The sequence below is a fragment of the Schistocerca piceifrons genome, chromosome 3 (assembly GCF_021461385.2).
Source record: "Schistocerca piceifrons isolate TAMUIC-IGC-003096 chromosome 3, iqSchPice1.1, whole genome shotgun sequence".
Taxonomy (NCBI): domain Eukaryota; kingdom Metazoa; phylum Arthropoda; class Insecta; order Orthoptera; family Acrididae; genus Schistocerca; species Schistocerca piceifrons.
Window position 1 is genome coordinate 60,798,034 of NC_060140.1, and position 1,147,455 is coordinate 61,945,488.

At 44.0% G+C, this 1,147,455-nt stretch overlaps 1 protein-coding gene, 1 non-coding gene and 2 pseudogenes across 2 annotated transcripts; 2 read left to right on the top strand and 2 right to left on the bottom strand.

The window, feature by feature from the left end:
- The first annotated feature begins 348,971 nt into the window (after positions 1–348,971).
- On the top strand, positions 348,972–947,735 carry LOC124789382. The gene is made up of 5 exons (XM_047256715.1): positions 348,972–349,008; positions 889,500–889,677; positions 931,567–931,749; positions 938,303–938,455; positions 946,800–947,735. Exons 1-5 carry the CDS (start codon positions 349,000–349,002, stop codon positions 947,036–947,038), a joined length of 762 nt encoding a protein of 253 aa, XP_047112671.1. The 5' UTR covers positions 348,972–348,999; the 3' UTR covers positions 947,039–947,735.
- On the bottom strand, positions 560,286–560,369 carry Trnal-cag. The gene has a single exon. It is a non-coding gene; the product is annotated as a tRNA-Leu (tRNA).
- LOC124790291 lies at positions 862,344–862,461 on the top strand (annotated as a pseudogene).
- LOC124790304 lies at positions 893,607–893,724 on the bottom strand (annotated as a pseudogene).
- Positions 947,736–1,147,455: the final 199,720 nt, after the last annotated feature.

Here is a 1,147,455-nt window from a genome sequence, read left to right on the forward strand (position 1 = left end):
CCTGTGGACACTGTGTAGGCGATACGTCCTCATATCATCACAAATGTGGAGGTCGGAAGCTTGCCCCTTCTGTGTATTGGAGCACACTGTTGAGCTTGCAGTGTTCAATGTGGACTTTCGCAGCAAACGACCTCTACACGTTTCTGTGTTAACTCCACGACACTGTCAATTGTGACTGCTTGGGCTTGGGACAATCGAGGTTGGTCCTTGGATCAACGGAAACATATAATCTTGTGAACTGAATCACATTTCTTGATACATAAAGTCGATGGTCGTGTCGAGACACGCCATCATCCAGTCGGACGGCTACTCGAAACTTGCTCTACACCACATACGCAGGCACCATGGCAGCTGTGGTCTACGTGCACATTTTTACAGACCACCTCAATCCTTTCGCGCTGTATGTCTTCCCCAAAGGGGATGACATCTTCCAGTAGTATGACTGTCCATGTCACAAGGCCAGAAGAGTGCTGCAGTGGTTTGCGGGGCGTGAATGAACTGATATTGACGTCTTTGCCGCTAAATTCATTTGGTCTGAATCCAATGGAAAGCATCTGGGACACTATCGGCATGGAACTCTGCGCCCAAAAACTACATGCCCATAATTTACGGGAACTGTATGTCATGTGCATAGACGTCTGCTGCCACATAACACCGTGAACCTGCCAGATTTCCGAAGCACAGTGAATTACAATTGGCAGTACTTTACGCATCGTCACACAGTCGCACATAGCACCGTGCCTCAACTTGAGCCAAGATTATTCAGAGTACTTTCAGAGTTAATGTTATCTTGATACAGTACTTTTAGTCTGCTGTCATTCTTATTCACTACAGTGTTCTGCAAGTGACTGGAGAAGACAGTATCCGCTCCCTCAGGTTGACGTCCACAGAACAGTCGTCCATGCCATCCATTGTCCATCTGGAATCGTTCTACACCAGCACCATGAGGCCTCTTGCGCTTGGCTCCTCGCAGAGTTGCTTTGTCCATGTCTAGGTCAAATGACCTGCGATCTTCCATCTATTCTTCTAGCAACTCTTTGCTGGCATTAGGAAAAGAGCTTTGCCATTCAGCATAGTACTATCTCCCGCTCCCCTTCCCTCCCCCCTCGTCCTGAAACTCATGACTCCTCCCCGACCAGCAGATAGAAGACATCAAATTGTAATACAATAAGAAACATACAAGTGGAGACAACCAAGCCGCACATATGCAGTAACAATTATTGTTTATAAGCTGGTCTGAGTTAAGAGATGTGTACTGTGCCTTCCTTAGCAATAGGTAGATCTTCAACCAAACCACTACAGGTGTAATAAACAGCAACTCTTGATGAGATCCTCGAAATGTGGCAGTAGCTTAGCCATCTGCCTGGTGTCCGCTCTACTCAGCTTATTAAAGTTCAAGAGACATACTCGATCCCTACCTTATACAGATTTGTGTTTCTCCCTTTGTTGTTCCCATGAGCCCCCTGTTTGTACGCCACCAGGATATTATTCCCCGCCCTTCGCCATCTCTCCCTTATCTTCTCTGGGGATATCTTGCCTGGTAATACATATTATAAAGACCACAAGTTAGCTAATGGAAAATCAGTCTTCAAGGTAAACATCAATGCCATAGAAGTACTTTTATGTGTGTCATGCCTAGTGGTATTAAGGGCGTACATGAGCCATTCCAAGGTTTCGTCCTACCTAAGGTGGTCGGAATGACAATTAGCAATCAGGGCAGCTTTAAGGTTACAGTACACTCTCTCCGGAAATGAAGTATTTGTTTAATAAAGTGTATAGGTGGAATAGTTAATTCCTAACATAAACAGAAACTTCCCTAATACTCAGTTTTTGGGAATGCCACAGCATTCAATTCCAAATAGCTGGAAAGGACTAAATATACAAAAACGTTGCTTAACAGTTAAATAGCAGAGTGTACGTTCGGCAGCCTCGAAGCCAACAACCAAGAGAACCTTGTAAAGGCTTCCACGGTTATGAAGGCATGTTTGTTTCCTTTTCACTACCTCAAGACTGGACTCACAAAATCTATACATATTTTTTCCATCGTGTGATTTACTTGCTTCCAAGTACCACATTCGTAGGCCTAATAATACCACTAGGCTTACAACACAGAAGTTCCTTTCTTACCGAAAACGGCCATATCTCTTCTCCATTTTCTAGTTCCTGTTTAATTTCCTGCGATGAGTAAATACTCTGATCCTCCCAAAAAACATAAAAATCATTAGTGCTTTCAGTTCATACATATTTCTTTTCTAATGCTGTCAGTCCTGTAGAATCATATGATACTCGCCATCTTCTTTCTGAGTATTGCTGAAGCAGAACTGCTGCCACGCCACCCCTTGAGGCATTTGTTTGTTTGCTTTCTAGGGCTTGAAGGGAGTCTACTGGTAGTGGCCCATACTGGCTGTACTAGATTCCAATTAGCAATTTATCAGACTATTGGGACTCACCTCACCGAAACGTACAGACTTGCTCGTGTAACTTGTTCAATATGTTGGCTAACTGAACAAAATGAGGTACAGATTTTCTAAAGAAATGAGGCAGGAAGTATCTAAAGAAATTCATGTACGAACAAACCTAGCTTGATGGTACAGGGTGGCAATCTCTAATAGTTTTGGTAAACTTCACCTTGTAACTATATGTCACAGGAAGAACATGTCTGCGAATCCAATCCGCACCTTCTCTCATTTGACCATGATCACCTCCTTCCTAAGGCCTCAAACACCAGCCTGAGAGGTCCCATATGTTCCTGATAATCCTTGCTATTGTCTACATCGTTCACATAATGGTTGTTGTTGTTGTGGTCTTCAGTCCTGAGACTGGTTTGATGCAGCTCTACATGCTACTCTATCCTGTGCAAGCTTCATCTTCCAGTACCTACTGCAGCCTACATCCTTCTGAATCTGTTTAGTGTATTCATCTCTTAGTCTCCCTCTACGATTTTTACCCTCCAAGCTGCCCTCCAATACTAAATTGGTTATCCCTTGATGCCCCATGATATGCCCCACCAACCGATCCCTTCTCCTACTCAAGATGTGCCACAAATTTCTCTTCTCTCCAATTCTATTCAATACCTCCTCATTAGTTATGTGATCTACCCGTCTAATCTTCAGCATTCTTCTGTAGCACCACATTTCGAAAGCTTCTATTCTCTTCTTGTCTAAGCTATTTATCGTCCACGTTTCACTTCCATACATGGCTACACTCCATACAAATACTTTCAGAAACGACTTCCTGACACTTAAATCTATACTTGATGTTAACAAATTTCTCTTCTTCATAAACACTTTCCTTGCCATTCATAATTTTATATGCTTTCTACTTCGACCATCATCAGTTATTTTGCTCCCCAAATAGCAAAACTCATTTACTACTGTAAGCCTCCTATTTCCTTATCTAATACCCGCAGTATCACCCGATTTAATTCGACTACGTTACATTATCCTCGTTTTGCTTCTGTCGATATGCATCTTATATAATACATAATACATATAATGGTAAATAAATTTAAATCTAAAATCAGAACTCGTACATCCAAAACCCAAGACAACACTACCGCACCCTCTGATAGCCCTAATGGCACCTGTTTGAACTAATAACAATTCGAGTCCATAGCAAATTCCAGAACATGCTTCAATTCCTCATGGTTTCAGTCCACTGTGGTAAAACCTTCGGCGTCAGCAAGTCATCCAAAACAAGTATGTAAGTCAGGGAATGGAACAGGAAGAAGAATGAGCTTCTTATTAACTTCTCTGTAATCTATATTTTCCAGATGCTTTAGGCTCAAGAAAAATAGTAGCAGGATAGGGAGATACTTCATTACATTGTATCCTGTGCTAAGCCTGTAAGTTCTTTCCTATGTGTGGGCTACAGGCGATGTGGTCGCCGTCTGACTCACACCACATCTACCAACCCAGTCCCGCATTCAGTTAAGTCAGTCGTCCCCCAATCGATTCGTCAACACATCGCTAAATTCACTACACAGTTGCTGCATTTACTCCCTGTGTTTCAACAATAAATAGTCTAACTGAACAACATCGTCCACATGAGCATTTTGCTGTACTGCCGCAACAGGTATAGCGCAGTGAAGACAAAAGGAGAATGCCCTGTTCTTAGTAAACTGGAAGGTCAAGTGTTTGTCAGCCCAATTCGGAATCAAGCCAGTTGTCCTGATAACATCCGACTGCAGAGCCCCTCCCTCTGCTACATTTAATTTATCCTTTCAAATAAACTCATGTACCTTCAACTTAATGAAAGTAACTTCTATTACTTGCAATGCACTGGAATTGGCAGGTACATACAGCGTGTCATCTCAATTTAAGCTCACCCAACCACACTCCTTTTGGTGAGTTTCAAACCACTCCTTACTTGCGAGTGTGACTGAACTACCAGTGCCTACTAGCCGTCTAATGGCCTACACACCAGCTCATTATTAATTTCATAGTGTACTATTCGCTGCTGCACAAATCTAGCCTTTATCCACCTGGGGCAGTGACAGAATTGATCCACTTGACTGCATCCCTGGGACAGCATCAACTATTTCTACTATTCAGTTTCCCTCCCTGTAGGCAATCTTTCCTGAAATACCCCTTCATACCACGAAGGAAACACACATAAAAATTAGTACTTTAGTGTCTTGAATATATGTTACCTGCTACAATGACTAGTTGTTCACCAAATTAAGGTATTTTGGTATGTAGATCAGGGTAAGAGCACTGTCTCAAGCTAAAGGTACAAAGTGGTCATACAACCATCACTCACACCCTATCATCTTGTTTAATTCTTTCTATAATATTAGCTACTGCCTCAGTCTCTGTGGCTTCGCTACGAAATGCTCGCACAGTGGCGCGAACCCTGTTAACATATTCGCCAAACTGTTTATTTATTGCTTGTTGGTTCAAATGGCTCTAAGCACTATGGGACTTAACATCTGACGTCATCAGCCAATTAGACATAGAACTACTTAAACCTAACTAACCTAAGGACATCACACACATCCATGCCCGACGCAGGATTCGAACCTGCGTCCGCAGCAGCAGCGCGGTTCCGGACTGATGCACCTAGAACCGCTCGGCCACAGCGGCGGGCTGTTGCTTGTTCGCTTTCTTAGTGTGACTTAGTAACTTCGTTGTTGTACGTACTGGTATCACTCTTTTCCATAACTGCCGATGAAATCCCATCAACGAATCCCATTCCACTATGGCCTTAGCTATCCTGTTCGCCAAACTACCCTTAGTGTGCAAATATGTTAACAGTAATATCTTTATATCCCATACTTTAAATACTACATTGTTCCATTAGGCACAACACATTATGAAGACATTTCACAGCATCACGTACCGAATCAATAGAGAAGTCTTTACTATTGCTGCTGCTGTGTGTGTGTGTGTGTGTGTGTGTGTGAGTGAGGGAGAGTGAGATGGAGGGGGAGGGGAGGGGGAGCGGAGGGAGGGGTATCCTGGCAGCAGACTGCGTCTTCCACCCTACAACTATCCGTACTGACAGTTCCCCTCTTGTACCTTGCCTCAGATCATCGTCCCATGCCTTGTTTATGTCAGTGTGACTTCCTTGTACACAGACACTAAATCCGTATTTATAACTTCTATCAGGGCAATCTCTCCTCTAGCTCATTGAACTGTTCTCGCCCTCCACAATTGCTAACAAATCACTGATCCTGTTCTTATAGCTTATAATCACCTCAAAGGGGATGCACACGGCAAGAGCTACGCAAGTAATTCGAATCCAAAGGGCACGAACTAACAAAACTGATAGCACTATTTATGTCCTTGCAGTGGCTCATTCATTACCTGCCACAGCTGCTGGGCTAGCTCCACCACTGATGCCAGCTGGAACCTGTCCATGCACTGACACTTCATACATATATCATTCTTTAGAAGCCAAGTGGCATGCAACACGTTCCTGATTGCCATGACTAAATTAGAGATTGTGTCTTGCTTTCCTGTGTGCTGTTTCAAACTTGAGTCTATTAGAGTATGCGCTCACCTGCACAGGGCACAACCTTGCTCCACTACCAGAATGTGGAATTTAGGTGCCATATGCTCAATTTTAATAAAAATTTGTTTAACATGCGGTATTTAATTATACAAAACATAAATCACTCTGGCAAAACAAGTAATTCTTTGTAGCCCGAATAAACCTTAGCAGGGGCCAAAAGATAGCACAAAATATCCTCTTTAATATAGCAATATCCAATGGGGAATAAATAATCTGATCCAATAAGGGGCAACCGTACCCAGCATAACAAGCAGCAGTTTGGGGCCCCTCAGCCCTTAGTAACTGTGACACTATAAAGTCCTTATTCTAGAAAATACTCCACTTATCTCTGTAATACAGCCACTATCCTTCCTCTCTAGCTAGTGATCACCCCCAATCACCAATACATCAACTGCTAATAACAATATCGAACCACCCACACTTGTCTAAATGATCAATAGTCCAATTGCAGATTTGATAAATCAATCAGGTAAGACAATATAATCATTTTCAGTAAAGCACAGGTTCGATAACGAAACAAAGTCGTAACACACTTCGAAGTTACTGTCTACAGAACAGAACCACAGCTGTAATTGAAACAATTTAAGTCTTAGTATATGCTCGGTTTGCGACTGTGCCAATTAAATGACTTCGCAGGCTTGTTTACTGATGGAGCACTTACAGTCACATGACTTGTGAGTAATCAAAACCAGCCATTACAGAATGCTAACAAATTATTATAGCGCAGTCAGTTGCAACTGGCAGTACTTAATGACCTTCACACACTCTTACGTAACACTGCCTCAATTTGAATCCAAGGCCATAAGTAAATCAACATTAACTCCAAAACCGTACCAAGCGGGAGAAGACAGCAGCCACTGCCACACGTTGCTGCCGACACAACAGCCTCCTGCACTGGCTGTTTGTCCATTCCGTATTGCTGCACACCTACTCCATGGGGAACCTTGGACTTTTCTCCTCACAGACAAGCCTTGTTTTTGTCTCTCTAGAAACTGACATTTTCACCATCCATCCACTTTCCCAGCTGCGCGATGATGGCCCTTGCAGTGGTCACGTGTGCTGCAGGCGCTGCGCTCTCGTGGCACATGTATCACCTACCAAAGGACACGATCGCTGGCGCTAGTAAAAGAGGCATGCAGTTCGAAATGGTAGAAAACTTATGATCTTTGAGTTAAGCATGTTTTGGGTGGTAGACATCGATACTGTAAAGCGGTATTTTTAGTACGTTTGGTGATTAATGAGCACAGTTTTCAATACTTCTGAGTTTTATTTTGTAAGAAACTGTGCTTCGGTGCCTCCACCAATTTCCTTCAACGAAACACGAATTGCCTCTCCCCCCTCGCTTCCCCCACCACCACTGTATTCTTAGATCCTGGGTATGCACTTCGTTGGATCTGGCTTCGCAGCATATTTGAAGTCTGCATATCTTCGACTGCAGCAGGCATTCTCTGATTTCTTTCCTCCTGTGTACATTACAAGGGGCTCTTATTTTACTAAGTTCAGCTAATGATTCGTCAATCACACGTTTCAACTGTTCAGTGAGGATGGTGCAAGTTCTGGTCGGGTGGCTTACCTCGCATGCTACTTTTTCAGTACTCTGTAGGGTTGTTGCATTAGGTTACTGGATATGGTTTCCGATGACAAATATTTCTATTTTTTCCTCTTTTGCTCTCTGTTTTTCTTTTGTCATCAGTCTTTTGACTGGTTTGATGCAGCTCACCACGAACTCCTCTTCTGTTCTAACCTTTTCATCTCAGAGTAGCACTTGCAACCTACGTCCTCAATTATTTGACCTCTACAGCTCCCTATAGTACCATGGAACTGACAGATGTCCTACCATCCCGTCCCTTCTCTTTTCCGTGTTTCCCATATGTTGCTTTCCTCTCCAGTTCTGTGCAGAAACTCCTCGTTCCTTACCTTATCAGTCCATCTGATATTCAATACTCGTCCGTAGCACCATATCTCAAATGCTTCGATTCTCTTCTGTTCCGGTTCCCACAGTCCATGTTTCACTACCATACAATGCTATACTCCAGATGTACATTCTCTTCCTCAAATTAAGGCCGATAATTGATGTTAGTAAACTTCTCTTGGCCAGGAATACCATTTTCGCCATTACTATTCTGCTTTTGATGTCCTCCTTGCTCCATCTGTCATTACTGTTTTACTGACTAGGTAGCAGAATTCCTTAACTTAATCTGCTTCGTGACAATCAGTCCCAACGTTAATTTTCTCTCTGTTCTCATTTCTGCTACTTCTCATTACCTTCATCTTTCTTCGATTTACTCTCAGTCCATACTCTGTACTCATTAGACTGTACATTCCGTTCAACAGATCATGTAACACTTTCACTCAGGATAGCAATGTCATCAGCGAATTGTATCATTGATATCCTTTCACTCTGAATTTTAATTCCGCTCATGAACCTCTCTTTTATTTCCATCATTGCTTCCTCGATGTACAGGTTGAAGAGTGGGAGTGAAAGGCTACAGCCTTGTCTTACACTCTTCTTAATACGAGCACTTCGTTCTCGGTCGTCCACTCTTATTACTCCCGCTTGGGTCTTGTACATGTTGTATATTACCGTCTCTCCCTATAGCTTACCCATATTTTTCTCAGAATTTCGAACATATTGCACATTTTACACTGTCTAACGCTTTTTCCCGATCGACAAATCCTATGAGCGTGTCTTTATTTTTCTTTAGTCTTGCTTCCATTATTAACCGTAACGTCAGAATTGCCTCTCTCGTGCCTTTACCTTTCCTAAAGCCAAACTGAGGACGCACTAGATGACGATCAATGTGCTTTGCTTTTCTCCTGCATATGATTCTTATAAACAACTCGGATGCATGAGTTGTTAAGCTGATTGTGCGATAATTCTCACGTTTGTCAGCTCTTGCCGTCTTCGGAATTGTGTGGATGAAGCTTTTCCGAAAGGCAGATGGTATGTCGCCAGATTCATACATTCTACTCGTAAACGTGAATAGTCGTTTTGTTGCCACATCCCCAAATAATTTTAGAAATTCTGATGGAATGTTATCTATACCTTCTGGCTTATTTGATCTTAAATCCCCCAAAACCTCTTCTAAATTCTGATTCTATAACTGGATCCCCTATCTCTTCTAAATCGACTCCTGTTACTTTTTCTATCACATGAGACAAATCTTCCGCCTCATCGAGGCTTTCACTGTATTCTTTCCGCCAATCTGCTCTATCCTCTGCATTTAACAGTGGAATTCGAGTCTGTCGTTCCAACATTCATTTCTTTTTCGATACCTTTATTTTTCCTACAGTCGTTTCGTCTTAGCTTCCCTGCACTTCCTGTTTATTTCATTCCTTAGCGACCTCTATTTCTGTATTCCTGAGTTCCCCGGAACATTTTTGTACCTTCTCCTTTCATTGATCAATTTAAGTATTTCTTCTGTTACCCATGGTTTCTTCAGAGTTACCTTCTTTCTACCTACGTTTTCCTTCCCAACTTCTGTGATGGCCCTTTTTACAGACGTCCATTCCTTTTCAACTGTACTGCCTACTGGATTATTCCTTATTGCTACACGTATAGCCTTAGAGAATTTCAACCGTATCTCGCCATTCCTTAATACTTCTGTACCCCTGTTCTTTGCGTATCGATTCTTCCTGACTAATGTCAGATTTCAGCCTACTCTTCATCACTACTGTATTGTGATTTGAGTCTATACCTGCTCCTGGGAAAACCTTACAATCCAGTATTTGATTTCGGAATCTCTGTCTGATCATGATGTAATCTAAGTGAAATCTTCCCATATCAACCGGCCTTTTCCAAGTGTACCACCTCCTTTTGTGATCCTTTAACAATGTATTCGCAATTGCTAGCTAAAACTTGTTGCAGAACCCAATTAGTCTTTCTCCTCTCTCATTCCTTGTACATAGCCCATATTCTCCCGTACCTTTTCTTCTACTCCTTCCCGTACAACTGCATTCCAGTCCCCCATGCCTATTAGATTTTAATTCCCCTTTACATACTGCATTACCATTTCAATATCCTCATATACTTTCTCCATGTCTTCATCTCCAGCTTGCGAAGTCGTCATGTATACCTGAACTATCGTTGTGAGTGACGGATTGCTGTCGATTCTGATAAGGAACCCTGTCGCTGAACAGTTCACACTCTCTGCCCTAGCTTCCTACTCATAACGAATCCTGCTCCCGTTATACCATTTTCTGCTGCTGTTGATATTACCCGATACTCATCTGACCAGAAATCCTTGTCTTATTTCCAGTTCACTGACCCCTACTATATCTAGATTGAGCCTTTAGAAAATCTGAAAAGGGAAATGCAGTTTCCCTACTACGTGCAAGCTTCTGACATTCCACGCCCCAAATCGTAGAACGATATCCTTCCGTTGATCATTCAATCTCTTTCTAATGGTAACATCCCCCTTGGCAGTCTCCTCCCGGATATCTGAATGGGGGACTATTCTGGAATCTTCTGCCCATCATAATGACACTTCAATTACAGGCCACATGTACTGTTGATACACGTTACGTGTCTTTAATGCAGTTGTTTCCATTGCCATCTGCATCCTCATGCGGTTGATCATTGCTGATTCTTCTTCCCTGAGACAAGAGAGTTCCCTGAACATCTGTACGCTCCTCTACCCTCTTTGACAAGGCCTTTGGCAGAACGAGGGTGACTTTTTATGCCGGAAGTCTTCGGCCACCAGTGCCGATTATCAATCAAAATTTAAGCAACGGTGGGATTCGAACCCAGGACCGAAGACGTTTTTTTGGTTATGGATGAAAGGCGCTACCCTTTTTTTTAAATCTCATTTTGTTCGCTTTTGTTCGTTGCATCTGCTCGGGGCGGACATCGTAAGACATCCGTTTCAGTTCGTTGTTCATCGGTTAACTCAGTTTTTTTATTACAGAGGGCAGCTAACCCTCTGACCGAACACGCTGAGCTACCGTGCCGGCATTTTTTTTTTTTTTTCGTAGCATCTGCTCAGGGCTGACGTCTTATGACATCCATTGAAGTTCATTGTTGATCGAGTAACTCAGCTTTTTTTATTATTATTATTATTATTACAGAGGGCACGTAACCCTCTGACCGAACACGCAGAGCTACCGTGCCACCCCTAGATCAATTTTTTTTCCATTTTGTTCAATATAGCTAGCTGTGTTTTGTCTGGGCGGACGTCACAAGACATCCGTTGAAGTGGATCGTTGATTCCTTGACTCAGTTTTTTTTTTTTTTTTTTTTTTTTTTTTTTGCAGGGAGCACGCAGCCCTCTGATCGAACAGGTTTAGCTACCGTGCTGACAGACCACGGTGACCTACCTATATTTTCTAAAATAAACTGAATTCTATGTGCGTAACTATGAAACATTTAGAATGTATAAGGCGTATTCTGGCGTAACCACAAGCGCCAGAATGAAGAACGCCAGACCAGAGAAAGTGGTGAGGCGAGGTCGGCCCATAGCGCGCTGGTCAGGACGTCACCACGATAGGAGCGGCATCTAGCCGAAGTGAATATCAGCGCCGCTCCTGTCAGCCTCGGGTGGGGATTAGGGGACAGTATTAACACGGCCTAACAGAGGGTGCTACGAGATCAGTCATTAGTGATCCACAAACCGCTTGTCATCTTGCAGGAATATTGTCTATAGCCTTGGACTCTGAATTATATTGCATGTCGCCCATCGCTTGCGACAACGTTTTGTTTATTCAGGTTAAGTATTGTCAGATCAGCTTTATAGAAATAAAACTATTAATGTTATTTCCTTGAATTGTCGTATAGCATTCAGATAACTCAGCATCCCTTAGGCACCCTATAGGAGACGAGTGGGCAAGACCCAACAACTGTCGACAAAGTGTTACAGACAAACCCGGTGCCTTACGGCCACAGACTTTGTGTTCTTTTCTCTCGCCTTAATTCTTTCTCTTTTTTGTTGAGGGGCTTCATTCCTTTAACAGTTTCTTGTCGTTTTAGTTAATTCGTGTTTTCAGATAGGCGTTGCAGAAAATCTCTTTGTACATATTTTTGTAGCATTTGTGTCTTCCAACATGCACCCCCCGCCCCTCCCCACTTGCCCCGCACCCTGCTCAGGCGCCGCTGACGTCAGCGTTAGATTCCTCACAAATGAAGATGTTTCAGTTTCAGGCGCAGCAAATATCTGCACTGCTCACCACGGTGCAGCAGCTACTGGCCAACGCTGCGTGCCCGGCAGAGCAAGCACCACATACTATAGCTACTATACCACCTATTCGGTAGTTTTGTGAACACGAATAAGAATTTTTCGAGTGGTTGGCCCAGTATGAGGCCCATATACCACCTCACAACGTCGCAGGTACTGTGAAACTTCGACCCTATTATCCACGGTAGGAACTGCAGTGTTGAAACTTGATGGCTCTCGATCTTCCACCATAATCGAGTCCATCAACATGAGGTGGTAAATATGACTTAGACAACGAGGTGGAAACGTGGGTTTTACTATGCCAAGACTGCTTAGTAGCTACAACAGGAAAACACAATTAATTAGCTGGAGTACAAAATAAAGTATTTATTACTTAACTTTGTTGTAGTCCATGATCAGGTGGTTCACAAGTATAGAAGACGCGACTAGACAAAGCGTCTGTAGAATGACATAATTTACGTCACAGATCTTGCAGTGACGAATTAATATTTCGTAATCTTGAATGTCGTATCCGGTCAATTTGAAGACTAACTTGGAACGGAGCTACAGAGACTTGATGGCAGCAATGACTGAGCTGCAGACGATGACTAACATCGGCGCTGGCTGACCGCTGAGCGCGGCTACGAACTGTAGACTGGCACAACTGCACTACTCTCCTGCTGCACATGAAGTGGCCTAGCGGCGCCTCGCGGCGAGCGTAAGTACTGCGACTGGCTGTGTACTCTCTGGCTAGCACAGCCGTTCTTCTGTTCCGTTTATCGAGAGAATCGCACCCGGCGGATCGATCTCTCAGGCGGCGGTGTGGTCGTATGACTGACGACATCACAAGATTAATTCAGAAACTCTTTCCTAACGCCACTCCGAGCGAACTTGCGGATGACAATGTTATCGCCGCGCCGTGTGACCACGAGGTTTGAGACGCTATGTCACGGATTGCGTGGCCTCTACCGCTGGAGGTTCGAGTCCTCTCTCGGGCATGGGTGTATGTGTGTGGTGTTCTTAGTATAAGTTAGGTTAAGTTAGTTTAACTAGTGTGTAAGTCTAGAACCGATGACCTCAGCAGGTTGTTCCCTTAGTTAGTGAAGAGATAACATTGTTCAAAAATGTTCAAATGTGTGCGAATTCCTAACTATTATGACCAACAAATGAATGCTAGGTATAAATTCTTTAACTGCAAAAAACGGTAAGAACAAACTTATCGCGAGTGAGTAACAGATTTTCAAGGTATGACAAGGAAATGCAAATTCAAATGCGCTTGCGGTGCTTTATATTCAGATGTTATGTTGCGCGATGTGATCGTGTATAATGTACCTGATGCCAAACTCAGGGAACAAAATTTTGATGTGCGGATGGTCCCGGCGGAGGTTCGAGTCCTCCTTCGGGCATGGGTGTGTGTGATTGTCCTTAGGATAATTTAGGTTAAGTAGTGTGTAAGCTTAGGGACTGATGGTTCAAATGGCTCTGAGCACTATGCGACTTAACTTCTGAGGTCATCAGTCGCCTAGAACTTAGAACTAATTAAACCTAACTAACCTAAGGAAATCACGCACACCCATGCCCGAGGGAGGACTCGAACCTCCGCCGGAACCAGCCGCACAGTCCATGGAAACAATTGCCAAAGTGTCAAAAAGACCTGACACGCCGGTCTTCCTGAGACACGTACCCGATCAAGACTTAAAAAAGGTGCAGGAGACTTTCACAACAACTGTGAAGCTTGCTAAAGACAGAATTAAAATAAACATAGTAACGGCGGCAAAAGATTTAGTAATAGCGGATGTCGCCGTGGAGGAACACCGAAATAAAATCCTTAATCATACAAAATTAAATAAAGCAATAGAATGTGAACTGCCCAAAAAGTGGAACCCATTGGTAATTCTCAATGATGTACCTGTTACATTAAAAGACAGTGATATTTATGAGACAATAAGTCAACAAAACTTTGAGGATATGAATCTAGAAACATTTAAAAACGAGTTTAATTTGCGATTTAAAAATAATGTCGTACATAATGTTGTCGAGGTCTTGGGGAATGTGTGGCGCAGGTACACGACTATGGGCAGAATATACACGGGCTTTCATGCAATCAACGTGAGGGACTACTTAGTACTTTCCCGGTGCCACAACTGTGGCAACTTGGACCACATTCACAAACACTGCGAACGGAAGCCGGCTTGCTCCAAGTGTGGGGCTGAAGACAATACAAGTAAGAACTGCTGCAGATCTGGGATATATATCCCCTGCACACGGAGAGGCAAGAAAAGCTGCAAAATTACAGGTAGAAACTGCCATACCTACAGGATGCTAGAGCAAAGGCTCATAGCTAGAACTGATTACAGCTGAGGCTATACCTGTACACAGGAAGTCTAAGTCCCCGAGCAAAAGGTTGAGGAATGCACTGAGAGCCAGCAGATTAAGGGACTTTATACAAAAGTTCACTAAGATGTAGACAGAAAGATTCATAATGAAAGATTCACAGGTGGTGGGGGTGAGGGCACAAATACTGACGTTACCTTGGTGACGTCTAATCTCGTAACCAAGGTAACAGTTTGGACGGTCTGGGATCAAATCACTACTAACGACCACAATCTAGTAACATTCTCACTGGGGGGTAGGGAGTGCCACTGGGACATGGAGTAGGAAATACAGTTCAACTACAACAGGACTAATTGGGATCGCGTGGCGAGGGAGTGTGACATACCGACATTGCTGGAAGGTGACGAGAATCTGGTGAAATACGAAGCTGCTGAAAACAGTCATCAGGGTGGTGAAGGCAGCTGTACCAACCAGGAGGACAGCCATTGTGGGTTCCCCGTCACTATGGTCAACCGAACTGTGACAGATGCGCCAGTCTTTAAGGAGGGCGAGGAGGTATTACCAGTGAAGTGTCGTCTGGGAAGAAAAGCAACGTTGGTTGCATACATGCAAGGAGGCAAAAGAACAGTTTCAGCAGGAGCTAAGGGCAGTTAGGTTGAGAAGTTGGGAAAAATATGTCCAAAGCCAATTGGCTACAGACCAGATCATCAATGGTATTGTCTACCATCAGGGATAGGGGCCAGATGACAAACTTGGCAGGAACTGCCGAGGTCCTCCTCCTGTTCCCTGACGACAGAGAAGATGATTCAGAAGTACAATGACGACTCAGAAAAGAAGACCAACAGTACTATGGAAATAATAGCATGGTTTATCCCTTCTCTGAAGAGGTCGGTGCCCAAATAAAGGCTCTTGAGAAGGGCAAAGCTCCTGGCCTAGACGGCATCACAGTGGAGGTGGTGCAATTCCTGGACCCCCAGCTGGTGGCGCCTCTCACTAAGTTATACAATGAGTGCCTACTGCTCAGAAAATTCCGCTCGATATGGAAAAAGGCGAATGTAGCAATAATCAAGAAAGGTCCAGATAAAGACCCAAAAGAAGCAAAGTCATACAGGCCTATCTGTTTACTGAACCTGCTAGGGAAACTTTTTGAGAGGTTGCTGGCAGACAGATTGGCAGCACACCGCCTGTTGTGTGGGATGAGTGACAGGCAGTGGTCGCTGAGATCGTCGTCTGACGCCATCGCCTTGGCCACGGAGGTCTGTGACTCACACTCGCACAAGTACATTGTCGATGTCATGGTGGGTATTAGTGACGCCTTTGACAAAACTGTGGTGGCCCTCGCTCTTCTTCTGCTTGCGGAAGGAGGAGTGTCCAGGGCCGCTATATGGCTGTCTTAGGAGATACTGTGAGGAAATGGAGGTCTGGCTATCGTCCCCTAGTGGGAAAATCAGCAAAAAGATAAAAAAAGGGGTGTCCACAGGGCTCTGCCCGGGGGCCAGTCTTTAGAGAAATATGGAACCCGTTTTGAATAACTAGAGGTCATAGCCTACGCAGACGACCTCCTCCTGCTGGCTGGAGGTCGTAGCCGTGAAGACTTAGAGCCAAAATTCGGGAGGGCTATATTCATCTTGACTATGTGGTGCCGAACGACAAAAATGACAATATCACCTAGCGAGTCCGCGTATTTACTACTTAAGGGTTAACTCGTAAGGAACCCAACAGTAAGAATACATGTCTCACCAGTTCTTCGGCGCCGCGAAGCCCGATATCTAAGTGTAGTCGTCGATGAGAGGTGGAACTATGCAGGCATCTTTGCGTTACAGTGTCAATATTTGATGTAAACATTTAACAACTTGATTGGGAAAGGACTTAATAAAATTGTGCCACAACAGTATTCAAACATCAATCGTAGGTTACAGGTCAGGAGACTGGGCACACAGGCTCACGACGGTCATGGCCGCCACGGCTGTAAGAAGAGTGCAGCGAAATATGCTCCTGCGTTCTGTAGGGGCATATAGGACAACTATGGGGGGGAGCGCTATTACAATTACAGAACAGGCGGCATGGTACTGGGTCATAAAGGAGAAAAAGGACAAAATAATTGAAATAATGGGGATTCATGTAGGGGAAAAATCTGAAATTAAACACAGAGGGGAGTAGTTATGGCAGGAACAGTGGAATAACGATGTTGGGCAGCAGCTGGTGTGTTCTTCGACCTGTACCGTCAAGGAGCGTTTACAGCTCAAGTACCTATAGTCATCAAGGTGACTGCTGCACTTTCTTACTGGACATGGACCCTATCTGGCGTACCTATGCCGGTTTGGGAAGCGGGCACTCACACACCACATGGTCTGGGGTTCCCTGTACGGCCCCTTCAGTCACACGTTGGTGTAGCCCCTCTTCGACGACGTAGCAGAACAGCTAAGACAGCAACTACCAAATCACGATACGTACCACATGCTCAGGCAAGAGGACCATTTTCAAATCCTAAATAAACTTGCCAACGAAATATCGAGCAAAGTTTTACAAGTGTTTCTAAGGAACAATCAACAACAAATAAAACCCGATTTAGACTCCGTGCGCCTGTCCTGTTACGTTTAAGCGTGGACTTGGCCAACCGCTTCATGGCTGGGATCCGCCACGTCTAGGACTAGGCGGAGGGTACACAGTCTAACCAATCAAGACACTCACTGCAAATGACAGTAGGAATTAGAATTAGGTTAGATGTAGGACAGGATAGGATAATCCCACTAGGTTAGAACTGCAGCGATTCAAATTTTGGGCCAGCCCGGTGCCAGGGCATGCCCACTGGGATTAGCTCAATGGGCACGGCCGATAACGTAGGTATGTAACACGCTGGCACACCTGTAACGCTGCAGGTAGTGTAGACTAGTTCAGTAGATAAAGTAGCACATAAAAGAAAATACCAGCAGTGATGTAACTCTAAGTAACATAGCAATAAAAGGAACATATAGAATAAGATACCAATAGAATTAGTAATGCCCATAGTGGAAATATAAAGTAACAAAATAATAATTTAAGCTATAGTGTTTGTGACATAAGTATAAACTAGGACCCACTAATATATTAGGTGGTGGGTCAAACATGTATCATGTAGTTGACGAATAAATTTTTAAAAACAAGTAAAATACTGTATCAATACGATTCCAGTACCTCGCCGGCTCATACTCATACATTTGAGCAGGCAGCTATTTGTCGGGTTGAGTTTGCTAAACAGGCGGCTACACAGGCGAACAGAATTAAGTCTTGCCCTAGCTGTTACTCACGGCACAAACGCCAAGACTGTCCCTCCCGACGACCACAGTGTTACGCTTGTGATAGGAAAGGACATGTGCAATCCGTATGTTAGCAACAGAACAACCATAAGAGTTCAGCCCACTCAAACATATCTAGTCACAAGGCCCATGTCATTAATGCAGTGTATTCCAACTCTGCAACACGCATTAGCAACCCTAGCAAGCGTGCAGTTTCTTCAGTGATACGACAGCCAAACAAACTTTTTCTTCATTCACTAGCTTGTGGGAAACGTGTGTAATTTCAGTTGGACACGGGTGCCTCTGTCACATTGCTCAATCGTCTCACATATGAACTGTTCTCGGAACATGTACTTTGCTTGCTATGTATCGCTCACATACGCGAACAGTGAGCTTAACAGTGCTACAATCACGCGAGTATGAGAACATATTTGCTCTTGTTTTACATTAATATTCAGGAAAATGTGTCGTCAGTGACTGCATTAAATGCAAAAGACAGTGATGCAAGCTTGCTCAAAGAATTCCCTCAAATCTTTTCCGAAGGTTTCGGCAAACCTAAAAATTTTTTTGCACGTCTTACCCTGAAAGACAATGTTCTGCGGAAATTTTACCGGGCCAGAAGTGTTCCCATAGCACTACGGGGCAAAGGCGCTGCTGAACTTATAGAACTGCAAGACAAATCTCTTGGACAAATTAGCCGCTGGACGCTACTTTTCAAAAATTGAATTTCGCGACGCATATCTTCAAATACCTCTCGATGAGAATATAAAAAAGAGTGTGTAGTTGTTACTCATATGGACATTAAATATTTCCGTTTGCCTTTTGGCAATGCTTTCGCACCCACCATTTTCCAACGGTATTTGGAATAGCTGACTGCACAAGAGCCAAACTGTTCATACTATTTGGACGATATTGTCGTAGCAGTCGTACGCATGAGGAACATATTGCAAATTTACGTGCTTTGCTTCGTGTGTTGTCTGAAGCAGGACTAAAGTGTAGACTGGATAAGTGCGATTTTTTAAAACCTGAGTTGCAGTACCTTGGTCATGTCACAAACAGTAAAGGTGTCCACCCTCTGCAGTCGCATTTGTTAGTCATACGAGACTTGCCAGTTCCTCGCAATATTTCAAAACTGCAGCCAGTCATAGGGAAAATGAACTATTATATTCGGTTCATATCGAATGCTGAACAAATCGCAGCTACAGTGCATTCCTTGCGTCGCAAGAATGTCCACTTTGTTTGGACAGATGAGTGCGAAGTAGCTTTTCAAAAACTTAAAAATGCATTGCTCATTGACTGATGCTTAGTTCACTTTGATCCTTTGATCCAGACAGTTGTATTGCAAGTTGACGCTTCCTTTTACGGAATGGGTGCAGTGCTTTCGCACAAAATGGGTAATGAAGACAGACCTATCGCTTTCGCATCGAAAGTGTTGTCCGAAGCTCAGTGTAACTATTCACAAATTGAAAAAGAGGCTTTGGCTATTGTGTCTCGTGTCAACAAATTTCACCACTATATATATATATGGCAGAAAATTCTACTTAGTAACGGATCACAAGCCTTTGCAATCCTTGTTTCATCCGACGAAACCGGTTCTAACTGCCCAAAAATTACAACGATGGGCTGTGGTGTTGTCTCAATACAAGTACGAGATTGTGTATCGTCCGACAGCTCAACATGGTAATGCGGAAGGGTTTTCACGTCTTTCGATTGGCCCTGATACAGACTTTGACGCTTCTGCTGCATCTTGTTGTCACATCGATGCTCCAGATTCTGAACTATTTCAGTCTTTTACGCTGAACTGTTTCAGTCTTTTACGCTGAACTATAAGAGAATTGCACAGGCCACGGAAGCTCATCCAGATTTGAACATTTTGCTCAATTATATCGACACGTCTTGGCCTCACTTACTGAATAGCATAAAGAACTCTGTAGTGAGCCGGTACTTTGCACGTCGGCATAGCCTCGCTGTGCAGAAAGGTGTGATTCTTGTTCAGAATGACAGTGGACAGCAACGTGTATTGATTCCTAAAGCTTCGCACAAAGATATGTTGCAGTTACTTCACCAAGGACACTACGGGATTGTTCGTACGAAGCAGTTAACGGGTCGACACTGTACTTGACAGGGTATGGACGTCCAAGTAGAACAGATGAATACGCATTAGGAGTGATTTAAAATGGAATGATCATATAAAGTTTATTGTCGGTAAAGCAGACGCCAGACTGAGATTCATTGGAAGAATCCTAAGGAAATGCAATCCGAGAACAAAGGAAGTAGGTTACACTACGCTTGTTCGCACACTGCTTGAATACTGCTCAGCAGTGTGGGATCCGTACCAGGTAGGGTTGATAGAAGAGAGAGAGAAGATCCAACGGAGAGCAGCGCGCTTCGTTGCAGGATCATTTAGTAATCGCGAAAGCGTTACGGAGATGATAGATAAACTCCAGGGGAAGACACTGCAAGAGAGACGCTCAGTAGCTCGGTACGGGCTTTTGGTGAAGTTTAGAGAACATACCTTCACAGAGGAGTCAAGCAGTATATTGCTCCCTCCTACGAAGAGACCATGAGGATAAAATCAGAGAGATTAGAGCACACACAGAGGCATACCGACAATACTTCTTTCCCCGAACAGTACGTTACTGGAATAGAAGGGAGAACCAATAGAGGTACTCAAGGTACCCTCCGCCACACACCGTCAGGTGGCTTGCGGAGTATGGATGTAGAGGTAGATGACGTCGCAGTGTCACGCATGTGCGGAGAATCAATCCGTCTCGCCACAAAAAGTCTCTGCTTGACCTAATTCGCAATCACCATGGTAACGTAAGCATATAGACTTTGCGGGACCTTTTTGGAACACTCATTGATTTGACTCTAAGAGATCCTTTCCTTTTGCTGTGCCAATGAACTCGACTACGTAACGTAGGACAATTTAGTTGTTGTCATCGATTTTTTCCCTAGGTTGCTTACCTGAAGCAACAGTGTCAGACAACGGAATTCAGTTCGTATCAAATGAATTTGAAACATTCTGTGAACACAATGGCATCCAGTATCTAACCAGTTCACCATTCCATCCACAGTCAAACGTCGAACCGGAACGTTTCGAAAGAACATTCAGGCAGCAGATGGCCAAACGTCGCTCCACACACACCACGGATCAAGCACTGCAACTATTCCTTGCCTCATACCGTTCGCACCTACGAGATGGACCATCGCCGGCGGAATTGCTTCACGGCCTCCGCCATCGGACGCTGCTCCACCTGCTCCACCCTCCTCAACATCTAGCGCCGAAGAAAGGCCGTAAGTATCGCTTCGCACCGCATGATATTTTCTTTTACAGGGTTTTTAGCTGCAGCAGATGGTGGGCGCGAGGCGAGATCGTCCGCTGACTAGACGCTTGCATGTATCGTTTTCCAGGTCCTTATGTCTTGCAGCTCCGACATCAAAATCAACTTCGCGTCTGTCATGTACACGATCATCTTTCAGTCTCTCTTTCCCAAGAATCACGGGTCCAGAGTGATATGTCTGCGTAAGCAGTAGAAACTAACGATCACAGTCCGAAAACAATTAATTGGACTGTTCAATTAAACAAAACAAATTCTCCAAGCATAACACCAACACAAAACAGTGATCCGTCTTCGAATCATTACTACATAGAAGAATAATATAGAAAACAACGGAAATAATTTCCTACTAGTCTCCGCCAGAGACTTCTCCGATATATCAAGCCTAATCCAGAGATCAGCGAGAAGATCCAAACCGGGCTGCCGGGGCGGCAGGTATCCACGTCTGCTGGCGGTGGGTGAACTGCCGATGTGCGGTTTTTTTTTTCCTTTATTGTAATTTTCATCACCTGATACAGGCGGGCTGGCAGCAGCTTAATACGCTGCTCTTCAGCCTTATGGGGTACAATAATATGATATAGGTGACACAGACAATACAAAAAATGGCGGGCAAAGAAAGTAGTTACAAAAAACAATAAACAAGAAGCCGTTCACGTTGGACGACATAAACACTAACACTTGGTGATTTATTTATTTATTTTGTTCATTGAATCTGCTCGGGGCGGACGTCGTAAGACAGCTGTTTCAGTTCATCGTTGATCGATTAACTCAGTTTTTTATTACAGAGGGCAGCTAACCCTCTGACCAAACACGCTGAGCTACCATGCCGGCCCGATGTGCGGCCGAGGGCCGGCCTTTATAGCGCTTCGGCGGATGAGTACCTCGGAATTATTTTCCATAACGTGGTTTGACGTGTGAAAACAGTTCTGGGGTCTGCAGCGACCTCTTTCTTATGTTCATGTGGGCCGGTAGTGGTCCCTGGTGGCCGCTGGTGTCATGCTGTGTTGTTGTTGTTGTTGTTGTTGTTGTTGTTGTTGTTGTCGTTCATCAATATTGCCTGTCGGTTGTGTAGTGCTTCGGTGTGCCTGCGAAGCGGGCAACCCGCGGCTGCAGGCTGTCAGTTTGGTTGCTGATACTCTAGGCGCCGTGACATCTGGTGGAGAAGGCCTCAGCACAGAGGACAGCGCAGCCACAACAGCCGCCAGAGGGTGTCATCACGACAGGGTGAGACGACCCCGTGGAGACGGAGCCTCCGCCTCTTCTCGTCCTACTGATGGAGCTGGACGCGCCCGCACACCGCAGCAGTCGCCGTCGTCATCGGTTTATGGCAGCAGGAAATGGACTCATGCCCTCCTGCTTGTTTTTAGCGGGACGTTTCCGACAGAGCTCAACCCGGATGGCGGGATACGACCGGAAGCTTGACTACCACTGCAGCCACAACTTCTGGCCCAATGCTGAGCCCACACCCCTGTCTCCCCCACCGTCGTCGCATTCCCTATACCATGACAATGGTCCGTCTCTTTTGGGGGGTGGGGGAGGGGAGGAATGTTATGGTGTAACCACAAGCGCTGGAACGAAGAAGAAGAACGCAAGACCAGAGAAGGCAGTGAGGCGGTGAGGCGACATCGGCCAGTAGCGCGCAGACGAGGACACCACCACGATAGGAGCGGCATCTAGCCGAAGTGAATGTAAGCGCCGCTCCTGTCAACCTCGGGCGGGGATTAGTGGACGGCATTACACGTCGTAGCAGAGTGTGCTACGAGATCAGTCATTAGTGATCCACAAACTGTGTGTCAACTTGGAGGAATATTGCATATACACTACTTGCCATTAAAATTGCTACACCAAGAAGAAATGCAGATGATAAACGTGTATTCATTGGACAAATATATTATACTAGAACTAACATGTGATTCCATTTTAATGCAATTTGGGTGCATAGATCCTGAGAAATCAGTACCCAGAACAACCACCTCTGGCCGTAATAACGGCCTTCATACGCCTGGGCATTGAGTCAAACAGAGCTTGGATGGCGTACATAGGTACAGCTGCCCATGCAGCTTCAACACGATGCCACAGTTCATCAAGAGTAGTAACTGGCGTATTGTGATGACCCAGTTGCTCGGCCACCATTGACCAGACGTATTTCAAATGGTGAGAGGTCTGGAGAATGCACTGGCCAGGACAGCAGTCGAACATTTTTTGCATCCAGAAAGTCCCGTACGTGACCTGCAACATGCGGTCGTGCATTATCCTGCTGAAATGTAGGGTTTCGCAGGGATCGAATGAAGGGTAGGGCCACGGGTCATAACACATCTGAAATGTGACGTCCACTGTTCAAAGTGCCATCACTGCGAATAAGAGGTGAGCGAGACGTGTAACCAAAGGCACCCCATAGCAGCAGTCCGGGTGATACGCCAGTATGGCAATGACGAATACACCCTTCCAATGTGCGTTCACCGCCAAACACGGATGCGACCATCATGATGCGGTAAACAGAACCTGGATTCATCCGAAAAAAATGACGTTTTGCCATTTCTGCACCCAGGTTCGTCGTTGAGTACACCATCGCTGGCGCTCCTGTCTGTGATGCAGCGTCAAGGGTAACTGCAGCTATGGTATCCGAGCTGATAGTCCGTGCTGCTACAAACGTCGTCGAACTGTTCGTGCAGATTGTTGTTGTCTTGCACACGTCCCCATCTGTTGACTCAGGGATCGAGACGTGGCTGCACGATCCGTTACAGCCATGCGGGTAATATGCCTGTCATCTCGACTGCTACTGATGTGATGCCATTGGGGTCCAGCACCGATTCCATATTCCGCTAACAGTCATTGGATCTCGACCAACGCGAGCAGCAATGTCGCGATACAATAAACAGCAATCGCGATAGGCTACAATCCAAACTTTATCAAAGTCGGAAACGTGATAGTACGCATTTCTGCTCCTTACACGAGGCATCGTTTCACTAGGCAACGCCGGTCAACTGCTGTTTGTGTCTGAGAAATCGGTTGGCAACTTTCCTCATGTCAGCACTTTGTAGGTGTCGCCACCGGCGCCCACCTTGTGTGAATGCTCTGAAAAGCTTATCATTTGCTTATCACAGCATCTTCTTCCCGTCTGTTAAATTTGGCGTCTGCAGCACGTCATTTTCGTGGTGTAGCAATTTTAATGGCCAGTAGTGTAGCTAAGGACTGAATTGAATTGCATGTCGCCGATTGCTTGTGACAACATTTTGTACATTCAAGTTAAGTATTGTCATACCTGCTTTATACAAATAAAACTATTAGTGTTATTTGCTTGAATGGTTGTATAATATTCCGAGAACGCAGCAGCCCTCAGGCACCCTATTCAAGACGAGTGGGCAAGACCCAGAAAGGTGTTTCAAAATTGCTTTTGTAGGTGTCTACGGGTTGTAGAGAGTACTCCCTATATACAGTTCTCCTAAGGAATCTATGTGCAGAAACGTACTTTTTGGATATAAAATGAGTTCGATGTCAGATAACTTTTAAATCTCGTGCTTCACAGCATGCTCACAGCGGAGGCAATGTACTCTCACCTGTATGCTCTACAATACAGGAGCCTCCGGAGTGGGCACTGTTTCGAATACTTTTGGTCAGGTTGTCTTCTACTGCTGGCAACGAAGTTGTTCTCCACAATGCCTGAAGCTGTCTTGCATCCAGAAGAAACCCCTGGATTCAACGAGCCTTAGGCACTTTGGACTACCTTCAACGGCATCATAATGGGCTATGCACCATGTCAGAAATTCTCTCCAGGTGGGGCAAATCTTTATCACCATTGTGTGTCTGTGGTGTGGAACGACAGGCAGTTGCCCATGTTGTATCGACGCGACTCACACATGCCTGATAGCGACGGGTAACGTTATAAAATTCATAAAAGACATTGATATCCATAATTATATACTCAGCTGTTGTCATTTGTGGCCGGCCGGAGTGGCCGTGTGGTTCTAGGCGCTACAGTCTGGAGCCGAGCTACCGCTATGATTGCAGATTCGTATCCTGCCTCGGGCATGGGTGTGTGTGATGTCTTTAGGATAGTTAGGTTTAATTAGTTCTAAGTTCTAGGCTACTGATGACCTCAGAAGTTAAGTCGCATAGTGCTCAGAGCCATTTGAACCATATTTGTCATTTGTGTTATTTTGCGCTGGAGAGCTGTGCTTGTATGTTCACTTGTAGTAGTTTTGTAATATTTGCGTACGTATTGCCATACGATAAATAAATAACTGTCTTCTGCAGGACAAAGGACGTCCGTTTCAGAGTCGAGACCACAGCGCCTCCGTGGAGCCCCTCCTAGTTTCTCGCAGTCATTGTTGTAGTCGTACGAAAGTAGTACGTGGATTCATAACTATAACAGGGACTGACAGGCGCCCTCTTCCCCGTTAGTGTGAATATCGTGAAGTGAGAAATTTCAGAGTGATCCGAACTCCAAATTTATTTTATATCCAAACTGTATATTTGCGGGCAGTGGCTGCTTGTAAGAACTGTACATTTCTATGTCCCCCTCACCAACTCTAGAAGCCGATAATAGGCACTGTGAAACACCCTGTATACACGCAACACGACCGCACATAGACAGCTGATCATCGCATGCAATCACGCCCGGTATGTTTTTATAATTATTTGCATGTCATACCTTCTTAGATGCCTTGCTAGCTTCATATCATTGCCAACATTACATCACCATCCTGCTGTTTCCACACAGATAATGACTGATTGAAGGTGCTTTACTAATGCAGCATAAAATAAAGCAAAGAAGCAAGCATCTAGACCAAAGTGGCAAAGGTAATTACGCAGCAAAAGACGTAGCAAGTATGAAGAGGAAAAGAATACCTTCAATGCACTAAGTCCAGTAGTGAATAGAAGGCGTGAGACTCAAGCAAACACTAATAGACGAATTAAAGAAAAAAACTTCGGTAACACTCAAGAGTATGTGAGAAGTGATGATAAAAATTTGGTAAGAAAAACAACTGAAAACAATATAAATATGAAAAAATCGGAAACTTATCTTGGGTAGACATTACGTCCTAAAAGCCAAGACGGCAGGTGCCACATTAATTAACAACACACAGAACACTGCCCGACCTTCCAAGCTTTCGGTAAGTGTTTACATAGTTCAAAGCATCAGGCACGAACGGAGATAATTAGTAATGAAATCTAGGAAATTGAGAAAGTAATGCCAGTAAATAAAAATATATATTGAAGCTACACTCCTGGAAATGGAAAAAAGAACACATTGACACCGGTGTGTCAGACCCACCATTCTTGCTCCGGACACTGCGAGAGGGCTGTACAAGCAATGATCACACGCACGGCACAGCGGACAGACCAGGAACCGCGGTGTTGGCCGTCGAATGGCGCTAGCTGCGCAGCATTTGTGCACCGCCGCCGTCAGTGTCAGCCAGTTTGCCGTGGCATACGGAGCTCCATCGCAGTCTTTAACACTGGTAGCATGCCGCGACAGCGTGGACGTGAACCGTATGTGCAGTTGACGGACTTTGAGCGAGGGCGTATAGTGGGCATGCGGTAGGCCGGGTGGACGTACCGCCGAATTGCTCAACACGTGGGGCGTGAGGTCTCCACAGTACATCGATGTTGTCGCCAGTGGTCGGCGGAAGGTGCACGTGCCCGTCGACCTGGGACCGGACCGCAGCGACGCACGGATGCACGCCAAGACCGTAGGATCCTACGCAGTGCCGTAGGGGACCGCACCGCCACTTCCCAGCAAATTAGTGACACTGTTGCTCCTGGGGTATCGGCGAGGACCATTCGCAACCGTCTCCATGAAGCTGGGCTACGGTCCCGCACACCGTTAGGCCGTCTTCCGCTCACGCCCCAACATCGTGCAGCCCGCCTCCAGTGGTGTCGCGACAGGCGTGAATGGAGGGACGAATGGAGACGTGTCGTCTTCAGCGATGAGAGTCGCTTCTGCCTTGGTGCCAATGATGGTCGTATGCGTGTTTGGCGCCGTGCAGGTGAGCGCCACAATCAGGACTGCATACGACCGAGGCACACAGGGCCAACACCCAGCATCATGGTGTGGGGAGCGATCTCCTACACTGGCCGTACACCACTGGTGATCGTCGAGGGGACACTGAATAGTGCACGGTACATCCAAACCGTCATCGAACCCATCGTTCTACCATTCCTAGACCGGCAAGGGAACTTGCTGTTCCAACAGGACAATGCACGTCCGCATGTATCCCGTGACACCCAACGTGCTCTAGAAGGTGAAAGTCAACTACCCTGGCCAGCAAGATATCCGGATCTGTCCTCCATTGAGCATGTTTGGGACTGGATGAAGCGTCGTCTCACGCGGTCTGCACGTCCAGCACGAACGCTGGTCCAACTGAGGCGCCAGGTGGAAATGGCATGGCAAGCCGTTCCACAGGACTACATCCAGCATCTCTACGATCGTCTCCATGGGAGAATAGCAGCCTGCATTGCTGCGAAAGGTGGATATACACTGTACTAGTGCCGACATTGTGCATGCTCTGTTGCCTGTGTCTATGTGCCTGTGGTTCTGTCAGTGTGATCATGTGATGTATCTGACCCCAGGAATGTGTCAATAAAGTTTCCCCTTCCTGGGACAATGAATTCACGGTGTTCTTATTTCAATTTCCAGGAGTGTATTTGGGACGTGAAAGGCTCCAGGAGAAAAAAATGTCTGTATAGAAATAGTTAAAGCAGCAGGCAAGATAATAAAAAAGGAACTCACCAAATACTTTACGGAGCATGTGCAGAGGAAGTCAGTTTATCAAAAGTAGAATAAAATTAGTCAAAACAGCCTCGATCGCTTACTCATTTATTAAAAATATGACCGGTTTCGGTCTACTACTAGAGGCCGAAACAGGTCATATTTTTAATAAATGGTTGTGCAATAGAGACTGCTTTACACTAATTTTGCTTAACTGACAGATCGCTGTTTCCCATTACTATTACCTAAAAGCGGAACAATCTTCCAGTTGTTCTACTTCACCGGAAAGAAAACATACACGAGATAAAAACCCCTTTAACTTATAATACTGCCCTCTGTAATGTACAGAGGAGCTGTCATTAGATCGGACACATTTTCACCTAAATCGTCATTAACAGTCCATGACACTAATTCAGTCTATGTTAATGTAATGACTATGAAACAAAGCATTAATTAGATTTCATCAGACGGTGTGAAATCTATTATTGAAAAGGGAGACGGCTATACAGATTTCCTGTTTTCGACAATCCCTATGGAAGTTTACAGATACTTGGACTGAGAAAACGAGAAAGGAATACGTTAATGGAACATAAATGAGCAACGTTTTTCTGTTCCTATTGAACCTTCATATGTGACACAGATAAAGTTGACAATAATATGAAAGGCATAGATTGCTACTCACCGTAAAGATGGCATGTTGAGTGACGCGCGGGCCTTCCAAACTCAACAGAATTTATGTCATGACTGCGTGCAACTCGTCATATTTACTGTGGATGGCAGTCTATCCTTTTCGTAATATTGTTAGCCAACGTCTTTGTCACGTTGGTAACATCGGTTACCGACCGCTCACACGGGTTAAGCTATGTTGGGCCCGGCTAGTGCTTGCTTGGGTGACCATCCGGGGAAAACAGGGTGCCGCTGGATTTAAGGACACTCAAGTCGCCAAAGTGACGTCCAGATGAAAGACTTGCACCAGGCCTTGGTGCCACACAACACTAATTACTTAATAACATTGCTGATACTCCAAAGTGACCTTTTCATCACAGATAAAGCTATACAACGTAAGGATACTTTCGAACTCATCCTACAGGACCGACATTAAAGTAAATAAAAACTAGAGGGAAAAATGGCCCGGAATATTTCTGCTGAACTAGAAGCCAAGCTTAAGTTGTGTCTAAACGGGAAGTTTACAGATAGGTTGCATTACCAGTTTTGACTGACACCAGTGAGACCATTTATGGGAACATCGCATGGAATCGTATCACAGGTATTCTGCAGGGATACTTCCTGCAAAATTGAGTTATTCTGTAGGTGCACCATCTGTCGACATGGCTGTAGGTTCTGCCTGTCCGGAAACGCCTCCAGGAAAGTCAATATTATACGATCGATAGGTAGGTAGGTCGCGTCGGTCACCGCGGGACGTTCAAGGCCTCCAGCGAAGTACGCCTTTAGCTTTCTATGTGTAGATACGGACAGGGAACCCATCCTGTAAGGCGAAAGCGTCTACTGTTTAAACATTGCTAATTCCGTTAAAGGAAAGCATAAATCCATTTTGTAGAGCCACACGTGATGAGATCAAAAGGAAATAGAGTGAAATTTTTGAAAACTTAATTCAGTCTTTTAATAAGATACGTGGTTGAATCTGAACGATTTTGTCATGATTGAACCTTACGCATCAAGCAAATACTGTAAATAAGACACGTATAACACCACATTTCTTGAAAAGTATGTATTTAAAGGAGTAATTTTTTACTCCGCAACGGATTGTGCGCTGATATGAAACATCCTGGCAGATTAACACTGTGTGCAAGACCGGTACTCAAACTCGGGACCTTTACCTCTCTGTATGTATTACCTAAGCTGTGGTTAAGCTTTGTCTCCGCAATATCCTTTCTTCCAGGACTGCTTAACCCGCAAGTTTTGCAGGAGAACCTCTGTGGAGTCTGCAAGGAAGGAGACGAGGTATTGGCGGGATTAAAGCTGTGAGGTCGATTCACAAGCCGTTCGGACGTTGCTCACTTGGTTGAGCACTCGCCTGCAAAAGACGCAGATCCGGAGTTCGATTTTCCGTCTGGTACACAGTTTTAATTCGCCACGACGTTTCATCTGAATATTTGTTTGAGACCATAACAGTACTGACAGGTGACTTTTTGCCGAAACACGCAACGTAAAAAATAACGTAGTGCTGCCTGTTTGTGAGCTAATTCGCCTCGAGCCTTTATGTGTAAGACTCCAGAATTAAGACATGTTTCTAAGCCGTTCCCAATATCCGTGTCCACTACCTAGCTTCTCGTTTATCGATTTCTGTTTCCTTTAAGTTTCTAAGTATTTTTTTTAATCCGAACGTCATCCGTCTCTTTTTACCTTGAACTTTACCTACTTACCATTGCAGAGAAAAATTAACTATCTCTGGATAGATTAACATTTGGCCATTAACGTGTCTGCTATTCTAACATTTACTTCCACTGTCTAACGTGTCTGAAACTCTTGCATTTACTCCCACACTCTATTTTTTCTTTACATTGCAGCTGTATTTCATATTTAATAAATTTCCTCTGTAACACCACATTTCAAATGTTTACAGTTTTTTATTCTCTAACACTGACGTTAACTGCCTTCGAGTTACATACATTGCAATGGTTTAGACGTACAGCTTCAGAAGTTTATGTATTAGTTTTACACCGGTATGGGATAACTGTAAGGTAATTTTGGCGCAGAAACCTTTCACAGACAGTACTAAACAGCATCTATCGACTTTCTTAGTATCTGCTGTCTTGTGCAATCTTAGAAATAGAAGAACCCTTACGTCGTCTTTGTTCTTCTCCAGTTTCGATAAATTTACAGCCGTATTCTTTACCACATCCACCTTTGCTCTTTCTCGATCTTTCGTCTGTGTTAGGTACTACGGGTAGCCACAAAGGTTTAGCTACCTTTTCGGAAGAAAAGGACGTAACCAATTATCTGTTTGTTTACATGCACGTGACTGCAGTCTTGGCACACACTGGCACACGCCGAACCCCACGGCGACAGTACCGTAGAAGAGCTAAAACAAGACGGCGAAGGCCTGTGATAAAGTGCAGAATTATGCGGTAATTCGTTTCCTACACTTCAATATGAGCATCGCTGAGACAGTTCATATTGAGTCTATGGGAGGATACGGCAGCAATCCACCACCATAATGGTACAGAGGTTCGGTGGCGCGGACGCTTGCAGTGTTGTCAAACAGATCTGAATGACGGTGAACGAAGAGGAAGGCCATGTGCCTTTGAACCACTGGGAATCGCAGTAGAAGCAGAGGCTCTGTTACCCGGATATCGACGTGTCATAATCAAGTCGATAGTGGGGCAAATGTAAATAAGTCATGGATCAGAGCTCAACATCTTACACGATATTTTGATCACGACAGCCGTCACAGTCAGCTGGCTTCCATGACTCCCACACAACAGGGAAAGTTTCGCAACTGTGTCAGGGCAAACCAAATGACTTCATTAGCCCAAGTGTACCACTATGACCCCATGTCAGAGGAGCAAAGCAACCAGTGGAAACATCTGGATTCAACAATTAAAATAGGGGATGAGCCAACTGCCAGCAGGCAACGTGATGCTGACAAGGGAACCTCCCCATCGCACCACCCTCAGATTTAGTTACAAGTTGGCACAGTGGATAGGCCTTGAAAAACTGAACACACATCAATCGAGAAAACAGGAAGGAGTTGTGTGGAAGTATGAAAAAAATAAGCAAAATATACAAACTGAGTAGTCCATGCGCAAGACAGGCAACACCATGGATAGTTCGAGCTCAGGAGCGCCGTGGTCCCGCGGTTAGCGTGAGCAGCTGCGGAACGAGAGGTCTTTGGTTCAAGTCTTCCCTCGAGTGAAAAGTTTAATTTTTTATTTTCAGGCAGTTATTATCTGTCCGTCCGTCCGATGCGAGGTAACTGCGTCGTAGTATGGGGACGCTACACCTAAACAACATATTTCTGTCATGTGACGCACATGCCGTCACCAGTGTCGTATAGAATGTATCAGATGTGTTTTCCTGTGGAAGAATCGGTTGACCTATGACTTTGCGATCAAATCTTTTCCGTTCCCATTGGAGAGGCACGTCCTTTCGTCTACTAATCGCACTGTTTTGCGGTGCAGTCGCAAAACACAGACACTAAACTTATTACAGTGAACAGAGACGTCAATGAACGAACGGAAGATTATAACTTGGCGAAGATAAAGGAAGTAAACTTTTCACCCGAGGGAAGACTTGAACCAAGCACCTCTCGTTCCGCAGCTGCTCACGCTAACCACGGGACCACGGCGCTCCTAAGCTCGCACTGTCCTTGATGTTGCCTATCTTGCGCATGGACTACTCAGTTTGTACATTTTGCTTATTTTTTTCACAGTTCCACACAACTTCTTCCTGTTTTCTCGATTGATCTGTGTTGAGTTTTTCAAGACCTATCCACTGTGCCAACTTATAACTAAATCTGAGGGGGGTGCGATGGGGAGGTTCCCTTGTGAGTACTTTTTGAGACTGCCATGGTGTGGTGTTAGCAGATTATACAAACGGTCGCAGGAGCATACTAAAAAAAATCTCCTGACGTGTTGCGGGATGCCATCAAGACGAAGCGTCACCGGAAGTTACCCAAGAGAATGTTTTTTCTCAACCATTGCGAGGCAGATATTTCCAGAATAATGCCGATGCTATTTCGACGTGGAACGTTTAGTGACGTTTCTGATCATTTCTGCCATAAAGGTCTTGGCCAACTCACCATCTTTGAGAGCCAGCTTACTTTTTCAACAATCCCTTGTATGCAGTATATAACAGTCAGCACCTTTTGGATAAAATCTTCGTTACCTTTCTAAAAAAAAAAAATGGTTCAAATGTCTCTGAGCACTATGGGACTCAACTGCTGAGGTCATTAGTCCCCTAGAACTTAGAACTACTTAAACCTAACTAACCTAAGGAAATCACACACATCCATGCCCGAGGCAGGATTCGAACCTGCGACCGTAGCGGTCTCGCGGTTCCAGACTGTATTACGAACTATGTCACCTGTGAAACTTAGTATCGGCGACTATTCTCCTACACTTTCACTTATGATTTGGCATTACTTACACGTTACTTACTGACATTCAACTACAAACTGAACAACACAATGCTGGAACTACCTAGATGTACTAAATTACTTTCAATACGTACTATGTTACTTTTATTACTTTCCTTAGGTTTTTGTATAAGCTACTGATTTTCATTTCCATCTGTGTATTATCTCCATTAGTTTCGGAGTACCACTAGATTATTGTAAACTACGTTGACAATAGATTACCGTGTGTTTCCAAAGACCATGGAAGACTCTTAATTCTTCTGTACTATTTTCTCCATTAATAAGCAGAAGTTCAAAATTGCTTATCTAGTACCTTTAAATTTTTGAATGCTAAACTCCATATTAATCTAGCACTTTTAGTTTTTTATTCTGGTGATCAACGTCGTACAATGGTAAGACGTAAGGTGGATAGAGCGATATTCCATCACTCGTTCCTTCTTCGGTAATGTGATAATATTATTTTTCTACAAAATTTAGTTGTTCGATATCTGATTTAGTGTCAATATCTATGAAATCAAGTATCTTCAAGTCTCACGGTTTTTAAACATAGAAGGCATATAATCGACTGCTCCTGACGCTTTTCAGCTCATATAATTTTCCAGTAAGTCAGACTGGCTGCATTTCCCGTCACTTGCTTCTTCACAACTGCTCCTATCTCTTAGCGTGCTTTGAGACTCCTAAGATGTTATTGTCAGGTACAAAGACTTAATATATGTCTCTCCTGGCTTCCTGCTCATTTTTCTGCAAATAATAGTGTTAACAGTATATTTTAAATTTAACACTTACTTTTCAGCTCTCCATAATTACATTTCGTTTTCTCGCATGTGATATCATTTTACCCTTTTACCCTATTTTCTTCAGTTCGAAACCACATATGTCGATTTGATCTCGTAAAAGGAATGAGACAGAAGGAAGGTATTTTCTAGTGTACGTCAGGGAACTGTCATAAGAGATATCGTCAGTGCGTAACTGCAGTCTGGTTTCTGTACAAGTCGTACATAACTTTTCGCTCCCTGAATTTAACACCTACCCTCTTCAGAATTTCAAAGAATGTACTCTAATCAGCACTGTCCAAACTTTCTCTAAACCTACAAAAGCTATAAACATTGGTAACTTTTCTTTCATTAATCTTTCTTGTAAGACATATTTTAAGGGCATTACTGCTTAACATGCTTCAAAATTTCTCCAGAACCCAAACCGATCTTCTAGGAAGTGAACTTCTACTAATTTTTCCAATGTGCTATAAATAAACAGTGACAATATTTTGCAACTGATAATTCGATAATATATACGCAAGCCAGTGCCTACCTACCTTGGATTTAAAATTACTACAGTCTTGTTGAAATCTGAGGGTATTTCGTCTGTCTCATATGTCATACACCAGATGGAGTAGTTTGTCTTCAATGAGTGGGAGGGAATTCCGTCTAGTCCAGGAGCCTTTTTAATTTACGTCTTTGAGTGCTCTGTCAAAATTCCTCATGCCTTATTATATATATACTGTATCACTCTCATTCATTTTCTCGTTTGCTTCTGTAACATTAAGTTCATTTCATTTATCTAGCCCTTCTGTATATTCCTTCCACGTTTCAGCTTCCGATCTTTGCTTAGTGTTGGTTGGCCATCTTAGCTCTTGATAATTAATACAGGTGTCTCTCTTGTATTTTTTCAATTTGTTCATCATCTGCTAGGCTAGTTGGCATAAAAACTTGTGCTGCTGTGTTGGGTGTTGGATTTATGTCAGTCTTGGCTACGATAATGCGTACACTATGCTGTGCTTAAAAGCTTACCCACATTCTTAATTTCTTATTCAGTACCGGAACTACTCCAACGTTACCCATATTTCATTTTACTTGCATCCACTTGAGCAGGTGTCCTGTTCTCGCTGCCACAACAATTCACTGATTCCCACTATAATTAACTTCATCCTATCCCTTTCCTCTTCTAAATCCTCTAACTTACCTATCAGATTAATGGCACCAACATTCAAGGTACCGATCTGTAGGATGCCAGTTTTGTTTTTCTTAATGATGACATCCTCCTGAGTAGTCCCCACCCGGAGATCCGAATGTGGGATTATGTTATCTCCGTAATATTTTACCCAATAGGGCTCCATCGTCATTTAACCATACTGTAGAGCTGCGTACTCTGGGGAGAAATAAAGGCGGCAGTTTAACATGGCCCTGCTGCACTGGTAATCCAGCTAGCGTTGCAGGACGGCTTCAATAAAACGTCGAGAATGTCCCCAGCAACTACTGAAAAGGCTGCTATCTTTATTCAGGAATGATAGGTTAGTCTGATATATGCACAGCCACCCCTCCGTTAAGGTTGCACGTTGAGGTATGGCTGCATCCATCGGTGGAGAGGGGTTGTGGGGGGGTGGGGGTGGGGGGGGGGACCACAAATCACTTGTGAAAAGACCGCGGCGAGAATGTCGGAGAAGTTTACCGATAGTCGTTTTTCCCACGCACCATACACGAAGTGAACACAGAGCGGGGGGGGGGGGGGGGGGGGGGGAAATTATCGTCGTACCGGTGATAGCCTCCGCAGCGAACTGTAATGTGACTTGCAGAGTAGAGATGCAGTTGTGAGTTACCTGCACTGTTGGACGCCCATCTCATCCTTTTCCGTCCTTTATCCCTTCTGTCGCTGATTCTTTGCACTATTGCAAGCATCACGTGTGGTTTTTTGCATTCACCTTACCTTTATCGCTTCAAATATGTCTTTCATTATTACATTGTATTCTTATACTGAAGTAACGTGACTAGAAGAGGACCTGTTAGACGGGAAAAGAATCACATCTTGAACCTTGCTTTCAGTCGTACTGTACATCGATACTCCTGAGGTTACACGAAACATTAAGCTAGTCAAAGATTAAAAGAAGTTCAAGAAGATGTCTATTTTCCCTTACATCACGATTTTATAGATATAAACCGCATCAATTACAGATGCTGATCCATGGTAAACCAATGTAATACTAGTGGAATCAGATTGCGCAGCCGAATTCAAAAGCAAAATATTAAATGAAATATATCATTGAAATCATTTCGTACACTGCATTATTATTCACCTGTCTTAGGAACTGGAGTAGACTGGTATTCAATTTTGGACCTCCTGCTTTATCTAGATCAGTTGCTATAACGCATTACAAAATCTGAACACGCTTCCAGGACTGTCTCAAATTTTCGAAATTGCTAACGTTTTCCTAATATTATTTGCGAACTCCAGAGATTCTCGCACCATATATGGGAACAACATCATTAGCACTTGCATGCACTATCATTTTCTTTGGGAGGTAAGGAAAATGGCACTGACTGCATTAATTGGCGGAATTCATCGATATCAATATCCAGAGTCCGTGGCATAGATGTTTACTCATGGGATGGTCTGTTAGGCGGCGGGGGTAGTCTTATGATCTTGAACGATGTTTATCTTGTAGCTTCTGTTGTAATGGAAGAGGTGGGAACGTCAGATGCTAACACTTTCACGTCGAAAACTAAATTTCTACTTATTCATTTCTATTGCTCTACCGAAATACCCAAACAGAACTACATATTTCCACTATAATTCGAACAGATTTCGAAGCCAGAAGATTCCGTCTTTAAGAATATAATGAGGGAATCTGTACTGTTCATCGACTCCTGTGCATTGTGCCTCAAGATGAAACGTGGTTTTGAAATATATCGCAGTTAAAGTGGAAATGAATAAATACAGCTGTTTGGATAGAAACAGGAAGGAAAATGTGGTATTTGTTTGCCCCGAAAACTTGGACGATTTGGTTGTATATGCACTCTCACGCGATTGTATTTACCTTTCTGGGAAGCCTTAAGTGCCTGCCAGTGACTGGAACAGCATCACCGATCGAATATTAACAAAGACAGAAAGACTTTGGGATTGTAACGACCCATACATCCATTGTGAGAACATTTCGTCATCCCTTCTGGGAAACACAGCACAGACTGTTACAGAAGAAAGAAAAAATAGTTGTTGGCAAAGAATGTAAACTGAAGTGCAAGGAAGATTTTTATTTGACAATAGTGTAGCTTTTTACACGGGAGTTAAACAATAAAAAGAAAATAGAAATGAAAAGAGACGTTAAAGACGAATGCTGAAGATTAGATGGGTTGACCGGATAAATAATGAATAGAAACTGCGTCGAACTCGGGAGAAATGAACTTTCCTGCACAGTTGGACTAAAAGGAAGGGTAGGTTGATAGCCCACATCCTGATGCATTAAGGAGAAGATAATTGGGTAATGAAGTATGAGGTCTAAAAGTTATAGAGGGAGCCAAGGCTCCTCTATAGTTAACAGTTTCAACTGGATGAATTTTGCCCTATTTACATAGATATGAAGAGACTTGCACAGGATAAACGATAATATCAAGCCAAAAAAGTGGATTTTGCTAACAACCAGTTTAAAAAGTTATCAATAAACATAAAATTAGTTATGTTTAGTTGTTATTTGCATGGCGACCAAGGAAAGACGATGAGACAATTATGTTCCCCAGGTGTACGGGATTTGCAGATATTTTTGGCACAATACCTGTTGACATTAATATCTTACCAGTTATTTCAAACACGGAAATTTCTGTTAAAACGCAGACATCCGTGGGAAAGAGCCTCCTTTCATGCACAGTGCTCACCTGTAAGATGAGGTTTGCGTTAAAAATTCGGTAGGGCGTAAAATGACAGGTTGCTTTCTTCAGAAGCTGCTATAACAAGATGAAGTTGGGTTGGTCACAGAAAGAAGTTCCACTTTTGTTAGTTGACTTTTTCCTCTAGGCAACAGGCACTAAACAGAACCCATAGACTTTGTATCTGGACTTTAAAACAGCCGCGAATGCGCGTGTTGTCACCTCAGTCTGCACCGAGGCAGGCTCAATGCTGGTTTACATATCCACTGCGTGGAATAGCGAAAGCAAGTACTTTGATGGGGAATCATTACATTCGCTTTATTACTTGTAAGTCACAGCACAACAGCTGAAAATTTAACGGAGGTAGCAAAAAAATGTTTTGCTGCCACCGACACATGACCCATAGATTTATTTCTCTTGTTCGTCGTATTATCTAACCTTTTATAAAACAATTTATATTACTTAACCACTCAGGCAAAGTCGGTCAGGACTGTTATTGTTGATTTATACCATGATTGCCACATTTTGATGACTACAATGTTCTGGCATAACCACAAGCGCCGGAACGAAGAGGAAAAACGTAAGACCAGAGGAGGCAGTGAGGTAACGTCAGCCAATAGCCCGCTGACAAGGACGGCGCCGCGATAGCAGCGACCTCTGCAAGACGTGAATATCAGCGCCGCTCCTGCCAGCCTCGGCCGCTCAGATCGGCTCCCTATGCGGACAGTAGTGATCCGTGCCAAGCGCTTATTTGGAATTTGTCTACAGCGAAGAAGCTCACTGTTTGCACGTCACTTGCCTCAGAAATTTACTCAGCTTTGGAGTTAATGGCTATCTGTTTTATAGAAGTAAGACTACTAATGTTATTTGTTTGAATTGTTGTATAACATTCCGAGAACGCAGGCACCCTGTAAGCGACGAGTGGGAAAGATCCAACAGACAATATACTTTTCCTTTCGAATCCAAAAAAAGTCTCCTCTACCTAGCACTTACACAACACGCTTCCAGTATTTTGTTTTTACGAGGGTCACTCCAAAAGAAATGCACACTATTTTTTTTAATCAATCATTTATTCTACATGTTTAAAAGTTTTACAGTGTGTAGATACATCCTTTAGGAACAATATTTTCATTTCTCCACATAATTTCCATCTCTCTCAACTGCCTTACACCATCTTGGAACCAGCGGCTGTATATCCGCACAGTAAAATTCTGGAGCACCTGTTGGAGCCACTGTTTGGCGGCGTGCACAAGGGAGTCATCATCTTCAAACCTTGTTCCACGAATAGAGTCTTTCAGTTTCCCAAAGAGATGATAGTCACGTGGTGCCAGGTCAGGACTGTAAGGCGGGTGTTTCAGTGTTGTCCATCCGAGTTTTGTGATCGCCTCCATGGTTTTTTGACTGACATGTGGCCTTGCATTGTCGTGGTTCAAATGGCTCTGAGCACTATGCGACTTAACTTCTGAGGTCATCAGTCGCCTAGAACTTAGAACTAATTAAACCTAACTAACCTAAGGACATCACACACATCCATGTCCGAGGCAGGATTCGAACCTGCGACCGTAGCGGTCACGCGGTTCCAGACTGAAGCGCCTTTAACCGCACGGCCACACCGGCCGGCGCATTGTCGTGCAACAGCAAAACGTCCTGCTTTTTCTGATGTGATCGAACACGACTCAGTCGAGCTTGATTCTACTTGGCATAATGTCAACAAGCAAGAGTCCATCGGAATCGAAACACACCGTAGCCATAACTTTTCCTGCAAAAGGTGGGGTTTTGAATTTTTTTTCTTGGGTTAGTTTGCATGATGCCACTCCATTTATTGCCTCTTCGTCTCTGGTGAAAAATGATGGAGCCATGTTTCATCACCTGTCACAATTCTTCCAAGAAATTCATCTCCACCATTCTCGTACCGTTCCAAAATTTCTCTGCATATCGTTTTTCTTGTTTCTTTGTGAGCCACTTTCAAAATCCTGGGAACCCATCTGGCACAAACCTTTTTTAACGCCAAAACTTTCAGTATTCTGCAAACACTTCCTTCCCCTATCCCAACGTAGCGTGACAATTCTTTCACTGTGATGCGTCTGTCAGCAGTCACCAATTCGTTAACTCTCTGCACATTGTCTGCAGTGTGCGCAGTACGAGGCCTGCCGCTGCGAGGACCATCCTCAATATTGCCGTGCCCGCTTTCATCACGTAACCCGCTTGCCCACCGACTAACTGTACAGCGATCGACAGCCGCCATTGCCACACACCTTTTTCAACCTCTTGTGGATGTTTGCCACTGTATCGTTTCCACAGCACAGGAATTCTATGACAGCACGTTGCTTCTGACGAACGTCAAGTGTACCAGCCACCTTGAAGATATGCTGTGACGACACCACTTCCGGGAACAGGTTGAACTAAATTTGAAAACAAGCGGAAAGGATGTATCTACACAGTGTAGAACTTTCACACATGCAGAATGAAAACTGTATTTTTACAAAAGTAGTGTGCATTTCTTTTAGAGTGACTCTCGTATATGTACCTTTAATTATATGTTGAGTGGAAAGACTGGGCATAACCTCACCTTGTCACTATGAGAAGAAATTTCGTACTTCAATGTATCACTTTCCTAATACAATGTTTGCTTGTAAGTTCCAAAACTTTGTTTAGATCATTGGTCAGTGCAGAGGGTACTATCCAACTGAGGAGCTGGAGCAATTTTACAAGAAACCAGAGTAAGTCTCATTCAGATAGTGTTCATACTGAAGCCAGCAACAGCATTGCCGCATGAGCATGTACACTACAGCCATTAAAATTGCTACACCACGAGAATGATGTGCTACAGACGCGAAATTTAAAAGACAGGAAGAAGATGGCGTGATATGCACATGATTAGCTTTTAAGAACATTCACACAAGGTTGGCGCCGGTGGCGACACCTACAACGTCCTGACATGAGGAACGTTTCCAACCGATTTCTCATACACAAACAGCAGTTGACCGGCATTGCCTGGTGAAACGTCGTTGTGATGTCTCGTGTAAGGAGGATAAATGCGTACCACCACGTTTCCGACTTTGATAAAGGACGGATTGTAGCCTATCGCGATTGCGGTTTATCTTATCGCGACACTGCTGCTCGCGTTGGTCGAGATCCAATGACTGTTAGCAGAATATGGAATCGGTGGGTTCATGAGGGTAATACGGAACGCGGTGCTGGATCCCAACGACCTCTTATCACTAGCAGTCGAGATGACAGGCATCTTATCCGCATGGCTGTAACGGATCGTGCAGCCACGTCTCGATCCCAGAGTCAACAGATGGGGACGTTTGCAACACAACAACCATCTGCACGAACAGTTCGACGACGTTTGCAGTAGCATGGACTATCAGCTCGGAGACCATGGCTGCGGTTACCCTTGACGCTGCATCACAGAAAGGAGCGCTTGCGATTGTGTACTCAATGACGAGCCTGGGTGAGCGAATGGCAAAACCTCATTTTTTCGGATGAATCCAGGTTCTGTTTACAGCATCATGATGGTCGCTACCGTGTTTGGTGACATCGAGGTGAACGCACATTGGAAGTTTGTACTCGCAATCGCCATACTGGTGTATCACCCGGCGTGATGGTATGGAGTACCATTGGTTACACGTCTCGGTCACCTCTTGTTCACATTGACGGCACTTTGAACAGTGACGTTACATTTCAGATGTGTTACGACCCGTGGCTCTACCCTTCATTCGATCCCTGCGAAAGCGTACATTTCAGCAGGATAATGCACGACCTCACGTTGCAGGTCCTGTACGGGCCTTTCGCGATACACAAAATGTTCGACTGCTGCCCTGGCCAGCACATTCTCCAGATCTCTCACCAATTGAAAACGTCTGATCAATGGTGGCCGAGCAACTGGTTCGCCACAATACGCCAGTCACTACTCTTGATGAGCTGTGGTATCGTGTTGAAGCTGCATGGGCAGCTGTACCTGTACACGTCATCCAAGCTCTGCTTGACTCAATGCTCAGGCGTATCAAGGCCGTTATTGCGGCCAGAGTTGGTTGTGCTGGGTACTGATTTCTCAGGACCTATGCACCCAAATTGCGTGAAAATGTAGTGACATGTCAGTTCTAGTATAATATATTTGTCCAATGAATACCCGTTTATCATCTCCAGTTGTTCTTGGTGTTGAAATTTTAATGGCCAGTAGTGTAAATGAAATAGTGACTAATGGTAAGTTTGTAGATGTTCAGAGAAGCTGTTGAGCCCGTTTTCTGCAAACTGCGAAGAAAATGAAAACAAATTCTCGGCTAATCACTGGGAAGCATACCACTCATCAGACACGCCGAGAAAATTTCAGAGACCTTACCTGAAGGTAAGAATGTGAGCAGCAGCGTGGAGTAGGTGGTCACGGCGGAGACGTAAGCCGCGACGAGCCGCAGGTGCAGCGTGATCGCGCCCAGCAGGTTGGCCACAGGGCGTCGAGAGGACACCTGCCGCGCCAGCAGCCGCAGCTCGCGGTGGGCGGCGCCGCCCACGCGCCGCCCCTCAACCAGCAGCTGCGAGCATAGCGTCTGCGTGCGCTCCGCTTCTGCCGCCACACAGTGAGCCGGCAGCAGCGTCAGCGACAGGGCAGCCACCTGGACCAGCGCCGAGAACCACTTGCGCCGACGGATCGTGGCGCCCGGTACGCCAAACATGTTCGCCCCACTAGCGATGAAGTAAATCGCCTGCACCGTGTTTACGGTCACAGTCACTAAGGAAGTCACGAGGAACCACTCGTGAGCAGACGCGACTGTTTCTGACATCTCGCACAAGGCCTCGTACAGCAACCTGAGCGAGCGCACACAGGCTGGCTGGTGGTGGTGGTGGTGCGAGTGCTGAAAAAGACTGGGGGGTATTTCCTGGAATATTAAGTTTCTGTCTGTAATTCTCTTCCTACAAAACTTACGGAACCCATTTGTCAGCATCTGAAGTAAACAAACATTAAAGGCCAAAAGTCTTTGCCTTATCAGCAGTTGCAGATTGACAAATTTCGATTTTGTCAACATAATTGTCACGAAACTGTTCATAACACAAACGCCACACAGTACTAAGTCGTAACTAGATTTTAATCTAAACACCAAAACGTACTGCACTGAACAAACGCAAAGCAGTACGAAGAGCAGTATGTGCACAAACCAATGACCTGACACAGGACGCGGCGTTTTGTGGAACAACAAAATTTTGTCACTTATTGAAAGCAGCCTGAGCAATCTTTCGTATTTTCTTGTATTATAAAACTGATCTGAAACTATAGAAACCACAGACAATAATGAACACTGCATGACGCTTAAAGCCAAAACAATTTGTATACCAGCAAATTCTGGCATTATTCGTGTACAGAAATACAGTGCAGCAAAGGCAGACGCCACCTGCACTGCACCACCGATGCTGGCGATAATAGTATCTGCGACAGATCTCTTCAGAGTTGCTGTCCGCGCATCCACAGTAAACGGTGTCATGCCAGACAGCTTGTATACGAACAGCAGTGGCTTGCTGGCCAACAGTGTTCGCACAGTAGCTTCTGGAGCTGACCCGTCTTGTCCATCTCTCAGTGAAACCTGAAACGTAAATACGTCAATTTTTAAATTTGACTTCGTACAGTGACTATTAGCTGATATTTATCGCAATTCTAGTTTCCATAACTCACAAAAAACAAGAGTAAACAACTGAATAATGAAAACCACATATGTAAGGTAACAACAACTCTAAAAGAGAAAAAAGAAATGCTAATAATAAGTCAGTCACAGAAGATAAAGTAATTTATTCAGTGGTCCCAATAAATGATGTGGGATACTGAAATATCACAACATTGCAAGATGTATTAAAAGAGCTATTCTTGTTGTAATATTCACTATTCCTTATTAATTATGGTTTATCGTTTCAATGTTCATAAATAAACCTGAAATAAACGATAACATGAAAAAAATTGAAATAATAATGTAAAGTACTGAGAGGTACTGGGGGGGAGTCCAGATTGAAGTTACAATTTTCGAGGATGACGTATCAAATATTTCACGTATGATTTTGATTCTCTCAAACAAAGTAAGCTTTGCAATACTTGAGAAATCAACCAATTTTGATTTTTTCGTATTTCGTGTAAGAAAATTCGTAAACTGTATGAATGCTTGTGACTAGAGACCGGGCTGATGACCATAGATGTTAAGTCCCATAGTGCTCAGAGCCATTTTGACTAGAGAACCGATTTTTGGATAATTAAATGATTTTTCCTTTGCTCCTACCCATGTGCAAAATTTTAATGTTTACGAATAATGTATAGAGTTTTGATATATTCCATTTTATCGATGTTTTTACATGTTTTAACTCCATAATACATAAAAATAGGTATTACTGCTTCTTTATCTTTTTTCCATGCTACTCGACACCCTGAGGAGGCCGTTCCGTTATAAAAACTTCCGGATCTGACCAGTCGTAAAAGTTTGAGACAGTGCAATAAAAACTGTTCAACTGTACTTAAAGCTGGATTATGAACGACGTACTGAAAGGTCTCTGTTGGATTCCTTTCATGTTAATTTTTTTTAAACTGTTGTCATTTACGGCATACATTCCACTTCTAAATTTACTGTGGTGTTTCTCACTATCTGAGCAGTGGAACGTGTTACTTTTACACATAATCAAGAACGATCTGTCACACTACTACACTTTAAAACACAGTTTATATGTAATTCATATCACACAGTCTTATACGGAACCTACATCCGCTTTCTTTTATATACTGTATATGATAAGATACTGTCATCCCCCTTCCCTTCTGTGTGAAAGTATGAATGAGCAAATCTATTTCTAGTTGCATGCTTGATGGTAGTAGACAAGCCTGTCTGCTAGCGAACAGTAATACCAACGTCAGAACAGGTAGCTACGCTTTCTAAAAGCAAAGAGGTTTCTATCCTTAGTATGCTCCTGTCTCTCCCTTGTCATATTGGTATAGGAAGCTGCCTCTCTGGTAACTTCCGTTTTGTATCTGGAAGCACCCTTGGTAGGGGCCCACGGCAGTCTGTCCGCGGCGGGCGCCTGAAGTGGTAAGATCTCCAGCTAAGCGCGTCTCTGCTAAGTCAGTAGGACAATGGATTTCTTAAGTTAAGCCTAACTGAAAATTTAATCACTTTTATTTCAAGTTTAGATCTAAATTATCTAATGTTATCTTAAATTGCAATGCAGTGTAATTCGAGTGTGAAGTTCAGAATATCTTACAGTAGTTGCTTTGCCACTACTTTGTGAGTAAAGTGGAGCCACGTGTGGATGATCCATAACTAACTAAGATCATCAATCTTAAATGCGAATGTGCGTGAGATTATAACGTCTCGTCTTGACAATATTTTTCAATATACCAACTTTTCTTTATGTTCAACCCACGTAGGGTGTACTTTGTGAGACCAGTACCACGTGCTTATACAATTGTTTGACCCATCAGGTTAATAGTAAGACGATAGTAACCAGTTCGAGGTTTTTCTTTTGTAATTTGTGTTTCGATGTAATTTACTTTAGCGTTCTACGGATCGGAGCGTGGAATGTCAGATCCCTTAATCGGGCAGGTAGGTTAGAAAATTTAAAAAGGGAAATGGATAGGTCGAAGTAGATATAGTGGGAATTAGTGAAGTTCGGTGGCAGGAGGAACAAGACTTCTGGTCAGGTGACTACAGGGTTATAAACACAAAGTCAAATAGGGGTAATGCAGGAGTAGGTTTAATAATGAATAGGAAAATAGGAATGCGGGTAAGCTACTACAAACAACATAGTGAAGGCATTATTGTGGCCAAGATAGATACGACGCCCACACCTACTACAGTAGTACAAGTTTATATGCCAACTAGCTCTGCAGATGACGAAGAAATTGAAGAAATGTATGATGAAATAAAAGAAATTATTCAGATTGTGAAGGGAGACGAAAATTTAATAGTCATGGGTGACTGGAATTCGAGTGTAGGAAAAGGGAGAGAAGGAAACATAGTAGGTGAATATGGATTGGGGGACAGAAATGAAAGAGGAAGCCGCCTGGTAGAATTTTGCACAGAGCACAACATAATCATAACTAACACTTGGTTTAAGAATCATGAAAGAAGGTTGTATACATGGAAGAACCCTGGAGATACTAAAAGGTATCAGATAGATTATATAATGGTAAAACAGAGATTTAGGAACCAGGTTTTAAATTGTAAGACATTTCCAGGGGCAGATGTGGACTCTGACCACAATCTATTGGTTATGACCTGTAGATTAAAACTGAAGAAACTGCAAAAAGGTGGGAATTTAAGGAGATGGGACCTGGATAAACTAAAAGAACCAGAGGTTGTACAGAGATTCAGGGAGAGCATAAGGGAGCAATTGACAGGAATGGGGGAAATAAATACAGTAGAAGAAGAATGGGTAGCTTTGAGGGATGAAGTAGTAAAGGCAGCAGAGGATCAAGTAGGTGAAAAGACGAGGGCTAGTAGAAATCCTTGGGTAACAGAAGAAATATTGAATTTAACTGATGAAAGGAGAAAATATAAAAATGCAGTAAGTGAAACAGGCAAAAAGGAATACAAACGTCTCAAAAATTAGATCGACAGGAAGTGCAAAATGGCTAAGCAGGTATGCTTAGAGGACAAATGTAAGGATGTAGAGGCCTATCTCACTAGGGGTAAGATAGATACCGCCTACAGGAAAATTAAAGAGACCTTTGGAGATAAGAGAACGACTTGTATGAATATCAAGAGCTCAGATGGAAACCCAGTTCTAAGCAAAGAAGGGAAAGCAGAAAGGTGGAAGGAGTATATAGAGGGTCTATACAAGGGCGATGTACTTGAGGACAATATTATGGAAATGGAAGAGGATGTAGATGAAGATGAAATGGGAGATACGATACTGCGTGAAGAGTTGACAGAGCACTGAAAGACCTGAGTCGAAACAAGGCCCCCAGAGTAGACAATATTCCATTGGAACTACTGACGGCCGTGGGAGAGCCAGTCCTGACAAAACTCTACCATCTGGTGAGCAAGATGTATGAAACAGGCGAAATACCCTCAGACTTCAAGAAGAATATAATAATTCCAATCCCAAAGAAAGCAGGCGTTGACAGATGTGAAAATTACCGAACTATCAGCTTAATAAGTCACAGCTGCAAAATACTAACACGAATTCTTTACAGACGAATGGAAAAACTAGTAGAAGCCTACCTCGGGGAAGATCAGTTTGGATTCCGTAAAAACACTGGAACACGTGAGGCAATACTGACCTTACGACTTTTCTTAGAAGAAAGATTAAGGAAAGGCAAACCTACGTTTCTAGCATTTGTAGACTTAGAGAAAGCTTTTGACAATGTTGACTGGAATACTCTCTTTCAAATTCTAAAGGTGGCAGGGGTAAAATACAGGGAGCGAAAGGCTATTTAAAATTTGTACAGAAACCAGATGGCAGTTATAAGAGTCGAGAGACATGAAAGGGAAGCAGTGGCTGAGAAGGGAGTGAGACAGGGTTGTAGCCTCTCCCCGATGTTGTTCAATCTGTATATTGAGCAAGCAGTAAAGGAAACAAAAGAAAAATTCGGAGTAGGTATTAAAATTCATGGAGAAGAAATAAAAACTTTGAGGTTCGCCGATGACATTGTAATTCTGTCAGAGACAGCAATGGACTTGGAAGAGCAGTTGAATGGAATGGACAGTGTCTTGAAAGGAGGATATAAGATGAACATCAACAAAAGCAAAACAAGGATAATGGAATGTAGTCTAATTAAGTCGGGTGGTGCTGAGGGAATTAGATTAGGAAATGAGGCACTTAAAATAGTAAAGGAGTTTTGCTATTTGGGGAGCAAAATAACTGATGATGGTCGAAGTAGAGAGGATATAAAATGTAGGCTGGCAATGGCAAGGAAAGGGTTTCTGAAGAAGAGAAATTTGTTAACATCCAGTATTGATGTAAGTGTCAGGAAGTCATTTCTGAAAGTATTCGTATGGAGTGTAGCCATGTATGGAAGTGAAACATGGACGATAAATAGTTTGGACAAAAAGAGAATAGATGCTTTCGAAATGTGGTGCTACAGAAGAATGCTGAAGATTAGATGGGTAGATCGCATAACTAATGAGGAGGTGTTGAATAGAATTGGGGAGAAGAGGAGTTTGTGGCACAACTTGACTAGAAGAAGGGATCGGTTGGTAGGGCATATTCTGAGGCATCAAGGGATCACCAATTTAGTATTGGGGGGCAGCGTGGAGGGTAAAAATCGTAGAGGGAGACCAAGAGACGAATACACTAAGCAGATTGAGAAGGATGTAGGCTGCAGTACGTACTGGGAGATGAAGAAGCTTGCAGAGGATATAGTAGCATGGAGAGCTGCATGAAACCAGCCTCAGGACTGAAGACAACAACAACAAAAACAACTGTAATATGGCTTACTGTTACTTTTCTTTTAACCAACTGTCCAGTGATTCTTGCGCTACCAAGTACAGCACGGTAGTAAGCATTATCGTGGGTACTGAAGGCTTTGGGCACTGTGGAATTTATTAGAGGGAGAAACAAAAGGCAGATTCCAGCGTGTGACACTCCCGTTCGCCGGTAATACCATGGACCAGTTTGACCCACAGCAGCGCGCACAAGGAGATCAAACGTCAAGTCAGGAGACATGTTACAAATAAGAGTTGTCCCAGATGACTGAGGTCTAATCTGTCGATACAGCTACGTCCTCACCACGGGATCCCCAGTCGAGACCAATGCTAGTGCGAAGTCATGCGTAGGACAAGTGAACCATCCCACTCCAGAGTGAAAAAGAGAATCCCCTCCGGACTGGAGTGTAAATCGGAAGACCACTCCAGACTGAGACAGAAGAGGAGAAAGTACGTCCTCTCATTCAGACTTTCCATGAATCCTCGGTAAATTCCTCCAAACCTCTCACTAAACTGACCCCATAAGGATTTCGTGCCTACCACATGATCCCATGAGCTCCATGTCTCCCATCTGACTCGTCTGCTCTACCCCTTGGTTAATCCCAATCAAAGAACATAGTTATCTTTTCTGGAGAAGCAGTCAATCCCTGACTAGCAAATTTCCGTACAGAGTGGAGAAGATGTGCTTTCTTTATTTCCCATGGCCACTTTAGGCAGTTTGTTTTGAGTTCCATTTGGCTCTAAAGTGAGCAACACATTTATCACGGAGAACGATATCAGGACACACCAAACATTATAGCGTGTCCGATCAGTGGCCTCGATTAAACTAAGAACATGGAACTCGCGAATTTTTGTGCCTGCCTTCCCTTTTCACTAAGGGCTTCGACACTGCGAAAACCCCTTTATCGGGCGGCCTAGATTTCTCTCGCTCCCTGTCCGTGTCTAGTGGCGCCTAACAGGTAGGTCAAGGTGGGCAGTTTTTCCGTCTCTTCCGTCTCTTCCGCCTCTTCCGCTTAAAGCATTGTCTGCACACCTGTGTGAGCAATCCTTGGGACCAGCGTTCTGTTCCCAGTAGGTGTTTAGAGATATTTCTTTGCCTAATAACTGCATGGCTAACAAGGCCCAAACGTTCCGTGCCAGATACGCTGTGAAATGACTAAACTGCCTGCTGGTTCTCAACTCCATAAAAATATTATTCGAAGGAGAGCCACCATAAAGATCCCACATGCATCAACAACAAACATGCTCCCATCAATGCTTGCTCATGTTGAAACATTACTGTTGTCTCGAAAAAATGGTGTCTTGAGCGTAAAATCAACATTTAAGAGTGTCTTTGAATATGGAAAATAGTAAGGGAGTGACTCATCCTCTCTCAATGCCTACGTAACAGAAGAAATTATGTTTAAAATATTTTAAGTCTTTTCTGTAACTCTCAGCAAAATAACTAAAAGTAAAATCCAAGAAGAATAACTTATGATTGTGTTATAGGTTTGCAGCTGCATTTACAGTTCAGGTTGACGCAGTATTTCGACGGTTCGCCCGGCCATCATCTTTAGGTGAGATGCTGCTGAAGCTTATACTTAGAATGACAAGTGCAGCACTAGTGAAACATATGTGGTGGAGATGTTTTTGCGAAAAATTATTGTATAGAAAGTAAACGCAGAGAAGAATTCTCATTAGAATAAACTGTCTAAAACCTGGATATCCGACAAATGAAAGCACTTAATATGTCCCAATGAGTCTACCACCAAAAATTATTCCTTGAACCTCGTGAGAAGTAATGTCCCTTCAGTGACAAGCATATTTCCCATGCACAGACTGCATTTTTTCAAGGTTCTGCTGCACCCATTCACATAGCAGAAAAGGTTAAGCGTATTTGAAAAACGATTAAGAGGCAAAAGTAATTCTCAACTTCTGTCAAGGAATTTGAATTATTTCTTTGTGAGGAACTGTATAGAATGCATTTATCTCACTGACGATCTACGTTCATGTGTCCCCCAAGGCGATTATTCTGCATGACAAAGATGAGCACTACAGAGAATCTAGCAGCAGATTACTGTTAATCACTGGCGTATCAAACAATATAGCGTATTAGTAATTTAACAAGGATCTCGAAGATGCAAACGAAAAACAAAATGTCGCTGCTGGACGTGTCATTATTTGTTCACACACAAATTAGGTGTACTTTATTTAGTTACACGCATAACTTGGAAAGACGTTCAACGACTTGAAACGATATATCTCATTAGTGAGAATTTTCTGCTTCAGTCATTGAGAGGTTTGCCTTTCTCGCAGCCCTAGAGAGGATAGAGTGTGTGTCACGGGAATTTTCCGTGGTGAAAAGACTGGGTATGAGTCACTTCAGTAACCTGATAACAACTGATGCCCTACCTAGAGGAGAAGTAGCGGTTCCGATTTCGCTGCTGACGTTGATAGCCGGCAAACCACTGGTGACTTGTTTGCAACCCAGTTTCGCTGTCCAGTCGTGCCCTTTACACAGGAGTGAGGTTTCATGATCTCTAAAATCGATACTGGTTAGATTAATCGTTTTGTCAAAAAACTTAAAATTTGAAGTAGGGTAGGCTTCCACTATTAGGTGTTTCAAAGATTATCAATTTCCTTAGAATTGTCTGCAAACTATTTTATCATTTTGAATCTTGACAAACATATCAATAGTACCTATAACGCCAGTGAAGAAAGTATGATTTACCACTCCTGTTAACTCACTGTTTGCTAAGTATGATTGTTGGTTAAGATAATTTAGTAAAGTATGTTTCCACTTACGGTCTTCTTTAAGCCACTTCCCCTCACTGTGCTGCTTCACTTTCGATGTAATTTTTCTTCTTAACTTACTGTTGACATTAATAAATGGTGATAGGAGTTTGGGAGCCATACATTTTTGAAGAAACATATTGCATGAGTACATCTCATTAATTATGATTTACCACGTTGAAAGCCAAGAACCACCTTTTTTGCGCGGTTAGGCAACAAATTTATGTATGTTTGTAGGTGGGGATATGCAGCCGCCAAGTAATTGTTACAATTCATGGTGAACCTTCAGCTGTCCTTTATTTTCCACAGTTCGCATCGTTAGTAGGTACGACCAAATAATTTTTATCAAGCATAAATGTAAATCAAATAAATCAAATTAATAGAGATCACACAGTTTACAGGTAAATATGAAGTTAAACAGTATATCACTTACTGGCATTAATGGCTGGAAAGTTTTACCATAATAAGAGTAATTTGGCCTTTTGAGCCCACCATAGTAATGAATTATTTTATATAATAATATCTGTGCACAATAGTTTTCGTGAAGAAGCAAAGTTCACAACAATAGCTAGTAACACACTGACAGATGTAGGCAGGCAAAATATTCACGGATCCAATCAAAGACAGCACCATATGAGAAATAAAACTATAGTACATGCTAGCAACAGTAGTTTCAACTTAACAAGATGTACGTTGTAATCTTTCGTTTCCGGTAAACATTGTACATTAGTGAGATACATCTTGAAACTACATATGTAGAAAAGTAATGTAATGAGAAGTATTTTAGCCAGAAGGGCAGCTGGAGTAACAGCAGGCTATGTTCGAGTACGCCAAAGCCATCGAAAACCCGCCTGTGCTGAAGAAAGGAAGGAAAAACGGTTCTTTCTTGGCAAGATCTTTTATTATGTTAAGTTCACATCACAGTTCACACACATTTGGCATCCTGTTAACCTGTTTCGATAACAGTCGTCGAAATAATATTATCGATGAACTGCCAACGGGATTTTCAGCCCCTTGAGTAGTGTTGCTGCTCTTCTCCCTGTTTGGCATCTTTTACACTGCGTGAACCGTTAACTGTGACTGTCGAAGCGTCCTAGTATGTGACAGGTGCGGTACTGTCACATCATAACCCACATAGCACGCAGCAGCCCACCATTTACGCCTGCTCCTTTGGGAATAGAGTTCGCGTATCTTCATGTTTTCCCCCTACGTGATGGCCTTAGCGTGGACCAAGTGTTCGTCGTGCTAACCACAGAGGAACAAAGATGTCGAGTCGTCGTCCCTACCGCATTGCGTCCTCGCATACTCCAGCCGCTGCATGGGTTGCATTGAGGTATCTCCCATATGAAGACTTTGTCATGGCGTCCCATTTACTGGCTGGCAATCCACCACGGTACTGAATGTTTTGGGCGAGTTTGTGTGGCCTGCATACAGAACCAGGCCGCAATGCCGCATCAGTTTTCCTCTTGGTCGATCTTGAAACACCCTTGGTACAGGGTGCACATCGACTTTGTAGACTCCTTTTTGGGAAGCATGTGGTGGCTGATAACGGATACGTTGCCCAGTTTCCCGTATATTTCCAAGATGTCGACTGCTATTACTTGCTCTTGAGGGCTCATCATGGAGCGCCGTATCAGATAATGGTCGGCAATTTGTGACTCAGGACTTGGATGCTGCTGCAAGTGCACAAACCTTCAAACATAATTCTACCGCCCGTTCCACCCGACTTCTAACGCTGGGGTGCAGGTTCAAATGGTTCAAATGACTGAGCACTATGGGACTTAACTGCTGAGGTCATCAGTCCCCTAGAACCTAGAACTACTTAAACCTAACTAACCTAAGGACACCACACACATCCATGCCCGAGGCAGGATTCGAACCTGCGGTTCCAGACTGTAGCGCCTAGAACCGCTCGGCCACACCGGCCGGTTGGGGTGCAGGACTTCATGCCAGTCATCAAGAGCAAAATGAAGATGTCCCTAGCTACCTTCACCTGCACCGATGCATTGCCAGGTTTTCTTGTCACGTCCTGGGTGATTGCAGTTACACGGGCAGTCCGGCAGAACGTTTTCATGGGCAACAGTTGCGTGGTCTTTTGGATTTTATTGGTCGGATTCACGTGACCATACAATTGCGGCAAGTCACGCTTTCATCACAGGGCTGCTGTTTGGGCCTGGTCTTTCAGATGGCAGCAGGGGTCTCTTCTGAGTGATGTGGGGCCACAAAGGTCAGTATTTGTAATGGATGTCGGGAGCAACTGACACATTATTCCATTCAGTCGCGCAATGCCCCCAACTGTCCGCGATACAGGCGACGGGGCTGACTGCGGCATATTCGTAGTACGGAATCCCAGTTGTGGTAGTGTGCTCACATAGTGTCATCCCCACTAATACCTCTGACATCCTACTTTCGCCTATGATTTACGGCGCTGTCGGAGACCGATCCTGTGACTGTCGTCGCTGTAGTGCCCATGAATTTGGAACCAACGTCTTTCTTTCTCCACTGGCTCGTGTAGTTCACACCCGCTGAATAGCCGTTATGCCAGCCTTCGGAATGTTACGCCACTCCAGAGGCGTCATAAGCGTCGGCTTTGCCTACTTCGGCTGTCGATCGACTGTCAGGCAATCTCGAGCCCCTCTCCTGGTTTTGTGACATAGGTCGCTTCACAAACGTGGTCAAATTTGGCCATCCCTGTCCTTTTCACATGAGAGGGGGCCGGGGAGGGTGGGAGGGTGGAGGGGATGGATTTAGTATCCCCAGCAACAGACATCAATATGCCGCAATAACCACGCCCGATCTTCTGCATCCAGAGTCGTGCAGCAAGTTGTGACAGATAGCGCGCACGAAGCATTTTATGTGCAGAACCACTAAGTCAGATGTTTATATGTCAACAGCGATAGCAGGGAGCCATCAACTACTTCAGACGGTCCTTTGTCTCGCGCCTTTCTTTTTCCTTGTACTTAGTTGTTCGTTCGCTTGTGCTGACTGTTCTGTTTATTTCTTTCTGCCTAAGCAGTAAGCCGGACGGTGTGGCCGAGCGGTTCAAGGCGCTTCAGTCTGCGACCGCTACAGTCGCACGTTCGAATCCTGCCTCGGGCATGGATGTGTGTGATGTCCTTAGGTTAGTTAGGTTTTAAGTTCTAGGGGACTGATGACCTCAGATGTTCAGTCCCGTAGTGCTCAGAACCATTTGAACCCTAAGCAGTGTCTGGGCTCTCTGCCCCCTGTAAACTGACTAACACTCAGGTTTTGTGCCTTCACATGGCACTTTGCTCCTTGGATTTGAAGTTGTGCCGATATTTGCTAGTATGTAGGCACAAATGTAACCAGTCACGGTTTCACGGCTTTGTCATGCCCTATGCAGATACAAAAGTTTTTAATCACCATAAGGCACATTTGATATTTTAATTTAATCATTATTTATTATTACCTTTACTTCAAAACATGTTACACATTTTAATGTTATCGTTATGAAAATTGTTCATGTTCGTGGGCGCTAAAAAAGAAAGTGGCAACGATTTACATTTGGGATGTGGTGGGTGAGCGGACAAAACGAGTAACAAACTTCCACCCCCGCTAGAAGCAGGCCCTAGAGCTGGACCTCGTCACCGCTCTTTATACAGTCATTGCACTACAGGTAGCTATACTGAAGAGACAAAGAAACTGGTACACCTGCCTAATATCGTGTAGGGCCCCCGTGAGCATGCAGAAGTGTCACAACACGACCTGCATGGACACGACTAATGTCTGAAGTAGTGCTGGAGGCAATTGACACCATGAATCTGTAAGGGTGCGAGGGGAAGGAGATCTCTTCTGAACAGGACACTACAAGGCATTCCACATTTGCTCAACAATGTTCATGTCTTGGGAGTTTGGTGGCCAGCGGAAGTGTTTAAACTCAGCAGAGTGTTCCTGGAGCCACACTGTAAAGCAATTCTATACCTGTGGGATGTCGCATTGTCCTGCTGGAATTGCCCAAGTCCGTCGGAATGCACAAAGGGCATTAATGGATGCATGTGATCAGACAGGATGCTTACATACAGGTCACCTGTCAGTCGTATCTAGACCTATCAGGGGTCCCATACCACGACAACTGCACAAGCCCCACACCATTACAGAGCTTGCTGAGATGCAGGGTTCATAGATACATGCGGTTGTCTCCATTCCAGTACAAATCCATCCACTCGACACAATTTGGAACAAGACTCGTCCGACCAGGCAACATGTTTCTAGTCATCAACAGTCTAATGTCGGTGCTGACAGGCCCAGACGAGGCGTAAAGTTTTGTGTCTTCCAGTCATCAAGGGTACACGAGTGTGCCTTCGGCTCCGAAAGCCCATATCAGTGATGTTCCGTTGAATGGTTTAGTTGAATGATTCGCACTGAAATATGCAACAGTTTGCCGAAGGTTTGCACTTGTGTCACGTTGGACGATTCTCTCCAGTCAACGTCGTTCCCGTTCTTGCAGGATATTTTTCCGGCCGCAGTGATGTCGGAGATTTGATGTTTTACTGGATCCCTGATATTAACGATATACTCGTGAAATGCTCGTACGGGAAAATCCCAACTTCATCGGCACCTCGGAGATGCTGTGTCCCATCGAGTATAACATCAGGTTCAAACTCAATTAAATCTTGGTAACCTGCCATTGTTGCAGTAGTAAGCGATCTAAACTGCGCCAGACACGTACTGTCTTATATGGGCGTTGCCGACCGCAGCGCCGGATTCTGCGTGTCTGTATTTGAATACGCATGCTTATTCCAGTTTCTTTAGCGCTTCATTTTAACTGCATGTGTTATCTGTCGGTTTGATACTCCCATGAATTTCTTTCCAATAATAGTTTTTTCCTCAAAGTGTAAAAAATACTGATAAGCTGCACGTGCTCATACTGTCGGGTTACTGTGTTGCAACCTCTACGTCAAAGCTTCCAGTACCCCTACACACATCCATCATTCACTAACACCATTTCTCATTTGCAAGAATGTCTTCTATTACTGTACTCAAAAGACTGCCAAACTGATACTCAAGTATTTCCATGTCCGTGGGGTACGTTGATTGAAATTACAGTCCTGTTCAGGTTTGTTTTCAGAGTTCGATCAACGTGTTGATGATGTAATACTTTGTACATCCGCCATTGTATTGTGTAGTAGATTTAAACCAAGTATTTCAGCAACACGAAGTGTCTGTTTCAGCAGAATGGAGGAACTGAATATGTTTGATTTTATACGATGATAAGGTTTTGTTTCTCACGTCATGAAAATAAATGTGCAATGATTAAAGTGACGTTTCCTCTGATGCCTTTCATGTATTCTGAATTTATATGTTAGCACCATATGTGTGATGTGATTTTTGATTGGAAATACTATCGTGTGGCTGCGTTATTTGAAATTCAGAAGCAAAATTAATCACCCCTCTGTTTCGCATTATTTCACTTATTATTTGTTTACCAGTGCTTTGTTTGCCATGTATGCCGTTTACATATTATAAGGGAGCGACCAAAAATTTTCTGGAAGGACAACATAAAGTACAGAATCTGTATGCAAATCAGGCAAAATCGCTCTGGGTAATGAGGCAGGCATCCCACCGATGCACCAGGTTGAGAATACCCGTTTGGCAAAACACTTTGTCCTGCTGCGCAAAGAAGTCCGTAACTGCTTGCTGCCCATATTCTTCCGATAGGAATCGTCGATCCATCAAGGCTTTTTTAAGGAACGGAAGACTTGAAAATTTTATGGTGGGAGATCAAGACAATAAGGCAGATCCTCGAGTGGTGTACACTTGAATTGTGATAACGTGAAACACGTGCAGCCTCGTTTTGATGTTATTTATTATATTGCAACCGGTTTCGGGGACTCATTACACAATCTTCTGGCCTTACTGAAACTGAAGGGTGAACTCAAATCGTATGTGCGACCTTGTCAGTCGCTATGTATGTACCGACTTCTGTAGAATGCTGTAACATGACCTTATGTCTTCAGTCATCGACAATTGCGATGGATTACCTCGCTTTTACATTAATCTCTGATCCTGCAATGCCAATCACCGAAGTATACCTAGAAAAATGTATTCCCGAAATTTCATTTGTCTACATTTATTACTTTTTGGCGTTGAGATTCTTTTCCTGTCAGTTTATATTCTATCGGATGATCGATGCCAAGACATCCTATGGAATATAACAAAGGAGATACTGACAGGCTCTTCCAGCTGTTGAGATAGTGTTTTTAAGGAAGCCGCTGAAAATAAATTATAAAGAAAGATAGTGATGTTTGTTTGAATTCCGCATAGAATCCTGCTCTCTTCCTCGTCAAAAAACAGAGGAACTGAGTTAATTCCACCCCACCCGTTGATTATGAATTTTACTAACGATTAACTTCTGATGTGGCTCGTCTTAGGTCTGTGACGGCGCTATTGTTTCCGGTGTGCGTGGATGTTACCTATTCGTAGTTTTCCTATGAAAATCTAGATTTTGAATTCGCTTGCTCAGAGCTTACTTGCTGCAGCTACGCCTTGAACGTCCCAGGGTGCTCTCCTATCGAAGTATGGCCTAGTGTCGACGACGTACCCGCCTGCATCAAATGGCTCTGAGCACTATGAGACTTAACTGCTGAGGTCATCAGTCGCCTAGAACTTAGGTTAGTTAGGTTTACGTAGTTCTAAGGACACCACACACATCCATGTCCGAGGCAGGATTCGAACCTGCGACCGTAGCGCTCGCGTGGTTCCAGACTGTAGCGCCTAGAACCGCTCGACCACTCCGACCGGCCCCACTGCATCACCGTCAGCTATCTGACCGCTGTATACGCCGAGAGAAACTCAGGTCTCTCAGCTACGATTTGATTACTGCACTTACGGTGACAGATGACACTCGACGTCTCTAAGCACACTTACTTACCTTAAGTCCGCAACACGTGCACCGCCCCATCTTCATATTACGCCTGTAACTTCTGAAGAGGTTCCTTTACAACGGCAGATGTTTTGTTCATTTGCGAGCTATTGTGGACTTCTCCACAAGGCCAGCCGTCGTTCCACATTCCCCACGATCGTTAGACCGAAACGCAGAGCGCGATAGCATCTTATCCATTACATGATTACTCTCATAGTGACATTCCAAATACCTGCACGTCGTTGATAATGAGTACGTCATCGTAATTTCACCACAAAAAAGTTAATTCAGTTAAAAATGGTGCAATTAGGAAGTTCTCCCTGACGTAGCGTTGGCGATATTAATTTCTCGTTTGCGACACACGCTTTCCCTTTACGTTAATTAGTAAACTGCAATCATCTAGAAAGTTAAAAAGTTTTCCGATGCTCGTTCAGTTATGTTCATTATTGAAGTAAATCCGCCATTAACGTGGAAGAATACGAATGAAATGAAGTTTAATCATATTTACTACAAAATACACTTTATGTAAAATAATAGAGCCCTCAGTCGAGTTTATACACATTCACAAAATTTATATACACGATTACACTGCAACAGGGAGGAAATTGTGTTTAAAGGTGAATGAGTGATGAACGATCTGTGAAGTGTAATTGTAACGTATTGTATGAAATTGTTTTTTAAACAGATAATGGTTAATTATGTTTTTTCACAGATATTCTTACAGTCTTTTAAACTCAGGTGTAATAAATCTCTGTTAACATTCTAATACTTCTGTGTGCTAAAAATAGATTACCATTATTTCCTTTTATTGAACTTACGTTATCGTACAGATACGTTATTTAACACCAAAGCAAAAGCTGTATACGAATATGATCTCTTTTAGTCTGAGGGGTTGAAACCTTAGGGTTCGAATGTGTGTGTATTTATTAGTAGGACACTGTTTTGTTAATTTTAACTGTTTGAGGTATATTTAGTTGCAGATTTCTGTGTAATGCCAACTGCCTTGCTGCAGTGGTAACACCGGTTCCCGTCAGATCACCACAGCTAAGCGCTGTCAGCTGGGCTAGCACTTTTTTGGATGGCCATCCGGTCTGCCGAGCACTGTTGGCCAGCGGAGTGCACTCAGCCCTTGTGAGGCAAGCTGAGGAGCTGCTGCTTGTTTGAGAAGTAGCGCCTCCGGTTTCGTAAACTGACATACGGCCGGGAGAGCGGTGTGCTGACCACACGTCCCTCCACATCCGCATCCAGTGACGCCTATGGGATGAGGATGACACGGCGGCCGTTCGGTAGCGTCGGGCCTTCGTGGTCTGTTCGGGCGGGGTTCAGTTTTTAGTTTAGTTTCTCTGTAATGGCATCTATGTGAAAAAATAACGTGCTCAAATGGTTAAAATAACTCTGAGCACTATGGGATTTAACTTCTGAGGTCATCAGTCCCCTAGAACTTAGAACTACTTAAACCTAACCTAAGGACATTACACACATCCATGCCCGAGGCAGAATTCGAACCTGCGACCGTAGCGGTCGCGCAGTTCCAGACTGTAGCGCCTAGAACCGCTCGGCCATCCCGGCCGGCAACGTACTCAACACTGGTGGCTCAGTATGGTAAGGTTTGCATCAGAAAATCAAAATTATGACTGAGGTATTTTACTGCTTACAGAAAACCATACACTAAATACGTTCTCTGGGGTAGAAGAGCCGTAATTACCAAAGATAGTTGTACCGACTGCAATGGGGACGACAGCAACAAGGTAAGGTCGTAACTGAATAAACTTTTAATAAATACAGGCAAGGACACAAATCATCCATAAATAAAGGATGGTTTTAATAGTAACAAATTACATTTTGTATTCTGAAAACGGTTTAGATAAATTAACAGTTGTGTCACTTACTACAGAACTCTTAATATGGAACGCAGGAAGAGTCCGCCTTGCTGGGCCACCGGTACTACTCGAAAAGGTACAATGTCTTCTGCATTATCAGACAAATGAAAATTAACACAGTATATTTTGTCTTCTTTAATCACTATCTACACAGGTAATAAATGGTGACTATTGCCTTTGACATTTTTTCTTGTCAAGTGCGTCGAGTGAAAATCACCATTTTTTTCACATAGCACAGAAAAATATTAAGCAATTTTTTCAAGTGTATTCACGGGAAAAAAAATAAAAAAATAAAAAAACGCCAGGAAACGCCACACCATGTCAAAGGATGTTACGAAGTACGTACCCCAGCTCACGGAATCCCCGCGTTCGCACTTCGATGATGAATACATGAGTATGAAGAACGTTAGAGAACGCAGGCCCTTCTACACTCCTGGAAATTGAAATAAGAACACAGTGAATTCATTGTCCCAGGAAGGGGAAACTTTATTGACACATTCCTGGGGGCAGATACATCACATGATCACACCGACAGAACCGCAGGCACATAGACACAGGCAACAGAGCATGCACAATGTCGGCACTGGTACAGTGTATATCCACCTTTCGCAGCAATGCAGGCTGCTATTCTCCCATGGAGACGATCGTAGAGATGCTGGATGTAGTCCTGTGGAACGGCTTGCCATGCCATTTCCACCTGGCGCCTCAGTTGGACCAGCGTTCGTGCTGGACGTGCAGACCGCGTGAGATGACGCTTCATCCAGTCCCAAACATGCTCAATGGGGGACAGATCCGGAGATCTTGCTGGCCAGGGTAGTTGACTTACACCTTCTAGAGCACGTTGGGTGGCACGGGATACATGCGGACGTGCATTGTCCTGTTGGAACAGCAAGTTCCCTTGCCGGTCTAGGAATGGTAGAACGATGGGTTCGATGACGGCTTGGATGTACCGTGCACTATTCAGTGTCCCCTCGACGATCACCAGTGGTGTACGGCCAGTGTAGGAGATCGCTCCCCACACCATGATGCCGGGTGTTGGCCCTGTGTGCCTCGGTCGTATGCAGTCCTGATTGTGGCGCTCACCTGCACGGCGCCAAACACGCATACGACCATCATTGGCACCAAGGCAGAAGCGACTCTCATCGCTGAAGACGACACGTCTCCATTCGTCCCTCCATTCACGCCTGTCGCGACACCACTGGAGGCGGGCTGCACGATGTTGGGGCGTGAGCGGAAGACGGCCTAACGGTGTGCGGGACCGTAGCCCAGCGTCATGGAGACGGTTGCGAATGGTCTTCGCCGATACCCCAGGAGCAACAGTGTCCCTGATTTGCTGGGAAGTGGCGGTGCGTTCACCTACGGCACTGCGTAGGATCCTACGGTCTTGGCGTGCATCCGTGCGTCGCTGCGGTCCGGTCCCAGGTCGACGGGCACGTGCACCTTCCGCCGACCACTGGCGACAACATCGATGTACTGTGGAGACCTCACGCCCCACGTGTTGAGCAATTCGGCGGTACGTCCACCCGGCCTCCCGCATGCCCACTATACGCCCTCGCTCAAAGTCCGTCAACTGCACATACGGTTCACGTCCACGCTGTCGCGGCATGCTACCAGTGTTAAAGACTGCGATGGAGCTCCGTATGCCACGGCAAACTGGCTGACACTGACGGCGGCGGTGCACAAATGCTGCGCAGCTAGCGCCATTCGACGGCCAACACCGCGGTTCCTGGTGTGTCCGCTGTGCCGTGCGTGTGATCATTGCTTGTACAGCCCTCTCGCAGTGTCCGGAGCAAGTATGGTGGGTCTGACACACCGGTGTCAATGTGTTCTTTTTTCCATTTCCAGGAGTGTATTTAGAACAATATGACTCTTTTTGTACTCCATCTGCTAGTATCAAATGTTTCAAACAAATGGTTAACAGCTGTCTGTTACACAGGGTAAGCAAAGTTTGTGTTATTTTAGATTTGATTGTACAAAAATTCAGAGTTTTACAGCTAAATGATCTTGATGGTTGGTAGAAGAAGCTCATGTACATATTTATTTATTTTATTTTATGGCCTCATTGGACCACTTCAGTGAATCATTAGATTTTATTTTCTTCAGTAAGTCCATGTTTTTACAAACATATATTAAATTCCACAATGAGATTTTCACTATGCAGCGGAGTGTGCGCTGATATGAAACTTCTTGGCAGATTAAAACTGTGTGCCGGACCGAGACTCGAACTCGGGACCTTTGCCTTTCTCGGACAAGTGCTCTACCAACTGAGCTACCTAATCATGACTCTCGCCCCGTCCTCACAGCTTTACTTCTGCCAGTATCACGTCTCCTACTTTCCAAACTTTACAGAAGCTCTCCTGCGAACCTTCTGTAAAGTTTGGAAGGTAGGAGCCTGAAGTATTTCCTTAAAAGCAATATGAGGGCACAGAGATGTAGAGAAGAGGTTTATAACTCTTGCAGGTGAAGTTTTACTTCTGCTCATGAAGAGTTACTCGAAGGAATACATAATGTTTGAATTGTGAACTTGTGAAACCAATACAAAAAACTCTGAAGTAAATATTTTGCCCAATAACACAACGTAGCTTTTCACTACCGATGCTACCTCAGTCAAAATTTCCACCCTGGGAGGCTGTGGTCGATGTCGATCTAGGAGCTAATCCACTTGCGCAGTTCATTACGGTACCGCATTGTCATCCCTAAAAAATGCATCAATGAAAAGACGCCAATGGGGAATGTGTACATACAGTGAAGTGGCACAATAACGTTGACCAATGAGAGTACCTTGTCCAAAGATTTCCATCTCAGTACGTTCATGTTTCCACGTTCGACCTGAATCAAAAGTAGTAGGCTAGTGGTGTTAGAAGCACAATTTTGGTACAAATTCAGACGAAATTTAATTAAATTGATTAATACGGCCCCCTCCCACCTCCACCATACCCCTTCCCCGGCCATGCCCATCCCCATCCCCATCCCCATCCCCACCCGAGATGGTGTCACGCATTTATCTGAGCCTGCACGTGTGCCCCAGCCCCCTCCCCCTCTCCTTTCTCCCATAACCTACACTATAGCCGGAAATTTTCAATTTTGGCGGGAATTTCGAATTTTGATGGAAATTTTGATTTTGGCGGGAATTTGTCTGTCCCAGGGCTGTGCTGACATCCCACTCAACACTCCAGCCGCGAATTGGCGGGAAATTAAAATTGACGGTGGCCTTTCTGGGACTCGAGCCCTGGTGCTCCTGGATTCAAAGCCCAATCGCACCCCCAACACAATTATACCACCAGAGGGGCTTGGAATTGATGGGAAACTAAAAACGGCGGTGCCCTTTCCAGGACACAAACCATCATTCTACTGGATGGAAAGACCAATTGCATCCTCCTAAAACTTGGAATCTGTCCACTTGCGTGAGAGGTTAGTGAAGTTTATTTATTTTGGTAGGAAAACTGTGATAATTACGTAATTATGATGGGTCTGTGTGTCAAATTCGGGCCTAATTACACAAGTATATGCATGGCGCTACTCAACGACTGCGTAAAAGCGCAATAAAACTGACGATGCCATACAACTGGTGCTATGATGCTGGGGAAAAAATTCGCAATGCCATTTGAAACTAGCGACAGACACACTCAGACTGAACCCTACACCCACAAGCTGGCAGGAAAAAGGCAGGGATGTACTATCTTTGTTCCTGCCAAAAAGAATAATGTTCAACTGATGAGGTGCTTGTGTTGGGCAGAGAGGAGTTTATGCTGACATGTAATGCACTTTTTAAAGTATCTATCGTTGTTTGCCGTCGGAGTTCGCTATCGACGGCTGCTCAAAAACCACCTACAACCCAGGTAACAACGTCAGTACATGATACCACAACTGATGGAAAAAAATGTGTCAGTTTTAATTATACTTCGAAATTGTGAAAAAACCAGCATTCCTAATGAACCGGTTATAATGCGGCACATGGTCTGGGGAATATCGCCGTCCTAAAAGACTGCAAATGGGGCGGTAGTTTAACATGCGTTCTCCTCGACAGGCGTTCACAAACTGCCGAAAATCAAGGCCCTCTTCCTCCCTCCATCCATCCATCTACGGTGGGGACACAGGCTTCTTGAAACAGTGAGCTGCTCTGCCTAGCCGGCCGGCCGGGGTGGCCGAGCGCTTCTAGGCGCTACAGTCTGGAACCGCGCGACCGCTACGGTCGCAGGTTCGAATTCTGCCTCGGGCATGGATTTGTGTGCTGTCCTTAGGTTAGTTAGGTTTAAGTAGTTATAAGTTCTAGGGGACTGATGATCTCAGAAGTTAAGTACGGCAGTGCTCACAGCCATTTAAACCATTTTGCTCTGCTACCACCTCGCAGCATGGATAGACCGCTGTACACATTCGGCTTTCCACCATCAGGTCGCCACTTAAAGGCGATGCTCAAAAGCCAACACAGTGGTGTGTATAGTCAACTAAACAGGAGGTAAAAGAACGGTCGCCTCAGGTGCAACTTGTTCATCTGAATTGTAGCGACACAGGTGCCCCTAGTGGTTAGGGAGTGCACCTGAGTGTGGCGACCTGATGCACACCAGAAAGGCCCCCAACGCCTCCAATAGGCCTCTCGTTCTGTGATGGAAAAGACTTTCATTTGACATCAACGCATCTACTATCCAGTATGTATTAAGAAAAGGAAAACACATTTACAACGATAATAAATGTCCTTCCACGAAAACAGGCAAAGTTTTTTTTTCTTTTTTCTTCATGAGCAAAACCGAAATAGTTTTACCGTTCGACTGCACTCCATCTCATTTTGTGACGTCCAGGGAAGTGTACCACCACCGATCACAAATGATTAGCACATCCTGTGTGAGATCAGGAAAAAATCTTTGGTAGGTCTCGTATCAAAAGAGTCAATTACCACAGAATGTCCTTGTTATTTGGAAGTAAAGTAAAGAAAAAGCGAGAATTTTAACTCCAAAAAGAAAAAAAAAATCTATATTAAGCAATTTCTTCCAGCTTGTTGAACAAATTACACGACCTGAGAGCGTCCCTTGCGTTCAGTGTCTGAGCCAGCGGCATGAAAGATTGTATTCTCTAATGTTATTTCACGTGCATGACTGCGTTTTTTCTGACGTTTGTAAATCAGCTATCATTTTACTTTCGACAACAACAAACTACAATTCAAGAGAACGTAGCTGTTTTGTACACTATGACAGGTCCCCTTTTACCAATGCAATGCTATATCATACCAGCGTTTACGAAACCAATAATGAGAGTCTGTCTCGCCCTGTGTAGGTGGGGGATTGATAATTTCATTTAAATATATCGTCACAAAGAAAAAAAAAAAGAAAGAAACATGTAAGAATTTATTGCTAGCGCACTCGAGCAGATGTAATTTCGATGGATTGCTCACGCGCTGCCTGCGATATGTAAGCTACAATAGAATCGCAGACCAGAGAGCAGTGTCGGTTGCAGCAGGAGCAGTGGGCAGTAATGGTGGTAACTCGCAGTCGGGCGGTTGGGTGAGATCGCTCACAGAGAGCAGTTGTCGAGCGTATGGCTCACATATAACACTTGTGTGGAGTTGCGGGGGCCGGTCGTAGAGAGCGATGGCGGTGCCTGAGCTATGTAGTATTAGGTAAAACCAAAAATTACTATTTATAGCCGTGCGCATATGTAATTTGTAACAACTGATTTTGTACTATTGTTATATCAAGTCCCATGTAATTTTTTTTTAAAGTCTTTATAAGAAAGATTATTATTAAGATAACTTTTGACAATCATTCATCTGAATTTAAAGGTTTTACTAATTTCTCCTATCCATGGTCATCCCTATTATCGTAAAGAAAAATCAGTTGTTTCTTTTAATACATGACAAATCTATTGTCCAGCATTGCACTGGGCTGTGCCAGAAAAATTTCTTATAGGAGCAGATATGTTTGCGTTATCTGGCGACTTCATTGAGGTAAGAATTTTCAGTTTGTTCAGAATGATCTTTCAGGGCCATGACGCAGCACTGCTGACGTCCAAAATTTACCAGTCAGTTCATTATTGAAAGGTTATATGTGAGCCACAATTTTATTGAGAAGTTTGTCATATTATTATTGCGAGGTTACGGAAGTAAACTGTTGGTAGGTTACACTTGTCGACAGCCGGCCAGGATCATTTTCTTCTTATTCTTTCTTTTTTGTGTAAATTTCTGAGAAGTAGTCCGTTATATATCTGATCTTATTTACCTAATGTTAAATGTAGTTGGCATTTGGCGCAACGCATTTACTAATTTGTCACTCCTTCTTTCACAGATCATCGGCAATTTATTGCTCTTTGTTGTTATTGTATTTGTTCCATTTTGCTTTGCCTTTGTTTGTTTTGTGCCTACCTTTGACTTGTGAAAATGCCGCGAAAAACTGCTAACAGTACATCGCTATGCGCAATGAGTAATGAGTAAAAAAGCCGACTTGAGTAATTTGACTGGTAATACTAGCGACACTCGGTGTCTTAATGATAATCCTACAATTACAGATAATCAGTGCGTGCCGACCACCAGTAATGATTCTAATTTAAGTGATGAGCAAACAAATTCAATTATGTCCACAGTAAATTTACGACAATTGATGACGTGGCACGTTCCGCTACAATGAACGCTGCCCAGTTTGACACACCTGATTTGTAAAATTTACACAGTGAACAGATAAATGTTTCTAACAAGGATGAACACTGTACTAAAAATGTTAGATTTATTTGATTCCGATGTAGTGACCAACAGTGCACATCTAATTAGCGATCCTTTTCATGAAACAGGCCATGACCAAATGGTTAGCGTTCTCGCTTCCCGCGCCCGGGTTCCCGGGTTCGATTCCCGGCGGTGTCAGGGATTTTCTCTGCCTCGTGATGACTGCGTGTTGTGTGATGACCTTAGGTTAGTTAGCATTAAGTAGTTCTAAGTTCTAGGGGACTGATGACCATAGATGTCAAGTCCCATATTGCTCAGAGCCATTTGAACCATTTTGAACCAAATGGTTACAAAAAACGTCACAAATGTAGATACACCATCACACAACACAGAGAGGAGTCGCTAATTTTGGCATGGATAAAGTTGTGGCATTATTGCTACAACTTAATGAAAAGCACGACAACAATTTTAAACAGTCAAATGAAAAGCACGACAGGTCGATCAAACAAATCAATGAAGACTCCAAACAAATCAATGAAGACTCCAAACAAATCAATCAAAACTCCAAACAAATCAATCAAAACTCCAAACAAATCAATCAAAACTCCAAACTAATCAATCAAAACTCCAAACTAATCAATCAAAACTCCAAACTAATCAATCAAAACTCCAAACTAATCAATGAAAACTCCAAACAAATCAATGAAAACTCCAAACAAATCAATGAAAACTCCAAACAAATCAATGAAAACTCCAAACGAATCAATGAAAGCTCCAAACGAATCAATGAAAACTCCAAACGAATCAATCAAAACTCCAAACGAATCAATCAAAACTCCAAACGAATCAATCAAAACTCCAAACGAATCAATCAAAACTCCAAACGAATCAATGAAAACTCCAAACAAATCAATGAAAACTCCAAACAAATCAATGAAAACTCCAAACAAATCAATGAAAACTCCAAACAAATCAATGAAAACTCCAAACAAATCAATGAAAACTCCAAACAAATCAATGAAAACTCCAAACAAATCAATGAAAACTCCAAACAAATCAATGAAAACTCCAAACAAATCAATGAAAACTCCAAACAAATCAATGAAAACTCCAAACAAATCAATGAAAACTCCAAACAAATCAATGAAAACTCCAAACAAATCAATGAAAACTCCAAACAAATCAATGAAAACTCCAAACAAATCAATGAAAACTCCAAACAAATCAATGAAAACTCCATACAAATCAATGAAAACTCCATACAAATCAATGAAAAACTTAACACCTCTATTGAACTTACTGAACAGATTACAGCCGTTGCTGAGCAATTTAATGAAACTAAAAAACAATTACGTGAGGAGATTAAGGCCTGCGCCAGGAATAGCAGTGAAGAGATATGCAATACACATGCGGCCACAACAAAAATACTTCGAGATGAAATCAGTGCAGTCGCTAAACAATGTTCAGAAAACGCAACACAGTTACTCGACGAGTTTAAATTAATGTCAGCAGAACGTTCACGCACTCTGGATACGAAAATCGACAAGAAATTTGAACAACAGAGCAGCCAAATTGACGAACGTTTTAATCACCACCTACAAAACAGCGAAACGCGTTGCCATAAATTCATACAGGAACGGAACTTAATAAAGAAACAAGTCATGGAAACAACTTACACATATCTTCCTGTTTATGTGTAGTAATTGTTTACGAAAGCAAAAACATACGTGGACACCAATATTGCTACAGTATCAGACGAAATCAATAGTATCAAACAGTTGAACACTGAATTGCGTAGTGAAATCTCCGCTCTAAAAACAAAAACACACACTAATATTCAGACTTTGGGAACACATGCGGTGAAGGGACGAAGATGGACAGCAAACAAGGAGAATGGCTAAAAGACACAGACCTAACGCAGATCCAAATCCTCACATACAGAGGCATAACAAGAGGAGAAGAAACGCACTAAAAAAGGAAAGGAAACACAAGGAAAAGAGAACAGAAATCGAAGCGAAACAAGTAGGTAAACGTGACTGGCGGACCTCTTACCTAAACCCTGGGTAAGCCAGTCACCCAGCAGCACATTAAAATCCTCTCCCTAAAATCCGAGGCAACAAATTGGACAGGACACAAAACCGTAAGACCTTAACCACAGTCGTTGCGCCGTCTTGCAAAATAGAGGGCAAATCCGGTGGCAAGGAAACCACCGCCCTCTGGTCAGAGAATAAAAGACAGTCAAGTAAAATGTGGCGGACAGTAGTCTGGACGCCACAAGCACTGCAGATTGGGGGGTTCTCGCGCCGGAGTAAAAAACCATGCGTTAAGGGACTGTGCCCGATGCGGACGCAAGTGAGGAGAACCTCATCCCGCCTTCAGGACTGATAGGACCTCCGCCATGGCCGTGTTGTGGCCTTGACCAGACGCAGCTTATTTTCACCGACTGCCAGCCACTCCTCTTCCATTGACGCATAACACGAAAACGCAAAAGGTAGGTAACAGCATGGAGGGGGACGGCACATTCAACAATGTGAGGGAGGAAACGTGCATCTTTGGCAGCCACATCCGCCAGTTCGTTTCCCCTAATACCCACGTGCCCCGGCACCCAGCAGAAGGAAACCACCTTCCCCTGCCGTGGCAGGTGGAGTAGGGCATCATGGATGTTCTGGACGACCGTATCCGCTGGGTACAAGTGTTGCATGGTCTGAAGGGCACTCAGAGTCGGAACAAATGATAAACTTAAGACTGAGAATACATCTCATCTGCTCCAATGCCCGCAAGATCGCAAACAATTCGGCATCAAAGATGGTAAACGCCGCAGGAAGCCGTAACTTGACGACTCGATCAGGGGAAACAACAGCACAACCAACAGAGTCCACCTGTTTAGAGCCATCCGTAAATACTGGTACATTGTCGGGATGCTGGTTTAAAATATCGTAAAATAAGGAGGTAAAAAACGCAGTAGTGCAGCTCCTCAGGTACTCTGACAAGACTAAAAGGACGCTGGGCCACTGGAGCAACCAGGGAGGCAGGCGGGTTAAACCCTGGAGTTGGGGTGCCACACGCTCCACTCCAAGGGACTCAAGCAAATGCTTGGCACGAATCCCAAATGGTCTCATTGCCTTGGGACGACTGGAGAAAGAGACGTTCTATAGGCGGTCGGACAATGGTAGGGTACGCAGGGGAGGTAGGACAGGCAAGGAATTGACACACCCGTCGCACTATGACGAGTTTCCGCCAGATGGCGAGCGGCGATTCCCCTGTCTCAGCACACAGGCTGGGGATTGGACTGGTATGGAAGGCACCAGTGGCCAGCCTTATATCCTCATGGTGTACTGCGTCAAGAATCTTCAGATACGAAGGCCTCGCTGACCCATACATGGTGCATCCATAGTCAAGATGCGATTGGACGAAAGCTCTACAAAACTGCAGCAGACGCGCCCGATCTGCTCCCCAGGACCGATGGCTCAAACACTTCAAGGTGTGGGCCCTGAAGGCACTGAATATTTTGGTCTTTAAGGTGCGGCAACTGTGGTGTCACCGCCAGACACCACACTTGCTAGGTGGTAGCTTAAATCGGCCGCGGTTCATTTAGTACATGTCGGACCCGCGTGTCGCCACTGTGTGATCGCAGACCTAGCGCCACCACAAGGCAGGTCTCGTGATACGGACGAGCACTCGCCCCAGTTGTACGACGACATTGCTAGCGACAATACGGACGAAGCCTTCCTCTCATTTGCCGAGAGACAGTTAGAATAACCTTCTGCTAAGTCCATGGCTACGACCTAGCAAGGCGCCATTAGCCTTACCTACTTTGAGAGTTATAGTATAAATGTCTCCAGAAGAACGCTGTATTCATCAACGAATAAAGTTAAGTATAAAGCAGCTACGTACTTTTCTTGCTACCATTCAATAGTTATCCTGTTCCAGAATTCACGCCCGTCTGCGTTAGATAGCGTGCCTATCGGCCCCCTCAAAATAACACTGTGTCGGCACTTCTGTCGACACATCATCTGGCGACGAGGCTTAAAGGATCGTGTTCTTACTCATTGCTTTGCTCTGATTTATTTGTGTCATGGCTTCGCCACAATCTCCAGATGTACTGTCCGAATTTTATCGCTTGCAGAATCAGCAGACGCAGGCGTTATTGGATGCCCTTGGACAGCTCGTCCAGGTTCAACGTGCCATTCACACCGATGCGGCAGCCGCCGCTTCACCGCTACCGCAGCCACAACATGCTGTTGCACCGCCGTTTCGCAGTTTTGATGCGGCGCACGAATCGTGGACAGAATGGTCCCGACAGTTCGGCTTCCATCTAGCCGCCTACAGAATTCAAGGTAATGAGCGGCAGCCGTTTTTGCTTTCGTGTGTCGGTGTGTCCACCTACCGTGTGATAGTGAAATTGTTTCCCCGACGCGACGTAGCAACTCTGTCCTATGAGGAAATTTTGTCTGCTTTAGATGCCTATTTCAAAGTAACAGTTAATGTGGTTGCAAAACGGTATACGTTTTTTCGTACAAAACGTACGGCCGGTCAAACTAATAGGGAGTGGGTAGCAACATTGCAAGGACTTACTAGGGACTGTGCCTTTGACTGTGACTGTGGCCTTTCTTATTCAGATACAATGGTACGTGATGCAATTGCACAGAACGTTTCTGATGTTCGCATACGGGAGCACATTTTGAAACTAGTTAATCCCTCCCTTCAACAAGTGATAGACATATTACATAGACAAGACACACTTGACTGTGCTCAGGAATCTTTTGAAACTTCGCCAGCAGTGTGTAACATTAACCGGCCTGCCGGGCGAGCTGCGCGGCCCGGTCAACTGCCCTCGCGCAAACAAACGCAGCTGCCGCCGCGCTCTAAACCAGGTGTGCCGCACCAGCCCACAAATGCAGTGAAATCATGCCCGCGGTGTGCTACTAGACATTCGCGTGAACATTGCCCATCACGCCAAGCTATTTGCTTTTTCTGCAATAGGAAAGGACATGTTCAAAGTGTTTGCCAGAAAAAGCTCAGATCAGACAATCACAATCATTCCAGGCCCTTTGCCTCGCGCCGGAATCGAACCACGGACACTCAAGCTTGTGGACCTTCGCCCATGGATATTCATGTAGTTAATTCTGCTTCGTCCAGTGCCACTTTCTCTAACAGTGACTGTGTTCGTCCCACAAAAACTGTGTGTCGACGTCGCCGGAAATCACGTCAATTAGCAAGTGATTCTGTACCAGTGTCTGTTCACATTGCCCAAAACAGTCGCTCTTGTCGTCAGCAGGACAATAAACTTTTTGTAGATTTGGACTTTAATGGAAAGGTCATACCATTCCCGCTCGATACCGGAGCTGCAGTTTCATTGCTCAATCACGACACGTACAAACAACTGGGCGCACCTCCGTTGCGTGCCACAAATGTTACGCTAAAAAGCTATTCAGGACAGCTCATCCCTGTGTTAGGACAGTGCAGCCTTCTTGCCACATACAAGGGACAAACAAAACTTGTGTCATTTTACGTTCTTCGTTCTTCTACAGCAGTGAACTTGTTTGGTTTAGATTTATTTCAGTTGTTTAACATGTCTATTGTAAATCAGGTCCTATCAGTGAATCAAACTGTGCCTTCAGACAGTGTTTCTAGGTTATGTGACGAATTTGCAGACATTTTTGCACCGGGCTTAGGTTGCGCTAAAAACTATGAAGCACATTTGGAACTGAAACTCAACGCGCAACCGAACTTTTTCCGAGCGCGCAATGTTCCCCACGCATTGCGTGATGCGGTTGCACGACCGTTAAAGGATATAGCATCACAAGGTGTAAGTGAATGTGCGCAATGCCTCTTCCATTTCAGCTCCGCTTCATCGCTTACGCCGTACAGGTGTTCCGTTTCTCGGGACGACGGAATGCGAACGCGCCTTTCGCCACTTGAAATCGGCGTTACTTTCTAAAACTTGCCTCACGCCTTTCGATCCCCAGAAACCCCTTTTGTTGATGGTAGATGCATCGGATTTCGGGATCGGTGCTGTGCTTGCGCACAAAGTTGGCTCGCATGATCGCCCTATTGCCTTTGCGTCCAAATTGCTCTCGTCTGCGCGAAGAAATTACTCACAGATAGAGAAAGAAGCTTTGGCTCTCGTGTTTGGTGTTACTAAGTTCCATGATTTCTTGTATGGTCGTCACTTTACCATCATCACAGACCACAAACCTTTGACATCGCTTTTTCATCCGAACAAGCCTGTACCTCCGCGTACAGCGCAGAAATTCATTCGCTGGTCTATTTTCCTCTCGCAGTACCGCTACGATATCTTGTATCGGTCCACTGCTCAGCACGGCAACGCTGATGCGTTGTCCCGTTTGCCTGTTGCTGAGGATCAAGCATTCGATTCTTCCAAACTTGCTTGCATGTTCATTGATTTGGCAACGGATGAAGTGGTCGAATCGTTTCCGATTGATTTTCGTCGTGTAGCTACCGCCACAGCTGCTGACTCTGTCCTTGCTACTGTTTTGCGTTTTGTTGCTACGCAATGGCCTTTGTCAAAGTCGCGGATCGAGGATCTGTTGGTTCGCCGATTTTTTGCTCACAAGGAGAGACTTTTTGTTCGACGTGGTGTTTTGTTGTTGCGTTCTGATAATGATCAGTCCAGAGTCGTGGTCCCACGTTCGTTACAGTCCTCTGTTTTACGGCTTCTTCACCAAGGACATTGGGGTATAGTGAGAACGAAACAACTTGCTCGTCAGCACTGTACTTGGTTCGGAATCGATGCTGCGATTACGAATATGTGTTCTTCTTGCATGGCGTGTGCCGAACAACAATCCGCACCGCCGCGGAAAGTCTTTGCATGGCCAAAAGCCACTTCCCCTTGGCAACGCTTGCACATTGATTTTGCTGGTCCATTCTGGAATGCTCGATGGTTGGTTCTGGTAGATGCCTTCAGTAATTTTTCTTTTGTTGTCCGGATGTCTTCCACGACGTCCTCTGCCACCATCCAAGCGTTGTCTGCTATCTTTTGCATTGAAGGTCTTCCGCAGACTATTGTTTCCGACAATGGCCCACAATTCATGTCCGCAGACTTTCAGTCATTCTGCCAGGCCAATGGTATTCAACATCTGACATCCGCGCCATTTTCGCCTCAGTCAAACGGTGCCGCTGAACGATTGGTCCGGACTTTCAAGTCACAGATGTTGAAATTGAAAGAGTCGCATTCTCGGGAGGACGCGTTGTTGCTCTTTTTGTCATCGTATCGCTCTCAGCCCCGAGATGGTCGCTCGCCGGCTGAGTTGCTCCACGGTCGTCCTCATCGGACCTTGATGTCTTTGCTGCATCCGCCGCATCAGGTTCCTGTGCAGCGGCAGACTCCTGCTTTTGCTCCAGGCGACGTTGTATTTTATCGCAACTATCGAGGTTCACGGCGTTGGCTCGCAGGGCGCATTCTTCGCTGCCTCGGCCGCGCGATGTATTTGGTTTTGGGGGCCACTGGTGAGGTGCGTCGGCATCTCAATCAGCTGCGCCTCTGTCGTCGCACGGGTTCTGCCGCTCCCCGTCTGCTTTCAGCGACGGTGCCGTCCGGTCAGCGCCCTGGGGACCCATCTACTGGCTCGCCTCATCCCCAGGTGTTACCGACGATGCCTTCCATTTTGCCCCATGGCGACGCGCCACCGCAGCAGCCGCCGCCGCCGCCGCCGCCGCCGCCGCCGCCTGTTCTCCCGCCGGCGCCGCCCGCATTCGACGCTTCGCTGCAGCCGCCAAGCGCTTCCCTGGGTCACGCGCCGACGATCGCTTCCCGTGACCAGCCGTCCTCCGCCATGGACCTCTTGCCCGCTCCGGACCACATGACGTCATCGCGCGTCGGCTACCCAGATGCAATGGAGGTCGACCCTTCGGCCCTCCTGTCTCTTTACGGGCGCATACACCGCATGTTGACGTGCACCCTGGACTAGGTTTTCAGGCGTTTCCTAGCTCCCCTCGGACCGAATGGCCGGGTGCGGGTGGCACAGCCTCGCCTGTTGTTAGGCTCCCCACCTCATCGCATACGTCAACATGGGGTCCTCCCCACGGCGGGCAGAAGCCTTATCACACGACTGTTCGCCGATTTGCGGGGGAGGAATGTGGTGTCACCGCCAGACACCACACTTGCTAGGTGGTAGCTTAAATCGGCCGCGGTTCATTTAGTACATGTCGGACCCGCGTGTCGCCACTGTGTGATCGCAGACCTAGCGCCACCACAAGGCAGGTCTCGTGATACGGACGAGCACTCGCCCCAGTTGTACGACGACATTGCTAGCGACAATACGGACGAAGCCTTCCTCTCATTTGCCGAGAGACAGTTAGAATAGCCTTCTGCTAAGTCCATGGCTACGACCTAGCAAGGCGCCATTAGCCTTACCTACTTCGAGAGTTATAGTATAAATGTCTCCAGAAGAACGCTGTATTCATCAACGAATAAAGTTAAGTATAAAGCAGCTACGTACTTTTCTTGCTACCATTCAATAGTTATCCTGTTCCAGAATTCACGCCCGTCTGCGTTAGATAGCGTGCCTATCGGCCCCCTCAAAATAACACTGTGTCGGCACTTCTGTCGACACATCAGCAACCACGACAACTTGGAATCAAAAGTGAGGCCCAGGAACGTTACAGTGTCGCTAAAAGGAAGAATGGTGTCCCTCAGACGCAATTCAGGGGAGGTAAAAGGACGGCAAGAACGATTAAAATGTGCCGTTTTGGTTTAAAGGTGTTATTAAATTACAATAAATTACAATTTTGAAGTGAAACTGACCGACACCTTATTTAGCCCTTTTCCACAATCACCTGTTCTGCCCAGCGGGTTTAGCGGGCATATCAATACATACGTTAGACTTACTGAAACATGCAGAACGTAACCAGAAATCTTACTCCAGTGAAAATATCTAATACATGTTAAAATAGCCAAGTACTAACATTCGTACAAAATACTGTCCATTAAGAAATACACATCTGAAGACAGCGACGCGAGTCTTCACATCGCTGCAGACATTACCAACAAAGACAACACATCAACACACATGCACACAGGCACACGAATAATACAGCTAACAACATAACAAAAGTTGGTAATGTGAAAGTTTTCTGGCTACGGAGCTGCATCACATTGTAAAATCGTTATCCCTGGGTAAATAAAACGGCCGTTTCAACCACTGTTATTGTTGATGAAAGGTCAACGAAACTGTTGACGTATCGTGTGATGTGTCATTGTTATTTTCGATAACGTCAATACGACTGGCCAATTCATCAAATTTTTCAATCAGTGCTTTTACCTGGTCGTAATTTTTAGTGTCAGAAGCTTTAATTTGTTTTTGCATTTTACGTGTGGTTTTAATTTCTGAACGTCTGCTTTAATGGCATGGGGATCCTGTATTAATTCCAGCCCCCAGGGGCTCAGCATTCATTTGCTGAGTACGAGCTTGGCGACCCCGGGGTCCTGAGCTGGGGACTGGTCAGCGCCGCCAGTCTCCAGCCACCGTAACCCCCGGACATGCTTCAGCGACCACCGTATGGCGCGGTGGTGGAATCTTGTGTGCTGCGGGGAATGGTAATCTTGGCTTGACCGCTTGGATTGCGAGGAAGGTCAACCTCTATAAAAAAACCCTCGATCTTAAGGCGTGCTGCGCGCCTATAAGATGTATGGCTGTTGGGGTGGAACAGTCGCAAGCGGGCAACCTCTGGGGCACCTGCCGCACCCCAGTTGTATAAGGCTTACTCAGGCACGCGGGGCTCTGTCTGAGCGGACCTTTAGTTCCCTAGCTGCTCGTGGGACCGCAATGGACCCTTCGACCTCTACGTTTCCCCCTACCAGTGGATTGGGTGGGCCACTGGTAGGAAAACACACCCCATCGAAAAAGCGACTTCGTGCTGTGAGTCCTCCAGCGCCTGGTGTTACTAGAGATTTATGAAACTGTCGTAACAGAGCACATGCTGATAACCAGAATGTGTTTTTGATTGGCAAACGGAAGGAGGGTAGCTTTGAGAGGGTTTCTCCCTTTTACATCCACAAGGGTCTTGAGGGAATTGTAGGAAAACTGAAATCTGTGAAGTGACTGCGCAATGGGACTCTGTTAGTTGAGACTTCTAGTTCCCGTCAAGTTGCTTCTATTCGGAAAGCAACCTGTCCTGGAGTGGAGCTCTGTCTCCACAGCGTACTCTCCACTTTGAACTATAGTAAGGGTGTCGTCTTTGGGGATATCCATCAAGTCCCTACATGTCACGAGCTGAAGTCTGAGTGGGCTGACGAAGGCATTGTTGACGTGCAGCATATTATGAAACGAGTCGATGGGGACCTAGTCAAATCCGACTCGTTTATTCTCATGTTCAGTTGCCCGAGACTCCCAGAGCATGTTAAAGCGGGTTTCTTACATTTGCCGGTACGTCCATATTTCCCCAACCCAATGCGCTGTTTTAAATGTCAGTGCTTTGGGCATACTACGCTGGGGTGCAATGGGATGTGGTAAATGTGGTCAGCCTGCCCATAAAGGAGCCGATTGTTCATCGCCTGGGAGTCACCCGTTCCTCGAGATAGATGGGGCAGACCCGGCTCCAGACAGGAAGATACAGGAGATCAAAACATCTAAGCGCATCCCCTATGGTGAGGGCAAGAAGCTCTTTAAGGCCATGCAGCCTCCTGTGTTTACAACATCTTTCGCTTCTTGGCCATTGTTGCTACACAAACGGAGGTTGCTAGGGTCAGCACTAATACCTGCGTTTGCCAGTGCACTTGTCCAACGGTGCAAAACAACCGCAGCAGCACAAGGCTGTGGTTGCTGACATTGGGGTACTTCTTGCTCCTCCCCATATGGCGCCTTCTGCCCTGGCGAGTAAAGCTCCAACTGTTAACAAGGTTCTGCATTCTAAGCCCCCCAAGACAAAGACGCCGAAGGTGAAGGTTTTGCCACCTGAGATGATTAGTCAGGGTCAGTCCAATGACGAGGCCATAGTACTGTCTGACATCTCCCTTGGGTCGTCATCGGAGCTGATGGACATTGATGTCGACCGGGAGCGATTTCCTCGCCCCAGGAATAAATCTCCGGCCAGTACAGGCTCTCCTACAAAGCACAGAGGCAGGGTGAAAGTTCAGCCAGCCTGATCACTAGCTCCCGTGTTACAGTGGAACCTGAATGGGTTCAGGACGCATGTGGCCGAATTATAACTCCTTGTCCGAGAGTGCCCCTTGTGTTTATGTCTCCAAGAGATACATTTTCGGGTCACTGATGCTCCTTCTTTATGGGGCTATACCGAATATCGAAAATATGATCTGATGGGGGGAAAGGGCAAAGGGTGGTGTTCCGGTTTTTGTCTGTGACATGCATCACTCATCTGAGCTCCCTCTCGTTACGGACTTTCAAGCAGTTGCAGTTGACCTTCTTGCGGGGCAGAGGCTCACAATCTGTTCCGTTTACTTACCGCCTCAGGCTGCAATAGACTGAGGCTCTCACAGACCTTATTAGCCAACTCCCCCGCCCATTTCTCCTTCTGGGGGACTTCAATGCTCATAATGTCTTATGGGGCTCTACGACTACTTGCCCCAGGGGTCGCGTTCTGGAAAGCCTCATGACGTCCGAAGAACTGTGCATCCCCCCTCTGGTACTCCCACTCATTTCTGTTCTGCTTCTGGGTCGTTGTCAGCTATTGACCTTTCCTTTTGCTCTCCAGCCCTCATGGATTCTGCTCTGTGGGAGGTTGCTGCTGACCTCCATTCTAGTGACCACTTTCCCCTTTGGATTCGCCTCCTGGATGAGGCTGTGGCAATACCAGTGCCGCCCAGGTGGCACCTCTGCAGAGCTGACTGGACACTTTTCACCCATCTGACTGTTTTGGAACATCGTGCTAGCGTCCACGAATGGGTCGACCATGTTACAGCTGTGATCTCCGATGCTGCTGAATTGTCGATCCCACGGTCCTCAGGTCATCTCGAGAGGCGTCCTGTCCCTTGGTGGACCACTGAGTGCCGCTCAGCCATCCGAGCCCGCCGTGCAGCTCTGTGCCGCTTCAAGTGCCGTCCCTCAGCTGACAATCTTGTGGCCTTTTGGGTGGCAATGGCCAAGGCGCGGCAAGTGATTAAAGAGAGCAAACGAAGGTCATGGCAATTGTTCTCGAGCTCCATCTCCCACTCCACTAGTTCTACGAAAGCATGGGAAGCCATCAGGAGGATTTCCGGGAAACGCAGCCAACTACCTGTCACGGCATTGCTGCATCAGGGATGTCTCCTCACGGCTCCGAGAGACATTGCCCAGACACTGGCCATGCATTTTGCGGAATCTACCACCACTATTAACTGTGATCCAGATTTCTGCTGCTACCGCACAGTCATCGAGAGGGGACACTTGGACTTCCAGTCTCCGAATTCTGATCCCTACAACTGCCCCCTCACAATGTGGGAACTGGATTCGTCGCTGTCTGTGGTTCGTGATACTGCGCCCAGTCATGATCAAATCCGGTACAGCCTGCTGCAGCACTTGCTGCTGCCATCCAAGAAAGTTCTCCTGAATTGTTTTAATATGATACGGTTATCCGGCACCTTCCCTGACTCGTGGAGGGAGGCGATTTTGATTCCCCTCCTCAAACCGGGAAAGGACCGAACGCATCCCAGTAGTTATCGGAGTATTGCTTTGACGAGCTGTGTCGGGAAGACGTTGGAACGCATGGTCAACCGTCGCCTGGTTTGGCTGCTCGAGACCAGGCAGCTCCTTAGCCACTCTGTGTGGCTTTCGGAGATGTCGTTCAACTATAGACAACTTGACCCTGCTTGAGGCCTTCCTACGTAACCAGCATTGTCTAGGTGTATTTTTTGACATTAATAAGGTGTATGACACTACTTGGCGCCGCCTTATCCTCAATCAACTCCATCAGCTGGGCCTTCGTGTCCATCTCCCCATCTTCATTCGGTCCTTTCTTTCCCGCCGCCTCTTTCGATATCGGGTTGGTAATGTGGTATCTGATTTGTACGTGCAGGAGAATGGTGTTCCTCAGGGAAGCGTTTTAAGTGTCACCCTCTTTGCCGCCGCCATTAACAGTATCACGTCCACTATCCGGAGTCCTGCCCACTGCTCCTTGTTTGTGGACGATTTTGTTGTTTTCTGTTCTTCCTCCGGTCTTGTCACTGCTAGTCGGCAGTTGCAGCTAACGATAAAGCGATTAGAGGCATGGACTGCGAAGACGGGTTTTACCTTTTCTGCAGACAAATATGTGTGTGTGTGTGTGGTTCTATCCACTTTTGCCTTGAGGCTTCCCGCGTTTTGTTACGGTCCCCAAACCCAAGGTTGTCGGCAGTACTTTTGGGGCAGCCAAAGACCAAACTGTTACGGACGTGATTATCCACAATGAAATATGTAGTAAGCTGACATCTTGGGTTGTCGGGTGTTCTGCCGGATATCAGCGTCGTCCTTGCACGATATTTCGGTCACGTAGCTCGTAACCTTCATCAGGTGCTACCTGAGACTGCTCCTCGAGTGGACCTGGTCCAGTATTTATGCCTATGGCCTTCCCCCTCCACCAACGGCTGCAGGCGCTTCCTCTGTGGTCCGTGCCCATTCCCTGCGACCTGCTGGACCGCTGCTGCTTCGTTTTCCGTCCGCTGCGGTTCTAGGTGTTCCCTCTGCGGTCCGCGCCCACCAGTCCCACTTCTGGGTGTTCCATCTTCGGTCTGGTGCGCCTGGCAGTCCGTCAGGGGCTCGTTTTCCATCTCCATGTCTCTGGTTCTTCTGTTTGTGTAGTGTTGCAGCTGGCCCCGTTGCTCCTTTAACAATTCCAGAGCCGGATCCCAGGCTCTGCTTAGCTGGTACCCTGTGTCACGGTTCATAAGATCGTCAGCCATTTTAATTTCTATCGATTCTCTTATAACACTGTCCCAAAATCTGGGTGTTTGTGCTAGAATCTTGATATCCTCATACTTCATGGCATGATCTAGTTCTAGACAGGGTTCAGCAATGGCTGACTTAGTCACCTGTCTTAATCTAGTGTGCCTCTGATGTTCTTTGCACCTGATCTCCACAGTTCTTGTAGTCTGGCCAATGTAGGACATGCCACATTGACAAGGTATATTGTAAATCCCTGGTTTTCGTAATCCCAGGTCGTCTTTGACACTCCCCAGCAGTCCCCAGATCTTGTTGGATGGACAGAAAACACACTTGATATTGTGTTTACGGAGGATCCTACTGATTCTGGCAGAAATAGAGCCAGCATAGGGCAGATATGCCACCTTCTTTGCTTCATCTTGGTCTTATTCAGGAACCTGTGGTATAGTGGCTGGTTGGAGTGCCCTCTCAATTTGTCTGTCCGTGTATCCATTCTTGGAGAAAACTGTTTTGAGATGTTCTATCTCTATAGGTAGAATCTCTTGGTCTGACACGGCCCATGCTCTGTGGACCAAAGTCTTCAGAACCCCATTCTTCTGTGCAGGGTGGTGACAGCTGCTGGCCTGCAGATATAAATCAGTGTGTGTTGGTTTTCGGTACACACTGTGGCCAATTGATCCATCTGCTTTCCTCTGGACTAGTACATCCAGAAATGGCAGCTGGCGATTCTTCTCTAGTTCCATGGTGAGCTCGATATTAGGGTGGCATGAGTTAAGATGTTCGAGAAACTCATTGAGCCTGTCCATCCCATGTGGCCAGATCACGAAGGTGTCATCCAAATACCTAAAGAAGCATGTGGGTTTAAATGTGGCTGTCTTCAATGCCCTCTCCTCAAAACTCTCCATAAACATGTTGGCAACCACAGGGGACAGTGGGCTGCCCATGGCTGCACCTTCAGTTTGCTCGTAATATTGGTTTCTGTACAGGAAATACGTGGATGTCAATGTATGACTGAACAGGTCCAACAGAGCACCGTCAAATTTCTCTGCAATCAGTTCTAGTGAGTCCTCCAGTGGGACCCTGGTGAACAGCGATACCACATCAAAACTAACCATGATGTCCGAATCTGTGATGTGCAGTTGCTTGAGGCGTTGCAGGAAATCTTCTGAGTTGCGGATGTGGTGAATAAATTTCCCCACATATGGAGACAGGAGACCTTTCAAGTGCCTGGCTGTTGTATACGTAGGTGCCCCAATATTACTGACAATTGGACGTAGGGGCACGCCCTCCTTGTGTATTTTAGGCAGACCATACAGTCTAGGTGGCACTGGCGCTTTTTCCCATAGTTGTCTTATGATCTTATCGGGCATCCCTGTTTCCTTCAAGAGAGCACTAGTCTTCTTGTCCAACTTGTCCGTGGGGTCACACTCCAGAATTCTGTATGCAGGGTCCTCCAGAAGTTTGCGTACTTTCTCATCATAATCCACCCGCTGCAAGATAACAGTGGAGTTCCCTTTGTCTGCTGGCAGTACCACAATGCTGTTGTCTTCCCGGAGTTTCTTGAGTGCAAGCCGCTCCTCGGTTGTGATGTTCGATTACGGCGGCCTGGCCTTGGTGAGCGCTCTGCAGGTCTCTCGGCGGACTTCCTCTGCCTCATTAGGTGTAAGTGTGGCTGCAACTTGCTCTACTGCACTGACGAAACCTGAAATGGGTACGTTTCTAGGGGTCGTAGCAAAGTTGAGACCCTTGCTGAGTACCTTTAAGGTTGTATCATCAAACTGTATGCCACTCAGATTCGTCACAGTGCGTGTCTCTTCCATCTGCTGTGCTTTCTTACTCATGTGGTCAAACTTTGCAGATTGGCAAGATGAGGCATTCCTTCTAGCACACTCAGCTAAAGACCGTGCCTCCTGGTCTTTAGCTGAGTGTGCTAGAAGGAATGCCTCATCTTGCCAATCTGCAAAGTTTGACCGCATGATTAAGAAAGCACAGCAGATGGAAGAGACACGCACTGTAAGGTTGTATCATCAAACTGTATGCCACTCAGATTCGTCAAAGGTACTCAGCAAGGGTCTCAACTTTGCTACGACCCCTAGAAACGTACCCATTTCAGGTTTCGTCAGTGCAGTAGAGCAAGTTGCAGCCACACTTACACCTAATGTGGCAGAGGAAGTCCGCCGAGAGACCTGCAGGGCGCTCACCAAGGCCAGGCCGCCGTAATCGAACATCACAACCGAGGAGTGGCTTGCACTCAAGAAACTCCGGGAAGACAACAGCATTGTGGTACTGCCAGCAGACAAAGGGAACTCCACTGTTATCTTGCAGCGGGTGGATTATGATGAGAAAGTACGCAAACTTCTGGAGGACCCTGCATACAGAATTCTGGAGTGTGACCCCACGGACAAGTTGGACAAGAAGACTAGTGCTCTCTTGAAGGAAACAGGGATGCCCGATAAGATCATAAGACAACTATGGGAAAAAGCGCCAGTGCCACCTAGACTGTATGGTCTGCCTAAAATACACAAGGAGGGCGTGCCCCTACGTCCAATTGTCAGTAATATTGGGGCACCTACGTATACAACAGCCAGGCACTTGAAAGGTCTCCTGTCTCCATATGTGGGGAAATTTATTCACCACATCCGCAACTCAGAAGATTTCCTGCAACGCCTCAAGCAACTGCACATCACAGATTCGGACATCATGGTTAGTTTTGATGTGGTATCGCTGTTCACCAGGGTCCCACTGGAGGACTCACTAGAACTGATTGCAGAGAAATTTGACGGTGCTCTGTTGGACCTGTTCAGTCATACACTGACATCCACGTATTTCCTGTACAGAAACCAATATTACGAGCAAACTGAAGGTGCAGCCATGGGCAGCCCACTGTCCCCTGTGGTTGCCAACATGTTTATGGAGAGTTTTGAGGAGAGGGCATTGAAGACAGCCACATTTAAACCCACATGCTTCTTTAGGTATTTGGATGACACCTTCGTGATCTGGCCACATGGGATGGACAGGCTCAATGAGTTTCTCGAACATCTTAACTCATGCCACCCTAATATCGAGCTCACCATGGAACTAGAGAAGAATCGCCAGCGGATGTACTAGTCCAGAGGAAAGCAGATGGATCAATTGGCCACAGTGTGTACCGAAAACCAACACACACTGATTTATATCTGCAGGCCAGCAGCTGTCACCACCCTGCACAGAAGAATGGGGTTCTGAAGACTTTGGTCCACAGAGCATGGGCCGTGTCAGACCAAGAGATTCTACCTATAGAGATAGAACATCTCAAAACAGTTTTCTCCAAGAATGGATACACGGACAGACAAATTGAGAGGGCACTCCAACCAGCCACTATACCACAGGTTCCTGAATAAGACCAAGATGAAGCAAAGAAGGTGGCATATCTGCCCTATGCTGGCTCTATTTCTGCCAGAATCAGTAGGATCCTCCTTAAACACAATATCAAGTGTGTTTTCTGTCCATCCAACAAGATCTGGGGACTGCTGGGGAGTGTCAAAGACGACCTGGGATTACGAAAACCAGGGATTTACAATATACCTTGTCAATGTGGCATATCCTACATTGGCCGGACTACAAGAACTGTGGAGATCAGGTGCAAAGAACATCAGAGGCACACTAGATTAAGACAGGTGACTAAGTCAGCCATTGCTGAACCCTGTCTAGAACTAGATCATGCCATGAAGTATGAGAATATCAAGATTCTAGCACAAACACCCAGATTTTGGGACAGTGTTATAAGAGAATCGATAGAAATTAAAATGGCTGACGATCTTATGAACCGTGACACAGGGTACCAGCTAAGCAGAGCCTGGGATCCGGCTCTGGAATTGTTAAAGGAGCAACGGGGCCAGCTGCAACACTACACAAACAGAAGAACCAGAGACATGGAGATGGAAAACGAGCCCCTGACGGACTGCCAGGCGCACCAGACCGAAGATGGAACACCCAGAAGTGGGACTGGTGGGCGCGGACCGCAGAGGGAACACCTAGAACCGCAGCGGACGGAAAACGGAGCAGCAGCGCTCCAGCAGGTCGCAGGGAATGGGCACGGACCACAGAGGAAGCGCCTGCAGCCGTTGGTGGAGGGGGAAGGCCATAGGCATAAATACTGGACCAGGTCCACTCGAGGAGCAGTCTCAGGTCGCACCTGATGAAGGTTACGAGCTACGTGACCGAAGTATCGTGCAAGGACGACGCTGATATCCGGCAGAACACCCGACAACTCAAGATGTCACTAGATCGCCGGGGAAGCCTGAAGAGTTACATGTAGTAAGCTGTCAAAACCACACACCGTGTTGGATAGCAACAACAGGTGAGGAAAGGACACTGCCTGAAATTACGTTAGTGGCCTGGGCAAGTAACCGGAACACTAACGGCCACAAGACAAAATTCCGTTGGTGCACTAGAATTGTAGTGAACCAATATAGTTAATTTCACCGCACGGCGGCTCGATTTCACCACTACAAACACTTGGTGTTGCTCACAGGAAGAGCTCCCCAACAGCGAACCACTGAAACGAACAACACAACATGAATGGACGTGGCTTGGATACTTAACACACCACTCAACTTTGTGTGGAGCCCGATAGCTACGACCTTCGTGGTATGTCAAACTCCGAAACTGTGCAGGGACTGCCAGCGGACCCAACCGACCGCACCGCATGGAGATATCCTCCCTGATCCGCACCAACCGACCGACTACCCTCAGAATGCGGACAACATCTAAAATAGTCGGCAGTGGAAATAACACCAACTACACACACAACCTGACAAACACTTGCACGAAGACCTGAATGATACCCAACAGTAACTAAGTACGCACGAAGACAAACCAGGAGTCGACGCACACGCACAGCTAACTCATGAACGATCGGTGAGCCAAAACGCGTCGTCCGGTACGACAACCTACCGACGATCCACCAAGACCGTGGCCCGGCTCAAGTGATGCATGGTGGCTATGGTTGGACGAGCCATGTCCACGCAGGCCTCACAGCTCCAACCCGACTGCACTGGTACCGCATCGCAACTCCCCAGCTGGCAGGTCCAGACTGAGATCCAGACGCATTCCAACTGACTGGCAGCCAGAACTCGCGACCCGAACTGGCTTACGACAGCAACAACCAGGAATTAACAGCTGTCGAGCAAAGATACTACGAGAGGGCTGCTCGCAGTCAGGCAAGACAGCAGCTCAGAGACAGTAGTAATTTAAATTAACGTAGTGAGGTGGAAGTACGTTAAAAAGAGGCTGTAAAATACATGATGGCGGGAACATGAGCCACGCACGGCTCATGTGGCACCGTTTTATTGTTTTTCTTTTGCAACAGATTTGTATTAGTTTGTCATTACCGTGCTTAATATTTGTACTGCCTGTGTGGTATGAGCCACTCAGTGCTTCAATTATACTAGCTTCCGCTCAACTTTTCGTTGATACGTTTCTGTTTTGGCATTCTCTTAGGTTTTATCTTCTTGTATGTTTAAAGTACAACTATGCGTTAGGTCGATTGTTTTCGCGATGGGTTGTAATCCAAAGTGATAACTGGAGAATGATAATTAACGTTCCATGGCCAAGAAATAAGTCAATTCGAGACATTGCATTCCCAACGATTACTGTGAACCTGCGACCACTTAAATCCGCTCTGACAATGTCGCCTGACTATAACAGAAACAGTTAGTTATGGCAACACACGGTCAATTATCAGGTGGAAACGGGGTGTTCTCACATGTTCAGCCGAGTTATTCATTCCATTTTCCTGCAGGACATTCCGGTGATCGACCCAGTAGTCCTGTTTGGGTGCTGAGAACTATGTTGTTATATTCATTTTGTGATTGAAACACACTCTTTGTCCACGTTTGTTTTATAATACGTAATTATGGAAAGTGGTTCAGAATTGAGTAAACATAAATTCTCTTGTTTAACACACAGACACGTAAATCGCTTCGTTTAATTGTAATTTTAATAATGTCATAGTACTACATACCGATGTTTATGTGGCTGTGTGAAGCAAAATATTAGCTGCACCGCTAAAGTCAGTTTGTCATTTGTTGCTGATTCAGCTTTTCCGTGCATTTACGGAGTATGATAACTGTGCTTTCTAATACGCAGTGTGACGATACAATCGAATACCTGATAAACGGTAACAAATGAAGACAGAATAAAAATTACAGAAATTAATTTAGATGCAGTCTACGCAGAAATTCCATATATTCAGTTTGCATTCCAATACAAAATTAAGTGAAATAAATTTATTTCCTTCTAAAAGATTATTTTGAAAACTTTCGTTAACATGTAAATTAAGTTACAAGATCAGATCAGAAAACTTCCAAGTGAGCTCCCGTGGTGACGCAAAGTAGTCTGTATTCAATACCCAGCCAAATCTGCTGCAACGTGTGCAGAGGGCTGGTACCAGTGACTACCACAGCCCGGCTACGGAGGTCTTGTAGGTCCGTCGGAGGTCTTGAAGGCTCCTCACAGCAGTGGCAGACACACTGTCCTTCGCGTAGTCCCAGAGAGAAAAAAATATTAATAGTGTGATGTCACAAGAACGTAGATTACATTCAAAGATCCCTCTCGTCCAATCCAGCGTCTTGAAAATGTTACATTCAGAGCTGTCCGATTATCCATCAACCAGTGAGGTTGAGTATCAACTCGTTGAAAAAATTTTGGTTGTGCCTCCTCAAGCTGGGGAAAAGCAAGTATCTCCAACATGACCAGGTACGTCATTTCTGTGTCAGACATCTCAGCAAGGAGAACGGTCCAGTTACCTTATCACTTATAAGGCCAGACAAAACTTTCCTTTAGGGCCTACCTCGCACTTTTCCCTGACGCTGTGTGGAGACTGTGACTCTCAAATGCTAACGCTGTGTTTATTTACACTTATAGACACATGGAGTGTGGTATGATCAGAATATATTACACTTAACAAGAAAGCAGGATTCCAGTCAGCTCGATTAAGCATTTCCCATGCAGAGCCATATCATCGTTGCTTGTCATCTGGCTTTATGACCTGCAGAATCTGTACCTAGTACGACAACACCACCGCTTTTGAGGACGGCAGTGGTGCATCGGAAAAAAGCTACATGACTACCAGCAGAAGATCCGTACATTGATCGTAAGCGCGTTAACCGCTCGGGGAGAAGTCGGCATGGACCCTTTCGTATTTAATAGCGACGCAATTTCTGTGTTATATCGCCAATATGAGGATGCGAGGGTTACAGTAAACTGGCAGTGGTGCATCTGAATACACTCCTGGAAATTGAAATAAGAACACCGTGAATTCATTGTCCCAGGAAGGGGAAACTTTATTGACACGTTCTTGGGGTCAGATACATCACATGAGCACTGTGACAGAACCACAGGCACATAGACACAGGCAACAGAGCATGCACAATGTCGGCACTAGTACAGTGTATATCCACCTTTCGCAGCAATGCAGGCTGCTATTCTCCCATGGAGACGATCGTAGAGATGCTGGATGTAGTCCTGTGGAACGGCTTGCCATGCCATTTCCACCTGGCGCCTCAGCTGGACCAGCGTTCGTGCTGGACGTGCAGACCGCGTGAGGCGACGCTTCATCCAGTCCCAAACCTGCTCAATGGGGGACAGATCCGGATATCTTGCTGGCCAGGGTAGTTGACTTACACCTTCTAGAGCACGTTGAGTGGCACGGGATACATGCGGACGTGCATTGTCCTGTTGGAACAGCAAGTTCCCTTGCCGGTCTAGGAATGGTAGAACGATGGGTTCGATGACGGTTTGGATGTACCGTGCACTATTCAGTGTCCCCTCGACGATCACCAGTGGTGTACGGCCAGTGTAGGAGATCGCTCCCCACACCATGATGCCGGGTGTTGGCCCTGTGTGCCTCGGTCGTATGCAGTCCTGATTGTGGCGCTCACCTGCACGGCGCCAAACACGCATACGACCATCATTGGCACCAAGGCAGAAGCGACTCTCATCGCTGAAGACGACACGTCTCCATTCGTCCCTCCATTCACGCCTGTCGCGACACCACTGGAGGCGGGCTGCACGATGTTGGGGCGTGAGCGGAAGACGGCCTAACGGTGTGCGGGACCGTAGCCCAGCTTCATGGAGACGGTTGCGAATGGTCCTCGCCGATACCCCAGGAGCAACAGTGTCCCTAATTTGCTGGGAAGTGGCGGTGCGGTCCCCTACGGCACTGCGTAGGATCCTACGGTCTTGGCGTGCATCCGTGCGTCGCTGCGGTCCAGTCCCAGGTCGACGGGCACGTGCACCTTCCGCCGACCACTGGCGACAACATCGATGTACTGTGGAGACCTCACGCCCCACGTGTTGAGCAATTCGGCGGTACGTCCACCCGGCCTCCCGCATGCCCACTATACGCCCTCGCTCAAAGTCCGTCAACTGCACATACGGTTCACGTCCATGCTGTCGCGGCATGCTACCAGTGTTAAAGACTGCGATGGAGCTCCGTATGCCACGGCAAACTGGCTGACACTGACGGCGGCGGTGCACAAATGCTGCGCAGCTAGCGCCATTCGACGGCCAACACCGCGGTTCCTGGCGTGTCCGCTGTGCCGTGCGTGTGATCATTGCTTGTACAGCCCTCTCGCAGTGTCCGGAGCAAGTATGGTGGGCCTGACGCACCGGTGTCAATGTGTTCTTTTTTCCATTTCCAGGTGTGTAAAAGCCACATACCTCCCAGGAGGTGTTACCTACATTGGCCGTAGGCGCATAACTCGCTCAGGGAGAAGACGGAATCGATCCTTTAGTATTGATTTAACACAGAAATTGCGCCACTATTAGTCATTGTAAGTTTGCGAAGGTTATAGTAAATTGGCAGTGATGCATGTGAAAAAGCTACATGGCTCCCAGTAAAAGTTCCATATGTACAACATAGGTGTGTTACTCACTCGGGGAGCAGTCGGATTCCATCCTTTATTACTGAATAGCGACCCAATTTGTGTGTTAAATCGTGAATGTTATGGTGCGAGGGTAACAGTAAAATAGCAGTGGTGCTTCAGAAAAAAAACTACATGAATCCAACGAGAAGTTCCATACGTTGACCATAGGCATGTTAATCGCTCGGGGGAAAGTCGGCATGGATCCTTTAGTCTTTAATAGCGACGGAATATCTATGTTAAATCGTCAATGGCCGGCCACGGTGGCCAAGCGGTTCTAGGCGCTTCAGTCCGGAACCTAGCGACCGCTACGGTCGCAGGTTCGAATCCTGCCTCGGGCATGGATGAGTGTGATGTCCTTAGGTTAGTTAGGTTTAAGTAGTTCTAAGTTCTAGGGGACTGATGACCTCCCATAGTGCTCAGAGCCAAATCGTCAATGTGAGGGTGCGAGAGATACAGTAAACTAGAACTGGTGCATCGGAAAAAAGCTACTTGATTCCCAGGAGGAGATCGATTGGTGAGTAGTCGGCATGCATCTCTTGTATTTAACCCTTTGGGTATTGCAGACGTGATATGCCGCTGCGCTCCACCTTGCCGCGGGGCCTGCGCACTTTGTTTGCCACTGACGTAGGCTTTCCTGCGGGCCCTGCAGACGGCATTTGCCGCGCAGCCTGGCCGGTACTTGAGTCCTAATGACGGCTTATACCGCAGCCGGTTCCACTGCCTGTGGGCCTGCGGACGTCAATAGCCGTTCAGGGGTGCTTGCCAGCCCGTAGCAATTTATTTGTCCCGTGGACTCCCTGGGAAGGATGTACCATATTTATTGTCCTGTGCTGCTGTCCCTGCTATCTGGCAAACACTATGCTGCGGATATCGCAGTTGCTGTTCGACATTCGAGCTAGCTGGTTCGTGTGATCTTCTGCATTCTTCTTGTGTGGTGTCGTTTAGCTATCTGCTGTTTCATCAGCATTTTTAGAGTGCTGTCACTTTTGAGTTCCATAGACAAATGGCACATCGGCGTCGTTGCACTGACGAAGAGGTACTAGAGATACTAACAAGGAGTGGGAGTGACAGCGAGTGTCGCATGTTCATTGAATGTAGTGACGATTAACATTCATCAGAAGAATCTCTTAGTAATACACCTCCAAGTACTTCACCTAGTAGAGCTCGACAGGATAGTTCTTCTTCGTATTCTGGAAAAGGCCACGCCATAGTGAGAATGAGAAATTATGGCAAAAAACGTGATTTCAGTCCAGCACTTCATGCATTTGATGACATCTTCAGTACATAATTGCCAACTAGCGCCTGATTCAAGCGTTGTGTTTTTCTTCATGCTATTGCTATCAGGAGATCTATTTAAATTTACAGCACTTGAAACGAACTGATTTTTCACTTTCACCATGGCAAATACGTCGGAATCAGTTCGTTCTCGACTATCCACCTGGAAAGATTAAGGGTTTGAGGAAATGCATAGCTTCATTGGTATTTGGATTCTCATGGCTCGTGTTAAAAAGTTGAGAATAAAGGAATTTTGGTCCAGAGATGTACTTCTGAGCACTCCAGTTTTTGGTTAAGTTATGTCCTACGACCGTTTTATGCTACTTTTGAGAATGTTGGATTTTAGTGACAACTCGGCCAATCGTGGAGATGGCAGTTTGTGTCAATTATTTTCCTAATTTTAAACAGTTAGTGTGGCGCTCTGCAGAGCATTTAATCTAAACAGAAAACTCTATGTTGATGAAAGCCTATTATTGTTCAAAGGTCGCTTATCTTTTAAACAATACATTCCTTCGAAACGAAGTAGATTTGGAATGAAAACATTCGTGTTGTGCGAATGTAAAACTGGATACGTCTTTGTTCAAATGGCTCTGAGCACTATGGGACTCAACTTCTGAGGTCGTAAGTCCCCTAGAACTAAGAATTACTTGAACCTAACTAACCTAAGGACATCACACACATCCATGCCTGAGGTAGGATTCGAACCTGCTACCGTAGCGGTCGCGCGGTTCCAGACTGTAGCGCTTAGAACCGCTTGGCCACCCCGGCCGGCGGATACGTCTTTGATTTCACTGTATGCATAGGCACAACAGAAACTGAAGTTCATAATTTGGGGAAATATACTATTAAGCTCTGTTTCTTGTGTGGGCAAATCTGTTAAATGAAAAAAAAAAAACTTTTATACCATGTTGTGGACCTTTGTGTTTTGAATGCTTACACTCTTTACAGATCGGTGACAGAGAGCAAAATATCGTCAACATATTTTCATTTATGTCCGGTACGAGAACTTGTGGAAAAATTTGCTACAGAACGGAGAAGAGATAGGAAAGGAAGACGCTCTGATGACGAGAATCCTCTTCGCTTTACTGGGAGGCACTTTCCACATGTCATTCCAAGCGACCAGTCCAAGAAACGCGGACTATGTCGTAGATGTGCAGTCTGCTCGAAACAGAATGTGTGTCGAGAAACGAAATATGAATGCAATGCACCTTTGTGGGTTGACCCATGTTTTGAAACATACCATACAAAGAAGAACTTTCAGCCAAGTTGCTACAGCTGGAAGATTAAATGAAGCCCTTACTTCCGAAAAAAAATTACTTACAGAAATTTAAAAAATATTTTTAATTATTTTTATTTTTTAATTTTTAAGTTCGCCATTGCCGGTCTACAGCCCAGATAAGAAAGAAGGATGGGAAATATAACAGTGGAAAAAAAAAATCTGCGAATCATCTGAGCTTGAAGAGCCTCTCCAGATGAAATACTTCGCTGACAAACAGCTTATGTACGGACATGTGAAACATCCAGTCTGTGCTGACAAACAGACTGCATGCTTCAAATGTTCATACAGAAGGTGCAAAAATAAAAACTTAGAACAAATTTATGGATTCTTCCATAACTTCTTGGTAGAAGTAAAACCTTAAACTTAGTGCTAATATCATTAATTAAACAAAAAATTCTAGCATTATTATTACTACAAAATGGTAGCCTTGGTTGTGGTAAAACATTTATTTAAGCGGCGGTTGGCTTCGAGCGAATCCAATTTTCAAACCACCATGTAAAACAAAGACCATGACACCCTCATTACAGCAGTTAATAAAACCATAGAAGATGGATAGATATCGATATTCTGTGGTTTTATTAACAGCTATAATGTGTTTGTTACAATCCTTTTTGACATGGTTGTTTGAAAATGGGCTTTGCCCGAAACTAGTAGCTCCTTAAATAAACATCTCTAATGGCAACCTAGGCTACAATTTTCTACTAATATTCAGTAACAGATTGCTATTCTATCTTTTCCAGGACACTTAATTTGTGAAAAAATTCTAGGCCTACACTTGGAAAGGGCGTCTCGGCACACGTTGGTCAGATGCACACACCGGTCTGCTTCTGAAGCAAGAAAGGGCTTTAGGAATTAAAGGTGACATTTAATTAGGTAGTTTAGAAACTTGAGTATTTTCTTATCTAATTCTAAAACAAAAGTTATAAATCATTGTTTATTTATACTGTACAACAACAATTGCGTCCCATGTAAAAAGAATTCAGAATTGAATCTTTGATTTTGAAGTTTAGTTTCCTTGGGTATAATTTATTGGGTTAATGCTCTCAAAATATAGTGATTAGCTTCAAAAGTGTATCTTGGCATCCAGACGCTCCCTCTGAGATTGTTTGCCGGCGAATTATTGCGCTAGTACAGAAGAATGTCAACATTTGGTCGTTACAGATTCTACAGTGCTTATATCATAAGTTACGTACAAAAATCTGATAATTAAGAATCAGTATCCAGATAAAACACAGATATGTACTGAGACCTTATGACGATTCTCAAGAACTAATTGCAAATAAAAGAAAGCCTTTGATGAGGAGTCACATGTCACCAGCGTAAGCAATTTCAGTGTACATTAGGTGTATCGATCAATTCATCTACAGATTCTAAGCTATGGAATAAGTATCCAGATATCCTGCGTTTATCTGTAACGTCGGCGATCACACTAACTGTGAGACTGTCATGACCGCACAGGCCAGGGTGAGGACGGCCAAGTGGAGAGCTCAGGGACACACAATAGTACGCGGAAGTGGCTGCCAGCACAGGTACACAGATTAGGGGGCCCCAAGAGCAGGCCTGACACGGCCAGCCGCATTTGCCGGTGCAGCACTCAAAGGGTTAATAGAGACGCAATTTCTGTGTTAAATCGTCAGTGTCAGGGTGCGAGGGACACAGTAAACTGGCAGTTGTGCATCGGAAAAATTATGCTTGACACCCAGGAGAAGATCCATACGCTGACCGTAGACTTGTTACTCGCTTACGGAGAAGTCGGCTTGGATAGTTCAGTATTTAATAGCGACCCGAATTCTGTGATAATTCGTCAATGTGAGGTTGCCAGTGACACAGAAAACGAAGTTGTGCATCCGGAAAGTAGTACTTGACTACCATGACAAGGTCGATACCTTGACTGTAGCAGCGTTAAATGCCTGGGGAAAAGTCGGCATGGATCTCTTGCATTTAATAGTTCAACAATTTATGTGTTAATTCGTCAGTGTGGGGGTCCGAGGGGTACAGTAAACTGCCAGTGTTTCATCGCAAAAAAGATACCTGACTTCCAGGAGAAGATCCATACATCGACCGTAGCCCCGTTACTCCCTTGGGGATAAGTTGGCATGCATCCTTTAGTATTGAATAGCAATGAAATTTCTGTGCTAAATCGTCAATGTGAGGTGAGACATGCTCTCCCCTAACTATGCGTTTTCGTGAACTTCGCTGTCTGTCTGAGTTCTGAGCACTATGGGACTTAACATCTGTGGTCATCAGTCCCTTAGAACTCAGAACTACTTAAACCTAACTAACCCAAGGACATCACACACATCCATGCCCGAGGCAGGATTCGAACCTGCGACCGTAGCAGTTGCGCGGTTCCGGACTGAGCGCCTAGAACCGCGAGACCACTGCGGCCGGCTCTGAGTTAGGTTTCCCGCCCTTGTCGTGGTTATGTTGTGGTGCTTCTTCCTTCTACGTGTGGCAGCAGTGATGTGTATCGAAATTTGCACCGAGTACCATCTTTGGTTTGGTGCGTATTGTTTCCAGCATGGGGATCTGGAGTGAGTCGGTCGGTTGTTGCAGACGAGGGAAGTTATCTGTGCGCGGTCCAGTCGGCTGGGACCGTTGGCAGCCACTGTCCAGTGTCGGAGCGTGTGTGGAGCTGTCCGATCGCTATGAGCTTCGTGGTTCACCGACCCAGGACGTCAAAGTTGAGTAGTGGTTTCACCTACCCAAGCCAAGTCTATTGATGTTGTGGTGGTTTGCTGTTGGGGAGGTTTTCCAGTGAGCAACACCGAGTGGTTCTGCTGCTGAGATTTAGCCGCCATGCGGTGCAATTAACTATTTTGGTCGGCTACGATTTGAGTGCACCAGTGGAATTTCCTGTCTTGTGGCCATTAGTGTTCCGGTTACCTGCCCTGGCCACTAACGTAATTTCAGGCAGCGTCCTTTCCTCACCTGTTGTCGCTGTCCAACATGGTGTGTAATTTTGACAGCTAATGCATATTCCAATGTGGATTATCACATTTGTAACATTACCAGTTTGAGTTCTCAGGCACTTATTGATGGGAAACAAGTCGTTGTGTCGGTCCGTCCGTCCGTGGCTGTCCCCTGGTTGGGTTCCGACAGATCAAGTATAGTTGGGATCGCCACCTGCCTCACCTAAGTGAACGAGGGCAGACCAACCTCTCTCGAGGCTTTCCGAGTGCCACCGGTGTTTAGTTATCTGTTGTCAGCTATTTTAAATTTTAGGCTTATGGTTATTTGTTTTGTTTTCTTAAATTTAAAAATTAATTTTGCCAAATTTTATCTTTCAAGCTCAAACACTGCGGCCTTCTGCCTTTAACGATTATGGTAATATATTTTAAAAATTTTGGAAGTTTAATTGTGGCCCTCATCTATTGGTATTGCACCTTGCATATGTTGCTTCTTTAAATTATTTTATTGCTATCTTAACTGAGTGTTTGGATTTTTAAGATTTCTTGTTGGCCTTTTGCCTTTAAAGGTCTATAATAGCATATTCTAAAATTTTGGAATTTCATTGTAGCCCTAAGCCATTTGTATTGCACCTAGCGTATGTTGTTTTTTGAATTATTTTATTGCTACCATAATTGAATTTTTATCTTGTTAAGATTTCTTGTTGCAGGCTTTCAGCCGTGAAAGAGTTGCATTCGGTAAATATTTGGCTATGTGCCACTTTATTGTAATTTAATAACCTTTACAACCAAATGACAATTAGAAGCAGAAACTGACCCTTGGCCCTTTACACAATCCTGTTACCTGTTCTGCCAACAGGTTTAGCGGGCGTCTGGCAGTGGTGCATCAGAAAAAAGCTTCGTGACTCCCAGCAGGTGTTCCATACGTTGACCGTAGGCGCGTTTTCGCTCGGGGAGAAGGCGGCATGGATCCTTTATTGTTGAATAGCGACATAATTTCGTGTTAAATCGTCAATGTGAGGGTGCGAGGGATGAAACTCATGAGCTACACTAAACGACCACCTCTATTTAGTATAAAAGGGACAGTCACAGCAATTTTTTAGGTTCCTCTCCTGTGTCGCACAACATAACCTGTTGAAGTAACTCTCCTTTGGGAAGCCCATGCATTTGTAGGACAGTGTAGTGACCCACAGAAATCCTGTTTCCACAGCAGAGCATGTAGGTTCTCACCCGAAGCTGCCGCAATAGCTGTCCAGGGCTGAAGGTGCATGTTGTCCCCTGATGAAAGTGACCACGTACAAAATGGAAATAACACTGTTTAACAATATCTGTACATTTATGTTTGACATGTTTTCTGTTACTCTTTTCATATTATGTAAATTGTGGTATGGACGTTCGATACCACACTTGTTAGGGGGTTGCAGTTATCGACCGCGGTCCGTACTAATATCGCTGAACCAGCGAGTCGAGACTAGCACCGCTCCATGACTTGCAATAAGTATCTAGTGTGCACTCGGCCACTCTTGCTCGGGACATCTAGTCGGAGCCTTCAGCTGATAGGAAGCAACCTCTAACAAGGCGCTTGGTTAAAGTATGGCCTATGTGATGCCTCTACAGCTCCGTGTTAGTAATTATATTCCTCCTGACTGAAGACTCCTGTACCACCAGTTAAGTACAATATATTATTTTTTACCAACGACTTCTATTTATTTTAGTCGTTGTAGACCCAGACCATGTATCCATCTCCTCACCGAGTTCACTGACAAACCTGCTGTATATGGAAAGAAGAGATTTCTATGTTTCTATTTAGCATTGACCACCAGTCATTCACATTGGTGACTATTTGTTCGTCGTCGTCATAATAATTGGCAACAAGGGTAAAAGTATTTCATTGTTATTTAACAGTGTCGACGACATACAGTGTCTCTCTCTACCTACCACTGTTGGATAAGCAGCAGCCAGCAGCAAGTCGTATACTCTTAGCTCACTAATTTGTTTCATAGTTTAATTCTTAATTTCTTCGCGAGTTTTTGGGTACTTGCATAGTTGAATTCACAAATTTCGAGCGTATCATAGTATCGGAGTTGTAGCATCGCGTTTTAGTACCCATATAGTGTGAATTCGCGTAGTTGTCAGTCATCTGTCTTTTTTGAACCGCTTGTGATATAAGAGAGGAAAAAGTTGTTAGGGATGGATAGGGACTGCGCCTGTTGTGTACGGATCCAGGGGGAATTGCCCACTCTCCGTAAACAGCTGGAAGCTGTGTTGGCCGTGGTTGACAGCTTGCAGGCTGTTGCCCTTTGGCATTGGGACACCCGAGGCGAGCGCTTTGGCGCCTGTGGAACCTGTAACACCGCCTGGGACCTCTGATTCCACTGCGCCCTCGGATTCGGACATCCCTGCCAGTCGACACTTGCCTGACGGTGACTGGGGAACCGTGGCGGCGTCGCGAATACCTGGGCGTAAGGCAAAAGTTTGTGCTGGCCGCAAGGCTGTACCCTTACGCCTCCGCAACAGGTTTGAGGTACTGCCCACTGCTGAAAGTACTTTTGAACCAGCGAGGGCAGCCTCGCTTGTTGCGGCAGTGGCTGGTCTTCCTGAGAGGTCCGGACAAGCGCAGAGGGTAGGATTGCTTGTCATTGGGAGCTTCAGTGTTAGGCGGGTGATGGAGCCCTTTAGGGATATGGCAGCTAAGGACGGAAAGAAAGCCAATGTGCACTCCGTGTGCATACCGCAGGGAGTCCTCCAAGATTTGGAAAGCGTCCTTCCGGATGCCATGAAGGGTACAGGGTGCAGCCAACTGCAGGTGGTGGCTCATGTCGGCACTAATGACGTGTGTCGCTATGGATTGGGAGAGTTTTTCTCTGGTTTCCGGCGGCTATCTGAGTTGGTGAAGACTGCCAGTCTCGCTAGCGGGATGAAGGCAGAGCTCACAATCTGCAGCATCAACAGGACCTATTGCGGACCTTTGGTACAGAGCCGAGTGGAGGGTCTGAATCAGAGGCTGAGACGGTTCTGCGACCGTGTGGGCTGCAGATTCCTCGACTTGCCCCATAGGGTGGTGGGGTTTGGGGTTTCGCTAAATAGGTCAGGTGTCCACTACACACAGGAGACGGCTACACGGGTAACAGGGGCTGTGTGGCGTGGACTGGGCAGTTTTTTAGGTTAGACAATTTCGGGAAAGATCAGACAGAACTCCTCTCTCAAACGGTATACAGGGCAAAAAAATGACAAGAATCGACCAAGCAACAGTCGGTATTATCGTTTTAAATTGTCGTAGCTGTGTTGGGAAAGTACCAGAGCTTCAAGTGATGATAGAAAGCACTGAAGCTGAAATCGTTATAGGAACAGAATGCTGGCTAAAGACGGAGATAAATTCTGCTGAAAATTTTTACAGAGGCGCAAACCGTGTCCAGAAAGGATGGATTAAATAAAGTAGGTGTGTGTGTGTGTGTGTGTGTGTGTGTGTGTGTGTGTGTTTGTTTGTTTGTTTTAGTAGTTTACCTTGTAGTGAAGTTGAAATAGATAGTTCCTGCGAATCACTATGGGTAGAGGTTCTACTGAACAGCCGTACTAAAATAATAATTGGCTCCTCCTACTGACCGCCCAACTCAGATGATATAATAGCTGAACGGTTCAAAGAAAACTTTAATCTCATTACAAATTAGTACCCCACTCACACAGTTGTAATTGGTGGATACTTCAATCTACCCTCGATTTGTTGGCGAAAATACATGTTCAAAGCCGGTGGTGGACACAAAACATCTTCCGAAATTGTACTAAATGCTTTCTCTGAGAATTACTTTTAGCAACTAGTTCATGAGGCCACATGAATTGTAAATGGTTGCGAAAAGACACTTGACCTCTTAGCCACAAATAATCCTGATCTAATAGAGAGCATCATGATGGATACAGGGATTAGCGAACTCAAAGTCATCGTAGCGTGCTCAAATCCTAACAACCAAAGCCACTAAAAATAAATGCAAAATGTATCTTTTTAAAACAGGAAGGCATCTAGCGAATTTTTATCTGCTAAGAGAGTGTCCACATTGCCTCCAAGCTAGTTATGTTAGTGTAGACCAGATATAGCTCAAATTCAAAGTTACAGTATCGACAGCAGTCGCTATATTCATATCGCGTAAGTTAATAAGAGACGGGACTGATCCACCATGGTACACAAAATACGTCGGAACATTGTTGCAGAAGCAACGAAGAAAGCATGTCAAATTCAGAAGAACGCAAAATCCCAAGACTGGCTTAGTTTCACGGAAGCTCGGAATGCGAGATGCTTTTAATAGTTTCCACAACGAAACACTGTCTCAAAACATGGTAGAAAACCCAAAGAGATTCTGGTCGTATGTAAAGTACACCAGTGGCAAGAAACAGTCAATACCATCACTGCGCGATAGCGATGAAAATTTTACCGATGATGGTGCCACTAAAGCGGAGTTACTAAATACAGTTTTTCGTAATTCCGTCACGAAAGAAGATGAAGTAAATATTCCAGAATTCAAAACCAGAACAGCTGTTAGCATGAGTGACGTAAAAGTAGGTGTTGCAAAACAAATAACTTAAGATGGGCAAGTCTTCTGGTCCAAATGTTATACCAATCAGGTTCCTTTCAGAGTATGCAGACAAAATAGCGCCTTTCTTAGAAATCATATACAGCCGCTCACTTGATGAAAGGTCGGTTCATGAAGACTGGAAAGTATGATAGGTCACACCAATATTCAAGAAAGGAAATAGGAGTAACCCATTGAATTACACAGAAAATATTCTTGTGCAACACAGCTAGCTCTTTATTCTCATGAAATTACGAGTGCTGTCGACAAGGGATCTCAGGTCGATTCCATATTCCTAGGTTTCCATCAGGCTTTTGATACCGTTCCTCACAAGTGATTATTAATCAAATTGCGTGCATATGGAGTATCGTCTCAGTTGTGTGACTGGATTCATGATTTCCTCTCAGAGGGTTCACAGTTCATGGTGATAGATGGTAAATCATCGAGTAGAACAGAAGTGCTATCTGGCATTCCGCAAGGTAGGGTCATAGGCCCACTGCTGTTCCTGATTTACATAGATGATCTAGGTGATAATCTGAGCGGCCTGGCCTCTCCGCATTGTGACAGAAGTAGGAAAAAATATCTTTCACTCTTCAATTTGTGATTATCTGATTTGTGATGGCAGATTTGGAGGAACAAAGAGTACTGGCAGACGTGTTACGATTACAGAATCGGCAGTCCAGTGCACTACTCCAAGCCTTGGGACAGCTCGTCCAGTGACAACACACTGTGCCACACATACTGGCTGCACACGAGCCGACCGTACAGCGGGCCACAGTCCCACTGTTTCGAGCATTCGACGCCAGCATGGAAAGACGGCAGGACTGATGCGCGCAGTTTTCACACCACCTTGCTGCATATGACATCGAATGTACAACAAAGCTGCATGCTCTAATCTCGTGTAGGAGTTGCATTGTACAGAATCCTCCTCAAACTCATACCGAGAAGTTTTCCAGATCAGCACAGTTTTGAAGAACTTGTTCGGGCATTAACCTATTGTTACAAGGAAAATATTAATATTGTGCAGAAAAGTGCATACCGCTTAGCGGCAACACGTGCCCCTCATCCGAATTACCGTGAGTGGGTAGCCACTTTTCAAGGCCTCTCTCACGACTGAATTTTCATGTTCTCGTGGAATATCATATTTGATATAAGGGTACGTGATGCTTTTGTGCAGAATGTGTCGCACACACGCATTAGATAGCGAATTCTTAAATTACCCAACCCCACTTTAGAACAATTGTTGGACATTCCACAGACAGGACACTTTGGACTTTGCTGACAATTCTTTTGAATCACCTCCCACTGTCTGTTAGGTTAGAAAGCCAGCTACACACACACACACACACACACACACACACACACATGCCGCTGTAGCGGCTCGGCGCACTCCTGACAAATTCACCTCTGGGAAACAGACACGTGTTATGCGCCGGCAGCAGCCGCCTGCTTTGCGCTCATGCCCGCAATGTAATTCAAAGCACTCACGCCAGAACTGCCTAATCGTGCATGGCCGTGTGCTATTTTTGCAACAAGGGACATGTCCAGGGAGTGTGCCTCAAATGACAAAAAACTGACACTCAGTATCACGTTTCTGGACAAAGTAGCTTCCGCCCGAACAGTTCCCAATATAAGACTTCCTATCACAATGAGCCACAAGCAATGGAAACAAATGCTGTCATTTCCCCTCCAGTACCTGTGCCTTTGCCAGATTGTGACAATTGTGACAATTTTGCTTGTAAGGCTAGTGCACGCCGACGAAAGACATCCCGCCACACCCGATCTGCCCGTTCACATTTACCAGTGAACGTGGCTTCTCAGACTGACATTTTCTGCTGATGGCAGATCAAACGTTTTGGCGACTTGAACATTCAGAATCATACAATTCCTTTTCAGTTGGACACTGGAGTGTGGTTCACGAATGAATCGTCAAACTTACAAATTGCTTGATTCACTTCCACCGCGTAACGAAAATAGGTCTATTATGTTAGCTACCTATAGTGGTCAAAGTATCCTGGTATCAGGACTGTAGTCTGCCAGCAACATACTGTGGACAAACTCATGTGGTTTCTTTTCATTTACTGTGTTCACCCTGACCTGTAATAATTTTTGGTCTTTATTTATTCGATGTATTCTCCTTAACTGTGCACGATGATATAGTAGCCATCACTAAAAGTGTTCCAACAGACAGTGTTTCTGGGCAATGTCAAGAGTTTGCTGACATTTTTTCCACTAGGTTTAGGCTGCACGATAAATTTACAGGCACCTATTGAACAGCAGGACAATGCACAGCCGAAATTTTTCTGCACTCTCACAGTGCCTCACGTGCTTCGCGACGAAGTTGTTAACACATTGCATCAACTTGAGAATCAAGAAGAAATTGAACCAGTGACAGCATCACTCTAGGTTTCACTGATGGTTATCTTAATGAAACCATCAGGTAAACTGCGACTGTGTGTGGATTTTAAAGCTACTGTGAATCCTCAACTTCTTGTTGCAACATTTCGTTCGCTATATCCAGAAGACTGGTTAGAAAAATATTTCCCTGGACACAATCTGTCGAAGTTAGATTTGCAAGATGCATATCTTCAAATTCCTGTGGACGAAGAATCCCTTAAGAATATCATGAATACCAATTTAGGTCTCTACAAATTTAACAGACTGCCTTTCAGATGTGCCTCTGTCCAGCATTATTTCAGCAGTACTTACAGACACACTGTGCATCGATTCCTTCAGTGTGTGATTACCTAGATGACATCGTAGTTTTCGGTTATACATAGCACGAGCATTTGCATAATTTGAGACAGTTATTTGAAGTGCTACGTGAGAATGGACTTAATAGGGAGAAGTATAATTTTTTTTCTGAACAGTTACCCTACTTAGGACACATGATAACCTCTCAAGGTATCCATTCAAGTTCAGATCATTTAAGAGCAATATCATAGCTACCGGCACCCAAGACAGTTGAAGAATTACAATTCATCCTCAGAAAGCTCAATTATTATCACAAGCTTTTGCCTAATGCATAATCTCTTGCAGTACCATAACATCGACTCCGTCAAAAGAATGTTCCCTTCATTTGGTCGCCTGAATCCGAACGTGCCTTTCAGCAGTTTATATCTGCGTTGTTATCTAGTACATGTCTTACACCCTTCGATCCTACAAAACCTCTTGTCCCCATGGTTGACACTTCAGATTTGGGGATTGGAGCTGCTGTTTACCACAAATTTGGTTTGCGCGATCGCCCGATCGCATATGCATCGTAGCTACTCTCCTCTGTGCAGCGTAACTACTCACAGATCGGGAAGGAAGCTCTCCCTTTGACTTTTGGATTTACGAAATTCCACGACTTTTTATGTGGTTGCAAGTTTACAGTTCTCATCGAACATAATCCTTTGATGTCTGTTTCACCCGTTAAATCCCGTGCCTCCACGTACGGCTCATAAATTTATTCGTTTGTTACTATTTTTGTCGCAGTACCATTACGACATCTTGTAACAGCCTACTGCCCAGCACGGTGACGCTGACGTTCTCCCAACTGCCAGTAGCTGGAGACACGCTGTTAGACTCCTCCAAGTAGGCTTGTATGTTCATCGATGTGCAAAATAATGTGGAAAGTTTTCCTGTTGACTTTCATTGTATACCCAAAGGAACAGCGAACGACCCAGTACTACGTCTAAAAATCTGATTGACGTAGTGCCATAACATAAAACACAAAGACCATTGCGATCCGTTGGTTCATCATTTTTTGTGCACAGCCAACTGATTTTTGTCCAACGTAGTGTCATCTTACTCCGCACAGAGAACGATCAATCTCGTGTTGCTGTTCCACGTTCTTTGCAGACAGCTGTGCTACGACTTCTTCGCCAAGGTCGTTGGGGTACCGCACAGGCAAAACAAATAGCTTGCCGTCACTGTACCTGGTTTGGAATTGATGCTGACGTAACCAGGATTTGTTGTTCTTGTTCTGTATGTGCAGAAAACCAATCCGCACCACCGAAGAAAATTCTCTCTTGGCCTAAGGCGACTTTTCCATGCAATCACATTTATATTTCGCTGGTCGTTTTTGGGATGCGCGATGGCTAACTCTTGTTGATTCTTTTTAGCAGTTTTCCATTTGTTGTTCACATGTCATCAACAACATCGTCTGCTACAATCAAAGCCTTGTCTACTATATTTCGCATAGGATTGCCGCAAGTCATTGTCACTGACAATGGCGCTCAATTTGTGTCTACAGAGTTCGAAACCTTTTGTGAATCTAAAGGTATTCAGCATTTAACCTCAGCACCGTTCTCTCCTCAATCAAACGGAGCTGCTGAAACATTCGTTCGGACATTTAAGCCGCAAATGTCTGAACTGCACGACACTCATTCTCGCGAGGATGCTATTTTGTTGTTTTTATCTTCATACCGATCTCATCCTCGCGACAGTGCTTCGCCGGTGGAGTTGTTGCATGGTCATCCTCACAGAACTCTGATGAATTTGTTGCATCCTCTGCACTGCGTTTCTTTTCCACGGCAGACCCACATATTCTGGCCAGATGATATTGTCCATTTTTGTCATTTCCACGGCAATCGCCAAAGGTTGAAAGGGAGCATTCTTCGCCATCTTGGCCATGCTATGTTTGTCATCTCACGTTCGTCTGGTGAGGTGTACAGGCATCAGAATCAGATGCGCCTCTTTCGTCGTGGGGTCTTTGCTGCTTGCCCTATGTTTCCAGTGTCAGCGCCGACAGGGTGGCCCCCGTGGGGACCTCTTCCTTCCTCTTCTCGCCCCTGAGTGCCAGTAAAAATAGCTTTGCCTTTGCCAAATGACAACACGCCAACACGGATGCCACGTTTCACGCTGGAGTCACCTGCAGTGCCAGCATCGCTGTGGTGACCGGATGATCATATGGACCAGGTGCCTTCAACTGTGATTGTTCTGTGGTGGGGGACGGTATCATCATTGGAAGCTCACTGTGCACAGTCTGCGCTTCCGAGTTTCCAGTCCTTATTGCTTCTGCAACTATGGGAGGAACCGAAGGGTAGCCTCCATTGGGTCAGGGCAATGGACTGGCAACGTCACCTCATGTTGACTAGCACCCTGGAGTAGGTTGCCAGGCGCTTCCCGTCTCCCCACAGTGAATATGGCAAAGGATGTGGGTGGGCATGCCTCGCCTGCAGTCCAGTTCCCCACCTCATCTATGTCAGCATGGGGTTCTCCACCCAGCAGTTGTAAGCCATATTCAACAGCCGTTTGAGATTTGCGGGAGAAGAATGTGGTATGAACATTCAGTACACTTGTTAGGGGTTGCAGTTATTGACCACTGTACGCACTAGTATAGCTGGACCCCCGAGTCAAGACTAGTGCCACTCCCCGGCTTGTAGCATGTCTCTAGCGTGCGCTCAGCCACTCTTGCTTGGAACGCTGAGTAGGAAAGTAGTATAGCCTTCAGCTGATAGGAAGCAACCTCTAACAAGGCGCTTGGTTGTAGTGTGGCCCATGTGATGCGTCTCTAGCTCTCTAATTATATTCCTCATGACTATGAAGACTCCTTTACCACCATTTAATATATTTTACTTCTCTTTTACCAATTACTTCTGTTTATCTTAGCCATTGTAGAGCCAGATCATACAACCAGCTCCTTGTCTACTTCACCGACAAACCTGCTGAATATACAATGAAGGGATCTGTATGTTTCTATTTAGCATTGGCCACCAGTCATTCACATTGGTGATGATTCATTTATCATAACATAAATAACCCTCTCTGGAAAATGGCATCATTGTTAAGAAGGCATTGGTATGAGTGTCACTCCTTTGTGTTTGTATGTACCACTCCAGTGTGTGGAAGGTGTGTCCCAGTTCACAGTTCATTGTCTAAAGTATTTTTTTTTTTTCTTTTCTTTCCATACGCCATGAATGTGGGTTTCTTTTGTAATTATGGCTTCCAAGACTAGTTAAAACCTCAGTACAGCATTGTGCATGGTAAAATATAGATATTTACTATAACTGCAGCTGTAATGTAAGAGCCTGTCACTAAAGCAGTATAGGCAGTGCGGAACCACAGTGGCTACAGACACCAGAGGCTGGACCCAGTACTGGGGCTGGGGACGTACCTGCAGCTAAGTGACCTGGTGAGTAATAGTAAGAGCCCACTATGGGAGCCTCGAATTCCGGCCCTATACACCATATATCTGGACACCTATTAGTGGAAATTAAGATGGTCTGTTCTCCTTTGAGGACTAATTTCTCTGGGGGCACTAAGTGACATGTCCAAATCTCTGGAGGGATGCAAGCCCATTCTTCCTTAACAGATGATACCAGAGAAGGGAGAGATGTTGACATGTGGTTTGGAGTGAAGTCACCTTTCTATCTCATTCCAAAGGGGATACATTCCCTCCAGGTTGGAATGCAGGGCAGGAAAGCTCACTTCAGGGGTGTCATTCATAAACCATTGCCTCTCAATCCTGCTTCATGACAGGCAACATTCTCGAGCTTATTAAAGTGATCGTTGTCTGAACTGTTCTCCTGTTGTGTATAGTAAACAATACTATCAAATACATACTTACCCATCTGAATTTATCATATCCTGAAGTGCAATAAGGGGAGAAAAAGTCAAGGAGGAGAAATTGCATATGTAACACTGGCTCCTCTGCACTTCATTGTTGGCACTAGGGATGGTGGCAGGTAATGTTCACCTAGCATTCATCAAACCCATATCCTTCCATCGGACTGAACAAGTCGAAACAAGGGATGTGGAGTGACAAATCACGCTGTACTCTGTGGCACTATCCAGTGGTCATGTGGCTTTATGTTGAACAGAAATGTGGTTTTTCAGGAGCTGCCCAGTCATCATAACCAGTTTTTGTAACTCCCTGTGCACAGACATTTCCTTAGGGGGCCCCTAGCAGCTCTTTGATTGGATTAGATCTACTTTCATTCCAGTTGATCTGTAGTGAGGTGGTCCTCCAGGATGTAGAACATGTCAGAAAAACAATAATACGTGTCAGAAAAACAATAATACATGTCAAATATTTACATCTAAAACAAATGAGCTAACGTACCTTCCTAAGGTCACAAGTGGAATGATTTTAAAAAATAATGAACACCATTACCTTTCAAATTTAGTGCATTAATGTGATCTTAGTAAATGAGTACATGAATACATCATCTTACAATGAAGTGACAGTAAGCATAGTATGCCAGCTTTTTCATTTTTATATCCCCCACATTTGACAGAATTCTCATTGCAAATAGAAATTTGTTTGGACATTTCTGCAGTTCTGTGGTGTGCTTCTCCCAGTTTAATTTATTGTCAAGCTGTAATCCCAAGAAATTAACAATGTCCACTACTTCTATCTGCATGTCGTCATATGTTAGGCATATACTCGTGTGACACCCCTTACAAATTCTGAACTGCATGTGGTGTGTTTTTTCGAAGTTTAGTGACAAATAATAGGCTAATAAACTATTTTCAGACATTAATCACTGGTTCTTAGCCAATCTTTCTATGAGTACACTTTATTTCAAACTGAAGTGTGACCACAGCAGCTAATTGTGATAGGAAATAGTAAAAATCAAATCGCAATGCTAGAAGCATCTGTCCATCAGCATATTACGCCTTCCTGGACTTCATTTAGCATTGATTATTTGTTCATGTTTTCACTTCACTGTCACATCACTGATGGATGACTTGGGGAAGTTTAAAAGTGCTGAAATCCCTGTGTGTGTTAATTACTCAGGTGGAATCCAAAGAGAAGTCCATGCTCAGTGTACTGAGCTTGCTGAGTGGCACATTCAGCAATTACTGCTTTTCGGCTTACAAAACGGAACGACCTACCACTTCCTATAGTGGCAGATCCACCTCATTTAAATCCATTGGTCAGTTCTCCACTGCATGAGGGTGCCCAGATACTTTGACTGAATAGTGTGTTGATAGTTTTTATTTGTGTGATTTCTGTGTCCCTTAGTCATTCTACCATACTTGAAATTAGAATACACAAATTACAACATACTTAATTGTAATAAAGTATTTGTACTTTTAAAGTCAGTATATACCTGTCACAGATCAGAGCTCTCAATATGCAAACTTTGCTCACATAGCAGTGGAGGTAAGCATGCTGGGACTTATTGGGAGAGAAAAGGAAACATACAAATGCTCAGGGAACAGACTGGAGATGAAGACATTTTGGGAAGGAAGTGGAGATGGGTGGGGTATGCAGCCTGTGGAATGGGTGGCAGATGGGGTGAGAAAAATATGTCCTGTAGAAGTGCGGAGGAACGCTGAGGTGACAGTCTAATGAGAGGTGTGAAGTGGACCCCAGGACACATGTTGTGCTGGAAATTGGGATGCCTGTAACTTGAGGGTAAGTCTTGTGGAGGAGGAGGGGGGGAGGGGGGGGGGGTAGAAATCTTGAAATCTTTATTCAGCAACTGATGATGTGAGTAGAAGAAATTGAGGATGATTTGGTTTTTAAAACTGATCATTTATGTGCAAGATAGGAGCAAAAGATCAGAAGCTGCTTCAACAAAACATACTGTCACTGACTCCTGTACCAACAAATAAACATTTCTAGCATCAAATGCCAGCCTATGTTTTCAAATTTTATGCAAACTCAATAACAGATCACAGTACCACATAGAAATAGAAGATTTCTATAGTAGGGGACTCCAAAACATTACTATTAGGGTATTAAATGAAATGAAATATTGGGGTGTGAATATAGTTTATCACTGGCCATATCTGATGAATTCCGCACTGCCATATGATTTGACAGTATCATTTTCAGAGGATCCCTTAACCCTCCTGTGACCAGACGTAAGGACCCTGCCAACATGTTTGTTTCAGAGTACCTTCAACTACAGGAATGTCCCATTTCTGTGTGGCACTGTGATCTGTCATTGTGGTCACATACTATTTGAACCCAGAGGCTCACAGTTAGTACTAGAAATGTTTGTTTTTGTTTTGTTGCTACAGGACAGAGTACAGTACGTTTTCTAGAAGGAGCTTCCAATCTTTTGCTTTTTTGTGGGTGGCAAATCCAGTGAATATGTTATTTATCTTTATTACATTATTTGCTAGGTATATACTTCCTGACATACAAGTTCACTGATAAATTATTCTTGAAGATGTCTGTGTCTTAACTAGTACATTCAGAAAAATTAACATGTTGATCATTTCTTTACATTCAAAACTATGTTTCCACATTTGTAAGAGCTATCACATTTAATACTAGGTATCTATGGCTGGAGGACATGTCTGGCAGCGCATTTATTAATGAAAACCACATGAAAATCCTGACAGTATCCATCCATTTGTGAGGGCTAATCTTGAACTACAGTTTTCTGATGCAGTATTTTTCCTCCTCCTCATGAGGTGGTGTACTGGACATGATTTTATTGTCTCCTGTACTTTGACTTTGATGTCTCAGCAGTTTCTTGGAATAATTTCAGTGTTTACAGTCCTTTATGGAGCTGTCATTTGAACAATGGGCATGGAAGTTATGAACAGTCCATTCAGCAGAAATAAGATTTCTACTATATACTTTGTGATACATGAGAGCTGATTATCCCTGAAATGAAGATGTTGTGAGTAAATAGTATAGTGGAAACAACTGAAGCACATAGGATAAATGTGTTTACACATGTGGAGAGAATGGCTAATAGTAAGTATCCCAAGATCATGTACATTCAGTATCACTTCTTGATTCATCTCTAGTGCCAGCCACTTTGCTCGTAAAATATGTCCCATTAAGCCTTTCACTACAGTTTCTTCCCAGACTAATCTGTCTTCCTACCTCACCTCCCTACAGGGAGTACAGCAGGGAACTCCCTAGCCCCATCTGCCATCCACACTCATGGTCATACATCCCACCTGTTGTGGATGGGACATGCACAAGGAGAAAAATGAGCTCGGGTAGCCATGAATGTTAGAACCTCATTGCAACACAGAAGGTACATGGTGGTGTTGGGCAAGTGAAACAGCTTCCTAGTGACAGCCACATAAGAATAGTCCTGATACACTCTGAGATTGTCATTAATATGAGAATCATTCTCAAAGGTGTAAGTTGAGCACTGCAAGCTGCACTGGTCTTGTCTTTCTTTGGCTGCTGTTACAGTCACAACTTTTCATCTGAGTGCAACAACAACATTGGAATCTAGTACAACTGTCATCTCCATGGTGGAGATGGCAGTGCCATCCAGGAGGTACAGACCTGGGAGAAAAATACAGGAATCGGGCCAGGATATCATTAAGGAGGAATTGTGTGGTGGAATGGTGCAGGCAGAAAGACACCAGAACAAAGGAATCAAGTGGCACAAGACAGAGACAAGATAAAACAAGTAATATGAAGACAAAGTCACAGCGCTGTGAAGCAGAGCATTGCTGTCGAGTCTGGAACTTGGATTGGTTGGTGAATCACTGTGCAGTGACCTATGAAGGCTGTGCAGTGTAGAAATACTGAAAGTTGTCCAGTGTCACATTAATTATTTGTTATATTAAATCAAAATTATTTTTACTGCCAATCAGACCCTATGGATGAGGAAGGTACACCACCTATGACTGACAAGACAAAAGGTGGTGGAGCATACCTGGTGGTGGCACAGTGAGGGCAAGTTTCGAAAGTAGCATAGGTTTGATTTTGTAAGATGTAATTAACCCCACACTCCTTCCTGGCATCCTTCCAGGTTGCTCACAAATTTTGTAAGCTCAGAGCCTTGAGACATTACAATACTTCCTCCTTTTGTGTGCTGCCCTTCACACTACTGATGTACTTAATCAAATAAACTGCTTCTATATACCCTATTCATCTTATTTCATTATCATTACATATTCTATACCAGTCTGTTCCCAAATGCCACCAGTTTTGTAACTTCTTTTGCACTGACAAATGAAATGCTATCTCAAGTCTGAGAAATGTTTTGGATCATTTAGCAGAGAATTCAAAGAACATTCACATACTGGCTCTCAATTTCCAACAAGCATCTCTCCTTAATTATTAATGCTGTGTTGTTTGTCAGTGGTTAGTACACAGAATATTAATGACAGCTGACCATCTTTGTTCTCCTGATGTTATGGCACTTATCACTTGCTCACAGATTTAGGGGGAAGGCACACTGCTAAATAAATGTCATGTGACTAGTGCCTCCCATCGGGTGGACCATTCGCCAGGTGCAAATCATTCGATTTGACACCACTTCGGCGACTTGCACATCGATGGGGATGAAATAATAATGATTAGGACAACACAACACCCAGTCCCTGAGCAGAGAAAATCTCCACCCCAGACAGTGTGGAATAAAAAGTGGCAAGACTTGACAGGGTAGATCATCATTATGGAATAAACCACTCAAATCATCAGATACTATGAAGAATGATAAAGCAACTATCGTTATCCCACCCTGCAGAAATGCTTCATCAATCAGCACCTGATTTCACATACAAGAGAGGAAGTTCCTAAAGCGTATAGAAGTTTAAACCAACCATTTAAACTAAAAAATAACGTTCTTGTGGCGGCCATTGTTCATTGGTACCATAGACATCATGAGAGATACAATTTTACTAAAGTGATAGGTTACATCATAGTCGATACTCACTTAACATGACAATTAAATATTTTGGACAACAGTAAGTGGTAATTGTCATGTTTAAGGAATTTTATTTATAACAGTAGTGAATTGAGTTTTCCACATATTTTGAGCAAATATCACAAACACAGGTACTCAAAATTGCCAACATGCATCCTAGTACTTTTTGTCAGGCCATGATTGTAGGGAGGAGAATGAGTTAGTCTTTTGAAATTACTTTCCTATTGCAAAATAACTACCAAGTGCACGTCTTTGAGAGGCCTCCTTGTCTTAGTAGTAGTTGTGCTTTACATGTTATTGCAGTCCATTGCATAATGGAAAGGTAGACGCATCCTTGGTGACTACACACACTTTCTCACTTTTCATAGAGTGGTGGTTCTGTCAAATATCAAAGCAGGGTACCCTGAAGTTTCCACAGTCAGACAATTCATTCTAAACCCAATGCATTGCTACCAGTGTGATCATTACAACCACACTTGCATGTCCTGCCAACTGTGTAAGCTGTCCACCTTCTCCCTTCTGTGTCAATTGCAATGGTGATTATTCCACCTCCTCCCAAAATTCTCACGTATGTTGATGAGAGTGCCATCCAGGAGATGTGAATGAAGGAAAAAGTGCCTTACAAGGTCACTCACAAATTGTTGGCTAGTTGGAAATCCTGTGTTCCACCATATAGTCCTTACAGTACTGTTCTTGCTGCATCTCACTCCATGAAGGACGTGTCCAGGTAGTCATGTAAGGTCAAATTTAGCATTGCAGTTGTAAAAACGCCCAGTGTTGTTGTAGCATCCCTGCCACCTCCTCCTCCTCCTCCTCCTCCTCCTCCTTCTCCTCCTGTGTAACAAGCCTGAAACCTTTGCCTCATGGGACAAAATCACCTACTTCACAGCTGACGGTCCAGAAAGGATGTAACAAATACTCCTGCGAGGACTTCGAATGTCCCTCCAGCTAACAAATCATCTGAGACTTCCTCTGCCAACCAGAAAGGCTCCAAGAAATCTAACAAAGGCAGATCTGCTCATTCACTAACTCAGAGATCCTCTTCAATGGCATGCCCACTTGATACCCTTGGCTGGCTAACCACCTTGTTGCAGGTATGCACCACCAATCTTTTTTCTGCTCTGGACTCAGGAGGTACAGAAGGAGACTACTGACACCACTGTAGGTATTATAGCGTAGGATCCTTCAGCCTCTGCACCCTGTAGCAGTAAGCCTTCGAAGGCAGGCAATGGATAGGCACTGGGATGACACTGTTTCCCTCCTTCCCTTTCCTAATCATGACACTCTTCCAATGGAATTTCTGTGGCCTTCGATCCAATGAAGAGGACTTATGGCTGCTCTTGGAATCACTGTCTCTGCTGGTTCTCTGCCTTCATGAAACAAAATGAGCTCTCACATTTTTTTCAGTCTGCTTTGACAGATTCACTAGAAAGAGAGAGAGAGAGAGAGAGAGAGAGAGAGAGAGAGAGAGAGAGAGAGAGAGATATTTAGGACAATGTTTATGCAAATTATCGAATCTAGTGAGAGAGAAATTAAATTGCTGCATTTTTTGCATATGGGCTTCATGCTTTCAGATAATTTTCTTAAAGAGCCAGTAGCTGAAGTCATGAAAGTTATGTCTTGTGATGGGTTATTTGCTGTATTACGAAAGTACAATTTCAGAATACAGAATGGAACATGAAACCATTACCAATTCATCATAAGAAATGTTACGAATTAGCAAAACCATACATAATGCACTACTGGTGATTAAAATTGCTACACCAAGAAGAAATGCAGATGATAAACAGGTATTCATTGGACAAATATATTATACTAGAACTGTCATGTGATTACATTTTCACGCAATTTGGGTGCATAGATCCTGAGAAATCAGTACCTAGAACAACCACCTCTGGCCGTAATAACGGCCTAGATACACCTGGGCATTGAGTCAAACAGAGCTTGCATGGTGTGTACAGGTACAGCTGCCCATGCACCTTCAACACAGTACCCAGTTCATGAAGAGTAGTGACTGGCATATTGTGACGAGCCAGTTGCTCGTCCACCATTCACCAGACGTTTTCAATTGGTGAGAGGTCTGGAGAATGTGCTGAGCAGGGCAGAAATCAAATATATCCTGTATCCAGAAAGGCCCATACAGGACCTGCAACATGCGGTCGTGCATTATCCTTCTGAAATGTAGGGTTACGCAGGGATCAAAGGAAGGGTAGAGCCACATCTGAAATGTAACGTCCACTGTTCGAAGTGCTGTCAATGCGAGAAAAGATGACCAAGATGTAACCAGTGGCACCCCATACCGTTATGCTGGGTGATACGCCAGTGTGGTGATGACGTATACATGCTTCCAATGTGCATTCACCGCAATGTCGCCAAACATTGATGCAACCATCATGATACTGTAAACAGAGCCTGGATTCATTCGAAAAAATGATTCTTTGCCATTTGTGCACCCAGGTTCATCGTTGAGCAAACCATTGCAGGTGCTCCTGTCTGTGATGCATCATCAAGGGTAACAACAGCCATGGTCTCCAAGCTGATAGACTATGTTTGCAGCAGCATGGACTAACTGTTTGTGCAGGTGGTTGTTGTCTTGCAAACATCCCCATCAGTTGACTCTGGCATCTTATCCACATGACTGTAATGGATCATGCAGCCACGTCTTGATTCCTGTCATTTCAACTGCTAGTGATACGAGGCCATTCGGATCCAGCACGGCATTCCATATTACCCTCCTGAACCCACCGATTCCATATTCCACTAACAGTCATTGGATCTTGACCAACGTGAGCGGCAATGTCGCAATACGATAAACTGCAATCATGATAGGCTACAATCCGACGTTTATCAAAGTCGGAAACGTGATGGTACGCATTTCTCCTCCTTACACTAGGCATCACAACAACATTTAACCAGGCATCACTGGTCAACTGATGTTTGTGGAAGCTTTCCTTATGTCAGCATGTTGTAGGTGTTACCACTGGTGCCAACCTTGTGTGAATACTCTGAAAAGCTAATCATTTGCATATTGCAGCAGCAGCTTCCTGTCGGTTAAATTTCGCATCTGTAGCACGTCATCTTCGTGGTGTAGTCATTTTAATGGCCAGTAGTGTACTTACCATCCTTAAATATTTAAAGCAGTGGTTAACATATCCCAATACATTCATGATGGAATACTTTATCAAAGTGTGGACAAATAATGATGTACTTGTGTACTTACATGCAGCCATTAAGGCTCTAACGAATGGGCAACATTATCAAATTAGTTATGCATCATTACTGTTTCACCTACTTGTCAGAGAATGTTGACTTTAATCTATTACATTTATTATGAACCACTAGAAAAAAAGAATGCCAACAATTAAAAGCTTTCAGATGCATTTTAACTCAAATGTTCATATCTTAAAGCCCATTCTACAGCTATATCAGTAAACGCACATAACTCAGTACATGAGTTTGATATAGTTTATTGAACATAAACCAAACATCATGGTAAATAATAAAAACAGTAAACTGAGGATTCACAGTACCATTCAGTTGCTAACATATGTAATCAAAGTATTGCAACAAAATACTTGATCATATCCCAACAGATCTCATCTGTCACATGCACCGAACTAACTTCACTTTCCATTAATGTGCTTGTGTATGATCCACTACAATGTAGACATAGTGAAGTACAGTTTCACAAACATTTCTGTGGCAAAAAATGTTGGAGTTCTTCATAAATAAATGAAAATAAGTAAAACGGGGTTTACGATATTATTCATATTTTTATCACACGTGGTTTGTCTTGAACAGGACACCTAGCACACTGCATATTGTGTGGATGCACCTGCAGTTATTTACAAGCATATTAACAACAGACTACATGCTCCATACAGGAAACAATGAGAAGGGGAAAATGAGGAAGATGACGATGGGGTGAGCTGCAGTCTTGTGATAGACCATCATAGCAATGAGTTGGGGGTACACACAGGAGTGGAAGATGTCACGGGAAGCCTTTGAACACCAGTGAGACACCAATTACTAGTAATGGACACAACAAATAAACATAAGTAAATAAATAAACAACCTTTGGTTGTCATCAGCCATGCCCTGGATCCAACTCAAACCATTGATGCCTGCTTAACTGTGATATTCTTATGGTGCTGATTGTGAATGGATGACTGTAACAGGTATTTTTGAAGGTGTTTGTATCTTTTGTGTCAGAAATGGCATATTGGTCTAATGCTGGTTTCTCTCTTTTTATGCTGTTAATGGTGAAAGTGTTTAAGGGAATTCTTTGACTACATGGCCTCTCCTCCAGTGTAAGCTGTGCAACATTCAGCAACGTGTGCAGCATGCAGATAACTAGACATTCCATCAATGCATGTCATGTATGTGGCGTATTTGTGAATTTCTGGGTAGCCTGCATTCACATGACAACTATTAAGTAACAGTAACACATATCTATTAAGTAACAGTAACACATATTGTTAAAGCTATACAAATTCACCTGAAGGACGACTATGGGAATGGAAGATGCCTTAGTCTTGGGAACACATCAATTTGTATGATGGATGAATATTTGGAGCATCAGAAGTCTATCCTTAAATTTGATCTCTGGATTCAATAAATGGATGCTATTCAGGACAAACCAACGACAGCCTGACACACATTACGTAAGTGTCTGCTGTAGCTATTTCCATTCTTCCTTTTGCTTCAGAATTCAACATACGGCACATGCATATTAAAATGGTTCATCCCCGGACCAAATTCAAACTAACAACCTTTGTCTTTCCTACTTAGTTCCATCTGCAACAGTAAGTTGCCATACAAACTTTTTCCCTGTATTTATGTATCTTTTGAAGCATCATTCTTTGACATCTGCTATAGCAGACAGAGAGGCGCGCATGCACACACACACACACACACACACACACACACACACACACACACACACACACACACACACACAAAATTTGTTTTACAAATTGTTAATTCACTGACAACCGTATAAGTAGCCTCTTGTTCAGTACTGCCTCCATGGAGTGAATGAAGTACTTCTTTCACTTGAGGTAATGCAGTGCTGGAAGTAGAGCCCCATCCTGTTAGCTATTGACACAGGTTGAGTGGACCAAAGTGAATTTAGTTTCCATTCAGACGATTAATGCCTGACCACTGGTGTAACCCCTCAACAAACTATGGACATTTGTGGACATGCTGAGGTATGTTTTTATCTATTTCTCCAGTTTTTGTATCCATTTTAATTTTTCTTATTTTGTTAGTTATGAGTGCCACAGAGACCCCTAGCCCTCAGGCTGCCCAGCCCACTATGCCCTGCTGATGACACTACTCCACAAGCATTTGTTATTTGCGCTTTCCCGTTCATTGGACATTGTCATATTGTGTTGCTGCTGTCATATCACCTTCCATCTATATTAGTCATGATCACAGGGAGACAATGGGCCAAAATACAAACAAGCTTGAAGGTTGTCCACAGAAACTGCTCTAGCAGCTTCCTGATTAGATGCTAGATTGTTTAAGAAATGGAGTACTGGTGCATTGTTTATAGATCATTCCAACTGGGCTCTTACAGATTTTAAAGCCCCCAGTTTTGACATTTTGTTTCCCCTCCAATTGATTTAAGACTTCCCTTTTGCACATGTCAGGATCCACATTTACATTGTAGCTGGATTTTGTGTACATGTTTAGTTACTTGAAATGATTTTAACTACACATAAGGACTGCCTAATGTTACGTTATCACTACTGAGTTTCACACTTGTTCATGATAGATTGCTGGATAACCTGCGTATCCACATTGGCATGTGTTTCCTTTAGTTGCTGGATATAAAATTTGGAGGTGTTGGAACTCCCATACCAGTGTTCTGTTCCCTCACACTCACTGTTCCTCTCTGCAGTGTCACTATGAATAAATGTTAAGCTGTCTTAGTATTTTTGTATTAAGATGCCTATATCATTGATACCACTGTCACATTAGTCCACTCCAAGACACGTACACTAACTTCTTTGTCTGCATAGCACCATAGCACCTTAACACTATCCACAGTATTAAGTGGCTTCTGCGTATTCACTCACTATGAAACACACCAGTCTCACTTGTACTATGTGTATAGCTAAAATGCAGTGAGGCTGGTACACTGATGCCAGTGGCTGCAATGCCTTTTTACAGATGAATGCCATCAACAGCTATTTGGATGCCCACAGGGCTCTACTTAAATCACATTTGCAGCCTGTTGTAGTCACTTGAGCTGCAGTAGTTCTTGACTGTAGTATGGGGGCTAACCAACCATGTGCTAATCAACACAAAATACATAGGTTCACATTGAGAGAAAGTAACTATCTAAATCATAGCCAACAATGTACCTTGAACAAATTGCCTGCATCAGTAAGAGCAACCTAACAGAGTTGCATATCCCTGCCTCTTAAATATCCATGAGCACAAACTCAACATGTTAGAAGTCCTTGACCTTACCTCCAGGGCAGCTACTAGCATGTTCAATCAAGTATATGAACTCTGATTAAGTCTTCTAAGATGCAATACCCTGGGACAGGTTATTCCACCCATTAATAGACAAATCTCATGAAATAATAATGTAAGGTTGACACCAGAGTCCTCTAGTTTTGTAGGTATGCAGTTACTACATTAGTTGCAAGAAGGTAACCGTGCTTTCATCGGAATTTGCAGTTATGTGACCTTCACTGCTTTGTCTTAGAATCACACTGCCAACACAAAAGAAACTGACCCACATATGAATTCACAGTTCTAAGCTGCCACAACTCTGCTACACTGCATGGTGTATGATCTGTGATGTCTGCCACATGGAACTATGAAAAACCATCTCTTAACTATTGGGGATCTGTTGCCTATCAGTAAACCTGAAACCAATGGAGACATTATCACAGTCAGGAGGTAGCAGATCCATGTATAATTCTGACAATCTGTAATTTTATAATGGTCTATTATTCCTTTGCCCTTCCATGATCCCTCGGACCTTAGCACCAGGCCATAGTTGAGGGTTGTTCATTCCTGCAAACTATACTGTATTTCTGTCACTGAAAGTATTCTTACGCCAACCTTCAAAGGTCTGCATTCAAATTGTGTTGACTTGCATTTCCTGGGCACCTTTGTCCTGCTCTATAACAGTGGCTGTACACGGCAGCTGGCAGCTCTAGTGAATTCAGATCATTGAGTTTAATTAGAATTCAAATATTTTGTGATTATTCACTTGGATCATTATGCTAAAGTATTTCAGTGAAGCAGTTTCAAATTTTATACTATGACTTAACACTGGATGTTAATTATGTAGTACATAATTCATAACGTATAATTGGCAGTCTCATCATAGCCAGAAAACATTCAGTACAAAAATTGCAGTTGCATTTTAAGTGTTTACTGTGGTAGATTGTGAGGAAAATGTGACCAGAGATAAAGGAGACATTTTTAAGAGCCAAATTGACATTTGAAAATTGCTCACAATTAATGTAAGCAAACATTACCAATTGGCACACTATGATAAGTAGTGATGTTTAGACCACACACGCTTTATTCTGTAATCATGGCACATATTCAAATTGTCATCTTGAGATAAATATACTGAAGTATACAACTGTCACTGAACAAAGCTGAGATTCTAAAGGAGGGCAATTTCCTACATTATCGGGGACTAGAATAGGTCAACCACATTCATGGCTAGTGATTTGGAACCTCATTGTAATGCCTTTAAATGAATATTGCTCCTGTAATCCTTCCTCTCTCTACCTAAATAGTATTTTGCCACCTGACTGGCACCCAGATGGACCATGCAATTTCATAAACCACAGTTGCTCTCAATCCTGCACCTGCCCAGCATGCAGTTGACTACTCAATGACAACAAGCTGTTGAGCACAAGATGCCAGACCTGTTGGTAGCTTCACAACCTGTGACCTGGAGTCTCCAGGCCCATCTCCACTCCTCTCACCTCCTCCACTCCCATACCAGCTTTCCTAATTTAAATATATGGGAGTCCCCCTTAACTTTCCTTATCCCTGAAGGAGCTGTGTCAATGTGGGTCTTTGTTACAAATGTGCTGCTCTAACTGAGTAGTTCCGAACTGGAAAAACAATAATGCAAAGCAGTAGATGTACATAAGTGACTTCCTGTTTTCAATCCACAACCGATCTAAATGTATTCCATATTTCACTGTTTGAAGATTTAAATAGGGAAAGATACAGTGTGTACGCATTGATGCCAGTTTTACTCCTCACTGCACTGGTTCTCTCATGCTGTAGGATTATTTTCAAAAAAAAAAAAAAAAAAAAAATAGGACTACAGTGCTGGATGTAGTGAAGCACTACAGATACATTTAACATGTTTGGACTGAAACATTGTCTGGGGCTGGTGAAAAATTTCTGACTTCTACTGGAATACCGTAAGGTGCTGAGACATCTCAATAATAACAGGCAAAAATTTCTTCTGTACTGGGAATTTTACAGAGATTCCTCATTTTATATGAATGGTCACTTTAACTGCTCTGGCTGTCTGAGCATACTACTTATCTGACCCAAATCTCCATATGATAGACACTACAAAGTAGTGCATCCAGTATGTTGTTCTTTGCTTGCAGATCTTCTGTATTCTTGTGGGGTATCAGACATCTTAGTGCATCTGGACTGAAAGGCCAGTATGTCATTAGGCACCTAAATTTATAAAGGTGTGGCTTCTGTACTTTTGGATGTGTGACCGAAAGAACAGACAATACCTTCTATGCTCGGCTATTACCGGTGGTGTGGCAGGTTGTCCGTTTAGGCTGTGGTCACATGATCTCACATTCTGTGTGCACTTATTTGGTTGAGCACGACTCCAACACCTGCCTCACTCCTCTGTCAACCACAGCTCCCCTTTCATGTAGTTTGTCTCCTAACACTGTAGTCAGATGTCTTGTGCAACTATTTAGTCAAATGATGTATTATCTTCTTTACCCTATGTTCTCTAGTTCTTCTGAAACACTGTTACAATTATTAAAATCCAAAACTGATGTCTTTGCTACATCACACTTCTACAGCATAGGTATGTGCATCCCCCCTCTGGATTGTCTGTATGAGCTCTGCCCATTAAATGTGTGTCCCAGAGGACAATATGTAATGCTTTGTTTCTTTTTACAAAGATTTTTTTCTTACTAATGCCTTTTGAAAACAGCTGTAGGTTCAGTACAGCTCTATGTACGTTAAAATATGGGTATATGCCACACATTGCAGTTTTAATTAGAGGAGCATGTCACTAAAGAAGTAGATGGGGTTATTAAAAGAAGTTTTCCTCTGTGTGTGTGTAAAGCTGTAGGTACTGAGGTAACAGTCATCAATGTGACACTGAACCGGAGGCTGGCCCAAGTACCAGGTCTCCAGCTGCAAACTTACCAGGTCTGTAACAATAAGAGCCCAAAGTTAGAGGTTTGTGTCCCTACTCTACACAATAGTGAATCAAATGTACCTGGGAAGTATTTGTGGTCATTAAGATGGGGCATCTTCACCCTTCTCCTTTATAATGGCTTGAACTGTTCTGGGGACACACTAAGTGAAATGTCAATCTCTCAGGAGATACGCCCATTCTTCCCCAATGGCCAATACTGCAGAAGTTGGAGATGGCGGACACAGGGATGAGTTATGAAGGGAACTTCACTCCAAACCCAAAGATGATTCATTGATATCAGGCTGGAACATGGGCAGGCAAGCACACTTCAGGAATATCACTGTCCATAAACCATTGCATCACAATAATGCTTCATGACAGATGGCATTGTTGAGCTAATTCAGACAGACATTACTGTGTATACTCTACAGCAGAGGAAGCTTTCAGAGACACTGTCAAATATATGCTTATCCTCCTGTATTTAGCGTTTTCTAAGTGCAATAATGGGAGAACAAGTTAGATTGTCAAAAATTTATTTTTTTCATTGTTATAGTAACCAAATTTCATTGTTATTTTAAAGAAGGTTTGCATGAGAGCCAGAAGATCCCAAAAACCACAACTTTTGTGTACGAAAAGAATGAATTGTATGGATGGCCACTTTTGCCATTTCTTTTCATGGAAAAGAACTGAAAATTTTAATGTATGTTCTTAACATGATATTCTCAGGGAACACCAAAACTTCTATTGATAATGTTATATGTTACTAAGATGCAGAGTTTCAAAGAAGTCATACTTGTGCTGCAGAATATGCTTGAATTAGCAGTCTGATGCTTAACTGTAGTTTTGTTTGATGCTGTGGACACATGGCAAGGGTTCTATGGTCATCAAAGATATCTCAAGTCACCAAATTACTTGTTTAGTCAGCATTTTTCCACTAATGAAACTTTGTGAGCACTATCGCTACACAATGGAAATTTCATACGTATAGAAATAGGCCTGAAGTGGTATTTTACAGTAACAAAAAATGGGTAAACAGAAACTGAAGGCCAGAATTCATGGTGAGGGAGGCAGAATACAGACTGAGGCAGCTGGTTCCCCATTCTTCTGGCAGTATTTCAAAGAGGAATACATTCATCTTTTATGTGCTCCAACACGAGCATTTCTTGCTGGTTTATCCTATGGTACTATTTGTTCCATTTCTACTGTTTTAACACACAGTATTCTGAAGGCCAGAATTTGTGGTGAGGGAGACAGAATGTAGACTGAGACAGCTGGTTCCCCATTCTTCTGCCAGAAATTTATCTTATGTGCTCCAACAAGAGCATTTTTTGCTGGCTTATCCTATAGTACTATTTGTTGCACAAGATACTGCGGCAGAATCAGAGCAAATTCACAGTTGTTGGTGGTGCAGTATGTTGATTCATGAACGAGGTAGTATACAAGTATGTACATGCAAGCCACTATTACCAGTACTAACTTGATTGCACATTACATACAATGTTATCCCATATTGCAGAACATGTGAACATTGAAGTTTATAATCTCCCCACTGGATAGATGACAGGAATGCAAACGTTACTTATCAATAATACAGTGTCTGCTAATGCTTCATTTTCTGTGCAAAATGAAGTGTTCATCACCCCGATTTTAGATGCTTTTGCTTCAACTGTATTTCTTCCCATAGAAACAAAGAATTACTGATAGTATCTTCTGTGAAATTGTTTACTTTGTTTGAAGTGTTGAAATACGTAATTTTCAATGAAAGTAAGGAAAGACAGGATTCCTAATTACAGAACATGACACAAAGTTATGTTTGCTGCCTCGAGAAGATAATATTTTTTCGAAGCACATTTTCTAGCTTTGTATTTCTGGTACCCACAAAGTTTCTGTAAGAATTAGAGTAGATTCTACTATCCACAAATTTGAACATCATTTATAAATATATTTACAATTATCATTGTATTAAATAATAATAATTCCACCTAAAGAAACGTAGAATAACTGCGTGATGAGCCGTTGCTAAGATCACTGCTAATTATGTATGTTGAATAAATCGGTTTGAAAAGTAGTGATGAAAACAGTTTTCAAGAGCCCAAGACAGCACAGCTGGGGAACTGGATGATAGCTTAACCATGAGCTACATGCAAGGGAGGAAGCGGTACAACTCTCAAACTTACAAGCTCAGCTTCAAATGCTACTCAACATATTATTGTAAAATGTGTGTATGATCCATTTAATTTTATGATTTATATTAGTTTAATTTACTTTCACTTTGATATAAAAGGCTTTATATTACACTGATTTGTAAAATGAGAAAATTCTTGGTGTGTTATGAAGTGTACAGTCTCTGTTCATTCCCCAATGTGCCCACATATTTCAGTAAACAGGTATCAGTGCACTCTCATGGAAACCACCATTATTTGTGCAATGGGTAGCATATTATGACCTACTTGTCTGTAGTATCGACAATGGCACTATATGAGCCTCTATTTCAGGAAATGTTCATTTAAAATTTTCACTTTTTCATATTGGGTTGAAGTATGACTGTCAATGACAAAAATGTTTTAATCTTGAGTAAATCTGTTTTTGGTTTCGCCAAGAAATGATTTCCTTTTCTTAGTACATGCCTAATGAAATTCAGTATTGGTAGGATTGCACTGGTGACAACTTTGTGAAAACTGTGGCACCTTTCCCCCTGATCTAAGGATATTTCAAGCCACTTAAGATCTGTATGTCTAACCTCAAAATTAATGGTAACATTCTGAGCTTTTAGTAATTTGCTTCTCTAGCCAGTTGATGCCAACAACTTTAGCTAAATAGATGGCATGATTGAACACCTGAATGATTGAACACCTGAATGATTGAACACCTGAATGATTGAACACCTGAATGATTGAACACCTGAATGATCTCTCATATTGCTTAACACCCCATACCATGGGATGCGTTGCAGCAGACAAGTTTAACTTACTGGCAGTTTAAACAGCAATGACAACATATTCAGGCGAGCTGGAGTTGGTATTGCAGAGTGAACCTAAGCAGTCCAATGAGTTTCAGACACGGAATATATTGTCTGATTCATGTCAACTTTCAGCCACATAAGGTTAAGAAAAGCACACAGAGGAAATTCCACAAGAGGTTTTCTCTGAAGAAAATTTCAGAATTACTTCAAATGGACCTCTAATATTACTCATTTCATCATAACTGTGGTATCGATAGCTACAATGCCACGGCGTAGGTGCAAATTCTTATGTTGGCACTACAACAGGCAACGACCATGACAGCACCCTCTAGCCAGCATTGTGGAGCTTTACGAGCATCGCTCCAGATTCAGTCATTTCATTAAGAGCAGATGGCCTGGAAACATTGCTTCAATTTCAGAGGGTGTTGGCTTGCTAATGAGACTTTGTCCTACTTACAACAGGAATATGGTTTCACACCTACATGCTCATCATTGCGAAGTTATGTAACCATTTATAAACTTGTTTTTTCCTATAGTAAACGTCTATAATTTTACACGCAGTACTGAAGTGTTTCACCTCTCCTGCTCCTACTCGCTTTCATCATTCTGCCAACCCTCCAGTTTTCAGGAGCAGACCCACACACCACCTTCCAGGCAGGATACAAGAGCTGGCGACGAGGATGGGACCCAGCTTTTGTATCCCACCTGGAAGGCGGCATGTGGGTCTGCTCCTGAAAACTGAAAGGTTGGCCGAATGGCGAAAGCGAGTAGGAGCAGGAGAGGTAAATCAATTCAGTACTTTGTGTACAATTGTTTATGTTTACTATATGCAAAAATAAGTTAATAAATGGTTACATAACTTTGCAATGATGAGCACGTGGGTGTGAAACCGTATTCCTGTTGTAAGTAGTACGAAGTCTCAATAGGAAGCCAACACCCTCTGAAGTTGAAACAGTGTTTCCAGGCTGTCTGCTCTTGATGAAATGGCTGAATCTGGAGCGACACTCAGAGCTCCACAGCACCAGCTATAGGGCACTGCCATTGGTGTCTGTCGTAGTGCCAACTTAAGAATTTGCAACTATACCAGGGCATTGTAGCTATCGACACCGCAATAACCGTGTCTGTGGCATTCACTAATAGGAGTTGAATGTTTCAAAAGTGTTGATCAAATATTGATAAAATTATGTGTGGAATAGCAATTCTTGTTTTCTGATTGCAATCTACAAATTCCAAAAACCAGTCATTTCTTTCATATTTGTTAGTCTCCTTATAGTAAGTATAATGCAGGGCGAATGTTATTTGTTCAGTATCATTTGCATCAAAGTGTAGCAACAATAATTGAGTAATACATCTTAATTTCTCTCTGTTCCAATATGGCACCATTGACATGACAACTAGAAATAAGTTCATTGAGATCATCACATGATAGCTAATGCACATGTAAACACTTTCCAGACGCTTGCTGGTCTGACCCAAATACATAAGCAACATTATGGTAGACACAGGAGTTCTAATATTCACAGGAGACTTCCGGTATGTGCATCTGCAATTTTAAGAGCTGAAGCTCTGAATGCCAAGCCTTTTTGAGCGAGAAGTAATATCACATCAAGTAACATGATGTCATTTCATTTTTTCACTTTCATGATTCTTCCATGAAAATTTTCACAAATCTAAATTTTCATTAGATGTTTAATCTTGAATGAAAAATATATTCTGCATACTCGTTTTTCCATGTGGATCAACGTGCAAAGTATTCTTCTGAAAGTTGTTGGCAAACCTACCAAATTGTAATGATGCTTCACAGCTGCCATCGCATGCAATTGTTGGGGAATGCTTTGATTGTGCTATCTTCCAATGTTATTGTAAATGCTATTTTCATTGTATCACAGTGTGGTTCTAGTGCACAATATCTAAAGAAGAAATTCATGGTATAACAATAAAAAAACTTTGACAAAATGAATTGGAAAGAAAAAAATCTATTCACCAACTGGTGACAGAAATGCACGCACGCACGCACACAATAATTAACCTAATTACAACAATGCATGCACATGCATTCTGCTGCCACTTGGTGAGTTGAATTGTTATCTTCCAAATTGAATTATAAAGAAGGAATAGTGCTGTGTAGATTTAACATGGAATAGAATTGTATGCAACTGGGGTGTATGATTCATACCTGAAGAACTGAAGTGGAAGGAAGATTATTTGTGCTGGTGCTGGGACAATGTTCTTCTATTTATTAGAATATAATTACCAAGTTAGCTTCCTGGGGGGGGGGGGGGAGGGGGGGGGGCGGTCCCAACCCTTGAAAGACTCAGGCCCCCTTGAACCTTGGGACCCAGGGTTTTGGCACCCCTGTGTTGCCCCGCCCCCTGTTTTCAGAACTTCCTGTGTACAGACTGGGACACTGCTAGCACTTCATAACTGAAGAGTTACTACATCAGCTTTTGCATGCTTTTTTTCACCAACACCCTCCAAAATGCTCAATGGTCTCTGTCCCTCACCACATTAGGCCTGCCCGGATTTCATTTAGCCTTGGTTGTTCCTTCAAATTTCCACTTCATGTCACATCACTGACAGCTGACTTGGGCATATTTAGGAGGTTTGAAATGCCTTCCTGTGTTAATTATTCAGGAGATATGTAAAGACAAGTGCATGTTACACATGCTGATATCTCCTGTGTGACCCATTCTGCCATTACTGCTGATATGTAAGTACCACCTGCCACCTTCTGTAATATTAGGTCCACCTCTTGGTAAGTCTAGTGGTAAATTCTGCATTACATAATGCTGTTTGGGTACTTTGATCAGATGGTGTATTGATCATTCTTATTTATGTGATTTCTGTAACCCATTTAACCACTAATTAGAATCAAGAAATTGCAATGTATTTTATTACAATTAGTTTCTTGACTATTGAGAGCTTTGATCTGGCGCAAGTAGATACCGACTAATAAAAATTGAAAGCTTGTGTAGATAGCAATAGAGATGCATGCTGAAAATTACTGGGAGAGAGGGGGAAACAGAAAATGGTCAAGGAACAGACCTGAGTTGGAGACATAGTGGGAAGGAAGTAGAGGTGTGTGTGGCATGCAGTCAGGGGAATGGGTGGCAGATGGGGTGAGAGAATTACATCCTATAGATGTGAAAATGAGAAAAACTGAAATGATAGTCTGATGAGATGTGCAAAGTGGATATGCCTGCAGCGTGAGACCATAATACCAGTAGAAGTCTGGGGGGAGGCTTTGTCCAACATTGGGGCTTCAGTAACTGATGATGTGAGTAGAAAAAAATTGAGGATGATCTGAATTTCAGAACTGAACATTTATGTGCAACCTATTAGGGCAGTAACTGAAATGAAATATTGGGGTGTGAATCTACTTTATAACTGGCCACGGCTGATAAATTCAGCACTACCATAAAAAGTATTTGGTACTAAAATTTTCAGAGGCACCCTTAACCTTTCTGTTAACAGTGAGATAAGGGTGCTGCCAACATGCTTGCTTCCAAGGCCCACAATTGTTGGAATGTTCAATTTGTGTGTTGTCTGTAATGTGTTGTTGAGTTTGCATACTATTTGAACACAGAGGCTGTTATCTGGTGCCAGAAATGTGTATTTCTTTTTTGTTGCTACTGAAAAACCCAGCTGAAAAATATCCCACCCATTCTGCCACTGATTCTCCTGGTTGCATGTACCCATCTGTAAGCAGGGAAAGGAGTGTTACATTGTATGTGTTTGATGTGGCAATCTCACTGCATGAACAGCAAAAATGTAGTGATTAAAACATTTTTCCTATTATTTTCTGTGGGGTATTTTGGAGAAAAAGCCATGATCACTAAGTTACGGGTGAAGGCTTTTGCTAGTCATTAAGTGCTCTTTTTGCGAAATACTGGATTAATACATTGTGGGTATACACTTGCAGTGAGTGAGTGAGTGAGTGAGTGACTCTGCATGTACAGGCAACTGGAGTGAAGTTCTGGCTTTCAGGATCCTGGTTAGTAATGTTGATTCTCATACATAATTGAGTGCATTAGACACTCAGTCATTCACTGATCAGTAGAGATTATAAATATTGAAAAATTTGGTTCTGTTTTTTCATTTCATGTTTAAACAATTTACTCTCTCATTTGGGTTTTTTACTTTCACAGATGAAGTGTTTGTTATATTAACTCAAAATTTCTTATTTCTTTCAATCAGGCCCTCTTCAAGAGCACTTCTGACACTTGCTACTGGTGAAACTCATCCTCTCTCTGCTGAGCGTTTGAGTTTGTAGTGTGCCATTAGCCACACTCTCCTTCCTGGGTGCTCACAAATTTTATCAGCCCAGAGCTTTGAGCCATCACAATAATTCCTCCTTTTGTGTGCTGCTGTGCACACTCCAAACTATTTTAATCAAAAAAACTCCTTTCCACATATCCTATTCATCTCCACTTCATTCTCATCACATCTTCCAAACATTTCTCAAAGAATACTCAGATACTTTTCATTTAAAACTGAAACTTACCTTGATAGCTGAAGCCAATACACAGATATGCAGAATCGTGGCGACAGCTCAACTTCATCTTTGTTCTCCTGATTCAATGGCAGTTGTCACAGTGCTCAGAGATCTAAGGGCAAGGCATATCACTGAACCAGAATGAGATGGCATGGAATAAACCACTCAAATCAGCAGGTACAGTGAAGTGTGAAAGCAGGTATTGTTGTCCCGCCCTGCAGAAATGCTGCAGTCACCTGCACCAGAGATTTTATGCAGAAGAGATTTTATGCACAAGAGAAAAAACTAAGCTTATGGAAGTTTAAATCCTTTATTCAACTAAAAAAATGACTGGCAGCCACCATCCTTCATCGGTACTACAGACATTGTGAAATGTGTAACTTTACCAAATAATAGGTTACATCACAGCTGGTATCCATTGAAGGTTCAACCACCACTTATGGTGGTCAAAAATATTTATTTATTGTGATTACACATTCAAGTACCTTTCTAAAATGATATAAAATCACTGTTCTTGCTACAATTGCAGCCAGCTGAACTTCCTAAAATCTTCTCTAAGTAATTTCCTGGTTTTTATATCGATATCACATGCTCTTCATAGGTAGGTCTTCTTGTTTCTGGGTGTCATGAGTTTAGCACATATAGCTTAGTAATTCAATAAAACCAACCATGTTCTTCAGCTCATGTATCACATATTGTAATGGAGAAATAACTGTAGCTATTTTTTCTGTTTTGATTTATTTCCAGTAATATTCAGATAGGTCTCTGGTACATGAAACAAAATCAAATTATCATTCTTTGATGATCCTCCAGATCTCATACTGACTTTTCTATGCTGACAGGTGTCTCTCCTGCAATGACTGATCAACGCAAATGCTGCCTGTCATACAAATTTCACTGTACAGTGTCTACCAAGAGGAGTGAAAATCTGAAGGCAAGGTCTCATTCCACATTCATTTATGTTGCCATACACATTGAAAAATATCTTTAATGTGATCACAATGGGACTAGTTAATCCAAATGGATAAAAATTTGATGTTGTGACAGGCAGTGCATTATATTTTGTAAAGCTGTAGACATTACATGCTGGTTCGACACTGTTCACAAGATGCTGGATGCTAGAGTAAACCTGAATTTTTAACATCTTCATTGTTATCAAGCCATAAAGGTAGTTGTGTTCCTTTCACCACTGAGGGGATATTTTGGAGTAGTTTTGCACTGTTGCTGCATTATGTCCATAGTGAGGAACCACCATTTATAAATATGTCCCTGAGATCTTGCTGGAGCTTGATTGCAATGGGCAATGGGTACACATGGTTTTCAGTCTAACACCTCACTCCATTGGCCTTCTTACGTGCAGCACTATTTGCACACAAATGAGATGACAGTGCTTGATGTGGCCAAGCACTAGACATGTTTAATATGTTTGAAGCAAAACATTATTTAGGGCTGATGGAATAAATTTCTAGTTTTTTGCTGGAATAGGGCATTGAAACAATGCAGTTGTGAAAGATGAAAATCTGTGCTGTACTGGGACTGCAACAGATTTCTCATTTTGCAAGGTTGGTGACTAACTGCTCTCCATCTGAGCATGTTTCCTATCTGACCCAAATCTTCATATGCTTGACACTACAGCGTAGTGTACCCAGTATGTTACTGTTTTTTGCTTGCAGATTTACTGTATTCCTGTGGGATATCTGGCAGTCTAACTGCAGTGAAAGGCCAATAAGCCATCAGATGTTTTTGTATAGGTATAATATCTGTTCTTTCAGAACAATGAACAAATGAACACACTATATTTGTACTTTACCTAGTGTTCAATTTTATCTTCTATGCTGGCCATTTCAGGTGGTATGGGCAGCTTATCAAGTTAGGCTGTGGGCACGTAATCTCACTTTTTGTGTTTGCTTGCACAGGACTCACACCGGTCTCACTGGTATCAACCACGTTTCACTTTTCACATCATGTGTCTTCTAAAACTGCAGTCTAGTGTCTTGTGCTGTAACTATTTTGTCAAATGTGATATCTTCCACACTTCACCGAATTTGTTATTTCTTTAAAATTCGGCATTTCTGTCATGCTACACCACATATTTTTTTTTTTTTTTTTTTTTTTGTGAATATGTTTTCATACCATTTTGACTTAAACTGTTTTTATTCCCTCCATCATTACATCTATTAACTATAGTACAAGAAGGGGATCCTTATGTGAGTAACTGTCAAAAAATTAATTTTTGGACGACAAAAATTAAAACATTCTTTAATTTTCTAAGCAAGAAAAGTTTACTCCCAGAAAAATGGACCACAGAATGTAGCAAAATTAGATGAATTTAAAAGTGGCTGCACACAGCACAATGTCCCCATGGCACACAGACAGATCTGTTAAACGTGAAGTTTTCATCTCGTTTCGTGAAGGTAGGTGAGGAGATATGTGCTAGAAGAGGATGTGCATCAAAATTTAGATTTGTTTGTAATTTTTGTGATTTGAGTGAGGTTATGCCTGTGATGTAACTAAACAGAGTGTATAATGCAAATATTAAACCTGCTTATGCTGTGAGGTGTATAGGCAAAGGGTACAGAAGTGCACCAAGCTTTTTGTGCTCTTATGGACTTACCTCCGTTTACAATGGTTGACGGGTACAATAAAATTATTCTACAGACTTTGAAAGAAGCAGCAAATGATAGTATGAAAAATGCTGTCCAGGAAGGTCTAGACATGAATGACAGCAATACATGTCTGCAGTCTGGATGCATCCTGGCAATGAAGCCGCCATAGTTCCCTGAGTGGTATAGTGATTTGGTAGGATATTCTATCTATGACAGGGTGCCCGAGTGTTCATCTGTCAGGTAAGTTATGTCATCAGCCCTGTGAAAACTGCTGTCATCAGCTTCGAAGATGAGACGAAAATGTGAATGAAAGAATACTGAAATACATGGCCTGGTTCATGTTGATTTTGTATCATGACTCGAGCATACTCATTCCAGTTATGTGTCACCTTCAGTCTGAATTACACTCTCTGCACACTGTAGATTGAACACTGTAGATTGAACACTTCATTTGGGCTCTGGTGCAATGTTTTACTTTTTTCAAAGTAGTAAAAGGCTGAAATGTGATGGAGCTCAGTGGAGGCATGTAGCATAATACAAAAACTTCCAGTTGCATTGTCATTTGTCCTACTCATAATGTGCAACAATATGTGCAACTGTGACCGCTATCCTTTTGTGAGGTATGCCCTACTCCAATCTTATGTTTCGTGCAGTTCGCATGGAAACAGGTTAAGACAGACTGGCATTCACTGACAGCAGTAGTTTTTGTTTATTATGGAACACATTGTCATAGGAAAAGCATGACACCCATCTCTGGTACCTTTCAGGTAAAAAAATTTATGATCCCTTCTTATATTGTCTTAAGTGCCTGAGAGTGGAACACCATCTCCTTTAGACATGATACACAGCCCATGTTGACATACAAATCAGAGAATTTCTTCATGGTTTAGTCACAGGTATCTCTGAACATGGTACCTTCTTTCTGCCATTCTGTTACACCTCCCATCAACTTTTCTCTGTGACAATTCCATACGTAACCCAAAGACTTATATCATCTCTGAGGACAGGAGCTCAGATGGCTAATTTTATTTTTAGAACATTGGAGCACAAAATGAAAGGATAGATCATGTGCAGCTTTTGTCATCCAGTATCAACATCATTTAGTGGAAAGACAAATCTGGCATTAGTCTTTTTTAGAATTGTGGAATATGTTTTTGCACATGTTACACAACCTCCTTGGTGGCAGGTGACCTCATAAGTAACAACACAGTGAAAAATGGGAAAAGAGAAAGTATCACAGAAGTTAAGAAATTCAACTCATTCTGTTCATGGGAGATCCAGATGGTACAAGACACTGGCATCCACGTTGATGTAATGCCCCTTGCCTTCAAGAAGGCTTTTGGTACACTTCCACACGATGACAAACAGAACAAAATACAAGGTTATTAGATCAGCTTTGTTTCTTGTTTGAAACTTCTTAGGATGTATGAATTGACAAAATGTTCTTTGGAAGTAGAACTGGTGACTTGTATGGAATTAAGTTTCGTTGCATCCCAAGGAAGTATGATAGACCCATTATTGTTCACAACACAAGAATCTTTGTACCAGTTATGGATATATGTACTATTGTTGCTCAGCCAGCTGAACACTCTCCAGTTTCAATCGTTCATGAAAGAGCACTAACTGCAGGAACCACAGGCACACAGCATGACCTCAAATGTGTCTGAAAATTATCTTTTTGGAGTATAAACTGCAAAATTAAGTAATGTAGGACCTATGTCAGCCATTTCTCAGCTTTGTATACATATTCTGATGTCTACACTAACACAGATGCTGTACAAAAGAGACTATGATGCTTTTCCTACTATGAAAAAACACAAATGACAGCACTTGTCACAGCAAGAGAAGCATACAGACAACGTTGTGTGTTACTTGCTTCACAATGTTCACATTCCCATTGTTGTCATGAACTATGCCCTACATAGCCATGTGCAGTCCAAAGACCATTGATTTTCTGTGTTATGTTGTGTGTTTATTTTCAAGTTGGCCTTATAGTACAGAAGTGAAAAATAGGACTAGCTAAAGATCTAATTTCAAAAAGTTGAAACAAGTGAACTTAAATGTATTCTTAGTCTCTTTCTCATTCACAACCTGTAGATCTTTTTCTGTGAAATTAATTTTGATGACCACACAAAATTACTGTATCCAGGAACAAGGTTAGGTAGATGATAGGAGATAAAATCCATCTGTAATTTTGATAATTATAAACAAGAATGTGTCACTCACAGTGACCACCAACTAATGGGCAACAACCCTTTTGAGATGAAGTAACTCAGGTGGAAAAAACATTGTCACATTCTCACGATGATTTTGGATGCCCATGTTTTATGTAGAAAGCTGAGCTGTACTAGGAAGCAACTTGCTTGTTTCATTACTGATGAAGCTCACAGACCATATTCAGTCAGAAATGCATGAAGTACAAAGTACTTTACAGCCAAACCACCAACAGGTTGGCATGTATTATGCCTTACAGGAACACAGCCAGTGTGTGTCATGAAGCAAGCTAGCCAGGCGATATGTGAAGATAGTTGCCACAGCTGCACCTTAGCAGAAGGAAGCCTTTTCACACCAGCAACTGCAGAAGCATTTAGCAAATGTGCCACAACCAAGTTCAGCCTGCGAGCATATACAATGATTAGCCAGAACATTTACCACCAGTCTACTACCCATATAAACATGTCCAGATGATAGCAACATCATCTGGTGAGGAATGACTGCTAGGCACACAGATGCTCAGTGCATGTAGTATCAGTGATCATGCTGTCCAAGTGTAGAATGGGAAGGTGTGTGAACTGAGTGACTGAGAGCAAATTGTGATGGTGCGCAGGCTAGGCATGGGCATTTCGGAAACTGCACTACTTTTTCATTGTGCAATGGATACAGCAGTGTCTTCAACCTGTGGAGAAACCAAGGTGAAACCATACCCAGGTATTGTGGGGTTGGGCAACCAAACCCCCGTCCCCCCATTACATACACTATTGATGAAAAGTATCAGGACATACCCAAAACATACAGTTTTCATATTAGGTCCATTGTCTTGCCACCTATTGCCAGGTACTCCAAATCAGCGACATCAGTAGCCATTAGACATAACAAGAGAGCGGAATGGGGCACTCTGTGGAACTCATGGACATCGAACATGGTCAGGTGATTGGTTGTCACTTGGGTCATACGTCTGCACGCGAAATTCCCACACTCCTCAACATACCTATGTCACTGTTTCTGATGTGATAGTGAAGTGGAAACATGAAGGAACACGTGCAGCATGAAAGCTTACAGGCCGACCTCATCTGTTGATTGACAGATACCTCCAACAGTGGAAGAGGGTCGTAATGTGTAATAGGTAGACATCTATACAGACCATCACACAGGAATTCCAAACTGCATTAGGATCCACTCCAAGTACTATGGCAGTTAGGCAGGAGGTGAGAAAACTGATTTCATGGTTGAGCAGCTACTCATATGTCACACATCATGCCAGCAAATGCCTTGCTTGGTGTAAGGAGCATAAACATTGGATGATTGAACAGTGTGGAAACAGTGTGGAGTGCTGAATCACTGTACACAAAGTGGCGATCCGATGGCAGGGTGTGGGTATGGCGAATGCCCAATGATCATCATCTGCCAGTATGTGTAGTGCCAACAGTAAAATTCGGAGGTGGTGGTGGTGGTGTTATGGTGTAGTCATCTTTGTCAGGGAGAGGGCTTGCACCCCTTGTTGTTTTGTGTGGCACTATCACAGCACAGGCGTACATTGATGTTTGAAGCACCTTCATGCTTCCCACTATTTACGAGCAATTCAGGGATGCCAATTGCATCTTTCAACACGATTGAGCACCTGTTCATAACTCACAGCCTGTGGCTAAGTGGTTACACGACAGTACAATCTCTGTAATGGATGAGCCTGCACAGATTCCCAACCTGAATCCTATAGAACACCTTAGGGATGTTTTGGAATGCTGACTTCCTGCCAGGCCTCACCAGACAGACATCGATACCTCTCCTCAGTGCAGCACTCCGAGAAGAATGGTCAGCCATTCCACAAGAAACCTTCCAGAACCTGATTGGACATATGCACGTGAGAGGAAGCTGTCATCAAGGCTGAGGGCGGGCCAACACCATACTGAATTACAGCATTACCAACACAGGTGTGCACATACTTTTTATCACATATTGTATATGTCATCATAGGCTGGGCAGACTGCCGAAACATGACAGGCAGTGAATTGTGGCTGAACTATCAGATTGTAGTTTTGGGAAGAGTACAAGTGTGAGAGACCATGCGTATGGAACGCTCCTAATGATGGGCCTCCACAGCCGATGAACCATACATTGCCAAGTGTTACCACAGCATTGGCAACTGCGACAAATTGGCATGTGACCATCGGCACTAGAGGTTGGTGCAGTATCAGAGCATTGGATGGTCTGATGAGTAACTACACCACCTGTATCATTCTGATGGAAGCATGGGAGTCCAGCGTGTTCTATGGGAACATGTCCTTGACACCTGCACTAGATAACAGACACAAGCCAGCACCTGCTACATTATGCTCTGGAGAACATTCACATGGCCAAGTAGTATTGTATACTAGTTGCAGACCATGTTTATGCCCTTCATAATGATAGTATTTTCCCACAGCACTGGAATTTTTCAACAAGATGAAGTGCCCTGTCACCAGGCCACTAGTGTGATGGAGTGGTTCGAGGCACATAGTGTCAAGTTCCAATTTATGTGCTGCTGCCCTCTCCTTCTGCAACACCCAATGTGGTGCCCTCTCCCTCCAGCTACCTACCAAGGCCTCAATGGCTTCCATCTTTCATGCCACAACACGTCACCATTATTGTCTGTGCCAAAAGTTATCATACCAGCTCTTACGGAAGTAGTCATAACGTTCTGGCTGATCGTCTAAGTAACTAACCCCTTTGGTACTGAAATATTGTAGTGGTAAAATTTCAGAACTATCACCATGTAGCTATGACATTTGATATTTTGGGTATCATTCAGAATGCTGTACTGGGTCCACTGTTACCCCTCTTGTCAGAACAGCCTGCCTTGAGACATGAGACACCGTGCTTGTGCAGGAACCACCAAGTCCTAGGACACAGTGCACCCGCTTCAGCACTGCTGCTTTGGGTTACTGCTGCCAAAGCACTGGAGGTATCGGCCATGTCTCAGCTGCCAAGCAAGGAGTAACTCTCCCTGTGTGTCAGATATGTATGTTGTCACACAGAACCACAGAGAGGCAACTGGACGACTCAGCCACACTGCCACTCTTTGCAGAGCATCCCAGTGGAGAGCTGTAATAATGGAATTTGAAAGCAGAACACAAATCTTCTGACTAATCCTTTTTAAATGATGTTGGTGTGCCTTTAAGAAGCGCAGGAAGCTTTACTGAAGTAACTTTCAGTTAAAATAGTGTTCTTATCAGACTCAGTGGAACAGATGTTCCTAATTTTATTTCAGCTACAGTGGTATCAGAATGGTAGGAGAAATAGTTGTACAGCAGAGAAAATCTGATTTAAAATATAAGAGAATATTTCAAAGGAATTCAGCACCACAAGTGTGACAGATGGTGTTATTTGCTTAAGTTTTGTTGCAGAGAAAGTCATTTAGGAAATCAAAAGGCGAAAAGGTAAAGTTAAATGGGAGAATACCATTACTGTGATATGCAGGCATCACTGCCGATGTAGTGGAGTGAGAGGAAGCATTTGTAGGAACAGTAAGATATTTAGCTAAGAAACCATTATATTAGACTGTGGTTAATGTGGAGAGGGCTGTTATGGAACTAGGGACATTAAACTTAGAGCTGGAATTTTTGAAGAACCTTGTCAAACTTAACAAGCTTAAGCATAAATTAATGTATTTTGATGCATCTGAAACTCATTTCACCCACAAATTTATCAAAGTCTGCCAATTAATATCAGACTATATGCCTATAATCCAGTGATATGTGTAATGTGTGACAAGAATCTGAAGCTCTGCAAGAAACCGATGAAGAGAACTGTTAGATCTTTGAACAGGGAAATACAATGAACAGCTTTGGGGGCAATCTCTGAATAAAACGCCCAGAGATATTGAAAAAAGTGAGAACAGTACAACCTGATTTAACAACTGAATGCCACACAGAAAATGAAGACATGGGAAGTAAGGCTGCCAGCACACACTCTTAGGAGGTTAGACACTTGCCAGGCCAAAGATGTGCTTTATGGGAAATACTGATGGATGTGTTCCATTGCAAGACCAAGCAGGCAGTATGGACATGAGCTGCAGAATGACTTTCAGAAGTTGGGGTCCATGAGAACTGGATCCAAAATGCTAAGCTACTTATTAAGCAGCTTATCTATGAAGGAGAATTGTAAACCCTGTGCAGCCTTGTAAGGGTCAACAACTGCCCAACTCTGCATGTGTATGCATGTGCCTGGATATACAGCACTTTATCTGTTATTTCGAAATATCTCTGTAACTGAAAATTACGTGCTCATACCTCCTCAGGCAACCATTTTAGAACTAATGTTTTTGCTTGTATACACTACAGTCTTAATGGAATACTGGCAGCAGTATTATTGTTGCCGTCTGATGTATCAGAATGGTTTTCACTTCTAACTTTCGACTATCGTTCATAAACAAGGATCCCTTACCCCAAACTGATACATTTATCCATCATTCCTTTCTGACATCAGGGACTCACCCTGTATATACATACATATACTCTCACCATAGCCTGTAGCTTCAAATTTCTGTAGCACCATATGATAACAGTACTGAATACAGGTTCCTATTAACCATTCTGACCCTCAATCATCATCTCCTCCTAAGTTTGTTGGTGTAATTTTGAAGCACCATGTATGTAGCTATGTATGAAAAGCATGTCCAACAAAAACCAGTTTTTGAATCAAGTGAAATTGGTGAAATTAAGTAATTTAAATCCTATTGCAGCCTGTGTTACCCATAGCTATGTACAATATGTACCGTTACTCACATACCAGCCAGAACAGCCAGCACACTACCACTTCAATGAAAGTTACCCTAACCTTTAGCCAAATGTGCACCTTGTGCTCTGGAACTACAAGCTGAACCTTCGTCTTCAGCTCTGGAAGCTGACTGTGCTTTCTTGGGGTAAACATGGGATTTCAAATTCACCCAAAGAAAGAAACCACATGGGGCTGTACCCGAAGACGTAGGTGCCCTGTTCAAGCCAACATGGCAAGACATCTCCCAGCCAGGAAATTTGTCTTTTAACATGTCCATTGATGAGTGACGGGTTGCATCATCGTATTAAAATGTATCTGATGTAGTAGTCATATGAGGCAGTTTGGACTATAAACTCTCAGTAATCAGAGATAGCAAATGCTAAAATAATATTACAAATTTCTGGTGCTATCTTGATGAACATATGGCCCAGTAACTCCCTCAACCCAAATGCCACACCACAGTTTCACTGGTTGTAGATTTAATGGTTTTCCCTTAATTACTGTAGGGTTTTCTTTGCCCCACATTTTCTAGTTTTGGTTCCTCACAGAATCATTGAATGGAAAAAGCAAGTCATCTGTGAACAATATTTTCATGATGAAGGTGTTGTCCATTCACTTTCACAAACACCTAATGACCAAATGGTCGGTACTTTTGGCAATTATTTGATTTCAGTTCTTTTGTAATTTGTATTTTGCAGCTCATAAGATGCAGATAACCTTTCAGAATTGCATACCAATCCTGCAAACGCCCAATAATTTTGAACATTGCTGACAAGAATTCACGGGATTCACAACATTGTCCCTCACCAAAGTGATGTTGACCACTGAGTGACTAATATGACAATACCTCAAGGATTTTTGTTTACAAATTAGCTGGTTTCCTCAAATTTAGCCATCTCTCTCATCAAAGTTAACCTGCTCAATACACTACATTGAGCAGTCATTCCACTGAATTTGCAGTCAGTCTCTACACAAGATATACCACATGTTTAATATGTTTACACTGTGGAACATTCTGTTATGCTGTGAAATGCTATATTGCTAACTAAAAGAAGCCATATGGAAATTGTGAAAAGTACAGATAAAACAGGGACAGTAGGCATTTCAAAAGTTGCATTCTTTATGGGACACCCTTTTTGTAGCCATATTCAGTTTCTCCACACTATGATACTTTGATTAAACCATCCCACCTGCTGATTCACTATGTTTTCTTATTTACTGTGTTTACTTCATAGTTTTACAGTCCTCTATAGTAAACCATAGTTTAGCCAACCCTCTTTATTTATCTGCTATCCTTTCTAACCAAATACTGAAAGCTACAGGTGAGAAACCCCTATTCCACTACCTGTGTTTCTTCCCTCATTGCCAAACCTTACAACATTTTACTACATTTACAACTTAAATCTCTTTTGACTTTCTCACCTAACCAGAAGCAATATTTAGTCAGCTGTCCCTTTTGTGTAGCTGTGAAATGCTCAGAGCAACTTCAAACAATGATGACTGTACATTAATGGCTAACTGTAGCACCAGTGTACCAGGCACAAATCTGCATTGGGGGAGGGGTAACGTGAAAATAGTGAAGAATGAGCAAACAATGTTTAATCCACAGCTTTCGGTGCAGCTGGGCCAATTTATAAGTTGTTACAACATTTGTCATACAAGAACATAAATGGTGATTTGAAGCTAATGACATGCAACAGTAGCCAGAGTGAGCAGGAATTCTTTGACTTTTTGTTATGTAACAAGCAACACTTCCTCGGTTTACTCAGTTAGCACTATGTACCTATGGCCTGACGATGCTGTATTTAGCAGCAGCTTTCCTTACAGACTACTGCGTACATTTATGATTAAAATACAGGGAACAATGATAGGTAACTGAACCTCATCACTCATGTGACTTCAGTGATTTAAATAGCTGATACCAGAGAATTCATCAGGAGACAAGAATGTAATCTAAATGTAGGCTTCCGTGGCCATTGTCACAGTCAACCCCTGAGCAAAATTCTCCACCAGGATGGTATTAAGCTGTTTTTTCATAGCTGGGCTTGATGAAAGATACAATTGACAAGTTCCATGCCAGTGGAGATTATGAAACCGGGTGTGAATGTGGACTGGTGTATGTAGGTGAGACTGGGCATCCAATGAGCACAAGGTTAACTGAGCACGAGAGATATATCTGCCTCAAACAATACAACAAATCAGCAGTGGCACAACATCAGGAACAGTTCAGGATGGAGATCAAAATTTGAGAGGCCTGCATACTGTCAAAACAGCTGTCAAGTTTGAGGAGGAAGATTAGAGATGCTTTAGAAATAGCCAAGTGACCCGACAATATAAATAGAGAAGATGGGTACTGACTTCCAGCGCATTGGCTGCCAGCAGTGACAGCTTGCAGAAGGACAGCTCTCACAAAGCAACAGATGCACAGTAGGCCATAGCAGTGGAGGGTACACAGAGCGCTGATGTGGCCTAGTCGATACTAAGCAGTTAGTAAACAATGCTACGCTGTAGTCGCCGATGTTTCCTATTAGCCGATTTCCACCAATGGCAACCTGTAAAGGAAACTCTAATGGAGAACGCCTATTTCTTCCAATGACAACATGCAATGCAAAGATCAATAAAATGAACTAATACCCTTCCTCCTCACCCTCACATCATATGACAGCACTTGTCCATAGTAACCAAACTAGTGCTCATTCGGCAGACAGCAATACACCCTGAGGAAGGCACCTTGCAACAGTCACCAAAATGTCAGAATTTTATAGATGACAATGCAGCCTCAAACCCAGGAGAACTTTATTGGCCAAGAATGAAATCTGCCCCTTAATTGAGGATGTTAGTTATACCTCCTGCCAACAGCTGAAGTTGCGAGCTGCTACATGACCCAGTGTGCAGTCCAGTGCGAGCTGGAATATGTCACCTAAACATGAACTGTCGACCAACTCATCTATTTTTGGAACCTTAATATCTGCATGTGTCACATCACAAGGTTGTGTACGAAGTCAACAGCAGCTCGCCTCCTGTTAGCTCTAGTCAACCTGGCAATCAAGATGGTGTGGCCCCAGCACACTTTGCAGAACCAATTAGAGCAGTGATAACCAGTACTATGAGCAATCAGCAGGTGGTATGGGGAAGACCTGTCAAGTGGCCTGCAATATCCCAGATCCCATGTGACTGGACTATTCTCTGAGGTAGGTGAAAGCTGGGATCAGTTCTATCCCTACTGCCTCATGTGTAATCCACTGCAAGAATTCTTGCAGCAGCCTCACAAACTTAGAGCACACCACACATTTGCTAGTGACCACAGGGCCCACTGCTAAGTCAATACCTGCTCTGTATGGAGGATAATGGTCTTCATTTTTATAATTAATAATCAGCACTCCAATAGTATGCATATCCGATGAATGGTTGCTTTATGGAATGTGTGTGTCTCCATCCATCTTCAGTTTGGGCATTGAATTCTTGAATAGCCTGTGCATGTTTAGTTATGCCAATCTCTTAGACCAGATATGGATGCAGTAACAAAGAATCTAATTTTCTTCCATTAAACATTTTCACTGTGAACATTGATTTGAAAACTAGAACATTTGTGCAACACCTGTAATGGGTATGAAAATTATTTTTTCAATATGAACAATTTTTTTAAGTACAATCATGAAAGTTCCTCTTCATTACATAAATCCTAAGGTGCTTTCAAAACACGTGAAGAAATGTTAAGTGACATATGGAGCTCAGTGACAGACAGAGCTGAAGTAACCATGAAGAGCCCCAGTTGGCAAGATCTAGTTTGGGAAGGAACTCTCAAATCCTCCTGAACAGAGACAAAAGGCCATGAGGAAGTGGCTGCTGGAGACAGATCTTGTGCAGGATTAAGAATGATTTGAAGAGGTTCAAAGAGCTATCCAAGCAACTCTGAGAACAACAAGGAGGAAGTGTGTCATGGACATCATTGCTGAGAGGGAAGCGGACTGCAGAGCAAAGAAGAGCATGGAATTGTTCCTAATGGTGCAGCATTTTATTAAAGGGTGACAGACTACTAAGAAATTTGTCAGATTATAAAATCACTATAAATGGCAAATTGCCAGGCGAGAGAAGGAGTACTTCAGCCATCTGCAACTGTGATTAAACCGAAGTATTTTTCTGTTTCCAGTCTAACCACAGCTGACCTACAGTGGCCCCCACCAACACTGGACGTGATCAAAACATATCAAATAGCTTAAGAAGAAACACCTAGGTGAAGACAAGACAATACAAGCCAAGATGTTCCAGACAGGAGGTGAAAATCTTGGAGGAGACTACACCAGCTGGTACCAATTATCAAGACCAAAGAAGAAATACCAACAGTATGGGGAACACTGTATCTAACCAGGTCATAAGGGGAAGAGTGGGAAACTGAGATGCAGTTGGACAGGATGGGTTATCTTAGGCTAAGCAGAGCCACTCAACAATAATACACAGATTTCAAAGCAGCCAGGGCAGTCAACAATATATCACATGTTGGCACTCTACTGGTTCACAGAAAATCAGAGGACACAGATCTACCCATTTTGTATGTTAATTTCAGGAAGTCTTAACTGACCGGTGAAAAGGGTTCCGTGGTGGATGAGAAATTAGGGATGGCTCTGACACCAACTCTAGCCCATCTTTACCAGGCTGATGAAATCCATGGTTTTCAGCTTCCCATCTTCACACCACCAAGTTACTTTGAAGCTGATGGTTCTCAAGCAAGGAAATGGTTTGTCCATTACACTGCTCAGTTTTGCCCTTAAGAAGACCATACATTAGAATCTTGAAGAAAACTTTGATGGGTTCTCAGTAGAAGGGAAGAGTGTTTAATAACTGTGGTGAGATTACTGATTATTCAGCAGCTCTGAAGAGGAATTTGAGCCAACGGCCAGGCAACAGAGATTGCTGCCAGCAAATTTTGCCTACTCATAAATGATGCCAAGATGGATTACCTTGTTGACACCCATCAATAAGGTCAAAATACTGGCGAAACAGTCACTGTGGGTGGAAGATCAGTTCTGGAAGTGTCTTCGAATGTAAACATCTGGGAGCATATCTCATGCAGAACTCTTCATATCAGAGACATATTCCATGATCAATACAGGAAACCACTCCTCCTACAGCCTAACTCAACTGCTTTGGTCCAGGTGTCTCAAGACCATTCAAGACTCAGCTATACAAAACAGTGATCCTACCCATGGTACTATATTACCAAGATATATCAAGTAGTGATTGGCGATGATGGAGAAGTAAACTTTTAGCCACATTCAGTCCATTGGGTATAACTGCATGGAAGTGAAGTAAGGAAGAGGATATTCCATTTTTGCCCTGAAAGAGAGTAGCAGAGTGACAGTGGAAGAGAGGCAACAGTAGCAGTGGTAGAGAGAGGAAGAAGTGAGAGGAAGAAGTGAGTAAAGTTGCAGCAACTGAGGGAGCCTCTATGTCCTCCACTATCGCCACTTTTGTGGGGGGCAGGAACTATTGTCAGTTTTCCGCATTTGCTATAGCCACATTTTTGTTTCTTATTCTAGGGAGGTATGAGTACTTTATCTGTAAAGAGACTGGATAATAAGATGTGTGAAATAGTGAAAGTTCAACAAAACAAGACATAGTGCTGTTAGGAACTGAAGGAACTGTGTGCTTGTCGAATCAGCATGGATTGCATGTGTATACATGGACTTTATCCATCCAGTGTTGGTGAATGAGAGCACTTACCAACTGCCAACAAATTTGATGCACAACTTCAAACCTTTCCTGAACATTTTCTATTATACGCATGAAGTCAGTTACTGAACACATGAACTAATTGATGGAGTAATTAGCCCGCTGCTCTTTTTGAAGATTGATTCTTTAGACAATTATGATTAAGTGGTACATTTGTAAAACCATATAATGCACAGAATTTTCAGAAACAGTACACAAACAGGTAATATCACTGCAGTAATACATTTGCATCCAAAATAACTTTGTTTAAAGATATTACTAGGTGTGATTATATAAACTTTTTGTTCCTCATGAGAGTCTCTTGCAAATCAATATCTGCATAATACATTACTTCTTTCATAAACATTATCTGAGTGCTAATACTAATATGAAAAAGGCAACTGTTTCATTCACATTCATAAACAATAAAGTCATTGGTTTAATTCATATGGGTAACCATGGTATAGTTTTTACTTATTTTGGTAACATTTCTACATGATCAGACAATTCTATGAGCATCACACAACAGCAAAATACTTGTTCAAATGGTGCAAATGGCTCTGAGCACTATGGGACGTAACATACTGCATAGTGATGTATATTTTATGCACTGCCATATAATTTCATTCCCAAACTTGGGTGATTACATCAGCATCGAAGTTATCTTTTAAACAAACAACAAACTTGCATAGAAACAAATTGACAACACAGTAAGAAACAAAGGAATTAGATGTCAACTTTATTGCGCGTCAGTAGTACAGTGTCTTGAATATCTAGTTCTAAAACATTTGCTACGATGTAGCTTGTGGAATTATGTGCAATTACTACACATACAATTATGCATAATCTATGCAAACCAGTTGCCATCATTGTGGTAACTAACAAATACAGGGTATTTCATAGTTCCTATCACAGACTTGGAGAGCAAGCTTAGTAGATGAAGTTTTGGTAAGGAGGCAATGTCAACAAATGTACAGTCTCCTCTACAACCTGTAAAAGCCTGAAATAAGAATTGTGGAACACCCTGCACACTGGACAACAGTGAGAGCAAACAGCATGTGTGTTTTGCCTCAGATGGCAAGGAGGAAATTCATTCACATTACCTTCAGTGTGTATCAACAGGTAACAGTAAAACATCCTTAGGGAACAGATACAACTGCCAAATTGGCTTTCTTGACGTTTTTTGGGAGAGTACTCAGTACACTTCAATGTAACTTATGTATGAACACACAATTACAACTCCTCTTCAGTTCTTGTACAATTAGGCAGCCTTAAAGCTTTAACTGTAGTGCCACAACCAATACATCTATTACAGCAGGTAAGGTTCAAAATCCAGGACATAATTTTGGAAATAAAAACAGAGTGGATAACTGGACTTTTCAATGTTTATAGTGCTCTCATAATTTTCATGTTGTAAGGAGGTATTACAAAGAAGCTCTACATTCAAATAGTTATGTTTCAAAAAGTATTGTATTAAAGAATCATCATTACTCCACTCACACTATCATCTGTTGAGGCAATCACTTGATCCACAAATATGACAATGGTATACATAACATCAGAATGTATATATATGAAAAAAATCGTGCAGCATAGCTAGCATAAAACTCATTTTGATGTGAAATAACCACACCAGGCTAGCTGCAGAGTAATAAAACAACATTTAACAGCTTGGTGTGGTTTTTTCACTACAAAATACATCTGTATTTCATGTATTTATCAGCACTGAAATTATCTGAGCAATAAACTGGTGCATTGTGTCACTATATTGGCCATTTATCTACATATTCATTGTCATTTCTTTTGGTATATTTAATTCAAAAACCATGGTACTCTGTCATATCTGTAGAATATATGTAGCTTTTTTTACCATATTTTACAGATGCCATCTAACCTCATTTACCTGGTACATTCACTTCAATACGCATATTACATACAAGAAAAGTTATGTTACTTGAGTTGTTGACACTAATACCTGCAATTATTCTAATGGTCATTTCATCACCTGTGTCAATTGGTGCTTCCACAGCTTCTGTGCTGCAGTATTGTTGGAAAACAGAGCCAGAGAATAATTCTCAAGTAAAAAATATTTACATACACAATGTTCTATGGTTAAATGCTATCAATGAGAAAAATATAGCAAAGCTGCAGGAAAGGAACATAAATAGCTTGTTAGGAATATCTCAAATGAAACTAACTGCAGATTTATTTTTTCCCAGTAATACTGCCTGTGTTTGAGATACATTTTTGTCCCCCTCCTGGTCACAATGGATGTCATAGCACATACATCACACCAGTGATAACTGTGGCAGATATTACACTGAAGACAGACTAATGAAGTGATCAGGACACAATTTACTCCTCACGGTAACATGTTTCTTTATACCCTATTACCTCATGTCACAAACTCTGGATAGTCTTTTTGTGAATGTAGTTCATTGCCAAGTCTACACAGATCATTGAAGACTGATGTTAGTTTCTTGTGGCACACAACTCGTTGCACTCTTCTGGTTATCCCATCTCCCTCAAGAATTATCCTGATATAAATCCGCAGTCAGGCAAACTTTGTTAACTATGGGTGGCTGTTCATCTTTTCTTTGAACTTTTTGTAGAACACTCACAGTTATACCACATGTCGCTGATTGGCCAGTGAAACACCGGGATGTGACTTCCACTATGATTGGCATCTCACACAGTATTCATTCTAAGCTATCAGCTTCCATGGCAAATGGAAGTAGTAGTCCACTAGTAACCAAGGCTGCATTCAGCTGAATATTATTTGACATACAACGATGTGTTATGAGCGATGCATGTAGAAGTATGTCAGAATCCACAGCATGTTGTCATAGGCAGTCGTCTTCTACTCTTCATACCTTGGTTTCTTGGCTCTTATGCTGGACATTTCAGCAAACGTGAGGGAAGTGCATGACAGGAAGAAATGTTGTGGCAGTTGGCAGGTAGTGCCTCTTCGTCACAGCTCCACAGAAGTGTTGAAACCATTTTGACCTACAGGTAGCGGAAGACTGCAGGTGAAGATTCTTCAGCCATCTTGTCAAGCCGACTGGACATAATGTCATCTTCTTGTTAAAGGTCTGGAACAATCTTCTTCAGTAACCGTCATATTTCTCCTCATAGTTTTCACCAGAATACAAACGACCATTAGTCCAGACATCCATGAGGTCTGGGATGACAGATGATACAGGGTTCCAGAGTTGTTGGATGGGCTGTGTACTGAAGTGTGTTTTGGGATGACATACACTGATGCCTCAATTTCAGCAAAGGTCCCCCACAATGTTACATCACTTTCACTTCAGTCTTCTCTTCACATTTGGCACCAACAACATTACTTTTGTTCTGTCCCTCAGGAATATCCAACCAGTACATAACATCACCTGAATTTCATAACACCAGCCTCCTCTGTCATATTTGTTCACATGCCTCAGTGCAGTGTTTAAGAGCTGTGCTTCTCTCCAGGATTGTCCCTGTAGTAATGGCACCAATATGGGGCTACACATTTCCATTATTCCCAATTATTTCTTTTGGTGGTAATTATGCCAAAAGCTGGAACAGTTCCAATTTTATGAGGTTTACACATCTCATCTACTTCATTTTCCAGCAGAGAAATGTCCCCAACTGCAGGTCACATTGTTCCCAAATGAGGTCATGGGTGAATGATGGTAATAACACTGCTGTCTACACACCCATTATAGTCTATTTGTTCTCTTCATCTCTTTGCTCCATCAGCCTTCATACTCTGGGCTAATTCTGAAGCTTGTGAGCACTAAGTTTCTTGCATGGATAGATTACCAGCATTGTCACATAACCCTCGGTTTGGAGGACCATATTTTGTCTCAGGTTTTCACCCCTAGGAGTGACACTACTGTGTCTATGCACATACTCCTCCACCATGGAATGTAGGGTTAAAGAAAGAAAATGAATGACACCCTCAGGCCTCGCAACCTAATACCTTCAGGGTCGAAAAAAATCAAGAGTTGGCCGAGAGGCCGATAGGAAAGAAAAACAGATGTCGGCAAGTAAGCAGAAGCAGTGTCAGAGCAGAGAGACATGTGATTATCTTTTGAAAGATCATGTAATACTATTTGACACACAGAGAAGGAAGATTCTTGCACTAAGGTTAGAGTCCAAGTATTAGATTTTTGTTACATGGTATGTTGAGTGTAACAGCATTTTTCTTCTTCGTGCATAAGAAAAATGAAGTAACAGCATTGTTATTCAACAGGAGTATTTTTTAAAATATGTAGACACTTTACAGAGACTTGTTACATGTTCTATCCCCTAAGACACTGAAAGCTGTGTGTTTACCTGCTACAAGCAGATTACTCCTTTGCTAAAAATAACAACTACTTGACATGAAAGTTTTTTCCTCATTTTAATAATAGTTAAAATAACTATGCACGGTGTTCCATCTGGTCAGAATACAGAAGATAATATTCCTCTTAACTAAATTGAAATTGTTCCACTGAAATGTTATAATCTTTGTTTAAATTACATATTCAGTGTGTACCCACAGAAAAGCATCATACACCAGGAACACACTGCACACTTAGCACAAAGCTGAGAGACTTTGCAGCAAAATTTCATAGTGAAATGTTTTGCCATGATTGTAGTTCATGCATGTTTGGAGAATGACTGATATCAACCAAGACAAAATATGTTGACTTATTACATACATATGTTATACAACATAGTAAACAATATTTTTCAAAAGTTACTCTTGTCTCCATAATACTTACAGAGGAAGGTTTCCCTAAATAAAGTGTAAATGATGACTTTACAAGCTCTTTAAGCCATTCTACACCATCTTAGTTAACAATTTTATCTACTGCTTACTAAGTGATTATCAGTTACATGTGAGTACACAGTCTTCAAATACTCCATAAAACAAAACATTGTTGTGGGCTGTACATTTATCACTGATTTATCATGTTATTGGCTCATTTTGACTACCACACTTATTAAGCACCTAAGAAAAGAGCATACCACAGAGAGCAATATCTAACTTTATTTACCATCTAGAGAAGTCAAAAACGTAATGACAACCCAAATTTCAATTTGCATTATTGGCCATTGTTTAAAAATATGTGAACAATATACATTATGTCCCACAAGATGTGGCACACAAATTATCAGTCCACATATGAAACCATATATGCATAACAGTACACTTTTTATGTAATACCAACTGAAGGGCATGTAAGTATGTGAAGGTCTGTAAACAACATAACTTAGGAAGATTGTGTCCTTTCACTTCAGAATGACATTGTCAGAAGTTAAAACAGGTAACTGGAACTTTATTTCCTATGATGATGTTACTAGTATGATTTGTTGTGATCTGCACACGATACGAAGATACACCAAAGGCAATAAACAGGTCAATCAGTTATTTATGGATCTGTAACTGACAGTATAACATACATCCTTAAAGCTTGTCTTACATCTAGCTGGATAAGAGTTTCAGAAAAGTGAGGAATAGCGTTTTAAGTATCTTCAAATTAGAGATCATGCAACATAAATACTAGCTGTGTGTTACATGACAAGTAGAATACATTTTGTACATGAGCAGTTTACAATCTTGTGTAGTGTGTAAATCCCCAAATATTGGTTTGTCTATATTGCAAGTACAAAATACAACATTTCATCATCTAACTGAAAGTCATCAAGCTCTGAGTGGTACAAACATCTGCAACAGACATTTTACAATGCTTGCAAGAATGACCACTAAATAACAGTTCCAGTAATGGCAATGTGAAATACTTATGCTTCCTTTCAAAGGGAGCCAATTCAAATGACAGTTAGGAATGCAAATTTCAATAAATTAGTGGAACAGAAATATTTTGATGAGTATCTCTGGATAAGAAAACACTCTCCAAGCACACAAGTTCCAATTGTGGCAACTGCTTAGTTTACATTCCAATAACTTGTAGTTGTCTAACATGAAATCCAATTTTACAAACTGTTCAACACATGTCATAAAACTAACAGTGTGAACGTATCATATTAAGACAGTGAACATGTCAACAGAAATATATATATTTGAGGAAACTATGGCTTCTTGAGCTAGTAATGCCTTCCCCAGACAGGTGAGAGTGATGAGAGGTTACTTTCTTTTTTTTTATTATGACTGGTTTCAGTCATTTACCATCTTCACAATACCAGTACTGAGTGAAAGCCACAACTGCAGAAAACAGAATGTAACATCGAAACATAACAGGAGATCCAATAAGGTTACTCCATTCACTTTACTGTCGAGGAAATTACTATCACATCAGAATCCATACATTTTGTCATATACAAAGAAATATAAATTTACTGTACAAAGCTCACAAATTTGTTACGTAAGCTCTCCTACAAGGAGTTTGAGAAGCACAAGAGTAGTAATTCATTCTTGTGTAGCTGCGCATGAAATTCAGTAACACTGCAGACATTGAACTTAAGTTTTCTATAAATAATTGCTTATTGCTGTCATAGTATTCCATATGTTATAGTTAATTACCTGACATTGTAGATTCCATCATCTCACATTACAGTTGTTTCTATGTTCTTAAAGTTTCAACAGCATGCAATAACAACAACGCATAGTGGAAAGGCTATAGGACCCAAAGCAGAAATATAATACATTTGTTGCTTTAATGGTTTTAATTTCAAACCAATGTGATAGAATTCAAAGGGAAGGGAAGAGTGTTAAAATCTCACATTGATAATTCAGTTTCCATAGGCCTGGATTTATTAGAGCTCAAGCAAACCTTGAGAAGGTTACAGAAGGCCTAATACAAATAGTGGGAGACTTGCTACTGGGTTTCTAATTGCTATTATTGCTTCCGATGACTGAACTTCAGATCATTTGGATATGTTCTACACAGTGAAGTTTCTTTAATTTCTGGTGCTTTGCAAATGTTTTAAATGTATGCCATTAAGAATTTAGTGAAGGTTTGAATTTATAATCAATATTTGTTGTAAGCAGTGCTCTCATTATGAAACACTGGATGAATATAGTCTGTTTTTGTGTATCATGATCTCCCCTGGTTGAAGAAATGCGCACAGTTTCTTAATAATAGTTTTCGTCCTGTGTTTAACGTCTGATGCAAGATCATTCCTCTTACTGATTAAATCCTAACAGCAGTTTCATCTTCAGTATTTCTTGTAATTACTGACCGAATTCTGTTGACTTATGAAGCTGTCAGATAAGCCAGATGAAACTGGTACTGCATGTCATGAAGTTTGTTAGCCTTTTAGTAATATTAGTGGGGTAGTGTTTGGGGAAAAATGCCTTCTGTCCTGTGTCTGTCCATCATCTGAGTTATGCAAATATCTGCCTGCAGTTTTTAATGGTGTAGGGCACAAATTTACTATGTTTGCAAATTGCAGCAGTATTTTAACAGAATATCTGTTATGAGAACAGGTGGTACATTTTGAGCTGCACTGGTGGTGCCATGGGAATCAAAGGAGAGCATTGTGGAATCAAGTGGTGGAGGCTGCTGTGGCAGGACAATTATTTCTGCAGTATAGAGCAGTACTGACTTGCTTTAAGTCAATTGCAATGGCTTTATTCTGCTGATACACCAGTGCTTACTCTGACTGATGTTCTTAAGTACATGGTAAGCCATCTTACAATTGGGATGAGGCCAAGATTGCTCATGATTATTGGACTTCCTTACAGAGAAATATGGTGTAATTTGTGGCTGGCAAAGGGCTAATTCTGTACCTCAGTTGGTACATTCCCATACATTTCTTTAAGGGAAGAGGAAGAGCAAGTGCAAGACCAAGTTGGCCAAGCCACTAAGAGAGGTTCAATTCATCGCAGTGGCTCCATCAAGGCTGAGCAAGTGAAAGGTATCTTGGACCCTTTGCACTAACAGATGGACAATTTAGGGCACAGAGGCTCTGAAGGGCATAGAATCAGAGCATATGATACAACTGAAAAACCTGGGTCACCAGATGTACTATGTGGCCTGATACATGATGAATAGCTCTGTTGTAAATACTGAGCAGTGCTCAAACAGCTAATACTGGAAGTCATCAGTGCCAATGGAGAAGACACCAGACACCACAGTCAGAGCCATCCATGCACAAATTTCTATGGGAACATTGAGAAAGAGGTTAAAAAAATCTGTCAGCAAGTTGCAAATAACAAATAACAATTTATTAGCCTTTGACCATGGTTTTACTATTTTTACATGATGGCCTTATTATATCACTTGACCATGCAGTTGTCCTTTGTCTCTGGCTTAAGGTACATGTAACTTATGCAAATATTTTATCCTGTTATGCCTAGAACAGTTTTATATTGACATGAACCTCTACCTGTGGGCATTTACTAACGAATAGTCTCTGATGCACAACATACATACTCCATCACCATCTAAAGCCTTGGCTTAGAATAATTCTTGTTTTATCTATTTTGTTTACAATATGAGCTGCTCAGATTCACCTAATTTATTGTGCCAACATGGGATGTAATAACGCCACTGCTTCTGAAGATATTTTTTTACGAATGACGAAACCATGGTTAATAGTTAAAAACATTTGCAACTTGTTGGCTGATTTTTCCCACTTCTTCAGATTTAAATCATTGCTGCTTCACAACCATGTTAAGATTTTGGAAGGTTGATAAATTTGCAGCAATAGAGACAGTCTGAAGTGATGTCATTCAGATACAAATGGAGTCCAAGATGAACAGAGGCCACTGCACAAAGCCAAGGTGGTGAAGGCCACACATCCATTGGGAAACTGACAGGTAGCATGAAGTTAACCTGCTAGAGCAATAAAAGAAATTATATTCCAGGAGTTGACAGAAGAGGGACACTCTCCCCCCGTACTGGCTATTGAGGGAGGAGGCATAGTATGGGTGGCCAGGCATGGCACACACATGGCATATGTATTTGCTGAAGAGGAAATCACAGCGGTATGACAGCAGTATTTCAGCAGCTACTGTCTACAGACTCAACTGGGCTAGTGTAAAAGGCACCTGTGACCAAACAGGCTGTCTCAATACAATTCACTATTGTACCATCTAAGTGGGTGGTCCAACATACTCTGCAGTAATTAACACTGAGACACACATGACATTGAGGGACCACTTACAGCTGCCAGTCAGGTAGGACACATAGGAAAACCAGAAAAGTTTCCTATTGAGCATGAGCCCCAGGAATTTTTGTATTTAAAATTAATGGAAGAGCAACAGGCCCAAGATTTGAAGATAGTCAAAGAAAGCAATTCATACAAATGGTTTTGTCACTGGAAAAGTAAAAGCCATTGTCGAGACTCCATGAATGAAAATGCAGACAACACTGAAGACAGTGCTCTATGAAAAAATCCATGGAGAACTACAATAGATCACAGAATCATCAATGTAATGGGAGCCATAGAGGCCCAGTGGGAGACAGGAAGTAAAAAGGTAGTGAAATTACAATGCTCGGGATGGAACCCTGAGGCACACTGTGCTCCTGAAGAAACATATCCGACAAGGCAGAACCCATACCTCCCTTTAAAACGCCCTTTTAAAAATTCTTGGAAGACAAGTCATGCAGCCACAGAAGCCTCATGTGTGAGGAGTACAGAGGGTAACAGTTTTCCAGCAGGTGTCATAGGCTTTCTCCAGAAAATAATTCATGATATGGCTTAAAGTGACAAAATGCTCAACAGCAGAATGGCGCGCTTTAAATACACACTGTGCAGTGATTAGTAAATTGTGGGAGTCGAGCTACCATACCAACCAGGAATGAATCATACATTCCATCACCTTGCAAACACAGCTAGCAAGAGAGAGGAGGCCACAGCTAGAAGGGAAGTGCTTCTTCTTACCAGCTTAGGTATGGGTGTGACAGATTCTGGACAGCATCCGCAAAATGTATTCTCTACCCCGAGGTGTTTGTACATATGAAGGAGAAAGTTCTTTCCCAGAAGTGAAAGGTTGTGCAACATCTGAATGTGATTATCATATGGTCCTGGGATGTAGTGAGAGCATGATCCACTTCCGTTGTAGCACTCACAATTCTGAGGAGAGGGGGGTATTATCCAAGCCATCTCTACTCATTTCCAATGGTGGAAGGCAGAGTGATAGAGGTTGGAGTTTGAAATCTCCACATAGTAACAGCCCAAGGTGTTCAAGATAGCTATAGGGTCCACTATGACATCTGCTACAGTAAGGCCAGAAATTGGAGAATGAACCTCGGTCCCAGAGAGCCACCAGAGTTTGACCCACATGATAGAAGAGGGGGTGAAACTGTTATAAGAATTAGTAAATTAAATCCAGCTAGCTTGTTGCTCTCACAAAGAATACGACGGAACTGCACACACAACTGTTTATAGTAAATGCAGTTTGCTGTCACAGGATGTTGGTAAAAATGCCGAGACAATGTTTCTGCATGCTAATAGCATCATGACACACCTCAATTCACCAAGGGACTGGGACATGGTGCAGTGAAGAATAACTGCAAGGAATGGAACATCTGTCAGCGTGAAGGATAACATTGCAAGGTATTCTACTTGTTGGTCACAACTGAGGAAATGATGCTCATCAAAGCTCACCAGGGAGGGGTTGGCCTTAGCAAACTGCCAGTTATGTTTACATGTAGGCAGGGTAGGGGTTATCAGACTAGTAGCACACAGGAAATGGGCACTTGAGTATGTGTTGCAGAACAGACCACTTCAGAAAACAGGCAAGCTTGGCAGTGCAGAACAAGAGGTATAGCTGGGAATAGGTGTGTGTGGTGTTTCAAAGGAATGTGGGTACTCCTGTATTACGGCAAATGAAACAGATGACTGAGAAGGTCAGCCTAGAGGGCATCTCACAAGTACTGAGAGACCAAAAGGGAATGGTGCAGATTAAAGTTACCAAGCAGCAAAAAGGTGTCAGGCAGTTGCCCAGTGAGCTGGAGGATGTCTGCACTGGTAACACCCAATGGAGGGATGTAGACAACAGAAACAGAAAAGGTGAAGCAATAGAGACTGCAAGAGGTTGCAGCCTGGTGTTCAGTGAGATAATTTACCTGTGAAAGTCACCCCAGACGACCACTGTTACTCCTGTGAGATCGAATGCCATCCTCATGGGGGTAGGTCAAAGAGGACTGGAAAGGAAAGCAAGAGGTCAAAACAGTTGCGAGGACAATTTTGTTCCCTGGAGACAGAAAGGGAGGACACTGTGATTCCAAGAGCAGCAATAACTCTTTGTTGGATCTAATGCCACAAACATTCCACTGGAGTGAAGTCATGACAGGGAAATGGTAGGAGGGAGAAAATGAAGGGTTGTCACCTCTGTGTCCTGTAGCAGTGGGTCTTCAAAGGCTGTTGCTCAGCAGCTGCAGAGGCTGTAGGGTCCTGTGCCATGTGAGCTACTGGTGTGTTGGCATTCTCACAGAGTCAGTCTGCACATTCCATGGCAGAAAAATGGTTAGCAGTGTGCACTGGCAAAATGGAGGTTGGGCGGGTGAGAGTATTGTGCGGCAACACTGTTGGAAAGGATCTGCAAGTCAGTGAAGGGTAAGATTGTTTGCCTTTGTTTGATTTCTTGGAGCCTTTGCATTTGGGAGATTAATGCTCAGATGTTTGCTGGCTTGAAGGAAGTAGAAAGTCTTCACAGGAGTATTCTGTCTATCCTATCATCCTGATGGTTGTGTAACACGTGATTTCACCACTGGTTGTGAAGATTTGTTGGCTTATTGCACAGCTGGAGAAGGAGACACTACCGTGACTCAGGTTCATTTTATGACTGGTGCTGAATTTGCTCCACGAAGGACGTGACCATGCAGACATGTGGCCTCAAAGTGAAGCAAGAACTATACCATAAGTGCCAGATGGTGAAACACGGTGCTTTTAACTAGCCAGTAACTGGTAGGCTATAGCATAAGGCTGTTTTTCCTTCACCCACATCTGCTGGAGGGCTCTCATCTCAGGATGAGGCTGCATGGTCACCACTGTAATTGATGCAGGAGGGAGGAGAAGGCAGAAAATTGTCCTCAAACAGCCCTACCTCAAGTAATATTTGGTTGTGTTTCTTTGACAATGTTGTTACACTGACAGTAGTAACAGCTTGTCAGGCCTGGAATGTATGATTGGCCTGTGATGACTTCCTAACTTGCTCTGATCTTTGACAGCAGCATTACTCTATCAGACCTGAGAGTGAGCGTGTAGGCACTGAGGTTGTGTCATCCTGTTTAGTTACCCAATGGACTGCAGAGACACCCTGATTAGAAAGGTTCATTTGGATTTCTCATTCAGACCATCAAGCAGCCTGGTGTACCTAACACCACATGAATTCAGCATTTGATGGGCCTTAACAAAAACAGGATAGCTGTGGAGAAGCAAAGCTGCAAGCAGTTGATTGGGTTGAGCAGCACACTGTCTTCAAAAGCCAAATTCCATTAAAGGAATGAGAGCAGGATTGCACAATCCTGGCAATTACATCAACACCTACCTGAATAATAAATGTATTAACTGTAGGAATTGACTGACCACGTCCAGTACGTTACACTTTGTGCATTTTTGAAGGCTGGCCCAAGCATTCAGAGATGAAGAGGAAAAAGAGGAATCACAAATGCCAATGTAGAGAACAATAGCAGATGGAGAATGAAGAAAGAAAGAGGGAACCATAGAGGCACTACTCTGATGTCTAGGATATTTTTGTGAACGTGTTCTGAAGTTTTAGTACCTTGACATGTTGCAAATGCAGGGAAAAGTAGCAGGAGGGTAGACATGTAGCACAGAAGTGAAAAGGTGGTGCAATGGCAGGGGTCCCATGGTAGCTAAGCATGAACTCACTGAAGAGTTATGAGCCCCCTAGAGGATGGAATTTCTCAGAATTTGCATGTAGGCAAGAAGCAGGATTGACTGCATCACCCCTGACACCACTGACAAAAATAAGCAAAATCAAGCTTTATGAGAAGCTGGCAAGAATTACAGGGGACGTACTGGATATACAAATCAGACATGTGGAGCACTTTGCAAATACTTAACTGCATCCACAAGCGAGAAAATGAAATAAAAATGTTTGGAAAAAATATTACTGCAAATGTTCCATTGTGATGCCGATTTACTTCCCTATGTAGCAGGTAACAACACACACTCCACAAGTGAGTCACATTATCTGATTTTTAGTGTATATGATCATTTTGTTTGATGTTACTTGCCTACAGGAAGAGCCTATAAACAAAATTTTCTTGGATCTCAGTGCAACATGGGGAAGGGAGTGGAGGATATGGTGTGTATGGTGTGATGATTCTAGCACAGAGCTGTTTATAGGTGTTCTAATGAACTTTTCATGTTCTGGTGGCAAAGAAAAAACCTCTGATGCTGTCTCTCCTGTTTTATATTTTATTTCGTTATGGCAGGGGCTTCAAAACTACTATTCTGATGGAGCACTCTTTTGTGATATTTTTGGGAGTTTTTACTATTTTGGCACCCTGTTTGGAGACACTAAGAAAATTATGAAGCATGCCCTATGAAGTGTTTGAAACAGTGGTTCTTACCTCTGATATTCATAATATTTACTGCCATCTTAAAAACATCCAGAAATTTAGTTGTATAGGAAGCCCAATTCACAAGAGAGAGCAAGCAGCATGACATCAAAAATACCGATTCCTATATAACATACTACTAGATATATTTGTCATTGGCATAATTCTTTGAGATCTTCACCAGAAATGGCATTATGAGGAATATAATTCAGTAACACATTGCAACACACTTGCCTGTTATAGCATAATTTATTATTGCCAGTTCCCTCAGTGGGCTCACCACTCTTTAGTGGGTTTGTGCTAGGCTACCACAGGGACCCAGCCTTTGCAGCATCTTTTCCCTTCTGCACTGCATATCTCCTGTTGCTGTTCTTTTCCCCCTCCCTTGGAGAAAATGTCTAGGGTGTTATAGGAATGTTTTGCATTGTCTGTCGCTGAAGTAAGAACTGTCTTTCATTCCCTTTTTCTTACTTTCTTTGTTTCCTTTCTCCTTCCATTCCTCCACTTTGGCGTTTGAGGTTCCCCCGTTTCTTCTTCCTCTCTGTTCACTCCTGACAGACTGCCCACACATCTGATGTATGACAGGTGACTGGGTTACGCATAATGCCTTGAGTCCCTGGGTTGACAGGTAGCATTCACACAACCCCCCCGGTACAGGCCAGGTCCAGGAAGGGGTGACTGCCTGAGCTGCGAGCAAGTGTGTGAGCTATTTCAGCATACTAAAGTGTGTTAAAAGAGATTGAGGAGGAGCTAGAGTCAATGTCAAAAGTAATGATTGTCAGTCACAAATCATGTGGGATAGGCCATTGTATCATATTTTGTACTGCTTGAAACTGCTGGTAATAATTGTTACCAGTACTCCTTTTAGGGTATGCAGTATTGTAGTCCAGTGTAATATAAATTTATATTGACAAATACTTACCACAGATATGTATTTGGTTGTACTTTTGGTTACAAGGATGTCAGCCTACCACAGAAAGTAACTTTTGTGTGCAGGGGAGCAGTTGGCATGACACTGTCACCCCTGACGGCCCGTATGAGCACCACCAAAATCTGGCTATATCAGAGGCTGAGCAGAATAATACAAATGCTGGATGTGAAAATAGATAGAGCCAGAATGCTATGCAGAGCATACTGCTCCATAGTAAATAACATCAGCAAACAGGAAACCCAGCTGAAGCAGAAACAAAAAACCAGTCATCCTCCACGTGCTTCGCCAGATCACTGACTATGGTAATTGCAGCAAGTGCTCCAAATGTGAGTTACATTATCTGATTTTTAGTGTTTATGAGCATTTTGTTTGCTATTACGTGCTAACATGAGTCTTTAAACAAATTTTCTGCGATTTCAGCACAACATGGGACAAAAAGGTGGAAATTTAGTGTGTAAATGAAGAAGCTCATGGGAGAGGGCATGTAGTATGGCATCTGAGTTACTGAATTCTTTATATTGGGCACATAAATGTGTTAATCATTGGCCTAGTTCTTTGCTGCCTTCACCAGAAACAGCATTATCAGAACTCATATCATTGGCACACATTGCAACACACTTCCATGTTATAGTATTGTTCAGTACTTCCAGTATCCCTGAAACAGTTCTGTTAGCATGGGTTTTCTTACAAATGTGTTGCTTTAAATGACTGGTTCCTGACTGGAAACACAATAATGCAAAGCAGTGTAGGTGCAAAATTTATCTACTAGACTTGATGTTTCCATCCACAACCAATCAAAATTTATTCTACACTTCACTTCACTGATTAGATCCCCCTATTTACTTCCTCAGTGTGTACACAATGGTTTCAGTCCTACTCCTCACTGCATTGGCTTTCTCATGCTGCAAGATTATTTACATGTAAATGAGAAGGCATTGCTGGATGTAGCCAAGCAATGTCTTTGGAGTGAAACATCATCTAGGGCTGATTGAAGAAATTTTTTCTGTATTCCAGCTGTCAGAGTGTTTCCTATTGAACCCAAATCTCCACACACTGGACCCTGCAGAGTAGTGTGCCCAGTATCTTATTCTTTGCTTGCAGGTCTACTATAATCTTGTGGGATATCAGACATTGTAGTGCATTTGGACTGAATGCCAATATTCCATCAAGCATGTATATTTATAAAGATGTGGTGTCTATTGTTTTGGATGTGTGGCCAAAAGAACGAGCACTATATCTGTACACTATCTAGGGTCCAGTCACATACTGTGTGCTTGGCTGTGACGGGTGGTTGGGCAGCCTATCAAGTTAGGCTGTGGTCACCTAATCTCTCATTTTGTGCTTGCTTACTCTGTTGTGCAGGACACTGATACCTGTCTCACTCCTCTGTCAACACAGTTTGCCTTTCATGTCATTTGTCTCCTGACACTGCAGTCAGGTGTCCTGTGGTGTAACTATTTAATTTAATGATGTATTATCTTCTGGACCTTATCTTCCATACTTCTCCTCAAACTCTGAATTACTTTAAAATTCAAAATAGATGTCTTTGCTACATCACATTTTTTATAAATAACATACTATACTACTATATGAATTATTTATTTCCTTCATCACACTCATGAGCTACACTATATGACCACCTTCATTCAGTATAAAAGGGACAGTCACATTAATTTTGAAGGTGCATCTTCTGTGTCACACAACATAAATAAGTTGTTGAAATAACTCTCCTTTGGAATCCCAATCATTTGCAGGACACTGTAGTGAGCCACAGAATTCCTGTTTCCACAGCCAAGCATGTAGGTTCTCACCCAAAGCTGCTGCAATAGCTGTCCAGTGCTGAAGGTGCATGTTGTCCCCTGATGTAAGTGACCACGTACAAAATGGAAATACCACTATTTAACAATGTGTACATTTATGTTTGACATATTTTCTGTTACTCTTTTCGTAATGTGTAAATTGTGGTGTGAACATTCGATAACATATGTGTTAGGGGGTTGCAATTGTCGACTGCGGTCCGTACTAATATCGCTGGACCTGACAGTCTAGACTAGTGCTGCTCCATGGCTTCCAACATGTCACTAGCATGTGCTCGGCCACTCTTGCTTAGGATGTCAAGTACCAGCAACCTCTAACAAGACACTTTGGTAAAGTATGGCCTATATGATGCCTCTATAGCTCTCTGTTTTTAATTATATTCCTCCTGACCATGAAGACTCCTGTACCACCAATTAAGTACAATATATTATTTTTCCCAATGACTTCTATTTATTTTAGCTGTCCTAGACCCAGACCATGAAGCCAGCTCCTTATGTACTTCACTGACAAACCTGCTATATATGCAAAGAAGAGATTTGTCTATTTCTATTTAGCATTGGCCACCAGTCATTCACATTGGCGACTGTTTGTTGATCACCGTCATCTTAACAATTGGCAATGAGGGTAAAAGTATTTCATTGTTATTTAACTGTGTCGACGACATACAGTATATATCTCTACCTACCACCGTTCGATAAGTAGCAGCCAGCAGCAAGTCATTTACTCTTGGCTCACTTATTTGTTTCATAGTTTAATTCTTAATTTATTTGCATGTTTTTAAGGTACTTGCATAGTTTAATTCACAAATTTTGGGTGTATTAATGTATTTAAGAGTTCCCAGAATGAGATTTTCACTCTGCAGTGGAGTGTGCACTGATATGAAACTTCCTGGCAGATTAAAACTGTGTGCCCGACCGAGACTCGAACTTGGGACCTTTGCCTTTCGCGGGCAAGTGCTCTACCAACTGAGCTACCGAAGCACGACTCACGGCCGGTACTCACAGCTTTACTTCTGCCAGTAAAGAGTTGTAGCATTGCGTTTTAGTACCCATATAGTTTAAATTCATGTAGTCATAATTCATTTGTCTGTTTTGAACAGCTTGTGAGGTAAGAGGAAAAAGTTGTTAGGGATGTATACGGACTGGACCTGTTGTGTACGGATTTAGGGGGAATTGGCTACAGTCCATAAACAGCTGGAAGCTGTGTTGGCCATGGTTGACTGTCTCCAGGCTGTTGCCCTGGGCCATGGTGGCATTTGAACAACTGAGGTGAGCACTTTGGCTTCTCTGAAACCTGTAGCATCACCTGGGATCTCTGATGCCACTGTGCCCTCCCATTCGGATGTCCCTGCCTGTCATCACTTGCCTGACGGTGATTGTCGAACCATGATAGGATCACGAATCCCTGGGCCGAAGGCAAAAGTTTGTGCTGGCTGCAAGGCTGTACCCTTATGCCTCCGTAACAGGTTAGAGGTACAGCCCATTGCTGAAAGTACTTCTGAGCCAGCAAGAGTGGCCTCACCTGTAGCGGCAGTGGCTGGTCTTCCTGAGAGGTCGAGACAAGTACAGACAGTGGGATTGCTTGTCATTGGGAGCTCCAATTTTAGGCAGGCGATGGAGCCCCCTAGGGATATGGCATCTAAGGATGAGAAGAAAGCAAATGTGCACTCTGTGTACATACTGTGGGGAGTCATTCAAGATGTGGAAAGGGTCCTTCCAGGTGCCATGAAGGGTACAGGGTGTAGCCAACTGCAGGTGGTGGCTCATGTCTGCGACAATGACAATTGGTCGCTATGGATCGGAAGAGATTTTCTCTACTTTCCAGCGGCTATCTGAGTTGGTGAATTTTTTGTTTTTTTTTTTTTTTTTGTTTTAGGGCGCAAAAACTGCTATGGTCATTAGCGCCCGGTCCGTGACTCAGGAAACAGTAAAAAACCGAAACTGAAAACCAGCAGCAATGGGAACGAAAGTCATAAAATTGGAGAAACTAAAAGCAGAAGGAAGGCTTAAAAATCCACTACAGAAAGGGGTTGGTTGTCCCAAAAAAAAAGCTTCAAATGACTGACGTCATTTCACTGGCACTAATAAACTTGAGAACGCGGTCGGATGAGCGCGTGTCATCTGCTAAAATCGACGATATATCAGGCGATAGCTGGAGACGGGAGCGTAACAGATTAAAATAGGGGCACTCAATTAAAAGGTGTCTTACCGTCCACAGCTGAGAGCAGTGGGGACAGAGTAGGGGAGGATCGCTGCTTAAAAGATGTCGATGGCTAAAAAGACAGTGCCCTATCCGAAGTCTAGTCAAAACTACCTCCTCCCGACGACGCGTTCGGGGGGAAGAGGTCCAAGCACAAGGAAGAGCTTTCACATCCCGCAATTTACTAAGGGGTAAGTGTCGACCAATGCGTGTGCCATAAATGAACAACATGACGACATAAAACGCTCCGTAGATCGGCGAAGGGAATCGATTGAATAGCTGGCCGAAGAAGAGAGACTGCAGCTTTGGCTGCAATATCGGCCGCCTCATTTCCACAGATACCAACGTGTCCCGGGAGCCAGAGGAACGCCACTGAGACGCCCCCAGGTGGAGCAAGCGCAGACAGTCCTGAATCCGGTGGACCAGAGGGTGCACAGGGTAAAGAGCTTGAAGACTTAGGAGAGAGCTGAGAGAATCTGAGCAGATAACGTACTGTATCCGCTGATGGCGGCGGATGTAGTGGACAGCCTGGAGAACAGCGTAAAGCTCCGCAGTATAAACCGAACACTGGTCAGGAAGCCGAAAGTGATTCGGGGTTTCGCCAACAATATAGGCACTCCCTACACCTAACGATGTTTTCGAGCCGTCGGTGTAAATAAATGTGGCGTCCGTCATTTGTGCACATAGAGCAGCAAATGCCCAACTATACACAAGTGAAGGGGTACCATCCTTAGGAAATCGACAAAGGTCACGGAGCAGGCAGATCCGGGGATGGAGCCAAGGTGGTGCTGTACCCCAAGTTGTCAAGGTTTTAGGAAAGCGGAAGGAAAGAGAATGGAGCAGTTGACGGAAGCAGACTCCCAGTGGTAATAGGGAAGAGGGGCGGCCTGCATACCCTACATCAAAGGAGGCGTCGAAAAAAATGTCATGGGCTGGATTAGCAGGCATGGAAGACAGATGGCTAGCATAACGACTCAGAAGGACTGCTCGCCGATTGCACAGCGGAGGTTCAGCAGTCTCAGCATAAAGGATTTCCACAGGGCTGGTGTAAAAAGCTCCAGACACTAAACGTAATCCACGGTGGTGGATAGAGTCGAGACGCCAAAGAATAGACGGCCGAGCAGAGGAGTAGACTATGCTTCCATAGTCCAATTTCGAGCGCACTAAGGCGCGATAGAGGCGGAGAAGGACCACTCGGTCCGCTCCCCAGGAGGTACCATCCAGGACACGGAGGGTGTTAAGGGATCGCAGACAGCGAACCGAAAGATAGGAAACGTGGGAGGACCAGCACAGTTATCTGTCAAACATAAGACCCTAGAATTTAGCGACGTTTGAAAACGGAAGGTTGACAGGACCTAGATGTAAGGAGGGCGGAAGAAACTCCTTTCGTCGCCAAAAATTAACACATACGGTCTTACTGGGAGAAAAACGGAAGCCAGTTTCGATGCTCCAAGAGTGGAGGCGATCGAGACATCCTAGAAGACGTCGTTCAAAAAGGCTGGTCCGTTGAGAGCTGTAGTAGATCGCGAAATCGACCACAAAGAGGGAGGCCGAGACATCAGGAAGGAGACAATCCATAATTGGATTTATGGCTATGGCAAACAGTACAACAGTCAGCACGGAGCCCTGGGGTACCCCGTTTTCTTGGGAGAAACTACGGGAGAGAGTAGTGTTCACCCGCACCCTAAATGTGCGCTCTGCCATAAATTCGCGAAGAAAAGGGGCAGCCGACCTCGAAAGCCCCAAGAGAACAGTATGTGGAGCATGCCTGTCCTCCAACAGGTATCGTATGCTCTCTCCAGATCAAAAAATATTGCTACTGTTTGGCGTTTCCGGAGAAAATTGTTCATAATATAAGTGGAGAGAGCAACAAGATGGTCAACTGCAGAACGATGCTTTCGGAATCCGCATTGGGCAAGTGTTAAAAGACTGCGGGATTCCAGCCACCACGCTAAACGGTAATCCACCATACACTCCAAAACCTTACAGACACTACTCGTGAGAGAAATGGGGCGATAGCTAGAGGGGAGATGTTTGTCCTTTCCAGCTTTCGGAACAGGAACGACGATAGCGTCCCGCCATCGTCTGGGAAAAGTACTGTCGGTCCAAATTCGATTATAAAGGCAAAGGAGGTAACGCAGACTATGGTTTGGCAAATGCAGCAACATTTGGACGTGGATACCATCCTGTCCTGGGGCGGAGGAGCGAGAAGAAAAGAGTGCATGTTGGAGTTCCCATATGGAGAAAACAGTATTGTAGCTTTCGCGACTTTGTGAGGAGGGAGTGAAGGTGTTAAATGAGCTAATAAAGAATTTCCAGCTTGCCTTCTTGCTTCGCGGATGACACGACGGCATCGCGCTCGGAACTGCTTATAGCGGATACAGTTGGCCAAAGTAGGATGGTGGTGGAAAACGCGGAGAGCACATCGCCGCTCACGTATTGCATCACGGCATGCCTCGTTCCAGCAAGGAACTGGGGGGCGCCAGGGCAATTCGGAGGTGCGTGGTAGTGAATGTTCCGCAGCTGTAAGAATAACGTCGGTAATATGAGTGACCTCATCGTCGACGCTGGGAAAGTGACTGTCGTCGAATGTCGTTAGAGACGAAAAAAGTGTCCAATCGGCTTGGGCAAACGTCCAGCGTCGCAGGTGCATGTAGGGCTGTTGAGGCTGCAGTCTAAGGACACATGGAAAGTGGTCACTCGAGTGTGTATCAGCAAGGGCGAACCATTCGAAGCGCCGAGCTAGTGGAACAGTGAGATAAATTTGTCGTGGAGGCCGACAAAAATGTAGGGACCCCAGTGTTGAGCAAACTAGATCTGCTTGGTGGAAGACGTCTAGCAATAGTGAGCCACGTGGACAAGGATATGGAGATCCCCAAAGCGGGTGGTGGGCATTGAAGTCCCCAACCAGCAAATAGGGGGGTGGAAGCTGACCAAGAAGATGAAGGAGATCAGCTCGTACCATTGGTGTGGACGATGGAATGTATACAGTACAAAGAGATAAGGTGTATCCGGAAAGGGAAAGACGGAAGGTGACAGCTTGGAAGGAAGTGTTTAAATGGATTGGGTGATAATGGAGAGTTTCATGGAGAGGAATCATGAGTCCTCCATGTGCTGGAGTGCATTCAACAGAGGGGAGATCATTTCGGATGGACTGAAAATGAGGGAGAACAAAGTGGTCATGGGGACGCAGCTTTGTTTCCTGAAGACAGAAGATTACCACCGAGTAGGATCGTGAGAGAATCGACAATTCATCCCGATTGGCTCGAATACCGCGGATATTCCATTGTATAATGGACATAGGAGGAACAGAAAATGGAAGAATGTGACCAAGGTCGCTGTCAACTCAACGACTGCTCAGAGCTTGCGACCGACAGCATGGAATGGCATTCAGCCGAAGGCAGAAGATCCTGATCCATAGGTTGGTCAGCAGCAGCTCCTGCCACCAGCGATCGGCCGGTTGATCGGCTGCCAGCAGTGCGCCTCGGGGACACAGAAGATGGCCGAGGGCGATTTCCGCCAGGTGGTGCTGTAGATGGGACACGCCTTGGCGGAGAAGGAGAGGAACTGGGTTTCTTTGTAGCCTTCTTGGAAGGATGATGTTTAGATGAAGGAGGAACCGATGGTTGGGAAGTTGCGGTACATAAAAACTCTTCACGAGTATGCTCTTTTTTCGAAGTCTTGGTGTCTGACTTTTGGGCTCGAGATTTAGCAGAACTCGACGAAGGGTGAGCCAGAGAGTGGGCAGGCTAAAGTGGTGAGGTTGAACGGGCGATCTTTGCGCTGGCCGATCTGACGACCGTGGCACTGAAGGTGAGGTTGCAAGTCTGCGTGGCCGCCTCCTTCGTTGGCCGAGGAGAAGCAAGGACAGTGCTGTATGTTCCTTTCTGAGGCACGGTGGGCTGTCGACTGGCGAATAATTTTCGAGCAGCAAAGGTCGACACCTTTTCCTTCACTCTAATTTCCTGGATGAGCTTTTCGTCTTTAAAAACGGGGCACTCTCGAGAGGAAGCAGCGTGGTCACCCATACAGTTGATGCAGCGAGGGGATGGAGGTGGACAAGCACCCTCATGGGAATCCTTGCCACACGTAACACATTTGGCCGGATTGGAACAGGACTGGCTGGTGTGATTGAACCGCTGACACCGATAGCAACGCATAGGGTCTGGGACGTAAGGGAGAACGGAAATTATCTCATAGCCTGCTTTGATTTTCGATGGGAGTTGAACTTTGTCAAATGCCAAGAAGACAGTGCGGGTTGGAATGATGTTCGTGTCAACCCTTTTCATAACCCTATGAACAGCCGTTCGCCCTGGTCAGACAGGTAGTGCTGAATTTCTTCGTCAGACAATCCATCGAGGGAGCGTGTATAAACGACTCCACGCGAGGAATTTAAAGTACGGTGCGGTTCCACCCGGACAGGGAAGGTGTGTAGTAGTGAGGTACGCAGCAATTTTTGTGCCTGGAGGGCACTGACTGTTTCTAACAACAGGGTGCCATTCCGTAATCGGGAACAAGATTTTACAGGACCTGCAATTGCGTCGACACCTTTCTGAATAATGAAAGGGTTGACCGTGGAGAAGTCGTGACCTTCGTCAGACCGAGAAACATCAAGGAACTGTGGCAACGATGGAAGAACTGTCTGTGGCTGAGACTCGGTGAACTTACGCTTGTGAGCAGACACAGTGGAAGGTGAGGAAACCATTGCGGAAGAATCCCCCATGATTACCGGCGTCTCCGATGGCGCGCTCCTCCCTTGTGGGGGCCCTCTCTGAGGGCACTCCCGCCTTAGGTGATTGTTCACACCTCAGGTCACACCTCCCGACAAACGGACGGAGGGACCAATCGGCACTTTCGGAGGGTATCAGCTCGGGTAATCACCCCTCCCTGGGCCTGGCCGTTACCAGGGGGTACGTACGTGTCCTACCTGTCTACCCGGGGCGGGGAATTATGCGTTACCCCGTCACCGGCTACGCATGGAAGTGCGTGGGTCGGCCTTCAGACACGCACAGGGAGGAAAAAAGTGAAAGGGAAAGGAAAGAAGAGGGGTCAAACGCCGCAGCGGAGAAAAGTTCAAAGAGAAGAGGGAAGGAAAAGAGAAGGACATAGGAAGAATGAAGACATACAAGCTTGGAAGGCGAAGAATGCGGTACATTTACGAGCGTCCGTCTCCAGACGTAGGCACAAACCATACTCCCAGAGGGGGAGAAAGGGAAGGAAAGAGCCAGTGGTGAGGGGGGTGGCGAAGATGGGGGACGGGGAAGGATGCGGAAAGGGTGGGTATGCAGCCCGGAAAGGAAGGAGGGCCACATTAGCTCGGGGTCCCATGCTCGCTACGCACATATCCACAAAAGAGTTGTGGACCCCCTGGGGGGGTGAGTTGGTGACTGCCAGTCTTGCTAGTGAGATGAATGCAGAGCTCACCAATTGCAACATCATCAACACGACCAACTGCAGACCTTTGCTACAGAGCCGAGTGGAAGGTCTGAATCAGAGGCTCAGATGGTTCTGTGACCATGCAGGATTCAGATTCCTTGATTTGTGCCACAGGGTGGTGGGGTTTCAGGTTCTGCTAAATAGGTTAGGTGTCCACTACACACAGGAGGCAGCTACACGGGCAGCAGGGACTGTGTGGCACGAACTGGGTGGGTTTTTAGGTTAGACAGTCTCGTGAAAGATTAAAAGGGCTCCAGTCTCAAAGGGTACAGGGCAAAAAAATGGCAAGAATTGACCAAGCAACAGTTGGTATTGTAGTTTTAAATTATTGTATTTGTGTTGGAGGAGTACCAGAGCTTCACGTGCTGATAGAAAGACAAGCTGAAATCGTTATAGGAACAGAATGCTAGCTAAAGACGGAGATAAATTCTGCAGGAATATTTTTGTAGTGAAGTTGAAATAGATTGTTCCTGCGAATTACTATGGGTAGAGCTTATACTCAGTGACTGTACCAAAATAATAATTGGCTCCTACTTGCTTGTGCAACACAGCTAGCCCTTTATCCCACGAAGTTACGAATGCTGCCGACAAGGGATGTCAGATCGATTCCATATTCCTAGAAATCCAGCAGGCCTTTGATACCATTCCTCACACGTTACTATTAATCAAATTGCGTGCATATGGAGTATGGATTCGTGATTTCCTCTCAGAGGGGTCACCGTTTGTAGTGATAGATGGTAAATCATAGAGTAGAATAGAAGTCATATCTGGCGTTCTGCAAGGTTTTTTTCTTTTTTCTTTTTTTCTGTTTTTTTTCCTTTGTTTTGGTTTTACGGCGCAAAACTGCTATGGTCATTAGCGCCCGGTCTGTGACTTATGAAAAGGTTAATAACGAAAATTGAAACCAGCAGCAATAGGAACGAAACACAAAATATTGGAGAAACTAAAAGCAGAAGGAAAGCTTAAAAAACCACTACAGAAAGAGGTTGGTTGTCCCCAAAAAGAGCTTCAAATGACTGACGTCGTATCACTGGCACTAATAAACTCGAGAACGCGATCGGCCGAGTGCGGGTCATCTGCTAGAATGGACGATATTTCAGGCGACAGCTGTAGACGGGTGCGTAACGGAGTAAAATAGGGGCACTCATTTAAAAGGTGTCTTACAATCCACAGCTGAGAGCAGTGGGGACAGAGTGGGGGAGGATCGCCGCTTAAAAGATGTCGATGGCTAAAAAGACAGTGCTCTATCCGGAGTCTAGTTCAAATTACCTCCTCCCGACGACGCGTTCTGGAGGAAGAGGTCCAAGCACAGGGAAGAGCTTTCACGTCCCGCAATTTATTATGGGGAAGTGTCGACCAATGTGCATGCCATAAAAGAACAACACGACGACATAAAACACTCCGTAGATCGGCGAAGGGAATCGTGCAAATAGCTGGCTGAAGAAGAGAGACTGCAGCCTTGGCCGCTATATCGGCCGCCTCATTTCCACAGATACCAACGTGTCCTAGGATCTAGAGAAACGCCAACGAGGCGCCCCCCAAGTTGAGCAAGTGGAGGCAATCCTAAATCCGATGGACCAGAGAGTGGACAAGGTAGAGAGCTTGGAGACTGAGGAGAGAGCTGAGAGAATCTGAACAGATAACATACTGTATCCGCTGATGGCGACGGATGTAGTGGACAGCCTGGAGAACAGCGTAAAGCTCCGCAGAATAAACCGAACACTGGTCGGGAAGTCAACAATATAGGCACTCCCTACACCTAACTATGTTTTTGAGCCATCAGTGTAAATACATGTAGCTTCCTTCATTTGTGCACAGAGCAGAAAATGCCCGACGATAAACAAGTGAAGGGGTACCATCCTTGGGAAATTGACAAAAGTCACGGAGCAGGCAGATCCGGGGACGGAACAAAGGCAGTGCTGTACCCCAAGTTGTCAAGGTTTTAGGAAAGCGGAAGGAAAGAGAATGGAGCAGTTGACGGAAGCGGACTCCCGGTCGTAGTAGGGAGGAAGGGCGGCCTGCATACCCTTCATCAAAGGAGGCGTCGAAAAAAATGTCATGGGCTGGATTAGCAGGCATGGAAGACAGATGGCTAGCATAACGACTCAGAAGGACTGCTCGCCGATTGCACAGCGGAGGTTCAGCAGTCTCAGCATAAAGGATTTCCACAGGGCTGGTGTAAAAAGCTCCAGACACTAAACGTAATCCACGGTGGTGGATAGAGTCGAGACGACGAAGAATAGACGGCTGAGCAGAGGAGTAGACTATGCTTCCATAGTCCAATTTCGAGCGCACTAAGGCGCGATAGAGGCGGAGGACCACTCGGTCCGCTCCCCAGGAGGTACCATTCAGGACACGGAGGGTGTTGAGGGATCGCAGACAGCGAACCGAAAGATAGGAAACTTGGGAGGACCAGCACAGTTTTCTGTCAAACATAAGACCCTAGAATTTAGCGACGTCCGAAAACGGAAGGTTGACAGGTCCTAGATGTAAGGAGGGTGGAAGAAACTCCTTACGTTGCCAAAAATTAACACATACGATCTTACTGGGAACAAAACGGAAGAGTGGAGGGGATCGAGACATCCTTGAAGACGTCGTTCAAGAAAGCTGGTCCGTTGAGAGCTGTAGTAGATCGCAAAATCGTCTACAAAGAGGGAACCCGAGACATCAGGAAGGAGACAATTAATAATTGGATTTATGGCAATGCCAAACAGTACAACACTTAGCATGGAGCCCTGGGGGTACCCCGTTTTCTTGCGAGGAAGTACGAGAGAGAGAGTAGTGTTCACCCGCACTCTAAATGTGCGCTCTGCCATAAATTCGCGAAGAAAAAAGGGCAGCCGACCTCGAAAGCCCCAAGAGAACAGTGTGTGGAGGATGCCTGTCCTCCAACAGGTATCGTATGCTCTCTCCAGATCAAAAAATATTGCTACTGTTTGGCGTTTCCGGAGAAAATTGTTCATGATACAAGTGGAGAGAGCAACAAGATGGTCAACTGCAGAACGATGCTTTCGGAAACCGCATTGAGCAGGTGTTAAAGGACTGCAGGATTCCAGCCACCAATCTAAACGGCAATTCACCATACGCTCCAAAACCTTGCATACATTACTCATGAGAGAAATGGAGCGATAGCTAGAGGGGAGATGTTTGTCCTTTCCAGGTTTCGGAACAGGAACGACGATAGCGTCCCGCCATCGGCTGGGAAAAGTACTGTCGCTCCAAATTCGATTATAAAGGCGAAGCAGGTAACGCAGACTATGGTATGATAAATGCAGCAACATTTGAATGTGGATACCATCCTGTCCTGGGGCGGAGGAGCGAGAAGAAGAGAGTGCATGTTTGAGTTCCCATATGGAGAAAACAGTATTGTAGCTTTCGCGATTTTAAGAGGAGAAATCAAGAGGTCGCACTTCTGCTGCACGTTTCTTCGGGAGAAATGCTGGTGGGTAATTTGAAGAGCTCGAAATCTCAGCAAAGTGTTGACCCAATGAGTTAGAAATTGCGACGGGGTCCACTACTGTATCATGTGCGACAGTGAGCCCAGAGACCGGGGAGAAACAAGGCGCACCTGATAACCGTCAAATCCGACTCCAAACTTCCGAGGAGGGAGTGAAGGTGTTAAATGAGCTAATAAAGAAGTCCCAGCTTGCCTTCTTGCTATCGCGGATGACGCGACGACACCGCGCACGGAACTACTTATAGCGGATACGGTTGGCCACAGTAGGATGGTGTCTGAAAACGCGAAGAGCACGTCGCCGCTCACGTATTGCATCACGGCATGCCTCGTTCCACCAAGGAACTGGGGGGCGCCGGGGCAATTCGGAGGTGCGAGGTACTGAACGTTCCGCAGTTGTAAGAATAACGTCTGTAATATGAGTGTCCTCATCGTCGACGCTAGGAAAGTGACGGTCATCGAATGTCGCTAGAGACGAAAAAAGTGTCCAATCGGCTTGGGCAAACTTCCAGCGTCGCGGGCGCATGTATGGCAGTTGAGGCTGCAGTCTAAGGACACTTGGAAAGTGGTCACTCGAGTGTGTATCAGCAAGGGCGAACCATTCGAAGCGTCGAGCTAGCGGAACAGTACCGACCGAAAGATGCAAATGAGAGAAATTTGTCGTGGAGGCAGACAAAAATGTAGGGTCCCCAGTGTTCAGGCAAACAAGATCCGCTTGGTGGAAGGCGTCTAGCAATAGTGAGCCACGCGGACAAAGATGTGGAGATCCCCAAAGCGGGTGGTGGGCATTGAAGTCCCCAACCAGCAAATAGGGGGGTGGAAGCTGACCAAGAAGATGAAGGAGATCAGCTCGTGCCATTGGTGTGGAAGATGGAATGTATACAGTACAAAGAGAGAACGTGTATCCGGAAAGAGAAAGACGGACGGCGACAGCTTGGAAGGAAGTGTTTAAGGGGATTGGGTGATAATGGAGAGAATCATGGAGAACAATCATGAGTCCTCCATGGGCTGGAGTGCCTTCAACAGAGGGGAGAACAAACTGGACTGACTGAAAATGATGGAAGACAAAGCGGTCGTGGGGACGCAGCTTTGTTTCCTGAAGACAGAAGATGACCGGCGAGTAGGATCGTAAAAGGATCGACAATTCATCCCGATTGGCTCGAATGCCGCGGATATTCCAATGGATAATGGACATAGGGTGGACAGAAAATGGAAGAATGTGACCGACAGCGTGGAACGGAATTCAGCCATGGGCAGAAGATCCTGATCCATAGGTTGTTCAGGAGCAGCTCCTGCCACCAGCGATCGGCTGGTTGATCGGCCGCTAGCAGTGCACCTCGGCGACACAGAAGACGTCCGAGTGCGGTTACCGGCAGGTGGTGCTGTAGATGGGACTCGCCTTGGCGGAGAAGGAGAGAACTGGGTTACTTATTAGCCTTCTTGGAAACATGATGTTTAGAGGAAGGAGGAACTGATGGTTGTGAAGTTTGGGTACGTAAAAAATCTTTTACGAGTATGCTCTTTTTTGGAAGTCCGGGTGTCTGACTTTTGGGATCGAGATTTAGCAGAACCCGATGAAGGGGGAGCCATAGAGTGAGCAGGCTAAAGTGGGGAGGTTGATCGGGCTATCTTTGCGCTGGCCGATCTGACGACCGTGGCACTAAAGGTGAGATCACAAGCCTTCGTGGCTGCTTCCTTTGTTGGCTGGGGAGAGGCAAGGACAGTGCTGTATTTACCTGTCAGAGGCACAGTGGGCTTTCGACTGGCGAATAATTTTCGAGCAGCAAAGGTCGACACCTTTTCCTCCACTCTGATTTCCTGAATAAGCTTTTCGTCTATAAAAATGGGGCCATCTCTAGAGGAAGCAGCGTGGTCACCCATAGAGTCGGTGCAACGAGGGGATGGAGGTGGACAAGTACCCTTATGGGCATCCTTGCCACACGTAACACATTTGACCAGATTGAAACAGGACTGGCTGGTATGATTGAACCACTGGCACCGATAGCAATGCGTAGGGTTCGGGACGTAGGGGCAAACGGAAATTCTCATAGCCCGCTTTTATTTTCGATGGGAGTTGAACTCTGTCAAATGTCAGGAAGACAGTACAGGTTGGAACGATGTTCGTGTCAACCCTTTTCGTAACTCTGAACAGCCGTTACGCCCTGGTCAGACAGGTAAATTTCCTCGTCAGACAATCCGTCGAGGGAGCGTGTATAAACAACTCCACGTGAGGAATTTAAAGTGCGGTGCACTTCCACCTGGACAGGGAAGGTGTGTAGCAGCGAAGTACGCAGCAATTTTTGTGCCTGGAGGGCACTGACTGTTTCTAACAACAGGGTGCCATTCCGTAATCGGGAACAAGATATTACAGGACCTGCAATTGCGTCGACACCTTTCTGAATAATGAAAGGGTTGACCGTGGAGAAGTCGTGACCTTTGTCACATCAAGGAACTGTGCAACGATGGAAGAACTGTCTGTGGCTGAGACTCAGTGAACTTATGCTTGTGAGCAGACATAGTGGAAGATGAGGAAACCATTGCGGAAGAATCCCCATGATTACTGGCGTCTCCAATGGCGCGCTCCTCCCTTGTTGGGGCCCTCTCTGAGGGCACTCCCGCCTTAGGTGATTGTTCACACCTCAGGTCACACCTCCTGAGAAATGGACAGAGGACCAATCGGCACTATCTGAAGGTATCAGTTCGGGTAATCACCCCTCCCTGGGCCTGGCCGTTACCAGGGGGTACGTACGTGTCCTACCTGTCTACCTGGGGCGGGGAATTACGCGTTACCCCGTCACTGGCTACACATGAAAATGTGTGGGTCGGCCTTCAGACACGCACAGGGAGGAAGAAAGGGAAAGGGAAAAACAAGGAAAGGGAAAGGAAAGAAGAGAGGTCTCAAACGCCACAGCGGAGAAAAGGTTAAAGAGAAGAGTTAAGGAAAGGAGAAGGACAAAGGAAGGATGAAGATATGCAAGCAGGGAAGGCGAAGAATCTGTTACATATCTAAGCGTCCGTCTCCAGACGTAGGCACAAACCATACTCCCAGTAGGGGAGAAAGGGAAGGAAAGAGCCAGAGGTGAGGGGGAGGGCGGGGGGCGGGCAAAGATGGAGGATAGGGAAGGATGCGGAAAAGGAAGGTATGCAGCCTGGAAAGGAAAGAGGGCCACATTAGCTCAGCGTCCCGTGCTCGCTACGCACGTATCCACAAAAGAGTTGTGGACCCCCTGGGGGGGCTGCAAGGTTGTGTCATAGGCCCTCTACAGTTCCTGATTTAATAAATGATCTCGGTGATAATCTGAGCAACCCGTTCTCTACACATTATGAGACAGATGTAGGAAAAAAATGTCATTCACTCTTTCAATTTATGATTGTCAGATTTGTGATGGCACATTTGGAGGAGCAAATGTACTGGCCGACTTGTTACAATTACAGAATCAGCAGTCCAGTGCACTACTGCAAGCCTTGGGACAGCTCGTCCAGGGACAAGAACACACTGTGCCACACATACCAGTTGCACACGAGTTGATCGTACAGCGGGCCACTGTCCCACTGTTGAGCATTCGATGCTAGCATGGGAAGATGGCAGGAGTGACACACGCAGTTTTCACACCACCTTGCTGCATACGACATGGAAGGTACAACAAAGCTGCATGCTCTTATCTTGTGTAGGAGTGGCATTGTACAGAATCCTCCTCAAACTCATACCAGGAAGTTTTCCAGATCAACACAGTTTTGAATAACTTGTTCAGGCATTAACCATTTATTACAAGGAAAATAATATTGTGCAGAAAAATGTGTACTGTTTAGCCACAACACATGCCCCTCAGCAGAATTACTGTGAGTGGGTGGCCACTTTGCAAGATCTTACTCATGACTGAAGTTTCATGTTCTAGTGGAATATCATATTCTGATATAAGGGTATGGGATGCTTTAGTGAAGAATGTGTCAGACATACGGATTAGAGAGCAAATTCTTAAATTATCCGACCTCACTGTAGAACAATTGTTGGACATTTCGCAAACAGGACACTTTGGACTTTGCTCCAAATGCTTTCGAATCACCTCCCACTGTCAGGTTAGAAAGCCAGCTGCATGCACATCACACACACATGCCGCTGTAGTGGCTCAGCCCACTCCCGCCCAATTCACTTCTGGAAAACAGACACGTGTTATGCACTGACAGCAGCCACCTGCTTTGTGCTCATGCCCGCAATGTAATTCAAAGCACTCACGCCAGAACTGCCTAATCATGCAAGGCCATGTGCCATTTTGGCAATAAGAAGGGACATGTCCAGGCAGTGGGCCTCGAAAAACAAAAATCTGACACTCCGTGTCATGTTTCCGGAGAAAGTTGCTTCCACCCAAATGGTTCGCGATATAAGAATTCCTATCACAATGAGCCACAAGCAATGCAAATAAATGATGTTATTTCACCTCCAGTACTTGTGCCTTTGCCCGATTGTGACAATTTTGCATGTAAGGCTAGCGCACGCCGACAGAAGACATCCTGCCACACCCGATCTGCCTGTCCACATTTGCCAGTGAACATAGCTTGTCAGACATTTTTTGCTGGCAGCAGAACAAACTTTTTGGCGATTTGAACATTCAGCCTCAAATAATTCATTTTCAGTTGGACGCTGAAGTGTGTTTCAATAATGAATCATAAAACTTACAAAATGCGTGATTCACCTCCATTGCATAACGGAAATGTAGGTAGCTACTGTAACAGTGGTCAAAGCATTCTGGTATCAGGACTGTGGTTCGCCATCGACATACCGTGGACAAACTGAAGTGGTTTCATTTTATTTGATTTACTGTGTTCACCCTCATCTGTGAATATTTTTGGTCTTTATATATTTGGTGTATTCTCTTTACCTGTGCACGATGACGTACTAGCCATCACTAAAAGTGTTCCAACAGACAGTGTTTCTGAGCAATGTCAAGAGTTTGCTGACATTTTTTCACAAAGTTTAGGCTGCACGAAAAATTTACAGGCACCTATTGAATAGCAGCACAATGCACAGCATAAATTTTTCAATGCTCTCACAGAGCTTCACGAGCTTCATGACGAAGTTGCTAACACATTGCATCAACTTGAGGATCAAGGAGTGATTGAACCAGTGACAGCATCACTTTAGGCTTCACCGATGATTATCTTAATGAAACCCTCAGGTAAATTGCGACTCTGTGGGTTTCAAAGCCACCGTCAATCCTCAACTTCTTGTTGTAACATTTCCTTTGCCACATCCAGAATAGTTGTTTGACGAATTGTGTCCAGGTAAATACTTTTCTAAGTTAGATTTGCAAGATGCATATCTTCAAATTCCTGTGGATGAAGCATCCCAGAAGTATCTCATCATGAATACCTATTTAGGTCTCTACAAATTTAAGGGACTTCCCTTCAGATGTGCCTCTGTCCAGCACTATTTCAGCAGTACTTACAGACAGCACTGTGCATCAATTCCTTCAGAGTGTAATTACCTAAATGACATTGTACTTTTTGGTTATACTCAACATGAGCATTTGCATAATTTGAGACAGTTATTTGAAGTGCTACGTGAGAATGGATTTAATAGGGACAACTGTAATTTTTTCTGAACAATAATCCTACTTGGGACACGTAATAACCTCTTAAGGCATCCATTGAAGTCTGGATCATTTAAGACCAATATTATAGCTACCGGCACTCAAGACAGTTAAAGAATTACAATCCATCCTTGGAAAGCTCAATTATCATCACAAGCTTTTGCGTAATGCATCATCTCTTGCAGTACCATAACATTGACTACGTCAGAAGAATGTTCCCTTCATTGGGTCGCCTCAGTGCGAACGTGCCTTTCAGCAGCTTAAATCTGCATTGCTACCTGGCACATGTCTTACACCCTTCGATGCGTTATCCCAACTGGCAATATCTGGAGACACACTGTTGGACTTTTGAGCAGGCTTGTATGTTCATTGATGTGCAAAATAATGATGTGGAAAGTTTTCCCTGTTGACTCATTGTATAGCCAAAGCAACAGCTAACGACCCAGTACCATGATGTAGTGACAGAACACAAAACACCACCATCAGATTTTAAGACAAAGGCCATTGCGATCCATTGGTTCATCATTTCTTGTGCACAGTCAACACCTTTTTGTCCAATGTGGTGTCATCTTACTCCACACAGAGAACAATCAGTCTCGTATTGTTGCTCCACATTCTTTGCAGTCAGCTGTGCTACAACTTTTTCACCAAGGTCATTGGGGTGCCATACAGGAATAACAGCTTGCTAACACTGTACCTGGTTTGGAATTGATGCTGACATAACCATGATTTGTTGTTCTCATTCTGTATGTGCACAAAACCAATCTGCACCACCGAAGAAAATTCTCTTGGCCTAAGGCGACCTTGCCATGGAATCACATTTATATTCTGCTGGGCCTTTTTGGGATGCACGATGGTTAATTCTTGTTGATTCTTTTAGCAGTTTTCCATTTGTTGTTCGCGTGTCGTCAACGACATCATCTTCTACCATCAAAGCCTTCTCCACCCGGCAGTTGTAAACCATATTCAGCAGCCATTCACGGATTTGTGGGGGAGGAATGTGGTATCAACATTTGATACCACACTTGTTAGGGGTTGCAGTTATCAATCACGGTCCGCACTAGTATAGCTGGACCTCCCCGAGTCAAGACTAGCGCCACTCCCCGGCTTGCACTAAGTCTCTAGTGTGTGCTCTGCCACTCTTGCTTGGGACGGCGAGTAGGAAAGTGGTATTGCCTTCAACTGACAGGAAGAAACCTGTAACAAGGCGCTTGGTTGTATTATGGCCCAGCTTTCTAATTATATTCCTCATTACTATGAAAACTCCTGTACCACCAGTTAGTGTATTGTACTTCTCTTTCACCAACGACTTCTGTTTATTTTAGTCGTCGTAGACCCAGGTCATACAACCAGCTCCTTATCTGCTTCACCAACAAACCTGCTGAATATACAATGAAGGGATCTGTACGTTTCTATTTAGCATTGGCCACAAGTCATTCACATTGGCGACAATTCATTTGTCGTCATAACATAAATAACCCTTTCTGGAAATTTGCATTCATTGTTAAGAAGGCATTGGTATGTGCATCGCTCTTCTGGAGTGGCAAATACAAGCACAGTCTGTTGAAGGTGTGTCTTAGTCAACCTTGTCTACAGTATTTTTCCCCCATATGCCATGAATGTGGGTATCTTTCGTAATTATGGCTTCTGAGGATAAAGCTAGCCTCAGTACAGTATTGTGAATGGTGAAATATGTATATTTACCAGTAACGGCTGCCTTAATTTAGGAGCATGTCACTAAAGTAGTGTAGGCAGTGCGGAACCACAGTGGCTACAGACACCAGAGGCTGGACCCAGTACTGGGGCTGAGGACGTACCTGCAGCTAAGCCACTTGGTATAGGTATGAGCCCACTGTGGGAGCTTCGAGTTCTTCCTCTACAGGGTGTTACAAAAAGGTACGGTCAAACTTTCAGGAAACATTCCTCACACACAAATAAAGAAAAGATGTTAGGTGGACATGTGTCCGTAAATGCTTAATTTCCATGTTAGAGCTCATTTTAGTTTCGTCAGCATGTACAGTACTTCCTCGATTCACCGACAGTTGGCCCAATTGAAGGAAGTTAATGTTGACTTCGGTGCTTGTGTTGACACGTGACTCATTGCTCTACAGTACTATCATCAAGCACATCAGTACATAGCATCAACAGGTTAGTGTTCATCACGAACGTGGTTTTGCAGTCAGTGCAATGTTTACAAATGCGGGTTTGGCAGATGCCCATTTGATGTATGGATTAGCACAGGGCAACAGCCGTGGCATGGTACGTTTGTATCAAGACAAATTTCCAGAATGAAGGTGTCCTGACAGGAAGACGTTCGAAGCAGTTTATCAGCATCTTAGGGAGCACGGAACATTCCAGCCTATGACTTGCGACTGGGGAAGACCTAGAACGACGAGGACACTTGCAATGGTCGAGGCAATACTTCGTGCAGTTGACGATAACCCTAATGTCAGCGTCAGAGAAGTTGCTGCTGTACAAGGTAATGTTGACCACGTCGCTGTATGGAGAGTGCTACGGGAGAACCAGTTGTTTCCATACCATGTACAGCGTGCGCAGGCACTATCAGCAGCTGATTGGCCTCCACAGGTACACTTCTGCGAATGGTTCATCCAACAATGTGTCAATCCTCATTTCAGTGCAAATGTTCTCTTTACAGATGAGGCTTCATTCCAATGTGATCAAATTGTAAATTTTCACAATCAACATGTGTGGGTTGATGAGAATCTGCACGCAATTTTGTAATCACGTCATCAACACAGATTTTCTGTGAACGTTTGGGCAGGCATTGTTGGTGGTGTCTTGATTTGGCCCTATGTTCTTCCACCTACGCACAATGGAGCACGTTATCATGATTTCATAAGGGATACTCTACCTGTGCTGCTAGAACATGTGCCTTTCCAAGTATGACACAACATGTGGTTCATGCACGATGGAGCTCCTGCACATTTCAGTCAAAGTGTTCATACGCTTGTCAACAACAGATTCGGTGACCAATTGATTGGTAGAGGCAAACCAATTCCATGGCCTCCACACTCTCCTGACCTCAACCCTCTTGACTTTCATTTATGGGGGCCTTTGAAAACTCTCGTCTACACAACCCCGGTACCAAATGTAGAGACTCTTCGTGATCGTATTGTGGACGGCTGTGATACAATACGCCATTCTCCAGGGCTGCATCAGTGCATCAGGGATTCCATGTGATGGAGGGTGGATGCATGTATCCTCGCTAACGGAGGACATTTTGAATGTTTCCTGTAACAAAGTTTTTGAAGTCACGCTGGTACGTTCTGTTGCTGCGTTTCCATTCCATGATTAATGTGATTGAAGAGAAGTAATAAAATGAGCTATAACATGGAAAGTAAGTGTTTCCGGACACATGTCCACATAACATATTTTCTTTCTTTGTGTGTGAGGAATGTTTCCTGAAAGTTTGGCCATACCTTTTTGTAACACCCTGTATACACCATGTATCTGGACATCAATTAGTGGACATTAAGATGGTCTGTTCTCCTTTGAGCACTTAAAGTGTCCCCAGATGATTTCAAGTGACATGTCCAAATCTCTGTGGAGGGATGCAAGCCCATTCTTCCTTGACAGCTGATACCAGAGAAGGGAGAGATGTTGGACACGTGGTTTGGAGTGAAGTCACCTTCCTATCTCATTCCAAAGGGGTTAGATTCCCTCCAGGTTGGAATGCAGGGCAGGAAAGCCTTCAGGGGTGTCATCATTCATAAACCATTGCCTCTCAATGATTCTTCATGACAGTCCACAATCTCAAGCTTATTAAAGTGATAATTGTCTGAACTGTTCACCTGTTGTGTATAGTAAACAATACTATCAAATACATACTTACCCATCTGAATTTATCATATCCTGAAGTTCAATAAGGGGAGAAAAAGTTAAGGAGGAGGAATTGCATATTGTAACACTGGCTCCTCTGCACTTCATTGTTGGCACTAGGGATGGTGGCAGGTAATGTTCACCTGGCATTCATCAAACCAATATCCTTCCATCGGACTGGATGAGTTGAAACAAGGGATGTGGAGTGACAAATCATGCTGTACTCTGTGGCATTCTCCAGTGATCATAGATTTTTATGCTACACTCAATGTGGCTTTATGTTGAACAGAAATATGTGGTTTTTCAGGAGCTGCTCAGTCATCCTAACCAGTTTTTGTAACTCCCTGTGCATAGACATTTCCTTAGGGGGCCCCTAGCAGCTCTTTGATTAGATTAGATCTACTTTAATTCCAGTTGATCTATAGTGAGGTGGTCCTCCAGGATGTAGAACATGTCAGAAAAATAATAATAGATGTCAAATACTTACAACTAAAACAAATAAGCTAATGTACCTTCCTCAAGTCACAAGTGGAATGATTTAAAAAAATAATCAACACCATTGCAAGATGATGCACTCATGTACTCATTTACTATGACCACATTAATGTACTGAATTTAAAAGGTAATGAACATAGTAGAACTACTACAATACTTTTTTACAATGAATACACTACTGCACTGAAATGGTGCAGAAGTTAGATTGTACTCCATATATTACACACACAAAACATCAGTTGGTTCCACTGAGAAATTCATCAATGGAGTAGAAGGAACTGGCCACCAACATATCCTTTAGGCTTCTGTGAAAGTGAATTTCATTGACCGTTAAGCTCTTTATGGCTCATGGCACGTTACTGAAAATGGTTTCTCCTGAATAATGCACACCTTTTTGTAGAAGAGTAAGTGACTTTAAATCCTTGTGAAAATTATTCTTATTTTTAGTACTGATCCAAAGAACTGAGCTGGTAGTTTGAAAAAGTGATTTTTAATGACACATTTCCTTAAGGAATAATTATATTGGGAAGCAGTAGATAGTATCCCTAGTTCCCTAACAGGCCTCTGCAATATGTTCACACCACATATAACTCTTACTTCATGTTTTTGTGCCTAGAAAACTTTAGCTTGGGTTGATGAATCACCCCAAAAAATAATCCCATATGAAGCGAAATTAAGCATAGTATGCTAGCTTTTCATTTTTATACCCCTATGTCTGACAGAATTCGCATTGCAAATAGAGATTTGTTTGGACACTTCAGCAGTTCTTTGGTGTGCTTCTGCAAGTTTAATTCATTATCAAACTGTAATTCAAAGAATTTAACACTGTCCACTACTTCTATCTGCTTATCATATGTTAGGTATATACTCGTATGACACCCCTACAAGTTCTGAACTGCATGTAGTGTGTTTTTTCAAAGCTTAGTGACAAATAATTGGCTAAGAACTAGTGATTAATGTCCACAAATACTTTATCAGCCTATCTTTTTAAGACTACACTTGATTTCAAAATGAAGTGTGACCACAGCAGCTAATTGCTAACTGATTTATACTATTTCCTATCACAATGCTAGAAGCATCTGTCCCTCAGCATATTAGGGCTTCCTGGACTTCATTTAGCATTGATTATTTGTTCATGTTTTCACTTCACTGTCTCATCACTGATGGATGATTTGGTTAAGTTTAGAAGCACTGAAATGCCTGTGTGCATTAATTACTCAGGTGGAATCCAAAAACAAGTCCATGCTCAGTGTACTGAGCTCACCGACTGGTGCATTCAGCAATTAATGCTTCTCTGCTTAAGAAACAATACTACCCGGCACCTCCTATAGTGGCAGATCCACCTCTCATTGAAGTCCAGTGGTCAGTTCCCCACTAAATGAGGGTGCCCAGATAATTTAAATAGTGTGTTGATAGTTTTTATTAATGTGATTTGTGACAGTCATTCTACCATACTCAGATGAATTAGAATACACACATTACAACATACTTTCTGCATATTGAGAGCTCCGATTTGTGACAGGTAGATACTGACTTAAAAAATACAAAGTTTGCTTACATAGCAGTGGAGATAAGCATACTGGGAATCACTGGGAGAGAAAAGGAAACGCACAAATGGTCAGGGAACAGACTGGAGACGGAGACATTTTGGGAAGGAAGTGGAAATGGATGGAGTATGTAGCCTATGGAAGGGGTGGTAGATGGGGTGAGAAAAATATGTCCTATCGAATTGTGGAGGAACACTGAGGTGACAGTCTAATGAGAGGTGTGAAGTGGAACCCAGGACACATGTGCTAGAAACAGGGATGCCTGTAACTTGAGGGTAAGTCTTGAGGGGGAGAGGAGGCTATATCCAATGACTGATGAAGTGAGTAGAAAAATTAAGGATGATTTGGGTTTTAAAACTGATAATTTATGTACAAGATAGGAGCAAAAGATGAGAAGCTGCTTCCACAAAACATACTGTCACTCCTGTACCAACAAATCAAAAACATTTCTAGCACCAAATGCCAGCCTATGTCTTCAAATTTTATGCAAACTCAATAACATATCGCAGTAACACACAGAAACGGGAGATTCCTATAGTTGGGGGACTCCGAAACATTACTATTAGGGTAGTAAATGAAATGAAATATTGGGGTGTGAATATAGTTCATAACTGGCCATAGCTGATTAATTCCACACTGCCATATGAGTTATTTGACACTATCATTTTCAAAGGATCCCTTAACCCTCCTGTGACCAGACATAAGGACCCTGCCAACATGTTTGTTTAAGATTACCTTCAACTACAGGGATGACCAATTTCTGTGTGGCACTGTGATCTGTTATTGTGGTCACATACTATTTGAACCCAGAGGCTGACAGTTGGTACTAGAAATGTTTGTTTTTGCTTTGTTGCTACAGGAGTGAGTACAGTATGTTTTCTAGAAGGAGCTTTGAATCTTTTGCTTTTTTGTGGGTGGCAAATCCAGTGAACATGTTATTTATCTTTATTACATTATTTGCTAGGTATATACTTTGACATATATGTCCACCGATGACTTTTTCTTGAAGAGAACTGATGTCTGTGTGTTAACTACTGCATTCAGAAGAAGTAACATTTCTTTAAATTTGAAACTACATTTCTACATTTGTAAGAGCTATCACAGCTAATACTAGCTATTTATGGCAGAATGACCCATCTGGCTGTGGTGTCACCGCCAGACACCACACTTGCTAGGTGGTAGCCTTTAAATCGGCCGCGGTCCATTAGTATACGCCGGACCCGCGTGTCGCCACTGTCAGTGATTGCAGACCGAGCGCCGCCACACGGCAGGTCTAGAGAGACTTACTAGCACTCGCCCCAGTTGTACAGCCAACGTTGCTAGGAATGGTACAGTGACAAAAACGCTCTCATTTGCCGAGACGATAGTTAGCATAGCCTTCAGCCACGTCATCTGCTACGACCTAGAAGGCGCCATTACCAGTTTATATTGAGATTGTTATTAATGTACCATCAAGAGCAATGTACACCAATTATGGATTAAAGTTAAGTATTACAGCAACTACGTACTTTATTTGCTACTATTAATTCCCTTAACTGCTCCAGACCTCACGCCAGTCTGCGTGAGCTAAACGCGTGCCTTTCGGCTACCTCCGAGTGGCTTGGCTGTCTTGCCAAGACACTACACTGTCATTGCAGTAATAGGGTATACAAACCAACCTTGCTGATTAATCCATGCATTTATTAATGAAAACCACATGAAAATCGTGACTGTAGTTGAAGATTAGCCCTCACAAATGGGCAGCTACTTTTTTCTGATGCAGCATTTTCCTCCTAATGAGATTGTGTACTGGAGATGATTTTATTGTTTTCCATACTTTGACTTGCATATCTGAGCAGTTTCTTGGAAAAATTTCAGTGTTTACAGTTCTTTATGGAGCTGTCTTTTGAATAATGGGCATGGAGGTTATGAAGAATCCAGACAGCAGAAATAAGATTTCTACCATACACTGTGATACATGAGAGCTTATCCCTGAAATGAAGATGTTGGGAGTAAATAGCATAGTGGAAACAACTGAAGCACATAGGATAAATGTGTTCACACATGTGGAGACTAATGTGTCTTCCTGCCTCACCTCCCTACAGGGAGTACAGCAGGGAATTCCCTTGCCCCATCTGCCATCCGCACATGGACAGACATCCCACTTATTTTGGATGGTCCATGCACAAGGAGAGAAATGAGCTTGGGTAGCCATGAATGTTAGAACCTGATTGCAACACAGAAGGTACATTGTAATGCTGGGCAAGTGAAACAGCTTCCTAGTGAAAGCCACAGAAAAATAGTCCTGATATGCTGTGAGATTGTCACTAATACGAGAATCATTCTTGAAGGTGTAAGTTTAGCACTGCAAGCTGTACTGGTCATGTCTTTCTTTGGTGGCTTTTTTTTAGTTTTATGGCGCAAAACTGCCATGGTCTTTAGCGCCCGAAAACGGAAGTTTGACAGGTCCTAGATGTAAGGAGGGTGGAAGAAACGTCGCCAAAAATTAACACAAACGGTCTTACTGGGAGAAAACGGAAGCCGATTTCGATGCTCCAAGAGTGGAGGCTATCGAGACATCCTTGAAGACGTCGTTCAAGAAGGCTGGTCCGTTGAGAGCTGTAGTAGATCGCAAAATCGTCCACAAAGAGGGAGGCCGAGACATCAGGAAGGAGACAATCCATAATTGGATTTATGGCAACGGCAAACAGTACAACACTTAGCACGGAGCCCTGGGGTACCCCGTTTCTTGGGAGAAAGTACGGGAGAGAGTAGTGTTCACCCGCACTCTAAATGTGCGCTCTGCCATAAATTCGCGAAGAAAAAGGGGCAGCCGACCTCGAAAGCCCCCAGAGAACAGTGTGCGGAGGATGCCTGTCCTCCAACAGGTATCGTATGCTCTCTCCAGATCAAAAAATATTGCTACTGTTTGGCGTTTCCGGAGAAAATTGTTCATGATATAAGTGGAGAGAGCAACAAGATGGTCAACTGCAGAACGATACTTTCGGAAACCGCATTGAGCAGGTGTTAAAAGACTGCGGTACTCCAGCCACCAAGCTGAACGGCAATTCACCATACGCTCCAAAACCTTACATACACTACTCGTGAGAGAAATGGGGCGATAGCTAGAGGGGAGATGTTTGTCCTTTCCAGGTTTCGGAACAGGAACGACGATAGCTTCCCGCCATCGGCTGGGAAAAGTACTGTCGGTCCAAATTCGATTATAAAGGCGAAGGAGGTAACGCAGACTATGGTATGATAAATGCAGCAACATTTGGATGTGGATACCATCCGGTCCTGGGTCAGAGGAGCGAGAAGAAGAGACTGCATGTTTGAGTTCCCGCATGGAGAAAACAGTATTGTAGCTTTCGCGTCTTTGTGAGGAGAAAGCAAGAGGTCGCACTTCTGCTGCACGTTTCTTCGGGAGAAATGCTGGTGGGTAATTTGAAGAGCTCGAAATCTCAGCAAAGTGTTGACCCACTGAGTTAGAAATTGCGACGGGGTCCACTACTGTATCATGTGCGACAGTGAGCCCAGAGACCGGGGAGAAACTAGGCGCGCCTGATAACTGTCGAATTCGACTCCAAACTTCCGAGGAGGGAGTGAAGGTGTTAAATGAGCTAATAAAGAAGTCCCAGCTTGCCTTCTTGGTATCGCGGATGACGTGACGACACCGCGCACGGAACAGCTTATAGCGGATACAGTTGGCCAAAGTAGGATGGTGTCTGAAAACGCGAAGAGCACGTCGCCGCTCACGTATTGCGTCACGGCATGCCTCGTTCCACCAAGGAACTGGGGGGCGCCGGGGCAATTCGGAGGTGTGGGGTATTGAGCGTTCCGCAGCTGTGACCTCATCGTCGACACTAGGAAAGTGACGGTCATCGAATGTCGTTAGAGACGAAAAAAGTGTCCAATCGGCTTGGGCAAACTTCCAGCGTCTCGGGCGCATATATGGCAGTTGTGGCTGCAATCGAAGGACACATGGAAAGTGGTCACTCGAGTGTGTATCAGCAAGGGCGAACCATTCGAACCGTCGAGCTAGCGGAACAGTACCGACCGAAAGATCCAAATGAGAGAAATTTGTCGTGGAGTCAGACAAAAATGTAGGGTCCCCAGTGTTCAGGCAAACAAGATCCGCTTGGTGGAAGAGGTCTAGCAATAGTGAGCCACGCGGACAAGGATGTGGAGATCCCCAAAGCGGGTGGTGGGCATTGAAGTCCCCAAGCAGCAAATAGGGGGGTGGAAGCTGACCAAGAAGATGAAGGAGATCAGCTCGTACCATTGGTGTGGACGATGGAATGTATACAGTACAAAGAGATAAGGTGTATCCAGAAAGGGAAAGACTGACAGCGACAGCTTGGAAGGAAGTGTTTATAGGGGATTGGGTGATAATGGAGAGTTTCATGGAGAACAATCATGAGTCCTCCATGGGCTGGAGTGCCTTCAACAGAGGGAAGATCATTTCGGATGGACTGAAAATGAGGGAGAACAAAGCGGGCATGGGGACGCAGCTTTGTTTCCTGACGACAGAAGATGACCGGCGAGTAGGATCGTCAGAGGATCGACAATTCATCCCGATTGGCTCGAATACCGTGGATATTCCAGTGGATAATGGACATAGGGTGGACAGAAAATGGAAGAACGTGACCAAGGTTGCCGTCAACTCAACGACTGCTCAGAGCTTGCGACCGACAGCGTGGAAGGGAATTCAGCCATGGGCAGAAGATCCTGATCCATAGGTTGTTCAGGAGCAGCTCCTGCCACCAGCGATCGGCCGCCAGCAGTGCGCCTCGGCGACACAAGACAGCCGAGGGTGGTTACGTCCAGGTGGTGTTGTAGATGAGACACGCCGTGGCGGAGGAGAGGAACTGGGTTTCTTACTAGCCTTCTTGGAAACAGCATGTTTAGATGAAGGAGGAACTGATGGTTGTGAAGTTGAGGTACGTAAAAAAATCTTCACGAGTAGGCTCTTTCTTTGGAAGTCTGGGCGTCTGATTTTTGGGCTCGAGATTTAGCAGAACCAAATGAAGGGTGAGCCATAGAGTGAGCAGGCGAAAGTGGGGACGTCGAACGGGTGATCTTTGCGCTGGCTGATCTGACAACCGTGGCACTAAAGGCGAGATCACGAGTCTGCGTGGCCACCTCCTTTGTTGGCCGAGGAGAGGCAAGGACAGTGCTGTATTTACCTGTCTGAGGCACAGTGGGCTTTCGACTAGCGAATAATTTTCGAGCAGCAAAGGTCGACGCTTTTTCTTTCACTCTAATTTCCTAAATGAGCTTTTCGTCTTTAAAAATGGGGCAATCTCTAGAGGAAGCAGCGTGGTCACCCATACAGTTGGTGCAACGAGGGGATGGAGGTGGACAAGGACCCTAATGGGCATCCTTGCCACACGTAACACATTTGGCCGGATTGGAACAGAAATGGCTGGTATGATTGAACTGCTGACACCGATAGCAACGCGTAGGGTTTGGGATGTAAGGGCAAACGGAAATTATCTCATAGCCCACTTTTATGGTCGATGGGAGTTGAACTCTGTCAAATGTCAAGAAGACAGTACGCATTGGAAAGATGTTCATGTCAACCCTTTACATGACTATGAACAGCCGTTATGCCCTGGTCAGACAGGTAGTGTTGAATTTCCTCGTCAGACAATCTGTCGAGGGAGCGTGTATAAACGACCCCAATTGAGGAATTTAAAGTGCGGTGCGCTTCCACCTGGACAGGGAAGGAGTGTAGCAGTGAAGTACGCAGCAATTTTTGTGCCTGGAGGGCACTGACTGTTTCTAACAACAGGGTGCCGTTCCGTAATCGGGAACAAGACTTTACAGGACCTGCAATTGCGTCGACACCTTTCTGAATAATGAAAGGGTTGACCGTGGAGAAGTCGTGACCTTCGTCAGACCGAGAAACAACAAGGAACTGTGGCAATGATGGAAGAACTGTCTGTGGCTGAGACTCATTGAACTTACGCTTGTGAGCAGACGTAGTAGAAGAGGAGGAAACCATTGTGGAAGCATCCCCCATGATTATCGGCATTTCCGATGGCGCGCTCCTCCCTTGTGGGGGCCCTCTCTGAGGGCACTCCCGCCTTAGGTGATTGTTCACACCTCAGGTCACACCTCCCGACAAACGGACGGAGGGACCCATCACCACTTTCGGAAGGTATCAGCTCAGGTAATCACCCCTCCCTGGGCATGGCCATTAACAGGTGGTACTTACGTGTCCTACCTGTCTACCCGGGGCGTGAATTACGCGTTACCCCGTCACCGGCTACGCATGAAATTGCGTGGGTCAGCCTTCAGACACGCAAAGGGAGGAAGAAAGAGAAAGGAAAAAACAAAGAAAGGTAAAGGAAAGAAGAGAGGTCTCAAACGCCGCAGCAGAGGAAAGGGTAAAGAGAAGAAGTAAGGAAAAGAGAAGGACATAGGAAGGCTGAAGACTTGCAAGCACAGTAAGCGAAGAATGTGTTAAAACTTTGAGCGCCCGTTTGCAGACGAAGGCATAAAACATACTCCCAGCGGGGGAGGAAGTTAAGGAAAGAGGCGGTGGTGTTGGGGGGGGGGGGGGGGGCAAGATCGGTTGGTTGGTTGGTTGATATTTAAGGGACCAAACAGCAAGGTCGTCAGTCCCTTGTTTCAAATATGTGCCATTCCGCTAATGGGACAACTCAGTAAAGTTAGAACAATAAAACGGAAAAAGGGAAAAAACGTAAAAAGGCAGGCATGTTGTCATTGGTATAAAACAAAATGAGGGAAGTCAGCAAGAGAATGAACCCAACACTATGCTGAAGCAGCATAGGCAAGACCACATGTGACTTAAAAGGTACAACTGCTATAATGTAGAAAGTACGTATGGGAATAGAAAGACTAACCAAGCCTTAAAAAAAAAGGGTAAAAACAGAGTAAAAGGGGAAGAAAAGAGGAATTCGGTCAGGGAGGTGAATCAGGAATCTCTGAACACTGCTTACAGTGGGAGACACCCAAACACTCACCGCCCTGCCCCAACACCAGAGAGAGATTAAAAACCTTAAAACTGAGAATAAAAAACCACTTTCCCGGAGGAAACCGAGAGCCAGAGAGACCATCCGGGAATCGTCAGCCAACATCAAAGGTAAAGTGTGGGGGAGTCTGTACTTAGCACGCAGAGCCAAAAGAAGGGGGCATTCAACCAAAATGTGGGCCACTGACTGGAAGGCTCCACAACCACATAGTGGGGGTGGCTCATCACGCAAAAGAAAACCATGGGTCAACCGAGTATGGCCAATGTGGAGACGACACAGTGTGGTCGAGTCCTTTTGGGAGATGCGAAAGGAAGAACGCCACGGGCCTGGTGTCACCTTAATTGCACGAAGGTTATTAGACAGGGGAGTAGCCTCCCAAGAATTGGCCCATGACTGTGCGAAGTGGGATTTGATGTGAAGCCGTAAATCCGCTGCAGGAGGGGCTACAGGAAACGGGGGGTAAGTAACTGCTCCCCCAGCCAAACGATCAGCGAGCTCATTACCCGGGATACCCACATGGCCAGGGACCCAAAGGAAGTCAATAGAACAAGCAGCACGGTGAATATCAGCGAGATGGTCATGGATGGCAGAGACCAAGGGATGGCGCGAAAAACACCGGTCAATAGCAAGAAGGCCACTCATCGAGTCCGTGCATAACAAAACGCGGTTGTGTTGGGACTTTATAATAAAGGTAAGGGCCTGGGAAATTGCCATCAATTCCGCAGTAAACACCCCACATGTAGGTGGCCTCAGATGACTTTCCATTCCAACAGAGGACGTGAAGGCATACCCAACACGATCAGCAGATTTAGAGCCATCAGTGTAAAAAACAACAGCATCCCGAAACTCCCATAAAATTTGGCGGAAAAAGTAAGGGAACATCACCGGGGGGATGGAATCTTTCGGACAGCAGCGGAGATCCATCCGAAGTCGAGGCCAAGGAACTAACCAAGGAAGGGTGGAGGGGAGGGAGCGAGGAAGACAGGACAAAGAAGGAAGCTGAAAATCACGGCAAAGAGACGCAAGGCGCAGCCCAACCGGTAAACACGCCCGAGGGCGGGAGTCGGGTGGGCGACGTCCATGGTCTGGGAACAGGATAGAATAGGAAGGATGAGTGGGAGAGGAACGGATAGTGAGTGCATAAGACACCAGAAGCTGGGACCGCCGAACAGAAAGGGGGGGGGGGGGATCCCAGCTTCAACCAGAAGACTATCAACAGGGCTAGTAGGGAAGGCACCGGTGGCCAAACGGATACCACGATGGTGGACTGGATCCAGCATGTGCAGTGTGGAAGGAGCAGCTGAACCATAAACTTGACAACCATAGTCCAAGCGAGACAGAACTAGAGCACGATAAAGATGGAGGAGGAGGGAACAGTGCGCACCCCAAGAGGGGTGGGCAAGGAAGCAAAGGACATCGAGTTTATGGAAACATCCTACCTTCAGGAGTCTGAGATGGGGCAGCCAAGTGAGCTTGTTGTCGAAAAGAAGACCCAGGAAACGAAACTGTGGGACCACAGGCAATCGTTGTGCAGCGAGATAGAGCTCTGGATCAGGGTGGATCGTAGTACAGCGACAGAAGTGGACCACTCGCGATTTTGAAGGAGAGAATTTAAACCGGTGTGAGAGGGTCCATGCAGAGGCACGCCGTATAGCTACCTGGAGCTACCGCTCTGCAGATGCCATCGAGGAGGAACTAACCCAAATGCAGAAATCATCCACATACAGGGCAGGGGCGACCAAGGGACCGACAGAGGCCACAAGTCCATCGATAGCAATGAGGAAAAGAAGGACACTCAAGACAGAACCCTGTGGGATGCCTGTCTCCTGGGTCTGTGGAGAACTAAAAGCAGTACCAACTCGAACTCTGAATGACCGATGGATCAGCAACTGGCGGATAAAAATCGGGAGTGGGCCCCGAAGACCCCACTGATGAAGGGTAAGTAAGATGTGATGGCGCCAGGCCGTGTCATAGGCCTTGCGAAAATCAAAAAACACTGCAACCAGATGGCGGCGCTGGGAAAAAGCCTGCCGAACTGCGGATTCCAAGCGAAGTAAATGATCGATTGAAGACCGTCCCTCTTGAAAGCCACACTGGTAAGGCGACAATAGATCCCAAGATTCGAGGACCCAATTGAGCCGACGGGCTACCATCTGTTCAAGTAACTTACAAACAACATTGGTCAAACTAATTGGCCGATAGCTGTCAACAGATAGGGGGTTCTTACCATGCTTAAGAACAGGAACCACAATGCTATCCCTCCACTGAGAAGGGAAGTCACCCTGGAGCCAGATATGGTTAAACACCCGAAGAAGATGTTGCCGTTGTGGAGCACTGAGATGTTGAAGCAGTTGGTTATGAATGGAATCTGGGCCAGGGGCCGTATCATGAGAAGAAGATAGAGCAGAAAGAAATTCCCATTCAGTAAAAGGTTCGTTGTAAGATTCTGACTCACAAGGGGTGAAACATAAGGTGGAAGCTTCAGCCAGCTGTTTTTGATGAAGGAAAGCAGCTGGATAGGAGGCTGACGCTGACGCCACTGCAAAATGGGTCGCAAGATGTTCTGCAAGAACTAATGGGTCCGTACAAATGCCATCTGGGAGGTGAAGGCCTGGGAGGGTGGACTGCCGATGGCAACCTTGGAGACAACGAAGTGTAGCCCATACCCGTGACAGAGGGACAGTAGAACCAAGGGAAGAAACGAATCGTTCCCAACATATCCGCTTACCCTGTTTGATTAAATAACGGGCTTTAGCACGGAGGCGTTTAAAGGTAGTAAGGCTGGCTACGGATGGGTGCCTCTTAAAGTGTTGCAAAGCTCGACGGCGATCACGGATGGCAATGGCAATGGCCGTACTCCACCACGGGACTTGCCCGCGACGAAATGGGGCGGGACAGCAAGGCTAGCAGCGCGAACAATCGCGTCAGACATGTCACGTATGACGTCATCAATACAACCCGACAAAGAGGGAGAAAACTCGACCTGTGCAGTGTATAGAGGCCAATCGGCGCGGTGGAAAGACCAACGAGGTAACCTGTCCATCGGGGAGTGGGAAGGGAGCGTGATAATCAACGGGAAATGGTCACTATCACAAAGGTCGTCGTGTGGCGACCAGTGTAATGAAGGGAGGAGAGAGGGAGAAGAAAGAGAAAGATCAATGGCAGGAAAGGTACCATGACTGGCACTGAAATGAGTAGGGGAGCCATCATTAAGAAGGCACAGGTCGTGGTCTGCAATAAATTGGTCTATAAGAAGACCTCGTCTAGATGGAAAGGCACTGCCCCACAAACGATGATGAGCATTAAAATCCCCAAGGAGGAGGAAGGGAGGAGGAAGTTGCTGAAGAAGGGTGGTTAAGGCAGCAGGTTTAAGATTCCTGTCAGGAGGGAGATAAAGATTGCAAACTGTGACTGCAGAGTCTAAGTGGACCCTAACAGCAACCGCTTCCAATGTAGTTTGGAGGGGAATCCACGTGCTAGCAATGTCTGTATGGACCAACGTACAAACGCCACCAGAAGCCCGTAAGCGTACGACCCGATTTCGACAGAAAACACGGAACCCACGGAGGGTCGGTGAGTGAGCATCAGTAAAATGAGATTCCTGGAGAACCACACAAGCTGCAGAGTAGGACGAAAGAAGGGATTTCAACAGAAAACACGGAACCCACGGAGGGTCGGTGAGTGAGCATCAGTAAAATGAGATTCCTAGAGAACCACACAAGCTGCAGAGTAGGACGAAAGAAGGGATTTCAATTCCGGAAGGTGACGATAGTATCCATTACAATTCCATTGTAGAACCACAGAACGATGGTTTAAACGAGGGCTGAACACGCTAAATCCAGTCATACCGCCGGGTCCCCACCCGTCACCGCCAAGGAGGGGGCGACATCCATGAACGACAGGTCAGAATCCGGTTGTGAAGTCGGGGAAGGGACCTCCGGTGACACCAGAGGCTCTTTGTCCCGGGACTTATGTTTCTTCTTCTTTTCAGGCTGAGATCGAGGAGGGCTGTGTGTCATAAAGGAGCCAGCTGCAGGAAGATCAGGAACAGAAAGAGACCGGGTGACCTGGGGGCCGACAGACCGCGGCTCTCGCGGTCGCCGCGCTGCAGCAGACCTTTGACCTGGAAGGTGCCGGGAAGGGGCATCCCGGGAGAGGCGCCCTTGACTGGCAGACGCTGAAGGAGTGGGACACTTCTCCAGCTGGGGAGGGGGAGCAGCGCCCACAGGAGAAGGTGTGGGAGCCGCAGGGGAGGGGGGGGGGGGCGGAGAGGGGTCCGGGATGGGGGTAAGGAAGAGGGAGGAAGGGGTGAAGATGTAACCAAGGCGTAACTAGATGTCATGGACACAGGGTGCAGTCGTGCATATTTCTTACGGGTCTCTGTGTAGGTTAAACGATCGAGGGACTTATACTCCTGTATCTTTTTTTCTTTCTTATATACTGGGCAATCTGGTGAACGTGGAGAATGACTACCACGACAATTTACACATACAGAAGGGGGAACACAGGGACTCCCCTCATGAAGTGGACGTCCACAGTCACCTCAGAGAGGGGCCTGGGAACAGCGAGAAGACATGTGGCCAAAACGCAAGCACTTAAAACATCTCATAGGAGGTGGGATGTACGGCTTCACATCACAGCGATAGACCATAATCTTAACTTTCTCAGGGAGGGTGTCCCCTTCAAAGGCCAGGATAAAGGCACCAGTATCAATACGATTATCTTTAGGACCCTTCTGAACACGCCGAACAAAGTGAAGACCCCGCCGTTCGAGATTGTCCCGAAGTTCCTCATCAGTTTGAAGGATGAGGTCCCTGTGAAAAATCACACCTTATACCATATTTAGAGACTGGTGAGGGGTAATGGACACAGGAATTGTGCCAAGATGGGTACAGGTACGAAGGGCCGCAGATTGGGCAGCTGAAGCAGTTTTTATCAGCAACGAACCCGACCGCATCTTGCTCAGGGAGTCCACTTCGCCAAACTTGTCTTCAATGTGTTCCACAAAGAATAAAGGTTTGACACTGGTGAAAGTATCTCCATCAGTCCTGGTGCAAACTAGATAACGGGGGAAAGGTTTTGCCCCTAGACAACGGGCCTGAACCTCTTCCCAGGGAGTAGCCATGGAAGGGAAGGCCGAAGGGGCAAGAGAAGCAGCACCTGAGGAATCAGTTCCACGCAGAGAGACGGCCACAGAAGAACGGCCAGAGTTTTGGACCCGTATGCGTTTTATCTGCATAGCGTTACCACCCACTCTGATCAGGGGCTCTCCTCACGGGCGCCACCCAGCCACAGCAAGGCCCGTCTGGCACGGCGGCCATTGCCGGGAGTTCCGATGCTCCAGGATGACGAGCAACCACTCCAAGGCATGCATGAGGAGGTCACAGATCAGGTATCAGAAGTGTGATCCCTGTATGTTCAGGGGGCTCAACCAAAAGGGTACATAGCGACCCCACCACACGGGCTGGCTACCGTGCTGGCTATGCACCAGACAACGACGTAAAAGAAAAGGTGGAATGTATTAGGAGGGCGCACGTCGGAGACACTAGGTAAGGTGCTCTTCCCCAAATGGCTCACACTACAGAGGAGAAATTTTATAATGGAGGTCAAACTCCAGAAGGGGACCAAGGAATGCCAAAAGGAGGAGATGATTATGCAACAAAGCCAGAGTGTAAAACCAACAGAACCAGGAGGATAGTGGGGGCCAACATAAGCAAGGACACCAATAGAGGGAGAGGAGAGGGCGAGGGGAAAGGAGCATGGAGGGGAAAGGAGGGGAAGTGAAAGGAAATGCAGCCCTAGAGAGAAAGAAGGCTGCAATGGCTCGGGGCCCTGTGCTCGCCATGCACGGAACCACAAAAGAGTTGTGGACCCCCTGGGGGGGGGGGGGGGGGCAAGATGGGGGATAGGGAAGGATGCGGAAAAGTAAGGTATGCAGCCCGGGAAGGAAGGAGGGCCACATTAGCTCGGGGTCCCGTGCTCGCTACGCACGTATCCACAAAAGAGTTGTGGACCCCCTGGGGGATCTCAGACACTGGCAGCGTTTCTTAAATTTGAAGAAAGCCTATGATACCTGTTGAAGTACTGGTATCCTCCATACTGTCTACATGTGGGCATTCCGAGGCCACATACCCATTTCCTTCAGGAATTTTTAAAATGCGGAGTTTCCAAGGTATGCGGGGGTTCTGACTTGTTGGAATACATTCACCAGGAAGACAGTGTGAATCAGGGTACTGTCCTGAACATTGCCCTCTTTATTATTGCCTTGAACCCTATTGTGTCCTGTCCCTCTCCCTGTTCCAGCCTCCTTACCCCCACTTGGTTCTCTGTAACATCATGAGCAGCTGCTCACAGTGTGGCTTCAGCTGCCACAGACTGGTCACATGTGTGCAAGTCGCATTTGCAGGAGTGTGAGAGTATGTAACATATTTCCAGCTAAGGCCTTGTTGACTGTAAGCTCACTTCGAGAGTTTTTCTGTTGTGTGTCTGTGACTCAGCATCTATGCTTTACGTTGAGTAGCAGCTGTCCTTTTCATAATATTCTTAAATCTGTTTTTGAAGGATTGTGATGGATTGAGGCATTGAGTAGCAGAGGTAGGGGCTAGTGCACACTGGACAGCATATAAAATATTGTGCCTCAGTAGACAAAAGGCAGATAAAATAAGAAGACTTGGCAATAGTGCCATACAAACTGGACCAGGGAGTGATGTCAGAGAAATGTAGAGGGTCATCAGTTCTGTAAATGTGAGAAATCTGACACTAGCTCAGTATTCACTTATGCCCATGTGGTATTGATTGCTTACTTAACTGCAGAAATTATGGACTTGACAGTCAAAGTTCAAATCAGTGACCGCACCTGAATGCCAATAAATATGCTGCACAGACGCTATGAAGGGCTAAGAGTGTGTGTGTAATGGCTCACTGTCTACCATTCAGTCACCTAAGAATGGAAGACCTATTTTACATACACTGGGCCGTGTATCAACTCATGCTACACCTTGTGTTTAAATTGCATTGGTTTTGCTTTTCTTCCCCTGACATGTTTGTGTGATATGTTGTCTGTCATTAAGTGGCTGCTTGGTTTTCTTTTTCCCTCTGCTATCAACGTCTGCATTTTGCTTCCGGGAAACTGCAATGGAGGAAGTGAGATCTTTGACCAGTGGTAACTGTGTGGTAGCATGGAAGTTGTGCTCTCAGGGAATCTGGTGTACACAGGAGGGCAGTGTGGCTCACCAGCGGGGACCAGAGGTGGTCGGTTGTACTGAGTCACCACGTGATGTATGTCGGTTGTGTGTAACGAGCGGGTGGAGTTGATGGAAGAGCTCCCCGCGGGTTGGTTGTATACAGAATCGCCCCAAGAGTAGTTGCTGATCATTTCACCTTGGTGGAACATTAACAAGCTTCTTTAAGTCCTCCATTTCAACATTGCAGTTTAAAAAGAAGACATCTAACATGAAGGAGCGGTCACTACCCATCAATGTTGCAGAGAAGACGTGAACTCCAGTGACAGAGCGTGTTGTCGCGTGACCGTGGCGTGTTGGGTACACTGGTAATGCGTGCGAGGTCCGATGTGTGGATCCTTGCCATCGGAGGTCATGTACTGCCTGTTACAGCATAATTGCAAGTTAAGTTAGTGGAAGGTTTAATCATTAAGTAATAAGTGTGTGCAACCAGTGTCTCTTCTGCCTTGTGGCCTCCGGCGACCGGGTTTCCTGTCCCTGGCACCAGTGTAATTGAAGACAGTGATCTTTCCTCCTCCTCTCGTTACTGCACAATGGAAGGTGTAGTTTTGGCAGTTTAATTGTTTCCCTATTTTGTCGTGTGTTATGAGTACATTCATGCTTCTTGTTGGTTGATCATGTGGTCGCTGATTCAGGACAGTGTGGTGTAATGTTTTCTTGCACAAGGTTAGCTCTAATTCTGTCAGCAAGTTAAGCCATCTTATTACAAGTTTTTGCTGGCTAAATATCAGTGCAGTGACCAGCCTGAGGGTGGCAATTGTGTTTATGTGCGTATTTAAATTGTTCAGTATTCTGCCTAGCCTGAGCATCCCTGAGTGGGTGATTTGTGGCCACCTTACACGTCCGTCATATCTGTAATGTTCTAATGATATTCAGGGACACTTGTTTAATAACTTTTTTAAACTCCTCCATTCTTTTATTGCCAGTAATCGTATGTGTGTGCTGAGACCTTTGACTTTTTTGTTTTTTTTAATGGCGGTGTTGGTAGCTTTACTACCTCACCGTACATTATTAACAAAGTCCTGTATTTACTTTAGTAGCCTGTTTGCTAATGTTCTTTAAATTTTTTTAAAACTGTTGTATTGCTATAAATTACTTGACTGCCATTAATGGTGGGTTTAAAAGGGTGTTTATTGCCGTAATGCCAGTTTCAAAATAAGATACCAATAAAACGTTTGTGTGTGAAAATGTCAACTCGACAGTAAGCTACTAGAAATTTGGCCCAGTTTCCCAACTTGTGGTGTGGCTTGTAGTAATCTTAACCACTGTGTGTGTCATACATGTTTTTTATATTCTGCAGCTACTCATTCATATTTTGCAACTTGAAAATACATCTTTGCATGTTTTGGAGCAAATGTTAAGACTACAAAATTATCTTCTATGGGCACATGGAGTATTCTCATATCCATTCCTCATGGTGTAATGATAGAAGCATTGCATGGTAACCTGAAGGTGCAGAGTTCAATCATACAGGTTTCCAGTTTTTAATTGTTTGTGCAGATTCACTAGCAAGAGAGAGAAATATTTAGGACAACGTTTATGCAAATTATGGAATCTAGTTTGAGAGAAATTAAATTGCTGTCTTTTTTGCATATGGGCTTCATGCTTTCAGATAACTTTCATGACTTCAGCTACCAGTTCTTTAAGAAAATTACGTCTTGTGATGTGTTATTTGCTGTATCCCAAAAGCAACATTTGAAGAGCTCTTTTCAAAACACGGAATGGAACATGAAACCATTACCAATTCATCGTTAGAAATGTTACGAATTAGTACAACCATACATAATACTTACAATCCGCAAGTAGTTAAAGCAGTGGTTGAAGTTTCCTAATACATTCATGATGGAATACATTAACAAAGGGTGAGCAAATAATTATGTACTTGTGCACCTACATGCAGCCATTAAAGCTCTAATGAATGGGCAACATTATTAAATTAGATATGCAACATTACTGTTTCACCTACTTGTCAGAGAATGTTAACTGTAATCTATAACATTTATTATGAACCACTAGAAAAAAGATTGCCAACAATTAAAAGCTTCCAGATGCATTTTAACTAAGATGTTAACATCTTAAAGCCAATTCTACATCTACATCAGTAAATGCACGTAACTCAGTACCTGAGTTTGATACAGCTTGTTGAACACAAACCAAACATCATGGTAAAAAATAAAAACAGTAAAACTAAGGATTCACAGTACCATCCAGTTGCTGGTGTAGTTAAGTGAAGTGTTGCAACAAAATGCTTGATCATATTCCAACAGATCTGATCTGTCACATGCACGAAACTAACTTCACTTTCCATTACTGTGCTTGTGTATGATCCACTACAATGTAGACATTGTGAAGTGCAGTTTCACCAACATTTCTGTGGCAATAAATGTTGAAGTTCTTCATAAGTAAAGGAAAACAAGTAAAATGGGGTTTACGGTATTATTCAGGTTTTCATCACATGCAGTTTGTCTTTAACAGGAGACCTAGCACATTGCATATGTGGATGCACCTGCAGTTATTTAGAAGCACATTAACAACAGACTACATGCTCCATAAAGGAAACAATGAAAAGGAGAAAATGAAGATGATGGTGAGCCGAGCTGCAGTCTTGTGATAGACCATCATAGCAATGATAGTTGGGGACACACAGGAGTGGAAGATTTCACGGAAAGCCTTTGAACACCAGTGAGACTCCAGCTACGGTAAAGAACAGAACAAACATAGATAAATAAATGAGTACACCTTTGGTTGTCATTACCCATGCCCTGGGTCCCACTCAAACCATTGATGCCTGCTTAACTGTGATATTCTTATGGCGCTGATTGTGAATGGATGTCTGTAACTGAGGTATTGTTGAAGGTATTTGTATCTTGTATGTCAGGAATGGCATATTGGTCCAATGTTGGTTTCTCTCTTGTTATGCTGTTAATGGTGAAAGTGTTTAAGGAAATTCTTTGACTACATGGCCGCTCCTCCAGTGTAAACTGTGCAACATTCAGCAACATCTGCAGCATCTGCAGCATTCAGATGATTTGACATTCCACCAATGCATGTCATGAATGTGGCGTATTTGTGAATTTCTAGGTATCCTGCATCCACATGACAACTATTAACTAACAGTAACATGTATTGTTAAAGATATACAAATTCACCTTAAGGACAACTATGGGAATGGAAGATGCCTGAGTCTTGGGAACATATCCACCTGTGTGATGGATGAATCTTTGGAACATCGGAAGTCTATCCTTAAACTTTATCTCTGGACTCAATAAATGGATGCTATTCAGGACACACTAACAACAGCCTGACACACATTACGTAAGTATCTGCTGTAGCTATTTCCATTCTTCCTTTTGCTTCAGAATTCAACATAGGACATGTGGTGTCACTGCCAGACACCACACTTGCTAGGTGGTAGCCTTTAAATCGGCCGCGGTCCGTTAGAATACGTTGGACTCGCGTGTCGCCACTGTCAGGATTGCAGACCGAGCGCCACCACACGGCAGGTCTAGAGAGATGTCCTGGCACTCGCCCCAGTTGTACAGCCGACTTTGCTAGGAAAGGTTCACTGACAACTACGCTCTCATTTGCCGAGACGATAGTTAGCATAGCCTTCAGCTACGTCATTTGCTACGACCTAGCAAGGCACCGTATTCAATTGATATTTATTATGTGAAGCATGTATCATCAAGAGAGATGTTCTACAATTGTAGATTAAAGTTAAGTATTACATCATCTACGTACTTTATTTGCAATTCTCAAGATATTGTCCTGTTCCAGACCTCACGCCAGTCAGCGTCAGCATTTCGGCCTCCTCTAGCAACACAGTGTTGGCGCTTCTGCCAACACTACAGGACACATGCATATCAAAATGGTTCATCCCTGGACCAAATTCAAACTAACAACCTCTGTCTTTCCTACTTAGTTCCATCTGCAACAGGAGGCCACCCTACAAACTTTTTCCCTTTATTTGTGTGCCTTTTGAAGCATCATACTCTGACATCTGCTATAGCCACTGGCAATCAGCAACTGCACACTACAATTATGTATTTGTTCAAATTCAATTAAGTTTCTTAGGAACAAGGTCACAAATTTTTATTTTGGGACAAACACCGACTTGCACAGATGGGTTGGTTGGTTTAAGGATCAAAGGGACCAAACTGCAGAGGTCATCGGTCCCTTTTTCCAAAATACTAAAAATACCCACAGAGAATAAAAAATGTTCAACGGAATAGGAGACAGACAACACAGAACAAAAGAAACATAGACAAGGACCAGACAAAACGAAATAAAATCACACTGAGTGTGACGGTGGTTGGCTGACCATAGGAACAATAAAAATGGAAAAGCTAACCACCGAAAACACATTAAAAACTTAGTTTAAAACCGTAGGCGAAAGGCCAGAATCAACACAAAACAATAAAATAAAACAGAAACACTCAGATTAAAGAATAAAAACTCCCTGCCCTAATAAAACGTAAAACTAAGGCGGCCATAACAGGGTCATCAGATAAAACGGCAGGGAGCGTATCAGGCAGCGCAAATGTCTGCCTGCCACAGCTAAAAGGGGGCAGGCCAATAGAATGTGGACCACTGTCAAAGCCGCCCCGCAGCGACAGACAGGAGGGTCCTCCCGGCGCAGGAAATAACTGTGTGTTAGCCGGGAGTGGCCAATGCGGAGCCGACAAAGGACGACTGAGTCCCTGCGGTTGGCGCGCATGGATGACCGCCACACAGTCGTCGTCTCCTTAATGGCACGGAGTTTATTGGGTGTGATCCGATCGCGCCATTCAGCGTCCCAAAGCGCAAAAACTTTTCGGCGGAGGACTGCCCGCAAATCAGTCTCTGGGAGGCCAACATCCAGAGATGGTTTACACGTGGCCTCTTTCGCCAGGCGGTCAACATGTTCATTGCCCAGGATACCGACGTGACCGGGGGTCCACACAAAGACCACAGAGCGGCCGCAACGCGCAAGAGTATGCAGGGACTCATGGATAGCCATCACCAGACGAGAACGAGGAAAACACTGGTCGAGAGCTCGTAAACCGCTCAGGAAATCGCTACAGATCACGAAGGACTCACCTGAGCAGGAGCGGATATACGCTAGGGCTCGAAAGATGGCGACTAGCTCAGCAGTGTAAACGCTGCAGCCAGCTGCCAAGGACCGTTGTTCGGAATGGTCCCCTAGAGTTAGCGCATACCCGACACGACCAGCAACCATCGAACCGTCGGTGTAAACAATTCCAGAGCCTTGATACGTGGCAAGGATGGAATAAAAGCGGCGGCGGAAGGCCTCTGGAGGGACCGAGTCCTTCGAGCCCCGTGCCAAGTCGAGCCGAAGGCAAGGGCGAGGAACACGCCACGTGGGTGTACGCAGAGGCGCCTGGAAAGGAGGTGGAACAGGGAAAAACTCAAGCCCGCAGAGAAGCTCCTTGACGCGTACGGCGATCGGACAACCCGACCGGGACCGACGGTCCGGCAGATGGACGACCGACTGCAGGAACAGGACACGGTAATTTGGATGCCCGGGCAAACTAAAAACATGGGCAGCATAAGTAGCCAGTAATTGTTGGCGTCGTACCCGCAGTGGAGGGACACCTGCCTCAACAAGGATGCTGTCCACAGGGCTGGTGCGGAAGGCACCAGTGGCAAGTCGGATCCCGCTGTGTACTATTGGGTCCTGCACCCGCAATGCAGAGGGGGATGCTGAGCCATACGCCAGGCTCCCATAATCCAAACGGGATTGGATTAACGCCTGGTAGAGCCGCAACAGGGTAAATCGGTCGTCGCCCCAGCGGGTGTGGCTCAAGCATCTCAGAGCGTTTAGATGCCGCCAACACGCCTGTTTAAGCTGCCGGATATGAGGCAGCCAAGTCAACCGGGCATCGAAAACCACCCCCAAAAACGTGTGTGATTCCACCACTGAAAGAAGTTCGCCGGCAAGATAAAGCCGCGGCTCCAGGTGGACAGTGCGTCGCCGGCAGAAATGCATTACGCAGGTCTTGGCTGCCGAAAACTGGAACCCATGAGCTACAGCCCAAGACTGCGCCTTGCGGATAGCACCCTGTAGCTGACGTTCAACAGCTGCAATGCCAGTAGAGCTGTAATAAAGGCAGAAGTCGTCAGCATACAGGAAAGCAGAGACAGAATTTCCCACGGCCGCAGCGAGCCCGTTAATGGCTATTAAAAACAGGCAGACACTTAAAGCAGAACCCTGTGGCACACCGTTCTCCTGGACGTGGGTGGAACTATATGAGGCTGCGACTTGCACGCGGAAGGTACGATACGACAGAAAATTTCTGATAAAGATCGGCAGAGGGCCCCGAAGACCCCATCCATGAAGCGTAGAAAGGATGTGATCACGCCATGTCGTATCGTACGCCTTCCGCATGTCGAAAAAGACAGCGACCAGGTGCTGACGGCGGGAAAAGGCAGTACGGATGGCCGACTCCAGGCTCACCAGATTGTCGGCGGCGGAGCGGCCTTTACGGAACCCACCCTGAGATGGAGCCAGAAGGCCCCGAGACTCCAGTACCCAAGTCAAGCGCCGGCTCACCATCCGTTCGAGAAGCTTGCAAAGAACGTTGGTGAGGCTAATGGGGCGGTAGCTGTCCACCGCCAAAGGGTTCTTGCCTGGTTTCAGAATGGGGATAACGATACTTGCCCGCCACTGCGACGGAAACTCACCCTCGACCCAAATACGGTTGTAAAGGTCGAGGAGCCGCCCCTGGCAGTCCACTGAGAGGTGTTTCAGCATCTGGCAGTGGATGCTATCTGGTCCGGGAGCGGTATCAGGACAACCGGCAAGGGCACTGTGGAATTCCCACTCACTGAATGGAACATTGTACGATTCTGGTTGGTTGGTGCGAAACGAAAGGCTCTGACGTTCCATCCGCTCTTTAATGGAGCGGAAGGCCTTAGGGTAATTCGCAGAAGCGGAACTCATAGCAAAATGCTCTGCTAAGTGGTTTGCAATGACGTCGGAGTCAGTACAAACTGCTCCATTCAGTGAGAGCGCAGGGACGCTGACAGGTGGCCGATAGCCGTAGACGCGTCGAATCTTGGCCCAGACCTGCGATGGAGTGACATGGAGGCCAATGGTGGACACGTACCGCTCCCAGCACTCCTGCTTGCTTTGGCGGATAAGGCGGCGGGCCCGCGCACGCAGCCGTTTGAAGGTGATCAGGTGTTCAATGCAGGGATGTCGCTTGTGACGCTGTAGCGCCCGCCGGCGATCTGTAATCGCTGCAGCGATCTCAGGCGACCACCAAGGCACAGTCGGCCGCCGAGGGGACCCAGAGGAGCGGAGAATGGCAGATTCATCGGCAGTAACGATGCCGGTGGTGACCTATTGACCCACCGCATCAATGTCGTCATTAGAGAGAGGCTCAAGAGCGGCAGTGGAGGAGAACAAGTCCCAGTCAGCCTTGTTCATAGCCCATCTGCTAGGGCGCCCAGAAGAGTGACGCTGTGGTAGTGACAGAAAGATCGGAAAGCGGTCACTACCACACAGATCGTCATGCACACTCCATTGGACAGACGATAAGAGGCTAGGGCTACAGATTGAAAGGTCAATGGCGGAGTATGTGCCATGCGCCACACTGAAGTGTGTGAAGGCACCATCATTTAAAATCGAGAGATCGAGCTGCGACAATAAATGCTCAACGATGGCGCCTCGACTTGTTGCCATTGACCCACCCCACAGAGGGTTATGGGCGTTGAAGTCGCCCAATAGCAAGAAAGGTGGTGGCAATTGGGCTGTCAGCGCAGCCAGGACATGTTGCGAGACATCACCATCCGGCGGAAGGTAAAGACTGCTGACGGTAACAGCCTGTGGCGTCCACACCCGAACAGCGACAGCCTCTAAAGGTGTTTGGAGAGGGACAGACTCGCTGTGCAGAGTGTGAAGGACATAGAGGCAGACGCCACCCAACACCCTTTCATATGCTGTCCGGTTCTTATAATAACCCCGATAGCCACGGAGGGCGGGGGTTCACATTGCTGGAAACCAAGTTTCCTGAAGAGCAATGCAGAAGAAAGGGCGAAGGCTGATAAGTTGTTGGAGCTCAGTTAGATGGTGGAAAAAACCGCGGCAGTTCCACTGGAGGATGATATTGTCCATGGCTGAGAAAGGCGTGAAAGGACTGGGAAGGCAATTTACGCTGCTTGTTCACCCACTGCCACCGATTAAGTACCCGTACGAGAGGCATCCATGGCGTCTGAGGGACCAGCGAGATCAAGGTCCTCAGCGGACGCCAGAATCTCGACTTCATCCGCAGACGCAGAGCGCGAAAGGTGCGGTGGGGTTGGTGCCACCGCAAGTTCTTTGGCCTTAGAGGTCTTTCTCTTGGACTTCCCTCGCTGAACCTTGGGTTTCACCGGCTGGGAAGGCTTCACTGATTCAGTCTCCGGGACAGAGGAGGATCGTGAAGCCCTACGCCCGGCCGCTGGTGAGGACTTATGCCACTGGCGGCCGTCATCCTTCCCGCTGGTGGAACCATGGGAAGGGAGGGTCCCAAGGGAACTCTTACGGGCAAGAGTAGCCGAAGAAGTTAGACGCTTCTCCAGCTGAGAAGCGGGGACGGACGTCCCCGACGGGTGGGAGGAGGTTGCTCCTGAGGTAGGTGGTGCAGGAGCAACCGGTTGGGTAGAGCCCCCCACGGGCAAGGGGGCAGGAGGAGTCTTACTGCTGATCGAGCTGGCTGGAAGTTGCGAAACTGATGGGGCTAGCACAGTTGTTGTAGCAGCTGCATAAGAAGATGTCATTCTCACGGGATGGAGTCTGTCAAATTTCCTTTTGGCCTCAGTATAGGTCAGCTGGTCCAAGGTCTTATATTCCATGATTTTGCGCTCTTTCTGGAACACTCTGCAGTCTGGCGAGCAAGGTGAATGGTGCTCCCCGCAGTTGACGCAGATGGGAGGCGGGGCACATGGAGTATCGGGATGAGATGGGCGTCCGCAATCTCGACATGTGAGGCTGGAAGTGCAGCGGGAAGACATATGGCCGAACTTCCAGCACTTGAAGCACCGCATCGGGGGAGGGATATAGGGCTTGACGTCACATCGTTAGACCATCACCTTGACCTTTTCCGGTAACGTATCACCCTCGAAGGCCAAGATGAAGGCACCGGTAGCAACCTGATTGTCCCTCGGACCCCGATGGACGCGCCGGACGAAATGGACACCTCTACGTTCTAAGTTAGCGCGCAGCTCGTCATCAGACTGCAAAAGGAGGTCCCTATGGAAAATAACACCCTGGACCATATTTAAACTCTTATGTGGTGTAATAGTAACGTTAACATCCCCCAACTTGTCACAAGCAAGTAACCTGCGTGACTGGGCGGAGGATGCCGTTTGTATCAGTACTGACCCAGAGCGCATTTTAGACAAGCCCTCCACCTCCCCAAACTTGTCCTCTAAATGCTCGACGAACAACTGAGGCTTTGTGGAGAGAAAAGACTCCCCATCAGCTCTCGTGCAAACTAAGAATCGGGGTGAATAACTGTTACCTCCATCCTGAGACTTACGCTCTTCCCACGGCGTGGCCAGGGAGGGAAACGTTTTCGGATCGTACTTCTGAGCATTAAATTGAGCCCGAGAACGCTTAGAGACTGCTGGCGGCTGGCCGCCAGCGAAAGACGATGTACCACGCTTCATTGCGGGTCATCCGCCCTGATGCCACCTACTCCGACCAAGGGCCCTCCCCACGGGCGCCACCCAGCCACAGCAAAGGCCACCTGGCAGGATGGCCGTTGCCGGGAGTCCCGATACCCCAGTAGGATAGGCATCTACTCCTTGGCATACGTGGGGAGTTAACGGCGCAGGCATCAGTAGAGCGATCCCTGTGATGTCAGGGGGCTACAACCAAGAGGGTACATGGCGGCCCCACCACAACAGACTGGCTACCGTGCTGGATCTTAGGTGCAAAAATGTCCAAGGTCGTCGTCGCAGTTAAAAGAAACACTGCAGAGTGCAGTGTGGTAATCGCACCCAGGGACGTATCCTCGCCCAAGAGATCGAAAACGGGCGGGACGCCATTGCAACGACGAGAAAGCCGGCTAAAGGTCTAATCGCACGACGGATACAGTGCACCATGTAAGGCGCCCTTCCCCAATTGGCTCGCTCTTCGGAATGATTTAGAAAGATGGAGGTCAAACCCGAGAGGGGACCATCACAGAAGGCCGAAACATTTGAGACTCCTTTTAGTCGCCTCTTACGACAGGCAGGAATACCGCGGGCCTATTCTGATCCCCGAACCCGCAGGGGGGTGCACAGATGGGAATAAACTCAAGCTAACATCAGCTGTGCAATAGGTGGGATTCTAACCTACGACCCCCGGAAAAGCATCCCTCTCATCCTAAGAGGCCGCCACAGTCTGAAGAAACATAGGTTTAGGGCCAGCCTTAGAATAATTATTCTGTCACCCCTGTCACTTCTTTTGATGGCAACAAATTTACTTCCTCCTCAGGCATCAGCATGAGAGCGACAAGCAGAAAAAACATCGCGAGCAGTCAGTTGCAATGGCTCACTGGGAGCATCCAGTTCAAGACAGTTAACACTCTGTTTGAAGAAGAAATTTTTTTATTAGAGAGGCATGTAAGAGATATGGCATGCCACTGAATACTGTAAAGAGATATTTAAATAATCATGTTAAAGAGGCACTATCAGCAGAATTCATGGCTCAAGCAGAAAGAGTGAGCACAAAGCAGGACTACACAGAGCTTGTGTGTAAGAGCCAACAACTATCTTTACTAAACATGAAGCAGTTGCAGTGAGTGACCAGCATCCCAGTTCTGATAACACAGTTTGCTGAAGGCTGAAGAAATGTGTACTACTGCATGCACAGAGATCCACTGTGAAACAGGAACTCAGTGATGGAAATATTACAATGGCTGTTAGCTGGAGAGCTCCATCACAATGCAGCATGGGAAAATTTACTTTTCACAGATAAGGTGTTCTGCGATGGCCCAAAGGTAGCTTACTTGAACTGAGGTAGCGATATCACTAAAAACAAGTGGTGAAAGTTGTACTATCCAATTGTCAGTTTCCTGGAGAGTTTGGATTTATGAGAGAGGAGCAGGAATGATTCCTCAGTAGCAGGCAGTATGCCCACATTTTGATGAAAGTGGTGATGCCTTTACTTTAATACTATATTGTGGAGGAGAATTCATGCTATAGGAAGTACATTCACTTGTGTGTATGGTTGCATGATTCAACAGCAGCTGTTTAACATGGGACATTAATGTAATTGACTGGCTGTGAGTAACTGCTTACATCAACACAATGGAAAATGTGTGTGTGTGTAGAGGTAGCATGAACAGGGACAGAGAAATGGCTCTGTGAAACAACCCATTTGTAGCCGTGTGTGTGTGTGTGTGTGTGTGTGTGTGTGTGTGTGTGTGTGTGTGTGAGAGAGTTTTTTTTGTGGTTTTAGGGCGCACAACTTCAATGGTCATTAGCGCCCAGACTGCGTTAGGAATGCACCGCGAGGCACAAGTTAAAAACAGCAACTAAAAGGGAAAACACGATAAAAGACAGACTGACAGGCACAGGATTAAAAAAACAGCATAATCAAATGTCCTTAGAGAGGTTTGTCAAGTTGATAAAACGAAGAACGCGAGCAGCTGCTCTTGGGTCATCCGCTAAAATGGCATCTAGACTACATGGCAGGCCAAGATCAAGACGCAGTGTGTTAAAATCCGGACAGGACGTTAAAATGTGGCGGACCGTCAGCAATTGCCCACATGGGCAGAACGGCGCCGGCGCAGCCGTCAGCAGATGGTGGTGGCTGAACCGGCAGTGTCCAATTCGTAACCGGGCCAAAACGACCTCCTCCCGCCGAGAAGGGCGGGAGGAGGACGTCCAAGCCGCGGGAAGAGGTTTCAAGGCCCGAAGCTTGTTGTCCGTAAGTGCAGCCCAATCGGCATGCCACAGCGATAAAATGCGCCGACAAATTACCCTGCTACAATCTGACGAAGGGACACAACAAGAAGCTGTCCGAGGCTGGAGGACCGCAGCCTTGGCCGCGGCATCTGCAGCTTCGTTCCCAGGGAGACCGACATGGCCAGGAACCCACATAAAGCTAACCGGAGAACCGACGTCCACCAGCTGCTGAAGAGAGCATTGGATCCGGTGCACGAAAGGGTGAACCGGATACGGATCACTGAGGCTCTGGATGGCGCTCAGGAAATCGGAGCAGATGACATAAGCAGAATTTCGGTGGCGGCAGATGTAAAGAACAGCCTGGTAGAGGGCAAAGAGCTCAGCTGTGAAGACCGAACAATGGCCATGGAGCCAGTATTTGAAACTTTGTACCCCGACAATAAAGGAACACCCAACCCCGTCATTGGTCTTTGAGCCATCTGTATAAATAAAGGTCATATTAATGAACTTCGAACGAAGTTCGACAAAACGGGAGTGGTAGACCGAACCGGGGGTAACCTCCTTTGGGAGCGAGCTGAGGTCAAGGTGAACGCGAACCTGAGCCTGGAGCCAAGGTGGCGTGTGGCTCTCGCCCACTCGAAAGGTTGCAGGGAGTGAAAAATTAAGGTGTTGAAGGAGGCGACGAAAGCGAACTCCAGGGGGTAGCAGGACAGAGACATACAACCCGTATTGACGGTCGAGCGAGTCGTCAAAAAAGGAACGATAAGACGGGTGGTCGGGCATTGACAGTAGCCGACAGGCATACCGACAAAGCAGTATATCGCGCCGGTAGGTGAGTGGCAATTCACCTGCTTCAGCATGAAGACTCTCGACGGGACTAGTATAGAACGCTCCGATCGCAAGACGTAAACCCCAATGGTGGATGGAGCTGAGGCGGCGTAAGATGGACGACCGTGCAGAGGAGTATACGAAGCTCCCATAATCCAGCTTGGAGCGGACGATCGACCGATATAGGCGAAGTAGGACGGTTCGATCCGCTCCCCACGACATACCACTGAGAACACGGAAGACATTTTAGAACGGGTACAACGGGCAGCCAAATATGACACATGTGGAGACCAGCTAAGTTTCCTGTCAAATGTAAGACCTAAATATTTTGTTGTCTCCACGAATGGGAGAGCAACGGGACCGAGTCGTAAGGACGGTGGGAGAAACTCTTTGTAGCGCCAGAAGTTAATACAGACCGTCTTCTCGGCAGAAAAACGGATCCCATTGGCGACACTCCAGGAGTAAAGACGGTCAAGAGAACGCTGAAGACAGCGCTCCAGGAAACATGTACGCTGCGCGCTGCAATAGATGGTAAAATCGTCCACGAAAAGGGAGCCTGATACATCAGCTGGGAGGCAATCCATTATTGGATTGATCGCTATGGCGAAGAGAGCGACGCTCAAAACTGAGCCCTGTGGCACCCCATTCTCCTGGCGAAAGGTGCCTGACAGGACAGAAACCACACGTACCCTGAACTGTCGATCCATTAAAAAGGAACGAATAAAAAGAGGGAGACGACCGCGAAGGCCCCATGTATGCATGGTGCGGAGAATGCCCGCCCTCCAACAGGTGTCGTAAGCCTTCTCCAAATCAAAGAACACAACCGCAGTCGGGCACTTCCGCAAGAAATTCATAATGAAGGTCGACAAGGTAACCAAATGGTCAGCAGCAGAGCGGCGCCTACGAAATCCACATTGTACATTGGTAAGTAGGCGTCGAGACTCGAGCAGCCAAACCAAACGAGAGTTAACCATTCGCTCCATCACTTTACAGACACAGCTGGTAAGCGAGATGGGTCGATAACTGGAAGGCAAGTGCTTGTCCTTCCCCGGCTTAGGGATCGGGACAACAATAGACTCGCGCCAGCATGCGGGAACATGTCCCTCAATCCAGATGCGATTGTAAGTACGAAGAAGAAAACCTTTACCCGCAGGAGAAAGGTTCTTCAGCATCTGAATATGAATAGAATCAGGCCCTGGAGCGGAGGACCGTGATCGGCCAAGTGCGTTTTCGAGTTCCCGCATGGTGAATGGGGCATTATAACTTTCACGATTCGAGGAGCGGAAGTTAGGTGGCCTAGCCTCCTCTGCCTGTTTGCGGGGGAGGAAGGCAGGGTGGTAACGAGCGGAGCTCGAAACCTCTGCGAAAAAGCGGCCGAAGGCATTGGAGACATCCTCAGGGGCCACAAGGACGTCATTCGCTACCGTCAAGCCAGAAACTGGTGACTGGACCTTAGTGCCAGATAGCTGGCGCAGGCTACCCCAGACAACAGAAGGAGTAAAACTGTTGAAGGTGCTTTTGAAAGCAGCCCAGCTGGCTTTCTTGCTTTCTTTAATAATACGACGACACTGTGCACGTAATCGTTTATAATTGATACAATTCGCAACCGTAGGGTGGCGTTTAAAGGTGTGTAAAGCACGTCGACGAGCACGTAAAGCGTCTCTACATGCTGCGGTCCACCAGGGGACCGGTACGCGACGTGGAGAAGAAGTAGGGTGAGGGATGGAATATTCAGCAGCAGTGAGAATAACTTCCATGAGGTGTGCGACCTGACGATCGCAGCTTGTGAAGGTTTGATCCTGAAAGGTCGCCCTGGAAGAGAAGAGCCCCCAGTCTGCTTTGGAGATGGTCCAACTAGATGAGCACGGAGAGGGGGTATGCTGCAGGAGATGGATAACACACTGGAAGTGGTCGCTCGAATATGTATCAGAAAGTGCATACCCCTCAAACCGGCGTGCAAGTTGGGTAGTACATATAGAGGGGTCTAAATGGGAATAGGTGTGAGATGTGTCCGAAAGCAAAGTAGGGTCGCCAGTATTGAGGCAGACAAGACTGAGCTGGTTGAAAAGGTCTGCTAACAGGGATCCCCTCGGGCAGGATGCTGGAGAGCCCCAAAGGGGATGGTGGGCATTGGAGTCTCCAGTTAACAAAAATGGTGCAGGTAGCTGAGCAATAATTTGCATCATGTCTGCCCTGGTAACGGCAGACGACGATGGAGTGTAAACGGTACAAATGGAAAATGTAAAAGTGGGGAGAGTAATTCGGATGGCAACTGCCTGCAGGCCGGTGTGCAACGTGATGGGATCGTAGTAAATATCATCCCGGACCAGCAACATAACCCCTCCAAGAGCTGGGATACCTACCACAGGGGGTAGGTCAAAACGCACAGAGGTGTAGTGTGCCAAGGCAATTTGATCGCATGGGGGTAGCTTCGTTTCCTGGAGGGCTACGACGAGCGGACGGTGCAAGCGGAGCAGCAACTTCAAGTCCTCTCGGTTGGAGCGAATGCTGCGAATATTCCAGTGAATAAGTGCCATCGTAAGAAGAAAAGGAAGATGAAAGAAGGGGTCACCTCGAAGGCCGCTGAGGGCCTGGCTTCGAGCGAGCACTGCCGCCGCTATCAGTAGGCGGACAGTCATCGTCCTTTGGTTCTATAGGTTTATCAGCCATCTTGGTAAGATGGCCGGGAGGGGGAGCTTCCTCCGCCGGTGAATGGCCAGATGTTCGGCTACCAGCGGTGCGGCCAGGCGAAACGGATGACGGCCTGGGGCGGCAACCGCTGGGTGGCGCAGGAGAAGAAATGTGCCGTAGCGGAGAAGGAGAACTGTGCTTCCTATGAGCCTTCTTGGAAGGTCGTTTGGTGGAAGTACCGGTCGAAGGCTGGGAGGTCGAGGTACGTAGGAAGTCTGCACGGGACGGTTCCTTCTTGAAGGCCCGTGCATCTGACTTCTGGGTGTTCGTCTTAGCAGAAGCTGATGAAGGGGCTGGTGTCTGTGGGGTGATGGGACGAAGAGGAGACGTCGACCGCGCTATCTTAGCACTGGCCGAACGGACAACCGTGGTGCTGAAGGTCAGATCGCATGCCTGGGTTGCCACCTCCCTGGTAGTCCGAGGAGAGGCGAGGACAGTACGGTATTTCCCCTCTGGGAGCAGCGTGGGCTTCCTACTAGGATTGGCTAGCCGAGGTGGACACTTTCTCTTTGTCCCGAATTTCTTGGATACAGCGTTCTTCCTTATAGATGGGACAGTCGCGGGAGGATGCTGCATGGTCACCCTGACAGTTCACACAACGAGGAGACGGAGGTGGACAGTCACCCTCATGGGCATCCCTGCCACAAGTGACACTTTTAGCCGCATTGGAACAAGACTGTCGAGTGTGATTGAAACGCTGACACTGGTAGCAGCGCATAGGTGTCGGGACATAGGGGCGAACAGAAATAACCTCGTAGCCCGCTTTCATGTGCGATGGCAGCTTAACGTTATCAAAGGTCAAGAAAAGTGTCCGGGTTGGTACAAGGTCATTGTTGACCTTTTTCATGACCCTATGGACAGCCGTCACGCCCTGCTCAGCGAGGAAAGACTGAATCTCCTCGTCAGTCAATCTGTCGAGGGATCTAGTATAGACCACACCACGAGACGAATTCAAAGTTCGGTGAGCCTCCACCTGGACAGGGAACGTGTACAGGAGTGTGGCTCGAAGCAGTTTCTGTGCCTGAAAGGCGCTCAGTTTCTAATAACAAGGTACCATTACGCAACCTTGTATAAGACTTAACAGTACCGGCTATGGCAACTACGCTCTTCTGGATAACGAAAGGGTTGACAGAGGAAAAATCCTTTCCGTCCACAGATCGAGAAATGACGAGGAACTGTGGGGTAGGCGGTAGTACTTTTGTCACTGGGGGCTGGTCATGTTTCCGTTTGTGGGCAGAAGTCGAGAGAGAAGAACAGAAATCCATTGCGGAGGAATCCCCCATGATTGCCAGCGTCTCCGATGGCGCGCTCCTTCCTTATGGGGACCCTCTCAGAGGGCACTCCCGCCTTAGGTGAATGTTTACACCTCAGGTCACACCTCCCGAGAAACAGACGGAGGGACCAATTGGCATGGTCAGAAGGTATCAGCTCAGGCAATCACCCCTCCCTGGGCCTGGCCTTTACCAGGGGGTACGTGCGTGCCTTACTTGTCTACCCAGGGCGAGGAATTACGCGTTACCCCGTCACCGGCTACACGTGCGAACGTGTGGGTCGTCCTTCAGGCGTGCACAGGGAGGAAGGAAGAAGAGGAAAAGGAAGAGAGAGAGGACAGACTGACTCAAACACCGAAGCGGAGACCAGAGAAGGCAAGAAGAAGGAGGCAAGGGAAAGGAGACAAGGGAAAGGAGGCAAGGGAAAGGAGGCAAGGGAAAGGAGGCAAGGGAAAGGAGGCAAGGGAAAGGAGGCAAGGGAAAGGAGGCAAGGGAAAGGAGGCAAGGGAAAGGAGGCAAGGGAAAGGAGGCAAGGGAAAGGAGGCAAGGGAAAGGAGGCAAGGGAAAGGAGGCAAGGGAAAGGAGGCAAGGGAAAGGAGGCAAGGGAAAGAAGGCAAGGGAAAGAAGGCAAGGGAAAGAAGGCAAGGGAAAGAAGGCAAGGGAAAGAGTAAGGAAGACAGTGAGATGGAGAAGAACAAAGAAAGGAACCAACCAAAGAAGGAAGAAACGAGAAGTGATAAACCAAAAAGACCACAAATATAGGTCGTGGGACCGTCCGTCTCTGGACGCAGGCGCTAACTACCCCCTTGAGGGGGATGGACTCCTTTTAGTCGCCTCTTACGACAGGCAGGAAGACCTCATGCCTATTCTAACCCCCGGACCCCCAGGGGGGATTCTACCCGCTGATCACAACTGGAGAAATGATGCTCATCAAAGCTTACCAGGGAGGGGTCAGCCTTAGCAGACTGCCAGTTACGTTTACATGTAGGCAGGATGGGAGTTAGCCAACTAGTAGCACACAGGAAATGGGCACTTTAGCATGTGTTGCAGAACTGACCACTCAAGACAACAGGCAAGCTTGGCAGTGCAGAACAAGAAGTCCAGATGGGAATAGGTGTGTGTGGTGTTTCAAAGGAATAAGGGTATTCCTGTGTTACAGCAAATGAAATTTAGATGACTGAGAAGGTCAACCTAGTGAGCATCTCACAAGTACTGTGAGACCAAAAGGGGATGGTGCACATTGAAGTCACCAAGCAGAAGAAAGGAGTGAGGGAGTTGCCCAGTGAGCTGGAGGACGTCTGCACTGGTAACACCCAATGGAGGAATGTAGACAACAGAAACAGAGAAGGTGAAGCAATAAAGATTGAAAGAGGTTGCAGCCTGGTGTTCAGACAGTTTAACTATGAACATCATCCCAGATGAGCACTGTTACTCTTCTTAGATCGAATGTCATCCTCAGGGGGAAGGCCAAGGGGAGTGGAAAGTAAAGCAAGAGGTCAAAACAGTTGTGATGACAATTTTGTTCCCTGTAGGCAGTGAACAAGAGGACACAGATTCCAAGAGCAACCATAACTCTCTGTTGGATCTAATGGCACAAACATTCCACTGGAGTGAAGTCGTGACAGGGAAATGGGAGGAGGGAGAAAATGAAGGGTTGTCACCTGTGTGTCCTGTAGCAGCGAGTCTTTGAAGGCTGGCACTTGGCAGCTGCAGAGGCTGTAGGGTCCTGTGCCATGTGAGCTACAGGTGTGATGGCATTCTCACAGAGTCAGCCTGCAGATTCCATGACAGAAAAATGGTTAGCAGTGTTCACTGGCAAAACGGAGGTTGGATGGGTGAGAGTACTGTGCGGCGACACTGTTGTAAAGGATCTGTAAGTCAGTGAAGTAGAAGATTGTTTGCCTTTGTTTGATTTCTTGGAGCCTTTGCATTTGAGAGATTAAAGCTCAGATGTTTGCTGGCTTGAAGGAAGTAGAAAGTCTTCACAGGAGTATTCCGTCTATCCTAGCATCCTGCTGGTTGTGTAACACATGATTTCACCGCTGGTGGTGAAGGTTTGGTGGCCTGTTGCACAGCTGGAGAAGGGGACATTACCAAGACTTGGGGCCACTTTATGACTGTGGTGCTGAATTTGAGGTCACATGTCTGCACGGTCACGTCCTTTGTGGAACAAAATGTAGCAAGAACTGTACTATAAGTGCCAATGGTAAAACACAGTGCTTTTAACTAGCCAATAACTGGTGAGCTATAGCATAAGGCAGTTTTTCCTTCACCCAGATCTGTTGGATGGGTTTCTCATCTCGGAATGAGGCTGCATGGTCACCACTGTGATGCAGGAGGGAGGAGAAGGCAGGCAATCGCCCTCATGAACAGCCCTACCTCAAGTAATATTTGGTTGTGTTTCATTGACAATGCTGTTACACTGACAGTAGTAACAGCTTGTCAGACTTGGAATATATTACTGGCCTGTGATGACTTCATAACTTGCTCTGATCTTTGACAGAAGCACTACTCTATCAGACCTGAGCGTGAGCGTGTAGGCACCGAGGTTACGTCAACCTGTTTGGTTACCCAATGGACTGCAGTGACACCCAGATTAGAAAGGTACATTTGGATTTCTCATTCAGACCATCAAGCAGCCTGGTGTACCTAACACCACATGAATTCAGCATTTGATGGGCCTTAACAGTAACAGGATAGCTGTGGAGAAGCAAAGCTGCAAGCAGTTGTTTGGTTTGAGGAGAACACTGTCTTCAAAAGCCAAGTTCCATTAAAGGAATGAGAGCAGGATTGCACAGTGCTGGCAATTACATCAACACCTACCTGAATAATAAATGGATTAACTGTAGCAATGAACTGACCATGTCCAGTACATTACACTTTGTGCATTCTCGAAGGCTGGCCCAAGTGTTCAGAGATGAAGAGGAATCTCAAACGAGAAAGTAGAGAACAATACCAGATGGAGAATGAAGGAAGAGGAGACTTTAGAGGCACTACTCTGATGTCAAGGATATTTTTGTGAATGTGTGCTGAAGTTTTAGTACCTTGACATGTTGCAAATGGAGGTGGAAGAAAAAAGCAGAATGGTAGACATGCAGCACAGATGTGAAAAGGTGGTGCAATGGCTGAGGTTCCATGGTAGCTAAGCATGAATTCACTGAAGAGTGATGAGCCTCCTAGGGGACTGAATTTCTTTTAATCTGTGTGTAGGCGAGAAGCTGGATTGACTGCATCACCCCTGACAGCGCTGACAAAAAGAAGCAAAATCAAGCTTTATGAGAAGCTGGCAAGAGTTACAGGGGACGTACTGGATACACAAAGCGAGTATGATTGAGTACTTTGAGAAGACTGCTGCCGCATGAATAACCACACTGACAAGCTAGAAAATAAGATGAAAATGTTTAGAAATTTTTTTACTGCAAATGCTCCATTGTGATGCAGACTTACTTCCCTATGTAGTAGATAACAGCACACACTCCACAAGTGAGTCATTATCTGATTTTTAGTGTATATGATCATTTTGTTTGATGATACTTGCCTACAGGAAGAGCCTTGAAACAATTTTCTTGGATCTTATTGCAACATTGTTAAGGGGGGAAGCAAGGGGAGAATATGGTGTGTATGGTGTGATCATTCTATTGTAGAGCTGTTTATTGGTATTGTAATGAACTTTCTGTGTTCTGGTGGTAGAGAACAACCTCTGATGCCATCTCTCCTGTTTTATATTTTATTTTGTTATGACAGGGGCTTCAGAACTACTATTCTGATAGAGCACTCTTTTGTGAATTTTTTGAAGTGTTTACTGTTTTGGCACCCTGTTTGGAGACACTAAGAAAATTATGAAGCATGCCCTATGAAGTGCTTGAAACAGTGGTTCTTACCTCTGATATTCATAATATTTACTGCCATCTTAAAAACATCCAGAAATTTAGTTGTATAGGAAACCCAATTCACAAGACAGCATGCAGCACGACATCAAAAATACTGATTCCTATATAATGTACTTCTAGATATATTAGTCATCAGTGTAATTCTTTGAAATCTTAACCAGAAATGGTGTTACAAGGACTATAATTCAGTAACACATTGCAACGCACTTACCTGTTATATTATAATTTATTATTGCCAGTTCCCTTAGGGGGCTCACCACTCTTAATGGGTTTGTGCTTGGCTGCCATAGGGACCCAGGCTTTGCACCATCTTTTCCCTTCTGTGCTGCATGTCTATCCTGTTGCTGTTATTTTTCCCCTCCCTTGGGGAATATGTCTAGGGTGTTATTGGAATGTTTTGCATTGTCTGTCACCAAAGTAAGAACTGTCTTTCATTCCCTTTCTCTTCCTTTCTTTGTTTCCTTTCTCCTTCCATTCCTCCACTTTGGCATTTGAAGTTCCCCTGTGTCTTCTTCCTCTCTGTGCACTCCTGACAGACAGCCCACACATCACACATCTGATGTGTGACAGGTGACCACACACACACACACACACACACACACACACACACACACACACACACACACACACACACACACACACACACACCTGGTACTGGCCAGGTCCAGGAAGGGGTGCCTACCTGAGCTGTGAGCAAGTGCGTGAGCTAGTTCAGCAGCATACTAAAGTTTGTTAAAATAGAGATTGAGGAGGAGCTAGAGTGAATGTCTAAAGTAATGATTGTCAGTCACAAATCATGTGGGATAGGTCATTCTATCATATTTTGTAGTGCTTCAAACTGCTGGTAATAATTGTTACCAGTACTCCTTTTACGGTATGCAGTATTGTAGTCCAATGTAATATAAATGAATATTGACAAATACTTACCACAGATATGTATTTGCTTGTACTTTTGGTTACAAGGATGTCAGACTACCACAGAAAGCACCTGTTTTGTGTGCAGGGGAGCAGTTGGCATGACAGGGTCACCCCTGATGGCCCGTATGAGCGCCACCAAAATCCGGCTATATCAGAGGCTGGGCAGAATAATACAAGTGCTGGATGTGAAAATAGAGCCAGAATGCTATGCAGAGCATGCTGCTCCATAGTAAATAACATCAGCAAACAGGAAACCCAGCTGAAGCAGCAAAAGAAAAACCAGGCATCCTCCACTTGCTTCGCCATATCCCTGACTATGGTAATTGCAGCAAATGCTCCAAATGTGAGTCACATTATCTGATTTTTAGTGTTTATGATCATTTTGTTTGCTATTACTTGCTAACATGAGTCTTTAAACAAATTTTCTGTGATTTCAGCACAACATGGGACAAAAAGAGGGGAATTTAGTGTGTAAATGAAACAAAGTTCATGAGAGATGGCATGTAGTATGGCATCTGAACTACTGAATTCTTTATAATATGCACCTAAATGTGTTAATCATTGGCCTAGTTCCTTGCTACCTTCACCAGAAACAGCATTATTAGGACTTGTCTTTGGCACACATTGCAACACTTCCATGTTATATTGCTCAATACTTCCAGTATCCCTGATAGAGTTGTGTCAGTGCGGGTTTTCTTACAAATGTGTTGCTTTAAATGAGTGGTTCCTGACTGGAAACACAATAATGCAAAGCAGTGTAGGTGCAAAATTTATCTACTAAACCTGAATTTTTCCATCCACAACCAATCAAAATTTATTCTACACTTCACTGATTAGATCCCTTTATTTACTTCCACAATGTGTACACAATGGTTTCAGTCCTACTCCTCACTGCATTGGCTTTCTCATGCTGCAAGATTATTTACATGTAAATGAGAAGACATTGCTGGATATAGCCAAGCAATGACTTTGGAGTGAAACATCTTGGGCTGATGAAATTTTTTCTGTATTCCAGCTATCAGAGTGTTTCCTATTGAACCCAAATCTCCACACATTGGACCCTACAGAGTGGTGTGCCCAGTATCTTATTCTTTGCTTGCAAGTCTACTGTAATCTTGTGTGATATCAGACATTGTAATGCATTTGGACTGAATGCCAATATTCAGTCATGCATGTATATTTATAAAGGTGTGGTGCCTGTTCTTTTGGATGTGTGACCAAAAGAACAAGCACCTTATCCGTACACCACCTTTGGTCCAGTCACTTCTTGTGTGCTTGGCTGTGACAGGTGGTTGGGCAGCCTATCAAATTATGCTGTGGCCACCTAATCTCATATTTTGTGCTTGCTTACTCTGTTGTGCAAGTCACTGACACCTGTCTCACTCCTCTGTTGACACAGCTTGCCTTTCATGTCTTGTCTCCTGACACTGCAGTCAGGTGTCTTGTTGTGTAACTATTTAGTCTAATGATGTATTATCTTCTGGACCTGATCTTCTGTACTTCTCCTCAAACTCTGTTTGAATTACTTTAAAATTCAAAATAGATGTCTTTGCTACATCACATTTTTATAAATAACATACTACACTACTTTACAAATTATTTCCTTCATCACCACACTCATGAGCTACACTAAACGACCACCTTCATTCAGTATAAAAGGGACAGTCACAGTAATTTTGAAGGTTCCTCTTCTGTGTCACACAACGTAAGTAAGTTGTTGAAATAACTCTCTTTCGGAAGCCCAATCATTTGCAAGACACTGTAGTGAACCACAGAATTCCTGTTTCCACAGCCGAGCAAGTAGTTTCTCACCCAAAGCTGCTGCAATAGGTGTCCAGTGCTGAAGGTGCATGTTGTCCCTTGATGTAAGTGACCACATACATAATGGAAATAACGTTATTTAACAATATCTGTACATTTATATTTGACATGTTTTCTGTTACTCTTTTCATAATGTGTAAATTGTGGTATGAACGTTCGATAACACACTTGTTAGGGGGTTGCAATTATCGACCACTGTCTGTACTAATATTGCTGGACCTGACAGTCATGACTAGCACTGCTCCATGGCTTGCAGCAAGTCTCTAGCATGTGCTCAGCCACTCTTGCTTAGGACGTCAAGTAGGAGCCTTCAGCTGATAGGAAGCAACCTCTAACAATGTGGCTGGTTGAAGTATGGCCTATGTGATGCCTCTATAGCTCTGATTGTAATCATATTCCTCCTGACTATGAAGACTCCTGTACCACCAATTAAGTACAATACATTATTTTTTTACCAACGACTTCTATTTTAGTCATCGTACACCCAGACCATGGGTCCAGCTCCGTACCTACTTCACAGACAAACCTGCTGTATACGCAAAGAAGAGATTTGTATATTTTTATTTATCATTGGCCACCAGTCATTCACATTGGTGACAATTTGTTCGCCATCTTAACAATTGGCAATGAGGATAAGAGTATTTCATTGTTATTTAACAGTGTCGATGACATACAGCGTATATCTCTACCACCGTTGGATAAGCAGCAGCCAGCAGCAAGTCATACACTCTTAGCTCACTTATTTGCTTCATAGTTTAATTCTTAATTTCTTTGCATGTTTTTAGGTACTTGCATAGTTTAATTCACAGGGTGTATTATTGTATTTGAGAGTTGTAGCATGGTGTTTTAGTACCCATATAGTTTAAATTTGTGTAGTCATCAGTCATCTGTCTGTTTTGAATGGCTTGTGAGATAAGAGAGGAAAAAGTTGTTTGGGATGGATAGGGACTGGGGCTGTAGTGTACGATATCAGGGGGAATTGGCCACTGTGCATAAACAGCTGGAAGCTGTGTTGGCCATGGTTGACAGTCTCCAGGCTATTGCACTGGGCCATGGTGGCATTGGAACAACAAAGGCTAGCAGTTTGGCTTCTCTGAAACCTGTAGCATCACCTGGGATCTCTGATGCCCTCCGATTTGGACATCCCTGCTGGTCAACACTTGCCTGACGGTGATTAGTGAACCTAGGTGGGGTCACGAATCCCTTTGTGGAAGGCGAAAGTTTGTGCTGGCTGCAAGGCTGTACACTCATGCTTCCGTAACAGATTAGAGGTACTGCCCTCTGCTGGAAGTACTTCTGAGCCAGCAAGGGTGGCGTCGCCTGTTGAGGCAGTGGCTGGTCTTCCTGAGAGGTCGAGACAAGTACAGACAGTGGGATTATTTGTCATTGGGAGCTCCAATGTTAGGCAGGTGATGGAGCCCCTTAGGGATATGGCAGCAAAGGACAGGAAGAACGCCAATGAGGACTCCATGTGCATACTGCGGGGAGTCATCCAAGATGTGGAAAGGGTCCTTCCAGATGCCCTGAAGGGTACAGGGTGCAGCCAACTGCAGGGTGCAGCCAACTGCAGGGTGCAGCCAACTGCAGGGTGCAGCCAACTGCAGGGTGCAGCCAACTGCAGGGTGCAGCCAACTGCAGGTCATGGCTCATGTCGGCACTAATGACATGTGTCACTATGGATCGGAACATATTTTCTCTGGTTTCCAGCAGCTACCTGAGCTGGTGAAGACTGCCAGTCTCACTAGCAAGATGAAGGCAGAGCTCACCATCTGCGGCATCATCAACGGGACAGACTGCAGACCTTTGGTACAGAACTGAGTGGAGGGTCTGAATCAGAGGCTCAGATGGTTCTGTGACTGTAGGATGCAGATTCCTCGACTTGTGCCACAGTGTGGTGGGGGTTTCAGGTTCTGCTAAATAGGTGAGGTGTCCACTACACACAGGAGGCAGCTACATGGGTAGCAGGAGCTATGTGGCATGGACTGGTCGAGTTTTTAGGTTAGTTTCATGAAAGATCAATAAGGGCTCCAGCCTCAAAGGTTACAGGGCAAAGAAATGACAAGAATCGACCTATAGGAACAGAATGCTGGCTTAAGACAGAGATAGATTCTACTGAAATTTTTTTGTAGTTAAGTTGAAATAGATAGTCCCTGTGAATTACTATAGGTAGAGGTTATACTCAACAGCTGTACCAAAATAATAATTGGATGGGAACTATCAAGTGGCTGTCACATTCAAGATGAGCTGTACTGAGTTTGGGTTTCAGGTCTCTTGACATGACAGCAACAGACAGCCCTCTGTTGTGTGGCATAAGGCTAGTTTTTAAGGCACCAGCCAGATGCTACACTACCCACTTCCACCTCATTCCTGTGTGTCTCCTACTCCATCCTGTTGCCACTGCCATACCAACAAATTTTCTTCCTGCCTCACCTCTACAAAAAATCCAGCTGAAAAATATCCCACCCAATATGCCACTGATTCTCCTGGCTGCATGTACCCATCTGCAAGCAAGGAAAGAAGTGTTACATTGTATGTGTTTGATGTGCAATTTCACTGCATGAACAGCAAAAATGTAGTAAGTGAAACATTTTACCTATTATATTGCGAGGGGTATTCTTGAGAAAAACCATGATGGCTTTAAGTTATGGGTGAAGTTCTTTGCTAGTCATGAAGTGCTCTTTTTGCAAAATACTGGATTAATACAGTGTGGGTATTGTTAAATAATTATGTGAAATGTTGCCATTAAAAATGTGTGTGCCCCTGTAGGTCTTTAGATAGCCAACCTGCAACTGAAGTGAAGTTCTGGCTTTCAGGATCCTGGTTAGTAATGTTGATTCTCATACATAATTGGGTGCATTACATGCTCAGTCATTCACTGATCAGTAGGGATTCTAAAATACCAAAATAGTTGGTTCTTTGCTTCTGTTCTTTTTCATTTCATGTTTAAACAATTTGGTTTCTCATTTGGGTTTTTTACTTTTACAGATGAAGTGTGTTACATTAACTCAAAATTTCTTATTTCTTTCAATCAGGCTCTGTTCAAAAGCACTTCTGAACTGGCTGCTGGTGAAACTCATCCCCTCTCTGCCGAGCATTTGAGTTTGTAGTGTGTCATTAGCCACACCCTCCTTCCTGGGTGCTCAAAATTTTATCAGCGCAGGGCTTTGTGCCATCACAATAATTCCTCCTTTTGTTTGCTGCTGTGCAGACTCCCAACTATTTTAATCAAACTCCTTTCCACATATACTGTTCATTTCCATTTCATTCTCATTACATCTTCCACTCCAGTCTGTTTCCTGTTCCACAACCTTTGCAACTTCTTTCGCAGTGATAACTGAAATGTTGTCTGAAGTCTAAATTTTCTACCGAAAAACCCAGAAAATTTCTCAAAGAATACTCAAATACTTACTCTTCATTTAGAAGAGAAACTCTCCTTGACAACTGAAGGCAATCCACAGATTAGCAGTTTGTATACAGAATCTTAACGACAGCTGAACATCTTTGTTCTTCTGATTCAATGGCAGTTGTCACAATGCTCAGAGATCTAAGGGCAAGGCGTATCACTGAACCAGAATGAGATGGCATGGAATAAACCACTCAAATCAGCAGGTACAGTGAAGCATGAAAGCAGCTATTGTTCCACCCTGCAGAAATGCTGCATTCATCTGCACAAGAGATTTCATGCAACAGAGAAAACTCTTAAAGCTCATGGAAGTTTAAATTCTTTATTTGAACTAAAAAAATGGCTATGGCAGCCACCATCCTTCATTAGTACTATAGTCATTGTGAAATGTGTAACTTGACCAAAGTAATAGGTTACATCACAGTTGGTATTCATTGAAGGTGACAATTACCACCTATGGTGGTCAAAAATATTTATTTATTGCGATTACACATCCAAGTACCTCTCTAAAATGGTATAAGAATCACTCTTCTTGCTACAATTGTGGCAAGACAAACTTCCTAAAATCTTCTCAAAAATACTCCCCTGGTTTTTATGTCGATATCACGTCCACTTCACTTCATAGGTAGGTGGTCTTGTCTCTTGAGTGTCATGAGTAACACACATAGCTTAGTAATTCAATAAAACTAACCATTTTCTTTTGCTCATACATCACAGATTGTGTTGTGTAATGGAGAAATAACTGTGTAGCTATTTTTCCTGTTTTGATTTATTTCCAGTAATATTCATATAGGTCTCTGTTACATGAAACAGAATCAAATGATCATTCTTTAAATAATCCTCCAGGTATCATACTGACTTCTGAATGCTGACACGTGCCCCTTCTGCCATCACTATGATCAACGGAAATGCTGTCGGTCACACAAATTTCGCTGTATAGTGTGTGTCACGAGGAGTGAAACTGAAGGCAAGGGCTCATTCCACATTAATTTACGTTGCCACACACATTGAAAAATGTTATCACAATGTGACTAGCTAATCCAAATGGATAAAAATTGGATAGTGCAACACGCAGTGCAGTGCAGCGCATTTTGCAAAGCTGTAGATGTTACGTGCTGGTTTGACACTGGATGCTAGAGTAAACCTGAAATTTTAACATCCTCATTGTTATCAAGCCATAACGGTAGTTAGATTACTGATGACATTATCTCATTCTGGGATGTACAATATCCCGTGTAGTGATTGCATTAGTTATTACATTGGCCAGACAGGGAGAGCCCTCTCAGCTAGATATAATAAACATATACCCATGAAAAGTGGTGATGGCACATGTGGCTCGAGTTTTGCCAAGTACCTCAATTCGATTGGCCCATGCTCCCAATCCACCAAATAACACAGTTATTAAATTTTGAGGTTAAAGGCACTAGGCTTGACATCCTTGAGGAGTTGCAACTCTTTTGAACACCTGTTGCTTGGTAAAGAAAATCTACTTAATGACCAACTACAATTGAGAAATAAGAACTTTTTCAAAAGTTTTCAACCTTTGTTTCACTGGCCCTGATGTTATGTTTCCTTTGCAGTCACCGATGTCTGACTCCACTTTCCTTAGCTGAGTAGTAATGTACCCAAAATTGAGGAATAATTTTGCCAAGTAATAGCTAGTCTTCCTTATGGGCTCCGAATCCATTTATAGGGTTCTTGTTCTCCTCAAAAGTAAGTTCAGTTACATATTACACCATTAACTGTTTTAATGGTTATATTAATCCATTTCCTAATGTAAAGGTAACTACTGTTATGCATCTATATTTCCACGTGCACATGTGCATGACCATCAGTTGTGCTCGGTACATAGCTGCTCACTGCGATTAGTTCTGGCGCAGCTATCTCAGCCTACCAACCTTGTCCCCATAGTGTGGCCTGCTGCTTATCTTCAGCTAAGTAATGTAGATTTATGACTGGGTGCTACGGTGTCAACAGCTTCTGAAGACTAAATTATTTTGGCTGAAACCTAGGTAAAGATTGGTTTCTATTTGCAACTGAGGCTGACATATTATATGTTTGTCTAGCTGTTAAGCTACTTGGAAAAAACACAGTCATCACTTATTATTGGTAGTGATAAATGCATTTATATTGAACTAAATTAATGAATATGGTTTCATTTACAGACACCACACATCACGTAACGGGTCACACCATGTGTGTCTTCCTGATCAGTGGCACTATTGCTGTCCTTTCAGAGCACATCATTACTAGTATATTGCCTCTCACTCTTCCCCTTTGTCCTGTCAACATTCTTATACATGCATTTGCAATAGCTTCCCTGAACTTTTTTTAGCTCATTCTTAGATATACTGTTCAGGAGTAATTTGAGAATATCTTGTGTGCCCCACTTGCAGACCAGCACCTGCTGGCTTTGAGCAGCATCGAGGTGCCACAAGATGACCCAACTGCCACAAACAGCACATCCTGTGGTGAGTTCACCTCACATTGAGGAATCCCACTGATGCATGCATGACAGGATGCTCTGACACCCAAAAATGATAGCACAGCTCAGCCAGAATAATCCACTGTTGACTAGCACTATTGCCTCTGGAGAAGTGGGTAAGTCCATGCTGTGGAACACTTCATTTCTTAGAACACTGAACATCTGTTTCTGACAACCTGTATATCTGAATCTCAACAGTGGTGGTATAGTGGTATGTAGAATTGTCTGTGTTTTTGTTGAACACTCACTCATTGAATAGCTATTTATGGGCAATTTATTCCCACAACATGATATATAATATTAATATGCCCAGAAGGCCAGATAATATTCATAGAGTCCTGGCATATACACTGGTAATTGTCCACAGCTCCACTGCATACACATACACTGCTGATAGTTCTGTAATGCCTTACCTGCCATTGTCCTTACATATCCCAGTACCCAGTAATTCCTGTAGTACTGCTAAGACACACACCTCACGATTTCACATAGTATTTCCCCATTTTAACTGACATGATCTGTGCTGTCATGAATGCACATCCCATCAGCCTTGTCTGCTCTTCATCCAGACTTTTTATAGCCACACCCTGTGGCTTCATGGTTGGTGTGTCAATAGCGTTGAAATGATACATTAGTAATGAAAAGAGTATCGTCAAGACAAACTCACCAATTTTCTGAAACCAGTTACTTCATGTAGCTAATCATTTGTTATCTGCATTTGACAGAAACAGGAAAGAGTACTGCTACTGTCTACTGATTTACAGATTTACAGATTCAACACATAACAGAAATGCATGGAACTTGTTTCACACTGAGAAAAAAAAAAACATGGAGGTAAACTGTTTCATTCTCTCATTGTAATTATAGAATGACCTATTCATACTAATGTGAAATGCAGTGACAGCTTGCAAGGAGAATTTTCAGCTAATTATAAAACCCAATGTAAGTGCCAAAAATAAAATATTTCGTTTTATTGTCAAAATATGGGCTATGTGCCTAACTGTCAGTAAAAATTGGGCTATCTAGTAATCAGTGTGGAAGCAGTTTAAAACATTGCCACCAGAATGTGCCAGGTTCTAAGTGCCACCTGTTCTGAAACAAAATACAGGCTAGGTACCTGTGCTCTCGTTTTCAATTTGAGGTTAGATTGTGTTCAAGTTTCATTGATTATTCCTGCCTGTTGTGTTTACTATTGTGGCTTGTGTGATGGATGAAACAAAGTCAGGAAAAGGGTGAAGGTAGTGTTTCCCAAATAAGTAAGAAGCTAAGAGCCAAGGAAAAACCATAGGAGAACAATAAGAAAGTTACTGCACCTCAAAAACAACCTCCACCTAATGAGGTAAGTGTATATGATAATTTCAATGCCTTAAGACTAAGGCTTTTTTAAGATCTTGATTGTAATTTTTTTGTGGCATTTTAAGCTAACCTACGTTTAGATTATGCAGACCATGTTAGGTTATATTTGACTTGGGTCCTGTACTATAGTAGACCTAACTGTGTAGAGTAGCAAACAGGTTATACATGGCAGTCACAAATTATTTAATGCCTGTAACTCCCATGTTTGTTTTAGGTTTCACGCCAGTGCTGCTATCAATGTAGACACATTGCATTGGAACACAAACATATTCAATCAGTTCTACAAACTAGGTGATAATATTAATCAAAACTCTTATTTGATGGGAAACTTGAGTGTATGCAGTGTTAGAGGAAGGCATCATGGTTCTTACGAAGAACCCGAGAAGAGTCACAGACATGCTAGTGTTTTTTGTACAGTTCATGATGACTAAGTGACATTTTCAAGTTTGCAAAAAACCTTCTTGGAAATACACAAAATTATCAGGTGAAGAGTGGGAACCTCAGTAAAAGCGAAAAGATTGATGTTATCTACATTGAACATAGCGGAAATATAGGAAATACACAGCTGCTGATGTAAAACACATTGTTTAACACATCAAAAGTTTCCCTAAGGATGAAAGCAATTTCTCAAGGGCTAAAAGCTCTCTTCTATTTTTTAAGCCAAGATTTAAATTACATCAGAATGTATGTGGCTTTTGTTAGGCTTTATCCAAACACAAAAATTAGACATTTGTAATGCAAAAACATATTGAAAGAACACTTTCCCAAACAGATTTCACCCCCCAAGGGAAGATAACTAACATGTTATTTTCTTAAAAGTAGAATGTTGAATGACTCATCCAATATAGCTGTACATCATACGTTACTAGAATTTCATCATACATGCACCACTCCAACAACTGATACATGCACAGTATCCATAGATTTACAGCAGGTTTTCTTTGCCAACATGGTCACATTGCCAAATGTATAATTAACATCAACTTCTTTGTTACAATTTGGGATTACATATGGCAGGTACTAAAGGTTGTGTGTTTCTTTGGCATGAGGGCATGAGTGGCAAGGGAGGCAACAAAATAGCAAGCTGTGTGTTTAGACAGATTATAAATGAAATTACCCAGGAAAAGTTAATAGTGTGGTCTGACAACGGCTGCAGCCAAGACAAAAATCAAAATGGTATTGTTCCTGTGGATATACTTGGTCTGTAATGATTTCTTTGACTAAGATCACCACAAGTACATCACCTATGGACACTCATACTTAACCTGTGACAGACTGTTCTAATTGAGAAAAGAAAGTAGAAAAATGAAGTTCCTTTGGATCTTGTGAGAGTTGTGTAATGCCAATAGCAAAACGTCTCTAACCACTATGCTGAATGACAATTTTTATGAGTTCTCCAAAGTATCTAAAGAACACATCAAAATAGTTAGAAATTTCCAGGGCCATTTGGCTCAGTTTCGAAAACCAAAGCAGGAAAAACGTTTTACAAAAAAGACATTCTATGAAGTTCACACGTGGATGCAAACATATGTATTCAAAAAAGATCTGAACATGGAAACCATAAAAGGCTTAGATCTACCCCAGCTTGAACTAACAACCAGACTGAAAACTGATGACTTTGATGTAAGGTATGTTTTCTAACAAGAAAAACTTGTTTAGCAAAATCTGAGTAAACAGCAGGGACAAAGGACATGTGCTAAAACTTAGTGCAAATGATAACACTCACCCTCACAAACAAAATGTAAAAGTAAAGACACTGTTGAGGCATCGTCACCCATCAATGAAGGCAGCGTGCTGGGAAGGTTGGAAGTCCACCGCAGAGCAGCTGAAAGTGGGCAGTCCAGCAACAGATGGACAACAGTCATTCGTGAGCCACAGCGACACCGAGATAGGTCCTCGCAACGGAGGACGTAACCATGCGTCAGTCACATATGGCCAATGCACAGCCAAAAGAACCACAGAGTCCCTGCAAGAGGTGCGAAAGGTGGTCTTCCACACATTTGTAGTTTCCCAAATGGTAAGTAGCTTCATGTGCATACTGAGGTTATGCCATTCCATCTCCCCAAGCTGCAAAACCTGGTGGCATAAGTCAGAACACAGGTAAGGTTCAGAGATGCCGATCTCCATAAGCGGTTTCTGCCTAGCCTGTCGTCAAGTTCATTGCCTGGGATTCCGATGTGACCTGGGGTCCAGACAAGCACCACTGAACGACTGGGCCATTTCAGGGCATATACACGGATGGTCGCTACCAAAGTATGACAAGAGTAGCACTGGTCAATAGCTTGTAGGCTGCTCAAGCAGTCAGTACACAGGAGGAAAGACTTGCCTGGGCATGAGCAGATGTGCTCAAGAGCACGAGATATGGCCGCCAGCTCTGCAGTGAAAACACTGCAGCCTTCTGGCAAGGAGCGCTGTTCTGTATGTCATCCATGAACATAGGCAAAGCCAGTGTGACCATCAGCCATCGAGCCATCAGTGTAAACCACTTCATGGCCCTGTACATGTCTAGAATTGAGAGGAAGTAACAGCAGAGAGTCACAGAGTTAATCGAGTCCTTAGGACCATGTGAAATGTCCAGGTGAAGCTGCAGCTTAGGTGTACAGCACGGAGGTGTTCGTGAATGAACACGTATAGGCAGTAAAGACAAGGCCTCCAGTTCAGAGAGAAGGAATCAGACATGAACTGCAATTTTAAGTCCTGACCTGGGCCGCCGATGCGGGAGATGAACCACCGTGGGTGCAAAAAGGAGATAGTATTTCGGATGTGTAGGAGAACTATGTAAGTGTGTAACTAAACCAGAGAGCAACTGTGTCTGACTAACCTGCAGTGGAGGGACTCCCGCCTCCACCATGACGCTGGTCACCGGACTCTTCCTAAAAGCTCCTGTCACCAAGCAAATTCCGCAGTGGAGGACTGGATCGAGTAACCGCAACACTGAGTGTGCTGCTGAACCATAAACCAGATACCGTAGTCAAGGCAGGATTGAACAGGGGCTCTGTAGAGCTGCTGTAGCGTAGAGCGATCTGCACTCCAGTTGGTGTTGCTCAGGCAGCAGATGGCACTGAGGTTCTGCCAGCACTTCCGCTTAAGCTGACGGAGGTGAGGAAGCCAAGTCAATCGGCCGTTGAAATCCAGCCCTAAGAATCGATATGTCTCCACTACAGTGAGTGGATCGTCATTAAAGTAAAGTTCTGGTTCCGGATGAACGGTACAATGCCGACAGATGTGCGTATCACACGACTGTGTGGCCGAAAACTGGAAACAGTAAGCTAGAGCCCATGACTGCGCCTTGTGGATGGCTCCCTGTAGGAGCTGCTCAGCAACACCAGTACTGATGGAGCAGTATGAAATGCTGAAGTCGACTGCATACAGAGAAGGTGAGAGAGAGTTCTACAGCAGCTCATATACCATTAATGGCCACTAAAAATAGAGATACAATACAGAGCCCTGCAGGACCCCATTCTCCTGGATATGGGGGGAACTATGTGAGACACCAAATTGGACATGAAAGTACGAAGCGACAGGAAATTGTGGATAAAAATCGGGGCTGGGTCTCTGAGACCCCACTAGTATAACATAGCAAGGATATATTGTCACCAGGTGGCGCCACACTTTTCATAAATCAAACAAGGTGGCAACCAGGTGTTGGCGTCTGGAAAAGAATGTACAGATGGCACATTTCAGGGACACAATATTATCAGTTTTAGAGCGACCCTGGCGGAAGCCACCCTGACATGGAGCCAGTAAGCCACGAGACTCTAGGACCCAACGCACCAATGAACACACCATATGTTCCAGCAGCTTACAAAGAAAGTTTGTGAGGCTGATGGGCCGATAGCTATCAACATCAAGCGGGATTATTACCATGTTTGAAAACCGGAATTATAGTGTTCTCCCGCCATTGCGATGGAAAGACACCATCGCACGACATCCAGTTTTATATCACGAGGAGATGTCCGTCGAAGTCAGATGAGAAATGTTTCATCATCTGGCTGTGGATTCAATCGGGCCCAGGCTCCGTGTTGGGGAAATGCGCAAGGGCACTGAGGAGCCCCCACTCTGTAAATGGGGCGTTATAAGATTCACTGTGGCGTTTAGTAAATGAGAGGACTTCCCCTCCCAGCCACCGTTTGAGAGTGCAAAAGGCGAGGGGGGGGGAGTGATTCTCCAATGCAGGTGCTCGCCAAAGTGCTCGGCAAAGTGCTCGCCAAAGTGCTCGCCAAAGTGATCGCCAAAGTGCTCGCCAAAGTGCTCGCCAAAGTGCTCGGCAAAGTGCTCGCCAAAGTGCTCGGCAAAGTGCTCGGCAAAGTGCTCGGCAAAGTGCTCGGCAAAGTGCTCGGCAAAGTGCTCGGCAAAGTGCTCAGCAAAGTGCTCGGCATTCGCATTGGTAGATAACATGCCATTTATGTTAAAACGGGGAACACCCTTTGGGGTCTGGCACCTGAAAACTTCCCAGACTTGGGAAGATGACGTATGGCACCCAATGGGCGATACATATCTCTCCCAACACTCCTGCTTCCATTGTTTGGTAAGCTGACGAACGCGAGCACGGAGCTGTTTAAAGGCTATGAGGTGCTCCAGCAAGGGTGCCGCTTATGCCGCTGTAGAGCTCGCCGACGCTCCTTAGTTGCTTCAGCGACTTCCAGCAACCACCAAGGGATTGTCTTTCGCCGGGGGAACCCTAAAGGGCGAGGGATCGTTTTTTCTGCCACAAAGGATTGTTGTCACCTACTCAACCATCACATCCAGATTACCACGTGGGGGAGATTTAACGGTGGCAGAAGAGGTGAAATTTCCCCAGTCCACCTTGTTTAAAGGCATATCTGGGCAGGCGGCTGTGGGCCTGACGCCAGGTCAGTGACAAGAAGTTGGGGAAGTTGTCACTACCACACAGGTCGTCATGTGCTCTCCAGTGGATAGATGGGAGAAGTCCTGGGCTGGAAATTGGTAAATCAATGGCCGAGTAACTACCACAAGCCACACTGAAATGTGTGGTGGCCCCAGTACTTAAGAGGCAGTGGTCGAACTGGGACAGTAAAGTTTCGAGATCTCTGTCTCGGTCAGTAGGCATGGTACCACCCCACAAGAGGTTATGGGCATTAAAAACTCCCAGAAGTAGGGAGTTGATCAATCAGTGCAGCTAATACATTCAGGGGTACTGCACCATCTAGAGGAAGATATGCTTTGCAGACAGTTATTTCCTGCATCGTCATTCTGACAGCTACAGCTTCAAGAGTGAATTTAAAGGGGCACAGTTTTACCACAGACTGAGTTGAGGACAAACGCAAACTCCACATCACACTATTACGGTCGTTACAGTTCCAGTTGTATCCCTTATAGCTGCTGAGAGCAGGGGTCGCATTGCTGGGAACCAGGTTTCCTGGAGGGCAATGCAGAAAGCAGGTGTAAAGCTTAACAGTTGCCGAAGCTCAGCCAGGTGGTGGAAAACACCGCCGAAATTCCACTGGAGGATGACATCGTGTGATTGGAAAGGCATGAAACAATCAATGATGCAGTTTACAACTCAGGGTCACCTGTTGCCACTGACGTTTTGCCTGAACAGTCTATATCCATTTTGTCTGAGGGTCTGGTGAGATCCATGTCCTCACCAGACACCAGAATTTCTTCCTCATCCACAGATGCAGAGCCTGGAGGTAGTGGTGGTGTGGGTGCCACCACAATTCCCTTCGTCTTGGTGACCTTTTTGGATTTCTCTAACTGCTCTTTGGGTTTCCCTGCCAGGGAGGACTTCACTGGTTCAGTCTCCAGGACTGAGGATGAGTGTGAAGCCTTACAACCAGCTGCTTTTGGGCTCTTCTGCCACTAGCAGATGTCATTTTCACACTAGCAGAAACCTGGGAAGGGAGTTGTCTGAAGGACCACTTCCTAGCGAGAGCAGCTGTAAAAGTTTTACACTTCTCTGTCTTAGAAGTGGGACAGATGTCCCCAGTGGTTGGGGTGGCAGATGTTGCTCCTGAAATAGGTGGTGCAGAAGCATCAGGGAGGGAAGTGCTCCCACCATGCAAGGGGCAAGGAGTGGTCTCCTGGCTCAGAGTTGACTGGTTGGTGGAGCTGATGGATGAAACTATTGTAGTGGCAGCATAAGACGGTGTCCTATGTAGAGGATGTGAGCATTCTAATTTCCTCTTAGCCTCAGTGTAGGTCAGTGGGTCCAGGATCTTTTACTCCTTGATTTTCCTTCGTTTCTGGAGAACCCTGCAGTCAGGCGAGCAAGGCGAATGGTTCTCTCCACATTTGACACAGATGGGAGGCGTGGCACATGAAGTATTGGAATGTGGTGGGCATCTGCTATCTCGACATGTGACACAAAGCACAGCAGGAAGACATATGGCCGAACTTCCAGTATTTAAAACACCACATCAGGGAGGTGTATAGGGATCTACATCACAGTGGCAGACCACCACCCTGATTTCTCGGTAATGCATCACCCTCTAAGGCCAAGATGAAGGCACTGGTGGCAACTTTATTATCCCTCGGAACCTGATGGACATGCCAAACAAAATGTACACCTCGCCGCTCTAAATTGGGGCACAGCCCATCGTCTGACTGCAAAAGAAGGTCTCTTTGAAATACGATACCTGGACCATATTTAAGCTCTTATGGGGCGTAATGGTTGCAGGAACATCCCAGTGTCAGAAGTGAGTAACACGTGACTGGGCAGAGGAAGCTGTTTTGATCAAGACTGACTCACATCGCATTTTGGACAAGCCCTCCACCTCCCCAAACTTGTCTTCTAATTCTCAACGAAGAACTGAGGCTTTATCGTCCTGAAAGATTCCCAATCAGCTCTCTAACGTGCAAGGACCGGGGAGAATAATAGCTGCTGCCATCCTTAGCCTCACTTTCCTCCCATGGCATGACCAGGGAGGGGAACGATTTGGGGTTTTACTTCTGTGCACTGAATTGAGCCCATGAACACACAGACTGCTGGTGTTTCACCACCAGCAAGAGACGATGTACTATACTTCATTGCGTGTCATCCACCCTGATGCCACCCACACTGACCACGGGCCCTCCTGACAGGCACCACCCAGCCACAGCAAAGGCCACCTGGCAGGATGGTCATTGCCTTTAGTCCTGATTCCCCAGGGGGATATGTATCTACCCCTTGGCATATGTGGGTAATTAATAGTGCAAGCATCAGCAGAGTGATCCCCGTGTGGTCAGGGGGCTAAAACCAACAGGGTACATGGCAGCCCCACCACAAAGGACTGGCTACCATAGTGGATATCAGTTGTAAAGTAGTCCATACTCATTGTCTACGCAGAAATCTAAACTGCATAGTACATGGTGGAAAACGCACCCAGGAAGGTGTCCTAGCCCAAGAGATGGAGAATGAGCGGGACTGAAATGGGACGAGAAAGTGGGCTAAAGATCTCAATGCACAATGGACACAATGCACCATGTAAGGCGCCCTCCCCAATTGGCTCGCTCTTTGGGAAAATTTTGGTAAGTGGCGGTCAAACCCTACAGGGGACCATCACAAAGGCCGAAACGTGTGGGACTCCTTTTAGTCGCCTCTTACGACAAGCAGGAATACTTCAGGCCTATTCTAACCCCTGGGCCCGCAATATATGTTTTCGAACAGGCGACAGTTAAATACAAGGAAATTTAAAGACGACTCAACTACTTACCGTCATGGTGGATGAGGATGATATGTGGGAGCAGTAGCCTGATACCACCTGGCAGCTCCAAGAAGCCATACTCAGGCATATGTAGAGGTTTCGAATTCATGACCGAGGCTCTGCAGCGATTGCCTAACGAGACAATGCCGTGTTTATAAAAACTACAACTTTGTCTAAATTCAGAACGTAAATAAATTCTGTCTTGGAATTTACATTGTTTTTAGTTTTTATTAAAAATATTCGTAATTTTGTAGCGGTTTTCGTTCTTACAGGAGATGAAATCGACTCCGTAATGGAGTACAGGTACAATGACCTAATTTTTCACTCGTTTTAGTGAGTGGTGGATTATTAGGAACAAGTTAATTTCAGTAGCGTTCCTGGGCGAATCCCATTAAAAAAACGGTTTTGCCCGTCTACTCTCCGCTTGGCAGCTGCCACAACCGCCTTCCGCTCCAGTTGCAAATGTACCGTAGCTGCTTCAGCGCTTTGAACGACTGCCTGTTAAGTCATGGAAGACTGCAAACCAACGGCGAAAGAGATCGTCACCTGCTCCTGGACCTGTGAGTGTAATGCTTCCACGCCGACTGCTTTTACATACACATAACTTCCTGCTATGCGAATCCATCTGGAAATATACTGGCAATGAAAGATTTAACGTAATGAAGTCTTAAGATTAAAGATTTTGCACTTTTGATGTATTTTCTTCTAGTTGGAAAGTTATTTGAATAAAGGAGTTAAACACATCCATGTGAGATGTACGCCACGCAGGTCTCGCCACACCAGTTAGCCGTTTTACACATTTCGTGGCCAACAGTTTGAGGATTTCATAAACATTGGCCACCAAAGCCACTGATCATTCGGTCACACAACTGGTCACAAAATTATGAGGTAGAAGACGCCCTTAAGTATTACGCAGCATTACGATCCAGATATATTTTTTCTTTGATGGCACCATAGATGTGTAGGAATTTGACGTACTAGCATCCTTTTGCAACCTCCACTCTGACCATTAGCAGCAGAAGATTATTTTAGCAGTAGAGTAATTAAATTGTCAGCTCTATGCGATATGGAAAATGTGGTGTCACCGCCAGACACCACACTTGCTAGGTGGTAGTCTCTAAATCGGCCGCGGTCCGTTAGTATACGTCGGACCCGCGTGTCGCCACTATCAGTGATTGCAGACCGAGCGCCGCCACACGGCAGGTCTAGAGAGACTTCCTAGCACTCGCCCCAGTTGTACAGCCGACTTTGCTAGCGATGGTTCACTGACAAAATATGCTCTCATTTGCCGAGACGATAGTTAGCATAGCCTTCAGCTACGTCATTTGCTACGACCTAGCAAGGCGCCATTATCAACTGCTATTTATCTTGTGATGCATGTACCGTCAGACCGATGTTCACCAATTATGGATTAAAGTTAAGTATTCCAGAAGCTACGTACTATTTTTGCTACTGTAAAGACCTTGTCATTTTCCAGACCTCACGCCATCCTGCGTGAGCTTAAACGCGTGCCTTTCGGCTATCTCATAGTGGCTTGGCTGTCTTGCCAAGTCACAACAGAAAATTGCGTGTTTTTTCTGCTAACCGGAGAAAACCTCAAAAGCTCGTATTTTCAAACAGTGCACAGATTTTAAATCAGGTATTGCTTATAATTCGATGCACTCTACGTGCGTAATTCGTTTCGAAGTCACAGCTATCGTCCTCGCACGTTCACTAAAATTCTTAGTTTAAATATGTATTCACTTAAATTATATCCAGTTTTGGTTACATACGAAATAAGTTGAATCTAACTTGTAGGTGCTTATTTTTGACCTTCACAAACATTTCACAAGTCTTATGTAACATGGAATGAATGTAACGAACTGTAACAGTGTGTTAATTTGCCAAGTAAAACACTAGACGTCCGAATTACCGCCGAACACACTTTCCCTTTGTGTCTCACCTTCAGATGAACCACCGTTTCCGTCAAACGTGTTCATTGTGAGGGACTAATTGCTAGCACGCTTACAGCCATAGCGGAGAGCGCACACTCACTCCCTGTGCTACCATGCGGCAGGGACGACAAACTTGATGCTTCGAAACAACAATCCTTTCGAAATTTCAGTATCTCTTTTCTATAGAATTTAGAGCTTCAGAATATTAAAAGCTTTTCTAGTTTTCTGCATGGTATGTATTGTTTTCAGAAGAATTCCCTTGACCGATCACTGAAAAACCTGTAAGCTACTGCACAATGGTCACATCTTTTGATCTATTTTGTCACGACGAACAGCTACAAAAGAAGATAATCGCAATTTTCCATCGGAAAACTACACGGCAAATTGAATGTCCGACCAAATTTCTGTCTTGCAGCCGGTCGTCATTTAATTCATCGCACGATATTTCTACTGGGCAGCTGCCAGTCTTCAGGTGAGCCATCTAAAACTGAGCTGATCTACTCCGCAATATACGGTACGCTACAAGTGTTACGCGCGTGCATCAAAATTAAGGTCAGACAGACGCCAACCAGGGGCAGCGCCTTCGCTGGTGAAACGGCGGAGCTCAGTTGTTCTCTGTGTTAGCGGTCGCCGCGGCCGTTACCGCACTCTGTCGTCTTCGATTAGAAGACATCGTGAGGATGATGGGATTCCACGCACTGTCCAACTGGTAGCCTCTATAGAGTTTCATCGGACTTTCCGCCAGGCGTATTTCAACAGATTCTTTAATAATATAAGTCTCAAATAAGTTTCTGACTTGCTTGGTAGCAAAAGGCGAGTGCAACGTTTATTTAGTGCAGCTTTCTTTCACATTGCGTATGGTCGGTCTTGTGTAAGCCATGTTACTGTGGAAACTTATTTTGTAAATTCCGTCGTTTCGCAATAATTCGTCCTCCACTGATCGGAAAAGGTCTGAGATCATTGATAGTGGACGGAAAATGATTTCCACCTGAAATTTTCTGAGGATTCCTGCTACTTGAACGAAATGTTGCCCACGAAAGGAATAGAAGCTGAACATTTAGCCGGTGTCTCTGTTCTCTTCCTGCTTCTTGGTTTCAACAGACGGTGGTCTGTTAACCTGCAACGTGGAATGCCCGTTTCTCCTGCACAGTGTGTGTAGGTGGGCGAGCTATTTTGGCAGCTATCTAGATCTGGGAAAGCGGGAGTTCGTTGCGAGTGTTTCAGGCAAGCTCGCAGTCTGCGACGGGTGGTGGTAACTTTACGCTTGCAAACACGAATCAGTATGCGAGAGCATACGATTTCGGCCCATGTCTAAAGTTGACAGCCGCCACTATAGGGAATTGCACGACGTTTCGTTGTCTGTTGCACGGGGAAAGAATTGGTCTTTGCTCCAGCACCTGTATTAAACAGAGGACTCAGTTTTGCAAATATACCTAGAGCAACACCTTTAGTAAGTTTTCTGAGTGGTTCTGAGGAAGCTGTACGACGTCTTCCATCAGATGCTGCAGAAGGAATAAGAAAGGAAACCTGCTGTGCTGTTTTGAAAGCTGCTCCTCAACACAGCAACTTAATCTCTGCAGAAAGGCCTGCACTGCCGAATACATGACAATGCTGATGAGGTACTAAAGGCTAATAAATGTATTGCAACCGTTTTGTCCCCTGTTAGTGTGTATGGCGTGCTCAGTAACTCCCTATAGAGCTGATTATGAGCCTACAGGACGTGTGCAACTGTAAACTTCTGCGCTACTGAATTGCGCCTTGCCTCAAGTGATCATCAAAAGCTTGAGGCCGCATGGTTGTGTACCGCCTTCCCACAATCCACAAGCAAAGTGTTCCATTACGTCTAATAGTGAACAACATCTGAGCCACTAAATACGATGTAGCCAAGAATCTTATTTGCTGAGGCCCTTGATCTCAGTCGGCAAGAATCAGCACAACCAGGAGCACCTCTGAAGATGTCCAACGTAGCTTTGGACGAAACGTCAGGGATAGAAGAGTTCCATGGACCATGGCCATACAACCCGGAAGAATTCTCGGCAGTTGAATACCATCCTCTCTCTATAGAAACAATTTCCTTAAATTGCATATGCTTTGCCCAAATTTTAATTTACCAAGTCGAAAACCGTTGTCAAACTAGTTCTCAGTTTGTATCCTGAGTATTTCGTTGGCATAAAAATGATTTAGCAACCGCAGAGGGAGTCTACCTTGCCTCTGATGCGTGGACGAGTGTAAATAACAGTTTCTATGTTCTCACTACCAACTTTATAGATGAAAAGAGTAAACTAAAGTCGTACCTTTTACCGTGCTCACAGTTTGAAAGACACTGCAGAAAACTGGGAAGTCTTATTGCCAAATGTAATGTCGATTTTAAAATCACCTCCATAATAACATAATGAGTCATATGAAATTAACTTCCATGTTTCTCTAACTTCCACATATCCCATGCTTTGCACATTCTTCGTCACTAATAACTCGAGTCCATACAGAAAATCATTGAAGTCAAAAGAATGATATTTTTTTAAAGAGGGAGACTTTGCTTTAAGCAAACCTGCTGAAATACAAGAAAATTTTAGAAATGAACGACTGAAACAAGGTGTCAAACAAATGTAACTATTTATGAAATGTTGCAAAGATTTACTTTAAATAAAGATCCTGTATTTTTTGCATCGCTATTTTCCATCAAAAATCTTTCAAATATCTTAGAAAATACATACTGGGAGATCATGCAGCAAGCTTCACTGATTATGAAAGTTTTCGGTGAGGCAAAGAGGTGTCCTCAGAGAACATGGTCACATTCAAAAATGAGATCTTTCCCAAGGTTAATGGAAAGACATTTGAAATCTCTTAAAGGCAAAAATAAAGAATGTCATCAAGAAAGCGTGTCACTGGTTTATAGTTTCCTTAAAGTGTTATCCGAGTCTGTTTGGGTTATCTCTGGAAATTAATTGGTCAGGCAACGTTACTGGAACCGGATTCAAACGACAATAATTTTCAGCACAAAATTTTTCAGGATTGCTATATTGCAGAAATTTAAGACCTGGTTGATTTCTGAAGCTTTTACCACTGTAATGCCTGAGGAACCTGGAAGAAGTTTGGTAGAACTATTTGTCAGCTTCAAGCAAGTCACCTCGCGCGAAGTGCGACAATTTTCGACTTTGACAAATATTTAGCCGAGGGTATTTGCCTAGAAACAGCGATCCCTTAAAATGGTGAGAAGAAAATTGTAGTAACCAACGGTGAATCAATCTGTTCTAAAAAAGTGTTGTGCATCACAGCAATATCAGTGCCCCGTTAACGAATATTTTCAAAAGGAGGATAAATATCCACTTACAAGAGAGACCGACTGAAGAGGGTCACGTTTTATTTATAAATTCCTTTTTGGATATACGTATGGTAATACTGACTAAATGACAGCGGAAGACACTAATTTCAGTTATTTTGTACTGTATTTTTGAAATTAAAATATCAAAATATAACAATCACTTGATAAATATTTTGTATTGTTGCAATATTTGAAACTTGCACAGCAGACGATGTTTAAAACATATCTCACGATTAATAGGGACGTAACAGGTATTACTCCTAGTTCTTTAGAACTAGGATCAAACCAGATAAAAATACTTCATCAGTTCTGATCCGACCCCTGAGAAGATTTGTCCATCTCTAAGTTTGCCGCGGCGATTTGCTTAGCTCGAACAGTAGGGAAAGCCTAACAGCTACTAAGGATACAGATGCAGTATTTGTTTCGCGCTCACGGGCAGGAACAGGGTAGATAATTATTCCTATCTACTGAAACATTCACCAGAAATGCCGGCTGTCCGCTTCTGTCTCAGATGAGCAGTTTATGGAGTTGATATCCGAACAGCGTATTCTGTGGAACATAGCTAACGCTGAGTTGAAAAACTACATGCAGAAAGAGTTTAATTGGGTACAAATATGAATAAAAGTGAAAAACTTGTAAGAAGAAATGCCTGAATATGTCCGATGTAATACATTTACAAACATATTTGGATACGGTAGCCGACGGGCGGCTATCAATTTTCGTCCAAAGCGCTGGGCGTGTTAACTCGTTTGTTCGGAGGGCTAGACCAACGTTGTCCGCCCGTTTTCGATTGGTCAGCTGCCATGAGGGAATCCAGACACATCCTGCGATCTTTCTTGAACGACTTTACAGAAAACATTCGGCCAAAATTTTTTACTTTCAGTTTTATATCTCTATGATGATACGCACATCGTTCCGTTAACGGTCATAGTTATTGTCATTTACATGGAATTAAGACGCTGCGTGAAATTAGAGAAGTTTTCAATGAAAATTATAGGTTGCTATGATTTTGCGTTTAGTGAATATTACATAATGTTACTGCATATGAAATTTAGCTATCGCATTCAATTATTCTCTTTTAGGCTTGGGTGGAGGTCTGTCACCAATCTCGAGAAAATTTATCTGATGCAGCAGACTCTTCTGGTATCGCGCCGCGCCAGCGATAAAGCCAGAGTGAAATATGTACAACATTCCCCATATTTCATAAACAGTTTGAGATACCGATACGAAATTTCGGCAAATGATACCACAAAAAGGGGAGAATTTTGCCTTATGAAATGATTCAAATGGCTCTAAGCACTATTGGATTTAACTTGCCTTACGATTATTATGCTAAATTATCTCGTGTTATTCCATTAACTACAGACTTTTTCGACAAAATAACATTTTTAAGGGCTGTCGACAGCTGGTGAAACGATAAATGCTACGGATTTTGGTACAACGTAAGTGAATACTTACACGTTTTGTAACGAGGGTGTGCTTTTGAATAGCTACTGACCTTACTTTTCCTCAGTTCCTAACCTCATGAGCTTAATAGACCACTGTTTCAGAATTCTCTCGCAGTCCTGTCTGTAACATCGAAACCAGTTAAAGTTATGGTTTTACTGAAGACCCTTCATCCATGGGGGTTCTTTGAAAGTCACATACGTTTAACAAGTCAGGCGAAAATTGCATATTCAGCGAAACCCTTACGTAATATCCAAAGCAGAGATGACCGATCTTATTGAATGGTCACCTACTAAGTGTGGGTTTGGAGGGACCCCACTTTAATATCTGCAAAACATGCAAGCGTAGGTTTCAGATTAGAACGGCACTTCCCCTACATATTTTAATTATAGTGGAATCGGATACTGTATCAACGTACGGGGGTGGGGAAGGCGCCGCCATAAACTGACAAGTGCTAGTCGGCACGTAATTGCTATTCGTAGAATATGTGACCGGCTCACAGTGTTGCGCACCGTTAGTTACTTTGAAGTACTGGACACCCACTGCGCCAGTCTTCCAACACCGTTGCCAATTGTGGTTAATCTTTCCAGTGAGAATTCTATGCAATGAAAATTCCGTGACATTTGACTACAGAGCGCAACTACGAAGCTAAATCTCCCTAAGCAGCTGTTGCACAAACCGTCAAATATCCAGAATTAATATTTATTCAAACAGTATGCTGAAGCAACTTTCACCTCTTTCCGAAGTTTAAGTTTCTAAGGAATTAAAGAGGCCCGAAGTTCGCTAAACACAGCATGTACTGACCTCCCGCAATAGCTTTTCCGCTACCTGCCGATAAACAGGCAATATACTCCAACAGCTGCGCTGTGCGGCGTATCAGCAAAGAAAGTTCGGTACTTACCGAGAACTGCGCAGTCAGACAGCAAAGACATACAGACCCAGGACACTCCGCTCGCGGAACACTGGCAACCACCTTCGTAGCTGTAGCCTTCGTCTCCATTTCGTTATCTACACGCAAGTCGCCGAATCAGGATCAAATAAAAAGATTTGGAGCAGGCGGCCGAAATGGAACTCCCGTAAAAAAAATACGCCACGCGCTCGTTTTGCCGTAAACTCTAAAACTGCTGCTTACCCTCCGAAGGCAAGCGATAGCCTCACGCCACAAGCCCGAACTGCGGTACTCAACGCTACGCAAGTTAATTTGGTACCATCGTGTGCATAGACATCGCGGGTATCGACCGTAGCGCCTCCCGTACTAGCAATCAACACGGATCACATGTCGATATCAGACAGATGTCGCAATCTACAAGTTGGTAGAGAACTCTCAGCGCAGACTTTCCAGTCACGATTGTCTATACCGGATATATATTTTAATATGAAGAGTCTTTGTTTCTGGCTCTGTGCAGCGTATTAAGTTACGTGTGATGTGTTAGGTGCAGTAATTCGCTGGGCTATGGAAAACAGTTTCAGTTAACCTATGAAGGAAATTTAATCAACGCTATGTTCGACTTAAGTAAGGAAAATAGAAGACTAGCGTCCGCTGCAACGTTCCTTTCCTTAGTTGGAGGTAAAATTGAGAGAAATATTCAAATTAATAAAAAATATTCTGCGCATGATTATGAGTTTCCCATGGGATAGACACAATACAAATGCGATGCCATGATGTGGTTAGTAACCTTACGTACATCCACGTAGATATAATTAAACCTTTTAGCATACTGAACCATTACTATTTTTTTAGCCGTTAGGCCATCGCCGTTACATTCTTTCCATGTATTAGACCCTGGTTGTTACTGAACACCATCGACAATCGCTGTTTGAAGGCTTGTTGACCGTAAAACACTACTGTGTATTCCATGTAAAAAGTAAATATTCGATAGGACTTCGTAAAAATAGATCTTCAGGTCCGACCTGTGGAGAATAACACACAAACGGCACAACGCGATAAGCAATCGTTCGTTCTGCCTTCAAATAACGTGAGCACAATTTCGTGATACATCTACCTGAAAAATATAAAATCGTTAAAGAAATTCAGTATGGTAATACTAAAAGATTCACTACAGTAACTGCAGACACCGATATTTATGAATGATACTCTTATTATTCCGTAAAAAAATACAAAATATAGGAATTTCGGCAACTTACCTCTTAGTACATCGAATGTCAAAACAGAAGAGAATCATAAGAAGAGAGTTTACATTTCTTTCCGAACTCACTTATTTCTTTAAAAAAAAAATTAACGTAGCTTTTGCTACAGAGGTTTCCTTTTTACGTTTAATAAATATAGTCTTTGAATTTTTCATTAACATCTGTTAATTAATCATTGACGTTATATATATTACTCGTGACATAGGAGTTTTTACGATTTGAAAGTTTCTGTGCAGAAAAGGAGAGGCTGAAACTCCTTTTTTTTTTTTTAATTTACTCTTCACTGATCTCCTGAATTCTGAAAGTTACCGTATAACAGCACTTGACAACTAGGATTCGGCTGAAATTGTGGGTGGTTACTTCACGAGATTACACGCAGATTCCTTCGTTCACACAACTTTGAAGTTAACATAAACTGGCTATTCTACGCAAAACGTTTGAGCGTTTAATGACTCAGGGAGTCTGGAAACATTTTGTCCTTGGTCCGGGCAGATATTTTGGTTTGTTCACCAGTTTGGGCGCGTATTGGGGAAACCGCACTAAAAACGCCGACCTAAATCTTCAGACATACTTATTTCCAATATTTTTGATTACATGACTTTCAGTAAGTGGTAAGCTATATTTATGTAACATGGAAAAAGCCATGAAATAAGTGCTAAGTTTCTAAAAAGAGAAAGAATAATTGTAGTTTTTTTAATTGCAACATAACGAGAATTAACTTTTGAGTAGGTTTTCTTGATGTTTTGCAACAGTACCTTGTAATTTAGATACCACCTGCGTTAAGGTGATGAATTTAAAGGTATTGTCTAGAACGACTTATCTTTATGTTTCATTGTGAACGTATTATACAGTCTTGATTTCAGTTTTCAGATTAGGTAAGTATATTTTACTGAAGTGGGTTTAATAGTGAATAAGAAAATAGGAATGCAGGTAAGCTACTGTGAACAACATAGTTAACGCTTGACCGTAGCCAAAATAGACACGAAGCCCACACTTACTACCGTAGTACAAGTTTCTATCTCAACTACCTCCGGAGATGATGATGATGATAAGATTGAAGAAATGTATGATGAGATAAAAGAAATTATTCAGAAAGCTAAAAAAGCGGAAAATTTAATTGCTGTTACATGCTGTACACTAGGATGCCGGTATAGCTATAAAAACCTTTTAAATTCTGCTCATACTGTTTCTCAAGATGTCCTTTAAGACAGCATACGCTTCTCTTTTCACATCTATCTATCTACATGTACATGGATACTCTGCAAATCACATTCAAGTTCCTGGCAGAGGGTTCATCGAACCACCTTCACAATTCTCTATTATTCCAATCTCGTATAGCGCACGGAAAGAATGAACACCTGTATCTTTCCGCACGAGCTCTGACTTCCCTTATTTTATCGTGGTGATCGTTCCTCCCTGTGTAGGTCGGTGTCAACAAAATATTTTTGCATTCGGAGGAGAAAGTTGGTGACTGGAATTTCGTGAGAATATTCCGTCGCAACGAAAACCGCCTTTCTTTTAATGATGTCCAGCCCAAATCCTGTATCATTTATGTGACACTCTCTCCCATATTTCCCGATAATACAAAAGCTGCTGCATTTCTTTGAACTTTTTCGATGTACTCTGTCAGTCCTATCTGGTAAGGATCCCACACCGCGCAGCAGTATTCTAAAAGAGGACTGACAATCTTAGTGTAGGCAGTCTCCTTAGTTGGTCTGTTACATTTTCTAAGTGTCCTGCCAATAAAACGCAGTCTTTGGTTAGCCTTCCCCACAACATTTTTTGTGTGTTCCTCCCAATTTAAGTTATTCGTAATTGTAATACCTAGGTATTTAGTTGAATTTATGGCTTTTAGATTAGACTGATTTATTGTGTAACCGAAGTTTAACGAGTTCCTGTTAGCACTCATGTGGATGACCTCACACTTTTCGTTATTTAGGGTCAACTGCCACTTTTAGTACCATTCTAAATCGTTTTGCAGTTTGTTTTGATCTTCTGATGACTTTATTAGTCGATAAACGACAGCGTCATCTGCAGACAACCGAAGACGGCTGCTCAGATTGTCTCCAAAATCGTTTATATAGATAAGGAACAGCAAAGGGCCTATAACACTACCTTCGGGAACGCCAGAAATCACTTCTGTTTTACTCGATGACTTTCCGTCAATTATACGAACTGTGACCTCTCTGACAGGAAATCACAAACCCAGTCACATAACTGAGACGATATTCCATAAGCACGTAATTTCACTACGAGCCGCTTGCGTGGTACAGTGTCAAAAGCCTTCCGGAAATCCAGATATGCGGAATCGATCTGAAATCCCTTGTCAATAGCGCTCAACACTTCATGTGAATAAAGAGATAGTTGTGTTTCACAAGAACGATGTTTTCTAAACCCATGTTGACTGTGTGTCAATAGACGTTTTCTTCGAGGTAATTCATAATGTTCGAACACAATATATGTTCTAAAATCCTACTGCATATCGACGTTAACGATATGGGCCTGTAACTTAGTGGATTACTCCTACTACCTTTCTTGAATATTGGTATGACCTGTGCAACTTTCCAGTCTTTTGAGTACGGATCTTTCGTCGAGCGAATGGTTGTATATGATTGTTAAGTATGGAGCTATTGCATCAGCATACTCTGAAAGGAACATAATTAGTATACAGTTTGGACCAGAAGACTTGCTTCTATTACATCTACATCTACATTGATACTCCGCAAGCCACCCAACGGTGTGTGGCGGAGGGCACTTTACGTGCCACTGTCATTACCTCCCTTTCCTGTTCCAGTCGCGTATGGTTCGCGGGAAGAACGACTGTCTGAAAGCCTCCGTGCGCGCTCTAATCTCTCTAATTTTACATTCGTGATCTCCTCGGGAAGTATAAGTAGGGGGAAGCAATATATTCGATACCTCATCCAGAAACGCACCCTCTCGAAACCTGGCGAGCAAGCTACACCGCGATGCAGAGCGCCTCTCTTGCAGAGTCTGCCACTTGAGTTTATTAAACATCTCCGTAACGCTATCACGGTTACCAAATAACCCAGTGACGAAACGCGCCGCTCTTCTTTGGATCTTCTCTATCTCCTCCGTCAACCCGACCTGGTACGGATCCCACACTGATGAGCAACACTCAAGTATAGGTCGAACGAGTGTTTTGTAAGCCACCTCCTTTGTTGATGGACTACATTTTCTAAGCACTCTCCCAATGAATCTCAACCTGGTACCCGCCTTACCAACAATTAGTTTTATATGATCATTCCACTTCAAATCGTTCCGTACGCATACTCCCAGATATTTTACAGAAGTAACTGCTACCAGTGTTTGTTCCGCTATCATATAATCATACAATAAAGGATCCTTCTTTCTATGTATTCGCAATATATTACATTTGTCTATGTCTATGTTAAGTTATTTAAGTTGCTTCACTACTCCGAGGATATTTACTTCTACGTTACTCATGTTGGCAGCTGTTCTCGATTCGAATTCTGGAATATTTACTTCGTATTCTTTTGTGAAGGCATTTCGGAAGGCTGTGATTAGTAACTCTGCTTTGGCAGCACTGTCTTCGATAGTATCTCCATTGCTATCGGGCAGCGAAGGCATTGATTGTTTCTTGCCGATAACATACTTCACATACGACCAGAATCTCTTTGGATTTTCTGCCAAGTTTCGAGACAAATTTTCGTTGTGGAAAATGTTGTAGGCATCTCGCATTGAAGTCCGCGCTAAATTTCGAGGTTCTGTAAAAGATCGCCAATCTTGGGGATTTTGCATCTGTTTAAATTTGACACTTTTGTTTCGTTGTTTCTGCATCAGTGTTCTAACCCGTTTTGTGTACCAAGGAGGATCAGCTCCGTCGTTTGTTAATTTATTTGGTATAAATCTCTCAATTGCTACCGATACTATTGCTTTGAATTTAAGCCACATCTGATCTACACTTATATTATTAATTTGGAATGAATGGAGTGTAGTGCTGGCAGAAGAGCCAACACTGTTTTTCTAGAGGAGGCCGAAATGCACGCGTTTAATTACACGCTGACTGTCGTGCGGTCTGGAACAGGACAATATCTTGAGAATTGTACACTCCTGGAAATTGAAATAAGAACACCGTGAATTCATTGTCCCAGGAAGGGGAAACTTTATTGACACATTCCTGGGGTCAGATACATCACATGATCACACTGACAGAACCACAGGCACATAGACAAAGGCAACAGAGCATGCACAATGTCGGCACTAGTACAGTGTATATCCACCTTTCGCAGCAATGCAGGCTGCTATTCTCCCATGGAGACGATCGTAGAGATGCTGGATGTAGTCCTGTGGAACGGCTTGCCATGCCATTTCCACCTGGCGCCTCAGTTGGACCAGCGTTCGTGCTGGTCGTGCAGACCGCGTGAGACGACGCTTCATCCAGTCCCAAACATGCTCAATGGGGGACAGATCCGGAGATCTTGCTGGCCAGGGTAGTTGACTTACACCTTCTAGAGCACGTTGGGTGGCACGGGATACATGCGGACGTGCATTGTCCTGTTGAAACAGCAAGTTCCCTTGCCGGTCTAGGAATGGTAGAACGATGGGTTCGATGACGGTTTGGATGTACCGAGCACTATTCAGTGTCCCCTCGACGATCACCAGTGGTGTACGGCCAGTGTAGGAGATCGCTCCCCACACCATGATGCCGGGTGTTGGCCCTGTGTGCGTCGGTCGTATGCAGTCCTGATTGTGGCGCTCACCTGCACGGCGCCAAACACGCATACGACCATCATTGGCACCAAGGCAGAAGCGACTCTCATCGCGGAAGACGACACGTCTCCATTCGTCCCTCCATTCACGCCTGTCGCGACACCACTGGAGGCGGGCTGCACGATGTTGGGGCGTGAGCGGAAGACGGCCTAACGGTGTGCGGGACCGTAGCCCAGCTTCATGGAGACGGTTGCGAATGGTCCTCGCCGATACCCCAGGAGCAACAGTGTCCCTAATTTGCTGGGAAGTGGCGGTGCGGTCCCCTACGGCACTGCGTAGGATCCTACGGTCTTGGCGTGCATCCGTGCGTCGCTGCGGTCCGGTCCCAGGTCGACGGGCACGTGCACCTTCCGCCGACCACTGGCGACAACATCGATGTACTGTGGAGACCTCACGCCCCACGTGTTGAGGAATTCGGCGGTACGTCCACCCGGCCTCCTGCATGCCCACTATACTCCCTCGCTCAAAATCCGTCAACTGCACATACGGTTCACGTCCACGCTGTCGCGGCATGCTACCAGTGTTAAAGACTGCGATGGAGCTTCGTATGCCACGGCAAACTGGCTGACACCGACGGCGGCGGTGCACAAATGCTGCGCAGCTAGCGCCATTCGACGGCCAACACCGCAGTTCCTGGTGTGTCCGCTGTGCCGTGAGTGTGATCATTGCTTGTACAGCCCTTTCGCAGTGTCCGGAGCAAGTATGGTGGGTCTGACACACATGTGTCAATGTGTTCTTTTTTCCATTTCCAGGAGTGTATATAAAGTACGTAGATGATGTAATACTTAACTTTAATCCACAATTGTAGAACATCTCTCGTTACGGTACATGCTTCATAATATTAATTATCAATTGAATACGGCGCCTTGCTAGGTCGTAGCAAATGTAGTTGAAGGCTGTGCTAACTATCGTCTCGGCAAATGAGAGCGTATTTGTCAGTGAACCATTGCTATGAACGTCGTCCGTACAACTGGGGCGAGTGCTAGTACGTCTCTCTAGACCTGCCGTGTGGTGGCGCTCGGTCTGCTATCACTGACAGTGGCGACACGCGGGTACGACATATACTAAAGGACCGCGGCCGATTTAAAGGCTACCACATAGCAAGTGTGGTGTCTGGCGGTGACACCATATTCCTCCCCCGCAAATCGGCGTGCGGTTGTGTTATAAGGCTTCCGCCCGCCGTGGGGAGGACCCCATGTTGACGTATGCGACGAGGTGGGGAGCCTAACAACAGGCGAGGCTGTGCCACCCGCACCCGGCCATTCGGTCCGAGGGGAGCTAGGAAACGCCTGAAAACCTAATCCAGGGTGCACGTCAACATGCGGTTTATGCACCCGTAGAGAGACAGGAGGGGCCGATGGGTCGACCTCCATTGCGTCGGGGTACCCGACGGGCGAAAACGACATCTGGTCCGGAGCGGGCAAGAGTTCCATGTCGGAGGACAGCTGGTCACGGGAAGCGATCGGCGGCGCGTGACCCAGGGAGGCACTTGGCGGCTGCAGCGAAGCGTCCACTGCGGGCGTCGCCGGCGGGAGAACAGGCGGCGGCGGCGGCGGCGGCGGCGGCGGCGGCGGTGGCGGCGCGTCGCCATGGGGCAAAATGGAAGGCAGCGTCGGTAACACCTGGGGATGAGGCGAGCCAGTAGATGGGTCCCCAGGGCGCTGACCGGACGGCACCGTCGCTGAAAGCAGACGGGGAGCGGCGGAACCCAGGCGACGACAGAGGCGCAGCTGATTGAGATGCCGACGCACCTCACCAGAGGCCCCCAAAACCAGATACATAGCGCGGCCGAGGCGGCGAAGAATGCGCCCAGCGAGCCAACGCCGTGAACCTCGATAGTTGCGATAGTGTACAACGTCGCCTGGAGCATAAGCAGGTGGCTGCCGCTGCACAGGAACCTGATGCGGCGGATGCAGCAAAGACATCAAGGTTCGATGAGGACGATCGTGGAGCAACTCAGCCGGCGAGCGACCATCTCAGGGCTGAGAGCGATACGAGGACAAAAAGAGCAATAACGCGTCCTCCCGAGAATGCGACTCTTTAAACTTCAACATCTGGGACTTGAAAGTCCGGACCAATCGTTCAGAGGCACCGTTTGACTGAGGCGAAAATGGCGCGGAAGTCAGATGTTGAATACCATTGGCCTTGCAGAATGACTGAAATTCTGCGGACATGAATTGTGGGCCATTGTCGGAAACAATAGTCTGTGGAAGACCTTCAATGCAAAAGATAGCGGATAACGCTTGGATGGTGGCAGATGATGTCGTGGCAGACATCCGGACAACAAAAGGAAAATTACTGAAGGAATCGACCACAACCAACCATCGAGCATTCCAGAATGGACCAGCAAAATCGATGTGCAAGCGTTGCCAAGGGGAAGTGGCTTTCGGCCACGCAAAGAATTTCCGCGGCGGTGCGGATTGTTGTTCGGCACACGCCATGCAAGAAGAGCACATATTCGCAATCGCAGCATCGATTCCGAACCAAGTACAGTGCTGACGAGCAAGTTGTTTCGTGCGCACTATACCCCAATGTTCTTGGTGGAGAAGCCGTAAGACAGAGGACTGTAACGAACGTGGTACCACGACCCGGGACTGATCATTATCAGAACGCAACAGCAAAACACCACGTCGAACAACAAGTCTCTCCTTGTGAGCAAAAAATCGGCGAACCAACGGATCCTCGATCCGTGACTTTGACAAGGGCCATTGCGTAGCAACAAAACGCAAAACGGTAGCAAGGACAGGGTCAGCAGCTGTGGCTGTAGCTACACGACGAAAATCAATCGGAAACGATTCGACCACGTCATCGGTTTCCGAATCAATGAACATGCAAGCAAGTTCGGAAGAATCGAATGCTCTATCCTCAGCAACAGGCAAACGGGACGACGCATCGGCGTTTCCGTGCTTAACAGTGGACCGATACAAGATATCGTAGCGGTACTGCGAGAGGAAAATAGACCAGCGAATGAATTTCTGCGCTGTACGTGGAGGTACAGGCTTGTTCGGATGAAAAAGCGATGTCAAAGGTTTGTGGTCTGTGATGATGGTAAAGTGACGACCATACAAGAAATCGTGAAACTTAGTAACACCAAATACGAGAGCCAAGGCTTCTTTCTCTATCTGTGAATAATTTCTTTGTGCAGACGAGAGCAATTTGGACGCAAAGGCAATAGGGCGATCATGCGAGCCATCTTTGTGCGCAAGCACAGCACCGATCCCTAAATCTGATGCATCTACCATCAACAAAAGGGGTTTCTGGGGTTCGAATGGCGTAAGGCAAATATTTGAAAGCAACGCCGATTTCAACAGACGAACGGAACACCTTTACGGCGTAAGCGATGAAGCGGAGCTGATATGGAAGAGGCATTGCGCACATAGCGATGGTAGTAATTTATTTTACCCAGCACACTCTGTAGCTGCTTCTAATTCAGCGGCGAAGGCAAGTCTTGTATGGCACGGAGGTGCTCTGGACTAGGATGTATACCTTGGGCATTGATTACATGTCCCAGATATGGTAAATCACGAGCAAAAAACACACATTTGTCCTTCCGCAAGCGAAGACCATTTTGGCGCAAGACCTGAAATAATGTCCGGAGATTGGCTAAATGTTCTTCTTCCGTCTTTCCGGAGATCACAATATCGTCCAGATAGTTTGCTGCAGTAGGGACCGACGCACAAACAGTTTGTAGATATTGCTGAAACAATGCAGGGGCGGATGCACACCCGAATGGTAGTCTTTTGAATCGATACAAACCAAGTTGCGTGTTAACCACCAAAACGCGCTGGGATTCTTCGTCCACTGGTATTTGCAAGTACGCATCTGCTAGGTCCAACTTCTAAAAATATTTACCCAGGCACAGTTTGTCAAAAAGATCTTCCGGGCGGGGTAAAGGAAAAGTTGCAATCACTAGTTGTGGATTCACTGTAGCTTTGAAGTCCACACAAAGTCTCAATTTTCCGGAAGGTTTTGGCACAATTACTAAGGGTGTGGCCCAGAGAGAAGCCTGCACATGTTCAATCACACCTTGTGATTCCAAATCATTTAATGTTCTTGCGACCTCATCACGCAATGCGTGGGGAACATTGCGCGCTCTGAAAAATTTCGGTTGCGCGTTTACTTTCAGTTCCAAATGTGCTTTATAGTTCGTAGCGCAACCGAGGCCCGGTGCCAAAAGTCTGCAAATTCTGCACATAGACTAGAAACACTGGCTGAAGGCACAGTCTGGTTCACTGATAGGACCTGATTTACTATAGACAAGTTAAACAACTGAAATAAACCTAAACCAAACAAGTTCACTGCAGAAGAAGAACGAAGAACGTAAAATGACACAAGTTTTGTTTGTCTCTTGTATGTTGCAAGAAAGGTGCACTGTCCTAACACAGGGATATTCTGACCGGAATAACTATTTAACTTAACATTTGCGGCACGCAACGGAGGTGTGCCCATTTGTTTGTACGTGTCTTTATTGATCAATGAAACTGCAGCTCTGGTATCGAGCTGGAATGGGACCACGTTGCCATTAATGTCCAAGTCTACAAAAAGTTTATTGTCCTGCTGACGACAAGAGCGACTGTCTCGTGCAACGTGAACAGACACTGGTACAGAATCACTTGCTAATTGACGTGATTTCCGTCGACGTCGACGCACACTGTTTGTGGGACGAACACAGTCACTGTTAGAGAGAGTGGCACTGGGCGGAGTGGATTGAACTACATGAATATCCATGGGCGAAGGTTCACGAGCCTGAGCATTCTTGGTTCGATTCCGGCGCGAAGCAAAGGGCCTGGAATGGTTTTTAGTGTCCGATCTGAGCCTTTTCTGGCAAACACTCTGAACATGTCCTTGTTTATTACAGAAAAAGCAAATAGCTTGGCGTGACGGGCAATTCTCACGCGAATGTCTGGTTGCACACTGCGGGCATGATTTTAGCACTGCATTTGTGTGCTTACGCAGCACACATGACTGCGTGGATGGGCGCGAGGGCTGTTTACTGTTCCGTGCAGCTCGCCCGGCGGGCCGGTTAACGTGACACACAGCTGGCGAAGTTTCAAATGATTCCTGAGCAAAGTCAAGTGTGTCTTGCCGATCCAATATGTCTATCACTTGTTGAAGGGAGGGATTGACTAGTTTCAAAATCTGTTCCCTTATACGAACATCAGAAACGTTCTGTGCAATTGCATCACGCACCGTTGTATCTGAATAAGGGAGTCCACATTCACTCTCAAAAGCACAATCCCTTGTAAGGCCTTGCAAAGTGGCAACCCACTCCCGATTAGTTTGACCGGCCGTACGTTTTGTACGAAAGAACGTATACCTTTTTGCAACTACATTGACAGATTCCTTGAAATATGCATCTAATGCCAACAAAATTTCTACGTAGGACAGAGTTGCTACGTTGCGTCGGGGAAATAATTTCACTATCACACGGTACGTGTGCACCCCGATGGATGCTAACAAAAAGGGCTGCCGCTCATTACCTTGAATTCTGTACGCGGCGAGATGGAATCCAAATTGGCGTGACCACTCCGTCCAGCTTTCCAGTGCCGCATCGCACTGACGAAAAGGTGGTGCAACTGCGTTTTGTGGCTGCGGTAGCGGTGGAGCGGCGGCTGCCGCATCGTGTTGCATTGCACGTTGACCCTGGACGAGCTGTCCAAGGGCATCCAATAAGGCCTGCGTCTGCTGATTCTGCAAGCGATAAAATTCGGACAGTACATCTGGAGATTGTGGCGAAGCCATGACACAAGTGATTTAAGGCAAGATCAATTGGTACAAACGCGATTTAACTCGTCGCCAAATTTGTAGTGTTGGCAGAAGAGCCAACACTGTTTTTCTAGAGGAGGCCGAAATGCACGCGTTTAATTACACGCTGACTGTCGTGAAGTCTGGAACAGGACAATATCTTGAGAATTGTAAAAAAAGTACGTAGATGATGTAATACTTAACTTTAATCCACAATTGTAGAACATCTCTCGTTACGGTACATGCTTCATAATATTAATTATCATTTGAATACGGCGCCTTGCTAGGTCGTAGCAAATGTAGTTGAAGGCTATGCTAACTATCGTCTCGGCAAATGAGAGCGTATTTGTCAGTGAACCATTGCTATGAACGTCGGCTGTACAACTAGGGCGAGTGCTAGTACGTCTCTCTAGACCTGCCGTGTGGTGGCGCTCGGTCTGCTATCACTGACGGTGGCGACACGCGGGTCCGACATATACTAATGGACCGCGGCCGATTTAAAGGCTACCACCTAGCAAGTGTGGTGTCTGGCGGTGACACCACATGGAGATTGTCTCTCAGGAAGGCATCAAGTGAATTTTTATCTGCTTTTTTGAATAGGTATATTTTTCGCTTGTTTTCCGATGATTTAGGGATTACAGTATTCAATCTCGCTACGACAACCCTATGTTCACTAATCCATGAATCGGTTTTGATGCTCGTTATTAACTCAGGATTATTTGTTGCTAAGAGGTCAAGTGCGTTTTCACAACCGTTTACTATTCGCGTGGGCTCATGAACTAACTGCTGGAAGTAATTTTCAGAGAACGTGTTTAGCACAATTTCGGATGATATTTTATGCGTACCTCCGGAATTAAAAATGTATTTTCGCCAACATATCGAGGGTAAATTAAAGTCACCACCAGCTATTATCGAATGAGTCGGGTACGTGTTTGAAATCAGGCTCAAGTTTTCTTCGAACCTTTCAGCAACCGTATCATCTGAATTGGGATGTCGGCAAAAGGATCCAATTATTATAATATTCAGTTTCCCAACAGTGACCTCTGCCCATACTAACTCACAGGAAGTATCTACTTCAATTTCGCGACAAGTTAAACTACTTCTGACAGCAACAAACACGCCACCGCCAACCGTGTTTAGCCTCTCCTTTCGCAACACCGTTAGGTTGTTCGCAAAAATTTCGGCTGAGCTTATATCCGGCCTATAACGATTTGACCGTCAGTGCTTTCTATTAGCGCTTGGAGCTCCGGTACTTTCCAACACAGCTACGACAATATACAACTGTTATACCAATGGTTCCTGTATCTACGTTTTTCCTGTGTTCAGCCTGCTCCCTTTGTGACTGAAGCCCTTCTTGTGTTTTCCCAAGGCCCTCTAACCCAAAAAACCGCCCAGTCCACGCCACACAGCCCCTGCTACCCGTGTAGCTGCCTCCTGCGTATAGTGGACACCTGACTTATTCAGCGGAACCCGAAACCTAACCACCCTTTGGCGCAAGTCGAGGAATCTGCAACCTACACGGTTGCAAAACCGTCCGAGCCCCTGATTCAGACCCTCCACTAGACTCTGTACCAGAAGTCCGCAATCGGTCCTGTCGACTATGCTGCAAATGGTCAGCTCTGCTCTTATCTTGCAAGCAAGACTGGCAGCCTTTACCACTTCTCTTAGCCGCTCGAAACCAGAGAGAATCTCTTCTGATCCAAAGTGACACGCATCATTGGTACCGACGTGGGCCACCACCTGCAGTTGGCTGCACTATGAGCTCTTCATGGCATCCGGGAGGACCCTTTCCACATCTAGAATGACTCCACCTGGTATGCACACGGAATGCATATTGGATTTCTTACCCTCCTTGTCAGCCAAGTCCCTACGGGGCCCCATAACGCGCCTAACGTTAGAGCTTCCAGCTACCAATAATCCCACCCTCTGCGACTGCCCGGATCTTACAGGCTGAGTGCTTTCCTCTGAAGCAGGACAGGCGACAGCATCTGGCTCAGCAACAGTGTCGGCCACAGACAGCACCTGGAACCTGTTTGTCAGATAAACCAGGGAGGCCTTACGTGTGGCTGCCTGGGAAGTCTTTTGCCGACCTCCCACTCAACCACAGGTGAGGGGTCAGCCCCAGTGTCAGCAGTAACTGGGTTGGCCACCGGTGACGACCGATCGGAGGACTGTGACGTGCTGGACGTCCGTTGGATCCCCACGGCCGGCCCACAACAGTGGTGCCCATCCACTGCAGCCTCAAGCTGTGTAACCGAAGCCATCAGAGCCTGAAGCTGAGAGCGAAGTGTCATCAACTCAGCTCGCATCCGCACACAATAATCGCAGTCCCTGTCCGTACTAAATGCCGTGGGAAACTAAACTGTGCAGATAAACGGACTATCGGCACGTGCTGCGCAACTCTAATGTAGACCCTGACGAAAACGCCAGTGTCAACATGCCAGTGTCAGCAGTAACTGGGTTGGCCACCGGTGACGACCGATCGGAGGACTGTGACGTGCTGGACGTCCGTTGGATCCCCACGGCCGGCCCACAACAGTGGTGCCCATCCACTGCAGCCTCAAGCTGTGTAACCGAAGCCATCAGAGCCTGAAGCTGAGAGCGAAGTGTCATCAACTCAGCTCGCATCCGCACACAACAATCGCAGTCCCTGTCCGTACTAAATGCCGTGGGAAACTAAACTGTGCAGATAAACGGACTATCGGCACGTGCTGCGCAACTCTACTGTAGACCCTGACGAAAACGCCAGTGTCAACATGCCAGTGTCAGCAGTAACTGGGTTGGCCACCGGTGACGACCGATCGGAGGACTGTGACGTGCTGGACGTCCGTTGGATCCCCACGGCCGGCCCACAACAGTGGTGCCCATCCACTGCAGCCTCAAGCTGTGTAACCGAAGCCATCAGAGCCTGAAGCTGAGAGCGAAGTGTCATCAACTCAGCTCGCATCCGCACACAACAATCGCAGTCCCTGTCCGTACTAAATGCCGTGGGAAACCAAACTGTGCAGATAAACGGACTATCGGCACGTGCTGCGCAACTCTACTGTAGACCCTGACGAAAACGCCAGTGTCAACATGCCAGTGTCAGCAGTAACTGGGTTGGCCACCGGTGACGACCGATCGGAGGACTGTGACGTGCTGGACGTCCGTTGGATCCCCACGGCCGGCCCACAACAGTGGTGCCCATCCACTGCAGCCTCAAGCTGTGTAACCGAAGCCATCAGAGCCTGAAGCTGAGAGCGAAGTGTCATCAACTCAGCTCGCATCCGCACACAACAATCGCAGTCCCTGTCCGTACTAAATGCCGTGGGAAACTAAACTGTGCAGATAAACGGACTATCGGCACGTGCTGCGCAACTCTACTGTAGACCCTGACGAAAACGCCAGTGTCAACATGCCAGTGTCAGCAGTAACTGGGTTGGCCACCGGTGACGACCGATCGGAGGACTGTGACGTGCTGGACGTCCGTTGGATCCCCACGGCCGGCCCACAACAGTGGTGCCCATCCACTGCAGCCTCAAGCTGTGTAACCGAAGCCATCAGAGCCTGAAGCTGAGAGCGAAGTGTCATCAACTCAGCTCGCATCCGCACACAACAATCGCAGTCCCTGTCCGTACTAAATGCCGTGGGAAACTAAACTGTGCAGATAAACGGACTATCGGCACGTGCTGCGCAACTCTACTGTAGACCCTGACGAAAACGCCAGTGTCAACATGCCAGTGTCAGCAGTAACTGGGTTGGCCACTGGTGACGACCGATCGGAGGACTGTGACGTGCTGGACGTCCGTTGGATCCCCACGGCCGGCCCACAACAGTGGTGCCCATCCACTGCAGCCTCAAGCTGTGTAACCGAAGCCATCAGAGCCTGAAGCTGAGAGCGAAGTGTCATCAACTCAGCTCGCATCCGCACACAACAATCGCAGTCCCTGTCCGTACTAAATGCCGTGGGAAACTAAACTGTGCAGATAAACGGACTATCGGCACGTGCTGCGCAACTCTACTGTAGACCCTGACGAAAACGCCAGTGTCAACATGCCAGTGTCAGCAGTAACTGGGTTGGCCACCGGTGACGACCGATCGGAGGACTGTGACGTGCTGGACGTCCGTTGGATCCCCACGGCCGGCCCACAACAGTGGTGCCCATCCACTGCAGCCTCAAGCTGTGTAACCGAAGCCATCAGAGCCTGAAGCTGAGAGCGAAGTGTCATCAACTCAGCTCGCATCCGCACACAACAATCGCAGTCCCTGTCCGTACTAAATGCCGTGGGAAACTAAACTGTGCAGATAAACGGACTATCGGCACGTGCTGCGCAACTCTACTGTAGACCCTGACGAAAACGCCAGTGTCAACATGCCAGTGTCAGCAGTAACTGGGTTGGCCACCGGTGACGACCGATCGGAGGACTGTGACGTGCTGGACGTCCGTTGGATCCCCACGGCCGGCCCACAACAGTGGTGCCCATCCACTGCAGCCTCAAGCTGTGTAACCGAAGCCATCAGAGCCTGAAGCTGAGAGCGAAGTGTCATCAACTCAGCTCGCATCCGCACACAATAATCGCAGTCCCTGTCCGTACTAAATGCCGTGGGAAACTAAACTGTGCAGATAAACGGACTATCGGCACGTGCTGCGCAACTCTACTGTAGACCCTGACGAAAACGCACGAACTGTGTCAAGTAATACGCAGGTATTCAAAAACCTACCTACCGAAGCACTCAGGTGAAACTAAATAATTTACCCCTGATTAGGAACTTTTAATATGTCACAAATCGGTTTACTTTCCGGCGCAGACGAAAACGTGACAACTGTCGGTATTAGATATTAAATTTACACGCAGAAACACAAGGAACTGGATTATTAAAGCACACAAATGATATAATAAAATTCGTTCCTGTTTAGGAACTTGTAAATGTCAAATGCGGTTACTTCCCTGTTGCTGCGTCTGTCTCGGTCGGCTACTACTGCCTGACGATCTCTTGCCCATGTTACTTATTACTACACAACATTTTAGAACAGCATTATCGTTGGTCTAAAAATAAAATTGCATCGTTATAAACAAGCAATTCGTGAATAATTACAAAAGCGATAATACGCAGAAACATATTTCTAAACAGGATGAATGTTTGACAGTTTCCAGTATGTTGTCCTTGCTGGTGCTTGCAACAACTTCGAATTCATCTCCACGCCAGTTTGGAACTTTTTGTAATGGTAAAAAGTCTCCCTTTTATTATCCTTTCAAAGGAAACCCCATAACTCATTCTCTGATTTCCGTTCATAATCTTTGGATTGGAAATCATCTCAACAAATCCTTGAATTATTCACATTTCGGTTCCTTTATAGCAGGTCACCCATTTGCTGTGCAGTTCCCTTATCTTTCGGAAACTGGTGGTAAAAGACGTAAGCAGTTTTATGCGAAGCATTTTAGCATTCAGTAATAGCACAATGTTTTCTACTTTCGCTCAGCAGTTGTTGCCAGCAGTTGTTGCCGAGCGGTTCTAGGCGCTTCAGTCTGGAACAGCGCTGTTGCTACGGTCGCAGGTTCGAATCCTGCCTCGGGCATGGATGTATGTGCTGTTCTTAGGTTAGTTGGATGTAAGTAGTTCTAAGTCTAGGGGACTGATGACCTCCGATGTTAAGTCCCACTTTTTTTTGCAACAAACCGACCACCAAGAAGAACAGCAAATAAGCAATCACTGCAATCTGCCTGTTTCAACGAACGGATTTGGGAATTTTCATTAACATTTTTCTCGAGTACCGCTTCTCGCTTCCTATATTCCTAATGACATCACGGCGTTTCGCCAACAGTCTGAATTGAGGCCAACACGGCATTGTCTGTCTAAGGATTTAAAAGCTTATTTCACTAGGGGAAAGGTAGATACCGCCTACAGGAAAATTAAAGAAGCCTTTGGAGAAAAGGCGACGCGAGGAGATTGCCTGGCTGATCCACACCAACCGACCGACTGTCGCACACCAGCTAGCCGGAAACTATAAGCACCAGACCAAAGATAGTACAAGGCGCGAATATCGATACCCACCGCTGCTGCCACAAGTAGAAAGAGGAAGAACCACGGCAAAACGGCAATAACCGCGGGAAACCAAACGCAGCAGAGTAACAGTCAAGGTTTAAACCAACGCATAAGCCGAAGCCGGCACGGCTCATGCTATTTGGATAAACATGACTTCCATTACAATGCTGAAAGACTACAGAATATTAAAGAACTGAATTGTGGCCATTTGTGTTTATTTGTCTTAAAACTGTTATCAAATGGTCCCGATTTTAATAAAATACTAAATTCAATAAATGGACATTTTTTATGTAAAATAAAATATGAAGAATTAATGTCGACCACTACCAGTTTAGCGAGACAACAGAATGAAATGTTAATGAAGGATAGAATTCAGTAGAATAAAACTCTGATCACACAGAATCATGGTGCATCAACGAGGATATCTGTACCGAATCAACCATTTGCCTTGCTGTCTATGCAAAATGGGCCGGCTGGATTAGGCCACTCCAAATATCTCCAGCGTTGTGTTTGCGAGTTGCGTGATCGCAACCCCCTGCCGATTCCCTCTAGCAACGCAAGTTGAGCGGGGCAGCCTACACGCTAATCGCAGTGAGACTGCTAGCAATTCGAGCAGTCTACAGCAGAGGTCGTCAGTATGAAAATAACCGTGCTGCACGTCAGCAACCACATGGAACAATAACCGAGTCATGCCGTGCCTAACATTAGATACAGCAGGGCCGACGTTTGTGGGACATCTTTTTGGTTTGTGATACTGTTTTTATACTTACATGTTATGACCAACGTGAATGATCGAGCGAGGTGATGCAGTGGTTAGAACATTGACTCGCATTTGGAAGGACCACGGTTCAAATCCGTGTCCGTCCTTCCTGATTTAGGTCTTCTGTGATTTCCCCAAAATCGCTTCAGGCAAATACCGGGATAGTTTCTTCGAAAGGGCACGGCCAATTTCCTTCCCCATCCTTCCCTAATCCGATGGGATCTATGACCTCCAAATCAACCAACCAACGCGCATGTTTGCAAACTAAAAACCGTTGTGCCAGGTAAATCAGTGAAAACAGGGAAGCCACTCCCAAGCGAGCATCAGGCATGCAAACGTAGAAGCACAACTACTAAAACGACAGTAATTCTATCTCCAAACCGCTCATTTAGTCAGTGTCACACCAATATTCACTTCAAGAGATCGTCGTAAAATATTTCCAGCCTATGACAGTCCTGCTCTGAAGCTACCTCCAAGTGCTGTGCACTACACTTTACCATGCGGTGCATGCAGCGCTGTGCCGGTGTCGTACTTTCTCGAAGAATGGCGGATCCTCCTTCAGACACGTGACTTCGATGAAATAAAGCGGTAGCGGCGGCGCCAACTGGAACTGCAACTCAGATGACCTCTCGCTGGAACTCTCGCAGCAGCGCAATCTCAAACGCATTCTGGAGTACGCAGCTGGTTAAGCGGCAGTTCACAACTTATATCCTGGTGCGTAGTCATACTAAGCTCGGCAGTACTTGTTCCACGCCAGACGGTGTGGCCGAGCGGTTCTAGGTGCTACAGTTTGTAACCGTGCGACCGCTACGGTCGCAGGTTCGAATCCTGCCTCGGGCAGGGATGTGTGGAATGTCCTTAGGTTAGTTCGGTTTAAGTAGTTCTAAGTTCTAGGGGACTGATGACCTCAGAAGTTAAGTCCCATAGTGCTCAGAGCCATTTGAACCAACTTGTTCCACGTGATGCACGAAGCGAAAGGTAGTTCCGCTACAGTTTGCTTGCAGACCCTTTCCGCCTGGCGAGTCCGCCGTACTGCGTAGCTCGCCTTGTTTGATGGAAGTCTAACTTAAAGGGGTCGTCACTCACGGCCACATAATCCCTCCTCGAGAGAAAAATAGAGAGAGGCAGAGCACCTTCTACTCCTGGTTCTACTGTGTGCAGACGAGATCCACCGCCACGCTGACCTCAGCACCGTTACTGGTGGGCTCTGCCCCACAGGTTTAGGTTGTGGCAGGGCTCCGTCGCTGGTTGACGGCGGCGATTCTGTGCCTCTTTCTACCCCCCCTCCCAGTGCTCGCCTCTTGACCCACATGAAAAGAAAGAAGCTTTTTAGAGGTTTATCATGTGGCGGCCAGAGCTGATGCACACACTTAAAGCGGGTACCGCCATCTGCGTTCCATGAAGCATCTGCTGTAGCTATTAACCTTGTCTCAGGGTCATACATGTCTAAGACTTCGGAATCCAGTGGAGTACAATGCAGTGTATCACAAGGCATTTGACAGTACTTCTTCCAGTTACGCGTTTGGCCTTTTCTGAGCAACATGTGTACGATCTCAGCCGGAATGGACCCTCTAGAATAACCAGTTTGACCTAAGACTGATTGCAACTGTTTTACATTAGTGGGTTTTGCGACTTTGCGTTGGCTTGCAAGTCTTTGGTGGTAAGACGCATACCATCTCCTAACAATATGTGTCTGGGGTATTCTATTTCTTTGTGAATGAAGGAATATTTGTCCTTGTTATCACAGAATCCGACTTTTAGTAGCGTTTTAAACAACTTCTCTAAGTTGGCAGTGGTTTTTTTCCATTGTACTACCTGAGACTACTTTATTATCTATGTAACTTGCTGCTGTAGGTGTCTTCGGTACAAAGCTGTAGCAGAATTTATACCAAAAGACATTCTTTTATATTTGCAGGTGTCAAATGGTGTGCTAATGACAATCGCTTTCTCGCTCCCGACATCCTGTGGCAGTTGGCTGTCAAATGAATTCGTGAGTAGTACCATCGTCAGCCTAGTTTTGCCTTTACATCTTCAGCCATTTACAGACTGTGCATTCATGGCTGATCTGAAGTCACTGCACAGTCGTAGCATCACATTCGGCTTTTCCATTATGGCTAAACGTGTGTCCCATTTAGTGATCATAACAGGTTTCTAACATATCCAATTCTCGTTTGACCTTCTCACACAATGCGTTAGGGATGGATACAGTCTGGCAAAACTTTGGTATTGTGTTAGGCTTCCAGGTGATATGTATCTGGTAACTTCTGATTCTTCCTGGGGCACCACAAAAAAACTACATCTGGTACGGTGCTTTGCACATTCCACTTTGTCATCCGTTATGCGCATTTGATTTACTGAATCCTGGACTGTAAACTCAAGTTTCCCAAATCCCATGATATCGGCAGCCATTGGAGATTCTGTCAGGAGCAGTGTTGATTGTCCTACCAGGCGGTAATACTGAGAATTTACTGTAGTGTTCCTTTATTTTAATTGGTTGATCACTGTGGCTCATTAACATATCTTTAAATTTTTCTTTGGTGTTCCGATAATTTCAAGACCTACACAACTGATTACAGCTTTGAAAGAAACTGTATCTACTTGTAATAGCACACTGTTCTCATTTATTCTGACAGCTGACCGTACCGCAAGAGCACTACTCGGTACTGCTTTGCATACCCTGCTTTGAAACTCTTCCTCAGATTTTGTGTCTCCATTATATCTACTGCACGTCATGTCGCTGAGTTATTCTGGTAGGGTACTTCTCTCTTGTGGCCCTTCTTAGGACATTGTAAATATTAGTCTGTAGGAAATACTGCAACCGGCCACAAGTTCTCAGAAATGATTTAACTGTATCATTACTAATTAACCGGACAATCGCGAGTTAAGGAAAACGCGAAGGCCCACAAATGAATTGGTTTTTATTTCGTGCAAATAACAGTTTACTAATAAGTTAAAATTTTACTTAAAAGCAAACAAATGAATACACCAGTTTAAATCTTAAGGAAACATTTTAAAAGAAATATAACACTGTTTCAATAAGAATAATAGCAAAGGGCCAGCTACGCAAAAGTTGAGGTGAAATTTGCAATTTAAATCTTAAGGCCACAGTCTTGAGAAATATGACTACAAGATTACTCTTTTCATACTATTGTAGTCAAACGAATCCACACTTAATACTCATCTTGTGTAAGGTGTCGACGCTACATGGATGCAAGAGGTGCCCTGATATGGTAATTTTTAAACAGACAGTTGGATGGCGTATCCCGCAGATCGGTCCACATTGAAGCAGACGAACCAGGCTGCGAGCAACGTGAAGCGGCAGTCCATACAAACCGACGAATTGTGGTGTCACTAACCAAAGATCAGACGGCCACCAAGTTGCCCCTTTCCACAGTCGGAGGCTCGCTCTAGCTGGCGGACGCGACGAAGGCAGGCCCCACCAAACGACCGACACGCCCCTTACATCACCTGTGTCGGACGGATGTGGCTTTCGCAGACCGACTTGGCTCAAATAGCCCAACTCAGCTCTCACATGGGAACCCGATGACACAAACAACTCGGCTCTAACGGGCAACTCCACTGTATCACACCAGCTGTCATCCCGCCCAGAGACACACCACACCGCCAGCACTTCCTTCTAGGCCGACTTCGACCAAAGATGCTTACTGAACAAATAGTAAATCGATAGCAAACTCGAGTCAGTTGCTCCAGACATGACCAAAGCGAAGTAAAATATAGCGGCACGATTCAGCTAGTTTCTGTCCTGAGCCCAGACGATACTGGGCAAGTATTACACTTGTGTTCTAAAATATAACGAAGTTTTTTGATAACACAGGTTGTAAAAGATTTTACATTTTAGACATAAATTATCAGGGGAAAAATGCTCCTATCGGATCACAAAAATTGTGAATATGATTCTGTCTATTTGTGACTGGGGTACCAGCTGCCTCATTCCACTTTCCTCGGCACATTTAAAAAATTTTCCTCATATTTTGGCCCGCGAACATATTCGCACTTTTTTAATCATGCAACTCGCCTCAGATTCTCACAAGATCCCCTAACTATAGCTCGTTCACACCGACTAGTCCATCACTGTAAGTCGCTCTTTTCCATCTACCCTAAGTCGTCCTCACGCATCCAGCCCTACTCACTGTCATTACCTCTTTGTGTCTCTCTGTCATTGTCGCCTGTGTGTAGCCACAGTCCCCTCCGTTCTCTCCTACGACAGCAGTCTCCTCTCTTGCTCTGTCTTACAGCTACTCTATCATTCGATCCTTCCCACAGCTGCAGTCACTTCCCACTACTTGGCACTTCCTCTTCCTCATTGTCATTGTCACTCCACTTTCTGTTTACTACATCCCCCTCCCCCCCCCCTCCCCTACCCAGCACTACTCCTTTATCCTTTTCCTGGCACTTTCCGCTCATTGTTAACTATGTTCCTCTGCCACTGTGTCCCTGTCTTCCTGTCTCACTACCATTGGCTCATTCGCTCTTTCTATAGCTCATTAACTGTCTACTACCTTCCAATATACGGGGTGATTATAATTAAAGCTAAACTTTCAAAATGCTGTATAAATAACACCACTGGTCAGAACGACGTCAAATTGAAACGGAATATTATTGGAGAAGGGGGAAAACGTGCGACATGTTAGGGTGGAGAAGAGTTTGTACCTCTTTAATTCTGACGAATTTTGCATGAGAACGAGACATGCACCCGACCCCCTCCTTGTCTACCACCTAATTAGTCATGCGCACAACAGTTACGGAATGAAATGATGGTGGACCCTGCTAGTTGGTAAAATAAAGAGTGCACTCTCACAATAATTTAATAAAACTCGTAGTCTACTCAGATAAAACAGAGGATCTTATCATAATAAATAACAGGAAATGGGATTCTGCATATATCTACAAAATGATATGCGGATTAAATATTACAATGAGATTTATTATACATCACAACATAAAGGCACATGATTATCGACACAAACAGTAGGTTAAAGGATAGAGTGCACTGAACTGAGTATAAGAGTTGGCTCGAGAACAAGGGGCTCCTACTCACTGTGACGCAATAGATTGACGATAATGACTGGAGGTCCTAATGAATCAAATACTACTCTCCCTATTGCAGTATCGCGATGAGTAGTGAGAGCACAAATGGGATCACATGGAGAAACAAGCAAGGTGGACTTGTAGCAAAGCGAGTGTGCGTGCTGTTGAGGAGTGTAAAATTGTTAGGTCGTACAATGCTGGAGCCGCAAAATACTTTAACAATCTTCAAATATGTAGCAGGTCGTCGGTAGGCAGCGTTCTGATGATGTAGGTGCCGACTTCTGGTTTGCAGCGACTCTGTTTCAACCCCTGGCCTCGAAGGCTGTCCGAGAATTCCAAGTTATGCCGAAAAAATGTGTGACTAAGTCACAAGACCGTCTGACTCCGACGAAGATCAGATCCCGAATCCGTCTGTGATGCGGTGCAACAGCGAAGCCAACATTGCTCAGCTCCCTACTCTCCTCGAAACCGCGAGTCAGCATTCAGTGCTGATTCCAAAATTCCCCCACACTTTCTCAGAACATCATATGCCCCAATAGCGACTGTTCCCTCTAATTTCGAGCATGGCTTTATGACGTCAACTAGCTTCAGTTTACGTTGACCAATCATACGTCTGCTATTCAGCTGAGGGCACTGAACTTGCCGTTTGACCGGCTACGAAAACACCGGCCACCCAGCGCCAGACAGTCGCACCCAGCAGGGCACGGTCTACATGTATTCTCAGAATCAAGAGGACAATGCAGTCAGTCGGTGCCAGGAGTCTTCGTTCTGGACGCACCGTAACGGTAAACACATAAACTGTGGTGACACTCGGATGTCTGGCAGGTCGTTTCACCCTGCATACAATAGGCGAAACTCGACCGACGTCAGTCGTTCTGCCAGGCGCTTGAGCCCATTGTACGAACCCCTCAGAATTCGGGGAAGTGCAGCCCCCAACCGGAAATGCAGTGTGCCGAGTGCTCCGATGCTCGCCTCGCACACGCCACTCAGGGAAGTATCCCAACATTCATAGGAATCAAGTGAAAAGTATTTTTGAGCTCTCAGTGCAAATACTCTCATTACAATAACCTTATTCAGTCTGTTACCACCGTGCAATGACATAAAACTTTAATAAAACTAATGAAAATGAGAGCCGACATGCAAAAGAGGGCCTGGAACCTCTCAAACGTATGGCAGAAGAAAAAAAATAGGGTGAAAATTTATCGGTAGGTGGCGCTGTATGTATCAGAAAATGTTAATAAAAACGCTTGTCATGTGCATGTCCCATTGAAGGTGGTATAAACGCGCCGGGTTCACGGCTTTTCCTCCTTTCGCGTCAGCGACGTTCGCCACGACTGTCTCAATGCAGGATCGCGCTCTGCTTCTAAAGCTGTATTACAAGAATGATGACTGTGCACACGTCTCTCTGCAGAAGGTCCGGACACTGAAGGGTTTGAAAAAAAAGATGTTGGTCCGATTACTGCCGTAGGTATGCAGAAAGCGATTCGGAAATTCGAAAACACGGGTTCTTTTGGTGTGCAACCTGGTAGAGGGAGGAAACGGATTGATTCGACGTTATTGGAAGCAGTGGCCACAGCAATGCAGGAGGAGACGAGTGGTGGTGTGCAAATGTGTAGCGCACGGAGAATTGCCCGAACTTTGGAAATACCCTTGAGCACAGTCCGTAAAATCCTACGAAACATCCTTCTTTGCTATCCATTCAAAATTACCTATATACACGAGATGCTTCCCGTTGACCTGCCAGCAAGAGAGACCTGTGCATTAGAATTTCTTGCTCGCATGGAAGTGAAAAATGATTGGCCGTAGAAGATTTTGTGGCCAGACGAAGCCCTCTTCCGTCTTAAAGGATATGACAATACACAGAACTGTCGAATATGGGCAACGGAAAATCCACACGCATATCAAACAGTACCACTTCATCCGGAAAAGGTCACTGAGGGGTGCAGGATTACGGCATCATTTATCATAGGGCTATATTTTTTCTCAGAGACAGGTCCTTCCTGCCCTGATACCTGTACCATCTCTGGCAAGCGCTATGAGTGTCTTTTGCTCAGCCACGTCATTCTAGCTCTCCAACAGCGTGGATGTGTGAATGGGATCATTTTTATGCAAGATTGCGCACCTTCGCACATTGCAAATCCATCTAAGCAGCTTCTGAACCTCCATTTCTGAAATGCTAGAATTATCAGGAGCCATTTCCCTGCAGCCTGGCCGTCCCGATTACCTAATCTTAATCCGTGTGACTTCTGACTGCGGACTATCTGAAACGTGTTGTGTTCAGTGTTCCGACTGCAAATTTAGCTGCATTGAAGGCACGCATTGCGCAGCACGTTCTGAACGTGACCACGGAAACACTTCGATCAGTTGTGGCACATGCTGTTTCTCTATTTCAACTTGTTTCAGAAAACGGTGGACATCGTATTGAACATGTTTTACGCCAGTCACACGGAAATTAATAATCCGATTTGATTTTGATTGATACTTTTAATGTGGTTTTTGACCTAAAGACAATTAAAAACTGAATTTTTCCATCCGATGTGATATCACCTTGCCGTGGTGGATGGGCTTACGTAAATAACGGTATCACATCTGTACACCCATGCACACTGAGTAGTACAGTTTGTTTAACGTCAAACGTACACCTTAGGCATTGTTGTATCATTATTTTGTCATTTGTAGTCGACGACTATTAAATTATGATGCTTACAGCGCCATCTATAGCTACATTTTCTAACTATTTATCTTTCTTCTGTCATACGTTTTCCCCCTTCTCCGGTAATATTCCGTAGCAATTTGACGTCATTATAGTCAGTGGTGTTATTTCTACAGCGGTTTGAAAGTTTAACTTTAATTAAAATCACCCTGTATATCACTTTTCAGGTTTTTTGCCACTGCTACTGTCTTTTTCTCTCTCAGCATGAAAAAGTGCGAATATGTTTGCATGTCTAAATTTTTAGGAAATTTTTTAAAGATACTGAGGAAGGTAGCATGGGGCAACTGGTATCCCACTTTTCAGTAAGAGTCCTTTAAATAAACAGAAATCTATTCGCACTTTTTGTGTTTTGATTGGAGCATTTTTACGCTAGTTTCCTTCTCTGTAATTCATACTTAAAGAAATGTATTGTTCAGTAAAGTTTAGGTAGTTTACTTACGTGAAATTGAAATAACGCACAACTAATTATATACTCAGACTGGATTTTTATCTGCAAAAAATTTTGCATGTGTCTTGAGTACTACAACATGAGGTACCTAGACGATAACGCAGACACTTAACAGCATATTTCTCCGTACTACGTCACGTTATAGACCACGTTCTCGCCTCACACCGGATCTGAAGTGCGTATTTTACGTCTACAAGTAGGGTAACTTTGAACCTCTGTTTCTCGGAAACGGATAAACATATGAAGAAAGTCGTAAAGTTTGTTCGAGATCGAGATCTTAGGAAGACTTTGTAAAAGTTATACCCATTTGCGTAGGCGTCTTGGATTTTGCGGCTTTCTGTGATGACCAATGAAGAAGTTTTTGGGGTGTTTCTCTTTCACAGATAAAGATTTCTGAAATCGGGGATATGTCTTCTAGATAGATGCCTAGAGAATAAACAGTTAAAATTTAAGCAGTTTTCTGCACCTGTTTATTATGCAGATTTCATCTTAAACAGGATTTTACGCGTAGATGTAGGATATCTTTGAATATCTGTATCTTGGAAACGGATGAAGATACCAGAAAAATTTTAAAGGCTGTTAGAGAATATATCGTAAAAATTCAGCCTTTTTCTGTGAAAAGCCAGCTTCAAACCCTCGGCTGGGATTTGATCAGCTGGTGACGGCGCAAATACAATAGAAATATATTTTTTGTGAGGTTTTCGAGGAACCACCAGTGAACAAATGATGCCTCCATGAGTCCCGTGACGCTCACCGTAGATCACATCAAACGCAAAAAGAACCAACAGATTTGTATCACTTGCAAAAGCAGCAGGAGGTGTGTAGTATTCATTCCCTCACCTGGAGCACGCCCCCCCCCCCCCCCCCAGCCCATGAACCATGAACCTTGCCGTTGGTGGGGATGCTTGTTGCGTGCCTCAGCGATACAGATAACCGTACCATAGGTGCAACCACAACGGAGGGGTATCTGTTGAGAGGCCAGACAAACGTGTGGTTCCTGAAGAGGGGCAGCAGCCTTTTCAGTAGTTGCAGAGGCAACAGTCTGGATGATTGACTGATCTGGCCTTGTAACACTAACCAAAACGGCCTTGCTGTGCTGGTAATGCGAACGGCTGAAAGCAAGGGGAAACTACGGCCGTAATTTTTCCCGAGGGCATGCAGCTTTACTGTATGGTTAAATGATGATGGCGTCCTCTTGGGTAAAATATTCCGGAGGTAAAATAGTCCCCCATTCGGATCTCCGGGCGGGGACTACTCAGAAGGATGTCGTTATCAGGAGAAAGAAAACTGGCGTTCTACGGATCGGAGCGTGAAATGTCAGATCCCTTAATAGGGCAGGTAGGTTAGAAAATTTAAAAAGGGAAATGGATAGGTTAAAGTTAGATATAGTGGGAATTAGTGAAGTTCGGTGGCAGGAGGAACAAGACTTCTGGTCAGGTCACTACAGGGTTATAAACACAAAATCAAATAGGGGTAATGCAGGAGTAGGTTTAATAATGAATAGGAAAATAGGAATGCGGGTAAGCCACTACAAACAGCATAGTGAACGCATTATTGTGGCAAAGATAGATACGAAGCCCACGCCTACTACAGTAGTACAGGTTTATATTCCAACTAGCTGTGCAGATGACGAAGAAATTGAAGAAATATATGATGAAATAAAAGAAATTATTCAGATAGTGAAGGGTGACGAAAATTTAATAGTCATGGGTGACTAGAATTCGGTAATAGGAAAAGGGAGAGAAGGAAACGTAGTAGGTGAATATGGATTGAGGCTAAGAAATGAAAGAGGAAGCTGCCTGGTAGAATTTTGCACAGAGCACAACTTAATCATAGCTAACATTTGGTTCAAGAATCATAAAAGAAGGTTGTATACATGGAAGAAGCCTGGAGATACTGACAGGTTTCAGAAAGATTATATAATGGTAAGACAGAGATTTAGGAACCAGGTATTAAATTGTAAGACATTTCCAGGGGCAGATGTGGACTCTGACCACAATCTATTGGTTATGATCTGTAGATTAAAACTGAAGAAACTGCAAAAAGATGGGAATTTAAGGAGATGGGACCTGAATAAACTGACTAAACCAGAGGTTGTACAGAGTTTCAGGGAGAGCATAAGGGAACAATTGACAGGAATGGGGGAGAGAAATACAGTAGAAGAAGAATGGGTAGCTCTGAGGGATGAAGTAGTGAAGGCAGCAGAGGAGCAAGTAGGTAAAAAGACGAGGGCTAATAGAAATCCTAGGGTAACAGAAGATATATTGCATTTAATTGATGAAAGGAGAAAATACAAAAATGCAGTAAATGAAGCAGGCAAAAAGAAATACAAACGTCTCAAAAATGAGATCGACAGGAAGTGCAAAATGGCTAAGCAGGGATGGCTAGAGGACAAATGTAAGGATGTAGAGACTTATCTCACTAGGGGTAAGATAGATACTGCCTACAGGAAAATTAAAGAGACCCTTGGAGATAAGAGAACCACTTGCATGAACATCAAGAGCTCAGATGGAAACCCAGTTCTAAGCAAAGAAGGGAAAGCAGAAAGGTGGAAGGAGTATATAGAGGGTCTATACAAGGGCGACGTACTTGAGGACAATATTACGGAAATGGAAGAGGATGTAGATGAAGATGAAATGGGAGATACGATACTGCGTGAAGAGTTTGACAGAGCACTGAAAACCTACATCTACATCTACATCTACATTTATACTCCGCAAGCCACCCAACTGTGTGTGGCGGAGGTCACTTTACGTGCCACTGTCATTACCTCTTTTTCCTGTTCCAGTCGCGTATGGTTCGCGGGAGGAACGACTGTCTGAAAGCCTCCGTGCGCGCTCTAACCTGAGTCGAAACAAGGCCCCGGGAGTAGATAACATTCCATTAGAACTACTGACGGCCTTGGGAGAGCCAGTCCTGACAAAACTCTACCATCTGGTGAGCAAGATGTATGAAACAGGGGAAATACCCTCAGACTTCAAGAAGAATATAATAATTCCAATCCCAAAGAAAGCAGGTGTTGACAAATGTGAAAATTACCGAATTATCAGTTTAATAAGTCACAGTTGCAAAATACTAACGCGAATTCTTTACAGACGAATGGAAAAACTAGTTGAAGCCGACTTCGGGGAAGATCAGTTTGGATTCCGTAGAAATGTTGGAACACGTGAGGCAATACTGACCCTACGACTTATCTTCGAAGCTAGATTAAGGAAGGGCAAACCTACGCTTCTAGCATTCGTAGACTTAGAGAAAGCTTTTGATAATGTTGACTGGAATACTCTCTTTCAAATTCTGATGGTGGCAGGGGTAAAATACAGGGAGCGAAAGGCTATTTACAATCTGTACAGAAACCAGATGGCAGTTGTAAGAGTCGAGGGACATGAAAGGGAAGCAGTGGTTGGGAAGGGAGTGAGACAGGGTTGTAGTCTCTCCCCGATGTTATTCAATCTGTATATTGAGCAAGCAGTAAAGGAAGCAAAAGAAAAAATTGGAGTAGGTATTAAAATCCATGGAGAAGAAACAAAAACTTTGAGGTTCGCCGATGTCATTGTAATTCTGTCAGAGACAGCAAAGGACTTGGAAGAGCAGTTGAACGGAATGGACAGTGTCTTGAAAGGAGGATATAAGATGAACATCAACAAAAGCAAAACGAGGATAATGGAATGTAGTCGAATTAAGTCGAGTGATGCTGAGGGAATTAGATTAGGGAAAGAGACACTCAAAGTAGTAAAGGAGTTTTGCTATTTGGGGAGCAAAATAACTGATGACGGTCGAAATAGAGAGGATGTAAAATGTAGACTGCCAATGGCAAGGAAAGCGTTTCTGAAGAAGAGAAATTTGTTAACATCCAGTATAGATTTAAGTGTCAGGAAGTCATTTTTGAAAGTATTTGTATGGGGTGTAGCCATGTATGGAAGTGAAACATGGACGATAAATAGTTTGCACAAGAAGAGAATAGAAGCTTTCGAAACGTGGTGCTACAGAAGAATGCTGAAGATTAGATGGGTAGATCACATAAGTAATGAAGTATTGAATAGGATTGGGGAGAAGAGAAGTTTGTGGCACAACTTGACCAGAAGAAGGGATCGGTTGGTAGGACATGTTCTGAGGCATCAAGGGATCACCAGTTTAGTATTGGAGGGCAGCGTGGAGGGTAAAAATCGTAGAGGGAGACCAAGAGATGAATACACTAAGCAGATTCAGAAGGATGTAGGTTGCGGTAGGTACTGGGAGATGAAGAAGCTTGCACAGGATAGAGTAGCATGGAGAGCTGCATCAAACCAGTCTCAGGACTGAAGACCACAACAACAACAACTGTAAGATAGTACCACGAAGACGGTCCTTCTGTTGGGCACACAAATGGTTCCTAGCTCAAGGGCTATCTAAAACACTTGGCCTTTCTTTTTTCTCACCAATAAGACCCGAGGTGTGAGCACCGCAAAGTCCCACGTTTCTGCACAGCATTTTGGAACATATTAGGTACGTATAATACCGCATGCATACCGATAAAATAGTTTTTGTGATTACATAGTTTACAAAATCTTTTGCACTAAGTATAAGCTTTATACATTGTACTTTCCTTATGAAATGCTCTCCTTTTCATATTACAAGAGATCTATGTTGATCCACGAGCTAAACTGAATACAAGATGGCAGATATATTTATTTACATCGGGTGTTAATTCGATATGCCACAGAATACGATATGCGTGTACCTGTGGCATATGTCTGGAGCTACTAAAAGATACTTCGTCATACTGCAAATTACCTTTAAATGTGTACATTTAATTATTTAGGTTTTAAAGTTGCTGGTAATGGCCAGTCAAGAATATTCTCTTTGTACTATCATTTCATTTTAAAAGAGTTCTATCACATTTTGGAGGTATATTTGGTTTCTTAAATCTAGTTGGTGATTCAGGATATAGTCACTTTTATTTATAATATAGGAATGTGGTTGTGTATTTCTAACTCTTCTAACAAATCCATTTCTACCATTTTTTCCGCTAAATGTAATATTTCCAAATTTTCTTCGATGCTTATCACTATGTTTCCATATTGGGTCAAGTCAGCAGCGAAAGTTGATTTATTTAGGTTGTTGAGCCTGACAGCATCCTCGTGCTCTCAGTATTGCGTGTTGAAACTCCTCCCAGTTTGGTCAATGTAAAATCTAGTGGACACAGAATAATCTATATTAAGATTAAAAACGCGATAGTAACTCTGTTTTAGTCCACGCATAATACCGTGGTAGGTAGATGCACAGAGAGCAGGGCACACGTGGAGAGTATGGTAGTGGTGGGGGCTACGAGCAGGCGCTGTAGGGGAAATGCCAAATGCTGGAAGAGAAGCGCCATTCTAAACAGAAGCCTACACTCACATTTTTTGTAAATATTACGTAGAACCCCTCCGCGCCCATACTTGCATGATGGCCATTCAAAAAGATCTACTGTCATCTCAGCTTTGGTTAGTATCTAAAAAGAATTTCGCCGAAAATGCAGCGATTTATTTTCGCCTGGCTTGTAAACCAATCGTAACTTCCAGAGAAGGGTCATGAATGGTGAATTTTGAGTAAAACGCACACATTTCTTTGGTTGCCATGGTAAAGTTTGCTTCTTTTGCCCAAACACAGTGGACTTAAAGCAGTTTCACCTCACCACCATATTAGGCAGACACAACTGCGATATAATTATGAAACTGTGGTATATTCAGTTTATTAAGTGAGGAACTGAGGAAAAGTAAGGTCAGTAGCTTATGGAATTGCACATCCTCGATCCAAAAACGAAGTGTAATGTCGTCATTTATGTCGCTTCAAGAGCTGTAGCATTTCTCGTTCCACCAATTATAAGGGACGCTTTAAAATACATTCTTTAATCGAAAAAGTCTGTAGTTAGTCGAATAACATGGTATATAATGAAGTTTCGCATAATAATTATTTGGAAAAATACTCTCCTCTTTAGCCGTGCAGGATTAGCCGAGCGGTCTGGGGCGCTTCAGTCATGGACTGTGTGGCTGGTCCCCTCGGAGGTTCGAGTTCTCCTCGAGCATGGGTGTGTCTGTTTGTCCTTCTGATACTTTGGCTTAAGTAGTGTGTAAGCTTAGGGACTAATGACCTTAGCAGTTAAGTCCCATAAGATTTCACACACATTTGAACATTTGAACTCTCCTCTTTATGTGTTCTCATCTGCCAAAATCTCATTTCGACGTCTGAAACCGTTAATGAAATACAAGAAATGTTGAAGATATTTCACTCTCGCTTTATCGCTGGCGCGGTGTGATCGCATATAATGTCCTATGTGAGACCGATTTTATCGAGTCTGAAGGAAAATTCAATACGTTAGCTAAATTTGACATGCAACAGGATAGTATGTAATATGTGCCGAACGCAAAATCATAGCGACCTCTATTTTTCATTGCAAACTTTCCCGAATTTAGCGCACTGTCTTACTTCTACGTAAATATCGCAATAACTATGACCATTAGCGAAATAATTGAAAGATCGTCATCAACCTAACATATAAAGCTATAAGTAAGGCAAAAATGAACTTTTTTACTGAATGGTTTCTGTAAAATTGTTTTAGAAGTACTGCAAGGCGTACTCTTCGATTCTGTCATCGTCAATCGGTTGAAAGGTGGCAAATACTCCTGATAAAACGAATGAACTTGCCTAGCGGTTTGGACGAAAATTGGTCACTGTGCATCGACCACCGTATCCTGAACGGAGTCTACGTTTTCACGACTAAAACGCTCATCCGATTTTTATGCAATTTGGTATGGAGATACTTTGAACGATAAGGAAGAACATGGGCTACTTTATAATGCATATATTACAACATATTTATTGATTTAAGGAATATAAGGCGGAATCTGAACAATAATTACTCTTCGAAAAAACTGTATATGTTTGTGAAGAAGCTTTCATTGTTTGATATGGTCTATACGATTCGACGTAATAAATACAATGCTTTGCACATTCCTCTACAAGTTGGAACCGCACTCCCATACTTATATCAGTCATAAACCCATTGCATTTTAGTCGCCGATCATGACAGGTCTCATATAACTTCTATGAAGCGTACTGACGTTACGGTACCGTTGTTGGCCTTGTGGTTTGTATTTTCGACCTACATCTCCGCGGTCCTGGGTTTGAATTCCGGTCCGGTCGAATTTTTCCCGCTCTCGCCTATGTGTCTGTTTTGTCATCATAATTTTACCATCATCGACACGCAAGTCGCCGAAGTGCTGTCAAATAGAAACACTTGCACAAAGTGCCCAAACTTCCAGATCAGCAAATAAAAGTCCTACGCACATTTCATTTCACGGTACTGATATGTGAACGAAGCCGCGGGTGCCTCTCTCTCTTTCTAGTGGCCATCAAAGGTCTAGCAATGGCTTTGGGGTCTTCAGTGTCACACTCTTTGTATGCTGACCACTTTGGCTCGTGTAGTGTGGTTATTCCTGAACACCAACTCCAGGGTGCCACTCGAAATGCACAGTCATGGGCCCTCACACATAGCTTTCAGTTTTCAGCCACCAAGACATGTGTCATGCACTTCTGTAGATGTTGTACTGTTCATCAACAATCAGAACTTTACCTCAATGAGCAGTTACTCACTGCGGTAGAGACTTACCGCTTTTTGGAACTGGTCTTTAGTGACTGGCTTACATGACTTGCCCATTTGCTCCAGCTCAAGCAAAAGTGTTTGGTACATCTTAATGCACATCGGTGCCTCAGCGAAACCAGATGGGGTGCAGACTACACTAACCTTCTGCAACTTTACAGAGCCCTGATCCTGTCTTGTCCTGATTATGGGAATCTGGCATATGGTTCAGCACCAGTCTCATCATTGTGGTCACTGTTCCCAATATACCACTGTGGTGTCCAATGTGCAAGAGAAGCCTTTCAATGTAGCCTACTCTTGCAGGCTGGGGACACTCTGCTGCGTTTCAGGTACTAACAAGACATTCACAGCTCCTGTAAGCGTATGAGCCATTGGGTCCTTTTACGTAGCTGGAAAACCCACAATGGAGAACCAGAAGCAGGCCGACGTGGCCGAGCGGTTATAGGCGCTACAGTCTGGAACCGCGCGACCGCTACGGTCGCAGGTTCGAATCCTGCCTCGGGTATGGACGTTTGTGATGTCCTTAGGTTAGTTAGGTTTAAGTAGTTCTAAGTTCTAGGGGACTGATGACCTCAGAAGTTAAGTCCCACAGTGATCAGAGCCATTTGAACCATTTTTGAGAACCAGAACGGGGGCCACAATTGCAGTTTGACTACAGTGTCTCTGCTCAGAACTCCATTGTCGCCTCTCATCGGCGAACAATTGTACCACAAAACTAAAGTAAAAACGTAATGTCCATAATCGCTGAAGAACATTTCACACACAGTGCTGGCCCCGTTTATTCGAAAAAACTGGTAGAACTTGGGCTACATCACAATGAATGGGATAAAAAATAAAGAACTTAGACTATGTTTACCCAGATTTGAACACAGCTCTTCAAATACAGTCGAGTGCTCCTGCTTCCAATTGCTCTAACAGTAAGGTCATTTTTTGCGTGAGGAGCCATACATAATTATGTAAGGATATCTCGAAAGCACGGGATAATCCAAGTTATCTTGCGGTCTTTGCTACTGAACCAGGCCTGACAGCGAAACCGGACAATGAAAAAATCATAAACATGTTTGCAGATAAAAAGGCGAGGAAGGAACCCCTTGTTATTTAACTAATCACCTTTCTAAATTTAATGTAAATTGCTTGTATTGCTTCTGTTTAATTTTATAAAAGCAAAATTACAGTGTTCGTATTTACACGTTACTAAGTTTTTCTATCTTTTTTAAAAAGCACGGATTTAGGTTTGCAACTCACAGTTAAGTATTACACAGACAAAAAGCTTGCCCACGCGCTAGGAAAGTTTAATAAACACCCGTATTCGACAGGGGGGCCATATTGGTTCGCCTGTACAAAGCGTTGCTCCTAAGTAGGCAGTAGTGTCTGATATTGACTGCATCACCATCTTACCACTTTTCTTGATGCCCTTTTTCCGGAAGATTATCCCTTTGATATACACTACTGGCCATTAAAATTGCTACACCAAGAAGAAATACAGATGATAAACGGGTATTCATTGGACAAATACATTATATTAGAACTGACAAGTGATTACATTTTCATGCAATTTGGGTGCATAGATCCTGAGAAATCAGTACCCAGAACAACCACCTCTGGCCGTAAAAACGGCCTTGATACGCCTGGGCATTAAGTCAGAGCTTGGATGGCGTGTACAGGTACAGCTGCCCATGCAGCATCAACACGATACCACAGTTCATCAAGAGTAGTGACTGGCGTGTTGTGACGAACCAGTTCCTCGGCCACCATTGACCAGACGTTTCCAATTGGTGAGAGATCTGGAGAATGTGCTGGCCAGGGCAGCAGTCGAACATTTGCTGTATCCAGAAAGGCCCGTACAGGACCTGCTACATGCGGTCGTGCATTATCCTGCTGAAATGTAGAGTTTCGCAGGGATCGAATGAAGGGTAGAGCCACGGGTCGTAACATACCTGAAATGTAACGTCCACTGTTCAAAGTGCCGTCAATGCAAACAAGAGGTGACCGAGACGTGTAGCCAACGGCAACCCATACCATCACGCCGGGTGATACGCCAGAATGGCGATGACGAATACACGCTTCCAATGTGCGTTCACCGCGGTGTCGCCAAACAAGGATGCGGCCATCATGATGCTGTAAACATAACCTAGATTCATCCGAAAAAATGACGTTTTGCCATTCGTGCACCCAGCTTCGTCGTTGAGTACACCATCGCTGGCGCCCCTGTCTGTGATGCAGCGTCAAGGGTAACCGCAGCCATGGTCTCCGAGCTGATTGTCCATGCTGCTGCAAACGTCGTCTAACTGTTTGTGCAGATGGTTGTTGTCTTGCAAACGTCCCCATCTGTTGACTCAGGGATCGATACGTGGCTGCACTACAGCCATGCGGATAAGATGCCTGGCATCTCGACTGCTAGTGATACGAGGCCGTTGGCATCCGGCACGGCGTTCCGTATTACCCTCCTAAACCCACCGAGTCCATATTCTGCTAACAGTCATTGGATCTCGACCAACCCGAGCAGCAATGTCGCGATACGATAAACTGCAATCGCGATAGGCTACAATCCGATCTTTATCAAAGTCGGAAACGTGATGGTACGGATTTCTCTTCCTTACACGAGGCATCACAATAACGTATCACCAGGCAACGGCGGTCAACTGCTGTTTGTGTATGAGAAATCGGTTGGAAACTTTCCTCATGTCAGCACATCGTAGGTGTAGCCACCGGCGCCAGCCTTGTGTGAATGCTCTGAAGAGCTTATTATTTGCATATCACAGCATCTTCCTGTCGGTTAAATTTCGCGTCTGTAGCACGTCATCTTCGTGGTGTAGCAATTTTAATGGCGAGTAGTGTATATCAAATTTCTCTCTTTAAGTTAGCTGTTATTCTCACGTGTCAACCCAGTGGACGGTCGTGGTAACACGCCATCTATGACGTTTTGTTTCCTGCGCACATGTACGAAATGGAACCTGAGTTCTTGAAGGTAAACTGTCCAGCAGGCAAGTCTTCCTTGTGTCAGTTTCGTGGTCATCGTGCTTTTTCATCAAAGTTTACTTCGGTTATTCTGTCTGTGGTACCCGAGCGGTTCTAGGCGCTACAGTCTGGAACCCCGCGACCGCTACGTTCGCAGGTTCGAATCCTGCCTCCGGCATGGATGTGTGTGATGTCCTTAGGTTAGTTAGGTTTAAGTAGTTCTAAGTTCAATGGCACTGATGACCTCAGATGTTAAGTCCCATAGTGCCCATTTGAACCATTTTACAATGCCAACTTATCAAGATTTAAGTGAGCTTTAACGTGGTGTTATAGTCGGCGCACGAGCGATGGGACACAGCATCTCCAAGGCACCGATCAAGTGGAGATTTTCCAGTACGTCCATTTCACGACTTTACCATGAATATCAGGAAACCGGTAAGACATCAAATCTCTGACATCACTGCGGCCAGAAAAAGATCCTGCAAGAATGGGACCAACAACGACTGAAGAGAAGCCCTTCCGCAAATTGATGCAGATTTCAATGCTTCTTGTGTTTTTCTGTTTTTCTTTTGCCAGAAAACGATACTGAGCCCCACTCAGTCGGTTCCTTCGAGTCATTTTCTTCAGTCATTATCGACTAATCACTAATCAACATTCATCAAGGTAGGAATCACATGAAATGTCACTTGCCATTTAACTTAACAGACTAAGGCAATCTATATTCAGTCGTCTGCGTGAAAATCGTACAGAGTGCATATGCCACTCTCTGCTGTTACAGGGGAATGCACGAAGTAAAAATGTTAATAAAAATGTGATATTAAGTCAACAGATCATTTGACTGACGTGTTAAAAATTCTGTTTATGAAATACGCATGTGAAGTTTCAATAAACAATATTTTGTTTATTATCAAGAAAAATGTGCATGGATATCTTTTGTTGAATTTATTAACAAAGTTAACAAGGCCACACCAGTGTGGCCGTATCTTAAATCAATATAACCACATTATAACGTAATTATGAATGAAAATGAAACACATGAAAAGGCTCTCATACATTATAAAAAGATCACGTTAGCATTATTGTACCAAAGTATTTCTCACTTTTGCTAAAAGCACTGAGAATAAACGTCACTACGTAACATACTTCTACATATGTGTCAACTCATATTCCGTGGGGAACAGAATATTTAAATTTTGGGAATGTACGTGTGGCATGGAAATTAACGAACACCGCCAATTTTTGCCCTGTTAACGGTAGACGTGTATTTAAGGAACTTGTTTCATGCTCATGGTTCTTATACAATTTTCCACAAATGTCGCTGTCTCTTAAAAGCTACCATTATGGGCAATTGCTCAGTTTGCTCCCCTCTAAACACAGCCCTCATTACAGCTATACATATCCAATAAACCGAAGATGCAGAATTTTTTGTGTCTACTGTGCTGTCCATAGAAAGAATAGCTGATGTCTGGAAACAGTCCATATGCGATACAATTTAAAAAATAAGACATGGGTATTAATAGAACAAAATCATGGAAGAAATGAATTACAAATGTAGTACGATGAGTTAATGGCGAATGTGTATGTACAACTCACCATGTTAGAGACTATGTTAACAAGGAAAGATTCCTTAAATTTTCATTAGGTACTTTGCTTTTTGAAATTGTCAGATGTGTGTGTCTAGCGCATGTTCCAGGGGAAATAATTTATAGTTTTCAGCAACAAATATTAACCAAAGTATCGAGAAAAATAGTACAGTGAACTTATCTGCAATGAAATGAACGATCTACAAATAAAGAGACAGAAGTGTGTAGTCTAGTAAATTTGATGCATTCATAGATAGCTTGGCACCATAGTCAGTTCAAGAGCTTATAAAATTGTGATAGTGTAATGCATGAAATGGTGATTTCGATATTTCCACAAGTTATTGGCGGCTATCGTAGTTTATTAGGTTATTTGCATGCACCAGAAGTAAAACCATGCCAACTAACAAATCAACGTACCTATTCACTTCCAGTACTAGGATAATAAACCAGTAATAATAAGTGAGTGTTTTGTAATTGAACCTTTTTTTGACGACCTTGCCTGTGCTTTACCTGTGACTTTAGTCTGTGAAGTTCTAATTGTCATAGAACCATTTTTATTTTATTATAAAAGACGTAACATTATCAGTTTTGTTTGGAAGTCGATTGACCGGTAATTAGTGTAATACTGTAATGTTAGGGAGACTCATGTTCAACGAAACATTCAGTCATGAATTTATATTTTTTAGATCAATATTTTATAGCATTTGTTACAGGTAACTAATTCACTACATGGCATTGCCGAGTACGAGAGAGGACAAAAGCCACCTGACAGATGCTGCTGTCTCGAGGGAACGGGTGACTTTGGGCTCGCTTCAGGGGTTGAGCGATAGAAGTGTCCAACTGGTGTCTATCTGAGTCCACCACTGTCTGCCTGCAGCTGAGCTACCAGTAAAGGGCGCCCCACAACAGGCACTTGGCACTGCGAGCATTTAACTACTCGTACCACTGTGCTAATGCAGTATTCCACAGCTGAGTACAGCAAGAGAAGGGATACATGCTATTACGAAGTCATCGATCGCAAGTCCAGTACAAAATCCCATGGAGAAGCAGCTGAACCGATGTCCTACGTTAACGCTCCTCTACATCTATGGCATGAACTAGGCAGGCTGTCAGTCGATTTGGAAAACCAGATAGTTTGTGTGGGGTCTGTACACGAATATAAGAGACATAAATAACATGCTGCCAATGCAGTTCAGCGCGAATCAACAAATGATGAGCATCTCATGCATATCTACCATTTCAGAACTGTAGTGCTAGTGCACACGTAATATGCTAGTAATGCCACTGGGATTCTATCCACTGTGATAAAATTGCAATTTCGACTCCGTGAGAATGAAAATTCGTATGCAACTCACTACAGCAGTGTTTTACGAATCAATGAAAGACATGTTGAGAATGTTACATCCTCCTCTAGCATTCCTTTTCCTCAACAGTAATTGTCGATACCAGTATTATTTTTCAAATTTTGGACAGGTCAATATTATCTCAGCGGCTTTTCTGAAAACTTTCATGTAATTTTATGCACAGTAGTTCCATTTCAAGCTAAAATTTATGAAAAGCAGTTATTCTAAAAACATTTTATTTCCGATGTTATAATCGATAAGGACTAGTTCTGAATGTACAGTTAAAATAATTTTGTTAGAAACATTTGACATTACGAATTTTTTGTACACTTAAAATTTCTATTATTAATTGCGCTATCCTGTACTGTTTATTATACTTATTTCTGGATTCATTTATGAAATAATAATCGAGATTAATAATGTAACGAAAACTAGTAAGAGTTCATTTGTTAAGAAAAATTGTAAACCCTTTGGAATATTTTTTTTTCCGCAGAGTGTGAGAGTCGTAACCGGACGTATTTTTGTATAATAGGTTGCGAACAATGTTATTTCAGCTTTGTTAATGTGAAAAATCAAAATATTGTATGAGACACTAAAATGTGAAAAAATTACTGGAGAATATATTTACGTAAAAAATTCTACGACATCAGTTTTCTAATTTATTTAGTTCAAACCAAGCATGAGGACCTGATGTTAGATTATCAGCTTCAAGAATCAGATCCCTGGACAAGAAGAACTGGAGCCATCTCAGTGTTACAAGTTAAATAAACTCGAAAGTTTATTGCAGTCTTCGCTCCACCCAAATCTTCATAACATTGTTTATTAATTACTTGGACTGGCCATTTTTTACTGTGGACAATAGATGGAAGAAAGAAGGAGAGGGAAATTACAATGTCTACATATCGTTGCCATATGAAACTTGTACTACGATTCTGAACATGAACAATACCGAATTGTAATTTCAGAAGAGTAGCTGTTTATAATGGTCTGATTGTTTACGTCAGACAAGCTATGGACATACATCATCGTAACGATTAGCCTTCGGTAACAAACATGAATGTGTGGGGAAGATGTATATGTAAACTTTCAACCTGAGCTCACAAACTGTATCGCAATTCCACAAACTGATCCTTTAAATGTCGGAAAACTTTATCTGCGGATATGGCAGAAGCATAATAAAGTCCCTGTCATGAGCACCATGTACATGGTGCCTAGCCACAACTATGTGTCGGCACGCTGGAAAGAGGGCTGGCGTGTGGCGACCTCTGCGTGTAGCTGAGCACTGTATCTGACGGCGGACGCGACATGCCACCTGAGGTAGGGGCAGCTGATTAGGCTTGCTTCGTTATCTTCATCTTTCCGTGCTTGCTGGCGTGCGTATTTTGGTAGCTGCTCACATGTTGTTCGCCCTGGAATTTGGCTGTTACATGCAAAGAAAACTGTACACAGAACCTCGGTGGGCAGCTGGTCGTTCAAGCCAACCTGGCATGTCTGCTTCCGTCTGTTCGCCTATGGGGTGAGGTGCGAAGTCGACCTCCATCTGGGAGTAACCGGTAGACGGCAGCTGGACTCCGCTGCCGGCGCAGTAGTTGGGGATGGCTGCCGGCCGCAACTGCGGGTCCCTAAGGCAGCTGGCTGCATCACATCCACGTGGGCCTGGAATAGGAAACAGCCTACGAGATCTGACCACATGTACCTTGCACATGTGGGTTGTCTTCCTGTCACCGTCATGCTGCATGTCGAGCTTATTTGGTTTCTTTAGTGACGATGAATGTACATACCATAAAGGTAATAGAAATGTCTAACCTATCACCTAACGTATGTTATTGTCTTGAGTCTGTGGTGCAACACTCTCCGTGAATAAAAATCTCTCGGTGTACATGCCGCGTCAATTCAGGATAAAACTCCAAGCTTTCGACCACTACCTCCATGGTCGACGTCAGGGCTGAAACTGATTGTCGTGAACTAGCGAGGTTCCCACTTTTATATGCGAAGTGGGAACACAATCGCTACCAACTTTGGGTCGTTGTCATGGAGCATTGTCATCCATAAAAATTTCATCGTTGTTTTGGAACATGAAGTTCATGAATGGCTGCAAATTGTCTCCAAGTAGCCGAACACCATCATTTCATGTAAAGACAGCCCATACTATTGCACAGTGCGTCGTTGATAAACCGGATCCATGGCTTCGTGGGGTCTGTGCCGCACTCAAACTCTACCGTCAGCACTTACCAACTGAAATCGGGACTCATCTGACCGTCCTTTGGTTTTCCAGTCGTCTAGGGTCCAACCGCTATGGTCACGAGCCCAGAAGAGTCGCTGCAGGCGACGTCGCGCTGTTAGTAAACGCACTCGCTTTTGTTGTCTGTTGTTATAGCTGATTAACACCAAATTTCGCCGCACTGTCCTAACGGATACGTTCGTCGTGAGTCTCAGATTGATTTCTACGGTTATTTCACGCAGTGTTGGTTGTTTGTTAGCACTGATAACTCTATGCAAACACCGCTGCGCTCGGTCGTTAAGAGAAAGCCATCAGCCACTGTGTTCGCGGTTGTGAGAGATAATACCTGAAATTTGGTATTGACACAGTTGGGTCTTTGAATATTGAATTCACTAACGATTTCCGAAATGGAATGCCACATGCATCTAGCTCCGACTACCATTCCCCGTTTTGAATCTTTTAATTCCCGTCGTGCGACCACTGTCACGGCGGATGTTTTTTCAGATCAATCACCCGAGCAGAAATGACAGCTCCACCAATGCACAGCACTCTTATACCTTGTGCACGTGATAATAAGGTCATCTGTATATTTGTTCATATCGCTATCCCATGACTTCTGTCGCTTCAGTGCACACGGGATGATTCTTATTAACGTTTGAAAACAAACGAAGCGACGTAGAAGTCGCCGAGACAAGTCGGGAAATATGACAAAAATGGATGAGATATAGCTTACTGCATTCAGCTCTTGGTCTCCCCGAGTTATATGTACCCTCCACAGCTCCACACATCCCTCCACTATCAAATCGATCGTTCCTTTGTGCCAACCTCCTTCTAGCCATTTTATGCGAAAAACTTCATTCTTCCCCATTTTGAATCAGTACGTCGTCATTAGATATTCGACGTACCCATCTACACTACTGGCCATTAAAATTGGTACACCACGAAGATGACGTCTTACAGATGCGAAATTTAACCGACAGGAAGAAGATGCTGTCATATGCAAATGATTAGCTTTTCAGAGCATTCACACAAGGTTGGCGCCGGTGGCGACACCTACAACGTGCTGACAACCGATTTTTCATACACAAATAGCAGTTGTCCGGCGTTGCCTGGTGAAACGTTGTTGCGATGCCTCGTGTAAGGAGGAGAAATGCGTACCATCACGTTTCCGACTTTGATAAAGGTCGGATTGTAGCCTCTCGCGATTGCGGTTTATCGTATCGCGACATTGCTGCTCGCGTTGGTCGAGATCCAATGACTGTTAGCAGAATATGGAATCGTTGGGTTCAAGAGGGTAATACGGAACGCCGTGCCGGATGCCAACGGCCTCGTATCACTAGCAGTCGAGATGACAGGCATCTTATCCGCATGGCTGTAACGGATCGTGCAGCCACATCTCGATCCCTGAGTCAACAGATAGGGACGTTTGAAAGACAACAACCATCTGCACAAACAGTTCGACGACGTTTGCAGCAGCATGGACTATCAGCTCGGAGACCATGGCTGCGGTTACCCTTGACGCTGCATCATAAACAGGAGCTCCTGCGATGGTGTACTCAACGACGAACGTGGGTGCACGAATGGCAAAACGTCATTTTTTCGGATGAATCCAGGTTCTGTTTACAGCATCATGATGGTCGCATCCGTGTTTGGCGACATGGTGGTGAACGCACATTGGAAGCGTGTATTCGTCATCGCCATGCTGGCGTATCACCCGGCGTGATGGTATGGGGTGCCATTCGTTACACGTTTCGGTCACCTCTTGTTCGCATTGACTGCACTTTGAACAGTGGACGTTACATTTCAGATGTGTTACGACCCGTGGCTCTATCCTTCATTCGATCCCTGCGAAACCTTACATTTCAGCAGGATAATGCACGACCGCATGTTGCAGGTCCTGTACGAGCCTTTCTGGATACAGCAAATGTTCGACTGCTGCCCTGGCCAGCACATTCTCCAGATCTCTCACCAACTGAAAACGTCTGGTCCATGTTGGCTGACCAACTGGCTCGTCACAATGCGGCAGTCTCTACTCTTGATGAACTGCGGTATCGTGTTAAAGCTGCATGGGGAACTGTACCTGTACACACCATTCAAGCTCTGTTTGACTCAATTCCCAGGCGTATCAAGGCCGTTACTACTGTGTTTGTTCTGGGTACTGATTTCTCAGGATCCATGCACCCAAATTGCGTGAAAATGTAATCACATGTCTGTTCTAGTATAATAGATTTGCCCAATGAATACCCGTTTATCATCTGCATTTCTTCTTGGTGTAGCCATTTTAATGGCCAGTTGTGTAATTTTCAACATCATTTTGCAGCATCAGATTACAAAAGCATCTTTTTTTCTCTTCCGTTTCACTTTCGTACAAGGCTTCTTTTCAGACACATGTTTTTTGAGAAAACTTTCTAACATTCAAATGTAATTCGAATTTAACAAATTTCTTTTTTCAGGACGCTTTTCTTCCTACTGCGAGTCTGCATTTTACATCCTCTCTGTTTCGGCTATCTAAGTTATTTTGCTGACCAAGTAGCAAAGCTCGTGGAGTATTTTATGGTCTCACGTCCTAATCTAATTCTACCAGTATCACCTGATTTAATTCGACTATATTCCATTACCCCTGTTTTAATTTTCTTGATATTTATCTCGTATCCCTTTTCAAGACTCTATCCATTGTGTTAAACTGCTCCGTCAGCCCTTAGCGGTGTGTTACAATATTATAGTGTCGATGACCAACAACAAAGCTTTTATTTCTCATCCATGAACTTTAATTCCGTTTCGGAGATTCTTGTTGGTTTCCTTTGCAGCCTAGTTTCAGTACTACTGGTGAGAGGGTGAGAGGCTGAAACCGTGTCCCATCCCTACTCAGCTGGTGCTGCCCATTCACGCTTTTCAACTTTAATAACTGCAATGTGGCTCCCGTTTGAATTGTAGATAATCTTTCACTTCCTGTATTTTACACCTGATATCTATAGCATTTCATAGACTGGAAAGCAGTCGGTACTCTCAATACATACCTCAAGTATTACGAAAAAGAACTTTCCAACTACTCGAAAATGCTCAGACAGGGTTCAGCTGTGAGGCGTAATATTGTGCATGCCTTAACATTGTGCAGAAACAGCCAAGACTATCATTACAAGTTCATAGTTATAATACTCAGTAGGAATCAATGAGAATGTGTGCAAAAGGTATGTAACAACTGCCGGAGAGAGAGGGAAAGTTTCTCGTCGCCTCAATGAACATCAAATGCGGAAAGTTGCTAATTTACTTGACTCTGACAAAGGCTTTGCCGTCAAGGAACAAGTGACACAGAAATGACGAGATGGGTCATTAGGTTTTGTCGAAACTTGAAAAACGTGAGGAACGTCCACACCTCGTACGAGAGCGGGTACTCTGACGGCTTGCTTAACTAAACAGCTGAATGAGTACGTGCTGCCGGCCGGAGTGGCCGAGCGGTTCTAGGCGCTTCAGTCTGGAACCGCGCGATCGCCACGGTCGCAGGTTCGAATCCCGCCTCGGGCATGGATGGGTGTAATGTCCTTAGGTTAGTTAGGTTTAAGTAGTTCTAAGTTCTAGGGGACTGATGACCTCAGAAGTTAAGTCCCATAGAGCCATTTTTTTGAGTAGGTGCTGCTACACTGAAGTGAGTGACGGGTGTAGAGATACTTGCGGCCAATGTGAACCATTGAGCGACAGAGCCCAGTGGCTAAATAACTGGACCCAGATCCGAGAGGAGCTGCGTTCGAACCCTCCTCCGGCTATAAGCACTCAGGTTTCCTGTGCTTGTTCTGTGTTGTTGTAGGGTCCTCCCCCGCGTGTAAATCTGCGGGAGAACAGTTGCGGCACGCCGTGCGTTTTCGCGAGCTGCTAGCGTGAACGCACAGGTTTATTGCTCTGGTGCTGTTAACAGCTATTGCCAAGAAGACAATTACCCGAATAAATTAACTCGGCTCGCGGAACTGCAAAGCAGCTACTATCGCTTAGTAGTGGAAAGGCGTCAGCATCAGATGAGATACCTGCAAGAGTGTATAAAGATTACGAGAAAGAACTTGCTCCTCTTATAGTCTTGGATTCAAGACTTTCTTGCAGATAGAACTCAACACGACGCTCTTAACGGAACAAAATCGACAGATCTGTAGGTAATATGCGGAGTACGCAGGGAAGTGTGATAGGACCATTTCTGTTTACCGTATATACAGGGTGTTTCAAAAATGACCGGTATATTTGAAACGGCAATGAAAACTAAACGAGCAGCGATAGAAATACACCGTTTGTTGCAATATGCTTGGGACAACAGTACATTTTCAGGCAGACAAACTTTCGAAATTACAGTAGTTACAATTTTCAACAACAGATGACGTTGCAAGTGATGTGAAAGATATAGAAGACAACGCAGTCTGTGGGTGCGCCATTCTGTACGTCGTCTTTCTGCTGTAAGCGTGTGCTGTTCACAACGTGCAAGTGTGCTGTAGACAACACTGTTTATTCCTTAGAACAGAGGATTTTTCTGGTGTTGGAATTCCACCGCCTAGAACACAGTGTTGTTGCAACAAGACGAAGTTTTCAACGGAGGTTTAATGTAACCAAAGGACCGAAAAGCGATACAATAAAGGATCTGTTTGAAAAATTTCAACGGACTGGGAACGTGATGGATGAACGTGCTGGAAAGGTAGGGCGACCGCGTACGGCAACCACAGAGGGCAACGCGCAGCTAGTGCAGCAGGTGATCCAACAGCAGCCTCGGGTTTCCGTTCGCCGTGTTGCAGCTGCGGTCCAAATGACGCCAACGTCCGCGTATCGTCTCATGTGCCAGAGTTTACACCTCTATCCATACAAAATTCAAACGCGGCAACCCCTCAGCGCCGCTACCATTGCTGCACGAGAGACATTCGCTAACGATATAGTGCACAGGATTGATGACGGCGATATGCATGTGGGCAGCATTTGGTTTACTGACGAAGCTTATTTTTACCTGGACGGCTTCGTCAATAAACAGAACTGGCGCATATGGGGAACCGAAAAGCCCCATGTTGCAGTCCCATCGTCCCTGCATCCTCAAAAAGTACTGGTCTGGGCCGCCATTTCTTCCAAAGGAATCATTGGCCCATTTTCAGATCCGAAACGATTACTGCATCTCGCTATCTGGACATTCTTCGTGAATTTGTGGCGGTACAAACTGCCTTAGACGACACTGCGAACACCTCGTGGTTTATGCAAGATGGTGCCCGGCCACATCGCACGGCCGACGTCTTTAATTTCCTGAATGAATATTTCGATGATCGTGTGATTGCTTTGGGCTATCCGAAACATACAGGAGGCGGCGTGGATTGGCCTCCCTATTCGCCAGACATGAACCCCTGTGACTTCTTTCTGTGGGGACACTTGAAAGACCAGGTGTACCGCCAGAATCCAGAAACAATTGAACAGCTGAAGCAGTACATCTCATCTGCATGTGAAGCCATTCCGCCAGACACGTTGTCAAAGGTTTCGGGTAATTTCATTCAGAGACTACGCCATATTATTGCTACGCATGGTGGATATGTGGAAAATATCGTACTATAGAGTTTCCCAGACCGCAGCGCCATCTGTTGTTGAAAATTGTAACTACTGTAATTTCGAAAGTTTGTCTGCCTGAAAATGTACTGTTGTCCCAAGCATATTGCAACAAACGGTGTATTTCTATCGCTGCTCGTTTAGTTTTTATTGCCGTTTCAAATATACCGGTCATTTTTGAAACACCCTGTATAAACGATATAGTAGAAAGCGTCTGATGCTCTTTAATGCCATTCGCGGATGATGCAGTCGTCTATAGCGAAGTAGCAACGCCAGGAGATACTCGTAGTAATTCTTTGGAGAACGACTTGCAGAGCTGGTGGCTGACCCTGAACGTAAATAAATGTAACATATTGTGCATACATAGGAAACGAAATCCACTACTGTACAGCTACATTATTGATGTCAAAAAGCTGGAGACAGCGTCTGCCGTATAATATCTAGGCGTAACTATCCAGAGCGACCTTAAGGGGAATCACCACATAAAACAGATAGTGCGAAAAACAGATACCAGACTCAGGTTGATCGGAGGAATCTTAAGGAAATGTAGCTCATGCAGTGGCGTATAAGGCGCTTGTTTGCCCGATTCTTGAGTAGTGTTTATCTGTATGGGATCCCTATTGTTCTGGCGTACCCACAAAAGCCGTAACGAAGATGCGAAACGAAAGACCAGAGAAGGCAGTGAAGAAACGGCGGCCAATGGTGCGCGGAATTGGACCGCCCCGCGCCAGGCGCGCGATCTACAACAGCTGCATTTAAACGCAGCTCCTGCTAGTCTCGGCCGCACATGCTCAGCCCGAGTCTGCAGCGTTATTTGTGCTACGCTGTCAGTATCAAGTGTTCCCTTGGACTCTGTGTATACCAAGAACTGTACAGTTTTCACGTCGCTTCTCGCTAGCGACTTTTGCTGTAAAGAAAGTTAAGTATTGTCAGTCTGCTTTCTGGAAAGAAAACTGCTAATGTTGTTTGTCTGAAACTGTTGTATAGCATTCCGCTGAATCCCGTAGGCACACTATTAGCGACGAGTGGGCAAGACCCCACACCTATCAGGTAGGACTGATAGAGGAGACAGAGAAGATCCAACGAAGAGCGGTGCGCTTCGTCACTGGGTCTTCAGCTGGCGAGAGAGCGTTACGGAGATGCTAAACAAACTCCACTGGCAGACGTTACAAGAGAGGCGTTGTGCATCACGGAGAGATTTACTACTGAAATTTCGGGACAGCACTTTTCAGGAGGAGTCAAACAACATAATACTTCCCCCCACATACATCTCGCGTATTGACCACGAGGAGAAAATTCGAGAAATTAGAGCCAATTCAGAGGCTTACCGAGAATTATTCTTCCCACGCACTCTTCGCGAGTGGAACAGGGTTGAATGGATCAGATAGTGGTACCGAAAGTACCCTCCGCCACACACCAGTAGGTGATTTGCGGAGTATGGTGTAGATGTCGATGTATCTTCAACAGCAAACATTTCATGGCATAGTCTTGTGAATCTCATGTAAAGAACTCCAAACATGTATGTTTTCGATTCTCTCTCGAGCCTGACGGGACATTCACAGACCTCGCCCATGAGCAGTCTCTCTCTTTGAGCGACACTTTGCAGAAAGATGGGCACGATTGCTCAATGTAGCTGATACACACATTCGTGAAATCCACTGAATACCATCGAGAACCTGTCAACCACACTGATGGAGAAATACGAGGGTCGTTCAATAAATAATGTCCCACATTTTTTCTCAGAACATGTTTATTGTTAAGGGTCAGAATTTGGTCATAATATACATCAATATATCTTGTACATGTCCTATTTTTCTAGACAGATCATCTTCTATGGCCGTAGTCAACGTTGTATTTTGGAAATTTGTATGAATTCCTATGGGACCAAACTGCTGAGGTCATCGGTCCCTAGGATTACACACTACTTAATCTAACTTAAACCAACTTACGCTAAGGACAACACACACACCCAAGCCCGAGGAAGGACTCGAACCTCCGACGGGGGGAGTCGCGCGGACCGGGACAAGGCGTCTGAGACTGCTCAGCCACCCCGCTGGTAAAAGCTCTTGTCCTGTAAGCGTAGCCATGTTTTCACTGCATGACTGAAACTCTCTCGTCATCTTCAAAGCGTGTTCCCCGTAGAGAATATTTAAGCGACCCAAAGAGATCGAAGTCCGAGGGTACCAGGTCCGGACTGTAGGGTGGATGAGACCATGATGTCTTGTGTGTGTGCGTGCATTATCGTGTTGGAGCAAAGTGGTGCACCCAGCTTCCGTCCCCCGTAACGATCCGTGACGGAAAGGTCTCTCCGCCGCTCTCAAAAGTCCCCAACAATCAACTGCAGAATCGCCATACACACACACACACACACACACACACACACACACAACACAGACAAAAACAATGGTTCAAATGGCCCTAAGCACTATGGGACTTAACATCTGTGGTCATCAGTCCCGTAGACTTAGAACTACTTAAACCTAACCAACCTAAGGGCATCACACAGATCCATGCCCGAGGCAGTTCCTGGAACCGCTCGGCCACAGCGGCCGGCTGCCATACACACAAACGTTTATAGTTGTTCACCACGGTTTCTTTTTCTGCACACAAGAATTAAAAACGGCACGCTGATTGTAACGTGAGTCGTACGTAGACGCCATATTGACGCTGTACTACGGCTTTGCCATCTTGCAGAACGGTATTTCTTGCAGCTGCAAGTGTTGGACAGAAATATGCAAACATTGCGGGAAATGCATGCTTCAGGCCCTCTAGTTGCACTGCTGTATTTAACAACAAGCGGCACCTTAGCAACGTCCTGAGTACGACGCAAGTATCAGTAGCAGTCGCAACGGTGTTCTGTGCAGCTGAGAGCGCACTGTGTCGAAACCAAGTGAATTTGAACGTGAGAAAATTGCTGGTGCTGGGATGGTGGGTAATTCAGTAAGCAACGTAGCAGAAGTGTTCGGTGTTTCAAGAGGAACTGTGTCCAAGATTCATACCGCATACATGAAAAGCGGAAAACACCAACCGCTGAGTCAGAGCGCGGACTAAAGTGTGTGTTGATTCATCGTGAGAGACGGTCGTGAAGAGAATTCTGACGAAAAGTGAGAGGGTGACACTTGCCAAAGTCGCGAACGCTGTCGGCACAAAAGTAACAGGAAAGGAGCTCCATAAGCTGGGAATTGCAGGGCGAGCTAGAATTTCAGAACCACTCGTCAGTGATGTAAACACCCGAAGCAGGAAAATGTTGTGTCGAATCCATGAAACATGGACGATAGTTCAATGAAGGAAAGACATTTCGGTCGAATGAGTCTTGTTTCATACAGTTTCCAAATTGTGGGCGAGTTTACGTCGCAAGTGTGGAACATGGCCGGGTTTCAGTGATGACATGGAAAACCATACCGTTGTATTCTATGGGCATCATGGGTATTCTGCAAGGTCGGATTACTGCTAAGGATTGTGTGATCATTTTGGCTGATCACGTCCATCCCACGGTACAATATCAGGTGTAGAAATATCAAACCAGAATTTCCCTATAGATGCTGCTAGCCATCAGTGTAGAGCCCGTGAGACCGCGTCTGCCGTCTCATCTGCTTCCTGTAACGGCTGACGACGAATGTCAACACATAGTAACCCAAGTTCCATACATCGGTATCTCTTTAAAACCCGTAAACATGTCGAGTTTTGTGACTACAAACTACAATTAGCGAACATCATTTTGAAGAAAACTGCTGCAGTATCGCATCGAATGTTTGTCGAAGCTTTCGGCGAACATGCTCTTGGGAAAAGATAGTGTTTCGAGTCGTTCAAAAAATTCAAAAGTCGTGATTTTGACATGAAAAACGACGAGCGCGGGAAGCGACCGAAAAAGTTCGAAGATAACGGATTGCAGGGCTTACTGAATAAAGATGTTATGCAAACCCAACAGGAACTTGCGGAATAACTGAGTGTGACGGAAAAATTCGTTTCTCTTCGTTTGAAAACTATGGGAAAGGTGCAGAGAGTGGGCAAATGGGTTCCGCATGAACTGATGGAAGAGCAAGTAAATCGAAAGACCACTTGTGAAATGCCGCTCGCCAGATACAAAAGAAAGTCGTTTCTCCATCGAATAGTGACAGACGATGAAAAACTGATATATTTTGAGAATCCTAAGCGACGTAAATCATGGGTGAATCCACGCAAACCATCGACATTCACTGCAAGACGAAATCGTTTTGGAAAGAAGACAATGCTGTGTATTTGGTGGGATCAGAAGGGTGTCATCTATTATGAGCTGCTAGAATCTGGTGAAACCGTCAACACTGACCGCTACCAACAGCAAATGATCGATTTAAATCGAGCATTATGTGAAAAACAACCGGAATATGGAAAAAGACATCACAAGGTTATGTTCCTCCATGATAACGCCCCATCACACGCAGCAAAACAGATCATGGAAACGATAGAGGCGCTGAGTTGGAAAATACTAGGGTATGCGTCTTATGGGTTCAAATGGCTCTGAGCATTATGTGACTTAACTTCTGAGGTAATCAGTCGCCTAGAACTTAGAACTACTTAAACCTAACTAACCTAAGGACATCACACACATCCATGCCCGAGGCAGGATTCGAACCTGCGGCCGTAGCAGCAGCGCGGTTCCGGACTGAAGCGCCTAGAACCGCTCGTCCACAGCGGCCGGCCGTATGAATAGCAATGGAAATTATTTTGAATAAAACGTTGTTTATCAGTTTCAAACAACAGAGTGTAATTATTGCAACTAAATTCCGGCTTCATATTTATGCACCTGGTATTTGTTCCCCAATGACGATGCTGTGATCAAGACGACAGGTCCCCGTTTACGCAGCTGTATTTGTCCAGGGCTGGTTTGTGAGCTCGAGGACGAATTGTTCTATCTCCCCTGGTAACCACAGTCACCAATCTCAATATTACTGAACCCTTGTGGACTTCTTTAGAGAGAAGGGTGCTTGAACGTTATCCGTCTCCGTCATTGTTACCTGGACTTGGCACTATTATGCACGAAAACTGGATTCAGAGTCCCTTTATAACCACACATGGCCTATATTTACGCATAATGAGACGACTGGAAGCTGTTTTAAATGCCTACGGGTTTCTTACTCCATGTTAGACATGGCAATGTTTTCGCTGTTTCCATATTTTCGACCACCTGCTGTACATCTCGCACGCCTCCAACGGCATCATTCACTTTCCTAACCACAGCCGATCCACACAGCGGCTGCACCGCAGCGGCATAGCGCAGTGTATTAAAATGAGTTTAGGGACATTCATTAAGCAGTAACTCCATAGTCAACATGGAGAACAGTAACTTGGGAGAGGAGAAAGCTGTACGTTGTCGCACTGCGCTCCGCGAAATGTTTAGAGAAGTAAATGTCAAATTAGACTCTTACAGGTGGTAAATGAGTACTAATCATAGAGAATTAAAATCTGTTTAAAAATTTGAAACCAGTCAATTAAGAAGGAAATTAAAATTTAAAACTATTCCATTAAGACGAGACATAAAGTACTGGAGTGCTAAATTAACAAAAGATATTGAATAAATTAGGCAATAAATAGTACGTAATTGTCATTAAAACCGTAAGTAGAAAGCATTTGTTTTAGCAGTGATACGTAAGAAAGTAATTGATTTACGTAGTAGGAATGGCGCATCTGTTACTATCACTACCAGATATTTGAGGATTAGTGGTTTGCCATTGTTAACAGCAGCAACAGACCTGATGCATGTAGATGTAGAGGTTGTAATAAATGCTATGACTATGTTACAATGGCAACTAGAGACACCGCAAAATATCTTCAGCATTTACACAAAACGGAATTGCATGGGAGAATGATGTTAATTGAACCGATGACTCCAGTAGAATCTAGCGTGTTTTAAACGATTTAAACCAGTGGTTAAGGGAGTAACGATGGAAGGAGGTGAATTAAAGTTACACAGATTTACTACGTAGTATCCAGCAGGTGCTCAGCAGCAGTATTTTTAAAATCATTCTCTTGAACGTTGGGCCGAAGTAAAGGAACTACTGAGTTGTTGCAGCGTATTTAAGAGGTGTTTTGCTAAATGGGAATTTAAGCAACAAGATAAATATGACATTTAATAATTCCTAGTTTGCACTTAAAAATGAGTTTTTCTGCCCAACTGAACGTACGAAAACGTATGGTGGCCTGCGATTTCAGTTTGAGAAATATTTGAACCTTAATGAGTACTTAGGTGATCATTTAACTTTGTAAGTAAATTAAGTTTGGATTTGTTAGTTACTAATAGATACAGGATTAGATGAGTAACGTAACCACTGAGTTTTCACCATTGATACGAGCTTGCCGTTTACACATTTTGAGACTGCATTTTAAATAAAAAGTGAAGTACTATGCAGAAACCACTAGCTGAGTACCTGGCGTTGACCAGGTAAGAACTTATTCCCACCTGCTATTAGTCCATCTCCTCCTTGCCCCCCCCCCCCTCTGTTCATAAGCACCCCCTCTCTCTGTCCTCCTCCTCCCCATCTCCTACCTGCCCATCTCCCCCCTCCCCCTCACTGTCTGTCCATCTGTTAATATGTGTACCATGTTCGTTTGAAATCGATTTCGGGGGATTTAAATTGAATCGGGGGATTTCTGAGGAACTTTTTTCCCATGACTTCGTCTACATCCGTAAATGTCTCGTATATTTCAGAGATTTTTCAGCTGTATCTGTAACGAATTTCACCCTGCAGTTTGGGTTTTACGCAATCCATTACTAATGACGTCATACCTCCTGAACTATGTGACGTATAATGATATAAATTTGCAAGCACATTCAATGATACACGTGAAAAGTGTCTGCACAATGCGTCACGAAAACAGTTCTTAGTGAAGATTGAAATGGTTCAAATGGCTCTGAGCACTATGGGACTTAACATCTGAGGTCATCAGCCCCCTAGAACTTAGAACTACGTAAACCTAACTAACCTAAGGACATCACACACATCCATGATCGAGGCAGGATTCGAACCTGCGACCGTAGCGGTCGCGCGGTTCCAGACTGAAGCACCTAGAACCGCTCGGCCACACCGGCCGGCTACTGGTGAAGAAGTAATAAATTAATAGGTCACGACTAATGCGTTAGCCTTATTACATAAACAGCGCGACAGACAGCGAGAAAAAGTCTCGTATGGGTTTGAAATTGCGTGTAAAGCTGGTTGCAAGGCACTAAGTGCTTTCATTCTCAAAAACTGGATGAATATAGTCTGACAATTTCTGCGTCGTGAGCTACGTTTGTTTTTTACCCCCACCTCCACTTCTTTGAGAAGTACGTGGTTCTTACCCAACAGTGGTTGTTTTCAGACAGTAAGTGAAGTACTGTATGTACCAAATTTGGTTGAAATCGGTATAGGGGTTTAGGAGGAGATGTGGAACAGACATGCATATTTACACTCATTTTTATAATATGTAAGGATATAAATTTTTATAAAGGATTACATAGTAACAACTTTTCCCTACCTATAGGGACAATGTGGTCAGTGCTATCACAACGGCATCCTTTGTTGCTTAATTTTTCTGCCACAGTTTCTTGAAACAATACCAAGCGTCTTATGCGGACCATTTTCAATCGTGTTTTTGTTTTAGAACAAATGTAACAGAGAGGAGACAGTTTTAAATAAACACACCAAAAGAAGTTTTAAAACACCTCGGTTCCGAAAGTTCCGCAACATATACAGAAAATTGGAATAGAAATTAACATAAACATCATTTCCGCCCTTTTTATAACTCATGAAAACCACACATTTCATGTTGTACCACCATACAGCGGGAACTTTACAGGTTGTGGTCCAGATTGCTGTACACACCGTCCTCCTGCACTGATCCATGCCTGAAATCGTCGTGCCATACTATCCACAAGTTCATCAAGGCACTACTGGTCCAGATTGCCCCACTCCACAACGGCGATTCGACGTAGACCCCTCAGAGTGGATGGTGGGTCACATCATCCATAAACAGCCCTTTTTCATTCTATCCTAGGCATGTTCGATAGGGTTCATATCTGGAGAACATATTGGCCACCCTAGTCGAGCGATGTCGTTATCCTGAAGGAAGTCATTCACAAGATGTGTATGATGGGGGCGCGCATTGTCGTCCATGAAGACGAATGCCTCACCAATATGCTGCGGATGTGGTTGCACTATTGATCGGAGGATGGCATTCGCGTTTCGTACAGCCGCTACGGCGCCTTCCATGACCACCAGCGGCGTACGTCGGTCCCACATAATGCCACCCCAAAACAGCAGGGAACCTTCCACTCTGCTGCACTCGCTGGCGTTCAGCGTGACCGGGTTGCCGCCAAACATGTCTCCGACGATTGTGTGGTTGAAGGCATATGCGACAGTCATCGGTGAAAAGAAAGTGATGTAAGTCCTGAGCGGTCCATTCGGCATGTTGTTAGGCCCATCTGTACTGCGCTGCGTGGTGTCGTGTTTGCAAAGATGGACCTCGGCTTGGACGTCAGGAGTGAAGTTGCGCATCATGCAGCCTATTGCGCACAGTTTGAGTCGTAACACGACGTCCTGTGGCTGCACTAAAAGCATTATTCAACATGGTGGCGTTGCTGTCAGGGTTCCTCTGAGCCATAATCCCTAGGCAGCGGTCATCCACTGCAGTAGTAGCCCTTGGGCGGCCTGAGCGAGGCACGTCATCGACAGTTCCTGTCTGTCTGTAGCGCCTCATGTCCGAACAACATCGCTTTGGTTGACTCCGAGACGCCTGGACACTTCCCTTGTTGAGAGTCCTTCCTGGCACAAAATAACAATGCGGATGCGATCGAACCGCGGTATTGACAGTATAAGCATGGTTGAACTACAGACAACACGAGCCGTGTACCTCCTTCCTGGTGGATTGACTGGAACTGATCGGCTGTCGGACCCCCTCCGTCTAATAGGCGCTGCTCATTCATAGTTATTTAAATCTTTGGGCTGGTTTAGTGACGTCTGAACATTCAAAGGGACTGTGTCAGTGTACAATATCCACAGTCAACGTCTATCTTATGGAGTTCTGGGAACTGGGGTGATGCAAATTTTTTTTTGATGCGTGTGCTATGAATTAATTCAAAATCGTCACAAAGAAATGGAATGACGGATGATAGCTTCGTACACAAAACGGTTTAAAAGTCAGTCTGCTCTGTACTATAATGCGTTATATGCAGGGTGTTTCAGAAGTGATGGTCAATATTCAGGGATACAACAGAAATGATCGTTCCAAACAAAAAATTCAGTAAACATGGGCTCTAAAATGCATACCTTAAAAACTATGAGCAATCTCGATACTGTGAAACAAATCGGATCTACTGCAAGCTCTTTGCTTTCCATATTTTGGGAAGTGGTAGTATGGACCAAAACAGGAAAAAAATTTTCAGTGACTATGTGCTCTAAAATGCCTACCTTAAGATCTATGAGGAATTGTTCACCATCGATACTTTGAAACACAACTCTTCTAACGAAAAAGTGCTAACAATTTTGAAGGTATGCATTTTTGAGCACGTGTGTACCGAAAAATTTTTTCTTCCAAAAATATGGAAAGCAAAGAGATTTGTATCACAGAATCGAAGACAAGAATTGCACATAGCTCTTATGGCATGCGTTTTAGATCCCATGATTCCTTGACTTTTTTTGCTTCGAATGATCGTTCCTGTCATATCCCTGAATACTGACCATCATTTCTGAAACGCCCAGTATAGAAAGTAAATGCAGTAACTCTTGCTGGAGTGAACGTTTTCCGTGGAGAAGTATGATGCCTTCTCCCGATGGGACACCATGTCGGCATTAGTGGATCAGAGATGAAACTAGGAAACCGAAAGAAACAAATAGGAACTACATTTGTGTTTATATATATATATATATATTAACACAAATGTAGTTCCTATTTGTTTCTTTCGGTTTAAAGGTTTATCATATATATATATATATATATATATATATATATATATATATATATTGAACACTGATATGGCAAATATGTATTACCATATGAATAAGTGAGTTTTCAAATTAATGTAAGTGATATAACTTACATCAGACGATAGAAAAACCAGAGACGTGTTAACTAAAAAGTGAGTGGACAAGCATCCAGTGTTAAACTCACTGACAACGGTGCCGGTGTGTATCAGAACAAGTCTGAGCACTGCTGCGCGGGTAGCGGCACTCACGAGGGCAAAAGTTATGCCCCCGCAACTGCACCCTGTCTTCCCCTACTCAAGCGTGTGGTAGTCTTAAAACATATTATGATAAACCTTTGAACCTGCAAAAACACTTAGATCGACCTGTGAGCAGTGGATACCTTGTAAGTAATTTGCTTTGTCAGTTGCTGTTAGTGGGGAGAGAGCTGATTGGTACTGAGTTATGAGACGTTGCTAAGCTACTTAGAGGTTTCAAAATAAAATTAAGTCATCAGCTGCGCAGATATTTTTATTTCACTTGACCGGTGTCGACAAATTAGTTTGTCATCTTAAGAAGCCTTGTAAAATTATCTTTGACATTTACGGGGAACTCACCACAACAGATAGCATCATGCGCGCCTCTTCTCGTCACCTCTCTAATCACGAATCGGCGCTCTGTCACGCTGTGATCGACCATATTCTTGAGCTGCTCCTTCCCCCTTCTGCTGTTGATACCAGATTTAATAACTTATAGTACATGGAGGTCACAAACGGATATAAAGCAAACCTTGTACAGAAACTTTACAAAAATAAAACCAACAAGAATATAAATTCATCTACCCTCAATAAAAATGGCCTTACTGTAAAGAAATGCACTACAGTCCCATTTGTAAGTGACATTTCTTGTCGTATAGCTAATTTGTGTAAAATTTATGACGTCACTTTCTCCTTGAACACCAAAAATGACATCAAGTTGCTATTTATACATAAAAAGAAATCTCCTATTGACAAATTTCTTAAATCTGGGATATATAAAATACAAAGTAGCATATGCTCGAGTTTTTATAGAGGACATACATGGAGGGTATTTAAGAACCACTTTCGTGAGTACTTGCTCAAGAAAAACGGTGAGAATTCAAATAAGTAAACTCTTCCAGAACACCTCAAAATCGAGAAACACACATTCTTTCTCCTCCATCCTTGCTTGACATCGAAATTTTGCATCTAGTTGACAAGGGCTACAAAATACCTTTTTAGAAGAACTTGATGCATATAAACATTCCCATATACACTCCTGGAAATGGAAAAAAGAACACATTGACACCGGTGTGTCAGACCCACCATACTTGCTCCGGACACTGCGAGAGGGCTGTACAAGCAATGATCACACGCACGGCACAGCGGACACACCAGGAACCCCGGTGTTGGCCGTCGAATGGCGCTAGCTGCGCAGCATTTGTGCACCGCCGCCGTCAGTGTCAGCCAGTTTGCCGTGGCATACGGAGCTCCATCGCAGTCTTTAACACTGGTAGCATGCCGCGACAGCGTGGACGTGAACCGTATGTGCAGTTGACGGACTTTGAGCGAGGGCGTATAGTGGGCATGCGGGAGGCCGGGTGGACGTACCGCCGAATTGCTCAACACGTGGGGCGTGAGGTCTCCACAGTACATCGATGTTGTCGCCAGTGGTCGGCGGAAGGCGCACGTGCCCGTCGACCTGGGACCGGACCGCAGCGACGCACGGATGCACGCCAAGACCGTAGGATCCTACGCAGTGCCGTAGGGGACCGCACCGCCACTTCCCAGCAAATTAGGGACACTGTTGCTCCTGGGGTATCGGCGAGGACCATTCGCAACCGTCTCCATGAAGCTGGGCTACGGTCCCGCACACCGTTAGGCCGTCTTCCGCTCACGCCCCAACATCGTGCAGCCCGCCTCCAGTGGTGTCGCGACAGGCGTGAATGGAGGGACGAATGGAGACGTGTCGTCTTCAGCGATGAGAGTCGCTTCTGCCTTGGTGCCAATGATGGTCGTATGCGTGTTTGGCGCCGTGCAGGTGAGCGCCACAATCAGGACTGCATACGACCGAGGCACACAGGGCCAACACCCGGCATCATGGTGTGGGGAGCGATCTCCTACACTGGCCGTACACCACTGGTGATCGTCGAGGGGACACTGAATAGTGCACGGTACATCCAAACCGTCATCGAACCCATCGTTCTACCATTCCTAGACCGGCAAGGGAACTTGCTGTTTCAACAGGACAATGCACGTCCGCATGTATCCCGTGCCACCCAACGTGCTCTAGAAGGTGTAAGTCAACTACCCTGGCCAGCAAGATCTCCGGATCTGTCCCCCATTGAGCATGTTTGGGACTGGATGAAGCGTCGTCTCACGCGGTCTGCACGTCCAGCACGAACGCTGGTCCATCTGAGGCGCCAGGTGGAAATGGCATGGCAAGCCGTTCCACAGGACTACATCCAGCATCTCTACGATCGTCTCCATGGGAGAATAGCAGCCTGCATTGCTGCGAAAGGTGGATATACACTGTACTAGTGCCGACATTGTGCATGCTCTGTTGCCTGTGTCTATGTGCCTGTGGTTCTGTCAGTGTGATCATGTGATGTATCTGACCCCAGGAATGTGTCAATAAAGTTTCCCCTTCCTGGGACAATGAATTCACGGTGTTCTTATTTCAATTTCCAGGAGTGTAAATTCAAAAGATCTGTTGAACAATAAAATTGTATTGAAAAATACACTTTATGTTGATTGTATAGCATCACTTACAAAACCTTAAAATCAGCCCATTTCATTTATATGTTAGAATTATGTGCCAATTTTCTCTGATTTGTTACATATGATTTTCTTATGTAATTTACTTCCACTTTTATACATTTTCCTTGCTGCTGATATTACAGGGTAACACGTACAGTCATGCTTAAAAGTATCCGAACGACCTGAATTACATTTCGCCTGATTCGCATGCAGCCGGCATAACGCAGCTGTCTAGCAGGTCCTCTACTCGCTCCTCGGTACAGTCGCTTGACTGTTGAAAATGGTTCCAACAAGTCACCACTAGAAAACACTGCTTTGTATCGCAATAATTTAAGATGTAAAGTAATACCACGATAGTACATATATCAGGGAACACCTTAACACAGATAAAACTGTTCTTAAGGCTTGTAAGCTCACATTTATGTCATACCTGAAATACCTGAAATGTTACCACTCTCATTATTACGTCAGATAGGTAATGCACGTAGTAAGTTCGTCGTATTCATGGTTTCCTCTTCAAAGTAACATACCGTACTTGTTATTTAACACAAAATTACATTAAAAATTTAAGTTATTCACGAGCACCTAGTTGAGAATATGTATGAACTTCAAATGACACGACGAACCGTCTCGTTCAGCATATGGATTCAAACCCGGGTCATGCAGACTAAGCAAAGATTTCGTGACTGACGGAAACTAACAGTCATTCCTGACTAGGCATACAGAGAGTGATACACCTCGATTTTAGACAGTACCAGTTAGCAAATATCAACTTTAAATTACATAGTGTGAACATTTTTAACGGACGCGAATTTCTACCCAGAATCTGTTGGCCCGTTAACGAACTACGAGAGATATTAAATATTGCTTCTTCACAAGTAACTTACTTGAAATGCCGTGAGGTAAAGCTTACTGTTGGACAGGGATTCGAACCCAGATCGTAATCGAACTGTTATCGAAGTACAATCAACTGTGACATATCGGATTTTCTCGGCAGTAGCTAGATGTTTTAACTGAAATTACGAGACGAAACATTAATTTTCTCCTTCCCAGGAATCCAACCCGGCACCTATCGCTGTTATATTCTAGAGAAAACGAACGTTAAATATGGGGTTGTTACACCAGCAGCGACATGTGAGCATGTTTGAACTAGAAAAAATATGACGAAGAGTTCAGTGCTGACTGGGAATCGAACCCCACACATATCATTGTTGACTACACACAAAGAGGCGTCAGCTACCGAGTTTTTCTCTACCATCAGCTGGGAATAGCATCCTTGAACTTACAGTGATCTCGCAAACACTTCTGTGTCTCACTGGAAGTCAAATACGTCAGGTATCGTTAGTATTGACAACGAATGAAAATACATCAAAAATCAAAATTATTGTCCACCAGCAGATAGGTGTTCTCATGCTAGAGCTTGATAATACATAATGAAAACTTTACTACCCTGACAGGATTCGAAACCATTCACGCGCAATATGTGGAGATGTTGAGGAATCTGCAGTTTTGAAGAAACAGCAAATTGTGGTCGAGCTGTATTGTCACGAAGGGATCAAATTCCGCGTTAAGGGCGGTCTTAGTTGCATTCCCAGTTCAGAACCAATTTTTTCGACATGCAGAAGTTCAAATAAAAGATGGAATAAGTGTCCTGTGACCCTACATAGCGTTTGTTTCGTGACTAGAAATAACTAACTAGTATAAGAGTGATAGATTATCTACATGTCCCCACTCCTGACTTTATTGTGGTTCAGCTTAACGTCTACTTGGTAGAGAAGGAATATCATGTTTAATGTGAATTTCAGACCACAATGCCATTATACCTTCTTCACTTGGCGTAGCCAGAAGAGAATAGAATATGTTTCTCCCTATCGAAAATCATCCCCAGAAGTTGGAATCTGACCTAGACCATAAGTATACGAACCTATCAGACCACCAAATCCTCTTCTCTGTAACTAATTTTTCTATCGTAACGCCGTTGCGTCACACTGGACGAGAACTCTGACACACAGGCACGATGTCGTGGTTGCAATTCTGATGTCTGCTGAAGTTACAAATCTAATGGAACTCTGAACATAATTCCCTTCTCAACCCAAAACAGTCGCGTGTGGAAAAAGGGCTAACTTCTGCGACATTTTTTTTCTTTTGAGGTTTAATAGACGGCCATGCAGCAGATGCAAATCGAAACACTTTTGTATTATGTATTGGGAGAGGGCATCGTGCCAAAATACGTCAGAAAAGTATTTTCTACATTAGATGTCGTGTGGTAGTGGCATTTTATTCTTCTTCATACCATGTTTGACAGCTTTAAATCAGAACAAATTTTCTACATTCATGTAATTAATAAACTGCATATGCATTGTCAGACTGTCATAGATAACATTAGAGAATTCGCATGTATTGTTGATGACTAATTAAAAGAAGCGTTACGAAAATTGTGCACTGTATTATAAGAAATGAAATAAAACTACCCACGATAACTTTATGACGAAAGTTTCATTAAAACTGAGTATCTCTACACAAGTGTGCCTCTATCGGCACGAATTAATAAATTTCTACTCACTTAAAATTCTATTGGGCCTATGTTTAATTGGTACGCTGTGTCATACTCACGAAGTATACAAATCTGGCATTTCACAAATTAAGTTATGTATTCCCAGAAACCCAAAATTTGCTTGTCAGCACCGGAAAGAGGCGTTATCTGTTGTGCAGCACTGTAAGTTTTTCTCCATTGCATTATGAGCCGAAAGTATTTTCTTGCGATTCCCTTATCGATGTTTGATCTGACTGCATATAGCTCTTTCACAGAAGGCATAAAAACGTTGCAGTCACCGAGACTGAAACCGCGAACCATAACAGACGCTTTTTCACAGGCCCACGCCTTACGACAGAATAGCGAAGAGGTATGGATCTGGCTACCTCTTACGAGTCCAATAGTGTCTGGAACTCGTAAACCGCTATATAAAGGACGAGATTAGTTGCGATTTTGACGTAACCCGACTTTCCTGGCCTGAAAACAGTAAATTTTCAATCCTTTCTTACACCTCAAGCGATAATAACTCAGATTATCCAATGGTAATGACAGGAAAAATCAAGTGAACTTTGAGGTTTAATTCCGTGTACACCAGGAAGTAACTCATCCATCACACAGTTGCCAAACATACCTTACCTTGTTGCCAAATCTCAGTTACAGCACCTGCAGGAAGAGGACGAACCGATGTGATCCTACAACAGGCTGCGAAGTGACCATAGCTGGCGTCTCAAAGACGTGGCTGCTACGGCCTAGAATACGTAATGCGTCTGATTCGCATTTCTGTAACTAGGTTTAGGGACTGGAGCGTAGTTACTAATAATATTCAGAACTGACTGCAAACTAAGCATCATAAATCAGTAACTCTCATAGCAGTTTTTATATTTCTTTCGTATGCATAGTCAGAACTAAGAAATTCATTCACGGATATTTTGATGCGTCGTCGATAGTCGAGCATGTTGTTGTTGTTGTTGTTGTGGTCTTCAGTCCTGAGACTGGTTTGATGCAGCTCTCCATGCTACTCTATCCTGTGCAACCTTCTTCATCTCCCAGTACCTACTGCAGCCTACATCCTTCTGAATCTGCTTAGTGTATTCATCTATTGGTCTCCCTCTACGATTTTTATCCTCCACGCTGCCCTCCAGTACTAAATTGGTGATCCCTTGATGCCTGAGAACATTTCCTACCAACCTATCCCTTCTTCTGGTCAAGTTGTGCCACAAACTCCTCTTCTCTCCAATTCTATTCAATACCTCCTCATTAGTTATGTGATATACCCATCTAATCTTCAGCATTCTTCTGTAGCACCACATTTCGAAAGCTTCTATTCTCTTCTTGTCTAAACTATTTATCATCCATGTTTCACTTCCATACATGGCTACACTCCATACAAATACTTTCAGAAACGACTTCCTGACACTTAAATCTATACTCGATGGTAACAAATTTCTCTTCTTCAGAAACGCTTTCCTTGCCATTGCCAGTCTACATTTTATATCCTCTCAACTTCGACCATCATCAGTTATTTTCCTCCCCAAATAGCAAAATTCGTTTACTAATTTAAGTGTCTCATTTCCTAATCTATTTCCCTCAGCATCACCCGACTTAATTCGACTACATTCCATTATCCTTGTTTTGCTTTTGTTGATGTTCATCTTATACCCTCCTTTCATAGCAAACAAATAAAAAAAATGTGTGTGTGTGTGTGTGTGTGTGTGTGTGTGTGTGTGTGTGTATGCGTGTGTGTGTTGTGTGTGTGTGTGTGTGTGTGTGTGAGAGAGAGAGAGAGAGATAAAAATAAAAAAGAATGAGAGAGGGAGTAAAAAATCGTTGTAAAGAAATTGGATCATGGTATGTAAATAAATCTTTCATTAAAATGACACGTCCCACATCATTACGAAATGTCGTAATCATGATCTATGGAACAAGTATTAATCTAATCTAATCTAATCATATGTTTCTGACTAGCCATGAAGAGTCATGAATTACCGAAATTTTCGTCAATATCAGTAACCAAATCTAAACTTAAAAATAAAAGACGAGAGTTTTGTAATAAACCGGGACTGCTATCAATTCCCTTTCGTCCCTGTTAACTAACCACGAAATATGTCTGATATACCTCCATTGAGAAGTAACAAAGTGCGCATGCATTTAAAGATGAAGCGCAGGATGTGAAGTTCTATGACGGAGATACGAACCTATCACGTAATCGGATTGTTAACTAAGTAAAATCAAATGTTACGTATCGGTTTTTCTTACCAGCTGCTAGGTCTTTAAATCTAAAATAAGGATACAAATATTTGTGCCTGAGTGACAATCGAACCGCACACCTATCGTCCTTCTTTATCATCCACGAATATAGCTGAGGTATCAATTGCTTACTCATCAACAGTAAGATGTGTGCGTGTTTGACCAGAAATAACAACACCTATTGCGATTGTTGGCAACACATGAACGGACATTAGAAATGCACGTTAATTTTCACTAGCAGGCCGGTGTGCACGTGATAGGGCTTGAAATGAAATTATGAATATTTTTTTACTGGATCGGGATTTGTACCCACATACTTAGCTTTGGGGGAGACCTACAGAAGACTTCAGTATTGGGAAAAGGAACCAAATGATTGAACTGTACTGTTCCGAGAGATTCAGATCCTCGAAAGAGGAGATACGAATTCGAATCAAAGTCCAGCACAAAATTTTTTCAGCGTCTCTAGTTCAATGGAGGAGAAGTAAAATAAGTGCACTGTTCCTTTAAATGGCTATCAGTTCATCAAATAAAATATAATTTTCTAATCTAAGTAAGTTTACTGGCGGCAGTATTTCTGTTTACCGTGACGTCCGCCTATGTCATTTCCCAACGTAAACCGGCTCTGCCCAGTTGGTAATGAAGGATAGTTATGTTTAATGCGGATTCTGGATTATAACGTCTTTCTCTTGAGGTTTATTAGAGGTAAAGTAAATCTGTTTGTGCCTCTTAAAAGTAAATGCCTGAACCCAGGAATTGCACCTGCGATAGTTCGTTCCATCATTCTTATGTGCCATTTTTTATGTGCCATTTTACACTTATTTCCCCTCGGGCAGTGTTTGATGACGTGAAAAATGGCGAATTGCACTGTGGTCCGAAAGTCACGCTCAACTGTAGGTTACCCTATTAACTGGATTGGTAAATCAACTCAAAGGACAGAGGAAAGCAATGGCATACCACCTCCAACAAGACCGTACCTATTAAAGCTCTGTGGTGTTCAAACCAATCTTCCGACTCGTGACTGCTTTACTTTACTATGGGTTCCAAAGTTAATGATCAGGTTATTAATATTTCTGTGTTTTCATGCTGTAGCTTTGATACCAGTAAACGTCAGTAACCGGCCGAACACTGTCACCGTTCGAGTTGTCAAGGTGGTAGACGACGATGCTGTCGACCCCAGTTACAATCTTGGTCATGGCTATGTTTCAGTCGAATACCTCTATGGGCCTTTCTGCGTATTTCAAGAAATACTTTTATACGCTTGGTATGCTTCCAAATTGATATCTGATAGATTTGTATTTAGCAACATGAATCAGATATGTTTTCCGTGCAATATATCGGACAACACGTCAGTACAGCGAGATTTCGTTAAGTGTTGTGCATGGTGCAAGAAATATTTGTGTTTTGCTTGCTTCTGTGATAGGTTTCACCCCACTGAATGCGAGCAAGAATAGACTGTCAATAACTGGAATTACGCAATAACACACTTAAAAGTCGCTTCTCGATGCTTTCCTCAAAAAATAAAAGAAAATTAAGGAGAGAGGGGGAGAGAGAGAAAACAGAAATGTAATTCAAATATCAGCTCGGTGACGCCATGTTCGTCTCGTGATGTAAAACAAGGATAGTTGATAGGTAATATCTCGTTGTACTAGCGATGTTTATGGCTACAAGGTTCTTTCTTTTCTCTCTGCAAACAGCCAGAACAGAATTCAGTAACAAAGTGGTAAGAACACCTAGGCAGCACGCCAATTAAACACTCAGCCTTTCTTGGTTATTTTCTTAATCGTTAACAATTGTCTGTAATGCAGTTAACACCCTGTACTACGGATTTGTTATTATTACCATTGTTATTGTTATTCGTCACCTCACAGCAGCTTTCCTATCAGTCATTGCTGCCGATGCACGCAACGAATGGATCAGGATGAATGGAATGTGGGATGTTTCGTCACGCAGAATATACTAATTTATCTCGGTGTTTTGTGCTAAGGGAAATATGAAAATCTCAGTAAGAGAAGACGACAACTGGATGCCGGTGATGCAGGCAATGATACCCAACTATTTCTGTCGACTTAACACCATGACGACAGACAAATTGGTGTCTCAGTGTATTTTGATTATAAATAATTAGCCTTTTTGCGACCTCGTTCTAATACCTCGCGGGAGCAGGCATAATATTTTGCTTTTTGAACACCGAGCAATAACACACAAAGATAGTAGATGGAAGGAGACAAAGAAATAATCAGACTCATGGGTGTGGATCCAGTTCAACATTAGAAGACTAAACAAGAGGGAAACATTACGAAAGCAATGAATACGCTGGTTAGTAAACACTATTTGTATAGATCTGCACAGTGCCCGCATCTGCACTTTAGTTTCTGTCTTAATGGTCATAATTTTGAGTTTCTTCTCTTCTGAAGTCTCAAATGAATTGATTATTACGTGACACAGAATAATTAGTTAACTGTGTTTCTTATAGCTTCCATTCACACGAACATTTTTCTACATTCTCGTGCAATTCATGAAATTCTACTTGTATGATCACAAGACTGCACATAGATGCAATCGGTTTCGAGGTGCAAAGTGTTTGGTATCTTACGTTTCGTGACAGGTGGACAAAGATGATTTCCAACGACTTTTTATTGTACTGAAATAATCTTTTGTCACAAAGTTAACAAGGTAAGTATTTTATTCGTGTATATTTTGTGGGAAACTGTAATTATGATTTGAGATTATACACCTGAATCTTTGACACAGCTGGTAGGAGAAAACGCTGCATATTAACCAAACCCTGTGCCTCCTCTCCGTATCCACCTATGACACGAGCATGGGATTCTCCTCACATACCGCTATACAGAGTTGTTCCTAGCACAGTTGAGAATTGGCAAGATCGTCATAAACATTTGGCAACACTGTGATAGCGCAATCACTTTGGCGTATGGTACTGAACTGACGCACTAAATTCAGTTGATAGTCCCTTTCCATTTGATTGACTCGTGCTATATAATCATCATGTAAACTAAGACACTGAGCCAGAAAATTCAGTTTTTTGGCTAAAGAAATGCTATTCTTCAACTAAGTAGCAAATTTTATTATCTTTTAGGATGCATTATGACGCTGAGCGACCAATACCATGATGAGAGTGGCATGCTGGCAGCAGTGTGTCCGTAGCCCTGTGGTACTGCCCGTGTCTCGTGTCGCGACGGCTCAATGAGTTGTCAGTTGTAACAGTGGTTGGGGCCAGTGTGTGTGAGCTTTCTTTTTCTAATTTATTTTATGGAGCTGTGAATTTCCAAAAAAATTCTGTGACGAAATGGGAAGAAAAGCTTTACACATAAGGCCCTCTTGGTAGCTCGACTCAGTAAGTTGTGTTAATGGTCATAGATCTCGGCTTTCTGACTGCCATGCTGCTTCACAATACAGTGTCTCTGAAGAAATTCGAATCGACCATCAGCAATACGAATTTCAATATTGTTCTTACTTATCACCCTGGCATGTAAGTCTGAACTGAAGATGGAAATAAACCTCTTGATTACTATAGGGCCTCTATGCTAATTTTCCACAGTAGCAATTAGGAACTCTCTGCAGACATTTGCTAACAGCGGTTCTAACAACTTACTTTTTCTCTGTGTGGCTTCAAATATGGGCAATTTTGACGCCTTAAATCCAATTGAATATTTTAAATATCACTTTTGAACAACGTTCACTTCTCCATTAATTAATGTATCGACCTCAAAACACAATTTGCCTGGGTAGCTATAGAGCAGGTTCTGAAAGGTATTGACACAATGTTTCGCGTCCATTTACCATAGGGACTCAAAGAAAGAAACCAGACACATTACATAGCATTTACTTTCTGTGCGTTGACTAATAATATGAATCCATGACAAAAATAAATTATTTGAAGAATCTCCTGTGAAAGGAAAAAGAACAGGATGTGATGCTTCAATTATAGCACACTGGATCAGAAACAATGAAATTAATTCTCTGCCACATTGATGTATTGCATACTAGTGTAATAAAATACTTATGAAATAAAAACGGTTTAGTGCCTCCGTTGCTATCGAGTGTGAAACACAAATCGTAGACAGATTTTATGGGTCACCACTTAACAACAAGTATTTTACACCGTCTAGAGTGAGGAGGGGAGCAGACGTTGTCAGCAGAAGGCGAGACAGCGCAGTGCCTCAGCCCCCGCCAGTAGGCAGAAAGCGGGTCCCAGAAAACTCAGACACATGCGGTGTTCAGAGGGGGATGGTCAGCCAAGAAATGTCTCGCTAAAATAATGTTGAACGAAACTGTTATTACCAATGTGACAGAGAGCGAAATATATTGTAGATTCGCTTGAATTACACTCATAGCTTCAGCACCAAGTGGAAAGGGGCGATAAAAATGTTGTCAACGTGTGCTTTCAGTTGCCAGACGTCGTACTAGCTAGTCTGGCGTTTTACCTCAAGACTACAGTCGTGGTCAAGAGTGATGTACTGAGACTACAGTCAAGACTTCCTCCGGGAAGTGTTGCAGTCTACAATGTTACCAGATCGAGCATATTGCCGGACATAGAATTCTGAGGGAAGCACGACTGTATTGTCCACCTTATGTGAACGACTCAGCAGTATGATTTTTTGTCTAACACTTTATCTACAATACATATTGCACGCTGATGACCCAGAAGGATTAAAAAACAAAATTAGTTTATGAGAGCAACGTTAACTAGAGCGTTCAAAGTATTCATACTACTGTAAATGTGTGTGTAAACGCCTTCCAATGCCCACTCAAGGAAGACAGGGATACACAGTGTAGCTTCAATATCATAAATACGCCTCAGTTTGTGGATGAACGCAGACTTGGGTTGATAAAAATTTTGAATTTTAGCAGTACTGTACACCTTGGTGTTTAACTCGTTTTCAACTAATGATTCCCACAGCTACAGGAACACTACTTGTGATACCTCTTAGACAAAATACTTACGCAATGTTCTCAGATGAAAAGAGCACCCTGACAGAAACTGTGGGAAGTTTGTTTTACAACCTTCGTACCTGCATAAAGAGCTTTTCCTATTTGAGATATCTGTGAACGTTGTTGTGTAGACAATGTAAGAAGAAACTAAATTTCTTCAGCTACGACAATGTTTGAAGAAATCGTCTTAACGGCATTAAATCGTGGTTTGTGAATGGTTTACAGGCTGTACTCTGACACATTTCGCTGGTTGGAAGGTAAAAACTTACTGACAAGTTTCACAGCAGGACAAGGGGGACGAAATGTCTTCCACTGGAAGGTCATGTTTTATTTAAATGATTACGAAATCAGGTAAAACGAACTGTGAGGTTGTCAGTATAAGCACAGTACTATTATCAGTATGATGTTGCACTGCCCAAAGCCTGTAATGGTAAAGGGCCAGTTTAGATAAGGTTTATTGTATACAGAAGTGGAAGAGAGAGCACCTCTAAATTCTACAATCCGTATGCATTGCATACACACAGAATTTATTGTGGGGTGTACTTATGGATGCGGGTTTTGCAACTGTGAAATACTTTCCTACATTATAGAAGCGAATATTAAATTTGAACTAATATCTCGAAAATTTTGAACTTGGATAGCATAGAATGAAAATAGCTCTGTTTATTACAAAGGAAAACAATTGAGTTTCTAAATCATTCTCTGTCATACACAACTTGAAACAGGTCACGTAGACCAAATCATATGGAAGAACTGACAGTGATGTATATCTGAAGGCAGTAAGATCCCTTGGCTTTTGGTTTGGCAGTATTCAACAGCCATTTCTAGGCATAAGTAAATGAAGAAAGGCAGCGCGTTTTTGCTATCAAGTAACGTCTTCATCAATTACTTTAGTTTTAATGTAATATGCGAGTAATAGCTGATGTTTGATATTAACATGAAAAGGTTTTCGTAGACAGGGAAAGAACCTGTTCTTGGGCAACTGCTTCTATAATGACCAAAAGGCATTAAATGATCTTCAAGCACATGTGTTCCAGCAGCGGTATGAAGAAAATGATAGTAATAATGACGGTAACTTCACACTTCACAGTGGATTTTTTCAAACTAATAAATTTGCTGAATTAGTGAAAATTTCAAAATGGCTTCACATCGAGGCTATGATGCCTAGAAGAGTCTCTACATCTTGCTGACATGGGAATAGCATAATCTCTGCATCAGAAGCTTGGTTCTACTTGACCATTTAATAGTATCGCATTTTTTTCCGTCGTGACTAATTTTGTAAGCTAAGCACATCATCCGTTACAGCACACTCCTGGGGCTGGGAAATGCGGCCACAATGGTCTGGTGGAACGAGCTATCACAGGCGCAATTCCTGGGTTCAGGCATTTACTTTTAAGAGGCACAAACAGATTTACTTTACCTCTAATAAACCTCAAGAGAAAGACGTTATAATCCAGAATCCGCATTAAACATCACTTTCATTCATTACCAACTGGGCAGATCCGGTTTACGTTGGGAAATACATGCGGAAGTCACGGTAAACAGAAATACTCCCGCCAGTAAACTTACATTAGAAAATTTTATTTTATTTGATGAACTGATAGCCATTTAAAGGAACAGTGCACTTATTTTACTTCTCCTCCATTGAACTAGAGACGCTGAAAAAATTTGGTGCTGGACTGTGATTCGAATTCGTATCTCCTCTTTCGAGGATCTGAAGCTCTCGGAACAGTACAGTTCAATCATTTCGTTCCTTTCCCCAATACTGTTCTCTAGGTCTCCCCCAAAGCTAAGTATGTGGGTACAAATCTAGATCCAGTAAAAAAATATTCATAATTTCATTTCAAGCCCTGTCACGTGCACACCGGGCTGCTAGGGAAAATTAACGTGCATTTTTAATGTCCGTTCATGTGTTACCAACAATCGCAATAGGTGTCGTTATCTCTGGTCATACACGCACACATCTTACTGTTGGTGAGTAAGCAATTGATACTTCAGCTATATTCGTGGATGATAAAGAAGGACGATAGGTGTGCGGTTCGATTGTCACTCAGGCACAAATATTTGTATCCTTATTTTAGATTTAAACACCTAGCAGCTGGTAAGAGAAACCGATACGTAACATTTGATTTTACTTAGTTAACAATCCGATTACATGTTGGGTACGTATCTCCGTCACAGAACTTCACATCCTGTGCTTCATCTTTAAATGGTTAAAAAGGCTCTGAGCACTATGGGACTTAACTTCTGAGGTCATCAGTCGACTAGAATTTAGAACTACTTACACCTAACTAACCTAAGGACATCACACACATCCATACCCGAGGCAGGATTCGAACCTGCGAGCGTAGCGGTCGCGCGGCTCCAGACTGTAGCAAATAGAACCGCTCGGCCACTCCGCCCGGCTCATCTTTAAATCCATGCACCCTTTGTTACTACTGAATGGAGGTATATCAGACATCTTTCGTGTTTAGTTAACAGGGACGAAAGGGTCTTGATAGAAGTCCCGGTTTATTACAAAACTGTCGTCTTTTATTTTCACTACGGTTTTAGTAGTTCCAATTTCTAGGGGCTGATGACCTCAGCTGTAAAGCCCCATAGTGCTCAGAGCCATTTGAAGCATTTTGTTTTCAAGTTTAGATTTGGTTACTGGTATTGACGAAAATTTCGGTAATTCATGACTCTTCATGGCTAGCCAGAAATACATGATTAGATTAGATTAGATTTGGTTAGATTAATGCCGCGCGGGATTAGCCGAGTGGTCTGAAGCGCTGCAGTCATGGACTGTGCGGGTGGTCCCGGCGGAGGTTCGAGTCCTCCCTCGGGCACGGGTGTGTGTGTTTGTCCTTAGGATAATTTACGTTAAGTAGTGTGTAAGCTTTGGGACTGATGACCTTAGCAGTTAAGTTCCATAAGATTTCACATACATTTTTTTGGTTGGATTAATACTTGTTCCATAGATCATGAATCGACATTTCATAATGCTGGGGGACGTGTCATTTTAATGAAAGATTTATTTACATTCAGTGATTCAATTTCTTTACAACAATTTTTTACTCTCTCCCTCATTCTTTTTAATTTCTCTCTCTCTCTCTCTCTCACACACACACACACACACACACACACGCACACACACAGACAAATTCTTTTTTTATTTTTATTTATTTGTTATGCTCGGCCAATGGTGGGACACGAAAACGTCCGTGAATAAGTTTCTTAGTTTTGAGAACACTTAAGAAAGAAATATAAAAACAACTATGAGAGTTACTTATTTATGATGCTTAGTTTGCAGTCAGTTCGGAGTATTATTAGTAACTACGCTCCAGTCCCTAAACCTAGTTACAGATATGCGAATCAGACACATTACGTATTCCGGGCCGTAGCAGCCACATCTTGGAGACGCCAGCTATGGGCACTTCCCAGCCCACTGTAGGATCACATCGGTTTGTCTTCTTCCTGCTGGTAATGTAACTGAGATTTGGCAACAAGGCAAGGTATGTTTGGCAACACTGTGATCGACGAGTTACTTCCTGATGTGCATGGAGTTAAGCTTTAAAGTTCACTTGATTTTTCCTGTCATTCCCATTGAATAATCTGAGTTACTACCGCTTGAGGTGTGACAAAAGATTGCAAATTTACGGTTTTCAGCACAGGAAAGACGTTGCACGTGGAAATCGAAATTAATCTCTTCTATTAAATAGCGGTTTACGAGTTCTAGTCACTATTGGCCTCGTGAGAGAGAGAGCAGAGACACCTACCACTTCGCTAGCTCTGTGGTAACGTGCCGACATCTGAAAAGTTTCCTATTGTGGTTTGCGGTTCCAATCTAGCTGACTGTAACGTTTTTATGCTTCCTGTGAAAGAGCTACAATCATGCAGATCAAACATCAGTAAGGAAATCGCAAGAAAATACTTTCGGCTCATAGTGCAATGGTGAAAAACCTACAACGCTGCAGAACAGATAACACATCTTTCCGCTGCTGGCAAGCAAAATTTGGGTTTCTAGGAATACATAACTCCATTTATGAAATGCCACATTTGCATACCTCCTGAGGATGACACAGCATACCAATTAAACACAGACTCAATCGAAATCTAAGTAAGTAGAATTTTACTAATTCGGGCCGATAGAGGCACACTTGTGTACAGATACTCAGTTTTATTAAGACAGTCTTTCGTCATAAGGTCATCGTGGGTAGTTTTGTTTCATTTCTTATAATACAGTGCACAGTTTTCATAAGGTTTCTTTTAGTGTTGTTAAAGCAATAGTAAACATGAGAGGGAAATTAATCATCAACGATATATGCGAATTCTCTGATGTTATCTGTAACAGGCTGACAATGAACATACAATTTATTGATTACATTTATGTAGAAAACTTGTTCTGAGTTAAAGCTGTCAAACAAGGTTTAAAGAAGAATAAAATGCCACTATCACACGACAGCTAATGTAGAAAGTACTTTTTCTGACGTATTTTGGCACGATGCGCTCTTTCCAAACATAACACAAAAGTTTTGAGATGCATCTGCAGCCTGACCATCTTATAAACCTCAAAAGAAAAAAATGTCGCAGAAGTTAGCCCTTTTTCCACACGCGACTGTTCTGGGTTGAGAGTGAAGGGAATTATGTTCAAAGTTCCATTAGATTGATAACTTCAGCAGATAGCAGAAATGCGTTTTAAATAAATGTAGCAGTGAATTTACACGAACTCGCGACATTTTACCTACGATGCACGACGTTTACCATTACAGTACTAGTTGTCACGTAGTTACAGGTCCTCCAAAAGTCAACAACAGTTCCTCCAGAACTTCCGCATTCTACAGTGCTGTGAGATGATGCATATGGCCGGATCTAGACTTCTAAGAGACAGACAGTTACAGCTTTTATTTTGCTCTGTACGACGTTTTCAACAAACAGATAGCGCAATAGAGTAGCTCAAAAGGAAAGGAACACTTCCTATTTAAATTTCTGCATCCTACACTGTTGGCAGTTCTGTGTAGGTGGCAGTTACATCATTTTATTTCGGTGGTTACAAAATAGAGTCGAATGTATGCACTGGGTAGCCAAGGCAGCTAGTTCATGGCGATTCGGTCAACCAAGTAAATGAATCTACTGAACATCCTGCAAACCACTACAGGGAGCCTGTGTGTCGGAATTCTCATCTTGAGTGGCGCAACGGTGTTATGATAGAGAAATGAGCCATAGAGAAGTGGTTGTGGTGGTCTCCTGGACTCATGATCGTTTCATATGATGTTGGTCACGGTTCGATTCCAACTTTTGCCGAAGTTTTTTGGTAGGGAGAGGCAGATTCTATTCTCTTCTGGCTACGCCAAGTGAAGAAGGTATAATGGCATTGTGGTCTGAAAATCACATTAAACATGATATTCCTTCTCTACCAAGTAGACGTTAGGTGGAACCACAATAAAGTAAGGAGTGGCGACATGTAGAAACTCTATCACCAGTAACTTTTCCTATACTAGTTATTTATTTCTAGTGACGAAACAAACCCTGTGTATGGTCACAGGACACTTATTCCGTCTTTTATTTGACCCTATGTATGTCGATAAAATTGGTTCTGAACTGGGAATGCAACTAAGACCGCCCTTAACGCGGAATTTGATCCCTTCGTGACAATACAGCTCGACCACAATTTGCTGTTTCTTCAAAACTGCAGATTCCTCAACATCTCCACATATTGCGCGTGAATGGTTTCGAATCCTGTCAGGGTAGTAAAGTTTTCATTATGTATTATCAAGCTCTAGCATGAGAACACCTATCTGCTGGTGGACAATAATTTTGATTTTTGATGTATTTTCATTCGTTGTCAACACTAACGATATCTGACGTATTTGACTTCCAGTGAGACACAGAAGTGTTTGCGAGATCACTGTAAGTTCAAGGATGCTATTCCCAGCTGATGGTAGAGAAAAACTCGGTAGCTGACGCCTCTTTGTGTGTAGTCAACAATGATATGTGTGGGGTTCGGTTCCCAGTCAGCACTGAACTCTTCGTCATATTTTTTCTAGTTCAAACATGCTCACATGTCGCTGCTGGTGTAACAACCCCATATTTAACGTTCGTTTTCTCTAGAATATAACAGCGATAGGTGCCGGGTTGGATTCCTGGGAAGGAGAAAATTAATGTTTCGTCTCGTAATTTCAGTTAAAACATCTAGCTACTGCTGAGAAAATTCGATATGTCACAGTTGATTGTGCTTCGATAACAGTCCGATTAGGGTCTGGATTTGAATCCCTGTCCAACAGAAAGCTTTCCCTCACGGCATTTCAAGTATGTTACTTGTGAAGAAGCAATATTTAATATCTCTCGTAGTTCGTTAACGGGCCAATAGATTCTGGGTAGGAATTCGCGTCCGTTAAAAATGTTCACACTATGTAATTTAAAGTTGATATTTGCTAACTGGTACTGTCTAAAATCGAGGTGTATCACTCTCTGTATGCCTAGTCAGGAATGACTGTTAGTTTCCGTCAGTCACGAAATCTTTGCTTAGTCTGCATGACCTGGGTTTGAATCCATATGCCGAACGAGACGGTTCGTCGTGTCATTTGAAGTTCATACATATTCTCAACTAGCTGCTCGTGAATAACTTAAATTTTTAATGTAATTTTGTGTTAAATAACAAGTACGGTATGTTACTTTGAAGAGGAAACCATGAATACGACGAACTTACTGCTTGCATTACCTATCTGACGTAATAATGAGAGTGGTAACATTTCAGGTATTTCAGGTATGACATAAATGTGAGCTTACTAGCCTTAAGGACAGTCTTATCTGTGTTAAGGTGTTCCCTGTTATATGTACTATCGTGGTATTACTTTACATCTTGAGTTATTGCGATACAAAGCAGTGTTTTCTAGTGGTGACTTGTTGGAACCATTTTCAACAGTCAAACGACTGTACTGAGGAGCGAGTAGAGGACTTGCTAGACAGCTGCGTTATGCCGGTTGCATGCGAATCAGGCGAAATGCAATTCAGGTCGTTCGGATACTTTTGAGCGCGACTGCACATTGATGTGATTCATTTGCTGTAAATTATCAGTCTGTCAGTCTGCGTCTACAAGAATGTAGCACATTTTTGTGCACATTTTGGGATTGTGCTTCTGTGAAGAAGATATGAGCATCTGGTGAACCAATACTAAATAAGTTTCTATAAAACACTTCTTAACCTTACGCAGATGTATAACCAGCTGTAATGATTTGTAATACCCCTAATTTTGTAGGCTTCAGAAGATGACAAATTTATTTGTCGAAACCGGTAAAGCGAAATAATTATATCTGGGCAAATGATACCTGAATTGGGAAGAGAACATATTCGCCTTTGGAACGAAATACATCCCTTATTCTGCCTGTTGTGGACTGGCAAGACAGCCAATCCACAATGACGGGTAGCCGAAAGGCACGCGTTTAAGCTCACGCAGGATGGGGTGAGGTCTGGAACAGGTCAGGGATATGAGACTAGCAAAAATAGTACGTCTCTGTTGGAATACTAACTTAGATCCACAATTGGTGAACATCGGTCTGACGGTACATGCATCACAAGATAAATAGCAAATGATAATGGCGCCTTGCTAGGTCGTAGCAAACGAATCGCTAGCAAAGTCGGCTGTACAACTGGGGCGAGTGTTAGGACGTCTCTCTAGACCTGCCGTGTGGCGGCGCTCGGCCACTGATAGTGGCGACACGTGGGTCCGACGTATACTAACGGACCGCGGCCGATTTAAAGGCTACCACCTAGCAAGTGTGGTGTCTGGCGGTGACACCACACTGCGTAACAGGGATCCGGCAGTTTATTGGTTGGTTTTTGGAGCTATGTGCATTAGATCTCAAGGCACAGGTCACGTAAGTCGAGTAAATAACGGAACGCTGATTAGCGTACGCGGTGATGGCGCCCTATATCTACCCAGATGTTTCCCATTGGAGGCCGGCCGAAGTGGCCGTGCGGTTAAAGGCGCTGCAGTCTGGAACCGCAAGACCGCTACGGTCGCAGGTTCGAATCCTGCTTCGGGCATGGATGTTTGTGATGTCCTTAGGTTAGTTAGGTTTAACTAGTTCTAAGTTCTAGGGGACTAATGACCTCAGCAGTTGAGTCCCATAGTGCTCAGAGACATTTGAACCATTTTTTTTTTTTTTCCCATTGGATGTGACTTGGGCAAATTTCTTCGTCAGAAGATCCACGTGACGTCACTATAATGCTCCTCAAACTACTGCAGCATGGTCCTGGCTCCGAGACACGGATAATTACACTAGTAATTTTCGAGGACATTTCTCAGTTATATTGCTGAAAGATGACATCTTCGTAGCGGAAGACATCAAGCATGAAGGAGTGCAGACGGTTCGCAGCTCTCAGCGTGTCTTTGAGTACTACCACAGGTCCCACGCAAGAGCAGGAGACTGTCTCCCGTGCCATAATACTGCTACCACCAGCCTGCGTCCGTGGCGCGCTGCACGTTTCGAGCCGGCGTTCTCTTCCAAATCGGCGTTTGTGGAGACCACCGTCGACATTGTGTAACAAAAATGTGTTTCACCCGGAGAGCTGACACGTTTCCATTGATCGACGGTCGAATACCGATAGTCCTACGCCCACTGCTATTTTAATTCAGGATGCCGTTGGGTGAACACGTGAACACATAGGGGTGGTCTGTTCCGGAGCTCCTTGTTCAACAGTGTATCGATGAACGGTTGCTCCAAAGCACTTGTGTGTGCACCAGCATTGTGCTCCTTCGGCAGAGATGCCACAGATCACCGTCTATCCTACTTTACAGAGCAGACAAGCCTCAGAAGCCGACGTTCTGTGAAGAGTCGTGGACGTCCAACCATTCAGCGCCTAGTGGTGGTTTCACCGTCCTTCTCCCTGTTTCAGTAGACGCTCACGACAGTACCACGTGAACATTCGACCAGCGCCTCGCCGTTTCCGAGATACTCGTTCACAGACTCTGCGGAATAATCTGCTCTTTGTCAAAGTCGTTCATCTGAATGGATTTTCCCATCTGAACATCAAATCTACGGTAGTGCGATCCCTGTCTTTGTCTGTTCCGATCACATTCTTCTGTTACTGGTTCACGTGCCCGTAGCGTCATCAGGCGGCATCCAGCATAGCAGTGGGCAGTGATCATAATGTTTTGCCTGATTAGTACAGTATATGTCTCTCACTGTCTCATTTTCCTCTCATGTTTTGTAGTATATCCCACTCCCACTGTGTCCCCTCTTGTTTTCTTCTTTTGTCTTTCTTTTCTACTGCCACGTCGGCATCATACCTCAGCAGCTCAAATATTCTGGGGGATGCAACTTATCTTTCCCCAGCGCCCACCTGTTTAAAATTTTGATTAATAATACGCCCTCTCCCATACATACGTGCTTCAGTTCGCTGGTTAGCAGGGTCCAGAAATTGCCCCCCCCCCCACCCCCCCGATCACACATCCCGTAAGCCTATGCATGGTATCCACTCACCTGTATTTTTCATTGCGGATTTCTTTGCAAGATCGGTAACTTTGAACCTCCGGATCTCGCTAATGAATAATGATATCGAAAAATTTTTCGAAGTTCCGCGAAAACATAATCTTAAGTACATATGGCAAGAAATCCGACGGTCTGCCACAAATAGAAATTATGATAGTGGCCATCTCCACAACTGCTACTTTTCGTATCCGGAAACGATGGTTTTTCGGGGTTATCTGAGGAACGGCACATGAACACATACCATTTTAGAAGCTGCGTACGGTCCACCATATGTACTATACAAGAATCAATCGATTTGTTACAGTTTGCCCGTTCTTCCGATAGGTATAGAAATGATTAGTAGACGAAGGCTATCCTGAAGATTTGATCTCTTATCTCTGTGAGTGACTAATAGAACCCGAGATATGAACCACTGAAAAATTTGTATTTTCGCGTGGCTCTTTCGAACATTTGGCGCATCGAACGACCTACAGCAGAAGTTTCCAAATTTTTTCTCACGGAGCCACCCTCCTAATACAAATAGTTCCGCGAGACATTTTTCACTAATAATAATAAAAGACATTCTGTTGTAACAAATTATATTATAAAGAAATATTAATTTTTTGTTTCGTTTCTAAGTACAGTATAATAATACATTAAACACCTTTTGAAAACACACTTTATCGTAAGTTTACCATTTGCTTTATATTCTGAATTTACTGGTCTCAAACATTCTTGGTGCTACTACTTGACGCACCAGGGTGTCAGAACACACAGTTTGGAAAGCTCTGTGCGATAGCTCTAGGAGAGGATAATCGTGAATTTAGATGAGTACGTCGTAGCCTCTTGTCGAATCGGTCAATAACTTAATATGAAATAATAGACTACACAACATTTCACTCCTTTCAGCAACAGAAGCACACACACAAACACATACACACACACACACACACACACACACACACACACACACACACACACACACACATACATACATACATACATACATAAACATTGAGGTGACAGAAATCATGGGATAACGATATCCACATGTACAGATGGTGGTAGTATCGCGTATACAATGTGCAAATGGGCAGTTCATTGGCGGAGCTGCCGTTTGTACTGAGGTGATTCATGTGAAAAGGTGTCCTTCGTGATTATGGCCGCACAGCGAGAATTGACACACTCTAAACGCGGAATGGTAGTTGGAGGTAGACGCTGGGGACGTTCCGTTCCGGAAATCGAAGGGGGAGAGTGTGCAGAGAAAACCAAATTTCAGGCATTACCTCTCACCACGGACAGCGCAGTAGCTGACGGCCTTCACGTACCGACCGAGAACAGCAGCTTTTGCATAGAGTTGTAAGTGCTAATAGACAAGCAACACTGCATGAAATAATCTCAGAAATCAATGTGGGACGTGTGACGATCGTATCCGTTAGGACAGTGTGGCGAAATATGGCGTGAAGTGGCTGTGGAGGCAGACGACCGAAGTCAGTGTCTTTGCTAACGACATAACGTCGGCTGCAGCGACTCTCCTGGACTCGTGACCATACCGGTTAGACCAGGGCCGGCCAAACGCTGCACTGCGTGCAGACGTGCGGAAGTGCTGCACATGTTCACACGTGTGCGACAGCGAGCGACAGCGACATCTGTTATTAGACATGTGTCCTAAATGAACGGCGGCGGCTCCACTTCCCAGTTTATGTGGTACAAGCAGGAGCGCAACATATCCAGTCTCGTTTACCCCTGGTGACCGTAACCTTAACAGAGAAGTACTGAGAAATGGCAGGTACTGTGAAAAAGCAAAGGACGGGAGATCTATGTTATCAGTCGTTTAAAAATGACTGGGAACTGCAATTCTTTTTTGTAGCCGTTGGTGAAAACTCACAGTGTTTGCTGTGCCGCCGAATAATAGGCGTCCAGCGTAAGTTTTCAATTGAAAGACATTACAATACGTATCACAAAGACGAGTGTAGTGTACTCAACAGTGAAGAACGGCAAGCAAAATTAAATGTCCTTCAGAAAATGGATGAGACACATCAACTCGATTTTACTGTACGTCAAAGTAACTGATACTTCTTGAACTCTGAGTTTCTTGTGTTACATTTATGTCTGTTTTACTGCACGCTGTACAATGTAATGTTTTCATTTTCCCAAAATGACAACCACACTATACCTTCAATGCGAGCAAGTTTTAAAATCGCATTAAGAATTGCACAATCTGGGAAACCTTTTTCCGAAGGGGAGTTTCTGAAAGGGTGTCTGAGTGATGCTGCAGAACTTGTGTGTCCCACGAACGTTAGCAGGTTTCAAGAAATCAGTCTATCCAAACAAACAGTGACAAGACGTATCAGTGCTATGGCCGGCGATCTGCACAGGCAGCTATAAATAAGGCTAAACACTCTGTTGCTTTCTCTGTTGTGCTCGATGAAGCAACAGATCTTACAGATACAGCCCAGGTTGTGATATACATACGAGGTGTCGATAACGCACTTTGCGTAGCAGAAGAGCGACATCTGTGCGTAGAAATATGCACTACATGAACGCTGACGGCTGCGGCGTGCACGCTGTGACCCGGAAGTTGCACATGTGCAAGAGCACCGCACGCGTGCGGAATATCTGGCCGGCCCTGGGTTAGACCCTAGCCTGGTGGAAAACCGCCGCCTGGTTAGATGAGTCACGATTTCATCTGGTAAGTTCTAATGGTAGGACTGGAGTCTGGCGCAGACCACACGAAGCCATGGACCCAAGTTGTCAACAATCCACTCTGCAAGATCGCGGTGGTTCCATAATGGTGTCGACTGTGTTTACGTGGAATGGACTGGTTCCTCTGGTGTAACCGAACCTGTCACTGACTGCAAATCGTTATGTTCGGCTAGTTGGAGACGTCTTCATGCTCCCAAACAACGATGGAATTTTTACGGATGACGATGTGCCATGTCAGCAGGCCCCAGTTGTTCGTCAGTGGTTTGAAGAACATTCTGGACAATTCGAGCGAGTGATTTGGCCACCCAAATCGCCCAACATGATTCGCATCGAACATTTATAGGACGTAATCGAGAGGTCAGTTCGTGCACAGAATCCTGCACCGGCAGCAGTTCCGCACCTATGAACGGCTATAGCGACAGCAAGACTTAGATTTTCTGCGGGGGACTGCCAACGACTTGTTGAGTCCATACCACATAGAGATACAGCACTACGCTGTGCAAAAGGACACTTTATTGTCACCTCAGTTTATATACACTTTATACATACACAACATCTGTCTATTGGCAGGGACAACTTCTTCACGAAGGACGATGCCCCAGAAACATGGTTCGAATCCTCCGGTTCCGATCAAGAATTTTTAGACGTTTTCCTTGGTTGTAATGCGAATGCTGGAACTGGTAAGCCCTACCATTTATTCTCAGTTGTGATCCCACATTGTTCCACTACCAACTTGTCCGAAAATTGGCTACATACAGCCGGATCTCGAACAGCACGCTCAACACCTTGGATTAAAAAGAAAAATAAAGTACAATCAAGGTGAATAATAAAGCCATGCACGGTACCAATTTGTCCGAAAAAGACGTGAGCGAATGTGCTATTTTTCAGTTGGTTGTATCTATGGTTCTACTGGTCGCAGAGTTAAGGGTGAAGTGTTCTGTATAGCCATCTACCTAGTGGCCATTTGTATACCTCTCGGAAGAATAGGCATACAGAAGCTAACCTCCAGCAAAAGAATCAAAATTTAAACAGTTCACGTTTCAGGCATTATGTAGCAAAACCATTGCAATAATTTAACACGGCAGAGCCAGTCATGGTAGTCACATCAAAACAAGAGAGAAGAGTGAAGAGAATAAACCAGTTAGCCGCATCGTTTACCTCTCCAGCATTTCCAGCCATAAAGTTGCAGTCGATCATGGTTTCCACACGCACCGGGAGTCCGTGGCAGTGACACCCTTAGTGTTAGACGGCGTGCTGTGTTCACCGAAGGTAACTGCCCAACATAAAGGTAGCAAAGGCATAGCAGGAAACGAAACCCAGTTACCGACATCCATAGCTGAATGGAAGTGGCTCCAGTATGCTTGAATTCTACCTACAAACTCTTCACAGTGCGCGATACCTTTAAAACAAAGCAATTATGCAACACGTGAGAAACAACACCAATCACTTATTGAAAGAATGTGTATCAAAATACACTTAGGTTATACAGAGTTAAATTTCCTATTGAATTGGCGAATTTATTTAGATTAGGAACAGCAGAGGGCATATAACACTACCGCGGGCAACGCCAGGAATCACTTCTGTTTTACTCGATGGTTTTTCGTCACTTACTGCGAACTGTGACCTCTCTGACAGGGAATCACGGATCCAGTCACATAACTGAGACGATATTCCATAAGCATGTAATTTCACTACAAACCGCTTGTGTCAAAAGTCTTCTGGAAATCTAGAAATACAGAATCAATTTGGAATCCCTTGTCAATAGCACTCACCACTGTGTGCGAGTAACGAGCAAGATGTGTTTCACAAGATAGATGTTTTCTGAATCTCTGTTGACTATATGTCAGTAGACCTTTGTCTTCGAGGTAATTCATAATGTTCGAACACAATATATGTTACAAAATCCTGCTGCATATCGACGTTAATGATATGGCCCTGTAATTTAGAGGATTAGTCCTGCTACCTTTCTTGAATATTGGTGTGACATGTGGAACTTTCCAGTCTTTGTATACTTATCTCGCGCCAAGCGAGCGAATGTATACGATTTTTAAGCGTGGAGCTATTGCATCAACATACTCTGAAACAAATCTAATTGATATACAGAGTGGACCGGAAGACTTGCTTTTATTAAGTGATTTAAGTTGGTTCACTATTCGAGTATTGCTACTTCTAAGTTACTTATGTTACTTTGTTAGAGCGACAAGTCAAATAATCTGATGGTGTGTGTACTGAAGGACTTATCGTACGCACACCACAAGAATAGTAAGTGAATATGGCGCCTTGCTAGGTCGTACCAAATGACATTGCTGAAGGCTATGCTAAACTGTCGTCTCGGCAAATGAGAGCGTTTGTAGACAGTGAACCATCGCTAGCAAAGTCGGCTGTCCAACTGGGGCGAGTGCTAGGGAGTCTCTCTAGACTAGACCTGCCATGTGGCGGCGCTCGGTCTGCAATCACTGATAGTGGCGACACGCTGGTCCGACGTATACTAACTGACCGCGGCCTATTTAAAGGCTACGACCTAGCAAGTGTTGGTTGGTTGGTTGTTTTGGGGAAGGAGACCAGACAGCGTGGTCATCGGTCTCATCGGATTAGGGAAGGATGGAGAAGGAAGTCGGCCGTGCCCTTTCAGAGGAACCATCCCGGCATTTGCCTGGAGTGATTTAGGGAAATCACGGAAAACCTAAATCAGGATGGCCGGACGCGGGATTGAACTGTCGTCCTCCCGAATGCGAGTCCAGTGTCTAACCACTACGCCACCTCGCTCGGTCCTAGCAAGTGTGGTGTCTGACGGTGACACCACAGTTAACACCGAAAGTCCCTTCTCGTACGAACTAAGAAGCTCCCATCAGTCACGGTGAAGCTCGTCTACTGTATCTAGTTTATTCATAATGCTGTATAAATTGTTGTTTCGCTTAACCGTCTGCGCCGGAAAAATGTTCCTTTCGTGTGGTGGTCAAAACAATGCCAGAATACTTTTCAGTAATTGCAAGAGACATTGTTAAGTCGTAGATGTTTGATTCGCTATGATCGAGCTAAGCCTGTCGTGTTATCCGTGGATGCACTTACTTATGGGGTCGGATGGTGCTCTCCCATAAAATTGGTCCAGCTAACACTCCTATCGGTTTACCTCGAAAACTCTTTAAAAAGTGCAGTGCAACTACAGTTCTATTTGCTGATAGATGGTGGTGATGGTGGTTAGTGTTTAACGTCCCGTCGACAACGAGGTCATTAGAGACGGAGCGCAAGCTCGGGTTAGGGAAGGATTGGGAAGGAAATCGGCCGTGCCCTTTCAAAGGAACCATCCCGGCATTTGCCTGAAACGATTTAGGGAAATCACGGAAAACTTAAATCAGGATGGCCGGAGGCGGGATTGAACCGTCGTCCTCCCGAATGCGAGTCCAGTGTGCTAACCACTGCGCCACCTCGCTCGGTTGCTGATAGATCATTGGCCTTTGACAGCCTTGCTAATCCTGCCAAACCTGTCACACCTTGGACGGCGCAAAAATTGCTATGTTTTACTGTGATATTTTGTAATTATTTATACATGAAAAAAACGTAAATTAGTTAGAAACTACAGCGTGCACTCACTTTGTTCAACACGTAAACGTTACTACAGATATTCGGATTTAGGTTACGATATGTCCTAAAGAACAGATACCATCTTCATATAGATAAGGCTTACCGGCCAGTGATCTTCTTCAGTGCGAATGCACTCACATTGCCCGATCTCTTACAGAATCGGTAGATTGACTGCCGCGAGTAATGAGGATAGTGGGCAAGGGGCACTACAAATGTGGTGTGTGGAGAGTAAGTTGGAAATGTGGGTCTCACGGGGAGCGTGCCGGGGATAAGTCCCTGCAGTCGCACTAGCCTCTGTGTCCTCGATAGCTCAGACGGATAGAGCGTCTGTTATGTAAGCCAGAGATTCCGGGTGTAAGTCCCGTTCGGGGCGCACATTTACAACTGTCTCCGTTGAAATTTACCAACGCATGTAAGCAGCTAACGGCGTGGATTTAATTGTAATTTCAGTCTTCAAAATTTTCAATTTCAGTATGTTGCCACAGCAACTGCTTCGACACAGATCTTCCGGTAGTTGTGCGATACAAGCGCCATGGGTGGCCATGAACTTTGAAAGAAATTCCGCACTCAGTGGCGCGATATAATTTTCCGCGTAGTCACGCATTTTCTAGGCAATCGGGTGTTCTGCTCTTAGACACAGAGAACGACGATGCGCGGGATGTTCTGTCTTTATTGCGCCAAGGTCATTGCGTAATAGTTCGCACGAAGCAGCTCGTCCACTGTCATTGTACGGGGCATGGACACTCAGACTGAGGAAATGACCGCTTGATGCAAAGTTTATGAGGAAAATCAGTCAGCTCCGCAGCAACGCTTTTTTTAGTGGCCTCACCCATCCTGACCATGGCTATGCATTTATATTGATTTCGTGGGTCCATTCTGAAACGCAAGAGAGTTGTTACTGACCGATGCTTAAAGTAAGTTTCCTTTCGTTGTCCCCATGACATCCATAACTATTACAAGTACGGTATCGACTTTGTCTTCTATCTTTTGTCTTGAAGGTCTTCTGAGGTCTTTTTCTCGTACGTTGGTCCACAATTTGCGTCAGCCGATGTGCAACTCTCTTATTCCACCAACGGCGCAGACAATGTGACCAGTGCACCTCTTCAGCCACAGTGTAACGATGGAGCACAACGATTCGTTCAGACGTCGAAAAGACACGTGGATAAATTCCACATCTCCCACACATGGGACCAGACAATAAAAATTTTTCTGTCCCCTCACCAAACCTTGCCACACGGCAGGAAGTCGCCGGCAGAATTGTTACACAGATATAGGCACAGTACCCTGTTACATCTCTTGCAGCCGCCACGGAAACAGAATATTCCACCAGGTCGGACAAAGTTTTCGCTGCAGGATGAAGTCTTCTGCAAAGGCTTTCGCAAGCAACAGCGTGGGGTCATTACCAAAGCAATTCGATGCTCTTCATACGTTATCTGCGGCTCTGCTGGGCTTCTGTGGCGCCACCAAAACCACCTACGCCACACATACGAGTACGTCAGTGATTCTGCCGCAAGATGTTTGTGGTCATGTACAATCGCAGCCGCCTCTCTGTGAGTCGCGGCCGGTAGCATCGTCTGTGGCGCCCACGGAGATCGACGCGCCCCCGCCGCCGCCCCCGCCGCCGTCCCCACCGCCGCTCTGCTGACGCCACCGGCGCCGCCTACCACCCAGCTGCCCGAGCGCGTGTCGGTGGACCTTAAGCCCTCTTGGAAGGTCATCAGGCCGCTTCGGAAGATCCCCTCGCTGTTCAGCGGAACCACAGCATTTATGTCTCCTGATGCAGCCATGTTTCCCGCATCTGGTTTTTTCGCTGATGTTCCTAGATGCCCATGCGATGGATACGAAAGTGCAGGTAGAGAGGTGCCATCAGCCACAGATCCCCTCCCTGACTAATTATCTGTCCTCCCCCTCCCCCTCCTTGCCACTATCGTCTCATGTATCCACCCTATATGACGATGGGGCAGAGGTTTGGATTGGGGGGGGGGGGGGGGCGAATGTGGGGAATGTGGAATGTGGTGTTTCATCCAGAAATCGCGGTTCCACACCAAAGTCTGCAAAGTGATGACACACTGCAGTCTGCAGTGACATATGGGTGGCGCTCCTGCAACCCTCCCCCCCCCCCCCCTCTCAGTACAGCAGCGCCGTCACACCGGAGATGGAGGTCAATTTAGACCCCAGCACTGAAGTGCTCTGCCCCAGTTGCAGACCTCAGCTGCAGCAATCGACATCATAGTGTAGGACCAATGAGTAGTTACAGCCTTAGACGTACTGTTACAACTCACGAGACGAGTTTGTTAACTAGTGTATCAAGTGAACATTTGCTAATCTAACAAAACGATTAACTTTCTCGACCAAACTATTAAGAGCACTAACAATAAACGTTGCTTCAAAGTTTACAGAAAGCCTAACATAACAGATTGTATTATTGATGCACACTCATGTCATCTGACAGCCCAAAAACTCGCATTCTTCCACAAATGCTTAACAGATTAATAAATTTGGCGCTATAAGACTAAGCAGTTCAGAAAAAAATAAAAATATTTGAATATATAGCTCAACAAAATGAATATGACGCCACAATTATGCTACAATAAAACACAACCAGAAGGGCACAATATACATAAAGAAATAACACTAAGCATACACACGACTAAAAAGAAGAAAACAACATACGTCACCACAACCTATCTAGGAAACACCTCAAAGAAAAATTCAGTAAAACTGACATCGCCTTTGTGTATCAAAACACACACACCATCAAACACGAAATCCAAAAAGGCAACTCGAAAATTCCCATACACAACAACCTCCGCATTTACAAAATTTCATATAACACATGCCACAAATTCTACGTAGGACAAACCGGTAGAAACTTCAAAATTAGATATAAAGAGCACACCAGAAAAAGTGAAAACAACCCATTCACATTTTTTCAACATCTAGAAACAAAAAAACATGACGTAAAACCTACAAACGAAGCGCTAGAAATCCTTCATATTACGTAGAAGGGAGCACTAATGAACATCCTTGAGGGAGCAGAGATATATTCACATGCATACAGCAACCCTATAAATTTACTGAACAAAGAAACCGGCCCAAAGCCCAAAAGTAGACAGAAAACTTTATTTCCTTTATAAATCAAGAAAACGGGTAAAGTAATAAATGAGAGACGCTAAATAACACGTATCCATAGTAACAGTGATAACAACATGAAGGGGATCAAATAAAGACATAACACCAACATAAATCATAAACATTGAGAAAATTATTACGAAAACATGAGAATATAAAATACTAATCTCAAATAAAACTAAAACAAATCCCAGACATAAACGTAATTAGAACGAAACCTATAAAAATAATAAAAAATAACAGAATTTCGACACATCACTTATTTATAATTGTAACTATGTAAACATGTAATATCGCTGATCCACTGTCATCCAAGCTGTCAAGAGAAAAATAGCGTACCTAAAAAGCAACTAAAATCAGATATACATCTCCAGTGTACATCTAAAGAGAAACTAAAAATTCTAAAAAAAGGCAGGACATGCCAGCAATAATATTACATGTAAGGCAAAAACACCTAACGATTTATTATAACTTTTCTGATCATAGTTACAGACCATTATACTAAGACCATCGCACCTGATTATGGCAATATGCCGAAATGGGCTCATCGTGAATGATTTATAAAATAAAAACCATTTAAAGAGCAGTGTATCTGGCTGATATTCGTAACAATCAAGTCATTAAAAGACATATTTTGCACTGTGGGCCCCAAAGAACAAAAGTTAATACATGAAGGGCTTATTTCAATAGTGGTACAAGTCCATTACCTCCACTTTTCTGTCTATAATGCCTCTGACATTAATGGTCCAAACAAACAGAAAGAAAGGTTCATCTCTAGCAAGAAGTCATATGCTTGAATATTTCTGGTATCTCAACTGCAGATTTTTCAGCGCTCATTTAACTTTAGGACACTGTATCTCAGAATGAACAAAAGTGGACTTGTGCCACTATTGAAATAAGCCCTTCATATGACAGTTGTAAATTATCCAGTACTATTGTGTCAAAGAAGTATGTCAAAGATAAGTATATCTGTTATTCATTTACGTAATAAATGAACTAATATTTCATGTGTTCTAGTCTGATGAGCCTTCTCTCAGAGCAATCGAAGAACCCATAGTTACGGCTGGACGAAAGTAGTTTCGTCTAGTCACAACGGATGCCATCACCCTCAGGCTGAAGACGCAAGAGAAATTGTTTCCAGGTGTCCAGTCTCTTCTGTTTCACGTCAGCAGCGAGCATCCGACACACCCGCCGTGCTCACAGTTTTCTGTACAGCACCTCTGCAATGATGGGTTGTGCACGCTCTCGTGATGCGCCATACTGACCTGAGAGCTGTGTCTGTGTTATCCGACGATTTTCTACGACGAGTTCGTCAACCAGATTCCGATTAACCCCGTCGACTGCTGTACTTGCTCGTCCACTCTGGTTTCAGTAGTGAATAGCTGGTAAAGAAGTCGTGATCTCAGTCAACTGTAGCGGTTAACCATATAACTTCATAGCACACAGTACTGCGATTACAACAGCTACGGCGAATACAGATCTCTAATTTAGTCTTAGGTGCTTAGAGGATTAAGCAGTGGTTCTGTTACAGCCTTGATCGTTATATTACAGCTAAACGATTTGCGTGGATTCTTGCAATGGAAATCGTGAGAACGGACGGTAATTCGGATACATTTCTAGCAGGGGCGGATCCAATCGCGAAGCTCACCTCATCACCTTTGAGGAGTCCGTTCTGTCCGAGAAAGAAGTGTGGCAAGAAATCAGATTCGAGTCACAATCAATGTAGCCCTGACCAAGTTATCGAAACGTTTGTTACGCATGAAGAGGAGATTTTTATCGTTAGGTGAAAGTATATCAAACAAGAAATTCAACGGCATTCTCATCTTCCGAGACCGTGCAATTCATGCGTCTTCTTGCCGTCTACACCCATTACCCCCGTGGATATTAAGAAGATATCCACGGAGGTCTATTCTTCGAGCATTTAGTACTCGTCCATGTTTCATGCAAAGCATTCATTTTGTTTGTTAGTTTAAGAAGCTGCGAGAACAAAGCTGTCTGAGGGTGAATTGTGGTAGCTATGTTTATTTCACTCATGAGGTGTGTAGCAACCGAGTAAATGAACGTCTCCAGCAGAAAGGATCTCTGTAAGTTGAAAGAAGCAGAGGTTTGTGAGTGTTTTGACACAGGGGCAGGGTACACAATACAACACAAAACTGATACGAATTATTTATAGAAGAACGGAGAAACTGGTAGTATCAGAAGTTCGGAAGTTCAGTTGGGGTTCCTGAGAAGTGAAGAAACACTCGAGGCAATACTGACCCCATAACTTATCTTAGAACACAGGTTAAAGAAAGGCAAACCAACGGTTCAGCGGCGCTCTTTCGTCAATTATGTATTCGGTCATCTTTGATATGGGACAGCTGCGCGTGGCGAAACATTTTGTAGATCCTGGTTTTAACTTTGAACATATTGTATATACTGGCTTCAACTTTAGTATGCCAATGTATCTTATGTCAACTATCCAGCTAATTAAGATATGGGGTACATTTATGGCGCAGATTGACCACATGTATTAGCCTGTTCTGAGACCAGATGATGGTAACCGTAAATAAAGTTTTTACAAATGTCATCTTAACTGACAAGTTCTCTTTCTTCAAATCTGTAGCGTTTAGGCAGTTGAGTAGGATGTTGAAAGTTCGCTTTAAATAACAAACATGGTGAAAGTTCTCTTTAAATAACAAAAATATGACTGACGTACTGTTTCTGATTCTAAGATCTGACCTGTAATAATAAATGAATTGTCATAATAAAACTAGTATTGTCGTTACGTGAAGGCAAAGCTGTACTGTAAAAATTAATTCGTGTAATGAAAAGGGAAGCATTTTATACTGTAAAAGTTATCAATCTGACTGCAAGAATTTTGAACACTATAAACTGCCTGAATAATGAACTTTGACACAAAACCTACGATAATTCTTTTTGGAAAACTGATCACAAAAACTGTCTATTAATGACATAAGTTGGCCCTGATTGAATAAATAAAAAAAATCAAAATATTTAGTCCTTGCCTCTATTCTCCGCTGATCTGGATAACGCGTTGCAGTACTCCTCTGTCTTGCGCACCGCTGTAGTAAAGCTGCAAATTACTGCATCTACACAGACATTCCTGAGGTGCAGTGAGTTCTCTGTCAGTTGCAAATCGAAGTATACTCTGGAAAGAAAACCATAATCAATAAAAAATTGTAAGAGAAAGGTAAGTGAAAAATGAAATATGTGCACAAACAACACTAACCTTTTTTGTAATACTGTGAAAAAGTGCTCATTGCTGATTTTAAATTTAATGAGCGTCTTAACATCCAGATAATATACTTTAATATCTTTCAAATCCAGCAACCCTCAGTACAATAACCAAGATAGTCCGATGTCGCAGCAACAGTGACAAAAAAGTAACATCATTATAATTGTTACCTCTGACATTAAGCTTCTGGTACACACTTAGTTCCATTAAACTTCCTCCTTCACAAATCAGTTTCGGTTACAATCTTAATATAATCATGTTCGTTAAACACATTGATAAATTGAGACTTTACATTTGAAACATAACATTACAATTGCTCCCTCATTCCAACACAGCGTAATATTATCTGAACACTGCGCCTTCGCGCACACCAAAGATAATAACCTAACTTCTGCGATGTCGCTTTACAACATCGCTGCTCGCTCACAATCGATTGAGACACCAAAATTACACATGACACCTATCAACGTAAGACAATTAAAAAAAAAAAAAAAAAAGCGGAAGCAAAGGTGATGATTTGCAGACGGTGGATTGCAGTAGTGTTACCAGCAGAGAAAATATGTCCCAAGCAGAATCTTTAGAAGCAAGAAATTTTTCCGTTGTTTTACGAAATACTAATGGTATTCAACATTTGAAATGAACAGGCCGCGTAGCGTACGTGGCACTAACTCTAAAACTCACTATACAGGGTGTTACAAAAAGGTACGGCCAAACATTCAGGAAACATTCCTCACACACAAATAAAGAAAAGATGTTATGTGGACATGTATCCGGAAACGCTTAATTTCCATGTTATAGCTCATTTTAGTTTCGTCAGTATGTACTGTACTTCCTCGATTCACCGCCAGTTGGCCCAGTTGAAGGAAGGTAATGTTGACTTCAGTGCCTGTGTTGACATGCGACTCATTGCTCTACAGTACTAGCATCAAGCACATCAGTACGTAGCATCAACAGGTTAGTGTTCATCACGAACGTGGTTTTGCAGTCAGTGCAATGTTTACAAATGCGGCGTTGGTAGATGCTCATTTGATGTATGGATTAGCACGCGGCAATAGCCGTGGCACGGTACGTTTGTATCGAGACAGATTTCCAGAACGAAGGTGTCCCGAAAGGAAGACGTTCGAAGCAATTGATCGGCGTCTTAGGGAGCACGGAACATTCCAGGCTATGACTCGTGACTGGGTTTAATATTTTTTGTGGGATCTAAAATTTAAAAAACCTCTCTCACACCGGCCTGATCTAGCTTCACTGATCAGAATAGTAAAAACATGCGTATATTAAGGGAATTTTCATTCACAAAGCAGGCTTATCACAAAAAAATGGTTCAAATGGCTCTGAGCACTATGGGACTCAACTGCGGAGGACATTAGTCCCCTAGAACTTAGAACTAGTTAAACCTAACTAACCTAAGGACATCACAAACATCCATGCCCGAGGCAGGATTCGAACCTGCGACCGTAGCGGTCTTGCGGTTCCAGACTGCAGCGCCTTTAACCGCACGGCCACTTCGGCCGACCAGGCTTATCACATTCACACAGTTCAATACTGTTCTATCCTGATTAAATTGAGCTTAACTTAAATTCCATAAAGCAGTGAAGCTATTTCGAAGTCTCGGTGCGACGAAAATTGTCAGTCGATCTCCTGAAAACATTTGTAATAATTATTAACTTTCGCTGATCACATGGGGAAGACCGGAGAGCTGCTGGTAAGACCGTGTTAGCCTATTTATAGTAATAAACTGGATATCTTGAGCATACAAAACGGCAGGTTCGTCCAGTGTAAATCAGACGTTCCCCACTGATCCCGTGCAACACAGCGTAGTAAGCAGACACTGTCAATAATAATCAGTTAAATAATACGCCAACACACTTACTTTAGTTTAGTTCATATATTAAACTCCTTCTCATACAGAATCTCATCAAGATGGCGACTAGCTCAACAATACATACATATACATCCTCCTTCTTTCACGGCTAATCGGCAAGATCTCCCTCATTCTTTTCATAAGAGAAAACATATATAGCAGAGAAGCTATTCCATGGAGTAAATGGACGCTCCAAGGAATAATAGGGCTTGAAACTACTTTGCATTGATAATCATCGTTTATTAAAGTTTAGGAATCGGTAAGATAAGAAGAGATATTTCGAGATATGTACTGAGTTATATAATTTATAAAATTTCTGAAAATATCGCGGAGAGACCGCTGCAAGAGACATTACATGGGGAAGACCTAGAATGACGAGGACACTTGCAATGGACGAGGCAATTCTTCGTGCAGTTGACGTTAACCCTAATGTCAGCGTCAGAGAAGTTGCTGCTGTACAAGGTAACGTTGATTACGTCACTGTATGGAGAGTGCTACGGGAGAACCAGTTGTTCCCGTACCATGCACAGCGTGTGCAGGCATTGTCAGCAGCTGATTGGCCACCACGGGTACACTTCTGCGAATGGTTCATCCAACAGTGTGTCAATCCTCGTTTCAGTGCAAATGTTCTCTTTACGGATGAGGCGCTGGTACGTTCTGTTGCTGTGTGTTTCCATTCCATAATGAATGTGATTTGAAGAGAAGTAATAAAACAAGCTCTAACATGGAAAGTAAGCGTTTCCGGACACATGTACACATAACATATTTTCTTTCTTTGTGCGTGAGGAATGTTTCCTGAAAGTTTGGCCGTACCTTTTTGTAACACCCTGTATAGCTGTCATTTTTCATCCTGAAGCTATTGAAGTACACAGGATGTTCTGAAATTCCCGTTACGAACTTCTTGGAGTTGTAGAGGGGAGTGACTAGATAATATTTTGAATTGGAACCCATGTCCAGAAATGTACCGTTTCTGTGGTACAGCCACTGGAAAACATGCTGCTAACACGACCCTTTCCACAAGTGATTGATTAGGCGTGACCCAGTACACCATTTGTTTTACGGTTCCACTCAGTAATAGCCAAAGAAATCGCTTGTGTACTCGATGGCGGGTTCTCTTCAACGTGATGCAGTACAGCCTCTTACAATTCGTGTGCGCGGCGTCTGCTTGGAGCACAGCAGTCACGCTTGCTGACGGTGAAGCTACCCTTTCTCGAAGTCGTTGCGCAATCGTGGCGAAAAGAGCATACGAAGGAGTCGGACGTTGTGGAGAACGATCTTGATAAAGGCGACGAGCAGCTCCTCCATTACGGCGAGCTTCGTCATTCGGAGGGATCATGTCGGTGTATCCTGCAAACGTGTTTTCAACCACGTTGCTCTAACTCTTACAGAGGCGTGAAGGAGCCTCGAGCCAAGTCAGAGAGGCAATACAGACGATAAATGACATCAGCCGATTCGACGTAAGCACCCACCACCATGACAAGACTTTTGCATACGTACCTAGTAAACATATTTTCGAACCGCTCTAACACGGAAATGGTACGTTTCTGGACATTGGTTGAGGCTCAAAATATTATGTACTTATTCCCCTCTGCAAGTCCTCCAAGTTTATAACGCGAGTTTGTGAACACCCTGTACATCACACTCATCGGGAAGAAGTATAGAATGTAATAGAGTTATAAAAAAAATTGCTCACCAGTGGCTGTTGACTGAAGAGGCGAGGAAGTGCGCACACCGGTGCCAAGCGTCTGTATTGGTAGCAGCTGTGGTCCTGACCGCGGCTCTGTCCGTTTCGTGCTCTGTTTTGCTTCCTCACCGTTCAAAGATTCAGTTAGTTTTATTTTTATTCACACGTCTAGTTCCGTAGGACCAAACTGAGAAGCAAATCTCCAAGGTCATGGAATGTGTCAGTACATGAAACTACAATAAAAAATAATAACAGATAAAATGAAATGTTTTTGAATCCAAAAAAGTCAAGCTATAAGTTTAAGTAAATGCAGTCAACAATATAACATAGGAAACAGCATAATTTTTCAATGAACTCCTCTACAGAATAGAAGGAATGACCCACGAGGAAACTCATCAGTTTCGAATTGAAAGAGGGTGAATTACTGTTAAGATTTTTGAATTCTTCTGGTAGATTATTCAAAATGGATGCAGCAGTATACTGCACACCTTTCTGCACAAGTAAAGGAAGCGCGATCCAAATTAAGATTGGATTCCTGCCGAGTATTCACTGAGTGAAAGCTGTTAGTTCTTGAGAATAAGCTGATATTTTTAACAAGAAACAACAGTATGGAATATATATATATATATATATAGAGAGAGAGAGAGAGAGAGGCCAATGTCAGAATACCCAAACTAGTGAACAGGGGTCGACAAGAGATTTGTTAAGTTACACCACTTATTGCCCGAACCACCCGTTTCTGAGCCAAAAATATCCTTTGAGAATGGGAAGAGATACCCTGAAACAGAATACTGTATGACATAAGCAAATGAAAATAAGCAAAGTAGACTAATTTTCGCGTCGAACGATCACTTGCCTCAGATACCGTTCGAATAGTAAAAATGGTAGCATTAAGTCTTTGAACAAGATTCTGAACGTGGGCTTTCTACGACAGTTTACTTGTGGTGTCACCGCCAGACACCACACTTGCTACGTGGTAGCCTTTAAATCGGCCGCGGTCCTTTAGTACACGTCGGACCCGCGTGTCGCCACTATCAGTGATTGCAGACCGAGCACCGCCACACGGCAGGTCTAGTCTAGAGAGACTCCCTAGCACTCGTCTAGTTGTACAGCCGACTTTGCTGGCGATGGTTCACTGTCTACATACGCTCTCATTTGCAGAGACGACAGTTTAGCATAGCCTTCAGCTACGTCATTTGCTACGACCTAGCAAGGCGCCATATTCAGTTACTATAAGTACTATCTTCAAGAATGTATTGTGACTCGTGTACCGTCAAGAGCGACGTTCATCATTAATGGATTAAAGTTATCAAACTAATTATGTCCGCTTTCTGAATTCTCATTCTTTGACATGTTCCAGACCTCACGTCAGTATAGTTCTTCCCTCCTCACGCCAGCCTGCGTGAGCTAAAACGCGTGCATTTCGGCCTCCACTAGTAACACGGTGTTGGCTCTTCTGCTAACACAAAATTACTACTTATGTGAACACGTAGAAATTTGAACTGTTCAGCTTCATTAATCATATCCCCATTCTGTGAAATTAAAACGTCGGGTTTTGTTGAATTGTGTGTCAAAAACTGTAAAAACTAAGTCTTAGTCTGATTTAGCGTTAGTTTATTTTGTACAAGCCATGAACTTATGTCGTGCCTGCACTATTTGAAACAGAGCCAATGTTGGACACAATATCCTTTATTACCAAGCTGGTCTCATCAGCGAATAGAGTTTTACAATTACTGTAATACTAGAGGGCATATCATTTATACAGATAGCCCCTCTGGGTGTCTGTGTGTGTTGCTCTTAGCATAAGTCAGTTCAAGTAGTGTGTAAGTCTAGGGACCGATGACCTCAGTGGCTTCGTCCCTTAGAAATTCACACACATTTGAGCATTTATATAAATAAGGGACATGAGTGGCCCCAACACTCATCCCTGGGGTAACCCGTATTTGACTACGCCCCACTCAGACCCCACATCACAGCTGTACTTGACAATTTGAATACTGACCTTTCGCTGTTTGTTGTTAAAGTAAGAGGTGAACCAATTATGAGCTACTCTCCCTATTCCATAATGGTCTAACTTCTGGAGCAATATTTTGTGGTCAACACAATCAAATGCCTTAATTAAATAAAAAAATGCCTAGCGTTTGAAATCTTTTATTTAATCCATCTAGTACATCACAGAGAAAAGAGAATGCATCTTTTTAAGTTGTTAAAACACTTCTAATGCCGAACTGTACATTTGATAGCGATAGTTATTCGCACACACTCAAATCTGCCTTTGGGTTAGCGCTACAACGCACTGGTCTAACGAGGGATGATATTTCATGAGTATTATCATTCATTTACTGGTTTACCGTTGGGTAACTCCACAGATTATAAAGACAGGGTGTAAAGAAATGACTCTCTACAGTACCTCACAAACCATTACTACCTGGGAACAACAAACACAAAAACAAACAAAAGAAAAAGCCATCGCTCGTTCTCCCGGTGAATACATGTTCAAGAAGAGGAGAGATCTGGAGTTGTTCCTAGGCTGAAACCTGTATAGTGCCTTAACGAGCTACTATGATTCATAAATACTTTAGTGTGACGGCAGCAATTAAAAGAACATTGAAACCGTGCTTTTAATTGAGGTAGCTGCTTCTACTATTGTACAGTTGCTGCAAGAGCACACGTTAGCCGTGCAAAGCTCCAGAAAAAAGAGCGGAAAATTCCACCTCGGTTCAAAATCTCGCATAACATCAACCCATTCTTCTCTAGAGTTTTGAGGGGAAAAGTAGAAAAAAATTTCAGTAATTTACAAGCAATTCGACCGAAGGAACATCCTCAACTGATCATTAAATCAGAGGTTGAAAATACCGCTTAAGTTGTAGGGTTCTTTTTATTTAAAACACGACTGGTTTCGGGCTCTTATATGCCCATCGTCAGGTGTTATGCTGAAACTAAAGACTGGAGCTAATAATAGTTTTCTCAAGCAGTAGTGCACATAAAATAGCAAAACAGAAGTTCCATGTAACATTTCAGAAACGAGCGGTCGGGGTAGGTGCTGTCAAAACCTAAGTCAATGGCAAAATGACACCAGACAATATTAAGGACAACTGCCGGGCTAAAGAAATTCGCAATGAACTTCAGGACACTTACACTCTGCTCTTTGACCCCGAGCGCCTTAGTGGGCGAGTACAGGACGCGGTGTATCACCAATGAGCGTAGGGCGTACACGAAGGGAGGAAGCAAAAGTACTGTCATCTGTTGACGGGGAGAAGAACGCGGGGCCCACTATCCCGCCCTTTGACAATTTGAATTAGTGATTTACATTCAATATGAAAAAAGCATTACATAGAAAGTTACATAGAGAATGTTGGGAGCTCATTATGAGTTGTAAAGGAACATATTGAACAGGGCAGTACAGAACTGTGCTAAAACTAACTGGAAGCCGGAAACATAAAATTTATGTATAAACTGTAAAACGCAATGAAAACTTTCCCTCTCCACGAGTGGCATGCATAATGTAAATAACGCGTTTGAAAAAATAAGATTCCTCTCACATTCCCTGATACACATACACACTCACACACACACACACACACACACACACAGAGAGAGAGAGAGAGAGAGAGAGAGAGAGAGAGAGAGAGGACAGAGAGAGAGAGAGAGAGAGAGAGAGAGATAAACACTGATGTCATTAGACTTAGATTTATGGAAATGTGAATGGACACGTCTTATCCTTTCAGCATTTCCGCTCCTTATATCCTTATATCTCTAGAGTGTTGCTTGTTCAGAAATAAACACTTATTCACATATTCTTCGACTTTTGACTGTTAGTGTTCAGCATCAAACAAGGGTTTTCTGACGATTTCATCTGACTCTGGCAAACATTCTGCGATGATGTGTAGTAAGAAAATGTGGTTCCTTAGAACATATTAGGAAGCAAAAGTGGACAGGAAAAGCGCTTCGAGCGCAAAATGATTATCGGTGATGATGTTAGATTTCGTTGTAGTAGATGCCTCGAAGCAGAACTTCAAAGTGTAACTATCTCTGACAACAGCATTTGGAAGCGTCAGAGCTAACCTTTGCGCCACTGTTGTCTCATCCATTCCATAATGATCGACCTATGATCGCATAACGAAAATCGATGGCTTGTAGCTTGCCGGAACCGTGGAAATGTCTGCTTCTATGTAAGGTATGAATACTACATTTTAGTTGGAAACGGAGCGTCGTACGGGCTAATATTTAAGAGAAAACGTGCTTTCTCAAGAATTGTTTGTCGAGTGTCAGCCTTGAGGACTCAGTGAAATCTGACCGTAATTAGGAATAAAATTTCCTTCTTACAGCTTTAAGATACAGTCTTGTCCTATTTGCAGGCGGATTTTCATTATTTTCTTAATAGTCGTTTCATTGTCATAATGTCAAACGCAAGACGCTGCGACTGAACTTCACTTTGTAGCTATTGCGGCGGAGAAAGCGCGTGTGTAAAGCCTGCACTTTTATTGGTTTTATCGTGTGTCTTTACTGACGAATAACCCATGTTTGTCAGTTAAGTCTGCTGCAATGGGCGGTAAGCCCCTATTCCTCAGCGAGGAATGGCAACTTCGTAGTCACTTTCCAATACGCCGCCGTGCGAGGTGGCAGCGCGGTCACTGGCGCCGTTTCACGGACTGCGCGGTCCCTCCCGCCGGAGGTTCGAGTCCTCCCTCGGGCATTGGTGTGTGTGTTGTTCTTAGCATAGGTTGGTTTAAGTAGTGTCTAAGTCTAGGGACCGACGACCTCAGCAGTTTGGTCCCTTAGGAATTCACACATATTTGAACATTTTTCCAATACAGCATTTCCGCTTTAAGTTGTTGTCGCGAAGAAAGGTCAATAATATGGGACATTGCAACTGAACACTGGATAAACAATGAAGCGCCAAAGAATCTGGTATAGGCATGCCTTTTCAAATGCAGAGATACAGTACACAAATCGGCAGAATACGGTGCTGCAGTCGGCAAAGCCTGTATAAAACAAAAAGTGTCTGGTGCTGTTGTTAGATCGGTTACTGCTGCTACAATGGCAGGTTATCAAGATTTAAGTGAGTTTCAAATTGGTGTAATAGTCGGCGCACGAGCGATGGGACACAGCATCTCCGAGGTAGCAACGAAGTGGGGATTTTCCACTAAGACCATTTCATGAGTGTACCATGAACATCAGGAATACGGAAAACATCAAATCTCCGACGTCGCTGTGGCCTGAAAAAGATCCTACAAGAACGGGACCAACGATGACTGAAGAGAACCGTTCAACGTGACAGAAGTGCACCCCTTCCGCATATTGCTGCAGATTTCAATGCTGGGCGTTCATCAAGTGTTAGCGTGCGAACCATTCAGCGAAACATCATCTATATGGCCTTTAGGGCCCTTGATGATTGCACGACTCAAAGCTTTACGCTTTGGACTGTTGATGACTGGAAACATATTGCCTGGTCGGACGAGTCTCGTATCAAATTGTATCGACGTGTACGGGTATGTAGACAGCATCATGAATCCATGGACCCCGCATGTCAGCAGGGGACTGTTTAAGCTGGTGGAGGCTCTGTCATGGTGTAGGACAATGCGACACCCCACACGTCCAGAAATGCCACGGAGTGGCTCCAGGAACACTCTTCTGAGTTCAAACACTTCCGCTGGCCACCAAGCTCCGTAGATATGAACATTATTAGTATATCTGAGATGCCTTTGGCAACGCCCTTGCCGCAGTGGAGACACCGGTTCCCGTGAGATCACCGAAGTTAAGCGCTGTCGGACGTGGTCGGCACTTAGATGGGTGACCATCCAGGCCGCCATGCGCTGTTGCCGTTTTTCGGGGTGCACTCAGCCTCGTGATGCCAATTGAGGAGCTACTCGACCGAATAGTAGCGGTTCGGTCAAAGAAAACCATCATAACGAGCGGGAGAGCGGTGTGCTGACCGCACGCCCCTCCTATCCGCATCCTCCCTTGAGGATGACACGGCGGTTGGGTGGTCCCGGTAGGTCACTCGTGGCCTGAAGACGGAGTGCTTTGGGATGCCTTGCAATGTGCTGTTCACAAGACATCTCCACCTCCTCGTACTGTTACGGATTTATGGAGAGCCCTGCAGGATTCATGATGTCAGTTCCCTCCAGCACCCTTCAGACACTAGTCGAGTCCATGCCACGTCCTTTTGCGGCGTTTCTGCGTGCTCACGGGGGCCCTACACCATATCAGGCAGGTGTACCAGTTCCTATGGCTCTTCAGTTTACATGCATCTCTCAGTAAATGAATAGTGATGGTTCAAATGGCTCTGAGCGCTATGGGACTTAACTGCTGTGGTCATCAGTCCCCTAGAACCTAGAACTACTTAAACCTAACTAAGGACATCACACACATCCATGCCCGAGGCAGAATTCGAACCTGCGACCGTAGCGGTCACGCGGCTCCAGGCTGTAGCGTCTAGAACCGCACGGCCACTCCGGCTGGCTATGAATAGTGATACATAACGTAGATTTTAACAGTAACTAACTGAAGAATCGGTTGTCTAGAATAAATTTTGCAGGAAAGAACTGAATGAAACGAAACTTACCTTAATTGCTTTCGCTGGTGCCGGAGATCTCGCTGCTGTTATTGCAGTCGTCTTCTTGGATCAGCAACGGTTCTTTTGCTATGTCAAGACAGTCGGTTCTTTGAGCAGAACTGTTTCCATGTTTGTGTACATGACTCACTGCATTCCTCATGACTCTTTAGAGAAGATTTTCCAGAGCAGTGCAACTCAACGAAAAATCATTTATCTTAAAACTCTCGTACTCATTTGCCACCTTGTTCTTGATAAATTCTCAAGTAATTTCAATGGCGTTGAATTCGCACTGCACCACAGACAACCACAGAAGTTTAACTTCCTAGTCCGCTGAGCGCAGAACACTTTCCGAAAGGTATTCTTGTAGCCTGAAGTGCTGTCGCGCGTGCTCCAGTAGGCCAGCTCTAGTAAAATCCACATATAAAGTAAAATTAGATGGAAGCTCTACATTATTCCTTTTCATTCATGAAGTAGTAAATTCATTTCTCCATTTCATAGATGGATTGAGATACTGATTTTTTCATCGTGCTGCACGAAGCCCGATCCAAGACAATCGATCTGTTTCGTAATTTTTCAAAAACGTTTCTAGTCCCTCGCATTCACCTTAGAATGATAATAATCTGCCCCTCCGTTTTGCCAATAGGTCATAAGCCAACATTTTGCACGAAACCATCTTCATTCCCAGAGTGAGGCATTATATTCCCTTTTCCAGAACTGGGTGATGTTTCAATTCCTTCTTTGCAGCCATTATATTCTTGAACGCTTCCTCCTCCGATGCATAAGGCATTCTTTATTGCTGCCATCTAAAATCTCTGTAATGATTTGCACCACGCAAAGTTTCTTCAGTGTATTAAATAGTCCATAAAATGTTTCGCAAATGTCTCTTTTTCCGCAAGAACGTGTCTCTTTTTTTCTGTTACTCGATTATTTTCTTTGAGTACAGGTTCTTTGCTGAAATTTTTGTATCTCAAGACCAGTTTCCGAACAGTACGGCAAAGGGTTGTTTAATTCGTATCAGGAAAGTCTTCCACATCAATCTTCAACTCTTCCTACCTGGTTGCTACTGTTGGGAACTGATTTTCCGCGTAGAAGTGGTGGATTATCCTTCTTATGACTCCTTCGTCGCACGCAAACTTCTGTCGCCTGCCATAACCTTCTTTGGTAATACCAGACACGACGTTTCTCTACATTCTCTCGAAGTCCGCTTCACTGTACTTTCACTAATATCATTCAGTTCTCTCCCCTGGCCGTGATGCGGAACCGCTCACGCCTAGCCTCAAAATAACCACGTGCTCTGATCACCATAGTGTTTTCACGACACCCCATATGATGCACGGTTTTGCATAGGAACAATGCGCCTAGGTAATTATGTTACGGGGACTGTCTCACATGAATACACAACGACGAATGGGAGCAAGATTGTTTACTATCTGACGTGAAGCCCCGATGCAAACACTCCAAACGTTAACAATGACTCTGAAATACTGTTCAGAGATCCGCCAACGTAGCATAGGCGACTACGAGGCGCATATACCGAAAGAGGTGGCGCAGTGGTTAGCACACTGGACTCGCATTCAGGAAGACGACGATTCAAACTCGCGGCCTGCCATCCAGGTTTAGATTTTCCGTGATTCTCCTAAACAGCTCCAGGCAAATACCGGGATGATTCCCTTGGAAGGGCACGGCCGATTTTTTTCCCCACCCTTGATACAATCTGAGCTTATGCTCCGTCTCTAATGACCTCGATGTCGACGGGACGTTAAACCCGATCTTCCTTTACATTGCGCATGAAGACTCGTAAGCAAACAATCTGAAGATGTGATATTAGCACTTTATAATGAAAAGGATAGTTGCTACTCACCATACAGAGGAAACGCTGAGTCTCCGAGTCTGGCAACAGCTGCCAGAGACTGTGGTCATGCGTTTGCGTGAGTGTGTCCGTATGTGTACGTTTCCTGCTTTTGACAAAGGCCTTGTTGGCCGCAAGCTAACTTTCCGACAATCTTTTTGCTCTGCCTTTCTGCGACTCAGCATCTCCGTTATATGGTGAGTAGCAACAATCCTTTTCATTATCTTGCTACATTCCATCCTGGATTTTTGCATTGTTTGATATTAGCGCTTTATATAGATTTATGTGCATAAAAGCGTAATATCTGTGAAAGGCGACAACAGAGCTTGCACATAGACTTTTAGTCTTGTTTGTACGTATCACCATTAGGAGAACTAGGGCTATCTACATCCACGATTAGCCGGCCGGGGCGGCCGAGCGGTTCTAGGCGCTACAGTCTGGAACCGGGCGACCGCTACGGTCGCAGGTTCGAATCCTGCCTCGAGAATGGGTTTGTGTGATGTCCTTAGGTTAGTTAGGTTTAAGTAGCTCTAAGTCCTAGGGAACTGATGACCTCAGAAGTTAAGTCCCATAGTGCTCAGAGCCATTTTTGAACATCCACCATTATTAAGACAAATCGAGTTATCGCAAAGCCACGAAAATTCGCCTGTAAAAAGAGACTGGTCGTATGTTTAAACTGTGAAAAGAAAATTTTTGCCATAATCACGGTATAATTTCTGTGAGCTCTCAAAGTTGACTCTCCTGAAAAAAAATTCTCAAAAAACTCGCTTTCTCTTAAATATTACCGCGTGTATTGCTCCCTTTTCAATTAAAAGAAACGTAAAGATTCCAAGATTCCAGCAAAGTACAATACACCGATGTTCGTCATGCAGTGTAACCGGAATATGAGCTCGGAGTCAGCAGTTAATCATTATGGGCAGTGGCGACTGTTGTGTAAGAGAACAAGAACACATGAACATCCAAACAATTGACACTTTGCTCATTTATTAGTTATCTTCCTTTGAGTGCAGTTAAATGCAACATAGAGACGGAACCAAATCTACTGAGGTAAGCTACATTACAACTCCGCTAGACTCCGTGAAACTTGGCATCAGGTCCGCGAGCACATTTTCAGTGGTGCACGTTTTAACTCTTCTGGTGGAAGAAACATTTTCCTTGATGTTCCACTTCCCTTAAGTGATTTCTTAATGATTGTAGATGCATAATTTATACAAATATTTGTGCCCTTTCCAATACACGCTTCGAACATTTGGCTACTTTTTATGGGCGAAAATAAATAACTTTTAAATATTCACTGTTGCAATGAATAAACTAATAATTCAATAATTTCCAAGCAAAATAGCAATAGCTATATTCAGTTGTACAGTGAAAGATAGCTAATCAACAACTTCCGTGTATTCTGGCGATCACAAGCTGCTGCGCGCTGCTACATTCACTTGTTGATATTTTTTCAGTGATGCCCAAAAGGTGGGAGCACTTGTGCATAACGGAAAGATTGGACATTCACAGATGTGTACATGAGATTTCTACTGAGTAAAAATATTTCTGTTGCACCTAACACATACTAAATATTAATGTACACAATTGTATCCAGAGAGTCTGGAACGGTTAAGGAGCTTTCGCGCATCCGCAACTAGCTTGAGATACGGGTGAACAACGTGCATCGTTCATAGCACGCACTGCTAGCCCCTATCACTCAACTACAATTTTACGTCAATGCCACCAGGTGGTAGAATACTGTAGCAGACTTTTATCCACATTAGCTTTCCAAAAATCCCGTTAGACGGTAGGACACTCCTCAGTTATGACGGTTCACTTACAATATAGTAAATTTAAAAGGACTTCAGTATATGCTACAGTTATACAAACCCTATTTTATGGGTTTCTGAATGAGTTATAGTATATCTAGGATTTTATCATACAGTAAGCCATTTGAGGCTCTGAGAACCATAAAGTACATCATTGTCGATTGTGAGACTGTAGCATTTATTCGTGCTTCTGGCGTCTGTTGATCTTACTGTGGGTCAGGTTTATCTGTGCTGTTGGCCCACATCGTACGTATACGTGAACATTCACGAAAAGCTGTCTCACTGGTTCCTCCGATAATAACTTTAATGTGGGTTGATCGACGACGGTGTGCTTTTGACCCTTATGGTTCTCAGCGCCTCATTTGTACTCTAGTCAAGTGTCCTTGTTGGTAGACATTACCACTTGAATTTAATCGTTTCCACGCTCGGCAGTTTATGTTAGTGCTGGTTGTCTACTGCATAGGGATCGACTTTCGTGTGCAGTGCCAACATGCCCTCTGTTGTATCTATTTTAGGTGCTAACAGATAAGTAAATTACCAGGAGGAGTTGGCCACAAATGAACTAAGGCTGCACAGACCAGATCCGTTGACTCAGAAAGAGACGAAAACAAATAAGTGTAACTACAAGCGAATATTTAACAAAGAAGTGTACAATACTCGTAAGTTGTCCTGTGAGTGCAATTTAAGATTGTCTGATTTTCAGCCCAGAAGTTAGTTCCTGGACTAATACAGATGTTAGGTCAGAAAAAATAAAAAAGCATGAAAAATCTCACACAAAAACGCGAACCAGAGGTAGCGAAAGCTTACGCATTATTGCGCTCTTGTCCTGCATTTAAGTGTGTAAAAAGCAACAAAATTTCATAAAAAACATTTCTTTCTTTTTTCTGACAATTAACTCATATTATTATTACTATTATTATTATTATTGCCAGTGGCCTTAATTGTATAAATTTGTTCATAAGCATAACTATTATACAGCAGATGCTATTAATTTCGCACTCTCAAATATATCTGAATCTAAAAATCTGTGAACACCCAGAATGTTGACTCACGAGCCGCCACTGATTATGAAATGAATCAAACAAGGCCGTCAGGTGTAAGCGCTCCTTTCAACAGGTGGCTGCCCAGGTTGTCTATCCAGCAGGCGCCCCCTGGTTCGGGAAGCCACCGCTAGGGCGTGCGCCAGCACGGCGGAGGCGTCGTGCCTCTGGGAGCCACAGTGCGACGCCGAACGCCGACCGACCCAGACGCAGCCGCCCCTGCCGCCCCCGCCGACACCGCCGCCAACCGCGAGACCGCGCTAACATGCCGCCGGTGAGTAGCGGCCGCTCTGCTAACGAGCAAATTAGTCGGAAATTACTCTGTACTCTCAAAACTACAACTTCAACATCTCAAGAAGGTCTGCTCGCAACAAGGATAGCGTGTGATAAAACCGACGCAGTAGGAAACGTACAAACAACAATCAACTACGTGGTTCCTTATCGTTAAACGTGATTCTATATCTATGCTCTTCCAGCTTGTTAAAAGCCAAAAAAGCAAAGTGCCATTAGTGGCGAGTCGACCTTTTCCCTCCTGTTGCATCGACTCTGCGTGAATAGATGACTCATTTGTGTTACGATTTGTGTTTGAAGATCTATAATCTACCCAACAAAGGCTATGTACCTGGAAAGTACTACATCCCTTATTATGACTGTTACATCTGTCTTATCACCCTGTGATACGAAACTACTCGCTACGCTTAGATATGAATCTCGAAGAATATCGATTCAGGTATGCTGCTCTGCTCACAATATTACGTGAGGTCAAGCGAATTTAGAATATTACGTGTTGCTATACCGACAATTTAGAACAAGAAAATCGAAAACGGAAGCGATGTAATGTCAAGTAAGTGGCTAAATTGTAAGTTACTTATGTATAATCAAATTTCAAAAGAAATATTTCATTGAAATAATTTTTATTTCGTGAGATTCGTTTCGAACGTCATGTTCACCTTTAGATCTACATTCTATAACGTTACATTGATGGATACCGGTAACACCCATGCAATTAACTGAATAAGAGACTGATGGTCTCCTTAAACACACAAACAGCAGCAGCAATATCTAACAAAGGCTTCAGTTTGAGAAAGAAATTTCTAAGAACGTACGTTTTGGCACAGTATTGTATGAAGATCAATAACAAACTATTGGAAACACGGAAACGAACGGGAACGAAACGTTTGAGATGTGGTGTTATAGAAGGATGCTGAAAATTAAATGGTTCGTACGAGTAAGATAGGAAATGAAGTGTCTCTCTGCAGAATAGGCTACGAAAGAAATATATGGGCAAACACGGACAAGAAGAATTAACAGGATGATAGGACATGTGTTAAAACACCACGGAGTAACTTCCATGGTACTAGAGGGTAACTATAAAGAAAGGCAAAAACTGGAATATGTAACTGAGAACGTCGGATGCAAGTGCTACTCTGAGAAGAAGAGATAGATGCGTGGCAGGCCGCGTCAGACCAGCCAGGAGACAAGTGACAAAATTAGTGGACACCTTACGGCGTGAGGCGGAGGGTACTCTGTGCTTTATTGCGATGTACGTCAGATTCACACCAATAAAGCGAGAATTTAAAAATTAGATAGCAGACTACAATGAGTCAATAATTTGCTCTCCCAATTAATATATAATTGAAGATGTGCGTAATAAACGTGGAGGGTGAAATAAAAGCATAACAACTAATATAAATAATTCCGTGAATGATCCCAGGAAAGCGCATGCATACGTAATTTGAAATCAGAAATAGTGTGCACATGTAACATACAGTTGTTCTTGCCTATCTTGCTCTTAATGACAGTAAATATTACAGCTTACGTCCTGGAAGATACGACACACATATACTCCAAAAATTCCTTAAACATTCATTATCAAGAAGACGAATTAATTCAGTGCTTAAAGCAGTTTATGTCTGAATGATACCCCACCGATCGATTTAGTAGATGTAACAAGTTCAATTTTGGATGTCCCACTTATTCATATTTGTGTCCTTTACAATATAGCCTCGTTTCCGTTCGCGTAGCTTGTCGGAATCTGGTTGTCCTCGAGAAAGGTACAACCGTTGTACAGTACATGAGCCACCGCGTCTTCCTGTCTTTTCCGAACAATCGTATGTATCTGGTCTTCTCTCTCTACGGGACAAATAGTAGTGGACGAACTTGATATTTAAACTTTTGGAGTTTCAACTATGGAAACACATTAATTTCTCACTGAAACGATAACATCGTAGGGTAAGCTTTGAAAATGTTAGGGAGTATCTAGGCATTCGTATAAACGAGTGAGAAACAGTGCAACGACTTATGTGACTCGGGTACAACGAGTTCCCAGCAATGGCGTCAGCTGAGTTCGTTGGGCTGGTCCGAGTAGTCTGGTCATTCTTTTGAGTAATCAGATGCCGCCGTCTGCTTCTTTCCGTTTCTGGACTTTAAAACCTGCTGTGCGATCTAACTTCGGTATTCTCTCTCTCTCTCTCGTCGTCTATAGTCTATTACATCGGCTGCTCCTTGCGGTGGTACAGTAGCTAACCCATTACACGTGTCCCCACAACACAGCAATCTGTCTCCTCACCCGTTAAAAGTTCTTCATCGAAGCTTTATTTGACGACTTTACCTAATAAATCTTCAGTTCTGCACTCCTAATTTGTAAAATCCTACCAAACTAAAAACAAAAGTCTCTTCTGTTTAATTAGAGTTCGTTGCTCTTGCCAACAACCTCCGTAACTCGTCATATATACGACCATGTTACTTCCTTCACAGGAAAATTATTTCACTACTTCTACTGTGTTTTCGTGATATTTTAAGTTTTTTTTTTTTTCAACCTCCAATTTCATGGTAAACATGCTACACAATATTGAATAACTTTCAATTCCTCTACGTTCGCTTTCGTCCTGCGTATAATCTGCGAATCACAGGATGAGCACCAGCTGCTATTTTACTCATCTTTTGAAGTTTTAATTTTAATTCTTTAATTGTTGTCTCTGCTTTTCAGCAGGGCATTAGAGCTGATTGTTTACATAGTTTAATACTTGGTGTTGCTGTTATTGGTGTGAAGATCCTTCTAAAAAATCGCGGCAATCACACTTTTTTTAATACAAAGCTGTGTAACGTGATCCCCTCAGTTCAACAACGACGTTACTTGGTTTAATAAACAGAGACATGCTACAATAACCACCGAAATGTCTGGCTGAAACTTATGAGCCACGTAGTGTTATTATCATATTTGTAGTTCCAACCTGATTGCAAAGTGTGAACTAAAGTTCGCGCATTCTGCAGCTAAGTGCTGTGAATTGTTGCACGAAGCCTCTTTAGTCTTACTGCTACGGCAGTGAAGTCAAACGTGTACCCTCTGACATGAGACAGTCTTCGTTGCCACCCTCAGTGATCTTCACCTTTTAGTTTTCCTGGACTGGGCACCAGCCAGGTTATCAGTATGCAGTCTTTGGATAATAACAATTAAAAAGACAATAAACCCTGTTTGATTAAGAGAAAAATAACGTCGCCGAGTTGCATGTCGTAATATTGAAGATGCGGATGATGATGGCGAGGATTTCAAGTTCCATTTTGAAGGTAGTGGTTTGAATTCAAATGTGAAATTGGAGATAATATTCGCTATACATCTGCGAATCTGTGAGAAAGAGCTGATGGATGGGATGTAGGGGTTAGAAGATCGGTGGCAATTGGAGAAAGGTGGTCTGCAGTTTGGGAAGGACACTTTGTGACTGACAGGGTAAATATGCGACTTTTTGATCTGGGAAGGTATAAAACGAAAATTACTTTGGGATAGTATGTGGAATGTTTGTGGATGAAGTATTGATATCGACGTGGCTGAAGGGCAGGGCATCAATGATGGATGATACGGTGGAGTACAGGTATTCATCTTTACAGTAGACGCTCTCGGTGTTTAAGAAGTTGTGCGAAATTTGAAAGGTACAAGTGGGCGAGAGTAACATTATACGAAAAACGAGGAGGTCCTTTGGAAAGTATCGTAGAGTTGGGGAAAAATGGATGCTCATGAAACAGTTACATTGATGAATAGTAGGTGAGTGAATATTTTGTGTGTGAGGATGCTAGTAGTTGCATTAATGGCCAGTCAGTGGTTCTAGTAGTTTCATTTTACTGTGGATTTCGTTTTGGATGGCTAGTGGCTAGAGATTCACAATAAATCATAATAAATAACTAATAACTATACTTTCATTTGTGCGTTTTATTATGATTTATAGGAAGTACCAAAGCTTGTTTAGACTTTTGCTGAAATTGTGTGGTATGGATTGTGTTACGGCATAAAGTCAAGTGCCGGCAACCCAGTCAGTAACGAGAGAGCAGACACGGCTGTGGAGGCGATGTCAGCCCATCGCACGCTGACCGACTCCTCTCCAGGACGACAACGCCACAGCAGAGGCCTCTATGCGAAGTTAGCTAGTTGGTTAGTCAGTTACGTACTTTCATGTTCTATAGATAATTTTGCACGATAAATCGTCATGATGTGGAAAGACTCATTTTAGATACATATTGCAAATTATTTTGTACATCTGTCTGTACCCTAAACATCACCTTATAATTATTTTTTTCCGGAAATGAAAACAAGATATGCAGATTGAGTTAGCAATTCCTACCTACCACCTTCGACACATTACAAACATAGAAATTCTTCTACGGATTAGAAGGAGTTGTCAAGGAGAAGCTTTTTTCAATTTACTTTCAAATTTTACCTTCTTTCTTATAGTATTGTTCCTTTTGAACTGTAGTGGATTATTTTTCAACAAACTTCATGAGGGAGTAAATATACTGTGAAGCAGTAGTTAGAATGCCACACTGCTTAAACAGATGTCTACAAAATGATCGGGGTGAGCACCACATATTATTCTTACAGCAGGTTTTGGGAAATGAAGACCTTCTTTCTTAAAGATGAGTTACCCCAGAACATTATTCCATATGACATTACTGAATGAAAATATGCTAAATATGCCAACTTACTGATTTCTCTCTTCCCAAAATTTGCTATGATTCTAAGCGCGAATGTAGTTGAACTAAGTTGTTTCAGGAGTTCCAAAATGTGTTTCTTCCAATTTAAATTCTCATCAATATGGACGCCTAAGAATTTTGAAGTTTCCACCCCATGTATTATTTCATCACCATGTGTTACACTTACCTCTGGTGCAGTACACCTAACTGAATATCATGTGTCTTTGTGAAATTCAGTTTGAGACCATTCGCAAAAAACCAGTCAATGGCACTTTTGAGAACTTTGTTCACCATTTCTTCCATTTCTATATGTATACTGGGAGTGATTACAATACTGATGTCATCTGCACAAAAGATCCAATTCTGCTTGTTGTACATTAGACGGTAGATCATTTACATATAGGAGAAACAGTAGTAGACCTACGATTGATTTCTCCCCTGTCAGAATTATGTTCCTAGATTCTGTTGGTTGAACTACTACTAAGTACAACTTCCTGCATTCTTTTTGTTAGATATGACATGATCCATTGGTTGGCTATACCATCAACCCCATAAAACTTCAATTTATCTAGGAGTATATTACGAACCACACAATCAAAAGCTTTGGATAGGTCACAGGAAATACCTACCTGTGCTATTTTTGTTACGTGAATGTAAATGTCGTTTGAAGAGAACGTAAGAGCCGCGCCCGAGTGGCCGCGGCCCAGTTCTACAGAAGATTTACGACTGGCGGCATGAATTGAAGAGTCGACTGTATTACATCACTTGTATTAGGAACTGTATATACTGAAGAGATTTCTTATTTGCACGTCGCCCTTTGCTTGCGACACTTCGGTGTTATTTTGAAAGTCAAGTACTGTCATCGTTCATTTCGTAATAAAACTCATTAATACAATTTGTTTGAACGTTGTCTATCGATACGAGAAAGCAGGCTTCCTAGACCCCACACATTTGTCGTCAAGGCAGGATTCAACACATTTCATCTATAGGGGATCAGAAAATGTCTGAAATGATTTTAGGGACGTTGCACGGCAGGTTGTACTGAGACATAAATCTTACGAAAAAAGATCCCGTACGTAGTGCCGTTTCCGAATTATTCAGCACTGAAGTCAGCCAATCAGGTCGTCGCCCGCGCAATTTCAAGTTTCAGCTAAACAAAGAACGCACTCGTTGGGCAACGCCGCCCCTGGCAGGCCGCTGTAATGTGAGCGCACTAAGTCCCGATTGGCTAATTTCAATGCTGAATGACTCGGAAATGGCGCAACGTACAGCTTCCCTGCAACTCCCTTACAAGCGTTTCAGATATTTTCTGACCACACTGTATATGTAAGTTTCTAGCGAATAATGGTAAATACATCTTTACTTCTTCACTTTCAAAAAACGGTTCAAATGGCTCTGAGCACTATGGGACTTTTAACATCTGAGGTCATCAGTCCCCTAGACTTAGAACTACTTAAACCTAACTAACCTAAGGACATCACACACATCCCTGACCAAGGCAGGATTCGAACCTGTGACCGTAGCAGAAGCGCCTAGAATCGCTCGTCCACAGCGACCTGTTCTTCACTTTCACTAGGTTCTCATGCCACACGGGAGATATTAGACTTGGGTGCCTTCGAAGTCAGAAGTATTTAGAGCTGGTCGTCAGAAAAACCGTTATTGACCTTCTTTACTTTTTCCGTAGTGTGCAAGGTGCAAGAAGTTTGCTTGCTACCCTTCTTTGTGCTCAAGATTCAAAAGACGGAATGATTTATTTTTCCAATAAACTTGCTAACGTAAAGTGCCGTATGAGCAATGCTGTAAGATGCTGCAGAAATTTTGTCTTTTGACTGCATAACTGTGAATACTACAGTTTGGTGCATACTGCGTTAAACTTAAGCACCATTATTTGAGATAGGCTTCTTAATCCTGTTTAATTCAAACCCGTTACTGTATTACCGATACTTAACTCATTCCAACACTTTAACAACATGTATAGTACCCACCGAACAGTAGTCGCTATAACGTTGTATAGAAAGAATATGTACTACCGCTTAATAATTGCCGATAAAATGTGCAAAGGATTACGATTGTACATGCTTTGAAGCTAAAATATAACAACAGACAACAGATTTCAACAAGTATCTCTAATTGCAACATGACTTCGACGTTTACTAACACATTTGAGTAATAGCACATAGAGAGCTCAACTTCATTATTTTCTCGAGAGTTTTATGCAAAAAATGAGATGAGTAAATACATAAAGCACTATAATTTCAACTGTTTGGTGGAGTGTTAGCCCATGTTCACAAATCTGACTAACCGATGTTCCGAGACTTGTTTCGAGGATAACAGCACAAGCTGATTGAAAGCTCGAGATCTCTTCATACAGCTGCGTTGGAAGAGCACTATGTACTAAAGGCAAAGATCCGGATTCGAGTAGTGTTCGTGCAGTATTTTAGTCTATCATCCGGGTCATAATACGCAACACTTGATCATCAATGGGACAAAATGTATTTTATTTTTACTATTTACAGCAAAGCCTATTTACAAAAGAAAGAGATATCACAATCGAGAAACCGCCGCATCACTTACGCGTTACTCGTCGGAAACTGACAGCTTGTTTACAGAATTACATTTAAACCTCGTATCGCTTGCTTTCATTTTACCTGCGGAGATTAACTTTCGATTTTTTTTATTGTTTCTGTTCATAATACATTTTTTTCTTCAGGCGAGGGTTCTCATTTTTTGGAGAGCCAGAATATCGGTATAGTAAAACAAAAATGGTTCAAATGGCTCTGAGCACTATGGGACTTAACTTCTTTGGTCATCAGTCCCCTAGAACTTAGAACTACTTAAACCTAACTAACCTAAGAAAATCACACACATCCATGCCCGAGGCAGGACTCGAACATGCGACTGTAGCGGTCGCGCGGTTCCGGACTGTAGCGCCTAGAACCGCTCGGTCACTTCGGCCGGCATAGTAAAAGAAATTTAATATTTTGTCCATCTTAAGAACTGTAATATTATATAAAGAAATAATAAGCAACCAGCTGCATATAAGAAATTTAATTTCTGAGTAGTTTTGGGCACTTAGTGTCCTTCTTCAGAAGGTTATGCCTGTCGCATTATTTGCGAGTGTTAATAATACAGTGCATACAGCATAATGCCATGGTCATGTCGTTCCGGTCAAGAAATTAAATTTTTTACGCAACTGGTTGCTTATTATTTCGTAATATAGTACGTCAAGTGTTGCCCCGCGTACTCCAACAACAGATTAACTCATTTCAGATACTCGGCATCACTTAACTGCTCAAATTCCTGTTCATAAACTCAGATCTACAATCACTCGCGAATTTTTTCATAATCTATGACTTCAACAGCCATAAATTTGGTCTCTAAAGGAAAATGTTCGTCTAAATATATCAGTATAGAATATTTTTGGACTTCTGTCTTTATTTCTTTCAAACAACTCAGAACTATGCACACATAATATGCAAGACGGGTAATAGAGAGAGTGATGCATTTCTGATTCTTCCGTTGGCTGATCAACATTAGATACAGTAGGTTTTGAACTAGACGAGCCAGCAGCCATTGAATGTAACAATAAGTCTCTGGTGCTGGCCCTGTCCATTGTTTACGTCGTACTGTGTACAGCACTACGGTATCACACTCTCATTATTACATTTCATTTCTCCCACATACATGTGTAGTCATGAAGGCTTGACTCACCTAGTAAACGAGTCCCAGTCGCTTTCAGGGGCAAGAAGAAGTTACAATTATTGACCAGTTTATAAATTTTAAATTCTTTATACCCATTAAGGGGTATAAGCGTACGTTAAATGTTTAACACGGTAAGTCAAGTATGCAAGTCGACACTGTGTGCACGTCTTGAAGCACCCGTTAACTCTCGGCGCACAAATTACCCACGCTATACTCACCCAGTATCTGAGAAGGAAAGCACTTAATGTCTTCCGCTAAACGTCTAAGCACACTTTTAAACCTATTACAAACTTTTTCTCGCTGACACCCTCCACAAAACCACAAAGAAATAAAGTTCATCACATCTCTAATCATGCAGTAAAATTCAGCATCAGGTACGACTATTTAATTTGTTACTTCCTTACTCCTCCCCCCTTGAACCATAGACCTTGCCATTGGTGGGGAGGCTTGCGTGCCTCAGCGATACAGATAGCCGTACCGTAGGTGCAACCACAACGGAGGGGTATCTGTTGAGAGGAGAGACAAACGTATGGTTCCTGAAGAGAGGCAGCAGCCTTTCCAGTAGTTGCAGGGGCAACAGTCTGGATGATTGACTGATCTGACCTTGTAACACTAACCAAAACGGCCTTGCTGTGCTGGTACTGCGAACGGCTGAAAGCAAGGGGAAACTACGGCCGTAATTTTTTCCCGAGGGCATGCAGCTTTACTGTATGGATAAATGATGATGGCGTCCTCTTGGGTAAAATATTCCGGAGGTAAAATAGTCCCCCATTCGGATCTCCGGGCGGGGACTACTCAGGAGGACGTCGTTATCAGGAGAAAGAAAACTGGCGTTCTACGGATCGGAGCGTGGAATGTCAAATCCCTTAATAGGGCAGGTAGGTTAGAAAATTTAAAAAGGAAAATGGATAGGTTAAAGTTGGATGTAGTGGGAATTAGTGAAGTTCGGTGGCAGGAGGAACAAGACTTTTGGTCAGGTGAATACATGGTTATAAATACAAAATCAAATAGGGGTAATGCAGGTGTAGGTTTAATAATGAATAAAGCAATAGGAATGCGGGTAAGCTACTACAAACAGCACAGCGAACGCATTGTTGTGGCCAAGATAGACACAAGGCCCACGCCTACTACAGTAGTACAAGTCTATATGCCTACTAGCACTGCAGATGACGAAGAAATGGAAGAAATGTATGATGAGATAAAACAAATTATTCAGATAGTGAAGGGAGACGAAAATTTAATAGTCGTGGGTGACTGGAATTCGATAGTAGGAAAAGGGAGAGAAGGAAACGTAGTAGGTGAATATGGTTTGGGGTTAAGAAATGAAATAGGAAGTCGCCTGGTGGAATTTTGCACAGAGCATACCTTAATCATAACCAACACTTGGTTCAAGAATCATAAAAGAGGGTTGTATACATGGAAGAAGCCTGGAGATACTGGCAGGTTTCAGATAGATCAATTAATGGTAAGACAGAGATTTAGGAACCAGGTTTTAAATTGTAAGAGATCTCCAGGGGCAGATGTGGACTCTGACCATAATCTATTGGTTATGAACTGCAGATTAAAACTGAAGAAACTGCAAAAAGGTGGGAATCTAAGGAGATGGGACCTGGATAAACTGACTAAACCAGAGGTTGCACAGAGTTTCAGGGAGAGCATAAGGGAACAATTGACAAGAATGGGTAGTTTTGAGGGATGAAGTAGTGAAGGCAGCAGAGGATCAAGTAGGTAAAAAGACGAGGGCTAGTAGCAATCCTTGGGTGACAGAAGAAATATTGAATTTTATTGATGAAAGGGGAAAATATAAAAATGCAGTAAATGAAGCAGGCAAAAAGGAATACAAACGTCTCAAAAATGAGATTGACATGAAGTGCAAGATGGCTAAGCTGGCATGGCTAAGAGGACAAATGTAAGGATGTAGAGGCCTATCTCACTAGGGGTAAGATAGATACTGCCTACAGGAAAATTAAAAAGACCTTTGCAGAAAAGAGAACCACTTGTATGAATATCAAGAGCTCAGATGGAAACCCAGTTCTAAGCAAACAAGGGAAAGCAGAAAGGTGGAAGGAGTATATACAGGGACTATACAAGGGAGATGTACTTGAGGGCAATGTTATAGAAATGGAAGAGGATGTAGATGAAGATGAAATGGGAGATACGATACTACGTGAAGAGTTTGACAGAGCACTGAAAGACCTGAGTCGAAACAAGGCCCCGGGAGTAGACAAGATTCCATTACAACTACTGACAGCCTTGGGAGAGCCAGTCCTGACAAAACTCTACCATCTGGTGAGCAAAATGTATGAGACAGGCGAAATACCCTCAGACTTCAAGAAGAATATAATAATTCCAATCCCAAAGAAAGCAGGCATTGACAGATGTGAAAATTACCGAACTATCAGTTTAATAAGTTACGGCTGCAAAATACTAACGTGAATTCTTTACAGACGAATGGAAAAACTGGTAGAAGCCGACCTCGTGGAAGATCAGTTTGGATTCCGTAGAAATATGGGAACACGTGAGGCAATACTGACCCCACGACATATTTTAGAAGCTAGATTAAGAAAAGGCAAACCTACGTTTCTAGCATTTGTAGACTTAGAGAAAGCTTTTGACAGTGTTGACTGGAATACTCTCTGTCAAATTCTGAATGTGGCAGGTGTAAAATACCGGGAGCGAAATGCTATTTACAATTTGAACAGAAAGCAGATGGCAGTTATAAGAGTCGAGGGACATGAAAGGGAAGCAGTGGTTCGGAATGGAGTGAGACAGGGTTGTAGCCTTTCCCCGATGATATTCAATCTGTATATTGAGCAAACAGTAAAGGAAACAAAAGAAAAATTCGGAGTAGGTATTAAAATCCATGGCGAAGAAATAAAAACTTTGAGGTTCGCTGATGACATTGTAATTCTGTCACAGACAGCAAAGGACTTGGAAGAGCAGTTGAACGGAATGGACAGTGTCTTGAAAGGAGGATATAAGATGAACATCAACAAAAGCAAAACGAGGATAGTGGAATGTAGTCGAACTAAATCGGGTGATGCTGAAGGAATTAGATGAGGAAATGAGACACTTAAAGTAGTAAAGGAGTTTTGCTATTTGGGGAGCAAATTAACTGATGATGGTCGAAGTAGAGAGGATATAAAATGTAGACTGGCAATGGCAAGGAAAGCGTTTCTGAAGAAGAGAAATTTGTTAACATCAAGTATAGATTTAAGTGTCAGGAAGTCGTTACTGAAAGTATTTGTATGGAGTGTAGCCATGTATGGAAGTGAAACATGGACGATAAATAGTTTGGACAAGAAGAATGTAGAAGCTTTCGAAATGTGTTGCTACAGAAGAAGGGATCGATTGGTAGGACATGTTCTGAGGCCTCAAGATATCAACAATTTAGTATTGGAGGGCAGAGTGGAGGGTAAAAATCGTAGAGGGAGACCATGAGATGAATACACTAAGCAGATTCAGAAGGATGTAGGCTGTAGTACGTACTGGGAGATGAAGAAGCTGGCACTGGATAGTAGAGTAGCATGGAGAGCTGCATCAAACCAGTCTCAGGACTGAAGACCACAACAACAACAACAACTTCCTTACTACTAAACCTAGCAACATACTTTGCAAACAGAATCCACATATACCAATGAATTTACCTACAAAATTATATCACTGTACGACACACAGTTTAGGGAATATGACGTCATAAACACTGACCTGCACGTAACGCTAGCTTTTACTAGAAGCGAGCGCAAATTGCCTAGACCATACTCATCCAGTGTTTTGATAATAAGAGCATTTAGCGACCTCAAACAAAAATTTAACGTAAATTCAAACTTTTTCTAAATTTTTTCTCGCTTACAGCCCCACAAAATAACGACAAGAAAACACTTCACCACTTACTAACAGTTCGTTGTTTACGCCGTAAAACTTAAGCATCATGCACGACGTTATCACTTATCGTATTTTTTACAACGACCTCCTTGTGCTACAGATTTCGCAGACAGTACCTACCCATAGCACCGAAGATATCTGCGGTATTATATCACTTTTCGGTACATAGTTTAGGAGAAAAAGCAGCTTTTCATGAAAATGTAAATAGTTCTCTGTATCGGTTTGCGTCGTCAGTCATATAGTTTCTACACGATTATTGACAAATATTTAACACCTTAAACAATCAGACATTTGAAGCTGTTTTACACTTGGGAGTTCCATTCTGTAATGAATCCGGTGACTGAGTTACTGATCTTTAATGAAACACAAACTGCGATCTATTTCCTACTTTCCAAACCACAAATTATTGGATTTCAAACCAATAGTTGAAAATCAGGACCCGGAAGTTTCACTCACATTTGTCCCTCCCTTTCCATTTAGGACCGATGTTTTGTTCTGTTATAATGCCCTATATTTCTCCATCTGCAAGATATCTATTCAGATTAAGCACCAATAGTATAGGAAAGGCGCTAGTGCCGTCACTATGAGGATGCAAATCAGGTTTGCTTTAAGTACACGCTGTTGCAGTCGAGCCGTATTTACCTTTGAGAATGAAGTGGTGAGAAGTTGATGTTAGCCAAGAATGCCTTTAAGTGGGGTAGGACGTCAAACGGGCCGACTTGGAGCAGGAGAGGCACCACAGGACATTTTAATTTCCACTGTCTGTACTTTTACAAATAAATTCATAATACTTTGTCAGCATGACCAGAAAGGATTCATGATTCACACTCATAGCAGTGGAAGTTCAAAAACATAAAAAAAGAATTTTTTTTTACATGTGAAATTTCATCATTTTTTCACTTAGTATTGGCTGCATTTGTTGCTATAGGTACACTTTCCTTCATAAGTAAGAAAAGATTCTTCGATGAATTTTGCACAGCATACAAACAATACTTACATCTGCATGAAACTCTAGAATTTATATAATTTACGGAAAAATGTTAATTATCTCAATTTTTACCACAGTTTTTAATAGATTTAGAAAACTCTAGAGTTTCATACACCTTTAAGTATGGTTTGTATGCTGTGCAAAAGTTGATTGAATATCTCTCTCTTACTTATAAAGAAAAGTCTACCTATAGCAACAAATGCAGCCAGTAGTAAGTGAAAAAGTGATGAAATTTCACATGTAAAAAAAATTCTTTTTTTTATGTTTTTGAACTTCCACTGCTATGAGTGTGAATCATGAATCCTTTCTGGTCATGCTGACAAAGTATTATGAATTTATTTGTAAAAGTACAGACAGTGGAAATTAAAATGTCCTGTGGTCCCTCTCCTGCTCCAAGTCGGCCCGTTTGACGTCCTACCCGACTTGTTATGTGTTTGAACTTGCACTGCTGTGAGTGTGACCCTGGATCCTTCCTGGTCGTGCTGACAAAGTTTTATGAATTTATCTGTAAAAGTACAGACAGTGGAAATTAAAATGTCCTGTGGTCCCTCTCCTGCTCCAAGTCGGCCCGTTTGACGTCCTACCCCACTTGTTATGTGTTTGAACTTGCACTGCTGTGAGTGTGACCCTGGATCCTTCCTGGTCGTGCTGACAAAGTTTTATGAATTTATCTGTAAAAGTATAGACAGTGGAAATTAAAATGTCCTGTGGTGCCTCGTCTGCTCCAAGAAGGCCTGTTTGGCGTCCTACCCCCTTAAAGTGACAAAGACCCCATTATGGACACTTCGCTGAGTTTGAAGAGATCTTGTAACAGGACTAAACCAGCTCTTTCTTCGTTACTGCAGAGCGCATTGGCAGAAATGTAGTCACTGTACCTGACTATTGGCAGCGGTGGTCACGAGAACGTACGGCCGCAAGAAGACGGTGCTTCGGGCGGCCACATGGCACTACCGATAAGGAAGACCATCGTGTTCGATGTATAGCTCTTGGGGCCATACTGCATCTGCGGCAGCAATCTGAACAGCAGTTGGCACTACAGTGGCACAACGAACAGTTACAAATGGCTTACTTCAGGGACAGGTCCGTGCGGTACGCCCTGTAGAGTGCATCCACTGAAGACAAACCACCGCCATTTGTGAGTTCAGTGGTGTCAAGCGAGAGCTCATTGAAGGGCAGAGTGGAGGTCTGTTGCGTTTTCTGATGAAAGCTGGTTCTGCCTCGTTGCAAGTGATGGCTATGCGTTGTTTTGAAGGACAGGTGAGCGCCTCCAACCATCCTGGCTGTGGGTTAGACACACCGCACCTGCATCTGGAGCTATGGTCTGGGGTGCGATTTTGTATGACAGCAGGAGCAGTGGTTATCTCACGCACGATGGCTGCAAAACTGTACGTCAGTCTGGTGATTCGACCAGTTCAGCTGCCGTTCATAAACAGCATTCCAGTGGGTGTTTTCCAACAGGATAACGCTCGCCCCCATACCGCTGTTCTAACCCAGCATAGTCTATGATGTGTTGAAGTGTTCCCTTGGCCTGCCTGATCATCAGATCTGTCTTGAGTCTAGCATTAATCGTCCCTGTATTGAACGACCAAGTGCTACAGGCATGGAATTCCATCCTACAAACTGACATCTGACACGTGAACGTTTTTATGCTTGCACGCAACATTCTGGCGGTTACACCATCTATTAATGTACCAGCATTTCATATTTGCAATGGGTTATCTCGCGCTTTCACTAAACTGTGAGTTTGCAATGTTGATAACTTTAATATGTTAGCTACACAAAAGTATTTCCGAAATTTCATTACTCTACATCAATATTTTTGGCGTTCCGACTGTTTTTCGTCAGTGTATTTGCAATAATCTCTTTGGTTGCGTTTTGTTGTCCTGGGAGATTGTGAGGCAGAGGGATCATCTACCAAAGAATGCCATGGTGCCTCAATGGTGCAACATGCTGCTTTCAATAAAGGTCCGCAGTGGTCAGCACACTGTACTCATGTTCGGGAGGACGGCGGTTCAATCCCGCGTCCGGCCATCCCGATTTAGGTTTTCCGTGATTTTCCTAAATCGCTCCAGGCAATTGCCGGGATGGTACCTTTGAAAGGGCACAGCCGATTTCCTTCCCCGTCCTTCCCTAATCTGATGAGACCGATGACCTCGCTGTTTGGTCTCCTCCACCAAACTACCCAACAAAGGTCAACCACCCCTGGCAAATCGAACTACAGATGTTTGCCAATTTTCAGAATTTTAAAAGTGAACATATCCACATTAAATAGTTTTTTATATTTGGTAGTTAGTTTGTTTTATATGTTGTGTTCATTGTCTTAGGAGTGTGATTGTTGTATCCAGATTTCTCTGTACGAAGAAGTCTGAAATTTTACATAAGTGTAAAAGATCGATGGATCACTGTCTCCGCAATAATAAATATTTATACTTTTACCTTATGTGTTCTTAAATACATCAAACAATTGGATGACAAAAATTATTTCCATGTGCTCCCATATACTACAAGCAGCAACTATGTACAAAACGTATCTACTCTTAACAAATCAAACAATGGAAAATCCAGGATGGAATAAATATTATGAAAATGAAAGTTGCTGTTCACCACATAGCAGAGATTCTGACGAGCAGATAGGCACACCAAAGGGACTCTCACAATTAAAGCTTTTGCCCGCTAAGGCCTTCGTGAACCATAGACGACAGACACACATACACACACACATACTCTTACGCGAACGCAACTCACACACACGCCTGCAGTCTCAGGCAACTGAAACCACACTGCGAGCAGCAGCAGCAGTGCATGATGGGAGTGGCGACGATGGTACTCACAGTGGAGCAGCGGGCATTCGCTGTGGAAAGTTACGTGACAACTAAGCCGTGGAAACGGTGTGGTCAGTTCTTTGCTGAGAAGTGTAATGGTGTAAAAGTGCCAGAGAAGAGTGCCGTGTAGCGCTTAGTCCGAAAATCATGTCAGACAGGATCTGTTCTCAACAAGTGAAAAAACATTCCTAAACGTGACCGCACACCAGGAAATGTGGCTGCAGTTCACCAGAAAATGCTTCACAGTCCTACCACAGCAACCCGACGCCTGTGGTAAGAGACCAGCATGTCACGTCGATCATCTAGGGAGATACTCCAACTGGACCTGCACATGCATCCCTAGCGAAAGTCTGTTGTTCATGCATTAAAACCATGTTACTCAGCGCCTCCAGTTTTGTGAGTGGTTATCTACTGTGGTAACAACCCTCATAGTCTGCAAGAACTGCAGCAGTACATATTGGATGAGACTGCAGCAATTCCAGCAATCCATCTTGCCGACCAGAGCCCAAAAGTGGCAAGAGATGAATGGTGGTGACTTAGAACATTTACTATAGTCAGGTTAGTGCTGCTTCCCCATCCCTCTGCTATGTTTCTTTCTACCCTGGTCTCTGTTCTACAGGCCACTGTTATTCGCTCCTCCCTGTATTAAATCGGATGATGCCGAGAGAATTAGATTAGGAAATGAAACACTTAAAGTAGTAGATGAGTTTTCTCTTTGGTAACAAAATAACTGATGATGGCTGAAGTATGAGACCTATTCGGAATGTAAGATCCCATCGGTTGCGAAATGGAAACCACTGTGAATATCAAACAATTTTTATTTTCAACAGTTATGTAAACCTTACAGATATTTGTCTACATAGTCGCCTCTCAGACTTAGACATTTGTCGCAGCACTGTATCAACTATCCAGTACCCTCATCACAGAAGGCAGCTGCCTCTGCTTTCCGGCAATCCCCTACTCTATTCTACAGGTCGTTGTCTGTGCCAAAATGTTGTCTTCAAAGCCAGCGATTCATGTGAGCAGAGACGAAACTTAGGGGAAGTCAGTTACGGTCTGTATTGTGGGTGATCAAACACTTCCCATAGAAAACGGTGCACGAGCTTCTTCATTGCCCCTGCAGAGTGCGGCCGATGACTGTCATAAAGAAAGAAATAAATAACAGTTATGTGGGCTGCATAACAACAGGCGAAATCTCTCACCAGGGCCCAACACTATTTTCTAAGCATCTTTAGGTGCTCACTGTGCGCCCAGAACAGAAAAGAGAGACGTGACACGATCGACGAGCGTACTAGAGGCACTGCCCAACACATCTGTGCAAATTTTCATTGGCTCTTCACTATGGTTTCCGTTTCGCGCCCAATGGGTCCTTACTTTCCGAATAGCCCTCGTAGAGAGGAAATAAAATGTAGAATGGCAATGGCAAGAAAAGCGTTTCTGAAGAAAAGAAATTTGTTAATACCGAATAGAGAATTAACTGTTAGTAAGTCTTTTCTGAAAGTATTTTTATGGAATGTAGCCATGTATAGAAGTGAAACATGCACGACAGATAGTTTAGACAAGAAAGAACAGAAACTTTGGAAATGGGGTGCTGCAGAAGAATTCAGAAGATTAGACGTGCAGTTCATATAACTAATGGGGAAATGCTGAATAGAACTGGGGAGAAAAGAAATTTGTGGCACAACCAGACTAGAAAAAGTTATCGGTTGATAGGACAGATTCTGAGACATCAAGTGATCACCAATTTAGTATTTGAGGGAAGTGTAGGGGTGGGGGTAAAAATTGTAGAGGGAGACCAAGAGATGAATACAGTAAGCAGATTCAGAAGACTGTAGGTTGCTGTAGTTATTTGGAGATGAAGAGGCTTGCACAGGATAGAATGGCATGGAGAGCTGGATCAAACCAGTCCTCGGACTGAAGGCGATAACAACAACGTGATATATATATATATATATTCAGGGTGGGGAAAAATTGTGCCACGAAATTTTAACTCTGGATAGATGATGCCATTAGGATCCGAATTACTAATGTGTAGGTCGACAACGCACCACTTTTAAACTACGGAAACTTGGCTGTGAGATTGCCCTGTTGCCGTTCGTCGATTGACGGGAAGCGCTATGGTTGTCGGTTCACAAACGTCCCTCGCCCCGTCACTGCCCCAACGTGATACGCACACGTGTCGAATGGGTCTTGCTGTTTGTCTCCACCTCACGTCAGAGGCATTCAAATGTAACCTTCGCTTCGGAACACACACACACACACACACACACACACACACACACACAAACACACACACGTCACCTGCGATTTAGTAATACAGTAAGCATGGCGGCACAGCATTCGTTTGAAGAACGAGATATGGCTTTTGTTTATGGACTAGACGACGGTAATGCGCATGAAACTCGACGGTTGTACGAGGAACAGTACCCAGCAAGACGCCACCCACACCCGCAAACGTTTAGAGCAGTTCACCGGCGACATGGCGAAACAGGCTCGTTAGCGGGATATCATGGTGATGCTGGAAGACCTCCAACATGACGGGATGCTGCATTTGAAGAGACTGTTCTCGAGCGCTTGAGGAAGCACCGGACAAGTACTCGAGTGGTTGGACACGACACGGGGCTCACTCATCGGCTAGTCTTGGAGGTTTTGAGGGATGACGGCCAGAATCCATTTATTTTCCACCCTGTCGAAGACCTAAATCCTCTGACGAACTATGAACACAGGCAGGGATTTTCTGGTGGTTTCCGCGACGTATTGCACGAGATCCCGACTTCCCCGCCATTGTGTTGTTTACCGACGAGTGCACCATCACTTGGGATGGCCTCTACGAGGTGCATTCAAGTTCTAAGGCCTCCGATTTTTTTTCTCCTGACTGGAAAGAGATAGAAACATGCGCATTGTTTTAAAATGAGGCCGCGTTCATTTTCAACACGTCCCAGAGATGGCAGCACCGTACGGCAGATGGAATTTTACCGCCAGCGGCGAGAATGAGAACTGTTTTAAATACTTAAAATGGCGACGTTTTCCTTACTTGAACAGCGTGCAATCATTCGTTTTCTGAATTTGCGTGGTGTGAAACAAATTGAAATTCATCGACAGTTGAAGGAGACATGTGGTGATGGAGTTATGGATGTGTCGAAAGTCCGTTCGTGGGTGCGACAGTTTAATGAAGGCAGAACATCGTGTGACAACAAACCGAAACAACCTCGGGCTCGCACAAGCCGGTCTGACGACATGATCGAGAAAGTGGAGAGAATTGTTTTGGGGGATCGCTGAATGACTGTTGAACACATCGCCTCCAGAGTTGGCATTTCTGTGGGTTCTGTGCACACAATCCGGCAAGGCGACCTGAAAATGCGAAAAGTGTCATACAGTTGGGTGCCACGAATGCTGACGGACGACTACATGGCTGCCCGTGTGGCATGTTGCCAAGCAATGTTGACGCGCAACGACAGCATGAATGGGACTTTCTTTTCGTCGGTTGTGAGAATGGATGAGACGTGGATGCCATTTTTCAATCCAGAAACAAAGCGCCAGTCAGCTCAATGGAAGCACACAGATTCACCGCCACCAAAAAAATTTCGGGTAACCGCCAGTGCTGAAAAAATGATGGTGTCCATGTTCTGGGACAGCGAGGGCGTAATCCTTACCCATTGCGTTCCAAAGGGCACTACGGTAACAGGTACATCCTACGAAAATGTTTTGAAGAACAAACTCCTTCCTGCACTGCAACAAAAACGTCCGGGAAAGGCTGCGCGTGTGCTGTTTCACCAAGACAACGCACCCGCACATCGAGCTAACGTTACGCAACAGTTTCTTCGTGATAACAACTTTGAAGTGATTCCTCATGCTCCCTACTCCCCTGACCTGGCTCCTAGTGACTTTTGGCTATTTCCAACCAAGAAAGACACTCTTCGTGGCCGCACATTCACCAGCCGTGCTGCTATTGCCTCAGCGATTTTCCAGTGGTCAAAACAGACTCCTAAAGAAGCCTTCGCCGCTGCCATGGAATCATTGGCGTCAGAGTTCTGAAAAATGTGTACGTCTGGAGGGCGATTACATCGAGAAGTAACACCAGTGTCATCGATTTCGGGTGAGTAGTTAATCAGAAAAAAAGATCGGAGGCCTTAGAACTTGAATGCACCTCGTACAACACTCGAAACGTTCATTACTGGGCAAGGCGAAATCCTCACTTCACGTACGTCCATGGTCACCAGGAACGATTTTCGCTCAACATTTTGGCAGCCATTGTAAGTGACCATCTCACTGGGCCGGTCTGTCTACTTTCTCGACTTACCGCGGCAAATAACCTTCACTTTTTGCAAGAAACTCTACCCGGCCTGCTGGAAGATGTTCCCCTGGACATACAGCTACGCATGTAGTTGCAACATGATGGGGCGCGCGCACATAACAGTCATGCTCTGCGCGGATATTTAAATGAACTCTTCGAAGGCCGGGTAATTGGCAGAGGTGCTCGTAGGACGTGGCCCCCGCGATCACCAGACCTCACGCCACCTGACTTTTTCCTGTGGGGATTCTTCAAGGTTCTAGTCTATCGACCCGGACGCGAACCACCTAGAAACGAAGAGGAATTAATGGATCGCATTCAACATGCCGCTAATCACATCGCAGCAATGCCAGGTGTCTTTGGAAGAGTTGAGCAAAACACCATCCGACGTTACTAAGCTTGTGTTGCGTCAGAGCGTCGCCAGTTCAAGCACCTTGCGACCGAACCGCCGAATCTTTCCATCAGTAAATGGGGTATGTTCTCAACTGACTCGGTTGTTTTAACCCCTCCACTGACGGAATGACCCGCTTCCTACTTCCGTATGTATAAAGCCAATACGGACTTGTAGCTGTCACGCCATTGCGCTTACTGCTATGTATTTTAACCGTAAATAGCTCAGCCCTAATGGTAAGAGGTACTAGTGAATTCACGTTATTAATCTTTGAAGGCAGCACAGCTGCCACAAGCTCAGCTCACTTTTACTCCACTCCTACCCTCGCCATTGCACCACATTAATTAGGTGCTACATGGACCTTGCTAAATTCACTTGCGTATACATTTTTGACCGTTACTCGCCAGTATTTACCTAATGATTAGTACACTCCTAACCGGACTATTTCCCAAAGAGCTGTGATAATTGAACGGGTTCGATCCACGGCCTACAGTGCCCTACAGTTCACACGGTAACACTGCCTACCTGACCCACTTAACTTGGTAGTGAGCTTATGTATCCAATCACCACTGCTAGCTGCAGTGGGTAATCCTATCAGCACGACGAGAGCAGCAGACTTACCGTCGAATCCTCCTGAAAATACTTATAACTACGGTCGCCAGCTCTGAAGGAGCAAAAGAATAAATCAGTTTTTTGGCTTGAGTTGAATTTAAACTTAATTCTGAATATTACTATTTCTGATCATTCTAGGTGATTCTACAAAGCAAATACTCTCTCAATTTCTGTGAGTTGGCTTGGTAATTACCACCAAGACAACTTATGCAACTTAGGTTAACAAAATTCTATCCTTCAACTTATTTAATGATGTTGGATATTACTCTTTGGACAATTGATATAGAATTAGTTAAGTGACTTTACTTGAAAGGTTACTCAGAAAAATTTAAGTAACTATAACTAGGCGACTCATTCTGGTGTGACCATTGCTCTTTTCAACATTTTTATACGCTAAAGTATTCTACACCCAAAAGAATTGTAAATGAAAGAGGCGATGGTGGCCTCAGTCTGATTTCACTATATTGTGTTTCAGGTTACTACACTTTACAATGAACAACATGCGTCTTAATTTTACTCATTACTATATTCTGTCCTCTGTACTTGCATAAAAGAAAACTGGTATTCTCCTTTTACATTTATACAAAGTTCGAATTAACAATTGCAAGCAGTCTTGCCTTGGGTAGACGTGTCGGTGCTGGTGGTGAGATGCATGTGGCTAACGCAGCTCTTCACGCCTCATGCCCTCAATGGCGGCTGGAACTACGAGCTGTAGCACTCTTATAAGCTACTGCACGTCCGCCATAAAATCTGGGCGCAGGAACTCTTACAATCAGCCCCAGTGGCATAGAGACGGCTTCGACTACCATTCGTCGCGTTCTACTCCACAAACGGCGACGATATTCGCCTCTTCGCTGTTGCACAATCACTTTTGCGTGAGCACAGTTACGCACGTCCGGTCACGTCAACACTCCCCCGACCATTCCATTGTTCAGTCCCTGTGTCTCCAGCTACCTCTAGCTACGCTCGTATCACCAAGAGTGGGGGCGTTCCCCTACCACCTTTTCACCGAAATCATTTAGTATTTAAGAATATTTATATTTATTACCCTGGAGTTCATACCAGTCATAATAATTTACTACTAGCACTTTATAACATTAAATCATACAGTAATAACTTATAATTACCAAGAAAAAGAATACATTTGACTCCGAGAGCTTAGTGCATTGTCTGAGAGGCAGCGCTAATTCCCAGTTTCGCCAATAGATGGCATCAGGGTGCACTCCCTGGCAGTCTCACACCAGCGCGCCCGTTTCCGACGCGCGGGCTCCAAATTACTGTCAGCCCACCATCATTTCAGTTCCGTTACTACCTGCTTTAACTAAATGATGGCCCTTTTCAGGGCCGGCACAATTTGTAAAAGACTTCCTGTACGCGCACTAACAGTTGCAGACGGATTTGATCCCAGTACGTCTTATCATGAAACTACAATGCATGTGTCGGGACCCCGATGGATTCGAGGCCAGAGTGAAAGGCTGGCGCGCTACCACCCTCCAGGGTTAAAATTTCGGCCAAATGTTCTTTTAACCTAGGGAACAGGTGATAGTCACTGGGAGCCAAGTCAGTACTATAGGGTGGGTGGGTGATTATGTTCCACTGAACTGTTGCAGGAGAGCAACGGTTTGCCGGGCGATGTGTGGGCGAGTGTTGTCATGGAGAATGTGTACCCCATTGCTCAGCATTCCTCTTCTCGGGTTATGAATTGCCCGTTTGAGTTTTCTCAGAGTCTCACAGTACCTGTCAGCATTAATTGTGGTCCCAGCGATTCAGCTCCGACGACGAGGTGAAAGAAGAAGTTCGTAACTTTCTGAACAGCATGGCGGCGAGCTGGTATGACATGGGCATACAAAAACTGCCACAGCGTCTACAAAAATGCATCGAGAGGAAAGGTGATTATGTCGAAAAATAGCTAGCAAGGGGAGGCCGCCAACTGCGAAATTCAGATTCGATTCATACTGCGGATAATAAAAGCTCATGGTTAGAGGTGTAATGTGGCAAAGCACCAAGATGCACTTCTCAGCCGTTGTCGAGAAAATCGACAGTTAAAAGAAACCGTTGCGGTGAAATACTCTCTACGATTAATAATTTTCTGCAGCGTCGTGGCGCAGCGGTAAGCGCTCGGGTTCGTAATCCGAAGGTCGCCGGATCGAATCTCGCACCATGCAATTTTTTTTATTATTAGTTTTTTGTAATTCAAACATTAATGAATTGCTTATGCATGTTGGTGAAGGCGGATCGCTCTCCAATTGTATCGCCTCCATTTTTCCGTTTGTTTAACAGGGTGTACCAAAGCTCTCACGTCCGCACCGATTTTCGACGATGTTATAAGTCGCGCTAGGGACCGCATCTACCTTCTTTCGAAGTTAGCAGGCAACTACGCTGTTATGCGGCGGCTCGTTTCGGCCCATTCAACATCTGTCCTTCAAGTGTAACGAGCGAGTAACGGAGTTTATATTTCATACCTGCCACAGCAAATTTGTGTTCGTGGGGTCTCTATTCTAATTCGAACGTTTGACTTACGCTATACATATTCGTTTCGGAATATCGTTTCTACGTCTTCCGTTAACTATACGTGGTTAACATTATGAAGACAATTAATAACATTTGTGAAATACAACTTTGTTTGCGGAAAATATAATGATGCTCAAAGTCGCCAGTTTTTCCACGACAAACGACTTTCAACAACTTATTATATGCATAATTGTTGCAACTGATTGCCAGGAATTATATATATGTATATATAATCAGTGCGGACGTGAGAGCTTTGGTACACCCTGTTAAACAAACGGAAAAATGGAGGCGGTACAATTGGAGAGCGATCCGCCTTCACCAAGATGCATAAGCAATTCATTAATAGTTTATATATATATACATATATATATATGAATTACAAAAAACTAATAATAAAAAAAATTGCATGGCGCGAGATTCGATCCGGCGACTTTCGGATTACGAACCCGAGCGCTTACCACTGTGCCGCGACGCTGTAAAAAATTGTTAGTCGTAGAGAATATTTCACCGCAACGGTTTCTTTTAACTGTCGATTTTCTCGACAACGGCTGAGAAGTGCATGTTGGTGCTTTGCCACATTACACCTCTGGCGATGAGCTTTTATTATGCGCAGTATGAATCGAATCTGAATTTCACAATTGGCGGCCTCCCCTTGTAAATGTTCAAACCGTAAAGTGATGTAAACCATTGCAGACATAAACAGTTCTATGTACTTATAAAAAAATTGGAGACCTTACTTTTGGGATTACCCTCGTATATATTACAATGTACAGCTTCTGTCTGTCCAACTGTTTATTAGAGCACCGTGTAAATATTTGAAGTAAAAAGGTGGAGAACTTTTCGAGATTTTTGGTATTAATGTTAAGCAACGACTTATCTTTATATTTGTTGTAACACAGATGGGAGCGTTCTAGGATTTTCCCTTAATTCTTTCGCTTGCTGCACACTTAGGATCTCGGACTAAACTGTACGTGTGCCGTCTTAGTACTGGTCTGAGGAGCCGGGTCTCTGGTTGGAGAAGGCGAGGGCGTACCACCGCCGAGGCGACCGCCGTCCAGCATTCTGGACGACGGCGGCTCCGCCTTCACTCCAGCGTGCCGCCCGCTTAGCGGGTCGCTCTTGAAGCAGTCCCACCGCTGGCATTACCGGAGCCGCTTCCACGCTGTCGGCAAATTGAGAGTGCGACACAGAAAACGGCCCGTAGACGGCCGCACAAGGTGGTAACGCGGCCGTGCGCTTGGGCAACGCCGCAGAGCTGCGGACGAGCGCCTGACAGCTCCGGGGGCGGCGCTATCCGGGCCGATCAGACGAGTGCGTGGCAGCGTGGTCGCCGAGCCATTTAGGTTGAGTTGGGTTGTTTTTGGGGAAGGAGACCAGACAGCGAGATCATGGGTCTCATCGGATTAGGGAAGTACGGGGAAGGAAGTCGGCCTGCCCTTTCACAGGAACCATGCCGGCATTTGCCTGGAGCGATTTAGGGAAATCACGGAAAACCTAAATCAGGATGGCCGGACGCGGGATTGAACCGTCGTCCTCCCGAATGCGAGTCCAGTGTGCTGACCACTGCGCGGCCATTTAGGGTTTCCGCACTGTAGTAGGGACACACCGATAGTGAGGTAGCAGGTCCACACGCCGCCATTGTCAACTGTGTGTACAGTAGTGGAGACCAGTGTAAAGACAGCGCTCTTATGAAAATGATAGTACAATTTCTGAAGTGTACACTTATCGAATTTGCCGGCCGAAGTGGCCGTGCGGTTAAAGGCGCTGCAGTCTGGAACCGCAAGACCGCTACGGTCGCAGGTTCGAATCCTGCCTCGGGCATGGATGTTTGTGATGTCCTTAGGTTAGTTAGGTTTAACTAGTTCTAAGTTCTAGGGGACTAATGACCTCAGCAGTTGAGTCCCATAGTGCTCAGAGCCATTTGCACCAACTTATCGAATTTATTACGAAAGTAGTAGATACAGATAACACACAAAGAGTGGTGACGGAATTATATACCGGTAGCTCCTTTCCTAACACAACAAGGTGCGCGCATTTCCTAGATGGAAACTGGTATAAACTTACCCACTGTCCTGTTGTGTTATTGCATTGTTAGTATGAGGGGCATTCAAATGAAACCCGGTCACTAGTGTGAAGTAACGGTAACGATGTTATTAACTCAAAAATGTAGTTATACACAGTACATATACACAAAAATAGTCGCCAAAACTGTTGGCATATTCATCCCATAGTGACACTAACCGGTCGATTCCATCCTCGAAGAAGCTAGAAGACTGCTGTCGGATCCAGTCCTGGACCCATGCACACAATTCGTCGTTCGTTGCGAATCGATGTCCGTGAATAGTTTGTTTTAGAGGTCCAAACACATGAAAGTCATACAGTGAAAGGTCGCGACTGTACGGAGGATGTTCCAGCGTTTCCCACCGAAACTGCTCTAATGTCGCCTTCGCCGCATTGGCCGTGTGTGGGTCAGTGTTATCATGTAAGAGGATGAGGCCATTGGACAACATGCCTCTGCGTTTCGATTTGATGGCTCGTCTAATTTTCTGTAAAATGGCTTGTTAACGCTGAGCGTTGGTGGTGGTTCCTCGTTCCAGGACCTCGACAATCAGTGGGCCTTTTGGTAAAAAAAATAACGATATAATGACCTTACTAGAACTGGTGTGAACGGCCTTTGATTTCTTTGGAGGTGAGGTCGCATGTTTCAACTGCTTGCTCTGACGCTTGCTTTTCGGTTCGGTATGGTGACACCTCTAACGTCACCTGCGACAATACGCGACAGAAAGCTGTATTTTTCCTCATGATAACGCTGCAGATGACTCAAAGACAGCGCCGTTCGAGTCTTGCGCTGTTCGGTGGTCAGTTGGTGGGAAACCCACTGCGCACAGATTTTTCAACACTTCTAGTACCGAGTAACCAATGGATCTCGTCCACGGTGATTCTGCGGTTGTCCAAGACTAAAACATTCACCTCAGCAACCATTACCTGTGTGATGACACGATGAGTCTGCCCAGTACGAACATCGTCTTCCAGTCACTCGCGCCCTTCAAGGAATCGTTTGCGCCATTCCACTTGAAGGACACAGACTGTACTCACCGTACACTGGCTTCATCCGTCGATACATTTCACGGCCTCCAACTCCCTCCGCCCCCAAAAATCGAATCACTTCTCGTTGTTCCTGCTTGCTTGCCTGCATGTTCGGTATTGGACGATAATTTGTGTAATCACCTTCTCTTCGGAGTGAAATCACACTGGCGCTATGCAACATCAAACAGTGCACACGCGTCGGTCTCTCTGCCAATAGATGGCGCTATCACACCAGCAGTTACGTGGCGCCACCTTACGTGTAAGACAAAGGTAGACACACTGACCATGTTTCATTTGAAAGAACCTCATACATTTACCAGCCTCCGTTCTTCCTAATTCCCTCAAAAATTCTCTTCAGCATTGATTTTGTAAGAATTTGCAGTTGTTCCACCAAAACTGTCGCCCATTCTTCTCGCATCGCTCTTTTCAGCTCACAGACGGCCTCAAATTGCCTTCCATTGCGATAAACACACCTTTCACGTATTCCAGAAAAGGATTTCGACGGGGTTCAAGTCCCAGCTAAGTACAGGCCAGGGCAAGAGATCGATATCTTTGTCTTAATTCCAATTTTTGGCTATGACAGAAACGCGCAAAAATGCATTATCTTGTTGAAAGATTAGACTTTCGTCCTCTAGGGTCTCAGCATTTTAATCGGTTATGTCACTATAATGTCTCACTGTGCTTGTTAGAGTTCATTCTAGTGCTCAGCCAAGCAGTTCGTGATTCAACTTTGGCGCAGACGGTTGCCCAAATCATAAAACTTCCAGCACCAAAATTTCTGCTCATTCTTACCTGTCAGGTCAGTTCTCAGGTCAATGATATTGAAATCCATTCGGTCCATCTAAAGTACTTCGCATTATTGAAGGTCACTTCATCCTATTCTCAAGTCCATGACATATGTTTTTCAGCAAACTCCAGTCTAGCCTGTTTATGTTAGGGTGTTAGAGCACGTTTCTGCTGTCGTTTCTTCAATTCGACATGTTTGTCATTTGACAAAATTTGTCGTACACGCCTGGCAATTTCTGGCCACTGTAAATCAACAAGTGGAAAAGGATAACGGTTGGCGGCCCTTGCTCTCCGCAAAAGTAACTGTTTAGATGCCTGAGATAATTTTCTACTTTGCCCACATTTTACGTTCTGTCCTTATGGTGCACCCAGTCTAACGCAGTTATCTATCACTGTAGCTGAACAATTCATCTTCTTGGCAATTTGGCGAGCAGAGAGTCCCATCTCTTTGTACGCACAGATTTTTTTTTTTTTTTTTTTTGTATTTTCATCACGAGATAACTGTTTTCCGCTTGGCAGTGCAACACGCACTGTGACTAATGGTGCCTGCTTCCTATCAGCGGTACAGGCACTTACGCAAGCACTAACACCGCACAGAACCAACTGCCTTTAAACCGAATTCCACCCTCTAGCACCCAAATCGTTGATGACTTCTTATATACTGTACTACTGACATCAAATGCAATGGCACTTGACAGCGCTTGTCGGTATGCTGGTTCCCATACTATTACATACACACCGTGGACACTTATTCCAACCGACAATGTTAATTTTGCTACAAATATCTGAGCCTCTATACTCATTTCAACTACTGTATTGTTTCACTGCGTCGTGTTTTCTAGGGCGAGTCAGAAAGTAACGCATACTGCTTTTTTTCTCCTTCTGTTAAGTTAGTAATGTAGTAATCATGAATTCTGCACACATTCTTCTACACCCCACTGCTGTAAACAGATGGCGGCAGTCTATAATTTTAGAAAACGCCTGACATCGAAGTACGTATAAGACAGCGCTCTGTTATCGTAGAAAGTGAAACGCCCAATGGCATTCATGAATGGCTGCAGAAGGTGCGTGGAAGTGCTGCGTTAGACGATGCGTTCGCCGCTGTACAGAAGCTGACGGGCGAACGCAGTCGGCTGATGGAGGGTGGACAGGCCGGTGACGTCACGCAACACTCGTAGAATCCGATTCGGGTTATTGTTTTGGAGACAGGGTGCACAACGAATTGTCCAACACGTGAAAACCCTCTAGAAGTTAAAAGCTCGCCTTCAGCGAGTTCGTTCTCGAAAAGTTGCGGCGAATTTTCTTTTTTTGCTCGACAATTCATCAGACCACACACCAGTCACTTCAGCACTCGCGAAATTGCAAAAATTGGTAGGGAAGTCTTACCCCATGCGACATACAGCCTTTGAAGATGGGCAGATCTCGAAAAAAAATCTGAGATCAGTAACTGAGGAAAGCAGGACCACGAATTTTACCGGATTGGTATTCATGCTCTTGTTTCTAACTTGTGGAGAAAGATTGCTATTATATTTGAAAGTGACAAATCAATCGTGAATATTGTTCTTGCGATTCTATTTACGTGTCATTTAGTTTTCTTTTAAAATAAAAATAAAAGAATAGTGGTCTGACCCTCCTAATTACTTCATGGAAATTTCGCATTTGCACTTTGATTGCGAGGAAAGAAAGAACATACAACAAGTGAGCAACTTCTACTTTCGGGAGTACGATTCTGTACGTAATGCAGCTGTTATGTATGTTGGTTCAAGCAGACGTTTAACTTGGTATCACATAATAACATTCGAACATCGATTGGACTCAAATATAGAGCTTCACAGATAATGTACCTTGATATGTGGTACGACACATCCCTCTCTCTGTTTCAAAATCGTTTTCACTCGGTTTTAGACTTTCTAGCAAAGGTACTTCTCTCGTTACTTCGGCGTCCTTGCAAGACCTGTTACCATCATTATTTACACTCCAACATCTCAAGTAATTTCCTCTAACGCCATACAAATACTTGATTAAGTTCAGCTCACGAAGTTTTGCAATGGTACGTGGCTCACATTGAACCCTTCTGGGAACAGGGAGAAAATCATACGCGAGTAGCGGTTGCTGTGAAAGGAGCGATACCTACCAGTGAGCTGGGCGACACATATCTCGTGGTGAGAGCACCATGACGCCGCCTACGGCCTCAACGTTTATAAACACTGTCCAGTCTGTGGCAGACGGGCTTGCAGCAACACAAATCTAATTCTGGATAAACTGTCGTGATTACACCTAAAGGATCTGAGGGAAGGGGCCGACAAAGCGCTTAATATCCTGAATCGCCTTAGCCACAGGTCTTGGGGAGTGGACAGGGCTCATCTGCTCCAGTTTTATAGCTCCCCATGATAATACCGTCCCCGGCGGACTGCGTTGGTGGTGCGATTCATGTTTCGCGGAGACGTTCCATGACCTGAACGAGGTGCAACGAGAAATGTGGTTCACTCGATCGGGAGACACCTTTCCATTGATCAACGTTCAAATGTCGACAGTCCAGTGCCTATTCCAATGGTCAACATAGGTCCCGTCTGCTGCAGTCACACAAAAATGGTTCAAATGGCTCTGAGCACTATGGGACTCAACTGCTGTGGTCATCAGTCCCCTAGAACTTAGAACTACTTAAACCTAACTAACCTAAGGACATCACACACATCCATGCCCGAGGCAGGTTTCGAACCTGCGACCGTAGCAGCAGCGCGGTTCCAGACTGAAGCGCCTAGAACCGCTTTGCCAGAGGCACACATTTAATCTGATTTTCTCGTTGTGAGATGAAACGTTAACGATGAACCTTTTTGTCCCCTACTTGTAGTTCCTCAAACACTTTCCACAGATGCTCACGAATCCAGTGCGCGAACAGACGACCAGCTTCGCCTTTTGTGATGTGCTAGATTAGGCGCAGAGCCGTAACCATCTGCCCTTTGAAATTTCCAGCAGATTAAAACCGTGTGCCGGACCGATACTCGACCTCGGGACCTTTGACTTCCGCGGGCAAGTGCTCACCAAATGAGCTACCCGAGCACGACTCTCGAGCCGTACTTAGAGCTTCTCTTCCATCTACAACGCAGCCTTGACAGGAACTCTCCTGCACTCAGCTACAGACTCAAAAATTTCATTCTGGAAACTCCCCCCAAGCTGTGGCTAAGCCATGTCTCTGCAATAATCTTTCGTCCAGGAGTGCTACTTCTGCAAGGTATGGAGGAGAACTTCAGTGAAGTTGGGAGGGTAGGAGACGAGGTACTGGCAGAATTACAATTGTGAGGACGGGTAGTGAGTCGGGTAGCTCAGACGGTTAAGCACTTGCCGGCGGACCGAGCGAGGTGGCGCAGTGGTTAGCACACTGGACTCGTATTCGGGAGCACGACGGTTCAATCCCGCGTCCGGCTATCCTGATTTAGGTTTTCCGTGATTTCCCTAAATCGCTCCACGCAAATGGTTCCACTGAAAGGGCACGGCCGACTTCCTTCCCCGTCCTTCCCTAATCCGATGAGACCGATGACCTCGCTGTTTGGTCTCTTCCCACAACACAACACAACTTGACGACGAAAGGCAAAGGTCCCGACTTCGAGTGTCCGTCCAACACACAGTTTTAATCTGCCAGGAGGTTTCATATCAGCGAACACTCCGCTGCAGAGTGAAAATCTCAGTCTGGTAATCTGTCGAAGTCGCCAGTGTCAGTAGACTTCCCCTCTTGCGGTCTGCATCGTCGCTAGAGTCACTCCCCACGCCTGTCCGCACTGATTCTGTAGTTTCATTACCGCGTCACAAGTGTGTGTGTGTGTGTGTGTGTGTGTGTGTGTGTGTGTGTGTGTGTGTGCGTGTATGTGTGTTTTACAAAGTATGTGTTTCGACCATGCCAGAAAACATGCTCCATAAATGAGGTGTCCGCATCAGAGGGCTGTTACTATTCGCACACTCGCCTGCGTGTACGCTTCGCACTGCTGCGACTGATTTCTGTGAGTATTCGCCGGTCTCGAGAGCCCACTGAGTCGACACGGCTTCGAGACGCTGCTGTGGCCTTTTCGAAGCCTTTTCGCGATCAGCTGAGGCCCGCAGTTACCGGCCTGAAATGACTGATGTCCGCAGCTGTCTCTAGTTGTGTAGCTCAGGGTACCTGGACCTCCGACAATGCAAGTGACGTCAGCCGGTGTCTGACGTGCCGGCTGCGGCAGCGCAGCAGGTGAGCGCTCCTTCGCGACGAGGTGTGCTCGTAACGCACCGCTCACCATGGAAACCTGTCCCTCGCCGGCGCATCTCACGGTGTGGTGTGGGAAGGCTGGCATGCCGCACCCTCCGCATCTGCAAGTCTCAGTCCGTCACTTCCTCCTTTCTCCAACACACACACGACTACTCGAAACTAATAACACTTGTCGCGACTCAAGCGCCACACTACACAGCAACTATTTGCTTCTGATGTTTAGCCTACGACGATCTTCCGTGTTCGGGTACTAGAGGTCACTATGAAACGATAAAATATTCTGCTGTGGTATTGACACGGAAATAGCTGCATACAGAATGGGGTACCTTCAGTCAAAGTGCTTTTATGGTGTAGATAGAAGAAGAAACAGGAATCGATTTAGAAGAGAAAAGGGATCCAGTATTAGAATCAGAATTTAAGAGAGCTATGGAGGACTTAAAATCAAATAAGGCAGAAGAGATGGATAACATTCCTTGAGAATTTCTAAAATCATTGGGAAAGTGGCAACAAAACGACAGTCCACGTTGGCATGTGTCGAACGTATGAGTCTGGCGGCATACCATCAGACTTTCGGAAAGACTGCAAGAGCTGGCAAGAGCGAGAATTAGCATCTTAACAACTTACGCATCCAAGTTGCTCACAAGAATAACATACAGAAGAATTGAAAGGAAAATTGAGGATGCGATAGATAACGATCAGTTTGGCTTTAGGAAAGCTAAGGCACTAGAGAGGGAATTCTGACGTTGCGGTTGATAATAGAAGCAAGACTAAAGAAAATTCAAGACACGTTCATAGAATTTGTTGATCTGGAAGAAGTGTTCGAGACTGTAGAATGGTGTAAGAAGTTTGAAATTCTGAGAAAAATAGGAATAAGCTGTAGGCAGAGACAGGTAATATACAATATGTACAAGAGCCAAGAGGTAATAAAAATAGTGGGCGGACAAGAACGAAGTGCTCGGATCAAAAAGGGTGTAGTATTTCGGCCCTACTGTTCAATCTGCACATCGAAGAAGCAAATTATGGAAATAAAGGAAAGGTTCAGCAGTGGAATTAAAATTGAAAGTGAAAGGATATCAATGATAAGATTCGGTGATGACATAGCTATCCTGACTGAAAGTGAAGAAGAATTACATGACGTACTGGATGGAATGAACAGGCTAATGAGTACAGAATTGAGAGTAAAACGAAGCAAGACGAAAGTAATGAATAGCAGCAGAAAAGAGGACAGTGAGAAACGTATCACGATTGGTGATCACGAAATAGATGAAGTTAAGGAATTCTACTACGTAGGAGGCAAAATCGAGGAGGCCATCAAAAGTAGACCAGCACTAGCAAAAAGGGCATTCCTGGCCAAGAGAAGTGTACTGGTGTCAAACATAAGCCTTAATGTGAGGAAGAAGTTCCAGAAAACGTACGTTTGAAGCACAGTATTGTATTGTAGTGAATCATGGATTGCGGGAAAACCGCAATACAAGTGAATCGATGAATTTGACATGTGGTGCTATAGGCGAATGTTGAAAATTAGGTAGACTGGTAAGGAATGAACAGGTTCTGCGCAGAATAGGAGAGGGAAGGAATATGTGGAAAACACTGACAAGGAGAAGGGACAGGATGATAGGTCATCTGTTAAAACATCAGGGAATGACATCCATGGTACTAGGGGGATATGCAGAGAGCGAAATCTGTAGAGGAAGACAGAGACTGGAATGAATCCAACAAAAATTGAAGACTTACGTTGCAACTCAAGTGCTACTCTGAGACGAAGACATTGGTACAGGAAAGGAATCCTTGGCGGGACGCATCAAACCAGTCAGACGACTGATGACTCAAAAATTTAAAAAAATGAAATGTACCTACAGTTTATTTGAAGTGGTATCCATGCGAGTCCATACCAATAGCGAAGAATTCCAAATCTACAACTCCCGTGGCCATAAAATAACGGTGCTGATGCTGCCATGACACGCATGCACCAAAGACGAACGACCAATAGCTGTGAAGCACGAAGCCTTTTCAGTCGAATGCGGCATCTCTGGTATCTGTACACAAATCAGCGTGGCCGTGGCCTTCATTTGCGTACCAGCTCTGATTTTCTTTTGCCTGAAAAATGGTAAGTGGTATAATAGAGCAAGAAACTGACGTGAAGTTCCACATGAAACTTGGAAAGACTGCTAAAATCTATCTTTCACACAAGGAAGCGTATGGTGAAGACCGTTTATCGCGCACGAAAGTTTTTGTGTGGTTGAAGCGTTTCCAAGATGGTCGAAAAGACTTTGACGATGATTCACGCCCGGGACGCCGTTCAATATCAAAAACAGCGGATGAAAATATGGAAAAAGCAGATAACGTGGCCCTCGGTGCTGAAACTGTAGGAAATGACAAAAATGCGTGAGGCAAGTTGTTCATAACCGATTTATCAAAAAAAAAATGTGTGTGAAACTGGTGCCGAAAAGTCTGACGATCAAACAAAAAGAAGTTAGCTAAATTGTTTATGCTGACCTTTTGAATAACACTGAAAATGTTCCTGATTTCTTGGAAAGAGCGATAACATCACTTATGATACTGAAACTATGCGCTACTCCATACACTGGACGGGTCCAGCTAGAATGAGCAAATTGAGATCCAAAGCGGTGACGACTCTTTTTCGATATTCAAGGAATTGAATATCTACAATGGGCTTCTGAAAGTCAGACTATTAATCAGCATTACTACCTTGAGACTCTAGCTCAACTCCGTGAGAAAAAAAAGACCCGCATTGTGGCAGAACAAGTCATGCGTTCTGCATCAAAATATCGCATCATCTCATACCTCATTGTCTGTTACGAGCAGTTAGACCACCCACCTGATTCGCCTGACCTAGCACCATGTGACTCTTATCTCTTCCCCAAGGTCGAATCTGCATTAAAAGGAACAAGACTTCAGTCCGCTGACGCAGTGAAAGAAAAAGCGGCACGCGTCATCAAGGAGCTCACAGAGGTTTCCGTCTATGGGAAATTCCCCTGAGCGTTGTAGGAACGGAGAAGGGGAGTATATAGACGGTGACAGCAATCAAATGTGGATGTTTCTGAAATAAAATTTTTACGCCAATAGCCACGGTATGTTATAGTCACTCTGGCTGATTAGGGTTGGAGGTTCATAGGTCCTTTTTATCACTGAGGTGATCGTGGCCCACCTCCATTTGAGGCTGTACTCTTCTGGTGATTTGTCACTCCATTCCCATCACGTAAGACAAGTTTTGCGTCGGAATTAAGAGATGTCTCGTGATCCAAATTGAGCTTCATATAATTTTAAGCTGTACTGATAGCAAATAAAACAGATCACTCAGCGAATCCAAATGACATTCGCACTCACTGACAAATTTCCGGTTATCTTCGTGTACAAATTGAGTTTCTAATATATAAATGAACCGAGTTGAAAGGGGGTGGAGGAGATAAAAATCTACCAAATCAAAAATCACTAGAAAATGCCAAAACAAAAAACAGAATGTTATCGCGATCTACTTTCAAACGATTCCGTGTGGTCAACGGATTAGGGAACAGAAAATCGATTTTATCTAGAAAAGTATTACAAGAGTTAGCAATTTTTTAAATTAATTAATAGTAATTACAACTTCTCTGTTAAATGAAACAATTTACCAGAACCGAGGTATTCTGACCTTGTGCTTCGACTGACGTATATGGTTCAAAAGTCTTTTCGAATAAAATACGAAAATTAAGATGATCATTGTTGTCGCATAACGCTTTGCAGATATCCCCCACAAAGTCTACTATGTCACTGCGAATAAGTGATGGTTCTGACTTGCAGTACACACTAGTAAAGGCTGAAGATAAAAAATAAATCAAGTATACAAACATTAACCGCAAGTAGAAGGCTGGTAAAGTGAATAAAAGTAAAGTTTCAAGCAGTTTATGCAGTGTGTGTTATGTTACGTCAGAAACAACTAACTGTGACAGTCTTCCGGCGCTCTGGTAGGCATGACGTGTTATGTTATGGCAACGATGTTTTGGCGAATTGTGATGTAAGTAGTAATTTTGATTTTGACGTGCCAACGCATAGCTCATTTCACGTTTTATGTACCTGGAAATTCAATGGAAAGATTTTGTGTGTAGCTGTCACAAGATGTTTGGAACAAACTTTGTGAGAATCTGAAGATGATAACTTAGTTTTACCGAAACCGGTTATCTACAATAAAGTTTTTTTTTACAAGCGATCTCGTCTAAGTAGTCCTTCTCCTAAGTTTTACAAGCCCTTTTGCAGTTACTCCATTATCTGTTGTCGCTATACGCCGTCGGAGTTCACATAAATTTTTGGAAGGGCAAGCGCATAGAGAGAGTCTATCACGAACTTACTAAGAAAAAGAAATCAGGCCACAGTCTCGCTCATGCTCAACTGTGGTGTGTGGTAGATGTGTTCACCACATTCTTACGTTGTAGTGGGACATTTTTTCACTCATTCGAATCGTAGCCTGAGCACTGAACACTAAACATTGAAAGAATAACTACTGCCATATTCGTTTTATATAGGAATTGAATGATTAGCAGGGGTTTCATCTACTCTACACCCATACTCCGCAAACCACACGACGGTGTGTGGCGGAGGGTACTTTAAGTACCTCTTTCGGTTCTCCATTCTATTGCAATCTCGTATTGTTCGTAGAAAGAAAGATTGTCGGTACGCCTCAGTGTGGACTCTAATCTCTCTGATTTTATCCTCATGGTCTCTTCGCGAGATATACGTAGGAGGGAGCAACATACTGCATGACTCTTCCGTGAAGGTATGTTCTCGAAACTTTAACAAAAGCCCGTACCGAGCTACTGAGCGTCTCTCCTGCAGAGTCTTCCACTGGAGTTTATCTATCATCTCCGTAACGCTTTCGCGATTACTAAATGATCCTGTAACGAAGCGCGCTGCTCTCTGTTGGATCTTCTCTATCTCTTCCATCAACCGTGTCTGGTACGGATCCCACACCGGTGAGCAGTATTCAAGCAGTGGTCGAACAAGTGTACTGTAACCTACTTCCTTTGTTTTCGGATTGCATTTCCTTAAGATTCTTCCAATAAATCTCAGTCTGGCATCTGCTTTATCGACGATTAATTTTATATGATCATTCCATTTCGAATCATTCCTAATGCCTACTCCCAGACAATTTATGGAATTAACTGCTTCCAGTTGCTGGCCTGCTGTATTGTAGCTAAATGATAAAGGATCTTTATTTCTGTGTATTCGCATCACATTACACTTGTCAACACTGAGATTCAATTGCCATTCCGTGCAACATGCGTCAATTAGTTGCAGATCCTCCTGTATTTCAGTTCAATTTTCCATTGTTACAACCTCTCGATATACTATAGCATCATCCGCAAAAAGCCTCAGTGAACTTCCGATGTCCGCAGCTCGTGGTCGTGCGGTAGCGTTCTCGCTTCCCACGCCCGGGTTCCCGGGTTCGATTCCAGGCGGCGTCGGGGATTTTCTCTGCCTCATTATGACTGGGTGTTGTGTGACGACCTTAGGTTAGTTAGGTTTTAACATGATAATAATAAGTTGTCGTCTCTTTCTCTATGAATAGATGATGAATGCAGCTAGCCGCTAACTTTGTGTAATGTCTTGTCTGTATAGAGGTGTATCTGTTGCCTTTAAGACCCTTTCACCTTCACACATAAATCTATACAGTAATGTAAGGGCCTCCCGTGTCTTGGCTGATCCGTGATAAGACAGGCGAAAAGTTAGACTAATGGACGATTATTAGCATTATCTCTATTTTCATTCGCTCTCTCTCTTTCTCTCCTTTATCTATGTACAGTTTTTATTATAATATTTCATTACGTGAAATCAGCCAAATAGGATCTTTGGTGGAGTCCTTCGTCTTGGTAATCAGCGGCTGGCTTGCTGTAAGACATCTTTACATTTATTATTACTGTTAAACACTGTATTCAGTCGGGAGAATCAATCGTGTGGACAATTTGTTCCTTTTACGAAAGATTACGAATTCCAGATGTGTACGAAGCCTTTTTGGACGATTTAACACAGACTCAGTGATTGCAGGCTCTCTTCGACACAGCTGAAACTTCCCCACTAATTACAGGGCCAACGTGATCATCAAATGGTTCAGAAAAAACTCATTCGTTCATTCACTCCGGAACAAAAAGTCACAAACCTTATTTATGAAGGAAATTGTGTATTAAATCCATCTCCATTACATGTCCAGATCTCCGGTGATTCCACGTCTTCATTATTTTCCGTTTACACTCTCTTTCTATTCAAACAAACCGCTAGTGGCACAAAAGTTAATTCGCTCGATTTAGCGAGAAGAAAATCAGAATATGTAATTCTCAGAAATACGTCAATCCCTCAATCCCCACTCCAGAAGCTGTCCTAGTTACCACTCTAACAACCATGGAGAATGCATATATGCATCTCTGTTATTTCAAAGAATAAACGCGCTAGAAAATACTTTGGCGTCGTCTAGCTGTCGCCGCATATGTTACGTGAAAATCAGATCAGATACTTTTCCAAAGTGAATGAATGTGGATGGTTTGATTGACAATGATTAATTGGTGCGTGGTACAGGGTATTTTCTGTGGGGACATCACAATGCCCCTCGCAGCGAGCGAAGTTTGTGAGCCTAATTTTGATTTACCGAACACACTTCGCGAGCTATCTATTAGTGTGGGTAACCCAGAAGTGATGAGTGTCAGTCCTCCGACTGAAAAAGATTAATTATGTTTAAGACAGACGAAGAAAATAAACATTGAAAACAGAAGAAATGAAGAGACAGGTACCGCGGCTGTATTGCTTTTACGTGCATCAAGGTGTTATGTTTGCTGTGCACAACCAAGGAAGATGATCTTTCATGAGACTGTTATCAGGGTCTACCCATTCGGGAACTTTCTTAAGCAGGGAAACCTTGGAAAACCTCTTAAGCCTAGACCCCCAGCCTACGGTACATAGAAGATAGAAAAGCCTACAGAAGAGAAAAAAATAATTTTGAAATTGATCTCTAAAGGAAAGATAGGGATCGATTTATATAACGATTTGGAGAAGAGTGATTTGTGCCTCTAGCAAAAAAAATTTACAATAAATAACTCGAGTTTCTTTTTTCTACAATCTTGTTCCCAGGACAATATCTTGCGATGCTGAAACTCCCCCGGATCTTGCATGTCCCCGACGTCCACATTTGTAGTCGGTCTTCTTCGCGGCCCACAATGGGAAGAGTAGAAGGAACAGAGATACCAGATTTCACATGCAACATTCATTCCAAAAGAATTAGCAATAACCGAAAGGGAAACTCTTCCTGTAAAAGAACTGGTTAGGTTCCACCGTTCAAGATTCTCCTTTTTGAAAACAAAATCCCTATGGCTTCATATATCCTTTTTCTTACGATGTACTGCAAGGAATTTAGCCATTGACTTAAAGTTTCCATTTATCCATTGACTAATGCTGTTGCCGAAAACATCATAATATTTACTCTAGTTTGAATTTTCTTTTGGACTTCGCATCACCATTTGTGGTTGTAAGTCCAAAATTTCTGACACATTTTCTGTCAATGATTTATTCTTCGTAATTTAAAGGATTCATGCAACTTGCAGTAGATTTTGGATTCAAATCATCGAATAACGGAAAGTGTGGTTCATTTTATACAAAGACATAATCCATCATTTCCTTGAAAAGTCATATCATTTATCTATACTCAAAAAATTTTTATCCTAAATACATATATTTCTCCGCTTGATTGCTGTAATGTAAAAGTTATTAGTAGTGAGGAATGTGGATTCACTTCTTTCATTTATTCTCTGATTCATCCGGCATTCATACATGCACATATATGGAAATGGATTTTCAAACAAAATTCCAAAGTGAACAAGACCCATTAAATAACAACTAATTCTATGAATATTAGTTTCTTTTGACATTCAACAATAAATCAAGAACTCTTAACGTCTAATTATGACACTTTTTTGAAGTTCAACATCAATCAGTTTCCCCTCGCGTTTGATGCGAGTCTCTTACAAAGCATATCTGTGTCGTCTATATCGATTCTAACTCTCGTGCCGACGTCAATTGTTTTGCGCGGGAAATTATCTTTGCAGCGTTAACCGTCACTCCTGATTCACTACCTAAACGCATCACTTCACACGTTTACACATCTAAGCCTGACTTGAAATTATATATGAACATTCACTGGGAACCTCTTTTGATTATGCAGCGTCATTTTCGGGAAACATTTCTTTCTTCTTGAAGGTCATTCAAATCTTTTATAAATCTTGATGACATTAGCAATGCTAAAGTTCCATGTTTACCCAAACACAGGGGAAGCCTATCTCCACTATCTTCTTTGCAGCACTCGATAGTAATAGTTAGTCACTATTCCACAATCTGTGTCACTGATTAATTATTTCAGTTTAAAGTTTTCTAACACTAAACACACACAGTTTATTGTTATGTTTTTTCGAGCGTTCATCTCTGTCACTCGCAATGGGGAGCAGCATGGGCTTGTAGAGGGTTCGATCAAACCCCATTTCAACATGCGATCTATTTCCTTTAACCTCCAGGGAACAGGATAGAAAGTTCTACAATACGTTTCGTGCGGCTTAACGTAGAGATGGCATATGTATCCCTTAATAACTCCTGGCCTTTCATCAAAAACGTTTTCATACGTGAATAATAATTCATTGAGCTGCTTCTTTTGATCTTCGATAATGCAGTCGGATTCATTTAACTTTTCAAACACTAATTGACCGAAATCTTCTTTGACTTGGAACTCATTAATTATTTGCTCTTTAGAATTTTGGGCCGTCCTGATTACTTGCACACTGATCCAACAATTATATTTTCTCGTAAGGCTTTTTTTTCTCAACAACTTCAACTCAATTTCTTGTTTATTAACATTCAACCAAATTTCTCCTGTTTTAAAATCTATTCTGCATCCGTATTGACGTAGACTGTCGACTCCGATAATGCAATCTACCACCAAATTTTTCACAACAAGGAATGTGCTTAATATTGCTACATTTCCGACTTCCACACCCAGTAGTGACTGCACCTTTACATTAGCCGATCGAGCCCCAACGGCGCCTATTATTCTGCAATTTTGAACTGGAAAAATTGGTACTCTTCTTATATTTCTGATCCTGTTAAATAGTGCCTCCGAAATAACATTTGTGGTTGCAGCTGTGTCTAAAACCGCCACTATAGGTACGGTCTCCATAATGACTTGCACTTCGGCTACTGCCACCTGTTCCTTATCCTCATCTTGTGGTTCTAAGTCCTCGGTCAGTTCATCTGCCAGTAATCGTCCATCATTATACGTTAACATGGGTACACATATCCTGTTGCCCCTCAACCAATTGTTGACCGCTCCTCCGGGGCACGAGTGGGTCCTTACAAGTTTGTTGGATTTTGATTTGTCTGCTGGTTGACATCATTCGTCACTTCGGTAATTACCGGTTGATTCGTAGATGTCCGTCCCCACTGATGTTGGCTATTTGAATTCGTTCCTCCCGATTGATTCCACTTCCTATTATCGTTATTATTCCAGGCCTGGGGTCTGAAATTTCTTTCGTTCCCCCACACGGGATTGTATCTTTTCCCGTTCCTGTTGTTCCTTGAATAGCCCCTCGCAAGTCCATTGCCGGGATTACTATTGAGATTTTGAGGGGTTTCTCCATTACTTAACGATCTCTGTTCATTCCTTCTAAGTGCCGATTGATCGCCATTGGCATAACACATACTTCCACCTTGCCTACCGTTTGGCGGAGGTTCTATCTCCCTGTATTGGAATCTGTTATTACGGGCTTTCTGGTTGTTCTCTTCGATAATATCTATATGGTCTAACGTCGTGAGGAACGACTCCAAGTCTTTGTCGTTGCCGTAAATCAATTCCGGATGCTAGTTGGTAGTCTTGCCTTAAGTATGTTTATTATGTCTGGCAGGGGCAGAGGTCTGTCCCAGTATCTCGTTTTATTTATATATTTTTCGAAATACCTTCTCAGGCTTCCTTTCGAAAAGGAGAAAGGCTCTGGGTAGAGCACCTCCTGCCTTAGGCGTTCCTGTACCCCTTCTGACCAGAACTTTGCTAAAAATGCCTTCTCAAAATCGTCATATGTCGAACAAACAGAAGTCATGTCCGAGGCCCAGATCGCCCCCGAACCTTGTATATATCCTGTAACAAAACTGATCTTCTGCCACTCCGGCCAATTTCTGTGTAGCACTCTTCTGAAACTTCGAATAAAAACAATTGGATGGACCCCCCTTCTGTCAGGGTTAAAAATCTGGAATTGCCTATGCTTTATCATTTTTTCTTCGGCATGGCAAAGGCTTTCTTAATCTCCGTTAGATAAGAATTCACGCGAACAGCCCGCTTGTGGCAATTTAATGTTTGAATTACTTACACAAGTCGGTATTGTGTGCGAATGGGCAGTAACTGGCTCTATAGTCGCTGCCAACTTCTGCTGCTGCCCTGTATTCATTTGTTCAGAGCTTTGTTGTGAAGCGCGCATCGACTCTTCTATCGTTTGTTTCCAATGCTCCAAATCAGCACCTAACTGCTGTCGCACCTCCTCAAGTCCTTTCGCAAACAAATTCTCTTCCTGTTTGCCAGATAAACTCTGGAATACTGCCTTAACATTTTGCTCAACGTTTTCACACATTAGCCTTTTGTTTTCTAATGTGATTTCGGATAATTTACCCGTTAATACGGTAATTTGGTGGTCCATAACGTCTTGACGCTCTGTCAGATGTTCAACGCTTTCCTTTAGGTTAGCCTGTGTACCTGCCAATTCAGGAAGTTGCGCAATTGCACATGACATGGCGTCTTGCTTTTGTATTAATTGCGGAACCATTTCCACTTGTTCCCGTACAGTATCTATCTTAATAGCCACATACACCACTTCGACACGTACGCGGTGAGTAGATTCCTCACATTGTGCTTTCACCAATTCTATTTGTGCGGTTAATTTTCGTTCCGTCTCTTCGGCCTGATCTTTGAGTTCCTTGGTCTTCGTCTCTATCCGCTGCTTTAATTCGGAAAAACTGTCTTGTAACTGCTGCTTAATCTCAGTCTGGACTAATTTCATTTCTTCTTGAGTTTGAGTGACTGTCACTAATTGTGCTTTAATATCGGTTTTCAAATTTTCCTGCCCTTCAGTAACTGAGGCTAATTTCGTATTAATGTCGGTTTTCAGATTTTCCTGCCCTTCAGTAACTGAGGCTAATTTCGAATTCAAATCATTTTGCCCTTCAGTAACTGAGGCTAATTTCGCGTTAATATCGGTTTTCAAAGTATTCATGCTCTCGGTTATCATCTGCATCTGTCTCATGATAATTACCAATGGATCTAATCCCTGCTGTGTACTTGCTGTTACACCTCCAGCCGTGTCTACAGGGCGTTCTATTGCGCTGTCTGTAGCCATCGGTCCTACAACACTTCTTACTACGTCATTTTTATCAGTGCTAACAGCTGAAGGCTGTTGCGTGCTGCTTTGCTCTGCTTGACTCATCCTAAACATTGCCCTAGTTAAAACCATATAAATGTTCTACTGTCACCATATATAACTCCCTTCTACTGTCACTATATGTAACTCCGTTCACACAAGAGTACTGTGTCTACCTTCTTAATGTACATATACAGCTAAATGCAACTGGGACAGGTCAATGGAAAAATATAGATCTGGTCTTTTCTCTGCGCTCAGCCTGCTGTCTTTCGGCTTTATTTTTAGATCCGATTATATCACCTGCGAGTCTTTCCTCTCTTTTCCAAGCGTCAGTTAGGTTAGTTCGTCGTAGTTGACATGAAACAGAGAACAAAATTATTTTAGCAACGTCCAAAAACGTGTCCTGTCACGGATTGGCCATTTTAACAAGATAATAATAAGTTGTCTCTTTCTCTATGAATAGATGATGAATACAGCTAGCCGCTAACTTTGTGTAATGTCTTGTCTGTATAGACGCGTATCTGTTGCCTTTAAGACCCTTTCACCTTCACACATAAATCTATACAGTAATGTAAGGGCCTCCCGTGTCTTGGCTACTCCGTGATAAGACAGGCGAAAAGTTAGACTAATGGAGGATTGTTAGTATTATCTCTATTTTCATTCGCTCTCTCTCTTTCTCTCCTTTATCTATGTACAGTTTTTATTATAATATCTCATTACGTGAAATCAGCCAAATAGGATCTTTGGTGGAGTCCTTCGTCTTGGTAATCAGCGGCTGGCTTGCTGTAAGACATCTTTACATTTATTATTACTGTTAAACACTGTATTCAGTCGGGAGAATCAATCGTGTGGACAATTTGTTCCTTTTACGAAAGATTACGAATTCCAGATGTGTACGAAGCCTTTTTGGACGATTTAACACAGACTCAGTGATTGCAGGCTCTCTTCGACACAGCTGAAACTTCCCCACTAATTACAGGGCCAACGTGATCATCAAATGGTTCAGAAAAAACTCATTCGTTCATTCACTGCGGAACAAAAAGTCACAAACCTTATTTATGAAGGAAATTGTGTATTAAATCCATCTCCATTACATGTCCAGATCTCCGGTGATTCCACGTCTTCATTATTTTCCGTTTACACTCTCTTTCTATTCAAACAAACCGCTAGTGGCACAAAAGTTAATTCGCTCGATTTAGCGAGAAGAAAATCAGAATATGTAATTCTCAGAAATACGTCAATCCCTCAATCCCCACTCCAGAAGCTGTCCTAGTTACCACTCTAACAACCATGGAGAATGCATATATGCATCTCTGTTATTTCAAAGAATAAACGCGCTAGAAAATACTTTGGCGTCGTCTAGCTGTCGCCGCATATGTTACGAGAAAATCAGATCAGATACTTTTCCAAAGTGAATGACTGTGGATGGTTTGATTGACAATGATTAATTGGTGCGTGGTAGAGGGTATTTTCTTGGGGACATTACAAGGTTTAAGTAGTTCTAAGTTCTAGGGGACTGATGACCATACGCGTTAAGTCCCATAGTGCTCAGTGCCATTTGAACCATTTTTTTGAACTTCCGATGTTATCGACAAGGTCATTTATACAGGGTGAGTCACCTAACATTACCGCTGTATGTATTTCGTAAATCACATCAAATACTGACGAATCGATTCCTCAGACCGAACGTGAGGAGAGGGGCTAGTGTAATTGGTTAATACAAACCATAAAAAAATGCACGGAAGTATGTTTTTTAACACAAACCTACGTTTTTTTTTAATGGAACCCCGTTAGTTTTGTTAGCGCATCTGAACATATAAACAAATACGTAATCAGTGCCGTTTGTTGCATTGTAAAATGTTAATTACATCCGGAGATATTGTAATCTAAAGTTGACGCTTGAGTACCACTCCTCCGCTGTTCGATCGTGTGTATCGGAGAGCACCGAATTACGTAGGGATCCAAAGGGAACGGTGATGGACCTTAGGTACAGAAGAGACTGGAACAGCACATTACGTCCACATGCTAACACCTTTTTATTGGTCTTTTTCACTGACGCACATGTACATTACCATGAGGGGTGAGGTACACGTACACACGTGGTTTCCGTTTTCAATTACGGAGTGGAATAGAGTGTGTCCCGAAATGTCAGGCCAATAGATGTTCAATGTGGTGTCCATCATTTGCTGCACACAATTGCAATCTCTGGCGTAATGAATGCCGTACACGCAGCAGGACATCTGGTGCAATGTCGCCGCAGGCTGCCACAATACGTTGTTTCATATCCTCTGGGGTTGTAGGCACATCACGGTACACATTCTCCTTTAGCGTACCCCACAGAAAAAAGTCCAGAGGTGTAAGATCAGGAGAACGGGCTGGCCAATTTATGCGTCCTCCACGTCCTATGAAACGCCCGTCAAACATCCTGTCAAGGGTTAGCCTAGTGTTAATTGCGGAATGTGCAGGTGCACCATCATGCTGATACCACATACGTCGACGCGTTTCCAGTGGGACATTTTCGAGCAATGTTGGCAGATCATTTTGTAGAAACGCGATGTATGTTGCAGCTGTTTGGGCCCCTGCAATGAAGTGAGGTCCAATGAGGTGGTCGCCAATGATTCCGCACCATACATTTACAGTCCACGGTCGCTGTCGCTCTACCTGTCTGAGCCAGCGAGGATTGTCCACGGACCAGCAATGCATGTTCCGTAGATTCACTGCCCCGTGGTTTGTGAAACCCGCTTCATCGGTAAACAGGTATAACAGCAACGCATTCTCTGTTAATGCCCATTGACAGAATTGCACTCGATGATTAAAGTCATCACCATGTAATTGCTGATGTAGCGACACATGAAACGGGTGACAGCGGTGACGATGCAGTATGCGCATGACACTACTTTGACCCTGTCCACCGGCTCTCGCAATGTCCCGTGTACTCATGTGTGGGTTCATGGCAACAGCAGCTAACACACCAACTGCACCGGCTTCTCCTGTGACGGGCCTGTTACGGACCCTTTTGCGTGCTACGACCATACCTGTTGCATACAGTTGGCGGTAGATGTTTTGCAATGTGCGGCACGTTGGATGCTCTCTGTCCGGGTACCGTTCTGCATACACCCTGCAGGCTTCAGCTGCATTTCGTCGACACTCGCCATAGATGAGTATCATCTCCGCCTTTTCAGAGTTCGAATACACCATGGTCACAGTTCCTACAACACTACGCTATCACAGACGTCTGGTAACACGGTGTACTACAGTTGGTCTGCGTGCGGAGACGAATGCAGAATAACAATAGCAGCAAGCACTACATGCAGACACTATGACAGCTAGACCAAACCACAACAGTGCACTACAGCCACACTCGTAAACACGGTCGTCATAGTAAACATGTCCCTGCAGATGCTGCTTGCCGACCGTGGCCCGTGTTTGTTACAACACGCAACTGAACGTCGGAGGTTGCAAGCGTCAACTTAAGGTTACAATATCTCCGGATGTAATTAACAATTTGCAATGCAACAAATGGCACTGATTACGTATTTGTTTATATGTTTAGAAGTGCTAATAAAACTAACGGGGTTCCATTAAAAAAAACATAGGTTTGTGTTAAAAAACATACTTCCGTGCATTTTTGTATGGTTTGTATTAAACAATTACACTAGCCCCTCTCCTCACGTTCGGTCTGTGGAATCGGTTCGTCAGTATTTGATGTGGTTTACGAAATACATCCAGCGGTAACGTTAGGTGACTCACCCTGTATATATTGTGAATAGCAACGGTCCTACGTCAAGTACCCTTAAACGGTGTAAAACATGAAAGAAACCAATAAAGACTCTAATTTAGTATATTCGTACAATAGGTTATTGAAACATTGACAAAATTTACACAGTTCTCAATTATTCCACAATCTCTATACTCAATAAACACGTCTCTGGCCACAAGAAAGATAAAAATATTACTCTCAATGTGTGCATAGTCCGCCTCCGGTAGCTGAGTGGTCAGCGCGACAGAATATCAATCCTAAGGGCCCGGGTTCGATTCCCGGCTGGGTCGGAGATTTTCTCCGCTCAGGGACTGGGTGTTGTGTTGTCCTGATCATCGTCATTTCATCCCCATCGACGCGCAAGTCGCCAAAGTGGCGTCAAACCGAAATACTTGCACCCGGCGAACGGTCTACCCAATGGGAGGCCCTAGTCACACGACATTTTTTTAGTGTATGCATACACAAGTCTGACAAAATCCCTCCAGCGCGCAAGCAAGCTACACTACGGGCAGCAAAAAGACACATTACCAAAATTCCTCAATTAATACCAAAGTCCCCTCCGGCGCTGCTAGCATGATCACGGCAGGCTGCGACCTCTCACGCCGTGCGGCTGCTCTCCACTGTAGCCTGCGTCCGACCACTTCCGACTCCCCTCGACTACTTTTCGCTCGCTACTACTCGCGGTAATAACATCTCAAGTCAGAGATTGTGTATGCACACCGCAGCAGAGTCATTGGTCAACTTTGCAAAGAAGCAGTAATGTTCAAGTTTCAAACTGGCCACTTATCTTACATAAGGACAACTGAAATCAACAGAAATTATTATAACTCTGAGGCGCGGCACAGCAAACAGGTTAGACCCCTTTGCGCGACTTGATCCTCCAGGGAGAATAAGTTACAGGATTTCCCGCGCCGTGATAGCACCTGGTAGGTCCCAGAACCGCAATGGCCGGTTTGCGCGCCACAGTCATTTTGCACGGCCGTCCCCTGTATTCCATCAACATTGCCAAAAGCTGTCTCTAAGTCCCTAAAAACTGCTTACTACTACGTTTCCGATACTACTGCCTGACTGCAGGCACTCGTATGCGCGCACGGCAGACGGGTCCCGCCCGGCGCCACGCCCTCCACACATCCATCACACACCACACACGACACACCGCGGCACGCAGCGCGCTTTCACCGCCGCGCCGTGTTATGCAGGCGCGCGCTCGCTCTTCTTGACATGCAGTCGCCCGGCCGGCGAACGGCTGACGAGGCGTGGAAACTTTCTGCGGCCGGAACTAACGCGTGAGCATTCGGCAAAAAGCCGCCTCACCTGTACGACTCGCTGCTCATTTTCGCCGAACGGACGAGCACCGCTGTTAAGGCGGCTTTCGCTGACGCACCGCGACAAATGTAAGCGCGCCTTTCTTCCGTATATTTCTGACGCTTACGCTGGAGGCACTTTCGATGTGACAGTGGATGGCGCGTTCTGTTGTTAGGCAATTAATGCACGCAACCGTCAGGCGCCGTCAGAGCCGTTCACCAGTCACTGGCAGGGAGGCGGAGCTGGTAGGTAGGGAGGAGCGACGGGGAGAAGCGTCTCCTCTGTGTCGACGCCAGTTGGAGCGGAGCGTCATCCCGATGACGGTACCTTCACGCCATTATTCTGAAGTGATTTCGGAAAATCCGGGAAAAACTTAGATGGTGGATGCCAAAACCAGAATTTGTACTCTGCCCTCCTAAAGATAACACACGAAACGCTGAGGAATCATGTGGACACGTTTATTGAGATGCGGACGAACAGTTGTAGTAGTTTCTTGATGCAATAATTTACCAACAGCCGTATGTATTGTAGAAATTTATTTTATTTTATGAACTTCTATGTGCTAGCAGTTTCGGCATTACATTGATGCCATCTTCAGACCGCACTCGTCATAGTCGTAAAATCGCTATACACGGAAGGAGCCATATAACTGGATCCGTGAATCAGTCGTCCTGCAACAGCTCTTGGTGGTCAGGCGACACAGACGGAGCACATTCTGTGTCGCCTGGCCACCAAGAAATTTTCAACACAAATCTCCATCTTGGTTCACCGTGAAATAATGACTCGTCTCATGAATCATTACATCTCAGTAAAATTATACCATATAATCTTTTACGTTAGAGGGAGTTACATAGTTGAGAACAATGTGCAACTACGACGGTGGTTTGGAAAGTTCTGGGAACAGAGTAGAAAAAAAGTACTTCCATCACTGAAACTATTGTGATTTTTTATGTAGTCTCCTTGTAGATTTATGCACTTGGTCCAACGATGTTCCAGTACCTTGATCCCACCTCGAAAATGAGTTTCCTCCGGCAATGCAAAACAGTTGTCAATTCCGGCTATCAAGTCTTTGTTTGAAGTGAACCTTCGTCCATCAAGAAAAATTTTCAGTTTTGGGAAGAGATCGAAGTCTGACGGAGCCATATCAGGTGAATAAGGCATATATGGCAACAATTGATGCCTCAGTTCGTGTAATTTTGCCATGGCGACGGCATGCGTTTTTGATCCAGTTTCAAGAGTCGCGGCATCCATCTTGCAGACAGTTTTTTTCATTTCTAATTCTTCATTTAAAATGTGATATACCCTTTGAGATGACATCTAGCAAGCGTGAGAAATTTCTCGCACTTTGAATCGGCGATCCTCCATCACCATTTTGTGGACTTTTGCAATGATTTCTGGAGTAGTGACACATCTTGGCCGACCACTGCGCGGATCATCATCTAAGCTCTCCCGACCAAATTTAAATTCATTTGTCCACTTGGCAACAGTTGAATATGAAGGAGCAGAGTCCCTTAGTGTACTCTGGAAATCGGCATGAATGTCCTTTGCTTTCATATCTTTCTTTACGAAGAAATTAATCACTGCTCGAATCTCGATTTTTTCCATCTTCGCAAGTCACTATGCTGGAATAACAACAGAGCCACGTCACCGCCACAGTTCTCTTCTAAGAGCACTGACGTGGCACGTGTTTACAGGCAACAGTCCAATGAATATCAAGTGAACAACTCGTTGCGCAAGCGCTGACCTCTCGTGGTGATTCCGGGAACTTTTCAAACCACCCTCGTAGACTGACTAAGGTTTTATGCCGTCGGCACCACGTTTTCCTGTTATCACCGACGTACAGTTTACGGACACCAGCTCGTCCTCCAAGTCCCTGTTTATGGAGCTCCCTCTGTCTTGGTTCGCATGTATGACATTCGGTTCTGCAGTGACTTTCTCATCTGTCGTCCTCTTATTTAGCCAAAATCCCATTCAATGACCGTGTGTCAGCATCACTCAACACTTATTTTCGTCGGTGTTTTGCTTAGTGGGCGATGTTTTTCCACTTTCCCTGTATTGCGGTATAAATATTCGATACGGTACGTCTTGAAACACCAGGAACTTTGGCTACCTCGATTACGGAGCACCAATAATTTGCCCACAATCGAATTCATTTAGCTCCGACTGGCATCTAGACACAACACTGTTCTCACCACGGCTGACACTCGCGATGTACTGAGGACACTGAGCTGCCTAGTCGTCTTGTTGAATTGGCAGGTCTTGATAGCTGTGTTCATGTACCTGAAGCAGCACTTACTATCTCTTTAGTTCAGGCAATGTTCCAGAAACTGACAGAGGCAAATTTTGCATCCTTTCAGGGCACACTGAAGTGTGGCAATTTGGGTTCCCGCATTATCCTCTCACCTGCCCCTCAGCCTTTCAACAAAGCTACTGATTTTGAGTATATCAAAAGGAATATATCAGATACTATTGAAGTATGCGGATTTATTGATGTTGCTGATGTTGGAAGCCCTATGGCTATTTCACGTCATCTGGTGCTACCTTATGGTTCAGGGAAATTGAAGGAAGCCGACGGTATTTCCTCTGTCATGAAGTCAGAAGGAGACTCTGATGATGATTCATGTGCAGATGAAGGAAAAGTCGCCTCATTTTGTGTACTACTTCATGGTGCACTTAAAGTAGAAAACGTGGATGCCTTGTGTCTTTTAGCCAAGGGCTGGTTTGGCTTTGTTTACTGTTGGGCTGACAGCAAGAAGAAATCAAATTTAATGTTAACAGTGTTGGAATCTGGAACGAATGTTGTGCCATGGCTGGGAAATTTAAATAACTTAGGTTCTTTGGAAGATTTTCGCGCAGTGATTGGTGAGGAAGATCCGCCACCGCAGTTTCCAGTTCGTCCTCTAGAAAAAAGAAGTTACTCACAAAATTGTGTGGTTTGGATAATGCAGGCAGGATTATAGTCTGATATACAAAAGATCTTGCGGCATGTTCGCATCTTCCAGACAAAACACAACAGTTTTATAAGGAGTTAAACAGGTTGAAAAGAGCTGCAATATCATTTGGATTCATTGAGCTGCTGGATGGTTTAGCAGCAATATTCGAGAGGGAGTGCACTGTACTCCCTGGAGGTGCCCATCCAGATTGTGCACTACAACTTACACATGCAGCGGGAGTTTTACGCAGGTCTTACTGCGGTGATATCAAGTTCAACGTGACACCTCGGTTAACACAATTCCAAATTTGTGAACTACTCTGCCTCTGTGATATGTGAAGTCCCACCAAATATATTTTTTTTTAATATTAAAAAAAAAAACGCAGCAACGCAGCCAGCAGGCGTAGCAGCCGCATTTGTGTTCAAGCACGCCTCTCTCGCCGTGTTTTCATATCTATTGTTCAATTCCTGTGCGTGTCCTCCTCTCGAAGTCCTCTGTCCAACAAATGGACGTCTTCTAGTTTTAAAAAAGAAACCTGTCGAGGCCGTGATTATGAGAGTCGTAAAGCGCAAGAAACACCCACCCGCTTTCCCAGCTGCGTGGACCACGCCTCCATGTCGTAGATTCGTTCCGAATGACAACTCGCATCGTCGAATGAAGAAAGGATACCGCGCTTCACTAAAAGTCCGCTTCCCGGATCCTCGGTGAAAGCGACAGGTGTCGTTTGAGCCATTACAGGCAGTTTATATGGTGGCATGCAAATGCGTCACCACCGCACACAACCACACAATTCGAGGACGAACTTGCGAAATGAGCTCTGCTCACAGTTCGCCGAAGTGCGTGCGTCAGACGACAGTTTAGCTAGTCTGGCTCATCAAGACTGATGCGAAACAACTAAATGTGCTCCAAGCTGTTCTCTGGAAGGGGACGAATTATAAAGTTTACCGTACTGCGTTTCACAAGTTTCGTGCTCGTTCGTTGCTGAATGATCTATAGAGAAAATATTTTTCATTTATTTGTTCACGAAGAAAATTTTCAGTAGCCACTTACTCGACGTTTGCGGGAAATCCCTCTTTCGTGTGCCTTCTGTGAAAAAAGTCGCGGAGAACAAAAACAGAATTTGATACGTCTTCTTTGCTACTGACAGTTTTCAGTTGTCGTACAGAATCTGTGAGGCACAAGGTAAATGCAGATCAATGCACTACTATATTCCACGATATCATTTCGCAGTCATTCGATATAACATCTTTTAAATATGTGTCTAACATGCTTATCAGAAGTATGTAACACAACATTTGTACTCAGTTACCTTACCTCATGATGTATTGAGAGTTTTGAACGTACTGTACCACGGTGATGTTTAAGTGAGCTGCTAAGTGTAATTGGTATTAAATATCTGCGGCCGGTCGGTGTGGCCGTGCGGTTCGAGGCGCTTGTCTGGAACCGCATGACAGCTACGGTCGCAGGTTCGAATCCTGCCTCGGGCATGGATGTGTGTGATGTCCTTAGGTTTAAGTAGTTCTAAGTTCTAGGGGACTGATGACCACAGATGTTAAGTCCCATAGTGCTCAGAGCCATTTGAATCAAATATCTGTGAATCTCTGCTCTGAGGTCAAAGAAAAGACGTAAGTGTGCGTCCAACATGTTTCGCTTCTTTTGGCTTCTCAATCAGATTCAATTGTTTGCTATACTTAATCAGATTGTAACAAGCGCGGATCAGTCACAGCTTCGTAGTCTTTCTACAAAAAATGGCTCTGAACACTATGGGACTTAACTTCTGAGGTCATCAGTCCCCTAGAACGTACGAGTAGAACTACTTAAACCTAACTAATATAAGGATATCACACACATCCATGCCCGACGCAGGATTAGAACCTGCGGCAGTAGCGGTCGCGCGGTTCCAGACTGTAGCGCCTAGAACCTCTTGGCCACCCCGGCCGGCAAACTTTCTACACTGATTATTTTGTTGTTAACTTCTGCAAGCCAGAAACAATATTTTGCTTCAGTGTATACCAATATTTAAATCTCATTCGCTTTATTTATCATATTTTCGCCAATTGTTCTTCGTTGCGAAGGACGTGTTCATGATTTAATGTACTGTCCAGTAGTCTTGACGAAATATAACACTATCGAAGGGCTTCGCCTAAAACATCGCTCTCAAAATCGAACTAAAACTCAGTTTAGTTCGTTATAACAGTGGGAAGCCAAATCAATCTGTTAAAGTGTTTTATGCACTGAAACATTCTACTGTCGACAATTTTCACGAATGAGACTTGTCTTGCTGTTTAAGATGCTGTGCTAGCGAAAACTCGAAACCAGAAGAACAGCCTTAAAATCAGTAAAGCCAGCATGCATGTAGAACAGCATCCCGTACCAGCCTTGCCTTTCAAAAAATAAAGGCAAAAAGCGTATGGCATGATATTTATTTATTGATTTATTTATGGCAGTAAGGCACAAATGACGATACAATTAGTTACATCGAAATAATTATTGTTATAAACAAACCTCTAACATATTTATATAGGTTATTGCTTCTGGAGTAGCCATCAGAAAATCTTCATGTTTCCCTTCATAAGTTGTCCGAGAGCATCCTTCTATGATGTGCTTTATGGTTTGGATTTCACCACATTCGCTGAAGGCGTCGGTTTCTTACCCCACTTACGCAGTAAATAGACACATCTACCCTGCTGGATCCGTCTTCTGTTCAGAGTTGACCAGGTTTTACGTGGTAAAACCCGAAGGCTTTTGGGTATTACATGGAATTTCGTTACTCTGCTTTGTGGTCCATTGTTGATGTCAGACTTCACTCAAGCCGAATTTTTCCTCTGTGGCTGCAATTGCCATTTTGATAGGTGGCGTATTCAGTGTCTTCATGTAATGGTAGGTTATTGTTGCTCAAGATCTTCTTGTACTCTCTCGTGAGTGCGTTTACGGCGCACATTTGACGGTGGTATGTGGCTCATTACTGGGAGCCACTGCATGGTAGTAGATGTGATGATTCCTACGATCATTCTCATTGTGTTATTGAGCTGAGCGTCAATTTTATGAATGTCGGGACTATTAAGCCTATCTGGCGCACAGTATTCAGCAGTTTAGCAGACAGGGGTCACAGCAGCTGAGCGTAGGACAAGGGCCGATTCTCCCCGTCTTCTTCCACAGGGTTTTTGTCTACTACTTTCCCTCGATTTTCATATCTCTGCGGTTTGTGTTATATGCTCTCTAAACGTGAGCGTTCTATCGACCTTCACACCCAGATATTTTCGTGTTTTATTGTGATTAAGACATGTGTTCTCAAACTGTATTCTAAACTCCCTTTTAGCAAATTTATTGTTCAGATGAAAGCATGTAACCTCTGTTTTGCTGGCGTTTGGTTGGGGGCTCCATTTTCGGAGGTAACTTCCCAACTTCTCCAATTCGGCTATAAGGCACTCCTCTGATTCTTCAAATGAGCTACATCTTGTTGCAAGTACTCAGTCATCTGCGTAGCCACGCTTTTTAGTTCTCGTCTCTGGAAATTCTGTGATGTGTAGGCTGAACAGGAAATGTGCAAGTACCGACGGTAGGCCGTTTCTGAGTTTTCGTGGTGAGCTTACGTTGGACCCCACGATAACCTGAAATGTTCTGTCATTCAGCATGTCATTTAGCAAACGAGCTGTTGGTTTGCATCGGATCAGACGAAGTGATTTATAGATCATGCCTTCTCACCAGACAGTGACGTAAGCGGCTGATAAATCAATGAATTCGACAGAACTTTCAAGCTTTCTTTGAAATCCCACTTCAATATAAGTTATAAGCGAGAGAACGTTGTCAGCACAGCTTCGTTTTGGTCTGAAACATGCATGTTCAACTGGTATTACATGAAATATTTTCTGAGACATCTTGTTGTAGATGAGCCTTTCAAGTAAATTGTATGTTACTGACAGTAATGCAATATGCCTCTGGCTTTCAGGTAAGTTTGTTGTTTTCCTTGGTTTGAGGATGGCTGTTATCTTTGTTCGTTTGAACTCTCTGGGTAGATCACAAATTCGGATGAAGTCGGCGAAGAATCTGACGAGGCAGGGCTTTGCATGTTTTCCGCAGTTTATTAGGAATTCGGGGTTGATGTCGTCAAATCCTCAAGATTTCCATGGCGTAATATTCTTGAGCGCTGATTGGATTTCTTCACGTGTGAAAGAGTGAACATGTTCAGTCTCTGTCGCCTGATTTCACATATTTCTGAGTTCACGATGGCATGATAAAATTGGTTTTATTCAGTTGTATATAAATGGATCTAGCGTGAAAGTTGTCAACGCTACACGTATTTGATGGCCGCGAGACAACAATAGTTCAAATTATCTTGTGTAACAGTTTAATAATCATGTAAGCGTGTAATTTAAGCTACGCACCATGCTAATCGGAATGTACGTCCGCCGTGAAAGACTGCTTTATCCACTAGACGAAATTTAACAAAAAAAATGGCTCTGAGCACTATGGGACTTAACATCTATGGTCATCAGTCCCCTAGAACTTAGAACTACTTAAACCTATCTAACCTAAGGACAGCACACAACACCCAGCCATCACGAGGCAGAGAAAATCCCTGACCCCGCCGGGAATCGAACCCGGGAACCCGGGCGTGGGAAGCGAGAACGCTACCGCACGACCACGAGATGCGGGCACGAAATTTAACAATTCAGCTACGACTCTTTTTATCACAAAAGATTTACTACGTAATGTACTGCAGCGTCTATGGCTATGAGAATCTGAATGTAAAGAAACTTTAAAAAGGACAGGCAACTTGTCACAGAATTCGGATGAAGAATATACTAGCAATGAAGAAAACTAGTGAAATTGTCGCCCAGCTTAGAACCATAGGTGCAAGTTAGCATCATGCTTGACGAAACACATGAGAAAAAATGAAACACATTTACTCCCAAGCAAGGAAGAACATAGGAGATGGCCGAATCTAGGAAGAAGTCAGAAGCAGATTAGCGCAGATGAAGGAAGGTTTCTTAAATAGACAGTTAACACAACTGACGAAGGAGATTCTGAATCTCTTTACTGGGAGTATAGCAGTTTTTGGAAGTGGAGTGTATCCAGTGCAAAAACCACAGAAAAAGTACAGGGAATATTTAACACGTTGTATTGATACAAAATTGTTCAGAACGAAGCGGAAAAATGAGGAGAGGATGTAGCTAAGTGGCGAAAAAAGATTTATTTTAAGCTGTCACAAGACGAAGTGAAAGATTAGTAGCTCACCTTCCACGGAATCCTTATCTTAGGAGGTGCGGTGCACGAGAAAACTGTAGAAATAGTCCAAGGCTAGAGCATGTAAAATGGATTAGCAAGAGCCACGAATGAACGCAAAGATGAAAGCATTAGCGGAAGAAATTAAGAACTGGAAGACGTCATAGAACAATCGAAAGACTCCAAATAGGACCGTAACAGAAGGCTCTCGTTTCTGACACATTCCATTAATTTCTCAGACAAAATTTAAATAGAGATCAAATTTCAAAGGTCTTTGTATCTATAACTGCGCATCCCTCTAAATGGTATATATTCATTAGCTAGCGTATGCAGCTGCCTAGGACATCTTTCGCATCATTTTCTTGAGCTGTCTGTCTGCATTCCTCTTTTGCTCCCCTTCATAGGTTTGTTCATCTCTGCTGTGATTTCCCTAGTCTATAATCAGCCCTTCTCATTTTCTTACATATCAAAATCTTCTTTAGGCATCATATGTCTCCACAAAGATTCACTTGACACCAAAATATAAAATTGATGGTCTTTTCATTTACCGGACAGCTATCTTCTCCATAGTGCTTCTTCTTTTCGCATCATCCTCTGACATTCTCTGTTGTTTCACCACGCTAGTATTTAACATAAAAACACACATTTCTCTCATGTCCAACGTATTTCTGTCATCTTTAGGTTTCTCCACGTTTCTGACGCATGTAGCATATTAATTTTTACGACATGTAGAACTGTCAGGCGTCCGCTCACGTCATGTTGTTAAGTTCTCCACGGTGTTTCGGCAAACAGGCTTTCTATCATCTTCAGGCGTTCCTAATGACTGCCGTTCTGCTCAGGTCGTGCGTGGCTGCCCACTACCCCCTCCATCAGTCTGTCCCTGCCACCGAGCTGGGGAGTGGGGTGTGGCGGCTGTGGAACTCGAACTGCGGTCGCCAGTCTCTGCGCTGTCGCTGATGGGTGCGGACCTCACTGTATGGCAACACTTCACATTTTCTCGGCTCTGTGCAAGGATCCACGCCCGACTTAGTTGTAGGCCGCTGCCTTCGCTAACCGTCTTGAGTCGTAATCTCAGTGGTCTCTTTTTCCACGCAATATCGGATTGAGAAAGATCTCATGTTCTCTTTTTTTTTTTTTTTATCGTGACGAGATTTGTATATTACGGCCGACCACGGCCGATTTGATGTAGTGTCATTCACTGTGGTATCTATATTCACGAAATCTTTCTTTTACTATGCATACAGTTCTCGCAATGTATGCCTTGATGCCTTGTCGCATTGGCAAGGGATTTGTTAGACCCCCGTTTCCCAGGCTCTACATCCATCCTTTAGTGAAACTAGGTGTTGGGAGATGGGGATGTACACATTTGACAATCTTTAGCCTCAAGATTCTGTTGACATTCTGGAGGAACTGCCTCCAAAGTGGATGCATGCTAGTTGAAACGTCCCCTTTGGAAAATTATAAATGACTGTGCAGGTAAACGTCTTACGTTATATGATTTTCAAACAGCTGAGCAAAACTGAACGTACTCAGACATTTCTCTGTTTACTTATTCTGTTCAACACTAAACTGACACGCAATATATACAGGGTGTTTCAAAAATGACCGGTATATTTGAAACGGCAATAAAAACTAAACACCGTTTGTTGCAATATGCTTGGGACAACAGTACATTTTCAGGCAGACAAACTTTCGAAATTACAGTAGTTACAATTTTCAACAATAGATGGCGCTGCGGTCTGGGAAACTCTATAGTACGATATTTTCCACATACCCACCATGCGTAGCAATAATATGGCGTTGTCTCTGAATGAAATTACCCGAAACCTTTGACAACGTGTCTGGCGGAATGGCTTCACACGCAGATGAGATGTACTGCTTCAGCTGTTCAATTGTTTCTGGATTCTGGCGGTACACCTGGTCTTTCAAGTGTTCCCACAGAAAGAAGTCACAGGGGTTCATGTCTGGCGGATAGGGAGGCCAATCCACGCCGCCTCCTGTATGTTTCGGATAGCCCAAAGCAATCACACGATCATCGAAATATTCATTCAGTAAATTAAAGACGTCGGCCGTGCGATGTGGCCGGGCACCATCTTGCATAAACCACGAGGTGTTCGCTGTGTCGTCTACGACAGTTTGTACCGCCACAAATTCACGAAGAATGTCCATATAGCGTGATGCAGTAATCGTTTCGGATCTGAAAAATGGGCCAATGATTCCTTTGGAAGAAATGGCGGCCCAGACCAGTACTTTTTGAGAATGCAGGGACGATGGGACTGCAACATGGGGCTTTTCGGTTCCCCATATGCGCCAGTTCTGTTTATTGACGAAGCCGTCCAGGTAAAAATAAGCTTCGTCAGTAAACCAAATGGTGCCCACATGCATATCGCCGTCATCAATCCTGTGCACTATATCGTTAGCGAATGTCTCTCGTGCAGCAATGGTAGCGGCGCTGAGGGGTTGCCGCGTTTGAATTATGTACGGATGGAGGTGTAAACTCTGGCCCATGAGACGATACGTGGACGTTGGCGTCATTTGGACCGCAGCTGCAACACGGCGAACGGAAACCCGAGGCCGCTGTTGGATCACCTGCTGCACTAGCTGCGCGTTGCCCTCTGTGGTTGCCGTACGCGGTCACCCTACCTTTCCAGCACGTTCATCCGTCACGTTCCCAGTCCGTTGAAATTTTTCAAACAGTTCCTTTATTGTATCACTTGCAGCGCCATCTGTTGTTGAAAATTGTAACTACTGTAATTTCGAAAGTTTGTCTGCCCAAGCATATTGCAACAAACGGTGTATTTCTATCGCTGCTCGTTTAGTTTGTATTGCCTCGCTGCTTGTTTAGTTTGTATTGCCGTTTCAAATATACCGGTCATTTTTGAAACACCCTGTATATATATATATATATATATATATATATTAGCGCAACGCGATCTGACTTTCAATAATCCCCACAAAAGAATGGCCCTGACCAACAATAATCTATACCTTTCATGAATGACTTAGCTCACAAAAATCTTCGTTACTCGAACTACTGCAATACAGCGAGCGCCAATACTGCCAGCCAAATAAAAGATTCTAACTACTGAAGGCACTAACTACTGATATGCTAGTTAGGAAACAAAAGATTTCGATGGAGAACAAACAATGTATTTACCTTAATAGTGTTCAAAAGTCATTATATATATATATATATATATATATATATATATATATATATATATATATAAAACATCCGGTCTCACAAATTTCGTTTTTCTGACGGACACACGTCCAGATCATCCGCTCTTAAAATTCTGCCATCTCTCTCCCCACATCCACCACTGCTGGCGGCTCACCTCCAATTGCGCAACGCTATGCGCTGTTAACAGCCAACTGCCCAACACTACAATAGCAAATATTCCAACAATGCAAACCATCCACAGACTGCACACAGCACAGTGAGTGATTTTCATATAGAGCGCTACGTGGCGTTACCAACATAACACTACAATAGCAAATATTCCAACAATGCAAACCATCCACAGACTGCACACAGCACAGTCAGTGATATTCATATAGAGCGCTACGTGCCATTACCAACATAAAAATCAAAACAGCCTACTCACATAGTGAATCATGCTCCTCTATTGCAGCTACTGCCTACGTACAACCTATCTAAACGCAAGCCCTATGTGCTTGTTGCTATATGCATTCCTTCGAGAATATGGACTGCAAGCGCTTCAGCTCAGTTGGAAGGCTCGTTGGCAGATGGATCGCGCCCTGTGAACGAGTGTGCGTAAAATGCCTTTACGTTGGGAGTTGTGACTACTGGATAGGTGTAGGTACACATCAGCGTGCGTAGCTTTTCTGTACATACTGCGTCACAGTTTCTCGTCTGGTTGCCGTTTCATTAGGACATCAACAAACGGGAGGACGCCATCATGTTCCCCCTCCAAGGTAAATCTACTCATGTGCCAAAACTCACGGGATAGCGATATGCACTTTTACAGATGGTGGTAGTATCGCTAACGCAAGGTATTCAAGGGCAGCGCATTGGCGGAGCTGTTATTTGTACTCGGGTGATTCACGTGAAATGGTTTCCGACGTGATTATGGTCGCACGACGATAATTAATAGACTCTGAACGCGGAAGCTAGACACATGGGATATTCCACTTTGGAAATCGTTAGGGAATTCAGTACTCCGAGATACACAGTGACAAGAGCGTGCCGACAGTAGCCACATTTCAGGCACCACCACTCACCACGGACAACACAGTGGGCAACGGCCTTCACTTGACGACCGAGAGCAGCGGCGTTTGCGTAGAGCTGTTAGTGCTACTAGACGAGCAACTATCCATGAAATAACAGCAAAAATCAGTGCAGTACGTACGACGTATCCGTTAGGACAGTGCGGCGAAATCTGGCGTTAATGGGCTACGGCGAGACGCGAGTGCCTTCGCCAGCAGCACGACATCGCCTGCAGCGCTTGTCCTGGACTGGTGGCCATATCGGTTGGACCCTAGACGACTGGAAAACAGTAGCCTGGTCCCGGTTGTAGTTGGTAAGAGCTGATGGAAGGGACAAAGCCATGGATCCAAGTTGTCAGCAAAACACTGTGCAAGCTAGGGGTGGCTCCATAACGGTGTAGGCTGTGTCTATACGGAATGGACTGTGTGCTCTTGTCCATCTGAAGCAACTGAGACCATTTGGAGCAACTCATGGACTTTGGTGAGAAGAACATTCCGAACAGTTTGAGTGAATGATTTGGCCACCCAGATCGACTTACATTAATCCCAGCGAAAATTTGTGGAAGGTAATCGAGCGGTCAGCACAAACGCCTGCACCGGCAACACTTCCACATTTATGGACGGTTAAGAGGCAGCAAGGCCCAATATTTCTGCAGGGGACTTTCAGTGACTTGTTGAGTCTGGCTCCACGGCGTAAAGCAACTGGAGGGCCACTGTGTGCAGTACCGCCGTACGCCGCAGGGATCAGCGACCCTGCGTCGTGCGCCCGCTGTGTCACTGTGGAGAGGCGCGGCGCGGCCGTTAGCACACTCTAGCTCGGTTGGAGGTCGCTACCACTGAGTCACGCCCAAAAGAGAAACCTCCGGGCTGGATCCTCTTGTTCAGCTGCGGTGGGGCCTGCAAAAACATCGCACCTGCCGATTGGATACAGCTATGGGCACGCCGACGGGCACCACTGCGCTACAAAGGAGTCGGCGCCCCAGCGTGTGGAAGGGAAAGAAATGAGCAAATGACGAAATAAACGTACCCCATCTTGGATGCAGGAGCTCTTGGATTCAGAAGCTTGGGGCAGCGGCTGTCGATTAAATGTAGTAATACTGTACCAACAGCAGTAATTGTGATTGTTTTAGTAGGCAGTCAGTGTCCACATTGCAATCGCGTTACTTTCAGGCTTGTCACATGAATGACATCAAGTACCGCTCGTGCATGCATAAGACAAGGCACCAATATTCGTCTGGTGCTCATGAAGTTCGGATATCTACGGAACCAGACGCGATTATTAGTAACTTGTCTTATACATGCACGAGTGGTACTTGGTGTCACTCATGCGAAAAGCCTATTGGAACTGGTTGCTTCATAAAACAATCTAAGTAATGTCTGTTTGGACGGTGTAACGAGGGTCGTTCAATAAGTAATGCCCCACATTAAAAAAAAAAAAAAAAAAAAAAAAAAAAAAAAAGTCTTTTATATACGTAGACAAACGTCCTCGTTGATGCTTCACATTTAATGTTTGTTCTGTGCGCCGGTGAAATTTCGAACCGTTCTGGCAGATGGCAGAGCCGTAGTACAGCGTCAAAATGGCGTCTACATACGACTCACGTTACAAGCAGCGTGCTGTTGTTGAATTCTTGTGTGTATAAAAAGAAACTGTGGTGAACATCAATAAACGTTTCTGTGCAGTGTATGGCGATGCTGCAGTTGATAGGAGTACAGTTGGGTGACGGGTAAAGAAAGTTGCAGCCTCAGAGAATGCAGACACAGAGCTCCATGATCAGGAAGCCTAGAGACGTCCCGTCACAGCCACTGCTCCAAACATTTTGAATCGAACGGATGCTATTATTCGTGTCAACTGGCGCATCACAACTCGACAATTGGCTGTACAGTTGTCGGTCAGCATTGGATGTGCGTCTGGAATGACCGAGACTCTCGAATATTCAAAGAGGTGCTCACGATAGGTTTCACGAATGCTCACAGCGGACCACAAGATTCAAAAAAAAGACAATTTGATCTGGATTGTTGGGGCCTTTTGAGACCGACGGAGAGGCCTTTCTGTCACGGATTGTTACGGGGAACAAAAGCTGGATGCACCACTTTGCGCCGAAAACAAAAACGCAGTCCATGGAGTGGCATCATCCTTATTCACCACAAAAGAGGATATTCACGACAACTCCCTGTGCCGGAAAAGTCATGACAACGGTCTTCTGGGATTGTGATGGCGTCATTCTGGTGACTGTGATGGCAAGAGGGTCAATCATCAGTTTAGAGGCATACGTGAAGACAGAATAAACTCAAGAACCGTTTCAGACGTATTCGATCTGACAAGAATTCAGCAGAAATCTTGCCCCAACACGATAATGCATGCCCACATACAAGTCTGAGAACCCGAGAACACGTCGCCAAAAGGTGCTGGACATCACTGTCTCAACCACTCAACCCTCGTACTTCCACCTCTTTGAGCAGCTTAAAGATTCACTACGGGGAACACATTCTGAAGATGACGAGAGTGTCAGTCATGCAGTGAGAACATGGCTACGCCTACAGGAGAACAGCTTTCACCAGCAGAGAATAAATGCTCTTTCAGAACGCAGGCGTACGGCCATAGAACGTGACGGAGACTACGTAGAAAAATAGTACATGGACAAAACATGTTGTATATTGTCATCAAAGTCTGACTTTTAACAATAAGTATTTCCCGGGGAAAAAATGTGGGGCGTTATATACTGAATGACCTCGTATTACAGAGTAACGAAACGTTCTGTACGTAAATCAGTATCTCTGAACCAGAAACAATTTAACCTCGGCAGGATTCCTAAGGACAGCGAGAAAATGGGAACACAGCTGATGACGATGTAAGTTTGTGAACAGCACACCCTCATAGGTTAATTCAGTAAACAATCTCCCAGGTTGTAGCCGAGCCATTTCTGCGCATCTTTGACTCCCCAAGTTGTGCTGGCCCTACAAGATGTACAGGAGAGCTCGTGTGAAATTTGGTAATCAGCAGAGGGGTAGTGGTGGAAGTGGATCTGGAGGGGTGGGTCGTGAGTCGTTCTTCCAGAACGCCACCTGCGCCTCTATTCATGGGTAGGTACGCTTCCTACACAGTCGCAACGAAATCCACATCGCTACAAGAGTATAGCTGTATTTTACACTGCTGAGCGGCACAGAATTCCGCAGAACAAAACAAAATACAGCAAATGGAGCAACGACTTTCCCACAAATACTATTTAGCAATAAAAAGTTACGAATATTTAAATTTAAAACAAGGGAAGTTTATTTAATGAAAGTGTTGTGGATTGGCAGGAGCCAACCCACGGAGTTTGGAGGAAGCCGAAAGGCACGCGTTTAAGCTCACGCAGGCTGGCGTGAGGTCTGGAACATGACAAGGTATTTAGACTTCAGAAAAAAGGTGGTACTTGGTGGAATACTTAACTTTTAATCCATTAATGTTGAACGTAGCTCTTGTCTGTACATTCTTTACAATATCAATAGCAACTGATAATGGCGCCTTGCTAGGTCGTAGCAAATGACGTAGCTGAAGGCTATGCTAACTATCGTCTCGGCAAATGAGAACGCATTTTGTCAGTGAACCATCGCTAGCAAAGTCTGTTGTACGACTGGGGCGAGTGCTAGGAAGTCTCTCTAGACCTGCCGTGTGGCGGCGCTCGGTCTGCAATCACTGATAGTGGCGACACGCGGGTCCGACGTATACTACCGGACCGCGGCCGATTTAAAGGCTACCACCTAGCAAGTGTGATGTCTGGCGGTGACACCACAGAAAGTATTGTTGTTTTGAATTTTTTTAAGAAAATGAACGAGATGGTAATGTCATATACTTGAAAAGAAGGAAGATTTTCTGATTTTTTAAAATTTATTTAAATCGCTAATCAGTCTTGATCACAAGAATGTATTATTAAAAAATTAATAATGACATGTCCAAATGGGAATCGGTTTCAGTTTCGTCAGAAATCATCTTCAGACTGTGTCAGAGACAACGGCTGGCACCTGCTAGCAGTGGTGTTGTTCGACAGATACCGATGGTCAAGCTGTCGTCTCTCTTCATCATCTGATGATACATGGCCTGAAGATGATTTTTGATCCAATCTAAAAATGTAATATTTGGGAGTGTGGTTATTAATTTTCCATAAATCCTTGTGAGCAAGACTGATTATTGTTATAATTTTCTATGAGATTGCTGATTTTTTTCTTGTAATGTTTTCAAAAGTTTTTAACCCTGGAGCGGGTGCACTGTTTCTCATAACGAGAAAGGGCACAAGGCATACTTTGTACGTTTGTAAAGATTAGCTGTCTTTATGTTACCAAGGTAAATATTTATTAACAAAATAACAGTTTAATCTTAGTTTAATTAAACAACGATAAAATAAAACAATGGAAAATCCACGATGGAATGTAACAATATTATGAAAAGGAAAGTTGCTACTCACCATATAGCGGAGATGCTGAGTTGCAGATAGGTTCAACAAAAAGACTGTCATAAATAGAGCTTTCGGCCAGTAAGGCCTTCGTCAACAACAAACGACAGACACACACAAAAACACACACACACACACACACCACACACCACACACTCACACAAACGCAACTCTCACACGCGACTGCAGTCTCAGCCAACTGAAACCACACTGTGAGCCACAGTACCAGTGCATGACGGGAGTGGCAACTGGGTGGGGGTAACGAGGAAGGTGTGGTGGGACGGGGGAGGGATAGTATGGTAGGGGTGGCGAACAATGTAGTGCTGCAGGTTAGATGGAAGAGTAGAGGTAGAGAAGGGGTGGGGAGTAGTGGAAAAGGAGAGACGTAAAAAGATCGGGTGTGATGGTGGAATGGAGGGCTATGTAGTGCTGGAATAGGAACAGGGAAGGGGTTGGATTGGTGAGGACAGTGAATAATAAATGTTGGGCCAGGAGGCTTACAGTAACATAGGATGTATTGCAGGGAAAGTTCCCACCTACGAAGTTCAGAAAAGCTGGTGTTGGTTGGAAAAATGAAGGATGTCATGTTTGGCAGCATGTTCAGCGACTTCTTATCCACTATTAGTCAATGGCCATTCATGTGGACAGACAGCTTGTTGCTTGTTACGCCCACATAGAATGCGGCTTAGCTCGTAGATCGCATGACTGGTTTCACAGGTAGCCCTGCCCTTGGTCGAATAGGTGACGTTTGTGACTGGCCTGGAGTAGGTGGTGGTGGAAGGATGTATGGGACAGGTCTTGCATCTAGGTCTATTACAGGGGCATGAGCCATGAGGTAAGGGGCTGGGAGCAGCGGTTGTGTAAGGATGGACGACTATATTGTGTAGGTTCGGTGGACAGCGGAATGCCACTGTGGGATGGGTGGGTTAGTGGCCACGAAAAGAGGTAGTTGAAACCCTGGCGGAGAATGTGAAATAAACTTACATTATATGAGCTAAAGCAATGTTTAACTAAACAATAATAAAATAAACTTTCATTATATTGATCTGTTGCCACGGACTGCTGTTACGCCCCAGTAATGACGCACTTGAAGCATTAAACAGCGCAGCTGCGCCAGATACCAGCTACTCGCTTATTTGATTACTCATTACCTCGTAGCTTCCACGGATCGTAAATTTCCCCACCTAGCTCACTGTTTATTTTATGTCTCTGCTGTTCATTTGGCCGTATGAAAACACGATTCATCACTGCGTTAGCTGAAGGAATAATGAACTGTGGAATGTTTAAAGGTGTTCGAAACACGCCTGGGATTCTTGGCATCGTTGAGGTGCCGTCCTGGAGCCTGCCTTCTGGTGAACCCTGGCCAAGTAGAGTACATGTTGTAATAAGCTTGCTTCAAGCGCTAATCTGCAGTTTGGGTCATCGAGGGCCTCTGTTATTACGTCTTCAAGTACTTAGTACATTAAAGACGCCGTATCGCGGAAACCATTGGTTTCGGCACCTATGTTTACTAGCACTATTTGCTTGTTTTGTCGGCGTCTACCTGTCGTTTCTTTCATACCTATAATAGTCAAAAATTATATAGTTTCTTAAAATCCAAAATCGGTTTAGGTAGTTATAAACGTTAAATATTACTCGCGTATGCCAGAAAATTCGCCACATTCTTCGCCATAAATTAACCGCACCTCGGTATATGTAGAAGTTTTGAATTTTTTTAGGGTGGCCTGTGTTAACTACTTCGCCCTGTATGACTAGAATCGTTAGGTTTGAGCAACAAGAAATCCACGAATATATACACAGGTTAGCTACCTTAATACAGCCAATAACTCTCGATTTACCGGCAGAAGAAATCCTCAAGACTATCTGCCGCTCACTTAGGGTAAGAGTGGCACCCATTAAATGACTATTTTTTTGTGAATGTCTTTCGAGAAGAGAGACAAGTGTGAAGGTGCGGCCTCACTTTGAACGATTCGCGGTACCAGTGTTAGAACCGCTGGCATACAAAGCGGCCGTTACGTACTAGAACTGCAGAAGACACAATAGCGAACGTCGTTTAGCGAGCAGTGAATACTGTAATAAAGTTTCATCATTTGTCGCCGCGAGTGTTCAACCACAGCATAAATCTGTTGTGGAGTAATAATAGCAAACTTGTTCTCGACCTGAATGTTGGTCTGAAAAGCGCAGTGCCTTACTGCACGTGATCCTCCTGGCAGTTCTCTACCTCCAGGCTCTGAACTGTCGTACACAGCCATTTATAGGAGAACCTACAGTATAGCGTGGGACACGGACCATGATGCAAGTTCGCATTAGTCACCTAAACAAATTATTACGAGAGGCCAAACAAGCGATTAGCTGACTATAACGGTACCACGATTCAGCATTTTTCCATACTTTTTTTTTTTATATTGTGAGGAAACTGGACACGAGTAACGTCAAAACATATACGTTTGTGCGGATCTGTAATTAAATTGGAGAAAAGGTCACACTAACGTTGTATTACAAAGAAGGATTGTGTTGGAAACTAAGCACTGTTACCTATTCTATAAATAATCACGGCCTTCTATGTATAAATTATCGAAAATGTTATGGCATGCAACGTCGTCAACAACTAAAATCATGTTGCATAATCTTTATTAATTGGAACGGTGTGATATACATTGAAGCTCCATAGAAACTGGTATAGGCACGTGTATCCAAATACAGAGATGTGTAAACAGGCAGAATACGGCGCTGCGGTCGGCAACGCCTATAGAAGACAACAACTTTCAAATGGCTCTGAGCACTATGGGACTCAACTGCTGTGGTTATCAGTCCCCTAGAACTTAGAACTACTTAAACGTAACTAACCTAAGGACATCACACACATCCATGCCCGAGGCAGGATTCGAGCCTGCGACCGTAGCAGTCCCACGGTTCCGGACTGCGCGCCTAGAACCGCGAGACCACCGCGGCCGGCGAAGACAACAACTGTCTGGCGCAGTTGTTACATAGGTTACTACTGCTGCAACGGCAGGTTATCAAGATTTGAGTGAGTTTGAAAGTGCTGTAATAGTGGGCGATCCAGCGATGGGACACAGCATCTCTGAGGTAGCGATAAAATGGCAGATTCTCCCGTAGGATCATTTCACGGGTGTACCGTGAATTTCAGGAATCCGATAAAAATGAAATCTCCGACATCGATGCGGCCGGGAAAAGATCCTCCAAGAACGAGGTCAGCGACAACTGAAGAGAATCATTCAGCGTGTCGGAAGTGCAACTCTTCTGGAAATTGCTGCAGATTTCAATGCTGGGCAAACAGAAACTGTGATCGTGCGACCATTCAACGAAACATCATCGATATTGGCTTCCGGAGCCGAAAGCCGACTCGTGTACCCTTGATGACCACCACGCAAAGCTTTACGCCTCGCCTGTGCCCGTCAACACCGACATTGGACTGTTGACGACTGTTGCTTGGTCCGACGAGTGTCGTTTCAAATTTTATCGAGCGAATGGACGTGTGCGGGTATGGAGACAACCTCATGAATCCATCGACCATGCATGTCATCAGGGGACTGTTAAAGCTGGTGGAGGTTCGGTAATGGCGTGGGGCGTGCGTAGAAGAAGTGATATGGGACCCTTGATACGTCTAGATACGACTCTGACAGGAGACACGTACGTTAGCATCCTGTTTGATCACCTGCATCCATTCATGTCCATTGTACATTCCGGCGGACTTGGGCAATTCCAGCAGTACAATCCGACACCCCACACGTTCAGAATTGCTACAGAGTAGCTCCAGGAACACTCTTCTGAGTTTTCCGCTGGCCACCAAACTCCGCAGCCATCAACATTACTGCGCGTATCTGGGATGCTTTGCAACGTGCTGTTCAGAAATGATGGCCACTGCTTCGTACTCTTACGGTTTTACGGACAGCCCTACAGGATTCACGGTGTCGGTTCTCTCCAGCACTATTTCAGATGTTAGTCGAGTTCATGCCACGTCGTGTTGCAGCGCTTCTACGTGTTCGCGGGGGGCCTACACGATATTAGGCAGGTGGACCAGTTTCTTTGGCTCTTCAGTGCATATTATCGCATAAATACACAGGTGTGCGAAACGTAAGGACGAAAGTAAGTTCCGCACGATGTGTCGCTGTCACGTAACACAGCTCAATCAAACTTTGACCATACATAGAAAGAACTGCTACGGTAGTGCAGTAGAGCAGAGTACAGCAGAGTACAGTACAGGAGGTAAATGAAAAAATACGCAATGAGAGAAAATGGTACATTTATTCAAAGAAAATAACTACAGTGGAATAGCCGAGGTTCATGCTGGTCCCCTGGACATTTCAATAGGCGGTGCATGGCTCTTAGTATGTTGCGTCATCAGCGGGTATGGCAATGCATGCTCTGCGATGTACTCCCTTCCTGGCCACAGTGTTGGTAAGTAGTTCTTGCGGTAGGGAGTTTCATCCCTCTACCAGAGCGGTTGCCAACTGCTCGATGTTCGTTGGAGCATGTGGAGCTGATGCAGTACGTCCCCCTTAGGCATCCCACACGTGCTCGTTGGGATTTAAGTGTCACAATAATGTTGACCGGTGAGTGCGCGGTGCTCAAAAGATTTGGAGGCCAGTACGCCTGTGCAACGTTATGGCTCCCCACACCGTAACACCCGCACCACTGAAACGATCACGTTCGACAGTGTTCCTGGGTGCATAACGTGTTCTCACCTCCAGCCGTATAAGGATACGTCCATCATTGTGTGTGCATGTGTGTGTGGGGGGGGTGGGGGGGGGGGAGGTTATGGTCTACGTTTCATCGAGCTATATTACTCGTCAGTGATACATCACGCAGAAGCTACTTTCCTTCTTTAGCCTTACGCACCCATAAACATCACATTTCTCTCCGGTTTACCGAGCGAGGTGGCGCAGTGGCTAGCACACTGGACACGTATTCGGGAGGACGACGGTTCAATCCTGCGTCCGCCCAAAACTGATTTAGGTCTTCCGTGATTTCTATAAATCGCTTCAGGCTGCCGATTTCCTTCCCCATCCAAACCTCGCAGTTTGGTCTCCTCCCCCCAAATCAACCCAACCCTCTCCAGTTTGTCACCCAGCGTCAGCGCCATAAAATACTAATAGATGCAGAAAACAAATAAATGACGAAGATACTGAATGTGAGATAGGTTAATCGAGAAGGTGCGCCTGCACAGATCTGGAACGGTTTGCATTTGATAGCGAGGTTTTGGAGAACGGCATCATACTATTCAGAACGCCGACCTCTACAAACAAAAACAGAGAGGGGGGAAAAGTAGTATACCATCCACCCTACTGCCTAACTGTTTGAAGTAAGGCCGATGTGTGAACTTTGGTGCTGTAGTGTGATGTTACGGAATGGAGCGCAACTTACGGATCATTAGTGTCGTCCTGGACCATACCCAACTAGTATTTGCTTTCGAAAGACCTGTTAACACTCGTGTAGCGTGGTTGACTCAGAGTTCCGAGTGAGTGGCAGCCAGAATGTGGGACTGGTTCAGGAGACCGCGGTTCCTCCTATGTAACCCGGGAACTGCGGTGTGGTTGCGTGAGCAGGCCAGTACTTTCCCATTCTGCCTGGGCCCTGTCCCTTCCCTCGTGGTAACGCTACACGCACATTCTCCAGACTACGGTACGCTCCACTCATCCTCTCGTATCCATCTCATAGTGACTATGTGCCACATAGACTGAAGTGTCGCACAGGTACAACTGTTTCTTACGACAGACAAACAAGAACCTTTGAGATGTAAATTTTCTCCTGCACGTAATGTGTAAATTGAACTGCACCTCGTGTTTTAAAACGAGAGCACTTCCAATTAAATTCTTCATTTGTGTTGCCGTATTATCCGCAGTTACTTTACATTTATTTAGGGTATTTTTATTCTGTCGTTGCAACTACAAAAATCTGCGATTTCTTTTTCAGTAGGCGCGTTTCGCTTTATTGAGGTAAAGCATCATCACTGGCCTGTAATTAAATTATTTACATTTTCATTTGCTTTAAGATCGAAAAACTGTTCGTTAAGAATATGTCGATTTTGTGAGAAATCAAGCGAAAATCACCGCAAGCACAAATCAACATATACTTAACGAACTGTTTCTCGATCTTAAAGCAAATCAGTATGTAAATAACTTAATTACAGACGACTGATCATGCTTTAACTCAATAATGCGAAACGCGTCTGGTGAAAAAAAGTCACTCATTTTTGTAGTTGCGATGACAGAACAAAAATATCCTCGAGAACACTTCCAACTGACGCATTAGCAAATGTTTATATGCATCTGCCGTACATCTACACATCTAAATCCCGCAAGCAACCTTATAGTGTGTTGCGCAGAGTACTTCTGGTCTCTCTACCATTCACCCCCTCCCCTCTTCCTGTTCCACTCACGAATGGCGCGTCGTGAGCCCTACCTACATCTCTCCCCACTCGTCCTAGGGGTGGAAAAATTAACGGTATCAAAAACGTACTTGGGAGAAATATCGGAGTGGGTTGGGCTAGACTACATACGGAGTGCACTTTTTATTACACAGTTATTTTCGAAAACACCAGGTTGAAGAGTATTTTGTTTAATGAAGTTTTCGTCTGTCACCATTAAAATCAAAATGCAAACAACAATGTGGGATAACATGTAATAGTTTAGACATGTAGCTTAATACACTCAAGAGCCAAACATACTGGTACACCTGCCTAAGATGGTGTAGGGCCCCCGCGAACTTGCAGAAGTTCTGCAACACGACGTCGCATGGACTCGACTAATGTTGGAAATAGTACTGCAGGAAATTGACACCATGAATACTGCAAAGCTGTCCACAAATCCATAAGAGTACGAAGCAGTGGCGATCATTTCTGAACGGCATATTGCAAGGCATCCCACGTATGCTCAATAATCTTCATGGCTGCGGAGTTTCATGGCCAGGGGAACCCAGAAGAGTGTTTCTGGAGCCACTCTGTAGCAATTCTGGGCGTGTGGAGTGTCGAATTGTCCTGCTGGAATTGTAGAAGTCCGTCGAAATGCAAAATGGGTATGAATGGATGCAGGTGATCAGACAGGATGCTTACGTACGTGTCACCTGTCAGACCCGTATCTAGACGTATCAAGAGTTCCATATCTCTCCAACTGCACACGCCCCACACCATTACGGAGCTTCCACCAGTTTGAACAGTCCGATGCTGACATGCATGGTCCATGGATTCATGAGGTTGTCTCGATACCCGTACACATCCATCCACTCGTTACAATATGAAACGAGACTCGTCCGACCAGGCAACATGTTTCCAGTCAATTGTCCAACACTGGTGTTGACGGGTCCAGGCGAGGCGTAAGGCTTTGTACTGTACATTCATCAAGTGTACACGAGTGGGTCTTCGGATCCAAAAGCAGAATTGATGATGTTTCGTTGAATGTTTCGCACGCTACTCTTGTTGATGGACCAGCATTGAAATCTGCAGCAATTTGCGGAAGGGTTGAACTTGTCTCACGCTGAGCTATTCTCTTCAGTCGTCGTTGGTCCCGTTGTTGCAGGATATATTTCCGACTGCAGCGATGTCGAATATTTGATGTTTTCCGGATTCCTGATATTCACGGTACACGTTTTGGTCGTACGGAAGAATCCCCACTTCATCGCTGCCTCGGAGATGCTGTGTCCCATCGCTCGTGGGCTGACTATAACACCACGTCCAAACTCACTTAAATCTTGATAACCTGTCATTGTAGAATAGTAACCGATGTAACAGCGGCGCCAGACACTTGTTGTCTTATACAGGCGGTGCGGATCGCAGCGACGTATTCTATCTGTTTACATGTCTCTGTATCTGAATACGCATGCCTACACCAGTTTCTTTGGCACTTCATTGTACAATGATTAAAACTATTACAAGCTCAAATTCTTGCAGGATCTCAAGTAATTCCAAAAATGCCAGCCATGCTTCGACATCTGTACTATGGCCTACACCTAGCTAAATATGGCTCTGGGCACTGCCATACATGACGCACTGCCAAACCTTCAACAACATTCATGTCTAACAAAGAAAAAGCAAGTTTCCATTTAAATGACAAAATGAAAATGAACTAGTATCAATACTACGCATTAACGTTTAAATCACTAAGGAGTTATCGCCGAGCGGGAGGTTTGAACACGGTTCGTCCGCTCGGCAGTCTTAGCACCATGACCACTTTTTTTGCATTTTGTTCGTTATTGTTCGTTGTATATGGTCGTAGCGCGCGTAACATGACATCAACTAGTTCGTTGTTCATCCCTGCACTCACTTTTTATTACAGATACCATCCAGCTCTCTGACCGAACACGCTGAGGTACCGTGCGGGCTAGCACGTAACCACGACGGTATTTCTCTGCCTTGTTGCTCTATATTGCAATTCTTGTTCTTGGACGGTTCACCGTTTCTATTCTGCTGGTATTTCACAGTTCCTCGAAGCGGATGTCCAGACTCCGTTGGCTAGAGAAGATTAAGGTTTTGGAGAATTGGAACATCGTGGAGGGATGCATTCCCCTTGTGTGGCTGGTTAGTAGTTTCAGACTGTAGTTGACTTTCTATTGGAGGGTTAACAGGAGGCATTTCCATTTAGTTTGAGGTTGAGGGGTAGTTTGAAGTATTTAATGTGTTACTTAATTGGATAGGAGGGTCAAATGGTTAGAAAAGAATTGTGGTACCAGAAGTTGTGAGCGGTTCGTCCTGTTCTTATTGCCTAGGTTTTGAATGGTTTTGTCTTGATGCACGACCGGCCGCAACAGTAAGTGGACTTGTTCAGTTGGAGCCGGGGAGACATTAGGAATTTCTTGAGGGTGGGGTGGAGAGCCGAGAAGGTAATCTACTGCAGGAAATGGACAGGGAGTGGTCACGTGGACTATCATCAGCGAGTAGGACATACAGTAGCGGAGGGGAGGAAGGATGGAGCCTTGGAGAGCTCCTGTGGCAGAATGGAAGACGGACGAGACGGGAACTGGGGTTGCTTAGGATGACAATTTCTCATACATATTATAACATATTTAACAGTTCCCCAAAGTGAACACACAGAGAGAAAGAGTTGGTTCTAACGTTCCTCATTATTTCTGATTTACACAGTTCAGATTGATTGGCGACTCCATGGAGTGTCCTGTGCACCACGACCAGATAATGGATATACTTGGAAGGAGAGACAGCATTGTTCGTATTTTTTTGTTTTATTGACCGTAAAATCGATTTTCGGTCACTTAGTGACCATCCTCAGTGCTGTAATATACAATTTAAATTGGTAGGCACTGGTGTCAACAAGCTTAGAGCGATCACAAACTCAAGCTCTAAGCTTGTTGACACCAGTGCCTACCAATTTAAATTGTATATTACAGCACTGAGGATGGTCACTAAGTGACCGAAAATCGATTTTGCGGTTAATAAAACAAAAAAATACGACCAATGCTGTCTCTCCTTCCAAGTATATACAGTTCAGATTTCTAGCTTCCACTGTACTGAAGCACCAAAGAAACTGGTATAGACATGCGTTTTCAAATATAAAGATACGTAAACAGACAAAATACGGCGCTGCGGTCGGCAGCGCCTATCTAAAACAACAAGTGTCTGACGCAGTTGTTAGATCGATTATTGCTGCTACCAGATTATCAAGATTTAAGTGAGTTTGAACGAGGTGTTACAGTTGGCGTACGAGTGATGGAACACAGCATCTACAAGATAGTGACGAAGTGTGGATTCTCCAGTACGACCACTTACGAGTGTACCGTGAATATCAGGAATCCGGTTAAACATCGAATCCCCGACATCACTGCGGCATGAAAAAGATCCTGTAAGAACGGGACCAACGACGACTGAAAAGAATCGTTCAGTGTGACAGAAGTGCAGCCCTTCCGCAAATTGCTGTATGTTTCAATGCTGGGCCATCAACAAGTGTGAGCGTGTAAACCATTCAACGAAACATCATCGATATGGGCTTTCGGAGCCGAAGGCCCACTCGTCTATCCTTGATGACTGGCTGAAATTGGACTGTTGATGACTGGAAACATGTTGCCTGGTCGGACAAATTTCATTTCAAATTGCATCGAGTGGAATGACGAGTACGAGCATGGAGCCAACCTCATGAATCCCAGGACCCTGCATATCAGCATGGGACTGTTCAAACTGCTGGAGGCTCTGTAATGGTGTGGGGCGTGCGCAGTTGAAGTTATATGGGACCCCTGATACGTCTAGACACGACTGTGACAGGTGACACGTACGTAAGCATCCCGTCCGATCACCTGCATCCATTCACGTCCAGTGTGCAATCCGACGGACTGGGGGAAATTCCCGAAGGACGAGGCGGCACCGCACAAGTCCAGAATTGCTACTAAGTGGCTCCAGGAACACTCTTCTCACTTTAAACATTTCCGCTGGCCACCAAAATCGGCAGTCATGAACATTATTGAGTGTACCTGGGCTGCCTCGCAAAGTGCTGTTCAGAAGAGATCTGCACTCCTCGTTCTCGTTGTCTTACAGGAATCATGGCGTCAATTTGCTCCAGCATTATTTCAGACATTAGTCGAGTCCATGCCACGTCGTGTTGCGGCACTTCTGCGTGCTCGCGGGGCCATACACGATATTAGGCAGGTGTAGCAGTTTCTTTGGCTCTTCAGTAAGTTATTCGGTGTATACTACATGTAAGTTTACCAACCGCACTTTGAAGTCTCCATAAGTGTCTCTATTACTGCGTTAAAACAAAGTGATCACTTTGGACAGCCATTGGCATCCAGGTGACGTCAGTGGACATCACTTCAGACAACACAGCCAGCGCCGCTCCGGTCTTCAGGAGAAGGCAGGCAAGAGGAGCGGAGCACGTGCAGAAATAAAAAGCAGCCGCCTGCTTTCGTAACACGCCGCTGTTTGATATGCTGCGATCTGGAAATTCCGCAACGTCGAGTCGTGGCCGAGAATCTTCCCTTCCGCCATCTCCGCAGAAGGTCAGATGCATATCAGACGCCTCATGAGGGACACCCCTTTCGACAATCTCCTCTCGATGCCATACACTGTGTTTGTTCCAAAACTCGTGGGCTCTCTCAGAAGATTAAGATATCTATTTTAATCGTTATATTGCGATCTGTCATAGATTAGTTCTCCTCACATATTAGCTAACGCAACGCTCAGATAAGTCAGATCATTTCTACCACGGTATGTTTACATTATCATCCGCAGTCTTTGATTGCTGAGGTTCGTGTGAATAATATCTGTACGTCACATCATCTCGCGAGGTCAAGACCAGCACTGCTTCCGCTGTTGCCTCATAAATACAATAACACTTTTAGAAAAAGAAATCACTAGGTATGTACCGTGGCTATGTCGCTGAGAAGTGTCAGTTCTACATCCTGTTTGAAAGATAGTTCGACGTGGCTTTTCTCCGTGGGAAAGAACTTTTAACTCGCCAGCTTTATTTATTGTTGTATGGTGTAGTTCCGCTGTGTTTCATGATTCACCATACACGTTGTTCGGGGGACAATTCACTGCACCTCTTGTGGGAGGAACATATGTGGCTAGTGCTTCAAGGAGTAGTCAAATGAAAACGAGACAGGTGGAAAAAAGTAAGTAAATTGTGTATTACTACAGAAGCATACTGTTAATACATTTAAACCAATATGAGCCAAGTCAGTCAATGCTTTCATGAAATAATATTTGCGGCTGGCTACAGAACCATGAGCGTTCCCTAGCGTGCACCTCTCTGTCCGGAACAAACCAAAGGCCATTAATGTCTTTCTTCAAGGCTCCAAAAATATGGAAACCATATGGGGAATGATGTGTAAGGGCTTCCGAGCGAAACAACCTTGGCAGCTTGTGGGCGGCCCCACACGTTGTCAAGATTGAGTACGCTGCAGAAGTTTCGTCTGGAAGTCCTTACACATCCTCCATAAAGTCCCAGTCTCTACCCAAGCGATTTCCATAATTTTGGAGCCCTGAAGAAAGAAAACACAAAAAGGTTTCAGTTTAAAATCAACTTAATGACATACTATAACTAGAACATAAGTTTCATTGTTTCCATATTTATTGAATACATTAATGACTATATTAAATAGTGATAATTTCCGTTTTTCAATGAGTACTCTGCAATTTTATAAGTTTTCTGATTTGTTTGCTGAAGGGCTGTGAACTGTCGTTACAACTGAAGTAGCAAGCGTGGTAATTACTACTTCACGTGCAAGCCAGTCCATGTCTATTTCTGAAATGTGTATCTTAGAGCTGGAGGTCCATAACTAAACTGAACTGGGTCACGACGAGATGAATGTACTCGACTTCTAGTACTTCGAGCTGGTCGTGTACTATGTACCCCATTTCTCACGTTTCAAGCACGCTAGGAAAAGAGCAAAACGACTCAGCTCCGTGAAGACTGGAGCTCAAGCACTGGAGGCACATTGCTTGCTAAAGTTCCCTCTCCCTAAAACGAAATTTTCCGTGTCGAGCGACTCTAACCTACACAAATTTCTACTGTTTGCGCAGCTTTACTGCTTCGTTTCCTTGAGACTTGTTTTGGAAACAAGATACCACTTTTGTGATTGGTCCCTCTGCCACCGGGATCCATGCGGTGCGCACCAGTATTCGAGTGGCGGGCGCGTCTCCTTGGAATCGAACCCCCGACACCGTGGCCCCTCTTGTCGATGGACCGCCGTTGTGTTTCTCTCTACAAAAGCAACAGTTCACCTGTCTGCCGGCAGAACAACAGACTATGTCCCATCGAGCGGCTGTTGCAAACGTGAAATAGAACGGCAAGCTACCCAAGACCTGAGCACATTCAAGCGACGGACACAGATAATCTAATTGCTGCATACTTTTAAACTGTGTAGGAGAGAAGTGCAACATCTTATCGGTATCCGGTCTTCACGTTCAGCTCTAGGTCCGCTGGTAACTGACCATGTGAATTAGTTTACAGATCTCAGAAATGTGACAGTAAAGAATGAGTCGTCTGATGCGGCAGGTACAGTTGAGGGAATTGGGATACTTCCTTCTTCAACCAATATTCGCATTTCTGGACTCATCATCCTTGGCGAAATCACGGACAACATACACCTACATGACCACGTGGTGGTTTGAACTTCTTCTCCTCTCAAATGCGTGTCCCGCGTCTCCTTATCCACACCACTAGAGAAAAGAGGAGTAGGAAAGAAAAAAAAAAAAACATTACGGCTTAACGAGCCGTCTACATCAAGGTCGCTATAGTTGGTAAGAAAGGTAAGTTTGGGCAAGGGTGGGACAGAGGATCAGACATTAACTTCTTTAAGAAACTTCACCGACGTTACGTTCAAGTAGTTCACAGAAGCCCTCAGTCAACATGGCCAGCCGCGGTTCATCATTCCACTGTCTGAGCCACTGCTCCAAAAAAAAGATGAGGGTATACCGCATGTTCCAGCAGCAAAGCCATCCAGGTCAGTGCAGCCACGTTACCCATCGCACAGTTCATACTGGGTCTAACGAAAAAGCATCGCAAATTTTCTGGACACATGGATCACATAAAGAAGAACATACGATGTTATTTGCATACATGTCCGGTAAAACTTCATTCTAATGTTGGAATTCACATCACACAACTCTTCCTGTTACATTAACAAATGCATGAACACATGAACTTCAACATTGATTTACACGAAATCAGTAGATGGGACGTACATGATCAGACAAACAAATGACTACAAATTCAGAAAATCTGGATGCTTTATTCAAGAGAAAGACATCTCACAACTCTTCATATTACTTGAACAAATGCATGAACACATGAACTTCAACATTGATTTACACGAAATCGGTATATGGGACGTACATGATCAGACAAACAAATGACTACAATTTCAGAAAATCTGGATGATTTATTCAAGAGAAAGAGCTTCACAAATTGAGCAAGTCAACAACGCGTCAGTCCACTTCTGGCCCTTGTGCAAGCAGTTATTCTGGTTGGCACTGAATCACATAGTTGTTTGATGGCCTCCTGAGGGATGTACTACAAAATTCTGTGCAACTGGCGTGTTAGATCGTCAAAATCACGAGATGGTTTGACGGTCCTGCCTATAATACACCTAACAAGATCCGGTGAACTTGTTAGTCAAGAGTGTGTGCGGCAATTCCGAAGACAAGCGGTAGAAACTCTTGCTGCGTGCGGGCGGGTAATATCTTCCCGAAATGTCAGCCGGGGATTCCTTCCCATGAAGGGCAACAAAACGTGGCGTACAACATCGTCGACGTACCTTTATGTTGTAAGGGTGCCACTGTGGTTATCGAGCCATATGGTGGACGACCTCTTCCTGATCATCTCGAACTGCGTCGCAGACAGAAGTGCCCTGAAGCTGCTTTCAGCTATCAACTGGACATTTCACTAGGACCTAGTCAGGTGTACCTATGGCTCCGCATTCGCAGCCGGATTCTTTTTCCCCTCTGTTCCACACAAATAATTCATGGCCTGTCAGATAACACAAAACACCAGTAGCTGGTTGAACGTGGATCATATAGAGTAAAGCCGCTTCTGCCACAAATCCATAATGCGCTCTCTGATGGACATACGATGATACTGATGAATCGCGAGTATTTCATGTCCAGTATGTGGCCTGTTTTTCCTCGTCCAGTAGACGCCTTACGCTGACATGGAGATCAGGAGGAACAGGAAGTGTCACATTAAAGTCTTTCTTAGAGAAATGTTCAAAATGCTCTCGCACTGATACATACGAGTGTTGCCCAGAAAGTAGCGCACAGCGACTTTTTTCTTCTTTAACAGTTTTTTATTGAACGTAATGTAAATTACACAAACGAAAGCACTGTGTTTTGTCTTACACACACTATTTTTCCACGTAATCTCCATCCAGTCCTATGGCCTTCATCCAGCACGAAACGAGGGCGTGTATGCCCTGTCGGTACCAATCCTTGTCCTACTGGTGGAGCCAGTACTTCACTGTGTGGTTCAAAATGGCTCTGAGCACTATGGGACTTAACATCTTAGGTCATCAGTTCCCTAGAACCTAGAACTACTTAAACCTAACTAACCTAAGGACATCACACACATCCATGCCCGAGGCAGGATTCGAACCTGCGACCGTAGCAGTCCCGCGGTTCCGGACTGCAGCGCCTAGAACCGCACGGCCACCGTGGCCGGCACTTCACTGTGTGAATCACCTCCTCATCGTCCTTTAATGACCCAAACAAGTGGAAGTCCGAGGGGCCTAGGTCAGGGCTGTAGGGTGGATGGGGTAACACTGTCCAACCCTGTTTTGCGATGTGTTCAGCGGTCCTCAGAATAGTGTGCGGCCGAGTGTCGTCGTGTTGCAGAAAAACATCTCCTGGGTTTCTGTGGCGCAGATGTCGCCTGAAGCGCGTCTTGAGTTTTGTTTATGTGTTGATATACGCTTCTGAATTAATGGTGCCGCCTCTTGGCATCACATAAATGAGAATCACAGTCCCAGAACACAGTGATCATGACCTTACTGGCGGAAGCAGTTGCTCTGAATTTTTTCTCCGGTGGGCAGTGGGAATGACGCCATTTCATCGACTGTCGTTTTGTTTCGGGTTCAAAATGGTGAATCCAGGTTTTATCACCTGTCACAATTCGGGACAAGATGGCCTCTCCCTCAGCACTAAACGTTGCAACATATCAGGACAAATATTTTTTCTTTGCGATTTGTGATCCACCGTTAGACACAGCAGGACCCACCTTGCACACACTTTTGAATATCCGAGAGTGCGGATAATTGCATCCACACTTCCTTCGCTGATTGACATATGCAGCGCCAACTGCCTAGTCGTAATACGTCTGTCCTCGTTAATGACATTAGCTCGCTGCAACTTGCCAGGTGTGACAGCTGTGGATGGTCTCCCCGACCGCTGCATATCCTGGAGCTCCGCTGAAGCGCCCTCTAATGACCTCACTCACCCTCAGTGCGCAGCGACTAACTGTCCGCAGTTTCTTTCTCTGCAGTAAGAAATTCAGTGACGTCACATTGCTTGTAACGTACATCACCTATAGACGCCGTTTTGAAACTGTCCTGCAGATGCGTTATCTGTAGGGAGTGACGGAAACTTGGCGCGCTCCCTCAGGAGACTTCAAATAATACAGACGTAACGTTTCGCATTCGTAGCATTGTTTTCGGCAGCGAAAAAAAGAAAAAACAGGTATTACTTTCTGGCCTACCCACCCTCGTACATCAACTCACAGTCACATTCGATCAACGGTGCACTCAAGTGTCTCTGGAGCACTGCTTCGGACAGTTACGTACCATCTCTCGGCGAGTAAAGCTTTGCAAATTAGAACTACGACAACAGGTAAAAATAAAACTCTTAAAAACAATATGCAGATCTTCCAATCTAAAAGCAACCACAAAGGATGAACAGTATCAACAAACAATGTATATGCTATATGGTCCAGAAAACGCGTAACAGGAGGCCTCCATGCACAGCTGAACATTAAGTTAATGCAACGAAAGTCATAAATAACTTACACCCCGGAATATGACTCATAGCTGTAGAAACATGTTTCGTTATGAAATCCAAATCGTTATGTAACACGAGATCGAGCGCGCACTGTTAGCAGTGGGAAGATGCGAATCGTTTCATATATCTCAGTACTGCAGCAGTGAGGCGGTACCCTTCCTCGCCGTAAAATCCAGTCGTTGCAAGAGTAACGGCGGAACACAATGGTGTGAGGCGGGAGTTAAATGCTGGAATCGTAAAATTCCCATCCGATTTTAACTGTTTCCATAAATCATTCAAACAAACACTCGTATACTACAAAGGACGAATCCTTCACCCATCCTTAAGAGAACTAAACAAGTACTCCATAACAACGGTCTTTGTTACCTACTTGGCGTTATAGCGAGGCAAAAAGAAAAAAGAAGTGAATGGGAAAGCATGTGGCCTTCAAGGGAGACTCTTTCAAATAAACCAGCAGTTCCGAAGCTTTCCCTCTAGCGGAACACTTTGAGCACCCTGACACCTTAATGGAACACTTGTAGATTTTTAATGACGATAAAATTTTAAAAAATGAGAAAACTTGTTTTATTCAGTGACTAGTAACTCAGCAGCCATAATAAAATTAAAACAGGTAATTACTATAATCAAAAATCGAAGAAAACGTCATGTCATCAACAATTCTTTGTGGAGCCCTTATTCACTTAGCCCGCAACTCGTGGTCGTGCGGTAGCGTTCTCGCTTCCCACGCCCGGGTTCCCGGGTTCGATTCCCGGCGGGGTCAGGGATTTTCTCTGCCTCGTGATGGCTGGGTGTTGTGTGCTGTCCTTAGGTTAGTTAGGTTTAATTAGTTCTAAGTTCTAGGCGACTGATGACCTCAGCAGTTGAGTCGCATAGTGCTCAGAGCCATTTGAACCTTATTCACTTACCACAGAACACCGGAGTTCCGCAGAGCACAATTTGGGAAACAGTGGTCTAACCTAATGCTATTAGTTTTGTCTACACGGCATTTCACCTGAAGAAAAAGAGCGACGGTTAGGGCAATGATCTCACGTTAGATACTGACAGCGGCTCGACAATAGCAATAAAATTTCTGTTCGTTATCCGAACGTGATTGTATGAATGCTCGGATGATTACCAACATGATTTTTTTTCCTGGCTCCTCTATCTTATCTAGTTGTGCAGTCTCTGGCGACCTTGCCATCAACAGTATGTTACGCTACGAGAGCTATTCGGAAAAATAGCCTCCCATAGGGTACAAATACTGGAATAGTTCGAGGAAATTTATAGGAAAAAATTTTTGGACGCTGTCTTTGAATTAGTCCCTCACATAACAGCAATTCAGCGTTTATCATATCTCTTAACGAGTTAGTAAATTACTTCTTCATAAATTTCTCTCACAGGTTTCGGAAACCAAAGATCACAGAACCTGTGCTATTCTAGGGTGGAAAGTTAACAGGAAGTTAAGATGTCTGTTTAGACACATTTCTTAGCCGGTTCCTTGTTGACTACATCTGGACGTCCACTGCTGTCATCATGGAAATTCGTCTTTTTACACTTATCTAAAGGGTGAACGACATTGGCTTACAGTACCTTCACTCATCACAGCCGGTCCGTACACAGCACAAATGTCCCGATGTATTTTACATTTGGCGTGAGTTTTACTTACATATTTGATTTCGAGCGGCTACTGCCTCCGAATGAGAAGCGACGAGACTTCGACACTATCGTAGCTCATAAGCACGCTGACCTTCTACGAGAGTCAGTGTGGTGACTTTCTGCTCCCTTCACTGCTTCCCATGCCACTTGGAAACGGAGGTCACCATCCGGATAGCCTTCGTATGACTAGCCTTTTGCTGCTTGAAGTAGAATAATATCGAGTATGGGAAAGACACAGTCCGAAGCAGAACGCAGTATATAATGCTGAGATTTAATAATGGCTAATGCGAAGCACATAGTGGACGTCGTCAACATAGGAACAAAGCCAGGATCCACCACAGCAACACTAGTTTTTATGCCTACAATATTCCGAGTTGAGGAGATTGAAAGACTCTTTGATGAGATAAAAGAAATTCTTCAGATATTTAAGTGAAATTAATAATTAATCGTGGAGGAAACTGGAGTTCAAAGTAGGAAAAGGAAGACAAGGGAAACTGATAGGAGAACATTGACTGAGGGAAAGGGATGAAAGGATGTGTAGAATATTGCACAGAGCACGATTTTGTCACTGTTAACTCTTGGTTTAAGAATCAAATAAACAAAAAGGCAAGGCCTTGTGAAAATCCTTGGACAACGCATGAGATAGCGAATTTAATCAATGAAAGGACAAAATATAAGAAATACAGTAAGTGTAGCATACAAAAAAATTAAATTGACAAAAAGGACAAACTGGTGAAGCACAAATGGCTATACGAGAAATGCAAAACTTAGAATAATTAATGACTGTGACAAAATAGATATTGCATGTAGGAAAACTGGAGAGAGCTTTGGAGAGTACCTGTATGAATATCAGGGGCCCACGTGGCAAAACAGCACTACGCACGAAGGCAGGGCTGAAGGCTGGAATGAATATGTAGAAGGACTGTGCATAAGAAATGATCGTGAACATATTACTATGGAAAAATAAGAGGAAGTTGATGAATATGTGATTGGAGTTATAACAGTGGGAGAAAAAATTGACAGAGCACTGTAACACCTAAAGTTGAAACAAGGCACCTGGAGCAGTTGGGCTTTTCAACGAATTATTAGGTTTTTTGGTATAAAAAATCATGACAGAAGTATTTCAACTGGCATGCACGATATGTGAGACATATAAAATACGCCAAGATTTGAAGAACGACGTAATGATTCCAGTTCCAAAGATGGCAGGTGCTGGTAGGCGTATAACGGAACGATCAATTTTGATAAGTCATGGTTGTCCAATAGTGACACGTAGTATTTGCAGAAGAACGGGAAGATTAATAGAATCCAAAGTTGGGGAAGATCATTCTGGTTCCGGAGAAATGGAATAGCACGTGAGATAGTAATGGCGCTACGACTTGTCCAGAAGATAGGCTGGAGAATGGCAAATTGGCGTTTGCAGCAATTGTAGACATAGAGACAGCTTTCGACAATGTTGACTAGAATACACTGTTTGAAAATAAGACGATGGGGGAGATAAAATAAGGGGAGCAGAAGATTGTATACAAACTGTATCGTTACCAAATTGTAGTCAGAGGAGTCGAACAACGGAAAGGGAAGCAGTACTTGAGAATGGAATCAGACAAGGGCGGTAGCCCATTCAAAAATCTCCTGAAGATCACTCGATGTCATCCTCCGACATGTGGCGTCATACAAATGCGTTATGGAGTGCCTTTGTAGGCTTCCTTGAGCTTGAAGCCGCTGCTTCTCAATCAAGTAGTTTCCGAATTGACATCACGAAGCTGAGTGAACCCCGTCCAGTCCTCCCAACACGAAGATATACCTGGTTTTACCGGGAACTGAACCAGGGTCCTCAGCATGAGAATCAGAAGCGCTCACACCTCGGCTACAGAGACCGACATAGTAGCTCGTCCCCGACATTACTTGATCTGGGTACTGAAAATAAAATTTTGTCTTTTGCTGATGATAGTGTAATTCTGTCACAGACGCTACACGGAATTGGAAAACTGTCAATTAAAATAAGAGTAGAGGAATGGCGATAAATTAAACCAGGTGTTGCTAAGGAAACTAGTTTATGAAATGGGATATTACAGCTAGTCGAGAAGTTTTGCTATTTGGGATATACAATGAGGAGACAAAAGTCGTGGGGTACCTCCTAATATGGTGTTGGAGCTCCTTTTGCCATCCGCAGTGCAGCAAAGCCACGTGGCATGGACTCAACAACTCGTTGAAAGTCCCTGCAGAAATACTGAGCCAGTCTCCATAGCCTTCCACATATTCAATAGTGTTGTCAATGGAAGATTTTGTTCACGAACCGACCTTTAGAATGCGTCCCATAAAAGTTAGATGTGATTCATGTCAGCCGATTTGGCTGGCCAAATCATTCGCTCGGATTGTCCAAAATATTTTTCAAACGAATCGCGAAAACTTATGGCCTGATGACATGGCGCATTGTCATCAATAAAAATTCGATATTTTTTAGGGAACACGAAGTCCATGAACGACTGAAAATGGTATCCAAGTAGCCGAACATAACCGTCTACGGTCCAACCAATATGGTTCCGAGCCAACGAGAGGCGCTGCAGGCGAAGGGCTGTTGGCAAAGGCACTCTCATCGGTCTTCTGCTGCCATACCCCATTAACGCCAAATTTGGCCACACTGTCCTAAAGGATAAGTTCGTCCTACGTTCCACATTGATTTCTGCGGTTATTTCGCGCGGTGTTGCTTGTCTGATAGCACTAACAACTCTACGCAAACCCGCTGCTGTCGGTCGTTAAGTCACTGCGTTGTCCTTGGCGAGAGAACGTGCCTGAAGTTTGCGACTTCGGCGCACTCTTGACACTCTGAATCTCGGAATATTAAACTCCTGAACGATTTCCGAAAGGGAATGTCCCATGCGTCTAGCTCCAATTACCATTCTGCGTTCAGAGTCTATTAATTCCGGTTGTGCTGCCATCAGAAGCCTTTTCACATGAATCACCTGAGTACAAATGACAGATCCACCAAAGTACTGCCCTTTTATATCTTGTGTCGTGATACTACCGCCATCTGTACATGTGCATATCGCTATCCTATGACTTTCGTCACCTCGATGTCTTAAAGTGTTTTCTTTATTATACCGTAATGGCCATGAAAGGCCGCTTTAACTAGCAATCATACCTCACAGGACGTCTTCTTCCCAGCTCGAAATCTTCGAATTCTTTTTTTATTGGCCTCGTATCTCTGCCCTGTCCATACCCTGTCGAGCTTCTGTCCACCATGGACGCCTTTGAAGTTGTAATTTTCGAAATCGTTTTTAGAGAACAAAACAGCGATCTTAATGGAATATTTTAAAATTAAAATTAAAACGGTCTGGATAGCAATAGAACATTTATAAAAGTGTCAAGCGGTTTCGATCAAGTAGCGACCATCTTCAGGTCATGTGCGTCATGACGGCAGGTGGTAGCGGTGAACGGAACAGGTACCGTCGATAACCATCAATGCTTCCTCATCTTTCGGAATAAAATTCAGTCCTCAGTTGGAGATATATTTTTATTTCGCTTTCCCGTTTTCGATAAATTAGTTTGTCATCCTCAGCAGCCTACAGAAAGAACTCATATCAAGCAAGCCCCGTACAAAAACTTCATAAAAATAAAACCAAACAATTAAGAGATACTGTGTCCTTCACCACCAATAATGTCACGAAGTTGCTCTTTATACAAAACCTCGAACTGAGAAATTTCTCAAATCTGTGTTATATAAACTACAGTGCGGTATATGTTCGAGCTTTTATACAGGAGGGGCAATGAGAGCATTTAAGATCCACTTTCCTGGGCATTAGCTCAACAAAGAAATTTTGCATACAGTTCGCAAAGGCTATAAAGTGAACCTTTCATAAGAATCCGAAATGTAAAAAAATTCTTACGTAAATTCAAAAGATTTGTCGAACGATCCACTTGCATTAAAAAATAGACGTTGAAATCAAAGTAATGTCAATTCTTTAATGCAAGTGGATCATTCGACAAGTCTTTTGAATTTACGTGAGAGTTTTTTTACATTTCGGATTCTTATGAAAGGTTCACTTTATAGCCTTTGCGAACTGTATGCAAAATTCTATGAAATCATAGAATCTCCCATAAAATGTGAAAATTAGCCAACTCCTTTTATATATTACAACTATGTGCCATATATTTTCAAACTGTAGGATTGAGGTACATAACTTACTCATGAACCTTGTGCCGCTCCTGCCATCCTCGGCCGGACATTAGTGGAATATATTCGCGGAGCATAGCACGGCCTAGCAGAGAGTGCTACAAGAACAGCTAGTTGTGGTCCTTATCAGTTGCTTGTCAGGACTTTGTCTATAGCGACGAACATTACTGTTTGCATGTTACTTGCGACACCGATGTAACTCCAAAGTTAAGTATTGTCACTTTGCTTTATTGAAATAAATCTATTAATGCCATTTGTTGAATTGGTGTATAGCATTTCGAGAACGCAGAATCCCGTAGGCATCCTATACGAGACGAGTGGGGAAGACCCAACATCAAAAGCTTCCATTCCACTCTTGTCTATTTATCGTCCATGTTTCTCTTCCATACATGACTACACTCCCTACAAATACTTTCAGAAAAGATTTACGTTCACTTAAACTTATACTCGAGCTTAACAAATTTCTCTTCTTCAGAAACTCTTTCCTTGCCATCGCCAGTCTACATTTTATATCCACTCTGCTCCGATCACCATAAGCTGCCCAAATAGAATAACTCATCTACTACTTTAAGTGTGTTATTTCCTAATCTAGTTCCCTCAGCATGACCTGATTTAATTCGACTACATTCCATTATCCTTGTTTTGCTTTTGTTGCTGTTCATCTTATATCCTCCTTTCAAGACACTGTCCATTCCGTTCCTTTTCTACTCCTGACAGAATTACAATGTCGTCGGCAAACCTCAAATCTTTTATTTCTTGTTCCTGGATTTTAATTCCTACTCCAAATTTTTCTTTGGTTTCCTTTACTGCTTGTTCAATGTACACGTTAAGTAACATCGAGGATAGGCTACAAACCTGTCTCACTCACTTTTCAACCACAGCTTCTGTTTCGTGCCCCTCGACTCTTACAACTGCGTTCTCGTTCCTGTACAAATTGTAAATATTCTTTCGCTCCCTGTGTTTTATGTCTGCCACCTTCACAAATTGAAGGGAATATTCCAATCAACATTGTCAAAAGCTTTCTTTAAGTTTATAGATGCTATAAACTTAGCTTCTAAGATAAGTCATAGGGTCAGTATTGCATCGCACGTTCCTATATTTCTACGGAATCCAAACTGATCTTCCCCGAAGTCTGCTTCTACCAGTTTTCAGGTGGACAATCTCCGCTGCAACGCTAAGAATTTCACTTCGCGGTTATTACCTTGTCGAATGTTCATTCGGCAACATCTGCGGGGCAACGACACACCTAAGGCGCCGCCAGCTGCAGGTCTGTGACGAATGAAAACCTGCGCGGCGAGGGATGGGGAGGCGGGAGGCGGTTGGCGATGCGGAAGGCGCTGCCCCGGTCGCTCGGTGTCGTAACGGCGAGCGGGCGCCCCGCGCTGCGGTCCCGGGTTCGTATTACACCGGCCGCCGCCGTTGGCACTGGCTGGGGCCGCTCGCGGCGGATCGAGTGGCCGGTCCGCCGGCCGCTGACCCGCGCACAGCTGTTTATGCAACGAGCGGCTGCGATCGGATCGTGTGAGCGGCACAATGGCCCGTGACACAGCTCACACACACACATACACACACACACGCCGCCTACACACTCAGCCGATCCTGGTGCAAGTCTTCCGTGTTCACAAATGATCGCTATATGGCGCTGTTGTCATGTGACGCCGCTACTATAGCCCCTGAGGTTTTCTCGACGTGAATGGTTAATGGTGTACTTCCGGGTGTTCTGCAGAGTTGTTTCCATTGTGTGCACAATATACAAGCGGAGAACGGACGGGTACCCAGGTCCGAGCATACGTAGTAAACCTACCCACACTGAGCTTCGTCTCCAACTCTTACAATGAGTTGGAACTTTGCCTATAATTTCTCCACGTCATAATACCGGAACTAAATTATTTCTACCCGTTTTTCTCACCAGGATTTGAACAATTGCTTATCTGCTCTTTCCAGCATAGAAACTCCTCTCGCTACGATAGATTTTTTTTAACTATGATGACGTTATAATCACTAATCCCTGTCTTTGTGCTGATACTGTCAATAACGACAGGCCTGTTTGTAACTGATGATGAGTCCCATACTCTTTTACTAAGCGTAGGGGAGCGACGCGGGAGACCCGCGCCGCCTTACCAGGCAAGGTCCTAGTGGAGGTGGTTTGCCATTGCCTTCCTCCGACCGTAATGGGGATGAATGATTTCGAGGCAGGAAAAATCCCTGACCCCACCGGGAATTGAACCCGGGACCCCGTGCTCGGGAAGCGAGAACGCTACCGCGAGACCACGAGCTGCGGACTGTTTGTAGCTACAAGGTCCAAAGTATTGCCATTGCAGGTGCGTTGTCGAACCAGGTGCTCAAGAGAATATTCGATGATTGTCTAGAGTTCAGCTAGGCCGTTTACTCGCTTTTAAATAACTGCGGGGTTAGTCTCAATTTCGACCTCGATATTTTTGTAGGTTGCAATGAACACTGCTCCTCCCATCACGCCGCACCTGTCTTCTCGACATATGTTTCAAGTGTCACTAAATATTTTGGAGCTTTCTTCTTCGTGTTTCATTCAGTTCTCTGTTCCGAGTATAATATGAGCGCGACAGTTTTCTGGAGGGCAGTGAATTCAGATACTTCGTTAAGAATGGTTTGTCAGTTTACTATTGAAGTCTTGACATTCGAAATGTCTTTACTTTGTTCGCGATCTGATTTCGCTCTTGATTATCTACTGGCTAGCGTTCATCACAGGACCCCAAACTACCTCCTAGTCTATAAGTAAGTAAATGGGCCCTCCACAAGTACTCTGCTACCGTTCTGTCAGGATAACCCAACTTTCTTCAGAATAACAGAATCTATTGTTTGTCTATAGTGGACATCGTCAAGCTAAAACTATAAATCCATAAACTATCTCTAGTACTAGAGCTCTAGTACAGCACTCGTGGCTGCCGCATCGCGATCGCGAAGAGGGGACGAGGCAGTGCCAGATAAGTTTTACAGTTTGACGATAGTTTATGGATTTGTAGTTTTAGCTTGACGATGTCCACTATGGACAAACAGTAGATATTGTTATTCTGAAGAAGGTTGGGTTATCCCGACCGAAACCTAGGTAAGTTCTAGGTAAACGGTGCAACTGGGGCTGTTCATAGTTAAAATTAATCAAGAAGTGTCCTACAACTCTCCACTCCATAACGCAGGTGCAGAAATGCCCGGCACAGAATCGACAGAACCTCTGGTCTAGTCCGTCCACTCGGGTCCAAACCAAAGAAATCCGATCAGTTCCGGGAACGATTTCTGTAAACTGTAAGCTGTGCTTGCACCTTGCGAGCAAGACGACCAGTCTCCTCCACCACTGTGTCGTCCGAACTAGACACAGCCAGGGCAAAAGCACCACAGGCACAAAGGTTGCGAGCTGGTGCCAGTGCCACAGAGACTCGGCACTTGCGCGAGTTCCACCAGCACTATGGACAGCTCTGAGGACGAAGACATCGACTTCGCCTCGGCCAGTTGTCGGCCGGGTACAATCCGCGAATAACCGGACGGCAAAGATAGATGCCTACTAAGGACATAGAGGAGCAGCTCTCACCCACTTGGTTATAGATCATCGTCCAGGCCTGACTTAGACAGAGAACGTCGTTCCGAGAACAGGTAGTTGTTGTAAATTGTATTTGCTATGTCCTGTGAAGTTTACCTACGAATATTTGCACTTAGCCATTGAGGCCCTTTTTGGTGTTATATTGCAAGCAGTGTTGCAAATTTAATAATTCAACAATTCATAGAGATAAGTAAAGCTTTCAATTCATTTGTGTGACTTCGTTACTGACTTGTTGGAGTGTTGTAGGACCTCCGTTCTCCTATCCTTTTACCTGACCCTTGGAAATAGTTGTGTAATAGTGGCCGGGAGAAATCGTCTAAGCGGTGTACTGCGCCAGAAGCCGTTTCACGAACTCACAAACTCCACAGCAGTTGCAATGAGGCCTTTGTAAAACTTGTGACTAGGGTTTACAAAACCGTCAGCCGCCCGCACGGACACGGTGGTGTCAGAACACAAGCGAATGGCGCACTCTGCAGACACTCCCCAGCCACAGGCAGGACTCCTCCACATCTCGGATCATGCTCTCCGGCAGATATACCGAGCGCACATTGGACTTCTTTCCATCCCTGTACACTGTTTCCTTATTTCATCATCAGCCGCCCTCGACAGGCGCTAGAAGACTGCAGTTGTGTGTGACGGAGAAGGCTCAAGCAAAGATTCACTTTTTCTACCCACGTGTCGTTTAATGACCACAGCGGGAAAATAAGAATAATGACGATGATAATTACAGGATTGTTTGAGCAAACGGTGTAGACGTTTCTAGAAGCACAGAGGAATTCTAGCTCATACGGAGAATGGAACTATAAAACTAGTAGATAACAATGGTGCCCGAAATACCCTGCAGCGCACACCGTAGATGTAGATAAGGAACAGTGGCAGTAGCGCCTGAGAGAGCTTCACGACGCAGCCACATTGACTTTGCCGTCAAGCAGAGCAGCCTAACGCCAGGGGTAAATTCGGCTGCCCAAGGCTGCTCGAGACAGAAACGCCGTCAATTTTGTGTCGTAGCTGCTACGTCCATAAGTGACTGTTGTGCATCAGACATTAATTACTGTTATGTGATCATAAATGGTTTATTTTTCAGCTTAGCTCAAAGAATGTTCCATTCGTTTACGTGCAGAGCTCAGAAAATGATGTTCGCAAATTATATAGGATATGTACCTTTGTTCTCGGTGAAGAGGAAGAAAGTCCCCAGTCTGTAGACTCAAACAGCATTTCACAATGGTATGTCAGTCTTAAACATACCCATTTAATCTTTCCTCGAACCTTGAAACATTTCTCTCTCTCTCTCTCTCTCTCTCTCTCTCTCTCTCTCTCCCTCCCTCCCTCCCTCCCTCCCTCCCTCCCTCCCTCCCTCTTTCTCTCTTTCTTTGAAAGTATACCTAATCACACAGGAAATGTGAGATAAACGGATAAGTGTGAGTACTCTGTCACCTTTCCCACCGAATAAAAAGATATTATTTATAACCAATTGGAACGAGGAGACACGCGTCATATTATGTGGTACCTATTTCAAAAGACAATTTTATTATTGCGCCTAGCCGCGCAAACACATGACGGGCAAGCCATGTTATTAGACTTCTTGGAGCTACTAATATTCTTTTGAATAAACGCTTCTGCTTCAGATATAGCTCCAGATTTTAGTAGTGAGTCTGATACACTTGGATGATAACAACTTTAGTAACTATTTAACGAAATACACAACGGTTAGGCTATGGAAACGGAGGTTGCAGATGCTGATTCACGTAGAGGACTCGTTAAAATCACTACCACGGAGTCAGAAAAAATGAAACTATAACCGCTGAAAAAAAAAGTGCTAAAGCGGACAAGAAAGTGAACTGAGATCCACATCTTTTAACAACTAGCCTGTTACATCAGCATTTGCAGCAACAGCAGGTTTTGCTGAAACGACGCTGAAACAGAACAGTACGCTCGTAGTAAAATTTATTAAGAATATAACCAAAACTGGGTCACTCTACACACGCAAAAATCTTAAATTGTTTAGTATTAACAATAATACGATTAGTTGAACTGCCATGAATACTCTGGAAATGGTGCGTAAAAGTAAAGTTTAGGAAATATTTTTATCAGTTGCTCCGCTGAAATTCATGTGCCTTCAAAAATTATATGAAATTGTAAGAAGTACAGGGTGACAATTATTCAACTATATGAAAAAACGTAAATTAGTTACAAATTACGGCGTGCACATACATTATTTGACATGTAAACATCACTACAGGTACTCGTATTTCGGTTATGACATGCCATCATTGTCGATGATGTGGCGCAGACGAACAGCGAAATTTTGCATGACTCGCTGAACTGTAGGGAAAAACGACGCTGTCGATGACCTCCTAAGCGGCTGGTTTTAGCTCAGCAATGGTTTTGGGGCTATTGCTCTATTCAGATCCCAAGAATATAGCGGCCAATCGAGGTCCATGCCAGTGGCCTCTGGGTACCCCAGAGCCGAAATGCGGTCCCCATAATGCTCTTCCAGGACATAAAACACTCTCCTGGTTCGATGGAGTCGAGCTCCGTCTTGAATGAACCGCACCTTGTCGAAATCGGGGTCACTTGGATAATGGGGATGAAATCACCTTCCAAAACATTCACGTACCGTTCAGCAGTCACCAAGCCATCAAGGGATATAGCACCGATTATTCTGCGACTGGACATTGCATATCACACAGTCACCCTTGAGGGTGAAGAGGCTGCTCGATAGCGAAATGCGGATTCTCAGGCCCAATTTTTCTTATTTACGAACCCATTTAAATGAAAGTGGGCTTTTTCGCTAAACCAAACCATACAGCGCATACAAATTTCCATCATGCTCCGCAAACAGCCGTGCAATTTGAACGTCCTAACGCAAACCATTCAGAAGCTATGATGATTTTATTCCATATAGTCCAACAACTGTCACACTGCATATGCAATGGCTTAATCTTATCAGTGTTAGAAAATTATTATCACAACATTTATACAGCGTTAACAGGGCGATTTTTGTAGTACTGTAAAAGTTACTAGTCGCGCTTGTAAATCTGTAACTGAAGTTGACTGCGAAAAGTAATTCGAAGGTTTTGACAATTGAGTCAGCCCTTAAGCGGTTTGCGTTCCCTTGGTGATCTGCGACTCCAGTGTTGCCCACTAGTGTTTTTCTTATGCATATACTCTCGCTTTAGCAGTGGCATCTTGTCCCTCACCAAAGGTGAGGTTTATTCCGTTGTTGGATCTATTTCTAGGTTGCAGACTAATTTTGGAAACAATTTACACTATGGTAAGAGAGCACTCAGTACAACATGTCCGTTTGTTATCGCCACAAGTCCTACAATTACAGCTCACTATCATTGCCAGTTCACTCTGAGTGTTTTAAGTTTTTCTTAATGCGTTTTTTAGGGTTCCGTACCTCAAAACGGTAGAAACGCGACCCTCATGGGATCACTTTGTTGTCCGTCTGTCTGTCCGTCTCTTAGGACCCCTTCTTTCAGGTATAGGTAGAGGTTTCAAGTAGAAATTTATATGGCAAACACTAAGGCGTACTGTTAGTTGGCGGGGTACAAAATTGAAGCTTCTAAATTAACGCAGTCAAAAGATATGGCCATTTATATTCATTATTTTGATACTCGCAAACTCACTCGTCAGAACCTACAGATGAACGAGATATACACATAATTAAGTTTCTATAAAACCCTCAGAGAGGGAGTACTACTCGCACTTGTCCAGTTTTTTTCCATAACAGGTGGATTATACACCGTGCTGGCACAGTTTTCTAATGATAACAATACAATTATTGATATCTGTTTTAAAAATAAAGTATTTTTGGATATTTAAAACACCAGAAGTATGAAACCGGAATTTCCTGTAGAAGGTGCCAGCCGTCAGTGTAGGTCAGGTGAGACCGTGTCTGTAGCGACATCTGCTTCCTGTAATGGCTGACGACGAATGTCAACACACGGTAACCCAAGTTCCATGCATAGGTATCTATTTCAAACCCGTAAACATCTGAAGACGACTGCTGCAGAATCGCATGGAATGCTTGTCGAAGCTTTCGATGAACATGCTCTTGGGAAAACAGAGTGTTTCGAGTGATTCAAAAAACTCAAAAGTGATAATTTTGGCGTGAGAAACGAAAGAGTTCGAAGACAACGAATTGCAGGCTTTATTGGACGAAGATGATTCCGAAACTCAACAGTAACTCGCGGAACAATTGAATGTGACGCAGAAAGCCGTTTCTCTTCGGTTGAAAGCTATGGGGAAAGGTGCAGAAAGTGGGAAAATGGGTTACTCATGAAGTGAATGAAAAAAGCAAGCAAATCGATAGACCACTTGTGAAATGCTGCTCGCCAGATACAAAAGAAAGTCGTTTCTCCATCGAATTGTAACAGGTGATGAAAAATGGATATATTTTGAGCATCCTAAGCGTCGTAAATCATGGGTGAATCCAGGCAAACTATCGACATTCACTGCAAGACCAAATCGTTTTGGAAGGAAGGCAATACTGTGTGTTTGGTGGGATCAGAAGGGTGTTATATATTATGAGCTGCTAAAACCTTGTGAAGCTGTTAACACTGATCGCTGCCAACAGCAAATGATCGACTTAAATCGAGCATTACGTGAAAAACGACCGGAATATGGAAAAAGGCAACACAAAGTCATATTGCTCCATGATAACGCCCCGTCATACACAGCAAAACGAGTCAGGGAAATGATCGAGACGTTCAGTTGGTAAATACTAGGGCATGCGGCTTATTCCCCAGATTTGGCTCCGTCCGATTATCATCTATTTGCATCACTGGGACACGCTGTCTCTGAAAGACGCTTCAATTCGTATGAAAATGTACGAAAATGCCTCACTGACTGGTTCGCTTCAAAAGAAGAAGTGTTTTTCTGGCGTAGCATTCATAGCCTGCAATGTACATTATCTTGAATAAAACATTGTTTATCATTTTCAAGCAACAGACGCTTAATTACTCCAGCCAAATTCCGATTTCATACTTCTACACCTCGTACATGCGCGACATTTATGCGGACCACTAGTAAGTGCCCATCCTGTGTCTCAGCTCAAGAAAAGGCCATTCTACCCGGCGAGCACTATGTAAACAAGACATTTTTAACGTTAAGTGCACGGTAGCGGAGCGTATCGTCACGAGCAGTGACGTAAGGCGCCGTTGACGGACTCTACGCTTCGCCGCGGGCCAACATCCACTGTAAGCGCTCTCTGCGGAAGCCACGCCTCTACGACAGTGCGAATCGCCGTATTCCGCGTTGTGATGAAATTCACTGGGCGTATGACGTGGCCTGGTACATCTGGGATGGTGGCTGCCTTAGTGGCGATGTCTTGTGTCATTTAGACAGGTCGCCCTAACGCTACGATGGGCAAAAGAGGAAAACAGTATGGAGAAATTAACAGTTTAGTTCAAGTTCAGCAAAAATACCTGTTTGCCATTGCAGTAGAAACAGGAATATAAGATAAATTTAATTTTATCCACATTTCGCAGCTTCAATCATGGCTGTATTCAATACATTGGAAGTATGAATTAACGAACGCCTTGGGTCACATTTTTTCGTGTTTTATTAAGTATCTTGAATGAGGTGATGTGTACGAAAACGATCGTGCTAAAACGTTAAAAACGTTTTTCTTTGATTATGTGGTATGTTTACACTGTTCATATTTTCCACTCTTTCGCACATATTTTCCGCATTTGACTTACGAAATTCATAACCCAACACCAAACCTTTTCAGGGCATGAATAAGCATTCCACCTCATTCCAGACAAAAAATAAAGCATGTATTAAGACAAATTACACCCGATAATGGCCGCTAGCTATTAGCCGAGCGGTCTGAGGCGCTGCAGTCATGGACTGTACGGCTGGTCCGGGCGGAGGTTCGAGTCCTCCCTCGGGCATGGGTGTGTGTGTGTGTGTGTGTGTGTGTGTGTGTGTGTGTGTGTTTGTCCTTAGGATAATTTAGGTTAAGTAGTGTGTAAGCTTAGGGACTAATGAGCTTAGCAGTTAAGTCCCAACGTGTGCTTAGTAAAACAAAGTTGTGACTGAAGGCGTTTAATTCATACTTACAATATAATGTTTTTTAGGATTTTGCCAAATGGAATTCTTGGGCGTTTGGCAGTATTTATTAATAACATACAAGGTGATTTAGCTAAGTAGTTCACCTTACACCGCTCCTGTTATTGTATAAGATATCGTAATCGTGTTGTGTGAAAGCCCTCAACTAAATGACGCAGATTCTCTCTTCATTGATATGTTACTTGCAGAGATGTTGGTATCAGCTTCGCTAATTCAGGTGGAACTATTTGTTAATTTCTGCTTCTAGTGCTGTAGTTCTGTAAGGGCGGATTTCAGAGGCGTTACACTCTTAGAAATCCGAGGATTTAGCTGTTTTAAACACACATACATTCTGTGTTAGTAAATTACTTATCATCAAATGGCAGTATACTCAAAAAAATGGTTCATGTGATTCTAAGCACTATGGGACTCAACATCTGAGGTCATCAGTCCCCTAGAACGTAGAACTATTTAAACCTAACTAACCTAAGGACATCACACACATCCATGCCCGAGGCAGGATTCAAACCTGCGACCGTAGCAGCAGCGCGGTTCCGGACTGAAGCACCTAGAACCGCTCGGCCACGGCGGCCGGTGGCAGTATACTGCGCATTCATTCAGTCACTTCCACTAACGCACTATTCCCCATTGCCAAAGACTATTCCTTTAATTGCGCTATCCGCTCAACGTCTTGAGCACGATCCAATTCTGGTCTGGAGCGATACTCCTCAGAAGTGAAAGGAGATCGATATCCATTTCTACACCACGTAAAAATTGTTACCAGTAATATTAATAATAATAAAACAGCCGCAGGATTCACGATCTTCAATTAAGTGTAATACAGCGAGGTCCCGTTCCCCTAATGATGTCAGCCCACCCACGACGTTATACCGCTTCATCGGTTTCATATTTCCAATAACAAGACACTCAGTGCTTCGATCTTCCACGCAACTGGCTCTATTGCAGTATTTACCCATTTGTCAGAAGAAAGCTCTTAAGGAAAGGTCTAAGACTTGGTGCTGCTTAAAATATTGAAGTACGCCATGATGTATAGCTGTACAGTGCCCGGCGGAGAATACATAGTCTACCAGTATCTTTTGATCCCATCCAATTCCACTGCTGCGTGGTACGTGGGAAGAAAGCTTTCCGGCGTCCTGCCGCATGAGCCAGTATTTCAGTAGTCGCCATGGTCACTGACGTGCTCGTTATCGCTGTGATCCAGTTGTTTGCGCCCAAAGCAAGGGTAGTTGTTTTAAAGGAAAAATACTATAAATATAACTGAAATGAATTTTCCGTATTAACGTGCATACTTTCCTCCATTTTATCATATAATTTCAGTTGTTGTTCAAACATTTCTCAAATGCAAATTCAAATGGCTCTGAGCACTATGGGACTTAACATCTGTTGTCATCAGTCCCCTAGAACGTAGAACTACTTAAACCTAACTAACCTAAGGACATCACACACATCCATGCCCGAGGCAGGATTCCAACCTGCGACCGTAGCAGTCACGCGGTTCCAGACTGAAGCGCCTAGAACCGCACGGCCACACCGGCCGGCAAACATTTCTCAACCACCCAACAGCGCTTTGAACTTCAACGTGAAGAAAAGCTGTCTACTGTGGAGAAACCCAATGGAATTTGAAACTTCCTGGCAGATTAAAACTGTGTGCCGGACCGAGACTCGAACCCGGGACCTTTGCCTTTCGCGGGCAAGTGCTCTACCATCTGAGCCACCCAAGAACGACTCACGCCCCGTCCACACAGCTTTATTTCTGCCAGTATCTCGTCTCCTACCTTCCGAACTTTACAGAAGCTCTCCTGCGGACCTTGAAGAACTAGCACTTCTGAAAGATAGAATACTGCGGAGACATGGCTTAGCCACAGCCTGGGGGATGCTTCCAGAATGAGAATCTCATTCTGGCCAATGGAATTTGATCTCAAAACTGATTCGCAAGTGGAAACTGAGGAACTTGCAGAATGTGGAACTCTGCAGTCTGTACAGAGGTTCCGTATGTAATAAATTATGCAGGGTTGCCAACTGAATTAATAAACATTAATAAACAAATCAAATGAATAGATGAAATCTAAGTAATAAAATAGTGTAACTATACTACAAATCAATCAATGTGAATATGAGGTGAAGCCACAACGAAATCTCAGATATTCTGACTAAGATATCGAAATATTATGCCTCCAGGTTGCGCCCCATTTAAGCCATGTTTGGTGAATTGAAATAATCTCTAAGAAAAACACGATGGGGAAGGGGGATGGGTGTTTTTCAACGAAGCCATCATCACATTTAAATACAATTTGTTTACATAAAAACATAATATGTGATAATATGGTTCAAATGGCTCTGAGCACTATGGGACTTAACATCTGAGGTCATCAGTCTCCTAGAACTTAGAACTATTTAAACCTAAACAACCTAAGGATATCACACACATCCATGCCCGATGCAGGATTCGAACCTGCGACCGTAGCGGTCGCGCGGTTCCGGACTGAAGCGCCTAGAACCGCTCGGCCACACCGGCCGGCTATGTGATAATACACAAGTATAATATAACCATATTTTGCTGTTACCTGTTATTTAATTTCATAGTTGCTTTAGTCAGACACTTCGCTGAGTACTGTGGTATACAGCGCTGACAATACAAGTCTTAAGACTTAGGAACGCATGGGATAGCTTAACACAAGCACACACGATTCAGACAGACATGAAATAGGTATTAGAAGAACACTGTCCATTACCGTAAGTTAAAGACTCCGAGGTTCCTGCCTGTCATTATGACCATATCACCGTAAATCGTGGAGGGGTGCGATCCCCCTGTGTGCTTAGTTAGCAAATGGCAAGTAAACGCCCACAGTGCCTGCTGGAAGCAGAAGCGGATACGCACTGCGCCGATCGCACGTCATTCTCAATGTCATCCACAAATGGGCCTTATTTTAAAAAAAATATCCATCGTATGTGCTGGAGGAAGTAATATGGTGTGTTTCGCAACTGATTCTGGAACCCGAGTTTTTGAGTGAGATTTTCAGTGATGAAAAACACCTTTCTTGTAACGCCTCCGATTACATTTTATTGAACGCGTCTGTGACACACGTATGCTGGCTACACAAATCGGAGAGGAATCGTGCAGTTCTACTTTGAAAATTTTCTCTATCTTCCAATGATCCGACTTGGTATGGATACCAGACTAATGAGCAATACGGTAGCGTGGCATCCTGTCACGCTCTTTCAATAAATCTGAGTCAGGAATCTGCGTTTCCCACTGCCAGATGTACAGGACGAGCGAAATAAAACTGGCCTGGAAAATATTTCGCTCAGCTAAGGAACAAGCGTCCCAACTTATACGGTTCCAGGTGCGGAAGATGTAAGTTGGGTTGCTTGTCTTCATGTGAGTGAAATACTTTTCGGCCCCGTTTTATTTCCTCCACCCTGAATGTGTGACTTCTTTGTTTTAAATCATCCCCTCTTACATATTTGAAAGTGATGAGTGACTGCACTGGATGATCGTCAGCCGTGTAGTCCAGCTAAGGCGGATCTTTTCGTCTATTTATGAACATTGCATTACATTTCTCATTATCTTCTGGTAAACCTTCCGGGATGTAAGGTCGTGGTCCATGAAACTCTTCAGCTCCTAACGTTTCGTCCAGAGCTGCGCTGGACATCTTCAGAGGGGGGGTTTCTTCTCCGGTGAGTCTTGCCGTCGGCAGTCGGCACCGGAGGAGAAACCTCCCCTCTGAAACGTTAGGAGCTGAAGAGTTTCATGGACCACGACCTTACATCCCGGAAGGTTTACCAGAAGATATGTCATCCGGTCGTGAAAGCTTTCATACCACATTTCTTATTATTTATAGTCAGTTGCCAATCGCTGATTATCTGTAAACCGCTCTGCATTTGCAAACAATTCCAACGATGTTACCTCTGCTTAAATAGCTGTGTCATCTGCGAACACCTTCTTTGGTCAACAGGCTGTATACGTCAGATCATTGATATACACTGCTTGACTATTGCTAAGGAACAGGAACGTTTATGGACAGGAATAACAGAAGGCAATGATGGACGAAATGACACACAGGACATAGGTAACAGGGGTGGAGTGGTGCATTCGTGACGAAAAATAGTACATATTCCATCACACGAGAAAGCAGGGTAACAGATACAAGTTACGTGCATGTCTCAAACAGGTCAGATTCCCAAAATAAAGGTCGATATCGGACTCAAAAGGGAAACTCCCCATCGCACCCCGTCAGATATAGTTGTAAGAGGCCCCAGTGGACAGGCCGTTAAAAACTGAACACATATCAAGCATGAAAACAGGAAGAAGGTGTACTTAACAGTGGAAAAAAAATAGAAACAGTGAACGGTCCAAGAATAACAGGTGCAAAATTGAGCAGTATCCAAGAGTAACGGCGCCGTGGTGGAGTGGTTATGATATCTGACTTCCAGCAGCGCGAGCCGTCTTAACACCTCTCTCATGCTATATGTTTTTCATTTTTCACAACATTATGAAATGTCCGTCCAGTCATTGAGAAGTTTGTTCTCTCTCTGTTGTCTTGCAGTTGTCACACTATATATTGTTTATAGAATATTAATGATGTGGTAACAGTACCCTTACCGTCGCAAGTAAAGTTGATGAGTAGCGACATAGGCGAGATACCACATATACGTCTCATAGGAATGAAAACAACAAATGAACGGGTGTGAACTACGTCGCAACAAAGGATTTAAGAGTCAAAGCTTCCAAAACAGAACGTAACTTCAAAAACGTTAAAAACTGTGTTGCTGTGAAACTGCAGCTTATGTAACAAACTATTATTCATTTACTTGGGAGTGATCACATTCACATTCATACGAACACCTAAATAGGGCAAGGACGCATATCCCTCACTTACCAGGCGTACAGATAAGGTGCGTTGATAAGAAATTCCTGTTATACGACACACCTACTGTCAGTAATACCGTGTGTGACACACTAGACGTTTCTTCCGGTGGAGGATTTGATTGTCTTGTCGCCTTGTCACCAAATGCTTACGGTCCCCATTCAAAAACCACTTCCTTTCGGCTGCTGCTAATAGAGTAGTTGTACGGAATCAACTGCATTGACAGGTAGGTGCCTTCCTTGTACCTCGCTGCTGCAAACGGACATTACACCATGACACAGACACAAATCTGAATACAGCTAACAGCAACAAAAAGGAAAAAAAAAAGATTGGTACAAGGAAGGTTTAAACACGGCTCGCCCACTTGGTAGTCCAACTCTAAAACACTTCTTCACGACGCCGTTCCTATGCATGTAGCTCAAATTGCACTTGCTGTCCTTTGTCCGTTCACTGTTTCTATTTTCCTTTTATTTCACAGTTCAGTACACCTTCTCCCTGTTTTCACGCTTGATCAGTGTTCAGCTTTTGGTGGCCTGTCCACCGGACCCTCTCACCACTAAATCTGAGGAGGATGTTTCCCCTGTCAGTGATACGCCGTCCTCCTGGACTATCGCACAATTTGCACCTGTTGTACACTCTGTCTATCAAAATAAGGACTGGTTGGGCGATATCGCCCCACTCCTATCTCAAGGTGGTTTTCAATTATTGCACGGTTCGGGGAGGGGGTGTTCACTGAGAAACGCGTCTGCCAAGAACATCCCAGGAATGTCCTATAGGGTTTAGGTGCGGGTAGCACGCAGGAAATTCCATGCGTTAATTTTCTTCACTTTCCAGTGTCGCCCAAGCCACAGTGGCCCTGACTGTCGTCCACTCCTAAACAGACAGACATGCGGGACAAAATACCTGCAGTGCCGCTGTGCTGTAACAGTACCTCGAGCAAAGGTATGAACCGGTGTTCGGTCGCTATGCATAATGCCTGTCCACACCATAACGACCAAACCATACCGATGACGTTCCTGAACATTCTGTGGTGTATAACGTGTCCCCCATCTCTCTTCACGCTAACTTACGGCCAGAATCACTTGCTATAGAGAAGCGGGATTGTTGACCCCACCCACAGGCTGCATACGCCAACGAACGTTTCCTCGACAATTCAGAGGCTAACATGGCATGCTTATAACAGGTTTCCGAGCGTACTAACCAGCCTGATTTACTCATCGAAAAATAATTCCAACAGAGACTCGTGTACCGGTAGCGGTTAAAGGTGTGCAGCGATCTGCCTAGGAGTGAGACGGCTGTTCCTTTTCGCTACGTATCGATCCTCCTGCCGTGTGGTGGTCAGTTTACGACACCGACGCGGTTTCTCATAGCATTTTCAGCTTCAGCGGCCTTTTTAAATCGCGAGGTGATGCATTTGGACACACCCATTACTGTGGCCATATATGTGACACTCTGAGGCGGCTTTGAGCCGTCCAGTTGCTTGTCCACGATCGCAAGCACCCAAATTATGTCTTGCAGACATATCGCCCCTACCACATGCCATGTCTCGCTAATCGGTTGCGCAAAAGCCTTCATTAAACACCGCGCACTGTGTAGTGCACACACAGTGTTCGCCGGTCGGAGTGGCCGTGCGGTTCTAGACGCTGCAGTCTGGAACCGAGCGACCGCTACGGTCGCAGTTTCGGACCCTGCCTCGGGGATTGGATGTGTGTGATGTCCTTAGGTTAGTTAGGTTTAAGTAGTTCGAAGTGCTAGGCGACTGATGACCTCAGATGTTACGTCCCACAATGCTCAGAGCCATTTGAACCATTTTTGAACTTAGTGTTTGTGCGCAGATTCGCTGCAGTCAACACATTTCCTTTTACTGTCATTGGTCGGGTGTTCCGTATCTATTGGCAAAGTTGTTGTTTAGCAGTTATCAAGCAGTGTACTTTATTTTGTCCAATATTTTTCTTCGCAGGCAGGGCATCGCAATGTCAGTGATATTTTTACTGAGCGGCAGCACCTGATGCACGAAAATTATTCCACCGCCTATTTCGCCATTTGGACAATTTTAGAGTGTTCACAACTGAACAACAGGAGCCGTTCTGTCAGCTGGAAGGCACCAGACGTATTGGCATCGCATCCAGTCCCTTGTGGGTCACCACGATGGTACCTTCCGTGTTCTGACGAGTACCGTACACTTACAAACTATCTATAAGAGTCTCACAAAAATGTTGACTGCTAGCATATCCTGTCGTCGACATCGGCCAAGAATATTTTATGGGCTATTGATTATCGATAGTTGCTCGTAACAGGTATCGAATGTAGCAAATTATGTGAGTCTGACTGAAATAAACTTTAATGTTTCCTCTGCTTCCTCTTACACGAACACTGGTAATATTCAATAAAGTTACTGAGTATTGCTTTGTAAGGTGCGCCATAAACATCGCAGCGTTAGGTAGTTGATTGTTACGAAACATAACCAGTTCACGCACACACACACACACACACACACACACACACACACACACACACACACACCCACGCACGCACGCACGCACACACACATCACTTATTCCAGAGCTCGTAGTTTCTGTAATATGAATTTCTGACTATTAGTTCCTTATCCCAAAATACTTTAGGTTCTCTACCGTCTTTGTAGCCTAATATTGCCCTGAAGGTACTGAAATCGCGTATTTTGCTGTTGAGTGCTATGTTGTTAACTGCCATCACTTGTGAGTGGCTACTGCTGTAGTCACTCCTTAGTCATTGACTACACTCGTCCTAACAAAAAAAGTGAAAAATATGATCGATTATATTTACACAGTCTACCTCTGTATTACACAAGTGTAGTTTAGTAATGGTAGGAATCACGGCCAAATGTTATTTAGTTGTTCTGTCCTGGTACAGTGGTATCGTCAAGTAAAATTAATGCAGCTAAATTCAGTCCACAACTGTTACGCAAATTATTTATTATTCTGGCACTGAGCTGGCAACTAGCAATATCCGACGTCGCACGAGAATAACTGCTGGGAAATTGTTGTTACCGTGTGCTTATCATCGAACCTGCAATATAGCTACATCTACATCTGCAACTACATCTACACTGCACGGGCCTCCATACAGTGCATGGCAGGTGGTACATTGTACCACTACTAGTCATCCACTTTGGTGACCCACTCGCAAATGGAGCCTACAAGCGAGCCCTGATTTCTCTTATCTTCTCGCAGACGTTACGCGAAATGTACGCTGGCAGACGTGGAATCGTTTTACAGCCAGCCGCAAATGACAGTTTCCAAAATTTAATCAACAACGTTTCACGAAAAGAACGTCGCCTTTCCTCCAGGGATTTCAAGTCGCGTTCACGGAGCGCTTTCGAAATTCTCTCGTGTTTTTCGACCTACCGGTAACAAATCCAGCAACATGCCTGCGAACTGCTACGGTGTTTTCCGTCTATCCGACCAGGTGCGAATGCCAAACACTCTAGCAGCACTCAAGACAGGGACGTACAAGCGTTTTACACGCCCTCTCCTTTGTGCTGTAGATGAGCTACACTTTCCTAGAATTCTCCCAAAAAAACGTAGTTGACATTCATCTTCCCTCCCCCAATCGTCCATGCTCGTTCCATTTCGTATCCTTTCGCAACGTTACGCCCATATATAGGGTGTACATAAAGTCCGGAAACACTTTCAATTATTTATTGCACAAGATATCATACATATGTCATTTTGAAGAGAAACCCTGAAAGTTTTTTTTTTTTTCATGTATACCGCCACAGTGTAGTTTGGTAATTTGCCGATAGTGAGCGACAGCCGCAAACATGGCGAGATCAGGTGTGGAGCGAGCTTTCTGTGTGTTGGAGTTTGGCAAAAACAAGTGTGTTACAGCTGTTCGGCGGCTGTTTAGAACCAAGTACGGTAAGAAGCCACCAACAAGGAAGGCCATTCATCACAGGCACAACAAATTCGTTACGACTGGTTGCTTGTGCCCGGCAAATCTAAGCAGACGTCCCAGCGTGAGTGAAGTGAATGTGGAGCGCGTACGAGAGACATTCATGAGGGGTCCAAGGAAATGGGTGCGTCGTGCACCCCGTGAACTCGAAATGGCTCCAGTGACAGTGTGGGAAGTCCTGAGACAGAAGCTGTCTGTGGAACCATTCAAATTGGAGCTAGCGCAGAAGCTCAATGACGACGAGAAAGACAAGCGTTTTAAGTTTTGTTCGCAGTTGCAACAATTGAATGAGGATGTAATTTTGTGTGAATAATTTTTGTTAGAAATGTCAATATGTGCAAATGTTCTGTTTTATTTAATGTATTTGGTTGCTGTTATGTAAACTGCTGATCCTTACTTAGGGTTCTTAGTTATTCTGTATGTAAAAGTTGTTGTGGTTCCCCTCGGGAACGGAACTGTGTAGCGCGCGCAAATTGTGGCTGGCCTGTGTAGAAAAGGTGGAACTGATAGTCAGTCGGGGACAAGCTACGAGTCGGGGACGAGCCACCAGTCGGAGACGAGCTACCAAACTGTGCACTGCCATGTAAAAATTGCATATTGTGCTGGTTCCGAGAGAGGCTTTTCTGCTTCTTTCCAATGCCTCGGATGGATGGATAAATAGCTGGAACTATTCTGTAATTTGTATCTATCATCGCCACCAAGAAATGACAGAGTCCAGCAATTCGGCCTGCAATTCCACCTACCAACATGCAGTTGCCACCACACTGCGCAATCATTGCATCGGAATGCTATAATGATATACAGTGAAGGATCAGCTTAATGGATGTGTTAGTGTGTTCAAATATAAGGTAATTTATATCTGAATTTATATACCACCCTTGATTTTTCTCCTCATCATAACAGCTCTCAGGTTCCTCTCCGTTTGAACTAAAGTGATTTCCGAGTGTCCTTACTGAAAGAAATTAAAGCCTACAGTTTTGCTAATTGATGCCTCTTGAACATAGTAAAAAGAAAGTTAAAGTTAATGTGGCAAGAGAGTGGGTTAAAGTTAATGATGCTTGCTGAAAATAATTTTCGTAGTAAAACTGCTTATTAATGTGTTGTTGCCTACTTCAAAATTAAAAGTTCTTAAGATTGAGGCTTATAAAGTTTTGCTTAGTCAATGATCACATTACTGCCTATTGTAAATCGCAGAAGGTGAGTCAGTTTCTTACGTATATGTTAATTTTGTGTTTCACTGTAGTAGAAATGGAAAACTGCAGTTGTGAAACGTTATATACTCATGTTTGCTAAGTGTATGTTTCTCTTGTGTATAGGAAGTGCATATTAATAATATAACAGGATCCACAGTTTGTCTATTGTATTAATGCTGGGTAACAAGTAATGGGAAGACGACTAATTATAAAAACCATAATTTCTTTATTCAAATGATAGTGAGAAGCAACCGGTTAGTGGATTCCAATTAACTTTTATTTTAAATAGTAAAGCATTTAACTGAGAGAGGCTTAACCTATATCCAATTAATGATTCTGCAGTGAATAGTAATAATAACGTTATAAAGGCCATTCAGTTTGTATAAGCCCTGAAAGTAATAGTGTGTTTCGGTATCTGTTATAATTTTGCAAATAGTTTGTGCTGCTCTAGCTGCTAGCTTCAATCTTAACGTAAACATATGTATGTGTCAGAGTTCATTGCACTCGCGTGTGATAAAGAATAGGTTGTGTTTATTCGTTAAAATTACTAATAACTATTTTCTTAAACGAGAATGTTAATCATTCTCTTGCCTAGTTAGGCTGGCGACCGTTTGCTTTATCAGTTGAACAGTGCAGATAGGCAAAATTTTGTTTGTTACTGTTCAAATATTTACGTAATTCTGACTTTCACTTCCGATAAGCCACCTCCTTTAGGTACAACACGATCAACATAACAAAATTCCTCTCAGACGGTAACACTGATCTGTTGCTTTATACCATTATTACTCTGTTTTGCAAATTGCCTCCAGTTTCGAGGTTATGGTATAGCAGTAGCGGACGAAAGTGTTATAGGATCCCAAAAGTTGAGAACTGTACAGGCCATTCTTCTTCCATGAGAGCACTGTCACTGGATATTCCTGCTTGGACACGTTGCAGCAACGGCTGGTGCCTCAAATGCAATCGGACTTTCTGTTAATCTTTCAGCAGGATGGGGCTCCACCCCATTTGCATTGTGAAATTCATGGGTGCCTGAACAAGGAGCTGCCACATCGATGGATCAGTCGTGCTACGGAAGTGGACAGCTGTTTCATGAAATGGCCTCCCCGATCACCAGATCTCACTTTGTGTGACTTTTATCTGTGGGGACACATTAAAAATCTGGTGTAGGTACCGCCTCTACCATGCGATGTAGCAGAGCCCCGGAGGAGAACACGGGAAGCGACGGCCACAGTCGACGGTGCCATGCCGGGACGGGTATAGCAAGATTTAAATTATCGTATTGACGTCCGAAGGGTCACTCATGGTTCGCATATCGAATGTCTGTAAAAAAAAAAAAAAAAAAAAAAAAAACCTCTAAGAGTTTCTCTTCAAAATGCAATCTGTATATCTGTTCAGTGTTTAGTTCCTGAGCAATAAATAATTGAAAGTCTTCCCGGAGTTTATGTACACACTGCATTTATAGGACGTGACTGTGTCAAGCAGCTCGCTACTAACTCCGTATTCGAAAAATTAAGAGTTTGTTTTTCCCACCCATTTGCATTAACTTAAATATTCCTATATTTTAACCTAGATGCCCTTCATCACATCAACTAGAAATTTTGTCTTAGTCAACTAGTACCCTTCTACCTCCCCGTACACCACGACATCATAATTAAACAACCGCAAATTGCTGCCCACCCTATCCGTCAATAGTTGACGTGTACGGCCATGAAGAGAGCTCCTACCATACTTCCCTGGTGCAATCCTGGCGGTCTCTGATGAACACTCGCCGACTATGAAAATATACTGGGTCCCATCACTTCAGAACACTTAGAGCCAGAAACATATCTGAGAACCTATTGTGTACGCTTGGACGGTCGTTCACAGTCTGCAGTGTGACATTGTGTCATACGCTTTCCGAAGATCTGTGAATACGGAATCAGCTTGTTGACCTTCATCCACGGTTCGCAGGATATCCTGTGAGAAAAGGGCAGGCTGAGTTTCGAACGAGCGATGGTTTCTAAATCCGTGCTTTTCTGTCTCAAGGACATTTATTACACCAGATCTTAGAATACGCTCAACAATTGGGCAGCAAACCGACTTTAGGGATATTGGTCTCTAGTTTTTCGGGTCTGTTCTTTTACCCTTTTTGTATACTGGGGTCGCCTGCGCTTTTTTTCCAGAGATTTTGCGCTGGGTGAGAGGTTTTCGACAAATGTAAGTAACAGGGCAAAAGCGAAGAATACTCTCTGTAGAAACGAACTGGGACTCCAACCGGATCTGTCGACTAACGGCTTAACACCGTTCATAAAATTATGAGACAGATAATGCTGCAGTGTTTTACCTCTGTTTATTCTAATTAGCGAAATCTAACAAGTAAGTAGCCCTGTTCACTCTGATTCAGGTCAAACAATCGTACTCTTTCGGATTAACCGCTTAGATAAGTTATTACTATGGTCAGAATGCTATCTTTTACAAGTCTTGTCAACACGAAGGAACCAGTTTGCCCACAAATTAGAACAAACGAGTACGTGGTTCTAGGCACTTATTAGTAATGCACTGAAACCATTTCTGTCCATTAATTGCTGGGCGAAGAGCGCTGGGGATATCACGTTTGCCCCCAATAAGGCCCCATGTATGACTTTCCTTATACACTCGCGCAAAACCGCGCAAACTTCCCGACGCACTGTCGACAACACTCGGCAATAGCCGCTTTGGCGCAAACGCAACAATGTGGAATTGTCTGGAAATAGTCACAGCCCCGAAATTGACCTGCTTTCCTGCTTTGTCGATCGCTGGTGAAGACCATCGACAACGCTGCCCTTACAGACTTTCGTTTACATTTGGAGTCTCGTAGTAACCTCTGCTCTAGATACTTCCTCTCGTTATCCTTTCCAGTTCCAGACCAGCGCCAGAACTATTAAGATACCTGCACAGCGGACGATCCGACCAACTAGTATCACATTACACCACGAATGTGACACTGTAGATCACAACTATGGATCATGAAGTTACCATGTGCTGGTAAAGTCACACTGTGGCTTTACTGGCAATGAAACAAAAGACAAGCTTGCGAAAGAAGCCATCTATGACGGAGAGAGGGGTGTGGGGAATTACCAGCTACAGACCTTTTAAACGTTATGAAATAACCAGAGAGAATTGGAGCGCAGAATAGCAAGATACGTCCAAATACAAAGGTAAGTATGATACTAAAGTGAATCCGTCGCTGAGTACTGGCTTCTGGTACGAGTAACATTGTTGCTCCTCAAGACTCACGAACGCCACAAGGTGCCTCGCGTTCAACCACGACTGTTTCAGCGAGCCTCCACATCGTATTGGTGTGGTCACACCCCCATTGTGAGACTGCGATGAAGAAGCGGACATCAACTACATTTGTTATTTGTTTGGCTGCCACAATGTTGCAAGCCAGTTACTAAAACTGGCTACCGTCGCTTTCTGTTTGCCGACATGTCTCACCGTACTGATGTGCTTGAAAGGCTTGGGAATATATCTCCTTTTATACGTCTTCTTGTTTGAAGAGCAGGTCCATTTTTATTACGATTCGACTGCCTTTTTATGTTGATAAACAGTGTATTACAATTTACGTGTACGTTGCCCTCCATTGAGTTAAGCCTTATACACTTTAGAGCCAAAGAAAGTGGTGCACCTCTCTAATATCGTGTAGCGCCCCCGAAAGCACATACAAGTGCTGCAACACGATGTGGCATGAACTCGACTAATGCCTGAAGTAGTGCTGGAGGGAACTGACACCATGAATGCTGCAGGGCTGTCCATAAATCCGTAAGAGTACGAGGGGGTGGAGATCTCTTCTGAACAACATGTTACAGGGTATCCCAGATATGTTCAATAATGTTAATTTCTGGGGAGTCTGGTGAGCTGCGGAAGTTTTTAAACTCAGAAGAGTGTTTCTGGAGCCACTCTGTAGCAATTCTGGACGTGTGGGATGTCGCATTGTCCTGCAGGAATTGCCCAAGTACGTCGGAATTCACAATGGACGTATGGATGTAGGTGATCAGAAAGGTTGCTTATGTACGTCTCATCTGTCAGAGTTGTATCTAGACGTATCAGGGGTCCCATATCTCTCCAACTGCACGCGCCCCACGTCATTACACAGCCTCCACCAGCTTGAACATTCCCCTGTTGACATGCAGCGTCCATGGATTCATGAGGATGTCTCCAGACACGTACATGTCCATTGCTCTATACAATATGAAACGACATTCGTCGGACTAGGCAAAGTGTTTCCAGTCATGAATAGCCCAATGTCGGTGTTGACGGGCTCAGGCGAGGCTTCAAACTTTGTGTCGTGCAGTCATCACGTGTACACGAGTGGGCCTTCGGCTCCGAAAGCCCATATCGATGACGTTTCGTTAAATGATTCGCACGCTAACACTTGTTGATGGCCCAGCATTGAAATCTGCAGCAATTTGCGGAAGGGTTCCACTTCTGTCACATTGAACAATTCTCATCTACATCTACATATACGTGATTGCTATTAACAATAAAGTGCCTGGCAGAGGGTTCAATGAACCACCTTCAAGCTGTCTCTCTAGCGTTCCAATCTCGAACGGCGCGCGGGAAAAACGAGCACTTAAATTATTTTGTGCGAGCCCTGATTTCTCTTATTTTATCTTGATTATCATTTCTCCCTATGTAGGTTATCATTCTCCCTCTTCTGTTATTGTTAGTCCCTTTCTTGCAGGATCTTTTTCCAGCCGCAGCGATGTCGAAGATCTGATGTTTTACCAGATTCCTCATATTCATGGTACTCTCGTGAAATGGTCGTATGGGAAAATCCCCGCTTCAGCGTTACCTCCGAGATGTTGTGTCCCATCGCTCGTGCGTCGACTATAACACCACTTTCAAACTCACATGATAACGTGCCATTGTAGCGGCAGTAACCGATCTAACAACTGCGCCACACATTAGTTTTATATAGGCGTTGCCGACCGTAGCGCCGTATGCTGCCTGTTGGAATATCTCTGTATCTCAATACGCGTGCCTATACCAGTGTATGTGTAACGATGGTTATATGATGATGGCTGCCTGCTGATGGCTATACTTCAGTCCGGAACCGCGCTGCTGCTAAAGTCGCAGGGTCGAATCCTGCCCCGGGCATGGATGTATGTGATGTCCTTAGGTTAGTTAGGTTTAAGTAGTTCTAAGTCTACCTTACAAAGGGAGGCCGCCAATTGTGAAATTCAGATTCGTTTCATACTGCGCATAATAAAAGCTCATGGCCAGAGGTGTAATGTGGCAAAGCACCAAGATGCACTTGTCAGCCGTTGTCGAGAAAATCGACAGTTAAAAGAAACCTGCCGGCCACGGTGGTCTAGTGGTTCTAGGCCCTCATTCCGGAACCGCGCGACTGCTACGGTCGCAGGTTCGAATCCTGCCTCGGGCATGGATGTGTGTCATGTCCTTAGGTTAGTTAGGTTTAAGTAGTTCTAAGTTCTAGGGGACTGATGACCACAGATGTTAAGTCCCATAGTGCTCAGAGCCATTTGAACCATTTTTAAAAGAAACCGTTGTGGTGAAATACTCTCTACGATTAATAATTTTCTACAGCGTCGTGGCGCAGCGGTAAGCGCTCGGGTTCGTAATCCGAAGGTCGCCGGATCGAATCTCGCACCATGCAACTTTTTTTATTATTTGTTTTTTCTAATTCAAATACACACACACACACACACGCACACACACACACATATATATATATATATATATATATATATATATATACTCCTGGAAATGGAAAAAAGAACACATTGACACCGGTGTGTCAGACCCACCATACTTGCTCCAGACACTGCGAGAGGGCTGTACAAGCAATGATCACACGCACGGCACAGCGGACACACCAGGAACCGCGGTGTTGGCCGTCGAATGGCGCTAGCTGCGCAGCATTTGTGCACCGCCGCCGTCAGTGTCAGCCAGTTTGCCGTGGCATACGGAGCTCCATCGCAGTCTTTAACACTGGTAGCATGCCGCGACAGCGTGGACGTGAACCGTATGTGCAGTTGACGGACTTTGAGCGAGGGCGTATAGTGGGCATGCGGGAGGCCGGGTGGACGTACCGCCGAATTGCTCAACACGTGGGGCGTGAGGTCTCCACAGTACATCGATGTTGTCGCCAGTGGTCGGCGGAAGGTGCACGTGCCCGTCGACCTGGGACCGGACCGCAGCGACGCACGGATGCACGCCAAGACCGTAGGATCCTACGCAGTGCCGTAGGGGACCGCACCGCCACTTCCCAGCAAATTACGGACACTGTTGTTCCTGGGGTATCGGCGAGGACCATTCGCAACCGTCTCCATGAAGCTGGGCTACGGTCCCGCACACCGTTAGGCCGTCTTCCGCTCACGCCCCAACATCGTGCAGCCCGCCTCCAGTGGTGTCGCGATAGGCGTGAATGGAGGGACGAATGTAGACGTGTCGTCTTCAGCGATGAGAGTCGCTTCTGCCTTGGTGCCAATGATGGTCGTATGCGTGTTTGGCGCCGTGCAGGTGAGCGCCACAATCAGGACTGCATACGACCGAGGCACACAGGGCCAACACCCGGCATCATGGTGTAGGGAGCGATCTCCTACACAGGCCGTACACCACTGGTGATCGTCGAGGGGACACTGAATAGTGCACGGTACATCCAAACCGTCATCGAACCCATCGTTCTACCATTCCTAGACCGGCAAGGGAACTTGCTGTTCCAACAGGACAATGCACGTCCGCATGTATCCCGTGCCACCCAACGTGCTCTAGAAGGTGTAAGTCAACTACCCTGGCCAGCAAGATCTCCGGATCTGTACCCCATTGAGCATGTTTGGGACTGGATGAAGCGTCGTCTCACGCGGTCTGCACGTCCAGCACGAACGCTGGTCCAACTGAGGCGCCAGGTGGAAATGGCATGGCAAGCCGTTCCACAGGACTACATCCAGCATCTCTACGATCGTCTCCATGGGAGAATAGCAGCCTGCATTGCTGCGAAAGGTGGATATACACTGTACTAGTGCCGACATTGTGCATGCTCTGTTGCCTGTGTCTATGTGCCTGTGGTTCTGTCAGTGTGATCATGTGATGTATCTGACCCCAGGAATGTGTCAATAAAGTTTCCCCTTCCTGGGACAATGAATTCACGGTGTTCTTATTTCAATTTCCAGGAGTGTATATATATATATTAATCGTAGAGAGTATTTCACTGCAACGGTTTCTTTTAACTGTCGATTTTCTCGACAACGGCTGAGAAGTGCATCTTGGTGCTTTGCCACATTACACCTCTGGCCATGAGCTTTTATTATGCGCAGTATGAAACGAATCTGAATTTCACAATTGGCGGCCTCCCCTTGTTAGAGCCATTTGAACCATTTGATGACTCTATGGGTCCTGCTCAGACTTCAAAATGAATATTTTAAAAACTAACCCGGTTTATTAATTTAGTGAGTAAGCACTTGTGTGCGGTACGCTATCGGCAGCCGGAGCGCAGTCTGCTCTACATAGTATGCGTTGTGCAGTCGGCCTTGGCTTCGGTCCGGCTAGGCGACCTCGCCTGTTGCAGTGTTTACCGTACTCGCGCAATCTGCGACTAGCCACGCCTAGAAACAGGTTCCTCACGCACGGCCTGTTCTGCTCGCACACATCCTAGACCGCGGAGTTCGCTGCAGAAGGCTGCGGCTCGTCACTCACGTGCACGTTACCACGGCCCTTACTGCCAGCGGCTGCCCCGGTCGCCGCCGAAGATCCTCCCAGAGTGTACACCTTATTGTCCGCTTACAAGCCGCACGATCTAGAATCATACCCATCGGTTACTCAGACTGAACATAAATGCAAAATTTAAAACTTTCATTTGTCGGGCACTGAACAGTGGCATCTAGCGATGGTACTGGTGATATAGCTTTGAAACTCGCATTTGGACGAGACTATTTGCTATCGACTTTTGCCTCTTACCGATCTTAAACCTGGGTGCATCTGAGCGAATGGAAGGCAACACCGGCCAAAGAGCATTCGCAGGGAGTTAGCAGAGAATGCGAGGTAACGAGCACAGCCTATGAATGCTGCGTTATTGCTTTTTGTCGTTAACTGTCGACCCACAGCATATAACACCATACAGTTAGAGCCACGATGCGAAACTTGTGATACTCCGACAGGATTATTTGGCATGGAGAGTGGACTTTTATTGACGTAGTAAGCAAAATGGGGTAGTGATGGATGAGTTTAGGTGTCTCAGTTTGTACTTGTCGTGAAATGCGTGGAGGCTGTGCACTTAGCATGTAACTGCAGCTCTAGTATTGCTTAGGAGAAATCCAAGACTATGTCGGTTGACGTTTTTCGCTGGTTTCTCATTACAACTGCGGAGGAAATTTAAAGGCGGAACGCTGACTAGCGAGGACCAACGTAACATAAAGAAGGGTTGGTGTGTCATTGTTTCACATTTCAGTACGTGCGACATATGGGTTTCTGACATCTGCAATGACATATCTGAAGCAATGTGAGATCTTAACTTTTCCCGGCGAATTGAATGTTCAAATAACTTACGAGTTTGCTGCCGGGTGACGTCATCGACCACCGCCGATATTTCGTCAGGAGCACACCCTGCCTTTCTCAAGGCACAGATGCAAGGAGGAATCAGTGTGCAAGGAAATTTAATACCTCGGATCACAGAGGAGAAACTAGGAAGATTCCACACACAGGAAAAGTGTCAACACAAACGAAGATAACGACCATCAGAAATATCGATAGTGACTATTAATCAACAGGTGAGGTAGCACTAACTCTGATGAGAGACAGAGTCGGATTCCAAGCAGCATCTAAACAAAATCCACCATCTCTGTTAATAAAGTTGCTTGATAGTTTGATTTCAAAAACTTCCTTAATAACACTATCTCAATATCTGGACGTGCAAGCCAGAATCTCCGTGTTGTTGTATTCCATAGGATGACTGGTGTAAAGGCAATGTCCTGCAATAGCGGATTTGCTCGGCTGTTGTAAGCGTTTGAGACCCTTATGTTCAATACACCAGTCTTCCACAGTCCTGATTGTCTGACCAATATATGACATGCCACAACTGCAAGGAATACGATAGAAATCAGCCTTGCGCAAACCAAGATCATATTTTACGGCCGCCAACAGGGCCTTAATGTTAGAAGGTTGTCGAAAAACACATTTAACATCATATTTCCGCAAAATACGGCCAATCCTGTTGGAATTGCTTCCTACGTAAGGCAAAAAGGCTGTAGACTTAGGTGCCACTTCGTTGCTATCGTCACTCACCCGTTGCACAGAAGGCTGATAGCGCAACGTACGTTTGATCTCCCTCTCACTATGACCATTCTGACGAAAGGTGACTTCGAGATGTGCTATCTCAGCTGCCAAACTATCAGGGTCTGAGATAACGTAGCTCTGTGAACCAAGGTACGAAGTACTCCTTCACGCTGAACTGGATGGTGACAGCTATCAGCTCGCAGATACAAGTCAGTGGGAGTAGGCTTCCTATAAACAGAATGTCCCAACGTACCATCAGTCTTCCTTCTGACCAACACATCAGGGAAGGGAAGGCATCAATTCTTTTCCATCTCCATAGTGAACTGAATATTCGGGTAGATTTAATTCAGGTGTTCCAAAAACAGGTTTAAATTCTCACTACTAAGAGGCCAAACAACAAAAGTATCGTCTACATATCTGAAAAAACACGGAGGCTTCCTCCTTGCATTTATGCCTCGAGAATGGTAGCGTATGCTCCTGTCGAAATATCAGCGGTGGTCGACGACGTCACCCGGCAGCAAACCCGTAAGTTATTTGAACATATCAGAAACATTTCACAAATTTTATGAAACTACATACAAGGGAGAGTCAATAAAAGACGCTTAATGAGATATAAAATACGGTATATATATCACCTACGATATAGGTTACATGATAAAATTTGTTACGAGGGTTGCCCAGAAAGTAATGCACCGTGTTTTTTCCTTCAACAATTCTTTATTCAATATAATGACACACACTCGAAAGAAAGGTGTCTCGTCTACACACTGTTTTTCCACGTAATCTCCATCCCGTTCTGTGGCCTTCCTCCAGCGTCTGTCGACACCAGTCCTTGTCCTGATGGAGAGCCGGCCGTGGTGGCCGAGCGGTTCTAGGCGCTACAGTCTGGAACCGCGCGACTACTACGCTCGCAGGTTCGAATCCTGCCTCGGGCATGTATGTGTGTGATGTCCTTAAGTTAGTTAGGTTTATGTAGTTCTAGGTGAAGTTAAGTCCCATAGTGCTCAGAGCCATTTGAACCTGATGGCGAAGCCAGTGCTTCACTAAGTGAATCACCCCCTCATCGTCCTCAAAATGTCTTCCAAACAGCTGCAGAGTCGTCATGCGTCTGTCCTCGCGAATGACCAGCTCGCTGCAACGTCTCAGGTGCAAAAGCCGTGGATGGTCTCCCCGACCGCTGCAAATCACCGAGCCGCCTTCTGATGATCTCACCATCCGTGTCCAACGACTAACTGTACTTCTGTCGGCAGCAGACGCTTCATAGACTTTGCACAAGCGTTTGGGAGTATTCCCCACAGTTCCCTTTTCTGCAGCGAGAAATTCAATGACGGCACGTTGCTTGTAACGTACATCACCTACAGACGCCATTTTGAAACAGTCATGCAGCTAAGCTGTCTGTCGGAAGAGACGGAAACATGGCGTGCTCACTCAGGAGGCTTCAGATAATATGTACGTAACGTTTCGCATTCGTAGCATTGTTTTCGGCTGAGAAAAAAAAAATACGCTGCATTACTTTCTGGGCAACCTTAGTACATAGTTTGCTAGAGGGCAGTTAGCGTTAACCAGGGTTAACCTTATTTATTTGTTTTCAAAGATCTCTAACACGGCAGTGCCACGTCATCCATTTAATTAAGTCTACTGTGAAGATCTTGCGCATAGTTTTAATTTTAATCGGCATAATAGACACATAATCGGACAAGTACACTTTCAAGGCATTTACTGCGCTCTTCTTTTTTAATTAAAAAAAGAGACAAAACTTCCGTCTATTCCTCTATCGCTCCCTGATGCAACCATCTAATGAATTTATCGTCTCTCTGAAGTCCTCAGGTTGACCTTTGAGTGCTTCAGTAATTCTCCGCCAACTATATTTGTTTCCCTCCGGCATTTTTGCTGTGGGTCTCTTCAATTCCTTTCTCTTCAGACAACTGTACCCACAAGACATGTCGACAATAGAAGTAGACAAGACAGCATACAGACAATTTGTACCCTGTTCGCGCCGAAGTGGAGGAGGACGGGAACTTCCTTTGGCGGTTCCTCAAAAGACCGGCAACCGAGCGGAGTACGACCGAACACTGGCTAATGTAGGTCGCTCGCTCTCGTCTACCGTTTACATTAGAGAGAGAATTCTAAGTTTTCTGATGCTCGTTCGTTCGATTGCAAGTCAGGTGTTTGATGTCGAAAGCGCGTGTAAGTCACGTATCGATGTCACTTCATTTAAATTCGAAATCGGTGCCACCGCTACTGTGTGAGAGACGCATTTCTTTTGTTTTACGGTTTACCTCGGAATCGAAACGACCAAATAGTTCTCACAGCACTCCGATTTTGAAGACTATGCATATCCCTCATGCGAGTTGTTTGCCTTGTTAAATGCTAGGGATACCGCAACTAATTAGCAATCCTGTGGAGAAATGCGTGATACGATGCAACGTGTTCTCGAAGTAAAGTTTGGTAGCTAGCAGGAACCGAGAATCAGCGAAGGATCGAAAAATGGTACGTGCGAGAGACGAATAAGATTGCAGCTAAACCAAACAGATCGAGGGCACTAAGTACTTCTCGAAACTCAGGTTTGGGCAGATACTGCAATTACTCACTTCTCGCCGAAAATGTGGAAGGAATAGCATTTCATCGAGTGGCTTGACTCAATCTGAAACACGACTGCGCAGATTCGTAGGCGCAGACGTAACTTGGGTTCATCATAACCCTCCTCAGTTACAGTTCTCCATTGAAGGTAAAGACCATTTAGTAGGATGGCCAGATCATGGCTATCGGTGTTTGGCCTCTCAAAGCGCAGTCTTGACAGGTTACTCGCAAAAGGACGGAACTGTAACAGGGCGTTACTCTGTTTCATTACAGAGACAGCTGACACTGGACTCGATAAAAAAAAAAAAAAAAAAGCAATGGGAACTGAAACACAAGGAAGTATTTTCTGGCGATACATAGAGTGCTGGCTGATGACTACCATGTATACATAGACACGAAGAAAGCGAACGTAATGGTGTGCGCAGCAGATAGGCGCAATCGATAGTAAAATGTTAAACTGAGAGTGCGTAATCTTGAAGGGTTGGACGAATTTGCAATTTCGCAGGTAGAACAGATACCAAGGTGGGCAAAATAATACTGCACCGGAAAATCTTTCATGCACCTCCGGATGAAATATTTTCCCGGCCGGTTCCATTCTGGTCACCCTGAGAAGGCAGACGGAAGAAAGACAGAGTAGGGAAGTTCACAGTAGGCAAAAGTACATTACGTTAAAGAAACAACTAATGAGTTCCAGAAATTCAAGCATTGCGAACAGACGAAGTATTCGTGAGAATCTATGTTTGCTGCACAGTTCTCTATAAAAAAAAAAATGGACAGTACAGAAAGCTGAAACGAAATGATACGGTGTGATGGGAGAACACTAATCTTCATTTATCGATCATAGAACGGAAATGTCATGCATCCAGTCAAATAGTAAAATTTTTAATAAGTGAGATTAAGAAACGAATCAATAGGATGGCAGGGAACATACTACGACGTGGTAAGGGTGGCTGCGATGATATTTTTCCGCACAACCCACATATCTCCACTCTTCTAAGACATCAGTTGTCTCTCCTTGGGCTCCTAGAAAGATCTTCAAAAATAAATCTCAGTCTCTGTTGTTGTTGTGGTCTTCAGTCCTAGCTCTCCAAGCTACTCTATCCTGTGCAAGGTTCTTCATCTCCCAGTACCTACTGCAACCTACATCCTTCTGAATCTGCTTAGTGTATTCATCTCTTGGTCTCCCTCTACGATTTTTACCCTCCACGCTGCCCTCCAGTACTAAATTAGTGATCCCTTGATGCCTCAACACATGTCCTACCAATCGATCCCTTCTTCTAGTCAAGTTGTGCCACAAACTTCTCTTCTCCCCAATCCTATTCAACACTTCCTCATTAGTTATGTGATCTACCCATCTAATCTTCAGCATTCTTCTGTAGCACCACATTTCAAAAGCTTCTATTCTCTTCTTGTCCAAACTATTTATCGTCCATGTTTCACTTCCACACAGATATAAATTTCTTAATGTTATTAGAGTGCCGAATATTAAAAAAAGAAACAATTCGTTTCCATCTAAGGTAATTCCTGGGATAACTATAAGTATTTAGTGAGAACAGAAAGAACTGGACTTAATGTAATGTTCTAGCTTCAATAAAAACATGCTATCTATTAAACTGAGGAGTAAAAATGAAAACATAAGGTGTCTGTGTTTTTGTTTGATAATGAACTTCTTGATTTTATAATTTAAATGTTATTTCATTTATGATTAAGAAAAGTGGGACAGAAGTACAAAAATCTCATCCAATTTTATAATGACAAGTTAAAAACTAGACACTCTTTCACTTCGTAAGTTAGTTGTGCTGCCTGTGAAGAAAACTCATCAGTAAACAGCAAAATTTTTGTAAACTGTGCCATGACAGTAGCTAAAAACAGATAAACTTGTAGGCAGCAGAAAATAAAATCATAAGTATGTGTGGGTGGGTGTGTGGGTGGGTGGGTGGGTGGGCGTGTTTGTGCATAAGATAGAGAGAAAGATACCAAAAAGAAATAATTTATTGATACCAGAATGAGATTTTCACTCTGCAGCGGAATGTGCGCTGACATGAAACTTCCTGGCAGACTAAAACCGTGTGCCCGACCGAGACTCTAACTCGGGACCTTTGCCTTTCGCGGGCAAGTGCTCTACCATCTGAGCTACCGAAGCACGACTCACGCCCGGTCCTCACAGCTTTACTTCTGGCAGTATCTCGTCTCCTACCTTCCAAACTTTACAGAAGCTCTGCTGCGAACCTTGCAGGACTAGCACTCCTGAAAGAAAGGATATTGCGGAGACATGGCTTAGCCACAGCCTGGGGGATGTTTCCAGAATGAGATTTTCACTCTGCAGCGGAGTGTGCGCTGATATGAAACTTCCTGGCAGACTAAAACTGTGTGCCCGACTCGAACTCGGGTCCCGAGTTCGAGTCTCGGTCGGGCACACAGTGTTAGTCTGCCAGGAAGTTTCAATTTATTGATAGTCATGTATAATTCCTACAGCTATTCACTATCTGTACTACCGTTTTCCCTTGGCTAAAACATTACACCGCCATTTTCCTACCCTTTAGCTTAGCAAAATCATTGAGACTACAGTCGGAATCTAACGACTTCAAAGTTTCGCGTTCAATAGCTAACGATTACTGCCCACACAGTCATTCTTGAGTAGTTGCTGTGGAAAGGTATGTCTTGAGATTCGAAAGTTGCCTTTTGTAACGTGAGACAATGAGCTTTGTGGAAAACTACCAGCTGAAAGAATGGACGCTAGGATCAGATCTTCATCGACTGGTGCAATTCTGGCCCAAATGGATGAGGATTTTAACAGAAAGTTTACATTTCAAATACATTTATGCTAACTGCGACAATATTTGATACTGATAATACACTGGTATCCAAAATTAAAGCAACAAAAGGAAATTTTGCATGGTTGCCTTTATTTTGTCACAAAAGAGTATAAACAGTTGATTTTAAAGTAGAAACAATACAACAAATACAGAACGCAAACAACTCCAACATGCACAACGGTAGACAAAAATGTTCTTCCTTTTTCCAACTTGACGGATATGCACACATATTCCGATAACTGGTTAATGTTCCCAGTACAGGGTGTGATCACCTCCGGCAGCAATATGCCTGACAATGCCGGGACATGCAGTGAATGACGTCATCAATCACATGTTGAGGTAGTAAAGCCCATTCTTCCAGCGGAGCTGCTCGCAAGTCACGAGGTCCCGAGATCTCGTCAAGGTACCTGACAACAGTCAAACCTTGCCGATTCACACGTAAAATTTCATGAAGAGAGGTTCGAGTGGTAAACATTATCCCTACCCATACTCTTTAAGAGTCCTTCTCGATCTCGGTCCCTTCCCACAGCGTTTGGATCCCGAAATCGCGTTCCACGTTCCCTCCAGATGCGAATCCATCGGCTGTCATTCTCCAGACTAAATCGGGACTCATCTGCAAAAACAACATTTGTCCACTCTTAGGGAGTAACCGAGAGGTTCTAGGCGCTACAGTCTGGAACCGCGCGACCGCTACAGTCGCAGGTTCGAATCCTGCCTCGGGCATGGATGTGTGTGATGTCCTTAGGTTATTTAGGTTTAAGTAGTTCTAAGTTCTAGGGGACTGATGACCTCAGCAGTTAAGTCCCATAGTGCTCAGAGCCATTTGAACATCCACTGTCCGACGGTGCAGGTGGCTTGTCGACGACTCTAAACGCTCCCCTTTCTGAAGGATTGTCAGGGTTAGACATATAGCATGTCTTCGATAGTAAAAGCCACTCTGCCGAAGCCTTCTGCACACCGTTTTCCTCGATACAACACGTCCAGTGGATGCTGCGAGCTCACATGCCAGTACTAAGGCGGTAATATCGTGCCTTTACAGCCAAATAATGGTCCTCTCTTGTGAAGTCACAAGTGGTCGGACCTCCCCTGGTCTCCGGGATACGGGATACGGTTTCGGTCTGTATAAGCTGTCACCACATCCGAGAAACTACAGAACGATTCACATTAAACCATAGGGCCCAATCGACTTGCGACTGTCGTGTTTCATTTCTTTGTGTGACCATCCACTACAGAGTGTCGGGTAGGCGTCTTCCCTGTGTCGTCTGTGTCTATGAACACAGCGTTGTGGATGTGGAGCTACCCGGCAAACGCTACGTCGTTTCATAGGCGCCCTGACGTCACGTTGACACGGTTGTCCGTTGACCGGAGTGCCGCCTCCCGTGCAGAATACGATCTTACGGACATGTAGTTGACAGTTTGTATGATTATATCGTGAATTAGACACAGGACGGGGAAATAGCTGTTTGTTGCTTTAATTTTGGACACCAGAATAATAACCACACACAAGGAGTTACCTCTCGAACAGCTCGTTTGTGTTCCCACGTTTCCTGGAACTTTTCTGCTTCAGTACTGTATGCTTAAATCCGAGTTGTGATACACTAACCATACAAATTTTGTACCTGGGCGCCTCTGAGACCACACTCAGCTTGGCGTCCGAAGAGCCGCTTATGTCACTTGGCCCCTAAACCAGCTCTGCAAGAAGCCTTTACTGGAAACAGAAACTGTAGAGGTGTTTCAGGGAAAGAATCGCAGGGCAGGCCTCGTTACGAATACAAAATGTAGGTGATCGGTGATATAGGAAGAGAGACTTAAGCTGAGATGAACAAGATAGATGCCAAGCGAGCGGATATCTACATCTACATCTACATCTACATGGATACTCTGCAAATCCCATTTAAGTGCCTGGAAGAGGGTTCATCGAACCACCTTCACAATTCTCTATTATTCCAGAATCGTATAGCGCGAGGAAAGAATGAACACCTATATCTTTCCGTACGAGCTCTGATTTCCCTTATTTTATCGTGGTGATCGTTCCTCCCTATGTAAGTCGGTGTCAACAAAATATTTTCGCTTCGGAGGAGAAAGTTGGTGATTGGAATTTCGTGAGAAGATTCCGTCGCAACGAAAAACGTCTTTCTTTTAATGATGTCCATCCCAAATCCAGTATCATTTCTGTGACACTCACTCCCATATTTCGCGATAATACAACACGTGCTTCCTTTCTTTGCTCTTTTTCGATGTACTCCGTCAGTCCTCTCTGGTAAGAATCCCACACCTCGCAGCAGTATTCTAAAAGAGGACGGACAAACGTAGTGTAGGCAGTCTCCTTAGTAGGTCTGTTACATTTTCTAAGTGTCCTGCCAATAAAACGCAGTCTTTGGTTAGCCTTCGCCACAACATTTTCTATGCGTTCCTTCCGATTTAAGTTGTTCGTAATAGTAATACCTAGGTATTTAGTTGAATTTACGGCTTTTAGATTAGACTGATTTATCGTGTAACCGAAGTTTAACGAATTCCTTTTAGCACTCATGTGGATGACCTCACACTTTTCGTTATTTAAGGTCAACTGCCACTTTTCGCACCATTCAGATATTTTTTCTAAATCGTTTTGCAGTTTACTTTGATCTTCTGATGACTTTATTAGTCGATAAATGACGGCGTCATCTGCAAACAACCGAAGACGGCTGCTCAGATTGTCTCCCAAATCGTTTATATAGATAAGGAACAGCAAAGGGCCTATAACACTACCTTGGGCATCGCCAGAAATCACTTCTGTTTTACTCGATGACTTTCAGTCAATTACTACGAACTATGACCTCTCTGACAGGAAATCACAGATCGAGGCACATAACTCAGACGATATTCCATAAGCACGGAATTTCACTACGAGCCGCTTGTATGGTACAGTGTCAAACCTTTCCGGATATCCAGAAATACGGAATCGGTCTCAAATCCCTTGTCAATAGCACTCACCATTTCATGTGAATAAAAGAGCCAGTTGTGTTTCACAGAAACGATGTTTTCTAAGCCCATGTTGACTGTGTGTCAATAGCCCGTTTTCTTCGAGGTAATTCATAATGTTTGAACACAATATATTTTCCAAAATCCTGCTGCATATCGACGTTAACGATATGGGCCTGTAATTTTGTAGATTATTCCTACTACCTTTCTTGAATATTGGTGTGACTTGTGCAACGTTCCAGTTTTTGGGTACAGGTCTTTCGTCGAACGAACGGTTGTATACGATTGTTAAGTATGGAGCTAATGCATCAGCATACTCCGGTATGGAGAGCGGTATTACACTAACGGAACAGTTAACGGCCCAAGCAATTAACAACGGTGTTCACTGCCATTCAAGAAGGTGGGCTGTGCAATATGGCAGGTTCCTTGTAAGAGTAACACAGCTAGCTATGTAACACTTGAAAGTCTGAATTACGTGACTCCAGGCCGAGCTGCACACGGCATTTGTCTCACGTAAAGATCCACATAGCTGTTTACGTCCGTGTCCGCTATGAAACAGAAGAGCCTTCTGCAAGGAAAGTACAGAGCAGCATTATGGCTGACACACCAGATTAACAGCTACGGTAAACAAGTACTGCTCATTGGAGGTAACATATGATGTAGGGTTACTGTCTCCGTCTCGGACACTCATACGCAGCGTAAACACATAAAGCTTCTGGTAGATGCAATATCCGGTCGTGACCAAAACGTCCCTCACATTGCATTCGCTTAATATCACAGTACATCCCGCACGTTCAGGTGCACGTTTGGCCGCGGGGCACGAGGGGAATCAGTATGCGCATGCATGGTTTGGTTTAGCGACGAAGTCTACTTTCATTCGGATGGGTTCGTCAGTAAGCAAAACTTGCGAATTTGGGGCACTCAGAATCCGCATTTTGCTATCGAGAAGTTCGGAATCAATGGACTGAAATCGGAGGTTTACTCCAAACCTCAAGTAGGCAAAATCTTTATTGTAAATTTTAGTCGTAGATTGTAACCTCAAAACTAATTTGTTCAGGGGAAGAAGGTGGCCGGTCTGTAAGCGTCTTCGGTATTCGCCTGGTGTACTGCTTTCGACATCCAAATTTTACTTTGGCAGTTGAGTAAATATGGTGCGTCCGAAATGAGAAAATTCGTCATCGGAAGCACCAAAAGTCAGTCGCCGACGAGTTCGCAGTTTTCAGCGCACTTGTTGCACTACTTTACCAGTCTGAACACTGGGTCTGCCAGTCCGGTCTTCACCATTACAAAGTCCACATACCATCGACTAACCTTTCTTCTACTCATTACTGTAGGCCATACGCTACGCACAAATTCCTGCCGAGCATGAGCAGCTGTAAATCCTTCTCCAAACAAAAAACGAACTAATGCGCACGCATCGTAACTGGCGGACGACGACTTTCGGAACCATTGTTGTTTGCTTTGTCCCACAGCGAGATGACTACTGAATGAATACGACGACTTCGTAAATAAACATTAGATGGCTCGGCAATCGTGCAACTTCGTTTTGAGCCGTAGGGATTCAAATATAATCAAACAATCCTTAAGTCTACCTATAGAACATGCTTTATATAGTTATACATGAATACACTTCCAAAACAATACACGCAGTCCGCCATCTCATTTAGGCACTGTAGAGGCCAGATTAACTCTCGGTCACCAAAACAAATTTCTGACTGGATGAATGTGACATCTGCAGCGTACATCTATTGCTTCTGTATTCTTGGACGGAGAAGATTATTATATGACTCGCAACATTTCACTGAAAACCCGACATGTGTAGAAAATGTAGAAAACTCCTCGAATATGGACTTGCGAAGATGTTGTTGAAACCCTTCAGCTAATTCTTATTTCAAATTCCCAATTCATTATAGCGTCAAGTCCCGCCTAACGACATTCGAGTTATTAACTGTATCTTACTATATTACCTTTACTGCTGTTTACTGTACATGGCATGCAGGAGGCACTTTTTGGATGGGTGATCTGATGGTTTTAAGGGGAGTTGGAACTCCCTATCCCGACAATGTAAAATTTAGTGATTTGGCTTCCCTGCATTTCAGGAACCACTGTAGCCATTGACATGAAACTTTTACAGGGCATTAAACTGTATGTTCTGAGTCTACTGAACTACAATAATTGCATTTCAGCCACTGCTTTTGGAAATACGTTTAAAATTTTGTGTACTTTTTGTACGATATCGTAAATAATTTTAATTATGCATAACATTATGTTCTTCTTTTAGTTCAGTAGACTCAGGATATGTATGTTATTACTCCCTGAAAATTTGAATACTCTACTCGAACAGGTTGTAAATTTTTATGAACGGCTTCTAAAGTTTCAAAAGACTGTAACTGACTTAATATATGCTTCATTTTTTATTTTTAATCACTCAGAAGCACCATGCACCATACTGTTTATCATCCGCTTGATCTTTTTTCATGTTTTTTCTTCTTTCTGGACTTCTTAGTGGCCAACTGTGCTGCACACTCTGCTTTATCAGTGCGAAACTCGCCCATCCGTTCAAGTTCTGTGATGCAGTTTGCCCCAGGATCAATTCCCATAAGCTGTAGCACTTTCACCCTACAAATGTTGCCGTCATTAAACGCAATAGCAATATCACTGACCCCCCCACTTTAGTGTCTTCATTCCAACAAGAACATTTTTTGGCAAGCGAGTCAATACCAGATTACTGAACGACTCGTTGGGATTTTGAGACTGACCATGCAGACACTTCTTTAGTAACTCAGGATTTACCAGGTCTCTAAATAGGTTTTATGATATCCACGACTGCTGCTGGGATGGAATTTTTATGGTTTTCTGAACTGTTTGAGTACTGGGCATTGCGGTAATTAGACCATGAATCAGGTCCAGGAGGGGAAAGTTGGTGTAATGGTTTTTCATTAGTTGACAGTCTGTGGAAGGAGGTAGCCCATACTGCCTGCTTCATTTTCAACAAATCCTCAGTATTATTTCTAACGGCTATCCCATAATACTGCTGTAGTTAATCAATAATTTTGTCTGTCAGCCTGCCTCTAGTGGTTTTACCATCAGAAAGTTTCTTGTCTCTCAAACTTTGTTTCAACTTCCTCAACGTGGTGCCTATCCTCTTCTGGACATGACCAGCACCGTTAACACCTTTCTAACACATCAATCCACAGCCTCATATATGTAAAATAATTACCGATTTTATTAGATGTTGAGGTAATGAACGTAAAAATTATAACATTTTCAACCGGTGTAGATTATATTTAAAAATATATAATAAAATAATTCCCATGTGAAAGATGTGTATATCTTTTTATTCGGAAAATTGCAAAATTTAAAATGAGATAAAAATCCGAAAATGTGAAAAAAAATTCCGTTCTAACTCCCCTTCAATACGGTGCACATAATGCCCGATAGCTAACGACAGTAAAACAACATGATAGATGCCAAGAAATACACTGTAAGACAAAATGACCACGAAGGAATTAGCCGAGAGGGAGGGGAATCGGTAGATGTTTCATGCATTTACAGATAAACAAATAATTACAATTTCAGAAAAAATGTATGATTTATTCAAGAGAAAGATCTTCAGAAACTGAGCGTCAATAACGCACTGGTCAGCCTCTGGCCCTTAGGCAAGCAGTTATTCGGCTTGGCATTGACGGACAGAGTTGTTTGGTGTCCTCCTGAGGGATATTGTGCCACATACTGTCCAACTGGTGCGTTAGAATGTCAAACCCCCGTAATGGTCGAAACGTTCTTAGTTGAGGACAGACCCTGTGACCTTGCTGGTCAACGTAGGATTTGGCAAACACGAATACAGGCAGCAGAAACTCTCGTCGTGTGCGGGAGGGCATTGTCTTGCTGAAATGTAAGCCCAGGATGGCCATGGTGGGCAACAAAACGGAGCGTACAACATTGTCGACGTTCCGCTGTGCTGTGATTGTGCCGTGGATGGTAACCGAAGGGGTCCTGCTAAGAGAAGAAATGGCGCCTCAGACCACGTACAGCGAGTGACAGGCAGGTTGGTATCCAACTGCTGTCTGAGGCACACGTCTTCGACCTGGAATCTTATTGACTGGAGTGTAATTGCCTTCAGTGATGAGTCCCGCTTCGGAGTGAGCCCCAATAACCAGCGAAGTCGTGTGGAAGTGTCCCGCACAGTGGGGGGATAACAACCTGGCTGTCACACTTCCTCTTAAATAAACCATTCAGTTTTTCTGTAATTGTAATCATTTGTTTGTCTGTACATGAACATCACTTCTACCGATTTCCATCCCCCCCCCCCCTTTTTTTTTTTTTTTTTTTTTTTTTTTTTTTGTGCATGTTGAAGGTTAAGATGATGAACCCAACAGGCTGTTATTGACGTACACTAATTCTTATCGGCCGTGAAACACTAAATACAGAACACAGCTGGTGGAGAAACAGAATCGAAGAGTGGAAATGTCAAACATTCTAAGTAAAATGTTTTCACCAAAGGCGTCTTGAGTGCGGCTCTGTTCGCGGTACTCTGCAGCATGTCTCTAGACATGTTCCAAGTGTCAGATCACGGAGAGAATGTCACAGACTTTCATCACTAGAGCGCTCACGGCCTCTGTGCGAGCCAGTGCTTCCCAATGGAGTTCCACGTGCAATGCCAATAATTAAATCACTGAAGACTAAGGACTGTCATCCGCATGATGGAGTGCCTAGAAGAATATAGAAGTACTGTGCTGCACATGCTAGCCCTGTACCTAGCCTTATCTGTAATTTTTCCTTTAAGAATGGTCAGTTTCCTAAGGGATTAAAGTAGTAAAGCCGCTTTATAAAAAGGGAAATAGGGATAACGTACACAGTTTTAGACCTATTTCCAAGCCATCAGTATTTGTTAAAGTTATTGAAAAGGCTCTGTATGTAAGTACAGCTGGTAATTTTATATCACACAATTTGCAATAAAACGTACAGTTCGGCTTTAGAAGTCGTTTAACAACTGAAAATGCTCTATCCCCTTTTCTCTGTGAGGTACTGGATGGATTAACGAAAAGCTTTCGAACCCTAGGCACATTTCTTTTATTTAACGAAGGCATTTGATTAAGTTGATCACAAAATATTGCTCCAGAAGTTGCGCCATTATGGAATATGAAAAGTAACTCACAATTGCTTCACCTCTTACTATAACAACAGACAGCAAAAGGTCATTATTCATAGTGTTCAGAATGGCTGTGATGCGGGGTCTGAGTGGGGTACTGTCAAATGGGGGTGTCCCAGGGATCAGTGTTGGGGCCACTCCTGTTCCTTATTAGTATACATGACATGCCCTCTAGTATTAAAAGTAATGCTAAAATATTTCTGTTTGCTGATGACACTAGCTTGATAGTAAAGTACGTTCTGTGCAAGACTGGCTCTTTTTTAAATAGTGCAGTTGATGACATAAATCCATGGCTTGATAGGAAATAAACTAATGTTAAATTACAGAAAGACTAAACGCGACGTTTTAATATCACAGAATTGGCGTATAATTAGTGAAACTGAACAGTTCAAATTTCTAGATATTCAGATAGATAGTAAACTGTTATTGAAAGCCCATGTTCAGAATCTTCTGCCATTTTTGCTTCTTGAACGGAATCTGAAGCAAGTGATAGTTCGATACGAAAATCAGTCTATTTTGCTTATTTATATTCGCTTATGTCGTATGGTACTATATTTTGGGGTAACTCTTCCCATTTTAAAAGGATATTTTTGGCTCAGAAGCGGGCAGTTCATGCAATAAGATGAGTAAGTTGCGAACCTCTTGTCGACCCCTGTTCAGTAGTATAGGTATTTTGACATTGGCCTCTCAACATATATATATTGTCGTTTCTTGTTAACAATACCAGCTTTCTCCCAAGAGTTAGCAGCTTTCAGTTAGTTAATACTAGACAGAAATCCAATCTGCATTTCGATCGCAGTTCCTTAACTCTTGTACAGAAAGGTGTGCAGTATACAGCTGGATCCATTTTCAATAAGCTACCACAAGAACTCAAAAATCTTAGTAATAATCCTGCGCTTCCAAATCCTCGTGGGCCACTCCTTGTATTTTGTCGATGTGTTCCTTGAAAAATTAAGCTTATTCCAATGTCATATTGTTGATTGTGTTTACTTTAACTTATGGCTTGACTTTGTTTGGACTCATAAGCAATATATTTTTTCTGTTATTACTTTTATGTTGTAATTTCATGTACTGACACGTTACATGACCTTGAAGATTTTCTCCTCAATTTGTTCCTAAGATCGAGACGTGTAAATAAATAAATGCGACAAAGTTCCCTCCATTTAGCATGGGGTGGTATAAAGAGATCACACACAAGTTTTCCGTGAGCGGAAACAACCTTTGCGTGCTATGACAGATGCTTTGAAATTATAGATGGACGTCCTGTGTCCCGGATTCAAGCCTTGCCACTGATTAAACTTTGATTAATAATCGTCACCAATGGCGGCCGAAGACGTACAGCGTAAGATGTCTCCCTCATTCTGCCAACAGTATTGGCAAAGAGGACGAAGGAGTGGACAGAGGTTCAGGGCACTCTCTTGTCCTTGGCATGGGAACTGCTCCCAAAAAGCGGACGAATCAGCAATGATCAACGGCATTAGAATAAAGATAGTAATGGAAACCACTGAATTTGAGACACATAATGTGTATCCACGGGACATGTAGTCTGCAATTAAAAAAGTATCATGATGCTCTCTCCACTGGCAAAAGATTTCGGACTAGTCCCCCATTCGGATCTTCGGGAGGGGACTGCCAAGGCGGAGATGACCATGAGAAAAAGAATGAATAGCCAATAAAAGGACAACGATCTGCGAGTCGGGGTGTGGAATGTCAGAAGTTTGTAGGAAAACTATAAAATTTAAAAAGGGAAAGGCAAAGGCTCAATCTAGAAGTAGTGGGCGTCAGTGAAGTGAAATTGGAAGATGACAAGGATTTCTGGTCAGATGAGTATAAGGTAACATAAACACCAGCAAAAAATGGTACAACAGGAGTAGAATTTGTTATGAATAGGAAGGAATGGCAGAGAGTGTGTTACTGTGAGCAATTTAGTGATAAGGGTCTTCTCATCAGAATCGACAGCAAGCCAACACCGACGAAGATAGTTCAGGTATACATGCCGTCGTCGCTAGTAGAAGATGAAGATGTGAAGAAGTATGTAAGGATATTGAACCGGTAATCAGTAAGTAAAAGGAGATGAAAATCTAATTGTCACGGGGCACAGGAATGCGGTTGTAGAGATTCCGAAATCAAATAGTGGATTGTAAGTCGCCAGATAGAGACTCACATCACAATTTGGGTCTTAGAACCAATAAGTTCACTGGGGTGGAGGTGAAAACATTCTTAATAGAATATTTATTTCCTAGTTTGTGTTATAATTTTTTTTTTTTCAACGATGAAGTGAGCAATATAATTCTGTGGTATCAGAATGCTTTCTAAATTTTTTGGAGACAAGTAAGTTATGTACAAAAAAAGATACACCGTTTTTTCATTCTCCTGAAAAGTGTGAGATTTAACACTTAGAACGTTTCACATTTCAGGTCTTCAGTTCTTTTCGATTACTGAAAGGAAAAAAAACCGTAAGGAAGAGTGCAAATGTCCGACTTTGCGCTGAAGTGGAATTGGTAAATTGCCTTCTTGTTATAGAATGGATTCGGGTTAACGCTCTACTGGTACGATATATTTACGTGTAAATGAGGAAGAAGTACTTGAAAATGTACGTCTGTAGAACAGCAGTGGTTGAAAGTGAGATGTGGACCAACGGAAATACGGTGAATAGAAAAGTGTAAGCCTTTGTTAAGTCGTGCTTAAATATTAAATGTAGATATAAAGTACGAAATGAGGAACTCCACGAAGAATGAGCAAGTAAAGAAGTTCGTGCAAGGTCTTTAGCATAAGAGGGGATCGCTTTTGGTTCGTCTGATACAGCATTCTGTCGCCGGAGGAAGCAGTAGAGGGGAAGAATAATAACAAGGGCAGACAGGGGCTGGAATATGCAAAGCGGACTACAGTAACTGCATTACTTACGTAAGCATCAAAAGATTAGCGCAAAATAAGAAAACGTGGAGCACCGACCGATGACTTAAAAATAATCAGCTTTCAGCTTTCAGGTCTGCGTCTGCATTCCAGGATTAACATCGCTGCCCGTACGCCTCTTACGGCCTTCCAAACTTCGCGCATTCCAGTAACCGATCTTCTCGACTCATTCCTCATGATGTCGCCTTTCCCTTCTACTGTCTCCTAGTTTTTACGCTTCATGTCCCAGTTTGCTATACGTTTCGTTCACTTCTTCCTCTGCCCTTCCTGGCGACTTTTTCTCGCTGGTACAACTAGTGCGGCAGCCTTGATTCCTCCAACGTCGGAAGACAGGCCTTTCACCTCTTCATTGACCTCGCCCGAAAATAGCGTCAATTAGACACGCCTCGGCAAAGGCATTCGAACCGCTTTCATGAGTACTTTGCTTATTTTCTTCTCCTCGGATGGAGTTTTTATGGAGTGTTTCAGTGGGTGAAAACTATCTCTATCGGACAGCACGCATCCAGCGAGGCAAGCAACATAACAGGCGGTCTCTGTGTACCTGCCGATGCGGAAGAGGGCTACAAGACTAACTGGTGAATATCTGGCCCACCCACACCGCCTCGCGGATCTTGGAAACGAGAGGCCTACGAATGTCACTACCAGACATATAACCTAAAGTTTTCCTATTCTTTCCATCATATTGCTGGAGGATACGTAACATTCTGGAGCTTATGATAAACAAAAATAAATATATTTTTCTTCAGCTGTTCTTGTTGTCGTAAAAATACACTGTAAGACAATATTTTTTAAAAAAAAAAAGACGCATCACGAGGGAATTATCCGAATGGAACGAAAATCGGTACATGTCATGTACATCTACATACACACTCCGCAATCCACCATACGGTGCGTGGTGGAGGGTACCTCGTACTACAACTAGCATCTTTTCTCCCTCTTCCACTCCCAAACAGAACGAGGGAAAAATGACTGCCTATATGCCTCTGTACGAGCCCTAATCTCTCTTATCTTCGTGGTCTCTCCGCGAAATGTAAGTTGGCGGCAGTAAAATTGTACTGCAGTCAGCCTCAAATGCCGGTTCTCTAAATTTCCTCAGTAGCGATTCACGAAAAGAACGCCTCCTTTCCTCCAAAGACTCCCACCCGAGTTCCTGTAGCATTTCGGTAACACTCGCATGATGATCAAACCTACCAGTAACAAATCTATCAGCCCGCCTCTGAATTGCTTCTATGTCCTCCCTCAATCCGACCTGATAGGGATCCCAAATGCTCGAGCAGTACTCAAGAATAGGTCGTATTAGTGTTTTATAAGCGGTCTCCGTTACAGATGAACCACATCTTCCCAAAATTCTACCAATGAACCGAAGACGACTATCCGCCTTCCCCATAACTGCCATTACATTCTTGTCCCACTTCATATCGCTCTGCGATGTTACGCCCAAATATTTAATCGACATGAATGTGTCAAGCGCTACACTACTAATAGAGTATTCAAACATTACGGGATTCTTTTTCCTATTCATTTGCATTAATTTACATTTATCTATATTTTGAGTTACCTGCCATTCTTTACACCAATCCCAAATCCTGTCCAAGTCATTTTGTATCCTCCTACAGTCACTCAACGACGACACCTTCCCGTACGCCACAGCATCATCAGCAAACAGCCGCACATTGCTATCCACACTATCCAAAAGATCATTTATGTAGACAGAAAACAGCAGCGGACCTACCACACTTACCTAGGGCACTCCAGATGATACCCTCACCTCCGATGAACACTCACCATCGAGGACAACGTACTGGGTACTATTACTTAAGAAGTCTTCGAGCCACTCACATACTTGGGAACCAATCCCATATGCTCGTACCTTAGTTAGGAGACGAACAAATGATTACAACTTTAGAAAAAATGAATAATTTTTTTGACAAATAGAGGAAGTCAACAATGCGTTACTCCACCTCTGATCCTTATGCAAGCAATTATTCGGCTTGGCATTGATTGATGGAGTTGTTGGATTCCTCCTGAGGAAAATCGTGCCAAATTCTGTCCAACTGGTGTGTTAGGTCGCCAAAATCCCAAGCTGGTTGGAGTGCCCTGTCCGTAACTCTCCAACGTTCCCGGTTGGGAGTAGATCCGGCGACACTGCTGGTCAAGGTACGGTTTGGCACGAAGACAAGCAGCAGAAACTCTCACAGTGTGCAGACGGGCACTGTGTTGCTGAAATGTAAGCCCAGGACGGCTTGCCGTGATGGGCAACAATATCGTCGACGTACCCCTCTGCTGCAGGGGTGCCACGGATGTCAACCAAAGGGGTCCTGATATGAAACGTAATGGCACTGCAGACCATCACCCCAGGTTGTCGGGCCGACTGGCGGCTGACGGTCAATTTGGTATCCCACCGCTGTCCGTGGCTTCTCCAGACAACTTCGAGGCTCAGTTTGAAGCTGACTCATCACGGAAGATCATCAAAAGTATCCGGACACCTGGCTGAAAATGACTTACAAGTTCGTGGCGCCCTCCATCGGTAATGCTGCAATTCAATGTGGTGTTGGCCCACCCTTAGCCTTGACGACTTCCATTCTCGCATGCATACGTTCAGTCAGGTGCTGCAATGTTTCTCAGGGAGTGGCAGCCCATACTTCATGGAGTGCTGCACTGATGAGAGGTATCGATGTCGGTCGGTGAGGCCTGGCACGAATTCGGCGTTCCAACACTTCGCAAAGGTGTTCTGTAGGGTTCAGTTCGGGAATCTGTGCAGGCCAGTCCATTACAGGGATGTTATTTTCGTGTAACCACTCCGCCACAGGCCGTGCATTATGAACAGGTGCTCGATGGTGTTGAAAGATCCAGTAGCCATCCCCGAATTGCTCTTCAACGGTGGGAAGCAAGAAGGTACTTAAAACATCACTGTAGACCTGTGCTGTGATATTGCCACTCAAAAGAACAAGAGGTGCAACTCCCCTCCATGAAAAACACGATCACACCATAACACCATCGCCTCCGAATCTTACTGTTGGAATTACACAGTCTGTCAGATGACGTTCACCGGACATTCGCCATATCCACACCCTGCCATCGTATCGCCACATTGTGAACAGTGATTCGTCACTCCACACAACGTTTTTCCACTGTTCAATCGTCCAACATTTATGCTCCTTACACCAAGCGAGGCGTTATTTGGCATTTAACGGTGTGACCAAAAAATCCGAGTTGTCTCACCTCCCGCCTAACTGTCATAGTACTTGCAGTGGATCCTGATGCAGTTTGGAATTCTTGTGTGATGGTTTGGATAGATGTCTGCCTATTACACATAATGACCCTCTTCAACTGTCGGCGGTCTCTGTCAGCCAACAGACGAGGTCGGCCTGTACGCTTTTGTGCTGTACGTGTCCCTTCACGTTTCCACTTCACTATCACATCGGAAACAGAGAACCTAGGAATGTTTATGTGTGTGGAAATCTCACGTACAGACGTATGATACAAGCGACACCCGATCAGCTGACCACGTTCGAAGTACGTGAGTTCCGTAGGACGCGCCATTCTGCTCTGTCACGATGCCTAATGGCTGCTGAGGTCGCTGATATGGAGTACTTGGCAGTATGTCGCAGCAAAATGCACCTAATACGAAAAACCTTTTTTTTTTAGGGTGTCCGGATACTATTTGATCATTTAGTGTAGTTGTACTCCAATGCGATTCCAGCCCAAAAACGTTTCTGGAGATGCCCCAGACGGCGGTGGGGTACAACCCTGTTTGTCACCGACCAATCGGCCGCACACAAAGGAGTACCATTGCATTTCATAGCAGGATGACTTTGGTTGAAATCTGCGGCGCCCCTATTGCACAGCGGTCTAGATATGTTACATGCCGTTTTGTTGCCATTTATGTGAAGCCATCCGGGGTTTACAGAGCGATTTTCTCAGAACAGTGTTCATATGAACGGAGTTTAAAGCATTGCTTGGCTTCCCAAGTTAATTCAGGAAGTTTCCAGCCGCATTAATTAAAGTCAAATCGGCACAAGATTTAGGGGTGATTCGAACAGGGGAAACGCACTGTTGAACACATTGCACAGCGTAAAAATATAGTAGGCTTTGAAACTTGCTAGCAGATTAAATGTGTGTGCCGGACCGAGTCTCGATCTCAGGACATTTACCTTTAGCGAGTAAGTGCTCTACCGACAGAGCTACCCAAGCACGAGTCACGACTCCTCCTCACAGCTTTCATTCCGGCAGTATTTCGTCTGCTACGTTCCAGACTTCGGGGAAGCTCTACAGCGAATCCTGCAAAACTAGCACTCCTGGGAGAAAGGATATTGCGGAGATATGGCTTTTCCATGGCCTGGGGGATGTTCCCGAAATGAAAGTTTCACTCTGCAGCGGAGCGTAAGCTGATATGAAACTAAATGGCAGATTAAAACTGTATGCCAGACCGAGACTCGAACTCGGAAGCTTTGTCGGCAGGACTAATGAGTCTGTAATATGCGGGAAACATGAGACAATAAAGTGATCGAATATGAAATAGAACACAGAGGTTTGTTCTTGGGTTGTAAAATCGTTCTAGTTTCACTACGTTAATTAACGCCTACTGGAACTGTCCATCAGTAGTCGATATCATTGTCATACTTCATTGAAATACGTGCGCGCCATTTCTGGCAGGGTTTTTGTAACACCTTCAGACGCTGTTCAGGAGTGCCATCTGTTTAGTCAACGTAGTACCTCACGAAAGATACGCAGAGGCACGGCAGTAAAGGCAGCTGTTCGAGTTTCCGTGCATGCGGCGGTTGCACGAAGAGGCAAGGGGCCATATACAGCGGTGCAAAAGTATCAACGCACGCCTCTGATCACTGCGAGAGGGAGACAAGCACGACATTTGTGCGACCGTCGGCCGTTCTGTTCGTTGGAGCTTTATTTTACCGCGTTCGGCTGTTAAAAGATTCAGTTTTCGCACGCATTCAAATTTTCTTTTGCGATTACACTTCGGCCGAGTTCTCGAAGCATCTCCGTAACACTTAGACGTGTTGATCGGTAACAAGTGCTTCGATGTTCTCCTTCAATCCCACCCGGTATGGATCCCAAACACTCGAGCAGTACTCAAGTATAGGTCGCGCCAGCGTCCTATAAGCGTTCTCCTTTACAGCTGAACCACTCTTTCCTAAAATTTCCCCAATAACTCCAAGTCGTCCATTCGTCTTCGCTGCCACAATTCTCACATGCTGGTTCCGTCTCATGTCACTTTGCAACGTTGTGCCCAGGTATTTAACTGTTGTAACGTACCCTCTCTGTTATTGTTTTTTTTGTTATTGTTTTTTGTTTTTGTAGTTGTAGAGATATGAAATTATTGTAGCGGTTTGCTTAGTCAACCGTACTTCCGAATTTTTTGACATTGAAAGGAGCCTGAAACTTGCGTAATAAATACTTCGTGTGAAGTGCGATTTGCGGCATTAACAAAAACTAATTGCGGAGATGCAATCCACAGAATATTAACAGAAAAGCTTTAGAACAATGCGCACTACTGACTAGACACATTCAGAGGGTACGTACATTCGCGTATGAGTGGTTGCCATCTGATGAGAAAGATCTATCTTAATTTTTTTTTGTGTGTAAAATAATTACGTCGTAACACACTCGGAGATTGCGAACGTACAATCAGGGTAGAGGCACGTACTTTCTATCATTCCCCGTGGCCTGGGTAAAAAAATTGCAATTATTTAAATTTAAGAATGTTTCTTTTTCAATCGGACTCATATTTTTATACGAAAAGGAAGATTGCAGGTTCTGAATGTCTCGGCAAAAACACATCGAATTTAATCTTAGCGGCCACCAAAGGAAAGTAGTGAGCACAATCATGTACCTCTATTGTTGAGCAGCGCCGTCGTAAAGATCTTCGCCTCCATCTAAAATTCGCCTTCTCGAATTAACAGAATAATTTGTACTCCATTGGTATGGGATTTAGGCTTGATCTTGTCAGAAATTATGAAACACATTTTTCATCATTTAACACCTTCATTTAAAACACACATAGACATGAAACCATACAGTACGTCTTTACGCCAGCACATCAGAAAAAAAGGTAGTTAATACTAGAAGTAATAAAAGAATCTCGAAGTTAGCCCTTTGTCTCTCAATGCTAAAAAAGTCTTTTTTAGAGTATTCCTCTGGTATGACAGTCGAACAGATTTTCTTCTTGTTTCTTTGAGATTAAATTACATTTTCTTAGTTCCTTTTCACTGTGTCAAGCAGGACACTAGTAATAGTGTATCATACTGGTTGCGGATATCTGTTATATTGGGCAGTAGTGGATCAACAATAAGGTATAGGTTGTGCTGTCTACATGAAGCTTAAACTTATGCTGCCCTCCGCTCCGTATTGCCGCAACGAATTAGTTCACGCCTGTTGATAGGCAACCCACTGGGAAGCAAAGAGGGCTGTTATCGTGACTCCTCGGACAGTTCGTATCAGTGAACTTCACGCACGTAGTGTCGTTTACCGTGTCAGAAGAGATGCTCATCTTGAACACCTGTCACGTGAGTTAAAAACTTGGAGAAATGCTGCGGCCAATGATGTGTCTCTGTTCTCTGTATCTCTTGTAGATTTTCGGCAATCGTCTTCCAAAAATTCGGAAATACTTTTAAATAAGTATTTCTGCCCCTCCACTCCCCGCCCGAAGCTGCGGGATATTCACATCAAGAAAAAAAAGAAAAAAAAAGAAAAAAACGCAAAAAGAATAAATTATCCAAATGGAACGCAAATCAGGAGATGCGACGTACGTGTACACACAAACAAGTGACTACAATTTCAGAAAAATTGGACCAGTTATTCAAGAGCAACAGCTTCACAAACTGCGCAAGTCAGTATCGCACTGGACGACCTCTGGCTGTTATGCAAGCAGTTATTCGACTTGGCACTGGTTGATACTGTTTTTGGATGTCTTCCTGACCGAGATCATATCAGTTTCCCTCCAACTGCCGCTGCAGGTCTTCAAAATCTCAAAGTAGTTGGAGCCACCTGCCCATAATGCTCCAAACGTTCTGAGCTGGTGAGAAATGCAGCGACCTTGTTGCCCAAGGTAGGCTTGGGCAAGCACGAAGGCAAGCAGTAGACACTCCCGTCGGGAGCTTAAGCCTAACGTGGCTTCCCATGAAGGGCAACAAAGTGGAGCGTAGAATACCGTCGACGTACTGCTGCGCCGTAAGGGCACCGTGGGTGACAACCAAATAGATCCTGATTTGAAGTGAAATGCCGCCCCAGACCATCACTCATGGTTGCCGGGCCTTAGGCGGGAGACAGTCACCGCTCTCTGGGGCGTCTTCAGACACTTCTTCGGTAGCCATCGGTGAGTCACTGAAGGCAGTTTTACTGCAGTCAATGAGATTCTAGCCTCCGATGAGCAGCGAAGATGCGTCTAGGGGCCCCGGAGAGCAGTGGGATAACGACGTGGCAGTCGACGTGGCCATACGGCTTGACTGCCAAGAGTGATGCTCTGGGGTGCCATTTTATTTCGTAGCGAGACCCACTTGGTTATCATCGGTGGCGCCCTTGCAGCGCAGCGCCAGATCGACGATAGTTCACGACCCGTTCTCTTGACCTTCATGGCAAGCCATCCTGGGGATCCATTTCAGCAAGATAATACTTGCCCGCACACGGTTATACACTTTAAGTGCCAAAGAAACTGGTATAGGCATGCGTATTCAAATATAGGGAAATCTAGCAGGCAGGATACGGAGCTGCGGTCGGCAATGCCTATATGGTGCAGTTGTTACGTCGGTTACTATTGTTGCAATGAGAAGTTATCAAGATATAAAAGTGAGTTTGAACGTGGTGTTACAGTCGACGCACGAGCGATGGATCACAGAATCTCCAAGATAGTCATTAAGTGCGGATTTTCCGTACGATCATTTCACGAGTGTACCGTGAACAACAGGAATCCAGTAAAACATCACATCGAAATCGCTGCGACCGGGGAAATATGCTGCAAGAGCGGGACCGTCAACGACTGGAGAGAATCGTTCAACGTGACAGAACCGCAAACTTCCCGCAAATTGCTATAGATTTCAGTGCTGGGCCATCCATAAGCGTCAGCGTGCGAACCTTTCAACGAAACATCATCGATATGAGCTTTTGGAGCCGAAGGCCCACTCATGTACCCTTGATGACCGCACGACACAAAGCTTTACGCCTCGCCTGGGCCGTCCACGACACTGGACTCTTGATGACTGGAAACATGCTCCCTGGTCGGACGAATACCGTTTCAAATTTCATCGAGCGCTTGGACGTGTATGGGAATGGAGACAATCTCATGAATCCATGGAACCTGCATATCAGCAGGGGACTGTTCAAACTGCTGGAGGCTGTGTAATGGTGTAGGGCCGCGTGCAGTTGGAGTAATATGGGACCCTTGATAAGTGTAGATACGAGTCTGACAGGTGACACGAACATAAGCATCCTGTCTGATCCCCTGCATCCTTTCATGACGATTGTGTATTCCGACGGTCTTGGGCTATTCCAGCAGGACAATGCAACACCCCACACGTCTATAATTCCTACCGAGTGGCTCCAGGAACACTCTTCTGAGTTTAAAAACTTCCGCAGCTCACCAGACTTCCCACACATTAACGCTATTGAGCATACCTGGGATGCCTTGCAACTTGCACCTTCACCCCCTCGTACTCTTACAGATTTATGGACAACCCTGCAGGATTCATGGTGTCAGTTCCCTCCAGCACTACTTCAGATATTGGTCGAGTCCATGTTATGTCGTGTGGCGGCATTTCTGCGTGATCGCGTGGGCCCTACTCGACATTAGGGAGGTGTACCAGTTTCTTTGGTTCTTTAGTGTAGTTTGTACTCCTTGACTTCGTGCCTGCGAAACCCTATCTTGGCAAGCCAGGTCACTGGATATGTCCCGAAGGGAAGTCGTTTGGACCATTATGGACATAGCCCTCCAGTGATCTAATGCGCCGACTTTACAGAATTTGGCATCATATCACTTGGAAGGACACGCAACAACTCTGTCAATGAATGTCAAGCCGATTAACTACTTGCATAAGGACCAGAGGTGGATCAACGCGTTACTGACTTGCGCAATTTGTGAAGCTGTTTCTCCCGAATAAATTATCCAACCTGTCAGACATCGTAATCATTTGTTTGGCTGTAAATGCACGGTACATCAAGCGATTTCTGTCCCAGTCGGATAATTGCTTTGCGGTGCTACGTCTGTTTTTTCCCATTAGAGTGTTTTTTTCATTTTGTTACTTCTCACTACGAAATTAATTAAAATAATCTTTCGCTCCGACAAATAGTGAAAATAGTGAAAAGGTTGAGAGAACAAGTTGTCGGAGGAGCAGCCACCTCTGTACGTGTAAGGAGAAGGACTGCACGAGCCGCCTCTGTACGTTAGCGCGCGCCACGCCGCCGTTGCTTTGGCGGCCTCCACTTCGACTCCCGCCGCCTGCCGATCGCCGACCGGCCCTCCTGCCTCGAGACCTCGCCTCAGAGGCCGGCCCGCCGCGCCAGCAGCCGAGATCGTGGCCGGTCGAGCGTACGGAGGTCGACCACGACCACGACCGCAGCGCCGCCTGAGGACGCCACACGTGCCAAACAGACCGGAGCGCCCTCTCTTCTCCGGTTCTCCACTCGCCCTCAACTCCTCTTGCACAATCCTAAAGACAGACAGAGGACCTTGGGCGATTCAATCCGTGAGACACACTGTTTAAACATTTTGTGAGTTTGTGTTGCTGAGTGGAGCACAGTCACATGGGGGTAGGGGGTGCCCCAGGGATCAGTATTGGGGCCTCTCCTGTTTCTTATTTATATAAAAAATATGCCCTCTAGTATTACAGGTAATTCTAGAATATTTCTGTTTGCTGATGACGCTAACTTGGTAGTAAAGGATGTTGTGTGCAACACTGGCTCTTTTTTAAATAGTGCAATTAATGACACAAGCTCATGGCTTGGAAAAAAAACTAACGCTAAATCACAGTGAGACTCAGTTTTCACAGTTTCTCACACACACGCTTCTATGCCACCCGACGTTTCAATTTCACAGAATGGGCATATGACTAGTGAAACTGAACAGCTCAAATTTCTAGGTTTTCGGATAGTAAACTGTCGCGGAAAGCACACGTTCAGGATCTTGTTCCAAGTCTTAATGCTGCCATTTTTACTGTTCAAACGGTATCTGAATTAAGTGATCGTTCGAACGAAAATTAGTCTACTTTCATCATTTTCATTCGCTTATGTCGTATGGTATTATATTTTGGAGTAAATCTTCCCATTATAAAAAGATACTTTTGGCTCAGGAACGGGCGGTTGGCGAACCTCATGTCGACCGCTGTTCACTAGTCTGACATTGACCTCTCAATATATATATTCTTTACTGTCGTTTCTAGTTAACAGTATCAGCTTATCTCCAAGAATTAGCTGCTCAGTTAATACTAGTCAGAAATCCACTTTGAATTTGGATTGCACTTCCTTAACTATTGAGCAGAAATGTGTGCAGTATACTGCTGCATCCATTCTCAACAAGCTACCACAAAAATTTAAAAATTCTTAGCATTAATCAACGCGCTTTCAAACTGGAAAGTCACTCGTTCTATTCTATCGAGGAACAGTGTACCGATGATACCAAATTTCAGGCATTACCTCCCACAACCGCCAATGCAGTCGCTGATGGCTTTCACTTAACGACCGAGAGCAGCGGCGTATGCGTAGAGTTGTCAGTGATAACAAACAAGACTGCGTGAAATAACAGCAGAAATCAATCTGAGACGTGTGACGAACGTGAGGCGAAATTTGGCGTCAGTGGGCTATGAGAGCAGACAACCTACGCTAGTGCCTTTGTTAACAGCACGACATCGCCTTCAGCGCCTCTCCTGGGCTCAAGAACATACCTGTCGAACGCTAGACGACTGGAAAACAGTGACATGGTCAGATGAGCCCGAATTCATTTGGTTAGAGCTAATGGTGGGGTGCGAGTGTGACCAGACCCCTCTACGCCACGGACCCAAGTTGTCAACAAGACACTGTGCAAGCTGGTGGTGGCCCCATAGTGGTGTGGGTCCTCTGGTCCAAGTGAACAGATCACTAACTGGAAATGGTTATGTTGGACTTTTATGACTTTTGTAACCTCAGTGTATGTATGTTGAAATGTATCTGTGGACGTTCCACATCTCCTCCTAGGCCACTGGACTATTTCATCCAAACTTGGTATTCATATCCCTTACTGTCGGGCAACAATCTCTGCGGGGGTTACAACAATCGTCCGCAGCTCGTTGTGTTGCGGTAGCGTTCTCGCTTCCCACGCCCGGGTTCCCGGGTTCGATTCCCGGTGGGGTCAGGGATTTTCTCTGCCTCGTGATGACTGGGTGTTGTGTGATGTCCTTAGGTTAGTTAGGTTTAAGTAGTTCTAAGTTCTAGGGGACTGATGACGATAGATGTTAAGTCCCATAGTTCTCAGAGCCATTTTTGTTACAACAATCTGCCTGCCATAGTCAGGAGATATGACGTCATAAACATTGGCGAAAATCTGCTGCATCATACTTGACGTTTAAATTTATCGCTGCTTTGTTACTAACTCTTTTTACTTTATTTTTTTGGGTCATCACTCTTCTGACTGGTTTGATGGAGCCCGCCACGAATTCCTCTCCTGTGCCAACCTCTCCATCTCAGAGTAGAAACTGCAACCTACGTCCTCAACTATTTGCTGGATGTATTACAATCTCTGCCTTCCTCACAGTTTTTGCCCTCTACAGCTTCCTCTAGTACCATGGAAGTCATTCCCTGATGTCTTAACAGATGTCCTATCATCCAGTGCCTTCTCCTTGTCATTTTTTTCCATATATTCCTTTCCTCTCCGATTCTGTGCAGAACATCATCACTCCTTATCTTATAAGTTCACCTAATTTTCAGCATTCGTCTGTAGCACCACATCTCAAATACTTCGATTCTTTTCTGTTCCCGTTTTCCCACAGTCCACGTTCCACTTCCATACATTGCTGTGCTCCAAACGCACATGCTCAGAAATTTCTTCCCCACATTAAGGCCTATGTCTGATATTAGTACACTTCTCTTGGCCAGGAATGCCCTTTTTGCCAGTGCTGGTCTACTTTTGATGTCCTCCTTACTCCGTCTGTCACTGGTAGCAGACTAGGTAGCAGACTTCCTTAACTTCATCTACTTCTTGATCATCAATCCTGATGTTAAGTTTATCGCTATTCTCATTTCTGCTACTTCTCATTAATTTCCTCTTTCTTCGATTTACTCCCAGTCCATACTCTATACTCATTAGACCATTCCATTCAGCAGATCACGTAATTCTTCTTCTTTTTCACTCTGGTTAGCAATGTCATCATGGATATCCTTTCACCTTGAATTGTAATTCCGCTCTTCAACCTTTGTTTTATTTCCATCATTGCTTCTTCGATGAACAGATTGAACAGTAGGGGCGAAAGATACATCCTTGTCTTATACCCTTTTTAATCTGAGCACTTCTTCTCTTACTTCAACTCTTGCTATTCCCTCTTGGCTCTTGTACATATTGTATATTACCCTTCTCTCCCCTGTTAGAATTTCGAACATCTTGTGCAATTTTACATTTTCTAACGCTTTTTTTCAGGTCGACAGATCCTGTGAACGTGTCTTTATTTTTCTTTAGTCTTGCTGCCATTATCAAGCGCAACGTCAGAATTGTCTCTCTCGTACCTTTACCTTTCCTAAAGCCAAACTGATCGCCATCTAACCAACTCTATTCGCCGTTAAGTTCGTTGACAGTACCAACATATGCCGATGAATGAAACTACACAAATTTATCACTGTACAACTCATAGTTCAAGAGATATGACGTCATAACCACAAAGATGGGTGAAGAAATGTCGCATCGTACAGTAAGTTTTAATAGATTCATTCTTTACTATTATGGCACTCCTACAGTCGACTCAAGGAGATTCCTAACATCTGGAAGCGTTTTTGTCTGCTTTCAGCTGCGAAGCGCAAATGGCTACAGGCGAAAACAATAGCCTCTGTAGAGCTATGAAGAGGCATTGCCACACAGACTTTTACAAAATCCCGTTGTATACACGCGAAGCAGCTTTACTTCCATATCTGCATATTATGTATATTTCTTTGTACGACTGTTTCATAATTCCAAAAGTGTTTTCAAGAATACACAGAAATGAATTTTTTTCGGTATTACACTACGAATACAGTTCAATTTCATTTTCTGTTTCTGATAGAAAAAATGACAAAATGATTACCCAGGCAATATCGGGTTTGTCAGTTAATATTTATTAATAAATGGAAACGTTAGTTAAATATTTTGAAAACTAATTTTAATGCAAATTAACATCTACTTGCTTCTAATTGGTACTCAAATCAAAATAGTAGTATTGGCAGTCAGTTGGAATTTTTTGCAAAAATGTGAAACGACAAATAGAAGAAAAACTTCGAATTTATTTTGTATTCTTGTATGAAATTTTCTTTTCCTTTACCAAAAAGGAATTTCATATGTAGATGTCAAATTTTAATTTATTTGCATGTAAACAGTAATTAAAAGCAGAGATGTGTCATTTCTATTGAAAAATAAGATTCAGTATTTGTTGAATAACATATCGATATATTAACAGATAAGGAAAGTAAAATAATAGACAAAAAATTGCTCCTAATTAGATTCGAACCACCGACTTAACAATCGCGAAATTTTCATTCTACGTGCTCACCTACGAGCGAATATTTTAAATAACTACAATTCTTTTGTCTAAGAGCGCCTTTAATCTTCAAAGGCGATTTTGTCAAGTTCTTTTGATGATTGCTTTGCGAAATTGACCCCCTACTCTTTAAATAATCCAACCCCCGAGTACAAAACAGCTTAGGAAACATTTCTTTCAATATTTTGAATTACTGCTGAAACGTACATCCATTTCATCTTGCTTACTGTATCCAACCCTTGGTCTCCCTCTAAAACTTTTATCTCCCACACTTCCCTCCATTACTAAATTGACGATTGTTTGGTGCCTCAGGCCATATCCTATTAAACCATCCTTTCATTTCGTGAAGTTGTGCCGTAAATATATTTTTTCTCCAATTCTGTTCAGTACCTCTTCACCACTTATTTGATCTAACCATGTAATATAAAACCGTTGAGGCTTTCGTGGACACTTGTTGCAAACAGGCAATATACCGGCCTAACCTTCGATACTTCTTTGTAGCACCACATTTCATGAGATTCTATTCTCTTCTTGTCTAAACTGTTTGTAGCCCACGTTTTACTTCGGCACAACGGAACAATCCGTACAAACCTTTTAAAACAGACTTGCTTGGTTTTTATTTTAAGTTAACGAACTTCTCTTTTCCAGAAATGCTTTTCTTGACAGAGCCAGTCTGCATTTTATATCATCTCTACTTCGAACGTCATTAACTATTTTGCTGCCCAAATAGCAAAAAGCCTCTACTACCTATAATGTCTCATTTCCTAATGTAATTACCTCCGCATGTCCTGATTTAATACTACATTCCTTTACCCTTGTTTAAATTTTGTTGATGTTCACCGTATAACCTCTTTTGATGCCGTGATTCATTTCGTTAAACTGCACTTTCTAGTCGTTTCCCGTCTTAGAAGGAATTATAATTAGTGAGAGTTAGCTGTAGTTCCGCTCTGCTTATGTCTAGTGCTGTTAAATGTGTATTTAACTCTCGAGTAATCTACAGATTATGTCTGGTATTTATGCACTGTCAGGGACTTACATTGCGTCCAAGCAGCAGTTCTGCTGCCAGTATGATTTATGCAGCGGAATAACCGCACGAACTAGCAAAATACGTAAAAGCTGTACAAATTCTCAATCACATACTGATAAGATTTCAACATGGTGCCAAGATTGGCAACTTGCTTTAAATGTTCGAAAGTATGAAACACTGTTCTTCACAACAACTTAGTAGTACATGATTGCGGTATCAACGACTCGTAGGTGAAATTGGTCTACTCATACAAATACCTGGGTATTACACTTTATAGGGATATGAAATGCAATGATCACATAGCTTCAGTCGCCGGTAACGCGGGTAGTAGACTTCGGTTTGACGGTAGAATACTGGGGAAGTGCAATCAGTGTACAAAAGAAATGACTTACAAATTAGTCGTGCGACTCATTCTAGAATATTTCTCAAATGCGTCAGGCCTGCATTAAATAGGACTAACAGCGGATATAGTACGTATACAGAGAAGAACAGCACGAATGGTCGCAGGTTTATTAGACTACTGGGAGACTAAGATGTTGAAAGAAGTGAACTGGCATACTCCTGAAAATAGAGGCAAACTATCCCGAGAAAGTCTACTAACGAAGTTCCAGAAACAGGCTTTACATGATGACTCTTGGAATATACTACAACCCCCTAAATATCGCTCCCATAGCGATTGTGAGGACAACACTATATTACACTACTGGCCATTAAAATTGCTGCACCATGAAGATGACGTGCTACAGAGGCGAAATTTTACGGACAGGACGAAGATGCTGTGATATGCAAATGATAGGCTTTTCAGAGCATTCACACAAGGTTGGTCCCGGTGGCGACACCCACAACGTGCTGAAATGAGGAAAATTTCCAACGGATCTTTCATATACAAACAACTGGTGAAACGTTGTTGTGATGCCTCGTGTAAGGAGGAGAAATGCGTCACATCACGTTTCCGACTTTGATAAAGGTCGGATTGTAGCCTATCGCGATTGCGGTTTATCGTATCGCGACATTGCTGCTCGCGTTGGTCGAGATCCAATTACTGTTAGCAGAATATGGAATCAGTGGGTTCAGGAGGGTAATGCAGAACGCCGTGCTGGATCCCAACGACATCGTATCACTAGCAGTCGAGATGACAGGTATCTTATCCGCATGGTTGTAACGGATCGTGGAGCCACGTCTCGATCCCTGAGTCAACAGACGGGGACGTTTTCACGACAACAACAATCTGCACGAACAGTTCGACGACGTTTACAAATGGTTCAAATGGCTCTGAGCACTATGGGACTCAACATCGGAGGTCATCAGTCCCCTACAACTTATTGTTTTGTTGTTGTGGTCTTCAGTCCTGAGACTGGTTTGATGCAGCTCTCCATGCTACTCTATCCTGTGCAAGTTTCTTCATCTCCCAGTACCTACTGCAACCTACATCCATCTGAATCTGCTTAGTGTATTGAGCTCTTGGTCTCCCTCTACGATTTTTACCCTCCACACTGCCCTCCAATGCTAAATTTGTGATCCCTTGATGCCTCAAAACATGTCCTACCAACCGATCCCTTCTTCTAGTCAAGTTGTGCCACAAACTTCTCTTCTCCCCAATCCTGTTCAATACCTCCTCATTAGTTACGTGATCTACCCACCTTATCTTCAGCATTCTTCTGTAGCACCAAATTTCGAAAGCTTCTATTCTCTTCTTTTCCAAACTGGTTATCGTCCATGTTTCACTTCCATACATGGCTACACTCCATACATGTACTTTCAGAAACGACTTCCTGACACTTAAATCTATACTCGATGTTAACAAATTTCTCTTCTTCAGAAACGATTTCCTTGCCATTGCCAGTCTACATTTTATATCCTCTCTACTTCGACCATCATCAGTTATTTTACTCCCTACATAGCAAAACTCCTTTACTACTTTAAGTGTCTCAGTTCCTAATCTAATCCCCTCAGCATCACCCGATTTAATTTGACTACATTCCATTATCCTCACTTTGCTTTTGTTGATGTTCATCTTATATCCTCCTTTCAAGACACTGTCCATTCCGTTCAACTGCTCTTCCAAGTCCTTTGCTGTCTCTGACAGAATTACAATGTCATCGGCGAACCTCAAAGTTTTTACTTCTTCTCCATGAATTTTAATACCTACTCCGAATTTTTCTTTTGTTTCCTTTACTGCTTGCTCAATATACAGATTGAATAACATCGGGGAGAGGCTACAACCCTGTCTCACTCCTTTCCCAACCACTGCTTCCCTTTCATGCCCCTCGACTCTTATAACTGCCATCTGGTTTCTGTACAAATTGTAAATAGCCTTTCGCTCCCTGTATTTTACCCCTGCCACCTTCAGAATTTGAAAGAGAGTATTCCAGTTAACGTTGTCAAAAGCTTTCTCTAAGTCTACAAATGCTAGAAACGTAGGTTTGCCTTTTCTTAATCTTTCTTCTAAGATAAGTCGTAAGGTTAGTATTGCCTCACGTGTTCCAACATTTCTACAGAATCCAAACTGATCTTCCCCGAGGTCCGCTTCTACCAGTTTTTCCATTCGTCTGTAAAGAATTCGCGTTAGTATTTTGCAGCTGTGACTTATTAAACTGATAGTCTGTGGGTATTTCGCCTGTCTCATACATCTTGCTCACCAGATGGTAGAGTTTTGTCATGACTGGCTCTCCCAAGGCCATCAGTAGTTCTAATGGAATGTTGTCTACTCCTGGGGCCTTGTTTCGACTCAGGTCTTTCAGTGCTCTGTCAAACTCTTCACGCAGTATCTTATCTCCCATTTCATCTTCATCTACATCCTCTTCCATTTCCATAATACTGTCGTCAAGTACATCGCCCTTGTATAAGCCCTCTATATACTCCTTCCACCTTTCTGCCTTCCCTTCTTTGCTTAGAACTGGGTTGCCATCTGAGCTCTTGATATTCATACAAGTGGTTCTCTTCTCTCCAAAGGTCTCTTTAATTTTCCTGTAGGCAATATCTATCTTACCCCTAGTGAGACAAGCCTCTACATCCTTACATTTGTCCTCTAGCCATCCCTGCTTAGCCATTTTGCACTTTCTGTCGATCTCATTTTTGAGACGTTTGTATTTCCTTTTGCCTGCTTCATTTACTGCATTTTTATATTTTCTCCTTTCATCAATTAAATTCAATATTTCTTCTGTTACCCAAGGATTTCCATTAGCCCTCGTCTTTTTACCTACTTGATCCTCTGCTGACTTCACTACTTCATCCCTCAGAGCTACCCATTCTTCTTCTACTGTATTTCTTTCCCCCATTCCTGTGAATTGTTCCCTTATGCTCTCCCTGAAACTCTTTACATCCTCCGGTTCTTTCAGTTTATCCAGGTCCCATCTCCTTAAATTCCCACCTTTTTGCAGTTTCTTGTTTCAATCTGCAGTTCATAACCAATAGATTGTGGTCAGAATCCACATCTGCCCCTGGAAATGTTTACAATTTAAAACCTGGTTCCTAAATCTCTGTCTTACCATTATATAATCTATCTGATACCTATTAGTATCTCCAGGATTCTTCCAGGTATACAACCTTCTTTTATGATTCTTGAACCAAGTGTTAGCTATGATTAAGTTATGCTCTGTGCAAAATTCTACAAGGCGGCTTCCTCTTTCATTTCTTCCCCCCAATCCATATTCACCTACTATGTTTCCTTCTCTCCCTTTTCCTACTGACGAATTCCAGTCACCCATGACTATTAAATTTTCGTCTCCCTTCACTACCTGAATAATTTCTTTTATCTCGTCATACATTTCATCAATTTCTTCATCATCTGCAGATGGTGGTGGTGGTGGTTAGTGTTTAACGTCCCGTCGACAACGAGGTCATTAGAGACGGAGCGCAAGCTCGGGTTAGGGAAGGATTGGGAAGGAAATCGGCCGTGCCCTTTCAAAGGAACCATCCCGGCATTTGCCTGAAACGATTTAGGGAAATCACGGAAAACCTAAATCAGGATGGCGGGAGACGGGATTGAACCGTCGTCCTCCCGAATACGAGTCCAGTGTCTCATCTGCAGAGCTAGTTGGCATATAAACTTGTACTACTGTAGTAGGCATGGGCTTTGTGTCTATCTTGGCCACAATAATGCGTTCACTATGCTGTTTGTAGTAGCTAACCCGCACTCCTATTTTTTTATTCATTATTAAACCTACTCCTGTATTACCCCTATTTGATTTTGTATTTATAACCCTGTAATCACCTGACCAAAAGTCTTGCTCCTCCTGCCACCGAACTTCACTAATTCCCACTATATCTAACTTTAACCTATCCATTTCCCTTTTTAAATTTTCTAGCCTACCTGCCCGATTAAGGGATCTGACATTCCACACTCCGATCCGTAGAATGCCAGTTTTCTTTCTCCTGATCTACATCTACATCTATACTCCGCGAGCCACCTTACGGTGTGTGGCGGAGGGTACTTATTGTACCACTATCTGATCCCCCCTTCCCTGTTCCATTCACGAATTGTGCGTGGGAAGAACGACTGCTTGTAAGTCTCCGTATTTGCTCTAATTTCTCGGATCTTTTCGTTGTGATCATTACGCGAGATATATGTGGGCGGTAGAAATATGTTGCCCATCTCTTCCCGGAATGTGCTCTCTCGTAATTTCGATAATAAGCCTCTCCGTATTGCGTAACGCCTTTCTTGAAGTGTCCGCCACTGGAGCTTGTTCAGCATCTCCGTAACGCTCTCGCGCTGACTAAATGTCCCCATGACGAATCGCGCTGCTTTTCGCTGGATCATGTCTCTCTCTTCTATTAATCCAACCTGGTAAGGGTCCCATACTGATGAGCAATACTCAAGAATCGGACGAACAAGCGTTTTGTAAGCTACTTCTTTCGTCGATGAGTCACATTTTCTTAGAATTCTTCCTATGAATCTCAACCTGGCGCCTGCTTTTCCCACTATTTGTTTTATGTGATCATTCCACTTCAGATCGCTCCGGATAGTAACTCCTAAGTATTTTACGGTCGTTACCGCTTCCAATGATTTACCACCTATGGCATAATCGTACTGGAATGGATTTCTGCCCCTATGTATGCGCATTATATTACATTTATCTACGTTTAGGGAAAGCTGCCAGCTGTCGCACCATGCATTAATCCTCTGCAGGTCCTCCTGGAGTACGTACGAGTCTTCTGATGTTGCTACTTTCTTGTAGACAACCGTGTCATCTGCAAATAGCCTCACGGAGCTACCGATGTTGTCAACTAAGTCATTTATGTATATTGTAAACAATAAAGGTCCTATCACGCTTCCCTGCGGTACTCCCGAAATTACCTCTACATCTGCAGATTTTGAACCGTTAAGAATGACATGTTGTGTTCTTTCTTCTAGGAAATCCTGAATCCAATCACAAACCTGGTCCGATATTCCGTAAGCTCGTATTTTTTTCACTAAACGTAAGTGCGGAACCGTATCAAATGCCTTCCTGAAGTCCAGGAATACAGCATCAATCTGCTCGCCAGTGTCTACGGCACTGTGAATTTCTTGGGCAAATAGGGCGAGCTGAGTTTCACATGATCTCTGTTTGCGGAATCCATGTTGGTTATGATGAAGGAGATTTGTATTATCTAAGAACGTCATAATTCGAGAACACAAAACATGTTCCATTATTCTACAACAGATTGACGTAAGCGAAATAGGCCTATAATTATTCGCATCTGATTTATGACCCTTCTTGAAAATGGGAACGACCTGCGCTTTCTTCCAGTCGCTAGGTACTTTACGTTCTTCCAGCGATCTACGATAAATTGCTGATAAAGGGGGCAAGTTCATTAGCATAATCACTGTAGAATCTTAAGGGTATCTCGTCTGGTCCGGATGCTTTTCCGCTACTAAGTGATAGCAGTTGTTTTTCAATTCCGATATCGTTTATTTCAATATTTTCCATTTTGGCGTCCGTGCGACGGCTGAAGTCAGGGACCGTGTTACGATTTTCCGCAGTGAAACAGTTTCGGAACACTGAATTCAGTATTTCTGCCTTTCTTCGGTCGTCCTCTGCTTCGGTGCCATCGTGGTCAACGAGTGACTGAATAGGGGATTTAGATCCGCTTACCGATTTTACATATGACCAAAACTTTTTAGGGTTCTTGTTTAGATTGTTTGCCAATGTTTTATGTTCGAATTCGTTGAATGCTTCTCTCATTGCTCTCTTTACGCTCTTTTTCGCTTCGTTCAGCTTTTCCTTATCAGCTATGATTCGACTACTATGATGAAGCTTTCTTTGTTTCCGTAGTACCTTTCGTACATGATTGTTATACCACGGTGGATCTTTCCCCTCGCTTTGAACCTTAGTCGGTACGAACTTATCTAAGGCGTACTGGACGATGTTTCTGAATTTTTTCCATTTTTGTTCCACATCCTCTTCCTCAGAAATGAACGTTTGATGGTGGTCACTCAGATATTCTGCGATTTGTGCCCTATCACTCTTGTTAAGCAAATATATTTTCCTTCCTTTCTTGGCATTTCTTATTACACTTGTAGTCATTGATGCAACCACTGACTTATGATCACTGATACCCTCTTCTACATTCACGGAGTCGAAAAGTTCCGGTCTATTTGTTGCTATGAGGTCTAAAACGTTAGCTTCACGAGTTGGTTCTCTAACTATCTGCTCGAAGTAGTTCTCGGACAAGGCAGTCAGGATAATGTCACAAGAGTCTCTGTCCCTGGCTCCAGTTCTGATTGTGTGACTATCCCATTCTATACCTGGTAGATTGAAGTCTCCCCCTATTACAATAGTATGATCACGAAACTTCTTCACAACGTTCTGCAGGTTCTCTCTGAGGCGCTCAACTACTACGGTTGCTGATGCAGGTGGTCTATAGAAGCATCCGTCCTCTTGAGTAGTCCCCGCCCGGAGATCCGAATGGGGGACTATTTTACCTCCGTAATATTTTACCCAAGAGGACGCCATCATCATTTAATCATACAGTAAAGCTGCATGTCCTCGGGAAAAATTACGGCAGTAGTTTCCCCTTGCTTTCAGCCGTTCGCAGTACCAGCACAGCAAGGCCGTTTTGGTTAATGTTACAAGGCCAGATCAGTCAATGATCCAGACTGTTGCCCCTGCAACTACTGAAAAGGCTGCTCCCCCTCTTCAGGAACCACATGTTTGTCTGGCCTCTCAACAGATACCCCTCCGTTGTGGTTGCACCTACAGTACGGCCATCTGTATCGCTGAGGCACGCAAGCCTCCCCACCAACGGCAAGGTCCATGGTACATGGGGGAACTTAGAACTACTTAAACCTAACTAACCTAAGGACATCACACATGTCCATGCCCGAGGCAGGATTCGAACCTGCGACCGTAGCAGTCACGCGGTTCCGGACTGAAGTGCCTAGAACCGCACGACTACCGCGGCTGGCGACGACGTTTGCAGCAGCGTGGACTATCAGCTCGGAGACCATGGCTGCGGTTACCCTTGACGCTACATTACAGACAGGAGCGCCTGCGATGGTGTAGTCAACGACGAACCTCGGTGCACGACTGGCAAAACGTAATTTTTTCGGATGAATCCAGGTTCTGTTTACAGCATCATGATTGTCGAATCCGTGTTTGGCGACATCGCGGTGAACGCACATTGGAAGCGTGTATTCGTCATCGCCATACTGGTGTATCACCCGGCGTGATGGTATGGGATGCCATTGGTTACACATCTCGGTCACCTCTTGTTCGCATTGATGGCACTTTGAACAGTGGACGTTACATTTCAGATGTGTTACGACCTGTGGCTCTACCCTTCATTCGATCCCTGCGAAACCCTACATTTCAGCAGGATAATGCACGACCGCATGTTGCAGGTCCTGTACGTGCCTTTCTGGATACAGAAAATGTTCGACTGCTGCCCTGGCCAGCACATTCTCCAGATCTCTCACCAATTGAAAACGTCTGGTCAATGGTAGCAGAGCAACTGGCTCGTTACAATACGCCAGTCACTACTCTTGATGAACTGTGGTATCGTGTTGAAGCTGCATGGGCAGCTGTACCTGCACACACCATTCAAGCTCTGTTTGACTCAATGCCCAGGCGTATCAAGGCCGTTATAACGGCTACAGGTGGTTGTTCTGAGTACTGATTTCTCAGGATCTATGCACCCAAATTGCGTGAAAATGTGATCACTTGTCAGTTCTAGTATAATATACTTGTCCAATGAATACCCGTTTATCATCAGCATTTCTTCTTGGTGTAGCAATTTTAATGGTCAGTAGTGTAGTTTGCAGAATGTAGACGTGTATGTAGATATGATGTGAGCTTTTTCCCTCCATATGAGCTCTTTCTTATCTCGATCTGTTTATAACTGCTTAAGGTTGTGCCTCTAACGAGTTTCGCGCTGCACCTGACGATGACGACAGCAAAGATAGCGATCGTTTGACAAAGTTAAGCGATTGGGAACCCGAGATCGAGTGTACACCTGCGGACCAGGTCACGACACTGGCCTTTTTTCGTGTGGGAAACGCACATTCCAGCACGCCCCATAGGTTCCCAGCCCGGAGGCGGCCCGCGCCTCTCCTTGAGCTGGAGCTATCGGTGTCCAGGGCGGGCCTTTTCCCGGATGGCTGAGGTAACCGAAGCTGGAGGCCGGCGGACCCGATACATGCGGGGCAAGGTCGCGCTGCAGCACCGCCGAATGCACGGCCACTTCTATCCCTGTAGCCTCTAGGTCAGCTGCACCGTGCTCCGCTCTTGCGACAGTCAGCGTCCTGTCGACACGTAATCGATATTCTTGCTTTGACATGTGCAGGGCCGTGGCACATAGAAACCCCGTTAGGTATTTTTACTGAGGAACACACGAATTCCTGAAATGGGCGAATATACAGGGTTATTACAAATGACTGAAGCGATTTCGCAGCTCTACAATAACTTTATTATTTGAGATATTTTCACAATGCTTTGCACACACATACAAAAACTCAAAAAGTTTTTGTAGGCATTCACAAATGTTCGATATGTGCCCCTTTAGTGATTCGGCAGACATCAAGCCGATAATCAAGTTCCTCCCACACTCGGCGCAGCATGTCCCCATCAATGAGTTCGAAAGCATCGTTGATGCGAGCTCGCAGTTCTGGCACGTTTCTTGGTAGAGGAGGTTTAAACACTGAATCTTTCACTTAACCCCACAGAAAGAAATCGCATGGGGTTAAGTCGGGAGAGCGTGGAGGCCATGACATGAATTGCTGATCATGATCTCCACCACGACTGATCCATCGGTTTTCCAATCTCCTGTTTAAGAAATGCCGAACATCATGATGGAAGTGCGGTGGAGCACCATCCTGTTGAAGTCGGCGCTGTCGGTCTCCAGTTGTGGCATGAGTCAATTTTCCAGCATGTCCAGATGCACGTGTCCTGTAACGTTTTTTTCGCAGAATAAAAAGGGACCATAAACTTTAAACCGTGAGATTGCACAAAACACGTTAACTTTTGGTGAATTGCGAATTTGCTGCACGAATGCGTGAGGATTCTCTACCGCCCAGATTCGCACATTGTGTCTGTTCACTTCATCATTAAGAAAAAATGTTGCTTCATCACTGAAAACAAGTTTCGCACTGAACGCATCCTCTTCCATGAGCTGTTGCAACCGCGCCGAAAATTCAAAGCTTTTGACTTTGTCATCGGGTGTCAGGGCTTGTAGCAATTGTAAACGGTAAGGCTTCTGCTTTAGCCTTTTCCGTAAGATTTTCCAAACCGTCGGCTGTGGTACGTTTAGCTCCCTGCTTGTATTATTCGTCGACTTCCGCGGGCTACGCGTGAAACTTGCCCGCACGCGTTCAACCGTTTCTTCGCTCACTGCAGGCCGACCCGTTGATTTTCCCTTACAGAGGCATCCAGAAGCTTTAAACTGCGCATACCATCGCCGAATGGAGTTAGCAGTTGGTGGATCTTTGTTGAAGTTCGTCCTGAAGTGCCGTTGCACTGTTATGACTGACTGATGTGAGTGCATTTCAAGCACGACATACGCTTTCTCGACTCCTGTCGCCATTTTGTCTCACTGCGCTTTCGAGCGCTCTGGTGGCAGAAACCTGAAGTGCTGCTTCAGCCGAACAAAACTTATGAGTTTTTCTACGTATCTGTAGTGTGTCGTGACCATATGTCAATGAATGGAGCTACAGTGAATTTATGAAATCGCTTCAATCGTTTGTAATAGCCCTGTACAGTGACGATGGACTTTAAAATCTACATCTACGTGGATACTCCGCAGGCCACCGTGCTGTGGGTGGCGGATGGTACGCTGTACCACTACCATTTCCTTTCGCGTTCCACTCTGAAACAGAACCAGGGAAAAACAACTGTCTGCATGTCTCCGTAAGAGCCCTAATTTCTCGTATCTCATCTTCGCGGTCCTCACGCGCAATGTATGTTGGTGACAGTAGAATCGTTTGGCAGTCGGCTCCAAATGCCGGTTCTCTATTGTGTTTTTCGAAAAGAACGTCGCCTTCCCTGCAGGGATTCCCATTTGAGCTCCCGAAACATCTCCGTAACACTCACGTGTTGTTCGAACCTACTGGTAACAAATCTAGCAGTACGCCTCTGAACTGCTTCGATGTCTTGCTTCAATCCGACCTGGTGCGGATTCCAAACACTCGAGCAGTACTCAAGAACAAGTCCTACATGCGGTCTCCCTTACAGGTGAACCATTCTGCCCTAAAATTCTTCCAATAAGCCGAAGTCGAACATTCGCCTTCTCTACCACAGTTCTCACACACTCGTTCCACCTCATATTACTTTGCATCGTTACGCTCAGATATTTAAAAGACTTGACTGTGTCAGGTAGGACACTAGCAATACAGTACCACAACATTACAGGTTTGATCTTCCCCATTAACTTACATTTTCCCGAATTTAGGACTAGCTGCCATTCATCATACCAACTGTAAATTTTGTCTAAGTCATCTTGTATCTTCCTACAGCCACCCAGTTTCGACACCTTACCGCACACCACGGCATCTTCAGCAAACAACTGCAGATTACTGCCCAGTGAGCCACACCATTTACGTATATAGAGAACAGCAGCGGTCCCATCACACTTCCCCACGGACACGCATCGTCAAGGACGACATACTGGGTTCTACTATTTAAGAAGTCTTCGAGCCACTCACATATCTATAAACTTATTCCAGCTGTTAACAGCCTGCAATGGGGCACCGTGTCAAATGCTTTCCGGAAATATCGGTCCCCTGTTGTTTGCATATACTATGAAATAGTGTACTGATTATTGCTAGGCACTAGCCGAAATCTAGATTTGCCGAATAAAACCTGCAAAAAAGGACGACTGATTACTGTGCTCTATCGTTTGTAAATTGATCGGCTTGTCTCACAGTGGGATGAGTTTATTAACAGTTGCGGTGATTACTTCTGAAATAATAAACTGTTTATTTTCTTTTTGTCGAGCTGCCTCGGTTTCAGTTGACCGCCCGTTACAGATCTCAAAATTAAATCCTAATGTTCTTTACTTTCTTCCTTTCTTCCTTCCTTCCTCTAGTGTATGTTGTCATCGAACTGTAAATTTCCACTCTTGATACAACTGATACAGGTACCCATCAGTTAGTTTATTCCAACTGACAGTTTAACAACGAGCTGTTCTTGTAGAAAGTGAAGGTCGGCTGTTCAGCCACGTCTATCAGTTTCCTACGCACTGCAGTTAGAATAGCTTCCTTTAATACAGTTAATAAACGACTGTGTAAAAAGGCAGACAATTAACAAATCAAAACTCACAGCGTTGCTGGACACGAGTGTTTAGATATCCATCTATACGAGTCAGAAAGCCGGCTGAAGTGGCCGTGCGGTTAAAGGCGCTGCAGTCTGGAACCGCAGGACCGCTACGGTCGCAGGTTCGAATCCTGCCTCGGGCATGGATGTTTGTGATGTCCTTAGGTTTAACTAGTTCTAAGTTCTAGGGGACTAATGACCTCAGAAGTTGAGTCCCATAGTGCTCAGAGCCATTTTTTCGAGTCAGAAACGAGTACCAGAGTAGCCGATTGCCGTCGATCGCTGATCTCGTCGGTCCATGACAATCCGTCATTTACATTACATATCAGGGCAGTTACAATCAAAAAATAAATTTCTGTCAAGGTCCTTTAAAAACTAGACTTTTGATTATTGTGTCAGATATCGCGATTTCTGGTGCAGCAGGTCATACTTCCTAACAAAGTTTAGTTCACAGAACTTTCAGGCTGGGAGAAATTTTATCATTCAAACTAGCAGACTTGTGAATTATTCGCGCCTGCGCCTGCGCCTGCTTTCCCGAGTTCTGCTGTTTTTCCGCTCGTCTGCAGCACCCTTTCATTAACTTTCGCGATTCACCACGCCAGTGCATCAGTGATATCCGCCAGCTGACGGTCAATGTACAGTGATTATACCTCTAGTTCCGGAAATCAAAAGATTTGCGTCCGTAAACGTCCGATGTTACGGCAACCGTTTCGGTAATTGAACGGAATCCTCCGCCAGTTGACGCCTCGGGTGATTCAGGCAACACTTCTCCTCTGATGAGGTTACGGTGCAGCGCGCTAAATTCCGACCTCGTGACGCGCAAACCTCAGTGAAATATCGCTGACACTGGTGTAAATAACTACCGTGTCCATATTCATGAGCCGATACTTTTCCACGGCTTGTTCGCAAATTTTATGTCTCCATACTGTGGCTAATTGCTGTGACTTAACAGTTCAGTCCTGCTCCGTGTTCGGCGCCTGTCCTCAAATGCTGTTCTCTTACCGGATCAGATCCCAACAGAATGGCAAACTCTATCCGTTACCAAGAAACGATTGGCAACAACAGGGAAGTTACAAAGGTAATTAACCTTCGTATGTTCATCTACTTATACTTTTCTACAGTTAAATGAATCCTTTCTCTCATTAGTTCACTTAAAATTGACCACTCTTGTAAATTTAGTAAAATTACCTTCGTCAGAGCACATTGAAAGCGATCAGAACATTTAAAATGTAACCTATGAGTGAATAGTTGTTATGACTGGTCTTTGTATGAAATTCGAGTGATAAGTGAACAACAGCGCTATCTGACTATTAAGAATTAATATGCTCTTGTGAACCAATTTTCTCATTGCGCAACTGGATGATAAAAAAATTTAACAAAAATGAAGTTAAGGTACAATTGACCTAATGCAATCCGTCAGTGTTGCTGTATTGCTCCTTGTATGGATTACATGTGCACTGCATGAGAGCCTGAACACTGTATTGTGTAATACCTATCCAACTGAAAAATGACATTTAAAGGCGGAGTCTTGCAGCCGCTCCAGAAAGCGTGTCTTGAAGATCCACTGCAACTCAGGACCATCTCATGTAGCTCTAAAGTTCATTTATAACTGGGGAATGTTGGTTACGCTCAACGCAGTTCATGTGCTCTTATGATTAAATATATTGCGCTCACATGTGGTTTTTCCACGACCAAAGATTAAGTAGAAATATGATTGGAAAAATATAAAGATCAAAGGATTGAAATATAATGATAAAAAAACGCAGTTTGGATGTAGATTGAAAGTAAATTATTGTATTGTTCAGAATGTGGATAAATGTCCACGAGTCTTTACAAAACAATGCATTTACAAAAGACACAAAAACAGGATCATATCAAATGGATCAAATGGATCTGAGCACTATGGGACTTAGCATCTGAGGTCATCAGTACCCTAGAACTTAGAACTACTTAAACCTAACTAACCTAAGGACATCACACACATCCATGCCCGAGGCAGGATTCGAACCAGCGACCGTAGCGGTCGCGCGGTTCCAGACTGAAGCGCCTAGAACCGCTAGGCCACAGGATCATATCCACAAAAAGGCTGTAAAATTATTTAATAAATAGAAAGATAATAAGCTAAACGACTTGTTTGCTTATTTGACCGAAGAGCAATCGGATATCTATACCTACATGTTCTAAGGACGACTATTGTGTCTCACTGTTTAGAGGCACAAAACGCGTGGGTGTTTTCAGCTCGTTACTAAATGCAAATAAATAGGAGGCCGAGTTGATAGGAGCTGAAGGAGTCCAGGTTGCAATAATATGCGGTACGGCACACTGTTAGAGAGAAGGATTATTATTCAAGAAACACATAATACAATGAAATTACTTACGTTCAGTAGTTTGTAGGACTCCGGCTATGAACTGACAATCTCGTAACATGGAATACAACTACTACAACATATTCTCAGTGACTAAGCCTGATGGGCCCTCCTCAGAGAATCAATGCAAACATTACAGAACTGGCTGAGGGCCGATTATGAAAGTGCGTCTGCCTAGGTTGAAATCTAGCTAAGAAGTGAACGAGGCACACTCCAGTTCCGTCGAGCTGCACAGCCCGCTAGAGTGCGCTGTGCTCGGCAGACGGCGGGCTGCCGACCTTGTGTTGGCGCGGCGTTGTAGCAGTATCTGTAGCAATGATACTACAATGACACGTAATCGAATAACGAAAGGGAAGACGACAGTTCACATCCGCATCAGACCATCCTGATTTAGGTTTCCCGTGATTTCCCTAAATCAGGATGGCCGGACGCGGGATTGAACCGTCGTCCTCCCGAATGCGAGTCCAGTGTCTAACCACTGCGCCACCTCGCTCGGTGCAGGGTCCATGGCTTCATGAGATTGTCTCCATACATGAACACGTCTATCAGCTCGGTAAAATTTGAAACGAAACTCGTCCGACCAGACAACGTGTTTCCAGACACCAACACTCCAATGTCGTTGTTCACGGTCCCAGGCTAGCCGTGAAGCTTTGTTTCGTGCAGTCATCAATGGTATACGAGTGGGCCTTCAGCCCCGAAAGCCCATATCGATATTTCGTTGAACGGATCGCAAGCTGACACTTGGTGATGGCCCAACATTGAAATCTGCAGCAGTCTGCGGAAGGCATGCACTTCTGTCACGTTGGACGGTGTTCTTCAGTCGTCGTTGGACCCGTCTTGCAAGATCTTTTTCCGGCCGCAACGATGTCGGAGATTTGATATTTTACCGGATTTCTGATATTGACGATATACTGGTGCAATAGTCGTATGGGAAAATTCACACTTCATCGCTACCTCGGAGATTCTGTATCCCATCGCTCGTGCGCCGACTATAGCACCACGTTCAAACTCATTTAAATCTTGATAACCTGCCATTGTAGCTGGAATAACCGATCTAACAACTGCGCCAGACACTTGCTGTCTCTCATAGGCGTTGCTGACCGCAGCGCCGTATTCTGCCTATTTGCATATCTCCGTATTTCAATATGCAAGCCTATACCAGTTTCTTTGGGGCTTCAGTATAACTCACATAAGTAAACCTGAAAAACCACGTAACAGTTAACTGCACAATTGAGAGCGAGCCAACAACCATTCACCGTATACCAGGACGTTATAGCTTCAGTGTGCCCATGTCAGTATCACAGGACAAAGCGCCTAGACTTTACAAGTCAGTACATTGACGGTGGCAAGTGAAAGGGAGTTGTTGACGGCGAGGGCGGAAGACGAGGGAGCACCTTTGTTCGGCTGTCCGCGCCACCCTAGAGCACTCAAACTACAGCGCCAAGCAACGCTGTTGGTTGGCGAGACTCAGCACTGAAACTACTGGCTGGAGGCGTGCCTTGCTTCTACCAACAAAAGATAAGGCCGCTAGAGCAGCCGGAGAGATTGGATTTTGAGTCACAGAAGCCCGTGGCAACTCTTGTACAAAGACGTCAGATGAAAGTCGCCAACAGCAACGGAGGGAAACCAGCGCACTCAGAATCTTCCGCTTTTCCTCCTTTTCAAAAAGCTAGACCCGAACTTTTTTCCTATCCATCCCTACTTTCCTCGCCGTTGACGGGATGTCGAACTCTAATTTTACTTCCTTGTTTTTTCTCTTCCTCCGATGTTTACCAGGTATACGTTCCAGTTGCACCACCTTCTAACTTTACAGGGATTCATTGAGGCAAAAGTTGGCATTTCCGTAGGAAAAGCATGCACCACTGTCTCAGAGGTTAGGGGTTGTCACCAGTTTGATGACACAGTAACAGGCTTCAATCGGAAGATGGCATCCTGGTGGAGCTCTATTGTGTAAATTCTATGTGAGTATACTTTAGCAACCCCAATAGTAAATTGATACTTTCGACGGTTAGTTAGTCTGCAAAACAAGAACAGTTCCTTGTCTTGACCCTACAAATCTCATCGTCAGAAATTCCGTACACGTAGGACGTAATGTAATACATGCTTATCTCTAAGTACGAACAGTTCTTGCTAGGTTTCACCGTGACTGTTACTGATACCGAATGAAACAAGTCACGCTTTACCGTGTCTGTTATTGATGTTGAATGAAACAACTTAGGCTTTACCGAAACCGTTATTGATTTCGAACGAAAAAAGAAGGTTTACAGTTACCAGTCACTATTTATTTATTTCCACGGTAAATTTTGGGGTGTAAATTCCATCATCAGACGGACTTATGCATATTAATGTGGCATGTATAAGTTTTGCCACGACTCTGGGTGTATTTAAATTCCATCATCAGACGGACTTATGCGTATTAATGTGGCATGTATATGTTTTGCCACGACTCTGGGTGTAATTTGTGATGCTGTCTCCAGTGGTCACAAGTTCCGTTTCTTGTCATGTTACGTCACATACAATATCACACTTTGTAAACACACATGATATTGGGCGTTTAAATCTCTGGAAAGCGTAATGGATATAAATGAACGGTGTGTGGTGACAGTAGACATGTAGTTTCAATTACTAACGGCTGGCCTCAGCCCTCTTTCGAGAATCCCATTCTATGTGCTATCAGTCTCCTACACGTATCACCGACAGCAGATCATCAGCTGCCACTTTATCCTCCCTTCCGCCCCCTCCCTATCTCTCGTAACCAGAGAGACAACGGAAAGTCGCACATCAGCATTCTTTGTTAACAAAACATTATTTCTTTAGAATATTTACATGGAGAACCACCAACTCAGTTAAACAAATAAACGTGATAAGGGTGTAGTTAATCACCTACTCTATTTAATATCTTCATTGGCGACATAGACAGTAGGTGGTGCTAATTAGATATGGTATTATTACCATTTTAAAATTTGTCGTTTGTTATTATTAAACCAATAGCAGGCTGGAAAGCTGGATGACGAACGTGAATCCTTTCAAAGCAACAGAGAGACACATGTTGGGAAGTATCGAAGGACGCAGGGAAACAAACAGATCACGTAGGAGACTGGAGAGGAAGACATAACCGTGTTTGTAATGAAAATGAAATGTAAGTGATCTAAATACTCGTATGTTAGAGAGGAACAAAATAATGATAGTCTTCGCCATCTACACTTAAAGTGTTTGGCATTTCCGTGCTGCATTATGCATCTCTTTTTTGGCCTTCACTGTGTTCTTCAGCATACAGGATTGTATTTCTGACTGTGAAAGGCAGTCTGCAACGGTTCATTCAGTCGAGATGTTCGCTCCATTTTCTTCCGCTGCTTTAAATTTTGTTTCTTACGTTAAATACGTGTTTAAGTCCTTCCTGATGCCAATGTTTCTTAATGTGTCTAATCTGGTACAGCCTTTCACAAAGCTAAGAAATCTCATTTCAGCTTCCTAGATTTTACTTTCTTGCCGATTGTAAATGACCCACGACTCATTGTGTCGGGACATCCATTACTTCATATTTTTTGTTCATTGTTCCACATATGTTTCCAAATTTTGCTACTTTCTTCTCCATATCTTTATCATAATCATATTTCATATCACATGCCAGATAATTAAAACGGTTACCGTTCTGCTGGTGTATTGTTCACCCTACTTTGTTGTAATGGGTACGTGTCCTGCAAAAACTGTTACTTTAGTTTTTCTGGACATAGTCAGACTTTAGTGGTCAGTTACAGATATAAATTAATTTTTGAAATAATTCAGAGTCGGAACCACACCATAATCAATTTTTTATCATTTTCTCTCTATTGAGCAGTTACTCCCAGATTGACTACCACTGATTTATTCCCTTTCCCGGAAGACTGTCGTCCAAACCGTTTACAGTGAGTGGAAAAGGTTTAGGAAAGGCAACTGACCGTTTTGGCAAGTTTCTTACACACACACTAGATGTTTCACAATAATGTTAATTTACATAAGATGATTATTACAAATCTTATATGGAACATGGAATTTGTGTCTTGGCATTTTCCTCTTAAAGCACGGGACAATCAGACCGAGTATAGCGACTCTGGGGGCCCCAGCGCGGGCGCTGTATTAAACGTAATACTGCGCTCCAGTTTCATAAATGGCTGGCAAAGCGGCGCAGGAGAAAGGAAGGTCGGGAAGATATATACCTGTAGCCTGGCTGCTGGCCGCGTTTCAGGCACACACGTGCCAATCTGCGAGCCGCAATTCCACGCGCTCGGGCGCTGGGGGCTCCATTACTCGCGTCGGGGACTGGGAGCGACCCAGTTGGGTGGGAGCGGGATCAGCGGTGGGTAGGCGGCTAGCGGGAGGGTCGCAGCTGCACAAGAAGGCGCCCGCTGGTGCTCCCGTTATGTCCCAGCGAGAGGCCGCCGCAAGGTCGGGGTCACACGGCAGCCTGGCACTCGCCCACGCACCCAGCAGCCGCGACGCCCCGCCGGTGCCAGAGCGAAGAAGATAACACCACGTCGATCTCTACGTCACATGAGACGGACGACAAGCCCTGACTAGACAACAAGGACGCTGTGGAAGTCGTCTTTCACGTCGTGTACAAAGTGTTGTGTACGACTCCATATACAACGGTAACATCAGTTACGGGAAGAGAAAGTACAACTGCTTTTTGACACTTTTCCCAACCTAATCAGTGCATGCATCCAGGTCAGAGGGGTGGAGCTTCGTACTAATAACTGGACTCGTACTTCTAAATTCTTCGGAAATTTGCCTCGATATCATAGTGACTGACGTAACGTTACATACCGCCTCAACATGTTAAGTTTCATTTTGTTTCCTCTTCCCTATCTGGATATTTAATCTTTTTGTTGGGCAGTGTATAAAGTTAGGAGAATGACTATAAACCGCTGATGAGTGATGAAAGAGGGGCAACAAGGCGGAAAATTTTTTTTTATTTCTAATTTTTGAGAACAGTTGTTTCATTCTCACTACTAAAATCATCTGAGCCGCAACCTAGTTCCGTGTTTTGGGTAATGCAGTACCCGGGACACAAATTTCAATGTAGTGCAGAGATAGAGTAACGGTGTAAGAGACACGGCATTCACAGCTACCGTTTGTCTGGGGGAAAAAAATGAGACTTTAACGGTTAGTCGTTGTACTGTATTCATTTTGGACCGGATGGTTTATAACTGCGCCAGCGCTAATGTAGTTATAAGTGATAATTTTCAAAAACTGTTTGAAAGTTGCCAATGAATGCTAGTTACTTTAAAGAATCCAACTCCCACGTATAAACCAGTTTCAAACATCTGATAACTTTGCAAATGAATTAAGGGATTAAATATATGACGTTCTGCATGTAAATGAGAAATAGCTTAGAAAAGGTTCAGCATACGGCAAATTGCGTCGTAAGAAAGCTGGACAAGAGCAGAAATTATTAATGAACAAGTCAACAAAAGAAACAGAAGATTTACCAGGTGTAAAAGTATGAAACCGGAAATTCCCTATAGATGGTGCTACCCTTCAGTCAAGGACCCGTGAGACAACGTCTGCAGCTCCATCTGCTTCCTGTAACGGCTGACGACGAATGCCAACACACAGAACCCAAGTACCACACATCGGTGTTTCAAATCCGCAAACATGACAAGTTTTGTGCCTACGAACTACAATTTGCGGACAGCATTGGTTTTTTGTTATCATTTGAAGAAAACTGCTGCAGAATTGCAGCGAATGCTTGTCGACGCATTCGGTGAACATGCTCTTGGGAAAACACAGTGTTTCGAGTGGTCCAAAAAATTCAGAAGTGGTTACTCTGAAGTGAGAAACGACGAGCGCGGCAAACCAACGAAAAAGTTCGAAGACAACGAAGTGCAGGCCTTACTGGATTAGGATGATACTCAAACAGGAACTCGCGGAACAATTGAATGTGACACAGAAAGCCGCTTCTCTTTGGTGGAAAGCTATGTGAAAGATCCAGCAAGTGGGAAAATATGTTTCGCATGAACTGAATGAAAGACAGCAACCAAATCGAAAGACCAGCACACTCTGAGTCCGCCCCCGGTAGCTGAGTGGTCAGCGCGACAGAATGTCAATCCTAAGGACCCGGGTTCGATTCCCGGAGATTTTCTCCGCTCAGGGACTGGGTGTTGTCCTTATCATCATCATTTCATCCCCATCGACGCGCAGGTCGCCGAAGTGGCGTCAGATCGAAAGACTTGCACCCGGCGAAAGGTCTACCCGATAGAAGGCCCTAGTCACACGACACTTACATTGAGCACGCTCTGAAAGGACCCTAATTGTTATATAGTCTGTACTGGAACACCTACTTTTATTGACTCCAGGTGCTTCACTTGTCCGAGGATATCTGCTTCTAAGTTACTCATGGTGTCAGCTGTTCTTAATTCGAATTCAGGAATATTACCTCGTCTTCTATGGTGAAGGACTTTGGGAAGGCTGTGTTTAGTAACTCTGCTTTGGTAGCACTGTCGTCGATTGTATTTACACTGCTATCGCACGGAGAAGGCATTGATTGCGTCTTGCCAGTAGCATACTTTACATACGACGAGAATCTCTTTGGATTTTCTGCCAGGTTTCTAGACAAAGTTTCGCTGTGGAAACTAATATAAGCCTCTCGCATTGCAGTCCGCGCTAAAATTCGAGCTTCTGTAAAAGATCGCGAGTCTTGAAGATTTGGCATATGTTTAACTTTGCCATGCTGTTCTCGTTGTTTCTGCAACAGTGTTCTGATCCGTTTTGTATACGAAGGGGGATCAGCTCTCTCTCTTTCCAAGTATTTATCCCGACTTTTGGGGTCTTCTGGTTGATCGGATGCGGCATGGTAATGTTAAGGGGTGGCCAGATGCCCTTCCTGTCGCCATCCCGTACCCCCTGGAAGGAATTAGTTAGTGCACCCCAACTGTCTGCGTGTAGTGTAATCCATGGAATAGTGTGAATGTGGTCAGATGTCTGTGAGCTGTATAACTGAGGCGGAATACGGGGACCGGCCCAGTATTGACCTAGGGGGATGTGGAAAACCGCCTAAAAACCACATCCAGGCTGGCCTGTACACCAGCCTTTGTCGTTAATCCGCCGGGCAGATTCGATCCGGGGCGGCGCGCCCAACCGAGTCCAGGATGAAGCGCGTTAGCGCTCTCGGCTACCCTGGTGGGTGAAGGGGGATCAGCTCCATCGTTTGTTAATTTATTTGGTATAAGTCCCTCATTAGCTGTCGATATTATGTCTCTGAATTCAAGCCATATCAGCACTAGACTCACATTGTTGATTTGGAAGGGGTGGAAATTGTGTCTCAGGAAGGTCTCAAGTGAATTTTTATCTGGTTGTTTTTTAATAGGTATATCTTTAGTTCATTTTTAGAGAATTTTGGGATTACAATATTCACTCACAACCCATGAAATTTCGTTTCTTCCTCACCTTCCAGGTGCTTCATACTTTTTGTCATGCAGCATAGCTTCTTTTTTTCTGTTAATTGCAGCGAGGTGGTGTGTCTTCTTTTTCAACAGCATTCGGTAACTCGTATGAGTGCAACTGCACCGCATATGTTGACTACAATAGTTAAAAAATTTATCATTAGAAGTAAAGAAAAGAGCAAATCCTGTCTGATTGTCGTGGGTGCAGCATTATATCAGTTCAGTTTTACAGATATGTGGATCTAAAACAGACATATCACTGCATGCTTTATTTCACGTGCTTGTTAATGCTGCACCATTGGGAAAAATCCCCTAGCGCTGCACTACATACACTCAGACTGGAGACAAGTTTACGGTGGCGTTAGTACATTCCCGTTCCGGTCTCCGCTTACTAGCAAGGTACAGGAGCCATCGTACGTTGAATAGGCGGACTCTGAGCTCAGGAAAACGAAATCACTCAATATTTGTGTTCCACGTTCATTCATACTATTTTCCTATCGTTGCCTTCCTTATAAATATTCAGTGTATACCAACTGGTACTTAAAGGGTATATTTGAGAATTTTGATTTAAGACTTTTTTTAAAGATAAGTTTTTAATCCGGCTTAAGTAACTTGTACAAATTCATCGAGATTATGGGTTACTGTTTTATGTTATCTCGTAAATGCGTTTCATTTGTCTCGTGATTTGTGTTTTTAGACATAAATATGTCTTAATGTAAACTACTGATTGTCGAGACACTCACATGGTCCAGTCGGGCGTCTGTTATTTTGTTTTAAATAATGTTTTTCTCTCAGCCAGATTTTTTGTGTAATTATTCTTATGTACACTCTGTAGTTTGTTTATTGCAGAAAAGATCTTATGTCCAGCTCCAAGAAATCTACGTAGCTACGAACTAACGTTTTTTCAAAAAATAATGCGAACATACAATCCGTTGGTGATGACGTCTTAGTTCGTATTTTCGTAAGCTTGTTGTGTATGTGTCCTAATACTTTTGTCAGCGTTGCGCAAAATGTGTAGCACTATCTACACTCCTGGAAATGGAAAAAAGAACATATTGACACCGATGTGTCAGACCCACCATACTTGCTCCGGACACTGCGAGAGGGCTGTACAAGCAATGATCACACGCACGGCACAGCGGACACACCAGGAACCGCGGTGTTGGCCGTCGAATGGCGCTAGCTGCGCAGCATTTGTGCACCGCCGCCGTCAGTGTAAGCCAGTTTGCCGTGGCATACGGAGCTCCATCGCAGTCTTTAACACTGGTAGCATGCCGCGACAGCGTGGACGTGAACCGTATGTGCAGTTGACGGACTTTGAGCGAGGGCGTATAGTGGGCATGCGGGAGGCCGGGTGGACGTACCGTCGAATTGCTCAACACGTGGGGCGTGAGGTCTCCACAGTACATCGATGTTGTCGCCAGTGGTCGGCGGAAGGTGCACGTGCCCGTCGACCTGGGACCGGACCGCAGCGACGCACGGATGCACGCCAAGACCGTAGGATCCTACGCAGTGCCGTAGGGGACCGCACCGCCACTTCCCAGCAAATTAGGGACACTGTTGCTCCTGGGGTATCGGCGAGGACCATTCGCAACCGTCTCCATGAAGCTGGGCTACGGTCCCGCACACCGTTAGGCCGTCTCCCGCTCACGCCCCAACATCGTGCAGCCCGCCTCCAGTGGTGTCGCGACAGGCGTGAATGGAGGGACGAATGGAGACGTGTCGTCTTCAGCGATGAGAGTCGCTTCTGCCTTGGTGCCAATGATGGTCGTATGCGTGTTTGGCGCCGTGCAGGTGAGCGCCACAATCAGGACTGCATACGACCGAGGCACACAGGGCCAACACCCGGCATCATGGTGTGGGGAGCGATCTCCTACACTGGCCGTACACCACTGGTGATCGTCGAGGGGACACTCAATAGTGCACGGTACATCCAAACCGTCATCGAACCCATCGTTCTACCATTCCTAGACCGGCAAGGGAACTTGCTGTTCCAACAGGACAATGCACGTCCGCATGTATCCCGTGCCACCCAACGTGCTCTAGAAGGTGTAAGTCAACTACCCTGGCCAGCAAGATCTCCGGATCTGTCCCCCATTGAGCATGTTTGGGACTGGATGAAGCGTCGTCTCACGCGGTCTGCACGTCCAGCACGAACGCTGGTCCAACTGAGGCGCCAGGTGGAAATGGCATGGCAAGCCGTTCCACAGGACTACATCCAGCATCTCTACGATCGTCTCCATGGGAGAATAGCAGCCTGCATTGCTGCGAAAGGTGGATATACACTGTACTAGTGCCGACATTGTGCATGCTCTGTTGCCTGTGTCTATGTGCCTGTGGTTCTGTCAGTGTGATCATGTGATGTATCTGACCCCAGGAATGTGTCAATAAAGTTTCCCCTTCCTGGGACAATGAATTCACGGTGTTCTTATTTCAATTTCCAGGAGTGTATATTAAATTTGACAGCCCAGTTTTCCGTGTTATCTTGAAACTGATGTTGCTAGTTTTCCATAAGTGCAATATTACTTCATAGCGTGCTACTCACTTGAAAAAATCTCTGAGGGTTTTGTTTGCTTTCTCTACCAGGTGTTATGGATTTTTTTAATTACTTTGATGTTTCTAAGACTTTCAATTTATCTAGTAGCTGAGAATAACACTTTAGCTGGTTTAACCTAAGTACTCCAATTCCGCACTTATTCAGCTACTTCTTGATCATCAGCATTGAGTATGGATCTTTAGTACTGTAAAAGGGGGAAATCAAAAGATAATTTATAAAAATGGTACAGATGAGTAGGAAAAAACAAATGTTGATAACAAAATTCACATATTATTTGTTACAAACCAAGCTCATTCAGTGAATTTAGAACGACACGTTGGTTTGGTACTGCTATTAGTTTATTCAATGAATCTGTTATGAATAAAAAGCGAGTCAAGTACAATCAAGCTGCATGGGCCAAACACAATAAGAGGAGAATAATGAGTTCACTGGAAATATAGAAAATGGGTCGGTTAGGCAGGCAATAGTGCGTGGTCGACTCGCCGGGCTACGTCCGTGGACTAGATTAAATGCTGAAAGTTTAGCCTTGCGTCATAAAATCACTCCTGACCCAACCTTGTGTCCCGCTTACCGATAAAAATTCGTCGAATTTCGCTTGCATATTTATAACGTAAAACCGCAGCAATTCTTTTTCCCGAGATGTCTATAGACTTCCTCCTCCATTCTATGATTATACGCTTATGCAAAATGTACGACGCTAAACAGAACATCGATCAAGCAACGCACACGTAATTGTACAGTGTGGAAAGCGCTGGTGACGATAAAGTCGGTAATCTCATAAACTCGAATGGCGAATTAAGTACGGCCGTAAACAACGGACACTTCGGTTCGTGTTAGCGATAAGACGATCCATGTCGCAACGATAAAGTATAGGCCGGCCTTTCACTTTCCACAGAACAAGGCGGCCCAACGTTCCGCGCTCTGGACTCACATCCTGAGGAGCGGGGTTCAAAACCACATCTGGTTATGATCGTTTATTTTTTTGAGGAGTTTTTCTGACTTAATAGAAATAATCATTCGAATTGAATCAACAGTGGGTTCTTGGTGAAACATCGGAAAGTAACCAAACAAACACTTTTTTTAGCCTTATTTCACAATTTATTATTAATGTTATTGCACAACCTAAGTTTCGGGTACATAACTGATTCCCAAAGATGGTAATTTACAGATAAACATGATGACAGGGCAAAGATAATCATCTCAACTTCTTAAGGTATCGATCCATAGTTTAATGTACAATTATGTCAATGACCATTTTTTAACAAATTACGTACATTATTACACATTCACCAATTATGACCGGACTTCAGTTATGTAGTTTTTAACTACGATGGACTGGGGCCCAAAGTTCACTTCCATCCTGGGGTTGTGATCTCATCTAAAAGAGGCGAATAATGGCCATTGACGTAATTGTACATTAATGGATCGATACCTTATGAAGTTGAGATGATTGCCTCGTTACCGTGTTTATCTGTGCATTACAATGATTGGGAATCAGTAATGTCCTTGAAAATGGGCTTATAACCCGAAACCTAGGATGGGCAATAACATTAATAATAAGATGTAAAACAAGGCAAAAAACAGTTTTTGTTTAGTTAACAGAAACACAATGTGAACCAAAGTATCCGGACACTGGGCTGAAAATGACTTAAAAGTTCGTGGCGCCCTCCATCGGTAATGCTGCAATTCAATACGGTGATGGCCCACCTTTAGCCTTGATGACAGCTTCCATTCTCGCGGGCAGACGGTCAACCAGGTGCTGGAAGGTTTCTTGGAGAATGGCAGCCCATTCTTCACGGAGTGCTGTACTGAGAAGAGGTATCGATGCCTGGTCGGTGAGGCCTGGCACGAGTCGACGTCCTAAACATCCCAAAGGTGTTCTATAGGATTCAGGTCAGGACTCTGTGCAGGCCATTCCTTTACAGAGATGTTATCGTCGTGTAACCACTCAACCAAAAGCCGTGCATTATGAACAGGTGCTCGATCGTGTTGAAAGATCCAATAGCCATCCCCGAATTGCTCTTCAACGATGGGAAGCAAGAACGTACTTAAAACGTCAATGTAGGCCTGTACTGCGATAGTGCCAAACAAAACAACAAGGGGTGCAAACCCCCTCTATGAAAGACACGACCACACCATAACAGCATCGCCTCCGAATTTTACTGTTGACACTACACACGCAGGCAGATGACGTTCACCCTGCCATCGGATCGCCACATTGTGTACCGTGATTCGTCACTCCACACAACGTTTCTCCATTGTTCAATCGTCCAATGTTTGCGCTCCTTACACCAAGCGAGACGTCGTTTGGCATTGACTTTGGTGATGTGTGGCTTATGAGCGGCCACTCGACCTTGAAATCCAAGTTTTCTCACCTCCCACCTAATTGTCATAGTACTTGCAGTGGATCCTGATGCAGCTTGGAACTCCTGTGTGATGGTCTGGATAGATGCCTGCCTATTACACATTACGACCCTCTTCAACTGTCGGCGGTCTCTATCAGCCAAGAGTCGAGGTCGGTCTGTACGCTTTTGTGCTATACGTGTCCTTTCATGTTTTCGCTTCACTATCACGTCGGAAACAGTTGACCTAGGGATGTTTAGGAGTGTGGAAATCCCGCGTACAGACGTATGACGCAAGTGACACCGCATCATCTGACCACGTTCGAGGTCCGTGAGTTCCGCGGAGAACCCCATTCTGCTCTCTCACGATGTCTAATGACTACTGAGGTCGCTGATGTGGAGTACCTAGCAGTAGGTGGCAGCACGATGCACCCAATATGGAAAACGTATATTTTGGGGGCTGTTCGGTGCTGTTTCTTTCTTCCATGCCATCGTCTATACAGAAAAAATGGAAATTGTATTTAGGGCTTGTCAGCTTAACGATTAGAATACTACTACAGACTCTGACCTACCTGTAACTTTGTAATCCTAACCGATTGCAGATTAAAACCATGCGAAACATTGCCATCGAAAGTACTAGACTATACTCACAGAACCAGCAGTAGGAGAGGTCCAAACCGATCTCCTAAATAATTTTAAGCGAATTCAGTTGCCAATCAAGGTTTCGTTGGATGTAACAATAACCACAGCTCAAGGTCTGCGAGACGGGCGAAGAGGAAATGGATAGAGGTGGAGAGAAGAGGACATACAGAGGAGGAAGGAGGGGATGGACAGACAGAGGCGGGTGGAGTAGGTGGAGAGAGATAGCAGAAGGAGGTGAAGAAGGTAGATAAAGAGAGGAGGAGAAGATGAAGGATGGAGAGGGGGGAGGAGGAGGAGATCAGCAAAGAGAGGGGAGAGGAGGAGATGAGGACGTATACGCAATTCCCATATATACTTATCAATTGAGAAACATTTCCGGGTTCGTTAGTTATTACTGTTATTATTATTAAAAACTCATAAATGTGCAGCACGTTAAAAGAAAAAATGGCTCAAATGGCTCTGAGCACTATGGAACTTAACTTCTGAGGTCATCAGTCCCCTAGAACTTAGAACTACTTAAACCTAACTAGCCTAAGGAAATCACACACATCCATGCCCGAGGCAGGATTCGAACCTGCGACCGTAGCGGTCGCGCGGTTCCAGACTGTAGCGCCTAGAACCCCTCGGCCACTTCGGCCGGCCGTTAAAAGTGAGGGCGCTGTCGAGTTTTGGGAGAGGGGGTGGAGAGGTGAGAGGGAGAAAGTAATGAACTGTGAAACCTTGCTCCCGTCTCTCTGTATCGAGAACTGGATCCATGGCTCTGTCGGCAAGAGACATCGACACAATGTGCATGAAATAATTGTGATTTCGTTCCCGACATCACGCATGCACAGTGGTCATTATTGGGTAAAAAGCACTTCGTCGTGAATAGTGGTGATAGACGTCAACATCCACCCTACTCGGTTGAATTCTAAGCTGTCATCTCCCACACGTCCCCACATTTTGAAATTAAACTGGGTCCGAACGAGAGGGTGGTGAGTGATAGTGGGAAAGATTCCGGAGATCAGTGGAAGTGGTGAAAAAAATTCACATGAAAGCTTAAAGCGCTTTAGAGTACATAACGGTTCAAGCGTTTGAGTATGTGGGTGAATTCTGTATTAGCCTAGTTTAAAGAAAATGCAGCTTATAATAAAGACACATGTATTATGTTTTTAATCGAGTTTGGAACTTTTTGACTGTAGAGATTCCTTTACACAGCTAGGTGTAAGAGGCAACAATTAAAAAGGTGAAACAGGACTACTTCGAAACAGTTCGTCAACTGGTATCTCGGTACACATTGCACAATCGTCGGAAACAGACAGCGCTGCCTTCTTATCTTCTGAGTCCTTCGTCCACCCACGAATCCCTCAGACCGGTTCCTGCTACACCAGGTGCTGATGGATGTGGTCTGGCTCGCACTTAAGGCGGGACAAAAGCAAATACCGATCGCATTAAGATACGCCTGTTTATTAACTCGCGTTGGTCTGCTGTGGTCCTAAGCTCTCTCAAGGCTCACGCACATACCTGCCACCCATTCTACTTCGTTTCTTGTAGGCTTACGCAGAACCTGTTTACCGTATATATTATTGCTACAGATTGGGGACATCGAATTTTCTTATCAAGAGCAGTTCAAAACTTCTTTCAAAGAGTTTCGAAAAATGAACGTCATCAACGCATATTTCCAGGATCTATTACCTATTATATGATTTCACTTGCAACGAAATTAAAAGTCATAACTTATAAAATTTTATTTGTAAAGCTAGAGATTCAGAAAACGTAAAAAGTTACTGTTTCTGGCTGTACTTGTAGTTGTTCATGTTCGAAATGCGAGCCGCACGTACGACATACACGTCCTCCACGTAGCAGTTAACTGAGTGTAGTTGGGCGTGCTCTGGCACAGTGCATAGTAATCGCGAAGAGTAATTGTTTACTCGATTGTGTAATGTAGTTCACGATACTGCAAATGACAGACAGCTACTAAACATCAGTGTGTGATACTAAGAAAACACATTAATTCACTGGCGATGGTGAAACGCTTATGTGTGTTTGATATCACACATGAGCGTATCGCGTTTCGGATCCAACACTTTCCTGGCCAGCATTTTTGAGGGAGCATTGTCTGTAGCTTGACATAGGCCGGCGGGAACTATTCTTTATCGACAACGTAATGACAGTTCTAGATTTTAACATAGACACATTCATCATTGAAAATGATTTCTATCACGTAGAAAGAGACCAAGTGATGAATACACTAAACAGATTCAGAAGGATGTAGGTTTCAGTAGGTACTGGGAGATGAAGAAGCTTGCACAGGATAGAGTAGCATGGAGAGCTGCATCAAACCAGTCTCTGGAATGAAGACCACAACAACAACAACAACAACATCGTCATCCAGTTGTTACTATTATTACAAACAAATAATTCAAATTGCGTTCCACAATTACACAATAAGCCTTGCGTCATCTGCAGACAAGCACAGGGCACATTAGCCGTAATAATGTCTCCTTCATGAAACTTCCTGCAGTATTAAAAAAAACTTCGTACCTGACTAGGATCCGAACATAGAACGTTGACTTTCGCGGGCAGTGTTGTTACCGACTGAGCTATCCAGGAACTAATCACGAGCTGCGCCGATAGTTTCAAATCTGTTAGTATATTCTCCCACTTTCCAGACTTCACGTGGCTCAGCGCATAATAGCACTGCCCGCGTTAGGCAAGGATCGGGGTTCAGGTCCCGGTCCGGGGCACAGTTTTAGTGTGCCAGGATGTGACTAATCAGTGCACACTCCACTGCAGAGTAAGCTCAATTCTGGGTGTCTGCCTCCCATTTCTGGTGCAGCAGGTTAGTGTAGGGGGCTGCAGAGGCTGACTGCGTGGGTGGATGGTGCCGCCACGCCCCCGCCTCCGCCCCCACCCCTGCCCCTCCCACCACGGGCGGCCCGCGGGTTTCCCAACCCTGCGACCCCTGGCGACCTCGGCCGCGCGAGCTCCTTGCGTGGCAACCGCGGTCCGAGGTCGGCCTTCGGGCGCACGCCCACACGAGCTGTCGCCCCGAGTGCCTCCCCCCCCCCCTCCTACTCAACCACTCGCGACACCACACTGGCACCCTTTAAGGGTGACAGACCTGAAGTCGAGTTCCCCTTTTCCGAACCTCAAAATACCTTTATACAAACTAATTTGTGATCTAATGTGACAGTGAACTTAATAAAAGCAATTCTTTTGGTCCAGACTGTATACCAGTTAGGTTCCTTCCGGAATATGCTGATGCATTAGCTCCATACTTAACAATCATATACAACCGTTCGCTCGACGAAATATCCGTACCCAAAGACTGGAAAGCTGCACAGGTCACACCAATATTCACGAAAGGTAGTAGGAGTAATCCACTAAATTACAGGCCCATATCGTTAACGTCGATATGCAGCAGGATTTTAGAACATATATTGCGTTCGAACACCATGAATTACCTCGAAGGAAACGGTCTATTGACACACAGTCAACATGGGTTTAGAAAACATCATTCCTGTGAAACACAACTAGCTCTTTATTCACATGAAGTGCTGAGTGCTATTGACAAGGGAGTTAGATCGATTCCGTATTCCTGGATTTCCGGAAGACTTTTGTCACTGTACCACACAAGCGGCTCGTAGTGAAATTGCGTGCTTATGAAATGTCGTCTCAGTTAGGTGACTGGATCTGTGATTTCCTGTCAGAGAGGTCACAGTTCGTAGTCATTGACGGAAAGTCATCGAATAAAACAGAAGTGATTTCAGGCGTTCCCCAAGGTAGTGTTATAGGCCCTTTGCTGTTCCTTATCTACATAAACGATTTAAGAGACTATCTGAGCAGCCGTGTTTGGTTGTTTTCAGATGACGCTGTCGTCAATCGACTGATAAATTCATTAGAAGCCGGCCGGAGTAGCCGTGCGGTTCTAGGCGCTACACTCTGGAACCGAGCGACCGCTACGGTCGCAGATTCGAATCCTGCCTCGGGCATGGATGTGTGTGATGTCCTTAGGTTAGTTAGGTTTAAGTAGTTCTAAGTTCTAGGCGACTGATGACCTCAGAAGTTAAGTCGCATAGTGCTCAGAGCCATTTGAACCATTTTTGAAAGTCATCAGAAGATGAAAACAAACTGCAAAACGATTTAGAAAAACTCTCTGAATGGTGCGAAAAGTGGCAGTTGACCCTAAATAACGAAAGGTGTGAGGTCATCCACATGAGTGGTAAAAGGAACTCGTTAAATTTCGGTTACACGATAAATCAGTCTAATCTAAAAGCCGTAAATTCAACTGAATACCTAGGTATTACAATTACGAACAACTTAAATTGGAAAGAACATTAACAAAATGTTGTGCGGAAGGCCAATCAAAGACCGTGTTTTATTGGCAGGACACTTAGAAAATGTAACAGACCTACTAAGGAGACTGCCTACACTGCGCTTGTCCGTCTTCTTTTAGAATACTGCTGTGGGATCCTTACCAGATCGGACTGACGGAGTACATCAAAAAAGTTCAAAGAAAGGCAGCACTTTCGTATTATCGCGAAATATGAGTGTGTCACAGAAATGATACAGGATTTGGACTGGAAATCATTAAAAGAAAGCCGTTTTTCGTTGCGACGGAATCTTCTCACGAAATTCCATTCACCAACTTTCTCCTCCGAATGCGAAAATATTTTGTTGACACCGACCTACATAGGGCGGAATGATCACCACGATAAAATAAGGGAAATCAGAGCTGGTACGGAAAGATAGAGGTGTTCGTTCTTTCCGCGTGCTATACGAGATTTAAATAATAGAGAATTGTGAAGGTGGTTCGATGAACCCTCTGCCAGGCACTTGAATGTGATTGGCAGAGTATCCATATAGATGTAGATATTACTACAGTCACCCCGTGATGGTCAGAACATCGATAAATCAAAGTCCTCGATAAATCGAACACGTTGCCACGTCCTTTGAAAAATCTCGACCGGAGAAATTCTACGTGTTTTGATACTTTCGATAAATTAAAGCGATTTTCATTGTAACAAGCTGGGAGTACAACTCGTTGGGGACCCCTAAACCGTTCTCGCTTTGACCGTGCGTCCTGCCCTCTCCACGTACCTGGTGCTCCCGCGGCGGTCCACATTGCTGCTGACGTGCCTGAAATTACGCATATAAATATGCAAGCTGGTTTAGGGGAGCCACTCAACACTAAACACAACACTCTCCAACGTCCGGTATGAACAACTGTATTCTGAGACGATAAGAAAATCGCAGGTTGCACTGTTTACACTCTAAGACTTGATGCCAGTTAACATTCTTGCGAATTTGTTGAGAGGTAATAATTATCATTCCCTTATTACTGTACAGTACTCTTGACGATGTTAATGTCTGTCACTATTGTACTTCACGCCGTCACACGTATTTCAAGTCCTCCTCTCGCCGAACCTTCGGTGATAGATACACAGGTAATGATGATGATTGAAACTTCCTGCCAGATTAAAACTGTGTGCCGGACCGAGACTCGAACTCGGGATCTTTGCCTTTCGCGGGCAAATGCTCTGCCAACTGAGCTACCCAAGCACGACTCACGCCCCGTCCTCACAGCTTTACTTCCGCCAGTATCTCGTCTCCTACCTTCCAAACTTCACAGAAGCTCTCCTGCGAACCTTGCAGAACTAGCACTTCCGGAAGAAAGGATATTGCGGAGTCATGACTTAGCCACAGCCTGGGGCATGTTTCCAGAATGAAATTTTCGCTCTGCAGTGGAGTGTGCGCTGACAGTAGAGCACTTGCCCGCGAAAGCCAAAGGTACCGAGTTCGAGTCTCGGTCCGGCACACAGTTCTAATCTGCCAGGAACTTTCATATCAGCCCACACTCCACTGCAAAGTGAAAATTTCATTCTGGAAACATCCCCTAGGCTGTGGCTAAGCCATGTCTCCGCAATATCCTTTCTTTCAGGAGTGCTAGTTCTGCAAGGTATGCAAGAGAGCTTCTGCGAAGTTTGGAAAGTAGGAGACGAGATACTGGCGGAAGTAAAGCTGTGAGGACGGGGCGTGAGTCGTGGTTGGGTAGCACAGTTGGCAGAGCACTTGCCCGCGAAAGCCAAAGGTCCCGAGTTCGAGTCTCGGTCCAGCACACAATCTGCCAGGAAGTTTCACATCAGCGCACACTCCGCTGCATAGTGAAAATGTCATTCTGTAATGATGATGATTATCTGTCTTACAAGGGCGTACGGGTAATCGACACGACACGGCTGATTTTTGATGATGCGTAAGCAGAATGGTTGACGAAAGTTCTTAAGCTTGCCACGCACACACAGATATTTGGTACCAGTCCTCCTTGGTACTTGTAATAAAATAACACTGTTCACAAAGGTTAATTTGCAGTTCACGTGCGTATCCGTCGCGACGCTGCTGATTGCTGATGATGCGGAAACGCGATGACAGAACGCAAGTTCTCATGCTCGCTGTAAGACACCAGCACTTGATTGCTCTCCTTCGCGGTAAACTATCTTACTGGTTTACGTTATTTTAATTCTGGGAGGCCAACACGACGCGGATGACTGATGTACGGTAGATCCACAAATACGTTATCGGCGGCACTGCTCATGCTTATTTACATCCTTACCCACCTTTCATTGAATCTCCTTCCATAGCTCGTTAATTCAGAATAATAGTACTTGCAGCCACACTTGAACTTTCATAACACCGAGCGAGGTGGCGCAGTGGTTAGCACACAGGACTCGCATTCGGGAGGACGACGGTTCAGTCCCGCGTCCGGTTATCCTGATTTAGGTTTTCCGTAATTTCCCCAAATCGCTCCAGGCAAATGGCGGGAAGGTTCCTTTGAAAGGGCACGGCCGACTTCCTTCCCCGTCCTTCCCTAATCCAATGAGACCGATGACCTAGCTGTTTGGTCTCTTCCCCCAAAATAACCCAACCGCAACTTCCATAATAATGCGTTTCCCATGCAGAGCTACCCACCATAGCAGCTCCGAGTTCCGTGCTCGACTCTGCAATGCAGCCGCTGGCAAAGATACTCCGCAACCAAGTCAATGACATTACAGTACGCTTACATCATTATTAGACATGTCTACTGCACACAGCAAGCCCTACCTACTGGCCATGCTTCTGCCAGACATTCGGCAGAATATTTGTTATCGTCATTTCCAGATTTTACGTGCAACTTTACACCTCGCCCTTTAGGCATAAGCCGGCGACGTAATGATCTTCTAATCAAAGGAGCCAGTAGCGACACAGTAAATGTTTATTGACACATGTGTGGTGGTTTTCATTAATCATTTGTACCGGGTGGTTATAATTAAAGAGCTACTACTGACGGAGGTCCAGTGCGGACAGTAATTAACAAAAGGTAGTGAAAGTGCGTAGATATGCTAATGCGCTGACGCGGAACCAGTTTTAGCAAGAAAAACTTAGTTCAAATTTTGGTCCCCATGTGCAAATCTGTTGCTGTACAGCATCTCGTTGATGTCTGCGGCGCTCGTATTGAACAAATAGTGTAAGCGGCTGCTTATAACAAAACCGACGTTATTTTCTCACTTCTTTGACCTTTTCTGTCCAAGTTTCGTTCCTTACCGATTACATACACAAACATTTCTATACGTCTCTCCTGCATTCACAGTGCCGTATTTGCACCTGGTGGCCAAAATTCGAACTAATTTTTTTTCCATCGTAAATCGGTTCAGCGTTAACGCATTAGGATACCTACCAAGTTACGCTGCCATACGATAGTTACAGCGCATGCCGGTCCTCTCAGAGTTGCTGCACTTAAATCACAACTATACCATGTTAATGCCCTCCAACTGTGGGGCTCAACATGATTAAGCAATCACAACTAACCGGCGTTAGTGTCCACCAGCTGTGGGGCTCAACATGATGAAGGCCGAGAATGTTTTAGTCAGGGGAGTCGTCGCGAAAAATTCATCAGCAGCAGCCATTAGTTGCTAACTCGAACACGTAAGCAACTTCTAAATTAATTCGAAAGACACGACATGTCTCTGCGGCCGCTCGCGCGCTTTCCTAGCTTGCATGTTTGCCAGGACATTTCATCATGGACTCACATTCGTTATACAATAAGGAATTTTGAAAGGAGAACTGTTACGTGCAACAGACGGTCTTGTAATTGTTTGCTCACTCTACAAAGAGACAAAGACGGACTAACGCAGCTACATAAGAAACACTCGAACACTAAAAAAAAGCCGTATGACAACGTAACATCCGACCCCGAAGTACCGGTAATTATCTGCTTCTTTGTTAATGTGCTTATCGCAAGGCCAGTTACTTGCGGTTAACGCGCGCAGCCGCTGTAATTGGATTTATGATCGGTTTCTGCTGAAATGCAGCTTAATAGCGGATCCAGTTTTGTTCCGCTGACATTTAAACGGTACTCCAAAGAATGTGTTGAGCTCACGATATCTTATGCTCTCACGGGCAATAATTCTCCGAACTGAAGGGGGCACCTGTTCTTGTCCCCAGTACGCGATATTTTCTTAGCACCATTCGAAGAGCAACGCTGCAGTAACTGCAAAACACAGGCGTACACTGCAATGTTTTGTGATTGCTTGTGTGATTACTGTATCTTAAATGTAACGTACAGGGTAGCAGCCTGTAATGAGGAGCTATTGAGAGCTGCGTCGTCTTTCTATTGTCGATTGCGGCGAGAAAGAAATGTAATCCTGGTGTCAGAAACAGCCAAAATCTAGAACAGCACCAGTGAAAAAGCACCGTAAACATTGGACGGATGAACCACATGCGGCAGTGTCCCTTGTCCTCACTCGAACAGACTGCGAATTGATTTAGATGCGTATATTGGTGACCAGGATCCTTGCATCACCGTCTGTCTGTCTTTTTTGGGTTATCATTCTTCTGACTGTTACGCTGCGGCCTCTCTTGTACCAACCACTCCTTTTCATCACTTTATTTGTACCCTTTAGCCCCAACTACTTGTTGGATGTATTCCAATGTCTGTCTTCCTCTACAGTTTACACCCTCTCCAGTTCCCTTCAGTACCGCAGAAGTTACTGCGCCATGTATTAACACACGTCGTGTCATTCTGATCCTTCGTCTTGTCAGTGATCTCATTGTGTTCCTTTCTTCGCAAATCTTATTAGTCCATCCAGTCTTTAAAATCCTCCTACAACGCCACTTCCCAAACAACTGGGTTCTCTTCTCTACTGGTTCGATAGTTCACTACCATACAAGGCTGTGCTCCAGACGTACATTCTCAGAAATTTCATCCTCAGATTAACGCCGATGTTTGATACTAACAGACTTCTCTGCGCCAGAAATGCCCTCTTGTGCTTGTGGTAATCTGCTTTTGATGTCATCCTTGCTTTCCCGACCTGTGGTGTTTTGCTTCCATGGTAGCAGAATTCCTTCACCAAATCTACTTCTTGGTCTGAAACTTACTGGCGGATTAAAACTGTGTGCCGGACTTTTGGCTTTCGCGGCTAAGCGCTCTACCAAATGAGCTACCCGAGCACGACTCACGACCCGTCCTCACTGCTTTATTTCAAGTCAGTGCCTCGTCTCCTACCTTCCAAACTTCACAGAAGCTCTCCTGTGAAATGACTTCTTGGTCTTGGTCTTGATGTTAATTTTACGAATAATCTCATTTGTACTCCCTCGCAACACTTTTCTCTTTCTTCGGTTTACAGCGTCATCACCGGATTTTATCTTTGATATAATTTCATCCTGATTTTAACCATATAGAGACTGAACAACAGGGGACGATGATGATGTTGATGTTTGGTGTATGTGGGGCTCAACTGCGCGGTCATCAGCGCCCGTACGAAGTCCCAATTTTTTTCTCAGTACAATGTTTTACACACTCCAATCGAGCCACTCCCACGAATGATGATGATGATGAGGATGAAATGATAACACAAACACCAAGTCCCCGGGCAGAGAAAATCCCCAACCAGGCCGGAAAACGAACCCGGGACCCCGTGATCGAGAGGTAGCAACGCAGGCAGGCAGGCAGCAAGATGTGAGAACCAAGTAATTCGACTAGGGAAAGGGGACGTTCAGTTTAGCGTGAAATCGGAGCCAAGTGTCGTTCGAGGTACACCTTCACGTCACTTTCAAGTGAGGGCTAGCGTAAACGCATACTGAAAAATTACGTTGTCCGGCCGGCAATCGATCTCGCGACTGTACGGTCTCCTGGCTCGCACTTCATCACTAAACTAACACGCTCGACGAAAGCCTGTGAAATGGGCCACCACTACACAGCCGTGAACTGCCGACAGCGGTTAGTCAGTGTTGTCAGCACTTGATACTCTCAAGGGCTTCAGTCGCCACGGAGAATGGAGTAGTACAGCGTGTCACGTGACGTGAGAACTTGTGCAGGACGTCGGCTTGACAGTTGGACACAGCGTGCGACAGCAACGCAATTGACGGCAGTCGGGTCGCAAGAGACCGACGTGTTGGACTCTCCACATCCGACGTCGTGCACACACTGAGAATTGCGAGTGCCAAATTCGTCAGACTGGTATCTTGAGTGTGCCGCCAGAGTCAACTGGAGACAGCGTGCTGGGGGCAGGAGTGGCCGTCTGCTGTTGCGAACTGTAACAGCGGGTATCCGGCCCAGAGTGCAACAAACCAGTCACCACTACAGTACTGGACAACTACAGCATACCCACGGCTGTACGTTTTCATTTTCTTATTGTGAGGTTTAGTACATATCTACAGCAGACAACTCACACACAACTTTGTTGAAAGGTTGTAATGACCTTAGCCGCATTTGGGCATTGAAGTGAATCACTAGTACAAGGTGAAAATTTTTGGCAGACCGGAACTCGAACCTGGATTTCGCGCTTAATGCTACCGGTCGTTTATACCGCTTTTTTTTTAAAAAAATTAAAGAGGGCGGAGAGGGCAGAGTGATCAAGGGTCGCAACCCGGGGCCTGGCCACAGTATCCCCCTCGCCCGTCAAGGAATCACGGAATTAGGGATGGTAAAGGGAAATGTTTTGTGAGAATTTTTAAATTTTTGTTTAAATATTTATTTATTTTTATTTACTGTTTTCAATTTATTTTTAATTTGGTTTTACTTTATACCACAACAAAAATAAATGTACCTAGCACCACGTCGTGCACTGAGTCAACAAAACAATATCTCGGCACGTTCCTACACCGAGGTAATGTATGTGGGGAAAACGAAAAAAAAAGTGCGGCGTACATGATGCAGAAGGGTGTGTCGCTACTCACCTTACGCTTCATCATCCAGTTACGTCTTCAAGTATGTCGTATGTTATTCGATCGAGACTCGAACTTAGTCTTGTCAGCTCACTCAATGGGTGTCTTCTCCTACCTGTTCATGATCCAGCTGCATGGAGGGTCGCGTAGGGCACTCCCTAAGTAATTAGAAAAATACCGTCCGTATTTTTTGGGTTCCGTACGATCGTGCAATGACGTTCTTGTAGGTAGTTCCAAAAGTCTAATACATCTGTAGGTCCATCGTGAAATAAGTAGTGTACCGCATGCGCACGGATCCACGTGACTGCGTTGGTCTTGGTGCGCTGGAAATACTGTTGACACGGAAATAGTAGAAACCGAGGTGTAATGTGTTCCGGAGTCACTCGTAAAAACACGACAAAATTTGTCGCACCAAGCGCCATACCTCTTCTGCCGTGCCACATGTGAGACGGTGTTCGTCAGTGTCTGGCATCCCGCAGTCTACACATAGAGGCGATTCCGCCATTTTATCTTGTGGAAGCGTGATCGGGTGATCTGTTTACCATTGACTGTGATGTACCATGTGGATTGGACGTCTGTGTCCAGTGTAACCGCGTGTATGGTCCGCCACACCACTTTCCAATTAACCTTAGGGCTTTTGGTCTCCACGGAAGTTCCATGCGGCTTTTCGCGGATGATGCTGTAGTATACAGAGAAGTTGCAGCATTAGAAAATTGTAGCGAAATGCAGGAAGATCTGCAGCGGATAGGCACTTGGTGCAGGGAGTGGCAACTGTCCCTTAACATAGACAAAAGTAATGTATTGCGAATACATAGAAAGAAGGATCCTTTATTGTATGATTATATGATAGCAAAACAAACACTGGTAGCAGTTACTTCTGTAAAATATCTGGGAGTATGCGTGCGGAACGATTTGAAGTGGAATGATCATATAAAATTAATTGTTGGTAAGGCGGGTATCAGGTTGAGATTCATTGGGAGAGTGCTTAGAAAATGTAGTCCATCAACAAACGAGGTGGCTTACAAAACACTCGTTCGACCTATACTTGAGTATTGCTCATCAGTGTGGGATCCGTACCAGATCGGCTTGACGGAGGAGATAGAGAAGATCCAAAGAAGGGCGGCGCGTTTCGTTGGTTGGGTTGTTTTGGGGAAGGAGACCAGACAGCGAGGTCATCGGTCTCATCGGATTATAGAAGGACGGGGAAGGAATCGGCCGAGCCCTTTGAAAGGAACCATCCCGGCATTTGCCTGGAGCGATTTAGGGAAATCACGGAAAACCTAAATCAGGATGGCCGGACGCGGGATTGAACGGTCGTCCTCCCGAATGCGAGTCCAGTGTCTAACCAGTGCGCCACCTCGCTCGGTGGCGCGTTTCGTCACAGGGTTATTTGGTAACCGTGATAGCGTTACGGAGATGTTTAATAAACTCAAGTGGCAGACTCTGCAAGAGAGGCGCTCTGCATCGCGGTGTAGATTGCTCGCCAGGTTTCGAGAGGGTGCGTTTCTGGATGAGGTATCGAATATATTGCTTCCCCCTACTTGTACCTCCCGAGGAGATCACGAATGTAAAATTAGAGAGATTAGAGCGCGCATGGAGGCTTTCAGACAGTCGTTCTTCCCGCGAACCATACGCGACTGGAACAGGAAAGGGAGGTAATGACAGTGGCACGTAAAGTGCCCTCCGCCACACACCGTTGGGTGGCTTGCAGAGTATAAATGTAGATGTAGATGTAGATGTTTGGTGGGCGCCTCTGTTGTAGTACACCATATATATCCCGCGCCGACGCCTGTTTCGTCGGTGGTACTGCGATAAGGACATAGCTGTGTTCACTGTAGAAGTTCCCGAAGTAATAGAAGGGTGGGGGTATGTCATGCGTCGTCAATGGGGGTATAAGGGAGGGCGGAGCTAAGGACTCCAGCAGCAAACGTGTCAAACTTTCCGGGTGGTGGCGCCACAGCTTGATGTGTCAGCTGACATACAGGGCCACAGCTCTGTCGTGGACATGGACTAGACCAAAACCTCCTCTTTCTGGGGGAAGGGTCAGTGACTCATAACTGACTTTGAAGAGCATGCCGGTACTGACGTAGGTTCCAAATGCCGCTAACAGACGTCGAGCCATCAGTAACGGTTTGGAAGAATACGCGCTATGTGTGGAAGGCGCGATGCAAGGTAAACATTGACAAAGTGTGTCCTTTGAGGAACGTCGAGGGTCCGCAGACGAAGGTTGAAGATCTGGACCCGAATTTGTTGTAATAAGCGGCGGTAGTTAAGAGCTGCAGTGCGCCGTATGTCGTCGTGAAACTCTATTCCGAGACAGCTGATAGTGCCACGAAGCTGTAGGGGTTCGACACACGCTGGGGTCAACCCGTCTCCTACGGCCATAGCGACCGATTTGGTGACGTTGAGACAGCTGCCGGAAGCCACACCGACCGCTTCGGCCATCCGAACACTTCCCGGCCGACCCAAATTCCCAGCCTGTTATACGCTACTGACGTTGCGTCAGCTACCGTTGCAGCCCTTACTCGCAGTAATAAATGGGCGTCTGTGTGCATCCGCGTTGAGACCAAGAACCTACGGTCGTCATCACCTTATACACGAAAGCGCCAAAGAAACTGGTACAGGCATGCTTATTCAAAAACAGAGGTACGTAAACAGGCAGAACACAGCGCTCCGGTCAGCAACCCCTCTATAAGGAAACGTCTGGTACAGCTCTTAGATCGTTTACTGCTGCTACAATGCCAGATTATCAAGGTTTAAGTGAGTTTGAACGTGGTGTTATAGACGCGCACGAGCGATGCGATACAGCATCTCCGGGGTAACGATGAATTGGGGACTTCCCCGTGCCACCATTACACGAGTGTATCGTCGACATCATCAATCTCCGGGATCGCTGCGGCCGGGAAAAGATCCTGCAAGAACGGAACCAACGACGACTGAAGACAATCGTTCAGCGTGATAGAAGTGCAACCCTTCCGCAAATTGCTGCAGATTTCAATGCTGTGCCATCAGCAAGTGTCAGCGTGCGAGCCATTCAACGAAACTTCTCCGATATGGGCTCTCGGAGCCGGAGACCACTCGTGTACCCTTGATGACAGCACGACACAAAGCTTTACGCCTCGCCTGGGCCCTTCAACTCCCATATTAGACTGTTGATGGCTGGGAACACGTTGCTTGGTCGCGCGAGTCGCATTTCAAATTGTTTCCAGCGGATGGACGTACACGGGTATGGAGACAACCTCATGAATTCATGGACCCTACATGTCGACAGGGGACTGTTCAAGCGGTGAAGGCTCTGTAGTGGTGTGGGGCGTGTGCAGTAGGAGTGATATGGGAGACCCTAATACCTCTAGATACGACTCGGACGAGTGACACGTACGTAAACATCCTGCATCTATTCACGTCCATTGTGCATTTCGACGGACTTGGGCAAGCGGGACAATGCGACAACCCACCCGACCATTGTTTCTACAGAATGGCTCCAGGAACACTCTTCTGAGTTTAAACACTTTCGCTGGCCACCAAACTCCCTAGACATGACCATTATAGAGCATATCTGAGATACCTTGCACCGCGCCCTTTAGATCTCCGCCCCCTCGTTCTACGGATTTGTGGGCAGATCTGCAGGATTCATGGTGTTAATTGTCCCCGGCACCTCTTCGTACATTAGTCGAGTCCATCCTACGTCGTGTTGCGGCACTTCTGCGAGGTCCCTGGGGCTTTGCACGATATTAGCCGGCTGTACCAGTTTCTTTGGTTCTTAAGTGTAAATCGCAATGACTAGTAATTATTGTCTTTGATTAAAGGTGTTCCTTCTGTTCGTCGCATTGCGTACTTTTTCTCTTACTTTCTATACAGTACTGTATTATCTGGTAGCAGGTCTGTCTATATTCGGTCAAAGTTTCGTCGAGCTATAACACTCGACAGTCACACAAGGAAAAGTTACCTTCGTCCTTAAGTTTTGCACACCACTGTACTTTGGAACCTCAGTCGAGTAAAGTCTGATATTAAATTATACTACAGTTTTAAATAAATAAGAGGGAACTTTTATACTCTACTTGGTTAATACGATTCAACATAGCAGAAGGAAGCCATCACCTCAGTAAAGGGGCTAAGGCCTCACCGACTTTCAGAATCTGATGAGTCAAAAAGATGAGTAACAGGGTCATAGTTGGAAAACGCTAAACTACGACCCTGTTACTCATTAACAGCACCCTCTGAAAACTGGATCTTAGCAGATCGCCTGGATTGAGACAAGCTAACAGTCAACTTTAAGCCCTTGACGTAACCACCTGCAAGAAATCTTTTCTTAAGCCAGACTGTAGAGAGTAGATGAAATGCGAGAGCAATCAGGTCTAGCTTCAGCTGCACGTATTTAAGCGGCTACTAGGTTCATTAACAAGTTGGTCGTGTAGGAAAGTGCACTCATTACCTGTATTTCGAAACCCCAGCCACGCTGATCCGGATCCTATCAGCACGTCCTGCTCTAATGTCCGTTTACTTAGAAGAGTAGCAAACCTAAGATTGCATTTACGGCAGTTACCTACAGCCGTTCAGGCTGACTTTTCTTTTGCGCCTAACAAATTGTAAAAAAAATTAAAAACCACTCTGGATAAACACTTCACTGACTGCTACGCCCACAGCATTCTTTCCTGTCCGTAGTGCAGTAGGGTACTTAACCAGATGGCAATCACAGGTTTTACTCATATAGCCGCCGGTTTCAACAGTACGCTACAACCATCTTCAGTACCGATTTTCCTGTATAAGAAGCATGATAACGGTGAGATGAATCTGTTCTCATGTTGGTTTCATGAAATATACAGGGATGTTCAGATGCAAAAGTCAGTACTGCGCCGTGCTCAATAACTGCAAAACGTAAGAAAATACATCTGGACATTATGAAGTGAAAAATGAAGAACTACTACAGAGAATTAGCGATCATATAGGTCGGTATGGAAAAGCGTTACTACGAGAAGCAACGGGTATTTGTGTGAGATGTATCATATCATCCAAGTATTGCTGAGTTGAAAAGGGACTGTAGGAGCAGGCGAAGTTTAAAATATGCAAAACAAATTATTGGTGACGTAGGACATGAATATGTAGATGGAAAGCTTAGCACAATATGAGCTATGTAGAAGATAGGATTGAACTGATCAAAATATCAGAGACTAAAACGTAAAAAGTGGTTTAAGTCTGTAACGTTCTATCGATCACAGTGACACCCCTTCATTTATTTTTTGCTTCGTTATCCAAAACAGTTTGCAGTCTGAAAATTGTTTTTGAAAAAATTTGCTTTGCGTTATTTTTTGGAACAGTTTACGAATAAAAGTAGTTTTGACACGAATTACATCCAAGATTTGCAAGACATAGTCACAAAACAAGAACTATTGATCACACTAGGTAAAAGTATTAAATACCGTATGAATAAAACAAGCTGACCTACAGATATATAAATTTCTTTTTTTCCCCAATTCTAATCAGTACCTCCTCATTAGTTATTCGCTCTACTCAAACAAGCTTCAGCGTCCTCTGTAACACCAGGTTGCGAAAGCTTCTATTCTGTTGTCTGAACTGCTTAACGTCCACGTTACACTTCCGTACAATGCTACATTCCTGAAAAATACCTTCAGAAATGACTTCCTAATATTTAAATTTACATTTGAAGTTATCACATTTCTTCGGGAATGCTTTTCTTGCTATTGTCAGCATGTCGCTTCTACTGCGCCCATCGTCAGTTCGGTCGAATAGCAAATCCCACGTACTACTTTTAATATTTAATTCCCTCTGCGTCACTTGATTTAATTCAACTACTTTCAATTACTGTTGTTTTGCTTTTGTTGAAGTACTTCGCACAACCTCTTTTCAAGTCTCTCTCCATTCTGTTCAACTACTCTTGCAAGTCCTTTGCCGTCTCTAACAATCTTACATACATCACCAAACCTGAAAGTTTTTTTTTCTTCTCAAGTTTTATTCGCTTTGTAAACATTCCCTTGATTTTTACGTCGCTACTTACTTGATGTACAGATTGAATAACATTAGGAGTAGGCTATAACCATGACATACTCCCTTTTTAACTACTACTTGGCTGCCATGTCCATCGATACTTATAAGTACAGTCTGATTTGTGTTCAGTGTCTGTATAATCTTTCGCTCCCCGTATTTTATCCATGCTACTTTCACAATTTCAAAGCATTGAACCCAGTTAACATCTCTTAATCATCAAATGCTATAAACGTAGGTTTGTCGTTCTTGAGCTCATCGTCTAGGGTAATTTGTAATATCAGTACTGCACTGCATGTCGTTAAATTTCTCTGGAGCATTCAGATCGACCCTCGCTAACATTGGTTTCTATTAATCTTTCAATACTTCTGCATACATTTTATGTCAGTATTTTTATGTTTAAAATTTATTTAGTACATATTTGGAAAATGAAAGATAAAACCTATCTTCCTCTATGGTAAATAATACACTTTCACTAACAAAAAAATGTTAAGCTGGCCAATTTTCAAAATCGGTGTCCCATGAACCTAAATAGATCCATGTTTCCATGTAATCCTAGGAATTTCAGAGTTAAATATTTAACTTTAGAATGATTTTATGAGAATGGAGATGATGGTGAAAAATATAACAAAACAGTACCAAAACACATTTATTCTTTTGAGATGAAAAGCATGAAGTATCACATATAAGGTTTCAACATAGCATTTGAAGACGGCCTTAACAAATCACATACAAATGTTATCTGCATTCTATTAAGTTTTTTGGTACATATATGCCCCACTACGTACAAATTATGTAGAAACCAGCAGAATTACTGAGGTATGTAGTAACGTTTCGAAACAATTTATATGATGTATAAGAAAACACAGCTAGTTATTCCAGACATTCTTGGAATTGAGAAGATGGTGATGTGAACTGATTTTCGTAAAACAGACACGCTATAAACACACACTACCATCCCATTTGATGCCTCACAGCCTTCTACATATCTACCCCATAATCCATAGCATTTTTCTCCAATTTCTGATAGCACCTCGGTACCTGCTAGCGCAAGACACATGTGAGATATAGACGTCCCAAGACTGAAAACAGCGTATTGCATTAGTGGGACTTAATGTATTCAACCAACCACGAAATGGTTAAAGTTATAGTTTGGCAATATTCACACTTCTCAGACGGTGATTTTTTTGTTGTTAATGAGATCATTATTTTCTGCTTGGAGACAGAGGGCAGAGGGTATTTCGCCTGTCTCATGTAGCTTGGAAGCAAAGTGGGATACTTTTGGCCTGAAGAATCTCAGTAATTCGAAGGAATGTTTTCTATCGGCTACTACAGGGGACTTCAATGCACTGTCAAATTCTTCACGCAATAACGTATCTCCGATCTTATATTTATTTACTTGCTCTTCCCTTTTTATAAGTATGCTTTCAAGTTCATTGCCCTTGTACAACTCTTCTATGTATTCCTTCGGCTTTTTAGCTTTCCCTTCTGTGTTTAGTACTGGTTTGCCTTTTGAGCTCTTGCTACACATATGGTCATGTACCTAGAAACAAACACTACATTCAAATTTAAAAGTCTTATAAACGAGAAAATGTAGTCAGTACTGTATTTAAAAATCCATGTAATACGTTATTGCTATACTACACACTGATAGGATCAGTAAGGGAAGTCAAATTAAGAAGAGTTAATATGAACGACCAGTTACAAGTTAGGAACAGATTAAACTGATGCTATTGGCAACTAACACAAATTTCCATTCCAAGATACGGCGAACAGTTAAGACATTAAAGAAATTCAGTTCATTTGCAAATATTACCTCTTGCATTTTTCCGTGTCAAGATAGATGTGCATGACTGGCAGTGTGTGACTTCACCGTTCACATGTTGTGTAACTAATTTTAAAAAATACAGGGCGGACATTAATAAAACCGACGAACTGCAGGAACGGATTCATGACTGGGAATGGAGGAAAAACGGTCCTATAAACATGTGTGCAGAAATGCATCGCTGCCACGGTAGATGGCTCTGACGAATGAGAGTTCTTCCGGCCACGTGTTGTGTGTTCCTCGTGTGTTGCAGGCTGTGAGGTTGACGGAGTGCACTGTCAGCAGCAGAATGGTGCGGTATTCATGTCGGGAACAAGCCGAGGTGGTGGTTCTGTATGGCCAAGCAGACGGAAACAGTAGAGAGGCTACACGGCTATACCAAAACAAGTAGCCTCACAGATGACAGCCACTTCACACAACATCTGAAGTCCTTTCTGGGCGTTTGTGTGATCATGGATCGTTGCAGACAGACAAACGTGCATGGAGGCCGCGAACTGTGCTGACACCGGATTTGGAGGACCGGGTTCTACCTCTCGACCGTTTCCATCTGCTTGGCTGAACAGAAACACCATCTCGGTTTCTTCCCGACATGAATAGCGGGCCATTCTGCTGATTTAGAGTACGCTGCGTCAATTGCACAGCCTGCAACACACAAGTAACCATGGAGGTAAGAGTAAGGGGAGGTGGCGCTACGTATCCCAGCCGTACTACGTTTTGAAGCCATGGGGGCGTGGCTCGCTGCCACGACACTCTGACCAAAACATTGCCAGTGTGCTATAGCGCTGCGTGTATTACAGTCGCCAATTGCACCATATACGCATGTAACGTCATCAGATTGGTTGTTTCAAAGTTTTTGTTTAAAATAAAATCTTGTAAAGGCGAAATTCCGCGTTTCTTCCGATTAAAAATAGTTTTTAATGTAATATTACGAATAGCTAGCCTTCAATGTAAACGATACAATTTTGTTAATTCAGTAATAAAAGTGTATCACAAACTAAATAATAGAAACTGAAAACTAAGTTAGCTATACCCTCCCTCCAAAGCCCCATAAATACATCTTGTTTGTAATACGTACTGGGACATTTCAGTTACGTTACACTGCTGGGAAACACTGTTCATTACCACCAATATTTACTGAAACACGGTACATAGAATGGCAAATCTACACGGTGTCCTGTTTAGGCCTATACTTTACGCCAGTTAATGTAGTGTTAGCTTTTAATTTGGTAAACGATGAAGACAAAGTGAGTTACTCAACACTTCGATTATCGACGATACGTACGTATTATACTGAAACGTGAACTTGAAAACTAAGAATTTAATTCTTTGAATTAACATACCTTTTGCAAATGTTTTGGGTGTGTAGGGAAAACTGATGGTACAGCATTTTGTCGGAGCCTTACTGTTGAAAGGGAAGTTCGGTCTATGTCCTCTTCTCGGAACTGCTGAGAACATATAGTGCTCCATTTAGACGCACGCCAATTCTTCCTCCTCACGGCATTCTCCCACAGAGCTTTCCGACTTTCATTTTTAGGAAATCTAAAATCATTCGGGAGAAAAACACGCTATAGTACAAGTACCGATGTAGCACACGTTCATTCACAAAGAAGTTGTAAAATCACACTTAACGAGACAACTTACACATGAAATGTTATTCCCTTCGATTTCGCATCACAATCAGAACGATTCGTACATCCTAACACCACACAAGTCACCATAATAGCGCAAAATTCTTCCAAAAGCGAGCGACAAGCCTATGCACACAAGCTTACAGCAGCAATGTTTTGGTCGGATTGAGATGGCTACCCTCGGCTTCACATAGCTTCACAGCTGTGACGTCACGGCGTCTCCTTCTATTCTTACCTCCATGCAAGTAACACACGGCACGTGGTCATAGAAACTTTCATTCGTCAGAGACATCTACCGTGGAAACGATGCATTTCCAGACACATGTTCATAGGACCTGTTTTCCTTCCTTTCCAATCAGGAAGTCTTACCTGCAGTTTTCTGGTTTTATTAATGTTCATCGTGTATACAGGATTTTACTCAACGTGAAACTGTAACTGACGAATTAATCATATCCTAAAAATAGTTTTAATATATTATACTGCAAGTAATAAATTGTGTAGGACTCGTAATATCTACAGTCACTGCACGTTGCACTATCTCAAGTCTCATTACGACAGACACAGTGGAACATACAGGAAACTGCTTACGACGATGTACACTGCGCGATTCGTAATGCGATTCTAAGATCGGTCGCTGATGGAAACACCGATTAGGAAACTTGACACATTCGTAAGTAGACTATCTTACAAATACGACACTCTCCTCTACCTGACAGAAAATTATACTGCAGTTAAAATAAATTAACGTAAGCAGGGGTCTTCATTGCAGTGCCCAGAGTAGGAATGTAGAATAAAATCCTCCATCAGAAATACCCAGAAGAGAGTATCTCGTCGATGTCGGCAGCAGAAGCGCGCAAATTGTACCATTAGTCATCTTACTGAAGGTAAAGACCTAGTTTGGATGTCTGCAGTTGGCGAGAAACCACAAAATTACGTCCTTATTACTCATGTTCTTAAAGCGTCCCGTTTAGTGAGTCAGCTGAAATGAGATTTTCGCCTCTTTATAGAGATGACGGCTTCTTTCCTTGCGCAACAAAAAGAAGCAAATGTGACGTGTTAACCAAATAAAGTTACATCATTCACTCCTCTTTATTTCAAAGTATAATAGGGCATAAATAATAATTTGAGCGAGGTGACACTGTGATTACAATTACCCAAACGTGTCCGGTTGGGAAATGGTTCAAATCCAATTGTGAATGGCCTCCCTAAATCGCTGCAACTGAATAACGGAGTGATTTCCTCAAGAAAACCACAGTTGAACTCCTGTCTCACCGTTGCCTCACTGAGTTACTTTGTCCGTTTCTAATCATCCCCGATGTTTAACTTCCCTGCTTCCCTTGCTAAAAAGTATTAGATATCTAACCGTGAATCGTTAACTGCATGCTGTTGTTTGCTTCAATGTATTCGGCCAGCCGGCCGCGGTGGCCGTGCGGTTCTAGGCGCTTCAGTCCGGAATCGCACTTCTATGGTTGCAGGTTTGAATCCTGCCTGGGGCATGGATGTGTGTGATGTCCTTAGGTTAGTTAGGTTTAAGTAGTTGTAAGTTCTAGGGGACTGATGACCTCAGATGTTAAGTCCCATAGTGCTCAGAGGCATTTGAACCATTATTCCGCCAGGATGAAGTAGATTTTTTAAGTTTCTAAATGAAATTTGACTATTGGTCATAATGACGTCCGTCCCAAAAGGGATGTTCCCGAAGTTAACTTTCACTAGTTTCCAGTAACCTCCAACAGACTTCTCTCTTCGCGAATCTCATCCTAATTGGAAATTTATCTACGTGGTTCTGCAAATCTCAATGTTTCTTGTAAGGTATCCTTGCGTCAGATAACTTCAAAAGGGAACTGTAAAAACTGCGTATCACGTTTAGATGAATGTATTCTATTAATGTCATTATGGTTTATAATGAGGGATCATTCCCGTGTTCTTTAAGCAGTTCTTGCGTTTATAAGTTTTCAGAAATGTTATTTATCACATGTTCACCTCCTAAATGGCCGTCAAAGACATTTTCACAATCCCTGTCCTAAGACAGAGAGGTCAGCTTGTCATGACACCCGTTATAGAGCGCAGTATTTTTGAGACACACTGCAGAGAATTAGCTGTGTCACAAGCACACCACTTTATGCAATTTTACAGCTGTGTAGTGAGCTTAAATGTCTGTCACTGTCCCATTTCTGTTCTAGTAAGGTGTTATTCCAACATTTAGATTTCTTATGTTACTGGTAGACACAGCAAATCGATAGAAACCCGAAGTGGTTCTTCTGTCAGAGGGAGAAGTCTGACACGGTGCCCTACTACAGGCTGTTAAGGAAGGAAGAACGATTCTACCACAATTGACGTACGTTTCGAGTAAGGACCGCGAACACAAGAGAAATCATGGCTGGTACGGAGGCATATATACAATCGTATTTTCCTAGCTCTATTCGTGATTGGAATAGGATGGCAAAGGCTACCTAATAGTACTAGGAAACCTCTGCCATGCGCCGTTTGGTAGATCGCGGGGTGTGTATGTAGATGTAAATGTATATGAATTATGAGGGGAGGTACATTTCAAAGTAAACCATGATGCAGCTCGTTACGCAAGGAGCAGCTTCTGCAGAATGACAACAAGTGGAGAACGAAGTTTGGCGAAAAGAACCACACTGCAGCTTTCTTTTAGGGAGTCAAGAAAACCACAGAACACAGCCTAGCTACAACCAGCAAAGACGGATATTTTTATCGTAAAACACTCGTTCACGCAAACAACATCATTCATCGCATTCCACAGATGCCATCAAGAGACTCAGCTCTCAGTGGTGCGGTACGAGTCGGGGTATACGTCAGCAATAGACAAAGAAAGACTTGAAACATAATCTCTGTACGCTTTGTAAACAATCAACTATTATTATACTACTGAATGGTATTCATGCTTATGCCATGTAATTTATTCAAGCAAATTAGGAAGAAACCAGTTTCTTTGATTTGAAAAATAATAAAATTCCACCGTGCTGTGTTTTAAATTATTTTATTTGCACTACTGGTTTCACACTCAATCCATTTTCAAGTGCACCTGAAAACATGAAGAACAGCATAAGAAGAAAATAAAAAATAGCAAAACAATACGAAAGTCATAAAATTAGTTACATTGGATGTAGCGTTAAACAAACATAGTAGTTAGCTGTAGAAGTCAATGTGCACACACCACGGTCAGTTTGTTACAAAATCGTGTGTCATGCATATTTGTGGACAGTACCGTCATCAACGGTCATGTTCTAAAACATAAGGATCATGACATGCAAAGTGCTTTCGAGAACGGTAACATTACTGCTTCATTAAAATATGACCTCTAGTCAGAAGCAATAGAGCAACGAACCATGTAATGAAACTTCCTGGCAGATTAAAACTGAGTGCCCGACCGAGACTCGAACTCGGGACCTTTGCCTTTCGCGGGCAAGTGCTCTACCATCTGAGCTACCGAAGCAGGACTCACACGCGGTACTCACAGCTTTACTTCTGCCAGTGTCTCGTCTCCTACCTTCCAAACTTGACAGAAGCTCTCCTGCAAACCCTGCAGAACTAGCACTCCTGAAAGAAAGAATATTGCGGAGACATGGCTTAGCCACAGCCTGGGGATGTTTCCACAATGAGATTTTCACTCTGCAGCGGAGTGTGCGCTGATATGAAACTTCCTGGCAGATGAAAACTGTGTGCCCGACCGAGACTCGAACTCGGGACCTTTGCCTTTCGCGGGCAAGTGCTCTACCATCTGAGCTACCGAAGCACGACTCACGCCCGGTACTCACAGCTTTACTTCTGCCAGTGTCTCGTCTCCTACCTTCCAAACTTGACAGAAGCTCTCCTGCAAACCTTGCAGAACTAGCACTCCTGGAAGAAAGGATATTGCGGAGACATTGCTTAGCCACAGCCTGGTGATGTTTCCAGAATGAGATTTTCACTCTGCAGCGGAGTGTGCGCTGATATGAAACTTCCTGGCAGATGAAAACTGTGTGCCCGACCGAGACTCGAACTCGGAACCTTTGCCTTTTGCGGGCAAGTGCTCTACCATCTGAGCTACCGAAGCACGACTCACGCCCAGTACTCACAGCTTTACTTCTGCCAGTATCTCGTTCCTACCTTCCAAACTTTACTGTGAGTAACTTACTGTAGCTCAGATGGTAGAGCACTTGCCCGCGAAAGGCAAAGGTCCCGAGTTCGTGTCTCGGTCGGGCACACAGTTTTAATCTGCCAGGAAGTTTCATATCAGCGCATCTCCGCTGCAGAGCGAAAATCTCATTCTGGAACCATGTAATGTTTACTATAAATCACACTGTATGCTCCTGTTCAAATGAATGTTACATGTACATGAATACGTCGGAAAATTTTAACGGTCGGTAACGTGTATCCACAGCACATGTGGCCTGTAATTGAAGAAGTGTCATGATGATCTCTCCATTGGCAAAAGATTCCTGAATAGTCCCCCATTCGGATCTCCGGGAGGGGACTGCCAAGGGGGAGGTTACCATGAGAGAAAGATTGAATAATCAAAGAAAGGATAACGTTCTACGAGTCGGGGCGTGGAATTTCAGAAGCTTGAACGTGGTAGGGAAACTAGAAAATCTGAAAAGGGAAATGCAAAGGCTCAATCTAGATATAATAGGGGCCAGTGAAGTGAAGTGAAGTGGAAGGAAGACAAGGATTTCTGGTCAGATGAGTATCGGGTAATATCAACAGCAGCAGAAAATGGTATAACAGGTGTAGGATTCGTTATGAATTGGACGGTAGGGCAGAGGGTGTGTTACTGTGAACAGTTCAGTGACCGGGTTCTTCTAATCAGAATCGACAGCAGACCAACACCGACAACGATAGTTCAGGTATACATGCCGACGTCGCAAGGTGAAGATGAACAGATAGAGAAAGTGTATGAGGATATTGAAAGGGTAATGCAGTATGTAAAGGGGGACGAAAATCTAATAGTCATGGGCGACTGGAATGCAGTTGTAGGGGAAGGAGTAGAAGAAAAGGTTACAGGAGAATATGGACTTGGGACAAGGAATGAAAGAGGAGAAAGACTAATTGAGTTCTGTAACAAGTTTCAGCTAGTAATAGCGAATACCCTGTTCAAGAATCACAAGAGGAGGAGGTATACTTGGAAAAGGCCGGGAGATACGGGAAGATTTCAATTAGATTACATCGTGGTCAGATAGAGATTCCGAAATCAGATACTGGATTGTAAGGCGTACCCAGGAGCAGATATAGACTCAGATCACAATATAGTAGTGATGAAGAGTAGGCTGAAGTTCAAGACATTAGTCAGGAAGAATCAATACGCAAAGAAGTGGGATACGGAAGTACTAAGGAATGACGAGATACGTTTGAACTTCTCTAACGCTATAGATACAGCAATAAGGAATAGCGCAGTAGGCAGTACAGTTGAAGAGGAATGGACATCTCTAAAAAGGGCCATCACAGAAGTTGGGAAGGAAAACATAGGTACAAAGAAGGTAGTTGCGAAGAAACCATGGGTAACAGAAGAAATACTTCAGTTGATTGATGAAAGGAGGAAGTACAAACATGTTCCGGGAAAATCAGGAATACAGAAATATAAGTCGCTGAGGAATGAAATAAATAGGAAGTGCAGGGAAGCAAAGATGAAATGGCTGCAGGAAAAATGTGAAGACATCGAAAAAGATATGATTGTCGGAAGGACAGACTCAGCATACAGGAAAGTCAAAACAACCTTTGGTGACATTAAAAGCAACGGTGGTAACATTAAGAGTGCAACGGGAATTCCACTGTTAAATGCAGAGGAGAGAGCAGATAGGTGGAAAGAATACATTGAAAGCCTCTATGAAGGTGAAGATTTGTCTGATGTGATAGAAGAAGAAACAGGAGTCGATTTAGAAGAGATAGGGGATCCAGTATTAGAATCGGAATTTAAAAGAGCTTTGGAGGACTTACGGTCAAATAAGGCAGAAGGGATAGATAACATTCCATCAGAATTTCTAAAATCATTGGGGGAAGTGGCAACAAAATGACTATTCACGTTGGTGTGTAGAATATATGAGTCTGGCGATATACCATCTGACTTTCGGAAAAGCATCATCCACACAATTCCGAAGACGGCAAGAGCTGACAAGTGCGAGAATTATCGCACTATCAGCTTAACAGCTCATGCATCGAAGCTACTTACAAGAATAATGTACAGAAGAATGGAAAAGAAAATTAAGAATGCGCTAGGTGACGATCAGTTTGGCTGTAGGAAAAGTAAAGGGACGAGAGAGGCGATTCTGACGTTACGGCTAGTAATGGAAGCAAGGCTAAAGAAAAATCAAGACACTTTCATAGGATTTGTCGACCTGGAAAAAGCGTTCGACAATATAAAATGGTCCAAGCTGTTCGAGATTCTGAAAAAAGTAGGGGTAAGCTATAGGGAGAGACGGGTCATATACAATATGTACAACAACCAAGAGGGAATAATAAGAGTGGACGATCAAGAACGAAGTGCTCGTATTAAGAAGGGTGTAAGACAAGGCTGTAGCCTTTCGCCCCTACTCTTCAATCTGTACATCGATGAAGCAATGATGGAAATAAAAGAAAGGTTCAGGAGTGGAATTAAAATACAAGGTGAAGGGATATCAATGATACGATTCGCTGATGACATTGCTATCCTGAGTGAAAATGAAGAAGAATTGAATGATCTGCTGAACGGAATGAACAGTCTAATGAGTACACAGTATGGTTTGAGAGTAAATCGGAGAAAGACGAAGGTAATGAGAAGTAGTAGAAATGAGAACAGAGAGACACTTAACATCAGGATTGATGGTTACGAAGTCAGTGAAGTTAAGGAATTCTGCTACCTAGACAGTAAAATAACCAATGACGGACGGAGCAAGGAGGACATCAAAAGCAGACTCGCTATGGCAAAAAAGGCATTTCTGGCCAAGAGAAGTCTACTAATATCAAATACCGGCCTTAATTTGAGGAAGAAATTTCTGAGGATGTACGTCTGGAATACAGCATTGTATGGTAGTGAAACATGGACTGTGGGAAAACCGGAACAGAAGAGAATCGAAGCATTTGAGATGTGGTGCTGTAGACGAATGTTGAAAATTAGGTGGACTGATAAAAAAGTTCAAAATTTACACGATCAAAATGTACATGATCTTTATCTATATAACACACAGTGTGTGTCTATGGCCGCGTGTGTCTAACTGTTCGTAGTTGCTGATAGCACAGTACAACAAGCGTTATTTGAAACTATTGTGTGCCATTTAATACATATTCATTACAATAGCATAAATTGGTATGTTATTTCTTTGGGAAAGCTGCTGGTTTTTCAATAATTTTAATCAATAATTACTATATATCTGCTATTCGTATCCCAATTTTTACTTTATTACACAGGTGTTTTTCAAAGTAAATACACTAATATTCATAAAAAATAGAACACCTTGATCAACTACAGGTAGGACGTTCATATTCGCAGAACATGTACATTAGTGTGTTCTGCAGAAATGTTTAGGATTTCAGTCACCTCCTCGGTTCAGCATGTGTCATTTTGTCTAGTAAGCTCAGAATCCGCCATTGGCCGGATACCTTGTTCCACGCGTGATGGTGTCAACGTATACAAGCCGCCATGGCGACCTGTAGTGTAGCCATCCACGTTGCATTCATCTGGTTCCAAAGTTCATCTGTGGTGATTGGCATTTCTTACAGCACTGCACCTGTCGTTTCACCATATTCCACACATATTCGATTGGCGACAAGTCTGGTGATGTGGCGGGTCAGAGCAAAAGGGTGACAACCTGTGACGGCAAGAAGCAACGTGTTCGTCCATTGTCTTACTGAAAAATGGCGTCTGGGGTGTTGCGCAGAAAGAGTATGGGTGCAGGTCACAGGAACTCATTCACATAGGTCTCAGGAACTCATTCACCTAGGTCACACTGGTCACAGTGCCCTGGACACGCACCAGCTGTGATTTGTGGTTTCTGGAGTTCCCCAAGACAGTGTTATAGGCCCTTTGCTGTTCCTTACCAATATAAACGATTTGGGAGACAATCTGAGCAGGCGTCTTTTGTCGTTTGCACATGACGCTGTCGTTAATCGACTAATAAAGTCATAAGAAGTTCAAAACAAATTGCAAAACGATTTGGAAAAGATATCAGAATGGTGCGAAGATTGGCAGTTGACCCTAAATAACGAAAAGTATGAGGTCATCCGCATTAGTGCTGAAAGAATTCGTTAAACGTAGGATACGCGATAAATCATTATAATCTGAAGGATGTTAATTCAACTAAATACTTAGGTATTACAAATACAAACAACTTAAATTTGAAGGAAGACATAGAAAATGCTGTAGGGAAGGCTAACCAAAGACTCCGTTTTATTGGCAGGACACTTAGAAAATGTAACAGATCAGCTAAGGAGACTGCCTACACTACGTTTGTCCGTCCTCTCTTAGAATACTGCTGCGCGGTGTGGGATCCTTACTAGATAGCACTGACAGAGTACATCGAAAAAGTTCAAAGAAGGGCAGCACGTTTTGTATTATCGCGAAATATGGGGGAGAGTGTCTCAGAAATGATACAGGATTTGGGCTGGACATCATTAAAAGAAAGGCGTTTTTCGTTGCGACGGAATCTTCTCAAGAAATTCCAATCACCAGTTTTCTCCTCCGAATGCGAAAATATTTTTCTGACGCCGACTTACATAGGGAGACACGATCACCACGATAAAATAAGGGAAATCGGAGCTCGCACGGAAAGATATAGGTGTTCGTTCTTTCCGCGCGCTATACGAGATTGGAATAATAAAGAATTGTGGAGGCAGTTCGATGAACCCTCGGCCAGGCACTTAAACTTGATTTGCAGAGTATCCGTGTAGATGTAGATACCCAACATAACACCACATCGTAAGGACTGGCTTGACGCTGTATGTCCAGAGCGAATCTAGTCACTGCAATGGCGGTCCACTTGTCTGAGGGGAACCAAAATATGGCATCATCTTCAAACGAACAGGACCTGGATTCTTCCGAAAACACTACCTGACCTTATTCCTCGCCCCAGGGACGTCGTTCCATACTCCATTGACGTCTAGCATGTTTCTATACATTCGTCAAAGGTAGGCAGAGAAGGCAAGTAAGCCATGTCTTACAAAACTGCTACGGACTGTCACCCCTGAAAGTGTACGATGTGTTACACTGTTGCGCCAGAGCCGAGGAGGATGCAGATCTGTTCTGCAATCCCATTCGGATGAGGTGTCGATCTTCTAGAGGAGTGGTTTGCGTGGTGCGACCTGACCCGTCTGGTCGTGTTAAACGGCATTCCTGTTTCACTGTGGAAACCCTTCGTCCCACACGAGCAGAAGTTTCCCAGATGGATGCATCACGTTCTCTCATGCCAATAATGCTCGCTCTTCCAAACTCACTGATTTGATGACACGATTCGTGCATATGTCTCCGACGCCTCCTGCATGCCTGTTGATGTCACTCTGATCCATTACCTTCGTAACGATATCGAGAACCGCAGACACAATTTGCCGGTAGGTGGCGTTGCGCCGCGACATCGATGTTGACCTTGAACCCGCTAACCGACGTGGTTCAAATGCTAATCATTTCTGCAGAACATACTAACGTACATGTCCTGTGAATATAGCCGTCCTATCTCCAGTCGTTCAAGATGTTCACGGTCTTCTGAACACGAGTGTAGCTACCAGCATTTGTAGATACTGAGTGCTGTTTACAGCAGATTCCTGATGGTCACACAGCTTTTTTACTAAATCTGCTGCTCAGCATGCTGCTAACAGATCGACTTGCGTTGTACTTACGAATCGGAACCGCGGAAGTTTATCATTAAAGTTCTTGGAGACGGTTGCGGGTGGTTGGGTCCACTCGACGAAAATTGCGTAGCCCGTGTAGTCGTTGAAAATAATTTATTCTGGGATAAAGCTACTTCAACATTATAGTAATCACTTCGTTCAGTGTGTGCTTAGGAAATGCCTTTCATTTGCAAGAGGGCTTGTGTAAACGTGAGTTCTCCAGGCATTATTCACGATTAGGTTGCCTACACCGTTGCTTAAGTCGTATTAAATTACATCAGATAACGGCTGCACAGCTACTGATTGGTCAGCATCATCAGCACGAAGTATAATAAAATTCAGATTAAATTCACTTGTGCTCCCTGTCGCCGTTGGATAAGCAGCTGAGCAGCAAGTCGTATACTCCTAGCTCACTCGTTTGTTACATAGTTTAATTCTTAATTTCTTTGCGTGTTTTTGGTACTTGCATTGTTTAATTCATAAATTTCGGGCGTATTATAGTATTTGAGAGTTGTAGCATCGCGTTTTAGTTCCTGAATAGTGTAAATTCGCGTAGTCGTTTGTCTACTGTTTTTGTTTTGAACGGCCAGTGTCGGTTGGTCACAGTCAGTGTGCTCCCTGCCGCCGTTGGATAAGTAGCTGAGCAGCAAGTCGTATACTCCTAGCTCACTCGTTTGTTACATAGTTTAATTCTTAATTTCTTTGCGTGTTTTTGGTACTTGCATTGTTTAATTCATAAATTTCGGGCGTATTATAGTGTTTGAGAGTTGTAGCATCGCGTTTTAGTACCTGAATAGTGTAATTTCGCTTAGTCTCCTTCCGCCGCCGAGCAGTGTCAGCAGTGCGCAAGTAGCAGCATTACTGCAATTACTAGGCAATCTTGTATTTTAATAACCGTTTAAATTTTGTCGATTTGTTTGCGCTCTCTGTAGATTAGTTCAGACGTTCTTTGCAAAACAGGTTTTAGCATGGATAGGGACTGCAACTGCTGTGTTCGGCTGCAGGCTGAGTTGGCATCCCTTCGCTCCCAGCTTCAGGCAGTGTTGGCTTCGGTCACACAGTTTGAGGCTGTTGCCAATGGGCATCACTGTGGGGGTCCGGATGGGGGTTTGTCGGGGACGGCCAGCTCGTCCCACGCATCCCCTGATCGGTCTAAGACTGTGGTTGCCCGGGATACTGCCCGCATTGAGGCTGATCCCTCACCTGTGGTAGAGTGGGAGGTCGTTTCAAGGTGTGGCAGGGGGCGAAAGACATTCCGGAGGGCTGAACGGAAAGCCTCTCCAGTTTGTCTGACGAACCGGTTTCAGGCTCTGTCTCAGGCTGATACTGATCTTCGGCCTGACATAGCTGCTTGTCCTGTTCCAGAGGTTGCCCCTCAGTCTGCAAGATCCGGGCAGTTGCAGAGGGTGGGCTTACTGGTAGTTGGGAGCTCCAACGTCAGGCGCGTAATGGGGCCCCTTAGGGAAATGGCAGCAAGAGAGGGGAAGAAAACCAATGTGCACTCCGTGTGCATACCGGGGGGAGTCATTCCAGATGTGGAAAGGGTCCTTCCGGATGCCATGAAGGGTACAGGGTGCACCCATCTGCAGGTGGTCGCTCATGTCGGCACCAATGATGTGTGTCGCTATGGATCGGAGGAAATCCTCTCTGGCTTCCGGCGGCTATCTGATTTGGTGAAGACTGCCAGTCTCGCTAGCGGGATGAAAGCAGAGCTCACCATCTGCAGCATCGTCTACAGGACTGACTGCGGACCTTTGGTACAGAGCCGAGTGGAGGGTCTGAATCAGAGGCTGAGACGGTTCTGCGACCGTGTGGGCTGCAGATTCCTCGACTTGCGCCATAGGGTGGTGGGGTTTCGGGTTCCGCTGGATAGGTCAGGAGTCCACTACACGCAACAAGCGGCTACACGGGTAGCAGGGGTTGTGTGGCGTGGGCTGGGCGGTTTTTTAGGTTAGATGGCCTTGGGCAAGTACAGAAAGGGCAACAGCCTCAACGGGTGCGGGGCAAAGTCAGGACATGCGGGGACCAAGCAGCAATCGGTATTGTAATTGTCAACTGTCGAAGCTGCGTTGGTAAAGTGCCGGAACTTCAAGCGCTGATAGAAAGCACCGAAGCTGAAATCGTTATAGGTACAGAAAGCTGGCTTAAGCCAGAGATAAATTCTGCCGAAATTTTACAAAGGTACAGACGATGTTTAGAAAGGATAGATTGCATGCAACCGGTGGTGGAGTGTTCGTCGCTGTTAGTAGTAGTTTATCCTGTAGTGAAGTAGAAGTGGATAGTTCCTGTGAATTATTATGGGTGGAGGTTACACTAAACAACCGAACTAGGTTAATAATTGGCTCCTTTTACCGACCTCCCGACTCAGCAGCATTAGTGGCAGAACAACTGAGAGAAAATTTTGAATAGATTTCACATAAATTTTCTCAGCATGTTATGGTCTTAGGTGGAGATTTCAATTTACCAGATATAGACTGGGACACTCAGATGTTTAGGACGGGTGGTAGGGACAGAGCATCGAGTGACATTATACTGAGTGCACTATCCGAAAATTACCTCGAGCAATTAAACAGAGAACCGACTCGTGGAGATAACATCTTGGACCTACTGATAACAAACAGACCCGAACTTTTCGACTCTGTATGTACAGAACAGGGAATCAGTGATCATAAGGCCGTTGCAGCATCCCTGAATATGGAAGTTAATAGGAATATAAAAAAAGGGAGGAAGGTTTATCTGTTTAGCAAGAGTAATAGAAGGCAGATTTCAGACTACCTAACAGATCAAAACGAAAATTTCTGTTCTGACACTGACAATGTTGAGTGTTTATGGAAAAAGTTCAAGGCAATCGTAAAATGCGTTTTAGACAGGTACGTGCGAGTAAAACTGTGAGGGACGGGAAAAACCCACCGTGGTACAACAACAAAGTTAGGAAACTACTGCGAAACCAAAGAGAGCTCCACTCCAAGTTAAACGCAGCCAAAACCTCTCAGACAAACAGAAGCTAAACGATGTCAAAGTTAGCGTAAGGAGGGCTATGCGTGAAGCGTTCATTGAATTCGAAAGTAAAATTCTATGTACCGACTTGACAGAAAATCCTAGGAAGTTCTGGTCTTACGTTAAATCAGTAAGTGGCTCGAAACAGCATATCCAGACACTACGGGATGATGATGGCATTGAAACAGAGGATGACACGCGTAAAGCTGAAATACTAAACACCTTTTTCCAAAGCTGTTTCACAGAGGAAGACCGCACTGCAGTTCCTTCTCTAAATCCTCGCACAAACGAAAAAATGGCTGACATCGAAATAAGTGTCCAAGGAATAGAAAAGCAACTGGAATCACTCAATAGAGGAAAGTCCACTGGACCTGACGGGATACCAATTCGATTCTACACAGAGTACGCGAAAGAACTTGCCCCCCTTCTAACAGCCGTGTACCGCAAGTCTCTAGAGGAACGGAGGGTTCCAAATGATTGGAAAAGAGCACAGATAGTCCCAGTCTTCAAGAAGGGTCGTCGAGCAGATGCGCAAAACTATAGACCTATATCTCTGACGTCGATCTCTTGTAGAATTTTAGAACATGTTTTTTGCTCGCGTATCATGTCATTTCTGGAAACCCAGAATCTACTATGTAGGAATCAACATGGATTCCGGAAACAGCGATCGTGTGAGACCCAACTCGCCTTATTTGTTCATGAGACCCAGAAAATATTAGATACAGGCTCCCAGGTAGATGCTATTTTTCTTGACTTCCGGAAGGCGTTCGATACAGTTCCGCACTGTCGCCTGATAAACAAAGTAAGAGCCTACGGAATATCAGACCAGCTGTGTGGCTGGATTGAAGAGTTTTTAGCAAACAGAACACAGCATGTTGTTATCAATGGAGAGACGTCTACAGACGTTAAAGTAACCTCTGGCGTGCCACGGGGGAGTTACATGGGACCATTGCTTTTCACAATATATATAAATGACCTAGTAGATAGTGTCGGAAGTTCCATGCGGCTTTTCGCGGATGATGCTGTAGTATACAGAGAAGTTGCAGCATTAGAAAATTGTAGCGAAATGCAGGAAGATCTGCAGCGGATAGGCACTTGGTGCAGGGAGTGGCAACTGACCCTTAACATAGACAAATATAATGTATTGCGAATACATAGAAAGAAGGATCCTTTATTGTATGATTATATGATAGCGGAACAAACACTGGTAGCAGTTACTTCTGTAAAATATCTGGGAGTATGCGTGCAGAACGATTTGAAGTGGAATGATCATATAAAATTAATTGTTGGTAAGGCGGGTACCAGGTTGAGATTCATTGGGAGAGTGCTTAGAAAATGTAGTCCATCAACAAAGGAGGTGGCTTACAAAACACTCGTTCGACCTATACTTGAGTATTGCTCATCAGTGTGGGATCCGTACCAGATCGGTCTGACGGAGGAGATAGAGAAGATCCAAAGAAGAGCCGCGCGTTTCGTCACAGGGTTATTTGGTAACCGTGATAGCGTTACGGAGATGTTTAATAAACTCAAGTGGCAGACTCTGCAAGAGAGGCGCTCTGCATCGCGGTGTAGCTTGCTCGCCAGGTTTCGAGAGGGTACGTTTCTGGATGAGTTATCGAATATATTGCTTCCCCCTACTTATACCTCCCGAGGAGATCACGAATGTAAAATTATAGAGATTAGAGCGCGCACGGAGGCTTTCAGACAGTCGTTCTTCCCGCGAACCATACGCGACTGGAACAGGAAAGGGAGGTAATGACAGTGGCACGTAAAGTGCCCTCCGCCACACACCGTTGGGTGGCTTGCGCAGTATCAATGTAGATGTAGATGTAGATGTGCTCCTTCACATCTAAGCCTCCTAAGCGGTACGTCATATCACTGCTATTTAGGTACTCCTGGCGTCCGGCATTTAATTGTTAAGTGCGGTAGTGCGGCCAACCTTCTATGTTTAGACTATGTAAGATCTGAAGAGTTCTTTGTCTCTAAGACAAGTGTTTTGATTTTGATCGGTTGTACTTAACGCAACCATTTCAAAATGACTTCACAACCGAAATTTTCCGGTAACGAAAGTACTATAGAGAGGTGTTTTAATCCATCCAATGCAGCCAGTGTGGATATGTGATACAAGACAGACAAACATCTGTAGTCAACTAGACAAACTGCAGACAAGCTTTTGTAGTTGTGGTCTTCAATCCGAAGACTGATTTGATGCAGTTCTCCCCCCTAGTCTCTTCTGTGCAAACTTCTTCATCTCTGCAAACTACTGCAGCCTACAGCCATTTGAAACCTGCGCACTGTATTCTCGTCTTGGTCTTCCTCCACAGTTTTTACCCTCTACACTTCCCTCTTTTGCCAAACTGAAGACTCCTTGATGTCTGAGATTGTGTCCTACCAACCGATGCCTTTTATAAGTATAATTATGCGACAGATATCTTTTCTTTACAACTCGAGTCACTAGCTCTCGGTTAGCTATGCGATCAACTCATCTAAGCTTCAGCACTCTTGTGTAAAAGCACGTGTCGAAAGCTTGTATTCTCTTTTTGTCTGAAATTTTCATCGATGAAGAGTGACTTCCTAGCTGGTACTTACATTTGGAAAGCTTTAATCTTTGCTGTGTAACTTTTCGTATCATTACTTTCAGAAATAGAGATGCTGCACCCTGTGGAAAACCTCGAGAGTTAATCAGAAAAGGCTTATGGAGACATTAACGTAAGAAACAAAAAATGGCACCACTGCATTATAGACAGTCCCTAAGTAATTCTCAAAAACGAAAATACTGTACTGCATGATAAATAGTTGATACATAAAATCGATAAAAATAAAATACTGTTTCTGTCATCGGCAAAAGAGGAATGAAGAAATGAGGTAACACAGGGCAATTAACTTTTTGTCGTCATAATAAGGTTACATTCAGCTCGTGATTCTATCATTGGTAATATACTTTGTTATATCGAATTTTGGTTGTTATGTTGACAGACGAAGATCGTTGGTGGATGTAATTGTGGGAGTAGAGTAAATAGAGCATAACACCACAACAGCTGATTTTACCTGCATGGTCTGTGAGAGAGCAAAATAAACATTTCCAGAGTCTGAAGCGTTTAGTTGTTTGAATGACATCACAGTGTTGTGAGTCGAATCATTTTAGTCTTTAATAACCATAACGTAACTTGACTATGCAGTTAAAATCTTTTGTCAGAAGTGGGATTCGAACCCACGCCCACAGAAGTGGACTGCGACCTGAACGCAGCGCCTTAGACCGCTCGGCCATCCTGACTACAACGTGTGCTGGGGACGGACACGGAATACGTAGCAATGACTTTTACTTCTTAGACTAACAGTGAATTTGTGAATTCGTCTGATTTTGCCAATAGCAGCTCGTCGATTCTTGACCTACTTTGAGGACAGCGCATTTCCTATGTCTCTATTTCGCGCGATAGCAGCTTGTTGAATTACGTAAACTTGTCATCGTTACTGCAGAGCATCTGCGGGTTTCTGCTTAGACTTACTGTCTCGTCTTCTTTCGGTCGCTCGCGGACGCAAACTATGCGTGGTTCAGTTTGCTAACGCGACGGCAGCTGGGTGTGTGCTGCGTGGGCTCGCCGCGTGACTCACCGCTTCCGCTATGCCGTTGTGACGAGGGGACCCCGCCTGCTCCCCGTCTACGGTTTCTTCCAGATGGTATACGCGGAGCTTGGCCAGAAATAAAAACGACACAAGTGGGAGCTATACATGGTTAAGTGTTCAGAACAAAAACAGCCCTTCTGGCGCGTGTCGAGCGGATCACGAGCCGTTTATGTTAGCGTAGTTTCCACGCAGCGGTTGTTGCAGCTGGGTGCAGTCTGTATGCGAAATCTTTTTCTTCTTTTACTTTTAGTTTCTACGCAGCTTACACTGCAAGGAAACCAAAAGAATGCTCAATATATTGTTTGATTAATATTCTCATGGAACCCATCGAAACCTAAGGACATCACACACATCCATGCCCGAGGCAGGATTCGAACCTGCGACCGTATCAGTCGCACGGTTCCTGACTGCGCGCGTAGGACCGCGAGACCACCGCGGCCAGCGGAAAATCTGGACTGCATATACTTTCAGGAAGGGATTGTAAAGAGTACACCAGAATTTCGTACGTAAAATTACTTTGTTATTTTACAGTTGATGATTTTCATGCGCTTCTGTGATATTTATCATAACAACAGGGAAAGCATTAATTTTCTCTGCTTCTTGCACATGTTACAAACGCCGCATTTTCACAGCTGCATGGTTGTTTTAAAGTTCCAGTCGAAAAAGAAACTTGGTTTATACACATAAGAGGTTCTCTTTTTTTTGTACAGTTTGCATAAAGCATCAGTCGGCGTAGTACTGGCGAGGATAGGATAGCCGGTGATGTACAATGGAATGCGATTTGATGCGGTCTTCTCTACATGTGATCTTGCTTGCGATGAGATAAGAGCAGTTTTAAAGGTCTTTAATCAAATTCTGTACCTGCCTTTATAAATGGACACCGTAAGGTTGCATTAGCTGCTGAGGCTTCTGGATAATCAAAATGAAAATAGCGGAATACGAAATTCTTCACTCTCTAATTACGATTCCCTCTTGGAAAGATATTTGCAGATTCCTCATAGGTTCAAATGGTTCAAATGGTTCTGAGCACTATGGGACTCAACTGCTGAGGTCATTAGTCCCCTAGAACTTAGAACTAGTTAAACCTAACGAACCTAAGGACATCACAAACATCCACGCCCGAGGCAGGATGTGAACCTGCGACCGTAGCGGTCTTGCGGTTCCAGACTGCAGCACCTTTAACCGCACGGCCACTTCGGCCGGCTCCTCATAGGCGATTAAGTACAGTTCTTTCTTGGAATTTATTGATTTATTTGCAGTTCCAAATTTCCTTAGCATTTACTTTTCGTTCCTTCGACGGTAATACAGTTTGTGTGTGTGTGTGTGTGTGTGTGTGTGTGTGTGTGTGTGTGTGTGTGTCTGTGTAAAAGTTTGACCATCTAGACCTCCGATTTCGTTATGAGTATATGCGGTTCCCTTGTGAGCGAAATAACGGCAGGAATAGCGGAGCTATGTTATTCCACTGACGTCGTAACTTATAGCGTGTAATGAGCCACGTGACAGAGGAGCAACGCACAGTGGTCAAGATGCTGCTCGTCACTTGCCTTGTTTCAAACTACTGCTAAAACCCCCACGCCCTATCAAGTAGTCTGAACAGAGCCGGTAACAGCACGCACAGGACTTATTGACGCAGTTATGTCTTACCAAACACGTGAACATGTTCCAGAAAATCTTTTGCATACCTTATCTATATCTCCTCTTTTTATATACTCACTTATTGCTGCATCTTTGCACCAAAACAAAATTCAAACTTTCTTAACGTCTAAAACATAAGTATGTGGCTATAACGATGACGACATTATCACTTTTGAGACGAGTGAGTTAGTGATACGGAAGAAACGTTTGGGAAAGTAAATGAGAGTAAAGGCTTGGGCCTAAGTACAAAGTATTATCTGGGAATTCCGCAGTTCTTCGAGCAGCACTGGTGTGGAGTTTGAATGAAGTGATTACGACACAGTGCACTGGAACAGTACAGAAACTTGAGCCAGGCGACGTGTGGACAAACTACAGTAGATCATTTTCAGAGTTTTCGCACGTCAGTATTCCAGTAGCATAACTCACTCTGACCACGTTATCCAGAACCCTGCCACGTCAGTGTATCTGTTGTGTCTAGACATGTAGCAGGCTGATACAACGTACACCATTTAAACTACGATCTCAAAGACATTCACTTGCAGGGGTAAAATTTGCACACATTGTTTTACTGCTATACAAGTAACCTAGTTGGCGGAAGCAACAACAGAAGTAACGTCTTGCTCTTTTAAACTGACAATTGCTCATCTATCAGATTGTCCTCGGTTCACTCTTTCGTAGCTCTGAACGGTGTCTCAAAAGGAACGACAGATTTAAAGCTACTATAAATCGAATTTATTTATTTGAAATAAGTAAACAAAACACGCCATTCTCTTCAGGACAAGTAGAAGTGTAAACGTTAGACATAATATCGAGCTATTTAACCCCACCCCCCTTACTGTTATTAGGCGTACACGCCATCGTACAATCTATCAAATTAGCCATCACCTGCTCACACATTTCCCCATCACCTTCGTGGAGGTCACGTCGAATTTCTTTTCTCAGTTCCAACAGATTACGGAGTTTGTTCTTATAAACTCGTAATTGAGCGTACCTCCATAGGAACAAGTCATTGGTGGGTTTGGCCTCCACGTAACGAGATTAGTCTGTCTGGAAACTTTTCACGCAACCGGGCGCTTGTATCTCTCAAAGTGTGGCAAATTATGCCGTCTTGCTGGAGCCATAAATCTCGATCATTTGATTCAAACAGAGGCAAAAAATGATTCAAATGGCTCTGAGCGCTATGGGACTTAACTTCTGAGGTCATCAGTCCCCTAGAACTTAGAACTACTTAAAGGTAACTAACCTAAGGACATCACACACATCCATGCCCGAGGCAGGATTCGAACCTGCGACCGTAGCGGTCGCGCGGTTCCAGACTGTAACGCCTAGAATCGCTCGGCCACAAACAGAGGCAAAGGAAAGCAGTCAGTATCTCACGATAACCAACTCCATTCACTATGACAGCCATTTGTGTTCATCTTCAATACAGTAAGAACGAGTTTAAGCCCTGACTCCAAATCCGACACCAAACCGTAAAGCGCGAATTTTCGAGAATTACTCTTGAGTTCTCTGGCCCTCATATCCGGCAATTATGCTTGTTCACAAAGCCGAAAATGATGCTCTTTGTGCAGCCATGACTTTCTGATACCCTTATCAGGATCCATCGCAGGAATTGCCGTCGATTTCCATGATCGGCTGGTTTAAGTCCCTGTGTTACTGTGTACGGACGTTAGTGCAAATTTTTTATTAAGATTCTGTGCACTTTTCCTGGACACATGCGCATTTCTTGAGCATGACGGCGACAAGATTTTCCCAGATTCATAGTAACAGAACCACGCACAGCAACATTTGTCTCACTCCGGCCATTTCGAGGGCGTCCAAGCCCTTTGATATTTTTTTATACGAATGTGTGGTGTCTCCAGTCATTCATATGAGTGATTCACCTCGACGGGCAATGAATCCACCGTCTTCAGTGCGGATGCACGATTACATTCGACCTCCTGCGGGAATCTCGAGGTAGCGAGCACGGAGGACACGGGCGGGAACTGTGGACATGTGACGCCAGGTCGGCGTGTGAGTTGGCCCAGAGGCGTGAGGAGACAGTCCACGCAGTTGTGATAAACACTGTGTCCGGATAGCGCAGTTGTTAACGCACCTGCCTAGTAAGCAGGAGGCCCTGGGTTCGAATTCCTGTCTGACACGCATTTCAGTCGTCACCGCTGACTCTGCATAAAATCCCATTGCAGTTGACATCGACTGTTCCTTCCCTTCCCTTTCTTTTCTCTCCCCCTCCACCTCCCCCCCCCCTCGCCCCCCTTTCACCATCGACCAACTTTCGATATCTACTGTTGAATCAGTTTTTTCATATTTCTTGATCAACCTACGTAGAGTGGATTCATATGGTGCGTTGTTATTTCCGAGAATACCGCAGAGTTCCCGAACAATTTCCTCGGCTGACCGCTGTGGCCGAGCGGTTCTAGGTGTTTCAGTCCGGAATCGCGCTGCTGCTATGGTCGCAGGTTCGAATCCTGCCTCGGGCATGTATGTGTGTGATGTCCTTAGGTTAGTTAGGTTTAAGTAGTTCTAAGTTCTAGGGGACTGATGACCTAAGATGTTAAGTCCCATAGTGCTCAGAGCCATTTGAACCATTTTGAACCAATTTCCTCGAAACTTTCGCCAGTCTTGTAATAAGATTTTACTATCAGCAACCGCTGTTCTGTACTGTATCTCTCCATGCCGATACTCTAGAAACACTGACCTGGAAAAAAAGCACAGTATCAAAACTTAACCTCAATTATCACTTATACCAAAACATTCAAAAACCATGTCGCCAGACTGTAAATGAAAATAACGGGCTTTTCACATCCGCCGTTCTTTTTGGGACACTCATTAGTGTACTGATGACGATGACTCAAATATGGACTAGTTCGCCCGCATCTCGTGGTCATGCGGTAGCGTTCTCGCTTCCCACGCCCGGGTTCCGGGGTTTGATTCCCGGCGGGGTCAGGGATTTTCTCTGCCTCGTGATGGCTGGGTGTTGTGTGCTGTCCTTAGGTTAGTTAGGTTTAAGTAGTTCTAAGTTCTAGGGGACTGATGACCATAGATGTTAAGTCCCATAGTGCTCAGAGCCATTTTTTTTGGACTAGTTCTCTCGAAGAGACTTCGATGACAGTTTCCCAGTGTTTTCGAGTCTTCTTCTCCGTGTTCTCCGGATATGGTTTTTTTTAAGGAGGCAAGAATGAATGCTGTTAGCCACATTAGTGGAGTGTGCTTTAAAGGCGACCTCTAGTTGCATATGTAGCCCCCCACACGTCGATTTGGACTGATTGATTGAAATTTTGCTGCAAGCGAAGAGCCCAGTGGGCTAATTTCGAGCTATTATTTTCAGCTGACTCCGGGCCCGCGCGGTGGCAGCTTCGTGTGCGTTCGGCGCAAACACCGCCGATTCCGCAGTACCTGCAATTGCGCTCCACCAAAGTCACGGGTCGGTAGTTTTGGTAGAATACATAGATGACGCGGTAAATACACTCCTGGAAATGGAAAAAAGAACACATTGACACCGGTGTGTCAGACCCACCATACTTGCTCCGGACACTGCGAGAGGGCTGTACAAGCAATGATCACACGCACGGCACAGCGGACACACCAGGAACCGCGGTGTTGGCCGTCGAATGGCGCTAGGTGCACAGCATTTGTGCACCGCCGCCGTCAGTGTCAGCCAGTTTGCCGTGGCATACGGAGCTCCATCGCAGTCTTTAACACTGGTAGCATGCCGTGACAGCGTGGACGTGAACCGTATGTGCAGTTGACGGACTTTGAGCGAGGGCGTATAGTGGGCATGCGGGAGGCCGGGTGGACGTACCACCGAATTGCTCAACACGTGGGGCGTGAGGGCTCCACAGTACATCGATGTTGTCGCCAGTGGTCGGCGGAAGGTGCACGTGCCCGTCGACCTGGGACCGGACCGCAGCGACGCACGGATGCACGCCAAGACCGTAGGATCCTACACAGTGCCGTAGGGGACCGCACCGCCACTTCCCAGCAAATTAGGGACACTGTTGCTCCTGAGGTATCGGCGAGGACCATTCGCAACCGTCTCCATGAAGCTGGGCTACGGTCCCGCACACCGTTAGGCCGTCTTCCGCTCACGCCCCAACATCGTGCAGCCCGCCTCCAGTGGTGTCGCAACAGGCGTGAATGGAGGGACGAATGGAGACGTGTCGTCTTCAGCGATGAGAGTCGCTTCTGCCTTGGTGCCAATGAAGGTCGTATGCGTGTTTGGCGCCGTGCAGGTGAGCGCCACAATCAGGACTGCATACGACCGAGGCACACAGGGCCAACACCCGGCATCATGGTGTGGGGAGCGATCTCCTACACTGGCCGTACACCACTGGTGATCGTCGAGGGGACACTGAATAGTGCACGGTACATCCAAACCGTCATCGAACCCATCGTTCTACCATTCCTAGACCGGCAAGGGAACTTGCTGTTCCAACAGGACAATGCACGTCCGCATGTATCCCGTGCCACCCAACAGGCTCTAGAAGGTGTAAGTCAACTACCCTGGCCAGCAAGATCTCCGGATCTGTCCCCCATTGAGCATGTTTGGGACTGGATGAAGCGTCGTCTCACGCGGTCTGCACGTCCAGCATGAACGCTGGTCCAACTGAGGCGCCAGGTGGAAATGGCATGGCAAGCCGTTCCACAGGACTACATCCAGCATCTCTACGATCGTCTCCATGGGAGAATAGCAGCCTGCATTGCTGCGTAGGTGGATATACACTGTACTAGTGCCGACATTGTGCATGCTCTGTTGCCTGTGTCTATGTGCCTGTGGTTCTGTCAGTGTGATCATGTGATGTATCTGACCCCAGGAATGTGTCAGTAAAGTTTCCCCTTCCTGGGACAATGAATTCACGGTGTTCCTATTTCAATTTCCGGGAGTGTAGTAGGATTTCCGGTAGCATTGGCAAGGAAAGAGGTAAATGAATATGTGAGAGAGAAACTGGAAGCCGACGACTTCTCTTTGTTTGTCTGCTTGCTTTACTCGTAATTAGAGCAACATATCCTTCGTTGTTAGTCCTTTGTATATTTTATACCCTAAAAAACATAAATTCCATTTTATAGGTAATAAAAACTTCTTGTTCAGTTAACTGGCCGAGCGGTCCCAGGCGCTTCAGTCCGGAACCTTGCTACTGCTACTGTCGCAGGTTCGAATCCTGCCTCGGGCATGGATGTGTGTGATGTCCTCAGATTAGTTAGGTTTAAGTAGTTCTAAGTCTAGGGGACTGATGACCTCAGATGTTAAGTCCCATAGTGCTTAGAGCCATTTGATCCATTTTTGAGTTAATTTCTGCATTTTATGTAAGCAAAGAAATCACTTTTGATGCAAATGCACTTTACGTGGACAACAATAGAAAATGTATGTAATTCTTGTTATTTTGTACACAGTAGTACGTTCTTCATCCCTATCAAAGGCAAGAGTATCCTGTTAGTATTGATAAGTGCGAAAGTTAATCATGACTAATTGAAACACGTTTTATATAATCTCGATGCACTGTTGATGCAATGTTCGAAATGTTTTAGTGTTGCGTTTCTTCAACATTACCTTTTTTGAGCAAATTGCGGTTTCTAACGCTATCTAATAAGTCTATTTTCTTTCTCCCCTGTGTTTCACATTACAAATCTACAATTTGCGAATAAAACCATAATTAAACATTTACAACTTTGTTGTAAACACTGTTCATTTGTAAGTTACAGGCAGGCTGATAGCTACACGGAACCAAAGTGTTTCGTACGCTCTGTGGCGCATTATGTATCCACAGTCACTTTCTAGACGATTGACTGCTTCCAGTTTGTAGGAGAATCTAGTAAGACACAGATCGCATGCATAAAAAGTCGATCAAGATGAGGTAACGCCTGACAGGTATGCAACACAACTAACGTACAGGTAACGCGGTTGCGACGGCAACTGATCGAGGTTACACGGGAGCTACCGTTGTCTACGCGTACTTACGGTAGTGTACGGTACTTTGACAACACTAGCAGTAACCAGCCGTACGGTACGCTTAATGAAAGCGAACACGTGCGCAGTGAGCAGCAGTTGGCACTGCCATAACGCCCAGAGAGCCACATTAGATGCCAGTGAGAGGCAGAGCTCCTGGGAGGCTTCGTGAGCCGCTGCGGTAGCGCGTGGCAGTGAGAGGGACCCACCAGACAGCCGGCTCTCCTCACAGCGAGCAGCGCAGGCGAAGCGCGCCGCCTTGAACCCGTCACGTCACGGTTAGGCAACGCTCTCCAGTCGTTTTGTCTGAGCGCCACTGTGTAGCACTCCATCCGCACCCCGTCACAGCGTAAAGTACACCGTCACGTAAGTGGCCCTTTAAAGAGGACGATCCGTGAGTGTAATACTAACACCACTGCAAAAAGATGAGCGACGTAGATACTGGTGTCAGTGTCGATGAGAAACAGCTCACATCGTACTGTTCCTGACGCGTGCGCATTTACCCTGCGAAATATCGTTGTGTCAAGTGGTTCTAAATCAGTCACCTGCTCACTCTGAAGATGACCGTAAGGCTAAGAATGAAGTACTCTTGTGCTGGATACACTATCCGTCAAGAAAACTTCAAGGAAGAGATCATACTCGTTTACAAGAAGCGTTGTACAAGTTATCTGTTGTAGAATCTTGCAGCAAATCCTGAGTTCAAACGTAACAAGATGTCTCGAACGGCACGACGTCCTCTATCCCAACCAGCGTAGTACATTCAAATCTACGGTACTGAAGAGCCAAAGAAACTGGTACACTTATCTAATACAGTGTACAGCCCTCGCGAGCATGCAGAACTCTCGCAACACGACGTGAGATACAAGCGACCAATGTCTGAAGTAGTGCTGGAAGGAACTGACCCCATGAATCCTCTATGGCCGTCCATAAATCCATAAGACTACGAGGGGGGTGGAGATCTCTTCTGAACAGCATGTTGTAAGGAATCCTAGATATGCTTAAGAATGTTCATCTCTGGGGAGTTTGGTGGCTAGCGAAAGTTTTTAAACTCAGAAGAGTGTTCCTGGACCCACTGTAGGAATGCTGAACGTTGGGTGTTGCATTGTCCTGCTGGAATTTCCCAAGTACGTCGAAATGCACAATGGACATGAATGGATGCAGGTGATCAGACGGGATGCTTACATACCTGTCACCTGTCAGAGTCGTATCTATATGTACGAGGAGTTCCATATCAAATGCACACGCCCCACAGCCTCCAACAGCTTGAGCAGTCCCCTGCTGACATGCAGGCTCCATGGATTCGCGAAGTTGTCCACATACCCGTACATATCCATTCGTTCGAAACAATTTGAAACGAGACGCTTTCGACTAGGGAATACTTTCCCAGCCATCGACAGTCCAATTTCGGTGTTGGCGTAAAACTTTGTGTCGTGCAGTCATCACGGGTACACCAGTGAGCCTTCCACTCCGACAGCCCATATCGATGACATTTCGTTGAATGGTTCTCACGCTCACGCGTGTTGATGACCCAGCATTGAAATGTGCAGAAATTTGCGGAAGGGTTGCACTTCTGCCACGTTGAACGATTTTCTTCAGTCATAGTTGGTCTCGTTCTTACATGATCTTTTTCCGGCCGCAGCGATGTCACAATGTTTTACTGAATTCCTAATATTCACATTTCACTTGTGAAATGGTAATACGGTAAAATCGCCACTTCATCGCTACCTCTAAGATGCTGTGGCCCATCGATCGTGCTCCGGCTGCAACATCACGTTCAGACTCACTTAAATCTTGATAACCCGCCATTGTAGCAGCAGTAACCGATGTAACAACTACGCTAGACACTTGTTGTCTTATATAGCCGTTGCCGACCGCAGCGCCGTATTCTGCCTGTTTACATATCTCTGTATTTGAATACGTATGCGTACACCAGTTTCTTTGGCGCTTCAGTGTAAATTCCTATTTTCTCACGCGATACCGTGAAAGCAATACGCCAAGGCAATCAGGTACTTCCAGCAATGTCACCTTTCAAAAAGGATTTGACTCATTACCTCATAAACACTTATTATGGAAAATACGATAGTGTGAGATATCGAACGAAATTTTGGACTGGATTGAGGATTTATTCGTAGGGAGGACGCAGCTCGTTACTGTGGGTGGAATCATCGACTGATGTATAGGAGCAACTTCAAGCGTCCCCCAGGTAAATGTGTAGGGTTACTTGTTGTTGATATTGTATATTAATGACCTTGCAGACAATATTAAGAACAACCTCAGACTTTTCCCAGATTATGCAGTTATTTATACCGAAGTACTATTTCAAAAAGATTTTTACTCGCTATTGTCTGGCTGGTTGCAAAAATAGGCATCGGGCATTCATAAGTAGCCAGTTTATAGAGAGCAAACTTACTGCCAAGGTACATGCACCGATAACTAAAGTTCTGACCGTGAGCCTACGACGCATGCCCTATCTCTTCTCCCACACTTATCTACAATTTATTACCTTCGAAAATATTCAAATAACAATGAAGAGGTTGTAATATCTAAACATTTTGTACAACACAGTAAATTTACTCCTCTTTAACGCAAGAATTTCGTCTCTAGTCGATTCCGAGCAAAGTGACACTACAATTATACTCAATCATCTGTCAAAAGCTTGCATGAGTTTACCACTTCCTATCCTTTACTGTGCGAACGCAGTTATATAACAATTTCTCCCATATAAAATTAAACCTCAGATTCAAAATTCTGAGTTTACTCACACAGATACGCGTCCCACATGCATGATGACTCCGACGCGACTTTCTGTAATCTACCCACGAAATACTTTGCTTTTATACGCGAGCTCTCGGGACCTGCACCTGCCCTGCAGGGATACTCCGGCGCGGCTGACTCCCTCCTTCGCGCCACGCTATCTCCAAATGTCTGTCTCTTCTAGAATTATGGGGCATCCTCGTCAGTGGTGCCGCCTCCCCGTAGTAAAGAAACTGAACGGTAGATTCGATCTTTCAAGTATACCATCGATATCTGTGGCCTAACGTGTTTGACGAAATGGAAAATTCCGTACTTCACAAAACGCAGAACAGTATTATCGCATGATTACAGCCTTAATGATACAATAACGCAAATGAATCAGTCAATACGTAAAAATACCGGTGTGTAAGAGATTGTGGTGACATGAAATGTGATGGTCACACAGGTTCAACAATAGATACAGTAGGTGGCTGTCTTCTTTTCATTGGTGGGACACTGGCAAAGTGTAGTCAGCCTACAAAGGAAACTGCATACAGAACATTTGTGCAATCCATTCTATAATAGTGATTAGGTGTGTGGGATCCATACCAAACACGACTAACAGGTGATATTGATTGTGTACAGTGTGCGGCAGCACGGACTACCGAAGGTTTGGTTCACCCAGGGATTGGTTCGTGGAGATGCTGAAAAACATGAGTTTTAAGACGCTTGAAGATAGACGTGCACTATAGCGTTAAAGACTACTTAAAACTGCGATCAGTATTAACAAGTCCGGCCAAAGCGGTCGGGGAGATCGGTCCTGTGTGTCTGAGGTGAGCCTTCCTCTGTGAATGTGTGTCCGTTTCCCTTTTTTTTCTGAAGATGGTGCTGGCCAAAATTTAAGTATGTAACAGTCTTTCCACTGTGTCTGTCTGGAACTCAACGTGTCATCTTTGGGGTGAATAGCAGTCTGTCCATTTTCCTTTTCCTAATTGTTGATACTCCAACCTGGACTTTCATTTATTTCAGGATTCAATACTAAACGAGTGTAGGAATATTCTACAACCGCCCAATACGTCACTCATGCAGAAGTAAAGCTGTGAGGACGGGGCCTGAGTCGTGCTTCCGTAGCTCAGTCAGTAGAGCACTTACTCGCGAAAGGCAAAGGTCCCGAGTTCGAGTCTCGGTCCGGCAGACAGTTTTAATCTGCCAGGAAGTTTCACAGTTGTTGGATGTTCTCCTAACGGATAACGTGCCAAATTCTGTCCAATTGGCTCGTTAGACCGTCAACGTCACGAGCTGATTGGTGAGCCTGCCCACAGTACTCCAAACTTTCTCAGTTGAGGAGAGATCCGGCGGCCTTTCTGGCCAAGGTGGGACTTGGCAAGCACGAAGAGAAGCAGCAGAAACTCTCGTCCTGTGCGGACGACTATTACTTACTGGAATGTAAGGCTGTGATAGCTTCCAATTAAGGGCAACAAAAAGGAGAGTAGAATATCGTTGGCCTGGCGCTGTGCTGTAACGATGCCTCGGATGACAAGCAAAGCCGTCCTACTCCTGAAAAGAAAGGGCACGCTAGATCATCACTCTTGGTTGTCGGGCCGTATTGAGGGCGAAAGTCAGGTTGGCATCTCAGCGCTGTCTGGGGCGTCTCCAAACACGGCTTCGACCAGGAATCTCATTGACGGGAGTAGAAATGCCTTCAGTGACGAGTCCCGCTTCGACATGAGCTCCGATGACGTGGATGTATATAGCGACGCTCCGGACTGTGGTCGGATTCAACTGTTTTTTGTCTTAGGGTGTATGTTCCATTGTAATGTATAGTCTCTGCTTTGCAGTTATCCCTTTCCTCGCTGATTCTGCGGAAAACATTGTCATTTATTATCTCATAAGTTCACTTAATTTGCAGCGTCCTTATGTAACACCACGCCTCAAGCGCTTCGATTCTCTTCTGTTCATCGGTCAATCATTCACTTCCACAATGCTGCACTCCAAACGTACATTTTCAGAAAATTCTTGGTCATATTCAGGCGCAATTTGGCACTAGCAGACTTGTTTTAGCAGGTAAATATCGTTCTCGGAGGACAGGCGCGGATGTGCAGAGGTTACGACGTGCTTGGTGCACGCTATGAGCTCCTCCCTTGTGGTGGCCAGACGTGTTCCACTGGTGCCTTCAGGACGAGAATGTCTGCCCTCACTTTCCCATACAGTGCGACGTTTGGCTGTCGCATCCAAACACCCTAAAACTCTGGATGTTGCACGAACCGACAATTGGGCCAAATGGAGACACAAAACGAGGCCCTTTCAAAATCTGTCAGGTGCTGATAAAGCTATCTCAGTCCAGTACGCGGCATCTCCGTCTTTCAGAGTGATCGTTCAACATCTGACGCTTTTCGCGGCCCTTAAATGTCCCACCGCGACGGTTTCAGCTCTAAGCATTTTCATACCCACAGGTGCGTGTGAGAAGTTATATTGACATTCGATCGTATCTTCTGGATGAAACACCTTTCTTGTCATAAGTTTCTTTAAGCATAATTGTGAATTATTATTATTATTACTATTATTATTATTACTATTAGTAGTAGTTTAGTAGTAGTAGTAGTATAGTTATTGTGGGCACTGATTTATGAGTTGTTATCGTGTTGGCTTCTAGTAATCAAGATCACCAGACCTATTAGTTTAGGTCAGACAGCAAAATCTGCCACATCATAAAAACATTCGGCCACTAAACGAATCTTGGAGTACTTCCTGCAGTTGTGCTGCCTGATAAATTTAATTTTGGATTTCGGTCCCAATTTGATGTTTAAATTAGCTAGTCATGAAGTATAAAATTATTTGCTCGACAACATATAGCTTTTCAGGAAAACTCATTTCATTTAATAAATCCATAAATCCTGCGGGCACTTACATGGAGAAAAATGCTATTACGTAACCTTGAAGTGTATTTATGTCACACCATGAAATTCACATATCGAATACCGAATCTCATATGTAACAACAGGTACGAAAATCTTCATCAGATCTTCATGATAGCGAACATACATTCAGTAGTTCCAAACATTTCGGACGTGAAACCGCATAAATTCGACTTATTCTAATATTTGCGCTGAATACCTTCATTTCGGTTCACTCTGAAGATGGTTGGACGGTATTCAGCCGAAATATTAGAGGAAAAAGCTGCACATCCGAAATTTTATGGAACAGTCTTTGCGTCCCGAAAATATGGAGATGTACATTATATGCCGTAATCTACGTGTTATTGCTGAAGTCTATTTTGGGAAGACATGAAGAACTAGTGCGTAACAGTTTGTACACAAAAGAAAGGGAGAAAAACCTTGATTGGTGTTCAGGAAACTCACGTTTTCCGAAATCTAGAACGGTCCTGAAATGAGGCCTCCTTTCACATCGATAGCCAAACTCGTCTCGTATTTGGACTCTTAGACTTAAAGCTGTTGTGGATTGGCAGGAGACCAACCCACTAAATTGAGAGGAAGCCGAAAGGCACGCGTTTAAGCTCACGCAGGCTGGCGTGAGGTCTGGAACAGGACAAGGAAGTTAGACTAGAAAAAAAGGATGTAGCTGGTGGAATACTTAACTTTAATTCATTATTGTTGAACGTAGCTCTTGTCTGTACATTATTTACAATATCAATAGTAACTGAACATGGCGCCTTGCTAGGTCGTAGCAAATGACGTAGCTGAAGGCTATGCTAACTATCGTCTCGGCAAATGAGAGCGTATTTTCTCAGTGAATCATCGCTAGCAAAGTCGGCTGTACAACTGGGACGAGTGCTAGGAAGTCTCTCTAGACCTGCCGTGTGGCGGCGCTCGGTCTGCAATCACTGATAGTGGCGACACGCGGGTCCGACGTATACTAACGGACCGCGGCCGATTTAAAGGATACCACCTAGCAAGTTTGGTGTCTGGCGGTGACACCACAAAAGCTGTCACGAATCACGGTATTAATTTGAACACCACAGTGTCTTGCCAGGCATCGCTTTCCAACGACCTTGAATCGCATGTAGGGGAAGCCGCAATTTCACGGTCCAAATTTGCATTTTTCACATTAATAGACATTGCGAGAGGTGCAAAAAGTGACAAATGACAGCTCGAAGCACTATAATCTCGCACTTCGCAACTGAGCCACGGTTTCGAGATGACGAAACTTTACATTCCAACGGCCTTTCCTACCTTAGCATTTCCTGAGAACCTTACTGCTTTATACAGCCTTTCAGTACCTTTCTAAAACATCATATTGTGCAACCTACAAAACTCGAGCTCCCGTGGCTATTGAGTCCAGGAAGCGCAACTTCCTTCGTCTTAATTACACGTACCCCAGTGCGGTCACACCTATCTGCTTTCTAAGTGAGTACAGTGAGGTTAAGTTTCACCAGGGGAGACTTGGAGGCCCATCGGATCTAGCCGTACAGGTTTATTCCCTTTCGTTCTGTTCTTAAGTTAAACTTCTCCACTGTCTGCAACAAGGGAAACAGATAAGTTTCGTTTCTCAGGTGACAGGGATTCTTTCAGCATCATGTAACAACTTTTTCCCGAGTTAAGTAGAGACGATATATTGGGATGTAACTAACGGTAGGCCTGACGAGAATTCTTCATGTTTTATGAAATCTGAATGGAACAATACGAATTAGTTGTCCGCAGGTTTCTGCAAGTTCCGCAGTATGCCCGCTTTCGCGACATGTCCGTGTGCAGCGCACATGTGCTTCGATGACATTTTTTAGACAATGCTGCAGCTGGTGAGTTGCCTTTCCGCACACGTTTGTTTCCTGCTTTTTTTATCCATTATTAAGAAATATATCTCAATTCTGACAGATTAATATAGACTACGATAAAATAGCGTTGCAGCGTCATCACAAATGCATCACAACAAATGCTTCGTTTACGAATACGACATTAATGCAAAAAGTACATTCTTTTAACGGTAACAAATAATCGTTCAACACAACCTGTCTGACTACAAAGCTCTCCTTTTGAAATTATCCTTTTAATGTAGAAAAAAATGGTTCAAATGGCTCTGAGCACTATCGGACTTAACATCTGAGGTCATCGGTCCCCTAGAACTTAGAACTACTTAAACCTAACTAACCTCAGGACATCACACACATCCATGCCCGAGGCAGGATTCAAACCTGTGACCGTAGCGGTCACGCGGTTCCAGACTGTAGCGCCTAGAACCGAACGGCCACTCCGGCCGGCTTTTAATGTAGACCGAGTTATCGCACGTATAGCTTTTATGTTACAACATGTTAATAACGGGATTCCTCTTGAAACAGAAACTGATAATTTCACTATTGGCAAAAATAATTAAGTCAACATATTACATTTTATAGCACTCGATGTGAATATCTGAAGCTGCCGAAATTATAATATCACCTTACGTCCATAGTCAGACGACCCTAAAGAAAATTGTCAACAGAATTAATATTGCCGGAACATTGCAGTTAACACTCAAAATGATTTAAAATATTGTTAGGCATTGATACGAAAATTTTGATGGTTCGATAAAAAGTTGTTAGCCCACAGTTCGATTATAATGTCATTTATTAGAGTCTGTTGTTCTGTGTACAGAATTATAGGCGACATCGTCCAGTTACTGCACAACTTTGAATTAATAGCAGTTGCAGAACAACCAATCAGTTTCCGAATTCACAGAATATAATTTCCATTCCTCTTTTGATGTGTAGCTTAGAGCCAAGCGCAGCAGTCCGCAGAACACGGGATATCGGTGTACATCGCTCACGAAATGTTACTGACGTGACAACGATTTTATACGCATTGCTTCTCCCTTTTCTGTCCCGTTCAATCCACACTAATTTGCCTAACTTTGTCTTTGATTCGGGTTTATTGACTTGTCTCTTTTAATGACTGAAGATGTAGCCAACTGAAACCGCTCATTAGTGTTATTGGCCCTTTAGCGATCAAGACTGACAGTTAAATAGTAGCCTATATATACTGACACGTAGTCAGAACGGATTCAGAAGATATCATTCTTGTGAAACGCTACTGGGTCTGTGTTCGCGGGAGGTAACGGGTGTTGTCGACAGGAGATCTCAAATAGATTCCACATTTCTAGATTACGAGAAGGCCTTTGAACCGTTTCTCACAAGGGACTTCTAATCGAACTGCGTGTGTACGGTACAGTTGCCGAGTGAACTTGTTATTTCCAGTCGGAAAGGTCGAAGTTCTTAATAACTGACGGAAACGCATGAAATTATACTGAACTAATATCAGAAGTTCCACAAAGCCCGCTAGTGATCCTAATCGAAATAAACGATTTATGAGACAATCTGAGCAGCCCTCTTAGACTGTTTACTAGACGGCAAACGACAGCATCATTCCTAAAGTCATCACAAGGTGGAAACAGATTGCAAAATGGCTTAGAAAAGATATTTGTATGGCGCGGAAAGTGTCAGTCCACTTCAAACAATAAAAAGAGTGAGATCCTCGACTTGAGTACCAAAAACTACAAATCACATAAAACTGCCAGTTCAACTAAATACTTAGGGACTGCAATTACGAATAACATTAACCATCACGTCGATAATGCTGTGGGAAAAGTGAACCAAAGACTGCGTTTTACTGGTAAAATACTTAGCAGATGCAAAGAAATTTACTCGTTTTGTGTTATCGCGAATTAGGCGATAGAGTGTCACGGGTATGATACGCTAGTTGAGATGCCAATCATTAAAACAAACACCTTTTCGTTGCGGGGAGATCTTTTTACGTGATTTCAATCACCGATTTTCTCGTCTGAGTGTTAAAATATCTTGTTGTGTTTCATATACGCACAGAGAAATGACTATGGTTATAAAATAAGATGAATCGGAGCTGTCACGGAGAGATTTTGGTGTTTGTTTTCCTCACGTGCTGTTCGAGTGTGGAACGGTAGGAAAACAGTATGAAAGGTGTTCGTTGAAACGCCTGCCCAGTACTTAAGTGTTAATTGCAGAGCAGTGATGTGGATAAACAGCAAGGTGACAAAAGCCATGGGATAGTGATTTCAGGTGTGCCACAGGGGAGTGTCATGGGACCGTTGCTGTTCACAACATACATAAATGACCTTGTGAATGACATCGGAAGTTCACTGAGGCTTTTTGCAGATGATGCTGTGGTGTATCGAGAGGTTGTAACAATGGAAAATTGTACTGAAGTGCAGGAGGATCTGCAGCGAATTGACGCATGGTGCAGGGAATGGCAATTGAATCTCAATGTAGACAAGTGTAATGTGCTGCGAATACATAGAAAGAAGGATCCCTTATCATTTAGCTACAAAATAGCAGGTCAGCAACTGGAAGCAGTTAATTCCATAAATTATCTGGGACTACGCATTAGGAGAGATTTAAAATGGAATGATCATATAAAGTTGATCGTCGGTAAAGCAGATGCCAGACTTAGATTCATTGGAAGAACCCTAAGGAAATACAATCCGAAAACAAAGGAAGTAGGTTACAGTACGCTTGTTCGCCCACTGCTTGAATACTGCTCAGCGGTGTGGGATCCGTACCAGATAGGGTTGATAGAAGAGATAGAGAAGATCCAACGGAGAGCAGCGCGCTCCGTTACAGGATCATTTAGTAATCGCGAAAGCGTTACGGAGATGATAGATAAACTCCAGTGGAAGACTCTGCAAGAGAGACGCTCAGTAGCTCGGTACGGGCTTTTGTTAAAGTTTCGAGAACGTACCTTCACCGAAGAGTCCAGCAGTATATTGCTCCCTCCTACGTATATCTCGCGAAGAGACCATGAGGATAAAATCAGAGAGATTAGAGCCCACACAGAAGCATACAGACAATCCTTCTTTCCACGAACAATACGAGACTGGAATAGAAGGGAGAACCGATAGAGGTACTCAGGGTACCCTCCGCCACACACCGTCAGGTGGCTTGCGGAGTATGGATGTAGATGTAGATGTAGATGTAGATAGAGATATGCAGATATACAGATGGTGGTGGTATCGCGTATACGAGATGTAAAAAGGCAGGGAATTGTCGGAGCTCTCATTTGTACTCGCGGTATTCATGTGAAAAGGTTTCCGATGTGATTACGGTCGCGCGACGAGAATTAACCCATTCTGAATGCGGAATATTAATTGAAGCTAGTCGCAAGGGACGTTCCACTTCGGAAACTGTGAGGAAATCCGATAGTTCGAAGTCCACAGTGGCAAGAGAGTGCCGAGATTACCAAATTTCAGGCAGTACCTCTCAACACGGACAACTCAGTGGCCGGGGGCCTTCACTTAGCTACCGAGAGCAGTGGCGTTTCCGTAGAGCTGCTTGCTAGTGCTAACAAATAAGCAACGCTGCGTGAAATAACCGCAGAAATCAATGTGGGACGAACGACGAACGTATCTGTCAAAACAGCGCGGCGACATTTGGAGTTAATGGGCTATGGCAGTAGACAGCCGACGCGAGTGCCTTTGCTTGCAACACGGCATTGCCTGCAGCGCCTCTTTGGCCTGCTAGTGACCATATCGGTTGGACCCTAGACGACTGTACAAGCATGACCTGGTCAGATGAAGCACGATTTTCAGTTGGTAAGAGCTGATAGTGTTATTCTAAAGTAGCGCAGACCCCACGAAGCCATGGACTGATGTCGTCATTAAGGCACTGTACAAATACATAGGACAAACAAGCAGAAACTTCCGAACGAGGTGCACAGAGCACATGAGAGTTCTAAAGAGTGACAGCACACATTCAGCTTTGCGGAACATCTAATGAACTAAAACCATAACCTCACTAATATCAAAAACGATCTACACATTCTGAGAAACAGCAATAGTCTATACCGACAACTAACAATAGAAGAAAATTACTACATACAAAAGGCTATAGCCGAAGGGAAAAATGTAATAAACGAAAACACAACACTTTACAACAACACACTCTTTACCACCCTAAGAGAACTGACCAAGGACACACACAGATACATAAATAATGATCAGAAGTCGTCGTAATTCGCGCTACAGTTTTTCATAGCCTTTCTCGCCACATGCGATACACCTCTCGCGACACACGCGAACAGCAAGATGGCGTAACATTCTGGATCAGAAACAAAGTGCGAAAGTTTGTTTTTGTGTGTATAAAAACAGCTACATACCATCCAACGAATGTGAATACACGAGTAGCTAAGTAACAGCTCAGTACACACCGGATAACTGGTTTCCACAACACCACCACAATCCCAAGTACATATTGCTGACATACGAAGTTCACCTTTTAGTATTTTGTTTGTTAACAGCCGCTCACATAGTTGCAGATGACATGATGTTCGCTAAGTAATAAACGGCAACAGAAAAAAAAGCGCACAGCAAATACGTCGCAGACAGCACCAATAATTGCTCAAAACATGCTGTAACATACAATAAATAAGCTAGTATGAAAGTATACATACAAAACTATATTTCAAAAAACGAATAGTAAAAATGTAATAATGTGCTACTCTGTATAACCATGCTGTTCCCTGCATGTTTTAGATTTTTAAAAAACCACTGATGATGGTGATATTTGTCGCCGAAACTAATTTGGGAGAATAAAGAGATAAACGAATAACAAGGTGTTTTGCATCAAGGCGGACTCAATTGCTGATATTACTGTTTTTCTATGCAAACACGGACCAAATGGAAGAGTTCCAAGATAAAATTACTGTACAAGTTGTTGGTGGTTCCATAATGGTGTGGGCTGTGTTTACATATAATGGACTGGGTCTCTCGATGCAGTTGAACCAATCATTGACTGAAAATGGTTATGTTCGGCTACTTGGAGACAACTTGCATCCAGTCACGGAATTCGTATTCCCAAACAACGATGCGCGATGTCAAAGGCCACAGTTATTCGCGATTGGTTTGAAGAACATTCTGGACAGTTGAAGCGAATAATTTGGCCACCTAGATCGCCCGACAAGAGTCCCACCGAACATTTATGAGATACAATCGAAATGTCAATTCGTTCACAAAATCCTGTACGGGTAATATTCTCGCAGTTATGAACGGCTAAAGAGGCAACGTGGGTCAATATTTCTGCAGGGAGGTTCCAACTACTTGTTGAGTCCATGTCACATCAAGTTCCTGCACTACGCCCGGCAGAAGGAGGTCCGACAGGATATTAGGGGTCATCCCATGACTTTTGTCACATCAGTGTAGATATAACACTTTTACAGTGTTCTCAGTTCCATAATCCAGTAAGATTCGTAGGAGAGTTCATTGGCGACTACAGCATCATATGCGCCCACATGAGGCAATGGCGACCGAATTAGAGAGTGCAAACGTACAAAAATGTAGTGATGCTGCGCAAGGGGTCGTCTCGCAGGAAGAGACATTACTCAAGCGGCAACCGAGAAGCGTGAGATGGTTACCCGGCCCCGCTGACCGCTCGCCGGCTGTTCCGTTGCCCTTCCCCAGTCAGTGGGCGCCGCACCTGGGGAGTTGCCGCCGCAACGTCCACGTCCCCGCGGTACCTGCTGGGAACGGTGAATTACAGTGACACAAGTCTGCCTTTCTCCACATCTGTGCGCCAGTTCGATCGTTTCCGGAGAAGCAGCGGATCGGCAAGGGCCGAAGTGAAAGCACCGAGGCGAAGCGAGGCGCGACACGATCTGCCGGCCCCGACGACCCGCACGTCGACGCCCGCCCCCCGCTGACCAGGAAGCGCCGTGAGGCGGCGTGTCGGCCACAGGGCGCCTTCAGCAGCCAGCAGGGGGCGGCGGCCCGCCGGTGCAGCGCGCTCTAGAAGTCACGCGCTCTCCTATCATCTCGGATCGTGACCTAGTCAGAAAGGTGGCTGACCGACTTCCGGGACGTGCTCCAAGTCTCCATTCAACTGGGCTTTGTTCTACCATTCACTAAACAGATGTCCACTGAGCCGTGTGCGGCTCGCGTTGATGCCGTTCATAGCGTGGCATCTTGTAATAGCGATAGTGGCGTCTCGTTTTCTTAGTGTGTTCACTGGCGCCGCTACGTTTGCTCGCCTTGTCTGTCCGTGAGTGGCAGCAGCAGCGTTTATCGATAGCGTGTACTGTGGTACCATCTTTGGAGCGGCCTCTAGTATTTACAGGTCGTGGTGTGTCGAGCGAGTTGAGTTGGAACGGAGCAGCAGTGAGTTGCCAGTCGACGATTTATACTCAGATCTTTCCCGTGCTTGACTTGAGTGGGGACGACCGTTGGTTGGTCGTTCCGTCGGTCGTCGCAGCGAAAGACGTGCATTTGGTCTTCCGACCGCTTCTGGCTTCTCTGCGTTTGTGCCGACTTATAATTAGTCCGTGGTTTTAGTATTTTGAGTTGTTGGTGGAAGTGTTTTCCCAGATCCGTGTGTATCTTGTGGATTTGAATGAGCAGTTATTCTAATGCTGCCTGCGTTCTGGATTTGGTGAGGAGTTGCGAATGGACACTAGTTCGGTTGGGGCGCAGCAGCAGCTTGTCCTGATTCCTTAGATAGTGATGTTTGTTTTAACGATATTTCTACTTTTCTAATTATTGTTGGTGTGGCCTTCGGCCGAGCAATAATTTCACTTCTTTCGTGATAAGGCCTTCAGCCGTGGTACAGTAAGTTTTTTTTAACGAAACTTGTTTATTTTAAAATTGCTATTTGGAATTGTTTTCCTCACTTCTAATTCATGCCATCAGCCGTTTGTGATTTGAAGTTTTGTGTGGCCTTCAGCCGAGCAATAATTTCACTTCTTTCGTGATAAGGCCTTCAGCCGTGTTTCAATAAGTTTTTTTAAAAGCAAACTTGTTTTAAAGGCAAGGTATTTGTTGAGATGTGTGCTATTTGGAATTGTATTTTTGACTTCTAATTCAGGCCTCCAGCCGTTTATTATTTGAAATTGTTTGTGGCCTTCAGCCGAGTAATAATTTCACTTCTTTTATAATAAGGTCCTCAGCCGTGATAGTTTGTTTTAAAACGAAGTATTTATCTTAATATGTGCTGTTTGGAATTGTTCTTCTGACTTATAATTCAGGACTTCAGCCGTTTGTTGTTTGAGGTTATTGTTGGTGGTCTTCGGTCCCAAATATTGGAATTTTTTTCTGTGATAAGACCTTCATCCGTCATACAGTCAATTTTTTTTATTTTGTAGGAGATTGTTTTAAATTTTTAATTTCTTTAACTGAAGTTTACGCATTTGTTGTGAAAACGAGAGTAACAGATTACGGCGCCGTTCACAATCGTAACCTTATCCTGCCCCATAATGAGAAACCACCTCTCATCCAAGTAGACCACTCTTACTCCAAGAAATTTAAAAATGGTAAATTATAAATTTCCAAAGTGAAATTAACCTAAAAATAGTAAAGAACATTAACCCTTTATATACCAAGTCGGGACTGCAAAAAAAATGATATTTGGTGATATTTCTGCAACTGTAAGAAACGATATAATCTTCATAAAAGAAACTTTTAACATAGCTGCTAAGATAAAAGAAGTGTACAAACGGACGTGGCACATTGGGGATACAACGAAGATCAGTAATCACATGGGAACTAGGGGTCGCAAAGGCCACCTGGGTATACTAGATGGCGTTGCAGTTATTTAGTCACATGTTACAAATCGACGCCCGCTACAGGTGATGCTCAAAGTTTTGCCCAGATGCTTCGAGAGACGCCTCATATCGACGCTGCAATGAACGGCGCACCCTCTCAAAGGCATCTGATGTATCTCGAAGACACCCTGCCCACTAGGTCCCCCGGCGGTGTAACAGGTGTTTCATACGCATGGCCCTTCAGATACCCCCACAGGAAAAAATCGATTGGTGACAGATCGGGTGATCATGGTGGCCATGCGGCTGGCCCACCACTACCAATCCAGCGACCCCGAAAGATTGCGTACAGATGTGCCCTCACCTCTCCGCTGAAACGCGGGGCCTCCGTCGTGCTAAAATCGAATGCGGTGACAAACAGGCATGGGAACATTATTCACCATGTCGGGCTAAACCTCTCTCAAGAATACAAGACCCGTGCGACCATCAAGTCGATCCGGGAGAATGTACGGGGCAACTGTACAGTCTATGCTTAGGGTAAATTTGCGCTGTGAGGCATGCGTACGTATAGCATGTGGGTTCACATCCACACACGTGTGCTGGCTGTGAACCTTCATCACACCCTCGAATGACAACGCTGCCTCATTGGCAAAGAGGACATTCGCTGTGAAGCTTCGGTCTGCAGCGGCTTCCCGCAGAAACCACCGGGCAAGTCCCTTGCACCTGTTGTAGCACCCCGGTTGCAATGCCTGGACGCGTTGGAAATGAAATGGATTCAGTCCGTCCTCGAGTACGACGCGCGAGACGGAGGTCTGCCGGATTTCAGTGTCTCTGGATACAGCACGTGTATTTGGTTGACGGCGTGCGCTGCACCCTTTAGAGAACGTCTCCTTCCGCCGCAAATGCCCGTCTTGTTCGTTGGCACCAGCGTCCGGCTTGTGCACATGGAACGAACCGGTTTCGCACAATCAGTGATCCAGGGGGGCTAATAATGTGTGGCACGGCACCTTTTCTATCGAGAAGTTTCACACGATACAATCGCACGGTTTCTCGTCCATTGCAGTTGGTCGCGCCATAAATCAAAAGCATCTCAGCCGTTTCGCGGTAGGCGTGTGAATGGCGACGGTCTCCGTGCGCTCCGCCCGTGTTTGTAAAGCAGTGCCCTCCCGTGACCACAGTGCCCTCTCGTGGCGTTTGCGACAACCGCTTCCTATGTTATTAGTCATCCTTGTTGTATGCCCGATGTGCCATGTCAGTTTTTAAAACTTTCTTTTTAAATCACCCTGTACGTTACATTATTAGATCTATGACGCATTCGGTCAACAAGTATACATATATAAAAAAAAATAAGAACTTGGGATCTTGACAGGATCGCGCTTGGTATACTGCGATTTTTTTTTTTTTTTTTTTTTTTTTTTTTTTTTTTTTTTTTTTTTTTTTTTTTTTTTTTTTTTTTGTTTATTCTCCATGATGTGACCACCACAGATTTTCATAAGTGGCCCGCAAGCTAATCTCTTGATTTTCGGATACTGGATGGATGAAACCTCAGTAACCCGAAAGATGTCTAGAGCGAAGGACTTTATTCCAGAAGCAGATGCATCAGAATCGGAAGATCTACATCTACATGTACATGTATACTCTGCAAATCACATTTCCGTGCCTGGAAGAGGGTTCATCGAACCATCTTCACAGTTCTCTATTGTTTCAATCTCATATAGCGCACGGAAAGAACGAATACCTATATCTTTCAGTACGAGCTCTGATTTGCCTTATTTTATCAAAAATGGTTCAAATGGCTCTGAGCACTATGGGACTCAACTGCTGAGGTCATTAGTCCCCTAGAACTCAGAACTAGTTAAACCTAACTAACCTAAGGACATCACAAACATCCATGCCCGAGGCAGGATTCGAACCTGCGACCGTAGCGGTCTTGCGGTTCCAGACTGCAGCGCCTTTAACCGCACGGCCACTTCGGCCGGCCTTATTTTATCATGGTGATCGTTTCTCCCTATGTAAGTCGGCGTCAACAAAATATTTTCGCATTCGGAGATTGGAATTTCTTGAGAAGATCCCTCTATAGCGAAAAACGGCGTTTTTCCCAAATCCTGTATCATTTCAGTGACCCTCTCTCCCCTATCTTGCGATAATACTAAACGTGCTGCCCTTCTTTGAAATTTTTCGATGTACTACGTCAATTCTATGTAGTAAGGATCCTATACCGCGCAGAAAAATTCTAAAAGAGGACGGACAAGCGTAGCGTAGGCAATCCAGTAGATCTGTCACATTTTCTAAGTTTTTGTATGTCCATACTTTTAGCACGACGTCTCTGGGACGACGGCCGTTTACTATCGTGACAAAAAAAAAAAAAACACCTACAGCTGCCCTTATGATTTTATTTTATTTTGTCGCTACCAGTTTCGACGATTCATTGCGTCATCTTCAAGCTGTTTTGATGCGGTACACGTTGGTACGATCCCCGTGCATAACACATCAGTTGCCAGCATTACTGGATTCGCTCATAATGTGTCAGCACTCCAACCATCAACTGTCAACTGACACGAAAACCGTTCAAATACGACATCCAAAGATATGTTTCAGTGATTGATTCCATGGATTTTTATGTATCTTCTCACAGAGGCAGTACCTAGCATTGCTGTTGCTGTGATCTTCAGTCCACTGAGTTGTTTATTGCAGCTCTCCATTCTACTGTATCCTGTGCAAGCCTCTTCATCTCGAATAACTGCTGTAAAGTACATCTTTATAAATCTACGTACCGTATTCATCTCTTGGTCTCCCTCTACAATATTCACACTCCCACACTTCTCTCCAGTACTAAACTGGCGATCCCTCGATGTCTCAGGAGGTGTCGTATCAACCGATTCCGTCTTCCAGTCCCGTTGTGTCACAAATTTCTTTTCTCCTCAGATCTTTTCAGTACCTCCTGATTAGCTAGGTGATCTATAAGTCTAATCTTCAGCACTCTCCCATTTAAAAGCTTCCATTCTCTTTTTAACTTATCTTATAGTCCATGTTTCACTAGCATACATGGCTACACAAAAAAAACTTTTAGAAAAAAACTTTTAGAAAAAAACTTCCTAACACTTAAATCTATACTCGACATTAACAAATTGCTGTTCTTCAGAAACGCTTTTCTTCCCATTGGCAGTCTACATTTTATATCGCCTCTACTTTGGCCACCATTCGTTATTTTGTTGTTCAAATAACAAAACTCATCTACTATTTAAAGTGTCTCGCTTCCTAATCTAATTCCCTCAGCATTGCCCGATTTAATTACACTCCTGGAAATGGAAAAAAGAACACATTGACACCGCTGTGTCAGACCCACCATACTTGCTCCGGACACTGCGAGAGGGCTGTACAAGCAATGATCACACGCACGGCACAGCGGACACACCAGGAACCGCGGTGTTGGCCGTCGAATGGCGCTAGCTGCGCAGCATTTGTGCACCGCCGCCGTCAGTGTCAGCCAGTTTGCCGTGGCATACGGAGCTCCATCGCAGTCTTTAACACTGGTAGCATGCCGCGACAGCGTGGACGTGAACCGTATGTGCAGTTGACGGACTTTGTGCGAGGGCGTATAGTGGGCATGCGGGAGGCCGGGTGGACGTACCGCCGAATTGCTCAACACGTGGGGCATGAGGTCTCCACAGTACATCGATGTTGTCGCCAGTGGTCGGCGGAAGGTGCACGTGCCCGTCGACCTGGGACCGGACCGCAGCGATGCACGGATGCACGCCAAGACCGTAGGATCCTACGCAGTGCCGTAGGGGACCGCACCGCCACTTCCCAGCAAATTAGCGACACTGTTGCTCCTGGGGTATCGGCGAGGACCATTCGCAACCGTCTCCATGAAGCTGGGCTACGGTTCCGCATACCGTTAGGCCGTCTTCCGCTCACGCCCCAACATCGTGCAGCCCGCCTCCAGTGGTGTCGCGACAGGCGTGAATGGAGGGACGAATGGAGACGTGTCGTCTTCAGCGATGAGAGTCGCTTCTGCCTTGGTGCCAATGATGGTCGTATGCGTGTTTGGCGCCGTGCAGGTGAGCGCCACAATCAGGACTGCATACGACCGAGGCACACAGGGCCAACACCCGGCATCATGGTGTGGGGAGCGATCTCCTACACTGGCCGTACACCACTGGTGATCGTCGAGGGGACACTGAATAGTGCACGGTACATCCAAACCGTCATCGAACCCATCGTTCTACCATTCCTAGACCGGCAAGGGAACTTGCTGTTCCAACAGGACAATGCACGTCCGCATGTATCCCGTGCCACCCAACGTGCTCTAGAAGGTGTAAGTCAACTACCCTGGCCAGCAAGATCTCCGGATCTGTCCCCCATTGAGCATGTTTGGGACCGGATGAAGCGTCGTCTCACGCGGTCTGCACGTCCAGCACGAACGCTGGTCCAACTGAGGCGCCAGGTGGAAATGGCATGGCAAGCCGTTCCACAGGACTACATCCAGCATCTCTACGATCGTCTCCATGGGAGAATAGCAGCCTGCATTGCTGCGAAAGGTGGATATACACTGTACTAGTGCCGACATTGTGCATGCTCTGTTGCCTGTTCAAAAATGGCTCTGAGCACTATGGGACTCAACTGCTGAGGTCATTAGTCCCCTAGAACTTAGAACTAGTTAAACCTAACTAACCTAAGGACATCACAAACATCCATGCCCGAGGCAGGATTCGAACCTGCGACCGTAGCGGTCTTGCGGTTCCAGACTGCAGCGCCTTTAACCGCACGGCCACTTCGGCCGGCTCTGTTGCCTGTGTCTATGTGCCTGTGGTTCTGTCAGTGTGATCATGTGATGTATCTGACCCCAGGAATGTGTCAATAAAGTTTCCCCTTCCTGGGACAATGAATTCACGGTGTTCTTATTTCAATTTCCAGGAGTGTAGATTACTTTTCACTATCCTTGTTTCTTCGTGCTCCAAATCTTGTACATGGGGTTAAATGAAACTTTCAAGAAACTGGTTGCAGTTTTCTGCGTTTATAAGGGTAAGATAGCTTGACGAAGACTACATTCCTCCTAAATACCGAGTGATCAAAAAGTCAGTATAAATTTGAAAACTGAATAAATCAAGGAATAATGTAGACAGAGAGGTACAAATTGGCACACGTGCTTGGAATGACATGGGTTTTTAGAACCAAAAAAATACAAACGGTCAAAAAATGTCCGACAGATGGCGCTTCATCTGATCAGAATAGCAATAATTGGCATAACAAAGTAAGACAAAGCAAAGATGATGTTCTTTACAGGAAATGTTCAATATGTCCACCCTCATTCCTCAGCAATAGCTGTAGTCGGGGAATAATGTTGTGAACAGAACTGTAAAGCATGTCCGGACCCATGGTGAAGCATTGGTGTCGGATGTTGTCTTTCAGCATCCCTAGAGATGTCGGTCGATCACGATACACTTGCGACTTCAGGTAACCCCAAAGTCAATAATCGCACGGGCTGAGGTCTAGGGATCTGGGAGGCCAAGCATGACGAAAGTGGCGGCTGAGTGCACGATCATCACCAAACGACGCGCGCGAGAGATCTTTCACGCGTCTAGCAATATGGGGTGTTTTTTTTTGTTTTATTGTTTTTCTAATAAAACCCAATGCCATTCCAAGCATGTGTGTCAATTTTTACCTCTCCATCTACATTATTCCGTGGTTTATTAAGTTTTCAAATTTATACTGATTTTTTGATCACCCAGTAGTTCTTCTAAGTAATATTACATAACCAGAGTGATGGCCGCTACATGATGACAGAGGGGCGTAGCGAGTGGAAAGTTCCGACTACACTGCTCCTCGCAGCCCAGCGTCGCGAGGCAGGCCTACTCGTGTACAGCGGAGGGCGCGGCGGGCGTCTGTAGTCCCGGCGGCTCCAGGAGGCGTTGAACCCACGGCCCGCGGCCTGCGGCTACCGGTTCGACGGGTGTGACGCAGCTAGGCGCGCCGTCGCCTCCACCACCCACGCAAGCCACTCCACACAGTGCCGCAAGACACTGTTCCGACTTTGTTTGTGCAGCCGCTGCCATATTCACGCAACGGGGATTCTGTACGTATGTCTGCCGGCTCACACGAACTCTGCAACTTTTACATGCCCAACATAAGCAGTCCTCAGTTTCACCGAAATTGCCCTCTACCGCTAGCAGCTGAGCTCTGCAACTGTAATGGGACTTAAACAAGTAATGACATGGGTGCGAGGGTGGACAGATATGGAGTGGATAACGTTTTTAAAATTGTTGTGTCTAGCAATCCTGCCCGTACCCGGTTCGCTACACAAACAAACAAACAACTCGTATTAATGAGTTTTATCACAACATAAAAATTACAATATTTAACTTTTCTGGATGTGTCGAAAGTAAAGGGCGACATATGAAATAATCTGTCTTCTTCAGAATAGTCTGTGCTACGTAGATCGAGCTAACGTAGTTGCTAACGCTGACGCTGCTGTCGAAGTGCCCAATACTGAAGCTGCTATACAAGTCACTGATCTTGAAGCTGCCACTGAAGTGGGCCGACCCAGTCGGGCGAGACGTTTATGCCCTCTTCACTTAGGCGCTGCTGCTGTCGCGTTGCCGTCCTGGAAGGGACCTCGGTCAGCGTGCGACTGGCTGACTTATCCTAACTGCCTTCTTTTACTTATCGTTCCTGAATGGCGTACCGGCGCTGACTGTACGCCGTACCAAAAATTACTGGAGAAAATTCCATAATGTGAACAGGAAAAGCAGAAGGTGCTCAAAAACAGTTATAACTTTTTATTAAAATATCGTTAGATAACCTTTTTAAAATTACTGAACTAACCCTGTTCTAAGCAAAGAAGGGAAAGCAGAAAGGTGGAAGGGGTATATAGAGGTTCTCTACAAGGGCGATGTACTTGAGGACAATATTATGGAAATGGAAGAGGATCTAGATGAAGATGAAATGGGAGATATGATACTGCGTGAAGAATTTGACAGACCACTGGAAGATTTAATTCGAAACAAGGCCCCGGGAGTAGATAACATTCCATTAGAACTACTGACGGCCTTGGGAGAGCCAGTCCTGACAAAACTCTACCATCTGGTGAGCAAGATGTATGAGACGGGCGAAATGCCCTCGGACTTCAAGAAGAATATAATAATTCCAGTCCCAAAGAAGACAGGTGTTGACAGATGTGAAAATTATATCAGTTTAATAAGTCACGACTGCAAATTACTAACGCGAATTCTTTACAGACGAATGGAAAAACTGGTAGAAGCCGACCTCGGGGAAGATCAGTTTGGATTCCGCAGAAATATTGGAACACGTGAGGGAATACTCAACCTACGACTTACCTTAGAAGCTAGATTAAGAAAAGGCAAACCTACGTTTCTAGCATTTGTAGACTTAGAGAAAGCTTTTGACAATGTTGACTGGAATACTCTCTTTCAAATTCTGAAGGTGGCAGGGGTAAAATACAGGGAGCGAAAGGCTATTTACAATTTGTACAGAAACCAGATGGCAGTTATAAGAGTCGAGGGACATGATAGGAAAGCAGTGGTTGGGAAGGGAGTGAGACAGGGTTGTAGCCTATCCCCGATGTTATTCAATCGCTATATTGAGCAAGCAGTAATGGAAACAAAGGAAAAATTCGGAGTAGGTATTAAAATCCATAGAGAAGAAATAAACACTTTAAGGTTCACCAGTGACATTGTAATTCTGTCAGAGACAGCAAAGGACCTGGAAGAGCAGCTGTACGGAATGGACAGTGTCTTGAAAGAAGGATACAAGATGAACATCAACAAAAGCAAAACGAGGATAATGGAATGTAGTCGAATTAAATCGGGCGACGGTGAGGGAAGTAGATTAGGAAAAGGGACACTTGAAGTAGTAAAGGTGTTTTTGCTATTTGTGGAGTAAAATAACTGATGATGATCGAAGTATAGCGGATATAAAATGTAGACTGGCAATGGCAAGGAAAGCGTTTCTGAAGAAGAGAAATCTGATAACGTCGAGTATAGATTTAAGTGTCAGGAAGACATTTTTGAAAGTATTTGTGTGGAGTGTAGCCATATATGGAAGTGAAACATGGCCGATAAATAGTTTGGAGAAGAAGAGAATAGAAGCTTTCGAAATGTGGTGCTACAGAAGAATGCTGAAGATAAGATGGGTAAATCACATAACTAATGAAGAGGTATTGTATAGAATTGGGGAGAAGAGGAGTTTGTGGCATGACTTGACTAGAAGAAGGGATCGGTTGGTAGGACATATTCTGAGGCATCAAGGGATCACCAATTTAGTATTGGAGGGCAGCGTGGAGGGTAAAAATAGTAGAGGGAGACCAAGAGATGAATACACTAAGCAGATTCAGAAGGATGTAGGTTGCAGTGGGTACTGGGAGATGAAGAAGCGTGCACAGGATAGAGTAGCATGGAGAGCTGCATTAAACCAGTCTCATGACTGAAGACCACAACAACAACGACGAACGAAATTCAAACACGGGATAACAGAAATCTCAGAAGACTAGCAGGAACCAGAAGGGAGTGCAATACAATAACTGTTTGGTAAGATTGCCCAGAAGGCGATTAATGCATTAGAGAATAATGCACTTACAAAATTTTTGGTCAAAATGCATTGATAATAACAAAATAGTTTAATAAACACGTAAGCATATTAAAAGGAAACACAAAGACTGATCAGCAGAAGGCTCTTAATTAAATGGAAGACACTGTTATTCAATTACAATCGTGAAAGGAAAACTAATTTAAAAGAAATACACAATCGAGGCAATTTAACTGAAACGCGACACTACTCAAATTTCGCAGAAGCCAACTTCTAACGTGATGACGTTTTGTTACGAACATAAGGAATAAAACAGAAATGGCAAAGTTAGCGAAATGCCAAGTTTCATCGAAGTGAATGTTAAATGCCTTATATAAATTAGGGCAAATAGTACAACTAATTTTATTTCGACTACAAGGACGTTCAAAATCCGGTCACCGTAGACTGCTTCCTCTTATTGGTCACAATTCAAAATTTACACTGAATTACAGCCTTGTCTCGAGCTTTTCCGCTCTAGGAACATCAGATTAACTGCGGCTGAATGGCCGACCAGCAAAACCCTCAAATGGGCAGTAATTACAGGCCAGACAACAGTGACCATTACCACAACAGATATAACACACAATTAAACTCAGGCTTAAGATGTACACTATTAAACTTTATAGAATTAAGACGGCGAATCCGGGGAAGCATATGTGAGAAGCTCATTTCCAAAAGCTATCAAATCCATTCAATGTAATTTAACAGGAGAAGCAAAAAAACCTTTTATAACCGCAGTAGCATCAGAAAATGTTTTGTAGCTCTGTTGTCATATTCAGACAAATGGTGAGGCACGTTACGCCAAATATCTCTGTTAAATCCATAAATAATACGGATTTGGTACCTTTTGGTAGAAAGTTGTGTTAAGTTTCGTAGCTGTTGTTCTGAAGTTTCTTTTCGTGATTCACAGTATTCGTCTGATATATCAGACTCCATAACTTAACTGAAAACTCACAATCTACATAAAAGAACGCGAGACTTGTCCTTACAAAGTACAGTGTCATGTAAACTTAAGTCGGCCAAGTTGTGTGTAATGTTATTACCAACAAAAACAACGATTGGCTGCCGGGATTTATTACTTCCTAGAAACGAAATAAGATTGGATTTGGTACTCTTCGCCATGAACAGCAAGCCTCAACAGGACATATATAATGGATATTGTACGTTTTGTCATACATAACAGTTCTTATTACGTAGGTAACGGTTCTAAGTAATGTTGCTATCCGTAAGGCCTACCTCATTTTTCAATTTTCCGGATTTGGTACAATTTGGAAATGAGCTTCTCATATATCAAGTTAGTACACACAAGTCTTAACTCGACCCAGTAGAAAAGAGTACAATCAGGATAGCCGAACTGCAGAATTATCTTCGATAACTTATCCACTCAATATTAAAAGTGAATCAGCTATTATTCTGGTGACGTCAGCTGCAAGTCTGCCATTCCGAATATTAAAAGTAAGCTTCGTTAACCACCTTTGACAACTCAGGGGATATAAAGCTCACATATTGCTCACCGTGCAACCTTATCTCGTTGACAAGCAGTCCACATTCATTATGAAAATTGACTAACATTCACAAATCCTTTCTGGGAGAGAATTTCATGTGACTAACACCGATGTAGACCAGAGTCGGCCGCGCGGCTTCACTGAGAGCGACCGGTGCTGTGACAAGCCAGCAGCAACGAACAGAACGATGATGATGATGAAGGTAAAGAATGGTTTGTGGGGCGCTCAACATCGTCGTCATCAGCGCCAGTACCAGATCTTTTCATTTCCAGTCTCGGCACTTCGCGAATGATGATGAGATGATGAGGACAACACTAACGCCTAGCCCTTGGCCGGAGAACATCCCGACCCGCCCGGGAATCGAATCCGGGACCCCGTGATCCAGAAGCAGCAACGCTATCCAGTGGACCACGAGCAGCGGACAAGAGCAGAAAGGTCCACAGCCACTGCGGTTGACGCGAACTTCTGTCCCCTCGCCGGCGGAGCCGCTTAAATCGCCCTCCCCGGCCGTGCCCTCTCTCAGCCGGTCACGGTGGTCACAGAATTCTCTAAGATAGGCGAGCGTAATAACTGTCGATATGCACCTCGCACAGATGAGGTAAGTAACACACTACCGTGGCGCGCGGTGCATCTTCATTTGAATGCTGCACTACACTTCCAAATGACGCAGAAAACACTTTCGTGCAACTATCACCAAGACTCTGTTAACAATCGTTCGATCCCTCGGCAGCAGGAATCCACCCCTTAGCCACGCAGCTATTGCTAGAACCACTGTGTGAACGTCCTCATAGTTGGAAAACATCTCCCCTCCACCCGTCTCTACCACCCCTCCTCCCCCCCCGCCCCCACCCAGATGTTCTTTCACCCTATCAAAAAGATGAAAATGGAATGGTGAAATATCTGAATTCCCGATCAGCAACACCAACGACTGTGTGGCCTTGATCAAATTTTTGGGACCGTTTCGCTACGTAAACACACGAGTTTGCATTTGGTCCAAACGCTGCCAGAATATAGCGGCGAATCTGTGTGCAATCTAGAGGATTTGCCCACTAGAATCGTACTGTCCTGAGTATTTGTAGTTTCGAGTAAGTTCCAGTAGGAGCGCCATTTCAGTCCCACACTGTGATGCACCTGTTATCTGCACCGAGGCAGAACTGCGTCTCCAGGAAACCCAGAAGATGACAACGTGCCACTCTTGTTGTGCATTAGACTTAGTGTGGGACTCTTATGGAGTAAAGTCAAGTACCGGCACGCCAGCCGGTAAAGACAGAGAAGGGCTGTGAAGAGCATGTCGCCAGTCGCATGTTGAGCGACCCCTCTCCAGGACGACAACACAACAGCAGTGGCCTCTATGCGGGGAGGATAAACACGCTGCGCCCGACGGGCCGCGGCCCACTTGAAGAGTAGCCTCAAGACTAGTGCCTAACACAGAAGCGTCAAAGCTCGTTACTTGCATGTACATTCTATGTAGCTCAGTCTTGGAATTCTTATACTGAAGAACATTGATTATTTTGCGTGTCACCCTTTGCTTGCGACACATCTATGTAATTCTCAAAGTTAAGTACTGTCATTTACTTCTCATAATAAAACTCATTAATACGATTTGTTTGAATTGTTTGTCCGGCGGTCCGATAAAATAGGTTTCCTAGGCACCCCATATTTGACTACGAGGCTGGATTCAACAGGAACGACGCGAGGACCAATCCATGCAAGACATTTGTGAGCCATATTCTAGAAGAGTAGCAATACTAAGCTAAAGAGTACTAGTACATTTATGCTGCAAAAATTACAGAAAAATAAATTATCATCTTAAATACCCTAAACATCAGCAGATTGACGAAAGTGTTTAAAGAAAAAAAAGTATTACATTCAGTTCAAAGTATTATTTAGAAGATATTTTTAAGCTAACGGTAACGTTCATAATTCTGTGAACCACAACTCAAAAACTGCTTTCTATCTGTTTCACCTTTTCGCCGTTGTATAGTTTTGTTCTGTATGAATGCTCTGTCTTTTCTTAATGTTCTCGTCCGTTACTGGTACATAACCACGGTCAACAGTATTTAGGCGACCGTAAGAGTCTTTATGTGCTGTTCTCAAATTAGTGACAAAAATGTAAAGTAGAGTACACGCAGTCAAACTCGGAGTTGAAACGAATGTAGAAGCCTTCATCTGTCGTTCATCAAAGTGCCGAGGACTCGTCTGCCGCCCCGCGGTTTAGGGCGCCATGTCACGGACTGCGCGGGCCCTCCCGCCGGAGGTTGGAGTCCTCCAAAGGGCATGGATGGGCGTATTGTTCTTAGCATAAGTTAGTTTAGGTAGTGTGTAAGCCTAGGGAGCGAAGACCACCGCAGTTGGTCCCTTAGGAATTCACACAGATTTAAACTTTTTTTTTGACACGTCTGCCCAAATACAAGGAGAGACACATGCATTTTCCTCGTTACAATAGCGAACTGCGAGAGTAATGGCTCTTCTGGCATGATGCTCTTTATATCACAAAACACATCTCCTACTTCTTAATGGATCAAGGAAGTTGGAAAGGAGCAATAATGAAGACACTTCCCCATTTTCACATTTGATATCGCTTTCCTGCTGCCTATCTCTTATACTGATAACGGTTAAAAGTGTCATTTCCCACGAAAACAACATCTGTACACTTCACATTGTGAAAATTTTCGCGTTACACTTCTCGTGTATTTCAAACCTCTGCCTGCCAGCCAGTGTCACTCTCGCACACAGTGACCCAAGTGTATAGATGGCCCATGCTTTCAGTTGGCCACCCTGCTAAGATGCAGACGTGCTCGCGCCATTACTGCCGCTAATCGCGGCCACGTGGTACGCCATTCATTTCAGTATGGATTGTTGGCCAGCGCAGCTGCGTAGCGAGACTGTGGAGGAGTTGTGTCGTGGGCAGAACGTTGCGGCTGTGCAAGGCGCAACGCTCATTGGAAGAGACAGCCACTAGGCAGAAGGACAATATCAAGATTTAAGAAACAATGGCGTGAGACGGGTTCTGAAACCTGTCTATAGCACAAGGGATCTAAAATGTCAGTTCGAAAACCGGAAAGTATTCGACGAAACGTGCAGCTCTACAACGAAGCCATAGCCATCTGTCTGTCATAATTGCAGAACATTAAAAAAAAACGTCCTACATCTTTGCAGAGTATTGTGAAACAGGATTGAAAGTTACATCCGCTTAAGCCGCAATGAGCGCAACAGTTACATCTGTGAGATGGAGCGAGTACACTGAATTTCTGTACAACATTACTGATAGAAATGACCAGGGTGACGTATTTCTCACAAATATTGTGACGTCTGATGGGGCAAACTTTCATCCTAATGGGTTTGTCAAGAAACAAAACTTCTGATATCACTGGGATGCAAATCTGTAGCTCTTTTACGAAAAGGCTTAGGGTAGCACAAAGGCCGTCGTCTGGTGTGCCCATTGAAATCGTCGGGACCTTTTCCCTTTTTTTTAAAAAAAAAAAAAAAAGACAACAATGGCAGGCCAGCGAGTGTCACATCCAAGCAGTGTACGACCATGATTAGTTTCTTCTTTCCACAGCTGCAGGGACACTGCCGCCTAAACGTGATGTGTTTTCAGCAAGAGAGGGCTACAGCCCACAGGGTGCATAACTCAGTGACTACACTGAGGGGCTACTTCTGCGTCAATTACTCGCGCGATCCGGTAGTATCGCATGGCCGACGAGATCACCTCACCTTTCAGCCACAGATTTTCTTCTGTACTATCACCTCAAGAACAAACTTTTTTCATGGTGACTCAAATACTGTTGAGCTGAGAACGCAATCTGGAAAGACACAGACGACATTTCTCTGGAAAAGACTGAGGACGTGATGAGGAGCTTATGTGAATATCTTCAGCAACGCATCGCCATTGCCGAACCTATTTCTGTGATGTACTTTATAGGAAGTAAACTTGTGTCTGGCTTTTCAATACTGACAACGCATGTAGAACAGTTACGTATAAGTTATATTGGTGCAACTGTACGATGATTCTCATTGCAACCAGATGAAAACATACTACTTCCTGTGGGCCAGTCGTTATAATCTCTGAAATGTAAAGTTTTTAAAACTATGAGTGCGTGGCCCCTTTCACTACATATTACTTTTACACTGTTCTCCAACTTCAGTACACTAGCCTACTTGCCGAACAGCACTTTACGGTAAATTTACTTTCTCGACATCAGATTCCCTGTCGCCAGCTACAAGCTACCCAAAGTGACATCGCTGGATGCACCTGTTTGTGGCAAAACGCGCTCTGATGTATCAGTGAATCTCAGTTTGTCGGTAAACTGAAGAGCAATAAGGTAGTCCCCACTCTGTCTTTGTAATGAAGAGCACCTACAGGTTGGTTCACGAGGTTGAACCGGCCCTTCCACAGCGCGCTTTCTTAAATCAGTGACGACCCACAGCTCAGACAGACCGGGAAGTGTTTAATTTCCAGCTTATTTATTAACAACAGCCTTTTAGCCGTGCCTCTTCGCCGCGTACGCATACGGCTCATATGTTGCAATAATCCCCTACTCGCTCCTCTCTCTGCCCAGCTGCTCCTCCCCTCTCTCTAACCATCTCTTCCTTCCCTCTGTCTAACTGTCTCTTTCACCCCTTCTCTGTATCTATCTCCTCCACCACCTCTCTCTATCCTCTCCTCTCTCTATCCATCTCCTCTCTCCTCTCTCTATCTCCTCCTTCCCAACCATCTCCTCCTCCCTTCTCTCTTTGTCCATCTCCACCTCTCTCTCTCTTTTCTCTATCTCCTCCTCTCTCCATCTCTAGATCTCCTGGTCCCCTTATCTCTCTAGTCATCACCATTTCCCACTGTCTGTCCATGTATTCCTCCTCCTTTCACGGCTCAGCTGTGCCCATCTACACACATACCCCGTGGAAACCATTCCAATACTGCCCACATAACATGCCTTTTGTGCAGGCAGCCCAGATGACAGTGGTTACCAATGCTTTTCACTCTAATCCCCAACCCAACGAAAGCGAAACTTACCGTACAGTAATTGTTTCCACAGAATAATTTGAATATGTACCAAATTTGCTTGAAATCGATGGATTGGTTTAGGAGGAGATGAGGAACGTACATATAATGGATTTATATATTTTTGTGTGTATCTATACCATATACTGATTAAAGAAATCATTGACTAATATAATAAAGAAACACACAACAGACGCTGCGTAAATCATTGAAAAGTTTGCTGTAGAGAAAGACGGCAAAGATTCTTAGTCATATTGTGTGGGCAGGTAAGGCAGTCTTCTGTTAAAGGTTACTTACCCCTCCACATGCACTGCTATCACGCTCGTCCGTCTCTCTTCTGTTGTCGAGTTAGTGTCTGCCGTGTGCATCTCCGTCTGTGTTTGGGGATGGGGTTGGCAGTTGGTACGAAGCCATACAAACTGAGGTGGAATGTCAGTTGCGGAGCCAGTTATTTTCGACATGTACACGGTAATGTCGGGGAATAAGATAAAATGTTACCGCTGACTGGCGATCGACCACTTTTTTTTTTTTTGGTCATCAGTCTACTGACTGGTTTGATGCGGCCCGCCACGAATTCCTTTCCTGTGCTAACCTCTTCATCTCAGAGTAGCACTTGCAACCTACGTCCTCAATTATTTGCTTGACGTATTCCAATCTCTGTCTTCCTCTACAGTTTATGCCCTCTACCGCTCCCTCTAGTACCATGGAAGTCATTCCCTCATGTCTTAGCAGATGTTCTATCATCCTGTCCCTTCGCCTTATGTTTTCCACATATTCCTTTCCTCTCCGATTCTGCGTAGAACCTCCTCATTCCTTACCTTATCAGTCCACCTAATTTTCAACATTCGTCTATAGCACTACATCTCAAATGCTTCGATTCTCTTCTCTTCCGGTTTTCCCTCAGTCATGTTTCACTACCATACAATGCTGTACTCCAGACGTACATCCTCAGAAATTTCTTCCTCAAATTAAGGCCGGTATTTGATATTAGTAGACATCTCTTGGCCAGAAATGCCTTTTTTGCCATAGCGAGTCTGCTTTTGATGTCCTCTTTGCTCCGTCCGTCATTGGCTATTTTACTGCCTAGGTAGCAGAATTCCTTAACTTCATTGACTTCGTGACCATCAATCCTGATGGTAAGTTTCTCGCTGTTCTCATTTCTACTACTTCTCGTTACCTTCGTCTTTCTCCGATTTACTCTCAAACCACACTGTGTACTCATTAGACTGTTCATTCCGTTCAGCACATCATTTAATTCTTCTTCACTTTCATTCAGGATAGCAATGTCATCAGCGAATCGTATCATTGATATCCTTTCACATCGTATTTTAATTCCACTACTGAACCTTTCTTTTATTTCCATCATTGCTTCCTCGATGTACAGATTGAAGAGTAGAGTACACCCTTCTTAATACGAGCACTTCGTTCTTGATCGTCCACTCTTATTATTCCCTCTTGTTTGTTGTACATATTGTATATGACCCGTCTGTCCCTATAGCTTACCCCTAATTTTTTCAGAATCTCGAACAGCTTGCACCATTTTATATTGTCGAACGCTTTTTCCAGGTCCACAAATCCCATGAAAGTGTCTTGATTTTTCTTTAGCCTTGCTTCCATTATTAGCCGTAACGTCAGAATTGCCTCTCTCGTCCCTTTACTTTTCCTAAAGCCAAACTGATCGTCACCTACCGCATTCTTCTGTATATTATTCTTGTAAGCAGCTTCGATGCATAAGCTGTTAAGCTGATTGTGCGATAATTCTCGCACTTGTCAGCTCTTGCCGTCTTCGGAATTGTGTGGATGATGCTTTTCCAAAAGTCAGATGGTATATCGCCAGACTCATATATTCTACACACCAAAGTGAATAGTCGTTTTGTTGCCACTTCCCCCAATTATTTTAGAAATTCTGATGGAATTTTGTCTATCCCTTCCGCCTTATTTGACCGTAAGTCCTCCAAAGCTCTTTTAAATTCCGATTCTAATACTGGATCCCCTATCTCTTCTAAATCGACTCCTGTTTCTTCTTCTATCACATCGGACAAATCTTCACCCTCATAGAGGCTTCCAATGTATTCTTTCCACCTATCTGCTCTCTCCTCTGCATTTAACAGTGGAATTACCGTTGCACTCTTAATGTTACCACCGTTGCTTTTAATGTCACCAAAGGTTGTTTTAACTTTCCTGTATGCTGAGTCTGTCCTTCCGACAATCATATCTTTTTCGATGTCTTCACATTTTTCCTGCAGCCATTTCGTCTTAGCTTCCCTGCACTTCCTATTTATTTCATTCCTCAGAGACTTGTATTTCTGTATTCCTGATTTTCCCGGAACATGTTTGTACTTCCTCCTTTCATCAATCAACTGAAGTATTTCTTCTGTTACCCATGGTTTCTTCGCAGCTACCTTCTTTGTACCTATGTTTTCCTTCCCAACTTCTGTGATGGCCCTTTTTAGAGATGTCCATTCCTGTTCAACTGTACTGCCTACTGCGATATTCCTTATTGCTGTATCTATAGCGTTAGAGAACTTCAAACGTATCTCGTCATTCCTTAGTACTTCCGTATCCCACTTCTTTGCGTATTGATTCTTCCTGACTAATGTCTTGAACTTCAGCCTACTCTTCATCACTACTATATTATGATCTGAGTCTATATCTCCTCCTGGGTACACCTTACAATCCAGTATCTGATTTCGGAATCTCTGTCTGACCATGATGTAATCTAATCGAAATCTTCCCGTATCTCCCAGCCTTTTCCAAGTATACCTCCTCCTCTTGTGATTCTTGAACAGGGTATTCGCTATTACTAGCTGAAACTTGTTACAGAACTCAATTAGTCTTTCTCCTTTTTCATTCCTTGCCCCAAGCCCATATTCTCCTGTAACTTTTTCTTCTACTCCTTCCCCTACAACTGCATTCCAGTCGCCCCTTTACATACTGCATTACCCTTTCAACATCCTCATACACTTTCTCTATCTGTTCATTTTCAGCTTGCGACGTCGGCATATATACCTGAACTATGGTTGTCGGTGTTGGTCTGCTGTCGATTCTGATTAGAACAACCCGGTCACTGAACACAGTAACACACCCTCTGCCCTACCTTCCTATTCATAACGAACCCTACACCTGTTATACCATTTTCTACTGCTGTTAATATTACCCGATACTCATCTGATCAGAAATCCTTGTCTTCCTTCCACTTCACTTCACTGACCCCTATTATATCTAGATTGAGCCTTTGCATTTCCCTTTTCAGATTTTCTAGTTTCCCTACCACGTTCAAGCTTCTGACATTCCACGCCCCGACTCGTAGAACGTTATCCTTTCGTTGATTATTCAATCTTTTCCTCATGGTAACCTCCCCCTTGGCAGTCCCCTCCCGGAGGTCCGAATGGGGGACTATTCCGGAATCTTTTACCAATGGAGAGATCATCATGACATTTCTTCAAATACAGGCCACATGTCCTGTGGATACACGTTACGACCCCTAAAATTTTGGAATTCTAATGTTAATGCTGAGCTACAGAAGCAAATGGATCAAATGGCTCTGAGCACTATGGGAACTAATTTCTGAGGTCATCAGTCCCCTAGAACTTAGAACTAATTAAACCTAACTAACCTAAGCCATCACACACATCCATGCCCCAGGCAGGATTCGAACCTGCTACCGTAGCGGTCACACGGTTCCAGACTGTAGCGCCTAGAACCGCTCGGCCACCCCGGCCGGCAGCTACAGAAGCAAACCTGACATCTGACGTTGTAACGACCCAATTCAGCCACAAAAGTCGATTTTATCAAAAAATCATGTTTTGGCTCACTTTCTGTAGGAGAAATCGAATGTACAAATATGGATTGCATCAAAGTGTTCCCCATTCTTCGTTGACATGGAGAAAATTAGAGAAATCGATTAAATTCTGATACTGAATGCACGCAAAAATGACGGCTGAATTACAAGTTATACGAGCTGCGACACCTCCCGGCGACTAGTCTTGTCAAGTAACAGCAGTGCAAGAAGCAACAGCTACAGTGACAGGGAAAATGAGTAGCAGAAACTGGAAATTCGGGTGCTAGTGACACTACCATGTGACATCATCTATGGGTATGTTTGGTCGCGATGAAGAAGTAAAGTGTAAACCCATCATTTTGTTGATAGTAAACACTTTGTTTAACGTTCCCGTTAGATAATGGATGGAACTTATTATTTTCGTGACTATGACTATCGTTTCAAAATTTCGCGTCCACTTCAGCCCTTTTACTTGATGCCTCTGAATAAGTGAAGACTTTGACATACCGCTGAACATTACCACCCACTCATTCTTCACTGTCCAGTCGCGGGTCATCGTATCACTTCTGTTTAGTGGTAATTTGACTGTCACTTCTGTTTACTGGTAGTTTGGAAAATGTCTTAAATCCATTGACGATCCAATCACCCATTTGAGCATTACCTAACATCTGTAGTTTCTTATAGAGGACAGAATTCCGTGCATATTTTCTCTTCCGTCTTCTCTGGCGCACCTAAGTGTTTTAGTGAATGATAACACCACATGCATGTAAATAATTCGCAAAAAGAAAAATGTTTACGACAAACAGCCTGTGTTCCTGCTGCACAATAATAAATTCCATGAGGTGTTTCCGTGGTTGTGATAAGCATCTGCCAGCACCTAATTGCCGACGTACTCCCTCCAGCCCTAGTCTATTAGTCGCGCAAGCGCTCGCAGATAAACATCTCCTGTGTAAGGGATTGCGAAGACCGGTTCGTGCCACCAGAGATACAGGTCTACACCCATGTAGTTCATGTTCATTACGGACAGGTTAAGACTCGTGCTCCTCTTGCACAACCAGAGCTGTTGAACTTCGACAGATTCCGTTCATCTCACGCATTCAGCCTTCGAACAGCACGAAAGCGCAACAGTCTTCCGGATCATTCGCTGTTCTACATCAATTAGTTCCAAACATTGTAGTCTCAGCACGTGTAGGAAGACTAGGGCTACATGAAATAGAGTGGCTACGGCACTCTCTGTCTAATCCCCACACCCTCCTGTCCTGTTATTAATACCAGTACTGTTTAACGCATCGGTCACTTCACTCGAGGGAAGCTTACAACGAGGTCGCACATGGTCTGGTCGAACTGTCCTTGCCCCCTGACATGTATTATCTCGGTTTGGTTGATTTGAAGTAATTGGAAGTGAAAGTTGACGTGAAAGCTTGACAAGATGACAAATGGAGATAAATATAGACAGTTGAATTATTATTCTAATTGTTTTTAATATAGCCTATTATCACATTTGTTTTTATAATGATATCCGGTTTCGTCCATATTCAGAACATCTTCAGATATTTTAAAACAAATATACAAATAGACTGACAATAGCCTCGTTTCGTCTTTATAAAACTGTTTTGTTTTAACACAATGACTTTCTCATTTTGAGCTGCCACATGTACGAGGTGCATTCAAGTTCTAAGACCTCCGTTTTTTTTTTCTCCGGACTGGAAAGAGATAGAAACATGCGCATTGTTTTAAAATGAGGCCGCGTTCATTGTCAATACGTCGCAGAGATGGCAGCACCGTACGACAGATGGAATTTTACCGCCAGCGGCGAGAATGAGAACTGTTTTAAATACTTAAAATGGCGACGTTTTCCTTACTTGAACACCGTGCAATCATTCGTTTTCTGAATTTGAGTGGTGTGAAACCAATTGAAATTCATCGACAGTTGAAGGAGACATCTGGTGACGGAGTTATGGATGTGTCGAAAGTGCGTTCGTGGGTGCGACAGTTTAATGAAGACAGAACATCGTGTGACAACAAACCGAAACAGCCTCGGGCTCACACAAGCCGGTCTGACGACATGATCAAGAAAGTGGAGAGAATTGTTTTGGGGGATCGCCAAATGACTGTTGAACCGATCGCCTCCAGAGTTGGCATTTCTGTGGGTTCTGTGCACACAATCCTGCATGACGACCTGCAAATGCGAAAAGTGTCATCCAGGTGGGTGCCACGAATGCTGACGGACGACCACGTGGCTGCCCGTGTGGCATATTGCCAAGCAATGTTGACGCGCAACGACAGCATGAATGGGACTTTCTCTTCGTCGGTTGTGACAGTGGATGAGACGTGGATGCCATTTTTCAATCCAGAAACAAAGCGCCAGGCAGCTCAATGGAAGCACATAGATTCACCGCCACCAAAAAAATTTCGGGTAACCGCCAGTGCTGAAAAAATGATGGTGTCCATGTTCTGGGACAGCGAGGGCGTAATCCTTACCCATTGCGTTCCAAAGGGCACTACGGTAACAGGTGCATCCTACGAAAATGTTTTGAAGAACAAATTCCTTCCTGCACTGCAACAAAAACGTCCGGGATGGGCTGCGCGTGTACTGTTTCACCAAGACAACGCACCCGCACATCGAGCTAACGTTACGCAACAGTTTCTTCGTGATAACAACTTTGAAGTGATTCCTCATGCTCCCTACTCACCTGACCTGGCTCCTAGTGACTTTTGGCTTTTTCCAACAATGAAAGACACTCTCCGTGGTCGCACATTCACCAGCCGTGCTGCTATTGCCTCAGCGATTTTCCAGTGGTCAAAACAGACTCCTAAAGAAGCCTTCGCCGCTGCCATGGAATCATGGCGTCAGCGTTGTGAAAAATGTGTACGTCTGCAGGGCAATTACATCGAGAAGTAACGCCAGTTTCATCGATTTCGGGTGAGTAGTTAATTAGAAAAAAATGCACCTCGTAGAGGACGCACATCCTAATATGTTGGCCAACACTCCTTTATAACTCCTGATCTTATAACACCTTCATTAGCGACTTTCTGAGACCGCACGCAGCACATAAAACGGACAAGTTGTTCTGGGACTTCAGTGGGTATGCTGATATTTGTGTTTCAGATTAGTTATGTCAAATAAAACTTAGCATGACTTTTGTGTTAACAGTTCAGAATATATTCCGAATACGATTGATACTGGTAATCGGTGCAAACACAAGTGCGACGACATACGGTAATGAAAAATATTGGACAAAGTTATTTAACTGCCTTAGTTTATTGCTGTAAAAGTCAAGAGACACTTCCAAACAGACACTATACCGCGCACTCGACTATTCATTGTTCAAAATTATTCCGCAGTCTCAAACTTCAAAAATGTTCAAATGTGTGTGAAATCTTATGGGACTTAACTGCTAAGGTCATAAGTCCCTAAGCTTACACACTACTTAACCTAAATTATCCTAAGGACAAACACATACACCCATGCCCGAGGGAGGACTCGAACCTCGTAGAGTTTCAAAATTATTTTAATTTATTTGAACTGGAAATTGGTTTCAGTTCTACAGCCCTAATCAAAAGTATTTCATAATCTTCGATATATAAACCTATTACACAGACACGAAAATGTATCATCAGCAAGTTATTGGGACGCTTCCGCCACTGCATGTGCAGTGAAATGACTGTGTGTAGTTGGCAAGTGTATGAAGGTCTCTTTCGGCTGTACTTTGAGCTGTAATATGATATCTCAAGCTGATCCCATATTTCTAGATTTCCAGAAGGCTATTGACGTCGTTCCTCACAAGCAGCTTCTAATAAAATTGAGTGCCTATGCAGTGTCGACTAGATGTGCCACTGGATTCGTGATTTCCTGTCAGGAGGGCCCCAATTCGTAATAATCGATGTGATGGAAGTCGTCGAGTAAAACAGAAGCGACATTCTTGAAGGAAGTGTCGTAGGCGCCCTGCTGTGCCTAATCTAATAAACAATATAGAAGGCAATCAGAATAGCCCTCTAGATTGTTTGGAGATGATGATGACATTTACCGTCTAGTGAAGTCATCAGAAGATCAAAACCAATTGCAAAACGATTTATACAAGATATCTAATGGTGCAAAAAGTGGCGATTGACTCTAAATAACAAGAAGTGTGAAGTCAGCCACTTGAACGCTAAGAAACTGCGTTAAATTTCGGTCATGCGATAAATGACACGAAACTGAGCGTTGTGGATTGAACTAAATTACTACGGAATACAGTTACGAAGAACGTATATTGAAACCGTTATACAGATAATGTTTTAGCGAAGCCGAAACACAGACTGTGGTTTAATGGCAGAACACGTAGAAGATGCTACTCTGTGTAGGGTCCTCAGCAGATAGGATTGACGGAGGACATCGAAAATGTTTAAAAAAGGGCAACTCTTTTTGTGTTCCCGAAATAGGGGAGACAATGTCACGGATATGATACGCAAGTTGGAGAGGCGATCACTGAAACAAAGGCGTTTTTCGTTGTGGCGAGATTTTTCACGAAGTTTTAGTCATCAACTTTTTCCTCTAAATGTGAAAATATCTTGTCGTCTCCCACCTACTTGTGGCGATATAACTATCGTGGTAAAATAAGGAAAATCTGGACTCGTACGGAGAGAATAAGGTGTTCGTTCTTTGTACGCGCTGTTAGACAGTGGAATGGCCGGAAAATTGTCTGAAAGTGGTTCTGTTCTCTGGACCCTGTGCCAAGCACGTAAACGTGCATTCCACAGTAGCCATGTAGATGCAGATGTACTAGAGACCCGGCCGCCTTGCTTCGCCAGGGCACTGCACTAAGTTTTAATGTAATCGCTGAGAAACTAGTCTGGACGGGGTTCGAACCTCGCTCACACTGCGTGGGTGTGCAGTGTCCCCACCACCGCAGCACCTGGGCGGCCACCTCCACCGAGGGGGAGCAGGAGAGAAGGGGTGGAAAACGGGAATGCCAGTCCACAATCACGTCAGTAAGATCTCTGTATGTTTATGCTGTTTTTGCCCTTTCGATCAATTAAGCAGCTCTGTTTTTTGTTAGTATATCCGACTCCTCTTAGAAATTATAAAATACTTAGTATCGTGAGAAATAGGAGAAACAAGAAACGATTTGCTTTTGTTCCGACAGTAGAAATGCACGCTGCATGGTAGTAAACACGAAAGGCACGCGTGCAGTATACGAATCACACAATTCCTGCACTCGACATGTATAAACGGTTCAAGTGTCGGAAAGTCCAAGGTGGGAGAACAAATAATCTGGCTGCATTATAACATAACTGACGCTAATGTTTTTATTCAAGTGCCATTAGGTTATTACCTGAATTTTAGAGCATTTTCAGACGCCGCTAATTTCCGGAGAACGATGAACCTCTATCCGCTCGTAAGAAACGATTCTGAGTTCTGATTTTGGAGATTAAAGGAGCTGCAGTTGCGACGCCCGGATATGTTTTGGCAACTTTAGCTACCGGAGTGCTTATCATAGACATTGAAATTCTTTTCATTACAAAATTACTACATAGTGAATAAATTACGTACTCTGCGAACGCTTTTTATGTAGTCTAGTGTTAACAAAAAGTTTGTGACCATAGACGTAAATTAGGAAATTTAATACATTTGCTCATTGTTCCGTAAAAATCAGCTGAAAACAAATTTATCTAAAACAAAAAGAGACACATATGAAAATAATCCTAATAACAGGCGACTGATTGTTTATAAAACCACATAACTCTTAAGCAATAAGTATTAAATAACACACCACAAACAATATACTTATGATCATATCTTAATACTGCTACAAAAGATATATAGTGAATAATTAAGAGTGTATGTGTTTGTCTCTTTTAAGAACTTATTGATACCAAATATGAACCTTTATTAATAATAATAATAATAATAAACGTATTTAGTCTACATAATGTACCATGTATTTACGTTCCATAACACATTCTGACAATTTTTTCACACCCTTTTACATTGAGAAGTAGAAAAAATATAGAGTGCCGGCCGTGGTGGCCGAGCGGTTCTAGGCACTTCAGTCTGGAACCGTGCGACTGCTACGGTCGCAGGTTCGAAACCTCCCTCGGGCATGGATGTGTGTGATGTCCTTAGGTCAGTTAGGTTTAAGTAGTTCTAAGTTCTAGGGGACTGATGACCTCAGATGTTAAGTCCCATAGTGCTCAGCCCGCATCTCGTGGTCGTGCGGTAGCGTTCTCGCTTCCCACGCCCGGGTCCCCGGGTTCGATTCCCGGCGGGGTCAGGGATTTTCTCTGCCTCGTGATGGCTGGGTGTTGTGTAATGTCCTTAGGTTAGTTAGGTTTAAATAGTTCTAAGTTCTAGGGGACTGATGACCTAAGATGTTAAGTCCCATAGTGCTCAGAGCCATTTGAACCCATAGTGCTCAGAGCCATTTGAACCATTTGAACATCGTTGGTGGAGTACATAGGTACTTATTGTATCTATGTATCTTCAGTTATCATTGCAGAACAGTTCTCTTCAATTAACCCTCCTTCTGGTCTATGACCTATCTTCAATTTACTGTAATATTTTTCAAAGAAGATATATGGGATGTAATATTCCAAGGATAAGACGTCTCTGATTTTTAATGGAACTACTCTTCTTGGTCCATTGTACTTTTCGAGAAAGACTAACTTTGCTGCTGATCCAACTTGACCCCTCAGGTACTTAATGTTTAATTTCGTTGGTCATCCATTGAACACGAAAAGCTAACTGCATCTTTGAAATGAATAGGTTCCTCTTCGTCAGTCTTTGTTCTGAAGGTTCTAAGGTTCTCCAGACTTACGAAATCCTTCTGGATCATTCTCGTTACTATGAGCTTCTTTCTATAATTTTTCTATAATTTTTACCCATTGTTGCTGAAATTACACAACCTGCACGTGCCTTCTTACGTAGCTTTCTATATTGCCAAAATCTTGGTCTGAAGGAAGTAGCGTATGGCCTGAAATAGGCAAATGTTTCTGTACACGTTCAAAGCGACCAGAGAAAAATGAGATGTGTGGCAAAACCTACCACACACCAAGTTTTGTTTTGGCCCCCACAGTTATCACTTATAAAAACAAGTTTCTTTCCTCTCACGTTAAATTTCTCCATGTTCTTCTTTAAACTGCTTATGATCTCCGATCCATGGCCAGCAGTTGGTTCATCCCACATATACAAGTAACCTGACCCAGACTTGCAGTCAAAAGTGCAAAACATGGAAAGCCAAATAAATACGCAAAGACAATTAGAGCAAGTATTTCAACTGTATATAATGCACAATAGATGGTTCATATCTCAATACGCACACAAATCACGTGCTTAGTTTTCCAAGACCACAACATGTTAACCAACATAAACTAAAAGTATGCTAAACCAAGTACTTACTGATACTATGATCTTCATCCCTTTCTTCATCACTGGATGGATTATATTCGTTGGTAGGTTGTACAACAATATATTACTATTATTAAATCTAAATTCAGTTGCATTCTCGTTTTCCTTTGCGTTTTAGAGGAACAAATCTCACTATAGCCTGCCATTGCATCTGTGGGGTACCATCGTTTGAAGTTTAGATAATGCAGTTTTGGCATAACAAAATGTGTATTACTCTAACATCTGTTGGAGTTTTGTTGGACTTACGTGACATCTTGGTTGCTTATCACATGATCAGTCTCGGGGTTACCATATCCAAATTTTTAATAAAATGTGGGTTACCATGTTTTTGCCCCTAGCCCTTCAATTATTAATATTAGCTACGTTGTTATGTGGCATACGCATTGTATGTCCACAAAGCGATAAATATTCATTTCCAACTGTTGGTTCCTTACCTCAATATAATCGGTTGTGGACCTATCATCACCTGTTTCTATTTGATCCAAAAGGTTTGAGACGCCCTATATTTATATAACCTCGAATACTACAGAGATTATTTACGTTAATTTAATAACGAAGCCCGACAACCTTTTAGAAAACGCGAAGGGCGAAGGTGTATGATGAAAATATAGACACAGCAAGACATAAACATGATGCACAGTGTTTCATGGTTCGGCACCTGTACGAATTATGCTACATTGAACTATCTTGTATTTCATGTCACCATCTTTTGAAGGCTTCAATCGCCTATATGTTATTAGAAATATTTAATTATAACAAATCCTACGAAAACGACGCGGTTTTGATGAATGTTCAACGGCTTAAAACGGCGTAGTGTAGCAACACGCGAGTTGTAACACGAAATAAACTAAATACCGAAATTCCTTAATCACCAATTACAGCAAATCGTACCAAGAACGGCTCGTTTTCATTAGATCGTCAACGTCCTGGTGCTTAGGAACAGTATATAATCATAGGACATAAGTTATAACATAAAACCTACACATAAGGGCTTCAGCAGACAACGACCAATGCCATACAGCCGCTCGCAAGTTCTGCTCGTGACGGCTTTTGCTTCTTGTTGCTTCTACTATACGTGGCACGTTGCCGATATATCACATCATGTACTATGTGTTTCACATGACGAAATAGCCCCCCCAGCGTGAACTAGCAGGAAGTGACCTCACAAAACTCGCATAGCTCCACGTCAATGTTAGCTAACAAGTTCCGTGTGAGGCTGTCTTAAGACTCGCTGACCGTCTCTGCGCACACAACCAAAATATTGGATAGCCTCCATGCAGTAGGTGACATGACTTACCACAGATATAATACGGAAATGTCTCTCAGGAGGGTTAGCATAGAAGTGAAGTTACACAGTCAACTATAGTTTATCTCCTCGGTCGCGAGCTTGTAATTCGCAGAATGTACTGACACATAGTACTTTTGTGTACTGTTTGTAGTGATGCACTGTACTGATTCTTCTCTTATGTTTCAGTACGTATCTTTTCTCTCTCACTTTTCCCTTATCTATTGATATGCTTATTTTATTTTTTGTATCCAGTTTTTACTCCTTTTTGCCTTGTGACGGACGCGTTGATGGCAGTCTGCCGAAACGCGTACTCTATGCAGATAAATAAAATGTGATCCAGATCCGGACAGTTACTTTTGTAAAAGTGCTCCGTCGTAGTCGCCCACCCGTCCAACGACTTCCCATCTTGCAGTGTACTGACTCCTCACTAGTAGCACCTCTCCACTGACGTTCCCCAAAGCTTTCTGTGGGCCTCTCCGTATACCTCATTGCCCATCTTCGGTATTTTTTCACGCCCGTCGAATCATTTCATTAAAGCTCTTTGTGTTGCTCAACTACGTTTTCTTCTCCCACACAAAAACACAAGCACACTTAACCAAGAAAGTTGCTCTCTGAAAGTCTTCCATTCTTACCTCGAGTTAATTTTAGTTACTCCAATAACTGAAAGCTCAGCGTTCTTCCGTTGTTTCCAGTTTTTCAGCTCTGCTCGACCAGCTTCTGCGGTGTAAAAGTGCGTCACTGTAGACGGCCGGAAATAACGGCTTGGATGCGTATCTATCGCAACCGGTCACCCTATAGCGCCTGTAGGCTGAAGCGTGTCCACTTTCGCTGTCTTGGCTCCAGGGTTGAAGCGGCTAGGGAATCCCCCCCCCCTTCCCACTCCCCACAACCCTTTCCCAGACCACTTCCGCCATACCAACAAATTACAGTGTGGTAGATGAAGAAACAAGTGAAGCCCAGTTACAAAGTAAAGTGCCTTTCTGCGAGCCAGTGGTTGCCATTTTTCATCCATCCCATGTTTTAATCAAGTATAAATAGGACCCAGCTAAGGATTTGGTATTTGGCTTGGTACATTATGGGAATCTAGAGAAATTAGGAACCATTACTTTAAAGGCTTGCAGAACTGTCTTTCCCGTACCCTCTCCAGCCTTTATCTATCCTCTCTCCGTTACCTAACAACACACTGAAAATCACTCCGGGTGCTTTTCTGATCAACGATCAGCTGTCACGCGCACAGCTTTCCCAAATCCAGGTTTTCTTGCAGAATACTTCGTACTCTTCGTTTAAGATTTTTGCTGGAACACACATCTTCAGCATTTTCACTCGACACTTCTGAACTGCGATAGGGCGGATTTTTCATGGAACTTCTTGGTGAATTGGGGGGTATTTCAGCTTACAAGATTTTCTTCTTTCTGTCTACGATCACGTTTAAATTCAGTAACATGGGAGTAGGTGGTGTGCTGGAGTAGAGTCCCTACAATTTCATTCAACTGTGTTTTCATCCATACAACAATTCACTCTTTCAAATAGATGTTAAATAATAATAGAAAACTCTTGTTACGAAGTCGCTGCAACATGATGATTTCAAGTAGTCTTCAACAGTCAGTTTGTTGGCCCATCTATTTCCAACTTTGCTTACAAACACTGCGTCCCATCAGTGACGCAGCTTGACAAAACTACTTGTCAGTGAATAATACAAATTTTAAAAATTTTCTACCTCTGAATCGATTCCTTACCCCCCACCCCCCCACCCAACCCCCCTCCCCTAACTCCCACCCCCGCCGTATTTAAAGCCTTACGCACATTCTTGTTTTTCCCACACGTAAATAGTAATATTGATAACTATTCGGCTCTGAAATGTTCGTGTTAAGGTTTCATAGCAGATTCCACCTAAATGTACATGCTTGCACAGGCGCTACAGCAAACTCCGCAAAAAGTAAAGAGGCCTCCGACCGGAAGGTTGGTTCGAATGGCTCTGAGCACTATGGGACTTAACAGCTGAGGTCATCAGTCCCATAGAACTTAGAACTACTTAAACCTAACTAACATAAGGACATCACACACATCCATGCCCGAGGCAGGATTCGAACCAGCAACCGTAGCGGTAGCGCGGTTCCGGACTATAGCGCCTAGAACCGGAAGGTTGGAGCGCTTGCTTCCTTAGGGACCTAATACTGTTGTTGGCAAGCGTTGTAAATAGCTTTACCCAGCTTACTACTCGAAGACCTGCAGTTAATCGCGAAGTGTGAACCATGCAGTAGTTTGGCTCTTTTTTTTTTTTTTCACTCAGACGAAGATCGCAGGAGGTGAAAATAGCAATAAATATAAGCCACTGAAAATGTCACTGCCTGATGCTGAATCTGCCAAGACTTACAGGGTAGCAGAAAGATAAATAAACACTTCAAGGAAAAATCGTGACTTGATACTCCTCATTACGCAATTATCTCCTAAGCAATAAATCGGTTTTCGATTAAGCCACGTTCAAAACTACTTTTTACACCGTATGTCATCCAGGTGAAGTAACCACGCGACTACACACACCGCAGAACAAAATTTTCTGTCTTCTGGAGACTTTATGTGAATCTTCCTGTGCCATCTTTGATCGACTGTATTGGCAGTTACAGACAAAATAAACGCTGCTTTGCCCTAACGTTTGAACACCGTCTGAACAAGTTCGCACACCTAAGTTACCTACGTTGCACCGCGCGTGTCAAGGTAACGAGTACCTTTTGATACTGGAAGTTTACCTCTTGGCATTCATTAGTCACTCGTTAATAACGTCGCTGTAGCTGTAGCACACAACGGTTTCACTTTTATGTAACGGACAGATGTTAAACGGAGCGTCAATTTTTTCTGCCGACAGGTGCCACAACCGCACGCGGTAGCCAGATGAGGCCTAAAATATGCGTTCGAGCGCGGGATTTAAATGCTCTCCCGCTTGTATAAAACGCCATCTGAATGTAATTATCTTGTTTCTGGAAAGTAGTTCAAGAGAGCGATAAAATTTTTCGGCTCACTCAACGATTGGAAGCAACCACCTAAAAAGAGATCAGGTAAAGGAATAACTTCGGTCAGACAGAGGGGGAGGGATCTTGTACTGCAGGAGAAGTATGTTATACTGCGGTTCTTGTCAACGGGATAATCATTTCTATGAAGGAAACAACTTACAGAAACTTTGGCTACACATCCTCCCACCCTTTTTCGAGACTATGCAAGAAAGGTGTTATATATTATGCGAATAGTCACTTGTAAAACTACAAAAACCTGCTTGCGTAAAGCAATATAAAAAACAAGGTGCCCCGATGAATAAACGTTCCGAAAAGGCCAAAAACTGGGAATCAGCGTAAATTAAGCCACATCCAAGAAGACACAAGCTACCTCGTATTCCATGCAGTATCTATGTTAGAATAAGGAGGGAAATAGATGCCAGCGCCGCATTGTATTTGCAGTCATACACTGCAGGGAATCTTACCGAGAACAAACAGAGACTTAAATACACTTGTTTTCGATGTCAAGATTCACGTCTGCTTCCCAATTTACCGTCTGAGCATAAGCTCACTCCCCGCCCCACCCCTCCCACTAAATTCTTTCACGAATCTTCCACGTATAAAGCGTCCGTTTCACACATCTCGATGATCATGGTGTCATGTCTCTTAAGCTACATGTCGTACAATGACATAATTTTGCAGGTACATTAGTGATATTTGTATCGACTCTCTGCAAAATGTGCTTCGAATAGATTTAGTAGTAAAGATGTAATAAATTAAAGAGTCATCCCTGACGCTGAAGTTTTACTGCGTGACCAGCTAAAATGTAGCAGGAGATAAACTTTTTCCTTTCATTATTTTATTTAAACAATCATTTTCTGGTTTTTACTCATGAGTGTGTGACATTTCAGTCGATTTCGAACATTTTGAGGGGCTTATAACAGGTATGTGCGGTAAATTTTGAGTTTATTTCGGCTTCTATTTACCTACCTCAACCAATATACTGCTTCCTCCTACGTATATGTCGCGAAAAGATCGTGAAGGGAAAAATTCAGTTCGAGCTCGCACGGAAGCTTCCCAGCGATCGTTGCTGCCGCGGAACTTTCAAGACTGAAACAGAAAAATGGGGGAAATGGCAGTGGTTCACAAAGGACCTTCCACCACACACCAGAACAAGAAAGCGAGACAACATTGCATTGTCATCCAGTTCTCAACTATGTTTACAACACTGTAAGTTCAAATGGTTCACATGACTGAGCACTATGGATGGCACTTAACATCAGAGGTCATCAGTCCCCTAGAACTTAGAACTACTTAAACTTAACTAACCTAAGGACATCACACACACCCATGTCCGAAGCAGGATTCGAACCTGCGACCGTAGCAGCAGCGCGGTTCCGGACAGAAGCGCCTAGAACCACTCGGCCACAGCGGCCGGCCAATACTGTAAGTCTCCAGCCCTTAGGGAAGTTAATTTAAAAGCAATTGAAAATTTGTTCCGGGCAGAGATAAGAAAGCGACCTAATAAAAAGGTGGTAAAGTGCTTCACTTCGTCGTTGATCTGGCAGCTCTGATGAAGACTGAGATATTTCGATGTTACGTTAACTGGAGTGGTAGCACAACCACTTTATGGCTTGAAGTGTTTAAGTAATTGACGACTGCCCTGTTTTTGGTTATTTTTTGGTTACGTACGACAGTGAAGCACTGCTGAAACACTCGACATCTAGGTGGTCACTTAATGATGTTTGTAAGACTTTGGGCCTCAGCAGTGGCTGAAGAATGGCCCAGTAAGTCGTGGGGCTACTCTTTCTGCCTTTCACAAAGCGCACGGTCTCTGAAGAACGACTGGCCCGCGCCGTCTGTGGTGAGAGGTGGGGGAGGTGGGGGGAGGGGGGCGGTACAGCACGCCTCCCTCAGCCCTGGACGTATCTGCCCCTGCATCTGGACCGCGCGGCCAGCGCGCTAAATCATCCGACGCAACTGGAGCACCGCTCCCAAGGGCTCCATCCACTCACTCACAGGCTGAACTTGGCGCCGCATCGCGTGTCTGAGAGCAGAGGTGTTTTCTGGGAGAGGCAGAAACCGCAGGGGGCGGACGGGAAGGGCTAGATCTGACGTGGTGGACAGCAGCCACGTTGTTTTTTGACAGGAGGTCGCTCAGAAAGAGCGAAGAGAGTGCCGGTGCATTGTCACGATGCGGCAGCTAGGCTGTGTTCTCCCAACTCTCTGGTCATTTGCGTCCTTTGTCTTCCCTCAGTCTCCTCCAAACATGGATCTCACATTCGGGAGGACGAAGGTTCAAACCCGCGTCTGGCCATCCTGATCTAGGTTTTCCGTGATTTCCTTAAATCGCTTCAGGCAAATGCCGGGGTGGTTCCTCTGAAAGGGCACGGCCGACTTACTTCCCCATCCTTCTCTAATCCGATGGGACCGATGATCTCGCAGTTTGGTCTCCTCCCGCAGATCAACCAGCTAACCAACCAAAAAAAAAAAAAAAAAACCATTTGCACTGACCTGATACTGCTGCGCGCTTGGTGCCCTCTTTTTAATCGCGGCGAGGACGGTGTCTTCCACTGCCAACTCCGCTGTTGTGTTTCAGGGTCATAACTGTACACCCTCGATTCATTGGCAGCTATGATTTGGGCAGGAAATTCGCATCATCTCGAACATTTATTAGCAGTTCACTGCACACCACTGATCACTGGGTCAGCTTTCGTTAGTGTCGTTACTGTTAGGAAAATGATTACCCGATACACGTCATAACACAAACAAATTCAAAACTATTATTTCACATTTCACGTACATTTAATAACATGAATAATATTAGCTTCATTATTTTCCAAGTAACTTGATTATGTCTTGTATAGCGGATCTAATTCCAGATTTGTTTATTTAATGTTATATCCATTTGAAGTTATCGACATTAAAAACCGTGAATTATTAACTTTCAAAACAACTTCAAAAAAAATCAACATGTAAGTCATTTTTTATGAACAATTCTTTGTTTGGTCTATATACAGTCTCTATTCTTAGTGAGTAGCTGAAGTTGTATGTTGCAGGGTGTGGGAAGTTGGCGCATACTTCCATGTCGTACAGATGTAATTTCATTTTGTACGTGGAAGTTAATTCAGATGATTCTGTGTGAAGAATTTTGTGAGAGGAATTACGCAATGAATATTGTTTTTCTTACGCAAACCTCTTTTTTGAAGAGAAAGCATAAATTTTTATTGGATTAATCGGGTCTAGCTATAGTGAAAAGTTGTAAGTTTGAAGACAAAGTAGAAACGCGAAAATTGTATATCCTAAGTGAAGGCTATAAATCAACAGATAATGCATTTTAAAAACACGGAGTTCTTGTTTGAACGTAGAAATCTGGATGATATTATCTGTAGTCCGATTACAAAATACTCTCGAACAAAAAAAAAAAAAAAAAACGCCACGCCACTAAGGAATTATCCGAATGCTAAGGAAACCGGGATAGTGCGCCAGATTCTATCGAATTGGCGAGTTAGATCCAAAATCGCAAGCTGGTCCGAGGACCATGTCCATAACGCTCAACTGGGAAGAGATCCGGTGATCTTGCTGACGAAGGTAGGGTTTGGCAAGCACGTAAGATAAGCAGTGGAAACCCTCGCTTGCCATCAGGGACAACAAAACGCGGCGTAATATATCGTCAACGTACCGCTGTGCTGCAACGGTGGCGCGGATGACAACCGAATCAAATGGCATCCCAGACCATCACTCCTCGTTGTCGGATCGTATGGAGTGTGACAGGCAGGTTGGTTTCCCAGGGCTCTTTGGGGCGTCTCCAGACATGTCTTTGTTGGTCGTCGGAGCTCAATTCGAAGCGGGACTCATCACTGAAGACAATTCCGTTCCAGTCACTATCTACCCAGACCGAAATTTAACACAGATAATGTGTTTCTTCAAGTCAGCCATTCGCATACTCAGCACAACACGGTGTAAAGAAATCAGCAACAAAGTCCACACTGATGCATATACAATGACTCCATGTGGAGGCCTAGCAGTTGGATGATACAACTAGAAACGCCTAGCAGAAATTTTAAGTAGCGCCTCATACATACGGAGCAAAATAAAACTGACAAAGTTTCTGCGTTCCTGTCATTGTCTGTTTCGGTCGTCGTTGAATAACAGGAATGACCAATACTCATCTGTTCAACAGAAAATGACTTTTAAGTTGTATTCATGAAAAAAGAATTGGCAGCAAATCCACCACTTAGTCCCAGTTCTCTCTCTCTCGATTACATCTCCTTAGTTGACATTATGTCAGATCTAGACATTCCAGACGTGCAGTTTGTTTTCGATCTGGCTGACGGCTTATCGAGTCAGCATTTGTGAACGGTACAGCAAGCCAGTGCCACCTGCTTCAAAAGGGGCACTCAGATCCGAACGCTTCCGAGAACCGTCGATGCGTAAGAGGGACGACTAACTACGTGATGCCGCTGTCGGTAGTTTACCCCATACAGATGTAAAAATCAGCACAACTTTGGAACGCTTAAATCAAGTTTAATCAAACGTGGGACGCACGTGAGTTATTAACTGGAATGAAGTACTGCGAGGATGATCCAAGTTTACTTAAATCCATGGCTTGACTTTTTGGGTTCATATACATTTCATTTTTTTATCAGTTATTACTTTTATGTTGTAATATCATGTACTGACACGTTTCATCACCTTGGAGGTTCGCTCATCGATTTGGTCCTACGGAACTATACGTGTAAATAAATAAACAAACAACAGCATCCATGTGCAGGGGATTGATGGTGAGAACAGGGTGGCACATAAAATCAGTTTACACAGCCCGACACTGCAATCGAATCTAAAGCTTTGGGGTTTGTTAGTGTGATTGTTCAAGGTACTGACTAGGTTTAGTCCAAGAGAACTCCGTAGAAACGAGCTCTTTCTACCCTTGCCGGAGAGCTAAACGTGCAAGTAAATTTTCTTCCGAGTTTGTATATTATGATCCAACAACTTTCGAACACAGCCTGTCAGTTACGTCGAAGTAATTTCAAAATTCATCAACCACATTTCATAGAAGAAAGAAAGCTCATGGTCACACAACTATAGGCGTGTAAAAAATTATGGACTTTAGCGTTACTTTCGCTCGCGCCCCGGTGAATACGCGTTACCTGTGGCAGGTCCATTGATAGCGTTGAAATTAGCGCCCAGTAATTTCACAATTGATTCTGGTGCGAGTGATAATATAGTATCAATGGAAACAAATTCTGTGTAACAGTGGATTAGAATTCTTTTGAAATCTCGGCCACGTCTCGCTATGGCTCTACGCAATTCATCGCAGTGTACTGTTTAGGCAGGGTGTGGCCAGTTACAGAGACCATTATCCTCAGCCGGACAGCCTATTGTCCAGATGACTGCCCTCAATTGACGGTCATCTTTTTTCTCTTCTTCTTCTGCGTACTTCTCTAGTTGCAGCCTTAATTAGACTATAATTAAGGATCTCTTTCAGAGGCACTCTAGTCGAGTGAAACTACTTTCGCAAGATAGGTACAAAGTTATCTACGCTAATGCAGATTCCGGTCTTTGCTTCTGTGAAATAGGTTGTCTCAGTTTAAGAGCACGGCCAGTTACTCAATACTGTTCTAATAATGCCACGAAGACTCTGCAGGATTAGGTAATCGACCTTTAGATACACGGTACTCTTACCACTGAGAAACCTTATCAAGTGCAAGTGAGAATTTAAGAAATGAAAATTCTTGGTGCGAAAGCTCTTTAATGTATGTAAACAGTTACATGAGCCACAAATGTTAGCACTGCAAATGTAGCCCTATTTTGACCTAAAGACAGTGCGAGGTGCCGGGGCTAGCAGTGTATTTAACACTAAATTCTTCTACAATCTTTATATGAAAATGATGCTCTAAGCCCCCCCCCCCCCTTTTCTAACTCTGACTTTTGCTGTGCATATGAATTAAGAAGAAACACGAACTGACTGTAATCGACCCTGCAAGTGGAGTTTAAAAGAGTTTGGCACCTGCAGTAATTTAATTGAATAGAAATTAATTAGATAAAGGGAAGTTTCATTAACGTAGTGAGAAATGAAAGGGTTACTTTACCGATTCACAGAATGAAAGTTCTGTACAAAATAACAATTTGATTTATTATGACTAAACTCAAAATAATAAACAAAACACATGAAACATTTACAATACGTCAAACTGGATACTCAAATAAATGTTGTGAAGGTGAAGTTGTCCATAAACTAGCTTGTGACGTTTATAACCAAATGGTATGTGGAGCCAATTCCTTTCAACTCAAATCTTAAGAGAAACACCCAGTCAACCCAACATTAATTGCTGCTACAGTAGTGAGAACTCAGACAATGAGCATCCAAGACAGAACCACGTTAGAAAAGACGGGAACAGGCGCGCTCTGCTGACCTCTGATTATCACCTAGTAAAATTCCCTAATCTGCCGGTGCTGTGGACATACATTACCACGCTGTCTTCTTAACTGCAAGGACATGATCTGGCGTACCGGAGGCGATGGCTGGTTGCTTCGACGTCCCGTCATGGTGATGATAATGTCCCGTGTATAGCCCGAAACAAATTATCCTGGTCTGGTTGTTCCAGACTAAAGACTTCCTAGCAACACAAATACACCTATGAGGGAGACGAAGAAGGCTCGCTACACAAGCACTGACGGTACAGTGAGTGATTTTAACAAGAGAAGTCACACTGTAACTCCGATACAGTCAACTTTAGCCAAAACTGCTCAAGACGGACAACATAGGCCGCTTCTACGCAGAACACTCAATTGCCAACTGTACTCGGAAAGATACGTTGAGGTCGAAACTTCAGCAACTTCGTCAAACAGTTACAATTAAATGAAAGTATATCAGACAGCCAACAGAAGGCAGGCTGTCCAGCGCAGTGAGAGCTCAGTCTTGAAACCTACTCCGACCGAAAGGCGAGGGCCGACTCCCTCAAGAGCACCTGTACAAGCCGAACACAGAACATTCCCGCCCCCACGACAGTGGCTGTGGTTAAACGTTCCAATCATCAACTGGAAAACCAGCGAAAAATTCCCCTGCATTGTCGACGCAGTACTATTCCACCAATGGAGATACTTGGTGCCAATTTCTGCGCCGATTTTGCTATGTCACGAAGCTATCCCCTGAGCCAGCCAATCACAATTATGATTTTGCAGAAAACGCGGGAATTTGCCCGCCAAGACTGCCTGGGAACACAAGTCATTCCCACGCCTCGCTGGTAGCCCGCAAGAAAGTGTTTTCAGTAAGTTTCTGCGAAGTACCGGAATTTGTAGCCCAGCCGCTCCGTCAGACCCCTGTGGGCATGTCGCTCCCGCTCTTATGACAATGTCAGCGTCTGGAAAGCATCCACTCGACTCCCTCACACCCGTTGGCTTAACCCTTTCAAGTTCAGCAGAACTCGCCTGTCACCAGACCACCCGGGTGACGAGAGACGCTGCGTCGGAAGTCCACGTGTGAAGGAATAGCGACTTTTCACTGCATGCAATTAGAGAGGAAAATCGAATTACTCAGAGAAAGATAGAAATATGAGAAGGGGCTCATGCCACCTCTCAACAGACAGAAGCGATTTTTGGCTTTCTCCAAGATAGAGTTATAAGCCCTCTGCTGTTTTCATCCATATAAACGATATAGGAGACAATCTGAGCAGCTGTCTTAGGTTGTTTGCAGGTGATACTGTAGTTCATCGTCTAGTAAAGTCATCAGAAGATGAAAACAAATTGCAAAACGACTTAGAAAAGATATCTCTATCGTGCGAAAATTGGCAATCGACCCTAAATAATGAAAAGTGTGAGGTCATCCACATGAATGCTAAAAGCAATCCGTTAACTTCGGTTGCACGACGAATCAGTCTAATCTAAAGGCAGTAAATTTAACTAAATACCTAGGAATTACAATTACGAACAATTTAAATTGGAAAGAACACATAGAAAATGTTGTGGGGAAGACGGACCAAAGACTGCGTTTCATTGGGGGAACGCTTATAAAATACAACAGATATACTAAAGAGACTGCTACACTATACTTGTGCGTCCTCTTTCGGAATACTGCTGCTCGGTCCTGGAACTTTACCAGATAGTATTAACGGAGTAAATCGAGAAAGTTCGAGAAGAGAAGCACGTTTTGTATTATAGCGAAATAGGGGAGAGAGCATCACTGACATGATACAGTATATGAAGTGGACATCATTAAAACAAATGCAGAATCTTCTCACGAAATTTCAATCACCAACTTTCTCGTCAGCATGCGCAAATATTTCGTTGCCGCTGACCTACATCAGGAAAACGATCATCATAATAAAATAGGGAAATCAGAGCCCGCATGGAAAGATACTTTTTTAAGCGTGCTGTTCGAGATTGGAATAATTGAGAATTATTGTGAAAGTGGTTCGATGAACCCTTTGGCGGGCACTTAAGTTTGATTTGCAGAGTATCGATGTAGATGTAGAAAATTTTAAATACTTTCTTAATGAATCTCAAACCCCAGACTCTCCTTATACTTGTTCCTTGGTCGTTAATGTTTAGTGGCACGAATACATTTTCGGCTCGCTCACCCAGTACATCCTCTCTCTCTCTCTCTCTCTCTCTCTCACTCACTCGTCTGTGTGTGTGTGTGTGTGTGTGTGTGTGTGTGTGTGTGTGTGTGTGTGTATGTGCGAGCGCGCGTGTCACCCTAAAGAGAAAAAGCAGTATGAAAGTAAGAAGATAAATGTAGATGGTCTGTCTTGTCGTACGTATCCACACTTTCATGGGCATACTATAAACATCGGTTTCTCTTCATAGGTCGAGGCAGTGCTGTGAGATATGTGAGCTGATGCGCTAGAAGACCGCAAAAATCCTTAGCGGCAACCTAGTTTTAGTATTAGAAACAGAGGGGACTCTTGAATAATACATACATCATAACAGGAAGGGCTCACTGTGATTAGGAGAGATTACAACGCTGCCGTGATCAGTGCTGAAAGCCACACTTGTAAATCTGTCATTTAGGAGGAAAGCGGTCTAAGACACAGGTTGTAGACACCTGTGGGATCTGCCTATTGTTTTGATGATGATAGCGATTATTTTATATTATGTTGGAAGCGCAAGTAGGATATTCGTATTTAAAAGCTTTGTTTGTCTGGCCCTGTATCGTGCCACAGGAGTTGTGGCTAAGAAACATAAGTCCTGGCACAAAACCCACCGTTATCCATGACGTTAAGTGAAGCACGTGCTTCCTTCCACAAAAAATATAAAACTAGTACTGACATAACCAGTTTGTGTCTTTACCGTCTTCTCGTTACATTATCCTTAGTTACAATGGAAGAATTCCTTCACATTATAGAAAAAAATCTAGTCATGTAATAGATGGACGGAGTACCTCGAGTTATAAAAATTGTGACAGTTAAATTTCTAAATACGACACTCTTTCTCGACGACTAGGAAATCATACAGAACAGTGAAGACAAACTACAAATAGCCATACATAGATTAAACCACCAAAGCCTAAATTATAACTTGAAGGTAACAAATGGTTCAAATGGCTCTGAGCACTATGCGACTTAACTTCTGAGGTCATCAGTCCCTAGAACTTAGAACTAATTAAACCTAACCAACCTAAGGACATCACACACATCCGTGCCCGAGGCAGGATTCGAACCTGCGACCGTAGCGGTCGCTCGGTTCCAGACTGTAGCGCCTAGAACCGCACGGCCACTCCGGCCGGCTTGAAGGCAACAAAAAAATGAATAAAAGCATTGGCCTTTTTGGCAAGTACCCCATTAGAACTAAGAAAATATGTAAGTAATGAGATAATAATACGACAGGCGTTCCATTTCCCTTATCTACGGAGTGACTTTCGAAGAAGAGGAAGACATAAACAAGAAAACACCTATTGGGATGTATGTGACACGATAAGCAGGATATTGAAGATTATAACGAGACGAGAAATCCAAATGAAATTTTACAAAGTCACGGTACTACGCGCAGTACTCTATGGAGCAGGAAGTTGGACATCAGTATCGGATCTAAGAAAACTTGAAACATCAGTAATGAAGTTCCTCGAATCTGTGGAAGGCTGCACAGGAGAAGGCAAAAAAGAAACGAAGAAATAAAGAAAGAAATGGGTGTGGTCATTAACTGGAAAAGTAATCCAACGAAAAGAGGATTGGAAAGAGCAAACATCGGGTACGACACAACAGGGAATGCCTTGACAGGCGATGGAATATAAATAAGCCCACTGGGAGGAGAGTGCCCAGGCCGAAGAAGAGACAGTGAGGCTGCACCAGGCCATAAGGTTTAATCCTGGATTGACTGAAGAAGAATAAGAAGAGGGAAGCTAACATCACGATCTGGCCAACAAGACCAGGTGGCGCCGACCGGGCACCGTGTTGTCCAGTAGAATCTGGCCTCATTTTAATGCAATGTTGAGGAACATGGAGGCACCACACCGTCCTCCCGGCCGTTCTCGGGTTTTCAGACTTTGGAGGCGCTACTTTTCATTGAATTAGCTGCTCAGTTCACCTCGCGGGCTGAATAATCGACCCCGCTCCAGTACTATCACAACAGAAAATTCATTGGTAATACCGAGAACTGAATCCGGAGACGCCAATCACTCAGCTACGGAGACGGATCGTTCGATTTCTCCCCGCTCTTGTAAAGGCAAACAGAACGAGCAACATTCGTTCACAGTACTGTCTACCATGCACTTAACAGTGACCGTTGGAGCATACACGTAAATAAACGCCGCACTGTGTGTGCCATTCGCTGGTAATAGGCGAGGAAAAAGGAGTCTCGTTACACGTCCACTCAACAGCGAATCTCTCTTATTTTTCCTCAGATGCGAACTAGGTGCACCGATGACACAAAAACAATGTCAGCTTTGGGTTACACAGAGGAACAACCTGACCTAGAAGTGGATATACCATAATGAAAAACTTATGAATCGTGAAGGAACAAAATTACCTCGTTGTCCGGGATCCGTATGTTTCGAGCTACCTTTTGGCTCACTCAATACGTACAGTCCTTGAGAAACAAGATATTTATTGAGTCTATGTTACTATACTGCAAAAATATGCGTCAGTGCTGTAGCGTCCATTAGACTTCACGACGATAGGCAGAAATTCAGAACTGAAAGACGAGTCAGGCGAGGACGGCTCTATTCCACGAAAACTATTGCCAGTATTCGTAGAGAAAGATTTCAGATCCATAACCAAGGCAACCAAAGAAAGAATACGCGTGGATGGGGCACAATTGAACCACTCCCGTTTCTACAAAACTAGTGTGGCTTTCGTGGCCACTTGTTGACGTACTACCTAGAGCGATCTGTGTCAGAGTTTTTGGCTGACCTTTCTTTGATCGCTTTCCCTAACGTTTCGCCAGTACGAGTGGCTGGTGTTGTCAGAGGTTTCCCCTCCAACGCTGGCGGTGAGCGACACACACACACACACACACACACACACACACACACACACACACACACACAATTGACTATATTCAGTTGCAAGTTCACCTAACCTGAAAATTATCAGTATAAAACTAAACAGATAAAATCTACTCAAGAATATTAAATAACCGCTTGAGAGAAATAGCAGCTCTATTTCTGGGAGAGGACCAAAGCGGATAATATCTTCGCCATTAATATAACTCTAGAAAAACGTCCATGAGTACTCACTACAAAATGAATCGTACAATAAAAATAAGACAAGGGTGTAGCTTGTCACCGACAACTTTCAACATCTGCGAGGTCCGTTCAAAAAATTCCAGAACATTGGTAATTTGGCGCCAATGATGTGTTGGAGCGAAATGCGGTTGCATTCCCCGCACACGGCTCTGTTTAATGTGTAGCTGCTGAAAGTTTAATTTTTTATATCTGTTAGTTATTGTTCGGTGCTGTATTGAGTAGAACGTAGTGTCGCACAGTTTGCGAGTATCTACATGGCAGAGTTAGAGGAGAAACGCTTTTGCATTAAATTTTGCATGAAACTCAAGTAAACTTCTACAGAGACGCAGAAAATGATGCAGGAGGCCTACGGCGGTGAGTTCTTAAGCCGTATTCGATGTTACGAATGGTTCACATTGTTTAAAAATGGTCGGAAGGAAGTTAAGGGTGGCCCTCGTTCAGGACGCCTTTTGAAGTCTACCGACTACGCTCGCCAATGAAATTGTGCGTTTCAACCGAAGACTGACTGTCCGAGAGATTGCAGAAGAATGTAACAATTCAGTTGGATGATGTCCTGACATCCTGACACAGCATCTTGGAATGCATAGTGTTGCTGCCAAGTTCGTCCCACGGCTCATGAGTCAATACCAGAAAGATCTTCGCCTCGCACTGTGAGGTTTTTGGATCGCGCAAATGAGAACGAGATGTTCCTTAAGAGAATCGTAGCTGGTGATAAGACGTGGGCCTACGGATATAATGTTGAGACCAAGATTCGGTCTCCGCAGTGGGTCGGGAAAGGTTCTCCAAGACCAGAAAAAGCTGGTCAGTTCAGGTCAGGTCAAATAGTAAAGCGACACTGCCAGTTTCCTTTGACTTTGAAGGATTAGTTCATCACGAAAACGTTCCACAGAGACAAACTGTTAGTCGATGGTACTATCGGGACGTGTTGCGACGCCAGCGAGAAAATGTGAGGAGGAAACGGACTGAAATGTGGCGAGACAATTCATGGCTCTTGCGTTATAATAACGCACCCGCACGTTCATCACTGTTGGCGCGTAACCCGTTGCACGAAAAGCGTAATCATTGTGCTGACTCGTCCTCCATACTCTTCAGTCCTGGGCCCTGCGAATATTTTTTTATTTTTTTTTTATATTTCCCCGTTGAAAGGTCAAAGATTTCCAACGATAGATCAGATAAAAGAAATTTCGCAGACAGCGCTTCGGGAGATCCAGTAAGAGGCGTACCAAGACTGCTTCCGGAAGCAGAATCGGCGTTGTACGTGGTGTATCAACTGTGGAAGAGTGTACTTCGAAGTAAAAGGCAAGCGTAGAAAAATTTTGTGGACAAAGTTCCGGAATTTTTTTGAACAAACGTCGTATATTGAGGATGTCATAAGAAGTTGGAAGAATGAAGTACTGAAACGAGGTTATTGTCTGAACGTTATTCTATATGCAAATGATGTAGTTTTGATAAAGAATATGGAAGCAAACTCACAACCTTATATGAACTAGGAAGACAATGCTACAATCCGAATATATACTCCACTAAAACTAAAGTTATGACTCACTATGGGAAACGGCCAGTCCGTTCAGAACTGTTACAGAAGACAAGACACAGGCACAAGTCTCAATTTTTACATATTTAGGATGCGAGATCAAAACGATAATGATTACACAATAAAATTTATAAATTTCAGCATATACGGGCCGTTATAAGTAAAACCTTTTACAGTAACACGAGGAAAGACACTACATTAATGTTTTAATAACCGATGGCTCGATCTATCTTCCTCTATGATGATGAATCTTGCACTGAAAAAGAAAAACACAAAAGCAGCTTAAAATTTGCCGATGTGAGATTTTTAAAATATGTCGAAGATTGCGCAAGAAGGAATCCTGTAAGAAATGAGAACATACGAGAAGAATTAGAAACTTATGACTTCGACGACAAAGGGGAAGAATATAGGGTGAAATGGAGGCAACATCTTTATCAATATCTACATCTGCATCGATATTCCGAAATCCACCTTTCTGAGTGGCGGACGGTACCCCGTGAGAAAGATAGTAGGACAGATATAATTGGTGAAGTGAAGAGGGGCAGGCATCATCACAGTCCCTTAGTCAGGTACTTGAAGCTGTGTGCAGTCTTTAGCAAATTCGTCCGGAGGAACAGCTAGTAAAACAGCGGATTGTGTCCCAACGCGTCCAGATGAGGCTGTAAAACCAAATGATGTATGGTCTGCTGGTATGACTTCTGCACGCTCATTGCGAAGTATATTTTCGAGCGGTGGCGGTGGACCATCGTCTTCCCGCAGAGTCAATGTCGGTGAGATTAGGTAGCTGTATGGACGACACGTTGCATGGAAGGCATCTGAGAGCAACACAGAGACAATAAAAGAAAGTAAGTGATAAAAAATTAGTTTCTCAGTCTGCATCTTTAAAATCTTCAGCAGTGAAACAAAACCCTGTAGAGGTATCTATGGATGATCTCAAATTATCAATCCATATATATTTCGGTGCAGCAAATCGAATTGTCGCTGGAGAGGAGTTCACTATTAGAACTAAAAGGACTACGCCAGTAGGAGAGACAATCTTATTGAGTGGGAAGGTCCTTCTGAGTAGTAGTTAAAGTGAAATGAATAAATATCTCAAGGTATTGTTGAACAAACAATATAAGTTTTGAATACCAGACAACTGAGCATTCATCGGTTATTAATGTTTGTGTTATGTGAAGTTGTTTGGCTTTCTGGGATTGTGTTTCTACATTCTGAAAATGAATGCTCATGTGTATTCTATTTCCACTACTCTCATGTTTTTATGGCGATTACATAAATACGTAATGTAGTGCTCCAAGACTGCCGATGTTCACAGAGACTATATTAAAGGTATGTTATAGTTATGTACTATTTCTTAATGTGCTAAACATGTTGTAATACCCTTTCGTCTATTATCCCCTTCGTGAAGAAGGACTCAGTCTGTGTCACCTGGCCACCAAGAGCTACTGCATAACGATTTGATTCACGGATGCAGTTATATGGCTCCTCCCGTGTATAGCGATTTCACGACTATGACGAGTGGGGCCTGAAGATGTCATCAATGTAATGCCGAAATTGGTAGCACATAGAAGTTCATAAAATAAAATAAACTTCTACAAATCATACGGCTGTTGGTAAATTATTGCATCAAGAAGTTACTTGGGAATCGTTTACTAATAAGGGGTTCGCCCCCCATTTGTCTGTATTAAAGCTGCGATTCTTTTTGGAATACTGACATATAATGATTTTATAGTCTCCAGTGGAATGTTATGCCACTCTTTGATCAGATTCTGTAGTGACGAGGGAGGCGGAGATCTGCTCCAGAGTCTGCGCTCCAATACCGCCCACAACGGTTCGATAATGTTCAAGTCCGGGGACTGTGCTGGCCAGGGAAGAAGCCGAAGTTCAGTTGCATGCTCCTGGTAACACGATTGTAAACTGTCCAGGCTGTGTGAATGGTTGCATTATCGTCCTGAAATGTTGCATCATTGTTTGTGAACAACATTTGAATCATGGGGTGCACCTGACCAACTAAAATGTTCACATAATCGTTGGCTGTGACACCACGGCCTTTGAGAGTAATGATGGGACCTACAGAATACCACGATATGGCTGCCCACACCATCACACTTCCTCCTCCATGCTTAACTGTTGGGATCAAGCAATCAGGATTGTAGGTTTCTTTTGGTGTTCTCCAGACGTAAACCCGGCTCGATGTTGTAAATAACGAAAACGTTGACCCGTCGAACCATATGAAGTGTTTCTACTGATCAGTCGTCCAGGATGTATGCTCCTGACACCATGTCTTACACTTCTTTGCGTGGGTTGTCATCACCAATGATTTCCGCATAGCAGCTCGTCCATGAATATTCGTTTTATGGAGTTCTAGGCGGACAGTGTCGATAGATACGGGTTCTCGAAGATAGCTATTGAGCTCTGCAGTCACTTTGGCCGCATATTTTTGCGCTGCTTTGAACAATTCGTGTTAGCATACGACAATCTCCATCATCTAGTTTTTATTGGCGCACAGAATTACGTTTACATGATTATGTTTCTCTATGTTTTGTGTAGGCTGTCATGACTGTTGAAACAGTTGCTCTCGAAACCTTCAATAAGTTGGTTGTCTTGGTTACTGATCGGGCCCCTGCAAGCTGCTCTGTTTGGAACTCTGACAGGTTTTCATTGCACGACGACCTCGGTCTCTGAATACAAAAGCGAAGTGTGCAGTACGCGTAAACAACCTGCGCTGATGTCTAGTCCGTAATGAACACGCACAGTACAGCGCAATACGTGGCATTACTACCACTGTTCCGATTATTTTGCCTATCCCCTGTTGTTTATATAGTACTACACTATGTGGTTTCCGTGCGGGAAAGAGCGCCTGGTCCACGGTACGAATCCGCCCGGCAGATTTGTGTCGAGGTCCGGTGAACCGGCCAGTCTGTGGATGGTTTTTAGGCGGTTTTCCATCTGCCTCGGCGAATGCGGGCTGGTGCCCCTTATTCCGCCTCAGTTACAGTATGTCGGCGATTGCAGAGCAAACAAGTTCTCCATGTACGCGTACACCACGATTACTCTACCACACAAATATAGAGGTTACACTCGTCTGGTGTGAGAGGTTCCCTGAGGCGTCCACCGGGGGCCTAACCGCACAGTAACCCTGTGTTCGGTGTGGGGCGGCGGAGGGGTGAAGTGGACTGCGGAAGTCATCGTGGGGTTGCGGATCACTGCGGCTGCGGCGGGGATGGAGCCTCTCCATCGTTTCTAGGTCCCCGGTTTACGTACAATACAATAAATACACTTTGTCATCAGAAGTATCCGGACAACTGGCTGAAAATGACTTACAAATTCGTGACGTCCTCCATCGGTAACACGGGATTTTAATATGGCCATGGTCTACCCTTAGCGTTGATGACAGCCTCCACTCTCGCATGAATACATTCAATCAGGTACTGGAATGCTTCTTGGGGAATGGCAGCCATTCTTCACGGAGTGCTGCACTGAGGAGAGGTACCGATGTCGGTAGGTGAGGCCTGGTATGAAGTCGGCGTTCCAAAACATCCCAAAGGTGTTCTGGAGGATTCAGGTTGGGACTGTGGACAGGCCAGTCCATTAAAGGTATGTTATTGTCGTGTAACCACTCCGCCACAGGCCTTGCATTATGGACAGGTGCTCGATCGTGTTGAAAGATGCAATCGCCATCCCCGAATTGCTCTTCAACAGCGGGAAGCAAGAAGGTGTCTAAAACATCAATATCGGCCCGTACTGTGATAGTGCCACGCAAAACAACAAGGGGTGCAAGCCCCCTCCATGAAAAACACGACCACACCATAACACCACAGCCTCCGAATTTTACTGTTGGCAATACACACGCTGGCAGATGACGTTCACCGGGCACTCGCCATACCCACACCTTGCCATCGGATCGCCACATTGCGTACCGTGATTCGTCACTCCACACAACGTTTTTGCACTGTTCAATCATCCAATGTTCACTCTCCTTACATCTAGAGAAGTGTCGTTTGGCATTTACCTGCGCCATGTGTGGCTTATGAGCAGCCGCTCGACCATGAAATCCAAGTTTTCTCACCTCCCATCTAACTGTCATAGTACTTGCAGTGAATCCTAATGCAGTTCGCAATTCCTGTGTGATGGTCTGGATGGATGTCTGCCTATTGCACATTACGACCCTCTTCAACTGCCGGCGGTCTCTGTCAGTTAACAGACGTGGTCGAGGTCGGCCTATACTCTTTTGGGCTGTAAGTGTCCCTTCACGTTTCCACTTTACTATCGCATCGGAAACAGTGGACTTACGGATGTTTAGGAGTGTGGAAATATCACGTATAGACGTATGACACAAGTGACACCCAATCACCTGATCACGTTCGAAGCTCGTAAGTTCTGCGGAGCGCCCCATTCTGCTCTCTCACGATGTCTCATGACTACTGAGGTCGCTGATATGGAGTACCTGGCAGTAGGTGGCAGCACAATGCACCTAATATGAAAAACATAATTTTGGGAGTGTCCGAATGCTTTTGATCACGTAGTGCATATAGTATAGTATTTTAGAGTTTATATAGTAGGTAAAATTTTAAAATGGTCATTGTGAATATCGGTGATCTTGAAGGACTAAATTACGTGTTTATGTAATCCCCTCAAAAATATGAGAGTGGCAGAGTATTCATTTTGGAAGAAGATGGAATTCTAATCATTGTAAAAAGGGGAAGAGAGAGCGAAAGATGGCCTTAAAACGCATGAACAGGTATATTGGCCACGTTTTGAAGTGAGGAAGAAGAAGAAGAAGAGCGGGTTAATTTAGGTGTTAGCCGGCGCGAGTGTAATGCGGCGTCAGTGGCAGGCAGCACTGTGCTTGCGTCACCCCCACGGCCCTTACACGTCAGCAACGTGAGGGGGCCCCACTGCCACCCCTGCAGCGGCCGACACGTGGTCGCCGCTGGGAGGGGAGGAGTCAGCAGAGAGTGAAAGTGAGCCGGAGCGCCACATACCGACCGACGCCTCCGCAAGTGGAGCGCGACCGAGCGCCGACCTCTGCAGCTGCGGGTCGCGCCGCAGCCTCTCGTCACTTTGGACCCCGACGCTCTGCCGCGGAAGGCACCAGCTCGCCGTCCCGAGCGGCGAGTATGTCCGCGGTAATCGCGGTCTCCAGTGTTGCGAACAATGAAAAGCGCAAGGTTCGTCTGCCTTTTCAAAGATGTCTACAGAGCGCTAATCCCCAGATGTATACCGGGATCTGTCTGTATTACTAAACGCCCAAAACGGTCTCACGACTGCATGTAGTATACCTAGCGGCTTCCAGGTGCACAAAATCTTTTTTCAGTATTCTTTATACACTACCGGCCATTAAAATTGCTACACCAAGAAAAAATCCAGATGTTAAACGGGTATTCATTGGACAAATATATTGTACTGGAACTGACGTGTGATTACATTTTCAGGTAGTTTGGGTGCATAGATCCTGAGAAACCAGTACCCAGACCAACCACCTCTGGCCGTAATAACAGCCTTGATACGACTGGCCATTGAGTCAAACAGAGCTTGGATGGCGTGTACACGTACAGCTGCCCATGCAGCTTCAATACGATACCAGAGTTCATCAAGAGTAGTGACTGGCGTATTGTGACGAGCCAGTTGCTCGGCTACCATTGACCAGACGTTTTCAGTTGGTGGGAGATCTGGAGACTGTGCTGACCAGGGAAGCAGTCAAACATTTCCTGTATCCAGAAAGGCCCGTACAGGACCTGCAACATGCGGTCGTGCATTATCCTGCTCAAATGTAGGGTTTCGCAGGGAGCGAATGAAGAGTAGAGCCACGGGTCGTAACATATCTGAAATGTAACGTCCACTGTTCAAAGTGCCGTCAATGCGAACAAGAGGTGACCGAGACGTGTAACAAATGGCACCCCATACCATCACGCCGGGTGATACGCCAATATGGCGATGACGAATACACGCTTCCAATGTGTGTTCACCTCGATGTCGCCAAACACGGATTCGACCATAATGATGCTGTAAACAGAACCTGGATGCATCGGAAAAAATGACGTTTTGCCATTCGTGCACCAGGTTTGTCGTTGAGTACACCATCGCAGGCGCTCCTGTCTGTGATGCAGCGTCAAGGGTAACCGCAGCCATGGTCTCCGAGCTGATAGTCCATGCTGCTGCAAACGTCGTCGAACTGTTCGTGCAGATGGTTGTTGTTTTGCAAACGTCCCCATCTATTGGTTCAGGGATCGAGACGTGGCTGCACAATCCGTTACAGCCATGCGGATAATATGCCTGTCATCTCGACTGCTAGTGATACGAGGCCTTTGGGATCCCGCATGGCGTTCCGTATTACCCTCCTGAACCCACCGATGCCATATTCTGCTAACAGTCATTGGATCTCGACCGACACGAGCAGCAATGTTGCGGTACGATAAACCGCAATAGGCTACAATCCGACCTTTATCAAAGTCGGAAACGTGATGGTACGCATTTCTCCTCCTTACACGAGGCATCACAACAACGTTCCACCAGACAACGCCGGTCAACTGCTGTTTGTGTATGAAAAATTGGTTGGAAACTTACCTCATGTCAGCACGTTGCAGGTGTCGCCGCCGGCGCCAACCTTGTGTGAATGCTCTGAAAAGTTAATCATTTGCATATCACAGCATCTTCTCCCTGTCGGTTAAATTTCGCGTCTGTAGCACGTCATCTTCGTGGTGTAGCAATTCTAATGGCTTGTAGTATACATAATGATACAATTTAAAAATTTAAAACGCCGTGATAATGTACTAATGAACAGCTATAACCTTACTTTAAAGCTTTAACACAGTAATCCCTTTATTAAAGACAGAAACCTAGACTGTATTCATCCAGAGTTTAAGAATGACAGCACTTAGCACCGTCCATCAAACTTGACTCATAACTGCAAACCTTAAGATACTTTTTCTCGCTGACAGCCCCCACAGTATAATCAGAGAACAAGAGCTTATCGCTTACTACATTTTCGCTGTCCACGCGGTAAAACGTGACTTTTTGATTTACTGCATGTCTGCTGATAGCTTTATACAACACATTTTGCAGGCAGTGCCCACTTACACAACACAATTTATTTGCGTAATCGTTGTACGACAAATGGTTCAGGAAATACGACGTCGTAAACATCAAGATGCGTGAGAAACTAGCTTTTGCTTAATTGAAGCGCAAATTATCCAGACTATCCTCATTCGGTGCTCAGTACGGAAAACACTTAGCTACTTCCAAGAAACTTTCAGAATAACTTCAAACCTTTCCTAAATCTCAGCGTATGAGTGAACAATCCGAAACTAGGAAAACCAACATAATTGGGGATTCGCGTCTTCTACCCTAAGGATTTTACATGCTTAACGTCAAATATTTTAGAGATTAACTCCTTTGTGAAGTAATCAGAAGTTTCAAGTTCTTTTATACATGTGAGTTATTTTCTCAAGTCCATAGCAAAGTTCCTCCGAGAAAAGATCACAATACATGACGGATGAACGCAGCCCCTGGGTATCCAGCAAACCAATGGACATCCTACAAATCCCGCTATATCCAACGTCTTCACCCACAACGACATCCAAAGGATACAATCAAAAGAAGTGAGACTGTATGTCGATTGTATGATCCTACTACCAGAAAGAAGAAAGCGGCTACAAGAAGCCATTAACAAAGTGGAAGAATTGTTCCTGGAAAAGAACCTGGTCATAAATAGGGATAAGACAAAAGAAATGTCAGTCAGGAAAGGAGAAAACCTGGCAAACAATCATAAATTCACCAGCGGAGAACATGAATTGGAAATTGTCAATGTTGAATCCTGCCTTGACATCCAACATGTGGGGTCTAGGAAACCTGCCTTTTCAGGTCGCTAGGCAACATTCAAACAAATCGTATTAATGAATTTTATTACTAAAGGATATGATTGCAATACTTAACTTTGTATTTATACAGATGTGTCGCAAACAAAGGGCGACAGACAAAGTAAACAATGTAATTCAGTGTATACAATTCCTAAATGACTGGTCTTGAAGTGCCTGATCTTGATGCTGCTGCAGAAGTGGGCCGCGACCAGTCAGCGCGGTGTTTATGTCCTCTTCGCTTAGAGCCCGCTGCTGTCGCGTTGTCGTCCTGAAGAAGGGTTAGCCAGCTTGCAGTTGACAGATGTCTTCTTCACAGCCCTCTGTGCTCTAATGTTCCCGAGTGGCGTTCCAGCGCTTGACTTTACGCCGGAACAGTCAACGTCAATATAATTCACAAACCGCCGTGTACATTAAGATAATATTGTAATGTTGATGCATTAAGTAATTCTGAAAGCGGTTCTGATATTCAAGGCAATAAAAACGGGTTACAAGCTGTGAGCTATCTGGGGAAGTTAACCTTGCGTTACTGAGCAACTGCTTCACCAGGTATCCAGTCTAGCTTACCAAATTCCCAACCAGACTAACATTAATTATAAACTTTTAATAGTCATCTTACGACATCCGGTGATATATATATATATATAAAGAGAATTTAAATAAAAAGAAATAAATCAGTCTATATTTGGACATTTATTTTAACACTGATCATTGTTCCATTAAAATTTCAGCATATTAAACTTGATTCATAACTAAACTGGTGCCTTATTTAGGATTGTGAAAATGTGAGTTTGTGATCTTACAGAACACATCAAATATGGAGCAAAGATTGGGAGACTGCATACAACACTGCATTCATAAAATAACACACGAAGAACGTTGAAACATATGCAAGAGGAAATTAACCACAACCAACTGAATCAATTTTCAGCCAAAGAAGTTACGTTCGTAGAGCAATCCTGTCCGTCATGAAATTACCACACACTGGTATACTAAATTCATACTAACTCTCTGTGAAATCTTCCTGAAAATAATAGCTCAGGGCTACTTTGACGATTACACCACATGCTACACGTGGTCAACTTGGTTTACACAAAGAGCGTAACTCCACAGTAATTTTGATAATTAAAATAAATTACATCGAAACGCAATTTACAAAAGAAAACCCTCTAAGTGGTTACTATCGTCTTACTATTAACCTGATGGGTCAAACAATTGTATAAGCACGTGGTACTGGTCTCACAAAGTACTCCCCACGTGGGTTGAACATAAAAGTCGCTATACTGGAAAATATTGTCAAGACGAGACGTTATAATCTCACACTCATTCGCATTTAAGATTGATGATCTTAGTTAGAGTTACAGATCCTCAACACGTGCTTCCACTTCACTCACAAACTAGTGACGAAGCAACTACTGGAAGATATTCTGAACTTCACACTCGAATTACACTGCGTTGCAGTTTAAGATAACATAAGATATTTTAGATATAAACCTGAAATAAAGGTGATTAAATTTTCAGTTAGGCTGAACTTAAGAAATCCATTGTCCTACGGACTTAGCAGATACGCTCTTAGCCGAATATCTTAACACTTCAGACGCTCGCCGCGGACAGACTGCCGTGGGCCCCTACCGATGGTGCTTCACAGATACAAACAGAAGTGACCAGAGAGGCAGCTTCCTATACCAACATGACAAGGGACGGAGAGGACCATACCAAGAATAGAAACCTCTTTGCTTTTAGAAAGCTACCTGTTCCGACTTTGGTCCTACTGTTCTCTAGCAAACAGGCTTGTCTGCTACCATCAAGCATGCAACTAGAAGTACATTTGCTCATTCATCCTTTCACACAGAAGGGAAGGGGGATGACAGTATCTTATCATATACAGTATATAAAAGAAAGCGGATGTAGGTTCCGTATGAGACTGTGCGACATGAATTACATATAAACTGTGTTTTAAAGCGTAGTAGTGTGACAGATCGTTCTTGTTTATGTGTAAAAGTAACACGTTCCACTGCTCAGTCTCCTCCCAGATAGAGTCAGAAACACCACAGTAAATTTAGAAGAGGAATTTATGCCGTAAATGACAACAGATTTAAGAAATTAACATGAAAGGAATCCAACAGAGACCTTTCAATATTTTAAGTTATTCTCAAGGTTACCAGTTTCGGCATTTCATTATGCCGCCTTCGGGCCCCATACGCTTCCATCCAAAAAAACCAACTTGTCGTACAGTGCCATAAATCACTGGATATCGTGAATTCAATCGTTATACAATTGCTTGATTCGAAGACTTGACAGCAACTCTTCAGGTCCTCGGTGAGGTCTGACGCCACGTTTAGTCACATCCCAGCTGTGTTCGATTGGGTTCAGATCTGGCAAGTTGGGGGGCCAGCACGTCAATTGTACCTCGCCGCTGTGTTCCTCCAGCCACTCCATCGCATTCCTGACCTTTTGATATGGCCAATTATCTTGCTGAAAAACGACACTGCCGTCGGGAAACATGATCGTCATGAAGGGGTGTACGTGGTCTGCAGCCAGTGTACCATACTCCTTGACCTTGGTGGTACCTTGCCACGTGAATGTTTCCCAGAGCACAATGGAGCCGCCGCAAACTTGTCTACGTCCTGCTCGCTGTGCAGGGGTCAAGAGGCTGTTCCCATGGAAGAAGACGGATTCGTCTCTTCCCATCGGCGTGACGAAGAAGGTGTTGGGATTCATCATACCATTCCACGCTCTACCACTGGGCCAACGTCCAGTGCTGATGGTCTTGTGCCCATATGGCGCAGCTGCCGATGTCGTGGTAACAACCTTTGGCTCATGCATGGGTCGTCGGCTGCGGAGGCCCATCGTTAGGAGCGTTCGGTACACTGTGTGTTCACACTTTGTACTCTGCCCAGTATTAAATTGTGATTCTAGTTCCGCCACAGTTAGCCACCTGTCCTGTTTCTATCCGTCTGCCCAATCTACGACGTCGGACATCTGTAATGAGTGGTGGGCTCCCAACCCCACGACGTCTGGACGTGGTTTCCCCTTGGTTTCGCCACGTATTGAAGACACTCACCACAGCACTCTTCGAACACTCGACAAGTGGTGCAGTATCCGAAATGCTAGTGCTGAGCTTCCGGGCCATCAAAATCTGTCGTCAAACTCTGATCGATCGCGCGCCTTCCTCATTTTACACACACGGACAGAACGATCACTGATACCATAAGCACCGTGCGTGTGTCTGACCAGCAGTCATTTCTCGCCAGGTGACGCTGCTATGGCGAGGGCTGTTTTATATTGACAGTGGATCGGTGGTCGTAATATACTAGCTGATCAGTGTAAATGTACCTTGAAACACAGAATACTCCGGCTAGCTTTGTTATGAAGCCACCCACCGTAAGAGCACCATGTTCTAATTCACTTAGCTGCCACATAATGCTCTCATAACTACACAGAAAGTCTGGTCACGACTGACACTTGCAAGTATTTGAGGACACTGCACATGTGTCGTTTGTGGTCAAATACAACAGCGCGAGTTGCAGCCTTGGCTTTCATCTGCACTTATTTTCAAGTAGGTATTTGGCACGGGTTTTCCATGTTTTTGTACCCAACCCCCATATCTACTCCTCTCATCAGTCACTGAAACGTAAAGAGAGGGTGAAGTATTCGGGACAGAGCATGCGGCATATGCGGGTGTGGAGACATCTGACAGCAACCGATCAGTGCATCGACATCACGGTTTCCACCGTTTTCTCTAATAGACAGTTCTCCTATTCATTAAAAAGAGTGGCAATTCTACATCGGCCTTACAAATTTTCCGGGACAGATTTACACACGTATTCAAACCTGAAGCAATAAACCGCAGTTTGTCTGTCTTGTCTTTAATTCACGATATAATCGTAGAAACTGTCAACAGATGTCCGTACAATCATGTGCTGCATGGATGGCATTCCACCAACGATGACATCAGGGCACCTATCAAACGGGGTAGTATTTGCTGGGTAATACAGATCCACAATCGTTGTGTACACATAGACGAGGCAGTATGGCACAGAGAAGAAACCTCTTAGATTCTCTGCGGTGGAAACCCATAGGAAGATTGGAATCAGGGCGGTCGCAAACTTACGTGACCCGATGGCTTAATGTGAATCATTCTGTCGTTTCTCTGATGTGGCTACAGTTGATAGAGACCGAAACTGTATTCCGAACACAAAGGCCGACCACGTGTGACATCAGAAACAGAAGACAGTTATTTTGCTGTAAGCGGTACGCCTTAGTACTGCACGGCAACTCCCATCTGGCCTCGCGGCATCCACTGGGCGTGTTGTATGGAGGCAAACGTTGTACAGAAGGCTTCGGCAGAGTAGCCTTCATTATCAGAGGCATACTGTATGTCTACCTCTGATGCGTCTTCACAGAAGGTAACGTCTAGAGTGGAGTCATCGACATTCCACCTGGACTGTCGAACAGTGGCTCGATGTTGTTTTCACAAATGAGTCCCGATTAAATCTGGAGAGTGATTCACGATGGATTCGCGTCTGGAGGGAAGGTGAAACACGATTTCTGGGCCCAAGCATTGTGGGAAGAGATCGATATCGAAGAGGATGCCTAATGGTGTGGCCAGGGATTATGTTGAGCCCTCGAACCTCTCTTTATGAAATTTTACGGATGAATCGGCATGTTTTAACGGCTGTCAGGTATCGTGACGAGATACTGGGACCTCACCTGCGGTTGTTTCTAGGTGTTGTGTGTGGTGTCACCGCCAGACACCACATTTGCTAGGTGGTAGCCTTTAAATCGGCCGCGGTGCGTTAGTATACGTCGGACCCGCGTGTCGCCACTATCAGTGATTGCAGACCTAGCGCCCCCAAACGGCAGGTCTAGTCTAGAGAGACTCCCTAGCACTCGCCCCAGTTGTACAACCGACTTTGCTAGCGATGGTTCACTGACTACTTACGCTCTCATTTGCAGAGACGACAGTTTAGCATAGCCTTCAGCTACGTCATTTGCTACGACCTAGCAAGGCGCCATATTCAGTAACTATTAATGTATTCTGAACAGATAATATTGTGAATCATGTACCGTCAAGAGCGACGTTCATCATTAATGGATTAAAGTTAAGTATCAAACTAATTACGTCCGCTTTCTGAATTCTAATTCCTTGTCATGTTCCAGACCTCACGTCAGTATAGTCCTTCCCTCCTCACGCCAGCCGGTGTGAGCTAAAACGCGTGCATTTCGGCCTCTTCTAGTAACACGGTGTTGGCTCTTTTGCCAACACAACACTGTGGACCTAGATTTCGTACTGATGGACGATAATGCTCGACCACATAGAGCAGGAGTGGTTGACGTTTTCTTGCAAACGGAATCGCTCTCTCAATTTGAATCCCATAGATCATATCTGGGATACACTAGGGAGACGGGCAGCATCACGTCAGCATCCACCAATATCTCTCCAAGACCTACGAGCAGCTCTGCTGGAAGAATGGACTTTATTGCCTCAACATGCGATTTATGACATTATTCACAGCATGCCCCGTCGTTGTCAGGCCTGTATAGCTCACAAAGATGGTCACACACCATAGTGAGCGCAATAACCAGTTATCACAATATGTGTGCAAATCCGTTCGATTGGAAAAAAACGAAGAACATTTCCGTCTACTGTTATGCATGTTGCACTTGTTGACGTTTTGAGTTCTTTGCACTGTTTCGTCTTTACTACCACCTGTTGATAATGTATTGTGGCAACGTATACGCAACCTTGCAAAATTTCCGTTTGTTGCTTTAATTTTGGACACCACTGTATATTGAAACTTCCTGGCGGATTAAAACAGTGTGCCCGACCGAGACTCGAACTCGGGACCTTTGCCTTTCGCGGGCGTGAGTCGTGCTTCGGTAGCTCAGATGGTTAGAGCACTTGCCCGCGAAAGGCAAAGGTCCCGAGTTCGTGTCTCGATCGGGCACACAGTTTTAATCTGCCAGGAAGTTTCATATCAGCGCACACTCCGCTGCAGAGTGAAAATCTAATTCTGACCACTGTATATTGCCCACCAACATGCGAAATAAGGCAACTCCGCAAACCGTCATCGTATTCAAAACTTCAGCCTGCCATAACAGGCGACAAGAGGACGCTACTGCGATCCACAGGTAGCGCCACTTACGGTGGGGAAGAGTGATCGGTCTGAACTCCTCCGCAGAGGTGTTGGCAAGATTCTTTACACCGGCTCGCTACTCTTTGCAGGAATACGCTGCCTGCGTAGATTTTCTCGCTGCTGGCACACGTAATTGCAGAGTAGGAGGAGGACTTATCTCCTCCACTACAGAGTGAGTGCCGGGAGATACGGAATCGGCGGAGAAGGCAGGCCTGCCGGTGGCGCAACGCTACGGCGCGTCACGTCACGATCGCGATGCGACGGGCAGCCGCCGTCAGCCTTGGCGGGGAGATGTAGTGCCGGCGCTGTCTCTGATTTGTCGGGACGGGATGGGTGGCTGCCGGCGAAGGGCGCTGCGCCGTGCTGGCTGGGGTCCGGCCTGGGGGTGCGCGAAAGATATCGGTTCACTTAAGTATCGGAATTTCTTCAAAATATTATCGACATATACTCAGGCATTTACACTATGATATGTTGATTAATCAATATTCAACATTGCCTCTCTTTTCTTGATTAATAAGCATTATACACTGATCAAGAAGAATATAATAATTCCAATTCCAAAGAAAGCAGGTGTTGACAGATGTGATAATTAGCGAACTATCAGTCACAGCTGCAAAATACAAACACGAATTCTTTACAGACGAATGGAAAAATTGGTAGAAGCCGACATCGGGGAAGATCAGTTTGGATTCAGTAGAAATATTGGAACACGTGAGGCAATACTGACCTTACGACTTATCTTAGAAGAAAGATTAAGGAAAGGCAAACCTACGTTTCTAGCATTTGTAGACTTAGAGAAAGCTTTTGACAATGTTGACTGGAATGCTCTCTTTCAAATTCTGAAGGTGGCAGGGGTAAAATACAGAGAGTGAAAGGCTATTTACAATTTGTACAGAAACCAGATGGCAGTTATAAGAGTCGAGGGGCGTGAAAGGGAAGCAGTGGTTGGGAAAGGAGTGAGACAGGGTTGCAGCCTCTCCCCAATGTTTTTCAATCTGTATATTGAGCAAGCAGTAAAGGAAACAAAAGAAAAATTCGGAGTAGGTATTAAAATCCATGGAGAATAAATAAAAACTTTGAGGTTCGCCGATGAGACTAATTCTGTCAGAGACAGCAAAGGACTTGGAAAAGCAGTTGAACGGAATGGACAGTGTCTTGAAAGGAGGATATAAGATGAACATCAACAAAAGCAAAACGAGGATAATGGGATGTAGTCGAATTAAGTCGGGAGATGCTGAGGGAATTAGATTACGAAATGAGACACTTAAAGTGGTAAATAAGTTTTGCTATTTCTTCAGCATTCTTCTGTAGCACCACATTTCGAAAACTTCTATTCTCTTCTTGTCCAAACTAGTTTGGGGAGCAAAATAACTGATGATGGTCGAAGTAGAGAGGATATAAAATGTAGACTGGCAATGGCAAGTAAAGCGTTTCTGAATAAGAGAAATTTCTTAACATCGAGTATAGATTTAAGTGTCAGGAAGTCGTTTCTGAAAGTATTTGTATGGAGTGTAGCCATGTATGGAAGTGAAACGTGGACAATAAATAATTTGGACAAGAAAAGAATAGAAGCTTTCGAAATGTGGTGCTACAGAAGAATGCTGAAGATTAGATGGGTAGATCACATAACTAATGAGGAGGTATTGAATAGAATTGGGGAGAAGAGTAGTTTGTGGCACAACTTGGCAAGAAGAGGGGACCGGTTGGTAGGACATGTTCTGAGGCATCAAGGGATCACCAATTTACCATTGGAGGGCAGCGTGGAGGGTAAAAATCGTAGATGGAGACCAAGAGATAAATACACTAAGCAGATTCAGAAGGATGTAGGTTGCAGTAGGTACTGGGAGATGAAGAAGCTTGCACAGGATAGAGTAGAATGGAGAGCTGCATCAAACCAGTCTCAAGACTGAAGACCACAACAACAACAACAACATACACTGATCAGCCAGAACATTATGGCCACCGACCTGCTATCGATATGAGCCCTTCCAGGCGACAGCATCGTCACCTGTGGAGTAATCACTATTAGTTAAGCACACGCACGATGCATGTAGTATAAGTCAGCGTGCTGTCCGTATGTGTATAATGGGGAAGACGGGCGATCCATCTGAGTTTGACGAAGAGCAGATTGTGATGACCCGGATGCTCGACACGAGCATTCCGGAAACTGCACGACATGTCGGGTCTTCGAGGATTGCTGTGGAGAGTGTCTTCAATACGCTGTGCAACCAAAGTAAAAGTGTTACGGCGTGAAGCGCCGGCAAGAACGACACAGAAGGGAAGGTTGTGAGAAGAAGCCAGCCAATCGCACGGACCTCTCTCCAAGATGACGATGGGACAGCACTGACCCCCATGTGAAGAGGACATAAGCGCCGCGACGACTGTTGAGGGCCCAATTTAATAGCAGACTCAAGATTAGCCAGTGGGAAAGCAGCGTCAACTCTAGTCACTTCTATTTTAACTAAAGTTCAATCTTGATCACAACACTTGTCTCAATAACATAGGTGACCAGTTTCGGTTATATTTATATAACCATCTTCAGACCCATGGCTTCCTTGGAGGATGGTAGGCGGAGTTCTCCTCAGCTCTTACGAAGTCAACTGATCACTTGACTTCGTAGCAGCTGAGGAGAGCTCCGCCTACCACCCTCCAAGGAAGCCATGGGTCTGAAGATGGTTATATAAATATAACCGAAACCGGTCACCTATGTTATTGAGAATACGTGTTATGATAAAGACTGAACTTTAGTTAAAATATAATACTCTATTGATCACTGTTTCCAAAAATGTTTACCAAAATTGTATCTAGTCACTTCGCTTGTACTCTCAGTATAGCACAGACTGAAAAGAAGATTAATTATTTTGTATATCGCTCTTTGCTAGCAACACGTCTGTATACTTGCCAAAGTTAAGTACTGTAAATTTCTTATTTTAATAAAACTCATTAATACGACTTTGTCTAGCCAACCGAGTAGGCAGGCTTCCTGTACGCTACAGAAACCACGTCCAGACGCCGTAGGGTTGGAAGGCCGGCACTCATTACACATGTCGGGCGTTGTAGCCTGATAAAACAGGACAGGCGGCGAACTGTGGCGGAACTAACATCGGACTTTAATGCTGGACAGAGTACACAAGTGACGGTGAGCCTTCGCAGCCGAAGACCAGTGTATGGACCAATGTTAACACCACGACATAGGCAACTGCGACTGAAATGGGGACGTGCCGCACGTTGGCGCAGATAGTGGAGGGTGGCATGGTCTTATGAATACCGATGCCTTGTTAATCATGCCGATGGCAGGGTGCGAATCCTTCGTATTCCAGGGAAATAGCTCCTTGACACCTGACGCCGGCGGCGGCTCCATTGTGCCCTGTGAAACATTCAGTGGGCATCCGTGGGTCCCGTGGAGCTGGTGCAAGGCGCCGTGACGGCAAACGAGTATCGCACACTTGTTGCAGATCAAGTACACTCCTTCAGGACGATCACGTTTCCCGACGGCAGAGGCATTTTTCAACAAGATAATGCGCCATGTCATAAGGCAGGATTGTGACGGAGTGGTTGGAGGGGAACAGTGGCGAGTTCCAGCTGATGTGCTGGCGGATCGAACGCATCTGGGATGAGATTGAACGTGGCGTCACAGCTCATCACATCACTGTCCGGGATTTACGGGAATTAGGTGATTTGTGTGTGCAGATGTGTTGCCTCCTATGTACCTAGGCCTCGTTGCTCCCATGCCACGACGTGTCGCCGCCGTTATGCGCACCAAAAGTTAACACACTGGCTGTTAGTTAGGTGGTCATAATACCTAGCTGATCAGTGCAGTTCTCAACAACAGATTTCTTGCCCATTCCAACTACTACCAATATTTGCAATCTGACAGTAAACGATTTACAATGGGTTTAATTTAATTTCATATTCAGTACTACAAACGACCACCAGATTTGAACATGAATGCATGTATACTGCATATTCATGAGACGTTGTTACTTTCGTGTCTTATTTCTGCCACTACAAGTGATAGGTACAAGGCGCAAAATGCACACATTTGGTGTCAGAACTGCATGAGAATGGTGGAAATTATCACTCCCTGCTCTTGACACAAGAAGACTCTAACAAGCGTTCAGTTTGCTCACGGCATGTAAAACTGTTGTCCGAAAGTTTAGTCACGCAAGAAAAAGCTCTACCAAACGAGCTAAAACAATAGCCCCATCGACCTCATTTAGAATGGAAATGCGTTCCTGCAAAGTTCTGGATTGATAGTCACCATTTCTCACCTGCTTTGTCGGAAATTGCTCAAAAATACTTACTACGCCAAGCTTCTTCTGTTCCTTCCGAAAGAGTGGCTTCCTCAGTAAAGTAGGCTGTGCCAGATAACAGAAGCAGGCTGACAGGGGAACGTATTAGACAAAGGGGTATCGATGGTGATTATCGGTTTCATCAATTAGTTTTTTGTAAATAAGTGGTTTTATGGTACGTTCTTTGTCTTTTGTTGATTAACGTTGGCCATTAGAAAGTGTTTGTCAGTTCTTAAATGTTTGTTAATCATTTTTCTCACTCCGATCAACTTTTTTTTTTTAAATTCCCGTAAATATTCATAACATCAACCGTTATACCGAAATATAGATTTTTTTGTCTCGGTAACGTCGATACACAATGAAGAGCCAAAGAAACTGGTACACCAACCTAATATCGTGTAGGGCCACGCGAGCACGCAGAAATACCGCACACGACGTGGCATAAACTCGACTAACGTCTGAAGTAGTGATGGAGGGAACTCACTCCATAAATCCTGCAGGGCTGTGCATAAAATCGGTAAGAATACGAATGTGTGGACATCTCTTCTGAACAGCACGTTGCAAGGCATCCCTTATATTCTCAATAATGTTCATGTCTGGGGAGTTTGATGGGCAGCGGAAGTGTTTGAACTCAGAAGAGCTTTCCTCGAGCCACTCTGTAGCAATTCTGGATGTATGTGGTGTCGCATTGTCCTGCTGGAACTGTCGAAGTCCGTCGGAATGGATAGTGGACATAAATGGACGCAGATTATCAGACAGGATGTTTCCGAACGTGCCACCTGTCACAGTAGTATTTTAGACGTATCAGGAGTCCCATATCGCTCCAACTGCACACGCCCCACACCATTACAGAGCCGCCACCAGCTTGAACAGTCCACTGCTGACATCCAGGGTCCAAGGATTCGTGAGGTTGTCTCCAAACCCGTACACGTCCATCCGCTCGATACAACTTGAAACGACACTTCTACGATCAGACAACACTTTTCCAGTCATCAACAGTCCAATGTCGGTGTTGACAGGTACAGGTGAGGCGTAAAGCTTTATGTCGTGCAGTCATCAAGGCTACACGAATGGGCCTTCGGCTCCGAAAGCCCATATCGATGATGGTTCGTTGGATGGTTCGCACGCGAACACTTATTGATAGCCCAGCATTGAAATCTGCAGAAATTTGAGGAAGGATTGCCCTTCTGTCACGTTGGACGATTCTTTGCAGTCGTCGTTGCCCCTTTCTTGCGGGATCTTTTTCCGGCTGCAGCGATGTCGGAGAGTTGATGTTTTACCGGATGCCTGATATTCAAGGTACACTTGTGAAATGGTCGTACGGGAAAATCTCCACTTCACCGCTAGCTCGGAGACGCTGTGCCCCATCGCTCGTGCACCGACTGTAACAAAACGTTCACACTCATTTAAATCTTGATAACCTCCCAATGTAGCAGCAGTAACCGGTCTAACGAGTGCGCCAGACACTTGTTGTCTTATATGGTGTTGCCGGCCGCAGCGCCGTATGCTGTCTGTTTAAGTATGTCTCTATTTGAATACGCATGCCTATATCAGTTTCTTAGGCGCTTCAGTGTATTTCATAAATAACGATAAAAAAGATATCGATTTCTTGAATAGTTTTGCCCGTCCCTCGTCCGGCCAGCCAGTGGAGTGCAGAGAGCATACGGCGCGTGTCCGGCGCCCCGCGTTGCGAAACGGACCCGGCGGGCGGCGACGGCCAGCTCGGCTCACGGAAGGGCGGCAGATTTATGGCCGTTGCGTTTGTGACCGTGGGAAGGCTAGGCTGCCCGCCAAGGTGAAGTAAGAGGCCGCCGCGCCGGTGCGTGATGGCGCCTCACGGAGCTGTCTCTTGTTTACGCACTGATAAAGCAGAGTTACAACACCGGCAGAGGCCTCTCCGCTGTACGGCATTGACGCCGGAAGTAACCGGTTGGAATAATACCCGTTGTGAAAGTACTCCTGACCTGCGGACTCTAGCCGGCAAAAGAAGCATAAGTGTTAGCGATGCACAGCGGCCGATAGCGTGCAAATGTTTAATCCAACAAGATGCGTTTCCAAAGCTCTTACTGAGAGATGCTTAAGTCAGGGATGTAGCCTTTCTCTCCTCCTTTTTATACAGCATATCCAAGACGCAATGATGGAACTAAAAGAAAATTCAGTAGTGCGATTAAAATTGAAGGCGAAAGGACATCAGCGATGAGACTCACTGCTGATGTTGCTAACCTCTGTGAAGGTGAGAAAGAACTGCATATCTCGTTGAATCCATTGAACGCACTACCGTATGTGCACTTAGAGACACTCTCTTTCTTAGTACTCATTCCGTAGTGCGGGGATCCGCTGTTTCTCGTGATTTGGGAAGTTTAATTTACTTTAACTTTGGGACCGAATTCTCTTACTCTCGTTACAGTTGTTATTTAAGTACAGAACGGAAATCGTGCACACCATCTGTGTCCATCAGGGACAAGGATATCGCCAAGAGTGCTCCAGGAAAGTGTGACAGGACCGCTCCTCTTATCTGTATAGTACATAAACAACTTCACGGACATTGTGAGCTGCAATCTGTGGCCGTTTGCTGAAGATTCTGTGGCGTACAGGAACGAATCGCAGTGACTCTAGGAATATACGAGATGACTTGGACAAAACTTCTAATTGGTGCAATGCATGGCTGCTTGCTCTAAATGTCAAAAAACGTAAGTTAATGCAGACGAGCAGGAAAAACCAACCCTTAATGCTCTAATGCAGCAGCACCAGTGCTCTGCTTGGCACAGTCACGAACACTCATGCTTATAAATTAAGGATAATTGCAGAATTTGGTGTCACACAACGTGGCACTACACAAAACAGTCGCTAATAGTATAGGCACATACGGAACACGCGTGACACAGATATGTAAGTCCATGGTATTGGTGATAAGTTGAGAAAACCGTCCCGAAACACATGTGCTAGAAAACGCCACTGTTTCCTGCCCATGTACCCCGACATCAGTATGGGATATGATCACCATGCACACGTGCACAGGCCGCACAACGGGTTGGCATAGTCTGGATCGGGTGGTCGAGCAGCTGGTGGCGTATAGCCTTCCATTCTTGCACCAGTGTCTGTCGGAGCTCCTGATGTGTCCCACGAGTTTGAAGACATGCAGCATCCCAGACGTGCTCGATGGGGTTTAGGTCTGGAGAGCAGGAAGGCCACGCCATTCGCCTGATACCTTCTGATTCAAAGTACCCCTCCACGATGGCAGCTCGGTGGGGCCGTGCGTTATCATCCATCAGGAGGAAGGTGGGACCCACTGCACCCCTGAAAAGGTGGTCATACTGGTGCAAAATGACGTTCCGATACACCTAACCTGTTACAGTTCCTCTGTATAAGACATGCAGGGGTGTACGTACACCAATCATAATCCCACCCCTCACCATCACACCATGATCTCCATACAGGTACCTTTCAAGGACATTAAGGGGTGGGTATCTGATTCCTGATTCACGCTAGATGAAAACCCGGCGATAATCATTGTTCAAACTATACCTGGACTCGTCCGTGAACATAACCTGGGACCACTGTTCCAATGACCATGTCCTGTGTTCTTGACACTAGGCTCTACGGGCTCTCCTGTGACCAGGGGTCTGTCGAATGCACGTTGCAGGTCTTCGGGCGAATAAACCATGTCTGTTCAGTCGTCTGTAGACTGTGTGTCTGGAGAACATTGTTCCAGTGGCTGCAGTAAGGTCCCGACCAAGGCTACCTGCAGTACTCCGTGGCCGTCTGCGGGCACTGATGGCGAGATATTGGTCTTCTTGTGGTGTTGTACACTGTGGACGTCCCGTAGTGTAGCGCCTGGACACGTTTTCTGTCTGCTGGAATCATTGCCATCATCTTGAGACCACACTTTGTGGCACACGGAGGGCCCGTGATACGACCTTCTGTGTTTGACCAGCCTCCAGTCGCCCTAGTATTCTACCCCTCATAACGTCATCAATATGTGTTCTTTTAGCCATTTTCAACACACAGTCACCATATGCACGTCTGAAAACGTCTGCACACTTACTCTCCACACCGTACTCTGACATGCACCAACACACCTCTGCGTATGCCTCCGTGCCTCCAGTGCCTCCGTGCGACGACCGCAGGTCAAATGCACTCCATGGTCATACCCCGAGGTGATTTAAACCCGCAAACCGCCCATCATAGCGTTGTTTCACCATGTGTCAGCACTATCCTTAATTTATGAGCATGAGTGTAGTTTAAATATCTAGGTGTTGCGTTACAGGGCGATGTGAAGTGGAAAGAGCACGAAAGAGGGACACTGAGGAAGGAAACGACCGACATCGGTTTAGCCGGCCGCTGTGGCCGAGCGGTTCTAGGCGCTACAGTCTGGAACCGTGCGACCGCTACCGTCGCAGGTTCGAATCCTGCCTCGGGCATGGATGTGTGTGATGTCCTTAGGTTAGTTAGGTTTAAGTAGTACTCAGTTCTAGGGGACTGATGACCTCAGATGTTGTCCCATAGTGCTCAGAGCCATTTGAACCATTTGATTTCGGTTTATTAGGAGAAATTTAAGAAAATGCGGTTCATTTCTAAAGGAGACCGCATCTCGGACACTAGCGCGACCCATTCTTGAGTACTGTGCGAGTGTTTGGAATCCCCACTGGGTCGGATTAAAAGAAGAAATCGAGGCACTTCAGAAGCTGGCTGCTAGATTTTTTTACCTTTAGGTTCAATCAACGCACGAGTATTTCAGAGATTCTTTGGGACTGCCTGGAGACGGCGTCCTTTTCACGAAACACTATTCAGAAAATTTAGAGAACCGGCATTTGAAGTTGGGTGAAGAACGATTCTACTGGCGCAAACGAACATTTCGCGTAAAGGTCGTGAAATCAAGATAAGAGAAATTACTGCTCTCACGGAGGCATATTGACAGTCGTTTTTCCTTGCTTTATTTTCGAGTGGAAGAGAAAAACTAGTGGTGGTACAGGGTACCCTCCGCCACGCACCGTACGGTGGCTTGCGAAATATGTATGTAGATGTATAACTGTCTGTAAACCGTGCAAATTTTAACTATTTATGTATTGTGGCGCTTATGTACAGTATTTTCTGTGGTGGGGATATGGAACGAGCCCAGTATTTCCCTAAAGAAGAAAGGAAAGCTACCTAAATACCACACTCAGGCTCGCTGGGGCACCAGACAGACCGTCGTTAAACCATCCTACTGATTACATAATGGTCTGACCTACCTCCCTGTCTCACAACCCAGGGCACAGCGCGTCAAGCAGTTAAGGACACCAAGAACGACTTTAGCTGCACGCTTAACGTAAAGAATGCCGACGATGTTGTAGATGAAATGCCGGCCGGTGTGACCGAGTGGTTCTAGGCGCTACAGTTTGGAACCGCGAGACCGCTATGATCGCAGGTTCGAATCCTGCCTCGGGCATGGATGTGTGTGATGGCCTTAGGTTAGTTAGGTTTAAGTAATTCTCACCCTAGGGGACTGATGGCCTCAGATGTTAAGTCCCATAGTGCTCAGAGCCATGAACCATTTGTAGATGGAATGGTCTCACGTCCCGTCGATGATCAGTCATTAGAGACGGAGAAAATACTGTGATACGTTAAGGATAGGGATAAGGATGACGCAATCAACTGTGTCTTTTACCAAGCAAACAATCGATTTATAACCTACATAAATGATAAATATCCTTCCAAATAGTTACACAACTATTAGAGACTCATGCTGACGCGAAGAGCTTATCTTAAGTGAAGTAAAAACGGATTCACAATTTTTTTTTTATATTAGTGATTAGTCTTCTGACTGTTTCGTTGAGGCCCACCACGAATTCCTGCCTCGGTCTGTTGCGCCAGTCGCTTCATCTCAAGAGCATCACCTGTACCCAACGTTCTTATTTCTATCCCTCTATTTCCCTACGCTTTTTACCAACTACAAGTCCATGTAGTGCCATGCCAAGCTATTCCCTGACGTCTTACCACATGTCCAGCAATCCTGACCTCCTACTTGTTAGTATTCTCCGTATGTTCCTTTCTTCGTCGATTCTGCACAGCACCTCTTCATTCCTTATCCTATTAGTCCACGTAATCTTCAACATCCCTGTATAGCACAACATCTAAAACACTTCGATTCTATACACATATAATAGTATAGCCGAACAAGAGTATAACTGGTTGACAGCAAACGACCAAGTTTAAATTAAAGATTCTCTCACTGCAAATTTTAAAACCGTTATAAATGAGATGAATAAATCAGGGTTGACATTTACACTCTAACTGAAATCGCACGTCTAAAATTTCTCTGTATTGAGAAAATGGAACGAATACATTTATAAACGCAAGCCACACGTCCTCCAAAGTGTGTTGGCTTTCAGACAAAACGGTTTTTGTATAATTTCACTCCCTAATGTCCTAGGGAATCACCTTGTGATACAACTGCGACACATTCCTACGATGACAAGTCTTTCCTAATGAAAATGCGTTATTTTTAAAGATTTTAGAATGCTGAATTCTAATAGGACAGCACAAAATCTGCATTATCCACCGTTACAATTAAAAACTCAATATTTTTAAATAACGGATTTTTAGTAATGTTAATGACATGTATTTCATATTCTAACTAAAGGAATAATAATAAAACGAAGTCGAAATTCGATGACAAATTCTTGGACTGGCTGGTATGTACAAGCTCTTTGGCTCGTCTTTCTGCGCAAGAACACCGCGGGGGAAAAAAAAGTTCCCTACTCTGTCACAAGGGAAATTAAAAGAACTCATGCTTGTTGGACATAACATTCGGATAATGTTCTCGTCATTCAAGGAGGTTGTTACTAAGTTCTTAGGAAACAAAATGGCCCACATTATATTTCTGTTGTTGGTAACACGCTAGAAAAGTTCAGCAAGGTAGTCATCATCTAAAGGTGCTCTTTTTGGATAGTGACCTCAATTTTTCTCCGAACATTTCAGTGATGTCAGTGACCAAAACGGTGATCGCTTTCGCGACAGCATCAGTATGACGCAAGGGTGATGACACTGTCGGTCACTTGACAGGTACGTGCAACAGCCAAGCCATCGGGCGGAGACTGATGAGAAGAGGGACGAAATATACTGTCTAATCAAAAGTGTACTGACGCCATTATGTAATGCGGCATTGACCACCAGATGTCCTGAAGGCGGACCCGCCAGTATAAAAGCAGGCAGGGATTATTCTGTTGTCAGTACAGAAGCGGTGACAGCAGAATGGGTCGGTGAGGAGACCTCAGTGACTTCGAAAGTGGACCAGTCATTGGATGTCACCTGATTGTCAGTAACAATACCATCGGAGACATTTCAACGCTTCTAAAGTTGCCCAACTTGATTGTTGGTGATGTGACTGTAAAACGGAAACAGCTACAGCTAAACCAACACCACACAGACATCATGTAGTGACGGATGGGGACCGTTGAGCATTTTGGGTGATAGTTGAAATCAGCGGAAGGAATCACACGTGAGTTTCAAAGTGCTTCCAGTAGTCCAGCTATCACAATGACAGATCATCGTGTGTTAAAAAGAAAGGTGTACAGTGGTTGGACAGCGCCTCACATCCTACACATTTTTGCAGTCAGTGCTGACCCACGATTGAGCCCGTATAAAGAGAGACGCTACTATTCAGAGGGATAACTAGATGCGAATGATGGGGAACGGTGAACCACGCTGTACCCTGCGGCAATACGTGGTTGTTGAGCTAAAGAAAACGCTAAATGCAGAAGGATATGGGAGCACTTCTGACAGAACTGAGTTCTACGTACACTTGGGGGACGATGACTGTTTGTATTAGCATTACAATGTACCCTATGCTAAAACAGTATCTGTGAGGCAATGCTTTGTCGGCAGTAAAATTTCTGAATTGGTTTCGTCTGCCGAGAGTTCCGATGTGCACCTCCTGGAACACGTTCAGCATGAGTCAGAACGTCGGATCGCTCCACACACCAAGATCCAACATCACTGCCTTCTCTGGTAGCAGTTGTTGAGGGAGGATGTACTGCCACTTCTCGAAAGGAATTCAGGCTCCTTTCTGAAAGTCTGCCCAGCAGAATTAAGCCATCATAAAGTCGAAGGGTGGACACAGTCCATCTTAATGTCAACTAACAGGTGTCCAGACGCTTTTTATGAAACACATACATGTCTATGTGCGAGACAGATATATGTCAATGTGCAACTTGCCCCAACCGTTTCGAAAATAACACACACGAATTATTTTCTGTCTCACCACAAAATTTTTTATATTAAATGCTGTAGTTACTTCAAACTTCACCCAAACACACTTTTTCATTAATGATTGCTAAACACTTCATTACAGAATAATTTTTGCCATATTTCGTACTTAGGAAAGAAATTTATGGCGCTGTATATGATTCCAGATTTGGATAACTCCTTAAAAATGTAGTAACAATAGAAAATTCTGTTTTTACTATACACTCTCTACTAAAATGTTTGATGCACGTTGCAGTCTACTTTACCTCTGTGAAGCCAGTGTGAATTTTTCTCTTTAACTTTTACCTTAGTTATTCATCATATGGTAAAGTAAATGTCCTAAAAGACTTATTTTGTGGGCCCTAATCGCTTTCAAAGTCAGCCACACTACAGCACCAATGCAGTTTTACTGCCTGACAAAATGGCCGTATTAAATATAAACAAGTTTTCGAAAGTGTTGGTATATATTTATTTAGTTTACATAATAACTTATAACATAACCTTAAAACAAAGCGAGACAGAGGTCCTTGAAAATACCCACTGATTGTCAATCGAACGTAGTAACTACTTGTATGGATACATATATATCGTTAAAGGAACTGCAGCTTCGTAATCCTCACTCAGTAACACATCAGGCAATGCGAAACATAATATAGTCCTGATGATGTACGCAATCGAAATGGTCAACTCAGGGCAACAAATATACTTTATTTGCATCAGAAAGAAGATAACTTGCAGTGCCCAGACCAGCGTTTTTAGTTGACTGCGAAAGTCCGGGAGACGAGTCCTCAATACTGACAGCTCAGTAGCGTCGTTTGGTTGCCTAGCGACCTTAGAAAGCCAGCCAAGGTCATACTGCACCACAGCAGGTAGCACAAGTCAAGTTGCTGCATTGCAAAACGAAAACGCACGTGATAAATGCAACAGTGACTTTCCTGCTTGTAACTGTTGCTATCGTTTCATTTCATTTAGCTACAAGATTACTTCGTAGTTTGGACTGTTTCTAGAATTTTTAGTGTTGCACATTCCTTTCTCATTTTTAAATCGTGCCCAATGTGACGTGTGGGGCAAGCCGTACACACCTGACAAAAAGGAAAGGAAGAGAAGCGTGCTTCATAGGCAAGTCACGAATCCGCGTACTCGGTGAGGCAGTATTTTCAGAAGGAAAAAGAAAAAGGTATGCCCATATTTCCTGTTGATGTGGTTGTAAATATCACTGCAACACCTTTCAACGTAAAGAGAAATACTGTTGTAACGACAGCGAAAGAACAGTACAGTATAGACTGTGATGCGTGCAGAGCAACAAGGCTGCAAATACTACGAAAACTACGGCCGAGCAGGAAGCAAGGGACAGTTATAGACGATTTTCAAGACGACACTATTCCTCGTTCTGCATATAACATCACGGAACAGCCCACGACACCCAAATTCCTCGTGTGGCTCCAGAAAGACGATCTTTTTAAAGACAGCTTTTTGTTTTCAGTGTTTACAGTGCTGAAGGCTTTTCAACTATTCGGGTATCAGTGGACTTAAAACACTGATGGAAAGAACAGATGAAACTGGGATTAAAGTAAGTGATAGCTCGAACTATGCAGAAGAAAACGATACGAAATCAAATCTGACAGTGACTTGAGCGAAGTTTGTCCATTACCGTAACTGCAGCACTCTCTGGAATTTCAGAGGTGAGCCTGCCGTAACCAACCATCACATTGCTGAGTACTTTCTTCAGATTATAACTGTTAAGTTATTGATAAACTGTTCTGTCGCTCGTTGTAGAATAATTCAGTAATACAAATATTTAAGAAGGAAAAGGAAACTTGCGAATAATCCACAGAAAATAGTTTGCATTTCTGTGGTGAAGTGCATAAAATTAAGATATATCAGCACATCAGATACCTAGTAACTCTTCTCAATGTTTCGAGTTTATTTGTTGAAATTAGTAAATGGAAACATATTTATGTTTACGAAAAGATCTTTGTGGTATGAAGTTGTTTTATTTTTTATTCATTTTTTTTTTTCGCTACAGTGCTTGAGTCGTAGCACCACGTCCGGCAACAAAGCCACATGATCGCGTGAACTCTCAATACCAGCCATTCGTCTCACGGACTATAGTGTCGTTCGTTATGCTGAAACACCCACAGTATGAACAGCTAGGTTAAGGAAAGATAAACCTACATTTAGAGCATTTGTAGCCTTAGACAAAGCTTTTGACAATGTTGACTGAAATACTCTCTTTCAAATTCTAATGATGACAGAGGTAAGATACAGAGAGCGAAAGGCTATTTACAATTTACACAGAAACCAGAAGGCAGTTATGAGCCGAGGGACACGAAAGGGAAGCAATGGTTGAGAAGGCAGTGTGACAAGATTGTAGCCTGTCCCCGATGTTATTCAATCTGCACACTGAAGCCGGCCGCGGTGGTCTAGCGGTTCTAGGCGCGCAGTCCGGAACCGCGCGGCTGCTACGGTCGCAGGTTCGAATCATGCCTCGGGCATGGATGTATGTGATGTCCTTAGGTTAGTTAGGTTTAAGTAGTTCTAAGTTCTAGGGGACTGATGACCACAGATGTTAAGTCCCATGGTGCTCAGAGCCATTTGAACCATTTTTGCACACTGAACAAGCAGTATAGGAAACCAAAGAAAAATTTGGAGTAGGAAATAAAATCCACGGAGAGAAAATAAAAACCTTAAGGTTTGCCGATGACAGTGTAATTCTGTCAGAGACAGCAAAGACTTGGAAGAGCAGTTGAACGGAATGCACAGTGTCTTGGAAGGAGGATATAAGATGCACATCAACAAAAATAAAACGAGGATAATGGAATGTAGTCGAATTAAAACATGGACAATAAACAGTTTAGACAAGAAGAATGGCTCAAATGGTTCAAATGGCTCTGAGCACTATGCGACTTAACTTCTGAGGTCATCAGTCGCCTAGAACTTAGAACTAATTAAACCTAACTAACCTAAGAACATCACACACATCCATGCCCGAGGCAGGATTCGAACCTGTGACCGTAGCGGTCGCTCGGTTCCAGACTGTAGCGCCTAGAACCGCACGGCCACTCCGGCCGGCCAGACAAGAAGAGAATGCGAGATTTTGAAATGTGGTGCTACAGAAAAATGCTGAAGATTAGAGGGTAGATCATGTAATTAATGACGCTATATTGAATAGAAGTGAGGAGAAGAGGAATTTGTGGCACAACTTGACTAGAAGAAGGGAAAGGTTGGTAGGACACGTTCTGAGGCATCAAGAGATCACCAATTTAGTACTGGAGGGAATCACGGAGGGTAAAAATCGTAGAGGGAGACCAAGAGATGAACTCACTAAGTAGATTCAGCAGGATGTAGGTTGCGTTAGTTACCCGCAGATGAAGAGGCTTGCAAAGGATGGAGTACCATGGAGAGCTGCATCAAAACCAGTGCTTGGAATGAAGACCACAACAACATGTCAGCAAGAACAGTTTCTGGCACACTCCGTAAAATCGGCTGCAACCTTTTTCCATGCAGCTGCGAACTAATGAAATGCTTACGGCTGTCGGCTGGAATCGCCTGAAGGTCGACGACTGCGCCCGGTGCTCGATAGACAAAGCCGGCGGCATTCCGCGGGGTGTGCAGAGGTCAGCGGTTGGTAGCGGTACACACACCGCCGCCCCGAGCCCACAGCTGGCTGCTGGTAACGGCGCGTCCGACCAGCTGAGAGGTGCTCCAGCGAGCCGATCGTATATCTCCGCCACGCGGGCTGTAAATCTGTTGTAGTTCAAGCTACAATGCTTCAGCTTTCTGCAGCAGACTTTGACTGTAGCGAGCGTCCTGTACTTTACGTTTACCTCCGAGCGCTACGTGAGTAACCCGCTAAACTCTAAACGGCGACATCTTTTTTTCTTTTGAGGTCAGCTTCACTGTGTTGACGACTGTCTTATTCTGATTTCTTGTTCCTTTGAATTCGCTGTTCTTGTCCACAAACCATCAAATAGTCCACTTGTCTGAGGTATTCAGTACACAAAATGCTGCAAGCACAGCTTAGAGCGTGAACGTTCTTTCGGGAAAGTTTTATCGTTACGTCGTGACCTCTCTGGTCGGAAATGAGCATCTCTGATTCGGCACAGCTGGTGCGCGCTTTTATACGCTCACCTCCGATCCCACAGTTCCATGTCAGCAAAAAAAAAACATTCCAAAATGCGCTCACAACGCGACTTGTGCTTTAACAGTGCCTGCAACTTCCGCGGAAACGAGGTCGTGTACTTGCCTAACTGCCGGATGAGTAGTTCCTTGACCAGGAAGTTTAACACCAAACAGAAAATACGAAATCTGCATGTGTTTGAAGTAGGTCTGCATTGATTCCTGGGAGATTTTAACGGGGTATTTATTATTTTTGCTATTACAGAACGGATGCTCCCAACTGAATAACGTCGTTTTGCGAATGAAACTGAGATATCTCCAGTTAAGGGCGATCAAGAGACGGTCAACAGAGGAAAGCTTCGTGGACAAAGTCGAACTTCCATATGGAAATTGGCAGCGATAATGTTATATCTGAAAAAAATGCACACTATTCGAAAAGTGTACCATTGAATGGGCTTAAGTTCCCAACAGTTAAAATAAAAACATGCAAACATGTTCCATTAAGGAATTAAAACTAGCGAGATCGTATATCTCCAATGACGTGCCTCTAAATGGTTATAAAAATCCCAGTAACCTATTACTTTACAAATTAGTTAATGTATTACATATCTGGCACTATGCATGTAAAACGTTTATGGGTGAAGAAGTAAAAGGTCTGAAATTATGTTTATAGTTTGTTGAAAGTAACTAAGTACGCTCATTATTAAGAACTGGATAATTTGAACTTCCTTTTAAGACAAAATAGTTCTTCATGTATCTCAACGTTTATGTCGTCATATCTCCGGAGCTACCCGTCGTATAATGACATAATTTGCAGGCGCGTTTAGTTACACATGTGGATAAAGTCTGAAAAACACACTGAAGCGCCAAAGAAACTTTACAAGACAAGTGTCTGGCACAGTTGTTAGATCGGTTACTGCTGTTAAACTGGCAGGTTATCAAGATTTAAGTGAGTTTGAACACGGTAAAAATCGGCGCACGAGCGACAGCACACAGCATCTCCGAGGTAGCGATGAAGTGGAGATTTTCCTGTACGACCATTTCGCGAGTGTACTGTGAATATCAGGATTTATGGACAGCGTTTCAGGATTCATGGTCTCAGTTTCCTCCAGCGCTACTTCATACATTACTAGAGTCCATGCCACGTCGTGTTGCGGCACTTCTGTGTGATCGCGGGGCCCTACACGATATTGGGCAGATGTACCAGTTTCTCTGGCTCTTCAATGTATGTTGCGAAAACACTCAATACTAAAGATGTAATAAATTGTAACGTCATTCCTGATATGGTATTTTCACTGTATGGACAGTGAAAATGTAGTAAACTTCTTTACTTTCATCATTTTGTGGGTGGTGTCAGCGAGAAAAAGTTTCGAACATGTCCCAAATTACGTTTAAAGTTTGTTGGAAGTCGTCAGTTGCTCTCTTTCTCAAATACTGGAGGATTACAGTCTGGGTTACTTGGACACTGCGACTAATGCTGCCGCATGACATGCAGTTCCTGACTTTACTACTTGTCTTATTGTGTTAAATATTTACCACAAGGTTGTTAGTTCTTAATGACTAATTTACAACAGCATTTCAGATTTTTAAATTCGGACAATATCGTGTGAAATACTGAAAAACAAATTTTGTTGCCCCTTGAGACCTTTAGATAGGCAACCTGCAACTGGTTATGGGTCACCGTTTTGACCGTTCAGTAATATAGGTTTCCTGCTAACAGAAAACTTTCGAAATATCTGATGTAGGGTTTGTTGGTGATTTGATATTCCTTCGTACGAAAATGACATTTATTTCCGCACACTTTTTGTACCAGTTGTTCAGAAAACTAAATTAGCTGAGACGATGGGAGGAGATCGCAGAATACATGTCGCTGACAACTTACTCTTTTACTGGAGGAAAAAATTTTTACGCGACCGAGTAGCGAATTACAAAGTTCGCCAGTAAAGGTGTAAATAATTTCACGACTGTTTGCGACATGCCTACCACTGAAAAGATCATAATTGTCTTGGTGGTGTATATACGAGGGTTATTCGGAAAGTAAGGAACGATCGGTCGCGAAATGGAAACCACAGTGAAGATCAGATGAAGTTTTGCACAGGTGTGTTGGGCAGTGTCTCTATTATGCCCGTCGATCGCGCTACGTCGTTCTATTTATTTCTGAGCACACAGGGAGCACGTAAAGATACCTAGAGCAGTAGTGTCTCCCGCCAAGTACGAGGGTCTGATGAGAAATTTCGCCACGTTTTCTTCAAGACAAATCTCAGCCGCATTCTGCAGGGATAATGAAGATGCTCCTGCATCGTTTTCAATTGGAAATGTTTGATTACCCACAATACAGCCCGTAATTGTCTCCCTCTCAGTTTCATCTCAGCTCACATGAACCGCTGGCTATGAAGACAACATTTTGGCATAAACAACGAGCTGTAGGCCAGCGTAGAGAATTGGCGGAAAGCACCGGCGGCTGCCTTCTATAACGAAGGTATTGGAAAGCTGGTACAACGCTACGACAAACGTCTAAGTCGCATCACCGACTATGGGGATAAGTTGCTGGAAGTTATAGCTAACTGTTGCAAATAAAACGGTTTTGATTTTCACCGTGGTTTCCATTTCGCGACCTATCGTTCCTTACTTTCGGAATAGCCCTCGTATATCATAATCAAATCCAGCCCTTTGAAAGCGTACCACATTCTAAATATAAAGACATGGCGTATCTCTAGCCGGCCGGAGTGGACGAGCGGTTAAAGGCGCTACAGTCTGGAACCGCACGACCGCTACGGTCGCAGGTTCGAATCCTGCCTCGGGCATGGATGTGTGTGATGTCCTTAGGTTAGTTAGGTTTAAGTAGTTCTAAGTTCTAGGGGACTGATGACCACAGCAGTTGAGTCCCATAGTGCTCAGAGCCATTTGAACCATGGCGTATCTCTCTCGCACAGCATTTAAATCACACCTTTCTTTTGACTCTTTAAGCGTCTCAGAAGCTATTACGTAGCCTGACACTCAGCGGCTAAAAAGCAAAGGGCTGACCTGGGAACATCGATTAAACACTTTGAGGATTATGTGAGTATTATATTTACTACCTCGAGGCGTATTATGTAGGACATATTGAGCAATAAAAGTGCTTTAACGAATACAATGCAGTTCAAAAGTAAAATACTAAACAGCTTTTTATAAGAGTCTTTATTGTTCTACATCTCCCGTTATATACTTCAAAGCAATTTATATATTATACTACACACTTTTAAAAGCAGCCCACGTTTTAATTCAGGGTATAAGCTAATTCTATTTCAAATTTCTTCCACATCCGTCCAGTCGTTTCAGCGTGCAGGAGTAACAAACATACTCACACATAAACTTTCACATTTGTAATACCCTATGTATGGGATGAGAGCAAGATGAGAATCCCGCATCAGCAGTGGTCGTGTACGATTGAGTTTTCGTGTTATTTGCACAGGCCTAGGGTGCAACTGTACCGTGCCGATGACTTTGATGAGTATTTAAGCTGTGTAGTGACGTATTTATATCAGTATGCATTAAAGAGAAGGAAAAAGGGCTGTTTCCGATGCTGGCACGTGGCGAGACGAGTAAACCGGTAACAGCGAATCTACACTCTCATTCACAAATGAGTAGCTTTACAAATTACGTAACAAAAGTGAGACACATTTGTTTCTCAACTAGAATAAGGTCCTGGTACTACTCTCGTGTTGTCTTAGGTATACTGAGGTGAAATATGCAATCATAAAGTAAAATTTAGCTTCCATTTGCAATATTATCTTTGTTGGTATACATGTATCGAAATCTGATCGTAAAACCAACGGGAAAAAGAACTGCTATTTCGGTGTGGTCTCATGATCCGTTATTATTAAACAATGACAAATACAAAACAAAAAGCAAAAATAAAATAGTGAGAAAATGAAAATAAATCACATTCCTTTAGCTATTTGCCTGAAGGTCATTAAGCCTCACTGTCCAGAAATTTTGTCACTAGATGCATGTGAGAATCTGCATTTTTTGCTATAAAAAATTTAAAAATGATTAAATGATGAAATTTATACTCCGGGGTTCTCCTTTTATTTATAACATGAAGTCCACCACCCCTTATTGTCTGATAATTCACGCCCCTAACTGCACATGGGTGAGGTGCAGGCTATCTCTATACTCAAGAGTTTAAAATTTGAGAAAATTGAGTATGTTTAAGGGTTGTAAATACATCTCTCTTTTTTAAAAGAAAGTGAAATTAAATAGACTTCCTTTGTGTTTTAAATGAATATAATATCCTGTTTCGCAATTATTTAGTGAATGGAACTAATAATTAGTCCTTACTTGATGATTTTGTAAAGTGTAGGCGATGATGCTCGGCCATGTGGATGTGAACTGTAAGTGTGGGAACTAATAGTGGGCAGAGACAGAACGATGTAGATTTTGGTAGTCAGGAGTGAAGTAGGTGAGAGGTTGGTGAAATTAGTAAAACAACATGGATGTTATGTGAAATCGTTGACTTGGTAGTGAAAAGTAGTTGGGGGAAACTAACAGGATTTGAAATCGATGTGTGGCCGACCGGTGTGACCGAGCGGTTCTAGGTGCTTCAGTCTGGAACCGCGCTATCGCTACGGTCGCAGGTTCCAATCCTCCCTCGGGCATGAATGTGTGTGATGTCCTTAGGTTTAAATAGTTCTGAGTTCTAGGGGACTGAGGACCTCAGATCTCAGATGTTAAGTCCCATAGTGCTCAGAGCCATTTGATTTGAAATCGATGTGTCGGGAAGGAAAAAGGAGGAATGGAACGGAAGAGGAGACGAGAGGGACGATTCTGATTACTCTGCAGGGATGGGTAGGCTTCGCGGTCGTGTAGGGCTGGAGCGTACAGATTCCCTAAACGAAAATACAGTGAGATATATGCTGTCTATAGACTGTCTATTGGCAGGCGAGTAGCAGGATTGCAGGGGTCAAGTTTGTTGGAACTGTTGGGTACTTAAAAATTGATAGGAGAGGATGCGGGGGTGATTTATAAAGTTTGTAGAGGAATTGTATTGGGGGTGTTACAGAGTGAGCAAAATAAAACTGGCCCAGAAAATATTTACGTACCTTCAGACAGGCAGCCCTACTTAACATCATCCAGCACCCCCGCTGCGGGTAACGTAAGGTGGGTTGCCTATCTTGAGTTAAATGAAATATTTTATGGGCGAGTTTTATTTTGACGGCACTACATATTAGCTTAACGCCTTGAGTGAATTCGAGGTCATAGTGATCATACAGGCCATTGTCATGCATCACTCTCAAGCTTTCTCAAGACATATATGAGTTCGGACTTCCGAGAAAAATACGGGTAAGGTATAGGGAAGGACGGGTGATATACAATACGTACAAGAACCAAGAGGGAAGAATAAGACTGTCAGACTAAGAACGAAGTGCTCCGATTAAAAAGGATGTAAGACAGAGATGTGGTCTTATGCCCCTACTGTTCAACCTGTACAGCGATAAAACAACGAAGCAAGGTACAAGAGTGGGACTAAAGTACAAGATGAAAGAATATCGGTGATAAGATCCGATGATGACATTGCTATCATCAATGAAAGTGAAAAACAGTTACGGTATCTCTAATGAGTACATATTATAACCTAAGGGTAGAGCGAAGAAAGACGAAAGCATTGAGAAGTAGCAGAAATGAGAACAGCGAGAAACTTAAAATCAGAATTGGGGATCACGAAGTAGAGGAAAGGAATTCTGCTACCTATCAGCAAAATAACCCGTGATGGACGGAGCAAGGACATCAAAAGCAGACTACCACTGGCAAAAAGGGCATTCCTGGCCAAGAGAAGTCTAGTGCTATTAAGCATAGGCCTTAATTTCAGGAAGAAATTTCTGAGCATGAACACATGAAGCACAGCATTGTGAAACATGGACTGTAAGAAAACTGGAACAGAAGAGAATCGAACCATTTGAGATGTGGTGCTTCAGACGAAAGCTGAAAATCAAGTGGACTGATAAGGTAATAAATGAGGATGTTCTCCGTGGAGTCGGCGAGGAAAAGGATGTAAGTAAAACACTGACAAGAAGAAGGGACAGGATCATAGTACGTCTGTTAAGACATCATGGAATAACTTCCATGGCACTGAGGGAGCTATAAAGAATAAGGTCTATAGAGGAAGACAGAGACTGGAATATATCCAGGAAATAACTGAGCAGGTAGGTTGCAAATGTTGCTCTGAGATGAAGAGGTTCGCACAGGAGTGGAATTCGTGGTGGGCCGTGTCAAACCAGTCAGACACTGATTACTCAAAAAAGAAATGAGTTCCTTATAAAATTGTGTTCTTCATAGTTGCTCGTTCAGACGTCCTCCATGGCAACACCCATCTTCAAGGTTCGGTAATTAATTATTGACACAAATACAAGCGACCCATCGGCAGAAGACATCATCTGCCAACTAGCAGAAGCGCTGGAGTACGGGCAGACGTGAACTGGTCGTCTGTAGGTTGGAAGAAAAGTACGCAAGACTGCTATGAACTAAAAAAAATCAAGACGCTTATTCTTACTCTTGGTTAGGAATCTAAACATAGACCTACAAAACGTAATTTTGGAGTATAAGTATTTTACTGCGCTGAGTGTAATAATTTAGATGCACTGTAATACAAAAATATATCAAAGGTTTTCTTTTACGCATTATCACACGCTTCCATGTCTTCATTGTGTCCCAAATTGTTGACGCGTGGAAAGTTATTTTACTTGTCTTTATAGTAGCTACTTGCAGTGTACAACTACAGTTGTGTGAAATAAAAACTATTTTAAATCCCTTTAGAGATGTCTAACTCTAATACACAATCCACCGTAGCTCGGTGATGCGCGATTATTGCTCTTCTAACACATAGCCTACGCCTAACATTTTTTCTTTTTCTTTTGTTCCAGGTAAGCCACTTTGAATGATCAGCGTGGCGCACAATTTCACCTACGTGCTGTGATCGGACTCCTGTGCAAAATGAAGCTTTCTATTAGACCACACAGCAGTTTCGTATGTATTCATCAAACACTTATAAATTCGAAACCACGACCTCTGCTGTATAAAAGAAGTAAGGATGGAAAATTAGGCTTTAAGGCCCATCGGCGACGAGGTAACGTGAGCTTTTCTCTGTCTTTTGAATAATAAAGTTAGTTTTGTAAGTTGTGATCAAACTAGCAGAGGGTTAGGTAAATGTGCAAGCTGATAGTAAACATACGTAAGAGGAGGTTACGTATCGCTCCATATGCCACCGTTAGACCAACCTGACGGTAGAATCGTTGATTTTTCTATTGAATATCCTAACTATTAACGAAAAATTCGTAGTTTTGCAGCATGTGCAAATAAAATAAATAAAATGCGATAGTGGAGTTAATGAAGGTGATGAACCATGTGTAACTGATAATTGAACAAAATTATTTTTATTTACAATGTGTAAACTACATACCTGTATATGGCCGACCGGTTGCATACGTTTAATGTGAAAAGCTTGACCAGGCGTCAATACCACTAAGGGTATCTTCTTCAGAAGGGAATCACCTGCAATGTTTTGAACATATTATAAAACAAACATCTAAAATACTTAATACTTGAAAACACTGAAAAGGAGAACATGAATAAAACTGGTATTTACACAAATTACACGACGTTAAAATTGTAACATAAGTGAATAGCGAAGGAGCTCAAATCAAACAGTAGAAATTATGGTAGCAAGAACTCCATGTAAACAATAAAAACTGCCACACCAGTACAGCTTGTTAAAAGAGCAGACATTAGACTGCACGTTTGGCAACTCGATACGATGTCACGTACTCGTGTTGTAGAGAGCTCGTATGTACAAAATACACAGCTGTTACAGAAATACGTCAGTATCATACATATTTAGAAGTTTTAAACAAAGTAAATTGTATGTACTATAAAAAAGAGGATGTATAAAAGGTACAAAAGGAATAAAATAATTTGTGTAATAGTAACTTCGACAATATGTAGCAAAAATGAGTAAAATGGTTAATCACAAGTACTTGCTGAGAATAAAGAAGGTACGGTAGCAGGATCTTTATCAAGATGTTACAACAAGCAAAACTGGGGGAAAGGAAATACGCTTAACATAAATACTTCAAAACACAATATGGTATACAGTGCCGTCTGGCGTGAAATCGATAAGGAAATACAGAGTCGATAAAGGAAAGGGAGCAACAGCGAAATAGAAGTGAACGTAAACATGAACCAAAGCATCATACAGTTAAGAACAACGGCTTAAAGGTGTTAAATAAGCTTTTGTTCCTCAACTGTTGTAGTTCGTTTAAGATGAGGCCATCGTTACTGATCATATGTGTAAAGGTCTCAAGTTCTCCCAAGACATCAAGTTTCCACCCTTATTCCTTCCTATGTAGCGCCATTTCTTTTAGTCCTTTTGGATTGTGTCCCGATATAAATTAGTGCTCAGCGAAAGTAGAATCAATGGTTCAAATGGCGCTGTGCACTATGGGACTTAACATCTGTGGTCATCAGTCCCCTAGAACTTAGAACTACTTAAACCTAAATAACCTAAGGACATCACACACATCCATGCCCGAGGCAGGATTCGAACCTGCGGCCGTACCAGTAGCGCGGTTCCAGACTGAAGCGCCTAGAACCGCTCGGCCACAACGGCCGGCCGAAAGTAAAATCATGAACATTAGTACGTTTCTTCCCAAGCAAGTATTCTTTATAGCTTATGTTTCTCCGATATAGAGCACCAGACACCTGTCACAAGCAATTTTGTAAACACCTGAGCTAGGTAAAGGTTCATTTCAGGTTTTTAAATTATGGATTAAATTTTTTTTGTAAACTGTCATTTGTGGAGCAAAAAATCCTTGCACCCTTATTTTTTAACTAACAGACGCTGAATCCTATACGATACATTACCTGAGTGACGTATTGATATTCATTATTCTTATTCAGAATGTTAACTAAAGTAGTGATGCTTTTTTTGTTTTCGTTTCGAAATTTTTTTCGGCTAGTGAGGGTCCATAACTGTTATTAAAGAACACTCTTTTAATTAAATTAATTTCTTTATTTAGTTTAGCTGGTGATAGCCGTGTGACTATAAAGTGATGAACAGCTGAATGAAGGAAAGCTATCTTATGGGACTGAGCATGTGTTGAATCCGAAAACGCAACCTAATAGTTTCCCGTTTCCCCTACGGAAGATATAAGAAAGAGAATTTATGTAGAGCATATTCCCCCCTTTTTGCTTGTTGCAAATATCTTGTTAAGTATGCTGCTTCAGTACGTTCTTTATTCTCAGCAAGTATTTGTAACTATCCATTTTATTCATTTTTGCTACATACTGTCGAGGTTATTATTATACAAATTGTTTTATTCTTTTTGTACCTTTTCTACATCCTCTTTTTTATACTACATACAATTTACTTTGTTTAAAACTTCTATATATATATATATATATATATATATATATATATATACGATACTGACGTACTTCTTTTACAGTTGCGTATTTCATACATACGAGAGCTGAGTGAGTGCTGCGCTCTACGACTCGTTAACAGTCTGTACCCGTGTAACAATTTTTACTGTTTCCATTGAGGATTTTGTTCCGTATTTTTTACTGTTTGACTTGAGCTCATTGTCTCATCATCTATGTTTACAATTTTAACGTCAGGTAATTTATGTGAGTGTCAGTTTTATTCCATGTTCTCCTTTTCAATGCTGTCAAGTATTTCAGACGTTTATTTTACAATAAGTTTAAAAAATTATAGATGACTCTGAAGAAACCCTTAGTGCTAGTGCAAGCTAGTCAGAGTTCAGCTTAAGCAACCGGCTGGCTGTATATTTTATATATTGAAAATTTATTTACAGTTGCTATTGTCCACCATGTTTAAAATTTTATTTTTATTCGGTAAAATTAAAAGCACTTGTTAATGGTGGTCTCACAGTAGAAGAAATAAAATAAAATCGTTATTGACGTGAACAAATTGTAAGTAGACTTCATAAATGCGTGCAGTATGGCTAGAACTTTTTCAGATCGGAACAGAGCTTGCTCCCATACCAAGTTAACAGCACACGTGATTGCTCAAATTGTATGTCCGAAAGTACCTTAACTTTAAGAAAATGGGAAATTAAAGTTCATTATACGCTGTTATAGTCTCCGAATAACAATAATGAAACTGTCTAATCATATTTATTAAGTTTCTCACTAGCGGCAATACTTTGCTAGGAAATAATTTACACACTCTTTACTTCACTGCACCACATTGTGACACACTGTAAAATGTAATTTTTCAGCTGCCTCCGGAGTCCGACATACACGGAAAGTTAAAGTTTTTGCTGTCAGCATGTAGCTATCACCTGTGAATGAAGCACAGTGCAACGCATAGCGTTTCCCACTGACGCCGTTCAGAATCCATCTCCAGCACTGCCTACAGGCGAACACTCACGTCAGAGGCCCCACCACAGGGGCTGAGACGCTGCTGCGAACGCCGGTATGAGAGTCAGCATCACTGGCGACTTGCGCTTGTGTTGTGTCGCCGGGGTCACCGCCCCGTGAGTTAAGATGAAAATTACTTTTACGACCAACATTCAGAGTTCACAAATAGAACCTGAAAATTATACGAGTATAAACATAGCCCCTCTAATTTGCGGACATTTCCTGACTGCAAATTACACTCCAAGTCTATTGCATCTCTTGTTACTAATGACACATACTGAAACCTTTTTACAACAGTGGTTTACGCAAAGGAAAGACGTGTACCAGTTAACATAAAAGTTAAGTGGCCACCTTTCTCAATAGCCTCTCGATGATCACTCGCCTGGTACCCTCAGAGTTTACAATACGTGCACCGTATTCACAAGGCCTTTATTAACGGCCCTTGCAAACAGTTTTAACAGTGCTATTATAAACACCGAATGAGGCAAAATCTCTAAGACAGGAAACAGGTAATCGATATGCCTGCGCTTAGCTGACTACATAGTACGTATTATTATGGAGAATTGTGTATTTTGCTTAATTTGTTTAACTCCATAATTCTTTATCGCTTGCAGCGTTAAAACAGTTTACTGTATTGTTGCATGGGGTCCACAGATTACAGTACAGATATGTATACTTTTTTGTTACCTCACTTCGGTTCGAAGCGCATCAAATTCTCATACAATTAATCTATTAAGGAAATTAGCGTGAATAACACTTACCAACCTTGCTGTAACTTGGTTGTTATACACTGATGAGCCAAAGAAACTGGTACACCTGCCTAATATCGTGTAGGCCCCCCGCGAGCACTCAGAAGTACCGCAATACGGCGTGGCATGGACTGCACCAATGTCTCATGTAGTGCTGCAGGGAACTGACACCATGAATCCTGCAGGGCTGTCCATAATTCGTAAAAGTAAGATGGGGTGGACATCTCTTCTGAACAGTACATTACAAAGCATCCCAGATATGCTCAATAATGTTCATGTCTGAAGAGTCTGGTTGCAAAGGGAATTGTTTAAACTCAGAATAGTACTCCTGGAACCATTCTGTAGCAATTCTGGACGTGAGGGGTGTCACATTGTCCTGCTGGAATTGCCCAAGTCCGTCGGAATGCAAAAGGACATGAATGGATGCAGGTGATCAGACAGTATGCTTACGTACGTGTCACCTGTCAGAGTCGTATGTAGACGTATCAGGGTTCCCAAATCACTCCAACTGCACACGCCCCACACCATTACAGATCCTCTACCAGCTTGAACAGTCCTCTGCTGACATGCAGGGTTTACGGATTCATGAGGTTGTCTCCATACTCTTCCATCCGCTCGATACAGTCTGAGACTCGTCCGACAAGGCAACATGTTTCAGTCATCAACAGTCCAATGTCAGTGTTGGCGGGCCCAGGCGAGGCGTAAAGCTTTGTGTCGTGCAGTCATCAAGGGTACAGGAGTGGGTCTTCGGCTCCGAAAGCTCGTACAATGATGTTTCGTTTGATGGCTCGCGCGCAGTTTGCGGAAGGGTTGCAGTTCTGTCACTCTGAACGTTTCTCTTCAGTCGTCGTTGGTCTCGCTCTTGTAGGGTTTTTTTCCGGCCGCAGCGATGTCGGAGATTTGATGTTTTATCGGATTCCTGGTATTCACTCCACACTCGTGAAACGATCGTACGCGGAAGTCACCACTTTGTCGCTACCTCGGAGGTGCTGTGTCCCATCGCTCGTGCACCTACTATAATACCACGTTCAAAGTCACTTAAATCTTGGAAACCTGCCATTGTAGCGGCAGTAACCGAACTGACAACTGCGGCAGACACGTCTTATGTAGGCGCTGCAGACCGCAGCGCCGTAATCTGCCTGTTGACATATCTATTTGAATAAGCGTGCTTACACCAGTTTCTTTAGCGCTTCAGTGTATGTCATCAAACTAAGTGGCGAATGACTTCTCTGGCCTAATCGGCGCACTCATTGTGGTGACTTTGAAAGCAAGCCCAGTGTGGCTTGCCATGAAGTGCAACAAAACGGGGCATAGAAAATCGTCGACATATCGCTATGCTGTAAGTGTTCCGCGGATGACAACCAAAGCGGTCGAGCTAAGAACTGAAATGGCACCTCAGGTCATCCCTCTTGGCTGTACAGCCGACTTTGCTAGCGATGGTTCACTGACAAATTACGCTCTCATTTGCCGAGACGATAGTTAGCATAGCCTTCAGCTACGTCATTTGCTACGACCTAGCAAGGCGCCATTATCAATTGCTATTTATCTTGTGATGCATGTACCATCAGACCGATGTTCACCAATTATGGATTAAAGTTAAGTATTCCAGCAGCTATGTACCTTTTTTACTAGACTCAACTTCCTTTACCTGTTCCAGACCTCACGCCAGCCTGCGTGAGCGTAAACGCGTGCCTTTCGGCTACCCGTCATTGTGGATTGGCTGTCTTGCCAGTCCACAACAGTACCCGTATCTCATATGTATTTCACACGCGCACACACATATTTCTGACATATAAAAAACATTTTACACTTATATGGTTCAAATGGTTCTGAGCACTATGGGACTCAACATCTGAGGTCATCAGTCCCCTAGACTTATAACTACTTAAACCCAGGGACATCACACACATCCATGCCCGAGGCAGGATTCGAACCTGCGACCGTAGCAGCACACACTTATATCATCTGACTCTCCGCTTTACCCCATACGGCTCGAGAGAGGACGTTAAAATTATCCGTGAAATTCAGCCATGTGGCATCATGTGTAGCTACGAAACATACTGAAAAAAATTGGCTTACTACAGTGATCGTCTCGCGACCTGGTTGCCACACTTGTCAACATAAATAAGTGACAAATTGCGTTTCATACTTCTAAAGTACTTCAGGTCAACTAAACCCAGGAAACAATTACCAGCAGGTCGTTTTCGAACATTTTTTCGCGTCAGCGATTCTCTTTCCGCCCTGCCTGTAGGAGTAGCAGGGGTAGCTTGCTCCCGTGGTATTTTTATACAAACTCTGAGTCATGTACACTCCATATTGGGTTTAAATTTTTCCAGGTGTTCCTTAATTATGCTCTTACGTCACCTCTTTTCACCACCACGCTCAGCCTTTGGTATGGTCGGGCTATCTTACAGTCACAGCATTTTTCCCCACAGTACGTCATACGTGTGCCAGATCCAGCATAAATTGCTTGAGACGTTACAGAGGTAGCGCCTATGGATGACTGGTCATGGTAGCCGGTAGCAATGAGCATAGAGACCCCAGAAACAGTTGATTCGATATTAATATTAGTTGTTGTCGAATATGTTTACATGTTATGGCAGTTTATCCCCACCCCAACTCTTAGGGATGTCAGAGGTGGATGACTTTCCACAATATCTTATGCAAATAATTACACAAATAATACAATAATGAGTCATGTACATAAAATATTTGGCTGAAACTCCTCCAGTAGTTCATGTGTTATGCTTGTGTGTCACCCACCTTTCACCTTAAACCACGTAGCTATTGGAGATAGGTGGTTCTTCCCTCCACAGCACTTCTTTGCAGATGGTAAGTGTTATGTATAGCAAGTTTGATTGAAATCGTTTCAGTGGAGGATATGTAGCACGTAAACCCATAAAATTATATGAAAAAATATATGGACAAATAATCACTGATAGTGCCGATGTAGACGTAATGTTTTCGAAAGCGGTTCTAGGCGCTATAGTGTGGAACCGCGCGACCGCTACGGTCGCAGGTTCGAATCCTGCCTCGGGCATGGATCTGTGTGATGTCCTTAGGTTAGTTAGGTTTAAGTAGTTCTAAGTTCTAGGGGACTGATGACCTCAGATGTTAAGTCCCACAGTGCTCAGAGCCATTTGAACCATTTGATTATACAAAAAGCAAGATAACACAATTCTTGTATTACGTGCGTAGTACACGCGCGAACTAGAGGCTGCGAACGTAGCGAGCTGTAGGCTGTTCTACTCTCACTTCGCTCACGACCTGTAGCTGGCTCGGCCGGTGCGAACTGCATGTCTCTGTTCGTGCCATACGGCGGCGCTGCAACCGCCAGCGAGTCCAGAGAGGTTGAAGTGCTGGACCGCTGTCGATTATCGCAACCTCTAGCGTGGTGTCCAACGTTAACACCACCTGTTTACCAACATAACAGCGAGAAAACGGTGTTAATGGGACTAACAAAAACATAAAAAATTCCCTTTGGTTTCTCAACAGACCTCGTATAACAACATACTGCGGCCGTTTTGAGCTACCTGCCACAGCCGATGCTGGAGCTTTCACTCTCGTGCTGTGCGCCATCGAGCTCACACGCACTGCCCCAAAGGCGTAACTCCCCCTCCTCATCTCTACCGACAGCTGGTGGTCAGTGAGTCCTCTGCAGCGCCCCTGGCGTTCTGTTCCTGTACCGAGTCTCGCCTACCATGAACCATCATTTTCGTTAACACATCGGCGCCAAAACTGTGTGTGTTATCAGAGCTGTCTGCTGTGCAGTTTTCCACTCGAATAGTGAATGTAACACTGTGAAAGACCGTCCTTTTTGCGAAAAATGAAATATATTAACAAAATGTAGAAATAAGCAATTACAAAATAATTTATGGGCAAGCAAAGAAAAATTCGTAATGGATGGTCTTGACAAAGATGCCGGCCGCGGTGGTCTAGCGGTTCTAGGCGCTCAGTCCGGAACCGCGCGACTGCAACGGTCGCAGGTTCGAATCCTGCCTCGGGCATGGATGTGTGTGATGTCCTTAGGTTAGTTAGGTTTAATTAGTTCTAAGTTCTAGGGGACTGATGACCACAGATGTTAAGTCCCATAGTGCTCAGAGCCATTTGAACCATTTTTGACAAAGATTGTATGATAAATTTTCCTCACACCAGAAAACTGAAAGAACAGGAAAAATGCCATCGAAACATTTCAAAACATCAATATATTTCCTGGACAAAATACTATCTGACCACGATATTATTGCACTTAGCCTTGTGTGGACATTATCGGAAACATGCGGTGGCGTTACAGAAAAGAAGTAAAGTTGTGACTAAGGAAAACGAATTGCAAATGAATGCTTTCAGTAGTGCTATCTCATTAAGTTCGTTGGTTGTGGGAATGGACAAATCAGCGACGTCATCGGTCCCATCAGATTAGGTAAGAATTGGGAAGGAAGTCGGCTATGCGCTTTTCGAAGTAACCATCCCGGTATTTTCCAGAATCGATTTAGCGAAAACCTAAATCAGGATGTTCGGACGTGGGTTTGAACCGTCGTCCTCCCGAATGAGAGTCCAGTGCACTAACGACTGCGCCATCTCGCTCGGTTACTATCCAGGGGTTCAGCGTTATCTCGTGAATATCACGACAAAAACTCAAGAAGCGCCCTCACACCAAGCGGCAATAATACTGTGGTCGATTGATATGTGGTTACAAAGACGTCAAACAGTATTAACAAAGCAGTAAACTGCGCCTTCTTACTTTATCGGTTGTTCTCGTTTTGTTTTGTGTAGTGTCGTTGTCGACACTGTAGAGTTTGTACCACAGGGATCAAGGGAGAGAATATTGTTTGGTGGCCAGTAGCCTCTATCTACAACACAACAGCACAAGTGCATTAACAGGATTCTTTATTTACGTGAACAGGAAGCTAATTATCTTTAAGAGAGTCCATGTGTTGTGGTACAAGATCTTTCGTAATAGTCCTCTTACACAGAATATGAGTGTTCTGGCTATAACAAACTTTAGTATCGCTATGGGTAAAGTACAAGTCCCGCTGTGCAGAGTAATCTGGTCGCAATGTACTGACAAAATCCAATTTGGAGTGCGAGTTAGTGGGCCAGTGACTGAATGGCTGAGCTAGTGACTGAGTGACAGAGCTAGTGATTTAGTGAGTAAGCTAGCGACTGAAAGACTGAACTAGTAATTGACTGGGACTGAAGCCCTCCGGTCAGCGGCGGTGATCTACATACTTGCAATCGAGAGGGCGTTGGAGGTCTGTTGCTTGCAAGTCTGTCTTTGGCCTCTCTCCTGATAGGAGCGTTTGATCCAGCGCCTAATATTGATCTTCTTGTTACATCTTTGCCAAACGGTGTGCTGGCGACAGCTTACGCCAGCACATTTTGTTTCTAAGCGCCAAAAAATATCGGAACTTATTTTTCTCGTTAAAAATGGGTTCTCTGTTGAAACAATTTTCATTTAAAAATAAAAGTTTATCCGCTTACTTTCTTATTAACACGAAGGGTACGCTTTGTATTGGTCGAGGCATTGTAAATATCTCTTTGCTTTCAGATATTTTGTCCATCGTGTTAGACAACACCAGTAGGAAAACTGTCAGGCTCTTGTGCAATCTTTAGGGTTCGTCGCGAAAAGAATACACACAAGATAATAGTGATTAAAAGACAAAAAAGCACATAAAACATTACCACACTTTCCAGTCGCATTAATATGTCCACGTGTCAAAAGCATCAGTAACCACCTGTGCAGCTCGGACGGCTGCAAGACGCGTAGTAAGACTATCAGTGAGGTTCTGGGAGGTACCGAAAGGGATGTGGAGTCATGCCGACCCCAGAGCCGTGGCAGCTACACTGGTCTTTCTCGGTTGAGGATTCATGGAGCGAACAGCGCGATGGAAGTGGTCCCACACGTTCTCGACTGAGTTTCAATCCGGGTAGTTTGGCGGCCAGAGGAGTACGGTTAACTCACCCTGGTGGTCTCTGAACCACGCACGTACACTGCGAGCTGTGTGACGCGCTGCATTATCCTGCCATCGCGATAGGGAAAACAAACAGCATGTAGGGGTAGACATGGTCCCCAAGGATAGATGCATACTGGCGTTGATCCACTGTGCCTTCCAGAATGACGAGAAAGCCGGGGAATGCCACGAAAACATTCCCCCAGACCACAAAGCCGCCTCCTCCGGGCTGGACCCTTCTGGCTACTGTTGCGGGAGTGTTTGCTTTCAGATGTTTCGCGCTGCCGGAGCATAAACCGCGATTCGTCTGAGAAGTGCACCTGTCCCCATACAGTGCCGTGCAAATTCCGGCCTTCGTCGTCGATGTACAGCAATCAGCGTGCGTGAGTAAATGAGGCGCCTGCTGCCGCGGCCCGTACACAGCAACACTCGCTGGACGGTCGTTCAGGAGACACTCTAGGTAGTCGCTCGACTCATGTGGGTGGTCAGTTGCTCAACAGTTGCATGTCTATTCGCCCGCGCACACCCCCGCAGACGTCGTTCATCCCAGCCGCCTATTACCCGTAGTACACCACAGTTGTATGTATCAGAATATACAGCCTACAGTTGCAGGTTAACTTTATCGTTTACCTAGGCTTCAACGTTAGTAATAACGTCTTCTTCAGAAGTGTTTTTTCCTTTATTGTGATTTTGATCACCTTACACAAGGCGGGCTGTCAGCAGCAGAGTACGCCGCTCTTCAGCCTTTAGTTTTACAATAAGTAAAACATAGAGGTGGCATAGAGAAGACAAAAACGGCGGGCAAAAAATGTAGACACTAAAAAACAAAAAACATGGAGCCGTTCACGCTGGACGAGAAACATGACTAGCACTGGTTGACACGGCGCACATAACACGGATGATGGCGACGGTACACGTGAACAGTGGTGGCACGACGGCGAACAAACACTAAACACAGAACGTCTTCTTCAGAACCTGCAAAAAGTTAATATTATGATGTGCTAGTAAATTATATTAGATATGGTCATCCTATAGGATGCTACGTGTAGTACTTACACAAAATATTATTTAAATGTTTGCCTAAAACAAGTCATCTCCTAAGTCGACTTTATAAAACTTGATGCATAACCATAAGGTTTTGTCACTTCTATTAAACAAGCTGTAGCAAATTCACTTTAAGCCCGTTGTTTGGACCTCGTCGGGTGGCTAGAGACTGCGGACCGCGACGGTTCGCGGTCTGTCTCACAGAGGGCGGCGCGCATTCGCGAGACGTATAGAATCAAACTCTTATTACCCACGCGTCAGATAATATTTTTGCTATGAATTAATTTTATACTTTACTTTTGTAAGTTAATTACAGTATCCAGCATGAGTATGTTTTACATTCTACTACAGAGCCTTGTAAACTGACCAACAAATCTCGTATGAACATCTGTAGGAAAGGTTCTATTTTACAGAAACTGTAATAGTCACATGCATTATGAATTATTGTAAACCTAATATAGGCTGAAAGCTTTCAAAGTATGCCCCATGTTTATATACAGTTGATCGTTCAGTAAATTGCCTCTATCTGTAATTAGGTGTGCATAAATTTGTAGTTCCTCAAGCGTGTCGAGTCTGTTTCCTTTCACTTCATGATGTAGTAGCTCTATGTCACGTAAAGGTTTTGGTGTATGAGCCATTTGCACCAGATGTTCCGCAAAGGCTGACCCCTGTGTTCCTACGCCCTTTATTGGAAGATGTTCTTTAAACCTTACTGCTATAGCTCTGCCTGTTCGACCTATGTAATTACATGGGCAATCGTCACACATAATCTTATATACGCCTGATTTCGCTGACTTATTACAGTCTTTCTCAAGGGTGTGAACCATCTTTCGCTTTAAACTATTACTCGTCGAGAAGGAAAGTTTAAAACCTGAATTTCTCAACAGAAGCCCTCTCTTGTAGGAGACATTACCTATATAAGGAACCGACAACCATTTCTTGGTCTGATCTTTGGTTTGAGTATTTGTGTTTACTAAAGTCGTTGTCCTTTTTCGCGTTTTCTTATGATATATTTGTCTCACTATCTTTGGATCATAGCCATTATTCTGTGCAATACTCTCGAGAATTTGTAATTCTTTTTCGAGGTTGACATCTGACAACGGAATAGAAATCGCCCGATGGATACTAGGAGAGAAAAACGCTATTTTATGCGCTTGGGGATGGGTTGAATCGGCAGGGATGGTGTTGTCTGAATAAGTTGCCTTCCGGAATATATTGAACTCTATTTTAGCATCTTTAATAGTCAACATCAAATCAAGATAATTTAGTGATCCATCAGCTGATTCCAATTCTTGTGTGAATTTTATTTTTTCATGTAAAAATGTTAAAAATTATGACACCAGAGTTGCCTCGGCTCCGGTTTTGGATAGAGCCGTTTTGTCACGCACGGCATACTTAAACCGTGGCGGCCAGCGAACAGTTAAGAAACTTAGCCGTTTCATGAATGGTTCCACATTTGGCCCGAAAGCCTATGATCGTGCCCTTCTGAACGCCAAATAAATCGCTCCGTTTACGCATTACGACAACGATTGCACAGTTTTCCGTGTCCCCACGAAATGCTTTGTATATCCTGCAGCAGTACCGCTAACACGTGCCGTCTGGGAGTGATTATTGTACATTGACGTCGAACATAGAGGGTGCTCACGTAAATGTACTGGACCGTGTATAACTGGAGCAGGCTCGGCAAGGCGAGGTCAATTTCCGATGCTAGCAGAAGGCGAAGCAGTCCGGTGTTTCTGAGCATTTACAATCAGCAGCGCACAAGAGATATAGAACTCCTCGCTCATGATACACTACTGGCCATTAAAATTGCTACACCACGAAGATGACTTGCGACAGACGCGAAATTTAACCGACAGGAAGAAGATGCTGTGATATTCAAGTGATTAGCTTTTCAGAGTATTCACACAAAGTTGGCGCCGATGGCGACACCTACAACATGCTGACATGAGCACAGTTTCCAACCTATTTCTCATACACAAACAGCAGTTGACCGGCGTTGCCTGGTGAAACGTCGTTGTGATGCCTCGTGTAAGGAGGAGAAATGCGTACCATCACGTTTACGACCTTGATAAAGGTCGGATAGTATCCTATCGCGATTGCGGTTTATCGTATCGCGTCATTGCTGCTCGCGTTGGTCGACATCCAATGACTGTTAGCAGGATATGGAATCGGTGGGTTCAGGAGGGTAATACGGAACGTCGTTCTGGATCCCAACGCCCGCGTATCACTAGCAGACGAGATGACAGGCATGTTATCCGCACGGCTGTGACGGATCGTGCAGCCACGTCTCGATCCCTGAGTCAACAGATGGGGACGTTTGCAAGACGACAACCATCTCCACGAACAGTTCGACGACGTTTGCAGCAGCATGGACTATCTGCTCGGAGACCATGGCTGCGGTTACCCTAGACGCTGCATCACAGACAGGAGTGTTTGCGGTGGTGTACTCAACGACGAACCTGGGTGCACGAATGGCAAAACGTCACTTTTTCGGATGAATCCAGGTTCTGTTTACAGCATCATGATGCTCGCATCCGTGTTTGGCGACATCGCAGTGGACGCACATTGGAAGCGTGTATTCGTCATCGCGATACTGGCGTATCACCCGGCGTGATTGTATGGGGTGCCATTGGTTACACGTTTCGGTCACCTCTTGTCCGCATTGACGGCACTTTGAACAGTCGACGTTACATTTCAGATGTGTTACGACCCGTGGCTCTACCCTTCATTCGATCCCTGCGAAACCCTACTTTTCAGAAGGATAATGCACGACCGCATATTGCAGGTCCTGTACGGGCCTTTCTGGATACTGGCCAGCACATTCTCCAGATCTCTCACCAACTGAAAATTTCTGGTCAGTGGTGGCCGAACATCTGGTTCGTCATAGTACCCTAGTCACTACTCTTGATGAACTGTGGTATCGTGTTGAAACTTCATGGGCGACTGTACCTGTCTACGCCATCCATGCTCTGTTTGACTCAATGCCCAGGCGTATCAAGTCCGTTATTACGGCCAGAGATGGTTGTTCTGGGTACTGATTTCTCAGGATCTATGTACCAAAATTGAGTGAAAATGTAATCACATGTCAGTTCTAGTATAGTATATTTGTCCAATGAATACACGTTTATCATCTGCATTTCTTCTTGGTGTAGCAATTTTAATGGCCAGTAGTGTAGTTTATTGGCCATTTGACATCACTGACCCACTCGAACGCGTACTCGATCTAGCCATAAGATCACTCCTGTAAAAAGGACATTTGGAGGAAGGCCGGCGGCTGCTTGCGCGCCGCCTCCTGTTCCTACGCACTGCCGGGCAGGTGGGCAGGTGTGCGCAGCAGATGCGGCCGCGCGCCCTTGACTGCCGGAGCGGCGGCCAAGTTCGCGGCGAAGCGCCGGGAGGATCCGGTTGCGGCGCCAAGTTCAGTGCCTCCCGCCCGCTCCTCCACCTCCACCGGCGCCGCCGCCTCCAGCTCCAGCCGTAGCCTCCGCCTGGGTCTCATCACTGAGTCATCGGCCGCTGCGCAGGCCTGCCGCCGGATTCCGCCGGCGTGCGGTGCGGAGAGAGTCTCAGCTGCGCCTCCAGATGCATAATGCACGGCGCGCGGCGCAGCTCTCTTCATACCGCGCTCGTACGGCGTCTCAATGAGCCGACGCGCACCCGTCCACGGTTATGCTAGCGGCACGCTCTGCTGAGGACCCAGAGACCAGAGACGCAGCGAGCGCGAAACTAATGTCGAGGGCTGCATACGTCAGGACGCGGCCACACTGGCTCCGATATCGGTGGACTCCGTCGACGTCCGACATCGGCCGGAGACGACCGATCTTTCCATACCGGTACGCCACTACCTGCGCAGTCACACTATATCCTTTCTTTCGAACTTACTGACCTTGCACGACAGTCAGTGAATTTCAAAGTCAGTTTGCTTTCTTCAGTCAAATCGACCGACGTTTTCGCACACGATACATGGAGCGCGAGAAACTGGTAAGTTTAGTCCAAGAAAGAGCGAGTTTGTGGCATCCTGAGGATGAAAATATCATAATCGGTATATAGTTCGGAAACTATGGACGCAAATCGGAGGTTTACTCCAAACCTCAAATAGGCAAAATCTTTGTTGGAAATTTTAGGCGTAGACTGTAACCTCAAAAAATAATTTGTTCAAGGGAAGAAAGTGGCGTATCTCCTATGATTACCTTAGCAGCGACATAGAGACATCCGTGCTAATTGCGAGATGCCATCGTAATGTGAATGTGTCAGTGTCGTGACTTGTGAGCAACAAGATCACGAACCATTTTACTCGACAAAACCGACAGTTCCACCAAAGCCTCTGAGGCCTTAGGTGATCAGGCAAAGTACTGCAACATAGCGTCTCAGCAGTGGGTCCGTGTAGCCTGCAGTATGACTATATTAGCCGCAGAAGATGCGTGATGCATGCAGAAGATCGTCCAGCAAATGAGATTCAGCGCTAGAGGACGATCATATTCAAAACGTCTGTACTTAAACAGTCGGCTGTCCAGAGAGTGCAAGATCCCCTCGCTTCTAAACTCATACTGTTGTTACTCAGCTTAGCCGCGAGTCCCTAGTGGGTGGCATATGTCCTTCAGTATAACTGGTCAGCATTTCCACCCGGAATTTGCGAGTGTAAGTCGGACCTTCCTTGAACCGCCTTGGTGGGTCGTGTCGTCGGATTTCCTCCTACCGGTGCGCGGTGCAGCTCTCGTGAATGTCGTCCCGTGCAGATTTTTAATTGGCGCATTGCATGTCTCTGTCGGTGGAAGCTAATTATCTGAAACTGATGTCGATCAACTTTGGGGTATCTATTTACTCGAAATTAACATTCAGAACGCCGTACTATCACTTTTATTCATATTAGATCAATAATGAAACACTTATGTCATAAACTTCTCGTAACCGAGAACATGGCTACCATCGAACAAGACAGGAAGAGCTCTTAACCCCGACTGCCGACTTTGGAGTGCAGTCCGTATCTCTTACTAGTTTCGTCACAGTTCGTGGATTTCCAATCAAGTTCTTACTTACTAAGATATGTATTTGTTAATGAAAGGGTGTGAATTTTAAAGAGGCAAAATTATGATAAATAGTTTTAAACACCCAGAGGCTCCTCCTAGTATTCATGTTGTCATAAATGACTTTAATTATTAAATATAAATAAACAAAATCGGTGACATTGTCGCCAAGATGGCATTACTTTCCGTCATGTATATTTCCCAGGCTGACGCTTGTTGCTACGGTCCAGCGCCGAGCCCCACCCCACTACGCGCAACATTTTTGGTCGCTTCGTCACCTAGCCCCGGCCAGCGCGGGAAATGCTCTCCGGCTCATGGCCGGCTACTGACTACAGCACTTCCTAACTATCGTGAATACATCAATAAGAGACAATAATTTATTAAAACTGGTAAAAATGTCTTCCTCACGTAAGAGGCACTTTACAAGAGGGACTATTTCTTATAGACAACCGATACGGCTGCCATCTTTGGCGATGATGTGGCGCAGACGAATAGCGAAATTCTGCATGAGCCGCTGAAGTGTCGGAACATCGATGCTGTCGATGACCTCCTGGTTTTGGGCCTATTGCTGTGCACCTCGTCTTTAATATAGCCTCACAAAAAGGAGTCACATGTGTTCAGATCCGAAGAATATAGTGGCCAATCGAGGTCCATGCCAGAATGCGGTCCCCGAAGTGCTCCTCCAGGATATCAGACACTCTCCTGCTTGGATGGAATCGAACTCCGTCTTGCGTGAACCACATCTTGTCAAAATCAAGGTCACTTTGGATAATGGGGGTGAAATGATCTTCCAAAAGCTTCACTTACCGTTCGGTAGTCACTGTGCCATCAAGGAATATCACACCGATTATTTCGATACTGGACATTGCGCACCACACAGCCACCAGTTGATGGTGAAGAGACTTCTCGAGCGCGAAATGCGGATTCTCAGTCCCCCAAATGCGCCAGTTTAGCTTGTGACGAACCCATCCAAATGAAAGTGCGCATCGTCGCTAAACCAAACCATACAATTCCCATCACGCCCCGCGGCCAATCGTGCAGTTTGAACGTCCTAACACAAGCTGTTCAGAAGTTATGACGATTTTTTTTCATATAGTTCACTATTTGTCACTCTGTGCCTATGCGGGAATCATCGTTCAAATTCTCACGAAGGGCCTCCCTTTAAACGAAAAATGCCATCTAGGCGAAAATTCTAACTACTCAATGAAACAAATAACAATCTACAAAACTGATGGCAAAAATCTCTTTCCACTATTGGCAAAAAGTAGGCTAGCTTGGCACACATTAGGAGACATCAATATGCGATGTGACCACAGATCAGCTTTATGGCGGCTTCAGCTCTACTGGGGGTGTGTGAATGTCTGGCAGCCCATTCTTCATCAAGAGTGGGAAATCAGAGAGGGAAGCGATGTAGGATGCTGTAGCGATGTCGACGTTCTAACTCATCACGAGGGCGTTCCATCAGGTTCAGATCGGCACTGTGGGTAGGCCAGTCGACATCAGAAATGTTATACGATATTGCATTGTCTGTTTTATTCCGATTACGATCGCAGACGTGCGTTTGACGACATATGGAGGCCTGGGTCTGGCTGTGAGTCGCGTACGGATAGTCGAAATGATAAGACGACCGCTTGACGATAAGCGGGAAATGCGGATTTGTGTCCCGGTCTGGAGCAAATTTTCATTATCGTCATTCCATTCTACAGCTGATGGTCCCCTCATTCGCAATTTCGAATTCATGTAATGTAGTTCAGAAATGTTTTTGTCCACAAACCGTTGCCACACAGATGCTGCTTTGTCTAATCATGTTCATACAGTCACAGTTTCCAAACACTCCCTCCACTGTACGCAGTGCACTATGCGGTAAAATGTGTCCGTATCCTTCGACATTGAGCGGTCTCTAATCACGGAAACAACACCAGTACCGTAACACGACCTCTTCTGCACTTTTCTGTGGGTGCTAAGCGAGGTGACAGCTGACTTTCTCCAGGTACTCGCCAAAACTAAACTCCTCCATCGGATTGCCATAGGCTGCAGCGTGACTGATCGCTCCAAGCCATTATTCTCCAGTCATGCACAGTCCGGTGGCGTCGCCTTTTACACCACCACAAGCGTCGCTCAGCACTGACTACGGAGGAACTGCTCGACCACCGTAACCCGTTGCCTACGCTCAGTCACTGTACTAGTTGGACCTCACGAGTGATTCCCTCCGCTGATTTCATGCGACTCTTACAACCTTCCCCCACAATGCTCGACGGTGCTTGTCCGGCAGAAGATAATGGTCTTGCTGTAGGTGTGGTTGCTTCTTCGCCTTTCCGCTTGACAATCACACCACCAAAACTTGACTTTGATAGTATAGAATGGTTGAGGTGCCGCTGGTGAATTTGTTCCTCGGGTGACATCTAATGACTAGTCCACGTTCAAAATCACTGATCTCTGCTGATCGGCACAGTCTGCTGTCAGCGCTTCTCTACCGCCAATACAACACTCTCTGCCTTCTTCTACAGCAACGCGTCCGCCTCTCGTTCTGCCTAGTGGTCAAGTCCGTACTACACTGCAGCATTGCTGCGCGGGATTATCCGAGCGGTCTAGGGGCTGCCGTCATGGACTGTGCGGCTGGTCCCGGCGGAGGTTCGAGTCCTCCCTCCGGCATGGGTGTGTGTGTGTGTTTGTCCTTAGGATAATTTAGGTTAAATGGTGTGTAAGCTTAGGGACTGATGACCTTAGCAGTTAAGTCACACAAGATTTCACACACATCTGAACTGCAGTATTGATCACATAGTGTACATGGGAGGAAGCAACAATTTAGAAGACTTCACTCCTAAGCTCAAGGACCAGTAACAGTGAACATTTACGTGGTGCTCAACGCGTGTCTTGCAGTGTCCGCCGCTATAGTTTGATCTGCAAATTCGTAACAATCTTGTGTTCACTAAAGAAACCCGTAACGAAACGTGCCAGTTTTCTCTAGAAACGCGCTGTTATTCGACATTACTAACAGTGCTAACAGACGATTCTTACAACGTTGCTTCGCATCGTCTGGTGCTAAGCTATCCCCGCTCCGAACTCCGCACCCATCTCCGAGCATGACAGTATCACGCGTGACTTGAACAGTTCAACCTGTCGAATAGCGGGTGCCTCACTTCACACTGTTAACACAGTATGACGATGAGGAGGAAATTAATGGTTAATGTAAGATTTAAATATCTTAGAAATGAGGTGACATTTTGATTTTGTCTTTATTTAGAAGCTATAAGAGGAAAAATTACGATGTTGAACAAGTACACGATAAATATTATCACTGAGAATCAATCGAAAGTTACAAAGGGCATAGTGGCTACAGATCTGTTGGGACCTCTACGGTGATTGCGCTTTCTACAAGGAGTTTGCGAGGAAAACAACTTGTGAAAAAAATCATAGATGTAAACAACGCATAAGCGATATGTAAAGTTGTAAAATGTTACAAATAATTTGATATTAATCAGGAATAAGAAACTGTTACGTAAATTCAGTAAAAAAGGTTCGTGTCAAAAGTAGCTAGTCCGAAAATCTCTAAACAGGTTTATCTCGGAAGAATTATATATAGCTAAATCATAGCTAAAGACTGCTGTATTTTTCCGATATATTTTCCTTGTGTGCTCGTATGAACATTACAACGAAATGTTGAGCGTATGTTGCCACTTGAATTTTTTCTCCAGCCCGGTTGGCTCTGGAGATCATAAATATGTAACGAAATCTGTGCCATTTCGTACCACTTAATATCGCAGTTTGACTTTTTTTTAATTAGCTTTCGGGATTGTGCCCATTCAGCCATCTCAGTAGTAATACTAATTATGACAACACTCAGTCCGTGAGCAGAGAATATCTCCAACTCTGACCGAGAATCGAACTCGACCACTTAGCAATCCGCCGCAATGACCACGCAGCTACCGTGGCGGACGTCGTATGACTTGAAACTTCCTGGCAGCTTAAAACTGTGTTCTGGACCGAGACTCGAACTCTGGACCAAAAAATGGCTCTGAGCACTATGGGACTTAACTTCTGTGGTCATCAGTCCCCTAGAACTTAGAACTACTTAAACCTAACTAACCTAAGGACATCACACACATCCATGCCCGAGGCAGGATTCGAACCTGCGACCGTAGCAGTCACGCGGCTCCGGACTGAGCGCCTAGAACCGCGAGACCACCGCGGCCGGCGAACTCTGGACCTTCGCCTTTCACGAGCTAGTGCTCAACCATCTGAGCTATCCAAGCACGACCCACGACCCGTCCTCACAATTTCACTTCTGCCAGTACCTCGTCTCCTACCTTCCAAACTTCCTGAGTTCGTCTCGGTCCGGCACACAGTTTTAATCTGCCAGGTAGTTTAAAAAAAGCGCACAGGCCGACCCTACAGATGGCGAGACTGAAGAACGCCAAATGCTCTGTTGCGATCAAGAAAGCATCCCAGGACTGTTTCTTCATCTTCCTCGTCATCGCTGTCACCCGACATTTCAAATTCAGGTAAAAGCGTTTCTTCATCTTTCGGTGGTTATGACTGCATCATTCGGCCTCGAAAGATCTCTCTGCAGGGTAAGGATAGACGTCGCTGGTCATCTGTAGCTCCTAAAAAATAAAAAAGACAGCGCGTACACCTCAAAGAAATATTATTCATCGTATTCAGTCAAAACGGTTCAAATGGCTCTGAGCACTATGCGACTTAACTTCTGAGGTCATCAGTCGCCTAGAACTTAGAACTCATTAAACCTAACTAACCTAAGGACATCACACACATCCATGCCCTAGGCAGGATTCGAACCTGCGACCGTAGCGGTCGCTCGGCTCCAGACCGTAGCGTCTAGAACCGCACGCGTATTCAGTCCCCTATCAATGTCGCTAGAAATGCCGCTACACCGTTAGAAATATTTTCTTTATTTTTCACAGATGACATGTTACAATAAATAGTAAATCACACGCACGAGGAGGTATTAAGGGAAAGATAAAAATATCAAAATCCATAGAGCACTCAGAGTACAACTTCCACTGAAGAATTAAAAGCTTTAATTCGTAACCTCATCTTGACAGCAGCTTTGAAGAATAATCATTTATCAACTCGTGAATTATTTGACAGTAATTTATGCAGCCCTAGATATAAAGCAGCCATGAGATCCGAGCCATTTGAGTTTTTAATTTCTTGTCTGAGGTTTGATGACAAGTTCACTCGTAAGGAACGAAAGCGGTCCGATCCATATGCAGCTATCAGGGAATTTTGGGATGAATTTGTTATCAATTGGAGTAACTATTACAGACCAGGCTCATTCATTACAGTGGACGAACAACTCCTTGCTTTTCGTGGTAAATGTCCGTTTCCTACGTTCATAGCCAACAAGACCGTTAAAAATCGTATTAAAATTGTGATGGCGTGTGATGCAGAAACAAAATATATACTTGATGCTTCCCCACATCTCGGCAAAGGCACAGATACTAACAGTCTGCCACTTGGAGAATACTACGTGAAGGAGCTCTCAAAAACAATAAGACGATCTAACCGAAATGTTACAGATGATAACTGGTTCACATCTATCAAGTTAGCCGACGATCTGCTAAAGGACAAACTCACCCTCATTGGTACTTTGAGACACAATAAGCGAGAAATACCTCCAGAACTACTTATAACCAAGGAAAGGAGTTAGGAACATCCGTGCTCATCTTTGACAAGGAAATGATTCTTGTCCCATAGAAACCCAAGGCAAATAAAATAGTCCTGCTATCGACGATGCACGACCAAGCTGAAATAGATGAAGTAACTAAGAAACCTAAGATGATTCATTGTTACAGCGACACAACAAGTGGCACTGATTCATTAGACGAGATGTCTCGCAACATTCTTGCAGCCTAAAGACTAAACGCTGGCCTTTGTGTGTCTTTTACGGAATTTTAAATATTATGTGCGTTAATATGAGGGTAATCCACGTTCACAACACCACCCGTGAAAAGGAGGATGTCCTAAACAGAAAACACTTCCGGACTCGACTGAGTGAAGAGCTATCTCACTATGGATGCAAAGCAGACTACACATACCAAGAATATCAAATAATCTGCGCCTCACTACAAAGTTTGTCCTTGGAATCAAAAATGGTTCAAATGGCTCTGAGCACTATGAGAGTTAACTTGTGAGGTCATCAGTCCCCTGGAACTGAGAACTACTTAAACCTAACTAAGGAATCACACACATCCATGCCCGAGGCAGGATTCGAACCTGCGACCGTAGCGGTCTCGCGGTTCCAGACTGTAACGCCTAGAACCGCTCGGCCACTCCGGCCGGCTGTCCTTGGAATCGAACCCCATCGTGAGAACATGGGTGGAAATGCTGGGATATCATCTGCCCCAAGGAGAACTATCTGCGACATGTCAGTCGAAAAATACGAGAATGACAACAACGTTTTGTGCTGTTTGTCGTAAGGCATTTTTCAAAGAGCATCGAGTGCAATTATGCACTAATTGTTCGAAATAAATGTTCTCGTTGTTGTCAAGAGCTATTGTTTCTGTGAGTATAGAATGTGGCCTGTACAGTTAATTAGTGATAATTAATAAATAATAAAATGTTTTACCAAATTTTGCTTACTTTTTGTTATGTCGTAAAAATTACGAACGTTTGCAACATTTGATAATTGAAGAACGTTTGTGTTCTAGGGGTAAGGAAGTGTTTCGAATGTTCTTACCATCACATTCTCGCAAGCGTCGACCAAGAATTCAATTAGTTATAAAATGTATAAATAAATGTCGTGTGGCTAGGGCCTCCCGTCGGGTAGACCGTTCGCAGGGTGCAAGTCTTTCGATTTAACGCCACTTCGGCGACTTGCGCGTCGATGGGGATGATATGATAATGATTGGGACAACACATCACCCAGTTCCTGAGCGGAGAAATTCTCCGAGTAGCCGGGAATCGAACCCGGTCCGTTAGGACTGACATTCTGTGGCGCTGACCACTCAGCTACCGGGGACGGACTTAAAACGTGTGTGTGGCGTCGTCCAGAGAGCGAGGTGCCAAACAAAGTAAGGCTGGTACCTCGGAACGCTACCACAAGGGAATACAGTCGCTGCAAGCCGCATCGAGGAATGAGTCACACCGGCGAAGCCACGCCCAAAAGCGTTTCGCAACGGCTCCCCTACTTGACAATAGCCGGCCGATGTTAGCGTGCGGTTCTAGGCGCTTCAGTTTGGAACCGCGTGACCGCTACGGTCGCAGGTTCGAATCCTGCCTCGGGCATGGGTGTGTGTGATGTCCTTAGGTTAGTTAAGTTCAAGTAGTTCTAAGTTCTAGCGGACTGATGACCTCAGATGTTGAGTCCCATAGTGCTCAGAGGCATTTGAACAATTTTTTTGCGCTTGACAATACTTAACTTTGCGCATTCACAAAGGTGTGTCGCAATCAAATGGCAACATCCAAATAATCAATGTCCTTCAGCATATACAATTCCAACACAAGGAAAACAATACAGTTCATAAGTCACTGCTGTAGGATTCGTAGGGCAGCTCGTCTTCAACTCTGGCTCTTCGTGTAGAGGCCGCTCCTGCCTCGTTGTCGTCCTAGAGGGGGGTCGGTCAGCGTACTATTGGCTGACGTCGCCTCACAGCCCTCTCTGCTCTAACGTTCCTGGCCGACGTGCCGGCGCTTGACGTTACGCCCGAACACCATCACCTTCTAGTGGCCCAGCTGTGCCATCAGTTTCCGAGGCAGAAGTCAACTAGAAGTTATTTTTAAATGTATTCTGACTGAGTGCCTTGTATTTTGCCGGTATCAAGTGATACGAGGCGGTAATCAAAAAAAACGAATTATTTTTAAAACCTATATATTTTCAAATTCTTTATAAAACAACCTTATCCGCTTCAAAATACTCTGTATTACAACTAACACGTTTCTCCCACCATTGCTTCCACTGTTCGAAACATTTTTTGTAGTCATCTTTAAAAATGGCTGACAGCTCCTGTCTCGTTTCTTTTTTTTTTTCCCCTTGACATCTTCAGTGTTGTCAAATCGGTGTCGCATCATGGTCTTCTTCATGCGTGGAAATAAGAAAAAGTCGCACGGATCCAGGTCAGGCGAGTAAGGTGCATGGGGCAGCGCAACCATGTCATTTTTAGCCAAAAACTGGCTAGCAGAGATCGCTGTGTGTGCAGGTGCGTTGTGGTGGAAGAACCAGTCGCCTGTTTGCCACAAATCAGGTCCTTTTTGACGAATCCTGTTGTGCAATTTGCTTAAAACTACCGAATAAAATTCTTGATTGGCCGTCTCATCTTGGGGAACAAACTCTGAATGAACTACGCCCTTGTCATCAGAGAAGCAAATCAGCATTATTTTTATGTTAGATTTTACTTGACGACATTTTTTTGGACGGAATGACGATGACGTCTTCCATTGGCTTGACTGTTGCTTTGTTTCTGAGTCGTAACCATAGCACCATGACTCATGACCAGTAGTTAATTACCTTTGACAGAAAATCTGGATCAGTATGAAGCTGTTGTTTGAAAGCACGACACGTTACAACTCGACGATCCTTGTCAGTCAGATCCTGAGGAACCAACTTGGCAGCAGCCCTTTTCATTTCCAAATCTTCCGTTAAAATTCGTTGAACCGAGCTCCAAGATACCCACTAATGTCCGGCAATTGACCAATTGTCTGTCGATGGTCTGTGAGCAAAATTTCTCGAATTTTTTCAGTATTTCCGTTGATTGGGGCAGTTGATGGACGTCCGTAACGAGGTTTGTCATCAGTCGACATGTCGCCATTTTTAAATCTAGCAAACCTTAGTTAGCTGATTCCAACATTAAAACAGTTTCAGCAGCATTTTTACCGAGTAGAAAACAGAATTTCACAGCTGCAGGTTGTTCACTTAAGTTTGCCATAAAAAAGTACTAGCAAACAATCACTGAAGATGATCAGAAGAAGCCAATTCGACGACATTGATGGCACTGGACCGGCAGTGAGTTGCGCTGTAAACACCTAGCGGAAGAAATACGTACTAAGCTCCACCCACGGCAATGTTATTCCGTCTTTTTTGGGGGGCCGAGTGGGGTATCCCCTCGTATGTTAATGTTCAGAGACAGCAGTGAACATTCATGAGATTCCTGTGGAAGTGGATTGTATAAAGCTAAGTAATTCCTCTTATCCATGTTGTAATAAAGCGGTTTAACACTTACGTGTCGTAGTATCGACACGGTCTCCTCCTCCTCCTCCTGGAACAGACCAAAGAACCGACTGCTGTACCTACGAATGTATTTTCCTCCGGTAGAGGAAAACTGTCTATGGAAAACACTGACAAGAAGATTGACAATAATTAACTTTTTATTTATAAGAACGTGTCGCAAGCAATGGGCGACATGCAAACAGTCAGTGTCTTTCTCTATATACGAAGTCCATGTAAGCAATGGCTATGGATCACATGCCACTGTTACCGAAGTGCCGGTCTAGTACTGTGCGTGTAGTAGTGTGCGGCCGAGGTTGGCGGGAGCGGCGCTTCTATTCTCTTCTTGCGGAGGCCGCTCCTGCCGTGGTGCGGCCCTAGTCAGCGAACTGTTGGCTGAAGTCGTCTCTCAGCCTTCTCTGCTGTTGCGTTCTTCATCTTCATGCCGGGGCTTGTCGTTACGCCGGAGCAGAATGTTGAAAATTAGGTGTACTAATAATGTGCGAAATGAGGAGATTCTACGAAGAATCGGTGGGGAAAACTGTCTATGGAAAACACTGACAAGAAGAAGGGACCGAAGTATACGAAATATGTTAAGACATCAGGGAATAAATCCCTTGTCAGTAGAAGGAGTGTAGAGGAAGACAGAGATTGGAATACATCCAGAAAATAATTCCTTCCACACCTCACAACATCTCGATGTGGTCTGCAGGGTTGCATCAGTGTCTCAGGTGTTGGGGAACGAACACGACTGTTGTAACCTGGCGGCTCCAGCGGCGACGCCCCCGCTGTCACTTTTTGACAGGGAGGGCTGACGCCACAGCCGGCCGACGTCCGCCCGGTCTTAAACGAGTCCGTCACGAGTCGTTGCGACACCGCCTCCCGCTGCGTATTCTCTCGAGTGCGGCTGACGGGGCGCGGGGACCGGTCGCTGATCTGCAAGTGGCCGCTAGCACTGCCTTAACGACAGCGGATAAGCGTCCAACATTCCTCCGTCTCGCGCTCGTCTCCTACTTGGAAAGCCGTGCCGTCAGATTAACGGCAGACAAAGTACGTGACGTACGTATTAACTGGAAGACACGGATACCGAGCATTACAGCAATTAAGAACACTTAAACAAGGCTGTCGGCCTCGTTTCTACCCGCGACAGAGGCTTAAACGTGTCTGCGCCCAAAAAAAAAAAATACACATTAGTGGTCTCCATTCAGAACGATTCCGCTGATCCGGCCGCTGGACTGTGAACGTACACCAACAGCAATCTCCACCGATAACATGTAAAAAGACGTGAGAACAGTTCAAAGTCAGTGGGTCATAATGCACACAACAATACCACACTTTATATTTCCTTTGACAACAAATGTAATTTACTGCCTCCGATTAGACCTCGCCAAGTCCGTCTCTTTCATTAACAAACCCTTCTAGGCAGGTAAACGCCCCTGTATTTGACACGAAACCTGACCGCGTGCACTCAAGTCAGAGTCGCATGCTTGCCTACAAAAACTGGAGAAACTTCTCACCACTGCAGGTCCATGGGCGTGCACGGTCACGATCGCTGAACTGCAGTCCTGTTGACTCGATACTGTTGGTCGTCTAGTGCCTAAAGCATCCGAGTACAGCCCAGAAGGTTTGATCCCTGGAGAGGAGCTGCAATGTTTCCTCGTTCCATCCCTCATATGACGTCTCCAGTTCCACCCAGCCTTCTATCAAACAAGTGCCGGGGATTTTCCCCTGTGTTATGAGCCTCCGACACGCAGGACGTTTGCTGCCTGCTCAGCTTCGTGAGCTCCAGCCAGCTTCACGAAACAGTTTTAACAATCAAGCCTGTCATCCAGTATGTTAGTGAAAACCGTGTCAAAATCCCTACTGTACTTTCTGAGATTAACCTTCACATGTAGTTAGAAAAACGCGGTGGGGGACCCTAATTTATGACATATATTTATAGACAAGACATTGCAAGGTGCCAAAATTGCTGTGTGAACAGCCAGCCTAACGATGAAGCTGAGAATTTCAGGAGCGTCATGTTCTCGGCACAGCTCTAACACAACACTGGGAGAGACACCGCTACTTCTGGTCGACTAGATCGTCGTCATAGGGTACATCGCTCATCTTAACGTCATCATCGGCTTAAATATCTGGAGGTCGGGTGCGCTAAGGGTATTTTGATGTTTAAATTATGGTGCAGCAGACCTTCATTACGTGTTAACAACCGAGTAGCTTTTACTGCTAAACCGAAATCGTCGCAATGTCGAGCTTCACTGTTTCAAGATACCTGATCAAAAATATCTCGACACCACTATGTAATGCGGAATCGACCACTAGATGCCACGACAGGTGAAACTGCCGATATACCCGTGAAAGGGGACGGGGAGTCCTGTGAAGCGGCGACGGCAAAACGGCTCGGTCAGGGGAGCTCAGCGACTCGGAACGTGGACCAGTCACTGGACGTCCCTCAGAGACACATCAACCATTCTGGAGCTGACAAACTGAATGCTGGTGGTCTGACTGTGAACAGTAAAGAGCGGAGGAACAAACAGAAATAAATCACGACCAGGCAGAGCATCCAGCATTGTGGAAGGTGGTTTTAGTGATCGCACAAAATCAGCTGATGGAATCAGTCGTGTATTCTCAAGTGCTAAAAGCAGTCTACTTAACACAATATCTGTGGGTAGTGGCTTAAAAAGAATGGGGTACGATGCTCGAGCTGTTCCTCAAAGGTCACGCATTTCTGTAGTCAGTGCTGAGCAACATTTAACGTGTCTTAAAGGGTGGCGCCAGTGGGCATTGGATGCGGAGTGATGGATCACCAGATGTAAGAATTTCGGTTTGGCGAACGCCCAGAGAACGTTGCTTACCGTTATGTGTAGTGCCAGCAGTGAAGTACGTAGAAGATGGTGTACAGTTTGGTGATGTTTTTGGTGGGTAATCTGTGGTGCGCTTATTAAGCTAAAGAAAAAGTTAAATGTGCAAGAGTGTGAACACGTACTGCATTGTGTACTGCGAACAACAGAGGAACACTAAAGTTAAAATCTTCTCGGTTGATACGCCACGACATATTTCCTTCTAAAATAATCGACGTCTCTGCTGGGATCTCCTTCAGGATGTTTCGGTGTCCACTGCTGCTAGAACGCTGTCAGAGAGACGCTTTCTCTTATAAAGGGGTCTTTTCCCGCGTTTTTGCTGGAAAAGTGGCAGTATCGGTTAAAGTTCTTGTGGCTACCATTGGTGGGCCATCGTCATAGGCTAATATTCCCGCGCTGTTGCAGAAGAAGGGGCGTTATTGGTTAAACTCTTAAGCATATTATTGATGACCCATCGTCACTGGATAGAAGGGCACTATTCCACACATGCTGGAGAAGGGTTGTTGGTTGAAATTCCTCCTACTGCTACTGGTTGGTAATCATCATTGGCTAGATTCGAAACGGACGGAGCTAGAGAGGAGGAATGTTTACCCAAAATATTGCTGTCCGCCCAGGTGACTTGCAGCGCATTGTTTGTATTGCTCACACACCGCGGCCGCGTATTTACTTCCTTGATGGCGGGGAGCCACGATGCCGGAAACTTAGAGCAGTCCTCTCTATTGAAATTACATGTATTCTTGGAAATTTCAACAGCTTCTGGGACCTTCCTTATATTAATGTTAGTTTCCTTAGCCAGCACATGTGCGTTATTGAAATCGATGTCAGAGCCCAGTTCTCATGATGCTCTGCTACTGCCGAGTTTACAAACCAACCCGTAACCCTACTCCAGCGTAAGTGTGGATTACTGCTTTTATATTCAGTGAGGATGGGGCACCAGTAGTATCCAGAAGAGTTTAGCCAATAACGGCCGTTCTTCTGTATCAGCGCGGGAATATTGGCCTATGACGATGGCCTACCGAGGCAGCCAATAGAATTTTAACCAATACTCCCACTTCTCCAGCACAGCCGCGGGAAAACTCCCCTTTATAAGAGAAAGCGACACTGGCCTCTGACAGTGTTCTATCAATAGTGGACACCAATCTCTGAAGAAGATCCCAGCAGAGGAGTCGAAACATCGATTATTTTAGAAGGAAATACGACGCGGCCTAAGAACCCAGAAGATTTTAACTGTAGTGACAAAGGCCACGAAAGGCTACAGACTTACATAAAACAGAGGAACAGTTTAGTAGACCGTGACCGTTGGTGTCAGCGTGACAACGCACTCTGTCATGAAGCAACAGCTGTAAGACGACGCTGTGTGGACAGTAAGACAGCGGAAAACAGAGATGGGGATACATGCAGCAAACAGTTGAATACGTAGGTCGCAAGTTCTACTCTGAGATGAGAAGGTTGGCACAGGAGAGGAATTCGTGGCAGGCCTCATAAAACGAGTCAGAAGACTGACAACTCAAAGGCAGAAAAAAAACCTGAAATGGAAGGCCTCGACACAGTCGAGACCTGAATGCAATGGGACACCTTCGCGATGATTTAGAACTTCGACTTTGCTCCAGGACTCAGAGTCGAACATCATTATATTTTCCCTTTTTTTTTTTTTGGCTCTTGAAAATAACGGGCTGTCATTCCTGCATAGACACTCAGACACATCACTGAAAGTGCCCCCAGCAAACTTCAAGCCGTCATAGACCTGAAGGGGCACTCCACATTAATGTCCAACAATAAGTGTCCTCTTCAATAAAATTCTTCAGGGTATCAGACCGCATCGTCATAATTTAAAATGCGCCAACGTTTCGGCCAGCGTTGCAGCTAGCCTTCATCAGGGCCTTACGTTAACTGCTAAAAGAACACACTTGATTCCTTAAATAGCTGAACGAGAAAACCGTGTCGTTACTTGATTGGCTGTAAAGGGAGGAGGAGGGGTGAAAGGTATGCTTTATTGGTGTTTCCTTTATTATCTGTCATTGGCTGAAATAGCTGTTTTCTATTGGTCTTTATATTAATCCACCCCATTGGAGGAGACGGACGAATAGCGAACAGGTGATGGCTGTGACGTCACACTGTTTCCATGCTGTCCAGAAGCCGGCTGCGGCGTGCCATTGCTTTGTGTGCTCGCGACCACTACTGCGGCTCTCCGCGTGTCTGCATGGGCCGCCACGGCTCTGCCGCTGCTCCGTAGCCCTGCTATTGCAGACAGCCAAGACCTCGGAAGCTTGTACCCGTCCTCTCTATTCATGTTGGCGGGTCTTTTGGCAATTTCTATCGCCTCTCTAATCTTTCTTTTGAAAGTGAGAGGCTGTTTCGCCAGGACGCGGGCTTCTTGAAAAAATATTGGTTTCCCGCACTCGTCTCGGTGTTCCGCCACTGCTGACTTAGTGTGTTGTTTCAGGCGGATATATCTTTCATGTTCCGAGAGCCTTGTGCTAATCGGACGTGCCGTCTCACCTATGTAGACTAATCCACACGCACAACCAATTTCATACACGCCAGCTGTGTGTAGTTTGTCAACTGCATCCTTGGTAGAACCGAGCATGTCTGATATTTTGTTTCTGCTTCGGAAAATTGGTTTGATGTCGGCTTTTTGTAGAATTTTGCCGATACTTTCGGTGGCCCCTTGTACATATGGTAACACAGCAATGCTCTGTGCCTCCTTCTCCTCTTCCGTATTAGTCTTCTCCCTTGTCGACATGGTGCTGTCTATCATCTGCTTCCCATAGCCATTAGTTCCGAAGATGGACCTGAGGCGTTCAAGTTCTGTCTTCAGATGTTCTTCGTCGCTTATCCTGTACGCTCTCTTCGTTAGCGTGTGCAGGGCGGACTTCTTCTGCGTGGGGTGATGGTGGGAGAAGGCGTGAAGGTACCTGTCCGTATTAGTTGGTTTCCTGTACACTTTGTGGCCAAGTTTACCATCAGGTTTTCGATAAACTTCCACGTCGAGAAAAGGCAGCACCCCATTCTTCTCTGTTTCCATTGTAAACTGAACGTATTGGCAAAATTCTACGAATTTTTGAGTTGTCAGTCTTCTTACTCGTTTTATGAGGCCTGCCACGAATTCCTGTCCTGTGCCAACCTTCTCATCTCAGAGTAGAACTTGCGACCTACGTATTCAACTGTTTGCTGCATGTATCTCCATCTCTGTTTTCCGCTGTCTTACTGTCCACACAGCGTCGTCTTACAGCTGTTGCTTCATGACGGAGTGCGTTGTCACGCTGACACCAACGGTCACGGTCTACTAAACTGTTCCTTTGTTTTATGTAAGTCTGTAGCCTTTCGTGGCCGTTGTCACTACAGTTAAAATCTTCTGGGTTCTTAGGCCGCGTCGTATTTCCTTCTAAAATTATCGATGTTTCGACTCCTCTGCTGGGATCTTCTTCAGAGATTGGTGTCCACTATTGATAGAACATTGTCAGAGGCCAGTGTCGCTTTCTCTTATAAAGGAGAGTTTTCCCGCGGCTGTGCTGGAGAAGTGGGAGTATCGGTTAAAATTCTATTGGCTGCCTCGGTAGGCCATCGTCATAGGCCAATATTCCCGCGCTGATACAGAAGAACGGCCGTTATTGGCTAAACTCTTCTGGATACTACTCGTGCCCCATCCTCACTGAATATAAAAGCAGTAATCCACACTTACGCTGGAGTAGGGTTACGGGTTGGTTTGTAAACTCGGCAGTAGCATTTCTGGATTCCGATTGTAAACTGGCGCGTACTGTGTGGGTAGCACCGTCGGCGTGGTTCGCGATCCAGACAGAGTACGCAGGCGAGCGCGTGGGGCGTGTGCTCACCCTGCCCTCGGAGCAAACACGCGCAGCTCCAGAGTAGTCGGCCGGATTTGCGTAACAAGCGGTGGACTGCACCACACAGCAGGCTGGCTGGGAAGGTACTGGCGGGGCCCTTCACCAGCCGTCCATCAGCGGCGAGACGTGCCGTGCCGTGCCGTACCGTCTGGCGGCCGTGGGCCGTCACGACAGCAGCAGCTGCCGCTGTCTGCTGTCCGCTGTCCGCTGTCTGCTGCTGCCCGTCCGACGCTCGTCGGCCGTGACTGCGCTCGAGGACGCCTCAGCTCCAGACTTTCACTGCGTGCTCCCTGCCCGCGCGCCCTGCAGCCGACTCCCAGAGTGGATTCTCGCTGAAGGGCCGGTCGAAAGAAGGAAGCATCATCGTGAGTCCAATTTCATTCGATATAGTAGTCACTAGAGACGGACCACAAGTTCAGATTGCAGCAGGGAAGTCGTCAAGCTCTTTTCATCTCATGATTTGTCTTGTACGATTGACGGAAACTACGATGAGGGGATTGCTCGATCTCTTCCGACAACTGATACAAGTTGGCGGCATGCGCTCCGACGTGTTTCGTAATGCATCATTCCACGCAAGTGCATGTTGCGCGAGTCACATTCTTTTATGAAGCTAATGTGCGTCAAGTTCCTGCAGGTGTACAGGGAAAGTTGTCATGACATCACAAACTTGAAGCCTACCTCCGCTATGTCAGTTACCTCAAACATTAGCTTCTGGTGGAAGGGTTTTGATTACAAATGCCAGCTTGCGTCATTTTCGGCTGTGCTAATTGTTCTAATTATATTCTAAAGTGTAAATGAATGACACTTCTTTCCTATCTGGATTTATTCGAGCGATATTTTCCTGTACATACATCAAATTTCACTGCGCTGTCTACTTTTGCTGTTGCTGTTTCATTTCTGTCAGTTTACTTTACATTTTCTATCAGTCCAGCTCGGTAAGTTCTTTGGGAAAATGCTGTGAGAAGGAGAGACTGAAAACCTATCAGCCACAGAAAAATATGTTCTTCAGCACTTACCGCAAGGAAAGTTTCTTCAATCCGTATTAAGGAGAATATTAGATTACGAAAGAAGCCTTTACACGTTACATACTTCTTTTTTCTGGGCAATTCCAAACGTTTAAAAAATAATGGTATATTAACGAGACCAAATGCATCAAATATATTTGTAACAGCAGAAAAAAGTCTGAAAACGCCTTCCAGAGGCGGTATAATATTTACTATTTAAAACAACTAGTGCGCGGACAGGACAGAAATTACGAACAAGAAGAATCATAAACAGTGGCATCTAATGACTTGCAGCGTGTAACGCAGCGGCGCCATCTTCGAAGCAACTGTGCGGCACAAGTCTGTAGCGCCCTATCTCACGGTCAAGGGTTGCTAGGCCAGCGACAAAGAACTTTACACCACCTCGCGTGCCGTATCTCAGTGAGCTCTGATAATTGCACTAGGGTTGTTGATAAAATATCTATATATCGATATTTTTTTCCAAAAAAATGATTATACCAGCGGTATCTTTTTCACCGATATATCGAGTGCCGATATTGCTATTTTATATAACATTTTTTCGCAATTTTCGGTATATATTTGAAGTTTTTCTTTTGAAATTGTAGTAGAACATAACTTTACTGCCCGCATCTCGTGGTCGTGCGATAGCGTTCTCGCTTCCCACGCCCGGGTTCCCGGGTTCGATTCCCGGCGGGGTCAGGGATTTTCTCTGCCTCGTGATGGCTGGGTGTTGTGTGATGTCCTTAGGTTAGTTAGGTTTAAGTAGTTCTAAGTTCTAGGGGACTGATGACCTAAGATGTTAAGTCCCATAGTGCTCAGAGCCATTTGAGCCATAACTTTACTTTCACTGTGTGGAGGAGTCTTACTACTTTTTGAGCTTTCATCACGTCCAGTCTTTCTCTTTGACTGTGTGAGGCAAGTATAGATGGTACGAAAAAGAAGTCGGATTGCATTGGGGAGTGGCGGTGTGAATGGAATAACAAGGTATCCGATGTGGAGAAACAGCACATCTGTTGCGTTAAAAAATAAATAAATAAATAAATTAACCCAACTTGTGTTCTATTTCTTCACATCGGCATTCTTCAAAAACATTTGCTGAAACTGATGAACAAAAGTCCCAATAACAAGTTTGTTCTACGCGGTGATAGGCAATGCTGACGCAATAGGCGCTCGATGCTACCAACAGAAACTGCAACGTTTAGCTTCACTACGCAATTTTGACACTACAGCTGCCAGGTCGCTGTCGTTTGCAGAAATGGAAAACACAGGGAAGTCGACATGGAGTGTTCCGGACAAATCAGATATGTGACCGAACCGAATGACGGACCCATCGGACACCATTCATTGTGCCACGTAGGTGCATCGTTTTCCCTTCAGTTCTCGCCCTATGGGGGATAAGGAGGATGCTAGCTTATGGCTTACAGAACATCGAACAATAAATTAATAATAAATCAATACTTAAATATGCAGCTTGTAAAGGGACACCCTCCTCTAACATTACCTCTATTCAACACAAGTTATCAATACCAAAAATACTTTCTACCTTTTGAACAGTTTAATATATCTCACCTTTTTAACTAGAAGAATTTCAAATGAATTTTTATACGATGTATTATATTTCAGGCTAAAATGTATAAAAAGAAATTATTTTATTCCTTTATTACAATCGATATGTATTAAATCTGTATGCACACTTTAAATTACTCTTCTTTAAGGAACATTTGAAATTGCGAAATATTCGGCGCACTTAAAATTCATACTATTAATTGCGCAATCTGACGATACTTATTAAATTTATTCGTGGATTGATTCATAAAATAATGATATAACTTGGTGAAGATTCTTCTTTTATGAAGAAAGTTTGTAAACTCTTTTGTTTTGTAAACTCTCTGGAATGTTGTTAGTACCGCAGAATGAGTCAGCAGTAGTGGGTTCAAACGGTTCAAATGGCTCTGAGCACTATGGGACTCAACTTCTGAGGTCATTAGTCCCCTAGAACTTAGAACTAGTTAAACCTAACTAACCTAAGGACATCACACACATCCATGCCCGAGGCAGGATTCGAACCTGCGACCGTAGCGGTCTCGGGGTTCCAGACTGCAGCGCCTAGAACCGCACGGCCACTTCGGCCGGCGGCAGTAGTGGGCATGCCTCTGATGCGATCGGACGTGTTTTTATGTTCGGTAATAACAAAGTAAATTTCTGTTTTAAAGTGGAGATTGCAAAGACAATGTGATGTAGAAAAGTATGACAAAAAATAAAATTCAAGCGAAAAACTGGCAAATCTTCGTCAGTTATCAAGTAATTTCAGTTTTTCTTTCTTAAATGGTGCGACTTGGTATAATTTCAAACTGGGTTTCAAGTACTAGGTTCACCGATAAGGATCTTTGTTTGTAGGAAATATTTATCCAGAATGAGCGCCTCACTGAACAGTGTACTGTACATACAGATGTTTTCATCTGTTATGTTTCTAACAATTTCATTGCACCATTCGACGTATTTTTTGGGACGCACCTTACTGCATGGGCGTCCTGGAAAATTTTTGGAAATTTGTGGTAAGGTCTTATGGGACCAAACTGCTGAGGTCATCGGTCCCTAAGCTTACGCACTACTTAATCTCACTTAAAGTAACTTACATTAAGGATAACATACACACACATGCCCGAGGGAGGACTCGAACCTCCGACGTGGGGGGGGGGGGGGGGGCGAGGCGCACGGGCCGTGACAAGGCGCCTAAGACCGCGCGGCTACCCTGCGCGGCAGAGAGTCCTGAGAATCGTGTCCAAAATGAAACATGTCCAGCGGGTGCCACTCCTTTTGGAATGATAAACAGCAGTAAACCTGCCAGAGTGGACAAGTGCTGAGAATACGAAAGCACAGGCAGGTGAACTGTCGAAGCGGGTCAGTTTTTCCGTCAGCCGAAAGTCAAGGTCCCGCCCGAGTGGCTGTCTTTGTCGCGGCTTTCTCTGCTCCGGAGCCAACGGGACGCGAAGCGGTCACTGATCGAGCGTGGCGAGACGCCGTCGCTTCCATTTATCGGCAGGCAGGCTGACAGACGAGACAACCAGAGTGGATCCGCCATCACATTTAGGGAAACCACGCGCTGCCGGCAGACGTGTGCACGGTTTTCTGCCACGCGGCGTCTACATGTCCACCACGCACACGGACATCTACCTCCACAGCTAGACCCCGAAAGTCACCTTGCAATGTGTGGTGGAGGGTACTTCTGACACCGCAATACTTTTTCCGCTTTCCCTACCCCTTTTCCATTCGCGAGTCGTGTAAGACAAGAACGGCTGTCAGTAAACCGCTGTACGAACTCCCATCTTTCGATTTTTTTTATCGTTCCCATCATTACGCGAGACGTGTACGGGAGGAAGCAGTATTTTGTCCGACTCTTCCTGGAACGTACGTTCTCGAAATTACGACAGTAAACCCCCATGACGTTGTTATTATTGTGGACTTTAATCCGAAGACTGACTTTATGGAGCTCTCCACTCTAATCAGTCCCGTGCTAGCGTCTTCATCTCCGAATAACTACGGCAACCTACATACATCCGAAGTTTCTCCTTGCATTTATCGCTTGGTCTCCCTCTATAATTTTTACTTATCACATATTCCTCCCGTATCAAACTGACAATTACCTCATGCGTCAAACTGTGTCAAAAAATGTTCTAATGTGTGTTAAGTCTTATGGAACTTAACTGCTAAGGTCATCAGCCCCTAAGCTTACACACTGCTTAACCTAAATTATCCTAAGGACAAACACACACACCCATGCCCGAGGGAGGACCCGAACCTCCGCCGGGACGAGCCGCACAGTCCATGACTGCTCGGCTAATCCCGCACGTCTCAGACTGTGTCCCATGAACCGATCGTTTCTTTTAATCAAACTGTGCTATAGATCTCTTTTCTCCTCAGTTAGATTCATATGCACAACGATAACATGCTGCTCATTCTATTTCCCATTCTAATTCCCTCAAAATCCCGTGGTTTAATTTTAGTAGCTTCCATTATCGTTTTTTTTACTTTTGTTGATGTTCATCTTACAACTTCTTTTCAGGACACTATCCATTCCGTTCAACTGATCTTCAAAGTACTATTACCTCTCTGACAGAACTACAGTGTCGTTCGCTCTTAAGGTTTTTTATTTCTTGTCATGAAACAGTAATATCCTTTCCAAATTTCATCTCGGTTGCGCAAATGTTCATATAATCACTTTTACCGGAGTGCCAGTGTTGACACTTAAGTATAGCTAATGTATTTTTGCTTCCTAGTAATCGCTGTTATTATCATTTTACTACAGATAGAGGTAATGTAACGATATCTTTGGCAGTCGACGGATGAAGTTAATCTGACGAGAGAGAAAATGTGATTTTTGCGGTCTATCTGATAGTTAATACAATTAATCGAAACCTCCAGTAGCTATGCATAACTGTACTTCCGGTCTGAATGTAAAGAAAGATTTGCAGCTGCTACTTTGTTGATAGGAGCTATATTATTTACTTACGATAATAAATACAGTAATTTCTCTATAAGAACTGCAAAAGTTAATGTATCTTGCAGTGTCTTTTTCAAATTCGAGTTATGATGGGAAACTGACAATAACAGATAGAATTACTGACCTGGTAATTTACTATCATATCATTGGTCCTACGGCTAGCAGTTTTCAGGGAACTGTTCGTCGGAACCTGTTCAGAGCAGAGAGCATGTTTCGACGGTGTCTCGGAATGATCTGTACTCTCTTCATTTCCTACCGAGAGAGTCAGTGTACAGGCTTGTGCAGTTTTGGCTGTGCAGTCGTATGCAATGAACTGTTAAAGTTTTCACGGACACTCTAATGTGAATCCAACTGCAGTTCTGGTTAAAATACTTCTCATTTTTTATTTATTTATTTATTTAGCAGCTTATGATGTACATCTATTGAGGAAGTCCAAGTACATATTTGCTTTGTCAGTTTTCCAATAAAATACATTACTTTTACTGATTCTAACTCTAGTTTTGCTAAGATAACTAATAAATTTTAGCCACAACGTTTCTGGAAATTAACTTCATAGCTACAAAATTTTAGATACTGTAAACTGAACGGATTTTGTGAGGCATACATAATCTATGTACCTAAATTACAGAACATTTAATTGCAATAATTCTATGCTATGGGTCCATCATTTTTTATATATATGGTAAAATACAGTCACATAGAACATACATATTCTAGATCCCGTTTTGTTTATATTCATAAAAAGAATTTAACAGCAATAATACTGTAGGAAAACAAAATCTTTAGATAAAACAATGCTGTTAAGAAGTTAACACATTTTACTTTTTCTTTTTCTCTATACCTGTGTACGTTTTTCTTTTACTGTACTATGTCTGTTTGCTTCATTACGAAACACTCATTGTAGTATGAGAGTAATGTAGTTTTAGCAGTGGAATATTTAGCTTTGAACCGTCGAATCTCCTCCACTAGTGATGTCCATGAAGAAAATTTGGATGTTAAATTAATATTTTCCAACAGACTGAGGAATCCTTTTAACACCAGATGTATTTTCCGTAAGAATTTGCAAAGATTTTCACACATAAACTGCTCTCTGCCAACATGACTGACAAAACAGCAACTGTTACGGGCTTTGCGTCATTATATTGCCCAAACTGCGACAGACTTCAAGAGCTCTGTACCGCTTAATATATACCCTACTTTAACACGTACGTTCATTTGCCTACTGTGAAAAACAATGACATTTACTGATGTATAATGAAAAGTTAATCATTTACAACAAACTATTGGTACGGTTTTAAAGTTAAAAAATGATGATTCATTCTGAATACCTTTATAAATATTGTTCTTTTATATGAAAATTTTTTATGAAGTTACCATAACAATAATTAACCTAAAATCATTAATTACATCTTGATTTCATGTTGGATTTTATTCCTAATATTAATTTTGGTAGAGTATAAAATACCAAAGCGGAATTTCAGGTTAAACTTCCGTATGATAATTTCGTAGTATCAAAGTGACTGATAATCAATGTTGTTTACATCAGAATGTTCGCTAAACGTTAATGGAAAAGTTAATTGCAGTTGATCTGTTTTTCATTATGATGTATAAAGTGCACAGGTCATGTTAAATACATCTGCTTAAATACATCAGATGACTGATTATATTCCAAAAGTATGTTTTTTATATAAGTTGAAATTTACGGATTTTGGTAATTAATTATTGGTTTTATTACAACATAGATATTTCTCTTAACATTTCTATGGGTATGAAATAACGCAATCACGAGAATGAAATTATGATTTTGCTAAAATTTACGACAATATGTTAATTTACACCAGGACCTCTAACGAATTGTAACTCTCTGTTAATTACAGTTTAATGATCTGAAAAAATGTTAATGATGTTGGTTCGGTATAAAAGTCAATCACGCAGTTTAGTATGCTGATAAAAATTAAGGAAAACTACACTTCCTAACTTTTTCCTCTACATACTGTGGATCGGGTAACATTGTACAATCTGCTAAACTTTTAATGCAATCGAAGCATTGATTAAATACTCTATAACTAGTCCTATTACAATACTTACCTGAGGCGTTGTTTGAAAATCAGGTCCGTACTCTGCCAGGTAAGATTCTAAGTGCGTATAGTGGCGCTGTCAGAAGATTTCTCCACTTCTAGCACTTGAGTTCGTCCTTGCAGATACACTACCGACCTCGACACGAATCAGTCCTTTCAGTACTTCACACTAGCCGAAAGTCGTGCAATTGAAACGAACTTTCCGTCTAGATCCCGAGATAGGGAGTGTCGGATGAGATGAAATTAGTCAAACTTCAAGTGACGTGACGTGGCGTGGAATATCTTTCCTTCATTAAGGCAGCTGACGGATCGCAGCACATTCTATTTGCGAGCTTGACTGTAGTGAGGAGCCGGACGCCGTGTGATATTTTAAAAAATATCTGGAATCCGATTTATCGATATTTAAGAAACCATTGTCGGCCCTCAGTATATCGATAAATATTATTAATATAGCGACATATCGACGTCAGAAATATCGACCTACGGGCCAAAACAAATATCGGCTGCACATTGTAAACATGCTGTCAGTTTTAGAGCTGTATATCTCAGTATTGATTTATTATTTGGTATTGTGTCCGCCACCGTAGCTGAGTGGACAGATTGCCAGCTTGTCATGCCGGGATGCCCGGGTTTGATATTCCCGGCTGGGTTGGAGATTTTCTCCGCTCAGGGACTGTGTGTCTGTGTCGTCTTCATCATCATCAATTCATCATCATCGACGTGCAAGTCGCCGAAGAGGCGTCGCATCAAAAGTCTTGCATCAGACCCCCACCACACGGCATTTCTTAAGGTATTCTGTACGTCAACTAACTAGCAGCCTGCTTATCGCCCTTAGGAGAAGAATTGAAAGGAAAACGATGCACGTTCACGTTTGGCGATAACGACTTTGCTAACAATGATAACCGGATATAAGTTGCACAATGAAAGGTGTCTTACGGATCCGTAGTTCGGTTTCTTCACGCATCGGATTTATCCTGAACACTTCATGTCAATCTCCCCGTTTTTTCCTCTTTTTTTTTTTTTTTTTTTTCTTAAACGCCAGCGGAGTAGAAGTCGTAGTGTCAAACTTGCGTGGTGAAGCTAAACGTTGCAGTTTCTGCTGGTAGCGCCTAGCGCCGATTGCGACAGCATTTCCCCTCACACGTGTCCGCCCACCGCAGAGACCGGGGCTTGTCATTTAAATTTTTGTTCATCGGTTTTGTTACGGCGTAAAGTCTAGCGCCGGCACGCCAATCTGGAACGAGAGAGGAGAGAGGGCTGTGGCGAAGACGTCAGGCAATCGCACGCTGACCGAACCCTCTCCAGGACGACAACGCGACAGCAGCGGCCTCCGTGCGCCCGACTGGCCGCGGCCCAGTTCTACAATAGCTTCGAGACTAGTCATTTCACTCAATACTATGTAGCATTGTCTTATTTTGTCTGTCGCCGTGTGTTTGCGACACATCTGTGTTGTTCTCAAGAGTTGTCATGTACTTTTAGTCATAAAATTCATTAATACGATCTGCTTAAAGTGATTGTCTGGCCAACCGAGAAAGCAGGTTTCCTAGACACTCCATATTTGACAACTAGGCAGGATTCAACAAGTTTCAACAACTGTTTTTGAATAATGTCGATGTGAAGAAATAGCACACTAGTAAGGTTCTCGTTCTCGTGCTTGGGTAGCTGAGTTGGTAGAGCACTGGCCCGCGAAAGGCAAAGGTCCCGAGTTCGAGTCTCGGTGCGACACACAGTTTTAATCTGCCAGGAAGTTTCATGTCAGCGCACACTCCGCTGCAGAGTGAAAATCTCATTCTGCAAACATCCCCCAGGTTGTGGCTAAGCCATGTCTCCACAATATACACTCCTGGAAATTGAAATAAGAACACCGTGAATTCATTGTCCCAGGAAGGGGAAACTTTATTGACACATTCCTGGGGTCAGATACATCACATGATCACACTGACAGAACCACAGGCACATAGACACAGGCAACAGAGCATGCACAATGTCGGCACTAGTACAGTGTATATCCACCTTTCGCAGCAATGCAGGCTGCTATTCTCCCATGGAGACGATCGTAGAGATGCTGGATGTAGTCCTGTGCAACGGCTTGCCATGCCATTTCCACCTGGCGCCTCAGTTGGACCAGCGTTCGTGCTGGACGTGCAGACCGCGTGAGACGACGCTTCATCCAGTCCCAAACATGCTCAATGGGGGACAGATCCGGAGATCTTGCTGGCCAGGGTAGTTGACTTACACCTTCTAGAGGACGTTGGGTGGCACGGGTTACATGCGGACGTGCATTGTCCTGTTGGAACAGCAAGTTCCCTTGCCGGTCTAGGAATGGTAGAACGATGGGTTCGATGACGGTTTGGATGTACCGTACACTATTCAGTGTCCCCTCGACGATCACCAGTGGTGTACGGCCAGTGTAGGAGATCGCTCCCCACACCATGATGCCGGGTGTTGGCCCTGTGTGCCTCGGTCGTATGCAGTCCTGATTGTGGCGCTCACCTGCACGGTGCCAAACACGCGTACGACCATCATTGGCACCAAGGCAGAAGCGACTCTCATCGCTGAAGACGACACGTCTCCATTCGTCCCTCCATTCACGCCTGTCGCGACACCACTGGAGGTGGGCTGCACGATGTTGGGGCGTGAGCGGAAGACGGCCTAACGGTGTGCGGGACCGTAGCCCAGCTTCATGGAGACGGTTGCGAATGGTCCTCGCCGATACCCCAGGAGCAACAGTGTCCCTAATTTGCTGGGAAGTGGCGGTGCGGTCCCCTACGGCACTGCGTAGGATCCTACGGTCTTGGCTTGCATCCGTGCGTCGCTGCGGTCCGGTCCCAGGTCGACGGGCACGTGCACCTTCCGCCGACCACTGGCGACAACATCGATGTACTGTGGAGACCTCACGCCCCACGTGTTGAACAATTCGGCGGTACGTCCACCCGGCCTCCCGCATGCCCACTATACGCCCTCGCTCAAAGTCCGTCAACTGCACATACGGTTCACGTCCACGCTGTCGCGGCATGCTACCAGTGTTAAAGACTGCGATGGAGCTCCGTATGCCACGGCAAACTGGCTGAAACTGACGGCGGCGGTGCACAAATGCTGCGCAGCTAGCGCCATTCGACGGCCAACACCGCGGTTCCTGGTGTGTCCGCTGTGCCGTGCGTGTGATCATTGCTTGTACAGCCTTCTCGCAGTGTCCGGAGCAAGTATGGTGGGTCTAACACACCGGTGTCAATGTGTTCTTTTTTCAATTTCCAGGAGTGTACTTTCATTCAAGAGGCCGGCCGGGGTGGCCGAGTAGTTCTAGGCGCTACAGTCTGCAACCGCGCGTCTGCTACGGTCGCAGGTTCAAATCTTGCCTCGGGCATGGATGTGTGCGATCTACTTAGGTTAGTTATGTTGAAGTAGTTATAAGTCTAGGGGACTGATGACCTCAGATGTTAAGTCACATAGTGCTCAGAGCCATTTTTTCTTTCAGGAGTGCTAGTTTTGCAAGGTTCGCAGGAGAGCTTCTGTAAAGTTTGGAAGGTAGGAGACGAGGTACTGGCAGAACTAAAGCTGTGAGGACGGCGCGTGAGTCGTGCTTGGGTAGCTCAGTTGAGCCGGCACGGTAGCTCAGCGTGTTCGGTCAGAGAGCCGGTTGACCTCCTTAATAAAAAACTGAGTGGAAGGATCAACTACCAAACTTGAATAGGATGTCTTGCGACGTCCGCAACGACCAAACACAACGATCAATAACGAAAAAAAAAAAAAAAAAGTTGGTAGAGCACTTGCCCGCGAAAGGTAAAGGTCCCGAGTTCGAGTCTCGGTCCGGCACACAGTTTTAATCTGCCAGAAAGTTTCATATCAGCGCACACTCCGCTGCAGAGTGAAAGTCTCATTCTGGAAGGTTGAAAATTGTTTTTTAACGAAACTGGTGTCCTGTTTTTCACATTTGACATCTTGTTATTCCAGTCACACCGCCGCCACAGACTACAATCGGACTTCATCTTTTGTGCCACATATACTTGCTTCATAGAAAGAGAAAGATCAGACGTGATGAAAGCTCAAAAAGTATAAGACTCCTTAACACAGTGAGAGTAAAATAATGTTCTACTACAGTTTCATAAGAACAATTTCAAATATTTCCCGAAAATTGCGGTAAAAATGTAATATAAAACAATAATTTCGGCACGCGATATTGCCGCTTCGATGTCGATGTATCGATACTCCTGTGAACAATTATCGCCCTCTGGTATCGACACAATCATCAAGAAACATCGACATATCGATATTTCATCATCAGCCCCGGTGTGGGGGCAGGCAGTGGGAGCTCCCCAGGCGCGGCGGCGGCGTCGCGCCGTAAATCACGCCTGCAGTCTCGCGGTGGCGACGTAGGCCAGCCGCACTGTGCGGAGTGGAGTGGAGTGCACAGCCGGCGGCCCCGTAAATCAGGCGGCGCTCTGCCTGTCGTCTCCCCTGCCCGCCCTGCCTCCAGCGTCGCGCTCTGCCAGCACGTCCTGTGGCGAGAGCACGGAGCCGATGCGATGACGCTCCAGATTAGGTTTCCCGGCGGAGTCGTTCGTTCACCAGAAGTACAGCGCGTTCTAAAATTGATCTTACAAACTTCTACCACATGTAGAAGGAACTGAGTAGATCATGTTTTGAACTGGAACCCGTGTCCGAAAACGAACTGTTTCCGTGCTACAAACATTTGAAAACATGCCGGCAACGCGGCCACTTTTACAAGTAATTTATTAAGCGCGATCCACTACATCACTTCTTCTACAGTTCCACTCATTAACAACCAAACAAACAAAAAGGAAATTTGACACAGTCGGGCCTGCTGCTTCTTCCATTTCGGGTCTGTGGCGTCTCCTTCCATCAGCAGAGTCACGCCTGCTGATGGGGAAGGCGCCCCTGTTGCTCAACTGTGGGGCAGGAGGTGTGCGATGGACGCGGACGTTGTGGATAACGATCTCGATAAAGACTACGAGCGGTTCTTCCGTTACCGTCAGCTTCGCCACACAGAAGGATCGGGTACGCGTATTCCGCAAACGTTTACTTACCCGTGTTGCCCTAACAGTAACAGTCACGCGAATGTGGCTCGAACTGGGTCACAGAGGTAGGACAGACGTCAAATGACATCAGCCGACCCGAAAAAGCAGCTTCGGCCATAACTACACAGTTGCATACTTAGCAAACGTGATCCCAAACGGTTGTAACATGGAAACGGCTTCCGGACATGCGTTCCAATTCAAAATATTGTCTGCCCAATCCCCTCTACGAGTCACGCAAGTTTGAAAAGGGAATTTTAGAGCACCCGGTATAAGGACGTGTGAAAAATATAGTTTATAAATTATATATTACGTAAAATAAAAATAATTGCGATTGTTTGCAGTTGTAGTGATGAAGCGAATAGAGCTAAAATAACCTTGCGTACAAAAACAAAATATCAGGCAGCACACTGTCTACTGATTCTCTCCCTAACGTCCTACTGTGACATAATATATGCTGCAGGACCGCAACAAGGGGACTATTAGACTCGAAACGAAATTTTTGCGATTACCAATTTGTTATTGTCTTTTGGATGTTCTCCACAGCCTCAATAAACTTGAAAAATAACACTAAAAGGCCAAGTTGTGTTTTAAAATAATTCATTTGCACTACTAATTTCAGATATTGTCCATTTTCAGGTGAATCTAAAACACAAAACACCGTAAAAAAGTAAAAAAAAAGGAGAGTAAAAATATGAAAGTCGTATTATTATACTCAGAATAGCGTTAAACAAACATAACAGGCGCCTGTAGTAACAGACGTGGACACACCACTGTCAGTTCGTTAAAAATTGTGTGCCACGAATGTTCGTACACAGCACGATCATCGGTGGTCACCTTCTAGAGTATGAGCTGCATGACATGCAAAATGTATTCGAAAACGAAGACATTACTGCCTTATTAAAATGTCACGCCTGGCCAGAAGCACCAAGGAATGAAGCACGTAATATTTAACTTAAATCACACTACATATACCTGTTAAAACGACTGTCACATGCGCATGAATAAGTGGGAAAATTTTAACTCAGTCAGAGAACATAAATGCAAGGATTTTACTCTATTACGATATCAGAGTATATCTCTGCTGTCTTATACTAACAGATGCGTGGCAGAGATGGGTATATACGTACACACAAATCTGTGTCACACATAAGCACCGGTACAGAGGCCTTTAGTATAATTATGAAGACATATTTCATCGACAAATCATGAATATTTCCGTCTCGTCTATCAGTAGTATACCGAATATACTTGGTACAAATATATATATATATATATATATATATATATATATATATATATATATATATATATATATATATATTAGTAATGGTTGCGAATTAATTATGAACGACACATGAGACGTATCACTCTATCAAAGAACTCACGCATATCAAAAGCCTTCCTACTCCACAGCCACTAGTAAGTTTTAATGTTACGTTGCTCCTTTACTTCATAAATACTTTGCCTTGCATGTAACTGTACTGACCGTTTTGCTTTCTAGCAGATGTGCATTTGTCCCTATTTTAGACAGTTCCATCTTAGGAAACAGTAGTTTCAATTGTACGCTACATGTTTCTTTTTATACAGAACATATTGTAATTAGATAGAATTTTTCTTGAACAGTATTATTCTCTTTCTATTTTACATCTAAAGATGATTTGATCGAGCACTCGAAGGCATGTGCGATCAAGACAATTAAATTAAATTTTCCATTTCGTCGTTCCGTTTTATATTTCATTCATCAGTGACTGTGGCAGAATTGATACCGACAGTCTTCTCCTCTCTATCACTCGTCTTCGCTAAGGAGATTCCTTCCTTGGCCTGGATGTCATTCTCTCTGGAGCCCCTTCTGGACAGTTGTAGAACACAAAAATGATTTAAATCAACCAGGAAGGAAGAACGGTCCTTCGGCATAAAATATCACCGCAATCTACACCAAGAATATATTTACAAACATACAAAAGTCCCCTCCCCCCACGTAATCTGTTTGCCTATTATCTCTTATATCATTAGTAGTCTAATAGCGACATTACAGAAAGTTATGATCAATTCCGACAATGTAGATGATGTACCATAGTAAAAATAAATATAAGAGACATCTAAATGAACCGCAAGATGCGCTAAATTCTTGTAAGTGTTGGATTAAGTTAATTTAGTTAATTTAGTAAATAGAGAATGAAGCTGTAAAATTCATGTGATTGTTTGCTGCTGTGCAAGGTATTTTGAGTGTTATAGATACAAATGAAACGGATGACCGGAGGACAATGTAACAAGGTTGATAATCCTAATATACTGCGTTCATCATAAGAGCCTCGCAGGATTATCCGAGCGGTCTAATGCCGCTGCAGTCAGGGACTGTGCGGCTGGTTCCGGCGGAGGTTCGAGTCCTCCTTCGGGCATGGGTGTGTGTGTTAGTCCTTAGTATATTTTAGGTTAAGTACTGTGTAAGCTTGGGGACTGATGACCTTAGCAGTTAAGTCCCATAAGATTTCACACACACACATTTCATCATAAGAATAAATCTCATGTAAACATTACACTATCTATTTTTCCGCGTTTGCTGGAACCTCATTGGATGTCGTTTCACGTGAAGCGGAAACCAATCTGTCTCGAGTACAGCCAAGTATCGAGTACAGTCAAGTACCATAATGAGGAAACGTTTTATGCTGTGCGTTACGCGTACATCGACTCAGTGATAACAGGGGACAACAGCTTTACTGAGCATTTAACTTGGAAAGTACTGGCCATCGACCTGGTCCAACTAACCTGCAGTGATGTGGGCATTCGTAGTACAGACGTAGAAAGATACGAGCAGAGAACAATATAGCCTTGATGTCATTTAATTTTTGAACAGAAAGAAGCAATGGTAAAACTTAGGCGATACGCTTCTTAGGTAATCTGAAGGAAAACAATCTCTCAATCTTAGCTAACATAGTACTGTAATTAAAAACGAGAGGTGAAAATTTCTGACTGTAATAAGGGTATTTTTTCTGCATGAGCTATGTGCGGCGTAAAAGCCGGCCGCGGTGGCCGAGCGGTTCTAGGCGCTTCAGTCTGAAACCGCGCGACTGCTACGGACGCAGGTTCGAATCCTGCCTCGGGCATGGATGTGTGTGATGTCCTTAGGTTAGTTAGGTTTAAGTAGTTCTAAGTTCTAGGGGACTGATGACCACAGAAGTTACGTCCCATAGTGCTCAGAGCCATTTGAACCATTTTGCGGCGTAAAAGCGCACTGCTCGGATTCCACCATGTAGTTAAATATTGAAGCCACTGAAGGTATTACAGCCAGTCGTCTGGTAATCTCTGGACTACTTCCATATCGGACTCCGAGAAATGCGGTACATTTCAGTGCTGCTACGTTAATGTTGAGGTGATCAGCAATAGAATTTCAAGCCACCAAAAAGTCCACATTTTCTCCTCCTCTTCTTTTATGTCTGCCTCGAGATGACTGGGTGTTTGTATTGTCCTCATCATTTCATCATCATTCATAAAAGTGGCGAGATTGGGCTGAGCAAAGGTTGGGAATTTGTACGGGAGTTGATAACCGCGCAGTTGAGCGCCCCACAACCCAAACATCATCATCATCATCATCATCATCATCTTTTATGACGTGCTGTTCTGCATTTCGCCATCCTTCGGCAGTGACGTGTCACGAAGCTTCGTAGCAGCTTAAATGTCTTGTTAGTTCTCGCGACAGATCCCTTGACTTGACTCCATATTAATTCTATTGAGCTCAGATGACGGTGGTACGGTGACAACTGTCGAAACGCAGCATTTGTACAGTGTGCTTGACGCCGTGCAAATTGTTTTCCGTGTTTCTACGACGCGTATCATACTGGCTCGTGTGTGTGTGTGTGTGTGTGTGTGTGTGTGTGTGTGTGTGTGTGTGTACGTGTGCGTGTTAATTCCTAAGGGACCAAACTGCTGAGGTCATCGGTCCCTAGACTTACACACTACTTGAACTAACTTATGCTAACTGTAAGAACAACACACACACACCCATGCCTGAGGGAGGACTCGAACCTCCTGTCCTATAAACCAGTGGGAATATTCAAAGAAAGAGTATTAGATTTTTCATTTTTTTCGAAAAATGTAACTGTGTAATGTTTTCTTAACTTCAAAATTTGTAACAATCTTTTATAATATATCGATAATTAAGATTGTGTATTTGCAATGATAACCAGAATTGTGGATGTGATATGTAATTAGAAACCAGAAGATGGTTAAGTATCAGTTAATTACCACATATTGATAAATTTAATATTCAAATGATTTGGATATTCAAACGGAAAAAAATTGTCAGGCAAATGGGTTTCGAACTACAGCCCACCTCTTCTTTTCATTATCACTGAACAACGGTATCGCTTATGCCAACCCTACAATCAAGATGGCTGGCGTCTCTTATATTTATTGCATCATGTTTCTCAACAAAAGTCAGAGCTCATTTTTCTCCATAATGTTGTGACAAACATTAAGAACAGCTTGTTTGTAACTATTAACGGTGTTCCGCGCGCTTGATTCACTACGAAGCAGGAAGCAATATCATCCACTTTCGCGATACATATGAACAGTAAGACTATCAGAGTACAAGTGCGCTTACAGAGACTGTGACTGTACACGATTTTTGAAATAAAATTACGTAGCTAAAGTATGATTAAGGAAAACATCAGCATGTTTTATAGTTTCATTTAGAGTGACATAGTAATAAAATATCTAATACATAAGTGGGCTTACTTCCGAGAGCATAACAACAACAGAGTACGAGAGGTACGGCTGCTGACCAATCATCGAATTGTTTACATCAGGTTTATTCTCATGATTAACGTAGACATAGGTGCGGAAACTAATGATAGCCCCGATATGGGGTATGCTCAAGCGCAGTCATGCCAACGTTACAACACTGTTTATGTGTAAGCCAGCCTGCCTTGATTTCGAAAAGCCGCAAATGGTTCAGATGGCTCTGAGCACTATGGGACTTAACTTCTGAGGTCATCAGTCCCCTAGCACTTAGAACTACTTAAACCTAACTAACCTAAGGACATCACACAGATCCATGCCCGAGGCAAGATTCGAACCAGCGACCACAAGGCCACTCCAGCCGGCGAAAAGCCGCAAGGGAGACGTGAATTACAAAATGATAAACTGCCATCGTTTGTTTCTTTCATAATTCCGTATACCTAAGTAATGGTAAACAGCGTTTCCGCAATGAGTGTATCAGTCATGACTCGCCAGTACCGTGGCCTTCCCCCCGACTTGAAACCGTTAGAATTTTTTCCTGGGGGGGGGGGGGGGGGGACATTTAAAAGCTTTGGTCTGTTCCAGCCCTGTTGATAGTGTCGGTGAACTCTGGCAACGCAATATCGATGGATGTCAGTGCATTCAGAACACGCCTGGGATTTTTGATCGTGTGCGGACATCCGTGAGGAGACGTCATGAGGCCTGCCACCACGTCATTGGCTCCACGTCAAACACTTGTTCTGATGTGTTTGTCCTCGAGGGCGTATCTGCAGTCTGTATCCCAGGCATCTTGGGAATCCTTGGTTTGCGGACCTATGTCTATTACAGTTATTTGCTTGTTTCATTGTCCTTTTGTCTGTACCTATAACGCTCAAGCATTCTGTATAAACGGGGGCTCGTCCACGTTGCCTTCGTTTGTTTTTCAGGTGCCACTAATTTAGTTTCGAAACTGCCACCTGTTGTTAAAGGACAGGAGCACGATCACCTTGGGCTGTACACTACAAACTTATAGCACATAAGACGTCAGGTGTCAGGTAAATGACTACGTTGCTATTTTTAAACAACATTACTTCGCAACTGTTCTGAACTATGCGCGAGAAATACGAATTTCGCTTCAAGAGCTAGCACTGTCGTTAAATTGCAAGTGGGAGGACTACTTCTCACAGTGTTGAAGTTTGCTGTCGAGTCAAACTTTGTCAGCGAATATCCCTCGACATAATACTAACTGGACTGGTGTATTTAATCGAGATTTCATACGTGACCCAATTTCAGACCCAACGCGATGGCACCAGTATACGTACCCCTCAGTTTTTTCACCACTTGCCTTGAAAAACTGAATTAGTGATTCATCTCTAAAAAAGTTGTGTCGTCAGATGCAGATAGCTTAATCACAACGTTTCCCACTACACGGTTGAAAAACACCCAGTCAAGCATTGTATCCATAATTAATCCATTGTAATGAAACTGACTACAATACTAAGAATAAAATGTCTCCTAAAGTCCTACCAGCGGTTTGATTATGAAACGTGTGTAAATGTTTAAATTTAAAAGTGCTCGTAGCGCCTTGTGCTGTTGACTGCAGGTACATCACATCGAGATGACCAAGTAACTGCAGTAACCCTTAGTGCTTTGGCTAATGAAAGGACTACAAAATGCAAGCCAGTTAGTTATTCGAAATGGGTAGTAATAGACCAAAAGGATTTTCAAATTAGCACTCATAATTCATCGTCAGTTAGCAGTACTTACATTCATTGCGATCTATGGCTTGCGTCGTAGCTTAATCTAACGCTTAAGAAAGCAAATTTCCTGCATCGTTATATCAGCTCTGATACTCTGCAAAACTGACTGCATAAGAATACAATGTACAAGACAATCTTTTGAATCCTGTGCGTAATGCTGAAACCTCAGCTGCCTTATACCCCGTTCTAGTATGTGTCACATACTATTTATTACCTGTAACGTAGTACCTGATATTCAACCACACTTATCCGAAAATACCACATGGTCATGACATGGTCACATTATTTTTACATCATACAGTTTCACAGTACTAGTTTTTCTGTTTATGTGTCGAAACTTTCGATTACTTTGCAGTAAAATTGCGCAAATGATAAGTCCCATTAGCCTGTTTACGCATTGTGTGAAGGCCGAGTCGCTAAACAGCTACAGGGGCAGCTTGTTGCTACGTCATCGCCAGTGACACTGTGCAGTGGACGAGCAAGTAACTCACGTTCTAGGTAAACTATCGTCACTAGACTGTAACGATACTACAATATCTCGTTGATCTCGACAATGTTCAGCGACAACCGAAAAAGTGTGATGCTACAACCACTTTTAAATTTCATTAGTTAGAAGTATTTTGCAGACTGCTGGTAGGAATCGCCTACAGTTTTTCAGACATACTACATGAGTACGCAGCATTGCCTGTGTATGTCTTTATTCCAGTCTTCCAACAGTCCGTCTCCTCCTCCCACCTCCCTCCCCCCGCCCCACCCCCACCACTCGCTGTCTGCCTTTTCCTCCACCCCATCTCCTCCTTCCCCCTCTGTGTATTTCCCCTTCCCCCTCCTCTCCCTGTCCTTCTCACTTGTCTTTCTGTCCATTGCCTCTTCCCCCCTATAAATGTCCACATCGACCTCCCTCCTATCTCCGTCCATTTCCTCCTTTTCCCTCTCCATCCATCCATGGCCAGCATCTCGTGGTCGTGCGGTAGCGTTCTCGCTTCCCACGCCCGGGTTCCCGGGTTCGATTCCCGGCGGGATCAGGGATTTTCTCTGCCTCGTGATGGCTGGGTGTCATGTGGTGTCCTTAGGTTAGTTAGGTTTAAGTAGTTCTAAGTTCTAGGGGACTGATGACCATAGATGTTAAGTCCCATAGTGCTCAGAGCCATTTGAACCATCCATCCATGTCTTCCTCCTCTTTCCACCTTATCATCTCGACCCCAATAGGAGACTGCTGGTTCTTACCTCACAGTGGTTCTTTCCAGACTGTAAGTGATGTGTATACCAAGTTCGTTTGAAATCGATCCAGTGATTTCCGAGGACATGTGGAACATGCTTTCATACATACATACACACACTTTTTCGAAAGCCAAGGACCCAGTCGGAGACTTCCTTTGTATGTATAAGTCCAGAAAGTGGAGCCCACCATACAAGTCTTTCTTTCATCGTAAACATTTCATTATATATAGTAGCACATAAGTAAGTACAATAGCTGACAATGCTACACGCTACATATTACTGCATTGCTGTGTCGTGCGTCACACGAGAGGAAACGAAGAGATTTCTTTCAATGTATAACACCTTCGAATGTCAAGATTTATTCATAGTAACATAGTGTTTATGCGATGGGTTATCTTGTGCTGATATCGTGATTTTTTTATGTAAGTCTACTGTACTAATGTTCTCCAAGGAATATATAGAGATTTCTGCTTTAGTGCGTTATGATGTGTTATACTTACGGTAAAAACAATGTGCAGAGAGAAGGAGGACTTAAAATGGTGCAGAAAACGATAAAAACGGAGAGGAATGCTTGACTATCTGCCAGCCAGCGGACGTGCATGAAGTAAGTCACCCACAAAGAGACACCTTAGCACGTCTTTCTGGAAATAAATAAATCATTTGGCAAGAAATATACACTTAGTGAACATTCGTTATTCATGGTGACCGGTTGCAGTATAGACATGCCTTTAAGTTTTTATACTCTTGTCCTTGGTTTTGTTTAAGACCCAGTTCCGCACATCAAATGGTTCAAATGGCTCTGAGCACTATGGGACTTTACATCTGAGGTCATCAGTCCCCTAGAACTTAGAACTACTTAAACCTAACTAACCTAAGGACACCACACACGTCCATGCCCCATGCAGGATTCGAACCTGCGACCGTAGCGGTCGCGCGGTTCCAGACTGAAGCGCCTAGAACCGCTCGGCCACACTGGCCGGCTCCGCACATCAAAGACTATTTCTGAAAGCGCGAAGAGGTATTTCTATCAAAATCATGATCATGGTGTCAGTGTGCACTTCTAATTGAGGTTTTCCTGCAACCAAACACTGTGAAGCTAAATCCAACTCCATAATTCTGGCAGACAGGTAAAAGGCTGCTGCGGTATTAAGTAGAGTTGCAGGTAGATCCCTACATCGACAATTGCAATCCCGCTCGGTTGCTGCAGACCTTACGCAAAGCCGCGGCTGGCCTGTTCCCAAACCCTGCTCCGGTCTGAGCAATCTCGACGTCTGTAATAACTTCGTTCTCGATGACGCAGTCCATAACATCCAAAAGAAAGGTTGTTCCACAAGAGAATATCTGGGGTAGCCATCCAGTTGCTGTACTTTCTGTAACCATTGGTTGCATTCTCACCGACATTTCCCTGACTTTTGCGTCACCAGCGTCGGAACTTGGACGAATGAAATACATCACACAAAAATAAAATAATAATCACGGCAGCAGTGGGCAGACGTCGTAAACGAGTGCCTCAGAGACAGCGCCTTGCCCCAGAATTTTTTTTTAAAAAAAAAAGAAAAATATTGAATCCAAAGTGAACCACTCCGAATCATATACAAACTCCAAAAACACTAAAATAACACTAAGAAATTTAAATTTAACGATGTAAAAATCTGATGAATCTGTAATCACTAAGACCAGAGGACGGATCAGCTAAAGCAGACGTAACTTGTAGAATTACAACTGGCTGTAACAACTGGCATACATTTTCAAGGGTTCTGTGCGATGCAAAAACAACCATAAAAACCAAAGGCAAAATTTATGAAACAGCTGTAAGACGAGCACTATTGTCGTATGGCATAAAAAAAGAACCACGAATGTGGGCTCTACAGAGAAGAAATGCGGCTTTACGATGGGAGGAAGAAATAACACTGACAGACGATGTTCGCAATGAATCTATAAGAGATAGTTTTAAAGCTGTCCCCATAAAGTTAAACCGCAAGTGTCCAGGCTGAGATGGTACGGTCACATAACGCGGGGGCGTGAAGAGCATGTCGCGAAGAAGTGCCTTTCTGTGGCTACAGAGAGGGAGGGGCCACGAACTAACTGGTTGCCCGATATCCAAGGGCTATGAAGAAGCTAAGCCTTAGTGAAGATGATGCCTGCCAGCAGGACGGATGGGGCAGAGTGATTAGGAAAGCCGACGACGAACAAGGGAAAAGGCGGGAACCAAAATAGGTGTAATGAGTGGAGGGTCACTTCCTGTTTCCAGTTCAGGCAACTACAGGCGCTTACTACTAGCATCACCTTGCAGACTCGCCTGTACTGCTTAGTACTCTTCGTTGCGAACGACGTTCATAAATCGGGAAGTTCATGGGTTACCCAGGAATTTTATATTTGGTACGCTGTCGTTGATAGAAGTATTGCCTGTCCAACCAATTGCCGACGGCAGAACGCGGAACTAAGCTTTGTTCACATACTGCCGGCGCCGAAGGCTTCCGACGATACTCGACAGTACACGAATGACGCATGTGGCTCGGAATTGTCCGGTCACATTATTGCCATAGTGCGTTACTACTGCGGTGTGTTCTTTTCGTCTGCTGAAATGGACAGCGCAAATATACGTTATCAAAGAGTACGCTCGGATGGAAAAGTCTTGACTAATAACGTAGTTCAGTTCTGTCGAGAAGAAAAGCGGAAAAGTTTGATAATACCGTTAGAAAGAGCTCTGGAGCCGCGCGGGGTACCCGCACGGTCTCAGGCGCCTTGCCACAGTTCGCGCGGCTCTCCTCGTCGGAGGTTCGAGTCCTCCCTCGGGGGAGGGAAACACATATCTGTGAGGTCACACCGGAATTGGAACCAACACATTCCCGCGCTGATCTACACTGAAAACCCAGAGAAATTGGTGCCCCCGCCTAATATTGTTGTAGGGCCCCCGCAAGCACGCAGAACTGCCGCAACAGGACGTGGCATGGACTCGACTAATGTCTGAAGCAGTGCTGGAGGGAAGTGACACCATGAATCCTAAAGGGTTACCCATAAATCGGTAAGAGTACAAGGGGGTGGAGATCTCTTCTGAACAGCACGCTGCAAGGCATCCCAGATATGCTCAGTAATGATTACGTCTGGGGAGTTTGGTGGCCAGCGGAGGCGTTAAAACTCGGAAGAGTTTCCTGGAGCCACTCCGTAGCATTTATGGACGTGTGGGGTGTCGCATTGTCCTGCTGGAATCGCCCAAGTCCTTAGGAATGCAAATTGGACATGAAAGGATGCAGGTGTTCTTACGTGGCACCTGTCAGAGTCGTATCTGGACGTATGAGGCTTCGTGTCAATTCCGTAAATGGCTAAACTGCAAACAAATACTTTCAGAAAAGACTTCCTAAGGCTTAAATTTATGTTAGAGCTTAACAATTTCCTCATCTACGGAAGTATTTTCCCTGCTGTGTTTTATAAACTCTCGTCTTCTGCCATCATCAGTTACTTTGGTACAAAAATGGTAGACTTCATCTAACACTTTTATGGCCTCATTTCCTAATCTACCTCCCTCACTATCGCGAGATTTAATTCGACTAGGTTCCATTACCCTTGCTTTACTTTTGTTGATGCTCATCTTATAAGCTCTGCTCTTCTAAGTCCTCTGCTGTCACTGACAGAACTACATTGCTGTTGTCCAAGCTCAACATTTTATATCTTGTCACTGAACTTTAATTTTTCTTTGCTTCCTTTTACTGCTTCTCATTGTGTAGATGGGATGACATGTCTCCCTCCCAACTCATCTTCTGGTCATCTTTCATGTCCTTCGACTCATATAACTGGAACCTGGTTTTGACAAAAGCCGTACGCAAGCTGCAACTGGAGGAATAGTTAATACTCTGGAATATGACAGGAACGAATATTTAAAGCAAAACTGCCCAGCAAACAAGGGCTTCATATGCGTACCTTAAGGTGTATGCGCACTTTTTACAGTGGAAGAGATGTGTTTCGCAAATAGCGAAGATGAATAAGTGCTCGTAGCTCTAAAGGTATGCATTTTAGAGCCCACGTTTACTAGACTTGTTTGCTTCGAATGACTGATCCTGTAATATCTCTCAATACTGACTCTGCTCGCTAAAAGACTCCGTATTTTATTCCCCGCTATCTGCAGAATTTCAAAGAAAGGATACTAGGCAACATTGTCAATAGCTTTTCTAAGTCTACAAATGCTGTAAATGTACGTTTGTTTTACTTTAAGCTATCTTACAAGGTAAGTCGCAGGGTCACTATTGACTCAGGTGTTCTTACTTTTAATGACGACTCATTAAAGTCCACCAGTTTCAATGTAACACATTTATCGAATAGGATGAAGACGTTTGGGAACAGAAGAGTATACTTCAAATACAATGTCAAATTTCGTTTTCGCGTTCGATAGTCTCGATATTTCTTCCAGCATTTTGAAATTCTCGAACGGTTCAATACCGATATTGTAGGCAGGGTCCAAAATGAACGACACCTAGTGCCGCCAGTGATACCTCGGCGTTCCTCGGCCGGGCAGGCCGCTGGGCGCGGCCCGAGGACCCCGATGGAAATGTCACAACGGTGCAGGTGGGCGTGGCGTGACGGATGAGGGTCTGGCAGGTCGCTGTGGCCTGCCTGTGAACGTCCACGTCTAGCTGGCTGGCCGGCTCCTCGTTACTCGTGCACCGAACGTCCGCACCCGATGTCCGCGCCCGCAGATATGGGACACCCTTGAATACGCGTCCTATGCGTTCTCGAAAATGTTGTCGCGATTCTCTTACGGACCAACACAAAAGTGGTACGTTTCTTTTTTTTTCCTTTATTGATTTTCAATTCCCCCCGAAGGGGGGGGGGGGGGAGGCGGCAGCAGCTTAGTACGCTGCTCTACAGCCTACAGACTTTTTTAAAAACGGAAGAAGAAAAGAAACAAGAAAAACAGGCGATAAAACGGTGACTTAAAGTGTAAAACGGCGGAAAAATGCGGAAAATTAAAACAGAAAGCAAAGGGGTTGGCAATGTTAATAACACAGGAGTCAGACAAGTAACACAGTAGACACACGATTAAAAAAACAAGGCGACAGTCTGGTTTCTGTTCGCAAGAGATAAAATATCACACCCAGCGACAGTATGATGGCCGTTCGCAACACTACCCAAAAGACACAGAACACGGAACACTCACTGTAAAGCACTCACTGTAAAACACTGCACCAAAATGGCGGCACAAAGATGACACTCCCGAGCCAAGGGCAGATGGGGGGGGGGGCTGGAGGAGGGGGAAAAGAAAGAGGGAGGAGACGAAAAAACGAAAAGGGGCGGAACCAAGGAGGGAATGGACTCATAAGGGGGGGTGGGAGGGGCAGGGCAGATGCGAGAGGGAATGAGAAAAGGCAGAGGAGGGAAATGCAAAAGGACTCGGGGGATAGAAGGGGGCAGAGAGAGGGGAGGTGGGGAAAAAAGAGGATGGAAAAATGGCTCTGAGCACTATGGGACTCAACTGCTGAGGTCATTAGTCCCCTGGAACTTAGAACTAGTTAAACCTAACTAACCTAAGGACATCACAAACATCCATGCCCGAGGCAGGATTCGAACCTGCGACCGTAGCGGTCTTGCGGTTCCAGACTGCAGCGCCTTTAACTGCACGACCACTTCGGCTGGGAGGATGGAAGGGGGGGGAGAGGGAACCCTGGAAAAGGACAGAGGAAAGGAGGGGGAGTGAGGATCTGAGTTGATAGGAGGGATGAATGGAGGGAGAGGGCATCATGCGGGAGGCAGAGTTGATGGAAGACACCTTGGGAAAGGAGATGTAGGGTGTAGAGATGGAGGGTAGGGGGGACACAACAATGAAGACGTGGCAGGGGGCGGGGATGGGAGGGGAGAGGAGAGGAGAGGAGAGGAGAGGAGCAACCAGGGGGTGAGGGGGATCAAGGCGGCGGGAGGTGCAGAGGATGCGGGTATGTTCGAGGAATAGGAGCAGATGGGGGAAAGGAATGAGGTCATAGAGGATCCGCGTGAGGGACGGGAGGCGTATACGGAATGCGAGGCAGAGTGCATGACGCTCAAGAATCTGGAGGGACTTATAGAATTTGGGGGGGGGGAGGGGAAGCGGGGGGGGGGGGGGGGAGCGATACGCTCAACACGTCCTATATATACTCAACCGGCAAAGAAACTCGTATAGGCACACATACTCAAATACAGAGATAACTAAACAGGCACAATACGGCACTGCAGTCGGCAACGCCTATATAGGGTGGTCCTTTGATCGTGACCAGGCCAAATATCTCACGAAATAAACATCAAACAAAAAAACTACAAAGGACGAAACTCGTCTAACTTGAAGGGGGAAACCAAATGGTGCTATGGTTGGCCCGCTAGATGGCGCTGGCATAGGTCAAACGGATATCAACTTCGTTTTTTTTTAAAAAATAGGAACCCATCATTTAGTATTACATATTCGTGTAGTACGTAAAGAAATATGAATGTTTTAGTTGGACCACTTTTTTCGCTTTGTGATAGATGGCACTGTAATAGCCACAAAGGTAAGTGGTATCACGTAACATTCCGCCAGTGCGGACGGTATTTGCTTCGTGATACAATACCCGTGTGAAAATGAACCGTTTACCAATAGCGGAAAAGGTCGACATTGTGTTGATGTACGGCTATTGTGACCAAAATGCCCGACGGGCATGTGCTATCTATGCTGCTCGGTATCCTGGATGACATCATCCAAGTGTCCAGACCGTTCGCCGGATAGTTACGTTATTTAAGGAAACAGGAAGTGTTCAGCCACATGTGAAACGTCGACCACGACCTGCAACAAATGATAATGCCCAAGTAGGTGTTTTAGCTGCTGTCGCGGCTAATCCGCACAACAGTAACAGAAAAATTGCGCGAGAATCTGGAATCTCAAGACGTCGGTGTTGAGAATGCTACGTCAACATCGATTGCATCCGTACCATATTTCTATGCATCAGGAATTGCATGGCGACGACTTTGAACGTCGTGTGCAGTTCTGCCACTGAGCACAAGAGAAATTACGGGACGATGACAGATTTTTTGCACACATTCTATTTAGCGACGAAGCGTCATTCACCAACAACGGTAATGTAAACCGGCATAATATGCACTATTGGGCAACGGAAAATCCACGATGGCTGCGACAAGTAGAACATCAGCGACCTTGGCGGGTTAATGTATGATGCGGCATTATGGGAGCAAGGATAATTGGCCCCCATTTTATCGATGGCAATCTGAATGGTGCAATGTATGCTGATTTCCTACGTAATGTTCTGCCGAAGTTACTACAAGATGTTTCACTGCCTGACACTGCCTGACTTCCAACATGATGGATGTCCGGCACATAGCTCGCGTGCGGTTGAAGCGGTATTGAATAGCATATTTCATGACAGGTGGCTCGGTCGTCGAAGCACCATACCACGGCCCGCACGTTCACCGGATCTGACGTCCCCGGATTTCTTTCTGTGGGGAAAGTTGAAGGAGCTTTGCTATCGTGATCCACCGACAACGCCTGACAACATGCGTCAGCGCATTGTCAATGCATCTGCGAACATTACGGTAGGCGAAATACTCGCTGTTCAGAGGAATGTCGTTACACGTATTGCCAAATGCATTGAGGTTGACGGTCATCATTTTGAGCATTTATTGCATTAATGCGGTATTTACAGGTAATCACTCTGTAACAGCATGCGCTCTCAGAAATGGTAAGTTCACAAAGGTACATGTATCACATTGGAGCAATCGAAATAAAATGTTCAAACGTACCTACGTTCTGTATTTTAATTTAAGAAACCTACCTGTTACCAACTGTTCGTCTACAACTGTGAGCCGTATGTTTGGGACTATTACAGCGCCATCTATCACAAAGCGAAAAAAGTGGTCCAACTAAAACGTTCACATTTCTTTACGTACTACACGAATTTGTAATAAAAAATGGGGATTCTTATTTAAAAAAAACGCACTTGATATCCGTTTGATCTACGGCAGCGCCATCTAGCGGGCCAACCATAGCGCCATCTGATTTTCCCATTCAAGCTAGACAGGTTTTGTTCTTTGTAGTTTTTTTTCGTTTGACGCTTATTTCGTAAGATATTTGGCCCGGTCATTATCAATGGACCACCCTGTATAAGATAACAAGTTCCTGGCACATTGTTAGATGGGTTACCGTTGCTATAGTGGCAGCTTATCAAGATTGAAAGTGGTATTATAGTCCGCGCACGAGCGATGGGACACAGCACCTCCGAGGTAGCGATGAAGTGAGGATTTTCCCGTACGACCATTTCACAAGTGTACCGTGAATATCAGGCATCCGGTAAAACATGAAATCTCTGACATCGCTGCGGCCGGAAAGAGATCCTGCAAGAACGGGACCAACGGCGACTGAAGAGAATCGTTCAAGGTGACAGAAGTGCAACCCTTCCGCAAATTGCTGTACATTTCAATGCTGGCCATCAATAAGTGTGAGCATGCGAATCATTCGACGAAACACCATCGATACGGGCTGTAGGAGCCGAAGGCCCCCTCGTGTACCCTTGATGACTGCACGACGCAAAGCTTTACGCCCCGCCTGGGCTGGTCAAGACCTACATCTGACTGTTGATGACTGGAAACGTGTTGCCTAGTCGGACGAGTCTCGTTTCAAATTGTATCGAGCGGATGGACGTGTACGGGTGTGGAGACAACCTCATGAATCCATGGACCCTGAATGCTAGCATGGAAAGCTGGTGGAGGCTCAGTAATGGTGTGAGGTGTGTGTAGTTGTAGGGATATGGGACCCCTCATACGTGTAGATACGACTCTGACAGGTGACACGTAAGCATCCTGTCTGAACACCTGCAGCCTTTCATGTCCATTGTGCGTTCCGAAAGACTTGGGCAAATCCAGGACGACAAACACGTACACAATTGCTAAAGAGTGGTTCCAGGAACACTCTTCTGAGTTTGAACACTTCCGCTGGCCACCAAACTTCCCAGAGATGAACCTTATTGAGCATATCTGGGATGCCCTGCAACGTGCAGTTCACAAGAGATCTCCATCCCCTGGTACTCCTATGCATTCGTGGACGGCGCTGCAGGATTCATTGTGTCAGTTCTCTCCAGCACTACTTCAGACATTAGTTCAAACCTTGCCACGTCACGTTGCGGCCCTACAGATATTCGGAAGGTGCACCGGTTTCTTTGGCTCTTCAGTGTATATTGTAGAGGAAATCGTTAAATAAAAAAATGAATAAAAATGTATTTTGGAAAAAGGATAGTGTGTTGAGGAAACACAATTTCGTTCTTCGTCACCGCTCCATGTTTCCGCGAAGTTTCTCCGTCGTGGGTTTATTTTACAGCACGTACAAGAACTGAGCGTTAAACTAAATATGATAGACTAACGAAGCTGATTTCTCCATTTCCATAAGTGAAATTTGATATAACAAACGGGAAAGAGTGAACTGCGTTCGATCATTTGCAAGTAAGTTGGCATTCTGTGCCAGGATAACTCCTGTATGCTGTGTTCATCTACACCTACATCTACATTTATACTTGACAAGCCACCCAACGGTGTGTGGCGGAGGGCACTTCACGTGCCAGTGCATTACCTCCCGTTCCTGTTCCAGTCGCGTATGGTTCGCGGGCAGAACGACTGTCGGAAAGCCTCCGTGCGCGCTCGAATCTCTCTAATTTTCCATTCGTGATCACCTCGGGAGGTATAAGTAGGGGGAGGCAATATATTCGACACCTCATCCAGAAACGCACCCTCTCGAAACCTGGACAGCAAGCCACACCGCGATGCAGAGCGCCTCTCTTGCAGAGTCTGCCACTTGAGTTTGCTAAACATCTCCGTAATGCTATCTCGCTTACCAAATAACTCTGTGACTAAACGCGCCGCTCTTCTTTGGTGGATTAAAGCCCACCGACAGCAAGTGAGAGAGAATTTAGCCCAAAACTAGCGCACGTGCCACGAATACGTCATACTTTCGTGCAGTGGTGCGGCTAACCTACATCTCTTTTTTTGCTGCGACAGCTCAATAATGAGAACACGAAAGGCCTTGTCAGAAGCGTACTGCGCACAATAAAACGGCGCCGCGTCGAGTCAGGGACGGGCCACGCGCAGCGTTGCGCAAGGCGGAGCCCGCCTCGCCGCGCCGCGTCGCTCCTCAGCGCCCTCGACGTTGGGCGCCCGGTGTGGGCGGACCACGCCCAGCTGGGCCTCGGCCCACCCGGCGCGGTTGCGTCGGCCGTCCGTGGGGATTGACAGGAGCGGAAGGCGCGGGCGCACCGGGGTCAAGCCGCAGCCTCTCGTGGCCGGAACTCCGCCACCCGCCTGTTAGTGACGGCCTGCGCCATCGGCATCTACATCTACATACTCCGCAATCCACCATACGGTGCGTGGCGGAGGGTACCTCGTACCACAACCAGCATTTTCTCTCCCTGTTCCACTTCCAAACGGATCGAGGGAAAAATTACTGCCTATATGCCTCTGTACGAGCCCTAATCTCTCTTATCTTATCTTTGTGGTCTTTCCACGAAATGTAAGTTGGCGGCAGTAAAATTGTACTGCTGTCAGCCTCAAATGCTGGTTCTCTAAATTTCCTCAGTAGCGATTCACGAAAAGAACGCCTCCTTACCTCTAGGAGACTGCCACCCGAGTTTCTGAAGCATTTCCGTAACACTCGCGTGATGATCAAACCTACCAGTAACAAATCAAGCAGCCCGCCTCTGAATTGCTTCTACGTCCTCCCTCAATCCGACCTGATACGGATCCCAAACAGTCGAGCAGTACTCAAGAATAGGTCCTATTAGTGTTTTGTAAGCGGTCTCCGTTACAGATGAACCACATCTTCCCAAAATTCTACCAATCAACCGAAGACGACTATCCGCCTTCACCACAACTGCCATTACATGCTTGTCCCACTTCATATCGCTCTGTAATGTTACGCCCAAATATTTACTCGACGTGACTGTGTCAAGCGCTACACTGCTAATGGAGTATTCAAACATTACGGGATTCTTTTTCCTATTCATCTGCATTAATTTACGTTTATCTATATTTAGAGTTAGCTGCCATTCGTTACACCAATCACAAATCCTGTCCAACTCATCTTGTATCCTCCTACAGTCAACGACGATACCTTCCCGTACACCACAGCATCATCAGCAAACAGCCGCACATTGCTATCCACCCTATCTAAAAGATCATTTATGTAGATAGAAAACAACAGCGGATCTTCCACACTTCCCTGGGGCACTCTAGATGATGCCCTCACCTCCGATGAACACTCACCAACGACGACAACGTACTGGGTTCTACTATTAAAGATGTCTTGGAGCCACTCACATACTAGGGAACCAATCCCATATGCTCGTACCTTAGTTAGGAGTCTGCATTGGGGCACCGAGTCAAACGCTTTCCGGAAGTCATGGAATATGGCATCCGTCTGATACCCTTCATCCATGGTAGAGTAACGCAGAGACAGGGGTTCGACCCCGTCGGCTGGGCAGCAGCTCGACGTGGCGTTGTTGGAATTCCCCTGCTTGAAAGATTGGGCCACAATGCCTCTATAACTGTCCATAACTGCGAAAATGCTTCTGTCGTGGGATTGTGATTACCTCTCGGTAACGTCCCATAAATATCCGACGGGATTCATGTCGGGCAATCTGGGTGGAAACCAGTTGCAAAGAGTTGTGGTCCCGAAGACATGACATCGTTTCTGGGAAAATAAAGTCCATGAAGGGCTGAAAAAGGTCTCCAAGTACCTCAACGTAACCATTTCCAAAAAAAAAAAAAATGGTTCAAATGGCTCTGAGCACTATGGGACTTAACATCTGAGGTCATCAGTCCCCTAGCACTTAGAACTACTTAAACCTGTCCAACCGAAGGACATCACACACATCAATGCCCGAGGCAGGATTCGAACCTGCGACCATAGCATTCGGTCGGTTCCGGTCTGAAGCGCCTAGAACCGCTCGGCCACCGCGGCCGGCGGAACCATTTACAGTCAATGATCAGTTCAGTTGCACCAGAAGACCCGGTCTATTCCGTGTAAACACAACCCACATCACTATGGAGGCACCGCCGGCTTGCACAGTGCGTTGCGAACAACTTGGGTCCATGGCTTCGTGGGGTGTGCGCCACACTCGAACCCCACCATCAGCTCATACCGACGGTAATCGCTACTCATCTGACAAGCACACAGTTTTCTAGTCCTATAGGGTTCGACCGATATGGTCACGAACCCATGAGAGGCGCTACAGGCGATGTTGTGCTGTTAGCAACGGCACTCGAGTCGGTCGTCTGCTGCCACAGCCCATTAACGCCAAATTTCGCAACACTGTCCTAACGGATACGTTCGTCACACGTTACACATTGATTTCTGAGGTTATTTCAGGCTGTGTTGCTTGTCTGTTAGCTCTGACAACTTTACGGAAACGCCACTGCTCTCGGTCGTTAAGTGTTCAACTGTGTGTGAAATCTTACGGGACTTAACTGCTAAGGTCATCAGTCCCTAAGCTTACACACTACTTAACCTAAATTATCCTAAGGACAAACACACACACTCATGCCCGAGGGAGGACTCGAACCTCCGCCGGGACCAGCCGCACAGGGTCGTTACGTGAAGGCCGTCGGCCACTGCGTTATCCGCGGTGCCTGAAATTCGGTATGATACGCTCTGCACACTCTTGGCACTGTGGGTCTCCGAATATTGAATTCCCTAACGATTTCCGAAATGAAATGACCGTGCTGTGCTCTAACTGCCATTCCACGTTCAGAGTCTGTTAATTGCCAGCGTTAAGCCGTAATCACGCCGGAAACTTTTTCACATGAATCACCTGAGTACAATTGACAGCTCCACCGATACACTCGCCTTTTATATCTTGTGTACGCAGTACTACCGCATATGTCCATATCGGTGCCCCATGACTTCTGTCACCACAACGTAATTTTTGGCTAGGATAACGACCTCAACTAACAACGATATCTCAGAAATAATATGCTCCCAATCCCCCGGTTCAGAACAAGGCCTCGGGATGTTTCCCTCGGCCCTACGGCGTATGCCGGAATTTGTAAGTCCCTCCCATTTGTTCCTAATTTGGATTTCTCGTTTGCTCCACCATCAGTTTGTTCGGTAACTGACTGAACAGATATGCGACTCTCTAATAGGCCGTATCTCGAACAGCCCGCACCCCTGCTAGGAGTGAAAAAAAAAGTCGCACAGCGTGTCCAATATCACAATTAGTATAGATGTGGGGAACATACACTCCTGGAAATTGAAATAAGAACACCGTGAATTCATTGTCCCAGGAAGGGGAAACTTTATTGACACATTCCTGGGGTCAGATACATCACATGATCACACTGACAGAACCACAGGCACATAGACACAGGCAACAGGCAATGTCGGCACTAGTACAGTGTATATCCACCTTTCGCAGCAATGCAGGCTGCTATTCTCCCATGGAGACGATCGTAGAGATGCTGGATGTAGTCCTGTGGAACGGCTTGCCATGCCATTTCCACCTGGCGCCTCAGTTGGACCAGCGTTCGTGCTGGACGTGCAGACCGCGTGAGACGACGCTTCATCCAGTCCCAAACATGCTCAATGGGGAACAGATCCGGAGATCTTGCTGGCCAGGGTAGTTGACTTACACCTTCTAGAGCACGTTGGGTGGCACGGGATACATGCGGACGTGCATTGTCCTGTTGGAACAGCAAGTTCCCTTGCCGGTCTAGGAATGGTAGAAGGATGGGTTCGATGACGGTTTGGATGTACCGCGCACTATTCAGTGTCCCCTCGACAATCACCAGTGGTGTACGGCCAGTGTAGGAGATCGCTCCCCACACCATGAAGCTGGGTGTTGGCCCTGTGTGCCTCGGTCGTATGCAGTCCTGATTGTGGCGCTCACCTGCACGGCGCCAAACACGCATACGACCATCATTGGCACCAAGGCAGAAGCGACTCTCATCGCTGAAGACGACACGTCTCCATTCGTCCCTACATTCACGCCTGTCGCGACACCACTAGAGGCGGGCTGCACGATGTTGGGGCGTGAGCGGAAGACGGCCTAACGGTGTGCGGGACCGTAGCCCAGCTTCATGGAGACGGTTGCGAATGGTCCTCGCCGATACCCCAGGAGCAACAGTGTCCCTAATTTGCTGGGAAGTGGCGGTGCGGTCCCCTACGGCACTGCGTAGGATCCTACGGTCTTGGCGTGCATCCGTGCGTCGCTGCGGTCCGGTCCCAGGTCGACGGGCACGTGCACCTTCCGCCGACCACTGGCGACAACATCGATGTACTGTGGAGACCTCACGCCCCACGTGTTGAGCAATTCGGCGGTACGTCCACCCGGCCTCCCGCATGCCCACTATACGCCCTCGCTCAAAGTCCGTCAACTGCACATACGGTTCACGTCCACGCTGTCGCGGCATGCTACCAGTGTTAAAGACTGCGATGGAGCTCCGTATGCCACGGCAAACTGGCTGACACTGACGGCGGCGGTGCACAAATGCTGCGCAGCTAGCGCCATTCGACGGCCAACACCGCGGTTCCTGGTGTGTCCGATGTGCCGTGCGTGTGATCATTGCTTGTACAGCCCTCTCGCAGTGTCCGGAGCAAGTATGGTGGGTCTGACACACCGGTGTCAATGTGTTCTTTTTTCCATTTCCAGGAGTGTAATAACTAAGACAATGAACACAAACAAGGAGCCAAAATAACGGTAGTGTACGTCCCGGCATTTTTCGATACGTACATAGATGAAATGATCGTAAAAGATTCAAATGGGTCTGAGCACTATGGGACATAACATACGAGGTCATCAGTCCCCTAGAACTTACAACTACTTAAACCTAACTAACCTAAGGACAGCACACACATCCATGCCCGAGGCAGGATTCGAACCTGCGACCATAGCGGTGGCGCGGTTCCAGACTGAAGCGCCTAGAACCGCACGGCCACAAAGGCCGGCCGATCGTAAAAGGGAAATGATGACTAACAAAGGAATATTTTTACAGCATGACATTAACAAAGAGAGGACTTGGTAATCGGTTTTTTTAAATTTTTGTATTTATGGTACGTGAAGTTCAGAAATCAAATATCAGTCACACAAAGCAGCAGATTGAACTGTCAAAAATTCCCGAGAAAATCGACTTTGAAGTATTCCGAGCGCCCTTAATTCGCTGAACGTAAGGTGAATTTCACGTCATACCGCATAGTTCACACGTTAATGTCGCAGAACGGTAATCGGGAATCACTGGTATCTCACTATGGTCCTAATTACATGAGGCTTTAAATAAGCAATGCAACACTTTTCTTTCTGAAAGCAAGTCCATTTTTTTAATTATTCCAATACACTGTATTATTTCCCACTCTTTTGGCTACAAAACCCTATTTTTCAACAATCTCCGTTCAGTGTAACAGGCATACGTCGGCTTACTGGGACGGCCTGTATGCCCGAATGACACTAATCTACTGGTCGACGCCGGAGTCATAGTCTTGCTCCACCAATATTCTCCACATCGTCCGCGTACTTGCTTCCCGTAGACTGTATCTTTCATTGGGAGAAACAGATGGAAGTTGCGAGATCCGGGCTGTAAGATGGGTGAGGAAGAGCTGTCAAATCTAGTTTTGTGAGCTCCTCTTGGATGTGCAGAGTTGTGTGAGGCCTTGCGTTGTCATGGAGAGGGAGAACTCCGTTTGTATTTTCCTGACGACGAACACACTGGACTCGTTTCTTCAGTAGCACAGCACATTTCAGAGCTGAGTGAGGACGCCAAACAGGATAACCCCTTCAGAGTCCCGGAAGACCGTCACCATGACCTCACCAGCTAAGGGCGCGGCTCTGAACTTTTTGTTTCGAGGAGAAGTGATGTGGCCCACTCCACGGATTGCCGTTTTGCTTCCGCTTCGAACGATGAACCCATGTTTCATTGCCTGTGACGATGTTCCACAAAAAATTGTAACTATTAGCTTCGTAACGCACAATCAGTTCCGCACAGGTGGTCCTTCGTTAAAATTGCCTTCATTTTAGTGAATTAAAGGTCCACAGAAAACTTCAAAGTCGATTTTCTCGAGGATTTTTGAGAGTTGCATCTAACTGCTTCGGGTGATTGACGTTTGAGATATCAATTTCACGTACTTACCGTAAATATAAAATCTTACGAAAATCCGATTACCAGGTTATCACCTTGTGAACACAATCCTACATGCAGATGGCCTAACACAGACTGCAGAGAATGCAGAGGACCTTCAGATGGGAGTCTATCAGCTGCAGCACACAGCCTCAGAATACAACCTAATACTGTCTGTAGATGAATGGAAAGTGATGGCATTTGGGGCATACAGCTAGAAAGATGAAAAGGTGTTGCATCCAATTAAAATTTTTAAATATGTAGGATGTAACATCACATACGAATACAACCATGGCGTGGATTAAAAGCTAAATAATTTCATTTCTATACGTGGAACGGTTGTACAAAATTTGCAGAATGAAGCCAGGAAGTAAACCTAGTTGAAGTTTTACAAAAACGTAGCGGTACCAACCCTTACTTATGAAAGTGAAGATGGGTGCCTACAAGGTGTTAAGTTTTTGTGGTATTGCGTTCCTGTGCAACCAGACTGCTGAGGTCATCAGTCCCTAGACTTACACACTACTGAATCTAACTTACGCTGAGTACAACACACACACCCATGCCCGAGGGAGGACTCGAACCTCCCACAGGGGAAGCCGCGCGAACCGTGGCAAGGCGCCTGAGACCACGCGTCCACCCTGCGCGGCAGGAGTTAAGTAAGTAGAACACAGAATCAAGAGAAATGTGGAAGGATGTACAAGAGAAGATTTTAAAATAGATCCCAACATTTAGAAATTTAGATCGTATGGGTGGACAAAGACACCCAGTAAAGACTCTCAATTATAAATGCACGGGAATGAGAATCTTAGGAAGTCCGTACAAGACTGTATATTGTAATAGGCAGTATGCCTAATACATGAAGTGAAGGAGAAGATGTGAAAAAAATAGTTGTGAGCAACGACGTTGAGAGGTTTCTCTTGCTTACCGGACGGATGCTGGAACTGCGCATTGCCTCCCAAATATTCCCAACGAATTCTCTCTGCTACTGCGCTGTGCAACTGAAAAGCCCATTGCTCTGAAATAGCCCACTCTACTGAGAGAATGAGAAGTGTAGAAAAAAAGCTCTCATGTAATAGTACACGGCATACAGGCCGAATTTTAAGTTTTGTCTGTGACACGGACAACAGTGACCCAGAAATGAATTAAAATAGTTCCCACCCACCGGCTCTGACTAACGTGTTCCGGGGATGTCCCTTAGTAATTAGATGAATCGCGGGATTTGAAACCCCTTTGCAAATATTTCCAATTCGGAACCCCACTCTCAGCATATTGCAATATTTCGCTGAAAATAAAGGTGTTCTATAACATCACGCGCAGCTCTCAAGAGCAGTGAACGAAACGTGTAAAAAAACGAAAACCTCATCACATACACACACATTTTAATTTTTGTGTTTGCCAGTGGCACCCATTGTCCCAGCCAAAACTAAATTCAGATAGTTCCAGTTCCGATCACGGTATTCCTTCGTTATCAGGCAAGCGCCGAAGTTTTTCTGAAAATCTCACTACAAGGGAATGGAACAAGTAAAAAAAGTTATTAACGCATCTTTTTTTCGTTGACTATGTCCCTACTAATGCGTCAGACCTTAAGTAAGTCATTGTTAGGGGATGCCAACGACGAAAGTATAGGTCTCAGTTGGGCTCAGGGTATCTGATGGCCATTCTTCATGTTGTTACTCCAATTCACCGTATAGGAATTAACCTCATGGGCAGGTTTCCATTGTCGACAAATAGATAACGGCGATCGACGGTGACGGACAGCGGCCAATTGCACTGACGTTTTCAAAACACGTGACGTCACGCCGCGGCGCGGGAGCGTGCGGACACGAAATTTAGCGGCAGTCAGTAGCGAGCCAGTGTGTGTGTTGGACCTTCCATCGAGCTGCGGACCCCCTTGAAGATGTCTCCCGCAGTCGGAGACGAAACTTTGGGAATCACCACAGAATTCATCAACCGACCACGGCATAACAGCCCGGATAATTATAATGGACAAAATAGGTAACAGTGCACAGTGACTGACTCATCCACTACAACATCAGCAAGGTTGTAGCGCTAGCCAACGCTCCCGATATCACCTCGTTTCTTGTGGAAAGTGTCATTTTGAAGCACATAACACTATGCTTAATGATCTGTAATTTGTCAGAAGTAATGTTACGATCCAACACCCTCCACAGGTGCCGGCCGTGGTGGCCAAGCGGTTAAAGGCGCTACAGACTGGAACCGCGCGGCCGCTACGGTCGCAGGTTCGAATCCTGCCTCGGGCATGGATGTGTGTGATGTCCTTAGGTTAGTTAGGTTTAAGTAGTTCTAAGTTCTAGGGTACTGATGACCTTAGAAGTTAAGTCCCATAGTGCTCAGAGCCATTTTTTTGAACCTCCACAGGTAGACAACAACATACCAGCCCCAGACCAACGATCTCTCACAACGTTTTAACACAATGCGTTCTAGATCATCATTACGCGCAGTACACAATCATTCATGCACCACACACACACACACACACACACACACACACACACACACACAATTTTTATTTTTATTTAGAATAGCGGACTACATTTTCCCAGAAATATAAAATAGTTCCAGTCCCCTGATTCTTACTGGGCTTCCGGAATATTCCAGCTGACTGTAAAGCAAATGCTGGGACGGGTATTATCTTCTCATTAGTTCGAACCGAAGTGTTGTGGTCCACTGTCATAAGTGCTATCGGGACGTAATGAAATACTGATGCAAAGTTTCTCTCCTTTACTACACCGTATCAGATCTTTATCTGACCTACTTGCGGAGCTGAGTGTTTGCTAGTGCTATGTAACAATTGTACCATTTTGAAGCACTGTGCCGGCCGGTGTGGCCGAGCGGTTCTAGGCGCGTCAGTCTGGCCGCTACGGTCGCAGGTTCGAATTCCGCCTCGGGCATGGATGTGTGTGATGTGCTTAGGTTAGTTAGGTTTAAGTAGTTCTAAGTTCTAGGGGACTGATGACCACAGATGTTAAGTCCCATAGTGCTCAGCGCCATTTTTAGAAGCACTGTGGAAGGCACTGCTTGAAAAACGTTAAATTACTTATTCTAGTAAGTTCAAATTTTTCAAAGGACACAAACGGGCTCAATGTTCCGATAAATGGTTTTAACAGTGACATGTTTCTTTAGTCTTTAGTAGCTGATGAGAGGCTTAGAATTTCAGCCTGGACGCAGGTGAAGTACGTATTTACCAGGCATTTTACATCTCAACTCCCCAACGCCCCCCACCCCCTCCTCGTAGAATCTCATCTGTTTCTTCTCCTGGCAGTCCAGGAATAGGTCTTGCAGCCTGCTCCGGCCTCCCTGTCTCTTCCTTGGTCTTGCACACTCTTTCATCCAATGAGATTGTATTCCACACTTTGTCGAGGGATTCCCTGAAGTGACATACACATTACATGCTCTTTCCAGTTCTGCATTCGTTGGATTACTTTTTCAGTTAATGTCTATAACCTCATCTCCTTCGTTATATCTTCATTTCTTATTTTGTTTTCCTTTGTGCAGACTTTCACAGATTTAAGGAATTTCATTTCTGATATTTCAAGGTGCCTTGTGTCTTTTGATCTTAATGTCCAACTTCCAGCTTTTGAGAGTACCTTATAAAATTTCATAAAGTTTCCCTTCACGTGTTACCCTTTAAAGTTCTTCATACTGTGTGACACATATGTTTATAGATGACACTATCCTTCATATGTATTTCTCTTTTTCAAACGCTATGTCACATCTAGATACTAGCATTGGGACATCTATCCCGTTATTATGTTACTACCGTAGTTGTTATAGAATATTTCCTAAAAAAGATCATTGTTTTCATTTTTATTGTTGATATCTGCAGGTTATAAGATAGGCTTATGTTGCTGAAGCTATATATTCCTACTTATGGTTTGTCTTTACTGTCCTGTATGATTACTGTTGTGGACTGGCCAGACAGCCAATCCACTATGACCGTTAGCCGAAAGGCACGCGTTTAAGCTCATGCAGGCTGGCGTGAGGTCTGGAACAGTTAAAGGAGTTGAGTCTAGTAAAAAAAGTACGTAGCTTCTGGAATACTTAACTTTAATCCATAATTGGTGAACATCGGTCTGACGGTACATGCATCACAAGATAAATAGCAGTTGATAATGGCGTCTTGCTAGGTCGTAGCAAATGACGTAGCTGAAGGCTATGCTAACTATCGTCTCGGCAAATGAGAACGTAATTTGTCAGTGAACCATCGCTAGCAAAGTCGGCTGTACAACTGGGGCGAGTGGTAGGAAGTCCCTCTAGACCTGCCGTGTGGCGGCGCTCGGTCTGCAATCACTTATATTGGCGACACGCGGGTCCGACGTATGCTACCAGACCGCGGCCGATTTAAAGGCTACCACCTAACAAGTGTGGTGTCTGGCGGTGACACCACAATTACCATATAGTCGCCAAAGATCATTGTATTTAGAAATTTATCTGTCGCAATTTTTATGGGTTGAGGTGTCCTGTCTATCCACTCTCCTACCAGGTCGTCAGTGTATATGTGAAGCACTGTTGGTGTACTATAGCCATGCCTTACTCCTTGCTTTAATTCTGCCAGCTCATTCCCAGCACCTATTGCTATTTTGGTGTTTTTATACGAACCTTAGCATACCTTTATCAGGTGCCTGGTCATAGCTCTCTTCTGCATTACTGACCAGATTTTTTTTTCTCCTTTCAGTGCGGCCAGATGCGTTTTCATAGTCGATAAATTCCAGATGTGTCCCCATACTGAATTCTCGTCTTTTTGCATAATTTGTTTGTGAGTGAAAACACTATCGGCTCGAAATCTTCCTTTACGGATTCCTGCTTGCTGTTTCAATCAGAGATGCTTAGTAGCCTTCTGTTAGTTATTTTGCTGTAGTTACCATTTAATAATGGCGAACATTTCCTTTATCAACAAGGTTCGACCCGAATGGTTCAAATGGCTCTGAGCACTATGGGACTTAACTGCTGAGGTCATCAGTCCCCTAGAACGTAGAACTACTTAAACTTAACTAACCCAAGGAGATCACACACATCCATGCCCGAGGCAGGATTCGAACCTGCGACCATAGCGGTCGCGCGGCTCCAGACTGTAGCGCCTAGAACCGCTCGGCCACTCCGGCCGGCCGACCCGAATGCTTCTGCTGCCTAGTGCCACCGCAGTAGCACCCTTTTCGCAGGCTAGCCGTCAAAGATAACTATGATAACTCATAATAATTCCAAATTTGATGCAAAATCCATCCACGGCAAACGTAGCACTCTGCGTTGTTTCGCCCTGTCCAACTTGTACACATACTCCTAGACAGAATTGGATACGAGATGTAGCAATGGCGGACATTAGCTGACGACATAAAATGTTTCCGGTACGCTGATACTGCAACTGGACTACATTCGCTCGCAAGACCTTGAACGTTTTAAACAGTTGCGTTATGGCCACGGAGGTAGTTGCTTGCTGAAACAGTGTGCCACGGCACAGTAGGCCAGTAGAATGCCGACGGCTTCTCCTTTCATTCCGGCCCGAGGAGTAGCATAATGCTCCATAATTCAGGTGCCGCCATAATGACATCACTCGGGAGCCTTTTCTTATCTCCCGCGGTTCGCGGCGGAAATGTGATCAGATAAATCAGCCACGGGCGCTAATACTGGGACACTCGCAGTAATTACAGGAATCAACAAGTGGGGCAGTGCACCTGCCCACCTCGATCGAGACCACACGGCTGGGTGGGTGCTGGCCGGTGCGCCGGATATTCGACGGATTAGCATTCAGTCCACTGGCTGGCGCGCGAGCAACACGCGGCATGTTTTTCCCAGCGGTTCGCCGACCCACACATGCGTCAACTCAGTTAGTCTTCAACACACTCCTCACATGTTATTATACTCCTTACTACGATTAATTTCAATATTTTCGTTTCAAACACTATCACTGCAGCATGCCATAACTTTTCTTCCAAAACTACGCAGAAGGTCGGCGATCCAGAACTGAGTGTTTTGAGATAAGAGCCCACCAAAAAAATATTCTGGCAGTAAGAGGTCTCGAGCATTGTGTGTTAGGCATGTTTTAGTAATCTGTTTACGTTTCGTACCAAAGTTAATGACAATCTTGTGCCACACCATCCAGCGCCATCTCTTCATATTCTGCTGTGCGAACAACTCTTTATCCAGAACCTGCTCCATTTCTCTGTGGCTCAGGCGTCCAAGTTTCTTTTAAGCTCTTATCCACGGTGATATATTTCTTACAATTAAGATGACGTCTGTTGAGAAATTTTCCTGTGTTCATTCGTCCAGCTTTCTCGACGCTACATCCCGTTACGCCATACTTTAGACGCATTTGTGCAAGAGCCTGTGACGAGTGATGCTCCGCATTCGATAACCATTGCAGAATTACACCTCAGACGCGTAACCTTGACTGCGTATTGTCTTCACCGTAGCGCTACCAATATCGACGCGCCAGCAGTTGTTTCCCATGAAACATTATCGTTTCCCAAACACGTGCCGCACAAGCATTCAGTATTCAGAACTTCGTAGCGTTTGAAATGTTATATCGCGATCATTGCCTCCTTATCTGAAAATGCTCAGTTTAGAATCTTCTACTGTCCGCATAATTTTGTAATTGGAGTGTAGGATACCGTGAATAAACAAACCTTTCTCCCCTCCGCCTGAATTTCAGCGACGATCGACAACGGTGAAGCAACTGCCTGTGTTCCACTATAATCAGTTTCATACTCCGCAAAAGACAGTTATTTCTTTTTCCCATGAAGTAGCAAGAAACGAACCCTCTACAAATCTATACCAGCAAAAATGTAAGAACTGACGTCAGAGCAACACCAGTCAGCTCGGCGCGGATGGAGCTCACTCATAGTGATACCGCTGCGATAACGTCGCTGCTCATCGACAAAACCACACTACGTCGATTTACCTGATAGCTGTAAATGGTAAAAGAGACAGCAGTAGAGTCCGTGATAAAGTAAACCAAGTACATTTGTTTAACCAATGAAAAGACAAGTGCAAATTGCGGTAGAGCGATATTCTAATGTTGCTAAAGATTATTTACAGGATTATTTACAAGACAGATGTTGACGATTACAGATGATGTAAAATATCGCACAATAATCATCAATGGTGTAGTTATTTAGTAAGACCAAAAACTAATATAGTGAAAGCGTTCTTGGGCACATGGTTCCACAATGATCGCACGGAAGTGTACATTTTCATTACACTTCGAACAAACACGCGATACGAGAATTTACTCTGTTCAAACATGACTCAAAAGCAATACGGTCTGCAAGAAGTGGATGTAATAGGCGTGTTAGGCTAAAAGGTAGACTTTAAGCCAAGACCTTACAACGCCCTCACCCAGGTAGCGGAACGACGGCTTGTACGGACCACCTGATCCGAAATTCGTATAAAGCTTTTGTGGTTGTTTTGGAATGAAGCGTAACGGCATAAAGCGTTGGTTTTTGCGCAAATGGCGAACAAAAAAAGGTTTTTAACCAAAACGACATACAGCAAGGGAAAATTTTCTGAGACTTACTATTCCAGATGTTGAGAAAAGTGTGGGATGGTATGCGCCATACAACAAAATATAAGTTTTTTATATAAGAATGTGTCTCTGTGGTTTACAAACAGATGTTATCTGTTTTATATTGAAAGTACAATATAACAATTACACGTGAGCTCCAGAGGTCCACCGCACGGCGTCTATGGAGACGAGGCGCTCGCCGGAGCGTAAGTTAAGTCTTGGTGGTGACTTAGTACCTATGTACCGCATTTTTAAAATGTGACTACGCCTATTCAGGCTGTTTTAGTTTTATTTCTAGACCATGCTCTCGTAGACATATCATAGAATCAGGTATATCTTCTGAAGAAGGCTCAATTACTTGGGCTGAAACCTAGGTAAAGGTTGGTTTCATTACCGCAATCGAGTCTGATAGTTTCTTATATATTTCTTATACATTTTCTTATATATTAAAAAGAAATAAAAGTTTACAGCAGTTACGTAAATTGTGCTATGGAAAATATCTTGGTTCTTTTACACAATGCAAATCAGCTAAAATACTTGTCTAACTGCCAAAGTTAAAAGTCAAAAGCACTGTTTGTATTGTAGTACAATGAATCCTCAAAGTTAAATGTAAAAACAACTGTTTTCATTGCGGTACAATGAATCCTCAACGTGATCCCAAAGTTCGTTTCCCGAACCTTGACATCTTTCGCAGTGGAACCAGTTCTACTCGAAAAGTGCCCCACAAGCGCTGTTGGTTTGAAAAACCGCATCCGAAAGGTCGTAAATGGCCGCTGATTTACTACCGTAAATTTCATTCTCCTTTGCAGCACAGCTGTACGAATATTAAAGTGACCGACAGCAGCGCTTTGGGTCATTTCGCCTTCCAAACGATTGGAACCACTTAGTTCGTTGCATTCTCGGACCACTCCCGTCGACCCTCACTGCAGACTTCTTCCAGAACCTTAGCATAGTGTCATAGAAACAAAAAAAAAAAACGAAAAAACGAATAAAGATACTACCCGACTGACATTGCACATAAGAACATGGCAACACAAAACGGATTGAGCGATCGGAATTTCATTATTACGATGTAGTCTACTACTCAACCACGAAACTATTTCATGTGGCCTTTACCAGAAACACGTGGTGTCGTTAAACTAAACAAGTACGGTGGTGACAAAGGAAAATGGATGGCACCGTCAGTTTTTTTAGGTCACTTGTGCTTATACATTCTAAGAGAAAAAAGGAAAGAAATACGCACCACAAGGCAATTATCGGAATGGGACGGAAATCGTTAGATGTTATGTACATGTACAGGCAAACAAATGATTACAATTTTAGAAAAATTGGGTTATCTATTCAAGAGAAAGAGCTTCACAAAATGGTTCAAATGGCTCTGAGCACTATGGGACTCAACTGCTGTGGTCATCAGTCCCCTAGAACTTAGAACTACTTAAACCTAACTAACCTAAGGACATCACACACATCCATGCCCGAGGCAGGATTCGAACCTGCGACGCACGGTTCCGGACTGCGCGCCTAGAACCGCGAGACCACCGCGGCCGGCAAGAGCTTCACAAATTGACCAAATCAACAGCGCGTTGCTGAACCTCCGGCCCTTATGCGCGCAGTTATTCGGCTTGGCGCTGACTGACAGAGTCTCTCGATATCCTCCTGAGGGACATCGTGCCATATTCCATCGAACTGGCGGGTCAGGTCGTCAAAATAGCGAGCTGGTGGGGGGCCCTGTCCATAGTACTGCCTTTGGGACAGGTTCTCCTTACCGAAGCAGGCGCGGAGTCGGGAATAAAGAGCAGGTTTTACTGTACCGATTAACCGGTGACTCGGTACACTAACGCCGCTGGCTGTCGGTCCACCGGCTGTGCACGCTGCCGACCGTAGAGGCGGTGCTGCATGCAGCTGCAGCGTGCAGCAGCAGCACGGCAGGCCACGACGACAGTAGGGAGTGCAGCGCTGCTGGCTTCTGGTTGCTGGCGGGCTGACAGCAGCTCGTGCTGGCGCTGTTCGACACCCAGCTGCAGAGCTGTGTGGCTGCAGCTGAGCCGCGTATCACTCGCATTGTTTCCAGTGACCTGCTTGCACCGTTGACATCCTGGTAGAGACGTAAGAGCACAAAAACTACTAACTCGCTGATAGAAGATTAAAATTTGTCTCGCACTTCCCAGAAATTTCTCAACTTTTTACAGTGTATAACTTCCCACCTACGACTATTATATCATAATAATACAATGAAACGCTAAAGAAACTGGTATAGGCATACAGAGGTATGTAAACAGGCAGAATATGGTGCTTCGGTTGGTAACGCCTATATAAGACAACAAGTGTCTGTCGCAGTTATTAGATCGGTTACTGTTGCTGCAATGGCGGGTTATCAGTATTTAAATGAGTTTGAACGTGGTGCTATAGTCGGCGCACGAGCGATGGGACACAGCATCTCCGAGGAAGCGATGAAGTGGGAATTTTCCAGTACCACAATTTTACGAGTGTAACGTGAGTACCAGGAATTATGTAAAACATCAAATCTCTGACGTCGCTACGGCCGGACAAAGATCGTGCAAGAACGGGTCCAACGATGACTGAAGAGAATCGTTGAAGGTGACAAAAGTGCAAACCTTCCGCAAATTGCTGCAGATTTCAGTGCTGCACCATCAACAAGTGTCAGAGTGCGGACCATTCAACAAAACATCATCGATATTGGTTTTCTAAGGCCCACTCGTCTAACCTCGATGACTGCACGACACAAAGCCCAGGGCCCGTCAGCACCGACATCGGACTGTTGGTGACTGGAAATATTTCACGTTTAAAATTGTATCGAGCGGATGGAGGAATGCAGAAAACCTCATAAGCCATGAACCCTCCATGTCACCAGGCGACTGTTCAATCTGGTGGAGGCTCTTTAATGGGGTGGGGCCTGTGCAGTTGGAGTGATGTGGGACCCCTGATACGTCTAGATACGACTCTGACAGGCGACACCTACGTAGGCATCCTGTCTGATCACCTGCATCCATTCATGTCCATTGTGCGTTCCGAGGAACTTGGGCAATTCCTACAGGAAAATGCAAAGCCCACACGTCCAAAACTGCTACTGAGTGGCTTCTGAGTTTAAACACTTCCACTGGCCACCAAACTCCCCGGACATCAACATTATTGCGCGTATCTGGGATCCCTTGCAACGTGCTGTTCAGAAGAGATCTCCACCCCCTCGTACTCTTACGGAGTTATGAACAGCCCTGCAGGATTCGCGGTGTCAGTTCTCTCCAACACTACTTCAGACATTAGTCGAGTTCTTGCGAAGTAAATGTTGCGGCAGTTCTGCGTGCTCGGGGGCCCTACACGATATTAGGCAGGCGTACCAATATCTTTGGCTCTCCAGCGTATACTTTTGCTCTGCATAATGAGTTGGTGAATCTGCAATGGTTGCGCATATGTGGTCGGTAACCAGCTGCACCGAAGCAAAACCAAGGAGGCCCAGTGAGATGTAGGCATTATTCCTCGGAGGGCCGAAGCACAGTGATCCAGAGAGGCGACCAGCTCATAGCGGGCGGAACGCCTCCCTCGGCCCGTGCCGCATCCGTCACCCGCTGGGCTGTGGGCGGCACGACCCAGCAGGCCTTCCTGGAACGGGCTGCCTCTTAAGTCCGAGCCGTAGGCAGCCCGAAAAAAGTTGCGGCGCAGAAATTCGTGCGACGGAATAAGAATAACTCTTGTGGCCAAGGAACATTACACAATGAGATTTTCACTTTGCAGCGGAGTGTGCGCTGATATGAAACTTCCTGGCAGATTAAAACTGTGTGCCAGGCCGAGACTCGAACTCTGGACCTTTGCCTTTCGCGGGAAAGTGCTCTACCGACTGAGCTACCCAATTTTTAATCTGCCGGGAAGTTTCATATCAGCGCACACTCCGCTGCAGAGTGAAAATCTCATTCTGTAAACATCCCCCAGGCTGTGGCTAAGCCATGTTTCGCAATATCCTTTCTTCCGCAAATTCGGAGGAAAGATTCTGTAAAGTTTGGAAGGTAGGAGACGAGGTACTGGCAGAAGTAAAGCTGTGAGGAAGGGGCGTGAGTCGTGCTTGGGTAGCTCAGTTGGTACAGCAATTGCCCGCGAAAGGCAAAGGTCCCTAGTTCGAGTCTCGGTCCGGCACACAGTGTTAATCTGCCAGGAAGTTTCAACATTTCACAAGTTTGTAGAACTATTTCCTACAGCAGAGAAATAAGCAGTACGTTGGCTCGGTAATAACTAAGATGAGACGTATTGCTCTAAATATCTTTAGAGAGAAACAATTAGAAGCTATGAAATGTTTACCGACCGCACATACTGGACATAGCTGTTGCAGCAGCAAAGAGCAACAATAAAACTTTCGGAAGCCAAAAAAAAATTCAATCCACAAGGCAGTAGCCGGCCGAAGTGGCCGAGCGGTTCTAGGCGCTACAGTCTGGAACCGCGTGACCGCTACGGTCGCAGGATCGAATCCTTCCTCGGGCATGTATGTGTGTGATGTCCTTAGGTTAGTTAGGTTTAAGTAGTTCTAAGTTCTAGGGGACAGATGACCTCAGAAGTTAAGTCCCATAGTGCTCAGAGCCATTTTTGAACCTAACTAAGGACATCACGCACATCCATGCCCGAGGCAGGATTCGAACCTGCGATCGCACCGGTCGCGCGGTTCCAGACTGTAGCGCCTAGAACGGCACGGGCACTCCGGCCGGCAACATTTGAAAAAATTGGAAATTTGTGGTAAGGTCTTCTGGGACCAAACTGCTGAGGTCATCGGTCCCTAAACCTACGCACTCCTTTATCGAAGTAATTTACGCTATGGGCAACACACTCACCCAAGCCCAAGGGAAGATTCGAACCTCCAACGGACGGAGTCACGCAGGCCGTGACAAGACGGCCAAGACCGCACGGCTAGTCCGCGCGGCAACAAGTAAAATACACTGGCCAACAGAATTAAAGAAACTCCGAAACTGCTTCCCACTGCACCGCATAAATTTGAAATTTGCCTCAAAGGTGCGAAAGCGTGACGCCCAGAATCGCTACCCTCAGGCTCCACGACGCTTCAGACAGCCCCACAGTGTCCTTAGAGAGGGACTGAAACGCCCAACGACTCAGCGGTGTGGAGCACTGTCAAGGACGTCTTTCTGTTCCTCAACTCACAGAGAACTGAAGTTTACCACGAAATGTGTGGCATCAACGCCACGGGGAAAGGAGTGGTTCGATTCACGCCCTTTGTGCCACCTCCTGAGACCTTTTCGTGTCGATTCTGAGTGGTGGTACGTCTGGAATGTCTCCCTCGCCCAAACGCTCATAAGAAAACAGCGTGATTTCAACGCTGGGCTTCGTGATTGTGTTGTCCATCGCAGTGGCGTCAAAAGAAGGCGTGAAAGATGGGGAATGGGAGCTGTGGTGACCATCTCATCGTGTGACACGCCCACGGTGGCGTTGAACAGAATTGCCGGGATGTTTGGTGCCAATGTGATATTATTAACCCACTTTCCAAGTCACATGAACTTCTGAGCTGTGGCCTTTCTTTTCGCACGTGTCGACACCTCGCTGTCTGAAGCGTCGCCGAATCCGAGGATGACGTCTCAGTGTGCCACGCTTTTGCACCACTACAGAGGAAACTTGCAGGCAGCTTTGAGACAAATTTCAAACTTAATGCGTCGCAATGGGAGACAATTACGGGGTTTCGAAAAAGCGATCGTTTAATTCTGTTTCGCAGCTGCTGTGTCCTCCACAAGATATGGGACCTACAACCCAAAACAGTTTAGGTTAGACTCTACACAGGGCGCATAGGACATAGACTGTGTTACACATTCGCATTACGTCACAGAAATATTTCGCAAGTGGACGTCCATCCGCCAAATTTGAATGTAAGAAGACACACGGCTCCACTCACAGCTGGTTAGGAAGCTCCTCAAGACAGTCATCAGCACTGTGTTTGAACGAGTGTTTCGAGATTCATCAGTAGTATACTCTAAGCAGAGCCAAACTAAACTTTATACAACTGATGTTAGTCATCGTTCACTGGATGTAGAAATATACCAGGTTTAAAGAGAGAAGTGTGCAGGTGAACACTGAACTGCATTCCGAGGCACCATCTGCACACTCCAGTTAAGAACCGTAAAAACTTCTATTAATAAGTCTTAGTCAGCCTTCCACAGTTCACACTGCACAAAACTTTAGTTTACTTCTTGTAATAGCCGCATCTATTTTATTTTCTTTAGTTTCTTCGCAATGCTTGGAGAGAGCTGCAAGTTAAGTAAAACTTCTGCTTTCTGCGTTTACGTGTCCGCTAATCATTTCTACTCCTGCACAGCTTACCTACGACGACAGCTGCTGCAACACTTTGTAGCCCACCTCTCTTTATCATTGTGTACGAAGCAGTACAGAACATTACTAATGAAATAAACCCTGCAGCGTGTGAAAGTAGCTAGTGAGACTCGAGAGAAAAACGACAGGAAGAACTTAAGTTAGTGTGGTGTTGTTTCTCGGAACTGCCACAAATGCAGCCGTACGCGGCACCTAGATTAAATTTTGGTAGTTTCTATCATGTTCATTTTCTGTTTCTTGGCGGGTCGCCGCGCATACAATTAAAGTTATGCCTTAAGCTTTATTCCGCGCGATCTAAGACGCCTTGACACGGCCCGCGCGGGTCTCCCCCCCCCCCCCCCCCCCCCCAGCTTCCCCACCACCATCGAACGTTCGAGTCCTCCCTCGGGAATGGGTGTGTGTGTGTGTTGTCCTTAGGGTACGTTAGTTTAAGTTAGATTAAGTAGTGCGTAAGCCTAGGAGCCGATGATCTCAGCAATTTGGTCTCATAAGACCTTACCTCAAATTTCCAGATTTAAGCTTTAAGACACTAAAAGTCTAGCGTACCGGTAAACAGCGCCAGTACTGCCAGTCAGAGCTATCGTGGAAGTTCGTGTAATTCTCCACGAGACGTACGTACACAACTGACTCTGTGTGGTATGCACTCGTATTACACTGAGTTGTACGGAAGTGTATTTCGTAAATGCTTAACAACAATTCATGTTTCAAGGTATGTGCCCTGACGTAATATTCAAGAAAACGTGTAGAAAGCTTGTCGACAGCACACCTGTGGGAATTTTCTCACTGGCTCGCTGACGAGTGACTGAGGCAGTTATTGCGAGCAGTTCTCGGTAAAGGAAGCGGCAATCTGCCCTCCTCTCTCTCTCCCTTACGATAATAACCGATACCTTGCACCGGCAGAGAGCGTGGCCTCGCTCTTAAAATTCCAATAGCGCGTAAGTGCTACGTTCTCGACGGCAGTAATTTAGAAGACAAAAAAGCAGCCTTCGTTACGTGCCCCACACCTTTCGCTGCCGGTCACTAGCTCAGATCTCTGTTAACGGAAGCTGCGACGGCAGTGAGTGCGGGATTCGTCATCGGTTCAAGGCCAGCGGGTCACGTCGCAAGGACAGGGGCGGATGGCGGAAGAGAGGCGGCAGGGCGGAGGCGGGGTACGGCCAGAATATAGCAAGGTTGACTGCGCAGAACGTACCTCTACAACAGGGCCCGCCACGGTGCGACAAGCGACACGCATGCTGCGCGTGTGGGCCGCCTGTCACTTGGCTTTGCGCGGCCCTTCTCGGAAGGACCCGGAGAAACGTGACATTTCGTTTACCATTGCGGTGCGGCATTTTGCGGTCCGCACAACACTCTTGAGTTGGCCGGATTCGTGGTGTTGTTGCTGTTTTTACCTTCGCTATTTGTTCGTGTATTGACGGACGTTCACAGGTCCACTGGCTGCTTGCACAAACGGAGGCAGTCCAACGATCTAGCGATCTATAGTAACAATCCTTTAAAATCAACGGGAACGACAGAAGACAGGGACGAGAACTCTCAATTCGTATAAGCGACGAGTACTGCTTATTTGCTGCGAAACGACACTATAATATCATGCCGAAAGGATTTAATCTTTTAATGAAAGGCCAAAAAACTGCAATGATGGACACAGGAGACTCATTGTTCTGTACATCACGAAGCACATTGTGCTAAATATGAAGCCATGGAGCACTTGAAGAAATTGCTGGTACAAATAGTAAAACTTCTGTTGCCGTATCCATTATTCCATTTTCAGTTGCAACAGTTTCCAAGGGAAATGAACGAAGAGTGTGGAGACTTCGTGTATTACTGCAGATTGCGTTGATTAAGTAAGGTGTTAGCCTGGAACGATTTTCGATTTATATCTCACTATTGCTGAATTTATGAAGCAAAAAGGCAGTGCAAGAGCAAGGATTACAACATCCGGGATGGATTGCAGACTTCGCATTTTAAGGGGACGTAACTGCACGCTGTCCACAGTAAGACATTACAAAGACAATTTCTTTCTTATTTGATGTGGATGCATATAAAAAGAACATCGGGTTGCGGAAGGGGCACACCCTGACAAAGATAATCCAGTTTCATACTCTCACTAGTGTTAAAGAAAGTTCGAAGTTTGAAAAATTCATTCTGGTGTTTCAAGAATTACAACGATAGTTCTATGATTGTTTTGAGGACACTGTCAGTCTTATAGCAGTTTTCGAGCTGTTTTCGAGACCGTTTGCCGTTTCAGTTGAAAGAGCTCCTGTGCAAGTGCAGTTGCAACTGACTGACCTACAAGGTAAATCCAGTTTTAATTACAATTCATTTTTCGTGAAAACTGCCCAGGATGCCTATATTGCGTTTCTCAAGAAGATTTCTAACTCTCCATAGCAAGGTTGGAAGAGTGCTACAATATTTCGATCGACATATTTGTTTGAAAGATCTATTTTCGATTACGAAATTAAGTAAGTCACTATTAAATGATAACTCGACTGCGAAACTCTGTGAAACTGCCTGCATCTGTCCACATGCTGACAGTCTGTACCAGATAGATATTATATTATGTCTTCAGTGGACCAAAAATAATACATTGATACTGATAACTTGTTTTGTTTGTGATATATGTTGTTGAGAAACGTGAAATAAAAAATAAATCAAACAATGAAGTGTGGTTTCACTTGCCTGAGACTGCAGTCGTGTGTGTGAGTTGCGTTTGCATGTGTGTGTGTGTGTGTGTGTGTGTGTGTGTGGGGGGGGGGGGGGGGGGGGGGTGTGGGTGTGTCGTGTATTGTTGACAAATGTCTTAATAGCCGAAAGCTTTATTTGTGACAGTCTTTTTGTTGTGCTTATCTGCAACTCAACATCTCCGCTGCATGTGTGAAGCGAGGCTGAGCGCTTTGGCACTCAGGCACCGTCATGGTTCACGAGCCGAAATCTTTCCCACCCGTGCTTTGATATGAGATAATAGGCGTTCTCTAGGGCACCGTTACGTTCAGTCCAAATATCGCTTTGTAAGCCTTGTAACGCTTTCGTGTGGGCTGTACTAACGTGTTTTGCTGATGACAACGCATTGTTTATGCCCATTGCAGATGAATAGGCAGTCACTTGAGGCATATAGGCAGTCATTTTTCCCTCGTTCTGTTTGGGAGTGGAACAGGGAGAGAAGATGCTAGTTGTGGTAAGAGGTACCCTCCGCCACGCACCGTATGGTGGATTGCGGAGTATGTATGTATATGCAGATGTAGATGAACTTCAACAATGAGTGGAGGAACTTAGAAAGTTTGAAAAAATGGTTGAAAAACGAATTACAGTAAGTCAAAGTTATTGTATAACCAGAATATTGGCCAACCGGTGAGGCCGAGCGGTTCTAGGCGCTTCAGTCGGGAACCGAGAGACCGCTACGGTCGCAGGTTCGAATCCTGCCTCGGGCATGTGATGTCCTTAGGTTAGTTAGGTTTAATTAGTTCTAAGTTCGAGGGGACTGATGACCTCAGATGTTAAGTCCCATAGTGCTCAGAGCCATTTGAACCATTTTTTGAACCAGCATATTGAAAACAAATCTGTAGACATTAACAATCATACAATAAAACCGGTATTGAGGTTTTGTACTCATTGATGCTGTTATCTATCCAGTCGTTGTTTTCATCTGCCATAAACAGAGACCGCTACGGTCGCAGGTTCGAATCTTGCCTCGGGCATGGATGTGTGTGGCGTCCTTAGGTTAGTTAGGTTTAATTAGTTCTAAGTTCTAAGGGACCGATGACCTCAGCAGTTAAGTCCCATAGTGCTCAGAACCATTTCAACCATAAACAGAGAAACCGAGTGGGGTGCAGCAGTGGTCAGCACGCTGGACTCACAATCGGGACGACGACGGTTCACACACGCATTCAACAACATTGATTCACACTAAGAAATTTCAATTTTTTATCATACAGAGTTTTAAATTATAAATACTTAATGTACACACCGGACTGTGTCCTTCAGTATATTCTGCATCTATACGCCAAATGTCACTCTGACCATAGACATAACTTTCCACAGTAAACAAAGTTGTTAGTCGGCAACGAGGCGGATACTGCGCTATGTTCCCGCAATATGCAAAGAAGAAGTGTCTTGTGCAACGATTACAAATGCGAAAAATTGGAGCAACAACAATCGTAATAAAAAGTAAGTACTTGTAACAAGTAAAATAGCGTAAATATACAACTCACGAAGTGTAGTAGTTAAGCAAATTGATAATTTGCACTGGGCAGCTGCAGCATTCAAACTGAAGCTGATGGTTTTAGTGACGTACTAACTTGAGATTATATACGAGGGTTGTAACTTAAATGGTGACAACTATTTATTCACAACCGATACAAAAGAGTTACATGTTTGCACCTGTTACTGTCCTTCAAAGTAGTCACCAGTGTTGAGTAGAACCTGTTCCAGCGATGTGGAAGGCGTAGTATACCGTTAGCAGAGCCTGCTCTGTTGATGGTGCGAATGGAGCGGTCTACTGCCTGTCGAATCTCTGGAACAGTTGAGAAGCGAATGCCACCAAGTGGTTCCTTCATCTTTGGAATCAAATCAGTCACATGGACTTAAGTCCGGGGAGTATGGTGGATGGTACGATACTTCCCAGTCCCATCGACCGAACACAGCAGCCACACCTTGCGCTTTATGCGCTCGCGCATTGTCGTGAAAAGTGGCTCTGAGCACTATGGGACTTAACATCTATGGTCATCAGTCCCCTAGAACTTAGAACTACTTAAACCTAACTAACCTAAGGACAGCACACAACACCCAGCCATCACGAGGCAGATGTCGTGAAAAGTGATGAGTGGGTTGCGCAGAATGTGTCGCAGCTTCTTTCGCAAAGCTGGTCGCAGGTGATGTTCCAAAAACGAACAGTAGTTCTGTGCATTGACGGTCTGCCGTGGAGGAACGTAATGCGTTAGGATAACACCATCACAGTCGTACACGAGAATCATCATAACTTTAGATCGTCCTTTTCACTCCATCAACAGAACAGGCTCTGCTAACGGTATACTACGGCTTCCACATCGCTGGCAACGGGTTCTACACAATGCTGGTGACTACTTTGAAGGACAGTAACAGGTGCAAACATGTGACTCTTTTGTATCGGTTGTGAATAAATAGTTGTCACTATTTAAGTTCCAACCCTCGTATGTATTACGCCAGTTGAAGATGGGTGAAAGCTCGAAACTCTGACATCAGTAAATATACATTAAAATGTGACTGCTTGCTATATTTCTTAAAATAATATAATCCACAGTCACAGAGCTCTACAAACGATAAAGCAGATAAATTAATACTAATCTGAAAAAATCAAAGTGCAGATATGTAATCTGTTATCAGAACGCAGTCTTTTAAGATTTCCGTAATTATTTTCATTTTTGTTTGTTTTCAGCCCTTACGTCCCCATGTCAACCAGGTTCAATTAGTGTATTATAAATAAGGTCAGCGTGCATTCATACAGAACCAGCAATCTATGATTTTGTCTGAATGCATGTACATCTACGTGATTATTCTATAGTTGTCTCTTAAGTGGCTGGCAGAGGGTTGTTCGAACCCCCTTTAGACTATTTCTGTACGATCCCACTTTCAAACAGGATTTGAGAAAAATGAATACTTAAATATTCTTGTACGAGCTCTGGTTTCTGTTATTTTATTACGATGGCCATTTCTCGCTATGTGCGTTGCCGACAGTAAAATACTTTCGCACTCATAAGAGAAAGTTGGGAAATTAAATTTCGTGAAAAGATTTCGTTGCAGCGAAAAAGTCTTTGTTTCAGTGATTGCCACTCCAGCTCGCGTAACACATCCGTGATACTCTCTCTCCTATTTCGAGATTATACAGAACGACCTGCCCTTGTTTGGACTTTTTCGATGTCCTCCGTCAATCCTATCTGGTAAGGATCCCACATTGCAGAGCAATATTGTAACAAATGACGGACAAAAATGTGAACAGTCTCTTTAGTAGACCTGATGCATCTTCTAATTGTCTACTAATAAAATACATTTTTTGTTTTGCGTTCCCCACATCATCATATCTGTGATCGTTCCAATTTAAATTGTTCGTAAATGTAATTCCTAGATATCTAGTTGAATTTAAAGCCTTTAAATTTGCGTGATTTATCGTGTAACGGAAATTTTACGGATTTCTTTTCGTGCTCATGTGGATGACCTCACACTTCTCCTTATTCAGAGACACTTGTCACTTTCCGCACCATACAGATATTTTGTCTAAATAGTTTTGCAGTTGGCTTGGATCTTCTGATGACTTTACTAAAATGACAGCATAATCTGTAAGTAATCTAAGAGAGCTGCTCAGATTGTCTCCTAAATCGTTCACCTGCCTTAACAACAGCAGAGGACCTGTAACACTTCCTTTGGGAATGCCAAATATCACTTCTGTCTTGCTCGATGACGATCCATCAATTATTATGTAATGTGACATTTCTGACAGGGAATAGTGAATCCAGCCGCACAACTGAAGTGACGCTAGGAATACAATATGATTAAAATTCTCTTGAATCGTATGAAAAATTGGCCTTCAGTGTCATTGGAAATTGTAGAAAATTTCAGCTCACGGTACACTTTGCAATTCTGACGCTAGGCTTGTCTGATGCCTTAAGAATGCCGTCGCAAGATACCATAATAAAATAAGCTGACCCAGCTGAATGGGAGCGGTTTTGGCCAGATCTGCCGAGTTTTCGATGTGTGAGACCAGCTACTAATAGATTGATGGGGGCAACTCTGTTCACAATATTCGATTCTAATAAATAGTACGGTAACAACACTGAAATAACACATATTGAAGTGATGCAATGCGCTTTTTTGTGCTGAATAATAATGTAAAACCATCACTGAAAGCTCTCCGAATTCGCTGTGCTAATTTGAATGCTTTCGCATATTTCAGTTTACCGGTACTGACCATGATTATATATTGCCTAGTTACCACACTGGCGTATTGTAGAAGTATTAAATAAACTTGGAAAAAAATTGAAGTAAGTGATTCTATTGCAAAGGTGTTGGCTGACGATGTTAAAGGTGTCTTCAGATCAACTAAACGCTCAGTGTTATCACAAACTGTCAGCCCATTCTTCGCGCTAAGTCCATGCCGTGTGTCCAGCAAACTTCGAGAGCGCACATTTCGTTATGGCGGAAGGCTGAACTTGTTTTGCGATCTCTATCGATGCAAACCGCCACACCACCAGAGTGTGCAGTAATTTAATCCAATTATTCTCTGCCTCACTTTCCCCCTTGCAACTTCGTGTTGTACAGCTGCAACGCATTGTGCCCTCGGGCTTACCCTCAAATCTACATAGCAACGTGCTCTTGCGATGAAGCTTTAGATATAACATAAAAGCTGCTGATGGATTATCGGTAACTGTAATTGCAATAACACGAGTCACTCTAGAATTTGGACTCTTTATCTCTCATATATATTCACTTTTTATTTGCAGAAGTCTTATCATCGTAATACATCTGATCAAAGATTGGCCTTAGACAGGCGGTTTCTTTTTATTCTTTTTCTAAAAAGTAGTATTCCACCAGAGCTATTAGATTGTGCAACAATTTAACGCATATGTAGTTCACAGAATGGGTAACGCTGAAAATTAAAGAGGATCTTACCATTATCAATAGGATTACGAAATTGGAGAGCCTACCATCTCTGTAAGGATACTTACAGATTTAATTGATATCAGAGATTCGGGCTTTCACCCAACTGGCGTAATACGTATATAATCTCAAGTTAGTAAGTCAGCTTCAGTTTGAATGCTGCAGCTGGACAGTGCAAATTATCAATTTGTTTAACTACCACACTTCGTCAGCTGTATGTTTACGATATATTACTTGTTAACTGCAACATTGTAGTGTTGTACTCTTCAGGATGCTGTATCATGGTCACCAAATTACAATTCAGGTAACTAGAATAAATACACGGAAATATTCTGCGGAAAACAATGCGCTCCACCAAAGAGTGTGATGTGCACATAACCAGACGCAACAAGGAATCCCACAGTGTGAGGAAGAGGAGACTGATCTTGTATGGTCACGACCATAGTCAGCGCGGACAACCGGAGACTCTCGTAAGTCAGGTTCAGCAGTGTCTCTAGATGGAAAGCGAATAACGCCAGGGAGACAAGACTACTAAGCAAGGACTTTTAGCAAATCTAAATTGCCTATAACGACATTCAAGACAGAGATCAGTACAGAATGACCATCACAACATCAGATTCTCTCCAGTCACTAACAGTAGTAAAAGAGTGTCTGGGAACTGGAATGACTCGGGAACTGAAAAGAAAACCATGCCGGCAGGATAACAATAGTGAGCGAAGAGGGAAGCTCACCAGAATTAAGAATTATTTTAGCCATAACACACAGTCTAACACCTCTAAATGGAACAACGGAGCACGGGCAAACAGGAGATAAATATACTATTATAACACCAAAGTGTGATTGATCTATACTATCTAAACCAAAAATATCTTGACGCCCCTATGTCATACGGAATTGACCGTTACATGTTGCGAGTGATGGAGCCAGCACTATGAAAGTAGGTAGGGTGTGTTGTGTTGTCAGCCGAGAAACATTTACAACTCAGTCAGTCCAGAGAGCTCACTTGTTTCGACAGTGGGCTAGCCAATTGTTATCTGAGTAACAAACCTATCGGGGACATTTCGACTCTTGTGAGACGGAAACGCCAAGGAACAACGACAGCTAGACCAAGGCGAGGCAGAGCTCGTATACCCACGGACGGGGGTCGACGAGCATTGTGGAGGGCGATTGGAAGAATTGCATAAAATCAGTGGAAGGAATCACCCCTGAGTTACAAAGTGCTACCGGCAGCCCAGCTAGTATAAACAATGGCTGTTCGTACGGAGTTGCAAAGAATGAGGTGCATCGGTCGAACGGTTCCTAACGACACACACATTCCTTCTTGTAAAAATAGTAAGCAGCCAATCAGTTGCAAATTGGAAGGTTTATTAAAATCACTTCAACATAGTTCAACGTTTATAAAAAGTCTTCTTAAGAAAGAAGTATACGCAACTGTATTACACGTTGTGGCGAAGAAGAAGAAGCCAGGTCTACTCGTATTCGAGTAATAAAACCAATCGGCAATGTTAAACTGTGGCTGACGGCACAGAAAATAGTGCAATGTACAAAGGATTAAAATAACCAACAACTGCATATAGGAAAATGTATTCATTCAAGATAAAGCCCAGTGCCTGCAGACCACAGATGTAGGTCCCAAGCGAAGGATACTGAATTCTAGACACATTCTGAATTCTACGGTGTCTGCAGAGGGTTCTTTTCGCATCACTACGTCTTTCTTCCTTCGCTGATCCACTCTGAATTTGACTACACTTACCGAAAATAAATGTCTTTTGCTTCATCGGTTCAAGTGAACTTCACGTATCTTTCATTTGGGAAGAGCGAATAATTCCATCACAGAAACAAAACTTTGAACCAATGTTTGTACGATTTGTCTTTGTTGTGTACGGGTCATTCGTGAAAAAATTTTAAAATCTCTTCCCTCCGTTTCAAATATTTTGTGCTACTTTCAGTGTTTTTACTTACAGTGTACCTTTAGAACAGCTCATGAAAAAGAGGACGCTGGGAAATTCTGTTGCTATCTGCGCACCTCTTATTCCTGAGGTGGACAGTGGATTACAATCCCCTCAAGTGTCAATAACTGCTCATTTTCTGTAGCCTTCGGCAAGTAATTACTGCAGCTAGCAGTGTTTACTTTTTGATATTTCCGGTGAAGCCATATTGATATTCCGTACAACGCTTTTAGTAATTACCTTCGCTGCCAGCCAAACATTTACCACGTTCTTAATTGAGCCACCGTGTCTTACTATGTGATCCGTAGACTAGGATAATAATATTGAGCACGTGATAAATAACACCACCCAGTGCTTCACCAGAAATAAAAGGAAGGAAAAAAGCACCACAACAGCAGATAATAACATTTACGTAAACAAGAAATGAGTAATGATAAATTGTAGTTAGTGACAGTCTATATTTAATGGAAAAAGATTGATTTTTATTCATTTTAGGCTGTGTTTATTTACATTTTCGTGTGTTTAATACACTACCACGGGAAACATTTTCGGAACTCTACGGGTTGTACTGTGGAAAAGACTCGCGCTTTCAAAGGCGATGTTCTTAACTATCCTGCAGTGTACGCTTCTCCTTTACTCCTTATCCAAAAAGGGCCAACACTGTAACAGAATGAAGAGAAGTATCGAATTCTGCAACACAATTTCTGTAATCACTAGAAAGCTACACAACAAGTGTGTCATTAAAGATCATTATGCCTCTAACGTAATATTACACATATAACAACTCGAACGGAGCAAGTAATTATTCTTACCGCGTTCCGAACGTGAACGGAAGGATAGGGCAGCCTTTGATATGCTATAATGGAAGTTCCTCCTGCCACGATGCGTGTAATGATTTTCTGAGTATAAATGAAGATTACGGCTTGTTGCTACGTCGACGACACAGTCATTGCAGAGGGAGCACAAGCTGCGATTTGACAAGGATGGGGCAACTGTTGGAGTGATGCTAGAACAAATTTCCAGAAAACGAAGAGGCGCAAGATACTGGTACTATAAACCAGAAAGAATGCTCCTGTGTGAGAGCCACATGATATTTGTTTTTGACATATGGCGAAAAACGTTTGAAGTGGCAGCGTAGCTTCTTCTCGCGACTTCACTCGCGTGCGCTTGTCGTGTTGTTCATCGTCTGTTTCATATTTTCGTAGGAACCCACAGAACTCCGTTTCGCTTGACGCATTTTCAGTACAGAAATTGACTGTCGTTTCCAAAAAAAAAAGGATTGTCGCTGACTACTGTCTCGATTCTCCGCTGTTTTCCACCCTGTGACTAGAGAGAGAACGTTAAGTGTGGTAGTCAGCCGCGTGACATGACCTCTGGCCCCGAAACACGTTGAAAAAGCTCTTGTTTCGCTGCAGTGCTTATCCTCGCGGTCTGGCTGACGCACTGAGCAACACAAATAAGAGGCAGACTGCGCTCTATGCTTTTAGCGTATTCCAAGTCAACCAAACAGAGAAAAGGAATGCCAAGAGGTCGTTTTTGGACATTTTCACTTGTCATCAGTTCTCATCCTCACCTATACCTCTACGGGTACTAGAAGTATCTTACTCCCATAGTATTTTTATGAAAATAATGAATCATGTATACAACAAATTTAGTTGAAATTGCTGCAGGCGTACTTGGTCCTTTTTTGTCGTTTTCATCACCACCCCAGGCATAGGGGTCCTAGCGGTGTCTCAGTGTCACAGTATTTTTTTCTACACAGCAGTTGTGCAGAGTCTGACAGAAATTGCTTCAGGAGTCACTGTTTTTGAGCTCCCTTCCAACCCCTCCCTTCTCCCTCCCTCCCTCCCCCCCCTCCACACCCCCCCCCCCCCCCGCGCTCATCCTTAGGGATGAAATGTGCCAGTCACCGATTATTCTAGGCACCCAGAAAACTATGGATTCGATGCTAATGCTTTTCACTCTCATCCCTATCCCAGTGGGTGGTGACCTTCTCTCCAGACAGTAGGTGATATGTGCACCAAGTCTAGTTAAAATTGATTCAGTGTTGTGGCAGGAGATGTGGAACATACAGACCTGGATGCACACACTAATTTTTACAAATATGCCAACAGACAGATAGAGTAGTCATCTCTCTAGCGGCATTAAGTTTTGAAGGTATGGATGCAAATTTCTTGCAGGTTGTTCTGATGATAACTATGCTGTATGGCAGGAAATCTAAGAAAAGGCGAAGAATTGTTAGAAAATCGCAGGAAATATACAATCTTCGTCTGTGAATCCAAACGTAAGGAAAAATCATCCAGGAAATAAGTGACCAGGATACATACGGCATCCCTACTAACGTATTTACTAGCAGACGTAATTGCTGAACCTGCATTGTGAATGGTTGCGAAACACTTTTTGCAGTGGAGAAATCGTCCGGAGCCACACCTGTGCCGACTATATCGATAATGTGCTCGGCAGGATGTGTAACGGAAGTGTGTCAACTTGTGCAGCAGGCCTTGAAAGACTGATCGTTGAGAAACACCACTGACCAGTCTGTTTAGCGCTGTTTAAACAGAACAGTGAGCGGGACTTTTCCTCAGAGGCTGAAACAGCCGCCTTGAAAGTAACTGCGCGGGAAGAAGGTAAAGCTGCGAGTTTGTCCTTAGATTCCAGCACACTGACGGCCGCTAAGCTGAGGCCCTGTCACTCTAATTTCAACACGTTACCGTCTGACGAAAAAAAATTGTCGTCAGTGCAACGACAGATCCTGTATTCTGTTGCGCTATGTTGGTCGAGTTCTTTCGACTCCCCCTCCCCTTACCCCATCCCATAACTATTTAAACAATTGAACTCCCATATTCCCATGTATAAAACAGCTTCAGACGTCTGATCACTTCACAGATAAGTTAATGTGTTGAATAACTGATGCTAAGCGTGCCAAAACTTTATAGCTGAAGAAGCGAACATTATTTATTTTGCAATAGAAACAGGATTACAGCTCGAAACCTAAGTCGTACAAAAATAATAGTTCTAATTGACATAAAATACACCGTTTCACCAAAAAAACCTGTCGAATCAATTTAAATAATGAGATAATGCTATAAAATTTAGCTATAAGGATAGAATAAACTGCAACAAAGTTGTTAAATATTACATTTGATGAGTCAGCTGTGTATAAAACACGGGTTTGAGATTGGTTTAACATTTCTGAACAAGGCCGCCAAAACATTAAAGATGACGAGCGTCCTTGGCGTGCCAGCACATCATCAAGCGATTAAATTGTGGAAAAAGTGAAAGAAATGATTATGAACGATCGTCATATCACAGTCAGAGAAATCGTTGATGATTGATGATGTTGGAATATCGATAGGCTCATGCCATGAAATTCTTTCGAATTTTTTGGGGACAAAGCAAGTGACAGCCTAGTTTGTTCCACAACCGTTGAATTTCGTACAAATGCAGCGGTAGATGTAAGTCGCTCAGGAGTCGCTAGATGGAGTATCAATGATGATGAACTAATGCAGCGTGTTACAACAGAAGATGAAACATGTAGTTACGGATACGACGCCGAAACTAAGGCTCAGTCGTCCCAATGTAAGCTTTCTGGATCGCCAGTACCGAAAGTAGCAAAGTCAAATGGGTAGTGCCACTTGCAAGTTCAGCGCCATTTCTGAGAAACAACCAGAAAAAAATCCGGATTTGTGACGAAACAGTTAATGTCTTTTGCACAACTATAACGTACCTCCTCACACTTCATTGCTTGTTCGTAAAATTTAGGCCAAAAACAATACTGGAACGATGCCCCAGCCTCCACATTCTCCATAAAATTCCCCATATGACTTTTTCCTGTCTCAAAAATTAAAGTAAAACTTCAGGGGCAATCGTTTCACTGGCATAGATTAGATGAAAAACGCATCGCTGAAAGACTTGAAAGCTGTCCAAAAGATATGGTACCATGTGTGTTTCTTTGATTGGAATAAGCCCCTGGATAAGTATCTGATATCTAATGGGGACTACTTTGAAGGAGAAGCCATTAACGTCGACGAACAAATAAAATTACTTTCGTAAAATAAAAATCCTCCTTCTTTTCTGAACACACTTCGTGCAGCAAGGCTACTGTTCGATTACAACAAGAGATTGAAAAGATCAGAATTGAGAAAGAAGTTAATTTGGTGAATTGGAGTCACCTTTCCTGTTTTATGTAGCCTGGGAAAAGGTCTTCAAATCATTAAAGTGAGATGAAGAAGAGTTACGCATGAATGGATCTTACCCGAACCACATTTGATTTGGATATTACCTGGTTTTCTTTGCTACGAATCCAGGAGAACTGTGTCAAAAGATGGATGAACTAGAAAGACTAAGTAAGACGGCAACCCTTAAGATTAATTAGTGTAAGACCAAAATGACGTACAATCCGCATACTGACAGGAGAACACTAAAGATTAACGGTTACTGAAATTCTAGACTCAGCATAACTGAAAACGTCAAGCGGAATGACAATTAAGGAGGCTTAGGAGTACCTTTGGAAAACTGAACGCTGCATTCCGAAGTGAATTCCAAGAGTGCTTTAAAAGGAAAGTCTGTAAGTAGTTTATGCCGCTAGCACAAAAATGGAAGTTAAAGACGGACGTCTGTATTCACAAGTAAATAGCCAGCGTGCATTAAAAGGAAAGTCTATAAGTAGTTTATACCGTCTTTACTAATATTTGGAAGTGAAACCTGGTAGTTAAAAAGCACAAACTTTTCAGAAGTTGAGAGCTGTCCAGCATTGGATTAATGAGAATAATATAACAGAGATTACGAGTCGAGTCAAATCATAAAGACAGCCATACCGTGTTGGAATATGACGGAAATAACGAAGTTCCTTTTACTATTCACTGAGCCATGGCTGTGTGCGTAGCAGCATCTTTTGTACTGATCTCATGTAGAACGGTTATATTTACTGGAGTGGTACTACGATCATATAGTAACTGTACAAACAACGTACAGAATCATATTTGATTTTTCAATGTATTGTAGACTGCATATGTATTCGAGTGTTTTCTAGCGGAAAGCTTTTGTACCTCAAACAAACTTTTTTCATTATCACATACAACTCTCTCCTTCTCTATCTCATTTTTTCTCTCTCTATCTCTTGCTCTCTCTCTCTCTCTCTCTCTCTCTCTCTCTCTCTCCTAGCACCTATACGTCGTCCTGGATCCGCTGTTGGGCGGCCGCGATGGCATGGGTGTGTGTGGTATCCTTAGGTTAGTTAGGTTTAAGTAGTTGTAAGTTCCAGGGGACTGATGACCTCAGATGTCAAGCCCCATAGTGCCCAGAGCCGTTTGAGCCATTTTTGGATCCGCTGTTCTCATTATTTGCCAGATTTATATTATTGTAACTTTGTGGTCGGATCCCTTGCTGCTGCTTAACCTAATTAACGGAAATTACGTACACCACCAGTCTGTGAATCATGTAAGCTTTGTTGGCTACGTTATCGATTCCAACTCTTGTGCATCGTATTTTTTAAGCCTTAGTCGCCTAAACGGGCGCGTAAAAACCACCTAAAAGGACACTCATGCCAAAAAATTACCTGATGTAACATCTGGGTGCATGAAAGGTGCAGCAAACGCCGAAATAAATAATGAACTGAATAACACGACGACGCATGAGTCACGAACTGGCTGTATTTGTGTTCTCACTCGCCACACATTTTCGGAGAAAAGCTCGGAACCAGGAAGTCGAGCGATAGCGACAGACTTTGATATTCCCAGTTCAGTCCTCACTATAGTTGTGCAACTGATGGGTAAGATTGGAAGGCGCGCTCTGAGTCATCTTGCCGATCTACACTTTGGTTTTCTCGATCGTATACAATCGAAATCACGAGACGTGAAGCGGTGCCTTCTATGTCGCTCATAAATTAGGCGCCCTGAGTTTTCGACGCAATTTCCTGTGTTTCACCTATGAGAGTGTCTCCTGGAGACGGCGACCTGATGTTAGCAAACAGTTTTGAGGTACGTCATCTCTGCATCTCAGTCCTAAAGTCTTAACAGAAGTAAACACCGGCCGTGAAAAACCTCGTTCTGCTCATTTCCATCTTCCCCCCCCCCCACCCCCCCACCCCCCCCCCCCCCCGCCCTCTCTCCCACGAACCAGATTTGATGTGAGATCAGCGTGTATTTCAGAATCTTTGACCATTTCGTGCTGTGCAGTGACGTAACTGTTTTCAGTCACATACATATAACGTTTCCGTAAGTTGGTTTGCTTTATTTAGTGTAGCTACAGCCACGAAAGTTGATACTTTGACGGCCGTGCGTAAGAACAAGAATCTATGTAGATGGAAGGTTCTGGGTAGCTACTTGTTACCCAAACCGTGTACAAGGAAGAAATTCCTGAATCATTACGTGCAGGTTTAACTCAAATGTGAATGTAATGCCAATAATATGACATTTATAATGGTAAACATCGAAACAAAGGCACCTAATATTTTAAGAAAGCATAATTACAATATTACAAAAACAGGTCCTCATGTCGGAATGTGTTAATATTAATTTGGTCGTCAACTTAAATTTTCCCTGCAAACGTGCGAGGCAATGCAGTGGGTGTGACGTAGCACTCGTATTTCGAAGGTCCGAGGCTCAGCTCCTTGTCCGCCCCCCCCCCCCCCCCACCCCTGGTATCCCTATATCGATTAACGGAAATACCACAACGGTTTCTATGAAAAGAGCACTGTCGATTTCCTTTCTCATCTGTACGTAATGCAGCTATGTTATCCAATTATATCATCGTTGATACGGCATCTTCCCACGACCTACCTCCCAAAATGAAATTAGACTGTACAGATCTCGTAGAAACTTAATAATAACAAGAACGATATGAAGTTCTCCTCACCCGCACAGTGCTGGGAATACGGGGTGTGAACGGCAACTCTTTACGCTGTAGACCAGTGGTGTAGAGGGAGTCGAGACGAACAATCTGATATAGGACGCTCCAAGCCGTTGCTTGCTTTGACCATAAATATATGTCCGATACTAAATGTTATTATGGTTCAAATGGCTCTGAGCACTATGCGACTTAACTTCTGAGGTCATCAGTCGCCTAGAACTTAGAACTAATTAAACCTAACAAACCTAAGGACATCACACACATCCAATCCCCGAGGCAGGATTCGAATCTGCGACCGTAGCGGTCGCTCGGTTCCAGACTGTAGCGCCTAGGACCGCACGGCCACTCCGGCCGGCAAATGTTATTATCTTTACATAAAGAAAAGTATTATCTTCTGAATAACCTTGAAATCGTGAGCTGCACCCTCAATTTTAGATACAAAATTAGTGAATTTACTCATGACACTTTTGTTGCCTATGTCTACAGTCACTTTCAGAACTCAAATTAATAATTCAGATTGACTAATTTAATAAGATTGAACCTTGAATTGATGATGTATCCATGTATCATCACAATAAAATAAAAACAGTGAATGGGTGAGGAAGTATGAATGAGAACAGTGCCGTATTTAAGTTTATAAAAATAATGACAAGTTTTTATTCATCCTTTTATGACTACAATCGAGCTGATAAATCCTACAGAAAAAAACGTCAAATGCAAATCAGAAAAGGGATGTGGTGCACTGGCAAAGCTGTACAACTTCTTCCCTGAGTTAATCCCTTTTACAACGCAATCTGACTTCGTTTACATGATTCCACTCTGAGGCCCAATTCTATTGAAATGGAATCAACTACGACCAGTTACACCACTATGGTCTACCGGAGGACAGGGAGCTGTGAACATCATTTAACAACCCCACGCCGGTGCAGCAGTACTTTACTCTTTCGCCTTGATTCAGGCGGCACCAGAAAACGGCGCGCTGGGAGCGAGGATCGGCGCGCTGCGGCGGCTGTAACGTTCTGACGCGTCCACGAAATTTTGCAAACTGCGCGGATTGGCGTTCTGATTATTAGAACGCGGCAAATTTACGTATCAGAACTCTGAAATCCCGGCAGATTTCAGTGTGAGGTGCTCCCGTTCGCTGATCTGGCAAAGCCAGTTTGACTCAACAGGCACAAAGGGGCATGCTCGAATTGTCAGATGTCAGACAACCAACTCAGCACCAGTAATTTCACCTTCGTGACACACGATATGTCCGAGAATATATTCAGTTCCACTGTCGGTACAGCTGGAAACTGCCACTGGCTCTTAGTCCACCACGAATTACAGACCACAAATCTCACACACTAGGGAAAGACGTGAAGTTCTCCACCAGCGGAGGACCAGCAGACGACAAAGGCAAAGATCCACAGTCACTTTCCACCAAGCCTCGGTACAAGAGCAGAATTAGTAAAATCGAAACCGCCTCCACATTGCACACGTCAATCGAACTATCCTCTACTCACTGAATCTCCCCTCCTGACTGCCCTGTTGACCTGGTAGCCAATCCAGACACAGCACTGAGGTTCCCACACTGGGGAGGGGGGGGGGGGGGCGGAAGCAATCCTCTTCTTTGCATATCCTGAGAGAAGCCAATGAGCGAATAAAAATTGTTGTCTGAAAAAAAAAGACTAGGGAGGCGTCGTTCTCACGGTAACCATGGTCATGTTTCGACGAAAACCGTCTACCTAAACGGGACCACAGCCCCTCATTTACTGAGAGATCTAATCTTTGCAGACCGACCATATCCAAATGATGAAAGACGGCTGTTAAACTTCCCAGACAGCCATGCCCGTGAAATATATGTTTTTGCTGCTCGCTGAAAGAACCTAGCGACTTAACTGGCATCAGGGAGTTACAGTCTTGCCTCCACTTAACACTTGCACCAGTCGCTCCGTCCGTATCATCCCAGGTTTTAACATGAAAATACTCGGAATTCCCATTATTTGCACAAAAGCTTAGATTACAGCAGTCTTTCTTAAATGGCTTTCTCCACCCACATTCCGCCAACTGGCCACGTTTGTAATGAACTGTTGCCTGGCCCAGGTAAAATGTTTTGCTAAATGTTACCTTCCTGCTCCGAGTCTCAGTGGAAAGAAGGGCGTACTACAGCCAGAAGTCCCTCTGCAAGTGCAATCCACAGAGCGCTGGTTCCCATAATTACTCGCACAGCCAGGTCACTCGACTGAGCATTTATGGCCCGCAATCCGTCACTCTCCCTGTTGTCTGTTGCCCGCACTATGGCCCCTCAGGTACAAGTTCTCTACAGGCTACACAGCCAGTTATATGAACATTCTGCTCACAATTTCCTCGTGTAAAACAAGTCATAAGACACATACCAAATGTAATACTGTGGAACGCCGAGATCACGACCTGAAATTGAATATTAATCTGACTAAAATGGTTCAAATGGCTCTGAGCACTATGGGACTTAACATCTATGGTCATCAGTCCCCTGGAACTTAGAACGACTTAAACCTAACTAACCTAAGGACAACACACAACACCCAGTCATCACGAGGCAGAGAAAATCCCTGACCCCGCCGGGAATCGAACCCGGGAACCGGGCGTGGGAAGCGAGAACGCTACCGCACGACCACGAGCTGCGGACATTAATCTGACTGACAGCGTTGTTAAAGCGACAGTGTGGCGTGCCACCTCTCAACACTTGCGGTCTATCAAGAGGCGAACAGTCTCGGATTGCTCTACAGAAACGGTAGCACAAGTGCGCTGCGCGAGATTTCCTGTATACTCCTGCTGTCTTACGCAATCGGCTTAGTCAGCTATTTCGATAGCGTTATTAATTTCAACTTTCCAGTGAAGGTAATGAGAGAAAAAAGTTACGTTTACAGTTCAATGTGAACTTAACACTTATAAAACAGTGGTTTCTTAGTAAGTAAGAGAGACAAACAAAACGATTCGTTATTTTTCTGCTGTGAAAATGTACTATATTTTGAGGTGAACTCTACACAAACATCAGTTTTACATTTTGTAGGTGCGAAAACGAGGGTTTATAGTGTTCAAGGAGTATTTTAACGAGAAAGATGAATGAACTCACGAGACACGCATTCACTATAGCTTAAGTGGTTTTTCTAAGCCAGTTTGAGATTGTTTCCACAAGTGATAGAGCGCAAGTTTGTTTTATCGGTTTGTTCGTCTCGTCTTCTCCTACAACCACTGTAACACGTTGTAAAGAGTTATCACTTACACACTGTATAGTCATCAGTTTGCAGGTGAGGATTACTTCACATAGTTCCTATTGTTGAAGTTTCCATCCGATCGGAATAGACATGAATCGTGGAAAGTTGTAAGTGGTCTGCAATAATGTTGATGAGACCTACAGCTGTGATGGTGCTAGGCGCTTCAGTCTGGAACCGCGTGATCGCTACGGTCGCAGGTTCGAATCCTGCCTCGGGCATGGAAGTGTGTGATGTCCTTAGGTTAGTTAAGTTTAAGTAGTTCTAAGTTCTAGAGGACTGATGACCACAGATGTTTAGTCCCATAGTGCTCAGAGCCATTTTTTTTGTGATGGTGCTTTCGATTAGTAGCACGAGACCTATTGTTGGTGAGGTGAATGTCGCCCAAACCATAGTACTGCTACCCTCACCAGTCTTCGTCTGCGACGGGACACAAGTTTGGAGCAGCCGTTGACTTGGATGACACGACTATCGACCTCGTCTAACAAGAAACATGGTTTATCCGATCAGGCGATACGTTTACACTGTTCCACGGTCCAATCTCGATCATGCTGTTCCCGCTGCAGTCCTACCTGATGACAGTTGGATCGACATGGGAACTCGGAGGCCTCGTGTGGTGCAGAGCCACACGTTCAACAATGAGCTCTGAACGGTGTGTTTCGAAACAGTGTGCCTGCACCGTGTCGTCAGATCTGACACATATAGCCGACTGTCCTGGTGTAGAGAGCAGGCAAGCACCCGATCTCCAAGTTATGTGGTGAGGCGTGGACATCGAACATTGTGTTACTACGCTTCCACCGTCCTTCTACTCCCTCCTGTAGACGCTCACGGCAGTAGCACGCGGACAGCCGACCGGCTTCGCCGTTTCCGAGGTGCTCGTTCTCAGGAGCCGCTACGCAAAAACCTTCCCTTTGTTGAAGCCATTTGTGTCAGCCGGATTTTCCAATTTTCAGCCCGTATTCCGACTGAAAAATTCCCCCATTCCCCTCTGCTCCGCTTACACTGACTTCCCTTACCTCGCCAAGTGGCAGCAACACCACCAGGCACTCTCGCGGAGGACAGTAGCCACAATCTGTATCTGTGCGGAAGAAGGTATGTATGTTTTCCATGCAACTGGGTACGGGGTGTGTGGCACCTGCTGTGACCGGGCGATGCGGGGCAACCTCTGCCGGGCAGGCGGGCACCGACCGCCACACAGACTGCAGCCCGGTGCTCCGACTCTGGAAGGTGGAGTATCGCTTGTCACCGGACTAGATGAGACAGGTGCGGCAACGGTAGAAAAGCGGGAAAAAACGATGCTCCATTTAGTACATCAGACTCGTTGATCAGTAGCATCACTTGAGAGAACGGCGCACAAACTCAAAACTGAAATTTTGGGAAGATGTGGTTCATCTGTAAAGGAGACCGCTTACAAAACACTAATACGACCTATTCTTGAGTACTGCTCGACTGTTTGGGATCCCTATCAGGTCGGACTGAGGGAGGACATAGAAGCAATTCAGAGGCGGGCTGCTAGATTTGTTACTGGTAGGTTTGATCATCACGCGAGTGTTACGGAAATGCTTCAGGAACTCGGGTGGGAGTCTCTGGAGAAAAGGAGGCGTTCTTTTCGTGAATCGCTACTGAGGAAATTTAGAGAACCAGCATTTGAGGCTGACTGCAGTACAATTTTACTGTCGCCAACTTACATTTCGTGGAAAGAGCACAAAGATAAGATAAGAGAGATTAGGGCTCGTACAGACGCATATAGGCAGTCATTTTTCCCTCGTTCTGTTTGGGAGTGGAACAGGGAGAGAAGATGCTAGTTGTGGTACGAGGTATCCTCCGCCACGCACCGTATGGTGGATTGCGGAGTATGTATATAGATGTAGATGTAGATGTAGAAACCGGTTTTTATTCTTTTTCGACTTCAATTACCGTTCGGCGGAGAAGAACGGTTCAGAAATTCATGTTGCTGTAGCTGAACACCGCACTCTCGTTTCCACACAGAGTAGAGGCCTCCGACAAAACTGATGAGCATTTTGGGAACTGCAATATAAACTGCTCTGTACGTTGACGTTCCGCGATAAATGGAGCCGTACTTCAACAGAAGGAAAGAAAACTTCTGGATCAACGAAGTTTCAGTTTTTGTTTGTGCATCACTCTATGAGCACATCCTACTGACACCAGTCTGAAGTGCTAAATTGGGCAAGGTTTTCTCGGACTTTTACAGACGCTCCTAATTCATCCGTCCGGCCAAAACCGACACGACGCCTACCAGAGTCAGAGGAACGAGCTGCAACTCTCCCCCCCCCCCCCCCCCCCCCCACACCAGGCGATCGGAGCTGGCTTCCCCGTTCCCCGGTATTGGTTTTCGTGCGGTGCCAGGCACGTGAAACGCTCTCCGGTTTTACATCAGCACTACAGAGAGTTGTGAGACATTCGGATGTGACAGCGGCTCGACGTCGGAAAGCACGAGAACGTCAGGGCAGGCGTAGGCACACTAGTCAAGGCCCGGTCGGCAACGCCTCATCGCCGCAAGGGGGGACTCCCGTGTTGTGCACCAGGCACACCGTAACCCCTCCACGTCTGCGTCTCCCATTCAGTAATAAGTAATGTATTCCCTGCAACATTTTGTGTCTTCGCGCACCATAAATCGGAGACTACCAGCAGATGGACTAGGCGCTTATCGTCCCACGCGCAGCCTGCCGTGAACACGACACAAACGGCTGCGATTCGAGTGGTCCCGTGACTGGGATGCGCGGAATGCTGTCGAATGGCATCATCTTGTGTTCAGCGATGGATCGCGGTTCTGCAGTACCACGGACGACCATCGTCGGCTAGCATGGCGGCGACCTGGGGAGGGGTCCTATTTTTCCAACGCTCTGGAGAGGCACAGCTGGGTTACTGCTGACCTCACGGTGTGGGGAGCCGCCACTTCAGCTGACGGCTGATAGTGACTGAAGGAACTCTGACGGCACGAGGGCACAGCACCAACATCCTGCATCCTTATGTGTTACCTCGCACGCGACAGTAGCACGGTGCCATCTTTCAGCAGGACAACGCTAGTTCACACACGGTACGTGACTCTACGAACTGTCTGCGTGATTTTGAGGTACTCCCTCGGCCAGCAACATCCCCATATGTGTAGGACTAGCTATGGTGTCATCTCCGCACTAGTGCCAGCATCCAGGATATCAAGGACAACCAGTTACCACAGTTTTCGGTCAGTTAGTCTTAGGACAGGATGCTACAACCTCGTGACACCCTTCCCAACTGGATCAGTCCACGTATCCTGGCCGCAGATGGTGCAACGCCACCCTCAGAAGTGGGCTCATACCGCCACGTTCACTGTAAATTTGACTCCAATTTGTATCACTGAAATAATACCACGTGCCCTCTCAATTCGTTATATTTCTTTTCGTTTTCAGCTCCTCTTAGTCTCCTTCACGTTTTCTTGGCAAGCAGTTTATATGTAAGAAATAGACCTAGAAAGAACTTTTATTGACAGTGTCTGAACGAATTATAGTTTATTAAGAGTGTTTCTTTCTCCTTCTTGTGGTAAATCTGAGACATGAAAAGCTCTCAATATCAGGACTCGTCGGTCGCTGTAAATAAGCAGACTCGTGTAATTAAGAGCTCCTTCTTTCTTCCTGAATTTACAGGAAGAGAACAACCGCCACACACATTTCCGCGGTAGCCGCGGCCACACCTACGAATCCTGCTACTGCATTTCCGTATTCCTTTTTTGCCTGGTTTACAGAGAGATCATTTGATCTGTTGAGCCAACGACGCTACACCGGTGAAGCGAAACCTGTTGAATTGCGGAACAGGTTACGGACGCGAGGAGGAAAAAGAGCTACACGACTAGATAGGACAATAAAAGATACATGAGAGGAGCAAATGGCACAAGAAGGAATTCCTTATACCCCAAGTTGGCAATGAAGCCTCGAAGGCGGCAGGCGAAGCCATCAGTCACTTTTCCCTCCCAAATTGCTAGTTTCCGGGTAGTGCAGCCTACTATTCATAATAAACAGTAACGAGTGCCTTTATGTTCTTGTTTCTGTTACAAGTGCGAAGCAAAGTGCACCTCAAACGTCTTCCGTAATACTATAGCAAATACGAGCGGTAATTAACTGAAAGTAAAATACTCTTCGAATTGGTAAAAGGGGCAGCACAGTTTTTTTATTCGCATGTTTATGACGCGCAGATCACATTGAATGGAGGAGGGAACTGTACCAGCAAATAGTGCACAGGGAGGTGAGCAGCAGCGTAAGCGAGTTAGGCTGTTGTTCCACGAGACGTGTTGAAATACAAGCGCGACCTACCGAAAGCAGGCACGGCGCGTCTGATGTTGGAAAACGCACGTTTTCAGAGATGTATGTTATATTTCAGTGATGTTGTAGGGTTTGCAAACCACAAGCGCCCACTGTTAGCCCTTTAGTTGCAATACTTTGCGTACAAGGATTACACCGCCAGAAACACAGTCGAGACTGCAGTTTATTTACGTACCAGCCTTACTTTTAGATGTTACTACCGCTCTTTGAAAGTCTCAAAAGCCCTTTTTATCAGTAGTCTCAGGTTTTATCTCTGTGCATTGTCATTTATGGCTGTAGCCACTGTTAGCAATGCTTTTTCTACGTAAAAATGGCGAATGGCGTAGTGGTAGCGATTCACTGCTAAACTTAGATCGATCTGCAACTGTTTTCGTATGTCGGTTCTCCGATCGGAAGAAGGCAAGGCATACCACACTCAATGTAAGCACGCACAATAAAAACTTCAAACCTACCTCCATCTTGATGTTTGCTTTCCTTCACAATATATGTATTAAAAAGAGTAGATGACCGAAATAAAAAATATTGAAAACCAGAAGATGTTTCGTTCGTAGTCGTAGACTAACTGGTAGTTTTAAATCGACAGCTGATATTTCATTTAATAAAACAGGAGATGAAAGCAATTTTCAGTGCTGATATATGGCGCCGATACACGACATCCATTGGATCTAACCACAGTGAAACATAGTATCCAGAACCGAAGAAATTCTATGTGCATCGGAAGTAAATGTGTGAAGCAAACGGCTGTCAGGGGCGAAAGTGCCCTTTTCTTCTTGCCTCTTGCACTTATTTCTACGACGCCAGTGCCCTTAATCTCATGCGCTATTTCGACTACCAGCTGATACCACTACGTCAGAGCGACTCACTTTATCAAACAGAAAAAGTAATTTCTGCTGTTGCAACTTCTTGCTCTCCTCAAATGATTATTTGAAACCGCATACCTGTAGACATATCGGTATAAAGAAAGCTGAAACCACGTGAAAGCTTAATTATTCCATTCAGTGGTCGGCTGAAAATTTGATATACCAGAAACTTCTTAACATTACGTGCCCCCAGACACCAGCAGTATCAGTCTCGTGTAGGTTCCAGCTGCAGGTGTCGCATTCTTTCTGGGGACCGTCCAGTTACAATAACTGACTACACACAACGACTGCTACTGCATTACACGAAGTCAAACGCCAGATGCGTAGTGTGACTGCGTTTTACTGGTCTCCGTAGGTATCTTTCACATTACCCGTGCCGGCCGAAGTGGCCGTGCGGTTAAAGGCGCTGCAGTCTGGAACCGCAAGGCCGCTACGGTCGCAGGTTCGAATCCTGCCTCGGGCATGGATGTTTGTGATGTCCTTAGGTTAGTTAGGTTTAACTAGTTCTAAGTTCTAGGGGACTAATGACCTCAGCAGTTGAGTCCCATAGTGCTCAGAGCCATTTGAACCACATTACCCGTCGGCAGAAAACAAGCAGATGGCGCATCAGAAATAAGAAGGTACGGCTACTGACAAGTGGACCAGTTGCAAAGGCTAAAACAAAAACTGTTTAAAATTATCTCACTTCTGTTCCAAAACGTACCATGTTTTTGTAAGCGAAGAATCCATTGCAGCCCGGCATGAACTCTGAGTGGAAAATTCCACGCCATCATCCGACTGCGCGATATAACGGGCGTATAGCCATAATTACCAGCTTCTGCAGCCGTGATATTTATCATAATGAAGCAGAAGGATTTTCAATTTCACAGTAATGTTCCGCGGATACCAAGGGGCTATAGGAAGTAAATTTCGCATGCCGTTTTTCTAACATTCGTTATGCGAGGAAGATAACGCATATCTACAGCGTTTCGGGATCGACTTTCGTCACGACAAAAGTGAATAAATTTCGTAAGGCTCCAGCCATGGACTGTGCGACTGGTCCCGGCGGAGGTTCGAGTCCTCCCTCGGGCATGGGTGTGTGTGTTTGTCCCTAGGATAATGTAGGTTAAGTAGTGTGTAAGCTTAGGGACTGATGACCTTAGCAGTTAAGTCCCATAAGATTTCATACACATTTGAACATTTTTTTGCAATTCCGTAAACATTTTGTTCCTGCTAATTCTTAGGACTGGAGGAAGAATTTATCACACAAATAAAGCAGTCTCGTTGCTGTGGTGGTGTTCCGTCATTTGGCAAACAGGACGATGACACTGAGATATCTGTATCTATACATATAATAGAAAATAAAAGTCTGCTGCTGTTATTATGAACTTTCGCAAGCGCCTCAATATCAGTGGGAGGCTTATTCAGTTTGCGGATTAACCGCACATAGCTCGATACACTGAAGAAATAAAAAACAAATCTTATATTCTAATGTATTTGCTATTTTGTCGAAACCCGACATTCTGAGCCCGTGACTGTGAACAAAATATACGTTGACTCTTACATAGAAGATAACAGCAACCAGCAACTTTTTACAGTGCTGTTTATTTATTTAAATAGCACAGTAGCCGGTTTCGAACATTACAGGTTCATCTACAGACGGCTAATTCACAAAAAGTAAAAGCTAATGCAAACAGTATCTTGACGTGGACCAGGCGTCTGAAGTTGAACCTGTAATGTTCGAAACCGATAACAGCACTATTTAAATAAATAAATATCGCTGTAAAAAGTGACTGGTTGCTGTTATCTTCTATGTAAGTCAACCTACATCTACTGTATTTATAACGAATATTTTCGTTGATAATACACTATTACGCATGTGACTCCTGTTTTACGGCCGAAGGACAGTTCGTTCCCCAATCTCACCGTCGGACATCCCTGAAATATTTTTCTATTGTTTCTCTCTTAACCTTCTTCATGCCAATGCCTTTGCCAAGCCCTTTTCGTAGGAGCCTAACGTCGATTATTTCCAACTCACTGAAGACTGATACCGAAAATAAATGATTTAGGTTTTTTTCTCCTGGGACGGTTCCCCTTAGAATTATTTCCCATGTTGACAAGTAATGAAAGTGTACTGTTGCAAAATGGTTCAAATGGCTCTAAGCACTATGGGACTTAACATCTGAGGTCATCACTCCCCTAGACTTAGAACTACTTAAACCTAACTAACCGAAGGACATAACACACATCCATGCCCGAGGCAGGATTCGAACCTGCGACCGTAGCAGCCGTGTGGTTCCGGACTGAAGCGTCTAAAACCGCTCGACCACAGCGGCCGGCTGTACTGTTGCAGATCGTCAAGGAGGAATGTATTGTTGATATCACTTTTCTAACCACCGACAGATCTCAGTAATAGTTTATCAGGATTATGGGGCAGGCATATAAGCAGACAACTAAAGACAAATAGACAAGCTGTAAAATTTTTCAGCCAAAGCTGACAACACTCCGCACCGTCAGAGCAGAAGTGCCGTGGAATTTTAGCTTACACAGAAGTGGACGAAACACTATAGAAGAGGCAGTCTGCGATAAAAAGATGTGTGTGTTGGATCATTTGTGTTTTTCGGTTACCTGTGGAGTCTCAGAACAGCGTGTAACCGGATAATATGGTACTTATTGTGTTGTGATTTCTCACCGTTACAGGCGTATGGGACTCACGGATTTTACCTACTTTGCTGAGGTATTTTTCAGATATTTTCCGGAAATGTTTTTGTGGGTTCGTGGGTGTTTCAGATTTCTCTTATAAATGTCGTTGTAGAGGATGATTTTGCTGAAAGGGAGGAGAGTACAGAGAATGGCCCCTAGATCATAAGCGGCAAAGAAGATCTTACGCACAAATGACGAAGTGCACAGTGTGTGTGCCACAGCGTAATCATTGATTGCTCACGGCTGTATAGTACAGTGCAGCGCACGACATGAACTAACGCGACTACCGTTAGACGAGGTGTTCGAAGTGGCTTCCACGGGCCCTTAAGCGCAGAAACGACGCAGCAGCGAGACATTCAGATGTGCCACCCTGCATCAGAATCGCGCCACAGTCAGCACGAATGCGTTGTTCCAGTGTCTGCACGTACGAGGTGGACTCCACGCACAGAACGCCCCCGCAAGCACAAACCTAACTGGTTGGGGTCCGGCGATTAGGCGAGCCACGCGACTGATCAGCTCGTGCTGTCAATGGGCCGGAGGAGATACAGTCGAGACGTACGGAAGTGCGGAGGTGAGCTGGAGGGCCGTCACTCGGCATCCACGAGGGTCACGTCTTCCAGCAGCCGAGGCAGGCTCTCCTGTGGCTAGTAGAGGTAGTCTATGCCTCGCCTTTGAGGGGGTGTGGAAGGATAGCTGCTCCCGCGAGGCGGTCGCCAATAATCCCTTCCGACACACTGAGGCCGAAGCGGTTGCTGACAGTTTGCTGCCACCGTAGGATGGAGATCCTTCGTTGCCCACAGGGGTTAAAGCTCTGTATAGGGAAAGTACGGCCAATTTGCCACTGGCCGCCATTTTGGGCCCACTGCGCCGCTGGTGATTGACTTCTGCAGCATGTTTAGCCCTGGAATGAGATTTTCACTCTGCAGCGGAGTGTGCACTGTTATGAAACTTCCTGGCAGATTTAAACTGTGTGCCGGACCGAGACTCGAACTCGGAACCTTTGCCTTTCGCGGGCAAGTGCTCTACCATCTTAGCTACCCAAGCACGACTCACGCCCCGTCCTCTCATATCAGCACACACTCCGCTGCAGAGTGAAAATCTCATTCTGGAAACATCCCCCAGGCTGTGGCTAAGCCATGTCTCTGCAATATCCTTTCTTTGACGTGTGCTAGTTCTGGAAGGTTCACAGGAGAGCTTCTGCAAAATTTGGAAAGTAGGAGACGAGGTACTGCCAGAAGTAAAGCTGTGAGACCGGGCGTGAGTCGTGCTTGGGTAGCTCAGGTGGTAGAGCATTTGCCCGCGAAAGGCACAGGTCCCGAGTTCGAGTCTCGGTCCGGCACACAGTTTTAATCTGCCACGAAGTTTCATATTTAGCGCCGTATATTAAAAAAGTGTACTCAATCGTCTACTGCACTGGTAAAACTGATGAGTTGCTTCAGACGGAAAATGTCAGATATTTAGCAACAAAAAATCTCAACAAATTTAAGCTAAATGAGTCGAAAAACATTTGTTGTGGCGAGCATGAAACGTGGTTCTTTCCATGCTATCCTTTATTAATAGCGAAAGCAGGTTTCGCAGTTCATGTTGCGGTATCGAATTTGGACACCTGTTTTCGTAATTAGCGTTAAATTGGTCCTATCCAGTAGTCAGTAGGTAAAAAGGTAACCAGTATTAGTACGCAACTGCAACCCAAAATCCATCGCTAATTGAAAGCTTTGTATCGACTTACTGGGAAAACCGAAAAAGACGGGCATCGAAGACTCTACGAAAATTGGCCCAATGTCTCTTGTGTTACGCGGAATAAAGCATTGGCTTCAAATATATACGCGTGGTACGTTAGTAAATAGAACTGGTAAACGTGCCTATACGATTACGCATGCTTTATATTTTGGTCTGATCTACGGCATAAAATTTTGTTGGCAAATTGTTCTATGAAATTAAGAGAAAGATTTCGAGAGTACACGAGAATACAATATTTTTAAAATGTCTTCGAATAAAACTAGGCCTACGATCATAAGTAGGCTGTAGGAAACAATAACAACTGTATTCGTATTAGTATATTGTCGATTAGCTGTCACGTTGCGATAGTAATTATAGGCTCATGGTAATGTCGCTGGTTATTGAACGAAAAGTCATAGGTTCGCTACTTGTATAGTCCGAAAATATTTTTTTCGTGTTGCGGATTATATTGTGTGCGACGAAGTACAATTTATTATTGTGACCATCCTAAATATAAGTTTAAACCATTCTGTACAGTCAGTCATGTTATCTTTGTATGGTACCACTCACTATTTTTCGTTTTATGCGCCAACAGTGGCAGCCTTATCTTTAAGATTTCTATTTTGTAATTGGCTCAAAAAGGGCTCTGAGCACTATGGGACGTAACTTCTAAGGTCATCAGTCCCCTAGAGCTTAGAACTACTTAAACGTAACTAACCTAAGGACATCACACACATCCATGCCCGAGGCAGGATTCGAACCTGCGACCGTAGCGGTCGCGCGGTTCCAGACTGTAGCGCCTAGAACCGCTCGGCCACCCCAGCCGGCTTTTGTAATTAAATTACCATTAAATCATTCTATTAGCTCTTCTAATTTTTTTGCGGTTCGGATGGACTGGAAACTAACTAACAGAAACGTGAAAAGGAGACAAAGACAAAAGGCCAGAAATGAATAAAATTAACTGAATGGTTAAGTCGTGTTCCTGCAATCTTTCCCATAGCGACCAAGATCAATCCAAAAACAAGAAAATGTATAAGGACTTATGCTGCAGTGGTCAGACATTGGCAGCTTTTCTCTCCTCTTTCGCCTCGAAACAGCACTGAGGCATTATTCTACTTAAAACTTTGAAAATCCACAGCACTTCCTATGCTTGCACTTGGCCGCACAACGGCTGTTAATGTCACGTGACGCGGTTTCAGCCAATCATGAACTGCGGACGGCGGCAAAAGCAGGGCAATAGCATGGCCATACTTTCCTTTATACAGAGCCTTAACAGGGTTGTTGTTGGGAAGGTAGCCCCTGGCAAAGACAGGCTCATCTGTGAATAGGATGGATGCTGGCAAGCCGGCCGGAGTGGCCGTGCGGTTCTAGGCGCTACAGTCTGGAGCCGAGCGACAGCTACGGTCTCAGGTTCAAATCCTGCCTCGGGCACGGATGTGTGTGATGTCCTTAGGTTGGATAGGTTTAAGTAGTTCTAAGTTCTAGGCGACTGATGACCACAGCAGTTAAGTCCCATAGCGCTCAGAGCCATTTTAACAATTTTATTGATGATGGGAATCCCAGCGCCGCGGTAACCTACGCTGCGACGAACCGGCGACAAAAGCTGAGGCCTGTACGCGCTGTTGAGCGGCAGCTGTCGTGGAGAATGTCCCACACGGCCGGGTGGCTCAGCCCGTGAGGGCCGGTCGTCCACCTGTCGCCGATACCGGGTTCATAGTCTGCAGTGTTCGAGAGACACGTGTAGCCTACGTGCGGGGCCCAGCTGCCTTTCGCGCTTACCCGTGACAGGTCCGTCTAACATAAACGACGAAACACTGTAGCTAACAGTTTACGGTGCGGTGGCTGTCGGCGGGGATACCGTTACCGGCAAAGTCGCGCTGCCGCACGCCCACCGCCATTTCCCTGTCCGTACGTAGAGACAGTGTCGGCCTGTTCCCGGTCCGGACCAGATGGATGCTCCCTAGGGATGGCAAAACCGACCCGTTAAATCCTCGTCTCCTGCCTTCCAAACTTTACAGAAGCTCTCCTGCGAACCTTGCATAGAGCTTCTGTAAAGTTTGGAATGTTGGAAACGAGGTACTGGCAGAAATAAAAATGTGAGGACGCTGCGTGTCTCGTGCTTGGGTAGCTCAGTTGGTAGAGCCCGCGAAAGGCAAAGGTCCCGAGTTCGAGTCTCGGCCCGGCACACAGTTTTAATCTGCCAGGAAGTTTCATATCAGCGCACACTCCACTGCAGAGTGAAATTCTCATTCCCGAGACTGGTAGCTGTTTGGTCTTGGTTATAACAAGTGTTTTTTATTATTTACTAACAACCGAGGGAAAAACCGAAACATCAATTAACCATAGCACCAGTGCCAAAATTTTACATTTTTAAATAAATCCTTTTTTTAAAAAAAGCCGTAATTATTAATTTTAAAATTTGCGTTGGTTTGAAATATTGCGTTATTATAGAAATTGTGAAAAGGGAAAACTGCTATTTCGATAAGGACGCCGACAGGAAAGGGCAACAAACACCTGGCAGCATTGCTTGACTACAGTGTCCCCGTTGCCGTGTGCCGTGGCAAGTGCAGTGCGCAATATTCGCCCTCACCTGGTCTGTACGGTGGTTTCTCGGTGTCGTCGCCGGACATCCGCTGAATTGCACAATGGCACCAACTCTAGTCTCGAAATATGACGTAGCAACCAAGGATAACGCTTCATTTCCTTAGAAGAGCAAAGGCTCGTCTGCCATTCCTAGGGAATAATAAATCAGAAAGGATCTAACGGTAACAGTAATAAATTAAAAACTCAACAATTCAGTCACAGTATAAATAAAAATAGAAAGTAGCTGATCTGCTGTCTGTGTCTACTTGATATGCTTTTATCCGCTTGTAGGCCTTGAAAACGGACAAAGTAACACGAAAAACAGAGGTCTTCAATCTCGGTTTTCACTATTTAGCGTCGACTGTTCGTTATGTCCAAATAGTGCTATGATCTCCAATTACAACATGATTTTAGAGTAGAGTTTAGAGTTTAGTAGGAGAATGCTGGTGCTTTTTGTAACACTGAACCACTTCACACTTTTAGAGAACAGCAGTGAACCATGAACGGACTAAGTTTTCCTTTATTTGCCTACTTAATTTAACAGTTCGCTTCCACTCAGTCAAAATTTTTCAATCTCTATTCGTTTTGTACGCGTATTACAGAAAATAATAAGAATAAAAAACCGAAAATCGGTTATTTTGTGGAGTTTTAACACTCAGGTTAACCTGGTGTGGAGAAAAAACGATATAACCGAAAGTCGGTTGTTTCAGCGATAACTGCCACCCCCAAGGCCCCATAGTGCCGATTTGCGAGCGCACCGCCGTCCCGAATAGCCTTCTTACTGCCGTCCTGACTGTGCAGCCTACACTACTAGTACAGACAGAAAATTTCCACTTGACTGCCATGTTCCCATGTGTACTTTCAATCAGTTCAAATGGCTCTGAGCACTATGGGACTTAGCATCTATGGTCATCAGTCCCCTAGAAATTAGAACTACTTAAACCTAACTAACCTAAGGACAGCACACAACACCCAGTCATCACGAGGCAGAGAAAACCCTTGATACCGCCGGGAATCGAACCCGGGAACCCGGGCGTGGGAAGCGAGACCGCTACCATACGACCACGAGCTGCGGACTTTCAATCAGTGAGATCTACACTGTCAAAGCTGTTTTCTCTCCAGTTGAAACGTCCCCTTTGAAAAATTAATGAATTACTGTGCTGATAAACCTCTTACATTATTTGATCTTCAAACACCTGAGCAGAACTGAACGTACTCAGACATTTCTCTCTTTACTTATTCTGATCAACACTAAACTGACACACAATATTTTTAGCGCAACGCAATCTGACTTTCAATAATCCCTACAAAAGAATGGCCCTGACTAACAATAACATATACCTTTCACAAATCAGTTACCTCACAATAACTGCTGATAGCCGTAGTTAGCAAATGAAAGATTTTGATAAAGAACAAACAATGTATTTACCTTAATAGTGTTCAAAAGTCATAATATATATGTATATATATCAGTTCATGACATCCAGTCTTACAGATTTACTGTCTCTGATGGACACACGTCCAAATCATCCGCTCTCAGAACTCCGCCATCTCTCTCCCCACATCCACCACTGCTGGCGGCTCACCTCCAACTGCGCAACGCTACGCGCTATTAACAGCCAACTGCCCAACACCACAATAGCGAATATTACAACAATGCCAACCAGCCACAGACTGCACACAGCACATCCAGTGATTTTCATACGTGGCGTTACCAATATAAAACCTAAAGAGCCTACTTACACAATTATGTGTACCTCCCTCGAAACGCATTTCAGGCCATATGTCTATAAGACCTTCTTTTGCTCCTTTAGCCTGTCGAGGGTCCTTTTTTGCAGTTTGTCCTCATTTAGCAAAATCATCCCGTGCACTATGGCCGAGACGACGTCCGAATGGAAGGCAGGACCAACTGGGCGCTACGATATCTACAAATCTTAATGAATCCAAAATACTACATTTGACTTCTATCCAATAATGACTGCCACGTAGCTGATAACGTTAAAGACATAGTCAGTAACAGAAATTTCACTGGCAGTTAGGCAGTACATAACATCGCGCGCCAACTAATAATACGAAGTTCTAAGCCCCAGTTGCCATTCGTCTTCAGCCATTTTACCTCAACACCTGCACAGCCTCCAGCAGTCGTTTCCACGTATAGTCTTCAACTATACACACCCACCTCTCTCCCGCATGTCTTGTAATACCCACTCTCCTTCAAAGTAACAATGACGTCGTAAAGCCACTTCACGGTTTAATGTTTGTAGGCAAGATGAACGCAGCGACTGTAACTATAGGACAATAAATGAACACAGCAGTAGTAATGGCCTGGAATGATTACGGTAAACTAAGCACTGTTTTAAAAGCCACTGTTCCGACGAGACCAAAAACGAAAGATTACAGTCAGTTAATAGTTTCCACTTGCAGCCTTACAACATATAATTTTTCGCGGAAACAAGTCAAACAGATGATACCTCACCGAAAAACGGAAAGAGGCGTGTCGAGAAACACTAGCAAAATTGGAAAAGAAACGAACACGTTTAGATACAGACCGGAGGGGAAGACGTAATTACTACCGCAGTGAGCAGAAGACGCAAGTGGACAGCAATGTAGCCAGACGACAACATGCAGGTGGAGCGAGAAAATGCTTTGTTCGATTCCTAGGGATAAGGAAGCATTCTCTGATGATCAAGATGCACCACCACTAGGAGACAAATGCAAGTGCTCCATCGTTATCACTCCTAGTAGAGACCCCTTGCAGTCGTCCCAGATCTGATAATTACCTGAGAGTAACATCATTTTATTAATAACGGGCCACGCTCACTTGCGCAGAATGATGGAATCTGAAAAATGTAACATTCTTAAATAGAATGTTTCCTACCCAATCCAAAATGAGGAAAGGACTGTTCCCTGTTACATTTCGGTCTTAAATGAGCAAGACATGGAGTGTACACGAAAACTGACCAAAAACAATGCCCGCACCTTATCCCCCATAGGAAGGCAGTAAAACACAAAGGCGAGTGATTGCGTATCCAGGTAAATCACAGCCAGGGTATTGGCGTAATTTCGTTCGTTCTCGTGCCCGGCACCGAACACTAATAACTCAGTTGGGCCATCCCTTTCACCAGGGCAGAGCAGGAAACAGAGCTTCACGACTAGTGGACGGCTAGTCCTCGTCTCCAGGAATCACGTGCTGTAGTAATGAGTTCGTGACTTCCCAGAAAGGCTATCCCTGGCAGCGCTTCAATAGCTAACAGCGACGCACTTCGATTCGGCGCGAAGGATAACACGCTTGCACCTCCGCCAACAGGTTCTGCTCATGCACACTGCGGACGCTAACGGCAAGAATGTCAAAACATTTTATTGTTTCGCAAGACTGGCTGAATCAGCTATCGACATTTCGCAACTGCAATCCTTTACGAGAAATTGTCAATTTCATTCCGCACGAAAACCAACCGGTAGAGGAATGGGTTCACGATGTAAGAGTCACGTTTACGACCCACACTGGGCTTCCAATTTGTACATTCCCCGAAGTAAGCTCGCCGTACAACGTATAAGCCAGTCCCTTCAAACAGACCGCGGCTCGCTTTGGCTCGGCTGTGTCTGGAATGGCACTCGTACAACCTCTGACGTAAGTCACGGCGATGAAGTGGTTGTTCACGTTGTTTCATCAGAAGTATCCGGACACGTATTAGTGGACGTTAATAAGGGGTGCGTCCGCCATTCGCCTTTATGACGGCCTGAACTCTTGTTGGGAACTTTTCAGTGAGATGTCTGAATGTCTGTGGAGGAATAGTGGTGGTGGTGGTGGGTAGTGTTTAACGTCCCGTCGACAACGAGGTCATTAGAGACGGAGCGCAAGCTCGGGTTAGGGAAGGATTGGGAAGGAAATCGGCCGTGCCCTTTCAAAGGAACCATCCCGGCATTTGCCTGAAACGATTTAGGGAAATCACGGAAAACCTAAATCAGGATGGCCGGAGACGGGATTGAACCGTCGTCCTCCCGAATGCGAGTCCAGTGTGCTAACCACTGCGCCACCTCGCTCTGCGGAGGAATAGCGGCCCATTCTTTGTCAATGGCCGAAACCAAAGAAGGTAATGATGTTGCACACCGGGATCTGGTGCGAAGTTGACATTCTAACTCTCCCCAAAACTTTTCCACTGGGTTCGGATCGGAATTCTGGACAGACCGGTCCATTTCATAAATGTCCACAAACCATTGCCTCACAAATTTTGCTCTATGACAGGCTTCAATGACGTGCTGACACACAGTCATCGTCTTCGGAATGTTCCTCTACTGTCAGCATAACACAATGCTGGAACGTCATATCGATCCGCATTTAGCGTTTTCTTCAGCGCAATAGGGAGACCAAGCCCTAACTACAAAAAAATACCCTAACAGCGTAACACTACCTCCTCTGTACTTCACGTTGTGCAGGCATTCGCCAAACCCGAATCTCTCCATCGGACTGCCATGAGGTACAGCGTGATTCGTCGCGTCGCTGTCACTGTTTACACCACCTCAGGGCTCGTTTTGCGTCGACTGCAGTGACGTGTGGCTTAAGAAGAGCTGTTCGTTCGTTGCACCGCATTCTTTCTAACCCTGTGTGCACAGTCATTTCACTGGCTGGACTGCTTGTAGCACTTCGAAACACTCGAGTAATCTCTTCCACTAACTTGAAGCTATTTTTTACAAACCATCCTCCCCAACGCTCGACGGCCACCATCCGTCCGTACACGAGGTCTGCGTGGCCTTGGTTTACCTGCAACTCTTCCTTCTCGTCTACATTTCACAAACACATCACCGACACTCCACATGGGCAGCTTCAGAGGGGATGAAATGTGCCTGATGGATTTGTTAGTCACGTGTCATCCAATGACTAGCCCACGTTTGAACTCACTGAGCTCTCTTTACTGACACATTCTGATGTTAACCGCTTCTCTGCTCACAGTGCTCCCCGCCCTGTTTTACACCAGCAGACGTGCGTTACTATACTGGCAATACCGTATAGAGTATCACTGGTGTCACTGAACCCAGCAGTTTAGGATAGCAATGTGGCAGCGAGCGCAAAAGGACGTGTATTAGCTGTTCATTTACTGGTAAAACACTCATAAGAAATGGGAATAAAGTGACACACTAGGTTACCTTTAGCGTTTGGACATAATGGTCAATACATGCGTCGTGTGTAGCTGTAATTTTTTTTTTTTTTTACAGCATAAGGAAGATGCAAAGAAAGGAACATGTCTCAATGCAAGCATAAGTAGAGACATCTTACGTCTTTTTACTTTTGTGCTGTATGTAAGCCTAAATAATTATATTACAGTTTGTCTTATGGGGAATATCGGCAGTATTTGAACAGTTTGTATACATTTTAGGGGGTTTGATAAACTAGTACTAACAGATGTGCTTTAAACTGGTTTTTATCGTCTTCGGCTTTTCTTCGAGCAGTATGTTCGTCATGAAAGTGCTCCTATAAGTAGAACGTGCTATTTGACGTTGATAACATGTGTCTATATTCATCTGAGTGTTCTAACGAAAACTAAGGTCTGCTTTACGCGTGTATATACACACATCAAAAAAAGTTTTGCATCACCCTGGTTCTCAGAACTCCTGAAGATAGACGTTAACTGTGGATATTGTATCGCAGACACAGTCCCTCTGACTATTCAGAGATGTCACTAAACCCGCCCAAAGATGCAAACAACCATGCATGAGCAGCGCTTATTAGACAAGGGGGGGGGGGGGGGGAAGGGGGAGAGGGGGGGATCCGACAGCCGATCAGTTCCAGTCATTCCACCACGAAAGAGGTACACGGCTCGTGTTGTCTGTAGTTCAACCCTGCCCAGACGGTCCACACCGCGATTCGATCCCGTCCGCATTGTTACTCTGTACCAGGAAGAGCTCAACCGGCTGGAATGGCCGAGCGGTTCTAGGCGCTACAGTCTGGAACCGCGCGGCCGCTACGGTTGCAGGTTCGAATCCTGCCGTGGGCATGGATGTGTGTCATGTCCTTAGGTTAGTTAGGTTTAAGTAGTTCTAAGTTCTAGGAGACTGATGACCTCAGAAGTTAAGTCCCATAGTGCTCAGAGCCATTTGAAGAGCTCTCAGCAAGGGAACAGTCCAGGCGTCTCGGAGTGAACCAAGGCGATGTTGTTCGGAAATGGAGGAGATACAGAGAGACAGGACTTGTAGAGGACATGCCTCGTTCAGACCACCCAAACGCTACTACTGCAGTGGATGACCGCTACCTACGGATTATGGCTCGGAGAAATCCTGAAAGCAACACCACCATATTGAATAATGCTTTTCGTGCAGCCGCAAGACGTCGTGTTACGACTCAAACTGCGCGCATTAATTAGGCTGCGTGATGCGCAACTTCACTCCCGACGTCCATGGCGAGGTCCATCTTTGCAAACACGACATCATGTAGCGCGGTACAGATGGGCCCAACATCATGCCGAATGGACCGCTCAGGATTGGCATCATGTTGTCTTCACCGATGAAACTCGCATATTCCTTCAACCAGACAATCGTCGGAGACGTATTTGAAGACAACCCGGTCAGGCTGAACCCCTTAGACACAGTGTCCAGCGAGTGCAGCAAGGTGGAGGTTCCTTGCTGTTTTGGTGTGGCATTCTGTGGGGCCGACGTACGCTGCTGGTGGTCATGGAAGGCGCCGTAACGGCTGTACGATATGTGAATGCCATCCTCCGACGGATAGTGCAACCATATGGGCAGCATATTGGCGAGGCACTCGTCTTCGTTGACGACAATTCTCGCCCGCATCGTGTACATCTTGTGAATGACTTCCTTCAGAATAACGACATCGCTCGACTAGAGTGGCCAGCATGTTCTCCAGATTTGATCCCCATCGAACATGCCTGGGATAGATTGAAAAGGGCTGTATATGGACGACTCTGAGAAATCTACGCCGATTTGCCGTTGACGAGTGGGACAATGTGGACCAACAGTGCCTTGATGAACTTGCGGACAGTATGCCACAACGAATACAGACATGCATCAATGCAAGAGGACGTGCTACTGGATATTAGAGGAACTGTTGTGTACAGCAATCTGGACCACCACCTCTGAAGGTCTCGCTGTATGGTGGTACAACATGCAATAAAAACAACATGAGCAATAAAAAGGGCGGAAATGATGTTTATGTTGAACTCTATTCCAATTTTCTGTACAGGTTCCGGAACTCTCGGACCCGAAGTGATGCAAAACTTTTTTTGATTTGTCTATGTAACTTGACGCTCTTCTCATAACACGGTTCTGCATTGAATGTGGTAAACTCAACTACTTACAGTACGCAAATATCTGCTCAACTGCAGAAATTCTTTAAACCACCTTGTAAGGCTTAGAAAGCCATTTCGCTTCAGATAATCCTGGTAGATCCACACGTCGCCATCTTACCTCGCCAAACTTCAGGTTTCAGTAAAAGCTATGTCTTTGCCAGTCTAGTAATGTATGTCTGTGTTTATACTGGTGCGACCACCTCTCCTGACATCTAGTGGTCGATTCCGCATTACACAGAGGTGTCCGAACGCTTTTCATCAAATTGTGTATGTGCCAGTAGATCTTATCACAGTAAGGTGATTAGACGTGTAGACGTGATAGTACGGCTTAAAGAATCAGTACTGTTGGAACGTGCCCGTCACCACACAGTGAATAAAGTTGGCCGATTTTTGGTTTATTAGCGCGGGCTGTTCAACTGGTGTGTCACTTCAGCTCACGCATTCCGATTACCGTGAACTTAAACCACGACGCTCGTTTCAACTTTTTCGTTTTTTTCGTGGCGCCTTTACTTGTTCATCTTCATTGTACGTTTACTGTAGACAGCGTCGTCTTTCAAGATTCCAACAGCCACGTGGAAAGGTGTGCAGGCGGACATTCCTGGTTTGAAGAATGCTCAGGCACCACCATCGCACCTCGACTGACCCTACCTCATTCTCACAGAAAATGTCTGCGATCTGATGACGAATGACTGCACTTAACTGCATGTAGCATACCGACAGGGTTAATCATCCTGTACGACAGCAGACTAAATACCATTTTTCGCTGCTTGAGACAATGTAGACGGGAAACTATTTACCATACGGGTGTCCAGCATTATAGAAATGGTGTTCAGACTGTACGCTGCGAGATTCCCGTCGTTAGTAGCGTTAATATCTTGACTTGCACCGGTTTTGGTATGGCAATGTAGGTTGAAACACAAGCAACGGTGTGCATTACAGTTGCAGATAGTCAACATGGGGCTGGACAAGGTGAGCAGGGCGTTAGTCATAAAGCTGTTTTATCAAAACAACTGCTCTACGCCAGTATCGACACATTAAAAGAATACGGAGAGGTCATTTTTCCGTGCAGGGTTTAAAGAACATGTTTCGGAAGTTAAGGCGATTTGGGAATTACTTCTGGGACAGGCCGACGATCAATTGCGCCACAAACTGTTGAATGTTACTGCTGCCGTGGCTGAGAACTCCGGACACATTGTGCGATGTTCAGACAGTGGACGAGCTGTGTCACGGAAGCTGAACGTTCCAAGGTCCACCGTTCTAAAAGTGCTGTGAACTATTGCGTAATGGTATCCGTAGTGACTTGCCAGGCTGTTGTGGATGCAGATGGTCATCGCGTTGAGGTTTGTAACGTGGAACGTGAACGTGGTAAGCAATTAACAAATTTACCAAGTGGAAACTAAAATCGGTTTCTTTCAATGGTTTGTTCGTTATTTCTCTTCTTCGTGTCCTTGCAAATGTTTCGACAAAGTTTCACTCTCCTGCGATCACTCGTTTTTCACGTGGGCCTTCTCAAGTAAGGAAAATTTAATTATAACCACGCTGGACATAGAACTCAAGGTATGAACGAATTTGTGGAACTTCAGGATGTAGGACGAGCATAGGCACCAAACCAGTGATGTTTATCATACCTATAAGTAGTGTTTTGTTATGAAGTATTAACATGAATACAATGTGTGTCTGGTAGAACGTACATAGAAAGTACCTTCACTGCGTGAACACCTGTAGCTGAATGTGTGACTGGTTGATTCATTGCCACAAGAGGCCAACCGCAGCTGCTTCAGTTGACAAAGTGTAATTTCGAGGTTAAAGGCCAAAGTGATCTCCCCATCAGAGGGAAACATTCCACTGAGCTAACCAGAGAGATGATTCAGGTACAGGTCGTGAAATAAGTGGTGGTAGTTTCTAAGGTTCATGTAGCTGTAACATAAGGAAGTGTGTCAGCTTCTAGAACTACGTTCCAATATTTTTATAGGAAGGTAAAAAAAAAACACTGCTGTGGCTGTAGAAAGTTTTTATTAAAACCGTGACAGGTTTTACGCTGATTTTGGCGCATCCTCTTTTGATCGAAACAGGGATCAGAAAGGAAGTATTTTACACTTTTTTTTCCTTTTTACACTGCCTTATTAAATATCGTTATATGGAATTGAATAATCCTGCGAAGTAGGTACTTACATAAATTTTGCTTACAACGTTGTTTTGTGCTGTCCTGAAGCCTCTCCCCTTCCTCCACGTCGTTGCTAAATTAAAACTCTCTACAAGCGTTTGTCAAATTAATTAAATGGCTGTCCCTAAAACAAAGTAAAACGAGTGTTTGGTACGGATAGAATAAAAAGAGACACCCGAACTTTTTATTAATTCTACAAATGGTTGTAGAGGGTTTTAATTTAGCAATGACGTGGAGGACGGGGTGAGACTTCAGGACAGCACAAAATAACGTTGTAAGCAAAATTTATGTGAGTACCTAATGTACAGGATTATTCTACCCATATAGCACTATTTACTAAGAAAGTGTAAAAAGAAAAAAATGTAAAATACTTCCTTTCTAGTCCCTGTTTCGTTCACAAGAGGAGAAGCCAAGATTGGCGTGAAACTGATCATGGTTTTAATAAAAAAAGTTCTACAGCCACAGGAGTGTTTTTTGCGTTATAAAAATGTGAACATTTGGCTGCGGTTTCCCGCTGTTCAAAACAATATGAACTTTCGAATAATTTGGAATGAAAATGGAGAGAATTAGTCGGTAGTGTCGGCTGGTGAAATCTGCGTACTAAGACGCTGTTGTCGGCATACGTTTGTGTTTGTACTCCTAAAGCCATCTTGCTGTAATTGGCGGGGGATAGTCTTGGTACGACTCTAACTTCACGTAGGAATAACGGCTGTCGCTAAGGCTACAAATGAAATTTGATTCCTCTAATTACCTCATCGTGCTGCCGCTGCGGACGTATGGGGGGGCGGAGGGGGAGCGATACGTTTTACGTTTGAAGTAATAACCTGGGCGAGTCTTCCTGGAAAGTATGCTCCCCGAATTTTAACAGTAAATCTCTCAAAGGTGAATAACGCCTCTCTAGTAAGGTCTGCCATTGGTGTTTGTAGAGCAACTACGCCGTCCTCTCGCGTCGACTAAACGACTCTCTGCTTTCCAGCCTTTCAGAAAATATGGAGGAATGGAGGAATTAGGGCAAACACCTCGGTGACGAAAACCACGTGCAGTAAAACGGCGGAGAACGGATGATCACAATAAAGTCTCTAGAGACATGCTCATATAAGCAATGTGTGTAATCAGCTGTATGACAGTAAAGGCGGTGTTAAGCCTGAGGCCTTCAAGCGCATAGAACTAATGCGGAGGACACTTGAAAAATGTTATTAAACTTGAAGAGAACGGTATTCGACTAGCGTATTCTCCAAATTCAACTTACGTATCTGAAACATAGACACTGATTGCATCTCCGAGTGGTGTCTTTCCAGTATTTAAAGAGGACACCAGAGGAGATAGTAAAACTACAGACTTATACTGTGTCCAACTTTTTTTTATATTTTTTTTACTTTTTTTATTTTCATTTTTCATTTAATTTAATTTATTTTATTTTATTTTATTTTTTGCCACATGATGACTTCCTGGCAGACGGAACATCTTTTTCATCAAAAATACCTTATTCTACAAGTATCGACTCTATACATTTTTATTTTGCTTTTTCCTTTCATGAGACACATATGTCGATATCAGCATTCACGTTGATGCAGTGTTTTATCAGTTCCAAGAAACTTTCAACATAATACTTCACCAAAGAAACAAAATACGTCTTTACAGGTTGCCTATTATAAAATGTATGTGATTATATTAAATGCTTTTAGAAAACGGAATGAAGTAGTAGTAGTTGTTGTTGTTGATGTCGTTGTTGTTGCTGTTATTTTTTGGGATGAGAAGATATCATCAAAAGCAAAATTAGCATCATGCATACCAGAAGCAAGTGCTGACCCCACTACCTGATAAATCATTTGTGTATAATGGCTGTGGTACTATTACGCTTTTGTGAAGCACACGCGTTGTTGCTTTCATTTCTGTTAAACATTCGCCTTCCGGTGCAACGTACTGTCTTTAACAGTCAGAAATTCGTAGCGCCAATCAGTCACTAGTGAAGATACTCCTTATGGGCGTACTGTATTTCGGCTACCAGTCAACAATGTGGTGCAATGCAAAATAACGTGAAGCAAAATTCTACACTCAGCCCTTGGCCACGTCGTAGTTATAGTTGCCGCTATCTTCGGGAACAAAATTTGGTTTATCGTTTAATGCTTGCCACGGGCATCTACGAAGACTTCTTGCTAGACGGAACATCTTTTTCATAAAAAAACTTATTCTACCATCCCCGATTGTATGCATGCTGATTTTGCTTTGCCCGTTCACGACACACGTATGTAGGCGAGGATATTGCTGAGTAGCTGAACGTCGTGCTTGGAGTCGCTCAGAGGACAGCGTCAGACTGCCGTACCTTTTTTTTGTATCTAAAAACAACCCATTACTATGTGCTGCATTCCAACGTACATTAATTAATATTCAAAAATCGAGCAATAAAAAATGGTTGAGGACAGTTGCAGGTGCAGATCGTCGACAATCAATTAAGTCCATTGTCAGCTCGTGTCAGGCGCAGGTTGCGTCAGCGGAAATTCTTTATGAAATGAGAAGCTGACGTGTCCTAATTACATTTCAAGTACGACCTTGTACAAGTCCCTCGAGGGCAGTTTCGCTGGACGAATGTCCGCTGCTCTGACATTTATCACACGCAACAGCATCACGTGAGCTGACCTCTTGTCCTACGAGGCCGGTTGCCCAAGTTTTGCAGGAATACACCAGCGATCCTCTAACTGCAGGATTATAGACTCAGATTGTTCCTGTTGCAGCTGCAGACTTTTGCGCTGCCGACAATTGTCCGATGAGACTTTCTGCAATGTTTGCTATATAGGGAGAGCGTCGTGAACTCCCCGATGCTGGAGATGTGCGCCAAGGTGTCTAGGAGTAGAGTGGTGTTGGCTTAACACATCGAACTACAGTTTTAAGAGTCATCCGTGGTATCGTCTGGCGAGCATCGCACTTTCATTTTCGAATTCATCAAAAGTGGGAGGTCGCCGATCAGCCGAGCCTGTATTTCCAAGACACTTTGGGCTTGGTTGCCAAGACCCCATTCCAGGTAAGGAAAACACTCGGAGCTTCAAGCGCCAGGTAAAGACACTGTGCATTGAAATAGAAATTCCTGACCGACATTGCAGTGCCACAGTACTCAGGAACGGATGTCCGCCATGACAGCTCCACGCTGTACAGTTGTCGCGCCGAAGTGCTGGATAATCGCGTGTCGCGATCTGAAAATGTACGCCTCAAAACTGTTTTTCTAGTTGACAGTCTTCTACCAGGTTCGATGCAGCGCGCTACGAATTTGTCTCTTGTGACAACATCTTCATCTCACAGTTGCACTTACTTCATGCATCTTCAATTATTTGTTGCATGTATTCCATACTCTGCCTTCCACTGCACTATTTATACTCTACAGGTCCCTCTAGTACCATCGAAGTTATTCCATCACATCTTAACACAGGTTCTGCCATTCATCTGTATGTTCTTGTGAGTGTTTTCCACACGTTCCTTTCTCCACCATTTCCTTACTCCTTCCCCTATCAGTCCCCCTAATTTTCAACCTCCTTCTATAGCACCACATCTCAGACTCTTCGATTCCCGTCTTTTTCGGTTTTCCCAGTGTCTATGACAAACTGTCATGTAATGCTGTGCTCCAAACGTACAGAAATTGAGGAAGACGTTTCACACAAGCACACATCTCTTAGCCAAAAATGCGCTCTTTGTCGTTACTAATCTACTTTTCATGTCACCTTTATTTCGTCCGTAATATGTTATTTTGCTTCCAAGGTAACAGAATTCATTAACTTCTACTACTTTGTGGTCCTCAGTTTTGATGTTAATGTTATGCCTGATGTTGTTTCTGCTACATCTGATTACTTTCGTCTTTCTTCGGTTTACTCTCAATCCACACTCTGTACTCATTAGGGCGTTCTTTCCATTCAGTATGACCTGTAATTCTTCTTCACTTGCACTGAGAATAGCAATGTCATCAGCGAATCTTGTCATTGATGTTCTTTCATCCTTATTTTTAAAAGTAATCATTTTTTTCTAATTGCGTTATCGCCTCTTCAGTGTAGAGACTGATGTCTTCCATCTTGTTGTTCATTCTTGGTTCTCGCACATATTGTATATCTACACTGAGGTGGCCTCATAATATCGTGTAGGACCTCCTTTAGTCCGGCTACTCGACATGACGTGGACTCAACAAGTCGTCAGTAGTCCCCTGCAGAAATATTGAGCCATACAGCGTCTATAGCCATCCATAATTGCGAAAGTGTTGCCAGCCCAGGATTTTGTGCACGAATTTCGGTTATGCCCCTAAATGTTAAACGGAACTGTCCAGAATGTTCTTCAAACCAATCGCGAACACTAGTGGCCCAGTGACATGATATTGTTGTATGGGAACATGATGTCTATCAATGGCTGCAAATGGTCTCCAAGTAGCAGAACATAACCATTTCCAGTCAATGGTCGGTTCAGTTGGACCAGAGAACCCGGTCCATCCCGTGTAAATACAGCCCATATCATTATACGGCACCACCAGTTTGCACAGTCCCTTGTTGACAGGTTGGATCCACGGTTTCGAGGGGTCTGCGTCGCACTCGAACCCTACCATCAGCTCTTACCAACAGTAATCGCTCACCTGACAAGGCCACAGTTTTCTAGTCGTACTGGATCCAACCGATATCGTCACGAGCCCAGGAGAGGCGCTGCAGGCGAAGTCGTGCTGTTAGCAAAGGCACTGGAGTCGGTCGTCAGCTGCCATAGCCCATTAACTCCAAATTTCGCAGCACTATCCTAACGGATACGTTTGTGGTACGCCCCACATTGATTTCTGCATGTATTTTATGCAGTGTTGCTTGTCAGCTAATATTGCGCAAACGTGCTGCCCTCGGTCATTCGGTGAAGCCCGCCGGCCACTCCGTTTATGTGGCTGAATGTAAAGTCTGAAATTTTATATTCTCGGTACAGCAGATCTCGTAATATTGAATTTCCTAAGGATTTCTGAAACGAAATGTCACAAACATCTGGCTCCAACTTCCATTCCGTATTCAAAATCTTTTAATTCCCGTTGTGAGGCCATAATCAAATCGGAGACTTTCTCACGTGAATCACCTGAATACGAATGACAGTTCCACCAATGCACTTCCTATTTATATCCCGTGTACGCCATGGTACTGCCCTCTATATGTGTGGTTATCGCTATCGCATGGCTTTTATCGCATCAGTGTATATACAAACTGTAATACACAAAAAAGTCTCAATGAGTCTCAAACCTATTGACGTTGATGTTCGACCCGCTTTTTTTATAATTCTCGTCTTCATATACTAGGCGTAGCCAAAAGAAACATTTTCTGATGCAACGCTGACAATAAAAACCCAGGAATTGCTCTGAAGTTCATAGACGTATATTAACAGAGTGATTTACAATTTATGATTTTGTAATCATATGTTCCTATTTTTTGAAATAGGTAACTACTTACCCTGACTAGTGATCGTTACTGACGAATACTATGAAACTTAATCCATCAATTTTGAAGCAACTTTCCTATTGACATATTGATCGAGGTGGCGCAGGTGTATGATACTGGGCTATATTTATGAGGTTGAGGGTTCAAATGCCCGTTTTCCGTACTTTCTCTAAATGACTTAAGACAAACGTCGGAGTGGTTCCTTCTAAAAGGACAAATGCAGTTTTTTCCCTATGTCTCGACTATTGACAGTTGCGGTCTAGCAACTATAGTACTTGACTGCGGGCCGGGATGTCTCGGTTCACTCCCGGGTGGGGGAAGATTTTTTTCTCGTTCCAGTCCCTCCGGGATAGCCCGAGGTCCCCTCAGGCTGTCGTCGAGTGAGTAGGGGATCTCTCACGGGAGCATAAGACGGTCTGAGCGATAGGCCCGCCACCCCTGCCAGTGTCGTGGCGAAGAGTGTGCGGTCTGGTATCGGTTGAGCCAATGGCCCGCTCACGGGCTTGTGCCACAGACTTTGCGTTTTACTTTTCCCCTTGTCTCAGCTTACGCTCTGTCACTGGTGTGCTTATCGTTGACGGAATGGTCAACGCCATGGTTCAAAGACTATATGATCGCAAACAGGATTTCACAGTGGTCCATACACCTCGTCTCTTCCGGGCATGCTCTGACCATTGTTCCCTGGGCACTTTTCTACCTTGTTTCATTATGTCGGTTGGCCTCGACCATCACAAAATTTGTCACCGTGATTTGTTCTTCTGTGGGATTGCCTCAGTTCCGAGGTACCAAAGTATTCATTCAGCAATAAGAGCATGGAATAGTCGCGTACAGTAAACAGTCATACACTCGCAGCTAGCCGACGAAAGGAGCTGGTACTACGCAAGGAAAGGAAAGGTTCCTGAATCGTGGTGCAGCGGCGAAGGAGGAAAGGGGTGGGTGGAGGGGGGTGGGTCGTACACCTTAGAATGCACCCAACAACACTATGCAACTCAACCGTTTCTTGACTATCAAACACGTTCATAATGTGTTTACTTAATACGCCCATTCTTAATTTTAAGAACTTCCATTTCCTCGTGGAAATTTCGTGTTTTAGTTGTTATGGAATACAAATTTGTGGTTTAACTTTTCGCTGCCGACAATATGGTAAGTCAACAGAGTCGAATCGCAAGTTCTGCTACGACAAACATCGAAAAAGAGATCGAAAGTGTCCCTCCTGGCATTCGTCTTAATCGGAAAACACGGAAAGTAAATCTGGCCGGGCAGACAGACTTTTGAACAGCGCCTTCAAGACTGCGCCATCTCGTACTCTATTCTTTCGTCATTCTGTCATATATAAACACACGGATTACAATGACGTGACAAAAGTCGTGGGATTGCGGATGCACATACACAGACGGCGGTAGCATCACGCACACAAGGTGTAAAAGCCAGTGCATTGCCGGAGCTGCCATTTGTAGTCAGGCGATTCACGTAGCAAGGTTTCTGATGTGATTGTGGCCACACGGCAGGAATTAACAGTGAACGAAAAATTGTAAGTGGAACTAGAAGCATGGCACATTCTATTTCGGAATCTTCAGGAAATTCAATATTCCGAGATCCACAGTGTCAAATACGTGCCGAGAGTACCACGTTTCAGGCATTACCTCTCCCCACGGACAACGTGGTGCTGATAACCTTCACTTAACGACTCAGGGCAGCGGCGTTTGCGTTTAAGTCTCAGTGCTAACAGAGAAGCAACATCGCATGATACAATCGCAGAAATCAGTGTGGTTCAAATGGTTCAAATGGCTCTCAGCACTATGGGACTTAACATCTGTGGTCATCAGTTCCCTAGAACTTAGAACTAGTTAAACCTAACTAACCTAAGGACATCACACACATCAATGTCCGAGGCAGGATGCGAACCTGCGACCGTAGCGGCCACGCGGTACCAGACTGAAGCGCCTAGAACCGCACGGCCACACCGGCCGGCTAAATCAGTGTGGGACGTACGACGAACTTACCCATTAGGACAGTGTGGTGAGATATGGCGGCAGTGAGCTATGGCAGCAGGCGACCGACGCGAGTGCCTTTGCTGATAGCACGACATTTGCAGCGCCTCTCCGGGCTAGTGACCATACCGGTTGGACTCTAGACGTGGCCTCGTCAGATGAGTCCCTATTACAGTTGGTAAGAGCTGACGGTAGGGTTCGAGTGTGGCCCAGACCGTGCGAAACCAAGGACCCAAGCTATCAACTAGGCACTGTGCAAGCTGCTGGTGGGCCCATAATGGTGTGGGCTGTGTTTACATCGAGTGGACCGGGTCCTCTAGATGTTCGGCTACTTGCGGATCATTTGAGGCCATTTCATGGACATCATGTTCCCAAATAATGACGGAATCTGTGTGGATCACAATGTGCCATGTCAGCGGGTTACAACTGTTAACGATTGGTTTGAAGAACATTCTGGACACTTCGAACGAATGATTTGGCCCTCCAGGTCGTCCGACATTGAATCTCATATAACACATATTGAGTCCGTACCTCGTCGATTTGCTCCACTACGACGAGGAAATGAAGGTCCTACATAATATTAGACGATATCACATGACGTTTGTCACCTCAGTAATCACGTTTTTCTAAGCTGTTCTCGGAATTCTCGGAAGTCGTGCTGTTACACACTTCCTGGTCGTGCTGGCAGGTCAACGATACAGGTAGTCACTGAAAGGAAGGCGACCAGTTCAGTCATATGCACCTTAATTATTTGAGCTTGTTCAGTTGATGCCAGAAGTGTGATGTACTCTAGAGTGAGGCTTCATGGAAACAAAACTAATCGCAGATAGGCTACGGTCATATAAAGAATCACGAATACTCTTAAAACTTGTAGTAACGCGTCGCTCAATGAACGCGCTCTGCCATGCACGCTAGAGACATGCGTCCGGGTAACACAGGTGGCAGCGATCTAAGGTAGACCGTAAACTGTTGTAGGACCTTTTCCGTGGGGACAGTCCGGTAGCGCCCGATGAGGCGCAACTCTGCTTCCTGATGTCAGCTGGGCAAACTGCCACACTGAAGCATTCACGTGCACAGTAGGCGTCGCCGGACACGTCGGTCAGCCCCCGCCTGTGGCAGCACGCCAGACCCCTCTGCCGTTCCTCGCTCGGCGGTCGTAAACGGGCAGGACGCGCAGGGCGGCGCCGCCCACGCCACAGGTGTCGGCGCAGCGCATCCAGGATGGGTTGCGGCAGGTCAGTGACTGCGGCGGGTGAAAGGCGGCGTCGCTCAGCCGCTGCACTTACCTCTCACTGACGCTTCTAGCTTTTTTCGCGTGCGTTACCGAGTTCCTCACACGTCCCCGAGCATGACGCCGCTGCTACACGCCAATGGAGAGGCTCTCAATTTGGTGGTACTCAGATCGAGTCTGGAGGTTGAAAGCTAACAGTTACCTTCTAATTACAGGCTACTTGTTGTGTTGGCAGAAGAGCCAACACCGTGTTACTAGAGGAGGCCGAAATGCACCCGTTTTAACTCACGCAGGCTGGCGTGAGGAGGGAAGAACTATACTGACGTGAGGTCTGGAACATGACAAGGAATTAGAATTCACAAAGCGGACGTAATTAGTTTGACACTTATCTTTAATCTATTAATGGCGAACGTTGCTCTTGACGGTACGTGATTCACAATATTATCTGTTCCGAATACATTCTTGAAGAATGTGGCGCCTTGCTGGGTCGTAGCAAATGACGTAGCTGAAGGCTATGCTAAACTGTCGTCTCTGCAAATGAGAGCGTATGTAGACAGTGAACCATCGCTAGCAAAGTCGGCTGTACAAATGGGGCGAGTGCTAGGGAGTCTCTCTAGACTAGACCTGCCGTGTGGCGGCACTCGGTCTGCAATCACTGATAGTGGCGACACGCGGGTCCGACGTATACTAACGGACCGCGGCCGATTTAAAGGCTACCACCTAGCAAGTGTGGTGTCTGGCGGTGACACCACAATACCTTAAATATTCAGACCAAAACTCCGGAGCACCTTTTTACTGATCCATAGCCTTTTTTAGGTAATCCTTTGATATAAAGCATCTGAATCTAACAAGCGGACCGTGCTTCATCGATTTCGTCCAAACATGTAATAATGCAGGTCTTGAGCGGAAATTAAAGTGGCAGAAATGCAGACCTCAAATGCTCAAGCGTTAGGAAAAATAGTATTTTGGGGGCGGAACGGGCGAGGCACGCGCCCTTCCCGTTAGCATTGATACCAGGCAGCGGTTGGTGGCGCAGAGGAAAGAATACAGGACGGTAACCCAAGAGTCGTAGGATCGAATCCCTATGAAGAGTTCCTTTATTTTTACACTAAGTACACTGTAAATAAACCGAGATACTGCTCAATATATCTATTTATGTATGTATTAATATATAATGTAATTATAATTATATGTTTTATATATACATAATTATGTAAAATTAATTACATGTGTAAGTAGGCTGTTTAGGTTTTCTTATTGGTAACGCCACGTAGCGCTCTGTATGAAAATCACTCGCTGTGCTGTGTGCAGTCTGTGGCTAGTTTGCATTGTTGTCTGCCATTGAAGTGTTGGGCAGCTGGATGTTAACAGCGCGTAGCGTTGCGCAGTTGGAGGTGAGCCGCCAGCAGTGGTGGATGTGGGGAAGTGAGATGGCGGATTTTTGAGAGCGGATCAGAAACAGTTCATTTGTAAGAATGGATGTCATGAACTGCCATATATATTATGACTTTTGAACACTATTAAGGTAAATACATTGTTTGTTCTCTATCAAAATCTTTCTTTTGCTAACTATGCCTATCAGTAGTTAGTGCCTTCAGTAGTTTGAATCTTTTATTTAGCTGGCAGTAGTGGCGCTCGCTGTATTGCAGTAGTTCGAGTAACGAAGATTTTTGTGAGGTAAGTGATTTGTGAAACGTATAGGTTAATTTAGTCAGGGCCATTCTCTTGTAGGGATTATTGAAAGTCAGATTGCGTTACGCTAAAAAATATTGTATGTCAGTTTAAGCACAGTCACGTATAATTTTTCTAAGGGGCGTTTCACATGTATTAATATAATATGTATTTGATGTGATGAAACTCCGTGTGCAAAACAACAAATGTCTTCAGTCAACTGACTCTTGCGGAGGACAAGCAGCTCTACAACTACACGAAGAAATGTTTCAAGATGTAGAAGCACTGCCATTCAGTAGTGTTAATTTCCCCTCTCCCTCCCTCCCTTCCCAACCCCAAATGCACTCCACTAGTGTAACCCCGCGATGTCCAGTTTTATCGTCAACTAAAGAATTTGATCAGAAAGCTTCAGAACTCCTCTTACTTCATGGGGAGGGAAAAAGAAATCACATCTCGAGGAGACTGCAGAAAAGTGCATTCCATCGAACGTCACCAGTTATCCTCGTCGACATTTGGCAGAAAAACAAGTTACTCGTGGTTTGTTGCCAAACTATGCGATGAGAGGGAGACTTTTGTAAATGTAAGAGAAGTCTGTGTTTGTATAGACATTTTATCACAACCATGTAATTATAAAAATACAGCGTTTATAATGTATGCAAGACGTCGAGGAAATTAACACTTTTCCTATTTTTACGATGAACGTTACCCGCCACGTGTAAATTTTCCACTGGGAAATAATAAAGTACCTAGGAGCACGCGCTGAGTAGTAATGCCTCTGGGTTTTTTATGTGACAACTCTTAAAGCTTTTAGAAAACAACAAGCGTTATTAACATTGTATATACGGATGCCTACATATTTATTTCTCAACGTACTCACCCTGGCGACGAACACATTTCTCCCAACAAGAGATCAGTTGGCTCTGAGCACTATGGGACTTAACATCTATGGTCATCAGTCCCCTAGAACTTAGAACTACTTAAACCTAACTAACCTAAGGACAGCACACAACACCCAGTCATCACGAGGCAGAGAAAATCCCTGACCCCGCCGGGAATCGAACCCGGGCGTGGGAAGCGAGAACGCTACCGCATGACCACGAGCTGCGGACAGAGACCAGTTTGTTGATACCGTCACTGCTAGCCCTGCATCATCACTATCAAACTGATGTTGATGGTGTTCTTTAAATTTTGGAGACACATGTAAATTGGATGGGACCAGGCTGGGACTGTCTGGAGCGTGATCGATGACCATGAGCCCAAGGTATCGAATTGTTGCAGATGTCGCAGCGCTCGTGTGTGGTCTGGCATTGTCCTGCTGAAGCAGGGGACACTCCATGGAGGGACGAACTCTTCAAATTCGAAACTAAATTACAGCAGGCTTTTTGTCACGCTCAGAAGTAGTTACGTTACACACCACCACGCTACATGCTAGAATCCGGAGCTCTGCAGCGGGAGAGGACTGCAAATATGTAGATATGAAGAACAAAGATGTAAAACGTTAAAAAGCTTTAATAGTTTTCAGATGAAAAATTTAGAAGCTTTACCTTTCAGAACGGCCCCGTAATTTTATAAATGAATTTCTCGTGTAGGCCTTACAATTCCTACCTGGAAACTTATTCCCAGTTCCAAATTTTCCTTTGCTTTTCCTTTTATGAAAATATTAACAAAGACAATATACTGAGCATTATTTCGGTTTATGTGCGCTGTAGGTAACGTAATAAACTGAAAATAAAAAGAAGTTTCAGTATAGGGATTCGATCCCATGTCCCTCGGATTACAGAGCTGGTCTCTTTCCGCTGCGCCAGCTGCCGCCTGGAAAATAATTCAACACAAATGGCTCATGCCTCTCCCGACCTGCGGCATAAGTGTGTGTTTTTTTTCCCCTTCTAAACGCTTGGCCATCTGGAGCTTGCACCTCTGTCATTGTCATTTCTGGCCAAGCGCTGTATACGTCACAAATTACGACGAAATCGGTTATGAGGAGAAGGCGCCGTCTCCTTGTACGTGACTTGGACACATCGATGAACTTTACAAGGCGCAACGTAAAACATATTCGTTTGCGTCTGAAGGAAACCATAAGCTAATATTGTCAGGGGAAATTTGCAAAGTTCAAGTGTCTTTAGTGCAAAGTTGGTTCGTCTCGTAGACAAACACCAAATCAATGCATACGTTTACGCAGTTTGTGGAAACTGAAATGACACTGAATCTGACTTTCACATCATATTCGCTAATGTATGAATAGTGAAGAACGTTTAACTGAATCGTGCTGTGAGAACTGATCCGAAAATAATGCTGCAGGCGGAACTACGTTCATTACCAGTCTGCGACACAAGTACTTACTGAAGGTTCTGAAAGATTACGTAATGTAGAGTCTTGCATCGCAAGGAAGCAAGGGGAGATGATGTTGTTATGGGTGGCCGGTATCCACTTTCTGCAAACCAAATGCACACGTGGATTAATACGGTTCTCTATTTACGTGAACTGGCACATTTACTTAACCTGAGTAGCGTCCACGTTTGTGGTACAAGCCCATTCGGTAGCAGTCCCACTACAGTCACTAATCTGGTCACTATGTATTGTCGTAGCCTATAATGAACTAAACCCGCTCTGCGACTAACTTGATGATTGAGTGAGTGAGTCCCTCCGGTCAGCGGCGGCGACCTAAATATATGCTGTCGAGGGCGATGGCGGTCTCCTGCTTGTGGATGTGGCTCTGGCGTCTCTCGTGATAGGCGTGGTTGATCCAGCGCCTACCAACCGATCTTGATGCTTCATCTTTGGTGACCGGTATGCTAGGGACAGCTTACGCCGGCACACGTAATGTATAACGGTACTATGTGCTACTATGAGGTTTGTGCACCGTTTGTTTGCTGGTACCATTAAACAGGACAAGGGGTTGCAGGTGCAGAATATGCAAATCCTCGTGGTTCCAGTAGGAATCAGAGGAATATTCGATAAAGTAATCGCCGTCCGGAGTGGCCGATCGGTTCTAGGCGCTACAGTCTGGAACCGCGTGACCGCTACGGTCGCAGGTTCGAATCCTATCTCGGGCATGGATGTGTGTGATGTCCTTAGATTAATTAGGTTTAAGTAGTTCAAGTTCTACGTGACAGATGACCTCAGAAGTTAAGTCCCATAGTGCTCAGAGCCATTTGAACCATTTTTGATAAAATAATCAGATGGATACTGTTGACTGTCAGCACAATATGCAGTAAAAATTCAAAGTAAAGGTCAGTTTATTAACGTGGCTACACAACAATAAGTGGCAGAACCAATAAAAGTCGCCGCATTTATTCAAGGCTCAGTACGCAAAATTTAACTCGCATGAGAAGTCGAAACGTAAAACACACACGTCCTCTGATGATAACTTACACGCAAAGTCCAAATAAAATGGGTTACACATCCTGGATTCTTGATACACTCCAGGGGCGACGTCCTGTCAGTAAACATTCGTGGAGCATAGTAGATAACTTGAGGGACACACGAAGATAGAGATAATTCAAATGGCCATTAGTTGGCAGCTCGTTGGCGTTTCGCAGATTACTGCTGAGTTCTTGATAACTCGCAGAAAAGTCGGAGTTAGTGCTATTGCTGCAACTTGCGGTTGACTGCCGAACGCCTCATTTTACTTAATTTGTCCTCTCTTAACTTGACTAGACTGCCCGTCGTGAGGGCGTGCGGCTTCCTAAATACGATCCGAGTGGAGGTATAGCCGTCCCACTCTGTTTCAGCACTCGTGACCGCCGTAAGGAAGCAGTGTGGTGACAGCGGCGCAGCCTAGCCTGGTTGGCGCCTTCCGTAAGCCTTGATGTAAGCATGTTCTCGTGCTGTCGACGTCTGCCGACTAGGTAACCCGAGAGACATGGCTGGACCGTGGGAGTGGATAAGCCCTACGATACAGCGGATACTAGTTCTCATTACAAGTGTCATATGACTGAAACAGCTTCAAGTACGGTACAGAAGCCTGCAAACGTCAATAGACTTTACACAAAGGACCATGATACTGAATATTTTTACTCTATTGAGGAAAGCAATGTTGCCCAACAAGTGTGCTCGTATGTTATCCCGTGAGAGGTGGACTGAATACCACATATGCTCACGGATAAATTTAGTTCACGAGCATATTACTATTGATGTCCAAATGCAATTATAAATTGATCGGCCAGCTGGTGTGGCCGTGCGGTTCTAGGCGCTTCAGTGTGGAACCGAGCGACCGCTACTGTCGCAGGTTCGAATCCTGCCTCGGGCGTGGATGTGTGTGATGTCCTTACGTTGGTTAGGTTTAAGTAGTTCTAAGTTCTAGGGGACTGATGACCTCAGATGTTAAGTCCCATAGTGCTCAGAGCCATTTGAACCATAAATTGATCAGAAAGAAAACTAAGTCCCATTTCAATCGGACCACGTAGCAAGTCCAAAAGATTTACACCATCTAATCATGACAACCACCAGGCATGTACTGCAGGAATATAGCAATTATGATTGCAAATAGTTGCTTAGGGCATGAGTATGTAGCGATCTCTCCCATAAAATTTAAGGTAGCACGGTGTGAGACGGCAGTCGGCACCCACGCGTTCCAACATAACTACACTAAAGAGCCAGGGAAACTGGGTGCACCTGCGTAATATTGTGTAGGGCCCCCGCGAGCACGCAGAAGTACCTCAACACGACGTTACATGGACTCGACTAATGTCTGAAGTAGTGCTGGAGGGAACTGACAACATGAATCCTACAGGGTTGTCCGTAAATCCGTAAGAGTACGAGGGGATGGACATCTCTTCTGAACAGCACGTTGGAAGGCATCCAAAATATGCTCAATAATGTTCATGTATGGGGAGTTTGGTGGCCAGCGAAAGTGTCTAAACTCGGAAGAGAGTTCCTGGAGCCCCTCTGTAGCAATTCTGGACGTGTGGGGTTTCTCATTGTCCTGCTGGAATTTCCAAATCCGTCTGAATTTCACAATGGACACGAATGGATGCAGGTGATCAGACAGGATGCTTACGTACGTGTCACCTGTCAGAGTCGTATCTAGACATATCAAGGGTTCCATATCACTCCTACTGCACACGTCCCACATCATTACAGAGCCTCCACCAGCTTGAACAGTCCCCTGCTGACATGCAGGGTCCATGCATTATGAGGTTTTCTCCATACTCGTACACATCCATCCGCTCGATACATTTTTGAAACGAGACTCGTCCGACCAGGCAACATGTTTCCAGTTATCAACAGTCCAATTTCGGTGTTGACGGCTCCAGGCGAGGCGAAAAGCTTCAAGGTACAGGAATGGACCTTCGGCTCCGAAACTCTATATCGATGATGTTTCGTAGAATGTTTCAGACGCTGACACTTGTAGATGGCCCAGCATTGAAATCTGCAGCAATTTGCGGAACAGTTGCACTTCTGTCGCATTGAACGATTTTCTTCAGTAGTCGTTGGGCCCGTCTCGCATGATCTTTTTCCGGCCGCAGCGATGTCGGAGATTCGGTGTTTTACCGTATTCCTGATATTCACGATACATTCGTGAAATGGTCGTAAGGGAAAACCCCCAGTTTGACGCTATCTCGGAGATGCTGTGTTCCATCGCTCGTGCGCCGACATCACGTTGCAACTCACTTAAATATTGATAACCTGCAATTGTAGCAGCAGTAACCAATATAACGATTGCGCCACACATTTGTCGTATAATCGTTCCTGACCGCAGCGCTGTATTCCGCCTGTTTACATACCTCTCTATTTGAATATGCATGCTATAACACTTTCTTTGGAGCTTCATAGTGTATAAGCAGCACTTCACACCGCGCTACGTATCGACGGAAACTCGCAAGTGCCCTCCTGGTTGTTTAGTGCTAGTCAATGTGCCCGTCTCGCGCAAGATTATCACATGTGCGGCGTGCAAATATGCTACCATAGAAATTAATGTTGACGCTGTAATGGATGTGTGTGATGTCCTTAGGTTAGTTAGATTTAAGTAGTTCTACGTTCTAGGGGACTGATGACCTCAGATGTGAAGTCCCACAGTGCTCAGAGCCATTTGAACCAATTTGAGACATGTTGTCTTTGTCTCCTGTCTTTACTTCGTGTCTCCTGTATAGCTTATGAATTGGTGAAAGAAGGTATAACAGTTAGTCGCATCACGTGTTTATTGTAGCAGATTTAGATTTCGATCATTGAGCGACCATCTTCAATGCTAGAACTAATACAGCAAACAAATAGAATATAATCGCATACATGTTAACACCGAGTACAACCGTATAAATTTCATATATAAGTGGTTGGTACATAGCAGCAGATAAAGTTAACCCATTCATCCACTATTTAGCACAGTACCTCTTGGGCTGGACCCCACAAGAGTTGAAATTGCAGTGCTTCGTGCGTGACTTGGGAATAAAGCTTGGCATCTACAGAAGATGCTGTCTCCTGACAGCATCTCTCTCGCGAGATCTGGCCAGAGGGTGCGGCAGTGCGCTCCCTTGTGTCTCCTAGCAAGTGAATGGGATGCCAGTTCAATGAAACAACCTGGGGCCTGTAAAGAAACACTGCAGTTGCATGCAAATTACGGAACGGCTAATGCTGCGGTTAAGAGGGTCGCATTACTTTTCGGCGCAGGACCGTTCACTTGCGGTCTTGCACCAGCGAGAAACTGGACTACGTAAGAACTTGTGTTATTAATAGCAGTGCCACTGCACGACAACAAGAGGCATGCTGTGGAGAACAGAGAGAGAGGTGTTCGCCATATCCTTACTTTCACTGAGACGCAAAACAGCCTGCAATAAACAGCTACACTGTAAGTTACATGCAAAGCTAAAGAGGTGGACTACAGATACGTCGCAGTACTAATAAGAATCTAGTTAGCAAGGCTGTTAAACATATAACGAGATATTACACTTAACTTAAAAAGAAGATTCCCAGTCTTGAAAAATACTGCCGAGGGTTCGCTTGAAGATGCCTGCAAAACAGAATTTTTTCTAAGTTCTTGCATATCGGTCTCCAATCTCCCCGATGATTCATTGTTATTCTCTGTGTACATCTTTCATACCGAAATAAACGTAACTGGTATATGTCACGGAATCCTGATTTTACTGGGATCCCCTTCCATGTCGTTTTACACAACAAGGCCACATAAATAATAAAAAAGCTTCACTCCACGCATGCTTATCTGTAGTGGCTCGCTGAGCAGCCTACAAGCTATCGACCAGTACTGCCCTCGCCATCCTTTGGTAGCGACCATCCAGCAATTCGTCTATGCCCTGGAACGGTCCAGTCGTTTAGTGCTGTTTGCCTGGACCCCAGGACGCGTCGGAATTCCAGGCAACGAGCCTGCTGATAGGCTGGCCAAATAGGCTACGCAGAAAACCACTTCTGGAGATCAGCATCTCCGAAACTGACCTGCGTTCAGTATTATTACGCCGGAAGGTTTTTCGGCTTAGGGAGACGGAATGGCACAACGAACTGCGTGCCATTAACGAGACTATGAATGTGTGGAAGTCCTCCATGAGGGCCTCTCGCCGCCGGCCGCTGTGGCCGACCGGTTCTAGGCGCTGCAATCTGGAACCGCGTGACCGCTACGGTCGCAGGTTCGAATCCTGCCTCGGGCATGGATGTGTGTGATGTCCTTAGGTTAGTTAGGTTTAAGTAGTTCTAAGTTCTAGGGGACTGATGACCTCAGATGTAAAGTCCCATAGTGCTCGGAGCCATTTGAACCAATTTTGGACCCTCGCCGGGACTCAGTGGCTCTCTGTCGGCTCCACGTTGGCCACACTTGGGTGGCCCACGGCTATCTCCTGATCCGTGAAGAACCCCCCTCATTGTCAGTGCGGCACCCGGTTGACAGTGGCCCATATTCTGTTGCGCTGTCCTGCTTTGGCTGCCCTGCGACAAAATCTTCTGTTACCGGACTCTTTACCGTTAATTTTAGCTGACAACGGCTCATGGGCTGATTTAGTTTTACGTTTTATGCGTGATGGTGGGTTTTATAATTCTACCTTTAGCGCATGTCACTCGTCCGTCTGTGTTCTGTAACCTAGGGCTTTTACGCTGGAAGTTTTAACATGTCGCAGAGTGGCTGGCATAACTTTTTTATTCTCGTGAACAGCCAGCCACGGTCATTTTGTCTCTTGTTTTAATCCCCTCTACATGTTTCTTGCAGCTCTGTGTGGTTTTCTTGTCCTATTTTGTCGATTGTAGTGTTTGTTGCCCACCTGTCGTTCTTGTGGTGTTTCCCTTTCTCCCGGTATTGTGCTGCACGTCTCGTCTGATTTATTCTTTGCCTTGTGGAATTGTTTTAATAGGAACATGGGACCGATGACCAAGCAATTTGGCCCCTTCCACCCCCACCCCCCTTTAAGCCAACCAACTTGTGAGGAAACTTACTGGCAGATTAAAACTGTGTGCCGGACCGAGACTCGAACTCGGGACCTTTGCCTTTCGCGGGCAAGTGCTCTACCGACTGAGCTACCCAAGCACGACTCACGCCCCGTCCTCACAGCTTTACTTCTGCCAGTACCTCGTCTCCTACCTTCCAAACTTTACAGAAGCACTTGCCCGCGAAAGGCAAAGGTCCCGAGTTCGAGTCTCGGTCCGGCACAAAGTTTTAATCTGCCAGGAAGTTTCATATCAGCGCACACTCCGCTGCAAAGTGAAAATCTCATTCTGGAAACATCCCCCAGGCTGTGGCTAAGCCATGTCTCCGCAATATCCTGTCTTTCAGGAGTGCTAGTTCTGCAAGGTTCGCAGGAGAGCTTCTGTAAAGTTTGGAAGGTAGGAGACGAGGTATTGGCAGAAGTAAAGCTGTGAGGACGGGGCGTGAGTCGTGCTTGGGTAGCTCAGTCGGTAGAGCACTTGCCCTCGAGAGGAAAAGGTCCCGAGTTCGAGTCTCGGTCCGGCACACAGTTTTAATCTGCTAGGTAGTTTCATATCAGCGCACACTCCGCTGCAGAGTGAAAATCTCATTGTGGAACTTATGAGGAGTTTATTGTCTCCCTGTAATGATCAGCTGTAGGGAGGAGCAGTAGAGGATTCCGTAACAGAGCCCTGCCGTGTGCTCCTTTCATCTGGCTGGGCGCCCGACAGCTCGGCCCTCTACTGATGACGGAGGTCGATCACTATCGCACGGCGGGGCCGCGTCAGACCGGCGAACACGATCTGTCACTGTCGCGACCTCGCCCCACACTGGACCTCGACTCGCCGGCCCACTCATTACGCAGACAGACAGGCTCGGCAGTCCGGCGGACTCGCCAGGGACTTTCCCAGAGCCTCACTCGCGGAACTGCTGCCTGGTAGTGCACTGGCCAGGTGACGTGAGCTGCCTGTGGCTGTGGGTGCGGGTGTGGGTGGAGGCCTCGCTGCTTGTGATGGAGGCCACGGCCGCCCGCAGCGCCGGATATCGGATTCCGCCTCTGTGGGTCAATGTCGGGAGCCGCACACTTTCAGCGGTGCAGCCAGCAAACATTTCTCCTAGCGGCTTCCAGTATTGCGCCCTGCACTACTGCGGCTGCAGTAGAGCCGTGCCTCCTCACGCGCGGAACGGTAGCCTTCACGTACGAGCATGATGAGGTCTAGCTGCCGACCGCGCATTGTTCCACCTACTGTGCAAGCGGTGAGAGCAGTTCTCCCTAGTAGGCAGGTCCCGATCGCCTCGCCACACACAATGCCCGTTGCCTGGACCGTGCGGCACCTATTGTATTGGCTTTAACTTGACGAGTTAGGAGTGATCTTCGAAAGAACTCCTCGAAATTAGAAATTAGTTGCACCATTATAGTGCTTTAGACTGTAGTGCTAGTAGCAAATGCTTACACACAAGTGCACAAACGCAAGCTCGAATTTTAATGACAGATGGCAGTGCATCGACTGACCACTCCAGACACTGTTGCATCGACGTGATCACCGCACTAGGCTAATGCTTTTCCTGAGTGGTGAAAATTTTCATCATGAAAATGCTCTTTGTTTCTGATGAAACATGGTAGAGTATTGGGGTACGTGAACAAGTGTCATTAGCCTTCTGGAAAACCTCACCTGCTACATGAAGAGCAAAGAGTAATACGACGAAACTTCCTGGCAGATTAAAACTGTGTGCCGGACCGAGACTCGAACTCGGAACCTTTGCCTTTCGCGGGCAAGTGCTCTACCATCTGAGGTATCCAAGGACGACTCACGCCCCGTCCTTTCTTTCAGGAGTGCTAGTTCTGCAAGGTTCGCAGGAGAGCCTCCGTATAATTTGGAAGGTACTGGCAGAAGTAAAGCTGTGAGGACGGAGCGTGAGTCGTGCTTGGGTAGCTCAGTTGGTAGAGCACTTGCCCGCGAAAGGCAAAGGTCCCGAGTTCGAGTCTCGGTCCGGCACACAGTTTTAATCTGCCAGGAAGTTTCATATCAGCGCACACTCCGCTGCAGAGTGAAAATCTCATTCTAGCAATATGACGAGTTGTAATGATAGCACAATTCCATCATGTCGTAACACTTTCAGAGACACATTGGCGGTTTACGATCTTATACTGTCCTGTATTTAATAACCGTACATCTATCCATTACTTGTTAACTTTTCGATATTGTTCTCAGGCCTGTCAGAAGCTGTGGTTTGCTGATAAAAGATAGGTGCAAAAATTGATAACGCATTTATTGTACACAACACTCAGGTTTCCACATCATGTACAGGCTATCTTAGTGCTAAAAGAAATTGTTAACGCCAGTATTTTGTCACAAAGCAGAGGGAACTCCCGTGTATTGGATCAAACGTAAAACCTCTCCGAACTCTTTCGTGGATTCACGTAGTGTCCCATCGTAGATTGGGAACCATCTTTCGGATCATGACATAAACGTCGATCGTCTACTTGACACTGTTCAATAGAAAAACTCTACGCGCTGTCCTCTGGCTTCACGTTACCCTTGCTTTCGATTCCACAAACTTTCATACCAATCAATACGTAACAATTACACAATCGCCCAAATATCACGCTAGACAGATACACACCGAACAGTAAATATAGGCAGTCAGACAAATTTGATTTTGTCATCCTGTCGATTTCTATGCCTTTAGAGATTAACATTGGTTCAGCTAGACAAAGACGAGAAAGGAAATGTGTCTCGGCTTGCACGTCAGGTGCCCTACAGAAATCACAGAAGACGTGAATGCGTATGAGAGAACAGGCACATCAACCTGCCTACTTCAATTGTTCACGGGGCCGCTTCCTGTACTGTTTTATGCTCACAGGCTACTCTACGCAACCTCAAGACTGAAGTACGTTAGGTAACCTACAAATATATGTAACGAACCTGAAACTAAACGGCTGGGGTTTATAAAATTTGCAGAATCCCATAACCACTTTCCACTTAAGTTCTGATAATATACATTTCGTATAAGGGGCAATCAAAAAGTTTCCGTTCGAAGCCCTTACAGTTCAGCAGAAGTACACCCATCAGTAACCGACTCCTGGGATTTTCTGTGATGGGCAGGTGACACGTCCGAAATCATCCTGTCTGATCACCTGAATCCATTCATGTACATAGCGCATTCCGACGGACTTACGAAATTCCAGCGGGACAATGCGACACCCCACACGTCCAGAATTGCTCCAGTGTGGCTCCAGGAACACTGTTCCAAGTTTAAACACTTCCACTGGCCAGCAAACTCCCCAGACACGAATATTGTTGAGCATATCTGGGACGCCTTGCAACGTGCTGTTCAGAAGACATCTCCGACCCGTCGTGCTCTTACGGATTTATGGACAGTCCTGCAAAATTCATGGTGTCAGTTCCCTCCAACACCACTTCAGACATTAGTCGAGTTCATGCCACGTCGTGTTGCGGCACTTCTGCGAGCTCGAGTGGGCCGTATACGATATTAGGGAGGTGCACCTGTCTCTTTGGCTCTTCAGTGTACACAAGTCTCTGCCAGGTGAAGATTAGGCAGTACCTAGGTATGAAAGTATTGCCCAACTGACAGTCCGTGAAATGATACAGAAATTCGCCATAGCAATAAACATTCAGTTATACGCGCTGGTTACAATCTCTCAAGAAGTCCACGGTTATTCTGGTTGTTGCTGCATTTTCTAATGCGTGTATACTGGCGATATGAGTCGGAAAGCAGTGTTTTAAACTGCTGTAACTCACGCGCGCTATGTTACATCCTGATTGTACCTCTCACAAAAATTATGTGAAAGATGTTGAGTCGCACGGACAATTTGTTCAGTATGCGAATGCCTTCATTAACCTTTCTTAATACAAAAGTTGTTAGCGTTACCCCTTGGAAACATTGGTTACCAGCCCTGAACACGTGCAAATTAGCGGCCTTAGCTTGGTGATTACCACTGTGAGAGACTGCTTTCGCGAGGTCTTTTGACTCGCCTGCCGCGATTCCGGCTCTGAGCAGAGAGAGGAGGATTTACGACCGCCTTGTGGGGCCGCCTCGCGGATCTCGACATTACGCGCTGCTTCAGAGCGAGGCAGGTAATTTCTGTCCCGTCCCGTCGAAAGCAGCCGCGCCGCGCTCCGGACCCAGCTAAGCGGAACAGAACACCGCGCAAACTGCAAAGTACAGCCTCCCTCACGGCGGCGGCACACATCAAAGGAAAGGAAGCGTAGCCCAAGTGAAAAGAAAGACAAAAACTGCGGTAATCCGTAATATTTTCACGAGTACTTCAGTCGGTGGATCGAAAGACCATTGCACTACTACCTTCCTAGCATAAACCTCTGAAACGACCAACCCCCCACACACTTCGTTTACGTACGAGGCTCTGAGGAGAGGGATCCAGGAGAACATTGCTGCAGACCACTCAGTGATATATCGGCCACTTCGCGGACTCCATTATAAGCCGGTCGTAAACACGGTCTCTACACACCGTTGGCGGCGGCGCTGCATTGTGCTGTACAGTTTAACAAGAGGAATGGCAGTACGGAACGCAGCTGGACGGCGCTTACGCAAAACTCTCGTTACAGCCTGCATGCGCCCACTGGAGGTAGGTGGAACAAGTTACCAGTTTTGACCATCAACCAATCAACTACATACCGAATATAGTGGCTCAAAAATTAAGAAACTACTCATGTTCTTCACGAGACAAATTCAAATCTCCAAACGCCCATCTTAAACTACTTTTCTTCTTCCTCCGCCATTGCGTACACCGCTGATAGGTCAAAACATTCTGACCAGTGATACTGCGAAAATGAATGACAGCTGGCGGCGTTCCGGACCGGTGACGCGGAGCGGAGACAGATGAGAAATCATTCTAGCGAACATACACATTGGGAAAATCCTCTGACATAAGCGACGTTGACGAAGGGCAGAGTGGTGCGACCCGATCACAGCAAACCAGCATCTCGAGAACGGCGAAGTTTGTTGTCCGTGTAGATGTTACTCCCATGAGCATCTATGGAACGTGGCCGAAGGACGGTGCAAACACGATTAGGCTACAACGTGTCGGGCGTCTACGCCTCGTCACAGAACGTGACCGTCGGAGGCTTGTCCGCTATGTACAGCAGGACTGGCGGCGATATGTGGAAGATCTGACGAGAGAGTACATTGTTAGCGCGGGCACAAGTGTTTCGGAGCGGCGTACATTGTTGAAAATGGGGCTCCGCAACAGACGACCCCTACGTGTGGCCATGTTGACCCAAATACATCGTCAATTACTATTGCAAAGAGCACGGGAGGGCCGAAAGGATCACGTTTCTTGTTACATCAGGTCTATTCTCGTGTCTGTATTTCTCGTCATTCTGCTGGAAACACACACCTCGGCACGATCGCAAGCCACGGGGGAGGGGAGGGGGCAGCGTTACCCCAAGGGGGACATTTACCTGGGCTTTCAAGGAAACATTGATAGCAATCGAAGGCGACATGACAGCTATGGGCTACATAAACATTATTGTAACTACCTGTATCCTCACATGCTGATTTCTTCCGTGATGGCGATGGCATCTTGTAACATGCTAACTGTTCGTGCCACAATGGTGCTACATGTGGTTTGAGGAAGATTATAGTTATCTCACGTTGATATCTTGCCCATCAAATTTGCGTAATCTGGACCCGACGGGACAGACCTGGGACGGTACTGGGTGCCAGATTACAAACCATCAGCCACCACTTTACAGGAATTGCGTGGCCAGTGCGTAGACATCTGGAGCTACGTATCTCTGGAAGCCCACCAACGACTTCCCGAATCCACGCCATACAATAGCGCTCCTGCATTACGTTCCAAATATGGACCGACGTGCTATGAAACAAGTGTTTATAAGTTATTGACTTATCAGTGTATTTCATCAACTGTAGCAAAATAATTAATTGGGTTCTCTGTCATCATGTGTTGTGATTCTGAAATCTGTATTCCGCACATGTTTTAACTTTACTTCGAAAACTGTCATAGCGGCTTGAAATTACACAGTAGTTGTAGATAGTTTATTTTGTAACAGAACACAATTGGTGTCCTAAGTTCGTAAGGTGACAATATTTTACCACCACACAATTATAATTCTGTAAATTCTTTTCCATTTATATTATATCACGATTGTTTATGATGCACAATTTCATTTCACTGCCTGTTACTGGCTAACACCATGTACCAACAGTCTGTAGTATTGCATGTCTGGGAGTTAATTAGAGCTGAGTCCTGAGAGAAAGGGCGATGTAGCCACACATTCCTCAGAACCCGCTGTCAGCTGAAGAGTGTCTGTGAAGGGACTTGTTGTGTTCTGCGGGGTCAGACATTTACCGCCCTGAGAGAGAGAGAGTGGGGGGGGGGGGAGGGGGGGTCGGTTTACGACGCTGGAGGCATCAGAGTCGCCGTGGCGTGGATAGTGCAGGCAGGAGGTCGCACTCTAGTCAGCCGGAAAAAATTTCGGAATAGTGGACCTGGAGGAAGGGCGTCGGCGGCGGAACAAGGCGAGAAGACATCCTTTTAGTGCGAAGGAATGTGCGGGATCACAAACGGTGGTCGTGAGCTGACCTCTGAAGAATGGTCTCGTGGAAAGCGCTTGGGCATACTCCCCGCCGAAATGCAGAGATGTGTTTTTTATTGGCAGAGTACTAAGGATGTACGGGGGGAGGGGGGGGGGGGGGTTGCATTGGAAACTCCCAGAAAATATTCTGAAAGAAGTATGAGCTTCAGGTGTGCGGATGGCAGATTCATGACCAATGTAGTGGGAGGCAGGAAGTGTTGCTGATGGTAACTTCAGTGGTTGTTACCTTCCCAATTATGGCTAACTGCTTTTTGTTATTTATGTTACTGCTGTTGTTTATTTCGTATTCTACTGTGAATGCGATGCTTTGTAATTCACTGAGATCCTCAGCAAAGACATCACCTTCACTGCTGTTTCCATCAATCAGTATGAGAGTGTAATCAGCATATCTTTTGTATTAAATTATTTTACTATTTATTTGATTAATAGATGCGAAGAACTTTTGTTGCCGATGGTTAACGTTAATATTATCTAATGTTCCAGCAAGACTGCTTCCTATTTCAAGTTGTTGGTTTTCTTTATAGATGTTGTTATGGAAAGCGAATTATTTGTGAGAAAGTACAGGTATGAGAATGTCCGTTCTCTCACATATTTCAGGTAGGCTGAACTTTTTATATTTTAGGTCCTTATCTGTGATGATATTTCTTCTACAGGGATATTGGAGTAAATGTTAACAATCTCTAGTGAGAGAAAACTAGGTATTGCTGGTATGTAAATATCTTAAATGCGTTGTATGAGGTCAACTGTGTTTTTAATTACATAACTGGTAACAACATTGTACTGAGTGTGTTCTTAATTATGTAACTGCTTTAAAAAATGTACTGAGTTGCATGAAAACCCTTCAGTTTTCTAATTATTTTGTAGATTGGGCTGTTTATTGAGTTTGCTACCAATCATATGGGACAGTTTTCTTTGTGGACGTTAGGTTATGAAACATTTTAGGTAGAGCTGGATTCGTGGTTAGGCAGTCCTGAGTTTCATATTTATTTAAGTGCATTTGCAGCTGCTAAGTAGTTTACTGAATTTAGCTTGCAGTTTTGCTGTTGTGTGTGGTTCTAGTTGTGTAAGGTTAATAGCCTGAAGAAATTCTAGAGTTTTGTCAGTGTATTCTGTTCCTCACATAATGACCAAAGAATTTCCTTTACGAGCCTTTGGAATGAGAGCTTTGTTAACAGTTAATTTATTGCTAATATGTATGACATGTTGTTTTAATTGCTAATTGTATTATTTGCTGAAAGGGTGTACTTAGGAATGGTTTGTTGGCTTTATATTCCAAAGCGTTTTCTGTCACTAGATTCTAATTTGGCAGTGTTACATGTGAGTTTTGTAGCTGTTATTATGGCTCTTATGTTTTTGCTACTGAACTTTGTAGCATTATTATCATTGAAGCCCTTTTTTAAAGGGCAAAGTTCCTTAGAACGAAAAAGATAACAGCGTTGTTTAGCACTCTGTTGTAGGATACGTGCTGCTGCTGCTGCTCTGAATTTGTTATGCCTAGAGGAGATGTTCTGCTGTTCTTCACGAAGAGCACAGTTTATCTAGCGAAGTACATGTGTGAGTTGTAAACACAGCTGTTAAAATGATGTAGTTACTTTTCTATCTTCTTATTGTAATTTGATTTCAGTTTTAAAACAGTAGTTACTCACATTGCTTTTGCTGCCTTAGTTGTTTTTGTTTGTCAGTTGATTTTATTATCAACAGAATCTGGCTTCAGTTTCTGTAACATTCATCTTTTGTTGAATTTTATATTTAGAATTGTTTTCATTGCATTAATCTTAGATTTTTTAACATTCTCATTACACGGCATGGTAAGCTTAATGTTGTCTTGTGGGAAGCGAACATTTTGAGTACGTCGCTTTAATACCATCATAAGGTTTATAAGCTTAAACAGGAACGAGCCACAAGTGTGATTTGGAAAAGTTTATTTAAATGAAACCGTTACCGGTTTTGGGTTTATTGAAATGTCCTCAGCTAGCCTCAAAGCTTTTGTTTCTTCTACTTGAGCTTTCATTTCCTCTGCTAATTTCTCCTTGCTTTCATTTAGATTTATTGCTCGATGTAAACGTTTAATAACATGGAGGATAAGTAGAACCCTTTCTCACTCCCATATACACCATTGCTTCCCGTTTCATGCCGTTGGACTTCTGTAGTTGCAACCTGGTTTCGGTACAAGTTATAAAAGACCCATTGTTATCCGCGCTATCTTCAGAATTTCAAACAGTGTATCGTAGCCAATACTGCCAAAACGTTTCTCTAATTCTACAAAAACTGCGAATTAGGCTGCTTTCCTAGATACATCGTAGTGTTAATATTGCCTCACTTGTCCATAGATTTATGTGGAACTGAAACTGTTCTTTCCCGCCGGTCGCGGTGGCCGATCTGTTCTAGGCGCTTCAATTCGGAACCGCGCGACTGCTACGGTCGCAGGTTCGAATCCCGCCTCGGGCATGGATGTGTGTGATGTCCTTAGGTTAGTTAGGTTTAAGTAGTTCTCAGTTCTAGGGGACTGATGACCTCAGATGTTAAGTCCCATAGCGCTCAGAGCTATTTGAACCATTTTGTTCTTTGCGAAGTTCGGCTTCTACCAGTTTATCCAGTATTCTGTAAATGATTCGTGTCAGTATTTTGCATCCATGACTTATTAAACTGATAGTTCGGTAACAGCTACATCTGTGAGCACCTGCCTTCTTCGGAATTGTGATTATTACATTGGTTTTCAACTCCGATAGTGTTCCGCCTGTCTTCTATATCTTGCAGGCTACGTGGAATAAGTTTATCGCGGTTGGGTCTCTGATTGAGTAACTCGCCAAACTCACCGTAAACTGGTACCGATCACTGGCTGTTCGTCCATTAGTGAGCGCAGAGCCCGAATGCTCTCCCCATAGGCTCGGGAGGGGACGCGTTATTAGCTGTGGCGTAAGTAGCTCGCACACAGAGTGCCTTCCCGCCCGCCCTCGGTGAGAGGCGCGCCTGCTCTCCGCTTGTTGCGCCACGCGTGGGCAGGGCCTGGCCGCCGCTTCGGACAGCTAGCTGCCAGTGGCGGCGCGTCGACGTCCGCGTTCCGCCGGCCGGCGCTGATTACGTCGCACGCAGAGCGACCGCCGCTGGGCGTGGGAGGCGCGCCGGCCCTCGCCACACTGCCTGCACGCGCTACCGGCTCTAACGAACCCACAGCCTTCTAACGTGCGTCTCGATATCCGGCCACACAGAACACTCTTATTGGACTGTTTCGTCGACAATTTAAAGACCTATAACTGAAGCGCCAAAGAAACTGGTACAGGCATGCTTATTAAAATACAGATATATATAAAAGGGCAGAATACGTCGCCGCATTCGGCAACACCTATGTAAGACAACAAGTGTCTCTCGCAGTTGTCAGATCGGTTACTGCTGCTACAATGGCAGGTTATCAAGATTTAAGTGAGCTTGAACGTGGTGTTACAGTCGGCGCACGAGCGAAGGGACACAGCAACTCCGAGGTAGCCATAAAGTAGGGACTTAACCGTACGACTATTTCGGAAACTACCGCCAATACCAGGAAACGGGTAAAAAATCAAATCTCCGACATCGCTGAGGCCGGAAAAAAATCCTGCAAGAACGGGACCTACGACGACTAAAGAGAATCTTTCAACGTGACAAAAGTGCAATCGTTCCGCAAATTGCTGCAGATTTCAATGCTGGGCCATCAACAAGTGTCAGCTTGGGAACCATTCAACGAAATGTTCTGCACTCATAGGTAGCACAACGCGCCTAGTACACGTCCACCGCGACGCTCAAGGGGGCACAGCATCAGATTATGACACCTGCAGATTGGCTTATAAGAACCCGAAACTGGTAGTGTGATAATAAAAGAACTTTACTACTGAAGCCGTATTTTGAACTCCTGGGGCAACGAAACATCATCGATACGGGCTTTCGGAGCCGAAGGTCCATTCGTTTAGCCTTGATGACTACACGGTACAAAGCCTTACACCTCATCTGGATCCGTCAACACCGACATTGGACTGTTGATGGCTGGAAACATGTTGGCTGGTCGGACGAGTCTCATTTCACATTGTATCGAGCGCATGGACTTGTCCGATTATGGAGACAACCCCATGAAACCATGGACCCTGCAGGTCAGCAGGGGACTGTTCAAGCTGGTAGAGGCTCTGTAATGGTGTGGGGCGTGTGCAGTTGGAGTGATATGGCACCATGATACGCCTAGATACTACTTTGACAGGTGATACGTACGTAAGCATCCTATCTGATCACCTGCATCTATTCATGTCCATTGTGCATTCCGACGGGCTTGGGCAATTCAAGCAGCACAATTCAACACCCCACACGTCCAGAATTGCGACAGAGTGGGTCCAGGAATACTCTTCTCAGTTTAAACACTATCGCTGGCCACCAAACTCCCCAGAGATGAAGATTAATGAGCATATCTCGGGTGTCCTGCAACGGGCTGTTCAGAAGAGATCTCCACCTCCTCATACTCTTTCGGATTTCCCGCAAGATTCATGATGTCATTTCCCTCAAAAAAATGGTTCAAATGGCTCTGAGCACTATGGGACTTTGCATCTATGGTCATCAGTCCCCTAGAACTTAGAACTACTTAAAACTAACTAACCTAAGGACATCACACAACACCCAGCCATCACGAGGCAGAGAAAATCCCTGACCCCGCCGGGAATCGAACCCGGGAACCCGGGCGTGGGAAACGAGAACGCTACCGTACGACCACGAGCTGCGGGCTGTCATTTCCCTCCAGCACTAATTTAGGTATTAGCCGAGTCCATGCCACATCGTGTTGCGGCACTTCTGCGTGCTCGCTGTGGCCCCAGTATGATACCAGGCAGGTGTACTAGTTTTTTTTGCTCCAGTGTAGAAAGAGAAGCACGAGTCGGTGAAGATAAGACGGAAGATACTGTTCTGTGGACAGAGCAGGTAGCCCGAGAAAGTCGGAACAACGTCCCTCGGACTTACTGAGACCCTTGAAAGAGCTAGACATTACTAAATCATTTCACCCGGTGTGCAAGATAAACGACACGGGTGAGATATATTCAGAACTCAAGAATAATGTATCAGTAATTAACCCAGGTTCGGAAAAGGAAGGTACTGACAGGTGTGAGTATTTCCCAACCATCAGTCATAGTCATGGTTGCAAAATAGCGACACCAATTATTTAGAAAAGAATAGAAGAACCTGTGGAAGCCAGAAGTCGCAAGTAGATTTTATTGACCGGTTTCGATTTATAATATTAAAAGAGCATTCATCCGAATTTTAAAAATGTCATATTATCACCTTGAGCTACTGGTGAAACACTTTATTTATACAACCAGTTTTATGCGTCCGATCATCATCACGTTGATAAAAGTATTCACAGAGTGATGCTTGGTGGAACATAAAAATGTCCTCGTCAGAGGACTGAAACTGGTTGTGTAGATAAAGTATTTTACCAGTCGCTCAAGGCGGTAATATGCTATTTATCAAGCGTATAAGAGCTGCGGGCAGCGCCTCTTGAAAATATATTGCCATCATTAGTATGCTTGAAATTTACACTGCGAAATACACAGCAGTGTGTCAGAATATGGAATATTACATTTACTTACGTTTAAAATACAGCAGTTGGCGGATTACATTGCCGGCGCCAGAGCTGAACTTGGCTGGACAACGGTGATTGCGACGGCCGTGGTTGTGGGCATACAATGATAATGTGGTATTCTTATTGGCGGAGATAAGATGCTACATATACACTCATTGGTTGTGATCTACCTCACGAAAAACAAGTGCTTTTCATTTATTACAGTAACATCGACATACGGCAAACTACTTCAGTTTCTTACGAAAGTCTTATTGCTACAGGAAATAGAAATTTACATTTCAGTCATCGCTTTTATCGGCGTGCAGACAGACACGTCATTTCTGCAATTGACAAAATTTCATTTTGCTGCAATTACGGTGAAAATACACCTTAAAATACGTCTTTAAAACATCTTTACAAATATGCTGCCAAAAACGTATATTCAAAAAACAGTTACTTTTCTAAAAATTTCGCTGTTAGTATAATACGGCAGATAGATGAGGTTATATCTTGACTGTTTATTTGGCGATGTATTTGTACAGATATTTTGAAGACATGTTTTTATGACGTATTTTCACCGATATTTCAGCAGAATGAAATTTTATCCAGTGCAGAAATGACGTGTCTATATGTACGTCCATAAAAGCAGCACCTGAAATGTAAATTTCTATTTCCTGTAGCAATATGAATATCGTAACAAACGAAAGTGGTTCATTGTATTTCGGTGTTACTGGAGTAAATGAAATTTGCTGGTTGTTCGTGAGATAGAGTCCAACCAATGAGTATACATATAGCATCTCATCTCGGCCAGTAAGAACACTACATCATCTTTGGATGCACATTTCCACTGATGTCGCAGGCACCGTTCTACAGCCAACACAATTTCTGGCGCCGGCAAAGTAATCAGCCAACTATTGCACTTTAGACGTAAGTTACCGTGCTGTAAATGGAATATGTTCATTGATGTGTATAAAAGAATCCATATTGTCACACTTGCATATTTCGCGGTGTAAATTCCGGAGTTTCGGACGACTCTCTTGTAATAAATACTAAAGGGCGAAACCTCTTAATAAAACCACAGGATGCGACTTGTGGCTGTCCTGAAAAACTTAATGCCGACATAAGTCACGGTGCGTAAGTGCGTGGAACCATCGCTGTTCAGACACGTCGACAGGACAGCAGAGAGAAGCTGTGGTGTTTGGACGTGCTCACGACTACACAGCGAATGAACTTGCCCGATTTGTTGGTGTGCCCAACATGGCTACAAGGAATGGTGTGCCAGTCGCAGCCATGTAAAGCGGAGTAAGAACAGTGACCCTAACAAGATGCCGTCCAGCAGTGACTGTAGACGCGCGTCCAGTGACACAATGGTTTGAAACCCGACAGCAACTGCTGCTCTCATTACGCGCACTTCCATCTCAGCCAGTTTCTGAGCGAGCGTTGTGAGGATACGAGAGCTGTTCGGAAAGTAAGGTAAGATCGGTTGCGTAATGAAAACCGCAGTGAAAACCAAAAATTAACAATTAGCCACACCTTCCAGCTACCTCTCTAAACAGTTGCCGGTCCGACTTAAACGTTTGTCGCGGCGTTGTACAAACTTTCCAGTACCCTCGCCACAGAAAGCAGCCGTCTGTGCTTTCCTGCTACCCTGCTACCCTGGTCTGCCTTTCGTTGTTTGTGCCAAAATGTTGTCTTCGTAGCCAGCGGTTCATGTGAGCAGAGATGAACAACTGAGGGAGCCAATTAAGGGCTGTATTGTGGGTCATCAAAAATGCTGTAGGAGTGTCTTCATTGCCTCTGGAGGATGCGGCTGAAAATTGTTGTTATTTATGTTATGTGGGCTGCATAGCTTCAGGCGAAACTCTCACTAGATCCACATACTTGGCGAGAAACACTGTTGTTTTAGGCATTTCTAGGTGATCACTTTGCCCTCTGAACTGAAAAGAGCGACGTGAAGTTATCGACAGGCACACTAAAGACACTGCCCAACACATCTCAGCAAAGTTCCATTGTTTTTTCACGGTGGTTTCCATTTGGCATCTAATCGCACCCTACTGTCCGAATACGCCTCGTATCTGCCTACAATGGACATTTGGAATTGGATGCATCGCAAAAAGCCAACGCTCACTATTCCATATAAAACTGTGATGTCTTCAGTAGGCCAAAGAACACACTAGCTGGAAGTGGATGACTAGAAGCGTCGCGTGTGTTCCCTTGGGTCGCGATTCTGCCCCCTTTCAAATCAAATGGAAGTACCGAGTGCACTGAAGATCCAGTGAGTCGTTTAAAACCCGCTGTGTAGTTCGGGCAGGAGGCGGTTCTGTCACGTTTTGCGGGTGGTACCACTGATTCAGGTTCCTGTGGACATGGACCGGAGTATTTATTCCGACATTCTCGGTGACCCCTCCTATATATTCGTCATGGCGGCCTAAATCACCCAATCTTAATCCTGCTTATGTACGGTCCATTCACATTAATGCAACCCCAAACTCAGGTTCGACGTCAACGTGGAATATCCACTAACAGGCGGCAGATGACAGCACTAGCAATGCAGAGTGTGTAATGCGTGGTGGGGAGGGGGGGGGGGGGCGCAAGGGGACGCGGAAAACAGTGCAGTCGTCGTCGAAATACGGAAGTGGCACCATTTATCTGACATCCAAAAGGGCTTGCTCATTGGCTGTCAGGCCAAGGCTGGATCCGTTTACGAAACGGGTAAGTTTGTAAATCGTTAGCGAGCCACCGTTGTTAAACCATACCGTGCATGACATGGCGCTATCCAGAATCGGCGCCTAGGCGACTGTCGTGCACCGTAGGCCATAGATGACAGGGGAGAACGACAGCTGCGGAGATGTTTACAGGCGAACAGAATGTGCAACTGTTAGGTAGCTGAGCGCCCAGATGAACCGAGGAGCCATCGACAGCGTCTCCTCAACGACCTTTCGTCGAACACTGCTGCATATGGGCTTCCGCAGCAGGCGCCCGCTTCGTGCTTCCGTGCTGACTACTGTTCACCAGCGACGGAGCCTGGAATTTCCACCCCAGTGCAGCAACTGGACGTGCACTGAGTGGCGACAGGTAGTCTTCTCAGATGAACCACGTTCTAAGCTCCACTGGGCAGAAGGTCGACCCACTCCAACAGTCGTCGGAAGCATCCAGACCGAAGGAGGGAGCGTTATGAAGTGGTTTCGTGGCATTCGCTTAGCGATCTCGTCATTCTGGAAGGTACAATGGATTAATACGAGCATCTATCTATCCTTAGGGACTATGTCCACCCACACGTGCAGTTTGTTTTTCCTCAGCATGATGGTATCTACCAGCAGGACAACGCAACATGCCGCACAGCTCGCAGTGTACGTGTGTGGTTCGAAGAGCACCAGGCTGAGTTTACCGGATTCCCACGACCACCAAACTACCCGGATTTAAAGCCAGTCGAGAATCTGTGGGACCACCTCGATCCGGCGGCAAGCGTCACAGTTCCTCAACTGAGAGGCCTTGTGCAGCTGGCTAGTGCACTGAAGTCAGCATAGATCCACATCCTTGTCGGTACCTTCCAGAATCTCACACTCTCTTCCTGCACTTCTCATAGCGGTCCACGCTGCAAAAGGTAGTTTTCAGGCTTTTGACAAGTGGTCACGTTAATGTGACTGGACCGTGTAGCATACCTGAAGCAACTTGTGGACTCTCTTCCTCATCGAATTGTGCCTTTCGGTGCTAAATTGCTGTCTTCTGGAAATGGCTAATTCTGGATCACGCGCTTACAGTAAATAATATGATGCAGTTTGAGGCTCTCAATTAGTCCGAGTAGCTCCTGTACACGCCGGCCGCTGTGGACGAGCGGTTCTAGGCGCTTCAGTCCGGAACCGCGTGACTGCTACGGTCGCAGGTTCGAATCCTGCCTCGGGCATGGGTGTGTGTGCTGTCCTTAGGTTAGTTAGACTTAAGTAGTTCTAAGTTTTAGTGGACTGATGAGCTCAGATGTTAAGTCCCATCGTGCTCAGAGCCATTTGAACCATTTTTTTTAGCTCCTGTACGCATTTAAAGAGCATCTCACAAGAAAGCATTCCAACTTCGATTTGAAAATATTAGGTTTGCCCCTAAAAATTCTCCCTTCTGTTGAAACACCATTGAAAATATAACTTTCACAAAGATGCACACCTTCTGGTACAATCATTAAACAAGTGTTATCCGGGTACATCTCACTTTTCCGTGTACTGTTCAAATGGTTCAAATGGCTCTGAGCACTATGGGACTTAACATCTGTGGTCATCAGTCCCCTAGAACTTCGAACTACTTAAACCTAACTAACCTAAGGACATCACACACATCCATGCCCGAGGCAGGGTTCGAACCTGCCACCGTAGCGGTCACGCGGTTCCAGACTGAAGCAAATAGAACCGCACGGCCACACCGGGTGGCCTGTACTGTTCAGTGATTGAGAGCGACAGTTTCTTTTGAACGTGTCTATATTATTAATCGATAGCTTCAAGGAAGAGTATGTGTGTAGAAATGGCGGATAAGTAATTCCGATCCACTTTAATAACGACCTGTATGAAGTTCTCGCAATGACACTGCAGATCGTTCTGCATGTCCTTTTCTGTGTTAATATTTTTCTCTGTGATTTTACATAGTTTCCCCAAACTATGACATCTAAGGGTATAATTAAGTGAAAGTAAGTACAGTAATCTAGTTTTTGTGTCACAAAATGGCTCAAATGGCTCTGAGCACTATGGGACTTAACACCTAAGGTCATCAGTCCCCTAGGACAACTACTTAAACCTAACTAACCTAAGGACATCACACACATCCATGCCCGAGGCAGGATTCGAACCTGTGACCGTAGCGGTCACGCGGTTCCAGACTGAAGCGCCTAGAACCGCACGGCCACAGCGGCCGGCTTTTTGTGTCACTTGTCGCCGTTTTCTTGTAAGTAATGTAGGATTCTGTTACACCGGTTAACGCCATTTCCCTCGTCGACAGTTTGGCGTGCGAGTATATCAGCATCATCCAAGGCATCTGCAACGTCATCCAGCGCTACATCAGGTCTCAAACACCCCCTCCCCCCACTATATAATAATTGCGTGAGCTGTGGGTCGACAGTTTACGCCATAATTACATACCTGTAGAACCGATGCTTCGGCAGAGTGCTCCTACTTTGCATTCCGAAAGGTATGCTAACACGCTGTCAGGTGGCTGCATATAACTTTCTCCCTGGGTGGATGCTGATCCGTGGTTTTAGCCGTGAGGTGCCGGTGAAGAATACGTGCAAATTACAGTAATTTCGAAGCATCATTTATGTTTCGGGCGAGTAGAGTAGACGTGAAGACGCCACATTTTCTTTAAAAGCAACAATGAAAAACGAGAGAGTGACAGATCGTGCGGAATGCCTGTTCGGCAGTCAGACGCCTTACCGTAGCGTCTGGACACGTCCCGAACCGCCATCTGGCCAGAGGAGCGATTAGGGGACCGGTCGACTGCAATGATCGATTGGCCAGCCGTCCAGATTATATAGCGCTGCCAGCCATTAACCTCGTGGCCCGCGCTCTACCGTGCAATCTCGCTCTGCTACTTTGTTTTCACTTAACGCTCCCGACAGCCCGAGAGAGCCGCTGCCCGTCTTCTTCTCGAAACCCGACCACTTACGGAACGGAAGAATCTAACGCCGAGTCAGGACAGGCACAACGAACCTAGTGCGTCGTTTTTCCATTAGAATGATTTGCCGATTTTATAATGCAAAGGTGAAGGGAGGGGGGCAAACGGTTATATAATAACTGGAAACGTCCAGCTGACATACCTTCATCATCGGTGAAGTGTGGATTACACGGTATGAAGAAAATGCCCTAAGATGTTCAAGAGCAATGGGCTAATAATGCTAACTTGTGAGACATTTACGTAGGTACTGAAAGACGACTAGACTTAGGACGTTGACAAACGCAAAAGAAACAAGAAGAAGAATAAGAAAGAAAGACATGGGCTACAGGAATTCTTTCAATGTAGTGTACAATCATACCCACTGACGTACGTATTTATTTCCAATTGTTTAAACCGAAAATAATGTTGTTCTTCCATCGGCCGCTGGGCCACTGTGAAATTATTTCTTACTGCTATTAGTCTCAACTCTTACTAATCACCATCAGGCAAAGAAGTTTTTCAATCACAGTATCTCTGTAGAGATGTGCGTGACACCCAACGCACTCTGCACAACGTCATATACACGAATTCAATACCAGAACTTTAAAAAGTGTTCAGAAAATCCAATGTGTCAATAACATAGTAATACAATCTTTGTAACTTGTAAACTGTTGGAACAATATCACAATTACACGTCTGAACCAAGACTCTGTATTAAGTCCTGTTGTCCAGTTAGTGTGTTTGACGTTATGTGTCGTGGGATGGAATGTTATGTGTATATCCACACAAATATTCTGATTAGAAAACTACTCTTAACTGACGATAACAAGTAAAAGTAGAAACTGGTACAATATTATTTTCAATAAAAATCCGCATTTTTTTCCGCAGCTGATAGTAATATTCCAGTTGCTTAAATATTTCGATTGTACTTATTTAAAGTAATTTCACGACACTTTTGTTCCTAAATCAAGAATTTACTAAGTCAAACAACCATATGTTTCTTCATTAACGTAATAGGAGCGAGTATTGAAGATTTTATACATAGTTTCCAAGTAACAATAACTGAAGGAGAAAAATTTTGTGTTAGCAGAAGAGCCAACACCGTGGAGGGCGAAATGCACGCGTTTTAGCTCACGCAGGCTGGCGTGAAGAGGGAGGAACTATACTGACATGAGGTCTGGAACATGACAAGGAATGAGAATTCAGAAAGCGGACATAATTAGTTTGATACTTAACTTTAATCCATTAATGATGAACGTCGCTCTTGACGGTACATGATTCACAATATTATCTGTTCAGAATACATTCTTGAAGTAATTATAGTAACTGAATATCGCGCCTTGCTAGATCGTAGCAAATGACGTAGCTGAAGGCTATGCTAAACTGTCGTCTCTGCAAATGAGAGCGTATGCAGGCAGTGAACCATCGCTGGCAAAGTCGACTGTACAACTGACTAGATCGGGTCGTGTGGCGGCGCTCGGTCTGCAATCACTGATAGTGGCGACACGCGGGTCCGACGTATACTAACGGACCGCGGCCGATTTAAAGGCTACCACCTAGCAAGTGTGGTGTCTGGCGGTGACACCACAAAAAAAGTAGTTTTGAGAAGGCCGAAACTAAAATTTCTATCAGCTTCTGAATTGAACTGTAGGTACGACTAGTACGTTCCGGCATTGTCTGGATTATAATTACCAGCCTTTTTGTTCCAGTTACTCCTTTCCTCTTCATTTCAGTTTCATTTGTTTTGTGTAGATGGAGCCATCTATTCTTACCTTCCAAACTCTTACAAAAACTATTTCGAAATGCTCATATTGTGCGTGCAGCTGCATTGATTCTTAGTTCTTGGTGCATTAATATACGTTCTTGTGATTTAGATTTAATGAATCTGCATTGACTGCCATAGTCGTAGCACATTTATGTTTTTAACATCCTACAAATGTCTAACTCATAGCTCCCTCCAGAATGACGTGCTGGGCGGGGTAGCAGGGGTGGTTGGGGTAATCGAATCACACTCTCGAGCAGCGAGGCTTACATCTCTGCCCAGTCGTCCGTATTACGGTTCTCGTTGTTTTCCTAAACCGAGAAAGACGAATGCTGGGATGGTTCCCAATACAGTCTAGCTGATCTTCCACTCCAATGCCATCGCCATCGATGAGACGGTAAGTCCTGATACCCGTCCTTTATCGTTTCTTCCCAAATATTATTTCGCTGAGGCAAACTCAAATTTTGGGTAAAGGATGCTTTTATTTGAGTATAAAACAGTGGCCCACTGATATAGGTAACCACCGCACCAGCGATAAGATCGGAAATGGGAAATCTACTGAACGAATATAGGATGCAAGTGCTGCAGGGGTTGGACGAAGGTATGGGAACATCAAAACCACAATACATTTCCAAGCCTAATACGGTTTACGAAACTCGTTTGCGGTCAAAACAGCTTCCAGTCGTCTCGGAATAGATAAATATAGGCCCTTATATCACTTTTCCAGCAAAATAGTGGGAAATTAAGGTAACAACGATGAAGGTGAATAGCGACCACGCACCTTTATCTCCAAAGCAGACCACAAAGGCTCAGTAATACTGAGACCTGGTGGCTGTTGTAGCCAGGAGTGGTGCGAAAAGTCATCGTCGTGCTCACAAAACGATGCGAGCTGTGGGAACAGGGACCCTGTCGTCTTGGAACACAGCATCAGTACTGGGGAACAAACATTGCACCACGGGATGGACCATGAGAGTCACAACGGTCGAGGGGCCACAGGAATACTATGATATGGCTGACCAAGTCATAGTCGAATCCCCGCTGTAGTTCACTCTTGGGTCGTACACTCGGGCAGAATTTGGAAACAGTTTGAAACAAGACTCATCCCACCAAATGACGTTCTTCCATTGCTCCATAGTCTGGGTTTTATGGCTTCGGCAGCACTTTTTCCTGTTATCGACATTGGCACCACTGATCAGTGATTTTGGAATTCCAGGTCGACGTGCAATTTCCTATTTATGGAGCTCCAAAAAAATGGCTCTGAGCACTATGGGACTTAACTACTGAGGTCATCAGTCCCGTAGAATTTAGAACTACTTAAACCTAACTAACCTAAGGACATCACACACATCCATCCCCGAGGCAGGATTGGAACCTGCCACCGGAGCGGTCGCGCGGTTCCAGGCTTAGCGCCTAGAACCGCTCGGCCACTCCGGCCGGCTATGGAGCTCCCTTCTGTCGTTTTGGTGCTTACAGGGTTCGTCAGTGCGACATTCATTTCTGCAATGACTTTACAAGCTGTCATACTCTTATTTTTCGTCACATTTCTCTTCAATGGCCGTACGTCACAATCACACAACACACACTTTCGTCTGCGTTGTAACCTAGTAGATGATATTTTTCCACTTTCCCTGTATGCGGTGTAACGCTTTTATACGGGGCCTCTTAAAACAGCAACCGCCGTACGAGCTCCAACAATTTGCCCACGTTCGAATTTATTTAGCTCTGACATAATGCACTCACAACTACATAGAACAGAACTCTGACCGCGACGGACATGTATTAAGGATGTTGTACAGGTGCTATTCCAGGTCAGATACAACAGCGCAATCTGCAGACTTGGCTAGCATCTCCATTTATGTTCAGACATGCATTCCCAGCAGTGTTGCCATATTTTTGTACATCCCTATATATCCGGTGGTGAGGACATCTGTCTTGCAGACATTCGAATGCCTGCATAATAGTAGTGACTAATTAGTAGCCTTCTGAGTGCCTTCTATAACAGCCACAGAACCCAGGGAAGGCGTTGTGAACGTCGTCTATAGTGTCATAATAACAACACGAACTTCCCGCACACTTAAAACAGGAAATGGCCAGTAGGTAACTTGCTATGCCTCTGTTTCCAAAATGGCATATGGGCAGTTTATTGCAACCGTCTGTTTGCAGTATTGTTTACTTAGCATTCGTTGTCAGAATCTACACTTATCTTTTAGAAGTTTTCGACGTAGTATGACAATCAGATTTCCCTTTTAATATTACTATACTGTAACGCATCATAATCGCTTATGCAAGTGGCGCCCGACCGTCGCTCAGTACAGGGCAAATTACATGTTATTTAAAGCAATTCACAATAAATACTATGAGGAAAATACTCGTGAAAAGGCAATTTGTGTATTACAAACGTTTCATTTCTAGAATTTGTTTAGTACTTTAATCGTCCATTCGGGCTCATCTACACGTACTCTACAACAGTCTTCGCTTTAAGCACTGCACGTTTCACTGAGAAGAAACGAAGACGAGATTATTTCCTCGTTCTAATCTGTGTATATTTATCTTGTAAGAAAGACACTTGCTCCGAGAAAGAGTAATTGGCGCAGCAACGCGGGGAAATTTATCTCTCTTAATAGCGGCAAGTGAATCACAGGTTCCATTGCCCGACATTTATTCGCCCTTCATTTAGAAACTTATCTAGATTTGATAGTTTCGTGATATTGCTAATCAGCATCACATTCAATGTTATTCTAAGTTACGGTCACTTTTTTCCCACGAAGTAACTCTAGGCGTACACGACACGGCGCAAAGTTTTAGTATGGTACCGTTTCTGTACTTTGTGTATGAAGTATCATATATGCGACTGTTTTACTGTACGTTAATAATTAGTGCCTTGGCAACGCAGTCTCATGTCTGTGGTGTATGATTATGATGACGATGATGATGACGATGATGGTGAGAGAAGGGATAGAGTGAAACCAGTGCCGGCACTCAGCCTGCTCCTCTCAAATAGCATCGAGGGTGGCGCCGGACTCAACGTCGACATCCAATGGACGGGTCACCGTCGCCACCAAGAGTCTTCAATGCCATCATTTCTCGGGACTCCGCAGAGAGGTTTGGAATTTAATACAGGGCGTTGGCGCAAAGACTGGTGATCGAGAACGATAGAGAACCCCGTGAGCTCCCCTTTCCGGCCAAATACTGGCGGTGAAAAATTCCCTCAACAGGATTCGTGCGTAGGCGACCTCGGCTGCGGTAATAGTTGAGAAATGGAAAATGATAATAGAATATTTGTCAGTTGTTCTTATCTAGTGGCTTCACCGCCAGAAATAAGCGACCTTAACCAGGACACATTTCCAAAGTGTACGTTTATCTCTGATTTTACATGAAACTTCCTGGTAGATTAAACCTGTGTGCCGGACCGAGACTCGAACTCGGGTCCCTTGCCTTTCGCGGGCAAGTGCTCCACCAACTTTTTTTTTTCTTTTTTTAATCTCATTTTGTTCGTTTTCGTTCGTTGTATCTACTCTGGGCGGACGTCGAAAGACGCCCGTTTCAGTTCGTTGTTGATCCTTTAACTCAATTTTTTTATTACAGAGGGCAGCTAGCCCCCTGACCGAACACGCCGAGCTACCGTGCCGACCACCAACCGAACAACCCAGGCACGACTCACGCCCCGTCCTCACAGCTTCATTTCTGCCAGTACCTCATCTCCATTTTTATCTTGTACAGATGTGTGAAAATTATTAGACTCAAAACGAAAACTCCGATATTTTCTAGTTCCTATGACTCTGGAATTATTCAGCCATGTGATATTGGCGTTTTCACTCACATCTGGCTATGGGCAAGTCAATTGTTATTGTTGAGGCAGAGACTGAATGGCTGGAGCTGTTTTGAAGACAGTTTAATACAGCTGGGACGTACTTAAGGTGCGTTTTATATTTAATGTAGCATCAAAAATTAATTTATGAGTATCTCTACTTGCATTGTAGTCATGGAATATAAATATTTTCATTATGATCAATAACTGATTTGTTCGTCAAACATTTGTTGCTTATGGTTCGGAAAAGTGATCGGTCGCCAAGAAAAGTTGCTACTACAAAAATGTTACTCGAAGAAAAACAATATTCACAGCGAGAAACAGAAAACAGGTTACAAATTTCACAAAAAAAAAATCTGTAAGCTACATTTGCCAGGCAGCGAAAAATGACCTTAATTTCAGTCCTGCACGTCGAGGAAACTATGGATGCAAGGGCAAACTCACCCCTAGACCTCAACGCAAACTCGTCCAGATGGCGAAGAAGAGCACAAAAGCAACCAGTAAAGATTTGAACAAGGCTCTGCAGAACTTTGGGGTCGATGTTTGTATCTGTACACGCCGCAGAAAGCTTATTAGTGTAGGGCTTCCAGATCGTCGTCCACACAAAAAAGCAAAACTTGCCGCTGCAATGAGTGCAAAGAAATTTAAATGGGCTCATGAAGCTAGAAATAAGTCTGGAGAGGACTTCACGAAGGTAAATAAACTACATTTAAACCAATTGAGAATATGTATGTGAAAATTTCTTTTGTTTTCAACAAAATATTGAAAAAAGACATGGACAATTTTTTTTCCTTATATGAGGCTATAGCATATGAAATCATGTAATTTCAGGTCTCCTTCTCTGACGAGTCTATGTTCTCCGTATGTGAAGAAAGCAGCCAATATGTCCAAAGAACGGTTGAAGAAGAGCTTCTTGAGTTTTGTATAGCGCAAACCGTAAAACATCCCATGTCTGTTATGGTGTGGAGTGTCATGTCAGCAAAGGGTGCCTCTGGATTGTGGAAGGCACTATGAATCATGCGAGTGCAGGCTTTCTCGGCGAATTTCATATGTGAAGTCTTCACGGGTTGTCAGCCGAGTAGCATCGTCGTCTCGTAGCAACGTTTCGATGGAACGCGTCTCCATCATCTTCAGGCCTGAAAATGATGGAGGCGCACTCCATCGAAACGTTGCTACGAGACGACGATGCTACTCGGCTGACAACCCGTGAAGACCTCATATACACTATGAATCAAACTCACTGTAGGAAAGTTCTGGAAAAGAGGCTTTTACCTAAGTTCAAGGAATGGTTTCCCGACGGTGACTGTATGCTCTTGCACAATGGTGCACCTTGCCATAAAGCCATGTCAACTGCACAGTTCTTAGCTGAAAACAATGTAAAATCTTTGCCATGCCTTGTAAATAGTCAATACATAAACCCTATAGCGAATTTGTGGGCAATTGTCAAGCAGCAGTTGAGGAAGACCAACTCATCGAAAAAATGATCCATATGTGGTACCATGATGAAGATGACAAAAATTCATGCTCAAGACTCGTAGAAACAATGCCGTGTTGAATTGCTCATTAAGAATAAAGGCATTCACGCAAAGTACTAGTGTATTGTTATTCGGAGAATAAATGGTTCTAAACCGTGAAATGTGTTCATTTTAAGAATAAAACGACATTGAGTCTAATAAATTTTACACCTCTGTAAACTTGCACATAATAATGGACAGAACATAACAAGAGCCAGATCACATGATTACTGACGTATTCTGTTCATAGACTTAACTCTGAAAAGCGCTTGGCTGTGTACTACGATAAGTGTGTTAATTTGTTTATTACCACAAACATTACCACCTTAACAAAAGTTTACTTTGGAATGTGCGCAGATGCTGGGTTCACATCTACGAAGTTAATTATTTCAAGACGACATATTTCGTCTAGGACCCCCATTTAAGAACCTTATTCCCTCCAACAAAATTATCCGTCACGGATCACTTTTGCGAAAATCTCCTTTCTTCGAAATCTCTTAAGGGATCCTTCAGCCTTCCAGAGCACTTAGGAATAAACAAAATCAAAGTCCTCCTTTGGAAAGAAAGACCGTCTTCATCTCCTCAGCCTCCCCTGGATAATCGGTGTACGACACAATACATCCCCTTCACATTACTTCCGTTACCCGTCCATTCCACTGTGTTCCACTTAGAACAATTACTGGGTAATACTAGGCCATTCTCGCCGGTTGAAGAGGTATATAGCCAATTAAAGGAAGCTAAGTGGATTCAGGGCTGTCGGTCAGTAAAGAGGAGTTACATGAAAGACCGTTACGAGCAACGTAAGACCACACTAACGTCAGTAATGCGTTCAGTGTTACTTAACGCTAACCCCGGCTGCTAATTACGGCGCCGCTCTACTTGGCGTGTATCCCTCACGATGCGTATCGAGGCGCGCATTCCCCGGCGTCCTGCAGACAAGCGCTGCTCCGTACGCGACCCGTGTTCCAGATGTGTCCACCTCGCTAACAACTTGTTATTTCTTTATGGCGACCACTGGAGAGATGCAGTGCTGACTAATGCGAAACGGGAGCAACGAATTGATAACCGGTTCACTCTGTCTCGTTAACTGCGGCTTGTTTGTTACGTTCAAGAGCAGAACAATAAACCGTCTAAAGGCACGAATAATTATTAGTAACGAATCGTCGTAATGGGACTATTAAACGCTCATCCAGTGGCTAAACTTTATCTTTCACTCGGTTGTGCTCAACGCAATACAAATTTAGTTTCAGCATCGAATGTATTGAATACTCACTAACATGTTGCCTTGGCCTGCTCGATCACCAGATCTGTCCCCAGTCGAGGACATGTGGGACATCCACAAACACCATTAACCGACCCTGTATTAACCGAGCCGGCTGGGGTGGCCGAGCGGTTCTAGGCGCTACAGTCTGGAACCGCGCGACCGCTACGGTCGCAGGTTCGAATCCTGCCTCGGGCATGGATGTGTGCGACGTCCTTAGGTTAGTTAGGTTTAAGTAGTTCTAAGTTCTAGGGGACTGATGACCTCAGAAGTTAAGTCCCATAGTGCTTAGAGCCATTTGTATTAACCGACCAGGAGCAACAGGCATGGAACTCCATCCCACAAACTGACTATGGGCATCTGTACAACACAATGCATGGACGTTTGCGTGCTTGCATTCAACATTCTGGCGTTTAATACCCAATAACTGCTAATATTTTGCACTAACTTCCAGCGAAACCGTATTAGTACTTTTAGTTATAAAGCAAGTGTCAGTTACTCGGTTACTTTAGCGCCCAAGAACGAGTCTAACTTCATCCTACGCCAGTCTTCAAAGAGAAGCCTCAAATTTTCTTAGCAGGCTACGAAAACGATTGTGATGGTTGGTTGGTTGGTTGTTTTGGGGAAGGAGACCAGACAGCAAGCTCAACGGTCTCATCGGATTAGGGAAGGACGGGGAGGGAAGTCGGCCGTGCCCTTTGAAAGGAACCATCCCGGCATTTGCCTGGAGCGATTTAGGGAAATCACGGAAAACCTAAATCAGGATGGCCGGACGCGGGATTGAACCGTCATCCTCCCGAATGCGAGTCCAGTGTCTAACCATTGCGCCACCTCGCTCGGTAACGATTGTGAAACCCTTAATCTGTATGCCTGCTAATCAAATCATCCACTAAATGTTGCAGTGTTTCCAAGACTGGATTTGTAATCGGAGGAGAAAAGGAACGAAAGAGAGACATTCACATCCAGTTGAGGATGCGCTCACTATAAGGAAGGTAAGAATGCTAGGATTTAACGTCCCGTCGACAAGTGGTCATTATCGACAAGCCGGGGTTGGGAAAGTATGGGGAACGATGCCCGCCATGCCCTCTTCAATGGAACCATCACGGCATTAGTCATAAGAGATTTGGGGGTACTATTGAAAACCTAGATGTGGATTGGTGGGCAGGGATTCGAAACGATGTCTTCCCGAATACGAGTCCTGTGTGTTACCAAAGAGCCCAATAAAGACTGACGACAAGTCATCTAGGGGACGGATGGGAAGGAAATCTGTCATGTCGTATCCGGTATTCACCTTAACCGATTTACGCAAACCATAAAATTTCTAATTCACGGTGCCCACATGAGATTTGAAATTCGCGCCAATGTAGAATGAGCAGTTTGTCATTTGTGCTATCGTACTCAATACATTCCCACTGAAGAACAGTCCAAAGTTTTTGTACTAGTTTCACATTAAAATCCACACTTACAATCTTACAGTGAGAATTGTTCACTTCTGAAAACCTTACAATATGCAATTCAATTCTATTCAACTTCTCTACCAATCTCACTAACTTATCTTCGGCTCCTTATGATCTACAATTTATTGTCCATAAACAAAGAGTAGTAAAAGGAGTTCAATGATGTAAGGACCAATTAATTGTCATTTAAACCAAATTTCGTGTAGCTAGTTCCAAGTGCAATTTGCGAATAGATCGTCTTTAGTTACAAGAAAGAAGTTACGCATCTCGGAGTGCTTTCCTAACAAAATTCGAGAGACAATATTTCACATGAGTCATTAAATACTTTCGCCAACAAATGTCTCGTGAAATGACCACTACGATAAAATTAGGGAAGATAGAGGCAATACAAAGAGCTACCAACACTGTTTCTTCCGTCGAACCGTCTGTGGACGGAATAGACTATGGCGGGAGAGAATGGTAGAGGTACAGTACTTAACTTGCCCTGCGCTACACACCCTACGATAGCTTACATAATAAGATGTAGATGCAGTGTTTATGTCATGATAACTTGCGGGAGCATTTAACCCATCAGATTTGTCATACGCGCCGTGGCGTAGTTGCAGAGCGCTCCCCTAGAATGTAGACGCGTCAGAACGTCTAGACAAATCTCCCGCTCTGCGATGTCGCATCGGACTGGTCTGCGCCTGTAGATAGGCAACAAAGTGAACAGCTTTCCAGAACGGGCAGCTGTCGCGCAACCACGTGCTGACACCAGCCACATTAAAAAATGTTCAAATGTGTGTGAAATCTTATGGGACTTAACTGCTAAGGTCATCAGTCCCTAAGCTTATACACTACTTAACCTAAATTATCCTAAGGACAAACACACACACCCATGCCCGAGGGAGGACTCGAACCGCCACCGGGGCCAGCCGCACAGTCCGTGACTGCAGCGCCTGCCACATTAGCGAGGAGCATCACACTGAGCGCGCACGGCAGTGTTACGACTTGGAGAGCTCCTCTGTCCACTGGTAAGTGTTTTCTGTATGCTTTGTAGTTCTAGCGCAGTCGCATTATGAAACCACAGAGGTACTCACCAGCTACGGTGTGTATGGAGAAGCTGAGGAGAGCAGCAGTGGACGATAAATGGCCGATAATGACGATGAAGTTGTTGATGATGACGATGACTGGTTTGTGGGGCGCTCAACAGCGCGGTCATCAGCGCCCGTACAGTTTCCCAATCTGAAGACAGTGCAATCTCGCCACTTTTCATGAATGTTGATGGAATTATGAGGACAACACAAACGCCTAGTCCGCGGGCACAGAAAATCCCCCAGCCCGGTCGGGAATCGAACCCGGGACTCTGCGATCCACGCAAGCCACTAGGCCACGAGCTGCGGACGAAGTTGATGATGAGTTCCATGGATATGAATCCTTACGTCAGTTATAGTAATGTTCCTCTATCATACCCGTTCGTCTGGTTGGTGCTATTCCCGAAGGAAGAACCTCGTGTAGTTTTCCCAGAAAAATCGAGGAAAAATCGATAAGTGACACGGAGAATGTTTGGGTCAGTCACGGAGGTGTACTCGGATAGCCGAAGATATTAAGCTGACTGCAGGAATCCGGGTGTGGGTCCCGGTATGGTGGAATTTTTCACTCGTCACGCTAGTCCCGACACACCCAGCTTTCGGAAGTCGGAACACTGTACGCCCCAACAGGACAGTTGCACGCGCGGCCTGTTTCGCAAGGCAGCGGTGGCCTCCCCGGGACTCACCAGGAGCCATGTGATACTGCGTTCCCCACTGGTAATAACCGGAGCGCCGTGACGTCACTGCCGCAGCCTCCGCACTCTCGCTGGCGGGGTCGCGACATCAGCTGCCGACATGATTTTCAATAGGCGCGGGGCAGTTGCAACACGTCGACGTCCTGTTCTCTCGGTTCTGCGGCAAGTCAGGGCAGTCCCCTAGAGTCTGCGAAAGTAAGTTTAGTAAAATGAGGTCACGGAAGCCTAGCTAATAATACGTACTTAGCCTTGTACTGTTCCCCATTGTGGTGATACGTTCCTACGAAACACACAGTATGTCATAACCTGTATTCCAATCCGCAGAAGAACACACTACCCGCACCTCGTGGCAGATTATCCCCTATACTTTGCATCTCCGACACTACGTCACGTGTCACTCACTGAATATTACCACTCTTATATAATAAAATATCGCTGACTGATATTTTCCGTGATCTTTCCGAGGCGTTTGGCTGCAACCAAATGTTGCTCTCTTAGACAAATTTAAGGTTTATGTAATTCATGGCCTTACATACAACCAGTTCGAACCGTACTTAAGAAATAGAATGCAAAAAAGTTAGGCTGAATAATTCAAACAATGTTACACTACTGGCCTTCAAAATTGCTACACCAAGAAGAAATGCAGATGATAAACGGATATTCATTGGACAAATATATTATACTAGAACTGACATGAGATTACATTTTCACGCAATTTGGGTGCATAGATCCCGAGAAATCAGTACCCAGAACAACCACCTCTGACCGTAATAACGGCCTTGATACGCCTGGGCATTGAGTCAAACAGAGCTTGGATGGCGTGTACAGGTACAGCTGCCCATGCAGCTTCGACACGATACCACAATTCATCAAGAGTAGTGACTGGCGTATTGTGACGAACCAGTTGCTCGGCCACCATTGACCAGACGTTTCCAGTTGGTGAGAGATCTGGAGAATGTGGTGGCCAGGGCAGCAGTCAAACATTTTCGGTATCCAGAAAGGCTAGTACAGGACCTGCAACATGCGGCCGTGCATTATCCTGCTGAAATGTACGGTTTCGCAGGGATCAAATGAAGGGTAGAGCCACGGGTCGTAACACATCTGAACTGTAACGTCCACTGTTCAAAGTGCCGTCAATGGGAACAAGAGGTGACCGAGACGTGTAACCAATGGCACCCCATACCATCACGCCGGATGATACACCAGTATGGCGATGACGAATACACGCTTCCAATGTGCGTTCACCGCGGTGTTGCCAAACACGGATGCGTCCATCATGATGCTGTAAACAGAACCTGGATTCATTCGAAAAAATGACGTTTTGCCATTCGTGCACTCAGGTTCGTCGTTGAGTACACCGTCGCAGGCGCCCTTGTCTGTGATGCAGCATCAAGGGTAACCGCAGCCACGGTCTCCGAGCTGATAGCCCATGCTGCTGCAAACGTCGTCGAACTGTTCGTGCAGACGGTTGTTGTCTTACAAACGTCCCCATCTGTTGACTCAGGAATCGAGACGTGGCTCCACGATCCGTTACAGCCATGCGGATAATATGCCTGTCATCTCGACTGCTAGTGATACGAGGCCGCTGGGATACAGCACGGCGTTCCGTATTACCCTCCTGAACCCACCGATTCCATATTCTGCTAACACTCATTGGATCTCGACCAACGCGAGCAGCAACGTCGCGACACGATAAACCGCAATCGCGATTGGCTACAATCCGATCTTTATCAAAGTCGGAAACGTGATGGTAGGCATTTCTCCTCCTTACACGAGGCATTACGACAACGTTTCACCAGGCAACGCCGGTCAACTGCTGTTTGTGTATGAGAAATCGGTTGGAAACTTTCCTAATGTCAGCACGTTGTAGGTGTCGCTACCGGCGCCAACCTTGTGTGAATGCTCTGAAAGCTAATCATTTGCATATCACAGTATCTTCTCCCTGTCGGTTAAACTTCGTGTCTGTAGCACGTCATTTTCGTGGCGTAGCTATTTTAATGGGCAGTAGTGTAGAAGTAGAGAAAATTTTAGTAACTGGGGAGAAATCGCGAAGGGAGTTCCACAATGGTCAATTTTAAGTCCACTCTTATTCCTGACGTATACCGATATGCAAAACTTAAGGACGAAGGTGGCTTTCGCTCGATGTGTCACTGTCAAGTAAGATAGCTCGATACAACTTGGACCATACATAAATGGAATTGCTACATTTTAATACAGAAGGTAACCGAATGTAATGCGCTATAAGACGAACAGAAATGACATTTCTATTGAAATACAATAGTTACATTGTAGTTTTCAGTATTTTTAACGGTCGCCTGGACCTTGCAGAAGGCGGGACGTGGTTACTAAAAGTGTGTGATCGGCACGGATGGCATCCATTCTCTGCAAGGTGTTCCCATTCTGGCCACGAGGTTGGTAAGGAGTTCTTGCGGCAGGGCGTTCCATCCCTCCACCAGCGCGGTCGCTAACTTCTAGAACGTTGTTGGCGCATGTGGATGGGCTGCAACACGTCTCCCCGATGAATCCTATACGTGTTCGATGGGATTTAAGTCGGGGAGCGGACAGGCCGGCCTCTTTCACCGATTACCCTCTCGTTCCAAGAACTCCTCCACCTGCGCTGTTCGATGCGGTCGCGCGTTGCCATTCCACAGAAATAAAATCAGGGCCGAATGTGTCCCGGAAAAAGACACACACGAGGGAGGAGTGCAGCGTCGCAATAACGTTGACCGGTGAGTGCTGCGAGTTCAAAGATTTGAAGATAAGTACGCCGGTGCAACGTTATGCTTCCCCACATCATCTACCTCTACATCTGCATGTACACAGAAACTCGGCTAGCCACCGTAGTCTGCGTGGCGGAGGTTACCCTGTACCACTGCTTGTCGCATCCTTTTCTTTTCCACTCGCAAATACAACCGGGGAAAAAAACGTTGCTTCCGTACGCGCCCTAATATCTCGTACCTTATCTTCGTCGTCCTCACGATCAATATATATTGGCGGCACTAGAATCACCTTCAAATGCCGGTTCTCTAAATTTTCTCAATCATGTTTCTCGAAAAGAAGGTCACTCTCCCTCCAGGGATTCCCATTTGATTTTCTGAAGCATCTCCGTAACACTTATACGTGTTTCTCGACCCTACAGGTAATAAATCTAGCAGCTCGCTTCTGAATTGCTTCGATGTTGTCCTTCAATCCTATCTGGTACGGATACCAAACACTCGAGCAGTACTCAAGAATAGGTCGCACCAGCGTCCTATATCCGGTCTGCTTTACAGGTAAACCACTCTTTCGAACAATTCTCCCAATAAACCGAAGGCGACCATTTGCCTTCCCTGGCACAGTTCTCACATACTCGTTCCACCTCGTATCGCTTTTCAGCATTACGCCCAGATATTTAACCGACTTTACTGTGTCAAGCACAATACTAGTAATAATACATCCGAACATTAAAGATTTTATCTTCCTACCCATCCGCATTAACTAACTTTTTCCATATTTAGGGCTACCTGGCATTCACCACACCAACTGTAAATTCGTCTTGTATCTTCCTACAGTCATTCAACCTCGACACCTTAGCGTACATCCCTGCATCATCGGCAAACAACTGTAGATTGCCGCCCACCCTGTCCGCCAAATCATTTATGTATATAGAGTACAACAGCGATCCTACCACACTTCCATGGGGCACTCCTGACGACACCCTTGTCTCTGATGAACACTCGCCGGGGAGAACAACATACTGAGTTCTATTGTTTAAGAAGTCTTCGAGCCACTCACATATCTGTGAAGTTGATCCATATGCTTGTACTTTCGTTAAGAGTCTGCAATGCCACACTGTGCCAAATGCTTCATCGAATTCCAGAAAAGTCTGTTGCCCTTCATCCGTAGTCCACAGTATATCATGTGAGAAAAGAGCATGCTGAGTTTTGCACGAGTGATGCTTTCTAAAGCCGTGCACATTGGCGTCTCAGTCTCAAGAAAAGTTGCTAATTCGAACTGAGAACGTGTTCAAGGATTCTGCAGCAAACAGTAGTTAGGGATATTGGTCTATAATTTTGCTGGTTCATTTTTTGAGTCTTGTTATATACTGAAGTCACCTCCGCTTTTCTCCAATTGCTTGAACTTTTGTGCTGTGCGAGAGATTCACAATAAATGCAAACTAGGTAATGGGCCGATGCCGTGGAGTACTCTCGGCAGAATGGGATTTGGATTCCATCTGGAACTGGTGATTAATTTGCTTTCAAATCTTTCAGTTATTTCCCTACATCAGGAATTCTTATTTCTATGTGTTACTTTATGTAGCTCCCCCTTACGTTTTGCAGAGCAGCGTATGTGAACGACCTTCCACTTAACATCCATCAAGCAGAATTGGTGCTTTTCCAGACCATACTAGTGCTACAATATATCACTTTAGACAGAAAGCAAAAGGAATGATTTGTAACAAAGTTTCTCAAAGAATTTTTAAGTTGTTCTCTGAAAATTAACTCTCCCTAAATTTTGAGAAAACACACTATATTCAGTTCTGTACAAAATAATCACACAAACAATTGATGTAGGACGTGAAGGGCAGTAAGTAAACAGCGTAGAACGCTCCAAACTTTTGGTTGCACAGATTGATGAAAACCTGCGCTGGAGGAAGCGTATTAATGAGCACTCAGACATGTTCAGATACTTTTGTTTGTTAATTTGGAAACAAACAAGTGAATCAACTGACATATTTGTCTTATGGTGTAATATTCTGGGGTAACTCATCACTTAAAAAGAAGGTAGAGATTGCACAGAAGCGAGTAGTAGGAATAATATGCGCCGTTCACCCCGTTATCATGTAGGTACAGTCTTAGACATAAAAACTGACCGCCGGCCGGCCGCCACAGAGACTAAGTCCGAGTCGTTCACTTAAGGTGGCCAATAAAACTGACCGCCCCTGACAACTCTAAGTCCGGCCATCTGCACAATCTGGCAACACTGTAGGATGCGGAAGTGTTAGGAGGAAGTATTGTCTACTTCCGAGCTGATATGGCTGGAGTGAGCTTGTGGTCTTGCGGTAATCGTCGTGCATTCTAAACTTATGGTCGCGTCCAACTGTATTTTCTTTTTTTTTTTTTTTACCACATTTCGGTCTAAAGTTATGAGTCTGATTGAACATCGAAGACAATTCACTTAACATTCTGCCCACCCGCAATAACAAGTATTCCAGAAACAATTCCGCAGTACAGCTCGTGGCTGCGTCGCGATCATAACAGCTTACGCTCGAGAGTTTCCTCGCACTGCAGCGGCTACCGGCCACCGGCCAGACGCCACCCTCCGCCTGAAATCCGGCGCCGCCCATGTGAAGGCGGCGCCACGCCGTCAGTGTATGTATCAATGCCACTTTCGAATTTGAAGTTCTAGTTATCATCTTGCAGTTAAGCATTGGATTTTGCATACCTGAAAATCATGAACTACAGTTAAGCATTGTAAAATTGAGTCACAAATGGAAAAAGGTGTAACATCTGCAACACAACGTTTACTTTCGGTATAACAGAGGGGTGAATGTAGAGGAGGCAGCTAGAAAGATTTGAACTGTGTGTGGAGCGAGTGCTTTTGGAAAAAATGCGCCAGACAAAGATATTATTGTTTTAACAAAGATCGTTCTGGCATGAATGATTTTCCACATTAAGGAAGTCTCGACTACTGATATATGTGACGGATTACCATTTTACCATCTTGCGACATTTGCATTCAACAGGCAATGTGCAGAAGTCTGGTGTAGGAGTACTGCATGCTCTAATTGGAAACAACAAAAATTAACGGAGTGACTATTATTGAACGTCATCAGGTCGCTCATTGAGCATTCCTATGCAGCACTGTTACTGGTGACGTGTTATGATGCCTTTATCGTTAACTTCTTAAGAAGAAATGAAAGGCTGAGCCCCACCAAAAGACGTAGACTAGAGCAAAGAGTAGTGTGAACATAATATTTTACATCTGATAGCTCCAAAAGTGTGTTTTGGACTACGAATTCTGCCCCAAGGGGTGTGTGCAACACAGCTGGAATTTGTTGTCGACAACTGAGACACCTTTCGGTCGCAGTGTAAGAAAATCGAGCAACAAAACTTCATCACCTATGCTACTGCATGATAACTCACTCTGTTGATTTGAGAAACAAAACTATCCAGGAGATTGATAGGAAAGTCGTCTATCAGGCACTTGTATTGATAGGGAAGTCCTCTCTCAAGAACTTGTCCCTCTCGTCATATATTCGTAAAATTTTACCTTTCCCGCTCTTGATCGATCAACATTCAAGGCAATTCATTTCTAGACGAAAATACTCTTAAAACTACACTGGTTTAATGACATCGTTAGAACCAGTGGCTTTCTACGGGCGTAGAATTTGTAAACAACTTTAGGATTGTCAGATTGTTTTAGATACAGTGAAAGAAAATTCAGCTGCTGATTATTTTCTCTTTGATGATTACTGTTGCGATTAGTAAACTAATGGAAAATGCAATTAAAATATTCACTGTACTAATACAAATTAAATTCAGCTTACTACAGAAACATCACGACGGCAGTCTATCTTAATAAAGCATTAAGTGTCTGTAAGACGATTGAGCCTAACACGAATTAGTAGGATATTACCGACTTTTGACTTCGAAAAGATCTGTATTTACTTGATTTCCTGTATCATTCGCAAGTATTATGAAAATGTGGCATTTCAACGATAAAATTATGTATTCACAACAACAAAAAATATCTCGGCAGAAAACGAAAGTGGCACTTCAGTAATCGCTACAAACAATGGTCCTGACTAACATTAACCTATACTTTTCACAAATCACTTACCTCACAAAAATCTTCGTTACTCGAGCTACTGCAATACAGCGAGCGCCACTACTGCCAGCTAAATAAAAGATTCAAACTACTGAAGGCACTAACTACTGATAGGCATAGTTAGCAAATGAAAGATTTTGATAGAGAACAAACAATGTATTTACCTTAATAGCGTCGAAAAATCATAATGTACATAGCAGTTCATGACATCCAGTCTTACAAATTTTAAAATTCCGCCATTTCTCTCCCCACATCCACCACTGCTGGTGGCTCACCTCCAACTGCGCAACGCTACGCGCTGTTAACAGCCAACAGCCCAACACTACAATGGCAGACAACAATGCAAACTAGCCACAGACTGCACACAGCACAGCCAGTGATTTTTCATACAGAGCGCTACGTGGCGTTAGCAATAAGAAAACCTAAACAGCCTACTTACAATACTAATGCGAATTCTTTACAAACGAATGGAAAAGCTGATAGAAGCCGACCTCGGGGAAGATCAGTTTGGATTCCGTAGAAATGTTGGAACATATGAGGCAATACTGACCCTACGACTTATCTTAGAAGAAAGATTAAGGAAAGGCAAACCTACGTTTCTAGCATTTGTAGACTTAGAGAAAGCTTTTGACAATATTGACTGGAATACTCTCTTTCAAATTCTGAAGGTGGCAGGGGTAAAATACTGGGAGCGAAAAGCTATTTAGAATTTGTACAGAAAACAGATGGCAGTTATAAGAGAGGAGGGGCATGAAAGGGAAGAAGTGGTTGGGAAGGGAGTGAGACAGGGTTGTAGCCTATCCCCGATGTTATTCAATCTGTATATTGAGCAAGCAATAGAGGAATCAAAAGAAAAGTTCGGAGTAGGTATTAAAATCCATGGAGAAGAAATAAAAACTTTGAGGTTCGCCGATGACATTTTAATTCTGTCAGAAACAGCAAAGGACTTGGAAGAGCAGTCGAACGGAATGGACAGTGTCTTGAAAGGAGGATATAACATGAACATCAACAAAAGCAAAACGAGGATAATGGAATGTAGTCGAATTATGTCGGGTGATGCTGAGGGAATTAGATTAGGAAATGAGACACTTAAGGTAGTAAAGGAGTTTTGCTATTTGGGGAGCAAAATAATTGATCATGGTCGAAGTAGAGAGGATATAAAATGTAGACTGGCAATGGCAAGGAAAGCGTTTCTGAAGAAGAAAAATTTGTTAACATCGAGTATAGATTTAAATGTCAGGAAGTCGTTTCTGAAAGTATTTTTATGGAGTGTAGCCATGTATGGAAGTGAAACGTGGACGATAAATAGCTTAGACAAGAAGAGAAAAAAAGCTTTCGAAATGTGGTGCTACAGAAGAATGCTGAAGATTAGATGGGTAGATCACATAACTAATGAGGAGGTATTGAATAGATTTGGGGAGAAGAGGAGCTTGTGGCACAACTTGACTAAAGGAAGGGATCGGTTGGTAGGACACATGTTCTGAGACATCGAGGGATCACCAATTTAGTATTGTAGGGCAGCGTGGAGGCTAAAAATCGTAGAGGGAGACCAAGAGATGAATACACTAAGCAGATTCAGAAGGATGTAGATTGCAGTAGGTACTGGGAGATGAAGAAGCTTGCACAGGGTACAGTAGCATGGAGAGCTGCATCAAACCAGTCTCAGGACTGAAGAGCACAACAACAACAACAAGAAAAGTATCAGGCACCTAGAAAAGCAAGTTTTAAATCCAACTGAAAGTCATTTCCCCGGACAACTACTATTCCACGGACGAATTTTTACTTAAAAGATAATATATTTTAAAGCAAATCTTAGTTTTTAATCGTACTTGCACGAATACATTGAAATGAGTTGAAGTCCCATGCTTCTTGACAGAGCGTATCGGAACGATGCGTGAGACCCGCACCGCCGAACTAGGCAAGGTCCTAATGGAGGTGGTTTGCCGCTGCCTTCCTCCGACCGTAATGGGGATTAATGATGATGATGAAGACGACACAAGAACACCCAGTCACCACGGGGCAGGTGAAAATCCCTGACCCCGCCTGGAATCAAACCCGGGACCCCGTGCTCGGGAAGGGAGAACGCTACCTCAAGACCACGAGCTGCGGACAACAAATACATTAGTAAGACCAAAAAATGTGTTCATTATTGGAAAAACTGATCACGTGTAAATATTCTACACTCCTGGAAATTGAAATAAGAACACCGTGAATTCATTGTCCCAGGGAGGGGAAACTTTATTGACACATTCCTGGGGTCAGATACATCAGATGATCACACTGACAGAACCACAGGCACATAGACACAGGCAACAGAGCATGCACAATGTCGGCACTAGTACAGTGTATATCCACCTTTCGCAGCAATGCAGGCTGCTATTCTCTCATGGAGACGATCGTAGAGATGCTGGATGTAGTCCTGTGGAACGGCTTGCCATGCCATTTCCACCTGGCGCCTCAGTTGGACCAGCATTCGTGCTGGACGTGCAGACCGCGTGAGACGACGCTTCATCCAGTCCCAAACATGCTCAATGGGGGACAGATCCTGAGATCTTGCTGGCCAGGGTAGTTGACTTACACCTTCTAGAGCACGTTGGGTGGCACGGGATACATGCGGACGTGCATTGTTCTGTTGGAACAGCAAGTTCCCTTGCCGGTCTAGGAATGGTAGAACGATGGGTTCGATGACGGTTTGGATGTACCGTGCACTATTCAGTGTCCCCTCGACGATCACCAGTGGTGTACGGCCAGTGTAGGAGATCGCTCCCCACACCATGATGCCGGGTGTTGGCCCTGTGTGCCTCAGTCGTATGCAGTCCTGATTGTGGCGCTCACCTGCACGGCGCCAAACACGCATACGACCATCATTGGCACCAAGGCAGAAGCGACTCTCATCGCTGAAGACGACACGTCTCCATTCGTCCCTCCATTCACGCCTGTCGCGACACCACTGGAGGCGGGCTGCACGATGTTGGGGCGTGAGCGGAAGACGGCCTAACGGTGTGCGGGACCGTAGCCCAGCTTCATGGAGACGGTTGCGAATGGTCCTCGCCGATACCCCAGGAGCAACAGTGTCCCTAATTTGCTGGGAAGTGGCCGTGCGGTCCCCTACGGCACTGCGTAGGATCCTACGGTCTTGGCGTGCATCCGTGCGTCGCTGCGGTGCGGTCCCAGGTCGACGGGCACGTGCACCTTCCGCCGACCACTGGCGACAACATCGATGTACTGTGGAGACCTCATGCCCCACGTGTTGAGCAATTCGGCGGTACGTCCACCCGGCCTCCCGCATGCCCACTATACGCCCTCGCTCAAAGTCCGTCAACTGCACATACGGTTCACGTCCACGCTGTCGCGGCATGCTACCAGTGTTAAAGACTGTGATGGAGCTCCGTATGCCACGGCAAACTGGCTGACACTGACGGCGGCGGTGCACAAATGCTGCGCAGCTAGCGCCATTCGACGTCCAACACCGCGGTTCCTGGTGTGTCCGTTGTGCCGTGCGTGTGATCATTGCTTGTACAGCCCTCTCGCAGTGTCCGGAGCAAGTATGGTGGCTCTGACACACCGGTGTCAATGTGTTCTTTTTTCCATTTCCAGGAGTGTATAAACTGGCTCCTTCCACATGATTTCAATAAAAGAATCGTTCACATGATTTATGGAACATGTAACTAATTAAATAGCTACAATTTTGTCGAAGAACCTTAGGGAAGACACATTACCGAAGTTCAGGCATTTCTAAGTTTCACTGTGGGTGACTCTGTTGAATCCATTCCTATAGAATTCTATGGTGCCAAAAGGAAGCGAGTGAATGAAGGTCACCGCCTGTTCCTTCATTACTGCCCTAGGGTCCCAAGGATATATCACCGCGAGAAGTTTTCCACGTAATCCAGAACATTGGCGATCAGTCTGGTGGTCAGGTATGCACGGCGCCAATTGACCTCTCCTGGCTGCAGAAACTGTAGTGGCGAAAACGTCTTCCACTTCCATGATTCGAACTACTTGTCTTTTGACCAATCTCCCATGGTCTTCGTTGCTAGGGGCTGTGAATTCGTATTCTGCACGAAGACAATCGGACTACGTTGGGAAATAAGTAAAACTTTACCTTACGTCTCCTGATGTAGAATTGTACACAGAAGGAAATACCCAGATGGGCTATACTCTTGAATAGTGCTAACAGGTGAGACTAAAATACGTATAAAATTTTTTTAGTGACATTATTCATATATTTCATTATAAAATAGAAAAGCTTTTGATATATCACCTTGTTTATTAAGATGTGGGCCAGAGCTGCCCATAATGTTATTTTATAATCTAACGCGAGAACAGTTAGTTACGTCTATCATGACATGGAGGCAAGAAGTAAGAATTTTGCAAATGTCTCTGGAAAAATGTCGTTCTGGTAGCCAAAGCCCGCTGTACTCACGCCTTGGACCAATACGTACTGAATTGACGTAATCAATAATAGGAAACAGCCGTGTGGGGACGTTTCAAAATGCCGCGGCACATTAGTGACGGAGATGGACTACTAGAAGCATGGTAGTCATAAAGCAAAGTTTGCTTTTATCAACACAGTGCCTCACTAAGGACGGCCCGTTGGAAGAAGACGAGAGAAGGGCTGTTTTCGTATAATTTCCCGTCGAGTTACTGACTTCAAAGGTGTCACCCAAGTTTGGACTTGACAAGGGTGAGAATAAGATGGACGGTAGTCTTGGCATTCGTTTCAAAATGGTAATCGACAGTGTTGGACATGCCCCCATATGGCGATACCTGAGAACACGTAACGCGCTCCTGAGTCCAACATTGTCGCACAAGATCGTTTTGGTGCTCGTGTCACGGTGTGTGGAGACCTAATGTAGCATCGAAGTATTGACCTCCACATTGTCGAACGCAGTACCCTCACCGACCTACTTTACTGTACACTGTGCTCTTTCCGCATGTGCGTCTTTTCAGGTGGACATTTGGCCCTTATTTCATTCTTATAGACCACAATGCCCGACCGCATCGAACAGTGCAGTTGGAGAGCTCTTGAAACGAGAGGATATCCGTTGAATGGACTGCTCCGCCATTCCTCCCCCCCCTCCCCCCCCCCCAACCAACCTGTTAAATTGCTTCGGTCACATGTGGGGAGACGGACTGCAGAACGTCCACATGCACCAACGGCCATACAGCAGCTGTCACTCCCCCTGGTGGAGAAATGGAGCCCCCTACTGCATGAACTCGTTAGCAGTCCTGTGGCCAGGTGGGACTAAGTTGCAGAGCATTTAGTGCCGTCCAGGGTGATCACACAGCCTCTTAAGAACAATGTCCCGCCGTTTGTAATGTTCATGGGACCATCATGAGCCGCGGTCGCTTCTGTGCAATTACTGTGTCTGCTGGATAAGTGGAGATTCTCTCTAGCCTGCCTCATCGCGATGATCTGTGTATCGTGCGATGGCGTTTAATGGGCGTGGCGTCCTGGGACAGTTACGAAGGAGTAAGCGCTGACCTTCATTTTCCTTTTATGTCTACAGCCATCCATAGGAATGAATTCAACACAGTCACTAGCAGAAAAACTTGTAGGTTGGTGATCATAAGGCAAGCTCTCTACGGTTAGCCGGCATTATTATAGCTAGATAGTTACATGTTCCATAGATCATTTGAACGAATCTTTTACGGAAATTATGTGCAAGGGGTCATTTTACGGGATATATATGATTAGTATTAATACTAGTGAACAAATTATTCTTTGTCCTACTCACACATTCGAGCAACTACACTTAAAAACTAGTGTCTATTTTACAGATTACCATTTTCTAAAACGATTTTAGGTTACATTTAAAACTTGGTTTGCTACGTGTGGGACGTTCTATGCTACTAGGCAAATTATCAAAAACTATTTTTGCTGCCTATTAGACTTCTTTCTGAACCACTAACAGGTTCAATAATGCCTAATAAAGGTCATTTTTTCCTGTAATGTTGCAGTTATCAACATTACTATGCTTCCTAAACTGTGATGTTTTATTTATGACGAATTTCGCTAGCGAATATATGTATATATAGTGTGATGGTGTACTTAAAATGCGCAAATCCTTGAAAATTTACCTACTGATGCTCGTGTTTGTGCGAACACTACTTTCTAAGCGATGAGTTACTCCAGAAAATTATTTCATAACACAAATACGTCGGGAGGTTAATTTGTCTGATTCCAAGACTATCAAACAGAAGTAGCTGAATTTGAATGTTTGAGCACCATATCAATATGCTTCTTGCACTCAAAAATTTGGAGCATTCATGCGAAATCTACTTTCATCCGTGAGTTTCATACACCACTGCAGCTGGGAAAAAAAAACTTTGTGTTCTGCCCTACGGCATGTCTCGTCATGGGGAAAGCCTCGTCAGAAGCGTCCAGGGAAGTGATTCCAGTGGTGGTTTCCCGCGTTGCCTCCCACTGATGATGAGGAAATGATAATGAGGACGACACAACACCCAGTCCCCCAGCGGAGAAAACTCTCCGACCCAGCCGGGAACCGAACATAGGCTCCTTGGCGTGACTGACTGCCACGCTGACCAACTTTATTTATTTATTCATTTTTTTAAATCTCATTTTGTTCGTTATAGTTCGTTGCAATTGTTCGTGGAGGACGTCCCCTGACGACCGTTGAAGTTCATTATGGATCCATTCACTCAGTTTTTTTTTTTTTTATTAGAGAGGGCACCTAACCCTCTGACCGAACACGCTGAGCTACCGTGCCGCCAACCACTCAGCTATAGGGGCGGACGCTCGAAATAATACAAAAAGTAAATAAGTTATTTCCTTAGACGATTGTTTGCAGTTATTTGTAGTAATAAATTTTTCTTGATGAGATATTTTCACACACTAGCCTCAACAATATCCACTTGTTGCCCATCGGAGTGCTCTGTCGAAACCGCAAAGCTCAGCGCGAGAGAACGCCTTACATCGGAGAGAAAGTCGCGGACCCTGGCACAAGAACTTCTGCCCGATGGAGCTCATTAGTGAAAACAATACGGACTCTTAACTAATCCAGTCAGGGGGCCGCAGGCCGCTGCGGCAATTAAGCGCGCCCATATTACTCAACTTATTTTCTTCTCCCTTTTGTACACGGACGCAAGTAATACCGGCTCACGCCAAGTAACTGCGTTTCTTAGCTGTTCCCAAACGGGTCGTGTATTTTCTCCGCGAGCTCCGATTGCGCAGAGAGATATAGCACGACTTTCGTTATTTTTCTTAAAAAAAAAAAAGAACGTTGCTTGCTAAATTGAACAGCTCGGAATCGACATTTTTCAGGTTTCATGGATCTTCGTTTTATGCTCTAACAAGGGAAACTCCTCATCACATCCCCCTGAGATTTAGTGGCGAAATGACCCAGTGGGTAGGCCATCAAAATGTGAACACAGATCAAGCGTGAGAACAGGAACAGATGTACTCAACTATGAAAAAAGAAGCAAAACAGGAACAGTGGACGGTCCAAGCTCAAGGTGTGCAGCATCGAACGACTCACACGAACTACTGTGTATTAGCTGTGTGGTCATTGTATCCAATGAATATGAGATAAGAAACCAAACTAATGCGTAGTAAATATTATTATCGTTGTGTTTGTGTCGTATTAGCCACGCTTCTGTTCCTCACTTCAGTCAGTGGGACAAATTCAAGGTAGCCTTACTAGTTGTTGTTTTAAATTGTATACCTGGTAAGTAAGTGAATGATGCTTGTTATCTTGCACTGAACACGTGAATCATTCCACGGAATTCATGAACTATTCCACAAAAGCAATTTTATTTGCAATTCCGTAGTGACAAGAACCCTTCCTTACAAGTTGGCTGTGTTGGTTATCAGAATGAAGACTTTCTAGCATACTCATCTCAGTGCAGTCGTCAGATAATCCTCGAAATTTGGAAGTGAAAACGAAAACTGAGGGTAAATCCTTTTATGAACTTAAAGACAGTGCAGCGAAAGTGCAGTTTACCGCTGCCTTCAACCGATTTATAGAACAGTGCCATATCCCCAGAACACTGGCGTGCTTGTGTTACGCCGGCCGGAGTAGCCGAGCGGTTCTAGACGCTTCTTTCTGGAACCGCGCGACCGCTACGTCGCAGGTTCGAATCCTGCCCCTGGCATGGATGTGTGTGATGTCCTTAGGTTAGTTAGGTTTAAGTAGTTCTAAGTTCTAGGGGACTGATGACCTCAGAAGTTAAGTCCCATAGTGCTGAGAGCCATTTTGCCTGTGTTATCTTGGGTGAGAGTGGTAAATTAGTGCAAAGTTGTAGCCAACTCGACCCTAACAGTGGCAAAGGCGTCGGCCTTCTTAACATCCAGATTCGGTGAGCTCAGACGTTATGACTACTGCCCACTGTGAGACTGAACGGCCCATGGCGAAGCTGCAGGCTCACAACGGGGCAGACAAAGCGTACAAGCGGATTCTGATAAATGGGAATTTTCTATCGACGGTACAGACCGCAAGTGGGGGAATCTATTGACATATAGAGACTCTGACACAGAGTGGACTGTTGTGGCCCTGCGCCTGGGAACGCGTATCTGGGAAACGGCCAAGCTGTTCGCGTATTATTGTTGTGAGCGTCTATGGAAAGTGACGGAGTGACGGTGCAATAGAGTGTTGGACGTCCACGACTCGTCACAGGATGTCGGAGGTTAGGATTTCCCGCTGTGTAAAGCAAAATAGGCGGCAATCTGCAACAGATCTGACGACAGAGCACAAAGCTGGTTCGGGCGCAATTGTATCGGACTGTAGAGCGCACGTTGCTGACCATGAGGCTCCACAGTAGACGAGTCCCAGACGTTCCCATGTTGACGCAACGGTATCGGCAGTTTTGAATGAAGTGACGCGAGACCGTCGACATTGGACCGTGGACCAATGGAAACATTCACCTGGTAGCGTAAATCACATTTATTGTCACACCTGGTCGATGACCATGTCCGGATACGCTGTCATGCAGGTGAACGTATGCTCGAAAAATGAACCGCGCCACGGCCGCTGGCCTGTGAAGACAGTATTGTACCGCGTGAGACATTCATCTGGGCTTCTATGGAACCTGTCGTAATAATCGAGGGCACCGTTACAGTTGTGCCCTAAATGAACATTACTGCAGACCAGCTGCATCCCTTCATGTTCGATGTCTTCCCCGTTGGCGAAAGCATCTTCCAAAACTGTGCGTATCACAAGACCAGAATCGTGCTACAGTGGTTTGAGGAGCAGGATAGGGAACTGACGGCTCGTAATTTGCGGGAGTTGCATGGCGTGTGAGTACACATCTGGTGGCACGTACCGCCGGAAACCTACCAAGAATTTGTCGAATCAACGCCACGCAGAATCGCTGGCGTTTAACGTTGCAAGGGTGGACTAGAGCGATATTTAGCAGGTGGTCACAATGTTTTGGATCATCAGTGTGCGCGTGTGTATGTGTGTGTGTGTGTGTGTGTGTGTGTGTGTGTGTGTGTGTGTGTGTGTATGTGTGTGTTTTGTCATTCGCGTGGCACCCATGACTGACAGATTTCTAGCGTTTTATATGCTTTCATCATCTTGCAATAATTTACCGAAGTGATATGCAAATGTACCCAAATACAGCCAAGTGAAAAAATGATGAAATTTCACACGTAAAAAAATTTAATTTGTTGTGTTTTGAAACTTCCGCTATTATGAGTGTGAATCCTGAATCCTTCCTGGTCATGCTGACAAAGTTTTATGAATTTATTTGTGAAAGTATAGGCACTGGAAATTAAAATCTCCTGTGGTGCCTCTCCTGCTCCAAGTCGGCCCGTTTGACGTCCTACCCCCCTTAAGTTAGTTGTTCTTCGAGTTGGGATTCTTAATGTGGCACGCTGTATAACTTCTAGGCAAGCCGTTCTCTTTTTCCTGATTCTCAATTGTACTTGACAATGAAGAACTCTTATATAGCTTTTAACTATTATTGTAGGACTAAGTCACGCACCTATACGATATGTGCTGTTTGTAGCTGCTTTCTGACATTACAAAACTTCGGTTATTATTTAGGACACTCGCTGTAAACAGGTGACTTATTACTGAAGAGACGTTTTATTAATGGGGGAGCGATTGCAGTTGTGGTTTCCCACGGTAAGGCGAAAGGACTGCGGGCGCTGTTCAGCGGATGATATCACCTCTAATTACTGGCCCAGTGGCATGCCGCGGTTCGCGAATCGTGGCTCGGCCGACGGCTTTCAGACGTTGCGCGATTCGCTAAGGATCATCGGCTGTGAAGGTATCAACACCATTGTCTAATAACGACCCGGTGTAATTGCTTCGACATTCGAGTGTTTTGTAAGCGCCGGTAGGTCAACAGGCCATTTGGTCAATGTCTGCAAACAAACATTCAACATGAGGGCATAGCTCGAGGTGCTTTCGACATTCGCTTATTATTCCACAATATTTGCCTCATTCCTTTCTTTGTTGCCTTACTTTTCGTAAATATCATTAAAAATTCAACGCAGTCTGAACAAAATCTGTTGAAAACATCATACTTTCCTTAAAAGACAAAGACTTGGGATGGGATACCCACCAAAGTAATTAAAAAAGCTTACGACGTAATAGCTCATCCTCTCTCTCTCATAACGAACAAATCATTTGAGGAAGGTTACTTCCCTGATCTCTTGAAATACGCAGAAGTAAAAACATTATTTAAAAAAGATTCACACGATGATATGGGAAATTATCGCCCCATTTCTATGCTCCCACTCATATCAAAAATATTTGAAAAAATTGCTGCTTTACAGATACACAGCTTCATCACACAGTATATCATTTCAAATAACCAATTTGGATTCCAACAAGGCAAAAGCACAATAGAGGCGACAAATGCGTTTGTTGAAAAAAATTACTTCATCATTAGATAGGAAAGCTAAAGTCACAGGAATATTATGTGATCTTAAAAAAGCATTCCACTCTGTAAACCATGCCACACTGCTTTTCAAACTCAGCAGATATGGAATAAGAGATATTGCTTTGACATGGTTTGAATCACATTTCATGGAGAGGGAACAAAGGGTAATAATCACATCAAATGGTGCAGATTATTTCTCAGAGTGGAAAACTGTGTCACAAGGTGTTCCTCAAGGCTCCACTCTTGGACCAATTTTATTCCTGTACTCTGTAAATGACTTGCCTAAGAATATAAACACTTATTTAACCTTATTTGCAGATGATAATTCTGCCCTAATTGAAAATGAAAATTCTTACAATAAGTGACGGAAACATAGTTCAGTCTAAATGGTTTAAGGCTGAACAATTCCAAAACTCACGTGATGAGTTTTAAAACCAAACAGTCAAAAACTAAAGAAATCTCTATTACTCACATTAATCGAAAAATGGAAGAACTTGACTCAGTCAGATTCCTAGAAATAAACTTAGATAGAAATTTCTACTGGAATGCACATATAGAATATCTTGCAAATAAATTAAACAGCCTTGCATTTGCAATAGAAATTTTAGCTAGTGTCATTTGTATGGACACCACGAAAAGAGCATACTATAGCTACCTTTAATCTGTTATTAGATACTGCATAATTTTTTGGGGAAGCACGGGAAACGTTACAAGGATTTTAAAGTTGCAAAAAATAATCATTCGTAACACGTGCACCGAACAGCGGAGGGCATCATGTCGACCATTATTCACAGACCTAAAAATATTAACTGTCCCCTCTTCATACACCTTTGAGGTGATTCTTTCCCTATGCAACAGAGCCGATGTATTAGAAAAAACATTTTGAACACTCACACAACACATAACATAAAGACAACTTTACGCTCATCTCAAGTCGCTCAAAATTGTGTACTCAGACTCCTCAGTATATAGCCATGGAAATTCGCAACACAACAGAAGGGTGTGACGTAATGCATATGAAGATAAATACTTTAAAAAGCAAGTTACGTGATTTTCTAATTGAAAGATGCTACTACTCTGTGGAAGATTTCATGAAGGACGAAGTGATACTTTGAGGTGGGTCCCTGAAATGGAATAAAAATTTATGATTGTTATAATGGATGTAAATATTCCAAGTATTGTAAGTTTGACAAATTTTAAATACGTAAATTTTTCACAAATTAATATTGTAAGTGTGACAAATTTCAAATAAGTGAATTGTAACCTTGACAGGTCACATGTTCTGAAATTCTATACGTTATGAGAAGAATAAAACACATTTCACAATATTTATTTATGAAGAGCTTCCGTCCATTGTGAGGTTTGACTGTGGTTTGACAGTGCCCGGGGCCTATTTCGAGCCAAATCAATCAGCTACGGATATGGATGAGAAAGAAAAAACGAGCGAAAGAGAGAGAGATTGAGAGAAACACATAGTAAACGGAGGAAGACATTTATTTTTTCAGATGACGTGCTACACGATTTTGAAGTGATCAATGATATGTCTCTCTCTCTCTCTCTCTCTCTCTCTCTCTCTGTCTGTCTATCTCCTTCTCCCTCCCCCTCTCCCTCCATTTCATGTCTACCTCCCCAAGGCCTTCTTTATCTCATTACCACCCTACTTCCATAGTTTTGCGTTCACTGTTCACTGCCTTGTATTGGTCTTTAATCTCGCTACCTGGCCACTGACTTCCATTCGGATCATTAACTCACACTCTACTTCTTCATCCCCCTGATATCTAAAAGGATACATATAAATCGTCAAAGTACACATATAGCAAATCGCAGCTAACAAGAATTTTTTTTTTTTTAGTTGAAGAAAAGAGCGGGACTAGAGATAAGCTGACAACACTACACACACACACACACACACAAATACGCAGACATATGTTTAACCACGAAGTGAAATTTTGTCGCATTTTACGTCAAGACGTGTGAAGTAAATCAAGTCAAAGTCGAGTTAAGCTGAAAGCATGAATGCTACACACGGGAATTCCTGTAATATTTGTATGCAGACGACAGTACCAAATGTAAGAGAAAAGCAAACAAACATACTGTAAGTAAAACTCATACTTCATTATTTTTTGAAAGGAGCTGTTTTCAGGTCTATAAGCACACCAAATTGCAAATATTTTAATCCCTGACCACTGATGATTTTAAATGAATAAGACTGAACACATATGCCAAATAGACACGAATCTTTAGTAGCTGCAAAGACGAATTTAAAATACCTTAATTAATTGCGCAGCAGCTATGGATCCTATGGCTACACAAATGAAGAATTTAAGCCTCTGTTTATATGGCCGACTTGACATGTAGTATACTCATGTCAAAAGGAACCACACGTTGATGTGCAGCGTAACGATAACGTCAACGCAAGCGATGTCTCCAATTCAACCACGTTGCCGCCCTCGGAAGATTGGAGTGTTAAGGCGACATCTACTCGGTACCGCAAAAGCGTATCTGTTTTCAGATCTACGTCTACGTCTACTCTTGGTAGACCGCCGCTCAGTGCAGGGTGGGGGGCGATGTGCGAGGTTACTATATACAATGGCTCCACCCCTGACTGGAATGCAGTCCCAGGGGAACCTTCAGTTGACAGCACGTTATATAATAGCTCCTTTCTTTGAAGCTGAAGAGAGGGAGAGAGCCAGTTCAGGTACATGCACAACAAATATGTATCTCAATTAACAGGTCGCTGGCGCGAGGAGGCATTCTTGCTATGATCTGAGAGTTTTTCTCTTTTTTCTTGCACCTCGTTTATATAAACGTGGTAAATGCCACAAGAGAGGAGTATCTATCTTTACAATTCCTCTAAAAAAACTGTTGTGTTCGATTGTGTAGCCTATGATTGTAACAACGTTGATCACTGAAAACTACTAGTTCTTTTCCTCCCAAAGCATTAATTTAAAAAAGAAAGATGTTTACGATTTTTTTCAAACGAAAAGAGTCATTGCCAAACCTCCTGGCAGATTAAAACGGTGTGCCGGATCAGGACTCCAGTCCGGGACTCTGCCTTTTGTGAGCAGTTACTGCCGGCCGCTGTGGCCGAGCGGTTCTAGGCGCTTCAGTCGGGAACCGCGCGACCGCTGCGGTCGCAGGTTCGATTCCTGTCTCGGGCATGGATGTGTGTGATGTCCTTAGGTTAATTAGGTTTAGGTAGTTCTAAGTTCTAGGGGACTGATGACCTGAAATGTTAAGTCCCATAGTGCTCAGAGCCTTTTGAACTATTTGAGCAGTTACTCTGCCTTCCAGACTTCGCGTAAGTTCTCCTTTATACGTTGCGGGACTGCCATTCCTAGCAGAAATGTCATTGCTGAGAAACTGCTTCAGCCGTTCGTCGTGAGCCTTTCCTGTAAGGCTCACGCTGTGGAGCACTAGCACGCGAACGGCTGAGTGCTCAGATTAGATCAGTGCACACTCTGCAGCAAAGTGAAATTAATTCTAGAGACATCATTCTAGCAGACGATGATACCAAAAAGGCATCAGGTTCTGAAAAGAGTTCAGCACCAACCCCCTTTGTTTCTAAAGCGGCACTACTCACATGTGTTTCCATATATATCATCATTTACAGCTCAAAAGGCGTTTTAAATAACACTGTTCTTTGCTGCACGCCTGAATAAAATACGCACAGATACAGAGCAATTTAAAATGGTGTCCTTTGCAGATTGTTAATTCTTTAAGTACGGAATCACTGAATCAGCTTGGATTATATGACGAATACAAGATAGGTGATGTATGGTTGCATGCTTTCGCGGCGATATGAATTAATAAAATTTTCTCGGGCTTCCAGCAGCGTCAGGTGGTTAAAATCCCACGAGCTTTCGACAGAGCTCTCCTCAGATATTGTCAAGTGGTAAGACCGACTGCCGTGTCGCCGTGGCCGTTACCACTTGACAATGACTGAGGAGAGCTCTGTCGAAAGCTCGTGGGATTTTAACCACCTGACACGACTGGAAGCCCGAGAAAATTTTATTACAAGATAGGTGACATTCAAAGGCCTATAAATAACTGTTTGTCCCCAAAAACTTTTAAATTTTCACAATTTGTTTGCACACATTCGCATTTTATGTCTTGAGGTTGTTTCAATCACTAAAATTTTCCTGTGTTCTATCTTCGTAAAAATTATAGTTAATCCTTAATGTTGATAAACTAAATATTTCATTATTAAATAAAACATAATCTCTTATTTACACGTGATTAGCTGTACCGATGTAGCTTGACACCTTGCGGTGCCTACAATCGTGTAACCACTCTGATATCAACATGATGCAATATGACCTGAACGAATCACCACGTATCAGTTGCGAAGGTTCAAATTTTAAAATAATCCACTAAAAAGCTTATTATGTGGTTATAAATTATGTGTACGCCGGTCCTCCAACAGGTTCTTTATTTGTATAACCACAATGTCCGCAGTTCCTTCACAAATTTAAAGGTATTAAAATCCGTCTGTGTAACTACGTTACGTAAGATAGCGAGGTGTGACTTTTACTTACGGCGTTTTATATGCGACGTTGGCTACCATCTGGAAATCTCTTCTGTTTGCGTCTGTTTTAGGAATTACTTCGTTTGGCACTGATTTTTTTTTCTCCTAATCTCGTGTTGGTTTCCAGCAGTAGGCCTACCTATTTATTGATATGAAATACGACATAATTTTGGATTTTTTCTGCATACTTCCGCCTAACCATTTCTCTTTGTGTTTAGTGTGTGTAGTGTTGGTAATTAACAGCTGCTTTTTTTGGTACTTGATCTGAAAGTGTTCTCTTCATCTGTATCTTATCATATATGTATTATTTCGTTTCAGTTATATTAATGTGTATTTGTTCCATATGTAAGTGAAATGAAGGAATAGTTCTGGAGTTGAAGATCTAAATGGGCAATACATGAGGAGGGATGAGGGGAGGAGACAAAGACGTTTAAATCTAACGTATCAGTAAATTAAGATGCTTTCAGTACTATACGTGATGTGCTGTCGAAGTTTAACTGAAGTCTGGTGAAACATTTAGGCTCTAAGCCAATGGCACTCCGTTCTGCAGGAGTCAGTCAGTTGTCGACCTTCTCAGGTAGTAGATGTTTTATGCAGGAAAGTCTGCAGATCACTGAAATTGCAGTACAACAGTCATTATACCTGGAAAGTAGACAGATTGGTAATAATTACAGGCCAGGAAATATCGTCAATGAGAGCCACAGATCAATCGTCGGAAGAGATGGGGCTCGGGACAAGTAATACGTGTACGACATGTAAGACCCATATAATGTAAGGCGAAGGGTACTTCTCTTCGTTATTAATAACTCCCTCTATTTGTCAAGAGAGGGTCGGGAAAAGACTTTGCGTCTTTCTCCATACGAGGAGGCATTGTCTTAATTTGTTGCTCTGACGACAATAGCCTTTCGTGAAAAGAACTTTGACGAGAAAATTTCCGTGTAACATATCCGAGTACCTACCTAACACCCTCGTACTGCCTGAACCACGCGGTTACAACTCATTGGTATCAGCACGCCTCTAGTTGCCTTCCCCTCTTCCTTTAATTCAGTCTGGCCAAGATTTCCAAGTACCTTGAACACAACCTACTGTGGATTTTCGTAGGAATTCGTAATAAACCCAAGTGGTCTATTTGTCATATCTACTAATAACATGATACACTATATTCATTCCACATCATATAGCCTAGAGGCTATATAAAATAGGCAAATTTTAACTTGCTTTTCGCAGTGCCTATGGCCTATGGTGGTGAAGGCCACAGGGAGAGGATCCGGGGTTGAGTTTCAGGGGGGAGGGGGGGGGGGGGGGGGGTGCGGTGTCAGAGCTTGGTCCCCAGACATTGAGCTACTGTAGGAAGCTAACGAGAGACATGTAAATAAAAAAGTAACTGTTCGTTCGTTCAGAATCTTAAATCTCACGAAATTTCTTCACCGATTGCATTGAAATTTGGACACATAGTTCAATGCGAGTACGCGCGTGTATTTATATGATATACACACAAATAATATATAGTAGAGAAACATGGTTACCAAAAATTAAGAAATTTTATTGACCCATTTACTTGTTGTTTTAAAAAGATATTCAATGAAACAAAGATTCAGAAAGACATCGATTAAACTCTTTTTCAAAGAATATTGTACAGGTTTTCTGGTCAAACAGACTGCGAGAAGGAATGTTCTCTGCTCTGCTCACCTGTAAAAATGTGTGGCAGACACTTTTAAATACGACAGCGTGGCACTGAAAGCATTATAGCGGCGCGCTGGGTGGCCATGCGGTCTGGTAGTGCACGTATTCACGGTTCGCGCAGCTCCCCCGCCGGAGGTTCGAGTCCTCCCTCGGGCATGGGTGTGTGTGTTGTCGTTAGTTTAAGTGAGATTAAGTAGTGTGTAAGCATAGGGACCGATGACCTCAGCAATTTGGTCCCATAGTCCTTACCATAAATTTCCAATTTCCAAACCATTATACAAATTGTTTCCGTCATATATATTTTTTCAGTATATGTATTTCTAAACATAAATTGTATACAGAACAATATGGTGTTTTGCTTTCACCCTCGTAAATTATTACGACTACTGCTACAGAATCTGATTTTCCAGTAATAATAAACAATGCTGAAGGTCAGGGAAGGTGACGAGATGCAGAAAGGGATAGGATTAAACGGACATAGAGGGCGGGAAGGAAGAGATGGACAGGGAGAGCGATAGGAGGAGGTGGAGAGAGAGTAGGGAGGGGGAAAGAGGGGAAGGAGATCGACATAGACAGGTGGTAAAATGAAACTGGGATGTGTATCCAGTCCCCATACATGTCAGAAACGTGTGCTTTCTCTTTTCTTTCTTCTCCACTTAACCATACTGATCCACAGCAACGTGTGGCCGGGTAGAGCTAGTATTAACAGTAAAATGTTCTAAAATTATAATAATTTGGTTACACCAGTGCTTAGCACATCTTTCAAACTGAACTCTCAAGAAATTGCAAGTTACGGAAATACAGCATTTGAAACGTAAGCGCCCGATAAATTGAGAATTAACTCACACATGTGTTGCCACTGATTTAGGGAGTATAATAGCAATGAACTCTCGCAAGTCTGACACCACCCAGTTCACAGCATATAAAACTGAAGTGCGCACTCACCATTACCAGTACTTCACTTAGGACTTACCGAGTACGAGCGCGGGTCAGTAGAATATGGCTATGTGTGCATGTTATGGTCTCTTTCAAACTTCCCGTGCATTCACATAATACCTCACTTTATTATTTCTTTTATTTGTCCTGAGGGATGAGTTCTTCTTTCTGATTCTGTCCTAGTATATACAACTTCTTGCGATTTCCAGATAACACAGCCAATCATCATTCTGAGAGATGGAAAAGATTCTTGTCTAGTCCTTTACTAGAAACGTGTTCTTGCACCCACTCCTTTTATAGCTATTTCGTTTCTGACGTCTAATGATGGCCCCACTTCTCAACGAAAATAATAAATCAGAGTACAATGTTATTTGGATTCTCTTTGGAAATTAGTGGGCCGGCCGAAGTGGCCGTGCGGTTAAAGGCACTGCAGTCTGGAACCGCAACACCGCTACGGTCGCAGGTTCGAATCCTGCATCGGGCATGGATGTTTGTGATGTCCTTAGGTTAGTTAGGTTTAACTAGTTCTAAGTTCTAGGGGACTAATGACCTCAGCAGTTGAGTCCCATAGTGCTCAGAGCCATTTTTTTGAAATTAGTGGTAAGGTCTTATGGGACCAAGCTGCTGAGGACATCGGTCCCTAAGCTTACACACTACTTAATCTAACTTAAAGTAACTTAAGCTAAGGACAACACACACATTCATGCCCGAGGGAGGACTGGAACCTCCGTCGGGGGGAGCCGCCCGGGCCGTGACAAGACGCCTAAGACCGCGCGGCTACCCCGCGCGGTGATTCTTTTTGAAACATTCCGTACATTGCCAACAAATTCACTTAAGATGACCCTCCAGTAGAACCTATACAGTGACATTTATTTATTTATCTTCATAATTACAGCCTGTTACCTAAAAAGCTAAAATAGGTCATATAAACACATTTCCTTGGATAGCTATAAGTTATGTGTTAATTATTTATTTCTCATACGTAATTTTAAAGAGGAGAGATTAAAAAAAGGGCAACGGCCTTGCCGCAGTGGATACACCGGTTCCCCTCAGATCACCGAAGTTAAGCGTTGTCGGGCGTGGTCGGCACTTGGATGGGTGACCATCCAGGCCGCCATGCTCTGTTGCCATTTTTCGGGGTGCACTCAGCCTCGTGATGCCAATTGAGGAGCTACTCGACCGAATAGTAGCGGTTTCGGTCAAGAATACCATCATAACGACCGGGAGAGCGGTGTGCTAACCCCACGCCCCTCCTATCCGCGCCCTCCTCTGAGGACGACACGGCGGTCGGATGGTCCCGGTAGGCCACTCGTGGCCTGAAGACGGAGAGAGATTTAAAAAAAATTACAACAACAAAACTACGTTAAAGCCCTTAGCCAATTACCCAACTACTAATCCCACAATTTAACTTGTAGATGGTCGTTTCCGCTATTGAATCTGCCCTCATGGTACTCCAGTCAACAGCCATAGTCTGCTGGATTCCTTGGGCATTGGACAGCGCGTCAGCACCGTTTCCACTGTAGCGGGTAATTCCACCCATCACCGTTACTTCTTAAAGTCCGCGCTTCCACGATCATTTGCACCAACACTAAATAGATTCTTGGGATAGTTGCTGCAATCTATGAGCCCAGACGCTCGCACCGAACCCCACGACTGATGCTAATATAGATTGCTGGTATACTCTGTCTTCAAGGGAGGTCTAAATTGCCTATTTGCAATGGCTACAATTTTATTCATTACGTTGGTACCTTTCCTGCCTGTTTCCTCCAAATGACGTGCAAAGTTATGACGTTCGTCTAGAAATAACCCTATATATCTCGTTACTGCGCTTGTCCTATCCGTTACATCATTCAATTTTATTTTAGGGTTTCTAATTAGGTTCCCTTCCAGCAGGAGGTATGTTGTCTTGTGAGGTGATAGTAACAATTTAACACTTCGAAACCAGCCTTAAAGTTCTTGTAGGGCCGCACTACATCTGTCTTCTATATTTCTTCTGGAGTCAACACTTGAAGCGAACAGCACGTCATCTACACACGAAGATAAGCGGAACAACCTCAAATTTTTAGTTGTGGTGAATGAGATGTACGGTATTTTTCAACTTGTCGGTTTTTAGTTCTCGGCCTTTACACTGTTCGCAAGAACTGACTACGCATCTAGTTGCGAGGTAAGCCGGTGCTTACCGAACAGGCCTGTTGGGTAAGAAGCATGGCCTGCCCTAGCACAACGCGAGCAGTTGGAGGCAATCAATTATGCGGCGCTCTAGCGGACAGAGCTGGCTCGCTTCCAGAACTCTAGGCCACACCCAGAGGACTAGGCTCGCTTTGCAGGCCCACGCCTATCAGATGCTCTAGTTAGAAGCGTGTGTTTGCATCACTAAGCATGCTAGCATAGTAATATACGTTAAGTGAAGAATTAAAGGAATGTACTGTGCTTAAAACTTATGTACGCAGATCAACGAGACCGATTTATGAGAGCAACCATGATTATATCCCTTTTCCAAACAAAATGCTAACTGTGCGGGCCAGAATACCCACGGCATAAAACATTTCACAGAGTGAAGAATCTATTATGGTGTATTGACAAAGACATTACTAAATAACGACGTTCATAATAGATTAGCTCAACAGACTCCAGGGACGGAAAAATCGCGACAGCTGCTTCAAATCTTTGGTGCGAAAAAAATTTCATCGCTAGGATGTCTTCGGTGAGGGAATGACACACGACGTTGTGCTAGTGCTCAACAGAATTTGCAAAGAGAAGAGAGAGAACCACGGAGGAGGAATGTCTACGGATGAGCATTCAAAATGCGCAGATCACAATTTTTGTCGCCAATATATACTGCTAGAAAGTACGGGTGGCCAAATGATGTACGCGTTCGAAAAGACTCGAGGTTTCCCGATAAACCGCAGGCCTCTATACGGAGTTCAGAGCTGTTCCAGCAGTCACGTGACATTTGACTGGCGCTGCCCGAGTGCAAACGACACACGGGAAACTTCAAACCAAATTAAAATTTTACAAATTCGTGAAACGGTGGAGGAAACAGCATTAAAACCTACCCCTGTACAAACCCCTGTTGTCTTTGAACAAAATAGCAACGCGAGCTCTCATACTGTATGTACGGATATATAAACATTGACAGCGATTATTCCGTAAATCTAGCAGTCAAAAGCTAAAATATCTGAACCCTATACAATATCTTATTTCGTGTTTAGACTCTATATTGATTTACCAAGCGACTTACAAATGAACATTTTGATCCCTGTTCACATTTTACAATAACGAGTAAGAAAGTTATTAAATTTTACTCAGGTTGAAAACAAGATGGTAACATTCAGATGAAATGAGAAATAATAATTAGCAATTAAATGCATAATAAAATAATATTAACCTGACTAAAATTGCGACAGCGAGAATAAATTTCAGCGCAAGACTGGTCGTGGAAGTAGTACCGACGGACACCACTAGATCGCGCGACGAGCGAAAACTGTAAAATTTGACTGAATTGTGGTTGAGATGTTTTACATATTTATTAGTTTCTCTTTCTACATATGACAGCATCAATGCAGATATTTCAGTCTGTGCTTCACAGTTATTTACATACTACAGTCTATAGTGCATAAATAACGCCAAGGGACGACAGAGAGATGATGCCACCTGAATTCGGTAAATCGCTGTTTCTAGAGCTGTGACGCAAGCTGTTCGATCCATTCGAATCGTGCCCTAGCATAGCACTACTAAGAATGACGAGACTTGAGAACAAGGTAAAGTTTGCCTGCAGCGCTCCACAGATTTTGAATGTCATTGCATCACTCGTACACACAAATCCCTTTAAAACTATCGCGGATTTTGTGGAAGCATTTCATAAGCATCCGTAACCAAAATTAACTTCGCTTTAAGCTTTGAGGTGATAAATGCAAAACCACTCGCTTGTATGTGAAAATGTCATTTCTACGTAGCTAATTCTTTTTCTTGTTGGAAAACATGGTACATCCAGCGCTGTTTTGTATGTTATGTACAGGATACCAGGAAAATACTGACATACTAGGAAGTACCAACACCCTCATTTTTTAAGCTGAGTTTCGCCATAGTCACTGTAATCGGTGGGAGACAATACTGCAGCGGCGGCTGATGTCTGCAGAAGGGTGCAGAGGCGACGACTTTTGGTAAACGAGTCTTAGTATGACGCTAAAAAATTATTTTTATTGAACTTTTATTTTACGTTTGGTATCTGCTTAACATGAGGCGACCGTCATAATGTAGGAAGATTGTATGTTTTCTAGTGTATCTTTTAGCATCGGTTATGTAACTTCTCAAGCATCAGCAAAGCCATTCATGTCTGGCCTTCTCCACAATATCTGAATGGAGTAACGTCGACAGGATGCCGATATCTCCCCATGCTCTAAACTACAGAAAAAAAAGTTGTTCTCACTTCGCAAAGGTCTTATATCTAATTTCAGATGGCAAGGGTAAGAAAAAAAGTCGGAGAGAGGTAAAGGGACTGATAACGCTGAAAAAGGCATTTAGTTTAATGAAATCAGGAAAATTACTGAACAGCGTATCATAGAAGCTGAATACACTGAAAAATTATACCTTATGATCGATTAAAATAAAATTTAGATAGAAATCTTCCAAGCGGAGGAAATACGTTTTTACTTCTGAACAAAAAGAAGAATCACAAAACCGTGTGACTATATTGGCACAATAATTCTATAGCATTTCCCTGGTTGAACACCGATAAATTGCCTAAGAGACTGCCCAAAAACTAGGCCTTAATCATAATTTCAATAAAAGTACCAAAAATGGCTGGAGAAGACCGAATTTCTGGTTTTAAAAAGAAAAATTCTAAAATAAGCTTAACAAAACCATCAAACAAGTATCAATAAGTTTCAATAAAGCTAAAGTTGATTTATTTTTCCCCAACTTGAACACCATTTCCAAAAAACATTCTCTTTATATATTTTGATACATGTTATATGATAAAATCTACTTTTTTGCAAAAGGAATTCTATTCTCTCTGAATTTCATACTCTAAGAGCATCGATATTACCCTGGTACTTGGGGCAATACCGACAGGTTGCAGACTTGAGAAAATGTTTTTCACAGTCCAAAAGTATGTTACCACATTTCGAATTTTCTGGTACAGCTGTAAATCTAACATTCCTTGGTCACACAGGGTGCCATGAATTTTCCCATGAGCGACAAGAAACAAAAAAAAAAAGCGCAAATACTCTTCATGTGTCGGTACTCCTCGGTCTCCTCTACTCCATTTGATCGGTATTTGGAGTCTCTGTTTTAATAAACTATCCTGTGGTGGCTTTACGAAATGAGTTCCTAATAAGCCGTTACGAAAATATTTCGAGAAGAGCATCTAATTTGGATTAGTGACTGTTTCTTGTCATTAGTTTCTATATATTTTTCTTCGTTCATTTTTCCCTTTATAATAGACAAGTCTGCAAAAATGTTTTAGATTTCACCGTATCTGGCGCATTTTATGTACAAGCTTCCAATTCACAACGAAATTAATGTTGCACGATAAAAAAGAGAAGCTAAAACATTTTTCGCACATACTAGTCCTTCATATCGTAGGTACTAGTAGCATCTATTTTAAAATAAGCGCAGTGGTTTTAAAATCTGTGTGATATGGGGGAATGAATCAGCCTGTCATACACAGAACTTATTTGCAAGTGAACATTGCTCGAAAAGCGTATACATTCAATGTATTGACTGAGTGCACACTCCCACATTACGGTATTTGTCATACATTTATCTTGTAAATATAAGCTATTGAGGCAAATTAGCCGTACGTTAGACAACAATACCCCGTGTCTGCATACTTTTTCAACACATGAGGCACGTCGTCTTGGTACGGCAACTACAGTTAGACCTTTGTGGTAGGCCTACTTACTTATAAAAAGGAACTTTTCTTCCGCTGGTATATTTCGATTTTCATCCATGTCAGCTGACATTACTTCCTACTACTATCACTAATAAATAAATGTGTAGAAACAGAGAAGATACGGGTAACATGGCAACTTAGGCCTTAGCGCAAAATAGAAGCTAGCCGCGTTTTATTAAATGCACATAATAATTTCGTTTTGATATTGACAGCGTGCACATTCCGACAATCTTATCAAGAGATCTTCGGAAATTATTAAAAATGGTAAAATTTCAGCAAAATTTAACATGTGTATTTTTCTAATAGTCAGCCAGTTACATTCAAAGTGTAAGAGGAAGTTGCAGTTTAATATTCGGCGATAACAATCCAGAATGTTCGCGCAGCTCAACAGATATGTATAATGTGCACATACCTGAGTCACATCCTCAGTTACGTGGTTAATATTTATAGAAAAAAAAGCAAAATTATCTAGGTGATTCTGAAACACTCAGAAAAGGTCACATTTTCGCTATAAGCAACGGTAGCTACACGAAGGGTGGATTTTACAATTCGCCCATTCTTTTTGAAAAGATAATGAATGGGGGAAAACTGAACGTAACCTAATACATCATCCGTGTATTGATTTAAAAATTTAAATAGATCCTGACAATATTTTGGACATGGATAATTAATCTGAACGTAGTTCAGCACAGAAAACGACAGCGCATACTTAGGCAAAACTCTATTCAGGTTGTTGTTTCTTTTTTCTTCTTACTGACAAACTAGGCACGTCACAATATAATTGCAAGTAACTTTACGTCAGTAAAACAGAACCAGCGCGTACAACAGACCACTAAGACCAGAATAACATTGCTTGAACTGGAGTTAATGTCGAAGGTAGGAACGGTAATAAGTGAAGCAGCTTTCTCTAATGGTTGTGAATAAACTTCTATTTGGAAAAAGGCCAGATACTCACCACACTCTCATCCGTAGCTTGGACTTCCGTTAGACAGTTCACAGATGGTGTGCGTACACGTATTTAACACACTTCTAGTTTAATAAGCATAATTTCGTGTTAGTTCAAGCCATTCACACTGTTAATAGAAATTTCCGCCAGCGCTTGATGGAACTTGATAACGAACGCCAAGGAAATATATACTTTCTGTTGACATAGGTTGTTCTCACGCGATGCGCATCTTGCACCATCCTCGTAAGACAGCTGACTGTCGTAGCCACAGATGATGTTGGCATTTTCCTCACAACATAATATTTACATGAACAGGATATACAGTACTATCATTCAATCACTGTAACAATGTAAATGTAATAGTTTATTGTCGAAGCTTAAATTAATGTTAATATTAAATTTATCATATTAGCAACATAATGAGACGTTTATTCTAGAATACTAGCGCGAGATATCAACTGTTTTCTGCGTTCTTCCCTCTCCAGAATTAGTATTCACATGAATTTCTTACTCATCCGTAAATTTATTTACTTGCTGTTGCATAAAGAAAACATACACAGTGTTCTATCAGTACGTCTGAATAGTAACAGGAACTGATATTATTTCTGTGGGCCATTCAATATCCCTCTTGTCAAGCACGGACGGATAATTTAATTAATGAATAAGTTGCGCCATTTTCTTTTGAGTTTCGTCAATGTCGACAGTTCACGGGGAATAAAAGTTCTATACCTCAAAACTGTCATTTGTTTGGCAGAAGAGCCGTAGTAGTGATTGCTGGACGTCCCATTAACAGTCGGAGCCGCAACGTCAGATATTTTATTTGCAACCTTTTCGGTCACACAAGACAACCATCAGACCCCAAGAGATGTGAAAGCACGTATGATGCACTTGTCCATTATTTTTGTCTATTTTTTCTTTATTCATTTTTCTCTTTATCATAAGCAGTCCACAACAATATTTATCACTTTAGCGAACATATTTCGTGCATATCATGTATATCGTGCCTTACTGAAAAAATGTCACACAGAGTCATTAACAAAGTGATTTACATATCCTTTAAATTATTGTACGCCAAGTTTCTCATTTTTTTTTAAAGTGGTATCCGAAATTCTTGTCAAAAGCCCATTCTTTCGTTAAGAATACGTGCGGTGATTTTAGTATACTTTTGTCGTGTAAACAATATAATTAAAACCCAACAATGATAATGGAAAATGGTATAAAATTGTAGATAGGCAAATGTATAAATAGGCAGATGTATGTTGTATTCTCCGAAGAAGAAACAAGGGTGTCCTTCCAAGTGTAAATAGTAAAATCAACTATGAAAAAGTGCATTTAAAAATTGAAGAAAGTAAAACTTAAGTACAATTCGTTGTAGCTCTTACAGTTACTGGAAAGCTGTGAAATAACCCAAAAACTCCCAAAGCAGACACGGAGAAGAAGGAAACGCAAAACGTAATAGTTGTAATTGTAATCCAGAAATTCTGAAAGGCTGTAATTGTAAATATTGTTTGTAGATACATGGTATGTTCTAGTATTTTTACGTGTCTTTCTGTTTTGTGCCTACTAGCCACATGATGATCGAGAGTAACTGAAACCAGTTGCAAATACATTATTTGACATACCAGTTTCCGGTGTCAGTATAGCATTCCATAAATATGTAAAACTTTCAGTACACCATTTACAAGAAAGACTTTGCACAGCAGTAACTTAAGAGGAACTAGGAGATCGCGAATGAAGATGCTTTAATCTAACAGCATCTGAAAAATGTACGGGAAGGAGCGTGCCCTGTTGGAAGTCAGCTAGTGATTCGCGGAGAAGATTTATCTGCTACCATTTGAGCATGATAATATAAAATATGCGGGCAACCACAGTCTTGCAGACATGCCTTGGATGCAACCATGCGATGGACTTACCAACTTAGAGCAGGAAGTGTTTTCCATTCATGGATGTGGGAAGACCATCCTGATTAAGCCGGAATTACTTAGATAATATGTGAACCCACCCTCAACGTGGGAAGTTCTCACTCTCATGGGAACGGATACAATTCTGCTCGCGAAAATTACTTCTCACATTTTCTAATGTTTTATTCACAACCAGTATGCAAATGCACGGTGTATGTGTGAGCAATGTTACTATTGTCTCCGAAAGAGCATGGCAGAATTTTATAAGTTGAAATGTGCCGCATGCTTACATTTACTGTTAATAAAATATACTGGAGCTAGTTACGCAGAAACGCTTTATTTATGCAGTTTTACAATATCTGAGTGACTCTGTGCTTTCTAGAATCTGAGAGCAACACGAGGGCATCCTTTGATCTCTGAGACCCTGTCAAGCTCTAAAATACCATAGAGTTCTCCTGTCGTACTCGCTGCCCTTCATCAAGTTAATTTATATACTGTTCAGATTATTTTGCGCCAAGGGCTGCAGGTGTCTTTCATCAGGGTTATATATCCGCCTTCAGGAAGAGAAGGTATTACTGTGCTAAGTTGCCGTTTGTCAGGTGAAAACTATGCTTGCCCATGGTATCATGGTAGATAAACATTCTCTCCAAGCTAGAAATATCAATATCACAGGACACACTCACTAGAATATTATTATCGTGAACTCTCAGAGATTAAAATAACCGTATTCTTGTGGCCTTGGGTCCTTTATTGGAGCACCTTTCCTGTCGTATATACATACCGGACATTGCAGTTTCTTTATTTTTTCTTTCTAGAACTACCACTAACAGTGACGTAAACAATAAGATAATTATATAACTCTTCCAGCTAATTCTCTATTTCGCACCTTGGTAACAAACAAACGCATTTACGAATGAAACCCTCTCTATTATGCAACAGTATGTACAACGACGAAACGAGTAAAGAAAACCACTTATCATATACTCGAGACATTAAGTGGTTGGTACACACAGAAAAACATCAAAATTGTTGCTAAGCTTTTGGGCTGCGCTCTTTCTTGGAAGTAATAGACTAACAGAACAGACATTATGATGATGAGTTTCTACCTTTACTTCTTCCCTTAAAGGTCTGCATAGTGGAAACATTACATTAACTCCAGTAACAATATTTTATTTAGTTAATAATCCAACCTTTAATTTTGCAGACCAGGCACAAAACTATCACACTCTAATGCAACATCTGATTTTGTAAACCGGGCACAGAACTGTCACACTCTATGACAAGCAAGAAACTGCCAATTTCAATTATTTCATCTGTAATTATTACAGTACCGTTATATTTTACATGCAGTACACAATATGTTGTGAGGTGAATTAACCCCACGGATTATTATAATCTCAACTTAATGAAATATAGCTTTGTCCACAATTAACATTTAGAAACAGGCGGTCGTATTTTTGAAACAGTATTGGTACTAACAAATTAACTTTCATCCATTGACTAGAAATTACAGAATGTAGATAACTCCTGGTTTGGTAGTTTTATTGAGCAACACATTCCTAACCTATAAAAAAATCGCTATGCAGAGCTGTAAAAGACAACCTCTACACAGTATCATAGCAGTGCAGGGGAAGTCCAAAGGTCTGTCAAGCCGGGAAGCAGCCTCAAAGCGGTCTACAAGATCCACATACCCTACAGCGCAGGCGATTAGCGCGGGACTTGGGATAGCCTCGCGCCCTCTTGCGCCACCGTCTTCGTTAACATTGGTTAAGTTAACCTTTCCCGTAATTGTAATGAAAAGAAAAGACTTTTGAACGCGTTAAGCAAAAACTGCATACCTTTCGAATTCGATCTAAACGTAACCCTCACAATCACGGTTGTGTCGTGTTAAGAAAACCAGAGAAACAAAGCAACGAAACATTTAATTTTATGGTGTTGAAATTCACAGAATTGTGGGTAACATTTACACAACAGTTAGTTCTACAGTTTTTGAGTGCGAGACTAAGCCAGTGGCCTACGAGGTCGACTGGATACTGAAACTCCTTCGCGGCGCGTGTCTGATATCAAACTGTTCGCCCCGACACCACTTGCTGTACGGTGACAACAGCAGTCGCTTAGACGTTGTAATTGTGGTTTCCAAATTGTTGCCTCGACTTAACAGTTCAGCGCAAATGAACTACTTATATTTAATTTTTATTAGCGTCAAAGGAGCGACACTACAATTTAAAGTAAGCCAGTGAGAATTGTATATTTTAAAGACTGAAAAAATGGCTTTACCGCTACACATTTAGACGTTACTCACTCGTTAAGGGTTTTTATAGAAAGGCGTTAGACAAAAATATGGAAACTCAGCGACAAATGCATTCTCTAACGTTAATGGACACGCTAGCCAAGCCCTGCAGGTTGTACTCTTGAATTTGACACGAAAGGGACGTGTGCAATGTCCTCAGTACGATGGTAATTTGAGGTCAGAACAGTGTTCTGTGTAGTTGTGAGTGCATCTGTCCCAGCTGAGTGAATTCGAACGCGAGTGAACTGTTTGCGTTAATGTGGCGTGTGCTTCGATTAGCAAGATAGCCGAAATATTTGGCGTTTCAAGAGGCACCATATAAGAGATTTGTATCGCGTACAGGGAGAGAGGAAAAACATCATCCGCTAAGTCAAACCGCGGACGAAAGTGTGTGTCAAGTGATCGTGAAGGACGGTCATTGAAAAGTCACTCCAGAACGCTGTCAGCACCAAAAGAACACGAAGGGAGCTCCATAAGGAGGAAATTCCTAAACCACTAATCAGTGATGGAAACGCCCGTAAGGTGGCACCGAAGTCATAAAACATGAGCTATGGAGCAATGGAAGAAACTCATTTTGTCGGATGAGTCTGCATACACGCTGCTTCCAACTTCTGGCTGCGTTTACTTCCTGAGGGTGACACAGGGCGGAGGTTCGGTGATGATGTGGACAGCCATATAGTAGTATTTCACGGGGCCCATCGTTATTGTGCTAGGTCGCGTTACTGCCAAAGATTACGTGACCATTTTGGCTGACCAGGTCCATCCCGTGGTGCAACGTTTGTTCCTCAGTGGTGATGCTGTGTTCGCAGTTGACAGACCCCCTGTTCACACAGCTCGCATCGTCCAGGACCGATTTTGTGAGCACGAGAATGAGTTGTCGCGTCTCCGCTGGCCAGTACAGTCACTATATCTTAGTATTATTGAAACATTGTGATCTACTCTGGAGAAAATGGTGAGTGATCATTTTTCACCTCCATAACCGTTACCGGGACTATTTTGCAAAGAGAATGGTATGAGATTTGCTTGGAAAAGGTACAGGACCTGTATTTATCGATTCCGACACGACTGGAAGCTCTTTTGAGTGCCAACTGTTTTCCGACACCGTATTAGGTATGTTTTCGGCGTTTCCGTATTTTTGTCCACTTCCTGTAGCTCTGACAGGTCTCCTCCACCTCGTTGGAAAATGACGTGGAAGAAGATGAACAAAACATCATCTAATAAAACTTTTGACGGAAGTAATTGAAGGAAACGGTAGAGTTTAGCATCTTTCCGATGAAGGCCAGTCCAACAGTTGCCGAAGCAAATGAATTGTTTTATGCAATTACTCGCAGGTGAATTTCATCGGGGTTGTGTATCCACTGTCACAGTGCTGAAGGTCACATGTCGACTAGGCGAAACATTTCAAATAGTCGACATCATCAGAACAGCTATTGAGACCAACTATGGCGGCGGCCACATGTCGCGAGCAGTGGTTTCCCAAGCGCGGACGTCTCGTTCTGACCAGGATTGCCGTTATTTTTAAAAATATCGGCATCCGGTATATCGATATTTAAAAAAGATATCATTACAGGCTCTCGATATATCAAAGGAAGTATCGATGTATAGACGGAAAAATTATCGACGTATCGTAAGGAGATCGGCCAGTTTTTGAGTTGTATATTTAAGTACTGATTTCGTATCAGATATTCTGTGTATCAACGTATCTGTAGCCTGCCTATCCCCATTAGAGCAAGAATTAAGGGAAAACCACGCACATTCACGCTTGGTGGTAACCATTTTGCTAACCATGGTAACTGCATGTAAGTGGCTCAGTAAAAGGTGTCCGACGGGTCCGTCGTTCGGTTTCGTCACATTTCGGATTTGTCCGGAACACCTCACGTCGACTTCCTTGTTTTTTCCATTTCTGCCAACGCCAGTGATATAGCAGCTGTAGTGTCAAAACTGAGTGCTGAACCTAACATTGTAGTTAGTTCGTCAGCACTTCCCCTCAAGCGTCTCTGTCCACCACATAGACCAATCTTCTCATTTAGATTTTTGTTCATTTTCAACAACTATTTTTTAAGAATGCCGACGTGAAAAAATTGCATCGTTCTGTTTCTTCCAAGAGTCAATCTTGTTGTTCCATACGCACCGCCAGCCTCACCCTTCCACAACCGTGCAATCGGACTTCTTCTTTTGTGCCACATGTACTTGCTTCACACAGTCAAAGAGGAAGATTAGACATAATGAAAGCTCAAAAACTAGTAAGACTCCTTCACACAGTAAAAGTAAATTTATGTTCTACTGCAATTTCAAAAGAACGACTTCAAATATTTACCGAAAATTGAGAGAAATATACACACATCAAAAAACGTTTTGCATTTTGTATTGTATGACAGACACAGTCCCTTTGACTGCTCAGAGATGTCACTAAACCCGCCCAAAGATGTAAACAACCACGCAGGAGTAGTGCCTATTAGACGGAGGAGGTCCGACAGCCGATCAGTTCCAGTCATTCTATCAGGAAGGAGGTACATGGCTCGTGTTGTCTGTAGTTCAACAGTGCCTGGACGGTCAATACCGCGGTTCGATCGCGTCCGCATTGTTACTTTGTGCCAGGAAGGACTCTCAACAACGGAAGTGTCCAGGCGTCTAGGTGTGAACCAAAGCGATGTTGTTCGGACATGGAGGAGATACAGAGAGATAGGAACTGTCAATGACATGCCCCGCTCAGGCCGCCCAAGGGCTACTACTGCAGTGGATGACCGCTACCTATGGATTATGGCTCGGAGGAACCCTGACAGCAACGCCACCATGTTGAATAATGCTTTTCGTGCAGCCGCAGGACGTCGTGTTACGACTCAATCTGTGCGCAATAGGGTGCATGATGCGCAACTTCACTCCCGACGTCCATGGCGACGTTCATTTTTTCAACCACGATACCATGCAGCTCCGTAGAAATGGGCCCAACAACATGCCGAATGGACCGCTCAAGATTGGCATCACGTTCCCTTCACCGATAAGTGTCGCAATGCCTTCAACCAGACAATCGATGGAGACGTGTTTGGAGGCAACCCAGTCAGGCTGAACGCCTTAGACACACTCCCCGCTATTTTGGGGTGGCATTATGTGGAGCCGACGTACGTCGCTGGTGGTCATGTAAGGCTGTACGATACGTGAATGCCATCCTCCGAGCGATAGTGCAACCATATCGGCAGCATATTGGCGAGGCATTCATCTTCATGGACGACAATTCGCGCCCACATCGTGCAGATCTTGTGAATGACTTCCTTCAGGATAACGACATCGCTCGACTAGAGTGGCCAGCATGTTCTCCAGACTTGAACCCTATCGACCATGCCTGGGATAAATTGAAAAGGTTGGTTATGGACGACCTGACCCGCCAACCACTCTGAGGGATCTACGGCGAATCGCCGTTGACGAGTGGGACAATCTGGACCAACAGTGCCTTGATGAACTTGTGGATAGTATGCGACAACGAATACAGGCTTGCATGAATACAAGAGGACGTGCTACTGGGTATTAGAGGTACCGGTGTGTACAGCAGTCTGGGCCACCACCTCTGAAGGTCTCGCTGTATGGTGGTACAACATGCAAAGTGTGGTTTTCATGAGCAATAAAAAGGGCGGAAATGATGTTTATGTTGATCTCGATTCCAATTTTCTGTACAGGTTCCAGAACTCTCGGAACCAAGGCGATGCTAAACTTTTTTGATGTGTGTATAATAAATGAATAGGCACTCGATAGGTGCAATTTCGATATTAATTTATCGGTTGAGAAACCATCGCAGAAATACATTGATATTTATTGGAAAGTGAATCGATATATCGATATTTTATCGGCAATTCTAGTTCTGACACTCGATAGCTGCACGCGAGCGCCGCGAGCTGTTCAGAGCGGGAACACAGCGGACTGTAAACCGCTGCAGCCAAGGCCGCCAACTGCTCCGGTTTCAGACCAGCCGATTCTCAGGTATTTCAGATAGGAATTCCGGGGACGGTGTGGATCGACGGGCGGAACTACCGCTCAGCCTACGTATTGCCCAAACACACCAGTGTGACCATATGCGGCGTCCACGGAGAGTGTTTCTACGGGCATGCAAAGAAGTGTCAGTACTTCATCTCTGTCTTCTTCTTTTTCTTGTGCATTTGTCCCGCATGAGGACAGGGTCGGCGTGGTTTTGGACGCGTTTGGCGTAGAGAGTATAAGGCTTAGACGGATGCCTTTGCTGTAGCCACCATGTTACCCCCAGGTACGGAATACGTGCACCCCAGCTGCCTGCGTGCAGTGCTATTCGTGTGAAAATGTTCTGAATGTCTGCGAATCGTGTAACTGGAGCAGGACTTGGCTACCAGCCCGTTACGAGGGAACACCAGCAGGCCAACTTAACGAGAGGTGTCGTTCGGTCGATAGGGCGAGTGCACGAAAATGTTTTGCTACACTTCGCCAACCTTGGCAGAGATTCGTTAGCGGTTCGTTCACTTGGAGTCCCTTTGTTTCCGCAATTCTATGTCGTTGTTTGTTTTTGTATTGTTATTTACAACCGTTTAAGTGCAAGAATTGCTGAATCAGCAGTCCTAAAACACCCCTGCTCTCCTCTCTCCGCCCACCCCATTTTAGTCCGATTTGGTCCAAGCAGATTTCATGCTCTTCTTGAAACGCAAATATATCCTCAAGAAGGTGCATTTTAAGCGGAATGTGATGACAGTTCTGGACATATTTCCACTGAAATCTTTTGTCAATATGTTCCAGAGCCTCTACGGCTACCAAAAGTGAATCATGGCAGTGTTTCTATAAACTTGATAATAACTAAGTAAGGTGCAAAATCTTTTTCCAAAATTTGAAGTTTTCGGGAAATACTTCGAATATGAAAAAGCATTTCAGAAAGAAACTCTCGACAATAGCAAGGTAATACACTACTGGCCATTAAAATTGCCACACCACGAAGATGACATGCTACAGACGCGAAATTTAACCGACAGGAAGAAGATGCTGTGATATGCAAATGATTAGCTTTTCAGAGCATTCACACAAGGCTGGCGCTGGTGGCGACACCTAAAACGTGCTCACAAGAGGAAAGTTTCCTACCGATTTCTCACACACAAACAGCAGTTGACCGGCGTTGCCTGGTGAAACGTTGTTGTGATCCTCGTGTAAGGAGGAGAAATGCGTACCATCACGTTTCCGACTTTGATAAAAGTCGGATTCTATCTTATCGCGATTGCAGTTTATCGTATCGTGACATTGCTGCTCTCGTTGGTCGAGATCCAATGAGTGTTAGCAGAATATGGAATCGGTGGGTTCAGGAGGGTAATACGGAACGCCGTGCTGTATCCCAGCGGCCTCGTATCACTAGCAGTCGAGATGACAGGCATCTTATCCGCATGGCTGTAACGGATGGTGCAGCCACGTCTCGATCCCTGAGTCAATAGATGGGGACGTTTGCACAACAACCATGTGCACGAACAGTTCGACGACGTCTGCAGCAGCATGGACTAAAAGCTCGGAGACCATGCCTGCTGTTACTCTTGACGCTGCATCACAGACAGGAGCGTCTGCGATGGTGTACTCAACGACGAACCTGGGTGCACAAATGGCAAAACGTCATTTTTTCGGATGAATCCAGGTTCTGTTTACAGCATCGTGATGATCGCATGCGTGTTTGGTGACATCGCAGTGAACGCAAATTGGAAGCGTGTATTCGTCATCGCCATACTGGCGTATCACCCGGCGTCATGGTATGGTGTGCTATTGGTTACACGTCTCGGTGACCTCTTGCTCGCATTGACGGCACTTTGAACAGTGGACGTTGCATTTCAGATGTGTTACGACCCGCGGCTCTACCCTTCATTCGATCCCTGCGAAACCCTACATTTCAGGAGGATAATGCACGACCGCATGTTGCAGGTCCTGTACGGGCCTTTCTGGATACAGAAAATGTTCGACTGCTGCCCTGGCCAGCACATTCTCCAGATCTCTCACCAATTGAAAACGTCTGGTCAATGGTGGCCGAGGAACTGGCTCGTCACAATACGCCAGTCACTACTCTTGATGAACTGTGGTATCGTGTTGAAGCTTTGAAGCTGCATGGGCAGCTGTACCTGTACACGCCATCCGAGCTCTGTTTGACTCAATGCCCAAGAGCATCAAGGCCTTTATTGCGGCCAGATGTGGTCGTTCTGGGTACTGATTTCTCAGGATCTATGTACCCAAATTGCGTGAAAATGTAATCACATGTCAGTTCTAGTATAATATATTTGTCCAATGAATAGCCGTTTATCATCTGCATTTCTTCTTGGTGTAACAATTTTAATGGCCAGTAGTGTATTATTTTCTTAACGCCATAATATGAGAGTGAATGAAGCACTTTCTATTTATTAGAGCAAATTCATAACGATATGTATAGAAGAAGGGCGATATATGACTTTTGGAGTCTTTGCAAGACAACAGCACACAGCAAACAAATGCAGAAAGATCACTTATTTCGAATGTGCTATGGCATATTAAGAAGATGGAATGAGCCTTTAGATGGCAACGCCTCTGCCATCGTTGTGGAGTAATGCTTTAGAGCAATTCGAAGACGTTACCAGAGAATCTTCTGGATAAAATATTGTTTTAGAGTGGCTTTACAGAGAAAACGCTGGAAGCTTATGCAAGATTTAATATATTTATTTTTGGGTAGTATAGAGCAGCTTTTTTCATACTCTAGTATTTAGTTTCATATTTATGTTTATAATTTTAAAAAATTGTTATCTGTATTGTAAATAAATCATTGTTTGATTTAAAGCCGGTACCGTTCTATTTAAAACTTATGAAAATTAAATGTCTCTGTTATAAATAGATTTTTTAATCTGAGATGGAGAGATTGGAGCCGACAGCGATATTTCACTTAATACCCACTCCTTAAATTTTGTAATTTCCATTTATCTTTAGGAGTCAGTTCTTTCATTACCTTCTTCAGTGACTTAAAAAAACTGTGACCTTTTGTGCTGCTATTCCCTATATAGGTTCAATATCCCCTGTTACACGTATTTGGTGCACACTTGAGTGGTGTTTCAGGATGACACGCAGATGCGGTCTACAAGCAGTCTCATTTGGAGACTAACTGCCTCAGTCTTACCTGCCTCTGTGATGATTCCGTTTGATATCGCTACAAACTGCTGCACTTGGGTGTTTGCATGAGTTGGTAGATTTCAATTGCGACTTTTTGATATTATAGACATGGGATACTCCGTTTTCATTACGTTTCTTTTTTTGCAAAGTACGGTAAATAATTTTACATTTGTGTATATTTGAAGCAAGTTGCCTATCTTAGCACCACTTTCAAATCTTATCAAGATCTGATTTAGCCTTTGCGTACCTTTTTCTTTCTTTTCCAGGTCATCATTAAATATAACATGAATAACAACGGTTCCAACACACCTCCCAGGAGCACGCCAGAAGCTACTTCCATTTCTGTCGATGATTCTCCACGCTTGCTTGATAACTGATTTGAGGATTTTATTCTGTCACATTTCATGATTCACTATCAAAATGCGTTCGGAAGATACGTGTTTATGTTCTTCGCTGCTTTCAGGCATCTTCTATAGGATAATTTCTGATACGGCTGACATGGAGTAAGGGAAAAGTAGCTCAGGACTCCTGTACCCGACGAGAAGAATTTTAGACTATTTGAAATGTTGTGTTAATTAATGGCGTTGAAAAGTAATCGGACAGATATATTCCAAAATAGGGATGTCCTAGAAGGAACAGCTGTCGAAATACAATTGTGGAAACTCTTCACCTGAAGAAGGGACAGCATGGTATGCTTTGGCTTACAGGAACAGTAAACTTCCATTGGAACAGTCGGCAGAGGCGGAAATTCGTGGAACGGCAGAAATATTAGTATATGTAAAGCTGCTGAAAAACTTTCTAATGCCAAAGTCGCATAAATATTTCTTTATTGAAAACAACAGGTTTCGGCAGATTTTGCTGTATCTTCAGGTCTAAAAAACTCTTCTTGCTATCGGACGTGTTCATTTTTAGTTGGACCTCACGCCAAATTGTCATGTGGATAAGAATAGCACATTGTAAAAGGTTTGTCATAACTGAAATATTTAAAAACATAAAGCTTTATGTTTTTAGATATTTTAGTTACGACAAACATTTTATAATGTGTATTTTTATCCACATGACAACTTTGCGTGAGGTGCAACGTAAAATGAACAGGTTTCATATCAAAACGATTGTTTAAGAGCTGACGAAGACACCAAAGTCTGTCGAAACCGGTTCTTTTAAATAAAGAAATATTTATGCGACTTTAGCGTTAGAATGTTTTTTACCAAGTAAAACAAATCGCTCCTTCTGTCTTCTCAAAATGAGAAAAATCAGTCTATATGGAAGGTATTGATTTCGGTGTAACAGAAAAGTGTATGATAGGATAAGCACAAGATAGACATGAAGGGTAGCGTTAAACCAGTTGAAAGAAGGATGAAGTGAAGAACAGAAGAGGTAGAAACGCCAATGTTGAACTTCAAGCAATTTTTAGGACGCTCCAGCGGATGAAATGTGATCATGAGAAAAAAGATCCCCGTCGAATTCGATTCCTCGAGTCCTTTGTAGGTCATCCAGCAACTGCACACTGCAGAGCGGCGAGTTCAAAACAATTAGGACGCCCTTCACCAGCTGCAAGGACTGGGGAAGTTTCTGTTACAGTGTTGGGGAACTGGTCACATGGTAATGGGAAATTAACTGCAAGCCACATTGCCAGATAGGTTTAATAGCGCAAATCACTCCGGTATACGCTATGGCATCAATGTTGAGGAGACGGGCCTTGTGTCATTAGAGGAATGAGTGGCTGGCGGCGGCCAGAAACAAATATCGGCCTGTCAAAACGACACGGCCGTGTCGTATTTCAGATCAGATGGCTCTAAGCACTATGGGACTTAACATCTGAGGTCATCAGCTCTCTAGCCTTAGAACTACTTAAACCTAACTAACCTAAGGACATCACACACATCCATGCCCGAGGCAGGATTCAAACCTGCGACCGTAGCAGCAGCGCAGTTCCGGACTGAAGCGCCTAGAACCGCTCGGCCACAGCGGCCAGCTGTCGTATTTACCTCCAGTCAAAGCGATATAATGAGGCAGTTCCCTCCAGACTGCAGACAGCATGGATCCAGATACCTTGAAGACGCACTAGCACTGATTCACGCCGGCCGTTGTGGCCGTACGGCTCTAGGCGCTTGAGTCTGGAACCGCGCTGCTGGTACGATCGCAGGTTCGAATCCTGCCTCGGGCATGGATGTGTGTGATGTCCTTAGGTTAGTTAGGTTTAAGTAGTTCTAAGTCTAGGGGACTGATGACCTCAGATGTTAAGTCCCATAGTTCTCACAGCCATTTGAACCATTTGAACTTGATTCACTTCTCGCTCGTCTACTCGCTGTTAGATACAAACAGCGCTGGCTTTGCACTTATACACTGATGTGATGAGATATTGATATGCACTATACAGATGGCGGTAGCATCGCGTACACAAGAATAAGAGGACAGTGCATGGCCGGAGCTGTCATTTGTACTCAAGTTATTCATGTGAAAAGTGAAAAGATTTCCGACGTGATTATGGCCGCACGACGCGAATTGACAGACTCTGAACGCGGTATGGTAGTTGGAGCTATACGGATGGGACATTTCTTAGGGAATTCGATATTTCTAGATCCATAGTGTTAAGACTTCGCCGAGAATATAAAATTTCAGACATTACCTCTCACCATGAACAACGCAGTTGCCAGTGGTCGTCACATAACGACCGAGAGCAACGGCGTTTGCGTAGGACTGTCAGCGCTAACAGACAAGTAACATCGCATGAAATAATCGCAGAAATCGATGTGGGACGTACAATGAATGTATCCATTAGGAGAGTGCGGCGAAATTTGACGTTAATCGGCTATGGCAGCCGACCGACGCGAGTGCCTTTCGTGACAACACGACATTGCCTGCAGCGCCTCTCCTGGGCTCTCGACCGTATAGGTTGGAGCCTGGGCGACTGGAAAACCAGTGTAGGCTGTGTTTACATTGGATGGACTGGGTCCTCTGGATGTTCGACTTCTTGGAGACCTTTCGCAGACATTTTCCCAAACACTGGAATTTTTATGGATGACAGTGTACCACAATTGTTCGCGATTGGTTTGAAGAACATTCTAAGCGAAGGGTTTGGCCACCCAGATCGTCCCGCATGAATCCCGTCGGAGATTTATGGGACATAATCAATAGGTCAGTTGGTGCACAAAATCCAGCACCGGCATCACTTTCGCAATTATGGGTTGTTATACAGGCATCATGGCACAGAATTTCTGCAGGGGACTTCCAAAGTCCATGCCACGTCTAGTTGCTGCACTACGCTGAGCAAAAGGATGTCCGGTACGATAGTAGGAGATATCCATGACTTTTTCCACCTCAGTGTAGGATAACTATAATAATGTGGCCAGATGGTGCATACATATCAAAAATAATTAACCGGAAACAGCATGTTCTCTTTCGCCCTTCCAGTTCAACGTCCATCTTTCGGATAACTGTCACCTGCCGGCAATTGCATTTGGCTGTATAATAATCTTAACCGTTATTGTACTGTGGTAGTTATTATCATCTCCGCGACAGTGCTAGCGTCACCTCAACTAATCATAGCTACACTCTTACAATTACTTAGGCGCGCTGCCATGACTGGACTTTTTTATTCGTAGATGAAGCCAGTTTTCTCAATGTCACGTCTGGTCAAGTGGCATGTTTTGCCACTCACTCCTTCTCCCTCAGCGGCGACTATTCGGTAAATTATTAGCGACTGGATCGTTAATAACTCAGGTTCTGTAGCTTTACCGTTAGTTGAAACGGAGACCCTGTACGAGGAACTGCGGCAACGTGCTAGCATTTCCTAGCTTTGTTTCGGGACTACCTCGAAATAAAATACTAAATTATATGAAAAAATTATTATCGCTTTATGTTCAGGGCGAGGAGAAATTCTCGCTGTTGGACTTTGGAGTGAAATTCTTCACATACTGGCAATACAAATATTACTCTCACAAAATTTCGTCCTGCGCATGTATCTGGCAGTAAATGGACCTTAGAGAGTGGCAGTCTGGCAACACTGTAATCACGTGCACGGTAACTACCTCTGTCGGGGATAGCGTTTAGGCTACAATGCAGAAGGTCGAGGGTTCAGTTCTGCGTCGAGGCGAATGGCTTATTCGCTTTTAGTTGCCAAAAGTAGTCCGTGTGGTACAATATCTGGCGTCTTAATCGTTATACATCGATTACAGTGGGTCCTCTACAAAACTTTTGCAGTTACGTTACACGAACTCAGAAATGGAAATGCAATGGTTTTCGTTGGTCAGCTTTTAAAGAAACCTTTTGCATGTTGTGGACCCGAACTGTTTCGCACCACTGCATCTATTAGATACCAAACTTGTTTTTGTGCGTACCCTTCCCCAATGGTCCCTTCGATTAATACCAACTACTATTCTGGCTACAGGTCCATTACGTTTCGTGAGGATCTTAGGTCGCCAGCAGGGCCAGCGACGTGCTTTGCTAATAATTTCGAAGGGCCCATTCCGGGAGGGTACACAGAAAACAGGTCTGGAATCTAGTAGATGCAGTGCCGGGAAACAATTCGCACCCATGACGTGCAAAAGGCTTCTTTAAAAGATGACCCATGAAAACGATTGTACTTCCATTTCTGTGTTCGTATTACGTAACTGCGAGTATTTTGTAGGAGACACACTGTAATCGCCGTATGGCGATTAACATATCGTACCACGCAGACTACTTTCAGCAAATAAAAACAAATAAGCCTCGACCCAGAATCGAACCCTCGACCTCTTGCGCGCTAACCCAAAACGCTATCCACAGCACGTAATGTACAGCACTGCTGTATTTGCTGTAACCGTACACGTGATTACAGTGTTGCCAGACTGCCAATCTTTAACGTCCATTTACTGCCTGAATTATGCGCAAGATGAAATTTTGTGAGAGACATTTTTGTATTGCCAGTATGTGAGAAATCGCGCTGCGAGAACCGAGTGCGCGAATTTTTCTCCACCCTTCGTTTGCCACACACAGGCAGCACCGATTGTAGATTCTCTGGAACATATTGGCAAAAGATTTCAGAGGAAAGACGTTCAGAATCCCCGTCACATTCCTCTTAAAGTACACCCTCTCGAGGACAGGTTTCAGTTTTAGGAAGAGCATGAAATCTGCTTGGACTAAATCAGGCTACTGTGGGTGGAGAGGGGAGGAGGGGTGTTCGACGACTGTCCCTCTTTTCTCCAAAAACTGAGATTAACGCTGCAGTGGGGAGGAAAATAATGACAAATAAGAAATACGCGCCATAGCGGATCTGAAAACAGCTTGTTGCCACAGCTACACAAAGAACACTGTTAATGCAGGAAACTTCAGTCTATACAGTTCCTTATGTATGTGAATAATAGCGTGACTTTCTTCTCGAACAAAAAATCGAGTCTCGGGATTTACTGACTCGATTGTGTAAGATGTTTCGGGAGGGGATGGAGCCTCCTCGCACGAGAAAGCGCGGACGTCAAAAACTCCCTGGTCTGTCGTTTCCGTTCGATGGCTTCGAAATATGAAGACAACTAGACACTGCAAAAGTTATAGTTTCCAAAATTAACCTCTGTTTCTGGACAGGACTACCTGAGTGAAACTTTCTGACTCGTGAAAATGTTTGCCGGATCTGAATTGCTTCGAAGACAGCCCTAACTGTCGTGAGAAAAGAAAACGACCCGCCCAATACAGTTCACAGTCCGCCTCACTGTATCATTCTGCCACATCTCCCCTTTCTAAATTTCACAGAGTTTTAACCCACGGTTAATCCGTCAGAGAGATCGTGGACTTTTATGGGGTGTAGACTACGCTAAGCTCTGATTGAGCTGGTTTGATTCTGACGATTATTTACGTTTAAATTTCATCTTTGATAACTGTAGCTGTTCATATGCCTTTTGTTTCTATAGTGCTGTGTTTGATCACAGTCTATTTTTAAGGGCACCATAAAACCACAACCCCGAGCGGAGAAAATATCCGCCCTGGCCGGGAATCGAACTCAGATATCTTTGATTCGAAATCTGCCGCGCTGACCACGCAGCTATCGAGGAAGACGTAATGATGTCACAGCATGGTAAATCTTGACGTCGGCCAGAATTTCAGATCGTCCCGCAGTCTAGTGGCGTCTGTTGGCACTAGCTCCATGGCAGGTCTACCGCTGTAATTTATTCTCGTGATCATGATTATTATTCACTTTAATTTCGTATGTTTTCATTCGTTTACCTGCACTAAATTTTAATTACTTTGTTCCTAGTTCGCCACGATCTTTTCAAACCTTAAAAGATGAATACCCTTATGTATCTTATTTTACTGTAGAAGCGGGGATCGTAATGTTCTTTTTCATCTCACTTCGTAGCTCATTATATGCTCCAATAACGACCTAAAGTACTATTTCTCTGTGTGCTGGGTTCGCAGTTATGTTAGTTTTACAGGACATTCGGCCCTTAGTTTATATATATTTTTGAAACCGCCGAACTGTGAGTACAAATCCAAGTACATCACAGATGTGTCGATTTTATCAGTTTATCTGAAGACAAGCTCTCGTCTTTCATTAGAAAAGTGGCTCCCACGGCATGGAGCCTGGAGATTACCCATTGTTTGCAACGGTTAATAGTGACATCTTGTTTGTACCAATGCTAGCACATCAGAACTCCAGTCAATCAGCTAGTGCCTCATTACGAGACTACACCGTCATCTTCGTAATTTTAAAAGTAGAACTATCTTACTCGTCTGTTGGAAGTCTGTTATCACGTGAACCTACCTGGGCACAATAATACATCACAAGACTCGTCACATTTTGTTGAGAAAATGAATTGTTCTCTTACAATATCATCCGTACTTAAACTTTCCTTAATATGATGAATTTTGGGTAAAGACCAATAAAGGTTAAAATTTAGACGCCTGTTGACATAAAGGTCGCTTGAGAAGGAGAACTAGTTCGAACTGAACAAACACCACAAAAGAAATCGGCTGTGACGTAGTCGAAGTTATGGTCATCGTAAATTAGAATTATATCATGGCAATTCGCTCCTCTCGAAAATGAAAACATCGGGCAAACTGTAATGTCTCGCTGAGAACGAGGTCATTAGAAACAGTGCCTGAGTTTTAGTGGATAAGCACTGAGAAAGGAATTCGCCGGTTGCGTTGACAGAGCAAGCTTTCCAAAGTTCATAGGAAGTAAGTTAGGGAAATCGCGGTTTTGGTGACTCAGCTGGCTCAGAACGAGTACAATACCGGAGAGCTCTGTGACGCGAACCTTTGTTGGCAAAACTTCCTGTGAGGCTCCTTCTCGAATAACACTATACGACACGATTTCTGAGGATTTGACGGTGCGGCTGGTTGTTACATTTCCACAGTTGCTCAGTCCTACTTACGTTAGCACAACTGGAAGGCAGTCGGGCGTTGGGTTGTCATGAACCTGGACAGCTCCCCAACGCTATCACTGCGACGCGGACGTAAAAAAGAAGTGAAACAAATCATTATGACACATGTCGGAAGTTGCTACCAGCCGATGGCAGAATGCTCTACTCAGATAACTTCTCAGTTTTATCTGTCACACGTGAGACTGTGCTTTACCAACAACGCTTACCGATTCCAGGTAGATCGCACACTCGAAAGTAACCCGTAATCGAGTAACAGAATATGTACACTACTGGCCATTAAAATTGCTACACCAAGAAGAAATGCAGATGATAAACGGGTATTCATTGGACGAATATATTATACTAGAACTGACATGTGATTACATTTTCACGCAATTTGGGTGCATAGATCCTGAGAAATCAGTACCCAGAACAACCACCTCTGGCCGTAATAACGGCCTTGATACGAATGGGCATTGAGTCAAACAGAGCTTCAGAGCTTGGATGGCGTGTACAGGTACAGCTGCCCATGCAGCTTCAACACGATACCACAGTTCATCAAGAGTAGTGACTGGCGTATTGTGACGAGCCAGTTCCTCGGCCACCATTGACCACACGTTTTCAATTGGTGAGAGATCTGGAGAATGTGCTGGCCAGGGCAGCAGTATCCAGAAAGGCCCGTACAGGACCTGCAACATGCGGTCGTGCATTATCCTGCTGAAATGTAGGGTTTCGCAGGGATCGAATGAAGGGTAGAGCCACGGGTCGTAACACATCTGAAATGTAGCGTCCACTGTTCAGTGTGCAGTCAATGTGAACAAGAGGTAACAGAGACATGTTACCAATGGTACTATCACGCCGGGTGATACGCTAGTATGGCGGTGACGAATACACGCTTCCAGTGTGCGTTCACCGCGATGTCGCCAAACACGGATGCGACCATCATGATGCTGTAAACAGAACCTGGATTCATCCGAAAAAATGACGTTTTGCCATTCGTGTGCCCAGGTTCGTCGTTGAGTACACCATCGCAGGCGCTCCTGTCTGTGATGCAGCGCCAAGGATAACCGCAGCCATGGTCTCCGAGCTGATAGTCCATGCTGCTGCAAACGTCGTCGAACTGTTCGTGTAGATGGTTGTTGTCTTGCAAACGTCCCCATCTGTTGACTCAGGGATCGAGACGTAGCTGCACGATCCGTTACAGCCATGCGGATAAGATGCCTGTCATCTCGACTGCTAGTGATACGAGGCCGTTGGGATCCAGCACTGCGTTCCGTATTACGCTCCTGAACCCACCGATTCCATATTCCGCTAACAGTCATTGGATGTCGACCAACGCGAGCAGCAATGTCGCGATACAATAAACCGCAACCGCGATAGGCTACAATCCGACCTTCATCAAAGTCGGAAACGTGATGGTACGCATTTCTCCTCTTTACACGAGGCATCACAACAACGTTTCACCAGGCAACGCCGGTCAACTGGTGTTTGTGTATGAGAAATCGGTTGGAAACTTTTTTCATGTCAGCACGTTTTAGGTGTCGCCACCGGCGCCAGCCTTGTGTGAATGCTCTGAAAAGCTAATCATTTGCATATCACAGCAGCTTTTTCCTGTCGGTTAAATTTCGCGCGTGTAGCACGTCATCTTCGTGGTGTAGCCATTTTAATGGCCAGTAGTGTATCTTTTCACTTCTACATAACACTCGCACCCTAGACCAGACGAACATCCTTGAATTTCAGTTCAGTTGCTTTAAGGGATAATAATTTCCTGAACATAAGAACCAAGACGAAAACTGACTGCTCATTCCTACAACCACAGAGTTAGCAAGATAACGATCATACTATGTGATACTTTATAAGGAGTAAAACCCAATATTTACATCAGAGAGTTTTTGAGTAAAATTTCTGAAATTTACGTAAGGCACACTTCAATAAATCACTGTTTCCATTCCGTTGTCAACAAATATGAAGTGAAGTAACCACAAACACTGCGATAAGCGCCGCAATGCCTGAATGTGGCCACCAGAGAATTGTCTTGGTTCACCTGCTACCGGCCTGTCCCGCTCACCTCTGTTTCATTTGTAGATTAGATTAGTATTTGTTCCATAGATCATGAATACGACACTTCGTAATGATGTGGAGCGTGTCAGGTTAATAAAAGGTGTCTATACAAGATATTACATTACACAAAATATTACATGACACTCAATATTTTTAATTTTTTTTAATTTTTTTTTTTTTATTTGTGGTGGTTGGGAAATTACCCACTTACTATATCCAAAATTTCATCTAATGAGTAGAAGAAATTGCCATTAAGAAATTCTTTTAATTTCCTTTTAAATGCTATATGGCTATCTGTCAGACTTTTGATTCTATTAGGTAAGTGACCAAAGACTTTTGTGGCAGCATAATTTACCCCCTTCTGAGCTAAAGTTAGATTTAACCTTGAGTAGTGAAGATCATCCTTTCTCCTAGTGTTGTAGCCATGTACACTGCTATTACTCATGAATTCGTTCGGATTGTTAATAACAAATTTCATAAGTGACTCCCACTCCCGGCTGTACCCTGACACATTCCTTCGCTTGCCTGGTTCCCTGTATCTGATTCAACCGCTGAAGAGTGTGCAACACGCCGCCTCGTGTAGCTGGCAGCCGAGTTGTTGACACGTTGCTGTTGTTGTTGCTGCAGACACCGAGAACGCCGCTGCCGCTGGTGCTGCTGCGGCTGCCGCTGGTGCTGCTGGCCCTGACGACCCTGACAGCGACGGCCTCGCCCGTGGCCGGGCCGCAGTCCTCGATGCGCGTCAGCTTCGTGTCGCCCCCGCACTCCTACTCGCACGGCGTCGATTCGCCCGTCAGCCGATTCGGTGAGTAGGGGAAAAAAAAAAAAAAATCCGCACAGGATAAGATGGCCGTTACGCAGTGACCAACTTTCGGCCACAGCGCCGAGTGAGTTCTTTGGTTTATTCGGAAAGGGAGGTCGACAATGTTTGCCCCCCATACGGCCAGTCGGCGATGACAGAATCTAGGGGCACGTCCTGCAAGCTTTGTCAAACGATTTTACATAAACTACTCGGTAACTACTGGTTACTTATAGCTTCATATAGCAGCTTCATGAAGATATGCCCATCATTTCGTTAATGGTCGCAGTTACTGTGATATTTGCTTGTAAGTAAGAAACTGCGCGAAATTTGAAAAAATCTCCGATGAAAAATAGAGGTCGCTATGATTTTGCATTTTGTGCATATTGCATAATATGTTACTGGGTGTGAAACTTAGCTAACACATTCAATTTTTCTTTAGACTTGGCTGGAAGTCTCTACATGTCAGCAGTCTCGACAAAATGGGTCTGATGCAGGACGCTCACCTGCGGTCTCGCCGCGCCTGCGACAAATCAAGAGTGAAATATCCACAACATTCCTCACGTTTCGTAAACCATTTCAGATATCGAAATGAGATTTTGGCGAATTATAGCACACAAGGAGGAGAGTATTTCACCATATGGTTTTTATGCAAAACTTCATTATCTACGGTGTTGTCCCACTAACTGCAGACTTTTTCGACGAAAGAAATGCTACGTGTTTTGGAGCAACATAAGTGAAGACATTACACGTTTATTTTGTACCGAGGATGTGCTTTTTTAGTAAGCTACTGACGTTACTTTCCCTTAGCTCCTCGCTTAATAAACTTAATAAACGACTACCTCAGAATTTCGTCGCAGTTGCGTTTGCACAACATCTTAATGAGATGAGAGTGTGTAAACTCCGCTGAATTTTGGGAAAATACCCAAATTTTAACGCGAAAACAACAGAAATGTAGGTTTTACTCAGAATTTGCCACTCATGACTCTTCTATGAATGTTACGAATGGTTAACAAACCATGCGAAAATAAATCGCTGCTTTTGTTATATTTTCAACGCAATTCTCTTTAGATACTAACCAACGTATAGGTGACACATCTTTTTGAACAGTCACCATGCAAGTGTGGGCGTGGACGTGCTCTACATAATACGACAAAAAATGTGAATGCCACTTCCCCTCCAGCAATCAGGATCTTCGGTACAGAGTCTGTCCATAACCCTCCCCACTGGCGCTCTCTCCACACGCGCCCTGCAAATTGTGCATCTGCCAGCCACGTTATTCTGTACGCACTATGCACGCACTTACCGCACAGCCGCAAGATCGATTCCAAAGGATTAGAAAACCAAAGGAAGGCACGACATAGAAGATCGTGAAGTAAACTAAACAACGCTCCGCCACGTTTTATGTTGTCAAAACAAATGAACATGGTATACGGTGGTGGTAAATAACGTATCAAGTAACTGCAAAATAACATCGAACCGTTAATATTCAGCAATTACAGCGAGAAACTAAATTACCGCCTATTACTCTGCACCAGTATTTCATACACATCACCTTCCAGCTGTTAGTTGACACATACTTAGAAGACATTATAATTCCAGGCGACTGACAGCGTGACATTCAGAATGAGGAAACAAGGTTTAGAAACTTTAGTTTGTGGTTTGGTAAACACTTTAGTACAGGGGAGAGTTGCCTATATTGCACCGGCTCCATGTTTACATCATTTCAGTAATACACTCCTGGAAATTGAAATAAGAACACCGTGAATTCATTGTCCCAGGAAGGGGAAACTTTATTGACACATTCCTGGGGTCAGATACATCACATGATCACACTGACAGAACCACAGGCACATAGACACAGGCAACAGAGCATGCACAATGTCGGCACTAGTACAGTGTATATCCACCTTTCGCAGCAATGCAGGCTGCTATTCTCCCATGGAGACGATCGTAGAGATGCTGGATGTAGTCCTGTGGAACAGCTTGCCATGCCATTTCCACCTGGCGCCTCAGTTGGACCAGCGTTCGTGCTGGACGTGCAGACCGCGTGAGACGACGCTTCATCCAGTCCCACACATGCTCAATGGGGGACAGATCCGGAGATCTTGCTGGCCAGGGTAGTTGACTTATACCTTCTAGAGCACGTTGGGTGGCACGGGATACATGCGGACGTGCATTGTCCTGTTGGAACAGCAAGTTCCCTTGCCGGTCTAGGAATGGTAGAACGATGGGTTCGATGACGGTTTGGATGTACCGTGCGCTATTCAGTGTCCCCTCGACGATCACCAGTGGTGTACGGCCAGTGTAGGAGATCGCTCCCCACACCATGATGCCGGGTGTTGGCCCTGTGTGCCTCGGTCGTATGCAGCCCTGATTGTGGCGCTCACCTGCACGGCGCCAAACACGCATACGACCATCATTGGCACCAAGGCAGAAGCGACTCTCATCGCTGAAGACGACACGTCTCCATTCGTCCCTCCATTCACGCCTGTCGCGACGCCACTGGAGGCGGGCTGCACGATGTTGGGGCGTGAGCGGAAGACGGCCTAACGGTGTGCGGGACCGTAGCCCAGCTTCATGGAGACGGTTGCGAATGGTCCTCGCCGATACCCCAGGAGCAACAGTGTCCCTAATTTGCTGGGAAGTGGCGGTGCGGTCCCCTACGGCACTGCGTAGGATCCTACGGTCTTGGCGTGCATCCGTGCGTCGCTGCGGTCCGGTCCCAGGTCGACGGGCACGTGCACCTTCCGCCGACCACTGGCGACAACATCGATGTACTGTGGAGACCTCACGCCCCACGTGTTGAGCAATTCGGCGGTACGTCCACCCGGCCTCCCGCATGCCCACTATACGCCCTCGCTCAAAGTCCGTCAACTGCACATACGGTTCACGTCCACGCTGTCGCGGCATGCTACGAGTGTTAAAGACTGCGATGGAGCTCCGTATGCCACGACAAACTGGCTGACACTGACGGCGGCGGTGCACAAATGCTGCGCAGCTAGCGCCATTCGACGGCCAACACCGCGGTTCCTGGTGTGTCCGCTGTGCCGTGCGTGTGATCATTGCTTGTACAGCCCTCTCGCAGTGTCCGGAGCAAGTATGGTGGGTCTGACACACCGATGTCAATGTGTTCTTTTTTCCATTTCCAGGAGTGTATTTGTGTCTCTTGTACCGTGCAAAATTTAGTGTGTTCAGCTTTAACGGCGTGCAACTTAGAGCCATACTGTCGGCTATGAGTTCTGTGTGTTGAGGAACAGATCGTCTAGAGAGAACGTTAATTTTTCTGTGGTTTTCATGTTACTTATTGCGTACATAAGAGAATTACTGTTACAATGTTAGTAACAACATAATGTTTTATTTTTGGATGATATAGATGAAATAACCTTCAGACAGTCATAAATCTATACTCGTTGCGTTTAGTTTCTAAGAAATTCACAAAGGGAATATGGCGACGTCGCCTATAGTGTACTGCTGTTAGTTTCCCACATTGCACCGGTACAGTTTAAGAAAGTTGCACATATAATGATCTTTAAAACATGCAACATAATGTTTAGATATGATGTAGTCAAGTTTCTAATGCGTTCTATATCCTAACCTACTAATTTTTTAGTATTTCAGTACGGCAACAGCAAGGCACTGGGGGAAGTACAGCACACTTGGATTGCATCTAGTTGTTTACTTAAACAGGGATAATGGAGTAAACGAATTCCATAAATACAAAATATGCCTAAACTTAACTCCGCCCGAACAGGCCTTGAAGGTTCAAAGGTACCGACCGGCCGTCGTGTCATCTTCAACCCATAGGCGTCACTGCATGCTGATATGCAGGTGCTTGTGGTCAGCACACCGCTCTCCCTGCCAGAGACCGGAGCAACTACTTCTCAGTCAATTAGCTCTTCAGTTTGCCTCACAAAGGCTGAGTGCACACCGCTTGCCAACAGCGTCCGGCAGACCGGATGGTCACCCATCCAAATGCTATCCCAGCCTGACAGTGCTTAACTTCGGTAATCTTATGGGAACAGGTGTTACCACTGCGGTATGGCCGTTGGCATAAAATGTGCCTAAGCCATCTATTAAGAGATATACCGAAAATAAAAACAAAAATGAAAATTGGGATATAAAAATTTTTGGCCTTAGTAAAGTGTTTTCCAACGCAAAAAAATGGTTCAAATGGCTCTGAGCACTACGCGACTTCACTTCTGAGGTCACCAGTCGCCTAGAACTTAGAACTAATTAAACCTAACTAACCTAAGGACATCACACACATCAATGCCCGAGGCAGGATTCGAACCTGCGACCGTAGCAGTCGCTCGGTTCCAGACTGCAGCGCCCAGAACCGCACGGCCACTCCGGCCGGCTTTCCAACGCAGTTGAAAACGAACTGCACGATCGTATTTTTAGATTTGTAAAGATAAATTTCGATTTAAATGTGTTTGACCTAAGAAAACTTCGATATTGCAGAATGAAACGGATTGCCCCACAAATTCATTGCTGATGAAGTTATAACAGGCAAAAAGTTGGCCGAAGGTATCCATCCTAGAAATATCGCCGAATCCGAGGGAAATGATGAATTCTCCAAGCAAAATTTCAGGTGAAACTGTATGGCTCCGGAGGCCTTCTCAAGTTTCAAACATCTATGGTGTGTACATGCAATCAGAAGTGATGACTGAAAATTTGTACACAGGCCAGGAATCGAACCCAGGTCTCCTGCTCACTAGGGCGGTGCCCTAACCACTACGTCATCCTGGGACAGTGGCTTTGTACAAATACAGGGACTACGCTAGCATGCCTTTGTTCTCAATCCGAATACCTTTTCACACCTCAGCACACTTGGTACGTCCTGTACACTCGAACAGCATTGCAGGGACTGTCCAACTGTATTGGATGCTGGGGTGCTAATTCAAAACAGTTGAAGAGCCTCTGCAATACGTTTCGAGTTTAGGGGACCTACCAAGTGGGCTGGGCATGAATAGGTATTTGGATTGAGATAAGAGGCATGCTAGCGTGGTCCCTGCAGTTGTGCAGATTCACTGTCGCAGGATGACGTAGTGGTTGCGCATCTGCCTAGTGAGTAGGAGACGGGTTCGAACCTCGGCCTTGGTACAAATTTTCTTTCAGTGCTTCAATCTGAATACATACATCAGAAGTTAAAGGCCTAGCCAAAGAGCCTGTGAACTGAGAAAAAAAATCTAACCAAAGCAAGAACTACAGCTCCAACTGTGAGAAGGAAGTGTTTTGTGAGCTCTGCGTGGAAGATACCACCGAAAGTCATCCGTAAAGTAGTTGGGTAAGAAAGGCCGAAGGAGTATATGATGGATGCATTAAATGTAAAATGTCGATTCATGCAAAGATTGCAGGGGTGGGGAAGTCAATGAAAACATTATGTAAGAACTAAAATGTGGAATATTTCCTTAAAGTTAGTCTAGTACATATTGATGTGTTGCTAGAGGAGGCCGAAATGCACGTGTTTAAGCTCACGCAGACTGGCGTGAGGTGTGGAACAGTTAAAGGAGTTGAGTCTACTAAATAAACTACGGAGTTGCTTGAATACTTAACTTTAATCCATAATTGGAGAACATCGCTCTTGATGATACATTAATTATAATCTCAATATAAACTGGTAATGGCGCCTTGCTAGGTCGTAGCAAATGACGTAGCTGAAGGCTATGCTAACTATCGTCTCGGCAAATGAGAGCGTATTTGTCAGTGTAGCATCGCTAGCAAAGTCGTCTGTACAACTGGGGCGAGTGCTAGGAAGTCTCTCTAGACCTGCCGTGTGGTGGTGCTCGGTCTGCAATCACTGACAGTGGCGACACGCGGGTCCGACGTATGCTAATGGACCGCGGCCGATTTAAAGGCTACCACCTAGCAAGTGTGGTGTCTGGCGGTGACACCACATTCCTCCCCCGCAAATCGGCGTACGGTTGTGTTATAAGGCTTCCGCCCGCCGCGGGGAGGACCCCATGTTGACGTATGCGACGAGGTGGGGAGCCTAACAACAGGCGAGGCTGTGCCACCCGCACCCTGCCATTCGGTCCGAGGGGAGCTAGGAAACGCCTGAAAACCTAGTCCACGGAGCACGCCAACATGCGGTGTATGCGCCCGTAGAGAGACAGGAGGGGCCGAAGGGTCGACCTCCATCGCGTCGGGGGACCCGACGGGAAAAAACATCTGGTCCGGAGCGGGCAAGAGTTCCATGTCGGAGGACAGCTTGTCACGGGAAGCTATCGGCGGCGCGTGAGCCAGGGAGGCGCCAGGCGGTTGCAGCGACGCGTCCACTGCGGGCGGCGCCGGCGGGAGAACAGGCGGCGGCGGCGGCTGCGCGTCGCCAAGGGGCAAAATGGAAGGCATCGTCGGTAACACCTGTGGATGAGGCGAGCCAGTAGATGGGTCCCCAGGGCGCTGACCGGACGGCACCGTCGCTGAAAGCAGACGGGGAGCGGCAGAACCCGTGCGACGACAGAGGCGCAGCTGATTGAGATGCCGACGCACCTCACCAGAGGCCCCCAAAACCAGATACAGAGCGCGGCCGAGGCAGCGAAGAATGCGCCCTGCGAGCCAACGCCGTGAACCTCGATAGCTGCGATAGTATACAACGTTGCCTGGAACAAAAGCAGGTGTCTGCCGCTGCACAGGAACCTGATGCGGCGGATGTAGCAAAGACATCAAGGTTCGATGAGGACGACCATGGAGCAGCTCAGCCGGCGAGCGACCATCTCGGGGCTGAGAGCGATACGAGGACAAAAAGAGCAATAACGCGTCCTCCCGAGAATGCGACTCTTTCAACTTCAACATCTGTGACTTGAAAGTCCGGACCAATCGTTCAGCGGCACCGTTTGACTGAGGCGAAAACGGCGCGGATGTCAGATGTTGAATACCATTGACCTTGCAGAATGACTGAAATTCTGTGGACATGAATTATGGGCCATTGTCGGAAACAATAGTCTGTGGAAGACCTTCAATGCAAAAGATAGCAGATTGGATGGTGGCAGATTACGTCGTGGAAGACATCCGGACAACAAAAGGAAAATTACTGAATGAATCTACCACAACCAACCATCGAGCATTCCAGAATGGACCAGCAAAATCGATGTGTAAGCGTTGCCAAGGGGAAGTGGCTGTCGGCCATGCAAAGAATTTCCGCAATGGGGCGGATTGTTGGTCGGCACACGCCATGCAAGAAGAGCACATATTCGTAATCGCAGCATCGATTCCGAACCAAGTACAGTGCTGACGAGAAGTTGTTTCGTTCGCACTATACCGCAATGTCCTTGGTGGAGAAGCCGTAAGACAGAGGACTGTAACGAACGTGGGACCACGACCCGGGACTGATCATTATCAGAACACAACAGCAAAACACCACGTCGAACAAACAGTCTCTCCTTGTGAGCAAAAAATCGGCGAACCAACGGATCCTCGATCCGTGACTTTGACAAGGGCCATTGCGTAGCAACAAAACGCAAAACGGTAGCGAGGACAGGGTCAGCAGCTGTGGCTGTAGCCACACGACGAAAATCAATCGGAAACGATTCGACCACGTCATCAGTTTCCGCATCAATGAACATGCAAGCAAGTTCGGAAGAATCGAATGCTCTATCCTCAGCAACAGGCAAACGGGACAACGCATCGGCGTTTCCGTGCTTAGCAGTGGACCGATACAAGATATCGTAGCGGTACTGCGAGAGGAAAATAGACCAGCGAACGAATTTCTGCGCTGTACGTGGCGGTACAGGCTTGTTCGGATGAAAAAGCGATGTCAAAGGTTGCATGGGGGCTTAATTATATAAAATGAAAATAATTTTTATTTTTCGTAGCTGTAAGTCCGATTACGCATTCTCGTAAACGGTTGGCCCTGACTAGTTTTTGTACGCAATCTGACTGCATAGAACAACAACAAAGAATGAAATGAAAATTTTCGTTAACACAATTAATTAATTAAGTCCCCAGCAACTACAAAACCTACGAAACCAAAACACAAGTGTAATTGTTCTGTGTGTGGGAGTGTGATTCAATGTACACATCTGACACGGTTCTTCTTCAACAAGACAAGAAATTTTAAATACCATTTATACTGAAGTAATTAAAAAAAGTAGAAATACTATAATTGCGCAAGAAAACCAGGATTACACTCTAATACAAGAACACAAGCCAGATGCTTTGTTGACTGAACCTGTAATGACGCATTATTTAAGACAATGAAATTATAAAAAGAAAAGGGAATTTTTTTTTACTTTCATATATATTGACGAAAAGCACTCTGATCATTACAATATCTCCATTAGAACAACATCTGCTGTCTATCCCATCAAACAACTGCATAAAACATGGAACAAGCACTCTCCACTACGACTTCTCGACAAGAACTTTTCACTACGACATCTCAGCAAGCACTCCCCACCACGACTTCTCGACAAGAACTTTTCACTACGACATCTCAGCAAGCACTGCCTACTACGAGTTCTCGACAAGCACTGCCAGTGGAGGCGACGGAATAAAACTCTTTGGCGCAATCTCTGGCGCTGTGGCTCAGTGTAGCCACCTTTCATATGCCCTTCCTCCACGGGACAGAATTTGATGGTATTTTTGCCAGCATTGTTGGTGAAAATACCACCAGATTCGTCCACAAAAATACAGACAAAAATAAAAGATTATATTAATACGTAAATATCACATAATTAGATAAAATTTTGGCTTTGCACTGACCTTTCAATAACCTAATATATAAAATACAGTAAGCAATACAAATTCTTTCATACATGTGACTTTACATAATAGTTTACACAATACACAAAAAATCAGTTTATACAAATGTTCACATAAAATACTTTTAATTATTAAAAAAAAAACAAGTAATTGATAGTTCCAGCAGTAGCACCCAGCAATGGTCAACAGGTGCAGACACCAACACGTGACATTATTTCAGTAGAAGCAGTTCCCTCTGTGGCACCCAGTAATGTTGGACAGGTGCAGACACCAACAAGTGACATTTCAGTAGAAGCAGTTCCATCAGTTGCACCCAGCAATGTTGAACAAGTGCAGACACCAACAAGTGACATTTCAGTAGAAGCAGTTTCATCAGTTGCACCCAGCAATGTTGAACAGGTTCAGACAGCAACAAGTGACATTATTTCAGTAGAAGCAGTTCCATCTGTGACACCCAGCAATGTTGAACAGGTGGAGACTCCAACAAGTGACATCATTCAGCAGAAACAGTTCCATTAGTGGCACCCAGCAATGTTGAACAGGTGCAGACAGCAACAAGTGACATTATTTCAGTAGAAACAGTTCCATCAGTGGCACCCAGCAATGTTGAACAAGTGCAGACACCAATAAGTGACAACATTTCAGTAGAAGCAGTTCCATCTGTGGCACCCAGCAATGTTAAGCAGGTGCAGACACCAACAAGTGACATTATTTCAGTAGAAACAGTTCCATCAGTGGCACCCAGCAATGTTGAACAGGTACAGACACCAACAAGTGACATCATTTCAGTAGAAGCAGTTCCATTAGTGGCACCCAGCAATGTTGAGCAGGTGCAGACACCAACAAGTGACATTTCAGTAGAAGCAGTTCCATCTGTGGCACTCAGCAATGTTGACAGGTGCAGACACCAACAAGTGACTTCATTTCAGTAGAAGCAGTTCCATTAGTGACACCCAGTAATGTTGACAGGTGCAGACAGCAACAAGTGACATCTCATCACTGGTTGAGCAGTTCCAACAGTGGCACCCAGTAATGTTGTGCAGGTGCAGACAGCAACAAGTGACATCATTTCAATAGAAGCAGTTCCATCAGTTGCACCCAGCAATGTTGAACAGGTGCAGACACCAACAAGTGACATTTCAGTAGAAGCAGTTCCATCAGTGGCACCTAGCAATGTTGAACAGGTGCAGACACCAACAAGTGACATTATGTCAGTAGAAACAGTTTCATCAGTGGCACCCAGCAATGTTGACCAGGTGCAGACAGCAGTCCATAATATTCACTATCACTAATCACACTGATCATCAGAGTTTATAAGCAGAAATTAAACATGTCCTAGTGGCACCAATCATGTAGAAAAAGTGCAAGTAACAGTCCATAATATTCACTATCACTAATGACACAGTTCATCAGCAGAAATTAAACATTTCTAAGTGGCACCCATTATGTTGGAGAAGTGCAGGTAACAGTCCATGATATTCACCATCACTAATCAGACAGTTCAGGCATGAACAATAGTTTGAATGCACACACAATTGCTTTTACAAAATTATTCTCAATGCTCTTACACTAAACTTACAATTTATAACAAACACACAAATGTCAGATAATTGTCATATTAACTATTACAAATACACAAATATCAGTAAACCTATAATATTCATGGGTGTCAGTGCAAGCCACAACAAACAAGTAAAGTCGGTACCACTTATCTGGGATTAGGAAGGGAAAACACACAAAACACACTCACTCATCTTTCATCCACATTAAGTGCTACTGTGTAATTGAAAAGTGTTAACTGTGTAAATGCAATTCTGTCAAAATTTGATGTTCATCACGTGTATCAAGTAGTAGTGGCAGCAATGTATAACGGTCAATAATAGTTAGTCAAAGTCATAGTCATCATGTCAAGACCAATGTTTGCCAAGCCAGATCAAAATGTACGGTTGCTGAACAACTGTTAGTGAGCCAAGATAAGCAATTACTTCCTCTCTCCAAAAAAAAAAAGTATATACTGCTTAGTGATTTAACAAAGTGTGTGTGTAGACAATCTTCCTTCTACTTGAGTGTTCTAGTCTGCCATCTTCATCCTCCTTGTTCCATATAATCCAACAAAAAAAAATATGCTCCTCACTTACTTTGCCTCTTATCCATCAAAACTCCAATAATCATCAACTTCACATAATCTCAATACCTCAATAATACCTCTTCAATCCGTCGATACACATAAACCTTATCGCCAATATCATTTTCTTACCTCTTGTCCACCAAACCTCCAATAATCATCAACTTCACATAATCTCAATAATACCTCAATAATACCTCTTCAATACGTCGATACATATAAACCTTAGCATCAATATCATTTCACTTCCATAACAACTCTTTCTTCTAGTCAGTCTCCTCGAACAAGTACAGATAAAATCCTAATGCAAACTTCATCATCCCATACAATCCGTAGACACAATGTCCACACACAACCTCTGTGTAATCCATCTGACCCAATCCCTCTACTCATCATGAATTATAAAATACATTTTGGTTACCTTGTCCATCATTAAATAAAAGAAATGCATACATGACCTCTAACAGACTTTAGTTCGAATAACTCTCAGTAATTAAGTACGATTACGGAGTGTGAATGATCATAATATTTCACAGTGTGTACACCACTTCAAGAATCATGGCAGAAGCAAACATGTCGAGTATTTTTTGTGTCAAGTGTCACTTGCTATTTCAATTGCTCATGAAGAATGCAGTGTAATAATTGTTAATGGTCTAAACCTAGTATTGGTATGTCATGTCGTTAGCTTCCTTCCTATTAGCATAAATTTATACAGCTTCCATAAAACCTCCAGCTCATGTGACTTCTATGAAGTTTCTTGTACTAATGTCGTTCGCCGAATTATAGCAGTTCATTTTCTTATCTTAAAAATATATGGCACTGAGCGTAAGCAAAACATGCATTAGCGAGTAAATATACCAGTAGAGAACAGAATGTCAACAAGTGGATGCAGCACAATTCCTACAACGAGGCTCTGCCAAGCGAACAGTCTATAATTAATACCACAGTGTAACCTAAACTCTATGTTCGTACACTGTACATCAGCATTGCTATATTCTAAATTGAAGAGTAGTTATGATAACAAACAGAAATGTATAATATGCAATCCATAAGCAAAGCAGCAAATATGTATCTTACATAATAAACAGGTCACTAGCATCATATCAGCATAAGCAAATAAATGTTCATATGTAATCTTAATAAGTAAACGTGAAGGCGCAAGCAGGTAAATCGCAAAGTATAACTTACATACATAACCATATCAGTACAACTAATCAGGTGACAATTATAATTTAAATAAATAAGCACAGCAAACACATAATAAAAAAAATATGACGTCAGTGAAAAAGCAGTGCAGCCAAGCGATGCATAATATATACAAATAACAACCCTGTTCATTAATCAATCATTGTCAAAATCAGTTAACGTAAGCAAGCACGTCGCTTCACAAGTAAATTCATAGAACATGAAATTAGCACAAAGTATGAATCACGTAATCGCGAGCAGCAAATTACGTCTAAAGTACGTACCAAAGTGGAAATATGTTACCTGAAAAATAAACTCAATTAATAGTTACCTTTTTTAGTTTATTAGTTTCTTCTTAGAAATTACATTCTTCCTGAAATTTTCTCTATAGCAAGTCGTCTTAACGTGGGACACACACAGAATTTACCTGAAGTTCTTAAATATTTTATAGAACCGTATCCTGAAAAATACTGAACGTTAATAATATAATTTACCAAGTCACTATAGCTTTATACTGAATTTAATCGGAGAAATTAAACTGTGTATTTGTTCACGGCTGTCAGTGCATTCGCACTGAGCGCTCGATCAGCTGTAGGCGCGTGACGTAGGAAGTAATTGTTTGCGGTCCACGACTGCCTTGTGCGCCGCGCAGACTTGACTGTTGCTTTGAGTCTGTGCCGCCGCCGGAACACAGCGCGGTATCCTTGCATTCTCCGTGTGTTTACGTATAACTGTTAGTTTCTCAAAAGTATGTCATTCCACAAAAATTTTAACGTTCGGTATGTGATGTATTCCCTTAGAGCGCCGAGATTTAAGAGTTTCTACTTCAACAGTGTTATCATGAATGATTTTGCGAATTCTATATGGACCGTTGTAAAGCAGAAAAAATTTGCGACACAATCCCTTTCCTTTGTGAGACAGACGATGAGACTTAATTAACACCTTTTGACCAACTGACAAGATTTTTAAACGACCAGGATGTTTAGCTGATTTCTCTCTTCTAGCAGCCGCAGATGCAATATTTCGTAGAGCCAGGTCGACAACTTCAGAATGCCGCAGTTTCCGTGAAGGCGGAAAAGGAACGATTTCAGAAATGCGATTTGTCGGTGCTTTATTTTTTAATATCAATATAGGCGGTAAAGAAGTTGAATCATTAGGAAGTTCATTCAGAATGTTTTGAAAAATATGAAGATACTGATCCCACGTTCTGTGATTCTGATGACAATAAAGTCGACACAATTTATTGATTTCCTTCATCCATCTCTCTGAAGCGTTAGATTGAGGGTGAAAAAGTGAAATGAAAATTGGTTTAATCTTACGACGCCGTAGAGTACGAAGCCAAATTTTAGAGCGAAACTGTGATCCATTATCTGATATAACCTTATCAACATGACCCACTTATTTAAGAAAATGTTTGATGAAAGCGTTAGATACTGAACGAGCCGTTGCTTTACGTAAAGGTGTAAAACACACATATTTTGATGTCAATTCCACTGCTACCAAAATGTACGCAAAACCATTAGTAGAACGAACCACTGGACCGAACAAATCGACTGCAGCCATGTCCTTTAATTTCGCTGCAATGATAGGAAACAACGGTGCTCTGTGAGAAATAGTTGGCGGCTTAGCCTTTTGACATAATCTGCATTTGGCAAGAACAGATCGAATACGTTTTTCCATATTACTGAAGTAGCAATTTTCTCGTAATTTATGGAAGCATTTTCTGGGACCAAAGTGTGCATAACTGAAATATGTGTACCAAATCAATTTATTGACCCACTCATCAGCAATACAAACTAACCAAACAGAGTTGTTGACCGATTTTCGTTTAAAAAGAATATCATTGCGAACTAAATAATACTGTCTAATCGCTACGCTTTCCTTTCTCCTCCACTTCTCCTTAATGTCCTTCCAGATTGGATCCTTATTTTGCTCCTTAGCGATGTCCTGGAGCGAAGAAGAAATAAAATTTTCAAACGCAACACCTTTAATATACATCAAACAATAATTGTTTTCTTTGCAGTCCTCTTCAGCACTTTGTTTCAAACCCACAGGTGCACGTGATATAGCATCAGCAACAATATTTGAAGAACCCTGTATGTAAACAATACTAAAATCAAATTCCTGTAGATACAACGCCCATCGTGACAATCTGCCATGAGTTAATTTTGTTGACATAAGAAATTCCAGAGCTCGATGATCGGTGTAAACCTTAGTATGTCTGCCAAACAAAAATATGCGAAATTTTGTGAAAGCCCAAACAACAGCCAAGGCCTCAAGTTCCGTAATCGAATAATTCTTTTCTGATTTAGAGAGAACACGACTTCCAAATGCAATAGTTTTCTGTATTACAACGCCGTTTTCTTCTATCTCCTGAAATAAATGTGCACCTAGGCCTTTGTATGATGAGTCCGTCGCCAAACAAAAATCTTTAGATAAATCCGGATGTGAAAGAAGTGGAGCAGCAACTAAAGCATCACGAAGTTGTTCAAATTCTGACTGAGCTTCCTCATCCCAACACCAATTAGATTTCTTTCCAGGTAGTTCACATAAACGAGGTGTGGCCAAATTGTCCAATCTAACAAAGCGTCTAAGAAAATTACAGACACCAAGGAAACTACGAACATCACGTTTTGTAGTAGGAACAGCATAATTACGAATAGCGTTTAGTTTCTCTGGATCAGGAAGAATACTTTCTGTAGAAATAATATGACCAAGAAATTTCACCTGAGAACGACCAAATTCAGATTTTTTCAAGTTCACTGTAATGCCAACTCTTGCAGAGATACGTAATAATGAATCCAAAATTTTGTTGTGCTCACTCCAAGAATGTTTAGCAATAAGAATATCGTCAACATATGAAGTAATATTGTCACGAAGATAAACAGGTAAGATTTCGTTTAAACTACGAATGAATGCTGCTGAAGGTACAGTAAGTCCAAACGGTAATTTCCGAAATAACATTTAGGTAAAATAGTCATATCCGGTTATTCTTTAACGACTCTATAGATAGATTGATAGTCGAAGAGTTGTTTTAACAGATGCAAAGAATAGTAGAAGAGTAGGCAGCGGTGCAGAAAACTAAAAGGTAAATAGCACCACTACAGCTCGGGGCCCTATGCACGCTACAGCACATATTCACTTAGTGTAGTGAATCCCCTGAGGACATTAATTATTCGCGTCATTTCGCGGATCAATTTCTACGATTTGTACTTGTCCCTCTGAAGTTCTGTCACGTGGAGGATGCCAATTAGGTCCCTCCTGTCTGTTAGATACAAATTCTTGGTTGTGTCTGTTATAAAAATCTCTATTTTCCTGTCTATCTGAACGACTACTTCTTGTGTAATTTCGACTGTCACTTCTGAAATTACTGTTAGACCTACTACCCTGGTTATTTCTGTAGTAAGAATTTCTATTATTGTATGAATAATTTCTGTCTTGATGATACCGATTACTGTTTCCGTATGATTGATCATTCCGGTACGAATTACCGTTATTATAATTGTCTGTGTAATTTCTGTTAGAACGTCTGTTATTGTCATAAGGCTGGTATCTATTGTCCTGTCTGTTTCGTCTGTCATTCTCAAAATTACCGCTATAACGTCCGTTCCGATCACTATCCCTTTTCTCTGAAAATCTATTGTGATTACTGTTACTGAAAAAATTACAAGAAATCCCGTCGACGTTGTCATACTCAAGTTCTTGTAGCAAAGTCTTAAAAGTCTCAATGTCGTCTTTACATCTTCCGGCTAAAGCAATTTGTCTTATGGATTGTGGCAGCTTAGTTAAACAAATGCGAATTAATTCAGTCGGGCTATAAGGGCTGGAAAGGAACTGATTCTTTCGAATCATGTCTTCAAAGTATTCTGCTGGCGTGCGGAACTCAGACTGTTCAAAATTACGCTGCATAATAAGACTGTGTTTGACTCTGTCTTGCGTGTTTTCGGACCAATATGCCGATAGAAATGCATGACAAAAATCATTTAGATTATTACAATCTCTAATAAGTGCGCGCATCCGCGTCGCCGGTTCGTTTTCTAAATATCCACACATAAATTCCAGTTTGTGACTTAGTGGCCAATTTGGTGGAAGTGCGTACATAAATTGATCTAGCCATGAACATGGATGTATGTCATTCTTAGAGTTGCGAAAGATCTTAAATTTCCGAACAATCAAAAAGTGTTTATAGTCAAAGTTTTCGCCTCGTGGCGACAAAGACCTACCGCGACTGTTCCAGTCCGAATGTCGATTATTGTCTAGTTCACGCGCCTGGCGCTCTCTTGTTGCATCCCGTAAATGAAACAAATTATTTTCTTCAAAGCCCTCTGCTATCTGTGATTCTACATTTCTTCCGCTGTCTTTTCCTACGATTTCGCCTTCAATTTGTTTGACTTGCTTTCGTAATGCCTCAAATTCTCTTTTGACGCGTTCATTAAATTTTCCCTGATTATCAACATGCTTATTTATATTCTGGTACTCTTCGGTTTCTGCAAATGGCAATGGTGCTGTATCACCTCAATCTCTGTCCCCATTTAAACTAAGACTTGTCAATTTATCTGAAATGTCCTCAACTCTTTCCGATAAGTCACCTAATTGTTCTTTCTGTTTATTTACGTCTTCCGTAAGAGTCGCGACTCGGGTTTCAGTATTGACACATTTGGTAGTTAACTGTTCATATTGTTGTGTTAGGTTATTTAATCTGTCATCTGGTACGGATTCCTCGATTCTCTCAAATATTTCTTCCTTATCGTGTGCACGTTGTAAATTTAACTCTGAAAATTTTTGTACTATCAGGCGATCTTTCTTCCTGTTCTCTATCCTGTTCCTTTTGTCTAATCTCTACTGCAATTAATCTATTATTGTGAGAATTCAAAATCGGTTGTATTTCTTCTCTGATTTCTTTCTTTAATTCATCTTTCATATTTTTGAAACATGTCCCTATTTGTGAGTCTAACCGTATTTCCATTGTTCCCATCTCAGTTTTAATTGTCCCTATCTCTGTTTTTAATTCAGATCCTAACTGTGATCCAAGTGAGTCTAACCGTGTTTCCATTGTTCCCATCTCAGTTTTAATTTTCCCTATCTCTGTTTTTAATTCTGATCCTAACTGTGATCCAAGTGAGTCTAACCGTGTTTCCATTGTTCCCATCTCAATTCTAATTGTTCCTATTTGTGAGTCTAACCGTGTTTCCATTGTTCCTATATCAGTTTTAATTTCAGATCGCAAAGTTCCCATCTGTGATCCCAAATGTAATATAGCACCCATCAACTGCTCCATGTTAATTGATTCGAAATTCTTTTCATCCCTAACATTTCCCGCAATACCATCTTCTTTCGTCATAGCTGTAAAGCTATCTGTGTTCGATACTATTTCAGAATCTTCTGTCGTTAATCTCGTATTCTGTGAATTTTCTGATTGAGAAAAATTTTGAAATCGTTCCAGACTATTTTCCCGACTTATTAAATTGTTTTCCACTTCATTATTCATCATACTGTTCTCCTGTGTTGGCGAGTTCGCCATGTCAACAATTTCGTCATTCTGACTATCCATCATTTTTGCCTTTTTCATCGATCGCGTAATCATTTACAAAACATACAAAATTCGTCACTATACGAAAATTACACAGAATGACACAATACCATTCACACGAAATACTTCCCGACAGACACGCCAAACGAACAATTAGAACCTTCACAATTGCACAAAATTGTCAGACCTGTATACAAGACATCAAAAATTAAATTCTGCCAATATACCATTAAAAGAATGACAATTACCAAATCTACTCATGCAATATAGATTACAATTACTAAACTACAAATTACTACAACAATACTACTGTCTACTATTTTTACAATCAGAAGAATTCCAAGGGACGATCCTGGCAGGGTCGCCACATGCATGGGGGCTTAATTATATAAAATGAAAATAATTTTTATTTTTCGTAGCTGTAAGTCCGATTACGCAGTCTCGTAAACGGTTGGCCCTGACTAGTTTTTGTACGCAATCTGACTGCATAGAACAACAACAAAGAATGAAGTGAAAATTTTTGTTAACACAATTAATTAATTAAGTCCACAGCAACTATAAAACCTATGAAACAAAAACATAAGTGTAATTGTTCTGTGTGTGGGAGTGTGATTCAACGTACACATCTGGCACGGTTCTTCTTCAACAAGACAAGAAATTTTAAATACCATTTATACTGAAGTAATTAAAAAAAATAGAAATACTATAATTGCGCAAGAAAACCAGGATTACACTCTAATACAAGAACACAAGCCAGATGCTTTGTTGACTGAACCTGTAATGACGCATTATTTAAGACAATGAAATTATAAAAAGAAAAGGGAATTTTTTTTTTACTTTCATATATATTGACGAAAAGCACTCTGATCATTACAATATCTCCATTAGAACAACATCTGCTGTCTATCCCATCAAACAACTGCATAAAACATGGAACAAGCACTCTCCACTACGACTTCTCGACAAGAACTTTTCACTACGACATCTCAGCAAGCACTCCCCACCACGACTTCTCGACAAGAACTTTTCACTACGACATCTCAGCAAGCACTGCCTACTACGAGTTCTCGACAAGCACTGCCAGTGGAGGCGACGGAATTAAACTCTTTGGTGCAATCTCTGGCGCTGTGGCTCAGTGTAGCCACCTTTCAAGGTTTGTGGGCTGCGATGATGGTAAAGTGACGACCATACAAGAAATCATGAAACTTTGTAACACCAAACACGAGAGCCAAAGCTTCCTTCTCGATCTGTGAATAATTTCTTTGTGCAGACGAGAGCAATTTGTACGCAAAGGCAATAGGGCGATCGTGCGAACCATCTTTGTGCGCAAGCACAGCACCGATCCCGAAATCCGATGCATCCACCATCAACAAAAGGGGTTTCTGAGGATCGAATGGCGTAAGACAAGTATTGGAAAGCAACGCCGATTTCAACTGGCGAAAGGCGCGTTCGCATTCCGTCGTCCAGACGAACGGAACACCTTTACGGCGTAAGCGATGAAGCGGAGCTGAAATGGAAGAGGCGTGACGCACATATTTACGGTAATAATTTATTTTTCCCAGCACACTCTGTAGCTGCTTCAAATTCTGCGGTGAAGGCAAGTCTTGTATGGCACGGAGGTGCTCGGGACTGGGATGTATGCCTTGTGCATTGATTACATGTCCCAGATAGGGTAAGTCACGAGCAAAAAACACACGTTTGTCCTTCCGCAAGCGAAGACCATTTTGTCGCAAGACCTGAAATAATGTTCTGAGATTGGCTAAATGTTCTTCTTCCGTCTTTCCGGAGATCACAATATCGTCCAGATAGTTTGCTGCAGTAGGAACCGAGGCACAAACAGTTTGCAGATATTGCTGAAACAATGCAGGGGCGGATGCACACCTGAATGGTAGTCGTTTGAATCGATACAAACCAAATGCGCGTTAACCACCAAAAGGCGCTGGGAGTCTTCGTCCACTGGTATTTGCAAGTACGCATCTGCTAGGTCCAACTTTGAAAAATATTTACCCGGGCACAGTTTGTCAAAAAGATCTTCCGGGCGGGGTAAAGGAAAAATTGCAATCACTAGTTGTGGATTCACTGTTGCCTTGAAGTCCACATAAAGTCTCAATTTTCCGGAAGGTTTTGGCAAAATTACTAAGGGTGATGCCCAGAGAGAAGCCTGCACATGGTCAATCACACCTTGTGATTCCAAATCGTATAATGTTCTTGCGACATCATCACGCAATGCGTGGGGAACATTGCGCGCTGTGAAAAATTTCGGTTGCGCGTTTACTTTCAGTTCCAAATGTGCTCTATAGTTCTTAGCGCAACCAAGGCCCGGTGCAAAAATGTCTGCAAATTCTGCACATAGACGGGAAACACTGTCTGAAGGCACAGTCTGGTTCACCGAGAGGACCTGATTGACTATAGACAAGTTAAACAACTGAAATAAATCTAAACCAAACAAGTTCACTGCAGAAGAAGAACGAAGGACGTAAAAAGACACAAGTTTTGTTTGTCCCTTGTATGTTGCAAGAAGGCTGCACTGTCCTAACACAGGGATATCCTGACCGGAATAGCTAGTTAACGTAACATTTGCGGCATGCAACGGAGGTGTGCCCAGCTGTTTGTATGTGTCGTGATTGATCAGAGAAACTGCAGCTCCGGTATCGAGCTGGAATGGTATCACGTTGCCATGAATGTCCAAATCTACAAAAAGTTTATTGTCCTGCTGACGACAAGAGCGACTGTCTCATGCAACGTGAACAGACACTGGTACAGAAGCACTTGCGACTTGACGCGATTTCCGGCGATGTCGACGCACACTATTTGTGGGACGAACACAGTCACTGTTAGAAAGAGCGGCACTGGGCGGAGTGGAATTAACTACATGAATTTCCATGGGCGACGGTTCACGAGCCTGAGTATTCTTGGTTCGATTCCGGCGCGAAGCAAAGGGCCTGGAACGGTTATGAGTGTCCGACCTAAGCTTTTTCTGGCAAACACTCTGAACGTGTCCTTTTTTATTACAGAAAAAGCAAATAGCTTGGCATGATGGGCAATTCTCATGTGAATGTCTAGTTGCACACCGCGGACATGATTTTAGCACTGCATTTGCTTGCTTGCCCGGCACACGTAGCGGAGAGCTTGGCGGCAGCTGCGCGGACGGGCGCGAGGGCTGTTTACTGTTCCATGCAGCTCGCCCGGCGGGCCGGTTAATGTGACAGACGGCTGGCGAAGTTTCAAACGATTCTTGAGCAAAGTCAAGTGTGTCCTGCCTATCCAATATGTCCATCACTTGTTGAAGGGAGGGATTGACTAGTTTCAAAATGTGTTCCCTTATACGAACATCAGAAACGTTCTGTGCAATTGCATCACGTACCATAGTATCTGAATAAGGGAGTCCACATTCACACTCAAAATCCCTAGTAAGGCCTTGCAATGTGGCAACCCACTCCCTATTAGTTTGACCGGCCGTACGTTTTGTACGAAAGAAAGTATACCTTTTTGCAAGTACATTGACTGATTCTTTGAAATATGCATCTAATGCAGACAAAATTTCGTTGTTGGACAGAGTTGCTACGTCGCGTCGGGGAAACAATTTCACTATCACACAGTAGGTGGACACTCCTACACAAGAAAGCAAAAAAGGCTGCCACTCAATACCTTGAATTCTGTAGGCAGCGAGATGGAATCCAAATTGGCGTGACCACTCCGTCCGGCTTTGCAGTGCTGCATCAAAAGGACGAAAAGGTGGTGCAACTGCGTGTTGTGGCTGCGGTAGCGGTGGAGCGGCGGCTGCTGCATCGTGTTGCATTGCACGTTGACCCTGGACGAGCTGTCCAAGGGCATCCAATAAGGCCTGCGTCTGCTGATTCTGCAAGCGATAAAATTCGGACAGTACATCTGGAGATTGTGGCGAAGCCATGACACAAGTAATTTAAGCAAGTATAAAGAAGAAGACCGGTTTTACACTCGTCGCCATATGATGTGTTGCTAGAGGAGGCCGAAATGCACGCGTTTAAGTTCACGCAGACTGGCGTGAGGTCTGGAACAGTTAAAGGAGTTGAGTCTACTAAATAAAAAGTACAGAGTTGCTTGAATACTTAACTTTAATCCATAATTGGAGAACATCGCTATTGATGATACATTAATTATAATCTCAATATAAACTGGTAATGGCGCCTTGCTAGGTCGTAGCAAATGACGTAGCTGAAAGCTATGCTAACTGTCGTCTCGGCAAATGAGAGCGTATTTGTCAGTGTAGCATCGCTAGCAAAGTCGTCTGTACAACTTGGGCGAGTGCTAGGAAGTCTCTCTAGACCTGCCGTGTGGCGGCGCTCGGTCTGCAATCACTGACAGTGGCGACACGCGGGTCCGACGTATACTAATGGACCGCGGCCGATTTAAAGGCTACCACCTAGCAAGTGTGGTGTCTGGCAGTGACACCACACATATCTCCAAGCTAAGGGACATAGTTTGTAAGGGCAGTACGATTTATGCACCAACTGCTACGAATTAGGGAACCAGATTCCTAATTTCTGCCACTTGCAAACGTTTAGAAAATTTAGTATACTGTGTTTATTCTTCTCAGAATTTTCATTCCTTAGATCAGATACCAAGTACAACAACCTCAAGTTGAAGATGGCACTGTGTAAACAATTCTGTAACTTACTGTTTACGCCATAATAAATAAAATCTCGAAAGCGGTACAGTTTAGGCGACTCTCCCTTCCATAAGATATATCCAAGACAGAAAAATCTGAAAATCAGTTGGAGATATGTGTAACAGTTTCGGGGAACAGAGAGTTCAGAGAGAAATGTTACACAAAAAGTTTGCTTTCATATAAATTGCATGCAGTGTGTAGTTAAATTTGCGTTTTTTTTTAAAATAAGCGAAATAATTTCTCTGTTGCACGTGTAAAATACGGGAACTCTGAATCAGAGATCGGGCACAGTACAACCTAACTCACCCAGACAGTCGAATATGCAACAGGGTTGCCCTGATCCTGAGATTATGAAATTAATACTTGAGCCACTATCTAGCTAAATTGTCTTTCTTCTAGATCAGTTTCTCATCATCTCATTACATAGATGAAAGTTCTGCGAAATGATTGTCGATATTAAGAAGGCTACCATGATTGTTTTGTACAGTAATTTATTCTTTACACTTGTTACATAGCGTACAAAGGACTCACATTGCAGTTTTAAGTTATAATTTAAAATCGTTAACTATCTTCTCACAGAAAAGTACAGGTCTTTCTGTCTGTAATCAATATTTTCTCATTCTAATATGTACTTCATTCATAACGTAACACAAAACTGCAAAAACAATTATTGCAGTAATGCCTATTGCAACTATCAAGAACTGAATTAATTACTTTCGAATACTCTTACAGAAAGACGTAATTCCCCATTCCTTCCACCATACCTCCAGAAATTATATTTTCAATCACAAAAGGAACTTACAATAATAAACGTCTGACGTTTCAGATATGTCACAAAGTATACTGCATGCCTTTGTCAAGATTCTGTATCTTCACCATACTCTGGGAATATCATACGACTTGGCTGAAACAAGGTTCACTAAACAAGTAAGAAAATCCATCGATATACACTAAGTACAGCACAATTGGAGAACATATGTAAAAATATGTACACCAAACTTTTTCCCACGTATGTTCGTGAATTTATACCCTGAGCACATGGGAGGTACGCTTTTGCAAAAAAATTAGCAACTGTGTAAATTACAAAATTGTACAGATATTCTGTGGCTTTCAGAACTACTGCAGAATCTATATCAATAAAAAGCTAAGACGGAGCCCTGAACCAAGTACCAATTGCAGCGTAGGGGTTACAAAAATTCGGTTCTGAATATTTCGTGCGATTATTGACCGAATTTAAAAATTTTAAATGTTGTCATAATCTGCTCATTAATAGGTATCATCTCATGTGAAACGTTTAACACAGAGAGACAAGTATTATAGCTGGACACTGCGTGTTTGTCTTCAGGCAGAGTAACTGACGACGTGCGTACCCGAAATTCATTCATCCAGTATGTGAGAACGAGATCAGTTAGCGAGTTACAAATGCCAACCTTTACGAAACCCCACAAAATGATAAAAGGAAACAAGTTTATCTCTTACTACATTTCCGCTGATCATGCTGTCAAACTTCAGCACCACACATGACGTTTTAATTCATTACTTCTTTACTACTAAATCTATTGGCAACACAACTGAGACAGACAGTATCCACTTATATTACTGAATGAACCTACAAAATTACGTCATTTTATGACACGTAGATCAGGAGAGATAACGTCATAAATAATGACAAGCGAAACACAAGCATTTGCTTGAAACGGAGCTTCAATTACTCAGTTTATATTCATCCATATTTTCATAATGAGAGCACTTAGCAACTTCCAACAAACTTTCTGGTAGATTAAAACTGTGTGGTGGCCCGAGACTCGAACTCGGGACCTTTGCCTTTCGCGGGCAAGTGCTCTAGCAACTGAGCTACCCAAGCACAACTCAGAACCCGTCCTCACAGCTCAGTTGGTAGAGCACTTGCCCGCGGAAGGCAATGGTCCGGAGTTCGAGTCTAGGTCCTGCACACAGTTTTAATCTGCCAGAAAGTTTTATATCAGCGCACGTTCCGCTGCAGATTGAAAATCTCATTCTGGAAACTTTCAACAAACTTTAAGCATAAATTCAAATCTTTCCTAAACGTTTGCTCTCACACGTGCTTAAAGACAAATATTTAACACATTAACCCATTTGTAAAGTGAACATACGTTTGAAGCTGTTTTAAACACAGGAGATCGATTCTTTAAAATCGCAGAAGTTTGCTGGTGACGACACAAAATACGGCGGCCAACGGTGCAGCGTGACACCTCAGGGAGCTGTGAACCATGCGCACAGTCTCTGTATGCGTTCTCTAGCCTTTTATCCGTCTTCCACTTGACAAAACATTTCACAATGCATGTTATATGGCGCTATTCACTCAGGCTGTTGACGAAACGGATCAGGATGGAACAAGAGAGAAATTTGGAGTTGGCAGATGGGTGTGTGTGTGGGGGGGGGGGGGGGAGGAGGTGAAAGGGGGGTGAAGACTGCGTCGTCGTCTGCTAACATCGGAAGTCAACCTCCTCTAGACGCGCTCTTGTGTTTCGTTCTTTTGTTTCTTCTTAGCCTTTATTTTTGCTGTCGTGACACATTGCAAAATGTTGCGTGTTGACCTAGATTTTTTTTCACGATTTGTCTTCCACTAAAGAGGCCATATATCTGAAATCGAAATACAGCTTAAGTTTTACAATACCTGTATAAACGAATAGCCCACACTGTGAGTAAATGAATACATAAATTGATAAAACAGTTTTAATAAGTTTCTTACCAGCCAATAAGTCATCCCCACTGAAGTGTAAAAAAAATAGTTGTTAAAAAGGAAAAAAAGGTATGCACATGAGGTACTATTGATCAAAACTAGAAGAAAAGTTCCCATAATGATATGTCCAGAATCCAAAACCTGTCCAGACATGGGCTAATCCGTCCTCTCTTTCCAACCTTTCTGTTACGAAGATGCAGACACTACAAGCACTGCTTGTGGTTACCACGCATCGTGACACGTCCTTCAGCCTTCCTTCCCAGTGAATCACAGTTTTCTTTAAACAGCCCTTTCAGATAAAACCGGCTTCATTCGGATTACGTAACATGTATTAGTCACACGAACCTGTAATGCCTGCAAATTGTCGGAGAACTGGGCTTGCACCGATGACTTTAAATGTCCACATAACCATAAATCCAACTGATTCAGGTCCGGTGAACGAAGAGGCCATGCTACCAAAAATCCTCAACTAACCCATCGCCCACGAAAGGGTGCGGTGAGCTACTGTCGCACATTCCGTGGGAAATGCAGTGGTATCCCGTTGTGAAGAAACCACAGTCGTTATATTACTGCACTCGTAACATTCTATAATAGCGCTGCTATATCTCCACCCAGAAGTCAGTTGTACCCAGCATCTGCTAACGTGTGTGTGCCACCGACAATTCCTGCCCGTGCGATGAGTTCCTAATGCCTCGTCTGTGTGATTATTCGAGGGTTTTCATCTAGCTACGCCTGTATATTATGGTAATTCAATGTGCCATCTCTTGTGAATCACGCCTCGTCTGTAAATGAAAGCCGGCCGGAGTGGCCGAACGGTTCTAGACGCTACAGTCTGGAACCGCGCGACCGCGACGGTCGCAGGTTCGAATCCTGCCTCGGGCATGGATGTGTGTGATGTCCTTAGGTTAATTAGGTTTAAGTAGTTCTAAGTTCTAGGGGACTGATGACCTCAGAAGTTAAGTCCCATGGTGCTCAGAGCCATTTGAACCATTTGTAAAAGAAATGCAGGCTGTGAATTGCGGATCATCAGTGGACAATATCTCAACAGGTATTCGTTCCCATACATATTTTATCGGAACTGTCTCTCTAAACATCTTTGTTAGATGACTTTTAACAGCCGTCAAGTAATGCATGAAATCCCTATTTGACTATAAGCTGTTTTATTGAAAAGCTTAAGCAACAACCAGTTCCGGCCTTAGACCATCATCAACAGATATCTACACAAAGGTAGAAACACAGTTAGATGTAGTGCACAGAAATATGTTAAGAAATTATAAATAGGAACAAAACGAACTCATTACTTGACAGAGGATGCATCTCATGTGCTATAATATATGTAACAAATTCCAGTACAGTAAGCTCTACACAGGACATTTACCGTGCACTCATTTGTGAAATAAGTTAACAGGGCAGCATGTACACTAATTAGAAGGCCAGAGAAGTAAGTACCGTCATGGTACAAACACTGAAGAGTTGATCAAAGACATTCACTAAACATTTTCATCGTATGATACAAAGTATATCGGTCATGAGTTAACTGCTTATTGTAGGAGACTAGATTATCTTTGGCGAAAGTGTGTGGTAGTTACTCATGTAAACAGAAAGTGAAAAACAAAATTTCCATTACATAGAAAATGATAAACAGTAGCATAATAATTAACGAGATGTGTAAAAACAAAGATTAATCACAATATAAACATAATGTAAATGGTGTTCATAACATAAAATTGGTTAAGAACAGAGTTCTTGAAAATCGATAGAAACTGTCAGCTACCATTCATTTACACTCTAGGTACATTAATCAACCATTATTGTAATGTAGCGATTTTTTATGAAGGATCACATCGCATGTGATTGTCTTATCATATAGGTCTCTGTTGTACAACAACAGAAGTAACAACTTCTTGCTTTTACTGTTATATGTATCAGAAAAAGTTGGGTTATATTGTAAGTTTGCTGACTTGTATTCAGAAGTATTAAGATTTATGTTATAGGACATAATCCTGAAAGTTAATGTTTCATTAAAAGTGTAAGTCTACAGTGTTCCCCATTATATCAGACTTTAAAAAAATTTATGTAACTTTTCTAATTTCGTTTTACGTTAATTATGTTATCTATTTGACAATACTGTCTTCTCCACTAATTAGGCTTAAAATTCCAATCAGTAGGTTGTTTTTTGTGTGAAACATGCCCCTATTATTCATGATGTACTTTCTTTGTGTCTTCATGAATAATGTCAAATTTCAGTCCAACAGATACTATGCTGTCAAATTATTACAGGCGTTATTTTCATGACTTACATATACTCATTTTCATGACTTACATATACTTACACAACTCATACGACAACATATTTGCCGCAGACAGTGTGTTACTTTGGCACTTGTATATTCTTCATGGACATTGTTTTGACATTTTTCATTACCAAACCCTAATTCTTGGACATTATGTGATATGTGTTGGGTAAGTCAACTGTAGCCTGAAGTCTCCATTACTTGTAATGTTTTTTAGGTCAATACACCTACAAATACATTAGTTGTTTAACAGTTATCACTAGTTATTAGGTGTTATTTTTTACTAGGGTCGTAAATATCCCAATGACGGATCATTGAATGAGGAGTTATTCAATGTCTTGGGTTACATTACGTTTTTAAAAGAAAAATTGAGTGAATGTCGTTACTGTTACATAAATTTGCCACTAACAGTCCATGGAGACAAATTTGGTCACTCGTTTGGTTACGTTGTGGGTGGTTACATTTTCGTGACGTTAATATTATTGTTAGATCTGGTTTTTAAAATAAGTAATTTGATATGACAATCGCATATGATATGGTCCTTCATATGCAATCGTTAGCTGATGGTAATCGTCGATTAATGTACCAAGGGTGTAACCCAATGATAGCTGCTAATTTGTACCTATGTTTAAGAACTTTATTTTTTAACCGATTTTACGTTATGAATGCTATGTACATAACGTTTATGTTGTGATTAATATTTGTTTTTACACACTTCGTGGATTATTATGCTATAATTGTGGTACTGTTTAGCATCCAGATACTTCAGAGGTTTGAAGCTTCTTCTTTTTCTAAATTTGAAGTGGGAACATCGTTTTTCATTTTCTGTTTACGTCATTACCAAAGATAATCTAGTCTCCCGAAATCATCAGTTAACTCATGATCGATATACTTTCTATCATACGAGGAAACAGTTTAATGAATATCTTTGATCAACTCTTCAGTGTTTACTTCTCCAGCCTTCTCATTGGTGTACATATTGCATTGTTGACTGATATCACAACTGAGTGCACGGTAAATGTCCTGTGTAGAACTTACTGTACTGGAATTTATTACATATATTATAGCACATGAGATGTATCCACTGTCAGATAATGACATGAGATCTTTATTTACCTGAAATTTTTTTAACATTGTATGTGTTCACGTTCGTTTTGCACCTCTTTATAATTGATTAACACATTTCTTTGCACTATATTTATCTTTGTCGGCATCTTCGGATGGATATTCGTTGGGGATGACCTAACACCGAAAACGGTTGAAGCTTAAGGTTTGCAATAAAACAGCTGATGGTCAAATATGAATTTCATGAATTTTCTACTTTGGACTTACAATACCTTCTTTTAAATACGCTGTATATTTTCCCTAGCAAGTAAATATCGATGTAGTGACAACACTTCTGCTCCATTTCTCAGCAGTTTAGCATGCTAAATGTATCAAGAACATCCGTTATGAAGTTTTCTTTCGCCATTGACAAACTTTGTTTCTTAATTCGTTAGTTCTGGCGCTATTTTCGGACGTTTTGTCTCGCGGCCTTTCATAACATCTCTTTTACTTTTATAAATGTTCTATATGTCGACGCTTCGTCACACGGCCAATTCTGCCCATATGCGATCGAGCGTGTCAGGATCAACTGCTGCGATGCGCTGTCGCATGTCTTCGAGCTTCTGTGGTAGACCTGGAGAGTAAATATTGTCCTCGATGTAATCTCACGGGAAAAAAATCTGAAGGCGTCAAGTCCGGCTGCCGCAGTGGACATTCTTGTGGCGCCATATAAGAAAGCGCAATAGATCTGTCCAGTGATTTAGCAACGTCTCATTGTGGAAATGCTAGGGGCGCCGTCTTGTTGAAAGATTAAATCCCAGCTGTCAGTTTCAAGTAATGTCATGAAATGCAACTGCAGCACGTTGAGATATGCGATGCCATTGATAATTCTCTCAGCGAAGATGGCGGGTCCATAGATTGTCTTGTTCAATACAGTACAGAACACGTCAACTTTCTCGGTATCCCGGAAGTGTTCAACAGTTGCATTTTGATTCACGGGCACCATATGCGTGCGGCAAAAAATGTTCAAATGTGTGTGAGAATTCCTAAGGGACCAAACTGCTAAGGTCATCGGTTCCTGGATTTACACACTACTTAAACTAACTTATGCTAAGAACAACACACACAGCCATGCCCGAGGGAGGACTCGAACCTCCGGCAGCAGGGGCCGCGAAATCCGTGACATGGCGCCTCAGACCGCGCGGCCACTCAGCTCGGCTATGCGTGTGCCGATTTACATTTCCCTTAAATGTGAAAAGGGACTTCGTCACTGAAGATGAATGTGCTTGCGGAGTCGTGATTTTCAAGATGTTTCTGCATACCAATGCAGAACAGCAGACGGCGCAACTTGTCGTCATGGATTATTGTTTGCAGCAGCTGCAGTTTGTACGGCTGCACTCTTAAATGCTTATTAAGGATTTTCCACACTGTCGGCTGATGATCAGCTCTGCGCTAGCTCGGTAGGTAGACTTCGTGAGACTTCGAGATATCACGCCCCTCACACGTGTCTCTATCTGTTCGGAAATGCCCGGACTGCCCGAAAGTTTCGCATCGCACAAACAACCACTGACCTCGAATTTCTCGTACCACTTCGCTATGTTGTTGTTCGCACACTCACTACCGAATGGCAGTGGGCAAATTCTAGCACACAAAATGCTCTATCTGCCCGGTTTGCCCACATTTTCAGAAACTACTGTAGTCGTTTTTGCAAACTAACTCGCCGGCACCAAGTTAAAAAAAATTGACAATTTGCCTTTCAAGTAGCGTATTATTTGTTACGTTATGTTTAATTATTTAGCTATACCAATTTTTGTAATGTTTAAAATGCTTGAAAAAGTTTTTAAATGTTTCATTTCTTGTGTATAAAAACGGTTCAGATAGAAATTGATGAACTAGCACAAATTATCATTAACCAACTGAATACTTTGTTTCCAGTAGAACTAGCCTATTATTACTCTTTTGCCAAGTTTTGTCTGAGTCCTTTAAGGCAGATCTCTTCCGAAGGCATGAACATGTAGATTTCATCACTGGTCTAAATAATGGACAAAAAGTTGTAAATAATCCAGCTCAAGGAATATTGTAATAAATTATTATTACAAAAAACGCTGTGTGCAAGTAGTACGTTCTTCAGGTAGTACATGAGTATCGCTTTCGTTTTTTGGGCATAGAGAAAGAGGCCTTACCTCAGACTAAAGATTTCAAAATCAAAAATATTCCTAAATTATATGTGTCATACTACATCAGTCCGCAACGCGTTGCCTAGGGTCGAGCGTTGCTGCCTCTGGATCACGGGGTCCCAGGATCCATTCCCGGCCGGGTTGGGGATTTTCTCTGCACGGGGACTGAGTGTTTGTGTTGTCCTCACCATTTGATCATCGTCTTCATTATTTGTGAGAATGACTAGATAGGACTGTGAAAAAAAATGGCCTGTGTAAAAATTAAGACTTTGTACAGGTGATGGTGACCGTGCAGTTGAGCGCCCCACAAACCCAACATCCTCATCATATTACATCAGACCTCTTTATCATCTATAGGTCGACGTGTAAACAGTAATCTGCTGTGCAGTAGGCATTACAGAGAGTTAACGTAACACGAAGGAGAGTTGTGTCTTGACTTTAAATCACTTTATATGTGGTTCTGAATATTTTAATATACCTGGTGGTGGCCTGTGGTTAGAAACATATTGCATAGTAAACAAATGTTTAACAGGAGCCCCTGGCGGTGAATCATGGTGTTTGTTTAAACATTTACGAACTCTATGGCACCACTTTCAGAAAATTATATCTATACCCAATACGTGTGATATAGGACAATTTAATCTCATCTAGTTCGAGGGCGGATGACGCACAGGTCGTGCATTTACTATACTTCAATTGTTACTGGTTTTGCTATTTACTGACTCTCACAAAACGAGTATCTATGCTACGGGAGAAATGCTTTGCTGTGCGCCTTATAGTAGCTCAGTTTGCTGCCGGCGCATCTAAGGAGTACGCTGGGTTACATATGTACAAGGCGCAGTCTCACAACAGATTGCGCCCCAACAAGTGCTTTCACCGAGCTTTGGTACTGTCGTGGTTAGACTGAACTCCTACAATCGCTATACTTATCGAAAGACGAAACACAACGCAAAAATCTTTTACTTAGGAATACCATTGCAAATTCAAATGAATCTTGCGGAGAATGCCTAATGGTGAAGCATGTAGAAAGATAAATAATACACAAGAGTAATCTGTGGCAGTACTCGCAAACTGTATCCGTACCATTTTGCATAAGGAGAATGAAATTTTTTGTGAACGTACTTGGAACATTTAGCTATTCATTGAGCCTATTCAATGTAGCCTCCATCAGCTGTGACACATCTGGCCCAACGTTCTTTACATGGAGTAAATGCACTTTCGTAAAATTCTGGGGATTGACTTTTACACCATCGCTTGACACAGGAAATAGGGTCTTTCTATCAAATGTTTTACCGCACAGGTGGGCCTTCAGACGACCAAAGAGGTAAAAATCAGACGGAGCCAAGTCCTGATTGTAGGGAGTATGAGGAACAATTTTCGAACCCATTTTCCTGATTTTCTCCTGCGTCATAAAGGCTGTATGGGGTTTGGCATTGTCATGGTGTAGTATGATGGGCTGACTCTGAAGCTGTGGTCTGTGGGTCTTGATGGCACGTCGCAGCTTGTCTAATGACAAACAGTAACGGTCCCGGTTAATTGTGTAGCCAGGTTCCAAAAAGTCAATGAAAATGACACCACACTGATCCCAGAGGGAGGAGGTCATCACCTTTCGGCCTGTTGTTCGTGAAAGTCTTGGTATCTTCTTCCGAGGGGAACCCGGATAACGTCACTCCACGGATTGGGTTTTGCTCTCAGGTTCGGAAAAAAACAACCGTCTCCTTATTCACATCACTCACTGCCGTCGATGGTCTATTGCATCATGGGTTGTCCAGTAGAGAGAAATCACCTTCTTTAAACCTCTGCAACCACCGATGGATACTGCTGCGATCCACAGTGTCCTCCCCGTAAACAAAGAGCAACTTCCTGTGAATAGATGTGGCAGAGTCATCTCCGGTCTTGGAGGGACTCCATCACCGACGGTTGTCGCCACCTGACATCTACTTCACGATCCATTATGGCTCACCTCTAAATAAAAGAAAATGATTTTACACACTAACTTATAGCTAAATGTCCCAAGTATGTTCAAAAAAAATCGTTCTCGTCCTGCAAAAAATAAAAAAATTAGAGACGACTGTGAAAAACTTTTTGAACGCCCTTTGTATAGTAAAATGTGGATTGCTGCTGTAGCAGTTTAGTGTTTTTATTGTGATGGACCCATTGCGTCTGGATTGCCGTCTTCAGAACATGTCCAAATGTCATCACTGGCCGCTGTCGCTCTGTATTCTATTACAACGTGGTGTAGATTTAAGACTCTTCTACTATAAGCTGTTTTGTGGTTTGCTGCTGTTGTGAAAGAAACACAAAGCAGCTTATAGCTTAAGAGTCCTTAATCTACACCACGTTGTAATAAAACACAGAGTGACAGCGGCCAGTGATGATATATCGACTTGATCTGAAGACGGCAATCGCGCCGAAATAGATCCAGCGCAATAAAACATTGAACTGCTTCGCAGCAATATAGATCTTAACGCTGTGGGCACATTGGATCGAAAATTATCTCTTCCTTTGCCGCAGACGTCATCATAGGCTTTAACGACTCAGAAAGCAGTTACAGATTCGAACAACCTCATAAAACTTGTTTATATGTATCCACGCAACGGTCGGCTTGTCTTAGGCAGCAGTGAGATGACGTCACAAACCGACCGTTGCGTGGATAAACATAAACAGTTCGGCTTGCTGAGCTTGTTCGAGTCTGTAACTGCTTTCTAAGTCGTTAAAGCCTATGGTGACGTCTGCAGCAAGGGAAGACGAAACTCTGGCAGAGAATTATACCTTGCACCATGGCCTAATGTCCAGAAAACAAATATCAGCAATAACATAAATAACAGCTGTGTAAAAAATGGTTCAAATGGCTCTGAGCACTATGAGACTTAACTTCTGTGGTCATCAGTCCCCTAGAACTTAGAACTACTTAAACCTAACTAACCTAAGGACATCACACACATCCATGCCCGAGGCAGGATTCGAACAGCAGTGTAAACCTGTGTTCTAGAAGCTTAATACATTTTCTTATTCGAATTTGAAATGACAGCATTGCAGCTGTGTGTGGTGCATCCTTTTTCTGAAATTAAAAAAATTACTTCGGAAACGTAAAGTTTTTCCAAATGCGAAAGACTATTCCAAGGTACATTACGTAGAAACAAATATTCTCTATAAATAAAAAAGTGCTGCAATAGAGAAAATCTTGCCAATGCTGTTTTTGTTAATTTATGATCACTTTATTACTCCACTAGACACCAATGATCAGCAAGTGATATCAAATTACAAAGAAGTACTATGAAAACACAGTTACAAGTTAGAAACATTTTCAAAACGAAGCTTTTGGAAACTAACGCAAATTTCTATCTTGGAGACAGGGGAAATTGTTAAGATATTAAAGAAACAGTTTATTCGCAAATGTCAAGTCTTACATGGTAGAAGACCTTCTTATGTTTCAAGGTACAAGATACTCCACGACCCACGAAGTAGCCTATGGCCTAACTGTTCTCACACTATGTAACCTGTTTGGAAAATACACAGAATTTTACTCTGCATAAATCTCTCTAACTAAATTAACAACATCCTCCGAATAGCTTTAACATATTATGCAGTATTTAAAATGTAGGTCTCGTAATATTTACGAACGCTGCACGTAACACACCTCATGTCTCACAACAACAAAAACAGTAGAAAATTCCGGAAACTGCTTACGGCGGTTTCTAATGGGCGTTCCTCTGTGTGATTCCAAAATCACTTACTGTAAGATCCGCCATAACGCGGAGTCCTCGCGACTGGTGGCCCCACTGTTGTTACGTTTCGGTACTGTCACCGCTGTGGTAGGGAAACGGCATTACATATACACCGATGAGTTCAAATGGCTCTGAGCACTATGGGACTTAACATTTGTGGTCATCAGTCCCCTAGAACTTAGAACTACTTAAACCTAACTAACCTAAGGACATCACACACATCCATGCCCGAGGTAGGATTCGAACCTGCGACCGTAGCGGTCGCGCGGTTGCACCGATGAGCCACAACACTATGACCACGTGCCTACTAGCCCGTACGTCCAATTTTGTCGCCGATAACAGGGGCGACGCGTGGTGGCATGGAAGCACTGAGGCCTTTGTAGGTCGCTAGAGGAAGTTGGCACATCTGCAGACGCATGTCAACTAATTCCCTTGAATTCAGGGGAGGCGGACGATGAGCTCTGACGCCACCTTCAATCACATCACAGATGTGTTCGATCGGGTTCAGATCTGATGAGTTGGGGGGGGGGGGGGTGGCAGCACATCAACTGGAACTCGCCACTGTGTTCCTCGAAGCACTCCATCACATCCTGACCTTGTGACATGGTGCATTATCTTCTTGAAATATGCCACTGCCGCGGGAAACTTGATCATCTATAAGCGGTGTACGTGGTCTGCAACCAGTGTGCGGTACTCCTTGGCTGTCACGGTGCCTTGCACGAGCTCCACTGGACTCGTGGATGCCCACGTGAATGTTCGCCATAGCATAATGGAGCCGCCGCCAGCTTGTCTCCGTCCCGCAGTACAGGTGTCAAGGAGCTGTTACCCTGGAAGACTACGGATTCGCGCACTCACATTGCCATGATGGAGAGGGTATCGTGATTCATCAGACCATGCAACGCTCTGCCACTGCGCCAACGTCCAGTGCCGATGGTGACGTGCCCATTTCAGTCGCAGTTGCCGAAGTCGTGGTGTTGACATTGGTACATGCACGGGTCATCAGCTGCAGAGGCCCATCTTTAGGAGTGTTCTGTGCACTGTGTCTTCAGCCGCACTTGCACTCTGCCCAGTATAAAAGTCTCACGTGAGGACACTTCGCCACCTGTCCTGTTTTACCAGTCTGCTCAGCCTACGACGTCCGACATCTGTAACGTGGGATGACCACCCAACCCCATGAAGTCTGTACGTGGTTTCAAGTTGGTCTCACGACGTCCTTATGTTGACTTGGGGAAAGGAGAGAAGAACAGAGAGGTGTAATTCGTCTTCTGGTGGCTGCCGATGCTGGAGTAGGCGGAATTCATGGTCACTTTTCTGCTGTGTACGTTGGAACATTGCATGTCCCTGACGCGAGTGCGCGAGTGTCACAGGAGATTGCGGGAAGGATGCACACCACTGCGCCACGTCCAGGGCAGACTCCTCGAGGAACTATCCCCGATGAGATGGAAACATCCCACATCTCCCCTACCAAATAAATTCAAAGCTGTTCACACAAGTTCCGGTAAGGTCACGATGACCTCCTTCGTCGGCTGCAGGACCCTCTGCTCGTGGAGTTCCTCATACCTGGAAACACGGTCAATGTGTAGCCTATGAAGGAACTTTGTAGAAACTGTGATGCGTCATAAAATCGAAGAGCCCAGGAATACTGTCGGACGGAAGCACCCTGTTGCACAATAACGCCCGTCCTCACACTGCCAATCGGACGAGGGTTACGATTCAGCGATTTCACTGGGAAAGACAGCGAGATCCTCTGCACAGCCCGGATCTTTCAACGTGAGATTTTCAGACCTGTGGTGACCTGAAGAAAGATATGCCTGGACGTCGGTTTCAGTCGGACGACTAAGCGCAAGAGTGTGGTATGGTTTCGGATCCGTCAGCGGCCGACTGCATTCTACGAAACAGCAACTGATCTCTCGTCTCACAGTGGGATAAATATCTTAACGCGCGTGGTGTTTACTTTTGAGTGGAAACATTCCATTTTCCCGTTGTGGCGGATGCTCGGTTTTGATGTGACTGCCCCTCATAGTCTTAAACACACTGAAAAATATTACTTTAATGTGGGACTTGCGCTGATGAATCATTGTTTCCTTTCCATTCGCTCTTGAGTGTCACCACCTGCTTAACGGTGTGTTGGTCCAGATTGGTGAAGGCAATACTGCAGCGATTTTGCATGGCATGGGCTCGGCTATACTGTGGTCGCTGTCGAAAATACGTGGCATCCGATGTCTGGGCACGGATCACACAGTTCCCGTAAACCACGCGTCGGTGGTGTGTCGTCGTGCTGCTGTAGCCCAACAGCCACCAAGTGTGTCCCATTTGGTTCAGATCAGGCGAATTTGGTGGCTACTTTGTCAACGTCGGTGTGCCATCGTCATCCCTCTCCTCAAACCACTGCAGCACGATTCTGGCCTCGTGAACTCACGGTTATCCTTCTGGAAGACGCCGTCGCCGTAGAAGACGTGATGAAACGTGAAGAAATGTTGGTGGTCCACAATAACATTTCCTGGATTCCTTCGATTACTACGACATGACCCATGTAAGCCAAGGTGAATGCTACCAGTGACGTAATACTGGCCCCAACCGCATGCCTCCGTAACGGGGTGCATGCTTCGAGCAGCGGTTCACCTTGACAGTGGAGTATCAGAATACGACCACCGGCCTGGTGTAACAAGATACGTGACCCATCCGACCGCATGACGGGTTTCCATTGACCAACAGACCAAATTCGATGATCCCGTGCCCACTCCAACCGTGTCTGACTATGTCATTGAGTCAGCATGGGAACACGTACGGCCGGTCTGCTGCATTGTTCAACAGTATGCACTGAGCGGCGTGTTACGAAACCCTTGTACCTCCACCAGCACTGTACTCCCTCGGTAGATCTGCCACAGGTCGCCGCCTACCCAGCTTTACAGACAACGTGAGCCGCTGACCTCCTTGCTATGTGACGGGTTGTGAACGACCAACACACTGTCGCCTCCTCTTGGTCCTCCGTCCTTCGACTACTTTCCACAGAAGCTCACGGCAGCTGCACGCCTACGTCCGACTGACTTCCCGATTTTTACCGGTCGATGTGGCGCAGTGGTTAGCACACTGGACTCTCATTCGGGAGGACTACGGTTCAATTCCGTCTCCGGCCATCCTGATTTAGGTTTTCCGTGATTTCCCTAAATCGCTTCAGGCAAATGCCGGGATGGTTCCTTTGAAAGGGCACGGCCGATTTCATTCCCCATCCTTCCCGCACCCGAGCTTGCGCTCCGTCTCTAATGACCTCGTTGTCGACGGGACGTTAAACACTAACCACCACCACCACCTTACGTCTAGATATTTAATCGATGTTACTCCTAATGCTGTATTCGAATGTTATGGGGTTGTTTTCCTACTCATCTGTGTTAAATTACGTTTTTCTACACTTAGAGTAAGCTGCCATTCATCAAAGCAACTAGAATTGTATCTAAGTGCTTTTATATCATCCTACAATCACTGAACGATGACCCCAGCGTCATCAACAAAAAAGCGCAGATTACTCCTCACTCTGTCCCTCGGATAATTTATGTACACGGAGAACAACAGCGGTTCCGTTACACTTCCCTGGTGCTCTCCTGACGATACCCTTGTCTCTGATAAACACTCGCCGTCGAGGACAACATACTGGGCTCAGTTATACAGAGAGTGTTCGAGTCACTCTCATATTTATGGACTTCTTCGTCAACAGCCTGCAGTCCGGCACCGTCTCAAAAGTTTTTCAGAAATCTAGGAATATGGAATCTGCCTGTTGCACTTCGTCCATGATTGGCAGGGTTTCACCTGAGAAAAGGCCAAGCTCAGTTTCGGACTAGCGATGGTTTCGTAACCCGCGCTGATTTGTGGACAGAAGGTCTTTCTCCTCAAGAAAAGGTGTTATATTCGAACTAAGAGTGTGTTCAATAATTTTTCGGCAGAGCGATACTAAGGGTATTGGTCTGTACTTTTACGGGTCTGTTCTTTCACCCTTCTTATATACAACGATCAGCTGCGCTTTTTCCAGTCACTTGGGACTTGATGCATATCAACAGATATCAATCGATGCACGAATACCTCGCCACATCCAACGCCGCAACGCGCTCACATTTAAACTGTAAACTACAAGTACACCTTAGAACATCCAAGTGCGGTTGGGTAAACGTAAGGATTTTTTGGAGAATGGTCTGAAGTAATCACGTTGATTTCATAACATGACTTCATGTGGAGAATTCTGTCTTATTGAAGAAGTAAGATATTGTGTTTATTGCTAATATCGTTAGCTTTCTGACGTTGAACGAGGTCATGCTGAAAAGTGATACCTCACAATTTTTAATGTGAAAATTCTTAAAGCTTTCTAAATAAAACAAACGTTATTAACATTCTGTATCTCTAGTGTTCATATCTTCATATTTATATCTCAACATAGTCACCCTGGCGGAGGACATGTTTTTCTCAATGAGAAACCAGTTTTTTGATACGGTCACTATAGAATATTTCACTTTCTTGATAGAAGCGCAACCTCAACTCTGCTGGCACGGAATCATTTTTATGAAAGTGAGGTCTTCGAAGGTGTCCTTTCAGTTTCGGAAACAGATTTAAATTGTTTGAAGCCGAGACTGTACAGAGGATAATCGATGACGGTGAAGCCAAGGCACTACATCTTTAGTGTTCACATGGAGATATTTATTTCTCAACTTAGTCACCCCGGCGGTGGACAAGTTTTTCTCAATGAGAAACCAGTTTGTTGAAACCGTCACTATAGAATATTTCACTTTGTTGATGGAAGCACAACCTCAACTCTGCTCGCACGGAATCATCACTATGAAAGTGAGGACATCACAGCGCTCGTATGTGGTCTGGCATTGTCATGAAGGGGTGGGTGTACCATGTATGTTCCAGTTTTCTGTGCTGTTTCTCACGCACTGTCATAGTCATGTTACTCACCGCCATTCGGTGAGCTCTAGTGGTATAGGGCTGCAAATATGTAGACGTTAAGCAAAAGATGTGGAGTGTTAATAACGCTTGTTTTATTTGAAAAGCCTTAAGAGTTTTCAGGTAAATTCGGAGGCGTTACTTTTCAGCACGTGCTCCTATCACAAGTGCATATGTATTGTTTGATTCGTTTGTTATTCATTGTCATAAACTATTATAAGTTAAAGGCTGTAACATTTAAAATATAGTGTTTGAACGCATGATTAAAGCTGTGGGCTTGTCTCATAGTTGTGATTTGGGAAGTGCATCTAGTTTTCTCGTAGCAGGTCTGTAAGGCATATTGTGCAATTTTTGTAGAAATATTGCGATTTTGTCTCCATATTTCTTCCCACTGAACCCTCAGTTTTCCTCACTAACCGGCGAGAGCCGCCCTGCTCCCCCCACCACCAGGGATTTGATTTCCACGCCGTGAACGGTCGTGTCCTCCCTATGCTCAGCGCCTGGTAAAATCGTGCTGCTTGTCATATGGGCACCGTGCTGCGGCCCTGGTAGCTATGCTTTCAAACATACTCGTGTCCTCCCTATGCTCAGCGCCTGGTAAAACCGTGCTGCTTGTCATATGGGCACCGTGCTGCGGCCCTGGTAGCTATGCTTTCAAACATACTCAGCACTGCCTAACATTCTGCGAGCCATGCACTCGAATAGTTACAGTGCGTCGATCAGTTTCTGGTAGCCGGGGAAGGGTTCTTTGTTCACCCTGGAGATGGTGATCTGGTCTTTCTCTAATCTTCCTAATGGGTAGTGGGCTAGGGACATCACGCTGACATCAACAGCTAGTAATTCTATCACGGTGTCCAGTGCTTTCCAACAGTCATTGAAAAAAGTGTTCTTAAAGTCGTAGAAGGAAGCAGCACCTTACAAAAGCGTTTTTAGTGGAAACAGGGTCATTAAGAATGACTACATTATGCTCCTAATTCTGACTGACTGAAAGGACTAAATGTTAAATAACTTTTAGCTTGGGAAAGCAGGAAGTCGATCGGAAGCACTCGTGTGCTCGACATGCAATGTGTGGGCTCTGCACAGCGTTTAACTGAAGTTGTGACTAAGAGATTCTTCGTGATCGTTAGAGCTGCTTTTGAAATACGGAAAGACTACAAGAATCGAAAGTGTGTTCCTGTGTGCAGACATGGAATTATGTTTAGTTCTCTCGCAGTTTTTAGTTTTTTATTTGTTTGATGTAGCAATTTTGGTGGCTGTGGAACCGTTAGCTAGCTGAAGGTAATATTCATTGAACAAAGTGGAGCTGGTGAGACATAACTGAAGTAAAAACAGAGAGAAGAGAGAGGGGGAAAATGAAGACGTAGAGGGACTGGAGAATTAGAGAAGTAGGGAAATAGAAAGACAGAAGCATGACAGGAAGTGAGAGAGAATAAAGTGGGAAAAACGGATGTAGAAGAATGGGAGAATTAGAGAAAAAGAAGAAGTGAGAGAGTTGCATGAGAGAAGGTGAGAGAGAGAGGGGAGAAAATGGGGGTGTCGAGGAATGGGAGGATTAGAGAAAATGAAGGGAGTAGAGAGGTGTGTGAGAGAGAATAGAGAGGGGAGAAAGGGAGATTTAGAGGGGTGGGCGAAGTAGAGAAAATAGTGGAAAAGAAATAGAGGAGGATGAGAGAAAGTGAGGGAGAACAAAGAGGGGAAAACAGTGGAGGGACAGAAGAATTGGAGAAAACAGGTAAGTAGAAAGAGAGGTCCATGGGGGAAATTGAGAGAGAAGAGAGAGGGAAAACGGCGGTATAGAGAGTCGAGAGAATTGTAGAAAATAGGGAAGTAGAAAAGAAAGTAGATGAGAGAAAGGGAGACAGAGGAGAGAGAGGAGAAAACTGAGGTTTTGAGAAATGGAGAAATTAGAGAAAATACGGAAGCAGAAAGAGAGAAGTGAGTGAGTGTGTGTGTATGAGAGAGAGAGAGAGAGAGAGAGTGGGGGGAGGGGGGGGGAAGAAGAGAGACAGAGAAAACTGCAGGATACAAGGGAGGAGAAAGACAGGAAAAGGTAAAGAGAGAGAGAGAAAGAGAGAGTGCGACTTGGATTGAGTGGAGAAGAATAGTGAAACAGTAGAAAGGTAGGGAGAATGCTGTAATTTCCTCATAGCTTCTCTGCTTTTCCTCATGACTCTTCGACTCACCTGCTTGCCTCAAGGAAACACTTGTACTCCCTCACTGCTCTGGTTTCCCTTCCAGCTAGGTACTGCCGGCCGAAGTGGCCGTGCGGTTACAGGCGCTGCAGTCTGGAACCGCAAGACCGCTATGGTCGCAAGTTCGAATCCTGCCTCGGGCATGGATGTTTGTGATGTCCTTAGGTTAGTTTGGTTTAACTAGTTCTAAGTTCTAGGGGACTAATGACCTCAGCAGTTGAGTCCCATAGTGCTCAGAGCCATTTGAGCCATTTGAACCAGCTAGGTACTCGCACGTACTGGGGCAGGATTGGGCGCCTTGACTGCACCGTTGTGAAGGAAATGGTCATTCGCAGGTAGGGAATGGTTCAAATGGCTCTGAGCACTATGGGACTTAATTTCTGAGGTTATCAGTCCCCTAGAACTCGGAACTACTTAAAGCTAACTAACCTATGGACATCACACACATCCATGCTCGAGGCATTCAAACCTGCGACCGTAGCAGCAGCGCGGTTCCGGACTGAAGCGCCTAGAACCACTCGGCCACAACAGCCGGCACGCAGGGAATGGTTAGGTAGGATGAGTTGTTAAGTTGTGGCAGCGTGTAGTGTACCGTCACCTGCGGTGTTGCAGGCCGTGCACGCTTGGGCCAGCCGGCTGGCGGAGCGCCGCAACGGAGGCCGCCGTCGCCCCCGGCCCGTGCCCCGGCCGACCGCGGCATGACGCTGGCGCTGGTCGCCGCCCTGGCGCCGGAACCCACGCAGCACCCGGGCTACTTCCTCAGCCGGCCCAGGCAGCGCCTGCCGCGTACCTTCGGTGAGTACCGACGCTCTCTCTGGCCGTCCCAGTGCACCACCCACAGTCCGTCCCTCGAGTCCGCTCCGTACTCAGGAGACGAGCGTCGACGGCAGAGGCGGCAATCCTGCAGCCCTTCCGCGGCCTTACTTGCGTGATGACCGTCGTAACATATTATAGTGCTGTGGACGGGACGCCCACCTGCTGACTTCCCTATTTCCTTCATCTCGTTTCATTATTGACGATACAAAATATGTCCATTGCTTTTTATCCTTCTCGTTTCTACTGTTACGAATCTCCCGACTAGGTCAGAAAATGTTCTCACTGGCCGTCTCTGCTCCTGGATGCACCACTCCTGGATCGGCTTTGCAGTCACTCTGAAGTGAATGCTGAAATGTTAAAATATGTCGGACTTGTGTGTGACACGTCATCACCGAAAAAACGTGCTTCTCGTCTTATACACCAGTCGTCGTATTACAGGGTACGAGTACATATTTCGAAGAATCGAAGATACATAATAGGGCTGACATTATGCACAATGAGAAACCATTAAAATACAGTTTCACTTTGATAGACAGAGGTTATGAACGCAGGCTACAGCAATATACACTGAATCGCCAAAGAAACTCGTATAGGCATGCGTAGTCAAATAGACACATGTAAACAGGCAGAATAAGGCACTGCGGTCGGCAACGTATATACAAGGCGTGTTTTTTAAGTAAGTACTATTTTGAAACTAAAAAGAACGTCCTAAAGTATCTCAACAATTTTATTTTTATATGAAAGCCTTTAACTTAATCTACGCACTGACGCCATTACAGCCTGATTCTTCCTTGTTTACGTTGTGTACTGAGTGGTTAAGATGCCTCCGGTAATCGTGAGTCCCGCCGACTGTGAAGTACGGGCTGATATAAGATTTCTTAGTGCTAAAGGCCTAAAAGCGATCGATATTCATCATGAGATCTGTCCAGTTTACGGAGAAAATATTATGAGTGATGGAATGGTAAGAAAGTGGGTGAGAGCATTTCAAGATGGCCGCACAAATGTGCATGATGAACAACGGTGGGCGTCCTACGGTCGTTAATGAAAGTTTGGTGCAGGATGTGGACAATACGGTGAGAGAAAACAGACGCTTTACGATTTCCTCTTTGCGGGATGATTTTCCTACTGTTTCTCGTTGTGTTTTGTGTGGCATTGTGACCGAGCACTTGAATTACCGAAAATTGTACGCACGTTGGGTACCGAAAATGTTGACGTATGTGCACAAAACCAAACGTTTAGACAGTGTATTGACTGTCGTTGAGCGGTACCACAACGAAGGTGACGATTTCTTAAGCGAAATTGTTACGGGCGATGAAACATGGGTGACCTACTTCACACCAGAATCAAAGCAACAGTCCATGGAACTTGAGCAAGGACATCGTTTTGCTGCAAGACAATGTCCGTCGGCATGTGGAGAATCAGACCAAAGATCTCATCACATCTTTTCGATGGGAAACTCTACATCATCTTCCGTACAGCCCCGATCTTGCGCCCAGTGACTACCATCTGTTCCTGCACTTGAAGAAACACCTGGGCGGGCAGCGTCTTCGAGATGATAACGAAGTCAAAACAGTGGTGATGCAGTGGTTTACAAGTCAGGCGGCAGACTTCTGTGAGGAGGGCATACAAAAATTGCTATAACGTTATGACGAGTGCCTCAATATTGACGGAAATTATGTAAAAAAGTAGATTAAGGTACGGGCTTTCATGTAAAAATAAAATTATTGAGATATCTTAGCACGTCATTTTTTTTTAATTTCAAAACGGTGCTTACTTAAAAAACACGCCTTGTATAAGACAACAAGTGTTTGGTACAGTTGTTAGATCGGTTACTGCAGCTACAGTGGCAGATTACCAAGATTTAATTGAATCTGAACGTGGTGTTACAGTCGGCGCACGAGCTCCGAGGTAGCAATGAAGTATATGTTTTCCCGTACGACCATTTCACGAGTGTACCTTGAATATCAGGAATCCGGTAAAACATCAAATCTCCGACATCGCTCGGCAGGAAAAAGATCCTGCAAGAACGGGACCAAGGACGACTGAAGAGAATAGTTTAACGTGACAGAACTGCAACCCATCCCCAAATAGCTGCAGATTTCAATCCTGGGCCATCAACACGTGTCAGCGCGCGAACCATTCAAAGAAACATTATCGATATGGGATTTCGGAGAAGAGGGTCCGCTCGGTACCCTTGAAGACTCCAGTGCACAAAGATTTACACCTCGCCTGGGCTCGTCAACACCGACATTCGAGTGTTGATGACTGGAAACTTGTTGCTCGATCGGGCGAGTCTCTTTTCAAATTGTATCGAGTGTATGGACGTGTACAGATATGAAGACAACGTCCTGAATCCATTGACACTGCATGACAGCAGGAGACTCTGTAATGGTGTCGGGCGTGTGCAGTTGGGATCCCTGATACGCATAGATACGACTGACAGGTGACACGTACGTAAGCACCCTGTCTGATCACCTGCGCCGGCAGCTGTGGCCGAGCGGTTCTAGGCGCTTCAGACCGGAACCGCGGTGCTGCTACGGTTGCAGGTTCGAATCCTGCCTTGGGCATGGATGTGTGTGATGTCCTTAGGTTAGTAAGGTTTATTTATTTAGTTCTAAGTCTAGGGGACTGAGGACCTCAGATGTTAAGTCCCATAGTGCTTAGAGCCATTTGAACCATTTGATCACCTGCATCCATTCATGTCCATTGTGCATTCCGGCGGACTTCGGAAAGTCCAGCAGTACAATGCGACGGCACACAGGGCCAGAATTGCCACAGAGTAGCTGCAGGAACACTCTTCTGAGTTTAAAGCCTTCCGCTGCCCACCAGAATACCTTGACATGAACATTATTGAGCATATCTTGGATGCCTTGCAACGTTCTCTTACGGATTTGTAGACAGCCCTTCAGGATTGGTGCTGCCAGTTCCCAGCAGTACTACGAGGTGCATTCAAGTTCTAAGGCCTCTGATTTTTTTTCTCCGGACTGGAAAGAGATAGAAACATGCGCATTGTTTTAAAATGAGGCCGCGTTCATTGTCAATACGTCCCAGAGATAGCAGCACCGTACGGCAGATGGAATTTTACCGCCAGCGGCGAGAATGAGAACTGTTTTAAATACTTAAAATGGCGACGTTTCCCTTACTTGAACAGCGTGCAATCATTCGTTTTCTGAATTTGCGTGGTGTGAAACCAATTGAAATTCATCGACAGTTGAAGGAGACATGTGGTGATGGAGTTATGGATGTGTCGAAAGTGCGTTCGTGGGTGCGACAGTTTAATGAAGGCAGAACATTGTGTGACAACAAACCGAAACAACCTCGGACTCGCACAAGCCGGTCTGACGACATGATCGAGAAAGTGGAGAGAATTGTTTTGGGGGATCGCCGAATGACTGTTGAACAGATCGCCTCCAGAGTTGGCATTTCTGTGGGTTCTGTGCACACAGTCCTGCATGACGACCTGAAAATGCGAAAAGTGTCATCCAGGTGGGTGCCACGAATGCTGACGGACGACCACAAGGCTGCCCGTGTGGCATGTTGCCAAGAAATGTTGACGCGCAACGACAGCATGAATGGGACTTTCTTTTCGTCGGTTGTGACAATGGATGAGACGTTGATGCCATTTTTCAATCCAGAAACAAAGCGCCAGTCAGCTCAATGGAAGCACACAGATTCACCGCCACCAAAAAAATTTCGGATAACCGCCAGTGCTGAAAAAATTATGGTGTCCATGTTCTGGGACAGCGAGGGCATAATCCTTACCCATTCCGTTCCAAAGGGCACTACGGTAACAGGTGCATCCTACGAAAATGTTTTGAAGAACAAATTCTTTCCTGCACTGCAACAAATACGTCCGGGAAGGGCTGCGCGTGTGCTGTTTCACCAAGACAATGCACCCTCACATCGAGCTAACGTTACGCAACAGTTTCTTCGTGATAACAACTTTGAAGTGATTCCTCATGCTCCCTACTCACCTGACCTGGCTCCTAGTGACTTTTGACTTTTTCCAACAATAAAAGACACTCTCCGTGGCCGCACATTCACCAGCCGTGCTGCTATTGCCTCAGCGATTTTCCAGTGGTCAAAACAGACTCCTAAAGAAGCCTTCGCCGCTGCCATGGAATCATGGCGTCAGCGTTGTGAAAAATGTGTACGTCTGCAGGGCGATTACGTCGAGAAGTAACGCCAGTTTCATCGATTTCGGGTGAGTAGTTAATTAGAAAAAAAATCGGAGGCCTTAGAACTTGGATGCACTTCATACTTCAGACATTAGTGGAGTGCATGCCACGTCGTGTTGCGGCACTTCTGCGTACTGACGGTGCCCCTACACGATATTAGGCAGGTGGACCTGTTTCTTTGGCTCTTCTGTGTATTTCATAACTACTGCAAGGAACTGTGACAGAACTGCTGTGCCGTTTCAAAATGCGAGTGCGATCCATACATCAATAGGCTAGTGAGAAAATTGCATCTTGTTTGTTTCATTTGTGATTTACTCACCTATTCCAGTGCCGAATGAAGAAACGCAATGAGATGTATCAAAATCAGCAACTTTGAGACTGCATCTGACAAACTTTTACGCATGTGTAATTCGTTAAACCAAGTATCCAAAATAATGCAGAATCCTCTTGATTAAAATTATTTATTTATATGTTTCTAACAATCAAAACCAGTTCACTTATTGTTGCTATTACAATTTTAGTAAAGTTATTAAAAATGAAACAAGACGGGCCATGGCGTATATAGTAAAGTGAAAAAACATATTGTTTACTCAGGAGAATAAAAAGTGTATATTTTAATTTTAAATTTAAATTTAAAATTTAAATACTTTTAGTAATTCGAATTTGTCAGATCTTAATTTAACATGTAATTAGTTCATTAAATTGTTTGCTAACATTTATGGCATAAAACAGCAGTGGATATTTTCATGTAGTGTGCTTGTTTTTGTACGAAATGATATATAAATTGGTAATGAGATAATGTTTACATAGGAAACAGAAATAACTTTCGAATAATTAATAATAATATTGTTTGTGCTTAAATGATGAATTCTATGCGCTTGTTCTTTCTGACAGATTGATTGTCCTATTGACGATGTAATTAACCAATGTCGGTGTGAGTACTCAACGGAGCTAAGACTTTAAGTCGATGCTCTTCCGTAACGTATCGAGATTACTAGAATGGCCGCGACTTTTCTCGTAGGTATGTGTTAGCTATCAATGTGCCAGAGAGACACGTATAAAATACAATGACACAGACACCCGTGCTACTTAGGACAAATACAATTAGTCGATAACTCGGTTCAGTCGAGTCGACTATCGAAAGAAAGAAACGAACGAATAGCGTGCGGGCTGACTGATGGGGGCGCCCCCCCCCCCACCCCCCCCCCCCACCACCACCACCCATCCCCATATGTATCCGCAACTGGTGACAGATCATGCATTTCTGGAATAGTGCTCCAAGTGGTTGCCAATTTCCTGCAGAATACACACAGCAAATTCGTATTCACAAATTCGATTTTATTAGTTAATCATAATTTTCTGTTATTATTTGCAGGAAAAAACAGCAGAGATTGCAAAATTCTCAGCTTATGTTAAGGAAGGAATTCATTTGGTTATGTGGGAGTCATCAATGGAAATAGTGCAATCTCAATCTGATCTGTTTCGTGATTAACATACCGTTACAGTAAATGGCGTAAGGTTTAAGCTGACGAGGTTCCTTGCTTAGCTAGAACATGGTGCATCAGAGGCATCTACAGGTATGCGAAATCTCTATATTCCGAGATCAGAACACTTATTCAAGTGGCAAAGAGACCACTGCTCAGAACCTACATCGGAAGCGTATACAACACTGCTTTGAAATTCCGAAGCTATTGATTTGCACCCATGTGAAAATAAAGTGTGATGCATACGCATATGCAACCCATATGAACCATCATTGACTTGATGTCCGGTTCTCTAAGCGTGTTGACAACTTTGTACTGAGTAAATCCGACTGCATAACTGCACGATTCGTCCAGCCGGCCACATGGGAAGCTACAATGACGGCCCTTGAAAAGTTTGCCAAGTGCTGATAACACTGTCTCACACGAGTACGCGATATCTCCGTCTCCTTCAAAAAGATCATTCAACATCTGACTTCGTTCACGCTCCTTATGTATCGCATCAGACCTGGCAACAACGTGATTTCCCTAAACCGCTTCAGGCAAATGCCGGGATTGTTCCTTTGAAAGGGCACGGCCAACTTTCTTCCCCATCCTTCCCTAACTAGACGCGACCGATGATCTCGCTGTCTGGCCTCCTCCCCCAAATCAACGAACCAACCAATCAACCAACACTGGTAGCCGTTCTGCCTGTCACAGAGAATTTTAACTCTAATCGTTTACGTACCCACCGACGATGTGTATCTCTGCGAAATTACGTTGATATCCAAACGTGTCATCTGCGTGGTTCACTTTTTGACAGTCAGTCTCTTTCGTTACACGTGTAAGCTGTCTACTTTTGTGCGAACTGTTTTGTCGTTATGTTAATCACAGGTTTCGTCGACGACGGGCGCGAGATCTCCAACAGCCTGCGAGACCCCGAGGCGATGTGGCCCATGGGCGTGTTCCTGCCCCCCGACCACGACCTCGAGATCGTCCACCTCAGCCTGGACCCCGCCACCGGGCAGCAACTGTTCTCAGAGCCAGGTAGCTACAGCACACCGCCATCACTCTGCCCAGTTATCGGTGACCACGTGAAATACCTGCACGCCGCTAAACAAACATCAACCAAACATAATCTGAAACCGACTGGAAAATATCCAGTCACTCATAACGTGTAGGCTTTCAGAACCGGCGTCTTCATTAGTTAAAACTTCTGGGCTGAGAGTCTGTGGTCGATCTGTAAAACTTCTTCACGTTTCGTTGCCAACTGCGGGCAACATTTTCCGAGGTGAGTCAACGACTCAGGGAGAAGAAGTTTTACAGATTGACCACGGCCTCGGCCCGTAAGTTTTAACTAATGACATACAGTCACTTCTCAACAGTCCCTTTCACATTATAATTTTTGTGCTTACAATCTAAGAGCAGAAAAGTATACAAAAATAAATACAGAAGAAATTTCAGGAAAATCTTCTGACGTAATTTTTCAGGCTTTCCGGTGATCTGTTGACGAATAATCGGGATCTCTGCCGGATGTTCACGTCGTTCTCGCACGATTATTCAACTTGTCAGCTTCAAGAAACCTTAGTGATCAAACGGGTGTAAGAGACTTTGAACCACGAGGTGTACAGAAAAGCTAAGCACGTTGATCAGTACCTCTAGAGGGGATCCATCCTGACCCAAGACAAAAAAGAGCCGTTACTAAATCCTTGGTGGACAGGGCCTATAAATCAAGTGTGTCGGTTCATTTAAAAGAGGAGCTGAAACACTAACAGTTGGCATCCAAGAAAAATGATTACTTCAGTAAAGAGAATTATCGTGCACTTAGTCCAAGAAGAGAGAAAACCAGGACTCATGAGGAACAACTGGGATGGGTTTCCTACCGTTTATTAGCAATATAACGGATAGTGTTGGCGAACTATGGAGTGGAAACGATCCTTAGGCCCACTAACGGGGAAAAAGAATGTTTAAGAACGGCAGAATATGTACGGCATCCACTAGCGATATGTGGTTTGTATAAAATTCCATGTAATTGCGGGCAAGTATACAGTGGAACCAAAAAAGTAAGTGTTGCCACACGCTTGGCCTAACACAACATGAACTGCCACCGGTCGAAAAGCTACAAACCGGTCGAACTGGAACATGCTGTCCGAGATGGAAACAACGAAATAAAATTCAGTGAGACGAGCGTTTTAGCAAAGACACGTGTCCACGTATAGACAGGCCATAGAGATTCACAAACACCATAATAATCTAAACAGGAAAAAGGTGTCAGTTACAAAAATACTGTTGTCGACTTTGCATCAACAGAATGACGATCGGTTACTTTAAATCGAGAACAGTGGCACCAGCAAGGGATAATTTCGCAATCGGATTCACGTGAAGAATGGTGGTGATCTTTATGCACCACTAAACAAATATAAATTCCCGTTATCCAAGTAATTCGACACAGGGGCCTCTCGAATCATTGATGCAGCTCCTATTTTAAATGCGAAGATGTCTCTTATTGTCGGAGACGAAACGTCAGCTGAAAGTTTCATATGTCGCCCGCGATCTGCCAGCCCGAAAGATTTGAGTGAACTAAACACTGACCTTGGGAGCCTACATAGTATGATAAGACTGCCATAAAGATTATGAAAAGGACCTTTGCACAAAAAATACTAGTTTTTACAAAGGAGATCAGCACTAGGAAGAAATACCGTACTCTACAATACAATATGGGTAAAGTATTTTATTCAATCATTGGCGTGAAAGAGCTCCAATTCGTCAAGGGCACTTTCTTAACACAAGGATTTAGATGTTCACTTCGTGCTGTGACAAAATGCGACGGATAACTAACTTGTGTAATGTAATACGTCCCGGATACTTTCTTAAGAACAGATAATGTAGTTTATCTAGATTTAGAAAGGGGAAGACAGTCCACAGGTCAGTAGCAGGCGAAGGGGTGTCTGAAAAATTAGTTTTCTCTTCAAACCAGTGTATACTTTAGTGAGTGCTTTTGATTTTCCAAGTACCTCACCTCTCCTTAGAGCGGTGTGCTGACCACACGCCCCTCCTATCCGCATCCTCAGCTGAGGATGATACGGCGATCCGAGTGCTTTTTTTTCACCTCTCCTTACAAGTTTCAGTGCCCAGAATGATGTCATAACAAATGATGGGGTATTCAAATTAAATTAAATGGTTCCTAGTTGAGTGCTGCAGCTCGCAGTCTCGCGGTAGCGTTCTCGCTTCCCGATGACGGGGTCCTGGGTTCGATTCCCGGCGGGTCAGGGATTTTCACCTACCCCGTACTGTTGTGTCGTCGTCATCATCATTCATTCCCCTTTACGGTCGGAGGAAGGCAACGGCAAACCACCTCCATTAGGACCTTGCCTAGTACGGCCGTGCGGGTCTCCCGCATCGTTCCCCTTCGCCTTGTCAAGAATCATGCGACTTCATTTCCGTTTTTCCAATTTGGGCGCTAAAATGAAGTCAAATTTATACGTTAAGAAAACTAAAATACTTGAAAACAGGCTGTGGGGTTAATGCACATTACGTTTATTAATTTGCGTGCCACGTATAAATTAAAAGTACAAATTTGTTGGCGACTATTTGACTGGCCGTGGGAACATGTCATTTAAAAGGGTTGACTCAACGTGTAGAAAAGTCGAAACAGGCTTAGATGAAATCAAAAGCAAGAGTGGTAAATTTTAAATTGTAGTGGAAATTCCACTGTTAAACGAGGAGGAAAGGTGGAATAGGTGGGAAGAGTATACTGAAGGTCTCAGTCGGGGAGGGGAGGTGGGGGTGGGGGGGGACCTGCCTGATCACTTGATAGAAGAAGGAACCGGAGTCGGTAAGGAAGACATATGAGATCCAGTGTTAAGTCAGAATATAAAAGGGTTTTAGGGGACTTGAAATCAAATGAGGCAAAAGTGATGAAGGAAATTCCGCGGAAATTTCTAAAATCATCGGAGTAAGTGGCAACCAAACGACTATTCAAGTTAGTGTGTAGATGATTAGACTATGACGTACTATCAGACTTTCGGGAAAATCTCATCGACACAATTCCGAAGGTCGCAGTGGCAGATAGTTGCGAAAACTGTCACACCATCAGCTCAGCAACTCATGGATCCAAGCAGCTAACAAGGATAATATACAGAAGATTGGAAACGAACATTGAGGACTGTTAGATGACGATTAGTTTGTTTATAGGATTTGTCGACCCAGAAAAAGCATTCAAGAATGGAAGAGGATGCATGATGTTCGACATTCTGAGAAAAACAGGAGTAAGCTACATTGAAAGACAGGTGATATGCAGTATGTCAGGAACTAATAGAAGACAATAGGACTGGAAGACCAAGAAAGAAGTGATTGGATTAAAAAGTGTGCAAGACAGGGAAGCAGTCATTCACACCTACTGTCCAATCTACAGGGTGTTATAAAAAGATACGGCCAAACTTTCAGGAAACATTCTTCACACACAAATAAAGAAAAGATGTTATGTGGACATGTGTCCGGAAACGCTTAATTTCCATGTTAGAGCTCATTTTAGTTTCGTCAGTATGTACTGTACTAACTCGATTCACCGCCATGTTTTCATACCGGATACTCTACCTGCGCTGCTAGAACATGTGCCTTTACAAGTACAACACAACATGTGGTTCATGCACGATGGAGCTCCTGCATATTTCAGTCGAAGTGTTCGTACGCTTCTCAACAACAGATTCCGTGACCGATGGATAGGTAGAGGCGGACCAATTCCATGACCTCCACGCTCTCCTGACCTCAACCCTCTCGACTTTCATTTATGGGGGCATTTGAAAGCTCTTGTCTACGCAACCCCGGTACCAAATGTAGAGACTCTTCGTACTCGTATTGTGGACGGCTGTGATACAATACGCCATTCTACAGGGCTGTATCAGCGCATCAGGGATTCCATGCGACGGAGGGTGGATGCGTGTATCCTCGCTAACGGAGGACATTTTGAACATTTCCTGTAACAAAGTGTTTGCTGTCACGCTGGTACTTTCTGTTGCTGTGTGTTTCCATTCCATGATTAATGTGAAGAGAAGTAATAAAATGAGCTCTAACATGGAAAGTAAGCGTTTCCGGACACATGTCCACATAACATATTTTCTTTCTTTGTGTGTGAGGAATGTTTCCTGAAAGTTTGGCCGTACCTTTTTGTAACACCCTGTATACATCGAAGAAACAATGACAGAAATAAAGGAAAGATTGATAATTGGATTAAAATTTAGGGTCAAAGGATAGCAATGGTAAGCTTCGCTGGTGTTATTGGCTATCCTGAGTGAAAGTGAAGAAGAATTACAGGATCTGTTGAATGAGATGAACAGTCTAATGAATACAGAATATGGACTAAGAACAAACCGGAAAAGATCAAGGTAATGAGAAGTGTCAGAAGTGAGAACAGCGAGAAGCTTAACATCGAAATTGCTGATCATAAAGTAGGCGAACTTAAACAATTCTGCTATCTTGGAAGTAAAATAACCCGTAACAGACAAAGCAAGGAGGGCATAAAAAGAAGAGTAGCACAGACAAAAAGGGCACTCCTGGTAAAGAGGAGTCTACTAATACCAAAGATAGACCTCAATTTGAGGAAGAAATCTCTGACAATATGCCTTTGGAATATGATAGAATGGTAGTGAATCATGGACAATTGGGAAAATCAGAACAGAGGAGAATCGAAGCATTTGAGATGTGGTGCTACTGAAGGATGTTGAAAATAAGGTGAACTGACAAGATAAGGAATGAGCAAGTTCTCTGTACAAAGGGCAAAGCAAGGAACATAGGGCCAACAAGAAGAAAGGACAGGATGACAAGACAGTTGCTAAGACACCAAGGAATAAGCTGCATGGTACTAGAGGATAAAGACTGTAGGGGAAGACAGAGATTGGATTAAATTCAACAAATAACTGAGAACATAGGGTGCATGTGCAATTTCCTAGTTTATAACCCCTCGTCCCAACCCCACTTTTCGTACTTTTTATTGTACCACATAATAATTCCAATATACGTTTCATTATATGTTTATTTTTAATTTTTAATCTTTAAATTGATCTCAGAGTCCGTGGAATGGAAAATATGTAACATACGGAAGTGTAAACCGATTACGGCAGGTTGCACAAATGTAACTGTGCCGTTATTGTCATTTATTAATTCCGTGCTAGTTTTATATAAGGTAATGCGGATGGTTGTTATTTTACTGTTGGTTAAACTTATGTATGGCGTTTCCAAAGTATGGGTCTTGGAGAGCAATTTTTATTTCAACCATTCCTTTCCTGTGTAATACTCATTCGTTAGTTCCCGGTTTTATAAAATTTTACTCTTAAGTAGCAGACATAGCATTTTAAGCGACACCTGTTCTTCAATATATTACTGTAGTTCATTACTAATAGTTTAAAAATATTTTTTGTAAAATCATGTAGTAATATTTATGTAATCTTTACTGATGTAGGTATTCATACGATGAAACACTTATTGTCGTTAACAAATGCTCATTATACGGTGACCTCAGCGCCACCTATCGGTTTGTTCCACTTGCGTCTTTCTTGATCCTGAAGGCAGTCTGCACTTGCCTGTTGTTAAGCAACATTGCCTGGTTACCATTTATCGATTTGGACATGTTTCTACTGACTCATGATAATGACATTAATTATTTCGTAAGCCTTAAACCAAATTTTACTTTCCATTTTAATTACTTTCAATATTAATGATTAAAATGTGACATGTCTTGTACTTCTACTAATGCCAGTTTTATCTTTATATTCTTTACAGCCTTTGATAATGGCATAAGTCGAAACGCGTAGCGCATATTGGAGAAATAAAATTGTGGACAAGACTCTCGACATTTTTACATGCTTCCAGTGTTCCTCTGTCTCACTGTAGCGGGTTATGTTGTGACAACGCTCTATCTGATAGAGAAGGGCGGTAGTAATACGTATTCATTACCCAGAAAGCCATTATTAGTAAGCAAAAAGTAACCAAAAGATATTTTTTCGTTCGGCTGTGTAATTCAGACTGCTGCCTCTGACAAAAGCTGTCAGGCAGTAATCTACGACGTTATTACAAAAATTACCATTGTCTCATTACAGTGCACTACACAGAATTGAGAATGTGATACAACCATATGTAATGCGGTTATGAGTTTTACTCTCGTTTATGCATGAATGTCTTGATCACGTTTCATAGATTTATACTACACATAACCAGTTTCGGCTCTCGAGAGTCATCATCAGGACTAAAAACTGTGATAACTTCCTTCCATGGTGTTTGGTTCTTTAGTGGACACAGGAGCGAGAATTTAGATGTTAATGTATTCTAAATCTAACGTCGAATAGTACAAATAATACACAACTTTGTTGCAATAGCTGCAGCGTCAGTTGCTAACAGCAGATCTGAATGTAGAAATATATACAGATATATAAGATTTATAAATCTGTCGCTCTTCAGTACAATCTCTAATCGGAAGATGTCGATCCCTGGCCACTGTGAAAATCTGTAAATGTTATTCAACTGGGAAACACGCAAAAATGAGCTCACTGCATGAATGTTCGAGTTTAAGTACACCCAGCAGCTGCAGCTCCAGATAAGGGATGCTTGCATCTCATTGCCAGCGGCGTATCGTTCGTGGCAGGCAGCGCCCTCGGGCAGCGGTGGCGGCTGTAGGAAACGCGGCGGGGGGCCGGCGGCGAACTATTTGAAACTGCGGCCGATACCGCAAAAACCAAGAAATGACAAAAATGCTAATTGGTATCAAGTGCAAACAGGTGTAAAATCATTAAAAAGTGAAGATTAAAGAGAAATACACTATTGGCAATAAAAATTGCTACACCACGAAGAGAACGTGCTACAGACAAGAAATTTAAGGAAGAAGATGCTGTGATATGCAAATGATCAGCTTATCAGAGCTTTCAGACAAGGTTGGCGCCGGTGGCGGCACCTACAACGTGCTGACTTGAGGAAAGTTTCTAACCGATTTCTCATACACAAACAGCAGTTGACCGGCGTTGCCTGGTGAAACGTTGTCGCGATGCCTCGTCTAAGGAGGAGAAATGCGTATCATCACGTTTCCGACTTTGATAAAGGTCGGAATGTAGCCTATCGTGATTGCGGATTATCGTATCGCGACATTGTTGCTCTGCGTTGGTCGAGATCCAATGACTGTTTGCAGAATATGGAATCGGTGGGTTCAGGAGGATAATACGGAACGCCGTGCTGGATCCCAACGGCCTCGTATCACTAGCAGCGAGATAAAAGGCATCTTATCCCCATGGCTGTAGCGGATCGTGCAGGCACGTCTCGATACCTTAGCCAACAGATGTGCACGTTTGCAAGGCAATAACCATCTGTTCGAACAGTTGGACGACGTTTGCAGCGGCATGGACTATCAGCTCGGAGACCATGGCTGCGGTTATCCTTGACGCTGCATCACAGACAGGAGCGCCTGCGATGGTGTACTCAACGACGAACCTGGGTGCACGAATGGCAAAACGTCATTTTTTCGGAAGAATCCAGGTTCTGTTTACAGCATCATGATGGTCGCATCCATGTTTGGCGACATCGCAGTGAGCGCACATTGGAAGCATGTATTCGTCATCGCCATACTGGCGTATTACCCGGCGTGATGGTATGGGGTGGCATTGGCTACACGTCTCGGTCACCTCTTGTTCGCATTGACGGCACTTTGAACAGTGGATGTTACATTTCAGATATGTTACGACCCGCGTGGCTCTACTCTTTATTCGATCCCAGCGAAACCCTACTTTTCAGCAGGATAATGCACGACCGCATATTGCAGGTCCTGTACGGGCCTTTCTGGATACAGATAATGTTCAACTGCTGCCCTGGCCAGCATATTCTCCAGATCTCTCACCAATTGAAAACGTCTGGTCAATGGTGACCGAGCAACTGGCTCGTCACAATACGCCAGTCACTACTCTTTATAAACTGTGGTATCGTGTTGAAGCTGCATGGGCAGCTGTACCTGTACACGCCATCCAAGCTCTGTTTGCCTCATTGCCCAGTCGTATCAAGGCCGTTATTACGGCCAGAGGTGGTTATTCTGGGTACTGATTTCTCAGGATCTATGCACCCACATTGGGTGAAAATGTAATCACATGTCAGTTCTAGTATAATATATTTGTCCAATGAATACCCGTTTATCGTTTGTATTTCTTCTTGTTGTAGCAATTTTAATGTTTATGTTTATTAGTAATCATAGATCTTTTGTTCTGATGATGACTCTTCAGAGGCGAAACTTGTTAAGTGTAATACATGTATCAAGTACGATTAAGACATTTATGAATAAAACAGTGTACTGCAAACAGATTTCTTGCTCTAACCTGACGGTGTCAAATTTCATCCTTGGGTGCTGTGCGCACTGTTGCAGACGCGACTCCCGACCCCTTCCTGAGGACGGGGCAGGACGCCGTGCAGGTGGTGAAGTACCTGCTCTCGCTGGGCGAGCTCTTCTTCGACAAGTACCCGCACGCCGAGGTGCTGCTGCGCCACCAGAGGGAGCGCCTCGAGAACGGCCTCGCCGGCAACAAGCTGGGCAGCATCCGGCCCGACTCGCCCTTCTACCGCTGGCCAATGACGGCGCAGCATGCGCCCCGCTTCGCCTTCTGAGTGGCTGGGCTGCCGAGCGTCCGCCCGTGCAGAGACGATATCGCTCGACGACTTTCCTGAATAAGTATCAAGTGAATGTTGTGTCCGCGTGTCGAGCCATGTTTACTCGTGAGCCAGCCGAATGATTTATCACTGGCGGCAAACTGTATGGCAGTATGAGTCCAGTATGTAACCTATACAAATGGCATGTTTGCAGTTTCTTTAATCGTATGTACCAAACATTGTGACACGATGTACTGGAGCTGGCCTCTGAAGTGAATAGTTGTAAGTGAATATATCAATAAATTATATTTGAATAACATGGGCAAAAAATTGTACCTAATTCTTATATTGTTTGACAAATGATAATTTCGAAATGTCACTAAAATTCAGTGGAATAACATAGATTACAAACAAATGAGTGATATAAGACTATGTGATTCTAGTGATTGTCATATTAACTGTGTATTACTGGAAGAAGTGTCGCCCTTTTAAACGTTATATAATTTTGCTGAGAATACGACATACATTAAAAATGACATAAAAATTGTGTAAAGTTATAATATTTTGTCTCTGTCGATGCAGTATGAAGACTTCATCATTTTTGAACTTGAATACTTTTAAAAATTATTAATTCAAAATTTAAATGCTACATATGAAAAATTATTGTTGCTATTAATTGTACATTAAGAAGTCAACATGGTGCATAATTAAGAATACTATGCAATGTATAAAAGTATTTATTTTATACCTAGTTCATAATATTGTTACTGTAATCAATTATTTGTAAATAATTTATCAAGAAACAAATTTAATAAAGGAATTTTTGGCATAATAAAGTTTACTTGTATTGATATTTTTGTGGTAAAGCCCATTGAGATTAAAAATTACTTCCTGTTATTAACATATCATCGAATGTAATGTGGGAAAATAATGGAAGAAAATCTATATTGCTGCAAACATTGAAAGGCACAGAGGTCTCCATTTTATATCAGGACCCTTGCTCTCTTTCTTCATTTCTGTCTAGCATGAAGTTAGGCAAAAGAGTGAAGTTTCATAAGCAGAACGGATTCCTCAATGTGGAGCATTAATTTTCAAAGTGACTTTCAATAACAGCACAAACAAAAGGTTTGCTGAAAATGAGCCAACTATCAGATTTCAAGCAAGGGATATTCATACTAATATTTGTTCACAAACAAATCTGTCAGTTGCTGAAAGTTGAACTCAAGCAGATGCTCCATATTTCCTCAGACAAAGCTGTTGGAAGTAAAGGCACACAAAAACATACTAGCTTTAGTTAGGAGATCTCTGTCAATAAACGACTGTAAAATAAACAGCTATGATGTTATATAGAAATTAATATATCTAAAAAATGCTCACCTATCAACAAATTTTTAAAACTTTTTTGATATACTTGTAAAACAAAGATTATGATCAAAAACACTTGTCAGCGAATACAGAATGTGATTCTAATAAAAAAAAATGCTCCAAACAGAATATATAACCGATGTCTGTATTAATGACATACCTCACTGTACAAAAATTTGCATTCTTATATTTTCCAGCAAATAACTGTGTTATGGAGGCAGAATAATTATGTTACAAAGGCTGTTAATACAAAGGTGTCAAAAAATATATTCGAATAAGAAAACTAGAAATATTACTTTCAGACATCCCAAGAGCCAAGCTTCAGTGCTTAATTCAATAAAAGAGCCTTGGTATCCAATGTGTGCTAATTCAGATAAAAGTTTAAAGCTTTGACAGCAGTATACGTCCTTGTCATAAGATTATTGGATATAAGTTCCGCCTTTTATGCAAAACATTGTGTGTTCATGTTACTCAAATACGTTTCAGCACCTCTGTGCCATCATCAATAGAGTTTGTTTATTAAAAAACTGTAAAAAGTGAACATATTTTAGGCTGTAAACGGTCTAACAAAATGAAGGCTGAAAACAGTTTTTGTTCATTTTTTTCTTACCTTAGTTTTGCACTATTCAGTTTTGCAGGACCATCTGTATGGTATCCTGCACTGACAGCTTATTATCTGCTAAACAAACTATGTATATATGAATTTCATCAGCGAGTTATCATGTCCTTGAACTTCAAAAAAGGTGATTTTGATGTGGCAAAATGTTTTGGGTATGTATTTGCAATTGCTCAAGTTTTGTTGTGACAGATCCTTCTCCTATCAAGTTCTGAAAGCAACACACACACATAGTAAATGTACTTTATATAATTTTGGTTTAACAAACGCCTTTTCACTTTGAAAAACGCGGTGTAAACTATGTTGTTGTGTGTTCTAACATCATCATTGTTTACTTTCCGTCTCTCTCTCTCTCTCTCTCTCTCTCTCTCTCTCTCTCTCTGTGTGTGTGTGTGTGTGTGTGTGTGTGTGTGTGTGTGTGCGTGTGTGTCTGTGTGTTACCTCCTTTAGCTGTTGCCTTCTGCATGTGGAACTTTTCTTCTTTTGTTAGTTTGTGCTATAGACTGAGGCTGGATTTCAGTATTATTAATTCTGTTGCTATTATAGTTGGGTGGTACTTATGGGCTATTAGGTGGTCAGAAAATGTGCTATGGCTGCTGTTACTTTTTAGGGCTCTGAGGTATTTTAAGTATCATGTTTTTAAATTCCTGCACCTTTTTCCTGTGTATATTGATGGCAATTGTTGCATGTGAGTTCATGTATTACTGATCTGTAGAATTTATCTTAGGTGTCTCCTGTGTCGTGAGTTTGTTCCGTATTTTGTTCTCTGTCCTGCATCCAATTTGAATCCCTATTTCTTCAATATGTTGTCTGTTCTGTGGATTTTTTTTTTTTTTTTTGTTGCAGGTGAGCGTGTGCTACTTTGTTTTGTGTGTGTATTGTTGCACTCTCATGTCTTCATGTGGGCATTAAATTTGTTGGTACAATCAATCTATCATATGGGTCTTGTAACCAATTCCCACTACTATTTATTTTATTGTGTTTAGCTCCTGTGTATAATTCTGTTTGCTTATAGGTCTTAAGTTCAATCTGTGGAGCATGAATCTGAAGCTTGTTTGCCTGTGTGCCACCATGTGGTTCGATAGATTGTGAATGGTGGTGCTCGTGTATCGCCACTTCTTGGGTATTGTGAAGTTATGGGTGTTGTATGCTTTTCGTATGGAGAAATCAAGAAAATTTAGTGTGCTGTCTGTTTCTGTTTCTAATGTGAAGTGAATAAGGCGAATGTTTTGTGTAAATTGTTTGTTTCATTGTGTAGCTGTTATATGTGTCTGTATGGTTCATCAATCAGGCATGTTATATCATCGACATAACGGTACCAGTGTAAAAACACAGGAACACCTTAATGAAATTTACAGTTTAATAAAAACCGCCTAACTCATAATGTAATTCCAAATTATATAAAAAACCTGTGAACAGCATGTCAACTGCAGCAAATGAAGTGAAAATGAAGGTGGAGATTATGAGGCTAAAACATGAAATTGGAGAATCACACGTCAAAAACCAGTTGTTCAACAGCGAACTTTACAAAACACATTTAGAATTGGCCAATAAATACGCAAGATCATCTCAGTTTCAGGAAATGACCGAGAGAGAAAAGGTACACATACGGAAAATAATGCAAGAAAAACAGGACAAACATAACAAAAACTAAACAGAATCGTAAACATCTCAAGCACACCTGCTACAAACAGCCACCACAATCAAAAACATCAATTCAATGAGAGAATCATCAACCTAGCTGACACCATCTCACCAAACAAGAAAAAACCTACTGAAGAAATGACCTAAACACAACATTAACACACACATATCACACAAAACAACAGAAGATCTCATAACAGAATGTGAATACATTATAAAAGAACAAGAAAGACTGAGTACACCTAAATTTAATGCAAAGTTAACAAGGAAATTAGTTGCTGCAGGAATAACACAGATAAGCAGAACACACAAATCCATAATAATCTCTAATGGCAAAACACCAGAGGGAACCACAGTCATCAAGCTAAAACAAAAATTAAAACAAACCAATGCTGTACTAACAAGGGTAGGCAAAAGGAACATTTCTGTGATTATAAATGAAAAGAAGTACATAGATAAAACATTAGAGTTTTTGAAGGACAACAACATCAGAAACTGACCAGTGACCCAACAGCAAGGTACCAGAGAAACATTCAAAAACACCAAAAATACATTCTCAAAAGACCAAATAAAAGAAATGATACAAAAAAAATCCCTGCCAAAGGCACACAATGAACATACCCCTGTAAGACCGATCATTAACTTCAGAAATGCTCCATTATATCACCTAGCCCAATATACATACACATTACCAAAGAAAATATACACTTTTGAAAACAACAGGACCACAAATAACTCAATGGAACTAGTAGAGACAATCAAGAACATAGACATACCAGACAAAACAAGCCTTATATCATCTGATGTCACATAAATATACATTTGCATTCTAATAATTGAAACTATCGCCTCATCATACAAAGACTAAAACAACAAGGAAACATGGCAGACTCACACAGTAATGAAACAGCAACATAGTCCAAGACTATAACTGCACAAAATTACTTGATGTTCAACAAAGAATTTTATTCCCAACATGGACTGAAAATGGGCTCACCAATTATCAGCCTCCTGGTTAACATATCCATGAACAACTTAGAGAACAAGATCTTCACAAAGATAATAAAACCAAAAAGTACTAAGTACTATACTGGTACCATTATGTCGATAGCATAATATGCCTCACTGATGAACCACACACACACACACACACACACACACACACACACACACACACACACATAGAACAGCTACACAACGAAAGAAACAACTTACACCCAAAAAGTCACTTCACATTAGAAACGGACAACACATTAAATTTTCTAAATCTCACCATACGAAACACAAACAACACCCAATACTTCACAATATTTCGAAAACTGACAAACATGAGCAGTACTTTTTACAATCTAAAGAAACCACCCAGTGGCACACAAGCAAGCACGTTTCAGTATCATTGGACTTAACACCGCTAAGCAAACAGAATTACACACAGGAGCTAAACACAATAAATAAATAGTTATGGAAAATGGTTACGAGACTCATATGATAGACAATACCAACAAATTTGTAAATGAAAAAGGAACGAACGAACACACACACACACACACACACAGACAGACACACACAAACACACACACACACACACACACACACACACACACACACACACACACACGCAAAACCCTACTCAACACAGAACAACACACAAACAGTGATCACATGCAAGACATGACAGTGCAACAACAACACACACGCAAAATAAAAATGGCACATGCTCACCTGCAATAACAAAACTGTCCGCAGAATAGACAACATATCGAAGAAACAGAGCTTCAAATAGGATACAGGACGGACATCACAATACAGAACAGACTCACAACTCAGGAGACACCTAAGATAAATTCAAAACATCAGCAATATATGAACTTACATGCAACACTTGCCAATCAGTATACATAGGACAAAGATGCAGGAATTTTAAAACAAGATACTTAGAACACCTCAGAAGCCTAAAAAGTAACAGCACCCATATTACATTTGCTGACCACCTAATAGCCCATAATCACCATTCAAGTGTTATAGCAACTGACTTAAGAGTACTGAAATCTAGCCTTAGTCAATAGCACAAACGAACAATAGAAGAAAATTTCCACGTACAGAAGGCAATAGCAGAAGGCAAAAAATGGTTCAAATGGTTCAAATGGCTCTAAGCACTATGGGAGTTAAGATCTGAGGTCATCAGTCACCTAGAACTTAGAACTAATTAAACCTAACTAACCTAAGAACATCACACACATCCATGCACGAGGCAGGACTCGAACCTGCGACTGTAGCAGCAGCGCGGTTTCGGACTGAAGCGCCTAGAACCGCTCGGTCACAGCGGCCGGCAGCAGAAGGCAAATAAGTTATAAATAAACACACTACATTCTATAAAGGCACACTATTTAACACATTTCAGGAACTTTACAGTAAATGCAACACAAACAGCTAAAGGAGGTAACAAACGAACACACACTAACACCCACATACGCAGAGAGAGAGAGAATAAGAGAGGAAAAAGTAAACAATGACGATGTTACGATGTAGAACAACATAGTTTACAACATATTTTGCGAAGTGAAAACCTGTTTCTTAAACCAAAATTATACAAAGTACATTTAATATATGTGTGGGTTGCTTTCACAAGGTGATAGGAGAAGGATCTGTAACAACAAAACGTGAATAATCACAAATACATATGCAAAACATTTTGCCACACTAGAATCACCTATTTTAAAATTCGAGAGACGTGCTGGCTCGCTGATAAAATTCACATTTACATCGTATGTTTTGCAGATGACAAGCTATCAGTGCTGGACACCACACAAATGGTCGTGCAAAACCGAATAATGTAAAATTAAGACATGAAAAAACACGAACAAAAACAGGTTTTAGGATTAATTTTGTTAGATGATTTACAACCTAAAATATATTCATTTTTTAAAGTTTTTCAACAAACAAAACCGACTGGCGATGGCACACAGGTGCTGAAACGTGTTTGGGTAACAAGAACACACAGTGTTTTGCATAAAAGGCGGAACCTATATTCAATCATTTTAACTGCAAATACGGAAAAAATACAAGACCTGAAAATCCAAAAGATACATTCTTGTCATGAAATGTAAAAGTAACTGGTTGCTGGCACTTTTGGTACTGGTCGATAATATCCGTGTGACTAGGGCCTGCTGTCGGGTAGACCGTTCGCCGGATGCAAGTCTTTCGATTTGACGCCACTTCGGCGACTTGAGCGTCGATGGGGATGAAACGATGATGAGCAGTAAAATGACTTAGAATTCATTATCATATGGTGCCTCCCCCTAGTATTAGCGTCATTTTGTATGAATCGAGCAAATAAAAATCTGTTATGACCAAACTTGACTTAAAGTACAAGATACTTCAATTGTCCTGTAGCATTTTTCACGGTCAGGCGACCCTAAATGGTTCAAATGGCTCTGAGCACTATGGGACTTTACATCTATGGTCATCAGTCCCCTAGAACTTAGAACTGCTTAAACCTAACTAACCTAAGGACAGCACACAACACCCAGTCATCACGAGGCAGAGAAAATCCCTGACCCAGCCGGGAATCGAACCCGGGAACCCGGGCGTGGGAAACGAGATGGCTACCGCACTACCACGAGCTGCGGACAAGCGACCCTCTAATAACAATTATAACCGGTTGTACTCCTAAGTTTGCTGGTGATGGCTGTGACAGTGTTGTCGTTGGGCATAGCGGCCAAACGCAGTGATCGTTAGTTATTATTTAGTGGAGATAACGAGAAAATGCAACAAGATGCCCTTATTTGGCCAGCTCACGAATTCGAAGTTAATGCGGCAAAATCACAAATTAAAATTAAATCAGCAACGCAAGTTCTGTACCAGAACGAGTAACTAGAGAGTTGCTAAGAATGTGGATAAGACTAGTACAGATTTCAACGCTTAGGTTTTGTCCAAAGTTTGCAAAGTCTGTGCCGATCAGCACAAGGCAGTGGCCAGGAGAGGCATAGCCACGAATCTTAGTTCTCCCTCCTCAGTTCTCCACTTTCACAAAAAACTCTACATGAATGGGCCATCTTATGCTGTTGGCAATGTGGCAGACGATAATACCGCTTATTGCATGAAAAACCAGGGAACTGCACCAGAAAATTCCCACTCCTGGCGTACAAAACGGATATTAACAAACAAGATGTAGGTACCAGCCTGGGACAATGTCTCTCCGATGTGTTGGCTTCTTACCGCCAAGAACCGTAGCAGGGGCGACACATGTGATTGGGTACGCCAAATTTTTGAGCAAAAGCAACCGAGAGCGTTTCGCCCTTTGATGTCCATGCAGTAACGGCAAAAATGTGATGCTCAGTTGTTCTCTGGGGATGGCAGTGGCGGCACGCCGCCTTCCGCCCACAGCCGGGACAGGCGCTGGCTCTGCCCACAAAAGCATCTGCTAATGAGATTCTCTGACTGTCTTCTGCTGACAAATAGGAGCCTGAGACCACACCAGGAACACGCCTTCCCACACAGAAAAACTCAGAGCTTTCCTCCCTAGCAGATACAATGATGAGCCAAAACATTATCAACTCCTGCTTCATAACTTTTCTGTCCGTCTTTGGAACGAAATGAATCATTGGTTCTGTGGCTCAGGCATTCGACAATTTGTTGGTAGGTTTATGGAGGTGCGTGACGTTAGATGTCTATTCATAGGTCATGTAATTCGCGTGAATAACGAGCGGTGGTAGCGCCCGATAGCGACCCAGATAGATTCCACAGGATTTACATCAAACGAATTTGGTCGCCTAGACATCAACGTGAGTGCACTACAATGATCCTCAAACCACTGCAGAACGGTTCCGGCTCCGAGAGACGGACAATTATATTGCTGAAATTATAATTAAATCTAGACCTTTAGCTGCTTACAGGCGTTGATAAATATCAACGGGAACAGTTGAGAAATGTGTGCCCCGACAGGGACTCGAACCGGGGACCTCCTGTTTACTTAGCAGACGCTCTGTCCGACTGAGCCACCGAGGGCACAGACGATAGTGCGACTGCAGGGACTTATCTCTGGAACGCTCCAACTTTCTGTCCACAACTTACATTTTTAGTGTCCTTGCCCACCATACTCATTACTCGCGGCAGTCAATCTACTGATTGCCGTGGGTGTTTGAGCAATGAGACTGCATCCACACTGAAGAATATCATTGGCCGGTAAGCCTTATCTATATGAAGATGGTATCTGTTCTTTAGATTGATTACCAGGAGCAATGAGTATAGTGGGCAGGGGCACTACAAATGTAGTGTGTGGACAGTAAGTTGGAAATATGGGTCTCACGGGGAGCGTGCCAGAGAAAAGTCCCTGCAGTTGCACTATCTGAGTCCTCAGTGGCTCAGTTGCCGGCATGATAGCTCAGGGTGTTCGGTCAGAGGGTTAGTTGCCCTCTGTAATTTTAAAAAAAACTGAGTTAATCGATCAACAACGAACTTAAAACGGATGTCACGACGTCCGCCCCGAGCAGTTGCAACGAACAAAAGCGAACAAAATCAGATTTTTTAAAAAAAAGTTGGATAATGCGTCTGCCAGCTGAGAAGGAGGTCCCATGTTCGAGCCCCAGTCGGGACACATATTTTTCAACTGCCCCGTAGATATTTATCAACGCCTGTAAGCAGCTAAAAGTCTAGATTCAATTATAATTTCATTCTCCTAGACCTGCAAGATCACCAATGATATTTGTACAGATACCACCTTCATATAATTATACTGCTGGAAGATAACATCGCCGTCGGGGAAGTCATCAAGCATGAAGGGATGCAGGTGGTTCGCAGCTGACAGCGTGTTTTCGATTACTGCCACAGGTTCCATGCAAGCGCCGTAGAATGTCTCCCTTAGCATAATACTGCTCCCACCAATCGGTGTCGGTGGCGCGCAAAACGTTTCGAGCCGCCGTTCGCCTCGATGACAGCGATTGTGGAGACGACCATCGACCTAGTGTTGCAAAAATGTAATTCACCCAAAGAGCTGACACGTTTCCATTGATCGATGGCCGAATCCCGATGGTGCCGTATCCACTGCAATCGCAACTGAGGATGTCGTTGGGTCAACACGTGAACACGTAAGGGTGGTCTGCAGCGGAGTTCCTTGTCAACAGTGTACGATGAACGGTGTGTCCCAAAACATTTGTGCGTACAGCAGCATTGTGCTCTTTCGGCATAGATGCCACAGATGACCATCTTTCCTACTTTACACAGCAGTCTGCCACCGAAGCCCACTTTCTGTGAAGAGTCGTGGACGTCCAACCATTTAGCGCCTAGTGATGGTTTCACTGTCCTTCCACCTCTTTCCGTAGATGCTCATGATAGTAGCACGCGAACATTCGGTCAGCTGCGTCGTTTTCGAGATACTCGTTCGTGGGCCCTGCGTAATAATAATCTGCCCTTTGTCAAAGTCGCTTATCTCAATGGATCTCCCCATTTGCAGCCCATATCTTCGCTAGTGTGATCCCCCGCCCATGTCTGCTCCGCTTGTGTACTTTTCTTAGCGCGTTCGCGTCACGTGCCAGCAACGCCACCAGGCGGCAAAAAACGTTGCGATGGGCAGTCGTCAATATGTTTTGTCTTGTCAGTGAATTTCCAGTACTCACAATACAACAACTAAAAAACAAAGCCAGAAAAATGAGACAATAAAGCTTAACGATGTTGTTGTCGTGCTTTTCAGTCCAGAGACTGGATTGATGCAGCTATCCATGCTACTCTATCCTGTGCAAGTTTCTTCATCTCCCAGTACCTAATGCAACCTACATCCTTCTGAATCTGCTTAGTGTATTCGTCTCTTGGTCTCCCTCTACGATTTTTACCCTCCACGCTGCCCTCCAATACTAAATTAGTGATCCCTTGATGCCTCAGGACACGTCCTACCGACCGATCCCTTCCTTTAGTCAAGTTGTGCCTCAAATTTCTCTTCTCCACAATTCTATTCAATACCTCCTCATTAGTTACGTGCTCTACCAATCTAATCTTCGGCATTCTTCTGCAGCACCACATTTCGAAAGCTTCTATTCTCTTCTTGTCTTAACTATTTATCGTCCACGTTTCACTTCCATACATGGCTGCACTCCATATAAATACTTTCAGAAACGACTTCCTGGCACTTAAATCCATACTCGATGTTAACAAATTTCTCTTCTTCATTAACGCTTTCCTTGCCATTGCCAGTCTACATTTTATATCCTCTCTATTTCGACCATCATCAGTTATTTTGCTCCCCAAATAGCAAAACTCCTTTACTACTTTAAGCGTTCCATTTCCTAATCTAATTCCCTCAGCATCACCCGACTTAATTCGACTACATTCCATTATCCTCGTTTTGCTTTTGTTGATGTTCATCTTATATCCTCCTTTCAAGACACTATCCATTCCGTTCTGCTGCTCTTCCAAGTCCTTTGCCGTCTCTGAAGGAATTACAATGTCATCGGCGAACCTCAAAGTTTTTATTTTTCCTCCATGGATTTTAATTCCTACACCGAATTTTTCTTTTGTTTCCTTTACTTCTTGCTCAATATACAGATTGAATAACATCGGGGAGAGGCTGCAATCCTGTCTCACTCCCTTCCCAACCACTGCTTCCCTTTCATGTCCCTCGACTCTTATAACTGCCATCTGGTTTCTGTACAAATTGTAAATAACCTTTCGCTTCCTGTATTTTACCCCTGCCACCTTCAGAATTTGAAAGAGAGTATTCCTGTCAACATTGTCAAAAGCTTCCTCTAAGTCTACAAATGCTAGAAACGTAGGTTTACCTTTCCTTAATCTATTTTCTAAGACAAGTCGTAAGGTCAGTATTGCCTCAGGTGTTCCAACATTTCTACGGAATCCAAACTGATTTTCGCCGAGGTCGGCTTCTACCAGCTTAACGATATGTGGTAGTAATGTTACAATATAATCGGTATTGTCTAGTAGACTTTTGAAATATTACCTTTTGTTTATCATGATATCGGGAAATATAGCATGAACGGGGACTATAGGGAAGTCATTCGGCCTCTTCCACGATACAGGCTGACAATTATTGAACTATGTAAAAAAACGTAAATGAGTTACAAACTGCGGCGTGCACACACTTTATTGAACATGTAAACGTCACTACAGACATTCAGATTTAGGTTATGACTTTTCGATATGTCTGCCATCCTTGGCGATGATGTGGCGCAGACGCATAGAGAAATTCTGTAAGGGCCGCTGAAGTATAGGAATATCGATTCTGTGTATGACATCCTGAATGGCTGTTTTCAGCTCAACAATGGTTTTGGAATTATTGCTGTACACCTTGTCTTTAATGTAGCCCCACAGAAAGAGGTCCCATGTGTTAAGATCCGAAGAATATGGCGGCCAATCGAGGCCCATGCCAGTGGTCTCTTGGTACCCCAGAGCCTGAATGCGGTCCCCAAAGTGCTTCTCCACGACATCAAACACTGTCCTGCTTCAATGGAGCTGCGCTCCGTCTTGCATGAACCACATATTGTCGAATTCAGGGTCACTTTCGATGTGGGAATGAATTCATCTTCCAAATTCTTCACGTGCCGTCCGGTAGTCACCATACCATCAAGGAGTATCGCACCGATTATTCCGTGACTGGACCGTGAACACCACACAGTCACACGTTGAGGGCGAAGGGACTTCTCGATCGTGAAATCCGGTTTCTCAGTCCCACAAATACATTGTGCCGGGAGGTTTTCACGTGCAAATGACCGACAACAAGACGTGTGCCCATGCGCGTACTAATTCCCGTCATGTCTCGCGGCCAACCGTGTAGTTTCAACGTCCTAACACAAACCGTTCAGAAGTTAAGACGATTTTAGTTCATATAGTTCAAAAATTTCCCCCTGTACAACATGTAACGAAGCAGTTACACTAGGCAGTAATGTACGAATGCATCCTCCGCTGCGGCCTCCGCGCCGTGTTATCCGCTGCTTGGTTCACAGGCGCCGCTGCCCGCACTCCACGGCTCTACGCTCAGCCTGCCACTGGTGAGACCAGTTTTTTTTTTTTTAGGATGGTGCCCCTCCACGCCCACACCAACGTGGCGACCAAACCAAAAGTTCTACTGTCACCTCCGTAAACATGTTAGTTTTTGAATCAGGCGTCACAGGATGCGGGCTGTGATGTTATCCATGCGTCTGGGTAAGACTACTCATTAACATGGTCCATCAGGAGATAGAAGTGGTCGAAAACGATTGAAGGGTAGCGGTTGTAAGGGCAGAGGAAGAAAAGTGCCAAGGCCAGCGCAAAGGGAAAAAAACCTCTGCGACAGTAGGACGGGTAGTAAGGGCAGTAGCGGCTTGCTAGCTGCGACAGAGCATGCAAGGTAAGGTAAGGTTAGCGTGAGGTATCGTGCATCGTTACCTATGTGCTGCGTGTTCGTTAGCTGGGCCAGTCCGGGTGCTGTGGCTGGGCTCGCTTGTAGTCTCCTGGGCCGGCCGCAGTGGCTTCCTCCCTGTAACAAAAGAGTTTGGCGCGGCAACGCGTCCGTTGCTGTTAGGCCCTCTGCTGCGCCTTGTCGTCAGTGACTTGGTGCAGCTTCATCAGGCTGGTGCAGAACGGCGGCGATCGGCTACCGTTCAGCGTCCTCCTCTACTGCACGGCGCAGGACTTCTGCAGTGTAGCTTCGAGCAGCTCCGCTTGTTCAGTGAGCTGCGTCGCTTCAGCGTCGGAGAAATGCAGGCCGTTCGCTCTCGCTGTCGCGATGATGGCTGCCTTTTTGTCTTCTCGGTCCCTTGGAGGGGCCGCTCCCGCAGCGGTCGGCGTCACCACCGGTTCCGCTGGGGCGGCGGTTTTCTTCTTTGCACCTTTCACCTGCGGTGCTGCTGGGGCAGCCGCTGGGATAGGCGCGCGAACGTTCTTCTGCGAGGTCGCAGGAGTGTTCGCGGGTACGACTGCACTGAGGCCTTGGGCGAAGACTGCTCACAGTTGCCTCAAAGCCTCTTCCTTCTCTGCAGCCACGGCAGCTGCGAAGGCAGCCCTCTCTGCCGCAATGACGGCTTTGAGGGCTGCTGTGGCCTCCTTCACGGCGGTGCCGAGTTCGAGGTCACATTTCTTCATGGGAGAGCGAGCTGCGTCCTGGCTGCCCGTTTCCGAGCGGTCGACCCTGCCCCTGGCAGGTGGATCTGCTGCTGCGGCGTCCCTCAGCCCCGCCGGGCTATTCTGCGCCCTACGCCGTTTCCGACGTCGTCTTCGCTTCTGCCGCTGCGTCGGTGCGGCCGCGGCCGCGGCCGCCTCGCCGCCCCCGGCACAGTTGCTGCTTGAGAAAGCTGCACAACCGCGCTAACTGGCGACGTGCGGGCCGCCACACCGGACACAAGTCGGCAGAACGTTGCTGCCGCGGTCGCAGGCGCGGCTGTCGTGCTCGCCTGAGCACTTGACGCACGGCACCGCGTCGCGGCAGTACTTCGCAACATGGCCCTCGCCCTGGCACCTGAAGCACTGGTGCCGAGGGTCCGTGGCGGTCGGGAGAGCCTCCGTCGTAACCGGGAAGCCCAGCAAGTTCCGCAAGTCGAAGATGTCGCTCCCGCCGTCGACCGTTTGCACGGTCACGCCATAGAGCGGCGCCCTCTTCCTGTCGGTCCGGTCGTGCAACCTTGCGGTTGCATTACCAAACCCGGCTCGCAGCAGCCCTTCCCGGACCGCTGCCTCATCACAGCACCAAGGTAACTCCCTGAGGAGTGCCTTGGTCGCCTTCATCCTTCCTACGGAAGGTGCCTTCTCACGCGCCGGCGGCGCGTCGACGATGTGGTCGGCCACTGCGACCTTGATCGCCCTGTGGTCGGCCACGTTTGCAGCTCGAACGCAGATCAGCGAGTCTGTATCGACAGACTCGTAGACCACCTCGTTCCGAGCGCAGTGCGTCATGGTGTCGAACAGCGCTGTCCACCCGCCTTTGCACTTGACGCACAAAGGGGGGACAGGCCGCGACTTGCATGGTCTGCAGACTCAGACCGAAGGACCCTTCGTAGCGGCAGGTTTCCTCTGCGCACCCTTCTTTCCCATGCTGCTAGGCGCGGAACACGACAATCTGCACGCGTTGTTAAAACAACGCACGACAGTTTGCTCTCCGCGGCGCCCACAGCACAGAAACCTCTTCACGAGCTCTCAACGGCAGCGATGCGCTCGCCTCGCCAGCTCAGGCCGCTCTCTGGTGAGACCAGTGTTGGAGTACGCGGCCGCGATGCGGGGGAAGGCAAGGCCGCGGACTCACACGTTATAGCATTCCGGAGGGTGCAGAACCTATCTCTGAAACCTGCGCTGCGCCTCGCCTCGCGACGCTGTATATTCAACTCGTATGCCGCACGAAGACACTGGAGTTCCACACAGAATCCCACAATCGGCTAATCGTGGAACTGGGCCACCAACCTCACCGCAGGCCGATAACACGTTACGAGAATAAACTTATCTGCAGCAGCCTGAGGTAAACTCGCCTCTACATCACCGGAGGCTGTGATAATAATTTTCTTTGCAGCAGCACGATGACAATCTTCCCCACATTACCTGTGGACAATGCATCAAGTCAGGTGAAACATAACATCACACCGAGAGGTTCGCCAGGAATAATGTTAACCTGCACACACATGCCGATCAAGGAATGCTCGACAACTATAGCGACTAGCGACTCCATTACATATAATTTTTCTGCATTATACCTATTTTAAATTACAAAGTGCTTGAGGTAGATTTCTGGAGTTCTAGAAATGACTAACGCAAGTACTCTCCTAGTGAGACTCACAAAAGAAATCAGAAAAGTGCGAAGGGAAGGCGTTCGCCAGATACCGCTCTCTACGTGTTCTCTCATGTTAAACAACAGGTGCCAAACACAACTGTAACTATGAATCTCCTGTTAGTGTAACTGCTGTTTATGAGAGGCCAATGCGCCTCTCAATTACACTACTGGCCATTAAAATTGCTACACCACGAAGATGACGTGCTACAGACGCGAAATTTAACCGACAGGAAAAAGATGTTGTGATACGCAAACGATTAGCTTTTCAGAGCATTCACATAAGGTTGGTGCCGATGGCGACACCTACAACGTGCGGACATGAGGAAAGTTTCCAACCGATTTCTCATACACAAACAGCAGTTGACCGGCGTTGCCTGGTGAAACGTTGTTTTGATAAAGGTGGGATTATAGCCTATAGCGATTGCGGTTTATCGTATCGCCACATTGCTGCTCGCGTTGGTCGAGATCCAATGACTGTTAGTTGAATATGCAATCGGTGGGTTCAGGAGAGTAATACGGAACGGCGTGCTGTATCCCAACGGTCTCGTATCGCTAGTAGTCGAGAGGACAGGCATCTTATCCGCATGGCTGTAACGGATCGTGCAGCCACGTCTCGATCCCTGAAACAACAGATGGGGACGTTTGGAAGACAACGACCATCTGCACGAACAGTTCGACGACGTTTGCAGCAGCAATGACTATCAGCTCGGAGACCGTGGCTGCGGTTACCCTTGACGCTGCATCACAGACAGGAGCGCCTGCGACGAACCTGGGTGCACGAATGGCAAGACGTCATTTTGCCGGATAAATCCAGGTTCTGTTTACAGCATCATGATGCTCGCATCCGTGTTTGGCGACATCGCGGTGAACGCACATTCGAAGCGTGTATTTGTCATCGCCATACTGGCATATCACCCGGCGTGATGGTGTGGGGTGCCATTGGTTACACGTCTCGGTCACCTCTTGTTCGCACTGACGGCACTTTCAACAGTGGACGCTACATTTCAGATGTGTTACGACCCGTGGCTCTACCCTTCATTCGATCCCTGTGAAACCGTACATTTCAGCAGGATAATGCACGACCGCATGTTGCAGGTCCTTTACGGGCCTTTCTGGATACAGAAAATGTTCGACTGCTGCCCTGGCCAGCACATTCTCCAGATCTCTCACCAATTGAAAACGTCTGGTCAATGGTGGCAGAGAAACTGGCTCGTCACAATACGCCAGTCACTACTCTTGATGAACTGTGGTATCGGGTTGAAGCTACATGGACAGCTGTACCTGTACACGCCATCCATGGTCTGTTTGACTCAATGCCCAGGCGTATCACAGCCGTTATTACGGCCAGAGGTGGTTGTTCTGGGTACTGATTTCTCAGGATATATGCACCCAAATTGCCTGAAAATGTAATCACTTGTCAGTTCTAGTATAATATATTTGTCCAATGAATACCCGTTTACCATCTGCATTTCTTCTTGGTGTAGCAATTTTAATGCCCAGTAGTGTGCTTTTGAAGCTTTATTCCATTTCTGGTCTGTTACTAATAGCTAACGAATCCTGCTTCCCAGGGACCTCAATTTAATTACGATCAGAATAATTACACTGTTGACCTACGAGAGCGGATAGTCAGGGCCATCCTCGAGTGTCTTGGATGAGATGGTGAAACATCGCGGTCTTCGGCTCTCGCTGCATCTTACAAACGTGAGATGCCTGGGGACATGCAGCCCGCCCTGGTAAGTGAAGAGTGTGGCAACTATACAGTCAAGTAACTACTGACAGGCATCCAACAGATGCATTTCAAATATATTTACGCTTACGTTTTGAAAATAAAACAGCATTTTTCCAGTTACCGAGATAAGCGGGTGGGATTGATTAATACCTTTTAGAATCCGCAACCCAGTCTACCAAGTTCAAAAGTCTCTCCTACTGCCACTGTTTTTCATTTTTAGGCTGTTGACCTTGTTGCTACTAACAGGCCTCGACAGTGCTAGGAAAAACTCAAAATAATGTGCACAGTCCAAATATTTTTTCACGTATATTTTAACATAACTCACTGATCGCGAAAGAAACTGGTACAGGCATGCATATTCATATGCAGAGGTATGTAAACAGGCAAAATATGGCGCTGCGGTCGGCAGCGCCTATATAGGGAAACAAGTGTCTCTCGTAGTTGTTAGATCGGTTACTGCTGCTACGAGAGTAAGTCAATTATTATCTGCAATTTAGCTATATTTTTATTTCGGTAGTACTGTCGTTTTATGTTGATGGCGCCTGCTTTGTTTATCTGCTGTTGTATCTTTGAAATTTTTAAGCTGCTAGGTTAGTTTCGTTATCGCCGCCGTGCTGTTAATCATGGCTACTCCGCTCTCTATTTGCACCAAGGAAGAGCAACGTTCAGTGATCCGTTTTTTGTGGTCGGAAGGCGTATCAGGAGCCGAAATTCATTAAGACTTTCGGTACAGTCCGGGAACAGTGTTTTGCCACAACGGAGTGTCTATGAATGGATTGGAAAATTCCGAAACGGTCGCACAAGTGTTAAGCACGATGAAGGAGCCGGACGACCATTTACCTCCACAAATGAAGAAACCATTGAGCGTTCACGTAATATGATTCACTCAGACTGACAATTAACTATTGGCGAAGTGGCACATCGTCTGCAAATTAGTCACGGTCCTGCCTACGAAATCATCCACCGATTTGGGTTTCATAAAGTTTGTGCAAGATGGGTCCCAAAACAACTCACACAGTAGCATAAACAAACGCGCTTGGACATCTGCAAAAACATTTGGATCGCTATGGTAACGAAGGGGACAACATCTTAGACAGGATCATTACTGGAGACGAAACATGGATCCATCATTACGCGCCGGAGAGTAAACGGCAGAGTATGGAATGGAAACATCCAAATTCGCCGTGCAAGAAAAAGTACAAGACACAACCGCCCGCAGGAAAACTGATGATTACGGTTTTTTGGGACGCACAAGGTTCAGTACTGGAACATTAAGGGCAAAGGGCACAACAATAAACAGTGTATGATACAGTGAGATGCTTACTGCCAGGCTAAAGCCTGCAATTCGAATCAAACGCCGAGGATTGCTGTCAAAAGGTGTTGTGTTGTTGCATGACAATGGCCGTCCGCATACTGCTGCAGACACTGCCGAAACGCTCCAGAAACTCAAATTTGAAGAACTGTACCATCCACCATATAGTCCCGATCTTGACCCTTCTGACTATCACTTGATTGATCCACTCAAACAGGCATTAAGGGGCCGTCGATTTATCTCGGACGAAGCAGTAGAAAGAAGCGGTGCGTTCATCGCGGACAATAATTGACTGACCATCGTACAATGACAGGCTATCAATATTTAAGTGAGTTGGAACTTGATGTTGTAGTCGGCGCACGAGCGATGGGACACACCATCCCCGAGGTAGCGATGGTGTGGAGGTTTTCCGTACGACAATTTCACGAGTCTATTGTGAATGTCAGGAATCCGGTAACGCATCAAATCTCCGACATCGCTGCGGCCGGAAAAAGAGTCCTGCAAGAACGGGACCAAAGACGACCGAGGAGAATGGTTCAATGAGACGGAAGTGCAACCTTTCCGCAGATTGCTGCAGATTTCAATGCTGGGCCATCAACAAGTGTCAGCGTGCGAAGCATTCAACAAAACATAATCGACATAGGGTTTCGGAGCCGAAGGCCTAGTCGTGTACCTTTAACGACATAAAGTTTTACACCTCGTCCGGGCCCTTCAACACCAACATTAGACTGTTGACGACTGGAAACATGTTGCCTGGTCGGACGAGTCTCGTTTCAAATTGCATCGAGCGGATGGATGTGTACGGGTATGATGATAACCATGTGAATCCATGGACCCTGCATGGCAGCGGGGGACTGTTCAAGCTTCTGGAGGCTCTGTTATTGTGTGGGTCGTGCGCAGTTGGTGTGATACGGGTGCCCTGATACGTCTAGATACGACTATGACAGGTGACACGTAAGTAAGCATCCTGTCTGATCACCTGCATCCATTCATGTCCACTGTGCATGCCGACTGACTTGGACAATTCCAGCAGGTCAATGTGACTCCACACTCTTGTGAGATTAAACACTTCCGCTGGCCACCAAACTCCCTAGGCATGAATATTATTGAGCATATCTGGGATGCCTTGCAACGTCCTGTTCAGAAGAGATCTCCACCACCTCGTACTGTTACGGATTTATAGACAGCCCGGGAGGATTCATGGTGTCAATTCTCTCCAGCACTACCTCAGAGTCCGTGCCATGTCGTGTTGCGGCACTTCGACGTGTTCGCGGGGTCCCTACACGATATTAAGAAGGTGTACCAGTTTCTTTGGCTCTTCAGTGTAAATCTTTTACAATGTGAGCACTCTTCTCAGTGTGCGCCCACTTTGTAAGCTGTCACTGAACAAGAGAGATTAATTTCTTCTTTCGTTCGTGACGAGCGAAAATGGATCGGCAGCAGAGATATACACAACTGAGCGCGAAGATTATGAGAACCTAGTTAACAGCGTGTTGGTCCATCTTTGGATAGCAGTACTGCAACGATTCTGTGTGGCATGGATACAACAAGTCCTTCCAGTTGCATGCGGCTCCTGATGTCTGTGTGGAACTCATGTAATTCCCACAAATTACGGGCCAATGTTTTGTCGTCACGGAGCTGATTCTCAATAGTCCCAGTTGTGGCGAATTTGAGGCCAAGACATCAGCATGGGTTCACTACCGCACGCTAAAACCCATAGTACCCTGATTGTAGCCGTGTGACGCGGACGGGCATCCAGCCACAATATGGCATCACCATTGGAGAGGACATTAAGCATAAAGTGCTGCAGGTAGTCCACAGTAATATTCACGTGGCCCCAATTCTCGCAATGCGTCTGACTACTGTCATAGGTCCCATATAGCCACAGGCGAGTGTCCCCATACCATAATACTGCCTCCACTGACCTGTGTCCATGGATCGGAGCATGTTTTGTGTAGATGTTTGCCTGGATGATGGCGTATCGAGATCCCACCATCGACCTCGCGTAACAAGAAACTTCATTCATTCACCAACAATCCAGTGTCGACGACTCCGTATCTACTGCAATCATAGCTGATCGTTTTGTTGGGTCAGCATGGGAACACATAGTGGTCATCTGCTGAGCAGCCACCTGGTCAACAATGTGCACTGAACAGTGTGCTGCCGAACGCTCGTGAGCCCACCAGCACTGTACCAGTTCGTCAGATCTGCCAAACGTCGCAGCCCTTCCTGCTTATACGGAGCGGACGAGCCAACGATCTCCACGTTTGGTGACGAGATGTGGACGTCCGACACTTTTGTCACCTAGTCTGGGTTTCACCATTGTAAGCTTTCTATGTAATTTATCTATATATGGCATACTGAATATTCTTATTTCAAAAACTTCCTCTTCGTGTAACATGTGCTTTAGGTATTGCATTCAGCTGCTGACCAATACTGTGTTGTGCATGTGAATAGAGTAGTGAAACAAAACAATAATCATAATGCAACTAACTGTGCACTCAGTGAAAACTACTTAACTGAAACTCAGTACTGAAGTACGCTGAAAGTTGTTTATATTTCAGCATTTGTAATTATTATTTTTCTGGCGAAAGCGTACTGAAATGTGTAAAACTCCATCTCTGACAACATTAGTTTTCTGATTGAGGACAAAAAAAAAAAAAAAAAAAAAAAAAAAAAAAAAAAAAAAACAGAAATTCATTACTCTGCCTGTAAATTATGAAGAATCAGTTTCTCTTATATCCGACTGCGATTATAAAAGTATTTTCTACCATCTACTAACCATTAATGCAATAATGCTCCTGCACACAACAGACAACTTTCCTCTTCTTGCCGCTGCAACTGCGCGAATATTCTGCATCCAGCAACATGCTAAAATAATTCAAAAGAAATACTGCGATCCATGCAGAGTGGAATGCATGCTCACAACTACTGATACAACTGCTGCCATTTTTTATATAGAAATTGAATGATCAGGAGAGCTTTGGTCAACAAGCCTTAAACGGTGTGAAAAAAATGAAAGAAACCAATAAAAACTTTCAATTTACTATATTCTGAAAATTGAAAATTTAAACACCGATAAACTTTACTGCGACAGTTTCATTAGAAACAACTTTAATTATTCCACAGCGTCTACAATCAATAATCACTCATCTGGGCACAACAAAGATACGAATATTACTCTCAATATACGCATACACAGATCTGACAAAAACCCTCCAGTGCGTAAGCAAGCAACAACTACGTGTAGCAGAAGAGCACATTACCAGAAATCCTCCGGCGCTGGTAACACGGTCGCGGCAGGCTGGAACTTGTCACGTGGTGCGGCTTCTCTCCAGCGCGGGCTGCGTCCGACTACTCTCAACAACTGTTCCCTCGCAACCACTCGCGATAATATTATCTCAGATTTTGTGTATGCATAGCACACCAGAATCAGTGACCAACTTTCCAAAGAAATATTAGCGTCCAACTTTCAACGTTTTGAAAGTTACGTAACATGAGGTATAATCTATGGCTTGAAATATTCACAAAATAAAATACTGATCAGCATGGTAGAAAATAATTGTTTAAGACAACATACACTGTTCACTGTAAATTAATCAGCTTGTAAAACCTACATCGATGAGAAGTAGGTTTACGTTATGTAACTGTGTATCTGTGATTATGAAGTGTTTCTTCTTTTTACTTAAGGTCACTGATTTGTAACAAGAAATTTAAAGTTTGTAATGTATGTCTGGAAAAAAACTAAATAATGTTTAAAACAGTGAAATTTTATATGTATGTTTATAAAGAAAACATTGTATATTGGAAGCTGGTTGGTGCATAGGACACTTGTATTGTGTAAGGTAAAAGATGTAGGGAAGTCCCTCCGCAACGGAAGTGGCTTGGAGCCATGTGAAAGGTGGTTTTGGCGGTCGAACTGGGCTGCTCCTTGGTGGGAACGGTACGCAGTCAGTGGCTAGCCGTTGCACGGTACACATCGAGGGTGCCAAGGCAGGTATTTGGAAGCCGTTTTGCAAGGAATTTTGCCTCGGATGTGAGTTTGGCAGTTGCATGGTACTTTCGGCAATAAGGAATGGTTTTAACACACTAAAATCAGTCGCCAAAAAGAAATTGTAAAGAGCATTCAAACATCAAGAGCTGTGAGTACAGTTAGCCGCCACGTCGGTTGCCACCACTACTTCGCCACTGCTCCACCAATTTCATGCATACAGATATGTTGAGAAGTGGCATGAGCCCCCTCTCATATTTCTATCTTACGATTTTCGTCTCTAATTGCATGCGGTGAAAAGTTGCTATTCCTTCACACGCGGACTTCCCACGCAGCGTCTCTCGTCACCCAGGTGGTCCGGTGACAGGCGGGCTCTGCGGATCTCGAGAGGGTTAAGCCGACGAGTGTGAGGGAGTCGAGTGAATGCTTTCCAGACGCCGACTTTGTCAAGAGACACGCCCGCAGGGGCCTGAAGTAGCGGCTGGGCTAGAGGTTCCGTTACTTCGCAGAAACTTAGCGAAAACACTTTCTGGCGGGCTGCCAGCGAGGCGTGGGAATGACTTGTGTACCCAGGCAGTTGCGGCGGGAAAATTCCCGCGCTTTCTGAAAAATAGTAACTGTGATTGGCTTGCTCAGGGCATAGCTCCGTGACGTAGCAAAATCAGCGCAGAAATTGGCGCCAAGAATCTCCATTGGTGGAATGGTAGTGCTCCGGCAATAGAGTGGAATTTTCCGCCGGTTTTCGAGTTGCTGATTGGAACGTTTAACCACGGCCACTGTCGTGGGGGTGGGAATGTTGTGTGTTCGGCCTGTACGGGTGCTCTTGTGTAGAATCGTCTCTCGCCTTTCGGTCGAGGATGTCGAAGCAACCAGCCATCACCTCCAGTACGCCAGATCGTGTTCTGGCAGTTAAGAAGACAGTTTGGTAATGTATGTCCGCAGCACCAGTAGATAGGGTTTTTCCTAGGTGATACTCAGAGCTCAGCAGAGTGCGCCTGTTCGTCTTTTTCTAACTTTGTTCTGTCTTCAGTAGCAGCAATTAATGTTGGGTTAGCTGTGTGTGTCTCTTAAGATTTGAGTGGCAAGGAATTGGCTCCACATACCACTTCGTCATAAACCTCACAATCTAGTTTAGGGACATCTGCACCTTCACAGCGTTTGTTTGAGTATCCAATTTGAGCCAATTTGATGTATTATAAATGTTTCATGTGTTTTTGTTTATTATTTTGTGTTTAGTCTTAATAAATCATATTGTTATTTTGGACAGAACTTTCATTCTGTTAATCGGTAGAGCAACCCATCATTTCTCACTACGTTAATGAAACCTTCCTTTATTTAACTTATTTATCAAATTAAATTATTGCAGGTGCCAAACTCTTTTCTACTCCACTTGCAGGGTTGATTACAGTCAGTTCGCGTATATTTTTTAATCCATGTGCAACAGCAAAAGTCGGAGTTAGAATAGGGGGGGCTTAGAGTATCATTTACATATGTAGATTCTAGAAGAATTTAGTGTTAAATACACTGCTTGCCCCGGCACATCGCATAAAATGGCGACCCTGCCAGGATCTTTCCTGTGAATCACTGATTAACAAACAGTATTCTTAGTAGGAACATTCAAATTCTTTTTGTCTATCTTTTTTAATAATTAGTACCCCAGTTCTTTTTCTTGTAGTTCCGCGATTCGTTTTTAAGTAGCGGCGCATGATTACAGTTTTTGTTTTCAGTGTATATATTTTTTTTGTTCATTGTTTTTGTGTTTCGTTGATGTGGTGTCCGTACCACATTGCACTTTGTCGGATTTGTGTGCGATTTCTGTACCACATCAAATTGCGTTGGTGATTACAGCGTTGGAACAGCGTTGTTGAAATTTTATGTCTATGTGTAAAAATACAGGGAGTAGATTATTTTTACTGTGTATTTTAGATAAATTTTGTTTCTCATAAATGATCACGAGAAGTAAGGCACGACTATTAGTGAGCGAAGCTAAAACAAAAGTGGATACTATAATGGATAAGGGGCACGTTACTGACGGGGATAGGTTCGGAGGTGAGATGGGCACATTTTTAGCAGGACAGGACGACAGGGTCATTGATGAGGATGGTGATTTGGACGCGATCTTAGAGCAACGTCGCGACCGTGATTATGATAGTGAGGTAGAGGATGAAACAGAGGCAGGCACACAGGTCGAGACGGCAGCAGAAGTTTATAATCAAACGTACGAGAGCAGACAGGGGCCAGCTCGGTCACGTCAGAGCTCTAGTGCCCAGGTGTCCAGAGTTACATCGCCCATGCGTGACAAGGATCAAAAAGATGACATTAACCCAATACTGAGCTTCCTACGATCAATGAAAGAAGAAGATGAGAAACAGCGTAAGAAGGACACTCAGACTATAATTTCGCATATAGGAGAAATTCGTGGGGAATTACTAACAACAAAGAAAGAATGTGGAGAAGCAAAACAATTGTCAATGGTAGCACAAAAAGCAGCAGGCCTAGCGAAAACGGCAGCAACAGGGGCAATGAGAATCGCAAAAGTAACTTCTCAACTTGCAGGTCGCTTGCGACGTGCGACACAAGCCCACTCAAAATCCCAAGCGTTCTTAAAAACCCAAGGTAATATTGCGGTTACGAACATCACGAAACGAATGAAAGAAGTAGAGAGTCGGATAGCAAAACTAGAGCGAAACGGGCACATGAGCACTGTGCGTTCGGATACCAATGATGGAGTACACAGAATTGTGTCTCCGAGGAAAAGCCCGCCGTGCTCTAGCCCAGTGACAGAGTGCGGAACTAACAGTGCACACGCAGAAACACCTAGTAATAGCTCCAATAATTGTAGCCCACTTAGGAGAGTGAATTCTGAGTGCCACTGCCACTGTGATACTGAGGTAGCATATCACAGTTATCAGCAAGATAGATCAGGACACTCAGCAGACGTGCAAGTATCGGAAACGAGTAACAACACCAGTGCGAGGATCGGACAGGATTTTGATCACAATCACTACCTGTCGATACTAAAATTCGAAAAGTTCAGAGATAATGGAGGGTCGATGCATCCCAAGAGCTGGGTGATGCAGTTTACAAATTCATTACCGTCATCATGGCCATCCCTGGCAAAATTAGAATTCATGTGTGGACACATCTAAGGCCAAGCCGCGGAAAAGATGCGGGATGTGGCAGCGACGTGTCAGACTTATCAGGAATTTGTTGATGCGTTCCTGGGGATCTACTGGTCAAAGGAAACGCAAGACAGGATTAAAGAGGAAATAATATTTTGTCCTGAACTGGAAGTGTCCGGGCAAAGGAGCGCAACCAAATTTTTTGATGATTTACTCAAGAAGAATCAATTTTTAGATAGTCCATATAGCAAGGGAGAAATAATCAAATTTTGTTTTTCCAAATTGCCTGTTAGGTATCAACAGACACTTGTCGGCAAGTGTGGATCTGGCATAGAAGCATTCAAGAGTCTATTGCGCGAACTCGAAGTAGTCTTCGATAAACAAGACGCAAAGGACAGGAAGAAGGCGCAAAATAACAAATACCACGGGCCAGCAAGGGCAGACGACAACAGATCGCATAATCGCTCTCGTCAGTTAGAAAACCAGGGTTACGGAAATCAAGGTTACGCAATTCAAGATTATGGAAACCAGAGACACGGAAACCAGAACGTTAGGGAACAGGGTCAATCTAGACAAGGAATCTGGGACAGGAGGAATAACGAACGGCAAAGCGACCGTGACTGGAGAGAGCGAAATCAAGGACCACAGGAGAACCAGGAGATTGAAATTAGACCTGCAAATCCTAATGCACGTCAGAGGAGGGGGAGTCTGACAAGGGATTGGCGCTAGTCCATAGGACTCCACCACATCTCTCACACAAAGAAGTTCGTGGAATAATAGTAGTTTAAGCGGTGTACATAGTAGAATAGGCAAATATATGAACCTTTCTTCGGGGAACAATAATCGTTACATTAATAGATTAAGATTGCTAAAGTATTAAGACGCTGCGTTGTCTTGCATAAGAATTTACTGCTGCTATCCTCTTTTTGTTTATGTTCGCGATCTCCAATGTCGATGGAGTAGGAGACACTACCTTTTCATGAGCAATGTTTTTGTCCTTTCCTGTCTGATGTCCATGTTGAGGGATAATAATGAGTGACGAGATGTCGCACAAACGGGCGCATACAAGAACGTGCTCTTAGAAGCGTTCTGAGAAGTCGTGATACGCTCCATAGCGGCCACAACCAGTTCGTGAGACGTTCATACCAATGCTTGCAGGCACGCGTCAGTGCACTGCAAGATTGTGGTATATTGCGTGATTTCGAGGATGAATATGGGCAGTATAGTTTTTGCAGAGCTGCACCAGCATCGTTGCCTTGCAAATTGGGGTGAACCTGTGAGCGTTTGACCCCAATGGTGCCCTAGACGATAGAAATGCGGGCATAAAGCCTACCATGCCAATGTGCAGGTTGGGGATTTAGCGTGCTGCTCGTGACTGTCACAGATGAATAACCAAGGAATTATACTTGGAGATTCGTGACATACTCTGTAGCTGGCGTGTGTTGGGCGACTCAATCCGCAACAGGAACCAGTCCTGGCTTGGTCATATTACATTGCCTCTGGAAAGGTGTGCATTGATCGCGAAAACCGCATCACATAGAGAAGGAAGTTGCAACTATAAATTTATTGTCGTGTATAGCCATGGCTAACCCAGTCTCTGGAGTTTCAGTGAGGCGTAATGAAAACTCGGAGGTCATGTCGTACGGCGCGCACATCACTGTCGTCAATAGCGGCGAGCAGCGAGACATCTCAACGTAACAGGAATTATGTAAGAGTATTGTATAAGGTAAACGAAAAAAAAAGGTACGATATACTAGGATAAGTTAAACTGTAGGATTTAACAATAACTAGATTAATATTGTGGGGGTTTTCTACCACAAGTGTTTGGCGCGCGCCTGTTGGGATGCTATTTTTCAGGTCACCAAACCACAGACCCGAGATGGAGGGACGACGGGCGAGCGAAAGTAGAATAGTTGCACGTTCTTTATAGCACAGTAAAACTTCGACCTGCATAATAACATAATTTATTCAAAAGACATAGAATGTAGATCGTTGGCAAATGGTAGTTAATTCTTGAGCATGTCTACTGTCGATCTATATAATTAATAGTAATATTAGTGCGGGCCCGCACATTTAGTTGTCCATCCAGTATAGCATCACACACCATGTACAGTAGTGAGATCGGTCTCTACACAAATATCAAGATAAATTATTTCCATACACCAAGATTTTGTTATAATGATAGCCATAGATTAATAACTATAAAAGTAAAATAAGAGTGTCTGGAATGACACACCATCAATGTGTCATTATGTAAATTTATTATAACATAGAAGGTCATGGGAAAAAGTTAGGCATAAGGTTTTTGTCAGAACTGTGCAGATGACGGGTATCGTGGCAATGCAGAGGCCAGCCAGAGCAAAAACAAGAGGTCTTCGGCTACCTGCAAGAAGGCGAGCGTCCGGTCCTGCAAGCTGACAGTCACCGGGCCGTATACCTGAGGGATTAGGCGGGATCCTCGCCAGGCCACAAGTGAAAGTGAGGCTGGCCGTTGCATGGGGGCTTAATTAAATATATGATTGAAAATATTTTTAATTTTAGTATTTAGTAGCTGTATATCCGATTACGCTGTGTCTCGTAATCGGTTGGCCCTGACTAGTATTATTACGCTATCTGACTGCAACAAACAATGTAAGAAAATTTTCGTAAACACAGTTAATTAATTAAGTCCCCAGCAACTATAAAATCTACGAAGCCAACAAGCACAAGAGTAACTGTTCTGTATGTGGGAGTGTGACTCAACGTCCACATCTGGCACGGTTCTTTTCCAACAAGACAAGAATTTTTAAATACCAACTATGCTGACGTGACAAAAGAAATTTAGAAAAACTATAATTACGCAAGAAAACCAGAATTCACTCTAATACAAGAACACAAGCCAGATGCTTTGTTGACTGAACCTGTAGTGACGCATTATTTCAGACACACAATTAATAAAAGAACATTGTAGTTTTTACCTTCATATATATTCACGAAATGCACTCTGATCATTACAACAACATCCGCTATCTCTCCCATCCAAATAACTGCATAAAACATGGAACAACACTCTCCACTATTACATCTTGGTACGACTGACTACAACGAGCTCTCAACAGGCACTCTCCTCTACGATCTCATAACAAGCACTGACTGCTACGAACTCTCAACAACCACTGTCTACTACGAGCTCTGCCCACACACTGTCTTCTACAAGCTCTCGACAAGCACTGACTACTACGAATTCTCGACAATCACTGTGGAGGCGGCTTAATGGTACTCTTTGGCGCAATCTCTGGCGCAGTGGCACAGTGTAGCCACCTTTCATATGCCCCTCCTCCACAGGCCAGAATTTGATGGTATTTTTGCCAGCATTGGTGGTGAAAATTCCACCAAATTCGTCCACAAAAATACAGACAAAAATAAAAGATAATATTAATACCTAAACATCACATAATTAGTTAAAATTTTTGGCTTTGCACTGACCTTTCACTAACCTAACATATGAAATACAGTAAGCAATACAACTTCTTTTCATACATGTGGCTTTACATAATAGTTTACACAATATACAAAAAATCAGTTTATACAAATGTTCACATAAAATGCTTTCAATGATTAGTTTATACAAAAAAAGATACTAACAGGTAACATCTTTTCAGTAAAAGCAGTCTATCAGGTGCACCCAGCAATGTTGAGCAGGTGCAGACACCAACAAGTGACATCATTTCAGTAGAAGCAGTCCATCAGTTGCACCCAGCAATGTTGAGAGCAGGTGCAGACACCAACAAGTGACATCATTTCAGTAGGAGCAGTCCATCAGTTGCACCCAGTAATGTTGAGCAGGTGCAGACAGCAAGAAGTAACATCATTTCAGTAGAAACAGTTCTAACAGTGGCACCCAGCAATGTTGAGCAGGTGCACCCAGCAACAAGTCACATTAATTCAGTAGAAGCAGTTCATCAGTGGCACCCAGCAATGTTGAGTAGGTGCAGACACCAACAAGTGATATCATTTCAGTAGGAGTAGTTCCATCTGTGGCACCCAGTAAAGTTGCAGACAGCAACAAGTGACTTCATTTCAGTAGAAACAGTTCATTAGTTGCACCCAGCAATGTTGAGTAGGTGCAAACACCAACAAGTGACATTATTTCAGTAGAAGCAGTCCATCAGTTGCACCCAGCAATGTTGAGAGCAGGTGCAGACACCAACAAGTGACATCATTTCAGTAGAAGCAGTCCATCAGTTGCACCCAGCAATATTGAGTAGGTGCAGACAGCAAAAAGTCACATCTCTCAGCAGAAGCAGTTCCATAAAATTCACTAGCACTGATCACACTGTTCATCAGAGTTTATGAGCAGAAATTAAACATGTCCTAGTGGCACAAATCATGTAGAAAAGGTACAAGTAACAGTCCATAATTTTTTTTTTTTTTTTTTTTTTTTTTTACAATCACTGATCACACAGTTCATCAGCAAAAATTAAACACGACCAAATGTCACACATCATGTTGAAAAAGTGCAGGTAACAGTTCAGAATATTTATCTTCACTAATCAGACAGTCCAGGCATGAACAATAGTTTGAATACACATACAGTGCTTTTACACTAACATACAAATCATAACAAACACACAAATGATGTCAGATAATTGTCCTATTAACTATTGCAAATACTCAAATACCAGTAAACCTATAATATTTATGGGTGTCAGTGCAAGCCACTACCAACAAATAAAATAATATTTTGAGATAGGTGGTTAGGATTAGTAAAGGAAAACACACAGAACACACTCACTCATCTCTCATCCACATTAAGTACTACTGTGTAACTGAATAGTGTTAATTGTGTAAATGAAATTCTGTCTAAATCTGATGTTCATCATGTGTATCAAGTAGTACTGGCAGCAATGTATAACAGTCAATAATAGTTAGGTCAACGTCATAGTCATCATGTCAAGACCAATGTTTGCCAAGCCAGATCAAAATGTACTGTTGTTGAACAACTGTCAGTGAGCCAAGATATGCAATTACTTCCTCTCTTCAAAAAAAAGTATATACTGCTTAGTGATTTAACAAAGTGTGTGTATAGACTATCTTCCTTCTATTTTAGTGTTCTAGTCTGCTATCTTCATCCTCCTTGTTCCATAAGACCAACAAAAAAAAATATGCTCCTCACTTACTTTACCTCTTATACACCAAAACTCCAATAATCATCAGCATCACATAATCTCAATACGTCACTAATACTTCTTCAATACGTCGATACATATAACTCTTATCATCAATATCATTTACCTTACCTCTTGTCCACAAAAACTCCAATAATCATCAACTTCATATACTCTCAATACCTCAATAATACGTCGATAAATGTGAACCTTATTGCCAATATCATCTCACTTCCAACACAACTCTTTCCTCTAGTCAGTCTCCTCGAACAAGTACAGATAAAATCCTAATGCAACTTCAATTCAGCATCCCACACAATCCGAAGACACAGTGTCCACACACAACCTCTGTGTAATCCATCTGACCCAAATTTTCTACTCATTATAAATTATAAGATACATTTTGGTTCCCTGTCCATCATTAAATAAAAGAAATGCATACCTGACCTCTAACAGACTTAGTTCGAATAACTCTCAGTAATTAAGTACGATTACGGAGTGTGAATAATCATAATGTTTCACAGTGTGTACACCACTTCAAGAATTATGGCAAACAGAAGCAAACATGTGGAGTATTTTTTGTGTCAAGTGTCACTTCCTATTTCAATTGCTCACGAAAAATGCAGTGTAATAATTGTTAATGGTCTAAACCTAGTTTCGGTCTGTCATGTCGTTAGCCTCCTTCCTATTAGCATAAATTTATACAGCTTCCATAAAACCTCAGCTCATGTGACTTCTATGACTTTCTTGTACTAATGTCGTTCGTCGAATTATAGCAGTTAATTTTCTTATCTTAAAAATATAAGGCACTGAGCGTAAGCAAAACAAGCAATAGCGAGTAAATAGACCAGTAGAGAACAGAATGTCAACAAGTGGATGCAGCACAATTCTTACAACGAGGCTCTGCCAAGCGAATAATCTATAATTAATCCAATAGTGTGACCTAAACTCTATGTTTATACACAGTATATCAGCATTTCTATACACCAAATTAAAGAGCAGTTATGGCAACAAAACAGAAATGTGTAAATATGTAATCCATACAAAAAGCAGCAAACATATATCTTACGTAATAAACAAGTCATTAGCATCATATCAGCCTAAGCAAATAAATGTTCATATGTCATCTTAATAAGTAAACATGAAGGCGCAAGCAGATAAATCACAAAGTATAACTTACATACCTAACCACATCAGCACAATAAATCAGGTTACAATTATAATTTAAATAACTAAGCACAGCAGGCACATAATTAAAAAAATATGACATCAGTGAAAAAGCAGTGCAGCCAAGCGATGCATAATATACACAAGTTACTACCCAGTTCATTAATAAACATTGTCAAATTCAGTTAACGTACGCAAGCGCGTCGCTTCACACGTAAATTCATAGAACATGAAAGTAGCACAACGTATGAATCACGTAATCGCGAGCAGCAAATTACGTCTAAAGTACGTACCTAAGTGGAAATATGTTACCTGAAAATGAACTCAATTAGTAGTTACCTTTTTTAGTTAATTAGTTTCTTCTTGGAAATTACATTCGTTCTGAAATTTTCTCGATAGCAAGTCGTCTTAACGTCGGACACGCACACAATTTACCTGTAGTTCTTAAATGCTTTATACACCGTATCCTGCAAAATACTGAATGTTAATAACACAATTCAACAAGTCCTTATAGCTTTATACTGAATTTAATCGGAGAAATTAGACTGTGTGTTTGTTTACGGCTGTCAGTGCATTCGCACTGAGCGCTGGATCAGCTGTGGGCGCGTGACGTAGGAAGCTATTGTTCGCGGTCAACGACTGCCTTGTGCGGCGCGCAGACTTGACTGTTGCTTTGAGTATGTGCCGCCGCCAAAACACAGCGCGGTATCCTTGTACTCTCTGCGTGTTTACATCTAGCTGTTAGTTTCTCACAAGTATGTCATTCCATAAAAATTTTTCAAAAGTATATCATTCAACAAAAATTTTGGAAACTACGAACCTCACGTTTTGTGGTAGGAACAGCATAATTACGAATAGCGTCTATTTTTTTTTGATCAGGAAGAATACCTTCTGTAGAAATAATGTAACCGAGAAATTTCACCTGAGAACGACCAAATTCAGATTTTTCTAAGTTCACTGTAATGCCAACTCTTGCAAAAATACGTAACAATGAATCCAAAATTTTGTTGTGCTCACTCCAAGAACGTTTAGCAATAAGAAAGTCGTCAACATACGAAGTAATATTGTCACAAAGATAAACAGGTAAAATTTCGTTTAAACTATGAATGAGTGCTGCTGAAGGTACATTAACTCCACATGGTAATTTACAAAGTCACTTTTGGGCAAAACAGTCACATCCGGTTATTGATTACTTACTCACTAGATAGATTGATAGTCGAAGAGTTGGTTTGACAGATGCAAAGAATAGTGAAAGAGTAGGCAGCGGTACAGAAAACTAAAAGAGAAATAGCACCACTACAGCTCGGGGCCCTATGCTCGCTACCGCACATATTCACTTAGAATAGTGAATCCCCTGAGGACATTAATAGCTGCACATAATTTCCAGTTTGTGACCTTGTGGCACATCTGGCGGAAGTGTGTACGCAAATTGACCTGACCTTGAACATGGATGTATGTCATTCTTAGCATTGCGGAAGATCTTAAATTTCCGAACAGTCAAAAAGTGTTTATAGCCAATATTTTCGCCTCGTGGCGACAAAGACCTACCGCGTCTGTCCCAGTTTGAATGTCGATTATTGTCAAGTTCGCGCGCCTGGCGCTCTCTTGTCGCATCCTGTAAATGAAATAAATTATTTTCTTCACACCCTTCTGCTAAACTAACACTTGTCAATTTATTTGAGATCATCTCAACTCCTTCCGATGAGTCACTTAATTGTCCTTTCTGTTTATTTATGTCTTCTGTAAATGTCGCGACTCGGGTTTCGGTGTTGTCACATTTAGTAGTTAACTGTTCACACTGTTGCGTTAAGTTATTTATTCTGTCATTTGGTACGGATTCCTCGGTTCCTTCAATTATTTCTTCCTTATCCTTTGCACGTTGTAAATTTAACTCTGAAAAATTCTGTACTATCACGCGATCTTTTTCTTCCTGTTCTCTGTCCTGTTCCTCTTGTCTAATTTCTGTTGAAATTAAGCTATTATTGTGAGCCTTCAAAATCGGTTGTACTTCTTCTCTAATTTCATTATTTGATTCGTCATTCGTATTTTTGAAACATGTCCCTATTCGTGAGCATAACCGTGTTGTCATTGCTTCCATCTCAGTTCTAAATGTTTTTATCTCTGTTTTAATTGTTCCTATCTCAGTTTTAATTGTTTCCATTTGTGTTTCCATATCTGTTTTTAATTCAGATCGTAACTGTGATCCCAGATTTAATATTGCACCCATCAACTGCTCCATCTCTTCTGTCGTTAATCTCGTATTCTGTGAATTTTTCGATTGTGAAAAATTTTGAACTGTTTCCGGACTATTTTCCCTACTTATTAAATTGTTTTCCACCTCATTATCCACCATACTGTTTTCCTCTGTTGGCGAGTTCGCCATGTGAACAATTTCGTCATTCTCACTATTCATCATTTTTGCCTTTTTCATTGATCGCGTAATCATTTACAAAATATACGAAAAATTCGTCACTGTACGAAAATTACACACGGTGACTCTTTATCTCCAACAATACCATTCAAATGCAATGACTCCCTCAAACACGATCAATCGAACAATTGAAATAATTGCACTAAATTGTCAAACCCGTTGACAAGACAACAATTTAAATTCTGAGAAAAAAAATATCATTAGAAGAATGCCAATTACCAAATCTACACATGCAATATAACCTACAATTACTAAACTACAAATTACTACAACAATACTACAGTCTACAATTTTCACAATCAGAAGAATCCAAGGGACGATACTGGCAGGGTCGCCACGTGCATGGGGGCTTAATTAAATATATGATTGAAAATATTTTTAATTTTAGTATTTAGTAGCTGTATACCCGATTACGCTGTGTCTCGTAATCGGTTGGCCCTGACTAGTATTATTACGCTATCTGACTGCAACAAACAATGTAAGAAAATTTTCGTAAACACAGTTAATTAATTAAGCCCCCAGCAACTATAAAATCTACGAAGCCAACAAGCACAAGAGTAACTGTTCTGTATGTGGGAGTGTGACTCAACGTCCACATCTGGCACGGTTCTTTTCCAACAAGACAAGAATTTTTAAATACCAACTATGCTGACGTGACAAAAGAAATTTAGAAAAACTATAATTACGCAAGAAAACCAGAATTCACTCTAATACAAGAACACAAGCCAGATGCTTTGTTGACTGAACCTGTAGTGACGCATTATTTCAGACACACAATTAATAAAAGAACATTGTAGTTTTTACCTTCATATATATTCACGAAATGCACTCTGATCATTACAACAACATCCGCTATCTCTCCCATCCAAATAACTGCATAAAACATGGAACAACACTCTCCACTATTACATCTTGGTACGACTGACTACAACGAGCTCTCAACAGGCACTCTCCTCTACGATCTCATAACAAGCACTGACTGCTACGAACTCTCAACAACCACTGTCTACTACGAGCTCTGCCCACACACTGTCTTCTACAAGCTCTCGACAAGCACTGACTATTACGAATTCTCGACAATCACTGTGGAGGCGGCTTAATGGTACTCTTTGGCGCAATCTCTGGCGCAGTGGCACAGTGTAGCCACCTTTCACCGTTGACACTGACACGCGACCCACACGCGTCAGCCTGCTAGCTCTCCGGACGCGGCAGCCGTTTGGAGGGATTCCCTGCGGCAGACCACGTTGTCGTGAGTACACGAAGAAGATCACATATCGTGTCAGAACCTGCGCCTCATGTGCCTCAGGACAGAAAGGGACGCTATATACTCACCTGTTTGGGTTTTTACAACTCACTAGCATTGGCCGATCTGCATACACAAAGCAGTATCGTGCCACACACTCTAACAAATGAATGATCTCATTTCTAACTTCTCCTCTCTATTTGAGAGCAGTTGTAGCAATCGTCTCTCCTAGTTCGATCCTGTATGGATGACCTCACACACTTGTGGAGTCACTCCACGTGCCATCATCCCTCGTCAAACTGCAATATTGGGAAACGTAAAGTACTGTCCAGCGAGAGAAGAGACCTAGACTAGTGATGTATCCCAACAAGTAGACCTCAGAGACAATTAACCGATGTGAGGAGAGCCTATCACTGTGTCTTCCTACCGTACTGCCGTGATCATATGCGTGGGTCTTGCTGCAATCTCAACAGAGTACTGCAGATGCTCCAGCACACCCCATTGCCATTGCAACAACGTAGCAACAACACCCGACGTTTAGCCCTATGTGATGTCAGTACTGTGGAATTTGTGAAGTGCTTCGAATATTTCTAACAATGTGATTTAGTGCCTCATTCTCAGCACAGTCGTGAACATTGTGCAATGTGCACGCACAACTTGATGTCCCATGCACCTTGTTTTTTTCTTAAATTTCTTTCTCTAGTGTTGTTTTTGTAATGTATGTTATACCTTGTATGTGTTTGTGTTTTACACTGTAATTCTTATTACAAATTACTGTATTGTTCTCCACACCATGTTTTTTTTTGTATTTTGTATTTATTGTTGTGTGTATGCAAACAGTGTGCCTGAAGTCCCCATAAACTGAAGCAGATACCACAGCTGTCATTGTGAATGGACCATCAGTTCAGGGAACATTTTGTAAAGGTTATTCTTGCTGCAGGGAGACAGAATGAATCGGAGGTTGTAACTAGATTCTGAAAGCTCACAAAGAGATTGTTAACTTAAATAGTATCATGTGTGAGTGAGTTCAGGTTAGTTTCATGATTCAAATTGTTGTAAAATCTTGGGCATTTAATTACATTTAATTGCGGAGCACTCAAACTCTGATTGTAAAGAATAAACTGCTCCATATTTGGCTCACATGCCCGGGCCATATTTAGAGCGTGAATGTCTGTGTGAATTGGTGTTTGGAAGGGGCTCCCTGGGTATGGATGTGTGATGTGAGTGTTAGTGTTCCATATTAAGAAGGTGAAGTTGGCTACATCATAAATAATCCTCACTCTATGAGCTGCATTTTTCAGTTGCAGTGATTTTTTTATAGAGTGCGGCATGTGGAGTCAGTTTGTAAGATTGTTCTTGGGCGATTGACTCACTACCTTGCTCCTAAGTGAGCCGACCACTCACCAATTACAATCTAAAATGGCGTAGGGGCTATGAGAGGTGGCATGAGCCCCCTCTCATATTTCTATCTTACGATTTTCGTCTCTAATTGCATGCAGTGATAAGTTGCTATTCCCTCACACGCGGACTTCCCACGCAGCGTCTCTCGTCACCCAGGTGGTCCGGTGACAGGCGGGCTCTGCGGATCTCGAGAGGGTTAAGCCGACGAGTGTGAGGGAGTCGAGTGAATGCTTTCCAGACGCCGACTTTGTCAAGAGACACGCCCGCAGGGGCCTGAAGTAGCGGCTGGGCTAGAGGTTCCGTTACTTCGCAGAAACTTAGCGAAAACACTTTCTGGCGGGCTACCAGCGAGGCGTGGGAATGACTTGTGTACCCAGGCAGTTGCGGCGGGAAAATTCCCGCGCTTTCTGAAAAATAGTAACTGTGATTGGCTTGCTCAGGGCATAGCTCCGTGACGTAGCAAAATCAGCGCAGAAATTGGCGCCAAGAATCTCCATTGGTGGAATGGTAGTGCTCCAGCAATAGAGTGGAATTTTCCGCCGGTTTTCGAGTTGCTGATTGGAACGTTTAACCACGGCCACTGTCGTGGGGGTGGGAATGTTGTGTGTTCGGCCTGTATGGGTGCTCGCCTTTCAGCGAGGACGTCGAAGCAACCAGCCATCGCCTCCAGTACGCCAGATCGTGTTCTGGCAGTTAAGAAGACAGTTTGGTAATGTATGTCCGCAGCACCGGCAGATAGGGATTTTCCCAGGTGATAATCAGAGCTCAGCAGAGCGCGCCTGTTCGTCTTTTTCTAACTTTGTTCTGTCTTCAGTAGCAGCAATTAATGTTGGGTTAGCTGTGTGTGTCTCTTAAGATTTGAGTGGCAAGGAATTGGCTCCACATACCACTTTGTCATAAACCTCACAATCTAGTTTAGGGACATCTGCACCTTCACAGCATTTGTTTGAGTATCCAATTTGAGCCAATTTGATGTATTATAAATGTTTCATGTGTTTTTGTTTATTATTTTGTGTTTAGTCTTAATAAATCATATTGTTATTTTGGACAGAACCTTCATTCTGTTAATCGGTAGAGCAACCTATCATTTCTCACTACGTTAATGAAACCTTCCTTTATTTAACTTATTTATCAAATTAAATTATTGCAGGTGCCAAACTCTTTTCTACTCCACTTGCAGGGTTGATTACAGTCAGTTCGCGTATATTTTTTAATCCATGTGCAACAGCAAAAGTCGGAGTTAGAATAGGGGGGGCTTAGAGCATCATTTACATATGTAGATTCTAGAAGAATTTAGTGTTAAATACACTGCTTGCCCCGGCACGTCGCAGTGTCTAGAGCATGGACCAGTTAATTTGTGTGAGGGTTTTCAATAATAATCCAAGTGCTATAAACATGTGTTTAGAACCATAACTTTTATCCTAATCATGAACCTATGCAGGATCCCCTCCTAACTGAGTATCCTGTTACAAACAAACTAGTTATTTATTTCTGCGTATTAAATGTGCAATAATTCAGTGCCAGACTGTGTAAATGTTGCTGTCTAAAATACCTGCTTCGAAGGTCATAAAAAGGGCACATAAGTTAAACTTATTTGAAACATAATTTACCCTTGCTTACTATCATGAACAATTCTTTTGAAGTGTTGAATAATTTGCTTTGAAAAAATAGAAACATAAACTATTCCAAGTGTGGCTAATAATTAAATTAGTTTAACTAAATCTTACTACTGAAATAATCATAGAGTTTGACGAGTGATACAGTATCAGTTTATAGGTGCCCACCATATTCTTCTCATATTAGAAGGATAATTGGAATATTATCATTACTAAAGAAATCTGATATATTTCTATAGATGGGAGTATAAACAGCTTAATTGTGGTATTATTTAATTTTATTTGTGGTACTCATATGTCAGTTAAATCAGAAGCCCCTCAATACTGAGTCACGTAATGAAGTGATTGTAACTGTTATTATTATGGGTTGGGTACAATTTGCTTTCTGTGATTACTGGTTAGTGCATTAATGGTAACTACTGCTACCCACAACTTATACTGCCCTGTATTCGTGTGTATCCAGTGTGCTATTCCAAGGGAAGTCTTAATGAGAGTCACTACAACAACTAATATTCAATTTTCTTGAACATAATATTTCAAAATAATGTGCCTAATTGGGCTGGCAACCGTTTATTGTTTCATTCATATGAACTTTTCTACTTTCATGGAAACCCAAAGTTAAAGCGTGTTTAGTTTTTCTATTAATTACAATATATTCAAAATTACTGTCCAATACCTTCACCCATTAGACACATGCACGGTCAAAATTAAAAATCCTCCCAAAGGGTAACACTGATTTCTGTCACAACAAGCGAGTGTTATAAGCCTACTTAGTACTCCAACTGGAAATTCTAACTACATACTGTTTGCTCACAAGAAAGGAAAGTGAGACCCGCCCTGAATGAAAAATAACTTACCTCATACTCAGCGTACTGTTTTGTGTCTGGTGTACTGACGTTCTCGAAAGCAAACTGAAATCAGCAAATGCAGCAAGTAAAGAAAAATAATCTAAATTTTTCTCTCCTTGTCAGAAACAAACTGTGTCTGCATGTGCAGTGCACACACGACAAAATATTCTAAACTTTGATAAGACTGATGGAAGAGGTTTTACTTTAAATTCTGATTATTGTTAAAAAGACTGTACAACCCAAGAAGACTCTAACAGATACGAAATTCTCCTATTATAATAATTACAGACATTTCAATCAATCGCGTAATTTGCGACATATGAAAACAATGAGATGCTAACGGCCTTTCCACGTTGTTAACCATGGTCCACGCTCCACCACCAAAGTTAAGCAACGTTGGGCCCACCTCATACTTGGACTGGTGACCGTGCGGAGAAAACCGGGTGCCGCTGGTTTCGCGGACTAGCAAGTCGCCGAACTGGCGTCCAAATGAAAGACACCAGGCCGTGGTGCCCCATGATATTTATTTATTTTCATTTATTTTTAACAAAGAGATCAAATTAACACAAATCATGGACATTGTTAGGTATGTAAAGGACTAAGATTTCCTACAATTAATAGTTCTCTCAAACAAACATTTCATTCCTACACTTGCATGGGTTACTTTGATATATTCCTCCAAAAATCTTCTCCATCAACAGAATCAATAAGATGGCGTTATATACAAATTTTCACCCCCATAATAAAGTACTCCAGATAATTTCTCCCAGATTTACAAACATCAGATCTACTCCTCTGAAACTCAATTGCTCGCTGTCTTGCCTCTAATAAGAGCGCCCCTGCGTTGCACAACTGACTGGAAAGCAAGCGCACCACAGATTACATTCAACACAGAGCCAAAGATATTTCCACTACTCGTGCTGCGCGGTCATGTACACTATGTGATCAACAGTATCCGGACACCCCCAAAAAAACGCGTTTTTCATATTAGGTGCATTGTGCTGCCACCCACTGCTAGGTACTCCATATCAGCGACCTCAGCAGTCATTAGACATCGTGAGAGAGCAGAATGGGGCGCTCCGCGGAACCCACGGACTTCGAATGTGGTCAGGTGATTGGGTGTCACTTGTGTCATACGTCTGTACGCGAGATTTCCAAACTAATAAACATCACTAGGTCCACTGTTTTCGATGTGATAGTGAGTGGAAACGTGAAGGGACACGTACAGCACAAAAGCGTACAGGCCGACCTCGTCTGTTGACTGACAGAGACCGCCGACAGTTGAAGAGGGTCGTAATGTGTAATAGGCAGACGTCTATACAGACCATCACACAGGAATTACAAACTGCATCAGGATCCACTGCAAGTACTATGACAGTTAAGCGGGAGGTGAGAGAACTTGGATTTCATGGTCGAGCGGCTGCTCATAAGCTACACATCACGCTGGTAAATGCCAAACGACGACTCACTTGGTGTAAGGAGCGTAAACATTGGACGACTGAACCGGGGGAAAACGTTGTGTGGAGTAATGAATCACGGTACACAATGTGGCGATTGGATGGCTGGGTGTGGATATGGCGAATGCCTTGTGAACGTCGTCTGCCAGCGTGTGTGGAGCCAACAGTAAAATTCGAAGGCGATGGTTTTATGGCTTGGTCGTGTTTTCCATGGAAGGAGCTTCCATCCATTGTTGTTTTGCGTGGCACTATCACAGCAGAGACCTACGCTGATGTTTTTAGCACCTTCTTGCTTCCCACTGTTGAAGAACAATTCGACGATGGCGATTGCATCTCTCAACACGATCGAGCACCTGTTCGTAATGCATGGCCAGTGGCGGAGTGGTTACACGACAATAACATCCCTGTAATGGACTGACCTGCACAGAGTCCTGACCTGAATCCTATAGAACACCTTTGGGGTGTTTTGGAACGCAGACTTCGTGCCAGGCCTTACCGACCGACATCGATACCTCTCCTCAGTGCAGCACTCCGTGAAGAATGGGCTGTCATTCCCCAAGAAACCTTCCAGCATCTGACTGGACGTATGCTGGCGAGAGTGGAAACTGTCATTAAGGCTAAGTGTGGGCCGACACCACATCGAATTCCAGCATTACCGAAGGAGGGCATCACAAACTTGTAGGTCATTTTCAGCCAGGTGTCCGGATACTTTTGATCACATAGTGTATAAGCATGCTTTGCTCAAGTGAGCGCCTAATCGATAGCAAAAGACATTAAACAGTAACCTTAATAAACAGGAACGCTACACTGAAATCACCAAACAGGTTCCATTATTTGGCAAGCGAGGGAGATGTGGTGTACACTATGCCAGCCACTTAGAACAGCTGCCCGTGCTGACGTGGCAGAAACCGAGAGGCCAAACCAGAAGCAGCTATGGACGAGCAGTCCGCCGCGAACACCACACTGGCGCCTTGAGAGCGGCTACCTTCTTAAACTAGGAAAGTTCTCGCGGTAACGCCAAGATTTCTAGTGACGTGGTTGTATCAGGCCCCACGCGAGCACATGAATGCACATTTCCAGTTGTGCGAATTCATAACACGGCAGTCATTTAGCCCCACTGCAGACTGTTAACGAAGATTCGAGCCGATAGACTATGTTCTCAAGTAAGTGACAGGTTCTTATGTAATAGAACCCAGTACGTTGTCCTCGACGGCGAATGTTTAACAGAAACAAAGGTCTCGTCAAGAGTGCCCCGGTCAGTGTGATGGAACCACTGTTATCCTCTGTATACATAAATAATCTGACGGACGGAGTGGGCAGCAATCTGCGATTGTTTGCAGATGATGCCGTAGCGTACGGGAAAGTGTCATCATTGGATGACTGTGGGCGGATACGAATGGCAGCTACCTTTAAATGTAGAAAAATGAAAGTTAATGCGGATGATTAACAAAAACAATCCCGTGTAGTTCGAATACAGCATTATCACGTGCTGCTTGACACTGTGACGTTCATTAAATATCTAGGTGTGACACTGCAAAGCTATATGAAAGGGAACGAGCTAGTAAGATCGGTAATAGGGAAGACCAGTTGTCGTATTCTGTTTGTCAGGGGAATTCTTGGAAAATGTAGGTCATCCATAAAGGAGACAGCATGCACAGAATATCAGAAAACCCACGACGTCGCATTAAAGGAAGACATCAAAGCAATTCAGTACCAGATTACGAGATTTCTTACCGGTAGGTCCGGTCGACAGACAACCATTACGGAGATGCTTCGGCAACTCAAACAGGAATCCCTCGAGGGTAGGTGATGTCGTTTTCGAGGATCACTATTAGTTAATGCATAAAATTTCCAAAATCAGCATTCGCGGCTGACTGCAGAACGTTTCTACTGCCGCCACCATACATTTCGCGTAAGGATCGCGAAGATAAGATGAAAGAAGCTAATTTGTCTTTTTTTGTATGGTAATGCATAGTTATGTTTACTGGTATTTTGTCTGTGTTGTATTGTGAAGTTAAACTCATGATTAGAGAAACAGTTGAGCTCCTATTTAAGTTCGTAAGTAATATCGTAATTCTTGAAAAGTTGTTAGCAATGGAAAAGTTAATCAGAAATGTGACATTAAGCTGTGTACTGCAACGCTCGTGTCGAAAGTTGAGTCTGTTCTGTCAAGTTTAAGAAAACTGTCCTGTTAGCAATAATACAAGCAATCTGACTGCAAGAAAATATAAGTAACTATCAAAAATTCCCTGTCTGAAAATTATGTCATTGTTGAAATGTTAATTGTATCACGCGTAAATTATAAATGGCCGACCTGTCTGTGCAATGAATAAATGCTGAGCTGCTGCTATATCCAAACTACAGCAGCAGCTCCTGCGAAGCTAGTTAAAAAATAAAAATTCTAACTACTAGCAGCGCAATGTGCAATGTGAGCTTTAAACTATAGGGACATCCACAAAACTTTTGTGCTAATAAATATCATTACTGCTATGACGGTTGTCAATTAAAATTCTGTTGCTGAGAAACTCGAGAAAGCAAAATTATATATACGAAACTTGAAAAAAAGGGACGAATGCTGATTGATGGAAAAACAATTAAATAACTGTATTAACAATACTTTACATCACTAAGACAAAATATTTTAACACTTGAAATATTAAAAATCCACCTTACATTAATAGTAGAAATATCTGAACAAATTCTCTTCACTTTCTTACAAACGTATATTCTGTCCATCTTTGGGGAAGAATCAGTAAATCACACGTTGTTACGTTATCATAAAAATCTCCAATCCTGGTTCCTGATAGATTATTTACTACGCTTGATTTTCTCGGCAAATGTTCTAATACAGTACCTTTTGAAGTCTTCTAAATGAATTTACAAATTATCTCTCCATAAATGAAAAATAATATAACAACATTATTGCTGGCACACAGCACGGCCTAAACACATCTTACTCCATCACAAAATACGACTCGACTCCTCCTTTCTCTCTCTCCAAGACTGCACTTCACTCACAAACAAAGGTTCTAACAGGGTCTCGCAGCGTAACCACTTTGGCAGAGATGCTGCCCGCTATTACTCAAACGGTACTGAACCTTTGCTTTTCCGCGTGACGTCCAAAATATTAGCAAAATTACAGTTTTCTGTATAATACAAAACTTACAAATATAAGAGAAATCATGGCTCGTAGAGAGCCACATAGACAGTCGCTTTTCGTTCGCTTCATTTGCAAGTCGACCGGGAAAGAGAATGATTGGTAGTGGTACAAGTTACCCTCCGTATGCACCACACGGTGGCTTGTAAAGCACGTATGTAGATGTTTTAGGCTTGGCTACACTAAGTAACGGCATAGATGCTCGGGTCCCTTCCCCATCAAAGGAGAAACAACAGGAGTCCGACTCGTCCCCACCAAGCGCCATACAGGTGACAGTAGTGTTAATAACATGCACATCATAAAAGGACAAGTAATCTAGCGTTGCGAAGACATCTGAAGGAGACAAGAACACGTCATATAGTTTCGGAAAGATGTGGAAAGCGCTTGATCACATGTCCCCGCCTCGGGGAAAGGTGGAGAAAGGGAACATTAGCAACTAGGACCTAGGCCATAAAACTTTTTTTTGTTTTTTTTTTTCTTTTTAGTGGAGATTTCTGTTCTGCGTCAGGACACTTACACCCAATCTGTGACGATGGCGTCCTGACCAGTGATACGTAGAACTTTGCTCTTCGGTAGTAGTAGTAGCAGTGTATATCTGTAGGGCTTACAATATGTGCAGATTCTATAAACCGCCTACATACATCATCTCGTATAACTGTCTGTAATCGATGACAGCAAAAATCTAATTTCAGCGTTGCTTCCTTTCCCTTTGAAAATTACTGCGAGTAGCTGAGTCTGCTGCATGTCTCCTCACCGTAGCATGCGTTATGGCCTCAACTTGCGGCGTTCACCTAGAACAGAAAGGTGTCGACCACTCACAAACCCTACAGGTGAGGTGTCACACTGATGTTTCGGGCAAAACAGCGTAGTAAGTCTCGTGTCATAACTTCAGTATACTAACGCAGAATGGTAACACTTGTGTGCTGATTGGGAAAGTGTCGCCTTCTGTCCCTATTACTGATGAAGACTCAATTCTGTTTTGTCAGCGGTCAGCTCCGTTGGCACCGATTCCCAACGCACCAGGCCGTCCTGCGTCAACAGACTTCTCAAACATAACATTTACAAAAATCTACTCTGAATATCATTTAATTCCGTTAAGCTCTATAAGACACAAAAATATCATCGATGTGGACCAACTAATAAGTAGTAACTGTCTGTACTTCGGTTTGTGTTTTCGAAACGCATTTCACAGCTAAGACTCCATCCTAAGGGTTCCAAATGTTCGTTTGAGGTTTCTCATCATGATACGGTGAAGCAGTCGAAACTGCATAATGTGAGAATCAGTGTGACGTTTGGTCCTCGGGGTAAGTCAGTTTGTTAACAATATGTGGGCGGTGTAAAACAAGCAATTTACATAAATTTCGTCATGGACCACTGTCTGCTGTGGATAAATACGAGATTGCAGTGTAGACACCGAGCAGGCGACTTTCAAGTAAAAACGTCTCTCCTGTACGTGAATATACATAATGGATGTGCGAGTACAGTTTATAGGCGCATGGTTGACGACATATGGAAGTTTGGTTATGACCGTGCGGCATGATCGGATAGGAAGATGGTAAGGTGACCGCTGGCGATAAGCGGGAAATCCGGGTTCGAATCCTGGTACGGCACAAATTTTCATTGTCGTCATTCCATTACATAGCCGGTGGTTATCCATATTCGCAACTGCGAATACATTTAATGCACTTATTCTGAATGTTTCCTCAGTGGAGTGTTATTGCCTGTCTAACTCCTCTTTGATATCTCAGTTAACTTCGGCACATTCAGCACTTGCAGATTCCACATTTTTCCTTTTTTCTTATGTACTAACATTCTGAAATGCCCTCTTTCGTACTGTACACTTTTCTACTTTTCTGAGATTACTTTTACGCTATTCTTTTCTTTGTCGATTAACGACCAAACTAATATATTTTTCTCCTCATAACTTGTAAAATGATAGAGCAAACTTCTGTACTTGACGGGTAGGAAAAAAAAAAAAAAAAAAATAGTCAAGGTGATTCAGTGCACCATTCCACACCATTCACCTATTATATAAATTTACTTTCGTTACGGCGTATGTTATTTGAACAGCGAAGATAACTTTATAGATAACAAGCAAAGTACTATGAGTAAGTAGTTTAATCTTTATCCATTCGCAGGCACGTTTCAGAACGCATGTGCTCCAAAAGTATGGTTATCTGTTGTCTGTATGGCTAAGCTGTGGGTAATAAATATTTGTTGGTAAATGACACTGATCACTCATTTCATATTGGTTTATTCAGCTCCCAAATTTCTCATTAGTGTCTCGCTTAGTAACAATCTACAATGCCCTTTTTGCATTTGACTAACTTTCTTCTCTGCAGTTTAATCTAATTTTTACCCAGGTCGATCAAGAGAAAGGTTTTTGTTCACAGCATTACTTTTAAATAAATCAAGCGAGCGTCCATATCTAAATTAAAAATGAATCAAGAAACAGGTAGTTTAATGCAGCTTTCTTTATCTTTGGCTTGGATTAGAACCGTTAAATACCCTGCTTTAGTAATGGAGCATGTTATTTGAACAATAAAACTGTTCCTTTGTGATTGAAGAGCAAAGGATCATTGCTGAGCAGTTCAGAATCACCTCTATCCACTTTCTCGCAGGCACATTTTATAATTCACTTTATGAAAATGTAGGATTACTACTTGCCCGAGAAGGTTAATTGTGGATAATAATTGTTTGATGTGTGCATAAGCGATAACGGAAACACGTACATCCGTGTGAACACACATAGTATGCAAGATTCTAAATGTAGTTCAGAGAGGAAGTGGTATCACTCGATTAGAGATTGTAATTCAGATTAAAAAGATTTGTTGATTAGTTGAACCTTCGCGGAAGCCAACACTTGAGTTGTCCATGAATCTCTGTGATTGGTCAATTAGGAAAAAAACAACAACTGCATAAGAACACAAATCGTGAGACATGATGAGGAAGAGGATACACCAATGAGCAATAAAAAAATGCGCAGTTGTACGCATTTACAGGCTCATGCTCGGAAGAAAGTAACAATAACCGTTCCACGACAGACAGTTTATATTGGTACTGCGATGGTATCTTTTTTTTTTTTTTTTTTTTTGCTAGTAGAAATGTGTTTGTCGTTATAGGCGAAGCCTAATACCAAGACAAAGTATTGTTTAATTAATTATTCTGTACTACCCCAGGAGCAACTTTCGCTCATGAGCGCTGGATTATAGTGTAAACCAAAATCTGTCGACAAAATTTCAGAGTTTGTTCAGGGATACCTTCTGAGTATTTTGGTATGAGTGACCAACGATACCCAGCGGCTCTTTGCAGAGTGATGATGTAATTATGATTTGTTCGTTTCCGTGAAACTACCTTGAAACAGTGAAGACGTGTGTAACATAGAATAACCAAAGCGTACGGCACAAAGTAATGCAACAACCCTCAGACGAAACATGCACGCTTTCATCACAGTGTGTTCTGTCAGTGTACAGTACCACACTTAACAAATGCAGAACCGCTCCCTTACTGGCATTGTTCAAAAATTTCGGCCGCGATGATCACGGCAGGGAGTACAGCCACGCACCTTTATTGTGTTCCACGCTCGACAATTCCAGATGTCGAGCGGACAGTATCCGTGAAACTACCTTGAAACAGTGAAGACGTGTGTAACATAGAATAACCAAAGCGTACGGCACAAAGTAATGCAACAACCCTCAGACGAAACATGCACGCTTTCATCACAGTGTGTTCTGTCAGTGTACAGTACCACACTTAACAAATGCAGAACCGCTCCCTTACTGGCATTGTTCAAAATTTCGGCCGCGATGATCACGGCAGGGAGTACAGCCACGCACCTTTATTGTGTTCCACGCTCGACAATTCCAGATGTCGAGCGGACAGTATCTCGGCGGCTGCGATTCTCGTAGCAACCAGATATGTGCGAAAATCACCCGGTGTCTCGTAATCTAGGATCACGCCCGCAGAAGAGGAAGTCTATTGGAGACAGGTCTGGTAACCGAACTAGCCACTGAACAGAACCACCGCGACCAATCAACTGTTGTCCAAACCAAATGCAACAGCTCCAACGAGCAGCCGGAGATCGTGGTCCCATTACGCCAAAATACTCAGATGGTGTCCCTGAATAACCTGTGAAAGTTTGTCGGTGGAGTTGTGATTCACTCCTGCAGCTAAGAAAAGCTATAACAAACTTTAGAAGAACAATTATTCATTATTAAATCTACAGGGTTATTACAAATGATTGAAGCGATTTCACAGCTCTACAATAACTTTATTATTTGAGATATTTTCACAGTGCTTTGCACACACATACAAAAACTCAAAAAGTTTTTTTAGGCATTCACAAATGTTCGATATGTGCCCCTTTAGTGATTCGGCAGACATCAAGCCGATAATCAAGTTCCTCCCACACTCGGCGCAGCATGTCCCCATCAATGAGTTCGAAAGCATTGTTGATGCGAGCTCGCAGTTCTGGCATGTTTCTTGGTAGAGGAGGTTTAAACACTGAATCTTTCACATCACTATGCGTGAAACTTGCCCGCATGCGTTCAACCGTTTCTTCGCTCACTGCAGGCCGACCCGTTGATTTCCCCTTACAGAGGCATACCATCGCCGAATGGAGTTAGCAGTTGGTGAATCTTTGTTGAACTTCGTCTTGAAGTGTCGTTGCACTGTTATGACTGACTAATGTGAGTGCATTTCAAGCACGACATACACTTTCTCGGCTCCTGTCGCCATTTTGTCTCACTGCGCTCTCGAGCGTTCTGGCGGCAGAAACCTGAACTGCGGCTTCAGCCGAACAAAACTTCATGAGTTTTTCTACGTATCTGTAGTGTGTCGTGACCATATGTCAATGAATGGAGCTACAGTGAATTAATGAAATCGCTTCAATCATTTGTAATAGCCCTGTATTTCAATCATGAAACTCTGTACGTTCATTTGACGGTAGACAGGGTAAATCTAAACAGAGTTTGGTACGGTTTACTTAGTAGCAATGTCGTTACTGAAATTATAGACTGAGATATCTTGGATGGTTCTCAGAGTGGTTTGATAGTGCCAGTAACTCCTATCCAGCACTGGATACAGTGATTGATGTGAAAAACGCAACAGCGTGAAAGGATTACTCGAATGAAAGAAAATCCCAGAGGTTGTAAAAAAACAGTCTACCAGCAGTTGAGTAGCAACGGCAGTTTTATATAAGTTGCTGTCAACGCTAGCTATTAGAAAAAGAAGTGTATCTGTTTGTTGAAGTTAGTTTTTCATGCATACCAGTTGACATAAATTCAATAATTTGTGTTGCAGTGTTGTTTTCCACCTTTGGTGGTAATATCAAATCTATGGACCTAAAGTCCAAGAAGGGGTCAAAGGAGAAGAGACCATCAGGTCTTGGCAAATCATAGACCAGAACGACAGCCCACGCAGCAGCCAGGTAGCTCGTCTCCTGTTTCACATCTAGAGATGTGACTGCCATATCAACGAGTCTCAGTTGAAGTGGGTCAAATCGTACAAGTACCCAGCTGTAGCAATTTGTAGGAGTACGAAATTAAACTATCACACAGGCTCAGTCGTAGCCCGCATGGTCATGCGCAGAAATTTTTACAAGAGGTGGCAAGATTCGAAAATTGCCAATTTCGATATTACTTACTCCGTGAGTTTCAGAAGTTGCCGTACCTCAAGAATTAAATTTAATAAGATGTTTGTAGTATCCTCGTCGCCACTGTAGGGCCTTGTACCCTAAGAAGCAAGGGAGAGGATGTTACTATGGGTGGCTGATATTCTCTTTCTACAACGCAAATGCACACGTTGATTAACACGAATCTTTATTTACAAGAACAGGAAGCTAATTATCTTCAACAGGGTCCATGTGTTGGGGTATAAGCTTGCGGACAGTTGCTATTATCTGACGCTATGTACTGTCATAGCCTAAGCCCATTCTGCGAATGAATGACAGACGCCAAACTAGAACCAGTCAGTGAGTTTGTGACAGTAACTGAGTGACTGAGCGAGTGACTGAGCCCTCAGGTCAGCGGCGGTGGCCTAAATACTTGTGGTCCAGAGGGCGTTGGCGGAATGTTGCTTGTCTCTGGCCTCTCTCGTGATAGCCGCACTTGATCGACTGCCTACTATCGACCTTCGCGCTACGCCTTTGCTGACCTGTGTGCTGGCGACAGCGTACGCCAGCACAATGTTCACCACAGTTACTGCATCTCAATCGACGAAATCCGTTTAATATTTTTAATGCAGATGCGAGAGTCCATAGAAATTTGTCCAAGATGGGGCGAGATCGAAATAGTTCCATTTTGATAAAAAAAATGGCATTTCAGTCTTTGATCACTATTTTTTATTTTCAATGACCGGTTTCGGGCTAGCTGCCCATCTTCAGATCTATCAGACAAAGTTAAAAAATATAATTAACAAGAGAGGTACACTTAGTGATAGAAATATCTTAGTTTACAAAAAGAGATTTTGGAACGTATTAAATGCCAACGTACCATATATTGCAGTTACAGAGTAACTTGTCAGTACAGACTAATCGGTTCGCCGTCATAACTAAGGAAATTTTAATCTCAGTTTTAGAGAAACCTGATTGGTAACAGTAAAAAGTACCCTCTACCTATAAGAATTGAGCATATGTTATTATTTCACCGTACGTATTAACGGCGAATATACATTTTAATAAATCAATTTTAAAGTAATAGCATATGAATAATCTTTTTTGAGTGGACCATGAACCGAAATAATTTACACTAATTTCAAATTTCTTTATACAGAAACATAAAATATAATTAAAATGTAGATATTCTTTCGAAAATGTGCGTTTCCTCTTCTTTGTATTGATTGGTGGTGGAGAGGATTTCCCCAACGTCAGAATGTATACAACGCCACGCCGAGAAATCTTCCGCCGCGCCCAATTCACCTCGCCGCCAGTACGCTGAGGGCCATTCCGCTGCAGCTGGTTCTTACTGGAACGTGCTGTTACGTTCAAGAGTAAGCCTAAAACAGGTCTTTAAAAATCTCATAATAACTCCTGTGCATAAAATCACTTTGCTCGTTAAGTAGTAGGCCTGCGATTTTTCTTTGATGAGCGTATATTTCAATCTCTTCGAGCACGTTGAGATAGAGACTTCCTGGAGGTTTATGTAGCACCCCCATTTGTTCATTTATATTACTCACTTCATGTTTACTATCTTTTACATGTGCTCCAAATGCTGTCCGATTGCTATGACTGCAATGTTCCCTGTATCGAATTTCAAAATTCCGCCCTGTCTGTCCTATATAATAACTGTCACACACAGTGTAACCTCCCCGCAAAATTTTTAAAAGTCATTAATAGTGAAATTGTAACCTCCCAGCAAGAATATGAAAGTCAATGTTAAGTGAAATGTTGTCTTCCCACAAAACTGCATAATAAAAATGAGCCAAGCGTAACCTCCTTGCAAAATTACAGAATAATAATTGCCCAAAAATGTAAACGCCACACAAACATTAACTAATGAAGATTGCTCATTAAACTCACAATAATGTTAATTAAATAATGAAGCATGAACTGAATGTAATATCTGAACAGAAATAATTAAACCTGACAAATTTTATAAGAGCAGCTGCGCTGACCTTCGGCCTTGTGCAATAATTAAACCTGAACACAAAAACCAAAATTCTTACCTCAGTAAACTGCATCTATATCTGCTCTTATTTTTCGGCACAGCTCCTTGCAATGCTGGCCCATGTTTAATTTTGATTCTTGGAGGGAATGCATAGGAAGTATTATTTAACTTGAAATGAATCTTTTTGTTTAAAACAGTTACTTTAAAAGAAAATTATTATTGGGACAATTCTTGAACAAATTAATTACAATTAACATATCAGCTGAGCGCAATGCTGCTTCACTACCTTCGGTAACAATATACCTCCTCCTGAATCGTGACCAGAGATGCAAGGAGAGCACGGCGCCGACGCATGCCGACGACCGCTCAGTACAACCGTCCACTCGCTACAACTACTGCTGACAGAGTGCCATTCGCAACTGACTACTCCCTCTGCCGACTCCACACACACTACTACCTTCGTCTCGCGCGGTCAAGCGCTGACTAGCAACGATAAATAACTCTCTGGTCAGAGATTCTGTCATGCCTCGCCATCGCTGGTAATGAATACATATGAAACGTACGCGTTTCAATATCACATTTAATCTTGTATACTCCGGAATTGTTGTATTTCATTTGTTTTGTCGTTGCTGGTTTATGTCTTAATGAACGATCGCGGAAATCCCATTAAGACAATCATGTCTAGTTTTGATAAAAGTTCCATTTTGATACGACTGGTTAGTTGAGTTTCAGAACGTGTCGTGCATCAAGAAATCAGTTTGACAGGAAGTACACAGAGCTCATAGTGTCTCAAATGGATCGATAGTCATCCAGTCAATTTTTTTAAAAGTAAAATTCATTTCTTTTGAGTTGTGAACATGACTACGTACGTACGAAACTATGGTATCGTTGAACAGTCGACATCTCTCAGGGTGTCGCCATCGTCGAAGACTCCAGAGTTGTCAGTACGAGTGCATCGGCCCTCCAGCAGCCCTAGCGGCAGTCTGGCCACCAGGGCGCTGGCCGCTAGACATGGGCAAACTCGTTCATCCTTGGGAACTAGTCCACTGGTGATCGCTCTTTTTTGGGAACCGTTCATTTTTACTCGTTCACCGTTCATTGTGCTTGGTATACGGTTCATACGAAAAACTGAAAACTAGTAGCATAAGTGACTGAAGATGGAAGGCGCCAAGAGGGGGCACTTGCCTCCGCCCTGGAGTGCAGAGTTTTTATTCATAACAGAATTCTCACACACTTGTAATTTTCGTCATCTGCAAAACATCTCGTTTAGCCAACTGTAGCGTTGTGTGGCTGATCGCAGTGAAATAATATAACGTGGCGCACGGAAAACCGGCCCCGAGTACAGGCTGCTCACCAATTACGCACGATTTGTTGACCGCTACGTGCAGAATAGATAAACATGTAATAATTAGGCAGTGAAGAAATAACAAATAAGCTAATGAAAACAACTTCGAAACAATAGATGGCGGATGGTAAGCGACGATGAGCAGTCTAGAACTCGGGGCCGATTTTTCGTGGGCCACCCTGTACCACTGAAATAATATTGTAGGACTTATCATATTCTCTTTACAAAATGTGACACCATACACTCGATTACGAAGCGCGGGTTTCATTCAGTTGAAGTCGGTCTGCCTTCTATAACAGTGAACATGCTCTTTTTACCTTGTATCAAAAAAAGATAGAAAATGGCCACTCATGTGTGCCGTCCTGGCGTCCTTTACATGTGTAATAACAAAAAAACTTGCCTTTTTTACGAGTATTTCTTCTGCTGTTTATCGAAATAGTGAAGTAAGCTGGTACGCCGTTTTGTTACCTGAAAAGATGTATGTATTACAAATGGTTCAAATGGCTCTGAGCAGTATGGGTCTCAACTTCTGAGGTCATCAGTCCCCTAGAACTTAGAACTACTTAAACCCAACCTAAGGACATCCCACACATCCATGCCCGAGGCAGGATTCGAACCTGCGACCGTAGCGGTTGCGCGGTTCCAGACTGTAGCGCCCAGAACCGCTCTGCCACGCTGTCCGGCTATGTATGACATACCACGTAATTTTTATCTGACTTACGTAATTATAAAATACATTTTAATTACTGGTCGCGGACGCTGAATAGAATACGAAAAGAACCAGAAGTTCAGAGTTCAGAAACGGCGTGAAACAGATCTAGAATGGGCGTGCGAAGCGAACGAGACGAACAACAATAACTCGATACTGAACTACCTATGAGCAGTCGGCAGTGGAACTGCGACGAGTGGCCACGCGAAGAAGGACGAGTCCGGCCGAATGAGATCGAGACCGAGACAGACGGGAACGGGACCGAGACTGGAACGAGACCGGCTGACGTGCCTTTTGGAAAAGAGACCGACCGTTTCCCGTTCCCGGCAACTATGAATAGAAAGCCGCGACCGAAGTGACCTATCAAAAAGCGTTCCTTAGAATTCGTTCTCGCTCGTTCCGTTCATCTTGGTGAACCGTTCCTTTGGGCCCGTTAGTTCGCGAACGGCCCATCTCTACTGGCCACGGCCGTATATAGAGAGAGAGGCGCCGTCTGCGGCGGCGGTTACGGTTGCTCTCCGGGGCACGGGCAGTATAGTCGCCGACGATGCCGGCGGAACCACATAGCAGTACAGCGACGTACATCACTGTTCAGTGTTTAATTCGCTTCAGACTCGTCAACTCACAATTAGGAAAATTAGCGTCTCGCAACTTTAACTCAGCCAGGTATAACAGAACTATTGTACAGAGACTTATAATTCTGCATGTTAACTTCAACAAAAAGCGGCAATTTCCAAGAATGCTTGCAAGCGATATACACTGAAACGGCAAAGAAACTGGTATGGGCATGCGTATTCAAATACAGAATTATGTAAACAGGCAGAACACGGCGCTGCGGTCTGCAACGACTGTATAAGACAACAAGCGTCTGGCGCAGTTGTTTTTCGGTTATTGCTGCTACAATGGTGGGTTGTCAGGATTTAAGTGAGTTTGAACGTGGTGTAATAGTCGGTGCACGAGCTATGGGACACAGCATCTCCAAGGCAGCTATGAAGTAGGGATTATCCTGTATGACCATTTCACAAGTGTACCCTGAGAATCATGAATCAGGTAAAACATCAAATTTCTGGCATCGCTGAGGCCGGAAAAAGATCCTGCAAGAACGGGACCAACTACGACTGAATGAATCGTTCGACGTGACAGAACTGCAACCCTTCCGCACATTGCTGCATATTTCAGTTCTGGGCCATCAGCAAGTGTCAGCGTTCGAACCACTCGATGAACCTTCATCGACAAGGACTTTCGGAGCCGAAGACCCACTCGTGTGCCCTTGATGACTGCACGACACAAAAGCTTTACGCCTTGCGTGGGCACGTCACACCGACATTGGACTGTTGGTGACTGGAAATATGTTGCCTGGTCAGACGAGTCTCGTTTCAAATTGTATCGAGCGGTTGGACGTGTACGGGTATGATGACAACCACGTGAATCCATGGACCCTGCATGTCACCAGAGCATGTCTGTTCAAGCTGGTGGAGGCTCTTTAATGGTGTTGGATGTGTGTGGTTGGAGTGATATGAGACCCGTGATACGTCTAGATACGACTCTGACTGGTATCCAAAATCGGAAGCAATGTTTTTCCAGTCTAAATTGGTTCTGCCTTAACACATTAGCATAGCTGACAATTTATACTGCCATACGACAATTACACACCACACCGGACCTCTGTGAGTAGCTGTACGTTAATTACAACCATCTGGCACATGGCAGGAATTTAATGGTATTTGTATTCCACTGCTAGAATATGAATATACTGCCAGTAGTGCATTAATTTTCACTGTCTGTAGAATTAAGAGAGCTGCCATGAAATTATAAACCACCTTTCACTAATGGCTCAATAATACTAGCTTTATCACACACACATCGTATCCATCTATCATATAATAAATATATCACGTACTTTCACCACACAAATAAACCATTCTGTATTCATAAGTACAACGGCAAAAACCTTGAATGTAGCAACAACCTTGAATGCAGAAATTTAATATTATGTTCCTGTTAAAGTAAACGCCACACTGTCTTGGTTTTAGAGACATAACATCTAGAATACAATCACACGCATCATGTTGTCAGAGTTGCTCGATACTCACCAGACAGAATGAAATCATACTTCATTTCACTGTCATTATAGTTACTCACTTACCATACACCATTAAATGATCAATTTTCTGCATCGACTAACCAAAGTAATGGCATTACTTTTATCCAAGTATCACGATCTATCTGACTTGTAATTTAAACGAAATGCAGGAGTTGTCTTATAACACATATAAGATGATAATCATTCTTAATTATAATTTAGTTCATTTACAACCAGTCTTAAGCTTCCAGGGTTATGTTCAGGTTTGCGTCACCTTTAACTTTTAAAAGCCCCAGAAGGGAAAAAGTTATATTTTATTTATTTAAAGAGATGGAACAATCATACTTCAATGGCATTATTACCAAAATCAAATAATGATAGATTTCGACTGCAGCTGGGGTGCGTTGGTATTCTTTTTAGGTGTCGTGACAGCAAGTCTCACAATGTTTTCGAAATGTGACTAGAGATCGACCTGTACAATACTATTGAAATTATTTCACATGTCAGTGGTAAGAACTACGGAAATAAATAGTAGTCTTCTGTTGTTATATTTTAAAATACATTTCAGGAAGGCACTGCTTTCATTATTATTCAGTGATTTCGTAATGTCATTCGTTGACTTCGATATTCAATGTTGACGAGGTTAATGCAAAGTGTGTATCTCTATTAGAGTGAAATTAAACTTGAGATTATCACCATTTCTCATTCCAGTGAATAGAAAAAGTTGTTTGAGGAGGATGATGAAAATGGCAAAGGTGATGAAAGTAAGGAAAAGAACGGAATTGAAATTGCGTATGCTGTAAATATTATATTCATGTATGGGTCTACTCACAAATATACATGTACATTTACAACTACATCCATATTCCACAAACACCGTGAACTTCATGGCAGAGTGCTATTAGGGTTTCTTTAAGCTCCATTCAAGTATAGAGCGCGGGAAGAATTATTGTTTGAATTTCTCTGCGCATGCAGTAGTTATTCTAACCTCATCCTCACAATACGCATGTGAGCGATGTTTGGGGGATTGTAGTACATTCCTAGAATCATCATTTAAATCCTATTCTTGAAACTTGGTTAGTAGACAAACTCGGGATATTTTACGTCTATCTTCAAGAGTCTTCCAGTTCAGCTTCTTCATGTGATATCCACCACTATGAACTCTCTTCACCGAGTCGTGCTCGGTCCGTTGCCAGCTAGCATCGCAGGCCGCCGTCTCGCCCATACGGGAGTCTTCCGATGCTCAAATGACGGAATGTTTGTACGATTCTCCTCTGCCGACGATTTCCTGAACGCGAAATTTAAAACTTCGGATTTCATTTTGCTGTCTACAGTTGTCACACCAGACTGGTCGACATGGGACTCGATTGAGGCATTAGACCCCTTAGAGATTTTACAAAGGACCAGAATTTTGTCGGGTTCTTTGCCACATCTTCTGCTAAGAAATGGCGGTGGCGGTTGTTGTATGCTTCGCGCATAGATCTTTTCAAATACGCACGGATCTCTCTTCGCTTGTCGTCATTTGTGCGTTCTTTTTTGAACCGAGAGTGAACAGCCTCGCTTCCTCAGAATCTTCCGAATATCGTTATTAAACCATGGTGAGTCTTTTCCATCGTTTATCCACTTACTAGGCACTTAATTCTCTAGACCACATTTACGGCCTACTTGAAGTTTGCCAGTAATTCCTCCACTAGCCGAGATGTCTAAGGCTGGTCCTGGCGGAGGTTCGAGTCCTCCCTCGGGCATGGGTGTGTGTGTTCGTCCTTAGGATAATTTAGATTAGGTAGTGTATAAGCTTAGTGACTCATGACCTTAGCAGTCAAGTCCCATAAGATTTCACACACATTTGAACATTTGAATTCCTCTACATCCCTCTCAATGCAACTAAATGAGGACAGTTCATTCCCTAAGTGAGAGGTTAACAACTGCTTACCTGCTCTATGTAGCAGAAACGCTCTCCTAGCCTTCTTGAATAGTTTATTAACTTTCGTTACCATAGCTGCTATAATGACGCCATGATCGCTAATCCCCGTTTCTATACAGACATTGTCGACAAGATCCAACCTACACTACTGGCCATTAAAATTGCTACACCACGAAAATGACGTGCTACAGACGCGAAATTTAACCGACAGGAAGAACATGCTGTGATATGCAAATGATTAGCTTTTCAGAGCATTCACACAAGGTTGGCCCCTGTGGTGACACCTACAACGTGCTGACATGAGGAATGTATTCAGCCGATTTCTCATATACAAACAGCAGTTGACCGGCGTTGCCCGGTAAAACGTTGTTGTGATGCCTCGTGTAAGGAGGAGAAATGCGTACCATCACGTTTCCGACTTTGATAAAGGTCGGATTGTAGTCTATTGCGATTGCGGTTTATCTTATCCTGACATTGTTTCTCGCGTTCGTCGAGATCCAATGACTGTCAGCAGAAAATGGAATCGGTGGGTTCAGGAGCGTAATACAGAACTCCGTCCTGGATCCCAACGGTCTCGTATCACTAGCAGTCGAGATGACAAGCATCTTATCCGCATGGCTGTAACGGATCATGCAGCCACGTCTCGATTCCTGAGTCAACAGATGGGGACGTTTGCAAGACAACACCATCTGCACGAACAGTTCGACGACGTTTTCAGCAGAATGGACTATCAGCTCGGAGACCGTGGCTGCGGTTATCCTTGACGCTGCATCACAGACAGGAGCGCCTGCGATGGTGTACTCAACGACGAACCTGGGTGCACGAATGGCAAAACGTCATTTTTTCGGATGAATCCAGGTTCTGTTTACAGCATCATGATGGTCGAATCCGTGTTTGGCGACATCGCGGTGAACGCACATTGGCAGCGTGTATTCGTCATCGCCATACTGGTGTATCACCTGGCGTGATGGTATGGGATGCCATTGGTTACACATCTCGGTCACCTCTTGTTCGTATGGACGGCACTTTCATTCGATCCCTGCGAAACCCTACATTTCAGCAGGATAATGCACGACCGCAAATTGCCGGTCCTGTACAGTCCTTTCTGGATACAGAAAATGGTCGACTGCTGCCATGGCTAGCACATTCTCCAGATCTCAAACCAATTGAAAACGTCTGGTAATGGTGGCCGAGCAACTGGCTCGTCACAATGCGCCAGTCAGTACTCTTGATGAACTGTGGTATCGTGGTGAATCTGCATGGGCAGCTGTACCCGTACACGCCACCCAAGCTCTGTTTGACTCAACGCCCAGGCGTATCAAGGCCGTTATTACGGCCAGAGGTAATTGTATTGCGTACTGATTTCTCAGGATCTATGCACCCAAATTGCGTGAAAATGTAATCACATGTCAGTTCTGGTATAATATATTTGTCCAATGTGTTGTGTCTAGGCAAGACAGCTTAGACACAATGCGAGGAAGCCGAAAGGCACGTGCTTAGCTCACGCAGGCAAGAGATAGGTCTGTAACAGGATACGTAATGAATGCTATAAAGAAAAGTACGTAGTTTCTGGAATACTTAACTTTAATCCATCCTTGGTACATCGCTATTGACTATACAAGTGAGACTCTATAGTTTCAGACAATATACTGCTAATGGCGCCTTGCTAGGTCGTAGCCATTGACTTAGCTGAAGGCTATTCTAACTATCTGCTGTGCAAATGAGCGAGGCTTCGTCAGTATGCATCGCTAGCTACGTCGTCCGTACAACTGGGTCGAGTGCTAGGAAGTCTCTCTAGACCTGCCGTGTGGTGGCGCTCGGTCTGCTATCACTGAAAGAGGCGACACGCGGGTCCGACATGTACTAATGGACCGCGGCCGATTTAAAGCTACCACCTAGCAAGTGTGGTGTCTGGCGGTGACACCACATTCCTCCCCCGCAAATCGGCGAACGGTCGTGTTATAAGGCTTCCGCCCGCCGTGGGGAGGACCCCATGTTGACGTATGCGATGAGGTGGGGAGCCTAACAACAGGCGAGGCTGTGCCACCCGCACCCGGCCATTCTGTCCGAGGGGAGCTGGGAAACGCCTGAAAACCTAGTCCAGGGTGCACGTCAACATGCGGTGTATGCGCCCTGAGAGATACAGGAGGGGCCGAAGGGTCGACCTCCATTGCGTCGGGGCACCCGACGGGCGAAGACGACATCTGGTCCGGAGCGGGCAAACGTTCCATGGCGGAGGACATCTGGTCACGGGAAGCGATCGGCGGCGTGTGACCCAGGGAGGCGCCAGGCGGTTGCAGCGACGCGTCCACTGCGGGCGACGCCGGCGGGAGAACAGGCGGCGGCGGCGGCGCGTCGCCATGAGGCAAAATGGAAGGCAGCGTCGGTAACACCTGGGGATGAGGCGAGCCAGTAGATGGGTCCCCAGGGCGCTGACGGGACGGCACCGTCGCTGAAAGCAGACGGGGAGCGGCAGAACCCGTGCGACGACAGAGGCGCAGCTGATTGAGATGCCGACGCACCTCACCAGAGGCCCCCAAAACCAAATACATCGCGCGGCCGAGGCAGCGAAGAATGCGCCCTGCGAGCCAACGCCGTGGACCTCGACAGTTGCGATAGTACACCACGTCGCCGGGAGCAAAAACAGGAGTCTGCCGCTGCACAGGAACCTGATGCGGCGGATGCAGCAAAGACATCAAGGTTCGATGAGGTCGACCGTGGAGCAACTCAGCCGGCGAGCGACCATCTCGGGGCTGAGAGCGATACGAAGACAAAAAGGGCAACAAAGCGTCCTCCCGAGAATGTGACTCTTTCAACTTCAACATCTGTGACTGGAAAGTCCGGACCAATCGTTCAGCGGCACCGTTCGACTGAGGCGAAAACGGGGCGGATGTCAGATGTTGAATACCATTGGCCGTGCAGAATGACTGAAATTCTGCGGACATGAATTGTGGGCCATTGTCGGAAACAATAGTCTGCACACGTTCAATCACACCTCGCAATTCTAAATCGTGTAATGTTCGTGCGACCGCATCACGCAACGCTTGGGGAACATTGCGCGCTCTGAAAAATTTCGGTTGCGCGTTGCATTCAGTTCCAAATGTGCTTTATAGTTCTCAGCGCAACCAAGGCCCGGTGCAAAAATGTCTGCAAATTCTTCACATAGACGAGAAACACTGGCGGAAGGCACAGTCTCGTTCACTGATAGTACCGGATTGACTATAGACATGTTAAACAATTGAAATAAATCGAAACCAAACAAGGTCACTGCAGTAGAAGGACAAAGAACGTAAAATGACACAAGTTTTGTTTGTCCCTTGTATGTTGCAAGAAGAGTGCACTGTCCTAACACAGGGATATTCTGTCCTGAATAACTAGTGAGGAGAACATTTGTGGCACGCAACGGAGGTTTGCCCAGTTGTTTGTACGTGTCGTGATTGATCAATGAAACTGCTGCTCCGGTATCGAGCTGGAATGGTATCACTTTGCCTTCAAAGTCCAAGTCTACAAAAAGTTTATTGTCCTGCTGACGACAAGAGCGACTGTCGTGCAATTTGAACTGATATAGGTACAGAAGCACTTGCGACCTGACGGGATTTTCGTCGACGGCGACGCACACGTTTTGTGGGACGAACACAGTCACTGTTAGAGAAAGTGGCACTGGGCGGAGTGGAATTAACTACATGAACGTCCATGGACGAAGGTTCAATAGCCTGAGTATTCTTGGTTCGATTCCGGCGCGAAGCAAAAGGCCTGGAATTGTTGTGATTGTCTGATCTGAGCTTTTTCTGGCAAACACTTTGAACATGTCCTTTCTTATGACAGTAAAAGCAAATAGCTCGGCGTGACGAGCAATGTTCACGTGAATGTCTAGTCGCACACCGCGGGCATGATTTCACTGCATTTGCTCGCTTACGCGGCACACGTGGAGAGCTAGGCGGCAGCTGCGCAGACGAGCGCAAGGGCTGTTTATCGTTCCGTGCAGCGCGCCCGGCGGGCCGGTTAATGTGACACACGGCTGGCGAAGTTTCAAATGATTCCTGTGCAAAGTCAAGTGTGTCTTGCCTATCTAATATATCTATCACTTGTTCAAGGGAGGGATTGACTAGTTTCAAAATCTGTTCCCGTATACGAACATCAGAAACGTTCTGTGCAATTGCATCACGTACCATTGTATCTGAATAAGGAAGTCCACATTCACACTCAAAAGCACAATCCCTAGTAAGGCCTTGCGAAGTTGCAACCCACTCCCTATTAGTCTGACCGGCCGTACGTTTTGTACGAAAGAACGTATACCTTTTTGCAACGACATTTACTGTTTCTTTGAAGTAGGCATCTAACGCCGACAAAATTTCTTTGTAGGACAGAGTCGCTACGTCGCGTCGGGGAAACAATTTCACTATCACACGGTAGGTGGACACACCTACACAGGCCAATAAAAAAGGCTGCCGCTCGTTACCTTGAATTCTGTAGGCGGCGAGATGGAATCCAAATTGGCGTGACCACTCCGTCCATGTTTCCATCGCCGCATCATACGGTCGAAATGGGGGTGCAACTGCATGTTGTGGCTGCTGTAGCGGTGAAGCGGCGGCTGCCGCATCGTTTTGCAGTGCACGTTGACCCTGGACGAGCTGTCCAAGGGCATCCAATAACGCCCGTGTCTGCTGATTCTGCAAGCGATAAAATTCGGACAGTACATCTGGAGAAGCCATGACACAATGAAATGTAAGCAAGTATAAAGAACAAGACCCTTTTTTGACTCGTCGCCAAAAATGTTGTGTCTAGGCAAGACAGCCTAGACACAATGCGAGGAAGCCGAAAGGCACGTGCTTAGCTCACGCAGGCAAGAGATAGGTCTGTAACAGGATACGTAATGAATGCTATAAAGAAAAGTATGTAGCTTCTGGAATACTTAACTTTAATCCATCCTTGGTACATCGCTATTGACTATACAAGTGAGACTCTATAGTTTCAGACAATATACTGCTAATGGCGCCTTGCTAGGTCGTAGCCATTGACTTAGCTGAAGGCTATTCTAACTATCTGCTCTGCAAATGAGCGAGGCGTCGTCAGTGTGCATCGCTAGCTACGTCGTCCGTACAACTGGGGCGAGTGCTAGTACGTCTCTCTAGACCTTGAAACACGTATGTTGTGTGGCGGCGATGGCGAGGCATTGCAAAATCTTTGACCAGAGAGCCATTTATTGTGGTTAGTCTGCGCTTGACCGCGCAAGTGTTGCGAGCTGTACGCGAGTAGCAGTAGGCCAGTGCACTCTGTCGATTGCAGTAGCTCAGTTCAGTTGCGTCCAGCAGTACGCTAGTAGTCGTCATGCAGTGCAGTATGTCGGTAGTAGCAGCCCAGTGCAGTTGTGTGATGTAGTCTGTCGGCAGTAGTGGTCTAGTCCTGTCACGGTCGCGAGCGGGACGCAGTCGGCGAGCGTCGACATGGCATTCTGGTCAAGAGGCTGAATGAGGTATATTGTTAATTAAGGTAATCATCAGATAATGTAAAGTTTGTTTATTGTAATTGATTTTCAACAAGTGCCCCAATAATAATTTTGATTTCAAAGCAATTTTTACAAAAAAAAAAAAAATCATTTAATTACGATTTCCTTCATTTCCCTTAAAGAAAAGTTTCAGTTAAATTTAAATAAAAAAAAAAAAAAAAAAAAAAAAAATTATTTGCAATGCAGTTCCTCCAAGCTGTGGCTAACAATAAGAGCAGAAATTTGACAAGCAGTTTCAATGAGGTAAGAAATTAATTCTGATTTTTGCACAAGGGCCAAAGACCGATATTTCGGTTTAATTGAATTTTCATTGTCACTGAAGTTTCATCAGCACTGAATTGTTTTTCATTATTTTTGTGGGAGCTTACACCAGAGTCAGATTCCGAATTTCACATTTTTGTTGCCTTTGTCAGTACATTTCACTGCTGGGAGGTTACGTTTGGCTCCCATTTCTATTAAATATTGTCTTTTAAAATTTCGGTGGGGAGGTTACACTTGGCGACACCCAGTCCAGGATCGTATTTCGTTGAGAATCTTTTGAAAAACAGTCAGATATCTGCTCTTATTTGCTTAGATGTAATTAGGATTTGGCGCAACGCTTTTACTAATCTTGTGACTTTCTTTCTACAGGTCAACGGCAATTCGTTGCTCTGTTGTATTTGTTTGTTGCCTTTCTGTATTTGTGCTTATTTCTTTTGTGAATAATTGTGACTATTGTGAAAATGCCGCGAAAGACTATGAATAGTGTATCGCGAGGTATTTTGAATGAAATTACCGACTTAAACAGCGTGACCGATAGTAATTGTGACACGCAGTGTAATGATGACAATCCTGCGTTCACTAACAATCAGTGCATTCCAACCACTAATGATGACTTGTATCTTAATGATGAACAAACGAACTCAATTGTCTCTTCTGTTAATTTGACGACAATTGATGACGCGGAGCGGTCTATTGTAATGAGCGCTGCCGAGCTTAACACACCTGACTTAGAAAATTCAAGTAACGTACAGATAAATTTGTCTAATGAAAATGAACAGGATACACAAAGTACGACGGATTTATTTAATTCTGAAATAGTGTCTGACAGTGTACATCCGACTGATAAACCTTTTTGTAAATTACAGAATGACCAAATGGTCACACAAAACGCGACAATTGTAGATACACCATCAAACAGTACTGAGAATAGAGTAGGTAATGTCACCTTGGAGCAATTTATGGCAATATTGATAGAACACAATGAAAAGCAAAGTGAGAAAATAGACAACAATATCAAACAACTTAGTGAACAGTTCAAACAACAGAATGAAAAACAAAGTGAAGATTTCAGAAAACTTAGTGAACAGAACAAAAAGTTAAATGAAAAATTAGACGACAATTCCAGACAGTTAAATGAAAAATTAGACGACAATTCCAGACAGCTTAGTGAACAAATTAGAGCCGTTGCCGCGCAGTGCCATGACACTAAGGAACAGTTGCGCGTGGAAATTGAGGCTTGTTCAAAAAAAAGTAGCGAAGAAATTAGGTCTGTTGCTCAGGAATTAAGGGAAATGCAAACAGCTGCAACAGAAACACTCAGAGACGAAATTAACGGAGTCGCTAAACAATGCTCTGAAAAAGCTACACAATTACGCGACGAGTTTAAAGCAATGACAGCAGAACTTTCGCGCACAATGGATGAAAAGATTGACGCGAAATTTGAACAACAGAACACTCAGATTGACGAACGCTTTAATCACCATATACAAAACAGTGATACGCGTTTCCGTAAATTTATTCAGGATCAAAACAAAGTAAAACGACAAGTAATGGAAACAATCACTGCTCAGAGACAAGAAGACAAACGTAAAATGTTTGCGAAGGCAAAAACGTATGTAGACAATAATATTGCGACAGTGTCCGACGAAATTAATACCATCAAACAGTCGAACACAGAATTACGTGACGAAATTTCTGATCTTAAATCAAAAACAGATACACACACAGTAAATATTCAAACAGTGACAGACAGACTCGAACAATTAGAACTAACACAGGATTCAGATGTCGTCAAAACTGACGTTAAAAAACTGAGCGAAACTACACGTAAGTTGCAAAAACAGATTAATGCGTCCGATTCTAAAACCGATGATCAGGCAAAAATACTGACTGAAAAATATGATGAATTAGCCAGTCGTATTGATGCTATTGAAAGTAATAATGATAATAAATCAGACGATACTTCACCGGTTTCATTCAAACACCGGAATTTCAAAATCTACAACAGACAGTCAATGAGATCGATTCAGCTAATCACTCGTTACGGAGAAATTTGTCAAATTTACAGCAAGAGGTAAGAGATATGAAAAATATTTCAGTTAATGACTCAACACAGCAGACGCCACTTTGCGAACATTTGTCTGACTCAAGCAGCGTGTATAATGTGAGCAATTTACAGCAACTACGCGACTTAAAATCCGAAAAGCCACGCGACTTAAAATCTGAAAAGCTACGTAACTTGAAGTACGAAATGACACAGACAAACAAATTCTCACACAAACCCGAACGTGTTCTCAAATTCAGTGACGAGAACGTTGATAATAAGCAGTTTGCATCTGTCAGAAAATGTAAGGAATTTAATAATGACAGCGTACAGGTACACGCTTTACACTGTGTACGACAATTTATCTTTGTACATTCACCGCTATTACCTGTAATGCAGAAACTAGCTTTGAACCAGAGGCGACAATTTGCTATTGTATTTTCATCAGCATTACATATTATGCAGAAACTGGAATTAGCAAGAATACAGCGATTTACTTTTGGAATTTTACCGCTATTGCTTGTAACGCAAAAGCTAAAATTTATTTGCAGTGCGTAAATGACCTCAGGGGATTCATTACGCTTTAATGAATATGTGCCGTAGCGAGCATAGGGCCCCGAGCTGTAGTAGTGCTGTTTCATCTTTAGTTTTCTGCACTGCTGCCTTTTGTTCTACTATCCTTTATATCTATCCAAACTGCTCTTTAACTATTGCTCTACCTAGTATTAAGAAACGAGTAATGAAAACCCGATATGACAAATCTTTTACCGAATGTGACAATTTTCAGTAGGCACTCCCGTAATGACAACTACCGCCGTAACTTTAATAACAGATAAAATCGTAATCATCAGTATGTACAAAATTTTCGGCAGTCGCAACCACATTTTTGTAACAATAGATGTTTTTCACCACAATAGCATGAAAGTCAGCCGCTTGGCATACGTAACCAACAATGTAATGCACAAGGTCAACCAGGCTTTAATGTTCAGCCGCGTGCACGTATAGTCCCAGATCCAACAAATAGTAACGCACGGCAGCAAGGAAACAACTACGTACAAAGAAGACAGTATTTTAATTCCTATCGCATTGCACCGTATAGGAATGACTTTCACGACAGACGTAAAAACAATGAGCATAATTACCAACATACGTTTAATAACAGTCGGTCTTACCAGCAACAAAGTAATCAACAAGAACATATTCTCATGAATGAACCCGACAGTAGGTATCATCCAGAGCGTAATACGTCTGGAAGAAGTAATAGAACTGTTCAAATAGTAGAAATGCCACAGAATCCTCCTAATAATAATAACACGTCAGATAGAATCTGACTAGATACTGTACAGATCGCATCTTCCAATAATACAAGCACTACTTCAGACACGCAAAATGTTGTTCACGAAAATGTAATTACTTTTGACGACATACGAGACACTCTTTTGCAGGAAAGACCAGTTGTTCAGAAAACTATTTCACATCCTGTTATCGAAATTAAAATTTGTTCATCAAAATTTTCAGCAGTAATTGACTCTGGATCACCTATGTCAGTAATAAATGAGGAGACTTTCAACGAGTGCAACAAAGAGAATACTTATCCGACATTACCTTTAGGCAAGACAAAAGTGAAAGGAGCAGTATCGAGTAAAGGTGTAGACGTTAAATTACAGACGCATTTATCATTTTGTATTGCAGGTCATACCTTCCACTCAAATTTTTGGATTGTTCCTTTATTGACAACAGACGTAATTTTAGGTACGAATTTTCTGGTACAACACGACGCAGTTATTGATTTTCAGAATTCTTATTTAATGTTAAAGGATGAAAATATACAATTTGCTATAGAATTTCAGCACTCACTATCTGCGGAAGAACAAACAATTAACCGCACAGAGGTCATTTCCGTATCACGTAACATAGACTGTAATCCCACATTGTTCACTGATACGTACGTACACAACTATAATACTCCAGACGAAGTTGACTACGATGTAATGCAAATGATTTCCGATAAAGTTAGACAAAGCAGTGCAACTACAGACGACGAACGAACGCAATTACACAAAATTCTTTTACAGCAAGCTCCAGTTTTCGACAACATTCCTGGTACTATGTCCGGCTTTATGTATGAATTTCAAGTGAAACAGCACGACACATTTAAAGCAAAGCATTATCCCATTCCATATATTCACAGAGAACAGGTTAAAAAAGAATTGCAGGATATGCTTGACCAAGGAATTATAGAACCGGCAGTTAGTCCATACATAAACCCGCTACATATTGTTAAGAAAAAAGATGGCTCACTTCGCCTCGTACTTGATTCACGTCACATTAATGACATTATTATTAATGAAACAGATCGACCACAGACACTAGAGGAACTTTTACAGAAATTTCACGGTACAGCTATTTATTCTACATTAGATTTGAAATCGGGATTTTGGCAAATTCAACTTCATCCAAATTGCAGAAAATATACAGCTTTTCTCTGTTTTGGCGACTGTGATCAATTTTGCAAATTACCATTCGGCTTAACTATTTCTTCTGCAGCTTTTATTCGCGGTTTGAACACAATACTTCCGACAGAACTTAGAGACAGAATTACGACGTATGTAGACGACATTCTTATCGCAGAAGCTAACTGGTCTGAACACAATCTGGTTCTTGAGCAACTGTTACAAACTTTTCATGCACATGGACTTACAGTTAACCTTAGTAAATCGCACTTTGGCAAAACTTGTATAAAATTTCTTGGACACGTAATTTCAGCAGAAGGCATTGCACCTGATCCGGAAAAACTTCAAGCTCTACGTGACATTACTGTTCCTACGACGAAGAAACAACTACGCAGTTTTTTGGGCTTAATTAACTTTTTTCGTAAATTTATTCATCACTCTGCTTTAGACACACCCAGATTATGTCAATTAACAGGTAATAACAGTATTTGGTCTTGGGATAAGCAAGCACACTCTGAATTTATGAACCTTAAACATGCTTTGTTGAATGCTCCACTTTTATCGCACCCAGATCTTACTAGAAATTTTTCCATTGCCACTGACAGTTCGAACACCGCTTTGGGCGTGCATGTTTTCCAGGAAACTGAAGAAGATGGTTCAATAGTAATCAAAAACATCGCATTTGCAAGCCGCATTTTGTCACCTGCTGAACGAAATTACTCCGTTACAGAATTGGAAACATTATGTGTTGTATGGGCTTTTACGAGATTTCGGCACTTTCTTTATGGCAGACATACCACCGTTTACACAAACCACAGAGCGATACAATTTTTACTTTCGGCCAAATTCACTCACGACAGATTAAGCAGATGGAAACTTTATTTACAGGAATTTAATTTTACAATAGTTCACATTCCCGGCACACAAAATGTTATAGCAGACGCACTATCGCGTTCTCTCAGCAACAATCAGCAAGACGCAGCAACCAACTTCTGCAAAACAAATTTCAGTGTCATGTACGTTCAGCAAGTTGCATTTGAAAACTTTATTTCATCGTCATTACAGGACATAGCACAAGAGCAAAATAAAGACAATGTGTGGAAAGAAATTAAACACCTTTGGCAAGATAGGAATAATGTTACGATTAGAAACCATTACACTGTACGCAATGACATTCTGTTTCGCCGCTCTCATCCTGACAGCAACAATTGGTTATTATGCATTCCTGACGAACTGGTTAACAAATTAATCTGGTACACTCATTTAAGTTACGCACATTACGGAGCACGAAAATGTTTTCTTATATTGAGACAGAACTGTTATTTTACCAACATGGAGAAACGTATACGACGAGTTTTAGCGTCTTGTAAAATTTGCCAGAAAGCTAAATCAGACACCACTTCACATATTCCTCCTTTATATCCCATTGTACCTGTTAAATTAAGACATATGGCCGCAGTAGACATTTTTGGTCCTATTCCGAGAACTAACAGAGGTTTTTGCTACATCTTTGTCGCTGTTGAACTCTCTTCAAAATTTGTTACTTTCACTCCGTTACGCAAAGCTACTGCTAAAACTGTTTCGAAAGCATTTGTAAAATATTTTCTATTTCATGTAGGGCATGTGATGAAAGTAATTTCTGACAATGGATCTCAATTTCGTTCTGGTATATGGACACGTATGTTACGAGGTAGAAACATTTCTCCGATCTATATATCCAAGAACCATGCTTTTTCGAACCCCTGTGAAAGATTAATGAAAGAAATTGGTGAGCTGTGCCGAATATACTTCCACAAAAGACATATTGATTGGGATACACACGTACTCTCATTCCAAGATGTAATTAATTCCATTCCAAATGAATCCACTATGCTATCTCCGTCTGTTATACTGAAAAACGTTGAACCACCAAATAAAATTAAAGAATTAGTAAACTTCCCTAAATGTCGTCGCCTACGACACCACGAAATAATTGACATTGCGCTGAACAACATCAAACGTGCCGCAGAGCGCCGGAGAAGACAACAAAAACAGGTTTGTACGCGCCGCGACTTTCACGTTGGACAGAAAATATTAGTACGTACACACTATTTATCCAGCAAATTAAAAGGTAAGTGCAGTAAATTTGAACTTCTATACGCAGGTCCATTTCGGATTCGCAGCATCCCTCACCCCAATGTTGTACACGTCGAAACTTTGAGAACCAGAAAATCGAAAGGCAACCACCATATCTCAAACATTAAACCGTTTATTGAATGAAGACACTTTATGATTCAACACACTGTGTTGCCATTTACTAATGCAATTATATTCACCTGACTAATTACTAATGATTATCGTATTTTTTCTTGGCAAGTGCCCGGCAAGGTAAGGTTAGCGGGTCGCTTTTCTTGTCGTTACACATCAGACCGTGCACATTTTCCACTTTTTTTTTGTGTATATGATTGCACTCCAGTTTTGTTTGTATGCACTGTGAAATAGTTAAGGTATAACACACCAGTTGATTTTGACATTCTTTTTGCCCTATGACATCTCAAGATCGTGACTGTTTTACATTTTGCTGCTGCATTGTGATATTCTCTGTACATTTTGCATCTGAACACTGTCAATGTCTTTGACATATTACGTTTTCTGTCATGTTATGCTGTATGGTTAATTATGTCACCATAAACTAGTCATTGTTTAGTGGGTATATGATTTAAATGCAGGACATTAATCTTTGTTCATCAATTTCAGAAAGAAGTGATGCGTGTAAGAAATAAATTCAACAGAAATGGGAATTTCACCTACGGAATAAACGAAAGAAGATGCAATAACTTTATGGGGAAGAGTAAATGGATCAGGATTGGCAGGCATTAACAAGAATATACTACACTCATCGTAGAATAGCAGTCTTAACTAATTTTTTCTTTCAGAATACAAGGTGATTGATGCAGGCTGTCAGACAGAACTACACATCTTAGTTTTAGTGATGAAATATGCTAGAGATAAGGAATAGTTGTGTAATGAGTAATGAAGTGATTTTTTGCAGATGATAATGAATGCTGATGAATAATGATGAAGAATATGCTGTTATGAATAATGAAGTTTTTCTTTACAGGTGATGATAATAAAGTTATGATAATATGGATAATGAAGTGATTGATAATGAAGTTTTTTCTTTACAGATGTGGATAATGTTGAAGTTATGTATTTATGCTATGTAGTTATTTAAGTGGTTGTTGCAGTTTGCTTTGACAGCAGGCGTTATATTGCATAGTAGGATGACGGAAAGTTTTGGAAAGGACAGCTATGGAACACATTTTTATACACATTTCACTACCGGTTAATTCGATGTTCACTACTTTTCAGCATAATGTGCATTTCTTCTTTCAGGTCAATAATCCATTTTGTATTTTTTCCAGGAGAAGCTTTTCATGATACTTACTAAACCTGTTACTTATTATACCTGTTCTAGTACTTGCATTTTTATTTTTTACCCATTTGTGTTTATCATTTATAAATGTGATCACATATACTGCCTTGTTACATAATCTTGCTACAGCTGACTCATGACGAATAACGTTACCTATCCTCATTTGCAGCAATAGATCAAAAGCAAATAGTGTTATGCCTCAGCAATTAATTATCGATCCCAACGCAATGCATTGCTAACAAAAAAATGTATTAACAGTCCCAAATAGTGATACCAGTTCGAGAAAGTTCTGAGTAATGCTGAACAGCAATGAATAATATGTCACTTGGAAAATGATTAATTAATTATGCTATGCTTTGTAACTGGAAAAGAATGCGATTGTTTCATAATGCTTTGTAATTAGGAGAAGGCTAATGATTATTACTATATTGGAATGACACATAATTAATTAACTATGCTATACTTTGCAACTGGAAAAGAACGTGATTGTTTCATAATGCTTTGTAATTAGGAGAAGGCTAATAATTCTTACTATATTCAAATGACAAATGATTAATTACGCTTTGTAACTGGAAAGGCCCCCCCATGAACCATGGACCTTGCCGATGGTGGGGAGGCTTGCGTGCCTCAGCGATACAGATAGCCGTACCGTAGGTGCAACCACAACGGAGGGGTATCTGTTGAGAGGCCAGACAAACGTGTGGTTCCTGAAGAGGGGCAGCAGCCTTTTCAGTAGTTGCAAGGGCAACAGTCTGGATGATTGACTGATCTGGCCTTGTAACAATAACAAAAACGGCCTTGCTGTGCTGGTACTGCGAACGGCTGAAAGCAAGGGGAAACTACAGCCGTAATTTTTCCCGAGGGCATGCAGCTTTACTGTATGATTACATGATGATGGCGTCCTCTTGGGTAAAATATTCCGGAGGTAAAATAGTCCCCCATTCGGATCTCCGGGCGGGGACTACTCAAGAGGATGTCGTTATCAGGAGAAAGAAAACTGGCGTTCTACGGATCGGAGCGTGGAATGTCAGATCCCTTAATCGGGCAGGTAGGTTAGAAAATTTAAAAAGGGAAATGGATAGGTTGAAGTTAGATATAGTGGGAATTAGTGAAGTTCGGTGGCAGGAGGAACAAGACTTCTGGTCAGGTGACTACAGGGTTATAAACACAAAATCAAATAGGGGTAATGCAGGAGTAGGTTTAATAATGAATAGGAAAATAGGAATGCGGGTAAGCTACTACAAACAGCATAGTGAACGCATTATTGTGGCCAAGATAGATACGAAGCCCACACCTACTACAGTAGTACAAGTTTATATGCCAACTAGCTCTGCAGATGACGAAGAAATTGAAGAAATGTATGATGAAATAAAAGAAATTATTCAGATTGTGAAGGGAGACGAAAATTTAATAGTCATGGGTGACTGGAATTCGAGTGTAGGAAAAGGGAGAGAAGGAAACATAGTAGGTGAATATGGATTGGGGGACAGAAATGAAAGAGGAAGCCGCCTGGTAGAATTTTGCACAGAGCACAACATAATCATAACTAACACTTGGTTTAAGAATCATGAAAGAAGGTTGTATACATGGAAGAACCCTGGAGATACTAAAAGGTATCAGATAGATTATATAATGGTAAGACAGAGATTTAGGAACCAGGTTTTAAATTGTAAGACATTTCCAGGGGCAGATGTGGACTCTGACCACAATCTATTGGTTATGACCTGTAGATTAAAACTGAAGAAACTGCAAAAAGGTGGGAATTTAAGGAGATGGGACCTGGATAAACTGAAAGAACCAGAGGTTGTACAGAGATTCAGGGAGAGCATAAGGGAGCAATTGACAGGAATAGGGGAAATAAATACAGTAGAAGAAGAATGGGTAGCTTTGAGGGATGAAGTAGTGAAGGCAGCAGAGGATCAAGTAGGTAAAAAGACGAGGGCTAGTAGAAATCCTTGGGTAACAGAAGAAATATTGAATTTAATTGATGAAAGGAGAAAATATAAAAATGCGGTAAGTGAAACAGGCAAAAAGGAATACAAACGTCTCAAAAACGAGATCGACAGGAAGTGCAAAATGGCTAAACAGGGATGGCTAGAGGACAAATGTAAGGATGTAGCGGCCTATCTCACTAGGGGTAAGATAGATACCGCCTACAGGAAAATTAAAGAGACCTTTGGAGATAAGAGAACGACTTGTATGAATATCAAGAGCTCAGATGGAAACCCAGTTCTAAGCAAAGAAGGGAAAGCAGAAAGGTGGAAGGAGTATATAGAGGGTCTATACAAGGGCGATGTACTTGAGGACAATATTATGGAAATGGAAGAGGATGTAGATGAAGATGAAATGGGAGATACGATACTGCGTGAAGAGTTTGACAGAGCACTGAAAGACCTGAGTCGAAACAAGGCCCCCGGAGTAGACAATATTCCATTGGAACTACTGACGGCCGTGGGAGAGCCAGTCCTGACAAAACTCTACCATCTGGTGAGCAAGATGTATGAAACAGGCGAAATACCCTCAGACTTCAAGAAGAATATAATAATTCCAATCCCAAAGAAAGCAGGTGTTGACAGATGTGAAAATTACCGAACAATCAGTTTAATAAGCCACAGCTGCAAAATACTAACACGAATTCTTTACAGACGAATGGAAAAACTAGTAGAAGCCAACCTCGGGGAAGATCAGTTTGGATTCCGTAGAAACACTGGAACACGTGAGGCAATACTGACCTTACGACTTATCTTAGAAGAAAGATTAAGGAAAGGCAAACCTACGTTTCTAGCATTTGTAGACTTAGAGAAAGCTTTTGACAATGTTGACTGGAATACTCTCTTTCAAATTCTGAAGGTGGCAGGGGTAAAATACAGGGAGCGAAAGGCTATTTACAATTTGTACAGAAACCAGATGGCAGTTATAAGAATCGAGGGACATGAAAGGGAAGCAGTGGTTGGGAAGGGAGTAAGACAGGGTTGTAGCCTCTCCCCGATGTTGTTCAATCTGTATATTGAGCAAGCAGTAAAGGAAACAAAAGAAAAATTCGGGGTAGGTATTAAAATTCATGGAGAAGAAATAAAAACTTTGAGGTTCGCCGATGACATTGTAATTCTGTCAGAGACAGCAAAGGACTTGGAAGAGCAGTTGAATGGAATGGACAGTGTCTTGAAAGGAGGGTATAAGATGAACATCAACAAAAGCAAAACAAGGATAATGGAATGTAGTCTAATTAAGTCGGGTGATGCTGAGGTAATTAGATTAGGAAATGAGGCACTTAAAGTAGTAAAGGAGTTTTGCTATTTGGGGAGCAAAATAACTGATGATGGTCGAAGTAGAGAGGATATAAAATGTAGGCTGGCAATGGCAAGGAAAGCGTTTCTGAAGAAGAGAAATTTGTTAACATCCAGTATTGATTTAAGTGTCAGGAAGTCATTTCTGAAAGTATTTGTATGGAGTGTAGCCATGTATGGAAGTGAAACATGGACGATAAATAGTTTGGACAAGAAGAGAATAGAAGCTTTCGAAATGTGGTGCTACAGAAGAATGCTGAAGATTAGATGGGTAGATCACATAACTAATGAGGAAGTATTGAATAGGATTGGGGAGAAGAGAAGTTTGTGGCACAACTTGACCAGAAGAAGGGATCGGTTGGTAGGACATGTTCTGAGGCATCAAGGGATCACCAATTTAGTATTGGAGGGCAGCGTGGAGGGTAAAAACCGTAGAGGGAGACCAAGAGATGAATACACTAAGCAGATTCAGAAGGATGTAGGTTGCAATAGGTACTGGGAGATGAAAAAGCTTGCACAGGATAGAGTAGCATGGAGAGCTGCATCAAACCAGTCTCAGGACTGAAGACCACAACAACAACAACTGGAAAGGAATGTGATTGTTTAATAATGCTTGTAATTAGGAGAAGGCTAATGATTAATACTATATTGGAATGACAAACGATTAATTAACTAGCTATACTTTGTAACTGGAAAAGAATGCGATTATTTAATAATGCTTTGTAACTAGGAAAAGAAGGCTACTGATTCTATGTAAAACAATTCATGAACATTTTTCTGTAATACTACATACATGGTACAGAAATGTTCAATAACTGGGCTATGAATGCCGCAAACTACTAATGAAGAATGGTATGTGACTTAATGTCCTTCACCTTATGAGCTAACTACCCTGAATTACTGCAATGTCCATTTGTCCTGTCTATCCTAGTGATCATGGAGCACTATCTTTGGTTTTGCACTAATTCTACGTTGGTGTGCCTTGTAAGAGCGTGGTGTTGACACGACATGCTGTCCACCACCGTGAGCGATGAAGACGTTATTATGGTCCCACTGTTTGGTGTACCTAATCTACTGCCAAAATGAAAACATGGAACATTACTTCGACAGTTCAGTGTCTTGGCTACGCTGATAAATTCTGATGGGAAAAGAACTTCAAATTGTGTCACTTGGTGTTGTACTTCTGTGGAAAGATATGGACTTTCAGAACAGCTGTGTGCAATCTAAAGTGCTACAACCATGATGCAATCCTTCCCTTTCCTATCCTAATTCTTGTCACATAGTGAAAATAATTTTTTTGCTAACATCATTTATGTTCATGGGTCATACAGTTTTTTCGATTCGCTGAACTCCAGTGCGAGTACACTTATGGCACTTGTCGACATGTTTTTTTTTTTGCCATTATGTTTATTTGTTGTGAAAATGCTAAAGACATTTTTTCGATTTGTTCTGAAGTACAGTATATGTGCACTCTTGTCTTTTATATTGTATATACATTTTTATTTTGATGATATGTTCTGAACTACAGTACATGTGCACTTATGTTAGGTGTTAATATGTTTTCTACTGAACTTCAGTGTCTGTGCACTTTGTTATCTGTCAAATAATTTTTATATACATTTTTCTGATTTGCTACTATGTTTTGTACTCACATTTTGTCTTTGTTGATATATTTTGAACTCGGTGCGTGTGCACCACATTTAATTTATGTACTAAATTTGAATATTCTGTAAATTGTAAAAATTTCTTGCGATGGCAAGTCCAAATGACTCACCATCGCTGCCAAATTTTTGCCCCCCCAGTGGAGGGTTATGAAACACGTATGTTGTGTGGCGGCGATGGCGAGGCATTGCAAAATCTCTGACCAGAGAGCCATTTATCGTGGTTAGTCTGCGCTTGACCGCGCAAGTGTTGCGAGCTGTACGCGAGTAGCAGTAGGCCAGTGCACTCTGTCGATTGCAGTAGCTCAGTTCAGTTGCGTCCAGCAGTACGCTAGTAGTCGTCATGCAGTGCAGTATGTCGGTAGTAGCAGCCCAGTGCAGTTGTGTGATGTAGTCTGTCGGCAGTAGTGGTCTAGTCCTGTCACGGTCGCGAGCGGGACGCAGTCGGCGAGCGTCGACATGGCATTCTGGTCAAGAGGCTGAATGAGATATATTGTTAATTAAGGTAATCATCAGATAATGTAAAGTTTGTTTATTGTAATTGATTTTCAACAAGTGCCCCAATAATAATTTTGATTTCAAAGCAATTTTTACAAAAAAAAAAAAAAAAATCATTTAATTACGATTTCCTTCATTTCCCTTAAAGAAAAGTTTCAGTTAAATTAAAAAAAAAAATATTATTTGCAATGCAGTTCCTCCAAGCCGTGGCTAACAATAAGAGCAGAAATTTGACAAGCAGTTTCAATGAGGTAAGAAATTAATTCTGATTTTTGCACAAGGGCCAAAGACCGATATTTCGGTTTAATTGAATTTTCATTGTCACTGAAGTTTCATCAGCACTGAATTGTTTTTCATTATTTTTGTGGGAGCTTACACCAGAGTCAGATTCCGAATTTCACATTTTTGTTGCCTTTGTCAGTACATTTCATTGCAGGGAGGTTACGTTTGGCTCCTTTTCTATTAAATATTGTCTTTTAAAATTTCGGTGGGGAGGTTACAACCTGCCGTGTGGTGGCGCTCGGTCTGCTATCACTGAAAGAGGCGACACGCGGGTCCGACATGTACTAATGGACCGCGGCCGATTTAAAGCTACCACCTAGCAAGTGTGGTGTCTGGCGGTGACACCACATTCCTCCCCCGCAAATCGGCGAACGGTCGTGTTATAAGGCTTCCGCCCGCCGTGGGGAGGACCCCATGTTGACGTATGCGATGAGGTGGGGAGCCTAACAACAGGCGAGGCTGTGCCACCCGCACCCGGCCATTCGGTCCGAGGGGAGCTGGGAAACGCCTGAAAACCTAGTCCAGGGTGCACGTCAACATGCGATGTATGCGCCCTGAGAGATACAGGAGGGGCCGAAGGGTCGACCTCCATTGCGTCGGGGCACCCGACGGGCGAAGACGACATCTGGTCCGGAGCGGGCAAAAGTTCCATGGCGGAGGACATCTGGTCACGGGAAGCGATCGGCGGCGCGTGACCCAGGGAGGCGCCAGGCGGTTCACAATGAATACCCGTTTATCATCTGCAGTTCTTCTTGGTATAGCAATTTTAATGGCCAGTAGTGTAGGAACACTTTGGGGTCTTGTGGTGTGGGGCTCCACGTTCAACGACGTCCTTTGAACGGTGTGCTCGGAGACACTTGTGCCTGCGCCAGCACTGTAGATCTGCCACAGATCGCTGCCTGTCCTGGATTACGCACTGGAAGATGTCCTGACTTCTACGTTTTGTGACAAGAATTGGTCGTCCAATGCCATACGGCCTGCTTGTCATTTCACCATCATTCAACCAGTTTCCATAGGGACTAACGACAATTATATGCAAATAGCTGACCAGTTTCGCCGTTTCAGTGATTCTCTTTTCCAGATGCAGCGCAAGAACAATGTGCCCTTTGTCAGTGGATTTCCACATTTGCTGTCCGTATCTTCACTAAAATTCATCTCTCTCTTCCACTTACATTCTTTCCTTAACGCGCCACGTTCCTACAGCGCCACCAGAGGGCACTCAACCTCGCGGCGGGCAGTGCTCATAGTGTTCTGGATCATCATTGCACACAATCAACAGGAAAGGTCCGAGCTCTGAGCCTTCTGGGATTCCTCTCTTTATTTCATGGGTTTGACCTTTACTTGTTTGCCTTTGCTAGTTGTACCCTGATGCGTAAGTATGACTAAAATAGTTGCAATGGCTTACCTACAACACCATAACGCTCTAGTTTTTTTGTCAGTACAAATGAGTTTCTTGTTCTCGAGTTCTTCACCTATGTTACTGAGGAGTCACTCTGCTGTTTTTGTTGTTGTTAGCTGAGATCGAAAGCCAAACTGGCTATTACTCAGTAATTTATCACTTTCAAAATAGTTGCATATGTGTACTGTTTTCTATGAGTTTTGATAACTGTTGATTTGGATCTATAATTATTTGGCACTGTGGACAGCAACTAACTATTCTGTTTTTAACTATAGATGAAAACATAGAGAAACATTCACCAACGTTTCTGTATTATGCAGTATATTCAGTCAATCTGCTACCTTCAGTTCCTGTTCCAGTAGGTGAATAGTGTTCTCGTTTAATATTCTGAACGTGACTAACTGTTTAATACTTTTAGGTTTTATACTGCCTATTCTGACCTATATCCCATCACGATCAGATAACTTGAACTTAATCAGACCATACAATAGTTGATCTCCATTTACTGTACTACACTCCTGGAAATGGAAAAAAGAACACATTGACACCGGTGTGTCAGACCCACCATACTTGCTCCGGACACTGCGAGAGGGCTGTACAAGCAATGATCACACGCACGGCACAGCGGACACACCAGGAACCGCGGTGTTGGCCGTCGAATGGCGCTAGCTGCGCAGCATTTGTGAACCGCCGCCGTCAGTGTCAGCCAGTTTGCCGTGGCATACGGAGCTCCATCGCAGTCTTTAACACTGGTAGCATGCCGCGACAGCGTGGACGTGAACCGTATGTGCAGTTGTCGGACTTCGAGCGAGGGCGTATAGTGGGCATGCGGGAGGCCGGGTGGACGTACCGCCGAATTGCTCAACACGTGGGGCGTGAGGTCTCCACAGTACATCGATGTTGTCGCCAGTGGTCGGCGGAAGGTGCACGTGCCCGTCGACCTGGGACCGGACCGCAGCGACGCACGGATGCACGCCAAGACCGTAGGATCCTACGCAGTGCCGTAGGGGACCGCACCGCCACTTCCCAGCAAATTAGGGACACTGTTGCTCCTGGGGTATCGGCGAGGACCATTCGCAACCGTCTCCATGAAGCTGGGCTACGGTCCCGCACACCGTTAGGCCGTCTTCCGCTCACGTCCCAACATCGTGCAGCCCGCCTCCAGTGGTGTCGCGACAGGCGTGAATGGAGGGACGAATGGAGACGTGTCGTCTTCAGCGATGAGAGTCGCTTCTGCCTTGGTGCCAATGATGGTCGTATGCGTGTTTGGCGCCGTGCAGGTGAGCGCCACAATCAGGACTGCATACGACCGAGGCACACAGGGCCAACACCCGGCATCATGGTGTGGGGAGCGATCTCCTACACTGGCCGTACACCACTGGTGATCGTCGAGGGGACACTGAATTGTGCACGGTACATCCAAACCGTCATCGAACCCATCGTTCTACCATTCCTAGACCGGCAAGGGAACTTGCTGTTCCAACAGGACAATGCACGTCCGCATGTATCCCGTGCCACCCAACGTGCTCTAGAAGGTGTAAGTCAACTACCCTGGCCAGCAAGATCTCCGGATCTGTCCCCCATTGAGCATGTTTGAGACTGGATGAAGCGTCGTCTCACGCGGTCTGCACGTCCAGCACCAACGCTGGTCCAACTGAGGCGCCAGGTCGAAATGGCATGGCAAGCCGTTCCACAGGACTACATCCGCAATCTCTACGATCGTCTCCATGGGAGAATAGCACCCTGCATTGCTGCGAAAGGTGGATATACACTGTACTAATGCCGACATTGCGCATGCTCTGTTGCCTGTGTCTATGTGCCTGTGGTTCTGTCAGTGTAATCATGTGATGTATCTGACCCCAGGAATGTGTCAATAAAGTTTCCCCTTCCTGGGACAATGAATTCACGGTGTTCTTATTTCAATTTCCAGGAGTGTAGTTACACTGTGCGGGCAAACACCTAATCTAATATGTTTTCATTTATGCAGTAACAATGTAGTGCTTTTAGACAATTAATCACTTTATTGACATTTTTCTACCTTCTCTCGTGTATATCATGAAGTTTATTGCAATAAATGTTTTGTGATTTTTGTGTCTAGTGAGCAGTTTGATTAATGCATTTGGTCGCTCTCTAAGATAATTTATCAGTAAACTGTCGAAGTATTCGTAACAAACCGAGAGCTCGCTGAACCCGAAGTGGAAAGCTCTGAAGTAGTGTTGGAAATAATATCGGAAAGACAGACTAGAGTCCACAGGAGGAGGAATGTCCATTGCAGATGACAAAAACATTGTCTCTATTGAGGTCTAAGTTGAGTGTCACAATGAAATCAGTTGGTAGCGTATAACAGGTGTAGTTAATTGTTGGATGTTTTTACGGGCCTCCCGATTCCGTTGTGACGGTTCCGGAGTCATTCAAAGCAAGTGTACGGTCAATACAGATTAAATACTCAGACCATGCAATACTATCTGGAGGCGACTTTAACCTACCAAGTACAGACTTGGGTGCCTATGGATCCATTCCAGGAAATGCACACAGACAGACAGGTAGTTGTGCGAAATACTACTGAACACTTTTTCTGAAAACTGTCTTGAGCAGCTAGTTCGGCATCCCACAGATAATGGAAGTTTACAACCTGTAGCTACAGATACACTACTGGCCATTAAAATTGCTACACCAAGAAGAAATGCAGATGATAAACGGGTGTTCATTGGACAAATATAGTATACTAGAACTTACATGTGATTACATTTTCACGCAACTTCGGTACATAGATCCTGAGAAATCAGTACCCAGAACAACCACCTCTGGCCGTAGTAACGGCCTTGATACGCCTGGGCATTGAGTCAAACAGAGCTTGGATGGCGTGTACAGGCACAGCTGCCCATGCAGATTCAACACGATACCACAGTTCATCAAGAGTAGTGACTGGCGTATTGTGACGAGCCACTTGCTCGGCCACCATTGAGCTGACGTTTTCAGTTGGTGAGAGATCTGGAGAATGTGTTGGCCAGGGCAGCAGTCGAACATTTTCTGTATCCAGAAAGGCCCGTTCAGGACCTGCAACATGCGGTCGTGCATTATCCTGCTGAAATGTAGGGTTTCGCAGGGATCGAATGAAGGGTAGAGCCACGGGTCGTAACACATCTCAAATGTAACGTCCACTGTTCAAAGTGCCGTCCATACGAACAAGAGGTGACCGAGATGTGTAACCAATGGCATCCCATACCATCACGCCGGGTGATACACCAGTATGGCGATGACGAATACACGCTTCCAATGTGCGTTCACTGCGATGTCGCCAAACACGGATTCATGATGCTGTAAACAGAATCTGGATTCATCCGAAAAAATGACGTTTTGCCATTCGTGCACCCAGGTTCGTCGTTGAGTACACCATCGCAGGCGCTCCTGTCTCTGATGCAGCGTCAAGGATAACCGCAGCCACGGTCTCCGAACTGATAGTCCACGCTGCTGCAAACGTCGTCGAACTGTTCGTGCACATGGTTGTTGTCTTGGAAACGTCCCCATCTGTTGACTCAGGTATCAAGACGTGGCTGCACGATCCGTTACAGCCATGCGGATAAGATGCCTGTCATCTCGACTGCTAGTGATACGAGGCCGTTGGGATCCAGCACGGAGTTCCGTATTACCCTCCTGAACCCACCGATTCCATATTCTGCAAACAGTCATTGGATCTCGACCAACGCGAGCAGCAATGTCGCGATACGATAAACCGCAATCGCGATATACTACAATCGGACCTTTATCAAAGTCGGAAACGATGGTACGCATTTCTCCTCCTTACACGAGGCATCACAACAACGTTTTACCGGGCAACGCCGGTCAACTGCTGTTTGTATATGAGAAATCGGCTGAATACATTCCTCATGTCAGCACGTTGTAGGTGTCACCACAGGGGCCAACCTTGTGTGAATGCTCTGAAAAGCTAATCATTTGCATATTACAGCATCTTCTTCCTGTCGGTTAAATTTCGCGTCTGTAGCACTTCATCTTCGTGGTGTAGGAATTTTAATGGCCGGTAATGTATGTTGACGTAACAGCGTCGTCGGTTACGATAGCAGTGGGCACAGCATCTCTGAGTTTTCACCGTGGACCAATAGAAACGTGTCGCCTGACAGAATGAACCACATTTCTTGTTACACCAGGTCGTCGGTGGGTCCTTACACGTCGTCATCAAGGCGAATGGCTGCTCGAAACTTTCACCGCCCTTGCAGATGCAGACCGGTGTGAGCAGAATAGTGCTACAGGGCACACTGACTTGGGTTTGTATGGGACCTACGGCAGCACTCGAAGACGCGTGACAGTAGTGGACTATGTGAATATTATTGCGGACACCAGCATCCCTTTATGGTTGAAGTCTCGTCTGTTGGCAATGACATCTTCGAGCAGAATAATTCTCCGAGACACGACGCCAGAATCCTGATGCAGTGATTTGAGAAGCATGATAGTGAACTCACATTGATGTCTTAATCAGAAAATGACCATTGGAATAGACACGGTGATCCATTGATAGTGACCGGGCCAAATATCACACGAAATAAGCATCAAACGAAAAAACTACAAAGCACAAAACTCGTCTAGCTTGAAGGGGTAAACCAGATGGCGCTATGGTTGGCTCGCTAGATGGCGCTGCCATAGGTCAAACGGATATCAACTGCGTTTTTTTAAATAGGAACCACCATTTTTATTACATATTCGTGTACTACGTAAAGAAATATGAATGTTTTAGTTGGACCACTTTTTTCGCTTTGTGATAGATGGCGCTGTAATAGTCACAAACGTATAAGTACGTGGTATCACGTAACATTCCACCAGTGCGGACGGTATTTGCTTCGTGATACATTACCCGTGTTAAAATGGACCGTTTACCAATTGCGGAAAAGGCCGATATCGTTTGATGTATGGCTGTTGTGATCAAAATACCGAACGGGCGTGTGTTATGTATGCTGCTCGGTATCCTGAACGACATCATCCAAGTGTCTGGACCGTTCACCCGATAGTTACGTTATTTAAGGAAACAGGAAGTGTTCAGTCACATGTGAAACGTCAACCACGACCTGAAACAAATGATGGTGCCCAAGTAGGTGTTTTGGCTGCTGTCGAAGCTCATCCGAACATCAGTAGCAGACAAACTGCGTGAGAATCGGTGTTGAGAATCCTACATCAACATCGATTGCACCAGCACCATATTTCTATGCACCAGGAATTGCAAGGCGACGACTTTGAACGTCGTGTACACTTCTGCCACTGGGCACAAGAGAAATTACGGGACGATGACAGATTTTTTGCACGCGTTCTACTTAGCGACGAAACGTCATTCATCAACAGCGGTAACGTAAACCAGCATAATATGCACTATTGGGCAACGGAAAATCCACGATGGCTGCGACAAGTGGAACATCAGCGACCTTGGCGGGTTAATGTATGGTACGGCATTATGGGAGGTAGGATAATTGGCGCCCATTTTGTCGATGGCAATCTAAATGGTGCAATGTATGCTGATGCCTACGTAATTTTCTACCGATGTTACTACAAGATGTTTCACTGCATGACAGAATGGCGATGTACTTCCAACATGATGGATGTCCGGCATATAGCTCGCGTGCTGTTGAAGCGGTATTGAATAGCATATTTCATGACAGGTGGATTGGTCGTCAAAGCACCAAACCATGGCCCGCACGTTCACCTGATCTGACGTCCCCGGATTTCTTTCTGTGGGGAAAGTTCAAGGATATTTACTATCGTGATCCACCGACAACGCCTGACAACATGCGTCAGCGCATTGTCAATGCATGTGCGAGCATTACGGAAGGCGAACTACTCGCTGTTGAGAGGAATGTCGTTACACGTATTGCCAAATGCATTGAAGTTGACGGACATCATTTTGAGCATTTATTGCATTAATGTGGTATTTACAAGTAATCACGCTGTAACAGCATACGTTCTCAGAAATGATGAGTTCACAAAGGTACATGAATCACCTTGGAACAACCGAAATAAAGTGTTCGAACGTACCTATGATCCGTATTTTAATTAAAAAACCTACCTGTTACCAACTGTTCGTCTAAAATTGTGAGCCATACGTTTGTGACTATTACAGCGCCATCTATCACAAAGCGAAAATAGTGGTCCAACTAAAACGTTCATATTTCTTTACGTACTACACGAATATGTAATAATAATGGGGGTCCCTATTTAAAAAAAACGCAGTTGATGTCCGCTTGACCTATGGCAGCGCTATCTAGCGGCCCAACCATAGCACCATCTGGTTTCCCCCCTCAAGCTAGACAAGTTTCGTTCTTTGTAGTTTTTTCGTTTGACTCTTATTTCGTGAGATATTTGGCCCGGTCACGATCAATGGACCACCCTGTGTATTGGGCGCCAGATGCGTGCCCAAAAACCACCTTCCCGTAATTTTCGGGAATTTAGTGACCTGGTGCCACGTACTTCTGTAAACCTATCAGGGACTTGTAGAAACCATGCCAAGCAGAGTCGCTGCTTTACTGTGTTTGATTCCCTGCGCCGACGGTTTGATTCTGGCCGCCGACCTTACGATTGCGAGGAGTGTCGGTGGCCGCAATCGAATCGTCGGTGCAGGGATTCGAAGCCCGACTGACAGACATAAACAACACCGACACGGAGCAGACAGACCGTTACATCAGAACCACCTGGTGATGGCGGAAAGGTTATTCGCCGAAGTATCGTGGGACTTCAACGATCGCATCCGGATGAACACCCGAGAGCCCTGGAAACAACACATACGCCGGGAAAGCCTCCGATCGCGTAAGTCCTCATACTGCTGCAAAAAAAGAAAAAAAAGGAGCATCAGTGTTTGAAAGGAAAAAGGGAAACAGATGTCCGAATTATAATGAATCAAAACAAAGGAACCATTTACAAGGGCACTTCTCTTCAGAAACGAAGTTGCACTGAACCAATATCATTTCATTAAAGGTTAATGAAGATGATATTTCTTTATGTATTTGAAGTACTGGACCGTTCTTACTGGCCTGATAGTCCTGCAGTATCTTTTGATGTGAAAGACGTAAGAATGTTATGTCAAAGCTTCAGATTTCCTGAAAGGATAGTAATCAGAGGTTTTCGACAGTTCCTAGCAGAAAAGAAAGGTCCCTCTGCTCTATTGCCTCTGATAAACACAATTAACTGCATACCAATATCCACCAGTCAGTGAAGGTGAGATAGGGTTTTCACAAGGAAAAAACAACTCCTCAAATGTGAAGGCCTCATTCCTGAAAGGAGCACACCTAGCTGCAGACAGTAAAAGTAAGGAGCAGAAGCTAGTAATATTCTGATGCTGATTGGGAACCTGCTTCAAACAAGCAGGTTCATCTTCAAGGTACTTCTTTTAAGCATAATTCTAGATATTATAAATGAAACCGAATTATTTGCTTACTTTGAGGTACACATTAAAAATATGATATAATTTCTTACAGCGCGGGATCATCCGAGCGGTCTTGGGCGCTGCAGTCATGGACTGTGTGGCTGGTCCCGGCGGAGGTTCAAGTCCTCCCTCGGGCATGGGTGTGTGTGTTTGTCCTTAGGATAATTTAGGTTATGTAGTGTGTAAGCTTAGGGACTGATGACCATAGCAGTTAAGTCCCGTAAGATTTCACACACATTTGAACAATTCTTATAGCAATAATCCGTAAACATTACACATTGGCAAAATGTCACTGAGTACCACTTGTGAAGATAACACTAAAGGCTGATATACAATTTTTGTTTCCTCTTTACTATATTTTCTTTTACTTCTTTCCTGCTTTATTTTCATCACACATGGGAAAAATTATTTCAGAATTAGTTTCGTAAATTTAATTCCTCGCATGGTTATGTTTCTGTTTACCTAATATAGTTGTTATGAATGCGACTGCTATTTTCAATTACTCTGGTGTTCTATACTTCTTTATCTGGTAACATGTCGATGAAATTCATTTTCTATGGACAGGGTAAAATGAAATTGTGATTTTGTACATGTACAAAACTGTTAATCGGTGAAATCAGAATATTTGAAAGTGTTGTATGAAGTGAGGTATTTGAGCGACGTAGAATCATATCGAGAGGTTGAAGGAGATGGCATCAACAAGGAGTCGGGAGCGAGAAGGAGAGTAAAGGTGAGTGCGTTTGTGCTGCTACAATTTGTGTTCGTGGGGGGAGAAAAAAATCAGCGATTGGACAGCGCTACATTTATGATCTCGGTGTGTACCGCGATTAAAGAACTACGGACTTTACGTGTCGCGTTGTTCATTTGCCGGAAATGTGTTTTGACTCATTCACCATAAAACTTTCATATACAGACCGATAAACTATGTGCAATCCGTAACGAAACTATTTTCGATTGTAGACAGCACAAACTACTTAGCGCATATCATGTACTGTAGAATGAAACAGAAAATGTGGTTAAACATTTTCGCGTCGTACATTGATAGGTAGAACTTTAACTTCGAGTGTATGATATGAGGATTGTCGTGTTATTGAAGTGATTGCGTACACAGTTATACGCGGTGCTTATCGTTCCATTTAAACAACGGACTGATGATTTACGGTACAACTGACTTGGTTTACTTTCTTAGTGTGGACGGATATACTGTGAAAAGTGTCGCGCCACGATCGTAAACCATACTCCGAGAACTGTGGCTAAAATGCGCAACAAACATTATGGCGACAGGTTACATCACCCGTTAACGGAAAGGATCGTGTCTTACGTTCGTCGCTGCATGCAGATACGCAGTTGGAGTTAATTTTGCAAACATCGAGTGTTCCTGTTAGATTTGTAACACAGGCGCCCCCGATCAAGGAGCACAGCAAGACAATGCCAATTATTGGATTACACGCTCAAGGATCATGGACTAACGGGACGGACGTTGACAATTCGCCGACAGCATCAGCTAAGTGGAAACTGGTTGACACAGCGAACTACATTGTTCTCAAATAAAACTACAGTACCATCCTGAATACAGCACTAAAAAATCCATATGTATTGTATAGGTAAAAGCTATAGATCGCTTAGCCAGTTCTGGAAAGTGTTGTGTACTTTTCTCTAAATGGTTGTTTTTGGGAAGCAGAAGTTTACGTTGGAAAGCTTTTACTTTGTTGACCATATTGTTGGTGAGATTATTTTCTATTCGGCTTTTGAGTTAAATCATTTAGGAGACCATAATGTCTCCTAAAAATCCCAAATCAGTTAGCCATTCAGGGTCATACAAAAGTGTCTTCCTATGTCCATTGTCCTTCAAAAACTAAATCACAGCGTGGTGTAATAGAAAAATTTGAGAAATCGGTTTTCCTTCGCTCAGCCAGCGTACCTCGGCATGCTAAGGTATATCTGGATACTCCCCAAACGAAATCGGAAATTCTTTGAACTGACGATGAATGAGCCTGTGAGAACGAATATAGTTCACGCAATGCACCAATAAGTTCATCACGTCTTGAAGACCAATAACTTTCAAACAAAGAGCCTCTTGATATTCAAAATAATGAACGAAAGGTAAATTCGGCGTATTAATCTTTTTCCTCAGTAGGCCAAACCTTTTTGCTTTACCATGTTGTGCTGGCACCTCATCTGTGGTTACAGGAAACAGCTTTTCCCAAGTGAGTCCTACTCCTCCAGCTGCCATTTAGACTGCTTCTATAATATCCACCTTTATAGCATTGTCCTTCATCGAAATCATATCCAGGAGCTCTTCCACTGCATGTAGATCATCGTCCACGCCACACCACGCAAAAATATGACTCATCCGTGTCATTAATTTCCTTGGAATCATCAAGTGTTATAGAGTACTCTAAGAGGTTTTCAATTTTGGCTGCCAGTTGTTCATGTACATTCCTGGCAATGTCGCTGATTCGCCGAGACATTGTCGTATTGCAGAGCTGTATTCGGCTGCATGCGGTAGTAGTAGGCTAGTGGGGTGGGGAGGTGCTGGTGCACTTCGTTAGTGCGGATTGCCTACATTCAGGAGTAAGCATGTATTCAGGGGCAAACCTATTCCTCTCTTTTGATTAGAGGTCCTTATCCTATTGTTCTGCTAAGCAGATTATGACCCCCTGGGGATAATCTGTCCTTCTGAGAAACCTGCCACCCCTCTGCCTCCCCTCCTCCTCCACTCTGGGAACTCCCCTCACCAATACATACACGTCCCCTAATGTCAAATTAATTGATTAAATAATTAAATTGATTGATTAATTAAACCGTTCACCTTTGGAAAACCCGTAGCCTTCTCCACCCCCTCCCCCAACCGGAAATTGTCGGGAAAAAGACTCAGTTGATTGGCTATTTGTTGGGGAATCGATTGTATAATATGGAATATTATTTAAACAATTTCTGGTAAGCGAAGCAGTAAGTGGAATATTGTTTAGTTAAAGAATTTATTTGATACAGTTCTGTGTATGGAATATAGTTTATTTGTTTATGTAAAGAATTTGGGGGGGGGGGGGGAATAGATTGCAGTATATGGAATATTATTTATTTATTTTATTTATGTACATAGTTTTCGCCCACACTGGAGCACTAAAATCAAACATAATACAACAGGGTCTACAATTATTACGCTTAGGTCCTTAGCAGTCAGCAAATTCTTCATTTCCCAAAACTTCTTCATTCGCTGTGATCTGGCTGCTCGTTCTTTTACAGATATGACATACTTCTTCCGTTCTGATGGTTTGAATGTCAGCCGTGTGTATTTGTTCTTCAGAAGCAGTTTCTCTTCTCTTCGTTGAATTTGGTGTGTGGTGATGTTCAGTTCATCCATATCACTTTGTACTTCTTTAAACCAGATGTTTTTGGTTTTACTGTTCCAGAAGTAACCAAACAGTTGCTTCAGGATTCTAGTATTTGGTAGGCGAGATACGTGGCCGAAAAATGCAAACCTTCTTTTCCGCATTGTATCAATAATGGATTCACTTTTTTCATACACTACTGAATTGAGCAAAAGTCTCCACTGCCCATTAACTTGGTATTTCTTATTATTGTTCGTTGTATTCTTCTATCAACTTTCTGCAATTTGTCAGTTGTTCCTTGAGTATTTAGTCTGAATAGTTTTTCACTTGCATATGTTTCTTCCGTTTTAACGACGGAGGAGTAATGTCGAAATTTAGCATTTATTGAAAGAGATCGTTTTTCGTAGGTTGGCCACGTGGTTCTCTGCGCTCTTGAAGTTTTAATGTTCTATTATCTACTTATGCTCTTTTATTAACATTCCAGGTAATAATCTCACCAAAATATTTAACTTTTTTACTACCTTAATTTTTTATCATTATGGAGTATGATATGGGATGTGTCAACTGGGAAGCTGGCCATGATTTCTGTTTTCTCAGACGAAATTTGCAATCCGACCTTTGCCGCTAATCGTTCTGGTTCTTCTATCTGAACCTTTGCTTTATCAGTATTGTTTGCTAACAGCGCCAAATCATTTGCAAATGCAAGGCAGTTAAGTTGAATCTTTCCTCCAATCTTAACAGATGGTGGGCATATCTTGTTCCATTCACACATGATTTTCTCCAGCACACAATTGAACAATAGTGCAGACAATCCATCGTATTGTCGAAGGCCAGTATGAATCTCAAAAGGTTCAGAGAATTCATTTCTGAACCTTACTCTAGCTTTAGTATTTCGAAGGGTGACTGCAACGAGGTTCACAAGTTTCTGATGTAAACCAAATTATTTAGGAATTGACAGTAGAGATTCACGATGGATACTATCGTAGGATTTTTTAAAATCGACAAACGTGATCACTAGTTTCTTGTCCCTGACCCTTTGATATTTCATTATCCATTTGAGACTAATAATTTGATCAGAACAGCTTCGTCCTGGACGAAAGCCTCCTTGATATTCACCTAATTCACCATCAAGCTGTTCATGAATTCTGAAACACAGAACCCTGGAAAACTTTTTATAAGTACTATCCAGTAGGGATATACCCCTATAATTATTTGGATCCAATCTATCTCCTTTTTTGTGTAGTGGATCGATTATTGCGACATTCCATTCCTCTGGTAAGTTCTCAGTATTCCAAATGTCAGTAAGTTGTTTGTGTAAGTTCAGAATAATTAGTACACTTGCATATTTACAAAGTTCTGCCAGTAGTTGGTTCTCGCCTGTTGCTTTTTAATTCCGAAGTGAGTTAATCGCTGCTTGTACTTCATCTGCCTGTGGTGGTATAACTTTTTCTAAATGCGTTTTGTTTCTTGGATAGGGGTCAAATTCCAAATGACGTTCAGGTTCCGCGCTGTTTAGTAACTTTATCCATGTATTAAAAGAATTTGGCGAGAAATCGATTGCAGTGTATGGAATATTGTGTAAACGATTTCTGGTAGACAAGGCAAATAGTGAGATATTGTCTATGTAAACAATTTATCGGATGCAAGGCAGTGTTTGGAATATATAACTAAGAATTTGTCGGGAAATCGATGGCATTGCATGGAATACTGTTTATTTGAACATATTGAGGGCGAGAAGGCAGTATGGAATATTTAAACGGTTGTGACGCATTTTTATCCCAGTTGAGCAAGGAATACTGTCGACATAATTCACTGCTCATAGTTATACTGTTAAAAATCTTTCACATCGATCAAAGACTCCTTCACTATTCCCACATGCACAGGCCACAGCACCCCTCCTTGGGCGCTGCAACTGACAGACCGGATGTCGCACTAATCCCCAAGCAAAAGAGACAGGTCATGGCAACCCTTTGATATTGATGCCTGAGAAATTCCTGTCGAAACACTAGCTCTCTCTCTCTCTCTCCCTCAAGTGGCCACGTCCAGTCTCTTGCCACTGCTGGGCATGCATGCGCTGTTTGTGACGCTCAGATCAAACCGCACACAGAGCAGTGTTTACCTGATAAATCCCCAACTGTGGATATATTCTCTAACTCTATCTGATTGATCGACTAATTAATTAAATCGATACCGTTTGTGTGGCACAGTTTCTTTTTGCCTCCCACTGGTGCTTACTAGGATTGGAATAATCGGCAGGATTCGATCCCACAACTGGCAGGTTTCCAAAACCCACTGTATTTGTTTTCCTTCGCCTCCTATCGGTGGATACTGACGCAGTTAGGTCGTTTGGTAGGAAGTCCACTATGCTGGAGGTAGCTGAAAATTTCAAATTTCAGCTCAGCTGCATGCTATGTTCTTAAATAATCTGTAGAGGGTTTGGACCAGTGAGTGTGCTCACAATAACACTACTGGAAACAATAAACTGATGAATGTTGAATTGGATGTTGCGACTGGGTTTTAAAGCACTATGTAACTCCGAAGTTGGTTTTCCCCGCTACATTTGGAAGAAGGAGGAAGGGCCTACTGCGTGATAGGATAGAGGCAAAAACAACAAATACTTCTGCAAGACAGGGCCCATTGCAATGTATTGAGAATCACTCAACATGACACACTTAAACCACGAACCAATTCACGGTCATAGTAGTTGTTGTGGCTAGATGTCAGAGATCACTGTCAGTTAGGAAGTTGATGTCGGTATTGGGTTTTCTAGGCGCTATAGAATACCTAATTTTGTTCTCTCCGATAAATTCGGAAGGAGGAGCAGGAGAAGGATCACTGCATGATAGGACAGAGACAACAGCAAATACCACTGCAAGGCAGCGTCTACTGCAATGTATTGAGACGCACTGAAGAGGACACACTTAAATGTGATCCAGTCCGTAGCAGTATCTGTCATGACCAGATGTCGGAGATTGCTGGAACACTCGCACATCCCACGCATTCATGGGCCCATGTCCACATTCAGCGTGCCAATTGCCTCATACGCCGCCAGTGCCAATGCTCAGAGGTCACTGAAAACTATCCCAGCGGTCACAGTCGCAGTCGTGGATGTGCGGGTATGCCAGAGTTATCAACACGTAAAGCGCCAACACTTGTCAGTGATCAGTACCGAATCTCTCAATTTTTCAAGGAGAATACATACGACACACACAATCGCGGAGACAGCCCCACTCATACTGAGTATTAGTTCGCTATCCAACTACCCATAGAGCACCGCCACTGACACCTGCCCCTGCAGCTATGGGTAAGAACAGACTAGCTGGCCGACTGGAATATTTCTTTTTACCCACCACTCGTGAGTGCCTTAAGTCGGAAATGCCCACTCATTTCGGCAACAGGCTACCTCTGCCATACGCCCTGCACACCAAACAGAACCGTCCTAGGAAACCAGCCACATACACTACTGGCCATTAAAATTACTACACCACGAAGATTACGTGCTACTGGCGCGAAGATTAATTGACAGGAAGAAGATGCTGTGATACGCAATTGATTAGAATTTTCAGAGCATCGACACAGGGTTGGAGCCGGTGGCGACACCTACAACCTGCTGACATAAGGAAAGTTTCCAACCGATTTCTCATACATAAACAGCAGTTGACCGGCGCTACCTGGTGAAACTTTGCTGTGATGCCTCGTGTAAGGAGGAGAAATGCGTACCATCACGTTTCCGACTTTGATAAAGGTTGGATTGTAGCCTATCGCGATTACGGTTTGTCGTATCGTGACATTGCTGCTCGTGTTGGTCGAGATCCAATGACTGTTAGCAGAATATGGAATCGGTGGGTTCAGGAGGGTAATATGGAACGCCGTGCTGGATCCCAACGGCCTCGTATCACTAGCAGGCGAGATGACAGGCGTCTTATCCGCATGGCTGTAACGGATCGTGCAGCCACGTCTCGATCCCTGAGTCAACAGATGGGGACGTTTGCAACACAACAACCATCTGCACGAACAGTTCGACGACGTTTGCAGCAGCGTGGACTATCAGCTCGGAGACCGTGGCTGCGGTTTCCCTTGACGCTGCATCACAGACAGGAGCGCCTGCGATGGTGTATTCAACGACGAACCTGGGTGCACGAATGGCAAAACGTCATTTTTTCGGATGAATCCAGGTTCTGTTTACAGCATCATGATGGTCGCATCCGTGTTTGGCGACATCGCGGTGAACGCACATTGGAAGCGTGTATTCGTCATCGCCATACTGGCGTATCACCCGCCTTGATGGTATGGGGTGCCATTGGTTACATGTCTCGGTCACCTCTTGTTCGCATTGGCGGCACTTTGAACAGTGGACGTTACATTTGAGATGTGTTACGACCCGTGGCTCTACCCTTCTTCGATCCCTGCGAAACCCTACATTTCAGCAGGATAATGTACGACCGCATGTTGCAGGTCCTTTACGGGCCTTTCTGGATACAGAAAACGTTCGACTGCTGCCCTGCCCAGCACATTCTCCAAATCTCTCTCCAATTGAAAACGTCTGCTCAATGGTGGCCGAGCAAGTGGCTCGTCACAATACGCCAGTCACTACTCTTGATGAACTGTGGTATCGTGTTGAAGTTGCATGGGCAGCTGTACCTGTACACACCATCCAAGCTCTGTTTGACTCAATGCCCAGGCGTATCAAGGCCGTTATTACGGCCAGAGGTGGTTGTTCTGGGTACTGATTTCTCAGGATCTATGCACCCAAATTGCGTGAAAATGTAATCACATGTCAGTGCTAGTATAATATATCTGTCCAATGAATACCCGTTTATCATCTGCATTTCTTCCTGGTGTAGCAATTTTAATGGTCAGTAGTGTATTTATCATTGTAATTACAATTAAATATTACAACTGCAGATCCCATCTGACGACATTCAACAATGAGCGAAGTATCTGGAACACCTCCTCCTGATGGCCATGGCTCTGGAAATGTCAATATCAATGTCCCTCTTATGACTGCAGATAATTTTCCACGTAAAATCCTTCATCCCCGTTATGACCATCAGTGCTTTGAAATCACAATCTCGCACCTCAAGTCCATACCTCCCTTACGAACGTACATAATCATTTTCATTGCGCATGTCAGAACAATGACCACAGTAACTTTACACCCCAACACCTGCCGATCTATCACACATCCCCTACTAAGCATAATACTCCACACGTGGTCATTTTCATTGCACATGCCAAAACAATGACCACAGTAACTTCACACCCCAAAACAAGCTTTATACACCTTCCAATCACAGCGAATCCATCATACATCCTCTACTAAGCATAATACTTGGCCAATAATTGATTGCTAGTGGCACCAAGCAATACTGAGCGAAAATCCGCAATGGATGGCCATGCCTTATTTGTTTTTCTTGTGTCATTTCAGAAGAGAGCAGTAATCGTCTTATAACCGACCAGATATTAAAAACACCCTGCATAAAAAGCAGTCTTGCTTCTACAGGCACACACAAGTATCGCTGACAATATCCATATTAAGGACAATGCATGCTTTATAAGCCAAGGTATGGTATTGATTCTGAACGAAGTGGTCTTCCACACAAATACCGTGACATTAAATATAGACTATGTGATCAAAAGTATCCGGACATCGGGCTGAAAATGACTTAAAAGTTCGTGGCGCCCTCCATCGTTAACGCTGGAATTCAGTATGGTGTTGGCCAGCCCTTTTCCTTGATGACAGCTTCCACTCCCTCAAAAATATTTTCGATCACGTGCTGGAAGGTTTCTTGGGCAATGGGAACCCATTCTTCACGGAGTGCTACATTGAGGAGAGGTATCGATGTCGGTCGGTGAGGCCTGGCACGAAGTCGGCATTCCAAAACATCCCAAAAGTGTTCTATAGAATTCAAGTCAGGACTCTGTGCAGGCCAGTCCATTACAGGAATTTTACTGTCGTGTAACCACTCCGCCACTGGCCATGCATTATGAACACGTGGTCTATCGTGTTGAAAGATGGAATCGCCATCCCCGAATTGCTCTTCAACAGTGGGAAGCAAGAAGGTCCTTAAAACATCAATGTAGGCCTGTGCTGTGATTGTGCCACGCAAAACAACACGATTTGCAAGCCCCCTCCATGGAAAACACGACCACACCATAACACCATCGCCTCCGAATTTTATTGTTGTCACTTCACATGCTGGCAGCTGACGTTCAGCAGGCATTTGCCATACCCACACCCTGTCATCGGATCGCTACATTGTATACCGTGATTCGACACTCCACACAACGTTATTCCACTGTTCAGTCGTCCAATTTTTACGCTCCTTACACCAAGCGAGGCGTCGTTTGGCGATTACCAGCGTGATGTGTGGCTTATGAGCAGCCGCTCGACCATGAAATCCTTCTCGCCTCCCAACTAACCGTCATAGTACTTGCAGTGCATCCTGATGTAGTTTGGAAATACTGTGTGATGGTCTGGATATATGTCTGCCTATTACACTTTACGAACCTCTTCAACTCTCAACCGACAGTCTCTGTAGGTCAAGAGACGAGGTTGGCCTGTATGCTTTTGTGCTGTAAGTGCCCCTTGATGTTTCCACTTCACTATCACATTGGAAACAGTGGATCTAGGGATGTTTAGGAGTGTGGAAATCTAGCGTAGAAACGTATGACACAAGTGACACCCAATCACCTGACCACATTCAGTGCCTAATGAGTTCTGTGGAGCGCTCCATTCTACTTTCTCACGATGTCTAATGACTACTGAGGTCGCTGATATGGAGTACCTAGCAGCAGTGGGCAGCACAATGCACCTTATATGACAAACGTATATTTTTGGGGGTGTCCGGACACTTTTGATCACATAATGCAGATGGTGATCGCTATGTGTGTACTAACAGACCGAGTGCAGGTGCATGTCGCCAGTGGAATAAGCTCGTAATAAGATCACGCTTATCACCGAATTTAGAAAGTGATTTGGCTAAGAAATGTGGTATTAAGCCGACATTTGCCCCTCCTCCATGTCACTGCCAGATATTTCCCATGTAACAAACAGTATTTGTAGCACGTTCTATATCGATACGATGTAGACAGTGTAACAGAGTTTCTTCGATATATCCATGGGGTATAGGCGAGGGGGAATGATGATTGATTGAGAATTATCACATACAGTAGAGGCTGTGCTATGTGAGTAATCACTTAAAAAATACAACTCTAGATTGAAGTCGTAAGAAATGCACAAAATGATAGGGCCAATACATTGACTTTTCAGATCTATAGTGTTAGACTATCTCGTAGAAATGTTGTCTCAATTTTGGAATCAAGTCTATCCATTCAACACATACTTGTGTTGGATCCTGTGGAGACGTTTTTTAATTATTTCAGCCACTATGGCACTCTCATATCTCGACACCAGTCAACTTTTTCGAACCTATCTATTATAGGCCCCATACGTTAAATGACGAAAATATTATGGAAATGGAAGAGGATGTAGATGAAGATGAAATGGGAGATATGATACTGCGTGAAGAGTTTGACAGAGCACTGAAAGAAGTCGAAACAAGGCCCCCGGAGTAGACAACATTCCATTAGAACTACTGACAGCCTTGGGAGAGCCACTCCTGACAAAACTCTACCATCTGGTGAGCAAGATGTATGAGACAGGCGAAATACCCTCAGACTTCAAGAAGAATATAATAATTCCAATCCCAAAGAAAGCAGGTGTTGACAGATGTGAAAATTACCGAACTATCAGTTTCATAAGTCACAGCTGCAAAATACTAACGCGAATTCTTTACAGACGAATGGAAAAACTGATAGAAGCCGACCGGGAAGATCAGTTTGGATTCCGTAGAAATGTTGGAACACGTGAGGCAATACTGACCCTACGACTTATCTTAGAAGAAAGATTAAGGAAAGGCAAACTTACGTTTCTAGCATTTGTAGACTTAGAGAGAACTTTTGACAATGTTGATTGGAATACTCTCTTTCAAATTCTGAAGGTGGCAGGCGTGAAATACAGGGAGCGAAAGGCTATGTACAATTTGTACATAAACCAGATGGCAGTTATAAGAGTCGAAGGGTATGAAAGGGAAGCAGTGGTTTGGAATGGAGTGAGACAGGGATGTAGCCTATCCCAGATGTTATTCAATCTGTATATTGAGGAAGCAATAAAGGAAACAAAAGAAAAGTTCGGAGTAGGAATTAAAATCCATGGACAAGAAATAAAAACCTTGAGGTTCGCCGATGACATTGTAATTCTGTAAGAGACAGCAAAGGACTTGGAAGAGCAGTTGAATGAAATGGACAGTGTCTTGAAAGGAGGATATAAGATGAACATCAACAAAAGCAAAACGAAGATAATGGAATGTAGTCGAATTAAGTCGGGTGATGCTGAGGGAATTAGATTAGGAAATGAGACACTTAAAGTAGTAAAGGAGTTTTGCTATTTGGGGAGCAAAATAACTGATGATGGTCGAAGTAGAGAGGATATAAAATGTAGACTGGCAATGGCAAGGAAAGCGTTTCTGAAGAAGAAAAATTTGTTAACATCGAGTGTAGATTTAAGTGTCAGGAAGTCGTTTCTGAAAGTATTTGTATGGAGTGTAGCCATGTATGGAAGTGAAACGTGGACGATAAATAGTTTAGACAAGAAGAGAATAGAAGCTTTCGAAATGTGGTGCTACAGAAGAATGTTGAAGATTAGATGGGTAGACCACGTTACTAATGAGGAGGTATTGAATAGAATTGGGGAGAAGAGGAAGTTGTGGCACAACTTGACTAGAAGAAGGGATCGGTTGGTAGGACATGTTCTGAGACATCGAGGGATCACAAAATTAGTATTGGAGGGCAGCGTGGAGGGTAAAAATCGTAGAGGGAGACCAAGAGATGAATACACTAAGCAACTAAGAATGTTGAAGATTAGATGGGTAGACCACGTTACTAATGAGGAGGTATTGAATAGAATTGGGGAGAAGAGGAAGTTGTGGCACAACTTGACTAGAAGAAGGGATCGGTTGGTAGGACATGTTCTGAGACATCGAGGGATCACAAAATTAGTATTGGAGGGCAGCGTGGAGGGTAAAAATCGTAGAGGGAGACCAAGAGATGAATACACTAAGCAGATTCAGAAGGATGTAGGGTGCAGTAGGTACTGGGACATGAAGAAGCTTGCACAGGATAGAGTAGCATGGAGAGCTGCATCAAACCAGTCTCATGACTGAAGACCACAACAACAACACAACATTAAAACTTCAGCATGGTTTTTTAGACAGTCCGCCGGCCAGTGTGGCCGAGCGGTTCTAGGCGCTTCAGTCTGGAACCGCGCGACCGCTACAGTCGCAGTTTTGAATCCTGCCTCGGGCATGGACGTGTGTGATGTCCTTAGGTTAGTTAGGTTTAAGTAGTTCTAAGTTCTAGGGGACTGATGGCCTCAGATGTTAAGTCCCATAGTGTTCAGAGCCATTTGAACCATTTTAGACGGTCCCTCTGCGTCTTGTAACTGTTCCTAAGTCTCTGACCCACCCTCCCTGGATCTTTGTCCATGTGATTAGTCCAGTTTAAGTCGGAACTGAGCGGAAATCGGAGAGCACTATATGTAAGACCTTCTGCAGCCTGTGGAGAAACAGGGTGAGCTAATGTGACCGACCATGTTGCGACCAGTCAGTGCAAATGAGAACATGTTGTCATAGCTTCGCCAACCACATCCAATGAGTAAGCCCAGCGCCAAACCAAGCTTTGACCTGCAACACGATGTAGTAGAAAAGACAGTACAAGCAGTCACAGTAGTGTTTCATATCGGGGAAAATGAGGAAGACTCCACATCATATGAGAACTGGAAGAAGGATGAGGATCATGCTACTGCATTGTGGTATATTTCCAAACTACGTACAGGTACTGCAGTCCAAAGGAGATCAGCATCCTTCAGGGTGCATTCACGTCTGTCACCCAAACATTCTCTCTATCCTCGTTATTTTGTACCATCCAATAAACAAAACTACGAACTATTAAAACTCCACTAACATTACCCAGTAGAGAACTCGATATTAATTTGTCCCTCCCTTCTGCTATATTGAAAACAATACTGTCTGAGTTCTGACATCGAGAATTTGTGGCGATCCTATTAAATTTACAGGTGTTGGTCCATCGGAGCAAGTGGGCAGTGAAAGAAGTCGCTTGCTCAGCCCAGTGTAAAGCTTCGTATCAGTGTTGTAGGAGAATCATGTCCCACAGACTATTGGTTGCAAGAGAGAGTCCCTGTGTTGTTTGATACATTGCTTTCTCTGCTGTAACACACCCAAGCAGTGTATGACTACAGCTTTGTGTACCGCCACTATGACTTCGAGGTCTGTGTCAGGTCTAAACTAACATCAACATGTTTCAGCCCACTGACTCTCACACAAAGCTGGAAATCACATGGGGTAAATTATGCTGCTGCTCCCACAACACACAGGATAGCTGAAACAAAAGATATAGGCGGCGTTTCTTATTAACAAAAATGCAAAAGACATTGCAGAAAATGGAAACTGGGAGAGTTTGCGGCGTTGTGGAGCATTTCCAAGCAGTGCCCCGAAGGTGACGCCTTCTGCATTAATCTCATGTTCCACAGTGACGGCTAGTGGATGTTGGAACGGTGGTCTTATCATTTAATATTAGAAGACTACGACCAAGGTGTGGACGGGGCCAAGGAATTGACATATCAGACGTGATTTAACACATAAATAATTTATTCATAACATACAATACATAACACAAACTATGTAAATTTTGCTTACGATTGCCCAAAATGGGAGGGCCATCAGTTTCGAATTGGAAAGGCTCTAATTTAAGAAACTTAAACGCCTATTATAATTTTTAAAAATAATAATAACACAACGCATAAGTAAGCTCTAAGTGAACGCACTCTTTAAATATTTAATTATCAATCACAAAGCGTGGGTTTAGCACATTTAAATTCTCATTGCAATATAAAACACAATTACCTGAATTCACAACACAGCATGGCTTCAAAATTTCTACCTGGACAACCTATGGTCCTAAAACTTTCGTACTACATTCCATCCAATCACATTAATAACTTATAAACACGGTTGGTAAAATATAAACGTTTGCACTATAATCAATTTTAATAATCCACAATCACTCAAAAAACAACATCACAAGTTCGATACGGAGCATGTAAGCCTGTTTATACAATCTTTCGGACCAATATAGGCACGAGGACCACCACAACACAAGTGCGCTAGTGGCTTTTAGGATAGGCGCTCCCATTAGCTTAATCACTGAGCAGATATTTACTTAAGCGACAGGTAAGGTAGTCAATGCAAATAGAAGGTATTTCTAAAGTTTTTTTTTTCCTCCCTTATAACAGGGGGGTTTTAGTAAGGTGGAAATTACGCTTTGAGGAGACGCAATAGCAATTTAGCGGGCACGCCTTCACGAGGACGCCATGCCACACTACACACGCCATGCCACAAGGCGGGAAAGACGACTGGATGAACTCAATCCCAAAGAACGATCAACTTGAAACATTCACAATTAACTTCTCTTCTCCTTTCCCTCGGCGCACTTCGTCGTTTGTCCGGAACTGGTCTGCACAATTCTGAGCCGTCCCCAGTCGTCCCGGCAGACACCGACCCAGCTGAACTGCTCCCGGACTCAAACCCTCGCCGAGCGGCGGCTCCACCGCCCCGTGATGGTTACTGTTTGTTTGGCTTCGTCGACGCAGGCGATGATTAGACTGCCATCCGCCTCCCGCGGACAACCAGTGAAGAGCGGACAGAGGGGCCCAACCAGGCCGGCGTTCCTCCATAGGCAGAAGTGCGGGTTCGATAACAGCACCCGTACGCGGAAGGCAGGCTGTCGACGTTACCAGAGCAGACACGAAGGCCACTGCGCGACAGTCTCCCCCAGCGTGACCGCGCTCCTATAAATAGTACAGGCCAAAGAGTCTGCTGCAGTAAACACTTGAGTCGGTCGAGTTACCGACCTACGGTTTCTCAGTACACCAAAGGCAGAACTCGCAATCGATAGTGGGTACACTACGGGCGGGAGTTCAAATGAAAGAGCTTCATAAAAGACCAACCCTGAACGACCGCGGAAAAACGAAATACACTCCTGGAAATGGAAAAAAGAACACATTGACACCGGTGTGTCAGACCCACCATACTTGCTCCGGACACTGCGAGAGGGCTGTACAAGCAATGATCACACGCACGGCACAGCGGACACACCAGGAACCGCGGTGTTGGCCGTCGAATGGCGCTAGCTGCGCAGCATTTGTGCACCGCCGCCGTCAATGTCAGCCAGTTTGCCGTGGCATACGGAGCTCCATCGCAGTCTTTAACACTGGTAGCATGCCGCGACAGCGTGGACGTGAACCGTATGTGCAGTTGACGGACTTTGAGCGAGGGCGTATAGTGGGCATGCGGGAGGCCGGGTAGACGTACCGCCGAATTGCTCAACACGTGGGGCGTGAGGTCTCCACAGTACATCGATGTTGTCGCCAGTGGTCGGCGGAAGGTGCACGTGCCCGTCGACCTGGGACCGGACCGCAGCGACGCACGGATGCACGCCGAGACCGTAGGATCCTACGCAGTGCCGTAGGGGACCGCACCGCCACTTCCCAGCAAATTAGGGACACTGTTGCTCCTGGGGTATCGGCGAGGACCATTCGCAGCCGTCTCCATGAAGCTGGGCTACGGTCCCGCACACCGTTAGGCCGTCTTCCGCTCACGCCCCAACATCGTGCAGCCCGCCCCCAGTGGTGTCGCGACAGGCGTGAATGGAGGGACGAATGGAGACGTGTCGTCTTCAGCGATGATAGTCGCTTCTGCCTTGGTGCCAATGATGATCGTATGCGTGTTTGGGGCCGTGCAGGTGAGCGCCACAATCACGACTGCATACGACCGAGGCACACAGGGCCAACACCCGGCATCATGGTGTGGGGAGCGATCTCCTACACTGGCCGTACTCCACTGGTGATCGTCGAGGGGACACTGAATAGTGCACGGTACATCCAAACCGTCATCGAACCCATCGTTCTACCATTCCTAGACCGGCAAGGGAACTTGCTGTTCCAACAGGACAATGCACGTCCGCATGTATCCCGTGCCACCCAACGTGCTCTAGAAGGTGTAAGTCAACTACCCTGGCCAGCAAGATCTCCGGATCTGTCCCCCATTGAGCATATTTGGGACTGGATGAAGCGTCGTCTCACGCGGTCTGCACGTCCAGCACGAACGCTGGTCCAACTGAGGCGCCAGGTGGAAATGGCATGGCAAGCCGTTCCACAGGACTACATCCAGCATCTCTACGATCGTCTCCATGGGAGAATAGCAGCCTGCATTGCTGCGAAAGGTGGATATACACTGTACTAGTGCCGACATTGTGCATGCTCTGTTGCCTGTGTCTATGTGCCTGTGGTTCTGTCAGTGTGATCATGTGATGTATCTGACCCCAGGAGTGTGTCAATAAAGTTTCCCCTTCCTGGGACAATGAATTCACGGTGTTCTTATTTCAATTTCCAGGAGTGTAGAAGCGAAGCAATAAAAGACAGCAACGAGATGCTAGAGCCCGATCGCGCCCAAACACTGTCAATTACCAAAACTATTGGCTCCACACGACGCTCAGGAAACGAGCCGTGGAAAGATGGAAGTACACACGGCTCAGACACTTTCAGTCGGATTGACACTCGCGCGCTAACAGAACACACGCCAGATGATGGCTGCGCTATTGGTAACATGGTAGCATACTGTCTTTCGTTCATCAACAGTGTGGAAAACCCGATCGATTTTGCGGCACTAGCACAAGCACAGCAGGAAGACGACGAACTCTGCGTCTCCATTGAAGATCCTACTACATCACTAAAGCTTCAACTCGTTGACGTGCTCAGAATAGATTCAAAACTGTATTATGACGTCTCCAGAGGAAAACCCAACCCTTTTCTCGCACCAGCATTCCGCAAGCAAACGTCCGACAGCATTCACAATATATGTCACCCATGTATACATCCTACCTTTCGCCTCTCTTCAAAACGTTGAGTAAGGTCCAGATAGAGATAGAGACTGCCGGCGATGGACAAAAGCCTGCCAACAATGTTAAAGGAGCACGGCATCCTATGACGTTCATGCTCCGATTGGGAATTTTTCGGACGTGACGGCGCGTTTCGCCCATGTACCCTGGATATGGTGGGACCGCTGCTGACTTCAAACGGTAACCGCTTTTCGTTTACCGTGATCGACCAGATCAGCCGCTGGCCATGCGTAGTATCACTGGATAACATTACAGCCAAAACTCTAGCCTCCACATTCGCATCAATTAGATTAGCGAGGTTCGGTTACCCCCAGCAGATCACTAACTATAGCGGGCAACAATTTCAGTCAGGAGCCAGACATCGATTCCTCGGCCGCAGAACTAGTTTACAAAGAGAATTACGTCTTCCAGTCGAGTTCATCGACCTAAACACGACACTTAAGCCACGTAAAACCAAAAGCACTTCTTAGGCCAGCTAAGTGAACACATTATTCAAATAAATCCGTCGAAAGCTTCTCGTCACAATTTAAAGACGTGGTTATATGTCATGCTGCATGCCGAGGGATTGAAGCCATCTTTACAACCACCATACATCGGTCCATAGCACGTGTTATGACAAGATGCACAGACCGTGGACAACCAATCAAGAACAGTGATTGCCTCCAGAATCTGTCATTCGGCACAAGAGCAGCTCTGATCGGACGCCTCACAAGTACCATCACGAACGACTCGTTCAGGATGCAGGGTACATTTTGCAGCTCGCTTCCTCGACACCGACGCTTCGCTTCCGCCGAGGAGCTGATTTAGTGCCTGCCAGAACGTTGTCAGCAATCGTCACGGACAACTGTTTCACGGCGCGGTCGTACCATGTTATGATTCAGTGACAAGTGTTACAAATGGTGCATTGCGGCTGTCAAACATTTCCACATCCATCCGCCAGGGGCGCTTTGAACAATCTGCGTTACTCTCTATTAACAACATTTCTTAGTTTCATATGTACGCTCCATCTATTTGCTGTTCCTAGCTATTCTTTAAACCTGGTTACAGTCTAAAATTGTTCATATTTTTGCTGTTCTGAATTATTTGATGTAGTAAGAAAACAGCTGTATCATCAAACGATTTCAAGGCGATAATAACTATGACCCTAATAAATTTGTTCTCTCTAATGTGTTTCCTGATTGCTAAACACAAGAACTCGTCTACGCAAAAATCGGCTATCCGATAGTTGTAGACTGTGGTTGTACTGTAACTAACATGCTGGTTGTAGTTCCTAGCGACAGAGGGTATCTTTGCACGGAAAGATTTTGCTGCATGGGAAGGAAGTGGTGTATCTTTGCCGGCTTCTTTACATTTGACTTGTTTGTTTATCTTATCAATTGAAGTGTTATAGCTATCAAACAAAAATGTGTGGATTTTATGAAACTGTCCTTCGGGAAACACTGAATGATTTCAGATTTTCAGAAGAAGGCCAGATTTCTGGTTACTGTGATTCGTCAGAAGAAGTAATAATATTTCGCTCAACAGCAGCTCCCGATCCCATAAATTGGGATCGAACACTTCCCTTGACATACATAGTTCAATAGCAGCTCCCGATCCCATAAATTGGGATCGAACACTTCCCTTGACATACATAGCTCAATAGAGCTCCCGATACCATAAATTGGGATCGAACACTTCCCTTGACATATATAGCTCAACAGCGGCTCCCGATCCCATAAAGTAAGATCAGACACCCCTTGACCTATGTAGCTCAAAAACATCTCCCGATATCGTCACAGCCACACATTGGGACCGAACACTTCCCTTGACCTATATAGCCCAACAGCAGCTCCCGACCCCATTAATTAGGATCAAACACTTCCCTTGACCTATGTAGGTCGAAAACCTCTCCCGATAGCATCACCAACATTCACAGCCACACTTTGAGATCGAACACTTCCCTTGACCTATATAGCTCAACAGCAACTCCCGATCCCATAAATTGGGATCGAACACTTCCCTTGACAGACATAGTTCAATAGCAGCTCCCGATCCCAAAAAATTGGGATCGAACACTTCCCTTAACATACATAGCTCAATAGCAGCTCCCGATACCATAAATTGGGATCGAACACTTCCCTTGACCTATACAGCCCAACAGCAGCTCACAATCGCATAAATTAGGTTGAAACACTTCACTTGATCTATATAGCTCAAAAATATCTCCCGATACCAATATCAACATTCACAGCCACACATTTCAATAAAACACTTCCCTTGACTCCAACACACTACACATACACTAAAAACAAAAAAATAAAAACTTATCACAAAAAAGTTGCGGCGCTACAAACTAGGTTGGCCACCACAATCACACACCACACAGGCACACACACGCAAACACACGCACACACACACACACACACACACACACACACACACACACACACACACACAAACAAACAGAAAAATACTCAACCAAAAGAAAGACCCGACCCACCCACACCTCAACCACCCCTACCTACCCAGCCTCCCCCCTCACCCCAAAATAAAAAACCCATAAACAAAAACCAAATGTTGTTGTTGTGGTCTTCAGTCCTGAGACTGCTTTGATGCAGCTCTCCATGCTACTCTATCCTGTGCAAGCTTCTTCATGTCCCAGTACCTACTGCACCCTACATCCTTCTGAATCTGCTTAGTGTATTCATCTCTTGGTCTCCCTCTACGATTTTTACCCTCCACGCTGCCTTCCAATACTAATTTTGTGATCCCTCGATGTCTCAGAACATGTCCTACCAACCGATCCCTTCTTCTTGTCAAGTTGTGCCACAAACTCCTCTTCTCCCAATTCTATTCAATACCTCCTCATTAGTTATATGATCTACCCATCTAATCTTCAGCATTCTTCTGTAGTACCACATTTTGAAAGTTTCTATTCTCTTCTTGTCCAAACTATTTATCGTTCATGTTTCACTTCCATACATGGCTACACTCCATACAAATACTTTCAGAAACGACTTCCTGACACTTAAATCTATACTCGATGTTAACAAATTTCTCTTATTCAGAAATGCTTTCCTTGCCATTGCCAGTCTACATTTTATATCCTCTCTACTTCGTCCATCATCAGTTATTTTGCTCCCCAAATAGCAAAACTCCTTTACTACTTTAAGTGTCTCATTTCCTAATCTAATTCCCTCACCATCACCCGACTTAATTCGACTACATTCCATTATCCTCATTTTGCTTTTGTTGATGTTCATCCTATATCCTCCTTTCAAGACACTATCCATTCCATTCAACTGCTCTTCCAAGTCCTCTGCTCTCTCTGACAGAATCACAATGTCATCGGTGACCCACAAAGTTTTTATTTCTTCTCCATGGATTTTAATACCTACTCCAAATTTATCTTTTGTTTCCTTTACTGCTTGCTCAATATACAGATTGAATAACATCGGTGAGAGGCTACAACCCTGTCTCACTCCCTTCCAAACTGCTGCTTCCCTTTCATGTCCCTCAACTCTTATAACTGCCATCTGGTTTCTGTAAAAATTGTAAATAGCCTTTCACTCCCTGTATTTTACCCCTGCCACCTTCAGAATTTGAAAGAGAGTATTCCAGTCAACATTGTCAAAAGCTTTCTCTAAGTCTAAAAATGCTAGAAACGTAGGTTTGCCTTCCTTAATCTTTCTTCTAAGATAAGTCGTAAGGTCAGTATTGCCTCACCTGTTCCAATATTTCTACGGAATCCAAACTGATCTTCCCCAAGGTTGGCTTCTACTAGTTTTTCCATTCATCTGTAAAGAATTCGCGTTAGTATTTTACAGCTGTGGCTTATTAAACTGATTGTTCGGTAATTTTCATATCTGTCAACACCTGCTTTCTTTGGGATTGGAATTATTATATTCTTCTTGAAGTCTGAGGGTATTTTGCCTGTCTCATACATCTTGCTCACCAGATGGTAGAGTTTTGTCAGGAGTGGCTCTCCCGAGGCTGTCAGTAGTTCTAATGGAATGTTGTCTATTCCCGGGGCCTTGTTTCGACTCAGGTCTTTCAGTGCTCTGTCAAACTCTTCATGCAGTATCGTATCTCCCATTTCATCTTCATCTACATTCTCTTCCATTTCCAGAATATTGTCCCCAAGTATGTCGCCCTTGTATAGACCCTCTATATACTCCTTCCCCCTTTCTGCTTTCCCTTCTTTGCTTAGAACTGGGTTTCCATCTGAGCTCTTGATATTCATACAAGTGGTTCTCTTTTCTCCAAAGGTCTCTTTAATTTTCCTGTAGGCAGTATCTATCTTACCCCTAGTGAGATAAGCCATCCCTGCTTAGCCATTTTGCACTTCCTGATGATCTCATTTTTGAGACATTTTTATTCCTTTTTGCCTGCTTCATTTACTGCATTTATATAATTTCTCCTTTCATCAATTAAATTCAATATTTCCCAAGGATTTCTACTAGCCCTCGTCTTTTTACCTACATGATCCTCTGCTGCCTTCACTACTTCATCCCTCAGAGCTATCCATTCTTCTTCTATTGTATTTCTTTCCCCCATTTGTGACAACTGTTCCCTTATGCTCTCCCTGAAACTCTATACAACCTCTGGTTTAATCAGTTTTTCCAGATCCCATCTCCTTAAATTCCCACCTTTTTTCAGTTTCTTCAGTTTTAATCTACAGCTTATAACCAATAGATTGTGGTCAGAGTCCACATCTGCCCCTGGAAATGTCTTACAATTTAATACCTGGTTCCTAAATCTCAGTCTTACCATTATATAATCTATCTGATACCTTCTAGTATTTCCAGGATTCTTCCATGTGTACAACCTTCTATTATGATTCTTGAACCAAGTGTTAGCTATGATCAAGTTGTGCTCTGTGCAAAATTCTACCAGGTGGCTTCCTTTTTCGTTTCTTCCCCCCAATCCATATTCACCTACTACGTTTCCTTCTCTTCCTTTTCCTACTACTGCATTCCAGTCACTCATGACTATTAAATATTCATCTCCCTTCACTACCTGAATAATTTCTTTTATCTCATCATACATTTCATCAATTTCTTCATCATGCAACATAAAAAAATCTCAACAAAAACTTCAACAAAATAGATCCTTCACAACTAAAACACAAACCAACACCCCCCGCCTTTCCCCCCCCCCCCCCCCCACAAACACTCTAACATGAAATAAACCACCCACCCCACCCTGAGGCGCAGTCACCCACCCACCTACCCAAACCACCCTAACCAACCACTTTTGGCCTATACATTTTACTAACCGCCCTTAAGAAAACCCAAACAACACAATAGCCCTCAGGGCCACTCTTCTGCCAACAGTACTCATCTAAATGAGACTGAAGGTTGGAAGAGCTCCCAAGAACTGACTTAACAGCCGCCCACATCCCCTCTATTGTATTTGTGCAAGCCCCCATCTCACAATTTTTGAACTCTAAGCTATGGTTAACGACTAAATGATGGAATCCCCTCTCACCCAACCCCCTATATGAAGAAAATGCATCTGAAACTCTTGTGGACCCCGGTTCTATGTACTCCTCAATTAACCCCACTAATTCTGCCTTAGACCTCCCTTCCACAACCCTAAAAACACATTCAGAACACCCACTCCCCGGAACAACAGCCCCCCCAAACCCAGAGACCAACCACAGACTTACCCCTCCCATACTTCCTTTTCCCAAACTGCATCTCATCCACCTCCACAACAACCCCATGCCCCCCCCCCCCCCAGCTTACCCCTGTACTTAATGAACTTGGAACACACTTCACGGCAAAACGAAAACCAATCAAGCACACTTCTCTCACTCACATCAGTCTCATGCACACAAAAACTGTGTGGGGATCTATAACAAAAATAATAAGTCACCAGTACAATCTCACGCATGCCCAACCTAGGCTTTTTGAACCAGGAACCGTGCCGTGTGGAATGCCAAATGTCGTCTTTTCGACAGCGCCACATATAACCGTCCGTGGTCTGAGACGCTCGAACTTTAGTCAACTTCATTTCTTCACCACAAATAGAGCATTTCACAACCTCTACAATTAAACCAAAAACCTGCAAAAACTTGATCACTTCCAAAGGAGTGTTCCCCATCATATCGCTCAGACGCGCACTGTTAATTTTATCCGTCATATCCATTCCTGAACAAAAACAACAACCGATTAATTTTACTAAAATTACCACATGACATACAGCGAATAACACTAAATTAACCTTCACACAAAATTGTTAACTCACTGAAATGAATTCCACTACAAACACAACCGACACTCAAACAATTCTGGATAATGAGCAAAAGCAAACTGAGCCCATTACACCACATAAACGAAAACCCTGAACATACCACCAGAGGGCACAACAAACCACAACATGACAACATCTACAAACACGCCACACGCACAAACCAAACTCCACGCCGTCATGGTGTCACACACCACAACAGCCTTACGTCATGGGTCAAAGCCGACGCATGGGATCGGACGTGTCTGTCGACTCTTTTATGGTACACTTTCTTTTTTACATAAAATCACCTTCAAACTTAATTCAAATTCAAGTGAAACTGTGCATTAGCAGAACCTCTGGGGAACATTATTCGCATTTAAAACATTGACCCACTCCATGGAGACTGAGCAAAGTAAGTTACTGGTTAACTCCCGACTCAGTTCGAGAGACCCATGTTCAGTTCTTGGGGTTAGATATTCATTTTCTGTGGTCAACCATGTGACTCCATGCAGATGCGGGAATGGTTACTTCCTTCCTCTCCAATTGTAAGAAATCCAAGCAGAGCTCCATCTCTCATAATCTTACTTGTGGATGGGCATAAAGTACCAATTGTCCATCATTCTTCTTGTGTCAGGATATTAAATGAGCAAAATTCAAAGGACTCTTCTTGTGAACAGTTGTGTCCGAGAAACTACCAACTCAACAAATTACAATCGGATTGTAGCACGTTATGTATTTACACCATGAGCAGCCAGCTGTGGCTGCGTGCCACTCCTGTAGCACAGTCTGTAAGGGTGCAGATTTCCAGCTGCCTGGTTGCACATGATATTGGTCATTTGCAACATTTAAAATAAAAAAAATTAAGAAAAGTGGCAAGCATTTGAATCCTTATTTCATCCCGTACTTGCTGACCTTGATAACTGACGAGTGAAACCCCTCAAGCTCCTGGCAATTTTTATCTCGTCTTGGCCTCTCGACCAGTACTCACAGTCCATTGCCCATGGGTTGGGAACTCCTGTCCTAGAAAACGTGTAGGAACTTGTTCAAGAGCAAGACCTGCAGAAAATCCAGCACATTTTCTAGTCAGAGTAGCAGGAGTATGCATTGTTATATTAAATGAACTAATGACCATAAAACTGAAATATCCCATGAATATCGTACCCTGTTCTTATTACATTTTACCAGTGCAATCTGTTCTTTCAAAAATGTAATCACTTCGTATTTATCTGGCAACTTTTCAGATAAATGATTCAAAATAGTTACCATAAAAAAAGTACTCTCATTAGTATTCTGATCTTCTCTAATGCTAATTTATAAGTTGACAATATGAAGCAATTAGTTAACTGTGATGCATTGCTTACGATTACTAGGAACTTGAAGTTCCCTGTTTGAACAATCTGTATATCACTAATGTGGACGGTGAGACTTGAGAGTTTTCACTAATTGTGACATGACGCGAAACTTTCAGAGATAGCACTTCTGTAATTGAAAGGAAATATACATTAATCTCCTTTTTAACATACAGACATACATTCAAATCACATCCATTCATTTTATCATGTAATTCCTGGGGGGAAGAGAATGATGTTTACTTCATGTGTTCTACATGACTAGTCAAACTTTTCTTTGCATCAGAATTGATAAAAGCATTTTCCAAATGCTGTCTCTGATCCTCAGGATAATCTCTTGAGGTTGGAGGTGTAGACAAATACCCAGAACATCCAGATAATAGTGATGGTACTGCACCTGTAACAAAAGTTAATTCATCTTACCTCATATTATAAGTCAAAAGTATAACATTCATTCAGTGATTACATATCCTCACTCAAAGTCGGTAAATACCCATCTAATCTATCCTTATGCTGGATCCTCAAGAGGTTTCCAGCTTTAGTATCATGCACGGATGCACTTCTTTCTGTGTCATATGTATGAAAGTGCAGATCAAAAATCTGTAAAAAATTGTGTATTAGATTACATTAGAATGGTAAAGCTGTTTACATATATAGCGTATGTTTATTAATTACAATTAACACCCGAAGTTAAAAAAAGTATTTAATGGGTTTATTGGGTAAAGCAGCTACTAACCCTAGAGTGATCTGAAAGTGTAGAATTATCCCAATAAACTGCTTTTATCCATTCTCTCCTTTTTTTTTCATCACTTGGAAAATGGAATGTACTGGCTCTTTCCTGAGCACTGTAATTGCCTCTACAAGTAGGCATACAGCATCCACAGAGCATATTTAAATGTTAAAGTAGTAATAACAATTGCTGTTAAAATATCTTCTTCATATTTCAGTTCATTCTCCATGCCGCAAATCCATGTCAGAAAAGGAACAACGAACACTGCTTACCTCACTCTGTTTCTTATGACCCATAGCATTTATGCCATGAGCAATTCCAAAGAGAATGAAGTGGCCTTATTCGTAGGTGGCACTGATGAATGGTGAATACGGTAAAGGCAATAGAACAATGCAGCAGCTGTTACATAGGCAACAATACAGTAAAAATGCAGTTGAAAATGGGACTCATTTTCTGGAACACATTGGAATTACAGAAGCATCCGATTCCACCCATCTGCTTTCACCCATGACATCATCAATATGGTGAAAATGGCTACTTCCAGCATATACAAAACGACAACATTAACGCCACTACATACACATACCAACAAATAAGAACAAAAGTAAAAATGACACAGTAACATCCCACTCCAAAAATAAAATGAAACTAACAGAACAACTGTGGAAAATTGGGGATTTAGGGTGGGGACCAACTAAATATACAAGAATAAAAGAACACCACACCATCCCAAAACAGATCACAAAAAAAAAATTACAGCATTATGCCACATCAACAAAACCACAGGTATCAGCCACTTCCCTTGACCTATATAGCTCAACCGCATCTATCGATATCAAAAAACCAACACATATTACTCCAAAAAGTGGAACCAAAACCCAAACAACTCAAAAACCCAAATACCCCATATCAACTACACAAATTAAAACACAACTGACCTACCATAAAAATACAACATACAAAACATCACAATTAGTATAGAGTAAAACCAAAACAAAAATTACTTACTATCACCCATCTCAGACCTTAATGATACACTCATCAACTTCACTGTCATATCCACACCTAACAAAAAAGCAATTAAAAAATTAGTCTCCTCTCCACACAACAAACACCAAACTAATAAGACCTAAAAAAAATTCCAAACACATAAACAAAACAAAACAAAACAAAAAACGTTAATAACTCACTGAAAACACTTCTACAACCTATGTTACCACACCAACTGAAAATGACGTTAACATGATGGCAATCAAAATTCAAATGAAACCAGCACCACACGTTAAACTTGCCACATTGACCTCTACCACCAGAGGGCACCACCATATACAACATGACATCTGCAAACACAACCAACTCAAAAACCCCATGCCGTAGTGACATCACACGCCACAGCACCATCACGTCATGGGTCAAAGGAGATGGGTGGAATCGGACACTTCCATTGACCTAAAACATCATGCAGAAGATAAATAGATAGAAAAGTGTGACTGGCAGCAGAAAAAAATTCTTGGAAACCAAACCATTATTAACTTTATACAGCACTACATCTACAGCTATACTCTGCAGACCACCTTGAGGTACATGGCAGAGGGTACGTTCCATAGTACCAGTTATTAGGGTTTCTTCCTGTTCAATTCACGTATGGACTGGGGGAAGAATGACTGTGTGAATGCATCTGTGCATGCAGAAATTATTCTAATCTTATCCTTATGACCCCTATATGATCATTATGTAGGGTGTTGTAGTATATTCCTAGAGTCATCATTTAAAGCCGGTTCTTGAAACTTTGTTAAAAGACTTTCTTAGGATATTTTTAATCTATCTTCAAGAGCCTTCTAGTTCAGTTCCTTCAATATCTCTGTGACACTATTCCACAGATTAAACAAATCTGTAATCATTCATGCTGCCTTTCTCTGTACACGTTCAATATCCCCTATGTTCTACATGGTGCAGGTCCCACACACTTGAGCAATATTCTAGAACCGGTCATACAAGTGATTTGAAAGAACCACCTTTGTAGACTGATTGCGCTTCCCCAGTATTCTACTAATAAACCAAAGTCTACCGCCTGCTTTACCCATGACCAAACCTATGCGATCACTTTCTTTCATATCTCTACAAAGTGATATACTCAGGCACTTGTTTGAGTTGGCTGATTCCAACAGTGACTCATTGATATTATAGTCATAGGACACTATATTTTTTCATTTTGAGAAGTGTAATATTTTACATTCCTGACCATACAGAGCAAGTTGCCAATCTCTGCATTATGTTGAAATCTTATCAAGACCTGGCAAAATATTTACGCAGCTTCTCTCAGATAGTACTTCATTACAGATAAGTGCAACATCTGCAAAAAGTCTAATTTTACTATTAATATTGTCTGCAAGGGCATTAGTATACAATATGAATAGCACTTCCCTGGGGCACACCCGAATTTACTTCTACATCTGATGATGACTCTCCTTCCAACATAACATGCTGTGTCCTCCCAACCAGACTCCTCAACCCAGTTACAAACTTTGCTTAACACACCATATGATCCTACTTTTGACAATAAGATTAGGTGTAGTACTGTGTTAAATGCTTTTTGGAAATCAATAGATACTGCATCTTCCTGTTTGCCTTGATCCAAAGCTTTCACTATGTCATGTGAGAAAAGTGCAAGTTGGGTTTCACATGATCGATGTTTTAGAAATCTGTGCTGGTTGGCATTGAGAAGGTCATTCTGTTAAGGTATATCATTATGTTTGAGCTCAGAATATGTTCTAAGATTCTACAACAAATTGATGTCAAGGATATTGGATGGTAGTTTCGTGTATCACTTCTGCTGCCTATCTTGTAGACGGGTGTGACTTGTGCCTTTTAACAAAAACTGGGTATACTTTCTTATTTGAGGAATCTACGATAGATTATAGTTAGAAGAGGGGCTAACTCAGCCACAAATTGAGCATAGAATCTGACAGGGATTCCATCGAGGTCTGAAGTTTTGTTCAGTTTTAAGGATTTCAGCTATTTCTAAACACCACTGACACAAACACTTATTTCATTCATCTTTTAAGTGGTACGAGAATTAAATTGAGACAATTTTTCTTTGTAAAGGAACATTCAAAAATTTCAGATTTTGCTTTGCTACCCTCAATTTCGGTTCCTGTCTCATTCGCTAGGGACTGTACACCAACTTTGGTGCCACTAACAGCCTTTACATACAACCAGAATTTCTTTGCGTGGAAGATCACATCACAATATTCTGCTACAGTAGACATTGAAGGCATCACACATTGCTCTCTTGGCAGGCAAATGCATTTCATTCAGCACCTCTCTAGCTATAGCCCCATACTTTGTTATAAAGTAATCTTTGTTCCTTTAGAACTTTCTTTACAGTGCCCATATACCATGGACATTCCCTCTCATTATGAACTGTGCTACTGGGTACATATCTGTCCAGTGTATGCTCAACTATTCTTTTAAACTTGAGCCAGAGTTTGTCTACATTCTTCTGCCCTGTGCTGAAAGTTTCAAGTTCTTCATTGAGATATGACACTACTGATTTTTTATCTAGTTTACTGAACATATACATCTTTCTGCTTGTTTGAGTCATCCTCTGTTCTTTGGTAATCATTGTTGCCACAGCTGCATCATGGCCACTGGTACAAGTTTTGATGTGGATATCCTCAAAGAGGACAGGTCTGTTTGTTGCCATTAGATCCAATATATTTCCATCTTGAGTGGGGTTCCTAACTATCTGTTCTAGGTAGTATTCAGAGAATGGTTGGGTTGGGTTGTTTGGGGGAAGAGACCAAACTGTGAGGTCATTGGTCTCATTGGAGTAGGGAAGGATGGGGAAGGAAGTCAGCTGTGCCCTTTCAAAGGAACCATCCCGGCATTTGCCTGGAACGATTTAGGGGAATCACGGAAAACCTAAATCAGGATGGCCGGACGTGGGATTGAGAGAAGGCATTTAATAAAGTTTCACTGGATGCCTTATCACACTCACCACTAACAAAACAGTAACTTTCTCAATTTATTGTTGGATGATCAAAATCTCCACCGATAATTACAGTATGAGTGGGGAACTTACATACAAGTGAACTGAGGTTTTCTGTTAAGTCTTCAGTTACATCAGGAGATGTGTGAGGTGGGTGACAGAAGGATCAAATTATCATTTTGTGACCACCCTGATAATTAGTCTTGCCCAAACAATCTCACATGTAGCTTCCAATTGCTACCTCAGTGGATTTGAGTTTCTTGTCTACTTCGACAAATACATCACCTCCATTTCCCATCTGCCTACCCTTTCAATACGCAGTTAAATATTCCCGAAAAATCTTACTGCTATCAATTCCAGGTTTGAACCAGCTTTCTGTACCTAGTATTATGTGAGTTGCGCTGCTTTTCATGACCACTTCAAACACTGGCACTTTGTTGCAAATGCTTTGGTAGTTTACCATTAGGATTTTAATACTCTCACCTGTGGGAAGCATTTCTTTCAATCTCTCACTGATACTTCAGGGTTTCCTACAGCTGTCATTATCTGGATCAGATGGAATGTCACCTAATCACACGATACAAACATCATTTTTCTAAAATAGTTATTTCACAAAAATTGATTTTATTACATATAATTACCTTTTAAAACATACTGTGTTATCACAAGACATGTTTATGTGGTAAACGTCTTATATGAGAGACTTGATTTGAAAGTAGAAGCACTTCAGCTTTGCAACAGACATTTTCAGGATAATTAATTTTACAAGTGAATGAAAACAAAATTGAATGTTACACAGTTATACTAAATAATGTATGTAGGCTACATAAAATTTTACTGTGAAAAGACAATAATTGTTGTTTTTAGCTGGTCTAAAATTTTGTAATGGAGAGAGATTTGACTGAACTTGGCAAAATGATGGCAAATCTCTGTCTGCATATAGTAGATTTCTTTTATGTAGTTCATTTCTGTAGCTTATGAATTAAAACTGTTTTATGTTTCTAGTGTTTGGGCAGGTTAGAGTTAACACCTGAAGTGCACAATAAATGGTCTTCAGTATGTGAGATGGTGTTTTTTACTGAGTAGACTGTCATTGAACCACTGAGTTAGGGACTGCAAGGAAAGTTTCTATGTTTGACCATGGATGCCTTTATACACCGAATTTGTTGCTGTTATCTGTAGTTTATTGCTGAAAGTGCAGTGACCCTTTCAGCTATTTCACTGTAATTACTGACACTTTTTACAAATGTTGCAACATGACTACCAGATTTACAACCCCCCTCCCCCCACTGAAATCTGAGCAAAGATTGGTAACAGTTACATATTGAAATGCCTGTTTCATTTGTCACTATGGCGTGGACTTCACTACTGGTTAATTTATTGTCACAACTAGATTTTTTGCTTTCACATTCATCATATTTGTCAACTCTCAATGAAATTGTCACCTTCCGACCTACCCTAGACCTTGGACTGCGCTACAAATCAGTCTGCCACCACAGTCAAGATTTCAGGAAAAAAAGGAGAGTCCTATATGTAAATTTAGCCCAAAAATTTATTGTTCATAGGTGCTTAGTGACAATTATTTCTTCAGGGTGCCATTGCTCAGTAATAACTAAACATCAGGTTTATTAATACCTGCTATGATGTCCTAATTATTATGCTTGTTTTGTACACTTCTAAAGTGTGTGTGAATAATGTTAAAATTGTTTTGGAATTGCTGGACCATATGAGTAGATAGAAGTCCACTGACTGTCTAGTAGTCTTTTAGAAGATGATGAAGATAAATAACAAGAATTTTTATAAACCATCTGAATTCCATTCATGGCCAAATTATTTTTACAATGGAAACTGAGAAGGAGAGATGCTTCCCATTTTTAGATGTTTTCGTTCAGCACAAAGATGGTGACACTTTGAGACATGCAGTTTATCAGAAACCTATGCATACAGATTTGTATTTAATCACAAATAGCTGCTGCCATCCTTTGCGGACAATGAGTGTTCTCAGAACTTTGATTCATAGAGCACATGTCATTGTTGATGAGAGCTGTTTCCAGGACACACTTCTGTCCTTAAAGAGAACTTTGGAAGCAAACGGGTATTCTCCACAGCAGACACATAAGGTGCTATGAATGAAACCGAAGTTGGCCCTAAAGGACCCAGAAGAAGACACAGGAAGATTTAAATCCATTTCTTTCCTGCCATATGTGGGATGCCTATTGTCAACTATAGGATGGATCCTCAGCGAGCACAAAGTAAAAATGACTTTTTGGCCTCTACAGAAGACAGCAGCACTCTTAGGTTCCATTAAATACAATTTTATGCTCTGGAAGACTGGGATTTACAAGGGTCCCTTGAGAATGTGGCCTTTCATGCATTGGACAGATGATTCAAACAGCCCATGGAAGATATACGGAGCACTATAGCTACACCAGGCTCCTACGCCCCAATAAATTAGCCGTAGCAAAATACTTTATTAATGTTAGTCACTCAGTGTTGTATGAAAACTTCATTTTTTGGGACTCAGTAGTGAAATAGGCAACTGAAATTCACTTGGTGATGAATTTAATTAATAGAGATAGTAGCTTCAGTTCGGGTAAGTTGTGGGATCTGATACTTTTTGTAATAAACATATAAAGATGTCACCACAGTGCAGCTCACAGTGGTTCAATACAGTCCTAAAACTGCTGAATTATTTCCATTGGCAAAGGCAAAGGGGGATGTTATGCAAACCAGTCCAAAACATAGATTGTAATTGATCTTACTCTTCTTGTTTTAGGATCACATCATCAGTATTATTGAATATCTTGAGAGAAACAAGAACTTGCAAATCAGTTAACCTGTGTGAGTTGGCAGAGTAGGCAAAATCGTACTACTGCTTTTGCATATGATAAATTGTCCAGAATCATGAGTTTAGGATGATCTTTTGTGGGCTTTTCGTGTTTGGCAAAGTGCTGTAGTACAAATAAAAATACTTCACTGGAGCTCTGATTATTGCAACCCTAGACAGAAGAGCACGTCTTTCAGCAGACAGCTCTGTAGCTAGTCCTGCCCAATATTTCACATGGTTTCTGCACAGCAACTTCTGGAGTCACATCCAAATTGTACATATCTTTCAGTTCTGACTTGATTTTACTTAAGGAAAACCAGATTGTCAAAACACTTTCACATTTGCCTCTGTGATGTTAATGGTCCTTCATATACTTGCCTGGTGTGTGTAATAGAAGTCAGTTTAGTTTCATGAATTCCCTGAGTTTTTCCAGTCTTGCCATGTCCTCTTTCCCAGTTCTTTGTTACAGATTGTCCCTTCCCATTTGCAAATTCATATTCCAGAATGTTTGCAGTTTTTGTGATTAATCCTACTTGTGGACATTGCATGGAGAAGTAAGTCAGTAGGTTTTTCTTCTGCTTTTCTGGAAATAGTTAAGAGTTGATTTGACAGCTTAAAACTGATATGTTCAATTCCTAGACAAAAAACTTTTTCCATGGATTGTTTAAAGGCTGATGTAGGAATGCCTATGCTTGTTTGTAATTCCCATAAAATTTATTGTCTTGGCAATGTTGACCAGCTGCATCTTTTAGCTTTTCTGCTGGATAATTTTGATTGGTGGTTCACTACCTTATTCTTGGTATATGAACACTTTTCACAGTATTCCTAAAATTTATGGTTAATAATTCTTCTGTGATGTTTAACAGTAAATACAAAAGTAAAAAAAGTATGTTTTTTGTGGGGTACTTCAACCACTCACCTTCGTGAAATACATTTTACAACAGTGTAGCCACAAACAAAAGAACATTTGGAAATGGGATATGTAATGAAACTTGTACTCAGTTTTAACTGTCATCATCACAATCATAATAATCTGTGATTAATGTTACAATAAAGACAACGGGACAAAAAATTTACTTCAAATCTTGTTAATTCAGCAGTGGTTGATAATATGGCAGTTACTTATTTGAGTTGTCAAAACATAAGATATGATGAAGGGCTGCACATTTTACATTAATAAATTTTATAAAAACTATCATTTCCCCACTTCATTTCACTGTTATTGTTCAGTTTCACCCCACAGTCAGTTAACCTCAGTTTATTGAACTGCTTTTTTTATTCTCAGGTAGAACAACTTCTGAGTGAATTGCAATCCACAGGCTTCTTGTATTTCATAAGAAGTAGTCACCATAAACAGCTGTTCACAGATGTTACAAAAAGTAAGTGAATACCTGATTTAATTTCTTTCTGTGGTTTACAGTTGTAATTTATATGTATACATGAAGAAAAAAACTAAATTAGGTTGAATTAGGGATAGTATAGGTACTTTCAGCGAGCATTGTTTTTTAAGCTGCATCAAGAATTGATGAAATTAACACAGATGTTGTTAATAGCTATTGTGGTCAGTGAATCAGAATTGTGTTCATTATTTTCATCTTAAGATGTTCATGTAGTCAATTTTTGTCATTTGTTGTGGATTTTCATATCTGAATATTCAATAATTTTTACATTATGAAAGGGAAGCTACTTGTATGTTCATATTTGAAATGGTTTCCCATAATCATAATTAGTTTTAGTTAAGTTGGTGAATCTGTTTGAAGAAGAGATTCAACTGTTACCAAAGAATACCCACTTATTTGTTGTGCTAAGAGACACAGCTGGTTTTTGCCACCATACGTCACCTGTACGCAAAAAACTATGTTAGAAAACACACGCACGCACACAGAAAGGTTTAACTTTTACAAACTTTTGGAACCAGTGGCTACGTCTTTTGGCACAAAAGTGGAAGGGGAAGGAAGAGGGGTGAAGGAAAAAGACTGGAGAGGTTTAGGGAAACGGGTACAGTACAGAAAAATCAGCCACAACCCTGGGTCAGGGGAGATCAACCAGATAAGATGACAAGGAAAGACTGATTGTTGGGGATTGCATTGGATGAGATTTGAAAACCTGAGAGCTTAAAGGTGGAAGACAGGGTAATATGCAAGACAGAGATTCCTACTAAAACATCATGCACAAGTTAATATGAGTGAAAATTGAAGTGCATTCTATATAATAGAGGTGGGAAGGGGACAGCAAAAAATAGACAGGTCAGGAAATGATAGATGTAGGAAACTACAGTGGAGTGAAGAAAGGAGTAGTTATTGTGAAGAAACGCCGAGGCAGAGAGAGTTATTGTAAATTAAGGCTGGGTGGGTGGCAAGAACCAAGGACATGTTGTAGCACTAGTTCCCAACTGTGGAGTTCTGAGAAACTGGTGACTGGGAGGAGAATCCAGATGGTGCGTGTGGTGAAACAGGCACCAAGGTCATGAGCGTCACATTGTAAAGCATGCTCTGCAACAGGACATTGTGTGTTGCTGGTATACACCCTCTGTTTATGCCCATTCATTCTGACTAATAACTGGATACTAGTCATGCTGATGTTAAAGGCAAAACAGTGTTTACGTAACAGCTGGTATATGACATGTTGTTTCACAGATGGCTCTTCCTATAATAGCATATGTTTTGCCAGTTACAGGGCTGGAATAGGTGGTGGTAGAAGGTGCACAGGGCAAGTCTTGTAGTGGAGATGGTTACGGGTATAGGAACCATAGGGTATGAAGATGGTGCATAAGGAGCATAGGGTCTGACAAGGATATTGCAGGGATTGGGAGGGCGATGAAAAGCTGTTCTAGGTGTGGTGGACAGAATAAGAGACAGAATGGATTTCATTACAGGGCATGATTTTAGGAAGGATGGGATGAGAAGGAAAGATTGATTGTTGAGGACTGCACCGGATGAGATTTGAAAACCTGAGAGCATAAAGGTGGAAAACAGAGTAATATGCAAGACAGAAATTACTGCTAAAACATTGTGCACAAGTTAATAAAAGTGAAAAGCTCTCTCTCTCTCTCTCTCTCTCTCTCTCTCTCTCTCTCTCTCTTTGCGTGGAGTTTCCCTGGTTCTCCCCCATTTTCTATCTTTTTCCATCCTCTACCTCTTGTTTTTGCCACTCCCACTATGTCTAACACTCCAAACTGTCCTCTCTTGTCATGATGAATCCCACCATGTATTACATGATTCTTTTCGAAAACATGCTTTTGTACTATCAAAATTAAGGTCCCTCATTCTAATTCTTGAAACTTGCTTTTGGAGTTACTCCAAAAGGTCTAACATCAAAAGTCCCTCTTTCTGGATGCAACCCTACTCTACACCACCCTCTTTTACAATTTCAAATACAGCAATCCCTTTCTCTTACCCAGCCAATCTGAGATTTATATGCCTCATCAGCCAATTTCCACTTCACCACATCTCTCTCCTTCTACAAATCCTACAGTTATCTGCCCCTCATCTTTCCTTGGTTGGTATCATTTTCCAAGCCAACTTCAGACAGCAACAACATGCTGGGCTTCACCTTCTCCTAAACTACTTCAACAGTGGTTTTTCCCTTCCTGCCCATCTGCAGCTCCCCAAACAGCAACACCATCAACTACCACTCCTCTCCTACAAACCGAACTTGGCTAACCTCCTTAATATCCCAAAACCTTCACCACTGCCTCCCAGACCAGTAATAACTCATAATCACAAGAACCAGTCGCAACAGTACAATGTTCTCAACCTCTCGTCCAAACCACCCTTCCTTCCTGAATTATGTATACTATCCAACTGTCTCGCTTTCATCACAAAACCTGCATTTAACCATGCTGCTGTGGTGAAAGACCTACTTTCCTTTACACATAATGTCAACTGGAAATATCACTTTGGGACCGAATCCCAGAACTGTCCCAACAGCAAACCTGACAGTGAACCCTGCATTGAACAGACCTGACCATGATTCCAACTTGATCCAGCACCGCACCTCAAAATCATCCCTTACAAGCCTTCCAAGAATTCCCCACATCCAGCATTGCTTTACAATCCTTCCTCAGGTCCCTACAGCATGACCTTAACCTGTCTTCTGCAGAACTCCAGGCTCTATGTCCCCAAAAAGCTGATGATTCTATCATTATCCTCCCAGCAGACAAAGGATCAATCACTATGGTACTTGACTGACAGGAGTCTGCACCAGCTGTCTGACAGCTCTAAATACATCAATCACTATGGTACTTGACTGACAGGAGTCTGCACCAGCTGTCTGACAGCTCTAAATACAGCATCTGCCATCAAGATCCCATCCCTGTGATTCAAACTGACCTGCAGTCTCTCCCAAAAATCTCAGGTGCCTCACAAGGACTCACATCTCAATACATAGGAATTATTCCCCACCCAAACCACGCACCACCACCTTTCTCTTCTTCCTAAGATCCACAAACCCAATCATCCTGGCCATCCTACAGTTATTGGCTTCAAACCATGCATCAAACATATATCTACCTTATCTCATCAACACCTGCATCTCATGGTACAATGGCTTCCCTCCTATATTGAAGATGCCAATCATGTAGATTGTCTGAAATCTGCAAGCGTCCCACTCCCACCACACACCTTGCTTGTCACCAGTGACGCCATGCCATCTCTCACTATACCAACATCCCCCACATACATGATCTGTCTACTGTTGAACATTACCTCAGTCAGCACACAGTTGATTCCAGACCTATGACTTCCTTCTCACTCACATTAATCAACTTTATACTTGCCAACAATTACTTCACCTTTGAGTAGACATACAGATAGATCTGGGGTACGGCCATGGGAACCAGGATGGCTCCTTCCTACACCAACCTCTTCATGGGTTGCTTGGTGGGGGCTTTCTTGGGATCTCTAAACCTTTAGCCCCTGGTTTGGTTTAGATTGATGACGTCTTTGCTGTATGGACTCATGGTGAGGCTGACCTTTTAAAATTCCTGGAATCTAAATCCCTTCTTCCAATTAAGTTTCATATGGTCTTATTCTGAATCTCATGCCACTTTCTTTGATGCTGATTTCATCATCATGAAAGGCCAGCTACACACTTCCATCCACATTAAATCTACTAACAAACAACAGTACTTAAATTTTGACAGTTGCCATCCTTTTCATGTCAAACGATCCCTCCCATACAGCCATAGCATTCAAGCCAAACATATTTCTATGGATGCAGACACTTTAGACCAATACACCACCTCTCTCACATCAGCCTTTACTGGACATTAATTATCCCAACAGCATAGTTCAATAGCAGATTTTCCAGATCATCGCATCCAATCCTGGTACTGCTGTTTCCTCCAAAAAACAACTTCAAAGCACACCACTTGTCACCCACTGCTATCCTGGCTTGAATGTACTAACCAGCTACTTCGACAAGGCCATGAATTCCTAAAATCATACCTGAAATGAGATCCGTTCTGTCTCAGATTTTGTCCACCACACCTCGAATAGCTTTTCATCGCCCTCCCAATCCCTACAATATTCTTGACAGACCCTATGCTCCTTATGCATCCATCTTCCTACCCTATAGTTCCTACACCTGTGACTATCCCCGATGCAAGACCTACCCTGTGACCTTCCTACCCCATCTATTCCAGCCCTGTAACTGGCAAAACATATGCGTTCAAAGGAAGAGCCACCTGTGAAACGACACGTCATACACCAGCTGTTATGTAAACACTGTTCTGCCTTTAACATTAGCATGACTAGCACCTAGTTATCAGTCAGAATGAATGGGCATAGACAGATGGTGCATACCAGCAACACACAATGTCCTGTTGCAGAGCATGTTTTACAATGTGACGCTCGTGACCTTGGTGCCTGTTTCACCACACGCACCATCTGGATTCTCCCCCCAGACACCAGTTTCTCAGAACTCCACAGTTGGGAACTAGTGCTGCAACATGTCCTTGGCTCTTGCCACCTACCTGGCCTTAATTTATGTTAATTCTTTCCGTATTAGCATTTCTTCACGGTAACTGCTCCCTTCTTAACTCCATTTTACTTTCCTACAGCTTTCATTTCCCGACCTGTTTATCTTTCGTTGTCACCCTCCCACCCTCCCCACTCTTATTAACTTGTGCATAGTGTTTTAGTAGGAATCTCTGTCTTGCATATTACTGTCTTCCACCTTTAAGCTCTCAGGTTTTGAGCTCTCATCCAATGCAGTCCCCAACAATCAGTCTTTCCTTGTCATCCCATCTGGTAAGTCTCCCCTGACCCGGGGTTGTGGGTACTTTTCTGTACTGTCCCCTTTCCCTAAACCTCTCCAGTCTTTCTCTTACACCCCTCTTCCTTCCCCTTCAACTCTTCTGCCAGAAGAAGTAGCCACTGGCTCCAAAAGCTTGTAAAAGTTAAAACCTTTCTGTGTGTGTATTCTCCTGCCGTCACTTGGTGAGAAGATTTTTTATCCATCCATTTTCAGTAATTGATAATTTTCATTATTATACAAAACTACATTAGAATGTAATTGGTTCTAATCAGTATTATGCAATATTGTGTAACTGGTTCTCTTCACCAATAATGATACTTCCCAGCTAGAATGAATTCAAAGAGGCGCTGGTGCTCCTTCTGTGAAGAGTAAAGGAACTAATAAAGTATAAATTAATGTCCATTTGTAACAAATTGGCCATGTATTGTGTTTATTACATTTAATTAATTTTTGTTTTAATATTAAAATTTGTAATTTATCCTGAATTTGAGTCAAGAAAGTATGGTCACTGTGTTACAAAGAAGGATAATTCTACATACTTTCCATGATTAACTGGTTCCCTGACAAATCACTTCAACTGTCCGAAAGTGGTGTAGCATTCTCGTCGCATATGGCAGACCACTCCATTTCTTTGCAAGGTACTGTAGGTGTGATATCCGGGAAAATTTTGCTCCAACACTGTCATATACTTAGACAGTCTACTTCCAGTAATTCACTACTTATTATTGACATTTATTTTAGTTTGTTTGGTTACAAATTGAATTACATGTTTCCTTCATATTGAATTTAAATAATTACCAATTACAAAGTTTTTAATCACGATGTTCACATTTTTGTTATCTGTAGTCTGATTAAAATCACTTGATAGTTGACATTTGGTGTCTTGTATGGGAGGTGTCTTCCCCTGTCACAGCACTCAACATCATGCCCGAACTGTTTGCCATTGCCAAACTGTCACAGCAAATGGTCAATTCAGTTCCAATTGCTTGTCTGGATTTTGTCTTGTTTCATTCCTGAATCTTGGGTCTGGCTCTTTTATTTCACATTTCATCGCACCTGATAAACACACTCAAAATTATGGCAGTGAAACAATGCACATTTCGTACACATCACCAGCCAAAGACTAATGGGTTCTTTCACACGAAATGATTCACAACCACATATACAGTTATTATCATCACAGAGATCGGCTCAGAATAGGAAAATTCTGACAACATGGCATGAAACCAAACTTTTCTAAGCCAACAGATGATCATTGTAACTTGTTCTATAGAGAAATAAATATAACGCTAAACTATGTCACATCATTCTCATTATAACTATTGACTTTTTTATTTGCTCTTATTTTTATCCCTGTCATTCTTTTTTCATTTGGAATCTATCCTTATCATCTATAACCTGATCATGTCAGTCCCCGTAGCAAAAGTGAGATGTTACGTTTCGTGTTTAGTGCTGAAACTGAATTTTTTCTGTCTTGAGTTTGCTCATACAGGTCAGCTTTAATCGCCGTGAGCAAAGTGAGTGTGATTAATAGCTGTACCGCAGCTTGCTGACCACCAGTTTCTTGGATACATGTGTGCATCAAGAGGGACACAAGTGTAAATTCAGGCTACAAAACGCATTGTCTGGTGCAGTACAGTCAGTTATCATTTAACATCAGGTGTGGACAGAGTATCTTTCTCTCATGTCCTACCTGATGGCAGCAGCTTCCAATGTTGCTCCACATTACATGAACAGCATTTCAGCACTTGTGAAGTGATCCACCGTGTTTGCATGTCACCTTTAACCAAGAAATAGCTGATGTGGCAACACCACAGTGTTGAGTGACAGGTGTCAGCTATTAAGTAATTTTAAATGGACTATAAATTTCTGCGCTTGAAGAGGAAATGATAAAAAGCATAAATCACAAGTAGTGGATGACAAAAAAAAATCCATGTCCACTGTGAATTCATGTGTTGCTTTTTACAAAACAAAAACTGAAATAAGAAAAACATACTCTTACATACAGAAGCTTAGTTTTTATTTCTGACAGTTTGATATTTATCCATCAACATGTTCCAAAACAAAGAAATGAATCTTATAGAGTTTATGAAACTTTGGTATTCTTCCAAATTTGGAAAAAATAGTTATTACTTCAATGGTGGCACGTCATCACAATATAAGAATCGAAAAAACATTTCTAACATATGCCATCATGTTGAAAATTTTGAAGGAATTATGGCACTGTAATTTTACATGGCATGGGAACGGAGTGTGAGATGGTTTTGGCAGCATTGTGGAAAAGTGCACAGACAAGCATCTGCCAACAGTAAAATGTGTCAAAGGCTTTAGGCCATAGACAACACACTACTCTGTAATGACAAACTGCTTTCAACGAGCATGACATCACAACTGTTTACAATTTTGGGTTCGCTTGAGAAGTTGCCAACGGGCTAATGCAAATGCGCAGAGCTGAAGTTGCATGTGAGTAGCACCTTCTGCTTCTTGCTGCTTGAAGTGTGGCCACTAGATGTATAAGCAGTAGCTGCAAGCAGTCAGATGCTACCCAGAAAAACATCTCTGGCACGCCTGAGCTGCCAGATTTGCACATGCTCAGAACAGTCAAAGTTGTAGTCGGGAGTACTCCCCTCATGACCTGCATGTACGTTTCATGATTTTGCTGTTGTCTCTTCATTTACAGCTCTCCCATCAAATGAAAACAGTTTCAAGTGCACGTTTTCATCCACTGGTACATATTGCATTATGCCACAATAAAGTGCCAAACACGAGATAATACAATAAGGGTGCTCCAAGAACACTGGTGTAGTGTCGGTAGCTGGACCGACACCGTGATGTGGATTGCTGAAAAGGAATGCTAGACTAAAGATGTAGCCGATAGTGCACGCACGGCAATAAGCATACGGGCGTGAAGTCTGGAACATAAAAACTTATGAATGAATAAGAAGAAAAGTATGTAGATGCTTTTTACTTAACTTTTAATAATTCCTTGGAATACATCTCTCCTGAATACTCGTAAGCTATAGGCACTGATACAAATGGCTCCTTGCTAGTTCGTAGCCATTAACTTAGCTGATGGCTATTATGTCTCTCGGCTAATGAGAGAGAAGGCTTCGTACAACTGGGCGATAGCTAGGTTCGCGTACAACTGGGCGGTAGCTTGGTTCTCGTACAACTGGGGCGATAGCTAGTGCTCTCGTACAACTGGGGTCGAGTCCACTCTCGTATCACGAGACCTGCCTTGGTGGTGGCGCTAGGTCTGCGATCACAGTGGCGACACGCGGGTCCGACATGTACTACATGGACCGCGGCCGATTTAAGCTACCACCTAGCAAGTGTGGTGTCTGGCGGTGACACCACATTCCTCCCCCGCAAATCGGCGAACGGTCGTGAGATAAGGCTTCCGCCCGCCGTGGGGAGGACCACATGTTGACGTATGCGATGAGGTGGGGAGCCTAACAACAGGCGAGGCTGTGCCACCCGCACCCGGCCATCCGGTCCGAGGGGAGCTAGGAAACGCCTGCAAAACTAGTCCAGGGTGCACGTCAACATGCGGTGTATGCGCCCGTAAAGAAACATGAGGGGCCGAAGTGTCGACCTCCATTGCGTCGGGGTAGCCGACGCGCGATGACGTCATGTGGTCCGGAGCGGGCGGGCGTTCCATGGCGGAGGACAGCTGGTCACGGGAAGCGATCGGCGGCGCGGGACCCTGGGAGGCGCTTGGCGGCTGCAACGAAGCGTCGAATGCGGTCGGCGGCGGCGGCGGCTGCTGCTGCTGCTGCTGCTGCGGCGGCGGCGGCGCGTCGCCATGGGGCAAAATGGAAGGCATCGTCGGTAACACCTGGGGATGAGGCGAGCCAGTAGATGGGTCCCCAGGGCGCTGACCGGACGGCTCCGTCGCTGAAAGCAGACGGGGAGCGGCAGAACCCGAGCGACGACAGAGGCGCAGCTGATTGAGATGCCGACGCACCTCACCAGAGGCCCCCAAAACCAAATACATCGCGCGGCCGAGGCAGCGAAGAATGCGCCCTGCGAGCCAACGCCGTGCACCTCGATAGTTGCGATAAAATACAACGTCGCGTGGAGCAAAAGCAGGAGTCTGCCGCTGCACAGGAACCTGATGCGGCGGATGCAACAAAGACATCAAGGTGCGATGAGGACGACCGTGGAGCAACTCAGCCGGCGAGCGACCATCTCGGGGCTGAGAGCGATACGAAGACAAAAAGAGCAACAATGCGTCCTTCCGAGAATGCGACTCTTTCAATTTCAACATCTGTGACTTGAAAGTCCGGACCAACCGTTCAGCAGCACCGTTGGACTGAGGCGAAAACGGCGCGGATGTCAGATGTTGAATTCCATTGGCCTGGCAGAATGACTGAAATTCTGCGGACATGAATTGTGGGCCATTGTCGGAAACAATAGTCTGCGGAAGACCTTCAATGCAAAAGATAGCAGACAACGCTTGGATGGTGGCGGAGGACGTCGTGGAAGACATCCGGACAACAAAAGGAAAATTACTGAAGGCGTCGACCAGAACCAACCATCGAGCATTCCAGAATGGACCAGCAAAATCAATGTGCAAGCGTTGCCAAGGGGTAGTGGCTTTAGGCCACGCAAAGACTTTCCGCGGCGGTGCGGACTGTTGTTCGGCACACGCCGGGCACGAAGAACACATATTCGTAATCGCAGCATCGATGCCGAACCAAGTACAGTGCTGACGAGCAAGTTGTTTCGTTCGCACTATACCCCAATGTCCTTGATGAAGAAGCCGTAAAACAGAGGACTGTAACGAACGTGGGACCACGACTCTGGACTGATCATTATCAGAACGCAACAACAAAACACCACGTCGAACAAAAAGTCTCTCCTTGTGAGCAAAAAATCGGCGAACCAACGGATCCTCGATCCGAGACTTTGACAAAGGCCATTGCGTAGCAACAAAACGTAAAACAGTAGCAAGGACAGGGTCAGCAGCTGTGGCTGTAGCGACACGACGAAAATCAATCGGAAACGATTCGACCACTTCATCGGTTTCCGAATCAATGAACATGCAAGCAAGTTCGGAAGAATCGAATGCTTTATCCTCAGCAACAGGCAAACGGGACAACGCATCGGCGTTTCCGTGCTTAGCAGTGGACCGATACAAGATATCGTAGCGGTACTGCGAGAGGAAAATAGACCAGCGAATGAATTTCGGCGCTGTACGTGGAGGTACAGGCTTGGACGGATGAAAAAGCGATGTCAAAGGTTTGTGGTCTGTGATGATGGTAAAGTGACGACCATACAAGAAATCATGGAACTTAGTAACACCAAACACGAGAGCCAAAGCTTCTTTCTCTATCTGTGAATAATTTCTTTGCGCAGACGAGAGCAATTTGGACGCAAAGGCAATAGGGCGATCATGGGAGCCAACTTTGTGCGCAAGCACAGCACCGATCCCGAAATCCGATGCATCTACCATCAACAAAAGGGGTTTCTGGGGATCGAATGGCGTAAGGCAAGTATTAGAAAGCAACGCCGATTTCAACTGGCGAAAGGCGCGTTCGCATTCCGTCGTCCAGACGAACGGAACACCTGTACGGCATAAGCGATGAAGCGGAGCTGAAATGAAAGAGGCAGTGCGCGCATTCACTCACACCTTGTGATTCTACATTGTTCAATGTTCTTGCGACCCCCTGACGCAATGCGTGGGGAACATTGCGCGCTCTGAAAAATTTCGGTTGCGCGTGGACCTGCAGTTCTAAATGTGCTTCATAGTTTTTAGCGCAACCTAAGCCCGGTGCAAAAATGTCTGCAAATTCGTCACACAGCCGAGAAACACTGTCTGTAGGCATAGTCTGATTCACAGATAGGACCTGATTTACAATAGACATGTTAAACAACTTAAATAAATCTAGACCAAATAAGTTCACTGCAGAAGAAGAACGAAGAACGTAAAATGACACAAGTTTTGTTTGTCCCTTGAATGTTGCAAGAAGGCTGCACTGTCCTAACACAGGAATTTTCTGTCCGGAATATGTAGTTAGCTTAACATTTGCGGAACGCAACGGAGGTTTGCCCAGTTGTTTGTACGTGTCGTGATTGAGCAATGAAACTGCAGCTCCGGTATCGAGCTGGAATGGTATCACTTTGCCTTCAAAGTCTAAGTCCACAAAAAGTTTATTGTCCTGCTGACGACAAGAGCTACTGTTTTGTGCAATTGGAACAGACACTGGGACAGAATCACTTGCTAATTGACGTGATTTCCGGCGACTTCGACGCACAGTTTTTGTGGGACGATCACAGTCACTGTTAGAGAAAGTGTCACTGGACGAAGTGGAATTAACGACATGAATGTCCATAGGCGAAGGTCCACGAGCCTGAGTGTCCTTGGTTCGATTCCGGCGCGAAACAAAGGGCCTGGAATGATTGTGATTGTCTGATCTGAGCTTTTTCTGGCAAACACTTTGAACATGTCCTTTCTTATTGCAGAAAAAGCAAATAGCTTGGCGTGACGGGCAATGTTCACGCGAATGTCTAGTAGCACACCGCGGGCATGATTTCACTGCATTTGTGGGCTGGCGCGGCACACCTGGCTTAGCACGCGGCGGTCGCTGTGTCGACGTGCGCGAGGCCCGGTTACCGGGCCGCGCAACGCGTCCAGCGGGCCGGTTAATGTTACACACGGCTGGCGAAGGTTCAAAAGATTCCTGAGCACAGTCCAGTGTGTCCTGTCTATCCAATATGTCTATCACTTGTTGAAGGGAGGGATTAACTAGTTTCAAAATTTGCTCCCGTATGCGAACATCAGAAACGTTCTGTGCAATTGCATCACGCACCATTGTATCTGAATAAGAAAGACCACAGTCACATTCAAAGGCACAGTCCCTAGTAAGTCCTTGCAATGTTGCTACCCACTCCCTATTAGTTTGACCGGCCGTACGTTTTGTACGAAAAAACGTATACCGTTTTGCAACCACATTAACTGTTTCTTTGAAATAGGCATCTAATGCAGACAAAATTTCCTCGTATGACAAAGTTGCTACGTCACGCCGGGGAAACAATTTCACTATCACACGGTATGTGGACACACCGACACAAGAAAGCAAAAACGGCTGCCGCTCATTACCTTGAATTCTGTAGGCAGCCATGTGAAAGGCGAACTGACGAGACCACTCTTGCCAGGTCTCATCGGCTGCCACGTATGGTCGAAAGGGAGGTGCAACAGCGTTCTGTGGCAGCGGTAGCGAAGAAGCGGCGGCGGCCGCATCGGTGTGCAGCGCACGTTGACCCTGGACGAGCTGTCCAAGGGCATCCAGTAACGCCTGCGTCTGCTGATTCTGCAAACGATAAAATTCGGACAGTACATCTGGAGATTGTGGCGAAGCCATGACACAATTAAATGTAAGCAATCAGAACACTTGAAATCGGCCAATGGTGCAAATGAATTAATACAAACTCTTTATCTCGTCGCCAATAATTGTAGTGTCGGTAGCTGGACCGACACCGTGATGTGGATTGCTGAAAAGGAATGCTAGACTAAAGATGTAGCCGATAGTGCACGCACGGCAATAAGCATACGGGCGTGAAGTCTGGAACATAAAAACTTATGAATGAATAAGAAGAAAAGTATGTAGATGCTTTTTACTTAACTTTTAATAATTCCTTGGAATACATCTCTCTTGAATACTCGTAAGCTATAGGCACTGATACAAATGGCTCCTTGCTAGTTCGTAGCCATTAACTTAGCTGATGGCTATTATGTCTCTCGGCTAATGAGAGAGAAGGCTTCGTACAACTGGGCGATAGCTAGGTTCGCGTACAACTGGGCGGTAGCTTGGTTCTCGTACAACTGGGGCGATAGCTAGTGCTCTCGTACAACTGGGGTCGAGTCCACTCTCGTATCACGAGACCTGCCTTGGTGGTGGCGCTAGGTCTGCGATCACAGTGGCGACACGCGGGTCCGACATGTACTACATGGACCGCGGCCGATTTAAGCTACCACCTAGCAAGTGTGGTGTCTGGCGGTGACACCACAACTGGCTTCCAGAAATCAACACTGAAAAGCTTTAGCAGAATTTTATATATCTGCCTTTCATGAAATACAATGTTTTACGATTACAAGACATGTTTCAACACTTGTCTGGTACCTCCTCTAGGCTTGCCATTATTTCTTAATTTGCATTGTTTGTGTCTTAAATATAATGATTTCTTCAATAAATTGTAGACTGGCAGTGCATCATGTTTTATCATTGTAACTCCCCACAAGGTTTTATATTTACTCTTGGAGTAGATTATAAACTGCTGATTATACAGTTTATTGGCGTTACAGGTAAGCTTTTTAACCTATATATACAGTTTCAAAAAGTCATGAAAGCTGTTTTTAGTTCTGGTGTATAAGTACAGCCTTCACTCCCCATCCTGACCCCCAAGAAAATTATATTCCTTTGTATTAGCTTTTTGTAGTGCTGTGCGGATATAAGCCTGATTGGAAATGCTACATGACAGTATTGCAGAGTAAAAGTTAAAAATAAAATCTTACGTTTAAGTCACCACACAGTAAAACATTAGGGTACTTTGAGTTGTAGAGTAGTTCTGAAACAAACATTGTGCCAATGACTGCTTTCTAATTTTGCATTCCTTATGTGGATAGGATATGATAAAACAATTGCCCTAAGTACAATAACTTTGTATGTCCCCATCAAACAGCATGACACACAGCTGCACATGGGCACATGATACATGATACATGATACGTTATGCCCCACTACATATGAAGTTTCAAATAGAAATGTGACAACAGGTATATGAGCACAGCAAACTCCAAGCACAGGTTTCCTAGATCATCATAGCTGCGCATGCGCAGTAATGCCAGTGTTCTGGTGCTCTGTGGCAACTGCTCATATGAACTTAGAAAACGTCACAGGAAAATATTGTGAATGGTGGTCTGAGAAGTGTTACTTTCAAAGTAAATTACCTTTTACACAAGATGAATTATGTTACATGTGAGAATGTGCAATGAATTTCGTAAATTATAGTGCTTACTCTCGTTCAAAATATAACACTTTGAGGAACTTAAGACCAGACATTTATGTAATCATTTAAAATTTTACCGGCACATTTGTGTTTGGTATATCTTAAGGGATAACACATGCAAAAAAGGCAAATATGTGAAAAGTTAGCTTTTCTTGTTGCTGTATTAGAAGTATATTAATTTAAATCATAAACTTTTGCTATTTGCGTGTTTGCGCTACTTAACAGTGATGTGGCTATTGACTGTGCACATCATGTGTCCTGTACTCTGAATATCTGCTGTAATTTGGTAGCAGGATAATGTGTCATGAGCTATGATTGGCTGACAAAAGAGCATTGCCCTAACAATTTCAGTGTTTCAGAAACTAAAATGACTTGTTTGGTGGAATTCGTATTTATACTTTCGTAATATGAAAATGTGCAGCATACATATTGCTACACATCAAATATCTTTCCAGAATATATCATCATCATCATTTAAGACTGATTGTGCTATTCAGCTTTCAGTCTGGAGCATAGTCCCTCTTATAACATTCCTCCATGATCCCCTATTCACTGCTAACATTGGTGCCTCTTCTGATGTTAAGCCTATTACTTCAAAATCATTCTTAACCAAATCCAGGTACCCTCTCCTTGGTCTACCCTGACTCCTCCTACCCTCTACTGCTGAACCCATGAGTCTCTTGGGTAACCTTGCTTCTCCCATGTGTGTAACATGACCCCACCATCTAAGCCTGTTTGCCCTGACTGCTACATCTATAGAGTTCATTCCCAGTGTTTCATTGATTTCCTCATTGTGGACACCCTCCTGCCGTTGTTCCCATCTACTAGTACCTGCAATCACCCTAGCTACTTTCATATCTGTAACCTCAACCTTGTTGATAAGGTTACCTGAATCCACCCAGCTTTCGCTCCCATACAACAAAGTTGGTCGAAAGATTGAACGGTGCACAGATAACTTAGTATTGGCACTGACTTCCTTCTTGCAGAAGAGAGTAGTTCGTAGCTGAGCACTCACTGCATGAGCTTTGCTACACCTCGCTTCAAGTTCTTTCACTGTCTTGCCATCCTGTGTGAATATGCATCCTAAGTACTTGAAACTGTCCACCTGTTCTAACTTTGTTCCTCCTATTTGGCACTCAATCCATTTATATCTCTTTCCCACTGACATTACTCCAGAAAACACAAGACAGTTATGAATACATGGGAATAAGGCTTTTCAACACATTACCTGTGGGGGCACATTGTGTCTCTCTTAATATATTTAAAAGTAAGGCTAAAAAATGGCTGAAAGACAAAGCTTTTTACAGTGTTAAAGAATCTGAAAACTCTTCAAAAATAGACCTGGCTTACGAAACAACTTGCAACTCTGTTTGTACCTCTTCCTAAGCTTTTTTTTTTTTCTGTAGTTCCACATTTAACTGTTAAACATGTGGAGACACCCTTATGTATGAAATGTATTCTTTTATTATGCACATTCTTTAAAATGCACACTTTAGTTATGTGGGATATCTTTATGTATCAAATGTATTCGTTTATTATGTATGTTCCTTTAAAATGTATACTTTAGCTTTGTGTGATATCTCATAACAGTTATATTTCTTAATATGTAAATTGTACATTACTCATGATGACATTGATTGCCTGTAAATGCTTAAAGCTGGATAAATAAATAAATAATATGAACAACAGTGGAGACAGTTTGCAGCCTTGTCTTACCCTTGAAACTACTCTGAACCATGAACTCAATTTACTGTCAACTCTAACTGCTGCCTAACTATCTATGTAAAGGCCTTTAATTGCTTGCAAAAGTTTGGCTCCTATTCCATAATCTCATAGATTATATATAAAAGGAAGGTATACTGTCACGTAACACACTTGGGAAAAAGTGTACTTTTAATGAGAAAATCCATGAATCTTTTTTCGTCTTTTGCACATACACCCTGCACAAATTTTAACTCTGGAACGCAAATGGTTCCTTTCTTTCTTTCTTTTTTTCTTTCTTTTTTTTTAATATATATATGTATATATTCAGTCATTTTAAGGTTTAAAAAAATTACAAAATTGCACAATATGAAACTTCAAAAAATTTGTAACTCAGATGAAAACACCAGATATATGAACAGTGTCTGCTTCATTTGTTCTGGTCTTTTTACTAATCAACATATATTTTAACAGTGTTGTGAAAATGGTAGATTGTTATTCACCATGAAGATGACACATGGAGTTGCATACAAGCATGATGAAAAGACAGTTACATATAAGCTTTTGGCCAAAGTCTTCTTCAGAAAACAATAATTCACACAAGCAATTGCACCTCATACATACATGACTGCAATTTGAGTCTGCTCCGGCCACAGTGCAACCAAAACACTTCGAATGGGAGCAACAATCTAGGGATAGCTGTGTAGGGGTGGGGAAGAGGAATCAGCACTGCCTGGCAGATCGTGCAGGGCTAGAGGTGGCAGGACAGGGCTACTTGGCACAGTGTTGGGAGGCAGTGTGGGGGAGGGGAATGGGGAGCAGAAATGAGAGGAGCAGGGAAGGGGAAAAGACTGGCAGGTGTGCCGGCAGAGGTCACCGCACTATGAGGGTGAGGGGAGGCGAATTGTGAGGAGGTGGCAGGCCAGAGTTGCAGAAACAGTGGGGTGGGGACAGTAGATTATTGTAGGTTGAGGCTGGAAAGATTCCAGGAGCAGATAATATGTTGTGCAGTTGAGAAAAGCTGGTGGTGGTAGTGAGGATCTACAGGGCTTGTGTTGTGTTATAGCCTCATCCTATGGTAACCTCCACCCACCTGTTTCCACCTCCTCTGTTCTATCACTTCCTCACAATTCGCTTCTCTTGATCCTCATTGTGTGTTGCCCTCAGCCGGCACACCCGCACGCCTTTTCCCCTTCTCTGCCTCTCTCCAGTTCTCTCAAAGTTGTCCCCCCCCCCCCCCCCCCCACCACCTGCCCATAGCCACCAAACACTGAACCTAGTAGCTCTGTCGTACCACATTTAGTCACTGCAAGAGTCACCAGGCAGTGCCAATTACTCTATTCCGCCCTTACCCTGCTATCACTTTCCCTCCCCCCTCCCCCATTCCAGATTGTTGTTCCCATTCAACAAGCCTTGATTACATTCTGGCCAGAGCATCCATTGTTGCGTCTAGGCAAGACAGCCTAGACACAATGCGAGGAAGCCGAAAGGCATGCGTTTAGCTCACGCAGGCAAGAGTTAGGTCTGTAACAGGATACGTAATGAACGCTATAAAGAAAAGTACGTAGCTGCTGGAATACTTAACTTTAATCCATCCTTGTGGTACATCATTCTTGATGATACAAGTGAGACTCTTTAGATACAAGCTATGTAAGGCTAATGGCGCCTTGCTAGGTCGTAGCCATTGACTTAGCTGAAGGGTATTCTAACTATCTGCTCTGCAAATGAGCGAGGCTTCGACAGTGTGCATCGCTAGCTATGTCGTCCGTACAACTGGGGCGAGTGCTAGTCAGTCTCTCTAGACCTGCCATGTGGTGGCGCTTGGTCTGCTATCACTGAAAGTGGCGACACGCGGGTTCGACATGTACTAATGGACCGCGGCCGATTTAAAGCTACCACCTAGCAAGTGTGGTGTCTGGCGGTGACACCACATTCCTCCCCCGCAAATCGGCGAGTGGTCGTGTTATAAGGCTTCCGCCCGCCGTGGGGAGGACCCCATGTTGACGTATGCGATGAGGTGGGGAGCCTAACAACAGGCGAGGCTGTGCCACCCGCACCTGTCCATTCGGTCCGAGGGGAGCTAGGAAACGCCTGAAAACCTAGTCCAGGGTGCACGTCAACATGCGGTGTATGCGCTCTTAGAGATATAGGAGGGGCCGAAGGGTCGACCTCCATTGCGTCGGGGCACCCGACGGGCGAATACGACGTCTGGTCCGGAGCGGGCAAGAGTTCCATGGCGGAGGACATCTGGTCACAGGAAGCGATCGGCGGCGCGTGACCCAGGGAGGCGCCAGGCGGTTGCAGCGACGCGTCCACTGCAGGCGGCGCCGGCGGGAGAACAGGCGGCGGCGGCGCGTCGCCATGGGGCAAAATGGAAGGCAGCGTCGGTAACACCTGGGGATGAGGCGAGCCAGTAGATGGGTCCCCAGGGCGCTGACTGGACGGCACCGTCGCTGAAAGCATACAGGGAGCAGCAGAACCCGTGCGACGACAGAGGTGCAGCTGATGGAGATCCCAACGCACCTCACCAGAGGCCCCCAAAACCAAATACATCGCGCGGCCGAGGCAGCGAAGAATGCGCCCTGCGAGCCAACGCCGTGAACCTCGGTAGTTGCGATAATAGACAATGGCGCCTGGAGCAAAAGCAGGAGTCTGCCGCTGCACAGGAACCTGATGCAGCGGATGCAGCAAAGACATCAAGGTTCGATGAGGACGACCGTGGAGCAACTCAGCCGCCGAGCGACCATCTCGGGGCTGAGAGCGATACGAAGACAAAAAGAGCGACAAAGCGTCCTCCCGAGAATGCGACGCTTTCAACTTCAACATCTGTGACTTGAAAGTCCGGACCAATCTGTCAGCGGCACCATTTGACTGAGGCGAAAACGGCGCGGATGTCAGATGTTGAATACCATTGGCCGTGCAGAATGACTGAAATTCTGCGGACATGAATTGTGGGCCATTGTCGGAAACAATAGTCTGTGGAAGACCTTCAATGCAAAAGATAGCGGATAACGCTTGGATGGTGGCAGAAGACGACGTGGAAGACACCCGGACAACAAAAGGAAAATTACTGAAAGAATCGACCACAACCAGCCATCGAGCATTCCAGAATGGGCCAGCAAAATCGATGTGCAAGTGTTGCCAAGGGGAAGTGGCTTTCGGCCATGCAAAGAATTTCCGCGGCGGTGCGGATTGTTGTTCGGCACACGCCATGCAAGAAGAGCACATATTCGTAATCGCAGCATCGATGCCGAACCAAGTACAGTGCTGACGAGCAAGTTGTTTCGTTCGCACTATACCCCAATGTCCGTGATGGAGAAGCCGTAAGACAGAGGACTGTAACGAATGTGGGACCACGACTCTGGACTGATCATTATCAGAACGCAACAACAAAACACCACGTCGTACAAAAAGTCTCTCCTTGTGAGCAAAAAATCTGCGAACCAACGGATCCTCGATCCGTGACTTTGACAAGGGCCATTGCGGAGCAACAAAACGCAGAACGGGAGCAAGGACAGGGTCAGCAGCCCTGGCTGCAGCTACACGACGAAAATCAATCGGAAACGATTCGACCACATCATCGGTTTCCGCATCAAGGAACATGCAAGCAAGTTCGGAAGAATCGAATGCTCTATCCTCAGCAACAGGCAAACGGGACAACGCATCAGCGTTGCCGTGCTTAGCAGTGGACCGATACAAGATATTGTAGCGGTACTGCGAGAGGAAAATAGACCAGCGAATGAATTTCTGCGCTGTACGTGGAGGTACAGGCTTGTTCGGATGAAAAAGCGATGTCAAAGGTTTGTGGTCCGTGATGATGGTAAAGTGACGACCATACAAGAAATCATGGAACTTAGTAACACCAAATACGAGAGCCAAAGCTTCTTTCTCTATCTGTGAATAATTTCTTTGCGCAGACGAGAGCAATTTTGACGCAAAGGCAACAGGGCGATCATGCGATCCATCTTTGTGCGCAAGCACAGCACCGATCCCGAAATCCGATGCATCTACCATCAACAAAAGGGGTTTCTGGGGATCGAATGGCGTAAGGTAAGTATTAGAAAGCAACGCCGATTTCAACTGGCGAAAGGCGCGTTCGCATTCCGTCGTCCAGACGAACGGAACACCTTTACGGCATAAGCGATGAAGCGGAGCTGAAATGGAAGAGGCATGCGGGAGAAAGTTATGATAATAGTTAATTTTACCCAACACACTCTGTAGCTGCTTCAAATTCTGCGGCGAAGGCAAGTCGTGTATGGCACGGAGGTGCTCTGGACTGGGACGTATGCCTTGTGCATTTATGACATGTCCCAGATATGGTAAGTCACGAGCAAAAAACACACATTTGTCCTTCCGCAAGCGAAGACCATTTTGTCGCAATACCTGAAATAATGTTCTTAGATTTGCTAAATGTTCTGCTGCTGTCTTTCCGGAGATCACAATATCGTCCATATAGTTCGCAGCAGTAGGGACCGATACACAAACAGTTTGTAAATATTGCTGAAACAATGCAGGGGCGGAGGCACACCCGAATGGCAGTCTTTTGAATCGGTATAAACCAAGATGCGTGTTAACCACCAAGACGCGCTGGGATTCTTCGTCCACTGGTATTTGCAAGTACGCATCTGCGAGGTCCAACTTTGAAAAATATTTATCCGGGCACAGTTTGTCAAAAAGATCTTCCGGGCGGGGTAAAGAATAAGTTGCAATCACTAGTTGTGGGTTCACAGTGGCCTTGAAGTCCACACAAAGTCTCAATTTTCCGGAAGGTTTTGGCAAAATTACTAAGGGTGAGGCCCAGAGAGAAGCCTGCACACGTCCAATTACACCTTGTGATTCTAAATCGTGTAATGTTCTTGCGACCTCATCACGCAATGCGTGGGGAACATTACACGCTCTGAAAAATTTCGGTTGCGCATTTACTTTCAGTTCCAAATGTGCTTCATAGTTCTTAGCGCAACCAAGGCCCGGTGCAAAAATGTCTGCAAATTCGTCACATAGACGAGAAACACTGGCGGAAGGCACAGTCTGGTTCACTGATAGTACCTGATTGACTATTGACAAGTTAAACAACTGAAATAAATCTAAACCAAACAAGTTCACTGCAGTAGAAGAGCGAAGAACGTAAAATGACACAAGTTTTGTTTGTCCCTTGTATGTTGCAAGAAGAGTGCACTGTCCTAACACAGGGATATGCTGTCCTGCATAACTAGTGAGCTGAACATTTGCGGCACGCAACAGAGGTTTGCCCAGTTGTTTGTACATGTCGTGATTGATCAACGAAACTGCAGCTCCGGTATCGAGCTGGAATGGGATCACTTTGCCTTCAAAGTCCAAGTCTACAAAAAGTTTATTGTCCTGCTGACGACAAGAGCGACTGTCTCGTGCAATTTGAACTGATACCGGTACAGAGGCACTTGCGACCGGATGAGATTTCCGGCGACGTCGACGCACACGTTTTGTGGGACGAACACAGTCACTGTTAGAGAAAGTGGCACTGGGCGGAGTGGAATTAACTACATGAATGTCCATGGCGAAGGTTCACGAGCCTGATTATTCTTGGTTCGATTCCGGCGCGAAGCAAAAGGCCTGGAATGGTTGTGATTGTCTGATCTGAGCTTTTTCTGGCAAACACTTTGAACATGTCCTTTCTTATGACAGTAAAAGCAAATAGCTTGGCGTGACGGGCAATGTTCACGCGAATGTCTAGTCGCACACCGCGGGCATGATTTCACTGCATTTGCTCGCTTACGCGGCACACGTGGAGAGCTAGGCGGCAGCTGCGTGGACGAGTGCGAGGGCTATTTATCGTTCCGTGCAGCGCGCCCGACGGGCCGGTTAATGTGACACACGGCTGACGAAGTTTCAAATGATTGCTGTGCAAAGTCAAGTGTGTCTTGCCTATCTAATATGTCTATCACTTGTTAAAGGGAGGGATTAACTAGTTTCAAAATCTGTTCCCATATACGAACATCAGAAACGTTCTGTGCAATTGCATCACGCACCATTGTATCCGAATAAGGGAGGCCACATTCACACTCAAAAGCACAATCCCTAGTAAGGCCTTGCAATGTTGCAACCCACTCCCTATTAGCCTGACCGGCCGTACGTTTTGTACGAAAGAACGTATACCTTTTTGCAACGACATTTACTGTTTCTTTGAAATAGGCATCTAACGCCGACAAAATTTCTTCGTAGGACAGAGTTGCTACGTCGCGTCGGGGAAACAATTTCACTATCACATGGTAGGTTTGCACCCCTACACACGCCAATAAATGAGGCTGCCGCTCGTTACCTTGAATTCTGTAGGCGGCGAGATGAAATCCAAATTGGCGTGACCACTCCGTCCATGTTTCCACGTCCGCTTGAAAATTATGGAATGGGGGTGCAACTGCACGTTGTGGCTGCGGTAGCAATGAAGCGGCGGCGGCCGCATCGTTTTGCAGTGCACGTTGACCCTGGACGAGCTGTCCTAGGGCATCCAATAACGCCTGCGACTGCTGATTCTGCAAGCGATAAAATTCGGACAGTACATCTGGAGATTGTGGCGAAGCCATGACAAGTAAATTAGGGCAATACGAACGCTAAATCCCCTTTTGAGACTCGTCGCCAAAAATGTTGTGTCTAGGCAAGACAGCTTAGACACAATGCGAGGAAGCCGAAAGGCACGCGTTTAGCTCACGCAGGCAAGAGATAGGTCTGCAACAGGATACGTAATGAATGCTATAAAGAAAAGTACGTAGCTGCTGGAATACTTAACTTTAATCCATCCTTGTGGTACATCGTTCTTGATGATACAAGTGAGACTCTTTAGATACAAGCTATGTAAGGCTAATGGCGCCTTGCTAGGTCGTAGCCATTGACTTAGCTGAAGGGTATTCTAACTATCTGCTCTGCAAATGAGCGAGGCTTCGACAGTGTGCATCGCTAGCTACGTCGTCCGTACAACTGGGGCGAGTGCTTGTCAGTCTCTCTAGACCTGCCGTGTGGTGGCGCTCGGTCTGCTATCACTGAAAGTGGCGACACGCGGGTCCGACATGTACTAATGGACCGCGGCTGATTTAAAGCTACCACCTAGCAAGTGTGGTGTCTGGCGGTGACACCACATCCATAAATAGCAGTCATGTACATGTAAGGTATGCTTGCTTCTGTGAACATTCGTGTTTCTTGTTTTTGAAGAAGGCTTTGGCCGAAAGCTTATATGCAACAGTTGTTGTCGTGACTGACACCCGCACTGTGTGAGCAAAGTACACTGCAGGATCAGATAAGCTCATATGCATTCAGTAGCGATGAGGAAATAGATGTCAAACATCACATTCCTGAAACCTCAAACAGCCACTTGCAGCAGCTTGAGGCAAGGGAGTTGTGCACATACAATTGCACCAACAGTGAAGCATTACAAGAAATTTTTTGGATTGCTGACAAAGTATGTGCAAATATTACAGACCCTTCAGCAAACCGTGAAGTTGGTGTATCTGTTGCAGTGCCATACACTTCAAAACAATAGAGAGAAGGAAGATACCTTTAATCTTACAGAATCTGGTTTGAAGATCATCCTTATTGTAATGTAATTTTAAGGGTAATTAACTCCCAAGGAATGTTTAAAGTGACACTCATAGCATTCTATTTGAATGGTCAGAAGTGACAGATGTATCTAAACAAGAAATAAGGGTGGCTGTGTATTTAAATTTTTTTGCACCCGTGAATAAACAGTGGATAAGATATTTTTCTGTGGAATGCTCATACAGTGGTAATACTGAACCAGTGAAGTTTTTAAATAATAATTTCATTCCAAATTAATCTCAAATTTTAATTCAAATATTTAAAAGTGGCGAAAGACATGAAAGCATGAATGGGAACAGAAATTAGAGACATACCTTAGTCACTTAGTGGATGAGATTGAGATGTCTTTGACGAGTGGTGTAGGAAAGATTTGTGTTTCCTATCCCCAAGTAAGGACGTATACTTGTCCTGATTTGCTTCAATACATTTACTGCAAGAATGTTAATGTGCATCCTTTGCTTTGCTACATCAGTGTAACAACAAGAAAACTAAACAGAACAAAAACCACTGAGCTGCTGCACTTGTGAAGGATGTGTTACATCAGCCTACTGTGAAACAATACTTCACTGTATGAAAATGTAAGTACAAAGCAATAAATGTGTGCACAACATTTCTAAAACTTTGATAACAGTCTCTTTCTAATTAGTTCTGAAACAGTTCCTTGAGTTTAGAAATTTACTTACATATTTTCACAATTCACTAAACCTGTGCTTACCTAGAAATGGAACTTTGGTCTTGAATTTTGTGTATGAGAGGCAGGATGTAAATCAGTAATCATTTTAATATTCACTTGGTGGATGAGTGTGGCATTAAATAAGTGTCAGGTGTGTGTCTTGGCTTTGTTAGGTCTCATAAATGTATCAACTAAGATACCATTTATCTGAGTTACAGACATCTTAATTGACTTGAAAGCTTAGCAAGAAAGTAGTAAACGTTAACTTGGGACAGTCACATCATAGTGCACTCAGTCTTTGAATAATTACAAAACTTTTAAGAGCTCATTGCACACTGCATTCTGCAAACCTCTGTCACAGTTGATGACAGACAGTACAGTTCACTTGAAAAAGAACAGCTAGCATCTGGAAAAAGCATGTGGAAAAACAAAGTAACTGGAGATGTACATTGATGTGGGCTTCACTTCAAACTAACTTAACACATTTTGCTTGGAGCTTTTTAGGGAAAGAGGATAGTTTAAAATACTACCAAATAACACAGTTGCTCTTTCTTTATGCAGTTCCATGTCCAGTAATAGAATGTAATCTCAAAATTTGTTTATCTTTAAGGTCCTAACTGCAGTGACAATTAGGGGTATTGCATTTTGACTTTTGTTACGTATTGTGGGGAGTAAAGTTAGCTTGTACTATATTATTCTGCAGCTAAAAATGTTTTACAATTTTTATCTAGATATCAAGACTATGTATATCCTCGAAGTTAATAAAAGATGCACAGTTAATAGCCATATTTGCCATCATCACATAATATAAAAAAGTGAGGCAGTGATATTTTTCACGTCTGGTGCAAAGTGACATAAAAAGTGCACGAGAGGTTTTTTCTGATCTTGTGTTGTTTTGTGTACTATATTATTCTGCAGCTAAAAATGTTTTACAATTTTTATCTAGATATCAAGACTATGTATATCCTCGAAGTTAATAAAAGATGCACAGTTAATAGCCATATTTGCCATCATCACATAATATAAAAAAGTGAGGCAGTGATATTTTTCACGTCTGGTGCAAAGTGACATAAAAAGTGCACGAGAGGGTTTTTCTGATCTTGTGTTGTTTTTTTATCTTTGCCATAAGACTATAGAGTCTCTTAGTTTTTGTTACTTCTCTGTTGTTTTTTTAGTTTCTTCTCATTGTGAGTTTTTGCGAATAAATATTTTTTCGTTAACACATTATACCGAACGGCTACACAATTATTTGTTGTAGACAAGTTGCTTACATAATTGGTGACCTCCGATTAAGGAACATTAAACCTTCCATTAGCTACATCGAACATTAACTGCAAAAGCAATGAACGACGATGGCAAACAATACGGTTCGATAACGGAAGAAATTCATAGGCTTCAGAATGACACAGAAACTTTACAGTTGCATATTTCAAAAGATATGAACTTCAAGCATATACCGGACCAAAGGAATGACGTTGGTTCAACAACCATGGCACACACCAGCAAGACAACATCATCGTAAACTGGGACTACTGCAGCACAACCACAATTGGTGCATTGTTTTCATGTCAGTGACAGAAAACGTCAATACATATGCCTCCTGCTTCGAAAATATTGTATGTATCAGACGTACTTACGGGTACAATGTTTCTGGTGGATACCGGGTCAGACATGAGTTCGCTTCCTGTCAGCCATGCGCCACACAACGAAAAAGACATACAGCCATGTTTGAAGGCAGTGAATAACTTGGTGGTTAACATGTATGGATGTAAAGTGTGCAAGATTGATGTGGGTTTTTCCAAACAGTTTACCTGGTCTTTTGTGATAGCTGGTATATCAGAACCTATTTTGGGCGCTGATTTTCTGGCACATTTCGAGTTGGCGGTTGACTTACAAGGAAAACGTTTGTTAAATCTGACAGACAACAGTGCAATATCAAGCACTAAAGGGCATACAACTTGTGAGAAGCTACAGGCAATTGGCAACTCTGTAGCCGAAGAGCTACATGACGAAGAGAAGAATCGGAGATGTTCTGACAGACAAACAAAATAAGTTAAACATAGTAGGGTTCACTATATTTGTACCATGCCAATACAACCAGTTTCATGATGAGCATGTATAATTGCACCAGAGAGATTGACAGAAACAAAGGCGATATTCGAGGAAATGTTACAGTCGGGAATAATTCGCCGGTCAGAGTCCATAAGAAAGATGGATCATGGAGACCGTGTGGGAATTACCAAGCATTAAACTCAAGAACCATTCCAGATAGATACCCAGTACCTAATATACAGGACTTCTCATGTGCTTTGGATGGTGCAAAAATTTTTAACGTCCTCGATTGCAAGAAAGCATACAACCAGATACCGGTGGCTCCAACAGATGTTCAGAAGACAGCAGTGATTACACCATTTGGATTATTCGAGTTTTTATTTGTGCCTTTTGGCCTAAAGAACACAGCACAGACTTGGCAGCATTTTATCGACAAAGTGATAAAGGGTTTAACATTTTGCTTCGCTTATCTTGATGACATCTTGGTTTTCTCTCCGGATAGTCAAACACATGAACAGCATCTGTGTCAACTTCACAAGCGTCTATCTGACTATGGAATCATATTAAATGAAAATAAATGCATCATGCACAAGAACCAAGTCACTTTCCTCAGCCATACTGTGTCATCAGAAGGTGTATTGCGTCTGCCAGAGAAGATCGCAGCGATACAGGCCCTTCTGAAACTGAAAAACTACCAAGAGCTACAATGATACACGGGAGTAATAAATTTTTATAGATGTCATCTGCCAGCAACGGCTACGGTGCAAGCACCACTCACTGATGCACTCAAGTGACGCAACGCCAAAGGTTGACGAATAATTAAGTGGACACAAGAAATGGACAAAGCATTTAACGATCTTCAAGCAAGCCTCAGCAAAGCAGTGTTGCTCACTCACCCAGTTCACTACACACAGCTAGCTATTGTTGTAGACGCAAGCCAGTCAGTAACAGGGGCGGCGCTGCACCAGTGTGTAGAAGGGCATTGGCAACCACTACGGTTTTTCTCTAAAAAGTTACAGACTGCACAACAGAAGTGGAGCACGTATGACAGAGAATTGTTTGTGACCTACGAAGCAATTCGATACTTCCACCCACAAATAGAGGCTACACCAGTGACTGTGTTTACAGACCACAAACCCATAACATCAGTTTTAAAAACACCAGAGATAAGTGCTCACCAAGACAGTTCTGTTATATTGAGTTCATAAGTCAGTTCACGACAGATATACGCCATTTAAGAGGTGCAGAAAATTTAGTGGCTGACTATTTTTCACATATTTGCGAGATTTCAGAAATTATAGACTATGATAAACTTTCAGTGGAACAGACCAAGGATGCAGAGCTATGACAGCTGTTAAATGACCCGTCTACGGGTCTGAAGTTCGAGCAAATTCTGGTGCCTAACTCCAAGCTGAAGCTGTGGTGCAACTTTTCTCAAGGCAGACCAAGACCATTCATTTCAGAAATATTGCACAAGACAGCATTTGACAGTGTCCACACACTATCGCACCCAGGAGCCAATGCCACAATCAAGCTGCTGACTGACTGCTATTTGTGGCCCTCTGTGAAAAGAGGGTACATTCCTGCATTCCTTGTCAACAAAGTAAAGTACAACAACACGTGTGTGCTGATATTGGAGGTTTTCAAGGTACCTCTGCTAGATTTGCACACGTTCATGTGGATCTCGTTGGACTTCTCCCACAGTCAGAGGGTTACAGATATTTGTTTACAGCCATAGATAGGTGCACAGGATGAGCAGAAGCAACTCCAGTAGTCAACATTGCAGCTGAAACTACTGCGAAGACGTTTCTGTGCACCTGGGTTGCCCATTTTGGATGCCCCCTTCATGTCACAACTGACCAAGGACGTCAGTTCGAATCTACATTGTTCCTCGAGCTATCCAAAATGTGTGGTTTCCAACGCCACCACACAACTACCTCTCACCCTGCCAGTAATGGTATGGTTGAACGATGGCACAGAACATTCAAAGCAGCATTGATGTGTCATCAAGAGAGATGGACGGAAGCATTATCATTAGTGTTGTTAGGCCTGCGGACAGCTCACAAACCCGATATTGGTGCATCAGTTGCCGAGATGGTTTACGGCAAGCCGCTACGGATTCCTGCAGATTATTTAGTACCAACCTCACAACCTGGATCAGAGGGCCTCACACACTGGATGCAGCAGCTAAAACATCATTGCACAAATATACGTTGCCCGCCACCTTCTCGCCATGGCAACTGTAAGGTGTATGTACACAAAGACTTATACGATTGCTCTCACATAATGTTGCAAACAGATTCAGTCAAATGGCCTTTACAACCACCATATATGGGCCCATTTCAGGTGCTGAGTAGAAATAAGCATACCGTGGACATAATGTACAATGGTATTCCGACAAAGGTATCGATTGAACGTGTCAAGCCAGCCTGGGCTTTTACCCTCTCCGACCTCTGACACCAAGCCTGTGCATCAACACATGATGGACACAGGGCATACCGAAACACTGCTCAGTACATCATCCGAGACAGGTGAATCACCACCATAAACAACAACGTCACCGCCCCCGAGACACCCGACGCACACCAGAGCTGGACGTTGAATAAAATTCAAGTATCAAGATATCCCTGGGGCTCCACACTTTAAGGGGGGTGGGGGGGGGGGCTGTGTGGTAGTGATATTTTTCATGTCTGTTGCGAAGTGATATCAAAAGTGCATGAGAGGCTATAGAGTCTCCTAGTTTTTGTAACTTCTCTGTTGTTTTCTTAGTTTCTTCTCATTGTAAGTTTTTGTGAATAAATATTTTTTCATTAACACATTATACCAGACAGCTATGCAATTATTTGTTGTAGGCAAGTTGCCTACAAAAGTTATTAAATTGTCCAGGGCCATGAAAGTTCATTACAGTTTCATCATGGTTTTTCGCTATGTGATGATGTCATCTGTGAATACAAATTTTATTTGCCTGTTTTATTAACTTCAAGGAAATAAATCAGTCTGATGATTATCATAATGATCGAAACTGGTCATTAAATAAAATAAATATCTGTGATAGTAGACTGTTTTGATTTCCACATATTGTCAAACATTGGAGTGCTCTTGTCTCCAAAGTGGCCCTGTCAGCCTTTATTTTATATTTTTTACTAAACGTGTTTCGCCAGTTGTGTACCACCTCTCATAAGAAAAAGTTTTTTCCGCTCATCAATAACCTTTTTCCTTTCCAGGTAACATGGTTTGTCTTCTTCCAGCTTTTGACAGGAAACATTCAAATCAGTTTTTTAAGATTTTTTTTTTTTTTTTTTTGATTGAGAGTAAGCCATAGATTATGCACAAGTCCCCAAATAGAATGGAAAAAGAAGAGATTTCTGTAACAAATCACCTGGTGAGTAAATTAAAGCAATACATTCACATTTCATCAAAATATGTTACAGGACATTTTTATAAAAAGTTAATTTTATTATGTTTTCAGTATTAGGTCGGAGATACTGAAGCAAGAAAATATGATAAAGGTTACCATCTTAATGAACACCAGAAGAGATAGTGCCCAGCCTCACAGAGACAGAAGTGTACTAGTGTTTCCTTGATACTGCATCTTGTTAGCAATGTCATTGGGGATGAAAACAAGTGAGTATTCAGTTTTTGAACTCATGCTTTGAAAACTTACTGTGCATCTGTCATCTACAAGTTGCATAATTAACTCCTTGATTCTAAAGGTCCTAATTAATTGATACTTTCCTTTTATGTTTAAGGTTATTTGCAGCATAAAATAAGACAGGAATTGTCGCAGACACCAGAGTGCCAAATCCTGGAAATGGAATACCCACAAGAGATATAAGGTTCAGTTGTGAAGGATTTTTGGGCAGTAGGACAACATGAAAATTCACACCAGATTCTGTCAAGACTCTTTTATTCCAATTATAGTGGTAGATGATAGCTCTGCTGAGGGAAAACCACCAAAAACTCTGTTTCACATTTCTGGCTTGTGCCAAGATTATGTAAGAAATCCAAATATGACTTGTCATGCTTAAACCTTAGTGTTATTGAGGTTGAAATTTGCAACATGTATACACAGCTTTCATCTTCTTGGTGCCATGAATGGCAGCTCGAGTTTCAAGGAATATTGTCAGCTATTGTCCTACCTCCTATTGCCCTACAGCACTCATTTGTTATCATATCCCCTTTTGGTGGTGCCTGTAAATTTTTGCAACTTTGTTATGAATTATGCACAGTTACTCATCCAAGAACTTCTTGTAATGTTTCACTGTTGTTGCAGTTGTACGTGAGATTGGAAACCTGATTACACAACTCCCTTATCTCCAGTTGCTGCAAATGACTGACAGAGGTTTCAGCAATGTGATGCTTGCACCTGTTTACTCATCGTTATTGACTTTGTGTGAAATTAGCTGATTCTGCAGTGTGCTTTGATCAGACATGGTTTCTTTATCCCCTAATCCCGTATATGCCGTGACAATGATTATAAAGGTGCATGTGACTTGGTGAAGAACTTGTTGACAAACACATCTAGAGCCAACTTTATGACTGTTAGGAATGATCCATTTAGCACTAAATTTTGTATTTCCTTTTGTATGTTCCCGCTTGCTTCTACACTTTCTGTAGTGTGTGTGTGTGTGTGTGTGTGTGTGTGTGTGTGTGTGTGAGAGAGAGAGAGAGAGAGAGAGAGAGAGAGAGAGAGAGAGTTCTTGCTACCTTTTATTGTGGAATGACCCCACATCACTGTGTGACTTGCAAGTTTGTAAAGATCATGAACTTCCAACTTCCGCAAATGTGTTACATGATCCAATGATGACAACACAATTGTCATAACTGGTTATCAATAAAAACATTTACAAGCAACCTTGGCATACCTGATATTTTAGAATGATGTAACAATTCAGATTACCCTCAGCTGCTGATACAACCTCAAATACATATAAACTAGAATGTGTTTTTAATTTTTCTAAAAGGTATTTGTTTTTATTTGGAACTACTAAATATCTCAAAAAATGTGCACTGTATGAAAAAGGTTCCAGGTGAAAAGTTAATATTTTTAAAGCTGACATCTGCCAGTGCTAAAATGGCCAGTCCGTAACACGCAGCCCCCTCCCCCCCCCCCCCCCCCCCCCCCCCCCCCCCCCCCCACATCCCCATGGCAATAAAATGTTCTTGGTCTGTTAACATTTGGTGCTGTATCACAGGCAAGAAACTTATGACCTTTATTTTCAGAAGGCACAACAATGAAACATATTCTGACTTATTTCCAGATGAACAACCAATTATGTTGCAACAGGAAGCGATTTCAGTATTATGGTTGTCTGGCACATTGCACCACAGTAGCTCAAGCAGCATTAAATTGTGATTTCAGTGGTTGCTGGATACTTGCTAATTTTGTCATGTTGCCACAGGCTCATAATTTATCCACTATCAGCTAGTCCAGGTAAGATTTCCCTCCAATTTGAGCCAAGTAAAGTACAATTGTGGTTGGAGAAATGTTTCCACTTCTGTTCTTGTCTCAGAGGCTGAGAAATCTGTAACCTAGTATGTTGGATTGGAGCCCATGGTAGAATTTATATCTGAAGTCTATAGTGAGTAAGCTTAAAAGAGTTCACTTAATATATTAAACTGTGATAGTTGTAGTATGTAATTGTACATATACATAGTGTTTCAGAATTCCTACGAGGATTGTCCAAGAATTACCCCTCTGCTACTCGTGCGAGTTTTGAGGTCACAGATACTCACTCAAAGTACAAATGTACTCCACCACTTTTTTTGTTAAAAATACTTTTTTCTCTATTTAATTATTTTATTTGTTTTTTACGTCCTTCACGATGCATGAATAAATTCTTTACTAATGCTTTTGAAATGAGGGGAGGAAATAAACATTTAATTTTTAAATGCAAAATGAGTTTTTGTCACTTCACCCATTTAATACTCACAACGTGCTGCATTACACAAGAAGTAATTAAACTATTCTAAATAACTTTATTGAAGAAGCTCACAATACACAAAAAAATAATCCTAGTAGATACGTATAATAAGAACTCACGTACAATTCTTACAAACAACGTTCGTTGTCAAATGTTCAACACACAGCAATTTATTACATTTTCCACACACTCTTTGTGTTGATTTATTTCGTGATCTGCCACATATTTTACAATGTCCTTTGCCCTCTTTTTTTAGTTTAGCTGTTTCCATTTTTTCTTGTGAGTCCTCTCCCCATCAAGGAAATCAGCTCGTTTCACTTTGACATTGTTTTTGTTCGCTGAATAAATGCATAAAGCATTGATAGCGGTTACATTTAAAATATTGTAAATAATTGCTGTTGGCCATTTTTCAGCAGTTCTTACTGTATCATAATTTGAACAAAGTTGATCGAATACATAAACTCCAACTTTTGTGTGACTGTAGAATGTAATAAGCTCTGGTCTGTTTTTTGAACTGGTGGACTTGTCAATCGCTGCATACTTGAAAGTAAAATTACTGCTTTCTTTTTCCTTTTGCAGTTGGGTAAAAGTGTTGCATCATGTCTAAAGTTTAAACCGAAGTGTTTATTTCTCAAGATTTGCTGGGTAAAAATTCATGAGATATTTCTTTTTGTTGTGTCTCACTGTTCCAAATAAGTTGTCTTCTTCTCAAGCAGTTCTTGAAGCAGAGGATAGCTAGTAAACCAATTATCGCCCATGATGTTATGTCCTGTGCCTAAAATTAGTTTTGTAATTCTCATGACAACCTCCTTTCCTGCATTGCTTACATCAAAAGGCCCCACCGGCTGTTTTCCACAATAAATTTCCATGTTCACAGTATACATTATTCTACAATCCACTAATGCAAACACCTTCAGGCCACAATGAGCAGGTTTACTTGGTATAAACTGTCTGAATGAACATCTTCCACGAAAGCCAACCAGCTGCTCATCAATTGTGAGGTACTCCCCAGGAGTATAATACTTCTGAAAGTTTTCTAACACCAAACCCATAAGTTCTCGTATTGGTGCCAGTTTGTTGAGCTTTTTCCTCTCATTTCTGGTGCATACATGATCAAATCTGAGGCAACAAAGCAAGAAATAAAATCTATTCCTCGATATAGTCGCATAGACTCTTTCAATGCCACTGCTTTTCTCATTGTCCCATATTTTGCAAGTTCTCAACTTGGCAGACTTAAGCATACCAGTGAAAAAAAGTATACCAAGAAGGGCAAGCATTTCACATTGATCTGTAAATTTTGCATCCCATTCTCTAGAAAATTTGTGCCTGATTGTTTCTATATAAATATTAGTACTTTTCATGATCAACTCAATTAGTCTGTCATCAATAATCAAGTTAATGCAATCAATTTCAGATTTTGCATTTTTTCCCTCTCCTTTTGGACCAGGAACATGAAGAACAATATTGCTGGACTTTGTTTTAACATTAGGATGAGGCAGTAATTTATTCCATTTTGTTTTATCTTTTCCAAAATAAAAATCAGGTTCTTCACTTGCCTTGTTGAAGTTCTCTTCCTTATTGACATTATCTTCTTCTGTTTTTTTTTTTTTTTTTTTTTTTTTCCACTTGCCTTGTTGAAGCTCTCTTCCATGATACCACATTGTCTTCTTCAGATTCTTCCACAACATTGTTTCCAGTTTGCTCGTCTGGTCGATCATCATCCTCACTTGTATAACCATTGCACAGATCAGAATCACAATCAGAAGGCTCATCAGTCTGCAGTTCTTCCTCTAGCCATTGCAACCAAATCCTTTCATCAGAAGTGTGATCTGCCATTATACTTAAATAATAATGATAAATTAATATTACAATAGCAATCCAAACATATTTCAATTTTTACTTACCACATAAAATATGTGCTGGTACTTTGATACTTGCGTGAAGTACACATGTGCACCAAACATGACAGGGAACACTCAAGACTTTCCTATGAAAAGATCTGTGCAGGACGACATACGCCACTTACTGCAAGTACAGGTTAGAACAAGAACACCAGACTGAGAATTTCAGTCCTGCCATTCTTGCCAACAATAAGAAAATAACGTTTAGAATGACAATGGAGGACATTTGAACTCTGTGCGAGTAACCGAGGGTTAAAGATGTTTCATCATTTGCAGTGGTACAGATGAAATTTTTTGCTAATTGGCAACAATAGCTTGCAGTATGAGCTTCTCCCTCCCCAATGAGTTTGTGTACAGCTCGGTAGTTTATACAGCCTGGCTGTGGCTGCTGTTAGAGATGGACACTCTGTTGCTGTCTCCCACCAAAAGTGAGGTGCATACAGTTACTCTCTTTTTTGATATGCAGAATGTTCGCCCAATTGAAATTTCATCATTGTCTGATGGCTATTTACATCAAAGTGATTAACCAGCATAATGTTAGTAAGTGATATGCTGAGTTCTTGAGCAGCTGAACCAGTGTGCATGACAAGGAAGTAAGTCTTTGGTGACACATAGTTGGAGTAAATTGAGGCTAAACTTTGTGAAGACCACCATCTGACAGGCCAGGGCCTCGCAGTTTTGATTCCAGAAATCAGCAAATTGTCTAGCCAATCCAAAATTGGGATGCGGATGTGCACTCATTGGGTGTGTAAGATACTGACAGAGGTTCACAAGGAGAATCATGTGTAGAGTGCTCAGAAATTTTTTGGACCATTTTGAAAGGGAAGGACATAAGTTTCTGAACTCAGTCATAACAAGTGATGAAGCATATGATTAGCATCATATGCGTGAGTCTGAAAGACAGTCAGTGAAATGGTGCTACACCAGCTCACCACCCACCCCAAAATTTCGTCTGGCAATCTCTGAGAAGAAAGTCACCACCAGCATGTTCTGGGAGCAAAATTTTGCCAAGGGGAAACACAATCAATGCTGATTGTGTTACTGTGAAACATTAAAAAATTTCAAAGTGCGGTGTTGAGCAGGGGTGTTTGCTTGCTTGTATGACATCTGACCTCATACAGCAGTTGTAACCACTTTACTCCTGGGAACCATTTGCCCAGAAAAAGCTTCTCAACCAATGAGGAAGTCCAGGAAGAGGTATCAAGATGATTGAGGACCACAGCGGGAGATGTTTTGACAGAGTGATCAGGAACCTCATTCCCCAACTCAAGAAGTATGTCGATTTTCCAAGTATTATTCAGAAAAATAGTGTAGCCATCAAAGAACAAATCCATGTGTGAATAAAATTTTCCTGATTTTTAAAACAAAACCTGTCTTTAATTAATGGACAACCTTCTATTAAACAGTTGCAGGTGGTGTAAGAGGGTACTATATATGGTAATAAACCCCTGACCAGAAACGCGCCTTTTCAAAGATGATAAGGGACATTATCATGTGATGTATTGTGTGACATCACATCATGTGTCATCAGAGAACACCGGATGAATTGAAGTGCATGTACATCAGTTGTCATTGAATTATCGAGAAAGATGGAGCATTACATAGTGGCTGATTACACGTTTTCTGTGTACACCAACACGTTGCTCATTCTTTTTTACAGATGAAACACATTTCACAGATGAAGGTATGCTCAGCTGCTGTAACAGCCACATTTGGGATGAGTAAAAACCTCATGCCACACATCACCATGGATTTTGACATCATTTCAATATCAATGTGTGGTCTGACTGGCCCATGTACTCTGCTGCCCTGTTTAATGGGTCACAGCTTCTTGATCTTCCTGCAAGGCATACTGGTGCAGCATGTGGAGGATATGCCATTGCCTGTTCATTGGGTGAGGTGGTTCCAGTATGATTGCACACCAGCCCATTTTCCACCCGGAATCTATTAGCACATTCACCAAACATTCAGGGGCAGTTAGTTAGGTCATAGTGGGCAGAGTCATTCGACACCAAGATCAACCAATTTAACACCTCTGGACTTTTTCCTGTGGGCTGCAAGAAAAGTATTGTTTGCAAGTGTCCTGTGGAGTCACAGGATGATCTCTCTCCCCATGTAATGGCTGCAGTGGAGGTCATTCAGGGCTTTTGGACTTGGTGTATATGAATATTGTTCGAAGGTACACTTTGTGCAAAGAAACTTGTCACCAATTTGAGCTTATGTTGTGGTCAACCCAAGAACGAGTTGGTTGACATTCTATCAGGGTTTTTTATTTTCCAAACAGCACATTTACAGACATGAATTTTTTATCAGACGTTGCTTTGTTGAGTCCCCTCTATAACACACATAATTGTGTATTAGGAATTCTGTCGACAAACTGCAGTGACAGATTCCTGACTGGAAGTTGAGGGGAAAAGAGGTCCTATGAACATGTGTCCAGAAATGAACAGCGTGCATGCAATGACAACAAATCATCCTGGAACACAGCACAGAGCTGCATCACATCCACATCGGGACAGATGTTCAGAGTGGCCTCCATGGGATTGTAGATGATATATATAGTAGTGGCTGTCATGCTGGATGCACATAATCGTACTTTGGTTACACCAGGGGTCTCCGAACTTTTTAGTTCATGGGCCACATTGACTCCTCCACAAAGTCATAAGGGCCAAGATATACCTAGTGGGATTAAAGCATCCTAGCATTCCATGACCACCACAATGTAAGGCTAAAGGAAAGATGAAATTGCAAAAATCTAAGGCTGTGGGAATAGCTAGCACTGAAAGAAAGTACAATTTTTATTTAATTACATAATTTTGATTGGTGGATGTACCTGACCAGAAATTCTGGAGAATTTCACTAACAAAAAAGTATATCACTGCACATTCTTCACGAAAGCGTCCTGCAAGTTAATGAAATCTCAAAATTATTGTTAGCAACACTATTGCTGCAAGACTTAACAGAGGTAGAGTATGTCAACGTATTGTTATTTCAAGTGACACAACAATAAGTTTAGTTATGTAGTCTTGTAGTGAGTAGCAGAGCCAGAGCATATATCTGATAGTTCTGTTGCATGATTGTGTCTATGTTGCAAGTGTCTCACAAGTTTTTTAGTGTTTTATGCACTGTACTAGTAGGTGAGATGACAAAGTGTGGGACAATTCAGTTTGAATTCAAAGAGACAAGGAAAATCTGAAAATCGAAATACGCATAGCATGACTTGAGTATTTTTTCACTGTATTTTTAGTGGAACTACAGTGTAATTATGAGTATTTAATTTAGTAATTAAAGTACCTTAAAAATAAACTCATTGCATTTTGTTCAGAAAAACAATCTTCAGTGGAGGAAATTAAAATGTACACTCCTGGAAATGGAAAAAAGATCACATTGACACCGGTGTGTCAGACCCACCATACTTGCTCCGGACACTGCGAAAGGGCTGTGCAAGCAATGATCACACGCACGGCACAGCGGACACACCAGGAACCGCGGTGTTGGCCGTCGAATGGCGCTAGCTGCGCAGCATTTGTGCACCGCTGCCGTCAGTGTCAGCCAGTTTGCCGTGGCATACGGAGCTCCATCGCAGTCTTTAACACTGGTAGCATGCCGTGACAGCGTGGACGTGAACCGTATGTGCAGTTGACGGACTTTGAGCGAGGGCGTATAGTGGGCATACGGGAGGCCGGGTGGACGTACCGCCGAATTGCTCAACACGTGGGGCGTGAAGTCTCCACAGTACATCGATGTTGTCGCCAGTGGTCGGCAGAAGGTGCACGTGCACGTGCCCGTCGACCTGGGACCGGACCGCAGCGACGCACGGATGCACGCCAAGACCGTAGGATCCTACGCAGTGCCGTAGGGGACCGCACCGCCACTTCCCAGCAAATTAGGGACACTGTTGCTCCTGGGGTATCGGCGAGGACCATTCGCAACCGTCTCCATGAAGCTGGCCTACGGTCCCGCACACCGTTAGGCCATCTTCCGCTCACGCCCCAACATCGTGCAGCCCGCCTCCAGTGGTGTCGCGACAGGCGTGAATGGAGGGACGAATGGAGACGTGTCGTCTTCAGCGATGAGAGTCGCTTCTGCCTTGGTGCCAATGATGGTCGTATGCATGTTTGGCGCAGTGCAGGTGAGCGCCACAATCAGGACTGCATACGACCGAGGCACACAGGGCCAACACCCGGCATCATGGTGTGGGGAGCGATCTCCTACACTGGCCGTACACCACTGGTGATCGTCGAGGGGACACTGAATAGTGCACGGTACATCCAAACCGTCATCGAACCCATCGTTCTACCATTCCTAGACCGGCAAGGGAACTTGCTGTTCCAACAGGACAATGCACGTCCGCATGTATCCCGTGCCACCCAACGTGCTCTAGAAGGTGTAAGTCAACTACCCTGGCCAGCAAGATCTCCGGATCTGTCTCCCATTGAGCATGTTTGGGACTGGATGAAGCGTCGTCTCATGCGGTCTGCACGTCCAGCACGAACGCTGGTCCAACTGAGGCGCCAGGTGGAAATGGCATGGCAAGCCGTTCCACAGGACTACATCCAGAATCTCTACGATCGTCTCCATGGGAGAATAGCAGCCTGCATTGCTGCGAAAGGTGGATATACACTTTACTAGTGCCGACATTGTGCATGCTCTGTTGCCTGTGTCTATGTGCCTGTGGTTCTGTCAGTGTGATCATGTGATGTATCTGACCCCAGGAATGTGTCAATAAAGTTTCCCCTTCCTGGGATAATGAATTCACGGTGTTCTTATTTCAATTTCCAGGAGTGTATTACAACTGATGGTGGCGAAAACATGTGTGGGAAAAATAAAGGTGTTGTTGCTCTCCTTTCTAAGGCCGTAGAAAATGATGGTGGCTCAAAATCATTAGTAGTGCATTGCATTATTCACAAACAGTCTTTGTGTGGAAAACATGTAGACACCGTATGTCAGAAGTTTTAAAGCCAGTTATTTCAGTTGTTAATTATAGCAGATCCCATGCACTCAGTCATCACCAGCTCCACGAGTTTCTTGAAGATATTGAGGAAAGGGACTTGCCATATTATATTGCAGTGCACTGGCTTAGCTGCGGTAAAGTTCTGACCCATTTTTTTTACTCCGAACAGTAATTGAAATTTTTTTGAATGAAAGGAATTGCCCTCTGGCTGAGTTATGGAACAGTGAGTAGTTATGGAAGCTAGCATTTTATACAGACTTAACTAAACATATGAATGACCTTAATTTAAACTTTCAAGGTGAAAACCAGCTTCTGCATGATTTATACACACGTTAAGTCCTTTTGACAAAAGATTGCTTTGTTTCAATCTCAGTTAAACAAAGTATGCTTCACGCATTTTAATACATGCCAAACATTCAGTCAGCAAACTGGGATTCCGTTTCCTGTAACTTTCGCAATTGAAGCATTGGGCACTTTAAAAATTAATTTTGAATCACGTTTTTCAGATATCGATGCAAATTCAAACAATATCAAGATATTTCAAAATCCCTTTGATGTTGATATAGAAGTGTTACCCGCAGAACTTCAGTTTGAAATTATTGATTTGCAATGTAGTGACTTTTTTTAAAGAAAAACATTCAAAGTCAACATTAGTGGAATTTTATAAGTGTCTTCCATCCACACAGTTTCCAAATTTACATAAATTTGCCTGTGGCTTTTTTTTTCCACTTTTTGCACTACTTATTTGTGTGAAAAAATTTTCTCCAAAATGAAACATGCAAAAAGTATTTACAGATCAAAATTAAGTGATGAGCATTTGAAGTCACGGATGATTATCTCTACCAGTAAACTTGATTCACAACTGGAGGTAATTATGAACGGAAAGTTACAGCTACATAAGTCACTAATTATCACTCAGATGTTAAATTTCTTTACGTGAATACTCTTACACTGTGAGTTTTCAAGATATAAATTAATTACAGCTATTTTTATACATCAGTTACAACTAAAATATACAATATCATTATGTACACCAGGTATTGTATTGTCTTTAAATTACCTTTAAATAAAAATATTTTAAACAATGTACTTGCTATGTGTATTTTACAACGTAGTCAAGAGAAAGTGAAACCTTGCTTAAGAAGCATCTTCCATAATGATTGATTACTAAGGCTAGTTACTGAAGTGGTGTCCATTTGGAAGACTTGCACCAGACTCATGAGTAGAATAAAATGCAAAGATTTTTTTACTTAATATGTTTTTGCCAAACTAGTCTGTTAACGGTTCTTTCTCTATCTATCTATCTATCTATCTATCTATCTATCTATCACATGGAGAATGGTCTGTCTGTTTATTGTGGATAGTCACAAGTTTAACCATGACCTTCTGCTTTGTAAAGATAGACAATGTCGCAATGTATTGGTTGCAATAGGCCTCAAAACTCAATTGTTGGCAGTATAGGTACCACCTCAAATATTTAGCAGGCTGGATACCGGGGATGTCCGGCCAGCTAACGCGGGCCGGTTTGTCGGCCCTCGCAGGCCGGTTTCGGCCCGCGGGCCATAGTTTTGGAGACCCCTGGTTTACACCGTGTTGGCGGTCCACTTTCCTGGGGCCTGTGCTAGGTTCAACTTGACAGCTTGTAGAACCCAGTCCTCCAAACCTAATGTACACACAGTCCGTGCCTCCCTGCGTATTTGGCTGTCTGAAAGGACCCATTATCACACATATGCCCAAAAAGGGCTTTAAATGTTGTGAGATGTGGTTGGTATCTGCAAGGGTACTTACTCTGGTATAGCTGATGCTGCCTCTTGACCATTTCCATCTGTTTGGCCATACACAAACACCCTCTCGGCTTGTTCTGATATGACTACCAAACCATTCTGCTGCATATAGTATGCTGAGTTAATCACACAGCCTGCAACACATAGAGAACACATGAAACATGGTCAGAGAAACTGTCTTCATCAGTGCTGTTACCATGGCAACGATGCATTTCTGGACACATGTTCATAGGTCCTTTTTCCCCTCTTCTTTCCAGTCAGCAATCCATCCCTGCAGTTTGTTGGTTTCATTAATGTACACACTGTATATATGCCCCATAAAAATGAATGAATTTGATGTTGCAGAATTCTGTCGTTCCTTTGTAAGAATCCTCCAGTTCGGCAACTGAGTCAGGTGTGCATAAGGTATTAACTCTTATCAGAAGTGAGACAATGTGAGATCACAAATTGTGTACAAAAGCGACCTAAATCGCTGAGATCCTCACTAGAAATTACTCACCAAAGCCACAAAGATGAAGCTGTAACTGATGGTTCTAGCTGATGGTGATTGTGTAAATTTCACCTGACATTGATGTGATTCTGTTACAATTGCTGTTAGAGTACATTATAACTTGATTAACGACAATGTTGCATTCTTTAAATAAATAAGTATGGGAACTGTATTCATTTCTTTGTTACACATGTACTCCTTCGTTGTATGCTTCAACAGACATATAATGTACTAGGACATGTGATAAGACAGTCGCCTGTAACTTCAGGCAGTTCATTAGAAAAAGTTTGAATATTCAGTAGTTAAATGAAAAACCTGATGGAAATAACATTAATTGAGCAACTGGGTATGACAGTTATTCTAGTCAGACAATATTTTCCATTTAAAAACATAAGTTACTTATGTCAATTCTGTTGTGTGATAAATAGCAAAATTGACATTTTATATACCCATCATAAATATCTGTATGAACTGTGAATGTCCATTATTTTTAAGTATGATCTGAGCAACAGAAATGGCCATATATCCTCACTGTTTGTCGGAGCCTTGTTTAGCATCCTCTGTTAACTTTTATTGTGCATTATTACTGGGAGTTTCAAAACACAGAAGTTGTAGACATCGTGGCCACACAAGAAAGAGTTACATTACAGACAGTTTATCTGATTGAATAAAAAGACAGCCTGCATGTTACCTTGAAGATGACTACAGAAGCAGCATGTTGCCTCCACTGTCACGTGTAAGGTAAGTAGCAGGCTGTCTTCCTAATCTAGGCTACTAGCCTATATAAAGACAAGTTGGTTAAGGTTGTTACCAACAATATGAAAGTTCCTGACAGATATACTTCAAACTTATACTCTACTTATACTATACTCTAATAAAAATTCAGACAGACATAGGCTACACAAGTTCTTAATCAATTTAGTTCACATGTTTACAGATACTCTAATATACATTCTGACATAGGCTACTTTCTTTTTAATATATATGGTACATAATGTGTTTGTAATACATTAAGAGGAAATGTTGTTAGTAAAACTCTAGAAAAGTTCTTGACTAATTTATTAGAAACAATGGAAAATCCAGGATGGAATGTAACAATATTATGAGAAGGAAAGTTGCCACTCACCATATAACGGAGATGCTGAGTCGCAGATAGGCACAACAAAAAGATTCTCACAATTATAGCTTTCAGACATTAAGGCCTTTACACATGCGCGCGTGCACGCGCGCGCACACACACACACACACACACACACACACACACACACACACACACACACACACACACACAGAGTCTCGGGCAACTGAAACCACACTGCGAGCAGCACCACCAGTGCATGATGGGAGTGGTGTCTGGGTGGGGGTAAGGAGGAGGCTGGAGCGAGGGGTGGGAGGGATAGTATGATGGAGGTGGCAGACAGTGAAGTGCTGCAGGTTAGACTAAGGGCAGGGAGGGAGAGTAGTGGAAAAAAAGAGTAATAAAAAGACTGGGTGTGGTGGTGGAATGATGGCTGCGTAGTGCTGCAATTGAAACAGGGAAGGGGCTGGATGGGTGAGGACAGTGACTAATGATGATTGAGATCATGAGGGTTATGGGAACACAGGATGTACTGCAGATTGTGTAATTCAGATAAGCCGGTGTTGGTGGGAAGGATCCATATGTCACAGGCTGTGAATCAGTCATTGAAATGAAGGATGTCATGTCTGGCAGCATGTTCAGTAACGGGGTGGTCCACTTGTTTCTTGGCCACAGTTTGTTGGTGGCCATTCGTGCAGACAGACTGCTTGTTGGTTGTCATACCTACATAGAATGCAGTGCAGTGGTTGCAGCTCAGCTTGTAGACCACATGAGTGGTTTTACAGATAGCCCTGCCTTTGTTGTGGACCACCATGTTGCTGAACATGCTGCCAGACATGATATCTTTCATTTCAGTGATTGCTTCACAGTCTGTGCCATATGGATCCTTCTCACCACCACCAGCATTTCTGAAATGCGCAGGTGGGTACTTTCCCTGCAATACATCTTACATTTCCCCCAGCAGGTCCGGGGGTAAGAATAGGCCCGAGGTATTCCTGCCTGTCGTAAGAGGTGACTAAAATGAGTTTCCACATTTCGGCCTTTATATGATGGTCCCCTGTAGGTTTTGACCTCCATTCTTCAAAATTTTCCTGAAGAGCAAGCCAATTGGGGAAGGTCACCTTACATGGTGCATCGCGTCTATTGTGCAGTGAGATCTTTAGCCCACTTTCTCATCGCCGCATTTCAGTCCCGCTCATTCTCCATATCTTGGGCGAGGACACCTTCCTGGGTGCATTTTCCACCATGCACTATGCAGTGTCGCTTTCTGCATCGACGATGACTATGGACTACTTTGCACCTGATATCCAGCACGGCATTGTAGTGCAGCTGCCATGTACCCTGCTGGTTGTAGCTCCCTGACAACATAGGGATTGCTCTGTTGATGCCTGTGCCATTAACTCCCCACGAATGCCAAGGGGTAGACGCCCATCCCCCTGGGACATCGGGACTCCCGGCACTGGCCATCCTGCCAGGTGGCCTTTGCTGCAGCTGGGTGGCACTCGTGGGGAGGGCCCCTGGTTGGAGTGGGTGGCATCAGGGCGTATGACATGCGATGAAGCGTAGTCCGTCATCTCTTGCTGGTGGTGAAGCAACAGCAGTCTCTAACCGATCAAGAGCTCAATTCAATGCACAGAAGTATGACACCAAATCGTTTCCCTCCCTGGCCACACCATGGGAGGAATGTCAGGCTAAGGATGGCAGCAGATCTTATTCGCCCCGGTACCTTGTATGTTTGAGAGTTGATGGGGAGTCTTTCATGATGTTGAAGCCTCAGTTTTTTGTTGAGCATTTAGAGAACAAGTTTGGGGAGGTGGAGGGATTGTCCAAAATGAGATCTGGGGCAGTCTTGATCAAAACAGCATCCTCTGCCCAGTCACAGACATTACTCGCTTGTAACAAGGTGGGGGATGTTTCTGTAACCATAACACCCCATAAGAGCTTAAATATGGTCCAGGCTATCATATTTCACAGGGACCTTCTTTTGTAGTCTTGACAATGAGCTGCACACCAATTTAGAGCAGCGAGGTGTACATTTTGTCCGACGTATCCACTGGGGTTCGAGGGATAACCAGGATGCCACCAGTGCCTTCATCTTGGCCTTCGAGGGTGATACATTGTCCAAGAAGGTCAAGGTGATTGTCTACCGCTGTGTTGTAAAGCCCAATATCCTTCCCCCCATGCAGTGCTTTAAGTGCTGGAAGTTTGGTCATGTGTCTTCATGCTGTGCTTCCAGCGTCACATGTCGAGACTGTGGACGCCCTTCACATCCCAATACTCCATATACCGCGCCTCCCATCTGTGTCAACTGTGGAGAGCACCATTCGCCTTGCTCACCAGACTGAAGAATTCTCCATAAAAAAAGGAAAATCATGGAGTACAACAGCCTGGACCGACTGACCTACACTGAGGCTAAGAGAAAATTTGAGCGCCTGCATCCTGTAAGTATGATATTGTCTTACGCCGACATTACAACAGTTCTGGCACCATCAATTCTGCCAACCTGTCACCTCTCAGAGTCAGAAGACTACACCAACCCCCTTGATGGTGGGGCCATGGGGCCATTCCCCTCCTTGTTGCTACCACACCACCTACTTCGGAAACAACCCCCCCCCCCCCCCCCAAACCATCAGAGAAGCATAAGTCTTCTTTGGCTTCTCTCACTAGGAAGGGGTCCTTTGGGTCAGTCCCAGAGACTGAGCCAGTGAAGTCCTCCCAGCCAGGGAAACCCAAGGAGCAGGGAGAGAAATCCAAAAATGATGCACATAAGACCAAGGAAATAGTGGTGGCACCCACACCACCACTACCTACATGCTCTGCGTCTGAGGATGGTGTGGAGTTTCTGGTGTCCACTGAGGACCTAGATCCCGCCAGACCCTCAGATACAATGGATATAGACTGCTCAGGCAAAAAGTTGGTGGCAGCAGGTGACTCTGAGGCGTAAACTGCCTCATTAAATGTTCTGTGCCTTCCCAGTCTCATGATGACGTCATCCTCCATTGGAATTGCGGCGGTTTCTTCCACCGCCTGGCTGAGCTACAGCAACTGTTAAGCTTTATACCTGCTATCTGCATTGCCCTCCAGGAAACCTGGTTCCTGGCAATGTGGACCCCTGTCCTCCACAGCTATAAGGGATATTACAGGAACTGTAGCCACTATAATGGAGTGTCAGGTGGAGTCTGTGTTTGTGTCCTAAACTCAGTCTGTAGTGACACTGTGCCCCTTCAAATCCCTCTAGAAGCTGTGACTGTCAGAATAAGCATGACGCAGGAAATAACTGTCTGCAATGTATATCATCATCCAGATGATGCAGTACCCCTCAATGCATTTGCTGCACAGATTGATCAACACCCTAAACCTTTCCTACTTTTGGGAGATTTTAACACCCATAACCCCTTGTGGGGTGGCACAGTGCTCACTGGCCAAGGCAGAGATGTCAAAAATTTACTGTCTCAGTTCGACCTCTGCTTCTTAAATACGGAGGCTGCTACACATTTCAGTGTGGCTCATGGTAGTTACTCGCCCATTGATTTATCAATTTGCAGCCCAGGACTTCTCCCATCTACCCACTGGAGAGCACATGATGACCTGTGTGGTAGTGTTGATTTCCCCATCTTCCTGTCACTGCCCTGGTGTCAAGCCCAAGGACACCTGCCCAGATGGGCTTTAAACAAGGCGGACTGGGAAAGTGTCACCTATGCTGTAACTGTTGAATCTCCCCCACACAGTAACATCGATGTCATGATTGAGCAGGTGACTACAACAATTGCTTCTGTGGAAGAAAATGCAATCCCTCACTCTTTAGGGTGCCCTCAGAGTAAGGCAGTGCCTTGGTGATCACCAGAAGTCACTGAAGCAATTAAGGAGCATTGGCGAGCTCTACAATGGCATAAGTGGCACCTTTCCCTGGAGCACCTCGTAGCCTTCAAACAGCTCCATGCCTGCATTCGCCAACTTACCAAATGATGGAAGCAGGAGTGTTGGAAGAGATATGTATTGACAACTGGGTGCCATACGTCACATTTCTAAGTCTGGGCAAAGATGAAATGTCTTTTCAGGTACCCCAACAGGTGTTCCCGGTGTTAACATAAATAGCGTGTTATCTGCCAACACAAACGTGATTGCCGAGCACTTTGCTCAAGCCTCTGCATCGGAGAATTACCCCCAAGCCTTTCGCACTCTCAAACAGCAGCTGAAGGGGAAAGTCCTCTCATTCACTACATGCCACAGTTAATCCTATAACGCCCCATTTACAGAGCAGGAGCTCCTCAGTGCCCTTTCACATTGCCCCAACACAACTCCTGGGCCTGATCGGATCCACAGCCAGGTGATTAAACATCTCTCATCTGACAACAAGCGCCATATCCTTGTCATTTCGAAACGAATCTGGTGCAATGGCGTCTTTCCATCGCAATGGTGGGAGAGCACCACCAGTCCGGTGCTCAAACCTAGTAAAAACCCACTTGATGTGGGTAGCTATCAGCCCATCAGCCTCACCAATGTTCTTTGTAAGCTGCTGGAACATATAGTGTGTTGGTGGTTCGGTTGGGTCCTGGAGTCACTTGGCCTACTGGCTCCACGTCAGGGCAGCTTCCACCAGGGTTGCTCTGCCACTGATAATCTTATGCCCAACGAGTCTGCCATCCGAGCAGCATTTTCCAGATGCCAGCACCTGGTTGCCGTCTTTTTTGACTTACATAAAGCATACGACACGACCTGGCAACATCATATCCTTGCCACCTTGTCATATTGTATGAGTGGGGTCTCATGGGCCCGCTTCCAATTTTTATCCAAAACTTCCTGTTGTTCCACACTTTCCATGTCCAAATTGGTGCCTCCCATAGTTCCATTCATATCCAGGAGAATGGAGTCCCACAGGTCTCTGTATTGAGTGTCTCTATTTTTAGTGGCCATTAACAGTCTAGCAGCAGCTGTCGGGCCCTCCGTCTCACCTTCTCTGTATGCAACGACTTCTGCATTTTGTACTGCTGCTCCAGTACTGGTGTTGCTGAGCAACACCTACAGGGAACCGTCCAAAAGGTGCAGTCATTGGCTCTAGCCCATGGCTTCCAGTTTTCAGCCACAATGTCGTGTGTCATGCAATTCTGTCAGCGTCGTACTGTTCATCCAGACCCAGAACTTTACCTTCATGACGATCCACTCACTGTAGTGAAGACATATCAATTCTTAAGACTGGTTTTCAATGCTCAATTGATGTGGCTTCCTCATCTTTGTCAGCTTAAGCGGAAGTGCTTGCAGCACCTCAATGCCCTTCATTGCCTGAGCACCACCAATTGGGGTGCAGATTGCTCTACACTGCTGCAGCTATACAGAGCCCTTGTCCAATCCTGAATTGACTATGAGAGTGTTGTTTATGGTTCAGCAGCGCCCTCAGCATTGCATTTATTTGACCCTGTGCACCACTGAGGGGTTCGACTAGCGACAGGAGCTTTTAGGATGAGTCCAGTGACCAGTGTACTGGTGGAGGCTGGGGTCCCCCCGTTGTAAATCAGACATGCACAACTGCTCACCAGTTACATTGCTCACATTCATAGTTCTCCTGAGCATCTGAATTACCATCTCCTTTTCCCACCAACGGTGGTCCCTCTCCCACATCAGCAGCCCAGGTCGGGGCTAATGATTGCAGTTTGCATGTGGTTTCTTCTTTCCGAACTGGAGTCCTCCCCTTTACCACCTCTACTTGTGGTCCGTTCACATACGCCTCCATGGTGTACGCTTTGGCCACAGTTTCATCTGGACCTTTTGCATGGCCCTAAGGACTCCGTTAACCCCACTGCTCTCCACTGTCACTTCCTCTCGATTCTTGACATGTTCCGGGGCTCTGACGTGGTTTGCAACGACAGCTCAATGGCTGATGGTCATGTAGGCTTTGCATATGTTCATGGAGGACATATTGAACAGCACTCCTTGCCAGATGGCTGCATTGTTTTCACTGCAGACGTGGCGGCCATATCTCGAGCTCTTGAGCATATCCGCTCATGCCCTGGCACGTCATTTCTCCTGTGTACTGATTCATTGAGCAGCCTGCAAGCTATCGACGAGTGCTACCCTCACCATTCTCTGGTAGCGTCCATCCAGGAGAGCGTCTATGCCCTGGAATGGACCCGTTGTTCAGTGGTGTTTGTGTGAACCCCAGGACACGTCAGAATCCCAGGCAACGAACTTGCCAACAGGCTGGCCAAACAGGCGATGCGGAAACTGCTTCTGGAGATGACCATCTCTTAAGCTGACATGTGTTCTGTCTTACACCGCAGGATTTTCAGGCTTTGGGAGATGTAATGGCGTAACAGTACTCACAACAAGCTGCATGTCATTAAGGAGACATGTGTGGAAGTCTTCCATGTGGTCCTCTCACAGGGAATCAGTTGTCCTCTGCCGCATGGTTACCTACTCCATCACGACGACCCACCTCTGTGTTGCTGTGGCTCCCAAATGGCAGTCGTCCACCTCTTGGTGGGCTGCCCACTTTTAGCTGCTCTGCGGCAGACTTTTAACTTTCCCAGCTCCCTACCTTTGATGATGGGTAGTGATGCCTCAGCAGCAGCTTTAGTTTTACATCTTTATGCATGAGAGTGGGTTTTGTACTTCTATGTAGGTTTTAGTGCATGTCCTTTGTCCCACTGTGTCCTCCACCATAGTGCTTTTAGGGTGGAAGTTTTAATGTAGTGCAGAGTGGGTGGCTTTTCGCAGTAATCTTTTTAATTTATTTACTAGAGACAGCAGCAACTTATTTTTTTATTTATTGCACAGAAGACTATCATGGTATTCTACAAAAAGGACAAATGAAGATGTGGCTGACATCTAGTCAAAGCTTATTCATAAAGAAGCATCTTTTTAGCAAGAATGTTATTACTTTCATCTTAATTATTAATACCAGGCCCGGAATTAGAAGGGACAAACCGGGGTATCTTCCCCAGGTGGCAATTTCAGGGGGGCACCAAATTCATATTCTTGAAGAAAAACATATTGTTTCACAAAGCACCTAGCATCCAGTACACGTTGGTCTATCAGTTATTGATATGATTTTGAAACGCAACCCTGTTGGTTTTGAACATATTCTAAGTTGATTTCAGAATGAATCATAAGTTGATGTTTGAATGTGTACATAGTGTATGTGATGTATCTGCCAGAGGAATCCCCATCACATATAGAAGTGAAAAACTTTCCTGCAGACAAAAGGGGACAGGGCTATATGAGCTGAGTTGAATAAACCTGAATGGGCAAATACCAATCACTGTTTGTTCATGTTTTTGATTAGGTGTGCAAATGATCAGCATTGTTATAATTATTAGCAAAATCCATAGATTGAGACTACCAGAGTGGAAATAAACAACTAACAGGTAAGGAAGATTAAATATAAATCTTCTCGGTGTATCCAAGAAAATTAAATTTTGACTACAAACTTTTTGGCAGATCGCTACACTACTAAGGCCAGTTGTACAGTCTGTATAGAAGCCACTTAAGTTCTATTCTTGGAATTGTGCAGAAAATGTGTTGTACAAGCACGTAATAAATACTAACTAGAAAATAAACACAGGATAACTAAACTGGTGATTCTGGCAGAGTTAGTGAAGTTAACTGGAGAATAAGTTTTGACGGGTGGAAGGAACAGTCACAGAATTAATTATGACAACATTGTTTGTTAGAATGAGGAAGGAGAAGAAATGGGGACATTGCACTAATTATATGGAAGAATATGATTCCAAATTTATATAAAAATTTTGTATTACTACTTTTCGATCTCATTCTTGAGAAACTGGAGCATGTGAATGAAATATGATACTATTTCCTATCATAAAACTTTTTGCTTGTAGTAGGCCTAATAGGCATTTGATACTGGTGCTTCATGAATTATATTCTGTTGTGTTATTTATGTAAATGTGGTAGATAAAAATGATTATTTGTGTCAAAATATTATTTGGCATGTGTTACAACTGCTGCAATATTAAAAAGCCATATTTCATTTTACCTAGCAGACAGTGACCAAATAGATGCAACAAAATTGAGAAACAACACCAGTCTTGGGTACTATTAGTATTAACAGCTTTTTCTGTATTAACGACAATGTTTTGAGTTCATGTCGCAAAAGTCTGATGAGGTAATAGAATCTTTTGCAGTAAGAAAAGCATGTTGTTTAGAGCTGTAGCAAGAGTAGAGAGAAAGCAATGATGGGGCCTAAGGATTGAAGAAATGTGTAATATCTTGCTTATCTCTTGTCTTTACTGATTTGATGTGTCATATATTTAATTTTATGTCACACAAAAGAGAAAGTTATTAGCTAATAGACAATAAAGAGGGAAATTTTCTGAAGAGTTCTTATTCTCCTGGTTACAAATAATCCCATCCAACTTAATTGCGAGGGTTAAAAAAAAGGGGTGGGGGGGGGGGGGGTAAAGAAAGGAGGGGTATGATGCCAAATCAGCCAACTGGTAGCAGGACACATACCACAGGACATTTTAATTTCCACTGTCTTGAATATAGCTTTGTTGGCTTCCATTAAAAAATATACACATTTGAATTCCCTAGAGCAAAATATAGCGATGTGCAATAGATGAATGCTGTGTGAAGAGGTGTGGCACTGCACTTTGGCAAAACCAAATAACATGTCTTACAGTTCCTTGAACACATATGTTTTGTATATCAAACTCCTCAAAAAGATGCATGCTACAAAATTAACGTAGTTTTGAAAAATCAATTTCCTTAAATGTTTGATATTCTACCTCAAGTGCTAGAGGGGGTTGGAGGGGGAGGAGGGGGGGGGGGGGGCGTCCCACTATAAAGTTTTTTGCCGTAGTTTCGAAATATTGAAGATCCATGGCTGATTAATACTGTAATTATTAATACTATATACTATACTGCTGCATTAACTTTAATAATACCCCTATAAACATAAACCTTTGCTAATAAGGGAACCTCCTCATGCGATGATTTAGTTATTTAGTTATAAGTTGGTACAGTGGATAGGCCTTGAAAAACTGAACACAGATCAATCGAGAAAACAGGAAGAAGTTGTGTGGAACTATGAAAAAAATTAGCAAAATATACAAACTGAGTAGTCCATGTGCAAGATAGGCAACCTCAAGGAGGGTGGGAGCTCAGGAGCGCTGTGATCCCGTGGTTAGCGTGAGCAGCTGCAGAATGAGAGGTCCTTGGTTCAAGTCTTCCCTCGAGTGAAATAATATTTTATTTTCAGACAATTATTATCTATCCGTCCGTCCATCCGATGCGATCACATTTTTGGGAGTGATTACCGCATCCACAAGAGAACCTAAATCGGGCAAGGTAGAAGAATCTTTTTACCCATTCGCCAAGTATACAAGTTAGGTGGGTCGACAACATATTCCTGTCACGTGATGCACATGTCATCACCAGTGTTGTATAAAATATATAAGACGTGTTTTCCTGTGGAGGAATCGGTTGACCTATGACCTTGCGATCAAATGTTTTCAGTTCCCATTGGAGAGGCACGTCCTTTCGTCTACTAATCGCACGGTTTTGCGGTGTGGTCGCAAAACACAGACACTAAACTTAATACAGTGAACAGAGACGTCAATGAACGATCGGATGGATCATAACTTTGCGAAAATAAAGAAAGTAAACTTTTTACTCGAGGAAAGACTTGAACCAAGGACCTCTCATTCTGCAGCTTCTCACGCTAAGCACGGTGCTCCTGAGCTCACACTATCCTTGATGTTGCCTATCATGCGCATGGACTACTCAGTTTGTATATTTTGCTTATTTTTTTCATAGTTTCACACGACTCCTTTCTGTTTTCTCAATTGATCTGTGTTCAGTTTTTCAAGATCTATCCACTGTGCCCACTTATAACTAAATCTGAGGGGGTGCGATGGGGAGGTTCCCTTGTAAGCGTGTGAGCCAAATATGATGATAAAAAATATCACGTTTTCTTTTAAACACACTTATTTTTCGATAGTCTCTCTCTCTCTCTCTCTCTCTCACACACACACACACACACACACACACACACACACACACACACACACACACACACACCTTTTTTTTATCCCTGGAACCTTATGGGGATACTTAAGACAGAAACTGAAGTGTAGTGTATAGCTTCTGTTCCTCCTTTTCTTTTGTGTAAATTATTTATTACAGTGTTACATGAGCTTAAAACCTGTCTCAGTCAGATTATTTTATGATGTTTAGTTCAGTAACCAGGTGTGGAGAACTGACATCTTCATTTACAGACTGCTGTGAAGCATCTGTCATCAAGAACTTGTCACTCACATCAAACTGTTGAAATATACTCATATTTTATTAGACACAAGCAGTTCAACGGCATTAGCAATAATTTTTAGATTTTGATCGATTCTTAATTGAATCCTCATTTATGTTAATCTGTTGGTTCTACTTCACAATTCAGTGTATGACTGTTTTAATTTTTGATTCAGAAGTTCCAGGCAACAGAACAGGTGACTGGATCCATAAATGATATTTCAGTTTTTGTAAAGACACACCGGGATATCACTATTGACAACCTAATGTATACATATAAAGTTTTGAAAGAATTCTGAAATCCAAATATAGAGCTTTAGCCTCTGAAGTGGTACAAGATAGTGCTTGGGCATAGCGCTAAGGAAAATATGAACAGAACAAATTGCAGTATGTTCTTGTGGACAACTTGATCAAGGAACATATACTTTTTCAAAACATAAATGCTTTTTGCCAGTCACATTTTCTGATGGATCCCTTCACAGCATGGAAAGACACTTTATGAGATGGTTCTTGAAAAGAGAATTCACAGTAATTCAAAAACTTTCAGTATATTTGTATCATATATTTTATGCCTGCATGGTAAATACAAGAGATGTTTTTCCAAAATGTTTTACATCAAAACACCTCCAAAAGTGGTCATATTTTATTTATTTTGTGACAGAAACTAATGATTGAATAGAAAAGCCATTCAGTGTGAGTTTCATAGACATCTTTTTCCTGATCTTTTTTTGTAGTAAGTTAAACAACTGGGAAAAAAAATTATCAGCACTTAACTACTAGTGGATTTTTCTGTTCTTTTATTTTCAGATACATTTGTGGATAAAATTTATCTTTGAAATACATCAACACATAGACTGCTCAGCCAGAACATTATGGCCCCTCTCTGCATGGCTAGCAGTCACTGGTCTGTCACATCACCCAACTAATGTGACACTTTCCAAAAACACATTCAGCAAAGGATACTGAAGTAAATAGCCTTTCTACATAAAGTGATCAGTGAATTATTGTGCAGAAGTAATACTTGTGTGTACTTGATATTTTCTGTGGAAATTTGTCTAAAATCCATACAGCACACAATTAGATAAAAAAGGATCGGCGAATGGGTTACAATGAATGGTTCCCAAAAAGGAACGATCACCAGTGAACTAGTTCCCTAAGATGAATGAATTTGTCCATCTCTAATAACAGTAATTCAGAATTGTGATCATAATTTTGTTCACAAAATTTTCCAGCCCTATTAAAATTTTGTACAGGGGACTCTAGAACTATAGCACATCTGCCAAAACTATGAAGGGGAAAAAAAAATCATGGGTACCAACTTTACATCTACTCAACTGTTCACAATTGTGATCATAATGGTTTTTTTGTGAAATTCTACAGAACTATTCAAATTTTGGACAGGTAACTGTAGGAATATAACATATCTACCAAAAACTCTGAACAAATTTATATTTCTCAAAAGTCAGGTGCCAACTTCACAAATAGTGAAAGTGGGTCTCTCATTATTGCAGTTTTCTCATAACCAGTTTCCTGCAGAAAGAAATGTCACCTGATTTTTCTGTAGAACTTTTGGGCAGCTATTGATAATTGTGATCATTACCTCTCCTTTTTGCAAATTACTCCTTTTTTTTCTTTCTTTCTTTCTTTCTTTCTTTCAGGATCAAATTTTTTTCAAGTATTACTCTTTTTTTCCCCACGAAATTCTGCAGAACTATTCAAGTTTTCTTATGAGAACTGCAGAACTATAGGATATGTATCAAGAACTCTAAAAAATTGTGTATTTCTCAAAAGTTGGGTGCCAACTCCACATCTTTTGGATAGGAACAAATTGGCCACCCACCGTGCAGTCCAGACATGGCACAGAGTGATTTTCACTTGTTCTGGTACCTAAATGAGTTTCTTGGCGGCAAGTGCTTCACGACAGATGACATGTGAAAGAGGCACTTAAAGACTGTTTATCCACACAGTTGGCAGATGTCTGACTTATGTATGCAAAAGCTTATAGAATGTTATGACAAATGTTTTAAAAAAAATGGAACATATGTAGAAAAATGGAGAAACATGTAAGGAAACAGTTTTTGAAAAAATTTGTAATGGTTTATGTTTATAACAAATCAGACCTTAATTTCTGAATAACCCTTGTACTACAGGAAAAAATTTCCCTTCGTGCGAGGAAACTTCAGGTGAAACCCATCTTTCTTCTGAAAAACTCGATATATGTACAAAACTCAACACATCCACAAAACTCAATAGACATCCCCAGCAGTTGAGAAATGTGCTGGATATGGACATGTCAATATAGTGCCACTCCTGAGTAACCTTCAGGCAACAGTAGCTTCTCCCATGGCAGTAACTACACCACACTATCACTTTCGACACAGGTCAGCTGCTTGGGGAACTGAAAATGACAGTCTATATGGCCACAGAGGAGGTGGATGTAAGTTCTGTTTGTGCAAGCAGATCAACACCAGCTGTGCTAAGCTGCTGTCTTGTTATCGCCATAGCTGCTGACCTCTTATGTACGCTATCACTCCGATGGACTCTGACAGATATGTAGTCTAGCCCTGCTGCAATGCTGTGGGACTTTGGCTCCATCAGCGGTGCTCCATTACAGGTGATAGGACTTGGAAATATTTCCTCTGGATATGTGTGTTGATGTGGGCTATGCAGGATGGAGCACTCTGAACATGATCACATTATTGTCACTGACTGGGGCCTGCTGAACTTCTAGAACTTTAAGTGTTGGTTTAATTTCTCCCAGATGCAAACTTCTGATGATGTAAGTTCCATTAATGTTTGATGGATAGTAAATACTGTAACTGGGAAAGAGTTATTTTTGGCTATCTGTATACAGCAACATTATTTGGCCCTGACTGTTCTCTTCTAGACAAAACACCTTAATGCTTGCATCATTTTGCTCTATTTTAATTGTCAGTATCAAATATGTTGCACATCACTGCTCACTATGCCAGTGCCAGTTCTCACTCTTGACACCCTGCGTGTCATGACCATGCCTTTGGCCAGGAAGAAGTACCTGTTTCCTGTTAGTTGGTGAATATGTTCTAATAATTGACTCATTCCCTGTACTTCTGGTTGTACTTGCCTTACTTGACTCTGAAGCTGCCAAACATCCAATACTGTGCAAAATAGCATGTGAATAAGAAAGGGGGACTGGCTGGAATGAACATCATCTTGTACAAACCCCCTGTTCAGATGTTACATTACCATATATAACTGACTGACTCTTCCCCACTCAAGGAACTGTTTTTCTTTCTACGGTTTTGACTCTCATTGTGTAGTAACCTCTCCTACTCTGCAGCATCATATCTTAACCTGTCTTAGAACATGGTCATTGGGGAATTATTTGGCTCAAAATATTGGCTCACCATGTCTACTGACAACTTATTCAATGGTACACAGTGACACTCTTCAACCAGGTTACGCCAGAAAAGTCTGTATTATGTGGGCCCCTTCTGAATCATGTATGAAAATTGTTGCTGCAATGTCTCATTTTTTGTGTATGCAGAATAGCCACTACAACTTTGTATGCAACGTTCATGGCTCTTTCACAAATTTTTGCTATCAAAACGCAAGCTACCTCTGCAGTTAGCAATAAAGCTGCTTACTTTATCTGTAGGCAGTACTGATGATGCTGTATGCTTACTGTGGTATACACAATGCACAATGATTTGGTGCCTGGATAAATAACTTCTTGTCATGAGCTGGCATCGATCTGGTTATTGTAACAAATGTACCACTTTATTTCCTTTTCATTATCACTCACAGCTGTAGCGCTCATCGCCTATAACAAAAATATTAACTTAGGTGGCTAATTATTTGATGTGTTGCTCATTGTGCAATTGTCCAAAACACTAAAGAATTGCCATATAATACTATTTATTGGAGGCAGCCAGATGCACTGTTTCCTGAACTTCCATGTCACATTGGGTGGTTGCAATCAATCTGACGGTGTTCAGAGCGCTGCAGTGCAGGCTATATACATCTCAGGATGCTGAACCTTCATTGATGTGTATATTAATCAGTGTGCTCGTGGGCTATGAAAAAACTAGTAGTTCCTCTTTCTGCCCCAGGTGAAAACATGGTGCTGTAAGCAGTCAGAATGTGCTATGGGTGCAGGAAATGGGGAGGAATGATCAAACATATGATAATGGTGGTTCTGGCATGTTTATTGGGATATGGCCATAAGTTACAGCACATATTCAATACAGTCTCCCGACTCATGCATTCATATTATGATATGGTCAACAGTTTTGCTGGTGGCATATCCATTGTAGTCACAGCGATATGTTGTCTTACACCACCCTTCAGATTAGAAAGAGTCCAGATACATCCCTAATAGACACGATCTTCCAGATACCCCCACAACCTGGAGTCACTTGGATTTAGGTCAGGGGATTTCCAGATCTTGAAATCATCTAGAGATGATGTGGGCATTACCAAAGGTTCCTTGAAGCAAATATTTCAAGTGGAAAACAATATGTGGCGTCACCCATCTTGCATGAAAAGGTGTGATGTGGTTTGGACACAATTGCACTTTTGTAAAGCTGGAATCGCATGTCACAGAAGGAGGTCCTTATAGCGTGCAGGTGTTACTGTACACCTAACAGGACTGTGAGGTGTCATCTTCTCGAAGAAAGATGGACTGATGGTGAAGGAGCTTGTGAAACCTCACCACACAGTCACATGAGCTGAGTGCAGTGGATGTTTGAGCACAATGTGCGGCAGTGTGCAACAGTTCTGTGCATTCACAGTACCATGCAGAGTAAAATGTGCCTCGTTCATCCAAAGGATATTCTCCAGCCACATGTCATCCATTTCCATGCAGTGCAAAAAATGAAGGCAAAGTCATGGTGTTGAAGGCTATCTTGGGGCTTCATTTGGTGGACATTCTCAATCTTGTAGGGATTTGGTTGTGAAATACACTGCAAAATCTTCTAAACTGTTGACTAGGGGCGAGACAATTCCTGTGACACAGCTCAAGCAGTGGCTCCAGAATTTGAAGAATGTGCTGCACAGTCAGCCATAGCTACAGCAACTTAATCAACTGCCATGGGAACAGTGCACCTCCCTCTCTCTGATGCAATCCAGTTCATGTGTTTCTTTAAATGTCTTTATCATTCAGAATTCATACATTTCTTAGGAGTGCTTAAAAGTACTTAATTTTTATATTGTGCATAAAAGTTGTTATAAGTGCTTCTTTTGCCCTTTTTTTAAATTATGATTCTCATAAGTCCTTATTTTTGTCTTTGCAACATTCAAACTTAAAAACTGTTTAACTTTTTGCAGTTAAAGAAGACAAAAAAAGACTGCATGTATTGGTTGAATGCCAAAGCAGTGTGTTTAGCCAACTGTGGCCGTGACAAGATGAGTATAAACAATGGCTAGTGTCATTGAAAGACATTCACAAAGGGAAGAGTAAGATCTGTATAAAAGACATTGATATAGTTGCACCCACGGTGTAGGAATAGCGAACAAAACGTCCTCAGTTCTGGGTTTGGAACCCACCACCACTTAAATTTTGATTAATAATCATAACTAGCAGCCAAAGACTTTCAGCATAAGAAGTCACTCTCCTTCTGCCAGTGGCCTTATCAAAGTGGGCAGAGGAGCGGACAGAGTTTCATGCCACTCTCTTGTTCTTGGGGTGGGAAACTGCTCCTAAAGGGAGAAGCATTAGCAGTGATCAACAGCATGAGGATGCAGAAGACAATGGAATCCCCTGCCTTAAAGACACACAATGTGTATCCATAGGGCATGTGACCTGTGCTAGAAAAAGTGTCATAATGATCTCTCCATTGGCAGAAGATTCCAAAATAGTGCCCCATTTGTATCTCTGGGAGGGGAATGTCAATGGGAGGTGACCATGAGAAAAAGATTGAATAAACAATGAGGGGATAACTTTCTACAAACCAGAGCATGGAATGTCACAGGCTTGAACATGGTAGGGAAGCTAGAATATCTGAAAAGGAAAATGCAAAACTGGATGATTGACTGATCTGGCCTTGTAACACTAACCAAAACGGCCTTGCTGTGTTGGTACTGCAAACAGCTGAAAGCAAGGGGAAACTACAGCCGTAATTTTTCCTGAGGGCATGCAACTTTACTGTATGGTTAAATGATGATGGCATCCTCTTGGGTAAAATATTCTGAAGGTAAAATAGTCCCCCATTCGGATCTCTGGGCGGGGACTACTCAGGAGGACGTCATTATCAGGAGAAAGAAAGGTGTTCTACAGATTGGAGTGTGGAATGTCAGATCCCTTAATCTGGCAGGTAGGTTAGAAAATTTAAAAAGGGAAACGGATAGGTTAAAGTTGGATATAGTGGGAATTAGTGAAGTTCAGTGGCAGGAGGAACAAGACTTCTGGTCAGGTGAATACAGGGTTATAAATATAAAATCAAATAGGGGTAAAGCAGGAGTAGGTTTAATAATGAGCAGGAAAATAGGAATGCAGGTAAGCTACTACAAACAGCATTGTGAATACATTATTGTGGCCAAGATAGATACTAAGCCCATGCCTACCACAGTAGAACAAGTTTACGTGCCAACTAGCTCCACAAATGACGAAGAGATTGATGAAATGTATGATGAGATAAAAGAAATTATTCAGATAGTGAAGGGAGATGAAAATTTAATAGTCATGGGTGACTGGAAAAGAATTTTGCACAGAGTATAACTTAATCATAGCTAACACTTGGTTCAAGAATCATAAAAGAAGGTTGTATACATGGAAGAATCCTGGAGACACTAAAAGGTATCAGATAGATTATATAATGGTAAGACAGAGATTTAGATACCAGGTTTTAAATTGTAGGACATTTCCAGGGGCAGATGTGGATTCTGACCACAATCTATTGGTTATGAACTGTAGAATAAAACTGAAGAAACTGCAAAAAGGTGGGAATTTGAGGAGATGGGACCTGGATAAACTGAAAGAACTAGAGGTTGTAAAGAGCTTCAGGGAGAGCATTAGGGAACAATTGACAGGAGTGGGGAAAGAAATACAGTAGAAGAAGAATGGGTAGCTTTGAGAGATGAAATACTGAAGGTAGCAGAGGATCAAGTAGATAAAATGACAAGGGCTGATAGAAATCCTTGGGTAACAGAAGAGATATTGAATTTAATTGATGAAAGGAGAAAATATAAAAATGCAGTCAATGAAGGAGGCAAAAAGGAATATAAACGTCTCAAAAATGAGATCGACAGGAAGTGCAAAATGGCTAAGCAGGTATGGCTAGAGGACAAATGTACGGATGTAGAAGCACATATCACTAGGGGTAAGATAGATACTGCCTACAGGAAAATTAAAGAGACCTTTGGAGAATAGAGAACCACTTGCATGAATATCAAGAGCTCAGATGGAAATCCAGTTCTAAGCAAAGAAGGGAAAGCAGAAAGGTGGAAGGAGTATATATATGGTCTATACAAGGGCAACATACTTGAGGACAATATTATGGAAATGAAAGAGGATGTAGATGAAGATGAAATAGGAGATATGATACTGTGTGAAGAGATTGACAGAGCACTGAAAGACCTAAGCAGAAATAAGGCCCCGGGAGTAGACAACATACCATTAGGAACTACTGACAGCCTTGGGAGAGCCAGGCCTAACAAAACTCTACCATCTAGTGAGCAAGATGTATGAGACAGGTGAAATACCCTCAGACTTCAAGAAGAATATAATAATTCCAATCCCAAAGAAAGCAGGTGTTGACAGATGTGAAAATTACTGAACTATCAGTTTAATAAGCCACAGCTGCAAAATACTAACATGAATTCTTTACAGACAAATGGAAAAACTGGTAGAAGCCGACTTTGGGGAAGATCAGTTTGGATTCCATAGAAATGTTGGAACACGTGAGGCAATACTGACTCTATGACTTATCTTATAAAATAGATTAAGAAAAGGCAAACCTATGTTTCTAGCATTTGTAGACTTAAAGAAAGCTTTTGACAATGTTGACTGGAATACTCTCTTTCAAATGCTGAAGGTGGCAGGGGTAAAATACAGGGAGCGAAAGGCTGTTTACAATTTGTACAGAAACCAGATGGCAGTTATAAGAGTCGAGGAGCATGAAAGGGAAGCAGTGGTTGGGAAAGGATGAGACAGTGTTGTGGCCTATCCCCAATGTTATTCATACAGTATATTGAGCAAGCAGTAAAGGAAACAAACGAAAAATTCGGAGTAGGAATTAAAATCCATGGAGAAGAAATAAAAACTTTGAGGTTTGCCGATGACATTGTAATTCTGTCAGAGACAGCAAAGGACCTGGAAGAGCAGCTGAACGGAATGGACAGTGTCTTGAAAGGAGCGTATAAGATGAACATCAACAAAAGCAAAATGAGGATAATGGGATGTAGTCGAATTAAATTGGGAATTAGATTAGGAAATGAGATGCTTAAAGTAGTAAATGAGTTTTGCTATTTGGGGAGCAAAATAACTGATGATGGTTGAAGTAGAGAGGATATAAAATGTAGACTGGCAATGGCAAGGAAAGCGTTCCTGAAGAAGAGAAATTTGCTAACATCGAGTATAGATTTAAGTGTCAGGAAGTTGTTTCTGAAAGTATTTGTATGGAGTGTAGCCATGTATGGAAGTGAAACATGGATGATAAATAATTTAGACAAGAAGAGAATAGAAGCTTTCGAAATGTGGTGCTGCAGAAGAATGCTGAAGATTAGATGGGTAGATCACATAACTAATGAGGAGGTATTGAATAGAATTGGAGAGATGAGAAATTTGTGGCACAACTTGACTAGAAGAAGGGATCAGTTGGTAGAGCATATTCTGAGGCATCAAGGGATCACCAATTTAGTATTGGAGGGCACCGTGGAGGGTAAAAATCGTAGAGGGAGACCAAGAGATGAATACACTAAGCAGATTCAGAAGGATGTAGGTTGCAGTAGGTACTAGGAGATGAAGAAGCTTGCACAGGATAGAGTAGCATGGAGAGCTGCATAAACCAGTCTCAGGACTGAAGACCACAACATCATGAGGTCAACATACCGATCTCCCAGTTGTCAGCTTTGTTGACCTTGGAGTAGTGACTTCTTAATCACATACCTCTTCAGTTATCACGTTGTTCTGCCACTGCACCAACATCCAGTGCCAATGGTCACATGCCCTCTCAGCTGTAGTTGCCCTTGTTGGGATGTTAACATTGGAAATGCATGGGTTGTTGGTTGCAGAGGCCCATCATTAGGAGTGTTCAGTGCACTGTGTGTTCAGACACACTTGTACTCGACCGTGCATTCAAGTCTCATGTTAGTTCTGTCACAGTTCACAACCTGTCCTGTTTTACCAGTCTGCCCAGCCTAAGATGTCCGACATCTGTAATGAGGGGTGGTCACCTGAACCCATAATGTCTGGGCATGGTTTCACCTTGGTTTTTCCACATGTTGGAGGCACTCAACACAGCACTCCTCAAACATCTGACGTGTGTTGGAAAATCCAGATGAGCTGTTCACACACTTAGCAGGGGGTCAATTCATTTCCAAACTTGATCTTTCTGAAGTATATTACCAGTTACCCTCGAATGAAGAATCCAAATGTATCATGGTTCTTAATACGCCTTTCAGCTTATATCAATACCAGTGGTCAATGTTTGGTTTGGCAAGTGCCCCACAATTTCTCAGTGTTATCTTTAACAGATCATGTCACTATTCCTCACTGTTTCAACTACCCAAATGACATTGTTGTTACTGGACATACTACTAGAGACCACATGCACAATATTCAGTCCCTGTTCCAGAAACTCCGGGCTGTGGGTCTGCTTTGCAGAAGTCTAAATTTTTTCACCCATCTCTTGAGTATCACCATACCACATCATAACATCCAACCCCCAGCGAGTCTCATCAGGGCCATTACAGACCTGCCAAATCACTTCTCATTGCAAGACTGCAGGCTTTCTTGGGTAAAATTGCCCATTACTAACAAATCATTCCTGGAGCATACAACATCACACACCCTCTCTACCTCCTTCTCCGCAAGGGTGCTTCCTTTCTCTGGTCTTCAGTGTGCAACCAACCCTTCTCCACACTGATGGGCTGCCTAAGGTCAGCACCATGTGCAGCAACTTTTGATCCCAATAACCCATTGGTTTTCGTTAAGAACCCCTTGCAATATAGTGCGAGGGCAGTACTCACCCATCAAAATGCAAATGGTTCAAATGGCTCTGAGCACTATGGGACTTAACTTCTGAGGTCATCAGTCCCCTTGAACTTAGAACTAATTAAACTTAACTAACCTAAGGACATCACACACATCCATGCCCAAGGCAGGTTTCAAACCTGCAACCGTAGTGGCCACTGTAGATTTCGTGGTTGTACACTGACCAATTTGCTTGTGAAGGCGATAATTTTTTGCTGAAGAAAGCTAGATGTCATCAGTCATGTTGTACCTTGTTGTAACACAGCTCTAATGGCAGCTGATGACACATACTCCATAACTGTGAGAGGTGCATCAGTAAGAGTATGAACTAATAGTGCAGCCTCTGCAGTAGTACTTTTGACTAAGGCTTCTTTTCATCAGTCCACTATAGTGTGTCTCCAGGTTTAGGTGACCCTTAAGCATTTCACTGAGAGGGGCTGTCAAAAATGCTCTGCACACAATAAAAGTTTGTCAAGCACATGAAACTGTGCAATCTTTGTATTTTAGTGGGCTGGGGAAACAAAAGTAGTTTCCACTCTGTTTTTGGGTGGCAGGTTTCCTTGTACATTATGAGGTACATTAAGAATTTTACCTCCATTGCTCTGAATACACATATTTGTGGGTTAATCACTAAATCATTTTCTCCTAGTCTAATGAACATTTGCTGTACATGTGATAGCTACTGTGTCTTGCTGAACAACATTACAAGTAGATGTAACAGATAAGTCTCTTGTTACTTCATTCATGAAGTGCTGGAAAGTCAGAGTGTGATTCCACTGTCTGAATGGCATTCACACAAATTCATAGTGTCTAAATAGAATGCAAACAGTTGTTTAGAGTATATCTTCTGTTGCAGTTGGTGTATGATAAAAAGTACGAATGAGGTAATCGAGAAAACAATCCTACCATGAATGTGCATAGCAAAGTCTTCAAAATGTGGCATGAGATAATGATCAGGTATCATTATGGTGCTAAGCAGACAGTCGTTGCTATGAGGGTGCCACCTGATACTCTTTTTAGGGACAATATGGAATGGAGAGACCCAGGAAGTATCTGAAGGGGATATAGATCCCTTTTACTAACATGAAGGAGAACTCTTACTTTGTGGTTTTTAATTTTTCTGGATGCAGATGACAAGGCCATTTGTGTATTATTAGGGTGACAGCTGTAAAGCTCCTCCTACTCTGTTACTTATTAATTTTGCAGCAATTGGATTCAAGATTTAGGGTATCACAAAGGCAACACGTCATCACTAAATAAACCTGATCATGTCAGTAATATGAACACATGCAATTTTTTTTTAATTTAAACAAATGAGGGAATGTCACTTTGATGTGATAACAGTACAAATCAAATAACTTCATTTTATTGTCCTTGAGGTATGTAACACATTTCCCTAACAATGCCTTGGCTCATCCACTCTTGTATCAACAGTTAAGCTCACTTCATGTTCTTGCTGAAGTAAGCATCTCTACATCGCATTTATACATTAGTCAAATAGGTTGTCAGTGTTCAATGTTTATGGAAGCTGTTGTAATTTTAAAGTCTGCAACCTGTATTGAAACATGGATGAGGATAGGTGGATGAATTATAACACACACATTGTCACTGTTAATATATGTATTGCAGATAAACACATTCATCATATTATTGTCGTTACACAGAGATGTTTTTTGACACAACCTACTCAGCTGATGCCATAGAGCACTTAAAGAAAAGAGAAAGTGAACCTGAAAGTCTCCTGGTTTCTGAGTGCTCAGAAATAAATGTTGAATTCAAATGATGGTCATCACATTAACTAAACTGAATTGTAACACTTCTCTTCAGTGGACATAATAAGAGAATAACTTAAGTCTCACACTGCTAAATTTCGGTACTGAACAGAAGAACAAATGTGACAAAGGTTAACTGTCAGATAATTAATAGGAAATAATCCTTATTTTAATGCTGGAATGTCTCTGAACCTCTCAGAATTAACACTGCTGAGACATTTAGTTAAAATGTCCATTGCATTGTAAGAAAACCATCCAAGACAGCCTGCCTGACTTTATTATATCACCCTGAAATGTTTGGTCCTTTCTCATGCACTCTTTTTCTTAGTAATCTCAGTGGCATCTGTGTTATCAGCATGGACATGCAGGGGCAGTCTAAAAAATTCAGAACACTTCATCTCATTTAGAAAATCTAAAATCATTCCACCTCCTTACATGTCTCAAACGTGACAATGTATTCAGCTTCTACTGCGGAGGTTGCTACAGTGGATCACTTATTACTCTCACAGCTGATTGCTGCTCCAGCTAACAAAACTGTGTACCCTTTTACAGATTTAGTATCAGCTATGTCATTTGCCCAGACAGCATCATTGCATTGCACTAGTATCAGAACAATTTTCCAGATGTAGCAGGCCAACATCAGAGCTGCCCCCAAAAGATGTTAGCAAAACCTCCTTGGAATAGTAGACACCTCACAATGAATGTAAATGTTTGATTCAGGTGCTTGACTTTTCCATTGGATGGCAGAGAGTAAACTGTGCTTTTCCAGTGTAATATTCACTCTTCTATGAATGACCCTTCAAATTTGCTGAGGATGTACTCATCCCACTGTACAATTGAAACTTTGCAGTTTCCTCCCTGTCTCACACTCCTGCACATTCTTTAAATTCTGCGAACGACTCCAAACACATCACTTTTCTACTTCAGCACTTTCACTACTGTACTAAATACCTTGAGTGATTATCCAGATACCCTGTTATATAAAAGATACCAACCATTTCCTCCACCGACTCTCCACAGTTCCTGTCCCTTTACCCCACTCTACCCTGCTTGTAACTATTGATGCAACCTCCCTTTGCACTAACATCCCTAATGTCCATGGCCTTACTGCTACTGAACACTACCTTTCCTAAGCCCAACAGATTCCAGACAAACAACTCCTTCCTAGTCACCATGACCAACTATATCCTCACCCACAATTACTTCTCATTTGAAGGCATTACCTACAAACAAATCTGGACTAGGCTATGGGCACCTGCATGGTGTCATCCTATGCCAACCTATTCATGGGCCATCTAGAGGAATCCTCCCTAAACACCCAGAATCCTAAATCTCTCACCTGGTTAAAATACTTTTATGACATCTTTACGATCTGGATCAAGGCTAAGGGCACCCTACCCACCTTCCTCCAGAACCTCAACAGCTTCTTCTCGATTCTTTTCATCTGGTCCTACTCGACCCAACAAGACACCTTCCTAGATGTCTACCTCCACTTAAGAGATGGCTACGTCCACATCTCTGTCCATATCAAACCTACTAATCACCAGCAGTACCTCCACTTTAACAGCTGGAACCCATTCCATACCAAGAAATTCCTTCGACACAGCCTAGCCACCCGTGGGCATCGCATCAGCAGTGATGATCAGTCCCTCTCAAATGTACCAAGGGTCTCACTGTGGCCTTTACAGATCAAAATTATCCTCTCAACCTTGTACACAAACAAATCTCCTGTGCCTTATCTTTCCAGTCACGCACCACCTTCCAAAGTTTCACCATCTGGACACAGAGGAGCATTCCTATCATAACTCAGTACCACCCAGGACTGGAGCAACTGAATTACATTCTCCGCCAGGGTTCTGACTACTTCTCATCGTGCCTTGAAATGAGAAATGTCTCACCCACTATCCTTCCAACCCCTCCCACAGTGGTATTCTGCCGCCCACCAAACCTACACAATATACTCGTCCACCCCTACACAACCCTGCTCCCAACCCCTTCCCTCATGACTCATATCACTGTAATAGTCCTACATTCAAGACCTGTCCAGTACATCCTCCCACTACCATCTACTCCAGTCCTGTCACAGACATCACCTATCCCATCAAAGACAGGGCTACCTGTGAAAGCAGTAATGTGATCTACAAGCTAAGCTGCAACCACTGTGCTACATTATATGGGGGTATGACAACCAACAAACTGTCTGTCCACATGAATGGCCACCAACAGACTGTGACCAAGAAACAAGTGGACCGGCCTGTTGCTGAGCACCCACCCAACATGACATTCTTCATTTCAAAGACCGCTCCACAGGCTGTGCCATATTGATCCTTCCCACCAACAGCAGCTTTTCTGTATCGCGCACGTGGGAACTCTCCCTGCAATAAGTTCCTGTAATGCTCCTGATCTCAACCTTCATTAGTCATTGTCCTTACCCATCTAGCACCTTCCCTGCTCTCACTCCAGCACCACACCGCCCTGTATTCCACCAACAAACCCACTCTTTTTACTTCTCTCCTTCCTGCTACCCCCCGACCTCCAAATCTCTCCCACCCTTCTCATCTAACCTCTCGACTGCACCTAGCTGCCCTACCCTATCCCCACATCGTCCCAGCAGGCTCCCTAGTGGCACATATATGTATATATATAATAGAGAGAAACATTCCACGTGGGAAAAATATATCTAAAAACAAAGATCCTGTAACTTACCAAACGAAAGCGTTGGTACGTTGATAGAAACAATAACAAACACAAACACACACACAAATTTCAAGCTTTCACAACCCACAGTTGCTTCATCAGGAAATAGGGAAGGAGAGAGAAAGACAAAAGGATGTGGGTTTTAAGGGAGAGGGTAAGGAGTCATTCCAATCCCGGGAGCGGAAAGACTTAGCTTGTGGAGAAAAAGGGACAGATATACACTCGCACACACACACATATCCATCCGCACATACACAGACACAAGCAGACATTTGTAAAGGCAAAGAGTTTGGGCAGAGATGTCAGTCGAGGCAGATATACAGAGGCAAAGATGTTGTTGAAAGACAGGTGAGGTATGAGCGGCGGCAACTTGAAATTAGCGGAGGTTGAGGCCTGGCGGATAACAAGAAGAGAGGATATAGTGAAGGGCAAGTTCCCATCGCTGGAAATCTGATAGGTTGGTGTCAGTGGGAAGTATCCAGATAACCTGGACGGTGTAACACTGTGCCAAGATGTGCTGGCCGTGCACCAAGGCATGCTTAGCCACAGGGTGATTCTCATTACCAACAAACACTGTCTGCCTGTGTCCGTTCATGCGAATGGACAGTTTGTTGCTGGTCATTCCCACACAGAAAGCTTCACAGTGTAGGCAGGTCAGTTGGTAAACCACGTGGGTGCTGTCACATGTGGCTCTGCCTTTGATCGTGTACACCTCCCAGGTTAGAGGACTGGAGTAGGTGGTGGTGGGAGGGTGCATGGGACAGGTTTTACACCGGGGGCAGTTACAAGGGTAGAAGCCAGAGGGTAGGGAAGGTGGTTTGGGGATTTCTTAGGGATGAACCAAGAGGTTACGGAGGTTAGGTGAACGGCGGAAAGACACTCTTAGTGGAGTGGGAAGGATTTTGTGAAGGATGGATCTCATTTCAGGGCAGGATTTGAGGAAGTCGTATCCCTGCTGGAGAGCTACATTCAGAGTCTTCCAGTCCCGGAATGTATCCTGTCACAAGTGGGGCACTTTTGGGATTCTTCTGTGGGAGGTTCTGGGTTTGGGGGCATGAGGAAGTGGCTCTGGTTATTTACTTCTGTACCAGGTCGGAAAGGTAGTTGCGGGATGCGAAGCTGTTTTCAGGTTGTTGGTGTTAAGGGGATAGGCATTCGGGATTGGAGCAGATTCGTTTGCCATGAAGACCTAGGCTGTAGGGAAGGCACCGCTTGATATGGAACGGGTGGCAGCTGTCATAATGGAGGTACTGTTGCTTGTTGGTGGGTTTGACGTGGACGGATGTGTGAAGCTGGCCATTGGACAGATGGAGGACAACTTCGAGGAAAGTGGCATGGGATTTGGAGTAGGACCAGGTGAATCTGATGGAACCAAAGGAGTAGAGGTTGGAGAGGAAATTCTGGAGTTCTTCCTCACTGTGAGTACAGATCATGAAGATGTCATCAATAAATCTGTACCAAACTTTGGGTTGGCGGGCCTGGGTAACCAAGAAGGCTTCCTCTAAGTGACCCATAAATAGGTTGGCGTACAAGGTGGCCATCCTGGTACCCATGGCTGTTCCCTTTAATTGTTGGTATGTCTGGCCTTCAAAAGTGAAAAAGTTGTGAGTTAGGATGAAGCTGGCTGAGGTAATGAGGAAAGAGGTTTTAGGTAGGGTGGCAGGTGATCAGCATGAAAGGAAGTGCTCCATCGCAGCGAGGCCCTAGCCGTGCGGGATATTTGTGTATAAGGGAGTGGCATCAATGGTTACAAGGATGGTTTCCAGGGTTAACAGATTCGGTAAGGATTCCAGGCGTTCGAGAAAGTGGTTGGTGTCTTTGATGAAGGATGGGAGACTGCATGTAATGGGTTGAAGATGTTGATCTACGTAGGCAGAGATACGTTCTGTGGGGGCTTGGTAACCAGCTACAATGGGGCGGGTGGGATGATTGGTTTTGTGAATTTTAAGAAGTAGGTAGAAGGTGGGCGTGCAGGGTGTCATTGGGGTCAGGAGGCTGATGGAGTCAGGTGAAAGGTTTTGTAGAAGGCCTAAGGTTCTGAGGATTCCTTGAAGCTCCACCTGGACATCAGGAATGGGATTACCTTGGCAAACTTTGTATGTAGTGTTGTCTGAAAGCTGACGCAGTCCCTCAGCCACATACTCCCGATGATCAAGTACCACAGTCATGGAAACCTTGTCCGCCGGAAGAATGACAATGGATCGATCAGCCTTCAGATCACGGATAGCCTGGCTTCAGCTGTGGTGATATTGGGATAGGATTAAGGTTTTTCAAGAAGGATTGGGAGGCAAGGCTGGAAGTGAGAAATTCCTGGAACGTTTGGAGGGGGTGATTTTGAGGAAGAGGAGGTGGGTCCCGCTGTGACAGAAGACCAAACTGTTCCAGGCAGGGTTCAATTTGGATAGTGTCTTGGGGAGTTGGATCATTAGGAGTAGGATCAGGGTTATTTTTCTTCGTGGCAAAGTGATATTTCCAGCAGAGAGTACGAGTGTAGGAGAGTAAATCTTTGAAGAGGGCTGTTTGGTTGAATGTGGGAGTAGGGCAGAAGGTGAGGCCTTTGGATAGGACAGAGGTTTCGGATTGGGAGAGAGGTTTGGAGGAAAGGTTAACCACTGAATTGGGGTGTTGTGGTTGCAGATTGTGTTGATTAGAATTTTGAGGTTTTGGGGGGAGTGGAGCTGGGAGTGGGAGATTAAGTAGATGGGATAGACTGGAGTTGTGAGCAATGAGAGGAGGTTGAGGTTTGCTGGAAAGGTTGTGGAGGGTGAGTGAGTTGCCTTTCCGGAGGTGGGAGACCAGGAGAATGGGTAGTTTTTTGAGGTGGAGGGTGGCATGCTGTTCTAATTTGCGGTTGGCCTGTAGCAGGATGCTCTGACCAGCCGGTGTGGATGTGGGAGAGGAAAGATTGAGGACTTTTATTAAGGACAGGAGTTGATGGGTGTGTTCATTGGCTGAGTGGATGCGTAGGCAAAGGATTAGGCGGGTGAGGGCTATGGATTGTTCAGTTTGGAACTGGTATAGGGACTGATGGAAAGACGGGTTACAAGCAAAGATAAGAACTTTAAGTGTGAGGCCTTTGGGGTAATGCCAAATGTCAGACAAGCCTGAGTAAACAAAATAAGGGAGCGTAATCTGGCTAGGGCAAAGGCATGTTTGCAGAGGGAATGTAAATAAAACTTAATGGGGTCGTTGTGGGGATGTTGTGAGGATGACATGGTATTAGAATGTGGAAAGTGTGGTGTCACCGCCAGACACCACACTTGCCAGGTGGTAGCATTTAAATCGGCCGCGGTCCGTTAGTATACGTCGGACCCGCGTGTCGCCACTGTCAGTGATTGCAGACCGAGCGCCGCCACACGGCAGGTCTAGAGAGACTTCCTAGCACTCGCCCCAGTTGTATAGCCGACTTTGCTAGCGATGGTTCACTGACAAATTACGCTCTCAATTGCCGAGACGATAGTTAGCATTGCCTTCAGCTACGTCATTTGCTACGACCTAGCAAGGCGCCATTATCAATTGCTATTTATCTTGTGATGCATGTACCGTCAGACCGATGTTCACCAATTATGGATTAAAGTTAAGTATTCCAGAAGCTACATACTTTTTTTAATAGACTCAACTCCTTTAACTGTTCCAGACCTCACGCCAGCCTGCGAGAACTTAAGCGCGTGCCTTTCGGCTACCTTATAGTAGCTTGGCTGTCTTGCCAAGTCACAACAGAAATTGTAACATGAAGCTCAAATGAAAATAAAAATAAAAATATATGGGGAGAGATAAAGGTGAACTAGAAAGCAACTGGAGATCTGGTGTGAAAACAGTCGAAAAAGTGTTGGTTAAAGCTGAGCTATGTTGATCCTGTGGTGAACTTAGGTTGGTAAACAACGATGTGCACAAAGGTTAGGTGGTTGTGTTGCCTCCAAAACACGTTAAGGGTGGAAAAATTCGGGAAAATTTCGAAAAACCGCGTGTAAATGTATTAAAAGGAGTGGTTTTGTTGTGGCAGGTTATGAAAATGAGGTTAACAATTGTTTGACAAAAAAATAATGACGTTAAAACCTGTGGTAAGCGGCTAAAAATGATCGGTGACGTGGGAAAAACGGAAATGGAAATATAGCGAAAGTTGTTAGAACTAGCCGAAATGGTTATTTAATAGGTGAAAGGAACTGTTTGTGAACTGTAAACAGTGGATTTTATAGCAGCGTTAGTGTTGAAAGCGGAAAAAAAATTTTTTGGTTATCAGAACGTATCTCTGCCTACGTAGGTCAACAACTTCAACCCATTACATGCAGTCTCCCAGTCTCCCATCCTTCATCAAAGACACCAACCACTTTCTCTGTGGTGTCACCGTCAGACATCACACTTGCTAGGTGGTAGCCTTTAAATCAGCCACGGTCCGTTAGTATACGTCGGACCCGCGTGTCACCACTATCAGTGATTGCAGACCGAGCGCCGCCACACGGCAGGTCTAGAGAGACTTCCTAGCACTCGCTCCAGTTGTACAGCCGACTTTGCTAGCGATGGTTCACTGACAAATTACGCTCTCATTTGCCGAGACGATAGTTAGCATAGTCTTCAGCTACGTCATTTGCTACGACCTAGCAAGGCGCCATTACCAGTTACTATTGATGCTGTAAAACATGTACTGTCAAGAGCGATGTTCACCAATTATGGATTAAAGTTAAGTATTCCAGCAGCTACGTACGTTTTTTGCTAGTATAATTTCCTCGACCTGTTCCAGACCTCACGTCAGCCTGCGTGAGCTAAAACGCGTGCCTTTTGGCTTCCTCTCATAGTGGGTTGGCTCTCTTGCCAATCCACAACATTTGGCGACGAGGCCAATTCGTGTTCGTAACTATACTGCCCTGATTTACTAGTGTAATGGCTTCGCCACAATCTCCAGATGTACTGTCCGAATTTTATCTTTTACAGAACCAGCAGACGCAGGCCTTACTGGATGCCCTTGGACAGCTCGTCCAGGGTCAACATGCAATGCATAGCGATGCGGCAGCCGCCGCTCCACCGCTCATGCAGCCACAACACACTGTTGCACCAACTTTTCGACCTTTTGATGCTGCACTGGAAAGCTGGACGAAGTGGTCACGCCAATTTGGATTCCATCTCGCCGCCTACAGAATTCAAGGTAATGAGCAGCAGCCTTTTCTCCTTTCCTCCGTAGGGGTGCACACGTACCATGTGATAGTCAAATTATTTCCCCAATGCGACGTAGCAACTCTGTCCTACGACGAAATTTTGTCTGCATTAGATGCATATTTCAAAAAAATCAGTCAATGTAGTTGCAAAAAGGTATACCTTCTTTTGTACAAAACGTATGGCAGGTCAGACTAATAGGGAGTGGGTTGCAACTTTGCAAGGCCTTACTAGGGATTGTGCTTTTGAGTGTCAATGTGGACTCCCTTATTCAGATACTATGGTATGTGATGCAGTTGCACAGAACGTTTCTGATGTTCGTATAAGGGAACAGATTTTGAAACTAGTCAATCCCTCCCTTCAACAAGTGATGGACATATTGGATCGGCAGGACACACTTGACTTTGCTCAGGAATCATTTGAAACTTCACCAGCCGTGTGTCACGTTAACCGGCCCGCCGGGCGAGCTGCACGGAGCGGTAAACAGCCCTCGCGCACGGCCGCCTGGCTCTCAGACACGTGTGCCGCGCAGGCAAGTAAATGCAGTGCTAAAATCATGCCCGCGGTGTGCTACTAGACATTCACGTGAGAATTGCCCGTCACGCCAAGCTATTTGCTTTTTCTGTAATAAAAAAGGACATGTTCAGAGTGTCAGAAAAAGCTCAGATCGGACACTCACAACCATTCCAGGCCCTGTGCTTCGCACCGGAATCAGAATCGAACAAAGGATACGCTGGCTTGTGAAACTTCGCCCATGGAAATTCATGTAGTTCATTCCACTCCGCCCAGTGCTACTCTCTCTAACAGTGACTGTGTTCGTCCCACAAACAGTGTGCGTCAACATCAACAGAAATCCCGTCATGTCACAAGTGATTTTGTACCAGTGTCAGTTCACGTTGCACGAGACAGTCGCTCTTGTCGTCAACAGGACAATAAACTTTTTGTAGACTTGGACATTGACGGCAAAGTGATCCCATTCCAGCTCAATACTGGAGCTGCAGTTTCACTGATCAATCAAGACACGTACAAACAGCTGGGCACACCTCCGTTGCGTGCCACAAATGTTAAGCTAACTACATATTCAGGTCACGGGCTCCCTGTGTTAGGACAGTGCAGCCTTCTTGCAACATACAAGGGACAAACAAAACTTGTGTCATTGCACGTCCTTCGTTCTTCTTCTGCAGTGAGCTTGTTTGGTTTCGTTTTGTTTCAGTTGTTTAACTTGTCTATAGTCAATCAGGTCCTATCAGTGAACCAGACTGTGCCTTCAGACAGTGTTTCTCGTCTATGTGAAGAGTTTGCAGACATTTTTGCACCGGGCCTCGGTTGCACTAAGAACTATAAAGCACATTTGGAACTGAAAGTAAACACGCAACCAAAATTTTTCAGAGCGTGCAATGTTCCCCACGCATTGCGTGATGAGGCCGCAAAAACATTACACGATTTGGAATCACAAGGTAATTGAACGTGTGCAGGCTTCTCTCTGGGCATCACCCTTAGTAATTTTGCAAAAACCTTCCGGAAAATTGAGACTTTGTGTAGACTTCAAGGCAACAGTGAATCCACAACTAGTGATTGCAACTTTTCCTTTATCCCGCCTGGAAGATCTTTTTGACAAACTGTGCACTGGTAAATATTTTTCGAAGTTGGACCTAGCAGATGCGTACTTGCAAATACCGGTGGATGAAGAATCCCAGCGCATTTTGGTGGTTAACACGCATCTTGGTTTGTATCGCTTCAAACAACTGCCATTCGGGTGTACATCCGCCCCTGCATTGTTTTAGCAATATCTACAAACTGTTTGTGCATCGGTCCCTACTGCAGAAAACTATCTGGACGATATTGTGATCTCCGGAAAGACGGAAGAAGAACATTTAGCCAATCTCAGAACATTATTTCAGGTCTTGCGACAAAATGGTCTTCGCTTGCGGAAGGACAAATGTGTGTTTTTTGCTCGCGACTTACCCTATCTGAGACATGTACTCAATGCCCAAGGCATACATCCCAGTCCAGAACACCTCCGTGCCATACAGGACCTGCCTTCGCCGCAAAATTTGAAGCAGCTACAGTGTGTGCTGGGAAAAATAAATTGCTATAACAAATATGTTCCCCATGCCTCTTCCATTTCAGCTCCGCTTCATCGCTTACACCATAAAGGTGTTCCATTCGTCTGGACGACGGAATGCGAATGCGCCTTTCGCCAGTTGAAATCGGCGTTGCTTTCCAATACTTCCCTTACGCCATTCGATCCCCGGAAGCCCCTTTTGTTGATGGTGAATGCATCGGATTTTGGGATCGGTACTGTGCTTGCGCACAAAGATGGTTCGCACGATCGTCCTATTGCCTTTGCGTCCAAATTGCTCTCGTCTGCGCAAAGAAATTATTCACAGATAGAGAAAGAAGCCTTGGCTCTCGTATTTGGTGTTACAAAGTTTCATGATTTCTTGTATGGTCGTCACTTTACCATCATCACAGCCCACAAACCTTTGACATTGCTTTTTCATCCGACCAAGCCTGTACCTCCACGTACAGTGCAGAAATTCATTCGCTGGTCTGTTTTCCTCTCGCAGTACCGCTATGATATCTTGTATCGGTCCACTGCTAAGCACGGAAACGCCGATGCGTTGTCCCATTTGCCTGTTGCTGAGGATAGAGCATTCGATTCCTCCAAACTTGCTTGCATGTTCATTGATTCGGAAACCAATGACGTGGTCGACTCGTTTCCGATTGATTTTCGTTGTGTAGCTACAGCCACAGCCGCTGACCCTGTCCTGGCTACCGTTCTGCGTTTTGTTACTACTCAATGGCCCTTGTCAAAGTCACAGATCGGGGATCCGTTGGTTCGCCGATTTTTTGCTCACAAGGAGAGACTTTTTGTACGACGTGGTGTTTTGCTGTTGCATTCTGATAATGATCAGTCCAGGGTCGTGGTCCCACGTTCATTACAGTCCTCTGTCTTACGGCTTCTCCACCAAGGACATTGGGGTATAGTGAGAATGAAGCAACTTGCTCGTCAGCACTGTACTTGGTTCGGAATCATGCCGCGATTACGAATATGTGCTCTTCTTGCATGGTGTGTGCCAAACAACAATCACTATCACTGCGGAAATTCTTTGCATGGCCAAAAGCCACCTCCCCTTGGCAACGCTTACACATCAATTTTGCTGGTCCATTCTGGAAGGCTCAATGGTTGGTTGTGGTAGATTCATTCAGTAATTTTCCTTTTGTTGTCCAGATGTCTTCCACGATGTCATCTGCCACCATCCAAGCGTTATCCACTATCTTTTGCATTGAAGGTCTTCCACAGACTATTGTTTCCGACAATGGCCCACAATTCATGTCCGCAGAATTTCAGGCATTCTGCAAGGCCTATGGTATTCAACATCTGACGTCCGCGCCATTTTCGCCACTGTCAAACAGTGCCGCTGAACGTTTGGTCAGGACTTTCAACTCACAGATGTTGAAGTTGAAAGAGTCGCATTCTTGGGAGGATGCGTTATTGCTCTTTTTGTCCTCGTATCGCTCTCAGCCTCGAGATGGTCGCTCGCCGGCTGAGTTGCTTCACGGTCTCCCTCATCGCACCTTGATGTCTTTGCTACATCCGCCGCATCAGGTTCCTGTGCAGCGGCAGACTCCTGCTTTTGCTCTAGGCGACGTTGTCTACTACCACAACTATCATGGCGTTGGCTCGAAGGGCGCATTCTTCACTGTCTCGGCTGCGCTATGTATCTGGTTTTGGGGGCCTCTGGTGAGGTGTGTCGGCATCTCAATCAGCTGCGCCTCTGTCGTCGCACAGGATCTGCCACTCCCCGTCTACTTTCAGCGACGGTGCCGTCCGGTCAGCACCCTGGGGACCATCTACTGGCTCGCCTCAGGCCCAGGTGTTACCGACGCTGCCTTCCATTTTGCCCCATAGCGACGCGCCGCCGCCGCTGCCTGTTCTCCTGCTGGCGACGCCCGCAGTGAACGTCCCGCTGCAACCGCCGGGCGCCTCCCTGGGTCACACGCTGCCGATCGCTTCCCATGACCAGTTGTCCTCCGCCATGGAACTCTTGCCCGCTCCGGACCATATGTCGTCTTCGCCCGTCGGGTGCCCCGGCCCGATGGAGGTCGACCCTTCGGCCCCTCCTGTCTCTCTACGGGTGCATACACCTCATGTTGACGTGCACCCTGTAGCAGGTTTTCAGGCGTTTCCTAGCTCCCCTTGGTCCGAATGGCAGGGTGCGGGTGGCACAGCCTCGCCTGTTATTAGGCTCCCCACCTCGTCGCATACGTCAACATGGGGTCCTTCCCCCAGCGGACGGAAGCCTTATGCCACAACCATTCGCCGATTTGCGGGGGAGGAATGTGGTGTCACTGCCAGACACCACATTTGCCTTTAAATCGGCTGTGGTCCGTTACTATACGTCAGACCCGCGTGTCACCACTATCAGTGATTGCAGACCGAGCGCCGCCACACGGCAGGTCTAGAGAGACTTCCTAGCACTCGCCCCAGTTGTACAGCCGACTTTGCTAGCGATGGTTCACTGACAAATTACGCTCTCATTTGCCGAGACGATAGTTAGCATAGCCTTCAGCTACGTCATTTGCTACGACCTAGCAAGTCGCCATTACCAGTTACTATTGATGCTGTAAAACAGGTACCGTCAAGAGCGATGTTCACCAATTATGGATTAAAGTTAAGTATTCCAGCAGCTACGTACATTTTTTGCTAGTATAATTTCCTTGACCTGTTCCAGACCTCACGCCAGCCTGCGAGAGCTAAAACGCGTGCCTTTCGGCTTCCTCTCATAGTGGGTTCGCTCTCTTGCCAATCCACAACATTCTCGAACGCCTGGAATCCTTACCCAATCTGTTAACCCTGGAAACCATCCTTGTAACCACTGATGCCACTTCCTTATACACAAATATCCTGCACGTCCAGGGCCTCACTGCGATGGAGCACTTCCTTTCACGCCGATCACCTGCCACCCTACCTAAAACCTCTTTCCTCATTACCTTAGCCAGCTTCATCCTAACTCACTACTTCTTCACTTTCGAAGGCCAGACATACCAACAATTAAAGGGAACAGCCATGGGTACCAGGATGGCCACCTTGTATGCAAACCTATTTATGGGTCGCTTAGAAGAAGCCTTCTTGGTTACCCAGGCCTGCCAACCCAAAGTTTGGTACAGATTTATTGATGACATCTTCATGATCTGTACTCACAGTGAGGAAGAACTCCAGAATTTCCTCTCCAACCTCTACTCCTTTGGTTCCATCAGATTCACCTGGTCCTACTCCAGATCCCATGCCACTTTCCTCGACGTTGTCCTCCATCTGTCCAATGGCCAGCTTCACACATCCGTCCACATCAAACCCACCAATAAGCAACAGTACCTCCATTATGACAGCTGCCACCCATTCCATATCAAGCGGTGCCTTTTCTACAGCCTAGGTCTTCATGGCAAATGAATCTGCTCCAATCCCGAATCCCTGACCCATTACACCAGCAATCTGAAAACAGCTTTCGCATCCTGCAACTACCCTCCCGACCTGGTACAGAAGCAAATAACCACAGCCACTTTCTCATCCCCCCAAACCCAGAACCTCCCACAGAAGAATCCCAAAGGCCCCACATGTGACAGGATACTTTCCGGGACTGGATCAGACTCTGAATGTGGCTCTCCAGCAGGGATACGACTTCCTCAAATCCTGCCCTGAAATGAGATCCATCCTCCACTAAGTCCTCCCCACTCCACCAAGAGTGTCTTTCCGCCGTCCACCTAACCTTCGTAACCTCTTGGTTCATCCCTATGACATCCCCAAACCACCTTCCCTACCTTCTGGCTCCTACCCTTGTAACCGCCCCTGGTGTAAAATCAGTCCCATGCACCCTCCCACCACCACCTATTCCAGTCCTGTAACCCGGAAGGTGTACACAGTCAAAGGCAGAGCCACGTGTGACAGAACCCACGTGATTTACCGACTGACCTGCCTACACTGTGAAGCTTTCTATGTGGGAATGAGCAGCAACAAAGTATGCATTCGCATGAACGGACACAGGCAGACAGTGTTTGTTGGTAATGAGAATCACCCTGTGGCTAAGCATGCCTTGATGCACGGCCAGCACATCTTGGCACAGTGTTACAACGTCCGAGTTATCTTGATACTTCCCACTGACACCAACCTACCAGAACTCCAGAGATGGGAACTTGCCCTTCAATATATTCTCTCTTCCCGATACCCACCAGGACTCAACCTCTGCTAATTTCAAGTTGCCACTGCTCATACCTCACCTGTCATTCAATATCATCTTTGCCTCTGTACTTCTGCCTTGACTGACATCTCTACCCAAACTCTTTGCCTTTACATATGATGCTTGAGTCTGTTATGTGCAGATGGATATGTGTGTGTGTGTGTGTGTGTGTGTGTGTGTGTGTGTGTGTGTGTGTGTGCGCGTGTGTGTGCGCGCGTGCGTGAATGTATACCTGTCCCTTTTTCCCCCCAAGCTAAGTCTTTCCACTCCTGGGATTGGAATGACTCCTTACCCTATCCCTCAAAATCCACATCCTTTCGTCTTTCTCTCTCCTTCCCTCTTTCCTGATGAAGCAACCTTGGGTTGCGAAAGCTTGAAATTTGTGTGTGTGTTGTGTGTTTTTTATTCTTTCTATCTACCAGCGCTGTCCCATTTGGTAAGTCACAGCATAGAGGGAAACATTCCACGTGGGAAAAATATATCTAAAAACAAAGATGATGTAACTTACCAAACAAAAGCATTGGCAGGTTGATAGGCACACAAGCAAACACAAACACACACACAAAATTCAAACTTTCACAACCAACGGTTGCTACATCAGAAAAGAAGGAAGGAGAGGGAAAGACGAAAGGATGTGGGTTTTAAGGGAGAGGGTAAGGAGTCATTCCAATCCCGGGAGTGGAAAGACTTACCTTAGGGGGAAAAAAGGACAGGTATACACTCACGCACACACACACACATATCCATCCGCACATATACAGACACAAGCAGACATTTGTAAAGGCAAAGAGTTTGGGCAGAGATGTTTCCTCAACAACATCTTTGCCTCTGTACTACCACCTCGACTGACATCTCTGCCCAAACTCTTTGCCTTTACAAATGTCTGCTTGTGTCTGTATATGTGCGGATGGATGTGTGTGTGTGTACGAGTGCATACCTGTCGTTTTTTCCCCCTAAGGTAAGTCTTTCTGCTCCTGGGATTGGAATGACCCTTACCCTCTCCCTTAAAACCCACATCCTTTCGTCTTTCCCTCTCCTTCCCTCTTTCCTGATGAAGAAACTGTGGGTTGCGAAAGCTTGAAATTTGTGTGTGTGTTTGTGTTTGTTATTGTTTCTATCAACTATTAACGTACCAACGCTTTCATTTGGTAAGTTACAGAATCTTTGTTTCTATATATATAAACAAAGATTATGTAACTTACCAAATGAAGGCGTTGGCATGTTGATAGGCACACAAACAAACACAAACACACACACAAAATTCAAGCTTTTGCAACCAACGGTTGCTTCATCAGGAAAGAGGGAAGGAGAGGGAAAGACGAAAGGATGTGGGTTTTGAGGGAGAGGGTAAGGAGTCATACCAATCCCGGGAGCGGAAAGACTTACCTTAGGGGGAAAAAGGACAGGTATACACTCGCGCGCACACACACACACACACACACACACACACACACACACACACACACATATACACCCACACATATACAGACACAAGCAGACATTTGTAAAGGCAAAGAGTTTGGGCAGAGATGTCAGTCGAGGCGGTAGTACAGAGGCATAGATGTTGTTGAAGAAACATCTCTGCCCAAACTCTTTGCCTTTACAAATGTCTGCTTGTGTCTGTATATGAGTGGATGGATGTGTGTGTGTGTGTGTGTGTGTGTGTGTGTGTGTGTGTGTGTGTGTGTCTGTCTGTCTGTCTGTCTGTCTATTTTCAACAAAGGTCTTGTTGGCCGAAAGCTTATTTTGTGACAGTCTTTTTGTTGTGGCTATCTGAAACTCAGCATCTCCTCTATATGTGAGTAGCAATTATCCTTTTCATAATACTGTATGAAGATTTAACACTGGGGTGCCTCGCAGCTTGCCACCTCAAGCGTCAGCTTCTAACGCTTGGGCCTTAAACCAGTCCTGCCTATGATGACAGGGTTCACATTTCATTTCATAAGTTGACAATTATTTATTTTAACTTGATGGCCAATCATAATTAACAGTCAACCTAAGGGAAAATGTTCTGAGTACAATGTACCTATATCATGTAATCGTTGTTCTGTGTTGTCGTTTTTACAGTTTGTGTGTAGATATTTGAGATAGATTGGGGATCAACTCAGGATTTGTGAAAATGAGCGTGGCACTTTGACTATAAAGTGGATCTGAGCTCACTAGCATAGAGGCCTATGGTCGTTACTCTGGCCTGTGGATTCCATCAGACATGGCTCACCTCAATGTCCCATAAGCTAACGCACTAAGTAGTAAATATCAATGAAAATTAATTTTTGAAAATACAGTGTAATTGGATAGATAAACAAGTCTTCTCACCAAGCAGCTGCAGAAGAAATTCTATATGAACGTTAAAGAAATGTACAAGCTTTCAGAACAAGTGGCGCCGTCTTCTGGCAGAAGGGGTG

Coding starts and splice junctions, on each gene's coding strand:
- LOC124789382 (XM_047256715.1), top strand. Junction 931,750..938,302: donor GCGCCTGCCGCGTACCTTCG/GTGAGTACCGAC, acceptor TGTTAATCACAG/GTTTCGTCGACGACGGGCGC. Junction 938,456..946,799: donor GCAACTGTTCTCAGAGCCAG/GTAGCTACAGCA, acceptor GCACTGTTGCAG/ACGCGACTCCCGACCCCTTC.